Raw genomic sequence first — 1,106,847 nt, forward strand, 5'->3', positions numbered from 1 at the left:
TTGCTTATTGAAGGGGAATTACAAGGCCTAATTCTTTGAGCCTCCTAATCCCTTGCCGTTTAAAAATACATATTTGTTATGCTAAAATTGGCTCATTGTGCAATAAACTGGGTCCTTGAATTCATCTACCAGATAATGAGAATGCACCGAATCTTCTAATCTTGGCATCTAAGCATATAGGATCAGATCTATACCCGCAGAATTGATGTTGCAGAAAAGGGATCAAAAATATGAAAAAGAGGGGGTAATGAAAAAGGACAAACAACTTATTAAAGCAGTTTACCTTTTTGCCCTGGTTCCTAATTTACAAAAATATTAGCGCAGTTTTACATTTAGTACTTAAATTTTGTGTTAACTTACTTGTCTTCTAAACCAATTAACCATCTTTGTTGAGGCTGAACACTTTCTCAGTTTCACTGTTGCTTTTAACATCTGAAATGTGGTCGATAAATTTTTGGAAGTAGTTGGCTGGTTAAAATTTAAGTTGCTTGCAGTTGATTCTGTTGAAATTTATTTTGACTTCCAGTATGAGACTGATCTCCAGTAACAAGTTTTTATCCTTTTCAATAAAATTAATGGAAGTGAAAATTTTTTCTTATGCTGGCCATTTGTTATATTACTTATAATTTAATGAAATAATTTACATTTCATGGTTTTATTAATTTTCACGTATCATTTTAGTTTAAAGATGTTATGTTTTTCTCCTAAAGTAATTGTTTTTTAATTTTTTTGAGTGACTGTTCTTCTCTTTTTACTGCAATCATATTACAAAAAATTATAAACCTTTGAATATGTATTTATTATTCTAATTACACAGGTAATTGATGGATGTAAGTTAATGATTACGACAAACATAAAATAATGTAAAATATTACAAAATAATGATAATAAATCCACAATACGCAATAAAAAAGAACAGCAATAGAAATTTTTTTATTTAAGTGTTGAGAAAATATTAAAAATTTTTAATTAAATATTATAAAAAAATGTTCAAAAGCATGGCAGGTAATAAATGAAAATAGATATTTAAAAATCTTATTTTCACTATAAAGCTGGATTAATTTCCAATAATAACTGTTCTAGAATAAAAAATATAGTGAAATTTAAATTATTAAAGCAACAGAATTCACAACAGCAGTTAGAAGAAGAAGGTGAGTTTTTGGTAACTGGAGAAAATGAAAGTAATAAATATCCTTTTACATATAATCTCATCAATGAGTTATATTTAGTTAATTTTAAGAAGGTCGTTATTGTGAGCAATGGTAAATCAGTTGGGAGTCTAGTAGTGTGTTTCACAAATGAACATTTATTGAAAAAGAACTCAATAGTGATTTATTGAAATACAAAAGTTTATAAGAGTTCATTAAATGTACAAGAACATTTAAATGTTATTGAATATAAAGGTAACTTTGAATTTACGTATAAATTTGTATATTTTTTTTGTAGTTGGACTATTGTTAAATTTCTAGTTATCCCACCAAAGAGTAATTACTGCATCACTCAATAGCATTCTCAGCAATCTTTGTATTTTCTTTTAAATTATAGTATGGTAACAAATTCCAATAAGGTTTACTTTTTAAGTTTTTGTGAATTAGTATGTTTGATCCTTCTTACTAACCTTCTTACTAAAATCATTGCAAGTATATTTTTGTATTCTTAATGTTGAAGGTACTTTTGAATGAATAAACTGTAATTTTATTGTTCTGTATAAACAGGAATTTTTTAATGTTATTTTGAAAATTCTCTCTCTCTCTCACATTGAATATCATTCTTAATTTCTTTTTTTAATCATGAACAACTTACTCATATATAAAATAAGAGAGCATACGCTCCCAAGCATGGATACAGTAATTAATTCAAGACTATATAGAGCACTTAACAGATCAATTCAGAGTGCATATTATTCATTAGCTGCTAAGAATATATGACAAAACCAATGTTTTATTGAGGTAATTTGAATAAGTTATTACCTAAATTTAGTTTCTCGCTTGTTCTACTAATGTTATTGTGAATGCCAACATTTCAAACTCAATTCATGTTGATGGGGGGGAGGATATATTAAGTGCCCATTCAAGTATTATGTAAGTTTCTAAGGAAAAGGGTTCATCTTTGCTTAATTATGATTAAGCATTACTCACATAATAAGCAAAACAAAAATTTACATCAATAAATATCTCATACATACCTTATTAGTAAAAATTGTTTCATTATATCTAGAACAGTCAAGGAACACTACATTTCCCATAAGCTTATTGTAAAGTTCTAGGAAAATTTTAGAAACGTTCCATAAATAATACAACAGTTTTGGTATAAGTTAGTATTCAACTTAAAATTCACTCACGTACCTACTCATCAAAATTATTCCCCATCTTATTTTTAAAATATTTTCATTTGATAATTATTATTTCTGACTAATATATACTATTTTTTGATTTATGTTCCAGCATCTGCTAAAAAAAATTTGTATAAGTAGTGGGCTGTTTTAAATGGTGTGAATATTATATATATATATATCTGTGTGTGTGTCAATATATGGATTATCTGTTGATAGACCCAGAGTACACTGAATCTCTTTCATTCTACTTAATGAGAACAGTTTAATCTGTTGTGAAATCAAAATAATAAAATGTAGAAATTCTAAGTAAGCAAAGGAAGGGATATGGACTTGCAAGGGGGAAAGGGCCTAAAATTCACTGTAAAAATGCTCAGTACATACTGAGCAGTTGTTGCATACGGATATATGGTGTGGGTGAGCTCCTGGTTAATAGTAGTCATAGAGAGAACAGTACAAGTTAAATTATGAGTTATTGCAATAAGTATTTAAAGTTGGTTAATCACAATTTGAAAAATAAAGTTCAGTATGAAATTTTTAAACATTATCATTCGAAATGTGTTTTGGTCACTTATAAATACATTAGAATTTTTTTATCTCCAGTGGTTGGGATTACTTTTGTAGTGAGTGCAAACATAACTGTAAGACCAATTATAGCCCCAATGCTCCAAATCAGAAACTGTAGTTAGTGAGGATGACTCATCAAAAATGATACGACTACAAAACAATTAAACAACTCTTCGATAAACTTGAAGGAAGACTGATTGGGTCTCAAAGAAGAATAGCACAGGATTAGGGTGCTTCTCTTGAGTTGTGTCATAATAAGATGGATGACAACAATAAAGTTTTGATAAAACAACAAAAAATAATTGAGGAGAAAAATAGACTTATAGAAAGTCTATGTGCTGAAAATTTAATTTTCAAGAAAGAAGTTGCATATTTACAGGTGAAACTTGAAAACTGTGAACAGTATTCCAGGGTGAACACAATTGAGATGTTTGGTATTCCTGATAAACCAGGTAAAAAATCTTACAAATGGTAGTAGAGGTGGGAAAAGCTTTGGATATGAACATCAAGGAAGATGTGATTTGTATGTATATATATATATATATATATATATGCCATCAACTTAAAAAGAGAATAATCAGTCTTCATGAGGTATTATCACTCAATTTGTTAGGAGGCTCAACAAAGAAGATGTGAAGAGAGATTTTTCTTCGAGACATATCGGGCTGGAGATAGATAATCTAATTTATATTAATCAGTCATTATTGCAGGCTTGTTGAATTTTACTCACTAAGTGTAGGCAGGTTAAACAAGAAAAAGATTATAAATATTTATGGGTGGATAGATCAGGAAACATTAAATTTAAAAAAAGATGAAAAAGAGGAGGTTCTGGTAATACCTAGTGAAAGTTGTTTGAGGAAAGTGTACTGTTAATTTTTATTTCATTAGGTCTATTAATGATGTTTCTGGAGATCATAAATAAGTTTGTTGTTACAGAGTTATTTGGTTATAGTATAGGTTGATTTTATGGAAGTTATTGATAATTTTAATATTTCAACTTATCAGAATGTTTGTGGATTACAAACAAAATTAGACTTATTTATTGCATCACTTTATTATGTGAATTATGATGTAATCATTTTGACTGAGACCTGATTGAATTATATTTTTAATGATTGCACTTATTGTGATAGAAACCAAGCGGTTACAGGTATGTCACATGGTGGTTGAGGTCTTGATTGCTTATCAATCTAAATTCAAGGCCTCATTTATTCGTTCACTGTTGACAATAAAGTTCAACATGTTACAAGTATGTTTAAAAATGAGAACAAAAAATATTAACCTTGCAGCTGTTTATTCTCATCCATCTGCTCTACTAAGTCTGATGATGAATTTATTAGAAAATGATTTTCGATTATTGATTAAAGATAATATTGTATTTGGAGATTTTAATCTGGCTGAAGTAGTAGATCGTAACCATAATTTTTGTGCAGGTTTCTAATAAAATTAAATAAATCTGTAATTTTATGTCATTTTTTGGTCTTAAATCATATAATTTGATTAAGAATCCTGTAGGAATACTCAAAATCTGATTCATTTGAAAATTGAACATGAATTTGATCTTTTGGTAATGGAGAATACTTTTCATCCAGCTATCACTTCCCATGTGAAGTGTCTCCAATTATCTCTGCATAAACCATTACTTCAGAGGAATATATGTATGAATGTAAATGAAACATAGCCTTGTACAATCTCAGATCGACCTTTCCTGAGATGTGTGGTTAATTGAAACCCAACCACTAAAGAACACTGGTATCCACGATCCAGTATTCAAATCCTTTTAAAAGTAACTGCCTTACTAGGATTTGAACCTTAGAACCCTCACCTTAGATAAGGGTTCTGCTTCTTGTTAATGGATTAAATCAGACTATTAACGATACCCAGCTAATGTTTAATAAACCCACCGCGGTTGGTCTAGTGGTGAACGCATCTTCCCAAATCAGCTGATTTGGAAGTCGAGAGTTCCAGTATTCAAGTCCTAGTAAAGCCAGTTATTTTTACATGGATTTGAATACAAGATCGTGGATACCAGTGTTCTTTGGTAGTTGGGTTTCAATTAACCACACATCTCAGGAATGGTCGAACTGAGAATGTACAAGACTACACTTCATTTACACTCATACATATCATTCTCTGAAGTATTATCTGAACGGTAGTTACCGGAGGCTAAACAGGAAAAAGAAAAAAAGCTATTGTTTAATGATAGTTTATCTCATGTTGTAAAGTTTTGTCAACAATCAGTCATTAGTCATTGCAAATGAATAATTAAAATCAGTGAGGTTATAATTATCTAGTTTAGTATAGTTACCCATTGAGTTGGTCTAGTGGTGAACACATCTTCCCAAATCAGCTGCTTTGGAAGTCCATGAGTTCCAGTGTTCAAGTCCTAGTAAAGGCAGTTACTTTTATAAAGATTTGAATACTAGATTGTGGATGCCAGTGTTCTTTGGTGGTTGGGTTTCAATTAACCATACATCTCGGTATTGGTCGAACTGAGACTGTACAAAACTGCATTCATTTACACTCATACATATCATCCTCTGAAATAATACCTGAATGGTAATTCGTCGAGACTAAACAGAAAAAAGAAAGTTTAGTATAGTTGTAATTTAATTAAGTTGAAAAATTTATTGAATGTCAATAAGGTTACTATATGGAGAAATCTGTAATCTCTGTATTACTGTTAAATAAATAATACTTGAAAGGCACATAAATTAATATCAACTGGTATTTGCTGATGTTGAATGTTTAAAAATTAAATGTATTAATATATTCAATTTTTTTTTTTTTGTAATTTCCCTGCGTCTTGTTGCTTTAAATTAAATGAATCACATAGAGACAATTATGACTTCATTATAAGAAACTGTTTTCATTGAATTCTGTATGAAATAAAATACATTGGAAAATTAAAACCAGACTGCTATACCCAGTATTCATTTATTTGGTATTTTTATCTGGATAAAAACAGAATCTCTAGTCACTGTCCCAATCAAAATTACTGCCTTAATAGCTACTGGAAGATGTCAACATGTTGACATAGAAGAGTGATTCTTAACCTTTTTAGGAGCACGACCCCCAAAAAGTAAAAAAAAAAATATATAATGAATATTTCACAATCACTCAACCCCCAACTCAATGAAACCTAGTTTAAACTATTTTGCTGCATTGATAGTGACAGCTATGAACATGCATGTATGAAGTGAACAAACATAAGCATTTTACAGGTTCCAACTTGATGTGTATGTGCATGTAATTTGGTCTGTTTGCATAATATTCGCTGTGAGAGTGTCATGTTCAAGCAAGCATATGATACATTTAAAAACATGCAGCTAAGATTAAGTGTTAAATAGTCTGTTGCTGCAGCAGTATAAAAGAAGTGTGAGGGATTGCAGAATGTCAGTTTAGTTTCAAACACAAAACTTGCATCTGGTGCCTTTATTTAAGTTTCTAAAAGTGCAGTTTCATTGAAAATAATAATTAAGGTTTCAGTTTTTTTTAGTGGACAGTCAAATAGTGTAACTGTATTTTTTTTTCAATTAGATTCTTATGCAAAATGAATAAATTTGTGAAAAAATGAAGTTAGCCATCTACATCCAGTGAATCGACTGGTAAAAAGACAAGATTGTACAATGATAGTTTTTTAAATTATGGTTTTACCTCACTGGATGGAAAGCCACAGTGTGTTATTTGCTTTCAAGTCCTCTCCGATGAAAGCATAAAGGCAAAAAAATTAATTCGACACTTGGAAACTACTGGATCATAGAAGCAAACTCTTGGAATTTTTTGAAAGAAAATTACATACTTTAGGAAATCAAGCCATACTGATAAAAGTACACTTTTTGCATCTTATCTTTTAGTATTAAGAATAGCTAAGATGTCAATACTACATACAATTGCAGAAAACCTCATATTACCTGCTGCAATTCGTACGTCAGTGTTTTAATAGACATGGAAGAAGCAAAAAAAATGAAAAGAATTCTGCTTTTTAATGACACAGTATCAAGGCGAATCGATGAAATGACTGTCGATGTTCACGGCCAGAAACTTTGGCAAGTGAATTTTTCAATATTCAGTTTGATGAATCGAGAGATTTGGCAAACATTTCTCAGCTTTTATGTTTTGTGATATATGAATTCAATAGTGACAGATCAATCAAACAAGATGTGTTAGTTTTGCAAATCAATACCTGGACAGGTATTTTGATAGTATTTTTGATGTTTTTTCAATAAAAACATCAAAAAGGTGTCTTTTTAATGTTTTTTATGAAGCTTCTTTAATTTTATTAAAAATCGACCATTACAAAATAGGGTGTTTACTAAAGAATGCGATGATATGGGCAAAAAGAAAAAAATTCTATTCTTTCATACTGAAGTCAGATGGTTATCATGGGGAAAAGTGTTAACCCGGTTATTGAAATTGTGAGTGAATTAATAGTATTTTCCAGGATAAACAAACGCCATTCTCAATGTTCTTTTCAGAATAATGAGTATATGTTGCTGTTGACTTGCTTAGATGATGATATTTAAATGACTTCAATGTAAATTTACAAGGATGTGATAAAAGCATTTTATTAATAACAGACAAAGTTCATGCTTTTTTCATTAAGAAGCTTGATATCTGGATTATTTGCCTTCGAAGCAAAAATTTTGATGTTTCCATTCAGTTCTGATGATATTGAGAAAACTCTGGGTGAAGAAGACACTGTTATTCACTACAGTTTGGATATCATGAAGATGCATTTGTGTGAGCTAAAAATTCATTTGCAGAGTATTTTCCAGACGATAAAAATAATTTCTGAAAGACATAGGTACTGAATCCATTTAATGAAAATGTTATTGCAGCTGCCAAGTTACCGGTTGAAATTCACAACCAGTTCGTCAAAATGTCTCCCAATAAAGCGTTAAAACTACAAATCACATCAGAAGATTTAGATATGTTTTGACTTGCTCACTGAAGTGAATATGAAAATTTAGTCACAGAAGTATTGAAAATATTAATCCCTTTTACCCCACCTTACCTCTGTGAAAAGGGTTTTTCATCTACGGTTACTCTTAAAACTAAATATAGGAATAATTTTTTATCACTTTAAAACAATTTGCTTTTGTATGATTCAAACATAGATCTATGTATGGAGAAACTTAAAAATAAATGCAACCTTCTCTTTATTTTCTGTACATGTGTACTATTAATTTACGTAAAATGTTTGTAATAAATGATTTTTTCTCCTAAAATGATTTCATTATTGTTTACATGTAAAGTTGTAGGCTAAATTGCAATCCCCAGGTTGAGATATGCTGATATGGACAAAACCAGGTCATTATCATGTAATTCTCATAGTATCTATCCAAAAATGAAGAGATTAAAGGATAATTAAAAGGGCATGAGGGCAATCAACCCGTAGAGGTGCTTCCTCTAATCAAAGTGTTGACTGAATATTTGAATACAGAAGTGTTATTCAGAATACAGATATGTCGGTCTCGTACAGGAGGAACACATCCCATTGAGCCACTGGCAACGACAATATCTAGGCACCCCCGTCAGCCGCCCCCGAAGATTGGCGCCCATCGGTGTCCTCAACCGACATCTCCATTGTCCGCCTTGAGGTCCTCCTCCAATAGTTTCTGCATCATCCTTTTAAACCACCAGCTAGGCACATGCAGTCCATCCCTCACCAGAAGTAAGGAAACATCTTTATCATTATTATTTCATTTATTTACATTTTTATCTTTATTATTTGTTCTTGAACATCTTTATTCAGGTGAGATTTCAAAATCTTCTTGATGGTAGCACAAATTCATGAAATCTTTTTTGTTTTCATACTGGGCTGAGGAGTCATCAGAGAAATAAGAAAATCTTTGGAAACAGAAGTACTCGCTAATCACACAATAGCTTTGGCTTTGTAATGTTCCTTCTTTTTTAAAATATACGAGAAATAGATGTACTGTGGCATAAGTTTTTGACTAGTGATATGACTGGACTTCATCCTGTATCACAAAAGGAAAATTTTAAGAGAAGTCTCTCATTACAACACATTCACTGTCCAACAAGTTATCCTTTTTAATGTTGAGGAAATTAGCTTGCTTCTTGGCAACAAAATGATGCCTTTTTAGATTATTTAAATTTTCATTAAGGTTATTGAAATGCAAGAATTTTAGTAGTTAGTTCACATCAGTCAACAGAAACCCACTGTGAAGATAATTTTGGAATCAAAATCATCCCAGCTCTCTTGCAATAATCTGAACACTTCTAGTGCCTGGACATTTTTCACATTGTGACAGCATGCACATTTCATTCTCTATATCATATACCATGGTTGAAAGGAGAATTTTATAAACAAATTTCATTTTTAGAACAGATAACATGAGTTTTACATTACGGTGGGACACACCCACGAGTGCATATGTATGCACGCACGCAAATTGTTTTATTCATATTATTATAATCGATCTGAGCCAGAGCTAATTGCCTGTACAAGGGATTAAATTTGGTAAGCACGTTTGGTTCTACAACAAACTCTGCATACAAAATCTGATCAATTTCTCGTATCACTAATGGATCACTATTATTGGTGTTGGTGAAATGGAAAAAAGGCTATTATATCTGCAAATTGAGGTTTGAACTTTTGGAGAGGCAAAAGTAAAAAATATCCATCATTTTTAATAAATGGATCAAATGAAATGTAATCAAATTGAAAGGGACTGTAATTATTTATTGAAGAATTTAAAGAATACATAAAACAAATGCAGCATCTCCGCCTTATAATTTCCCATGAATCGCAAAATTTTCCATAATTACTGCATAAAATGTTTGCACAAAAATATTACTGGCCCAATTAATTCTAGTGGGTCATAAATTCCAGCAATAATGGACAAAACATTTCTTTTAGTGTGTTTGTTCAGCAGCAGGAAATAGATCCTTGTTATTCTAAGCAATTTGATTAAGACATTAGTGGCAAAAAGGAGGAACTAGTTAAACCATAAGTTACAATCATGGTTCAATTAAATGGACCAGAAATGGTCAACATGAGACTGTACAAGACTACATTTCATTTACACTCATACATATCATCTTCATTCAAACTCTGAAGTAATCCTGACTGTGGTTCTGGAGGCTAAACAGAAAAAGAAAAAAGTGTCTACCATTTCTGAGATGTGTGGATAATTAAAGCCCAACCACCAAAAAACACCGGTATCCTCAATCTAGTATTTTGTAAGTGTGACCAACTAAAACATAATGTTATAGTTGTTGGTCAGGGGAATCCCGCCATAGAATTCTATGCAAATTGCTCTTTAGGTAGGACCAAAACATGCTTACACATACATTTTTGTGATGTCAGCAGTAATAACATAATTACATATTCTAAATTTAAGATATATCAAAAAACAGATCTTGTTGGACAATAGTAATGTCTCGTTCATAAACTATTAGTTGATTTTGCTAAGCCATCAAATAAACTCAAACTTTAGTTTTTGGGGATGATTATTTAAACACGCCATGATGTGGAAGATAAAACACATCTAAATCAGAAGTACCAGTCATTAAACATTAGTTCAGACATATGACCTAAGTTCAGATATTCATGAATAAAATCAGAGTTACAAGCCTAAAAAGTAGGATTAAAATTAAGCCTACTTTTAAATTTAAAATCTTTGTTTAGAATTATTAAATCACCAAATTTCATACTATTTGGTTTTGTGTGGAAGTGTGATAACAAACTTCTATGTTCATTTCTGTATACCCGAGAAATGCATTTCACAGAGAAGATTTTCCTGTGATGGTCGTTTGGAAGAAACAGATTCTTTTACTCCCCAAAATTTTTCCATAAGAGATGAAAGATTAGCATTGTCATTTCAAGTAAAGAACGTAAAAATGGTTTATTAAGCTGACTTTTGATGGGTAGATTTCCAGTAAAAATGTAACCTGCGTGGTTTCCAGAATGACTGGGTATTGAGTACTGCAAGTGTTGGTTTAATAAGACTGAGATGAAATTGAACACTGAGAAGAGTCAACTTTAGAAGAAATTTAAAGTATGGATATGCCAAAAATAAGTTTTCAGGTAAATCAAGATGAGATATGTCAAAAGACTTTGCTGGGAGATTGTCAGATAAATTTGGTATTACAGCACATTGAATCTCAAAGCTGAAATCTTCATAAAAAGAGTATTAACTTGAACTAATGCTATATTTGGAGTGACATGAGGAATTGATATCTGAAATCAGAAGATTTTTTTTTCTGAAATGAAGTCCCAACTTTGTGCAAATCTGACTGGACAAAAATTTACTTTGATCCAGGAGAAAAGCAGTATTTTTCCCATATTTATCCATAGTGTATTGCACACAGTAGTAGCCAAATAATATTCCTGTTGGTCTGTAGTTTAAAGGCACAGTGTCCTTTGTAAAATTAACTGTTTCATGAATTAAGGAGTGATGCCTTTTCAAACACACTTTACACATATGTTTTTTGAGAAAGTCCTTAGCAAAGTGGTCAGGACAAAAACAGTCAAGTAACAATTTGTTTTCTATCGGAAATCCATTTAGGTTTTTAACAATTAATTCTAAAAATTTGATTTACACACATGACAAAAAATACCTTTGAATATACATGATAACTGAGTAAATTGCTTTTATGAGTTCTACTAGAATTTTATTTATGTTGATTACAGGTTGTTGTTAAGTTCTGCTTTTGCAGTCACATTTTTCAGTAATTGTCTTCTACTGTCAAGAAAATCAACTAATTGCTGAAAATCAGGAAATTGTATAGCAGACAGCTTTTCCTTTCACAGCCTAACTGTGATTAATGAATATTAACCCTAAGAATAAATCACAGCAAATAAAATACTGCTTATTTGAATAAAACAGATACATCTTCACATTGTAAGCCTACTTGGTGAACTAACTGTCAGTGAAATGAATAGCATGTTAAGTTGATTGGGGAAATTGCAAGGTTTACTCTTAGAGTTAAGATAAGAACTTTATTTGAGAAATAAGTAAGTTTTAATTAGGTGGTTTGTATTCTACCCCACAAAGTGGTTGCAGCCAAGATACCAACATGTAACATAATTTCAGTATGGAAATAAGAATAATAAAGGGCCTGAAATCACTTAATGTATTGTACCAAACAAAAGCTTGTAGTAAGCACATTGAGACCAGATTCACTATATCAATAAGGATCTAAAAACTAGTTGAAACTTGGTAGCTACAATCCCTATAAAATATTAACTTCAATTGATTTTATTCAAGAGAAAATTAAAGAAGGAAGGATCAACAATAGAAAATCAAGGTTCTGCTGCAACCTCAAAAATAGATAATGGAATCTTTTTATAACCTAATTTATTTTAAAAAACTGGGAAATTGTTGTTAGAAGACAATTTTTCCCTAAAATCATACTGCAAGTTTGTCAATACATTGTAATCTTTGTAATACATTGTCTTACACTGACATTTGGAATCCATCAAATACCAGGTTCCACAGCAAAGGACCAAGAACGAAGGCCTGCGGACTAACCCTGTTGATGGATTTTTCCACAACTAGGTGCACATCCCTAAACAGAGCTGTGCGATTCGACAAGTAGTCACGCATTTTCATATTAGTAAGCAATAATTTAACACGTCTTGCATTTTTTTATACATGTAATTTTCGTGCATTGCAAGTCCCCATTGTCCAGTATTTGCATTTTCACTGGATGTTACAGGACCCCTGTTTGTGTTATTTAGCTATTATGAGCTCTACAAATGTCCGACTGTATCAATCCTATATGTGTGGTATGGCACCAAAGTAAAAAAGGTAAATTTTACCTTTTTTTACCAGCAACTTATAAACTGTACCGCACAGAAGGGAAGTCAAGAGAAGAATAGGATGCCTACAGTATATGTTTGTACAGGATATAAATAACTGTCAACTTGTTAACATATTTAAAATCAGATAAAATAAGACAAAGAAAGTTAAAAATATCAGAAGATTCTATAAAAGTCATAATATAGAAGTGGTGATGGTTAACTGTTTGCTATTAGATAGATTTCATAAGAAAGCTATCTATAGTAATGGGTAACATGATTCAACTTCCAGAAAATTTTGACATATCTTCTCGTTTCACATCCTGAGAACCCAAAAAGTCACTGTCACTTCAAAAGTTTATATATACATTTATATAATTTCACTTTCTTGTGGAGACATGATAACTGTTGTAATTTTGCGCCAATCACTTTAAAATTGATACATAAAATATAACGACCCAAAATGTCATTCGATTTCATTAATGGGCAAAATCGGACCATAGAGATGGAAACGGGAGGGCTTTTTCGAAAAAACAAAATATCACTATAATTTTCTTATTAAGTAAAATATCAAAATCGTTTAAATTTTCTAATATTCTTTGGATAAGGGTCTAAAACATATAAGTTTTAATTTTACTTATATAAAATTTTTTGATATCACCAATCATTGGCCCAGGAGGTGGAAGAAAAGGGGTTTCGAAGACAAAAAAATTCATACCTTTCCTAATAGGCAGAGCATCGAATACGATTAAATTGGTCGTTAATCCTCTAAACATTACCTAAAAACAATTTTTGATATGAACAACTCTTACGGCAAAGGTAGACCAAAATATTGCTGGAATTGTAAGAAGATGGAGCTTATCATATTTTAAACATGTGAAAATTTTTTTCACATGCAAACATTATCGTATTGAGTAAATTTGAAGTTTTTCTTAACTTAAAGGTGGAAGAAAATCTTTTTTATCCCCTACTTAGCACCGGTGAAATATATCTCCATCTTCCAGTGTGCCGAAAGGGTTTTTTCCTTTTAGCTGATTCAGAAACACATAATATTAAAAATTGTATGAGATTATTAAATCCCATTCAATTCAGCAATTGTCTTTCAGAAATCCTGCAGTAGCAAGGTTGCAATGTTAAAAAAAGATCATTAATTTACCCAATGAAAAAATTGATACCTTAATTTTCAGTGAACGTACATCATCCAAACCAACCCACTAGTCTTTCTTGTAAGCAAATGGTACTTGCTGTTCATTATCCCAAACGAATCTAGTATTTTCTCCATGTAAAAATTCACAGACCTAAAAGAGTAAATGAAAAACTAGTTATTCCCTCCCGGTAAAAAAAACACTAGCGACATAGTCAACAGACAAAATATCTTTTCCTCTTCTGTTCTGTTTTCTGGGGAGGAAAAGATATTTTGTCTATTGACTATGTCGCTAGCGTTTTTTTACCAGGAGGGAATAAGTAGTTCTACTTTTTTGCTGTGGAAGGGGCTAATGACCATAGCAGTTGATGCCCCTATAGGTTCAAAAAGAAAATAATAATTCATGTATCTTATTCAAAGTGTGTAATTAATTACAAATTTTGATTGAAATACATTTTTCCAGAAAAGTATGACAGTTATTTTGTGTACTCCAAGTTGTCAACTGTGTAAACAGCATATAGCACACTATTTTTAGTATTGTATAATTATCATCTGAAATAATGAGTTTACTCTTTTAGGTCTGTGAATTTTGTGCAGTACAGTTTATCACTTTGGTGCGATACTAGACATATAGGACTGGTACAGTCGGACATTTGTACAGCTCATAACAGCATTTGTACACAAACAGGGGTCCTATAACATCCAGTGAAAATGCAAATACTGGACAATGGGGACTTGCATTGCACGAAAATTACATGCATAAAAAATGCAAGACCTGTTTAAATTATTACTTACAAGTATGAAAAATCAATTGTGAATAGCCTAAGCATAGGTGGAGCAGACTATACCTTGCTAGGTGCCATTTTCATGTCATATACAGAAATCAGAAATCTGTGCTTTTTATGACAAATCATTCAGTAATTTTAAATATGAAAAATTTTATATACAATTATGGGTTACATTTTGTTTTAACACTGTACATAAGGTTACATTTATGCAAGTAGGAAAATATTTTAATGAATCTGTGCAAGTAGAGTTGCTAGGAATGGAAAAATCTAGAGATTAACCAAACTGTAAACTGTTTTCTAAGTACTAAAAGTAATAATATTAATATGCAGTGGATTAAAGGTATTTCAATAATAATTTTTCCATATAAAAAGTTAATTTGTGACTGCAGGCTCATGCTCAAAGATTTTTGCAAGTCACTTACTGTTCACTTAAAAATATTAATGAACAAGTTTGTTGTTAAATAAAGAATGTTTGCTCAGCAAATGTAAACGGAGTTTTGTACATCAAGATCCATAATGGTATGACAAGAAGACATACACCAACAATCTATAAAGAACCTCAAATACCTTTATCAGGCTCACGGTCTGCACAATTCAGTGGTTATAATAGAGGTAACCAAATGTCTGTATTTGTGTAATTGTAAATTCCATTAAATTAAATAAATTATTATATGAATTTTGTGCAAATCTGTCATTTATTCCATTGAGTGAATTATTCAGTTTTTATTATTTACTCTGAAGTAAATTCATTTGATTAATTTAACTGACTTTTGTCCTGTCAATAAAGCAAATTTTAATTTTTTTTCAATAGCACTGGACTGTATAAGTTATTTGTAAATCTGTGCCTATTGTGTGTCACCATACACTAGAAATAGTTAAATGAAAGAAAAAATTTATTGGCTGAGTTATCTCAAAAATCCAAACTGAACTAATTACTATACTACAAAAATAAAAATCCCTTAATCCAACTTTAGGTAATGAAGTAAATTTCATTTTGTGTGTATTTAAAATAAAATAAACATGCTAGATGGATGACAATTGAATGTAGGAGAGTTTTAAACGTTAGTGAAACTCTATAAACAGACTCTGAATTTAAGAACACACAGGAGGCTTCATAAATCCTACAGAGTTGGCAGTCAATATTTAAAGCAATTAAGCTGTTTACTGTGGCAGTAAACAGCAACAAGAACTACAGATTGTTACAAGGTGCAGACTTTTTAAGGTATAAATAACTATTACTAATTACATTTATTTTTTCATTTGTAGATGGCTTGATTAAAAGAAGAAGAATTTGGAGGTATCATGGTTTGGTCTGTAGATAGGATGACTTCAGAGGGTCTTGTGGAACAGGAAAATTCCCATTAATGAATGCAATGCAACAAGAATTAGATGATTACACAGTAAAATTGGAATATGATGGTCCTTATGAAAGTTCTAATCCTGTTGGTGGTTATACAATTAAAGATCTTTATCCAAAAATAAAATAATAAATTATACTGTATACATTCTGTATAATAACTAATGTTTAATTCACTAGTTTAATTTACTTAGTTTATGTAAGAGTTATCTTACTGTTTCAAGCTGTATGAAATTAGTTTAACTGTGGAGTAGAATAGAAATATTATTTGATAGACTTTTTTTTTATTTTATCTAAATAGCCTTTGCTTTTTCCAACCAGGTTTAATAATTATTAAAGAAACCAACCATATTCTTCTCAGTCTGTATGTTTAGACTTGTCACATTTTTAATAACCATCTTATTATTTGATATATAATAATATATTCTTATAATATATAGAGAATAACTCTATAATAATTCATTATATAGAGTTATTGTCAGTTTATAAATATCAACAGAATTTGTTTCCACTAAATTTCTACTCATACATCTGTAGTTAAATAAATTATTCTTTACTGAGGATGTCCATTAGCTGCCATAACTTAATACTTGTTAGTTTACCAGAGTGGCTTGCACAAAATTTAAATTCCAGTAAGGCTTGACATTTTTTATTTACTATAAAATTCAGTTATCACTAAGTGACTGTGAAGAAGATGAATAAATAATCTCATTGGTTATAAGTGACCGTACATGAAACCCAAATCATTCATGAAAATTAGTAATGTACAAACATCTCCAAGAATGAGCAGCCAACACCAGGCATACTAGGAAAAGAGAGAAATGTTTTTCCATTCAATTTTTCACTTTGTCAAAAATATTGTTATAAATCAAAGTGGGATTTTGATATGTAACAGACATTTTCATATGTAACAGAATTGTTGGGGAAATGTGAGGAAAATGATTAATATAAAAAATATAAGTGATATCTTTCATTGTCCATTAATTACAATAAATTTCCCTCATTTTATTAATTCACAGTAATTTTATCATGTAGTTCATTCTCTTGCTAACTTCTAGTTTGTTTGGTAGTTGTAATTGTAAAGCCCCATGCTTTATTTCTTATAGACTTATTTTTATTCTTAATATTTTATTACTTTTCCTTCATCTTCTGGAATACAATAAATCTTTTGTAATCCCAAATCATCTCTTTTACAAATTATTTTAAATTCTGTGTTATTTTAAATACTGTTACTCTAAAACACTATTGATTAAAAAAAATCAATATTATTAACAATTTCAGTTTTACCTAGTACTTGTTTCTCAATGCATTCTTTATCCCTTGGTTGTATTTTTGAGACTATACCAGTTAAATTTATCTAAAGTGTCCATATCCACAGCGCAGACCCAGTTAGCAATTAGATAAAACCTACTAGACACTCCAGGGGAGGAATGGATCCAGGATCAATGAAGAGACTGAATAATTAAAAATCCAGTCCATCTATCAGTAGTGGACCACATAATAAGAAAAACAGCCCCCATCAAAAGGAGTATTTCAAGCTTCCCTGTGGACACTGAGTTTCCACTTTCATTTCCTTGAGCAATTATGGTACCCATGATGGGAAGTGCCTATATTAATGATCAGCAACCTCAACTCAAATGTATGCCTCAATTAATCTCTATTCTTTATGTATTAGACAGCTACCTGAAAACAAATTTAACCTTTCTTTCTTAAGCAAAACAGGTCTTCCATTCCTAAAATTGTATGGCCTGCAGAATCTAACTGCCTTATATACCACTCACCCAGACCCCCACTGGATGTTTAAGTGGTAGTAATCCTCTACTTGAGTGAGTAGATAATATTCCTGATATTGATTTGTGATGATGCTAACTCAGATTTAAAGTAGAAGTTTTAATGGATTTGAACCCCCTGAATTATCGTTTTTACTTTTTTCATAAGGATAAAGAATACAGAACTCTCTCAGCAATTGTCAGACTGAAACTGAACAAATATAAGTGCTTAACTGTAATTGTGCCTGTATCCCTAACGTAATGTAATTTTTAAGTGAATAGTATTTTGAGATTTATAATAAGATGGATATTTTAAGACTTTACATATAAAACAATAGAAAAATAAAATATCAAACACATCAAAATGATGTGCCATAAATGTTTACAATTCTTCCATTTCTGTAAATTTGTATTATTTTATTTACTGAAATTTTTCTTGTTCCTTTATAGCATTATAGCTTCTTTGTTTTTTAATATCTACTATAAGTCCCTCTTCTCTTTATTTTCATTTTTTCCTCTTTAATACTTTACTGAATGATACTTACTAGAATGTTGCCCAACCAGATATATAATTTTCATTACTTTTGTTATACTATTTTTTTAAATTATCTATTATTGTTTTGTGTTAAGAACACTAAATATATTGTTCAAAAGATAATTCAAAAATTTTTCAAAAATAAAATTATAATTAAAATTATTAAACATGAATTATCATTAATCAGAAGAGATTGTTAATTATTATTCTCATCAAGAAAATGTTTAAACTTGAGAAATCTATAAAATACTGTAGGACTTTACCAGTATTTATTTAAAACAAATGAAAGTGAATTTTTTATTATTTGCGATAAAAAGGTATAATAAATTTTTAATTTAAGATAAAAATTACTTTCTATAGTAGCTAAAGAATATAAAGATATTCTTTACTAGCAGTAAAGATTACAGTTCTTTGAGCCATACTCAAATACTAATTATATTTAAGTGTGGTTATTTACTTGTTTCATTTAATTATAATTGTAGATATTATCTTAAAAGTAGGTGGATGCAACACAATCTTCTCCATAAATTTTCCAAATGTTGACATACCAAAATAACATGAGAGACATTCTACGAATAATTCTCACATACCTATATAAAATATAAAAATATCCATCCTTCCAAACCAAATATTGAGATTTTCAAGACCTGTCAACACCTTCATCAATAAATGCTGCAAGGCTTTCAGATAGTCGCTGTGAGATGGATGGAGCAATGCAATTCACAAATCTATCCAAGTATATCAATTTCCTTCTATGTTCTTATTCCCTGTTCTATAGTTGTTTAGTAACTATTATATTTTCTACCAGCCTGCTTCTTTCTCTTCATATACTTACAGAGAAAGCATATTTCAGATCAGCTGAGATATATCCTGACAAATACTTAATGCATCACCAAATGCTGAGTAACAGGAGCTATAAAATTAAATTAGAAATTAGCATTAGAATTTGGATATGAAACTTATAAACATAAAGAAGCCTATCAACCCTGATTGATACACTATACTATGTGGTACATAACTACAATTTACAAAAATATTTTTTATATATATAATTTATGCAACTTTGCATTGTTTTTTTTTTCAATAATCAACAACTTTTGGATCCATGGAAGCCGGGTATTATATAGCAAAAATGAGTTTAATTTATTATTTGACATGTTCTTTTAATGCAGTATCTAACTTTTTAAATATTCTTCAAATGTTTTCCTTCAGCTAGATCTAAAACTGGGGTTTGCTTATTTACTTTTAATTACTGAAACTATTTTTTTTTTTTTTTAAGTATTACCAACTGATCTGGTCAGCATCTACTGGATACCATGAGAATAGAGTTACATGCTCAGGAACAACCACATCAAAGCCAGGGTAGTAGCATTTCTGTCTTTCACATGTCTGTCATAAAGGCACATAAACCTGTAATTTATCTTTGATGATTAATAGTTTTTAAACATGGCGTTGCCCATGTTAAAAACAATTAACATAGTAGGTCTTTCATCCTTACTTAACATCATTTTATTTTCAAAAATGTTTGAGATCTCCCAGGAATTACAGAACTATTATGTTAAAAGGAATGCAATTACTGCAGTAATCAGGCATAAAGGTTTAGTTTGTATGTACAATTTTATAGGTTTTCTTAGTTGAAAAATCATTTTTGTAATTACGTTTCAAGAGTTGGACCTTATTCTAAATTTTAAAAAAAATTTTAGGTAAAACAATTATATTTCTGCTAAATCCAAAAGCATTTTATGATCTAAGAGTAACTATGTAATTTATGCATGTTAAGTATTGTTATTGTTATGGGCAACAATATGTGCCACAATTAACTCACAAAATGACATATCCATACTCAAAAATACCTAGTATTTCACGATGGGCTTACTAGGGAAAGCAAGAAGAGGAGTATTTTCCTGGACCTTCTTCACTGAAATGAATATACTGTTGCATTTGTCAACAAAAATACTGGTGATGTTCAGTACTACAAATTGAATTTTCACTCTGTTCACTGTACAGACTGGCCATTGTGTATAGTGAACATCATTGTTATCAGAGAAAGTTCTTCAAAAATCTTCAAAAAATCTTCAAAATGAATGGATAAGATAGTGTACACCAGGAAAAATATGATATAAGTTTCTTATTTTAACTCCTTTTTTAAGTACAAAACTAGTAAAATCTCTAAAAATTTGAATATTTATGTTCAGAAAACTAAGAGAATAATGAATATATTTTTTCCATAGCAAATGCAGTTTCATGAGAAGAGGGAAGATGGTCAAATATCATACCACCCAGATAAAGCAGATTGCACTATGTACTACATTTGTGAAGCCTCATGTGAAAGAAAACATCATATGCCATGCCCATTAAATCTTGTGTTCAACCCAAATGAAAATGTCTGTGACTGGCCAGAAAATGTAGAAGGCTATATGCATCATACTCAAGCACCACCAACTGCTAAGAGGAGATAAAATAATTATTATAATAGCATTAAATTTTCTTTTTTTTACAATGAGCCCATTTTCTATTCACTTTACACTGGAATAATTGTTTATTTGGTCTACCATTTTTTTTAATTTTATTTAGGATTAGCCATTATTTTATACTGTACATAATAGTTATTATCTTTAATTTAAAATTACTATTAATACTTAAGCTTTAATTATGCAGTTTTTTTTTTATCAAGTTGTGTGTTTTATATAAAGTGACACTATTTGATTCAAAAAGTTATGATTCCTTTACTGCATTTTTTACTGTAATTACTTTACTTATTTCATTTTATAACAAATAATTGTTTTTGTTTATAAAATAATTAGTTGATTTAAAAGTGTTGATTCCTTTACTGTAATTCTTTCCCATGTTTGTTTTTATTTCTTTTTCTGTGGCTATCCAAACCTAACTTAAAAATTATTCTTTAATGTTTTCCTTTTTTTCTGGATATCTGAGTCTGGGTTAATAATGACAATCTGCTGCTAATTACTTTGCTCATATTACCTTATATAAACATTTCTATTTTATTTACAAAGTTTTCCTGTAAATTGATTATTGATATTTTTAGTAGGAGATCATCTGCAAAGATTCATTGCCAACATACTTATATTCTTGCATAACTTTGCGACAATAAAAACATATTTTATATAAATTGATGGTAAATTACTGATCAATTTTGTTAATTTCTTTTACATACTACATTTTTATGATCATAAACTTTAAATGTGATGTATAAACTACTAGTTTATACGTCTATAATTTATTCTGATAAATTTGTATAATTATTTTTTATGTTGTATAATTTTAATAATTATGTTGTCATACAGATTTTTTTTTGTTGACCTAAAGTATTAATGTTCAATTTCAAATACAAAATACAAATTTCAAATATTTCAAATATACACACGTAATGGTGTTTTTATATTGACATGGTTTTAACTGGTTAAATTTACTTTGATATATTTTGATAATATTGAACAAGTATATTTGGATCATTTTTTCTTTAAGTTATTGTTATAAACGGACTGTAATGACATATACAGCGAATATGGTCTCTTATAATTTTCTTTTGTAATGTAAAAAATATAAAAGTAATTGTTATGTTTATTTTAACTGTGGATTGATATCATGGCAGTTGATCATTGATACCTGCAGGCACCGTGCAAGGTGCAGACACCTTGGGATAGTTGAATAGATTGATAAAACAGAACTAATTGATATGTATTAATATTTATTGTATTGTTACGAAATGAAATGCATTATGAAAAAAGCTGTTTGTCGTTCATGCAGATTGAGATGTATATTTTTAACTAAAATATATTGAAATGATTGTTTTTAGTTTTAATACATTAAAATATTTTTAATACATTAAAAACATTAATAAAATTTATCTGAAAATTTAAAAAATAAATTAAAAAATTGCCATTTGTACAAAAATAATAAAAAGGTTTCTATTAAATAAATATTATTGTATAAAATATTATTGTGAATGTAAAATATTACTATATCATAATTATTTAACATGGTAAGCAATTAATTTATGTAATACTCTATATGTATTACATAGCATTATGGAAATGTTAAAATAATATTTTGATACATGTTTTTTTTAAATAAAAATAAATAATGTAATTTTAGATGTAGGGTCAATCCTTGAAGACTGTGGTATCAGATTGTTTAGCCCAGTTACATAATTACTGAGTTTCTCAAGTTTATAAGGTTCAATAATTTTTTTTTTTTATTTCATTTTAATTTCAACAATAATTTTATATATATCTTATTAATATTTATTTTATCTTATTTTATTTTTTTTAGTTCAGGTGGTATATTAATGGAATGGAATGGAATGCAAAGTTGGCGGGAGTTTATAGATTCTCCCTACGGATCGCAGAACCTGGACAGAGTCCCTTGCTGCTGGATGATTCTAACGGGCGTGTTTTTAAAAGGTTTATTTTAGGTGACGGGTCTAATTTTTCAATTTTTGTCTTATTTAATATTTTGTGTTTTTAAGAACGGATTTAATTGCATTCCAATCCGTTCTTAAACCAGCGTTATCAAACCCATTTTATGGGCCGACCGCGGAAGGCTAGGCTTATGAAATCTGTTCTCCCGACGTAATTCCCCTTCAGACCGTCCACTGAAGTCCTTTCAGGACTTTCACTGAACGCTTCATAGGCTAGCAGGAATACGCCACAACGGGGCACTAACTGTATGGAGGGAGCAATGCGCCCCCTTCTCCGGAGGAGTCGCAATTGCTGATTTAAGTTAATTTAAATGTAAGTTTTAAAGGGAAAGGTTGAGTAAAACCTCTTCATCCACTTCTGTGATGGCTGCCTTTCGGGACGCATCTCTGCTGGGCTCTTTTTCGGACTCCTGTTCGTGATGTTGGGTCGAGTAGAGGGTCTTCCTTCTTCTTCAGATGACCTCTTCATTCTTCTTTGGCCTGCACTTTCCGAGAATTGGCAGTAACTGAGGTTACATACCATTAACCTTAGTATTCCCGTGGCCCCGAAGGGCTGAACGGGGGAAAGTGCAGGTTTCTTCTTTCTTCCATGCTGTCAGGCTGCTGGGCAGATGGCTGCTGGGCTGGTGGCTGCTGGGCTCGTTCCCTCATTCTTCTTTCTTGAAAGGAAAGGGAATAGGAAACTTACAAATTTAGTGATACCTATTCGCGATCGCGGTTTTGGGGCGGCGATCGCCTTTTCAGAAGAAGTAAATAGAATTTCTTTACAGGTTACCACCTGTATTAAGAATACACTAATTATTAAATTATGGTTATCTGTTACGTAAACATCACTTTGAAATAATTTTCTTCTTCAAAGTAATGGAATAGTTTATGTATACTTTAAAAGTACAAGTATATATTTCTTAAGTCAACAATTAACTGATAATGTAGAAAACAATTGTGCTGAACTGAATATTGTTAGTATTAATATAATAAAAAAATTTAACAAATTAACAAAGTTAGGGCTATAAATGCCTTCTGTTGTACTTTTACAGTCTTTATCTTAACCTGCTTAAAAATACTAAATATAAAATGATAATATACTGGGGTTAGGAAAAATGCTTCTTTGTATTCTCCGGGTAAATAACTTTAAGGATCACATAACTCTGGTTATATAAATCAAATCTAACAACACTTGAGTACTTTTGAAAGACGATATATCACTGAATATTTTTAGAAAGATAATGATTATATTAGTTTAAAAACATAATTGCATCTTGAAAAAAATGAAAATAAATTAAAAATTTGATACATTATGAAATTTTACTATAAAAAAGATTAGAATGCGACTCAGGTTCCTAAAGAAAGTATGATGCATGTGGCACAAAGCTGGTTCAAGTGTTTTCAGTCGGGAAATTTTGAAGTTAGTGATGCCTCTTGCTTTGGTCGGCCAGTGACTGAAAAAGTCATTGAAATCAAGGAAAGATCCAAGCAAGACTAGGACATTAGGAGTCATGATATTAGTAATGAACTGATTGAATTATATTACATGATTGAAAAATGATGTTCAAACAATTGATTCAAACTCTACTGTCAACAACTGTAAACATTACACCAAGCAATCAAGATAAAATGACTAGAATTGATCAATAGTTAAGGTGTTGTAATTGAATATCACAAAAATGCCAGTCTTCACACATTTTTGGTAATCTGTAAGAAATTGAGAGAGTTTTACTGGGAAGTTTTGATGCATCTATTGTATAGTCCAAACTTTGCACTGTGATAGTAACATTTTTTTTCAGTCTAGAGAACTCTCTTAACAGTATAGACTTCAAAAGTGGCCTGTAAAAAACACAGTTTTTCATCGAGAAAACACAAATTCTTCCATGACAGAATTATTATTTTACCATAAAAGTGGCAAAAGTTGATTGATCAAAACAGCACATAATTGTTTTAATAAACTTCATTTGAAATTTAAAAAAACTTGTTTTACTTTTATATTAAAATAGAAGACTTTTTTTTTATAACCTTATTTACTTGCGATACCATTTGTGTATGCTGAACCAGCATATACAATGTATATATGAGGTTATACATACATACATCAGGTTCCAAGTCAACCTTGGAACCTGATGTTATAAGCCTTCGCAGCTACACCAGTCTATCAAATCAAAAGCGAAATTTGTTCTATGTAAGTTGTGAAATTAATTAGTTTAGTTAGTACCAACCATCGCTGCTAGTACCACCACACCTGCGCGAATTAAATACGGTATGTTCCCACACTTTAGTTAGAATCATTGAATTAAATAAAAAAAATATTATATTTAAATTAAACTATAAATATTTTAAAATAAGTGTTGTGCATGAAAGGCGTGCATCATAAACAATGCAAATAGTGTTCTTAGCTTTTTTAAATGGAACCAAAATAGTTTATAATTAGCATTTCATGCTAAAACATTAAATATATTTCTCAAAAAGAATATTTTTAATATTATGTCTCTTACTAAATGCACAGAGGAACTGGTAGATTGAATGTAAGAAAAGAATGAGGATTTTGGGTAGAAAGGATCTTGGAGAAGGATTTGCTCTGTTCATTATTAGTACTCTGTTCATTATTAGAAGGAGATATGAAGTAAACAAACTGCAAGTGTGGTAGTGCGTGCATATACAGCACACTTTACATTTTCACGGAAAAGAGATATGTTAAATTGAAAATAATTAGCACAGAAACGAAACTAAGAAAGTTATTTTCCCATAACCTGAATATGTTATTTAAATTCATATTTTATACATGTGTATCTACTATTTTATATTGATAGACAAACTTATCAGAAACGAAAATGAATTATTTTATTATGAAAGATATACAATTAAAAAAAAATATTGGCATAACCCTAACATCCAAAAAAAATTTGAAACCTCACAGTGGTGAAAAGTCCCACCAAATTGCATGACGGGTTAGTGAGTAGCGGCTGGAAATCAAATAAAATGCGTTTCTTTTTTTTGTTGAATCTCTATTACAACGAAATCGAGAACACCGGAAAAAATTCGTTAATGAGGTTTTTAAAGACTATGGCATGCCCTCTGGGCGGGTTACTCTGGCGGGTGGCATCTCGGAATGGGACTATTAGGTGTCCATAATTGATTACCTCTAGTGTAAAAAAAAAAATGTTTTTTGAATGATGGAAATTAATCAAGGATAAGCGAAAAAATATCAGCAAATCTTCCCAATTAGATCTGGTTTAGATCGGTTCCTAGTGAAGATAATTACTTTTATTCGGATTTGAATACAAGATCGTGTGTACCGATGTTCTTTGGTGATAAAAATCTCAGAAAGATGGACCAAGACTATACATCATTTACATTTATATATATCATCGTTGTTCATCCTCTGAAGTAATACATTAGAGTGGTTCCAAAGGCTAAACAGAAAACGAAAAGCATAGACGTCGGGAGTTTGAATTTTTTTTCGGAGGGGGTTCAGAGAAAAAAAGGGAAAAATAATGATAAAGGATAATTTACGAAATATTATACAGTATAATTTAAATTTATTTATAAATATAGAAACATATATATATATAAATATAAAAAATTTATTAAATTTATTTATAAATATATAAATATAGAAACATACATATAAATATAAAAGAAATTTATTAATAAATATACAAACAAAAAATCTTGAAGCAATTCTTTTATTATATTTAAAAAAACTCTTCTCTTCAATAAACAATAATCAATGTTTCACTTATCAGTCTAGACCATCCAAAATTTCTCTAAAAACATTTTCACTCGTTTATCTCTATGCTCTGAAAACAATTTCACTTTCATTCCACTCCATGCTTATACTTTTGATAACGCAACAACTGTCCATGACCAAAAACTTCTCTTCTCAAAACAATACCAACCAGTTCAAAAGTTTGCCCTTGAGATTATTTAATTCTCATACAAAAAGATAATCGCACAGGAAACTGAAGTCTCCAATAAAAACCCTTTTGTACTCTCATTAATCAAAGTTGTTCTTGGAATACACACTGTTTCTCCTTGCTTATTTCCAATCAGAATTTTTCACTTTAAACCATTATTCTCCATTCCTCTTAAGTCTCCTTCCATTGCATAAACCATCTTTATGCCCAAATTTCTTAAACATGTGACAATCGAATTCTTCTTTAGCTGCAAAGCATAATTTAAAAAATACATTCATTAGTAACATATATTTCGCATTTATATCGATTAAAGAAATAAATATATATTGCAGGTATAAATAATAAATACAAGTAATAAATATAAAAGTATATACCTGACCACCACGGCACATGTAATAACGAATTGAGATTTTCGCTAGTGATCGGTATATTCCGGTGCCTGTAATCTGAACACATTATTACTTATTGTTGTACGGAATGACATCACTCGGACTACTGGTGTTTTATGTGCTAGACACACATACAAATGCCCTTTAGTAAGGTAGGTTTAGCATTGTTAATACTATAAAAGTAGCCATTTTTTTCAAAATAAAAGTAATATCCAAAATGTTTCTCCTTAACAGACTATAGGAGTGGTAAAATTGAAAGAACATAAATTGAAGTGAGGATATTCTTCTTTCAGGGATGACTTCCTGTAAGCTGGTCTAGATAAAAAACATTAAAACACCTTTAAACCAAGGGTAACTCCACCAATGAAAGTTACACCCGTGTCCATTCCCCTTATCGGATTGTACTGAACATAAAGGGAATTGATTTAATGAATCAGTTGAGTTCCCAAACAAATAATGAACAGCTGCTTAAGCTGAATAAGAATCTCTCGCAAAAATGTACTGGCACGAAAAGTTCTCACAATATACTTTTATAAAAATATTGCAGATTTTACACGTAAACATGCAAATTGCAAAATTTACAGAGCAGCTAAACCACAATATTCACTCACAGCCCATTTACACACCACACCACACCGAAAGATAGTGCACAATATTCCCGCAGTAGACAGACTAATCGATAAATTTCAAATTGTACATGTGTGCACTCTTTCTATATGTGACTATTGCAGTGACTCATCATTTATACTATACCCATAACGAGAAAGGAACTACTAAGCGATACATGAAGAGGTGTTGCACATATTAAGGCATCATGAAATAGTCGCTTTAATGTTGGAGGGACAGGTAGAAGGAAAAAATTGTGTAGGGCGGCCACGTTTGGAATATGTAAAACAAATTGTTAGGGATGTAGGATGTAGGGGGTATACCGAAATGAAATGACTAGCACTAGATAGGGAATCTTGGAGAGCTGCATCAAACCAGTCAAATGACTGAAGACAAAAAAAAGTGATACTAGTCGCATCGTGACCTAATTACGGCGAGTCCTTCAACGACCCACCAACTCTAGGATATAGTTCTACGAGCATGTTAGTGTGCGAGAATTGTAGCCACATACATCAGAGAAATGAACCATTAATAAACCAAATAACGAATGATATGAAACGTCAATTTGACCTAGAAATACATTCATTCAAATCTGCGTAAATCACATCGAGCTTCCACCGTGACGACGGTAACATGTAATACATTCGACCGTCCCCAAGTGTCACAAAATGCAATTTACTATCCTACAAGGATCAATCTTATAAAAGCATAGAGTAAGGTATGAAATGTTACCTACGTAAGATGGAACAGAATATGGCAATGGTAAAACTAAAAGAGCATATAAATAGAAATAATAATACATATAAATCAGCAAAAGTGAACTTAGGCGGAACAAAGAAAACTGGTAGAAAACCTTTGATATCAGAAGACATATAGCAGCTGTTGGATGAACGTAGAAAATATAAGAATGCTAGTGATGAAGAAAGTAAAAGGAACTATCGACAATTAAGAAATACTATAAACAGGAAGTGCGGACTAGCGAAAGACGAGTGGATTAAAGAAAACTGTTCAGAAGGGGGAAGAGATTATCACAGGTCAAATAGACGGAGCATAGAGGAAAGTTAAGGAAAGTTTTATGGTACATAAATTAAAATCTAATAATGTGTTAAAGATGGTACGCCGATTTATAATATGAAAGGAAAGATCGGTAGGTGGATGGAATATATTGAACAGTTATGCGGAGGAAATGAATCAGAAAATGGTGTTATAGGGGAAGAAAAGGAAGTTGAAGAGATTGAAAGGGTTGAAACAATACTGAGATCTGATTTAAGAGAGCATTAAAAGATTTGAGTGGCAGAAAGGCTGCTGAAATAGACAGAATATCTGTAGAATTATTGCGCAGTGCAGGTAAGGAAGCGATATATAGATTATAAAACCTGGTGTGTAATATTTACGAAAAAGGGGAAGTTCCGTCAGACTTCAGAAACAATGTTATAGTCATGATACCAAAGAAAGCAGGAGTAGATAAATGAAGAATACAGAGCAATTAGCTTAACTAGTCATGCACCAAAAATCTTAATTAGAATTCTGTACAGAAGAATTGAGAGGAGAATGGAAGAAGTGTTAGGAATAGACCAATATGGTTTCAGGAAAAGTATAGGGATAAGGGAAGCAATATTTAGCGCTCAGATTAACACTAGAAAGAAGATTAACGGAAAACAAACCAACATATTTGGCATTTATAGGCCTAGAAAAGGCATTCGATAACGTAGTCTGGAATAAAATGTTCAGCGTTTTTAAAAAATTTATTGTTCAAGTACAGAGATAGAAGAACAATTGTTAATATTTACAGGAACCAAACAGCAACAGTAATAATTGAAGCTGATGCTTACAGATACAAATATTAATTTTATTTTTAATTTCAAAAAAATACGTAGAGCATAAACTGTTGTAATTAATATATACGTATCTGTTTTTCATTTTTTAGTGCTGAAATTTATGTTACTGTAACGGAATCGAAAAAGTTATAATTTAATAAAATTGATTAAAATAATTTTTAGACTTGATTACAATAGTCTTCTTCCAAAAGTAATTTTCTGTGTTATTAATATTTAGATTCAGTAAAGCGTATAAATTCCCTACTACGAATATTATTTTAATATATTTTTGAGGTAGGGAAATCTCTCACAAACCCGCTCCATCGCACACTGAATTTTTAAACAAAATATACGTTTTTATTTAACGTAAATTAAATTCTATTATTTTAAGATTCCATCCTTGGCTCTTGTAGTGAAAGGTTGTGTCTTATTGTGCTCTGTGATTGTGAGTTGTAACCAGTCCAGCCAGGTGTTCAACAGTTCTTCTACCTGCGTCGCCAGACAATGTGAGAAGGGTCTGCTAGGACATCAGCCGGGCGGCCAGCTACCTGGATTACAGGCCAGTTACATTAAGAAAAGGATAATCCTTTTCTTAATTTTATTTCTATTCTATTCAAATTTCTATAATAATGTAAAGTGAACTCTTGTAGTCATTACGAACACATTAAGTTAATAGCCTATTATTATAGGACTATTGTGCTACTTTTAAAATAATTTTATTTTAAATTGTTTGATATAATCTGTACCTATTTAGGTCTACAGGTTATATCTTGTTTTGATTTTTCTTGTCAGTGATTTTATTTTGCAGCAAGTGTACATTAAGAAGTGTTTAATTAAGTTTAATTTTAATTTTTAAATTTTATTCTTTATTTTTCCTCAATGGAAGGAAAAGTAAGGCCTGCCCCGCCCCGTTCTCCCACCCCGGAACTGTCCGTCGGTGGAGAGGAAAGCGGGTCTGGCACTAGGAAGCGCCAGAAACGCCGGGACTCCGCGCCTCCTATGGAGACGGAGCCCGTAGCGGGCTGCAGCAAGGCTGCAGCAGCCGCCAACCCGCAGGCTGATGATGGGGCCCCATCACAGCCTGCTACCGTCAGGCGGGAGAAAATCCCGCCAATAATGCTGGACTGCCCGAAGGAGTGGCCAGCATTAGCGCGCGACATTAAGTCGCGGATCGGGGGGCGCCTGGTGGCTAAAAGCACCGGGCTCTCGATAAGGCTGCAGCTGGGCAGCGAGGCGGATTACCGGGCGGTGCAGAGTTTTCTGCACTCGAAGGGAATCGCCTTTCACTCCTTTCAGCTCCCGAAGGACAGGGAGCTGAAGGTGGTTATACGGGGAATCCCCTATGGGGCTGCCCCGGAGGAAGTAAGGGAGGAACTGACCTCCCTTGGCTATGAGGTGGTTTCGGTTAAGAAGCTCCTCACAAGGGACGGTCGGGAAACCCCGACCTGCCTAGTGGCCCTTAAGAGGACCCCTTCGGCCCGGACCATTTATGACCTTGGCAGTATTTTTTACTGCAAGGTCGCAGTGACTGCGTTTGTGTCACGAGGGGGGCCACCCCAGTGCCACAGATGCCAGAAATTTGGACACTCGTCCAATTACTGCCAGAGGGCCCAGCAATGTGTCAAGTGTGGTGGGGACCACGACACTGCCACATGCGTTAAGCCGCGTGAGGAACCAGCCTCATGCGTTAACTGCAAGGGGCCTCATCCGGCTAATTACCGGGGTTGCCCCTATTATAAGGAGCAAGTCAATAAGGTCAAGGGCATTAAAAAGCCCGCGACTGTTGACGGCCGCAGCTGGGCCCGTGTTGCCGGTGGGGGAAAATCAGCCCCCAAACCGGAGGTGCCGGCACCTGTGGCCAAGGCGGTAGTGAAAAAAGGGGAGGTACCCTCCCCAACACCCGCCAAGCCAAAACCGGCGGCGACCACCAAGAAGGTGGTGAAACAAAAGGCGGCGACAAAGCCGGCCCCGGCGAAGAAGGCCAAGCCTTCCTCGACGGGAAAGGCAAAGCCTGCTCCGGCTGGGAAGGCCAAGCAGGCTGTTAAAAACACCGCGGCCCCTGTGACCCCGCGCCCCACCAAAAGGGCGGCCGCGCCAAAAGGCACCTCCAGCGGCAATCCGAAACCGGCTACCCCGTTGGAGACCACTGGCATGGACTTCCTGTCGCAGATGACAGTGAAGGATATCCTGCCACATATCATGATGGTTTTGCCACGCCTGCTCCAGGCAAAATCTCTCAAGGACTGTATTCAGTCCTTAATAGAGTGCCTCATGGCTGTACTGTCCAGGTATGGTTAGGCCCACCCTCAGGCTCTTGCAGTGGAACGCCAACTCAGTAGTAGGCCGGACGGAGGAACTATGCCGTCTGGCCGAGGATCTACTGATAGACGTGATACTGTTGTCTGAGACGTGGTTGAACCCAACCAAGCAACTGACCCTTCGGAACTATTTTACATATAGGACGGATAGGCCAGTTCGACCCGGATCTCGCACCTCTGGTGGAACTGCGGTTTTAGTCCACAGACGCCACATGCATACGCGCGTTGTTCTTCATACAAACGTGATGGAGCAAACGTGTGTGCATGTGGAGCATCTGGGCACGGTGTATCGGCTGGTTTCGGCTTATAGCAAGCCGAACGACGCGGTAACCGGCGCAGATCTGGATGCCGTGCTGGAAAATTGGGATGGGCCCATGATACTCATGGGCGACCTCAATGCCAAACACGTGTCATGGAACAGCATTCTGACAAATCCGAATGGCAGATTGCTGTACGAAAGGGCGAGAGCCCGCCGCTTGGTCGTCGTAGGCCCTGAGGTGCCCACGTTCGTGCATCGCTCAGGCAGATCTAGGCCTGACGTGTTGGATATCGCAGTCATGAAGGGGGGTACCCTCCCATTCATGATTGAAACGATAGAAGACCTCAGCTCGGACCATTCCCCTGTCCTGTTGGAACTAGGTCAGGCAGGGGGTGGCCGAGATCCCCCGCCTATACCCCGAAGGTCAGTCAACTGGAAAAGGTTCTACGAGACCCTCCAGCGGGAGTACAGGCCGGTAAATCCTGAGCTCCTGAACACCCCGGAGGAAATCGACGACACTGTCGGGCGCGTCACGTCGTCAATGACTGAGGCCCTGGCAGGCAGCTCATCGGCCAAAACTCGAGCAGTTGTTCGAAACGACCTCCCTCCTCATATCTCCGAAGCCATAACGGAGAAACGACGACTGAGGAGGAGATATCGAATCACCCTGTCCCCCGCTGATAAGCGGGCCTTTTATAATCAAACGGACAGGGTAAAACAACTGCTGACAAGCCATCGAGAGGATTCGTGGAACGAATACCTCGCCTCGGTCTCTGACGACATCTCCTCGGTGTTCAGGTTGAACAGGAGACTGCGAGAAGGGAAGAAGCCTCGCCATCCGGTTGTGGGGCAGCGAGGTTTTCTTGCATACTCGGAGGCGGAGAGGGCCGAGGTATTCGCCGATACCTTGGAGGAGCAGTTCACTCCAAACCCCCCTCCCTCCCCGAACGACGAGCACACAACCGAGGTGGAATCCTTTCTTGTAGATTATTTCTCACAGGTGGAGGATGCCCCTCTAGAGATTGACCAAGTCACTGAAGCGGAAGTTTCCGCAGCCATTAAGGCCACAAGCCCCGACAAGGCCCCGGGTGTCGACGGGATCAGCGCCCGTGCATTCCGGAACATACCGGCCTCCGTGATTACAACAATTTCGGTGATATTCACGTCCATTTTGTACGTTGGATATTTCCCGAATTGTTGGAAAACGGCCAAAGTCGTATGTTTACCCAAACCGGGGAAAAGTTTACTTTTCCCACGGAATTATAGGCCAATCTCCCTGTTACCGGTATTGTCTAAGTTGTTCGAGAGGATTTTTCTTGAAAAATTGAGGCGATACATGGAGGGAGAAGTGCGGCCCGAGCAATTTGGGTTCAGGGAGGGTCACTCAACCACCCTCCAACTGGTAAAAATAATAGACGACCTTGTCGGAGGCCTGAACAGGAAACGGGTGACTGCAGCCGTTTTTCTGGATGTGGCCAAGGCCTTTGACAAAGTTTGGCATAGCGGGCTGCTTTATAAGCTAGCGCGATCGGCGATCCCCTACCGCTATGTCAGACTGATGCGGTCATATCTGCTAGACCGACATTTTGTCGTGCGCGTAGGGGAAACGATTTCCTCCACCAGAGAAATAGCCGCTGGGGTTCCCCAAGGAGCAGTACTTTCCCCGTTCTTGTACACTTTGTACGTGAACGATATGCCGCTGTCGGAAGGGGTCAAAACGGCCCTTTACGCAGACGACACGGCATATTTCTACGAATCCGCAAATGTGGATTACGCGGTCCGGAGGCTCCAAAGGCAGCTGGACTTAGTGGAACCGTGGCTCGACATGTGGAGAATCAGGGTCAACGGTGAAAAATCGGTGGCCGTGATGTTCACATGCAAGACACGAAAACCGACCAGAGAGCTGGAAATCTCAGGGGAGAAAATCCCTTTTGAGAAAACAGTTAAGTACCTGGGGGTGGTGTTGGACAGGCGGCTTACCTTCGGCGAACATGTAAATTATGCGACCCGGAGGGCTAAGGCCGCCAGAGCCTCACTATACCCAGTGCTGAACAGTGCCAGCCCATACCCACTGGCAACTAAGCTTCTCAATTTTCGGCTGTACGTACTGCCGATTCTAACATATGCTTACCCGGCATGGGGGGCAATGTTGAGCTCCTCGCTTCAAAAGAAGATCGAGGCCGTCCAAAACATCGCGTTGCGGACGATCTTTGGAGCTCCGTGGTTCGTCAGGAACGCCACTCTCCGATCTGATGCGAGATTTCAATCCGTGTCCGAGGTGGGGGTGGCGCAGGCGCGCAGACTGTTCGGGAGAGCGGCTGTGTCCGAACACAGTCATCTTCGGGACATCTGCAGAGAGGACCCAACTCCGACAGTTGTAAGGAAGCGGCCTCACGCCGTACTGGACGAACCACCGTGATGGTGCGGTGCGGTAGCCGAAAATCGACAAACCAGGCTTAGGGGCCTCCATATCGCATGAGCCATAAACGGAATAGTGCGTCAGATGCGTTTCCGGGGTCGCGAGTGAATAGTTTTTTTTTTTTTTTTTTTTTTTTTTTCTCGCGTGTGTTTTGTTCTGTTTCTCTAGTTTCAGAAACGGGAGAAACGTGGATGTGGAACGACGCGTCGTGCCGTCTCATCCAGCCAGTCGAAAGGAAAGTAAAAATTAAATTTTTTTTTTTTTTTTTTTTTTTTTTTCTCGTGTGTGTGTTCTGCTTCTTTTGTTGCAGATGCCAACAGCCACCACAAAAACAAATGGTTTCTTCACTGCGGCCACGCGGTCCCCCCAACCCCTTCTCAGACACACGCGTGTCTGAAGGTTAATAATTACGTGGAAAGAATAATTACTGTTTACTTCTTTCCAGAATCGCCGCCCCAAAACCGCGATCGCGAATAGGTATCACCATCTGTAAGTTAAACTTACAGTAAGATAAAATAACCCAGCAATTGCGACTCCTCCGGAAAAGGGGACACATTGCTCCCTCCTTATAGCTAGTGCCCCGTTGTGGCGTATTCCTGCTAGCCTATTAAAGAGTTAGCACCGAAAGGACTTCAGTGGACGGTCTGAAGGGGAATTACGTCGGGAGGACAGGCTTTATAAGCCTAGCCTTCCGCGGTCGGCCCATGAAATGGGTTCGATAACGCTGGTTTAACAACGGATTGGAATGCAATTAAATCCGTCTTAAATTCACTAAAATAATAATAGACAAAACTTGAAAAATTAGATCCGAGATTAAAAAAAAATAACCCTTTTAAAAACAAGCCCGATTAGAAAGATCCAGCAGCAAGGGACTCTGTCCAGGTTCTGCGATAAAGTAGGGAGTAATAGACTCCTGCCAACTTTGCATTCCATTCCTATTATTTTAATAATATTAATCATTCGATTAACTCGAATCGTTCAATTGAAACCCAGCTCACACACATTGACGGAACTCTCAGTTCGCAGCTCATTAATTCAATTCATTAAAGTTTGCGCTTCAACCGGCAAATCTCTGATTAGTGAGCGAAGCTTGCATAGGTTGTGTTCGTTTAGATTATGTTGATTTCGTATATTAACGAATGGTACGTATATCACTATAACCTAATCAAACATAGCCTACTCTCGCTTCGCTCGCTAACCTCGTCTATTAAATGTACTAATTACATATGGTTTTTGCAACATATTTACTAAATTCTCCAACATTGGAGGCGATTATATGTATTAACTGGTAATTATCCTTAATCACCGTATTAATCAAATTTACCGTAACATATACATTGGATGAAAAAAGCGCATTGTTAAACAGATACGAACACATATAGACACTTAATATTTATTATTTAAGCATCACAATAATGAAATACATCGTCATTCACAAACCACAATCACCGAAATATTAAAAAAGTAACTACATGTAAATGCAAGAGAGTAAAAATAATGAAATATATAAAACCAAGATCGATAAATTATCCCTTAAAACCCCCACATCCCAATAAATAAACCCGGTCTATCTTAAATTGTATTATCTTCCAAAATTTCAATCGGAATTATCCGTAAAAAATCAAAGTACTACAGCTCGGAAAGCTTTACCAGTAAAAAATTATTACCGATGAGATTGTCACCCGTAAGACAACACCACGCATTAATCGAAAATATATATTACAAATGCGTTATGTGGGTCTTCTCTACCCAAGTGAAAATGTTAAAAACTGCCAACTACATTTTCTTGTGAAATTCGATTCAGAATTTATTAATAGTAAGCAGAAAATTAATGAGGAAATTATGATTGAGAAAAGATTTGTTTAAATAAAAATAATTTTGTACGTTTATTGCAATCAGCTACATGTATTGCACTCGCGTTATTTGGAATAGATAAAATTGTTTCTTCAATAATGGTCGTCCCGCAGGTGCTTGTAATAGGACATAGTTGTACAGAATGGAGTTTTTCTTCTTCAATAATTTTATTTCTTCTGTTGAACTACTAGCATAATAGTAGTATCGGCATATTTGTTATTTTAAGAGATCTCTACAGCTTAAAATGTTTTATGATTTGAAATTCTTCGATTTGGATATTAGTCACTGTATTCTCGAACTGTAGCCTATTATTTACTTTACCATAGATTAACCGCAAGGTCTTCTTCTCTCGAAATCTGTAGAAACTCCTTATTATTAACAATAAGGAAGAACAAAGATTGGTCTGGAATAGGTAGCACGACGTTCGTATGATGCGGTCAAAGGATGATTGTTAAATATTTTATTATTTATATTGGTAGGAAGGCTCGTATATTTGCCGCATATCTTAACAATAGCATCTCTCTTCTATAACGTAGTGGCATTATTCCGGCTTCTGCCATTAGACTAGTCGCCGGACACAAGAAAGAAGCCGTAATAAAAACCGGAGTCCAAGGATGTTCCTTATTCCCGTTCCTTTTTAATCTTTACGTAGAACTAGCAGTTAATGGTGTTAAAGACAATTTAGATCCGGATTAACAGTAAAAGGTGAAAATATAAAGATGTTACGATTTGCTGATGATATAGTAATTCTAGCTGAGAACAAAAAGATTTGAAGAAACAATGAACTGCATGGATGAAGACCTACGCAAGAACTACCGGATGAAAATAAACAAGAACAAATAGAAAGTAATAAAGTGTAGTAGAAATAATGTAGGTGGATCACTAAATATAAAAATAAGAACAGAAAAGATTACGGAGGTACAAGAATTTTGTTATTTGAGATGTAGAATTACTAAAGTTGGACGAAACAGGAGCTATATAAAATGCAGAATACCAAAGGCAAAACGAGAGTCTTCAGTCAAAAATATAATTTTTTTTACATCAAAAATTAATTTAAACTTCAGGAAAACATTTTTTAAAGTATATGTTTAGAGCGTAGCTTTCTGTTGACAAGCTATAGAGTTATTGCAGATAATTAACCCCGCAGTACACTTGTGTACCGTAATGTAAGCTGATAATTTTTTGCCCGTTTTTATTTCCTCCACTAAGTGTAATAAAAAATTATTAATAATAACAGAAATAAGTGATAAAAGAGAATTTTGTTTGCTTACATTTTTATTAATAATAATTTATTTATTACAGTTTTATCTATTAAATCACGTTTGCAGTTTTAAATGTAGAACAACAATTATTAGGCTAAATTACATTCTTAAAATGCCCCCCGTTTTTTGCGATGCATGCCAAAAAAATTTTTTCCATAGAACCCTGTCAATCAATGTGTTCCATTTCCTGTTTCAGAGCATTGAAAGCCACATCAACTGTTCCTGCATTGCTGGCTTCCCAAACCGATGTGTTCTCTCTTTCAAACCCAAAGAAAAGTGTCTTGTGGAGTGAGGTCTGGTGATCAGGCAAGCCAGTTTATGGAACCTCTCCTTCCAGTCCAGCAGTCAGGAAACATTTCATGTAGATAGTCATGCACAAAGATCGACGCATTAGGTCCAGCCCCATCATGCTGGTACCAAAGATTAAGTCCAGTTAACAATAGAACTTCATCAATAACAAGGGTATGTATTTCTTTCTCTAAAAAGTGTTTGTAAGGCTCACCTATCAATCTATTTTCCAAATATTTGGGTAAAATCAATTTTCCACCTAATATTTCTGCCCGCACATTTATGCTAAATCTATCTTGAAAATTACGTTCAAACATTTCATGAGATGGGCCAACTAATGATAATTTCAGGTGTTATTTATTCCAGCTCTGGTAAACGATGCTTCAACAGTGAAAATGATGTTATTCAGTATGTCCATGTTGTTGAGTAGCCAATAATAAAATTTTAAACAGATACGTAAATCTTAGGGTATTAAATGCTGAACAATTTCCAAGTGGTAAAGATACAAACTGTCACTTGAGTTTGAGAAATATCTACTTCTTCTGACATCCCTATTTTTGGGATTATTCGCAATCATTAAGTACAACATCTTGTTCATTATTAAATTTGTCTTGATTGGTCCGTGCTTTTGGAACAACCTGTTTACCTTAATATCATGAATGTATTTTGAAAAGTGTTTTTACCTAGCACCCTCCTTGCTGGAGAACGATGTTGATATTCAACATCGTTTAGTAACAGTAGCCATACACAAAAATTAAGTCTGCGTACTCTTAATTGCTATAAGTAGGTGACATATTTATTTGTAACATTAAAGGCAAAAAAAAAAAAACAGAAACTACAAGCACTAATAATAATAATAATAATACAGTATGCTGCAAATTACACAAACTTTACACGCATAATAATATGCTGCAGCTACAAATTACTCTTTAAATTGCACTGAGCTCACAATTATAACATTTCACTTAACATAATAAATTAAAAATTAGAAAAATTGTTTTTTTTTTAAGCTCATATGTTTTAGTCAATCGCAATGATCAAAATCTTTATTTTGCAATAATGTTAATAATTTCAATGACACTATTTTATTTGTCATTATTTTATTACTGCTGTAATAAAATAATTACATCTATTATTATTTCCATTACCGTTGTCAATTCTTTGCATTATTAATAATTTTTATTACATTTAATAGAGGAAATAAAAACAGGCAAAAAATTATCAGCTTGCAATATGGTGCACAAGCTACTGCTGGGTTGTTTGCAATAACTCAATTGTTTTTCAACGGATTTTTACAAATATGTGTCATTTGGTTCAAAATAAAATGCTTAATAAATTTTGTAATAAGTAAAAATTTGATGAAATAAATAATTACAATGGTATTGAAGATTAAAAAATTAAGATGGCCACCATGTTACAGGTAACTAGTCTTAGATTTGCCAAATTTAATTGAAGTAAGTTTCCCCAGTGTTGAGAAACAATTTTTGGCTGAAAATCACAAAATGGCATCCAAAATGAAAACAAAGCAAAATAGGACTTATGTTGATGGGACATTTTTGCTCACTTTGGTGTCCTGATTCAGTACCTGAAGTTCAGGGAGTACATCCTCTAACCCTTTGTATAGTGTGATAAAAAGTATTAACAAAAAAATCAATCTTAATGTTTATTTATAATTAAAAATTAATCAGAAGGGTTTAAAAAATCTACAAACCCATTGACAATGTAATTTTTTAAAACTAAATATAATGTTAAAAATAGAATGTTTTAAAATTTAATAAAATTAATAAATCCATTTGGTATCACTGGGCCATTTTCATTATTTTCATCAAATTGACTCGATGATTCCAAATGGAATCATGTACATTTATTTTACAATAAATCAAATAATGGTAACAAGCATGTATTATTTTTCATTTGCAATCTCCAATCTTTGTATTATTATAACATTATTTTATTGAGGAAAATAGCAACACATACCTAAATATAAACAGCAGAATTAACAGTCAGCACTTAATCTCAATCAACTTCTTGAACCACATATAAACAGTACTAAAAGAAAGGGATGAAATTAAGTGAATAGAAATGAGAAGTGTTGCCACCTACTGCAGACGTAGTGAACTACTTCCTGCGATTCCATTTGTCATCTTTGGCACTAAAATAAAAGCTATATATATATATATATATATATATATATATGTCATTTAATAAACCTTATGATCACTGGAGCAGAAAGGGTTAACCAAACCCACATGAAGCAATATACCTAAATATTTTTCAGTTTCATCTTTAGAGGCACCAAGTTCAACACCATTGCTCTGAAGAGCATATTTGTTTGTTTTTGAACACACGTGCTCAACCATTTCAGTATTTATAAACACTTTAAAATACTTAAAAGAAACATATTCTTCTGGAGGAAGAGGAGGCAATGAATCCTTCCTTAGGTCTTGAACGATTCCAAACGCTCTGGAACAATGGAATTTTCTAAAAGACCTTTCCATATTTGACCGTTGAAGGGAGTCAAACTCATCAGGTTGGTCTAGTGATGAACTCGTAATCACAAATCAGCTGATTTCAAAGTCGCGAGTTCTAAGGTTCAAATCTAAGGTAATCTTTGATGGTTGGCTTTCAATTAACCACACATCTCAGGAACAGTTGACCTGAGACTGTGCAAGACTACACTTCATTTACATTCATACATATCACCCTCTGAAGTAATACCTTACAATAGTTCCAGAGGCTAAACAGATAAAGAAAGATGTTAAAGGAGTCAACCTTAGTGGAGGGCAAACTTCAAGTTACGACTACGGTAGTTAACTGCAGAGGAATCCCAATTTCATTCACTTAGGGAAATTTGCCATAAGCTATCCAGCCAAATCATGCGGAGGCTGAAACTGAAACTAAATTATGATGTTAAGTTAGGAGAAATTTTTTTTTTGTTCCAGAATTAACTTCAGCCTTTTTCCCTCCTTCAATAGACAGACTTTTTATAGGTCTGACTTAGCTGTCAGCCCAACAAGAAGTAAAGAACTTGGTTTTGCAAACTCTGAAAAAATGTCGAGAATAGAGCTGAGGAATGGGAAGCATGTTCTGCCACCTCTGGTCTAGAACTTGCTTGATACAGTCTATTTCATTCTTAGACACATAGTATACACACCTTCAATGTGGGACAGTAAATGAATATAGCAGAGTTTGTAACTAGTTAGCTTGCTTTCATATCCACCTACAATTTGCATTTCACACATCCTCCAGTACCATCAAAAGCACCCTTTCTGTGGTTAGTAGCTAGGAAATTTTGTTCAAAATCCACAGAAGCGGAGGTAGTCTAGACTGAGTAATTTTAAATTGAGATTCAGCTCCATCACTGAAAATCTTGACTTTGATGATGCCTGGATTGGCAGCTCTCAATTCATCCAGCATTTTCTTCAAGAAAGCATAAGTGTCATACTTATCATGGTTCAAACTGACACTAATTACTGCACAAGTTGTTTTCACCAACCCAGGCACAGCATGTAAAAATCATCACTTCTTGGTGTGACTAGATGGCTGATTGAATATCATCCTGCAGAATTATAGAAAAATTTTCAACAATATCTATCCACAGAAAGAACACATTCTTCTCTTGAAGAATGTGTACTTAGAATTAGAGTGATCCTTGTACTCTGGAAGTGTTCTTCCTGTACAGATTTGACAAACAATGAGCTTTGAATTATTTCAGCTTTTCCCAGCTGAAGTCACAGCTGTTTCACTACTGTTTTTTTCTGTTTAACTACCAGAACCACTGTAAGGTATTACTTCAGATATGAATGAGGATATGTATAAATGTAAATGAACTATAGTCTTGTACAGTCTCAGATCAACAGTTCCTGAGATATGTGGTTAATTAAAACCCAACCACCAAAGGTATCCACGATCTAGTTTTCATATCTGTATAAAAGTAACTGTCTTTACTAGAATTTGAACCTTAGAACTCTTGACTTTGAAATCAGCTGATTTGCGATGTCGCATTCACTACTAGACCAACCTGATGGGTTGTTTCACTACCTGTGTCAATTAAAGCCTACAATCAATTATAGACAATTTTGACAAGGCAACAGGTTGTTATTTTAACTTTTTTGGTATCAGATCAAACACAGTTTTACATTCTACATTCAGGTTAGTCATGTGTGTTTCACTTTTTTATCACATCACAGAGCTCTCAACCATTCTTTGAATGTAGAAGAGAAATGCGGCACTAAATTTGAAATAGATTGCACTATAAAAGTAAAATTTACACAATATATGTAAATATATTTACATATTGTGTGGCGTTTAAGAGCATAAAAGAACATGCTGGGGACCTAACTGATAAAAATTCAACTTGTTTAAATTTATAGCAGGGTATTCACCTTTAAATAAATTAAACACATCATCACAAAGTATTGCTTTTGTACATGCTGTTATTTGCCCATAACTGGATCTTTAATTGAATTTGCATCCTTAAGGCCTGGAGTCAACTGGCTTATGGTATCTACAGTAGAAATCTTTTAGAAGGTTTTCTGTCTCTACACTTACAGCAAATGATCTTTTATTTAAAAGATAAATATTTAAGACGAAACTTAGCCATTCCAGCCTTGTGTCAGAAATAACTATTATTTATTTAAATTCTTTACTCAAATATTCATTCCATAGAAATCATTCTTAAAGATGGCTTACACTAAATCTATGTTAAAGCATACAAATTAGTTATTTAAATTAACATTTTCAGGGGAATCATAAAGTATGCCTAGGAATCTTAATAATCATGTAACAGGTGTGACTGAATATGAACATTTCCAGAGATGTTTTAACAAATTTGAAGGAGTTTAATATCATAATTATTACATAAACATCATACCTCGCTTTCACAAGGCAACAAAGAACTGTAAAGCTTGATGTCTATAATATATAAACTTTTAGTTATTTTGACCATTTTGTGTAATTGATGTGACATAGAGTAGCACATTTTTCTTAGCACAAATTAAAATACAAATAAACTTAACTAGAATATCCTTTTTCTTTTGTAATGATGTAAAAATAGTTCCTTTGCATCAATACCACATCTAGCCCAGACACAAAGGAAGATAAAACATTACTGGTTACTAATACATTATTATTGAAATTAAGTCACTAATAAGTAAAAAAATCTTTGGATTTTTTATACATGGAATAAAAAATATAAGCATTCTAGTACTCATAAATGATACTTTTCAATTAAATGACGTTTATATTTTTCCCTTATAGTTTACATTAGTGTGGACTGACACATTATAGATTCTTTTGTTACAATCTAGATATAAAAATCAACAGCTGCTAAAATTCAGAAAAATATATTGCAGATTACTTTACTTAAGTTTATAGATTTTTTCCTTATATTGATTAACTTACTATATTTAAATAATTATTACATTTTTGTGGACACCCAAAAATTTGAATGGCTGGCACTTTATGAACATACTCATCTCATCCGATTTTTTTCAGCCATCAGTACTTAAATCGGATAGTGTGTATATCCAAAAAAAAACTGTTATGTTGAGATTATAACAATCACTACAAATAGTACACAGATGATTGCATAATGAACATCACTACACTCCTCAGAAAAGCGATACTCTGATTAGTACAATTTGTATTTCAGATGCTTTACATATTTTGCACTTAGAAATACTGTGACAGATATTGTAAAACAATTAATTTATTTATTGTATTGTTTCTCTTAGAAATGATGCATTATGTTTTCTGTATGTTAATGGAGATTATTTTATAATGATGAAGAAATGCTAATTTCTTTGTTTCTGCCTAAGAAAATTATTTCATAATAATTAATTAATTCAAATGAATTATAAAATCAATTCCTCATTTAATGATCATTGTTTTTTTATGTTCTGAATGTTAGAAAATAAACATGTTTGTTTCAGGGTGTAGAGGCTGATCTGATAACATAATCTTAGTCTTATTATTATTCTATTAGTACCTTAATTATTTAATGTAATATAAACTGGTAATAAGTAAAAATATAATATATTTATTGGTATCAGATTTTTATTTGTTTTCCAAACAAAACATGTTAATTTAGATAATAGAAGAAGAAAAATGATTGCTGTGATAAACTCAGATTATGTTCTAATTAGTAAGTTTAATAAGACTTTTGTAATATGATAGTTCTATATCTATTATGAATGTAGTATAATAAATAGAATATTTTTTTATAATGTTTCCTGACTTTAATATTTATTCTGCCCTAATGTAGTCTCATATTATATCTCCTATGGAAGTGAATTATGGGTCGCTGTATTTTTGTAGCCCATTGTATGGATTCTCCTTATTCATTAAAGTATTGAGGTTATTTTTATGTAAAAGACTTAAAAAAAAGAAAAAGCTATTAAAAGTAAGTTATTTATTAAATGGATGTTTTATGCAGATTACATCATTAGAATAATCTGAATATAATAAATAAATTAAAAGTATACCTTTATATGTAAACTATTTCTTGTTGCAGCACTTTCTTGATGTATATTTCTTTACCGATTTGCATGATTTTTTTTTTTTATTACAAAAATTTTATTATAAAAATTTGAAAATCTTTTTAGAATGTGCCTACACAATGTTTATTCGTCAATTTTTTTATTTATTTCTTATTTCATTTATTCATTTACAAATGTTTATATTTTTTTTCTGTAGTGTTTACTGGTGATTGCATAACAGGTGAAATGGCATTTATGTTTAAATTTTAATTTTTTAAAAATGTGTAACTGTTTTTGAAATGTAATCTTGTTTTTCAATTTACTTCAAAAATCATTTAGCATTGACGTTTATTTATGTTAAACATATTACAGGATCATTAACAGCAATATATAAACAAAGTCTACATAATATAATGTTCTGTTGAGAATAATTATTCATTTTGTTAGTGCTTAATAGAATGTTACAACATAAATTATAAATTTAGAGAGAAGGGACTAATGACACTTTCAAAAATTTTGAGTTAAATAAATCATGAATGTTGACTTCACACACCTAAAATTAAAAATTACTTAAATAAATTATTCTCTTCATCAAAGATCATATTATTAGGGATGCATAATTCTAAAACAGTTTCAGGATTTTAATTTTTTACATGAATTCTAACAATAATATTTATTTTTACTTAAAAAAAAAAAGAGTCCAATTTTTCTTGTTCTAGTACTCCATCTGCAACTAATTTTTTTCAGTTTGAGAAGATAACAGGGTTTTTTATGAAGCTAAGTGATGCTCAGCAGGAATGTATGGAAATGGTGAAATTAAATCCGTGCTTTAGGTGATTTATTTATCTATCAAGAGAATGGAAAATTTTTTCTCAGCATTTCATTTAAATGTTAGATGCTGAGTTGTATCAGTTTATTTATTTTTTTTATATCTTACTGATGGTATAACATGTTTACTGCCAAATCTGATTTGAGATTTTCTCTATGCTGACATTTTTTTTATTTTAGAAATCTTCTGAATGTTTTATTTAACAAAACATTATATAAAGTTCCATTTATGCAAAAAAAAAATAAAAAAATAGTGGATTTGCATGCACAGCATGTCTTATAAAATCATACAATATTGGCATGACTTAATAGACCTTTTGAATAAAAATAAATAACTACTGTAAAGAGACTAATTATCAGAATAAGTGAACACTTCTAAGTATAAGTTATCTCTTGATTGTAGTTAGATAAATGCAACCTTTTACTTTAAAGTTAACACTGGAAACTTTTTGCTGTGGATAAGTCTTCTCTTAAAGGTGATTACTTAATTTGTAAATACTCTCTTAATATTAATAGAACATATGTGTGATTTCAGTAACATAAGCAAACATGTTTAGTTATAGCTGTAGCTATAATTCTTTTAAGAAAAAGGATTTTATTTAGTTATTTGATATCGTGAAGAGAAGTAACAAATATGTGTTCAAGTGAGGAAGAATTGCCTGCTGATACTAATTGTGGACAAAATTTATTTGCAAAGCTTTTAAAAGATTGTACTGTTGTTTTCAATAGGATTGTACAGGCCAAAGAAAAGGCATGGATAGAAATAAAAAATGAATTTGCCAGAATTTCTGGTAAAAATTGTACTGTTGTAAAGTTAAAAAGAGTTCTTAATAATAAGAAGACAGATGGAAAACAGATCAAAATATTAGGGAAAAAAAATTAAATTTCTTGAATGGGAAAAAGCATTTCTGAAAATGTTAGATTATTAAATTTTCCAGAAAACTGCACAATATTGACATATATGGGCACAAACTTCATTAAAAAAAGTACATCAGAATTTGGACCAATTAAGAGTAAACTCTTAATTATCGCCTGCACAGATTACAGTAATTAAATGGCAAAAGAAAAAGAACTTCTGTTTAAAACTGAAAATTTCTGTACATCAGAACTCCAACGTCTTGTTCTACTTGAACAGCTAAATGCTGCCAGGTTGCAAGAATATCAGCTAGGCCAAATCTGACACTACATAGTTAAGTTCAAATGTTTTAAATTATAGTCTTCTGGCCGGTCTTCTTCATGTTGCGAGTGGTAGCATCTCGGCCTTTCATCCAGAGGTCCCGGGTTTGAATCCTGGTCAGGTATGGCATTTTCACACACGCTACAAATCATTCAGCTTCATCTCTGAAGAATGCCTAATAGTGGATCCAGAAGTTAAATTAAAAAAAAAGGGGAAAAAAAGAAGAAATTATAGTAGTGAAACTAACTTTGTGATGAAAAGAGATTGTTTGCTGTCAGAATTACAATACATACACTTGTAATAAAAATGACAAAAAGAAATACTGAGTAACTGTAGGCCTACTTAGCTAATGAAAATCAATCAATCAATCAATCTAATCAGCTAATGAAAATTGATTTTTTTATCTGTCATAATTTGTGGACTACTAATGTAATGTTTTTCAAATAAATAAATATCCTGTTTCCTGAAAAAAATTTTCTAATAATAAAAAAATTAAAAATATGAATAGAAAAAAGATTAAAAAACAGAAAGAAAATGACAGCTCAGCATAGCTCAGTTGGTAAGTTGTTGGACTGAATCAGCTGACTGCACAAATGCTGAGGTCCCAGGTTCAATTCAGCTAATTCATTGACACCTTATCAACTGAGCTACACCAAGGCGTCATTTATTACTGCCAGTCACATATTGCTGATAGTAATTAAAAAAATATTGAAAAATTCTAATATAAAAATTTAATATTAATTTATTTAAATTAAATTATTTGTAGTCCATTTCCTCTGTACGTAAATTCTAGCTAATTATACAACATAAATTTAATCAGCCACTCCACAAAGTACAGAATTAAAGAGCACTCCTACCTCACTTTTTTCTCTTTTCTTCTTTAAGGAAATTTTAAATATTGTAACGTTCTACATTAAAAAAAAAAATTACTGTCTGAATAAATATTTGTTACAGAAATTTTAATGTATCATATGTATTCTAATGTGTAAATGTAAAACAGAAAAAAATTTTAAAAACATTACTGAAGATGCGCTTATGCCTGAAAGCAGTTTAATAAAAAAAAGTAAGGTAAGAGTGTTCTTTAATTCTGTGTTTTGTGGAGTGGTTAAATAATTTTATATTATATAATTAGTTAAAAATTTAATACATTATGGTCATTCAAATTATTTTTTTTTGTAAACTGAAAGTAAGGTAATTAAAATAGGTAAACATAATAACTGAACATATTATTTGATGAAAATTGCACTACTGACATAATTTAATTATTTTTCATTTATTTATTTAACTTTTATCCTTTTTCTCCTATAGAAGCTGGATGGTTCTTGTTCCAACTACCCACCCCTTTTTTTCTGTGTGGTTATGCAGATGCTCTCTTTTTATTGTATTTAAATATGGTTTCATATAAAAAAAGATCATTCTGTATGCTGCCTTTCCGACCAGGCAAAGTTTCTTACATCTGGACTACCACAATGGTTGTTGTTACAGCCAGTGATATAGCTCCAACATTGAATTTGCCATGGAGCTATTAATGTTATGCCATTCAGCTGAGCAGGAAATGGTAGGGCCTGATCCCACTGTGGCGATTGGGCTTCTGAGATGCAATGCCTATAAAGTAACATATGAATCAAGTCAGTCAACTCATGGCACCCCTTGGTGCTATGGCCATAGGTTTGCCCAGACAGGAAAAACTTATAGCCATAGTAAACTTATGGCGCACTGCATCACCTTGTTTTTAGCAAGGTGGTACAGTGCGCCCTGTTTCCAGTAAGTCTTTGGTTAGGAGCATAGCATTATAAATGTTACCTATGTCAGCATAAGTCCTAGTCTAAAAATATTTTAACCACTTAACTGGTGCTGGTTGGTTGGAAATTTGCCTGAAAATTCCTATGCACTCAAAGATATTCCTTTGGGAACATTCAATAAATAGAATCTTCTGCTATAATTCTGTTGTTTTTTGGTGAACTGGTGGAAAAAATCAGTCTATCCCTTCATAAAATCATTGATTCGTCGAGTGACTTCTCATTTCTTAGCTGAAAATTTTTCCAATATCTCTATTGTTAATGTAATTCATACCAGACAAATTTTTCTAATAAGCTCTGTGAGGTTCTGACAATCAGAAAAATGAAGGGCCTTGTATTGGTAAAAATTTGTCATGAAACATGAATTTTCCAAACTGAAGTGTAAAAAGGTTAAATAATGAATACTCCAAACAATCATTCAATCTAATAATGTCCATCAAAGAAATTAAACCCAAACATAATTTTAGTTCCGCTATAAGGACATTCTTCCACTTTCTATACTAGAATGTAGATATAAGTTGCTAGCTTTGTTTTTCCTGTTTAGCCTCTGGTAATTGATAATATTCAGAGGATGATATGTATGAGTGTAAATGAAGTGTAGTCTTGTATAGTCTCAGTTCGACCATTCCTGAGATGTGTGATTAATTGAAACCCAGCCACCAAAGAACACCAGTATCCACAATCTAGTATTCAAATCCGTGTAAAAATAACTGACTTCACCACGACATGAACGCTGGTACTCTTGACTTCCAAATCAGCTGACCTGAGAAGACTCGTTCACTACTAGACCAACCCGGTGAGTTAGATATAGGGAGCTGCTGGTACTGAATTATTCCATTCTTAGAAGTAAATATGAAATAAACAAACTGCAAGTGTCATAGTGTTTGTACATACAGCACACTATTGTACGCGCTGAGCTTTTGTAACAATCGGATTTATGTAAATAAAACATTGTTGTTTCTCACAGACTTCAAAATATTAATATAAATTCTCTTATTTCATACTGGATATTTTTAACTTTCTTTTAATTGTAGCTTTGTGTTTCAGTACTTTTTTTGGTACACGTGATTGTGTGTATATATTAGATTACTGTGTGATTTATTTATTGTGCCATTATTACTGATTTTTGTGAGATTTGATAGTGTGATTAGCCTGTATGTGTGTGTATTCGAATAGTTTATCGATATGGCTGATAATTCAGGAACCTCTTTTAATAACCACAGAAAAGGAAACATTTACAAAGTGGTGAAAAAAAGTAGTTTTAAAAAGTATTCAATCAACTGCTGGAGATAAATCCTACATTTGTTAAAAAGGAAGTAGTGAAACTTACTTCTGAATTAACTGGTGTGTTGATTAATAGTATTAATAGATTACGGACTGAAATAAATAGGAAAGGAAAAGTAGAAACTCCTGCTAAAAACAGAAAACATGGAAAATCTGTGCTAGGAAAATGGGATGAATTCGATATCATTGCAATAAGATTGATTGTACATAATTTCTTTTTTTGAAATGAAATACCAAACTTAAAGTAATTATTGGCTGTGATAACTGTGACACGAATTTACCAAAGATTGGACGCACTAATTTATACAAATTACTGTTGTCGATGGATTTTAAATTTATTAAAATAAATTAAAAAAAGTGAAATTGTTGATCGAGATCATAATCTGGCAGCATAATTATTTTTAAAAAATATCAAGTTATAGAAAAACTGGTAGAAATATATTTTATTTCGATGAAACGTGGGTAAATGAAGGCACACCACTTCAAGAATTTGTATGATATGACAGTTACATTGGTAAAAATAACATTTCTGACAGGATTAAGCTGGGACTTGCAACCTCCAAAAAATAAAGTAAAATGATTATGATCTTTCGAAACATACATTCACAGGTGGCTCAGGAACTGGAATAATTTCACTGTACAAGTACAGGCCTGACTGCAGATTGCAATGAAGGATATTTTACAGTATGTTTAGATATTTTAGAAATTCCAGACACACTTGTTAAACAAAAGTAAGAGTCTGTTACATGATCCTTTGGTTCATGCCAAACCATAGGTACACCAAATGGCAAAGCCTTCCGCATACCTTTCAGCCATTCTCTTAAATATACAGAATAATTAGTGCATACTATATGAGGAGTCCACAACGTATCCTGATCACCAATTTTACACTGAAAGTACAAACAATATGCTTTTTTTATTAAAGGTGTAATGTTTTTTCTATTTAATTTTACGGTACACTCACCACATACATAATAAAAGGGATCCACATCATTTATACAATTTTGAGGCATTATGACACTGCACTGTTAACAAGCTTAAGACAGCAATAAGACTGAACAAAATTAATTCATTCCTAAATCCAGTGCTTAATACAAATAACACAACTGTGTTTTCAGCTACATGTTTTGACCTGCAGACATGATTAATTTTGTCCATGAAGGCTCACTCTTCAGTATTAGATATAATGTCATAATATGTGACTATGATATGATTTAATTCTTTGTCTAGTATTGTTTATTTATAGCTTACAAATTTTGTTAACAAAGTTAAACAATAAAAAATGAACTAACAAAATACAATATAGGGGCTTAAAATGTTAACTATACGTTGAAAAATGAAAAAAATCCTTTAATTAAAATGTAGAAATTTTTCAAAAATGGTGGGCGATACAAAGATTCTGAGTTCATATTCGTTTTAAGCATCAAAAAACAGATTAAAATTATGTATCGCATGTTAGGAAACAAAAATTATGTTTATTAGTGTAATTATGTTAGAGATGATTGATCGTCAATGGCAACTTCTGGGAGTGATGAAGAATCGGCTATAATGGAGTGAATCCAGCATTTGTCAGACACTGACAGAGAACAAGGTAAGCAGTTTTCTTAACGTTTCGAAGTGGTAAGATTTTGTTCAAGTTATACCTATTAAACCATTTTTAATAATATGGTAGTTATTGTTTGGGATATTATTGTTTTCGTAGGTTTTATTATATTAAAGTTTTTGTGAGGAATTAAAACATTTTAAGTTGAGTAAACAATTAAGTATAAAGTAAATATAAATTAAATAAATTATAATAGTAATTAGAAATATAATAATTGTAATTAAATAAATAAATTAAATGAAGTGTATATAGTGAGTATAAAATTTTGTGAGGAATTACAAAAAATTGTCGCAGCACTCTGTCGTCTGCAGTATATTCATGCGATATCCCCTTCTTAGAATGAACAAAGAGTACATATTTTTTTGATTAATTTATTACCTTTTGTATAAGCTCTTATGTTCAGGGCAAACTAAAGTTCTTGTCAAACAATAAACTATTTAGATGAAACTTAAACCTAGATTTTAATGACTTAAAACTGTGGCTAGTCAGATCACTCATCTTCCCATTCTCACAGAAAAGTTCTGCTGTTAGCAGTTCTACATAGTGAAGAAGGGTTAATGGAGAGGTAGAAGCGGGAGGAGAAATATATATAAATGAAGGACCTGTTTGTTGCAAAGTTGTTCCTGTGTGGAGGATGGTTTAGCAGCTGATACAATCAAAAGGGTTTTACAGGTGTAAACAGGAGAAAATAATGTGGCTGAGCTAACAGAAGAGGTACTAGACCCCTCTGCTTTTATACATGAATTAGGCCCACCTATATCTCATTGCTTTCTTCGTAATCATAATCAGATGTAGTTGTAGCATGCCACCACTGTGAGCTAACTTCTCAAGTAGAAGGAACTCTTCCACTTCCTCCAATGCTTTATGAGCTGAATGTTTCTTCATACTTTTATTGATTCCTGATATGGTGAGGCAACAGCCTATTAAGGAAAAATAAGTCCTAAAAATATACATATTTTACCTTTAATTTTATTATTAGTTACATAATGTACAACTTAATTTATTTTAAATAAGCCTAAAAATATACTCTTTCAGTTGGTTATCTATTTCTAGATAAAAATAGTTTTATCTGTCATGTTGTTTAATTAACTAATTATGAAAAAATAAAGAATAAAATTTTGCAGTTTTATGTCTAAAAAATGCAAGCTTCTTCTAATTATATTACATTTTAAAATGTTATTTTCATAATTAAAAATTTATTTAATGTGGTTTTTGCAGACAATTCTTTGTAATAAGCAAACATGAGATTTATATTTTTAATTATTGATGAAAGAAGTCATTTTAGTAAGAATTAAGCAATTAGACATACATACGATTGTTAACTAGAAGGTAAAATTTTTACTAGCTGGTACATACAGTAAGCAAAAACGATGCTGAACACTTTCATAAAATATTATTTTAACATACTTTAAACTGCCCTTTGTTTTTAGATAAAATTAGATATAAAGAAAGTATACATTGGAATTATAAAATGGAAGAGTTTATATAAGAAAAAAGTAATAATGTATGAAAAAAATCCACACATTTTTATTAATCTATTTGTAAAATTGCTTTGTTCAAAATATTTCTGCTTATTAAAATATTATAATATTGATGATTTTTTTTTGTCTTCAGTCATACGAATGGTTTGATGAAGCTCTTCAAGATTCCCTATCTAGTGCCAGTCGTTTCATTTCGGTATACTCCCTACATCCTACATCCCTAACAATTTGTTTTACATATTCCAAATGTTGCCTGCCTGCACAATTTTTCCCATCTGCCTGTTGCTCCAATATCAAAGCGACTATTCCAGGATGCCTTAATAGGTGGCCAATAAGTCTGTCTCTTCTTTTAACTATATTTTTCCAAATTCTTCTTTCTTCCTCAACTTGCCACAATACTTTTCATTTGTCACTTTATCCACCCAACTAATTTTTAACATTCTCTTATAGCATCACATTTCAAAAGCTTCTATCTTATATTCTCAGGTACTCAGATCATCCAAGTTTCATTTCCATATAAAGCTATGCTCTAAACATGTACTTTCAAAAATCTTTTCCTAACGTTTAAATCAATTTCTGATGTAAGCAAATTAAATTTCTGACTGAAAGCTTGTTTTGCCTGTGCTATTTGGCATTTTATATCGCTCCTGCTTCATTCATTTTAAGTAATTCTACTTGTCAAATAACAAAATTCATGTACCTCCATAATCTTTGCTCTTCCTAATTTTATATTCAGTGGCCCATCTACATTATTTCTACTACATTTCATTACTTTCATTTTGTCCTTGTTTATTTTCATGCGATAGTTCTTGCATAGAACTTCATCCATGCCATTCATTGTTTCTTCTAAATCTTATTTACTGTCATCTAGAATTACTATATCATCAGCAAATCGTAGCATCATTATCTTTTCACCTTGCACTGTTACTCCAGATCTAAATTGTTCTTTAACATGATTAACTACTGGTTCTATGTAAAGACTAAAAAGTAACGGGGATAGGGAATATCCTTATCGGAGTCCCTTTCTTATCATTTTTATTTTGACTTCTTTCTAATGTTCTTCAGTTATTACTGTTGCTGTTTGGTTCCTGTAAATGTTAGCAATTGTTCCTCTATCTCCATATTTGAAACCTACATTTTTTAAAATGCTGAACATTTTATTCCAGTCTACATTATCAAAGGCCTTTTCTAAATCTATAAATGCCATGTATGTTAGTTTGTTTTTCTTCAATCTTCCTTCTAGTATTACTCTGAGCGCTAAAATTGCTTCCTTTGTCCCTATACTTTTCCTGAAACCAAATTGGTCTTCTCCTAACATTTCTTCCACTCTTTTCTCAATTCTTCTGCACAGAATTCTAGTTAACATTTTTGATGCATGAGTAGTTATGCTAATTGTTCTGTATTCTTCACATTTATCTGCTCCTTTTTCTTTGGTATCATGTCAATAACACTCTTAAAGACTGATGGAACTTTCCCTTTTTCATAAATATTACACACCAGTTTGTATAATCTATCTATTGCTTCCTCACTTTAACTACACAGTAATTCTGCAGGTATTTTGTCTATCCCAGGAGCCTTTCTGCCTTTCAAATCTTTTAATACTCTCTTAAATTCAGATCTCAGTTTTATAACCCTTTTCATCCTCTTCAACTTTCTCTTCTTCCTCTATAACATCAGTTTCTAATTCATTAACACTGTATAACTCTTTTAATATATTCCACCCACCTACCGACCTTTTCTTTCATATTATAAATCAGTGTACCATCTTTATTTAACACATTGTTAAATTTTAATTTATATACCACAAAATTCTCCTTAATTTTCCTGTATGCTCCGTCTATTTTACCAATTATCATTACTCTTTCCACTTCTGAACACTTTTCTTTAATCCACTCTTCTTTCGCTAATTTGCACTTCCTGTTTATATTATTAGTTGTCGATAGTTTCTTTTTTATCATCTTCATCACTAGCATTTTTATTCTTTCTATGTTCATCCATCAACTGCAGTATATCCTCTGATATCCAAGGTTTTCTACCAGTTCTCTTTGTTCCTGCTAAGTTCACTTCTGCTGATTTAGAAATTAACTTTTTAACATTCTCCCATTCTTCAATATTTTCTACCTTATCTTTTTTACTCAGACCTCTTGCAATGTCCTCCTCAAAAATCTTCATTACCTCCTCTTTCTCAAACTTCTCTAAATTCCATCAATTCATCTAATACCTCTTCTTCAGGTTTTTAAACCCCAATTTACATTTCATTATCACTAAATTATGGTCACTATCAATGTCTGCGCCTGGATATGCTTTGCAGTCAACAAGTTCATTTCTAAATCTTTGCTTAACCATGATATAACCTGTTTGATACCTTGCAGTATTGCCCAGCTTCTTCCATGTATATATTCTTCTATTATGATTTTTAAACTGGGTGTTGGCAATTACTAAATTATACTTTGTGCAAAACTCAATAAGGCAGTCCCCTCTTTCATTCCTTTTGACCAGCCCGTATTCACCTACATTATTTCCTTCCTTGACTTTTCCAGTGCTTGCATTCCAATCTCCAACTATTATTAAATTTTCATCCCCTTTTATGTGTCTAACTGCTTTGTAAATTTCTTTGTAGACACACTACTTCATTATGTGTTTTTATACTTTATTGTTATGAACTATATATTTTTTTTTAAAATGGCAGTTAATAAACAATTTTAAAGATGGATAAAAAAAATTTACATTAAGAAGTTAATAAAATTGTGTAATTAATTTTTATTTAAACTATCTTGTACTATCTTCCTTTGTTATCTTAAATCTTTTTTTACATATTGTTATCCTTTCAAGTGATTTAAGTATATACAGAATGCAAAAGTTTGTATTCTGGACATATGATTATCACTGTTATTTGAATATAAAACAAAAAATCTCAAATACAACTCACTGGTGAAAGTGCAGTTGATTGGTTTGCAGTTTTGTTTTTGTAATTACATACACTACAGTATTATGGGCATGAGTAAAACATTTCTTTAGACCAGCTGCAGGCTTTCTTAGATAGTTATTTAAAATTAAAAAAAAATGAATTTGTTGCAGCATATATTAAACCAGTCAGTGCAAAAACATTGATATATTTGTACTGCTCCATCCTGAGTAAAGATCTCTGTAAAAGATTGTGGAAGTGATCAATGCTCACTGTCTAGAGAGGTCTAAAAGCACAACTTTGCATGGGGTTGTTTATGTTTCACAATAATTCTGCAGGTGGACCATCCTTTTCTTTTATCTACCTTTTATTCCACTTTGGTTTTGCACCAGATCCTTGCAAAGGATGTAGGAATATGTGATGTATTGTCTTGCATTTGTGTGGTTTGGTCAGAGTGCCTTTGTCTTTGAACCTGATCTGGAGTGCTTACTAGATTAAGCTGACTTATTAGTACTACACCTACAAAAAACTGTATATTTGAAATATGTGGATGACTAGTAAAAATACTAATTTAAGAAGATTGTTTTTCAAAGTTTTTAAATGGAGGACTAAAATAAATGTAAACCTAAATCCTTATTCTTAATCCCTACTTTTTGCAACATTTTATCTTAAATTGTCAGTGTACAGATTTTATTGTATCAGATGGCTCAGCATAGTAGCTCATTTAAAATATTCATTGTTTAAAAATCAGTTTCAAAGGAAAATGACGCACTTATTGAAGAGTTTTACCATTTATTACAATAAACCAATTAGTATTGTTTAGCCAGTGTTTATTGGATGTTTAGCATTAGATGGACCAATCTGAATATAGTAGCATCTCTACTAATTCGTCTCCTACTGCAATTTTTCACCCATCCACATATGTATAATGATTTTTTATCATGCTTGTAAAAAAAAGTAACCTCAAAAGAGAAAAATTTCTGAATAAATTGCTGAGTAAAAATTGTTGAATAAATTGATAAAATTGTTGAGTAAATTATGGTCTGCATTATAAGAAACTTCCAATAGCAGGCCTATTAATGAATTGAAAAACAAGTGTTTAGCTTCAGAATGAAAATAAATATGTCGGAATATACCTAGAACTGAAAACATCAGATGAAGGCTTAATTAATGGTTGAGAAAAGACTACTTCAGTTGGATACAAAGATTTTTAATTTAAATGAATGATTGCTTTTTGTAATTGTTGCTTTTGTACAAACTAAAGATGCATTTATTGAAACTAACTGCAAAGGAAAATAGTATTAGTTTTACTGTAGAAATGACCAAGTACATAAAAGTATACGATGATACCATACAAAAATAGAAGTTGAATTGATTAGAAATTCATCTGATTACAAAGGAAAAGAATTCTGCAGTATAAAATAAAATAATTGTTTTCTTCAAAAAATAAAAACTGATGAATTACAAAATTCATTTAATTTAATTATAATATTGTAATGGGTAGAGAAGCTTCCAGAATGAAGAAGGAATAGCAAAGTGATTCTTTCTAGAAAAGGGCTACAGAAAAACATAAAGGTGCAAACAATGGAAATTATTACGCTTGAAACAATATTGCTCAAACAAAAGGACTGGATGAGTAGTGGTACTGCAGGCCAGGAGATATAAATACTGCCAGGGATCAGTGGAGTGACAATGAATAAAATGTCATATATGGCGCACACTAGGTAATCACTGCACCCTCACATACATGAATTTCCTAATTATATGAATTGTAAATCACCCCAAAATCCTTTATCCTATTTAGAGAAGATGATGAAGACCATCAGAAGATAGAGATGACAATGGAAAAAGAAGAAGCCTGCACTTTCCCCTATGTTGCCTTTTTCAGGGCTCAAAGGTCTTTCTAAAATTACATTCTATAAATATTTAAAATTGGACAATACAGAAATAATCTTCTTCGCCCAACAAGAAGAAGAAGGAACTACATCCCACCATATCGAACCCAGCTGATGCAAGATGAAGAAGATGGTAAGTCTACAAAACCTAAATTCACCAACCATATTTCTGTCGTTTAACTTACAATTTTGGCCTATCATTAGCATATGCAACTCCCTCTGGTGAAGAGAGTGCTTTGCATCCTCCAATAACTGGGGCCCCATCAAATGCATTTCTCCTAGACTGAAAGGCTCAGGACTTCCCAGGACGGAATGAAGGGAAACCACACTGGAAGAAAGACGCAGATACATTGCTAGACTCCTAATGATAGCCCAAGTAATAATATTTCAAAGTGATCTGTAAGGATCAGAACGCAATCCACAATTCCATCCATAAACAAAATAAATATATAACCAACACTAAATAAACAAATACCCGTCTGATAATAAGAAAGACCTGGCAGCAAAGGATTGTTGTCCAGGATCTGTGATGAATAGGAGGGATCCCATGTATCTTTCTATTTTGTTTCATGGAGTGACAGTTTTCAAGGTAGGATTCGGATCAGTGTGCAATACAAGTGATCACATTGTGCAGGAACATTCGCAGTAAGTGTCTGGTAACTAATGAGTGAGGAGTGCATTACAAGTATTCCATATTTTGTACAGTTGTTGAACACAAGCTATTTGGCGAGTCATTTGTAAACAGAAGTAAAAGTAACATTATTCTATACATTTAAAAAGTGTAGGGTAGTTCTTTCATAAACATTAATTATTGATTTTTCAATCGTTACCTTTCTACTGTTAATTAAATATTAATCTGTATTAGTTATTATGAAGTTTTTAGTCATATAGAATTATAATTGCTGTTAAATTAATTTTGCATCTAATTTGAATTGTGTATCTTATAAGTTATTTAAGAGTAATATTAGAAATTCTTTTGTGTGATCTCTCTCATATCCTTTCAAATTGTGAACATGCAGCAATATTTTCCAAATTTATAGTATTATAAGTACATGTTACAATTATAAATTCAACTAACAAAAGGAAAAGATTTTTCCACGGATCATTAATGTGGAATTTCAATCATTAAAAAAGATAGACAGTATTTTAAAGTTTAGAAAAAATGTATTTTTAAGATTTTATGAACATTGTAAAAATAATTTAGGAAAAAGATGGTTGGTGTGAAATCATTTTCAAAATCAGAGTGAAAAGTAAAGAAAGTATTTAGCATAGAATGAAGTAGGGCCTGTGGAAATAAATTTCTGTTATGGATTTTAATTTAAAAAAAAAAATGCACAATATTTTTTGTATGAGGTTTCTAAATTTGTAGAAAGTAATTCCATTTGTGAAAAGGAGACAAAAAAGGTTCTAAATTTTGTGTGATGGATTTGATATAAGTTTGTTGAACAGTAGGAAAAGATAAAAAGACCGTAATTGATCTTTGCTGAAAAGATCAGCAAGATTTTGTGATTGTAAGGTGGTTAGTATAGAAAAGTTCAAGAATGAGATGAGAATCATGAAGATCAGATTTTTTAAAACCTTTGCAAAACCTAATGGAGTCAAGATTATTTGGGAATAATTACAGGTTTGTTTTATAGTCTTTTACAAACTGTGTCAGAATGCTGTGTTACAGATACTGTAGATACTTATCAAAATAAATAATTTAGAACTTGATTCACAAAACAGAAGAAATAAGCATATTACTCACAATATTGACCTTTACTGAGAGTGTAAACAAAGTAAGAAGGTGTTTTATTTATATTAAACTGTCATCATCATAATGTGGTGTTCTGCCTGTTGGCAGATCCCTGGCATCACTGTTGTTTCCATCTGTTTCTGTTCTACGCTTTTCTCTTCATCTCATCATAACCTTCACTACCCTTTACGTTATTTATTAACTTCAGGCTCTCTTTTTCATATTCTCACTGCTTTGTCTTTTCTATGACATTCCTGCTGCTACTTCCCCCAGAGACCCAAACGGGAAGTAATTTTACCTTCAGAATATTTAACAAAAGACATCATCGTGGTGCCTGATTTGGAAAAATTAGTACAGCAGTGTTCCATTGTCTTCTTTATCCTAATGCAGTTGACTTCCTATAGAATTTCTTCTGCCTTATGAGGGAAACTTCTCACCTCCAGGGCAATAGAGTGCCCCAGAACCCTACCGTTCATCTGTTCTCCAAAAATGCTGTTAACACTTGTAGTGGTGAAGTTCCTCATCCCACGAACTATTTGGTCCCTTTGTTCGTTAGCTGCTTGTATATACCAACCAACTTTAATATATACAATCATTGTCCTCTCTCTATCGCAGGGAGGTGAATTTCAGGAGTTTCCCTTCATAAAATCTAAGACCTAACTGGCATTTCTTAGATTCTCCAGTACTTTTAGAGAGAATATTAAACTGCATAAGTACATATAGTACAGGCTAGAAAGAAGTAAACTGTTGATTCATTAGTTAATGAATGGCATTTTGTATGTGATGTAACTTCAATAGAGCTAAGAACCTACATACTACACAATTGTTATTTTGGGTGTATATCTAGTCTCCATTCTGTATTCTCTCCTTCCTCACAAATCACATCCATTACATTTTGTGACCACATTCAAAATCCATGTATTCAACTATAGAAAACTGCCAACAATATCATCCATTGACACTAGGGTGGAATATAGCAGCATGTGACTGAAAACAGCCACAAATATACCTGGAAGTGTTGGAATATGAGCTTTAAAAAGACCATACTGAAAATAAACCCTGTTTTTTTGTCTTTAAAAATTATTGGTTTGAACAATTTTCAGCATTGATCATCTTGGCCAAAAAATCACAAAATTCTTTATTCTTGAACATATCAGAATGATAAGATAAGGCTTATGTTCATGAAAAAATAGTTCATTAATGTGAACAAAAAACTAATTAAATTTCTTTTTAAAGAAAATATAAAGTAAACATCATGCTTTCACACCAAAAAGTTGTAATATGTACGTAAACTATTTTGCTTTAAAAACAACACAATATTTTCCAAACTATATTTTATTTTCTAAAGGTTCAGTGTAAAAATTACTTAATTTTTACCACTATAGCTATATTTTTTTTTTGCCTTGCATCAAGAAGGTTATGGTTTTAAATCTGGTGAGACTTCAATTTTTAAAACTGAAGTTCATCTATTACTGAAGGAAAGGATCGCCACTAAATTGGGACTGAAAAAATAGTTTATTAAGATGAAAAAATGATTCTTAACTATGGAGAGTTGGTGGGAGAATACTTTCAAGTTAGTATTTTTTGTTTTAGATATATTTCTAAAAATAATAATAAAATAAATTTTTTATCAAAATCTAGAAATAAATTTATAATCGAAATAGTCTACAATGAATGTAAAAAAGAAAACTAGTGAATTAAAATACAAGCTACCTACTCAATAATTACAGTCGCGCCTATTCAGTACTAAAGGCGCGAATTTAGAGCGACGTAGGATATCTGGGTACACAAGTTTACCATTCTCAGTTATTGGTAACCTTAATACATTTTAAAGCTACAAAAAATTTTAATAAAACCCAGTTTTAAGATTATGAATGTTCCAAAATAATGCGATTACATTAACCATAGCCAACACATGAATACTATCAGTGTAATTTCTGAAATAGAATTAATAAGTTCATTTATACTGAACTAGAATTATCTTTAAATTATAAAATGTAATTTATAATAAATTTAACATTCTGTTCACTAAAAGCAGTTTACTAAAATCAGTGAAAATCGTAACGATAAATTAAATATCTTTTAAACGAAACTATAGTATGTAAACTTACCGTTCTTAAACAGACCATGTTCTAGACTACTAATAAAACAGGTTTTGTATTTTGTTTAAAATATAACCTACGTGATATTTCGTTGGCTAAATTGCTAAAGATGTCGATGTAGAAATTAAATGCATTTAAATTTTTATTTTGAACCGTATTTTTCTTTATAAATTACTGAAAAAGATTATCATAAAATAATTAAGATAGCACTGTAATACCTATGGGTAGAGGAATATGAAATTGAGTTTACAGTTGACCGTGGTGTATCGTCTGTGTGTGTTGTTTTGTTTACTAGTCGTGAGAAAAGGCTACATTTTGTTCTAAAATCTGCAGATTTTGTGTGTATGTAACAGGTAGATGAAGGTACGTGTACTTATGTATCTAGATTTTACATTTTATTTGTATAAACCCGTGTTATTGTAACTAGTTCAGCAATTTCGTGTAGCTTAGCTTGCATTTAGGCTAGAGTGGCCTACTGTTCGTCTTTGTTTTACCGTTAAAATTTTGAAGTTCATCTACACAAATTATGGTGTAGAGGTTTTCGGTGTTATTCTTAGATAAAATGAGTATTTTTGTTTGCTAGTTTGATAATATATTTGTGATCCAATTGAACATAAGTTAGTTTTTATTTGCACCAACAAGCTCTTGATCAACGGTTATTGCAGGTTGTAATTTATTTACTTATTCAAAGTTTGATGTTATTTGTACTGAATAAATTTTTTAATAATTATTTATCACATTACTCCTCGATAATGGCCACAACATTTGATACAATTTGCCAGCGTTTTTATTGTATTTAATGTTGACATTGAAGTACTGGCTATATCCAAGGATAGTATATTGACACTAATAATCGAGTTCAAGCCACCTTAACCTTAAAGTACTATCAACCATATTCCAGTTTTAATTAATATAATTTACTTTAGGCTTCAAAGAAAGTAAAATAACTGATTACTACTGCTAATAATTTATTATTTTTTTAAATTATTAATAGCATACTTACCAAATAAATACATGTGTTATGCTTATAAATATATTGTACTTACATTTCATTGTAGTTCACACGTTTATTTTTATTAATTAATATCATCACTAATTCATGTAATTTCAGCTGCATTATTTTGTGTTTGTGATTTTAATTAAATACATTTTAATACAGATGAATTTATTGGTAGTATTCTGCAAAAATTCTTTTCTGTATTAACATCAGTGTTCTAATTTTTATAAAAAAATGACTAAGAACAGTGCATTTTGTTTAAAAAAAATAACAGTGGAAAATGTATATTGTCTGTGAAATGTTATTTTTAAATAGCTGTTCATTTAATTTTTTTGCAGATTAATTTAATTACAGATAGCCATTTTCTGATTCTGTATTCTGATATTTGTAATCATAATGTGTTAACCTAACAAAAACTGACTGCAGTATTTATTTTTTATACATAGGTTTGTATTTATATTATACAGCTGAAAGACTTAATTCTCCTTAATATGTTTGTCTTATTGAGGTTATAACTTATGCAGTGATGTTCATAATTTAAAGAAAGTTCTGAATTATTTAACCATTAGTACTTGAGGTCAAATGTAAATTATTAGATATTAAAGATATTGAAAATTTTTCAATATTACATAGGTGATTGATTGGTGGATTTTTCCGAATAGGCAGGTTAGGGTGATGGTTATTTTGTCTTGAAATTTTATATGTATTATGTTTATATCTATGTTCTGCATGCATTTAATTATGGGGAAGCTTTAATTTTGATGGTGTTGTAACTTATTTGCCACTTCTTTAGCTATGGCTTTTATTAACCTTACCATAACCTCACTTTGGTGTAAGATAATTAGTAGATAGTTTAACATGGTTGCAGAACAGTATGGATTCAATATTTACTAACTCGTAACTATTTAATGTTTGTAATATTTTACAGCCCGTTAACATTAAATTTTTGGTATTTGTAATTTATTATGAACTTGCCATTTATTTAACAGTTAACATGCTTGTAATTTATTCTTAAGCATTTAGGGATAAGATTTTAGTACAGGTATCTTTTACTTGTGTAAATGTTATGTGTGTATGTGCCATATCTGTTTTACATATGTGTAATTTAATATTTATCTTTTATTAATCCCTTATCTAATTCCTTTCCCACTATAAATTACTCAAAGTTTAAGTATATTTGCATTATATGTAACTGATGATTGATTTCTTAATATATGGATAATCTTTTGAAATTAATTTCAATTAATTTTGAAATTAATTGTAGACACCTGTTTTGATTGATTTCTTACATAGTTATACAATTATTCATTTTATTTCATTAGGAATGTTTAAAAATTAATGAACTGTCATGTTCAAGCTCAATTAAAAAAATTAAACCTAAGTTGATTCTTTTGGTATATATAGATTTTGATAGGCCCTAAAGGTTTATATTTTCTCCCTTGTAAGTGGTTAATGCTTTATTTTATTTAATGCCTTTTTTTATTAATTTTAAATTCAAAAAATAAACTTTTGCACTTGTTTACTAAATCATTCATAATTAATTTCTATATTTGTAATATCTTATATTGTAAATTTTGTATTTTTTTGTTACCCAAAATTTCCTCATATTATTTAGCACAAATGTCAAATAGTGTATTGTAATATTTATAATGTACTCATCACAAAATTAAAATTCTGATTCCTTTCTGACTTTTTTAAAAGTTCCTCTATCAAATTATTTGTACAATATCTTTTTATAATGATCCTCTCAGATCTTAATTAATGTGTATTGTATTATCCAGATACTTCTATCTAATTTTATAATATGATTTGTTTCCTTGGATGAAAATCTCTGTTTTTATTTTGGTATTATCAGCATGAGGGTGTTTAAGATTTTCATAATACTAGAAAAGAAATCATTTAATAAATAAATGAATGAGTGAATGATTGATATTACTTTTCCCATTTCCTTTAACTTATTTCTTTTTTCTTTAATCAAAACAAGTCAATGGTACATATTATTTCCGTTGTTTGTGTTTCATTTGTTTGATGTTGTGAATTGAGATGTTTTACAATATTTCATTTTTTAGTTGGAACTCATTTTTTATGCATTCTAAATCTTATTCTATACCAAGTGTGTATTATTCACTTGAAGTTTGATTTAATACTGATTTTTATTTATTCCCCATATATTTTTTGTGAAAAATAAGTTATTGATTCAGGATGATTTTTTGAATTGTTATTTTATTAATCTGCTCATGTTATTTCTTTTGCACTTGTTACAGTTTGTGTTGACTTATTTTAAAGAAGTTAATTCAATGTATTCTCTAATTTTCAATATCAGTAATTTTTTTTAACTCTACACCTATCGTGCATTTCTATTTTTTTATTTTGTAATGCAAATTCAGGTTTTAATAAGCCCTCTTTATTTATTGAGATCCTTGAAACGGAATTTAGTTCATTTGGATTTTTTTAATATCTTTCTTGGTTTTATATATATAAATATATTTTTTAAATCCCAATTTTTAAAAAATAATATTTTCTGTTCATTTGTTTTAAAGCTTCTTTGGCTGGTGTCAGAGAGGTCATATCTTGTCTATGCAGACAGCATCTGTGATAGTTAATATGCTATCAAAGGTTTACGATAAAGACGACGAAGAGGATGATGAAACTTTGGCTTTCTTCATGGCAGCAAGTATGTTTTAAGTTGCCTAAATTATTAGCTATTATAATTTAGCTTCTTATCACTGCTTAGTTTTTTCGTTAATTTAGAGCTACGCATGCACGGTGTTAGTTCTTAAATTTATTTGTACACACAATAAATCAAATTACAATAATAAGTATGCAAGTATTAGTTCTTCAGGCATATAATTCTGATTCATTGCTTCATTTAAAAATGTACATTTATTTATTTGCATGTTTTTCTTATGATTTTTTATTAGCTAAAAATGAGATGGACCAAAAATTAATACAAGAATCAGAAACAGTTTGCATCAGCATTATCCATTTTAGCTTTCCCTCTAACGATATATTTATGATAATTTATCTTATGCAATGTATGATGTCAACATCTTTTTTTATCTTCAAGTCTGCATGACTTATTTAAACCAGAAATTTACATTTTTTACATCTTTTTATTTTAAATATCTAATTTTTGTTATTAAACTGATGTAAACGAACATTTTTTTCTGTTTGTTTTGTTTATGAATTTCATCATTTTGCTGTTATAAACTGTAATGAGTCCATAACAGCCAAAGAGTGTCATTTTTTCACTAGCTGCATGATATTATTGTGTAGGTTTTCTGTGTGTATTTTAGTATGAGGTGTAACACCGTGTATGAATGGCTTTATTTGTTGTTTTTTAAGAAGTTTTTTTGATTCATTTTTGTTTTATGTTGTTGCTGTTGTTTTGTACTGTTTTGATGTGTAGTACTGTACTTGTAATGGTATTATTTTATTTCATTAGATTAAGGTATATGTTAATAGTTGCAAGCTTGTAACTGTAATCACTTTCTTTTAGTTTCTTACACTGGTTGCGTAACCATTTTTAAAAAATCTGAATTTTTCAGCAATATACTACCATATTGGTCATTTAAAATGACCATAATATTACAGTGTGAAGTAACATTAGCTTTGTGACAACTGCTTGTGTAACTATTTTTCCTGGACCTTTTTCATTTTCAGATAGAATAATATTTCTTATGTTTAATCTGGAATTGGTTTTTTCTATCAACTGATGTATTGTTTTTTTTGCTTTTTTTTTGCTTAATTTCTGATTGCTATCAAAATTGGAAAATATTAGTGGAAGGAAAATGTTATTTTAAGCGAAACTAAAAATTGTTTTGTTGTTAAAGAAAAATTGTAGAAACAAAATTAACCCCAAATAATCACCAATTTTTAAAAAAAAGGTAAATAAATAAAAGTTTTCCCCATTATTTATATCCCAAGAATTTCAATATAGCCCATATTATTATTAAAAAAAAACAATGTGAAGTTTTCTCTTAACATAACCTTGAAAATAAAGTGTTTCCAGACCCATATTCAATTTAATTCTTGTCATTATACTTTTCATCGTTCTTACATTTATTAATAAAGTACAAATGATATTTAAATCTAAAAACTTTATTTACATATTTATCCGGCAGTGATATATAGCTATTCCAGCCATTTACTGCTTACCGATTCCAATTTTTCTTTATCAGAACTATTCCTTATCATTAATTGTCTCTTCTACATTGCTTCATCCACTTCCCCTTGCCACATACATTTTGGTCTTTACCGTTTTCTTCTGCAATGTAAGCCCACCCCCTAATGTGTGTGACAGTCAACCATCACGCATACCTATACATCAGATGTAACAGCTTCTACATACAGGTTGTATGGGTAGGTACTGAAGTCTAAAAATTATAGAGGCAGTTGGCTGACTCAAAATAGTAAAGTGGTTTTAGGGCCAGAAGGTCATACATTGAAAAAATTGCCATTGTGAATTGCCCATACCATACAAGTAGTTTCATTTAAATGGTTTGACAATTAGTTTTATTTCAATTTCTTCTCTAAGCCTTTTGTTACTTACTCGTACATGATGCATCAGAATTTTTTTGATAACGTCTCCAAAACACTGTATCATTTGTTGTGATTCTTCGTGACTCCACCTTTTATAAATGAAACCTGTTTTTCATTTTTCTAAATATGCTAAGAACAAAATGCAGTTGCCAAATAATAGATTTTCCCTTCTCTACTTTATTTAAAATATCAATGTTATCTCTTCCATCTGATCAGTGTAATCCCCATAACCCTCAGATGCTTAAATTCATTTACACATTGAATCATTTCCTTTCCCATTTGTAGCTTCTTTCCTTGTCCTCCTACCAACAACTACTTCGTCCTATCCATATTTGTTTCTAAACTTCACTTTTTGTATTCTTCTATAGCTCTTTAACAAATACATTATGTCATCCTTGTATTTTGCTAAAATTATTTGATCAAGTAATAACAAAATACACACTTCTTCATTATCCAAATCTACGCAATTGGCTTAAACTTCCATTTCCAATAATTTACAATTCTATTTTTACAAACCTTATTTTTACAAAGAATCGGGGAGAAGCTACAGCTCCATCTCAAATCTTTATTCACTCTAAAACCTTCTGAAAAATTTGGATGTTTTTGTGAACAAGCTTTTAATTGAATTTGTATATATAAACATCAATACCAGTTCGTTCATCGCCTTCTACAACCTATTTACAGGTATGCTGCCATATGTTTTTCTTAGGTCAACAAAATAACATGCAACTCCTTCCCATATTCAATAAACAATCTTTCTGCAAATTGTTTTAAATAAATAGTTGTAAATTTTCTGTGTGCTACCAGCTCTAAAACCACTTTACTCTTTTGAGTCAGCCAACTCTCTGTACATTCTAGACTTCAGTACTCGTCCATACAATCTGGGTAAATAAGATGTGACGCTAATATCCCTGCAATTAGTATGACACCAAAAATTAGAATTTTGTATCTTATTATTTAGATGTTGCCAGCAAAACAAAAATTAGAATTTTGTTTCTTAAATATTTAAATGTTGCCAGCAGAACATAATGTTGCTATATTCAGAATTTTTTTCATTACTTTAATTAGAAAAATATGTCTGTTAATTTACCAACCACCAACTGGAACATTTTGTTGAAATAGAATAATGATAATGAATAAAGCTGAAGCAAGATAGTGTTACATCATATACTGAGAATATCTATGGATATTTTAATAGCCATGTTTTCTGGTCAGTTGATTTCTCAACTGGGAATATTAATTAGCCATTAAGATCTGCAACTTAAGTCGAGTGTAATTTCATTTTATGGGTTATTTAAAAGCAAAATTTGAAACAGAAATAGCGGTTAAAGAATTGAAGAACAAAATCACTTAAGAGAATAAAACTATAATTAGTAACATGCTAAGATATATTTCATATTTTTGAGAACCAAATTGAAGAATGTGTTGTTGTACACAACCTGAAATGATAAAAACCACTTCTAAAAATGGAACCAAGTATTCTCAAGAATAACAAACATTCTGTGTCAGGCTTACTAAGGAAAGTGAGAAATGAAGTGGTTTCCCATTGCTTTCTTCGCTGGGCTGAATATGTTGCATTCAGGCAGCCAATCTTACTAAAATGCAGGTGACCACTTAGTTCACCATAGGGATGTTGTATAATGAACTTTATTTGCAGAGAGATTTACTCAGTAGAAGAAATTTGTTCAATTATTTTCTTTTTAAGCAAGATGCGGTTAGAGCATCTACATAGTTCTAATGCAATTCTAATTAACTGCATTAGTTATTATTTTTTTAATACTATTTCACTACTCCTAGCTTGATTCTATGATTTTGTTTCAAAAATCATCTTATTTACATGTGTACAGTTTATCCTTGTTTGTTAACCCTGAAGTGGAAAGATTCACCTTTTTCATTTTTCAGAGCCTTAAATATTGTTCATCGTAGAAACTGCTGAATCCAAGTCCAACCCTTAACAGTTTTATGTGTATGGGTTAGGTTTGTGTTGTTTGATATGCACTGATGAAAAAGGTTTTTTGCTCCATAAATTTTAAGGATAGTCGGAATAGAATGTTATCTTCTAGTTACTTACTATCTGTTGTGAGTAAGGTCAGTTTATAGATTTGCTTTATGTTCCATTTACTATATTAATTATTATAAACATTACTGTATAATAATGTTTAAAATATGATATTCATATTCTTATATATTTTATATGTGTTTTGTTTATTAGAATCTAAAATTCATTGGTTTTTTAAAATATATAATCATTGCTTTCACTTTTTTATCAAATTTCTAAAAAAAGTAAATCTTTAGAGATAAGTAATTAGGAAGAATTTAACTATCCTTATCATTTTGAAAATTATAAATAAAAATTCTTTTGTGAGAAGTATGAACATTTTTTTTATTAAAAGCAACTGTTTTTTTTCTCAACAATTTTATTTAGTAATAAGGTTTGCTGTACAATTTAAGTAGTTACTACTAAATTTTAAACAAAACACTCTTAATTTTATGTGGCATACTGTATACATGTTACAAAAAATTATGAGCTTACAGAAGCTGCCAAACTTCAGTGAATGATTCTTCTAATCAAAATGTTTTGCTTTCCTTTTTTTGTTTATGTCTTTTCTCTAGAGAAAATATTGAATTCAAATTTAGTTTAGATATTTTGTGCATGACCTTTAAACATTAAAATAATGTTTAAGAAAATAATACTTTATTTATGTATTATGTTTCAAACAACAGTGATTTTATTTTTTATTGAACAACTGCTGTCTTGTTTCACTTGTTCCATAGCTTTTCAGTTGTAGTAAGATGAAATAGGTAATATTTGTAGAAAAAAATTAATATCTGAGTTACTATTTGATTTATCATAACAAACGATTATGGGTTCAAATACTGGTCAGGCATGGCATTTTTATGTGCTACAAAATTCCATTTTCGTATCCTATGCATAAGATTCAAGCTTATATGGTGATGATATCTTCAAGTAAAATAAAGATTCTTTTTGTATCATTAAAAACTCAATTTTTTTAATTTAAACTTTTTTTTTAATAAAAACTACTTTTAAACAGTTGAAATTAAGGATTTTAAATTGCTACTGCTCTGAAAATTTAAAAAGTAATTTTTTTTATGAGTTGGTTAAAGTTCAAGTATATTTTTTCTATTCTGGATTTGTGTTCTATATAAATTGTTTAATTTTTTTTAGTAAAAGATAGACAGATAAAAATGATACATTTTTAGACCCTTTACTGAACGCGTTTCTTTGATTTGATGTGCAGCATCATTTCCTGAAATATGGCATGGCCTTTTGTAAACTCTCTCCCTACCTCCCTCCCACCCACCTTCTCACTCTCTCTCACTCACTCACTCTCTCTCTGTGTGTGTGTGTGTGTGTGTGTGTGTATGTGTGTGTGTGTTTTCTTATAGTGCAAAGTAAGTTAATTATTTTGCTTGAGTTCAGAAATTTTTTTTATTTTCTAATTTTAAGGTTGGTAAGCATGTTTGTATTACTATTTTCCTTAATTTGGTGCTTTGATTTAGTTTTTTAACACGTAGTTGTTGAATCTTCATTAGTAAATGTTATTAACAATTATTATTTAATAGATGGATGGTTGTGTATTTTTTTCAGATTGTTAAATTTATCATAAATATTTTCAGACAGCATTTACCTATAGCATTGTAATATTTAAATAGCCAGTTATCTCTTAACTTTTAGAATATTTACATCAGCTTTGATGGTACTGTCATTAAAATCCTTGAAAAAAGTTTGTCCTTTTATGAATGCATCTTAAAAAATATATCTATTCTTTTGCCTGTGTTAGTTCGGTTTTTTTTATAAATTTAAAATTAACTGTAAGTGTGGATAATGCATCATCAAACATCACATAGTTGTCATACATTTTTCATATTGATGCTATTTCGGCCATTCTATAATACTGGTGTTTGTCACATTGTAGTTCATTTTCATTTCAACAGCATTGTTTTTTAAATGATATGAAACAGAGTGAACAAAAACAACTACTGAACTGTAATTACTTTATAGCCTTTGTTGTGATGTAATCTCAGAAATTAGAAATATATGATAAGCCAAGATTTGGCATTTAATGCTAAGTTTTGTTTTGTTATGTCAGTTACTCTAGTAGATTAGTATTTTAACCCACTTGATTAAAATAATGTGTGTTTTAGATTTTTTAATACAGCATCAAACTGAAAATATATTCAGAAAATTGTTCACTAGCTGTTTATTTATGTATTTTTTTAAAATAAATAAATAGTAATTAAAACACAAAGATACAGATTGTAAGTTTCAAATATTTGAACAGTGTTTTGGATTCATTGTTTTAATTTTTCATAATGAATTTAATATGTAAATCTTAAACTCATTTTGAAGAGCAGGCTAATCAAAATAGGTTGAAACATTATCACCCTTAATTATTTAATTTCCTACTCTTGCTTTCATTTTACTTGTTGCCACCATTTTCATTCTCAATCTTTAATTTCTTTTCAGGAATTTATTATTATATGTAGTCACTTGATTCTCCATTCAGTTCAGTTTATTTTTACAAACAATATAAATTTCTTTATAAATTTACTACAATATATCATTATCTGCATATAAATGATAAACAAAATACATTAACATTACTCTAAACTATACAACAATAGTCTGTATGTCACCAAACATTTAAACCGGCACAAAACAAATTTAAAATAATAACTGGAACAAGTTAGCCATTAACTGGTGAATAATAAACTGTGACACTTTACATGCACCAGAAGCAATAGTACAGTAGATTTTCATTAAGTTGGACCAGTAATTTTGGAGGGAAGAGAAATTTTATGTCCACCTATATTCTTTCATTAATTTTTTTTATATCCATAAAAATATCATTTACACAATATAATTTTTTGTAGCAGACATTTTTCTGCTAATATGGTTTTAATTAGTAACATGGTGGGCATAAAGTACTCTCCTCCTTCCCATATATTATGAAAATAAGAAGATACCACCTTTATCTTTGTATGTTATCTGTTATGTACAACAAAGGAATTACTTGAAGTGATTGTTTTGTACTTGAAAATCAGTTGCGGTTTTATTTGTCTTAGTTACTTTAAAATGTTCAGTTATTTTGTGTATGCAGCAGATATTTGTGTTATGCTTTCTATTTTAATGTCTGTTTTCATTTTATGAAAAAATATTTTGCCTATGTATGTAAAAAAAAAATTTCTGTTATGTATCGCAAGCAGACAAATACAAGTATTAAAGTACTATCATGACTGTTTAATTTCCCTTGTTATTTTCCTTCTATTATGTGTATAATGTTTAGAATAATTATTACTGATTACTTTACAAGATTCTGTACTATATTTTGTTTTGTTTGACTTTTTTCTTTCCTATAAGACATTTTGTCGACAAGGTTTTTAGAATTAGAAACTAGAAGTTAGTGTAAAAATAAAAATTTATGATTTTTGAGTCGATCAAATTTGATTCATTTTGAACTAAAATGAGGATTTATTGATATATGGCTGTAATGTTTATAATATATGAATATATAATTTAATTAACAACTTACACTTACTAGTTAGGTGGTTTGGAGTCAGTGGGTGTAAAATAGCAAAAAAAGTAATATAAACTCCTTTATTAAAGAAAATTTCATTAATATTTGAACTAAACATAAAATATACAAATGACTAAAAAATAATATTGATGCTATGAAAAATTTTGTGGGTGAAATATTAAATTAATAGTTAATGCTTGCTTATCAAAGTGTTAAGTAAAAAAGTAAAAATTTCTTACAAATGTAAGTTCTCATGAAACTTGATGTTTTGAAATGTTTTTATTTTAAACATCTATTAACTCTAAAAGAATCAGTTGTAAAGTCCTGTTCTGGCAGATTGGTTTATTAAATTTTGTCTGTAGTTTTTTGTTTAACTGGCCTAATTATTTGCTAATATATTGCCATGATTATTAGAATTGAGAAAGTAGAAAACTAAAAAATAAACTTATGCAGAAACATTTTTTTTTTCAGAATCAAATTGAAGCGTTATAACAAGGAAATATAAAAAAGTGAGATATACATTTTATAGATCATGTTTTTATGGGCTAAACTTTATCTTAAATTTCAGAATATTTAAGTTTTTTTTATGGTGGCATGGTATTAGGACAATACCTCTGTACTACAATCAAAGTTATATTTTATTTTCTGGTAGAAATAACTTGTCCCAAAAATTAGTTCTTACGATGTATTTACTGTTTCTTTCTCAACACATAAATTTTTAATGTTGTCCAGTAAATCGTCCGAAGAGTGTACAAAAGTAACTAGATACAATTCATTAAATTCATAATTTGTTGTTTTCTTCATAATATCTAGTTCATCATTAATTTCATGTAATATAAATATTATGCCATTTTTTTTAAGTGAATTAGTTTTTATTAATAAATAGGTAAAAAGCAAGGAAACACATTTTATACAATGTGAACATAAAGACAATTCTTTACGCAAAATGGAGGTAAGTTTGTACCATCACAGCTATTAGGAAATATATTCAAAACATCAACAAACACATACAAATGTTGATTTTTTTGTTGTTTTTTTGCCTCCAGAATTTAAAATTATTTGTTAAAGGAAAAGTTTTCTAAAAAGTAAAACTACAGCAGGAACAGAAAAATGAACTTGTATTACTTATATATATTTTTTTATGTTTAAAGCACGCTAGGCTAACAGTAATGATTTTGATAATGAAAGTTCCTTTTTTCTGATTTAAGTATAAAATATACATTAATCATAGTCAAGGTATATTTAAAACAGAATTTTAAATTTTAATACATGCTTTTTACTGTTGATTGTTGATAATTAATTATCAGTGATATAGAAATTTGTTATTATTATTGGTCTGTTCAGATCTGCCTGTTGAACACTTTTTAGTGTCATCTCAATTTCGAAAATCCATTTATTTTTCTTGGAGGAATAGTGTTGAAAATAACAATATATATATATATATATATATATATATACATACACACACACACACCATACACACAGCAGGGCCTCTCTTAACCAAGGTAATTGGGGATGTTGTCGGTTGGGATAATAGAATCCACGGTTTACTGAGACCTTAAGTTTTGTTCTCGAATTTGGGCAAGAAACCATATTAATGTTAAATTTAATAGCAGAATAAGTCATGAATTAAAAATGGTTATAACAGTATTATTATTTTGTTTCACTTTATTTATTATAATAAAATCAATAGTCACTAATCACTTTTGCATCAACTTGTATAAATTTAGTTTGATTTTTTAACAAAAAAGTTTTCTTTTATCTTATTTGAGTAACACAGTCTATAGCAGCCTGATCATGCTAATCTTGTACTACAATTAAGTCAAGGAAAGGAACATCATTTCATTGTTTAAATATTGGAGGACTTTTGTGAGAAATACATTCCCTTCGTTATAGTTAATTTTTTTCATTTTCATCAATTGATGAAATCATCTTCATCACCAGATATTTCACTAACCTCTACTGTCACAACTTTCACAATCTCATCATCATAATTTGAAATTTTGGTTCCCTTGAATCTGATTCTAACCAGTCTTGCACCTCATTTTCCTTTACATTTTCACATCCCGGTATATTTTTTAATAATGAATAAAAAACTCCTCATTTGATAGCATAGTACACAAAATTTTCTAATTGTTAACCTGTCAAATTTCTGGCCTTATTTTTGTAAATGATTTATTGAAATCCATGATTCTGCTAACATGTAAATTGCATGTTTTATGGTCAATGCCTTTAATGTGGTTGTGTCGTCACCACTAGCATTACTGCAGACAAGAACAGTTATTCGCTCTATACTAATTTTAAAGCTGGGTGCAGAACCTTCTTCCCTTGTTGCTAGTGTTTTCGATGGCAACATTCTAAAATTTAATCCTGTCTCGTCTGCGTTGTATACTCGTTCATGTTGCAGATTTTCTGACTGAACCAAAGCAGAAAATTGTTTTATTAAATTAGCAGCATTGTCAGTATCAGCAGATAATTTTTCCCTGATATGGCTAATTGTTTTATGCTCTGTTGATTTTTAATTTCTTCAGCCAGCCTTTACTGGTAGAAAATGTATCTGGACCATTCAATTTTTTGTTAAGTTGAATAGCCTTTTCTTGCAAAATAGGGCCATGTACTGGTACGCCAAAGGTTCTCTGTTGCCTGAACCACAAGAAAACGGTATCATCTAAATCATCGTGGACAGGCTTCTTCAGCATAAATTATTTATTTTAAAACCTTTCAGGCACTTTTGAACAGTATTTCTCAGTTTCTTTGTTGTTTCCAATCGCCGTCGGTTGTTTCTCCAATACCAAACTCATAAGCAATCTTTTTAATCGATTCTCCATTTAATATTTTAGTTACTTCTAATTTTTTGTCCATTGACACTACCACCCGTTTACATTTTGTATCAGTAGTATCTTTGCTACAACTAGTTATTACAATAGTAACCACAATACAGTACATACAAGTAAGCAACACAATACATTATAGCTACTACACTGTATTACAGTACAGCAGATAAACACTCACAATATAGACTAATCTTTACTCGTATAGTAGATAACAGAAACTGAAGAGAATTTATAGTTCTGCTTTACTGCCACATGCTGTAAATACGCAATACTAGTTACTATGCAATAGTAATTATGTACAACGAATAATCTTCAGTAATAGGCTATAATAAAGTTTGTACATGGAGTAAACGGCATCTTGGTTAATTTTTTTTTTTTTTTTAGTTTTATTGTACTTCAGACTTTTTGTACCTGAGGCTAATTCACTTTAATGAGTGATTTGTAGCATAGTGAAAAGATGCCTGAGCGGGATTCGAACCCGCAACTGCCGAGACGCTACTCGACCAGTCTTCTCAGTTAACAGAGGCTTGGTTAAGGGAGGCCCCTACTCTATTTATTTATATATACTTGCTAACCAAAAAAGATATTTTCTCTAAGAATCACAACCCTTTGATTCGTAATAGAAAGAAGGAGATAATTAAACATTATCTGCTACTATTACAATGTGAAGAAAAATATACACTGTGAGGAAGTGAGAATAAGTAATATTGTGCTATGTTATCTCATAGAATTTGATATTGCATTAATTGATAAATATTAAATACTATATATGGTTAAAAAATTTTATTAATGTTTGAATAAAAAAAACTGTGAATTTTTTCTTGGCTGTTTAGAATTTCAGACTAAAACCTTTCCTTATCCTCAAAAACAGAAATTATATTCAGAAAATTAGGGATAATTTTTTTGAATTTGCTGAAAATAGATAAGACAGATAAGACTTAATTTAGGCTCACAAAAAATTATACTTGTTTCAAAAGTAGACCTACAGTAAGAACATATTGAACAGGTTCTAAGTTTCTAATTAATATTGATATTTTTAGTTTTATTTGCTGACCTGAAGTTCACGTCCAGATTATTTTAGACTACTATTATTTGGTCATAAGAAGTTGATTGTAAAACAAAAGGTATTTAAGAATAATATGGATTCAGAAGATTTTAAAATGGTAAAGAGAAAATCTATTATGATTTAAAACTAAATAAAAGGCGATTGCAGTGGTACAGAAGGCTTTTTCATTGTTTGGAACATTTAATTTATTATAAAGAAGTACTGCAGTAGTAAGAAGACCTACGCTTAGTGAATAATGATACTTGCATATGAATTTTAAAAATAGGTTATAGAAAAGAGAGAGTGGGAGTGCAATACAGTCTGAAGAGCTCAATTTCAAGAATATATAATATTGTAAGAAAGATAAAAAGAAATATATAATGAGTCATATATATAAAAAGAGAATGGTCATAGTTGCATGGTTAACTGCATGAGAGAACTTGAAGGCCAAAATCTATTTGGACACATGAATGGAGTGAGTAAGAAATGTTAAAAAAAAATTTATATTAAAATGAGGAAGATGAAAGTATTGGTGAAGTGAACTATTGTAGTAATCAGAGAATTGGAGAAGAGGGTTGAAGAAAGTGATTTTTGGAATGAGAAGTGGAGACCAGTAACTGAAAACCTCACTCAGGAAATGTTGGAACTTTATTGGAATAGTTGAATAAATTATTAAATTATTATTAAGTCAAATTTTTATTATATACCATATTTTTACTCCATAATTTATGCATACTTTTTATGATGCTGGCATTACATAGTGATTATTAATTTTTTTTGTCAGATATTAAAGATTGTTCTCATACAAAGGAGAAAATGGATAATTTTTCTTTCCCTTTTTTTTGTAGTTATTTGATAAATAATTTCAATGCATTTTTATTGTTAGGTTCATCATAGCAACAAAATTTAAAAAAGAATGATATAAAATAGTATTCATTTATAAACGTACGTCTGTACTGTGATCTGCGAGTTAAAACTTTTTAATTCAGTTCAGAAAGCAGCAGGAGTGAATTCAACAGTTTGCATCTCAAAAAATCTAATCTTTTTACTTAAAATTTTCTGTTTATGTTTTGTTTGGTTTTGATCAATACAACATTTTTTCCATATTTATAATAATGAATCTTAAATTTTAAAATTATAATTAAGTTTTAAATTTTTATTTATTATGACTGCAGGTTCATAAAATAATACTTTTTCATGTAAGCGGCAAAAAGCTAAATTTAAAAATATAATTCATTAAGATAACTATTGAAGAATTGTTGGTCAAACATAATTTTGACAGTCACTGGTTGTAATTCCTCAAAATTGTTTTTAAAGAAGTTTTTGTTTTTTTAACATCAATTTTCACTTACTGAATGAAGGTTTAGGACTTTTATGATAGTCTTGGTCATTTTATAAGGTTACACGCTTGTGTTGATTTTCCTGATTATTTATTAAGGAAGCCATACAATGTTAATGTGATATATCAGAAAGGTCTCGTTTTTTAGAATATTATTGCATTTTTACTTATAAATTACTTATTTACTAAAGTTTTTGTTGATTTTATCATCTTCAGAATGAAATTGTAGTCATTTAATTTATATTTGAAAATTCTGTAATGAAAACTATACAAGAATACAATCCATTTAATTAAAAAAAGACATTAGCACTGCTAATGAATCTAGTGTTCTTGTAGTTATTTTGGGGGATAGTGACAAAGTAGTGTGGAATTGTTATTCTTGTTATTGAGTGAAAGTTATTTTTGTAATTATTATTTTAATAGTATCAAAACAATAGTATGTTCTTGAAATTTTCTCTTTTAAAGTGAATGTCCAGTGAAGTGCCATGACCTAAGTATTCCATATTCTGTAAATGCAATAATAGTAATAATAATAAATAAGATAAAATAAAATATTCACTTGAACGTTTAGTAAACTATTTTATCTTTTACAGTTGATTTTATACCTCTAGCTTTTATTGTACTTATTACTACTACTTTTAGAGATTGATTTACTTTAAACTTTTTTAATCTATGTAGAATTGATTGAATAATTCCATACTGTGAATTCTGTATTTTAACTCCAGCATAATTAACTAACTTATTGATATAACCAACTTCTTATGGTATAATATAGTTGACTGATTTAATTAGCATGTTTTAAAACAGTTTTTTCCCTAATATCATTGTTGGAAAGGATAGGACATAGTTTGTTAGAGAAGACATATTATTATATAAATTTCATGGTGTTGGTTTCTAACTTTTACCTTTTGTTCCCATGGGGAGGAGTAAAAGTTCCTTTTTCCATTTAACTACCCTCTTTTTCCTAACTGTGTTTCCTTCTTTCTTGAAAGATAACACAGGTGTGTGGCTATACATGTGGTAGTTAAAAACAGACAAGATCTCTTTCTCTCTATCTCTCCCCTTCTCAGACCAGTATGAATACTCTGTTTCCTAAAAGGTGATTGCATGTATAAGATCATATTAACCTTCCACCTATACATTGTATTATTATAAATTATTGGTTAAAATCATTTATTTATTGATATTTCTTTGCTAGTATTAAAAAATAAATATTAGATTAAGACAAAACAGAAAAGAATGGAAAATAGACTCAAATCAGTCGAATGACCGATTGAAAAAATGATCAACCGAGATTGTACATGAATAGTAACAGTGCGATTGTACAGATATTTAACATTTATACATTTCATCATTTGAGGAATTGAGTTTTTTTGTTTTTATAAATCTTTTACATATTATAATGCATTCTTTACTGATTGCACTAATCAGATATTTATTATTTTAGATACAAGTATGTCACGTAGTCACAGAGACAATTATGAAAATAAAAATCCTAGACGGAATCATACTATCATGTCTGCTGAGGATGCAGCAGCTGGGAAGAAATCTTATTGGTCGGAATTGGAGATAACAGGTACATTTAATAAAAAATAAATATTATCATACCAATAAATAAAATCATAATTAAAAGATTCATTAGTTAGCTAGTTTAACCATTTGTGTAATGCATTGTATAATTAAAAGTTGATATGATGATATGATAAGCTTGAGATCAACTAAGCTGATTTCTGAACTGTAATTGTACTTAAAGCTTATTATGAGGCATTATAATGTGAAAGTAAATACAATATTATTTAGCAAAAATTGCTTTTTATTTTGTAGATTCAATTTAAATTAAAGCAAAAAACTATATCTGAAGATTTGATAAATTTTATATTAGGAAATTTGAATTAATTTCCTTACAAATTTAGGTTATTTTGTATTATTTTTTTGTTTTGTTATTTTTAAAGTCCTAATCTGTATGTTTAATCATTTGATTCTGAAACTGGTTATCAAGGTTTTATGATCATTCATAGGCAATTATAAAAGTTATTTCAGTGTAAAGAAATGAATTTACCATCTAAGTTAATTAATGTATATAATTAGTGTACACTATAAACTTGTTTCAGGGTTTGATGAAGGAATTATTAGTCCAAACATTAGTATGTGATTTTTTTTTTAAGTAGTAGTAACATTTTTATTAATTTAGCTTATATGGAGCTCAGATTTAGTTAAGATTAAAGAAAATCTGAATATTGTGTCTTTATTGCTGAAATTACTTAAAACATGTATTATAATTAAAAATACAGTATAATCCCATTTATTCAGATTCTTTTCATCCAAATTAATTGGGCCAATTCAACATACGTATATGAGTATGTGTAATTTGTAATTTTTTTTAATGAATTTCAGTACACCCTTCTCTCTCTCTCTCTCTCTCTCTCTCTCTCTCTCTCTCTCTCTCTCTCTCATTCTTCTCTCTATCTCTCTCTTCTTTATCTTAACTCTTTACAATGAATTAAGTTTATAATTTTTTCAAATTGGAAAATTTAGGTTTTACATATTTACTGATCCTGATCAGTATGTATGAACCCCACACTTAGATGTGTGTGTTTATATATAAGCATAAGCTGTTGTAGTGATAATAGCTCATTGAACTCATCCATTTTTCATTCAAAAAAATTTGAATGTATTGTGGGCTTATTCCCCATTTTATAGGCTTATCTCTTCAAAAGTGATCTTGGAAGTAAAGGTTGAAAATATCATTACATAAATGAAAAACAATTTAAAATAAGTTTTTGTATTTTACATTTAACATTTTCTTCAATGTTAACTGCTTATGTGGCATTTTATCTGTATACAATGTATGTGTTGCAATAGTAAGCTTGGTTTTAGTGATAACATAAACAGTGCTGCTGGATTGTTACGACTGATCCATATAGTTTATCACCTATAATATTACTATAGATTCCTTGTTGTATGTTTTTATTGTTGCTAATCTGTTATTGAGATAGGTTGAAAAATACTTTCATTATACAAACATACTGTGTTATATTAACTGATAGTGAATGTCTTTGAACCATTATAATAGTAATGAAGTGTAGACCTAAAACAAATTATTTATTTTTCGGGTTTTTTAAAAGCGTGTACAACTATGACAATGATGTACCTAATGATTAGCAAATAAAGTTAATTTATAAAGTCAAAAGATTAAATTAAACTATAAAAAAGTTCTAAATCCTCTGTTTCTTTATATGAACTTCTCTGGTGAGATGTATTATTACTGATTCTCTTTTCATACTGTGTTTTTGTATGATCAGCAGATTTGTTCCACTATGTAATTTTGTTCTTAGTTTTATGAAATAGTTTTACCATATTATCAATTTTATATGTGTCATAGCAGCTTGCTATTTTCTCCTTCACGTGCATTCATATCATTTCTGTCAGATTATACTGTGCATGATATGGCTGTAAGCAAGTAAATCACATCCCTTTTTAATTACTAACTGATCCAATTCGTAGACTTCTGGTGCATTTTTAATTTTTTCATTGTGATAATAATGTGCCTTTGCATATATTTGTTTTGTGTGATATATAATGGTACATTTTTCATCTTAACCTTTGCAAAACATTACACAGTTCTGTTATAATAGAATGGTAACTGACGTGTTCCATAACACATGATCCCTCTTTCAACAAACATATGAGATTTTTAAACCACTCTACTATAATTGTGCATTCATTTCAGAATGTTAGTCAACATCCGCAAAATGTTTTTGAACAGAGAACTCAAATTATTTATTCTAAACTCTTTTAGAGAACCAGTTTGTGTCAAAAATACAGAAAAATTATTCTTCTATCTTAAATGTTTTAGAAAATAGAACTGACTTTCATTTTTAGAAAACTTTCTAACTGAAGCTATAACAAAATCTATAACCAAAATATTTGTTTAGATTGAATACTAATTTTTCAAATACCATTGGTTTACCATTGCTTATGTGCTGCAATAAACAGAAAATTTACCAGTATGAGCTGGCAGCATTGTAAGATGAAACAGGAGGAAGTCAAATGTAACATTTTGATTGGTGAAGCTCAATCTAGAGAAATATTACAAAAATAAAACTGAAGCCAGATATTGAACTTAATTGCTTATCATAATTATATTAATTTTTAAACTTCTTTAATGTTCATGTGACTTGAAATAAAAAAACATGTCTACAGAATAATATTACCACTCATTTTCTCTAACTGTGATGGCACTGGCCAATATAATTTAGTCCATTACGATTTGTATTCAGCACTATTATTGCTTTGTATTGTTTAATACATAATAGAATACATGATTTTGTATTTGGCATTTTATTTCCTTGAATTTGATTCAGCACTCAATCTGTTAAAAAAAAACTTTGTTTTAAGTTAAATGAATGTAATTCATTGACTGCCATTTTTGATTACCAAAAAACTTTTTTGAAGCTTATAATCCATCACCTCTGGATGACATATAAATCAAAGTGGTCTAAGAATGGAAGTACTTGAAGCACTGAAATCATAATCCTTGCTTTTGCCTGAATTCTAGTCTAGTGAATACCAAAGAATGTTCTCGTATGGTGTGTGTACTCCTTTACCTTTGTGACATCCATTTCCAACATTATATGTATGGGGAAAAAAGAAAATTTAATTGTGGTTAGTTTTGAATTAAAAATGTTGATTTTATAAATGAAAAAAAAACAAAACAAAAATTGGATTAAAGTAAAGTAAATTTGGTTAGATTTGAGTAGATTTTAATAAGTGTGTTTTTTAACTTATGAAAAAGCTATTTATTAATAATACCCATAGAAAATAATGCCAAAACTCTCTCACTTCTAAAAATTGAATTACAGATTTTTTAGAAGTTTAACCCTTTCATCTTATTTACGTAGAATTTTTTATTAGTTTTTCTAAATCAGGAATTATTATACAGTACAATATTTTCTAAATCTGTAATTTTCCATACCCCTGTAAAAAAAAAGTTCTGTTAATTTTTTTGTTACTATAACTGTTTCAACCTGCAGACTGAACTTTTTTTTAATCTATTTTTCTATGTGGACATTAGTGGAATAGAAATAGTTTTCAATCTCTATCACAGAGTTAGGAAGTAAGTTTGTTAAATTCTTCTTTTTTTTCAAATAATTTTCAAACATTACCTGAAATACTGTAAGGTTTTTTACCTGCATGTTATGTATGATATCATTCTTTGACACAATTTCTTTGGTCTTGGGTCACGTATATACACTGATATACTCAATATGCAAGCTGATATATTATCAGCTTGCATATTGATTCATGAACTTGTATCTGTTTACCTATCTGTACATATACTAATTCATTTTATAATATGAATGATTTATATATAAATTAAAAAAAAAAATTAATTAGAAGGTGGTGGGTTGCTTGTGAAAAAATGGAAGTTCTAGGTGTTAATTGAAACCCTCTTTGGTTAGAAGATATTGCATGAGTAAATTCCTACTACTAACAGTGAATTGTTTGTATAACCTCCATTTGTCTTCTCAAAAACATGTTGTAATTTTGAAACATTCTCTATTAGAATAAGGATATTTCCCAAAACTTTTTCCTTTACATTTTCATTGTTTGAAATTATTATATGTTTGTCAACAATTTTTTCCATTTCAGACACAGGTATTTGTACCCTAAATATTACTGTCATTTCTTAAAACCTGAAACTTAACTTTTCCAAGATGATAGTAAGATTACTATTAAGTGATTTAGCATAGATTCCTGTAAGAATAGGGGCTTTAATTGGCCGTGAATGCATGTTATTAGTGTATTTTGTTTATTTGAGGTTATTTAATATAGTACAACAAGAATAATTGCATACAACTTTACAAGACAAACTCCTAAATAAAATTTGACTTATGTTTTACTTAAATTTTACTTAATGTTTTCTCCGGAAAAGATACATTTTAGATTGTTTAGGTATGTGTACTTTTTTAAACAAATTAAGAAAAATTTTGGATAATCACAATTTGAACCCATAAATTTGTATTGTACATTAAAAAGTGAATCTAATCTGTATATCTGAATTGGTGTTTGGTCGTTATTTCTTTTTATTATTTGCCACATTTATTTAATTTTTAAACAGTATAATCTTGTGTTGATATTTGTATGTATTCTGTGATGGCAGTTAATGTTTTCTTCCTTTTGTTTTTTATGATGTGTTTGTGTTGATAGAGTGAAGAAGCTTATCTAGCTATTATTTTATGTTTTTTTATGTTCAAATTAAAACTGTTTGTTATATGCTGTGCTATTGAAGAAGTTTACTTTTGAATAGATGCAAATTATGACATCATATTTTTTGAGATGTTTACTTGTTACATTTGAAATTAATTAACATAATTATTCCTGTTTTTTTTATTTAATTGATAGTTATTATTTAATTTAAATGTATCCATAAATTATCTTAATGTAAAAGTTTAACTAGTATTCAAACTATTGCTTAATTTGTTCACTTTTCTTTTTTGTTGTTCTTGTATTTAGAAAAGTATTTTGCATAATTTAAAATTTCTTTTATTATATTATCTTTTTTCTGTATTATGCACCAATAAATTCTTGTTTTATATATTTATGTTAATTTATGCATCATTTTGAACTAAATTTTTTTTAATTACTTTCATAAATGAATTTATTATTCATTTATTATGACACATTTAAAAAATAATAGTAATTTTTTACAGTGCATTAAAAACAAATGAATTTTATTAATTATTTGTAGTTTTTAATCAATTTTAATTTATTCTGTTTTATAGATTAAAAAAAAATTATTGGTATTAAATCCTGGATTTAAAATATTTGCTTGTCAAGTAAAGCAATTATTTAAGTTTTTCTATTATATAAACACTACAATAAGTCGCTAGTAAATTTCATGACCACACAGTGTTGTACACCTTCTGTAAAAATGGTTTAAACATGGCTTCAACTGTTAGCATTTCATCCTGCTTATCCTTTCTTTTTGATCATTGAAATATTGCAGGTATTATGAAACCATCAGGTTATAAAGGATATAGTTATGTCTTATCTGGAATCCAAGAAATTTTTTTTCTTAGTTACAGTATCTCTTTACGTCTTAAATAAATCAGATTTTTAAAATACAAATTTTGTTTTGTTATTAAAAAAATAATAAAAACAACACTTTCTATCGGATTGTTTTATTAATTTACTTGCCAGTCAAAATTTATTACATTTTCTCTTCAGACAAAGGACCTTTTCTTTAATCTTTATTTAAGTATCCCTCAAATAACTCTACTACCACTGTTTGAAAAATAAAAATGAAAAGTTGTTTAAACTCTCATTCAATTTTCCATGTATAAGATATTTTCTGTAGTAATTAGAAAGAAATAAACTACAACTTATTGAAAATTTAAAATGTTTGGATCAAGAAAGAAAAAAAACTCATTCAGTACGTTATAATACAGTAGTATCTTTTTCAATTTTAAGACAATTCCCATTTTAATTTTGGTGTCTACAACCTGAAAGGAACATACTGTGAGATTTTTTTTGTTTATGGATTGCAGGCTTTGGAAATATGATAAGTGTGATTTAGGATAGGTGGACATATTCATTCTTATAAACAATTATAAATAAATATTCACTATTTTAATTACTGAAAAACATGCAAAGAGATGGTGCCAGATATACAGATGTACAGCAGAAAATCTTGTTTAAGATATTAGTGGGCAAGAAAATATATGAAAAATCAGGTTTTTTAAGTGTACTGGTGTATAAAAATTTGTGATTTTTATAAAACCCCTCTGGTTCTTAAATGTGACATTTGATTTCACAAGCTCTTCGTTGTTGTTGAATAAGAGTGTGGTTTTTATCCACTTCAATGAAAAATTACAAAATAGGGCCATGTCTTAACCCATACAGTGGATAAAGTGATTTTTCTCTTGATCACATTAAGAAAAATAAACAATCAATGAAAATAAATGCTCACAATAAAGGGAAAACAGACAATAACTTGTAGAAACATTGGAAATACAACCTAAGAGTTTAGCTGGGATTTTTCAAGTGTATTGCATATTCAAATGAGAACATATCTTGAGGAAAGATTTAGAAATTTATCTACTTTGTTGAAACAGCCATTGCTGTCTTAAGGGGAATCTGTGTAAAACTGCTATTACATCCTTTATGCATGTGTTTATCACGAGAAAACATGAAACTTGAATGGCTAAATGTCATAAGCTAATTAGATACTCAGTATCTGATGCATTGATTATTTGATTTTAGTGGTCAGTCCTATATTATAGTATGCACAAAGGAACTGATTAACTTTTTTGTAATGATTCCAAATGCTTTTGTTAAATTTGATACTTTCTTGTTTGAAATTAACAACAGCTTCCAATTTTTTTTCATGATATTAATTATTTTTAATTTCAGGAATTATAAGGAACCTTAGTCCAAACTTATGGCAGTTGACACATTTAACGTCTTTGTACCTGAATGACAACAATTTAACACGCCTGCCACCAGAGATCAGTCGCCTTTCAAGCCTTCGATTGCTTGACCTCTCATGTAACAAACTGCGCAGCCTTCCCATTGAATTGGGAGAGCTCATCTACCTCAGGTAATAAATTTTTGTCTTTTAATTGAAAAACTGTTATGTTGAACTCCAAATCTCATTGTGTGTGAAATACATTCAGTCATTCAATTCCTTAGTACAAAAGGAGAAATTCATTACCTTAGAATTGGCAATTCTTAGGGAGGAACCTAAATACTGTAGGAAGAAGTGATGTTCATGATAAAAGAATTGCTGAATGAATTAAAAAATTTGTTGTCTCTGATGATATCATTCATGAAAATCTGATAAAATCAAAATTGAAAAAAGATTTGTGCGAGTAAGTGATTGATTAACAATCAATTTTATAAACAATAAATATTTAAAAAGTATCAGTTATATTGAAACTAACATAAAAAGATTAATCTCTTACAAACTATACACATGCTGATTATAATTTTCCAAAAGTACTGTTTGTCAGTCTGAAAAAAAATCAAGCAGCTTCAGCACCACCAATCCTTGTACATTTTGAGTATCAAGGTGGGTTTAAAGTGCATTAAACAATAAGTGAAAGTTAGTTTCCAAGAACTAAAATGATCATTGAAATCATATACATTTACTATTACTGAAATGCTTCAGAATATCAATGGCAACTGTCAAAAAAAGAAAATTGTGTTAGTTTATTTAAAAAAAATTGTTAGGAAAGTTTAAAAAGAGGACTTGGTTTACAATACAATAGTTATTTGGCACACTGCTTAAATAAAGCAGAAATTATTAACTTTTCATCTTTTCCATAGGCTAGACCTTGCGCCAAACAATTGAAGTAATAGAATATGTGGAAAACATTTTCATACAAAGCACATGTCTCAGTGATTGTCATAGTTAAGACAGCAGATGGAAGACTTTTTAGTGCCAGGAATCAAAAAAATTGTGTTCCTAGGGTCACTAATCACAGATCTTAATAGATATGTGATAACTATGTTGAAAAATAAACAGATACTCAAACCGAAAATTGTTTTTTTCATATTTCCTGTTATTTATCTTATACTATCTGATTACTCCCTTGTATTTTATGGAATATGAAAGTAAAGTTCACGGACTGATGCTGTAAAAATCATTTATTGAAAAAACTAATATAGTTTCACATTGCATCCATCCTTCAAAGTACTCCTCCTGAGCTATAATGCCCTTCTCCATTTGATTTTTCCAACCTTCAAAATGCTCACAAAATTGTTCCTCTGTTATGCCCTGGCAGCGCCTCTGACTTTGATATTCTCCAGAGTCTGAAAATTGGGCCCTTTCAATTTTTTGAAACAAAAAGAAATCTTAAGGGACCAAATCCAATGAATACAGGGGGTGTTCAAGGACCATTCCAACCTCGTAGGGGAAGGCACACCCGCCTTGTGTCGCTTCCAGTCACCACCCCCCTTCCCTCTTCCTAGCCATAATGGGAGTCGTCTTTCGCCCTCTAACTTTTTACATCTCATAGTAATAAACCAAGCCTCGTTGGGATGCCATCAATTTAGATGCCTCGGTAGACATTTACATCAGTGATTTTTAAACTCATCTTTTGCCTTTGCTGTAGGCCTCATCCAGACATCTTGAATGCCCTACATCATTGCCCTCTGAACTAGCTAACCAAATTCGTTGAAGCAAGAACCCCATGCCTAGTTCTACATTTAACAGAGCCAACTTCATAAACATCTCATATTCGAGGCAATAGAATAAATAACATACCACCAAAAATGTTGTTTGCAAAACAAAATTTATTCCTAGTTCCCTTAGTGAACTGACTTTCAGTTCATACCCCTGACTTGGTTTCATTTATGGACTCCAGTCTGGTCTATCAGGGAGAGGTGGACAGACCTCCTACTCCCATTCAGCTCCATTACAGAGTCCCACATGACATTTGCTTTCAATACTACCATCGTTGAGATGCTGCTACACCTCATGGCTGCTTAGGAATCCATGCCCTCAGCAGTGCAGTCGCCATCCCGCCAACAGTGATGTTTGCTCATTCCAAAACTGTTCTTGTCAAAACGATGCTATCGTTTTGCACCTCACGACTGCATGGTAACTCATACCCTTGGCAGTGCAGTCGTCGTTCCGCCAACAGCTAACATTAAATAATCACCATTTCTGTACTAACCAACCACGGCTTGATGCCAACATGCCTACCTCCGCCCAATCAACTGCCCAGGCGGTCCCTAGCCACCTGGAGTCTACTATACTCCTTTAGCCGTCCTGCTCAGGGCGAGGAAATGGAGGAAGGCAGCCACAATAGTCCATTCTCTGCGAGTCTTCCAGTTGACTCCCAGATCAAGAAAGGAATCCACTCTCCTTAACAACTCTGGTATGTTCAGCCTTGTACCGGGGACAAACATAAAGGACATGGTCCACAGTGTCATCGACCCTACAGTTCAGGCACAGGCCCAAATCGGCCAAACTATTCCTAAATGCACCATATCTTGAAAGGAATTTAGTTGTGTATCAATTGGGAGAGACCCACCTAATTGCTCGCAGCTCCCTAACATCTGGAAATATACCACGTGTGTATTGACCAGTAGAAGAATCATTTCACCTGACTTGCCAGGAGCAAAACCTTGGTGTTCAAGGACCGTGGTGGCTACTTTGACTACTAACTGCTTGACAATGATGGCTGTGTGAGATGGCTATGGTGAAGCACCTACGATTGGTCTAGCCACAAATCAGTTCTGTTTCTACAAACCCTTTCATGTTGATGTTTCATTACTTGCAAATTGTAAGGATAATTAACTCTCTGACCCTGGGTATCCCATTCTTAGAGAACTATTCTCCTTAAGTAAAAAAAAAAAAAACCATCAGCATTGCCTTGACTTTTGATTTCGACATCATGGCTTTTTTCGTCTGTGGCTCATCTGCTTTTTCCATTGTATGCTGTGCTTCTTTATCTCAGGACAATATTCATAAATCCAAGTTTCATCCACTTTAATCACATTTTGAAAGATGTCTGCATTCTCTAACCAATCTTTAAATATGCAAAAGATTTTTTTTTTTATTCGCGTTATAAGTTTTTTGAAATGATCTTCAGGTACAGCTATGAAACTCTTGCTCCCTAACTCTTGTTTGAAGTTGAGGTGCCCAGTTTCTTGGATGATTCTGATAATCTCAGCGATATGTCTGATCATGAGGCGATAGTTTGAGTTGATGACTTGTTCTACTTTCTGTATAGAAACATTATTTGGAACAGTGGAGGAGGCACTCCAGAACCCATTCATTGTCCTTTGTTTAAGGTTCTCCCCTTTGAACCTTGCCACTCACGTGAACGAACTTCTTTTTACAAGGAATTTCATCACAACTCACTGCTGCTCTTCAAAATTGTGATTGATTGCCATTGTCACAACAGAAAAACATGTGTATAAAAAAAAAAGCTATACGTGAACTGATTTGTATTATATTCTGATCATAAATTTTCTGAAGAACTATAATACTATATTGAGTCGCTTTTTTAATACAACTTATTTTTTAATTCTCAATTACTTATTCACCTCACTTCATTTTTTTGATCAAATATTCTCTTAGCCTATTCGTTTATTTTTTTGTTTTGTTTAAAAATTTTTTAATTATTGGTCTTGTTTTTGTGCATAATGTTTTGTTTTCATAAGTAAATTCTGTAGTCTGCTCTCCCCTCAAAAAAAAAGGGAAAGGATGGGTTTTTATTATTACCATAGTTCTCAAAGTGGATTAAATCCACCTTCTGTATTTCTTTATTCTTTTATGCAAATCTACATATTTGTATTCTTTAAAAGGATGACCATGAAAAAAAATTCCTTTTGACTTCATTCCATTTAAGATCACTGTTGGCTAAATGAAAACTATTTTCTATTCTGGATTTAAATGATTTGAATAAGAAACAATGAAGAACTACTTAGAAAGAAACCTTAACTTGTCATTGGTAAATTTAAGATCCATTTCATAAATTCAGTCAAGATGAAAAATAAATTTGCAAATTATTCTTGTCGGTTGAATATGGGAGTTTCAACTTTCACGATCATGAGAATAAATGGGGCATGTGGTTAAAGAGTAAGAAAGAACTATTAGTTAAACTCAAAGGTGTAATAAAATTAATTTTTTTTATGGTTGTCAGCATGGTTTAATGATGACAGATATTATAGTGAAAGTTTTAAAAAATCTGTTTGTCCTGACTAGAGTAGAAGATGAAATATGATTTATAAAACTAAAGTTACAGATTGTAATGTCGATAATAAAATAAAAATATTGTAGAAGATTGAAATCAATAAATAAACAATGTGAAAAATCTGTACTTTAGTACTATAATCACTTGAAAAACACCAGTCCAAAAAATCCTGATACGTGACTGAAATAATGTAAGAAAATAATTGTAGTCATTTGTTTTTACTACAGTATGAAATTTTGAAAAACACAAAATTCTAATTTAATTCTTTTTTTTTCAATTATATTTGAATGCTAATGTAACCAGTAATATCTTGTTATCTGGATTTCAGTTAACAATGCATGACTCAAACTTGACTGAGCTGAGACCAGCAAGATGAAGCAAAATCTTAAAAAGAAAGCAGTTTGATACCCTTAAATGTAACTGGATTTAAAGCGTACTTTTAGGCGCTGTAATTTTCAATTAACATTAAAAATGAATAGATAATTTAAGAAGAAATTTAATTGAAAGAAAAACATTTTACATTCTTGACATTTTTTTTTAAATAATTTTTTTCAAGAAATCGGTAGGCTGAAGAAATTATGATTTAGGTTTGAAAGACAGTTATTTTTTAATTGCAAGTCATAATAAAACCAAGCATACTTATAAATTTTTTAGTTGTTACCTCTTATATTTTTCCGATATAATAATAATAGGGTTATTCTATGTCAAATCAATAAGACTCGCTCACAACCTTGCCTCTTGAATTTTCAGTGTTTTATACTGGAATCATCTTAATTGAAATATATGTTGGTTGATTAGTGTTTTATATTACTTAGGTTTTGAAGCTAACTTTAAAATACAAGAGAAAAAAATGGTATTAATAACTTGAATTGAAGGGTGAGTGACAAATTATATTTTTGTAATTTTATTGTCACCTCCGTGATATTTGACAGATGATTATTTATTTTTTAATGACTCTTTTTAAACAAGTGAACTCTTTTCTTTATTTCACGTTGAATAAATTAAGTTAAAAAATAAAGCAAGCACACTACAAAAAAGTTTTCTAAAAAGTAAATATATATGGATAATTATTTTTTAATTCTTCATTAAATTCCAGATTTTTGGAAGCTTCCACTGAATAAAAACAACTACCAATAATTTATTAACCCTTGATTTGACATAAATTTCAGAAAAAAAACTTCTAGAATTGAAAAATTAGAATCTTTTCTTTTTAATAAAGTTTTTTAAAATAAATTTCATTTAAATAGAAAAATATTGTACATTTTTATTTGTACTCAAGTTTTCCATTTAATAAAATCAAGTTATTCATCATTTCATTACAAAGGAACTGTGATGGGTAAAAAAAAACTTAAAACGTAACACCAGAGGAATTTCCTCTACAAAGTAAAAATGAATTATCAAAAGTCGTCTATTTGATAAAAAAGTCACTGGCTACATACTTAAAAAAGAAAGAAAAAAATTCTTCAACTAAAAACCTCTTCTTTTTTATTGGAAATCAGTTAAAAAATATTCTAATTTGTTTCTTTAATCAATAGATGAATAAACCCATATCAATTTTTTATTTTTTAAAAAAGCAAGTTTTTCCAGGTGTTCTGTTATACTTTTGTCAAATAATTTGAATTAATTTTCAATTATTGCAAATCAGAAGAAATAAAAAATCATACTTCTATAGAAAGATCTAAAAAAATTTCTTAATAAAAACAGTTTGAAAAGAAATAGAATAAGGGTTACATTATATTTTATCTTTAAAACCATTAAATATCTTACAACAAATAAGTATTCTATTTTTTAGATTTCAGAAAAACAAAAATAAAACAAAATTTAATAAGTTTTGAAGATTCTCTTTTTTTCATCTTTTATGAATGCATGTCAGTCCATTATCCAAGTCTCTTCAAAGGAACTGTTCAAGCCTTGCAGTCCTCCCAGTACCTTTTCATATGTTCCGATCTTCATGTCCTTTCTTGTATTGAAAATGTTCATGTTTTTAGTTTCTTGTGTGTATGGAGCCATTGTTTTTGTCCTTGACTTTTTTGTTTAATTTTTTCTTGTATGTGGGGTCTGGTGTAAGGCCAATTTTCTTCTGACCCTCTTATTTCTCTTACCTATCTGCATCCTGTCTTGGTATTTTTCGAGTCAAGATTGTACTTCACCAGTTGTTTCTGGAGTCTTGAATCTTGCATCCTCATGATATGTTTTAAGAATCCTACTTACTCTCTTCTTACGCATGGTGTCACTGATAAGTTCTAATTCTACTGTACATGACTTTGTTGGGCACAATCCACCACTGTCCATCTTTCTGGTACTTTTTGTTGATGCAGGTTCTTCCAATTCTTCTTTTGATTTTCTGGAGTCTATCTGTCTTTGATTGTTCATTCAGGTGGAAGAGTGTTTCTGCTGCAAATGTGGCTTCCAGTTTTATAACTATGTTGTAGTGCCTTATTTTGCATTTATGGACAGACTTTTTTTACTCTACGTGTACCAGGTTAATTTGTGCTTTAGCTAGTTTGTTTGTTCTTGTTATAATACTTTGGATACTATCTTCTTTGTTTTTGCTTTTATGGATAGACATTTTTTACTCTAGGTGGGTGAGAGTTCATCACCTTGGTGTAGTTCTGCTTCTTTTTCTGTTGCAATCTGTTATTAGCTTGACACTCATGGTTTGGTTTGGACAGCTCCTCCAGAGTCTGAAACCTTCCTGATATTCTAGTTCTTTCTTGAATTATAAACCAATTCTGTTGAGGATGATTCTTGAAAGAATTCTGTATATTGTGTCTAGGAGTGAGATTCCCCTGTAGTTGTTAGGGTCTGTTTTGTTTGCTTTTTTGTGTTGCAGATGGATGAGGGCTGCCATCCAGTGTTTTGGTAATTCTTTGATCTAGATATTTACAAGCTGTTGATGAATGGCGAATTTTTCTGGTCTTCCTGGATGTTGCCAGATATCTACAAAGGTCTGATCTTCTCCCACTGCTTTATAATTCATGTCAACCAGTGCTTGGTAGACTTCTTTTATTGTGTGAAGGTTGATGTTTTCTGGTGGTGTTGTTATTGGGGGTCCTGATGTCAAAGTTTACGAGTTCTGTCGATTCTTTGCAATTTTGGAGTTTGTTGAAATATTTAGTTATGTTGGAATATTCTGCGTTGTCTTTGTTGTTAAGAGCCAGATTATGATTTTTATCCTTCATTAATAGGGTTGGGAGTTCATATTTTTAGAGTTGTTTTATTAAGGTTTTGTGATAGTATCAACTGTGCTTTGTTAAATTCTTCTTCTATTGATTTCAGTATGTCTTTATGGTGTTGTCCTTTTATTTTCTTTAGAGTTCAGGTGGTTTCTTTCTTTGTTTTATTAGATTTTGGAAGGGTGTTTCTGATTTTTGGGACTGGTGTAATAGCCATGCTTGACGTTTCTTTTCCCCCTTCTTTTTTGCTTTGTTTAGGGGGCTTGTTTTTGTTGCTTCCTTTGGCGATTGAATTTAATTTTAATTTTGACTAAATAATGATCTGAGCCTGTGTCTACTCCTCTAAGGACTTTTATTGTGGATCCCTTTATAGTGTGTTTGTTCACAAAGACATGAACTAGTTGCCATTCTCCTTTATTGTAGTCAGGGTTTTTCCAGATTTTGAGTTTTAAAGATTTCCTCTTTAAATATGTGGATTTTGAGATTAAGTTGTGGTTTCTGCAGAGATGGATAAGTCTCTCTGTCAGTTTTCATATGATCTGTTTTGGGCGGGCTATTTTCCGAAGATGTTGCGGTATCTTCTTTCTCTGCCTAGTTGAGCACTGAAGTCTCCAATTAGTTGTTTAATGTAATTTTTGGGGTTGTTATTTATGGTTTGGTCGAATAGTTTCCAGAAATTTTCTGTTTCTTTATGGTCTTTTGGAGATTTGTTTCTATTATTGGTCGGACATTGGCATTTATTAGGATGTAGATTTTATTAGATGCAGAGATATTTTTGGGAAAAAAGAATTCCTAACATCCTAAGTTGATGTAAAATCTTGTTTCAAATATATATATATATATTTTTTTTTCCAAAAAGAAAAAAAATATAATAATGAATGGGGTTTTGCCATTTTAATAGTTATGTTGAATGTTATTTTATATTATAGTTATGAAAGCTTTTTTGTTTTCAGGGAATTACTCTTAAATAATAACATGTTACGAGCCCTGCCATATGAGCTGGGTAAATTATTCCAACTACAAATACTGGGGTTAGCGGGAAACCCTCTCAGTAAAGAGTGCCTAAAATTGTATGGCGAACCTAATGGGACCCAGAAGTTACTTACATATCTGCTGGACAGCTTACAAGGTAAGTTACCATTTATATTTCGTATTATCCAGTATTATTTTAAAGTGTACTCTTAAAAAAATAATTTATTTTTTGTAAATTTAATTTAATTCAATTTTTTTTTCATTTTGACAAACCGTAGACCATGTTTAACACTTTTCATAGCATACTTCTCCTTCCTTTCCTTCAAATACTTTTGAAGTCTTTCACTGGCCTTATTACTTATAGATTTTTTTTATTATAATTTTTTTTTGTTTTAAATTTATGTATCATCTTAAGTTTTAACATATAATTTACGAAACTTATTAATTTACATACGGTGTGGCAGTATCTCAGTAAAGAAATTACTTGAAGAGAAAACAGAAAAAATGCCTGCTTTTATATAATTTAAATTTTGCAATGATTGCTATCCTTTGAGGGAAATAAAGTATAATGGTAAAATTGCTTGATTGAGCCAGGTTCCCTGAACAAGTTATTTAAAAAGTAATCAATCTACATGCTGTACGTATATTTTTATTTAATTACAATTAGTAATAGCTTTCTGCTTAATACTGTGTCATTATACGTTAACTAGCCTTTTTAGAATTACAGTTAGAGAAAAATTATTTATTATTTATTTTATTAATAAAACACAAATATTTATAAAAATGGGTTTATTTAATGAAAGTGTTTGTAAGCTAAGATTATCATAGTAACATTTATAGCATAGATTTTACAGAGGAATTCATCTTAAAAACATATTTTTGGTTTTTTATTCTTAATTAATATTAGAAAATTATTTGTAATAACATAAATCAGTGTTCATAACCTGTATTTAAAACAAGATAGCACGGCTTTTTATTATTTATAAATAACATGTTATTTACAGCCCATAAATAAAATCTTATACAAATATTATGTTTCAGTTTTAAAAACACATTAGGTTAATATGAATACGCATGTAAACAAATGAAACAGTAAATTTGCATAAGTAAACAGAGCTGCTACATTGTCATCATCCTTCTAGTTAATGACTGCAATTAACAAATAGTGTTATTATTGTGAAAAATATGTAAAGAGAAAGGCAAGATCTTATCTTTAAAATTATGTATAACATTTCTGTTGACATAATTCATAACATAAACGTGAATAAGTGTCGACATAACAACAGATTCATTTATGAGTTGAGATTCACATCACCGAGATCAACAGTTTTAGGGTTAAATGAATTATTATTATTATTATGTACTACTTCAAGAATTTCTTCTTGAAGCTATCAAAGGTTTTAAATACTATTTGGATAGTTAGCCAACAGAGAACAGGAAAATTGGTGAAGAGGTAGGTAGTGTTATAGAATGAAAGAAATTTCTATCAGACCGTCAGAGGACTAGTGTGTAAACAAGAAGTTCCAAAAAAACAAAAGAAGTCTTAGACAAGATTATTTTTTGGTAATTCAGTCAGATGTGGTTCTGATTGATTGGCAAGAGGACAGTAGGATAGTAAACTAAACTGTGAGGGAGATGAAATTTCTTGGAAGTACACCAAGCACGATAAAGTGGGATTGTTTGAGGAGAATAGGGAGAGCAAGACTAAACAGAAATGTTAAGAGAATGAGAAATAAAATAGAGCATTGAAAATGTTGAATCAGGCAATAAATGGAAAGAGATCACATGATCACAAGAGAAAGACCAAAGGAAAGATGGTTAGATAAAGAGAATGTTGCAAGTAGAGGTATAAAGGTAGAAAAAAAATGGTGGAGGGTCTTTTATATCATTATTATTTTGATAGCCGTAAGAGATGTAATAAAGTGTTACCATTTTTAATTGTTTTAACTTAAACCGTGTATTGTGAAGAATATTGAGAAGTCAGTTCAACACTACAATTTTTCCCAGATTATTTCTGTTTGTTACAGCACCAGTATAGTTTAACAAAAAGAACCATGATTTACTACAAAATTGGCTAATTTATTGACAACATTAGATTTTTTCTGATCATTGTTTATCATTGTCAACTTTTGGAAAGGAGAGTTTATTTGTAAAAATTGGTTAGTGTTATTTTAATTTTATTTTATTTACATTACATTATATTATATGCATATTTCTTATAAGCATAAATTTCTGTATCGTCCAAAAACAGTCTGCAAATTAGGAGTTTAAAAAAAATATCAATAATATTTTGACTAGGCATTATTAAGTTTTTGATTATGATTTTTTTTTTCTGTGTTTGTTTACAACAATTGGTGATAAAAATTATTTAGAATTACAAAATTTCAAATGATAAATGGAATTTGAAAACTTATGTCAGGATGTTTTGAGTTTCGCTAGTGATCATTTTCACTATTCTGTTTACACACCCTAACATCAATTGATGTTACTGCTGGCAGGTTTTAATTTTTTATTTAAGCAGATACTTATTTTTGATGCGACTGAAAAGTATTGGGTTTGAATTATGTCTATTCATTTAGTGTAAAATTTTTGTTCATTAATGTATTCCATCATGCTCAAATGTGTTTTTGTTATGTGCGGAATGTTAAAGTTGTGTAGAATTGTGATAGATTTTTTATTTTGATATCTAAAATGATTGCCAAATTATTAGCTAATCCACTCAATTATAGACCAACTGTCATTGACTACAACCTTATATTCTACGTTTGAAAGATGTTGACACACAACCGTACGCTAAAATGAACAATAAAATTCAAATTCGGATCAACTTTTAATTAACTAAATTCTAAATGCATATCTGCGTTATTTAAAAAAACTAAAAAAAGAATAATCAGTTATGCTCAGGTGGCATCAGTTACTGAAGGCTGAACAAGAGAGGCTGAAACATTATAAAGTGAGTTTTAAAAACATATTATTTATTCAATTTAGTTTGGTTTTTGTAATTTAAAAATGTTATAGTTTTAAATAACAGCATGACACTATTTCTACAGGGATTGATAGCAGCACATTCATTGCCTATGTGTTATTTTAAGGCACTATTGCTAATAGTTGTTATATTGCTTACAGTTGTATTTTTTTTTTTTTTTTTTTTTTTTTACTATAATGAGTCTGGATCTGTTAACATTTTCCTATATTAATTTCTTAAATTGATTTTTTTTATTAGAAATTTGTAAATTAATATTCTTTTTATAGATTTTTTTAAAGAGTTTAAAGGGAAAGATGTTTTACATATTTATTTGTGTATTATTCTTTTACATAGTGTCATACAAGAAAACTACCTGACTTTTACTCTCTTGAGTGGTGCATTATTATTAAAAAATTAAAATTAAACAAAAAATTGAATATTTTGAAATCGAGAAAGATAGCAATGAATTTTATGATTATAAATAATGTTTTCATTTCACAATTTGTGACAGACATTTTATTGGTGTATATAGTGATTGTGCTTCTGTGAACTGTCAACATTTACAATTCATATCAACAGTTCTTCATTTATTTAATTCATATAATTCTTTTAAAATATTTGTTATAGCTGAGTTTTTTTTTTAAGAGAATTGTTTCTTCTCAGACTTGAAAATGTTGTGTTTCCTTATCAGTTAGTTGAATTGTGATGGCTTTCGTTTCAATATCTTTACAGTCAAAAATTAACACTAATTGATTGAAGTTAATTGCACGTGTCATGGAACTTCTGTTTACATTAACATATGATATTCAGAATTACAATGCATTTATAGATCATGTTATACTTTGCTTATTTATTATAGTATGTTTGTATTCATTTAAAAATGGATATTAGTAATTGATTTACCAAACAAAATAGAATTGTATTAGAGTTGAAAAAAAGTAGTAAATGAACTGTAGGACCAGAATATGATATAAAATAAATACAAATAATGTAGAGTGTTATTAATAATAATTGTAATATAATCACTGACTAGCCTTCAGTTGTTGGTATTTTATCTGATAGCAGATTAACAATGTAACAGATGAGTTTGGTCATGGGCACTTTCCGTGTTATTTAAAAATTTATTATTCTATAAGAAATAGTTTTTAAAAAATTATTAATAATAATATATGAAATGTATTAATTATACTACGAGTTCAGCTTTATACAAGTTGTTGAGGTTTTTTATTACCTTTTTAGAAAAGTAAAGGAAACAAAACTGAAATATCGTGCAAATAAATATTATACCTATTATAAAATAGTAATAATAATTATTAATGTAAAAAAAAATCTGTCTTGAAATATGAGGAAAGGGTGCAGAAGGATTGCTTGTTTGAAATAAAAGAATGGTGGAGCATGAGAGGATAAAAATAAGTATTGAGAGAAGTACAGCAAGTGCCACAACTAAAAAAAGATGGCAGGAGAATGATAAATTTCTGGAGCAAGGAGTTGGAAACAGTAAATTCAAATATTTGAGTACTGGGATCAAAAATTAAGGTGATGATTTTTCATACAGGTGATGAAAAATTAAGGCAGAAGTTAGGAAGGAGGACACTAATGGTTTTTACTAAGTATAAAATGTCAAGATATCAAAAAAAGTATAAGGGCTTATGCAAAAGATTTTTTCAGTATTATGATTGATAAGACAAAATTAAATCACAGTAAGAATGAAAAGGTATAGTGGAATGTGGAGAAATTACGGGGATAAAATTATGAAGAAAAAACTGAGATATATTAGTGTTAAATGATAATAGATAATAGTATAATTTAATTTAATATGTGTTGGAACTGGTAAGTGAAAAGAGATCTAAAAAAAAAACAAAGAATATGGTGTAATAATAATAATAATACAATGAAAAGATGATAATTGAAAAGTAGGACAAAGATATGTTGGGAAAGATGTTTATTTGGATTTTTGTTGATGAATGCTGAAAGAACAAAAGAAAATAGAAGTCATTTCTTGATTGCCAAACCCATAAACTTGTTTTGTGGGGTTTTATAGTAATGATTCTGTTTTAAATTTATAAAAAATGATTTAAAATTGCTAAAGTTTAAGAATTAAGAAATTTTTTAACACTACATATTTATTTTGTACTTCAAATAAAGAACATAATAATATAATTTAACCCTGAATGAACATCTCTATTCAGTGCTTTTAAAAATAATAGTAACACCTCTTGTACTTTATTTCTAAAATGAAAAAGTATGTATTTATGTTTTGTAAATATATCCAGCTTACTTGAAAAATTTTATTTAAGAAAAGACTGTAGTTTTTTTTTATTCAGGCTATTTAGCTGATTCATTCATTAATTTTCTCCATCCTTAAGATAAATATATAAAAATATTTAAAGGTTATTAAAAAAAATACAGCAACAAGAAACCACATAAAAATAGTTATTTTACACTTTACAGTGCCATAATGTAAAGTTATCAACAATTTCTTGAAAAATGCCAGATATTATGTATTATCTCCTATTTTTTATTGCTTGTAATAAATTTCTTTCTTTTTATTCTCTGAAATCGTTTTACATTTAATTCATTATTAGATGTATAAATAAATGTCCACAGACAGATTTTTGCACTAACTTTGTTAGATGAACGATTTTATTTACCGTCTTTGATAGAAATTTTATTTTCTTTGTTACTTTGTGGCCATTATAACAAATAGGACTATTGATGTTGATGTGATTTTGGGTGAACTATGAATAACAGAATAATGAGGAATCCAAAGTTGATGTAAACAATACTGTTGAATATCCTTTGTGCATGGAGTTTGAAAATACTACAAATGGTTTTTCAGTTTATCAGCATTGTATTTTGTGTACTGTATGAATTTAATAAAGATGTTTCAAAAATTAATTTAATGTTAGAATCATGCCTCTAACTACACAGTTACTAATAAACCTCTGTCTAACTTATACTAAAAATAGTCAGAAACTGAATTCAGTCTAATTTAATTGTATTAACAATATTTTTTTTTACTTTATGCAAAGACATAGATTGTTATGTTACCATACAATATAACTATGATTAATAATAGAGGCACTGAAAACAACTGTAAAAAAAATTAAAGCATTGATGTAAGATTAAAAATGGATACTTTTATGTAAATTTCACCATAAACTCCCATGGGAAAAACATCACAAATTTGTGTTAATTTGGTTTTGATACATTTATACCCTGAATAATAGTAATGAAAAATATAACTACATCTGAATTAAGGATAGCAGTGAGGGAACATAGAGGTCGAGGATTTGATCTTTCTCTTTGGAAATGAGAAAAAATTTAAAAAATGAGTAATTTCTGAAGTCTTTTTGAGAAAATAATTCTGTTGGCAAAAAAATTATAATTGTTTTAAAATGAGAAAAAATTGTGTTCTATTTTTAATATTGTGCACCGGGGATGAAAGTAGTTTTCAGTTTTGCCGGTAGAGTGGATTGTCGGTCTCATTTATACTCTGTATACGTTTTACGTGGTTTTTTTTTTTGTATTGTTAATTTTAATATGTGTGTTATAAGCATTTTTTCTAACGCAAAAGTTAAATAAGCAGTTTACGTTAATAACAAAAATAAATTTTTTCCCTTTTTTTTTTTTTAGTTACGTACGGTTGTTTTTTCTTTAAATATAAAACGCCAACTGTTGACTGACTGCGCAACCATAAATTTACTTTTAACGACTAATTTTCGCGTATTAAAAAGAAATAACGAGGATTTAATTTTTTTTTTTTTTTTTATAATTGATGTCGATGTTTCTTCAAATTTGTATTAGCGTTATTCACAAATCAAAATTCGTTTTTAGTATTTCTTGTTTTATTCATGTTTATTCATGTGTTCAAGTAGTAAGGATGCTGATTTTTTTCTATCTTAAATTAAATAGAAATAAATTATTTTCTATACTTGCTGAAATTATAAAATGTCGAATAGTTTCTTAATTTTATTTATTGAGAATTAAGAGTGTAAAAAAAATTGTGGCAGCGGTGGGATTCGAACCCACGCCCTTACGGACTGGTGCCTAAAACCAGCGCCTTAGACCACTCGGCCACGCTACCTCTGGTTCACTTCGCGCCATTTATGTGGTATTTCATATAAAGTGATTTTATCATTTTGTTCAGGCAGCAAAATTCCTTTGTCATCGTTCGTTTAGTTTCATTACTTACTAGTGGTTTTTAGGGCGCTGTCTTATGATTCTCGCGGAAGTAATCTTGTCAGTTGTCATAATAATTTTTTTCTTTAATTTACGCTTAGGAAATAATTAAAATTTAACATAATACATTTAGTAATAAAACTTTTTTTTTAATGGAGAATTGCTATATAATAAAATAAAAATATCCGTATAAGGTTGTTAAATATCTGTGTAAACCCCGGTTCAAGATAGTGTTCTTAATACTTTTCAGGTTAATGGATTAAGTTTAGTATTTAATATAGGCCACATTTCCAAATTTAGTGCTGCTACGGAAAACAAAGGGGTCTGTTTGTGGCATTTGCTTTAAAGACAAGGTAAACCTCTGATTAAAACAGCTTATAGAAGTGGTTCTCCAACTTTTTACCAGCTATCTCTCTCCGCTCACCCTATTCAACATTGCTATGTGGTCAGCTACCTGCATGCGTATATTTAGTTTTTTTTTTTTTAAGTAACGAAGTAAGGGTAATTTTAAGAGCATGTACCTATTCTCTGATTTAAGGTTTAATTTTTCATTTTACAAAATAAGCAAAGAAAAAATTAATTATTTCTGATCATTTTTCCATCTTTTTATCGATCATTACAACGTATTACGATTAACTGGGTAATTCGTGCTCGAGCTTAAACAAGTGACCACTAGTTACGGGATTGATAAACGACATGCTAAACATGCCCGAGCTGAATATCAAGCATACTTGTGGTTCATCCTCTGTTATCTTGTCTACTATTGAGCGATCAACAATTTTTTTTAAATACCACTTGCCACTGTTTACGAAATTAATAAGGTAAGTAAGTGAATTGTAATAAATAATATATAAAATGGCATTTAAAAAAAAAAACATAATTACATTTGTAAGGTCAGCGGCTGTAAGAAAGCTTTCCAAATTTTTACTCTTATGATTCGAAATTAAAATAAGAAAATAATTTCGCAATTCGAAAAAAAAAAACAGTTGTCAGATCTATCAAAGTTAGAGTATTATGAAATATTTTGATTGAAACAAGTAGATAGTTAAAAATTAATCACAATAAAATCCACATTTCAAATTACGTATTAGTCTACCTGCTGTTTATTCCCATATGTACCGTACCCTGCTGTTGAACGTGATTTTTTATTTATATATTTTTTTAACAAATTTTCATTAAAAAAAAATTTAATACAAATAACTATTCATTTAAAATACGATTCACAATTTACGTTTTCATCACACAGAAAACATTTAAAAATATTATTTTAGTTATTGTATCTCCACCTTTATTAATTTTACTTTAGTTGAGCCCAGAGACTTTTGTTTCGCTTTGTTTTCGCTTTTTTTTAAACTTGTAAGAAACTAAGATTTTGATACACTATTCTGGACAATTCATAAAAGCGTTAATTGTTTTATAAACCTCATATTCATTGATTTTATTTCATTCATATTTTGATTCTAATACAGTCGAATACGAAATACAGTCGCTCACGAAATGGTGTTTGTAGCCATTTCCAAGAATAGCAAGCATCTGGCCAGTTTTACTAATTTAAAAATTAAGGATTGAAGTGGTTTCTTCTCGCCTTCTCTGTATCTATATTTTTAATTCAAAATAATGTATTAAACCGTGAAATAAGTATATATTATAATCAATAATTCTGCTTTTTCTATTTGCATCCACTTGATAAGTTACAGTTTTTTTATCAGATTGGAGTTAGACAGGCGCCGTTTACCGTTTGCCATTATATTTTATTCTGTGCTATTTTTTTCCGTTTTTGTAATTATATTATGTATTTTCATCTTTTAACATATTTGTTTTTTAATCGATGTTTACATCTGCATGAACTTTATAATAATAAAATTAACTTTTCCGTTAAACGGCTGATAAAATGACTTTTATTTCTGTCTATTAAACTTTCCTTTAAATTTCATGTCAAAGCTTTCAAAAGTAAACTTATACAACGCCCCTGTGTACTTGGTCGGGTTTCTACATCTTCCTTCTAGTACTTGTCATCAATCTTCTTCCCTTCTAATTCTCTTTTTTATCATTATTATTTTAAACTCCTTTAACAGTCGTTTTTACTCAGGTCTACAATATTATTTGTTTTCTTGAAAATACTATCGGCGCGTCAAAAACCCGAACTTTGGTATTTTCAAAGTAACAAAGCTTTTTTTTAATGAAGACGGATGTAATTTTTTTAAGGTTTCATTGAAATGTTGTTCGATGTCGAATACTTCTAAAAACGTAATAAACTCGGAATTGTTAATTTTAGTTTACAGCAATTTATAAGAATTCAATATTGAGGTTAACCCCGACGAATTCAGTTCATTTACATATGCGCGTATGTAAAATTAGCGTATCGTAAAACAATTTTTATTAACTTCTTAGCGTCAATTTGTCGATTATGTGTACTTTACTGTTAATAGCTTTATAAGATTTAGATCGATTTTAATTTTTCCCGAATTGATTTAATACAGTACTAAATTTATGTCGGCTATTATAATTATATTTAATGTGATTTGTTTGAACTGCTTTCGAGTTAGAGTAGAATTAATTGAAAAATTATATATAGTTTATTCGTATACAGCAAAACAAATTGTAACGTTGAAAGTTAGACGTAAGCGATTACAATTTATGATCGATTCTATACTGAATCGATAATGTAACTTAGTTATAATTATAATGAAATAATTGATGTAGATGACAGTAGTAGTATGTTGCGGGTGCGGCCAGGCGGTCAGGCGTGGTGACCTGTTTGAGCGGGCGATTCTGATTCGCTTGTGTCAAGCTTTCACCGTATTTTTTGTTTTAATTGTTTTTTTTTTTTTACTCTGGCTGCTACCGCTGTTTTTTGTTGTGTTGTTAGAAAGTACAATCAACAGAGGGGAAAATTGTCCTAAAAGAATAACGTTTTATTACGTTATTGTTTTTATTTTGTTTTGTTTTTCGTAAACTCACTGTCGTATTTAGCGCCTTAATGGCAAAGTACGCTCATAATATTTTTTTTTACTGGAAAGAACTTTCTTATTCTGAATTTCCTTCTCTCTTTTTTCATCGGACATCTATTCTCTATTGTTTTTAAACAATTTGTAATTCATTATGAAACCTCTACAGAGTTGATTGTGTTAGGTTTTTTTACAAAAATAAGTTATGTTACTTAATACTGTTTGTCATAGTCTTTCTCGTAGCTATGACAGATGTAAAGCGTCTGAATGCAAGCAAGCGTGCCAGTAAAAGTTGGATTTTATTAAGCCTAATGACATTTATTATATTGTTGTGAACAGAATGAACGTCTTCCTTAGATCGCGTTGAATATCACCTGCATTTCATCGGGTTTGATATAATGGTATGAAACGGTAAATTTGAAAACTTCTTTTAAAAAAAAAATTTTTGTGTGTATATATATATATATATATATATATATATTAATTTCTAGCCTCCATCCCCTGTCTAGGTGGAACTGTTTTTTTTTAACGTTCAGAATGCACTTTAAACGAAATATTTAATCGAATAAAATTTAAATATATCTTCTATTCCTTACAGGTTAAAATTCGTTTATCAGTTTTTGAAATCTGTTTACGTTCGTTTAGAAAACCTCTTATAAAAATACTAAAAATAAACAGTTCAACGTAAAAACTCGTAAATATTTCATCAAATTTGGAGGATACGGTAATTTTTTTTTGTATGAGAGGAAAAACATTTTTTGAATTTTTAAGAGGTTTTAAATTATCCACGATAGGTTTACTAATCGAACATCAGACAGGAAAGAGTTCCCATTGATCGTTCCGTACACCGACCAGAAGCCACCTTCTCACCGAGGATAAGATCGCTTCAGTTCTTGCATCCTCGGAATAGACCTTTCAAGGCCACTAATATACTACAACTTAAATACGCTTTTTGACATTTATGTTCACCGAGCTGCCGTCTTAATTCTTAGTTGTTTGAAGTTTTTTCCACAATTTTATGTGTGAGATTTGGGACTGTTTTTTACCGTATCGTTTGAGGTTGGTGTTCACGTAGGTTTTTACACAAAATGTATAGGTAAATTTTGCGTATTGACGTTTTAAATCCATATTTGGCTTATCTTGTCTAAAGGATAAGGAGGCTTGGCTTATCCAAACATTAGTAATTAGAGCTTAACAGGAAATACAGTTTTCCCGCATACGTCCTCAGGCACCTGTCTCCTGCAATGAGGTACTGGCTTTACAGGTCGTATTATTTTTTTTTATTAAAAAGTCACCTAATGACAAATAACAGACTCATAAAGGAACATTCTCCTCCACAGTCTAATTGCGTAGCGTGTGAATCCAATTGAGATGTAAAAGTATCCAGATGTAAATTGAAAAGTATCCTGTTGAATGTAAACTGTTCAGCCCTATTTCCAAAGAAGGGGATGAACGGGAGAAAACCTGGTTAGCTTTATGTGTGTGTGCGCGTGCGTGCGATCGAACGTTCGATGTTGTTCTCTTTAAACCATTTTTTGGGGTTATGACTTAGAATAGTCGTTGGTATTGGTGTGTTCGGTTCAGGCTATACTGTGTATTTAAACTTTATAATGTTTTCTCTACGATCGCTTTACTCTTGAACGGAGCTGAGGTGCTTATCGGGCGAAGCCGGATTTTCCATCCTTTAATAACCTTTATATCGCGCAGAAAAGTCGATAAATTTCAGTGAAATGGTTGGTGACGTTTTATAATCTGTCGTATATTAATTGGAAAATTATATTCAGTTTTATTTTTTTAATCGCCAATTACAATTATTGTGTTTATAAGCCCTAAACGGTTTAAAGAACGTTGTTTTATTTGAAAAAAAAAAAAATAATGTAATTATAAAATAGTTTTTTCTTGTTTAATTTACCTTAAATTATTTACTTGTGGAAATTATTTAGAATCATAAAAAACATTACCGGCGGCATAAACAATAATTTAAGAGATATAGTCCTCCGTATCTTTCCATTTATATGCAAATTATTTTACGTAATTTAAACAAAATAATATAATATGACAGCTTTTTATTTAAAAAACAGAAAGAATGGAATGTTTTGTTCAAGTCAACCGCTAAGTCGTTAAAATATCTTTTATTTAATAAAAATCGAAGTAGTTTGTTCCCATAACGATATGTTAAAAGATCGTGTCGCTTGTTTTAGATGGGCCGTTCTACAATCGTCGGTAGGATTGTATAATAATTATAGTAAATTATTACGAAGCTGTTGTGACGTTGTCATACGATACGTGCCGCGCTAAACGTGGCAACACCGTACTCGATGTCAAATTTCCATTGTATAATAGTATTCAACGCTAAACACGTTTTTAGTCCACGTGGATCGGGACGTGTCTGGAAGATTTTAGAATACAAAATAGAAGACTGAAGCTGTTTATAGCGTTTCAGACATGCGTTATTGTTTTGAATACGTAATAGAGCGTGAAAATTTAAACGTGACATTGTATTAAGTGAAATCTTGCCGTTTTTTTTTTTTATGAAATAAGTCTCTGATTTTACTAAATATATATTTCAGTCTTTTTATACAACAAAAAAAGACATTTTGGTATTCGGTTATTTAGATAAATCAGTCGATCAGTTAATTGACATTTTTTGTCGTCATACTTGATAAAATAAATAGTTAACTAACTAATGACTTTTTCTCCTTTAAATTTTAAAATAATTTTGTATATTAGTTCCCCTTCAACTCTATTTACATTGAACTTATTTGTTGTCGATTTATATGTACTATATTTATATGAGTGAGTTTTATGGTAATTTTCTTCTTCACCTCTGTAATAGATAATAATTGTAATAAATAGTAGACTTGATAAGGCAGTGTATTGTTTTTTCCCCCGGTATTTCGATGGCTTTTTTGTTTCATACTACGAGTAATAATGGGGACGCGTGAATCGAAAATTTTAATTCGCCTTGACGGCCCTACTGTCTGAACGATTTGATTCCCGGCGTTTGTTTGCTTGCTTGTTTGTTTGTTTCACTTTTTTTCATAAGTCAACCATTTTATCTCAGTCGTTATGTTGAAACAAACTGCTGACATATGTATCCTTTAAAAAAAACAAAAGAAAAAGAAATGGACCTTTTAATAATTGGATCTTTTTAAATAATTGATCGAACCCCAAACATTCGTATGCAATTGTGTTCGACTATACGTACTCTATAATAGTTAGGTTTACTCAGTTAGTGAAAACAAAAGAAAAATTTGTGCCAAATTCGACCAAAACAAATTCGTGCCTTCCATAAAATTGGTCGATTATTGCATCGACCGCTTTACTAATATCCTGGCCAAATTTTATTCCGAGCTTTTTTTCCCAAGATTATAAGCCGAGTTTACGTGCTTCTGTTCCATACAGTACTCTGAAGGAGAGCATAACTGCTCTCCTTCCGTAAAAATCGTTCTTTAGCGGCTCAATTTCTGCCCCGTTAATTCAACTTTGTCCTGCGATCTTTTGGTTTTCCAAATTATTTTCTTGCTTAGATTGTAAAACCTGTCCTCCGCGGTATCTAATTCTCAGCCGTTCCAAGCACACGTCCGGGCATCTTATTATATTTGCCTTAATGAAACCGATTTACATCCCCTCTCTGAAGGACCTGTTTCGTAACATTATACCCGAGTAATTCATATAGTTTTCACCATTTTCTCTTACAAATCCTACGATTCGTCTGAGCACCTTTCTTCCAAAAGATCCCGATTACCCTCACCCGTATTGAATTTCAATTTCTCGCTATCGTAACGCGTTCTTTTCTATTCTAGAGGATAACGGATGAATAGTTATTTATTTAAAAATAAATAGATATACTTTTAATAATTAATATTAATATTAGCTATACTTTTAATACTAACGACTTTGTTTTTGTTTTTTAATTCTTGAAAAAATCGTCCATTATTAAATTGCTTATGTAGGATTATCTCGTTAGTTCTAAGATGAGTAAAATTCGCCCCGAATTGACTGGTTTGACATAATTTGTTTAAAAATATTTATTTGTTACAAATTAATCTAAAGAAAGGATTTTGTCAGTTCGATCGGTTTTTTATGTTCGAATCCTTTATCTTCACCAAATAGATCGATTTCGTCGAGAATTGTTTATTTTGTAGAAGATCCTCTGTTACTTCCTTATAAATTCTTCTACTAAGCCCACCGGGTTGGTATAGTGGTGAACTCGTTTTCCCAAATCAGCTGATTTGGAAGTAGAGAGTACCAGCGTTCAGATCCCAGTAAAGGCAGTTATTTTTATACGGATTTGAATACTAGATCGTGGATACCGATGTTCTTTGGCGGTTGGGTTTCAATTAACCACACATCTCAGAAGTGGTCGAACTGAGACTGTACAAGACTACAATTTATTTACCCTCATACATATCATCCTCATTCATCCTCTGAAGTAATACCTGAATGGTAATTCCCGGAGGCTAAACTGGAAAAAGAAAGAAAAATTCTTCTACTTAAGTGAGATTTTTGTAACAAATAATAATTTTATTTTCGTCGATGATTTGAGTTTTTTTTTGTTGTAATTGCATATTAATGGATCGCATATTAATATAACCTGTGTCATTCTTATATCCAAAGTATTTTCACGTCACTTGAAAAATTAAAGTAAATCAATCTGTTGTGTAATTTTTCTCGTCTTTGTTTTCTTTGGAACGGAATGTTTTTATAAGATTACTAATTTATAAAATAAGCTTTAATAGAGAATAAAACAATAGTTTAAAAAGCGCAGTAAAAATTATAAAAAAAAACTATATATATATATATATATATATACAAATTAATTATTGAGTTTGTATTTTTAAAACTATCTTTAAATTGTTTTACCGATTTTTAAAAGTGGAAATTTATAGGTGGGGGTTTTTACTGCGGTCGTTGGCACATTCGAATGTAATTGCCGTTGTGAGACCGTATTACGCTCAATTTTTTTTCTAATTTTCAGTTTTATTCTTTATTTGAACATTCATCTTTTAATTTATTTTAAGAAATTTATATCATTTTTCTTTTGAATTGTGTACAATTCTTGAATTTTAAGATTTCCGCTTTTTTGTTATATTTAATATTCAATTTTATATAATAAGCGGAAGAAATTTTTAATATAAATCTATTAAACGGTATCCTGATTTATTTGTAATATTATTGTTGTTGTATTGCTTAAAAAAAAGAAGGATGTTTAGGCCACGTTGTTTTGTTGTCGTGAATGAGAGGGTATGTTGTTTGGAAGTACAGTAATGGCTGAATAACGAGTGGAATGGTGGTGGTATAAAGCGAAGTTCAACCTAGCCTATACCTATACCGTATTATATTAGCGCAACATTTATTAATAAAATATACGACAAGGAAATCGTTTGATGGGAAGTGCATATTTCAATCGGTACTATTCAGTATAAATGAGCCAGAACGGTTTTGTTGTAGCCTGTACTCTGTAATGAATTTTTATTGCCGCCATAAATATTAATGCTATAATTTTGACGTTTATAAAGCGGTTTGTTGTTATTGAGCAATATTTTGATGGTTACGGCTGGCTGCGCGTTAATACAACTTTACTATACAGTATCAACTTTACTTTACTGTACAGTATCGTACAATGTATTATTACTACTACTGATGTCGGTATTCCTTCTGCTATTAAGTTTTATTTTTTTTATTTATTTGTAGCAGTAGTTTTAATAGTTTAGCGAGCGTAGATCAGATCGATCGCAATCATCTCGTAATCAGTGCTTTATGTGGTGAAGCCCGTGATATTCATTAACTTCTCTACCCGGTCGGTTATATACTACATACTATGTACGCTATTTTGTGATATATTACTGACGTTATATTAATTTCATTGCGCCGTATTTCTCTTTTGTATATAAATTCTTATTATATTTTATGCATTTATAAACTTTATATATATATATATATATATATATATATATATATATATATATATATATAAAAATAATGTTTCTGAGATAAGTCGTTTAGCTTTCCATTTAGAATGTACTATATATTAATGTATTTTAATTTATTTACTGTTTACATTGTTGTTATTGTTGACAAATGATAATCGTGTTAGTGTTTTAGTTGTACAAATCTAAGTTCACCGTAAAAATATATTTACAGTGATTTTATTTTTACATTTTGTGTATAAATTGACAATGAAATAGGCTAAAAAGCCTTCATAAAACAACTTCAAAAACCCAACCTTAAAGTAAAATATAAGGCTGTTTCAGTTCTGTAAGTTTTGACCTTTTTAAAATCCGTCCGACTCGAAAATAATTTTTATTTATGTTAGGTGGCACACACGAGATACGAATGTAAGATACATTATTCGTATCTTACCCTTTACATTATATTAATGTAATATATCATTATATTTGTTTGTGTGTCTAGGTATATATATATATATATTTGTTCCTTTATATTAATATATTTATTGTGTGTTTTTGAAATAACATTTTGCTGATATGTCTGACCAGAACACGGATTCTGTGTCCAAAAAATCTGCTCCTTCGCAGAAACCGAGAACAAGGGGTGCTCTCGCAAGGGAGGCCGAGACTAGTGTTTTAGACAAAAAACCTCCAACTACTGATGAGGGTATGCTTGTGGCAATGAGGTTAGCCTCTCATGTATGCCAGCAGTGACCCAATCGAGCGTTTGAACTTTCCTGGTTCGGGTTCTGAAGAGAAGATGGAGCTGTTGGCCGCCACCTGCAAAAGGGCAATTGACGAATTTCGGGATACTGATCGGGAGCCGTGCTGCGACGCAGAGCGAGTTGGGCAACCTACCTTGCAGGTCAAAATAAGCAGTCCTCCAGTCCAAAAACGTAAAGCTACGACCTTTGAGTGACTGACGGCAGGTTGCAACTAGAGAAGTATGGATTGGATCTATTAGACGCGGTTGATGATCGTATCACTACAGTTACGGATGACCAGTTTTATGGTAAGAATCTCGGCAGACTCATCCGGAGTGTGAGACACCTGACTCAGGATTTTGTTATCTCACTTCAGAATTCACTGTTGGCATCAACGAGGTTGTGAAAGGACACCCAGACATTGAAGGTCACCCAAGATAATATTGAACGTGTTCTTGAGACTGGCGAGATTGAAGAACGTACGGAGGTGGCCGGTTCTCGCTGGATTAAAGAATCGTACTCCAAAGTGGTCGTCAGGAGAGGCCTTCCCGAAAAAGATGCAGAGGGGTGTCATGTCTTCCTCCTCAATCAGTCATTGTCTAAGCGGAGTACTTACGCCTCCATGGTTTATAGTTGTGCACCTGGGGTGTGTAGAAGACTGAACTCCAGTACTGCCGTTCCCAGTGGCACTCTGCTTAGGGATTGTCAGAATACGGACATCTACAAGGAGAGGACTCGGATACCTCTAAGGTATATGTCCTAGTGGTATAGGACGAGGACACAGACTTAATTAGACATATGTTTACGGCCCTCTCGAAGACCCGGCGGGCTGAAGGTGAGAAGCTGGTGTTCTTTGCGCCAAACAACACTGCTGGTGATAGCTTCTTAAAAGTTTTGGAATACCTGGTACAGGAGAGAGATGACATTGCCGAATGCTACATTGTTACACATGATTGAGGTTACCACGCCTAAGGTTGATATTCCTAGGGGCCCCAAAACGTCTGTTGTTACAGTCGATAGAGAAGGCACCAGCTATACTGACCCTAAAAAGGTAAAAGGAGGGATCGCGAATGATATGGCTGAAGACATTCCGTCTGTCTGTAGGGATCGTGCTGAGTCCTTGGAGATGTCAGGGATGTCGATTCAAAACACGAAGACGTGAAAAAGAGGTTGGGAGAAACCCTGCAGGGGCTAGGATAACAAACCGGAGTGGGAACCTCAGACTACAGTCTGCGTTAAAGACCTGGATATTGATACAACTCTGGAAGAGGTAGAACAGGTTGTTTGGAGGGAGGTGGGTGTTGGAGGTTTTATGCGAGTCTCCCCTTTGAGGCCAGCCTATGGCAACACGCTCCGGGCTACTGCATGTTTTCCGCACAGAGAGGCTGGACACCTTGCGGATAAATCTCGAGTGAAGATTGGCTGGTACTCAGCCTCTTTTCTTAGACGATACTTCGAGCTAAGGTTGGTGAGGAGTGGTGAAAGGGCTTCTAGCGGGGGGCGGGGGCGTTGGATAGCCTCAGCTGTGAGGACTGGTACGCCTTGGTGTGCCAGCTCCGATGATAAATTGGGGACTTTGTACATGACGTGTGCCGCTATGACACTTCTCTGTTGTGATGAAAATCTTCAGAACCCGTCATCCAGTAGGGGGGAATTAAGACCAGAGTCCCGGTGGGGGATCCTCTTGGGGAACCTTCATTTCAGACATAAGGCACAGACAAGACCGAGACCCGGCCTTCTGCTAGGGGATAAAGGTTGCAGCATTACTGGATCCGGAGTCTCCTCGCTGAGGGTTAAAGGCTGGCACAATAAAAAAGATCCAACCGACGGGCCGACCTGCCTTGTCGGACGTACAGCTGGCGGGCGGGAAGGCCCGTTAAAGTTAAAGGACACTCCCCTGGGCTGAGTTATACTTAGCTGTGGGTCCGGCTCAGGGGAGGAGAAAGTCTTGCTGAGTCTTCTAATAAATGTTTATTCCTAATTTAAATATTGATACACGAATCTAGTAGGGAGAAGATGATTATGACAATTTTTTAAATGAAGGGACTAATTTTTTTTCTGTTATTCAACGTATATACCGATACGAGCGCATTTTATACGTCTATACTGTAGAATGCTATAAATACGTTAATTTTTGTAGAATTAATAACATATTCAAGTTCTTTTTGCATTCTTTGGCTGAATGATTAATATAGAGATGAAAAAAAATTCATAAGATAAATGTTGGTTTTTCCCCGTGTTTAGTTTTCCTTAAATTATTCCGGAACAGAATTCGGGGTAACGTTTATGTCAGAGGACATTTAATTAGAAATTTATCGTACAACTTGTATGCCGAAGAACGTTTCATTGAATATTTCGAAACGTGTTTAAAATTTCTAAGAAATAAATACTTCTAAAAGTGTTGACGTGTTCGGAAAAAATATATATTTCTTCCCGTCGTTTATGTAAATTATTACGTACGTTTATTCGTTATACTATTTTACACATCACTCGTCGACGTTGCTAGCGCTCGCAGAGTTTGTTCACACCTCACACGATAATAATAGTTCAGGGTCAGTTACGCCTGTGCCGGGTGCTGAAAAGATGAGATGTTCCGCAGCGGTCGGTCGTTCGTTTGTATTGGGAGCGGCCGCCGCGTGGAGCGAGTGAGAAATCGAAGGGGGCCGGGCCGGTAGAACGATTAAACTGTAATTGCAGGCCGTATAGGTATAATTTTTTTTTAACGTGGTGGTTCCTTCAAGGTCTGGGCTCGGTTCTGAGCATCGACCGGAGTCAAGGCGGTAATTGTTGAGCCTCTAGCTGGTGTACAGCCGAGTATCTTCTGCCACACCCTTAAGCTAGCCGTGCGGCATCGTCATAGTACGCGTTTGTTGTTTGTTTATTTAATTTGTAAATAGTTTTCGAAGATCTGTCTTAGCTTGTAGAGTTCGCATCCCTAACTTCGTAACATTTCATCTTCATCCTAGGCGCAAAAACTCACATAATATAATTCACAGGGCATTTGTATTAGCTGTTGTTAATTATTTATTATATATATAATAATCTCGAACATGAATTTATATTTGTATTTTATGAGTGAGATGGCACGAATTAATTTTAAAAATATGCAAAGATCCTTGCCAGAAGTTGGATTTGAAATCAGCTGATAGGGTTAAAGATAGTTTGTGTAACTTAACCGTGAATTTCATCGTTTTATTAGGAGTAGAATCCATTCTAATTCAGTATAGCCTTGATTGAGAAATATGCTGTATTATTATGCTGAAATTTCGTTCTGTTCCATAACTTAAACTTTGATTGAAACATCTTAATTCTTTATAGAGTTTACTCAGCTTTACTATTCTCAAAATAAAATTTTCAGTGATATCTTTGCGTTTCATTAAATGCTGAAACAAATTAGACCGTTCCTATTTATAACTGTCTTGTCTTTATTATTAAAATTACCTCCTATAGAGAGATATATTAACTTTCTTGAAGTGTCAACATTATTTTTACTTAATATATATGTATATAATATATTTTAAATCGAAACATTTAAAAATTTTAATTTCTTTTATTTGCTGCAGAGGTTTCTTGTTCCTCTTTTTGGTACTTTTATTTTTTGATTTGAAGGTTGCATTTTAGGAAACTACAAATGAAATGTTTAATAATGACTTATAAGAAAATTTTTAAAATTTCAAATGAAACATCACCCTTTTTTAATGTATTCATTGAGGATGCATTGCAGCGAAAATTTACAAATATAGATTTAAAACAAATATAATATTAAACAACTTTCTCCTATGATGATAAAACATTGTTTTGTGATTTACTCGCTTGGGATGGATTTCAGAAAATGATTTCAGGAAACAATAATTTAGGAAAATAACAATTACCAAAAAGTTATATAAGGAATATATATATTTTTCATTTTGATGTTGGGTTCCCTTCCACGTGATGTCCGTACTCGTAGCAAACACTTGAGCTATTTTTTAAATTAAATTCTTTTGATTTTCCATCTTATAATAGATTTAATATAATTTCTTAATTCTGATTAAAAAATTATATATATATATAATAAAAAGACAAATCTTGCTTAAAAATATTATTACTTTTATGAATTTCTTGGGTTAACCAATCAACTCTACAAACTTATAAATTGAATTCACAACATTTCACTTAGAATTTTCTAAGCTTCCTCAGGTGAGGAAGCTTCCTCAGGTGAGAATATATATCTTCTAGTATATTCTTTTTTTTTATATGTACTTTTTTTTCCATGTACACACATAAGAAATTTTTCATTAGTCGTAACTCGCAAACTAAGCACTTTAGTACGTATGTTTGTATGAACTTGTCCTATTATTTTCACTAGTAGATTATGAAATTCCCGGGAGAACTTCGTGATACACTCTATATATATGTATATATATATATATTTATTTATTTGGGTCTTTGCCAACATCTCAGTTACCTACGAGCTTTCAGTTGTTCGGTAGTAACGACGTATTAGAATTTAACGTAAAACGAGCCGATCGGATGATACAACCTAGTAAATGGAGCATTTTGTATATAGGTAGTTGAAGTGCGTGTCAGTAGATAAGCAAACAAAAAGTATATACGACAAAACGCATTAGTTAGTCGATACGTTACGGGATTACAAGGTCCAATAAGGCTAGAAAACCATTATATCCTGTTTAAAGTAGACATCCTTGAAACGAAGCCACTCGACTCCGTTTCCCTCTGTACCGAGGGGGTAACAGAACATGGAACATCTTGGCACCTGATCCGGTGCGAAGCCTAACAAGTATACAGAATATACGCGTGAATGTATTCCCGCACGCAAGCTCGCCAGTGCATACCGCGTAATGAATACGTGTTGTCATTTTAAGTATTATTTTTGTTGTCTTTGTAAAACGACATAAAATTTTAATGGGAACACTTGAGTGAGGGCATGAATTTATCGGGTTTGAGTCATCTGGGCCGAGTTAATTAGAGGAAACAGTTTATAGTTTTTATAAGAGAGAATTTTTTCTGCTTATAAGCTTACGAGTATATAATGTACGTTTGTCATTTTAAATATACCTTATGCCTTATAAGTTAAATTTGTTCCTAGTTTATTATTTTACTATAATGGTAATTCCGAACCGGTTTAACATTTTCTACTTATTCTTTCCAACAGACCTCGTCCATAAAATACACGATTCTGCTGGAAAAAATAGATAAACGTTTTAACTAGTAAAATAGAGTTTAAATTAAATAATAATAACCGCTACAAATTATTTATACGTATAATTCCCCCCCCCCCCGCACCTATTACATTTTAGTTATCTGCTAACAGCTTGACGATTGGTCCTTTATAAAAGCAATCGAGTGTCATTTATGTTTTTATCAGATACGAATACGGCAGCGTCATTTTCCCTAACGATGTTGAAAATATCCTCATTATACCTGTTCTTAAGAAGTCAGCCGCAGTGATTTATAAGAAAATTGTTGGCTAGGTTTGATACAAAAGTCTTTTTTTACAGTTCAATTTTTTCCATAAAATTAAATTGTGTTTGGCAATGAAAACTAGATTTTTAAGGTTCGAAAAATTAAAATATTAACAGTCGCTACATCGGTCGGTCTTTTTATTTTTTAGTTGCAAGAATTCTACTGACAGTGCCGATAATTGAATTTATACGAATAAAGTGCGCGTTTATTAAAATCCGTTTAAAAATAACTATCCGTTAGTTTGAAGTAGCTAGATTTGATGAACCTACGTCCTACAGTGTAGGAGTATGGAACAATTGATGTACATTTTTACACTCTCTGGACCATAACCTTAGCGAATTCCTGCGAGCCTTCATTTTAATAAATTAGTTTCATAAAAACACGAATTAAAATATAAAAACGTTTTAATAACACTAGCGAAACATTTCACCCTGATTTTTGCTTCCAAGTTAGAATAATATCCTTTATTAAAGTTGTAAGGAAACAGTTTTTTTATGAACTAATTTTTTTTAATTTATAATAGCCCCTAGAATTATACGATCCTTAGTTTCTTTGAAAATTAAAGTCCAAAAGATTAATAAATAATAATGTGTACTAGTAAATTAATAAATATCCAAAGAATTTTGTTACGCTATTATTTTATCTTTGGAGCAGAAATCTGAAATTTTGTAGTTGCTGTATAAATCGAAGCGTTTTCAGATTCATCTTGATATAAATTTATTTCTTAATATGATTCCCAGGAATGTACTACAACTTTGGGAGTAAGAATTTGTGAATCACCGTGTAATAGCCGATCGGTAGTTTATTACTCTAACTAGATTTTTTTTTTGGTATAGTATTAGGTGCAATTTTGTCTTTTGCGTGATTTTGTTGCAGTTTTTGCAATTTTCGTGAGTAATGTAATGCGTTCATCTCAAGTTCAGATCTGCACAGTTTAAATACTTTCATACGCCATAAAATTCTTAGATTGGACGAGCGTCTTTCTTTTGGAAACTTAACCTGTTGTCATTTAATCTTTCAGTCTGTAGAGAAAAAAGTGTAATTTCATTTAAACCGGTCAGCATAAAATCGTCGTCGATAAATGTTCTGCTCTCTTCAGAGTTAAAATGTCTTGACCTTTTGAGGTTTGTCAGCTGTATAGGCGCCCGCTGCCTAGAGGGTGTCTGATATTTACTCTAGGTAGGTTTATCCGTCACGGTCCTTCATTTTTTTCATACCTTTCATCCTTTATTCTTTCTTTCCTATTTTGAGTCGTGTAGATATAGGTCTGATTCTGCTAATTCTACGATGAGGTTTTCGACATCCGCAGAGCGGCTGGCCTATCCTAATCCTAGATCTGGGCAATAAGCGTAGCGGTTGAAGTGGGTTATCGATTGATACCGAATCTCTTAACCTTTCCTTAAATACGAAAACGCTTATTTCTGTATTTATGATCAAGATATTAAAAAAACCCGCAATACCGTGTCGTCTTTTCTGTCACGTGCTATTTGGATGGTATAGTATTATTTTACTGTTTTAATTCTGTGGACGAAGCATTATGAGTATTTATGTTTCTTCGCATCTGAATTCTAGCGAGTATTACAGAGTAAATTAATCTAATTTATTGCGAGTGTCGGTTACACCCACCCCTTATTTGAATAAATTTTGCGTAAACTTATTACAGGAAAAATGTTATAACATAGAATGAATTAGAAGTTTAATTTCATCGCAAATTATTGCGAAAGATACTGTAATTATACATGCAATTTTTACTATAATATTTATGCGATATGTATTGTCGGTTATTATCTTTGTGCGGTTTCTTGTTGATTTATACTTATTATAGAGTCCCTATCGCTTATTTAAGTTCAACTACTGATATTTCTCTTATAAGTTTCATTATTTTTTATAAGTAATTATACCTTCTACTTTTTTTAACGGTGAAGTATACAAATTTTGTAAGCATTTTTTTAGACATTTTAAAATTTACTGTAAGCCTGTTACACCGATCTCCACCTAGCGTCCATTCTTTTTCAAGCTAAAAATTATTATATCGCCAATTTGTATATAGTATGCATTTTCTTTTCCTCTTAATTTGAAACAGTTATATTAGCGAGGTAGGAATTATTTATATATATTACCAAAGAAATTGGTGGTAAATTTTTAAAGTTAAAAATAGATAAAACCGAATTCAAAAATATTCCCTAAAAACAAAAAAATAATACTTATTCAATTCCCCTTATTTCTCTTGAGAATTTTATTTTAAAAAAATTAATGAAAATGAAATAAAGTATCTCCTTCCGTTATTGAACAACGGTTCTGTGGGTAACCCTGAAGGCTCGTATTAAGCAATGGTAAGAACGAAAATGTGAGAAATGATGACAGATCATTTATGGCGACAATGTAGTTAGTCGTTAAAAAAAATCTTCCATGATATGCGGAAAAATCTGACAAAGGGGCAGTAGAGGAACTTTTGCTGCAAAATAGAAAAAAAAATCATTCAAATCTGTCAACTTGTTGAAGAGTGTATCTTTATACTTTACAATAAGAAATAAACTAAATATACTGTACGAGTATTATTATAGATTTATCTAAAAACTTATTCCTATTATCGAAAAGTTTTGTGATTTGGGATGATTTTTACTCGCATCTTATGTTAACAGAATGGAGTAAGCGGTCTGCTTTACTCGGTTGAATTTTTTGCGATGTTTTATAACTTTTCACAGTTTAAATTTGGTTTCTTGTATTAAGAAACCTTTGGGTTTAAAATAATTGTAGACGAGAAGGAAGTTAAATTGAATAATCTTTATTAAATATTGGGAAACCTCAACAACTTCTTTGGAAACGGCCGGGTGTTTTTTTTACAACAGATTGTAAACTTTGATATTATACATACATCATTTAATCTCGTCAAAAAATTTCCTGATTGTTTTCCTTGTCGTGAACCTGTTGTTTTCCTTTTACCTTTTGGATGAAAGGAAACTTTGGTTGCAGTGTGCCTGAGCTCATCGATCAAAAATCATTTAACAGTAACGTGTTGCAGGTTAAAATTACCCCCCACCGTCTCTAAGGGTTGTGAGCGGTTCGTGCCTATCGACTGAAGTGGATCTTATTTTCCTTCTGTACGGGATTGTTCGTCTTTTACATACAAGGTTAGTGTCCTTGGCCGAGAATAGATCGCACGTTAACTTTTTTCTTATCTGCGATTCCTTTACCCCTTTTTGATTTTGTTTGTGGATCTGACCCCGCTAGATTCGTGCTGAAGATGCCGGAATTTGTGTAGTTGGTGCATCAGTAGGGTGATTAACTTATGGTCGAGGTCGGTTATCTGTGTAGCTGTTCAAGGACTTGTGTTCTCTGGCCGGTGGCTGCCCTAAAATAAAGTGCCCGTTGTGTAAAGCGGCTAAAGTACCGGTAGTGTAAAGCCAAATCTTTTAAATAAATTTTCCTAAAATACAAATGAAAATAGAAAATCAAATTATAATAGCTGTTAAAGAAAGATAAATTCAAAAACATTTTAACAACGTTTTTTAAACTTTCTGAAACAATTTTTTTTCTCCGGATGTTTTATTTTCTACCTTATTTTGTCTTATGTTTTCGATAATTACGGCCAAAATTTCCCGGAGGAAAAATTAACCCTGATAGAATTTGGCCTTCTGGAATAGCTTCTTGAAATTTAACCACTAGTTCCTCAAACGATGCGTTTTTCATTCTAAAGTAATAATAAAAATTGTCTTCATCATTAAAATGTCGAAATACCGCATCAATGAATGTAGCAGAATTTATGAGTTGGACACCTCATCATCTTTTCTATTTTTTTGCTGACAAATATCGATAGATACGAGCATATGTAAGGCAAGGATTTATCTTGTTACATACATAGTTCCCGCTAGATATAATAATGCGAGTAGGGTACTAGCAGCACTGGTATTTATACTGTTTGCCGTACTTCTAAAATCTTTTTGGCGTCCAGTCATGGGCGGTATAAAACGCCTACAAAACTGATTGCAATTTCCGTCGGTGAAACGAGAGACAACAAAACATAAAACTTTCATAAAAGGTGCCTAATGCCGAATGATTTTGGGTATACTCGTGCCTAACCAAAGTTAGATAAATCAGGCCTTATACGTAAGTATAGCGCTCTTATTCTATGCGACACTAAAATTAGTTACACGTTTTTTTTTTTATAGGTTATAAAAGAGTAAATAGGTGTTGTATAATTCTTTCTTTAATAAAAGAGATTTGTATTTGTATGTTTTTAATGTCGACTCGATGACTTTCACATCGGGAAATATAATAGTACTGAATGATTTTAGAATGAAGTGTAGTTTGAGTATATGGTTGGCATTAGTTACGGTTATGTTTGCTGCGAGATACGGGTTAGTGAGACGTCATTGTAATCGTGATAGTACAGTGGTACTGTATTTTAGAAAAAGCGTATCGGTTCTACTGACATTGATCGGTTAAAGAAATAAGCTTCTTCATGTCATTGTTCGCTGCTGTTCGACGGTCGCCAGGCATTTCGTTCGGTTCCGGTTATTTACGCTTTGTATTATCACTATTATTTTTTACTCTGCAGTGGTACATTTATGACGCTGCAATTTTAATGATATTCCATTAGTCATTTATTATTAAACTTGTACGTATGTTATTTTTATACAAAAAAATTATCGAGTTATCTCTATAAGTTTTCTGTAGTACCTTTTTTTCTCAAAACAAAATTACGTTTTCAAACTAATCAGAATCCAATTATGGCGTTCATTTCGATGTTCCTGTTACTTTGTGCGTTTTACATCACACTACTCAATCGATTTTAACGAATCGAAGGATAAATTTATAGATTTTAATTAAAGTTGCTGGTGATCGGGGGCGAACAGTGTATTTTTAAGGTGAATTCTTCCACCCGTTTAATATTTCTAGGAATGGTTCCCCTTAAGGGAGCCTGTTTCCGGACGGCTCTGTAGTAAAAGCACTTATGCGGCACGTAGTCGAGCCGTCAAAACAAATTCGTTGATTTCCAATCTCGTCGTGACAATATACACAGCGATATTCCGAAGAATTACAGACCTGATGAGCACCCACTGCGTAGAGAAAACTCCTTCGAGCAGGTATGATTGTCTAGTTTTGCTGCTCCTCTGTAGGTCGATTATCCCTTTGTTTCTACGTAGCTTTTTCCCTTGATCTTGAATTTTTTTCAGAGTTTATTGTGGATTTTGTTGAGATTCCCACTGGATTCTTACAGATAATTTTTTTTTTAGAATTCCTACATCCTTCTCTAACTTACAGTTTTACTTCAGCCAGAACATGCGAGTCCAAAAACTAGAGCCCCGGTAGGCGTATTCCCGTTAGCTCGAAAGGCGCTAGCACCGAAAGGACTTCAGCGGACGGTCTGAAGGGGAATTACGCCGGGAGTACGGGGCTCATATACGCCTAGTCTCCCAAGATCAGCCCCTGTAAATCATTTTGCATTAGTCTAAAGGACCGTAACGCAAAAACCAAATCCGTTCATAAATAAAACATGAGAATCTATAACCGCCATTAACTAACTAATAACCCGACCGATAAAAGAAAGACACAGCAGCAAGGGACTTTGTCCAGGTTTTGTGATTAGTAGAGAGACAATAATGAACTCCCGCTATCCTAGCGTTCCGTTCCGTACATCCTTCTGTTTTTATATTTTGGAGGGGCATGGCTTTGCCTATGGAGCTATCCACGGACATCGGCTACTATTTGGTAGCTGTGAAAAAAGCGCTGTGTTGGTGAGGTGCTTTTTGGATAAAAATGAAAAATATTTTAACGCGTACGTACAATAGTACCAGTAAGCTACTTTTTTATGAATCGCATTAAATTTAAAGGGAATAAAAAATTCGGTTGTAAACGCAGATAGGGAATTCTATCCTTGAATCCTAGTAGAGAATAAATTAATATCTTAAAAAGTTGTGTTAAAACGAGATGGGGCAGAAGATACCTTCTGTCGGTAATACTTCCAGAATGCGAAGGATTTATATTGAACTTAATGATAAGAGGTTGTTCCTGCGATAAATTATCGGAAAGCTATAAATATATCTAAAGTGGACATTAATCTATGAAGTTTGAATGCTGGTGAAAGTAGAATTATTAAATAATAAGGCCGATGGTTGTACATTGTTATAACTCAACTCATCGAATACAAAGGCGGTGTAACTACATTACAGATTCTACAGCAACAGATATATGTTTGCTTGGCTTTGGTCCTGAAAATCCTTCAGTATAAAGTAAATATCTTCCATTAGCGAATAAATATATTTATTATATTATATTAATATAATTTCTGTGGGCTTGAAAAACAGTCTTGATTACAATTACTAGCTAAATTAAAAATTTCTTGGTAGATAGAGCTGTGCGAATACTTGAAGAGACAGATGACTCTTAAATATCATATCGGTTTCAAAGAAACCGTAATAAAGAAAACAATTATTAGATTGTCTAGCCACATACGGAGTGTATCGCGAAGTTTTTCCGGGACTTTCAGTACTTATTCTACCCGTGAAAATAATGGAAATGTTTATATAAACATATGTTCTAAAATGCTTCGTTTGCGAGTTAAGCTAGTGAAAGATTTCGCTCGGATTTCAGGGACCCCGGTTAAATGAAGTCAGTTTTTAGGACATTAATTGAGAGGCATAATTAGTGATACCTTATGGTTTTTAACCTAAACATCGAATAAAATAGGTCCCAGAACCGCTATCTGCAGTAGTTTTTGAGAAATCTGGGATGGAAACCAATAAATTGTGGTAAAATCCCGGTTTTTTATGTTTGATGTACAATAACTTTTTTATATGGGCAGGAAACACAAAAAAACTTGTAAATAAAACTTGGTACAGAATTTAATTCTGAACAAAATTGAGTAAGATAAGTTGAATATAACAAAGAACAGTTAGAAAAATTTGTATTTTATTTAGAAACAGTGCACTAGACCAAAGTGCATTATACCTACCAGTTTATAATAAACGTTCAAAAATGGCCCGCATTTTAACGCATTTTTGGCACATTTCAGTACTGCTTTTATTGGTCATTTTAGTTAACAATATTTTTCATCCATCTCCAGACGGAAAAATCAAAAGGTATTAGATCAGGAGGTCATGGTGGCCAGGAATATGGACTCAACGACCTATTTATTTATTTAAATGTTTTTTATATGGATCAATTTCTCAGGGAAATGATGATTTAAGTGAGCGGAAATGAGAAGTGAGGAGGCGCGCCATCGTGCTGGAAGTATACTTTGCGTTTCAGCGCTAGAGAACAGCAGCTGTGGTAATTCCTCTTGAAGAAAGTGCTAGTAAACCTCAGCATTTAAGCGGTCAAGTAATATGAATGGTCCAAACAGCTGATTGTGAAGAAGGCCGCACCATACATAGACGCTAAATCGGTGTTGAATATTGCCTTTAACCATTTCTTAAGGATTTACTTCTGCCCTTGTATGCTCATTGCGTAAATTGTTGGTGCCATCTTGAGTGAAATTTGCCTCGTTGGTAAACAGTACGTACTTGTAGAGTCGTCGATTTATATTCCACCAGTTGCAAAACTCCAAGCGAAGCGGGCCATCTGCTGGATGTATATATTGAACGGGCTATTTCTGCTAAGGTTAAAATTTCTTTTATTTATGTGTTTTCCAAACCGTCGAATGTGAAACTCCGATCCGAAAGACGTCTTGTACTAACCCTCTGGATTCCACTAAACTGCATCGATGATACCCTTGATGGTACGAATACTTGGTAGTGAACCTGTTTCCCGAAGATTGCGAAAAGTCGCGCTGATTGTTTTGGGATCTAGAATTCTGCGATTCGGAAAACGTATTTCACATTCTACGTAGCAGCTGTAGCATTACACACACCCAAAATGAATACCATTTCAGCGTATACCTCTGTTGTAAATATGTACGGCATTACTTCAATGGCAATTCGAACACGTACAAATTAAAATCCATAGAAAACCTTCGTTTACGACAGCACAGAACACAGTAGCCGATGTACTTATGTGTACCCTACAGAATGATTTAAACACTAATACATTATTGCGTATTGTCGATCAGCTGTTATTTTATTGCTGACTGAAAAAATAATTTTTCAAGTAATTTATTGTATTTCTGTGATTGATTAAGAATATTATTATCTAAGTAAATTTTGTTTTTACAAATTTTTCACATCACCAAAAAGAATTTGGTTTTTTATTACATTAAATAACTATTTTTATTTGTTTTATTCAACTTATCTTACACAGTTTTTTTTTTGTGAATTAAATTCTCTAAAAGTTTTGTTTAAACGATTTTTGATGTGTTATTTACCCGTTTAAAAAAGTTATTGGTACGTCAAACATAAAAAACAGGGATTTTACCTCAAATGGTTTTCACCCACAAATTTCTCAAAAATTACTGCAGATACGGTTCTGGGACCTATTATATTCGATTTTTCAAGTTAAAAACCAGAAGAAATTACTAATTCTGCTCCTTAATTAACGACTTAAAATATTCAGTACGACCTCATTCAGCGGATTACCTGAAATCTTTCACTCGCAAACGAAGCATTTTAGGAAACATGTTTATATGAACTTTTTCCATTATTTTCATTAGTGAAATGGTTTCCGGGAGAACTTCGTGATATACTCTGTATATTAAAACATTACTCTTCATTTGTTAATGTTGCTAGCAAAGTACGTAAAACAATAATTATAATTAGATTGATTGGGAATATGTGTCGAGAATAATATGTTACGAGTCGTAAAATTAGCATAGAGTGGGAAAAAAATGAATAGAAATCAGCCGCTGAATGATGACAAAAAAGTGACGAAAAATAGTTAACGCAATAAAATAATATTGTGAACGCTTGTTCCACTTCGTAATTATATTTATGCTGTATTATTTTATTCTTTATTATTTTCGTTGAAATATTTTACGTATAATTAAGAGGAGGTTTTGAAATTTTTTCAGTTAAATAGAACAGTGACGATGGTTTAATTTTTAACTTATCTAGAAATTTCACTCTGCTGTTGTATCTTATTAATTGCTTAAAAAAAGTTAAGAAAAGTTTTTTAATAACTACATTATATAAATTTAGTCTAGATCGGTCGTTTTTATTTGTATATAGATATTATATTGTAAGAAAGAACATTTTTTAAAACCGATTACCGTTTGCCGACCAGTATTTAGTATAAATAATAATCCGTATAGCAGCTACTAATTATTGTCATTGCCTCGGGATGTCACGCTTTTAACAGAAAATGGCCCAATGTACGTAACATAGTTACCTTAAAAATATTGTTATTCGTTTTCGTATATATTTCATCGCTGCAATTCAATCGGTCGTTGTAATTTTGTATACCCTAGAGAGATAGATCATTTTGATTTCGTAATGTTTTCATTAAAATAAATTCTAATAAATTTTTTTTTATTACTACTGACAATCCTATTGCATTGATATTGAAATTTGTATATTTTAAAATATACAAATGTCTTGTAGAGTATATTACAGTTTGTTTGTAGAGTATATTTTGTAACTCGTGTGTGTAGACACACACACCCGAATTATGTATTAATCTTCATTGTTATAGTGTTGATGTGTATAAAGGACGAGTTGCAAGTACCGCTTATTCATCGTTGGAATTCCTCGTTATTTTGTTAATGTTCTTCGTTTACGACCTTGTAGTGTTATTATCTTATCCTTGTTCGGAGAATTTGCGAGTAGATTTTCAGAAATGACATCTGAGATTTTGTCGTCCTTTTTGTTTTGTGATAGGCCCGGGAGGAAGTTATCTTAGAAAACCGTTAAACCTATAGTAAGTTCAACAAAAAATAGACGATCGACAGCGCTATCGGTGAAGTTCTACTAAATTTATTACAACTTTCTTTAGTTAAATGCCGGCTGAACGGTTTATATTTTAAAAGCGATCGGATCAAAAGAATTCTAGGCTATGCGAGTTTGTTTCTTTTCGGAAAAGCGTATTGTGTGGCGGTTCTTTACTGTTTTAAACAGCTTTGCTGAAGGTTGTATGCAGTCGTCCAGTGTAAAATCTTTGATCAGTTACGTACCGTTCGGAGCCTAAGAAAAAATACCTTCGTCTTCCTAGGGGTAACCGTATCGGATGGATAGGTACCTACTGTGCTTAAGGATAACCGATGTTAATACGGGTAAGGTTTATTTAACTCGTGACACTGTTCGCCGTTCAAGTAGATCTGTTTATTCGTAAAATTCACTTTTTTCTTTCCTTTTTTTCCGGTTTAATTTCTGTCGGTCCGGACCAGATCCCCGCTGTGTGTACGTTGAGATTATTGGAACGTTAGCATTGGTTGATCCTTGACCCGGTGTATCCGACTGCCGGTGGACATTTGCGATTTTTTGAGTTAGCTGAATGATATCCATTTCTATCGGATAAATTTCTCCTAAAACACCAAATATAGTGTCTGGAATTCCTGTAGATGTTATCTCGCAATTATTTCCGGTTTAAGAACGGTATCGTCAAGAAGGTTCTCTGTACTGTATTTATATTTTATCGCCAAATAAAAAAAAAATACTGGCGTATAAGTTTTACAGTTTGCCAAGCTTGCTGGTGTTATTGGACAGATATTTAAGAGCCATCTATACCTTTCCCGATAAGTTTGAAATTTAATAACAGTAAAATTTAAAACTAGTAAATTTTATTCGGCTTATAATAATTTGAAACTTATTTTAATAATTTGTAGAAGTGTTTCTTCAAAAACTGCAAAAATAGTTCCTTTTTTATCGCTTCATCTTAAGTCGACTTTACGCCCGTTGTGAAATACTCAAAAAAGGTCCTACAAATATATATCCCGTTTATTACCTATGTAATAAATAACCCTTTCTCATTGTTCTCGCTCGAGTTTTGCCAATAGCTTTTCCATTTTCTATGTAAATAGCTACTTCGTGTTAAAAATTATTCTTCGTGTTTAAATTCAAATATAAAAACCCCCCTGGGTGTTAATTTTAATTATTTGACTAAGAAAAAGTGGTTAAATAATTATTCGCCACTGCAGAAAATATACAGTAACACTCGTATGAAGATGTTGTGCGAATTGTCTTATGAGCAGCGGTCCATAGTTCAGGTCTGTGTTATACGATCATTACAATATATTTTTTCATCTATATCAGTCAATATAACGTTATTTAAAAAAAATTATTTTCTTTAAATAACAGTTCATCCTCGTTATAATAGTTATTTTAATTAACATGCGCTTTCTTCTTCAGTTTATCTAAACGAACATACCGGTTTTAATTTTGTTTTTGATTGATATAACTATAACGGAAACCGACTGGAAAACCGTTGTTATTAGCATATTTCAATTTGGTGAGTACAATACGAGAAACTAGGCATTGTACAGTTAATATGGCATGTTTTTTGGAATTTTGGGGATTGTTTAGTACGTTAAGAAAAAGGATACTTTTCTCCAGAGTTTTTTTTTTCAAAGAAAAATTTCGATATCGAAGTAGAATAACGGTACAGTTAGTAGATGTGATTGGAAAATGAAATAAGACGACCCTATATGAAACCAGTCATTAAGCTTCAATTTAATTTGATAAGATATAGAGAGCCACGTGTAGCTTATTTCCGTTAGTAATTGAATTTTAATTTTTTTAATTATATTTGAATATCGTATTTTTCAGTGCAATATGATATGTTTTTATCATTTTTTTCCATATCATATGTTAGTATAAAACACTGTTTTATTTCTAAAGAGTATAGATTGAATTCCAGTATATCATACGTTGAACTCTATACAATAGTCGTATCGTAAAGAAAATCTCATTATAATAGGTACATTGAAAGAAATCTGTTTGCATTATAACAAAGTAAAAAGTATGATATGTAGTAATATGCGAACAAGTTAGATAAACCTGCTATCATTTATAAAAAGTAACAAAGCACTTATAATGTTACTGTTAATCTTTCTCTTTTTCTTTAATAAAAGGTTACGTAACAGTTTTTCTTTTACTCTTTCTTTCATTTGTGAACGCTTAAATTAGTTTATTGTATATTAATATTAATGTTTGACGTAAAGAAAATATACTGTTAATCGAGCAAAAAAAATTATTATAATAAATATCAGTAGATTAGATCGCCATATTTGTTTTCAAATACTAGATTAATTGGTCGTTTAACCGTACAAGGTTCATTTTCTTTGTGTTATGTATTTATTATTATTACAAATATTCATTCCTAGCTGAGTATTTTATGTAGCGTTTGTTTGTTTGTTAGTCGTTAACTTAAAAAATTAAATTATAAATGTTCATTAAGTTATAGATATCTAATTAATTAACAAGGTTAACTTATGTATTACCTTGTTGTATAAGTTTTATTGTTGTATGACAAATTGTAGGATCACTTATAATGGCTCTGATACACTTGCGCACGCGTGTTTGTGTGAAAGAGAGATTTCCGATAATTGTCGCGTTTTATTAATTTTACCAGTACTTTAAAGAAAAAAATGCATATTTCTAAGAGGAATAGATAAAACTGCAATTGTCAGTAATTTCTACATATGCTGTAGAACAAAGGAGTACTTAATTTTTTTTTTTTTGAAAAATAAAATTTAATAAATATATTACAGTTATGTTAAACTTTCATTATTTAATTGGGGAATACTTATTTTTTTCGCACGCAGTAAGAATTAGGACCGGGTGAATCCTATATTTGCCCTTCAACCCTAAGTTTTTTCTTTGCTTTTCATACAGCCATTGAACCGTTCCGTATCCTGACTCAAACCATTACCACCAAAATAATCCCAAAGTCGCCAAACCACCTAAAAATCGAGAACCGAATAATTCCTATCAGGAACCGGCTAAACTCACAGAACACCACCTGGGAAGAATAGATTAAGAATAAAGGAAATAGATAGATAATGACGGTATTGTAATTTAAGTGGAGTTAGTTGACATCTATTTACCCGTTACCAAAGACATTTTGCATCCGTTGGATGTAGGCGGTCCGTGTACAGACAGTTCCTCTTCTATCAGATTACGTTTTTCAAAAGGTTCCAGCGTCATCAAAATGGACCAGCAGCAGGGTCACATCTGCATTCAGTAAATCAAGAATGGTGAAGAAAGGATCAAGAAGAAAAACAGAAAGGAGTGAGTGGGGAAAAAGGAAGATCTACACTTCGAGAAACCACTGTACGAACAGTGTTTAGTTAATTTAGTTTAACCTTTTGTTAAGGTTTACTCTTCCAGGGAAGGGGAACTGTTTCCAGGGGAAACCTTAAACCGGTTCTCTCCACGTGTTGTATTTTCATGCGGCTTACAGTGAAGTGTTCAGAGTATCTTTACCTGTCTGGAAACACTACGTTAACGACCAGTGATTTTGCGTTGAACAATATAAAGTTGAGAAGTCAAAATTTTTATTTTAATAAAGAAATTTAAAATCTTTGGAAAACGTTTAATTATTTAAGAGAGTAACCGTGCTCATTCCCGGAATTGTGTGGCATGTGGTGGTGGTAACCAATCGAAATAAAAACCGTTTAGCCAGGCTCTTACTGGAAATTGATTGTGAACAATTTGGAACAATAGGAAGAGGTAGTAGAAACAATTTCTACACGCGGAACAAGATAAAGCCTCCAAAATGTTATTAGGGCAGTAGACGACAGCATTCTGTTCAAAATTCCTCGGGAAATCGGGTTATATTTATTCAGGATACTGACCAAGATTTTGCTACATTTGGCGCAACAAATCGCTTCTCTTCTGCTTATTTAGGAGTTAACTGTGAATCGGATAAGGTTTCTTTACGAAAAGTCACTTCCAGAATTGTGTGACCGATGGAAGTATCCGACGGAAATATAAACCGTTCAATCATAAGCCCTTGCAAGATAAATTTTCTTGCGTGAACCTACGGCTAACTTTCTCAAAACTGTAAAATAATTTTAAATACATATTCATCGGGAAGCTTTCGATCATCCAAAACATTTTTTTTTAATTGCCAATTTTTAAGTAATACTATCTAACTATGGTGATACCACATTATCGTACGTTTTATGGTTGCGCTTAAAAACCGAACTTTTTATTTGAATTCAGACGAAACTTACTTTTTTTATTTAAACATTGCTTGCATTATATATAATTTTGATATGTTTTATTTCATCCATATTACTAATGAATTTTTTACTACTAGTCTTCTGACTTTTGACCCAAAATCTTTGCTAGATTTACTTACCTTATTTTAGTGCTGATATTGATTACTAATTTTCAGTTCATTTATCGATTACTTCTGTTATAATTATGCATTATTTCTCTTCATTATTAGAAGACTCAATTGTGACTTTTTTGAAGTCGATAAGCCTCTTGTGAAAGTTATTTGAAGTATACTTCTAAACAGATGTGAAACATAGACACTAAGATAAAAAAGGCTGAAGATATTTGAAATTTGGGCACGAGTGATTCTGGAGAAAATTAAATGGACAGAACGACAAATGAAGAAGTAATGAGTAATGTTAACGAAAATAAAAAACCTTCTAAATAAGAACGATTCAGATGGATTCAGAGGAGAAGGATCACTAAACTGTTTAAAAACAGACAGCTCGAAAAAGATGAAAGAAAAACAATCGGTGTAAAAAGATAAGTGAGCTATCAAAATTTTAAATATTTACCATGAAGTAAAGGAGAATGAAGACTGTGATGGTGCGAGGGGCCAGACATATGGCAGATAACCGTATGGTAATGATTAATTAACTTTTTTAATTAAATATTTTACTGCTTCCATCAATTTCGAAGTGATTTCATCTATCCGTACCGTTTACGACAATATCTCCCCTACCAAACATGCATATGTCTACTGATTTCCATTCATCCGAAATAAATCGTCACCACAAGTTTGAAGGAAATCATTACCGTGAAGTTTTAATCGGAGATTTAATTTATTCTATTGTGAGCATTTTGTATGTTAATTTCTTTATTCGGTTTATTTGTGAAATAAAACTTGTCACTGGAAAAGGTACGATTGTACGAAATTAAATGGAAAATTTGAAGTGAATGGTGTTTGGTAGTTAAATAAATTACTCCAGGATAATCATTTATAATTAACTCTGTAGTTATCTAGACTATAGAATTTATCATCGTTATATTTATTATGTTATGTTAATGTTATTAATTCGTGTACGTATTTATAGATCAGATAAGTGAAGTCCCTGTCTTGTTATTTTTTTTGCATTTACCATGTGTATGTGTTTTCATGGTTAATTGGCGTGAAGAATTCCTGCTGTTCTAGCCTGCATTCATTCTGTTGGACGTCCGTTTTATCTTTTGCCCTTTGTCCATTTTTTTTTTTGTATAATCTTGTAGGGTCAGTATTGTTCGTCTGTGTAATTTTTTGTTGCAAATTATTGGTAAACAAGCGGTAGCGTACATTTGTTTAGCAACTTATTCTTGTTTTATTATACTTTTTGTGTTTAATTGACATTTTAATTAGTTTTTATATATTTCTTGTTGTATTAATTATGTTGAACAATAATTTGTTGTTTTGTTTACTAATCGTTTATTATTTATTACAATTAAAACATAATTATTTTCTTTATTGTCTTGTTTTATGTTATTCTTTAACGTTCAGGGAGTTATTTTTGTTTTCTTATTCTCATGAGGTAAATACATACACGCATTATTGAAATAATTAGGTAATTTAATTTTCACGAAAAGAAGAAAAACGCTTATCGGGTGAGCAAAAGTTTGCTCTTAATTAGTAATAAGAAAAGCAGTTAATAAAAAAAAGATATTTTACTATTGTATGTCTAATATGTATCAGAAGTGTTGACAGTGTCGTCCTTACGCGTTCATGGGAGGTTTAACCGCCCAATTATAAGTTTTTTTCCTAATAAAATGTATCCTGATTTATAAAATCAATGAATTTTTAATCGACAGCTTGGCGATTCGGGTTATTTGGATTTGAAGAAAATAACTGTAAGTATGACGATTTCCAAAGAACTAAAATCGCTAGGCATTAAATCATATTTTATTCATTCGATTCTTCCTCGACGTCCTATTAATTCCGGTAAAAAGTTTGATCAATGCAGTTCTTAACTTGAGCGTTGTGAGGAAGTTGCCCCTTCTTGCTATCAAATATAATCTAATTAATTGGATGGTACAAAATCAAGAGAACTGGGACTGGTTCAGAAGGTTTGCTGGAGAGATCCTGAGAACTAAGGAAGAAGAGGGCGGTAGACTGTGATTAAGTTAAGTAGGGAAGGGTGAACAGTCTCTCCGTGGAGGGCCCGTATGCCCTGGTATGCGGGTTCCTGCGAAGGGGGAGAACTCCAGGGGTGATGGGAATAAAAGAAAAGACCGAGTCCCGACCGGCGGTGTTTCTCCCTGCGGTCGTCTAGGTGCTTTGTGGGGTGGGTACCGTCGGTTAGAGGCATAGGCGTAAAGACCGAGACCCGGTTCCCTGCGGAGGGGCTGGGGGACGGCATCGCCGGACCTTGGCCCTAACGCGGGGAATTAGAGGCAGGCAAAGAATAAAACAAGATCCAAGACCGGGGGGGGCCAACCTGTCGTGCCGGATGTAAAGCCGGTGGGTGGGGGACGCCCCCTTTGAGTAGAAGGACACTCTCCCCGACTGAGTATACTTAAATGGATATCCGGTCGGGGAGAGTAGGGAAAAAATATATTTATATATATTGACGGATGACGTCAAAGGCAGTGGTGTTTAATATCTCGGGATTAGCAGTGTTTAATAACATCTCAAGATAGGAATCACCTTTTATTCTTCTTTTAAAAAAATAAGATCCCAATTCTCCTTTTTGTGTGACCCCATCCCAAACATGACCTTAGGTTACATTAAATTTCTTTTCTGTAATTACGGTGAGGATTCAGGTCACAACACAACTAGAAAACTATTGGTCTGCTTTACAATGAATGATAAATTCTTAATAAAATTCCACTCTTGTATAAAAGTCATCTTCATGAAGCGGTTGAATCTTGGCCGATAACTCTTCGATTTCCTTAGAATCATCTTTCGTTAACTTTTTTTTTTTTTTTTTTTTTGGTTTCCAACTCAACAGAAGCTTTCTGTATGATATTTGAAGGTTCTTTACTAATGTCTCCGTAATAATTTGTTTATTCGTAATTTTATGTTCAGCTTACGTAAATATTGACGGATCGTAGTAATTTTGAAAAATTAGGAAATGTTGCGTGGAATTCTTTATAGTTAATATCCCTTTTTTTAACCAGCAGTGAAGCATGAAAACTCTGTTCTTTTTTTGACCGAACAGCAGAAAGAACATCGAGTGGACGTTTGTCGGCAACTTCTTGAAGAAGCCGATGACGATGAAACGTCCATGCAAAGAATCATATGAAAGCTGGGTTTACGGCTACAACATCGAGACAAAAGTTCAATCATTACAATGGATTGGCTAAGGATCTCCACGCCCCAAGGAAGCAGGTCAGTCTCGATCCGATATCAAAGTGATGCTCTCTGTTTTTTTCGATTTTAATGGAATTGTGCATTTTTATTTCTTGCGTTAAGGTGAAACAGTAAACCGTGCAAATTATCAAGGCGTTTTACAACGGTTACGTGAAAAAATCCGCAAAAAGAAACCAGAGGTGTGGCGAGGCAAATCATGGTTCTTTCAACAGCTTCGTCAGTTTTATGCCAAAAATCAGATAGTGTCCTTCGCCGACTTCCCTACTCGCTAGACCTGGCTCCGTGCGGTTTTTTCTTATTTCTGAAATTAAAATTAGTGGTGAAACGAGGCCGTTCTCACTGTTGATGACATTAAAGCACATTCGTCAAGGACCTTAAAGGCCATTTCAGATGAAGCTATGCAGGGTAGCTTCGCGAAGTGGAAAAAACCGTGGGGAAAAGTGTGTGAATAGTGGAGAGGAGTACTTTGAAGGGAACAAGAATCAATAATCTGTAAAATTAATAATAAAGATTTAAAAAAATACTGTTAGGTTATTTTCTGAATTATACTGTTAATACAGTAATTAATTAGGTTATTTTCTGAATTATACTGTTAATACTGTTAGGTTATTTTCTCCTATTACTGATATCGCGTTGATCAGCTCGATTACAGCTGAAATCAATTCATTTCCCTTCAGATGTTAAAAAACTGTTTGAAAGGAATTTCAGCCCCCTCTAAAGAAAACGTTTCCAAAATGTTTGTGTCGTGTGGAAGTATTTAAAATGAACTATTAATTATTTAGCCTAATTTTCACAGGGGTTTAGTGGGCTATTTATTTAGGACTACAATAATCCATATACCTTCAGTTAAGCTTATTTTGTGAGGCAACCGATTGTTTTTATCCGATTCAGATACGAAAAATTATTATATTTTTTTAACTAATTTGCTTATTACGTTTAAAATAATCAAATGTTTTAAAAATGTAATAGTGACTTTTTCTTTGAAACTTAGAAAGCGAGATGAAATTTTCAAATAACATTGGTGTTGATTTTTTAACGATTTAAAATGTCATTTAAATAATTTTAATAGATCCAATTAATTTGTATATTTTTACCTGAAATAGTCGGCATTGTTCGGGTGCAAATGTATTTTGTGAAGAATGTTAATTAAATCAAGTAACTTATAAAATATTAAAAACAAGGAAAATTAACCGACCTTAAATATTGACCTAAATGTTTTCTAGGTTATTAAAAGAAATAATAATTATAACCTGAAAAATTAACAGAGTTTGACAGAGTTTTTGTTTGCTATTTTTTTTCCTTATTGACGAGATCTTTTGACTTTCCGTTTATAAAGTTAGAATACGTTTTTCTCCTATTGCCTGCCCGGTAATTTATTAAAGAATAGTAATATAAAATGTAAAATAAATGAAGTTATCCCAAACAATACTTTAATTAGCTGATGGCCGCCAATCTTCATTGTTTGTGTTAATAATAATCGTTAATCGTGTATTATATTAGAATTTTTTTTAAATTTAGTAATTTTCTATTTTTTTCGGTTTGACTTTTATATTAAAAATAAGTCAATAATATTAGAATCAGTATTATGTTTATTGGTAGTTGGCAAATTTAATTCAACGCTTTTGTTATTTTCCCTCCTTCTTTTCTGAAGTAATGCTGCCGTCATTTTTACAATCCTTATTATTAGTAATATTTAGATGTATTCCTCTTTATATAAGGAACAGTATAAAGACAACTGTTATTAAAATAAAATGAGAAAAGTAATAGAAGAAATTGACTTCGGTATGCGGCAGAAAAGAGAAATACTATATTTTTACTTAGATTTATGAGATTTTTTTTTTATTAGCTTAACTCATTTCCTACTTTTGCCTTATTATTTGCCTACAATGTATAAACCATTCTGCATTTTGAACCGCTTATAAATAGTCGAATTAATTTTACAAATTCTGTATGAAACTTTAATATTCAATTTTATGAATAGTAATTTATCGGTTGAGCGAATTGTAAAGTTGTAACAGTAAATTCCTCAAATATGAAACATTTTTATTGATTTCAAGACAGAAGGGTATGATAGCCTCTTGTATGAATTTATTTTTTGTTTTGCACGTGCATCATGCAAAAAAAAATAGTAGAACCTATTTTAACAAAATTTTAAATTATTTTATCTATAATTTGAAGTTTTGGTTACGCACGCGAGACGTTCTCTCTTTGTTTTCTCTCTTGAAAACAGAATAATTTAAATTTACTTGCTTAGATTTGCTTTATTAAAAGAATCGATTGAAAAGAAGTAAAATCGATTACGAAACATTTTTCTGTAACATTTGTTGAAAATATAATTATGAAATTTTTAATTAGGCCCTTCCTGTTTCTTATAAAGATAAGATTTATTTGATGATCTTAAATAATTCTTGTAAACGTTTTTCATTTCGTATATGGTCGGCCTCTTAGCTTCGCGGAATGTTTTTTGTGATTAACCCGTTCAGCTTCAGTTTTTTGAGACAAATTTTAATGAGAAAAGGAAATAAAAAGTTAAAAACTCTTTTTCATACAAATAACTTTTTTGTTTAAGAATTTCAAGCCGGTTTAAACAATTTCATGGGGATATAAATTTTCAATTTCATACTGAGGTCCTCGCTTTCTTGACAATAACATTACAATCGTGAGGGGTGCGTTTTAGTAAAAGATTTCAATTTCAAAGTAACAGTTGAAAAATATGTACAAAATTTTAATTTGACACATTTTTTCGTAATTTGTAGCGAAGGGTCCTGCATACAATCTTAGGCGTGTAACTAAACCCTGGGTAATTTTTCTAGTAATCGTTTAGTGAATTGTGATGAATTATAAAAATGTCTGAATTGGATTTATTCACCTCTACGTGCAGTAAAATTTTTAACTTCTTTCATTTTAGCCGCTGTAACGTAAAGTATTTGACGTATTTTTTATTATAATTGTATACCTAATAATACAAAGCGTATCATTTTTTATAATTGATGCTCACTTTCTGTTGAAGTGAGTAGCTTTATTTGTAACTTTTTATTTGTTTAAACACGCAAAGTTTGTGAAACTCGAATTTTCTCCAGTATATATATATATACCGCATTTATTCGCATACGCAGCATTTTTCACGATTTCCTATTTAAAATTTCGTGGTGGGGATCTTTTTCGAATCATTACGATTGAATGATTATTACTGCATGAACGATGTGTTGTACTTAATTATTTTACAAGCCTTATATTATTTTACAAGCGTATGTCGTAAACGACTGTGACTGTAAGAGTTATACAAAAACAGGTACAACACGTAAACAGAGATGAATTTTATTATAATACTCACCTCTGCCACTAGAGGAAGAATACAAGGGTTAATATTGATGTCTCTATTATTAGTTCTTTACTGTGTAACAAAATACGTAGAATGAAACGAGTTTCTGAAAATACGGTACATTCCAGTTTTTAGTTTTATTCATTTTTACTTTTTTTATTTACCTTTCACTAATCAGTTGATTTCAACTTGTAAAAGTTTCACATCTCTTTTTTAAAAAGTGCGTTTTGATTATAAGTAATGTTTTCAAACAAAAAACCTTCGTTCATTTACCGTTTCCGAAAAGTTAAAATTTGTGTCGAAAGCTGAAATTACCGTAACCGAGCAGCAGCTAAAAAAATGGCATCGAAGAGTCGAATAGCAAAGGAAAAAGGATTTATTTATTGTTTGACGCTTCTTCAAAAATACTATGTTTCGCGAACCGAATTCCGGAAAATTTCCCGAATTAGAGCAAGAACTCTCTTTGTTTATTAAAGAAAAAAGGAAAAAGTGACTTTTTTTTGCATAGATTACATTCAGAATTTAAATTATTCGTTTCATTACCTTACTTTTGAACTCGATGTGATCCGGACTCTTTTAAAAATTGATTTTTTTTTTACTGTCGATTTTAAATTAATTATAATTTAATACATGCATTATTTTTATATATTAAATTATTGTTTAATTGTTTCAGGTAAGCGAGAGAGACAATTAAAGTGCTTAGCGGTAAACTGTAAGTTTTATTTATTTTTATTTAATATTATGTTTTATTTTATTTTCTGTAACCGGTGACATGACTGAAGTACATACTGCAATTTTTTTTTCTTGTCATTAAGTTTGCTGTCTACTTTGAGAATGGTGCAAACGATGAACCCCATTCTTCCCGTGTGGAAGGTAGATACTTCGAGTCTCGGTCGGGGACCGGTTTTATTTTTTAACGCTATCGGCTCCTCGACGCTTTCCACGACTACGATTATTTCCAACGCTCCCGGCAGTCGGGTTGTAATTAATAAAATATCCCGGCGTGGACTGCCAGGTAAAAATATATTAATTTCAAGAATAAGAGGAGCAGCAGCTGTCTGCTGACCTCGAGTTAAGAAAGATGCCGTAGATGTGCGGTGTGTTCCATGATATCTTAGAAATTAATCGGTCATTAAAATTTTCGCTAGTTTGTTGGAGATTACGAATCGGTATTATTCGGTACACAGATGTACTGTTACTTTTTTTCGTTTGCGGTAATTTTTTATTTGATGTAATTCAATGTGACTTACGTAAGGGAGGTTTTAACTGAATGTTATAATTAATTATTTCTTTGTGCGCAGTATATAGTTTTTGTTTTAGTGGTGGTATGATTTATTTACTCGTATATTATTGTTTTAATAAAGAATTGCAACACCGCAAAAAAATTATACAAAACAAGATAGTACTTTGAATTTATTTGTATTCAGAGTTCGAGTCCGTTGTCCGGACATCACACTTCTTAGTATATATATATATGTGTGTGTGTATGTATTTATATAATTCCTTTTTTTATGATTGTGGTTCGTCAAGGACAGTGTGGAGGCGTCAGTTTTCGTAATATTGTCACTAGTTTCAGCTTCAGGATAAAGAAATTCTTTTGCTGCCAAGATATCTTTTTATAAATATTCTTGGCAAATATTGCAAAAACCATTTGGAAGGGCCGTTCGTTTTGTTTATACTTTTTTTAATGTTTTGATTTCCCTTAATTATAATTATATTTTTTGTATTACATTGCATACCTTCGCTATTTATTTATTTTTCTTTTTTAACTCTCATCGTTGACGTTCAATGTATAATAGGCTATGTGATCCGATCCTTTTATGTATTTATTTTTCGATCGTTCACGGTGAAGCCCGTTTAATGCTTAAAAAAAAAATTATAATAAAAGCTCCTATCCGAATTGCATTTACACATTAACGTAGTGTTGGATTTATTATAAAAAAAGTCGGTCGTGTAAGCCTGCCCAATTGAAAGCTTTACATAGTTCACCAAACGTATACCAGTAAAGCGATGTAATGTTACGTGTAAGAAGACGATTGCGAAGGACATGAAGCGGTAGATGTAGAAATTAACAAATTATTGACTTTATAAGGTGTTGAAGATCGGTGGAAAAAATAGAAGAAACATCGGCCATGTATTCAGAATAAACGAAAGTAGGATTATTAAGGAAGCGATCGATATAAAAATAGGTTAGAACAGTGAAGTTACATTTCAAGACCGGTTTGGGTAATAAGAATGCCCGTAATGTAAATAATAAAATTTGCCGCGGGTAAGGAAAAGGTAGAAGTTAAAAATCGAGGCCGGTATCCCGACGCTGTAATAACACAAGAGGAAATGGAAAAATGAAAATAATAAATAAATTGATCCGATTAATCGACCGAATTAACTGATCATTTCCATTTATTTTCTGGTCTTCACCGTTTTCATCTTTCCTAACTTGTAAGCACCCTGTGTTTTCCTTCTATTTTTCTTCAATAAATAAATATATTTTGCTTATAGTAATTAAATTAATAAGAGGAAAAGAGCAGGTAGTAAGAAGAGATTTTTTAAATGGTCTTCCCCGCTGTGTCTATTCAGGGTGTTAAACGTTTTTTTTTTTTTTTTTAGTATTATTACCTTAACTTTACATAGTTTATAGACAAAAAAGGTGTGTGAGGTTGACTAACATTATTATTATACTTTCGAGTCGAATACTGCACGGGAAATTAATTAGGTTTAATTTCTCTGGCGAACGGAGCTCACAGTTACTGTTACGCAAAAAAAGGAAAAACAAAAAACGAACAAAAGATGAATGTTTTTAGTTACTTCATGGTATATATTGCATTATAATATGTGTAAAAGTAGATTTTATTTTGTTGTAACCACGGGAGATAAATTTTATTCCCGATTTGTTAATTCGTGTTTAAGTGTAAATATGTGTCTTGTTGATATCTAATCCGTTTACAATCTCCCGGGAGGTGGTTGTGAATTACCTGAGATTAGCACAGGACGTTATTGGTTAGCAACTTTGTAAGGATCGGCTCAAAAAAACGGGGCGGCAAATTACTTCTCCTTCTGATATAATCGGCTCGTGCTTGCTTTCGGAAAATCCCATTCATTCTGAAATTGTATACGACTAGCGGAAATTCCAACTACTGCGAAAGTTCAGCTGAACCGTCCCTGGAATTTTTGTTGAATATCTGGAAGTAGGGTGCACCATTAAAAATTTGAGATTAGTACTTTTTGTTCCATGATAGCAGGCTTTCTTGTTTATTTGTGAAGTTAAATAGCACAATTATGGATTCTAGTTACAATTGTACGAGAAGGATTAAGCAATTACATTAGTAATTGGAGTGATTTCATTAGTTTACGTTTATAATTTTATGGGTAATATTAGAAATTTTACTCGTTTAAGATGATTCGATACTTTTTTAACCCGTTTGATTAGAAAGCGTGTTTACTTATTACTATTTTTAGTCGTCATAAAAATAATTGAAAATACGGATCGTTTTCCAATTTAAAGTTAATTTAACGAACAAACCAGAATTCATTTATTAATTAAAAAAGGTTTTAATCGATTAGAGTTTATAAATAAAGTAAAATTTATTAACCTTAAATTGTAATATTGTAAAACGTTATTAACTGTAGAATAGTAACAACTTAAGGAGGATCATACCGCATACTGTTGACAAACCGGTCTCGGTACGTATGACATTATCATATTAGTAGAGCAGGAGAGGCAGGGGAGACGGCTATGCTGATTGTGATCTGAAACTTGAGACGCAGAATGAAATGCCCCTTCAGTGTCCTTTCACCGGATCCACCCGTGTTTTATAATAAAAGAGAAATAGGTTGCACACTTAGAATACGGAACTAAATAGATAGTAATAATAATAATAGCAATAAATAGAAGATGAAGGAGTCCGATGAATAAATAAATAAGTAAATACAAAATCTATAACAGTATCGTTGATCATACTACATCACCTACAGAATGAAACTAGAACATCCTTTTTGTTATAGACGTATGATGATTATGATAATGACATACACAGAATTTTTTTCTTGCTTGTCATCACATTACGCATTTTAACAAATAATATAAGATCGATTATGTTTCTGAATTGAAACGGCATACTTTTAGGGCTTTTTGTATATCGTTGTCGATACACATTTACCCTTCACATGTTACAATGTAAAGCTACTATAGTGCATACAATAGAGGATGTGTTCGGATTTACAATCGCGTGACCTATCGGTTAAAGTCTGTAGTAGATAAACGCGGCTAGTATTTTAAAGTTAACCCACCGGGTCGGTCTAGTGGTTAACGCGTCTTCCCAAATCAGCTGATTTGGAAGTCCTAGTAAAGCAATTATTTTTACACGGATTTGAATACTAGATCGTGGATACGGTGTTCTTTGGTGGTTGGGTTTCAATTAACCACACGTCTCAGGAATGGTCGAACTGAGAATGTACAAGACTGCATTTCATTAACACTCATACATATCATCCTCATTCATCCTCTGAAGAATTATCTAAACGGTAGTTACCGGAGGCTAAACAGGAAAAAGAAAGAAAGTATTTTAAAGTTACTTCATTTTTGAGTTAATAGTTGTTACAATACGATTTTTAAAAACCGTTTTGATACTTATACCAGAACGTTTAAGATAAAGAAAATTCAGCGTAGGGTGTGTAACGTATTCGCATTACGTTTATACAATGAGATTTAGCTTCTAAGAAAAAAAAATCTTATAACTTATTTAGTTTTTAGAGCAGTCTGTGTCTCCGCAAGAGATCCCAAATAAGAAGCCATGATATAAAGAACATTTAGGCAAGAAAGATCTCGTTTTGAGAACGTGTTTAATGTAGAAATGTGTGGTGGCTGCAGCATGTCGAAAGAAAGAGACTCGCTCTATTGCTTTCCGGTTTGATGTTTTGAATAATGTTCGCGTAGCAAAAATAATTTATTTACTAGACATAGCGCCTAATCTATCGATGGTATAAGATACATCGTAAGTATTTATAGTATCTTATTAATAAATTGTCCGATCTCAGTCCATTTCAAGCAATCTATAGTCCGTAGCTGTTTCATCGATTTACAGTCTTAATTTCCGTTTCCGAGATAATTTCGACGTCGCCTTTTAGCGCTTTAGTTAAGTATATTATTTATTTAGCCGGTGAATAAGAGACCGTAGACCCGCCTAAATAAAGGTCGTTTCACTAAACTTCTCGTAGGACGAGATTTCACATATCCTTAGCTTAGAACGTGCGAGAAGTAGACTCGTCTCCGCAGAATCCGATTCAGGGGAAAAGAGAACATCGATAGTGAGAACGCGTAATCGATTCGTAGAGGACTCGCGACACAATATAATATTGTGGATTTAATAATCCACATCCGAATGTGTCCTGTAGATCCCCATCTCTCCACCCGTCGAGTTATAAGTATCACCCTAAGTAAAATAGGATCTTTATATTACGAAAAGAATATTTTGCGATACTTATTGCTAAAAAAGATTGTGTATATATTGCTTTTTCCTCCGGTGTTTAATGAGCTGCTGGAGAACTATGAGTTTAGGCTTATAAAGGAATATAAACTTTCCAGTAATTTTTATTAACTATTATTTACGAATAATTTTATAGAAGAGTACGCTTTAAAACGAGTCAGTATAATTTCTTTTTTGTAAAGAATTTGTATCGATCAGGTAAGTACATGATTCTAAAACCATCTCTTCTCGTCTTTCATCTTTCGTCGAATGAAGTGTATTAATTTTACAAGCGTGCAAAGAGTTTTTTAACCTTCTGTTTTAATGTCGAATGATTGATCCGTGATAAACGTCTACATCTGTCAGTCTATTAGCCGATTAAATTTAAAACAAACGATGCTGTTCATCAACCTTATATTATGTTCTAAAGATATAAGCTGAATAATCATGACGAATGGAAATTTCTATTATTTTAATGTCGATACAGGTAAGGTATTCTACTTTGTGGCCGCGTAAGTATATAATACATTAAACTACAATGCAAAACCGTTTTTAGCACCGTTAGCTAATAGTTAATTTCGCGTATTTAAAAATAAAAGTATTAATAAAAAATAAACAGTTGGTTATGAAATCTTAATGAAATGACAATTTACGAAATGCAAAGCTAACTTGAAACCGGGTAGGATCTTACGCAAAACCTTAGGTTGTGTTAAAATGAGATAAAATTACGTTTATTGTTACGAGGGCAATTCTAAAGGTAGCTCAGAGATGAAATTAACAAGGAAACATTATTTCTGTCATATTCGTGGACGTAATTTCTTAACCGGTTTAAAAATTCTCCCCGAAATCATAAGATATTCTCAAATTATTAACCTCTTTAAAAATTGATCGACGACCGGTTTCCCTCTCAATTTTCATAAAATAGTTTTTTTTATCTTTTTTTTTTTGTTCACCTTCCTCAACAGTTGAAAATAAAGATATCACGAGGTCAGGACTGTAAAAGAGGGGTGCTCAAAAGGGATAGCTCAAACTTCCTTAAAGAAAACTTCTGTCGATTTTCATTTAAGGACAAAGGTTACTGTGATAAAACGGATAATCCATCGATTAATATTTATTTCGTGCGAGCTGCATTTTTGTTTTTTAAATTTCGCATATCCTGGGTTTGAATTAAAATAAGACCGAATCAGCCCGTTTTTTCAATTAAATATGAATAATCTGTTGTAATAATGCTCGAATAGATGTTAACCAGACAGATTACAATTTTTGTATGTTTACAGTATTCGTCCTTATTTCATTAAAATAACAAAAAAAAATCATTTTAAAAATAATTTCTCTCTTGTTCGTGCTTGGTTAAGAAGTTTCTTTGAAAATATATACTCCGAGAACTTTTACATTCCTAATTTTATCGAGATTTCCATCCATCACAATCGCCTTGAATCAGAGGCTGATCTTCGCCCTTGAATTCTTGCTAGTTGAGTTGCTGTTGTTCATTTCAGAAAAATATTTTTTTTATTTTTTTTAACATAAATATATATGGCTCTTTGGTCACACTATTTGTTACGCTTTTTCAATTTTATTACGATTTTTTTTAATATAAAATGAAATTTAAAAAAAATCAAAAAAAGATCGAATTGCTGCATAACATTGTATTGTTGTATTCGTCGACAGTACTTTTAATATTTCCGTGATGGATTTGTCCTTGATATATTGTTTATTTTTTTTTCATGTAGTAATTTTATGTATTATAATATACAAAATATTAAAAATAAAACTGTTGAAAATTATTACATTTTTTTTTGTCTGGTATTATTATCCCAGTTACTTATTTTTAAATATTTTCCTTTCGTTTTTAATACATACAAACCGTATAAATTAATAATTACGATTAATAAATTTTATTTTCAAAATATTTTTACAGTGTTCTTTGATATTTTTAAGATTTCATTGTAATTTTTAGATTTTTTAAAATTACATTAGATATTTTCTTAACGTAGATTTCATTTATATTTATGAGTGAAGTAAAGATGTGATAGAGAAAGTTTCATTGTGTTAAATCGGTTGTTGAAATTATTTGTTATGTTGTCACGGTTCCATAGTTCCCAACATTTTAGTTTAACTCATTGTGCGCTGCGGATTGTTTATACCCAACAAATCTAACCGAATTTCCTAAAAAAATTCGAAAAAATCGATTACATTTTATTTACTATTAATGTTTTGATCTTTTTGATTTTAACAAAATAGTTATTTAAAAACCTATTATTAATTCTAGGTTTAAAAAAATAATTGAAGTATTATGTGTGTCAGATTTTTAGTATGTGGAGGATTCTACGTGAAGAAAACGAAATCCTTCTCTCTCATTTTTATTACATTGTGGTGGAAGAGTTGTCATCCCTCACCTAATAAATCAGAATAACGATGCGTTTACGGAAGCCCTTGTTTATTATAAGCATCTGCATCTCAAACCTTGGTTCGGCTCACGTTGAACAGTTTGTGAGTATTTTTTTTTGCGCGTGTTCAACCCTTTACTTCCGAATAAGTGCATTTGGTGGTACATTTTTTATTTAGTATGGAAATTCCTGTAGCGGTACTGTAGTAACTTTCTTCCTTGCGACATCAACGGGAGATTTTTATTTTTAGATAAACAAGTTATCCAGTCAAATCGGAAGATCTAAAGATTTTCTTATTTATTAAAAAACGACCCATTTGACCCATTCATATAGGGCCTGAAATGATTCACCGCCTTAAGTAAGTAATTTTAATGTTCAGTTTATCTTCAAGCAGTACTACAAAAAAGTTACTTCAAAAGCTTGAATAATTAAAAAAAACATATATTTTCGTATCAAAAAATTCGTAACTCGTATTTGGTAGTAGTTATTTAACATCGTTTCTCTACATTCTTTTTATGATTTTATCAACTAACAGATTACTTTTGACATGTATTAAGACAATTTTTATCATAAGGGCGTCTTCATTCCATTTTTTGCCTGTCGAAATTTAACATAAAATTTAAAAAAATAAAGATAAATTTAAATAATAATAAAATCCATTTTTTGAAAATATATACAAAAAGTTATAAAAAAATATTAAATTTTTCAATACCGTATTTAAATCAATTTAAGGAAGAGATCTTGATCGTTGTATTGGTACTGTCAAAGGAAACTTTTAGATCTGAGTCTCCCCAAAAATATGGGCTTTTTGGACGTCCATCTAAACCGTTCTCCAAACCGACTGAAAGTCAATTTATAAATCGGTTTTTGAATTCGGGGTACATGAGCGAATTATAACTGTATAGTTTAACATTTCCGAGGAAAAACACTAGGGAAAACTTTGTAATAACCCGTGGGTACGTCAGCGACTTATCAAGACCTTAAATAGATAGTGCTAAAGAAGAGGTTACTGAAATTCAGCTCAAATTATCAACAGAGGTCTATCGAACATTATAATTTTTTAGTGTTTAGCCTCCTCAATAATTTTAGGGATTTTGGTTAAACAGTGATAGGGTTAAAAAATGAAATGAACTGTAAAAGAATATACCTTTTCAAAAAATTACTGAAGAATAAGATGAAATACTAATCGATTGATTACTGTTAATTAGAACGATTATTTAATTGTTCTTTAAATTTCAAGTTTCTAATTTCAAATTACGGGTCGGTAAGTTGTGATAAGTTTTCTCTCTTATAATCTTGCACACAGAAATAAATTAATTTTTAGAATTAAATCTTGATCACTGGTAAAATGCAAAATTGAAAATACATTAATAGGTTAAAGTTGTATTAACTCGCTCGTAAAAATTATACACAAATTACTGAAGATCTGTAACAATTGAGCGGTGACATTACTCTGATGGTCTTACTTGTTTGCCGGAAGTATGTAATAAACGAATAATCAGCGTATTTATTCTAGCGACGACTCTAATGAATAACATTTATCAGCATAATCGATTAAAAAGAAAAAACAAAAACAAAATATTGCCAGATGAAATGTGGATTCAGCCGGACTTATCTCGATTGAAGCAGAACGGTGCAGTCATGACTTGTTGCGTTGTTTTTTATGAATCGCGGGTTCTGAATAACTTCAACGATAAATATCTGACAACGATTCAGTCAGATCGTTGTCGACGGCTTGATTTAAAAGTGACTTGTCGCATTTGCCCTTAATGCATCTAAATAATTTTTATCTTTCTAAATTGAATTCAGAACTCCGTTGTACTTAGGTGTCGGCGAGTAAAAACCTTTACAGTCCTAATGTTCAAAGTCTAACAAGTCTGGTGATTTAACGATTGATTTAAAGAAGGATATACCTCGCATACGTTAAATACGTTGTTAGAAACCGGTTTTATATTCTATTGCAAATAAATTTTAAATCGAAATGCTCCTTAAACATATTTTAGTAGACCGTTCTACATAAATTTTAAATCGAAATGCTCCTTAAACATATTTTAGTAGACCGTTCTACACCGATTTTAAAACGTTAATAGCATGTTAATTGTTTTATCTTAATGTGTGTTAGTGACTTGACACGAGACAATTCGATTCAAATACTGTGTTATGCAGCCGATATAAATAAGGAATGTGAAAAGTGAACTTGTTTTATTTCCTTATTCGAGTCAGATGTACATGGATATCAGTATGCCAAGCTCCACAAACGACATCTCCATTCTGTTTATCGCAACGACCGGCTGTAAACTGAACATCATTACTCAGAGGAAGTTATTATGATCGACTTGGAGTGTTAAATGCGTCACAGCCATAAGACAGACCGGTACAGACAGTACAAATTGACAAATCGATGGTATCTCTTTCTTCTGTATTATATTGCTTTAAGTTATCACAGGAAATTGCGGACGAATGACATTTTAATACGTTAAAAAATTGAAATAACGGTAATGAAAAATTATTCTTGAAATCCATTAATTGTTATTAACAAAGAATACAATAAACTAAATTTAGAACGGTTCGAATGAAACGACGATGAAAGAAGAAAACTCTTAACGTAAAATTAATGTAATTATAAGCAGGGCTAGTGATTTCAGATCCAAATACACAGCCGCTGTTTACCACACAATTCTATTTTCTTTTATACCCAAATGCTTCTTATACTCGCCCTCGATTTGACCGCAAACAATTAATTTATAATAAAAAATAAATAAAATAACATATTTATTATAAAGTATTATAGGAAATTGCAATTACCCCCATATATATATATATATATGTGTGTGTAGGCCCCTACATATTTGCAAAACACATAACATATGAGTATGAAATTAAATATTCTCATGCTTACATGGAGGATGTAATTTTGGATTAAAACGAGGCGATAAAAGGTGATATTACGATCGTATCATGTACTAAGAAAAATTATGAACGTTGCAGTCAGCAACAAAAAGGTCATGGGAATTTATCGAAAAAAATCTTTTCATACATTATTATAACCAGTTTTGAAGTTAACTACCAGAAAATTTAATTAAACGGACCGAACTGTTCATAAATTAAATATTACTCTTGAAATATTAACTATAAAATGTCCATTTGACTTTTTTTTATCGTACACACACACAAAAGTAGGTATTCGTAGATTACTTCATAAGAAATATCAACCAATTTTATTTTAATTTTTAAACTTTGTATTATTATATAAATGAAAGAAAATTATTATTCAACCCGATCAAGAAGTTAACTCACGAGTAGTAGGTAAGTTAATTCTTGGGAGATAAAACTGGACAGTTTAGATCGGGAGAGTAAACCTTATGACAATAGACGAAATAAAACATAAAAATCCAGTAATTTAAAAGGAATACGAAAAGCTTTTTTACTGATTAACATGCTAGCCGAAACTTTTTAAACCAAAATCAAAATATAAAGATCGAATTTTTATAAACTTACGAGCGGGGCGTGTGGATTTTTCATAGTTCGGTTAATTATTTTGTCTCAAAATCTTGGGTGGGGATGGTCTAGGGTTTTCTTTAACCTGTCTAATCATAATCCTGATCTAAAGTGAGTCTTTAAAAGCTACAGGAAATAGAATTTTTACAATATATACCAGATACGATGCTAAGTCGCACTTTCATCTGTAATGTATGTAGATAGATCATTATCTGCTTATTTACCCCCTACACAAATTCTTCGTACTACATCCGTTTTCATTCTCTTTTATTTCTTGCTAAAATGTGAAGTTTCTGATAGCTTTCGTTTTTTAGGTCGTCTTTAATCGGCTCTCTTCCTTTGTATCATCTACTGATTCTTGTACAACCGTTTTAATCGTTCCATTTTTCTCGAGTACTCTCCTTAATTCTTCTGCCCTTATGTTTTCTTCTTGCCCGTCCACCTTATTTTCCATGTTTCTCGTTTAAAAAAAAAAACATTTATTCCAGACGTAATTCACAATAGCTTTTTCAAACATATCCGCATACTATTACGTAAATATTTTTTTCTTTTTATTATATGCTCGTTTAGCCATCTTATTTTGGTTTCTATTTTCTTTTTACTTTTGCATTCTGTTCTTTTTAAGTAGTCGTATTGTTTTTATCGATATACTGCGTCGATGCGTTTTATTAGCCTTGGTCTCGGATTATTAAGCTTGTATCCAAAGTTTTCCTTTTTAAGCGGGTTAACCTTTTCTCCTTCGTCGTCGATTCCTTTAAAATCGGGAGTTTTGCATGCAGATCACATTATAGTTATTGAGACTTTGTTATTTGTGTAGTACGGCGGGAACTCTCTGTCTATTGGCCTATCTTTACACTTTTTTCTTTTAATAATATAGCCGTACAAAAAGTTTAACCGCGGCCTATTTATCGAGCGATTTAACTTTTTTAATTTTTATAAGATAAGAAGATCCTAAACAACTTTTGCAAAATGTTCATCTTGTGTAAACCTTTTTTCAAGATAAATAGCCGGTATTTTTTTTCAAATAATGATTTGATCGATCCCTTTAATAAAGAAAATATCACACCGCTTTACATGCAGGTCATATCGTTTCGTTTGTACTTTTCGTGAGATACAACGCCAGAAATTGAAGGTAACAAGTATAAAATCAAAATTTTGATAATCAAGACAAGTATTTTTGATTAAAAGATAGTAAAACGTAGAGAATTACAAAAGTCTGGAGAAATCATCGAGTTAGCACCAACAGTGTTTTTCATTTTTTATACGCAGTTTATTGTGACAAAGTAAAATTAAGGTAATAAAAAAATTAGATTGCAATAAAACATCGAAACGGTGAAACGATATGAATTTTCAGAAATAAAAAAATTGATAAATTAAACGACCGCGGTAAAATGAATTTTAAAAAGAAAAATTATTTATTTACTAATAAAAAATCAGTAATCGTGGGGAAAAATTACTAAGACACTACGCATATACAAATACACACAGCAGCCTGTTTATGTTTGTGCCGACTTAGGTATCGCGTCAGTAAATTAAGATTATATTTTGCTGTTTGTGTGTGCATGTGCGCGCTCATCTACAATCCTACTGTCTGTTTTCTTGGGTAATCTACATATTAAATATGCAAATGCATTTAGCAAACCGGCCACAACCACATTGTACCGAACGGTTCTAACTCTGTAACTAACCAAGTAAACAGGAGATGATTGGCCTAATCGGTTCAGCTTAACGTGTTAGTCGGACAGCAAATGAAATTAACTGTTTGAATTATATAATAAATTTAATTCGATAAAATAAAACGATGCTTGTGTAGTGAAATAATCAAATTCGTTCATTAAGATAACGTATAGATTTATTAAACACTTCGTCGCATCTTAATAAATAAATTTAGCGATAAAAAATAAAAGCACGAATGAATGTATTTTCACTTGACCTAAATCCCATTTTTTTAAACAACATACTCCGTTTGCTTGAATACAGTGTATTATAATATTGTACAGTGCTGTGTGAATTAGAGTACTAAATCGTAATATTCTACGGGAAAAGGCCAGCATTGTTCCAGTTTTTACTGTCATTATATTATTCATTCATTATACAAAGATCAACAGTGGTGTTTACTTTCTTAATTATAATAATAATAATAAGTGCTGTTGGCAAAATATAATTAACCCGATGTATAGTCGCACAAGCTCTATGTATGAAATAACTATACAAAAACATAACCTACAATTTTATATATATATATAATTACTTTATTATAATATTACAGCTGAAAATTTTAATTATTTTATTGCATTTTAAATAATAAAGAACCCAAAGTCATTTCGAACATGAAACGTCCATTCCGCCATGTTGAATAAATAATTTATTCAGCGAAATAAATTCGTAAGACATTATAGATTAAATTTTCTACTCTTAAGTATAAAAAATGGCACTGCTGCGGCTTTTGGCTACAGGAATCAGACTAGAATCAGAAATTAAAAAAATGGGACGATATCAGAAGCCTGTATGTAAATATGTTAAATGCTCTGACTGTAAAATTATAGATAACCTGTCATTCAGTAGACCCAGAAATGACATATCCATTCCCAAGAGTAATATCCCATTCCAAGCTTACTTGAGAAAGTTAGGATAGACCTATTTTCCCGTTGCCTAAATTAGTCGTATTTTCTTACGTATTGCATTTCCGGCTACTTAGTTAAAAGTATACTATTTAAGAAAACGTATGCTAATCTGATCAAATTTTGCATGACGGTGTTTTGCAGAACTTGATATTTCATAAACCCTTCTGACAAAAAACACAATTTTATCATTGAAAAATTCCGGCAGGATGTACGTATGTTGGTCTGTTTATATATATATATATATATATATCTTCAGACTGGATGGACCGATTTGAAAGAAATTTGTTACGGTGGTTTCTGTATACATAGTATTGATGCACGGGATGGTATTGATATAGGGGATAATTTTTACTTATAGGTTAGCTAAATTTTTTCATTTGATTTAATGCTTGTTAAGTTGCTGAAATACTTTCTGATGGTAACCGAGCTTTTTCAAACTCCCATAAAAATGTGGGGCAAAAAACTAATTTTTTCTTTTTTGTCGTTTCTGGTTTCTAATTCGCATTCTTGTACTAATTATATGATTCCATTACAATAGAATGTCACTTCGGTTGTTTATTGGGCGATTTCAATCGGGTATGGAAGGTAAGCCTATCTCTTTTTCATCAGTTTTACGACTGATGTTTTCTGGCCGGATTAAGATTTTTTGTGCGATGGTTTTTGATTTTCATCGATGCGTTTTAATTTTGTTTACGGTTGGTGAAAGGGTGGGAATGTACCGCATGGATAGTTGTTAAAAAAATCTTATAATATTACTCAAACGTATAATAAAATGTTATATAAATTTATTTGCATACGTAGTTTAATATCCGCTTAATTTTCGTTCGACCTGACACGAATCACATGTCACTCCCAAAACCGACGGCCATTCCTCAGAATAATTAATATCCCTTGACTTCGCCGAATATACTGCCCTGTGCCGAGTGGTGCGCAGTCGTAGCTTTTCTCTGTTTATCATCCCAAAGAGTGACTTTATAATGAGCATCGTTACGTTCAGAGACTGTAACTATGACTGCTTTTTCTTGTATTTCAGTCGCTTTACGTGCATCATAGTCATAAGAAATACTAGAACAGATCGTGTAAGACAAATTAATAATATACATCTCTTTCTGTTGTGAATTGAATCGTGTTACGCTTTAACTTATCAAACCGATGTTGGAGTGGGATAAAAAGTGATATAAAAAAGAAAGATTTAAAGGAATCTTTAACAAAGATATTGTAACAAACCTTAAGTTAGAAGAATTCATTTACTTGGAGAATAATATTAGTAGACAAAACTATTGAGATGAATGAAAACATTTATGTAAAAAATAGATACACAGATATCAAACGTACATTTAGACATTAAATTCTCTATCAAGCTTTTAAATTGTGATGTTAAAAGTAGTTTATTATTATAATTTGAATATCGCTAAAGAACGATGATTTTAAAGTGAATCGGTAATTTTAATCGGTTTCTACTTCTTAACTATGCGGACTAATTTCTGTAGTGAATGCTTAGCAGGGCCGCAATAAATACCTACCCAAAGATTACATGTTTTATCCAAAAAAATTATTACTAGAATTTATCAGATATCGACAACGTGAATAGTTTCACAAATTTAAAAAAAAAACAAACTTGAAACGATTGGAATAATTTACTACCAGAAAAAAAATGATATCACAACTACCTTTTTTTACATATATATTAAAAAATAAAAGCTGGAACCGCCTTGATTACGTGAACTTCATAACTGTTTTCATTCGGCATAAAAATTAAGTAAAATTATGCCTTATTTATCATACTACCGTATAAATCGGTAAAACTTTTCAACGTTGATTAAAGACTGTAAAAAAAACGACTAAAACACACAAAAAAGAAATACTTCAAAAATCAATAAAAATATTTACTTCTGAGTAGCAAACGAAATCATAAAATTAAAACCTGTAACAACCGATCATTACCTGTATTGCAAACTAGTTGTTAAAAAATATACCACCAGTAATTGCAGATTATAAAGTTGTTTGCATAAATTGAAGTCTGTTATGAAATTATTATTACAAAAATACATATAAGAAAAACGAGCTGAATTTTAATTTTTTTAAATTTAATGTTTGCTTACGTGCACAATATGTATATATATTTATATTACTTTCCGTCACAAATAATGAACAATGTACCAATTGTCTGAAAACGTTTAAACGAATTAGATATAGATCAAACGAAAGGTTAAACTAGATTAAAATGAAATAAAAGCGTAAAAAAAAGCTTAATGAGCGAGGTAAACATTTATTGAAGTATAATCACCTCTGGAATTTTCATATAAAAAGTGCAGGATTTTCATCATTCGAGTACGTAAATTATCATCAAGCGGTCCCAATAATTATTTGGGAATACTCTGCAGTTTAATTAACGCTTACATCCTTAATCTAGGAGAAAAACTTTGCTGGCATAGTTTTTTTTTTATTTTTGGAGGAAGTACGCGGTAAATTTATAGTAGAATAAAGGAGCGGATCTCGTTCTAGATATAAAAAACTAAAATTTCAGTTTTTAGTTATCTATCTGGTGGAGGCTAAAAATTCGGTTCCACTCTTCATTAAAGATGCATATCCTATTTAGAAGCAGATCCTATATCTAGAAGTATGGAAAACTTCAAAGATCAAATATTTTCAAACTGAAACCTAGCGCATTTAAGAAAAGATGGTTAGAAATCTGATCTAACTGTTCGGCGTACTCTATAAGCTGCGTCCTCTGTAGCGTTCCGTCGTTGTTTAAATGAGACACGAACAGAATTTGTAACGAAAAAACATTAAAATTTAACGAGTTAAATTGATTTACAGTAAAGGTACTTTTTTAAAACAATTTATGTTTATAAAAAGCCTAGTGGAACAAGGACGTAGATATGCTCAGTTAACACGATTAATCTTCTCAAATCAGATTCGATTAGACCGGCTCTGACCCTTGGATCGTAGTGTAATAAATGATTTATATATAGTATTATTAATGTTACCTTCGAATCTTGCGAATAAACTTGGCGGAGTCTTCGATCTCAGTCAAAATTTGTTAAAACTGGCGGGATACTGATGTCAAATAGGTTTCACACTAAATTTCAAATGCATACAATTTCTATTACAAAACAGAACTTTCTACGGTAGCAGTTGATCAGCCCAGCCGGCAAATTCTAGTTCCACGAATTCTCGACTCGATCCCGGACAACGCATGGCGGCATACGGGCTATTCTTTTTCTAGCCGGATGAAACAGGGTGACATCGGCCAATTTTTTTTGGCACTGTAGTGTTTTCATTGTACTAAATTCGTAAGTAAAGTTACTATTAGTAAAATCGAAAATAGAGAACGTTCAAAAACAGTTTACAAAAAAATTCAAATCTTAAATAAATGGCTATATCTATCGTTAAACGATCATCAACATCGAGATGATAGAACTTAAAGAATAAAAAGATTATTTTTTCCTGTGTCTAATATATATATATATATATAAACTGTCGACTAGAAATTAAGCGATATCGTTGTAAACATGTTTTTTTAATTTTATTTCAATTAAAGTTTAGCATACCTGTTTGTGTTAATTTAGTAATTTATTTATTTATATTTAAATTTTCATAAAAAATATACCGAAATAATAAGGAATGTTTAATAACAACAATAATAATAAACCATTTATCACACCGTCTGTAAAGAACCCTATTGATATCGCTCAACGTAACACTCACGCGAATCAACTTGTGATTTGACATTGCAGCTTTTTAGGCTTTAATGAAAGTTAAATAACTTTCTGAAATACATAATATTGATTTCCGAACACACATTTGCGTGAAAATATGAAAGTTTTGCTTCAAATGACTCCCAGGAGTGGCGGTAAAACGGTTTGTCTATGTATAAAGAGTGACAGTTTTGCGTTTCACTGTAACTTATAAATTAATGAAACTTAAAAGTTACAAAACATTACTTTTTGTATATGATTTATAATTTATACCGTCTGCATGCATTTTAGCGAAGAAATTTCAAGCGATGAGAAATTAAAGCGAATATACTTGTAGTTGTCTACAACTTTGACACTAAGTTTTCTGATATCTCAAACGGGAATGTTTGCCCCTCCTGTGTGATTAGTTTTTATTTCGTTTTAAACGCTGCAGAGCTAGAATTACGAGTAAATTTGAAACGAATTTATTTTAAAGTATTTTACGTCAGTCGATTTGTCTATCGGCAGGCAAAACCTACCAGTTTTTTAAACTGTACTCTTGTAAATAATTTACCTGCATCTAGTTATCGTATTTAAACGAAGACGGCAAGCAAAAATTTGTTTTTTTTTTTTTCTTATTGCAGTAAGAAGTAAATATCAGTTTTCAATATGTTAACTTGAATATCTAGTAGCGACCACAAAGTAGACCTTCAGAATGTATAACTATCCAACCGTATTTAAATCGTCTGTTGTTACAATACATTCATATCTGTGTACGACTTTTAACAATAAATAATTAATCGATTACTCGTAAACTGTAAGGGATGCTGTAATTATTAGTATGGACATCCATTTCACTCTGCAGAAAGCTGATTTAATCTTTGAGAAGTTTTATTAAAGGTTAAGGACTGCATCTATTGTTATCTATCTAACTGATGTAGAGAAAGAGGGAGAAAAACAGAGGGATAGAATATATGTGTTCATTTTACAATAGAATGAATCGTCGACATTAATAAATTTAGTGGCCGATTTAAAAATAGATGAATCTTTACCCGAAAAAAATTTTTCTTACTAAATAACCTATAATTTTTATCCATAAACTTATACTAATAAAACACAATCAAGAAATAATAATTTTCAGTGAGGCGAGGGTTTTAGAGACGATTTAAAGAGCGAACGACTAACTATTAACGAACATACAAATACGAAATGAATATTAGCGAACATTTTCACACGTCATCTTTATTATTACCATCTCATCAACAAAACATAACGATAATGTTACTTGAATTAACCAAAAAAAAATATCACCATTACATTAAATGAGATCACTAACACACCATATATATATATATATATTTTACGACGTGATCTTCAAGGTAAGGATAAAAATAAAATGATATAATATGTTTCCGCTGTTTTTTTTTAAAAAGACACTTCGATTTGTTTGATAACCTTTCATTAACTTAATCTACGCGCATTGCACACAATCTTCCACGGTCATAATTATGTCACAAAAACAGAAAACAATCAATCGACTATAAAATGTCCGGTTTAAAACAGCATCTCATTTCCATCGGTCAGTAAACGCGAATAGGGTTTTTTTAATAGAAACCTACTTGTGCCATTTAAAACAATTCAAATTAATTTTAAAAAAATACATGTTTATATTTGTTTAAATTATAAATATTAAAAATAAAAAAAAACATGGCATTAGTATAAAAATAAAGTTCTTTTATAATACATTAAGTTCGAAAAGTGCCATAACCTATAGGTTTTAAGCGATTTATTTAACAAAAAGTTATTTTGATGCTATTGCTACCACAGTGCTAAGTAACTAGGAAAAGTGGGAAGTGATGAAGTGATTTTTACTGTAGTTATCTTCATAAAGATGCAGTCTATATTAGTTGGTTAAAAATAGAAGGAACTGACCAATAACCTGCTTCTAGAATGTAATAAATGTTATTTACCAGATTTTTGTTTTTTTGTGATCCAGGAGTAGATTTACCAATAAGCCAAGCGGATCTCGGCTTAGAGCGTCACTGTTTCAATGACATTTTTTTGTGGAAGTTTTTTGTGTATTTGAATTATTCGTTAATTAGTATATTAAAATTAAAGATAAGGACTTTATTATTCTTAAAAAGAAGTACCGTAAATATCGTTGTTGTAGTCTTTCATAAGAAATTGAACAGATTTAGTAAGATATTTTGACCTCTTGCGGCCTTCATAGCCAGAGGCATGTTAACCTATCACAATACGCTAGATTAAATTATTAAGTACTATATTTGCGTTTTTCGATTTATTTGTTATTTATTTAGGATGGAATAATGTAAATAGATGACTTAATGAATGAAACTGTCTGTTTACTTTTGGACGTAACCGTGGCGAACTTCATATTATCTTTTGACCTGATTGTTTAAGGTTAACCTTCGTCAACAAGAAAAGGGTCAACTTATTTCGTTAGGTCATGTTTGTTTTTACGGTTTTAGAAACGATAGTCATTTTTGTTAATATATATATATATATATATATATATATATATATATATATATATACACAGAGAGAGTATATTACGAAGTTCTCCCGGGACTTTCATAACCTATTCTTCTCGTGAAAATAATGGAAAAAGTTCATATAAACATATGTCCTAAAATGTTTCATTTACGAGTTACGGATAGTGAAAGATTTTGGTCGGATTTCAGCTACTCCGGCTAAATGAGTTCTTACTGAAATTTTTAGGACGTTAAAGGAACAGAATTAGTGATATCTTCTGAAAAATCGATTAAAATAGGTCCCAGATCTAGATCCCAAATAGATCCCAGGTCGTATATACAGAAGTTTTTTTTAGAAATCCCGGGTGAAAACCAATAAATTGGGCTAAAAGAAATCTGTTTTTCTATGTTTCACGTACAGTAACGTTGTTAAAAGGATAATAAACACATAAAACGTACAAACAAAAGTTGTAGAGAATTTAATTCTGAATAAAGTGGTGTAAGATAAATAGAATAGAACAAAGAAAACTTAGAAAAATGTGAATTTTATTTAAAAACAATACCTTACTATATTATTCAGTAAAATACTTATTTAATGTAAACAAAAACCATATTCTTGTTTGGTGATGTGAAAATTTTGTGTATACAAAAATTACTGTTAACAATTAAAAAAAAAAAAAACTGGCGTTTATACAACAGTTGTAAGATATAAATACATAAATAAAAATTACTTAATAATTTTTTTATTCATGACAGAAATACAATTATTATTTGAAAAGTTATTATTTCAAAGCTGGCAATAAAATAACAGCTGATCGATAATACTCAGTATTGCATTAGTGTTTAAATCATTCTGTAAACCACATTAAGTATATCGGGTACTGTGAACTGTGCTGTCGTTAGCGAAGTTTTTATGTGAATTTCAGTTTGAACGTGATCAGTTTGCCATTCAAATAATGCCTTATTTACAACAGAGGAATACGTTGATATGGTATTCATTTTGGGTATCTGTAGTGATAATATTACAGTGCTGCAGTAGAATATGAAAACGTTTTCCGAATCGCAGGATTCCAGATCCCAAAATAATAGGACTTTTGGCAATCTTCGAGAAACAGGTTCTCTACCTATTATTGTATTACTTGTAGCGGTTACAATCGATCTGTCCAATACGACGCTGTTATTCATGAAATTATTATTGATTCAATACAGCGCAGTCCAGGCATCAGTACACGACGTCTTTCTAAGCGGATCCGGGTTTCGCGTTCGACGTTTTGGAGGATACTTAAAAAAACAAGTTTTATCCATATCATAAATAGCCAATTCAACGCCTACACCCAGGAGAAGGTCCGCTTCGTTTGGCGTTTTGCGACTGTGAAATACAGATCTCTGGTAGAATACAAATACTGTACAAGTATGTTTTGTTTAAACCGGGAAATTTCAAGGTAAATTTCACTTGAGATGGAGTCAACATCTTACGAAATGAATATACATAGGCAGAAGTCAATCCTCATGAAACGATGGAAAGCAATTTTCTACCCCGTTTAGCGTCAAGTATGGTGCAGTCTTCTTCACAATCGGTTGTTTTGACTGTTCATATTACCTGGCAACTTAAATGCTGAGGTCTACTACCACTTTCTTCAAGAAGAATTGCCACAGCTGTTTGAAGATGTTCCTCTAGCGCTGAGACGCAAAGTATACTTCCAGCACGATGACGCGCCTCCTCACTTTTCTTGTGCCGATTGCACTCGCTTAAATCATCATATCCTAGAGAAATTGATCGTTCGTGGAGGTCCACATTCCTGGCCACCAAGATCGCCTTATTTAACACCTTTTTTGCGTATGGGGATGGATGAAAAATATTGCCTACAAAACAAAAAAAAAATTCTCGTGAGGAAGTAATTATAAATGCGGTTGAGCAACTTAAGGACAGTCCTGAAAAACTGAAAAAAGCAACAAAAGCAATAGAGAAAGAAGCGTGTCAAGAAACGTGTTGAAAATGGCGTGTTCGTTTTTTAACATTATTATAAACTGGTACGTATAACGCGCTTTGGTCTGGTGCACTGTTTCTAGATAAAATTCGAATTTTTCTAACTTTTCATTTTTTTATTCAATTTATCTTACACGTTTTGTTTAAAAGTTTTTTTTTGTCTATTACTCATTTAACAAAGTTATTTATTGTACGGCAAAACAAAAAATAGGGGGTTTTTATCCCAATTTATTGGTTTTCACCCCAGATTTCTCAAAAATTGCTGCAGGTGCGGTCTGGGACCTATTTTATTCGATTTTTTGTTGATTAACACTATATGAAATCACTAATTCTGTCCCTTAATTAACGTTCTAAAAAATTTAGTATGACTATTTCAGCTGAAATCAGAGAAAAATCTTTCACTAACCGTAAATCGCAAACGAAACATTTTAGGATGTATGTTATATGAACTTTTACATTATTTTCACGAGTAGAGTAAGTTATGAAAGACCCTGGAGAACTTCGTGGCACACTCCAAATAAGTAAGAACATAATAATTATACAATTATTTATATTGTTAAAAATGTAACTAATTAACACTTATAGATGCAACAGAAATTATTAAAGATTGAATATTTCATAAAAACTGGCCTTCGACGCAGAATTTGGAGCCTATCGGCCCACAAACGTTAAACCCTCCCTACTCCAGTAAATAAACAATAGTTGAGATGTTCTATACCCTTTTATCTTAAATTCATTCACGTTAGTATATCAGTTTGGTTTTTTCTACTATTAACCCGCTGCTGATATGTTTATTTTTTAAATTCCTTACGTAATGACTCAAACGGTTTGTATATCCACAAATTACAGACAGGAATGCTCGTGGATAAGACTTTTTTTTTATGTAGTGTTAAAGAAGTTTCTTCTGTATTAACTTTTTTAATAGGTTGTAGTCAGTAGCAAACTGTAATGTGTGAGAATTACTATATAATTCTTACATGTACGAGTATTAACATATGATTTCTTATAAATAAGAAAGGTGAAAATTTGTTCTGGTGTTCCCATCAAGGTTAAGCGTTATTAATTACAGAATTTTTTGTTTGTTTTAGATTTATACATTAATTAACACTTATAGTAGTTCGTAATTACTTCATTAATGAACTCTGTGTCGGTTAATAACTGTAATAATAATGTCAAATTGTTTTAACTACGTATTAAGAGAAACATGATTTTGTGTGGTGTTGCTGTTTTTGCTACCTGTTGTGGTAAATCTTGTTTTAGGTCATTTAATTCATAGGCGAATAAAATTATCGTTAATAATTTATGTTTATACGTACAGTCTTCCGTGTCATTGTGTGGTTTTCAAATGAGGTTACATCGCTGTACTTGAACTTCAATCGTTTCGGAACGAAGGAATTGTAACCGTGTAGATTTTTGTATTTTTTTGTTTAATACCATCGGATTCAAATTTCAACGATAAGTTATAAAACGTTGTAATCTTGAATGAATTTACGGTTATATGTTCAGTTTTAATTTCTTTAGTGTTAAAATATACAAAGCAGGGAAATTATTATTTCTAATAGAAAAAGGGATCTTTCCTAATCTTTTTGTTTTTGGACATTTTGAGGTAGATCAGTAGATCCAAAAATCCAAAAATAGTAAAATCATCGGTACTGTTGGCCTGTTATTATAAAACACGTGTGGATGAGTTCGTGTAATAGAAAGATTTATTGAAAATCTACTACATTTTATTTTACGGTGGAAAGTAAAAAAAAAGCTTTACTTTGGGTGTGAGCTAGCTTCTGGTTGATACTAAAGCTTCTTCAGAGACCGAGTAGTTTGGTACTATTAGTGTGATGCTTGTGTTAGAATTGGGCTTTGAAAGGCTTTGAAGAGTGATCGAAGAGTAAATGTTTGTATTATTAAATTATATTACAAATATGTATTAGCTGAACGCAATTACTCATCTGTACTTCAAAATTTTACTGTTTTTTTTACTGATAACAACTTTGATATGTTTGTTAAACTAGTAAACAAAAATCGTACTTATATTTAAGTTTATTATTTCTTTTGTTAACTTTTATTCCTTACAGCAGGGGTGGCCAACTTTTCTGTATATAAGATCGACTTTTTATCTTAAAAGTGTGTCGCGATCGACTTGTTGTCATAGGTGTAGTCTAAGGGGTAAGAAGGAGTGTGAAATGCATACTATATTTATACACTGTGTTTCAGTATAAGGTGCATTCCAGCGAGGTATGGGTAGATAAGTAAAATATATTATTTTTTAAATCACTTATTAAGTTTTCGAGATATAGGCTCGTGAAGAAAATAAATTTCCAGACCCATCTTTTGATAGCAGCATTTCGTACATGTGGTACCTAAAAAATTAGATTTTCCGACACTTATTCAAGATAGATTTTTACTAACTTAAACTGCAATATAATTTTTTTATCAACTGCAAGGTATAAGTTGTACTATTTGTTCGTAAATATGAAAAAGTTGTTATAAAAATGCACAGTATGGCTGATAATTTGATTTCAATATTTCACTTTCGCGTTTTTTGGGGCCAGGAAAATTTATAATGAAAGAATAGTATGACTTGCTGTTTGCTAATCTATCAATAGCTCGCTGAGTACACCTCGTACTGAAATTTAGATATACGGCTTATCTATCTACTTAAAAAACAACAACAATAATTATTTAAAGGGCCAAAAAACTCACGTCCAGGGGAATTAAAAGAACATGGATAATTATTAACTCAAAGTAGCTACAGATAAAGACAGATTTAGAATTTATTTTGTGGCCTTAACATTAATGGGAAGACTGAGTTTGCATGTCTCTTACCAAGGAATCATAATTAGGTGTATATCCTGACAAAGATATAATAATAATGAGTCTTCAGTATGGGAATCAGTCAGGACAGAACGTTGTTTAGTCTTCGTTAGCTTCAAGTATGAAAATGCCGATTCGCATAGGTATGTAGATCCGAAACAAGAATAGCAGATATTCGCTACATTTGGTGATACTGGGTTATTTTTCTCGGTTGACATATTTCCTAAACTCTTTTTCAAATTTTCTGGCTTGTAAGATTAAGTAAGTTTGTAAAATTATAATTTCATTTTCTAATGCCCTTTCTTCCATATGAAATATGTAATTTTTTTGCTAATGCGTTTCGCACTTAAATGTTTTTTAAAAGGAAAAGATATAAATTCCACAATTTCTTTAATTTTTTCAAAATCCTGGAATCTTATCTCAAAATCTTCAATTACTTTTTGGATTTCCGCAATGTATTTGTCGATCTTATAATTAATATTTTTATGTTTTTGTAGGTTATCTGCCATATTTGGAAAATAATTCAGATTATGTTGTTGCAGATCTATTAGTAAAATAAATTTTGTTTTATATGCGTCTATGCAGCTGATTATATCAATTAGTGTTTTATTTTTACCCTGTAATTCTAAATTTAAATGACTTAATATTGAAGTAAAATCGGTAAGAAATGCTAAGTCACTAAGCCAAGTTTCGTCATTTAAATTTTCACAGTTTCCATCTTGTTCGTTAAGAAAATCTATCACATCAGACAATAAATCACGAAATCGCTGCAGAAATGTACCTCTGCTTAGCCATCTGACATCGGTATGTAGTAATAATTCAGGTAGGCTTTCATCAAGCTACAGTTGGAAGAGACGACGTTTGAGGAACTTCCTTGAATTGAATTAACAATTTTAAATGCTATGTCCATTACCTCTTTTGTGCATCATTACATAACTGCTCTTTTACATTCCCACTCATCCTTTCAATTCGTCGCATCACTGTGTTTCAAGACAATTGTAGATCCTGAATTGCAGCAACAATTTCACTGTTGTTCTTAAAATTGTTAAAAAGTGAATCTGACATTTCCAAAAAAATTTCCTTTACAAATTCACCGTCGGAAAATGGCTTACATTTTTTTTGCTAAGAGATAGCTTACTTTGAATGATGCAGTAGTTACTGCTTGTGACTTCAACCTTCGCTTTTTAAAAACGTTTTGTTGACTTGTTAATTGAGTTTTAAGATCCTATCTTTATGTTTTCTCAGTTCAGAATTTGGTGGATAATCTGTTTGATACTTGTTATGTAAAGCTAAAAAATGGCTCTCCAGATTACCTTTTTTAGCAATGACTACCGAGGTAAGTCATATTAAACAACAACATTTATCATTCACCATTGTAAAAAAGTAATCGAGTTCCCCCCATTCTTCATTGAAGTGATAAATTTTCGATTTTTTCGGTTTACTACATGTCCATGGGTATACTAGAATGCAAAGAAATATGACAATTTAAAGAATAAATATTGAATTACATATTTTCCTAGACAATTCAAAAACTCATGAACTGCGGCAATTATCTCCGTTACATTGAGAGAAATAATAACAATACTGCATATTACGATCGGGGACAGCAATACAAGTATATTAAAATCTAATATAGATATTCAAATTTACAAGATGTATGTTAAAGTTACAATATATTTATTACGGTTTACAATACTGACTTCTTAATTTAAATAGAATTATTGTTTTCCTAATATATTTGTAATACTGTTCCTTATTTTTCTCTCAGTGTAATGACCGCAGTTTATAGATCTGTTGCCGTGAATGCTCACTTATCAAGTAAATAGATAGGTAAGAAAAGCAATTTAATTTAAAACAAGAAAAAGGTACTTAGATTTTAAACAGAAGAAAAATTGAAACTCAGCGTGGTCACCGAGGATAAATAATATTGATTAATAATAATAATAATACTGTTAATACAAAAGAAAAGAAGCTACCGTATGACTCTACCAAATATTCAACTTATGAACACATAAGTCAAAATGACTGTGTTATTCGATGAGTCGAGTCGTAACTGTTGCGTTCGGTGACAAGTGTAACACATAAGTCAAAATGAATTGTGTTGGGTGGGCGGAGATCACAGTGTCAGGCTGTCAGAATTCTAGGAATTTATGATCTTGGCAAATTCCCAGAATGCATTAAACTATTGCTAGAAAGTTTTGTCTTCTACAATCGCTTCAAAGTACATGTTACACGGAATTCCACCCCAGACATTGCGAGCGATCGACTTGTTGGCCACTCCTGCCTTATAGGTTTCGGTTTAACAAATGAATTCCATTTTTTGGTTGATGTCTGTTGCGCGATATACTTGGTAAAATCCTTTTATCAAGCGCTTTTCCTAAAATCACTTCCTTTGTTGATAGTCTTGACCTAAAACTTCAAATACGAAATGTTATTCATCTAAAATAACCTATTCGTATTTAGGAGGCCCGGCCTTATCTGAAACGCCCTTCAGACATTAGGCTTCATTTTGCAGCTATCCGACCGGAAAACGTTTCTCGAATCGCTCCCCAGGAAGCGCTACTATTTCGGCACGGTCAAACGATCAGAAGAATTCAAAATGGAAAATTGGAATGAAGGGTTGGCTGTTGAGAAAATACTCGAAGAAGCGACTGCGGTTCAAAACATCCAGCATCTCCGTTTGCTAATTTCCTCTTGATCTGTTTCTCGGAGGAAAGTTCGAAGACCTCTCAGATACAGCATTGATCAATGCGGTCGATATTGTAAAAGTCGAGAAATTTTACCGAGGAAACAACACGTTTTTTCGTAAAAATACTCGTGTTACAAAAAAAAAATTGTTTTCTATAGAAATCACAAAACCACCTAAAACTTACAGGTCTCCAGAAGGAACAACTACGTCCACCTCTGGATTTTTGTGGCGTCTGTATGTTATCGAATTTTAAAGTTTAAATCGCAATTCTAGTGCAGCATCGAAATAAAAATAAAAATATATATATTATCATTGTACCCGGACAACAACCTAGGTTCTGCGATATCGTTAAATAGCAATCGGTAATGATTCTAACCGATTACTTACCGACCACGGGTTGAGAAATTTTTACGAACCGTGAATTAATTCGTTTATTTATGTATGGTTACATTGTTAACTGCTAGTTTCAACCGTAATGCGTTTTGTGACATTCAGAACACAGAAGTGTTATGTGTTTGTAAGTTAATGTGCGTATACTTGTGTAGGTCTGTTTTGTTATTCGACCCCTGCGTAAAGGGCAACGGAAATTATGAACTAAAGTAGGAAATAGCTGAATATCCGGTTCCGTTGGCACCTCAAACTATAAAACTTGACATTGGTATGCTTTGTTATTTGGGTCTAGTTTATGAACTCGTTACCCTGATACCATATTATAATAATATAATTATTATTTTACTCGTAATTTGTCATAGTAAGTTATTATCCATATTGTTGTAGATTACTCATAGAAAATTTAATATTTGATAAGTTTTGAATCTAATTTTTTTTTCGTAATTACTCGGCTGGGATAAACCGCAGGGGTATTTTATTTCCCAATAGATTTTTTTTCAGTTCGTCCTTATACGGCTGACTGTCCACTGAAATATTTTGCCAAAATGAATCCCCAAAGTAATCAAGAACTGGTTTCCTCTTCCCAGTTCAAACATTTCAAAGACAAATTTTTTAATATTTTGTCGTGAAATTTTTTTATATGTACGTTTTTTCTTTATAAATGTTTGTTTGAATCACAAACAATCAATTGCGGAGCCGCCATTTGAAATTGATTTCTAATGTTTTATTTTTTTTTACAAAAATGTTAGGAATTTTCTCTTCTTCACTTTTATTCTTGAAACAACTTTGCTTTGTTTGTCGAGTGAGTAAATCATATGTTTCCAGAGAAAGAGTACGAATAGCATCGCGAAAAAAATATATAATTGATACAAAACGTTAAGCAGATTTTATGTTCTTAAAATTTTGCTGTATAAAAGTGGTAGAATGTCTTCTGTAAATGTTAAGGCCTTTACCATTTTGCTGTTTTTAACCATTTAATATGATAGTTTAAATTCAAACTGATAGTTTAATTCACTATATTTAGTTTCAATTCATTTCATATTCCCATGCACAAGCTTCAGTTTATATGACGAATTAATCATTCAAAAAAAAGGTTTTAACATCATTGTGAATACGCAGTTACACACTCACATATATATATATATATATATATATATATATATATATATATGCTGCTGTTCTACTCATAATAAAAATTGTCTATTAAGAAAAATATATATATATTATTTTTTATTCAAAATATTATAATTACGATTATATTTTGTTATAAATTCGTACTTTGAAAATTTAAATCAGAATTTTATACAATTATAAAGTTTTTTTAGCTTTGTCAAGTACGTCATACTAAAGTTATTCAGCCTAACCGATCTTGTATCCCATGGAGAGGTATGCTAGTGTGACTGATAGTTACTTATTCAAAACTGTACATAAATGACTCAGTATACATAAGGATGCTCGATATGTCTGCCACAACGATTGACCGATTTTAAATTCTCTCGTCACGAGTATTGATGAGATATAATTGCAGTTGTACTGATTACAATTAAATTTGCTTGGAAGTCATCTATTAATTGCAGAATTTAACCGATCTTAGTTGTATTTTAACCATCAATCCTTGGGTTTCGTGTATAAGAAGAAAAAAGAAAAGAATCTGATAACGTTCAGTAATTTTTGAAGTTGTACAGTTTTACGTACCAGTATATTAATATTTCGTATGTGACTTTTGTGTAATAAGCATTTATACTGTAGCAACATTTATATTGTAATCGACAAAAATCTTTCCTACGCTGTATTAATTAAGCACATCACTGAAAAAAAGTGTTGCTATCTGCAATATTTTAGACATTTAAATGATGTATTTGTGTGTTGCTTTTTATGTTGTTACTATAGATAGAGAGGAATAAATGTTTGATGTAGACACCACATATCTCTTAACAAACGTGACTTTTTTATGTAAACATTTTATGTGACGTTTCTATCTACTTATCTTACACCCTTTTAAAAAAAGCTATCTATAAAAATATTTTGAACAATATTTTTGCTTGTAAATAGGACATAAAAGTATATTCTATTTAATTCAAGTCATTCTAATAATTTTTTTTTGCTTTAGCAGAAGAAATTTATTAAAAAAAAATCTATAAGTTTGTATGACGATAGTTTTTGAAAAATGAACGTATTTTCTACCCGAAATCTAATGTACTTAATACTGCATTATATATAGCACGCGCGTATGTGTGTATAGAACTAGTTTTCAAGATGCAAAAATATCAGATCATTGTTTGACGCCCTTATATATGATTCGTGTTGACCGATATTGAGCAAATTAAAACTTTTTACATGAGCTTATGTGTAACTTTTCCTAAAAACAATTTTGGCTTATTGTTAAACATTAACAATATCAATTTTTATCAAACCAGACTGTAGAACTGTTTTCGTATAACTGAACACTATACTTCGGCGTATTTTTAATTACAGATCCTGGTGGAAAATCTTTCTATAAGTTTATTTAAAATACAATTAAAAAATGTTCATTTATAGAAACGACATTAATCTGTTTGTAAGTTTTAAATAATAATAAAAACACTTTTTTTTTGCATTCCTCTTAATCTGTACGTAAAAATATTTTCATTAGCCCTTCTGAACTTTGATTTATTTTTTAAAAAATTATTCTTTAGTATGGTCATACATATCTAATTACATCATGTATTTATATTTTAAATATCAGAATAGAATACAGCCACATCAAATTTATTTTGTAATTAATTAAGTATTCTGTGACGTTCTTACCACGGTTTTCTTGATCCGTCCGGGTAAATGTTAGGTTAGCTTTCGTTTGTATCGGTGAAGTACTATATCTCCGTTAAATTTATTTTTTAAGCTAATTAAGATTTCTGTTAATCTATCGTATAATTTAATTTTACCTGTTCTGTGATGTCAGTAGCAGAAATTTTATGTTGAGTAAATTTTTAATTGAAACATGATTCAAAATACATTTAAAAAATCCCTTTCGGCACGCCAGAAGGCGGACGTAGATTTCACTGCTGCTAAGTAGGGGATAAAAAAAAGATCCACTTTAAGGTTAAGAAAAACTTCAAATTTCATACAATTTTTACAAGAAAAACCCCATCTTCTTACAATTCCAGCAACATTTTGGTCATCCCTTGCCGTAAGGTTTGGTCGTATCAAAAATTGTTACAAACAAAGGTTTTAAGTAATGTTTAGAGGATTAACAACCACTTTAAACCGATTCGATACTGTGCTTATTAAGGGAGTTATGAATTTTTTTCTGTCTTCGAAACTCCATCTTTTCCACCCCCTGCGTCAATGGTTGGTGATATCAAAAAACTTTACTTAGATAAGTTTTACACCCTTATCCAAAAAAATAGTAGGAACTTTAAACGAATTTTATATTTTACTTAATAAGAAGGTTATAGCGATATTTTGTTTTTTCGATAAACCAACCCCCATGGTCCGATTTTGACCGTTAACGAACTCGACCGAGATTTTGGGTCGAGTTATTTTTAGGAAACAATTTGAAAGTGATTGGCGCAAAATTACGACAGTTATCGTGTCCACAAGAAAGTGAAATATGTATATATATATAAATGCACATACAAGCTTTTGAGCTAACGGTGATTTTGGGGTCTGGAAGATGTGAAACGCGAAGATATGTGGAAATTTTCCGGAAGTCGAATCATGGTACCCATTACAATAATTAGCTTTCTTATGAACTCTGCCTAACAGGCGATGTTAGCGTCATCAGCAGTTTAAAATTTTTTTAAATGTTACATGTTTTGACGAGTAATCAGATAGGCTATTAAAATATTTTAACAATTATTGTTTGTTATAAACTTTATAATTTTTTAAGTACTGTTGACCTAACGATAAAAACACGTTCTTAAAATTTATTTTTTTAGTCGTTTTAATTAGAAATTTGATTACAAACAAGATTTCTGCTAAAGACGTCGCAATACATGTGCGGTTTAAAACCACGTACATTCCATTCATAATTCGGTTAGTTAGTTAATTTTAGTAACCATTCTTGTTTATTATTGACAACACAAGCGCCCGTATATTCGGTCATTTCTGCGAAACTATTTTCGATGTCAAACATTTTTTTACGATTAAATACTTTCTCTCCATTTAGGAGAAAAAAGGAAATAATTTATAAAATAAATTTCCGGATTTGATGACTTGCTATTTATAGACGTTATTCGTAATTTCCAGTTTGAAAATGGTATAGCCTGTTAATATGTGAACGAATATATCGGTGATGGATAACGTTTTGTTCGTAGGCTAATGCTAATAATAATAATAATAATAATAATTTATTTGACAGGAACACAGTTGTAAACGATATGCATTTGTTGTCGACATCTTAAATCGGTAATTGACCGTCCATGACTTTCTCTGTCCTGCCTTCAATTTCAGTTGCGGCATACATTTTAGTACTGTATACTATAGTAATCGGCCGCTATTATCCGTGCTTGTAGAGAAATCTGTGAAAATAAACTGCGCTACTGTAACGTTGACAAATAAATCACTACTTTTTTTTTAAGTGTTCCGCCATCAGTCGGTCGATTTCGTTCTTGTTCTGTCAGACAAAATAGAATCGGTAGGCCAGTTTTCAATCGTACCTCGATCTTTTTTTTTCATAAATGTTTAGCCTAGAATTTCATCCGTATATGCTTGACATAATTTTGAAAAGAAGTTCGATAGTATGATGCAATACAGCAGCAAATATGTGATTTTTGAATTTATTTTTTAAATCTAATTTTGACTACAACCACCGGATATTAGCTTAGCTTAATTTACTCATGGTATCACCCTGTTCAAATTAATAAATATTTAGTTATAGTTAATTAAACTTAAACACCCAAACAATAATGATAAATTGGGTGTTTAAAAATAAAATTGGCAAAAGGTTTACGAAAATATTCTCAAATCGTAAGAATTTTAAAAGTTACTTCTCGATAACCTTTTCAGGACTTCTTTAATCCTAAAAGAAGAAATGTAAATTTTGATTCTACTTTCATCATTAATTCTGCTTCAATTAACAAATAAATTGAGGCTTGGGCATAAAGACATGCACTTCACTAACCTTGGTTTCTTCTTTTTTTTTTACTTTTATATTTGCATAATTCTTGCCCTAAGGTAAGAACGCTGAATGCAATATAAAAATTCATTCTTTTGTATTTAGAAATAATTACTTAAATATTTATTTCGAGTTGTCGTATGCAAGTTATTAATTAATTTGCTTAATTCTGTCTTCTCTTTTTTTCCGTGTGCTTATTTTTCTTTATTTACCTAACAGTAATTACGAATAACTTTTTTAACATTTTTCTTTTTATCTTAATTTGATTTATTTATTTCTTTTAAGAATTGCAGTGAAAAGTTTTTTTAAATTTATGCATTAATTCAGGGTATAATTAAAAACAAGAACATTAACAACCATTAAAAAAGATAGGCTTAAATACGCATTTCGATCGTTAATCTGTAGCACCATAAAATAGATATAAAATTCAAAAATAAAGCGTGCTAAATCCCTGCTTTTTTTAAAACACTTCATAAAGATATTAAAAAAGATTACCTGTAATTATAAATTAGATTATAACAGAAAAATAATATAACTTCGTTATCAGTAGACCAACCTGAAATAACCCACCGAGTTGGTCTAGTGGTGAACGCGTCTTCTCAAGCCAGTTTATTTGGAGGTCGAGAGTTCCAGCGTTCAAGTCATAGTAAAGTCAGTTATTTTTCCACGGATTTGAATACTAGATCGTGGATGCCGGTGTTCTTTGGTGGTTGGGTTTCAATTAACCACACATCTCAAGAATGGTCGAACTGAGACTGTACAAGACTACACTTCATTTACACTCGTACATTTCATCCTAATTCATCTTCTTATCTTAAGTATTATCTGAACGGTAATTACCGGAGGCTAAAAGGAAAAAGAAAAAGACCAACCGGAAATAAAAAAAAGATTCTCGTAGAGTTATATATATTAAATAAAATGTAACCTAGTGTGACCACCTCGCTCTGTTCGATTCTCCCTATGAAAAGAAGGATAATGTAAAAAAGGTTATGATTTATAAATTAGGACAGGACTGATAACAATATTTTACATCCGTTACTGAAATATTTATTGACTTAGCAAAAGTTAGAAATGTTTAACGGTTAATGTTTAAACGATATTTAAAGTTTCGCATTATGAGTAGATAACGGTTCGGTATCATTATTCAGTAGTATATTACTTTATCTCCTTTATAGCTTACAATGGTAGTTAAACGATCGAAATGCTCATTTGATTTGAGAATATTACTTTTTTTAAATTATTTTTTAGCGTATTCTTTGTTTCAAATGAATATACGACTTTTTTTTCTTGATTTGTATGTCATTTCAAGAGTTGTTTTATTAATTTAAGAATGAATTCAGAAAGTTATTGGAACGAGAAAACATTTTAAGTGTACGGGTATGAATTTTGAGTATATGGGTATGGGTGGGTTAAGTGTATAGGAAGAAATTTGACCCTTTCAACGATTTCATTCCTTTGTATTAGGTGTTTCAATGAAATTCAGTGCCAAAATTCGTGGTGCTATATGTTCGAAAGAAATCGAAGCTCATTATAAAAAATAATACTCGATCGATAAATGTTTGTACATAATTTTTTGTATTTTTTTCGACAGTATTTCCAGGATGATTATTTTCGTTGATATTTTAAAAAATCTAATCACTTTGCGCTTTAAACGGCTAACCTTCAGGATGTTTTAGTCGAACGAAATTTCTAACGCCTTTAGCGTTTATATTAAGCGTATTTTACCACATGTGTTTTCAAAAAATATACGTTGTTTTCAACAAAAAAAAAGTTACTATTGATAATTAGGAATTATCGTTCGCTTGTCGTTATTTCTAACAGCCAAAAATATGAATAATTTCTTATCCTTCATTGTTATATTTTACATCGTTGCAGTGAAGATGTGAAAAAATATTCAACTTTTTTCTGATGATCAATAACAATATTATTGAAAAAAATATGACCTAGAAAAAGTATAAATTAATTCATTTTCTTTCTAACAATTTTATGTTTTTAACCGGATCAAAGCTAATGATAACCACGATCAATTATTATTATCAACATAATATTTACAGGATATCTTAAAATATCTATATACAGGCTGTATTACGAAGTTCTTCCAGGACTTTCGCAACCTATTCTGCTTGAGAAAATAATGGAAAAAGTTCATATAAATGAATGTTCTAAAATGCTTCGTTTGTGAGTTACGGGTAGTGAAAGATTTCGCTCGGATTTCTGCTGCCCCGGCTAAATGAGATCATACTGAGATTTTTAGGATGTTAATTAACTGGCAGAATTAGTGATTTCTTATGATTTTTTTACCTGAAAAATCGATAAAAATAGGTCCCAGGATCGTATCTGCAGTAGTTTTTGAAAAATCTGTGACAGTACCTTACTACATTGTCAGAGTACTTATTTAATGTAAACAAAAACCAAATTCTTTTTTGGTGATATGAAAAATAAAATTTACTGTTAACAAAATTTAAAAAAATGGCGATTATACAACAGTTGTAAAATATAAATAAATAAATAAAAATTACTTAGATAATTTTTTTATTAATGACAGAAACAATATTTATTTGAAAAAATACTACGTCAAAGTTGGCAATAAAATAACAACAGCTGATCAGAAATGCGCAATACAGAATTAGTGTTTAAATCATTCGTTAAGATACATCAGGTATATCGGGTGCTATTAACTGTGCTGTAGTTAGCGAAGGTTTTATGTGAATTTCAGTTTGATTGATCGGTTTGCCGTTGAAGTAATGCCGTCCTTATTTGTAACAGAGGAATACGCTGATATGGTATTTATTTTGGGCGTGTGTAATGGTAATGCTACAGCTTCTGCAGTAGAATAAGAAACACGTTTTTCGAATCGCAGGATTCACTATTTCAAAACAATAAGCGCGACTTTTCGCGTCTTCGAGAAATAAGTTCCTTACCTAGTATTTGTACTAGCTACGATCAATCTGTCCAACACGACTCTGTTATTGATGAAATTATTATCCATGCGATTCAGCTCAATCCAGGCATCCGTACACGACGTCTTTCTAAGCGGATCCGAGTTTCTCATTCGACGGTTTGGAGGACAATTAAATAAAACAAGTTTTATCCTTATTATAAACAGCCATTTCATCTACATCCAGCAGCCGGTCCGCTTCGCTTGGAGTTCTGCAACTAATGGAATAACAGATCGACTATTCTACAAGTATGTTTTCTTTACCCACGAGGCAAATTTCACTCGAGATGGCGTCAACAACTTACGCAATACGCATGCATGGTCAGAAGTAAATCCTCGTGAAACGGTTAAAGGCAATATTCAACACCGATTTAGCGTCAATGTATGGTGCGGCCTTCTTCACAATCAGCTGTTTGGACCGTTCATATTAATTAGCCGCTTGAAGATGTTCCACTAGCTCTGAGACCCAAAGAAGACTTTCACTACTTCCATTAGACCCATTAGACTTCCAGCACGATGGCGCGCCTCCCCACTTCTCTTGTGCAGTTTCCACTCACTTAAATCATCAATTTCCTTAAAAATGAAGCGGAAGTAGGCCCACATTCCTACCCACAAAGATTGCCTTATCTAACGCCTTTAGATTTCTGGGGAAGGATGAAAAATATTGTCTTCAAAATAAAACTTCATTCTCGTGAAGAATTAAGAGTCTCCATCATGGATACGGTTGAGCAACTTAAGGATAGCTCTGAAGAATTAAAAAGAGCAATAAAAGCAGTACAGAAGGGTGCCGAGAAATGTATTGAAAATGGCGGGCTCATTTTTGAACATTTATTATAAACTGGTACAGTTCAGTTTGGTCTACTGGACTGCTTCTAAATAAAATAATAAAATTCATTTTCAATTAATTTTCCATCTCCGGCTATTGTAAACGACATATTCAGTAGATTTGGGATTGTAAATACTTTTCAGTCTAAAATCCATTTTCGAGATGTTTTGAATTTTTTTTAAGGGGTGAGACAGTGTACGACGCGGCGGTTCAACCAAAACAGCCACTGTCACTGTTTCAGTGTGTGCGAAGCGACTGGCTGCACTTACCTTCGGTTTACTTAACTAAAAAAACATAAAATAAAAATATTTAACCGCTACGGGTAATTCAAGTAACCGTATACCGGGCGTGGACATGACCGGGATGCTAGTTTATATATATATTTTGGTTTCACGACCGTCGGGGAGTTGATCAAAACTATCTTTCGTAACGTATAAAGTAGACCGGTTAATTAAATTAAACGTTATTATTACTTTTGTTATTTTCTACGTATTTTAATGAAAGAGGTAGTGTTTGTAAATTTGTTTGTAATTTTAATATTTCATTTCATTTATTAGTTCTTTCTTTTGTTAGAAGATCGACGTTTAAAATTTATTAAATGGATGAACCAGAATTTAATTACTTATTGCTTTTTTATATCATTTAAAAAAAGTCTGACCTCCTTTTCTTTTGTTACTTGGAATGCAAAAATATATATAAGGCAAACATACAAGCATCTTGATTTTTAAATATATTTTAATAATTTCTTTTTATCAAAGCAGTTATGAGTATTGTCAGTTCGGGTGCAGTGGGTATGTGATAGAAAGTTTAACTAATTTTTTTTTATCTGAATAAAGCGATTGTCAGATTAAAAATGAAGTACAAAATTATACGGTGTGTGGTGTACATATGTTTGTTATATTTATGTTAATATTGTAAAATAGTGCGTTAAATGTGATTAAAATATAGATATCACACCGGAAACAGTAAATATATATTAAGTTGCCTAGTTTATGTGCGTTACAGAATATTTAAAGCTCTTGTAGGTCGAAAGTGTTGCCCACACGAACTCAAGAGTACAAATTTCCTTTTATAATAACTTGTAGACCATCTGGTCTCATCGATCATTCTAATTTATACGAAAAAAAAATTACAGTATGTTCCCATTTACTGACTTTTTCCTCCCGATTTGAGTATGTAAATGTTTATAAAAAAGTGCTGACGATTAGTACGAACACTTCGTGTCTGGTACTTAACTTAGTATAATATTTTTTTATTAGAAAGGGTTAGTAGGCCTGCCTTACCGGTTGAGAACTTTCGTCTTCGGTCGGGCTTTACGGACGACCACCGGATGGAAAACAAAGTCTCCGTATTGATCTATAGGTAGAGACATCCCATCAAACAACAAGAACACAGAGGAAGCGATAGCTTAAAAGTTGTCTCCCTCTTTTACGAAAAATAATGAAAATAATGAAGGAAGAAAGGATCAAAGATAAAGAGAACGGATGATAGAATAATTGGTCTTGGTGTTTTTGAAACTATATGGAACGGGTGATTTTTTTTCATAAGGAATTTCCCTAGAGTATAGTGTTACAAGTGTGGCAAATACATATGCTTGAATAATTGAGATTGCTAATTCAAATGCTGTTAAAATTATTTGAAGTAGCAATCTCAATTAAAAGGACGATCTATTGCATATAGATCGTCGATGTGGTTTATTTGTCCAGTTTCGCGATCACCGTGTCGGTGATCGCGAAACTGGACAAATAAACCACACCAAATAGGGGATCCATCCGTACAGTGGTCGTCCACCCTCACTCCCGTAAACTCTGGGAAGATCGAGGTATTTTCCCCAGAATCGATCACTGATCAATATTTTACCGTTAACCGGGTTAAATATATATGCCTATACAATAGCCATTCCGTCAGATATTAAAGATACCTGAGAATAGGTTCCGGTTTCCTTAAGAAAAACTCGTTTATTCCCTGAATTACGTGGCGTTTGCGGATATCCTACTGAATTTTATACACCATGAATTTTTGTACTCATTAAAAAAAAATTATAAAATGTATTTTTCTAATGATATAACAGAGTGTTTATAGAATGGTGGGTTGGCTATACGTTTTCGGGTTCTACTTTTAAAACTAAACAAAAAATATCCTTAGGAAAAATGGCAATTTCTCCCCCGTTCTCTTCCTGTCCCCCATTTTTTTATAAAAAAATGTATATCGCAAGTTCGGATGGACATTAATATTTGGTAAGCGTTTTGGTAATAAAGTTTTAAAATTAGTAAAAAAATCAGGACTAATTTTGTAATTTGCCTTCGAAAATTACAAAATGGCGGCAATTTTTATTTTTAAATCCGTAATATCTCCATAAATATTAGTTTTATCAAAATTTATTTTATTTTCTTAAATATTAAGACTTTTATTTTTAACAAAATGACATTTTATTTTTAAATACGGTTAACAAATAATCAAGTTACGGGAGAAAATTTATGTTGTAATTTTACGTCATAATTATTAGGTCTATTATTGTGAGAAAATTATTACTTAATTTGGTACTGATTTACAATACTAGAATTAACAATATTTCATCGAATCGAACGTAAAGTGGAGGACGTGAAAATAGACACAAAATTACATCAACTTTCTGCCATAACTCGATTATTTATTAACGGATTTTAAAATGCACCATAAAGAGAACATATTGTAAAACACTTTACAAAGAAAGGGTTAGAATCTGTGATCAGACATTCAAAATTTATTAATAAAGCACAACAAATTATCTGTAAATTAATGTCGTAAAAATAGTAGCGTTGTTATTTTAAAGTTTATTTTCACTTTTTTTATTCTATTTTTATCCAATTGCGCAAAGAATCGCAGCCTGAATAATTGTTTTCATATCTTCTTCCAGTAAGATATGTGGGATAAACTGAAGTAATCTTCAAATCTTTTATTATCAAATAAAATATAATACATTACTTGGTAAGAAGTCAAACATCTTTATTACTTACATTGCTAATAAACTGACTATCTATCTAAGAGAGTGTACGATCGGTGTGAGATGGTGTTTTATCTACATAATTATAACAGTATGTCTTGATCTCCTTAGAGGAAGACATCCGCCTTGTGACGATTCCGGTCGACACAGCACCCCCTCCTTCCTAAATTAATTCTGAGGACTTAACAATTTTTTCAACTTTTAAACACTCAGACTAATAGCAATTACGATAGTTATTATTTATTTTGTTACAATTATAGAAAATATATTTCTGTAAAGAAAATAATTATATTTTGTACTAATAAATAAAGTAATTATTATATTGACGTGCGGGAAAAGGAGATGAATCGTTTTCATAAAGAGAGAATAACGTAAGGTCGACAGGATGACAAGCATGTCTGTGTCCGTAGCCGTCGCTTAATAGTTAAGTATTCGATTTAATTAATTAACGAGAATTATAAATATTTATAAGGGCGTTGCTAATATAATATTTATAAGGGTGGTCGGTAACACCGCTTAGTTACCCTAACGTATACATTATTGTAAGATATTCTGGTATCCGTTGAACCTTCCGTTAAGTTTGACGGAACTTAATGTACACGGTAAAAAACGATATGGAATTGCAGGCGGGTTAGGGCTTAACGTGCAAGTTCATTTAACTAATATACCTTTGACCCTGTAGTGAATCTAAACGGGAGTCTTTTAATTTATTAATTTCGCAGAAAGTAAATGACCTTTTGTTCTGTCTAGGGCTAGTAAAATTTCAGTCGTTTTTGCGTGCGTATTCATTGTATTTCCCTTCCCCCTAATAACGCCTAATTGAGAATTGTTTGTACGTTAATCGGCTATAATGTGCATAATGGTCCTCCTTTCTTTTTGAAATAAATTAATGATTTTTATTATTTACGGGATAATAAAAACAATAGCTAACAATTAAGCTTCGTTATTATTAATATTAACGTTATTATTGTTATTTTATTTACAATCCGATGAATTTTTAGTCATGCTTCAGGACTCGTTCTCATATACTTTTAAAAAAATATTATTTTCAAAACCGTCCGTATTGCCGTTGTTTTCTCGGGCTGTACCAGAGACTAAAGATTAATTACTATTGTTAGGTAATGAATGGTGGATTTATTTCGATCTAGTCCGTAGTCCGACGTATTTATTAGTCTTTATTTTTTCTCTTTGATACCTGTTACTTCTTTGTTGTAATGCTCGTGATAACAGGTGATGATAGTTTTAAAGCGGATTAAAACAACGTTCGGACCGGTAACTTTCAACACACCTTGTCGGTTTAGTTTAATTTTTGTCGGGATGAAATTATTAATATTGTTAACTACAACTCGGTCCCGCTGCAAAAATTAAAACTCATTGAATTTTCTGTATATTTTATCGGAAACGTTTTTTTTAATTTTTAACAGAGGTGTCGAACCTCTTTGGTGACAACCTCTGTGTCGAAAATTAACCTTGTGGTTAATTTTTCTTTCATTTACTAAAAAAAAAAAAAAAAAAAAAAAAAAAAAAAAAAAAATCAGTTTTAGCTAAAAATATGTAACATGAAGTAAAATAGAATTTGATCGATTTATTCTACAAAACATTTATTTATAAATTCTTAAGTCTTTTCTTTCCTCAAGGCAAATCTGACTTTACAGGATGGACTTATAACTTATCGATAGATAAAAATTAAATAAACGTAATGAACAAAAGTCAGAATAATTTTTTTTTTAACTAGGAATGGGTTTCCTTCACTTGGAAAAAATTCAAGATATAAAAATCAAATACAAAGAAAGAGCTATGCTAATTGATATTAACATTTAAATAGGAAGAAGAAATTATCAAGAGCAGTTTATATTTTTATTTATCGCATTTATAGTTTTTAATTACTGTTATCATCATTAGTTTTATGTGAATTAATATAAAGTACTAAAAAAAATTATACGAAACTGTATTTATAAAATTAAAATAAAAACTGAAAGATAACAACATACGTGTGAATAGTCCAAGTCGAAAGAAAAGCTTAGCTGCTAGCAATATAGTTTATTCCATTTTAATATCCACTTTGATCTCTAAGCTCGCTTTTAAACTCCATGTTTAGTGGAAGGTGTTAGATTTTCTCAAGAAAGACATATACATGAACGGTTAAGCGTCGTAGAAATATGTTCTATAAAAAAGAAAAAATGCACAAGTTAAATTTTACGCTGGAAAAAAAAAATTTCATTAGTTTTCAATTTAAGCTTTTAAAATATAATATAATCGACGATCTGCTATCGTTATTCAAACATTAATACTTTGTATCATTACCGATAAAGCTAGTCTTGCTACCTAATTCCTGGTGATTACAGACTTTCTAAAATTTTCTTAAGTATCTTTTTGACGGTTTCCGATTAAAGTTGATCTACGGCTGATTTCTCCGATCTGCTGTACTTCCAGTGTAATGAGTCATCAAATGATCCCTTATTCTATTTTCTATTTATGATCTAGTTTACAAAGTGCATACAATAAAACTAAAGTGTAAAAATAAAAATCGAATGGTATAATTGTGAAAAACCTTTATCCCCCAAAAAATACTCCCCGTAATTTGCTATTTTTTTTATTATTAAGTTTTATTCACTTAATTCTTTTGAATTTTTTACTTGATACCACGTTGTATGGATTCTTAGTAATTTTTTTATCGCGAACAATGTTTTACAAAAATCAGTTTTCTGCAATCGGTTTAACTTAAATTTATATAGATTGCATGTAAAGAAATAAACGACAAAATTTGTGCCCCTGGTATGATATACACTCTTATTTTGTAGATTAGTAATTTCCGTTACCATTTTCTTATTTAATTACTGTTATTTCTTGATATTTTAGCACGATAGATCGGTTTTCCTGTACAAATAAAACTATAATATATAATATTCAAAAAGGACCTCACAACTTTAAAACTATATAAAAACTTAATTGAAGTAACTTACAGATCCGGTTGAGGTTTTATTTCATAGAAAAATACATCTTTATGTCACGCATCGTTTAGATGTGAACTTTGGTTTGATATGGCTTCCATTTTTAATGCGACATACATTCCACCTGAAATCGATTTCATTCCAAACTGTTGTCAGCAAGTCGAATGTTAACTCTTCAGATTCGGCGTTAATTCGAAGTCAGCTCTACGAGATGAGGAGGCAAAGGTGTGGTACATAAATCCGATCTTTAATGAAACCCCACAAGAAAAAATCTAGCGGGGTCAATTCTAGGGAGCGAGGTGGCCGTGCAATTAGTCCTTCACGACCGATCCACCCGACCTGGGAATCGAGAATCAAGAAAATCTCGGACTTCTAGGCGGTAATGAGTTAGTCTTGCTGTTAGTAATGGTGTCATCTTGGTCATCATCGTCTGAGAAATCAGAAAATTTTGAAGCATGTACAAATAGACGATACCATTTACGGTTGCCTCCTGGAAGAAGAACGGGCCGTTCTGTCTGAAAGAAAAACAACCTGTCTCAACGAAAGTTTGGTGCCAAGAGTAAATTAAATTGTATGTTTATTAGGCTCATACCTACGAAAATTACCGTACTCTACGAAAATTACGTTGAACTTCAGTTGCTTTCTGCAAATCATGAAACCAAAACAAATAGCGAGCACGTTCCATTTTTAACAACACCGGTGTCAATGCTGGTCGGAATTCGGTATTAATGAACTACGTGAATCAAAACGTGATATGTTTTGCTATGAATTGACACGACCGAATTTGTAAGTTATCTCAAAAAATTTTTATCCCTTTTTAAAGTTGCGTAGTCCTTTTTTAATCACTCATTATTTGCTACGAATTTTTTTATTTAATAAAATAATTTTTCCTTGTATACAAATTTATTGCGGGTGTGGTTTGCTTTATCGTAATTGTAAAGTAGCTCTCGGCCATGCTTTCAGCCATACCAATTATGGTTTTATTTTCGCGTAACCGATTCATGGATTTAATTGAATTTAGTATTCAATTTAATAACTCCTTTTTATATTTATCTGAATTAACGTATAAGTTGTGTTGACCTACTGCAATTAAAGTTGTAAAAAAATCCTTCTAGAAAGACTATTAAATTATCTGTTTATTTTAGTTATTTACATTTACAAAAAATAATAACATTATCAATTCAAAATCATTGATTAAGCAAGCAACAGTTTTATTATGATCTTTCTAGAATTATCTTTTAAATAAAATATTAATTTTCGTTATTTTTATAAAATATTTTTAAATTATTTAATTCTGCGGAAGGTGCTACGAATTATGTACAGACTTCAATAAAGGATTTTCTTTGTATTATCAAACTTGCTCTTCTAAAATATGTCGATTTCGATGATTCATTACTATATTTTGTGGTTGAAATTCCTCTGTCAACGCCATTGTAAAATAAATATATATCGTCTTATAAATTATTTGACGATTGGTTTCACATTTTTGTTATTGTCATCGTTATTTTTTATTCTACTACTAAATCATAAATAGTCTTATTATATTATTCTAATATTTGAAGTGTTTTCACAGTTTCGTTAGTGGCCGGAAAACATGGGGAAAAACCATTATACTTATACCCGAATTCTGTTTTCCAGATAGCTTATGCCCGATACCGTTCTCGAAGTTATTTCTTTCCCCATGTATTACAATCTTGGTCTTTATGTTAAAATTGTGTATACATTAGGTCTTATCTAATTCATTTTATTTTTTAAATCGTCATTTCCTCATTTACAACATTTGTTGTAACTCGCGCGGTTAAGATATATCGTATATTCTCTTTCCTCATTGGGTAGTCATGCCCAAATATATATATATATATACATATATATGTTTGCGCGAGTGTGTTAATGAAACAAGCTCACATGTTTCATATTCTGTCCGTATTTTCTTTTGGGATCATCTTGTTATCAGTTGAGATGAGAATAACCTATACTTGTTTATATAGGTGAATCCGTACAGACCTGTTTTTGAGTGTTAAAGATGTGAATTATTAAAGATTAAAATATTTTATTATGAAATTAAGTCGTATTTCTTGGCTTTTACCTTATATATAGTCGTAGAATTTTGTCCGACTGCTTGTGTCCAATCTTCACATCCGATTCCTCTGCTTTCTTATATAGTAGTTCTTTAATCGTGCTCGCTCGAGTATCGCTGCGTGAACGAATGTAAAACGATATTTGTGGAAAAATGGAAGAATTAATACCCTTGCCCTGTCATTCTCTAAGTCATCACTATAATGTGAGAGCGCGAATTTCAGCTGAATTAATTCGGTAATTATTATTATTTAATAATATTTTATTTTATTTTTTATGAGTGTATTCATATAATAAAATTGATCTTGATAAACGTGAAGTTATTTCCCGTTGCCTTTTTTTTTTAGTCAAAGATTGTCGCGTAACACCGGACCTAGTACACTGAAATACAGGTGATGTTCGGTCACATGTTTACTCTTTTCTTGCACTTATTGGCTGGTATATCCGATATTATTTAATTTAGAGAAAACAAGTACGGCAAGCGCCTCTGGAATATCATACGCTATGCGTAATAACAAAGGCGAGACATATTATGTAATCCAACAAATTAATGTATCCCCTTTCTTTGAATACACAGCCGACATGCGTACAACGTTCTCTTCAAAATGAAAATCAGAATTTTTATTTGTACTTATAAAAAATTGAGTTTATAAAACTGTTTTATTTCACACTCGATAGATGGATTCTACAAGCTATATAGTTACCGACCTCTTACGTAAATATTCATTATAAATACTCTTGTGTAGGTACTGCAGAACCTGCTTTCTGTTTTGGCTGGATTTCAAAATGCGGTGGGAAAGGTCGTTTTACTTATAAGGATACAATTGAAGAATGTTTATAAATTACAGTGATGCTATTATTAATTTTATTTAGTTTGAATCGTTAATAATGTGGAAGTAGTTCTTATATAATTTTTCCGTTTTTTTTTATCGTACTACGGACTGGTCGTCGTTTTTTATTTCAATGAGAACATTTTCTTGTTGAATCCTATGGTAAACTCCAATTATTGTCACTAGTAATATAATAATTAGATATGCGGTGAAAAGAAATACATCGTCGTCGGTTTTTTTTAAATTTTTTATTGTAAAACCTGTTAAAACATTTTAACTGTCCTGGTTGTTTTTTATCTTTTATTTCTGAACGCACTTAATGAACCATGTTTCAGAAGAAGGTTGTCTGATAATAAATCTTGTTTGATCTTGGGTCGTGAATTATAGTAGGCAGGTTTAATATTTTTTAGTTAAAAAAAAGTCAAAAGAAAGTTGAACTTCTTTCTTAAACGTTATGAAATCGCCTAAATTATTCGATTGTTCTTTATAATGCATGAACGAGTTCGACTAAAATAATCAGATAATTTATTTTTAATACGATAAGTTATTTTCAGATTGTTTCTTTCCGCCTGCAGGTATTTTTTTAGAATCTGTAATTAACTTACCGGTAATATTTTATTAGAAGTTATTCTTCATCCTGTTTTGTTTGTTGGTAAATAGATAAACGCTTTGACTGTTAACATTCTAATTTTAGAGCAAACTTAGAAGAAAAAATTAACCGTACACAAAATGTTTATGTAAATGCGTATTTCGACTGTTACGCAATTACCCGTCAGGAGATTAAAGGAATTTATTAAGACAATTACAAATACCGGTCCAAAACAAAGAAAAAAAATTAAACTAATATTTACGAAACGCTTCTATGTTGTATGAAATGGTTCCTATGTTTACCTATAATTTAACTAAAGACCATGAAAATTATAAAACTAGTATGGACAGTTGGAGAGTATAAACGGTAAGACTATGTACCATTAGCTAAATTTTCTTTTTAAAATTTGGACTGCCCGTAATTTTTAAAAATATACTTTTTTCAATATTTTATATTGTACGTGTAAATGCCCACAGCTGTAGAATTTTTTTTTTAACCTGGTAGTACACATTTTCTCTCTGCTGCCTTATTAATTATTATTATTACACATGGATTTCTTATTTCAAATGTCGTGTTACGAAGTTCTTTTATGGCTTGACACTGCGTTGGCACTGTTATTAGAATAAAGGTGTACATTCACTGTCCCTTTCAGCCGATTGTAATGAACAGATAAAAGACTTGTGGTCGTAAATCACGATGTTTGTCCAATTCTGTTTTATAAAAACGTTTATATAATTAACCAGTTTTATAAATATTGATTTAATTTATAAAATTTTGAGCTTTTTTTTTATACGTAAGTTAAAAATATCTTCAATGATATCCATGGTGATTTCTTCTCATCATAGTTTTTGTGTCTATCGTTGGTATCGAGAGGATCTTCATGATTAAATAGAAACCTGATATACACACACACACACACACACACACACACACACACACACACACACACACACACACACATACACACATATACATTAAAGATTCCCAATATCACACCGGGGGTCATTCTTTTGAAATTCTTTCATATGAAATTGTATGTGATAACATATTTTGTTATAAAGACAAGTTTTTATTACATTTTTTCGTCGAGCTTTGAGAATCTTGCTTTATGAAGGACGATCACCACCGACGCTCGTGTCACGCAAGGAGCTCATTTTATCGTAGTCTGCAACCTTAAAAAAAACCTATTCACATCACAACCTGTTTAATGGGTAAAATTTCACTTTTTTAGACGCGTAAATCTGAGATCAATTTTCCGTTTTGAAGTGATGATTTTCAATCTGTTAACTGAACGATCGTTCAAAATCGATTTGTGTATGTGTTATGTATTTCTTCCATGGAAGCTGAGAGCGGAGAGGCGGTTTTTTTTAAATCCACAAAAAAACTTTTGACTGTTTGTACTTGGCGTCAACATTATTTTCATTATCTTTAGCTAAAAGAGTTGTTTTTCAGGTTCTACCCTTAACACACAAGGTAAGGGTGATAACAGTATCTCACTCCAAATACTGTAATTTTGTAATATTTAAATTTATCGACTAAAATCTTATTTTAATTTTATAAGTTTTACTTGATTTTTGTGATGCCTTTTGTCAGAATTCTAATGCTTAATGAAATTCTTTTCATTAAACGATTTCAACTGACAGTTTTAAAATATTCGTCGTAAACGATATTTTCAATCCTAGCTTTATCACCACTTAAAAACTAAAAAAGATTTTAGCGCAGTTTTACGTAAGAAGACCGACTTTTCGTTATTTTATTTTGTATAATTTTTTGCCCAAGAAATATACAAAAAGAGAAAAATAAGAGGTACATTTTTTTTATTTTTGTTTAATATTAAATTATATTTTCTGTTTATAAGAAAATTAAATTATAGTAACCGTAATTTGATGAAATAATTAAAAATAACGAGTAGACCCTACATGCAAGCATCAAGTTTAAACTCGCTCACTACTGCGTAAGCACGTATGAAAAATACACAATCAAATTGAGGTTTTTGTTGTCTCTTGTCGACATTAAGTTAAGCGTAACTGAAGAACGGCACTATCAATCTTAATCAAATTTTCACACAGATCAACTACGGCAGCTTATCTAAATTTCATTGAAATTGATCGTAGTAGTTTAGGAGGTTTTCGAGCCACAAAATTTTATACATAAATGGTATTTTCGTAATCCTCATACCTCAAAATATAAAGAAAATTCAATTTAGCCCCCATTCCCACCGTACGACCGAAAGTAATACCGTACTTTTCTTCGAAAATTTGGTAAAAAAAATTAATATCATTACTATTTATATAACCTTTTCCTACTCGTTTACTATTCGTAATAATTTGAAGTTATTTACCTAGTTATTAATTAACTAATTTGTAGTCGATGAGGATACTCAATAGGAATGGAATGGAATGCAAAGTTGGCGGGAGTTTATAGATTCTCCCTACGGATCGCAGTACCTGGACAGTGTCCCTTGCTGCTGGATGATTCTATCGGGCGTGTTTTTAAAGGTTTATTTAAGTGACGGTCTAATTTTTCAATTTTTGTCTTATTTTATTTTTTGATTTTAAGGACGGATTTAATTGCATTCCAATCCGTTGTTAGACCAGCGTTATCGAACTCATTTCATGGGCCGACCGTGGAAGGCTAGGCTTTTGAAAACCTGTCCTCCCGACGTAATTCCCTTTCAGACCGTCCACTGAAGTCCTTTCGGTGCTAACGCTTCATAGGCTAGCAGGAATACGCCACAACGGGGCACTAACTATATGGGGGGAGCAATGCGCCCCCTTCTCCGGAGGAGTCGCAATTGCTGGATTGATACTCAATAGGTTATGTACCTTTTTAATAATTTAAAAATGAAAATTGTTTATTGACTCTTTATGTTTGTATCATAAAGATACTACTTTTACTGCATATTTTAAAAGAGTTTTGGTTTGAAAAATTCATTAAGCGATTGATTTTTGATAAATTTTTTTTTTTAAATACCAGGTATATATAAAAAATCTTAACTAGGAATTTTGTAACTTTTCGTTTTTCAACCTATCAACTTGAAGAAAAATTTTTTTTCTAATTTAGGCGTTCCTCATGATAGTGAAAAAATTTATAAAGTAATTTCTGTTCAAATAATCCAAAAAACTTAAGTATGTTGTGCACATATTTTGTTGGAAAATGTGTGCTTCTTTTTGTCGGATTGTATTCGTTATCTTTAATAATCATATACAATTTTTTATTTTTCGGTAAAAATATGAGCATATTAGAGGAAAAATATTTTTAGATTTTATCGTTATGAAAAAAGGTTAAATTTAAAGTTTACGTAAATTCTGGGTAAGTTGCAAAGGAGGATTTCAAGTTATTGTTATAATTAAATCATTGAAATTATTTTATTTTCGTTTGTCTTGTTTTATTATTATTTTCGATGTACGTTAATAATTTCTGTCAGAATGTTTTTTTTAGGATCCTGTACGGTAGATTTAATGTGTTATTCAAGCCGTGTTTTCTCTTTGAAAAGTTAAATGGTGTGACGACGATCTGACTGATTGTAGAGTATTCAAATAACGTTTAAAGCTCATTGTAATGCCGAATAAAAGAATTAGTGGAAGTCGAAAATTAATTCTTTGTAAAACTGGAGTGCAGTATATAAAAGAGTAAATAAATAAAACAGACGACTGTTGTATTATGGCGGGGGTGAATAAAATGTTAGGGCCGTTGGAAGAGAAAGCCGCTTATATTATTGTTATACTACGTTCAGTTCCTGCGGGAAAACCTCCTTACGCACAATGAATCTCTCTCCTATAACCGGAGCGGTCGTCCGGAATATTTAACTGGCTCTGTATGTTAACAGTAAAGGAAACGTTGAGTGTCTGTGTACTTCCTGTTTTTTTTTTCATGTTAAAACTAGTTTAAATCGATTCTGATTCATAGAATTGTTTTAACGCCTCCGGGTATAGCGACTGGTTCCTGGATTAATCTCTTGCCAGTTTCTAATTCTTATGCCGTTGTTGGCGCCCAGACGAACGATTTAACATTAATATTAATCGTTTTGTATTTAACGATAAGATTATCTAGCGTTAATCCGCTTATCGGTGTGTCTTTCTATTTATTAATAGGTTTAAAAACTTTCCATCAACACTCGAATGCGTTTCCTATGAATACGCTTATTGTGTTGTTCATTAAACGGGCGATTCGAAAAATGTTTGCTGTAAGTAATAGATTGATTTACTGGTAAGGCTATTCGCGTTTATGCGACCTTGGATCGTTATTCTTTGAATTTGATATTATGTGACAGATCGTTTAATTATAATCGCCTAAGTAAAACTAAGGCCTACGTAAAATTACGATGTACGGAAAGTAACTTCAAGTTTTTCAATGTATGTCAATAGTACATGTAAACGATGTCAAAGTACAACCGAGACCTTCATTCTGTTCACCTTAAAATGAACATTTCTCCCACAAAAAGCAACTCTGATGATATATCTGATCTCAGAAGCGTTACTGTTCGTATCTCGTTAAAGGTCATATAGCAATCTTGTAAGTTTTTATTCGATTGTTATTTAAAAAATAGTTCACTAAAAACTTCTTTAATCCAAAAAAAAAACACCCCTTTACTTAAAACAAAAGGTTTTATAATTTTGAAAGTTATTTTTCTCTAAATTACCTGTTATTAGGGTATAAACAGTCTTTAACCGTTAGTATCTACATTTTTACCCCGCAAAATAGGAATGCGAGGTTGTTAGGGTGAGAACAAGTTTTACCCGTTGACGTACCAGATGATAACGCGTTTTAACAGTTTGTTGTTAAACAAATTTGTTGTGTATTATATCATTTAATAAATCATATAAACATTTTATATATTTCTTTAAAGTAAAATTTTTAAATAAGGAAATAAATACAGTCCTGAGGCTATTACTAAATTATGTTTGTCTTTTTCATTAAAGCTCAGATTTTAATCTTTAATAAATGCAGGGAAATTTCAAATAATAATTACTTACTTTTTGTTACATTTCTATTTGTGAATATTTATTATAAGTTATTGAATTTCTTTTTCATTTTGACTTTTTTTAAAGTAATAGTGGAATTTATGAAGTGCTCGTAATAAAAATAATTTTCTTCTTTTATTTTTTATTAGTCGTCATAATAATTAAATTTGTTACCAAACGGTTTAATTTTTTTTTGTAGTGAAACTGTACGATATATTTACTTGATTATAATTTGGAATATTAGACAGTTTTGTTTCGGCAAAACGGATATGGTATGTTAATTTTTTTTCACTTTGGTTTTGTTGATCGGTGAGGTATTGTATATGTAACTTGGTGACAGGCCAAAGATTGATCGTTGGGAGGGTAAGATAGTGTGTCATATACATTTAGTGTAGTGTGCTCGTGTACGTTTGTAATCGTTTCTAAATTACGCATGATGATATTATGTCCCAATTGCTATTTAATTAGGTTATACAGTATATTACGTAAAAATATATATTGTGTAAATAACGTTTGCTTTAAATTAATATGTTACACTTTTAATCTTGAAAAATTATTTTTAATTAATTTATAATTTAAAACAATAATATAATAGACTTCATAAATAAATAAATACATGTTATGTTATTATATAAAACATTGTATGTATCTGTGTGTATATATATATATATATAAAACACCAACTAATATTCTTAAATTATAATTCTGCGGTGTTTTTTTTTGTTCTGTTACACATATTTTTGTGATCAGTCTTCTGCAGTTAATATTTTTATGTAATGAGATGAAAACATTAAATCTCCTTATGAGTGGACTTCATTTTTTAGTTATATTTTAGAATTATCTATAAATAGGTAAATCTCCGGTTGCAGAGAGAAAGTGTACCATTCTGTTTTACTTTCTCCGTAAGAGAAAGAATAAAAATAACTGTAATGGTAAAACTACTTGACGTAGTCTTTTTTCAACGATTCACACGGTTTTTTTTTATTATTCCTTATCCATAATTCATTTCAATCAATTTCACCAATAATATGTTTCTCTTACCCTTCTTTCCGTGTAAGTAAAAACCATCGACAAACCACTGATGCGTTAGCCGAATAAACATTTTCAGCAATATAAGTTTTACTATATCGTGTTCACTACGTATCCGTACGTTATTGTGCGTATGATACTGCATTAGGATCAATAGAACAATAATTATTAATTTTATTTTGATGGAGTAAATTTATACGAATTAGCAATTTCAATTTCCTACAAAGAAACTTTATGTATTAAGTTAATAGCTTTTTTTTTGTAAATTAACTATGTTTTTTAAAATTCTTTATAGTCATGTAGTATTGTGTTTCTCTTATAGTGTATTTGCTGCTTTCTCTCAGTAGTGAAAGCTGTGTTTTAGTGTTCTAGAATGTTTTAATATATTCCGAGTGATCAACTCAAGATGGCCGCTATTGGGATCTCAGAAACTCTAAGTTTATGAGAAATTTTAAACGGGAACCTTTTCTAAATTTCCCTCTAAATTAAAAATACAGTATTACCGTTTTTTTAATCTTCGTCCTTTTTTTAGTACAGCGGCCAGCTTCATTATTTCAAATGGAAACTTCTTGTTTTTATTGCATTTTTGGGTAGAAAATAGTTTTTTAAGATATTTATATTTTTTTGTATGTTTCTCTAAACGCAACCGTTACGGAGCTACGGGCCGACAATTGTAAACTTGCTGGAATTGTAAGCATATATCCTGGAGATTATATTTTTTAAGAAACAGAAATTCAACATTAGCGAGAACCGCATTTGTACAGCGATATCCTGATAGACATCCACCTCACCGTAAACTATTTGAAAGATTAGTCGGGTATCGACAAAGAACCGGGTCATTTCAGAAAAAATGGACAAGGCCAGAACAGATTTGTTACCGAAAATATTGAGACCTATATTCTGGTCTTCTTTGAAGCATATCTTACAGCTTCCATAAGTGAAGCGGCGCAGTTGCTACCCGTATCTTATGGCTCAGCAGAAATTGTGTTGCGTAAGCGTAGTTACCGTGCGTGTAATCCTGGGGTGATGAAGGAAGAAGGCTTGAATTCAGCAAGTGGATTGGAGAGCAGGTTGTGAATTATCCTAATTTTTTGTCTGATATTATTTGGTGTGCCATTTTCTCCGATAATGAAATGTACAATCGAAAAACCAACTATTAATGGTCGAAAGAAAATCCATTAATCGTCAGAGAAGGACACGATCGAGTGAGATTTTTCATAAATTGCTGGTGCGCCATCATCAACAATTAGATTTTGGCCGTGCATTTCGAGGAAGGAAATCTTACGGGAGATCGATATCGTCAGTATCTGAAAGTCTTTCTACTACTGTATATTGTGACTTGCGTTTAAATATATTTCCAACAAGTCGAAGCACCAGCACACAACTATGGCGAAGTAAAGGAATTTTTTAATGCTCATTTCCGAAATCGGTGGATTGTATCGCTTGGCCTTCGCTTGGAGAAGTCTAGACCTTCTCCCGTTAGATTACTTTACGCGAGGATACGTGAAAGACCGGTTGTGTGTGTACATACATCTCTGTATGCTTCAGTATAATAAGTAACAGCAAAGGTACAACATCCACATCACATCACATTGTCGAAAGCTGTTAATGACGTTTTCAGGAGATCGAATGCCTGCATTTTTATTATTGGCGGCTATTTTGAGAATCGTTTACAATTTACGATGCAATTGTGTTGTAAATCTTTCTTCCTATAAACAAACCTAAACCGCTCTGTTCAAGGTAAACGTTTTTTAATCTTACGTATACTTTATTTTCCACTTTACATAATTTTTGAACTTCTAATATATTAAGACGTAGTTTAAACTAGTATGTTTTCTATTTTACAATTTTTTTAAATAATACAGCTGGCCACCGTATTTGATTTTACATTTGTCAGCCCGTAGCTTCTTACGACTGCATTTAGAGAAAAATTTTCAAGAATAAAAGCGTCTTAAAATACTATTTTCTACCGAAAAAATTAATTATTAATTATTTATATCGGATCTTTTCTGTGTATACGATAGTAAAAGCAGTTTTAATATTACATTTTTTCAATATTTAATTCATATAAGTAGTACATAGTCGCTTAAAATAAGTTTCTCAAGGTTTTGTTTTTCTTATTTTACGTTAGCGATGTTGAATTAAGGAGAGTGTTTCACGACCACACCTAGTGTAATTTTTGTTATGTTCATGAAGAAACGTTTATAATCAAATTTAATAGTAAAGTGAATTTTCCATATTTATCTACCACCATTAATTAGTTCAGCCGCGTAAAGCGACTAAGACTCGACGGGAGGGGGTTGATCATTTTATATGTCCCTCGGGTAGGACGAGTTGCCGAATTAAATTTATCATAGCCAAAAAAATGTGAATCACAAGAAACGGGATCCAATGTGTTTTTGCGCGCGGATGTATTATAAGACCGGTTCTTTCTTCCTGACAAAATTAATTATTCGAAACCGTACCGTGCAAATATATTTTATCGTAATTCAGCCTCTCGTAACCGTTTCCATTTATTGTAATTTTAATTTTTTTTATTGTATTATTAAATTCACGAACTATGTAGTTGCATTAGCATCTGTATTCAACAAAAGCGCACAAAATACACCGAGATCCTCCAGCAGGTCAATCGAACCTAAGATGCGGGGATTATACGTAGGCCCGGCATACTTTATACGCATCGTGCGGGAGTCCGGCTAAAACCCGCTGAACCTGACAGGAAAGAAGAAATAAGATGAGGGAAAAAGGTGGATAGTAAGAATAGGATGCTCTGTCTAAACGGAGACTCGGAAACGACAGGTAACCCCATTTTATGAAGTACCTTAGATATTTCTTTAGGTTGTACACCACCCACGGGTTTACTTCCACCCTCAGTCGTAGTAAAGGTTTAAAAAATGTACATTTCCTACAATTCTTTTCATATTTGATATACTTTAATCCTTTTAGAAAGAAGTCTAAAATATTTTATTAAAATTCATCTCGGTATGTAAATCGCATAATAAAACGTTCCCGCGGAGAAGAGGAAGGAAGAAATTACAAAATAGTTGTATTCAGTTCTATTTGCTTTTATATTCATCGCTTGACTTTCACTTCCTAAGATGGAAACCGAGCGTGTAAGTAGGAAAGGGTTTTACCAAAAGGAGAAGATTATTTTTCTTTTTATTCTTAAAAGTGAATCTCAAAAGGTATTCGCCAGAAAACTGTAGAGAAGGAACAGTTAAGTTAAGTAAATATTTAGTTAAGTAAATATTTAAGTTTAAAAAATAGCAGACGTCGCTAGAGTTTCATTCGTGTAAACTATTATATCCGGTTAAAAAGTTTTTTTCTTGTAATTACATTCAAAAAAGTCATCACGCGTATTATCGTAAAAACAAAAGTTCAGATTCAAACCTAGATAATGATCGAAACAAATCGTTGAAATAAACAAATTCATCGAAGCAGAAGTCCTTTTGCCTCGTTCCTGTACGGTTCCTAAATTGCGTTCCTGCATGGAGCCCGTCTTACCCGGTTTTTACAGCCTGCAGTTTTATTTATATATGGAATTTATCGTTGCACATGTTACGAAAAAATTAGCTAATACGTAACGATGAAATTCGTCATCCATTAAAATTTTCTATAAACCGGCCGACATCATGAGAACATTTTTATAAATTAAATATTACAACAACAAAAATAAAGCTATTTTTAAATTTCAGTAGGGGGAACTATGTAGCTATCTATATAGTTCCGTGCAATATTACTGCACGAAAAATAACTGTAAAATATGACCGCTTTATACTTTATTGCGTACATGATGGAGTTATCTCTTTTAGTACCGTCCTCAGATTTCAGTTCAGGTTGGTTCCAGCGGTTCTTGACTTTTAATTGAACACCGATATAAGTATACATACATTGAAATAAACGTTCTGATTATACATAAAGAAGATAGGTTTCTTTTGTTAAGTAATTAAATATTTATTGTAGAATAATAATACTAATGATTAATAACAATAATATTATATTATAATATCGGTAGTTTAATGTCATGAAATTTTTAACTCTGTGATGAATGTCTACGCTTCATAATGGGTTATATGTATCAGTAGTCTCGTTTTGTAGTGTGTGTGTGTGTGTGTGTGTGTGTGTGTGTATATATATATATATATATATATATATATATATATATATATATATATATATATATATATATATATATACACAATTAATCTTATATTTATTATAACTGTACAAATAGGATCCTATAATGCATTGTAACAGAATAAACATAATAAAAGTATATTATTATGAATGTCAGAACCAGAACCGTTCGTTCTACATTGAAATTGATAAAAGGAATGAAGTTTGAAAGAGGAGAGGGTAAGGTACCGAATGCTATGAAAATAAATTAAATAGTATCGCTGTGATTTGATTCTATTGTGCTCGGTTAGGCAGCCCGACAGCCACTACACTACACTACACTATACTGTACTGTATTATTAAGAGAAGAATTACATTACAGTAAACGGGTACGCTCTATACAGGCCCACTACACCTATCGGCTCTTTGTCCGATTGAAAACGATACCGATGATGGTAATAATAATAACAGCAGATCGACTGTGCGATACAATAATATAATATAACGCGCCTCGAACAATATCGGTCGGAATCGCGGAAAGAAGTCATTGACTTTTTATTCGGTTGCTTATCACCTGGCTTCTGTTGTCACATTATCTTATAAATTTATTACTGATTTTATTGCCTGTATTTGCGGGCATTGAAACGTCTGTTGTCGTAAAAACCTTTCTTCGTAAGAGAGTAATTATTTAGAGTCGACTTATCCGCGTTTAATTAACTTTATCTGCGTATTACGGATACGATCGGTTTGGCAATTTTAGTTTTGAACGATGGATTCGTACGCAATTCCGGAAATCTCTAGATATCTGGTGCGACTTTCTTTATTCAGTTCCGATGTTCGTATAATGAATGTATTTGTATAACTTGTCACATCCTCGTTTGGATGTGTTAATTAGAACCCGACAATTGAATGTCGGCCGGGAACGGTTTCGCGGTACCAGTAATTTTAAAATATAACCGGTTCATCCAGGCCTCAAACTATATCGATAGCCCTTACGGGAAGCTACCGCTTGACAAGCTGTGCCGCTCCGACAAGCTGACTCTGGTATTCAAAATATTAATAGACCTAGTGTTGGATTCAGTGAAGAAAACTACTTCCGCTGTACCCGATAAGTTTATCCCCTGGGAGCAGGAAAGAAAGGGATAATTTACCGGCCAAAGGACCGTAAAATAAAAAAAAACAAACCGCTGGAACAGTTATGCTAGAGCTTCTTTAGACAGTAGATAATTATCCCGTTCGCAATTAGTTTCTACTTGGCATCAGATCGACTCATCGTTGATCCTCGGTTTTGTGTTGACCTATCTCACATATATGTACTTACATTAAAGTCCCATAACCGCAAAGTTATTTATCGGCGTTCTGAGGGAAATCACAAGTCACTTCCAAAAATGACAAAACCGTTTTGTGTCAGGCTTTTTAGGGAAGGTAGGAATGGAGTAATTTCCCATCGCCTGTTTTTACTGGCCAAACATACGATTGCATATCAGTATGCCGCGTCTAAATCAGATGATATTCACTCCAGCAAGTGATAATTTTCATAGTATATATATATATATATATATATATATATATATATATAGCCACAGCATCGTTTGTATGTGGGAATAGAATAAGGTGTCAACGATACAGGTTATAGGTCTACATTACACGCTTCTTGGGTGGAATATAGGCAGTTTCAAACCTAATCGTACTCATTATTTTTTTAATGCTAACGGCTGTCCAGACCGTCTCTTTTTGTTAAGACTTAATTAATGATACGTCCTGGTCAGGTGATCTCTAGATACCTGACGTGGTATAGGTGATGTATGAGCTAGGCTGTAGGCACTCACTAAACGAATAAAGGATGTAGATGGCTTCCGTATACAAATCGACAGAATTGTAGAAAACTTTCAGAATATATGAGTCAATCATTCAAAAGCAAATTGCTTTTCAAAAGTTACAAAACAGCCTGCATAGATTCAACTATTCTTAAGGTAATTTTCTACGGTAGTAGATCGCAGAATTGTTTGGCGATCGGAAACAAATCGACCGAACTACGAACTGTTCATTTAGATCAACAAAGGAAGAATAAATAACTGATTTACATGTTTTTAACCGTTCCCGACCTATTTACGCGTTCATCCATCGGTGGATATGAACGAGAACGATAGAAGTTACTCTGATATCATCGAGAACAATTGTGGTGAAAGATGATATTAATATTATCATTGTAAGACAACTGCTGAATAAAGACTTATAAAATTAATTAAACACAAAAAAGTAGGAGAAGATGGTCAATATGATATTTAGGATTGACCGGTGGTGGGGAGAGACTGGATCTGTTATAATCATTGTTTACTTAAAGGCACGATAAGTTCTAAATTTTTTTATACGGTTTAGTAAATTAGTTCTTAGTAGCTCGGAATTAGTAATTGTTGATAATAATTAAATATACATTTGGTTATTTTGAAACGTAAAAGCTTACTTAATAGTTTTTTTTTTATTTCTGACTTATTTTATGAAATATTTCCTGTAAAATTGATGTTCCCGCGGTAAGGGCTAGCCCTAGGCGGAAACCGATCGAAATATATGGTTTTCGTTATCGGTTGACGTTCTAACTGAAGCCGGTAAGTTCATCCTGATATAATTTTCTGGAAATCAAAATTAATTTTATTTTTCAAGCGATACGTTTTACTACTTAATTATATATTTATTATTTAACTATATTCTTTTTTAATTAAATTTTATATAACCTTATTATAGGTATAGAATCTAATTGTTAGGATTAAATTAATGACTTTATTTCAGGACTGATTGAGAAAAAGAAATAGTACTAAAAAAATTGTTAACGTTAACAACCTGTTTTTGTCTTTTATCTTATGTAATATACAAATAGTACATATATATATATTTGTACACATGTATTGTACCACAATTAACAGCAAAGAAATAAGAAGAAAATACGTAAAAACAAATCAATTATTGTTGTATTTTGGAAATATATGCTGAATTTTTTTTTTTTTATTACGTATACTTTTGTGAGAGTCGCTTACCGAAACGTGTTTAAGCGTCATTAATTCTACTGATATGCTGTCTGGTTGGCCGTAATTTATAAGTTACAGTAATATAATTATATTTTAAATAATTTGTATTATATTTATTTTGCTAATTATCTTTTTATTTTTTTTCCAGGTGAGTCGGAAAACGGGATCGCATTGATTAATAGCACGATTTAATACGTCTTACAAAGCGTAAGTTTTTTATTCGTTTTTCTTTGTTGACATGATAGATGTAGAGGTGCTACGTCTTATTCTAGTCGTATAATTTTACCGTCTGTATCTGTCTTTTTTCTTCTTTTAAAAGTGAAACGATTTAATAACAATTATTATCATTATATTGTTAGACTGAATATAATTAAAGGTTTTTAACGAAGCTCTGTTATTTTGATTCTCTAGCGATTGCTAAAACAACAGCAAAACCTATGCGAAAGCGGATAGTTTGTTGTTTTTTTTTCTTTTTCGATATTTTATACTTCCAGCTGTCAGATTTTATTGCGTCAGACATCGGTCCTCAAAATTTGTTTCTGTTGTGCTCCCTTGTAAATTTCTATCGCATTTACGTTACCATTTTACGTCAGCGATTTTTTTTTTTTTAAATTACGAAAGATAAGGATAGATATTTATTAAATTGAGACACCGCGACCAACGCAACACATAGTAAATTCATCATGTGATGAATTTACTAGCTGCCATAGTACGCGTGTCAAGATATACGAATAACTATTAATTTGTAAAGTCGAATTGTCGATCCGATGTCAGTTATCATATTTTTTTATTTATTTTAATATTTACATATTATATAAAAATAGTATTTTTGTCTGATATGTGTGTGTGTGTGTGTACGCCGCGCGCGCGAACGCTCCAACTAATATAATTAATAGTTTATACAAAATAAAAATAAAATACGCTTTTCAATTTTAAAAAGTCCTCATAATAATAATTATTATTATCATTTATACCAGGATTATTAGAATATAAAAAGGAAATAGAAATAATATAGAACAAAAAAATAATAATTGAACAAAAGTTCAATTAAAAAAATATTTCCACTTTTCTTTGATCGGTCCAAGCAGAAAGCTATGTTAACTTCTAATAAGGACCATATCCTAACAAAGGCATACATCTAACCGTTGAACTAAGCTTTTTGTTTTATAAACATACTTGAAGGTATACAAGGTTACTTGTGTGTTTCATTTTTAATGATAATGTTTTACCAATTCTGTTTTAAAAACTAAGATAGTTCAACAATCGAATGTCCTCTTTGGATGTTATTTTTACTTTGTTTCAACGGTTCGTTACCGTAGTCTTAGTCATTTTTGTACGTTTATATTTGAAATTTTTAGAAAGAAACTTATCTAACAATTTTAATTTTTTTTTTTAATAGAAAATAACCAGTAAGAAGTAAATTGAGAACTGATAATGTAGATAGTGCGTGATTTTACATCGGCACTCAATCTAGTCGTAGTTAAATGTGTATTTACGATGTAAAATTAAAGGATTTACGGTAATTGAAAGATTAATATTTGCCTTTGGTTTATTCTAATTGGTTTTAACTGTAGTTAATTTACAAGCTAATTTTTTATCTTTAGAAGAACGAAATTTAATCTGTTTCTGTTTCGGTTCGGTTTCTGTTTTTTACCTCCTAACGGGAGTATTGCATCGGGTTTTCTTTTCAGGAGACTTTTTTTTAATTACGTGCTGTATTGCTATTTCCGGTGACTTTTTTTTAGTGCTATTCCTGTCAAATGAAAAGCGTGACAGACCGACCGACGAATGCTCGCTTATCATCATTTTAACGTCACCAATTGGAGTGTGAAATAAAAAGGGTTTCTAGATCAGTCGAATCGCTTGCTCGTCAAAAGTTAATCTCATGTAGTTGGGATACGATTTAGCATCTAGCCCGACTGGTGGGAGTGTGTTACTATCCCCTCCACCGTTGCGGTTGTGAGGAAGGGAGCGCGCCGTCTGCGGTCGCGTGCTGCAGTCGTGTTCGAGCAGTAGAAGACTAGATACGTACTGCGATCGGGAGTGCGGTGTAGTGTGTATGTGCGATATCAGTGGACCATGAGCCCTGCCCCTCAGGGCGGCTTGGAAGTAGAACGCTACATCGGAAGCTGCCTCATTTCTCAGTCCGCTCGATCTCCGCCAGGCAAACAATTTCTTCAAAATAAATCGAAAAAAGCGGTAGCCGGTGACGGTACGGCACGGCAGTTCGTATTCAATCCGCGCGATTCCGCCAGTCATGCCGGGGGACCCCGTTACTCCTTGCCTCCCATTCGCGGAGATTTCTATCCTCAGCACGGATGGGCGGGAATGCCTCTTTTCTGCATGGCATCGAATAATCAAAGAAGAAATCGCAAGGGACCGATCGTCAACAACCGATCGCCTAAAAACGCAACTGCCGGGTCGCAAAACAAATCGTTGAAATGTTCCGTCGATCTCCAGGATTTGGATGGTAACAACAGGTCACCGCTGTCTCGTTTAGCTATTCATACTCAGGGAGCGCCGCTTATACAAGCCGGTCGCTACAATAAATCGGGGTTCAACAGAGGAGTACCACCGCTGAGGTTGTACAGAGGCGGTGATGCGGGCGGACGGAGATCCGATTCTTCGAGAGAAGTTAAAGTGGTCCAGAATAAAGAGCCGGGTGCCTGCGACAGCGTGAGCGTTGCCAGCGATGAAAGTTCCACTAATTCCGAAAACAGTTTACCGAGAATCATCAAGCCCCGGAAACGCCGAAAGAAGGACCGCAAGCCACCGGCGACTCCGCAACCGGTGAAATCCGTAGATTCAGTAACTCCTCCGGTTTCTGAAGAAAGCAAATCTGACACTTCTGTAAAAGCTTTTACGCCGACCGGTGTTCCTAAGGTTGAAGTATCGATTCAACAGACCGTAGAAACGGTACTTTCCGACGGAGCCGATACGTCGCTTCTACCGGGTTGCGGTGACGATCTGCCGTCCGAGCTAGATCAAGATGATGGACCCGCGTCCACCTGCCAGTGTCGTTATTGCGATCCTGCCGGTGTCATCTGGGATGTCGACCAGCGGTGTTATTCTCCTTTCTTAACGCCTCCGTCGCCCACCGAACTGAAGTTATCCTACTCCTTCAGAGGCTACGATTTGGGGTCTGCACTGCGTCGAAGCTGGAGCGAACCTTCTTCGAGTTACGTCCCTCCGATACAACAGAGAACAAGAGCTTGCAGCGAGTCTCAGACCCAGTCGCATCAACAGCCCCAAAGTTTGGAGGTTTCTTCCGAAATAATCACCTCGCCGAACGGACATCGTGACATCGAGATTAAGTTTTTTTCACCCAAACCGAACGGTACCAGACAGTTTAAAGTGGAAGAATGATTTATATATGTGTTCTGTTGTTTACGTGTAAATGTGTGCAGTGGTGAAGTATGTGTCAGTTAAAAATGGAAATAAATTTTCGACAGTCAAATCTAATGTGAGTTGCGGAAAATGTTTGTTGCAATGTTTTTTCTTTGTTAATCAGAAATATCAGTTTTATTATTTATTACGTATAATTTATAAGAAATAGATCTCAAAAGATTGCAGTTTTAAAGCCTTTGTTGAACAGCTTAACAGGCGAAACGTGATTTTTGATGACGTATTTTTTTTAGTTCCGTTGGCGTAAAATTTTAACGCGATTTTTTTTTAGTAGCAAGTAAATACACTTTTCATGTAGTAAAAAATACTAATTTATTTTATTATAATTTTTTTTTTGTAATCAGAGGCATTTCAAATACAATAATCGGCCTCGCTGACTTGCAACATTGTGATAAAGCTGATGCGTGATAACAGTTTATTAATTTAATACGTTTTATAAGATTAAATAATAAATAGGACAATATTAAATTGTCTGCGGAGTCAGACTTCTTCATATATTCTGTATTTATTAGTAGCAAGTGTCAGCTGTTATTATTCATTATTATCCTGAGTTGGTTTTTCTTTATTTTAGGGTTTAGCCTTTTTACTTTTACTTTTGTCCAAATTTAATTTTCTCTATGAATGAACATGTGTATTATAAAAAAGAATATTTTTATTCGTTTGGGTTGAAGAATATTATATATATATATATAATATTCTTTCATGTTATTAAAGCAATACATTTTGTTAATTTCAACTAATAAAACATATATGTTTATGTAAATTTAAATAATTATTTATAAATTCTTTGAAATTTGGTTTTGGATCAGATAATATTGATTAAATAACGGTAATAATTTTACAGTTATTGTCTGTATAAAAACTCATAAAAAACTATTATTAATAATTTATAACTTTTCGGCATGATTTAAATATAATTCTTTTTCTGGTCGATGGTTATGGAATTTTAATTTGGGCCGGGGCAGATACTGATTTTTAAACGAAGTAGTAATTTTCTTACCCCGACCAAAATATTGATTCTAAGTTATTTTTTTGTGTAATTATTCGACTAAATCGAGTTGTAGTGTTAATCGATCATGTTTTTTTATGGATTTTCGTACAGGTGACATCTGTTCATAATACATAGTTATTATTACCAATATTTTTATTTATAATTGAAAGGCAGTAATTAATTTTCATTTATTTTTCTAACTGATTTTGTTTTTATTTATTATACGTCGTTGTATCGTAGTACTGAAGTAGATTTCATTTATGGGCGTTCGAATGGACGCACACAATAATTGTGCCTTTTGATTTTTGTTTTTAACTGTCGTTTCGAAATAAATTATATGGAAATATAAATAAATCGCCATTAATTGGATGTTTTAATTATTTATTTAATTGTACATTGTGTTTGTGGATTAGAATTATAGTGTTAAAATGTTATTATTATTATTACACGTCTTTCTTTTTTTATTTACATAATGGTGTATGTAGATAATTAACTTAAAATAATATGAAATTGTATGAAAAATGACTATTACAATTTTAAAAATTACTTGAATGATCCTTTTAAATTATTAATAAATAAGTTTTATTTACTTTCTTATTTTAGTTTTTAAAAAAATGTTTTTTGTTTTAAAAATTTGGACAAAACTTAGGACAACTGTATCGTCCGACTTTGTACAAACTTTTGGTCAGTCATTCTTTTTTTATTTTACTGTTATTTTTTTTTTTTTAATAAATGGTACTTTGTAAAAGTGAAATACTTTTATTAGTTTAGTTGTTAGGTCTTGGCAGTTGGGAGACCTAAACTACTTTTGGTTTGGTCAGCCAGTAGCAAGCGTGTGTGCTTTAGCTTGGTTTTTTTTTGTATTATTTTTTTTAGCATCACTTTTTTCACTTCATAGCTTTTTAGATTTTTTTTAAATGTAATTATTATATTATTTATGTTAATAATAAATAAAAATTGTTTTTTTTTAAAGTAAAGTTTATATTTTACTTATTGAATTGAGTTTTTATTTAATTTTTTTATTTCCATTGATTCATTAATATTATTTACGATTTTATTATAATGATTATTTAATTCTGAGGTTTTGTTTGAAAATAAGTAAACAAAAACTTAATATTTTGAAGCTTATAAGAAAATTAAACAGTAATTTATTTTAATGATCGCCCATTATTAATTAAATTTAATTGAAGTTTCTACGTAGTATTATATTAGTTAATTTAATGGTAAATTAGACTGGGAGTTTAATTAATTTCTTTGCTTTTTTTTCTTAGTCTTGTTTTATTTTTAAGTTCATCGGTGTGCAGTCAACGGTAGCTATTTAGGGATGCATTTTTAGCATCAGGTTTTCGTTTTATTTATTTATTATTTTTTAATTTAGTTATTCCGTTTTTTTGCGCAATTACCAGATCGTGAGCGGTTCTCTGAAGTATTAAAATCCTTTATTATTAAAATTTTATGGCCAGTTTTTCTTTTAGAATTTTATACAAGTGTGAGTGGATGCGATTTAGAATTCTTTTAATGCAAGAGGTGCAGTGGTTTTAATTGTATCTAATAAGTACAGTTATTTTGTTAAATATGTAGTATTTATGTAGCGGTGTATATTGTAAAGCTGCAAAGAAAACGTTTTGTTTTTAATTTAATTGTAACTTGTTATATAAATTTACTTGTATGTATAAAAAACAAAGAAAAAAAGCTTCTGGCTAGAGTTTCCTTTATCAACGTAATAAAATTTATTTTTAAAGCTGAAAAGATATACAGTGCGGTCGTTTCAGTGTTTTAAGTTTTAGTTTGAGACCAAATTATTAAACTAGTGTTGACAGTATCTCGAAAACAATTACTGCTGTATCAGTCATAATTCCAATATATATATATATATATATATATATATATTACTGTGTAGCGTGAAAAATATAAAGTTGTTCGAAATTAAAAGAAAACATAACAGATCAGTTGAGTATTTTCATGTACCATTAATTTTAACAGTTTTAATTTATAATATTTTCTTGTTGAAAACAAATTTTCTCGGATAATTTTTAGAAACCGATTTGCGAATAAAAATGGATTTGTTTGGCGTTAAGAAAATTATTTACAGACATGCTCATCTCTTAGAACCGCTATTTTTCCATCCAGTATTTATAGAAAACGCTTTAGAATTTTAAATACCTGGGAATCTGTTTTTTATAATTAAAATTATTAATTATTTACGTTTCGAAGTTTACCTTATTTATTTATCAATTTAATGCTTCGTGATTATATAAGGGTAATATATTTATTTTAATTATACATTTAAGTCGGTTTATTTAGTTACTACGTAGATTGGTGTCGTGGCCTTGTTAATTTGTTTTTATCGATTAAGATAAGTAATTATAACAATTATTCATAATTATGGAACTTTAAATCGGTTATATAAAATCCTCAGTATATTTCGTAACCGATGATATCGGTCTGAAAATCTAACAGCTGTTTAAACTGTTTTATAATGATGAAACTTGCTCAACAGTACTTAAAGTTCATTGATCATTTGGAATTGTTATTGTTACGGTTTAACGAATCGCCGTTTTGTTCTCATATTAAATATACATTGAAATAAAAAGAAGTAATTATTCTTTCGATATTTTATTGCTATCAGTTACTTTATTTGAAGTCGACTTTAATATATACGCTGAACTGCATAACATTAACGGTTGTAGACCATTCTACAAATCGGTTCTGAAAATTACGTAGTCATTTACAAAAATTACAAGATATGTTCCTAGGAAAGCTAGTGGTTTCCCGTCGCCTTCGCCGAGCCAAATATACGGTCGCATGTCAACCACCTGATTTGGGCAAATGGTACAAGTGACGCCCTTCATTTTATTGATTATAGGAATCGAGTGTGACCAGTGTCCCGTGTACTTGAGATATTTTACCTGTTACAACCGTATGAAAGATCGATCCAAATACTGCAAAGTAACGATTTATTGTAGCTCTTTCTGTGTTCAAACAACTTTACAAAACATTTTCTCCCCTGATATATCTGATTGTTTGTTCGAGACTACAAAAGTTTATATTACTAATTTTTTTAACTAATTAAAAACAGTTCGATCTGTTTTCTTCTTTTTTTTTTTAAACAAATTTACCTTTTCGACGATTCTTATTCGTTTTCTTAAAAATGCTATTTTGATGGTTCCGTTGCAGATTTTTCTTTTTAAACAAAAAGGTTTCAAAGGAAAAATCGCGTGACTTTGACGATTTGAAGATAAGTTATAAAGCGTATTTCGTCCCGGGTTTCGAGATAGCGTAAGCTCATACATATTAGTTGTCTACGTTGTTTCATTGCTTATTTTTGTGAAAATGCAAGTTTCCCGCATTTTATTGTAAGCTTTGTCCGCATTTTAAATAAGATCGAATCGATAAAATCTTTCTTTGTTTTATGTAAAGTCTATTTTTATAAAATTAAAAGCTGTCGAACACGAACTTTTTCGAACGGATTAATAGGAAAAATCTCATTAGAGTACATTTTTTTCTATAATTTCGAATTTTTGAAGTCGGCATTGTATATTGGATTAATTTGTTTTTCTTCTTTGGTGTCTACATCGGAGAGTCGAAATTAAAAGAAAAATCAACGAAGTATTTTTTTTGTTCAGTGGTTCTTGAAAACCTATACTTTCTTTGTTATTTACCTGATAAATTGTTGCCGATTTTCTTTGTAATTAAAAAATTGTTACAAACATAAAAATTAAATGCGTTAGCTTTATTTTAACGGTATAAAAAATTATTGTTCCTTCAAGACTACTTAATTATCAAGGAGACTATATTAATAAAGCTATATATTTATATAGCTTTATGTAATAAGTTATTATTATTATTAATTAAATTCTTTTTTCAATTGAAGTACTTTTTAACTTTCATTTATTAACCTATTAATAATATTTATAATAAAGAAGTTGACTGGAATTATTTATGAACGTTTAAGAGGTCGTTGGCATATTGAAAGCTCTTAATAGTTTTAGATGTTTTTTTTGTTTTTTTTTTTTAAGTGAAGTGAATACTAAACTTAAGTGAAAAGTTTACTGAGTAAATTCCTGAATTGTGCTCGTTTAATAAATATTTTACCTGTTGATATATATATTTTATCTCCATCTATGGTGTATGTTTTTTAACTTTCTCGTTAATTAAATCATTTCAGTTATTTTTATTGTTAGGTATTAAGAATACTTTAAATTTATGCGTTTTTTTTTACAGCCAGTGAAAACTTTTAATTATTCAGTTCGATATTATGATATTATTTTAGAAGGTGATTGGACTCTTGATTACATCATAGTCTGTATATCCTTTTTTTATGAGTTGCGATCGATTTACAGCAATTGCTATTTCCAATAATTCAACCCCAAAGAATTAACGTATTTAGGGAGAAAGAAAAAATATCAGTTTTAAGTCGGCTTACGGTAAGTGTACCTAAAATCTATATTTTATAAGTGTCCTACTAACAACGTCAGTTGATAATATTAAATCGTATAACGATACTACCAACAACAATGATATTAAATCTATCAACATCTCGTTTGTTAATAACCAGCTGTTTGTTTGAAAGCCTTTGTTTCCATTTCTTAAATTAGATAATTGTAACCTTTATTTAAAATAGTATGTTTTTTTTCTTTGAAAAAGCCTTATTATTTTTTTTAGCTTCAGTTTCCTGCTGTTTTCCCGGTGTAATTTCCTTTCATAAAAATGGTTAAAAAATTAACTCGATAAAAAATTTGATTATACCAGTATGTTACTAAAAAAATATGAAAGTAGACGCATTTTATTTCGTTATGTTTTATTTATCCGACTACATTTATTTACATTCAAATAATTTTCGTTATTCTAACGAAAATTTGAAAATCTAAAGGCGGATTTTACTTGTACTACAAGCTACATCTACTTGCCTCCTCTTCACCTCTCCTATAACCCGGTATACGGAACCACGTGCTACTGGTTGCCACAAGATTACGTGGTATTTAAAAATAATTTTCGTAAGTAACCATGTCAAAGAAAATCATAACATTATAGCCTATAATAAATAAACAATTCATTTCATATACTTTTGCATTACGTCACTGTTACTCTTTATTTATAGCAAAACCTTATATTAGTTTAGAATGTTTAGATATACTTGAAAAAAAACATACTTTCAAGAAATAAATAAATTACTTCATATATATCTTAAACAAAATATTAGGCGTAAATAATTTTATTTGTAATTACAGATTACTAGAAGATATTTCGTTGTTATAATAGTGACGTCAAAATTAAATACGTTATAAGTTTTGCTAATTAATTGATGTGACTTTTGGAATACACTATTTTGGCTGCTGGTATGAGAAGAAGTCGCTGAGTTAGTTAAGAGCAATGGAGGAGATGTCATAGCGTACTACGGACGCCTTCAGATATTACATAAACTATAAATATAGTCGCTGTTCTCAATTTGTCGCGTAGTACGCATAGTGGGTACGCTTCTTGTAGTACAAATAACCACGAGTTGAAGTCGAAAGTAGCCGAGTACCCACGGAAAAGAACGAGCTTCTGCCATACATTCATTTCCCCTTACTGATACTGTTTAATATTGGACGCGCTCATTTAAATTAGAATTGGAACCAAACTCCTCAGCTTCACATAATCGAAATTAAATCAGTCGCGTTTTAATCTACATTTTTGCACTCGACATTAGTTAATTTGAAATTTAGATACGTCTTTTATTACATTGTGAAATTATGAAACCGAACGTCAGTCGAAATACTTGTGGAGGTGAAATTTTCAGCATCGAGCCAAATCGCGTTCTGAGAATAAATAAACAAAATTGATAAAAAAGCCAAAATTATATTGTCGATTTTATTTCATTACAGTGTAGAATTAAATCAGTAGATATTACGGATTGAAAACTGTCCGGCAACAATTATTTGCATTTTCTTCTGTGCCCGCTTTTCAACTTTTCCCCTGCTCAGTCATATTAGAGATTAATAAGACTGCGAACTTACCTGGTACCAAATTTGAATTCTAGGGCGCCTAGAAGTCACGCTAAGTGTTTTAAAAACTTGCTTTTCGTCTTTTAATTCAGTACTCTTGCCAATAAAATATATATTTTAAAAGTACAACCGTTTTAATTGTTTTTAATCGCTTACGACATGATATAACGTGGTTTTCTTTGTAAAATTCCGCTGAAAATTTAACTAATGTTGGTTTTAAGTACGGTATTAACCGCTTGCCTTTGCATCATATTATATTTGGTTGGTGGAGAACCGTTTTCTGTTGTGATATTATCTTTTTCATATTTCTTTAGGGTGTGGTGGTGTATTATTTATTTTCATAATAAAAAAACGAGAAAGTCGAGAACTTTTTTTCTTCTCTCAGGTGTTGTGTATAAATGTACTTTATAAACGTATAAAAAGTGGTTTATGGGATGGTAAATACCGTACTGCGTGTTGTAGGGACGTTTACCCGATAAAAGACTTCAGCTGCGGGTCGGCCTTTTTTTTTGTACAGCCGCTAGTTAGAAAATGGCCTATGTATTTACAAGGAAAGTAAATTCTAATGGCGTTACCAGTGAATTTAAAGATTTTCTAACTCGCTTCATAATCACGTAATACGTTGGCGGTGGCCTTATTTTGTTTCTCCCATTTTTTAAAACTATTAATTTAATCGTATTACATGACATTTTTCTACAAAAACCAGTTTAAAATAATAAAATAACCCTTTATGGATTAATATTTAATTGACTTCGACTTGATGCTAATGTAAAACAACAAAAAAAGTTCAAACGCGTTTTTCCTATTACTCGTCTAATAATTAATGTTTTTTCGCTGTCTTCTTTCCATTTATTGGTTTTTCAATCAACTATTTTTAAGTTATCGACATTTTTTCGAGTAGCAGGTAATTTTCGTCAAGAATTATTATTTTATTAATGGAAAACAGTGTTCGTTTTGATAATGTACGCAAGAATATATATAATTATATATATAAAATAAAAATCGTTGACTACGTCGCTGATAAATTGCTATTATATATCCGCCATAAAAATGTAATTAAATATTTCGCCGTTGTACAGGCTGGGCCTTTTCTTGACAAGAAAATCGCTTTTGTGTTACCAGCAGCAGTACTCGGTAGTAGCTATGTAGTCTACAGTATTATGTGGCAATTACAGTTTCTTCACCGTAGCAGTTATTTTAAAAATATTTCTTTTAAAATATAATATTATCTTTATTGTAGTACGGTTATTTTTAATCGCTAATTCAGATTATCAAAACCACTTTTTTATTCTTTACTGTACTGGAAAAATGCTCAGTAACTGGAAAACCGTTGGCCCAAAAAAGCCTGTATTGAAAATCATAAAAATAATTTGTAAGTAAACGATAATAGGCTTCTTTTTAGAATTTTTTTTTTTTGCTGCTTTCACTGTAGCGTAAAGTCAAGGTAGAGTAAAGTTTAGTTATTAAAGGTTAGTGTTTGAAGAGAAATTTCAATCGACTAAAGATGTGAAATAATGAATGCTAACAGAAGATTGATTAAGCTAATACCACCTACAATTTTTTACGTTATTCGAATGCTAGGTATTAAGTTATCTATTATTCTGATTGTTGCCGTATATATATATATATATATATATATATATATACGGCAACAAAAAAAAAAAAAATTGTGTGTTTTATATATATATATATATATATATATATATATATATATATATATATAATATATAGTGGTTTAGTTTTTGTTAAAGATAAATATTTACACAAATAGTTTGCTGCTTTTTATATGATTAAACTAGGACCATTATTTTATTAAGTTTTAATGATATAAAAAAATTGTTCTTATAATTTTGTTTATATGTTTATGCTTAAACAGATAATTACGTTCAATTTTTATCATCACTATCAAACAAGTTTTATAAAATTGTGTTCAATGCAAATTGTTTTAACGTACTTTTTTAAAACCTTATTGCAATAACGTTTTTCTTTAACGTTTCAATAACGTTTTCTTTCGTTTAAAAGAAGATTCTTTTCTATTTTAAAGTTCTTCAATTATTTAAACTGTTATTTTTATAATTATTATTTCAGACATCGTTAAAAAAAAATTAAAAACACGCGCTTTAAACACAATTTACTAAAGAGTTGAAATGAATTTAAATTAAATATATGCTTTGTAGAGAACACAAAATTTCATTATCTGAACGGTTTTTTTGTATTCAAAAGTGATAATTTTTAAAACAGTTTATCCCGCTACTGTTACTGGATCATAAGAGGTACTCTTTGTTATAACGTTTAAAAATATTTTCGATTAACAAATATTGAATATGAATAATTAAATTGTCGTTTTGTAGTTGACATTAAATCTAGGCTTCAATGTTATTCCTAGTATTTATAAAGCGGAGGAAATACGGCTTGTTATATTTCTTTGAAATTAGAATTTATTGTTCCTTTAAATACAATAAACAGTAAAATACTTTGTAAACGATTTTTATGAGTAATTACGTTATTTCTTGAGAATTATAACAAAGTATAATATTTATGTATTTTTTTGTTTTCTTAATGACTTAGATTAAATCTTACACTGTGCGCGCCCTTGTGTGTGTTATTTATATTAACGCTGTTCGGAGATTACACACGTGTTACTTATATTCGCTATAATCTTACTAAATTTGTTTATTTCTATTATATATACCGTATATATTAATTTGGTTTTGAAAGTATTTTTTTTTTTTTACGACTGCCCCCTACTCTACTTTTATAATTAGATATAATTTAGGTATTTATTTATTTATATAGTTATTTATTTCCATAATAAAGAATACGTCGTATTATACATTATACTTGGCCGGAATCGTCACATAGCGGGATCTTCCCCATCCCATGATCCTGTATAACATAAGTCAAATTATACAACATTTCACATATTAGTAATTACATATTTTAAAAACTGCCACGTATTACTCAAATTCAGTAATTCGACAGGTGTGTTTGTTTAATTTTTTATTTTCTGAATTGGAGTTGTGTATGAATTTGGTGCAGAATAAGTATATAGTTTTATAAATTTTTTTAGATAGCCGGCGCCATCTTTAATTTCGTGTGTGTTAACGTGCACAGTATATAAATCTCACCGTCAGTTTTTTAAGTATTAATATTTTTTTTATTTTTACAGTTCTTAATCTAATAAAGAAGTACTAGCAGTAGTATTATGATATCAGTTATAAAACTGTACATAAAAATTAAAACTATTTCCTCTACGTTAGTTATTGCGGAGTGTTTAGTGCTGTAACTACCTCTTAAGAAAATCGCTAATACTGCTCCCGATGCAAGGTTGCAGGCGAATCATTTTAATTACGAAAGTTATTATACTTTGTCCATTTTAGCGTAAAATGTAAAAGCGTAGTTTTAGTTTTAAAAAACTCTTCATCCGCAACTTAATCATGGATATTTTTTAATAATTTGATATTTTGAATATAAAACTTACCTATTCTCGCGTGAAATAGTTAATGTAAAAATTAGAAAATATATATGTATATATTTAAAGACTAATCCGAATACGTTGAAAAATTTGTGAGAAAATGATAAAAGATTAGTTATTAGTTAATGGAAGTTATATTAATGTTTTTCTTATTTCATATTGTTGAAAGTTTTATTTGGGTTAAAATTAAAAAATCTGATGCGGGCACCACATGACTTTCTTCTACGCCTATTAAATTACATTTACACATTTTCTGCTGCACTTCATTTAAACTTATTTCATTTGAAAGTGTGATACGATCCTCTAATTTTTTAATAAAGTGGGCAGTTACACGTTTGTATTGTGGTGGACATCACATTTTTTTTGTGGTGTCCGTATCAACAGTTTTTATTAGTTTATATATTAATTTTGTTTCACGTCGCTCAAGCAGTTATGTGGTGCAAGTGAGAACGTGTCTGATCCGTAATCATGCACACATCGGTTCGAAGCCGACTTTATATACATTTTTTTTCAACTTTTTTTAAAATTAAAATATATTGATTTATTATAATTATTAACCTCTGTAAATATTTTTGAATTAAATGAAAAGTATACATAAAATTTTATTTACTAATAACTTCTGATTTTTTTTCACTTTTTTTTATTGTTATTGAATTATTATTTATTGTAAAAACTTTTTACAATCAGAGGTTAATAATTATTAATAAATCAATAATTTAAATTTAAAAAAAAAATGTATTTATATGAAGATCGGATTCGAACCGATGTGTCTTCTCCTTGTAAGATCCAAATAATTCATTAATTAAAATTTCATTTGGCTATAAATCTGGAACCAGTGAAAATAAGTATATCGTTGAAGAGCTCTCAATGAGAGCTTATTACTGCAGTTAAAAAAAAGTCCCAAATCCAAAGTAATGGATTTTGGGTTTTTGTTTGGACACTTTTGTTCTTTAGTCGATTGCAATCAAAAGGAGAGGTACATAACTAGATGTTATAACAGACCTAAATCCAAAATTTCAACATATTACGGCCACTCGTTTTTGAGTTATGCGAGATACGTACAGACGTCACGCCGAAACTAGTCAAAGTGGATATTTCCGTTGAAATCTGAAACCGAAATTTATCGCAATCACAATACTTCCTCTCCATCGTACAAGGAAGTAAAAAACGGCCTTAAACATTTTTTTCTTTACGATTTGATAAGTATTTAAAATAAAAATATTTTTTTCTTTAAATTCTCCATATTAACTTAAAAGTTATTGAAGGTATAAAATAAGACTGCCTTGGATTTTTTTTAAATCCAAGGCGTGTAAAAATAAAGTGGCAAAAATATAACACTTCTAGTAGAAAGTATAACTGTAGGTCGATGTTCTGTGGTAGCTCATTAATTATTTCGTTATACACAAACAAAGTTAAGAAGTGCTTATATTGTAAATAAATAATTTTTTATAGGCTTCTTCATCTTTCATTATTTAAACTCCTCCTATTATTTTAGTAATGGTACTAATAATAATAATACGATCGTAAAAATTTACCATATTATCTATGAAATAAATGTTTTTCTAAAAAAAATTATTTGTATAATTTTTCAGATTTGAAATGTGTTTCGGGGAGGAGGTAATTTTGCATTAGATTTTTACAAAAAAGTTTCTATTTGAATGTCGTAAAACATTCTATTGGTATTATTGAATTTCAAAATTTACTATAGCCGTTCTATGCCAAAAACAGTATTTTTTGACTAATAGTACATTTATTACCATTTATGTGTTAGGATACAGTGATTTCGTAGATACGCTTCATTTTGTTGAAATGTTATTTTATGTTAATGACGAACATTTTTATGGCTTGATTAAGAGAAAAGAAATGATCTACACATTTTTAAATTAACTCAATTTTTATTGAACATTTTTTAAAACGGTTTAAAAGTTATCAATTGGTGTCGGGTAAAAATAAATTTAGGTTCAGTAATGTGAACAAATTCCTTAAGTAAAAAAAGCGGTTTTGTCGCTGGTCTTTGATTAAATTTTATTTGTTGATTATGTTTATTTTATTACGTTGAATTTTAAATCATAAAATTTCTAGCGCTACGTCCTCTTAACGGAAAAACTAGTTTCATTTTCTTCTTGTTTTATTTCTGTAATCTAAATCCGCTACGATAAATCGAATATTCTCAGTTTCTTTGGATCGTGAGCGACTTTCTTCTACTTGACCCCACTTTCCGACCCGCCTTTCCCATGGGAGGGTCAACTCCATCTAATGTTGATTCCCAATGCGTGACCCCCGACGACGTACACCTTTCTTATTCGATCGTCCATTTAATTTCTTTTTCACAAGTTTATTTTAATAAATTTGAAGCGTCCTTTTGTTTGTTCCTACTTGTTTGTATTTCAAACACAGAATGCGACTTCACTCTATTCGAATACGACTTTCTTCAGTTCAGTCGTGATTATTCTGATTTCAAACTTTTTTTATCTCGTTTACAAAAGTTAATTTTTTTTAGGTGTTCTTTCTTTTTACTTTATAATTTTATTTTTTTAAATTAACAAATTTTGTAGCATTTGTGCGATTTTTTATCGTAAAATATTCACGTATCAAGTATTAAAGTAAAAAAAAATCACGTCCCAAAAGTCTTGAAAATAAAAAAAATATCAAAAGTAAATGTATTTAATTTTAAAAGTTTTTAGGTTCCCTGGCAGTATTTTGTATTGTTAAAAATGTCGTCCCCTACATAACGTTTCACATTTACGGATACATTTCATAATATAATTCAACAGTTTTAAAAAATAGCGATTTCATTCTGAATTGTTCGAGTTAACTTTTTTTGTTGGCCTTCAGTTCTTCGAAAGTCCCCAAATAAAAAAATGTGTGTTGTGAAATCTGAAGACTTTGGGCCATAATTTTTTTACCAGTTTATAAAGGTGAAAGAGTCTCCGTTTCTTACGAGTGGCTCTTTCAAATCGGCAGCATTTTTCTTGCCCCTTTCCAAAATTATATAATAAAATGAAATTTAAAATTAATCCAACTTAAAAAATACTGCGCAAAACCAACAGTATTTTATTTCTAAAAATTTTGATTTTTGAAGTTGTTCTCAAATTAACCGTTATTAAGTTGGTGTTACTATTAGTAGATTTCATAAGAAAGCTACCTATTGTAATGGGTACTCTGATTCCACTTCCGGAAAATTTCGACATATCTTTGCGTTTCACATCCCCCAGATCCCAAAACCACCATCAGTCCGAAAGTTTATATATACATTTATATATATATTTCACTTTCTTGTGGACATGATAACTGATGTAATTTTGCGCCAATCGCTTTCAAATTGATACATAAAATATAATGATTCAAAAGCTCGGTTGAGTTCGTTAATGGGCAAAATCGGACCATGGGGGTGGAAATGGGGGTTGGTTTATCGAAAAAAACAAAATATCGCTATAACTTTCTTATTAAGCGTAATATCGAATTCGTTAAAAGTTCCTACTATTCTTTGGATAAGGGCTTAAAACTTATCTGAGTAAAGTTTTTTGATATCACCAACCAGTGTCCCAGGGGGTGGAAAAAATGGGGTTTCGAAGACCATACTTCCGTTAATAGGCACATTATCGAATCGGTTTAAAGTGGTCGTTAGTTCCCTAAACGTTTTGTCTGAAACAATTTTTGATATGACCAACCCTTACGGCAAAGGATGACCAAAATGTTGCTGGTACTGTAAGATGCAGCTTGTCGTATACTAAACATGTAAAACATTTTTTCACTTGCAGCCATTATAGTATTGTGTAAATTTGAAGTTTTTCTTAACTTTAAGGTAAAAATTTTTTTTATCCCTACTTAGCACCGGTGAAATCTATCTCCACCGTGCCGAAAGGGGTTTTTTGTTACACGCCGACTTTATAAATTCGAAATTTAAAGAGATAAAAGAATGGGAGTTTTTCGTGGAGTTTTTTTTATGTACGTTTTATTATCAGTTTTTTTTTTAATAATCGATTTTATTAACATAACATACACTTTAATTATTCCTGAACTGTATAAAAAAATTAGTTTGTCTCTAACGTAGGTTAAAGACAACCTAATTACAATTTCTAGTAGTCGTTAGACCGAATTTTTTAATGTTTATTAGATGGACTTTGTTCACAATGTATTTCATCCTTTTTAATTTATTATCCATTTAGTTAACTTTTAACTTGTACGATTTAATAAATTAATTCTGAAATACTTTGGCGAAACTTAATTCATTCTCTTGACACGAACCGGTTTCAGCCGCTTTATGTCTTTTGGAACCGATTTAAAAAATTATTACGTCGCTTTTTTCACTGACATTCTCAAGAAATGAAAAACATTATATTTTGTTACGCTGCTGTAGGTTACGTACGGTAAGTATTCGGTGAGTATAAAACTATTAAATTTAGGAACCAAGAATTTTTTTTTTATGTAAATTTCTTGTTCGTTAAAAATTATACTTCTCATAGTTATACATTTATTTATTTATAGGGGGTTTGTTGAATAAACAACAATAAATATAATCCGGTTATGAAATTTCCAACATTTTTTACTATTTTATTGTTCTATAAACAAAGCACATAGAACCATTACAATTCCAGAGATGTGTTTGTCTTAACAATGAATATATATATCCTTTCTCTCATTTTGAAAAATTTATTTTTCAACATATTGCCAGCAAAGAACTAAGTACCTTATTATTGGTTTTTCGTATTTTTAACTGATATTATAATGCTGTGTTTACTGGTACGTTTTTTCAATGCTGGAGAAACCTAAAAACCCATATTTTAACAAGAACGGACGATTTCAGACCTAACGCTTTGTGTCAGTAACAATGTATTTTTCTCCAACATAATCCAAAAAAAAACATAATTTTAGTCGTAACTTCAATACCAGCGAACTAATTTTTATTTTATTTGTACCAAATTACTTGTCATTCAAAGGGCCTTCCAATGACCTGTCACAAACAACATCGTTTCATTAAAAAAAAAATAAGTTTTCAACCCTTGAAAATTTAGAAAAACATTTAAGGGCAACATTTTGTGTTTGTGGTTTAAAACGGTTTAAGAAGTAATATTACGTAATTTTATAGTTATTTTTTTTGAACTGAAATTTAAAAAAGTACTACCCCAAATGATTTTTTGCACCTACCAAGCGAAGGGTTGGGCGGATTTTATTCTTCTTATCGCCAAAATTCATTATTTTTTTCGGGTTGTCAATTAATGTAATTAAATATTACCATTGCCATTTAAAATTGTCGAGTTGGGATTGGTGAAGCGAAGAGGGTGAATTCCACCCCTTTGAAAATAATTTTAAAGAGGTTCCCCGAGAGTGGTTACATGCCTACAAACAGAAGTACGGTGGGACTGAAAGCTGTTAAATAATAAATGTGGTAACTTTTCAAATGATCACCCGATATATATATATATATATATATATATATATATATTAATTACATAAAATAAAAAAAGATTTTCTTCTTTTATTGTTAACATAAGATAGTTTTGTTGATTGAATCATAACTATCAAACCGTTAGTGATTTTTAAAACCAAGTAAAAGTAAGAATGTCTTTTCAATAATTTTCGGTTTTGAAGCTAGGTTCTGCGACATCAGAAATTGTTATAATATGTACGGAAACAATACCGACCGGTCTCGAATAAATTGCGGCTAAGTAAATGTCCGTACATTTATGTCATTAATGTACATACTCTTATGCTGCACGGACAGAGTAAACGAGAATCATTAAGGATTTCATTTACATACCATATTATCTGGTCTGTATTCCATAACTGAGTCTGTATTCTGGTTATTTTTTTTCCTGGGCAGTGAATTCATAAAATTTTATCATAGGTTTGTTGTTAAGAACTAAACCTATTAAAATATGTTTTGATATCCTAATATTGTTAAGTTGTAAATTTGTAGATTTCCACTTCTGTTAATTTTTAATAATGAACAGATCGAAACAATTCATTAGATTGGTAATATTGCTCATCCCGTCAAATGTGCGATCGGTTCGAAGGCCTTATCGTTCGGTCCGATGCAAAACCGGCAGTGTTCTACTCGGCTAATAGCTTTGAAATCGGCCTTTTCAAAGTTGTACTTTATTTAAGATTACTGCGTAACTGAATAGATCGAACGTAAAAATCTCCGAAATAACTTTTTAAAATTTATTTTATCGAAGTCCCCTAATACATTTAATTTGTCGAGCGACATCGTAATTATAGCCGTTACATTGTACATGTAGTGGTCGGGAGGCAAAATCGGGGAAAAAATACCGTTAATTTTGCTACATGTATTGCTAGGGCCTGATGTGTCAAAGCTCCTCATTTTACAGCAAATTGATATTCATTTTATAGCGTTTATATTTCCGCCAGATCGTTATTATCACAGTTTAATGATCGGTCCATTCGTTAGATAAAAGAATTTTTTATTGAATTACTTATTTCACATCTATCATGTCTTGAATGACAATAATTATGTCTAATCCGGGTTCACGGCCGGAGGGGATTAAATATGAGAGATATAAATTAAAGGATGTAAAACCACAAAATGAACTTAAAAATTTGCGGTGTGGCAAATGTAATTATGGATTTCTTTTGATTAGGCTTATTAAGGTCAAACTGGCCTGAAGGTCGCTTTTACCTTCAACAATACTACATTCAGCTGTTGTATGAAGTTTCAGTAGCATCGGTAAAATGAATTACTGAGTCTGGTATTAACGAATTTGAAAGGTATTTCTACTGTATAAAAAGGCTTCGCTGCCGAGATATGGACGGTGGATTACTCGGATAATTTTTTTCAATGTGGTAATTAATTTCGACTTAATATATTCTTAAAAGTTGTATTTTCGTGTGCTTTATCTATTAATGGCTCCGTGAATAACAATTTCATTGTGCTCCTGTCCGCTCGCATTCATATTCTGATCGTTCTGTGAAGGCTTATAATTAATAAAACGATCAGTTGGCCGAGATTTATTTTATTAATTTTACATTTTATAACCGAGTATTACATCGATTAAAAATTAACGGAAAGTCCTGAATGTTAAATGATAAAACCAAACGGAGAATTACAGGCGACTAGTCGTGAAATACAAATCGCTTCCGAAAACGGCACAGAAATTCTTAAAATGATAAAAGTACATTACTTTAGAAAGTTGAAGAGTGCAATAGGTCTCCCGTTTTGCTTTAATTGAATTAAATACAATGATGCATATCGGCATACCAAGTTCAAATTAAAACTACACAAGTAGTTATGTTCATTATTTTGTCTTAAGATTACCTGGGAGAGCCTATTCTACAAAACTACAACGCTAATAACTTACTAGTTAGAAGTGCTGGTAAATATGATCTAATAGTTACTCTCCTACAAAGCCGGTGATTACATTAGTAATTTACGAGTGAATTTAGTCATATTATTGTAGAGTTGAATATAAAGGAAAATATCATCATAAGAGGTGAAAATGTTGATATTGCAATGCATTGACTATAGAATGACTACTTTGTTCGGAAGCTTCACTGATCTACCGAGTAACGCAGAAAAAGCGGAGGCTTGTGTTGAGGAAGTACTCAAATTAAAATTGTGTCTTCTGTAAAGAGAAAACTGCTTTTTCAGGATAAAACAGATATACCTTAGGAATAAACCTCCGAATACCCGGATGTTAAAGCCCATACTCGATCACTTGAATTATTAGTTTTATAGCTGCTCGACTTAACTAAATCTTTCATTAAATTCAAAATTTGAATTGAAAATAAAATTTTTGGGGTTTTTAAAATAATATACTTTTTTCTCTACTTTTACGCTAGTTCATCGTCACTGTCGCTACTGTAACTTGTTCGTGTATTAAAAGCTTTAAAAACCAATTTTTTCAACAAAAACAAATAATACGAGGGTTATTTTTTTTCAAAAACCGATCGGTCACGAAATTAAAGCCACAGTGAGAATAAACATTTTTTTATTTGTAACAATTTCTTACGTAGTTACGCTATTTCTCTACATAGTCGCCACTGTGATTTATACATTTGTCGTAACGTGGTACCAACTTTCCAATACCCTCGTCATAGAACGGAGCCGCCTGTGTTTTCAGCCACGTTTCTAAGCTGGTCTGCAGCTCGATGTCTGTGCCAAAATGTTGTCCTCCTAGCCAGCGTTTCATGTGAGCAAAGAAGTGAAAATCGGATGGAGCCAAGTCCGGGCTGTATGGTGGGTGATCAAACACTTCCCAACGAAAACGCTGCAGGAGCTTCTTTGTTACAACTGCAGTGTGCGGCCGAGCATTGTCACGGAGAAAGACAATGCCTGATGACAACATTCCTCTCCGCTTATTCTGAATTGCCCTTCGTAGACGTTGAAGAGTCACGTGGTAAGAGTATCACCTGCAGTGATAGTCGTGCCACGTTCCATGAATTCCACCAAGAGAACTCCATTCCGGTCCCAGAACACAGTAGCCATACATTTTCTGTTGGAGAAGGTTCGCTTGAACTTCTTTGATTTACTGGGAGAATGAGAATGCACCCACTGTTTGGATTGTTCTTTTGTTTCTTCAGTTTCGAAATAGACCCATGTCTCGTCCCCTGTGACAATTTTGTTCAAAAAATCTTTTCCTTCATTGTGGTAGCGCTGGAGAAACGTTAGGGAGGCGTCCATTCTCATTGTTTTGTGATGGTCGGACAGCATCTTGGGAACCCATCTCGCACACAGTCTGCGGTACTGATGTCTCTCACTGACAATGGTGTAGAGAGCTGAGTTTGAAATTTCAGGAAACGAATCACTCAATACAGAAATTGTGAACCGACGATTTTCTCGAATTGCCTCATCCACTCGCTCGACGAGATCATCGGTTGACACTCGCTTCCTTCCCTGACCTGAATCATGATCATCTGCACGTCCTGTGTTAAAGCAGTACTATTGTCGCACCTTGCTGTCACTCATTGAAGTTTCACCGTACACATTATTTATTCATCGATGAATTTCAGCTGCATTACCCCCCTCAGCCTGAAGAAATCGAATTACCGCACGCACTTCACACTTGGCGGAAGATGCTATTTTTGTAGGCATGTTGTGCTAGCTGCGTGTTCAGAACCAAACGAAATGACGCGGCGTGATTGAAGGCCATACTAGAGACGCTGCACAACACATATACGTAAAGGTTCATCCGATTTTTGCGCGGGTTTTTATTTCTCGACCGATCGGACCTTGAAAAAAGTAACCCTCGTACTAATATCACCTTCTACCAAACTGTATTCGCTTGTTTAAATCGAGTGTGAAATTATAAATATAATACAGTAATATTTTTGTGGAACAAAACTTTTCAGTTTTTGATTACGGTTTTGTAACTCATAATGTATGGGGTAATAATTATAAGTTATAATTAAGTGGTTTGTAAAACACTATATTCTTGTATCAGTACGAGTTCATTAATCGATTACTAGTCCGTACTGTTTTGTGGAATAGGTTCCTGCTTTCTGAAAATAATTACACTAGTAGTAAATTCCTATTCCCGTATGACTAACATCATAGGAGTCGCATCCTTAAGAAAGCCTCCAACGGATTAATTAACAAATTAACGTCCTTCTTTCTGTAAAGAAATAATTCTTTTCGCCGAATTCTGTGCAGATTTCTAGCGTCTCAAATGTTTACGCAAAATGCTCTATGTTTGAAACCCGGTAATGTTTAACACGCGTAAACGTACATCTGAATCATTAACGGTAACTGTGATGGAGGTATTACCTATTGTTACTGAGATGAATAAATAAATTACGTACTCCTTTATTTATTAAGGAAATCTTGTAAATTTCGGTAATGATAATTCTTTTTAAATGGTACGTATTTATTATTTTTCTCATACTCTATCTAGTAATAATATTGTAATCGATATCATGATTCTTCGATATCTTTATGGTACTTTAATTATTTATTTTTACAATGTTCCGATAACCTCTTCGTGTTAAATCCGACGTGTAAAAATAGTTATTTATGTGCCGATGATTTTTTTCATAATTTCAATATACAGTGCGCATCATACATAAAGAATGTTTCTTTTTGTCTGTTCAACATGATTATTCTTTTCTTTTTTCGACTAAAAATATGTTACGGTTACTGAATATTAAAGAACACCATCTCGTCTCGAGTCCATATGTCTTGTATCGTGTCACGTATAGTAAAGAAAACCGGTTGCTCTGAAAAGTGTCGAAAGATTCTTGTTTGTCTGCGTGAAAAGAATTAAGTATTGTCAGAATGCCGGTGGAATTAACTGACATTTTTTTAAAGTCCCTTTTCTGGAAACGATTCGCTGTTAGTCGGTTTTTAAATGTCGGTTCGTAATATTTTCGACATCGATATGTAAATGGAAAAAATTAAACGGAATGAGATGGAACAACAAATATGTGTATTCGTGTATGCTACGGTATTTTTTATTAGCATTTATCTTGCGGCTATTCGCATTCGTTAGATGTAAGGGTCATCTGTATTAGGAATATTTTATTATCGCTAGATAATTACGTTTCTTTATTTTGTTTCCAATTATCTACGCAATATTTTAACACGATAAGGATTTATTTATTTAATTTATTATTACGGTTTTGAATTTAATTTCACTTATGACATGTCGTATGAAAAATGACAAAGCATTCGGGATTCGAAAGTGAATATTCCGGATGAAAGGTAAACCCTACTACTCTGGCGTTCTTATTTTATTAAAAAAAAAAAAAAAAAAAAAAAAAAATGTTTTGTTATTTCTAAGCTGAACAGTTTATGAACTTTTCACGGTAACATAAAATATCGATCAATTAACATTACATTTATTAACTTATATTATTTTGTAAGGTTCTCGATTACAATCCTGTATTAAAAGGATTTAACTTTTTTAATTAGGATTATTTTTAATTAATCTCTTTTACTCTAATGACTGATCATCAGTTAGTTACTTCTGACCGATAGAGCTAGAAAAAAATATTTACAAGGATGTTTCTTTAAAGTAATAATCTGCATTTAAATAGGTAACTTTTTTTCGCTTTACCCTTAGGATATGAATAACAGTTGTACAAAAGCCATTTTATCTTTTATCAAGACTAAAAGAGATTAAATGGTGTAAGCGTGAATTCTTTAGTCGCGCGCGCGCGCGCGTGTGTGATGATAGAATTTAGATTCGCTGCAGATGTATCTGAATAATTTCTCGAAAATATATTTTCTAGATTCGCCTTGAAATTTATTCTCTCACCCTCCTCACTCTCACTCTCTCTCTCTCTCTCTCTCTCTCTCTCTCTCTGTGTGTGTGTGTGTTTGTTCTTGTAAGTTTGTGGTGTGTAACATGATAGGGTAGATTGTTCATAATTCATGTAATTTAGTTGAACTCTTTGAATAGTTAGCAAGATTTCCTTCTAACCGTAGGATTAGTATCACAAGAAAATGTAATGATTTCGCCCCTCAGAAATTCTCATGAAGAAAAGATTTTCTTTAATCTTTTCCGAAGCTATAAATGCATTAAGGGTGAACTTTATCTTAAATTGATGTTTTTATTTGAAAGCCACCATTTTGTTTCTATAAATCTTAGAAGGTTGATATTTTCACAGAGCATTTTTAGAACAATTTTTGTTAAAATGTTTGTTAATTTTCAATCGGTGGGGAGATGGGCGAATGATAGTAAATCAAAAGCGGTACACCTATTCGTGGAACACGCGGTATATAATATGCATAAAGAAATAACTATTTTCGTTCTGTCTCGTGGAAAATATCCCATTGGGTATTTTTACTTTCTTTCTCAGATCTTTGTAAAATTGATGTACATTTTTGCAGATACATATGACGGTTTTTTCCATAAGCACTTTCGTGTGGTTCTTCATATGCAGAGTCGCCAAACTACACAAATAACGCGGTACGTATGCATTAATCCGGTAAAATTCTTCTGAACACCGCCGCACCGGTGAGAAAGAAATAAGGACGAATAATACGTTAAGATGAATAATGAGAGAAGGAAAACCGTGAAACAAGAAAAAACAGATTCATCCAATTCGATCCTCTGCAGTGCCGCAGTGTGCATTCATTCCGTGAACACTCCACGGGAGATCGGGATGTCTTAATCCGGGTAGGAACAACTCTTTACTGGAAACAAATAATTTTAGACCGGCTAAAAAAATATGCTAAAAGTTGTTTTCTCATTCCAGATAGTAAAGAATCAAATTACTGTTGTTTTATCCACTTTACCCTCCCGTTTAAAAAGACTGGTTTTATAGAGTCGGGTTGTCAACCTTTCTCCCGAACCGTCCTGGAAGATCAGGAACCTTTTAGTATTTTTTGTATTATTTACATTTTTGTAGTCGATGTTTGTTTTGATCCGAGTGGACCTGTTCGACCATGTATATTATTTATTGTATTTATAGTTTGTTAAATTTTGATTTATTTGTGCCGTTCATATTTAAATACAGGTTCGCTTACTCGTACACTCCCGATTAATAAGGAGGTCGGTTTCATTAACCGTATAATATTGAAACTTCTCCTAGGCGTCCTCATTTCAAAGGAGGTTGATTGCGCCCCACAGCTGTTCACTGTCGGAATATATCTTCGGCCGGCTCGTGCTGTGGCGCCGGGATATCCGATTTGCACCCGGTTCTTCAACTCCCACTAGTTACTCGTAGCTATTTTATAACGCGATTTCCTTCCTGTATTTCATTAATACAAACGTATATCAATGCTGTGAGAAGAGCGAGCTTTCTAAAAAGAGGCGACTATACTACATGTTCGTAGTTATAGTGCGGTTAATGATTTCAAGCTTTCACCCACTCACCTGAGTGAAAAAGGTAGATGGAGCGATAGAGAAGGAAGACGCAGATGCACTATTAAACTTATTTTATCAGGTGAATCACTTACGGCTACGCGCACCCATACATTACGTGTTTAACTATATCTATTACCTGTATAGAAATTACGTAGGTGTATATTTCTTGTTTGTAGTTCATAACGGATTTATAATTACGTACATTATTCGAATGATATTGTAATATTTAAATTTTAACTTTATTAATTTTTTCACTGTAAATTAAAGACTGTAAAAGACCACTTTACGACTTAATCGGTGATCGGTGGTGACCCGAAAAATCTAATAAATGGGATTAATCTAACGTAAGTTGTGGAGTTTTTCAAAGCCCTACTCAAAGAATCTTAGTAGATAAACCATTAATTAAGCGGGTTATAATGTTCTTTTGCTAAATTAGATAAAATAGACCTCGAAATTTCTTTCTACACCCTTTAGAATTAATTATCAGTTATCCCTGAACATTCCACTCCATAATCGTAAATTCAATCGATGATATGACACATAATATTTAGATTTTTTATTGGCGATCATGTCAACTCGAATTAAGATTTTCAGCACGTAATATTAAAAGAAAGTTTAAACTAAGTTTCTCCATAATAGAAACAGAACAGCTTAACGCTACGCTCATTTATAGCCATTAATCATCTAGCCTCCCAGTACTACCTCCCGTTATGTATATTTTTAATACCGTATTCGGATTTTACAATTTTTTTTTCAGTCCCGTTTCATATAATGGTTTCTTCTTGTTCACATATTACGCATTTTGGTGGTTTTTTATGGAGCTATTTGCCAAGTAGTCATGACCTCTAATTTTTCTGAATGGATGTTCAAGACGCGTGATCTTGTTCTCTAAAAAAGTTTCCCCTCTTTTCCTCGTACCTTGCGTTATCAAATGTTCATAATTTTCATTCTTAAACGTATTTTTAATGTTGCGTGATGGAATTATAACTAAATTTTTTTTTTTTTTTTTTTAATTGTCGCTAAATTAATTTGCGCTTCTTCACTAGACCGTCTACCATCTAGTTTCCATATATTTCTGAACGCGGTAGTTTCCACCGAATAACCGGTTCAGTTCTATCTGCAGTTATAGAAGAAATGGAAAACCTTATTTCCTTCACGCTAGTAGTTATCCGATCTCTTAAAGGGATGTTACAGAAACGGTTAAACGCACCAAAATAATTTTGGGTTTGATCGAAGCCTATTTCAGAGATAGATTTATTTGCTCTAATGTGGCATCAATGAGCGAATGGTTCCTTACCTAGAGATTTGCAAATGGAAAAAAATTAATTGAAAACCCCAAAGCCGGGATTTTAGTTGTCACCGGTCAGGTTCTGTCATTCATTGTTTAACGGCAGATAGGGACCGTTAATCCCCGTCGTATGTCCTAATGTATTTGGTTTGCAATATCTGTCCGGTGATTTGTTTTATAGCTGTGATAAATCTAAAGCATGAGACCAGGGGCGATGAGCAACAAATGTGAGGAATAAAAAGACATTAATTCGTGACGTTTTCTTTGAGGGCAGTGATATTCGCTTTAAAGGTAATCCCTATGAACTAAGTGTACATATTATTTATTAAGCTGAATTTTGTCGGTTATTCGGCGATCTTAGTACTCCAATTTACTATAGATACCGTTAATAACCGGCTCTGTCCTGAATAACCAGAATCTCTGAATCCTCAGTGATTCTGTCGTACGAATATATTAATTTATAGAAATAGTTACGGTACTTTCAAGAGCGAGGGATCTGTGTGTCGTATCAGGTAACCTTAACCGTTGCATGTTATGACTTGTAAACGACGTATTTAGTTAGAAAGTCGTTAAAGACTTTCTTGTAATTACATAAGTTCTCATTTCTGTTTTGAATCGTTCTCTGTCGCTCTACCTCTGGCAAAGAAAAATGTTGTTCTTTATTATAACTGAAAAGAGATGTTCAATATTCTCGTACCACATAATATAGAAAAAGAAATGAGTTCGTAAACAGTATTTTAATAGGTCGAGGGTTATAACCTGTTTACACTTTGTCTGTTAAGGATCGTATATTATACGTTACGCAGCACGTTTTCTGTTTTCAGCCACAATTATTATACAAAAGTCGTGGTCGTCTGTCTTCTCTTACAACTCAATTTATTTTTCTTAAAAATTATTATTAATTTACATACGAAATTGATAAAATTTTAAATAATATTGAAATATTGGTTTTATGTACAAAATATTAATTTATTTTTAATTCGACTGCATTAGTTTGTACTGACTTCATTATCTATTTAATCAAAATATCTGTACTTTTCGTACAAAATTGAAGTGGGATTTTATCACAAGTTTGTTTACGCCTCTGTCCAAACAAGACATAATGTTTATTATTATAAGAACGACCGCACTGATATTTGCAAGATGAACTCATCTTTCTCCTGATAAAATCTTACGTAATATTTACCGACCGCTCTTGTCATTTATTGTCGGGAATTTAATTGAAGAAAACATGTTTCGAGGAAATTTTCTTATTTAAAACGCCGATTCTTATTCCTAACTACGTGGAAGTTGGCCAAAGAACGGAAGAAAATTGACTGCGAGTAGAACAATGCTTGAGTCGTATCTCGTTGAGTTAATGTGGCGCCAGCGCTATGAAGATAGCGATTTGTTTCAACACATCCTAAGGTATTGTCGCCGCAATACGCGAGAGTAAGGGCAGGTTTTCATATTTTTTTTGTGAAGAGCATGGTAGTTTAAGATCATATAATTACGTCATTTATGAAAACAAAAATTTCCTGACACTTAACGGTAGAAATTCTAAAGGAATATTTTACTGCGATATGGAGGTACGTTGTTTTTTACTACTACTAGCATGCTTGCCTTATAAAATGAGACAGATAAACTAATAATTGTATCTTAAACAGCTCATATTGGGAAGAAATGATGAAATACAATTTTCTGGTAGATTTATAAACACTTTTATTATCACAAAATTCGGAAAAAACTTTCCAGGAGCTTTAGGTCGCATCGTAATTATACTCGTAGCGATGGTGAAACATTGTTACTGGTTAAACACGATCAGTGGGAAGCCAAACAGGTTCGGACTGAGAACAATAACTACATATGGACGAACACCTGCTGTATTTTTTACGAGCATGACAGTAACCCTTGTATCATTTAATAACGCTCTCATGACTTGTCCTTTATAAAATTATTTCAGTGGTAATTTTAATTACCACTAAAAAATAATATTATTTAATTAGTATTTTATAATTAACGATTAAAAATATCTTGTTGTTCTTAAACTCAAAAGTATTTTTAATGAGTTAGTTACTGATGCGATTCAAACGAGACAGGTCATATTAATTTTTGTGTCATAATCGTTTCTTCATCTTCGTTCCGCTAATAGTTCTCTAACAATAGACTGGGTTTTTTTTTGTATGAAATGCTAAGATTTCAGCTATGAATATTGTTTAATTCCTAAACGCTGATTTAAGCCATTTTACTCAAAAATAAAGGCAGCTTTTTAAAAGCGTATAAAATTATTCTTTAATGTGTTATTTCTTTGTTCTTCTACTACAAAAATTGACAAAAAAAAATTTTAATTATCTTTATCGATTCATTTGGTGTACTAAGTAGAAATTGTTTGTCGTAAATTCGGCAAAAGTATGCCTAGTTTTAGCCAAATGCATTAAATGGAATATTATTCTTTTATTCACAACTTTATTGATGCTTGAGCCTGAGTAATTAAAAAGTCAAGTATATCAAAACAGTTGTTTTCCTTTTTTAATTCATAGAAAAATGGCTTAAAAAATGTACACGAACTTGATAAAATGATAGCTCATTTTTGTACTCGTAGTTGTGGTATTATTAAGACTAACATTATTTATGTAGATATTTTATTGTTACGAGAATTTATTTTTGAAATAAAAAATATAATAAATTAATACTTCAATTTATCATAATTAAAGCATTCTACATTCTTCAGAACTAGTTAAGTACGAGTACATAACAATTACTTTGAAGTCGATTATAATAATACTCGACTATGTTTTATCAAAATCCGACAGATTGACTTCATCATAGGTATTGTAATGTAATTATTGAAAGGTAAATATAAAAAAAAAATCTTTTGACACTTCGTTTTCGGGTTATCTGTAATTATCTGTAGGGACTATAATTGTGCGATCACGAATAACTTCAATTCGGACAAGTTTGTTCCGCTAAAAAAAATTACCTAAGATCTTTTTTTTGGGATGTTGGAAGGTAATGTATGATTTCGTTTTATTGTAAAATTATCGCTGTTTAAATCATTGATTCTCAAACTTCTTTGTCCACCGCCCGCATTGAGAATCAGAAATTTTGTACCGCTCCCAAAATTTAAAAAAAGAATTTCCATCTGTTAAAAATAATAATTTCAGTTGCTGTTTTTAAGATGCGTCAATTGCTGCAGTTAATGTTTTTAAATGTGGTAAATCCTATTTCTGAGTTGAAGCTTACATTTTAAATGAGAGCAGTTAAAACGCATATTTAATAATATTTGGAAGTATTTGTATCAAAAATTGCTTTTAAAAGAATAAGAACTGTACCTTTATAGTTATATAACAACAATAGTCAGTCATACCATATTCAATGTAACAATATAATAATTAAAATAAATTTTTGAAGTGAGAAATTACACTTACATTAATGTGAAGGATGAATCTGATCTGCTTCAACGAGTTTGTTAATATCAGGCTCGAATTTACTTAAAAACAGCCGTAAGTCCCCGCGTTCGGTAACATGTAGCCGATTTCTCGTTTTGGTTAGCAACCTTGCTATAGCACTAATAAATTCACATTCAGACAAATATACGACGATGGGAATGCTATTAGAAATCGTTGAATAATCGACCATAATCCAGGGTTGCGGGATTGGTTTTTGCAGCCAAAATTCTTGATAGCCATGCCTTCTTTTTGCCTTTTTTTAATCAGCTATCACCGCCTGAACGCTCCCAATTTTCTATGGGCCTTCTACCGCCTCCCCTGAAGGTCTTCAGCGTCCAAAAGGGTTATCGCCCACTTTGAGAACGAATGGTTTAAATAATAATAAAAGATTTTTTAATTCAAAAAATTTGTATTTTTCATTTTTTATTCTTCCTCGCCTCCAAAACCACCTTCCAAGAATTTTAAGTTTACTATGTTAAATGGAAGAAAACAAAAAAAAATCCCTGAAAATGTACAACCAATAAAAAATTAACTAAGAACGTTTTTGGAGAGAGGTGAATTATGATGAAATTTTATTGTGATATAAATAAAAGTTTAAATAGACAAAAAAAGTTTAAAAAATTATATTTTTAAACTTTGATCGGCTCTCCCATCCCCAATATTATCCCCAAAGTATTTTTCTGGATGGGGGGGGGGGGGGTTACTTGCACTACTACTATGCCTAGGAAGACAGAAAAAAAATTCGTTTTAAAGTATGTAATAAATAAATAGATGATAACTTTTTTCGATTTTTAGGGAAGTACAGAATTTTAGGGAAATTCTTTTTTAAATATGCATGCATGCATGGATGTACTGAGAGCTTTAATGTAAAGTGGTGTTATGTTTGCAAAACTTCGAGAAAATTAATCCCAACAAATCCCTCAGCTCTGGAGATATTGACCCGAAGAATTGTTCAATATACACGACTAGTCTCTGTGCGAAATTTCATCAAAATCGATGTATCTAGTCAAAAGTTATTGAGCTTCAAACACGCCAACACATGTACATAAGTACATACATACGGTACGTACGAATATTACCTACCCTGTTTTTGTTTCTTGGGGGTCTCGGAGTCATGAAACGTTGAGAAATAAAAATAAAAACCATACCCCATTTTTTTTTTTTTTATTACTGATAACCAACCGTATTATTCCAGCGTAGCTCTAGAGCTATGATGCCAAGAAAGTAAAAAGTTGTGTTTTAAGGTTTCACTTATATATATAAACTATTTCAGCTTTATAATAAAGTGGTTTTAATATATATATATATATATATATATATATATATATATATATATATATATATATATATATATATATATATATATATATATATATATATATGTGTGTGTGTGTGTGTGTGTGTGTGTGTGTGTGTGTGTGCGTGTGTGTGTAGCATTTATAAATTATCTTAGTTTGTAATTTCTGCCCCATTTATCTTTGAAAAAATCAGAAAATCAGAAAAGGAACAAAGTAGAAAAAATTTACGAACTTTAATTTATCAGCGGTTATATTTTTCAGTACAATCCTTATTTTATAAGATATTATCGATAAATGAGGAGGGAAGTATATCTCAGCGAAGTTTGAATAAAAAATGGGTATGTATATGTAATCCTAATAATCAAATAAAACTATAAAATTTACGGTAACACGTTATTATGGTATCGGGTTTTAAACTGTTACTAATTATTTCGTGATAACATTATTTCCAAATAAGTTGTTTGCATTGGTTATTATAAAGCATTGCTTCTTTATATTAAATTTTAGTACCTTCGCAATGGAGTATGTATGGTTATATATTTTTTATCGAATTGTATAAAACAACTGACATTTAAAAAAAAATGTTAGTGTCAAATGCTGAAGTAATTTTACGTGTTTTACCTTAAACCTTTTTATTATTATTGAATAGTACTTGCCAAAAAAGTGAATTTTTTATTTTAAAAAGTAGCTTAATTTTATAAATATATAACAATTATTAAACATGTAGGGTACAAACTGAAATTATCTTATAAAAAAGGGTCGTGTTTACTTTTTTCTTGATGTATTCTAAACTAGTTATGTTTTAACCCGTTTTTTCCATGATAAAAATTTCTATTTTTATCATTGTAGTTTATCTTTGATTTGTACCGTACTCCATTTCTATGCGACAAATGTCCATTATAGCTAGAATTCGTGAAATTGTCTTTGAGAAATTTTGGCTGTAAGTGAACATATTTTGTCCCGTAGAAATTGAGTACCAATCAATTAAAGATAAATTACCGTGCCGTAATTAATAATAATTAATCCTCCTCGGTTGAAATAATAATTACTATCGTTCTCGATCGTGATGTGTGGACTTCTTAATTCTTACGCCTGATTCTTTTGAGAATAAGTAAAAATTAATACTTTTATCAATTTTTATCGCAGCATTGCATTTCCCCTTTTATTTTTTGCTTTTAATAAACTATAACAGCGTAAGTATATCACGTATAACTTTGATTCTGCGAATTAAATTAGTACAATCAGCTTCTAATAGAGGGGTTTATCAATCATTGAATGCTATATTGTAAAAAAAGAGAAGGATTCCTCAAAATCGTTATACCACGTCAAAAATGTTTTGTCTACATTCGTTGACCGGTTTGATGCTCATTTCATTTCTTTTTCGAAATTTCTTTTTTTTAGGCGAGCTCTTTTATACTATAATTTTTTTTCAGTTTTGTTGGTAATAGGGATGTATTGAGGTGAAGCCTGATCCAGAAATTGGGTTGTGACTACTGTATTTATAAACTTCAAGATCTCGATTTGATAAAAGTTTCTTTAAACGAAATTAAATATTTTATATCAAAAACTAATAATATAAATACAAAAATAAATCAAGATTTGACATAATTAAAATTTAAAAAATTCTGTTTTATAGCGATTGAAAATTTGATTGGTTGGGTGGATTTTTCGTATAATGAATCGTGTTTTTTTCCTACTAAAGATGATAAGGAGGACAGTTCAGAAACAACGAAAGGAAAAATAATTAAAATTATTACTAAAAAGTAGAAATTCAAATTACGAAGAATGTAATTAGTAAATTTTTACAGTAAAGTTAAATAATTGGAAGAAGAAAATTAAAACGTTTTAAAAGCTGCAAGACAGTAGCAAAGATTAAAAACTAGAATTGTGGATTTCATTCATAAGGTCGGAAAAATCAGGAATAATTTCAAATTAGATGCCATGCAATACGGTTGTTCCGCTGTTTTTAATTATGATAAATTGATCAGACGGATAGAAAATATTATTTGTTCGAAGTAAAATTTGCTGTTTCAGTTCAAAATATTATTTGTTTCTGATACTAAAAAAAACGCACCCACCGGGTTGGTCTAGTGGTGAACGCGTTTTCACAAATTAGCTGATTTGGAAGTCGAGAGTTCCAGCGTTCCTAGTGAAGTTAGTTATTTTTACACGGATTTGAATACTAGATCGTGGTTACCGGTGTTCTTTGGCGGTTGGGTTTCAATTAACCACACATCTCAGGAATGATCGAACTGAGACTGTACACTTCATTTACACTCGTACATATTATCCTAATTCATCCTCTGAAGTATTATCTGAAAGGTAATTACCGGAGACTAAACAGGAAAAAAAGAAAGATACTAAAAAAAAGCGTTTGTCACATGTGAGAAAGTACAGCCGGAGAAACGTGACTATAAAAAAAGGAAGGTTTTTAGAAGCAGAAAAATTCCAATGAGATTTCTAATCGGTCCCACTTTGCAATAACTACTACTTTTTTTTTGGAAGGCGTTACAGAGCGTCTCGACTTTGAAGCTTATATTTCGAAAAAAGAACCTACCTCCAACTCTCTGACGGTTTGATTGAAGTCGTATTATTACAAACATATCATTTAAATAGTTTATCTTTAAACTTAATAAGTACATTATTTTGACAAACTTATCCGCTGTAGACTGAATTTAGAAAAAAGTGTGTTTGTTTTTATAGCCCTGACTACCGTTTTAAAAATTTCTAAGCATAATATTCAATTTTTTTGTAAAAATAACAGTAATAAAACTTGTTATACGAATGGATAACTACGTACATACGCTTACGCGCGCGCACTCTCCCTCTCTCAGAAGGGAAAGTTCATGTAAAGATTTTGTATCACTCGAAACTACCCTTTTTTTCTTTTTATCTACTATTTTAAACGAACTGTGTTTCTTGTGGTCCTAAGATTATTATAAGACTGTAGCTGCAGGTAGACTTATAATTTAGTATTGCATCGTGTTAACAATAATTTCGTGGTCCGGCTTCATCCGATCGGTCCTTTTTTTACTGCAGTGTTTTGGTCGGTTTCTATTGCTACCGGTAATAAAAAAATATAGATTCCATCAGCACAGCCCTTTCCCCATCATCACAAAAATCCTGTGTTCTCACTATTTCCATCTGTATCCTCTTTAGTACGGATCAAGTTAGCTGTTATCAGAAATAATAAATTACACTACAGGGAGAAATATAAGTGAAAGTAACTGCAGGGTAACGGGGAACAAAAGAAACAACATAACTTAAAAAAAGTATTCCTTCAGGCAGAGGGAATCCATTCCAATCAAACTTTTTGGGAATAATTGAATTCTTTAAGGTCAGGTTGAGAACACCTTGTTACTGAAGACGATTTTGCATCGATTCGTTAAATATATGCAGCAAAAGTTGCTTTTTTCTACAGATATTTGAACTACTGCTTAGAACCGCCTCAGACTTCTTCAGGAAAAGTATCATCCATTATTCCCTTAATCTTCTGATCTATTAGAAGTATCCATTTGAACTATGAAAATCATTCTTTATGCCCCCACTGGAGAGTATGTTTTAGTAAAGTTAATAGAGCGTGAAACAGAAATTAAAATTTTCCGTGTTAAGGATTTCACTGGGAGATTTAAATTTATAGTGGATTAGTATAAATGAAGAAAGGTACGTCCATTTTACCCGTACCGTAAATAGAAGATCGTTCGCATTATGATTTTATTCGTTTTCCTGTATCGCGACAAGTTATAAAATAGTCGAACGGGAAGTTGTTATACTACAACTGTGTGTTTTTTATTTCACATTAAGATTATTGCGTGAACACTAAACATAACCGTGAAGATCCGTATCGTGATTATCTCGCGATTATAATTTTGTAATTGATTTATGATAATATGAATACTGTTTATTATAGTTTTGATTCTTGCCGTTTAAGAAACGGTTGCTCTTAAAGGTTTATCGTTTGTAATAATGTGTTGCCCTGCTCTCGCCCAGGAAGTTGTTGTTACCGCTTTTATTGCTTGTAGTGTGAAAGTGGAGAAGGAGTCTTCACGTCTGGTTTTTTGCTTGCGACCTGGTTGCAGAGAAATCGGCGTATTATTATTATTATTATTATTATTATTGCTCTCTAATCTTCGACCTCATATTTCGTAGCATGAGCTGTCGGGTTTACTATTAATAAATTACCTCTTTAATTTTTTTTGTTTTTATTTATTGAATTAAATCGTTTTGCCTTTTTATTCGTTAATAGAAGTATTTTATTTTTGCGCTGATAGATACTGGACAGAAATGCCTAACGTGGAATGCGTGACCTTTACCGGCATTAACCGTGTAAATACTTTTTTATTCACTCGTGTTTTGGTGTCTTTTTTATTTTTGTAAATGCATTAATCAGTCGACTTCCTAATATTTGTTTGAAAATTAACGTCACGGAATACGAATTTTATTTTTCAACACGTTAATAAATTCATTTGATTAATTGTACTCTCATCTTTACGCGCCATCATTATGTTAGTTTGCTAATTTAGTTTATCTCTGTTATCGATTGGAGAATGCTTTACTGTTAGATTAAACAGTTTCAGTCTTGAAGCGATAGGCTAGGTTAAACTGAAACTAAATCGTATTGTTTTTTACGGAAGGTTTGCGTAACAAAATAACTCTATTATTTGGTTACCTTAACTCAGACTACCTGCGCGTATTTACTATTTGTTCTTCTGTTAGATTCTGTACAGTATAAGAATAATTCGTGAAAAACTTCAGTCAGGAATGATCGTCTTGAGTGTCTTAGGAGAACCCCGGATTTATTTGTTAAGCACCTGTTATGGTTTTTTTTTCTGCCGATAGAGTCGCATACGACCGACCTGTAACATGATCAGTATTCGTACCGTTATTACGGATGATGTAAGCCCTCGGCTTAAACTCACAGATCACAGGGAATAAAGGAATCAAAGATAAGAGAAAAGGGTGGAAAAAGAAACGATCTGTCCGTAGAGTAGCTGTGAGAATAAATAAACCCCATCCGGTGGGTTACTTCCAGTTATATTGTACTATCCAACCCGCCCACAGTTCCTCGTGATATAGAGGTATTTTCTCGAGACGGTAGTAGAACATTGTCAATCAAAGATTTACGTTAACCGGCTTAAATGCGTGCTGCAACTAGTTGTTTTTCTGTCTTTATTAAAGAGATGTTTTAGAACCAGATCAGGCTTTTTTAAAGCGATCCATCACTCAATCGGGATTGAATAAAAATCAGTCCGGAAATTGTGTGGGGTGTGATAGTATCCACGTATCCATATCAGCTGTATAAACCGTTCCCTACAAGATATATTTAATTTAGTAACCTAACTTAATATCGCGCTAAACAACGGTTTAAATGTAAAGAATTTCAACGGAGGATGTAAAAAGAAAATGTTGATCACAAATCAAATAAGTGCTTATTTTTAACGGCTAATTCATTATAATAAATTTCATTTAGAATATTTTTACAAGTTTTCCTTATCTCATGCAATCGTTTCATTTTATTCTAACCAGAGGAAAATCATTGTTTTCCTTGTCATTGAATAAATATATTTTTTTGTATTTGATTCGTCCACATCCATACATATTTGAATAACATATTTCAATTTGTTGAACTTGTTTTAGCAGCGGAATATTGAAATTTGGAATTACTTGTATTTTCCCATTCCTCCTCCACATTCCAGATGTCATATTGTGCAATAAATGGGTGTCTGTTCTGTTGTATATTTTATGTAACAGCATTATTATGGGGTGTTATTGACTAATTATCTCCTTCAATTTTTGCGTTTCTCGTTGTTTTGAAGTCTCTTCATTCAAAAATTTGGATGATCTCTGTTACAAAATTGTGTACTTGTATAAATGTGTTTCTGTTAGCTTGTGTTCTTATTTTTATTTCTGGTTCAGTCTAATCATGAACGATAAGGTAAGGAATATTATCCACGTAAACAAATTTCACCTACATTGGGATTTTTTTTAAAGCAGCTTGTGTATTTCGGGGATTCATTCCATTAAATTTCTAAATTAGTTTTCTATGCTGACAGTTTTGTCGGCTTCCGATTATTATCTTTTTTTTTAATTTTGTTTACATCGTCGAGTGATTTTTTTTAAACTACTGTCACACAGGGAGGAAATGCGTATTTTAATAGAATAAAGATTAATAACTTGTTGAAATAGCCCTGATTGTTTAATTGGAAGTGTTAATATTTCACGATAGAATTCCGGTTAACTCTTGACGTGTCGGTCGATATATAATCAATAGAATGAAAAAGTTATTTATTTTATATTGATATTGTGTTACTACGGATTTATTTTTTTCTAATCGATAAATTAAATCTTGAAATAAAATTAATTAATAAAAAATGACTTTAAAAACCTGACAGTTATAGAAATATACTTTCTTTTTTACTATTATTTTTAATTCGGCGGAAGATTAAAAACAACCGGTGACTTAGTAATCTTTAAATTTGAAACCGGCTTAAAAAAGTGGACATTTTAAGAGAAATTGAAATGTATAATTAATTATTCAATTTTTAAGATTGGTTTTTAATCGGATTTTCCTTTCTTGTAGTTTTATTTTTATTTAATATATGAATGGATAGGTTTGTCAAAAACGGTGCTCATTTGAAAAAATATAAATTATTAAAACGCAAATGCGTCTTTATAGAAATAAGTTAATGTATGATGAAAAACGACGTCGAGAGGCACAAAGCAAGACTGGAATGCAGAAATATGTACATTCTTGCATTAATTTAAATGTAATGAATAATATTTTGTTAAACATTTCACTTAGTGCTTATAACGGTGTGGGACTAGCCGAAATTTTTTCCAAAAAAAAAGAATATATATATATATCATCTGATATACATCGAAAAAAGGAATAATAATAAAAAACCAAGAAAGGTGAAGAATTTAGGTTTTAGAAAAGTAATGTTTTTAGAGAATGTTTAAAATTAAACTGATATAATAGAAAATGAAAAGTTTTGATATCAAATTGATGGAGAGAAAGTTACAGACAAAAATTATTAAAGGACAACGTTAAGATTTTGTTAATTTAGGAATGGAAGGAAGGTAATAATTGTAAAAACTTGGCGCGAAGATGCATAAAGTTGTTAATTGGTGTAGAATGCGATTGGGATTAATTAAATGATCGGTAAAGAATAAAATGAGATTAAGAAATCATCAATCGGATCTTACGATGAAAAACAGTTTTCATAACAGCATTTATTGTAAGTGGAATATTCGTGTTCTAAGAGCTGACAAGGTGTACGATTTTTTTATCTGGCGTAAACTGGTACTGTTGGAAATGATGTTTATTAATTTAATTCGCTGGATTATAAATCTCCAGACCGTCTACTGTATTTCTGTTTATGTAGTCAAAAGAGGAGTTATGTTATGGACTGGTGGTTTCCGTTGCGTTGTCGGTAGTCAGGACGTGCTGCATAATGTTGTTGCCGTTGGCTTTCCAGCTACGGTCTGTCGCATTTGTCTACTACTTTCACAACCTTCCTCAATTTATCTTACTGTCTTTTATTTTTTCCACGTAAAAACTGATAAAATAATGAAATGCGAACCGTCGTTTTGAAATAGGAAAAAATAACCTCTATCGTATACTTTTCTTGTGTTTTTGTTTTTTTTAATTTTTTTCTTGTGAGTCTTGTTCGGGTGACAAGTTACGTGTAGTAAACGTGAATAGTATCGCAGTTATTTCCAAATATTCTGGTAGCACCCTATAATACCTTTTCAGCATGTCCAGAAGCACGGCAGTTACTTTTGCTTCTCCACTGTATTGTTTTACTGATATATCACTGTATAGATTTTCATAGTTTCAGTGCTAAAACTACAACGCAGTCACTCGTACGGTTATCTTCACGCTATTCGGATTCAACTATATTTCTTTATTTTTTTTTTATACTATATTTTTTTTATTGGTCTTTTTACTTTCTGTTTATACGTTCGATGCAGTTTTCCTTTTATTTTTTTGTAACATTATTATGCAGTTTTTACATCATTCTTCCATTAACTTCTGATGTTACGAGATTAAAGTTATTTATTTTTTGTCCTTTGTAACTGCCAATTGCGTATATTCCGTCTTTGTAAAATATAATGGTTCTTCAATGTAGGTAGCCCTGTGCACATAGGAAAACCATTTACGGTCAACTCGAATGAACCCATCGTTATTTAAGGTTTTGTTTGTACGGGGGGAAGTAAATAATCGATATATAATTAATTACCGGTTTCATCTAACACCCCTTAAAAAATTTTTAAGTATTCTTAATTATTTCCCAAGCATAGAATTTTTTTACATTTTTTCGGCTTCAAAATTAAATCGAAAATATTGTGTGCAGTAAGTCTGATTCAGGTAAAATCGTGGTGGCTTTAAGCGTGCCGGTTTCCATTAACATTAAAATCTTACGTTGTTTACATATACTAGGTACGAGTAATATTCAGCATTAAAAGCGTCACCTTCACACGGGTGATAGTTTTTCAGATCAGAAAATTTTCGATTTCAGTTTATCTAACGTGTAACGGAATCACTGTTCAGCACATTCTCTGTTTTGTTCCTTTTTCCATCCACTAGAATAGTGGTACACAGATTTCCCCTTATGCCACTTAACATCTGATAAAGGATATTTTCTAATATGTATAACGTATGACAAAATTAATTTCAGTTGTGTGAAGATAGCAGTTTTTATACTTTGCTTTATATTTTGAATTATATGTATGTATGTGTATGTATATATATATATACATAAAATACTGTGTATACATAATGTGTGTGAATACACACACACACATATATATATATATATATGGTTGTGTCTGTCTGTATGTATGTTGTAAATGTTGTTTTACAATTTTGGATTTGTCCAGTTTTTTGTAATACAGGGAAAACAGGTTTGGTTCTACCCAATTTGGTTTATGATAATACAACTGGTGTGTCCGTTCTTCGTGCGTATTGTCGGTGTTATTTTTTTTTTTGCGGATCAATGAAACGAGCAAATTTCTCTTGTTCCTTTTATAAATGGAAGAGTGTGTTTGTGTGCGTACGCGCGCCCGCCCCCTATATTTCCTTGCTTTTTATCTGATGTTTGCTTTCCATTCATTAAAAATACCGGTAAAATCTCAAAACAGGCCTCTTATCTCTTTAACTTTTTTCTTGCAAATTTTTTTGTTTATGTAATTTTCGCTATTATTCCTCTTTCCTTTTGTAAGATGTATTTTATCATTTGAGTAAGTATGAATCGTAGCTCAGAATAAATTGAATCATACAATTTTTTTAACTTAATTATTTAATAAAAAACAAAAAAATACCGGTTTAACAGAATACAGAGTGTGTTCTTTGTATTGCTATCATACTTATACTAATTGGCAAAAATATATAACAAACTTATATAAGGCTGAATGAGGAGTAGCGTTGTCGTGAAAATAAACGATCCCATCGCTCAATCTTCCGGGCCTTCGATCTTTAATGGATTTACGCAATTTTTTAAAGTCTCACATTCGGCATTGATTGTTGTTCCTCGGGGCATGAATTCACTGTAAACAACTCACTCAGAATCGTAAAAGACTATCAGGAGCATAAGCTTTCGAACATGTGGGGATGTTTTCACTTTTTTGGCTGCGGCGAATTTTTGTGTTTCCATTCATGTGATGCTCGTTTAGTCTCAGGAGTGTAATGAAACACCCAGCTCTCATCCCCTGCGATGATTTCTTTCAAAAACTGTGGACCAGTCCTGGAATAACGTTGAAGAAAAGAAAGAGCAGACGCAAAACCTTGATGTTTGAGGTTGTCGGTCAACTGATGTGGCACCCATCGGCACACATCTTACGGTTATCAAGCTGACGGTGAATAATCGCAAACACACCACCATAACTGATGTTAAGTTCACTTGCAATCTCTCTAATTTTAATGAGCCGGTTACTCAAGATCATTTCATTCACGCGTTCCGCGTTACCTGTCATATTCGCAATTGAAGGACGCCCAGCACGCAGTTCGTCACTCACATTTGTTCTTCCGTTTGGCACCATTTTGTGATCATCAGGCGTGACATTGCATTCTCACCATATATCTCAACAATTTGGCGATTAATTTCACAATTGTAATTTTTTGCCCACAAAAATCGGACTACTGAACGCATTTATATGCTGGACGAAATCTGTAGAGGACACGCCATATTGATAACGATACTACACGCGTACTGAAAGTCTTACAGAATTGCTGCCGGGGAAGCGTGAAGACAACAACGCGATCAGTGCTGCCACCACAAGATATTAATATATCCTTTTCAGTTCAAGAACACGGGTAGGGTGTAACTTACTTTTTGATCCATCTATCGTACTTTATCACTGAATGAATTACTGAGCATATCGCTGTTGATTCATCGGTACACCTGTTAAAAACCTAGGAAAAAATAGAAGTTCAGCAAAATAAATTTGTGGTAACGGGGAAAAATCTAAAAACGTAAATTTTCTGTGCAAGTTCTTATCTTTAAAAGTTTCTATAAATTACAGATTTTGTATGCAGAAATAATTTGCTTTTTTAACACGCATTACAAAGTTACTACTTTAAAAAATAATATTTTTTTTATTTTTGTCTAGCAGATCTTCAGAAGGTTAAATTCATGTTAATGAATATTTTCCATACGAATATCAAAAGAATCGATGTGGATAAAATTATTAATTCTATTAATGCAATTACTAAACCAAATACTGATTTATAATCACAGGCCAATATGTTATTAGAATGCATAATAAGTTTTGCCCGAATAATAAAATTCTCACTAATTACGTTCGTACGTTGTAGTGTAATGTAAACCACCTTCAACTGCTTAAAACTCCAAGAAAGAGCACGAAATTGCTATAATACTACAACTAGCATCCCAGTTGCGGCTTCGCCCGCGCTATATATTTACTTGCGTTTCCCATTGCGGTCAGATGTTTAGCCGGCTAGGGCTCGCTTCCCATCTAGCCATAGCGCTCTGCCCCTGGACCCCACTGTATTAATTAAACTCATGCTTGTGAGAATAATAACGATAAATAAAAATTGAAGCTTGTTAAGTCTATAAAAAAATACCAGTTTATTGTAATTTCTTCAGAACAACAGTTTGGTCAGTACAGGACCCGAAACTCCGAGAAATATCTAACCCGTCCTTCGTACAGGTAAAATGTATTTTGCTCGATTCTTAGCGTTTCCCGACAAACACCAGTAGGATGAGATTACTTGTACTCAGTTTCTTTTTTCTTTTTAATTTTATGTTTTTTAGTCAAGAAGCCGGAGGGAGGTGCAGTCCAGTCGCGTCGCACATACAACAGTGGCTGAGTTGGTTGAGCCGCCGCGCTGTACGCAGTCGCACCCCTTAAAAAATCGAAATTCAGAAAACCCCGAAAATGGTTTTTAAGTATTTTCAGAATAATTGCAAACCCAAATCTACTGAATATGTCGTAGTGTAATCGAAAATGGGGAAAATTTGCAATCCTTGTTCAACATTTTTTACCTTTCTTCACCCATTTCACGGTCGAATTTCGGTAAATCTAGAAATTATGTTTTAGATATTTACATAGAAAATACATGCATAAAAAATCAAGTTAAATCTTAATTTTTTACCGAGAAATTAAAAAAAAAAAAAATAGCCGAGTTTAAAAAAAATTAAATATTCAATTTTAACCCTTTAAACTCGGAATTTCAAAAAAAAATTTCTCTGTGTGCACTTACATCTTAAGAACATGTACACAAATTTTCATCAATTTATCTTCAGAAGTTTTTGCTGGTAGTTGATGAATCAGTCGGTCATAACATGTTCTTTTATATATATAGAGAGAGATGTTAATTAATAATTGTGGTTGGAATGTTAAGTAAAATATTTATACATTTTTATTAATTCTCTTAAAGTGGTGTGTAATAAATTACAAATTGCGCTTTGTGAAAAGCAATATTCATAAATAACAAAGTTATAAAATTTATTATGTTAAATAATCAAATTTATGAATCTTTGAACAGCTATACTTAATGAATACCAAAGTTTATAAGAATTTAAAAATCGTTTGTATTATTTTCAGTTAACAGAGTACTGTTAAAATAAAACTTGAGTATTACATGAAGAAATTGCAATAAAATAAATAAAACTGCCGTAATTTAAAAAAAATTCTAAATATTTTTAAATTTAACATTGATTTGTATATCCTCAAATATAATGAACTTCTTATCCTAACACTTAATTTTTCCGTTAATATAAACGGCAACTTTTTTAAATAACTGGAAAACTATCTTTTTAGACAGTTTTGAAATTGTTTAAATATTAATTCGTTTAAAACTTTTTCTTTTTACTTCCTTGTACGAAGTAAAGGAAGTATTGTGATCCCGAAAAATTTCGGTTTCCAGATTTCAACGGGAATATCGATTTTGACGAGTTTTGGCGTGACGTCTGTACGTACGTACGTATATATCTCCCATAATTCAAAAACTATTAGCCGTAGGATGTTGAAATTTTGGATTTAGGACTGTTGTAACATCAATTTGTGCACCTCTCCTTTCGATTGCAATCGACTGAACCAAAAGCGTCCAAAAAAAGTCCAAAATCCAAAACAATTTCGATTTTGGACTTTTTCTTAACTGCAATAATAAGCCCTCATTGAGAGCTTTTCAACGATGTATCATAAGTGGTATTTATTTTCATTGGTTCCAGAGTTATAGCCAAATCAAATTTTAATTAATGAAGTATTTGGATCTTAGGGGCAGGCACATCGGTTCGAATTAGACTTCATCTCTTTTTTTTTAACTTTTTTTCTAATTTATATATATTGATTTATTATTTCTTTTATTTTTTCCTGTTTAGCCTCCGGGAATTACCGTCAGGTATTACTTCAGAGAATGGTATGTATGAGTGTAAATGTGTATTCTTGTACATTCTCAGGTCGACCATTTCTGAGATGTGTGGTTTATTGAAACCCAACCACCAAAGAACAACGGTGTCCACGATCTAGTATTCAAATCCATATATTGATTTATTAATAATATTAACCTCTCATTGTAAAAAAGTTTTACGATGAATCATAATTCTATAATAACAAAAAATATGAAAAAATATCAGAAGTTTTTAATGAAATAAAATTTTATGTACTTGTCATTTTGAAAAAAATGTGTAAATGTAATTTAATATGCGTGCAAGGAAGTGATGTGTTGTCCACATCAAATTTTTTACTTTTTCTTTTATTAATATGGATAAGCCTATGAAACCCCAATGCGTGCTTGAGAAAAATCTTATCTTAGAAACCTTTTTTGATCAAATTGAGAAGCAACGTCCCAAGATACTGTTGCATAAATGCTCTCTAGAATTTGCAAATAGTCGATTTTTATTACAGTCAATTTTACAAAAATAATTTCTCTGAAAATATTTTGAATCGGATTTACCTCCGGCTGCATATCATAAAAAATCCAATACTATGCAGTGATGTTTACCAAATAAATAATTTTATTATTGTTTCTTAATACAATTATTTTCGTTAAAAAAATGTTTCGCTTATTTCAAGTGAAAAAAAAAAATCTTTTTAACGGTCGTCATCAGACTAAGTTTGGATAAAAAAATAAAGTCAGGATTATCAAAATCGATCCAATTTGTAAAAGATTAACGCTGGAAAGGAACATAAATGTCGAATTGAGAACCTTTATGTTTATTTGTTGAAGTCTTAAAAATAGGGAAGATTTTTCATTTAATGATTTTTTTTTATAATTATGCGGAATTACGCACTTTTTTATTCTTTATTTAATATTATTAATAATTAAACGTCTGAATGTTTTGGAAAAATAAAAATTTTACTTGTGTTTTAGGTTAATGTTAGTTAGTTTAAACTGCGTTGAATTAAACATTGTTATTTATTTTTATTTATGCGTGGAACTTTCTGTTTTGGACGATAAAGAAAAAAGTCTAAAGGGCGATCGCTGTTCTCGTATCTGCGTTCTTTACATCTCTCCTAATTGTATTTGATAGCAAACAACGACGGCATTAAAGTTTTAATCTTGTCCGAAAAAGTCTGTATATTTGATTACTTTCGTTCATTAGATCTTTTTATAAGATTTGGGTTACGGACATCTCATTAATAATTTATATTTAATAAATAAAGTGAAAATGCTTTTAAAAATAAGCTTAAAAACGAACGTACAAACAAAACAAAAAAAAAATTTAATTCGGTTTTTAATTAGCGATTAATTTCATAATTTTTGCTTGGATGTGACAGTTATTTACCCGTATTACTTGTTACGTTTAAAATAAGAACTGCATTCTAAAACCGGTTGACATTTTTCCTTTCTCTTAATTGTTTTGGTTTTACTTAAAAATGTTTTTTATTTACATTTATCCAGAATTATTTATTTTAAATATAAATTAGCGAACAGCATTTCATTTAATATAGTTTTTAAATGTTTATTTTTTCTTTTAGATATCAGTTACGTAATCGCCTGCTCACAATTGACGTAACGTATTATCTAGTAGGCTTTTTGATTATGCGTCAAAAAAGCCTACTAGATAGTAGGCTTTTTTAAGCATAAAAAAGCCTTAAGCATAAAAATAATATCTTTCTTTACATTTCTTAATGTAAAGTGTTTATTTTATGTATATAGACGTTTCTTTATTTGCGGTATCTATTGATCAAAGGTTTTTTTTTGTATAATTTTCTGATAAGAATGAGTTGAAACTTTTTGAAAAGGAAACAAAATAAAATAATCAAAAGTCGATCTTCTTGCGCAGAACTGCGCAAATATTTTTATATTTCAGATACACATATACTAATTAATTAAATCAACCAGCATCGGTTACTCGTTTTAATTCGTATTTTAGTTTAGTTACGTGCGATCATTTTTTTTTTTTTTTTTGTTTACTGTATAAAGTATACCTGTTCGGTGAATACTTAATTTTTAACTTTGTTTCGCCATTGAATTATAATTTTATTATTTTCCTTGAATAGATTTGGTTATTCAGTATTTTTAATAAACCGTTTTATTTTATTATTGTTTACTCTTTTAAAATCATCAAGGTGAAAACACTTTATAGCTGTTAATAGATGATTATTAAAGAAGTTGGTATCGCGTACCAAAATACTACGTCCAGTCGTAAACACATATTTTACTAACAAGAATAGATCATTCTGTCTAAATCGGTAACTGGCGCCGAGACACATTAAAGATAATAATGATGGAATGAAATTTTAAGAGGAAATATTTTGGTATAAATCGCGCAAAAAATTTTGATTAGAATTTTCTTCCCGGTGAAAAGCAAGTGTCATTGTTTTGCCATGTAATATATACTAATGGTATTTTATCTTATAAATATAATTTGTAGATGGTTTCGCCTGCCTCACAAAATAGAATGAGGCGAATAATTTACTTGATATGATATCGACTCTTAAGACATGGATATAGAAATTTTTTGTTGATATTTGATCGTTTTACTTTTGAATTTGTTATTACGTGTTGAGTTCAACTTTATTTGTAGGAGCGCGCGAAGTGAACGATGACATAAAATAATGCAAAATTGCTGAGTGTTTGACGTATAAAAATATAATTAAGTAATTCGAAATTCAATTGGATAAAGGACAGAAGTAAAAATTGTAATCGGTCGGTATCAGAATACAATTTTTGGTATTGCTTTGGACGATTGCGTAAGAGAATAGTGGTATTATAGGGTATTGTTCGGTAAACATAACAGAATACGATAAGACCAGGAATCCGGTTACGTTATCGCATCGCCGTTATCATTTATTATATACAGTTAATGTAAGTAGGCTACATTATTACTAAATTGTAAGCTTCATAAATGTATTTTGGTTAATAATTTAGCAAAATACTCATTTATATCTTAAATGATGGTGTGTCTCAGTTGAATTTGTATCATCTCAATAAGGAAATCTTAATTGGCACCTGTGTAATTAACAGAACATTTCTCTTAATACTAGTATTAATTTTGTTAGACGGTATGTTTGTCTCGTTTAATTAGGCTTTAATCAAAGGATATATCTAACGAAGCTAAAGGTGATCGATGGTCCAACGAAGATGTTTTATTCCATTAATTTTTCGGTAATTAAAAACAAACGAGCACTTCGATTTTTAATTGAGGTATTTTTCGTTCCAAGCAGTTGGTGTCGAAAATGTATAAATAGCTCGATTTTATTTGTCTTGCAATGTCTATTTATTTTTACGGAGTTGCAATTTTTTTTTTTAAATTACTTAAAGGTCAGTGCCTCTGTGCTTTCTTACAGTAATGTAAGGAACATTTTTTCAACTTGAATTCATTTAATCCGCTTCAAATTTTCACATGTGTTTTTTCATTCTTTTTGATGATTGCGAACAAAGAATTTTATATTCTTTTAAATAGTCTTTTTAATTGTTTTCATGTAATTTGTTCCGATACTCGGAATTTTCACCGTTGAACGTACATTAATATCATTCATTTGACTTTATCAAAATATCTTTTGGCCATAGGTTGCTTTCTAACCTGATTGTTGCGCCCTGAACATTTCGTCTAATTATCTTTAGCGGTTTTGAAGGAAATTTTCCTTACATTCTGAAAAAGTAAATTTACAGTAACGTCAAAAATACTAAATCACATTAGGGAACTGTATCAACAATATACCAACAAACCTCAGTAACACTGTAGAGAATCGCGGGACAAAGATATCCTGACCCCTGAACAAAAATTTACCTTTCTAGCTCAAGTCGAACTAAAGATATTTAATAATGAAATGTCTAAAAATAAGTTAAAAGTGTTGAAAACAATAGTGTTATCTTGTTCAATTTATTATTTTTTTTTTTTTGTAGCAAATGACAACGTAAAATTTACAAATTTTATATAAAATTAAAGAGAAAAACCTGAAGAACAGATTAAAAAATTAAACAAAAAATGGAAAAAAAAATTATTTGATGGTCCGGGTTCCCTTAGATTTCCGCGGAACTCTGAAATATTTAAAATAAAATGCCCTTAGTTGTGATCTAACCGAATATCTCAATCGGATACTAGCTAATGCTGCAGTTGTTCGTTAGGAACCTTCTACCTCTTTTGTTTTATTTCTGGAGAAAAATCAGTTTTTGTTACAGTTTTTCAAGTCTTGTCAACGCCAAATCTTTACGTTGTTAATTATTTAGGGATCCCGTAAACTGTGATTTTATCTGGTGGCTGCACTATCGGTCTAGTGGCTGAAGTGTTTACAAATGAAACTCCCTTCTTTACGAATTTAACCCCTCATAAAATATAAAAATGCAAGTGGATAATGAAAGTAAACTCCATTTTCAATAAAATTTTTAATTGAGAGCTTGCTATTCAAGTCGGTTGAATCTGACGCTTATTACACGTTATATTTGTTTAAGTTTAAAAAATTTGAAAAAAAAAATTATACTATATACAAAATTGTCAACCGCATACTCTTTAATTATGCTATATTAGAAATTAACCTTTATTAAAGAGCAATGTTTGTCACCTGCACATAAGGAAGTCATGTGGTGTTCATATCAGATTTTTGTTTTTCACAAGTATCTCTCCTAGTAGGCCTAGTAGACGTTATTCTAAAACGAATAAATGTAACAGGGGATTTTGCTTAATATATAAACGGTACAGTTGTAATAAAATCATAAATTTAATTATAAATTTTAGTTTTCAAACTTTACTTGAATGGATTGGAATGTTGCAAACAAATATTGTATTTTATTTTAATTTTAATAGGGTGTGGAATAATTAATACAATAGTCAATCCGCTTGTTACAACTGATCCGTTATTTCACCTTTGCTAATAGTTATTCTGCGGTTCGGTATTCGGTTCGGTTAACCGACCATTTATACTGCCTATCTGTATAGTACCGTTGGGGTCGGTCTTCTGTAATACACTTAGTCGATTCGAATGATCGGCTATCTTGTGAGATTTTTTTTCAAGAAAAGCCTTGTGAACTAAAAAATAATGTTAGCTTATTTTAATGTGATATTTTGTATTATTATTGTATTCTGTACGATGGAAATGTTGGAAAAAAAGTAATGTGAATGTAATACAGTATCATTATTTAGTTAGCGGCTGCAGTCGGTTAAAAAAAGAATATCTAACGTGCGTACCGTAAGTAAAAGAGACGTTTAAATTAAGGTGATTAGGCGGAAGCGTCCATTGTGTCACAATGACAGCTTTCCCATGGCGGATTCTAAAGAACAAAACGGTTTCACTTTCCCCTTCTTTGAAAGTTAATAATAATTCGTTGCTGTGGTGTTCTTCTTCTTCCCATATCTTGTTTATTTATAATACCGGCAAATTGCCTGTACTAAAAGTATCATTTTATTATTTTTTTTTTGTCAATCTTAGTTTGATAATTCTGATTTGTTGTCGTTATTTTTCCGTCTCTTCTTTTAATGTTATTTATCGTAATAACTAAATTATTTTGTCGTTATCGTATTTTTTTATGTAATATACTCGTAGTTAAGTATAATCCGCTGGGAATTCTTATTTATTTTTTATTTAAGTTTACTGGATAATATGTGTAAAAATGATCCTAGTAATTCTTATGGGAAAAGATTTTTTTTCGTTATATGCTTACCGAAAATTGTGTTTACTTATAATTGACAAATATTGTTCAGAGTTCTTTCGATTATCGTTACTTATAAATTATCCTGAAGGAAACGTTAATCATATTTTCGAAAAATTGTTTCCTATGAAGAAGATATCAACATTTTTTCCCGTTGATTTTGTTCGTAATAAATCCTCAGTCAGTAAATAACAAAATAAAAAATAAACTTTTCTTTTTTTTCCTAATGTACTCTGATATCATCGACGAATCTTTTTCTCTCGTGTCTCGGGATTCCTTCGTACACTAAGCCAAATTCCGTAAAAAATAATTTTCAGAATTTATTTTTTTTATATTCTTTTGATCGGACTATGCTCCTCATACTATTGGTTTCTTATTCGGCTGGTTCATAAAATTTTCACTTCGAAACTTCTTTTTTTTCGCCTTTAGTAGGATATTTTTGTTTTTTTTTTAACTTTTTGGGCCGAATGTCACCTTTTAAGCGTAAGTACTGTATGGTATAAATTTTCTATTGGGTATCTTTATTAAACATTATATGAACTTTTTTTTTTGTAAGTAATGTTTTATTGTTGTAATAGGTTGATCGTAGACCGTTAAAATTGTTAAGTCTATAGTTTTGTATTAGCAGGTTATCAAACAGGAAAAACATATTCCAAATAAACTCATCGGCAGAACTTCTCTCACCGTATTAGATAAGTATGATGCCGTTTTGTAATTCAAATTCATATGAGCAAATCGACGCTTAACAGAAACATCACGGGGACGAAATTTCAATGAAAATTATGGATTGTGCAAAAGGAACATCGGTAATAGTACCGCGAAACAAAACGAACTCTAAAATACAATTCGATGGAAATCTTTTCGTCGAAGTGGGAGTACCAATGTATTCTGAAATAAATTGTTTTTACTTTATAACTACTTTGAAGTGTCTTCTGAGAACGGATTCAGGTTTGCTTAAGGAAAATTCATCAATATCATCCGAATCTATACGGTGTATAGCCGAGCTATAAACCGGTCTAAAACCCTGTTGATGACTTGAAAGGTTTTATAAAAAAATTAATTAATAAAATGAAATGTAGCATTTTTTAAAAAGTAATATTAGTTTTCGTTTAATTTTTATATTATAAATCGTATTAATAAAATTAAAACTAGTTTCTTATGGAAGAAACTAGCGCTGATTTGTTTTGCTTTGAATGTTTCTTATTTTTCCCAGATTAGAAATTATTATTATTTTTTTTTAACTGCTGCTATATTTTTATTCTTCTTATTGTTTTTGTGAATCAGAGCAACATGGATGTAGAGAGTTAAGTGAAACATCTATCCTGTCTTTTTTTTCAACAGGCATGTGAACTTATATGTTTCTTATAAATGTTTTTAGTTATTATTTCTGGAAGTATTCGCTAACAGTTATTTACGTTGTAGTAAAAAGTAATTTGTGTATTCGTTCGAGGACCATTTTATTAATCTTATCTGTTCGGTTTAACGAGGAATTACTATAGCGTTTATTTGTTTGTTAATTGTTATTGTAAAGGGCATCTAATAAGTGCATTGTACCGTCCTAGTTTTTATCTATAAAATATTGGGAAGTTGTCAGTAAAAGAAGATCGGATACATACGTCTAATAAGAAAGTTTTGTTTGTAATAGTATATTGCGTTCCGTTTTATGCATTTTTCAGTGATTTTCAGTATTTTAACCGATTCAAAAATGACGTTCTCAATTCGAATCGTATGTAACTTTTTTCTCACAGAGTAGGTTTTATGTTTGTTTGTTGTCGTTGTTGCATAATACGGTAAAATTAAGCGTAACTATGTTTGATTAAACCTCAAAATAACAAGTACGATTATGGTATTCGTAATATTTTTTCCAGGGTTTTCAAGATAATTAGTTGGAAAATTTTAACGTTCCCAAAAGCTTTGAAAGAAAACTGTTTTGATTTTATTTTAAATTACCTCTGTATACTTTTTATTAACAATCATATTTCTACAACCAGAAAGGCTTAAATTATTTTGGGTTGGGTTTTCTTGTACGTTATTTTTCGCGATTCTTTTTTATTTTTTCAAACAAATTTCTTACATCCTGTGTTTCTTACTAGTAAAATTAAATCTTGAAAAATATTTAATAAAATAAACTTAATAAAACAAACATTAAAAAGTATAATTTCAATGTTGTCGACGTCTTCCAAATTGTGGTTTAGTAAGTTGTATGTTGTATACAACATACTGATTTTAATTTTTCACAGACTCGTACGTCGAAATTTAAGAGTAGATTTTTTTTCGATTTGGTTTTTAGAATGGATAACCGTGACGGTTCAAGAACGAAACTAATAGATTTGAATGATTTCGATTGTCTATATTTATTACTTATGAACAGTGCCAAATACAGTTTGTAAATACATTTTAGATAGGTGTAACAAATTGAACGTTTTTTACTGTAAATTATTTTTTTCTTCTTGTTTATTATTTAATAATCAGAAGTTCACACTACTACGCTACTAGGCTATAATATAAAATTGGTATTGCGTTATTGTAAAATAGCGCCTTTAAAAGTGGCACAGCCTTAAAAATATATAGATATCTTGATTATTAAATTATTATTTTACGTTTTCATATAATCTTGACCTTGTTATCGAATTACGATTAACTGGTACGCGTGGTATATAGATTGATCAAATATAAAACGGGTTTATTTGTAGCAGTAGGTACTACGTGATTCTGTAACGCACCCGGTAATCAACTTCCTACATTTAATGAATATTACTCTTTATCGTACTGCCCTGGTTATAATTGGAACGGTTTCCTGTTATAAGACAAATTTCTAAAACGAAGCGATCAGTTGAAGTCGTTGATTCCTTTTAATAAATACGTATTTCATTCAAAGCATGAATTTGTAATATAAAATAAAAACAAAAATTCTGGTTAGTGTAAATGTAAATTGCAGGATTATGTAGTAAATTTTTTTTATTATTTTACCGCAAAACAGAAACTATGTTACATCTAGTCTGCGTAAAAGTTAATACAGTTATAAAACGACAGTAGATTGATTTTTCGTAAACTATTGTTTACGAAATAATTGTTCATCATATATAAAATTGAAATGTTCCTGTTATATTTAATAAAATTCAGTCATCTTTCTTTTTAGATAATTATTTCATCAAATAAGCTAGATGATTGTACATGAAAACACGATATTAAAAAAAAAACTTTTTGCACTTGAAAAATGCCGAGCTTGAGCGGGTGTCAAACCCGAAAAGTCCCAGATAACAGATGAAATTATTCCTTACATCGATTTGTACCTTTGTCCTGTATTTTACTCTAGAACAGTTGAAATTGATTTACTAGTAAATTAAACTTGTTCGGTTGATATTTTTTTCGGCTGCACCGAGTTGCGCACCAAGTACCAAGATTTCATTACACGAACAGCGTGTTGCATCCTAGATTAGAACATTTTATAACAGAAAAACTGAGCACCGTTTCTAAATGAAATATGTAAATAAATACTAATTTAGGTAATCTTGTAATAATACGAAAATTGAACCCAAATTAATTTGATTTATATACATAGGAGTCAAACTAAATAAATTCAAAAATTGAGAAAAACATTTTCTCAGAGATGGTGTAGAAAAATTAAAGCCGTAAAATATTGTTTTATATTACTTTATAATTATAATGAATTTGCTATAGTATCATCTTAAAACGATTTGGTTAAGGGACTTTAAGAAGGAACATTTTTTGTCTACTCATAATGTGTCATTGTAGATTTGGTTACTATGTCTCCTTCCGGGTATTAAGTATATAATTAGTTACGGTAAACCTTATCCGATCGTGTAATTTTCTGTAATCTACAGCATCTCAACTTTTTTCTTTCCGTTTGAAAATTCTGGTTACTATTCGTACTAAATGATGCAATCTAAGGATGTATGTGTCGCTTTTGAAACGTATTCAGTAAATATGAAGCTGCTTTCAATAAATAGTTTTCCTTAATTACTTGAAAAGCAAATGAATTATTTAAAAAAATTACGGAAAATATTACTAAAAACTTAAATTTGTTTGTAATTATATAGAATATTGTATCCACTGGTTTTTTTTCGTGTTTACAGAGTAAATAAATTTTATGTCCAGCGACACGTTAGGCATTTTTTTCTGTTTGAGTTGCCTTCTTGGTGTAAACATTAAAACCTGAATTGTAACCTTTTGTTTCGCTGTATAGGCGAAATCTACTTGATAGGAAAAATTTATTAGTGTTTCATAAAGAAGTAAGTATTCTTTCTCCGCTACCTTTAACTAGCATTCGCTTTTAATCTTCATTTCTATGGTCTAGATTTCTGGCCGTTTAAAAATTTTTACCTCATCTATTTTTCACATTTATTAATTTATATTGTATAAATCAATTGGCTGGTCGGTGCTTGCTTCGCTAGCCCGATTGTCTAGCCAGGGAGGCTCCGTCCCCTGGACCCCCGGAGCCCATGTCGGCCCAGACAACCCTCTAGACCAGGGCTTCTTAAACTGTGGGTCGCGACCCCCCTGGGGGTCGCGAGACTACTGAAAGGGGGTCGCAAAGATCTGATACTTTTCAATCATTATAAATAAAATTTTAAAATTAGTATACACACTACGTACAAATATAAATACAAATAAAAATCATACAAAATACTATTGTAGTTTTATTATAACTATTTTTTGAAAAAAGTGGCAATGCAAAACTGTTATGTAGGGCCTATAAATGAAAATATGGAAGTAACATTTAAAATAATAAATACAACGCGCTCCTCGATTTTCAACTGAACGTTCGACATTGATGTCTGGCCGCTGGCGTCAGTGTTTGCAAGATAACTTAGTGATTATAAGTACCCAGACGCCGCGTCGCCTTACAGCTTACACATACAATACGGAAGCATAATCAAGCTAGGCTAGGCGAATCGGCATATTATTTTTATAAAAGAATAATAAAAAAAATTAAATGAAAGCTTCTTTTTCGGCGTCTTTGTGATACGGTGCCTTTGTGCGCTGCACACTTTGAACACGCCATGCGTCGGGGTTGATCTGATCGTAATTTGTTGTCATTGCACTGGTAAAGATTCGAGTGTAGTTATTTTTCTGTTTGTACTTCAGTTTGGACTCAGCTTTGTCTTCGTAGTGACATGTGTGTATTTACTGTGTAATTTTCAGTTGGTGTTTTTAATTATTACGTTAAAGTTCAACTACATTTTGTTTAATTATTTATTATTATTTAACCATCATGGATAAATGGCTAATTAAAATTCCAACTAATAAGTCTGCCACGCCGTCACAACCAAGTTGCAGTGCTTCAAATCCGACTTCTAGCAAAACAAAAAAAAGAAAATATGACGAATCATATTTGCAGTATGGCTTCACATGCTCTTCTCACAACAATGAAGAACAACCAGTGTGCTTAATTTGCAAAGAAGTTTTGGCTGCAGAAAGCATGAAACCGTCAAAACTGCAACGACATTTGAATACTAAACATGCAACGTTATCAAAAAAGCCAATAGAATATTTTGAGCGTCTTTTGCAAACATCAAATAAAGAAAAGAACACTTTGGAGAAGTATGTTACTTTGAATGATAAATATCTATTGGCATCGTATGAAGTTTCGTATTTGATAGCAAAAACGAAAAAGCCTTTTACTATTGGAGAGCAACTTTTACTACCTGCAGCTATAAGAATGTCTGAAATTGTTCATGGAAAACAGTATGCTGCTGAAATTAGTAAAATTCCATTATCAAATGACACTGTGTCCAAAAGAATTTCAGACATTAGCAATGATCAATTTCAACAGCTTCTTATGAGGCTTAAAGACAGCTCAAAGTTTGCAATACAACTGGACGAGTCGACAGACATTTCAAAAATGGCACAGTTGTTACTTTTTGTAAGATATATTTATGAGGGAAGCATTCATGAAGATATACTGTTTTGTCGTCCTCTGGAAGGTCATACTCGTGGAAAAGATATATATAAAAAAGTAAATGAGTTTTTTGAAAAAGAAGGATTAAATTGGAAAAATTGTGTTGGTGTGTGCACGGACGGTGCTGCAGCAATGACCGGACAAGATCTTGGTTTTACAGCATTTGTTAAAGCTGGAAATGATCATATTACATTTACACATTGTATGATTCACCGAGAGGCACTTGTTGTTAAAAAAATTGCACCAGAATTAAACACTGTGTTTTTTGATGCAGTCAAAATCATTAACTTTATTAAAAGTCGAGCACTTAATAGTCGATTGTTTAAAAATTTGTGCATTGATATGGATTCGGATTATACAAGTTTATTGTTACATGCTGAAGTTAGGTGGCTATCAAAAGGTCGAAGTTTGAAACGATTATTAACTTTAAAAGATGAAGTTCTTATATTTCTAACAGAGCAAAATTCTAATTTGGCCGATTATTTTCAAGATAATTTATGGCTTCTCAAGCTATGCTATTTGGCAGATATTTTTGATAAAATCAATGATATGAATTTATCAATGCAGGGAGTCTGCGTTTATATGTTTATGTTAAAAAATAAACTTGAGGCCTTTGTTAAAAAAATTCTTATATGGAAGAACAGAGTGGAAAGTGGATCGCTCGAAATTTCCATTTACTGACGAGTATATAATTAGTAACAATATTTCAAAAAAAGATACTCCTATAACAAAAATTATAGTTAATCATTTGAAGGATATGGAAGTTTACATGCATAGGTATTTTCCCAATGATATCGATACACAACAATGGATTTGCAATCCATTTTCAATTGAAATGGAAGAAATTAATTTTTTAAACTTAAAAGCACAAGAAGAATTTGCCGAATTAACAAGTGATACTACCTTGCGACTTAGATTTTCTCAAGTGCCTGTGCATGAATTTTGGATAGAAATCAAATCAGAATATCCCCTACTATCGGAAATGGCAATGAACAAATTACTGCCATTTTGTACAACATATTTATGTGAATCAGCCTTTTCCACATTAACTTACATAAAATCAAAATACCGTTCAACTTTAATAAACGTTGAAAATTTATTACGATCTGCACTAACTCAAATTGAGCCTAGATTTAATTATTTGTGTAAAAATAAACAATCACATCCGTCACATTAATATTGTTTGATGTTAATAATATGTTTTTATTAAAAAAATTGTTACAAAAGTTTATTTTTTCTATTGAATATATAGATATAGTTTTATGTTTTCTTATAAAAAAATTGTTACAAAAGTTTATTTTTTCTATTGAATAAATATATATATAGTTTTATGTCATTCTATTTATTGTGTTTTATTACGACCGATATCCCGTCAACGTTTCCAATTATATATATGTGAAATGAATGGGTACGTATTCTTTAATCCTTATTTTATTTACATTGTAAAATAGTGCGATATTACATCTACATCTACGGTTAATATATATTTCATTATATGGAGGAGGGGGTCGTTTAAAATTTCCTAAGCTTGAAGGGGGTCGCTATATAAAAAAGTTTAAGAAGCCCTGCTCTAGACGACCAAGGACTCCCCCAGGGACACGGGATCAACCCAAGGCTGCAGAGATCGCTTCACTCGCCATTCCCGTCTTGCCAAGAGGGTCCGTCCCCCGTAGTGTTCGTTACCTTCGTGATGAATAATAGTAATAAATAAAATTAAAGTATTCAGGCTTTTTAGAAAGTTGAAAAAGAAGCTAAATTACGAAAGACAGAATAATAGTAACTACGGTAACTAAAGTACACACACCTTTGACGACGAAAAATTCATACCTATTTCTGTTTTTATGGTGATAGAAATATAAAAATAAAGTAAGAGGACAAATATTTTTCTCTTTAATAAATATCTTAAATTCACAACTTCACCTCCAAGAGGGTAGGTTCTCGGTCTACTGCTTAAAACCTTACCTGGAATTACACAACTGTATTCCGTAAATTTGAAAGCAATCGGCTGGTTGGTTCTCGCGTGATATCAGAACAAGTAGACAGACAAACAAAGTAACTTTTGGCTTTGTATATAAGATATTGCATTAGGATACTGTTGGACACAGTAATTAATATTGTTCCTTAATGATCAGTCGAATCATGAATAGTGGCGACAATTTCATACTCTTGTACTGAAAGTCTGCGACTTGTGATGTGCGTGTGTATGACGGAATATGTATGTATCAATGAGTATGAAATGAAACCTCTATGGAAATGTTTTTGGTTTATCTGTATCGTAGGTTGAATTAGTTGTTTGACTACCGCGTAATTTAAAAAAAAAATAATTCTTTGATTGTCTGTAAACATCATTGCAAGTGGAATTATTTAATGGTAATGAATGCTGATGTATTTCGAGAATAACATGTGAGCGGAAAAAAATTCCAGAATAACATGTCACTAAGCGTGTAATTATCTCTGTAAATATAAAAAAATCCAAATAAAGTCCATATTGTTTACAGTTTTCGGCTTTTTTTATATGCCGCCACACACACACACACACACATATATAAAAATCATATATATATATATATATATATATATATATATATATATATATATATATATATATAAATCATATATCAGCTCTCACTAAATTTCTGATTATTACCTATTATATATATTACGATTGAGTTTTGCAGAATATTGTATGTTCAAAAACGTGTTATTGTATACGTTACAATCACCCGTCTACTCTCTGTAAACTGTATAAAACAAGTTACTTGTTTTAATATCGTTTATTATTTTAGCCGTTTAGGAAGGTAATGATGTCATAATTTTTGATTCGATTTTTTTTGTAGAAATATCAAATTTAAAGAATACAAGGTGATTACTGATAGATTTAAAAATGATTTCTTGATTTTCCAAACACCAAATCCATTAAACGATTTTATAATGCCAAGAGATTGTTTTGTAAAGGAAGCGCATGTCGAGTGGTAGAATTTTGATCTTAGAAACCCTTAGAACAATAAAAATCTGATTGTATCGTTTTAAAATTAAATTAAAATTACAGAATTGAATTTACGGAAGTAAATTCTTTTTCGTTGATAATATGTATTTTAAAGTCGTTGACTTGGTACAAATTGATGCTTTTTTCAACGATGGAGTATCACGCCAAATTCGGGTGTAAAACTTTATACTGTCTCTTCCGTACCTATTGTTGAGATATTGAAACGTTTATTGGAATATTTTACGTATTTTAGTAAGTAAAGGATCTTTTTACGCCATATACAAACATAATATCAAAATAATATTTTCTTGATTATAACCTATATTCGTTATGGTGTTACACGACGTAAGATTAGGTTGCTGTTGGATTAAGGGAATGAGGTGGTTAATTGACTGTTAAAAGAAATATATTTTGTTAACGGTCGGAAAATTGTTTTAAAATGAGATTATTCTGGCTGTTCATCTAAATTTGCATTTTTACTACGAAAATACCCTAAACATAGCTCGGTTGAAACCTAACTTCGTTTTTTTAGGGTGGAATTGTGGAAGAATGTTAAATCACTTCAAATTAGACAAACGAACGTGACCTTAAAACTAAAGCTGGTGTTGTTTAATGTAACCAAATATAAAACTGATTATATAATTTCACACGTGTTATTAGTGTTATATATATATATAAAGAGTTCTATTTTAAGAACGGATTGAGGTAATTTAAATTTGGTGAACATCTATACCAACAAAATTTACAAAATAAACAAATTTGAAAATTTTTAATTAGAAAAATGACACCTTATTCGTTCAAATCAGCTAATAAACAACACCTTAGTGCGACTGAAATTGTTAAAGTGGATAAAAATAGTTATATAATCTGACATTTTGTTCCTTGTTTTTTCACAAAACTTTTGCGATTAATTTAAAAAAATTATCTTCTCAGCTGTTTATCAATAGAATTGAACGAACGAGGTGTCAATTCTTTCCAATAAAGGGCTAATTGTGTTTTACATGTTTACGGTAACATGAATGTTTCAAACTTGTTTATTCTGTAGAAGTTGTCGGTTACATATATACCAGAGTTCATTAAAATATCTCAATCCGTTCTTACGATATAAATTTTTATTGAAAAAACACAAAATGTGAACAGACGGACAAAGAAGCTAGATAGGACGCACTTATCTGTCTACATGTAATTTTTTTGTTTATTTTGATATCCTGAATTGAAACCTTACTTTTGGGCAATACCTGCGGGGGCGTTCAGTATTTTATAATCGCATAATACAGGATATTTATAAATTAGTTTTACAATGTATCCTTCAATAATGGAAAAAGTGTAAATAACTTACAGAATTATTCGATAAATAACGGAATACAGTGAGTGTAATTTCAAGTTTCATTCCCGCCTAACACTATTAGTTCCTGACGTTCTCATTAGGTGGCACGCGCGAATGAGTAATACCATCTCATAGAGTCGTATACTGATGCAGAGCGTGCTCTGTACTGTTATGTAATAAACTTACACTACTTAAAAAATATTTTATTTATTCTGTTTCCGGTAATTACAGGCCTATGCCTATTAAGATTACCCTACTCTTATTTCTTTTTATTTTTGAAGAATCTAATTTTGTTGCGTATCAAAATATGCCAACCTGACTGGGAATCGAACTCGGAATCTTACGGTTTAATATTAAAAAAATTGAATAGAAACTAAAAGACAAACTTTGTAAATAATCGATAATCGTGCTAAGTAACGTTGGCTATGCTGATAAGACAAATAAACTGAATTTGCCGGCCTCCGTGGCGCGAATGGTAGCGTCTCGGTCTTTCATCCGGCGGTTCTGGGTTCGAATCCCGGTCAGGAACGGCATTTTTCATACGCTCGATTTCCACATCCCACGCACAACCTTCAAGCTTATTTGGCGATATCATCAAGCAAATATATATTGCCACGATATATAAGGACAATGTTGGTTCTTTTAATCCGGGTCGGCCTCAAGAGAAATGGGAATACAACTACTGTATTCTATTTATTTTTACGGCAACAAATCCATCTTTACAATTGATGTACGATAAATTTTAATTTAAAGGCTTTGAAGAAGAAGAATGAAGACGGACTTTGATTACGGTATCGGTGATATTTGATGTGATGTTTTAATTTTTGTTTTTTTTTTTGTTTTGTTAAATTGTGTCACTGCGGAAAGATGTTTTGTAATCCATAATCTGCTATTTATCACGGATGAACTCCTCGTCTATCCGTCTGTTACAAACTAGTTTACAATCCTACTACGCTTAAGGAAATATGTATAACTTGTATATCATTTAATTTCCACGATAATTAAACCAGTTATGTACTTAAATGAAATAATTTTTTCGATGGCATATTAAAAAAGATTCTTGTGAGAAAGAATGAAGTCAGGATAATAGATTAACTGTAATTTTTATTAATAAACTGTAAATAATTAGACTTAACCGAATCGTGAGCCGGTCGTTGTTATCATCGCCGATTAAAAACTTATAAAAATTTTGGGTATGTTATTTTTTTACAACGGAACCGCGAAAACAACAAAATGTTACGGTATTTCAATTGGATAAAAAACTGTTAGAATGTAATAACAAAATATTATATTTAGGCCTACCTAAATTTGGTTGCGAAAACCACAAACACAATCTAAAAGTATATAGATAAAACCATAAATCTAGTTATTACATTCCTTTCCAGAGAAATACGGTGAATAACGTCCTGTAACAAAAGTTTAACGGAAGTATTTTCAGTAATATTCAAGTACAAACGCAGTAAAAAATTTACAGAATCGTGCGTTATTCGTTATTTCCCTTTCCTTGACCAATAAATCATCGAAAATCATTATTAATCTTGTTATTAATCCTATATCATAACATCAGTAATTAATAATAAACGTCTGTACTTCAATTATAAAGATATCTTCGTAATCCTTTTGATTTTACGATGCATTTTTTTGTTTTACAGTACGTAAACTAATTACGTTATAGTGTATACTGTAACATTCAGGATTTAATATTTGTTATATGTATTCTGTATTCTTTATATTTATGTAATCGCGGTTTATCAACCGATTTCATTGCATTTCCTTCTCATTTTACAAAATATTTTATAGATATCGTTATTCTTTAGTTAATTTCATACATTATCTACGTTTTATTAGATTTAATGCAATTTAATATGTGTAATCTTATACGTTAAGACCGGTGCAAGTCGAATTGTTTTATAAACATCAGGTAAAAATTTCTTAACCGTTAACGGATCTGTCTGTGTTACTAAATAAATCATCCGTTGAACCGTCATGAAAGGTCCTTGTACTATACTTGAGAAAATGTACAATGGTTTAGTAGTAAGGGCGCACTCACGGTCAAGAAAGGAGACCCCTCCCCCTTTAAGCTGAATTGGAGCGAGCCTTTCTCGGTTTGGTCACCGATCCGTAAGGTGCTGTGAATAATCTACATGGAAGTGAAAAACCGAGGGTCCTCCTTGTAGAATAACTCATTTTCTGTACAAATTCGTGTTCATGTTCGGGAAAATTTAACGAGTAAATTATTTCCATTTCTTTTTTTTTATAATTTTTTTGTGCCCTTCATCTAGTTTATAGATAATTATTATTAGGAACTGTATATTTTAAAGAGGAAGAAATGGCCCCTCTATGTCGAAACGTTAGTGTAGCAGATTTCTTTATTCTTGCGTAGGCTTTGCGTAGCAGGTCACGTCAGGATAACAGGCCTTCTGGCAAATGACACAAATTACAGTACGTTAATACATTTGATGCGTAATATCTTCTAATTATCTTAGATTTTAACTCGGCCTGTTTCCGTAAATCATGTTCAAAACTAGTTTAAATTTTAAGAAAAAAATAAATAAAATCTACTGATTATTTTTAATAACTATACTCATTTCTGTCGGGTTTGTCAAAAAGGAACGTTTGTTATATTCGAATCCATACATAGCTTTTGTAAAATCTAGTCTCAAAATTGATTACAAAAAATGTTTATCTTTTGAGAAAACTGGAAATATTAGACAGACAAAATAAAAAAATGGATGCGTGTCAAATTCACTTCTAAACTGAACCGACACACTTTTTTTAATCAATAGCGCGCGCACATTTTCAATTAGTACACGTATTTTTATACATTTGACATTTAATTATATAAACATTCGAATGAATTCCAAAATTAAAAATCAGATGATTTCTTAGTTGATCAGGATTATAGATTATTTAAATTATGCTGTTTTTTTTTTTTTTTTTTTTTTTTTTTTTTTTTTGTTGGATCACTTAAGATTGTTAATGTTTCAATTTATATACGTAAAAAAATTCAAATTTTTATTATCCTCTCACGAATGCCGTTTTCCCTAGATGGGCTAGCTGTACATTTTAAGAAAAGATTCTTTATTAATAAAGGAGTTGGGAAGATTATGAAAAAACATTTTTGTTGTTAGTTGTTGTGTTTAGTTTCCTTGTATTTTAGAAAGAAACAGAATACTTTTATTAAATAGTGAATTAAATTTATTTAAGGGTGAGTTTACTTTATTTGTAGATTTATTTCAATAAGGCTATTATCTGTAGATACTGGTTTTATATTTTGAAAGGAATTTTTCGGTCAGAATTCTATAAGTAATATCTGTTGCTAAACTTGTTCGCCTCCAGTGAATATCTTGTGAGCTGTTTATAGTTTAGTAATACGTCCGTCATTCGTTTCCACATAACCAATATAATTAGGGGAGGATTTTATCCTCCCCTAATTATATTTAATTAGGGGAGACGATGGAAACGCTTAAGCAAAGCGTTTCCAAGGGAAAGATGGATTTCCTTGGAAGATCTTTTCATCTCTTTCACCTTGGTTACCTCTTCTCGTAGTGCAATTTTATTAGTCGATGAAAACGAAAACGGGTAGCCGTTACCTAGTGGGGAAGTATTGCATATTGGTTTGCGAGGGAAACAACAGCCTGATCGCTTTCTATCCCGAAGGAATCTATTGGGAAAATATTTCTTTGCCGGACAGTACAGAATCGGCAATCGTTCTTACATTCTGTCGGGCGTGTGTTTGTTCGATCGATATTTGCCCGTGTTGAAGTCTTTGAGTAGAAAAGGCTTAGGGCGTTACCTTGAATAATACAGTTTTTAGATTTTCTAGCGTAATTTTTACAGCAAATAACTCTCCGTAAAATTTTACCGTGTTATTTCCAGCGTTAACAGATAAACGAGAAAAAACAGTACGAGTCTACCGCTTCGACAGCGTCTCTGAAAACAGACGAGGAACCGTCTGTATAAATGTGTAACCGGTTGTTTTTATCAAAATACCGGTCAAAAAATTATTTTAATCGAGTTATTAAAAAGAGCCACCCGATAAGGGTTACAAGGACTAGGTTGACCGATCTTATCGCCGAGCGTAATTGCGTACGACGCGTCGTGTGGAAGAATGCGACTTATCTAATAACAATTCATCAGTACCTAACAGGAAGCCTGTAAGAATAAAATCGTCTTTTAAATTAACGGAAATTTTATTTTTTAAAGTTAAGTTTTTCGTTTGTATTTTCTTTCATTTCCATTTTTCATTTACAAGTAGTTTAATTAATTTAAAGTGCAGTTTAAGTAACGGAGCCGTTGATTTTATGTTTTCCGTTTGAAATATTCGTAATTATAATTTTTTAACGACAAGTTAAACCAGACTGATATCGGTCTCATGAAACATGTCGGTATTTTCTTTTGTTTACCGTGTAGTTTTCAAACGATCGTTTAGATTGTGAACGGTTATTTCCCTCATTATTTTATTTAAACGCTACAAATATGATGAGACGGATACCTTTTTTTTGCGTGTAACGGTTCTCATTATAACTTATGCTGATTTAAGTTACACCTTAAAAAGAAATGTACACCGTTATTATCTTTAAAACCAGTGAACTGTTTTTGCCACCCACTTCGACTAACCTTTTTTTTTTATTCGTCATCCATATCCTTTTTGATCATATACGAGTGGGTGTAACATGTCTCTATAATATATACACACATACACAAAATTTCTATTTTAAAGATTCCCCCCACTTACGAGGAAAAGATTTTCTTTATAGGAAAAATTTACTCCTGGTTAGTAGTATAGATCGTTTACATTCTTTGTTGCTTCTCGACAAAAAGGAGTACATTAATTTTTTTACTTTGCAATATGTGTCCTACTTTTTTTATGTTCTTGACGCTTATAAGCAACCAGAAATAAGTGTACGAAGTAGCGTTGCTTTATTTGACTGTAAAAATGTAAAACATTTCGTTTTTAACATTTTAAAAAACCAATGTAAATTATTTTTTTATTCTGCGAATGATGTTTTGTGAACTTCTTTACGAATGAATTTAAAACTGTGGTGGTACCGGTTGTAAGTTTCAAGTAACTAGATCGGAAGATTTCTTTTGCAGAAACTATATTGTTGAATTTTTACGATAAATCTTTACAACCTGATATGTTTCTGATATGCTAAACGTTTTAAAATGAAATTTATTTAAATAAAAACGCATAGAAAACGTACAATGAAAGATAATACTTATTCTTTAACTCTTGCTACAAAGTAGTTGGTTTATATCAGGGCTTCTTAAACTGTGGGTCGCGACCCCCAGGGGGGTCGCGAGACTACTGAAAGGGGGTCGCAAAGATCTGATACTTTTCAATCATTATAAATAAAATTTTAAAATTAGTATACACACTACGTACAAATATAAATACAAATAAAAATCATACAAAATACTATTGTAGTTTTATTATAACTATTTTTTGAAAAAAGTGGCAATGCAAAACTGTTATGTAGGGCCTATAAATGAAAATATGGAAGTAGCATTTAAAATAATAAATACAACGCGCTCCTCGATTTTCAACTGAACGTTCGACATTGATGTCTGGCCGCCGGCATCAGTGTTTGCAAGATAACTTAGTGATTATAAGTACCCAGACGCCGCGTCGCCTTACAGCTTACACATACAATACAGAAGCATAATCAAGCTAGGCTAGGCGAATCGGCATATTATTTTTATAAAAGAATAATAAAAAAAATTAAATGAAAGCTTCTTTTTCGGCGTCTTTGTGATACGGTGCCTTTGTGCGCTGCACACTTTGAACACGCCATGCGTCGGGGTTGATCTGATCGTAATTTGTTGTCATTGCACTGGTAAAGATTCGAGTGTAGTTATTTTTCTGTTTATACTTCAGTTTGGACTCAGCTTTGTCTTCGTAGTGACATGTGTGTATTTACTGTGTAATTTTCAGTTGGTGTTTTTAATTATTACGTTAAAGTTCAACTACATTTTGTTTAATTATTTATTATTATTTAACCATCATGGATAAATGGCTAATTAAAATTCCAACTAATAAGTCTGCCACGCCGTCACAACCAAGTTGCAGTGCTTCAAATCCGACTTCTAGCAAAACAAAAAAAAGAAAATATGACGAATCATATTTGCAGTATGGCTTCACATGCTCTTCTCACAACAATGAAGAACAACCAGTGTGCTTAATTTGCAAAGAAGTTTTGGCTGCAGAAAGCATGAAACCGTCAAAACTGCAACGACATTTGAATACTAAACATGCAACGTTATCAAAAAAGCCAATAGAATATTTTGAGCGTCTTTTGCAAACATCAAATAAAGAAAAGAACACTTTGGAGAAGTATGTTACTTTGAATGATAAATATCTATTGGCATCGTATGAAGTTTCGTATTTGATAGCAAAAACGAAAAAGCCTTTTACTATTGGAGAGCAACTTTTACTACCTGCAGCTATAAGAATGTCTGAAATTGTTCATGGAAAACAGTATGCTGCTGAAATTAGTAAAATTCCATTATCAAATGACACTGTGTCCAAAAGAATTTCAGACATTAGCAATGATCAATTTCAACAGCTTCTTATGAGGCTTAAAGACAGCTCAAAGTTTGCAATACAACTGGACGAGTCGACAGACATTTCAAAAATGGCACAGTTGTTACTTTTTGTAAGATATATTTATGAGGGAAGCATTCATGAAGATATACTGTTTTGTCGTCCTCTGGAAGGTCATACTCGTGGAAAAGATATATATAAAAAAGTAAATGAGTTTTTTGAAAAAGAAGGATTAAATTGGAAAAATTGTGTTGGTGTGTGCACGGACGGTGCTGCAGCAATGACCGGACAAGATCTTGGTTTTACAGCATTTGTTAAAGCTGGAAATGATCATATTACATTTACACATTGTATGATTCACCGAGAGGCACTTGTTGTTAAAAAAATTGCACCAGAATTAAACACTGTGTTTTTTGATGCAGTCAAAATCATTAACTTTATTAAAAGTCGAGCACTTAATAGTCGATTGTTTAAAAATTTGTGCATTGATATGGATTCGGATTATACAAGTTTATTGTTACATGCTGAAGTTAGGTGGCTATCAAAAGGTCGAAGTTTGAAACAATTATTAACTTTAAAAGATGAAGTTCTTATATTTCTAACAGAGCAAAATTCTAATTTGGCCGATTATTTTCAAGATAATTTATGGCTTCTCAAGCTATGCTATTTGGCAGATATTTTTGATAAAATCAATGATATGAATTTATCAATGCAGGGAGTCTGCGTTTATATGTTTATGTTAAAAAATAAACTTGAGGCCTTTGTTAAAAAAATTCTTATATGGAAGAACAGAGTGGAAAGTGGATCGCTCGAAATGTTTCCATTTACTGACGAGTATATAATTAGTAACAATATTTCAAAAAAAGATACTCCTATAACAAAAATTATAGTTAATCATTTGAAGGATATGGAGGTTTACATGCATAGGTATTTTCCCAATGATATCGATACACAACAATGGATTTGCAATCCATTTTCAATTGAAATGGAAGAAATTAATTTTTTAAACTTAAAAGCACAAGAAGAATTTGCCGAATTAACAAGTGATACAACCTTGCGACTTAGATTTTCTCAAGTGCCTGTGCATGAATTTTGGATAGAAATCAAATCAGAATATCCCCTACTATCGGAAATGGCAATGAACAAATTACTGCCATTTTGTACAACATATTTATGTGAATCAGCCTTTTCCACATTAACTTACATAAAATCAAAATACCGTTCAACTTTAATAAACGTTGAAAATTTATTACGATCTGCACTAACTCAAATTGAGCCTAGATTTAATTATTTGTGTAAAAATAAACAATCACATCCGTCACATTAATATTGTTTGATGTTAATAATATGTTTTTATTAAAAAAATTGTTACAAAAGTTTATTTTTTCTATTGAATATATAGATATAGTTTTATGTTTTCTTATAAAAAAATTGTTACAAAAGTTTATTTTTTCTATTGAATAAATATATATATAGTTTTATGTCATTCTATTTATTGTGTTTTATTACGACCGATATCCCGTCAACGTTTCCAATTATATATATGTGAAATGAATGGGTACGTATTTTTTAATCCTTATTTTATTTACATTGTAAAATAGTGCGATATTACATCTACATCTACGGTTAATATATATTTCATTATATGGAGGAGGGGGTCGTTTAAAATTTCCTAAGCTTGAAGGGGGTCGCTATATAAAAAAGTTTAAGAAGCCCTGGTTTATATTATTTCTCTGCGATTTTTTTTTTCAAATTTTTATCAACCCATTAGGTTCTTGAATTTTTGAAAACGGCTTTATTTTCATGCGGGTACCGTACTGAAGTAAAAAATAATACCTTTTCATGTATTACACATTAAATTTTGATGTTTTTTTTTTTTTTAAGTTTATACCCAATTAATCAGTCGGATGTTCGTAGTCGGCCTCGACTTAATAAGTCAAAATTTGGAAGAAGGTTTTTTTGAGACGTTTTCTTATTAATTTTAAGTTCTTCTTAAAATTATTATTACTTTTTATCTGCATTTTAAACAAAAGTCTTGAAAAAGAAAAAAGAAGATCGTAAAGTTAGCAGCGGCTTTTCTGCTGCATTTATTTTGTAGTTATTTTAGTCAGAAGGTTTGTCCTTACTACTTTTTTAAAACGTTTAGCGTAATTGTATATATTTATATATAAAATTACAGTTATCTTTGTTTCCAGTACACTATTTTTCTTTATTGAATTTAAATAAAATATAAAGTTATAAAAAGAAAAGAATTTTAACAAGTTACTTGGTTCACATGATATTCCAGATAAGATTCCATTATGAAACACCATGATCATTACTTGAATTAAATAATTTTTCTCTTTTTATTATTTATTCATTATTTTCTAAAAATTTTTATACGCAAGGATCCAGTTAATTCCCTGTCATTCTGGTTTTTATTTTTTAGAGTACGACAATTCAGATGTTTCAATTTAACGATGATTTCAAAGGAAGTTTAATATGTAACTGATCAGTTAGAATTAAACAGTTTTTAAGCAGGAAAAAATGTTATTTTGTATATATATATATTTCTTTGTTAATTATTCTTTGTATGTTGTGGCGATGGGGTTAAGGGTTGTTATTATTATTATTATTATTATTATTATTATCTTATAATGATGATATTAATATTGTATTATTGTGCAACATTTTATTACTCATTGTTAAACAAATAATACGTTTTTCTTGAATGCTATTTAAATATTTTTATTGCTGAAGTTCAGTCGGTATAATCGCCTACTAAGATTTGTTGATAGTATGTTAATTACTTCTTTTTTACTTAAATAACGGGAATTATCTAACGTTCTGTGGTTAATTATAGTAATAATAATAATAATAATAATTTTTTTTTTAATTTGTAACTCTTTTCCTGTTGCAGTTTTACCATCTTTTTTTACGATAACAAAGTGTTCATTTATTTTGCATTCAGCATCAACTTTTCGAAGTGTTATTATAATATTTATTAGTCGATTATAAATGTTTTAGATCGATATTTGTCCTGATTTTTGCCGAATTTAATTAAATGGAGGTTACGTTTTCGAACCGTTTATTTTTTTTTGTTTGCTCGCGCATAACCTTTTTCCTATTAATCCGATTGACATTAATCTTGTTGCGATCGACGCAGACGCATTTTGCGGTGGTATAATATAATGTTAAAAAAATTTGAGACAGAAAAAATCGGCCTGAAAATTGACAAACATTTTTTCGGCGTCCGGTGGATTGGTAGAGACAGTGGGAGTCTTAATATTCTATATCTATGCGGTCACGTTAGATGATGTTATATAGTCTTCCAAGACACACCCACCGGGTTGGTCTAGTGGTGAACGCGTCTTCCCAAATCAGCTGATTTGGAAGCCGAGAGTTCCAGCGTTCAAGTCATAGTAAAGCCAGTTATTTTTACATGGATTTGAATGCTAGATCGTGGATACCGGTGTTCTTTGGTGGTTGGGTTTCAATTAACCACACATCTCAGGAATGGTCGAACTGAGAATTTACAAGACTACACTTCATTTACACTCATACATATCATCCTCATTCATCCTCTGAAGTATTATCTAAACGGTAGTTACCGGAGGCTAAACAGGAAAAAAGAAAGAAAGAAAAGTAAGTCTTCCAAGACAAGACAAATCATACCTCTCTTAATAGGCACAGTATCGAATCGGTTTAAAGTGGTCGTTAGTTCTATAAACATTACCTAAAACTTTTGTGTGAAACAGTTATCGATATGACCAGTCCTCACGGCGGGGGATGACCAAAGTTTTGCAGGAATTGTAAGAAGATGGGACTTGTATGTGAAACTTTTTTCAGTGCAACTATTGTCGTATTGAGTAAATTTGAAATTTTTCTTAATTTTAGGTGGAAACCTTTTTCATCTTCTACTTAGCACCGGTGAAATTTACCGGTGATTTTTTTTTTAAAGTAACTATTATTAAAATATATTTTTTAAGTCCCCGTACTCTTCATCTAACGGTCTAATGTATATGAGTCTTTTACATAATTTATAAATTATTCGACATTTTGGAGAAAGATATCGCTGCCTACATAGAAGATTTGAAGGTATTTTTATTTTTATTGCTTCTATTGTCCGTCGCTTAATATTAGGTTACTCTAGTAGGATGGTGATAAACAGGTTGATTTTATTATGACATTCAAAGTGTTTTCAAGGGAAAATTAAAAAAGAAAGTAGTCGGAAAAATAAGGATAATACTAATAAACTCTTTCCCTCATTCTGCTATAGCATTAGTTTACACTCTGCATTTGTTATCTTTAATATTTATTAAGAGTGTCTAATAATAAGATTCGAATTTTTTTTTTCAAAAGTGAAGTTTTTTTATTATAAGCCTATGAAAAATGTAAATCAAGATAACAGCATAAAATAAAATTAACTTAAAGAAACCTTCCTAAAAGTTAAAACTTCTATTAATGTTTGTAAGCATGTTTATATTATTGTATTTACTCCACGTTATTTGCCTTTACTGTAGAGTTGCGTTCCGGCAAACAACGTTAATCTTACCGGGTTTTCCTATTAGAAAACTTGTTATTTCTTTGTGTATTTTGCATAACTTAATGTTAAAACGTAGTTTAATTAATCGGAAAGTATATTATTGTTATGATTATCTTTATCATTTTTACTTAATAGTTAAATATTTTCAGTAAGGGGAAAAAGTAGATCTGTTCGCGATTATTATTTTTTCTTATTTACTTATTTTATTTTTTATGGAATTTTTTATTTTCAAATTGAATTGCTTCTAGCAACGATCATGAATTCTTGTGTGGTATGTTTCTAAAATATTTAGCTTCCCTTTAAAGAACAGTTAACAACAAAGAATCTTAACGTTTTTCTTTGATTGTTAAACCGCTCTTAATTTTTTCCTTTATCCATTTATTTTTATTTTTAATTTTTCTAGAGCTGTTTTTTTTTTTTTTTTACGATTATTCATTCGATTAATTTCTTCTTTTTTTTCTTTTCGTCTTATTCACTGATAATTAATATGCAATTGAAAGTTTATTTCTATTCTCAGTAGCGTTTATTCCAAAATTTCAGTTTTTCTGAATGTCTTTATTTTTTGATTTTTATTAGGATATATACCTTTACATTCCCTTCAAGGATGCTCAGTAATTTTATCTACTTAACATACTCTACAATACTAACCGTCGTAACGTATTGCTTTATTTTAGGTTTTGTTGTGAGTGGTGGCCCGTTTCATCGGTTTATATTTAGTTTTAATGTTCTGTTTGTATGTTTGTCCTATTACAGTTTTAGGCCGAATTCTATTAGCCATCTTGTAGTGTTATTTTGTACTCGTAAATTAAAAAAAAAAAACCTTTAATAACGTTGTTGAAATATTTTTTGTAAATAGTACGTAATATTTTTTGTATATCACATTGTTTTTACATTTACTTTCTCGTTTGTTTTATCTTTTTATTTGTGTATTACTATTAAATGGTTTTTTTTTAATGTAACAGACTTAAATAGGTAATAATAATATTTTTTTTGCGACACAAAAAAAGAATAATTTTAAAATGCCTTCACCTCTAAATATTTTTAAACCGACTGAGTAATTTTTAATAATAATCTTTTGTAAAACATATCTAAATTTCTTCTGTCGATGCTTTTATTATTTTCTTTTTTTTAATCTTTTGAGAACACAACCATTCCTATACCGGTGAGCTCCTGATAGCGTCATTATTAGTGGTGAAAATTTTGGAAATTACTTTATTAACAAAAAAGGTCTAATGAAAATACCTTATCCACGTGCTAACATTTAATATTTTTAATCGTTATGATAGTTATAATTTTTTTATAAGAACACCATCTATTGAGCCTAATGCGAGGCACATTGTGTCAAGAAAAGCAGTTCGGACAACATCACGTTATTAATATAAGAATATTAACGTTAAGTGTTAGGCCATTTTAAAAGTGTTCGTGACTGATGTTGAAATCTATCGTTTTTCTACTGTTTAAAATTTTAACATTGGTATTTTAAACATGCTATCCGTTCAAATTTAACGAAGTATCACCTAATATGTCTGGTAACGGTAGTCCATTTTTTTTAAACGCATGCTTGCTAAAATCTTTGTGTGGAAAACGTCACCACTTTACGGACCATTATAGCGGTCGGTGAGTTAATGCATAAGTACGATTTATTTATGTTTTATGTTTTTATTATTATTTATAAAATGATAAATGGAATTTATTCAAAGTATTGTATATTTTTACTTTATACCTTTATACCTTTTTCTTGAAACGTAATTATTATATAAATTGTTATACTTGCATTCCTTTGCGGAAGATTCTTTTACGCGTTGGAATAAATTAATATGTATAGCTAGACTAAGTGCTATAAGATGTTAACAGGGCGTATAGTTTGTTTCTAATGTATGAGTAGTAGAGCAAAACCTTTTTGTTTTTAATTATTTGTTTTTTCTTCATCACATAACCTCAATTTATGTGCGTGGAAATATGTTTGAAATATTTTTAGTTAATGAAAAAATGTCGTACCTGACCGGAGTTTGAATACTGTGATGATTTCTGTGTACGTTTAATTGTTTCGACCTAAAAATATTAAGGAATGACGATTCATTCCAAGTGTTCATGCAGGAGGACTATTTTTGTCTCAATATTAAACATTTTTTGAAATGTACATCATTCAGATATTACGTAAGTCCTTTTTATAATGTGATTTTACATCCATTCATTTCTAGATTAGCAAATATCGGTTTGCTCTCCCCGTGTTGATTATATAATACTGTTTTGTTTTAATTATTATTTTCTATTTCACTATGAAATTATTATTTGAAAAATTGCTAAATCCTTAAGTTACGTTGTATGTTAGCGAAAAAAAAATTATGATAATAGAATTAAAAAAAAGTATAAAAAATTTGTTTCAGTAAGAAAATAATTTTATAAATTTAAGTGAAATTTTTTAAATAAACCGAATTAAATTTCATTATCATAAATTAAGATTTCTATTTTGCTTTAATTATATACATTTATTAAATTAATATTTATTATTATTCATAATTAAAAAGTATAATTATCACAGAAATGCTTATATAACCTTGAAAATTTTATATTGAGTATGTACAAGAAATTATGCCAAAATGATAAAATTGTTGATATATATATATTTAAGTTGGTTTATGTGCGTACTGCAAAGAATACTTGCTATCAATGATGACATACTTTTCACAATTTTCCCATTGCTTTCATCAGAATACAATGACTGGAAAGCTAATTCGCAGTTAACAGTTTCAGTTGTTTAGATAGGAAAAAAAATTTCTTTAGGAATATATCACTTCGAATAAACCGTTTTCAGATGTGTCAAATCATTTAAGTGTTATGCAGGATCAATGAAAGCTGTTTCTGGTTGTAAACCATACGATTCTTAGGAGTCGGCTTTCGAGTATGAGTGAATTAAAAAAATATGTTTCATTAAAAGGGTTTTACGTAACAATTGTCAGAATTTAGTTATTTTTGTGTTGTTTTTTTTTTTTTATATATAAACTTAAATTATAAATAACGATATTATTTAAAAATCTGTTTTAGTAATGAATATATAGTATTTATGTTAGTTACTGCCAATAATGTTGCAAAAATTAATTGTGATTTGAAGTGTATGATTGTTGTTTCTTTGTTTCCTCACTTTTGCTTACTGCCTTTGCATTTGTGATGTCAGTATCATTTGAATTCGTAGAACGTTCAAAAAACAGTGTAACAATTTGTACTGTAATGATACATATAAATTGTTTACTCTTTTGGTCCATTTCTTTTAAGTTCTCTGCTTTCTTTTGCCCGCGCCCTTTGTCAGAAAAAATAACTAAAGCCCTGTATATTTTTCCCCCGCATAATTAAAAGTACTACAATTCTTGTTTATCTTTATGCTTTTACGAAAATAAAATGGTTTATAAATATAACTAACAATTTAGTTCTATTACCTGTACACATAAGGAATTCTAAACTTTTAATTATTGTTACATTTCCTGTTTTATTGAAAAAAAACAAACGTTTTACTAGCTATTTTTTTCATTCAATCACATCGATTTATAGTTCAATTTTAATTATTGCTATAACAGGATAATGTTGCCGTTTTGTTAAACGCACGAAACTGGAGCACCGTGCTTGAAAACGTGTTCGGTTCTATTATTACGTTATATGTTAGTTATTACAGTCTTTTGTTTTAGTTATCGTTTCGTTCATCTTCATTGTTATGCTGTTTAAATATTAATATTGCATTATTTATTATTTTGAATTGTAACTAACTATTATATTCCGTATAGCAATTATTTCGTCAAATTGTTGTTAATTTTTCTCCATAAGACATTTTTGTTACGATTTTAGAGCACGGGAATCTTTTTACTAATACTTTTAGAACAAAATTAATAAAATCCAAGGTATTATCTACTTACTTTTATTAGTATGCGAGCGGATACCCAAAAATAACGAAATTACTTTTTTAAATCGTGTTTTTAAAATTTTGAAAATTCAGTCACCTTATAAGTACTCTCCAATACATTTGACCAAACTTTTTCCATTGCTCAAAACGCTTTTTAACTTTTCACTTGTTACGTCTTTCAAGCTATCGGCTGGTTTTTTTCACCTTTTCTACCACGCCAAACACCTTTTCCTTTTAAGGTCCCTTTCATCCTTGGAAATAAAAAGAAGTCGCAAAGCACGAGATCGGACGAATACCGAAGGATGGGACAAGAAGATCATTCCGTTTCTTGTCAAAGATTGCTGCTCATTGAGGAGGTGTAGGCGGGGGGCGTTGTCGTGATGAAAAAATCAAACGCCTGTTCGTTACAATTCCGGTCGATTTTTCCTTACAGAAACACGCAATCTTTTGTGAGTTAGGTAAAATTGTTGGTTTTTCGACGATCGTCTTTGATGGCGTCACTAATTTGTTCGACATTTTTGTTGGTTCGAACTTTTGTGGGACTCCCAGATCACTGATAATCTTCAATCGGCATCTCTCCTTATTTGAAGTGGGAATATCACTCGTAAGTGTTTTGCTCATCGAAGGTTCTTCGTAGGCTTTCTGGATCATCTCAAGTGTTTCCGCTGCGTTACCCGTAAAAGGAAACAAAACTTGACGACTGCGTGTTCTTCATGATTTTCAACCTTTACGTTTTCACCAAAATCGGAAAATAACTATATATTAAAAATTCGCTGCGCTTCTGTAGTATTCGTTGGGACAGCATCCCTTTGCATACAGATTCCATGGATTCCGCTTAGAATTTTCCAGCGGAAAATTCTAATTAAAACGTACGTAATACAGTTACCATTATTTTTGAGTACCCACTAAAATTTTAAAAAGATACATCTTTCATTACAGCATATATTTTCAGAAGCAATATCTTATACCATTGACAAAAAATATTTTGATTTTAAATATTAAATTTACCGAGGACGGAAGCATCAAAAGATACCATAAGCAGCCGATAAAAGCAGATATCTATAAAAATTCTATTACATTCTTAAAATTATTTGAAAGGTATATTGCAGTATTTGGATAGCGAAGCACGGACTGTAGACAGAAGCGAGAAAGGTAAATAGAGCTATTTTGAAAAATAATTTTATTAAAGAATGTTGAAAGACGGGTAGGATGATGAATTCCAATAAATAAAGAAGGTTTTTGCTTAATGTGGGAAAAAAGGGGTAGTGAGGGATCGTGTTCAGGTAAGTTCTGATAAGTTAGACAAATATCACACACAATATTTGAAATATAGTTTTGGAATATTTTATTCTCTGGTTCAAAAGGTTTTTTAGAATAAAAATTAATGGAAAATTAAATCGAAATAATCAAACGGCAGATGAATAGAAAATAAAATCGTTTACAAGTTCTTTAATCAGTTGTTTTTTTAAATTAATTTTTCGTGCGATTGGTTAATGTATAATCACTTGAAATTCAAATTAGCTATTATAAAATGCATTCTTCCTTTTTTACTTCCTTGTAGAAGTAAAGGAAGTATTGTGATCGCGAAAAAGTTTGGTTTTCACATTCCAACGGAAATATTCATTTTGACCATTCCTGAATCCATTGTGACTAGTTTCGGCGTAACGTTGTACGTACTTATGTATCTCGCATAATTCAAAAACGATAAGCCGTGTAGTATGTTGGAATTCTAGATTTAGGACTGTTGTAACATCAAGTTGTGCACTTCCCCTTTTAATTGCAATCGACTGAACCAAAAGTGTCCAAAAAAGCCCAAAATCCATTTGTTTTTGGATTTTCCTAACTCAGTAATAAGTCCTCATTGTGAACTTTTCAACGATAAATGATAAGTCGAACCTATTTTGATTGGTTCCAGAGTTATAACTACATAAAATTTTAATTACTGAGATAATTGGATCTTGCAAGGGAGCACATCGGTTCGAATTAGACTTCATCGACTTTTCTATTTTTTTAACTTTTCTTTTAATTTAAATATATTGATTTATTAATAATTATCAGCCCGTGATTGTAAAAAAAATTACAGTAAATAATTATTCAATAATAACAATAAAAAAAAAATCAGAAGTTATTATTGAAGTAAATTTTATGTACTTTTAAAACTGTGTATATGTAAATTAAAAGGTATTATTACATATGTGTATATGTAATTGTTTTGATGAAACATCTGATTACGTAATATTAATTGAAAATAATAATTTAGAATCGTATTATTTTTGGATTCTCTAGTTATTTCTGTTCAATTTTATTTAATTATTTTGGAATTTCTGATTAATTTTATCTACATTAAAGTTAACTACATAGTGACTGAAAAATAGACCCGCACAAGAACAACATATACACCTAGGCATACATGCCCGATCTTTAATAAATTGCAAAAAATTCTTATCTTTTAGCTCATTACTCCTCTGATATTGTCGGACAATATTCTCCTTAAGTCGGAGTTGATTATCATTTCGTTTATTTCTTTTTTGTTGCCAATCATTTAATCGCTCATTGGTTTGATATAATTCTGATCTTAATTTGGTTACACGGTCTCAAGTTGTCATATTTTTTTTTTGTTTATATTCATCGTCTCTTAATCTTTTTATTCTTTCCTTGGTGTTAACGTTTTCTTCCGCTTTATATTTACCATCGTCTCTTAATCATTTTATTCGTTCATTGTTTGCAACATTTTCTTCCTTTTTTTAATTTTTTTTTAAATTTAAATATATTGATTTATTAATAATCATTAACAACCGATTTAAAAAAAAAATAATTTCAACAAATAACAATAATAATAAAAGTATGAAAAAATTCAGAAGTTATTAGTGAAATAACATTTTATGTACTAGGTGTACATGGAAGTCATGTAGTGTCCGCATCAGAATTTTTCTGATGTGTTATTCTTTCTCAGAAAAATAACGTTGTTTTGTAAAAACATTGAGATTTTTTTTACGTTGTAGCAGTGCTGTCATTTCTTGTGAAATAGATTTAATTAAATTTGAGTTTTATTTACGTTAATGTAATTGTAATTCATGTACCCTGTGTTTATATTTATAAATGTGTAACCTACGTTAAAAACATTTATTCACCAAAAATAAGCATATCTACCTCTATTAAACCTGACAAAGAACATATTTTAAACCTTAGGTATTTTCCTGAAACTGTTTTCGTTAATTTTGAATAAATTATTTTCCTACCGATTTGATTAACATAAAATTAGAAGATTTTATTTTAGAAAACGCTATCGGGTTTTTAAATAATATTATTTTTTTTTTTAAATTGAATTTTCTGTATCTTCCTTCAACGTGTACGTATGGTCGAGTAATTTTTATAAAATGCTGCTGAAATGCGATTTACTTTTCAGTTATCTTGTATATTTACGAATATTGTTTTTACGTACTTCCTATAAAAGTATTTATCGTACATGTGCTTAAACAATTAATATGGACTTTAATCCCGTCTAAATTTTATCTTATTACTAATTATGTATTTTTATGACGCTGTTCTGATGAAAACTCCCTTGATTAATCCAGGCAAAGCTTAGGGAAACTTCCTTTGTTTATCCGTGAGTTAATTGTTTTACCCGTTCCTGACGTGATCTGTACGTCTTTATTATGTGCTGATCGAAATAAAAACATTTTTTTATTAATGGTAAATAAATTAAAATTAAGTTCGTTATTCTTTAGTTATTGTGGATGTAAGTTTAGTATTACAAATAGGTTCAAATATTTTTTGTGAGTTTAGTTAAAATGGATTCAGAGATGTGAACAAGTTAATAATAGAAGAAAGAAAGTAACAAAGTAAAATAAAAAGTAAAGGTTTTTACGTTACTCCTTATTGTTCCGTTATCCGGTGAAAGTTGTGATTGACTTAGTCGATAATTATACTTCCAGTAGGAGGTCTGGTTAAACCGTTTAAAGTCATGTCAGATACCTCCATAAGCCGCACATAATTTCGTAGGTGAATGACGTAGTCCGTTTAGTGACTACGTACCTGTACTTAGGCGGATTTCTGTATCGTCCGTTTTCATCGATCAAATTTTTTCCGGCCCTTTAATCGGCTTTTCCTCATTGTTTTGGCTTCGTGATTTTGGTCGTATACCCAAGTGTGCGAGGTCTTTGCTAAGGTTGCCGGAAACTGTAGAATCTGTGTATCCTTGATACGGCCTGGAAGGAGTAGGGTGTAAATTGACCTATTTTTTATTCGATACCTGTACAATAATCCTTATCGTTTGGTTATCGTGTACAGCTGAACAGATAATCCTAACTAAAAAATGAACGGACAATAAAATTATATTGTAACGATTGACGATATTAAAAACTACAATATTATATTATAGTTTTTATTATTTCGCAATAGGCAAGATTTTTTTTGATATAGCTACGTATAGGAAAATTATTCCTGGTTATCTTTTTGCTAGCCGTCCTCACTAAACGAGACTAAGGCACAATATGAAATAGTTTGTAGATATTTAGATTTAATCCCATGAACGTTTAGCAAAATTAATGGAAGGCTATTCCAAGGTAGTAGATGCCGTCTGCCAACAGTTTTTCGTATAACGAATTGTCTTTTCAAAAGATTGATGGCATTGCGTATTACTAATCAAGAGATTTTTCTTTGATAATTTACAATACATATTGCAACTAATTACTATTTGCATGGTTGCGGGAGTTATTTGTCATAGTTTGTTTTTTTGTTTTTTTTTTATTTCGTCGTTTTCTAAGATAATAAGTTTTAATTTTAACTGATCACCATTAACAATTAAGTTTTTGTTTGAAGAAATTCAAACAAAAAAATTTTTGTTTGAAATTCTATAATTCTTTTTAGAAATTCTATATAAAGTGACTTATACCTGCGCACAGGTTATCCTTTGCTGGTAATTATGTTTCCTAACCATATATTGTATTTCTTTTTTTTGTCATATTTTGTACGAGGAAAATTAATTTTTTGATTTGAATTTTTCTCCATATCCTAAAGAACCATTTCATACATCCCTAAGAAAATCTTTCGCCTGTTCCCAGAACTGTGTGCGTACAAGTATGAGATTGGACTACATAAAACTGTTCAGCCAGATTGTAAGGTATGATCAGTTTTATCAGCAAGGTATGTTGAATCGCCGATTAAATAAGATTTCTGTTTTTAAAAGTGATTTTGAGATTTTTAAAATTTAATTAGCCCTGTCTGTAAATCATCATATTAATAATTATTTATTATAAATATCTTACATGCAGATAAAAACCGATATTTTTATAATAACAAGGTAAACATGTTTGGTTCATTATGTATATTGCTGTTAAATTAATTTTTCCCAGAAAAAACTGGCGGCGGCTTTGTTGCTTAAATGTCTTAGCATTTGCATATAGAATAAAATTGAATTATTATCTTTAAAAAAAAACTCAAAACGCAAAATTTTAGGATGGTAGTACTAACAGATACATTAAAATACATTTATTAATTTACCTAGTAAATCTGTAATATAAGTTCACTCTTTTTCACCGTGATATAACGTTAATTTAGAAAAGTAAAGTTTAAAGTTTTGTTTAAGAGGTTTTAAAATAAGTCCTAGCGAAGTTTATAAATTCCTATTTTTGTTGGTGGAAATTGTATTTTTGTGTACTATTCTAGCAAAGTAGAAACTGTTTCCATCGTGATAATTCCTTATTTTCAAATGAAAAAAATAAAAATTTCTATTCAGACGGTTTTTTTCCGTCTCTAGTGTCAGAGAGACGGTACCTTGCAAAACAGTTCTTATCTGAGGCCATTTTTTTGACGGTTGATTCTAAAACAAAAAAAAATTAGGTTCCTATCATAAGTTTTTTGAAGGAATAACTTCCGTTCTATTTTTCATGATTTCTAGATGTTAGTGTCTGAGAACAAAAAGAGGAAAAATGATTATTAGGTTATTAGGATAAATTGAGAATTAAATACCTCAACTCTTCAACGTAATCTGTTCACAGACCCAGTGTTTATTCCATCGCTGGTTTTCTCAGCCCAACACGGCTTAAAAAATCCTTAGGTTGGTTAAATGTTAAAATTGAGATGAACATGTTGGGAAAGTTGGTCTGTTGTACTACAACCTTATTTCTACTTTATTGCAATTAATTTTTAACCTAATACACTAACTACCCCCAAGTTTCTACGGCTGTTGTTTCAATTTTTCCTAAAATATTGAAGCAAATAGAGGTTAACGTATGCAGTTGCAAATATATAGTTTTGCAGCCTTAATTTTAGTTCTTTTTGATGCATGCGACCCTCGTCTAGAAATTTTAAAAATCCAAAAAATAGTTTTTTTTTCAAATAGTTATAAAATTTCCTTGTGTACTATAAAAGTTTGGAAAGTAGATTCGTAAATTTTTTTCGAAATCAGATTTTTTAAATTTACCTTCTGCGTTGTGTAGCAATGCAACACAACAAAATTATTAAAGGAAAAGCAAAATTATTGAAGGAATAATGAGTTTATCACAGATTTTTGTAGCTTAAAATGTAGAAAATAACAGGAGACAATTTTTTTTTTTTGAAGTTGAGTCTAGATTGTCACATATCTCTTCTTTAAAGCTCTCCTTTGTTTTGTATGTCGAGGTTGCTTTTACACCTTTCTTTTGTGTCCGTCGTCATTTATTTTATTATTGCGATTACGCTTTCTACCTAGTTATCGTACTTTATTATTTGGCGTATGATACGGTGGGTTTTCATTAGCAATTAGCACATCGTTTTTCTCTTTTATCATATACTTCAGTTTTACAATTAATTATAGTGACAATTTTATTGTTACATTGTTTATTGTTTTATATTCTTATCATATTATTTGTGTTAGCATCTCTAGTAGAAAATTTATATATTATTTTGTAGTAGAAAAATATTATACATGAATGAATAGTTGTGAAAGTGCCTTTTCTAAACAGGTCCTTTCACAATTGCTCATTTAAAGTAATGGAATAGACTATTTACAGTGTATTAAAACTGTTACAGTGTTGTTATTATTATATTTATTATTATTATTGACTTACCTACTTATAAGTATCCACGAAGTACTTTTTTAAGTGATTTCACTTCGCCTTATAAATATCCGTTGTCTTTTATAAATATGGTTGGTTTATTTACTTTCCCGGCTTTTATAAGATATAACAAAGGAAAAGGACAAAACTATCAATCAAAATGCATCATTTGATTTTTTAATTTCTCGTTGTTTCTAGATCCCGAATAAAAAAAATTAAATATACAAATTGTTGTTACTAACATTGTTTATTTATTTATGCGTGTATTAGAATTTATTTTGCTTATGTTTCAGTAATGATTTCAACTAAAATGTTAAATTTTAGTGCAGTAGCTTTTGTTTATTTGAAGCGGACTTGATTTCTAAGTATAAAAAGAATTATCAAGGCCAATGAAGTAATTGAGGTTTACTTATATCTCAAAAAAGGTATTAATAAGATATTCTAAAAAAGGTTTTTTTTTTGTTCTCCATGTTACTGTCCGAAACACTGGTCGGCAGCGATACTTCTTCGCTTGCCTCTTTCTTTACTTTCGGTAGTGATCACTACATTTCCTCGTCTGATGTTCTACTGCATCCTCTAATTTGTGACAAGTATTGTATCCTCGGTCTCCCTGTTCCTCTCTTACCGTTCACCTTTCTCTCTAATATGTTTACCGTGAGATCATTGCGGTAAGTAAAAATGATCAATAAAACGGTTTAATTTATTACTTTTTTTAAATATCTTGCCGTCTATACTTCTAAAATAATCCTCGTTTGTCATTTTTAACAGACTGTATGATATTTTTAGATTCTCATCTCGTCATTATTGCCGGTATTTTTTCACATTTTCCAGTATTACACGTTTCTGTACTCTAAACGACACATTCCATCATATCTAATAAATTTCGAAAGTGTTGTAGATCTCTATTCGTATAAAAAAAATCATTGCATTTTATTTTAGAGCCCCGATATGTTCACAGAACGAGTCGCTATTCACCAAACAATACAGATATCAAACGCCAAAGAAATCCTTTGCCCTGATCCTGTTAGGCCTCTGGCCTAAAACCAATAGAACACCACCACGGAGGTAACGTTCAATAATAAGAGAATGAAGGAAGTCAAAGGAGCGCTTTTAGAAAAACTCTTCTACCTAAGGATGAAAATGCCTCATCCGGGTAATTTCCTTTCCACCTGAAATCACTCGGGATATCTTGGCTGAGGAGGGGAGAAGCATATCGCTGATCAACGATTTAGCTTTGATCAGCTTAAATATAGGCTGTAACAATCGTCGTTTTTTCTTCGAAGTAATAAAGAACCACCCAAGAACTCTGGCTTCCTTAAGGAAACTCTTCTCCGTTCCTCGAATATGTTTTTACGTTCAACGCGACCCACTGCGATGGGTAATCTTTTTTAACCTGTTCATGTTGAATTTAGCAAAAAATTTCACTACGAAAAAAGGAAAAAAGTGAAACTGTAAATCTTAAGTTATGAGGTATTTTCAGATTTTATATCTATATTTTCCTCCTTGTTAATATATAATACGTAATTCATAAGGAATTTAGACATAGTTAAACTAGTTAAGGAAGAGAGGTAAAAATTAATTTCAAGTATCGATTGGTTAAAAGATTCTGCCGTTAAAAGATTCTGCCGGTCAAGAATAGAATAAATTGTTATGTTATGGACTATTATGATGTAATATTTGCTACGGCTTTTCAAGTCTGAAATATGTGATTTCAGCCTTACTTGTTTAGCGACAACATTTAGCTTGTAAGCCTGAACTTATGTCTGCACTATAGTCTTAGTTTATACATATGTGAATTAAACGTCATGTTACGTCAGTATAAAAAATGTAGCAGAGCAGGTATTTTGCAATAGTCTTACGCGATGTATTGGCCGATTGCTGTTTGAGAAATGAAATTCTGTTTCATATTTTTGTTCGTACATTAGTAATTTATTTATTTATTTTTTAAATATAAAATTTATAAGCGTGTTGCGTGTTATTTAATGTGAATTTAAATTTTATTTGAAATTCCGTTTTCATAATTTATTAATTATTTACATTTTATTATTAATTAAAATTCTGTCGTTACTTTTTGCATTATATTTTTAAAAATGTTGAAAAATTTCAAATTTTGATTTATCGTTGTCAATAGTCCTGTGTCTTTTAGGATTAATAATAATAAAGTTGCAGACAAGAAAAAATTAATTTGATTTATACAATAAACTATTGAAAGAAATGTTATCATTGTCCTTAAAATATATTTTTAAAAAAGTGGTTAGTCATAATTTTTCGGAAATTTTTTTTGCCTTGTAATGCTTTTATAAAAATAATATTTTTGGTCCATGATATTTTTTAATAAATGGCACGTAACAATCTCTGTTCCGTGAGACAAAGCGCTGCTTATCTCATTGTCTTTTGTCTTTCAAGCGAAGGAGTGATGTTTCTATAAATTTTGATCCCTTTATACAAGATTGTATTATCTTTCCTAAAGCACTAGATCGTGTCATTTTTGAGCGGTTTATTTTTTAAATTGTTAACCATTGTGGAAAGTTTCTTTGTTTAAATTAAATATTCAGTACGCATCTATAGTTTGAACATGTTTTATTTTTATGGTTCCTGGTAAATACTGTTAACGTTCGAAAAAAAAAATCCTTTTTATATAGTATACTAATACAGAAACACAACTTCTGTGCTGCTGTATTTTTGTTCTATATCTTTCTACTCATGAGATGGGATAAATCGGATCTGATGCTGGAACGCTATCAATATATTAATATATATTGTCACGTGTTCGCAGCTCGATCAGGATATTGAGAGATTGACAGTTGAAAATGTTTATATAATTACAATTTATTGGTTTAAATAAAATAAGACAAATCAATAATAGTAATAATGACAGTAATAATAATAATAATAATAATAATATAATAATAATAATAATAATAAACAAATAATAACAATAGTAATTACAACCACAACAATAGTAATGACGAATGTCAACAATAATAATATTAAACAGTGATTACATACAAAACAGAATTTAAAGTAATCGTCAGGATTTATTTTCAGGTAGTTAAATATAATTCAGTCCCATTGACAAAAAACATCAGCGTGACCGCTAATCTTAATACTTTTAACAACTAGTCTTGTATTAACATCAATAGTGCAATAAATAAGAAAAGTATAAAGTTCTTTCACTGCAAATATCTTTGCTCTTCACGAATAAAACTGCCGTAATACTTAGTAGTTAACTACTACTTAACTAGTTATGCCGTAACTCACCGAACCACTTCTTTTTTTCCATTAACTGGAATTACTTACGACGTCACCTTATCGCTTCGACCTTATACGCAGTAGAAAGTTGCTCCTTCACCGACCTCCTCGCAGAATACTCTCGCTTCAAACTCGCATAATAATTTTTGGCTTACAACTCTCTCGTAGAACTCGCATTTCACAGAACTGATACAATAACCCCTGGCTTAGAACTCTCTCGCAGACTGACCGTTAACTGGTCTTCCCCCGAGTATTTATACTCCTATCCTCTTTAACTGCAGGACTGGACCCAACTCGAAGTGTGAGAATGATCGTCCGCCCTCACATTTTCCCATGAGATTCCTACCCTGGTCCGGTAATCCCTTTTCATTGAACAACATCTGTTGCGGGCAGTATTACAAAGAACGATTGTTAAACGGGCCTGTTAGGTTTACTAAAAGGGTTCCTTTTAGCCTCTTTCTGTATTCTTCCCATTATATTTTCCACTACTTTCTTCTTAATTGGCAGGAATTCGTTACTCAAATCCGATATACCGGTCTTGTTGCAATATCTATGGAAATATATTCAATAACAATAATAATAAAAAAAAAACAGTTCATAATTAACAGAGTACATTAATTTGTCGTTTTAATCCTACCTGTCCCAGTTCTTTCTTATGGGTGTTATATATGCAAAGCATCGGAGTTGTAAATGGCAGAAGCTGCTTTTTCTGAGACTAATGAAGTTACCTCTATAGCCTGTCCGTACGTAAACCGAGTGAAAGTGACACTTGTATAGCTGAACATTCTGTCGTTTAGGCGGTCTTGAAATATTTTTATGCAAGTTACATTCGACTAAGTGAAGAAAGCAACGTAAAACCACTTCATTCCTCAGTTTCACTAAGTTTAATTTCAAACTTCACAGCTATGGGTTAGATATTTCTTAGCTCTGAAGGTAAAAGTTCTGTTTGTTATTATTTTTTAATTTTCATATATCGTCTTGAAAATGCATTTATTTTTAATTACCCGGTTCTCGAACTCAAGAGCCTATAATTGAAAAAAAGTAGTGTTGTTTGTAGAAAAAAATTACTTTTTTAAAAATTTTGTATTCCCTGAGTTTCTAAAGAAAAAAAAATTCTTCGGACAACGACTTATACCTGAAGGAAATCTGGGACAGGAGTCTCCTGTCCGCTACTTCGACCTTGTAAAATTAATAATATCTGTTGGGGAAAAATTAACAAATAATCTGTTCATCATAACTTCACTTAACATTCTATTTGTTTTACTTAATTGGTAAGTGAGCAGGCCAACGCACTGATTCCCCATCTGTGCAAGCTGTAAGTTCGGAGACCATTTCTTGCTAATAATTGGATAAGTATAAAAGTTTTAATTTATAGTTCAGGCAGAACAATTTAAAATCATTGTAACGAATAATGGTGTAAATTTTTAAACAATCTTGTTATAGATTTTCCGACTTATCCTGCAAGTCTACGTAGTCACAGGTATACTAAAAAGTTGATTTTTAGATTTACCCGTAAAATCTTCTCTCAGATAAATTTTTAAAAACAGTCATATATAATCCATCTGTCTAAATTTTTAGATATATTTCATAAGTGTTGGATAACTTATTTCGAAATTATTTAACCTTTTATTCGACCGTACATAAGATTTAATTCAATATTAGGCAAATTGGCACTAACTTTATTCAGTTTGTATTAACTTTTCTTGTGGGATTTATTAAGCATAAATAAAACACTGTTGACTGTGTTGCAATGGGAGTTTATTTTATTAGTAATTTTTTTTATTCTATTTAACATTTCCAATTATGTTTAACCGGGTGTACGAAAAATAACTGCCCCTTAATATGAACAATAATACAGCCCTGCAGACGTCAAACCAATAATCCATCCCATTCCACATTCTGGCGAGCATGTCTGCAGGAATCGCTTCCACGGCTGTTGTTATTCTTTGACGTAGAGTAGATTGATAGGATTTTTCCTTAGTATGTACTACGTCTTTTACGTAACTCCTAAAGAAGAAATCCATCTTTATCGAATCAAGATTTGACGGTGGCCAAACGGTATGAGCTTCTCTGTCTATCCGGCCTCTGGGAACCTGTTGTTGAGCGCAGTCCGCACCGATTTTGCATGCTATTATGGGGCTCCATCCTGTTGGAAAATTAGGCTTTCTGTATTTTCAATCTGCGGAAACAAGTTTATCATGTACGAGTACGCTGTGCCCATAACAATGCTTGTGGGGGAAAAAATTTGTTTATGCGTTATGTCACACCAGAAATTAACTTTTGTACATTTGCGGACAAGTTCCACCGATTCGATTGCCTTTTCTGAGCCCCATACTCGGCAATTATGGAATTCACGACTCCATGAACATAAATGTTCTTTCAGAAAATAAAATGCGCTACAAGAAATTTCATGAAATCTGACATGATTTGAATAATTTTGAATAAATTTCAAGGAGTAGCTGCAGTTTATAAGTAGGAAGTTTCAATCGCTTGCGAACAGTATCATGGACAGTGCTTTTAGGCGCGTTTAGTCGATGACTAAATTACGAACCGAACGTTTTGGACTTAGTTGAAAAGAGAGTGGAATTCTTTCTGTATTGTCGCCACTTGTTTTAGGCCTATCCGGTAAGTGTTCTTTCAAAAGAACGCTTTCGGTTTCCAAGAACTGTTCACACCACTTACGTATGCTTTGTCACTCAAAGAATTTCTACAATAGACTCGCTTTGTTTAGAGTCACTGATCTTGTTTCTGTGAACTGATATAGGTGATGTAGGCCAGTGGCGGATCCAGGAGGATCATACCTCCCCAAAGGCCTTGCATTTTGAAAACCCGGTTGAAAAGAATTGAAACGTTTTACCAACACTGTATTGTCAAAATAACCAGTTGCAAGTTGCGACTCTGTAATTAACGTGAATATGTTTTTTATCTTTGGTAATTAAGAGAGACTGGCGTCACTTGCTCTAATGCATATTCATAACGACATGAAAATCGATATAGATCGCGTTTTCGATCGGTATGCTAAGATGTAATCACCCAGATGAATTTATTTTGTAAATAAATTATTGCATGAAATAAAATGTGTAAAATTTTTGATTGCAATGGAATAATTGTAATTATTAATCCATTAATAATTAATTATTTATTAATTATTGTTAAGAGAATGAACAAATAAAAATCAACTTAATTTAAATCTTCATCTTATTGATTGTTTGCACGGCAGTTTTGATTGAAGTTGTTAGGAATATACAGTCCGAGCTTAAATTTAATTTAGCTTCTGGAATCCCCGTAAGTCATTTCGAATAACTTAGCTTAATTATTAATCAAAATAAAATTGAAGCTCAAGTACTATTTTTGGTTTTGCCGAAACTGGTCCCTTTTTGCTTCTTTCACAGCAATATTAATGATTGGTTAAACGATTTTTCGTGTTTAAAAATAGTTCAGGATATAGTATGTATCCAATAAAAGTGTATGAATTATTATATACCCAACTCAGTTAGTAGGGAATAGGAAAATGCGACCTCTTGCCCTAATGATATTCCCCAAATTCAGTTGCTAGATCCACCCCTGGTATACGCACTGTGCTTTCTCTTGTGGCGACTACATGGTATTGAAGCCCGGACTCATAACAGCTAGGCCTGTGCAATAGTCTAACGCAGCTGCTATTTGATGGAGAATATGTAAACTAAATCTTATTTGTTGTCGCTTCAAGATCGCACATAAAAAGTAAATATTAAGTGCTGCCATTTAAAAACTATATTCGTTCTTGAAACCCCTCAATTTTTTTCTTCACGCGGTATATTGCTACTAGAGATTTTTTTTTTTTTTATGAATCAAGTCTAAAAATAATTTAATGTATTTTAAATTATTTAAAGTTTAAAGTATTCACAACATGCATTTATGTTGTGAATACTTGAAATGTGTGCAAAATAATATTTCGTTTTTTTTATTGCTTTCATTTAATATTATAGTCGGTCGATAAAATGTAACATGTAGGTTAGGCTATTTGTTTATTATGCTACTGGAAAGGAAGCCCGTAGAATATAACGACAGAGTAGAAGAGTAGAGCCGATGCTGAGAACAATAGAAGAGAGCTATCGGTGAGTAACTCTCTACAGCGCACTTTCCCTGAACGGATGGCGTAGCGAACCGAGGCGCTTTCACCGTAAAAAACTGATGAAACGGTGGGAGGCTGAATCTAAGCGCCATCTAGTAGAATAAGGTCGTTCCACGGATAAATTAGAAATCTTCAAATAAATCTCGTTTTTTTTTCATTCTATATATTTTAGTATTATAAATTAAGTATCTTTCAACTATCTAAATGTCTACGTTGTTATAATCTTTATTAAAAAATTTTTTTTTCATCCTTATCCGTTAGATGTAGCTCGAACATAACCAAAATACTCAATAGTTGAAAACATATTCGTGAAGAACAATGTTCTTTTTATTTTAAAATAATTACTTTGTATCCTTTTTTAAGTTGTTATACGAGTTCTGTAAACAAAGTAATGAGACTAGTTTTTTTTGCAGCCAAAGTGGCTACACTGTAAAGTTACTAGTAAACATATGTTTATATGCAGCTGATTTATGTTAGGTATTAATTTTTTTAGTGTACTTTTGCTGAGATGTAACCAAACTTTTCGTGAAACGAGTTTTTGTTGTGCGTTACAAAAATGAGTGATATTAATTACGAGCAACGTTCTGCAGTCAAGTTTTCTGTTAAACTAGGTGAGAATGCTACTGAAACTTTTTCAAAATTGAAAAGGGCGTGTGTACATGACGCTCTACCACGAGCCCAAGTTTTTAGGTAGTTTAAACTTTAGATTTTCAGATGGCCGGGAATCAGTTGCCTACGATCCCCGCTCTGGAAGACCGTTAATGTCAAAAAGTGACGACAATGTTGAGCGAATCGGAGACTTTTGAAGTTTTTCTCTACAGAACAGAATTTAAATCAATATTTTACCGAGAAATTCTTGAAAGATTGCGGAAAAGAGTTGTTCGCGTGAGACAAACCATCAAATACAACTGGATGCTTCATCATGACAATGCACCTTGTCACACTGCACTCTCAATTAATGAGCCTTTGTTAAAGAAAAACATTCCTGTAGTTCCTCAACCACCTTATTCACCTGACTTCAGTCCCTGCGACTTGTTCCTGTTCCCGACTTTAAAAAAAAAACACCTCAAAGAATACCATTTTGGAACCGTAGAAAACATTAAAAAAAATTTAACCGACCATCTGAAGGATATTCTGATTTCTGAGTTAAAACACTACTGTGAAGAGTGGGAAGACCGTTTGAAGCGTTGCTTTATTTTCAAGCGAATCTTTATTTTCAATAATGATTCGTATGTCTCCATGTATAATTGGTTTGTAAATAAAAAGTTTTTCTGAACCGGTCTTATTACTTTATTTACAGACCTTGTAATAGAAATAAATAGAAATTGTTTTACTCCTGTTGTGTTACGCTGTGACTAATAGTTCAACAGAACTTTCGCGTGCTAATAATGCAGTAGTGATTGAACGTACACTATAAAGAAACATTCCTTGCAGTTTAGAAAATTTCAAAAAATCCAGCATAATGCAGTCCCTACTAAGAATACTCTAAACAATAAATCAAATTATATTTACTGGGATCAATTTTAATCGATTAAAAATTTTAATACGGTATTCAAGAATAACCATACAACTATATAATAACATTCAGTTATTATTTTTAAATTAAACATTTCCTTTTTCAGTTGTTACTTTTTTTCTCTATCTGCTAATTTAATTAAATGTAAAAAATCCGTGTTGTATTTTTAGTTGTTTAATTATCTAATATTGTCTAATCTTGTTACTGTAACAGCAATGTTTGGTTGTGTAAATTAAATTTTATATACTTTAAACCACAAGGAAATAAACATTTTTAACATATCTATTTTATTATTACGACGATAACGATATAACGTATTACGGATTAATATTTATATGTATATATATAGGTTAGGGACCGTTTATTTATTATGTAAGCTTGCCTGGTAGGGGATTTAACAAAATTGTACTTATATAACATGTGATTGTAGCATTTAAAACTAGTCTTATGTAAGATCTTAGTAGAAATTTCTAGAATACCTTTTACAGGTTAAAGTCGAATCAAAATGGTGTAATTTCAAAACACTTTTAATAATTTCTTGTGTTAAAATTTAAAAAAAGTTGCCCAAAATGTTAACATTTAAAAAAAAAAAATTGTTTATACGGTCGTTTCCACTTTCATTCGATTCTTACTGAAAAGAAACAAATTGGATAAATATTCAATTTCTACCAGAGATAAACTTAATAAAACGCAATTTTTTTTTTCGTAAAACGCTGAAAGACATACGAGTTTGCTATAATTATATTATGTTAAAAATTCATTTTAAAAATCTAGAAGCTTCTCTCGTTAAAAAAAAAAATGATTCTGGTGTTTAAGGATTCCATATTTTAGGAGTTTCAAGATAAGTAACAGGCTGGTACTCCTAGTTGAGATTATTGTTTGTTTAAATAGCGTGTTTGTTTGTTTGTTTATTATTTGTTTCTCATATAACTTAATAAAAATTCAGTATATTCTATGGGCGCATAAATTGTCTTAAAACAGATTCTCCTTATCCTTATCACATGTAATTTTTTTTGTACATTTTTCAATTTCCATTCATCTCTCAATTTTTGTTGGGCCTAGAAACTTTTTCTCTTTTTCTTGTTCCCATATCTTATTTAAAATAGAGAATTCAGCTGCGTACACACTTTCAGTTCTGATCAGTAGTCAATATCGAATTTTTGATTTTATTGAAATAACGTTTGTTTGTTTTTATCATAAACGGTGTAGTTAACTGATATGGTATTTCAGTGATGTCGGTATGTTCGTTTTTTTATCTATACCATTGGGCTGTATGATATGACTTTTCCTTAACATTTGAATAAGCTTATTAAATAATTTTTTTTTTGAAGGGGATAATCATTCATTTGACCGCTTTAATGTATTTCAATTTCTTTCTGTTGTGGGTTAATAATTTGACATAAAATTAATTTTTTGCGTCCTTTATCACTTTTTTTAAAATTCCAGTCTTTTTCGTCCTTTACTGTTTTTACCTTCTATTACCAAATGAGCTTTCCTCTTCTATTTGTGTTAAGATCTATTCATTTAGTTTTTATCAACTCTCTTAATATTGCATTTCAAAGGTCTGTTTTCTATTCCTTTTCCTATTGTGTATGTTTTCTTATCATAGAGCGATACACTCCACAATTATTTTTAAGGACTTTTTTAAATCCGTAGATCTTCATTTGAGACTAGCAGATTTCTTTTCTGCGTGAGACCTCGTATTGTTTTTTTTCAGTCAGTCGTTTTGACTTCTATATTTATTTCGTACATCCATTACGATTTTATTCAATAAGCGGCTAAATTCTGTACGGTGTATTATGTTCACCTATCTTAATATTTATAATTTTTTCTGTTATATCTCATTGTCTTTGTTTTAGTCTTATTTATTTTCAATGTAAACATCATTCCGTCCAATAATTCCATTCTTTCAGTATGTCTTTTCACATATTTTTGGATTCTAAAATGATAGTGTCCTCTCCAAACGTACGAGGTTTCTTCAGAAAATTAACCAAACATTTTTAATTACCGCCAAAAGAGATATTTATTGACGTGCGGTTGACATCATTGTGTTCCGCATAACCTTCTATGTCATCACATGTTTTTTGACATCATTTGTTTTCTTGTTATTGTTATTTGAGAGCAACGTGTTACTGTTAGTAGCGATTTTCGGGATCAACAACGATACAAGGTAAAAGTTTGCTTGAAACTGGGGAAGACTTTCACAAAAACATTTCAACTTTTGAAACAAGCTTACGGAGATGATGCTGTGGGTTGTACGCAATTTTACGAATGGTTTACACGATTTAAAAGTGGTCGTCAGTCAATCGAAGATGACCCCTCAACCAGGAAGGCTTCGACTTCAACTGATGAGACCCGTGTTTAGAAAATCAACGATCTGATGCGTGCCAATCGCCGATTGACTGTCAGAGAACTTGCAGAAGCGGTTAGCATCTCCATTGGATCATGTCATGATATTTTGACTGAAAAATTGAACTTGCATCGAGTTATAAGTTAGTTCTTCGTTTGATGACTACAGCAGAAAGAACATCGAGCGGACGTTTGTCGACACTTTTTGAAAAAGCCGACGACAATGAAATATTCATACAAAGGATCGTTACGGAAAACGAGAGTTGGGTTTACGGCTACGACATCGAGACAAAAGTTCAGTCATCATAAAATCGCTACTAACACTTAAACATGTTGCACTCAAATAACAATAACACGAAAAGTAAACGACATATCAACAATCCAAGAACATGTGGTTACAGAGAGGTTATGCGGAACACAGTGCTGCCAACCGTACGTCATTAAATATCTCCGTTGGCGCGTAATTAAAAATGTTCGGTTATTTTCTGAAAAGTCCTCGTATTAGTAAAAAGTAAATTTTCCCATATTATTTATTTTCAGAATTCATTGAAAAAATTAATTTATAGAATTTTTTTTTTCTGAATACGACCAGCCGTTTATTAGTGCTGTTGATTATATCTGAACGATCGAAGTACAACAATAACGCAGTTGTATTCAGATCAGGACAAGTTTCTTGCGACATTATAACTTATCGGCGTTGGTGTCAACCGCTCGCTCGATTAATGGGTGTGTCGGGTTTGGTTAACTTCACGCGCTGTACGATAGTGCTGATTTATGTCCGCGGCATACAAATTTATTTGTTTACAGCGTATAACTTTATCATTTTATGCGTTCTTTTGTGTAAAAAATATTTTTGCAGTTATTTGTTTGGTTTCTTGCCGTGTAAAAGTGACGCTTACTCGTGTAAGTAATGTTGTGGAATTTATTAAAGTATAATAAATAGCAAGCTGTTAAATCGAAAAAAAATAGTAAGTTGTGAGAAACGTATATAACTGTGTGATTGTTTGTAAAACTATTCAAACGTATTGTCAATCGACTTGAAATTTTACTCTATGATTTGGGCTTAAGTACACATACGTAATTACTTTGTATACAATAATAATAATAACAAAAATATTACGGTGAAAGTAAGGTCGAAGTCATGTCGTGATGAGTCTGTATCATGAAATGTTGGAACACGTACACACGAGCGACGAGCACACGTGCTTCAGTTTCGTCTTCTTTTGTTATTGTGTTGTATTGTGTGCTATTTTTGGTCTAAGAGAGAGTGAACTGAGCTAAGCAACCTACTTTAAACAAACGGTATACCCTTCCTACGCATTGTATTTGAAGATAATATTACGATATTATAAACGTTATATGTAGATACGAATTCGGTACTAAAGATTATAGAAAACTAATAGCGTTTTCTCTTTTGTTGATGTTTGTTCTTAGTTTATTAATTTTTAAAAATAATAACCAGGATCTTATCCCAAAAATGTTTATGATTGTTTGTTGTTTTTTTTATGTACATATTAACTGCTTTTTTCTTCTTTTTTAAATACATGCATTGTTTAATTTTTTTAATATTTCATGTAGTATTCATCACGTTTTTACATGTTTTCTTTCGTTTTACTATCGAACATTAATTTTTGTTTTTGTTGTAGGTACATTATAATTCCTGTGATAAAACAATAACCGTACTATATTACGGTTATTGTTTTATCAAAGCAATTTATAACTGCTTTCATTTCGACCCTTAATTTACATTCTTCTATTTTTGTTGTGTTGTCCATATGTCATGGGTGCGTTTCCTCCACCTTTCTTATACTTGATTTTCCTAATATTTGTTCTATTAAATGTTCTATAATATTATTTTCATTTATTATTAATCACATTTATTTTTACACGAAGTGCTGTAATGTTTATACATATTTGTTTTATCCCAGCAACTTTGACGAACAGGATTATTGAATTGTATTTTGACAGTCCGTCCACATATCAGAACAATATGAAAACGATATTCAAAAACGAACTACTGAAACCGGTACCAGATTGAAATGTTATCTATTCAACGTTGTTGAATAGAACACGTACAACGTTCGCGTTCGCGTACAATATATTTCTGTATGGTATATATTAAACGACGTAGGTTTATACAATAAGTATTCATCCCTGAATTGGACTTTTTTTATTACCACCGAATAGGAAGCTGGGAGCCGAGATAGTTCTGTTTATAAAACTGCCAACGAACCGTACAACCTTTGATCACAAGCTAATCTTGATCCTGTAGATGTTTAGCCGATATCATTTAATAGATAAGTGATATACACAGACTGCCAACAAACATGAACATCAACCGAAAGAGAGGTTTACCAAAATCTTTCCTTCTTTTTTCTCCGTGAAGGTTGGCTTCATCACAGCTATTTGGACTTAAGACGCTGAAGCCCTGAATAAGTCGATGGAACCGCATTGATAACACGTCCTCGTGTTATAAAATTTAGAGTACGTATATCTATGTCTTCCGTGCTGCCGTCTTCAATCTTTCCTCGATAATCCAAATTAATCAATGCAGCTAAGATGTAGAAACTTTCTCCTACATGTCCGCATCTCAAACATTTAAAATAAAAATTATCAATCGTACTTTGCTTAAGTCCAGGTTTTCATACATTAAAATAGAACTGGGAACAAGTCGCATCTTAGAAGTATGAATACGATAACTTATACTGAGGTCTCTGCTACACAAAACTAATTTTATTGAAAGTACTTATAGATCGGCTCAATATATCATCATGTTTCCTCGGTATTGTGTTTTTTGGAATTACCACGAAACCGTTTTTTGTAAGGTTCTGTTAATACATTCTCATCACTGGCAACCAAATTCTGAACGACAAGTAGTAAATGTTTTAGATATTCCCCAAGTAGTACCGTGATAAGTTGTTCACTGCTCTACCCTTACTTAATATCTGACGGTTCCTCTGCCGGAGCTGTTTAAATCACCTCTCGTCGAATTTCTACCTCTTCTGAACACATAATATTCAGTCCCCAATGTTATTCAATCCCGCAAAAAATTATTCTGGAGATTATGGTATCTTTACCGAGGAAAGAACTTCAAAAGACGAATTAAGATACTCGCCTTTTGATAATCTAGTACTCCTGACGCTTCTAAGCTGTAGGTTTTTATCGAAGGTCCTCTTGCTGCTCTTACGTTGCAGCAGCAACTCCTTGGGATTAGAATTATCCTCCTTCGGTCTTCATCAAAATATTGTTCGCCTTCTTAATCTCAGATTTTTTACAGCTATGTCTCCGTAACATTGCGAAGCTTTTCCCGAGCAGTAATACATTAAATACGTATCGAATAGTCTTTAAATTCTATTTGTTTCTTTTTTCTTCATCCGTCAAAATTCTCTGTGGATTATTCACGTATATTTCATCAACACCAAAATTCACATGCGCTCTATCTCGTTTGCTATCTGGCTGTTCGGCTATTTGCTAGATTAAGGATTCAGCTATTTGCCGGATAAAGAAAATTAATTTTTAAAAAAGATTTCACAACGGTCTGATGTAGATCAAATTTAGTGGAAGTTATTATGCGACCACTTGCATCATCTAACATACAGTTACCACCGTTACTTATACCCAGGCGATAGAAAGTGGTAATACATTGCATTTAGAGTTAAAATCATCTTTTTTTTTTTATTGAAAATATTTACTATTAATAAATCAAAATTAGAAATATGACGACAGTACAGAATAGAAATGGTTTTTTTATAATAGGTTTTTACCTTGTATCTTTTGTAAGAAATGACTATTTTTCATCGGTTCCAATTGTTAGTATAGACAGAATCTCCATCGTAAGAGTAATGACGCTGAGTCTGTTAAACAGTAATCTATTCTAGAAGAAAAAGAATCTTTTATTTGCTTTTTTTAAATAACCACTCGAGTAACTATCACCTGTCCACTTTCTGGCGTTCTCTAGGTTTTTATTTGTAACTATAAGTCGTTTATGTATTAATTCTGTTTTTCTTGGATTTCATCATTACCTTTTGTCTGTGTAGTTTGTATATTTCTTTCTATTTGCTGAAAAATAGTGCAGTCTCTTCGATTCTAAGTATATTATCGATAATGATGCCATCACAAGCATTACGACTATAAAAAAAAAACGATCGTGCCGTAACGATTACGTAAAGTAAAAATATAATAGATCAAGGTCGAATTGTAATCCACGAGGAGAATAAAGAAGAAGAATCGTCGAGGATACAATAATAATCGGCCGGCTACTATGCTGGAATGACTGTGGAATTACATTTCGTTGTTCCATTATGTAAGCTTGTTATACTGTGTAAAAAGCGATCGTTTGTTAGTATGTTATATTCATTTATACCTGTTCCACACCGCTCTCGTATCTTGTTTAATCCTATTGTATTTTAATTCGGCTTTCTTTACGAGTTAGAAGTACTATTCAGTAGAAATTAAGCTGTATCTCTTATTCACGGTCTGTATAAATATTATTTTATCAAGCTATAGTTTAATATATTATTGATGGTTCTTTTCGAATTTGAATATTAACCGTATCTTAAGTATTTTAATCTATAATACCTGTTTTTTTTTTTTAGAACCTAATACGGCAGCAATCAAATCCGGTGATGTCATGTCGTACATAATTATGAAATAAAATAAACCATATAGATGTTTGGTTGAGGAGAGCACTCGTACTTCTCCGTCAATTGTAATATTTCGAGATTATCAGATATTATATAACGGTGTTATATTTTGAGATTTTGAAAAAAATATGTTTATATATATTTTCTACATTTCTTTTATTTTATAATCAGTAAAGGTCATAAATTGGATGCTTGGGCCACTTCGACCAAGTTACCTATTAGATGAAAGTATTTCATTTAGTAATAAAATCATTTTAATGTTTTTGGTCCATTAGTTGAATAGCTTATTGTATCTGATGTAAAAATAAATTACATTTTTAATCAAAATTAACCGTTTGTCAAATAATATTAAATTTTAACTAATTACTGTAAGTAAATAAATTATATCTAATATATTTCAGTGTAGTAGATTTTAATTAATAAATTATCTGAATTATGAATTAATTCTTATTAAATTATATCTTATTAAAATTTTGTTGTAAGACTATTTATTACTCTTATAATATCACTACGTACGATTGTATAAAAAAGAATTTAGGAAGCCTTATTTTTCTCGTTTACTAACTAACCACCCCCAAAAAATAATTAGAGCTCTTCATATGTTTACAGAGTAGGAAATATTATTATACGCGATTTAGCCTATACGCAGAACCAACCCAACAAACTTCAAAATAACAAATATCTGCACGTTTCCATTCCCATAGCACGGATGCAGTGAGCGTTTATCCGACCCATCAAATACTATCGAGAAGGAAGGATCCGTAAAAAGGGGTGGGTAGTGAGAAACGTAAAAATTCCAGAAGAAAACAAAGATAGGTGTGTTCAAATAATTAGATTAATAATTTTCAGTTGTCTCCTAGCTTAAACTATACGAAAGAAGAAACTGGTGTTATTTACGATTTATTATAGTATTCACTTGTCTTACTTGAATGTTGTATAATATTGTTATACGTAAATTATGATATAATATAGTTAAATTTAATTATTAAAAGAAAATGCGATGTAATTAGTTTAAATGATTTTATTTGTTTCAGGTAAGGAGAGTGTTGATAAGGGCTTTATTTAATACACTGCTGATTTATTTTCGTGTTCAGTGAGTCGGTTATTTTTTATTTAAATTACTTTTACCATTACTAAATTGAAATGCTAGAAAATATTTATTTAACTGTTACATTTTTTTATTTTTTGTTTGTTTAATGGGTTGTACATATATTGTTGGATTGAAGTGATATATTATAAAATATTTTAAATTATGTAAGACTTTTGACGTTATGAGAAGTTTTCAATGCGGTATTTTGTATTGTATATTATACAATGGAGTTGACCTGATTTATTGTTTACTTATGATATCCTATACATTCATGGTAATTACCTTGGTAATTTTTTCTCTCACTGTTCTATATAATATATATATATATATATATATATATATATATTATAGGATAGAAGAAAAAAAAATAAATATATATATATGTATAATTTTCTCTTTGCAAGATGTTAACAAATTTTATCATAAATTAATTTTAACTTAGTTGGTTTGTATGATATACGTACGTATCAGGAGACCCAGCTTTGCCTGGTAAGCAGCACAACTCCTGGTTTGGGTTTCTGTTCAGCGACCAGATTCGAAACAAAAAGTTTCCCGATTTATCCATGTGTAAATTCGCCAACGAACCTCATAAATACGAAATATTTCTAACGGCTTCTACACCCTTACTATGAATCCAATAGTTGCCAAAACCTGTAGAATATTGTTCAGGCGTGAACGGATCATCAGTAATGAAAAAGAGCGAGTAGTAAAAAAGGAAATCGGTTGGATATTTCCAAAAACATACACGCACCACACAATTCTGGGGATGGACTAAAAACATTTTCCTTAAGAAAGTCTGAGTTTGCGCTTTATTTGCCTCTTTGAAGGTCTTTGCCTTCAAATATCGTTCATCTTAAGATCCACGTATAGATTAGTTTCAGTTTATAAATGGATTTAAGCTGATTTTTGTAAAATCATTGATCAATAACGTGTTGTTCCAATCGTTTTTAAATCCTGCAGCGGATAGATATCCGCTGTTATCGACGGATACATCCGTCGATCTCTCCACAACATCACTCTGTTTCCCTTATCCGTGATCCGCCCTGCTGAACTTCCTTTGGGAATTTTGTAGCTGATCACTTGTTCGGCGTTAAGGATGTGTAGACATCTTTTAGTCGATGCGGTGGCTTATTCGTGGTGGTTTGATGGGAAGGGCTTTGTCTGTAGACCTGTTCGTTAAATACTTTTTTTTTTGTCAAGTAGCTGTTCGTAAAGCCCGAACCGTTATCGTGGTTTTAATTTGGTAAATCCAGCCCCGGTAATTCTTCCTAATGCAATACACGAAACGTACAGTTTCAGAAAACAGGAACCGTCAAACCATATTCTCTACCTGTTAGAATATCTTACTGAAGGTAAGATGGTAAAAAGGTAAGACGATGGACATCCATCCTCCTCACAACTCTTCATAGATCACAGGATCGTTCCTAGGAAACAAGTAGTCGAATTTGTTGAAACGATTTTTTTTACCGATCGCTTGTTATATGCGCTGAAACGTTCTTTGTTCTGAACACCTGAGGACAGGTTTTACCTTTTTCAAATCTTCACCCGTTCCTAGAATCATTTAGGATATCGAAGTATCCATCCAAACTAATTATAAACTTTTAGTCAAGATCCCAATAGGAAAAGGCTTCGGAGGTTTTTCATCGATAAAATATTTTAATTGTACAGAGTGTACACTTAAGAAAATAACCCGTTGTCTTGTCTTTTGTGGGAAGATATTAATTACAAAATCTACATTAAGCCGCATCCATTGTGGTTTTGTAGCTCGTGAAGTGGTAATTTTTTTTATTAAAGTAAATTAAGTTAATTGGCCTTTGTTACTGTTATAACATAAATCGAGTACGTTATAATGTATTACAGTTTACTACTTATCGTACATATAACGTCTTGTTAGCACAATCGTGGTAGTACATAAGTATTATTACTGTATATTATGCTTGTGCGATCGTTTATGGTTAACCGGTATGAAATTTAGTTATTCATTATGTTCATTATGAAAGATTAGAGTTTTATCTTCAAGCTTTCCGTAGCCGAACCGAACTGGTTTACTAATCTTTGCATAAATTATTAACTACAGTAGTACCATTGTTGTTTTCTGGAATACGCTACATTACAATAATCAACCGGTTATCTGTTTATCTGTATAAGAGTACAATGACCCTCCTGTCAGCCAAAACACGATGACTGGTCCTTGTTTTTGATTTTAACTAAAAAAAAAAAAAATACACATTAATATTAATATATGTTAAAATGTTGTATTAAATTTTTTTAATAGAATAGTTATGCGATGTGTAACTAAGTGGTTGTCTAAATTTTTTTAAAGAAAATATAATAGAAACGTTCGTTTTAATGTGTTGTGTCAAAAATATATGATGCAGAAAAAATCAGTGAATAATGATTTTTCTTGAGTTTTAAAGTGGCTTTAATATTCTTTAACTAAATCACCGTTGTTAATTTTTTTTATTTTTTAGTAGATTACACCTTACTTCCGCATAGTTAAAAATTTGTCTACTTTAATTTTTAGTTTTTTTTTTTTTTTGTTTTCTTTAGTTGTGATAAAGTAATTAATTACTTTATCACAAGACAGGTATTGTTCTGAGTTTTGTGATACTGTCTGTTATTTTATGCGTAATAGAGTTATGAAAAAAAAATTATGTTCTTTATTAATTAATAGTCTTAGAATTATATATATATATATTTTTTAAATTTATTTATCGTTTCATAAAACTGTCTATTATCTTATTACAAAGCTAATCACTTGTGCGTGTTTGAGTTTTATCTTAACCGAAACAGGCAGTTGCAAGCGATCTTACAAAACACTGGTCACTTTTGAAAATTACACCCATTACAGGAATAACAAGCACCTCTAGCTATGGAGAATGAAGAGTAAAGTGTTTTTCCCTTGCCACTATATCGAGCGGAATATACCGTACTGTTTCACATCGGTAAGCCAAGTCCGTAGAAATGAAAATTATATTCAGTCCTATAAGGGGGGACACCTTCACTACGTCCGTATGATCATCGTTATTCTACAAAACTCGGACTAATTCCGCTTGCACCTCAGATACACCACTTCATATAAAAAACCTGAAGAAATAGTGTAAAGCAACATATTAATGCACCCCTTTTTCCTAACTGGAAAACAGTTACATCTGTTTTTTATATTGCGATACATTGTTCTTTTCATTTTCCTTTTATTTACCCTCTATATTCTCCTTTTGTTACCAGACTCGATTGTTTTAGGTTCCTCAAAACATATCCCGACATAAAAAAATATATACGAATACATCTAAGCGTGTTTATGACAGTAAATGGCCTATAATCAATTTTATTTTATATTGGTAGTAACATTCTTAGTAGTTTACATTCTTGTCATCCGAATATTTTTTATTCTCTGTTGGTTAGGTCAGTTGAGTACTAATGGAACATTAAAACTTTAAAAAATGATGAATACTCTCTTAAATATTACATTATACATTTAATTATACGAATCATTTCACGTTCGATCTTTATGAGGGTGACTCAGGAAATTGTCGTGTGACTACGTCATGGACGGACAAACATTTATATATATATAATAGAATATGGGTTTCACTGGATAATTTGGTTGACAGCTTAACAACCCCTTATTAAATATTTAATTTCGAAATATAATTCTATAAAAATATATTAAAATACGGATTAAATATCTAACTAAAATAGTTGAACGTTTTTGTTTGCTAAAAAGATAAAAATAAATAACTGTTCAATAGAAATAATAACATTTTCCTTTTGGCATACGTTGTTCTTTGCGAGAGGATTAGCAACAGTGTGTTCCGTTTAATTAATACCGAATTTTTTCTCGGAAAATTATCACATTTAAATAAAATAAAAAAATAATTAATAAAAAACATTAGTAACGTATCGTTTCACTTTTCAAATCCATTCTTTTTACATTCTTTATTTTATTTCATTTAGATTGCAAACTAATGAAAGTAAGTTAGAAACTAATGGCAATGTTTCAGCTTTTTTCGTAACGTTTTGTTACATATTAAATGAAAGTTTGATATGCCAAGTTGAAAAATTGGAGCTGTTAGTACGTGTAATGCATATATATTCACAGATAATTCCGATTTACTTAAGTTAATTTTATACATTCGGTTTGTGTCTGGTGAAGTTAATTTTGTGAAAATTTTCTTTATTATCCTTTTAGTGTTAAACCATCTCATTTGATTGTTATTGATTTTCTATTAAACCACTGGAAAAACCTTTTAATTGATAATATTTTGTTCATCGCCAAAGAAATATCTAATTTTACCTTCCTTAACATTTTTCACTCATCTAGACCCTCACCTTAGTTTACATAAAAACGCATAAGATCAAATCTAAAACGGGTGAAACTTTTAACCGTGGTTCCACTTTTTTTCGAATTTCACTATGTTATTATTTAGCATTGGTTTACAGAATCAATAGTACAGTTGGATTTTTCCTTATACTACATAATCTTGGGAACGAGCAATGTTTGACTTTGAGTAACCTCAGAATGTTGATAATCGCTTCTTTAGTGTTTTGAGATAAAACCAATTTGTTACTGCATTATTTAAGCGGTTTTATCAATATCGCTGATCAGTAATGCGCTATTATCCCGGGTAGAATTATCTCGATATTTCTTAATTATGATAGACATTACTAGTAACCGTTATTTGAAAAGATAAAAAAACTTTCCTTTGAATGGATTTAGTATGTGTCGTTACGTTATTTCTTTGTGGATAAATTGTTATTTTCCTTGTACACAAATTTCTTCTAATCGCTTTTTTCCGTGGTCTTGCGTGGATATTTAAGATCGTGTTACAGATACGTTAACCTGTAAATGTTCTTGTTTTTTGCTATAAATGTTGGAGGACTGTATTAGTATTATTATACTGTTTATATTAATATACTGTTACAGTATTGTAATTGTTTTTATAATATGCCGAACTCCGTAGTGGGTTTGTATTCCGATCAAGCTATCGATTTCTTTTACGCTAAAAAATATTCATGTATCATGAAGTGGTTGTTAAAGGACTTAAGCCTGTTGCCGCTTTGAGAAGGAAAAAACGAATGTAGAAAGTTATACGTGCCATCATGAATATGTATGCGCGTGTTCATATTATACAAAACTAGTTGTAATTTATGTTTAATTATAGAATTTGACTTCCTCCTATATGCTTTACTTGAATTCTTTTTTTTTTAATTTACTATTGCTTTGAACTTAAGAAGAAAGTGTATTTCGATCTTACGATTTTATTTTTAATTTGTAGGTTATATACTCGTATTTAATGAGTTATTTCTATAAAGACTGCAGTCGAAATGAATTAAATTAGTTTCTTGTAATTATTTTTAATTTTATCGCTGCCATCCAATTTTTTCCGTAAAATGTCAGTGGATTGACAGTAGTAGACCTATTACCGGTGAAAGCAGTTTCTGAGAGGTTACGTTATGCGTCGCTTACGGTAATAAACTACTAAAAATATATCTACTCACCTTTCGTCTTCCTGTTCTGTATAAATGAAAGTTATTAAAGTGTTAGTGAGCTTATTAACTGTTAATAATCCGAACTGCACAAGTTGTTTTCTCCTAAAATAAAAACAATCCGCATACCTAATAGGTGACTGACTGCCTGTAATAATTATTTTTCTGCTCCTATTAGAATGTTGTGCACATTCTTCCGCTAAAAGTTGATTTGTCCGTTTGAAGTATTTTAAGTTATTATTTATAATGAAGTATGATTTTTTTTTTTTCATTATTAACACTTAACATTTTCTTCGCTAAAAGTTGATTTGTCCGTTTGAAGTATTTGAAGTTATTATTTATAATGAAGTATGATTTTTTTTTTCATTATTAACACTTAACATTTTCTTTCTTAGTACGTGCTTATTACTAATTATGTCTGCTGTTAACAAGTTTTTTTGTAGCTTATTTTTACGGCTATTTTCTTTTTAGTTTTTACTGCTAGCTGAATTATCCGGGTTCCGTAGATACCAGTTATTATTTATTGCCCGGAAGGTAACTCTCGGTCAGAATTTACTATTAAATGTTTTTTTTTCTTTAATCCTTGTCTTATTAAATTTTTAGCTGAAATTTATTCTTAGTGAGTAAACATAAAAAAAATTCGGCAAATGAATCGGGAAGAAGTTATATTTAAATTTTCAAAAATAATCTCGTTGAAATTTGGTTAAACTTTTATCCGATGAAATTGTTTCGCTAAAATATACCAACACGTAAAAAGATTGCAAACAGGCAACGTTGTTCCACGGTACAAACATTAGTAATTAATAAATAAAAGGTATATTTTTTCTGTTCCTTGATTTTTTTTTCGAAATATATGCCAAGTGAATTAATTGTAATACTCATAACAAAACTTATTTGAGTCCTCATTTAAAATAACATAATATAATTTCGTAAAACGTTGTTTGAAACTAATCGCTCTCTATTATTACCTAGATCTTTCGTTAGATACATTTGTGAGTAAATAGCAGAAAAAGTTTTCACTGGAAGGAAGGATGAACACTCCATTCAAATAAATAAAAAAAATTAAAGAATTGTAGCAAATTGAGTGAGCTTTCAGTTCTTTTTAGTAAATATGCTGATTAAATAAATAAAAAAAGAAGACTTGTTACGGGGTAAAGGATTAAGCTTCATGTAAATATTTTTAATTGAAGCCTACACTAACTAAACTTAATTAGCAGGTTTTATTTCGTTAAAATAGGTTTGCTCTCCATCAAAAAAAAATCTGCCGAAATGAATTTATAAACGCGCACATTGACAGCAGAGATAATATAATGTAGGGATAATCCGTTTGATGTATTTTGTATAACGTTTGACTTTTTGCTGTTATCGTTTTCAATCCACAAAGAGAAGAGCAATTTATAAATGTAGTAATATAAACCGAGTAGAGACTGGAAAAATCAAAATTTAGTAATTTTTTTGCTTTTTAAAGAACATTTTTTTAACCCGTGTTTATGAAGTTAAGGATTTTGTTTCATCTGCCTGGGTACTTGTGAAAATGATAGCGCTGTCTGCTTATCAGAAAGTATTAACGTACTGCATAAACCTTAACTGATCTGACAGAAGACACGACTCGCTTCGGAAAATGGCATTGCCATTCTCAAGAGTTATAAAAAACGCTTAATAGAGAACATAAATCTTGAAAGGGTTCCCCTTGCTTTCTTCTACGAGGCGAATATATTATGACACAAATTTAAAATAATGTTCCTAAGATTCATTCTATAAGACACATTTTTGTTTACCTGAAGGAGTTCTTTCTAAGTAGTAAAATCATCATTATTCTTACAGAGAGTATCTCTGATCGATTGAACAGCGTAAAGCATTAAATTATTGCATCAAGCCTGTTCACTTCATAAGATGATTTGTTTACTTATCAAAGTTTTATTCTACTTCACCACCAAAGCCAGTTTCTGGCTAAGTTACAGATATTCCTGATTTAGTATTAGTAAAAACATAATGTTTTGTCAGCAAAAGTTTCGTTTCTCTTTTATTTTAATAAAAGAAATTGTGTTTATAGTCTGTTGATTTTTAGTGTAGGCTTAAGTAATGAAATCATTTTTTACGCTAATTATGGTACTCGTCTCTATGTCCGGTTAGTTTTCTAATGACTACTTATAACTGGATTACAGTAATTGTAGTGGTTTTTTATTACTACTTTTTTTTTATGTATTTAATTTTTCTTGGAAAGTGTCGATTGAATTTAAGTGCAAGGCGATACGAATCGCTAATAATCTGAGCAGTTATCATTTTTTTAATAATAAACCATTTCTTACGGAATGTTGATCGGTCTTTGGATATGCATATTGCATAATATGACGATTCAGATTAATTCACTGCAGATGGTCGTTTCAAGGAGCATAAGCTTAGAGTACCCGTCGAAAGAAAAATACGATTACAAATGCGATGGTGACGAATTAATTAGTGATTATCAAAAACTTATAACGATGTTGAAGTTAGCGTACGTTTAAAAGTTTATCAGATTTGATAAAGTTGAAAATTATATTTTATTGTTTAATAATTTTTTTTTGGAACAAAACATTGTTTTGGAATTATTAATTTTATTGTTTTATATTATTAATTTGTTAAACCTGTAAAAGTTTTGAAGATTTATAAAAATTCAGTCGTGTGATTAAGTATCCGGTCTTATCAATATTTTGTACTGATTGAATAAATAATTGTTAATCTTTTATACCTCTGGTTTGTAGGAAATATATTTAAAAATTACAAGTTAATGGATGTTTAAACACTAAAAAGAGTTAAAAAAAGTTACGTTATTCTTACTGTATTAAATGTGGCTTTGTTAATAGATTAAGAAAAAATCATACTTCAACTACTCTTTTACCCGTAGGAGAATTACCACCGCATGTAGCTCCTTCCGCATTCTAGTGAACCTTCCGTATGGAGCCTGCTGGCCGGTCATAAAGGTAGCAAACAGTCTTTCTTCCTTGCAATATATTTTTTCTGCAATGTCATTACGCGTGGCGAGGATGGGTAGATCTGTAGATCTGTTATCAGATGAATCCTGAAATTCATTTTCATACGGCAGAATGCTAAGGAATGAATTCAGTTTGGGATTTCCAATTAATACCACTGCGGTAGAATAAAAACAGATCCTCTTTATAATCCTTCTTATAAAAGCGCAGGAGAAACCTCCAGCGCAAGGGTAAGATCGAACTATATCTGCACCGTATTTCTAAGCTTACCGGCCGTAACCGAATTCTATCTTTCTTCCTGGAATAGCTTCTTCCTTACGATGTTAAGCCGTGTAGTGTGATACCGTGCAGATCCCTTGGTCCGTAACCCGATACATTACGAAAATTCATTGCCACTCGTCAAAGAAGTTACAGGATGGGTCTAGTAAGGGCGTCAGCTGGATTTTCAAGAATTCTACAACGAATCGGCAAAGAGCGGTTCAACTATCCTGCCAGCAGGCAATGCCCACCGTTTCAACACTTGATATACGAAATCATTTTCAATTTTGTATATTTCCGTACTTTTAAAAAACATTCTTTCTAGGCGCTCGCGTTCTTCCTTGAAACGCATTCAGACGCAGTCTTCGCAAATGCTCTGCCTGAGGACAAACCAAAAGATTAAATCAGGCATCATCCTCGCGATACCCGTGTGATCATATGAAGTATTTTTTAAAGCACTCTTCTTTCGAAACCTATGATTTTATAATCCTCGCCCTGTCAACGTCCTGACCCCGTAAGGGAAAACATCCGCCTTGTGATGATCCGGGTCGCCACACTACCTCCTCCGTTTCTAGCCCTGTTGAGCTTTACCGGTGGTCGTCTTTTAGTGGACGAATCGTTCGTAGCCGCAGAAAGATAAATTATGGTGAAAGGCAAGGGGTAAGCGTATCGACAAGAGAAAGTACCGCCTCATCACTGTGCTTCCATATTCCTTTTTCTGTATCCCTTAGTATATATTGTATCTACCTGCTAATTTGTCAACTTAAATTCGCTTATGCGGTAGCGTATTCAGAATATTTTCTGAAAAATATATAAAGGTCATCGTCAGGCTCTACGTTAAGTCCTACAAACCAAAATTAGTACTAGTCTTTGCGCACAAAGTATAAATTCACCACTACTAGTGAAATTTATCCCGTTAAGCGAGTGGATGCACTATTCAAAAATGTCGGTTTACAAAAGCCGCAGTACATTGCACTCAGGATAAAGAAATTCAATACCCCTATACCCTTGCCTCACACCGTAACAGTTTTCGTGAGTGATTGCACTACCCTTATCGAAACCTTGAATTGTACAAATGAGGTTTAAATTTCAATTTTTCTCCTAGACACTGTATTGCATAAGATTTTCAGTTATTCTTAATAATTGAAGTGAAATCAACACCGACACAAATTCACGCGTATACAGTGAATTTTTGCTGGTGTTCGTAATCGTAATTCTTTTTGCATATTTTCTCTCGGGGACCTCTAAACTTCAGAAAAAACAAAAACTCGGCAAACGTAATTTTTTTTGCCGGCGCTAATAATTTTTAAACTGCCACAAAACATCTCGAATTAAAAAATAACATTTCTTTTAACGCAGCGTTATTTAAGATATTAATAAATACGTAGACGATTCTACTTTACGGTAAGTTTCAGTAATCATTCGTTTTGATTTTGGGTTAAACACGTTTTCATGGAATTGAAATTTACTCCCAGAATAGCACACATGCGTATATAATTTATATATACTCGTATATTGCATTAATGCATTGCATATTAATGCATTATTTATATATTAATATATTTTTTCTATTTTAGAAATTTTCTTCATTTTAATTGTACATTACTTTTTTGTGTTCAGCATCGTATAAAAAAATGAACTATTTACTACTATACTTTTACGTAATATTTATTACTCTTTTTCGTAATCTATTGGTTTTACAATTATGGGTATTTTAGTTTGAAAATGAAATTACCGTATTTTTTTTTCGAAAAAAAAATTCAGTTCGTAATTATATTTTGCGTTGTTAACGAGTTAATTTATTACGTTGTTTTTTTCTTATTTTATCGTTTTTCGCACTCAAGATAGACGGTTAAGCGAGTAGTGTAGATAAGATAATGTTTAATTATATAAGCCGTAGTATTAAATCTTTTTATTAAATGTCTGTTCTTATCGTATAATTATAAATTATAGTCTCAATTAAAGTGATCTCATTAGGTTCAATTGCGAACTTTATAAATAATGTTCCTTGTAATTCACTATACGTTTTTTTCATTCAGTTCATTCATAGAAATATATTGTTATTCGTGTAAATTTTCTTTTCACTTTCAAAGTGTTTTTTTTGAACATAAATATTTACAGACATCAGAAAAATAAAAATGCAAAATTACTCGGGTACAGTTGTAGGTTATTATCTAATTCTGTTATAGCGAATAAAAGAATTACTGAATAGTTATAGATTAAATTACTAACTGAAAAATAAAATCTTGTTACGTTTCAAGGCAGCCGTTGGCAAAATATGGGAGAAATAAAAAATTAAACAAATGAAATAGTGATTACGAAAATAAAAATAAGTAGGAATATCTTCAATCATCAGATTGTCAGATTATTTTTCTTTGAATTCTGATCTTAGGAACTTGATGGATTTAAACGCTCGTTTCTATTCTACATTTGATACTCTCAGTTATTAGTTTTATATATTCTAATTTTTGTCTTCCTTCAGTATTCAATAAACCTTGTACTCGTACTTTACCTTATACAACCGGTTTCACTAACCCTGGAAATCTCTATACATGTGGCTTACCCACCTCGTATTTCTTTCTAGGAATATTACTGTAAAAAGACCGTAGAATTTTTATGCGACTCGTTTTTAAAAATATTTGAGAAACCTAACAATTAGGGTGATAAAGATTTCGTATACATGTAAACATATAAATCTTATTATCATGCCTGTGGATTTACGTATATCTATGTGTATATAAATGCGAAAGTTTGTGGCGGACAGCATTACGCGAAGACCAAGCGATCGATCGCTTTAATTTTCAGGACATACTCGTGTTATCCCAGAGAAGGTTTTAAACCGTAGATTAAGGCCCTCTAATCCCCTTGGGGTGAAGTAAGTGAATTTTTCCTCTTGGATGACTACCTAATTTTGTTTCCCGATGTAAAAATAATAGAGTATACGTTTCACAACATATCCGATTTTCACCTCTCTATCTTGACGCCCCCTTCCCGAGATAATAGGGTAATTCTGAGTTAATGAAAAGGAAAACCGAAAGGAATATATTCATCTGCAGCAAGAATTTCTATGTCTAGAACAAGGGAAAGTTGGAGGAAAGAGAACTTTTCATGCATTAATTGTTGTTTATGAGTATTAAGTACGGTTATTCTCACAACCATGTGGATGAGGAAAACACACCGAGTCCAGAGACGGAGCCCCCTGGCTAGTCAGGAATTGACCGGCTAGTTGGTGTGTGTGTATCCACGAGAAAAATTCCCTAATTAACTTGAATTTTTGTAAAACGATTATTACGTACTATAGTGCTTAATCACGTGTTTAGTAATTAGTAATAGAAAACATTTTTTATTTCAAAAATTATTATTTTTTTCACTTATTATCATTATGAGATAAAAACATTTTTAAAATTGTCCAGATTTAAAAAAAATAAATAAATTCACCGTACTCGAATATTCTTGAAGATTTGTTTTATAAGAAATTATCGATTTCACGCGTATTTTATCCATAACTTTGACAATTTTGAAGCTACACGCAGTAAAGAAAGAAACTGCGAATTGTAAGAAAATAATTTCTCCAAGACTTGTTTCAAGGGTGTTTTTTCTTGAACCCTTAGTTTTAAATTTAAATGGCTAATTCAAAAGATGCAAAACTTAAAAACGTTTTCACTAGACCTATGTTATTTTTAGCGTGCAGAATAAAATCCAACTCATAGAAATTTATGAGCTTGAAATAAAATGTAACATTTTCCGGTAAAATCAATCGTTTTTAAGACGTTTACAAAAAAAACAAGAATCCATTTATAAGCTACCCTATTCGCTAGAAATCTTAATAATTGAATATAAGTAAACATCTAAAACAAACAATCGTTCATAGTTTCCCTAGTACACTATTTTGGTAAATTTTTAGTGTATTAGCGATTCAACCAAATATTTTTTCTCGTATCGTTTTAAAAATTCTCGTTTATATGTTGATTTTCAACGTCTCCAGTAAGATTATACGTTTAAAAACGTTCATTTTTTTTTCACATTTCCTTTTTTTATTTCGGTGCCGTAAAGCACTACACTTCATGTAGTTAAGAATTTTATTTTGTTAACTCATTATTTTTTGGTTTCCAGTCTTATCAGTTACTCTTCTGACTTATATCTGCAGAAAGTTAATAAAACACATATTTTATCCTTTGTCGTACTTTAATTAATCGCTCATTATTTATTTTTTTACAGCCCTTTTTTTCATTTCATTTTTTCTTCTTTTATATATTTCAAATTAATTATTTTCCCCGGAAATGAATCTAATAATTTATTTATATTAATTTATTTATATATTAATTTGTTTTACCCCATGAACTTTAACTCTTCCCTAAGATTTTTATTTTAGATTATTTAACGGTTTATTAATATAAAAATGATAAAGCGATAGGAAGACGTTACGTCCTAGTGCTCACAGTTTTCCCTAGTTTAGGTCTCCTTTTTTTATTTTTTATTTTCTTTTGTAGTTAATTGACTTTTGAAAAATTGTACAATTATATCGTTCTCTTTATTGTAAGCGTGCTTTTCTTAAAATATTAAACATATGTGTTATAAAATGATTTCTCAGTTTTTACGAATTCCGTTCCCTGTCTTTCTGGAATCTTCGTTATTCAAGAAGCCGATTTGTTTGCCGTCTGAGATACATCTTCTGCCTGTTGTCTATTTTTCTGTAAATTGTGTTTCTTAATAATATTAAATAATAACGCATAATCCATTGTAAAAGGTTTTTAAATTTTTAATTTAAACAAATCGCAATTTTTTCGAGGATCGAGAGTCACATTAAAAAGTTAGTTCCTCAGGTAATACGACATAAAAATGGTTAGATGGTCTTGGTATGACAAGCAAAATGATCAGTTTTCATTAGCAACACAACCTTCTCCTCAGTCGACTTTAATATTTTCACATATAAATTAAACACTATAAATATTATAAACGGTCAAACAAAGCAGTTTTTTTTTATGCGGTTATAACTGTTAGATTATTGTGGGTAATTGTTATTGTCTGTTGATCAGTCACAGTTTGGTTCATTAAAATTGTTTGTATACGAATTTTATTGTTTTATTATAATATCAGTTAAATTTTATTGTGCTTCGACCTCGTTTGAATCAGCACATTTTTAGGAGTAGATATGCTCTAATCTTCAGGCTGCAGTAGAATTCTGTAACTTCAAGAGGACATTCATTTTCTATATATAAATATATCTTTTTTGCAGGTTTTTTTTTAGTCTATATCAGGATCGAGTTATTTTAGTAACATTATTTTTGAGAACACGAAGGTAAACTTTAATTAACACTAGATTTGGTAATATTGTTAATTTTCCACTTAATTATATGATTTATATGTTTTTATCATTATTTTATTTTTTTATCGTAAATATATTTAGGAGAAGGATTTTATTGTCTTTTTTATTATTATTATTACTTTGATGCTTTGAATTCACAGCACTTGAAGAAATTTGTTTTGTCCTGGTTACGAAGTAAACCTGTGCACATAAAAACCCACACTGAACTGCTAGAGATGACCCACTATTTATTTTTAAATCGTTTTGGGCTAAAAAAGAAAGTAAAAGGTTACCTCCCTACTTCCAGGTAAGACTGTTTTACACCATATGTTTCAGACAAAAAAAAAGATTGTTCTATTTTCTATTTTAGCAACTGCAAACGAATTTAACGAGAAAGACATTCTTTGGTGTTTTAGTGTAGCTATTTGTGTAATTATAATTAAAAGATTTAATTATAAGATATTTCATTTGATGTGCATTGAATTTTCATTTTTGTTTGCTAAAATAATTATTCGACTATGTTAATTATTTTATTAATACATTTTTTTTTCTTAAGTTATTTATTTGTAGTTATAAATAGAAGAATCCTCTTTAAGTTTTGATGATATTTTATAAGAATTTCAATTAACCTAACGTGAAATGAAAGATGAAAATAATGCCAACTTGATTCCAGAATCAGACTGAGGGCATTATTTCACTGCGCTAAATGCTGGCATATTTTATTTGTTAATACATTTTTTGCACATTTATATATAAAAAAAAGAAAAAAAAATATATATATATATAATGTTATTTTTAAATTAGAGAATTACCAAAAATTTAGCCTACGCATGGCATTTTGATTGGTTTTTTGTTTTTATTTCTTTATAAATTTGTTATAAAGTTGATGGCCTTAAAAAATGGAATACTTTTTCAGAACTTATCTTTATATAGTAAAATCCTAGTAATTTCACAGTTTTTGCAATTAACTATTAACTGTGTCATCCGTTTATTATATAGCAATTTTATTTAACGTGGGCTTTAACTGTTGAGGTCATAACGCTTTACGTGGGTAAGCAATAATATATAATGCTTTAGGCTAGGTCAATGTGGCGGGGGGTCGAAGCACTTTCACGTGTTCAGGTGAAAGCGAGCTAACACACGTCAACGCCCTCTTTGTCAGCCAGCCAGATGCTACATCCCGCTTTCTTTCTTACTTTTCTTTGTTCTTATTTATATTTTTTAGTGACGTACTCTCTTAAATTAAATGATTTCATCGTAAACATCTCTTTTCCAAGTTTAGTTTATGTTTTACGTAGTTAGATTTTATTTTTTTCTATAATGAAGTCTTGTATTTTTTATACGTGTAGGTACTTTTTTTCTGTAAGTTGGAAATATAGCATTTATAAAAAAAATTTAAAGTATTAACTGCAATTAGTTATCAGTTATTTTTCTTATTAGCCGGAAGGGAATACTCGGTCAAAATTTCCCCAAAAAGACTTTTTTTTTTTTTTTTACAAAAATTGCTTCTAGTTTTAATTTTTTTTATTCCTGTAATGTGTTGCGATATATCCTTGCAGAATAAATCACGGGTGTGAAGTCCCGTTTAAAGTTTTAAAAATTTTCTTTTCTTTCATTTTTCAGTGTGTTGCCAGAAAAGAAGTAGGTACCTTATTATTGGTTTTTCGTATCTTTAACTGATGTTGTAATGCTGGGTTTACTGGTACGTTTTTCGATGCTGGAGAAACCAAAACCCCATATTTTTAACAAGAACGGACGATTTCAGACCTAATGTTTTGGGTCAGTAACACGAGTGTCCCAACATAGCCTAAAAAAACAACACATTTTTAATCGTAACTTCAATACCAGTGAACAAATTTTTATTTTATTTGTACCATATTACTTGCCACTCCAAGGGGCTTCTAATGAGGTGTCACAAGGTACATCGTCTCCTTTTAAAAAAATAAGTTTTCAAACCTTGAAAATTTAAAAAAAAAAACATTAAAGGGCGAAATTTTGTGTTTGTAATTTAAAAAGATAATTTTCACCGTTTTAATCCACAGATTATGATTATTTGAAACGGTTTAAGAAGTAATATTATGCAATTTTATAGTTATTTTTGTCGGACTTAAATTTAAAAAAGTACTTTCCCAAATAGTTTTTCGCACCTACCGAACGAAGGGGTGGACGGATTTTAATTTTCTTTTCACCAAAATTCATTATTTTTTCGGGTTGTCAATTAATGTATATTAAATATTATCATTGCTATTTAAGATTTTTGAGTTGGAGCAGGTGTAGCGGATAGGGTGGGCCAGCCTTTGAAAATAATTTTAAAAAGGTTTCCCCCCGAGAATGGTGTACATGCCTGCAAATAGAAATACGATGCGACTGGTTGCCGTTGAATAATAAATAAATGCGGTAACTTTTCAAACGATCACCCTTAATTCATAAAGAAACAATATAATTGTTTGCTTTACATCCAGTGAGGATTGATGTAAAAAAATGCAGTTAAAATAGTAACAATTTTTGAACTTCAGTCAACTCAAATCCTAGAAAAAGTTAGTTGGTTTTATACGGATTTGAATACTAGGCAGCGGATTTCGGTGTACGTTAGTAGTATGGTTCAATTAACCACAAGTCTCAGGAATGGTCGGCCTGATTCTATACAAGAAGACACCTCATTTACATGTCATAAATATCATCTTAATGTCATTGGGCCTTCTTGGGGGGGGGGGAGTTGCTCTTATTGTTCAACAGTGGAACAGATTACAACGTACACGTTAGAAAAAAAAAATACTATTACCTTAGCCAACTCGGCCTAGTAATCCGGTGAATTCTGCCATTAGAAGTCTTAAGGTTTTTTTCTTCCTCTTATTACATAACAGTCATAATAATTTGTCGATTTATTTAATTTATTAATTAATTGTTGTTTTTTTTTTTATTATTAATTATTAAGTCCATTTCTTTACTTGTTAAAATCACAACTAAAATGTATTCTAACTTAATCGAATAAAACGTTTGCTAACTGGTTTATTGTCTTCATTTTTACCCTGTTAAGATCAATTAAATAATATCATGTGTACAGAAAAGTTCTGATATTTCATCGGATTACGTAATTTTTTTTCTAAATTAATGTAATTAGTATTTTATCTTGTTCGATTTAGAAATTTAATTTTATTAATATATTTTTAAATCAAGCGTTTATCGGCTTTTGAACAATTATTCTTAATGGAATTACTGTAGTTATTTTTGTATGAAATTAATTTTTTTTTGTTACTTTTTTCTGATTTTACTTTTATGTAAATGTAAAAGAACTGGTAAGTGCTTGAATGAGCTCATTACGAAAAAGGTGATTTTCCTTGAAAGATGTAGTGGATGGTATTTGTTCATTTAAAATTAATGAAAATTTGTCATCGTCTTTTTTATGAATGCGCTTCTCTATTATTGTAATAATGATAATAACGATATCATTGAATAACGTTTAATATTTTGTATTAACTTTTACTAACACTGATGTTACCGCCCGCGTGCGTCGCTATTGTTTCGAAAAAGAATGTACAAGGCGGTCGATGAATCCGATAAAACACCATTGTCTGACATTTACCACCTGGTGATCGGTTAATAATGTTCAAACGAGTTCTACGTACATACAGTGATGTACAAATATATGTTTATTTATTTATTTTTTTATAAAGGTTTGTGTACGGGTTCCTGTTTTTTTAATCTATGAACTTAAGACCTCTCAAATGTCGTAAGATCAATTTTTAATAAAGTGGTTGGTTGTTTGGTTTGGGAATTTATTGATGATTACGACACACAAGTATTTCTCTCGTTTAATTCAAGTACTCCTGATATTATGTTATTAATTTTCTAATAAGACAATCAGAAAAAAAAGTTTAAATTTGGATCCATTGTTTTATTTCGGTTTTTTATTTTATAACTAATTATGTGTATTTTCATTAACATTGTTGTAAACAGTTTCGAGGAGATTTCTAAAAAAACGTTATAAAAGACTAGGTACGAACTTCATTAAGGAAAATATTTTTCCTACACCCAGAATTGTATGTTAATTTGGGGTATCGCTGTATCGTCGTGATTCCATCGTACTACAAGATATTTTGATATACATCAAAAATCAGTTTGTAAAATGTACTTAAAAAACAGTATATATATTGTATTTTGCTTATTTTTTTACCGGATAGATAGAAAAGGTCAGTAGTTTTTGAGCAGATGTTTGAAAAATTCAAGTTTAAACAACAAAAATCTGATAACCAGCCGATGTAAAAAAATTCTAATTGTAGTAATTAAGTTACCTTTTTCCTAATCATTTTTAGCGTTGTTATATGTGGAGGAATTTTATTTTTTATTTTTATTTCATTTGTCATCGGTAAGTGTTGATTCAAATAAGATGATAGATAAAAGCGATTAATAAATTGTTGTCGGTACATAATTTTTTACGGTTTGAACACCTTGTAACGTAAGAGTGATGAGATGATACGGCATTGTTATATAGCATTTACTTTTTATTAAAAAATTGAATAGGACGACGGCATAAGTGAGCGCGTGTAGACTATACACTATTGAAAAATCAGTGCTGCTACGCGTGTAGTAATCTTGGAAGTGACGGACTGTAGTCGTGGTAGTATTAGTACGACCGGCGAGCGAGTGAATGGTGCAAGTCAATGTAATTATGTATTTGGCACAGGTGTGTCCATATTTGGAGGCTGCTGCTGTTGCCCCTGCTATCTTAGTACTACTTTTACTGCAAAGTTTTACTTACATATATTGTATGTTAACCTAAAGATAATTTATTTGCTGTGTTTATCTATTTACGGTTAACGAGAATTATTGTAAAACGTCTAAATTTATTTATAAATAGACTATATTATATGTTAATCTTTTACCTTGTTTATTGCGTACGAACGTCTAATTAGAGTGCGATTTTCCGTTTTGCCAGAAAAAAATTATTTTTACACGCTTCAAAAAAGTAAAAAGGTTGGTTAGATGTGCCGACCGTTGACTTCAATAAATTCGTGTAATAGCAAGGAAAATAATTTTTCTTTTCGGGGATATTACAAAAGAAAACCGTTCAATTACACATATAATTTATTTTGTTTTCTACCACTTATAATTTTTGAATATGTATCCGGATTGAATTAATGTATATATATATTTCGCAAAACTTTTAATTTTTTACGGCATCCATTTGCTACCGTACTCATCACATAACATTGTCTTTGTGTTTTTAAGAACACGTTGCCAAGACAATAAAAAATTCGTCTACAGATCGCGTAGACAGTCAGCGTACGCTTTGATTGTACTAAAATATTTTGGCTATTTTTTTTTCAAATTTTCTGGGTCATTCGGGCATTGTGTATAAAAAAAATACACGGAATAGGGTATTCCATTCATCCTGCTCGTTAGTAACGGGTAATAAGGAAGTAGTAATACTTATTTATTTATTCGCATTTATGTTTTCAATTGCAGTAATATTTAGATTCAAAAAGCCACACGTGTTAAAAGTTTGGATGTCTCTATCTGTAGCTTTCCGAAATAGCCTGTGGATAGTGGATATTTGTACTACTGTTCCTCCGTGAGTTTTATATTTTCAATTCTCAACATCCAGTCAGTTTTTCCTCATCATGCATGATCTTTATTTTCTCTTGGATTTTGTGAGTCGGTCGAACTCTGTTAGCTGTACTCCAAGGATACCATGACCTGAAGAATCGACGCATCCTTGGTGTGATTTGGTGGAGGGTGGTTGACTGTTTTCGTCCGGTAAGTCATTCGTTTTTAAATTAATACTTTGTAGAGCTTATAAGGTAAATCCTGAACGGTTTCCTAATCTCACTAAAAATGTAAACTTTTTTCCAGTCGTATAAAATCGGTTTTTTTTTAAATTTCAGCCGGTTAATTGTTAAAAGACCATTATAGTAAAAATTAGTAAAATTTATTGTTAGTCTTATTTTGTTTTGCAGCGTACAAAAAGCAACCTTGATTAAAATATATTCTGCTGTTTAAAATTTCTTACGCATGAGAACCTTCTTGAAGTTAATTGTTAGCGTTTAATTATTTATTTTTAATATATAAAATAATTTTTAATTTTGTGTTTGTAATATTTATAGGCTACGTGCTTAGATAATATCACTGGTATTTTATATTTTTTATTCGTGCATTAGGTAACTTGTTGAGTTTGAAGGGCACATAAATTAAATATTTTACAGCCTATTTCTATTATTGTTATTTTTTTATAAACGCGGATTGAATTATTAAAGCGAATATCATATAGCCGTAATATTATTATGTAAGATATTTTGTTTTAGATTTACTTTACGTAGTTATTATGTTTTTATTTACTTTTATTTTTAAAGTATGTTTCTATAATTATTTCTTTGATATTAAAGGTTAAAACCTGAAAAGTACTGTAAAAATTCTGTAACAAAATTATATTTTCAAATACAAAATATTTTTTGTTTCTTTTGTTGTTAAAAAGTTAAGTCAACCTAAGAGTATTGTATCCATTTAAAATTTAATTAAAAATAAATAAAACAGTTTCTGTTTCAAAAGTTTTTGAAACAGTTTTTTCTCTTTCAGAGTTTTGAAAATATGTAATTAAAAAAAAGAAGATTTTATATATATTAAATAAAAAAGTAGTAAAATACTAGAACGTACAACAAGAATGAAAGTATTCTTTATAACATTAACAGTTTGCAGAAATAATGTTTGGAAAAAATTCGTATTTGGTTTAATGGTGGTCTTGAATATATATGTATTAAAAAACGATTTTTTTTTTGTAATCATCATAAAAAAGTTTAGTCTTAAGAAAGGTGAAAAAATGGTATAAAATGATTAAAATTGTATTTTAATTTTTTCCCCTTTAAAATTGTTTCAATCACCAATTCTAGCTGACATTTTTGTACAGATTTTAAGACATATTTTACGGATGTTTTATGTATTATGTTTTTTATTCTATTCATTTTTATTTTTGTTAGTAAAATTTGTTTCTGATCAAAAAAAATAAAAATATTTTTCGTCAAATCGAACGACCAGGGGTGCTTTGAAATATGTAAAATAATGATAACATTTTATTCGAGTTTATTATAAAAAGCTCGTGTTGCAATTTTTTTAACCCCGGTTTACTTTTATTCCTTGAAACGAGGAGGCAAACTGATAAATCAAGAAAATAGGGGCCGATTGGATTTGTATAGATTTTATATTTGAACGCGAAGATGTTACGAAAAACGGATGATATTAGTGTCAGTTAATTACGTGTATAGTGGATAGTACATGTTATCCCTAAATGATTTGTTTGACGTTTATATGAATGAATTCTGTCCACATTGAAGTTTACCCGCTCTTGTCTAGAGACAGTGCCGTTGATCGTATTAAACCTTCAAAGAATAATCATTAAAATTGTTGCTGTTAAAATAATTATTATTATCATTTCTACATGATAACAGTACACTAATTTTTAAAACGGAGTGGTTCCGTCAACATGTGATAAAAGAATGAAGCTGAGAAAGGTAAACAGTACTGAACGCAGAAAAAATCTTTACTTTAAGCACATAGAGAAGTCGGTTGTTATTATTGTTTTTTTTTTTTCATTGCGCTGTCCGTATAGCTTGTTAATTCTTGCTAAGTTCCCATTGTCACAAGTTGTAACAAGGTTGTGCAGTGATACGCATACTAACTTTCGACTGTGTCGTTCAAGGTAATCGGGTACTGTACTCGAAGAATTTTCTGCTCCTCTATTAACTAGTAGTTGAAGTTTTATAAGAACATTTCTTTATTACAGATTATTTATTTATTTATCAAATATACTATAGTTTCGCATTGTTTGTCTATGTATTGTATCTTGAGTGCGCTTATATTATGAAACCGGTTATGTTTATACTGCATTCCTTAAGTCATTGAGCTCTAAGTTTTTATTTATGTACTTATCACCGCCCTACGCCCTCCTTCTAAGGTCGTTTTTAATTTATTTTTTTATTATTATTACCATTCAGTATTGTTGTCTCTTTGTTTCTTAATTCTTATGTTAATAAATCGGTATTATATTGTTTTAAGTGGAGAATTATTGTTAAAGTCTGTTTTATAATGACATTATTATTTTTTTTATTTCTGTCTTTATGGAGTATAAAAGTACCGGGTGTATCACATGAAGAAACAGAAATAATTAAAGAACGGCATTCTTTTGATAAAATTAAAAGTATAAGTTCTAAGACAAAATTATAGCTAAAAGCCCTTTTATATTTTGCTAATGTATGCTAAATTATCGATAAATTATGTAAAATTCAAATTAGGTCCAAAATTTACAATTTAAAATAATTTCTCGATAAATTTATTGATGTTTTTTCTTCTTGATCGCAACCTCGACCGAGAAAGTTCGTGATTGACGTTTCTTCTTTTTAATTTTTTTCTTGTTAATTTTTAAAATGGTAAGACTGATGTAACAAGTAATTAATATACGTTACAAAAATATATTGGACTTACTTATATTGGACTTAAAAAAATATTGGACTTAAAAGTCTGTAACATTAAGCTTCATGTGTTTTGGTTTATAATGCGTATACACCGAAGGGAAATTTTTTTGTTTCTTTCGATGCTCTTAGATGTAGGAGAACTGGCTAACAAACTTACATGGGTTAAGAAAAAAAAGTATATTAACGGAATTTTCGTACATGTTACTGTTCCGTAGAGGCTAATTAAAAATTTATTCCTTCAACATTATCATTAATTTACTCGGCGATACAGACATTGATAACAGCTAGACGTAATTTTTTTTTAATCTTTTATTCCGTAACGATTCTTTCAACCGGTTACCGCTTAGCTGTCAATAGTATTTATGTTTTATCTTGAAGTAATTTACAAAACGAATATGGTTAGATGTTTTGAAGTTTTTAGTATGTAAAATTTTAAGCTAAGGACTTAATAATAATAATTATAATAAATAATTTTTTTTTTTATTCAATATTTTTACATTTAGAACTTTGGCATTTAATTGCTTAGTCGGGTGAAAACTGATTTTTCTCGTGAGGTGCCTACTCGATCCGTATTTATTTAGTGCAGACTGAAGAGAGCTTAATACATAAATTATTTGGAGTTGAAAATATATAGTAAATCTAACGATTCGTTTTATTTCAATTTTTAAGAAACCTGCGTCGGTTGATTGTGTCACGTGGCGGCAGTCGGTTTTTTATTTCATTAGTTAATACAAGTTTTCGATTTTTCTAATGGTGTCTTTTTATATTTTTAAATTATTTACCTTATCTTTGTAGCGGTTTACACATTTAATATTGATTACCTACTAATGGAATGACTGTAAGGTGCGGTAGATCGTACAATCTTACTCGTATAATGAATGCGTTACGTATATGATCGTGATACCCTGAGGTATTTAATAAGCATTCTTAACTAAGCATTCTTCTCTGGTTTTTATTAACTGGAATTCATAGTCGATTCGCATTTGGACTGTATATGTCGTGTGTTCCTTGTTTGCCGTGAAGTCTTCTGTCGATGATTTTTCAAAATATTCTGTCTATCAGTTCTTTCGACTTTACAAGGTCGGCTACTTCGACAACGCATCTCCTAAATTACTCTTCCTTCCTTGTATCTTTTAAGAGTTATGAAGTTGTTTAACAGATAAATACGTGCTGTGTTTAATAATATTATATGTTTTTCAAGATTGTTTTTTGAAAGCTAATGACATTTATTTTATCTTCCGTGGTTTAACAGCCAAGAATTTGTTTTTTTCTATTTCTTTCTTTGAATATTAACTATATTTACAAGCTTTACGTGTTGTGTTTTTTTTACATTTGTTAATACAAATTAAAATAATTCCGAATTTTTTTAAGTCCATTTATATATAATATATATATATATATATACACACACGAGATCTCTAAATAAAGTAAAGAGACTGGTTCAGAAAAACTTTTTATTTACAATCCAATTGTACATGGACGCCATCATTTTCGAAATAGTTCCCTTACGAAGCCACGCAACGCTTCAAACGGTTTTCCCACTCGTCATAGCATTGCTGGAACTCAGAAACCGGAATATCCTTCAGATGATCGGTTACATTTTTTTTTGTTTTCTACTGTTCCAAAATGGTATCCTTTGAGGTGTTTTTTTTTTAAGTCGGGAACAGGAAAAAGTCGCAGGGACTCAAGTCAGATGAATAAGGTGGTTGAGGAACCACAGGAATGTTATTCTTTGCCAAAAACTCATTAATTGAGAGTGATGTGTGACAAGGTGCATTGTCATGATGCAGCATGCAGTTTTCTTTGATGGCTGATCTCACTCGGGCCAACTCTTTTCAGCAGTCTTTCAAGAATTTCTCAGTAAACATATTTATTTACAGTCTGTCCTGTAGGCAATAAATCCTTATGGACAATGCCATTATTATCGAAGAAACAATTTAGCTTGGTTTTAATTTGCTCATTTTTGCTTTTTTGGGACATGGTAAGTTTGAAGTGAGCCACTCCTTGCTCTGGCGTTTTGTTTCTGGATCGTACTCAGACATCCAACATACTTCACCAGTAGAAAATCAGGATTTTAGAAAATCAGGATCAGTCACACGAAATTTGATTGCACAACGCTGTTCATAATTAGTATCACTCATTTTTGTAACGCACAACAAAAACTCGTTTCACGAAAAGTTTTTTTACGTCTCACGTGACATTAATACTTAATATAAATCAGCTGTTCATGCAGCCATATGTTTACTAGTAACTTTAGTGTTGCCACTTTGGCTGCCAAAAAAACAAAAAAAAACTAGTCTCATAACTTTATTTACAGACCTCGTATACATTGTTTGACTGATGAGAAACAATCGATGGAAAATGACGTACGCGTAAAGCGCTGACCGTTTCGTTTCGTTTGGACGAGAGGATGATTCTATTTTTGCGCCAGGAATTGTTATGGTGATGATTAATTAAGTTTCAAATGGGATAATATGCTTTTATTAGCGTAGTGCGCATGCGTCCAATAGTTCGTTATTCAGCCTAACTTCATTTTCCTAATGATTTACGTTAACTTAAACGGCATAAATTACGGTTACGAACCGTAAAACAATTGTTTTATTTATTATTATAATCTTTTTGTGATCATTTTTTCAATTTGTGATATCTGGATCTAATTTTTTTAGAACATTGAAATATGTTATTGTGTAAATACACAGGAAACTGAAGTGTTATAAGATAACTTGATTGTACTGCTTAAGTTTATATTGTTGTGAAGTCATCGGCTAAATTCTTCATTGCAGTGAAAGTCACGTGATTGTATTTTATAGTCATAATTATAAATTTGTTTTTTTTACATGGATTTATAGGTTGACTTTCATGGAACACACTCGTATTTATTATCTATGGGATTTTATAGCTTAGATTAATTCCAAAAGTAACTAAATCTATGAACGTTAAGTTATAATGTTAATCTTTTTGGTTTGCAAATTAATTAGTAGCTAGAGATATCGGTTTTCATAGACATATTATCTAAAATAATTTCGACTAAATTCTAGTTCTCAATGATGTGTAGACCACTATTAAATCCAATTCACTAAAAAGATAATTTTCTACCGTTTTGCATTAGTTGTGAGATTTTGATTTTTTTTTTGTAATACTGAAAACTAATTTTAATCGACCTCACTATCGCCAGGGAAGTTTTATTTTTTTTATTGATAATTATATTCCAGACATCCGATAGATATCTACTGCAACTTTTTGATTCAGTGCCTGTAAGCAGTCGGGTCCGTAGTTCGCGAAATCAGTGTAGTTAGCTTGTTAAATGCACGTATCGGCTTGGATGTGTTGTTAATTATAAACGAAAACAGAACGGTAGCCGGGACAATACCTAGAACCCTTTAACTTTTAAAATGTAACAGAATCGGCACGGTCTCGAATTATAACATTAATTTTCTGTACTGGAAGTTGGAAAGTCATGAAATCTCTAAATTAAAATCTTTGCGACACCAGTCGTTAAGATAAAATATACATAAAACAAATTAGTTTTATTTATTATTGTTTTTTTTTTTGTTTTTTTTTATATTTATTTTAACTTCTTGATTTAGTGAATAACTTTGAAGTTTTGTCCTGTAATATAGAAATGATGATGTTATAATGGTTTGAAAAATGAGACCTCTGACCAAGACTTTTACACCAATGATCTTTCGTATATAACGCTAGGATGTTATCACTTTTTCTCTTTGTGGTCAACAAACCCGCTTCAGTTTTGTGTTTGTGACTCTTCTCCAAAGAAACTTTTTTTTTTATAATCTACTCATGTACAAGCTAAATACATATGTTTTTCACTCTATAAAATTCTGTTATACATATGATTTAATTACGGTAATTTAAAAAAGGATGAACCCGTTGTTTTATTCTTTATTGTAAATGCAACACGGAGATAATTAATAGTATAATAGTTATAATTGTAACAGATAACAGTGGTAATAGTAAAGATAATAATTATTTTATTATCCTGCAATAATTACTTTTATGTCGTGCACTAGAAATGCATTCGACCATACAACCCTCTCTGACTAACCTTAGAAGTATCCTATGATGATTTAGACCGGTTATTCTCCTGGCATAAATCATAGATTTCTTAACAATGTATTATTCATCGTAGTATATACATTTGTTCAGTTATTATTTACTCTTTTTAGAATAAGAAAAAAACAAGAGACTCTTAATGAATTTCCCACCCCTACTACTACTACTTCTTGACCATACCATAAAGGTGGGAATCAACAATACAGTTGTAACAGCGTTTTTTTTATTCTGTCTTTTTATCACCTTTCTATGTCCTTTTATGTTGACGTATCAGTTTTTTTTATTACCTTTTTTTTTCTTTTAAAACTTGATTATATTCAGGATGTTCCTTATAATGTTTCTGATTGTTTTGGTCATTAGTATTTTAATCGATAAATTTATTAATTGTTGATCTTTGTGAAATAGCATTATAGACTATCTTCCCTATACACTACTAGCGTACCCCGTCGCGACTTCGCCCGCAATGTAGATGTAGCTTCACTCGCAATGCTTTTTTAATAGCAAACTTATTTCTTTATAAATAAAAAAATATTTAATCAACAATTATATATAGAGATTTTAGATTTATTATATTATATTTAGATTTTCATTAAAATTTAGATTTTTCCATTATAATTAATTGATAAAACGGTAAATAAATCTTTTTATGAAAAATACTGAAGGAATATACGATAAACAATGAATTGTTGCCCAAAATTTAAATAAAGGAGAACAAAAAAAGGAAGATAAGAAAATTGAACAATATTTGTTAGACTAATCCATTTTATGAATGAATTAAAATAGTTCAGTATAAAAGTCCACTAAAGATAAACAAAAAATTTCTTTCAATTCAAATTCTAGCATCCCCATCGCGGTTTCGCTCGTGCTCTATGGTTACTTGCGCTTCCCGTCACTATCAGAGGGTCATGGCTCGCTTCGCTCTCCCTTCCCGTTTTCTAACGTTTCCCTTTTCTTTTCCCTTTCCCCGTTCCCCTTCCCCCATTTCTCTTATACCCTTCCTCTTTCCTCGTTTCTTTTGTCTCTTTTCCCTTTCCGTTTCCTTCTCCAGTTTTTCCTTTTCCCCGTTTTCCATTTTTTTCTTGTTTCCATTTTCCCCTTCATCTCTTTTTACCTGCTTCCCTTTTACCTTTTTCGATTTCTCCCTTTCTCCCTTCTTCCCCGCGCGTAAATCGGTCGAGTAGTTTTTTAGTCTATAGCGGACACATATCGGAAACTTTGCAGTGGAATCGTAAAATATTTAGTATAGCGTATGTTGCTTTTACGTCCAACAGATAGCGCTGTTAACACGAAATTTAGTTTTTCATCGATTTGAACCCCTTAAAATCAAAATTTCGCAAAATCTTTTCTTAGTGCACGCCTATTAAAGATACGAAGGTACCCTGAAAATTTCAAGTTTCTACCTATAATAATTATGGTTGTACGTTGATTATGAGTCGATGAATCAGTAAGGACATTCTCTTTTGTATAAGAGAAGATGTAAAGATGTTTCTACCGTATGTATTGCGTATAATCGGTTTTCGAAAATTCAAAGTCTACTCTGAGGGAAGCATTAAACGTGCATAAAGTGGACGTTTCGCGGGGGAGGAACATTTACCTTATAATAGATAACATTACTCCGTTTAAAGTAATTTACACATTCGTCAGTTTATATCCAATAAACGAAATTCCTTTATTGATAGGGAAAATTTAAAAACAGTTGTCATTAATTTTTTAATAGAAAAGGGGGTATATTATTTTTCTTTTTATCTTTTCTTTAACTGTACTAGTCGTCGGCTGAATATCACCTGTATCGAGATATGTTCTCTTTCCCTCATAAACTTGTCATGGGATGTTTGATTATGAGAATGGTGGCATTTTTTATTGGGAGTGATTTGTGTCGTGTGCAGTTGCTTACAGCCGGTTTTTAAAGTTGTATAATAAATAATAATATACGAGAAATTTGATTAAACGTTTCTTTTTTTTTAATTTCATAGAACATTACGTTTTTTTGTGCTTTTAAATATTTTAAACTAATTTACATTCTATTTCTGGCCGCTTACCTAATAAATCAGTGAAACCCTGCAATCATTTTACTCTACTATTTTTACCCTACTCGAAATCATTCAAGAAAAATCCCAAGTGAACTACTAAAAATGATAAATTCACTTTGTGTGTGCGCGCGCGCACACACATTTCCAGGGCGTTAGCCCTTGAAAATTGTTTAATTGGATGTAATTTTCTTTTAGATAAAGGTTAACGGCCAATAACTGATTTTTTACAAATTATTTACCCTACATTAGTTTATTATTAATTTTAATTCAGGGTGGACAAACTATTTGCACCATTCAGTCTTATAAACATTTCTTCTGATAGATATATGGCGTTAAAATTATTCTTAATTAATGATTTTTTTTCCACGTTTATATATATATGATTTTTATTTTTGTGTGTTAGAATATTAAATAAAATATATAATAAAAAATTATACTTATCTATAGATCTGAACTTTTTTTGGATATTTTTTTTTTGTATATTGTTCCGACATTTAAGGGAAAATTAGTTTATTTTTTGTCTTATTAATTAATAAAGATTCTAAATGTAAAATTTGATTTGTTTTAAATGAAAAACTAAACGGTAAAAATGATGTTAAAAGTTTTTTGACTTAATTATAAAGAATAATTCATATTACCGCATTTCAGATAGTTTTCTTCTACATTCGGTACTTATTTCTTTACGTTGGTTCTATCCATTACTTTCAGTATTTTTATTACGACACACGTTTTTCGCCTTTTACGAATCTGTATGACTGCTTTTTACGGGTAGTAATATTTTAACGCAGTAATAAATTTAAACCAGAAAAGCTTTAAATAAATAAAACCGACTTACGAAAAACTACAATAAGAGTAGAAACAATTATTTTTCTTTAAATTTCGTTCTTTTGAAGAGAGTTTTAAATTTAAAAAAACAAAAGATCTTATCTTACTAAACTTTAATTTGGCACCAAGTTCAAAAAGTTATGTTTAAGAACTGAAAAATGTATTCGTCTTTTTTTTTTTAAATAAGAAGAGATATCTGTTATATGTTAATTTCAAAATCGTAAACATAAAATCTTTTTTGTTTACTTTTCTGTAATTTTTTAACTGAGAAAAAGGTTATAAAAAAAGTGAGATTTTTGTCACGTTCTTGTTATTTGTGAATATATTTTACGCAATCACTACTTTTGTTAGAGAATTCTTTTTGCTTAGAATAAAAAATGATATCGTTTTAAAAAGATGCAAAATTATTTGGTTTTAGTATCATAAGCAAGTAGACAGGTTTATTTTCACGTTTGAAACACTTAATTTTACGTTTTAAATTAACGTTTTATTTTTACCGATCTTTTTTAATGCTTATTGAGTTTTTATGAGTATTATTGCTACTAAACAATAATAATAGTTTTAATGTTTCACAAGTACGTTACTTTTAAGTAGAATGATGGGTAATGTTTGTCGAACGTACGTGCTGCGCGTTCTTACAGAAAATTAATTTTCTTTCGCCTGCAATGTTTTGTATTAACGGTTCATTTATTGTGATATTAATTTAAATTTTGAAACCGTCAAATATCTATTCTGATTTAACCTTTCGTTGTGTGATGTTAAGATTTAATAAACAGTTTTATTAAATCTTGTGTTTGTTTTAGTTCTATTCGATTATAATTTGAGCCGAATTGCTAAAATTAAAATTAATAAATTCTGCCATCTTGTGTAAATATTTAAGGAATTTTAGGATAAATATTGTAATTATATATAGTGATAATATTTAATATACGAGTCGACACGATGACAAAGAAAGATTATTTATTTTATTAAAATAGAATAAACGGGTAGACCGGTATAATGTATGTTGTTTACTAAGGGGATGGGTGGGGTTGTTTATAAGGCGTTGCAGCGGCGGCTCTTAGTGGTTGTTCAGGATGCTGTTGTGTGCGACACACTGGCACACTGACCTTCATTACCCGCCATCCTCCATTCTTCTTCTACGTTGACCTACCGAGCGACCGCTCTTCCATGCCTCTCGTATCGGTCGCTCGGCTGCTGCATAAGATAAGATGTGCCCGACGGCGAAGGCACCACCCGTTTAACATGTGCCACCATCCAACCCGCTCTTTCATCTTTCTCATCACCGATATGTTATAATGTCTAGAAGTACGTTTGCATTTAAGTCCTAAATTCATTCTTGGATCCTTTATTTTCAAACCGGTTTCATGTTATAGAGCGATGTACTTACGAGTACTGTATATATTTTTTCTAGTTACACCGCATGAATAAAATCCAACAACTTATGTTTCAGATAGGATAAGGATTTCTCGCATCCTACTGATATATATATATATATATATATATATATATATATATATATATATATATATATCTTTTTTTTTTCAAACATGTTTCTGTGTATGTAGGTAATATAGGAACAAGCCTGAATGAGATCATTTATTGTATTCATGTTGAAAAATGATTTGGAATTATTGTAAAATGGTTATTTGCAACAATTTTTGCAGAGTAAAATTTCTGACCGAGCTATTCGTGGTATTTTTCAGTTATCTTTTTACATTTTGTTCGTTTGTATATAAATTTTGTAATCTACTAATGTTTTGAAGCAGTATTTGTGTATCCGTTGCGTGAAAATATGAAAACAGCTGAGAGAAAGTATCGTCAAAAACAAGTATTAAAAGTGCACCATAAGTTTCCTTTTCTGGCATGATAGCTGTAGGTGCTGCAAGAAGGAAAGTATGGCAATGAGTAAAAAAATGGAGTACGGTTTTTTTTTATATTTCTTGACGTTTCATGACCCAGGGACCCCAAAAAACAGAAAAAGGTTGGGGGAATGTACGTATGTGCGTGTGTTGGCGCGTTTGAAGCTTAATAACTTTTGACGATCAACCGAATTTGATAAAGTTTAGCACAGAGACTCGTATATACGGGAAAATTTGTTGCTAAAGATCTGGGGTCAGTATACCTAAGGGGTGGGGTAGATAGTTTCTTTGGGGGTCAATTCTCTCAAAATGTTGAATTTCAGACATAACCCCGCTTTACATTAAGCTAGTACATGCGTGCATGCTTATATTATGAATTAAAAATAAAATTTTCCCCAAAATTTCCCCCTCCCCGAAAATCGAAAAAGGTAACTTTTTATGTATGGCATTTTTTTTGTTTTCCTAAGGATAGTTAGTAGTAGTGCAAATGGCAAAATAAATACCTGGGGGATATATTGGAGATGGGGAGCCGATCAAAAATTAAATCGATTATTGTGTTGTGTTGTGTTGTGTATTTAGTATATCCAAAAGCTTAAAGGAAGCTTTTCAAAAAAAAAATTTGAAAATAGCAAGAACATATCTTTAGTAAATCAAAAATAGAAGATATTTTTAAAAAAATCGGAAAGCGTATATAAATAAACTTATAATCATTATTGGTTGCATTAAATGTTCATTTAAACGATAAAGAATGATTCCAGTGTAATTATTATTAATACCTGAGAAACAATCTAAACGTAAATCGTGTGAAGTTTCTATTCAATTCTTATGTAATCTATTGACAGCAACCTACAGGCTTGTTGTCAATAAATCACGTAAATCGGTTTGCATTTCTTATAAGATAATAACTACTACCTTATAAGAATAACTAACTACCTTATATACTACTGTACTAGGTAGGTACAGTGAGTGACTTTTTGACAGAAGTCGCGATGTGTCGGATTCGAATTAACAAAAAATTCATTATAATTTAGCAGTTCATTATTGTTTGTTGTTTAACAACAAAAACTTTTGTTTAGTAATTCATGAAAAAAGAATCTGTTAATAATTTTTCCTCAATAAAATTAATCTTTTACGAATTCTTATCTGTGTATGCGGTTCTACCGGCTGATATAAGACACTGTTTTATATGGAGGTAAATTGAAAAAAGAAAATTAATTGTTGGATTTTGAAATAGAATGTGAAATAACGATCACGTAATAGACTTCGTGCTGAGAAATTGATATTTATTATTGTATACTATTTTTGGTATCATAAGGTGTAACTATAAAGTTAGCTTTTTTATTCGCGGGTGAACTCGAAAAAAACTTTTTACGATTAAAATTAGTGTGTAATAAACCTACATTTTCCCCCCTTAGTGTGACTGCGTGACTGCAAGAGTATTTTCCCACCGTCATACACTATTCTTTCAAGTGTTGCAATATCTATTTCAGAATTAAAATAATTGTTTGTGTAGATGTTTAGTTTATCTGATGGCTTTACGGATTGTTTTGTTAAGTTTACAGATTACCCGTAATGCAAGAGTTGTAGCTTTGCCGACAAGAAGTATAATCACACTAAGTTATTCTGTGAATGAATTATTCGTTTTTAAATTGTTTTCTTCTTTTATTTTAGACATCAATAATGTCTACTACAATTATCCTACTTTGCATCTTAAGAGGCCACTTACCAACATAGTAAACTTTATTGCTGTTTGGATTTAAAGAGAAAAAAATCCTTGTATAGAGGAAGGTGAATAACAAAAAGAAAACTCCTTTTCCTTTTGTTATTGATTCGTAAGATTCCGTTTTTTTTTTTTTTTGCTGTTGTCACCGTATTGGTTGTAGATTTGCCGATATGGGACAAAGTTACTATCAAAAATTGCCCAACAATTCTCAAGAATAACAAGCATCCCATTCTAGGCCTACTAAAGGTAAGGTTAATGAAAAATGAGGTGGATTTATATTGTGTTCTTCACCGAAATCAGTTTACTGCTGAATACAAGCACGGCAAGACCGCTGAAATACGGATGATATATATTCTGCCCTGCTACTGAAAACATTCACTTTATTCTCACATGAACCGGTTGCGTATAAGTAACCATTATTCTCAGAGAAAGCGTCTTTGATTAATGGTATTTGTATGAGAATAATAATAATAATAATAAATATACTTTACAGTCGGAAGAAAACCTATGACAGACATTTTAAAGTGATAAATTATTGTATTCTTTTATATGGAAAATATATATTTTGTACTTTTTATTTTAACAGAAACTAGAAAACTAGCCTTTATTTAAGTATTCTGTTGTGGTTGTAGGTTTAGGTTTGATAATTGGAGCTAGTTAGAAAATATATAGGTTTATTCTTTTATATCACCTTAATATCTCATATGTCATTTATAATTTTATTGACCGGCTTACTAAATCATTGTACGAGGCCATTGACTGTCTTGGCCGTAATCTTATTTTATGAGATTTAACTGCAATTTTATTCCATACAGATGACATAAAATCCAGTTTTATACGATCTAATTTATTTTGTTATCCTTCGCTACATTACTATTGTATAAATTATTTCTTCGCTTACTGCCTCGCCCGGTCTAATAGTTGAAACTTCTTAGAGATATTAAAATTAACCAGTAGAGAGATAAGGAAATTATTTTTCGCTCGTATCTGGCCGGCTGAAGAAGGATTAAAAGTGTTTTTCCGTTTATTAAATAAGGCTCGTTCCTCTCATATAGGTCGAGATAAAAGCCCTAATTTTTCTGGAATATTTATTTCAAGATTTTTTCAAAACGGGTTTATGAATTTTTCCTGTGAATATATTCTTATAATTTGGTACATCGTTATAGATGAATTCCTTAACCGACTCCATAAGTATTTTGAAAAGGTTACGGTAGAAGTTACGAAGTCGTGTACTAACTGTAACATTTTCTGAATAATTTCATTGAGGATTTCATTTTAAACTTCTAACAGGAATAAAATATCTATTTTACCCTCAATTAGGAGTCTAACGCGGTTAGACGTACACCCACAATCCTCATACGGTAAGAAAGGATAAAAAATAAGAGAAAAAAGGTGAAAGGTGAGAAAATGAGATCTTAACTTCTAGGAACCCACCAAGAGGTATAGCATATCTAAAATTAGTTGCAGTTAATCATAAACTATTTTACATTCATCAGTTTAAATTATTTTACGATAAATGTTTTGTCTTTATTTTTCTTTTGGCAGTGAATCTTTATACCCGACTCTGATTTATCTCTTTTAATTTTTTTTTTGTGAGGGGGCGAAAATTTTGTTTTAAATTGATGAAACCGTCGTTATCAAATCATGCGTAGATTCATCCTCGCTTTCGGTACAGCAATACTAGTTTGATAGTTTTTTGTTGAAACCACTTCTTAGGATACTCTGAGTTTGGTCTTTCAAGTTGTACACTTTCGATCGAATTTTTATATCTCGATTTTTAATCTGCCTTTTTTTGACACACCGAATATCGAACGCAAGAAAAAGCATCTCCCCGATTCTGTTTAATTATTGTCTTCCACGGTCAGTGATTTATATGCATCATTCCTAAATAATTCGGCCAAAGCGACCGGTGTCTGATATAATTTTAATATTGTGTCTTTTCCGTACGGTATTCCTTGAAGAATCTCTTGATAGTTCCATAAATGCGATTCAAGCGTTCAGCTTCGTAGTTATCTACTTGATAGATATTACATTGTAAGATGTAGGGAATTGTTTAAATGTCCATAAATTTTTCAACGGAAAAAGGGCTAATGATTTTGGTTTGTATGTAAACTTAAGAAATTTACAGTTATGCACTGAATATTGTAAAAATAAAATCCTCGTTACGATGCGTTTCGATTTCTTATTTTTATCGCTCGGTATAACTTGTTTTCATTGAAAATGAAAACAAGTTATACTTTCGTTTAAGTAACACCCATGGGAACAGGGATTCTAAAGAAACAACCTCGTCCATTCCCTGGTCGTTTGGTCTAACTGGGTCGAACTGGGCCATCAGCGAGCCCCGTTAAGCCAGTAGAGCACAAATAGAGACGTTCAGAAAGAAATGTTCATGTACATTTATTGAAGAAAATAAACTTTTTTTTAACCTACACTAATATTGTTTTTACATGTACAGAACTCTGTCAAAATCGGGAATATTTAAATTGAATTTTGAGAAATAATTTTTATACGGAGAGGTGTACAGACGGATCTTGATGTAAAACATATCTCGCTGACCAAAAGGTGTCCTTTTATTGTGTCTCTCCTCATTGGTCTGCTTGCAGTTTTTCTCACATTCTCACTTTAAGTAAAATTAAGATATTGTGAAATTTAAAAGTTAAATACATAACATTCGCGTCGCTAAATATTACTTTTTAAAGAAAAAAAATCTATCACCATAACGTACTCCCTGAGAAACACTCTTTTGTCTTCCCCAGTAAAGCTTATTTAGTATGCGACTGATACAGTCAACATTCTGCTAAACCCCATCGGAGGGATCTGCTGAAGATATTAGTTATGTAAACTAATAAATTGTACGTGCTCTTCGGTTTTTTAATAAATTTTTATTTTTTAATTGGCAATTTTTTTTGTAATCTTGTCGAGTTTTTCCGTTGTTGCGCTGCATTTAAAGCATTGAATATTTAATAATAATATCTGAAATAAAGACATCAGTTAATTTTCAAATTGAAGGCGATAAGAAAAATAATATTGTTTAACCTAAGACTTTCAACTTCTGAATTACTTTACCAAAAGTATAAATTATTACTGAGTATGTCGTTAAAAAAAAAAAAAAATATTTTATAAAAATCGTTAAAACGTAGTAAGACGTTAAACAGTGATAGATTAATTATGAATTTAGTTCATTTAAAAAAAAAAAAAAAAATACATACACATTATATATATATATATATATATATATATATATATATATATATATATATAATTTTGTTTTTTTGTAGGCCTGTTTATATTTTTCTAAAAAAAAGAATAGCATAAAAAATTGTTTGTGCAGGCCTTGATCTTTTTTTTAAATTTATGACGAATTTTTTTTTACTATGAAACAATATTACTAATTATAAAATCGATACAAGGTCAAGTAGTTTATTATATGGTCTAATTAATTTTGTTATCTAATAATGTTTATCATTATATTTTATTTTGTTAGGTCAGTTCCTTAACAATGTATGATTTTATTTACGTATCTTAACAAAATATAAATCATTTATAAGAAATTCTATGTTTCCATTGCTCATTTATTATCGATATCAAATTATATATTCGTCTAAAACGATGTAAAAGTAAATATTTATCTTTGCATTATCTGTATAATTTATGTAAATATAGATAATTTAAGATTGTAGTATTTATGCAGCCTAGTTACACAAACTCGCTGCGTAGTCGCGATAAAAAAGTAGTAGTCCTATTCTATTCCGGATACATTTTTCTGTTAATTTAAAAAAATTTCTTTCAATACTGAAATATCTCTTAAAGATCGAATGCAAATTTTTAGAAAGTAACTTATTTAACTCGTTTTATTTCCTATATTAATGCAAAATATTTCTATTATTAATGGTTAAATGATTGTTAACTGCACATAGCCTTAGGCATTGTAGTGTAGTAAAATAAATAATCGAGGTTTTGTTAAATAGAGAAAATATTCAGGGAGACCGATTTTAAAGTATTTATAAATTATGAAAGATGTGGGATGTTAAAGCTATATACAGGTTGTCCCATATAAAACGCAACTCAGCCTTATATAGGTAGGTATTGAAATAATAGAAAGGCATGTGTAAATGTAAATGTAATTTTTATTATTAACATCCATTACCTTACATTTAGAGGAAATGTTGGAAGTGGCCGCCATCTTCTTGAATACAAGCTTCAATTCTTTTTACATCGTTTCTTGCAACTTTTTTCAAAGTTTGTGGCTGTATATTTAATTCAGATTGTTCAATATTGACTTTCAATTGTTCAAGTGTTCGTGGTTTGTTGCTGTAGGCTTTTTCTTTGAGGTAACCCCATAGAAAAAAATCCGCCGCAGTCAAATCTGGAGATCTTGGTGGCCACAAGCCTCGACCGATAACACGATTACCAAAGAATTCCTCAACGAAATCAGAAGTTGAACTGCGTAGTGCGATGTCGCACCGTCGTGTAGTAGCCAGCAGTGTCTGTCTTCCTCTTCCAAGAGTGCAGTGAACTGAAATAAAATATCCTGATATCGTTCTGCATTAATGGTGTACTCAAAAAAAATAGAACCGATTATTTTCTTCCGCGATATCGCGCACCACACGCCCCACTTCTGCGGGTGTAATAGTTTTTCATGATAAACGTGAGGATTTTCAGCACTCCAAATTCTACCGTTTTGGCTGTTTATGTAGCCATCCAAATAAAACTGTGCTTCATCTGTGAAAAATAACGAATCCATAACATTAATTCCGTCACGCAGAAATCGACGGAACCATTGACAATATTGAAGCCGTTTTTCTTTGTCGGGCTCAAGAAGTTGATGAATCGTTTGAATGCAATAAGGTCGTAACTGTAATTGTTTGGTCGTCCGATGAACAGTTGATTTAGACAAATTAATTTCAGCAGTCAACGTCTGATCGATTTATTTGGCGAGGCGAGTAATCGGTCTTTGATTTCAGTGACTATCTGTATTCAACACTGAAGCAGATCTTTTGTGTTCCTTGTTATTAACCAGTCTCTCTAAATTTTGCAACTAACCTTAATACTGATGTTTTGTTAGGAGCTGGTTTATCTGGGTACTTATGGCGAAACAAATCTTGCACTGCAACCACTGATTTCGTACTGAAGTACGACTCAACAATGAAAACACGTTCATCTAGCGAAAACACCATCTTGTCTCTAGCAATACACTGAACGTTATGATTGCATTGTTATTACTATCGGTAGTGTTCTACTGCGTCGCCGCGATGTTCAGATGTTGGACGAGTCCATTTCAGTAACGAGTAGGGGAGTAAGCTTGACTTTTTGAAATTGGGTTGCGTTTTATATGGGACACCCTGTACCTATATAAAGACGATTATGTGTTTGCGAGATTGTATTCGATGCTCTAGGAGTAATATTTTTTGTAAAAGTTAGTAATCTTGCGTCGTATGTAGTTTGCTTCGCGAGCCGATCAGGCCGGTGACCTTCAGACAATAAGGCGTTTGGTTCTTTGTTTCTCATCGTGCGTTCGTCGCCTTTGATTGATAGACTAATAGATAGTGAAAGACCGGTTAAATTTCTAGGTCCTCCGGTTCCTGATCGATACCGTGTTAGAGGGTTAATCGTGAAATTTAGGGAGACGGGATCGATAAAGGACTACGAGCGAAGCGGTACACCGCCAGTATTCGCTGAACAAAATTTGTAAGACATGTAAATGCTGCATAACTTATTCCCCGGGAAGTCGATGCGAAAGTCGGCCCGACAGAAAAACATCGGTGTCGGAACCTTTACAGATGCGCCGCTAGTTTGTAAGAAGCTCACTCTCATCCCATATAACGTGAAAGCGGTCAGTAATTATCGGCCGCTGAATGTGGAAACCTAATTCGATACTATCAATGATATCGACGGTTTCTAGCAGACAATTCTAGCGATATTTTGGATTATGATTTCTATACCGATGAGGAACGGTTCGATTTACTCAGGGAATTCACGATTACGGTCTGCCCACGGTATAAGCCGTACAAGGGATTCCTCTACGTGACTAGAATATTAGGGTTTGGATTGCATTATGCAGGAGAAAAATAGTCTACCCAATATTCTTTTTAAAGAAATAATAAATTCAGCTCGTTATTATGAAATCATTCACCAGTTCGTGGTAGAGCTAACCGAGGACGAATTTAGTAGCGCTTGAATTCAACAAGACGGGGCGACAGCGCGTACAGTCAGGCTGTCCCTGAAGTTACTTTACTGCAAGTACTTTTCGGAGATTGAATCGTTTCTGAGGGCTTATCACCACTCGTTTTCCGGACTTAAGCCCACCGGGTTTTTTATTATTGGGGTTTTACAAGAAGTAATGTTTATCGAGCAAATCCTCACAGCCTCCAGGAACTTCACCAAACTGCTATTCGTTTTTTCCCCTACAACATTCCTCACGAACAACTTGTTAGTCTTCAAGAACAAGAAGAAACGCGTGCAGGAATATCTGGATGTTCGTGTGGATCATTTTCACCGACTACTATTGTAAGGTAAGTCGATGTTACGTATCGTTAAACCGGTGTATGACAGGTGTATAGTTACTTTATGAACGCAGCATGTAAGGAGATGAAGGGAAAATCATTAAAAAGAGTTACTTGGAGAGGCTCTGCCAACCGATTTTTGGATTTAGCATTTCAGAAGAATGTTGTAATATTATCTTCTTATCATTACGTTTTGATCAAAGACTAGATGAGGTCTTATTAAGATTTAATATTTGCGATAACATTAAGTCTTTTTGACTTAACGTAATCGCAAAGTTAAGGGTATGAGCCGATATTATGACATAATATATTACCTCAAAGATACAAAAAAGTCTGTATTTGTTTATATAAAGTCAATCTGGTCTTATATTATTGCAGTTTTTTCGGCCGTGTTTCAAGGAACGGCTGTTTCGTTCAGAAATGGCTGTTTAAAAAAAGTATGCTTATTAAAAATACGGTAAGGAATTGGCAGTTGAAAAATAATATTTTTATTTTTAAAGAAGTGCAACGATACGTGATACAGCAATAAAAAGTGTTATAACGATCGCATTAAAACTTTGGAGATTAGTTTGAAGCTTTTTCATAGCGATTGTAAAAAGAAAAATAGGTGTAGTTCTGATAAAACTTGGACCACATAATCTATCAAAGATAATGCTATTAAAGTAGGTTTTTTATTCAAATAAAATCAACACCAATATTTGTAGTATAATTTTTTGTTTTGTTGAAATTTCTTTCCGTATGTTAATTTTTTAATAATTTAAAAAAAAAATAAAATAAAAATTTTGTATAAAAAATGTATTTGTATTTAAAAATCTGGAAGGAAACTTTTAAAAGGAATAAAAAATAATTAATGATAAATGATATACCGGTTAAATAAAAAAAGAAGTGCGGGTAGTGCACGTACGCGTATAATCGAGTTGGTTGACCGACAACAAAATGCTGTTTGATCTATAATATATGATAAAACTTACAGAAAGAGTTCGGTACGACAGCTTTCAAACGACCGGTGAATCGTGAATATTTAAAGCGGCAATAAAAAGTTCAGCGGACTTGTGTTACTTATGATGAAAAATGGCGACTGTGAACTTGTGAAATGTTATAAGTTCACGTCTGCCATCTTCTGTTTGTAACTTATTTGCCCGTGACCTTTTTCTTTTATATCGCTTTCTAAAATGGTTTTATGAACGATAAACGAATGTTTTATGAATTCTTAACTTTCATTTTTTATTACGTTTGTGCGGTTTCTACTTAACCAAAATTATTTTTGGTTTAATACATAGTCGTAAATATCATCTCGTACACTTACCGTATCTACATTTATGTATGTACTTTTACTATAATTTTATTAATCGTAAATTTGTTATTCTCGGTAAAACACATCTGTTTAATACCGGTTTATCGTTAGTTTTGTTGTAAATAAATTGTAGTAATTGACAGTAATTGTAGCGATGCAAATAATTTCTTCCTGCGATTACTGGAAACTAATTCATAAAAGAGTTGTTTTATTGTTAAGTTTATGTATGTTGTCGGTGATTTATTAACACTTAAATAAATAAAAATATACCGGCATTCGTATTATAATTAAAATTTTTATCCCTCGACTGAAATTTTTTGTACTAATCTTCATAATTAAACGCATTTATATATACCGGAGTGATATTTACGTATTGAAACAGCTTTATACTGCATATCTGAGAGGTATTTGGAGGCAAAAAGAAATGGCCTTCATATTTGAAAATAATCTGTATTATGGTGGGTTTTAAATTTTTGTCCGCCATATTGGATCCGCCGTATTGAATCAAATTTAATTTTTTTGAATGGTAAGGTGGACGTACGACACATGAATTCGATTTGAAATTTTATTAGAAAAACAATAGTAAATCCGCTTTTCTGTTAGCGCCTTCTGTATCGAGTTATATGCATTCAAAGTTGCAATGACAGAAAAATCGTGTTAACAATAAAACGAGGTAACAAATCAGATGGAAATACCATTTTTAAAACTTTATTACAAATTTAGTTGAGTGAATCAGCTAGCTGTTAATCTACAATGCAGTTTGTACTACGGTGAAACAAAGCAACTTATGAATTCCTCTTTTCATCTTTTTATTTCAACATGCTTGTAATGGAAAAATTTGATAACGCTAGTAAAAATTATGTAAATTAATATATTAATATAAATAATTCATTTGATAATCCTAATAAACGTTGTCAAATTTTTGTTAAACGTTGCCAACTATCAGTTCAAATTTGTTTTTTGGTGAACATTTTATTATTAGTTTCTTCATTCATTTATTTAGTTTTATCAAATATTAAATTATCAAATAATTATGCCTTCTTTAAGTGAAACCGAAAGAATAATTCTGTTGATGAAATACAGGTACGGTGACAGTGTTCGCATTTACAAAAGGTATGTGATTTATTTAATAATAGATTTCCAAACAGAGAACCGGTAAGTAAATCGACTGTGATCAAGACAGTACAGCGATTTGAAGAAACCGGTACTGTAAAGAATTGTCACAACCTATGCAAAGTCATTAGATGTATCGCAGACCGTTGTTGAAGACCCTAATTCATCGATTCGGAAGGCTGTTGTCCAACATGACTTCAGTTATTTTTCACTTCAAAAAATTCTTAAAACAAATAAAATTTTGTATTAGTTACACCTGGTGAAAGAAATTTCGGAAGATGATTTTGACCGCCGAGTTGAGTATTGTAATGTAACGCAAATATTAGACGTAGACGCAAGTTTTTCTAATTCAATAATATTTAATGATGAAGCACTTTTTTGTTAAACAACCAGGTGAATGAGTAAAACTTTCGTTATTGAGCGATAATAATCCCAGATGGATGTCGGAAACTCATACACAGCCCTCAGAATGTGAACGTCTGGTCGTTGTATTGTAGGGCCTTTTATTTTAGATGACAGTCTTACAGGAGATGCTTACTGCGACTTGTTAGCCGACAGGATTTTACAAATATTTGGGAAACTGTTGGACAAGAATTAAATAATAACGTATGGTTTCAACAAGGTGGGACACCACCTCATTATTATCAAAAGGCACGGCAAATTTTAAATGAACAATTTCCAAATCGCTGGATAGGTCGTAGAGGAGCCGTAGAATGGCCTGCCAGGTCCCCGGACATGTCTCCTTTGGATTATTTTTTTGATGGTACCTGAAACATAATGTTTACAAAACAAAACCTGGAGATATTAACGAATTAACAAGAAGACTAATTGACGAATCTGCTCGTATAACACCAGATATGATACAAGTTATAAACGGATATTAGTTGAGGTTAGCACGCTGTCAATCTGTAGATGGGAAGCATTTTGAACATTTATTGTAAAACGTAAAGCTTTCAAAATTTATTTCATTAGTAATTTAAGATCGAAAACATTTATTTAAAATTTTAAAATAAATATTGTAATATTTGAAGCAAATAGTATCAGCTGATATAACCAGTCTCCGTGGCGCGAGTGGTAGCGTCTAGGGCTTACATCCGGAGGTCCCGGGTTCGAATCCCGGTCGGGCATGGCATTTTCACACACGCTACAAATCATTCATCTCATCCTCTGAAGCAATACCTATTGATAGTCCCGGAGGTAAAAAAAAGTATCAACTGATGTAGCCGTTTAATATGTTAATCATTATTATTATTATTAGTTATTGTTTATTATTATCATAATATTATAGCACTGTTTAAAGTTCGTTATTGAATGTATTATGAAAGTAAAATGCAATAAAATTGTTCACTCAGTGAACATGTTTTATTGTTAACACGATCTTTCCGTCATTGTAACTTTGAATACATATAACTCGATAACGAAGTCGTTAACAGAAAAACGAATTTCACAATTTTTTTCTTATAAAATTTGAAATCGAAATCATGTGTCGTATGTCCACCTTCCTATTTAAAAAAATCTGATATGGACATCACATGACTTCTTGTTCGCCTTTAAACTAAATATACACATTTTTAAAAGTACATAAAATTTTATTTCATTAATAACTTCTGATATTTTTTCATTTTTTTTTTATTGTTATTGAATTATTATTTATCGTAAAACCTTTTTACAATCAGAGGTTAATAGTTATTAATAAATCAATATATTTAGATTAAAAAGTAATTGCTAGAAAAAAAAAATAAGGTTTGATTCCAACCGATGTGCCTTCCCCTTATAAGTTTCAATAATAAGAATTTTATTTTGCCATAACTCTGAACCAATGAAAATAAGTACCACTTATGATGTATCGTTCAAAAGCTCTCTATGAGGGCTTATTACTGGTGTTAAGAAAACGTCCAAAATCCAAATCTGTTTGGATTTTGGAGTTTTTTTGGACACTTTTGATTCAGTCGATTGCAATCAAAGGGGGAGGTGAATAACTAACTAGATGTTACAATAGTCCTAAATCCAAAATTTCAACATCCTACGGCTAATCGTTTTTGAGTTATGCGAGATACAAACGTACGTACATACATACAGACGTCACGCCGAAACTAATCAAAATGGATTCAGGGATGGTCAAAATGGATATTTCCGTTGAAATCTGAAAACCGTAATTTTTTGCGATCACAGTACATCCTCCTTTACTTCGTACAAGGAAGTAAATATTAAGTTCGATTCAATATGGCAGATCCAAGATGACAGGCAAAAATTAAAAACCCACCGTAACGCAGATTTAAAAAAAATTACATAAAAACCCCATTTCTTTCTGCCTTCAAATACTTCTCAGATGTGCAGTATAAAGCCGTTTCCACACTTACATATCACTCCGGTATATGTGTGTGTATATATATATATATATATATATTTTTTTTTTTAAATAGTTGAATTAATTTAAACGTAACTAATTTTTTTACTGGTAAATATTTCTCCCCTCAAGCGTATTTTACTATTACCACTTGAAATACACCGTATATCAATTCTTCCCGTTAAAGTCGTCTTTAAGAAATCATTGATTTTTAGATTGAATCTAATTTGGGATGTAAAACAAAGGTCTCTTCCACCATATACTGTTTTAGGCCGATAGACTTTTAGTAAAAAGAGAAAAATTGTTGTCGGTTTAAGTATGAAACCCCTACCACCTAATTTTCAGTTTTTCTCCATGTTTTATGATCCCATTTTGTTGTAGTGCGTAATCCATTCCGGTTATACGAGTATATTGTATGTAAATTTCCGATAGAAGACAGTCTGGTAGAGGAATATATGGCAGTGTGTAGACAATGTGCTACGACGGGTTCAAAATATTGTACTGATATGGTATTTCTATCGCATGGAAAATGTCGCCCCTTGTCGAATGTACCGTTAGGGGAATATCGCGTTAACTCAGTATTAATTTGATGACCTTGCCGAGTAACGAACGGTAGTAAAACTTATTTTAGTTGAATATACACATCGTACGGCATCGCGGTGATAATTTAAATCTGTAATATTTCCAGTGGTGTGGCCAAAATGCTACTTATCTTTGTTAAGAGGGAACTTCACGCATGGATACAAAAATTTTACCATTTTAATTTGGGTGATTTAGACTTAATTTATGTAACCTAACTATTTTAACGTAAGTTTATTGCTAAAATTATATTGAATAATTTATGAAATTTTTTATGTAAATTCCTAATATATCAGGTATTGATTTTAGGTAGATTTCATAAGAAAGTTATCTATTGTAATGGGTACAATGATTCGACTTCCGGAAAATTTCGACATATCTTCGCGTTTCACATTCACCACCGTCAGTTCAAAAGTTTATATATATATTTCATTCTCTTGTGGACACGATAATTCTGCGCCAGTAAGTCTCAAATTCGGTCGAGTTCGTTAATGCTCAAAATCGGACCGTGGGGGGGATTTTTCGAAAAAAACAATATCGCTATAACTTTCTTATTAAGTAAAACATCGAATTTGTTTAAAGTTCCTACTATTCTTTGGATAAGGGCCTTAATCGTATCTAAAGTTTTTTGGTATCACCAACCACTGGCCCACGGGGTTGAAAAAATGGGGTTTCGAAGACAACAAAAATCATATCTCCCTTAACAGGCACAGTATCGAATCGGTTTAAAGTGGTCGTTAGTCCTCTAAACATTACCTAAAACTTTTTGTCTGAAACAATTTTTGATATGACCAACCATTACGGCAAGGAATGACCAAACTGTTGCTGGAATTGGAAGAAGATGGGGCTTGTCGTACGCTAAACATGTGAAACTTTTTTCACATTCAACCATTGTCGTATTGAATAAATTTGAAATTTTTCGTAACTTTAAGGTAGAAATCTTTTTTTCCCCTATTTAACACCGGTGAAATCTACCTCCGCCTTCCGGCATACCGAAAGGGATTTTTTAAGTAACAGAGGTCTTTTTTACCCGTATTCTGATTAACATTCGGATTGACAATTATAAGATTACGGGTAAATTAAACCATTAAATAAAATACTGTTAACTATCTTCAAATACTGTTAAATTTCATTATTTTTAGTGGCCTCTGTGACTCTTCAGAACAGATAAAAGTTTGAATATATGGTAATTTTTTTAAATGTTTTACTCGTTTAGCAAAAATCATTATAAAACGGGGTTTTGTGTTAATTTTCTTTTAATAAGTAAATTATGTATGACAATATTATTAGAAATAAAATAAAATTTTGACTTATTCCGATAAAAATATAAAAAAGAGGTATAATTATATTTATGCTTCTTAATTTCATGTTGTTCCTTCCTAAATATTGCTTTGTTTGTAGAATTTAGTTTATTTAATTTAGATGCATAATAATACCGTATTAGTAAAATTAATGTAAGAAAGATATAGATTTTTCTTTTGCGACATTTTATGGGTTTATTATGCAGTAGGGGTGATTAGAAGCTATAAAACGTAGCTTGTTTTATGAGCCGATTTCCTTTGTAATATTTCCTTTTAAAAGTTAACTGTTTACGGATTCGCATGAATAGCGGAAATAATAGTTACTAGTAGCATATTTATGTTTATATTACTGTTTATTACTGTTCAGTAGTTAAAACGAACATGAATTTCAAGTTCTCCTTCGCAAACTTTTCAAGTTTTTATAACTGTTTTATTAGGGAAAGTAACAGTTCGCTGTCGATATATATAGGTATATTTATGTGCAGCTTATCTGCTGTCACTTATTGAATGTCTGCTAACGTATTATTTTATGGACTATGTTATCGCTCTATCCTTTTACCTTATACTAGAATTACACTATCGATTCAATTCTAGAAATGACTTAAGTAATTAAATTGTTAATCGGTCTACTGCTTATATCTGAAGTCTTATAAAGTTTTTACTTTTATGATTAATTTTTGTTAATTTCAGTCTTATTCCTTGTCATAATTGCGATATTTCCTTAAAAACAGGCTGTTAGGTATGATATCGTTCGCGATTGTTCTTGTCAAAAATCATGCTGACTACGTAGGAGCGTTTCATTTTACAAAATTGTAACGAAATTTTATCCGATCGAGTCTGTATTGGGTTATAAATTTTATTAGGATTTTAACTTAGGCCGCTAAACCGCGGTCTTAACGGTGGTACTGGATTGTGATGATTTAATTTGAGCAGGAGATTTAACGCGAATACGATCGATCCATAAATATGTGGATTCGTTGATGTGTGTCGTTAGTCATTAGTACGGTATCCTTGATCTGTTCTTCATATATTAGCTGTGTTGTTCAAAAAAGACCTACCTAAGGCTGAGGTAGGTTTAATATAACGTAAATATCGGGTTACCTCCCAATACGTCCTGATATGTTTCATATATTTTAATGTCCACGTACCGTCCGTTCAGTGCTTTTCTCTATACCAAATATTTCTATTGTTATTTACATCAGTCGTCGGTCCACGGGCACGTACAGTCTCCGTACTGAAGAAGTGTTTCTTCAGTAACACTCCTTCAGCAAACATGTAAATAATTACTATGTAATTATTTTTTGGCGATAAATAAAAAAAATTTACGCAAATGAATTTTTTTTCTATTTGTTATTTTATAATTTGCAAGTAAAAATTTTTTTATCGCATTGCTGTACATTTATTTATACACTTATAAATAATTATTTTTAATAACGGTTAACTAGAAGCGTTTATTTTAAAAGTTGTTATAAAAGTAATTAGTATAGTAGTTGAAATATTATTATTTTTCTTTAATTTTTTTTTTTTTGTTTACTGGTTTTTATTGCTTTTAAAGAAAACATAAATCAATATTATTGCGAGCGGTACATCCATTCTTTCCTGATAAAACACACTGTATCTACCGTTCAATTGACTAGTGAATGCATGTGTAAGTGTTTCTGTTTGTGTATTCCTGTATTCCCCTGAAATAAATGCAAACTACGTATGATATTCACGCGTCTACGCGAGTCTATTACGTATACGCGTCGTTACGTATATTTTTGACTCGAGATTTCTTGCGACGTCAAAAGTGTTATTTTTGTTTATAAGACGGATGAGACGCGTATTGTCTTTACGTTTTTATTTCTTTCCTGTTCTTATAAAATTGCGCACCTAAACCGATATTCTTACGAACTACGATTCAAAATTCGCTCGTCTACGCGAGTCTGCATAGGTGCATACGTGAAAAACGTTTGTGTTAACGACGTTAACGATGTAAAAGCACCGATCTACGTCCAATAGATAGGCGAGTTTTTCACAGCCTATATGTGCTCTTGGTAAAAAAATGTTCATTTTTCTAAAATATATAAATCCTCAACCGTTTTCGCGAGCCTAACTTGTTAAGTTTCTGGCGTATTGTTATTCTGTTAAACATTTAATAGATGAAATGACGGAAAGTTTTGTTACAGGTGTAGAACGTGATCGGGAGAGTGGCCGTTGCAATAAATATAGTACTCTTATAGAGAAATGTATTCATGAAGCAAATTGAACGTTTTTTAGTTGTAACATTAAAATAACCGATAGTGTTATTTAATGAAAAAAGTAGTATAAAGTAATCAAGAGTTTTGTTTTAATGTATATTTTTTTAAATTTATTGTTTCTTATAATTAATATCAAATTGTTAAAACGATTAATTAAGGAACTCTTAATAGCTAGGCATGTATTATCTTAATAGGATATCGATATCATTATTTTTGTTACTAGGTAGAATCGTTTTCTTCGGTTAGTTGCGCAGGTAAAGATAATGTTCTTACGAGTAGCGAAGTACTTTCGCCGTATTTCATCACAAGCTTGTATACATTAGTCCGGCGCACGATATGTTTCTTTACCCCGGTTCCCTTGATATTTGAAATCCGTTAACTTTCTTTCTATTCGATCTTGATTATTTTCCTCGTTTTTTGGGGTCCTTGATCATATTGCTCTTCGTTTCCTTTGTTTTAGTTTTTACTAAAAAACGTTATTTTCGTTGGAAAAGACAGAACGTTACAGCATCAGGTAAATCATGACAATTTCACGGTCGAATTTCGGCTAAGAAGGCCGCGTTTTTTTATTACCGTAGAATTTTTTTTTAATGGATTTTAGTTGTGAAACGATTGTTAGCGGAAAATATCATATTACTGTGATTCGGATCGAGAAAGAGAACGATTGTCTAATTCCTTCAGCGTATAAGTATTAGCTGTTGCCTGTTACAAACGACACATCTGTACCGGTACGATTCTCTTCCCCAATACTTTTTACTTAATTGTAGTCTAGTTGATGACGTTAACACTGTCTCTCTTCCCCATCCAAAACAATAGCATTTTATAAATGCTTTTTTTTTCAGGACAATGATTAAAAGAGATCAAACGTACGGCCACCGTAGATATGCGAGGTACATAGTTCGATAGAAACTGTAAAGAATTGTTGGATATCGTTCGTCTATTTGTTGGACGCATCGGAATCGTTTGTAATATAAATTTGTTAAATTAGTCGCTAGAACGTTTTACAGTTGTTGCAGAAAGTAACGCTAAAGTATTTATTTATTCTTTTAATTTTTATTTGTGTTGTTAAATTAGTAAGGTAAGGTAAAGAAGAATATTTTTTACGTCCGTGTAATAGGAAGGAAGAAAGTACGCGATGGTGTTATCTTGCGCTAAAGTTATTGCGTGAATTCCTTCAAGGTCATCATTGATGTATTTTATTTAATTTTTAAATGTATTATTTGGCTCTACTTTGTACGCTTAATGTTTCAATTTTTTTTTTAATTTTTTTTTTTTAAATCGGAGAATATTTTTGCTTTTTACACTTGATATTATAGAAATAATAATTTCTTCATCGACCATGTAATGCTTGCAGTCAACTGGGTTACTGGTTTCATTGTGCCGAAAAAACAAAGTAGTTACATGAAATGGAAAAAAAAATCCGTCTACAAAGCACGTTTTTTGTGTTAATTGAACTCGTGCGTGTTTAGTCGGTAGATCTATCTCTTTCACGACTCCGAATCCTTTATTTATTTCAGTGAAATCGACTTTTTTTGCGGCTAGCTAGTCTTTCCGCCATTGCTCAATACTTCACAACTAAATTATTATTTATATACAGTAAATATACTATTTTTTTTTTTTTCTTTATATAATTCCTCCTCGTTCAACTTTTATTAACGCTTAATAGCATTGTGTTTTAAAAGCTAAGTGGCATCAATTTGTTTTACTATTTACTTAAAAAATAATTAACGACTAAAATCTCGATAAGAAACTTCGCAGTACTTGTCATTAATTAGAATGATGGTCATGTACCGCTTTTTTAATACATGTAGCTGTTATATTTTCGTAAAAAAAAAATGTGTACGTCGGACTTAGTCAGTTGCTTCATAGTAGCATTAATGAAAAAAAAAAAAAAAAAAAATAGTTCATAGTTTTTATTATTTTTAGCACATTTTATATACTCTCTATCTCTCATATATATATATTTGTATACATATAGATTATTTATTTTAAATTCAGCGTTAATAAAATACCTTCAGTGTCTTGAAACAAAGCGATCGACTTTATGTTAAAAGAATAATACCACCGAAGTACCAGATACATATATGAATATTTATTGTATATAGCATCTACGTAAAATTTTTTTTTTAATCATAAGATAAATATTCAAATGAAGGAAACATTAATGATAATTGGTTAAATAATTTTTATATAAATTAAATAATAATGTTACGATGTAAAAATAATAGAAATTTAATCAACTTTGATGTGTAATCGTCGGTATTCGTCATTAACTGGCTTCTTGTCACATTTGGATCTATTGAACACTACTTTAGTCTCTTGCATTATCGTACGTACTGAAGTTACAAAATTGGTTATCATTCCTTCGTAAATGGCAAGGGCGAGAAGTAAATGGAAGATAATTTGAAAACCAGATACGGTAATCCATTTGACAACCGTGATTTCAGCACTGTAAAATATAAATGCCTTGCGTTAAACGCAATAAAGTAAGAGAAACATTTCTATTTCCCTGTATACATTTTTATATATTAGGATTTTCTAGACGGATTCGGTAATTTTTCGACTTGACCTTGGTATTTTTTGGCGTTGTTTATTAAATTTTAACGGCCACTGTAAGCCGTTTATGTGAATGACCAAATTATCAAGTCAGACAACGATGTAAACGTGTCTATATCAAATTTTTTATTACATTACTAAAACACATCAGTATAATAATAGGCTTATGCGTATGCTAATTAGATTTACATTTCAAGTTAATTATAAACATGCGCTCTCTATCCAAATATGCGTACGTCTTACCATTTATCCCCTAAATTAATATACATTGCGGTATTAAAACGGAATCAGACGTTGTGTAATTTTTTTTCATCATATTCATGACAAAATTCTTGTATTGATTCATAAGAGAAAAATTTGAAGTTCTGGATTATATTTTTTATTATATATTTTTTGAGAACTACTTCATATTTATTTAGGCCTAAGAGTTTTTCCTGTACTTTTCATTAAAATGTTTAAAATTGTTCCTCTTTAATTGAAATATTTAAGTGGAAAAATAGATTTTTATAAAATGTTTAGATTAAAAAAATCGGAAGGCTGTAAGGACTTAAAACAATGTGTCTGAAGAAGGTACGGTGGTTTTAAGTGAATTTGGATTTAAATTTGTAAAATAAATGCAATGTGAAAAGAGTTTAAAAACAGGTAGAACCCTTATTTTTCCGAAAATCGTGATATACCATATAAAGAAGGCCTTCTAAGAAACTTGCTGATCCCCAATTGTCAGAAGTGTTAAGACGGCAAAATACAAAATCATATTGAAAATGAATATGCGTTTTGTATTTCGTTTCATTGAAAACGGGTGTTGCTGTGAGAACGCTAAATTTTTGAATTTTTAAAGCTGTCTATATATTTGGCAGCGAAGTGAAACATGACTAGATGAAACTTGACAAGAATCTATCAAGTAGAATAAGATAACTTGATGAGCAGAGGGTCGCGAAAAATTTGTTTAAAAAGATTTGTTAAGAGCTCCAAAACAAAACAAAAATAATAATTATAAGCAGAAAGAGAGAATTAGTGAAAAGTAGGATGGTGTAGACGGCCCTACATTTACATCAAAATAGTTCAAGGATTTAAGTAAACTTCATAATTTTCGTTATAAACCTTTGTTACTCGTTTCCAATAAATGTATTTATTTCAGTTCCTGTACTTTTTTCTTTACTGCTTCTCCTTATGGAAATATATTAATAAATCTTTAAGGGCAGATTAATTAGGTAGAAATAAAGGTTTCAAACGTGTCCATTGGACAGATGTATTAGAAACTTTGATAAAAAAAAAATTATCAGCCTTTTAGCTAAAAATTAATGTCATTTTTAATTAGTACAGGTTAAATACAGTCGTTTGTTTTTTATAAATAATTTATTTCCGGTGTTAACTTCTTTTTTTTTCTTCTTTTTAGAAGACAGCTGGCGTAGTATATTTTTCTATTGTAAAATCCTTTTTATTTTGCATATAAAATGTTGATAACAGATTTATAGAAAAAAATTTACTTCCTCTACCTATTAATCACAAGAGTTTACATCAGAAACAAATTAAAATAACTAATTAGAATATCTTATCTCGAAAGGGAAGGTGGTTCGTAACTTAAATCCTTAAAAAGTGAGGGAGCGGCGGCTGTGCGGCACAGCACACACGTCCTTTCCTTTTGTAATTTATCTACGGGCTAACAGCCAACTTGTATTACAACTCCACTATCTTTTCCCCCTTACAGGTTACACGGTCCTATCGATAATGCGCAGCGTTCAAGTATTGTTTGTTCTTTATCATATAAAATGTCATGTTCTTTCTTAGCAGAGGTTGGAATAAAAGTTTTACGGAGAAAATGTAAATTATAATCGTTAAAAAATTGCGACCAAGTATTTGTATTAATTTAAGTAAAGTTCTCTTGCTAGCTGAATATAATTTCTGGTTGAGCTTCATTCGATTGGTACCTCGGTCTCAGATTGGGTTTTTTATTACGGTTACCAAATAAATTTGTAGTCCTTGGGTAGGAACCGCCCCTACTTGACCATGTATTTCAAGAATATAGTGTCTTTAAAGACCCTGGTAAACAGATTTACGCTCGTATGCAATGAGTATTTGGTTAAGATGCTACCGGGGAAGAAGGGATCCCGCATAACAGAAAAGGAACGGTAGTAACAAAGGGATATCTCCCCACAGGGGCTCCTCTTGGCAGTAACATGTCCATCCTACCCACAATCCAAACGATCTGTTCAAACCGTTTTTAGAAAGAGATTTTTAGAAAAATAAGTTCGACTCGAGTGAAAAACGCCCTTTACGCTAAGCAGGGATGGGTCAGTATTCGACCAAGCTTCTGGAATCAAGTTGTTCCTCGTTCTGGAACAACCTCATCGCAGTGGCAGGTGAATACTTTGAGAATTTTAGGTATGTCAGCTCATTGTACTAAAAAATAACTGGTATTTTGAAATTCCTATTTATATTTGAGCTCTTTTATTTGTTTATGTTTAGTATTTCCATTCATTACTAGTTTCAGCCATAATATCAATAGCTTTGACCTTTAACCTCGGTACTCTGTATTTAGTATTGAAGTTTTTTCAAATGTCATAGAATTATAATGAAATACCAAGATACACAGTTGTTAATTAATCTGAATTTGTTTTTTCTAATGCAATAATAAAAGAATAATTTTCATCTTTTTTTAAACGTTTTCATTTTTATAGCTGGTATATACCAGCTATAAACTCGCTATACCAGTAGTAGTAGTTTATAGCTGGCTATACCAGCTATAAACTACCAGTATATTATCTCGGTATATCTGCCTTTGTCGTTGTTCATAAACATTTGAGTATCGCAATATGAATGCGGTTTTATTTGATACTATTGAATGGAAATATTTCTTTATTAGAATTAGTTTTGTTTAAAATTCCTTAAACGACTAAAGTATTTCTTTAAGTTTAACTTAACTGTTTATAGCATTAAGAAAAAGTTTTAGTCTGTTTAATGTAAAACTGTTATACGATAAAATATTATGGCCATCATCATTAAATGTCATATGATCCGATAAAAGTTCTTGTATGCAGTAACCATTTTCGTAGTTGTTTTGTTTTTTTAATCTTTTAACATAGTTAGGTTTCAGAATGCTTAATTTTCAGATAGGAAAAATTTATAATGTAATTTAATTGTAATACTTAATAAAAATTAAATAATCTTTTTTTGAATTTGTCACTTCAGTTTTTCCTCATTCGTTCATTATGATTTCTAAATACTGCAGTCGTATCGTTAATTCCACACCGAACCGTAGTAGCACCCCGATAGTTAGTGTTTGCCTTCTTGTGCGGAGGTAGTCATTCTGAGACCTGGACGAACCGGTTGTATTTTAACGCTAACAGCAGTCCATGCCCTTCTGTAGCTAATGTTCTGTTTTCGGGTGTATTAACTAACGATATATTCTGGCCTGGCAATCATAGGATGTAAAAAGCTACCGATATACTATTACGCGAACAAGGAACGCTACTCAAGATTCACGAATCATTCAAGCTGCATTAAATATCTGGAGACTTTTGGAAAATTATACTAATCTAACAATTAAGAATAATTGAAAAATAAATTCTGTTTGTATTTGCTACAGTCGTGCGCGTGCACACAACCAAATTTGTACTCATCGTACCTTCGTATTAATCGTTATAATAATTTGTTCATTAAGGTCAAAGAATATGATGCCGCAAATTCATTCAAATCACTGAAACATGAATATCGATAGTTGTTTTGTATCGAAAATAGGTTTATTCATTCGTTTAGCATTCACTTAACAATGATTCGATACGTTTTGTTTCTGTTTGTACGGAGAAAAAGATCAACAAAAGCAATGGTTTACATTCGGCTGGACGATTATTATTTCATACGCTCTCAGTTTAAGTGATCGAAAGTATACTAATAGTTGTTATCTACGTCAGTAATTTTTCAGCGGATTAATTAATTACCGAAAAAAAAGAACACTCCCCGTAAAATCTGCCGAATATCTATTGCGTAGCATATATGTTATCCTGATCCATACGAAAAGACACCCTCCTTGTGACGATCTTTGCGCCACACCCCCTTCCGTTCGTAGAGCTAAGGGTTTTACCGGAGGCCGTCTTTTAGACCCTTTAAACCTGATAACATACCAGTCATCAATTTGGCCTCAGTTAGAATGTCACCGATGCAAATGCCTCGGCAGACATTTCCATTAGTGTATTTACACAACTTACTATCGCTTTCGTTTGGCTTCTTCCAGTCACGACCACCTACCATAACTTACAATCCTCAACTATCAAATTAATCGATTCGCGGAAGCGCGATCCGCGCGTCTCTCTTTAACACTGGAAGATGTAACTTTAGTTAAACATACATAGTTAAACTATGCACTCAGATCATTACATGATTGAGTCTTTTAAACACCAAAAATACTATTCTCATACCAACAAAACAAATGTTGATTTACAACAGCGACAATTTTGTACTACAGTTCACTTTACTCAGAGTCCTCTTGATTTACTAAAAAATCAAGAAATAAATTCACAATTTAATAAGATTCTAATGCCGAGGATCGATGCCAAAACGAAGCGTACAGGCATCAGAGAACGATGCCTATTTGGCGAAGTAAGAATTCAGGCGGGTCCCTAGCCACCTGGGTTGCTATTTTATCGACACAATCAATAACAGCATCAGAATCCCTCAGCCATCCTCCGCAGGGCTAAGAATTTCTGGAAGCCAATTATGTTCCATGTCCTTTTGTATTTTTCCGGTTAATTTCCAAATCAAAACCAGAATTGATCATCTCAAAGCTCCTCTCTTAACTACTTCGGTACGTTCAGCTTCGTCTGGGGCAAGCATATAAGACTTGGTGCTTATCATCAATGGTAAGCATTTGATTTGAATTAATCAAATCAAATCTAGCCAACCTATATCGAAACCATGACCAGAAAGAAACTGTGTAATATGCCGATCGGGGAAGATCCACCTAACCACCTGCATACTTCTCACATCAGGAAATATACCATGCGTATATATTAATAACCATCGGACAATTAAGTCCACCTGACCACCCATAAATGGAAACCTTGGTCGTCTATTTCTTTTATGCGCTCAGAGGTAAACTGGCCTATCTTTTTCGCATCATAACGTAATTGTCGCTCAGTCGCAAGGATATTAATGGGCTTAATACTAGAAATAACCAAGAAAGCATACAGGCTTTTTCAGCAGAATATTGAAAGTGCTGCTTGAATATAAGATTTTCATCAAGGATAACATCTAAATGCTTCTGAGTGGGACATACCTTATTCGATGGCCTGCCATTGATACACGAGGTCGTCGTATAACAGCCAGTCTGCTCTTAAGCATCATTTTCGTTGTTTTCTCTGGACTAAAAACCATCTTATGTAACAAACTTCACAACTGAAGCACCTTGCAAGCTAGAACTTTACCTATCTATAATACGAAGATACAAAACCTTTTCAAAAACCTTTCCAATAACTGGCAGGAGCGTTAGAGGTCTATAGAGGAGCTTACGGTGGAGTCCTTACCACCACCATTAAACAACAATTAAAGAACATCTTTTTTCCAACAGGTAATTTATACAGGATCTGAGAGGATGGTATGCTTCGAGTTCGTTTTTAAGGGCAACGGGTGCCCAGATGCTCATCAATCATGTTTATTTAAACCAATATCTGTTTCGTTTCCGCCTGGCAGCTGATGAGTTGTGTCTGCGGAGAGGTCCAGTCAAATGAACACCTGTTGTTTGACTGCCCTGCTCCTGGTGGTGGGGGGGGGGGGTCAGAGACCGGGCCACCCTGAAACTTAGAGGTCGGGGGAAAATTGGCCACTTACAAGCGGCGAGTCAATATGTACTGCTAGTTAGGGAAAAGACTCCTGTACTGCTATGGGAAGCTAACCTAGAGATATGTGTGGCTGACCGCCAGCCAGTTAAGGCTCTAAGCACTTTAATATGGTAGACAGGCACTTGCTGGCATTTAGCGACCTAGGCGTGGCAGCGAATTACTATCTCGACGAAATAAATTTTAATTTATGGATGTCATATATCTTTTTAGTAGTTGACAGGTTACGCGTATCCATTTTAGCAAATATATGACAAGTGAGCGGTTGGGACATGTAAGTCGGTGGTGTATGGCACCGCGCTTAGTCCGCTCATGCTGTTAGGTAAGCTCTAGGAACTGCTTAGGATACTGGTCGCTAAACTGTTCGAGGGTCAGTAGCCGTTTGTGGCAAAAACATTCGGTCGTATGCTTTAGGAGGACCGAATGGGGTCACCACCCCATTCGGGAGAAATGTAACCAAGTAAACCAAAAACCAACGGGGAAATAAGCAGCAAAGAGCATCCTATTAAAAATTCTAGTCAAAGTACAAACAAATTTCGATAGATCGGACAAAGAGCTCCACTGCGATTCAGTTGAAACCGGGTGCTCTGTTCCTACCAGAACTGCAAATTACCTGACTACCTCTGCCACATAATGTTTTTATATTAAAAAGAAGGATTCGTAAATTTATTTGATTTTCCCGTCTCGTTCTATCGTAATCGGGTTGATTTTGTAAAAGCCAATAATTACTTTAATCTGTGGCGGTTGTGATCCCTTGTTTTTAGTATATTCCAACAGAAATAAACCGCGGTGTATAATAAAGGTAAATGAAATGATCCGATTTCATATAGGTATATTTCATCAAAAATATACGTTACAATTACAAGAAAAATTTCATACCGTTCAAAAATGGTTAAAATTTCAGTTACCAAGTTATAAATTTTCTGTAGGCCCTCTCTCTGCCGTACTGATAACATCAAGGCGATAGCTGTATACTTCCTCAACACGTTGCAGACAGTCTTCTGTTACAGAAGTTAGTGTAACTGTGATCTTGGTTTTCAGCTCATCTAAATCAGCAGTTAGTGGTGGAACTTAAACGCTTTATTTCACATGCCCCGAAAGAAAAGGTCGATGTCTGGGGATTTAAGAGGTCAGAAGTATAGCGCCACGTTTTGGGATCTCGTACGCCCCTATCCAGTGCGATACCCTAAACATCTCTCGGCATTGGTTAGGGCGTTTTCATCGTTTTCTATTCTTATTATTGTCGATTGATTCTTGTACAAATTGAGAATATTTGTTTTATCTTATTTTTTCGTTCTATTTAAATTATTAGAAATTTTACTAACAGATAATAAATAGCTAGCTATATTCATAAGCAGTCTGAAATCAGATAAAACTTATATCAGAAAATTAGTAACGCATTTCTTATTACGAGGAGATGTGTTTTATTAATAATTTTGTTTTAAAAGTAAATTTATATAATCTATAATAAAACGCTTAACCGGTTCATATACGATATTCAGATTTTACATTTTTGTAACCGGTTAAAATGGAGTCGTATCGGCACTTACAACTTCCAGGTGTTCTGCATACATTGTACCTAGTATGATCTGTGTATTCTTTATTATGTGTATTTAGGTAAGAAATTAATTATTAATGTTTACGATTTATTTATTTATCAAATTATTTAATTTATTAACCGTATATAATTAGGTTTTAATAATTACATACTCGTGTTTTAGTAATCTATGTCGTTTAGTTTTAATCGGCGAGATATTAAGTAGAACATTGAAATACGTGTTGTACTCTGTTCTGTAACCGCAACGACATTACTATGTATTTATTTATTTTATAATCTTGTGTATGGAGTTGTTTCGCTTAAACAGTCCCCCTTTGTAACTAAAGAATTCAGGTTACGTTCCACAAGCGCATAACTAAATAAGTTACTTTATACGATTAATAATAATAAATACTCTTATGTTTATACCTATAATAATAATAATAATAATAATAATAATAATAATAATAATAATAAAAAATAATAATTAATGCACCGTATTACCTAAATGAACAAATTTATTTCGTATTAATTGTAGCGCTATATGGTTATCCCTTATAATATACCGATTTATTATATTAATGAAGTAAGTTTTGAAAGAGAAATTAATAATTGAAGAGAGGGCTAGAATCCGTTATCTTTCCTCCACTTTTTCCCCGTTATTATCTATACGTAGAATACGTAACAATACTGCTATGTATTAATGAGTGTTATTGTTAAAATGAATTTGCTTAAACGGGCCAAAATTCTGAAATATCATTAAGTATCATTTAAATAGATTTGTTGAGTTTTTCTTTATTTTCTGGCGCCGCATAAACTAACATAAATAGCTATCTTAATAGAATTCGAGACTTTCTATGATCGTTTTTCATCTTTTGTTTGAGTACACCTCGCATCATTTATACGATTAGTGTACGGGCTGTCATTATTGGATCTATCAAGTATTGTGAGAGGTTGACGTGGTGAATATAATTATTAAAATTTTACATCCCATAGCATCCACGATGACTGCTGTTCTCGCCGCAATATATCGGGCCGACTGTTGGAACCAGTTATCGAGCTACAAACAAAACGATCGTGCGTTTCGCGATAGATCGCTCGGAAGATACCCTCCCTCAAAAAAAACTATGCGAGTTCCGCGTCCGACATTATACCTTTTTGTCGAAAAAAAGGTCGTTCTTCAGTTTTGATTGTGCATCGTTGTCCTCCGTTACTCCGTTTCTTGTTACTAATTTGTGAAAGGAATTGTTGATTAACATGTAAATTTTTTCTTGTTTTTTTTTTTTTTTATGATGTCTTTATAGAACTGTTGATTCACGCTTAAAGTGCGAGTGTTCGTAAAATACAATATTAAGGTTTTTCCGTTTATTGTTATTTCTTCTTCTCATTCCTTGCACTTGCATTACAATACGTAACAGTTCTTTTAAAATATAATTATTTGTTTTTAGTGCAGTATACATTGTTCTCATTCGTTATGTAAAGGTCATTTTGAAGCACACTGGAATGCAATAATGATGAAGTGTTTTTTGCGCCGTACACGTTTACATGTATCTTAAAATGAATATTTAATGTCGCAAAGCATTTATTCTTTCTATTTGTGCTGTACATGTGGTTATTTTATTCGTTGGCGATTTATTTTATTTCATATAAGGGATAGTCTCAATTATTATATATTATACTCTGTTCATAAAATTATATTTTATTTTATGTCAGTCGGTTTGTAATATTTCTATTTTTTTTTTTTTTTTTTAATATAATTTTTCTTCTTCCCTTTTTTGTTGCGATTTATTTATCTACAATTTATTGTTATTTCAGTTCATTGATATTGTCATTTATTTCAAACGGTTTGACACGTAGATTTATTGGTTGACCAAAAAAGTAGTTGTTTTTATGGAAAACATAAGTATTATTTCGATGTAATACGTCAGTTGTTGTTTATCTTCGTAATTGTAATCGTAATGAAGAAATTATCTGGTGGTGTTATTTTATTTTCTTTCATGTTGATTTATGTTCGGACTAAATATATTGAGATTAAAAAAAAAGAAGCTAACAATTCTATTACAGAGCTTTCTTTTCATCTCTTCTCCAACCGTTGCAGATGAGAGACAACATTTTTCAAATATTTTTTCATATTATTAATTGTATTTAAAAATGAACAGATGAAGTTTGCACGCGGTTGCATCTCGATCGCGAGATGGTCGTAGATCTAATGGATTTCAGGTCGCTCTTTTGGCCAGGATTCTCAGAAACAATCAATTATTAATTCTTAGTCCTCTTATCCGTTTCGCCAGAAGAAAACTACCTTAGAAGAAGGTAGTTTAAATTCAACCTTTCTTAATAGCTCTAAACTCGAACATTTTTCTCACAGGGGATCGTAAAAAATTACGTAAAATGCTTTTTGTCTAAATAAAATTATTATTTTATTTCGAAGCTGTCTAAGAGTGAACGGAAGGATTTAATAATGACTATAAAAATACTTATGTATGAAAGTTTTCTTCTCACATAAGACGCGTTGTAGAAATTATGTTGATTATCCATCTATCTTTTTTAGATAAAAATGTAATTAAAATAAAAATATTTTTTAAAATAATTTTATAACAAGATTGGAAACTGTATTCAGTTTGTATCAGGAGGATATAATCTATATTAGACTAAAAAACAATTAAATATGAAATCTTATAAATTTAAATTATATTGTAAATTATAAAATTTAAAATTGTAAATTTTAATTATTGTATATTTATATTTTAAATTAAAATTAAAAGTCGTTAGCGCATTTAAAAAACAAATATTCTATAAATTAATAATATTCATTAGATGATATAATTTGTTTAAAAATATATATATTTTTTTATTTAAAAACCCCGCTAACATTATATTTGCACGTATATCTAAGAATTGAGAAAACATTTGTATGTGTGGATCACGCTAATGACATAATGGGTGATTTAAAGATAGAACAGTTGAGAGAAATATTTTGGATTAAATTTAACAACGGTGATTAAAAGAACACGATGTCTGTAATCGAACCAGACAGTGTGACGTCTGTAGTCGGTCTCTTTACAGTCTATATAACGTTCAGTGGAACGATGACTGAATAATGGATCTTCTACAATTTTTTCTTTCCCTTGAACGACTCTTGTATGATGATTTTTATTTTCTCTTTTTATCTATAAACATTGCTTAGTGAAATATTAATCGAATTGTGCAAGTTAACCTGATAAATAATTACTTTTTCTTAATAAACGGTTTTACATTTGTTTCAATGTAACTTTTTTTTTATTTCCAAATAATTAATGTTATATTATTTATATTAAGGCTGTCAGTGAAATTTCTTCTTTTTTTGGGTCTTGAATAAAATGTTTTCAAGTATTATTGCGTTTGTGATGAAAATACTATTCGGAATACGAGGCAGATAAATCTTTTTTCGTAATAGTTTTTGTAAAATTATAATTGTTTCCAGATTTCGTGCGTCACTATAGATTTGCGGTTACACTTTCACCGTTTTATTTTTATTTTTTTTTTGTGTAGTAATTTTGAAATTATGCAATTCGATAATTATATTGTTGCCACGAAATTGTAAATTTAATGCCGTATAAAAATCTGTATATTTTAATTATTATTGCATAGTATGCTGGTGTATTATGGGAATCATCGTAATTCGTAATTGACACGCGCTTTGTTACTGTTATTATTATTATTTATTATTTTCTTTTTTATGTATGTTTTATTGCGTGATTTTACTAATTAAATAGTGGGTTATTTGTAATTTTAGAACACTGCTTTTAAGTTATATTCCTGAATTTAATTATTATAAACCTTTTCTTGTATAGAATATAAATTATATAGTATTTATTTTAATCCGTCTCATTAGCGGTTAATTTCTCTTTGTTTTGTTTTTACGTTGATAAGATAAATTTAATTTTCTTATGAAACACTGCTAGTAGTGTTATGAAAATTATTATTATTACCTCTATAATTTACATGTTAGTCAAAGTAACCTTGTACTAGGTTGAATATATATTATTTGAATTATTTTACGCCAATCTTCAAGAAATATTTACTTTACAAAATATATTGTAGATTTTTGTATACGAGACTTAAAAAAAGTTAGTACACATAACCCCGGTCCCTAGGCTCCTTTTAAAATCATCGAATAGGGAAAATAGCTTTTACTGGGTTTTAGGAAGGAGAGACAGACAGACCTGACGTTTGCGTAAGATATACAGTAAGGCCACGATCCACGATTCCCAAGAATAAAATGTTAAGGACAGGGAAAAAAGAACGTGATGTTGATAAAAAGCCATAATTCTTCATGAGAGGGAGGTACAAATCAGAGAAAACCGTCACTGTTATGAGGGATGTACTGATAAGGCTTCATCAAAAAACACACGTTTCAGAACCGCCCAGCATCTTTTGACTACAGCATTGTCGGTAAAAATCGAATGGAAATGAGGCAACATGAGCTGTACATGTTATTTACAATTCGGACCGGCTTATGAAATTGAACAAAGATTTTGCCGTTGTTGTAGATAGATATACCATTCCCCATTCTGGTTTCCTTGGAACGACCATAATTTGGATATGAGGCGACAATACTGTCGGTCCAAATTCGAATCCGTTCGTCCGTAGGAGCAAATTATCAATAAAAATGAGTGAATCATTTTTAGGTGTACGTACATTAAATTTTGTGGATTTAAAAAAAAATAATTCAGATGCAAATGTAGTAATATTAGCTGAAGAGGGCGTATTTTTTCCAGTATTTGCGCTAATTTATGTTTGAAGATGATTAATAGCGGAAAAAAGTTTTCGATACTTTTTTTATCTTTGTTTAGTTTTGTTCGATCTAAACCAGGAATCCTGTTCTATGAAGAGAATTGAATTCGCTCGATCTGTATGACCGAATATTGATCCTTCTGCGAATATCGACCAAGTTTCTGGTACTGTAGTGGATCGGTGTTACAGCAACCCGAGTTGCTCGAATGTAATTCAAACTAGTCGCGCTTCGAGCCTGAAGCCGATTATCTGCAGCGATTTCTCCAGGTCCGCTACTTAAGAAAATTCCCTTCGGTGAAACACCTCTGAATTTCAGGAATGCTCGTTGTAGTTTTTCTTCAGATATATTTTTCGTTCGGCGAACAGTAAATCTTGTTCTGCGGCTCATCGCGTCATGAGAGTAGCCGGAAGATTCCTTGTGGCTTACCGAGCCGAAGAGCTGACGCCGCGCGCAAGGGTTTGATACTATACGACGGTTGCATTCAGCGATCGCAGTGTTGCAGTCAGGGCTCGGAGAATGCCACACCCGCGATTTTAATAAATCCTAGCGGAATCAGTTAAATCATTTGTTATTTAATTGCGTATACGTAAGTTAGGAAGGTAGTAGGATACGCTCAGACGTCACAGTAAGTTATTCGACTTACGGAATTATTTTAATGAACTGTATTCGTATTGCTACGAATATAATCACAGTACCACCGCTAATACAGTGCTATCGTCCTTTTACTGGATGCCGAAAAAAACTTATGCAGGCTATACAATTATGTGATCAATATGATGCAGTAGGAAATTAATTGGAAAACTGGATGACATTATTTAATTAAATTTCACATTCCAATTTTACTTTTCTTATGTGATTCTACTTGGGTTATTCTCTTAACTCTGAACTTAATATTTTATTGTTGAAACCTATGTAAGCTTACGAACCTTAAATGTACTGCCTTAACGTTTAAAACGGATAATAATTTTTTCTTACTTCCTTTGTAATTTTTGAAAGTTTTTTTTTAATACTTCATATTATATAAAAATCAACATAGGTTATTATTTTCGGACTGAAAACTTGGTTTATTCATATTTATTCTATGCGTAACGTTTTATTTTATTCATTTCCCTTTTAGGGCGGCCCACCTCTCTTTTTATGAGTAATTTGTGCCCACCGGGCTGGTATAGTGTTAACTCGTAATCGCAAATCAGTCGAGAGTTCTAAGGTTCCGATCCTAGTAAAGGGAGTTACTTTTATACGGTTTTGAATACTAGATCGTAGATACCGGTGTTCTTTGGTGGTTGGGTTTCAGTTACCCACACATCTCAGGAATGGCTGAGACTGTACAAGACTACACTTCATTTACATTCTTACACATCATCCTCATTCATCCTCTTGAAGTAATACCTTACGGTGGTTTCGGAGACTAAATAGAAAAAAAGGGAGTGATTTGAAGGATCTATATTTTTTTTTAGTAATAAATATCCTATTACTTTTTTTTAAATTTTTGCAGAAAAATCTTTGTAATTGGTTTTTGTATAATGTAAATATAATCACAAAGAAACAATAAATTACGGCTTTTAAAATTACGCCAGAGCAGTTGAAATGTATAAAGGTAATGTAAAAATTAAATCAGTAGGATTTCTAATAGGAGTTATATACATGTAAAACTGCTGATATAAATAATGACATTGCTGACGTCTTATTTGCGTTTCCTTCTGTAATATTTGGTATCACAGTCGCAGGATAATTTAATATTTGTCTTTCTGCGGTAAATTTAGCCATCTTACACAGTTTGTGGAAGCGTGTAATGTGTAGAAAATCTTATTTTTTTAAAATCCGTTTTACTTATTATTTTTTTTATTGTTGTTTGCCTTTCTTGACATCGTTGTAGTCGGGGATTCAACAATTTCATAAAAATGAACGATTGACATTTTTTTATCGCTTATCACGCCCAATATTACTCCGTTATTCATGCGGAAACTAATATAATCGCGATTTATACCTCAGGTTTATTGTTATTACTTTTTACGTTCGGCGTTAAACAAAAGCATTAACGGCTATAATAAATTATACTAGGCCTAATTTTGAGATATAGTTACCGGTTCCTTTCCTTTTCTCGTATGTCATATGTATTAATACAGTAATGATTTTGAACGATCGCTTTAAAGAATTACTAACATATAACGTAATAAGTTGTTACGAAAGTAATGCTTCTTTGGCATGCAATGCCAACAATTATCAATCTGCCTGTAAAACGGCAACAGGAATTTGTGTTTGTTATAAACATTAAATTATGTAATATACGTATATATATTTTGTAATTGTTAGCAAAACGTCTACGGTATTATAATATATTTATTTGTAAGCCCTCAGGGATCCTTGAAGTTTAGATTCGAAAAACTAGTCTTTACGCTAGTAGCATGCATGGCATGCAGGCAGTCTTGTATGTTGCAATATGTGCATTGGTATATTTATTATTATTACTACTACTACTACCCTGGAGGTCATTGGACTGTTGTAATATGTAAGTGATTGGGGTGTGTGTGTGTGTGTGTGTGTGTGTGTGTGTGTGTGTCTTTATCGGTAACGGAACCAATTATCAGTAACAATAATGCCAGTTATCACCCTCGTAAAATTACAATATATTCCTTTGTACGTTTGCAAATACATCCCATAATGTTTTTACGATGCGGGACACTTTTGCTGTTAGTCGGTCGTTCGTCCCACATAGGTGCCTTTTTATTAGCGAGTTTGTTCGTTAATTTTTTTTTAACCGTGAACTAAAAGCCTCTTTATTCGTTTTATTTTACTTATTATATATTTTTTATTACATTCTAGTTAAACAGGGTACAAGGAAGTTAGCCTCCGGTTATCGGTTATAATTCCTAACTTGTTTTTATAATATTTCTTCGTTCCGGTTACTTACTTCGAAAAAGTAATCGAACCTTCTACTTAGCTTTATAGTAATCGACTAATTAACACGCCGAATGAAATAAAGAGAATGAAATATTATAATAATTTTTAATGTTAATTACCGCCTAGTTCAGCGAAATAAAATGAAACTAATCTTTCGATACTTTGTAATAAATTAGACTAGACAAGATTTCGCACATTCACTATAAATGCCAAAGAACCGGTTCTGTCCGTGATTCTTCCTTTTATTTTTGCATAGGCCTTGTTTTGTTAATTATAATACATATTTATATACCCATTGAAGAGTTTATTTATTGTGAAGAGTATACGTACTTCAAATATAGCTTTGTAAATAAATAACATATATAATTTAAATTACACATTTTTACTTTTTTTAAATTCTTACTTATGTAAGTACTTACTTATGTAAGTACTTACTTGTGTAATTCTTACTTATGTATGTTTATAAAAAATTATAATTCGTAATTATTTACATCATATTGATAAATGTTGAATGTTGCTTATGGCTAACGTGAATTACAGTCATTACCTTTTTGACATTCCGGTGTAGTTGATTTATAATTTAAGTCTTGGCGGTTTGCATTCTCATCTTGTGATTTTATCGATTTATAAATACAACGGTTAGAAGAGCATCTTTCTTCTATTGTCGATAGGGCTGGTTGACAGCCAGGAACCAGTTCGTTTCATATATATATATATATATATATATATTATATATATATATATATATTTATTATAAAAAATGTAACATTACCGTCGGTTTGTGAACATTCTATCGGATTAACTGGTGTGATATATGTTGTGACGATGGGTAGTTGTTGATTTTCTTTAATAAATATGTGATGAGAGAAACAGAGTTTTTGTAAATTTCTAGAGTGGTAATAGTATTTTTTTTTTTTTTTAATCTTCGGTATCTAGATAATCCTTGCAGACCAAGGAGAATATGTTTGTATTTATTTTTTTTTAATTTGTGGGTGCCCAGTCTCTCGGCCGATAAAAGAGTTTAATTAATAAATGTAATTTTTGCTCAAACTGTCTTCGGTTGTTCATCGTGTTCAGTAGATGCTTGGATATTTTCCGGCTATTTCTCAAAGTCCGAAGACACCTTTTCTTTTTCTTTTGCGATAGGTTTACAATTTTATTTCGAATATCTTGTAGAATTCAGGGTTTTATAACGTAATCTGTTTTTACCGTATCCCATGTACCCGGTATACGTTACAGGCTTTTAAGATATATTTTTACGTTACTAGATTTTAGTTTTTAGTTGCTGGTTTTTAACGTTTATTTATTTAAACAAATAAAACTTTTTTTCACCCTGGAAAAAACCATGTATCCACAATTTACGCTGCGATGTCTAGACATTTCGGTGGGTATATTATTAAGCTCTACCTTTTTATAAATTAACAGTCTATTTACGTCCATTCCTTTGTTATTTTCTTATGTCCTATGTTAAACGGTTAGGAGGATACTCAGAAGATTAAATCTGCGCCTGAGAGGAGAGGCCCCCGATAGAATTGCAGATTAAAGGACAAAAACTAAGGGCGTCCGGTGTAGCCAAAGATGAGGCCAATTCTATAATACGGGAACAATGGAAGGTGGCTGGGCGGGTTCAGCAGTGGCCGCATGGACCAGAAGAATTATCCCGGACCCGGATGCTTGGCAAGATCGCTCTCACGGAGAATTAGATTACCACACAACGCAACTTGTGTCGGGCCATGGTGCGTTTGAACAATACCTGCATAGGTATGGCAGGAGAGTCACCCATCTGCTGTCATTACGATGCGGTTGACGATGCCGAGCACACTATTTTCGAGTGCAGACGATGGGAGGAACACCGTATAAATGCAGGACTGATGCATACCCGACCGGAGCAGCTCTCGGAATGGCTGTTGGTTATATCCGGAAACTGGAATAATTTTGCAATATTTGCAAGAGCAGTCCGCAGAATAAATGAAGATGATGCATGACGACTGGGATACTGAGGGTTTTAGTTTATAACAGGGCAGGGCGGACAGCCACGTTCCTCAGGGCTCACATGCCCTGGTGTGTGGGTTCCCGCGATGGAGCGGGGATCCTGGGGGTCCGTTAGGTGTGGATTAATAAAAAGACCGAGACCCGGCCGGCGGTTTGGTTTCCCGGATACGCTTCGGCTTCTGTGCTGTCGGTTTGAAGCTGACAAAAGGAAGACCGAGACCCGTTCTCCGAAGGGAGGGGGGACTGGGAACGGCATAGCCGGGCCTGGTTTCTTCCGTCAGAGTTTAGAGGCAGGTAGTTAAAAGATCCGGAAAGGACACGCCCTTGATCCGAGTATAGTTAAATGGATGTCCGGTTCGGGGATGAATGTTAAATGGTTACCTGACTATTTCGTTCGTATTTGAACCTTAATTGTTTTGTACTTAAGAAGACTCTTAGTACGTAAAAGATACATGTTTTTATTTACTTATTTTTTTTTTTACGGAGACCGTTGCTGATGTTGGATCCCAATTGTTTCATTTCCAAGAAAATGTTGTGAAACACGGAGATACTATCTCTGCCGTATGCAAATCGTTTCGTATGTATTTCTTTTTACGATTCTCCCGACATTTGTGTAAGAGTGTTTCTTTTGTGTTTAAAACGTTTACTCGGAATCGAGCCGTTCTGTCCGCTTAGTAATCAGTAACATCTAAGCCGGTTTTTATGTACTTGTAAGGGGACTAAATATTAAAAATTGACCATCGTCGAAATAAATTGCATACTTTTGCTAATTATATCTTTACATCTGTTTAATAATTTCAATCGACTACAAAAATGAGAGAAGTTAATATTTATTTTGAACGTGTAAAATTCTCGCTTTGTTAATATATATCTTTAAAAGTTGTTTTTATTATCATTTGATATGTTGATGAGAGTATACTCTTATCTATAAATCGGTGATGGTTTTTTTTTCACTTTCATTTATTTTAGAAGGAATTGGCCATTATATCATTAACTGTTTAACGTATTACATTTATATGTACTGCCTAGGCTTTAAAATAGGCAGCTGATGTAGAACATGAATTTGGAGAGGTTAAACAGGCCATCATCGGCTGATAACTATCTGTACAGGCTAATATATAAATACTAACAATATATTTTTAAAAAAAGTTACTTGTTGAGTTTCTACAAAAATTATATTCTACTTAGTTGAACTAGTATTTATAGAGAGAAATATAATTTTCTGGGGTCATAACTTTTTTTATGGTAATTATTCTATATATACTAAATTTAAGAAGCGATTACTTTTAATTAGATAATCAAAAAATTTGAACGTTCTCAATTTTGAAAATTTTCACTAGATCTGTATTCTAAAAACGGATTAAAAATCGCAAAGATCAATTTTTCATTAATCGTGTTGGTAAATTTTAATGATTATTTTATTTATTATAGCGTTTTTTTTAAAGTCATTTGTTGTTATACTGTAGTTTTTATTAACTGTAAAATTATAATTATCTTCTTTAAGTTTAGAAAATTAAACTTTGTACGGTTGCGTTAATTATTATTATTTTATGAACAGAAACGCGTTATTTTTATAAGAAAAAAAATGTATAGGAATTTTACGAAGGTACTTTAAAACAGTAATTATCTAGCACATTTTACTTTATATTATATTCATTGAAATATTATATGTAGAGTTTATTGAATATATTTTATAATTTTCACTTAAAATTTGATAATATTGTTGGTGAAAGTGTTAAATACACGAAAAATAGCAATAAATAAGAAAATACAAATCTGGGGTTTGCTTTCTAGAATTATTTTAATTCCCGTATCCGGATTCTGTCAAACGGAAAGACCAAGAATCGGAAAAGTTATTAATCTTGTTTATTTAATTGTACTTCCTTCTGTGCTTTAGTGTAAATGGAAATTTATATCGCAAATTTTTTAGTTTTACTTTTTTGTACAATGTACAACCATTTTGTGTAATTTTATGCCGTAGAGGATTGTCTTTAATTAACTATTTTGCGCATTATAATTTATAAATATATCGATTTCTTCTTTATGTTGTAGGCGTGGTACGAGTGTATGATTGTTAGTCATCAACCAGATCTATGTTGTTATACGATAAACTGTAAAAACCTGAAACCGAAGTATAATTTTTAATCGTATATATATATATATGTTTATATGTATACACACACACACACACACACACAAATTAAATATATATATATATATATATATATATACTGGTGTGTGTATATATATTACATATAACCAACTGTTTTATCTTAACTGCTAAATGTTGATTCATTTTAAACGTTTTCTTTTTAGAAAGGTTGTTTTTAGTCCATTATTGTCTTCCCTAATTTTAGCGTACTCTTTTCCTACGTTAAATTCGGTAAGATTTCCAACGTAATCTAGCCACGATGATAGTAAAAATATAAAGGTGTAAGCCGTTATAAAAATTGATAAAAAAATTATTTCTTTATTGTTGCATTTAATGTTGAAAAGTCGACTGTTAAAACTGTTCAGATGAACGATAAAGAAAAATTATCAATGTCTCTGTCAAACCCAGGAATAATCAACCCGACTGTGAAATAACAAAGGGCAGCTAAGAAAATCTGTGCCAAGCCGTTAACGTCTAGTTTCTTAATCGATGAGAAAAAGTTGTCTGCCTGCTGTATGGAAGAAGAAAACGCTTTTAGGTAGTAACCTATTGTGGTTAGACGGTTGAAAGCCTCGCAATGACAGTTATCTTTTAAGTGGGGGTCAGTTATCTTGCTGTACACCATATTATATTGTTATGCAAGTTAAATTATAATAACAGTTCGAATGTTAAGTATAACAATGAATCGGTTGTGAGCGACCCGGCATAAAACTTAAGTTATTCCCGAAAATTACACAACCATCCTTAAGAATAGCGATCATCCTGTGGCAAAACTAGAGAAAGAATGAAGCGCTTTTCCTTAATCTTTCATCGAGCGAAATATTTCATATTAAAGATATTACATGTCGTTATTACGCCATGTCCGTCGAATTTCAGCTGTTGTTCAGCCTTACGAGTGAGACCTTCATTCTTTTCGCCGCAGGCTGTATCGTTATTCTCAGAGAAAGCTCCTTTACTTCTTGCACCTCAGATAAATTACACGCGTCAGAACCACAAGAAAGTCTTCGATAGAGAGTATAAACTAACAGATTATTTGTATCCTTTTTGTAATGGAAACATTGCGTTCTACAAAACATTTAATCGAACCAAAGAATGTGAATTACGTACTAATTTTGTAAACAGATATTCTTTGTCGTACCTGGATCTAAAACTTATTCCATTTATTTTACCGCACTTTAAGAATTGGAAGGTGTCATCCGTTTACTATGAACCCAAAGGATATTCAAATGAAATATTAAAAAAAGATAATTAATTCTAGAAATATGATAATTATACCGCAAGAATAATGCGAGTAATTATTCTGTTAAATAATTTAAGCGATGAGATTAAAATGTTATTGAAAACAAATTTTTAAAATTAAATAATTCCGCTCCTGATTTTTTAAAGCAGTTGCGAAGCGAGTTGTTAAGTTCATCGATAATAATATAACTGATTTTTTCTTTTATGAGTGTCGAAAGACTTCGGGAATATCATACAAATCGAAGAGATAAAACACCCGTTCATGGTTGATTCCAACCGCCTAATCAGTGATGTTTTGATAATGTTATCGATGAGATATTTTGAAATGTGTAATAACTATCGTTTACGAAATAAGTGCGTAAAATGCTTATTAATACAACAGGAGCAATAGAGTACTTCGTAGTAAAGAATTCAGTATTATAATAAGCCAACTTTTAGAATAAGTTTGTTAATAGAAAAATATATAATTAGCATAGTCTTAATGTTAAGGTTTGTGGTATCTGTATAAAAACATTTAATGATTTTTTTCTGTATGTTGTAACAATTTTTATATAAGTTGGACGACGGTCGTTTAATTTTATTTATTTCTTTTTAAATCCTCTTTCTATGCGTTTTAATTTCGATGAAAGTTTTTTTTTTATTGTAAATTTTGTATGCTACGATATTATTTAACTCTATACTAATACAAGCAGTTTGGAAGAAGAATTATAATGTTGCTGCAAACAGACGTTAGTAAAATCCAGACAGTTCATTCGATCGAATGAAGTAGAAAACGATTTTTGATGGAAGTATTTTATAACACGTTTGCCTTCAATGTATCGTAATGATGTCACTTCTCTTGTACTTTGTTGGCTTTTATCTCGTTCATCTTTAAGCTTTATAGCATTTATCGTATTTCTAGCGATAGACACGTGTTTTGTATGCTATAAGCTAGTCCATTAATGATTTCTCATGTCTCATAGTTTATATATACTTACCTTGTTCGTCTCTTTTATCTGTATCGATAACGTGTTTTGTACTCATCGTAGAAAAGAATCAATGCGGAATAGTGTAGATTTTACGCCTCGTAAAATGTTTGAATAAATTTCTCTTAGCCGTATCGATAATATGCTGTCAGAAGAAGAAAATGTATTTAGAATAATATTTTTCGGTGCGGTCTCAAGTTTACATTCTATTAATTTTGATTTAAATTATCATTTAATGATAATGCGGTCGATCTCATTCCTGTATTATCAAAACGGTGAATATTTGAAACCTCTTTTAGAGGTGCGATATAGGTACTCCTACTTTTTCGTAGGGCATTTGGAAGTTATTCCTCTTTATAACGTATTCAACAAAAAAAAATCTGTCGAAATTATAATTACTTAAAATAAGCGTGGACATATCCTTATTTATAAATAAATAATGGGTATTGGAATTATTAATTACAGACACTTTTTAGATAATTTTGTAAATTTGTAAAATTTTGTAACAATTCACAAATTTTATTCCGGTTCTAAAATATATTACTACTTTGCCTGAAAGATTCATAAAGTGTAGGTTTAATTTAAAAATGATCTCCCGTGCTTTTTTCAGAAAAGTTTTAATTAAAAAAATAAATAATTGTAAAAAATTGATCCACTAAACGTGTAATAAAGGTTGAAGAACTTTGTTAAATAAAAATAAAATTTTTAAACCGGTAAATTACCGTATCAAAAAGTAAGTGTATCGTAGGAAGATGAACTTCCTATGATATGAAAAACCTTGAAAACTCTCATTCCGAAATTGACTGTTGTACAAAAGATGTCAAGTTATGTTTCATTGAATCGGTAAAAAAAAAGAATAAAAAAATAATGTTCAGGAATGAACTTATTGAATTTTTTTCTCTTTATTAATATCAATAATAATCTGAGTTTAATGAAGATTTTCGGATTGTGGTGTATTATATACAAATAAATAATCGTTTTTCGGCTTAAAATATTAATTTTTGATACATAATTCTTTTGATTGGGTTGGTGCTATTCTACTGTTCTGTACTGATCTTTTAACCTCAGCATAATTACTAGGCTTTCAGTTATCTGTTACATTTATTTCGATTTACGTCTTCTTCAGTATTTCGTACCTTCTACAATACCCCTTCGTCGCCAAATTAACTGTTAAACCTTGCTGTTGTAAGATACGGTCCTTCATATATATGGTTCGTCTCCTTACAAAATTACGTCCTTGGTTTTTCGTGTTAGGAACTTTTCACTTCCTTACTTACGTATGGACAGGCGACATCCTTGTCTCAACTTTATGGTATGATATGTGTTTATTTGCATAAAAAAAAAACTCGAAAATTAAAATTTCATAAAATCGTGCCTGCTTCGAAATATAGTTGCCACTGTGCAATTAAAAAAAAATTTAAATAGAATCCATATCGCTATTACTCAATCTAATATCCAAATTAATGCCAATATCCGTACACAAACACGCGCGCACACACAAACACACGTGCGCACATCAGTGAATATTTAAGATTTATTGTTTTCATTTTATTTTTTAATATTTAATAATAATTGTTAATAGTAAATTTGTAGGCTTCTAAATGTATCGTATATATTTTTTTGAAATATTACATATAAATATTATTTTCAAAGATGACGGATAGAGAAATATTACGAGTTTGTAATTTAGTATGTTATTACTATTGTAAAGAATTTTTTTTATAACTAATCGAAAGTTTATTCATCTTTAACGATAAATGATGTTCATAAATAGTGTTCCTAAAGCAATAATCTTTCTTCTTTTTGAATTACTTGCTTTAAACTCAGTTATTGTATATAATGATTATTATAACTTCGGTAATAATTTTATTACGGTGTATTAACTTTATAGCTCTTTACTATTACTTGTCGGAGTTTGTATTTTTTACTTTTCTTTTTAATTGAAATAAAATGTAAATAACAGTTTTATAGATTTATTTAATGTGTTTTTTTTTAAATTTAAAAATAGTTTTATTTTCAAAGTTAATAGTGTATTTACGAGTGTGTGAATGATATAATCCTACTGTAAAAATTTTAAACGCTTTGTACGCTTGATATAGTCTCATTTATTGAAAAAGAATAAGCAAAAAATTCAAGTTGATAAGTCGGTCCGCTTAAAAGTTAATTTTGTTTTTATTCCTAAGATCTAAGAATTATTACCTTCTCCTACTCATCTGATTAGGGTTGACAGCCGTTCCCGTTAAGATAATACTTCTTTTAGAGAAAAATAATATAAAAAGATTTCAAATCTTTTTAAGTAGCGTTTTTAACGCAAAAAAATGTATAAACGCTCCTTTTAATTAGATATCTTAGAATTATGCGAAAAAAGTTTAAGTCGTTCAAAAAAACAAAAAGTAGTTATTTCCTTTTTTTAATTTGTCTTTTATCTTTTTAACTTTGAGTTTTTAGATTTATTCTAATTTCTTTTTTATTTTATTAACATTTAATAACTTTTTTAGATTTATATTAGCTACCTTAGATAGTTTTATATTAATGTTTTATTATTAAAACTAATCGATTTGGGTAAAAATATTATATTTAAAATCCTGACGTAACATGTTATTCTACATATTCTGATTCGATTGAATTCGATATATAAAAGAAGACATTATCTTCATGTATTTAAGAAGATATAAATCTTCTTATATATATTTATGAAGAAGAATGTTTGTGTGTCTGTTTGTCTTTTATACAGATTTACAGTTTTATTCCGATCGTGATGAAATTTTGCACACTGACAGTTCCAAAAAAGAGGAAAATTGTTATCTACATTTCATTTTGAAAAACTATCCAACCGCCCTTTTCCACCCCTTAAGCAAAATTTAACGCCCGGCTTTACGGTTTTTCGCGAATACTTCGAAGTCGGTGAGGAAATCGACCTATCTGGAGTTGATTTCCTGAAAGCCCATAAAATTTGCTACAAAATGCAATTTCCCGGCTGTGAAAGCGTGTTTAGTTCCGAAGTTATTAAAAATCAAACTTGAAAATCGGTGTTTTGTTCTTTACCCCTTTGCGAATGCGAGTCATTATTTCATCTGCTACGTTTTTCTCACCCGTTTTCTACCTCATTGTCAGTCTCCCTAGCTCATTGCTAGACTATAAAAATTTCATAAACTGAACTTCAAGCAGCATCCAGAGCTGCCGAAACAAACAATCAAACAAGCGTCGAAGAGCTCTAACTACTCGTTACCCGTGCGAAGCAGCGTTTATACAGTATTTAGCGTCTGTTATTTTACGGAAAATGTAAGTGATCTTTGTCGCCACATAAATTTAACCAGGTGGAAATCATTTGTTTTTAGGCGTCCTTTACACTACTACACTATATTAGATTCTATTAAAAAAAAAAAAAAATGACCGAAGAGTGGACGATTTTTTCTGGCGATTGCGTTACGGAACAGGTGTATGTTCATTTTATATTTTTTTTAGAATTACTATGTTTAGTTTTAGCAGTAAAAAGATAAAAGAAAAGAAAAGGTAAAAGTTAAAAGGTTAGATTGAAAACTATACCGATTTTGATTACGATAATCCGATAAGCACAATAATAAAACAAATTTAAGAATCAAAATTTTTATTACATAGAAATAATTTTAAAAACTCTGAATTGTTTTATTTGTAATTATATTTCTGATAGTTATAAAAATCTTTTTGGTTAAAAATTGAAAAAGAAACAAGTTGATGAAGTTTGTCATTAATTAAAAATTTTCAGATAATGTCCTAGAAATATTTTTTTTTTACTTTTAATACAAATTTTTTTCAAGAATTTAGTTGGAACAGTCTCTTTTATACCCATCTACTTTACCTTAAGTTCTTTAAGTTCAACAATTTATGTAATATAAAGCAAATCTGGTATCATCATACGTAAGCACTTGCATTAAAACATAATTTTTTAACCAAGACTTTAGTAATTTTTATAAAGTCACGTCTGTGTGTGCTTGTGTGTTGAAGTACAACATTTTATTAACGATATTCATATAAAAAAGAATAAAAAAAAAAACATTGATTTCGGTATCTCAATAACGACGGTGCATCGATATCATTTATTTATTAACGGTCAAAAGATGAAGTGATATGAAGTCCTATATGGTATTTGTAGGCATGAGCCTAAAAAATAACTTGAAATAATTTTCAACTTTCACTATTACGAAATAATAATAATAATAATAATAATAATGATCACACAGACTAAATATTAAGATTCATTTGACGTATTCGGTGAATTTAGAAATGTGTTGCGGTCTAAATTAATAAATGACATACGAATAAGTGAATTGAAAGTTACTGAGAGAGGAGTGTGTGTGTTAATTGCGTACACTGTTAAAAATCTACTAAGAATGTAGATTAAAATCGTGCACTGGTAGCAGTCACGTATTCATGGTTGTAATACGAGTAATTTAAGTGAGCGATGTTTTGCATCGCACATTCATGTGTGTTGCTTCTTTCTTTAAGGTATTGTTTTATCTACTATTAACTGTTATTTGATATTTATCTAATTTGTGTGTACGCGCGCGCGCATATATTAAATTAGTAGAGTAAATTATCCGATATAATCCGGTCTTGACTATTTAGGTTATCTTTTCTTTTTTTTCTGTTGAATGGTTATCGATTACTGCAAGAATTTAACATAAATACTTAATAGAAACAATTTTTTCACAAAATTTAAAGAGAAAAAACTATTTTATATTATTATAAATAATTTATATTGTTATCAAGCAGAAAATTAAGTGATTATAACAAAAATATATATTTTTATTCGTTTTAGAAGATGTTGGGCCGAAATGTTTTCAGAGTTGAATAATTGTACATGTAGCGCAATTCCGGAATGTAGGTGAGGTAGCAGGGTACCTCACCTCTTTCCCGGTGAGATATATATCAGATGACTTATGAAATATAGGTCAAATATAGCTTCTTTAATTTCTAGAAGAGAACCAACCTTTTCTTGCAGCATATATTAAGGCCCTCACGCAGCTATATATGCTTCCCCCGTTTCAGCAAATTAACCAATTTCTTTACCTAGGGATTTTGAGCGTGGTGGGTGCCACTCCCGGATGGAATGTTGAACTTCCCTTTCTTGTTTATTTCAAACTGAGTTTTTCCGAGAACATTATTCCTGTTCTAAATTAATGAAAGTTCTTCTTTCATTTTAACATGGAGAAAAGATCTTCCTTATCATCAGCTCCGTTTCTCTGATCGTTTCTTTACCATGTTCAATTCTGTGGCCAAATGTAAGATCCTGCTAGGTCCGTGCTCCGGGTGCCAAAGCCTGTACAACCAATATTTTAAGTATTATATTATGCCCCTGAGTTTTACTCAGCGAAGCACTGAAACTTTTAAAATTCTGAAGATCGGGAAAACATTAAAAAATTTGTGTTTAAAATTGATGTTACATAATAATAATATTATTATTATATTTTCTGTTGAGAACACAGTGATTTCTATGTTGAGTATCTTATTGTACTTACAATATGTTTTGACAATGGAGTTATTCCGAAACGTTTCAACGTATAAAAGAACGAAGCTAAATTAATCGGTACTCAACCTAGAAATTTTGTGGTTGTTCGAGAAAACATTTTTTAAGTCAATTGAAAAAGATGCATGGATAAAAAGTTAGTGCAGCGTTGTAACGTGAAATGTTTAGTGAAACTCGGGAAGAACCGAAAAGACGCGTGTGAATTATTAACTGCGGTATATGGTGAATATGTTATGAACCAGGTGACTTTCTACAAATGGCATAAAGCTTTCGAGGAGGGTAGAGAGAGCATCGCCGACAAGCCGCGCGAGGGGAGCCCTTCACCGTCTCGCACAGAGATTTTAAAGAATACAGCTGCTGCTATCGTCCGCAAAGAACGACGAATTACCGTTAGGGAACTCGCCGCATGTCTATATATTTCAGTTAGCAGCTCATTTTCGATTTAGCATGATAATTTGGCCATGCGACGCGTGTCTTGCAGATGGGTGCCGCGCCTGCTCCGGAGCAAATGAAGCATCGTGTCTCCTATGTCAAGATTTGTTATCGTAGTTTGGTGGGGAGGGAAACGAAGAAATGACTCGAATCATAACCTTAGATGAATTTTTGCTGTATTACTACGATCCGAAACTGAAACAAATGTTCCCAATGGAAAAGGGTACAGTCGCCACATCCGGAAAAAGCAAAAATGAGTCCCAGCGGCACTAAGGTTATGATGATCTCTTCTTCGATTCCGAGGGTTTTTTATACCAATATGCTGTCCCTCAAGGCCAGACGGCCACGGAAGATTATTACAAATCATCGTCATTTTAAGAAAAAACGGTCGCATAAGAACATTAACGAAATTTTACTGCATCATGACAATGCGTGGCTTCACGTCGCTCACACTGTTGTTGATTTTTTGAACGCTCGTTGCATCGCAACTGTACCCCACCCACTGTACAGTCCAGATTTGGCCCCTTGCAATTTGTGGATGTTCCTCGGAAGTCAAGTTTCCGCTCAGGGAACGGAAATTCAGGACCAATCACGAGGTCATCAGAGTTGTGGAGGCTCGCTGCAAGGAGCTCGAAAAAGATGGTATGGCTTTCGTATTTAAAATGTGGCAGGAACGGTGAGAAAAGCGTATTAGAACCGAAGGGAGTTACTTTGAAAAAGAGCATGTAGATTTGGAAGACTGAATAAATTTTTTTTTTGTAAAGCGTTTTTATCATTACTTTTTAAACAGCCCCCATATACATACATGTGTGTGTGTGTGTCTAAGTAAATCTGTTTTATAGAAAAAAGGATTAGGTTGATGTGCCGTATACTGAGGAATCCATATAATTCAATTTGAGTTTGGTAGGAACTGTTGATGGTAAAAACAGTGCAGGAAGGCGAAGGTTAGGTTATATGCAAGACGTATAAGAATGTAGGAAGTATTTTGAGATTAAGATGTTTGACAATAAAAAGGAATAGGAAAAACTTCCTAATAAACACTTTCTTCCAGTTTTAATGTATGGAACAGACCAATAGATTGGACTTGGAATAACCAGAAGCTTTGGAAATGAAACGTCTCCGAATTACTGTCGGAGCAAACAAGAAGAAATTATAAGAAATTTGAACAAACATGAGATAATAGGAATTGAAATTCAAGGGGAAACTTAGTTAATTATAATTTATATCGACGTGAACGCTAGCAAAAATTAGGAAGGGTTTACGAAAGGAAAGGTTAAGTATAAATGGTTTTTACCGTTTATACTTAACCATTTATACCATACCAAGGTATGGTATAAAAGGTAAAAAAAATGCAAAAAACATATGATGTCGGTGAATGGAATTAGAAAGTAATTAATCTAGCAGGTGGTTTCCCATGGTTTTAATTATCTCCAAATTTCTACAAGATTTCCCAGTATTGGTTACCGTTTTTCTTTTTTGCGAAAAAAATTAAAATTTTTTCTTCCTAATATTTGGAATATTTTCATTTAAATTATTTCTTTTGATGAGACATTCTGTATGTATAATCATTGATGTTATCAATAAAAATTGTTCCTATTAAAGTAATAGATTTTATTTGTTCTGAAAAACGTTCTGCATTTATAATTTAATTTAATATTGATGTACCGTATCATGTACCACGCGCACCATCTCATCGGAATTGACGTTTGCAGAAACAGCCTGTGCGTCCGTACATTGATTTTAAGGTTTCACATTGAGAATGATGTAATCATTAAACTTAATAATTGATCCATGCGGAATTATAATACAAACTGCTTTTCTTTTGACAACGAAAATCCAATGAATTAAATTGATTTGATAAAATAAAAACTTTGGCTATGATTAATTACCGGTATTTGAAAATTAAACTCTTATTTACGACGTCGCGCCAGAGTTAACGGAAACTGTTCTTTGAATTTTTTACACACATATATCATACGAAAATATTTTTGTAATTCATTTTGTAGTCATTTTATGGTCGGATTTCATTGTGACAAGGACCATTCAGTAAGTAAACGTTTCTTGTACAGTAGACTAAACGAGTGAAAAAAGAGACTTCGTTCTTTCATTGTTGTAGAAAGGTTTCGTGTTACTGGTTACGCGAAAGAACATGGAAATCGTGCTACAGACTGAAAATTTGATGTAGTAAAGTCGTACATTCGTGAGCAAGGAAAGAAAGAAAACTAATTTCTCGTAGCCGATAAAAAAGAAAGCATTTTGGCAGAAAAATGCGAAATTTCCGGAAATAGAAGATAAACTTGCAGCGCATATACGGAATGTACGTCAGTTTGGATTGGCGATTTGTAGTCACGAGAGCGACGACCAGGCGCTTTATGATGAAAACCTTCCGTACTTGTAATAGACAGTTGTAGAGGTCATACGATCGATCGATAATGCCTGTGTAAAGCGACCTTTTAAAATCAAACTCCGTAAACACTTTATAAACCGGATGGCCGACACGACACACGAAACTAAATCATAGGAGCCTTTCATCCGGAGATCCCGGTAAGAAATGGCATTTTACCATCCTACAAAAACACTCAACTCGTCCTCTGCAGCAATACCTAACGGTGGTTCCAGAGGTTAAAAAAACCATCATAGGATAAAATTAAGAAACCGTCGTCTTTGATATTGTTGGCTGGATTATTGCTGCATGGTCAGAAATACCTTGATTTGATTAAAAAAATCGTTCTGGAAGTTTTGAATTTCAAACGCTCTAGATAGAAGGCAGAACGATTATTTGTGGTTAAGTGATTATGAATATAATCTCTGGTAATTACGTGCTATAATTTGTATACTGTTAATTTAATATTCTTAATTAGACTGATGTAATGACGTTATGCAAATAACAAATACTCGGTTATACGTTCAATCTTTTGTGATAATTTTGATAATAAAATGCAAAAAAGGAACATTATGTTTTAATTTACTGTTTTCATTTTTCCAAACATGGGTGCGCGTGAGGTTCATGGTGGGTACAGTATACGGTATGTGCCAAAATTGAACATTTTCATAATTAAGTAGCGATCGACTTTGGAAATGTCATTTTTGGTTAGCCAATTTTTAAATCAAGATATGAAAAGATTTTACTGTTAATGTTTTTATGTACTTTATTTTAGGGGTTACATTAAAAGATATTAAATCTTCTGGTACATATAGACCTTCCGGAACATGAATTCTATCTAAATCTAATTTTATAATTAAATTTAAATTTAATTATAAGCCTTAAAATTCCAGTCTTAAAATCTTAATATAATTTTTGTTATTTGACCCAGATTTTTTAATTATCTCAGATTTAAGTTAATCTGTGATGTAGATCATAAATTGCTTTAACCATTGTAGGGTGCCTTTATGGCTCGAAAAGGCCAGAAAAATTGAATTATATATTCTTCATTTTATAATTGAACTACTAGACGATTTATTAATGTAAAAGTCTAAATGATTCGTTAAGAAGTAAACGAATACGGAGCGAATTCTATCGTCTGTTACGGATGGTAGTCCAATCTATATTAGAGAGTGAAATGATGAGTCGACCTTTTACTATTCACCCATTAAGTGGGGTCGCTAGGTCAAATCTGGTTTTATATTTTGCGTCGGAGTGTATGCGTGTGTTTGTCTGTGATTAACGGCACGGGAAGAATGCGGTAGTGTGTAAGTACGATAACGTCGTGCGCGGTTCATAGGTTACTAGACCGAAGCAAAGTTCCACCGCTAACCGGTCAATACGATTTACCATCTAACATCACCACGCCTTTGTTCATTCCTGTTCCTTCTTCCCACTTCGCAGAAATAAGAAGTTAATTGTTCATCGCTTACAACAACCTAAACAAAAACAAACAGTTAATAACGGTTCATTGAACTCGATATCATCCCACCTCTTTTAGTTTAATCCTATTCCAATTCGTATGTAGGATAACTTTTTTACATCTATATTATTGTCGTTCGATGTACCCATATCGTACCGTTTTTAATATAGTTTGAATTAATATCGATTTAACGAAAAATCGATGGAAACGATTATATTTATTTTTTGGGAGATTTTCTCACCTTTAAAAATTTAAATCAGGACGGTTTCTCTTGATCAACTTTAAGAAATAAACGATATTTTTGAAATATAATTTAACTAAATGTACAAATAAAAATAACAGTATTCGCTAAAATGTTCCTGTAGTTAACGTTCTTTTTTCAAAAAGAAGCGTTTACAATTATTTAGGGGGGGTTAGCTTGATATATGTGATGGATTAGAAAGTTCGGTTAGGTTTTTCGTAATAAGCATCTCGGTTTCAGGTCGTATTTTTTTATACGATCGATTGTTTGGAAGCAAAGTCTTCGGCCAGGTCCGTGTACAGAGGCGTTAATTAAAGAGATATATCATGAAAAAGGAACGATTTACTTATCGGAAACGTGTAAAGAGATCAAAAGAAAAACGCTGTAAGGAGGTTTCTGATGCTTCTTGCAGGGTAAAAAGTCGAAATTTGACTAAAAGGAAATAAAATACTTGTTATAAAACTAATACAGTAAGTAACTGATGCCGTGTAATATGCAGGCGGGCTCATTGAAGTAGGGATTATTATCGTTAGTATTATATGGATTTAATTAAGCGATCGAGTCCCGTTATGTATATGTAAAAGAGAGAGAAAGATAAGTATAAACGTTTTACAATAAGTATTACTGCTACATCGCTTCTGTGCTAAATTTATATTTGCAAACGTTACGTGCTTTCTGCGTTTTATTGTTAGTTGTTAATGATTGCTGTTACTGTAATGTACAATTACTTTTAAAGGGATGATCGTAAATTATGTAGAGAATATTTATACCATTATGCGGTAACATAACGCTATAATTAGAAAGGTTTGTAATATAACACAGTACAGTGTACAGAGAGTAATATACAATCGGCTGTTAATCTAGTATGAATAATATAACGGTTGTAAAATTATTATTTTTTTAATTCATTTTGTTTCCGTGCAATTAATCTGAAACCATTTTATGTATAAAATTAATTTTTTTCTACCAACCAATTATACGAGATACATTACATTACATTGTGTGATTAATAATTTATATACTTATAATTGGTTTTTGCCGACTGATTGTTGTTGATTACATACTTAAATGTTATAAAAATTATTTGTCAATTAGTACTTAATTAATTGATTATGTCATTTTTCTTTCTTTTTACGCATACAGTTTTGATCTTTCCTGTAATTTTTTGTCTTTTAAAATTTAAAATAATTTCTTGATTACCTATATTTCATTGCAGAGTTTCATCATGAATTTACTGTTGTAAATTAACGTATTGAATTAAAATTCTGATTGTATTCAGTCTCTTTAAATGACATCCTTACTCTCTTCTCTGCAGGAACTGTTACTTTTATGTGTACATACAGTACGCGTCCAATAATTCTAGTCGTTTAAGCGTCTCTCTTTTTTTTAATCGCAATACATTGCGATTGTCAATTTTTGCTGGGTTTTAGCCAATTAGGGATTTCAGACCATATTTAGCTTGTACTTACCGCTAAGGAAGCTTGAGCTGTGCCTATAAACGAGAATAATGTTACTTATTCTGACTATACATCTTTTGTCAAATATCGTCTGAAGGCACTCGGTCGAACGAGTGGTTGATAATTGTTAATAAGCTGTGTCGTATTAAATCCAGTGTATTTTCGTGGAACTAGTCGACGCGAATAGTCGCCGAGAAGAAATTACCCTTAGTTTGTCATATGCATTTGACGCTCACTAGGTTAACGCAAGGATGCAACCATATCGTGCTTCAATATATCTCGGATAAATTCGGTGTGACTGTGCGTCATATTTTATTCCATTTTATACATTATGCGGTATTGCACCGTAATTATAAACTAGCAAGTTTAGCATGATTTCGGGTGTTGATCTGTCCGAAATTAACATTTTTTAATCCCTCAGTTTTCTTTTGTTTTAAAATTCCAAATTTGTTGTTTAAATTTATTTTATATTATCATTTTTTTTCGGGGTACCCTTGTATGTGGGGTGAATGTAAGTGCGGCGTAGCGCTTGCTTTACACTATATGAACGTAATTGAATGTTTATCTTTTTAAAGACTGTTTGTTATTTATGCGTTCTGTTTTAAAAATTTGTATTATTACTTATATCCTTTCAAGCTTTACATCAGGTTTTCATAGTTAAAAGCCGAATCGTTCCTTGAAGCTTTTAATTTATTTTGTAAGATGTATAAACAATCAAATATGGACTTCATTAAATGTTCATTGTACGATAAATTAGTTTACAGAACTAAATATAAAATTACTTTAAAGAAATCTAAAAAACTCAAAACTCCTGTACATTTGGTATTCTACTGAAATTAATGAAAAATAATTTTTAAAAGCAACATCTGTGAAAAGTTGTATTTTTTCCCATCCTTAAATTGTGTTTTTCCCTTTTATAACAGAAAGAAAAGTATTGACATCGGTCAAAAATGGCCGTTTTCAGCTACCGAATTTTAACGAACCCAACGAATTAAATAATTCGATTTCAAAGGGGATAATGCAATTAAAACTTTTTAAAAATAATTTTTGTAGGTGTATCTGTAATAAAACAATGAAGTGAATTATTTAGAACACGTTCAAGAAGTTAAAATTAAAAGAATTTATAAAATAATTCTTCGTAAATTTCTCTCATTTTTTTTAAACTCGGGTTTTTGTACATATTAAGTTTATTTTAAATATCTTATTTTTAAAATATGTTAATGCGTACAAAGATAATTGCTTTTTGGAAAAAAAACCTTTTTTTAAGGATCGTTATTCGAAAACCTGCTTTTTTGTAAAAGTAAGACAAGAAATTCGGAGAAACGAATAGACTATTACTTAACGATATAAGAATCTTTTGGCTGTGAAAATATGTAATACTTCATTAAGTTTAGTTTTCTATTCAATTTTATTGATTTTTCATGTGAAAATACGAAGGTGTCAAACAGTAAAGGGAAATTTTCCCTCCCAAAATTACAAGGTAAGTCTCTACCTATCAGAATACGAGAGTAAGTCAAAAAGTAAAGGAAATTTTCCCTCCCAATCACGTGTATGCCAGCAATGATTGTTCTACTATAACTAAATAACCTCTATCAGCTGTTCATTGAAAGTATCGTTTCATTGTTAGCTATCTGTGATTGTGTTTAATAGTCTGTTTAAATTGAGTGCTCGTTTGTCTGATTGCACCAAGGAAAAAATCGAGCAGTGATACGTTTTCTCAGTTCAGAAGAGGTGAAACCAGCAGAGATTATTCCTTGAATGTAGCAGCAATATGGAGAGAGTTTTTTGAGTGGAAGCAGGATCTACGAATGGATTGATCGCTTTAAAAACGATAGGATTTTTCTCTGTGGTGAACATAAGCAAGGTAGGCCTTCCACTTCAATGACTAACAACAATATTGAAGCGGTTAAACAAATGATTCTCGGTAATCGACGAATTACAGTCGATGACATTACAAGCGAGTTGAATATGTCACGGCTTAGCATTTTCAATCATCCATGATTCTTTAAATTTTCGAAAAGTCTGTGCTGGCTGGGTTCCACTTCAATTGACCAGCATCCGCAAAGAGAATTGAAAATTTCCCAGAAGCTTTTGAAACGTTACGAAGGTGAAGGAGACTCATGTCTTAAGCGAATAGTTACTGTTTATGAGACATGGGTTCATCACTTTGTACCAGAGAGTAAGCGACAAAGTTTAGTGTGGAAACATCCTTCATCTCCCACAGCAAAAAAGTTCAAAACTCAGATGTCTGCAGGAAAGGCGATGATGACGATATTCTGGGATATGGAAGTTCCACTTTTGGTTAAGTTCACACCTAAAGGTCAATCAGTAAACTGTGAACTCCTGTAAGCTACTGCTTTTACTGAAGCAAAAAATCAAATCCAAAAGACGTGGAAAACTTGCTAAAGGCGTGATTTTTATTCAGGATAACGATCGACCTCATACGGCCAAAAAAACTGTCCTTTACTTTCAAGATCTCAGTTTTGAGCTGCTGGATCACCCTCCATACAGTCCGGAGCTGCCCCAAGCGATTTTCATCTTTTTGGCCCATTAAAAGAAGAGTTGCGAGGGAATCATCATCGATGTTATGAAGAGGCCATAGAAGCGGTGAAACATTTTCTGAACAGCAGACCGAAAACATTCTTCTAGGAAGGAATTCAAAAGCTCGTTAAAAGATGGATTAAGTGCATAGAAGTAGGAGGGGATTATGTTGAAAAATAATGCATGTTTCATTTATCTAAATACAAATAAATAAATTGTTTTTCAGAATTTCATTTTACTTTTTGACTTGCCCTCGTATTTTGAATATCCCATTCATTTCCAGCTGTACATCATAACACTTTAATATTCCAATAATAAACAAGTAATAAAGATAAAAATCATGTTGAATTCTTGCAGATGATTAGTACTCCTTTCTTCTGCGGTTGGTGCTTGGTAATCGGAGGGTAGCCGATCCAGAAATTACATTTTAATATCAATTGGCCCTAATATTTTCCCTGGTCACCCGCCATATTTCTATCGGGTAGTAATTAAGGAAACATCTTCACCGGGTTGATCCGGTGATGAACTCTTCATCGCAAATCAGCTGATTTTGAAATCGAGAGTTCTAAGGTTCGAGTCCTAGTATAGGCATTTACGTTTATACGTATTTGAATACTAGATAGTGAATATGGGTGAACACCCATATTCAAACACCCATATTAAAAAAAAAAAACTAAACATCTCAGGAAAACTCGATCTGAGACTGTACTAGACTACACTTTATTAACATCCATACATATCATCCTCTGAAGTAACGTTACGATAGTTCCGGAGGCTAAACGGAAGAAGAGCTCACCCCATTACGCGGACACAGTAATCTATTCGTTTCAATACAAGAAAGCTACGTTAGATGTATGAAAAAAAAAGTTCAATTAGTTTACTTATACCATGTAATTTTTTCATTTCCAAAAACCTCCGTTTGAGTTAGGTGGAAGTAATTACGCGGTCCCAAGTGGGATGTCTATAAAGTAGAAAATAATCGTAGAGATCGGCACATTCGGGGTAAAATGTTGAGTATTATTGATCGTATAAAATAGTACTGCAACATCGAATTGAAACGTGTTCCTTTTTTGGGAATCGATTACAAAGTGTCATAGTAGATAGTACGTAAATAATTAAAGATATTTTGTGATGTTAAATTTTAAAATTATTGTATTTCATTTGAAATGTTTGATACAAGATACATTATCCAATTTACATATAGACACTTGTTATCTATCGTTTATATTTTATTAACTAAAGGACGTTTATACAGATTAAATAGTGTGTATATATACATTACATACATATCACGATGGTGTATTGTATTAGAAATTTATTTTATGTACGTATATTTAATATAATGTTAAATTTATTGCTGTTGATTTTATTTTGACGTTTATTATATTGTTTTTAAAAAAGTTACGTCCATATCATTTATTTTTGTTTTTTTTTTTTGTTTTTTAAAGTAATATTTTTACTTCTGTGTGTCTGTTTCAGGTATGTTTTATTATGGCAGCCGTCCAAATATTTCAATCCGAAGTAAGTACCTTTCTCTGCATGTATTTAACCACATTTTTAGTATCCTTATAAATTATCTTAATAGTTTTGAGTATTTATTCACTTCTTGGCCGTTAAAAAAGTTTGTTCCTGCGGTGAGGTATCACCGTATTATGAATATGATAATACTATGCCGTACTTCATTGCATCGTGTCGTTTGATACCGGACAAATCATGACGCGGTAATATTAATAGTATATATACATATTATATTATACATTTTATGTCATTTTTATTCGTTAAGTAATATTTATTACAATTTATCAATACCGTATTATCTTTTACATAATACCAGTTTATTTAAACTTATTTGTACAAGTGAAATAGATTAGTATACGCGTATAGGACTATTTACTAGTCTTGTAACTGACTGACTGTTTATTAGTCTTGCGGCTTAGTTTGAAGCTTAATAATTCGCTTTATTATTACGAGTGGGCCGAAAACGGTCTTATTTTATTCCCAATCGCTTTTCACTTTATCGATATCATTTCGTTACTGAAACCTTTTTGTCAAAACAGGACTAAGACTAAAAAACCGCATCTTCACCTTTGTAATATTATGTAAAATTAGTATTACATTCCCAACCCACCGGGTTGGTCTAGTGGTGAACGCGTCTTCCCAAATCAACTGATTTGGAAGTCGAGAGTTCCAGCGTTCAAGTCCTACACGGATTTGAATACTAGATCGTGGATACCGGTGTTCTTTGGCGGTTGGGTTTCAATTAACCACATATTTCAGGAATGGTCGAACTGAGACTACAAGATTACACTCATACATATCATCCTCTGCAGTATTATCTGAACGGTAATTACCGGAGGCTAAACAGGAAAAAGAAAAAAAAAATTACATTCCCATCTCTAAAAATCGGTAAAAATAAAGTGCGGTAATTTTCAGTTTATTGTTCGAATGGAGGAGCTACATTTACTCCATCAATTTATATGTTAACAAACGTTTGATTAAAAATTGATGTGTTTAATATGTAGTGCAATTTTAAGAATTAAAAAAAAAAAATATTTAAACAATTTTCTGGTTTTAATGTACAATTAAACCGCTATGTAATCTAATTAGTATTTGGTTGAATGTCGAATGCAGCCTTGAATTATTTATTTATTTAATTAAGATGTAGGAATAAGTGTTGTATATGGTTAACCGAAACGATGTAGACGGAAGCTGTTGACCGGATAGTAAAGGACTGGTAGATCGAAACTAAATCTAACCGATACCTTCCCGAGTCTGTTTCTTATCGAGTAGTTCACGGTTATCAAGTTTATTTGTCATTATAACGCTTCCACACATTTCCATGTTGAGCAGTGGTGGGAGTTACATCCCCGACGATTATGCGAATTCGGAGTTTCATTCTCTATTAGCTAACCTGTGTTTCCCTTTTGGCTACTATTTAAGCGTAGTTATCAAAATGAACATCGGTTGTTGTGCGATCTGTAAGCAGTTTTTAAGAAAATTCGGAGAAAAAAAATCCTTCTAGAAAAATCGCCATTGTTGCTGTATGTAATTGCCAGTTATACGAGTATGTATTCCATACTGTTCCACGGTACTACGAATTCACTGATCATTATATATTGCTTTTACTTAACAGCTATTTTTTTTTGTAGGAATGAATTTGCAAAAAAAAATTATTTGCCTCCACTGATAATTTTAAACAGCTACGTAGAATTATAGCTGTAGGGTGCATTCGTGTGTACACCTGGACGTTTCCTTGTGTGCGGGGATTATACGGCTTGTTGTAAGTTATTTATGACAGTAAGGCCTCTTTGTACATACTTGCATGCTGTAAACATCAGACGACTACCGTTTCTTATTATGAAGTTATTCGATGTAAAGGCTTGTTTATGCGTAATATCTAGCTTGACATTCAAGGCCAATTAGAATATCGTATTCCGACCGAATGTTTTATGTTCATGTGCGGCTCAAGGGTGGCCGACTGAGAACTATTGCGTAATGGTCGTGAATTATATAGAAAAGTATTAAATTGTATTCGTATTATCATTTAAAAATATTGTCAAATGCGTTCTCATACTTTGTGTAATTTCATTTAAAGTTATTTTTTATCGGGAGCAAAAAAAAACTGATGATTATCAGTTTAAATAAGATAGAGAGGAATAAATAGGGAGCATCTTAGTGATAAAGAACACGTACGCAATTTAAACTACTTTAGCCCTTAATTAATTATTGTAGTATGTAGAAAGAAACGCTATTCGCATAGCGTTTGTTGTCCTGTTAAAGTATTTGAATGCGGACTGGAATGTAAAATGTTTAAGATTAAAGTAAAAGATAAACTTAAGAATAAAAAATAAATTAAATACACGATCATAACATCATGAAAAGTAAGAAGTAGTACAAAAATTAGCGAAATAAGAATGCAATCCATCTGTAGAAGAAAATAGGTTTAAACCTATCAGATATATTACGTCAAAAACACCTTATTGTTGGGTAATTAAGTTAGCTGTTAGTACGATTCTCCCGCCGAGTGAGATACTTTGACGTTAGTTTTTTTAAGGTGTTATGAGATAACAAAATTATGTGTTTTCTCAGCGGAATCGTTGTCTACAGTTGTTTATGCTGTATTGTGCGTACAGTAAAACGGAACAGTCCTTCTGGGTCGGTCACGATGTTCATTCATTTAATGAGGTGTAAGGTAGGTAGGTGGTGCCCGTTGAATTTAGCCGTTAAGAAGTACAAACAGTACTGAAATACACATCCTGTTATGAAATAATTTAAACCATTATGGTATTGTTTACCTGAATATTATGCTACGTAATGGTTTATTTTCTTTTAATGACGTTACCCCGTAGTAATCGTTAGCGGTTACCCGGTTTCTTTCCTGTTTTAACTGAGAATTCAAAAACATTTCGGTTCGCGGTTAGTTTTTTTTTGTTCTTACTTTTATTCGGAATGTACTGTTTTTATCGCGTTGATTTTTTTTTTCTTCTTCTTTTTACTTAGTTCGTTTGTAAATTTCCGTGGCTTACGTAGTATCGCATCGAACTTCTCATTAACTTATTTTTCTTTATTCGTCGATCGGTTTAATAATACTGTACTAATGATCTTAAGAAGTAATATTTTGTTTAGTTTTTGTTTACCGTGAGATATTTATTTTAAAGAACGTATTAATTTTTTCCCCTCTTGATTTTCTGTGTAGGAATCCTATCATAACTGTTTTCATCAATTTTTTTGTGGAGTTAACTTTGTAATCTGTATGTAATCGATTTTTATATTTTTAACAGTTTTATTATTTTTCTGACCGTTACAATTCATAACGATGACAAATTACCGTCGACTATCGGTTTAATAATTACCAACTGATTGTTTAATTTATAATTATTTTGAAACCTCTAGTCATTAAAAATTCTAAAATTTCGGTTAACGAAATTTTAGCCTGTACGAAATTCTGTACAATCAGGGTGTAATCTTTTAGCTTGTATCTTACAAACAATTTAACTTTAATCTTTCGAAATTCGTGTACTTTTGTACGTTTTCGAGAATTGATCCTCATGAATTTCTGAAAAATCGAAATAGAGGATTAGGATATGTCGCTATATCTCAAAGTACTTGATAAAAATGTTATTTCCTACATGATTTTTAACGTATCAAAATATATTGTCCGTAGAAATGCGTTTAAAATAATGCAGTTGAAAGTTTGTTATTTACCGCTTTGCCCAAAATATTTGATTTTTATCAATTTTTCTTATCAATTGTTTCAACATGTTTTGAGTGAGTTTTATGTTATGAATGAGGCGTTATCAGGATAAAAATTTCTTTTTCACTTTTTTCTTTTCATTTTTTGATCAAATAAACTAAAGCATTTTAGATGTTTTTAACTACGTTTTATGATAAGTGAAAATACAACATTATTATTATTATTATTAAGACATTGTTTATTATATTAACTGTATTATTTTGGTAAAATCGAATATTCCAATATTAAAATTAAAATCGAATTAAATAAATAATCAAAGTAATTAAGTAATCCCTGATTTCACCTTTGTTTATTCGGCCGTGAATTTGCATAAGTAATTGTAATTAATAATTACGTGGTCGAGATATGTGAATTTTTTAAATACATTTAATTAATTTTATTGCAATAAAAGAAACTGTGGCTCTAGCGTAATATTCTTTTCTTATCACATCTATGTATCGCTAACCGACCCTGATATTGGATAGAATGAACAAGACACTATGACTTTCATTCGCCCTAAACGCATTCTAAAATACTAATAATTTTTCAGCTTTAAAAATATTTTCACGTCTGTATTTCCATTATAAAACTGTAAAAAGTATTTATATTTCCTGTACGTTTTATTCATTTATTTTTTAACTGATTTACAAACAATAGAATTTTTTTTCGCTTTACTTATAAAATATAAAAACTTGTCAAGCTTTGCTAGCGTGACAGTTTTTATATTTTTATTGCTTGTTACAGTATTTTCGATCCCGAATGCATTATATTTTAGTAAAGCAAAATAATTGTCACGTTAAGATTTTAATAACCTAATTGAAAAAGCTGACAACAAAGTTGTAATACTTTCCTGGCGTTGGCTATTTATTCTTATATAGTGATACGTACATGAAAACTGTTACCCAAGATTTCTTTTTTGGAGTGGGGCTAATTTATGATGTAGTTTTGTTGGTAAAATTATCATTATATGTTTAAATAAACCAAAAAAAAAGTTTAAAAAATTCTAAAATCTGGTATTTTTTTATTTTTTCTGCTCCCCATTTTCAAAATCAGCTTTCAAGAAAATCTTTTGATTTTTCTACGTTTAGATTTTAAACGGAGGACTAAAAAGATTCCACTGTAAAATTTACAACCGATAAAAACGAACTAAGATTTTTTTTATGGCGGTGGGGTTGAATTACGATGGAATTTTATTGTAATATTACTATTAATAATAGTCTATAAGTTTAAATAAACAAAACAAATTCAAAAAATCGATATTTTTAAACTTCAATTGACTCCTCCACCCTCGAATATTTCCCTCAAAGTATTTATTTATTTTTTGGGTCATTTGCACTACTACCACTACGCTTAGGAAGACGACAAAAATTTTGTTAAAAAATTTGCCATAACTGTAAAAATATTTTTTTTCGATTTTTTGTGGAAGAGGAAATTTTGGGGCAAATTTTTAAAAAAATGGTAAGCATGGTAAGCAATGGTACATTATCGCATGTGCTGAGTTTTTATGTAAAGCGGGACTGTGTTTGTAAAATTTTGAGAACGAAAGAAAGTATTTACCCGATCACCTGGAGATATTGACACCAAAGTTTTACCAACAAATTGTCCCATACACATCAATATCTGTACAAGCTGTCTTCAAAATCGGTTTATCCAGTCAAAAGTTATTCAGTTTTAAACTTGCCAAAACACGTACGTACGTACGAGTATTATCCCACACTTTTTTTTTTGTTTTTTGTTTTATGGGATCCCTGGGTCATGAAACGTCGAGAATTGCAAAAAAAATCCTTCTTGCAGCATAACTCTCGAGCTGTGATGTCAGGAATGTAAAAAATACAACCGGAAAATCAATATTCTTTAAACATTTTTGGATTGTGTCACTTCAAAAAAGGTTTTGAACGCCATTGATTTTTCTGTAGAAACATTTAACTGTACTATTTATTATTTTCTTTGAGTATAGGGAAAACTGTGAATTATTTATAAAATTAAATTCCGATTTATATTTAAATAATTGTGTAGGAGTTTTTTTTTTTTTGTACTGTTTGACCTCTAAATGGGTTAAAAAAGACGTCTTGTTTGTTATTTTAAGCTTTTTGTCAAATCCTTGATATGTTTCCGGTATTACGAGGGTTTTATAGAAATTATATCCACACTGTTCACTTTTTGTGCCTTTAATGATTCATCTGTTTCAGTACTCGTACCCGGAATAATCGTAGCGTGTGATCCTTCGCGTTTATTATTGTTCCACGTCTTAAAGAACAATCTGTTCTGTCGGCTGCATTATTTTAGTTTCTTCTGACCTTTAGTTCTTATTTTTATTTTTTATTTTTAATGTAATGAACGTTTTCTTTTTAATGATATTTTAATCCTAAAACTAATCTCTAGGTTTATTAAATTGTGTTTGTCTTCGAGTATTTTTTTAAAGTTTTGTGGGATCTTATTTTTATTTATCATAATATTTTTAATTAATGTTATCAGCATCTGGCCTCTCCTTACTCGTGTTGCAGCTCTTTTTGAATCATCAGATGTATTTCTTTTTTATCGAATTAGTTTTTAATCTTACAATTAATTCTTTACTGGAATTTCTATTATATTTGAAAAATAATTTTTTTAAATCTTTCGTTACGTAAATAATTAAAAACGGTCAAAATGTAATATAACCCTTTTGTTCGTACAATTTTTTTTTTTTATTATAAAACTTCTTTCTCGTTTCATATGTAAATGCTTTGAGAATGTGAAGTACGATTCTGAAAGAGAAAGAAAAACCATATAAATGATTAATGAACGTAAAGTACTTAAACAATTCCGTTAATTGATCCCGGTAAAAAACACTAGTAAAACTGATATTATTATCCAAACGTGAGTTATTATTGATGTTTTTTTTTTTTTTTAACTTTGATATTTTAAGTTCACTGAGCGGTTAAAATAATAGCTGATGTGAGATTATGCCGATTAACCGTTCAAGCATCAGTTTAAGGTTAATTAACTGAATGTTAGTAACATTTAATTATAGATTTAATAAATTCAAGGTCTTCATAAAAGAACTTTTGAACTTGATTAAATAAAAATAAAAATACTTACGGTCGATGTTGTTTATTTATCGAATTTGTCACATCAAACGGTTTTCTTTACGTAATAAATTTCAATATGTGTACCATTAGTCGCTCGGCAGATGTCCAATCGATACTCGGTTTGTGCCCGTTCCTGCATTACATATCTTCTGTTTCGGTTACAGTTGCTTGAGTAATGCTTTCCTTTAAGTGACGTAGGTCGCGTATTTTTTGCGAATAAACAATGTATTTTATGTACCTCACAAAAAAAAAAATCGAAGGTGCCAGGTGTGGACTCTATGGAGACCAGGATAGGATAGGTTCTTGCCGGCCTATCGATGTCCAAATTTTCCGTTCGAAGCCTGGCTGACGAACGCATTAATGTACGAGGGTTCTCCATCTAGTTTGAATTCGTATGTTTTCGAGTTCATACGGTTGAGGAAAGCAGTAATTGTCTAAAATATCGAGATAAACATTTCCATTAACAGTTTTTTCAGCGAAGAAAAAGGCCCGATTACACGATTTTTCATCACACCACACAAAAAATTAACTTTAAGCGCGTCGTGTCGTTTCGTAAAAATTATGTGGGTTTTCAGATCCCTATATTCGTAAATCGTGTCTATTAACACACCCGTTAATGTCGAATATAGCTTCATCCTCAAAAACGATTCGTTGTCATTAATTTTGTGGGAAATTTCCACGGCGAAACTGAAACGTTTTTCTCCATCATCAGGTTTCAATTACTGCAGTACCTGGATTTTATATGCGTGTAATTTCATTCTTTTGTGTAAAACTTTGTGAATTGTTGTTTTCGGAATATTTAACTTTCGACGAGAGATGGATTTGCTAGGACTTCTGATTGCAAATTGTCAACTCGTTCATCAGTTTCGTCTGATACTCGTGGTCTGCCGGTTGAGTTTTCTTTGTGAACAGATCCAGTTTCTTCGAATTCTTTGAACCTACGTCGTAAATTACTTTCCCGTAGCGGCTATTTTCAACATTCACGTCGAAATATACGTTGAACTAAAATTATGGACTTTAATTCAGCCTGCCGCAAAACACACTTTGCTGTTTCTTGAACAGTGAACATAGTAACGAACTAAGCACACCACAGCAACAATACAAAAACTGTTGTGGTGGTTTGAACTGCTGTTGCACAAACTTTTGGGTTTGAGGCTATCGGGACTACCAGCATAACTTCTCAAAATGTCCCTACCGCCTTGATCTGAATTACAGTAACCTACTCTTTTACGATGACCTGTATTTCTAATTTATGTAGAGTATGTCGGTGTTATTATTTGGAAGGGAGGGATTAGTATGTGTTTGTACCAAAAATCGTTGTATCTAAAGAACGGCCGCATCATATTTAACAATATAATTTATCAAAGATTCCTTTCTTCCGCGCGAGTAATGTTGGTGTACGACTTAAGATCTTATATTTTACAAAAACAGTTCGAAATTAATACCGGAAAAAGTAAAAAAAATGTATTAATAGATCTGAATTAAATATCGCTTTAGAATATTTTTGATATATTTAATTTTCTTGGGATAACCGTACTAAAGTCTTCGATCTAAATACTAATTGTTTTAAAAGCTCTCTGAGCGTGATCTCAGGCTCTCCTGGAATCCAAAAATATGTATAAAATATATATAAACCTTCAGATTGTCTCTGTGGAACTTCATCAAAAAAATATAGAAAATAAAAATCATCGAATTCAGTCCATTATTGAAGAGGAAGGTTTGTAATACTTATACATGCGGGCTAATCTATTTGAAAACCTCCTTTCATTTAAGTCGATTAAAAATAAGACAACTGTTATAAATAAGTTTAGTTTTTAGTTTTAATTTTTTTTTACATAATTCCACAATTATTTGTTTTCAGCGGCTATTACGCTAATGACGATTTTACTTTTTTTTTAAACTGATTTTTTTGTATTTTAATTAGACTTAGGAAAACCACTTATTCTACCGTTTTTAAACTAAAAAATAACGTCAACATTCTACTTAAACAATAAATAAGCACTAGTTTATTAATTTTTTATAATCTGCGTAGTTTTAAGTTATTGTTACGAACTGTATACTCTAGCGCATTCGGTTTGATTTTTAAATTTTAATTATATTCGAAAATGACGTAGTAGGCAATCGAATAAAAATATTTGTAACTTATGCGTGCGTGCCTGGGTGTGTTCACTTATGCATTATTATTATTAATATAGTATTGTAATTGCGGGGAGGAGGTTTAACCTTGAGCCACGACGATACTTAACGTTTTTATAAGTAATGCGGTGTGCGTTCACAGGTGTAGTAGGCTTTGTGTAACAGACAGAAAGTGTTTATTTATCCGCTTACATCATAACTTAATTGTATACGTTCACAGCTAGCAGCCCTTTCATCTTTACAGGTTGCAGTTGGAGTACGTCCAGTGTAATTCATGTGATGTATTTTTTCCCCGTTAATAATTTCTAACTGTGATGATAGCATTTAATTGCACCCGTTACGAAGAAAATTCTTTTTTGCTTTTTTTTACAGCATATTACCGCATATGAAAAATATTTCCAAGTTTTTTCTACTAATCTTATAGCATATATATGTCGATGTATAATAATTTAAACGAGTTTTGTTCGATTCAAGGGCGACCATTCAATTTTCTTGTGCTATTTGTAATATATAGGCGAACGGGTGATGTCACCGTCGGATTTATTTATATTTCAAATCATTCAAAAGCAATTTTTATTAAATTTAAGTTTTTTTTTTTTTTGTTCGACGTAATTCGGTTAAATTGCTTTTAATAATTATATTCATTAAAAATAATCTGTACGTAATGATAAATCATAAATCGTATCGTTGATTACCGATTGAAAATCATTATGTACTGTGAGAATATTTTTTTCAAGTATAAAGTTTTATTATTGTTCACTTTTCATTCGCTTATCCGTTTAGGTTACCGAATTACCGTTTAGGTAACCGTTTTAGTTACCGTAAAACTTTTAAGTAAGTAATATTTTTAATTTGTTTTTGTCTTCAGTTTTTAATTTTATATTATTTTTAATGATTTACAACCGTTAGATTACATCTTAAGATATGATCTACACAGATTTTGAAGAAGCGGACCAGCGACTTATATTTTGAGGATATGAAATTTTGTTGTTGATTCAAATTATCGGTGAAGTAATCTATCACTGTAGTTTGCTTAAAATCAGCAACATTTTTACGCTAATTTATAATCTGGCAGTTCTTGTCCAGGTATACCGACGTAAGAAAAATTGAAAACTGTTAACAGTTAATATTTTTGTACATTTACTTTTTGTTTTCAGTTTTTAACTATTTTATTCACCGTGAAACAAAGGTTTTAACGAGGTAATTTAATCTAGATAAAGCACGCACAGTAGGTTACGTATGTGTGCGAGCACGAACTGGTGTACTGGAAATACTGTAAGTCATTCTTCCGAGAAAGTGAGTAATATAGTTACCCTAGATAAAAAAAAAAAAACAAAAAAAAACATTTTTGTCACAGTCTTTTAAAATGTCATCTACCATACGTAGACATGCTGTTATCGGTATAGTTTCACTCTTAACACAGTTACAGTTATTTACCTTTCTGATTACAGTAAAGTATTCGTTTAACATTCATTTTCTTATAATATCTTGCGTAAATTGCGTTCGCACGCTTTGATTAATGTACAGTTTTTTATGTCGATAATAGCTTTCCTGAAAATATTATTTGTTTTGTATATAAGATGGCTTTATAAGCCATACAAGCTTACAGATATCGAGGAATCGATAAATAACATGACACCCAACGAATGCGGATAATTTTTATTAAAAAAGTATAAGTCACGACTATAGCTTTATGTTTTATCCGCGATTGTTTGTTTAATTGAAGACTTTAATCTTGATCGAACTATAAACGCCAACGGGCTTTCGATATTAATTAATATTAAAGATATTTGTGCACTTATTGATCATCTATTTGTGAGAGTTTTTCCCCATGTAAATATTAAAAATAATCTCAATTTTTTTTCGATTTGATTAAAATCGTATTTAAAGAATATTTCTTTATTTAATAATGTAATTTTAATAAAATCGTCTTATTATAATTAGGTGCTTTATATTCGATGAATCCTGGTTCAGTTAACGTCGTTTAAGATAAGTCCTTTTTTTTAAGTACGACGTTAAAAGAGGTTTTAATTGTACGTTGAATTCTGTGACTTTCAACTAAAAGTGATTGTCTTTCTTCCATAGTGATGTAATGGAGAATTGTAAATAATATTATAGTATTGCAATACTACGGTACTACTTAAAAACAGATTTATTTTCCTTACAAAAGGAAAAAATTGGTACCAGACTGTTTGAAATAAATGAATATATATATATATATTTTTTTTTATTTAATACGAAATTTTTTCGTAATAGTTATTATTTTATAATAATAATAATAATAATAATGATAATATGAAGTGGTTAGATAGTTTCTGGGATATGTAAATTTTGTTAGATCGTGTCTAAAGTTCGTTCTTGGCTGGTTTCCATAGCAACATATTTTTTAAATATTGTTGTAACTAGTCAAGGACAGATTTCTGACAATGTGTAACAAATTCTGTTTAGTATTAGTGAAGATGATATACACAAGCTTTTTTTTTTATTTTTTAATTCTAAATATCTGTTTAATTCATTAAACGAATTTTTTTTTTGTTAAAAAAAATGTAGACATACAAGATGCTTACAAGAGTAAATGTCGATTTGCGTCAATAAAATCTTAATTTTATGAATTTGCTTAAACTTTGAATATTCTCACCCATCGCATTAGTTGGCAGTATATAGTGGTATTTTTGTGCAATATACGTTTTACAAAATGTATAGCGGTTGTGAAGTACGGGTTAGAAATAAAAATTGTAGACACGTAGATGAATGTCTGGTTTTTTTATGAATACTGTCTAAAGATAGTACGATAAATTTATTTTTGATTTCAAGGCAGTTGATAACAAATATAATGCACGTCATTAAGCAACAGAACCTATAAATACTGTAGTTTCTTAAGTTAATTTATCTGAAGAAGAATTAATTTCTTTTACAAATTTCAACTTTAGAACAAAAGTTTTAAAACTTTAGTAGATTGATTATGCTTTTTGTCAAAGGTATGAAAATGCAATACTAATTTCTGCAGCTATTTTTATTTAACTTTTTTTTATATTCAATTAATAAAGCTTTCATTGCTTAATTTTTTTACGTATTAGTTTTTGTAAGTGGTAGGCTTTTCACGAAATTTTGCTGTAAAACTTTTATGAAATTTACTGTCAATCTGTCCTGGTTTTTTCTTTTTATCATTTTTTTTTTATTATTGGAGAAATAAATTTCCATATTTACATGACGGGCTAAAGAGATGATTATTGTACTTATTATGTAGACGCTTACTGCTTTTTGACACTATAATTATAGAACGGCTGGATCGACTGTTATAAAAAAGATTTCAAACTTTTCGTCTTATTCACTTGTGTAGCACTGGATACAGATCCTTTGAAAATAGAAAGGAACAAATTTATAGTATTCTTGAAGCGCTACTTCAAAAAATCATTTATTTTACTTTATAATAAATAAGCTATTTGCTCTTTTTATAGACATTTAAATTATATGAGGTTTTTTTGATGAATTTTTTTTAAATTTCTTGTCATTAATTATTTTAAAATTCTTTATTCTGAGGTCGGCGTCCCTAGGGTACTTTTTTTTTTAAAGAGGTAGGTACCCCATTTAAGGGCGCCTAAGCAGTGTCGGGCTCGCTAACAGGTTCCGCCAGTTATAACCAAGGGTTATAGTATACCTGCGTACTACCGACTATACCTCCACCCATGGCTTCCCCCTTCCTGGAACCGCTTATAAAAACATTTTATCAGAAGAAGGGGGAATCGCCCTCACACACAGTCATAACAATCCAACAATGTCACACATCACACAAAACACACTGCTGGAAGCAACATATACAGTACGTTAAATATATACACCGACAACAACACACAAGAACCTGCAGAAACCAGGACGAGTTGTGGGCTGCGTGGGTGTTGTGGACTAACATCCACAACACCCACGCGTTACAAACCCACACAGCCGTCAAGACAGCAATCTTAAATAGTCACACCACTTACCAGTAGCCACCATCAGACGCACGAGCAGAGTGTCCCCGGCCTCATCACAACCAGCCAACCCGCATACGTACGGGGGCCCCCTAGGCCCTCAGCGGAGGACCTGTTCGCCCCCGCGCCCACTGACCCCATTCTCCTCTGCGAGACTCCTCATATAATTGGAGCTTCCTCATGACCGTCCTGACGAGTCTTTCCACAGTCTTCCACTGTGCCTAAACCTTGTAATAGGACTCGTAGGGTATCTTCAGAGCGAAACATGTGCTCACGTCTCAGGTTGCCGAGCATCTCTACGCTCTATGGCGAATCGCGGACACAAAAAGGAAACATGTTGGGTGGTCTCTTCCACCTCGCACTCCGGACAATTTTCAAATTGATCGAGCCCGAATCTATACAAATAAGATTTTAATCCTCCATGACCCGCCAGGAATTGCGTTAACTCAAAACTCAGCGTGCCATGGGTCCTCCGGCACCAACCCCTGATGTCCCCAATAAGGCCGTTCCTGCTATGTTTGTGCGATCTCTTTTTCTAGTTCTTCAGCAGAACGCTTCCTTTCCTCTAATGGGAGTGTTCTCAGTTTCTAGTTCTGCTACGCCGCATTATCAAGTCTACAGGCGGGAATCCAACAATCACTTCAACCGCCACCCTGGACACCGTCCTATAGGCGACCGCTACTCTGATGCAACACCTCCTGTGGGTGGATTCCAATTTACCCATGTACTTAACAAATCTAACAACGCCCGCCCACAACTCGGCACCATATAGCAAGGCTGAATAGACCACACCAGTGAGGATTTCCTCCTATGTTGGGAGGGCCCTCTTTCATTCGGGAGTAGGCTAGCAATAATCCTCCTCATTTTCTCCGCCTTCACACAACGAATTAGACGGGTGTTTCAAGCGGTAAGAATGGAAGAGGAGAGGATGATACGGAGGATATGGAGTGAAACTATGAACAATTGAAGAAGAAAAGGAAGACCACGGAGTAGGTGGATGGATGATGTGGAGCGTAACTTGAAGACGCTTGGCGTTTTCAATCGGAGAAGACAGATAGAGGATCGAGATAGATGGCGGGGCTATCTATGTTCAGGAGGCCAGGGGTGTAATCTGTCTGCAGCTCCTAGGAGTAGTGTTTTATTTACACGATTCAATTACGTAGGATAAAAATTTATGTACGTGATACCTTGTAACTAATTAAATATTCTAATATTCATAAATTCACTGGTGGGGTTACGTTTGTAATACTGTGTGTTATATTTAAAAGATCAGCATTACTGTATCGTTGTCATAAATTGAGAACAGGTAGAATCAATCCTTTTTTTGTGTTTGGCCTTCAAATATATGTTAATGCGCTTCATTGTATACAATTTTGTTGTAGAAGTGAAGAAATTAAATGTAAACCGAAATTAAATTTGCAGTTGAGCGGAAGTAAATAGTTTCTGGTACCTCGCGCTAGCGATTGCGTGATTCAAGAGGGTTGTTTATATTTTTAGTATAGTTTTAAAAATTATGCCTGTTAGCGAAAAAGATGCGGGTATTTTTTAAAAATAGTAACTTTTGTAAAAATTACTGGTAGAACTACTGGTTCCATTTCATGAAATGTGGACTACGATTTTTGTTAAGGGAGAAATATATATTTTTTTTTTTATAAATGTAATAACAAGGTAAATATGAAATCATTGCCTCCAAGAAAAAAAAAAAATGGTTATGAATTTTATCTGAATCTGTCAATAAATGACAAGTAAAATATTTTCGGACGTAAAATTAAAATGTTTTGAATGTTGGAAAAATGTAGGATAGAAAAGAGAATGAGTGATAAGTGAGCTTAATTAGAAGCTATTTGTAAGGAAATGTTTTTGTAAAAAGGATAAATAATTTATTTTATTTTAATAAAGTACGGAATTTTAATTTTTTTAATTCTGAAAACACTTTATTTAACATTTCAAAGCTTTCCTTTTGTTTGTCAGGTGCTTGCCAAATATAGGGTTTTAAGAGTTTTTGTAGAGTTGTTAGAATTCTTTTTTTAATACACTGTTATTTGTCGTATATAATGGCGCGCTCACGTACTATCTCGTATGTTATTTACGTTTTCATGGTAGTTGTTTGTTTTAGTTTTGCACGTGATGCTTTACTGTTTTTGAAATGCATCAATATGTCCGTACTTTTTGTCAAAGGTGATTAACTTAGACCGATGACATTCACAGTAATTAAGGTCGTGATATTCGTTCTGGCATTTTTGTGTCTTATATAATCCCAGTGTCGCTCGTTTACATCCTACGACAAATTCGCTTCTTGTTTTAGACTGTCGTTTCAGGGTTCTTCGATAAAACTTGGCACCGTCAGCGATTGTGACCTTTCTAAAACATTATACCGCTTACGACGATGAACATAATAAAATGTCAGTTGAATTATAACATGTATAATCGATGTAAATTACTGGTAATTTGTATGTTGGACGATAAAATCTGACCTTTCCGGATGAGTTTTCAATGAAATACTATTGTAAGATTTTTTTAATTTAATAAACAATATTTTACTAAATTATATTTCGGTATTTCAAACGTAATTTGTTATTTATGAATTTTTCTAAACGAACATATAAGGAGTGCCTTACAATACATTATTGAATCAACAGAAATAGAATTTCATGAAATAACCGATTTTAAAAACTATAAAAGTAAATAGGATCAGTGATTTTCTTTCCCGTGAACCTTCCATAGTTACTGTAGACATAAGTGCGTATGTGTCCACCGGTTTATTTTTTTGTATTTTCCATTTTCCGTTCTTGTAACAGCACACGATTATCTTCAACATGGACAGATAAAGCTAATCGATATAAGGACAGAGCCTTACGTTAAAAGGTTTGAATTGTGTATGAATGATGATAAGTTTTGTATGTTTGAATGGGGCGACTGAGTGGATAGAAAGGACTTTAAAATTTTAATAATTTAGACTTTTAACGACTTTTCTAGTTATTGATTGTTGACGATTGTGATGCAATTTTGTACTGTTTTTTAGCAATAAAAAGATTATTGTAATTGTTATTATCACAGTTCAGTTTAGAATCTACAGATAAGCGGGTGAGTTCGTTCCTCTAGCAATGTTACACTTGTTTTTCGGATGGGTTTTTCAATTTCTGGACGATTAAGCAGATTTATCTGTAAATATAAGTTGACCTTTGGTAAAATATTGATCAGTAGTCTGCTGTTTCGATCCTGAAGAAAGATAACGATCTCATTGTAGGCGATTGATTGTAAGAGATACGAATGCGGGTTGAATACCTTGAAAGCGGGGAATTCGTTGACCTCATTTCATCAAATTATCGGCCCTTACTTCAAGATGTGCCACAATTAAAGCCTCTCAGTCCTTATATTAATGATCTATTTATTATTGGTCTACCTCAGAATATCAATGGAATTTCATTTGTTTCGAATGAAATATTTGTAAAACCGCTTTATTTTGCTTCTTAGGTAAAAGTATCATTCCTAATCGTGTGGTTAATGTTTCCGTAGATGATGAATGAAAGTAATTTTTGTTGTACACAGTTTGACTTTTAAATCTCTGGGTACCTAGCTAGATGATAAACTCTTGGCACGATCACATTGAATTCATCTGCAATAAAATCAAACCGTACTCTTTTTTATAAGCTGCTAAAAAAACTGTTACCAAAAACGATAACATTAAAATTATTATTGTGTTACGTTGACATATAATATTCCCGTCTAAATTATAAAAAGATCTTTCGGGTTCATTCAAAGTCAGAACGAGTTCTCAAGTTACATATTGGATTATCAGATAATTGTTAGGCCAATCATTCATATTAATCGTATAATCGACATTTAGTAAATTAAAGATTTTAACTTATCCGTGCATTTATATTTATGATTGTCGTGTTACTTACGGTTAAAAACAATCACGTAATTACAAAATATAACAGTATTCTCAATCAAAACAATTATGTCTAGTCTCAATCCAAACAGAATTTTTTTCATGCGATTTAACCACAGAATTTCAGTGTACGAAAAAGGCAATTATTCTGTTCTTAAATAATATATATATATATAAAATATATATAATAAATAAAATTGTATTTTGATAAATATATACTTAAATGAAGTCCATTATTGCAATTTTTTTTTTACTTTTACTGTTACGTTTTCATGTTAATTTACTTTTATATATTTATTATTTATAATAAATATATAAAAGCTAAGTTATATATGTCCATATTAATATGGGTATTGACCTTTTCTATTTATATTATTCCTAATTTGTGTATTTTGTGACGCTGCTCTGGAGCAGCATACCTATGTGTTCTTGGCGATATATGTGTGTGTGTGTGCGCGTGCGCGCTAGCGCGCTCATACCGATCGGAATAAAAATATTTATTTGGAAGTTTTTGCACGCTTTGAGGTTCTCCGACGGTAGTTGGTCCTTTTTCGCTTTCTTCTTGTTTTCCATTTTATTAAGCCCTTCTTCTTTCAGGGTTGGATTATGTTGTTGTAAGTCTGCCCTTGTAACGTTCATGTTAAAAATTTTGGGACTGAGTCTTACATCCTTGGATCTCCCTATTTACCAGCACTTACTGATATGGGACTGTTTGTTTTGTGTACGGTGATTGCACTGTCACCCTAACGCTTCAGTTATGTGCTTATTAGATAAAGCCAGACCTGCCTTTACCGAAATATTTAAATTTTTACTGCGGGGTCAGTTACATAAAAAATTGTGTACTGAAAATGTTTTTCTTGTTTATGTGAAAATGACTTCAGTATATTAAAAATATTTGCTCAAACGTTTTATTTTATCAGGTATATTAATTTGTCATTATTGCAGATGCCGGGTTTTTGAGTCAGTTTTAAATTTAAAAACATTTAGTTTTACTGCTATAAAAATTGTAGTGTTTTCATTAAGTTATACTAAGCGGGATCATTCAGAATTCTTCTTTAGAAGAAATGACGTTGATTTTCCAAAATATTCAAAATAAAAAACTGAGAAAAAACGGGCTCTATTTAGTGCAAATATGTATTTTTTTTCAAAATTACAGCTTCAGATATTTTTATTTGTTTAGCCAAACAATATCCACAATAATAATACTAAATTATTATGCTTTGTTTTGTATTATAATTTAAGTGTTTTGTGACCTTGATGTTTGTGTATAAAAGACTTTTTCACTTTCGCTTTAGACGAGAAAAAAAATGAAATAAAAAAATAACTAGAGTGTCGTTACTTTAATTTGCCGCGTTTTATTATGTTTTATTTCATTTTTATTCTTTTATTACTTTTGTTTGGTTATTTAACGCTTTCTATTTTCCAGTAAAGTCATTATTATTATTATTATTGTATTATTTTAATAACTAAAAGCCTTATTATGTTTCCTACATTATTAAGTTATAGTTTTTCAACAAACAATTTTTTAAGTTCGTACGTCTGTCGATATAAAAAAGTAACAACATGAAAAAACAGTTTTTACATTAAAACGGAATAATAAATTAATTAAACTGTAATTTTTTTGTCCAAATCTATTATTCTTAGATTAAGAAAGACAAGAGAGAGAGAGAGAGAATAAGATATTGCAGTTAAAGACAATAATAATTTTTATAAAATTTTAAACGTTTTAAAAAATTAATAGCACTGGTCAACAAAATTTAATTTTTTGTTTGTTTCTTATAGTAATTTTTATGCTGATTTCATATATGTTATTAGATTTTTTCTATCGGGCTCTTTTTTTTGTATTATTGAAATTTCTTTTAAAACAAAAAAATGTATGGTGAAAATAATATGACAATACATTACATGCATTTTGTACTCACTTAAAATCTATTTTCTGGTGTAATTCTGTAGGTAGATCCCTCTTTAGATTCTAACGGTCATCGGCTAACATTTTTGGGTTCCGTTTTCCCTGGTATCGTTTTTCCATTGTAGATATCTCCTTTCGAAAGTGTTCTCCATGTTCATCACTGATAGCACGGAAATTGTTAGAGAAAAAATTCAAATGTAAATGTAAGAAATGAATTTTGAATGACGTGTTACTCCCAAGTTCTTTGTAGTTTGAAGGAGTTCATTCAAAAGTTCTCTGTAGTTACTACTGGCCTTATGGTTTCCAAGGAAGTTGTTTAACGCATTTTGAAATGATTTCCATGCAGCAACCTCCAAGTCATTCAAACATTCTTCAAACGCCGGCTCACTCGTAAGTTTTCTTATTTGTGGTCTAACTAATATACCTTCCTTTATTTTAGCACCGCTTATATTAGGGAATTTTTAGAAACTGAAACCGTGCACCATTACGACCCTTTGCTTTAACAAAATTTTTGAATAAGCCTTGTTTAATGTGTAGTGGTGGAAGATAAACTTTTTCTGGTTTTACTAATGCCTGACTAACAACATTCTTCTCTCCTACAATCAGTACTTCTCTCTTTTGCCACTGCTTTTTTGCGTAATGGTTTTTCCTATCCCTGCTGATGCACTCGCACAAAAAAAGCAACAGAACTTAGTGTACAAAGTTGCATTCCAAGTAAAAGCGCTATTACTTCCAGATCTCCACAAGTATCCCATAAATATCTTCCATACTGAATCCTGTTCCATGCAAGTTTGATATTTTCATAAGACTCCTTCATGTGAACATCGTATGCTAATCATATTTATGGGTATGTATTTCCAATGTGAAGTAGACCGGCTTTCAAACTAAGCTTTGACGAGTCGATAAAAAGTCGCCATTTGTCAGGATGATGTGCATATGTCTCAGAACTTTCAGTAAAGAGTCCTCATCATTACTGTATGTAAGTTTTCGTACCGAGAAAAGAAATAAGAAGAAAGAAAAGAAAGCACTTATTTTAGTGTTTGGTTGTAAAAGATTCAGTCTTGATGCCAGTATTTCTGCTTGATTCTTTGATAAATTTAGATCACAAACCAGATCATTTAATTCTGACTGATTAATTAAACGGGGTTCAGTATATCTATATTTTAAAAATTTTGGATTTTTTCTTCATCGCCTAAGTCAACACAAGATTCGACATTTTCATCTTCATCTAAGTTCCATGTTTCTGGTATTATTGGAATTGGAACCTCTTTGCTATGTGGCACTGGCCGCATGATATAGGGAATATTTGTGAACAAATTTTTGTTCACAAAATGTTGTGCTGTGGAGTTCATGCATGATACTACCTGAAAATAAGAATGGTAATTACAATAAAAACTAACCGTGATAGAAGAATTTCATATTTGAAATCAGGATGAAAAATACTATAAGAATCAGTTATTCACTCTCATTTAACAAAATCATGTCGATCAGTGTAGTTAATTAATTAAAGAATTTATATTATTCCATCTTTTTTATTGTGACCGAGCGAAAATGTATCAACTGTTTATCATTTTTTCAATCAGACTTACTTCGAGTAAATACTGATTTTATTGTTACGCCTTTTCTGGTTACAGATTATTCATTTAAAGATTATAAAATTCTTCTGTTCGTCTCATTTTCATAAATGTTTGAATGAAATTTACGTTTTGATTGCATCACTGCAAATAGAACACAAAATGCAACAATTTTTACGAGATTTTTTTTAACGATTAATTACACAACGATTATTTACATTTTCTTGACCGGAATTCTACAATATAATACGATAAACCGATTAATGTTATTGCTCAGTTATATGTAGGCGGTTCAGAATTGTCGGCAGTATTTTAGGAGCTGATTTGAACATTAATATAAAAAAATGTCCCCGTAAATATATGTCAGGAAACGCTTTGTTTTTGAGTTAACGGCTTGCAAAATATTTCACCCTGATTTCTGCTCTGAGGGTAAAAATGAAACCGTATTGAAATTCCTCGGACCGAAAGTAAGAGGTAGATTTGATTGTTTTACAAGTTTCTGACCGGGAAATTGGATTAAAGTAGATCTTGGAATTATTTTGATGATATTCAACATACAACCGTCGATTTAGAAATCTGTAAAAAAAATTTAATAAATCTTTTTATATAGTTTTATGGTGATGTAATATAGTAGGGGAACATGAACAAAAAAAAGCCATGTAAAAAAGAGAAAACGCTTTGGAAGTGTGATGTAGAACGGTTTTAAAATTTAACTGGATTGATAAAGGCGTAAAAAGAAATTTGACGAGAATCGGGGAAGAAAGAAGTTTATGGGAGAATTCTATGCAAGAAAAACAAGTTGCCGAACTATTTGCTAGTTAGAACATATGAAATGAAATGATGTCCGATTTAATGTTGAGCGATTATGATTTTTTAAGGTGGGAGATCGGTATAGAAGAGAAAAGAATGGAATTGTATCAATCCGTTCAAGCAATTGATAACATAAAAAAAGATTTTTTCTTTAACAAGCTGTTCCTAATCGTGTAAATAAATCGCCATATAATTAATATAAATATTATTTTACGTAAAATAAACCTTTTTTCACTTAATAAAATAAAGTTAAAAGTTTTAAACAATTTGATTTCAATTTACTTAGGTTAGTTTATTATCTCTAATTACTTTTTAAATAATTGTAGGTTTACTATATTTTTTTTAGATCGTTAAAATTGAATTTTTAAAGAAAAAAATACATCCTAAAAATCGGTCTGATTATTTATTTTTTTTTTGTGTTCGTGCTATTTAAAATCCGTATTGTTAAATTGATATAGACAGCTGGGTACTTAAAAAAAGAAGATTATTATAAAATACGGCTTCGTGATAAGTTAATCTTCCATGACGTTCAGATTATTTAAAAAAAGTTGCGTTACGGTTATTTAAATACGAAACGAAGAAGTTTTAAGACGTTTTGGTTGAATGTATAAAGACATTTATGGGTTTCAACAATTTGGCTGTAGGTTACGTAAGCTAAGTGTAGAGTTAAAACTGTAAAACGAAGAAATAGCTTACAATATACATATTTAATCGATACAGATTACTAAAATATTGTGGAGTATAGTTTTGATTCGAGTGAAAATAATTTGTATCTTATCACAGGATTTATTTTTTCCACGACCGTTCTTTTTATAAACTGTTCTGTCCCTATACGTTTAGTGTAAATGTTGATTGAAAGAAGTTTTTTTTTTTTTTGAGTGTTAAAATAAAATTTAATTTTTAAATTTTATTCAGTCTTTCCTAAAAATGAAGTAGGTAATTCAGGATTATATTTGTAAGAATAGAGCGATGATACGGTTAAAAGGATGGTATCACAAGGAAAGAAATTAAAACGTGTATAAAACCAGTTAAGCAATTAATGACGACAATAACGGTCGATAATGAGATAGTTTTAATTTTTACTTTTTACAGAAGTGAAGCTTGCATTTTTATACTTTATTTGAATGTAACGAACTGAAAATTAAGCTAATGAAAAGGTGATTAACCTCGTCTAAAAATATAATGTAACGTATAACAGTCAACAGTCAGAAGTTAACATTGTTCATTCGGTGATAGCGGCAGTTAACGTTTGTCGGACGGTGCAGTGTACCGAAATAATGTATTCAGAGCCCTGGGACAGTATGGATGAGTTTGACGGTCGATGGCCCCCCGCCAAACGCGGAATACCGTATACATTGAGCACAATGCCCCTTATTACGACACTAATACGATCGGTTTCACACTAATTAAACGGACCGTACCCGATTGTTTAGCTTCTGTATTACCGCACGTTTATTATGCATACTGATTACAGACAGGCCGCTACCCGTTACGTACCAATTATTGTGGATATCGTTCGATTTGACCTTTTGATCTTTTTCCCTATTATATATTTATTAAGCGATAATGATTTCTTTAATCGATAAGTATTAATACAGCACGGTATTGTGGCGTGCATAATTTCTTGACGGGTCAGAAATTTTTTTACGTGTATTTAATATACTGTATGTGATTATTATGTGATCCCATTTTGGGTTTACTTTACTGGCTGTTGTGTTATGATTAGTTGATCGACCGAGCCTGTAGTCTGTGTGTGTTTGTCGCACGCCATGTAAATTAAGACGTTATAAAATGCCAGATGCCAAATCAGATTGTAAAATTATACGGGTTATTGTTAGAATTAAAATATTAAGCTATATTTTTGCTGTACAATCTTGTTTAAATTATAACTGTGCTTTTTTATGTTTCATTTTACATACTGAAGTTTTATTTTATTTTTTTAAATAAACCTTTTTCGATAGATAGTTGTTTTCGTAGAGTTAAAATAATTAAATGTCAGGGTTCTGGTTATGTGAAGATAATAGAATTTCAATAGATATTGATAAGAAAATGATATAACTGAATACATGTTGTTATTCTATTTAAAATAGCTTAATATCTGTTTATCGGTAGAAATAAAACTGTATTTTTGCATGAAACGATACTAAGAGTTATGTTATTATTTACGGCTGTGAAGTAAGAAAAAACGAGATGAAAGAATCGGCTTGGCAAAAAGAGAAAAGACAGTTACCGAAGATGTTTGAAGTTAGGAAAAATATCTGATAAATGAATGAAACCCAAGTAATCTCTTTTACGGTTGTAACGACCGTCAATATTTGTATTATTATTATTATTTTTATTTAATTGTGTTTTTTTTTAATTAGAGAATCGGAAGTATAGCATTACTCTATAGGCCATTCAAGCATAACATTTTGCCAGTACCTAACAGTGATTAGGATCCTTGGACGGATTTGCAGGCATTCGACCGGATGACACAAAAAACGCTTTGAATCTACTAGTCCATTATCGTTAGCACGATGGAATCTGATTGCGTCCTCATAATAATATGTAATCTATTTTTACATTCATGTTTCACAAAACGGGGAAAAGGAATCAAGCTTAAGCATAATAAAAATAGTCGTCGAGAAAGAAGGATTTACATATTGAGAAAGAGGAGAAGAGTATGTAAATTCCAAGCAGACAATCCTTCCTCGGTTAACGGATGCCCATCCCGCTACAATCCCGTAGGAGATCGTTACATAAAACATCTGATCAAGAAAGTACATTGCTGTGGTCGACTAGCTTGCTGTGAAATCGCCTACCTATCGGTAGGCGATTTCTACTCGACCACAGCGTCAAGAAAAACTATTAATGCAGAAATTAAAATTCCGGCAAATAAAAGGCTTAGATTTCATACCCGTCCCAAACATTTTTTTCATGTAAATGCACTGTAGTCGGTCCATAACGTAAGTTGTAATCCCTCGCGTTTTTCCCTCTTGTTGGAGAAGCGTGTTATTTCTCGCCGGTAAATCATTAAAAATACAATGATTTAATATCATCCTTTTTTTTCTCTTTGAGATATAATTTTATGTGTTGCTCGTTCAAATCGGGTCAGTTTTGTAATCTAATGAACAACTTTCACGTATTCAGGTCAGTTGATACATTATTCCGTGTATATGTTGATCGGTGCAAGAAGTTCCTACCCGTTATACTTTTATACTCTTATATGAAATACAAAGTTTAAATTCTATGGAAGTTAAAATAAAAATAATAGAATGGATACCTTAGAAAATTTATAATATAATAATAATATTATATATTTTAGGGGAAATATATAGTATTGTAATTATACTCGCATGTAAGGATTAAATAAAATAGAATAATTTATCTTAAATGAAGATACCCATTTCGTTCATATAAGAATTAATAATTCATATTTCCCTATTTTATAATGATAACAGTGTGTTATTGCGTTATTAAGATGGCATCGTTGTCCGAGTTATATTAAAGGCCTGTTATCATAATATCCAACTACAATAATTTTTATAGTTTTTTCCTCCATCGTATCACAAGATTAGCATATTATGATAATAATACACGTTAAAAGGTTAATTTAAAGACTTATACTAGATTAGGAATATTTGACGATTGATAAAAGTTTTGAACAAATATGACAAAAAAGAATTTAAAAATATTCTCCGTAACATCTCATTTATTTATCCGTAACATCTCTCATTTAATTATTACATGTATATTAACTTACCTGTCACATTAATTCAGAATTTAGATTCTATTTATTATGAAACAAGTGATTCTTAATTTATGTTATTCTTTAAATAGAAGGTTATGATTTACATAATCGCAAAATATTTAAATGGATAGAAGAAAATTGACATTATGTTAATAACGATATTTCTTCTCTTTCATAGATTGTTTAATGTTAATAAAAATTTACATAATATTCGTCTGTATTAAATAATTTTACATTAAATGATGCCATTTTTTTTGTGGTTCTTATTCATGTAAAATGTTATATTGTGCACATAATAAAATTCATGTAGGAGTACAAATTTTTTAGGCTTGATTTGCATACAATAATTCGTTTATTTAAAATTGTATTTTCCTCAATATGATATTATAGTGGAATTGCTGTTTTTTTTTCTTTTCTTTTCTTTTATCTACTTCACTGTTATCCGTGAATAATAATATTTCATTGTGATTATTGTGAAGTGTGGGTTGTAATTGAATGTCTTGAATAAATTTTTAAACGTACGGAAACATACTACATCGATAGTTTCGATATTTTACCGTGGATAATGTAGGTTATTTTCCGTTTGTGGAAATAAACATAGTCGATTCTATAAATATATTCATCAGGGGACTCCACCCCTACGGATTCTTGATTGTTAGATGTAACAATGAGATAGACCTACGCGCGTTGTAAGTAAGCATAACTGAAATTTTTACTCCCCTTCCTATCGCTCGTAAACCGTATCGGTATTTAGGTGTGGTAAAATTTTTTTTTTGTATTTGAGGGTAAAAATCGTAGTGTGGATCTGTGATCTCTAACTCTTTATTTTACATAATATCGAAGTGAATTGTTTAATTATTACGGCTTTACTGAGTTTTAAATTAAAACTTTTTAAGCTCATAAAATATTATTTTCGTCTAGTTTTATTTTGCGCGGTTCTTTAAGTAGAATAAAGGAGTTTTTCGGTACGGTAAGCCTTAGTGATATTCTCGGTATCATGACTTTTTATACTCGTAAATAAAAGTCAATTTAAAAATGTTAGCTATAGCTTTACCGAAATCTCCCGGTATTGGGATTGAATTTAATTTGACCCTTTTCTAAGTAATGAAATTAAAAATTACGAGGGATATCTCTAAAGTAAAGACCAGACCGCTGGGTGATTTCTCTCCTTAAGGTTGGCGAACCTGTGTCGTTCATGACCACGCTAGTAATTTACACACTGCATTGTTGTCTGTAAGTTGTCGTGTTGTAATATCTTTGATTACGTGTGAGTTATACGTTATAAAATGAATAGGAAGATCGATTTTGCCGCCGACTGTAAAATACGTGGACTTATACGTTTTTTAAACCATCAAAACGTTAAGCCGGCTGAAATTCATAGGCAGCTGATTGCTTTGTACGGTGATAATGTAATGAATGAAAGAAAGTCTGAAAATGAATGAAAGGCTTAGAAATAATAGAATGAATGCGCACGATGAAGAACGTTTGGCGAGGCCCTCGATAATCACCGAGAACTTGTTGAAACGCGTCGATGATGAAATCAGAAAAGATCTCGCTCAACGATTTCCGACCTGGCCATTCTTTTTACTGATGTTTCAAGAACTGTTATCGGTTGAATTTTTCACGACCGTTTAGGCTTCAGAAAGGTTTGTGCACGTCGTAACGGAAGTTACCAAAAATTCCAAATGGGATCTGCTTTGGAAGTTTTTATGCGCTATACAGAAAAAGGTGATGAGTTCCTTAATTCGGTTGTTACCGGCGATGAAACATGGATTTCGTATTACCCGCCAGAGAGAAAACGGCCGTCAAGTGAATGCCGTCATCCTCAATCGCCAACCAGACCGACAAAGGTCAAGCCACAGCTACTTGAATGCAAACTGATGACCATTTTCTTTTGGGATCGGTTTGGCATACTGCTGATCGACTTCATGCCACGTAGAACGACTATAAATGCAGAAGCCTACTGCGAAACTCTACGTAAGTTTCGGCGCGCCATTCAAAATCGGCGGCTTGGGTGGCCACCGACGGCGTCGTCCTGCTGCACGATAATGCACGTCCACATGTTGGCGGGTCGGACACGTGATTTACTGAGAACATTTGGATGGGAAATTCACGATCACCCGCCGTATAGTCCGGACTTAGCTCCTTCTGAATACCTTTGTTTAGGAAATTGAACGAATTTTTGAGCGGTATGCAATTCGCGGGTGACGATGAACTTTAAAATGCTGTTAATCAATGGGAGAACAATATACCGCGGGTGTATCAAAGCTGGTAATATCACTACGATAAATGTCTTAATTCATGCGGTGATTACATTGAGAAGTAGTATAAGGTATGTAGTTAAAGAGAAATAAAAAAAATATATAAAGTTTTCAGAATAAATTTTTTATAATGAAACGGTCTTTACTTTAGAGATAATCTCTCGTATTACTCTTATATTACATTTTTCCTATTTATTTACTAATTATTATTATCATCAAAAGGAAATAATTGTAAAAAGTTTCCTTATATGATTTGTTTACTTATTTAGGAACTATTTGGACCTTATTAGGAACTTTTTAGACTTTCATTTTAGAAATGATGTGTTACTTATTTCAGATGTTTCAAATATCTAGATTAAAACTTTTTAAATTTTGAAACATCTATAGAACTCATATTTTTGAAATTAGGGAATTTTATTACATCTACTGACTGATATTTTTAAACTGTTCTCACCCTGAAATCGAGATACATTTAAAAAATACTATTTAAAAAAATTGCAATTCAACAGTCGGAAAGAGAAAATTGGCCTTACCAAGGTATCGATGTGTGATAATTTCAAATCTATCGGTTGTAACATTCGAAAAGCAGACAAATTTTAAATGCTTAAATTTAAAAACTTAGATTAATAGAAGTCTGAAAAAATGCTCAGTAATATTATTTTCAGTTGGATTTCTTAGGTATTACTTTTTGATAATCTGGCAAACACGCACAAATGAGACTCTTTAAAATGTTCAATCCTAGCATATCCTCTATGAACAGCTCATCCGATTTTTTTCTAAAAATTAATATAATGCATCCTTCTAATAGTCAAGTCACCACAGAAAGTCTTATGAGTTTAGATTTAAAACGTTGTAAAATTACCGAGATATTAAGTCACATTCTTTATTTAGTTGAAACAGCGTCGGTGTAATGGATTACTTCATACATAAAATGGTAAGATGTTAAATATTTTTTCACACTCTTGGCCGTTCTCTCTTACGGTTACAGCTGTTGTTAAACATCCGAGGTACAAACGGCAGTAGTGAAAACGGCACTCTGAAAATAATGATGGGTTCATTGTACAGTTAGCCCCTTAGGTGATTAAAGTGAATTTGTCGCCCGCTTGAAGGAGTCACGTACGTTCTCTACACAACGAATCGCAGGATCGAATTCCCAACTTCGGTGGGGTGGGGTAACATTCAGCCCTCCGGAATTCAAGGTTTTAACTGATCTGATTTTCTTTCCGCTTACTATTGAACCACCTACAAACATGTATAGGCTTCTTCTGTAAGAAAACTCTGGCCTCCATCTCAAGAATTATACGGCATATAAAACAAAAAAAACATCAGATTCAGTTCAACAATAACGATCCATTGGGTATTGGGTATTGGGTATTGGGTATAGGGTATACTAATGGTCGAAGAAATAACCGGGCGTATCACTGGCCATTAACGAGAGAAGAAAGTAGTCCAGTATTCTGTGATGCGCAACATTGTTTCGCTGATTTTTTATAGTAATTTAATAAAAATGAATTTTTCTTTTTATATGTATTGTAGTGATGAAAGAAGTTTATTTATTCTTTAGATGCCCATCCACCGTTTAATTGTGAGGTTTCTTCATTTTTCTCTCTATATACGTTTTCTCTTTTTATCTCTCTCTGAATTCCTGCCCGGGCTTACAGTATCTTAATTGACGAGTGGTTATAAAGTTGTTGACTCCCTGTTTAACAACACGGTCATTGATACGCTGGTATATTGTGGGTTTTGTTGATTAGCTTGCTGACAGGCAGGTTGTTATACGAGTTACGTATTGTATAGGCGGGTAAGTAGGTAGGTTTTGGATGGAGATCAGCTGCTGTTGTTAGTTCGGGGACCACCGGCTTGGACGAGGTCGGAAAGTGAATAATGTTACTGAAGCCGTTTAATGTTTCACTCACGTATGTATGGCCACTTAAAAAAAGAAATGTATATATATATATATATATAAAGTCAAAATATATATATATATATAAAGAAGTCTGTATTGGCTTTGTTTGTATATATTGCCATAAACGCTTCTTTTATGGTCATATGTGGCCTTTTTTTAATGAACGATCTTTCTATGTGTCAATAAATAGCTTTAAATTAATTCTTACATCTTTTAACTAAATATTATTTATTTGAACCTGTCCAAATTAGGTTATAAATTAGGTTTTCTGGTCTTTATTTATTTTTTTTAATTGGTTATTTGAGGTTTTTCGTCCATACATTCTTAAATTTGAACACGAGTTATTATTCCTGATGGTTGTTAATCACCTTACTCTCCTGCGATAGAGTGGTTTTACTTCTTGTTTAGAACAGTTCGGTGGTAGTTTTCATTTTGGTAATTAATTCTTTAGGTGATTTTTAAGCTTTTACATTTGTAAGTATAGTACGATTACTTCTGTCGTATGAAAAACGCCTATCATGGCCGAACTTTCCAAACAAGAGGGTGAGACGCCAACTATTCTGGTACGGTCGGTAAGATTTGTGTCTGTTATACTCCGACAAGGAAGATGCTTGGATTCGTGCTTTTAATATTTTGTTTGACCTTCGATGAAATAGAATAATAAAAAAGGAACATTACATGTACCGAATTAAAACCAGTTCTGTTTTTCGTTATTTTATATACAGTATCGTTTTAATAGCTACGAACTGAAAGTTTCCATTCATAGGAAAGCTTTGAAAAACACTGTTTTTATTTGCAAAATTTTATATTAACAGCTCATACTCGTCTATCTTTTCGTCAGCCAGATTATAGTGTTTTAATATTTCGAGGAAGCGCATAATTCTAATGATTACAATTAATATTACTTACCTAATTCTCTCCTTCTTTTCTTCTTTTTTTTACTTTTTTCTTGTTTAGTTAGATTAGAGTTCATAAAAAATGCATTGTTAAATGAAATTTTTTTTTGTGTTTTATTTATTATTACTAATTAACAGTTTTACATTAGTAGGTATTTGAGTCGGACTAATTTTTTTGATTTTGTTCTTATAATTATCTCCGTTTCCTTATGAAGTGGTGTATTCAAGTTGTTTTTTCATTACAACTTAAAGGGTGGAGATATTAATTTGTTTTACACCATCTGTTCCGATTTATGTACATAACGTAACTGATGTAAACCGGTTCAGGATACTAGAAGTACTATAGAATTACTTTCTTTGAGAGTAATGATTTTGATTATGCAGTAATTCGCTGCGGTAAAAACAGTCTGTATCGTTGGACCGAGTATCATTTCAGCGGCTCGGCAGGTTCAGTGAAGATAGCACCTGTTTTGTATCTAGTTTTCTTCCCCTAATAACGTGGCATAGGACTTATTGTTTTTTGAGTACGATTATCCCATTTTACGTTGGGAGGTGTGTCTCATCGTGACTAAATACGGTCTAACAGATTGGTATTCTTAAAGTATTGTAAAATTTCTGAAAGCAGATCAAGAAAAAACCACCTATTATTTACAAATAGACCGTTAATTACAGAATATAATACAGCCGTATTATTTTTATCGTGTGCGAGTGAGAATGTACTTGTAGGTAGATAAAATTGAAGTAAAAACAATTAAATAACCTTAATGTAAGATCGTGTATGAGAACAATCTTCAATTCTTATCACTATGTAGATGGTGTAACAGAAGATATTATTGTTTTTGTTGTATTATGAGAATACAGTCTGCTGGTCATTTGCAGCAGGGTTTGATGTTTGAGATTGTTTTATTGCCGTGTAAAGTCTACTTTTGTTCAGAAATATTGTATATCATGAACAAGTGTACTACGAAGCCTTTGTGTAATAACGCTTTCCGGTCACCGTCTTTGTGCCGATATATCTATCCTCTGTCCCTATCTCGCATACCTGTGCCGCCTACCTCCATTTACATTCTGAATGAATAGTTAGTTCCTCGGTTTAATTACGATTTGCTTTTCTTTTATAAAGAGCCGTAATCGGTGTTATATTTTATTACGGAAATTAACGGATGTAAACCATTTATAATTTGTTGGTTAATATATTTTATATTAAATCGTATTTAAATTATGAAGTATTAATTATTAGTATTCTATATGACGAATGTCGATTATTGTTCTCTACCTTGTATCCACGTTTAGCTTAGTTACACGATAAAAGTCGCATCGGTTTTAAACTTCTCGGTAATCTGATTTGATTTACAGCACTGTTGTTGCTCATCGAAGTGTGAATGTTTATTACGTCATTTGTATTCTACTATTTAAAACGCTCGGTGAAAAATTATATCGAGATTAAACGGTTTATTTAACATGTATTGATGCATTTATGTCGTTTTTTAAAAATAAATGTGAATTTTTCTGCAAATTTAAGGACTAATAGATTATATTTAAATAAAATGCGTACTCACTTAAACTAAAGATATTAAAATGAACACCCAAGTGCGACTTACTTTCGTGATCAAATCTGTTTCAGGAAGTCGTCATAGGACTTCTTTTGCGTGCTGAGCTTTGTTTTAAACTACTCGAGTTTAAAGTAAAACGTTTCGGGATGTTGCAATGGTTAAACCATTGATTTTCTTTGACAATTATAGACATGTCGTTGCCTGTCCGTACTGGATTTAACCGGTACAGATAAATTTTAACGCCATCAGTTGTTCATCGTTTCTGTCTGCCGGCTACCATTTTTTGTCGGATTAAAATTAATAGTGCATCGGTTTAGGCTTGTGATTCTGAATTATTACACGCACATGTCTATCGGTTACTTCATTGAGAAAAAGAACACGTTTACTCGATTAAATAATATATCCCGAAATTTCGAGAAAAATGAAAAGGAATGAAAGAATGTCCGCTTAACTTAATCTGCCGTCAAAATGCTTTTCTGTTTTTATTTATGTTGGTCAAACTCGGTATTTTAAACCGATTCCTGCAACAAAAAAAAAAAAAAACAATCAATCTGTAGAATAACTACGAACTTCATGACTGCGTTTCAAGTAAGGGGTATCCGTTCCGCTCACAATCCTTTCGGTAATTGTGGTGGCTTTACCCAGGGTGGGAACGATACGCTACTGATCAATGATTTTGCTACGAACGGCTGAAATATTTGCTTTAACTTATTGTGTACTTGGCCTAAAGGTATTAAAGAGAAGCTAGGTGTGTTCAAACTTCTTTAATGAAAACTCTCGTCCGTTCTCGGATTTGTCTTGTGAAAATATCCGACTTCTACTCTTAAATCAGATTTCCTCGAGATGGTTTTCTGTCGTTATAAATCTCAATAATCCATAAAAATGTTTTAATATAAAAGTTTACATTAACTGCTGTTTAAATTTACTGCGGTGGCCGTAGTGTATTTAGAATTACACGTTCAATTAGGTTCTTGCTTCTAGTATCTGAATATTATTTAGTAATAAATCTACTGTTAAATGTAACAGGTTAATTAATGTCCTTTGTGATTTTATAATCCACGATAATGTAAAGCTATTTACTTAAGTATTTCATTTGAATTATAAGTTACAGTTATTTTCTATAATAATTATTTACGTTTTATAACTTATCGATTAAGTTGAAACAGGTGATTTTGAGTGTTTCTGTTTTCAGCCATCTGTTCCTAAGCGTGAAAATGAACGTACATTGTTTTGTTATTATGTAACACAGTCGATTTTAGTTTTAGATATTTGTTCATTTGCTGTTTTTTTTAATAATCTACACCGGTATTAAATTTGTAATATTACAAATTAAAAATTGTTAATTTGTAATATTATTCGAACATCGTATTGTATGTGTAATAAAAATACATGTATTAAACATGTATTAAAAATATCGACATGAACAAAAAGAAAATTGCAAAACAAATAATTTTATTGAGGCGGGAAAGAAATAAACACGGTGACGTCGAGTGAGATGGGATAAATTCTGCGTAGACCGTTCTTGGACGTGATCCACGGTCTCGGTCGGTACCGCTGGCAATCAGCACTAAAATACAATTACGCTGCATTGTTACTTTGAACTCGTTGGAACTTATCCATTATCTGATCGCGGGCAAAGTTCTTTTGTTCATCTTGTATAAATATTTCTTATTAGTGAATTACCGACTTTCATTCGGTCAATCGATTATTATGTATTACTTGGAAGTGTGTAGATGGATTGCTCTGAGAATTGGCATTATTGTCGATATAGTATTTTTATATTAATGCTTGTCAAAATATTAGGGAATGTATTAAACTCATTTATTGGTATGTAACGAACGGCCTTTCATCCGGAGGTCTCGACTTCGAATTCCGGTCAGGCATGGCTTTTTCACACGCCTCATAAGGCTAAAAAAAAGGTTACGAAGAGGGCTCACTCTTCGAAATTTTGTTTTGTTTTTAAATATTTCCATCTTATCGTAACATACACATAATCTTTTAATTTCATTTTAGGAAGTAGGCAAATGAAAACAAAAGATATCACGCAATGAGGAGGGCGGGTAGCCCCACATGAAATCGTACGTAATTATCCTGCAAAAGTTAAAAAAGATTAATAAATTTGCTTTAAATTGTCAGTTAAAATATTCTACTCTGAAATTCCTTTTCATTGAGTCGTTGAGGAAAATAAAACCCCTCTCTATTTGCGGTTTGAATCCTCATTTGTAATTTATAAAATATTTTTCCTAGGAAAATCGTTTTCTACTTTATTATTTTTATTTTTTTCAGTTTTTTCAGGAAACATTTTTTTCTTACAGTATTCATACTCTTTCCGTATTATAAAAAATCTGTTGTCATAAGCGTAGAAATACCCTAAAAACCTCGTATTTATTTGTACATTTTCATTGCGATCTAAATCTTTTAATAAATAGTCGAGATTCCAATCATTTTACTCGATGTTTCTTTTCCTCGCAAATTCTTTTCATTCTAATTGCGTACCGCAAAGATCGGTTCACATAAAATGCTATATGCTAAGCCTAGATTTACTAATTAAATTGTTCAAAAAAGTAGCGGATCGTATATTTATATATATTATTTTACATAGAATGTTAAGTTACGATATGCCACGTAGTTTTTTCCCCAATCTCCAGCTCAATCAGCTTCAGTAGCACGTGCATAACGCAACATAATTGTGTTCAGCAAATGGATTGCTGGATTGTGAAACAGTCGTGCAAGTACTGAAGTTTTATTTTTCAATTTATTTCATCTTTATAGCAAAAAAAAAATTCACTTGATCTTAATTTCTAATATTCTTTAACTTATTTTTAAGTGAAAAAAGTTAGATAATAAAAAGAAGCAATAAAACTTTTTTTGTAACTTAATTTTTATTATTTTTTTAAAAGTAAATCGTGTTAGGTTAAAACTTTTATTCTCTATTTTAATTAATTTTTTTTACGTTTATTTATTTTTACAGACCCTTTTTTTATTTTAAGATTAAGATAACATAGGGATTACAACAAATATATAGTCAGTATTGACTTGTTTGCGATTTCGATGTTGAATTAAAAATTTCTGTAAGATTGATTTCGTCCTTTTGTTCGTCCTTAAAAATGGTTACATGATTTACTAATATACTACTTTGGTCCTGTATCATTGGTTTCATTATTGAACAAATTCAGCACCAAATGAAACGTAAAATGAGTGGATTACAGGAACCGGACTCGGAATGAGAACGATTCCTTAAAAAAAATTGGATTAAGCCGTAACGAAATTTTAGTAGAACAAAACAGAATAAATGAATTTAGGATAGATAAGAGGATCCGTAATTTAACGTAGGAAAAAATTACCCTAGCGTAGCTTTCTCTGTGATCCAGCTTTAATAATGTTTCTAATAAATACATTGCCGGTAAAAAAAAATTTCCTATCTTCATTTGGAAGCTGAAGTCGTACTTATCAAATTTTTTTTAATCTGCCTACAATATTGTAAACGACCGTCAAAAATACTTTTAAAATTTCAGCAACTAAAATTATGTTCTTAAAAATACTTAAACATCTTTTAATTGAACTTGAAATTGCACCACCTGGAAAACAAACGAAAAATTATGTAATTAATGCGTTAACTGTTCATAATTAATTTTTTTTTAATAAACTGCAACTAAATAACATTTAGGTTAAAAAATAAAGTATTGTGATATTTTAAAATGGCGTAATGCAGTATAAAATCTTATTTCATATTGTAGAGTTTTCAATTTTTTTTATTTTTTATTTTTGTTAAAAGATATGTAACTTATCTTATTAAGACCTGTCTTATTATGTAACAGATTCTTTGCACCAGATGTTTGGATTTTTAACCTACTTAATCGCTTAATTTAATTTGCATTCTCGCTTGAATAATTTTACTCGTATTTAATCGTTGAGATTCATTTATAGACGTAACTGATATTTCTGAGATTGTAGAATACCGACTGCAGTACTATAATTTGCTTTAGTCTTATACATATTGTTATTTTGAATAAAAAATGAATAGGTGAAGCAAAGTTTTATCGTCATTGTTTAAATCCTGTTACAGGATTTGGTGTTTTGTACTGATGATTTCATTGTTGCCGAATTTATTGTAGATTTATTTGTAAAAATATTTCTCCTTTCGTTTTCCCGTTTCAGTCGACGTTTTTGATCTTTCATTTATCTTTATTCGTAATATTTTTAAATTTATTAAAGGGTAGCAAATTTCTTTTTAAAGCTGTGCTTTTGATCTTATATCTGAGCTATCGGTTTGTGTTTACTTGGTGTCTGAATCGCTTTCTGTGGTTAGAAGTATTTTTGATTGTTATAAGTAATGGATCGGCGTCGTCGTTAGAATAGAAATAACTGCTGGGTCACTGCTCACACCTACTGACCTCTCCCTTTTTTTAACAGATTGGGCTTTACCCTTCTGTTCCTCGCGTATCTATTCTTAGCGCTTTAAACTGTATGCCCGTAGACATCGTGACCGCCCCCTTTGATTCGTTAATTGTGCTCTTTGTTCTTTACATCACCTCGTAAAAAAACAAAAATAACTAATCGTTGCTTTTCCTGATACCGACGGACAGTTTAATTGCTGGTAGTTACATTTGATAACAAAAGATTTAGGTTAAAGTTTTTTTTTTCATTGACATTATTGCGACCTCAAATTTACCATTGTGAATTATGTTCCGTAATAACTGTTAAAAATCTCTTGACATAATATATTAGGTTTTATACGTAAATATGTCAATACATATATATTTTTTATTATTATTACTTCTGCCTTTAAATGTAATGTTAATTCAATGTATAAAAAGTGCAAATAAAAACTAGAAATCCTCCACGTTGAATTAAAATAAAATTAAAAATATTATACTTTTTTCCGAATCCGCACATGATTTTGCGTGATAAGATTTAGATAGATTTTTAAAAATTTTAGTTAGTAAAAAAAAACTGACTGTGACCATGGTGGTCTAAGAATAAAGATCGGTGTGATATTTTTATTTTTATTTTTTGAAAAAATTTTCGTGTTTACAGAATCCGGTATTAGTTACTGAAGAATTTGCTTTGTGAGATACTTTGTTATCGAATTACAGAGTATGATTAACGGAGAGCGAATAGTTTTTGTGAAAAGGGGCTAAGACTTTTGTTTCGTCGGTTAGTAATTTAAGTGACAATCATTTTAACCTTGCGCATCCTTGCGGTTAGTAACTTGTAAAACTAATTCACTGGTGAGGTTTTTTCAACCGCAAAGAATATAATGGAATTAGGTTTTGTGTGTGCGTTTCTTCTACACATTTCTTTCATATGCGTGCCTTTTCTTTGTTTTAAGTGTTTGTTTTTATTTAAACGTAAAATTTTATTTATTTGGACGTAATCTTTCACCGTGTACAAGTATTCTGTAATAAAAAATAATTATGTGCTTGTAAGATTAAAGTACATATAAGTAAATAAAGTTATTAAAATTGGCATTAAAAAATTACAAAAAAGGAAATGTTGTGTATTTAATTATTTAGAAAGTTATATTTGCTATCTACTTGTATATACGAGTGAGCAGACTAGTCCGTAACTAGATCGGTTCCTGTAGTACGTGAAACTTCATTTGGTTATGATTTGATATTATATAATAAAACCCATCAGTCGGGTAAATTGTTACATTATCGCCGATTAACTGTTATTATAGCTGATTCTGTGATGTAATTTAAATCTACTTCAATATGCTATTACTTACATACTGGATTTTGTAGTTGCAATATTTAACGATAATAGTTATAAATGAATTTCAAAAATATTTCTTTAATTTTGTCTTATAACCCTTAACGGGTTTGTCTTAGAAATGATTTGAGACTTATTGTCTCTGAATATGTTTTAGGATAATCCATAGAAAAGGTGTATAGAACATCAATTAGAAAATCCATAAATATTTGGTGTAGAAAAGGACGGGAAGGTCGGCAAAATGTAAAAAAGTGGATCGGTAAACCAATATATATAATTTTTTTTAAATTTAAAAAAAAAATTTTTTTTTAGGTAAGTCATACTTATCTAAAGAGAATCTGGAATAAATTTTTACATTGTTCATATCTCTCACTGAGTATTATAATTACATAGAAAATAACAAAAGAAAGAAATTTCTGAATATTAAACCATTAAATAAATTTCGGTGCGGATTTTTTGGTTTAAGTAGATAATTCTACATTTCTCACCAGAATTACACAGATGGGGCAAGTTGTACCTTTAGAAGCACTGTTTTTATTGGGGTAGGCTTTAAATTTCTGCTGTAAACGTATCGCAAAATCGTTGATCAGTTATGAGCCGATCTCCGAATGTTAGTCGGCGAGGTGGGCGAACATGCGGAAGAAATTTTTGTCTTCTAGGTTCGGTCCGCATCGTATAAAGGTCCTTTGCTCTATTCTCTTCTTTTCTTATCTCGATTTCTCCTTCCGCATTTTCGGTCGTTCAGGTGCAGGTTTGAACACGCTAATTACACGCTGAGGATGCCGGGAGTTGAAGAAACGACGAATGCATCCTTGATGTGATCCGATAAGGGGTCAATTGTAAACCGACCTGCGTATTCTGTTTCTTGTCTACTCTCCACCGTAATTCTAACGCTTGAGATGCCTGTCTGGTAAAGCAGGAACTCTCAAATAGTATTAGGCGATTACAAGACTAATTAATTGAAATCGAAGGTACAGATTATTGAATTTACAGACCATAGCTTTTATCAACGATTTATTAACTGCTTTTACAGGTGCATATTGAAAACTATTTACTGCCTATTATTGATTATATTTTAGATCGGAATAAAAGCCTTAGGATGTGAGCCGCTTAAAAGTGTAAATTAATTTAGTTATAAATTTTTTTTTAATTATTAAAAGTGAAAAATAAATATAAAAATGTGAAATGTTTTAGTTTCTGCATTTCAATAAATTTCGATTGTATTTCGTAATAATAATTTTTATATGTATTTTCTATTACCAAGAAACGGGGTTGGTCTAGAATAAATAATTAATTGGTTTTCTGAGGTTGGCTCTTCGTTCTTTTGTAAGGCAGTACTATAACAATTTAATTTTTATTTTCTAATTTTTTCTGTATAACATTAAACGAATCGAAATAATTAAATTCTCGTTATATTTAAATTTTATAACCTCTCCTGTATCAATGGTTATTTTATAACATATTTGTACTTATCGTATGGATTTTGTTTTTCATTTTTCCGTCTAGAAGGTGAGAGTTCTACCAATTATTATTATTTTTTTTTTTGTGGAGCGGGAAATTATACGTTACTGATAAATGAAAAGATTATTCTTGTGTTGCTTGTAGTATTTAGTTGCTGTAATTATGAATATTTAAAAAGGCTTCTGGAGTGCAAGTCCGACTTAATAATTTCATGTTTGGCACGCAGTCTTGTTGGCATCGTGTTAATGATGAAGATAATGTGAAATGATTGTTAATCTAAGTATTATTATTATACTGCAGGAAAAATTTGAAGTTTTATTTTTGTTCTCACCGGTTTCCGTATCAAATGGCAGTCGACTGTGACCGGGATCGTTAGACTTTTCAATAAAGGGTTTGAAATGTTATAAAAATAGAGGAGTTTCATTTCTTCCAAGAATAATAGTTGACGAAACATTATTTTGATTAGAGTAAGCGCAGAGTTTAATATGAATCTATTTTTACCGTCCTTAAAAAAAAAAGAAAGTTCATAACTCGGACTTCTGTAAAAATAGTTAATGATGTCATGTTTTGGATTGTAGAATTTTCACTTTTGGTTTATTTAACACTTAAAAGGTGTAACGGGGAATAGTGATTGGTACGTGACCGATACGCGTTACAACCTTAGCAAAAAATCAATTCTAAATAAGAGGTGCGGCGAACGTTTTCTACTACGTTTGGTAATAAGGAGAGGAGGGTTTACTCTTCCCCCTACCCATCAAAACTCTGATGTTTCTTAAATTTCTTAATTGTTACGGTTTTAGGCGACTTGATCGGACATATTTGTCACATGAAAAAATTACAGCTCTTTTCAAGCATAGAAAGATATCGTGTCAGGCTTACTAGAGAAAAGAAGTGAAGTGAATCGATTACCCTGTTGAGATCTTCATTGAATCGGGAATATACTTCCCTGTAGGAAGCCAACCGCGTGGCATTAATATACTCACAACAGAGACTGACTGTATAATAAACATCGTTACTCTCGGAGAAGGCTACTGTAACTAGTTTCATTTGTATCAGTTTCTTTACATGCATCACACCAGTAAAAAAAAATGCGTTCTGTCAAGTAAATTAGTTAATTTACATATTTTTGTTTAAAAGAAAACCTATTATATACATTTTCTCCTCGCGTTAGGGGGAAATCCCAGTGATATATTGTTGAAAACTTAACTGTTCCTACCGTAAAAACATTTATAGTAGATAAAATAGTTTTAAACGTGCTTGATTTAATAGATTTAGACAGTAAAGTAATAAATTAATAGTAGTACGATGTGAATTTATTTGGAAAAAATGCATATTTTTTCATAAAAAGAACAAAAAAATTACAGAATGAATTGAAAAATAAAAATTAAATGTTTTCTAACTCTTAAAATAAATTCACTAGGGGACATGGCCCAAAGGCCGTTAGCTGGAGTGGTGCGATAACGTTATCTTATCGTTTTTCTGTTGGGTGCAGTTTTAAAGTAATTCTATCATGGCTTTTTCAAGAGCCCACATGTAAAATATCGAGGCTATAGTTTGTTTTCGAGAATACTATTATGAAATGTTTATTAGAAATAAATGTTTAATTATGAGATACTGAAATGCCATAAATTTTATATTGATTTGCGATTGTAGGCTAGCCATCGCAATGTAAAGATTGGGTCACGGATAACTTTATATTTTTTAAGGTGTTCCGAATTAATAAGGGTCACAGATTGTTTTTATTTTCTAATAAACCTGTTATTTCATTCTTTTTTTTTTATTTCAGTGACTGTTTATTAAGACTTAGGTTTCATTTGTTCCTTTTTTATTAAAAGGAGGAATTTAAATTTCATTAATGGAGGACTTTTAAATTTTAAAATGAAAATTTTCAATTTTTTTATCCTTAGAAATAGTCTCAGTATTTTATATACGGGCACTGTAACATATAACGCCAGGATCGGAAAATAATCCTTTTTTAATAGTTTAATTAATAAGTTTCTGTAAAATGACGTCAATGTCTTTTCCAATTTTATCAATATTTAACAGTTGATTTTAGTTATCAGGGTTTTTTTCATAGCATCAGCTGATTATCAAAGCGTTCCAAACAATGCTCGAAATCTTTAGTAAGTTCTCCTAGTTTACCTTTTTATTTTTTTTAAACTACGATTAACAATGTACTTCAGAATTTGACCAGCCGGCACGTTTTAACGGATCAATTTATTTTATCAAACTACGTTAACATAATTTTTTATCAGATTTTTAATAAATGTCCCGCTTGCCTTATATTTAAGATTTTTTAGTTCCGTTACCCTGCAGACCCGGTAAACCGGATAGGTAGTTTAATGATAAAACTAGTTATTGTGCCTAAGTGAATGCTACGAAATTAAAATTTTTCATCTTCAGCTATTAAAACGTTAAGGGGAGTTAGAGATTTTTTGAACGCACTGTCTGTATATTCAGAAACGGCTTTGTGTATTGAGAATAGAGATTATAATCTGTAATTGAGAATATCTGTAATTTATTATAATCTGTAATGAGAATACTGATTATATACCTGTAACATTAGCTTTCTCATTCCGCTTAAGCTAGTTTCATTCTTTATGTTTTCTACTATTTTTAAATTTATTTTATAATTTTTGTGTTTTAATTTTAAATTGAGTTCATAACGTGGTTGTCGACTAAAAAAAAATTAGATAATTCGATAATCGAGAATAGTTAAAATATCAAACCTCTTGACGCAAATAAAGAGATTTCTTTTATTCCAGTATTTATTGTAGACTTGATTCTTTGTTCGTAATTTTTTTTTCTTTTAATTCAATATTTTTTGATATAGTAACAAACCAGCAGGCGTACGTATTGTTGTTATACAGGGAATGGGAGACCGAGTGGCTCGGCTATGTTGGGTGCGGGGGCCCTCATCACCAGGGTACACTGGCTCTGCCTTCGCCCCCGTACGGCCACACCCGTTCCGACTCGGAATACGTCTCCACCTGTCGTTTAAACGATCGTAAGACATCTAAAACCGGCCTTTTGTAGTCAAAACAAAGCCCGGGACTCTCGCCGGTATGAGTTCCGATGGCTACTGTGTTTCTCCTGTATTTCTATCTTTTTCTTTCATTACGATAAAATTATTCGAACAAAAGAATTCCTTTGTTCCGGTATCCTTTGAAAAAACGTTTAATGGATACCATTTTTATGTTTCGATTTAAAATATGTTTCAATAGATGGTTTTTATTATTTCAGTATTCAAGTAGTTTTCTTAACGTTATTATAATTCTATGTGGCATATGTTACTTCATTAGTGGTTGAAATACTACATCTCTGTTTGGATAATATTTCTTTTAATTACCAAAACATGATTATTTAACGTTTCCGTTATAATGAGGGTCAGAAAGAAACTCGTATTATATATCGGCATTCTTTCTTACACGGTAGTCTACGCTATTTTCACCGAGGAGGAAAGAAGTAAGAAAGGTTTATACAAAATTTAAGGAATGAGAAAATGTTTTTACGCAGCCAAAATCGATTTCATGATTTCATAGAATGTAATCGTTTCAAGTTTTGGATAATAGTAATTCTGAAATTCCTTAGTTCTAGAATGTATTTAGAAGCTCTAAAAAAAGTCGCTTTTCCTCCTCAATGTACAGCTCGAAAACAGGTTCAAACTTCCTAAATAAATACCTAACTCATTTGTATGGTGTACGAATGTATTCGACTGAGTTGCAAGTCGTTCATCCTCATTTCTAGTGTTTCTAGTAGAGAAATCAACATTCTTGATTTCTTTATCGTTGATAAATTCATTTTTTTACGTTTCTTCACGTAAAATAAATTATTTATTCGGATGGAAAATGACAAAGAAAATTATCTTCTTTTTGGAAAATTGTTAACTAAACTGAATTTGTTTATTCTTTCATTTTTTTCGTGTGGGCAGATTTTTTTTTCGCGATGCGTTCATAATTCATAGAACATACGTTCCTGGCGTAAACGTTTGTGTAGTAATGTATTTAGAAGGCTTTATACTATGAGCAAACTTTCTTCATCAAAACCGGAGAAATACAAGGAACCATTAATTTGGGCGTCCTATATAACACGGAAAAAAGTACAGAAAAGGATAAGAAGTAGATGTATGAGGGAAAGGGTTAGATAGCGGGTGATAAAGGAACAAGCTAACTATAAAGCGACCCGAAACGAAACAACCGATCCCATTTAAAGAAGTAAATTGTCTTCATCCAAGTAATGGGCTCGGCAATCTGTCCACTGTTCTTCGGGAAGACGGTCTATATATTATCGAAATCGATTTAGGAAGTCGTCGATGAATGATTTTCCGTAGAACTACTTATATATGTGGCGCTACAAATTGTTTTTCCTTCTTCATACTAAATAATTTCCGAAGCAAGGCTCCATTATACTCCTAAAGGTTACCCGCGTCCGCAACCGTATTGCACGGTATGTGGAAGTATCCGACCGATTGTAAACTGTTAAATAAGATTCTAGTGAAGAGTAATCCTAAAACTTACATTACATATTTTTAATTTAATATTAGTTGTGGAATTATGATCGAATCCATATCACAAAATTTTGTAGAATAGTATAATATATTAAATAAAGCGACATTTATTAAAAGTTACAAATAAATGAAGAAAAACTAGTAATAGTGTTTTATAATTTCATGCAGTCTAACGGAAGTTGTTAAGGACAAAGTATAGGCTTAAATGCGTTGTAACATGGTTAATGCTAAGTTTTTGTAGTGTATACATTAATTATTTAGTATTTTGGTACGCGTGTGTTTATAATATAGTAAAAGAAATGTACCAACTGCACCGTTTATAAATATATTGTATTTCTGTGTCGCCGAGGGACGTTGTGTTACGCTCGCTTGTATCTTACGATGACTGCCTAACGAACTAATAACCATTCGTTATTAGTTTGCTATTTTTCGACATACGGTCGGTCGGATTTTATACGGTATCTCCTTAATATTAGTTATTAGTCAAGCGCAATTATGTATGCATATGAAGAAGAGATATGAATATTATCTGTTAACTATCTCCCCCGCTTTGATGTTTGCGTGCAAGGTCGGATGACCGTCGAATGCCACCAGGTGTCGATCGTCTTTATAACTGGGCCAGGTTTCCGGTCGTCCGCCTTCGTTTTCTGTTGGCTTATATTATTATTGTAGCTTGCTCGATAACGATTCGTACTTTTTACCTCAACCGAGTTTTAACTCTATACCTACGAACTCTTTTTAAAGACTAAATAAACAAATCGTTACGAGCGTTGGATTTTTTCGTTATTTCTCAAAAGAAAATTAATACTTATTTCAGCCGAGTTATTTTTTCAAGTGTAATAAATCACTGATAAAAACCTAACGGTGGTTTAATGATTCATAACCGGATCGAAGTAGAATCGACTTAAGAGTCGAATAATAATAAAACCCGGAAATCTGTTCGAGTTTAGTCTAGACCTATATTAGCGGTTCTTGAAATGGCGCTCCACATACTTTGTTACAACATGGGTCCGCTAGGTCGATTACGCTTTGTTAATAAGAATCTAATAACAAATAACGGCCGGTAGACAAGTTCGAGGAACTGATAGCTTGAAAACTTTGTCTACACTCCGAAGATATTCCGTTCAGATATTAATCCGATTGCTGAAAGGAAATTTGAATATTTTTCATCAGAGCAGCATTCCGTTGTAGTCGATGAGATTTCATAATGTTAAATAAGAAACTAGGAAATGAGTTGTTAACATAATTTACGCTTTTCATTTACCTTGATGAAAATACATACGAGAATGATTGACGGGAGGAAATATTACAATGCTTTCAGACTCCACAAGTTGAAATTAATTTTCCATTATATTTCTTAGCGACGCCACATCTAGTTACTTTTTTTTTTATAATTTTCTATAAAATCTTTTTGCAATCCGATGAAAAGTTTCGTGGTGATTCGGAATTGTAAAATTGACTTTTTTTTCTAAATTGGGGGACCACCAATTTAGTCCGATAACATTATTATATAGTGTTATTTAGCAGTCGAAATTGATGTCTTGCATGCAATTTCATATTTTTATCCCGTATAATACTTAGGAATTTTCGGTTAATTTTAAGTATATTTTTTACTATTATTTTAATTATAAATATTTCAGGAAATTTTTTAAATGTATAAGTCCCCAAGACTATGTGATTTTCTTGACATTGTTTTATTATATTTTAAGTCTCCTTGATCCTACTACATCCAGAAGTCTATAGCAAGTCTAATTTTGTAAACAAGAATATTCCGCTTGCTAGGTTATGTCCGACTAGAAAGTTACGCGAGTTGTATGTGCTCGTCCTGAGTGCTTATTTTTATCAATAATGTTGGCGATTAAGTTTCTTCCCAAATTTTCTGACTGTAGTTTGGATTCTTGTTTTTATAATTATTTAATTTGAATTCGTAACGAAACCAAATAGCGCCTTTAAAACATATTCAGAGGGATATTCTGATATCCCTCTGAATGTTTAAATGTTTTCAGCGTGAACAAAGGTAACGGGGTTCTTTCCAGCTATTCAAGGGACATTCTTGACACTTTTAAAAATCAATGTGCTAATTTACGTTATTTGTATTAGAAAAATGAATAATGTTGTTGATATTAAATGTTTTAACGCGCCTGAATCTAAAGTTCTATCTCGATACCACTCTTCAGTTTCTTATTACTCGGTCGATCATCGCTACATTGTTTGTATTTGATAATAACTAATAAATAATACCAGTCATAAGAATATTTAAACGATACCTTGTTTCTTTTTTTTACTTCCCGATGTATGGTACGTCATAAAAATAGAAATGTAAGCCAATCGTCCGATTACCCCGATACCTTGTAGTAGTAAAGGGCTTAATGAAAATTGTGATCTAGTGAGGGTTTCGCTTATTCGAAGTCGTACCTGCATGTATTAATGCAATTATTTTAACGCCTGGACGACCCTCCCTCTTTGAAGAAAAATTGAAAAGTTTCTGATATTTCGGCCTCTACCCGCTCTTAATGAAGTTTATGAAAAAAAGAATACTGAATGTCCTACCGATACCTTACCGGTCTTTCGTACACAAAATATCGATTCTAGAAAAAAATAAACTGACCGGACGGTAGAATATTTATAAAAACAATTTGTGTATTGTAATTTCTTCAGAACAACAGTTTGGTCAGTATAGGACCCGAAACTTTGAGTGATCTAAAGAATGCTGATCGGCCTCCATCTTAACAATAGTGGTTGTAGGTAGCTCCCGTTACCCCTCCTTCGTACGGGAAAAACGTATTTCGCCCGGTACTTAGCGTTACCCGACTAACACCAGTATGAGTGACCGTACTTCGTTTCTCATTTTTTATTTAAAATTTTATGTTTTTTATCAAGTAACCAGAGACAGGTACAGCCAGTCGTGTCACACATACAGCAACAGTGGCAGTGGTTATGTTGGTTTAACCGCTGCCCCGTTCACCGTCGCACCCCTTAAAAATCGAAATTAAAAAACATAAATAATTAAAACACGTTTTTAGATATTTATCTGAAGAGTATTTGCTATTTGCAAGCCCAAATCTGATTATTTCGTTTAGTATAATCGGAGATGGGGAAAATTTTCAATCATTCTTCATGGTTTTTTTTTTACATCTGCTCATCCCTTTCAAGGTCGAATTTCGAAAAATCTAAAGATTAGTTATTAGATATTACATGAAGAATACAGCACCAAAAATCAAGGTGATATTTTCATTTGTTACAGAGAAATTAAAAAAAAAAAAAAATTTAATGTTACCCCCATTTTAATCCTTTAAAACTCGGAATTTCAAATAATCTTCTCTTAGTGTGCGCTTTCACCGTAAGAGGAACTTGTATTCAAATTTTCTTCGCCTTATCTATGAGTTCTGTTATTTACTCGCTGTGAAAGCATTTTTGAAAACTTTCTAGGGATAAAATCTTAAGTGATAAAAATGCGGTATAGCGTCGAAAAATATATTTGTTTCTGGGTGATTCCATTCCGAATAATAAAGAAAGGTAATAATATTCAGGTGGCATGCATTTAGTTCGATTTATCATCTGATATATAAGAACAGATAGCTTAACTTCGGGTAATTCAGAATTGTAGGTGTAATTTTTATATTAAACATGTATTTTCTGTTTTGTATATTTTTAAGAGTGCAATTTTCTGGATTAAAATATATTTAATGTTTGATTTATAGTCTATATTCTTCTTCTTCATCAATAACTATTATCGGTAAAGGAATCGCGTTAGTTTCTAAAACCTTTTAAATAGATGTAATTGGCATAGACTCTAGCCGTGGGTTATGGAATCAAGGACATATTTTTGTTGTAGTGTGGATGTAAAACGGCTAACAATTAAATGCCCCAAGCCTTAGTAGTCGGTCATCACTATAAAAACGCATCGGAATGTTTATAGGCAACCGTATGAAAACGCTCTTTATATAAGGTGTACTGTTCAATGTAGAATAGGCCGTTTAGTATTACTGCGATCTGGCAACTCTTCTTTGGAGTCGCACGATTTGTGTGGCATAAACACTCTTCATAGTCGTTTGCTGCATTAGTGTTAGAAATAAAATATATACTGTTGCATTTAACTCTTACAACTATCCATTGAATAGTATCGGACGAGTAGGCCGGTGGTAATTGCGTAAACTGTTCTGTTGTTGGATATAATATCCTGTCACGGCTGTTGTATGCTGGTGCTCGTGGCATGTAGTACATCAGAATTCTCTATCTGCGAATGTGTGTGTGTGTGTGTGTTTCTGTGTATCATTAACTCGGCCATAACTCTTTGTCGGGCAGGTTAGTTATCTGATATTTAACAGGTTCTGCTGATAATTCTCCCGTTCATCCTTCCTAACGTTCCCGGACCGCACGGGTCAGTATTATATCGGATGCGGTATACCGGTCGATCGGTTCGAGACAAGTTTGGCCTCCACCACGCATGCGCACGTAAACACCACGGGACGCATCGACGCTCCTCGTGCTCGCACGTTCGGTCACACCCACACTTACGATCCGATCCTCTTTGCAAAATTAAATTGAATTCTAGATGCCGTGATCAGATAAACTCGCTGATTATATACCTCTTTGGATTTTTCTCCCTTCTATTCGTAGGGTCGTGTATCATCCGCGTAAAGTTTATTGCTTTCGCAAATTATTATCTTATCCGCACACTGTTTAGTGTATTCCTTGTATTTTTTTTTTATATATCTTTTTATTGTGTACTTTTTTTTATTCCGTATTATTTACTGAAAAGAACCGACTGAGCTGTTGCCGATCGTTTCGCCAACGGCAATAAATAACAGCTAATAATATTTTCCGTTTCATCCAAGTTTAATAAACGATTTCATTCGAAAGAACCTACATTATTATTGTTTAGATTATTATTAAACGCCTATTTCAGACTTCACGCTTCGAAGGGAATTTTATTTATTTACATTTTTATACGAGTAAATCTTTTTAATATATAGAAATGAAATGAATAATGAAATAATTATGGTAAGATATGGACGTGTTTAGTAGTCTCAATGGAGGAGGTATAGTGTAATCTAATGTTTATTGTGCTTCTTATGCGTGCACACACATTATATAAATAAGATTTACAACACACCATGTACTATCTTATAAGCAAAAGGTTATTCTTTTTTATTGAGATTTGTAGGTCATGTAAAGAATTGGGCCGTTATGTAGTGTTTGAATTGCTCGCAATTTAAATAATATTTTGATGTATAAAATTGTTATTTTTATTTCATAAAATATATGCTGTGTTAAATAATAATAATAATAATAATAATAATATATATATATATATATATATATATATATGTGGGTGTGTGTACATTTTAGTTTCTACTAATTTGATGCATCTACACATCATTCCTTTCAAATGCATACTTTGTTGTTACATCCTACACCTTCAGTTTTATTTTAATTTTTGATCCCGTAATTTATTTCCTTCCGTATTTCCTAAGCTTCGTTCATTTTCCAGTGAAAATTTCCCGTGGTTTTTTTGCCGTGAAACGTGTTCATTTTGAAATAGCGTCTTTTTAAAGGATATTCATCGGTGGTGGGGAGGGTTGTGCTTATCAGGAAGGTTAGCAGGGCAGGCGCTTTTCTCTCATGAAAATTGTTTGTGTATATATAATTATATGTTTATTAACGCTTAATAGGAATTTATTTTAATTTAAAAATGAGGGATTGTAGCTAATTATTGGAATCTTTGATCTTTTTGTAATAAAATTTTTTTTCGACAAAGCGTTAATTTATTGTTCTATACTATCTAACCCATTTTTTATTATGACTGACCGCACGTACAGCATATGATGTATAAAAATGTCACTAGTACCAGTCAAGGTGTTTATTTTTCTAATAGTAATGATGTTGTTATACACCCTTGATAAACAGCATGCTTAATTTTATATGTAGGATTAAATATTTCTTAGTAGTTCAGGTTTCGCGTACTGCTATACAATAATATATTCGATACAGTCCAAAAGGTAACGTAAATCACGTCATCCCTCACTTGGCTAGTACGTATGGTTAGCACGGGACGTTTGTTATTCTTTTTAATGGCTTTATGTTTCGAGAGTGACTTCAGAATTAATGTCGGGTGCCTACAACTGTAGTAGCAATATCATCTAATATTCCACTTTCTTAAACGTAACATTTTAAATGTTGTGTCAAATAATCAGTTTTTTCTTTTGAGTTTGCGCGTCATATCTGCAGCTATTCGTGTTATATAGCCTATTTAATGTATAAAATTTACCTAGTGCTTGAAATTTTAAAAATTCATAGTATGTTTGTTTTTTACTTTTTCAGCAGTTGCAGCAAGTAGGAAAGTAATTGTCACGGAAGAAAAAATTATGTTTGATAGAACATGTGTTTTATTGACGTCTATATTACATTTTTAAACTCAATTTTTAAAGTTTTTTCTTATTTCTTAGTTTAAATTAGATTATTTTCACTGTGTTATTATTACATTAAGGTAATCCGTGTTATCTAAAAACGGGTATATTTATGTACGTATAAATTAAGATTTGGATACGATTATAAATAGTATTCAACATTATTTAATAACCGATGAATTGCCCACACAAATCCTGTACCCTTTATGAAAAATTAATTTGGTTTAATAATTTTTTTCCTGTAACACCAATTAATGTATTAAAAGTTAATGTATTCAAGCTGTTGGCTAAAACGGTGATTTTGATTGAATTCTGTTCGAAACAGGATTGTTTTAGTCTGCGTATTCAATCGACTGTATTTTGTTTGGTTAGTGAGTCGTTTAGTTGTTATACTGTTCGGTCGATCTTTAACGCTTTATTCGTACTGATCAGGATAAATAGTGAGAGAATAAACAAGAGTAATCCCGTCAGTTTAGTCACAGTTAGATTTTTTCAGCGAATGAAAATAGATTAAAAAAACATCTAGCATTTATTCGAGCTCTTTTTGTTCTATTTCACGGACTACTGGATTTAGTTGATTTTTATCTAATTCTTTTTTGAAAAAAAAAATGAGCTTTCGTTTTATATTATACATCATCGATCGATTCATGTTTTGTAAGTGTTAATGAAGATATTAATATGATTAGTTTTATTAATTTTTTTTTTCTATTTGCTTACTTGGAAGTACCGAAATAACCGTTATTACTACGGATACGAGGTTATTAACAGGAAAAGGAATCAACATTTTTTATATTAAAAAAATTGACAATCTGAAAAAATGTTTCAGGTTTTTTCTGCCTTTGATAAGTTTTGCTAGAACGCCTGTAACACTGAGTACATCTTATAAATGCAATCCTTCTTAAATCCTTCCGTCATATAAAGGGTAACGTTGAAAAATAAGAAAAGTGAAATCTTTTCCCATTAATGTTTAAGAAATTTCGTGGAAGTTCAGCGCTTTATTCATGATTTAATTGTAGTTAAATTTTACAGTTACTTTATATTAAACATATATTTGGGTGAGACGGTGAGATCGATTCGGCTTTAATGAGCAGGGGCTTTTTATTATTTCTTTTCCGGTCTCCAAAAAGGAAACAAGATTCTCGGGGTTAATTTATCGATAGATTTGACCTCATCGAATCGCACAAATAAGATTTCGGTGAGTAATTAACCAAAAACATTGGTAAGGAAGAAATCAAGATAGAAAATACTTTCATCGAAAATTTATATAATACGAAAAAATGAGTTTTATAACGTATGAAAACTTTTTTTCTGCATATTCTTAAAAGTTTCGGCTTATTAGAAGAAAACGTGCAGGAATTATGGCAAATTACAAGTAAAATATTCTTGTTTTTTTCCTTTTCTAGGTTATACGATTTCAACGTTCGAATAATTTGTTAATTTTACAAAAAAATTAGTGTTGTTGTGTTTAAAAACAGACTTTATTGTCGTTTGAAGTATGTAAAAAGAGTTTTGTCATGGTCGGTTAGTCTACCTTTTAAATTGTTATTTCTCTTGGTGAATATAGGGATCATTATTTATGTATTAAAATAATACAACGCTGTTACTTACGAACCCGGTTCTGTAGTTTTAACAACAGGACGGAAAAAAATATTTTCCATAAAACGAATGAAAATCTCGTACGTCTTTTTAGGAAAGAGTACGTCATTCACTTATACGTGCTGTACGAGGCTGTATTTCTATGTTCAAGTCACTTTCGACGTGAGTTTTGTTTTTATATACCGAAAAAGATTCTCAACAGTTGTAATGAAATTCTTTTTTTCACGACCCTTTTTACATTCCGATATTATTATGAAATAATGTACGTGCCGAAATAATGGTGTTACACCATTATGACCCAACACATGGGTCATCGTGAAAAAACACGCGTATCTACTGGGATCAGAAGTAGGATTTTTTTAGTGTCGTGTTGAAACCTATCGTCGAGAAAAATTTTCAAATACACATACATTCGATAAAACTGTTCTTAAATGTATTTTTACAGGGTTTTTTTATTTCATTTTTTAACGAAGTTATAGACGTTGAAATTGCATTACTTTGAAATTAGGCGAAAATGCATTACATTTTATCGGTAATTTTTCCTTTTTTTCTTAATTATTTTCTTTAAAAAAATTTAAATAAGCATAAAATAACAGTTTAATATTATAAAACTCAAGTTTTTCATTTAGCGGTTCGTATGATTATATCTTTCAAAAAATAAGTTTTTTCTTTCGTTACTCATACTAGAGATTTTTCTTCTATAATTTTAACTTTTTTTTTGTTTTGAAAGACAAAATTAAAAAAACTAATTGTTTATTGATTAATCCAACTCGAAGTAATGTACTGCTGTTGTAAAATAATATTTTCTTTTTACTTTTGAATAATCTGTAGTTTTTTAACCTTTCTTTTTTTTAAGAAAATTTGCTACTATTAAATTAGTTCTGCATTTCTACGCTCGCCGTAGTATTACTTTCATTTTACATGATAATATAATTTATACGTAGAATTGTTTATTATTTCTAAATTAGAAAATAAGTTGCGAGCGTAGTTTATTGTCAGTTTTACTTTACCTTCATAATAAAATAATTTAGTTCTACTGTGCGGTGTAAATTTCTAATCCACCGTTAACGCTAAAATAATTTTAATACGGATTTTAAATTTCGAAATCACTGTAATTGTAACGGGTGAATGTAGCCGCCGGATGAAACGTTTGTATTTTTATAGTTTTAAAGGCTTAGTAAATCGAATACTGTTCTTAATATATTTTACTTTATTGTCGAGTTATTTTTTCTTCGTGGTGGAAATTTTACTTATGATTTGACCGTAATTAAAATTTATACCACATAATCGCGTTTTATCTTAGCCGATGAGTTTGTAGCTTAATATTCGGTTCTTACAACCAATAGCGGGGTATTATTTTATTCACAGTTCTTTTAATATTGCTTGAAAAAATTGTCAAAATAGATGCGATTTAATGTTATTATTGATTTTGTCTTAGAATATAATAGAGAAATGTACCTGTTTGTCTTGTCATTTTTCGATCCAAAAGGACTTAACGCGTGTGTGAAACGCGCTAAAAAATTACTTAACTGAAGGGCAATAAATGTTTACATTTTATTTATTTTTATGAAATAAAATGTGTATGCTTGTGCTTATTTACTACCTTATCCTTTGCGAGTGGTGAAATTGTTACCGGTAGAAATCTTGTACTAGTGTCGGTGTGTTCTCGTACTTCTATGTTGAACGATCGCTTCTCTATTTGCAGATTCTGTCTTGTCTTAATAACTATTCTGTTATTAACCTACGTTCGTGTGATACTAATTGAAACCGCTTAAATAATTACTTTTCACCCGCAAATAAATAATTTTGGGTTTAATTAACCGATTTTTTTCTAATTGTAACGTATGTTACGGTTTATGTCTGATACTGTGTATAGAGTACTTAAAATTTATTATTATTGCTGAAGTTAATTTTATTATTATTATCAACATTAACGTTCTTGCTCTTGTACGGAAAATACAATCATTTTATGAATTTATCTGACCTATTTATGATGGCTTCGTAGACTACATTCTTCTTACATCCTAGACTACTAACTTTTAAGTTAAAAATTTCTGTAAATGTTACTTTTTTATCTAAAGGGAAACATTTAAAATGTACGATTATAAATTAGGGGCTCTTAATACCACCAATTGATGTAAAGGACTATTTCGGTAATTTTTACTTTTAAACATGTCCTTCCCAGCCTTCTGTTCTTTAATTCAGCGTAAAGTGTTAAAAGTACAAAAAAATGTCAAAATGGAATTTTCTTTAAAAAAAATTGAGTTTATAAATTATTTATTATAATAATAACAGGTATATAAAGTTTTATTATCGTTTTTTTCAGATACTCAACGTTTTGTTTTTGAATATTCTAAATCTAAATAAGGGAAATTATTATTATATGTTTTAAAACTCTGATTTCACTTCATAAATGTACTTAAGAGGGAAAATGGGACACCAGACGTAACCCAGTAGGGACTTACTTCGAGCTTTTTACGTAGCTCTGAACTGGAGTGTGTGACTCGATCCATAGACAGCTTATATTAGTTTAAAATTCCTTTTTCTAGACGTTCAGAAGACCAATTGCTTGAAAATTGTTTCTAATTTATAACACTTTTCAATTTACGTATAAAAATAGTAAAAAAAACAAATCGTTTTTGATTATTTTTCTTAACACTTCTTCTGTAATTTTTGATAGTCCATTATTTATTTGTAGGTCATTATTTTTTTATCATTTTTAATATTATAGGATTTTTATACCTCATTCTCAGTCATTGTCTAGTTATTTAAAAAGTTACAGGTCATTTTATTGTATTTTAGTTCTTTGTTGGGAAATTAATAAGTTTAATATTTTTTTTTTACAATTTTGTGTAATTAAACCTTAAATTTCGTTTTATATACTTCCCGCCTCCGGGGAAAGTATTTTCTTGAATTATTTTCTCCTTTTCGAATTTTTACGTAGTTCCTGTTCTGCTGATTATTGAGATCGGCTAACCCGAACACTCGGCTTCTGTAGTGTAATTTATACAGCCAATAGAGCTGTTTGTAAGTTCTAATTTTTTTTTACTTTTTTTAATGTAACTATTTGTGGTTGTAAAGTCTTGTGAATTATGTTTTGTTTAGCAAGTTATTTTTACTCGGATTCAGATTTGTACTCAAAAATAGAAGGTTATTGTTGTAATTTTAGGAGATACCTAATCTGTCGGTATGACATGAACTTGTGATTTATTCAAGGTCTTTTTACAAGAAAATTGTGATTATGAAAGGTACAATTTAGGATAGCTTTTTTTTGTCGTAATAGGCTTGTTTTACACTGTAATTATTGTTTAATATCAACATTTTATATTTATCTTTTTTCAGACATTTACCTCGTTATTAGCGATCAGTGTATCTGCTTGTTATCAAGTTTTTACCTAATTATTTAATTTCGCAATTCTTAATATCCACTTTGTAGAGTTTAATGATTATTATTAATTTTTTGTATTTTTTTTATTACAGAGAATTATAGAAACTTAAAATAAACTATGTAGTTCGCTGATTATGTGTTAATAAGGTTCCACAGGAAATAAATTATTTCGCTTTCGCTTTCGCTTGTCGAATTTTATGTTGTTTAGAATTATTTAAGACATTATTATTTTTCGCATAAAGATATTTTATTTCTGTTTTATTAAACTTTTTAGCCGTATACGTAGCAAACTTTTGCGTTACTTGTAGTAGATTTTTTTTAACGATACCATATGTCAACGTTAAATAAAAATTGTGTTTATTTTAGATTAAACATAGCGGCGCGTACTTCGAGTACTGTTCTTTCCGGAATAGCGCGAAAACGTAAAATTAATGTATGTAAGATTCGTGTTATTGGATGTCGGGCAGATCAGATGATATAGGAATTGTTACTGGTGTACATTTTAATCTATTTTACTTACGGGAATGATAGACCCACCGATTTTTCATTAGGTTGAATTAAGAAATTAATTATACCGTGTTCTATAGATTTACGTATATGTTGTCTTATCTGTCGTTATAACTGTCTTAATAGCTATACAAATAGAAAACAACCTATTCGTAAAATTTAAATTCTATTTTATTTTTATATTATAAATAATGTAGATATTATACCGCTTAATACATTGGTATATTCTGCGCTAAGCACTAGCCAAGTAGAACGTTTGTTTACATAGCTTCCGAATTAATCTGAACGGAGCCGAGTAACATAAATGTAAGGTAATAAGGTGGCTGGAAGGGGTGGTTGGAGAATCCACATCCTAGGACATGGATGCTCTTACGATGCAGGATGAGTTTCTTGGGGAACTTAGCAAAATAACGGGTGATTCGGTCACTATAGATGTTTTATCGATGCAGCCGGCTTACGGCTCAACGCAGATAGTCACATTGGCAGTGCAACCCGTCCTTGCGGATAAACTGCTGTCTGATAGGCGTGTTCGCATCGGGTGGGTAGCCTGTCGCGTGATGCGGCGTACCTCCGACGACCTCTGCTTCAGATGTTGGAGTCCAGGCCGTGGGTCCAAGTTTTGTAACGGCACCGATAAGAGTGGCCGTTGCTTTACATGCGGTCGGAGGTCGGGGATGCAAGACGGCTCCATCTGCGTCAGGAGTTGTGTCTTCACAGTAACGTCATGGTGTCTCCCTACCGAGAGGGGTGAGAGGCTTCGGTCTTTCATCTTCAGTGACTCTTTTCAGACGCTTTGAGGGGAATGTAAGACCGTAGTTCCGTTGGGGGATTCGCTTGGGAGTTCCCCACTAGAGGTGAGGCATCAAGACCGGAGTCCCGCTGGGTGGTTCTCTTGTGGGAGCTACCCATTAGAGGCATGGCAAGCAAGAAAAAGCCGAGCCCGGCTGTCTGAGGGGGGGGGGTCTTGTGCCATTCCGAAATAGTTAAGAGGCGCTACCGCTCGGATCTTAAGTTTATGCTTAGTTGCGGATCCGTATCCAAGGAGCGGAGAAAATAAAGAAAATAAAAAAAAATAAGGTGGTAAAGATTTTTACTTCCTCTGCCCCAATTATTTGGTGGCCCTCTTATTATTTAGGTATAATTATAGCATTATTATATTGTACCTTTAAAATATATTTAACGTATTGAAATTATTCAGTCCAATTTAAATTGCATTAAAGCAGCAAGAAATCCACGATGTCAAATCACCGGGAAAAAAACATATTTTTTTAAAAACTTAAATGTTTACGTTTTCTTTATATTTTTTTGCCCTAAAATGATTAGATAATTTTAACTATGTCTGTTGCAGCAATTTGTTTTTAAATTACCAGAGTGGAAATAGTAGGACGTAATAGATCGTATTCTATTTTAATTTACTTGTTTTCGATTTGTATTTCGGGTTCGAATTAAGTAGGAAGTCTCTGCTTCATTCCTAATGCCAGCGTCAGATCATTCTAATTGATTAACACTACAGTAGTTAGTGTTATTTTACAACCGCTGGATAGAAAACAAGAATTTTGTGTCTGTCTCCTGGCAGCCACCCGCTAAATCGTCATCATGAAACCGGCGGTTCATTCTTTTGCCCGCTGAGTCGAGAGCGAGGAAGAAGAAAACGAGGGTAAAGATGGGCGGTGAGAAAGATAAGATGATGTACCTTTGGTAAGAGGCAAGCAGCACCACTTAATGGAATTCTTCCGAGCAGTGTCGTCCTCTGTCCTGCTTTCAATCCCTTGAGAGATGGGTTTTTTTTTACCCTGGGGAAAATTGTATTATTTCGACCGATTTAAATTTGTGTTGAATCGTAGATTGATTTTTTCTTCAAACATTGATGAGCCGACGTCAACAGGTACAGTTCCTGAAGAAATAACTTAGACTATCCCAAAATTGCAACGTATGGTAATTGTTCAACCAAACTGAAAACCGACCAGAGCCAGATCCAGAGACCGGCCAGAGCCTATTGGAGGTTTATTATCGAATAATCGGTTTGACTACAAAGGTTTCCTTCGCATATACATTTTTGAAAATTTAAAACGGTGTTTATATGGGTGTAAAGGTGGTTTCACTTTATTACGTATGATTTAAGTGAATATCGTCTAAAATTTTAGAATCTGTCTTAAAAACATGCATCCCGAAGCATTAAGTGGCAAAAACATTTTTGATTCCACGTCAACATCTACGTACATGAAACATAACGTACACGTACTTGAAATATAACTGTTTATGAAATAACGAGTTTTCTATTGTTATTGAATTTCATGGTTTCACGTTTTGTGTAACGAAGACAAACTGCTTTTTTGATGTAGCTTTACTCATAAGTATTATTGATTATTAAAACTTCTTCCATTTACATGTCGCTCTTATTATTTATTCCTTACGCATATTTTAGATATGGTGTTACCCTGTTACATTTCTTTTAAATCCGGCTACATATTTTAGTCTATATTGATAACAGTTTCGTCTATTATATATTTTTTCTATTATTATATTGACTTAAACAGATTTTAAGTAATCTTTATAATACAGTAAACCTGTCTCCGCATGCCTTGTAATAGTTTCATTTCTAGCATTGAATATGGTAGCTTTTTACTGTCTTTTTTCATTAAAAAAAATCCTTTTTAAATTATTGTGGGTATATATGTATATACACACACACATACATCAAGTTTCGTCTTATTCTCTGTTATTATATTTGTCTTTTGTACAGTTCGTCTGTCTATTTTGTACGTTAGTTGTAAAAATTAAACACATTATAGACTAATATATTTAATTACTTATTATTCAGTCTAGTAATTTTCCATAAAGTAGTTGTGTAATTATAATATCTTGCGTATCCCTTTAGTCATTAACAAATTTATCTCTTTTAAGATATCTGTGAATTTAAATAAATCGATTCTAATTTGTCTGTTATTAAGTACCGTTTTAGGTGGAAAATTAAATTACACCAATAATTTCTTAAGATTCTTTGGATACATAGAGGAGAAAAATATTTCCTGTTCTGATGATCGAGTTGATATTATTAAGTAGTGAATTTAGAATTTTGTATTGGATTTCGATTGTAGGGTATTTGTGTTACGCTCGTGTTATTTTTAATCTGAAAGTGCGATGCGATGAAATAGCAAATTGTGCTTTGTTTGTTATTTTTACGATTTGTTTGGTCTTAAGTCATTATATAAAGAAAATTCCGCGCGTGTTGTTTTATCATTCCAGACGGCTTTATTATAGTGTCTGACTCGACGTCAGAGTGTTTGGTTGCTTTGTAACTGGCTCCGTACTTCGGTACTGAAACTGGTTATAGTCTAGTGAATTTAGGAGAAATTTTCGGTCCAGAGGTTTTCTGGAGCTATTGGTATGGTTTTGGTGGTTTTTTGTGAGTGCGCGAGGTAGGTGTGAGTGTTTTTTCGTGTGTTTTACATTTTTAGAAGTCTATAAAACTTTGTGTTGAGTTTCAATAAGGTTCAGAGTTGCTTGCTTCTACATTATTATGGATGCAGGTGTTTAATATAAATTGTTATCTATAATTACTTTATATTATTAATAACAATAGCTTACAGTGATAAGCTATTGTGGCTTGAACAGAGTTAAATTTATTTCTTTTCTTTGCGTTATCTCTTGATAAGAGACCTATAAATATAATATTAAGCTATTTTATTATATTAAGACTGTGCGTGTAAGACTATACACAAGTAAGTATACTTGTGTATAGTAGTGAGTAAACTATTTACATTTAACTGCATTTGTGTCTGTGTTATTAACATGCAGTGTGTTAGTATATAAATATTTTAATTTATAAGTTACTGGAATAGAAGTCAAGTTTAATCTTGTTATATATAGACCTAGTTCTATTGAATTTGCTTCTAGTAAGTGACCCCCTGACCCCCGTATTGGACCCCCTCCGATTATAGTGAGTGGGGTATCAAGTTAATTGGGATTGAGTTGAGAGTTAGATTTTTAATATTTTATAATTTTATCTGCTTTTACTGAATTGTGAGATGGCTGACAAATGTTTTAAACCTAAAAAAACACAATTTGGTTTCCGTAAGGGGCGTTCTACGGTGGGTGCTGTTAAGACAGTTATGCGTCTGGTGGACGAAGCGGCATCGGGTACTTGGCGCACCAGGAAGATACCAATTGTGATATTGCTTGATGTGAGCAATGCTTTTAATTCGCTGAAATGGGATGCGATCCTACAAGCGTTGAGAGATAAGGATATTCCTGGATACCTAAGAAGAATTATCCAGAATTACCTGCAGGATAGGTTTGTTGTTTGTCACCAGGGTAGATCCTGCTTCCGCTTCAAAGTGACGTGTGGAGCGCCTCAAGGCTCTGTCTTGGAGCCACTCCTTTGGAATCTGGTCTATGACGGAATTCGCGGGCCGAGTTATCCTCTGGGTGTTTTCCCAGTGGCTTTTGCTGACGACCTGGCCTTGGTTGTTACTGGAAAAACTGAAGTAGAGGTATCGGAGAAGGCAAACGTAGCGATACGAATGGTAGAAGTCTGGATGTCCACTAAAGGCTTAAAACTTTCGCATGGTAAAACAAAATACGTAGTCATGACAGGTCGTAGGAGAATATCTGACGTCCTAATTCGAGTAGGGGGTAATCTTGTCCAGCAACAGACTTCAGCCAAATATTTAGGGATCTTGCTTGACAAGAGGAGGAGTTTTACGGCACACGTGAATGAAATACGTAAACGAGCTGAATGCACGGTCAAAAATCTTAGCAGATTACTCGGTAATATGGCAGGATCCAGAACTGCGAAGCGTAAGATTTACGCTCACGTAGTTAATTCCATCTTACTTTACGGTATACAAGTCTTGGAAAGAGCTCTGCGTGCCGACAAGAACAGAAGAGCCCTTGAAGGAATTCAACGGCGCATGGGCTTAAGAGTGATATGCGCATATTCTTCAGTCTCCACCGAGGCAGTACTCGTAATTGCAGGAGTTCCTCCGCTTAAACAACTGGCGGAGATGCGAGTGAGTATAGCATGTGGACAACCTTCTAAAGAAGCATATGAAGAGATGCTGCGTAATTGGCAACATCGTTGGGATGTAGCCAACACGGGACGATGGACACATCGTTTGATACCTTTGATCCGACCATGGATAGAAAGGAAGTTCGGTATGGGTCGTTCAGGTCCTATTTATGTGCAAGACTAAGGGTAGATAACAACAACTGTCCTTACTGTGGGGCATATGATTCCCCTGAACATGTAGTATTTGAATGTAACCGTTGGACTGAAAGCAGGCAATCCTGTGTAAGACGTATAGGGCCATTATCTACGGAGAATGTGGTGGATAAAATGCTACTTAACGAGGATAACTTTAATGTGATCTCGTCGTTTATAACCGCAGTTATAAAGAAGAAACCGCTCGCTGATGACGGCTTGTCGTAGGTGGAATTTCCACCTACGAAATAAAAGAGCTAACCGGTGAACTGACCTGCCGTGCCGGACATACAGCCGGCGGGCGGGGAGGCGAGCTAGAGTAAAGGACACTCCTCTGGCGCGAGTCAAACTTGATTGTAGATCCGTTCCAGAGGAGTAGGTGATAAATTAAAAAAAAAAAAAAAGATGGCTTTATTATATTAATGATCCTTTTGATTTTAAGTTAATTTTGTTATGATTTCGTATAACTTTTTCAAGTTCATTTTTTCCCCGGTTATTTTGTGGATTCTTTTGTTATATCATTAATTTTAAGGCCACATCTGCTTTTTGTATATAACGTTAAAAAAAAATATATGTATGTATATTTATTTTTAGTACACATCTAAAACGTTTAATATATTATATCAACATCGGATGTCCTTCCAAGCCAATACGATGGTGCGTACTGTAATCAATTCTACAAATTTTTTCTACCAAAATCTTCATTTTCTCAACCTGAATTTGAGGCAGACTTTGTTGTTTTGAGGTCCCCTGGTCTCTTCTTAAAACAAAAAATACAAAATTAAAAATATTTACATGTGAATATATATTTGACAGGCAATTTGAGGTTTAATAAGTTTAATCACAAGAAATTCCTGAAAATTAGTCTTATATATATATATATATATATATATATTCAGTATTGCTGTTTAAGGAATAATTTTATTATTAAATTTTAGATTCGTACGAATTTTTGTACGTGATTTGTGGTGAATGACTTCAGTTTGTTATATGATAGTTATACCAGTTTTTTTTCAAACGATTTTTTTATTATATTTTATAACTTTTGGTTACCTATATTAAATCTTCCTTTTTAAATTTTACGCTTCAGATTCGTCGTAATCATTTTCCTGAAACAAGAACAAGTTTTTTTTATGTTCTTGAAGTGTTCCGCTGAAACTGTTTTACAAAATATTTAAATATAAGTTTTCTTTAAATCTTATACGTAGACGATGTGAACAATTTTTAATTTTTTTTTTGACATCTATGATTTTGTTTTGGACTGTTGTAATGAAATGATTTACAGCCTAACGTTATCACTATATTGAAAGTATTTTCATAGAAAAGTTTCAGTCTTACCTCACGCTCGAAATTGTGTTAACGTTAATGAGTTTCTCTGTAGTATTTTATTATGTTTATCAAGATGCAGGTTTCTTAACTTTCATTTCCTTGTCGATGGCTTTTTTTCGCAACGGCTGATTTTTTTTGTAAGCCTATTTGTATTATAAATAAACAAAACGTAAGAAATATACGTTTAAAAAAATAACATATAAAAACTTCTCTAAAAAGTAAACAATTATATTTTTTAAATCGTTAAATTAACTTTAACGATTGAAGTTGGCGCCAAAGAAAGGATTGATAGTTGCGTTTAATTTGGTCCCTGCAACATAATTTCGAAATTTGAAGTAAAATGAAAAAAGTCGTATTAGTATTTTTTACGTTTTTGAGATGTTTTTTAAAATTTATTTTAATTATTTTTAATTTTATGAGTAGTTATAAAATACTTTAATAATGACTAGTTTTAAGTATTTTCTTGGGTAAATTAGAATTTTTTTAATTAATATTGCGAAAATCTTTAAAAAAGCCTTAAAGTGGAAGTTATTTGCAATTTTTACCATATAATTATGCAAGAAACAATATCTTAGATATTAGGGTTTTTTTTGTTTCTTTTTTAGTAGAAAAAATGACTTGTGTAATATTAAGATTATATAAAAGTTTTTGATGTAAGTGTAATAAGTTACCCGTCTGGAGTCGGTATCAATAAAGATTAAAGATTGTTATATAGTACGTTACGCAACAACGAAACGAAAGGTTGTCCTTATTGGCTGACATCTTAATTTTTGTTGAAATGAAAACCCTTTCCCTAAAGACCTGCGGCCGTCTGACCCGATTTGAATCGTTTTGTGTTCATTCCTTCCTAGTTTGTTGTGACGGTTGTTCCTAAAATGTTCAATGAGACCAGTTTTCAACATTACCATATTTAATGACATTAAAATTTATTACGTAATGGATACTAAAAAAAAATGCACGCTACAAAATTATTATAACGTTAAAAATAAATTATAATTCTACTGCCCTACATTTCTAAGCTATGTATTGGTAGTTTTTTCTTTTTCGTGGATTTTCCTGGTCGAAAAACCTCAATTTTATTTTTTCACCGAATTAAAAATTTACTATGAAAAACGAGTAATTAAGCAAAAGAGCGAAACTTAAAAAAGATTTAAATGAACTGCGTAAGTGTAGTAGATGTATATAGAGGTGAAAAATAAAAAGATAAATGGCAAAATAAAAAAGAAAATAAGAAAAGACATTGAAAATAAAATTGCTGTTTTGTAAATTATTCTAATTTTGTACACGTTAAAATAATTGTTTTATAACAAACAGAAAAATGTAAGAAGTCCGTTGGTTTTTCAATCGTTGCTAGTTATTGTTTTGTTTGTTTTTCCTGTTTAGTGCCTCTTTCCTTGCTAAATTATAATTTATTTGACGGTTGTAGAATAAAAATAAGTAAATATATTATTTACTGTGTTTGCGTATTAAAAAAATAAATAAAATTAATTATTTAAATTCATGTTTGTGTGTATTTTAAAGAATTGCTTAATTAAGTTGGACGTTTCCAGTTGTATAAGTTCATTATGATAGTTTCTTCAGTTACAGGCTAATAGTAAAGTACTCGTCTCACGATTTGTAAATTAAATTAATTTTATTTCTTCTAAATTAATTTTTATTTATATGCTACGTTGTGGTTTTATCGTTTTAATATCTGTCAGGATGTTAATTACGTTTTCTTATTTAGGATACTGCATTTTTGTTATTTATTTATCTTTTTTAGGTGTTTTCAATTTTTATAATCTTAAATTTGCTCCGTAGTAACCTATGAATCGGTTTACATCGTAAGAAATGATTTATTGTATATTAGCAACTCAAAAATTTTATCAAGCTGACGGCCCCTTTTATAAAAAATATTTCATTAGTGCCACTTTTCTAAAATTCGTAGGACGAGAAAAAAATTGAATCGATCGTTTGTAAAAAAAAAAAAAATACTGTTCCCTTGCACTTAAATATTAATCAATTAAGGAGAGATTCACGAATTCTGTCATATCAATTTATATATATATATATATATATATATATATATATATATAGACAAATAAAATAATGTTTTTAATATGTTTTTGGTGTGTGAAAATAAATTTTGTCTGCAGAAGGATCGGCTAGAATTGTTGATTTATTTATTGAAATTATTAACATGTTTTATGTTAAAGTTCAACTTCAGTTACTTCCTTCTCTTCTGTTTTCCTCTCGTGAATGTTTTGTGCTCTCTTAACGGTCGGATAGTGTTTTCTTTAGGAATCAACGGTTTTTACAAATTGCGTTTTTTATGTTTTAACTAGACGTTTACGAGTAATAAAAATATGGAAGTTTTAATTTACATTGTAGGATAAGAGTTTTAATTTACGTCTTAGGATTTATTCCCACAAAAAAAAGAAAGGATAATATTCCCCTGATTTGTCAACCGCTGGTATTGATTTATGTAATTCTTTGTTATGTTTATACAAAAGAAAAATTAATTTTTATTATTCCATTATTATCGTAATTTTACCTGAAAAAAAAACATGTTTATTGAGAAATTAGTTGTCGATGAAAATTTGTTTCAAACTTGTATTAGTTTCTGTTTTAAATTTCTGACGTAATTATTATTATTTTGTAATATTATTCACCTCTTATAAAAAAAAATATTTTTGAATTTTTTTTTTGTTTAGGGATTTTTTTTCATTAACTTTTAACGTTGTTTTTTCGTTTTTATTAATCTGTCTTTCTGTTGAAAAAGTAGCCTGCAGTTGGAAAACCGTTGATTCAAAAAAATGCCGACTTTGTCAGAACGTTTCCTGACCACCTAAATAGGAATTTAGGGGGGGGGGGGGGGTCAGGAAACGTCGAATAGTGCAAAGAAAGGTGCTAAATTTTGTTCGTGAGCGTGTTATGTGCTTTGGTTAAAATCTAAGGATTGGCTGGAACAAAAAAATGTTCCCATTTTGTGTTGATTTCTTCTATATGCCTTGTAATGAAAGTTTTAAGCTTGAAACACCTCAATAAAAATATAATGCGACTAGTGTTGTTAATTATGTTGCCATGTTTTTTATCTTGCTTTATTTATTTCAATGGTGTTTTACTACTGCGTCAGGCCACTGTTGTATAACACAATATTTAATATAACGCATTGATATCAGTCACATTTATATGTTAGATAACGTTTATTTATAAAAACGTACGTACGTAATATCTGTATATTATAATGCAAGTTTAATTTGTTTGACATGTATCCAACTGAGATTCAAGATAGTAAATGGTTATTAGTAAGTTATTCAGTTAATCATAATTATAGTAAGATTATACCTTATGAACTGAACTGGACCGAAGCCACTTTATTAATAATAATAATAAATGGCATCTGCAGTGGTAGCCAATTTAATTTAATGGTTGCAGCTGTTCCTTCGTCGTACATAAGTACATTGTTCATTGTATCTCGTGGTTAATATATCTTATTTTGGAGAATTCAGTTAACGTATATTTTACTTTTCTTTATTTATACTAACATCAGATAATCTAGTGGTGTAATGGTCGGTATCAATTAAAAATAAAAAAGTAATTAATTTTATAATTAAATAATATATATTTAATTAAAATTAATGTTTAAATTACTTTTTAAAATATGAAATATTATTTGCGATTGTGAAATTTCTTCCTTCGTGTAGTTTTAATTTTTCTGTTCCCAGTTTTAATTTCCGATCGAATACTGTAATTTGAATCCGTTAATTTTTGTGTTATGCTAGTTTTACTGTTACATTTCTGTCCGATTTAGGACTCATTTCACTAAGCCCTAGTAATAAATAATTTTACCTTCCCCGAAGTATAATCTACAGCAATGAAGAATTTCCTGTATTCTCCCATTAAAATTATTCAAAATATTATTTAAATATTTGAAAATTATATTATTAAAAAATAATATAATCATTTTATAATTTATAAAATAATAATTTATTAATTTATAATTGATTAATAAATAATAATTAATTTATTATTAATTAATTTAACTTAATAATTTCCTTAACTGATGAAAAAATAAGAAATTGAAATGGTTTAATTAAACGAAGTAAATAAAATTATAAATTCAACTCTTCCCACCTACGACCAGTTTGTCACTACAAACTATGAAAAAAATTTAAAACGCTGAATGTTTAGATTGTTTTGATAAGGAGAATGGAGATGGGATGAGGAATATTTTAACCTCATCGTGACTGATACCTCTAGAATGAAAAAAAGAAAATTTAAATAAAAATACGATTGCCAATTTTAATTGTTACTGATATTATTATAAATGTGGGGATTTCACCTTTTAAGCTTTTGCCGATGTACTTCACTACGAACGATTTCGTTGTTTGGAGATGTTTAGTTGCAAAATATAAAATTGAATTGTCTATAATTTCGAAATTCTTGTTCATAAATTAATTATTTGGTGTAAGTCTGTTTTGGAATTGGAAATATGAGTAAATTATTTTAATTTTAATATGTAGAGTAATTTCAGAAAAAATAAAAAAGTTGGTAATAATTTTTTATAAATATTTTATCATTTATTTCTACAACTTCTTTTTGTGATTTTGTTTTAATAACTTTTATTTTAGTTTATTGATAAAAAATTAAAAAAAAAACAAAAAAAAAACATTCGATTAGATATTTTTATTACATTCTATCGCCATCGAAATACTAAAATCTAAAAAGAAAAAATGGAAAAAACACATTTATTATTGTTTTCTTTAATAGTAAATACCATCAGGTTAATCTGAATCGTAAACAAAATCAACATATTTCCTAGCGGCGTTGAAAGTTAAAAAGTCGATCGGATCTCATGATCATCGATCGGGTGTCCTTGACAACCGCGTTCCTTTTATCTTTACTATAATCCAAAGCCAGCCTTCTCTTGCCCTCATCGCTTTGATTCTGTCCCTTTGTTATAATATTATAAATTCCAGCGTCGCTTTTATTAATGAAGTCGGTATTATCGACGTACATAAGTCGAAAAGGAGGTGTTTCGTAATGTTTTTCTACATCATTAACTTCTGATCTAACAAAACTGGTTTTTTATTTTTAAGAACTATTTTGTTTTTAATAGGAAGTTATTAGTTTTACTCTGTTATTATATTTTGGCATTTAATTTGTTTAATTAATTTTTTGTCTTTTATGTAGGTAAAAATGAATTATTTACTGTTTCTTTTTATTAAATAATATTCAAGTCTTACATCTATTTAAAAATAAACATTTTGATATTTTTTCTAAATATATATGTATATATATATATGTATTGTTAGTTTTTCCCCAATAAAAACCTCAATTCTTTATTAATAACGGGTATTAACGTTTTTTCATTGAAAAACCTACGTTATAGTGTAGCCATGCCTTTTTTGTTTCTGATGGTGGGAAATTATATAATAATTCAGTAATAACGTCCTAATATAATATTCATCTTCAACACATTGGTCGGTTGTCTTTATCTTAACGTTACACGTTTACGTCATTTTAATCGGCAGAAAATAATCTTATAAAATCGGGGAAAATCATCCTACAACTGTATTTTAGTTTTTAGTTTTCTTTAACGAGAAATTAAAACAAATATCAGCTTAGAATTTTTTTTTATAGCAAATTTTTATAAATTTTTCATTAATATCTTGTTAAAAAATAGGTTTTAATTTCTCAAACATGATACCGCTGATATGTTAAATAAGTAAAGTAACAATTAATATAATCCACCTTACCTACCAGCTCGTTGTTATGTGCTGTAGATCTTTCGGCTTACTTGGTAAGCCATCATCAACAGTTAAACTTAATGCATTAAGTCAAAAGTTTAAAAAAATCATACTTAAAATTTAAAAACAGTCATGACTCTCCGGTCCTACTAGTATACACAGTATGTCTGAAACGTTTCCGAATTAAATTAAATAAAAATACAGATTTAAAAATAAAAAAATTTAGTCACATCAGCCCTCTACATAGTACACTTCTCTAGTTATACACTCGACGCTCTGGAGAAATCACTTTCTGGGATCGCCTTCAACTGCTCGGTGCAAGCCCTTTGGATTGCCGGAATGTCGTCGAAAAAGCGGCCTTTCATCTTCAACTTGAGTTTCGGGAACAAAAAATAGTCTGTTGGAGCCAAGTCGGGTGGGATAAGACGGTGATTTGATTTGCGGCGTAATAACGTGTTAAAATTGTTGCCATGTGTGCCGAGGCATTGTCGTACAACTATCCGGATCCCGGTATTCGGGCCGGATTCGACGAATGCGACGCATCAGGCATTTCGTTACTTCCAAATAGAATTTAGAATTAACGGTTTGACCAGTTGCGCGCGCACTTTCGTAACGTTATCATCGTGAATAGCGGTTGACGTCCTTCCGTTTCGTTCGTCGTCATCCAACGACTCTCAACCGTCTTCTAACCGCTTCCACCACGTGTATGTTGTACGAGATGCGGCTTCATCATCGAATGCTTTCTGTATCGCAGAATAAGTTTCAACGAAAGATTTTTGAAGTCAAACACAAAATTTTATCGCGCTTCTGTGTTCCATGTCGTTGATCTTCTCCTACGGGGTTGGGATGTTCCATGTCGTGAGTTCGCACAAGGTCACATGAACACAACGTACGCGGCCGACTATATCTCGCGACTGGAGTGTCGAAACGTGATGAAACATTGTACATGCACTCGTCAGACATCGTTATACATAGTTCCTGGGTTGTCCGAGAGATGGCGTTACTTGAATCGATTATAGACATTTAGTTCGGGAACTTTTCAGTCATACTGTGTACTGCAAGTATAATAATAGGTAGGTTTGACTTTACGCGTTAATTTTAACGCCTGATGATGGCTTCCAAGTAAGCCAAAAGATCTAGAGAACATAACAACGTGCTGGTAAGGTGGATTATATTAATTGTTAATTGTATTATATTCTGTACCTCGTACACTTTTAAAGTACATAATATCGGCATCTTATGAAATTCATATTTTACGTAAAAAATTGTACAGCTTTATTTAATGAGATTACCTTTTAGATTTACTATAATCTGGGGAAACCATCCTATCCCTCAAATGGTCCGGCTAAATAGCTAATATTTCAGACGGGTAGAATCGTATCACCTATAACCTACAATGACAAGGCTGTTCTTTACAAACTCGGCAGATTATCAAATGGCTTGTCAATTTCTGGAGGCCAGCAGTTATTGTTATGGAATATATTTAAGCAGATGATTAGCGAGTTGGTCCCATGTGAAAACAAAGTTTTCGATTTTCCTAGGGTATGCATCCAAGCAACCCTAGGTGGTTAACCACCTAGGGTTTCCAAACCACTACACATAGTGGATTGGATGGACGCCTGTTGCAAGGAGCTCTGCATCGAGCTTTCCTTCGGATGGGTTAATTACGTTTACGTAATTAACTGTAATCAATTTACCGTTTAACACGTAATAGTATTCTTCTGTAAACAGATCTTCCCTTTTTATCGTACAACTCTTATAGTATCCTAGATTTCTTCTAACCTATTTTTAATTTTACGGGTTTAGGTCTGGATCCTGCAAGTTCTGTACTGAGAAATGCCGGGTTTGGAAGAACTTTTATAGCGAAAGTGTGATCCGGTGGGAGATCGTACGTTGTTTTCTATCGAGTGGTTGTGTAATAAGCCGGGTTAAACCGAAGTTCTAATTCTTTCAAAAGAATAAATAAATAAATACAGATTTCTGGAATAATAAATTTGAAAGTTTAGCCGTAAGTTAATTCCTTTGATTAAGCTTAGATATTATTGCGCATATGTTATTTATTTGTTTAATGTTGGCAATTATTTAGAGTATGGAAACATACAAATTGCTACCGGTTCTTTAGAGAGATATGAACGTGTAAATTGTTAATTATTCTTGTTAGAAATAAGTTTTAGAAAATAATTATCGGAATAATTTTTAGAAATGGAAAATGATTGTTGGACGAGTATTTAAAATGAATAAATAAACGCTATTATTTCCTTTTACGAAATGAATAATTAGGTACGGTAATATCGTGTTATGTGTTGCATTAATAACCTGTTATAATTGTTTGTTGTTTTTTAATTTTTATTGATATTTCTAATTTCATATCTTGCCGAATCCTTTAAAAAGTATGTAATCTACGCTAATTTTTCTCACATTAAATGCTATTGAAATTTTATATTACAGTCGGTTTAGCGTGCACAGTCACCTTCATGCATGACACGTCACCTGTTCCGTGGTTGCGTGAAGTCATTCTTAGGAATCAAGGTGTTGTTGGTATTAAGGGCCCGTAAAGAGGTGTAACACTTATTTATAGGTGATTTTTTATTTATTTTACTGTTCCTTTCGTTTGTTTTTTTTCTTCTACCTTATCTAATAACTAAATAACTTGCCTACGAGAACATTACGTAGTTTTATTTTTTCTGATACTCGTCTAATAGTGTATTACATTTCTTTTTCTCTCTCCGAAAACATATAAATTTTATTGTGTCGTGTAATTTTAAAGTTACGGCACAAAAATAGAAATTTAAAAAATCTTGGTAATAAGCGTCGTATGAAAAAACTTTTATTCTACGTATAACCGAATTGGTTTTAGGATTATGCACGCACGTCCGTAAATTGGCAATAGTAAAAGCTTAAGTAACCTGTTTAATTTCCGCGAAATCAGTTGAATTATTTTTATAATAAAACTGTGACCGAATTTAAACGATAAAATTGTTTCAATATCAAAAGCGATCGAAAACTTAATTTGGGAGCCAGTGCATTTTGATTTGCTAATCTAATCATCTGCATGACGCAAGATGTAATTCAATACCAGTTGATACGATTAATTTTTTCGGACGATTTATTGTGGAGAAATATTTTTGTTTTTAAATATAACTGCTCTAAACATTTACGAAACTAACAGAAAGGTTAAGTTAAAACGGTAATAAAAAATATTAAAATTGTCCTAATAGGAAACAATTAGGGCTGATTAATATTGATCACGAAATGAATACTTTTATTACCGTGTTAATACTTTTCGATGTGTAAAGGAGTGATCATGGTTCTCGAGAAGCTCTCAGTGATTTCTCTTTTATAAATTTCTTGAAAAGAGCGCCAATAATTCCAGGTTGAATTATTCATATTATTTTTTCTGACTTTTAAAAAAAAATTAATTAGTTTAGTATTTTACGCGTAATAAAATGTTTTTATGTATTCATTTAACGAGTTATAAGTACATTGAGAATTGAAGGTAACCGTTGTAAAAGTTCTGAGTACGAGCTTCCGGTTCCTTCGGTATTTGTTTTTATCTCCCTGATTTCGGTTTACCTTATTAAATTGTTCCTCCCCCCCCTTTAATTCCACACTTATAATCGGCCGGCCCCTTCTACGTGAAATAATTAATTTTCATTATATATCGTGTAATTAAAATTGTTTGACAGGAAAAAGATAATTTTACTGATAACGCATGAAAGTTGTTAATTTATGTGAACGTTTCTCTGTTTAAGGTGTCAAGGTTTTTCTTAAGTTAATTGTTATTTTGTACTGTTTTTACTCAGAATGAGTAGGACACTTGTCTTTAAAGTTTGAACTGGACTCGCTATCCAAATCAAGTTTATTGTGTAACTCCCGAGACCGTATGATTCCGTAGGGGAACCGTTAAGGAAAAGGTTCTCTTTTCTTTATCCTGTTTAAAAAGAAATAACGATAAGAAAAGGGTGATATTAGAAAAACTCAACGGCCTAAAATAAGAACTCTTAGGCGACGAATATTATTCGCTCCATCCTCACCTCACATTCCATGAAATATGTGTATCCTGAAATCCAAGGATGAAATCTTTGGATATAATTTAATTTTAAATTATTTATATTCATTTTCTTGTTTATATATCGATTGACAAGATTATTTTAATTGTTTTTCTCAATGCTTTCACGAATATTTCTCTGAAGTATAATATTTGTGTGTATTTTCATCAATTTTATAGAACAAAACCCCGTAGTACTGACAATTTCAAATATTTTTTCACGCATGTACGTATATACCCTCATTTGATGATTTTTCTTTAAAAGATTTTTTATTTTTTTTATTTAGATGTTCTGGTTAGACTCATTTGTTCTCAAATTATAAGATTTATTTATCATCTAAAAAAAAATAAGGTAATTTCAACAGAACGTTAGCCTGTAATTGCGAGCTTAATAAATAAATAAATAAAATGTAAAATAAATAAACGAATAACAAAAATATGTTCTAATAAGGAAATTACCAGGGGTCATTAACTTTCTTGTTTTACCTATTCAGTTTTATTCGCTTGTTAAAATTCTAGAGAGAATCTTAATAGGATCTGATCTGGTCTGCAGACCATTGCGTTGGTTGAGAGAGGGCGAAGAAGGATAAATAAAATGAGCGTTTTCTTTTGCAAATATCTCCAAAGCCATTCAAACAATATAAGCAGATCTTTCCTTAAAGCTTAAAAAATTTCCTGTAATTTTGTTTTTCGTTTTTTCTGTATATTAAAAATAATAATTTATCACTTAAGTTTTGGCATTTGCTTATCTGCCTCCATATTTTTTTTTGGACGAGTATCATTATTAACAGGATGTTGGGGAAAAATAGTTTAAACAGAAGTTTTAGTAAAATTATATTTCTGCAATACGCGTTTTGTTTCTTTGCTATATCGTTACTTTCAAAATTCACTGGAATACGGATAAAATATCAAAGAGAAATCAATAATTTCTTATAAAACATGTTTTTGAGAATAATCTGGTTATGGTGAATTTAATAAAAAAGTTTTTTTAATTTTTTTTACTTTTAGTTTTTAATTAAGGAATAGTAGCAAGATTTAACAGATTTTTCTTAGAAAGAAAAAATCAAATGTCTAAATATCGTAAATATCTGTTATTAAAAATCACTAAAAACTATGTTTGATTCGAGTAATTTGGCAATTACAACAGTGCCAATGTGAGTGTTCATATAAATGAAATGATTGCAAAGGCATTTTATATATTAATCTTTAAAAAACATTAATTATAGTATGATAATAATTATAAATGAATTTATACTATAAATAATATAATTATATCATATTGTAATTATAATTAATTATAATATGATTATAATTATTTTATTGTGTATGAATTTTAATTTTTATAAATTAATTAGAACAGAAAGACTTTATAATTTCTTCAATCTGTATAAGCAAATGCATATGTTCACGCATCACGCAGGTGGTGTTGTTATTGTGCAAATTAAATGAGTCAAAAAAAAAAGTATAGAATATTATATTTTAAATTACAAATTTTAAGTGTTTCAAATTTAAACAGGTTAGAAAAAAAATAATGATAATTTTCTCCTTTAAAAAAAGTACATTTTATTTTGTTAAAATCTAATTAAAAAATAACTATGCACCAGCTTATTTTCAAAAAAGGTTATTGATATAGCCTCTATATATTACACACACACACACACACGTGTGTGTGTGTGTATGAGTGCTAAAAGGAGATTTGAGAATCTCTCATTCTCAAATCTCTCATTCTCACATCTAAGATAATTATTAATTATGAGTGATTAAATTTCTTATTAAATGGTAACCCTGTTGTGTTACTAAATAACATACTTTGGTGTGTTTTATTGACTCCGGTTCACCTTTTTCACCTTAATATTTTTTTAAGTTTTAAATGTGCTGTGATAGGTTCAAAAAACCGATTTAAATTTAGGCGATTTAAAAATTCACGAGTAAACATTTTTTGAAAAATTGTTGCTCAATGAAATTTAATTAGATTCATTTTTGCAATAAAATGACTCCTAAACGCGTCAACTATGAATGTTAAGTTAACAGTGCTAGGAAGGGCAAAAAATAACACTCAAATCAGTTATGGTAATCCTACCGGAAATATAAAATATTGTTTTATATTTTTTTTTGTTTTTTCTTTAAAACAGTAGTTTTGTTTAGTTTGTCTTCCTAGTAAACTTACTTGTTCGCTAAGGGTCATCATAATCTTAATAAGTGAGTAAAAGTAATCATATCAAACAAAACTCGACATTAACCTTAACATTTTTTTACGTATGCTTTAATATTTTACAGCGGATTTATTCTATGTACTATAAGATCCGCTATTTTATTTTTTTAATTCTACATGTATTTTTTGTTACTACATTCGCCCGAGGTAAATCTGTTTGATACTTGCTTTATTAAGATCGCTGGGAAAAACTCGATGAAAAACTAATTTAACAGCACAGATACTCTCTTCCACGCTTAATCGGGTTAGAAAAGCTGGATATTGTAAAATCCTTCAGTGCTTCTTTTGTGATTCACAATTTGAAAACCGCTAAGTTGGATGATTCGAATTAACGTATTGTGTTGAGGTTTTCTTAAATCCAAAGAGATTTGTTATATTTTACGCTCAGCTGGTCGAACGGTATTGTAGATAGAAGAAAATTTTAATTAAAGATTTGTGCTTATATCATTTATTGGTTAATTATTAAAAAGTTGGAAGACAAATATTTATTTGAAAATCTCTTAATTGAATCTTCACGTTGTAGTATTTTAGTGACGTATTCTAAACAAATTCAGTGGATACATGGTGTAAAGTTTTTTGCCGGAAAAAAATTGCAAATCTAGTTGTTTTAATTTAATGTAATACTTTTTATTCCTTTTTATCTATAGGGAATAAAAAGTATGATTATAAATTATGAGCTACCACATGAAATTCTTTTCAAATTTAATTTTCGTTTTATTTTAAAATTTTTTCTTGATTATTTATTAAATTTCAGTTCGGTTGTTTGTGAGAATAAACTGAACATAACAATTTAACCTTGTTTAATATGATAATTCAGAATCTGTTGTTGTAATATCTTTGTATCGATATAGTTTCTTTGTTATGTAAGCTTCTATTTGCCACGTAGTTTTATTTATGAGATTATAACAATATTTTAAGCTTAGTTTTTTTTTTTAATATGCTATTAATTTTTTTTCTTATTTGGAATGCATAAACTAGGCTTTAATTATACAGTTTCAGATAATAGGTACAAGTTTATTTTGATGACTTAATTTTATCTCCGATATACAGTTTTATTATAATGAGACTCATCTAACATTAGGACTAATTTTCTTCACCATTATAAAAACTATTTTACGCTTTTATAGGCTCGTTTTTGACTACAGAATAATTAGATGGGATTATGATGGGTTGTGAATAACTAATTTATGTCATAATTAATTAAGAACGCAGGCAGCGTAATGCGGGTAATGTGTTAGGTAACATTAAAGCTATGCTTCTTTAGCGTAAACAACACTGATTAAGGATTTTCTTTCTTTATGTTTTACGCGAATATTTTTTTCGATTAATGTTTTTGTGTGGTATCTTCTTAAAGCTTACCTCTGTAAAAACGTGTAAAACCTGCTTTACTTTATCTTCATTAAAATTTATAATCTTTTTTCTCATCGGTTAGCATTTGACTCGCATCGGCGTAATTGACAATATGTATCCGAAGTATTCAGTATACAAATATAGATTTACAGACCGATGCCGTTTATATTAATTTTATATTTTTTTATCGAACAAAGTAACATTAACGCAAAGCGTTTTCGGCCAGCTTTGAAATATTTAGTCGGCTATCTGCTCTCTTAACCGTTTGATGTAATTTGGTTTAAATTTTCGTCGCGTTTTTGAACTAATACCGCAAATATTTTACGGAGTAAGCAGAATACAATATAATTTCAAGGTTACGAGAAGGAGTGGTGGTCTTTACTATACGAAACGACAGAATGCTTGATCGAATTCATAATATTTTCTTTACTATGGCCTACCTAGTAATTGCCATTTTAAATATTAAATAGCCACTAGTGAATTGAATTTTTCGCACGGTCGCCGTTTTATTATGTTCAAGTTACTTCTCGTTACAAATTATGGAAATTTTTTTAACGTTATGTTCATTAATAATAAGTTTTGTTATCGACTACCAGGTTTTTATAGAGATGTAGCAGTAGTGTTACGGAAGTAGCCGTGTATTGCATAGATATTTAGATTATAGATTAAATTTCTTATTAAATGGTAACCCTGTTGTGTTATTAAATAACATACTTTGGTGTGTTTTATTGACTCCGTTTCACCTTTTTCACGTTAATATTTTTTTAAAGTTTTAAATGTGCTGTGATAGGTTCAAAAAACCGATTTAAATTTAGGCGATTTAAAAATTCACGAGTAAACATTTTTTGAAAAATGTTGTTGCTCAATGAAATTTCATTAGATTCATTTTTGCAATAACTGCCTTTAAAATATATTGTTTTTGGAGAAGAAAGTCGAAGTAAAAAGTACCAAAAGACACCAAAAGTAAAGACGATTTTGTGGTATTTAATTTTTGCGATAGTGACTCGTCAACGCCTGCCCGGATCCGAAGAATTAGAAGTATGAAATTCAGTCGAGAGATTCTCCGTAAAACAGATTTATTAAAAGCCGGCTTATCTCAAGTCCATTTAAACAAAATTCTGTAAATGAGGTTGTATCTGTTCTTAAAGATTTCGGTACAATCTTCCGCTATGAGACACAAAAATTAAATTAAATTCAAACTCCTATTTTCTGAATTTGTCGGGATGGAAATTCCGAAATAGATTCGAATACATTTATTTGCAAGTACTGAAACCTGAAAATTAGTAACAATATTGTATAATACAAAATAACTAATTAGTTCTGTACAGCGTGGACTGTTTACGTTCTCAATCTTTGTTTCGGTAATTGTTTTGATACGTTTGCATAGTACGGATGCCCAGAAGCAATTAAATAAAAGAGAACGCAAACACTACAACTTTGTAATGATAAAATTGTATATATTTAGAATTACTACTAAAATTAATCTTTTCAGTCTCTTTGGGAATTTTCATTAAAAAAAACAACCTTTTTTAAAAATAATAGTTTGAAGACCTTAGTGTTGATTAATGTTTAGTTACGTTTCATGCCATCAGTTTAAGGTAGTTTATATAATATTACATTGTTCTGCAACTGACAACGGTACATTAATATGACATTATGTATATATTTATCATTCTTTTCTAATTTCTGTGGCGGGATATAAAAGATCTAATGTATAATAGACAACAATCAAGAGTTGCTTTCTCTGAGACTAATGATTATTGTACTACCGGTCCATATCGTAAAAGATTGAAGGTGTTGCTTATAGCGGTGAGTATCGCTAGTGTTTCAATGGGTTCTGCATTATAATATGCTATAATGTTTCGTCTCTTTGAAGTAGCCGTTAGGGAAACTATTTCATTTCTTACTGAGACCGGTAAGGGATAATTAATTACTCTTTAAAAATAATTACCGTCTTCAAGGGTAATGTAATTCACTCTTATAACTCTCTCACTGTAAGTACTTTTGACAGATTTCTTTTCATTATGCATCGTATAGTACAATATTTTTTTACGATTATTTAATTAAACATGATTTTTAGTTTAACGTTAATTACAGTACGAGTTTGTCACTGTTGTTATTTATTGAACGTGAGTTGTAGTCTATAGTGATGTTATTTTGAATCGCTTTATTGTTTTTTTGTCGGTACGCTAGCGATAAAATCTTGTTATTATATTATGTATTGTAATAATAAGTTAAACGACGACAATACGTATTTAATCGTATCGTATTATTATATTCGTTGTATTAGAGATGGTGATGGCGCGGCGCTGTGTTGTATACAGGTACAGGTGTGGCGGCCTGTCCAAGGACTCTCCTCGTTCTGTGGATACTGCATACTGTTGTAAATATAATATAATATAATATACGTGGAGCGAAGTGAAAGTCTGGGACCGATTCAACCTTCGGGCACACCATCTCTTGACTCTAGTCCCGACTTGTTCATACTTTGCTCCTTCCGTCTTCTTATTTATATTCAATTAATAGTTCATCAAGAAATTTGATTATTCAATATATTACCTTATTTATTCATATTTATTACTGTTATACTAAGGCTTGAATAAAAGGTAATTTTTTTTTCAATTTAACAATTGTTCTTTTTATGTATTATTAAAAGATTTGCATTACTTTTTTTAACTTATTATCATTATTATTCTTTTTTTACTAATAAATAAAAGTAATCTCGTAGGTCTGTATAATATTTACGTTTCCACTATTTTATTGGATTATATTGTGTATTATCTAACGATTTTTGGAAATTTGTCCCTTTTTGTTATTTTATATAGAAAAAAACGAATTATTTCTTTTGCTGAACTTTTATGTCAATAATTAGAAATTTGACTAAAATAAATATAAATAAAAAAGTAGATTAATAAGAACTGGAAAATAGTTCTCTAAATTTTTTACGTTTAGTAGAAGTCCTTGTCAAATTGAAAATAGATTACATAATTTAATGCCAGTTTCAAAAACAATAATCTAATTGGAAAAAATTATTTTCTAGTTTTTTAATTTTTTTATTCGATTTAAAACTTTTTCAGGTTTGTTTATTGTACATTATTTTTTGTTTTAGTTAAAAAATTGATCTAAAAACCTAACTGCAAAAATCTGTATTGTAAAAAAAATTACAGTAAATAATTATTCAACAATAACAATAAAAAAAAAATCAGAAATTATTATTGAAGTAAAATTTTACGTACTTTTAAAAATGTGTATAAATTAAAAGGCATTATTACATATGTGTATATGTAATTGATTTGATGAAACATCTGATTACGTAATATTAATTGAAAATAATAATTTAGAATCGTATTATTTTTGGATTCTCTAGTTATTTCTGTTCAATTTTATTTAATTATTTTGGAATTTCTGTTTAATTTTATCTACATTAAAGTTAACTACAGAGTGACTGAAAAAAAGACCCTCACAAGAACAACATATACACCTAGGCATACATGCTCGATCTTTAATAAATTGCAAAAAATTCTTATCTTTTAGCTCATTACTCCTCTGATATTGTCGGACAATATTCTCCCTAAGTCGGAGTTGATAATCATTTCGTTTATTTGTTTTTTGTTGCTAATCATTTAATCTCTGTTTGGTTTGATATAATTCTTCTGATCTTAATTTGTGTACACGTTCTCTAGATTTCAAATTCTCTTTATATTATTCATCCTCTCTTAATATTTTTATTCTTCCTTCGTTTTAACGTTTTCCTGCTCTTTGTATTTATCTTCTCTTAATCGTTTTATTCTTTCTTTGGTTTTAACATTTTCTTCCTGTTTATTTATTTATTTTTTGGTTTGCAGAATTTTCTTCCTTTTTATTCTTTCTTTGGTTTCACATTTTCTGATCTAGTAATACGAGTAATAAGGGACTTTTACTCGTATAATATTTCATGTAAGATAGTCGAATTAATAATTGTATAAATATTTGATGTCAATAAAAACTAATGTTTCAGCAATTGTGTAACAGTCCACTTTATTAAAGAATTGGAGGATAATATCTCACTTTCAAATGAAATAAGTTTAAATGAAGTGCAGCAAAAAATGTAAATATGCAATTTAATAGGCTTACAAAGTCAGGTGGTCACTTCAGATTTTTCCCTAGATTTTCTAGTAGAACTTTGTTGCACAGTCTTAGGGTTTCTGCCGCATAAAGTGCTGCCGACTTATCACAGTTTTATAGTGTCGAAATTTAGAGTTCTATCATAAAACTGTTGGTTTTTTTTTCTTTAGCTGGAAAGCTAATTTCATTTTATTAGCTGTAACTGTTAACGCTTTTTTATCTAAAGATTTCCAACTGATCCATTTTCCAAGATATTTGAAATTATCCGCTTTCTTTATTTTTTATATTATTTATTATTTATACTAAGGAATTTCGGAAAGTTTGTATTATTAATCAATATTTTCGTTTCCGAAACGCGATTTTTAGTCCCATTTTAGCACTTAGTTTTTCTAACCTTTTGTATAGATATATATATATATATATTTTTTTTTTTTCAAGAATGATTGAAGTGTGTATTCTTAGGTCGTTGTCTGTTAAATTTCGCCACTCTGTTTTTGTGTGTACTTCAGGGCCCTAATTTTTATTTTATTGGTTAATAACATTAAATTAGTCGGTAACTTTTATATCGCTGATGCTTGTTTCGACATCAGCAGCTATAGAAAAATTATGAAGGAAGCAATTTTAAAGTTGTTGTACCGTCTAATTTTGTATCGTTAAGCTCTACCATCATGTCTACTAGCCTTAGGGCCATTGATAAATGCGTGGATGCGCCAAATGTATTGGCGAAATTTTTTCGTAGTCATTATTCAGAAGGAAAGGTATTATTATTATTACTGATAATAATATTAATAATAATAATAGGTGAATTAGTGAAAATTTTGTGCCATTAATGCCTGAAGAATTATTTATTTTTGTACTTATGTTATATTATTTTATTGACTGGTTTGTTTTTTCAATTTATAAAAAAATTAAAGTCTTCAAAATGTAATATTATTTTTCTTATTAATGTGTGTTATAAATAATTGCCTTATTTAATATTCTACAGACTTGTTTCATTTATGTATTTCTTTATTTATTATTATTTTGTTTAAGTGTTATAAATTAACTTGTTTGACTAGTAGTTTTTTCAATCAGAAAATATTCACGTGTGCATTAGATATATATTCCTCCTCTTTTTATAAATAATAGTTTATATTTTGGCTTCATGTTTATGCCAGGAAGATTTTTGTCTTATATAAATTTTTTTTCCTAAGTGTCTTTTTTCTGGGAATTCTTTATTGCATCTTTTTCTTTTAATTCGGAGAACTGCAGATACGAATCTCGAATTTTATCTGTTGCGAAATATATTTCCCGCTGTTTTTGACTTCGTCAACTAAAGTTATGGTTCCTTTATAGTGTATTCTGTTGTCTCTCTCCTTAATTAAAGCGGTTCATCGCATAGCAGGTATAAATTTTAACAAGATTATTCTTGGTAGAGATGTAATTTATGTCTCAGAAACGTTAAAAAAGTTGAACACTCATTGACGATATGTACTGGTTCCACTATTTTGTACGACGGCTGTGACTATCAAAATAACTATCTCGTAGTTTATCTTACTGTTTACTAATTTTGTTTTCTAAACTGAAAAAGAACCGTCATCTTGGTTGTTTGTTTTTTCACTTCTGTTATAATTACGAATTTAAAAATCGCGCTCTCGCGCGTGTTTTTGTCCATGTATACACATATATAAAAATGCAACAGTGTTGTTGAATCCCTCCATGCATTTGCATTGGCATTGAAATTTCTTCTTTTGGTGTTAATGTTTATCACCCTTAAAGATCTTTCTTGTTTTTGAATAAATATGTGTAGTTGCAAAAATAATTATAATAATAATTTATTATTAAAGCTGTAAAAAGTTATATAATTTCTCCATTATTTAATTTTACGCTAAGTTCAAACTTTGTTTCAAGGTGCTATACATTATTTTTAATCTTATACTAATGAAAATATAGGCTGCTAGAAAAGAATAAACGCTTAAAAAAGTTTATCTCTATTATGTTGATAAAAAGTTTAAAACAATTTCCGCTCTGATATTGCCCGGTTTAAAACAAAATAGTTCAATTTTTAAATCTCGGTTGAAGATGTCGGAAACTTAATTTATTTTTTTTAAATGTTACATCGGTGATTGTATAAAAAAACCTTTTGATTGTATTATTTTCAAATAGTATAGCTGAGCATATAATTTTTTATGAACTAATAACCGCGCAAGTAAAGTTTCCTTGAGATCAACTTCTTTGAGATATATATATTAGCACCCCGCAGTGTTATTTTCCTCCCTCAATCAGTAATTTTATAAATTATAGTATTTCCTCTGACCAAAAGAACTATCTCATCAAATCTTATGGTTTTTGATTAAACTATTCCTGAATGTTAAGGCCAAATATACTTTGACAAGCACATACACGTGTAGAATTTTGTGATTGGAATTATTTGTACTTATGGTAAATCACGTTTAGAAGTCTAATAATCAGTAGGATGTCTATTTTGACAGATAGCTTAACTGCTCATTTGTATATTGTAAAAGTCGGAGAAAATAAACAATATATTTGTCAGAATCTTCAAAATAAATACGTTCAATTAATTTCTGTGTTAAATAGCAGTTATACAGGATCATTCACGGGAACCGGATGTTTTTAAAATAATCATAAAAAATTGAATATTTACTTTAAAAACGTTTTATTGGTACTGAAACACTTGTTAAATAAAAGCATTTGTTACTTACTCATGAACGAAAAATTATGTCCGGCAAGTGATGTCCATTTTGGGCAATACATTGTTGTAGCCTTTCACGGTAACTAGCCTCAATTCTTTGCAGCAAGTCTACATCAATCTGGGTAACGTGATGACGAATTGCGATCTTTAGGTCCTCCAATGTACGCGGTTTATTGCTGTACACACGCGATTTCAGAAACCCCCACAGAAAAACAAAGGCCCTCCTCGGTCGGGGAACCGAGCGGGCCAAGGAATGTCGCCGAATCTGGAAACGATCTGTCCCGGAAACAAGTTACGGAGAACAGCCATCGTTGCCCTCGCTGTGTGCGCTGTAGCTCCATCCTGCTGGAATAACACATTTTGAAAATCGATTCTCCGGTTTCGTAACTCAGGGATGAAAAACGTATTCAACATCGCAATGTAACGATCAGCTGTTACAGTTACGGCAGCGTCATTTTCTTCAAAAAAATACGGTCCAATAACACCGACCTTTCCTATTGCACACCAGACAGTCACGTTTGGGCTATGAAATGATCTCTCGTGAAGCCGATGTGGGTTTCTTTCTGCCCAATACCAGCAATTCTGTTTGTTGACGAAGTCATTCAGATGAAAATGGGCTTCGTCACTCATTAACAATAACAAATTTTCATTTTCTTCAAAAACGGTAAGCATTTGTCGACAAAATTGTAATCGCTGCGTGAAATCTTGATCGTTTAACTGCTGCACGACGGCTATCTTGTAAGGATGGAAATGCAGGTCTGTATGCAGAATTCGTCTTACCGTACTTGTGCTCATTTGAAGCGCTGCTGAATGCCTCTGAATAGAGCGGCGTGGACTTCTGACAATGGCTTCCCTTACTCGTTCGATGTTCTCCGGAGCGCTAGCAGTTCGTCGGGGACCCGGTGGTTTTTTCTTCAATATTGAACCGCTTGTTCGAAGGTTGTTTACCCATCGCAATATTGTGTTACGAGAAGGGACACTTCATTACGATGGATATTAAACTGACGGCGGAAATCTCGCTGAACAGCAGTTACGGATTCGTCATTTCGCACTGTCATACGCGTACGCGTTGGTCTAGCGTCCACGGCTTCATCTCAACGACTAAAATGTAAATGCTATGAACAAAGGAAACGTCAGACACCAGCCATGTACCCCTCCCACCACGAACGCCCGAGTACAACCCACTTCAAAAACATCCGGTTTCCGTGAATGATTCTGTATATCTATTCAACATACTGTTGTCGCAAAGAAATATTATTCAGATTTTTAGGGAGCTGCACGTTCTCTCACCTCTTTTTCCAAGTATAATAATTATTATTAAACACTGCAGACAAACTTTGTTACTTGTTAGCTTGTAATCAAATTAAAATATATATATATATATATATATATATATATAATAAAGTTGATACACGATGTTGCTTAATCTTTCTGGCGTTTACACTAATTGTAGACTTAAGTTTCTACACTTAGAATTTAAAATTAACTTTTACACTAACGGTGTAACTATTTTCTTAGTGTGTTAGTAAATCTAATTAAAAAAAAGTAAAAAAATAAAATTTAAAATTACTTTTTTTTGTCTTCAGTCATCTGACTGGTTTGATGCAGCTCTCCAAAATTCCCTATCTAGTGCTAGTCGTTTCATTTCAGTATACCCTCTACATCCTACATCCCTAACAATTTGTTTTACATATTACAAACGTGGCCTGCCTACACAATTTTTTCCTTCTACCTGTCCTTTCAATATCAAAGCGACTATTCCAGGATGCCTTAGTATGTGGCCTATAAGTCTGTCTCTTCTTTTAACTATATTTTTCCAAATGCTTCTTTCTTCATCTATTTGCCGCAATACCTCTTCATTTGTCACTTTATCCACCCATCTGATTTTTAACATTCTCCTATAGCACCACATTTCAAAAGCTTCTAATCTTTTCTTCTCAGATACTCCGATCGTCCAAGTTTCACTTCCATATAAAGCGACACTCCAAACATACACTTTCAAAAATCTTTTCCTGACATTTAAATTAATTTTTGATGTAAATAAATTATATTTCTTACTGAAGGCTCGTTTAGCTTGTGCTATTCGGCATTTTATATCGCTCCTGCTTCGTCCATCTTTAGTAATTCTACTTCCCAAATAACAAAATTCTTCTACCTCCATAATCTTTTCTCCTCCTATTTACACATTCAGTGGTCCATCTAGTATTTCTACTACATTTCATTACTTTTGTTTTGTTAAAATTGTTAAAATTACTATAAAAAAATAACTTTTGACATTTTTCTTTAAGTCTTAACTTCTTTGTAATGTTAGAAGTAAACAAAAATATGCAATTAATCGCAAACTTCAACATTTGAAAAATTGAAAATATTTCTTTTTTACTACTTTTTTAAGATTTTTTTAATTTATTTACTTTTCTGCTCATCAAGGATGTCCGCATGAATAAGAAATGTTTGTTGAGAGAGAGAGAGAGAGCGCTTGCGTATTGATAAAAATAAGCACCGTAAAATTAATCACAGAAACTTCTACAGAGTATAAGCCTAATGCTTTCTTGAATTCGGGAGTATATACTATTTTAATTTTATACGTATGTATAAAATTTAAAGTCAAAATTGTTTATTCTATTATCACGTTTAAAACTAATTTTTTTTTTCATATTAGGTTTTTTTTAATGTAAAATTACTAATTAACTTTCTTGAAATTTACGTTCAGATATTTAAGTATATGAATAACATCAATTTAAGTATCGTTTACAATTTACCGGTCCAGTAACAATCAGTTCAAATGGCAAAACTAGAAAAAAATCAAGGCGTTGCCGTTGAAGATCCCATAATTTTTCGTTAAAATTTTCTTTCATGTAAGATTTCTGAAAGAAACTTACTGCCGGCCCTCTAGGAAAACAAATAGAACAAAAAAAAGAAACGAAATTGTACTACATCTCCTTTTCTTTTCTTTTTGAATGCGAATTAAAAGATTCAAATGAATATTTTCGGCTGTTTAAGTAAATTATTAATTGTATTTTTCTTTTAAATTCCCCACCTTAGATCTCTGGTTAAGATCTTTTTCTCACTTTGGTAACATCCGATTTAGAAAACGAAAAGGTTTCACAGGTCGTGTTTGGCTGAAACGATAAACATTTTAATAATGTATAGAACTGCTAGTTTTCGATGTTGAGTGTGGTATTATTTACCCCAACGCTTGCGATAACGTATGAAGAACAGTTTCCATTCAGACAAAATCTCACCTGTAGCAAAATCATTTCACTTTCTCTCTCTCCCTTTTGTGTGGGTATGTGTGCGCACGCGTGTCAATATCAGAGATGTTGGTCATTCACAATTTCAGTTGTATTAATTCTTAATCGTAATTTAATTAATTTTTTAATTTTATATGTAACTTTTTTATATGTAATTTTTTATGTAACTATATAGTATATAAAATTAGATATCAGGTAAACATATATATAATATTTCTTTTTGATTGGCAGAAAGTTTGTTACGTATACTGTTCCTTTTTGGCGTTTGTTACATACTTATGTCTTTGTAGCGTAACTTTACCGGCTTAACATCAGCAACTTTATGCAATTACTTTATTTACGTTTTTAAGTGCGCATTTACTTTTCAATCGGAACAAGGTATAAAATCTCTTAATTAATTAATATGTATGCTAATTAAAACAAATTAGTCTGTATAGCGTGTGGCGTCATACAAAACGCGTTAATATTTAATTTTATTTCATACATAAATACAATTTATATTATTATTAAATTTGTAAATCTCTGTTTATCTATTATTATTTTAATTTTTTTATAATAACTATACCGTATGTTAAGACATAACTGATAATAGTTAATGATACTTTATGATATAATTTTACGACTGACTTAAGTTCATTTTAACCTTTCTAGTTTCGGTATTGTACTTGATGAAAAGTAAAGATGAACCGGTAATGATGTAGTAGACAAGTATAATCTTACAGGTATTTATTTACAACGACTGGTTTATGTAAATTGAAGCAGAGATCAAAACAAGACACTATGAACGGGCATCAAAACTTACTGGATCGAAGGAGAGATTATGGAGATAAATGCACGAATATAAACGGCGCTATTGTAATCTCAGCTCTCGTATTATTTGTTCGAGTTATGTTTTATGTCTGCTTTGACAGGCCCATTCGTGAAAGAAGCTTTTTCTTGTCGTAACTGGTTACTTTAGTCACCCCCCTCTTTCTGGAGTTCATTTATTTAGTCGTATGTTCTGATTCCCTGTGATAATATTTGCATCGTTAATAACATTTTTATGAATTTATGGATAATTGAGTATATGCAGTAAAAAAAGGGGAAAAAACAATTAAATTGTACTGGATTAGAACTTATACATCTCTTGTAATGGTCGTACATATTGCATATCGAGCGCATTTTAATAGTAATTTATATAAATGTAAGATAATACACTATATCTTAAAATTAAATAAAAATATCAAATATTGCTATTACTATTTTTATTGTTTTGTATCCGTGGATATTCAAAGTTCTCTCATATATCAGTAATAGAAATTTAATTATTTTCATTACTTGATACAAAAGCAGGTTCTATTCCATTGTTAATTATAATGTATAGTGTAATCGACTATTAACCTCCGGTTGATTTTTGTTATGGATTGTGCGTGTACTGAAACCCAGATAAACTAATTGCACGTACCGCTTCACCATTAAGTCGTTGCTTATAAAGTTCCGATTAAATTTTTTTAATTTTTGCATTTTAATATTTTTAAATATAACTGTAAAAAATTGAGATAAAATAAAGAAAAATCGCTAAATTTAACTGTTCTTCCACCGCTGCTACTTCCAAGGAAAGGTACTGAAACTAAACGAAAGATGTAAAGTGTAGATGAGAGGCTTTTTTTACGTGATACGTTTAAACCGATCTGGCGAAAGTAAGGTAAAACCGTTTACGTATAGTTGAATTTTAAGCTTATTCCTGGCAGATTCTCTTCGGTCGTGTGTTATTTAGAAAAACAGTAATTATAGTTTATTCTTTTAGTGTTACAAACCTAGAATGATATCAGTATTTTTTTTTTTTTGAAAAACCGAAGAGCTATTCGATTTATCCGTGTAATTATCGCACAGTATTTTATTTTCAACACGTCAAACACATGTCGTACTTATAGTAAGTTTAATTATTATAGAATTGCTAGGATTAAAAAGTAACCTGCAGTAAATTTTAATACGTTTTGATTCCAGATGTCGTTTACGTCGACCGTAAACTAATTCTGGATACCTTTGGCTGATCCACCGGGTTGGTCTAGTGGTGAACTCGTCATCGCAAATCAGCTGATTTCGAAGTCGAAAGTTCTAAGGTTCAAATCCTAGTAAAGGGCAGTTACTTCTATACGGATTTGAATACTAGGTTGTGGATACCGGTGTTCCTTGGTGGTTGGGCTTCAATTAACCACACATTTTAGGAACGGTCGACCTGTGACTGTACAAGAATACACTTCATTTAAGTTCAATTTTTTTTACATTTACATTTTTCAATTGACAGTAAATAAATATTATTCATACATATCATCCTCATTCATCCTCTGAAGTAATACCTTACGGTGGTTCCGGAGGCTAAACAGAAAAAGAAAAGGATACCTTTGGTTGTTCACGGGTCACAACTGGCATTAATCCGATCAGAGCTTGTTATGACCTTAATAACAAAATAAGAAAACACGAACAATATTGTTAATTCTTTTGGTTTTGAATTTGCTGAGGAAAAACTTTTAATATATTTTACGATTTTATTAATATTTTAGTGCAAGAATGATCTAAATGAATTATCTCCTCATAATCATTTTCGTTCGTATATTCTTTAAATTTATTCAATTATTATACGATTATTATTGAAATAGTCGATCCGTGATAAAAGCGTTGCATCACTCTAAATATTTACGATTCAATTCTTTTTTTTTTTTTGAAGTTCGTCGTCTTTTTTTATTTATATTTATTTTTTTTAGTTTTATTTATTTCTTTAATATTTATTTTTATTTGGATTAAAAATCTTGTCCGTCAAAGACGATACACTTCAATCCTCGCTCAGATGGTTGTGGATTTTATTTTTACAATGGCTTTCCTTTCATAGCAGAACGAATAACATCCACCTTTTTAATACGTGATGACCTACTTTCATAATATCCTAACTTCTTCACGATATCATATCGTTAGATCTCACGATCGATAATAAATTCCGAAACGGTTTCATCTGATTTTAGTGTTTTTGTTTAGCGATATTTATTTATTTTACGTGTCATTTTATTATTAACAAATCTGAGGTATATACAGTTATTTTTTCTTAATCAATTAATTAAAAACATCAGCAGTATGATTCACCTGCACAATTTGTAGACACTTGCAAGTAGCTTTAAATATTCCGTAAAATGTTGACGAGTTAAAAAAATTAATATAAAAAAATGAATTAATAACGTCAGTAAAGAGTAATCGTTGTATATGAACTAGATGATGACACGAACAGTCTCTAAACCGCTCGATAAACTACCTGATTACTCCTTCAAAGATGTTACTCATCAATTGAACGCAGTCTGATATCCGTTCACAATGTTATTTGGATTCTGTATAAATTTACAACCGTTCTCCAATACAAATGATTTTGTAATTCTGTAATCCTTGAGACTGCTGTATTTTTTTAAAGCAGTCATTTTTTTAAAGCAAAAATGTATTTTTTACTGCTGTATTTTTTTAAAGTTTGATCTTTGTTTTTAAACTTGGCTTTAAGTTAATAATGCGTGTAACGTTTTGTTAGTTGTTCTTGTATAAACTATAAGTTTATTATTAAAACTATAAGCCGATTACTTTATGTAGTTTGTTAGTTATTATTATCGTTTGAATACTGAAAACTTCAGTAAATAGGTTAAAGTTTTTTCAATGAATAGTACCCGATTATATTTATACAACGAAAAATATCCGTTTTATTTAAATCTTTTGGAGTTCTGGCAAGAGTGTAAACTATCCTGTTTGGCGCGAACCGTTTGTGGCCCAGTTACAGTGATCGGTCCGATTCCTTTACTTATCCATTTTTTTATTGTGATCCTTTTTTTAACGATTTTTCCGTGGAAACTGTATGTCGCCTCTTCTTAGGTTCCTAATTGAGAATCTAATAATTAGTGGGACAGTCTTTTCCGTAACCAGAAGGCTACTCTGCCAGGGGGCTCACTTGAAAGTTACGCTTTTCCATTTCTCTGATAATCTAATTTGTTTACTTCTCTTCTAACCATTACCTAAACATCGTTCGATCCGATAAATAATTTATTACATAATTCGGATCAGTACTATTTACAATTTATGGAGTTCAGGATCAGGAAATTTGTGAGTGTGCCTCTGTGCGGGTTCAGAATGTCCTGACAGAATGAAGAAAAACTGTAGCAAAAATCAGCAGACGTTTTGTAAGAATGGACCAAAAACCGAGATCTTCTTCAGCAGATTTAAACTTTATCAAGAGATTTCAGTAATCATTTTACGTAATTTTTATCGGAATTGAAATTTTGCGTATCGTGTACTAAACCTACTAGAAGTGCAAATACCACAGCAAGTTTAGCACCTCACAAAGTCGGACACAATTTTTATATGTTGTATTTTTTATACTGTACATTTAATAATTGAATTGATGTGTTGTTATTGTTTAATTTAGACGTCCTTGTTCCACCATCTGTTTTGTCATAAGTTGGCTTTTTAATTGTGCACTTGTGTTACCTTGTTATAGGGATCATTCAGGATTGATCGACTATTTCTTTTTCCTGTTAATGTAATCTAGACCATAATTTGGCCTCATTTCGTTTCCGAAATGTTGTCGCGTGCTAGTTAGAATACTAAATGTACGCTCGTTTTGTTTTGTTGCATTGTGTTCATTCCTCTAATTGTAGTTATTTTGTTATTTTACGTAGAACGTATAATTTTTTTTCATTGTCGCTATTGATATTACGATTCAGTCGTCTATACAGTATTGTATGACTCCCCGCCTATTTTTCTATTATCTGTTCGGCTGTTTTCATCGCGATTTATTTGCGGTCGTTCTAAATAACTCTATAATCATAACGTTCTTCAGTATTCGAAGTTTGACCGTAACAGTACGATAATATACTGAATAATTTATATAAAGTTCTTTTTTCAGATTCCTATCTTATAAATTTAATCAGATCTTAAATTCTAGGTTTTTGGGTTTTGTATGTTAAAAAAAAAGATATTTATATTGATTCGTTTGTGATGGTTATTTAAGTTTTTTTCAAATTATTGGTCCATTTATTAAGTTTTTATGGTCCAGCTGTTAACTAACCGCAATTATTCGATCGTTCATTCTCAAAAAAATCTTTGAATCGATAATTTCTGTGAGTGCCTGCCGCTGAACCGGTATTATATAACACGAAGTTTATATCTAATAAGATGAAAGTTTGTGTAAATTAGATGACAGAGTTTTTTGGTATAAAACAATCAATTTAGGATATTCGTCCGTGAATTTTTGTTTATCTTTTTTCGTATATTTGTCACCAGACAGAAGCAACTGGTCTACCGATGTAGACATTCTTCAGTGTTAACATATTAAGAAAATTTGTGACTTACAGCGTCGGATAATAACGTACGATAAATTACAGTTCGGTTGGTTTTTTTTTTGAAAAGGTTCAGGTCTAGCCTGTCAACCTCAACCTAAAAGACATTTATAAATTCTTTTAACTTCTACGTTTTTGTTTTTACGCAAAAAAATGTACGCAATCGTCTTCACTCGGGTACGGGTATATTTTTTTGTATAAATTAGATGATTCTGATGTATTCGCTGTATAAAAAAAAATAAATACGAGTAACTTCAAACTGACGTGTTTTATTTATGAAAAAGGTTTCGTATTTTGATTGACAATCTACAGCTATTGGTGGCAGTTATGTCCTTTAATTTTATACGCACGACATCATCAAGGTGATATCTCTGTTAACGCATGTAAACCCGGTTACAATCGATTATTATCGATTTCATTCTTTCAAGGTTTATTCGAGATGTAGTTGTTTTCTGTTATTGTTGTATAATAAAAATTGATTGGATTCTAGTGAATGTAACAAAATAAAATTAATAACTTTGACAAGAGGTCTTTTTAAGTTTTATTTTATATATATATTCACACACAAAGATAACGAAACAGTAATAAATTTGCTCATCGCTTTCAATACCTACGTATTTGGAAATTTTACTATACAGTTGTTTTGATTATTGCATGTGAACCAAATTAATTAAGTAATCCTTTCTTCTTTATCTCCTTTCTATTTGGCATAACAAATGGAGATTTATAAACCTCCACGAAGTTCCCTAAGATTTCTCTGTAATCTTTAAAATTAAAATATGCTACAAAATTTATCTATCATAAATTGGGTTGTAATCTTGTTTAAGGTTGTGTTGCTTTGAAAATAAATAAATTTACTTAAAAATAATAGACGTTTTATTTTTAAAATAAAAAAAAAATAAAGAAGTTTATTACGGGTATTATACTTTTTTCTTTGTAATAATACTATTACAACAGGTTTTCACGACTGCAGTAACAGGAGTTTCTACACCGGGAGATAATACCTGATAAAAATCTAATTTCACGGCATCGAAATTAGTGGATCTCGACGCAGATCCACATATACTTATAGAAAGTTTTGCATGCATAAAATAACGCTGAAGGCTAGAAAAACTAAAATATCACAATTAGTCAGTATATTTGATCGATCGGTTGGATGAATCAAATCACGTTAGTAGGTTCGGCGTAACAACTTTATATTTTGAGTTAGTGAAAAAATCGTCAGTGGTGTTACTGAACTTTTCAGCCGGCGGAGCTTAAAATTGAACCATCTCGTAACTGTAAATATACTATCCTCGCTCTCTTTCTTATTTACTTTGTACTCATTTTCTTAGCAAAAGAAAAAGTAATTTTTTATGTTCAAGTTTTGTACGGTTAACTATTTAAAAGTTATAAAAATATAAATATTTCAATCTAGCGTTAGGGTACATAATTTTAAGGTATCGAAAACGTTTATCTCAGAATACCTTGGCTGTCAGTATTACATGCTATTTTATTCTTATCTTTCTAATGAGTACGTTGCAGTCTGTTCAACTGGTGAACAATAAAAAACCTCTCACGGCCCAATGGGATGCGAATAATATGTGTGACATGTAAATGAGGTGAAGTCTTGTACAAACTCAGGACGACCATTCCTGAGACGTGTGGTTAAATGAAGGGTCTGAAGAATCCCAGTCACCAAAGTACACCCATACCCACTGTCAAGTGTTCAAATCCATATACTAACTTTTACTAGGATTGGATCTTCAGACCCTTCATCGATAAATCAGCTGTTGTACTCCGACGACGAGTTAACTATTAGACCAGCCCGGTGGGCTATATGCTATTTTAAAGAAAAGTTGTTCAGTGGTATTATTCCTTATTTAGTAAAAATCGTAAAGTAAGTTTGAAGTTTGAAGGTTGGAATGGTAAAAAAATTAGAAAGTTCATTTAAAATACTTATTTGAAGCTGTAACTTTACTTCAAATATTTAAATAGCCAATATTTTTTGTCCTGTAATAACGAGTAAAAAATAGTTTCTATCCTTAACATCTCACTAGGAGAAGAATATTTAATGTTATGTCAACTATAATTGGTGTTATGAAGCCGTAAAGGTTAAAAATAAAACAGAAGTTGTATAAACAACTATTTTTAGTGTAATATATTTTTTAAAAAGCTAAAAATACACGCTAAAATATATTCTATCCTATTTTCAGTTATAGGACCTTTGTTATCTAGGATACCGATAATATATATGTATGTATAAAATTGAATCAGTCCCTCTATGCAAAAGCTACCACCAAGTAGTTCATGATTGTAGGTTATACTGTACCGCAAGTACAACCCCTACTACTGAAAATATACGATGTACGACGCACGCACATATACACATATAAACATGTATTCGTAATTTTGTACCCCGATTTAACAAATTTAGAACGTCGCAACATCGAGAAATAAAAATCCGGTTTGGGTTCATTTTGTTTAACGATAATAATATTTTCTCACGTTTTTTGTATATTTTAACGACCGGGAAATTAAAAAATGATCAGACCTAAACAACAATTAAAATTGGAAAAGCAATCTATTTATTTATTACCCAATAATATATTCACCATTCATCAACTGGCTGGCCAATAATAAAAATAATGTATATAAATAAGTAAATAATAACTTCAGAAGTAACATATTTCAATAGTAAACACATTTTACGTAATGCATAGTACTACCTTCTGATGTTTCCTGCCTTTATATTATTACTTTTAAATCTTTATACTAAGCTGCGTTATATATATATATATATATACTTCTGTCCTATTTTGTTTGTGATTTTAATTTTTTTTTTAAAGTTACAATGCCAGCGGATATGTTGTATAGTTTTTATTTTTATGTGTAAATGAATTATATTTGTATTAGCATACGTATATATTTTAGTATTTGTTGTTGGCATTTTATCTTCTAGGCCATATTGTACACTTGCAAATTTTATAGACCAACTTTCGAATTTCGTGTTTGTATATTTCAGAAACTAAGATGTTTATATAAATTTAAGGATTTTCTGTTTGTATTTATAAATTATTGCGATTTTACGTATTCATTAATTCGATTGAATGTGAATAAACGTTTTGAAAAAAAAAAAATATATATATATATGTGCATACATACCGGTATTTATGTCATTTATATTTTTATGTTACTCTTTTAATTTCCAAAATATTTCAGCTTAATGTTTTCAGACTTCATTCATTTACGTTTATTTTAATTTATGCTGTTTATTAACGTTGGAAATGAGTATAAAATACTCACAGATAACAAACTGAAGCAATAGCTACTTTTTTATATCAGTTTTTTTCTTATCTATATTATCGGTGGAAAACAAAATTATGCAATTTTAAATATTTGTTTATTTTTTGTGTGTTTTTACGTTTAAGAGAGTTAACGGTTTGCTTTGTTTTCATGATGAAACAAGTTTTTTGGGGGATATTCTTAATTTTCCAATATTTTTTATTTATTTCGCAGTATATAGGTGTTTATGTACAAATGGAACTTACCGTTGTCAGTTAAAAAAATGACTACTGCAAGCGCTTTTTTGTGATTTTTGTAGTTTTTACTTCGTCTGCTTATAAAATACTAAATTAAACAAAAAAGAATGTTTTTTACGTATTGATTTGAGTGTTATGAATTAACATAAAAAAGATCACAAATGAAATTTGATTTGTAGCTTTTGTATTAGGAGAGGAAATTGATTGGATTAAATCTTTTTGTAAAGTCGAATTAAAGGGTAGAGAGGTATTATGTGTTGTATTTAAAGGCTGTCCTTGTAATTTCTGGCATTAAGCCCATTGATATCATTGCAACTGAGCGTCAATTACGTTATGATGTCAAAAAGGTCAACTTACCTCTGGGCTCATAAAAGAAATAGACGACCAAGGTTTCCATTTACGGTTAGGTCTGGTGGACTGAATCGTCTGATGGCCGTTACAGGAATGATATTTTTTCTGATGTTAGAAGTATGCAGGTGGCTTTGTGAATTTCCTCCGATCGGCATATTAGACGGTTTCTTTTTGGACATGGTGCCTCTAGAGACAGGTTAGCCAGATATGGTTTGACTAATTCAGGCTTGTGGCCGGAGTGTAGCGCCATTGATGATGTGCGTCATGTCTTGTATGTCTGCCTCAGATACGAAGCTGGACGTACCAAATTAGTTAGCTTGCGAGGGTCAATTCTGGTTTTGGGCTGCAAGTTAATCGGAAAGCCGAAGGGAAATGGAACATACTTGTTTGCTTTCTGAGGTACTTAGCTCTGTGGAGGATTGCTGAGGGGATTTTATGCTGTTATGGGTGTATAGATTAGTAACCCGGGTGGCTAGGGGGTCACCTGGCTGCTTACTTCGCCAAGATGAGTGTTTTGGCATCGAGCCCCAGTTAGCCGAGATATTTGCTGTTAGAATGAGAATGGATGTGTTGAGAAGAGAACTGTATGATGGTGCTGAAGGGTGTAGGCATTGACCTCGCTACCGAAAACGCACCAGTTCGGGATGTTTTCATTAGGAGTTTATCAAAATTATGAATTATTTTCTTGGTTTTTTGGTAAATCAAGAAGAATTTGAGTGGGTTAAAGTGTAGGACAAAATTGTCTTGTTGAGATCATTCTTGTTTTGTTGTATTAGAATAGTATTTTTGGAGTTTGGAAGACTCATTCAGATAAATTCGAGGGCATAGTCTAATTGAAGTCAGATGTGGAAATACTTTTTGTATGAAACCTTCGGGGTTAGGGGAAGGCGCGGAGATCGCGCTTCCGCGAATCGGTTAATTTGTTAGTTGACAGTTCTAAGTTGGTAGTAGGTGATCGAGGTCGGAAGAAGCCATGCCAAGGCGGTAGTAAGCCGCCAGTAGGCGGTAGTAAGTTGTGTTAATACACTGATTGAAATGTCTGCTGAGGATTTGGTTCGGTGGCATCATGACAGAGACCAAAGTGATGACTGTGATGTGTTATCACGTTTAGAAGTCTAAAAAACGATCTCTGGTAAACCTCATCAGGGCTCTGAACGTGGCGGGATATCACTAGGAGGGTGTCTTCCCCTACGTGGGTCAAGATCTTTTTTGAAGGGAATAGAAACTGATAAAAATTTCACTTGAGTGCCTTTTTTTAATGTTCATAAAAGCAATCCTTTCTGATGTTAGTAAATCATGATTTATTTATTTTTTTTTTGCTTTTAATATACTTATAAAGCTATTTACATATTGGATGGATCATTGGATCATGATCGTTGGAAAAACTGTTATTCTATAAAGGAGTGATGCGATGATGCAACTGTTAATTCTCAATTGAAGACTTAAGTCCTAATAGTACAGTTTATAGAGATAAAAAAATATTTATTTATTGTCGGTTAACATTTTAAAAGAATATTTACTTTTAATTTAATTTTGCAGAACGAATCGACTCAAAAATATTGGTAGTTGTACGGTTTAACCTAGGACTAACAATCGGAATGGTTTCTATATTTTAAGCCCTGACAATTGTTTCGCTGTTTGTCTTATTTATTAGTTATATTGTCGCTTTTACGGGTTGTTATCATTTTGTACAATATTTTTGCTACGGGTAACATCGCGTTAAATTGGATCACTTTGCATACTATACTAGGATTGGTGTGGGTTATATCGTTCCACGCCAAAATTTTCTACGTTCAGTAGGATACTTCAATGTCAAAGAATTAAACTGTTAAAACCGAACTACCCACACACACATATCCGTTTTGTTTGGAGAACGAATGTGTATTGTGCTCTCGCTATTCTGACCTGTACGATTAAAATAGTGCGTAGGTCTTTTACTGGAAAACTATAAATCTAATTTATGTTCTTTTTGTATAATTGTTTTTTTCCTTAAAAAGTGAAAGAAAACGCAATTTCCGTTTTACGTTAACCGAATAAATTGTGTTAATAGGGTACCGTACCGTACCTTAGGGAAGAAATATATGACAGTTAATTTAACGGATGCTTCCATCCGTGTTAGAATTCAGTAACATCCGGACCTCATTTATAGTTTACTTTTCAGGTTGTAATTTATTTATCTTTGTAAGAAAATTTGATAAAAAAATTCTTCGGTAAAAATATATTATTTTTAGAGGAAGAATGAGGAAGACGAGTATTTTAAATTTTGGTATGAGAGTTTAATTGTTAAATTTGTTTGTTAAGTTTGTATTAGAAAAATTGATAAAAAAGCGGAGAGTCGCATAACTTTCTCGATATGTGGGGAAATCGTCCCAAAATTTCTTTTTTTAATATAAAATTTGATCGGGATGAGTTTCTATTATATACAAGATTGTTTCCAGTTTTCAAGTTTTTTTTGCTAACAAAATTTAAAGATATAGTCAAGTAATAACTGAAAATCGTTACCTCTCCTTTTTTGAAATATTTATTAAATAAGGCTTTAACACTTGTAAATCATATTATATGCTGCACCAAATAATTAAATGTTAAATTACAATAGCATTAGCCGGTTCTAACTGAAATTCATATATTTTAAATATTTGAGGTCGGAGTGATTTACTGAACATTTTTTCGCAATTGTAACTTGTATAATAAATTACTGTTATTTTTATCGAGATAAAATAACCGGGCCTTTTTATCTTCCAAGTTTTTTCTCCATTTGTATTTGAATAATTATTTGTTAAACAATGACTGATTAGCGTAAACCCGTCAAAAATCGGTCGTTCTTGTCTACGAATTGGAAGTAAGGTATTTGAAATAAAAAAAAATAAATAATTGTTACGGTGAGGAAAATAGTAACGTTTACGTTTGATGTTGTTCATTGCTGTTTATTAAGTAAGGACACGGTTAACCATTTTCTTACGAAAGTTACTATACAGGTGCGAAATGTTTCATCGCATTTTTGTTAGCAAATATCTCTTAACAAGTAATTTGAATGTTTTTTATTCCTTTATTCATTTTTTTTTTTTTTTTTTTTTTTTTTACATTATCTATACTAGCATTCCATTTTTTTTTTAAATTTAATAAATAACTGCTGACTGATATAGCTGTTGCTTAGAAAAAAAAGTCTATTGTAAAAAAAAAGTTCGTTTAAAAGCAGCCACACTAGGCCAGTAATATAAAGAAAAAAAGATAACCGATTAGCCAGTCCACTCAGGTGTATAATCGAGTTATTATTCTAGAAAGCGTAGTTTTTTCTGTTGATTTCTTTTCTGAAAATAAATTTGTGTAGGTTTACAGAAAAGTAATCGGGAACTAAAATATGACCATCAATGATTTCGTTAATTACTCTAATGCGTCGGAGTAATTAATTTCAAACTCGTTGGCAAAAATGTAATGAACTTATATAAGCGATGTTTCTTTTTTTTGTCTTTGTATGCAGCTGCTTACAATGTTTTTTTTTCTATTTATTTCATTGTAATCCTACAACCAGTGCGATTTATTTACCATTAAAACTAAAAACATAGCATGTTCCTGCGTCTTTATTGCAAAAAGGTGGTCGCTGGTAACTAAATCCTTTATGATATTTCGGTAACCTCGGAATTTTTATTGCAGTATATCCTACATATTGTATCGAATTTCATTTTATTGAAATTATTATTTTTCTTTCCTGGATCTAAATCATACTAGTTTATATATATATATATATATTTATTTATATGTATATATTACATTGTATAATAATAATGACCTAAGTAAAGTGGTTGCGATATTGGAGAAGCACGGAAAATGTTTAATTTTTCAATACACAACGACCACAAGTTAATAAAATATAAGGTCACGAGTTTTCGTGATGCAACACCCTCATTGTGATATCCAGATGATAATATTACTTTGCCAAGCATAAGCATTACTCTAATTACACAATTACATACACAGAGTGCTGAGTAGTGGATGTAACTCTCCTTAGCAATCCTTTCATTATTACCATAATATAATACGAGAATATATGCACGTATATATATTCTGTAATTTTAGTTTAGGTTAAGGTTGAAATTAAGTTTGGTATTTTTTCCAAACTAAATTTAATTTTACAAACAAATATATGTTTAATTTAATATTGAACAAACACAGAGATCTATATATATATATATATATATATATATATATATATATATATATATATATAAATTATCGTTATGATTCGTATTGTTAAAGGAAAAACTGTAAATGTTATGTCTGTAAAAAATATGTAACTTTATATCAATTACAATATTATACAGTGTACAGTGTCATACAGTGTACAGTTTGTTTTTAAAAATCAGAAAAGGATGATCATAAATTGCTTAATTTATTCAAAGCCGTGTAGCTGTTCGGCCGATTAATAGATGAATGTAGTTCACTTATTCATTTTAATGTTACGGTACTTTTCAGTGAGAATTCTTTACCATTCTTAGTTTATTGTAATGATATTATCATTTTCTTTTTTCTTTTTTTTTTATATCTTCCCTCACCCCCGGACCGGATAGCACAATAACGCACAACACAGTTCTTCAAAAAGGGAAGTTTTGACACACTTTTTATAAATTATTGAAATGGGAAAAAAAGGTTTTCTGGGGAAAAAAGAATGAAATATAATTTGTAACAGAATTATTACTATTAATTCATTTTGTAATTAAACTTTTCTGATAAAAGGATTATAATTAAAATATAAATCTTATGGTTTTATTTTCTTTTCGGAGGTTTTAAAATTATGAAACGTTATAAAAATAAAGTTTATTTTATGTTCTAAGACGTTACATTTATTTTGTTTTTAGTATATTTGGACTTTTGTAATTAGTTAATTAAATTTGATGAACTAAATCGGAAGAAAAAAGTAAACAAATGTGGAAAATTGACGGTATTTAACTAGTACTAGTAATGGTCTATTTCTGCCAGATAGTTCCGAAGGTATACACTAATTGAAAAAAAATAATTATTGAAAGGATTTTTTTCAGGATATATTAATTAAGGTAGTTTTTAGATTTTCATCATTACTGCAGATTTTAAAATAATTTTCAGAGATCTTATTACTTGTTTTGCATTATTTTAATTTATTTTTTACTTTGTAATTTATAGGAATTTTTTGTCATTTAACTGGAAAAAAAAATAAGCTGGTGTGCTAACTATATCAGCTGTGACACCATTGTCAGCCGCTTTTTAGGTGGTTGGCATGGTGATATTCAGAAATATATTATTTTTACGGAAGAATGTTACGAAAAATCGATTCGAATTTCACTCTTTCCTTAATAAACCTGGCACTGGGGGTTTATTATTTTTTTAGAATGACCGTGCCGTTTTTGAAGAGATTAGTGTCAAATCATTTCACATACAACCGTTATTGATTTGAAACTATCGTTAAACGCGCACTATTAACTCTATAATCGCGCACAATTAGTAAATATTTGACTAGGATGTTTGATTTGGTTGCTTTTACTATTGGAAAAGACTTATATTATTTTCCCCTTTTTGGTATTAATTCATTATGAAAACTAGTAAAACTGGAATTTTTATTTTTTCTAACCATTACCTTATCATTCAAAAGTCCTTTATTGATAGCACTGTACGTACTGTTATGTTAAATATTTATATTATATTAAATTATTATATAATTTTTTATATATATAAAGTTTGAAGTTTTGTTTCTTTTTCCCCCTAAAGTGTATGAATTTTCATAAATTTTAAATTTTTATTTCCTAAAATGAAATTGTGAATTCCTGAAAACATCGTAGAACTGATTCCGGCTATGGAACTCTTTGTTAATGTCATTTGCAAATACACATTTGGCGGATTATTTTTATTTTTTTATATAATATTTGAAAATATATATAACTGAGAGTTGCAAGGATAAAACTTATTTTTTATTTTCGTAGTTATTATTTATAATGTGGGCCATTTTAGGTATATGTAAATTTTAAATTTATTGTTAACGGCTTAAACATTTTATGCAGTTGTGTTAACTAAATTTTTTTTATTCACGCCAATAAAAATCTATTTGCAATTCTCGAAAATACTGGGTATTCTTTGTTTGAGTATACTGATCGGTTTAATTGTACCACAGAACGGCTTATTTGAAATTAGTATTGAAAATTCTATTTTTAATCTCATTTTGGAAATACAAAACCTTGCAGGTCGATTGAGAAATTTGTCCTCAGCTTTTACTTACGGACTTAAGACAGCGTCTAAGTGGTATTATTATGCTCTTTTTAATATATTTGCTATTAAATTTTCTCATCGTGGAGATCAATTAGTTAAAAATATTTAAGAGTTTATGTAGAAATAAACTATTAGGTCAGCTAAATACTGCATCATCTATCAGTAGATTAATTCTCGTAGCTTAATACAGGATGCCCGAGCTAAAGGTATTCAAAAGTAATGGCCTATATTAGAAAACCAGTCGTCCTAATCTATTAAATGTAGGCTCAATCGACAGGAAATATCTCTAAGGTTTGTTCTGGATACTCTCAAGATCAACGGATTACGCATGCGCAGGCAAGCCGACTCACAATACAGTTGTGGTCAGTCGAGATGTAGACCTCGCAACAGAAGGTTCAGTTCGTGCTTTAGTTAGCGAAATTTCAATCAGTTACACTTGTTCAACGAAGTGTACGAATTGAATGGAATCGATCCTCCTACATCCAAGTCTTTTTTGTCAGCTGATTATGACTTTAAGAGAAACTGGAAGCTTGGTTCCAAACAAACTGAAAATCGTCCAAAAGCTTCAGTTAGTGACGAGACTGTGGATCGTGCACACCATGCATTCACTGCCACTCCTGGAAAGTCAATTAGGCGGGCTGGTTAGGGACTGCAAATTCCTCGTTCCACTGTTCACAACATTGCTCATAGGCGGCTCCGTTTGCGAGCGCGTAAGTTACAACTACTTCATCTCATTAAACAAATGATCGCCACCTACGATATCATTTGCTGCAGAGGTAATACACCGTGTCGAAAACAGTCCTAATTATCTTCGTACGTTTAGAAATGAGGCAACCTTTCGTACGTGCGACAAAGTTAACACACCCAGTTGTCCAATTTGGAATACTCAAAACCCCCAAACAGTAATCGAAAATAAAAGGGACACACCGCAAATGAATGTCTGGTTAGGACTGCATAGAACGTGTCTTCCCAAATCAGCTGATTTAGAAGTCGAGAGTTCCAGCGTTCAAGTCCTAGTAAAGTCAGTTATTTTTACACGGATTTGAATACTAGATCGTGGATACCGGTGTTCTTTGTGGTTGGGTTTCAATTAACCACACATCTCAGGAATGGTCGAACTGAAACTGTACAAGACTATACACTTCATTTACAGTCATACATATCATCCTCATTCATCCTCTGAAGTATTATCTGAACGGTAATTAGTGGAGGCTAAAACAGGAAAAAGAGGTTAGGATTGCATAAAAATGGCATTGTCGGCCCGTCTTTTTTTATGGAGCCCATTATGACAGGACACACGTACCACAGAGAACTTGCTTGAAAACTTCGCTGTTCCTTAGATTCCTGCAGGCTACAGTAGGGGGCTTCTCGCGCAACCAATATGAGTTCGTCGGCGGAAGGTCCACAATGGATGCCATCGCATGAGTGACCTCCTGGGCCAAGCACAAGGCAGCAGGCACCTGGCGTCGACGACGCATCCCAATGGTAATACTACTCGACGTCAGGAATGCCTTTAATAGCGTCCCCTGGAAGAAGGTCAGAGAGGCCCTCGAACAAAAACGTGTCAGCATCTACCTTAGGGCTGTCCTTAACAGCTGTCTGCACGAAAGGAGAGTGACAGCTCGGACGGGGGGAGGTTACCACAACTTCAACATGAACGCGGGGATGCCTCAGGGTTCGGTTACCGACTAAACCTCCTCATTTCCGAGGCCGGAAATTTTGCTTTGGAATTTATTAAAAGTTGTATGTACCAAATAAAAGGTGTAGATTTGGACAATTTTAAACAGAGAATTGTTGAAGCTGCGTTTGTCTAATAACGCCACAGATGCTTCTAAAACCTGGTACGTCTGTCTTCTGAGTTACAGAACGTGCACAGATTGAATTTGGCTAACCTACATTAAAATTTGGTAAGTTTCTGTATTAAAAAAAAAAAAAAATTATATTAACTTGTTTTGATATAATTGTTATTATTTTTTTTCTTTTACTTTTGGCCCTGAACTCTGTATTAACAAAATTCGTGCGGCGATGTGAAACAGTGTTTTTAGAAAACCCGTCTTTTTTGTTTTTTTACGCATTTCTCACCCGTTGAAAAGAAGAGATAATCTTCTATAAAATTCATTCTTACATCTTTAACATATTTTAAATTTAAGTAATTTTAGAGCTGCGTCGCGTTTGATTTTTACTAACGATAACAAATTACATCAAGCGAAACAGCGAAGTGAACGCTAACAACGCATAGTAGCAGCGTTTTGTTGGTTTGTAGCGCTTATTGCAGAGAACTTATACAACACGTTACAACTTTTTTGTGTAATTTTCATCCGTGAAGTTGTATCTAGAAATTAAAAGAAAAAATCTTAATAATGCTGAACGTTATGGTTTACGTTCACCGGTTTAATTATTTATTTAATATATTTTCCTTTTCGTTTATCGGATTTAAATAAATAATATTTTGTAGGGAAAAAAACGGTTTATGAATTATCGTCTGTAATATATTCAACTTTTAGAATAACTGCAAAATTTATTATCGCAATTTATAATGCGTCGAATGAAAACCGTTTTAAGTTTCTTTACCTCTATTAAAAATAAAACGTATAGAATTCGTGTTTCATTTTTTCTTCTTTTAAATTGGCGCCGATTGTGTTATGTTAATATATCTTCTGTTAAACGAAAATAGAAGAAGCATCAGAGGTCGGCCGGCTGTCTCACCTCACAAGCAGCCGCTAATTCGCTATATTTGAATGCAAAGGGAGGCCGCAACTCTGACAAAGACGGCGTGGTGCACGTGCTTGGCAACCTACGACGGACATGACATGAGGTTACGCTACATCAGTAAGTATGTGTACAGTAAGTACTGCGCGACTAAAGACAAAACAACTGTACCGTATTCGTAATGTCGCAGTTTTTCTTGGAAGATTAATTTTTTATCGTGTGTTTTTAAGTACGATATTTAACAGTCATTCGTGTAACCGTTTAATGTAATATTTATTATTCTCGGTTATCGATCCGGAATCTCTTTTATCGATGGAGAGAACCTTTCATTTACTGTACTGTGATGGACTCTTTATTTTGTATAACGCCGTAGCGAGAGAAACGTGTGAGGCTCCCGGTATTATTAACGATACCAGACCGAACAAAGATAAAAATGTTCGTTACGAACCGCTCTGTAATCGTAGAACTATAAAATCTGAAGAAGCAGCTTTTCCGGTTTACGGGAAGAGATTTCGGGTTATTTGTATCCGATGTAAATTATTCTCCTCGGGATCAAGTCGGTAGCCAGTGGTGTTTGTGATGGTCCATAATTGAGTCGTTTCATTTCTATACTTCATTATCTGAACCGGAATAAAGCTTGTAGACTAATTTATCGTAAAGATCGGATTCATTCAGTGAATCGTCGCCTATATAACCTAATCCGTATAGCTTAATCTCGGGGAGTGTGAGAATTACGTGACTTAACGACTGATCTGATTGTTTATCTGTTTAATATTTATTATTTCACTCTCTATCATATTGTCTGTTGAGTTTACGTTCACGCTCTTTTACCGGTATTAATTTAACGAATTGTAATTAATTTTTTATTCTAATGAATTGCATATTTATTTTTACCGCGAACGAATTATAATTTATTTAATTTAAAAAATAGCAATAAAATACACAGTATTACGTGTATTTGATTGACAAGAACCGATATTTGTAACAATAATCGATTCTTGTTACTAATTCGGCAGAACATATATAATATCACCGATATCCTCGTCGATCACCCTCCTGCTCTCCTGCTTAATATTTTTTAATATTAAGTACGGAATGATGATAACCCGTATCACTTCTGGAATTGTAAATTTCTGTTCACCTTTATTCTTATTTTGGTGTTAGGGCGATAATACCCGTTCTACTTATTCGCCCAAATTATTACGTAAAACAAATTTCAGTGTAAGATTTGTAATATTTAAACGATTCGCTTGATTATGTCAACCTTGATTTTGTTAAAGAATACTTTTCATACTGAAATTTTCGTGAGGAATTAGTCCTTGGCCGTTGTAATGATTTTTCTTTAATTATTACCGGGCTACGCAATCTGTAGGTTAGGTGTATTGTCGGGCGCCTTGTTAGGATTAGAGCGCATACGTTTATTTATTTATTTTACCTACATAATAACCGAAGTCGATGTTAATTCCCAAGAAAGAATCATTAATCGGTACCCAAGGGCAGACCGACGTCAGCTTACCCTTCTAAATTGATGAAAATCTAATTAATCGTTTCGGTTACGTTCATAATCAGATAAGTGTCGGCAATCAATCATCGTTTGATCGAAATTAATTAACCGGCATCCTTTTTGTTAACTGACACGCCTGTTACCGTCTTAATGCTTCCTTTTTATGAATTAAAGTGATATCATGTAAACGTAATTTCGATTAGACCTAATGATTGATTTTTGTCGAGAATTTTTAATAATTTTTCTTTGTGGTCGTTGTATCATGTCAAGAATCCATCATTTTACTAGGAATCGGTATCCAGGATGCTTATGTTTAAATATTGGTTTCGTTTTAGCGTGTTCATCTTAATAGAAAAAAATGTTCAATATCCGTTTGTATCGAAACAGCGGGAAGCGCCTAGTGTTAGTTTTTATCTGGATAAAATCGTTTTCTGTTTAGGTCATAACTTTGTACTTGACTCTGTTGAAGCTTTGCTCAGTACTTTCGTCTCTGTTGGAACATTTTATTGCGGCTGTGTATATTTAGATGAATCGAATTCCAGTCAATTTCTCATATTCTTCATACTTTGAATGTATTTTTAAGTAATTTTACGAAAATTTTGGGTTTAGTACTTTTTTTTTTAGGAAATGTCAGGAAATCTGCGTTTATTCTGTAGGCACTTCAGTCGTATAAAGGATTATTATGTAACCGCTAGAAAGCTAATCCTTGAGTTGATAAACGCAATTTTCTTCCGTGGACTTCACCAAGAGAACCTATGGGCCATCGATGAGACGTAATGATTTAATCATGAATAAGCTGCGGAATGACTTCTCGCTTTACACGATATTATGTCAACTAGCTATGTGGGAATATATTTGCTAATCCTATGAATTATGTCTTTTTGCAATTGTGCAACGGGCGTGTTAGCTTTTTAGTTCGATTTTCATTGGAAGTTTTCTTGAAAATTTCTAGAACATTTCTTGTCTCTTCTCTGTTGTCGAGCTTTAAAAGTTTTACAACAGTAAAGAGTGAAGACAACTCACCCATACTCAATTCGAATTTATGGTAAAAGTGTTCATTTTTTACTTGTTGACAAATTTCTAGAAAAAAAATTTTAATTTCGCAGAATCTAAAGACTTACAAACATAGATTTTGATTTATCCTGTCAGATCGCATCTGTACATATCGGACGTACAAATTTTCAGTGAGCGTCAGTTTAATTTGTTTGTAGGGCACCTAGCATATATGTAACTGTAATGTTGTAATGTACGATTATTTGTATTCGTACATTGCTTGTTGTACGTCGTTTTTTTATACACTAAGTCTTGTAGGGGTCTTATGCTTTTGAGTATTAAGTCGTTTATTATTTTTCGTTACCTCTTGCAAAAGGGTTACCATTATTGTTTTTTTATTCAGCCAAATTCATCTTGCTTACGGATTCGAAGATGTATAGAATATAAACACATTTGATGTATATGAGATAAAGAGAAATATAAATTTCTTTTAACACGTGGCTTTGACACACCGACTCCTTATATATATATATATATATATATATATATATATATATATATATAATGTTGTTTGCGAATTACTCCGGTACATTCTTTAGGCTGTTGTAGTGTAATTAGATAATTTATTCTCTATTACCATTAACTCTTAAAGTTAAAATAAAATTGCTTGTAGCGTATATGTTAATTACATCCCGACTAGTCATACTGTGACGGACAATGGACAAGAAGGCAAACTGACGTTAAACAATTATAATTAATGGCCCGTCATAAATTTACCTTGCTAATCTGTTATTGTAAAATTGTTGTGAATAATAAATTTGCCTTCTAAAACCTATCTCGGGTCGTTTTTTTTAATCGCGTCATGTAACACCGCTGTCTAAATTATTATTTTTTTGTTACTATTTTTTATGGGTTTCGACCGTTTTTGCATAATTGACTGGCCTGTTGGATATCTATTATCAAGGAGAAAATTCGGTTAAAATTATTTCCTTTAATATTTAATTAAATTAATAAAAGCGATTAAATACCGACAAACTATTTATGAAAGGGAACGTTCCCATCCTTTGTGGATACTTACATCATTGTCATGGATCTTTTATCATTAAAATCCCTTTTCCTTTTCTAAGTGATGCGCTAAGAACATTAATAGCTAGTTACATTCGAAAGTTTTTCTCGTTCCAAGTCTAAAATAGTTGGTTTTGTGGTTGTTTCTTTTTATTTGGTATTAGTTGTATCCCGTCAACTTAATTTATCGGTTGAATTTAAGGTATAACCGTTGATTTCTCTGATGAAATCATGATAACTTCTTAATGAATAAAAAATGTGTATGTATTGAACTTAAAGTTTTCTCAAACCGATTTAATTTGAACAGTAGAATTTTTAGCGTAAAATTAAATTCACAAACTTTTATTTTTTATTAGCGTTAATATTAATTTAATAAAGAAAATTGTATTGTTAAGAGTAAGAGCTGTAGTATAAATACAAATATGTTTTTTTTTTTCCGTTTGAAACGAATAATTTGTTTTGCAGCTATTATAAACCTATTCGTTTAAAGATTTCCTAATCAGTTATTTTGAGCATCAGATACCTTGTTTTATAAAACTTGTAATTGAAATTAACTTTTGATTTAATATTCCATTGAGCTGTATTTTTATTTTGTAAATTTTATTTTTAAAATTTTAGTCTGTAATTCAGTGTCCGTGTTTTCATCATATTAATTGATTGAACAGAATTTTTGTTAAACGAATATTTTCAAACGCCGATATTGCTAAGGTTTCCATAAGGAATTCTTTCGCCTCATGTTAAGTGACTTTATGGTATCTGTTGAAAAAAACATTTTGTAGGAGCGTGTATTTTTGCCGGTCTATTTAAAATCGGTAAAATCTAAATCTATTCAGTTAATTCTATTCGCTAATCTAAATCTATTCAATAATTATCTGCTCCGTCCTGAGTCGTAATGCCTCTATCTCCCTGATCGTTGTGGGCAGGACGGATGCCCACTCCCTGAGGGTGGAGGTGCTTAACATACTTCCTCGACCGGGGTTGTTGGTCTCGTTTCGTGGTCTGTCTGTGGGTAGATCGTTCTAAATTAATACCTTCCTATTAAGGTATTAATAGGATATTAATACCTTAATAGGAGGGTATTCATTTTTTACCCCCTTTTTTATCCCCCTTTTCTTTAACTTTGATTCTTTCCTGCCCGGGAGTATTCTATCCCTCATCGGATCCGTATTAAGATAAGAATTTTGAGTTACTGAGTCTTTGAAATTCTACGCTTTAACAAATGATGCTCCGCCCTAAGATATATCGATGATTTTTTTTTGTTTTTTGGTGGCTACACAAAAAGCCCATCCTGGACTTGAAATCCTTGTTGGGTAAACCTTGACCTCAACCTGGCCCACCGGGCTAGTCTAGTGGTTAACAACTCATCGTAAATCAGCTGATTTCGAAGTCGAGAATTTTAATGTTCAAATCCTAGTAAAGGCAGTTACTTTTATACGGACTTGAATACTAGATCGTGGATACCGGTGTTCTTTGGTGGTTAGATTTCAATTAATTACACATCTTAGGAACGGTGGACTTGAGACAGTTTTAAGACTACACTTCATTCATATTCATACATATCATCCTCATTCATCCTCTGAAGTAATGTCTTACGGTGGTTCCGGAACCTAAACCGAAAAAGAGACCTTCTGAACCTTATAATAAAACTCTGCCAACATAAAACTAATCGTATATATATATATATATATTATTGTAATGTGAAATAAGTTAAAAGAAACAAGTGGCCTTGTTCCGTTCCATGTTGAGCCGGTTGGTGCTGCACTCTAGCATCTACTAGTGCTGGCCGGCGAGTTAATCTAATATGACATCCTACGTAATAATCCCGAACAGTGCGGTCGTGTTTTCATTTCAATCCAAGGGGACTCATAGTTTCTTGATAATGTTCAAGTTCAATTATGATTTAAGTGTCATACGTTCTTAAGTTTAATGTAACTATTGTAATTCAATCAAAATGTCAAGGGTGACCAGAAGTTAAATATGACGATTCACGAAAAACATAGCGTTGCTTTATTTCATCATCTAGCATCCTGTTAAAAGTATAGTCCACACTAGCTCTAAATTCTACGAGGCATAATTAAACGGTATAGTAAATGTTGTTACTGATTCGTTTGAATAATGGTAATAAGACCCGGGAATTCGACGTTGTGAGAGGTTTACGTATGCATGAGTAAGCGGTGCATTTTTTGCAACAGGATTACGCCTACCGATTAAATTAAACCGTATTTTAAACGAATTTTGTGCCATTTCTGTAGTCCTTGTTAACAAATTAACTCGTGAGTTTTGTCTGTAGATTTATAATTCGAGTGACAATACCTGTGAAGAAAGCATCCCGCTCACCTATGTGTTGTATTTTAGTTGGAAACCAAAGAATGGATTCGAATATTTACAAGTTTGAATATAGAGTTTGCTTTTACTTTTTTTTTTTTACAAATAATCATTTTATTTACTGCTTTAAGTAAAATAATTAATTACTGTTTTTAATTATTAAAAAGCTGGAAAATCTTTACCTTAGATCTTTTACCCCGGGTCTCTGTTAACGTATGATGCGATCGGTTAGCGTATAATTTTGTCGTGCTTAGATATTTCTGAAACTGTTAGTAATCGTTCGATGAAATATTACGTGTTGTTCATTATGGTGGTGAAGTGTTAATAGGGGTCATTTTTTTCTTAGCTTACGCAGAAGTTATCGAGTGACTGAACCGCAGTCCTTGGATTTTATTATTCATTGTCTGGTGTGACTAATAAAAAGTCGATGAAATCAAGGAGTAAATCTATGACATTCATTCGCTCGCTATTAAGACTTTCATTGCTGAATTATGACCGAAACGAATTATGAATTAGATTAATCTATTAAATCGGTTGTCGTGCCCGTAATAAATTATGAGTAAGCCGAGTTCATGTTATATGAAAAAAATTATTAAAACGTTAACATTGGTGACGTTTAATTTTTTCCTTTTTATTTAAAATAGTATTAATTAAATAAAGAAAAATTTTCCCGATGTTTTTTTCTTTCGCGTTGTACATTTATGAATTTTGTACTTTTTGATTTTAATATACTTTCATAGTTAATCAGCTTCTTCGTTCATAGCCATCAAGCTATACCGACTCACGTCTTAGAAATAGTTTTGAGGTAGAGGCGCAGCGACCGGATTTCCATATCGTAACTCCAGCGCGCTTATTTCATCAAACATCCTAGAAACAAAGATATAATAAATATGCCGACCAAAAAAATTTTATTACGTATTTCTTATGAGTATTATAATTTGTGAGATATGAATTAATTATTAATTCCTATCAGGAAGTTACTACGTTTTGTAATTAACCTTTTTTCTTTGATCTTTTGTTTGCGATAACTATTATTTTTAATTTCCTAGAAAACTGAAATTTCGTAAATAACCTGCCATTGACCCAAATTAATAAGAGTTCAGTAAGGAAAATAAAAAAAGATATGGGGGCTTAAAACCGAAAATTCTTTAAAGTGGAGTTTATGTTATGTTCTGTTAAAGTTAAAATTCTATTTAAGAATAAACGTTTGAACCTCCTTAAAATCAAGCTATCTAAAATCATGCCGGTAAATTTAAATGTTCATGCATTTTATTTAAATATGTTTATATATTTAAGAATAATTGTAGGTTTACAAACCGGAAAAAAAGATATTTTATATAAATAATCTCTTTTTCTCCGTTTCTATTTGTATTATTTTCTATTAATACAAAAAATATTTGGTGTATTCAGATATTGAAAAAAAAGAAAATATTGATGTCTATTCTTGAAGAAAGCTTTTTCCCATTATCCTTTATGATTTTATCTGTTTTTTTATTTATTGCAGATTTTTCAACGAAAAAACTTAAAATTATTCCGGAGACGTTTTAAATTATCATTAAGCCTATCATTTTTTTCATATGAGTTTTTATTTTTATTTTTTTACTTTCATTTCGTAAAACTGCACGCAGGTCACATTAAACATTTGTGAAATGTATCGAGTGTATCCGTTTCCGGTTCCTTACGTCCGTCTATATTGTAGTATATCCATTTAAGAAAATTTGGTGTTTCCAGTGCTTGAAGGTAATACAGGATGTACTTGAACAATTTTTGTTGTTCGGTAAAATGTTCAGTCATTTCACGTTGTTTTTTATTTACTATTATTATTATGTTTTTTTTTTAAAGGAAACTAATCTATTTTAGCTTGTTTTTTCATTAATATTTATTATTATTATGAATGGATTTTGGGTACTCAAAAGGTTAGTTGAGTATTTACAACTACACTCTACTGTTTAGTATGTAGTTGAGTTTTTAGTATAATTATATTATATGATTATTTATTCGTATAATTATAAAAAGTATAATTCAGAATACATTAATATCATTATTTTTTCCAATTTATTCTTCCTAAAACAAATTTAATTTTCAATTTTTTTCGGTCTCTTGAAAATATTGTTTTTATGTTTTATTCAGTAATATCAGTCGTTTAATTAATCATCCATGATTTTATTTTTTATTCCTGGACATTGTGTTCATCTTATAAATTATTATACGTTAATTCTGTTGGTTGTGGTTTTGCTGTTGGCAACAGAACATACATGTTTGGCATTCCCAGCATCACCAGGATTTTCGTTGGAAAACTGTATGCCATTAATAGAGCCTTACATATAATTAGCCCAAAATAGTATTCTTGTTTGCTCAGATTCCATGAGTCCCCTTCAGGGGATTAATGGCGTGGTACTCTAGACACCTTGTTGTCTTTGAGATTCATTGTGTCATTTAGCAAATGGGTAGACGTAATACAACAGTGAGCTTCTGCTGGAACCCCAGTCATATAGGAATTTCAGGCAATGAGCGCGTAGATAGTATGGCAAAGAAGGCTTATTTCCAGCCTCCTTTAACCGATCGTATCCCTTCTAACGACTTTGTCTGCTTCCTAAAAAGGTGGTTCATGATGAGTGGCATAGCGATTGGAATGCTACCATGAACAATAAATTTCACCCAATAAAGAACACTGTTTTACCGTGGAGCTCTTCTTGCAGAAATAACCGTCAAGAGAAGGTTATTATTTGCCGTTTGCGAATAGGGCACACTAGGCTCTCTCATGGATATGACTCAAACAGATGCACCAGTTGTGCTCTCTGCGATTGCCGACTGTGCCGACTTGTGGATGTATTTCTTACGCAACATTGCGTAGCAAGTTTAACCTAGGGACTAAGATGCGAAATATTATACGGGATAATGAAATGTTATCGTATGCTTTACGATTTCTTACGGCCGTCCGTTTATATTCATTTATTTGAATTACTGTAGTATGTTTCAGCCATTTGCTGTAAAGCAGACAGTCGTTGTATTATTTTAATATAGATATTTACTGTGATATTTCTTTGTTTATTACAAGAAATATATCGTGTCCGGGCGATGATAACGCGGAAGCGTTTTTCGTCCAGAAAAACCAAAAATTAAAAAAAATAATTATTTACGAAAAGAATATCCATAATTCGCTTTTCAAGGAATGCGTAACACTCGAATGTAAATAAAAGGTTTTCAATCTGTTTCTTAAATTCATATGTTTCTTCTACCTTTTAATATTTATTTCTTCATTACCTTTTAATATTTGCTGTTAGGGACTAAAACACGTCTTTACGTTGAGTACTTTACACACAACTACATACAGGTAACTTTAAAAGACTCAATCTAAAAAGAAAAAAAAAAGACTTCTGGATGATGTAGAACATCCCCTGGGTATTTTACAAAATCTGTTAGTTTTAATATGAGTGTTAATGTTTTTGTTAATAAATTACTTTTACTGCACTTTTTTCTCAAGACGATTGAAGTGACGTGCAACTCTGGTGTAATTCCTACTAAATTAAAATATACGAATTATCTCCCTCGCGTCAATTAAGGGAGGCTAGCGTCCCCTGATTGTTTTGTAGTTAAAAAATATGCGCTGTAAGGGGTCATCATCTTTTCGCCGTCTTGAAATTTAAATATTCTGTGAGAATAAAATTTCATTTGTAACTTAATAATGACTTACGGGACGTATTAAACGCTGATGGTAAAACAAATTAAAATTGTTTTTAAATCGTTTATGTAAATCATGTAAATTTCTTCTGTTGAGTTAACTTATAATGAGAACACCAGAGATATTTCCCGTGAGAAATGAAAGATCGTCGAAGTAGATTCATTTGCGGTTGATTTTTTTTTTTGGAAATTGATTAAAAAACCATGTTCTATTTCATATATATATATATATATACACAAAAATAAATAATACAAACTAATGTTCGTGTGTCTGTTTTAAATTGTCATTTTTACTTCCTTTTACTTCGTACAAGGAAGTAAAAATGACAATATTATGATCGTGAAAATTTGGTTTTAGATTTCAACGGAAATATCCATTTTGACCATCCCTGAATTCATTTTGACTAGTTTCTGCGTGACGTCTGTATGTACGTATGTATCCAAAAAATTTGAATTTTGGACTTTTTTAACTGCAGTAATAAGCCCATTGAGAGATTTCAACGATATTATAAGTGGTACTTATTTTCATTGGTTCCGGAGTTATAGCCAATCGAAATTTTAAATAATGAAATATTTGGGTCGTACAAGAGTTTTTTATTGCAAAAAACTTTTTTTATTTGTAAGTTTTTTATTGTAAAAAAACTTTTACAATAAATAATTCAATAATAACATTAAAAAAAAAAAATAAGAAGAAAAAATCAGAAGTTATTAGTGAAATAAAATTTTATGTAGTTTTAAAAAAGTGTGTATTTAATCTAATAGGCTTACAAGGAAGTCATGTAGTGTTCACATCAGTTTTTTCATTCGGTTTTGAATTTTTTGAAAAGTGATATATTTATTGAAAATAAATATCTTTTTTGGTAAAATCATCACCTCTTCTTTAACGAGTGTCTTATTATTATAGCATTGGTTATTCTTGAAGAAGGAAAATATTTTAATCGACAATATTTATTCCAGTAACTTTATTCGACTCAAGAATCGGGCGGAGATTATTGTCGGAAAACGTTTACTACCGTTTTCATGTATTTATAATATTCGTCGTACTTTACCGTATATGTCCCTCCAGGTTAATAAAGTGATTTTATTCTTTTTACGTTTACAATTGTAATACCGTATCGTTGAAAGTTTGTATCCGGCATTGAAATGTAAAATCCCCCCTCACCGTAATTTCCAGCGATTTAATGACGTTTTACGTTCGGTAGCATTATTATTGTTATTTTATTACGGTTGCTGTGTTATAAGGTTTCAAACTTAATGTAGGGAGAACGTATCGGAACGTGATACGTGTTTATTGAGACGTTACGTGCTATAAGTAAAGATTCAGACGGCTGGTTATTCCTCCTCGACGTGTTTAAAAGACCGTTTAATTAGCATTTCAAATACAGTCGTTCATAAATATTGTATGGACATTATTAGCATATGATTGGGCTTTCCGCTCTGTTCTCACTCTTTCTCTGGTAATACGTTCCGAGTAGTACGTGATCTCCGTTTAACAGCCGGTAAGTTATCACCTAAACTAAAACGCTTTCTTAATTGACGTGTATGTTTTCAGTTCTATTCGCTAAAAATAAAAGAATACTGTTTTCTTCTTTTTTATCCTTTTATTTTGTGAATCGTGGTTGGTATTGTCAGAATGTTCGTCTTTTTGAGTGATTTATTGACAAATGTAATTCGAGTTACACAACAGCACGGATTTTTTCTGAAAGGGTTTTTCCATAATATTGTAGTAATGTTTTTTCTATTGTTTTAAAAAATCGTTAAAGTTAAGTTGTTTTTGATAAAAAAAAGATAATGTTAAAATTAATAGAACATACAACCAAAGAAAAATCATTTCTGTCGATCTTAAGATAATTAACTATTATAAATACTTTATTTATATTATTGAAAAAGAGAAATGAAAAATTGTTTGATTTGTACGATGGAAACATCATCTAAAAAATAAGTTAGCCTTCGTGTTTACTAAATAATGCAATACCGAAAGATATTTTTCCGAATTGTCATGAAATCAGTATCACTCATACGATATACTGATGTTTTTCTTATTTATGAAAATTAAACTCTTTAAATTCTCAAAAATGTGTCTGTGCTTACATATAATTCTTCATGAAAACGAATGGCGCATCGGTTTGTTGTGCGTGCTCACATTTTTATTTTAGCTGCTATTAGTGCAGAGCGGAGCAAAGGTGGTGAGCCGGACGGCTCCACGCAGCGCACGTCAAAAAACCTTACGAAAATTAACTAATGAATGATTTAACTTTATTTTTTGATTAACAAATTATTCATTCATTAATTAATGAATTTAAATATTTAATCGTTAGTTTATCTGGTAATAACTTTTCAACATGTTACCAAAAAAGAAGTAGGTATCTTATTGTTAGTTTTTCGTATGTTTAACTGATGTTATAATACCGTATTTATCGATACGTTTTTTCAATGCTGGAGAAACCGTAAACCCGTATTTTTTAATAAGAACGGACAATTTCAGATCTAATGCTTTGGGTCAGTAACACTGTGTTCCAACATAACCTAAAAAAATCCTAACATAATAAAAAAAGAAACGCATTTTTAATTATAACTTCAATAGTAGTAAACCAATTTTTATTTTATTTGTACCAAATTACTTGTCATTTAAAGGGCTTTCAAATAGGTGTTACAAGCCTAATAAACTCATTTAAAAAAAATAAGTTTCCAACCCTTGAAAATTTAGAAAAAATTGAAGAGCGACAATACAAAATCGAAATTTTGTGTTGGTAATTTAAAAAATAATTTTCACAGTTTTAATCCACAGCTTATGATCGTTTCAAATAGTTTAAGAAGTTATATCGTGTAGTTTTGTAGTTATTTTTCTTGGATTGGAATTTAATAAATACTAACCCGAATGGTTTTTCGCACCTACCGAGCGAAGGGTTGTTTGGATTTTAATTTTCTTTTCACCAAAATTCATTATTTTTTTCGTGTTGTCAATTAATGTAATTAAATTGTACCATTTTAATTTAAGATTTTGAGTTAGCTTAAGTGTAGCGGAGAGGGTGGTTTCTTCCCTTTGAAAATAATGTTAAAAAAGTTCCCCCCGGGAATGGTATGTATGCCTGCAAGCACAAATACGACGGGACTGATAGCTATTGAATAATGAATTTGGTAACGTTTCAAATTATCACCCGGTATATGTTTGGTGTCGTTGAAAAATTGATGTAAAAGACTTTGATACCCGTCAGACCCGAAAGATCAGTCGCACCGAAAGGTGGCATAGCCGTTCTCAAATGTAATAAGCATTACTTTGTGTGCTTATTAGAAAAAATGAGGGGTGAAACGGTTTTCACGTAGTTTTCAATTATTAACGCGATAAGCCTACTGAAATTCAAAGGATACTTGTCACTGGGTTTATCTTAAAGCCCGAATCTGAGGTGAACATCATTATTTTGAAAGAAAGCAGTTCTAATTAGTGCTGCTGGTGCTCCTCGCGCTTTAAATATATGACGCAACGTTAAAAAAAGACAACACAGATTGTAAGCATCATAAGAGAGTGCGTGCAATTATTTTGTTGTATATACTCAACAGAGAAACCTACTAATTGCTGTATATATTTATTTAATTTTTTATAATTACTTTTAATAATATTACGTGACATTCTGTTTCTAACTGTGATAATGGAAGTTATATTCGAGATAATAATAAGAATTATGCTATCTCTTAGAGTAATGATGTACAGCATTCGACCGCTTTTTGGGCGTGTGTCGTGAGTGTTGTACGCCTATCGTCTGCATTTCTGTAGCCTTGCAATGCTGATGGGAAATAGTGTATTATCATTTAAATAATGAAGGCGACTGGAAATTATTTCACATCTTATTTTCGATAGTACACATCTCATTGGATTCTTAATCTTGAGAATGAATGCCTTTGCCGTTTTCGGATGTAACTTGAGTCCTACTTCATATCGCCTACGATTATTGCGGTGTATGGCAATAACATGAAAATTACTCGCAACAACCTTCATTGTGTTGTATTTAATTTTTTTATTTAGCAAGTTTTATCTAATAGTTGTGAATGTTTTGATTCGTAACCGTTAATTTTATTTTCCTTTTTAAGTTTTATGTGTTTAATTTTAAATAATCGGCGTATACGGTTGAGTACGTTGTGTTGAATGTAGTGTGTGCTTTTATTAATAATTTATACAATTTTACAGTGTCTTTTAATATTAGATTGTTGTCCATATTCATGAGAATTATCTTTTTTTATGATCGATCTTATAATAATAATTGATGTAGGACTATGGACTGTTATTGTAGTAATTACTGATGAAATCACTAGGCTATAAACTAGGTTATAATTAATAAAATTATTTTTTGTGCTTGTTTTTTGTTTTGTTTTTGTACTAATTAATACTCGTATTATTTATATCACGAATGTACTCCCATTAAGCGATAACAATCTTGCGTTTTATAGTCGACTGTATATAATTGTTTATCGCGTTAGACGTATCCGATTCCATTATTTAGCCGTTGTGCTTTGCTACCTATCTACGAATAATAGGCATCTATTGTGTCTAATAGTTGGTAATAAAATGAAATAGTCTTCAAACATTACGACTATATAGCTACGTAGTTGATGTCGTTTTGTCTTAATTACTTATTATTCTCGGTACCTGCACTTATAAGATACTATTAATAAAGTGTATGATTTTTATGGCTCGTTAAACGCGTAAAATATTGTTTTTGTTAATGGGAAATTAATTACGCTATTTGTTTGTTTACTTTACCAATTATTATTATTATTATTTATTTTTACTTAAGTCTTTTCTTTAAATATAAATAATACACCTTTACGGAATTTTTATTTAACAATTTTTTTTATTGATAGGAGCCGACAGTATTTAATCTTTCATGTGTTCAAGGCTGTTCATATTTTTATTAATCTCATTATTAACGGAACATGGTCAAAAGCAAAAGAGAAAACTATCACAAAAACAAATAAAGAGTAAAGGACGTTTTTTTTAATATGTAGTGGTGTAAAATGTAGTGAAGATTTTTATATTTTAGACGTTAAGATTTCCAATACAGCCTGTTCGGTCAATGTGATATCCAGCGGGCGATAGATTTTAAACGATTTAAACTAACATATCTTAACTAAAATAGCCCTCTACTCAGAGCACTGTGCTATCCTAACACTTGTATTGCATTTCTTAAAATTGTTTTTAACTGTTATTGTTGTTCCTCGTTCATTACCGGTTTTGAAAGTCGACCGTTGCGTTTGTCCAAACATTGATTCCGTCTACGTTCGATTAACCGATCCAGTTTGTATCGAATTTTTTACGTCCAAATTTGTTCGTTGTGTACGTCTTGTACCTTGCCCGCAATCTGCAGACCGATTTCTCGTTGGACTTATCGAACCGGTAGTCGTTTCGAAGAACCTTAATTTATCGTTTCTACATCGATCCGGTTCTACACATTACTCGTCAGTAGGGATGCAGCTGAACACATTTTATTTAAGTTAGACTTGTTACAAAATTCCGAGAATGTTGATCGCCAGGAGCCTACATTTTTTATGCCCGCTGTTTAACTTCAACGGGTAAAAACGATTTTTGTTGCATAGTTTATTTAAAGCAAAATCGTTCATCGGTTGTTCTAATCTCGTTTAAAAACTACTCCGATTTCCCGACGGATGAGCTCTCGCTGCCTGTAGCTAACCTAAGCTTTCTTTTTGGTGGGGTATGTCTCGTGCAATGCTTACTTCGACAGTCGGTCGTCCTTCACCATCCGTCAGTTCTCCTTTTTCTTGGTTTCCGTTGGTCTTCGTTTTCTCTTTTCTAAGTATAGGTCTTAACCTGCATTCTCCACGATGAGAACCCCAGGATCTGTAACGGCAGCGCATCATTCGTGTGATCTGTGATCAGGAGAGTGGTTATTGAACTCGAAATTCGAAGTTTACCGACCTAATTTTAACCCGAGGACAAAATTTGTTCTGTGGAACCAGCTCTTTTCACTGATCTTTGGCTCAACGTACACGTACTCAAAACATTCACAGGACTATATACGTTGATTGCAATATTTCTGACTGATTGAGGGACTGTGGATGTGCAGGAAACACGATTCTATCCAGCTCTGGTGCTTACGGTTTAGAATCCCTACCTACGGTAACTGGGATTTATATGTATTGTTTTTTGTTTTTTATTTGTTTTTTTTTTTTAATTTTTTTTTATAGTCTCGTTATTTAAATTTGACCTATGTCAAATTTTAAAAACAAAATTTACATTTTAATTTTACTTTTTCTGTTAATTAATGTTACATATATACCTTATGTAATTTTTATACCTTTTCTGTTTCAGGTAATGAATGCAATACTTTTACATTCGATGAAGGTTTTTCTAGTCTACTGTAAATTATCGGTAAAGTATTTTTATTAAAAATCATCTTAGATATACTTTTTTGTTTACAATTTTTAGCGCCGGTTATTTAATCGCCTATTAGCACTGGTAGTAATTTTAGGTGTGTAGTTGTTTTTCAGTATGTTATTTTAATCTGCGTTCAAAAAACCTATAGAAAAATTTAGAGGTCAGAAGTCATATTATTAATTTTTTTTTGTAATCGTTATCCATCCCCGGATTTTTTTCGTACCGGTAGAATGTTTTAATTCCACGCCCAATATGTTGCCTTTGGAATTATTTTCCGCTCGCCATCGTTACAGAGAAATTTGAATTCATTTAAACTATACAACTAATATTCAGTCAATCCTTTTTACATTCTGCTATAGTTGTTTGTATTACGCTACACTATACGAATATTCTTATATTTTCAAGGTTTGTTGTACTCGTTGAACTTAATCGATAAGATTTTTATTTATTTTTCATAATACAGTGTTTGTTTTTTATTATAATGGAAAGCGACTGACATTTTTTGGTTAGGTTTTCAATAAACCTGTTTACGGTCGCCGTAATTGATTACTTCGTTTACTGTTATCTGATTAGATAATGTAAACAAATAACGAAGTTAATCGTAAGTACCTAATAGAAACATTTTTTTTAATACGTTTACTCCTGATATACCCATGATTATTTACGGAAAAAACTTTCATTACTTCGACCTAAATAAAATTTAATTTTGGTATTCTACGACAAAATATCGTGGGTTAGGATTGTGTTACACCACTGTTGTTCATCGATTGTAAAGCATACAACATCAACTTACCTTCCGATTCGAATAAATCCGTAAACGTTTCCGGCGTGATATTTTTTTTTTATAGGTGATACTTATTTGTCGGATTATCCTTACTTTCAATAGAAGGTAAGGTTGTCGCCGACTCCCTCGTGTCGGATTCGTCACGAAAACGTAAACTAAAATGAATCATACGATATTCTACAACACACTAGTACTAAGAATATCGATTTGTTTAATATTATTTAATATAACCGAAAAAGAAACCTAATTTTTACGACACAAAACGACGATTTAATACAACTAGAAGTGAGGATATTTAATAATAGTAAAAGAAAAAAAAAATAAAGTTATTTTTCACAATTTTGTGAAACATTTGTGCAAAAATATTTTGTTATGCACACTATGTGTCGTACCAATATATTCTTCTACAGTTTGGATTTAGGGTGTTCACAGAGTTAAATTTATGATTAAATTATGTAAATAGTAATTTTCATAATGGAAACGTTTACAAATACTTTTAAATTTAAATTAGAATATTTCAGGTATAACGTGAGCGCGGCGAAAAATTCAAAAGCTGCGGAGTTATTCAGGAGTGGAATCGAGGTTACCGTAAATATAAAACAAATTTGATTCGGTTACCGTAATTTAAATAATTAGCGAGAATAGGTAATGGATTACGCAATACGGTATCGATTGATGTTCCCGAAGTTTGTTAACGATTAAAAAATATTTTTTGTATGATCTCAAATTTTCAGTATATAATTTAATGAAAATGAAATTCAGTTGGAAATAGTTAAAAAAAACTTTTTTTTAACTGTTTTTCAAATTGCATCCGCGTTTTGATGGTTGATTTTCTTCCGTGTTCCGTAGCATTTTAATTTAGTAACGCGTTACTTCACTGTAATAATAATCTCCTCCTACGCACCATTCTCTCCCCAATATTACTTTCCTCATTCATGTTCCTTCGATTATTCCCTGTTTAACGTCGGCGTATGTACCCCATATTCATGGACGAAAATGCTCGCTCACTTTATTCACAGGGAAAATTATAAACTGTAGTTATAGAAAAGTCACGTATCTCATACTGTTTGTTTCTCTTTAGCTTGCAGTTCTACTCTTGAATGAATTTAACGGCAATTTTATTATTCATTGTCATGCTGGGTGAATTTATATTACACATGCGTTATTAAATTATTCTTATCGGATGAATGTTTATAAAAAATTATCGACCGACAGGACGGGGGGTATAATCATCGGTATAATTTAACACAGATCTTTTTATTATGCGCCCCGTATACACTGTAGGGATACAGGAATCGATTTATACTTATTCGTTATTACCAGTCGACGTTTAATAACAACCATTATAAAATGTAGTCTTATGCGATATTAGTGCGTCGCTTTATATACTGCTATTATTTAAATCTAATTGTTAAAATGGAATGTGCGAGTAAGAAAAGCGTGTAATTTTACACGGTCAGACTTGTTTTCTTTTAATTCGTGATCGTTTGAAAGTATTTTTCCTTATTATTTTTAGCGCTCTTATTCTTTAAAACGCTATATAATTGTAGTAGCCTATTGTTATGTACGTCATTGTTTATTCGTTTTATAGCCCCGGTTTTATTGTAGTTTTACGATCGAATCGTTTTATCGCTTCTTAGCTCGATCGTCGTCTTAACATATACGTCGTCTCGTTCTCCTTCGACGGTATTGTCCGAGCATGACAATATTTAATGAACGTTTAATACGCCAAGTTTCCTTTTTCATGTTTTGGAATAAGGAAAGAGATATTGTGTAAAAGAAGCGGAACGAATACGAGAGAGAGAGAGAGAGCGAGAGAGAGATAGGTAGACGACGTCGTCGTCGCACAACATTCACACCTACGTACGGCCTTGTTCCTATGTACAGGTGTACTTCGAAGCCAACGTCCAATTCATTGGGATACTTGTCTTATGACTTTATTTTAGGCTTGTATCTTTTCTTTTTATTTATTTATTTCCTTTAATAGTTTGAATAATAAATGTTTTACTATTTTTTTTCTTATGTATTAAAATAGTACGCGGGAACACTTCTATTTACATCTGTTATCTACGTATTAACTTCTTTTGTCGTAAAATCAACTATTATTACCGTCTGCATATAGATAATTAATTTTTATTTATCCTTTTACGATTCTACCTTCGTGAAAAACGTTTTTTTATTTCGCAGTGCTTTCGTTGAAATTCTACTTCATCAGTAATTTGAATATTTTAAGATATAATTCACCATTTCTCTCGTTTGTTTTTGTTATTAACTGCGTATGATAAGTTCATTTTTTCAGTCGAGGTAGTTTCATTGATATAACGATATAAACGGTGCGCTAATAAAATATTGTTTTACATATAAGTCCCGGTGTCTTACATAAATGTGACGTGCGTAAATGATGTAAATTAAAGGCGGATTACTTCTACTTCCGTAATAGTTAAACGCGTAGTAGTTGCGGGTCATAAGTTATAGTCTAAGAGAGTATGCGCCGTGAAGAAAACTTCGAGGGAATTCGAACTGTTGTCCGGCCGTTCACACACACTCGTCTACTCGTGTTACTTGTAAGAGTGCGTGTTGTTAATAAACAGGTTACCGGCGATCGGCTTTTGCAAAATGCTTTCAGCCTGTTTATCGTACGGGAACTTTGCCCTCTTTCCCTTCTACGGAAAAGCAGCGTACAGTCGCACTCAACGGAAATTTCAGAGTTGTTAAGGAAACGGGAGACATCTCTACAATAGTTAACAGTCAGAGTTGGTTTTTCCCTGAGAGTAGCGAGTTCGTAATACAGCCGATCCCCTCGACGACAGAATGAAGGTATCGCTGAGATTTTCTCTTAGCTTTAGCGTGCTGGTGCACAATAATGTATTACTGCATTTCAGTGAAAAACATAACAGAAAATCATTTAATCGCTTCCTTATTTATAATTTGGAGTAGCACTTTGCTATTGTAAAGGATGGTTATGTCATTTTTAGGTGTAATTGTGTGCTACCATCAGGTCGCTTAAACAATATTGAGGTTACAGTTTCAATGTTCACCGCCCACGATTATCTGATTCATGTACTGTAATCTTTTATCCCTTAGGTTTGATCTTCTATACTTTCTTTTAGTGCTAAATTAACTAACGATATTAAATGCTGTAAATGTGATCCACCGATTTAATTATTTTAAGATTAGGTTTGAAAACTTAATTTCAACTTCACTGATTATATCATTTTTCGTGATAATTTTTTAAATAATTTTTTACGTATTTTATGAATGTAATATATGTCTTTTTTCCAGAATCTGAAAACTTAATACAAAACGATATTTCGTAATTTTAGATAATATAGTCACCGAAATGATATTATTAATTAAACATAATTTAAGCTATGTCTTATTCTTCGTCTGTGGTGTTATAATAAAATAAAAATACTCACTTGGTATTTGCTTCATAGAGAGAAATATGACTAAAACTCCCAAAAACAGCAAATGTTGTTATTCGTTTTTTTAATTTTTATTTACCATATAACAGTGGAAAATATTAATATACTTACGTACGTAAAGTACTGTAACAAAACAATTGTAACTGTTTTTTCAACGTCACTACCGAAAAAATACAATAAAACTTCATTACCGAGAAATCTTGTAACCGTTTAATTAAAAGCGTCTCATGTTCAGAATTATTAAGAAAAGGGAAATTTACTGACCGATTTCTCTTTTTCTTTTCTGAGTTGATGAATATATTTATAAAGAGCTACATTAAGATCTAATTGAAAACAGTTTTTCCGTTATATTACTTTTAAGAAAGATATTTAAAATACATATACGTTTAAAAACCTGGGTACTTGTCGGTTAGCGTCCCACCTAATTTATTTTGTCTGTAATCCGGACGTCACCTATTTTTCATTTTTTTCACCTTATTGTCAAAAACTGACATTACAAACTTTAATAACCTTAAAAAAATCTCGATTTTAAAAAAATTATTTGGTGTAAATTACGAGAGGTTAACGACCGTTAGGTTACGTTTACCGGGGTTTACCGTTTAGGCGGTAAACCCCGGTTTAAGTTTCTGGTTTAGGCGGGGGCGGTCAACTATTAACGCCATCAACAAAGTAGTTTCATGGGCTGCTGCGGTGAGGGCTGGTACTTGGAGAACCAGGCGAATCCCGCTAATGATACTCCTGGATATAAGGAACGCTTTCAGTTCGGTACCTTGGCCAGCTATACTGAGGGCACTTCAAAGAAAAAAATATAAGCGAATACATAGTGACGCATGTAGCCAGCTATCTATCCGAGAGACGAACTGAAATCAATACGGTGGATGTTGTGGTAAGTCATCAGATCTTCGGTGGAGTCCCGCAGGGGTCTGTACTCGGACCCCTACTTTGGAACATCTTCTATGATGAAATTTTCCGACTTCAATTCCCGCCGGGGGTAAATGTCGTAGGATACGCGGACGACATCTCGCTACTAGTGGAGGCCAGTACCTTAGATGAAGTGGAGGACAAGGGGAATATTACCTTAGAAATAGTTAATGAATGGCTCGTCAACAACAGTTTGGAGGTCTCTCCTTCCAAATGCAAGGGTATCCTCTTCACTGGTAGGAGGATACTCACAAGATTAAATCTGCGCCTGAGAGGAGAGGCAATTGTTGAGGTGGAAAGGGCTAAATATCTAGGGTTGTTACTGGATAAACCCTCAAATACTCCAGCCATGTGGCCATGATCTGCGACAGAGTGGAAACAACAATCCGTGCCATGCGAGGTCTCTTTGCGGGACAAGGAATTCCAGTGCGTCGAAGAGGCGACTTATCACCTCGGTGATAACGTCGTCTCTGTTGTACGCCGCCCCGCTATGGGCTGATGCGGTTAATGTCCAGCGCAACAGAAGAAAACTGACTAGCAGTCATAGGAAGTCGCTTCTGGGGGTAGTTTCGAGGTACCGAACGTTATCGTATGATGCACTGTGCGTGCTTTCTTCGGTGCCTCCAATAGAATTGCAGATTAAAGGACGAAAACTAAGGGCGTCCGGTGTAGCCAAAGATGAGGCCAGTTCTATTATACGAGAACAATGGAAGGTGGCATGGGCGGGTTCAGCAGTGGCCGCATGGACAAGAAGAATTATCCCGGACCTGGATGCTTTGCTAGATCGCTCTCATGGTGAATTAGATTACCACACAACGCAACTCATGTCGGGACATGGTGCGTTTGAACAATACCTGCACAGGTTTGGCAGGAGAGAGTCACCAATCTGTTGTTACTGCGATGCGGTTGACGATGCCGAACACACTATTTTTTTTTAGTGCAGACGATGGGAGGAACAACGTATAAATGCAGGACTGATGCTTACCCGACCGGAGCAGCTCTCGAAGTGGCTCTTGACTATGTCCGGAAACTGGAATAATTTTGCAATATTTGCAAGAACAGTTATCAGAATAAAAGAAGATGAGGCAAGACGACTGGGATACTGAGGGGTGTAGTTTATAGTATGGCTGGGCGGACAGCCCCGTTCCTGAGGGCTCATCTGCCCTGGTGTGTGGGTTCCCGTGATGGAGCGGGGACTCCTGGGGTCCGTTAGGTGCGAATGAATGAAAAGACCGAGACCCGGCCGGCGGTGTGGGTTCCCGGATACGCTTTGGCGGCTTCGGCTCCTGCGCCGTCGGTTTGAGGCTGGCAAAAGGAAAGACGGGGACCCGGTCTCCGGCGGGGGGGCTGGGAACGGCATAGCCGGGCCTGGTTCTTACGTTGGAGATTAGAGGCAGGCAATTAAAAGATCCGGAAAGGACACGTCCCCGAGTCGAGTATACTTAATTGGATGTCCGGCTCGGGGATGTAGGGGGAAAAAAAAAAGAAAAAAAGGTTACGTTTACCGGGTTAGCGGGCGTTAGGTTAGCTTTTTGTTGATATCAAACCACCGGGTTGGTCTAGTGGTGAACTCGTCATCGCAAAGCAGCTGATTTCCAAGTTCAAATCCTAGTAAAGGCAGTTACTGTTTCTTGTGGTTGGGTTTCAATTAACCACAAATCTCAGGAACGGTCGACCTGAGACTACAAGACTACACTTCACTTACACTCACACACTTCTTCCTCATTCATCCTCTGACGTATAATACCTGACGATGATTCCCGGAGGCTAAACAGGAAAAAAAAAGATTTTGTTGATATCGTACGAAGTTCAGTACACGAAACATTAGTTCGGTTATCAACGTAACTTGTAACGCTCGTTTCGCCTGCTACACTCGTCTTAATTAAATATACAAATTGTATACCGTATTAGGGAGAAATAACAAGGTTCCAAAGTTTGCAGTATTTCATTTGTTTTTTTGTGATTTTCTATATTAAAAAATAAATCAAGTAGGACGCTAAAGACAATTACCAAAAACTGTTTTAACTCGCAAGATTTAAAAACGATATTGAAAAAAATTTTGAAAGGTCAAGTAACTGTATTTTTATGAAAAGAGTATAATTCAAAATTCAGTAACTGAATTTTGAACTATACATTTTTTCTCCCTGGAGTACAAAATACATAGAATTATCATTGAAATTTCGCGTAAAAAAATGTATTCTTAATTTCATAGGATTTTTCCTATGAATTTACTACCCTATCATGCAATCTCTTTTATACGTGTTATAATATCCAGATTACTGGCCAGGATATATATATATATATATATATATATATATATATATATATATATATATATAATTTTGTATAAGGTCAAAACCCTTTGACGTCTTTGTTAGTTGCTTTTTTAACGGATATATTACACGTGAACAGAATGTGCTGAAAATTTAAGGTACTTTTTTGAAATTGTCAATAATAATGATATATGTGTATATTTTTTTGAGGCGTAGATCAAGAAACCTTTTTTTACAGTTTTAAATTTCATATTGATAACCGGGTAGCCGTATCGATTTCTAAGTTACGGTAACTGTTCCGGCATACAACAGATTGTAAAGAACAAAACGTGATTTAAAGCGGCACGATAATTTATATTGTATTGTTGATATCGGTATTACAGATTGTATTTCTTAGTTGCATAATATATTAGTAACATGGGATTTAGTTAGTATATGGAATAGATTTATTTATTAAATCGCTTCGTTTGTAGTCAACAGTGTTATCTTGAGTCATCCGTGTCGTATTTATATTAATGGGAATATTATGATTCATTCACTTAACTTATGAGTCGTATGAATAAGTAACTGTGAATATTATAAATCCACTTTGTCACAGGAAATATTTATAAAAAAAAAAATAATAATATTAAGTTTAATATTTATATACTACCCTGCTTTCCTTTCTCTCGTTTCACAAAAAAAAAAACCATCAGCTTTATGAAGGACACATGACGTTAAGCATAATAAAATTATTAGTAATGAGATAACAGTTGGTGGGAATATCTAGTTTAGGTAAATGATTTCAGTTATAAAGCGCACGATTATGATCTAAATTATTATTATTATAAATAGAGTTGATGATGTTGATGAATCGCGTAGTATAAATTTATAATCTTTTTTTCTAATTAAAATTTTTTGGATACCATTGAAACATATAAGGTAACAGTTTAAAAATGTTTATAACCTTCTCAGCGTTGCTTCATCCTTGCTTAACACTTAACAAAATTAACCTACATTACGTCATATCTTTGAATCGTGTATTAGAATAAATAAATTTTTATTTAATAAATTAATCTTTTTTCTTCTACCTTATTACATGTTGTAAAACACGTAATAACGGAAGGAAATTTATTTAGCTGATGATTTCATTTTTTATATTAATATAAAGAAAGAATTTATTGTTCGTGGGAATTTATTAATTTTATTTTTTTTATAAAATAAACATTATCTATAATATTTATTTTATAAAAAAAAATTATTTGGTCGGGTGATGAGGGGCAGGTCCATTTTTCCTATCGGCTTTATTATTTATTATTTTTCTTAAATTTTCTTTCTCTGTATTCTTCAGTGCTTTTAATACAACTTCCTAATCGACCTTAATTTTCCTGCCTTCATTCTTGTCTAAACTATTGTATCAGTAAAGGGGTAAGAAGCCGTTGCTGATAAACACTTCGGAGCCGGGTTGAGATTTTTCTACCGTTACCGGATGGAAAAAAGAATTTCCTGATAGATTTATGGGCGCAGCCCCATCGAATCTCACAAATATCAACTACGCAATTAATTTAAAGGTTCTACGATTTCATAGTACGGATCTTAGATCCGTATTAAGAAATGGCAGGTTGTACAGGTTTTTGCTACGGGGATGTAGCAAAAACCTGTACAAAATATCAAATAAAAAGGGTGAAAAGAATAACTTTGTGATGAAAGGACGATCTGCCCATGGGACTACGGACGAAAGAAGAGACTTCAATAAAAGGGTTACTTTAAGTTCCTTCCTGTTTCGGGCATACATCCTATTTTGCAAACCCCCCCCCCACCACCGTTTCTAGCCCCCTTTAACGGGAGTCGTTTTTCGCCCTATACCTTTTTACATCTCATAATAATAAGCCAGGCCTCGTTGGGATACCACCGATGTAAATGACTCGGTAGACATTAACATCGGTGATTTTTAAACTCAGCTTTTGCGTTCGCTGTAGGCCTCGTCCGGACATCTTGAATGTGCTACATCGTTGTCCTCTGAACTAGCTAACTGAATTCGCGGAAGCACGAACCCTGCGCGTAGTTCTACTTTTACTGAGCCAATTTCTAATAAATGTGGTAAATTCTAGGCAAATTTAACAACACCACTAAAAATGTTGTTCGCAACAACGAAATTTAGCCGTAGTTCCCTTAGTGAACTCAAACCTTCAGTTCATACCCCAGACTTAGGTTAATTTACGGACTCCGGTCTGGTCTACAAGGGATAGGCGGACAGATCTCCCACCACTCAGCCCCATCGCAGGGTCCCGCGTACCGAGGGAAGCATCCCAACCCCGTAGGGGAAGACACCCGCCTAGTGACGTTCTGGTCGCCACCCCTCCTCTCGTTCTCTCCATGTTGGGCTTTAACGGTAGTACCGAGGGGAGCAGCCTAGTAATGATAAATAGTTTTCCTTAAGATTGGCTTAAATGTATACGGCAACACAGATTGCTTTTGCCTCAAGATACTGAAGAGCCACCTGAGAGTCCAGTATCGTCCGCTTCAAGGCAGTGAAGAGGTGGGTTTAGGGTTCCTTAAGAAAAACGTTTCGCGTTCTGTTAATTATGTGATCTATAAAACCCTTTATGTAAACTATAAAATCCTTTTAACCAGATCCTACAATCTCTTTGGCACATCGATCTTTCTTTCAGAGGGATCGACGGCATCTTAAAAGATTTCCATGGAATCAATTCGGCTGAATATTTATAATTTATTCGGTATACAATTCCACAGGCGGATGAGGTTGTTCCATTAGGAACCGTTTACCTGTTCACAGGCGGCTGTTTTAATACATTGAAGAAAAACCATTTTTTTTAACAGCGGTCGAAGCCTTCATCAGTATTGATTAATGATGCGGAACAGCGGTCAGGGTGCTAGTTTTCCATTGAAATAAGTATTTAGAAACTAATTATTATGAAATAGAAGTGTGTTCTTGAGAGTTTTATTTAAACATTAATGTACCTTATTTTTAAGTAACCGATTGTATTTTGGTTACAGTGTATTGAATTTTTACTCGAGAGTGTTCGTCGAATAACAAAACCGTTAAAGCGTCAAATTATGTTAAGGACTGGATGTCTATTTACGGAATGATCGTAATATAAGAAGTAGGTATTTAATGCGGGCCATTGCCGTTTGATAATAAAAAAAATGACCTTAACTCGGTGGACAGCTATCATCTGCTGCAAGCTAATTTACTACTGTTGACTCCATCCGAGGTCGTAATACGTATTTCACATCTAACCGGTCACTATTTCCTTAAATTCTTTATACTTATAGTTGGAATAATTGATATGTTTTATTTTTTTCAGTTTATTGTTTATCATTATATTTATTTACATTTTTACTACTTTTGTAGTACAGTTTTACTTCTGTACTTTTTGTACCGTTTTTAATGACCCTGTTTGGGGCTCACTTAAATCCATCTGTTAAACGACATGATTAATAAACCGATTTGATTCAGACTAATCGAGGATAATGTCTATATATTATCATAGAAAATATCTATCTGTTATTTGTAGATAGATATATCTATCAGTAGATTTGAAGATAGGAAATTTTACAAGTTTTTTACTAATTTTTTTCCTTTGTTGTCTAAAGTATACAAATATTATAATTTAGATTTTTTGTTATTTCTCTTAGATTGAAGAATTTTATTTATTTATTATTTTAATATATCTGAATTCCTTTGTGTAATTGTAATAAAACAAGCTAGCAAATAAAATAATGATAGAGTTAAATGATAAGGTGGGGAAACATTCTACACTGGAAATTAAAGCATTTTTTAATGTACATAATAAAATTACAATAGATGAATTTGTAAAAAACAAAAAAAAACTAGCAGATTTTTGCAAGAAATGTAAAGGTAAAATCATACCGTTTAAAACTTGAATTAATTTTTTTTGTAATCTTTCCCTTTAGGGCTATTAAAGACGTTCATAAGGGAAGCTAGAAAAACAAAGAATAAACTTTCGAAATTTAGTATTAAGGGGGAATTACGAAAACTCGTATCGATGAAAACAAAAATGAAGAGGTTGTAAGGTAAATCGGCGAAAAACGTGTCGAATTCTCACTAGAAGAGCATCATAATTAGGTTTTCGTAGGCCTTTTCTAATTTTAGCGTCAGGTATTCCTAGCTGCTCATCTTTTTAAAGAGCAGTAGATGTATAAAGGAAATAGTTAAATATAAAAAAAATTTCTATTTGAAAATGTTTAGAAATATCGTTTTAAACTGAAACATCAAAACTGTTACAGAAATTATAAAAATGGTTATATATTTCGATATTAAGTCTGATGTAGACACTACATTACTTCCTTGTTCGCCTATTAAATTACATATACGCATTTTTAAAAGTACATAAAATTTTATTTCACTAATAACTTCATATCTTTTAATAAATATATATATATATTTATTTATTGTTATTATTGAATTTTATTGTAATTTAGGGTTATTTAAGGTTATTGTAATTTTTTTTACATTTACGGGTTAATAATTATTAATAAATCAATATATTTAAGTTGAAAAAAGATTTCTGATTCGAATCGATGTGTCTTCCCCCTTCTTTCAATTATTTCATTAATTAAAATTTCATTTGGATATAACTCTGGAATTAATGAAAATAAATACCACTTATGATATATCGTTGAAAAGCTCTCAATGAGGGCTTATTACCGCTGTTAACAAAAAGTCCAAAATCCAAATGTTTTTGGTTTTTGAGCTTTTTTTTGAACTTTTAGTCCAGTCGATTGCAATCAAAAGGGGAGGTGAACAGCTGGATGTTACAACAGTCCTAAATCCAAAATTTCAACATTCTACGGCTGATCGATCGTTTTTGAGTTATGTCTGATACATACGTACGTACATCCCAACCCCGTAGGGGAAGACACCTGCCTAGTGACGTTCCGGTCGCCACACCACCCCCTCCCCGTTGCTTGCTTTGTTGGGCTTTAACGGTAGTCGTCTATCGCCCTCTGCCGTTTTACATCTCATAGTAATAAGCCTGGCCTCGTTGGGATGCCACCGATGCAAATGCCTGGGTAGACATTTGCATCGGTGATTAAATACTCAGCTTATCGCCTTCGCTGTAGGCCTCGTCCAAAGATTTTGAATGTCCTACATCGTTGCTCTCTGAACTAGCTAAGCGGGTTCGCCGAAGCACGAACCCCGCGCCTACTTCTATTTATTATGAGCCAATTTCGTAATGTCCCGTAATTCAAGGCAAAATAACACAACAACATACCACCAAACATGTTGATCGCAACAATGAAATTTAGTCCTAGTTCCCTTAGTGAACTCAGCATAATCTACATACGTACGTACAGACGTCACGCCGAAACTAGTCAAAATAGATTCAGGGATGGTGCAAAATGGATATTTCCGTTGAAATCTGAAAACCGAGATTTTTCGTGAGTACAATACTTCCTTGCCGTACAAGGAAGTAATATAATGTACGGAGAAAAAACTATTATCAGGGAATACAAGGGAATTCTTAAATTTAAATACAAGATCAAAGACAAAACTTATATAGGAATACAAAACATATATCCTCAATAAAAAAATACGTTTTTATTAAGTAATGAATCGTTAATTTTTATTATTCTGTATTCTTTGTTTTCATTATTATATTGTTTATGTATTATATTTACCATTAATAGTTCTTTTGTATGTACCAGTGTTTTATCAATCAAAAAAACTGTTTCAGTTTTAGATTTTTTTTTTGTAAATGATTTTGAGATTTTCAGTTGAAAAAAAGTAACACACAGTGAAAAATAAAATAAATAATGAATTGTTTGTTTAGAGATCTTTTGATTGTTCTTTTTTTCACGTTATATTTACGGATGATTGTTTACCTATCGAAATGCGCATTTGGTTGTAGTTTTCTATTTTGATGACGATTCTTTAGTTTTTATTTGCCGTTTTATTTCTATAATTGTTTAGAATAAAATACTTTTTTTTAGCCATGTGGATGGAATTAATGTATTAGTACAAGTATAAAAGAATACAGATGTACTGCATTCTAATTCAGTATTCTTACTGCATTGGTCTTACGATCGATGTCGTAATTGATGTTAAAATAAATATTAAATCATTTTTGACAAATTCCAGAAAATTATCATTCGTGCGTGCTAAAAATTACGAAATATAAGTGAATAGATATTTTTTGTAATCAAACAATTTTAATTGTATTGTTTGTTTATTTATTATTTAACGTTATGTTGGTTTTCTTTTTTTATCACTTTTTCTTCGTTTTATTTCGTCTGAGGCTTTTAACAGCCAATGTTCAATTTTTTTCTGTGAAAAATTTAGCAGATGGAATTTTACGTTTGTTTTAGTACGAGTGAATATTTAAATGAGTTCTTTTGGCTGTTTTGTTAGATTTCGTTTTCAGTGTTTTTTTTTGTTTTAATTATTATGTAAATAAGTAAATCGTTTCTTTTATGTCAACGAAAAAATATGGTATTGAATATTCATCGTACGTACAAAATGTACATATTCTTTTATTTAAAGGATTTAAAAATTAAAGGTGTGATATTAAACTACTGTTGATTTCTTCACAACTTTCTAATAGCGAGTTGCATATTGATTAACGTTAACTTTATGATTATTTTTAACTGTTTGGTAAGTGATGTGTCACCTACACGTTCGTGATCTGTGTAATTAATTATTTGGTAAAAAATGTATCCTTTAAGGACTGTTATTTCCGGTATGCCCATTATAATGGTGAACATAAATCTCGTTTTTTTTTTGTTAAAAAAAATCAAAATCGGGTTTTTTTGTTTGATTTATGTATGATTTATCTATTTTTTTTTTCGATTCAAAAGCCCAAAAAGTGATTGCTAGAATTTAAAAATTATTTAGAATTAATCTTGTATTTTAAATTTTACCGATTTTTGTTGTTTGTATGTGTTTGTTTTCATATTCAATTAAGGGATGAAAGTTCTCAATAATAGTCGTAGAATTTTTGGTTAATATTTTAATCAAATGAATTACATTTTAACCTTGCTGTAATTTTTACATAACTTAATCGATCGAAGTTAAAGGTGTTCGAACTCTGTATTAATCACATCATCCTGTACCGTTGGATGTGAAAAAGTACGTCAGTACGACGTAATCTGTATATCTTCTCATGGTGTTCACGGCTTTTTATATTAGTAATAGTACTCGATTAAAGAAGCCGAATCTGAAAAATATCGTTTGGTACATTACATGGAAAATTGTCACCGTTTACTATATATGTCCAATATATTTGAACTATTTTATGTTTTATGAGGCTCAGTTTAATATGATACACAGGCGCCTTTGATATTAGAGTTATTGTGCTGCTACTGAATAGGAAACCAAAATTCCCTGTTCGGCTCATAGCGTTTCCGTTACAAATGTTCTATTGGGGACATTCTACCGGATCCTGAAGTAGTGGTTAAATAAGCATACTGCATCACTAGTCCTATGCTAGGCAGTATGCCTCCTTGTCACCGCTACGAGCGCTAGTGTCGCCGTCTGCCATCCTGGAATTTCCCTTTTCCCTGTGGAAAATTTTCTTTTTCCTCGCCCTGTTGGACCGAGAAATTAAAATTCCACAGGGTTGCCAACATAATTATTTTTGCTTTATATGAATTATTTACTTCATTTAATATTTCAAAGGTTGGTCACAGGTGAGTGGGAGAATTAAATAAATAATATTTAAAGCGAAAAACGTAACTGGTCTGGCTAGGTTTCGTACCGGTTGAATATGGGACGCGGCTGACTGACGCATTAAACCGATCGACTACAGCGGCTTCCTAACATATTGAGTGAAATTTGTTCTACGTATGCGAGTTAAATGAGTACGTAACGCCATCTTGTAACGTCACAATCTCCCTTATCCGTCCCCCTTAATACCGGTATTAACTGTGATAAATACTTAAACAGTGGTTTAGTTATTAGTTATTGTCTACATCTTTTAAGACTATACTGTTTAATGTAATTTAATTAAGTTTAATTTTTTATTTATACCATATAAGTTGTTAAATTATAAGTATTGCCAGTGATGGCAAAAAAGTTTGGCGCTATTTAGCGATTCCAATCCAGAATTGGCATCGTAAACAGGATTTGGTTCCAAACTAGTTTTGGTTTCCCGTACACAATTTTGTTAAAGTATAGTATTGCAGCTGACGGCAATAATGTTTCGCACTTATGGCTGTTCTAAACCAGATTTCGATCCCAAACAGAATTTGATTCCAAACTATATTTGGCACGCCTACCAAAAGTTTAAGCCTACGCAGGTTATATAGCGAAACTTAGATTAGCTGTATCTTGTCTCGTGTGGGCCCCAAAAAAAAAATTATTCGAATTTTGGACTGATCCTTTTTACTTACCTCCACCTTAAAAAAAAAATATTAAAAAAATTTTTCCTACCTCTACCCCATCTACCAATTAGATGAAGAGTAATGTTTTACCTTTTTCGCTGGTTCTCGGGCATAAACGTAGGACAAGGAGAGCTTTACGAGTCTTCCGAGGTCCTCAGTTAATAGGAAACGAGGAGAATTACAGGAAGGCCGCTGAACCGGTTAGTTCGCCTTCCAGAACGCCGGAGACAGCTAAACCAGCTATTTAGGCGGATACGGAGAAATTTGAATCGGTAATGCTAGATATCGGCAACCAAATTAGGACTTTAAATAAACTGATTGTCTCTAACATCAATATCAAGGTTGAAATTATATATTTCTCGAAAAAATTTGGAAAACTAATGAAGAAAATTGAGAATAAGAGAGCGCTCCTGCCAGCGGGTAGTCCAGCTCCCGCTTGATTATCGCTTGATGCGGTAATCCGGTGATGCGGTCCCGCATCGCTTGATGCGGCTACGCAGACAGTGGGAACGCATGGGATCCATGAAGTACAGCTGGCATTAGTTAGCGATTTTCGTAAACTTGATTTAAGTCCTGCGTTGTCACGTAAAATCTTCATGTATCACGAGTGTCATTTACATCGACATATAATCAGGAGATATATCAACGTTATATCGGTTCGTGGGATAGACGAACCGATAGTGTTCACAGTGCACCGTATGGTACAGTCTTCTCGTTTTTATTGAAATCGACAATGCTGTACATTTTTGCACTAACCCTACAAACTCACGAATCGGTTTAAAAATACCGTTCATCTCGTCCTTAAATTTACTGAATTGCTTCTTATTCGTTAAATGAAAGCACTAGTTGACAGCGGGATAGTCGGACGTATCCAAACTAAGTCTTGAAGCTATCATTATAGATATCTTGTGTTTGGATTTCGTACATTACACTATTGGTTTCAGTCATTAAGAGCTTAATGGTCCGTCCGTATCTATTCATCTTGTAATGATAGTGGAATCGTTATATGATCGATTTTCTAATGTGCAATACCGAAAATCCAATGTAGATTAGTCGATTTTGAAAGATTTCTGTTTTCTTAAGACTATCTCCAATATCATCAGTGTTTTAAATGCACCAAGACTACCCTTGGTTTAGCGATCACGTTGTTGAGTTTTCGTTTGTCAGCCACTTTAAAGTTGATTTGGTTACTTACGTTCTCAAGTTATTTACCGTACATTGCGTTCATGAGTTTGATGGAGTCTTTTTCGAAATTGTTTCTAGCCTTTCCTACGTTGGGTGTTGAAATCAAAGTACGGTTGTAACCATGGGGATTGTAAGAACTTGACAGCTCTATGAATTTTGGTTACAACCAGTCAGAGTCGTGTGTACAGTTTGAGATTACTGAAGTGCAGTACATAACGTTACTTTTCTAGAATTGTTGTCAAACGTTTCGACGCCTCCCGATGCAACGGCCACGACGTCAAGGATCGAGGTACTTAATTTATTTTTTACATATACTTGGATGTAATCGACTGGCTGCTGCGCGTGCGTAGGTTTTATATTAATTTACACACACAAACACATGTATAAAAATGAAGAAAGAATTAAATAGGGTACGGGTTGTGACGTTACAAGATGGCGTTAGGTACTAAAAGTAATTAACTCGCGCACGACTTACATAGAACAAATTTCACTATATCAGGGAGCCGCTGTAACCGATCTGTTTTAAGGTGACGTCAGCCGCGTCTCGTAGTCAATCGTTTCAAAACTTAGCCAGACTAGTTACTTTTTTCGCTTAAAATATTATTTATTCAATTATCCCGCTCATCTGTGACCAACCTGTGCTACCAACCTTTGAAATATTAAATGAAATAACTATAAATAATTATGTTGGCAATCTGTGTAATTTAAAATTTCCCGGTCCAACAGGACGAGGGAAAAAAGAATTTCCCACAGGAAAATCGGAAATTCGAAGATGGCAGCCAAGCAACAGTAGCGCTCCTAGCGGTGACAAGAAGTACTCGTGACGCAGTATTTCTATTTAACCACTACTTCTTGACATTCATTGTGGCGGTGGCATCGTGACTTAGGCAAGGAATATGTCTTGAGATTTTTGAAGATTACCTCCGGTAAAGCCACTCAGAGCTAGGTACGGAGGGGAGTGGTGTGGCGTTTAGAACAGTCACAAGGCGGTTGTCTTCCCTTCGGTGTCAAGATGTGTAACCATGCAAGGCCTGATTTACTCTTATGTGATCGAAGATCGAATATGCGATAGAAGGGGTCAAAGAAAAGAATAAAAAAATGGGTTGATGGGAAAACAACGACTTGCCCTTAGAAGCACCCGCTAAGGAAAGCTGACGGGTTTTCTCCCCCCTCCAAGCTGTTACTAATCAGCCATTTTTAACCTCTTGGTATATCGAGAAATTTTCATCCGTTTGGGAGCAGCAGATTTTGAAAACGATTCTGCTGTGTCTTACTTAAACATACGCCACATCAAAAATTGATTTACCTCTACAAATAAAAATGATCGTAGGACAGGTACGCAATTCTGAAATGAACAACTTCGTTACCGGAATCGTACAACATGGAAGTATCCGTATAAAGTATTCTGCTATAGTATATTTAGTTACACATTCATATTTACCTATCGGTGTACTCCCTAATAGTATATCTATCTATTTAAAATTAGCGCGACTTGCTATACGCATTTGTTCGCTCGGAGTTTAGTGTATTTTCAGAAAGTCTTTCTTAACAATCAGTATTAAAATTTTCCGAATCATAACAATTTTCTGAATCTGTAGTTAATATTCTGTTGATGGATGATGCAATTTATAGTAATTATGAATTACATGTACACGAAGTCGGAGCTCCATAACTAGTTGGAAGCGATGTATTTAGTACTGTTGCCCGGTTTTTGAGCTCACTCTTTCGCACTACATATGTCAATGGTGTGTGTCCGTTATTCGGGTGAATTTGTTCATTATTGTAGAACTAACTCTGTAACTGTTCACTGATTTTCAATAAGACTAGTAAAATAAAAAATTATAACTTACCTAATCATATTTTTTTCTACATTAAGTCAAAGTATAATTAACTTTATTATTTGTTTTGTATCGTTTTTCGTAGGATCATACTTTTTAAAGGCGTTATCCATACCATTTCTTGGCTTGGAATCGAAATATAAATCAATTGATTGAAAAAGCAATTCGCTTGCCATTACTGTTACTGGTAATAATTAGGGATTAATTACCTTCCTGTAATGTTAATTAGAGGAAGTAAAACAAAAGTTTATGGTTTTTATTTAAGTGTCTTATTTTAAACTGTTTGTTGAACTCTTAAGTTAGAGTTCAGCAAATAGTCCTGGACGATCCTACGTTAGAAACAATTATTTGTAAATGCGAGTTGGCAGTTCGCAAAAATAAACCCCATCCCGTGCCATTTTCACTCTGATTAGTGAGGAGTGAATTTATTTCCAGTCGCCTCTTTTTACTAAACTAGACATTTACTCGATTCGATGAAATGCAGGTGATGGACGCTCATTCTTACAAGTGTAACCTTTAGCCTGTTTACTCTGGGGACCGGTTATATAATGTCATTGCTCCAAAAAAGCCACTTTTAATTGTTTTGCTCTATACCTCTGCTAATTATATGCTTACAGCCTGAAGAAAAACTGGCAGAGGCAGGAATATAAAATAAATGAATTACTCATTCTATTTTCTTTGGGAAACATTACATTAAATACAATACCTCTACTTAGATTCGGGATGATACCGGAAATATTTACTCGTGTGTACGCATACGCACGCGCATTATATGTTGATATATATTTATTGAAAATTTTCACAGATTATATGTCGATGAATATACTGTGTATCGAATGTATCAATATATTGGAACTTTGCGGGAATTCACTGTTTTAAACACAACATTAATACGAGTTTTATCATACATCAATCTTACTACTATGAATCTGCTAACTCTTAGCAACTGGTAAATTTTGGCGCTTGAATGACCTAATGTATGATATCTCAAGCTTGTAATTAGATTATATTTATTTTATAATATTGAGATCGTTTAATTTTGGTTATGATCTAGAGTTGAATTTGATCTACTGAGAGAAAATACACAGAAGAGACAGGTTGTTTTTCTTATGTTGTTGCAATATTGGGGGATATCGGTCATATATTGAGGAAATGGGTGCAAGAGATACATAAGTACCTTCTGTACATTACGTATTTCATAATTTTTCTTTGATACGACAGGCTGTGTAGATTGCGGTATTTACTGTCGATCGGTTTAGAGATTATTTTTGTATTGCTTTCATTAATGTAGCACGTCAAAGGATATTATTCCTCGTTTTTGTATGTTATTTTTAACAACGGTTTATAAAACGTTAGAAAAATATTCTCGTTAGGAGTGAATATGCAACATGTTTTGCGTCATAGTAATGAAAATTACATACCCTGCGCCTGTATACACTATCGGAATTTCAGCTTTTGCTGTTTAATAGTAGTCGTCTGTATCCTCCGACTTAAAAATAATTCAGTAGATTCAATAATTATTATTTTACTGAAATTGTAATTATTGTACGATGTACCGTATAAAATGTGATCAGATTTTTAAAATATTTTGTGTATCTATTTTAGTTGTTTAACTTGACATAGACTTTTTTTTCTTACTCAATTGCTCCTGGAGAAGAGTAATGGGTTCGGGTGGTTTGTTCGTTTTAGCCCTTGAAAGTACAAAAATGTTGAACCGATTTTAATTAAATATTTAACAATGTTTTTAATTAGACTTATATAATAAAATCTGATGTATATATGATTACTTGAAAAAAAAATCAGGTGGAGGTAAACGCCGTATTTAAACAAAAATGGTATCATATAATTAGTAATTACCCCATATTTTGCTAACAACGGAGATTCCTGATAGACACCGTTTTTGGCATAACGAGCCGCTACCATAAAGACCGGACGTATTATTATTACTTCTACAAACAATCTATTTTCCTAATAACTTTAAAATAGCTATTTTCTTTCCCCGAGTTGTCACTTTCTTGTTACTGTTTGCTATTACCGATCACCAATTTTAAATACTTTTAATATTCCATAATTACAAATTACTATTTTTCAACACAGATACATTTCAGTGATATAAATATATATTTTACTTTGAACAGGGAAAAATCATAGTAGATACATCAGTTCTTATAATAGTTGTCAATTTGGTAAGGCCCCGACCATTGCCATAAAGAAAAATCGGGTTGTTGATTGTTGACCGACTCTTTTCACATGTTGTGAAGAGAGAGAAGGGAAAATTCTAGAACCGATTTTTTTAAATTAAATCACAGCATCCTATTTAAAATGACCGACTGAAATTTACGGTTTTCCTTACTCGTTTGGTTTCTTCCTTGTTTATTAATAAATAAATTGTTTATTTCGTTTCCGCATAAAAATTATTAGTCAGATTATTTATAGAAAAATATTCTTGTCCGTTAATCTGTACACAAAATTTGTTAGCAGCTCAGAAATTCTGTCAAGAAATTGGATTGTACTTCAGAACTTTTTCTCCGATTCTTTTATACTGTATTTCTTTTTTTTTATCGACATGGCTGCGCAAATTAAACAAAGCGTTTAAAACTTTTGACATAATAACTTTAAATCCTTTGAATCGGTTCAGTGCAGAATAAGAAAAAAATTTAAAAAAACTACGGAAATTTTAGAGATTTCCCGATTTTTCTTCTTTTTAATTTTAGGATGTGATTTCTTTTTGCAATAAGTTGCGGTTATCTGTATTTAACGCAATTTTTTGGCAAAAGTATAGTTTCTATCATATTGTAATGAATAAAAACAATAATATTAGGTCGATATAAAAACACGGTTGGTCTCTATAGTGTGTAGTGTGCTCGGTTGCCACAAATCATTGTTAGCACCTGATACGTATGTATCAGGTGCGACGATGGGGCGATTGAAAACACTCACTCGGTGTGCATTACTAGTGTATGTACGAAAATTGCAGTGTTTACATTTCGCCCCAAAATGTTTACCGGTGTATTCAAAAGGTTAATAGTAGACTTCTTACTGTAGTATCAATACTTATACCGATACAGTAAACCGTTATTTCAGGGCATAAGTAACTAATGCGGCACTACATCTTGTAAACTGGGAGTTTTAAAAATAAAATTCGAATTCAAATAAATTTAAACTCGGAAAAAACTTTATTATCTATCTAAATCTAATTGGAGATAGGTACACGTGTATATAAGTTCAATAACATTAATTTTTTAACAGATTGATTTTTCAAAAAATGTAATATTGTTGGACAATAAGAAACATTTTTTAAAATAAGAATAAAAGTAGCTCATTAGTAGTTCATTATAACGTCAGATATTACAGTCGATAGTGTGAAGGTTTTACCTTTTAGGCTTAATATCACTTCTAAAACCGAGAAGGGTTTGACTGTATCGGCTCAAAGCAGTGCGAAACCATTTTACTCCTGTTTTTCCGTAGAAAGTTTGATATATTCTACTATTTAACCTTGAAAATGGTCGTATCTCACTTTAGAACTGACAGGTGTTTCATGTCAGGTTGCATTCAACCTTTACAATTGTGGTACCTAACATACCAACAGGTGTGCCCTTCAACGTTTACCTTACTTGATTTTCAGATTTTTTTTGTGGTTGAATTTTTTCTTTTTTCGTGAGGGGGAGGCTTAAATTCTTTCTTTATTTTTATTTAATTTTCTGTTGTAAAGATTTTAATATGGCTTTTCTAAATTAATAAAAAGGGTCAATCCATTTTAAGTGACCCGGGTGGTTGCTTGACCAATTCAAAAAAAAAAATGAAACTTACCCACTTGTTTCCTACATGTTTCTAGACCATCAGACTCTATTTTTTAATTATTTATTTAACTAGCTTACCTGTAGCGGCATTTTTTGTTACGGTGCGGATACCTATTTTTGCGATTGTAAGGGTTTACGGAAAAAATCATAACTAAAAAACTATTGGTCCTGTAAAGATGAAACAAAAAGGAGTTTATTCATATTTTCCCAATGTAAAAGAATGGTCCAGTGGTTTATTTTCCTATCTCTCTTCTTTCTATGAGAAAATTACCAATAAATTTGAATATTAAAAATGGTTAAATTTCAATTTTGGTAATTTTTTTCAAGAGGCAGGGATGGCATTCTCAGTTTGAATTATTTTTTTATGTAGGTATATGTTAGTAGTTTTACCATAAATAATATTAATGGTGATATACTTACCTCTAAACGTTTTTGAATTTTTGATAATAATTTTTTTTTTTTAAATTCAAATTTTGGCGTAAAATAACTCTGATGGGGCTGGTGATAAAAATCTCATAGCTGCACAAATGCAGTGGTTTTTTTTAAATGTTTATAGCAAATAAGAAGGTTTCTTGTGTGTTGTACTAATAAAAAAGTTATAACTTCTCAAAAATCATGAAAAACTTGTTAAAAGCGATACCATTTTGACTCAATAAGTGCTCCAAGGTGGTTTCTTGTCTTCTTGGCACTTGAATATTTGTATATTTATTACTATAGTTGAAATAGACTAGTTTGAACCTTTCAACTGCAGTGTTCATGTCATAACAGGCGCTTGCAGTCATTTCCAGTCGTCAGGAAAATTCGTGTTGCAACATGCTCATTTATGCTTGTTGCATCAATTAGCTTTGTAGTTACAGAATGGTCAGTCTGACATTAGTCACTGACCTGTTCACATCTTCAACGAGCGTCTTAAATTTTATTCTTGTTTGGAAGTGTTTATTAAATAAGTTTTACTTAATAATGTATTTGCAAATTTTAAAAGCAGTTAAATTTTTACTTTATTTTCAAGTAATTTCACATAAAACTATGGAAGAACAATGTTCCATAGGAATTTATATGAATAAAGTGTTATAAAACAATGTATGGTACAGTGCCAAAAGAACTCATAACAATTTGTGACTTTAGTGATAAAAACCAACAACTTATTTTTTTACGTGTTAATGCAGATGCCACTAGTATTTGTAACAGTCATGGAAAAACGTTTTTGTCAAAATTCAGTCACCTGTATGGACAGTTATGTTATGACACTTTGAGAACTCATAAAAAACAGTTAAGAAAAACTTAAGACAAGTAACATTTGAGTAAGCTCTTAAAGAACACATTTTTGCAAATTTAAATTTAGTTCGTGGAAAGTCTTTTTACGTTAACTGTTTCGAAAGTATTTTTTCTCACTATAACAAAGAACTATATGAATGCGGGCAAGCCTGCAAAGCCCATTAAACCGTGAGATAATAAACTATGATGAAGTGTATTCATTTTGTAATTACAAGCTGAAAAACATCAAGTATTTATTATTAAATCAGGTGAGATAGCTAAGGTTTCAGAAACTCTAAAAAACCGTTTTGACTGTTCTGAAAGAGTTGGTACTGGAATCTACCACAAGTATGTTCCTGTGGCAGAAAGCATTCTAAGATGTTACTTTACTTCAGACTCCAAGGACTCTGAAGGCTATCCTATATCAAGTATTGTACCACTTTCACTTAAGGAAAAATACTCTATTGCTTGTGTTTATGACGATCAGTGGCGGATAGGAGAAGTGGTAGATATTAGCCTCGAAAATGACCATGTGGAGGTTCATTTTTTCCACCCAGCTTGACCACGTACATCATTTCAAAACTCTCAACAAGAAAAAGTGTGATTACCGATCTGCAAAGTCCTGAGAAAGTTGACATCACTTGAATTAACCACAGTGACGGGTCGTTCTCCCACAATTTCAAGAGAATTGTCAGAAGAGATATCATAGCTGTTGATTAACCACACTAAATAATAAACTTTCATTGCTACAAAGACAGGCTATTTCATTGAAGAATAATTAAATTTTTATTACAATTTATTTTTTCTTCGATAGTGTTTACAAAAATAAACCAATATAAAAATAAAAATGATTTCTTGATAAAAGATGTAGGCTACTTATTGAAATCTCAGTTTGACAAAGTTTTACGAGAATTTTTGAATCAAAATTGTATTAGGTTACTGGTATTGGTTAAGTTATCATTAAATGACGACCTATCATTAATAATTTAAAAAAAAAACGCTTAAAAATATTGAAAACATCAAGTTCATCAACATAGGAGCTAAATATAAAAAATGTAAAATGCAAAGAAGACAAGAAAACACTCCTTGGAGCAGTTATTTTGCTAGTCAAATTGGTATCGCTTTTAACAGGTTTTTCATGATTTTTGAGAGGTTATAACTTTTTTATTAGTACAATACACAAGAAACCTTTTTATTTGCCATAAATATCTACAAAAACACTGCAAGTTGTGTAGCTTTGAGATTTTTATCAGCAGCCCCATTAGAGTTATTTGATGCCAAAATTTGAATTTTTTAAAAAGAAACTAGTTTTCACAAATTCAAAAACTTTTAGGGGTAAGTATATCACCATTAATATTATTTATGGTAAAACTACTAACATATTCTTACATAAAAAATAATAATTCAAGCTGTGTATGCCATCCCTGCCTCTTGAAAAAAATTATCAATAGTGAAATTTCACCGTTTTTCATGTTCAAATTTTTATTGGTAATTTTTTCGTAGAAAGAAGAGAAATAGGTAAATAAACCACTAGACCATTCTTTTACCTTGAGAAAATATGAATAAATTGCTTTTTGTTTCATCTTTCCAGGACCAATAGTTATGACTAGTTTTTTGTTATGGCTTTTTCCGTAAACCCTTAGAATCAGGTGGAACTTTAATTGCAAGAAATGGGGCATGGTTTAACCTAATTATAAGGATAAAAAAAAGCATGTATAGTATTCTTATATGAATAGTATAAATCAATTATTCCAGATTAGTCCAAAGAAATGATTCAACCAGAAAAAACAAAACTCTGCCACTTACACGGTTAACGTAACTTTTTAAACATTTTCCTATTTACTTTTTAAGCATTTTTTTGTAGCATTTAATTTATAGAAGATAAAAATATACCCTCCTTAGAGAATTTCTTTTTTCAACGTATTGAAATACCCGTTCGAAAAATAGACAGTTTCATTTTTTCCACCCAGCTTGATCATGTACATCATTTCAAAAGTCTCAACAAGACAAAGTGTGATTACCAAAATAAAAATAAGTTTCATAAAATTTCCTGTATGGTTTCTCTAAAAAAAAAAACATGACGATTATGTATGTTGTATTTTTTAGTCAATATGTTAAGATTATTAATTTTCTTATTAAGGCATGGACAGATGTGTTACATCGTGAAGTGGATTGGATTTTGTGATAATATCCAAATAATCTATTTATTTATATATAGAACTGTATTATATATAAGAAGTTATTCTTTGCTTTTGCAACCCGTCGGCCAGGAATCATTTTCTAAATCTGATGTAGTATTAAAGTGAAAATAATTTTTTAAGCTTCTTTTTAAAGGGTAAATTTTTAAAGATAAATATAATTCTTTTTTTAAATTTTTATTCATTTTACATTTTTTATTCTTTAGGATCGATTAATTTTTTGGTAAATATGGATTTCACGAATCTTTAAAACCTTTTTACTTTTACAATAAGTCAATCGAGAAAATATAATAATAATTCTTCTTTAGCGTAGAAGAAAATAAGTAAGAAGTGAGAATAGAATAATGTTGTAAAAGTAAAAATAACTTTGTATTTATTATTTGGTGTGCTGTTAAATTTTAACTTCTGTGATAATTTGTTTTTATCTAGTCTTGGAGTTAAGCGAAATTAAATGGTTATTTCAGTATTATTGAGTTTTCCTTTGTCGGTCGTTTATTATTTCGGGTCGTTCATTTTCAAAAAAATATTTTTTTCTCACCTCTGATAGATAAGGGAAACGGTTTTATTGTTCATTTAAATCCAATAAATAATTCTAGGAATTGTTCTTTTAGCAACTCTCTATCTGTTGTCGGATGACCGTTTAATTTGTGATGGAAATATGTAAGGTCGGTCGACGCAAAATCGGTAGCGTGCCGCTCTCATTCTGATAAAATGCTTGGAATTGGTTTGTGCCTGCCGGTAAGCTTTCTTGAATTTCTGTGGTCGGGGTTGTTCGTTCTGCGCTGCGGTTACCCGGAAGGAATGTTCTCGCATTATCCACCCCGTACCTTTTCCTCTTCCTTTCTCTTTAACCTTGCTTCCCGGTTCTCTGAGTTTACATCATACCTCGTTAGATCCAGCCAAAGGAGCCCTGAAGAGAACCGTACTGCTTATACGTCGAGGAGGAGATCCTGTTTTCTGTCCGACGACTATAAAATAATCTTATCGGTTAAGTACTTATCGTTTAATGACGTCTCTTCCTAATTCTATCCGAAATTTAAAAATATGTGGATTGGAATCTCTTCAGTTTTTTAATTCACGCGTTAAAATTTATTATATACATTCTTGATGGTAATGTAAAGCCGTACGGTGATTAGTGTTACATGAATTTACTTTAAAAAAGTAGAAGAGTCGTAATCAAAGTATTTATTCCATTACTGTTTTTATTATTACTCATTTTGTTTTATCACTGACCGATTAGAACTCCTGTTAGATATTATAATATTGTTGTTATTACCTACAGTACTTAGCATTTTTAAATAGTTTATAGATACCGGTACTGTGTATATCGTATGAACGTGACGTATCATTTTCGTACAGAAATAGTAATTGCAATATCTTAGTTTTGATTGCTGCCTTAATATTGTTGGACTGTTAGTTGTTAATTAGAAAGTTAATTGTATTTAAGGAAGGTGGGTTGAACGAATCGACATATTTTAATTTAAAGGCTATAGAATAGAAGAATAACGAATTGACGTGTACCAGGGTGAAAGACGTTTAATATTTTTAGCGGTATATGCATGATTATGAATTTTTTTATGAGGATATGTATAAAGAAATTATTGGGCTGTTAATAGACATTTTTGCGTAATGGAAATAGCTTGGTGAATCTGCTGTGAATGGATGAAGTTGTCGCGGATGTTAAAACGTTTTAGTCTATATATTAGTGGAGAATGCATCTTACAATGCGTAATGTCTTAATAGGCCGGCTGTAAGTTATAATGCAGGTCGTTAAACTCCCACTACCCGGCTGTCTTGACTTTCCGTCCGCATAAATGCGTCGCGTTCCAGTTTTAAAGTGCACATATTTCATCATCGTTCTACTATGCCCTATCATTTCTGTTAATGCTCGGTCGTAATTCGAAACTTGATGAGGTTACTGACCTCTTATTATTAAAAAAATAAAAATAAAGGTCTGTTCGACACGACTACCATTACTGTTCGTTCATTCTATGCGATGGTAATGAAAAAAATTTATCGCTTTTTCTTTAACGGGTCATAAAATGAAAATAAATTTTTTTTACGGTCTCTTTCTCAAATTAGACGATGTAAAATTATTTATTTTCATTAATCACGGAGCAATTCGAAAGCTTTTACTTACTTGTCGTAAAATTGGAAAATTGTTCTTTGGTGATTTTAATGTTGTCGAAAATATTAGTTTTGAAAATTTCCGATTGTTTGGCGATCGTAAAGAATTTTATTCTACCAGAAGGAATCTGTTCTATGCTTGTTCTATTTCCAAAATTATAAAAAGAAAATTTCCTTTCTTTATTATGCCTTTACTTTTCTGTGTACAGCAGAATTTGCTGTTTGATTGATTTGTGACGGATGGTTTTAACCTCTAGAGATTGTAGAGATTGGATATCCGACCCTAACTACCGGATCGTTCTTATAAAATGGCAGTTATATATTTAATTTGGTGAGTTTTTATAATTTTCCTTCTAGATCGTACATCTTTTTGCAATATAATGAGGGTGGTACCCACGGGGATTATTGCTTGTTTGCATCATTCACCTGGTTTTATTCTCTCTTGCTCAGTTCCCTAAAATTCATTATGGATCGCCTTACCAAGGACTAGCAGATCGACCACGGTTTCCCTGATGGGGAAATCTTTTGCCTTAACTAAATCCACTTTCTCCGTTTACAGACGTTTTTGAAAAATCGTACGTTTTCAAAAGAAATATTTCACAACTCTTATTAACAAATGCTTTTCTGTTTTTGTTACTGTAAAAATTTGTAACGGTAATTAATAAATTATCTGTTGGTTTGAATAGGAAATCCTCACTGGTTCTTTCATTATTAATTTACCACTTTTTCGAATAATCATTGAAATTTGACTGAATTATTCTTAAAGGAGAGGTCTTTAAGAAAACTAAGCAAAAAGTATTTTGGTAACTTATCCCTACAGCATTAAGTTAAAAAAAAAAGTTGAAAAGGGTAGCGAGACCAGTAGACTTGTAGACTTGTACTTGGATAGATGTTCTTCGTAGGAAGTAACTTACAGCTAAAAAGAATTTTTTCCTCATTTGCGCAAAAGATTCGAACAGGTTTTTTTTAAATCAGCGTATGGTACACTAGTTGAGATGTTAACTCCAATAATACTCAGAGCAGTAGTTATAAGTTTAGGAATTTAAGTAGGTTACTGATTACCCTCTAAACTTGATATATATTTGTATTTTTTAATTTTTGTCGTCTTCTAAACAGGTTGTGAAGGTTAAAATTCAGCACAGATGTGATTGTAACATTCCCTGAAAATACATCTGGGTTGTTACCTTAAAATGGCAGCTCAAATATGAAGCTGGGAATTAAGGCCGAATTTCATAATTACTTTTATTTTGACATCCTTCTCTGTAATATCAGCTAGATTTCGACTCTAAAAGCACACCAATAATGTCTTGGGGGTAATATCTTATCTTCACTTTTAACTATAATTAAATGGACAAACAGGTTAAACATGATGAATTCTCTAGTTCCCTTGGTTATTTCGTAGAACGTTAAATGTATGCTAAAACTTCGGCACGGGATTTTAACTACGAAAATGTATTTCGGACTATCTTTGAGCTCGAAAGGCCAAGATATATAAAAAAAATGAGCATAAAAATTCAATACTTGTCCGTATAATGAACGGATACTTCATAATAATAACGTATTACAATTTCTAAATGATCTTAATACTTATTTCCGTTTTCTTTAGAATTATACAGTCATATTCTTTAATAATAATTCCATCTAGAGAAAACTTTTATATTTTGGATGACTACTAACTATCGGATGACTGCTTTGGATAAATACAGGTATCTTATCTTTAGGGAGAATTCTTATAATTTGAAAATGCCTTAGCGACGAGCGAGTTTTGATGTTTAATAATATAATTCATTTCAAAATACCATTACGTGGTTAACGATTTCGAACTACGCGTATTACACGATTATATTATTTACTGTTACAAATATAAAATTTTAAAAATTCCTTTCTGCTGCTGGACAGCGGAGGTAGATTTCACCGGTGCTAAGTAGAGGATAAAGAAGATTTCCATCTTAAAGTTAAGAAAAACTTCAAATTTACTTAATACGACAAGGGTTGCATTTGAAAAACGTTTCCCATGTTTAGCACCCTACAAGCCCCATGTTCTTACAATTCCAGCAACATTTTGGTCATCCCTTGCTGTAAGGGTTGGTCATATTAAAAATTGTTTCACACAAAAGTTTTAGATAACGTTTATAGGACTAACGACCACTTTAAATCGATTCGATACTGTGCCTATTAAGGGAGTTATGATTTTTTTGTCTTCGAAATCCCATTTTTTCCACCCCCTAGGCCAATGGTTAGTGATACAAAAAACTTTACTTAGATAGGTTTTAGGCCCTTATTCAAAGAATAGTAGGAACTTTAAACGAATTCGATATTTTACTTAATAAGAAAGTAAGTCATTTATTAAACAACAAATAATCATAAGAATTGTATTATTTCTGTAAATGTGATATGTATGACATATAAATGAAATCGGGCCGGTAAGAGTTATGTAAAAATTTTGTTTTTTTGCTTATTATATTGAACGCTTAAACATTGTTTATTATCTGTTACCGTCTATTGTCTATTACATATATTTAACATATATTTTTTTTAAACAAAATTCTAAATTAGTAACAGATTTTGATAATAGTAATGTAGTGTCTTACCTTTTTTGACATCAGTATCGTTTTGTTAAAAGCAGTTTATTTATATTACAGAAATTTTTGTTTTTTGAGCGGAAAAAATGACATCTGCGAGACTCTTACGTACGTTTTACAATTTTATTGTAATTTTTTTGGATATCACTGCGTTTTGTTAGATAGATTATTCTTTTATTTTTTTTTTTTATGAATTACTGATTCTTATTTTTAGGATTTATTATCAAAATTTGTTGGCTTGCTAGAACAAACTAATTGAATTTCATGGACAATTTTTTTTGTTGATAGTCATATTTTTTTCATTCACTTCATACCATATTTTGCCTTTTCTAATAAAACTAGTGTAATGACATTTACGAATCGAAGATCTGTGATGTAATATTGCACTTATTACTTTGTAAGTGTAACCCTCGATTATGTGAAACGCAAAGATATGTCGAAATTTTCCGGAAGTAGAATCATGGTACTCGTTGCAATAGATAGGTTCCTTATGAAATCCTACAGAATATATCGAATACGAAAGTCTCGGTAAAACAGTAACGCGTATTAAGTTTTTCCATCCCGTTCATTACTGTGCTTTATTTTCCGATCTCTTGAATACTACTCTTTTTATATTGATTTTCTTACAGCGTTAATTTTTTTAAAAATTATATCTATGTTCATTTTGTATAACGCAATGTTTTATTTATTCCCATACGGTTTTTTTAACGACATACAGTACTTTCCGCGTATCATTTCGTATAAAGCACTAATCTGACAAGTTCTTGTCCGCTGGACAACTGCTACAGTAGAAGATAGTAATGCTGACTGTGCAGTTATAGTTTCTTAAATTGAAGTCATCGGTCGCTCCCGTTTTAGCTTTACGTGTATACTTAGTTGCGTCAATTTTTTTTTTTTTTTTGATGAGTTTAAACTTCATAACGGGAAAAAAACGGCTATTGTATTATCTCTATTCGCTTTTCCTTTATTCTATTTAATTCATTTCATTTTATTATTTTCAGATTTTTTTATCTAAAGCAACTTAGTATGAAATATCCTTTTAAACTGCTTTTCAACCTAATTCGTACTTCCATATGACAAGCGCAGAATAAAAATCTCTAAAAATATAAAAATCTTTGACTTCTTATCTTTCCCTGACCAAAGTCCTGTGACTTCAGACCGTAGTCGGTTTTCCAGATACTAAAAATTGTTAAATGTAATCTGCTTTTAATCCGGAATTGTTCTTTTTGGTGAGCTAGAAACTATATATAGAAGTGAAAAATAATCTTTTTACGTTCTGGATGAAGTGATATTTGTAAATAAAAGTGCGATTTGTGTAGCGTTAAAAAATTAATTGCTGTCTTATGAGGATGATTTTAACGAGTATAGTACCTGTTATTTTATTTGTTAATTTTTTCTACCGCCTAAGTTTTTCGTCGATTATTTGTGAATCAGTCCGTGCTCTTACCCTGTATAAACGGATAATCGGTAATGCAATACATCTAGTATAGAGTTCAAGCGCGAACGAACAATAATTGGATAGGCTTCAATTCAGTTTTAGAAAAACAATTTTTTTTTATAAATTTCTTATCACGATAAAACAAAAACTTTAATGTACTTTTGTGAGTAGTTAAAAGTTTTAAAACTTATTTCATAACAAACATACGCAATACTGTATAGCGAATAGAATAAGTATTATGAGCACCTATTACGCTACTCAAGCTGATTCTTGTTGGAATCTGCTAACCTTTAATTTTGTGTCAATTTCAAAAAAAAAAATGTTCAAGAAAGATTTGAAAACATTGTTTACAGAATTTTTTTGAAGTTCATTTATTTTAAGAAAAAGTAGATTATTAGTCTATTAAAAATAAAATTAAGCTTTATTCTTATCTTAAATTTTGATAACCCTACAAAGGCATTTCCTGTATGAGAAAAGCCGCTTGTATCAAACTCAAAAGCCTATCGATAAAAGTAAGAAACTGCAAAGAAACGTTATGAAGAGACTGCCACCGAGCATCACTCAGGTTCTTTGGAATGTGAGAATATTTCGTGTTTTTTTTTTTTTTACGGCGTTTAAATGAACATAAGAAATGGCAATGACGTAAATAAAAATGCAGAGAAATGATCTAATGATACTGCTAAAAAGTGTAATATAAGTTAGTGTTTTTCAATGCGTGGATACGTATTATGCAAGAAGTTCAGCTTAAAGAGGCCCCATCGATTAGTTTATAAATAGTTTATTGGCAAGCAATAGTTTTCAGAGGGTGTTGATAATGATCTCCATCCACTTCTGTGAACTTGTTAACAGCCGTTTGACCGTGTTCCTGGTTACCCTTGTTAGCCCCCGTCTATTTCTTGGATGGCATTGGTAACGTTGAACGTAAACGTTACAATTCCTCCAGGGTAAGTGTATTGCTTCTACAAACGATTTCTTTTAAGTAACCCCAAAGAAATAAGTCTGTACTAGTCAGATCAGGAGATCTTGGTGGCCACAATCGTTTAGAAATGATTCTTACACCGAAAAAATCCTGTAGCATCTCCTTAGTAGAGAGAGTTGTATGGCCAATGGCGCTGTGATGTTAGGAACTGTCGGACTATTTCTTGTTACCGGTGTTCTTTGGTGGTTGGGTTTCAATTAACCACACATCTCAGGAATGGTCGAACTGAGAATGTACAAGACTACACTCATTACATGTCATCCTCATTCATCCTCTGTGAAGTATTATCTGAACGGTAGTTACCGGAGGCTAAACAGGAAAAAGAAAGGATTATTTCTTGTTAAACGGCAGCATCCACAGTTTTTTCAAAAAAACAAGGATATATTCATTTTTCATATTATTCTTCACCTTGAAACCGCACTCCATACGCCTACATTTTGTGGCTGTAGGGGAGATCCATGAAAATTTGCGGGTTTTTAGTACTCCAGGTACATTTAACATACCCATCAAGGTGAAACCACGCTTCATCTGTGAAAATCACTTGATTTCAAATGCCAGTGTTGCCTTTAATGAAATTCTTGAACCGTTGACAGTAGTGAATCTTTTAGAGTAATCGGCATTAATTTATTCACGGAAAACTTGCATTCGATATGGATAACATTTCAGCATTCTCATCACTGCAGTGTGGACTGAACCTAATTAAATACTTTTTCCCGGCTTAGTTTGCGCAATGATGTATGAGATCATTTAACTGCCGCTTTAACGTCCTATACGACCTGCGTCGTTAAAAGTGACCTGTGTCGGGCACGTTTCTGGTGTAACTCCGAACGTGTTGAACGAAGTGTTTTTAACTAAATTCTGAATAATACTTTTCACTGATGATTCCTCTTCAAATTTCTCCCGGAACTTTCGCCGACACACAACATGAGATTTCGTCCCTATATAAGTTCCCATCACAAGTGCACGTTCTTCAACAGTTAACAAACAACATTCGATCAAGCAATCTTGTTTAAAAGCTAATGTCCGATACACCACTGACGATACTCAAATGTGCAGGCAATAAACAGGTCCTCCTCGCTCTAGCTCCATTCATACCAACATCTTCTACACTATTTTATGTCTCACACTAGTATATGCGTTTTAACAGAAATATGCGTTTAGTGTGAGCTAGTGAGTGTTGGGGCCCCTTTTAAGTTGACTGTACTTCATTTTTAGTTTTCATGACATCTAAATAATAATAGTAAACAACGTTGAGGGCATTTTTTTTTAAAATTATCTACGAGTATATATGGACATTGTTTTCGTAACAAAACTCATTTATTACGGAAACAATTTACGAGACCGCTAGAAGAATTGATTATTAAATAAATGAGAATAGCGAAATCCGTCCATGTGATGAACCTACGTAAAAATAATAATTAAAATGTATAAATAAACAAAAATTGTTTATCTCTTGTTTTTATTGAAATCGGTTAAAAAAATTTGATACAGTTCTAGAACATTTGGTTGGCATTATGGGAGAAAAAAATCACAGAGTATTCAAATTAGAGTTGATCAATTAATAACTTTATTTTCATGGTTAATAAACTATAGGAAGAAAATAGAGAAATTTTTACAAGATCCATGGACGCAAACGTTTGGATTAAGGGGTACAAGTAAATAATGATGGAAAAAAAGATACTTTTATATTTATTTAATGTTTTACGCCGTATTTGTTATTGGATATTGTGTATACCGTGAACTAGTGCGGTCATGGTATTCGCTTATTTATTCATACGATATTATTTTATTATTGTTATTACAATGAGTAGGTATGGAAGAATTATGTTGTGTATACATCACGTACCTTGTACGGCCGAGACTCGAGACGTGTCGATAGATCTGATTTGATTCTCTTCTTTCATAAACAGGAAAACATATTTAATGACATACTGTAGCAATAGTACGTGCTGTCCGGCCGGAGGCCGTCCGTAGCCAATACATCTGCTGTGGCTGCTCCTGTTTATCATACGACTCCTTCTCCTTTTCTCTTTTTCGTTTCTGTTTTCTCTCGCTCTCTCTCGGCTCGGTTCAGGACGTGCTGGCACACGCTGGTTGTTCTCCTTCTAAAGAGGTATTCTAGTATTCCAGTATCGCTTTGTTCGTCGATTGTCGGATCTTCTTGACGTCAGACAAAGGAATATGATAATTATGTGATCATTGAATTTATTCCATGTCGAATACCTTCGGTGTTCGTGTGTGAGCGTGCGTAAACCTAAGGTACGATACAAAAGTTGTTTTATAATCTTCAAGTACATAAAATACACTGTAGTTTTTTTTAACTTTGCATTTAAAATTCATACACTAACGAGTGAGATTTACATTACGAGAAAAACATCATTTAAATAACACTTTAAATGTAATTTAGTGTTTGGATTCTAATAGGAATATATTCATTTGAAGTAAGAAAAATTCTGAGGAAAAACCAGTACTTGATTATGAAAAATTATAACAATAATTTCCTTATAGATAGTGTGATTACTAACTGATTATTAACGAGTTGAGAAATGAAATTTTTGTTTTGCACCGTCTTAAAGGTTGTATTGCATGTAATTACCTATAAAATACATGTGGGACTTACCGGCCTAATTGCTTTTTGTGTAAGTAATAATTGTAACTATATACCCGGTTCTTAATAACTAAAGAAGTAAAATTATCTCTTGTATAGGTTGCATCTGCGTTTGCGTAGTTCGGGTATGATGATGCGCAATAAAACATTCGGACATTCAGTTTAATGAAAAGTGTTTCTCTTGCTTTTCCTAGTGCGATGTTTAGTATCAGATTGGTTTCGAACGTTGCCGTTACAGCAATTGACATGGAGGCTTCTTAATAGTACCACACTGACCTTTTCGCTTATTGATCGACGATTTACTGTTGACTGTTGAAATTTACGGCCAAAAGATGTTTTTTCTGTGGATATAGAGTCGCAGGAAGATGTTCAAAACTTCCTTAAAGCACGTGTTCCTTGAGAAACACCATCGTTCCTTAAGAAAGGGTAACTTATCCCCAGAGTGATCTAATGGAAGTATTACGATTGAATAGTTTCGCTGCTTCAATCGATTTCAGTTTTCAAAATTATGCAAAATCTAAAAAAAAATTTTGTCCGTGGAAAATCTTTAACAATTACAATTCATTAGCTTTGAAGGGTTTAGTTCATTAATAGTTTACTTGTATTATATGTATGTATGTGTGTATATATATATATATATATATATATATATGTGCGTGTGTATGTACGAGATTTGTCCCAAAAGTAAGCGTACCTGTTTTTTATTTAATTATCTATTGTACTTACCTGAAATTACAAGTGCGGTGCCAACGTTTCTTCCGCTGTTCGCAGTAGAACCGGAAGTCGTTTTTTTAAGTGTGTGTAGCTCATCGGTTACTGTTTATTTTTTCCATCGTCCCAAAATGATGAACCTTGAACTTCAATTTCAACTTAGGAAAGACGTAGAAACCGCACGGAGTTAGATCTGGGCTGTAGGGATGCTGTGAAAGTAGGGAATGTTTTTCTTCGTCAGAAATTTTCGAATTTATAGCGAAGTGTGAGCTGGACCGTTATCGTGGTGCAGCACCCAAACATGTGCAATGTCCGTTCGGACTCGCTGGACCCGTTGAAGTCTTACCAAGACATCTTTGTAGAATATTTATTAAATGTCTGTCCTGGAGGTACAGATTCTTTGTACACAATGTACAGCTCGCACCGCTTTCACCTTATCGTTTGTTGACGAGGTTGGTTTTCCAGAACAAGGGTCGTTTTCATCATTTTCTCGGCCCTCTTTGAAAACTTTGTGCCAGTTCTCAATCTATGGTTATGGAGTGGCATCTCCGTAAGCTTTGGTTAAAGAATCAAATGTTTTTGTAGCAGACTTGTTGAGTTTCACACAAAATTTGATAGAGTAACGTCGTTCAATATTTTCCTCCATCGCAAACGTAACGAGGTTATAAAATATGACTATACCTGTACAGCAGCAGTAGCGCGCGACTGACTGACCGATCCTGTTGAAACAGGTATGGGCATGCAGCCAACGTCACTCACTATCTACGCGCTGGTATACTTCAAGGACGTTTTACATTACCTGTTCGTCCGTAGGAAAATCGGTACACTTACTTTTGGGATAAACCTCGTATGTATGTGTGTGTTTTCCCCCCACTTTGAATAGTTCATGTTGACTAAGTTCCTGTTCACTATGTTTAATAGTTGAAACTTGTTAAAAGGCACTGGATTTCCAAACTATTTGAATAAGAAACCCTTTGTTGGTGGACGGTGAAAGGTGAATATCATTTTGTCAAGCTGAAAAAATAATATATTCGGAATCTCTTTATTTGGTTATCAAATAATAAATTGCTTAAAAACGGTTAATGCCTATTTTATATAATATCTAGCTTATCATTGATAAAATTTATTATGAAAAGAAAATTAGATTTAAATTGAACAGTTTGGATTTAAAATATGAAATCACTTGTTCTTTCATAAAAAAGACGGTTGCATATTAATTTGAGGAAAAAAGAAGTTAAATTCAAAATTATAAACTACGCATTATCAAATTACATGGAAATTGTAATAATTCAGAGGACCTTTCAAAACTATATTTGCAATTCCTTTTACAACGTAGTTATTGTAGTGTCACGGCTAAGTAATCCAGTGTAAAGAAGGTTAATAATTAGTTAGTGAATAATTAGAAAGGTCCTTTCGAAGATTACGTTTCCTTGCGATGTGAAAATGGTCGTTCATAGTTTGTAATAATTTTAATGCATCACGTTTGGTCATGCGGTTTAACTAGTTTTCTTATTATATTTTAAAGATATCTATCGAAACGTAATAAACACATCCAGTTATTGGGCGCAATAAAACTACGTACATATGAACGATTAAAGGCGTAGTGGAACTTTTTGTTACTGATTATTGCCGATCTGTTTCTCGTAACAAGAATCCACGACAGCTTAATGAAACAATCCGTCTACTCTGCAAGAACTTATCCAGGAACAACGTATTTGTGTTTCCATAAACAGTAACTTGTTTTTTCTGTTCAAACCGCTTAAAAGATCAAACATTTTTTCTTTACTTAGTATAAAAACGTTTTTAGTTAATGTAAACTAAATTATTTATTATAGATTTTAATATGTGGTGCCACCAGGCTATTTGCATAATAATTTTTCTTGTAATAGTAAAACTGTGCTGCTACATTTTACTTTTTCTTTTCACTTCGGCAACGATTGCATCACTTAACTTCACCAAGATTGTTGTTTCTTATCGTTATTTCAAAACTTTCTAATCGGGAACACGAGAGTTCCATAGATGTTTTTCATTTTTTTATAATACTATTAAATAATTTTTGTTTTTTTGCAAGAAAACATTTTAACACAAAATCATCCTATTGTTTATCAAAAAATGTTTCCCCTTTGTTATTCTAATCATTTGATGTAGTCCTTTTATTTATCAGTAAGGAATATTATTAGATGTACAAAAGCAGGTTACAGCAACGAGTAACGTAACAAAACTTCTTCTTGTGTTGATTTTGGTGTGTCTGCAGATTTGCAGCAATTTGGAGTTAGGGTTACTCTTTAAGTCTTGAAATCTTCACCTAAACCGTTTTGGATCCTGATGTATTTCTGGTAGTGTACTTGTTTGCTAAATCTGGCGTAAAATTCATTTGTGTTCCATTAATATCTCTCAATGTTATAAGTTTGTTGATAAACGATATTTCAAATTACAGGAATACGATTTCAGGTTTTATTTATTTATATACATCTAGTTGTGTGTATTAATTCAATTCATATTTATGGATATAAAATATGGGATTAACTTTCCGTGTTATGTTTATTAATAATTAATACGGTAATCCAGGGAATCGGTTAATCGATAATGGACGCTCTCGTAATTGGCATTAATAAAAATTAATCTTGGAATTTTTATGGGTGTTGATGGAATCTTGTTATCTATATTTACCGCGTCGTGTTTATTATACGTCTAGTGTAGGAGGAAGAAACAATGTGAAAGTCGAATAACTAGTTTTTTAAAATTTCTTGTTTTAACTACTACAGCGCTATGGGTAGCGAGCCGGTGACTGATGTCCTTGGACTTGACTTTACCAATCATCTAATTCTACGATGATGTCATAAACATATTATTATTATTCTGTTGTCTGTTCTTTGTTTCTTCAAATGCCCTACACTCTTCGTATGATGACCGAAAATTGAAACGAGTTATAATTTTGTTTTCAATGAATAAATAATACCACCTACGTCTTACCTTCTTTGTTTAAGATATCCGTTTATCTTTTGTTTGTTTTTTTTTGTTGTAGTTGGTGTGTTTTAATTATAGCTGTATGTATGCTTTTTTTTCTTTTGTAGTTGTAATACTGTCATCTCTTTTAGAACAAAACCTGATGGTCTTTTCGTTTAGTATTACTAAAATCAAAAGTATTTAAATGTGGTGGAATTAAAAATAAAATTATAATTCCTCTCTTCGCCCCAGAAAACACTTTTTCATGTTATAAGAGATTGCCGTTTGGCATGCAAATCTTGTTTTTTTTTTGTTTAACCACTGTTATGTATTGCTTCAGAGAATGAGATGAATGATTTGTAGCGTGTGTGAAATTGCCATGCCTGACCGGGATTCGAACCCGGGACCTCCGGATGAAAGGTCGAGACGCTACCAATCGCGCCACGGAGGCCGATATACAAATCGTGTTTGATCTAAATAAATGCTACAAAAAATTCTATTTTATGTGTATAGGGTATTTTTCAATTTATAATTAAATTGGCGTTGATTTATATCAGTTTCTCAGGCAAATTGTTTAAAATATAAATAACAAAAAAGATCGTAAATAAAATAATAATTTAATTTTAAATACTGAGGTTAACTTTCCTCGTTTATTATGTACAACTAACATTTTACGTGTATTTCTTTACCTTCTAATATTAAAAAGGGCGCATTTCTGATGAAAAATGTAAGAATAAAGATTGAGTATTTGCAGTTTCAAACAAAGGTAATAATATATTTAGTTCAGAATTTGTTTACGGTTGCAAATATTCTAAATAGTCTTTTTTCAAATTAACCTGTATCACTGTGCCTTACTGAATACAGCTGAAGAGTTGATTACCTGATTCATTGTAATAAATTAAACATATTTCCAAATCACATTAATTGTTTAATTTATATTATACATAAGACTTTTTTTCCATTATTAATTTCTTTTAGGTGTTAAGTCGGGTAAGAATCCATATTAATGTATGTCTCGGGTAGCCTCTACTGTCGTTGAGCATCTCATTTATTCAAATTTCACATTGAAAGCAGTTTTCAGTAGTATCAAACGTTGATTGATACTTCGCTGTTGTGGTATGGAATAGTCGGTGGGAGACGTTAAAGTCGTCTCGAATTATCAGTTTGTCCGAGTCTGCGCTTGCGATACACCAGGTTTACTCATATATTGTCGCCTGTTGTTTTGTAATGCTTCCATATGCGTTCTCTGTATTACTGTCTGTCCTGTAACTGTTTATCACATCGTCTATTCGACGTGGTGTTCAGGCGCACATTTAAATCGGCAAATAGTATTCAGTGTTTTAGTTTATTTTGTATGTAGCTAAAATAAACTAACTTTTTTAAGGTTTTTGAACCGGTTAGACTGCTGTCTGAACTACTTTGGGGGCAATATCGGGGGTACGGGAGCCGATCAAAGTTGAAAATATCGATTTTGTTTAAATTTTTTTAAATCTATTTTTATGTATATTATTTTTCCACGAATACTCAATGACAGGAAAGTGTAACAATTTCTTTTCAATCTTCTTTTTACGTAGTATCTTTTAATGCTATTCCGTCGTTTTTTATTTAATATTTATTGCTTTTTTTTGTTTTTTTCAGTAACACAGTCTATTAATAAAATAGTAAAACTATAATTATTAAGAGTGTAATCTATTATGTTATTTTATTAATCTTTAGCGCTTCTGAAAATAACAATAAAATTAACTAATAAATAATTAATTAGAAATAGCAAAGTCGTATTAAAAGATATTAGATAAAGAAAAATTGTGTTCCGTTTACTTCAAGAAAATATGCACAATGTCGTCAGATTTTCATAAACAAGTTAAATAAACTGTATTTTAAATAATAAATTTGATTTATTCTATTTTTTATGTCGATATTTTATTAGCTTATTGTTTTAAAACTTTTTTATTACTCGTCGTTCATGTAACGTCTGATGTTACTCGTATTATTATGAATTAATAATAGTAAGTTACAATCTCATTTAATTAATCCGTTTAAATAAAAAAAAATTAAAATATATTTTAATAATAGAGTGTAGTACTTTTGTATTAAAAGTAACTGTACCATCCTTTAGAAAGCTATTTCTTCCTAGCACAACGTAAACAGAACAGTGCTTTCCCGTTTCGCTTAGATAAATAAATATATATATGTAATTACATAATCATAAATGAAAACTTCGCGGTTGGATGTTATGATAACATAACAGTTATATTTACGTATTACAGTTTAATTTATACGAAAAGATTTCGTATAAACGGACATTGGTTAAACAGATCTTAGACTGTTCGACTAAAAAGTATGCAAAGCTGAAAATTGTTTTAGAGATTTTTTTTTACCGAATAGGATAATGTACTTAGAGATCGATTGATTGGTGTTTAATAGAATCGAATTCGACTTTAGTGATAGATCTATACTTGACTCGATTGTCATAATAATTGTATTTTTTTATTTTATATTGTTACAAGTCCCAGATGAATTTAATACGCGTCAATGTTTGTAATTTTATTCTTTATGTAAGTTTTTGTTTTAATAGATTTTTTTATGCGATACGTGCTTGTAATTTATACTGCTTTGTGTCATTCAAGAACTTAGCTATTGAATTGCGTAAATCGAACGTGTAGCTGTTCGGTAGTGATGTATAATTCAGGAGGTATAGTATAAATGTCGGTCGGCGAGGAATGGCCGCTGTGGCCGCATCTGCGGTCGGCGGCTCCGGGTTAGACCGGACTGGAGATGCAAGTGAACCCGGGGCCGGCGAGCGGCTGCCGTTCGGCCGCGTCGGTCAAGTCAGGTCTGTCTGGTCCGGTCAGGACTAGGACTGGGTTAATGGGCCGACATCCGGGTCCAGACCTTCTCTTCTCTCGTCTCCTGCCGGGCGTATTCTTGCGCTTTGCATCCTACGTCCTTAGGTCATTGCTTCTTGTGTCGTTTTATTAACTTATAGACCGACAATTTTATTCTTACAATTGTTTTTTTTTAAAGTCATCGAAAAATTCATTTTGTACGGTATTAAATTTTTTAATACCGGTTTTAAATATTCTGTTGCTTTCTAGTATACAACGGATCGTTGCAGTTAATAGGTATTTTCTTGGAACTCTTTTCTGCAATAGTAAATTTTATAACTATCGAATTAATGTCGAAATAAATTTTACGTATAAAAATTTGAAGCTATCATTCAATATTAGGGCTTCAACTGATGCACTTCCTGTTCACCTTTAATAACAGTTAAGCTTACAACATTCTTTTATACAACTTTTATCAACTTTTTCGGCACTATTCTTTTTAATTGTACATGCGCGAACCCTTCAACATGTTTTTCTGCCTTGTACAACTAAATTAATTTATCTTGATCGCTTTAATTTTCGTACCTTACGAATCTAATTATAAAAAAATTGTATTACAATAATTTTTTTACCTTATTTATAATAATGACAAAAGAAGAAATAAAAAAGGTATATTTTTTGTTTTATAAACTAAATAAACATCTTTCTTTTTTTAAAAAGATATTTACCTGTATTCGCAATTCAGAGAATCTTAGTTACAATCTACGTTTATTGACGTAGTGTAATATAAATTGAATACTTTTTCAGCGCTTGGTGTCTTAAGCGGCATTATAATATATCTGTTGTTTATACATGCGAATATTAGCTGTTTGTAAGTGGGTAATTATTATTTTTTTTATCTGTTACGATAGATAGAACCTTTCATAAAATCAAATATCTTCGTTTATATACTCACGCTAACATTTTAAAGATAGCTACAAGAAATAAACATATTTATTCACCGATAACGTTAATTCAGTAGTCTCGTACGTTCATTAAACCTAATAATATATTTGTGAAAAAGTGATTAATGTCGGGATTAATTACGAAAAAGAGTTCGGAATGAATGACATAAAATAACATAATACCTCTCGCCTCTGTGTTATATCATTTCTCTTGATTTTATTATATAAAACGACATTCATGAATAGTAGTAACTGTATTGAACACATTGTCGCTCTCGAGATACATCGTGATTATGGTTTGCTGTAAATATTTTCTCTTTCTGTTATAGAAACAAAACAGCTTGAATAAGTCCATGAAAACTTTTTGCGTGTAATTGTTTTTTTCTTATCGCCCGTAAAAGTTAATTACGTATTATTTTGTGTCGATTGTATTGAATAGAATATTTTACGATTAACTAGATTCATCTGGTTAAAGTCTTCTGGAAAGCCTGTTTGTCATTATTTTAATCGTTTTACAGAATTTCTAAATAATAGTTTTAATAATAATTTACGTTACCTAATTTTAATTAAAATCTCACAAAATGTTCTCGTAATTGTTAAAAATCGTTTGGTACGTAATCTGATTTTGCTCTTAAACATTTTTTTATATCGCAACTTATCCACGATTCATTTTTTGTGCCTAATTTATGTAAGTAAACTTTCATCTGTTTTTTAGTTTACTCCCCATGCCTCTCTATTCCTTTCGAATTTAGCAACCCCTAAAATCACAGCGTAGTTTACAGTAACGGTTTGGAAATGCCCAGCGGTTCTATTATTCGAAATCGGGCTCGGCTTGCTTTGTTGTTGTTATAATATGTTATTTTTATTATCGAGTATCGAGGTGAAATGGAACTTTATTGTGAGCAGGTCTGTGAACCCGTAGTGGTTAACGGTTACGCTAATGAGAATTAAAATGATCAGAATTCATCATCCTAATAGCTAGTGTAATAGATGCGTATGGACCGACAAACTGGCGTTTTGGTTCAGCGGATCGAGTGTGCGTCACGCGTGCTTTGCGTCAGACTATCGTTGTATTACTTCTACTCGTTACCACTTATTCAGTCTAAAATAAAATTAATTCATTAATCATTAATACATTGTTCATATTGTGTTGTATTTAATGATTTTTGGGTTGTTTTTACAGATTTATATTGAAAACCTTAAGCGTATTTTAAGTTTGTTATTGCATCCAGAACTCATAACTGCATCTTCAGTAATTGAACAGTAGAATACATTAAATTTACACCTGTTTTCAAAACTTGTGACTGTTACAAAAAAACGTTTTGGGATTCCTCCGGAGAATAAAAAGTAACGATTAGAAAAAACACAACACTGGAGAGTTATCGTAAACGGTTTTTCTAAAAAAATCTGCGATTGTACACAGAATAAAAACCAAATCGGTTTGTTTTTGGGTCTTAATTCATTAAGAACAAAAATCGTAACAAAAATTTACGTGCATTATAAATTCAAAGGCAAATTTAAAAACAAAGATAAAATTTTTATTAAAAAAAAAGTAAAGGACCAAAAATTACAAATAATGTTGTTTTTTGTTCCGATTGGGTTTGATGATCCTGTTTCGTATACTAATATTTTTATTAAGAAAATGTTCGAAACATGCGAATAGCTATTCCTGGTTTTTGTGAGAGTGATTTTTGTTTCGTATTTTAGGAGGGATTAGGCGTTCACTTTTCTAATAAGCACCTTAACTATCGGAATTTCTGAGCAGCTATCGGGTAGGAAATGGTGTTTGTCAATCAGCCCTCCGCCCGATTCTTTTACCGGATGAACTGCTGCAACATGGATACAAGATTTAATATAATTTAAGATGTTAACTTACACTCTTGTAAATTTTACTGAGAGAAATTCAAAAACATGGATTAGTTATTCGTATCGTTAGATACTTTCTGTATATTATGAGAGAGACAGAGTTTATGAACGATCACTGATAAATATAAAATTGTAAATATTGAGTAAAGCGGTCGATTATATTTCAATTTATATGGGATTAAAGCTTATACGAATGGAATTACTGGGTATATTGGAATATACTGAATAACTGCGTAGCAAACTATTGGGATCATTACTTGGTGTCTCAAATATCTGGGAGTTTTATTATTTCAATAAATTGGGTTATTCTATACATACGTCCTTTAAAATTATATTTATTGTTTATAAACCCAATTTTTTTCTGAATTATGGTATTATTGGTAATTAACTCTACTTCTAAATTTTATATTCCCGTTCTCATATGAATAACCAATTTAAGTAACATCTGGCATGATCATTTAACGGATAATAGCTATTCATTTACATTACACACAGTTAGCATCAGATGAAGTTTATATTTATGAAAATTTTAATTACATTCTTTTCTTTTATGCTTTTATGCCCAGAAAAATGGGAAACATGACGTAAAAGAAAATCACCCTTAACCGTGACGAATTAGATTTCAGTTTGTTCGGGATCTCGTATTCTTATAAAAATTTTCGTGACTTCCATAAAAACCGTTGTTCTATTTTGACCTTTACCGATTGACATAATCTGTTTGTCCTATATCCATTCCATTTGCAATTTTCTTTTTCTCCTATACGTTAATTCCAGTGTAGACATCGCTCCGAGCTCCTCTTGAAAGCCCAGATTTCTTTTTACTATTCCGCTTTGTACAGACCTGCATATATTTAGATAAACGTATTTCCATCGTCCCGGTTTATTTCATTACTTTTTTTTCAGAGTGTTTATGGTTCATTAAAGTATAACATTCCCTTAGTTAAACTTACCACAGGACTTCCGTTTTTCCGATCAGAGGTGATGAATAATGCCTTGTTTCTTGACGGAAGGTTACATTCGTTATTATCATCTATTCTAGTCTTTCTGTGGCTGTGAATTATATAGAATTTTAAGTTAAGAATTGTATTCTCTGAGAGTAATGGTGTGTGGTATATAGCTATTCCTGATATTCAAAAAGTGAAGGTGTCACTTTTTCGGTTGATATCTCTTTTATTTCGATACGTTTTGTATCGCTGAGTGCAACAGTATGTTAGCTCGTTAAAGTAGGCGAACAGAAAACCACTAAGTATTAATTTTTGTTAGTCACGATACGTGATCTGGTATTCTTGAAATAATGTGTGTGGATTTTTAAGGAATGATTTGTTCATATTTTTCTTCTATTTCTTTTTAACAAGCGATAAAAGAAATTGCATCTATTACATATGTTATATCATGATGTAGATTTAAAAAAACATTAGTCTGTTTTGTACCCATTAGTATAATATAATTAATTATTTTACCTTTTGTAATAAGTAATTTAATTTTACATATACTTGTATTTATAATTTTCCAGACCTTATTTTTTGTTGTTTGGTAACTATTTATTAGAATTTGCGAATTTGTGCTTAATTTATATAATCTTTAATGCTCAGAGACTGGTTTTCTATTTAATTCTTTTAATAATGCTGTGTGCGTACTTATTTGCTATTTATTTTTGTCTGTAGGCTTTATTCAAAGTGCACATTTAACAGTCCTTTATTCTACAAATACTTATTAATAGTAACGTATCGCGTTAACTAACCGGTTAGGAATTGGATAATTACAGTAAATTATAATGTTTTAGCTGGATTATTGATCAAGTTCACCATTTCTGAATGTAAATGATTCCCGGAATTCATCTTTTTATTGTCATGAAATTAAAATTTCTTACGTTAAAATAATTTTCTTTCATTGAAATTGTACGCTATAGAAAGAAAATAAAAGTAATGTAGAAAAACTGTGAGTTCATGTACGCCTGTGGGTGTTAAAATTAACCGGATGAGGAGGCATGCAGCAGTACGGCAATAATTTTCATCAGCGTTAGTGGATAAATAAGCCTTGCGCATTTTACGCAGTTAAATGTTCCAGAAAAAAAAAATAGTATAGTACTAGAAAGAACGTATGAATATATTCATAATTTTGTTTAGAATATAATGTACGGTTCAGATCTTTTTAACTTTTACGATGTAGATCATGGAGTAAGGAGAATCGTACTGCTGCTGAAGAGTCGGTTCTTTTTTACAAATAAATGTAAAACAATACCTCAATTTACATATTTTTAACCGTCGGTAAAAGCAATATGTTTTTCTGTCATATACATTTTTTAAATTTAATAGTTTTGTGGTAATTGCCAGACCGAATCTGATTCGATTCAAAATTCGAATTGATTTTTGTTATGAATTAAATTAATACCTGGTTAATTAATTTTACTTTCATATTTATCTCTCTTAGGTAAAAATATTATTTTTGTATAGTCATTTACATTTGTTTTACAGTAGAACAACACATATTGATCGAAGATTTAAACATTATAATCAATCCCGATTAGTTCAAAGTTTAGTTCAAAATAACGTTAAAAGTCAGGCATTATTTATGGTTCCCTAACCTGTTGCTGTTAACTGATGATCCAAATTTATTTAATTATCACATATTGTCTATAAAAAAGGGGACTTTACGCACATCTAAAACGAGCAAAAAAAAAGTTCAGATATTTTTCTGCACTGCCTGATAACATATACCTGAAAGGTTTGCCATCAAGATTACAAAATAATTCTTTTACATTTCCTTGGTTTGGCGGTGACTTAGTTAACAAACGTTGTTGTGATAAAATAAAAATCCGCTTACAAGAAAAAAGCAGAGACAACAAATGTGAATCTTGGTAAAAGGAAAACAGAGGAACGACGTAAAATAATTACCAACAAGAGTGAGCTAAGGCTCTCCTCCTTGTTAATTTTTCTGTTAGTTATTTGAATTTTCCCGTGAAAATAATTTGTACATTGACATCAGACTACATAACGTGTTCTCTGTAGACATTGTAATAATGTTTTGTTAGAAAACTTAAGTTATGTAGTAAAACTATTTATAAGAGGAGTACAAAAAGAGCTTCCTCAAAGAAATAAAAATAAAAAAAGAATCCTCGGAATCTGTCCGTTTCATGAAGTGTAAGGTTTGAACATAAATTAACGAGTCGAATTGAGAACCGCCTCTTTATAATAAAGTCAGCTAAAATAAAAAATTGGTGTGTGAAGTAGTGTAAATTTAAAGTTTATTAAATAAAAATTTAATGATCTTTGAGATTAAAAATGCGATTTTGTCGGGTCAATACGGTTTATGTGTAGCAAGCAACTGTAGTAGGAGAGTGATTTACTCGCACCTTGATCAGTTCTATGAGCAGTAGTCCAGAACACCAGAATATACTGTCTATGATTTTGCGTGATTTTAATAATCTGTCCCTCTCTATTTTGGATAATTTTTTTAATACTATTTGTGTAATAATTAGTAACGATAATCGTATGTTATAAAAAACGTATTTTCATATGGAACGATGTGTCGATATCGAATGTAGAAATAATTCCGACTTGCCGGGTCGAAATAAATCTGCGCTTTTGTTATTAAAATTTTGACCGCTAATTTACTCATTTTATTTTGATGTATTATGAAAAATTTAGCTTTAAAACTGTACGATGTAGGTCCACAAAATTCCTAATCGATATTCCTTGTAAATATTACTTTAACCCGTCTGAGAACAGATCTATCTTTTGCTGAAAGGATGCTAGCAAGAATTTTAGCTGGAAACTATACGCTACTTTTCTGGTGACTCGGCTAAACAAGCCAGTGTAAATAGCCGATCGTGTTGGAACGAGTTACGCAAACCGCCGAGAGTCTCTTTGTATCAAACGGTGTCTACAATTATTTATTTATTATTTGTAGTACGCTGTATCTTAGCATGTGCGCAGTCATTTGTGCAATATGTTTTTCTTTCACACACGTGCCTTCTTGGAAAGAGTCCAAAATAAGAAACCAAATAAATCATCCATCGTACATTAAGTTACTTTTATTTTCGGCTATAAATTACTTATCGCATGAGTATGAAATTATCTTTGTACTTGAGTTTAATACAGAATTCGATGAATTTATATATTTTATTACATTTACTTACAAAATTAATTTATAATCCTAATTTATGGTAGTAAAAATTTGATAAAATGGCTATTCCAATTTTATGCGATTGATTATTATTATCAATCAATTATCATTATCAGGTTTATAACAACAGGATTTAATTTTTTTTAAATAATTATTTTTTTTTGTAATTACAAACGAAAAAAAATTGTTTCTCTGAATCGTTAATTATACTGAACGGGCGTTTGTTGTTTATTTGTAAATTAGCCCAATTTAAATAACCGATTTGATTTTACGAAGTGAATAATTTTAATAAAACTATTTATTATTGATATTAGTGATAAACTCGGCATAACGATCGGAATTTTCATGCGGGATTTAATTTGATTTAGTAATTATCTGTGTGACGTAATCAGTTTCACCGGATTAATTAATTTTTAACCGACTTCAAAAGACGTCTCATTATCAGTTAGAATCTTGTGTTTTTTTACGATGCGTGTAAGTCTTTACTCTTGAAGGACTGATCTATAAATCCTACGGCCTGATTTTTTTAATGGAGGCTGATATCGGCCGAATTAGAAAACCTCATATTATCGCTTGCGTCCCGAAAATATAATAAATTGGATGCCCCTGTACTTGTAAAATAGGACTGCTCAAAAAAGATTGTCAAGTTGTTATTAGGAAAATTCAAAGCTATACGTACGAAACAAGTACATAAGTACTAAATAAAAATGTTATTTTTATCACGTTTACTAGAATTTGCTCGGTTAAAGTTAATTGCGTGTTTTTTCCGTTGGTGTTTTGTGTGTCGTTGTTTTTAATTTATACTCGTTTGTAACACGCTCGAGTATCCCCTTTTATATGAAGTGTTAATGCTTCTCTCTGAAACCATCCTATTATTCTATGTATTAACAATGTGCAGTATTTTATTTTGTCATTGTTCCATTACGAGAGGTGATTTATTATTATAGTCGAGCGGCCGTTTGACAATTCATTATCGCTGCAAATCATTTTTGTATTGTTTTCTTTTTTGTTGTATTGCGTTGCGGCAATAATATAACTTAAACGGTTTAAGACAAAAGAAGTGGTGAAAATATCGAGGTCGTTGTTTGCCTATTCTATTTTGATATTATCCATTGTCGGTCGTTATACGTTGTGCATTCATTGTAGGAACTAGAACGTACTAGTTCGCTCGTTCGTTTACCGGCTACTATGTCGTATCGTATCCATATCTCTCGGTTCTTTGTGGGAATTGGAGCAGTTATTTTATGGTTCTGAAATGCAGATGTGTGAATTCACCTGATGGATACGTTAAAGTGTGTCGATTCATGAAATTTTATCGTCCTCTTTTGCGACAGTTCATTCATATTATGTACAAACAAGATTACTATTTTTTTAATGTCGGTTCTATTGAAAGATAAATATACCGTAGGTTTACCGTACTTCGTTGTCGATGCTAACATTATCGTAATATTTCTGTAGTGGCACCTTTTTTTTGTTATAGCCAATACTTTCTATTTCCGGTATGTATTTGTAATTTTCATCATGATTTTCTTTATAGTAGTAAAATAGACCTGTATATCGTCTTTTATAATTTCATAAAACATTCAGATATCGTTTTTATTAAGACGTCCCAATAAAACGAGGAATAAACTTGAGAATTGTTTATAAAAAAAAAGGAAATAAATTTATACACACGCATTGTAGTTTAAGAATAATCATTAATATTTATAAAGTAATTAACGGAAGAAAAGTATAAATATAAAAATGAAATATAAGAAGGAAGACCCAAAATAATAAATACATTTCTACTTAAAAAATAAAACTTGACCTAGATACTATTTTCGTGTAATTTTTTATCACCGACCAAATAATATAACAGATCTTCAGTTTCCAGACGGACATTTTTGCTGGTATTAACTTGTTTTTGATGGCTAAACTAAGTTAACCTTTTTATTTCAACTCGGTACTACGAGATCTTATTATTTTACTGTTTACTACTGTTTTACTGGATTCGCAAAAAAGAAAACGAAAATTTGCTCGCGTACTGAAAGTATAATGCGACAACTATTTTATTTCTAAATACAGTTGTTTACGTCCGAAATTTCACATGCTACTATTGTCTTTAAGAGTGCCTACGTGAAAAATGGAGTTTTAAAAATCAATTCATGTTTTTCCTTTTACTTCTGTAGAGTTGAAAAATAATTTTTACAAAGAGTTTTATACCCGATTAAGTGCAGGATTAAATACAGGTAAAATCGAACCGTTAAGGTTTTTTACTATTCTCCTATTGAGATATGTAATTTTAAATCTAGGGTTCACTTTCCTCGCGTTTAGTGTAGTATCGTAGTTTTAATCGGTTTCGATTTAGTGAAACTCTACTGATGATTATTTTGGATTATGTATTAGTCCAGTAAAAAAAAAAAAAACTGGAAGGAGTACTGGAGCGAAGCAAACATTTTGCATAATAATCATTTTTACTTATCCCTTTCAAGGAATCAATCTATCGCTGGATGATGGAGGGTGCCACTTAGTTTTTCTTGTGAAATATAAAAGAGGATGATACCTATTCTATAAACACGGTTTTTTCAGGAGGAATAGAATGTACCTGTTGAACCGATTCTAGAATAAATATAAGAAAAAAAGTTATTTAAATTTCAGTTACGGTTAACGAAACTTGAAACTTTGCAACGTCATGATTTCTGCTACTAACTGAAAGTAACTTTACAAAAATATTTTGGAATCATTCCGTAAATTTAATTATTTTATATGATACTTGGCATACTTTACGTGACAAATTTTAAAAACTACGTCTCAGAATTATAGCTGTTTTATTGTTTCATTTCCAAATAATTATCATAAAACAATAATCTAAAAAAAAATAATTGTAGAGAATTAGGTTAATAAATTGCAATAAAAAAAAAATAAAAAAATACCAGAATAAATTAACCAAATCGGACACTTTTGAACGGATTAAGAACAACAATATTAAAAAGGATAACTACGTATGCACTATGTTATAGATTGCATTAAGATTTGCATAAGTAAAACGAAGGGTCATTAAATAATATCTCCAAGGTAAAACGACATTTTTTTATGTTAGCATTTTGATATGTTTAGAATTGTAACATTTTTCACAATCTTTTGTTTTAAATAAAAGGATTTCCTTAAGTGACTAATTTAATTAATATTAGTTTTGTTGGACTGAAATTCTTCAAGTTTTGTTTATAGCAACTTAAAAAATGTAAATTTCCGACATACATAACAAATAGTGTTCTTTTCGACTTATTCATGTTTTACAGTAATTTTCTAGGCGATTACTGATGATTCAATCTTAGGATCTATTTATTCCACAAGGCCTCGATGGAGAGCCAGTTGTTATCTCTCCTGATGTTAAAAGTTTTAAGTTTGCTTTTTTGATAATCGTGTTACGTGCGTCAAACATATAAAATAGTTAAAAAGCGAGTATTTTATTAATTCTAGATATGCTACGAATCCTTAGCAACACCAAGTGGGGAACCGACCGATCATGTATGATGCGTTTTTATTATTCTGTTCTTTTATTATTCGGTCCCGTTTGAATTACGGTAGCATCGCTTACTCTTTAGCATGCCATACCATGCTTAAGCTGCTAGATGCTGTACATCATGCTTTTCTTTATCTTGCTACAGGTGCCTTCAGATCAAGCCCTGTCACAAGCACATTTGATTCCGGCGAACCTTCTATCACTTTGGCATAGATAGGACCAGGTGCTAGCATCTTACTCTGCCCGTCTTAAATGACAACCAAATCACCCGATTTGTAAAGCAATCCTCGTAACCTCTCATTTACAACGGTATGAAAACCGTCCGTGTTATACAGCACCAATATGTTACGTTTACTGAACCTTTTAACTTTTGACACACCTCTATTTTCTCAACCTATCCCTGTTCATATCCTCCGTGGAGATTCGACCCCATAAATTTTAATTATGACTTCGCTGTATGTAAAATAAATAAATAAACAACTCCTACCGTCATTCTGCAAATGTTTTATCAATTTCTATCCAAGGTAAACCCAGACGCAGTATATTAATAGATGGGTCCAAACAGAATGATACCATTCTCAACACGAATGGAGTCTTTCTCCATTCGTGTTGCTACTACCGATTTTATTAATTCTATTAAACACTACGAGGAAAGTGACAAGGTAACTGGACTGCTACGGAAAATAATAAACTGCGACTCATCAAAGATACTATGTTTCCATTGAACTCTTCAATCCGGAATAACCGTCAAGAGGAAGTTATTATTTGCCGTTTACGAATAGGGCACACTAATCTTACACACGGGCATGAATCAGACCGATGCGCCCGTTTGGTTTCGCTGCGACTGCCAACAAACGATACACCACATCCTTGTGGAGTGTGTGTGTTATACAACATTGCATCGCAAATTTAATGAGCTAAAATTCCAGATATTGTAAGGGGCAATATGAGGATGCAATATATCGATTACCTTGTTATTTCAAATGTCGTATAAAACCACTAATTTTGTCTTACACTCGTAGTTTGTGTCCCAAAAACTTTAATATTGCATTATTTTTATTTTAGGCCAGAAATTTGTGCGGACATTTTCTCAAACTGTAACAATAATGAAGCGTTTCGGATCTATGTTTATATATATATTTTATTCTAGTTCTTCAACCGATTCCCGAAGCGTGTAGAAACAATTTATTTCTTTGGAAATAAGGGTATTGTAAAATAAAAGTCGAGATTTTTTTGTTAAATTTTATAATATTTCTCTAATACGGTATTCATTTGATTTTTATACGACCAGAATTTACCGAATAGAAATTATCTCCTGTTAATTGTATTTGTATTTTGAAAAAATTAATCTGCATGCTTTATTTTTGTGATTCGCTCAAAATTGCCTTATGAGTAAAAATCGTTTCTGTTAAAGTTTATAGCTCTTCATCTGAACTTTGTACAATTTAATTTCTAAACAGATCCGGTAAAAAGAAAAGTTGACGGCGTAGGCAGAAATTCTGCGAGGTGCATTTTATTATTGTATGCTGATTTAGGAAAATATTTGTATTTTGATATTTACTAAAACAATGGTTTCTCCGTCTGCATCCGTAAAACTTCCAGGCGTCATTGATCTTACCGCAAAGTCGTTTGTTTTTTTGTAAGATTATATAAAAATGAACGATGTGCCTATTTCCTTATTTGACTGTTTTTCTTTCTATTCGAAAATTTTTACGGTAGTCCCATTATGAAAGTAAACTTTTAGTGATATTTACGTCTCTATATCTGTTCCTAAACGCTCTTAATCTCTTTCGAATGGTGGTAAATTGTACTTTGAAAACACAGTAGAGTATATACTTATTTTTTCTAATCTTAGATGGAGTCGTGCGTGTTTGTTAGGAAGGGAAAAGCACTAACGTAAATGTAATTTAAGCGGTTCCACGACGTCGCTTCAAGAGTTGAATATATGAATTGCCTCTCCGTGTAAAGACTAGACCGGTCGATAAGTGAGACAGTAGAGTGGGCCAGCAGGTCGCACACCCAAAACAATAAAAATTATTTCAATTATAATAATTAAAATCATATACTGTATTTAATAACATCATCCTGCTTACACCTCCGGCTCTGTTCTTTATAATTGTGTAGACCTCTAAAAAAAAATAAAATAAAAAAATTCATTATCATGACTCACCTTTACGAAATAATTAGAATTCCCTTCACTATTTCTCAATACTATACGAATTTTTACTGCATTGTCATAATTATTCGTATTTTTATATCTTTTCGTATTTAATGCTAAATATAGTTCCTTGTTAATTATAATAAACCCGTTAAAAAAAATCGAGTCGTTTTTATGTTAATTTATTCCAGTTAGCGACCTTAATAACAATATCGCTTATGTATTATTAATATCTTTAACCTTTTTTCAGCACTTCATTTTATTATTTAATTTTAAAATTAGCCATTGTATTTTATGAAGTAGGTACGAATAAAAATTTATTACCGTTTGTTGTAGTACAAAGACATGTGGTGGTGTGCTGAGCAACGCGGACCACACCATTCCGACTACTAAAAATTTCCTAAAGAATCTACGGCTTGTTTCTTTGTAAATGCTAAAGCGAATACTACAAAAGACAAGTCATCACAAATCGGTTTGTTGAGAAACACCGAAAGATAGAAGTTTAAAAATTAAAATTGTAGTCAGGTTTTTCTTCTTTTTCTCTCTTTGCTGTTTTTGCAACTATACGGTAAAGTACTGAACTGTCATTTGGCACGTGTTCTGGTAAGAGATGTAAGTTTTTATATTAAAATTAATACTTTTAGATTATATACAAACGTTGTAGCCCTTCTTTTAATAAAATTTTCGTAAAATTTTAAGTGATTTATGTACCTTAGTTGTCGAATCAGAAAGATTGTGGGTTACTGAAATATTATGAACGTCGCTACTGAAACCGGCACAGACATTTTCAAGATTAAAACCGTATCCTAAATCAGAGATACAAATAGAGAAGTGATGGGATTTTTTTTATTTTGACTCCTTTACTCAACTGTACCGTGTCATATCAGGATGTCAAGCCCATCGAAATGCAAATGTTGATATCTACAATTTAAACCTTCTCAGTATAGAGTGGTAAACAGAAAGTTCTCTGTTCCGGGTTTGGCAGTGAAGGGAACATCATTACTCTCAGAGAAAATAACTATTGACTAGTGCCTTATTTACCCAGAAGATTTCCAGGTCCGTATTGCCGTGAAAAAGAATCGGGAAGATGATATAAACTGATAAATTAATGTATCCCTTCTATCAAGAAAGAATGCGTATATGGTTTTTACTAAGCAGGAGTTTTCAGTCATAAAATTATTAATTTTATCAATTAAAATATTTTTAAAGAAAATCGCACAAGTTTTCCAGATTCAATTGTTTAAAAAACATACAACTAGTTAGTCAGTAGTTAAAAAAAAAAAACTAAAAAAAAACCGTTATCTATAAAAACCTCGCTGTTATTCAAATAGATTAGTAAAATAATTGACTAATTCATACGCCTGTGAAATCCGTTCTTTGCTTTCGGAGTTCTCCGGATATCTAATGCATCTTTGATGAATCTTAAGCAGATGGGTCGTTCTTATAGTAGTTTTACGTAAGCTTGTTACATCTCTAGACCTCTTTAACAGGTTTGTTGATTTGAAAACGACGACAGAATGGTGACCAGGAAATGGCATCAAGGCGTTTATGTCGTTTCAAATGTAATTGATGGCACAAAACATACAGGTAACACACAGGTGGTGCAACTGATCTTGATGCTTGGTGCTACGGCAGCGTCAGTCGCATCTCAAATCATTCTACTATTCTTTTTTCATAACATTTGCTTCATTATTTAACAGCGAATGGGCCTTCTTAAGATGTATTGTGGTGTTAGTATTGGATCGCAGAACACAATTTTTGAAATTTTAATCACCTCAGTGTATAGCTAATATTTTGGACATTTTTAAATTTAATTTGATTTAATTGTTATGTATATTTGTATACTAGCAGACCCGTCGCGGTCGCCCTTCACGTCTAGTAAGTTGGCTCTGCTCCATGGACACCCTGTGTTCATTAAACTCTTGCTTGTAAGAATAATAATGGTAAATAAAAATTAAAGCCTGTTCAGTTCATTTTAATTTCCTCAGAGCAACAGTTTGGTCAGTACAAGACCCGAAACTTTGAGTGATCTAAGGATCAAAACGGATTTAAAACAGGTGTAAGGGTTTCAAAACAGTCGGCCTCCATTTTAAAAATATTAATTATAAGTCGTTACCCCTACTTCCCTACTTCGGACGGGTAAAAATGTATTTTTCCCGGTTCTTAGCGATACCCGACAAACACCACCAGGAGGTGACCGTACTTCGTTTATCTTCTTTTTTTTTAAATTTTTTATTTTATGTTTTTTAGTCAAGTTACCGGAGGCAGGTGTAGCCAGTTGTGTTGCATATATACTAACTGGCTATGTTAGTTGATTCGCTGTGCCGTACACCGTCGCCGTACCTCTTAAAAAATCGAATTTCAAAAAACCCGAAAATGGTTCTTAAGATATTTATCTGAAGAGTATTTGCAAGACCCAGTCTATGTAGCCCTGCAGGCCGTAATCGTACGGCTCTGTTTAAGGATGCGCACCTAGTTGTGGAAAAATCTGTCACCAGGGGAAGCCCACAGGGTTCCATTCTCGGTCCCTTGCTGTGGTATTCGACGGTGATTGACATTCCCAGAAGGGGTCACGGCCCAGGCTTTCCTCGATGTCTTGTCTCCTGTTAGTTTGTGGTAATTCACGACCGCAGCTAGAAGACCGAGCGTAAGCGGCTTTGTCAACCGCAGAGGGCTTGATGGGCATGCAAAATTTAAAGATTTCTGTACCCAAGTCGAAGTATATACTTTTCAAGAGTGCAGACAAATTATCGTACAGTCGTAACCCCCATATTAACTATAAAGGCTGCGTATCGGCCGAGTTAGTGTTCATAAGTACCTAGGTGTTTTGTTTGATGAGAAGATGCTTTTTAGCAACCACATTAGGAAATTAGTGGCGGACACCGTCTCTGTGATGCACAAGCTTAGGAGGATTGCTCGAAAGGATTACGGGATGTCGGCCGTCATTTGTACATGGTGCACCGACGTGTATTCGAAAGTATGACCTCATATTCTGCGTCTGTTAAGGAGTGCCCAGCGCAGAGCCTTAATCGTATGCACTGGTGTTTTTAAAACAATCTCCTATGAGGTACCACCGTATTGGGAAAGGCTCTCCCAATCAATTTAGTGATTGATGAAAGTTGGAGCGGCCATGTGGAGATTTCGATGAGGTAGAGAGGCCGAGATATTTGCGATGCGGTTTAGAGCCGGGCCTGTACTTTAGCGGAACGGTGATCGCAATGCACCGGTTCTAAATTTCTAACAGTTGTTCATCTCCTGTCTGCAGAGGAGGCTTTATAGCCTTGCGATGGAAGCTTGGTAGCAAGAATAGCACACCACGTCTAAGAGTAGGTTCTTGTATAGATTTATACAGGACTTGGGCGATGATACGCCTCTAGTTAGTTTTTTAAGGGCAACGGGAGCCCAGGTTCTCTCCAACCACGTTAATTTGAACCAATATTTGTTTCGGTTCCGCCTGGCAGCCGATGAGCTGTGCGTCTGCGGGGAGATCCAGTCGAATGAACATACGATGTTCAACTGCCCAGCTATAGGGTGGGGGGGGGGCAGAACTCAGGTCATCTGGAACTTTGAGGTCAAGGGGCAACTTTTTTGCCATTTAGGACTTTTTTGGTCATTCATAAGCGGCGAGTCAATGTGGCGTTAGCCGGATTGTCGGACCGTGTGGGTGTTCATTGATGCAGTTGCTTTCTTCAACCGGCATCAGTGTTTTAAGGGACATATGAGTCCTACCGCTTGCTGTGGGAAGCTACCCTCGAGAAATTGCTGGCCATCGGCCAAATATAGCTCCTAGCGCTGTAATATGGCGGACAGGTGTTTTCTGGCATTCAGCGAACTGCTATCTTTGACGGAATAATTTTATTTATTGACAAGTCATATATTTTAGTATGTAGACGGGGTGCGCCTACTCATTTTAATAATATATGACAAGTGAACGACTGAATGGGGTGATGGTGGGAGAAATCCCACCATCAAGATTTCCATCTTATGAAAACCAAGACCCCCCGTCTAATGAATACACCGCTTAGTATACTCGAAGATGGAAAAATTTTGCTGTCATGTACCCTTTCAAAGTCGTATTCGAGAAATCTAGAAATCCGTTTTTAAATAGTTACATGAAAATTACACACACCAAAAATCACGTTGATATCTTCATTTACCGAGAAATTAAAAAAATAGTAAATTTCGCTGTTACTCCATTTTAACCTTTTGAACTCGGAGTATCAAAAAATCCTTTCTTAGTGTGAAATTACACCGTAAGAACATGTACACAAATATATGAATATATATATATATATGTGTGTGTGTGTGTGTGTGTGTAATATATATATATTATTTCAAATTTAATTGGTTCACTGAAAAATGTTTCATATCCAAAAGTTTTCTGTCAAAAAATATGTTATTATGCATTTTTCAAAATGTGAAAACAAGACAAGAATTACAGAAGCTCTTATGTGAAGCTAGGAATTATGCAATAGTGTAAGCGTATAACATGGAAATCAATTTTCGGTTAATTTTTCTAGCAACCTTTTTTTTTTCTCTTTTCTCACTCTTTGGACTTGAAATCGCGTAACCCCAGCAGCTGTTCTTTCTTCACATTCTTTAATATCAATCAGTTGTTTAGCTTTCTTTTCCGAATCACCTTCTTATTTCGAACTCGTACACGCTATTTATTATTTCCCTGGCATGTCGTTTAGTTTTTTGGTTTTTTTTCGGTAGACTTAATTTCACTCATAATTATAGTACACGAAAAATCGATTATACTCCTAAAACATGATTGCTTTTTCTCAATCGAGACTCGAAGAAAAAGCTGGCTGTTTTTAGTAATAACAGCGAGGCGTATGTTATTACTTCCTTGTACGAAGTAAAAGAATTATTGTGATCGCGAAAAATTTCGGTTTTCAGATTTCAACGGAAATATCCATTCTGTCCATCCCTCAATCCATTTTGACTAGTTTCGCCGTGACGTCTGTACGTACCTATGTCTCGCATAACTCAAAAACGATTAGCCGTAGGATGATGAAATTTTGGATGTAGGACTGTTGTAACATCTAGTTGTGCATCTTCCCTTTTGATTGCAATCGACTGAACCAAAAGTGTCCAAAAAGGCACAAAATCCAACCAAATTTGGATTTTGGACTTTTTCTTAACTGCAATAATAAGCCCTCATTGAGAACTTTTCAACGATATGTCATAAATGATACTTATTTTCATTGGTTCCAGAGTTATAGCTAAATGAAATTTTAATTAATGAAATATTTGGATCTTATAAAGGGAAGGCACATTTTTTGTTTTTTATAATTTAAATATATTGGTTTGTTAATAATAATTAACCTCAGATTGTAAAAAAAAAAATTACGATAAGTAATAATAATAATACAATAATAACAATAAAAAAAATTATGTAAATAATATCAGAAGTTATTAATGAAATAAAATTTTATATACTTTTTCATTTAAAAAAAAAAATGTGTAAATGTAATTTAATAGGCGTACAAGGAAGTCATGTGATGTCCACATCAGATTTTTTTTTTTATATTCGCCTGGCTGTATTTGAAATTATGAGCACGTAGCAAACAGTATAGAAATATTGTTTCTTGATATTGTTAGAAAGATGAACAACTTATTTCCTGAGTTTTATATATAATACCTGACTTGTCCGTGTTTATACAATAAATAAAATCACGATAAATTAATTATAAAATATGTTTACATATGTCAAACAATTATACTGTTATTTAATTTATCATTTAGCGTTTGTTTTCTGACATAATTACAGTACTTGTTAAGAAAAGGCCTACATTTTTGTAACATTTCTAAATATACCGTAACATTTCATTTTACGGCAAAACATTATTTTTAAAATATAAACGGCAGAATTAGAAAATATTTAAAAATAATCCGTAATACCATCTAGTAACATAAAATGATAAGTTGTATTTCCATGAAAGCTATTTCTGCACGTGCAAACTAAACTGAATGTTTTTTGTTCGGATAACGCGCACCGTATTAGCCGTCGTAGTCCAAGCTTCAAAGTTCATTGCGGCAACTACAGGGTGATTCAAAGAAACTGGAAATTTTGAAAGTTGTGTGGTAGCCGTGGGCGATTGGTACCACTTGATAAGTGGCGCCAGCCTCTCTAACCTAACCTGCCATTTAGTTTTCATGGATTCTTGGAGTGGTGCGCAACGTACATTTGCTATCAAAGCGTTTTACAAAAACAATGACAGTGTGGAGGGAGCGCTTAGAGAATTTCGCCATCATTTTAATCTGGGACGGCACGACCGTGTTCCATCAGCACATGCAATTAAAACATGGATATCTAATTTTGAGGAAACTGGTTCGGCAATGAAAAAGAAACCTCCAGGCCGTGAGCGAACCGTCCGTTCACCACAGAATGTTCAAGCTTTACTAGATGCTGTCACACGAAGTCCACATCGGTCAATCCGTCGTCTCTCAGCATCTTTACAATCGCATAGTTCAAGTGTTCGAAGAATGCTAGTGAAGGACTTGCAATACCATCCATACAAGTTGTAGATCGTCCAGGAACTGAAACCGAACGATGCAGTTGTGCGAGCACAATTCTGTAATGTAATGCTTCAGAAGATAAATGATAACGAAGAAGAGTTAGTTCACGAACTGTGGATGTCAGACGAAGCGCATTTTCACCTCAGTGGATTTGTGTTAACAAGCAAAATTTCAGATACTGGGCACAAGAAAATCCTACGCAGCTACACCAGCGTCCGTTGCACAGCCAGAAAGTGACCGTGTGGTGTGCTATGTCATCTTACGGTGTTCTATTTTTTTGAGGATGACAACGGTCTTGCGATTACAGTGACGTCGGCTCGTTACGTAGCCATGCTTGAAACCTTTGTTGTGGAACAACAAAAGAGATTTCCACCAATTCTTAACACAGCTTGGTTTCAACAAGACGGAGCAACGTCACATACTACACGAATATCGATGGGAGCTGTACGCCGATTGTTTGGACAACGTGTCATTTCACGAAATGGTGAAATTAGATGGCCTCCCAGATCGGCTGATCTCTCAGCTTGAGATTACTTTTTGTGGGGTCACCTTAAAAGCAATGTTCCACAGTAGACCTGCTACAACGGAAGAACTGAAGGCAAAGATCCGAGAAGCAATTGCGGAAATTTCAGTTGAGTTGTTATGTCAAACCATGAACAATTTAACGAAGAGACTTCGTGAGTGTTTACGTAGAAGAGGAGGTCACCTGGAAGATGTCATCTTTAAAAAATAAACTAAAATGTATGTATCCTAAAATGACAACAGTTGTACAATTACATGAAATAAAATTCATTTTCAAAAAAAAATTTTCATTAACGTTATTTAATTTTTTTTTAAATTTCCCGTTTCTTTGAATCAACCTGTATATACTGGTATCATAGTACACTATCATTGTTTGTACATCTGTTTTATTGTAGAGTACTGTGATATGATTTTATTTCTTCTGTAATCGGTCTAGACGCCAGCTGTTTTAATGAGAGTTCTTATTTTCTTTACGATCTTCTTTCTCTTTGTTTCTAATTGAAACGATAAACGCACCGTAATATTGTTAAAATAAACGGTTCTGTGCAAAAAGAAATCTTTATTGAGATCCGAAATATTTTTTCGTAATGTCCTCCACACTGAAACCGACTGTTTAATTTTTCTTTTGCAACCAAAAAACTAGAACACAACTTACCAGCAAGGGTACTTTTTTTAAAAAATGAGGAGGATACATTTCGCGTAGCCTATCGTGATTAATAATTTTTTTTCATACAAATTGAAATTACCACGAATAAAGAAGTAAAAAACAAGATTTACGATTTTATAAAACTTTTTTGCATGGAGTGGTTCAAAAGATGTAACTTTTCAAAGATAAGATTTTTCTTTCGTTTCGAATAATGTATGCGGTTGTGCCATAACTCATCAATAACGGATTTAGTTACCGACGGCGTCTCAACCAAATAAAACTATCGTATAACCTGAGGACTTCCTGATGATCATACGACTCCATCGTTCGTAATTCTGAATAATAATTTTCCATGATTTGTGAAAGATTAAAAGTTAATTTTAATTTAAGAATTATTATTTAATTTTTTTACATTGGATATTGGACTACCGCATTCATTAAAATTTCAGAAAAATGATGTAATTATTACACTGTATTATAATCCAGCGTTACATGATGGTTTACAAAAGGTACCTAGAATATTCTTTTTATATCAGAGTTTTACGATTTTTTTTTTCTAGTCCCCTTTATTTCTAAAACGTGATGAATACGTTGCACGTTGATATCATTATGAAGTGCTATTAAATGGATAATTCTTTAATAACTTTATGACGTGTTTGTTTATTTACGTAGCGGCTAGCGGGAGATACACGGCAGTGATTCGTCGGGTGAGTGAATGTTGCCGGTATTTTATTACAGCTGAATACAGTTTTAATTGATATTGTGCACGGTATAAATAAATCGGCATGATTGTTGATACCTGTAATTAATTGGGAGGATTATAACTAAAACTCGATTCAGTGTGGTGTATGCTATGCGGATGCGGCTAACGTAACTTTATATTTGTATACGCAACACAGTTTTACTTCCTTCCGTGTTTTATTCTTTGTTTTTACTCTCAAACAGTAGTTCATTTATTACCTATTTATTTCTTTATTTAATTATTGTATAACAAAAAAAACAACAAAAAAAAACCGATTTTAAAACATAAAATAACTGAATGTAGTTGCCTACTTAAGTAAAATTATTATTTTTAATTAAAATGATAATCAAATTTAAGATTTAAGATAGCTTTGAGTAATTATTTAAAAAATATATGTTTACCTAATTTATTTCATTTTTAGCTATTATAGTCATAGTGCAATACTGGATGCTAGAAAGAGTGTTTTCATAAAAACGTTTATTAAAAACCTTTTCTTAATTTTGCAGTAAGGATCTTCTGTAATTTAGACCTGATGCATACTTCCCATAAAATCTACCTCTCGACATTTTACTAAAATCTGTTGGAAGTAGTAGATTTTTGATGTTTTAAATTATCCCTACAGACCATCGCCTGCTCCAGCAAACAAAGTTGATGGATATCTCTCTCTGTGTCCGGCTTGAAAATTTATTCCCTCCTCGATGTTGACTACAAGATCTATTTCCATACGTAATAGATGTAGCCGAAAGGGTTGCAGGCGAGTAATAATAATTACAATAACAATTTCAAAAAAAAAAAACAAACAAAATAAGACGCTGTCGAGACACCGGTGATCGCTTAAAATGCCTCCACAATTACTAAAAATAACTAACATTCCATTCCAGGTTTACTTAGTAAAGAAAGGGAGAACTGAATTGGTTTCGTATTGCCATCTTCACAGAATTAAATGTACTGTTACATACGCGAAATACAGTTGATATTTACAAGCAATGCCTTCTGATTGTTCATCGCAAGGACTGATTGCATATTGAACATCATTATTTTCAGAGAAATTTTTAATTGCTTTTAGTTAGTGTAAATTTACATTCCCAGATTTTAAAATGGCCAACTTTCAAAAATGTTGTAAAAAATAATATTGAAATTAGGAGATTAATATATATATTTCCTAATTTTAGATCTGATTTTGAGGTAAAGGTGTTTTTACCTATCTTTTATGTGATAAGGGTGTGAAAGTATTTATTCTTAATTACGTAATATACTTTATACTTTTTTTTGAAGCGGATGTTTTCTACGTAAGTTTTTATTCATGTGTGTACATTGAGATGAGTAAAGGATTGTAAAAACAGTAAAAGCTCAAAACGGTAATCAAACCCGGGAATTTCAAAATATGAGTCGATTACGATACTAACTGTCGGTACTGACTATTATTTTTTCTAGTTTAGATAAAAAAAAAAAGGAAAGAAATTTGGATAGTCTGCCATTATTAAAAGAGAGAAAGATTTGAAAAACTTGAATTTTTAGAAATAACAGTGTATTGTATATACGGTAAAAATATATTACTTTACATTTTGCAATTTGTTAATGGAACAGTGTTACTTAACCACATTTGAGATGGTACTTTTTAACCTGCTAATAATACGCACAAGTGTAAAATTTGCATAAAATTTATCAACTTATATATTAAAGGCAAATGATTACATATCAATCAAAGTTGCCGTTGAAATAAAATTGCACCGCGAAGTATCAATCGCTTACCTCTTTTCATAATTATCACCCTTTGAGGTGTGAAACCAAATGAATTTCATACACAAACAGATATGAATATATATGTAAAGGGTTTTTCATTTTCAGCGCTAAAAGAAAAATTGTAATGTAATAAAACAAAAAGTAAGTTTAATATCAACAAATTTTTTCATTTTGAAGCTTAAAACAGTACATTGTGTTCTAAAAAAATATCATTCATATGGCCTCTACGGTTTTACTTGACATAACGAAGTCTTCAACAAAATTTTGCGTGACTGTTTAGCACAAATCAGCTTGCGTTTCACTAATAAAGCGTTGAATATTTGCTTTAAGTCATCAATCGTTAGTGGATTGTTGCTGTAGACATGTGATTTAATACAACCCCAGAGAAAAAATGTCTAAGGGAGTCAGATTACAGAATCTTGGTGGCCACGAAATGTTTGTCGAATCGACAACATTTTATTCAGTAATGAATTGTTTCAGCACTTCTGTTGCATGTGGCACCATCCAAACCATGTATCATTCAAATCAAACTTTTCCAAATTTGCAAACAAAAAATCACGAATCATAATTCTACAGCGTTTACCATTTACAGTACAGATCTCCTTGCCCATTAGTTCAATCAGCAACCGTCTTTGCAAAGAATGGTCCGGTGGCTTTAATTCTTCAGTTAGTTGAATCTTATCTAGGGATAGACCAAGGATCTTGATAACTAGATCTTGAAGGTCTAGTGGTGAACTTGGCATCGCAGATCAGCTGATTTCGAAGTCGAGAGTTCTATGGTTCAAATCCTAGTTAAGGCTAGGATTATATGGAATTATTTAACTTAATTCCACATAATTTTTATATCGATTTGAATACTAGATCGTGGCTATCGGTGTTCTTTGGTGGTTGGGGTTTCAATTAACTACACATCTCAGGAATGGTCGACCTGATACTGTACAAGACTGCTTACACTTCATTTACATTTATACATAACATCGTCTGAAGTAATACCTTACGGTGGTTCCGGAAGCTGAACAGAAAAGCAAGAAGACGAAGATGGTGATCCAAAATTCGCCATGTTCTTATTGAAGAGAGTAATTCTTGTTAACCATGTGAACTGATAAATTTGATTTCCAGGAATGCTTACACTTACAGCTGCAATATTCTCTTGAATTCTTGCATTTCTTTTGTGAATGGGTGTTTCAACATCAAATAAAAAAGGTTCTCTTCGAACTTTTTAACAAAAAGACGATTTGTGCGTTTATTTGGCCGATTATGCATACCATAAATATTAAGAAGGACCCGATATTTAGCTGTGACAGATTCCATATTTGGATAATAAATTTCTATGATTAAATGTTGTTGAAGCGTGTGGCATTCTGTTTTGACTTGTCATAAACTATTTATTTTACAATTGACGCTTAAAGATTAAGAAAAAATCAACATCGTCACCACAATCTGTCAATTTCTTACGCTCTGTTTGTAAAGCTTCTTATAATTTATACAGTTGGACGTATAAGATAGTTGAAACTCTAAGAGATACAAATATTCTTATAGTTTTTTTTTTTTTTTTTACTTGTACGAAGCAAAGGAAGAAGTATTGTGATCGTGAAAAATTTCGGTTTTCAGATTTCAACAGAAATATTCATTTTGACCATCCCTGAATTCATTTAAAGTTTCGGCGTGACGTCTGTACGTACGTACGTATATGCGTATGAATCTCGCATAACGTTGGATTTAGGACTGTTGTCACATCTAGTTGTGTAATTCCTCTTTTGATTGCAATCGACTTGACTAAAAACGTCCAAAAAGCCCAAAATCCAAAAAATTTGGATTGTGAACTTTTTCTTAAATGCAGTAATAAGCCCTCATTAAGAGCTTTTCAACGATATGTCATAAGTGATATTTATTTTCATTGGTGTTCTAGGGTTATAACCAAAAAAATTTTTAATTTAAATATATTGATAACTATTAACCTCTGATTGTAAACAAATTTTTTTAACTATTTTTTTTTTTTTTTTTTTTTTTTTAATTTAAATATTGATTTATTAATAATTATTAACCTGTAATTGTAAAAAAAAAGTGTATATGCAATTTAATAGTCATACAAGGAAGTCATGTGGTGTTCACATCACTTTTTAATAACTATAAGAGTGGTTGTGATCAGTTCAGTTAACATTCCCGTTTCCATTACAAAAAGTAATTTTTGGTGTATTCGTAATGGAGGTGTGTGCTTTCATGCTGTTTGGATACAAGTGTAGCAATGATATAAATCGAACGAACATTAAAGTGCAATTTACTGGCTTAATTGGTATTCTCTAATGCGTTTATAATTATTCTCTTAGCCGGCCGATTAAACTATTGTTAGAATTACTTTTCCGATGTAATTTGTTACTGACATTCAGTGGTGTTTTAGTTTCGAGTCGTCCCACCTTTTATATCTTGCATATTGTGTTAATTGAAACAAAGAGTAAAAACCCACGCATGTAAAGAGTTGCAACTAGTGTGTAACATTAATAGTCGTATTATTATTTTTTTCTTTTGTTTGGACTATTCTATTTAATTTCAATTGCGTAGTAGTTCTAACAACCTCTGCAGTAGCGGCAGAACTGTGAAATATGAGAATCAATTAGAATATGAGCCTATAAGATAAAATTATATTTATTACGTTATTAAGCTAATATTATTCGTAGCCTTTTTTGCTACTTGACGAGAATTTTATTTTATTGTTTATATATTTGTGCAAGCTTCCTTTTATGGAATTATAATATTTAATTTTATTCACATAGATTCAGTTTTATAACCTATTATTTAATAATTTTTATTAGATAATTATAATTTTAGTTTAATATAGTATTTTTAACTTTTGTAACCCTAAAAGATTAAAAATATGCTAATCAGTGTGGTGTTTGACTGATAGTAATTTTTTTTCGTTTTTAAAGTGACTACTTATATAGTAAGTTTTTTTTGATTTTTTACGAGTCTTTGTTGGTGATAGAAGGGATGTTAATAATTCTGATAATAAGCCAATATAGATATTTAATAATTACATAATTGTATTAATAAAAATTACTGATGTAAAGTTTTGATTTCGTTTTTAGTTTTATTGATTTGTGGACTGCTAGCTTAAATATTCATGCTTTGCTTGCTGGAGTTTTTAATTAGTTGAAATAACAATCACAGCGTATGTCTAATGTATCGTGAACTGTAACAGGTATTTATTTGTTCATTTTTTTATATTTTCTTGTCATCTAATGTTAGTTCAGTTATATCCTTTAGATAACTGTTGCATAACGGTTCGTCATATTCTTCTTGACGTTGTACGATATACGGCATTGCGTCGGCGATTCGAGTTAATTCACGCTTTTGGCAGTATTCTCTGTGATAATGTGGTCAAAATCAGTACATTTAAATTTCTTAATTACATGCTTTAATAACAGTTTTTAATTGTATTTTTGCAGTTCAACCTCAATTTATTAAGTTGTATACAATTGCGAATTTATTTCAGTGGTTAACTTTTTTTTACGTTGTTAAAAACTTTATTACATAATGTAACCGGTATAAATTCTTACAAAATTAATTATAGTTCAAATTTCGAAGGATAGAATAGTTACATTCATACGTAGAAATTCGGAAGATCATGTAAAAAATAAAAATATTGTTTAATTAGTCTCTCGTAACTAGTATCATACACTAATATATCGTATTTCGAGTTAGCAACATAACATTTATTTGACTCTTTTTTCTAGAGTACGAGTGTGTGCAGTTCTTGTTTTATGATTTTTATAATAAATATAAAAAATGTTTCCCCAAAACATTCAAATTGGTTGTTTTTGAGCTGTGTGATTTTTCTTCATTTTATATATATATGAATATTAAGCCAATATTTTTCCACCAGATGTGACACCTGTTTGTCAGTTTATGGATCAAAGTGTCATAGCAGCAATAAAAAACCATTTCAAACTAAAGATATTATCTCATTTTCTAGCATTAGAGCTTTTACGCCCGAATTAAAGTAATTGACCATAAAACTTGCAATTGACATGTTGGTAGAATTATGGGATTAATCGATCAAAACAACAATCAATAAATCATTTACAATAATATGGCCAGAAATTCGACAGCTTAACTTAACTATCAGAAAATTTTGTGTACTATGTCATCGAATGAGGAATTATGTACTTTATTAGAAATCTACCGGGATGCGAAAATATAAAGGAAAATGAACTGCAAGACTGGTTAGAATCGGATTCAAGGGAACCAACGATTAAAATTTTTGAGAAAGTGGAAGTTGTGGCAGAAGAGGTTAATAAAATCTCCATTGACGAAGACGAACCGATTGATGAAAATGAAAAAAATTAGCCATAACGAAGGGAATGTCTTTCTCACAAAAACGCTCCAATATTTAGAACAACGAAAGGATGTTACTTTCGTTGACTCAATGGTAGTACGAAACTGGCGTGATCGTTTCTATGGACTCGCGGAAGACAAGGAGATTTCTTTCGTTACGTGATAAGTGACTATTGATTTTATTATAATAAATACGGTAAAATAAAATAATATTATTATTATAATAATTTTTAATTCGTGGCTTATTCTGTTACCAATTTGATGTTAATTCGGGTTTGTTGCTCGAATTCAAGAACGAAACTTAAGGTCTCTGTTAACCGTGGATAACGTTATGCGAGTCGGCAACACCCCATTTACCTCGGTTAAGAGTGGCCTTACTGTATGCATATTTAAGGAAACTTTCATTTATGAAATGAAATTGCGTAGTTTGTCGATAATATAATTCGGTATTGAATATTCTCCGCGAATTTTTTTTATCATTTTAGTTTATTGCGTTTGAAATTATAGGCGCAGTGTAAGTGTATAGAGAGCGGATAAGGGTATTCGAGTCACAGCACCAAGGAACGTGTTTGCACAAGGTACATCGAAATGTATTTCTACACTGCCTTGCAGACAATTATGTTTTTTTTTTGTTATTAATTATTTGATATTCGATATATATTTATATATAATAATTAGATACAATTAATGGGTTAGAAGTAGCGGGATGAGAATACAACCGACAGCAGATACTGATAGAAAGGGTGATCGGACAAGATTTAGCCGAGTTAATGACTTGGAGCGGTAATTGTTGGAGCATGATCTGTACCGCATATTTCAATACTCTATTAGGCCGTATATAATGTAATTATATTAAACCTTGCTATCAGATCGATTTCAACGCTTTGCTAACCTTACTTTACGGTTAAAAATTGTGTCGATTGTAAAATCTCATTCAGTTATAAAATATTTTATTTTTATTATAAAATATTTTATTTTATTATTCTTGTATTACTTAACCTTATTTATTTTATTACTTTACCGTGTTTCAATTTGAATTTCCTTCATTATATTGAAGGCTGATGGGTTATTATTGCCTTCTGTATTCCTCTATTCTGCTGTAACTATTTAAAAAATATAATGTTTTATCATATTAATGCAGTTAAATTATTATTTTGTAATTGTTTATTGTAAACCTTGTAAATAATTATATATATATATATATATATATATATATATATATATATATATATTTATTGATTTTTGGTTTCTGTTTATTATTGAAAACTACTGCGGGCCTGTGGCTCGTTTTGTAAAGCCGTTCTACCGATCCCTGATACTGCACGACGTGACAATATTTGTATCACCCGATGGAAGTGTTAGTGTTACTGAACCTTTTTTAAATTATCACAATTTTTTATACGTTAACATTCTTATTATGTAATTAGTTTTTCTTGATATCATTATATTTCTGTTCATCTCACTCAAGTTTATTGTAAAATGTTTAAAATGAATTAACATTCTTCTTATTGACTTTTAATTACGATGTTTACAAGAGATTCCGGAGTGCGAGCCGGTTGAAATCTTTCTTATAATAAGAGTGATATCTATTTGATTTTCACAACATAACTATAATAAATACAGAAAAATTATTTAAATACACTCCTAAATAATTAATGCTCGAATATTCCTAACGATAAATAAAAATCAGTAAACATTAATGTTAACATTAAAATAACCGCATATAATCAGGGTTGTTTGGAATTTTCAAGTGAGTAACCTCTTATCGGGATAAAATCAGAGCGTCATGATTTAATAAGTTGCACTGTTTTAAAAGCTTTTGGTAAGGTTTAAACAATTCAACACTCCAACCGCCAATCGAGGGTTGACTTGTCATTGCATTAATATGTAATTATAATTTTCCCTTTTATTATAAGCAGTAAATAAATAATTTGTTGTGAGTTTCTAATATGTCCTTTTCTTAATTCAGTTTATCTATTTTCTTTGACTACATTTAGTTTTTTATATATTTAAAAAAATGTTAAATTTCATACATTTTTTTATTTTATTGAATAAAAGTTTTATAATAGATGAATAATTTTTTCGCGTTAAAAGTATTAATTTACAGTATTATATCTTCTAACATTCGTAAACTTATTGAATAGCATATGTTTTACAATAATGTGTATTATTTTAACATGAAGATAAGGATTACTGCATTTTTGTCTTCCTGTTTATTTGATTGGACTGTATCAAGTTTGTTGATGTGTTTTCTGTTGCACTGCAATGAATGTAACTGTTTTTTCTTTTTTTTTTAATATTAATGAATGACAATGCTGTAAATGAGAATTTACAAGACGTGGTTTTTTATGTAGTTTTAGTTATGCTCCCTCTATAAAGTCTATCGTAAAAATATTTAAAAAGATTGTGTAAAACAGGAAACGAATTTTGTTTTTTCTGTTGTGAAAAGTCAGTCGCATTGGGTCGCCGCCTATATTTTATGTAGAAAATGCAGGAGTGAAATTTTTTTATAATTAATTATATAACTTTCGCGGAATTGAATTTTAACTGAAATCTGCAGAATAAGAAAAGTTTCTATTTCATCGATCCAGTTATAAAAAATAACATAAATGGCGCTACTCTTTATTATTCTTTATATGACATGAATTCTTAGTGCTATTTTGTGCTGAATTTATTTGTTTCTTCTTGGTAGTATTCAAGGGGCTGTATTAAAAAAATGAATACGTGAAGAAAAAGTACCTTTATCCATTAAAGTATGTTGAAATATAGCTGATGGATTCGTTTTATGAAAACATTTGGTGAGGGTATGAGCGTTGGAAAAACTTTTATTATTTTTTTATTATTATTTTAACTATAAAATGGTATTATATTCCTGGAGTTAATATTGCTGCCGGGGCGTTAATCGGTTCGTGTTCTTTATGATTTGTACAATTATCATTGTTTTTATCTGACAGGAGAATATGCCTACGTCGTTGTCAGTCGAATCTTTTTAAAATAGATCATTACGTTGTTCCGTCGGGTGGGGTCAGCATTCTTCCGTGACAGTTGAATTAGAACGGGGCGCACGGGGGTTCGGGGCTGTTACCGGGGCCGGGCTTGGTTTACCGGCTGGGTAGGGTGTGGCCATTGTTCTCCGTTCTCTTGTGTTGAACTTGAACTTGCGCCGTGGCGGAGTACGTTTAGTAGAGCCGGTCCAGTCGTTGAACCAGAGGTAGAACCCGGCGGGGTGGGTGGTGATAATTACATACCGCCGAAGTCATCCGCCTTTAAATCATACACCTATTGTAAAATGTATGTCGTTAACATCATACACATGATGCATATGTGAACTAAAAGATCGTTTCTTCTCCTTTCATTTCACTATGAAGGTATATATTTTATTGTAGTTTATTCGTAGAACTTTGAAATGAAAAATCAAGAGTTAAATGTTATCGGTTAATTATGAAAATTAGATTTCTTTATTTATGAAAGATACACTCTCCGGCAATGAATCCGGCTGGCAGAAGCTTGTTTATTGTAGGATATAAATACCTAATTTAAGATTCAACTATATCTTAGTTAATTCATAAATCAGTAGTTATTTGCTGTATTACATGCCCTTAAGTGCTACCTAGGTTCTGTGCCGCAACCGGTACAATTAGACGTCTAGGTTCTGGCTTACTTGTACGATATAATGTATAATAATTACACATATATGCCGTTCTGTCGGTGTTAAAATTTTGATGTCTTATTTATATCGTATTGCATAATGTTAGCAAAAAATTAGCCGGGTTCTCTTTACCCAAATGCATCTTGATTTCGGGTTAAAAGCATTTTGCAATGTCAACGGTTGAAAATCCTTGCCTGCTATACCGCATAGATGTCATTGAAGCATTTACTCTAAACGATCATACATCATTAGTACGAATCAAGTGGTTGTTTAACGGTCACCTTGGATGAAGGAAAGTATAAACGGTAAAGAGGGATGAATAGGACGAAAGGGATAACCGAAGATAGATTGAAAAATAAGACAAATAATCGTTTCCAAAACAGTTGTGGAAGACGATATCCAAGCAGAAGGAATTTATCCCGCTCACAATCCTCAGGAAATTGACAAATTTTTGCCCGAGGTGAGAACGGTATATTACTGATCGGCAAGTTTTTTTTTGGCCGGTTTAAATTTATATTGCATCCAAATCGTCGTTCTATCTCCGTCTCGTTTCGGATACAGAAGAGCCACCTCATGTCTCCGTGTCACGATGTACGCTTCTTTAAGGAATAGATTTCATGACCTGAAATTATGTACCTTGAATATTACCTTACCTTTCATAATATTCAGTTATTTGTACAGAAATTACATATTTGCGTGAAGTTTGTTTGGCTGAAACCGGTGGAAATATGTATCGATAAGTCTGTCTTTACACAAATCGACAAGTTATTCACAAAAGATCTTAATTGATTTTAACCGAACTTGTGCATGAATTTATTTTAAACCTCATTAGAATTTGAAATATCAAGTAAAATGTTCATAAAGCTCTGTGCCTTCATGACAGCGTTATTTATCAGCCGAATTCACGTTACCAAAGAACAAATTGATTGAATAGAAATTAAAATTAATGAGATTTGAGATAATGTTTGAAGGAAAATTTTGAAAATTTGATCTGGAATTTCGTTTTTTATTTAGCGTTTAATAAACAATATATACTCGCTTAAAATGCATAATAAATGGAAAAAAGTTTTCAAACAAGGAAATAAAATTTATTGCTACTACCATTTAATAATATATACATATATATTTTTTTTATTCCTAACCTAAGTTTCCCCTCTTAGTAATTAATTAAAATTACTGAAGAGATGTTCCCGGTAATTCAGTTATTATAATAATATGTTCTTCCTAACGGAACGTTGACTAAAATACCGTGTAATATCTGCTCATTTACGATGGTGATTTGCAGATTTGCATAGGTCTTTAGGCTTCTGTGTACCGGTGACATTGATAGAGCTTATTAATGCAAGCAAGTTATTTAATATTCTTATTATACTTTAGAGTCCTTGTCGAGCAGTTTTATAAACTAACCCACGTTTCCTCTAGTTGTTTAATGACCCAGATCAACGTCGAGTTATTAAACCTTAAACATTCCAGCGATCACATTTGATTACGATTTTATTTTAAGATTATTAATTCATTATGTGCTTCAAAACAGTTTAGTAATTTTATTTCATTTTCTTATTTTCGTTCGTATCTTTCCATTATTTTTCCACTGCTTTTTTAAATGCTTTTTTGGGTCGTAGAATCAGTAGGTAGTGCGATAAATAAAAAATCTGATGTTTACACTACATGACTTCCTTGTACGCCTGTTAAATTACATATACATATTTTTTGCTGCACTTCATTTAAACATATTTAATTTGAAAGTGAGATACGATCCTTCAATTCTTTAATAAAGTGGACGGTTACACAATTGCTAAAATATTAGTTTTTATTAACATCAAATATTTATACGGTTACTAATTCAACAATCTTACCTGAGATATTAGGATATTCCTCTTAGGATATTAAATATTACTTTTGAAGTAAATGCAAGTCTTATATCTATCTAATATTATGTTTTTTACTTACTTTTTTTAACTCGCGATGTTTTTTTTTCATCTTTGTCCTCAAATCTTTCATCCTTAATTTAACATACTTCCTGACATTGCCTATTGATGAAATTTTGCAGTTACTAAGGTCGGGTGACAATTCAATATTCCACCATTACTTTTGCAAACATCCCTCTGCACTGGGGTAAATTAAGGGTGCAGGTGTAAAAAAATTGCAAATTCTGCAAAACGGCTATGCGGGGCTTTTGGGGACGCTGATGACAAATCCGATAGCCATTTGACGTTAAAAACATACTGCCCGCCATTTGGCGGGCGGTATGTTGAGACACAGCTCATTAATTAATAATTTAATTAAGTAAATGAAATAAAAACTTCACTATTTCGTCTTTTGTATAGTAAATGTTTGATTGAAAATTTGTTTGATATTTTATAAATATATTAGAAATTTCAATATATGATATCTTTTGAATTCCAAATTAACCTACCAATTAAACACATGCAATGTATGATAATATTAAAGTATGACTAAAAGTATGAAGAAAGTTTTTAAAACTTTGAAAAATTTTGTATATTAATTTATTATGATGTAATAATCAACAAATTGAAAACAAAAACGTGTCTTCATGTTTGGAAAACAAAACGTGTCACACGTGTCTTCATCACAAAATACTAACACGCAGCATTCAATTATATTCAAGAAAAATGGCTCCAAAAATTTCCTTAGGATTTTATATTGGTTTATTTATTAATTTTGTTTCACGTCACTGAACTAGATTTGTGGTATAAGTGAGAACGGTATCGGATCCGTAACCATGTACACATCGGTTCGAATCCGACTTCATATACATATATTTTTTTTTTTAAGTAATTGAAATATACTGACTTATTAATCTCTCTGATTGTAAAAATATTTGAATTAAAATAAAAAGTACATAAAATTTTGTTTCTAATAACTTCTGATACTTTTTTCATTTTATTTTTTGCATTGTTATTACTGAATTATATTTATTGTTAATTTTTTTTTACAATTAGAGGATAATAATTATTAATAAATCAATATATTTAAATTTAAAAAAATAGTTAAAAACAAATTCGAACCGATTTGCCTTCCTCTTGTAAGATCCAAATATTTCATTAATTAAAATTTTATTTGGCTCTAACTCTGGAACCAATGAAAACAAGTACCACTTATGATATATCGTTGAAAAGCTCTCAATGAAGACTTATTGCTGCAGTTAAGAAAAAGTCCAAAATCCAAATGATTCAAATTTGAAACATCGTATTATTTAGAGGTACACGTTTTAGGCCCACTCGATTGCAATCAAAAGTGGAGGTGTACAACTAGATGTTAACAACAATCCTAAATACACTATTTCAACATTCTACGACTAATCGTTTTTGAGTTATGCAAGATAAATACGTATAGACATCACGCCGAAACTAGTCAAAATGGATATTTCCGTTGAAATCTGAAAACCGAAATTTTTCCCAATTACAATTCTTCCTTTACTTCGTACAAGGTTTTTTTATTAAAGAAGCCCTTTTGAGTATTTAAACTTACGGCTACTAAAACCTTACTTTCTTTTCTCTGTTTAGCCATCGGTAATTACCGTTCAGATAATACTTCAGAGGATAAATGAGGATGATATGTATGAGTGTAAATGAAGTGTAGTACAGTCTGTAAGACAGTGTAGTCTTGTACAGTCTCAGTTCGACCACTCTTGAGATGTATGGTTAATTGAAACTCGATCACCAAAGAACACCGGTATGCACGATCTAGTATTCAAATCCGTATAAAAATAATTGATTTTACTAGGACTTGAACGCTGGAAGTCTCGACTTCCAAATCAGCTGATGGGAAGACGCGTTCATCAATAGACTAACCCGGTGGGTTGGCTACTAAAAACTAGCGAATTATAATCTAACGGTTACCAGTTAATTAATATTTTTGTTTGTTATAAAATCAACTAGTCTGTACTGTTTAAATAAATAAATAATTAATTTTATTAAAATATTTTTGCCTTATCGAAGGAAGGTCCTATCTTCTAAATCGCCTTTTTTCCGAATTTCGTCGGTTTGTTTGTGTTTTATGACGCAGTTCCGGCCAAAGGCTTTTCAATTTTTATGAAATTCTGCAGTAACGTTCAACGCTGTTTGGCGAAACGACGTTTTTTTAAACTATTTTTAAAACGGTCCGTTTCAAAATACAGGCTATTATTATTCATAAACTTCGGTGTTGAAACGGGCTGAAGGAGAGTAGAGCCCTATATCTCTATCGCCAACCCAACACGTAGTCTCCTTCCGTTCTCAGCGATTTAAAAATTTAGATGCTTTACTCCTTTCGTTCTATTTCATATTTAAGCCTAACTTTTGTTTCTGTGACCGTTCTTCTACTATACTATACTACTTTTTTATCGCTCCCGGACCTTGTATGTATATATATATATATATATATTTCTTAGAATTATTTAATTTACTTTATTATCTATATACCCGATTATATAGTTTAATATATGGTAATAATCACCATAGAAAATTCCGTTTATACATTAATTTAATTTTAATACCGTAATAATTAATTAATTATACTTTGTTGAAGAGCTCAGTCTGTCTAATCGAGTACAAATTGAGCGACATCTATTGTTCATTGAACTACTAGTTGATACGATTTTTGTCAGTAATGAAATTTATCCTGTTTTGTCATTAGTCTTGTAATTGATTAAGCATTTCTCTAACTCTTTCTAGTTTTCACTAAGCTAATTTATTTAATTGGAACGTACTTCTCGCATACGTATTCAACAGTTATTAGTTTTATACAGGTGGCACAGAGAAATTTTAAATAATTAGAAAAAATGAAGTAAAGTTACTTTAATTTGAGGTTGAAAACATGTTCTACAAGAGTGGATATTTCAATATACGTTACTTTTTAAAGATTACTTCAGTTAAGAGCTTTGGCGGTCAAACGATGTTAGGAGTCCTTGTAATTATGCGATCCCCGAACAAACGTCTCACTGCTGCCATAGACTGTAGGTCGTTATGTGAGATAGCTCCGTCCTATTTTAACCAGGTTTCCTGAAGGTCAAAATTTGGAAGGGAATGGAGCCTAGGAGCAAAAAATGTCTCTAGCATGTCGACATAACAGTGAGACGTCACAGTGACAGCAGAGCCCTTCATCTTCAAAGAAATAAGGACATATTACCCCACTGCACGAACCTGCACACCACACAGTAAGTTTAGCCGTGTGTTACGGACGCTGGTAAAGCTGAGCAGGGTTTGTTTGGGCCCAGTAACGGAAGTTCTACTTATTCACGTATCCACTGAAATAAAAATGGGCTTCGTCTGACATATTAAGGTTTTCAATAAAGTTAGCATTCTCGTTGATTTTAGACAACAGTTTTTCACAAAATTGCAGACGCAGTACACAATAATTAGGTTTCAGTTCTTGGACGATTTGAATCTTGTAAGGATGAAATTTCAGCTTACGGCGTATTCTTTCCCCGCTCTGACGTCCGAGCTCCAATGACGAGGCAATTTTCCGCACCGAACGACGAGGATTCATTACCAGAATAGCTTTCACGGCATCAGTGTTTTCTGGTGTACGTAAAGACAACACACACACGCTAGGTTTTTTCCAAAGTCGAACGAGTCTCTTCAAAGTTACGAACCCAAGCTATGATTGCGTGTGAAGAAGGAATTTGACCACGGGGCGGGTGACAGTTTTTTCTGCCTTCATTCTGTCATACGTTTTGCCGACGTAAAATATAACGCAACCGTACTTATATTTTTAATTATTCCTTCATCGGTAGATTTTCAGAATTACGTATTCTTTTCCCTTGTGTTACGTAATGTTTGGCTTTCCTCCGCGCTTAATGCCTTCCTCTATCTTTTATCATTTTATTACCTGAATAGGAAGATCGTTTAATGTTTAGTAATTTAATTTATATTCTCCTTTCGTAATGTGTAATTTTGTTACTTTTTATTTAACGTCTTGTTTTACTTTTAAATTAAATATCTTCCTTTGAAATGAATCCATACAATTCGTGACTTCTTATCTCATTCCGTAGTTTTAACCAAAATAATATATCAACAAATCCTAACGTTTTTATTTTTCGTCTTTGGTTTGTTGCTTTTAGTTTGTTTATTACTATTTCTTCTATATACCAATTAAAACATCACATTATTCTTGTCTTGTAATTACAGCTTCTCTTCCTGGTTTTTTAATCTAATTATAATTGTATATTTCATAACAGGTCTAGTTTTATTAATATTACCCTCAAATTTCAGCTTTGAGTTTCCTGTTCATTTTTATTATTATTAATTTATTTATACACGGTGGGCTAAAAATTAGTTTTCTTTCCAGAGATTTAAATTCTTGAACGGGTGGGAAATTTTTTTTTGCAGTCGTTCTTAATTTCTGTATAATCGTTGTTTAGTTCATTTTTTCTTCCGTCTTAAGAATCATGGGATTTAATTACACCTGAACCAAATTGAGTTTTTATCAATCATTGTCGGTGGAAAAGTATGAGTAAAAGTATAAGTAAAAAGGTGCCGTCAATGAAGAAGAACAATTCATCGATAGAGTTACTAATTTTTTACTACCGACCCGTCAGCGTTTGCGTGAGTAAACAAAAAATTTGAAAATACTGGAGGCGTTGGAATCGCTTCAATATCGCGTAAACCTAGAACTACATGTACTTAAGAAATTGCAATTTTTTCCAGAAACATTAGTGGAGAGCCCCGATCGTTGACCAGGTCAAAAAAATACAACAATTTACGAAAGGTTTTAACGGAATGGAAGTTTAAGTATATTAACTTTTTAGTAATCGGTTAAAATAACTTCATGCGCTTCGCGAAGATGATTTTGAAAGAAGATTAGAATCGAAGAGTTTAATTTTATTTGTGAAGCAGATCCTTCCTTCCCAAGATCAGTGATGGACTTTGATGAAGCGTGTTTTAAATCGGTCTATAAATGGTTGTAATTTTTAGTTTATCGTCTGATGAAAATCTCGCCGAATTATGGAGAAAGACCTTAATGCACATACCGTTTATATGTGGTGTGCGATCACAAGAAAGAAGTGTTCAGAACACTTACGTTTTAATACTTTATTTTACTTTTTCGTTGTAATTGTAAAAGGCGATTCTCATCTTGAGATGTAATAAGGTATTATTTAGAGCTATTAAATAGCGACCTAAATAGTTTGACATCGGTCGTGTCTCTCTCTGTTTAGTAACTAGACTGGGCACCGCCTCACTATGTTCAAATTAGAGTCTACTTAATTCAAACCTTTGCAGAACGGATGGGACATCGAACGGCCACCACGTTCGACACCTTTGTTTGACACCACATTTATTTGACACCTTGCAAGTTTTCGTTCTGGAATATCGTCTAACACCGGTTTTACTTCAGATCCAAATGATCTGAACCTCCTCAAGCTGTCGATTGAAAATTCAGTTGACGTTTTTACATCGGGTCAAATCTTTAACAAAAAAAGTTATAATTCAGTGTTTTAACGCTGTTGCAAATTCATAAGGACAGAATGATGACGTTTCTGACGCTTCCGCTGATGTGTATTATCCAAGTAATAATAACAAAACACTTTTATTATTTTTATTTATTAATTGTTTTCCGATTATTAATTTGGGAAACTGACTTTTAGCCCACCCGGTATATAAATACATACATAAATACAAGGTAAGCCTTCCTTGTTTGTAATAACAATTAATCTTTACAGTTTATATGTTATGTAAAACGCTTAGATTAATATAACACGCTTGCACAATACGGAACTAATTAATTGCGGTCTCATAAATTCACGAACATTTTTTGGAGGAAGGCAGTTAGTACATTAATAAAATATTATTTGCGTATTTAATTCAAACATTTAATAGAATATAGTAATACTTTGTAATAGGTAAATAGGTTGTTATACTAACAATTGTCAAGGTGTAAATAACGTATTTACGTAACTAGCCTCGATATATGTGAATTAATACATGTGAATAGAATAAACACACCTATTTAAGTGATTTTAATCGTTTTGTAAACATGGCCTTCCTATATTTTTTAAAGTTATATGGTAACGTAGAAAAATAATTTAACTAATTATAATAGTTAAATAAATGTTATTTTTTATTATGCAATAATGTTTTATTATTGTAACAATGTAAACGGTGAAAAGTACTAGCCATAAACGAATATTTTCATTCATTGATTAAACAACGCCCAGCCCCTAATGGAGGACTACGAATACTGTTGCTTTTGTAAGCATTATTGAAAGTAAAGTGGCGTATATGTCATTTCTACTTAGATAACAAGCCTGAAATTTGTTCCCGTTTTGTTTGAATTTTATTCCTTTGTAAAAAGAATAAAAAAGGTAAGCACATCCTTTGATTTATTTTCTGTAGGGTAAATATTTTTTAATTGCGAATCCCACATTTTATAAGTATGATATTTTTATGTATGAGTATAGCCGGTATGAATTTATACATATATATAAAATTCAAAATTCCCGGGTAATGTTTTTATCTGTGTATGTATGTACAGGTGCTAGGTTAAAATTAAGCAACCACTGAGTCGATTAACTTTAAGGATTATTTTGGCGTAAAATTATCAAAATTAATTCCATTATTTGGGTAAACAATGAAGCTTAAACAGAGATTTCGTATTTTTACAGCTTTATTTTTTGTGTAGAGTAGCTAACTAAATCACTTTATGTAAGATATAATTCTCGCGGGTGTTTTTCTGAAAAAAAAAAATTTGTTTTGATATTTAATTTATAAAAATCGGGTGAACTATTCTTGAGATATCACTGATTTAATATGTAAATATACTGTATCGCGATTTTCATAACTAAGCGAGTGAAGTAATTGATTGAAATGATACTATCAATATACTCTATATAAAAAAAATAACGCCTGTAAGTTGGAAAGATATTTTATTTTTCCATTTTATTAAAATAAAAATATTTTATTTTATGTTTTATAGTCATATTATCTTTGTGTGTTACACGAAATTAAAGCAAATGGCTTTTGTTTAATTAATGACTTTGTTAATTTTAGTTTGTATTCGTTAACTCAACTTATCTTTTTACTGTTCGTATGTAAAATATACGTTTTCCAGTACAAATAATTAATAAATAATTCCATTTTTCAGGTTTCTTCAGAATTTGAAAAGTGAAATTATTTAATTAGATTTTGTATTTTACGTGATTAAACAAGTCATCGTTTGCTGTTTCTTCTTTTGAAATATTGACTGTCCCGCCTTCTTTTGATGTAATATATTTTTGGTGTTTATCAGCTCAGAATATAAATTCAGAATATCAGCTTAGTGCAGAAAAAATAGATTTTGGCAAAAAATTTCAAACGATTAAAATTTAAGAAAATGAGATGTATACAACTTTACTAGAACTTCTTTGAAATTTCAAAAGTAGATTCTCTCCTCCATTTTTGGGGAGGAGTTTTTGTGATATAGAGAGACTTTGGATGAATTTTTGTGTAAATATTGTTAAGGGACAAGAAATAAAGCAAATAAAATTTGGAACAATTTTTGTACGAATCTTTTTTAAATTTTGACTTAAGGTCTCCTACCGCGTAATAAAATAACTACTGGTATCCGAAGCGACACCATGTGGTTCAATTTGAAGTTAATTAAAAAAAAGAAAAGTAATTCGGCTCCCATACCTATGCCAAAAACTCTTGGAGGTAGGAGTAGCTTTACGAATGATAGAAGCAGCACTTTACTAATCAACAAATTTGTGCAGACAGCTTAAAATACACCTGCAGCAAATTGTCTTTCCTCAATATATTTAAGAACCGTCTCATAATGGACTTAGGTACTGAAGGAAATTCTCACCTATTCCCAAAATTGTTCAGGGTGTGGAAGTATCCAACTGACCTAGGTATTCAATCAGTAATTTCCTCTCCCGCTCACTGTAAAGCAGTACAAATCTGGTAAGATTTTTTTTTATTTCCATCAGTTATTTAATGTGTTATTTGTTAACTCATTGTTCATATTTTAATACGTTTTTAAAATTAATTTGAAGTAGAAAAACAGATTATTTACCTTATATTATAAGTAGTGTTTTTAATGTAAGATAGTTGCTTTATGATATCTTGGGTAGATTTATTTCCCGCCGTTCCATCTTTTGATTCGCGGAGGTGGAATAACGGGGTGACCGTAATGACCCCTCAACAGCCTACGCTCTGTGCTGTCTTTCTGATGATCTTGTCATTATATTCTATTTGATAGCGTGTGGGCATTTCTCGAACTATTAATTACAGTTTTGTATCTATTTGTCACAAATTTTCATCGTCAAGATTAATTTTTCTCTAAGTAAAGTATATTTAATAACGATCTAGTTCATTTAAATACAAAATATATTTTACATTCTATTTGTTGTATTTGATATATTATTATTACAATTTAAATTATTTTTATTAGATAACATATGTTTTGTGTTTTTTCTTGACGTTATTTAATGAACATTTTGGATTAAATGAACTGTTATAAGTGATACCCCCTAACGGGTTATTACATCTATAGATTTCGATAACTATCTAATTGGTTTTCTTGATGAAAAAATCGATTACAGATAGGAGTATAAGTTCCGATTCGTATGACATCAGTAAATATTATTTTTTATCCGCATAACTTTTTTTAATTTTTTTCTTAAATGAAATTTATGGATTAAAATAAGGTAAGGTTTTACGTATATACCTCGCAACATAGTCTCTGCTACAAATCCCAACTTCATATCATCTGTTCATCAGAATTACTGTTTCATTTTTAATTGTTTGTGGTGGTAGAAATCAGTTTAAAATGAGCCCGATTGCATCAGTTAAGAATGCGAGCATAACAAGTTTCCTAAATTCAGAAGAGGTGCAATCAGTAGATTATTTGTTGAGTGCAGTGCAAATAAAGAGAGAGTAAGGGAAAATAAATTCTACGAATGAATTGATTGCTTTAAAAAGATTTTTTTCGGAGATGAACGACGGAAAGGTAAGCCTCCTTCTTTGAAGATTAATGACAATATCGAAGCGATAAACGAACGATTCCATAGTAATCGTAAGTAAATTCGATGAAGTTGCAGTGGAGTTGAATATGAGCCACGGCCCGTTATTTTCTATCGCCCCCCAATTCTTTAGAAAAAGCTGTGTTTGCATGGTTCCGCGTCGACCGAGAGACTTCATTCGTTTGAAAATTTTCCACAAGATTTTGATACTTATGAAGATAAATGAGGACTCATTCTGAAACGGATAATAACCATCAATGAGACATGGATCCATAACATGAATCTAAGAGTAAGCAGCAAAATTTAAAAGAGTAGTTTGGAAACATCCTTCATCTCCTTTGGGAAAAAAGTCTAAATCTCACACGTTTTCAGGTAAGTTGGTGATGACTACTCAGGGATGTGGGAGATACAGTTTTTATTTATCTCACATCAAAGGTCGAACGTTTGATATCTTCCACGAGTTACTGTTGTCAAAGCTAAAGTTAACTCCAGTAAGGAGTGATTTTGTTTCAGAATAACGCTCGACCTCGTTCGGCCAACAAGAAAATATTTTGCCTTTCGATATATCGGTTTTGAGCTGCTTGATCACCTCGGTTCATAGTCCTGACCTGGCTACGAACGATTTTTTTTAGTCCACCGAAAAAAGTGTAGTTAAAAATAATGGTTTTTAAGAATTTGTAATCCCTGGAGATTCTTTATACAATCTAAACAGATTCTATGATCAGCTTAATATGTTTCGTTTCCGTAATTTAACTGAAGCTTGTTCGCATAGGTGAAACGGATGGTCAGAGGAAAGGAATATTACAATATTTTGAAAACAATCGACAAACAAATCCGAAACTATTGCTATAAATGGTACTTAAATTCTATAAAAACGATTCTTAAAATATAAATTCTGTAAAGAAAAATTGATCATTGTTCTTGGTAATTAACATCTTATTTTGTAGCGAATAACCGTAAAATTATGTTTGTATTGATTGTTGTATATCCTCACAATGTTTTTTTCCTTTTTTTAACGTCGACCAGTTGTCACGAGGCGAGTAATAAACTAGGAAGTTGTGCAGTTTTCTTACAGTGAAAGGTTGCGAAATTTTTTTTTTTTATGTTGGAAACGTGACTGCTATGACCCGTTAGTGTTATACGTTTAGCTTTCTGATTACCACCTTTCTTTGTTCTTTATCTTTATTTATTGTGACGTATGTTATGATCATCGCTATCGTATCGAGCGAGCACAGAATCAATTTATTTGAATGTAAAACTTAACTGTTTGTCAACTTTTAATTTAATTGTTTTTCTCTTATCGGTAGATAGTATACTTAATTAGGATACGTTATAATTTATATTACGCTTTCAAACAGTTATGTTATTGTTATACACGACTAAAACAACTAGTAGTATTTATATTTGGTAGCATTTTATTAATGTAATATTTTTTTTATTTTGTTGTAACTTTTCTTTTTTAATAGACGTAATTAGTCAATTATATGGGCCGTCCATTAATTACTTGAAGCTTACGAATGTGGTTTTCAGATCCCTTCCTCCCGATTATGCAGTCTTTACGTAATATTTATTTAAAGAATAAAAGAATATGGTAAGGAGCAAAAAAAAAAAAAACACTGAAAAAACGTTGAATTTCCAGGATAGATTTCCAGGTTAGATTCCAGGTTAGATTTCCAGGTGTTAGATATTTTTATTTTTGAATTCCTATTGTATTTGTGAAAATTTGTTTAAATTCATAATACTATAGGAAAAAATATGTTTTTGTTTTCATTTTGGGGTTACTCAACCCATCGAATAGGTATTAAAAGTCGAATAGGAACTTTAATTATTGTTTGCCATCAAATCCGACTACATATTCAGATTGCGCGGGTTGAGGTACCACCCCCCCAAAAAAAAATTAAAATGGCTTCAGTAGTTGCTGAGATAATGCATTGTAATGATTGATAAAATGCGCGCCGCGCGCTTTTATTACTATATCTGCAACTTCGCCGCCGCTGCTGTAACCCCCTCCCCACGCACGACTACTTTCAGCCGCTAGAGTGAATATGCTCATGTTTAGATGCATTTTTCACTTATTTCAACTCATTTTAACGACATAGTGTAAATTGGCGATTTACAGTAAATTTTATCTGGTTTGCAAACCTTTTTTATAAATGTCAATCGGACAATTTCTGTAGCTAATGCATACTATGCAAGCAAATAATGCACTATTATTTACGTGCAAATAATAGTGCGTACAAAATTCAAAATACAATTGTGCAAAACCTATTTATCCGATAGCAACCAGATTTTGCACATGTAATATTTAATTGTTACAGCTTCAAAATTGACCGAGCTATGAATTTTTTGGAAAGAAAAATGCCGTTTTCAAGGATGTTTAGGGAGTTTAAGTTTTTCTCGGTAAAAAATTGACGAATCAGGTCATTCAAGGACTCGTTTAAAATTTATTTTAATTGTCTACAAATTCTATCATTGAATTAATGTGATTGTGCTCCATTACTTTTCAATTTAGAAGCAAAACACTAAAAAAAACAAAAAATAATAATTTTATCTTGTTTTTAAACAATAACAAAATAAAATTAGGAGTCTGAAACATGTAAATGTCGATCTGCATACTATGGTGCAATTGATTTCTTGCGATTTTTTTTTATCGTAAAAGCAGGTTTTTATTTCTCTTTCTCTCTTTCTTGGCCTAACAGTTTTAATTCGTAATGCAACTTTTTTCGACCTAATTTTGTTTGATTTGAACTTTCCAATGAAGATTTTTAATATATTTAGATTTAGTTTAAAATAATGTTTCTGATACGATAATAATAATAATGTAATAAACATACCGGACATTAGCCTTATAATACCGGATAGTCATTTGTTCTCAGGCAGACGTCCCCATCGAATTATACGGAGAAGACACCTATTGCATAGCCTGTTTCCTGTTTTCAGCCATCCGTTTGTTCTCAGACGGGTGTATGAATTCTTTAGAGGGAAAAAAATTTTGTTTGATACAAAAGAAGTGAGAAATCGTGAACGAGAACACACGCTATTGGTCAGGATATCTTTCTCTTGATGCGGTTCGATCGCAGGTTAATCTCCGTTCTCAAGATCCTTTTCCTTATCCTTGATCACCTTAATTCTCGCTTCGGATTCTATGGGTGTTACCGGATCCCGCTTGAGAATGTATGTTGAAATTTGGGAACTAGAGCCGGTAAGTCTTCAGTGTAATCCGATGAGAGACGGCTGCTTGTGAAGCGATTCAAGATCTCTATTTCCCATCTCGTGGTAGTGCAATAAATCATATTAATGGCTGAAATGTCTGGCACGTTAAGCCGCACCTCCTTCTTTCTTTTTTTTCTCCTGTTTATCTTCCGGTAATTACCGTTCAGATAATACTTCAGAGGATGATTGAGAATGATATGTATGAATGTAAATGAAGTGTAGTCTTGTACAGTTTCAGTTCGACTATTCCTGCGATGTGTGGTTAATTTAAATCCAACCACCAAAAGAACCACCGGTATCCACGATCTAGTATTCAAATCCGTGTAAAAATAACTGACCTTACTAGAACTTAAACGCTGGAACTCTCGACTTCCTAATCAGCTGATTTGGGAAGATGTGTTCACCACGAGACCAACCCGGTGGGTTAAAAAGCCACACCTCCTAATCTTTATTAAAATAACATGCCCGTACACTTTAAAGTAATTCATATTTAAAAAAAAAAGTAATTTTTATCATTTTTAATACATTTGAATTTACTTTAATGATATTTGTAGGAACTGTACCGTAATAGATTATCTGGTTACTTTGATTAATTTTACTGATTCAAACACATCAATTAAATTGATGTTTAAAAACTTTTGCTTTCGATAAATATATACGAGTATATATACTATTATATAACGAGGAAGCGGGTTTTTGTTTGTTTTGGATTAACAAAAAACTACTCGATCAATCGCAACCAAATTTTTACGCAGTTTCTTGGCATAAAACTGAGAAGGTTTTTAAATATATTTCATTTCGGATACATTATTATTTTAATTTGTTGGCTTATTGTTTGATTCCTTTTTTCTGTTTATTCTTATATTTTGATGTTTTGATAAATTGTCAATACCAGGTAGTCGGCTCTGTATGTTATTGATAAGGTTTTTCTATTTATTGTATTTTATTTTTTTTTACTATAACACTAAATTAGTGTTATAGTAAAAATCTATATTTTTGTTATATTGTCCTCCTAATAAGGACGGCATTATTGTTTTGATAACTCAAATAGGTGAGAGTATAAATGAAAATATGAATAAACTAACAGAGGAAATGTGTAATCATCTTATGGTTAAATTCAGTAATCGTAGCACCGAATTTAGAGATGTAGAAATTGCTAAGTCTGATTTAGATGTGTCTAACGTAGACCGTAATAAGTTGGACGACACCGGAGAAGGCAACACTCCTGATCACCGCAATTCAGGGTAAACCATTCATGGCCGGCTACACGAAGTCATCGCAGCACTAGAGGATCGCTTCGGACAACACAACTTGGCGGCTTGCGGTGGCGAGTCTAGAATGGGGGGGGGGGGGGAGTAACAGAAGGTTCCGTTATCGAACAGCCAGTCAACAGGCATTAGTCGGGCTGCCATCTGGATACATCCTGGAGGAGGCAACACACACTTCACTTCAACGACGGTACGCCGAGATCAAGAAACATCTTCTTCTGGGGTCAGCGAGGTCAGTCAATGACGCCCTTACTCAGGCTCTGCGATTGGAGGTAGTCGGCGCGCTGTCTCGCCATACTGTTCGTCTTTGAAGTTTGGGAGTTGGCTGCGACAAATAGTCGGTGGATAACATGGAGCGACATCTGTTGTGAAAGCGACAGTTACCGGAACGACTACAACGGGAGATCGAAGTTTGCCTGTTGCAAAATCAAACCACAAGGGTCAACCAGTCTGCTGAAACTGGTAAAACTCTTTACTTACCTAAAAGTAGACCGCAAGAAGAAGCGTACTATTTCCGCTCAATCTCGGACCTACTTGGAAGACTGTAGCAGGAGGAGCCGATTGGGAAGGTGTAAGTCTGCAGTCTGAGCAGCTCCTAGAAATTTAGAAGGGAAGGCGCCGAAAGGAAGAAACAAACAGCTCGCTGCCTAGAACACCGTCAAGAGGTTGAAGTCGAAGCAGGTGCAAGGTACGATCTCCGGGAAAATTCGTCCGGGTTTTGGGAAGACAGAAACGCCAGACCATTTGAGAGGACCTTACACCCAATTGAACAGAGTCAACCGACCTGGTCTACAGGAATGAGCACAGTTCAAGAAAGAAGAAGATCATGGTTCTTCTGGATCGCCTGGCGCTTTGTCAGGGAGCTGTCGATACGAACAGCTTTAAGGAGGGGCATGTAACAAAACCGGTATAACGGACTTGAGTAACGGATTCTACCAATTAAGAATAAAGTAGCAGAAAATATTATACTGGGAGGAATCCAGACAGGGGCTAAAAAGAACCCTTTTAGTAAAGGTAACAAGTCCGAATAACAATCTTTTGTAATATTGTCCACTGACACACCTAAGCAGATATTCTCCCGTGAGAAGAGTTACTAGACCCAGGTTAAAAGTACTTGAGAACGAAAGGGCTCGGTCGATCGTCTTCACGCTCAGCTGGGGTTTAGTCCTACAGGTAAAGAAGATAGGAGTACAAATATTACGGGGAAGACCAGTTGAAATTATTTCTGCGAAATCAGTCTAAGCGAGACGTTATGATGTCAGTGTACGAGAGTGCTACGATAGAGGAGATATTATGCGACTTCGACGCGATTAAGGTGACGTCACAAGTAATTCCAGTACACGAAAACAAGAAATTGTTCGGCGAGTTCCTGTAAGACTATAAGTGAAAGAGATCATGTGCTAAATTTCATTCATAAATTTTTATTTGTGAGCAGCAAAGGTATTTGAGAGAAAGAACTTTTTACTTGTCTTATCTATTGAACTATTGATGTTAATACATAGTGGTTAAAAGTGTTAAGACTAGCGGTCATTATTTTCATTATTTATCTCCCTGTGAATAAATCCTGACGATTACTTTAATTCTGTTTTGTATGTAATCACTGTTTATTATTATTATTACTATTATTGTTGTTGTGGTTGTGATTACTAAAATCCTTATTTGTTTATTTATTGTCATTATTCCAATTATTATTGCGAGTTGTTTATATTGCTTATTATTATTATTATTGTTATTATTACTACTGTCATTATTATTGATTTTTCGTGTTTTACTTATGTTCTTAAATCAATAAATTGTAATTATATAAACATTTTCAAATGTCAATCTTTTAATATATTGATGGAGTTTGTATGTTTGTTATCGCATCACGCGAGAACCAACCGACCGATTACTTTCAAATTTACAGGATGCATTTGTGTTATTCCAGGGCTTTAAGCCATCGAATGAGGCCTTAACTCTCTTGAAGTTTAAGAAAAAAGTATTCATTATTTCTTCGCCCCCAAGCAGGGTGAGATTGTGAGTTAAAGATATTCCTTAAAAAAACTAGAGTAATTCTTTCACTTCATTATTATATTCTGCCACCTGGCAAAAAATAAGTTATGAATTTTTCTTCGTCAAAGGTGTGTGTCACTTCAGTTACCATATTTACTATTATTTTATCTTTTGTAATTTAGTTTCTTTTTCAGGTTTCTATAGAGCCTGAATACTATAATTATTATTTATCAGTATTATTCTCATTACCATGATGATAACGTACAGTGCGGGGGTGCAGCAAGTGGAACCCTTGAGTAGATGGGGGAATAGCGACCGAAGCAAGCTCTGCAGGCGTCCAGGGCACCGGTCCCCCTGCAAAATTTAGGAATGGCAAGCGAAGCGAGCTCTGCGGCCATGGAGTAGGGCCCTTACCCTCGGGGGGGGGGGGGGCTCTGTGTTGGCTCCGGGATTTGCCTCCCCTGACCTGAGCCCCGAGGGTCAAGATTCTGGCTAAACAGACCGGCTAGTATATTTATAAATTAGAAAGTTAAATTAGGTTATAAGGTGAAAATAATTTTTAATTTTATCTTCTATGGGTGAGGGTGTATCTTTGGTGTTCCGTAAGCGCATGGAAAGTTCAACAACATCGTACCAATTTTTCTTATGAAAACTTTGTAATTATCCCGAGTTGATTTTGAAATGTTTACGATTTATCTAATTATGTTTATGTAGTTCAGTTTTCAGTTATCGATAATATTAGCTATAATTAACCGCATATTTAAGAATATTTTACGCTTATTTTGTAGTACAAAAGAAATCTATTACTTTTTTCTGGAATAATAACTTACAACATATATTTCGTTCACGTTTTTACGAGCGTGCGGTAGTCTGTATAGATTAGTATTAACTGTGCGCAAGCGAGTAGGCAACGGTCTTCTAATACTGATTAGAAACCTTGGAATTTCACGTTATACAGATCGCAGTTTCGCTTACGTTCCGACAGTTCGAAAAGAGTCGGGGGAATTTAAAGGGGCTCTCGTTGAAAATGAAAGGCGCATTAGACGGTCGGCTGAAAAGCGGCCGATGTGGAAGCAAGATAAACACTATACCTGCGACTGCTACAGTAATACGAGTAGACGTATCGACCGCTACCCGGTAATTACTTATAATTTAACGATGATATAAGGTGATCCCTTGGCCACCCGGTTTACCAGCTGCCATTGCTATTTTATTAGTTGAGGTGTAAAATCTTTAGCCGCAACGTAAAACCGATTTAATGTTACATTATTCCCCTATAATTTTGTCGTTGAATACTGATCGCCTTAATGTTAATATTACGTGTTTTTCATAGAGTGTAATCTCACTGATCGTTTCGTTAAAAAGTTTAACTAGGTGAAATTATGTACCGTGCAGATTCGTAAAAATAAATTTAATAGAAACGTTAGATTTTATACGGTATTATATCGTGCTAAACACGGTTCGTTAATTTTTTATTTTCGTTAAAATTTAGCAATTTAGGTTTCATCTTATTGTACGATTATTAATAATAAAACGATCGGTCGAGTGCGTTATATAAATGATAGATTCACGCTAACGCTAATCTTTGAAGATCGGGTTTAAATCTATCATTACTACTGATCGGCGAACAAGATTCTTGTGTTTATTTATATGCGTAAGAAAAAAATTTAACTTGTAATCTCCTATCTTACGCTTCCAGTTTTTTCCCGTTATAAAATAATATACGCACGGTAAAATATGGCGAATTTACTAATCCATATTATCTTTCACTCTTTTTAGATTCAGCGATCACGGAACGTTAAGAAATGCAAAAACGGGATAAATTCTCTTCGTTCGTGTAGTTTGTATAAAAAAATCTGCAAATTTATCGTAAATTCTATGTCTGGTATTGAAATTAAAAGTCGGAATCTGAAAAGAATGGCGTGGTAGAGGGAAGCCGAAATATGAATGGTCATATCTCGGCTGGGTTTTTATTTTACTCGTCCGAATTTTGAGCTCTTATAAACTAAATATGAGTATTTATTTTGTCTTGTAGATTTTTCCAGATTAAAAATAGCTTTTTGGGCTCAATTGGTAAATTTCTTCAATATTTGGTTCTTCTCACTCGCGCCTGGTACACATACAGTGTGAAGGTATAGAATCTTGACCTCTAAATATTGGAGATTGGATCTCAAAAGCGATTGTCGAGAAAATTCAGCAACGCTGTTATTGATTTTATTTTCAAAAAATGTCTGCGAAATCTGTTCCTTTATAAAAAAAAAAAAACCAGTTGCGGCACGATTAGAAACCTCCGTTTTATTGCGATTTTTTTTTTATTGCTCTTCGAGTGAACAAAACGTTTGTGTGATGTAACAGACCGATGCTGCTGACTCGATTGTTCTTTTACATGCTAATAGCAATTTCCTAAGGTTTCATGTAAAACCACCCAAGCCATAATTATTAATACTACTACACTGTAGTCACAAAGTGTTTGTAATTTAAGATTTATAACGTAATAATAAATTATGTTTAATATATATCTGTGTTTATTATGTGGCTGCGGTGAAGTAGGTGGTGGCTGATTAGTAAGCATAATTTCTTTATTACCAGAACAATACTATTATGTCTCTTAGGCTAAAAGATTACTGTTAACTTGAAATATACAACGCACTGTTATTTTTTCCTTAAAATATCCTACTGATTGGTGAAATGCATCGTATGACTTGATTTTTACGGTGGTAGTATTCAGTGCTCGATAGCATTATAAAATGAAAGTATTTATAAGTTGTTTGTCGTTAAAATAAAGAGTAATTAAATAAAAAAGGTTGTGAATTAATATCACCAAACAAAACTTGACCTTTGAAATGTTTTATTTTGTACCATTTAATTAGAGAAGAAACTCATTTAAGCATTGTACGTGAATATTTTTTCTACTTTATACGTATTATAATACAAGTAATAGCTTGTAATTGACTGATGCTTCATGTTATATCGCTGAGGGCGTGTGCTTGTTTGTGCGGCTTTATTTGCTATTGTACTGCTTTATATTGAAATACATCTCCATCCTTTTCAGTTCAATTGTTCGTGCGTTTGTGTACATGTATGTATACCTGGGTGGCGGTGTCAATCCTAATCGCGCTATATCGCAACAGAAAAATTTGAAGCTTTATATTTTCCGCTTCATATTAACGGTAAAGAATCGTAGTAGTTTTATTTTACTTCCCGATTACTTTTCTGAATCTTCGTATTTTAGTTTCATTGCTGAAATTTATTTATGTTAAATAAAAACATTGAAGAAAGAGTAGCGTATCCCTTCTTTTTTTTATTCTTCACCCTAACTCGACTTTACGCCTTTCTAAATTGCAAAAAAGAAAGTGTGCTTTTTTACTGCCAATATTTTCTTTCTTTTCCATTAATTGTTCTCCAGTTATCAATTCGCAAATATTTTGGTTTGCGATGATTTTTTTTAAAGATTAGGAACCTAGACAAGTTCCGCTTTAATTGGTTGAAGTAGAAAATGGTGTTTAGCGATATACAGTAACAGTTATTACAAGAGGGATAATGTGTTTAAAAAAAACCTAATTGAAAGTTTTTTTTTTTGTAACATTCATTGGCGCGAAGAACACATTGTAAGTAACCATTATATTGTAGTAAGACCGGGTGTCGGATCAGTCGAATATTATTTATTGTACATCTCCCGCATTTGGCGTTAATTAGTTTTATGAAGATTATGTATGTGTTTTTCACTCGGGTCATTAAAACGAACATAGCATTTTTTTAAATGCTATGTTCAGTTCAAACCAAGTCATTTAATCGTAGTAACTATTAATTACAAAATGGTTAACAGAAAATAAATCGTCCGAATCGAATTAGGATCATGAGAAAAGATTGGTTTTATTAGATAATCGGGGTATATTTTATGATTTTTTTTTACGGGCATAAAGTCGAGGTTGATTGAAAGGTATTCAGAATATTTTGTTACCATATTTTATGCCGTATTTTAATAATGAAATAAAATCGATTAGGGAAATAATAATGAGTAAAATAGGACCAGTCTGGATTTTTTTTACCGTGAAGGAAGTAACCAGACTTTATATTCATGGGCAAAGGGTGTTAGTATAAGTGTGTTAAAAATCGTTTGATAATATAAAATTTGTAATCGAATAATGTTTTTTTGTTTGTTTCAGGTTAGTTACTGGTGCTGATTATGAATATTGCCAATTATTAGATTTATTTTTTGGTCCTCTTTTGTAAGTGAATTAGTTTTATTTTATAAATATTAAACAACTAATTTCTTTTATTTAGTATAATACTGAATACTTATTAATAACTTTGAATTTATTTTAATTCTCCGGTTAGGGTCTGAAAAGTTTTCTTATTTTTTACTATTCTCATTCTTATTACTGGGTCATTGTAATAATTATGCACATGCATCTGACGAAACAATATTATTAAAAAAAAATTAGTTTTTGTTTACAATCTTTTTTCCGTGCTTACTATTCTATCTGTTTATTTTTTCCTTGTGCTGGTCTGTTTAACATAAATTTGTCGCTTCCTTTCATTTTTTTGGTGTCAATTAAGTGAAAATATATTTCATGGCTTTCTCTTTGCTAGAAAGTTTCAGATTATGTAAATATACATTTCCCTCTATATCTATTTTAATTGTTTATGTATGTAGTCCGTTCTTTATTAGTAAAATCATTTTTAGAAAATAAATGATTTAAAATATTTTAATTTAATAAGCTAGTGATCTAGAATGGGGTAGTGTAGTGTATTGAATACGTTGTTTGGAAGAGATGCCAGAACGAAAATCGTCATTTTACAGTTAAATTAAGTATTTATGTTATATAAATGTAGTGGTTTTATGAGTAATTTAGTTATATATATATATAAAACTTACTTGTAACATATATATATATATATATATATATATATATATATATATATATATATGTTACTTCATATTTTTACGTATGAATTATTCGTTTGTTTTTCTAATTCTTTAAAATGTAATATGAGATGATAAATGTAGTCCGTAATTAAAAACCCGTAATTGGCTGTTGGCAAATAAATATCTACAGTTTGTCGCCTACATTATATTATGCAAAATCGGTAAATGTATACTTATACGAATTTATTTTATTTCTTCAGAAAAATTAAAAACAATATTGTTACTTTTTTGCGATTTATTAACGAAATCACCATGTAGGATTTAACTATAACAGTATTTTTTATTTGCATAATGTCGGTAAATCAGTCTATATTGTAAATATGTAATTAAAAGCACAGAAGTTAATAATAAAGTATAAAGTTAATACTAGATATTTACCTTAATTATTATTATCAGTGTTTGAGTTTCCGTCATCCATAGAATTGTAATTATCTTCATTATCACTTATCACAAATGATCGCCCTCGCTTCCATCGAGGTCTTTCGAAATACAAAATTTCTTGAACGATTTTTTATTTTTAAAATTTTTATTAAATCCGGTATTTCTCCACCAAGTCGCATTTATCCATTCACAGAGTATCAGAAATGATTTCTTAATTTTACCAGATGATGTAGTGTCGCGTGTCGTGTTGGCCATCCAGTTGTGTAATATTTGCATAATTGGTTTTAAACGGTCGATTTACGCAGTTATATGTAGAGGTTGAAGAATAGATGTCATTCCACTGGGAATAAATAACGTGATCACATTTTCCAGCAATCAGTCTTCGCTTGGCTTTGCATCATTGGTCTTATGACCCTAAAACTGTCCATTACAGGTAGGGGAAGATTTTCGAAATAAAGCGTCTCGTCGACGACCTCAGACGCATTTAATCCGGTCCAGAAGTAATTCATTATACATCTACCCGTTTGCTTGTTCTCGTACGACAATATCGGCTGAAAGGTTTCCACTTTTCGAAAGACGTTTTCTTTTAAAAATCACATACCGGGTTATCAGCATCAGCGAACATTGTTGTTTTTCAAAAGCTGCAGTTCGTACTTGAAGATTCTTTGCACCTATGCTTTCAGTTGTTGTTTTCGATGACATTTTGAAAGTTATCGGTGTCCGGTACGCACTCCCGATTTGGTGTAGGAAAAATCGTTTCTCTTTCGTAAATTTATTAAAACCGTGTAGACAAAGAAATCTTACGTATCCAGTATTAAAGACCAGCTTTTAATTCATACCTACCGATATTTAATTCATCGTTGATTTCCAAGGCTATAATCCGACATATTTCTGTAGAAATCGCGTATCCAAACTGATGTACCTTCCATATAAGCGCTGCAAGCTTTCTTCTATTTTGGGATATTTCGTGTTTTATCCGCAAAAATGCTCTCTAGGTTTCATCGACTATGAGAAACTCGTTTTTTTTCGCCACACTCGAGTGCAGGACTCTCCTATATCAAATTTTCTGCCTCTTTAACACGATTTTCAAACTCCTTTGCTTAAGAAATAACACAACGTTTTGAAACAGTAAATCAACGCTGTCGCCGCGTCGTGGATAAGAGTGTAATTTTGTAATACCGGTAAGTACACAGTAAATTTTTTTTCCACTGGATGTTGGTTTTGGCGTCAAAATAAAGCAGTTAATGTTAAAATTCTGTAAGGATCGATTAATGATTACATAATCATTAATAACCTTAAGTGTCAAACCTTAAAATTTACGTACAACCGCAGTCTGTACTTAACAATCCTCATTCCGGACAAAATGGTATGTAACTGGGCGGAATTACGCCTAGTTATATAAAGTAACGATTACAGCGATTTGCATTTCTAGCATCTCAAGTTACATTAGTATTAATATTTTTTAAACTTATTCTTTGTCATTTAAATATCTCTCATTCAGACGTCCGGCGATGTCTGAATCTTTCATTGTTAGCAAAAATAATTTTTCTACTTACATTTACGGATTTAACCTAGCTGCAAGATTTAATTCTTTCCGCGTTACGTGTGAACATTTTGTCCTTTCATCCGACAATGTAGATCAACCTTTGTCGGCGGTAAGATCAAAGTATAACAGTACAATTGATCTTTTTTCAGATTTTAAGGGGCATCATACTGATGGTTTGTTACATAATACGTTTTTGAAAAGTTAAATAAATTAGAATTGTATTGTTACATAACTATGGTTTCTGTATAAACGTTTTTATTATATTTTTTTGTAAATTTAACTAATACGAGTATTCAGCGTATGCATTCATAATAAGCATTAGCAGGAATGTAATGTTCATCATCAATACATTAACAGTTAGGATACTCGATACTTATCAATGTTTAAATTTACAAAGAAGCACACGATTTTGTATTATGAAATTACAGATTATTATTAATATACAATAAGCCTTCAGAACTGACGAGTAATTACGGTAGGGTGTAAATAAAGGGAAAAATATATAATTCAGTAGAATATATCTAGAACTTGGGATTTAATCTCTTTGTTTAAATGTAAGAATAGATTATTGGGAAATTTCGTAAATATTTACATATCAAGACAATAATTCGTAATCGATGAACACAAGAACTTAAGAAACTGCGAACTAAAAATTTAAAGCTTTTTAATTGAATTTACCGAAAAATGTATTAAAATATATATTTTTTTAAATTTATGAAATGTTTTTTAGCAAGAAGATTTGCTAAATTAGTTTGCATAAGAAATGATGAACATATTCTGGTTATCAGATTTTGATCATACTACGAAAACCTGCCATTATAATTCTTTATTAATTGCGATTACTCGTTTTAATTCTTATTTACTCTCGGCATCCTAGAGTTCTTTAGCTGTTGTGCAGTTATTTCACCTCATTTCCACTTACTGCCTGACCTTTCCGTCTCGACTAGGTCGGTAAGGAATAACTATAAAGGGCGATGAAGGTGATTCAATACTTTCCGTATCGTTAAATGCGTATGGATTCTTAAAAATATTGCTACGAGTGTAACGTTTTAAATCAATGAAACATGTACAAGTTAAATTTACTTTAACTTATTTTTTTACGATTAGTTTTATTGTTTGGTTCGTTAATAACTACATTTACAGATGCGTAGTTTTGTTGTCGGTGTTAAAAGTGGCGCCATCAAATTAATTGTTGACAAAAGTTTGAATCTTCATACTTCAACGTTGATATATGTAAAAAACGAATTGTTCCTTTTTCTGTATTTAAATCAGGTCTTTTACAATATAACCGAAAGCAAAATTGGAAATTAGTTCAATTTTTAGTTGTATTCGTAGAAAAGGTACTGTGAGATACAATTTCTCTCTTTGTGTAAACATAAATCCGAAGAATGAAAGTTTACTTATTGCAGAAGAAATAGTTGAAGATATTAATAAGGAAATTATGAAATTATTAGCTCCTGAAAAGTTCACCGGGTTGAACTTTAGTTAACATTAAATGGATCGATCAACTCGCCATCGTTTTTCTTATAAAATGTTACATTAAAATCAGGTATCAATGTCCGTCCACCTTCCTATTTAAAAAGAGTGTGATTCAATATGGCGAACGAAAATTTCAAACAGACCATAAAATAGTAATTTTGTTACCGTGAAGATCCCCATTTGTTTCAGTCTCCTCAGTTTTGAAATATGCTTTAATAACGCCCTATATATCAGTATTTATAGGTAAAAAAAGATTCTACAGATTTTTTTTTTATCGTGTCGATTCCTTTCCTTTTGTTTACAACAAGTGAAGTTAATTAATAGTCGGTAATATTAGTGAAAAGTGCGATTGTTTAGACTCGGAATAATTACGTGTTACGGATGCCTCTGTTACTCGTAATTTTGAAGCGGAACATCTTTTTTTGTTCTGGTTGAAACGATCTGCAGGTAAGAAGCTGTTATTTAATTTAACGAGAGAAATATAATTAACCATTATATAAAGAATTATAAATAAATTTTAGGCGATCAATTCATTTCCGTAATATTTAATAAGGACTATTTTTGTAATCGGTAGTTTTTACATAATTCATTTATACAGGAGGGTTTTAAAATTTACTTTAACTTATTTTTTTACGATTAATTTTATTGTTTGGTTCGTTAATAACTACATTTACCGATGCGTAGTTTTGTTGAAGCTGTTAAAAGTGGCGCCATCAAATTAATTGTTGACAAAAGTATAAATCTTCATTGTCGGCACAATATCGACATTTATAAACTATAGTACCAGTAATATTTTATCGGGCTGAGTTTGTTAGTCTTTCAATTATTTGACGCCTGGAAAAAGCAGTTGTCTCACGATCGATTGATATATGTAAACAACGAATTTTTCCTTTTTCTGTATTTAAATCAGGTCTTTTACAATATAACCGGAAGCAAAATTGGAAATTAGTTCAATTTTTAGTTGTACTCGTAGAAAAGGTACTGTGAGATACAATTTCTCTCTTTGTGTAAACATAAATCCGAAGAATGAAAGTTTACTTATTGCAGAAGAAATAGTTGAAGATATTAATAAGGAAATTATAAAATTATTAGCTCCTGAAAAGTTCACCGGGTTGAACATTAGTTAATGATAAGTAAATTTATTTAATGTCGATGAAATGTATAACCGCAATTTGACGGTATTCTTTTACGTTTTTTTTTTTATTTTGCTGCCCTTTTCTTGTTTTTGTAAACTTTTTTGTATAAATACGTAGCCTGTTACATTTATACATACATTTAGCTGTTTTTGTATGACTAATATCATTTGATGATGGCGTGGAAATACAACAGGTTGATTGAGAAGAATAATATTCAAAAACGGAACAGTTACAACGATAGTAATCCTTTGCTGAGAATAATTCATTAACTTTACTTGCGTCTAAACAAAACTGTTCGCAATATTATATAATCGCGATGTAAAATTGAATTTTGATCGTCATATTAGAACGCGGTCTATAAACTTTTAATATCTAGTTTGACGATATAGTGGGTGAAATTAAATCGCACCGACTTTTAATAACGTAGTTGATTGACTTTTTTAGAGCACATTTGTTTAGAAGAAACCTCCGGGTAAATTTTTGGTTGTCAAATACGTTAGATTCTTAAACTAAATCTCTACAATAAAAACTGGTTTTTTAAACGTCTATGATTCTCGTGATGCACTCGTGGGCTATTACGCTTTTAAGGCTACGGCTAGACGTGCGTTAATTAACGCATCTGTTTCTGCGTTCGTTTCGCAAATGATCCACTGTACGGTGTATTTTTAAAGATGTTTTTGTTTCATTTTAATATAGGTAAGGCCTCGGGCAGTATTGAATTTTCATTTCTTCTAAAACAGTCTTGGCAATAACATAATATGTAAAGCGATCGTTTTATTGTCGATAGATAATCTTGTCGTCGCATGAAACGGCTGAGAAACAGATCAGATGTATTAGTCGTTGATCTTATAAATAAACTTAAGAAATATACATCTAAAAAAAAAACTTTAATTATTATTCGATTAGCTAACTTTTTTAATTTTGTCTGTTTAGTTAATAGTTCATTTAAACTGGATTTATACATGTAATACTGTGCGCGAACTGTACCGCTACCGTCACGACACGGTAGCGGTACAGTGACGTGTCCTTTCCGGATCTTTTAATTGCCTGCCTCTAATCTCCAACGACAGAACCAGGCCCGGCTATGCCGTTCCCAGCCCCCCCGCCGGAGACCGGGTCTCGTTCTTTCCTTTTGCCATCCTCAAACCGACGGCGCGGGAGCCGAAGCCGCCAAAGCGTATCCGGGAACCACACCACCGGCCGGGTCTCGGTCTTTTCATTCATTCGCACCTAACGGACCCCAGGAGTCCCCACTCCATCACGGGAACCCACACACCAGGGCATGTGAGCCCTCAGGAACGGGGCTGTCCGCCCAGCCCTACTATAAACTACAACCCTCAGTATCCCAGTCGTCTTGCCTCATCTTCTTTTATTCTGAGAACTGCTCTTGCAAATATTGCAAAATTATTCCAGTTTCCGGACATAGCCAAGAGCCACTCCAAGAGCTGCTCCGGTCGGGTATGCATCAGTCCTGCATTTATACGATGTTTCTCCCATCGTCTGCACTCAAAAATAGTGTGTTCGGCATCGTCAACCGAATCGCAGTAACAACAGATTGGTGATTCTCTCCTGCCAAACCTATGCAGGTATTGTTCAAACGCACCATGTTCCGACATGAGTTGCGTTGTGTGGTAATCTAATTCGCCATTAGAGCGATCTAGTCAAGCATCCAGGTCCGGGGATAATTCTTCTTGTCCATGCGGCCACTGCTGAACCCGCCCATGCCACCTTCCATTGTTCTCGTATAATAGAACTGCCCTCATCTTTGGCTACACCGGACGCCCTTAGTTTTCGCCCTGTAATCTGCAATTCTATCGGGGGAACCGAAGAAACCACGCACAGTGCATCATACGATAAGGTTCGGTACCCCGAAACTACGCCCAGAAGCGACTTACTATGAGTGCTAGTTAATTTTTTTCTGTTGAGCTGGACATTAACCGCATCGGCTCATACCGGGGCGGCGTCCAACAGAGACGACGTTATCACCGAGGTGATAAGTCGCCTCTTCGACGCCCGCGGGCGTAAAACGTGGGCGACCCATCGTTGATGCACACCAGCCCAGTAGTTCTTCTAGCGCTAGTCCTCTGTTCGAGGAACCAGCCCCAGCCGCTACGGTACGGCAATTAAAGTCACCCACAACAATTGTCCTCTTTTAGGCGTTCATGACCATCCTCTGCAGTCCGAGCAGTCTGGCTTCACATTCGGGCTTATATAGACCCCAAACCATATATAGTTACAGAGTTCTATCGCAACGACTCCTTCAGTCCTCAAATATAAGCTATAGTCCCAGTTTCCAGTAATTTTCATGATAGCCACATCCCCAGCGGTATCTGGCACCCATCGAGACCCAGCCGCAGAGTATACGTTAGGCTCAGTGGCAACAACAAAGTTGTTCTGTCCAGTATTAGCTGTCTCCTCCACCAAGTCATGGGATAGGAGGCTTCGATGGTTATTGATTAGTAAGACTCTAGGTATCGCACTTCAGTCCGCATTCAGTGCCCCCGGTGCGGTGGTTTAGGCTACGGCAATAAAGACATCTGGATGCCTCTCTGCATTCCCAGTTATAACAAATTGGTTCTGTCCGGGCCTTTACAGTCTCTGCTACCATGTACGGTGTCCCAACAATGGTAGCAGCGCTCTCCTTCTACACGAATATAGGTCCTACAATGGACCCAGCCAACTTGTAGTCTTGATGCCACCAGCTTTGTGGCGCCTCTATGTGTCGTGATGACGGTGGCGTTTTTAGTGTCACCATATGCTTACCTGAGGAAGGTGATCTGGAATGTCTTCCCCGCGCCAACTCTGGAGACCGCTTCTCTCACATCCTTTTCGGTTGTGTCTACGTCGAGGTCCTTAATATGGACCACAGTCCTTCTGTCACCCCTAGAACGTAGGTCCACCTGAAGTTCTGCTGCCCGATCTCTCAGAAGAGTGGCGAGTTCTTCTGCCTTCTGCCCCCCTTTTATCCTCACCTGTAATTCTTCATTTCGGCCTTTCCGGAGGGAAAGGAAAGGACGTCGCCTGCCTCTTCCTGGGTGACTTTGTTTTTCATTGTTCTTAACAGGTCGGCATAAGTCATTCCCTCAGCCTTAATAACGATAGTCTTGCTATGAGTTACCGGTGGTGTGCCCCTTCTGGTTGAAGCCGATCTTGAGCGGGCCCGAACCGAGTCCCCCAATCTGGGCAGGACCATCTTCGGGAGCTCTTTCTCTATTCTGGTCAGATATATGATCAGTTTCCTTATCGTTGTACCTGCGGGTCCCGGTGGAAGCACGAAGACCGGAACCCTGGTTTACACCACGACTCGTTTCAACGCCCTAAGGAAAGTGGCGGCTGTAGCGCGGTCTCCTGCTGATGAGTCGTAAAGGACCGTGTATCTAGTCCAATTAGTAGAAATACTATCTTCGTCTAGAACGCTGGTATTGTCTATGCTGATTGCCCCCGGTTTAGTGTTAGCATATTTGCCGCTAGCAGCACTAGGTCTCATTTGCTTGTTCAAGTCTACAAAATTACATCTGTCAGAGCTATCAGATTGAGGGTCAACGGAAGTCACTCTATTCATGGCCCATCTGGACCAGCGACCAGGCAATCTATCGATTAATTGTTCGTCGGTCAGTTCGGATTCAAGAATGTCCGTCAATTCTTCTGCCCTGGAGTGTTCGGTCTGTGTCCCCTGTGATTTAGTATCCACGTCAAGATGCTGAAAAGACTTATATATCTCCGTCAGCTCCCTCTCGTGGACCTTTTGATGAGTCATCATAGACTTGCCCAGATTTTGTCTAAATGTTATAAGGGCATGGCCCAGCCTGTAAGTGAGATCCTACAATGTAGGGGTAGTCTCTTCTTCCTCGGAGGAACCGGCTCTAACTCGTTTAGTCCCTTTGAGATCCGCTGCCTTCCATCCTTTCTTCTCTGGGGTGGCAGAAGGTCCGGAAACACAATTCCATCCCTTCTTCCATAGGGAAGGAATTAAAAAATCACAATTATTTTTATTGAACTCTGGGCTCAATTCCAAGCTTCTGTTTTGCTGGCATGTCATTTCCGCCGAGTATATCTGTTACTGGAAATCGTAGTACACGCATTTTTAATAGCTTAGGTTAAAAAGCTCTTCATTTAATGGCGACTATAAGTTCTATTAATGCTGATCGCATATGCAATAAGCAAGCAACAGGGAGTGAGCCACCGGTAGGTCGAAATAAGTTTGTGTAGTCAGTACCTTTGCTGTATTACGTCACAGGAGCATGCGTCACTTATGCGTAACAAGAGTTACGTTAAATTGCTGGAGGAATAGCAATAATAAACAGTAAATGCTTTACGTTATGTTATTGTGCTTTGCAAATTTACTATAGTGTTTCCAAAGAAGTCTTCTTTCCTTCTTGTTTCTCTTCTCCACTTTAATTTTACAACGGTTATTTCGTCCGTGAATTATTCAGTACCACGCTTAAAGTAATAAAAATTAGAAAATTTTAAAGAAAAATGTTAAGGTTTGTAAATTTAACATATTTTCTTACACAAGACTGAATGGCAATTCATTAGCGATACGGATTTATTATGAACCCGCTTTGCTATGATTTAGAAGCTACTATTATATCATATTTAACTTACTGTTTCTTTTATTAGAAAAAAACATAACTTCCGTCAGAATCTTTATATTAACATTAGGTTTGAATATTTCATCGCTATTGTAATCTATTCAGCGAAAAGTTTGTGATTTGCATTAAAATGAAATCGGTATAATTATACGTGGACTATTATTACATTCATATTTAAGGTTTCTGTAATTTATCTTTACATCTGGACGTGATCTGATATTATTCAAAGTAATAAATAATGACCTAACGTTAATAATAATAACAAAACATTTAATTTTTCTGGTTAAATTCTTTTTTATTAAGTAGCCTGTGTTATTAGGATTCTTCAATAGCATTTCATGACGGTTAACGTCCAATTCTTTTTTTATTTTATATATATATATATATATATATATATATATATATATATATGTGTGTGTGTGTGTGTGTGTGTTGATTGCATATATTGTTACAACTCGTTTGCGGCTATTTATGTTGTAACTGTATGCCAAAATATATACGTATAGGTGATCATTAAGAACAGCTGAACAATTTGGTTATAATGATTACAGTATTGATGTGGTGTCACAGCACGTTTGGGCGGTCGTTCATCGGATTATTGTAATCGCTGTCAAATTGTTCTTGTATCTGGTGAAAACCATTATACAGGTACGCGTTTTTGTAGCGTTCATGTAATCGATCTTATAAAAAATTACTTTCGTTTGTATTTATTATTTTTTTTAAATTATCTTTACTGTTATTAAAATGAGTTCTTTTATATTTTTATGTGCGCGTCGCGATGTATGTCTACATGTTTAATATGATGAACTATTCGCGGGGTAAAAGTGCACATCGTATAAGGCTGAATCAGCAATCGATCATTCGACTGATTGATGGCCTCTGGCCCGTGTCTGTTCGTCTGTTAGGCAGTTAGGAGGTGGTGGTGGAGTTTGTTGTAATGAGAGTGTGTGGGTTGAAGGACCTCGATTTCCTGTCGCTTATTATTCCACGCAACACCTCTTCCTCTTCTCTGAACCCTCCCGTATTATCAATTGTGTGTAGTATTTATCTAGCTTTACATTATAGGGATGCAAGATGAATTATCCGTATCATTTTTTGTTTATTAAAAGAAAAATCTCTGTAAATAATTTACATTAATTCTACAGTTTTATGGAAAATTAATTCTACATTTTTTTTATTGCGTTAATTTTTACCCCTTGAATTATTTTCTAAAATTTATCCTGTATGATTTATTCACAAAAATAGCCAGTTTTAAGTTGAATTGCGGACCCCTAGATGTGTGTAAACATAGTGGTGTCTCCTTTAAATCTTTTTGGATTTTAATAGATTGTGAGCGAGCAATTAATAAAAAAAAATTCAACTGTTGTTAAAAGGAAGGACTGATCGTTGTTAATCAGCTGTAATAAATTCACTCAAGTTTAGCCTAAATTGGTTTTTATATATATTAATTTATTCGCTTTTTTACGTAGAGGCGTTGGGCCAGTGTACAGTCAATCCCCTACCGGATCGTACTGAGGATACACCGGCTCCATCATAAAGGTCCTGCATCCTAATCGTAGATCTAGCACGATGAGACTTACATCCACAGAAATGAAAATGGAGGAAAAAGGTGAACAAGAATATGAAAAATGGTGGTCGCTGAGACATGACTATCTTCCCTCGAAGGAACCGGGAAACAAAACCGATCGATTCATCCAGAGAAAAATTTTAAGCTCCCTTCCCCTCCAGCGGGCGACTTGTCCGCTCACAATCTCTGTGAGAGTAGGGCAATTTTATCCTCATATGAGAAGACCACGTTACTGATTAACGATCCTCGACCAAGAGGTCGCAGCATAAATTTATGTTTCGTCGTAAGTATATGTTACTACAAAAATTGCTATTCCTCCAGCAACTGACGAAACTACTCGTAAAGTACACTGTTTCGAGGACCTCGTCAATCCTCGAACGTTTTTGATTTATGGAAGTATCAAACTGAGCTATTCGGTCAGACTTCCATCACTGGGAATAGGTCGAGTAGAGATTTATTGCATAATAGAGCAATTTTTAATTAATTTTTTATATAGCTTCAAGAGTATCATATAATTATAAAAATAGAGTAGGGGAATTCTGTAACATTAAATTATTTTGTATTAAACATCTACTGAATTAACTTGTCAGATTATAATGAACACTTCTTGAATAAAAAAAATGTGCAGCGTTTACATTAATCGTTGCGAAACTAAGACAGACAGTTAACTAGAAATAAGACAAGTGGAAATAAATTGACTTTCAATGTTAAATTTCATCGAGGCGCTGATTAAAATCATACGTATCGTTGAAAATAATGACAGGTATCCTTGAACTTGTTTCTACAATCCGAATGAAACATTTCGAATTCAATCGAGTGTTGAAATATCAAAATCACGGTGGGATTATAGAAAACCTAAGTTTTCTTATGAAATAAAAGATCTGGGAATTTTGAAGATTGTTTGAAGAATATACATGAAAGGGAGAGTGGAAGAATAAATGTTCGGAACATTCTGTAAATTTTTAAATTATCTAAATTTTAATGAATTTTATTTTAATATTTTTTTCATAGAAGTATATCTTTTATCAAAAGTAGTATACCTTTTAAGATAAAAGTATATCTTTTGTAATGCCTGTGATTTTATTTTTACCTTCTTTACATGAAAACAGTATTAAAATTGTTCTGGATGCTGATAAAAAACAAAATAAAAGGCATATTTTTAAATCATCCTTTTTTCATAGAATGAATAATGTAATGCAATCGCTCTTGTGCGACGGAAAAATACGGGTGCGCACTCACGCGCACGTATTTTATTTATAAATATGCATTTATGATATTGATTATTTCTTTAATTTTTTCGTTAAGTTCAATTGAAAATAGGTCTGTATTTACACTAGCTTTTGTAATAAACAGTACTTCGTCAGCACCATCGCTAAGTATAAATTTTTTATGAAATATTAAAAGTTAGTTGTTAAAAATATCAAAATAACGCTTTTTTCTGTTCGTTTTTTTATACTTCTTGAACCCGGACAAGCTTTGAATACGAACAAAGCCCCAAGAAAATCTTCCGTGTACTGCAAGAACCGGACGCATTGGAACACGACCTGTCCTGCAACGTCTTCCCGTCCGTAGTAATCGCACTCGGTGAAGGATCTCGATGCCCGCGTGTACAAGTATGCATTAAAGCGACCGTGATCAGCGAGGAACCGTACCCCGGTTCTCGGTGCCTGCGGTCCAGCCTGACCTCGTAAGGGAAGACGCACGCCTTGAGACGATCTCGGTCGCCACACCACCTTCTCCGTTCTTAGCCGGGCTTTACCGGAGGTCGTTTTTTAGACCCTCTAAATCTGCCATTTCCGGAGGTCCGGGATCAGTCTATAGATACGTTTACCCTTCGTCGACTGATACCGTTTCTGTTGTCTCCTACGAACATGCGTTGTTGCCTCCGCCTTTCTTACTCAAGGAGGTCTAGGATTGCAAATCCGGCCACTACTCTTCATCGCCCGAGATGTCTTATAACCGCGGTATACTCGAAGGGAGAAGACCCTATGCACCCGCTTAAAAATTTTCCGGACTCTTCCCTTTTCCAGTACGGACCAGACTGGTGCTCCGTACGAAATTTGCCTGAGATTAGTCCCTCCGCTTTGATGAGCATATCTGACCGATAGCGGCTGCCTTTTTTTTTTTAGATCTTCTGTAACACTTCGGTCGCGTACCTTCTGAACGTGACGTTTTTACTATCCATATCCTGAGGAAGGTTGGAAGCCCGTGTTTCCCATCCTAAATGAAATCGGTATGAGTTTTCGCCTGCCCGTGATCACGATTACTTGAGTGTTCTCGGCAAATAAAAATATACTTGTCAGTCGATTTCATATTTTTTCTCCTGTTAAAAAAAAGTTAAATTAAAAATCATTTATTATTAGTGTTTTTGCTAATGATGTAGTGTGCATTACGAAAGCGCTTCAACAAGAATAACAGATAGTAATGAACGCGGTAAAGGTATATTTTTAAAGCTTGTTTATCAAATTTTTCTTCTCCCTAGAATGTATTTTAATATCTTACCAGTAAAAAAAAATTAATGTAATTTCTCACCTATTTGAATTAATAGAAGGCTATTTCTTAAGCGGATGAAAGATGGTTTTCTAAAAGCTTCAAATAGTATTAAGGCTCTACAATTAATTCTTGCTCAACTTCTTTGCTATTTAAAAATATCGAGATATGAACTAACGAATGTTTCCAAAATTTCTGTTTAAGGTATTACTAGGAAAAATAAGTTAGACGTAAATAATTATTTTGAAGACTTAATATAAGTTTTATTAGATTTGTGTTATGAATTGAATATGTTATTACTGCCTTTATTTGCCAATAATTGTTTGTCAAAATAACAGATGGAAATTCTTAGTTCAGGAGGTCATTTTGAAATGGTTACAAAAAATAAAAAAATAAAGGAAAAAATGTTGAATACCTTTGATGACAAATATGATGATATACATGATCCGATCTACCAACTGCTTTGATATGTCTGGGCCACATTTTCCTACGGGATTTACATCGAAATTCAATCGTGTAAAAACTAATTAAAAATTAGTACACAATTTCGGATATTTAAATAACTTAAAATCTTCCTTTCGGAAGGCATATTCGCATTGAGAGCGTTAGAGTTTTCGAAGTTGCAAGGAAACAATATTGCTGCTTCTAATCGAAAATATACAGGGTCCGGTGATCGACCGTCGGCGGTAAAAAAGTACATTTTGCATGAAAATGCTTTTTGCAAAAGTTGTTTAGAAGCGGTATATTTCTCCTATTTCCATTTGAATATCCCGAGAAATAACCTTCTATTCCGTTAGGATCGATTCTCTCTTTCAAACAGAGAGGAAATATTTTCATTAGTTTATAACATTTTGATTTATTCGGATGATATTTTATACAAAAATCCTACGACTGTCTTTTTTCTGTACGTATTAGAGGGGTTATACGAATAATTCTTAATGTAATATTGTAATATGATATATGTTACATTTATAATATTTTACGTAGTCGAATTTTGTAGCATTTACATAATACTATTATAATATTTTTCCTGTAGAGGAAAAAGTTTTTAAATGTATTTTTCTTGTCACAATTTTGCGTGTGATAAAATCAATAAAAATATTTAAGTCGTACAATCTATCATTGGGAACAGTTACTTACGATTTTTTAAAAAGTTCTTAAAATAGGTATGATTATTCTCATCCAAACAAATATTCTACCTTGACTGGATCAGTTAGGTTTTGTGATAATTATTTATTATTTTAGGTTATTATTATTTGTAATAATTCAGGGTAATCATGGTTATAAATCGACGATTAACGCGTAAAAATTGGGAAAGGATTTTCTCAAGTTTAGAGGTTATTCTATATTTTATTTTAATACATGTTTTAGTTTTAATTTTGTTTGTCAAGAGTCGTAACATTGTTGTACACAATATCTCATTCGTTGCATTTGCAAGACTGTTAAACGATGTGTATGTTTGTTAATAATAATTATTTAAATAATCATGTTTATTGCATTATGTTATATCATTGGTTTACTTGTTAACCTTGAGATAAACGGTATGTTCTCATGGTCATTGCTCTATTAAAAAATATGTGACCCACTGAATTTATTGTTATTTATTAATTTATGGTGTGTGTGTGTACATACACACACCACGGCTTGCATTTAACGTAAATGCAAGCCGTAACAGAAATTGTTTTTCCTTTAGAAACCGACCCACCGTCTCAGAATATATCTTCAAGATTACTACAGGAACAACTTTGTTCATCCCTGGATTTTTATGTCAAAATATCCAACAGAACTATAAACCAGTTATAAGCCATTTCTTATTGAAAGGTATACAGTCGGGTTCAAATAATAATAATCCTCAATTAAAATAAATAGATCGGGTGTACGTTGTACACAAAATAATTTCGATATTAATATTACGATTTTATCGATGGTCGTATTTTGAAACTCTGCTGGGGGTGTAACAAAAAGTCTATTTCAGACAAAAAAACTGAAAAATTTCGTCAATTCTTAATGAAATTTCCTTGCTTTGTGTACCCGAAAATCGGGCACAATTTAGAATATTTATCGATCCGTTTTCTTTCCTCATCGCTATGAGATTCTCTTCTCACTAGCATTTAATCAATAACACAATCCAGTTTATATGAGTCAAATTTGTCCAGCTTGATTTGATTACCAGTTTAATGTCAATTTAATTCTCTCTCTCTCTCTCTCTCTCACTCTCTCTCACTCTCTCTCTCTCTCTCTCTCTCACTCTCTCTCTCTCTCCTCTCTCTCTCTCTCTCTCTTTCTCTCAATCTCTCTCACTCTCTCTCTCTCTCCTCTTGGCGGCTAGCCAAGAGGTGTAGGATGTTCCACATCGCCTCGCTCACTAATTCTCTCTGTCTAGCTGTTGGTTTTTACGTACTCATTTTCTCTATTTATGTAGTGCAATAATAATATTATTATTATTAAGTATGCTATTATTTATTAAATGTGCATTTATAAATAAACATGCATATTTATAAAATTATGCCATTTGCGCTTAAGCAAACCCTTGTTATCCTTTACATATGTTTTTCATTTTTATTGTAATCGCCTTTGTTTCGTCTATTGAATATAAACGTATTTCATACTTCATTTTTTTACAATTTGTATTTATATATTATTTGTGGCTAAAATGTGTTTTAAATACTTTAATAGTATTACGCTTTCGTTAGAACTTGTGAGTCACGTTAAATGAATTTAATAAATATATTCGAGTATATATATATATTTTTTTAAATCAAATATTTAGTTACAAATTCTTAATTAACTTATGTTAAGGTAGTGCGTTACCGAATTTAGTTGGATATAACAAAAACTCGGTCATGGTTTCTTTCATACGTGCTAGTGGTATTGTGAAGGAAAAAAAGTTGCGTTCAAGGTCAGGAATACAATTTTTTTAATCATTAATCTTAAGATATTAATCGATAAATTTACAGATTTTACGTTCTTGTGTGTTTTTTTATCTTATTGTACTTATTTTTTTATTTGTTGTACTATTCTGAGGGTGTACACACACATACACACACACTCACACAATATGCTTAATTTAATTAACGATCTTTATAATTAGGTCTATAAAGTCTTTATAATTGGGTCTATATGATTGAAGAAGTTTGTAATTTGGTTTACACTATAAAAACAGTTTGGACAAATTGAAAAACCAAATCTTAATATTTATAACATGAAAAATAACGGTTAGTCTGTAGGTTAAAATATTTTTAAATAAGAAATACATGAGTAGTACATATTGAGCGTTATTTCAAGACAAATAATGTTAATTTATCCGTTGATCGTTAATGTAGCCTATCTGCTACGGTTCCCTTTTATACGTACGGTTGTGAAACGCATAATGCAACTGAAAGAGATAGCGATCTGATTTCATTTCTTTGTTGTTTTGTCGTCACATCGTCTTTGATACTGTAGTGTAATGTACAGAATGAAGTCGTCGCCTGCATATTAAGTGGTTTAACGTACCTATGTTTGAAGTAGTTATTCTTATTCGCCGGTAACTAATTTAGTATTAACTTTCTGTAATATATCTGATATCGGATGTTTGTTGTTCTTAATTGATTGTGCTTGACATACTGTACGGGTATATGATTTTTGTGTGTGTCATTTTCTATCTTGTACCAGATCCCTACGACAATTCAGGATGTAGTAATGCCTAACAAAGGAAGTAATTTCAAAACGGTTTTGCATCAGTACGGTGCCTATGGAAACTCATACGATGTAAACCTTTAAATTACACACGATTACATCCCGTAATAAAAATTAATTGAAACAAAACAACTTAACGTGAAAGGAGTTTGAAATTGAAATTTCACTAAATGTGATATGAAATAATAAAATTATATATGCGAGTATTTACTTGTTTAATTTTGTTTACACAAATTGTAAATTTGTTACACAATATTTTTAGAAAATTTTTGTTTCTTTTTCGTAAATAAGAGTTTTAAAAGTACTAAAGTACTCGTGTTTACGAAAAAAAAGCTAAACATTTACGAACCGAAAACTGTACATTTATTTAGTTTTCTTTATCGTTGCGTATACTTTTTCCCTTTCTACGGTAATTTTATTAATTACTACTGGATGATACGTTTGTTTATATTTTGTAACTCCAAAACGGCATATCGATTTTCACTGAATATTTATCAAACGGGATTCGTCTCGATCGTGCGGATAACACTGGATTTATGATGATTTGAAAAAATGAAATTGTAATTGTTAAAAGCCGTTTACTTCTATTCTTTAAACAAAAAGTTTAATTTTAAAAAAAATAGTCAAATAAAAGTCGTTGAAAAACAACTATGTATACTACAAGGTTTAAAAAATGTTACATGAAAAAGTGTTTTTACCAGTTAATAAAGTTTCATTAATAAAAACAAATTAAAGTGCTAGTTGAATTACCTCCGAATAAATTAATATGAACAGATAAAAAATAAAATTTTTTTTATCGTAAACTGCTAAAAGAATTTTTTTTAAATTTAACTAGTTAAGAAAAAAGTACTTACTCGTTTTAAATTAAATTATTAAATTGTTTGAATATGATTTTAAGATGTTAAAACAAAGAAAAAATCATTTAATGAAAAAGATATTACGTCTGTATTTTATGAACGACGTATTGCACATCCCATTGTGACTAAAACGTGTAATTTTGAAAACGTAATTCAGTCCCTATAGAAATTTCAGGGCTAGATAATCCCATCATCAGAAATCATACGGTTTATTTTTTCCTGTTCTTTCGTAATAAAATAATTATTTCAGCTTTTTAATAACGTGTTGATATAATTAGTAAAATATTGACTGTAACTATGTGGAATTTTCTATAGTCAGATTTTTCTTCTGTTATTTTTTTTATCGTCCTATCAATTTCTTTTAAGATTAAACTTCTAAAGGTCTTTGCTAACTACAATTCGCCTTTATTCTCTTACAATCTCAGATCGATCGTCCCCAAAATTAACTGTTGTTCATTATTCCGATAGTTAAATTGTAATTACAAATTATTATAAATTTTACTACTTTTTAACCGAGGCCTTGTTACCACAGGGTGTCCCATATAAAACGCAACCCATCAATCACTCGTCCATGAAATTTCAAAAGTCAAGCTTACTCCCCTACTCGTTACTGAAATGGACTCGCCCAACATCTGAACATCGCGGTGACGCAGTAGAACACTACCGATAGTAACAACAATGCAATCATAACGTTCAGTGTATTGCTAGAGACAAGATGATGTTTTCGCTAGATGAACGTGTTTTCATTGTTGAGTCGTACTTCAGTACGAAATCAGTGGTTGCAGTGCAAGATTTGTTTCGCCATAAGTACCCAGAAAAACTGGCTCCTAACAAAACATCAGTATTAAGGTTAGTTGCAAAATTTAGGCAGACAAAATGGCTGCGTCAGTGTTGAAAACAGATACAGTCACTGAAATCAAAGACCGATTACTCGCCTCGCCAAATAAATCGATCAGACGTTTGTCTGCTGAAATTAATTTGTCTAAATCAACTGTTCATCGGGCGACCAAACAATTACAATTACGACCTTATCGCATTCAAACGGTTCATCAACTTCTTGAGCCCGACAAAGAAAAACGGCTACAATATTGTCAATGGTTCCGTGATTTCTGCGTGAGGGAATTAATGTTATGGATTCGTTATTTTTCACAGATGGAGCACGGTTTCATTTGGATGGCTACGTAAACAGCCAAAACAGTAGAATTTGGAGTGCTGAAAATCCCCACGTTTATCATGAAAAACAATTACACCCGCAGAAGTTGGGCGTGTGGTGCGCGATATCGCAGAAGAAAATAATCGGTCCTATTTTTTTCGAGTACACCATTAACGAGAACGATATCAGGATATTTTATTTCAGTTCATTGCACTCTTGGAAGAGGAAGACAGACACTGCTGGCTACAACATGACGGTGCGACATCGCACTACGCAGGTTTAACTTCTGATTTCGTTGAGGAATTCTTTGGTAATCGTGTTATCGGTCGAGGCTTGTGGCCACCAAGATCTCCAGATTTGACTGCGGCGGATTTTTTTCTATGGGGTACCTCAAAGAAAAAGCCTACAGCAACAAACCACGAACACTTGAACAATTGAAAGTCAATATTGAACAAGCTGTATTAAAATCCAGCCATAAACTTTGAAAAAAGTTGCACGAAACGCTGTAAAAAGAATTGAAACTTGTATTCAAGAAGATGGCGGCCACTTCCAACATTTACTCTAAATGTAAGGTAATGGATGGTAATAATAAAAATTACATTTACATTTACACATGCCTTTTTATTATTTCAATACCTACCAATATAAGGTTGGGTTGCGTTTTATTTGGAACACCCTGTATTACTGGATTATACGTAAAAACAGTTGTTCAGTGTTGTTGCTAACACCCCCACCTATCAGATTCGTAGAACGATTTAATCAACCGACAATCAGTCAAACTGATTTGTTTTCAGTTTTAGCTGATGTAAAATATTTCGTATAGAAGGAATTTTTTTTGTAAAAAAATGCTTCACAAGCCGTTTCATAGTACGTTACGATCCTCGCCGAAAACGATAGATAAACCTTTTTACTTATTTGTTATGTAATACAAATTTAAAAGTTTACCTATTACATCCGAGTTTTGTTCCGGTTTAATGTGTTCAAATCAGGTAAATAAAATCGTTAGCTTTTTTGGTAGTTCTATGATATCGGTCCGTAGCCGAAGGTGTTTCAAACCGGTCGGAGATCTATCGTGTTTGGTATCGGTTGAAACTGATTTCACCGACCTTGTTCTTAATTTACCCGTGACTACTGTATTTTATGTTGTGCTAACATTCCTTTGTACAAGTAGTTTTTAAATGGTGGACAGGTGTTTCGGTTGTCGTATAGGATTGGCTTTAAACCTATCTATTATATCTTTAATATCTATTAATATGAGAATTACAGTGTATTTTTTTGTGTTTGTCAGTTTATACTTTTTTAATTATTTTATTATTACACTGTACAAATATTGAACCGTACAGAATAAATTAAACGTCATTAAGTATTTATTTAATTCATACTCTAAAATTAAGATTGGCGACAGTGACATTTACAAGGGCTACATTGAAAATAAAACCATTTAAATGAAATAAAATATATATAATTAAAGAACAGTTTTTAAAATATTTTTGTTTTTTACGTAAAACATTTTCAATGGAACCAAATTAAAAAGGTTAAAAGTACTAACTCTTAATTTGACTCCAACTACAAAAAATGTTAAATTTAAAGAACAAAAAAGTGCTTGTTTTATTATTGGGTCTCGAAGCACGCGAGAACTAACGGACCGATTACTTTCGAATTTGCAGAATACATTCGTGTTAACCCAGGAAAGGTTATAAGTCATTGACCGAGGCTCCAGTCCTCTTGAGGCTGAAGTTATCAATTAAAGAAATTCGTTGAAGAAGAAAAAATAATAATTAAAAATTAATCTTTGTCACCATAGCAACAGAAATAAATTGTGAATCTTTTGTCATCAAACGTCTTTGTAATTAGCATAGTTACTACTGTTTTGTCTTTCGTAATTTAATTTCTTTTTCAGGTTTCTATGAAGCCTGGTAATTAACCTGAGGGTAATTAACAATGCGAGGGTAATTAACAATGGCGAGCTCTGCGGCCCTGCAATTTTTACTTCCTTGTACGAAGTAAAGGAAGTATTGTGATCGCGAAAAATTTCGGTTTTTAGATTTCAACGGAAATATCTATTTTAACCATCCCTGAATCCATTTTGACTAGTTTCGGCGTGACGTCTATACGTACGTTCTTGCATAACTCAAAAACGATTACCCGTAGGTTGTTGACATTTTGGATACTTTATTTATACTTACAATACTTACTTATACTTACTTTATTTAATACTTACACTTACTACTACTTTATAATACATACTTTATTTATATTTACACTTACTTATACATACTTTATTTATATTTACAAGACTGTTGTAACATCTAGTTGTGCATTTCCCCTATTGATTGCAATCGACTGGACCAAAAGTGTCCAAAAAAGCCCAAAATCCAAAAAAAATTGGATTTTTTACTTTTTCTTAATTGCAGTAACAACAAGCCCTCACTGAAAGCTTTTCAACTATCTATCATAAGTGGTACTTACTTTCATTGGTTCCAGTGTTATAGCAAAATAAAATTTTAATTAATGAAATTTTGGATCTTACAAGGGGAAAGTTATAATCCGACTCCTCTTTTTTTTTAAATTTAAATATATTGATTAACCTCTTTAAATATGTAATTATTAACCTCTGATTGTATAAAAAGCTACACAATAAATAAATAATTCATTAATAAGAATTACAAAAAATGAAAAATATCAGAAGTTATTTGTGAAATAAAATTTTATGTACTTTTAAATATGTGTATATTTAATTTAATAGGCGTATAAGGAAGTCGTGTGGTGTCCACATCAGATTTTTTTTGTCCTTAAAAAGGATACGTTAGAAATTATCGAATAATGATATAATAATAAATAAGAATAGAATAATATGTAGTCGTTCTGTGTAAACATTCCACTATTAACTTCGTACTTGTCTGTACACCTGTTTTCGTTGTGCAGCTTTTTGAAGAGATTGTACTCTTTTTTGACGGACAGTCGGGATTCCCCCCTATTTTAATATTAATTTTTCTTTCGTTCACAACCCTTTTTCCACGTCCCTATTAATTGAAAAGTACTTTATGTTGTTTTTTTGAATAGCTTTATGTTGTTAAAATACACATTTCGTTGACAAACAATTTCCCGTTGTTACTGATAAAAAAGTAACATTATTACTTTCTTTTTTAAATGCCGACCATCCGAAAATTGTTTACATTATTTCATTAACATAAAACATTCTGTTTGTAATTACATCTTAACTGTATACATCTTTCTGTACTTTTATAGGTACTATTCTGTAACTCGTATAGGATTTATTAAAATAAATTGGAGTGCAGTATAATTACGCAGAAATAACTTGTTTTAATTCCATAAAAAATTAAAATTATATAAATGTAAGTTAATAATTATAATTAAATCGTATTTTTTTAATAAAAAAAATGTGTGTGTGTGTAAAAATCAAGTGAAGACAGATTCGGAAATGTTGTACTTCAGAAAAAAAATCTAATTCAAATTAGGGAGGTTTAAAATCTATTTTTATAGTATTTACTTCAGAATAAAGTAGCTGTGATTAATTTATTCTACTTTTCTTGATTACATAATTATTTAAAGTAGTATACAATTAAAGTATTTGGATTATCACTTTTTTATCAGTTCAACCTGTAAGCGATCTGTTAACATTATATAGCGCTTATCTCAAGAGCTATAACTACACATTTAGTAGAAGAAACCTGTCAAGCATTTTCTTATTTACTCAAGGAAAACGATTGAAAGAAAAATCCTTGATATAATAATAAAAAGGGAAAATACAAAGACAAAACATTAATAAAAACTTTTTATTAATTAAAAAGTTACATTTTTAATTAATTATGTACTTTTAGAGTTTAATAGTAAGGAAAAGAGATTGTTCATTGTCGATTTGGCGTGTTAGGTCAGAATTAGTTGTAATTTTCAGGAACCAGGATTAAATCCGGTGCAAGTTGTAGGAACTCTTTAACTTGGATGTGGACGAGTTTAAAGTTCTGTCGATGTATTCTGCTTTTTGGTCGATTCAGTCTACGGTACCGTGGCAGAAATGTTATTTGAAAGAATCGATTATTAGACTGTTCATTTTGGTTTGCAGGTTGTCGTAATAATATCTTATAGCGTTAAAATAAAAATAATTATTTTGCGAACTTTATTTTGTTTTCATTGTACATAGCCTAGTTGTAATTTTTACATTAACAATCCAAATTTATTGTTCACAAAGAAAAACATTGCGATTCAGAATTAAAACCTTGAAACTAAAAACTAAAAAAACAATTTGCCTGTAGTAAATTTGCGGTTCGAACATTAATAAGATTTACAGTTTTGCGGTCCTGGTGATCATAACCTTTCTGCGTATTCGGCTGTTAAAATAAAAAAAAAATTACTTGCGAAATAAAAAATTACAATGAAATAAGGATAAAACATTTTTCTTTAAAAATTAAAACCCCTCTTATGATGTTAAAAGAGTGAGTATCTACGGGTAAGATATTGAAAAATATAATTTTAACGATTTGTAGGACTTTCCCGTCACGCGGGTTTTTTTTAATTTAAGGCTTACACACATATACACACACACAACTTTTAAATGTTTATCGCTTTATTTAAATATAATATTTTTTGTTTATTTAATTCAGTGATTCTATCTAAAGCGCGCGCGTATACCTTATTTCATTCGCGTGGGTGTGGAGGTACTAGCGGCGATTTTAAATACTTTTTCACACTTTAAATATTGTACATTAATTTAATTCTACTGTTCACCTGTGATGTCTTAACTTAGAAGACGACTTCAGCAGTTGTACGTCAGTGCTACACTAGCGCTCCTTGTGGTGAGAAGGAGTGCTATCGATGCAGTATACCACTTAATCACTGGTTTATTGAGAGCATTTTTTTGGGTGGGGGTGCGACTTTTGCAAAACCTTTTTTTGCAGATATTATTAGTTATTAACAAAGGTGCCTAAGAAAAATAAGACCTTAATTAGGCGAAATCTCGAGATACGGAGGGTGACCTTGCTGTTCAGCCTCGCATATGATTTGTGATATATTGCGTGATGTAATTATGACAAACTATTTTTACTGGGAAATTAAACAAAAAATTAAATTAGTTTCAAAAATTAAGAGTAAAAAAAAAATTGTTTTTGTATTCTCGTGTTCTAAAGAGCATATCTACATTTGTGTAGCCTTTACTATACGTCTTAATTTTTTTTCTTATTTTTATCATGACGCATGTTCATCTCGAAATTGAACATTTTTTTTCATAGGGACAGCAATGTTTTTATATGCCTAGTGATATTTAAATGAAAATAAAATTTAATTAACGAATACCTTTAAACTTTAAAATTAAAAGAAACGATTTTAAAAAATACTTAAAAAATATAAAAGAAAAACTCTGGAAAATAAAACTCTGAAATCATCGCCAATGTAAGTTTTAGTAAGGTAGCGATCATTTTTTCTTTTTAGATTGGCGCCGAGTTCTAAAAGTAAATATTTAAAAAAGAATTAAAATTGTTCTTTTAGTATATATATAAAGCCGAAAATTTGTCTGTTTGTTTCTTTTCGCATCATGCGAGAACGAACCGATCGATTGCATTCAAATTTACAGGATACTTCCTTTTTATCCGAAGCCCTAGCCCCCTAGTGATTCATTAAAGAAAAAAAATCATCTTTTTACTTCATTGTTATAATTGTGTCTCCATGGCAAAAGAAATAATTTGTGAAGTTTTCCTCCTCAAAGGTGTGTGTATTTTTTGTTACCTTAGTTACTAATATTCTGTATTTTATAATTTAATTTCTTATTCAGGTTTATATAAAGCCTGTATACTTTAATTGTTATTTATCAGTATTATTCTCATTAACACTGCAGAGGTCCAGGGGGCGGAGCCCTCTGTATAGGCGGTAATGTTGAGCGAAGCGAACTGTACGGGGTCTAGGAGCCTCGGTAAGACCAGGGTCGGCCCCGAGTTTCCAGGGGACAGAGCCCCCTGGCTAGTCTACATATGTATTGTAGTTTTTAAGTTTACTTTTTAGTGTTCAAATAGTGTTTTGTGTACTTATCACCGTCTTTATATTCCCTTTGGAAGTGGATTTATATATTATTCAAGAGTATTCATCGGTTACGTACGCATACATTATTGAAAGTAGAACGAATGCGTGTGGTGCCTTTACAGTGTTTGGTAATCGTGTTGTCTGACGCAAGCTTATCGTATTAATGCATTGTAATATTATTATGTCTTTATCATTCGGTGTCGTATTTATTATGTTTTCTCTTAAAATTATTATTGTTTGTAGATTTGTAGAAACAACATAAGCGGGTTAAAATTTGGTTTTGAAAAATGACTTGTACATTTTTCAGCATCGTAACACTCTTGTTTTTTGATAATGAATGCGGAACCGTTTCATATTTTGTTTTCTAGTGGATCAAAATCCTTGCTTTAAAAAATTTAAGCCGATGTGTATGTTAAATGATATTTTTTATCACGGTTGTTTAGGAAGATATAATAGTGCTTCTTTACATTAATAATTTAGTTTGACTATTTGTTGCAGTATCAGTTGGTTTGTAAATTAAGTGATCTTTATTTTGAAATTAGGGTCATTTTTTTAAGTAGAAAATATTTTAGGTAATGATTAAAGTTTCTTTAGTCGTTAAAAGTTTTAATTGACCGTACTGCATTTTACTTTGCTCCAGCATAAATACTCGTAATTTTGTATAAAACATTAACACATCGATTACATCGTCGTGGTAATTGAATTTTAACGCTTATTCTTTGGTCGCTTTGACCTCGTCTGTCGTTCATGTACGTAGTGTAACAGGGTATTAAATTAAAAATATGTATTTTTGTCAAAGTCAATAAAAGTTGGTAGAAGCGATAAAAAAATTAAATTATAAACATTGTAGAACTTCTGTTTTTATGGCGAGTAGTCTATATACTTTCTTTTTTTTTTTTTTGATAAGGTTTAAAAACTTCTGTTGCCCTGATATTGCTACATTTACAGGCAAACAAAATTAAGTTGATATTTTGGTACACTTGTAATTTAACAATAGTTTATAAAACTAAAATTCATGAGTTCGTAGACATTTATGAAATTTACTTTTCGATCGATTTTCATTGATTTACGGTAGTAGCAAATTGCAATGTAAATAAAAGGAGTACAATTAAGTCCATCTCATTTCGAACTGACGTAAAGTAAATTGAGCACGATTTAAAAATAAATAATGATAGAATAAATCCCGCTTATGAATATGCTTTCGCCCTAAATTTAGTAAAGTTTGGATAACCGTAGACGAAGCATAAAACCGATTTGATCCCAACAGGCTTATACATATCCATATATGAACTATCTTGTAATCTGGATTGTATTATATATATATATATATATATATATATATATATATATATATATATATATATATATATATATATATATATATATTAAAATCTATAATATAAATTAAAATCTATAAAATATATATATTAAAACCATTTTTATTAGGGAGCTAATTACTTTTTTGAAGAGAAGTTAGTAATAAAAGGTTGATTAGGTTTTTAAGATGAGAAATTTGTTTTCAGTATTTAATCATTGACGACGCTTTCTATATTTGTGTGTCATGTCGCAAAATTAATCTTAGTTTCGTTGTATTAATTAAGTTTTTAGGCTATTTTGCACTGATAAGCGATAGCATTTGTATCTTGTTTGTATAATATCGTATGCAGTTTCTTTTCCTTGCACGTTGACGCAGGTATTTTTACGTGATTTGTTTTCATCGTAGAAAGTCATTAGTTAACAATTTCTATTCTTCTATATAATCTGCAGTGAAAGTGATAAGTTCTCTTTCAGAGCTTCTGTACGATTAGTTCTTCATTGAAGATTTTTAATAGTTATGGACGAGTACGAACCGGTCGTTTTTTCTTTTAATTTATTTTTGTCGGACTCCTGTGACGTTTTAATTTAACGATCGAATAAATTTCTTTAGTCTATTCTTTTATACGAAGATCGGTTTCTTAACGATTATTGTTCGCGTTCGCGTAACGCTATGCATCATTTTGTAACTTTATGATGGACTTTATTATTTAATCATTATTCTTACTCTCGGTCGGCCTTTTTTAAGTTTTTCATTTAGTTATTTTCTATTGTTCGAGTGCTATTTGTTAGTTACTAGTGCAAAATTAGATAATAAAAAAAATGAACGTGAAATGTTTTCAGTATTAAAAGAACGTTATTAGGGTACACGCTATCTTCTAGGACATAATACATTTTTGCTATTTAAGTCGTAAAATTACAGAGGATGCACGAAGTAAGGCAGACATTGAAATTAACGTAGTACAAACTGACTGAGCATTTATTTAGAGAAGAAATCGATAATATTATTTTTTTTTGCTTTTTTAATCTTGTTTTACAAAGTAATTGGTAAGAGAAATTGAGCGTACAAAAAATGTACGTTAATGACATAAAAAATACCGAGTATTTATTTTTAACTTCCTTTTTTATTTTTGATACGTTATTAGTTTTGAGTTCCGTAACTAACTACTGACGTGAAATAGTAGTCGATCTCTAAATTAGCATTACCATTTCTAATAATAATAACAGGCATCTTTTACTACGGTAAGTAAGGAGTGAAATGGTTTCCCGTTACTTTTCGAACTGTTTATGCTGCCGTATATATCAACTTGCTTAAGCCTACCGAAGTATATTCAGCCAAGTGGTAACTTCACTTTCTTAATCTCACAGACTGCGTGTATAATGAGTATGATTACTCTCAGAAAAAGTATCTCTTCAATGCCTTAGATAATTTTCATTATGTAACGTCCATAACAAAGAAACGTTGGGGCAATTACAGTAATTCAACAAATTAATTTAGTTTGCCCTTTCTGTAGTAAATACTCCTACTATTATTGAAGGAGTATGTACTCCATCACTAATTAGGTCGCGGGATAAGGCTCAGACTGGTTTTTGTTTTCAATTAATGTATGTATTTGATGTACGTATTTAGAAATGTTAACGCCAAAATGTTCTATTATTATTATTAGCGTGTTTTTTAAAAACGTTTTCTCCTTTTTTAACGATAATTTTTATATATGTTAACTTTTGTAAACAGTAACGTGCGTGGATTGTGCAAATACTACCTGGTTTTCATGCGCAGAACTATTTTGTTAAAATACTTCAGTCGCATTTTTTGTGAAAACCGTTAGAGATATGATATTTTTTTATGTCGACTTATTAAAAGAATTTCCTAGTGTTGAAACTTTTTCTTTTTATTCGATGTGAACTCTTTGTTGCGTTTACATTGTGTGTACATTTTCAGCCACAATACCGTTAAAGATTTAATATTAGACTTACCAACTTTAATTCGAAAATCGTCAAGCTGATGTGCGTTAAACAAAAATTATTGAAATTCGATAAAATACACTTTTATTTACGGTGACATTTTTATACGTTGTTTGTGCGTCTTCGATAAGCATTCCACTAGCTAATAAAATTACTAGTTTGAAGTTATGAAGTATAATATTTGTCTCTATGAAATTTAATCTTAAGCTGTAAAAATTGCTACTTTTCAGAAATAATATAATTTTTGTGATTGCGGCTGTTTCGATAAGCTAGTCGAAATGTGTAGAGAAAGCTCTTTCATCCATGTCGAATAATGAACATTATACAAAGCTAAGGGAGTTGATGCGTGTAAATTGTAACTGCGATTTCGTAGTGGTCTGCGGTATCACAACTCCGTAACTTATGCTGCGGTGGTTACCTTCTTATCCACCGGCATGTGAACTAGATCATATTTAACATTTTGGCGATCTGTTTAAAAATGGCCTATTTTAATCGTTTCATAACTTTAATGCTTCATTTAACGTTTTAGTCAAGTGTTATTGGTATTCATATTTCTGTTACGATGCGTTGGTGTGCGAATGGGATCGATGCCGAATGTTTTGGAAAACATTTATCGATTTATTATAGAAAGATTTTTTTTTTAATTCTATGCTAACTTAGTGACAGTCCAGTGAACTAGTTTATATTTAAAGTAACGTCTTTTTCGTTACATCCTGTAAACAAACCGAACTCTATTAGATTTAAAATATACGAGTTTAAGATTACAATGTACTTTTTATGTACTATAAAAACTTACACATCAAATTAAAATTGATTTGTTTATAAGTTATATAATGCGATAGATATTTCGAGATAATAAAATATTTGAGGAAAGAGTTATGCAATGCGGTTAATATTTTTTCAAAATAAAAACCGTACATTTTTCATTATACAACGCTTTCCAACGCGCTGCCACAGTCACCATACATTATATAAATTATACATACAGTATGTAATGTTATAAAAATTATAGATTGTAAGTGTGTAAAAGTAGGATTTTCTGTGGGAAATTTTTATCGACTTTTGTTAGAAAAGTACGGTATTACTTTAAGTCGCACGTTGGATTGGCTGTGAAATTGAATTTTCTGTACGTTTTGAGGTATGAGGAGTACGAAAATACGATTCATTTAACATATGTAATTTCCTTGTGTGTGTGTGTGTGTGTGTGTGTGTGTGTGTGTGTGTGTGTGTGTGTGTGTGTGTGTGTAAGAAAGCTCTTTCTTTCAAAAACGAAAAGGAAGTTGATACATGTAAATTTCAACTCCGATTTTGTAGTTGTGTTACATATATATATATATATATGTAACACAATAGGCAGGCATATGTAACACAATAACTAGAATAGGCAGGCATACGCAGGCCTATATATATATATATATATATATATATATATACATATATGCCTGCGTATAACATTTGTGGCTCGGAAATCTACAAAACTACTTCATCAATTTCTTTGAACTTCAGATATGCTGTAATTTATCTGAAGTTGTGCATGTGAATATTTGATGTAGATTGGTTGAGTCGTTCCTGAGTTACGCTCAATTTAAGGTCGACAACAACAGACAGTATAAACTCAATTTGTGGTATTTTTTCGGTCGCATCATGGGATTGGGGCGTTGGAGGGTGAAAATGAATTTTCTTTTCTTTTTATATAAACTTAAAAAAAATGTTTAATTTCAGTATTTTGATATTAATTCCACGTTATTATTGGTTTTTGCTACAGTAGAAGGGAGATGAATTTTATTTAACACATACGTAGTCGGTGTCATCAGGTCTGTAGAGTATATTGCTCTGTTATTTGTTTTGATTGTAAAGTGGGGCTGCTTATGTTAATGTATACGTAGCGGTGCATTCTAAACGATTTACTGGTTAGTACTTCTAAACTGCTGTAATATAAAAATTAGTGAAAAAAGTTCAACAATACTCGAGATAAAAAATGAATTGAATTTTTTTTGTAATACACAGATTTTTGGGCCAGTGTTTTGTTATTATTTTAATCTAAAGCCGGTCACGATTTTGTTAAACTTTTCTGAAATTTTGAGCTTATTATTTAATCCTTTCTCTGTGATAAAGGAAAATAAATTGTCAATGGTTCTTACTGTCGTACGTAATTCCTTATTTTATTATTTATTTTCTATAGGTAAAAAAAGTAAAAAAGCTATTTTCTGTGTGAAGTCTATGTTTCATATTCCTTGATTCCAAAAAAAAAAAATAATTGTCTTGAAGGGCTAAATTTCAGACAATTAACGACTTTTTACCCCTCTGCTACATAATAAACAATGGCCGGGAAAGTAAAACTGAATGAAACGGTTACAAATCAATGAAAATAATAGTCTGTTTAAAATTGAATGTAGTAGATTTATTCTCTAATTTTCATTAAAACTGATTTAGAGGTATATATGTGTCAAACGAAAATTTAAATAGTGAACTTGTACGCATTCATTTTTTTCATAAAATGCATAATTATTATAGAAACGATAAGTTATTCTTAACCGTATGCGGGTAATATCATTCGTTTTCATATTGTGTATTTAAAACTTAGTGAACGAGATCATTTGTTTTGTTTTACAAATGCTCTTGAGTATGAATTCTGTGACACGAGAAGGATGCTCGAACAATTTGATATCTCATCGATAAACATCATATATTTATCTGTTTCCATCTACGTTTTACATAGAGAAGAAACGATCTTCATTTGACCTCTACGCCCAAGCAGGGAAGTGCGCAATTCGATTTCCCGCTCTCCATACCCCGCCTGCTACTGTGTTTCATATTGGGCGGTCACATGTGCTCGGTAAATTTCCATTTGATTTTTGTTTTGTAGATTTACTTCACAATTATTATTGTTATTCGATGAGCGAATAACAACAATAATTCAATTAATTTTTTATCTCGAGTATTGTTGAACTTTTTTCATTAATTTTTATATTACAACAGTTTAGAAGTACTAACCAGTAAATTGTTTAGAATGCACCGCTACGTATACATTTACATAAGCAGCCCCAATTTACAATCAAAACAAATAACAGAGCAATATACTCTACAGACCTGATGACACCGACTACATGTGTTAAATAAAATATTTTGATGAAAATTAAGTCGTTTAAGTTAGTTTTGAAAACGATGTCTTTTTTAATTTAAGTGAATGAATTAATGCGGTTATTGTTGTATTTATCACAAATAAAACAATTTTACGTCTTATATTTGTGTAAAAACTGAAAATTTTAGATATAAAGTATAGTAGTTTAGTTATTCGTGTTACCTTCTTTGAAACATCCATACAATTAACTAAGTTAATTACGGGATTGCAAGTGCAATAATAAATCATTTGCACTTTGAAATAAGTAAAAGTATATTAAAGATATTAAAAACCCCACAGGTTGTGTGTGCAATATAGCTGCTATATTTACCTTTAAACTGTCTTTGAGAACTCTTAAACAGAGTTGACAAAGTATGGAGGACAGGGTGCTGTGTTTTTCCGCTGTAGGTCAGTTTCACGGAGGTCGAGGTCTCATCGATGAATTATTTCTTATTCTACATAGTATTAACAAAGTCTAGTAAACTGGATCTGATTTACGAAAACAGTTTCTCATTTTCCTCCAAACTCCGGGATTTGATTTTTCGGATTGTTATTAGCTTTGGCCTTCATTACTCGGAACTCCTCTGGCCTCGCATCGATTTACATAGGAAAAGTTACTGTATTGCCGTATTGAAATAAAAAAAATTTAACCGACTTGTCTCCCGAGAAATCTCGGTACTCATTAGAGAAACAAAAGGCTGTTAAAAACAGTATTTTTAAAATAGCATCTTTTTCTTGAAGAAGATATATATAAATATGGCCGAGTTTGTAGTTGTAAAAACGAATAAAAATAAAACTAAGCGTTATCCAGAGGACAGCCAAAAGGCTCTCTCAAAGTAATCGGGGTTTTTCCGACCCACAATCCATTAAATGAATTTGGTAGTATTATGCAAAACGGGAGCGCAATAGATTAACAATCGACAATTTTTCGTTTAAACGTCGCAAAAAAAGGTGCTTTTCTCCAGAAATTGATGTGATACTTCTAAAGGAAACTAAAAATTGCATATTTTGGAATTATCCAGCTGAATTATAGACCTTTCCCTTGAAGTTCTTTCGGTTAATGAGAAAGTCCGATATATCCTTGCACTTTACGGTTTTCTTTCTGGTAAACGCTCTTTGCAAAGTTTATATAATCATGAAACATATAAATTTTAAGTTTCAAATAAGTGGACTATTGAAAATTGTAAATAGAGTTATCTATCGTAAATATGAAAGTTATTCGACGATTTTATTATTATAACTTTGTTAAAGAAATTCTGTTGCACTGCTTGGAGTAAAAAGGAGACGTTTTCGATTACGGACTAAAAATATGGGAAAATAAAACAAGTTTGGGTTTTCGTTAATTAAATTAACAAAATTACCAAATATTTTTTTGGAAAAAGCAATATTTTTCATAAAATCAATAATTTATTTTAACGAAAAGAGGTAAATAAAGATTTGTATTGGTGTATACCGATAAGAAATTCAGACATTTTATGCACATTATTTTAAATGTGTTTTATTATTTATGAGCGAGTAGAAGTTCAGGGGGCCCACCATCAACGGCAGGCGCAGGTACAACGTGTCAGAGTTTTTTTTTTTAATATAAATTTATTGCCCCTGTAAATATCGTAGTATTTTCAGAAAAATCCTGTCTAAAATAGTCGCTATTATTCATTTTTCCTAATAAGCGGGCGAAGTTCGAAGAATTTTCTACGACGAAATTACGGTAATTAACTGATAAAAGTATTTAGGTTATATGAAAATATTGGTATTTTCTTATGTTTAAATTTTTGTAATGTTAAATTAATATATTTTTTTGCGGGGAGTTAATTCGCAGCTTAAAATTCGGTCAATTCGTATAGAAGTTGTGGTGTACCGATTTTGTGTTGACGTCGGTTTGGCCAAATGTGCTCCGATACTGTGACGAGTGTAGTGAAATGCGCAACAGCGCGTAACGTGACCTTGGCCTTGTACTCCTGAACCACTCCAACTAAATAATAATAATAAAATATACCAAATACGACATTCGTAGTTTATATTTAATGAACAGGATAATGATCGTAATAATTTTAACCGCACTAATGACAAAAACAAATTGCGAAGGTAAGTTCGAAACGTTTCTTCAATTTAACTTGTATTAAAATCTTTGGCGCCAATTTTTATTTTTCATATTATCTTGAGGTATTCCGGGTGAATTTTTTAATCCTGTAGTTGAGCATTAATTTGTCTCGTTGATTAATTTCTTTTAAAACATTACAAGGTACATAAAAAAAAATATTTTTTAATTTTTTCCTTATACTAAAATGTATAAAAAACGGCGAATTATGTTATTTATTTTCTATTAATAAATATATATGTATATATACCGGGTGTCCGAAAAAGAACTCCGCGATTTAAATTACGTTTTCTTTATTACATTTAGAATTAGAAATACATGTGTTTTATTATATGAAAGTACAAAGTCTAAAGTTTGTTTTAACGATTAATGTGACTATATGAACACCGTTTACCGCCTACAGACGTCAAACCGACAATCCGCCGCATTCCATACTGGCGAGCGTGTTGGCAGGAATTGCTAGTGTTATTTTTTGGCGCAGGTGATCAAGTTGTTGGATATTTTCTTGGTATACGATCCTTTTATATCGCTTCAAAAGAAGAAATCTATCGGTCTGAAATCGGGACTTCGCGGTGACCGAGCGATGGAAGCTTCTCTTCCTATCCGGCCTTCTGGAAACCTGTCGTTGAGTGCAGTCCACACAACTTGTGCACGATGTGGAGATCGTCCGTTCTATCTGAAAATTAGGCCGTTCGTATTTTCTATCTGCGGAAACCCAAAGTTCTGTAACGTATCCGACTACGCTATGCCCGTAATAGCCTGCTCGTAGAAGAAAAATGGCGCAAGAATTATATTATGTATGATACCACATCTGGCATTCACTTTTTCGGACGGTTGCGGACGAATTGGGACACCGATTCTGTGGATTTTCTGATCCCCATATTCGACAGTTACGGCGATTCTTCGTGAACGTGAAATGTCGCTTCAAGTAGTTTCCCTCTGAGGCATATGCCTCAGAGGGAAACTACTATGTTTAACGCAATTATTATTTAACTATTATGTTTAACGCAAAAGATTTGCGATTGTATAGAACGGTTCGGTGGCAGAATTTATTTGTTAATTAAAAAAAAAAAAAGAACTAAATAGTTTCAAACGTCTGAAATATTTTTTCTTATTTTTTAAAATAAATGTATTTCAGGGTGATAGATTTTTAAAATTTTGTGTTTGTAATTTTTTTTAAATATTTGTTTTTTATACAAGAATTTGATTTTAACATTTTGAATTCAAAATAAACAAGGTATAGAGTATTGACCGATTGAGGTAGATTTGTTACGAAATGTGATGAATTTAAGAAGACGGACGAGTGAGTACACGGATTACTCTTGTTCAAATATAGTCCCAATTGCACTTAGAGTATTTTATAGAGTACAGTAAATAGAGAATAGAAAGAGTGTGGTCGCTTCACGTAAGCGTAGAGTTGCAGTTCTGTACAAATCTTGTACTTGACTGTACGCCTGTTTTACAGTAATATAAACACTGAAGGACAGTATTTTCACCATACGTCAAGATTACTGAAATTCTTCATTCACAACGCTTTTTCCTTTCCGTTTTTAATGGAAATTATGTATCTATAATAATCTTATTTAATTGTGTATGTTGGTACAACAAATTCCTATGCTTATTATATTTGTGTTTGTTTTAAAATGCAACCCAAGCGAAATATTTTTTTAATAAAGTTAATCTTTTAATAAAGATTTATAATCGGCTGATATAATTTTCTATTTCTTTTTTGTGAACGATTAACTTATTTTTGATCGTCTGTGTTTTTTATTTAAGAAGAAATTGTTTTGAACTCGGAAGAAAGGATTATGTGGAAAATTTTTTAACAACTAGATCTTTTTTGCGCCAAAAAGCCTTTCAGTTGTAGTTCTCCGGATAAGAATGCACCAAAGGAATCTTCAATTCATCGTTTGGTAAAGAAATATAGAGGAAGTGGTTCTGTTTGCAATTAGAGACGTAGCCGGAAACGTTCAGTATTTAATGATGAAACATTGGAAGATGTTAGGGTAAGCTACTCGCCTAACAGATCATTACGAAAACTACGCAACAAAAAGGAATATCTCTGTATAGCGTCTTTAAAGCTACCCGGCTACTTAACTTAAAGCCATACCGATTTCATGTATCACATGAATTGCATCCGGTTGATTATGCCGCTAGGCTCCACTACTGTCAGTTGGTTTAATCAGTTTGATCGGAAAATTTATTTTTTACAGAAGAGGTTTGGTTTCATTTGAGTGGTTACGTTAATAGTAGGAATGATCGCTACTGGAGCTCAACCAATCTTCACATCATCCGTTCACGCCCACAGAAAAATGGTGTGTGAAGTGCAATTTCTAAGCGAAGAATAATTGCTCCCATATTCATATTGAAAACATATTAATGCAGACATATACCAAGAAATTGTATCGCAATTTATTGCAAATTTAAAATTGAATGAAAAATTCGTTGTTTCAACAAGATGGGGCCACATGTCACACGGTAAGAGCAACGGACCTTTTGAGAAATTTCTTTGGTGAAAGAATAATATCGACTGGCTTATAGTCAGCTAGTCACCTTTTCTTTCTCCTGCAGATTCTTTTCTCTGGGCAAAGAATACTTTTCTGAAAAGGTTGTGTATTCAAAAATAATCCTCTCACCATTGAAGAACTGAAAGCCAACATAACTCAAGAATTACGAGAAATTGAAAGAGGTGCACTTTAAAAGGTCGAACGGAATATGAAAAAGAGGGTAAAGCTAGCATTGATGAAAATGGTGGGCACTTTCAACATTTGTTATAAAAAAAAATTGATCTAAATATTGCTTTGCACAAATTATTGTAATATTTATAAATTAACTGATCGCATTAAATGTATCACATTTTTCTTTAAATGGGGGTTGCGTTTTAAAACAAACATCTTGTAGTCGACGTAGCAATTTCAAAAAAAAGAAAATATTGAAACTACACTAGGGGGAAAAAGCGTTTTTAAAATGTATAAAATCGTTTATACAACGTAGTAATAAAACTTTGTAATTCACCACTAGGAAAACAGGTGAAAAATTGCATAATGTTTCTATAAAATTCGGTTGGAAGTTGAAATTGAAACGATGCTATTCTTTTCTGTTACGTCACAGTAATCCTTTTAGTGAGTATTTATCAATTTTTCCCGTTCTTCAAAGATTTTCAAAAGTTATTTCTTTGCTTTGGTTGATTTATTTTTTTGCTAATTTGTAGAATTATGTTCTTCAAACCTTTTTAGGAAGTATTGTAATCGAGAAGAATTTCGGTTTTCAGATTTCAACGGAAATATCCATTTTGACCATCCCGGAATCCTTTTTGACTAGTTTCGGCGTGACGTCTTTACGAACATTTCACGCATAACTCAAGAACTATTAGGCGTAGAATGTTATAATTTTAGATTTTTGACTGTCTTAACATCTAATTGTGCACCTCCCCTTTGATTACAATCGACTGGACCAAAAGTGTCCAAAAGCTCAAATTAAAAAAATTTGGATTTTTAACATCTTCTTAACTGCAATAATAAACCCTCATTGAGAGCTTTTTAACGTAAGTGGTACTTATTTTCATTGGTTCCAGAGTTATATCCAAATAAAATTTTAATTAATGAAATATTTGGATCTTACAAGAGGAAGATGCATCGGTTCGAATCCGACTTCAATTCCTTTTCTTTTTTTTAAATTTAAATATATTGATTTATTTATAATCATTTACCTCTGGTTGAAAAAAATATGAAAAAAATAGAAGTTATTAGTGAAATAAAATTTTATATACTTTTAATTTTAATTCTTAATTTTTTTTTTATAGAGGTTAATAATTACTAATAAATCAATATATTTAAATAAAAAAAAAAAAATATATATATATATATGTATATGAAGTCGGATTCGAACGTATGTGTGCATGGTTACGGATCCGACACGTTCTCTCACTACACGACACTACTTGGGCGACGTGAAACGAAAATAATATAAAACACTGTTTCCGATACCACAAAATAATGTGATGCAATATGATGGTGTGCACACAATGCAATTCTTTTACTGTCAGTTTTATTAAAGAATTGGAGGATCACATCTTGCTTTAGATGAAATAAGTTTAAATGAAGTGCAGCAGAAAATGCATGTATGTAATTAAATAGGTGTACAAGGACGTCATGTGGTGTCCACATCAGATTTTTTTATGAGACATGTGGAAATTTGGCTGTCTTGAAAACAAAACTGATTTTTATAAGAAACAATGAAATAGTCTATTGGACATCGGCAAAATATTTTGTTTTGAACCGTTTGTGGCGCATGCAAGATGGTTCAGTGTTGCACTAAGGCAGTTAACATATTTATGAGATTGCAGATGCTCTGCTCAAAGTACTTCTTAATAGTAAATTTACCCCGATCAATTGTGTGAAAAGCTACCGACCTATTTATGATTGGTGAAATAATTTTCTTAAAATATTTAGTTTTTTTCTTTTTTTTAATCATCCATATTTGCAATTTTTTTGTTATTGTTTTAAGTTATTCTTATCAGCTTTTAATGACTTACATAAAATGACCTCATTTAAATTATGTTTTTGCAAGTCTACTATTATATTTTGTAAAAAATACATTGTATCTGTTTTCATGTAAAATTAAGAAAATAAATCTATTGGATATTTAGGAAATAAGTATTATTGCACATTTAAATGTCCTGGCTTATATATATAGAAAAGAAGTAGTAGATTAATACTACCGGTGGTGACCTCCCTCTTTGAATTTTTGTATTTTTTAACATTTTGAAGTCATTTAGTCCAAAAAACAATAAAATCTTGGTTAAGAAATTTCTGACTGTTAACCCGGTGTAAGCTGTTTGATTTATATATCAGGAACAGCTTAACCTACAATGATGAAATTTACTTTTTGTACCTTGTGCATTAGGAAAGTTTGTTCTGTTAAATATTTTTAAAAAATGAAACGTGATGGGATTGTATTTAAAAATGCTGTATTTTAAATGGGGTTCAACTTTTAAAAGAAATTTATTTTTATTTTCGTCGAACTTTAGTCTTATTAGCTTATCCAATCGATTTAAAAAGTTTTTTTCTGTAAACTAAAGAAAAAAAAGGGCCACTTGCTACCCTCGTCGTTTATGTTTTGTAATACCATTATTCAATCATGAATTCAGTTCGTTCAGTTTATTTTTTTCGCTGATAGATCGTGATTTTTATTTTTTGTAGTATTTATTAAATTTAAATTGTTTATTATCATCTTTTTGAAAAACGATCTTTTCAAGAATTTTATTCTTCTTTCGCTCTATTGTTCAAGAGGTTTTTTCATATATCGTTTTATTTTTTATTTTTTCAACGGACGTATTTCATAAAGTTTTTCACTCGGTCATTTGCTTTCCTTTTTAGCATATACTTTTCTTTTAATTTTAGTAAATTTCTTGTTAATTGTAAATATATTTTATTTTTCTTTAGTCAAATTTTCCACATTAGTTTTTTTAATTCTTACTGAAATTTTTAATTATTTGATGGTTATTAACTTCGGTCTAATGGTTTTTGTAATATTGACTCTTTATATAATTTCTTGTAATTTGTTTTCTATGGCAAAAATTAGGGAGCTCATGAACACAATGACGACGGGCGACAATGATTTTAATTTATAGAAAGAAGAAATAAGCATTATCAAAACGGAAATAATTTTCTAAAAATATGGGTCAATAAATACCAGTATCCTTAAAAATAAGATTTTTAAATTTTTTTAAACTTTTATGGTTTCAGGAAATTAATCTTTTCGTTATTAGTTTGAGAACGTTTTATCTGAGAGTTACGGGCTATAAACTACAGCCCCTAAAGATATAATATTTATAATTTGGTTAAAACTTGTATTATTTTAACTTATTGGAATTAAATTTAAAAAAAATTGTTTCTGATTTTTTTTAACGAGATTTTTATCAGTATTAAAATAGTTTTCAAATCTTTATCACAGTGATATTTGTTAGTATTTTAAATATTAGTATAGAATGATTGTTGTTTCTTTTTGTATAAGAGTCTAAAAAAAAGTACCTCCGCGCTAGATGGAATTTAGGCTAATTTTTATCTGGTTTAATGAATTATTAGTTTTTCAGGAAAATAATTTTATTAAAAATAATATTGGCTTCAAATTCAGTTTAAACATGGTCCACATAAAAAACAAAATAAAATAGTTCTTTAATATCTTGGATTTTTACTTTTGTTGAAAAAATGAGTAGTTGTAAGAAAAGTAGTACCGACTTCAAAATTACAAACATAATTAAACTATTAAATGAGTATTTTTTTTTCAATATTTTTGTGTGGTTTAATTAGTTATATCGTAGTCACTGAATTTATAACCGGTTTTGTTTTTATGGAAAAAAGAATCAGAATTAATTTTGTTCAGAATTACGCACTTGACATAATTTCAAGAACGAATGCTTTATTTCCGTCTTTGGAAACGACATTATTTTCTTCTCTATGCTATCTAATTATACACTCGGTGTTTAATTTTTCTTACATACCATCCGATAAATTAAAATCTGGGATGTAATGTACAACAGGAAGGAGATATGAGTGAATACTGAAGCGGTGGGGATAACCCGGCTGTTATATGTCCGCCGGCAACATGAAAAGTGAAAGCGAACGTAACCCCGCCTTCTTCAACCTGTAGCCGTGGGGCTTTGAGGTTGCTTCGTAAATGTCACGAGGTTATCGACACTTCACGATGCACAACAAACACAAGCTCGCAAAATAAAAAGTAGAGAGGGCGATATGTAGTTAAGAATGTATGTGTGTATATGTCTGAGAGAGAGTGAGAAAGATCTGCCTTCCTGTTTCAAACCAGGCCACATTTTATTACAAACACTTCATAGTCATGAAATTGCCTTGCATGTCATTTGACTCAAGGAGGTTTATAAATATCGTATTTTAAATAAAAATAAAAAAAAATTTAGAAGTGTAGCTTGTGAGATTTAATGACCTTTATGTAATATGTTTATTTTTTGTGTACTCTTATGCTCTTCGGCCTGCTGCGTAGATTATAAAAATTCAGGAATCGCCGATTTATATATCCTCAACCAAGAATTGTGATGCTGAAGGATTAGGTCCTTTCCGTTTCAAAAGAATATATTAATACCAAATAAGTCTGGCTAATTGACTTGATAACACTTAACTCTTCTGATTTTATTAACCTGCATCATATTCTGACAAACCTGCATCATAATTCTGACAAACTACTAATCAGTCAAACAGAAGTGTGCCTGTACTGAAATTATATACTCAATTTGTATGTAGAAGGTGATGCCTTCTATGTACGTATAAGGTAACACTGCATTGTGCAGTGTGTTGTTCCATCACAAGAGCCGCAGTTTAATATTTTTTTATTGTAGTTGGATTATTTGGGGAAAGAAAATTGATTCTAAATGTTTTCCAAATAAATTTTTTTATGTATTTATAAACCTTCTTAAAGTAACTAAGTTAAAATATCAAAGAAACTATCTTGAAAAGCTGAAAAATTGACTAAAAACATTATTTGCACAATGTCTCTAGGTGCTATAACCATATGGTTGTTACGATCTGATGTGATCTACATCATTCTTAAAAATGATAATCCATTTTCAAACATAAAAATCCCATGATGGGTGTTTGGGAAAGTGAGGAGTGAAATAATTTCTCATTACCTTTTGCAAACGACTAAAAACATTATTGCACATCAATATTCAAGCCTACTGAAATCAAGGTGATATTTAGAAATCAGGGTGATATTTAGTTCTGGTCATTGTAGGGATCGGCTAGATATTGGAACAATTACTTTCAGAGAAAATACCTTTCGTTGATGCCTTTAGTACTGTAAAAGCGTTGAGTTTGCCGTAGACATAAGTAAATTAGGAAATATTGCATTCAATAGCGAATGAATGTATCCTTTTTATTAAGAAACAATACAGTTATACATTTATTAGTAATTACTCTGTTTCAAAATCTTTGTTTTATTTTATTTTTTTTATCCAACATTCAATAAAATTTGTTGTAATGATCAGTTTTTGGAATATTTGTGTTCTGCGTTATTATCATTTCTTGTTGAGTATTATTTCAACATATTTTAATGAAAATAATATATTGGTTTTTCAGGGATCTATGATCTTTTAAAAATATTTTTAATATGACTTTTGAATTGTTAAGTTGATGATATTACTTAGAGATATATCAGATTAATGCAATGTTAACAAACTATTGGTACTTTGGTCTTCCCAGCTATCATTTGTTTTTAAATTTTGATCAGCCTGTCTTGGGGTGATGATTCCAGAATGGATGTAATGCAGTTATGGCAGTAATGTCACTATATGAACAATAGGTACAGTTACAAGTCCTGATTAAATAAAGTGCCAATATCTTTGTGGCAAATATAAATTTTTATATAATTCACAAACTATAAATGAAATTTGAAAGTTGTGCATTATCATAATTTTTTAAAAGTGTTTATTTCACTATAAAATGAAATTAAAATAAAAAATTAAACAGTGCTTGACATTTGACTGATAATAACTAGGTTTATAAAAAAAAACATACTAGCCCAGTTAGTCTAATAGTGAGCATGCTGAAGGCCTCTGGCCTTTAATACTAAAATTATATTTATTGGTTGCCTCAGAGAGGCGGTAATATTAAAATATATATATATATATATACTTCATAATTTTCTTGGATAAAAAATAAGCTTTGTTGTTATTGCTTTTTTTTTATATTTAATGTGTGCTTTTACCAAGTTTCTCAGCCTTATTTATATTTAAAGGAATACATTAATTTGTTGCTTAACATTATTTATCCCAGTCGTTTGTTATGGTTGTGATGCAAATAAAGCATCTGATGTTCAATTTGCACTGGTAAAATTTGCTTTCCTTATCAGTAATGATGTACTTTACTCAGCTATTCACTGTGATGATCGAAAGTGTAGCCTATAGAACTGAATATTAGTTACATTTTGAATGACTTGGAAAACTGATTGATATACAACAGTATATTTAGGTAAGTGAAGAAGGAAATGAGAAATCATTTTATTTCTCATCTCTTGAAACCCTACTCCGAAATTCTTGTTTTTATCCCAAATTTTTATTAGATATTAGATGACTTGAATTTTTTTCTGTTAAATGAACTTCTATTTTTGTGTAGATAATTTATTTTTACTTATATTATACTACATTGTTTTTTTATGTAGAACTTCTGGAAGCACATTTCCATACATAATGTTTTAATGTTTTTAATTTATTATTTCAATTTCATTTCACTTATTTCAATACTTCAAAAATAATTTAAAAATTTTTTAAACATATCACATTAAAATTATTTACTTCATTAGTTTCATTATAAAATTCTAGGGAAGTCAGGTTGTTTGTTTGTTTTGAGATTTATTAAAGAAGCCAATATTACCAAATTTACTTATTTGTGTTGCTGATTGTTTACATTCCTTTTGTAGTCATGCTATATTAATACTGGTTTTATAATTAATCTTTTGTTTGATGATTTTTTATTAGTGAGCTCAGTGTGTATTGATGAAATGCATGTGCCTAGTTTCATTTTGATGTTGTAAATTTTAAGTTTAAAGAAGATGCAAGAAGAAACAACAGATACATACTGAGATGTGTTTCAGTTGGTCAATACGATTGGAATGCGAGACATCTCTGTACAGTTACCTTAAAAGGATTTTAGCCCAGATGTCAGTTGCTGCCCTTGCCATCCTTGGATACCAAGAAGAAACTGTCTAGACATTATCTTCTTTGTACGTCTTCTTGAAATGTATAATTTTTGAACTTAAAAACTTGTCAGACAGTTTTCTCTAAACACTATTCTTGTTATTATTTTCTTTTTATCTAATTATTTAAAGTCGATATTTCTTAAAGAAGCTTCATTTTATTCATATAAATTTTGTACGTGTACATTTTTATTGTCCTTTATAACAAGAACTCTGTATTTATTCCATTAAAGTAAATGTCTCATAATGAAGTGTTTCAAGCCGTACTGTGAATATAGATTTTGTGTTTTACTTATCCTTTTCAGATTGTAGTGTTAGAATAATCCGGTTTTCTTTAACTGGTGTCACAGTGTGGAACTTGTACACATTTTTAATTAGATCATTGCATTTTTTAGCAAATTTTTTTCAAATATTTTATTTGTTCTACATGTATGTAGTACTTTTGTGTTTATGAAGCAAGTTTAATGGCTGTAAAGTGTGTAACTAGTATTAGAATATTCTTGATCACCCTATATTAAGATTACAACTTGCTGTCATACTACATTCTATTCCTTTTTTTGTTGGAGTGCATCAATACCACTTTTTTAACAATGTTGATATAAAAAACAAATTTTAATATAGATATCGAGAGAGCCAACTATGTATTTTCTGAATAAATCTTGTTTACTCCTGGTCATTGCTGTTTGTTCTTTGTTGCAGCCAAAATAGAAGAAGAATTACAAAACAAAGATAAGAAATTTAATTTTCAGAAAAAAAAGAGCGATTTGAATAATGAACAAACCTTAAAAAATGTAAATGAAATCTAGAAACTAATAAACAAACTGAATTTTCTTCAACTTACTGAGAAGGAATATAGACATCTACACATTGTCTGCATGATGTAATTTTCTTGAAGGAGTTATTATTATACTTATAAATGTGTTGAATCAGTTTCTCAAAAAGAAATGTTGGTGATGAAGCTGACAAGCTTCTTGGCCAAATTTTTAAACTTTAAATATTTGCTTAAACTCCTGTATTTTAAAAATGTTTGTTTCAAGAGGGAATTGTGGTCTTCATTTCTTTCTTCATCTGATCAGTTTTAAATTATGATTTGTTTTATCTCATATCGGTAAAAGATAATGGTTAAATTTCAGATATGGAATTGAACCTTGGTTGTGATAAATATTTGATAATAAATTTGTTGTGGAAGATTGTCCATTTGCTTATAATTAGGAATTCCTTCAAATTTAAATCTTATATAATCGGGTATTTACAAAAGAGAAAAAAATTATGTTAAACTGCTGGAAATGATTCAGTTTGTTAAAATAAAGAAAAAATTTACATTAAATATAGAACTAAAATTTTTGTTGTTGTTTGCCTGTCTTTTTTCCTAAAAAATGTTAATAATTTCTCATCCAGGTAAAATATATCTGGCATATTTTGTATGTGACTTTTAAACTGTGTTCTAGAAATTGAAAACTATTTTTCAAAAAACTATTAAATTAAAAACTATTTTTAAAGTAGTGGTAAATTATCACATCACATCACATCTAAGTCTCACTTTAAACCAAATAAACTGATTTCAATGATTCTTATTTTGTTTCATAGAACAATCTCTCTTTGGGGTCTCCATACTAAATTTCTTTTAGGCAATTTAGATGGAAGCTGTAAAAAGACTTCTGGGTATATAACTTAATAAGTTATGGATGTAGATTACATAGTATCATTATGGATGTTTTTTATTAGCAAGATGATTGAATCTTCCTTTTTTATGTCATTTGTTTTATATTGAATTGCTATTACATATTGATGTCATTCAAGTACTTCCAAGGAAATTGTTTGGAAAATTGAAAATAAAATAAAATTGAAAATAAAATAAAATTGAAAATTGTGTTAATAAGCCACAAATTAAATGTGAAGTGTGTAGAGCTAGATTATATAACTGTTTTTAAAATCCCTTTTTTACTTTTACATAAGAAAGAAATAATACAAATTTCTATATTCCACGTAGCCTTAGTTCGTGTTCGGTATCACTCTCTCTACATGAGGCTTCTCTGCATTTCTTTCTTATTTTTTGTTAAGATTTTTTTTTTTTGTCTTCAGTCATTTGACTGGTTGATGCAGCTCTCCAAGATTCCCTATCTAGTGCTAGTTGTTTCATTTCGATATACCCCCTAACATCCTACATCCCTAACAATTTGTTTTACATATTCCAAACGTTGCCAGTCTGCACAATTTTTTCCTTCTACCTGTCCTTCCAATATTAAAGCGACTATTCCAGGATCCCTTAGTATGTGGCCTATAAGTCTGTCTCTTCTTTTAACTATATTTTTCCAAATGCATCTTTCTTCATCAATTTGCCGCAATACCTCTTCATTTGTCACTTTATGCATTCATCTGATCTTTAACATTCTTCTGTCGCACCACATTTCAAAAGCTTAAATCTTTTCTTCTCAGGTACTTCAATTGTCCAAGTTTCACTTCCATGTGAAGCTGTGCTCCAAACATATACTTTCAAAAATGTTTTCCTGATGTTTAAATTAATTTTTGATGTAAGCAATTTATATTTCTGACTGAAGGCTCATTTCGCCTGTGCTATTCTGCATTTTATGTTGCTAACATAAAATTCATCCATCTTTAGTAATTCTACTTCTCAAATAACAAAATTCTTCTACCTCCGTAATCTTTTCTCTTCCTATTTGTATTTTCAGTGGTCTATCTTCATTATTTCTACTATATTTCATTACTTTTGTTTTGTTCTTGTTTATTTTCATGCGGTAGTTCTTACGTAGGGCTTCATTCATGCCATTCATTGTTTTTTATAAATCTTTTTCATTCTCAGCTAGAATTATTATATCATCAGCAAATCATAGAATCTTTATCTTTTCATCTTGCACTGTTACTCCAGTTTTAAATTGTACTTTAACATCATTAACTGCTAGTTCTATGTAAAGATTAAACAGTAACAGAGATTGGGAACATCCTTGTCTGACTCCCTTTTTTATTACATCTTCTTTCTTGTGTTCTTCGATTATTACTGTTGCAGTTTGGTTCCTGTAAATGTTAGCGATTGTTCTTCTCTATCTATAGTTGAACACTAGGTTTTTATAAAATGCTGAACATTTTATTCCATTGTATGTTATCAAATGTCTTTTCTAAGTCTCTAATACCAAGTGTGTTGGTTTGTTTTTCTTTAATCTTCCTTCTACTGCTAATCTGAGCGCTAAAATTGCTTCTTTGTCCCTATGATTTTCCTGAAACCAAATTGGTCTTCTCTTAACACTTCTTCCACTCTCCTTTCAATTCTTCTTTACAGAATTCTAGTTAAGATTTTTGGTACATGAGTAATTAAGCTAATTGTTCTGTATTCTTAAGATTTATCTGCTACTGTTTTCTTTGGTATCTATCATGACAAAAACACTTTTTGAAGTATGATGGAATTTCCCCTTTTTCGTAAATATTACACACCAGTTTGTATAATCTATCTATTGCTTCCTCACCTGCACTGCATTGTAATTATGCAATTATCCTGTCCATCCCAGGAGCCTTTCTGCCATTCAAATCTTTTAATGCTCTCTTAAATTCAAATCTCAGTATTGTATTTCCCTTTTCATTCTCTTCAATCTCCTCTTTTTCCTCTATAGCACCAGTTTCTAATTCATTTCCTCCGTATAACTCTTCAATATATTCCACCCACCTATCGTCCTTTTCTTTTGTATTATAAATCAATGTACCATGTTTATTTAACACATTATTAGATTTTAATTTATGTACCATAAAATTCTCTTTAACTTTCCTGTATGCGCTGCCTATTTTACCAATGATTATTTCTCTTTTCACTTCTGAACACTTTTCTTTAATCCACTCTTCTTTTGTTAATTTGCAGTTCCTGTTTATAGTATTTCTTAATTGTCAATAGTTCTTTTTATCTTCTTCATCACTAGCATTCTTATACTTTCTACTTTCATCCATCAGCTGTAATATCCTTTGATATCCAAGGTTTTCTACCAGTTTTCTTTGTTCCGCCTAATTTCACTTCTGCTGATTTAAGAATTTCCTTTTTAACATTTTCCCATTCTTCTTCTGTGTTTCCTACCTTATCATTTTTAGTAAGACCTCTTGCGTTTCCTCCTGAAAAGTTTTCTTACCTCCTCTTCCACAAGCTTCTCTAAGTTCCACCGATTCATCTGACACTTTTTCTTCAGGTTTTTAAACCCCAGTCTACATTTCATTATCACTAAATTATAGTCACTATCAATGTCTTATCCAGGATATGCTTTGCAGTCGACAAAATTAATTTTTAAATCTTTGTTTAACTATGATATAATCTATCTGATACCTTGCAGTATCACCTGGATTTTTCCATGAGTGTATTCTTTTATTATAATTTTTTAACTGGGTGGTGGCAATTATTAAATTATATTTTGTGCAAAATTCAATAAATCGGTCCCCTGTTTCATTCCTTTTGTCCAGCTCGTATTCACCCACAATATTTCCTTTCTTGCCTTTTCCGATGCTTGCATTCCAATCTCCAACTATTATTAAATTTTCATTCCCTTTTATGTGTTTAATTGCTTCGTCAATTTCTTTGTATACACACTACCGCATCATCATCATCATCATCATCATGAGCACTTGTAAGGATATAGATGTTAACAATTGTTGTCGACTTAGGTTTTGTTTTTATCCTTATTACAATGATTCTATCGCTATGCATTTTGAAATACTGTCTGTCTTCCCTATCTTCTTGTTTGTTACGAAACCTACTTCTGCCTGCCCTTTATTTGACACTGTTAATTATTCTGAAATCACCTAATCAAAAGTCGTTTTCTTTTGTTAATTAAAATTAACTTCGCTAATTCCTACTACATCTACATTTAATGTATCCATTTCCCTCTTTAAATTTTCTAACCTACCAACCTTTTTTGACTTTTAGCATTTCACGGTCCGACTCGTAGAATGTTATTTTTTTATTTTTGGTGACCCCTTCCATAGTAGTCCCCACCCAGAGATCTGAACAGCGGACTATTACCTCCGGAATATTTTATCAAGGAAGGCGCCTCCATCTTTGTTACATGAAAGTGCAAAGAGTTACATTTTCTTGGAAAACAAGACCAGCGGTAGTTTTCCATTTCTTTCAGCTGCGCAGTACTCAGAAATTGAGTAAAGTAAGTCCTCCCAACCTACGTCCTTAACAACTGCTGAAAGAGCTGCTGCCCTCTTTCAGGAATCATTCCTTAGTCTGTTTCTCAACAGATACCTCTCCGATATGTTTGCACCTTCGGTCCAGCTACTCTGTACAACTGAACACTCAAGCCTCCTCACCATCGGCATGGTCTCGTGAGAGGGAGTAAACTGACCTAAAAAAACACTAAAAATTAAAACAATATGACTTTGTCAACTTTTCTTTAAATTTCAACATTTTGGAGTCGACACTAAGTTATGTAATTACAATAAGAAATAATGAAGTTAATTATTTAATAAATTAAAGATTTTGAAAATTTGTGTTTTTAATAAGTTTCCACTTTAGAATGTAAAAATTTAAAGAACTGATCGATTAATATTTAAATCATTTGCCAAAAGTCTTTTAATACCTATTAGAGTTTTCTTGAATTGAGGCCAATCTGTGTCAAATTACTGACAGTGTTCTCAAGGGGTTGGGAGCAAGTTATCACCTGAAGTTGGTAATAAAATATCTACTTTAAGTCAATTTGTTTAGCGTATTAATTTCTACAACTACAAGCTGATACCAAATTACAGCCACTTTTCTTTTTTTCTTTTTAATGATGAGAAACAGAGGATATCAAATGTATATTTATATTTTAGTTTGTTTTTTCCAACATGTAATGCATTATTCCACGGAAATAACCATCTATTTTTTTTGAGCTGGGTATTACATTGGAATGTTGTTATATTTTATTTGGAGCAAACAGTGGCCTACTTGAAATAATGATCTACAAAGTATTAAATTTAATTTCATTAAGTATTGTTTGTGTATTATCAGGATATTACAGAACATACAAACAAACAAGTATGGCCGATAATGGAATTTAAATCAGTCAATTGTTAAAATTTACTTCTAAGTTTAAAACTTATAAGTGATGTCCTCTTTTATTAAGAATTGTTTCCATTAATCTATGAAATAATAAAGTTTATTGTTTAAAATAACATGATACTCATAAAATTGGCTGGAAAGGTTTTGTCTGTTTATTGGAATTATTTTTAATTTTACACAGCTTCCTCAATATAGTTTTGTTGTTTCAGTGAGATCTCCACAACCACCCGAAAGACCTTGGATTCCTTTGGCACGTCCAAACAGGACCAAACCAACATGTAAGTGGTTTAAAGTTTTGTTGTCATGCTGTTAATGTTTTGTTTGTATGAATTTTATTAGCGTTATATTTACTTAATTTAATAAAATGTTGAGAAAATAAACCGTTCTTGATGTTAATTTGTCGCTATTTTGTTGGTTCTCTGTTATTTGAATGGTGAATCTCAAAGATGAATTTCTAATTTTTCAATTTGTCAGTTTTCATGTATTCTCCCTCAAAATCTTGGAGGTGGATACATATCCTTGGCTGGCTGTTGTTGCTATTTTTGAAAGATTGCTATGAAAAAGAAATTGTTACCTCGTATAACTTTTTTATGTGTTTTATTAAATATCTAAATGAAAATTTCACTTTTCACAATCTTATAAAAACTAAAATTAGGTTTTTTATTTTTATAACAATAAAATAAAGTAAAACTGATGAATGAAAAATTTAGGTATGAATGTGGAAATATGGTTTTTATTTCATTCTTGTAGGAGAAATAGTAACTGAAATACAAAATTTAAGGAAAACAGTAGTATACTTAAAAATTACTTAAAAAATTGACATGTGTTAAATAAAAAAAATGGCTACTGTTTGAAAATGGTACATAAAATAGTAATAAATAAAATAAATACTGCTTTTAACTACCAACAGTTTACCTCCAGTGTTAATCTGGATTAAGTTAAGTTGATTTTTCACATGCGTAATATTGTAGTAGAAAAAGAAGGTTGTAATAAAAATCTTTTTAGATAGTTTGTGAACTGAGTATTGTCTATTGTTGGTGTGTAGTATGTTTAAGAGAGTAGTTAAACCGCAATGATTGGATTGCGTACTGATAAAAAAATTACTTTTTTCTATATTTGCTTTTGTTAAAGAAATGATTTAGAATTTTCTTTTGTTGAATTTAATCATATTAAATCCTATTATTATCTCTTTGTAGGTTTGATGACGGTGATGTGCTATAATGTACTCTGTGATAAATATGCAACAAGACAAATGTATGGATATTGTCCTACATGGGCGCTTGCCTGGGATTATAGGAAAAAAGCCATCCTGGCAGAAATTAGACATTATACTGCCGATATTATTAGTTTACAGGTTTGTTAAATTTAGCAAATTAAGTATTTTTTCTATTCTGTTATGAGTTTAATTTTTACGCACTGATAAAAAAATTAAGAAAAATGAATTGGCAGAGTACTGTGATACTATAAATAATCCTTAAAAGAGGTTCATAGTAGCATTTAAGGAATATAATTCATAGCTTTTATCATTGCATCTTAATTATTTTGAATGGACAGTTGTTTTTCTATTATTTTGCAAAATATTTTGTTAATTTGGTCAACTGAGACTGAAATGTTCTTTAGCTTTCATTACAATAATTGTTAAGGCTAATTGTAGAGCTACTGTGCTTTGAGAATGGGAATTGTATATTTGATGTACTTGTATAATAGTACTACAGCAGTATTAATAAAAGTAATGTGATTGAATTTTATGAAGGAAATTGTATGTTTAAGATGAAGATTCTCTACTACATGATATTCTTTTTATTATTATTTTTTAATATATTACATTTCAGAAAAAATCATGTTGTAGTCGTGTCAGATCTTTTATTAATTCAATGCATGAAAGCTTTTTAATGAATTATTTCTGACTAGTTTTATCATGCTGGTTTATAAAATAATATCTATTTTCTATGAAATTTTATCATTAGATTCAGTGAGTGTCACTGAATTTGAATTGGTTTGAATAGGTTGTTTGTTTCTGGATCGTGAATTTAGAGTGCTTGATATAGTGATTTTCAAAATTAGGAAAAGGTAATTTCATGCCGGAAAATAGGTTTCTTATCTATTTTCACTGATCCAGATACTTAAGTTATTACTGCACATCAATTGACTAGGCTAGTGAAATGTAGACAATATTTCACCTTCTTCTAGTACTGGCATGATTCTGTTCATTGCAGCGATTGGATGATAGTGAAGGTTTACTTTCAGATAGTGGCATCCTGATTGGAGTATGTTACCTTATGTATTTTACATGTATCTCAACCGTGTAACAAATACTGGTATGTATAGTTAATATAACTGCTTCATAAAAAACATTGAACACATTATACTGTCTGTAAACCAAATGCAAGATCAACCAGTTATTTTAAAATAGTTCAAAGGAGAACTGTATATTCCATATTTTTTGGTATTCCGTATGTATACGTGGACCAGACAGTTTAAGGGCGAGTGAGAAAGTGTAGAAAATGAAAGTCATGATTGATGCCATATGTCAGGTCTCACAGCTGACAACATCTGTGCTGTTCAACAGCTTATCGAAGGTGATCGCCGATTCACTGTTGAAGAAATTGCATCAGAAGTGGGTGTCAGTTCTGGGAGTGCTCAACGTGTAATTTTTTTTTTAACAAATTTGAAATTGTTTCATTGACAGCTCCATTATTTTTCCAGTAAATTGTTAAATTGTTATTGATTTTTGTGTATAAGTAACGTTATAGACTTAGTGAAATAACTATTTTGAGGTCTGTGTGAAGAAATTCATCAGAGTGATCTTGACAATTTATTAAGATGTATTTTTGTAACTAAGATAAGGGTTATCTCCAAATATAAGTTACATTTTATTTTAGAATGAATGAGTTAAGCGATATATAGCACAGGTGAAAGATAAAAATAGACAAAATATAGAAGTATTGTGAAAGTTAAGAGGAGAGTCAGGGGGAGGTTGATGTATTAGCATCAAGGCAAAATCTATTAAGGCTTTTTTCTTATATTGACACTTATTTCAAATAAATTCATTTTACATTATCCATAACTGGAATAATATAGAATAATTATGCAATACAGTTATAAATGAACAGCTATAATATGGCTTAAAAAAGTAAAACTATGATTTATTATTAAAAAAAAATGATAATACAATAGCACAATACAGTATGATAATATTGTGTATTATAAAAACTACTACTACTATAATAATAACAATAACAGTAGGTGCAATATTGTTTAAATATCCAATTTACATTCACTGTTTTGCTATCAAATTTACTTACACATACATATGCTTACAAACTCGCAGAGGATTGTAAAAATATATACTTACTTATTCTGCCTAATACTGTTTAAATAATACATGAAGTTTCATGTAGATTGTATATAACTTTTGAAACTTCTTCTGATAACTAACTGAATGTTATTTAATTCTTTTGGATTTATGTAAGAGTTGTTCTTATCATCTTTCAGTGAATTTAGTTTTTTGTTTATTTTTGTGATAAGCTGTGGCATTGTAATATGTTTAAAAAAGATGGGGATTCAGGATGCTGCTGTAACGAGGTGTTATTTTCCACATAAAATTATTTTTAATTACTCCTTTTAGATTTTGTGGAGGTGTTTTTATTTAAAGTTAGGAATTATGTAACAAAAATGTTTAATGATTAAGATTTTGATTGGAGTTAATGTTGTGTATAAAAACAATTGTAAGTTTAAACTTAATAAATTATGACTTTATTTATTTTTCTGAGAAATATGCTAAGTATTATTAAATAAGTATTATTGAATTAAACTAAGTATTATTGAGTATTATTATTGTATTAAAATGTAATACAGAAATAACCACAAAAAATTCTATACATTATAATACCAACATTAAAAAAAAGCTGTAATTGAAGATTGGTGTGAAGAAACTATATGCAATGAGAATGGGATATTATTCAGGAGGGGTCAAAGGTCAAGTTACTCTATCTTGTTTCACTATCATCTACACAAAATACTACGTTCTAATTAATAAATACATAAGAAGGTGGTATAAACATTTATGCTTACTGTCAATTTGAGAATCTGTTGCAGTCTGTCTTATTATTTATAATTGTATACAATTTCCTAAAGGAATGTCAAATTACGAATTTGCAGATTTCATTCATTAAGGATTAATACAATTTATAAAGAGGTGTAATATTTTTTTTGACCAGCAAATTCAGTCAATTCACTTTTTAGCAATCTTAAAGGGATTAATTACTTTACTCATATTAATCACTTCCTTGTTTTATCTGATTGTATAAAATAATCCAAATATAATACCTCAACCTGGTGATCATTTATGAACTATAATTTCCAATGAGGAGTCTTAATCTAAGACTTTGAAGGTTGGCGTCCCCACGGCCTTAGCCTCTGCAACCTTTCTTCCCACTACACAGAGAGATGCAGAATACTTTACACTATATGCATACACTACATCAAGAATACTACACAAATTACAACATATACCTTTACACTATCTCTTCTTACACTTACACTTGGTGGTGTTGTGACACCTTACGAAAAGCAACTATAACCCAAGGTGAAAACTAAACTAAACTTGTGCTGATGGGTGCATGGCTATTTGTAGTGAGTCTTGAACGATGTTCTCTGGGCATCTGGGTGAACTGAGATGTATTTCACTCTACCTCCAGTATGCTTGCGCTTTGCTGGAGTGGTCTGTTATATCGCCAATACTTGTTGGAACCATATGGCAGTCCCAATAAAACTCTTTTGGTGGTTGTAGGTCCACTTAAAAACCTACAAAAATGGAGGTTTGAATTGACTTCGATCGATATTGACAGCCAAATATGTGTCAAGCGACAAAGAGAATGGCGAACCTAAGTTATCTAATAAAAGATTTCTTATAATGAAATGAAAGAAAGAGATCTTCTAAGGTTTTCCCTTTTCTAATAAATAAATGCATAGTAACAGCTTGTGGCTCACTGAAATCAATCAAAAAGCTTAGGAGTTGCGTCCTGTTCATTGAGGTGAATAATCATGAACAAAGCCAGAAATTCATAGGCCTTACTTAGATGTGTAGGGAAAGAGGAAGTGATTGTGGAGTCACATAACATTCTAAACTCCAGCAAGGAAGTGATCTTTTGCCATGACTTGGCTGATATTGAACTGTCAGAGATGTCAGAAGAGCTGTCACTGCAATTTGTCATTTTTGTGCAGAGGATTATGAGGAAGCAGAATGGTGTCATTGTGCCAACATCCTCACTTATCCTAACTTTTTCTGCTCCAGCCGTTTCTGAGAGAATAAGAATGGCTACCTCTCTGTCTGTGTGCAACCATACATACATACATACACACCTAACCCAAGATGCTGCTTTCAGTATCAAGAGTTTTGGATACAACAAAATTGGTTGCACCAATTTTGACAGTAGTGCATGCACAGAAGCTGAAAAGTGTTTTAATTGTTAGGTTCACTTTTGTTAAGATCTCAAGAACGCCCTGTTTATAAAGAGGAACAAGCTGTATTAAAGATTTGTACTGAACAGAAAGTTTCTTTTCCTGTAGCTTGTAGGGAATATAAAAAAATCCTTCAACATGAGAAATCCATTAACAAAATTTTTTGTTAATTCTTTCGGCAGGCTTTGTCAGACCAGGTACAATCCCTTACCTCTGCTATTGCAGTGTTGAGTATTGATAAGAAGGATAGTTTCGGGGGAAATACCAGAAATGGTATACCAAAATCAACTTCAGTTTGTACTCTAACAAACAAAGTTCCTGTTGCACTAACAATGCAGCAAACTACTAAGATCCTACTAAAGGGATTTACAAAAAAGTCATTGCCTGATACTGTATTTCCATCTTTCCAGGCATCCAAATCCCCATACCATCTCGTGGTCTCTTCAAGCATATGGAGGTGAATGAAGTGCCAGAAGAAGCTAAGCACTTCTTGAAAGTTTAAAACAGAAAAAAGTAAAACCGGTTAATATTCAACAAATAATTTGCACGCAGAAGTTTTGTACATAACAAGAAAAATGTAGTTCCAATGGCTACAAATGTTATTCAGTAGAATGTTTCTGGTCTCCATTCTTGCCATGAAGATATTGAAATCCTAATAAAGGAGAAAATCCTTTAATATTGAGTCTGCAGGAGACTCATCTCTGTCCCCAGGATGATGTGTCCTTTTGCAGGTATGTTTGCAGAAGATGTGATTATGAAACAGGATGAGAAGTTGTGGCAGTTTTCTGCAGGGATATCATTATAGCCATCCCATGTTCTACTGGTGACAAACATCCCTACAGCCTCGGTGAAAATATTGGTGCGATTCAAAATTAATATCTATCTGTAACTTATACCTTTCTCCTAATTCTAATATCAGTGAGAATGATCTATCCAGTCTGCTTTCTCAAATTCCTGTTAACTGCCTAATAACTGGTGAATTCAACGCCCATCACCATTCTTGGCGATTCATCGTCATGTTTTCCCTGAAGCAATATAGTTAATGGTCTGAGGCAGAACTTAGATCTCTGCTTATTGTACGATGGATCGTACACATTTATGTCATCTTCATCAGGTACATTTTTGTGCATTGATCTATCCTTGAGTTAAGCAACCTTACTCCCACTTCTCTGGTGCATTTCCAAAAACTTCTTTGGAAGTGATCATAGATTGGTTGTAATCTCAGTCAGTAATTGTGATTTGCCTCTGTCATTCATGAAGACGGGTGATTCAGAGAGCGGACTGGATCATATAAAAGGATTCCTAAATACACTTCATGAGTAGGGCATACAAAGTAGTAATCTCTTTGCATTTATCAGAGGTATTTTCAGTGGTTGTTCCTTTAAAGTTGGAACAACAGTATCTGAAAGGTTCACACTGGAAAACAGAGTACCTCGGGGAAGTGAACTAAATGTTACTTTGTTTGCTTTAGCCATAAATAGTACAACAAACTGTTTGTGTAAACCTCTGTGATTTTTATTTGTAGATGATTTTTCTATTTATGTAGGATGTAGAACGTTATCTACAGATGAGAGACTGCTTCAAAATACAATAACTTGCTTAGATTGCTGGTGTAAATCTACTGGATTCAATTTTTCCCTGAAAAAAAAAAGAAGTGCATTTGCTTTGTTCAGTTGAGGGAACATGTTGACCCTGAACTCTAGATGAGGCATGCACACAGGTTAGATTTCTAGGAACAGTTAAGCCAAGGACTGACATGGGTAACACATTTGGAGGAGCTGAAGGTAAAATGTCTAAAAAATATTAGAGGGTTTTATCTAATACTTGTTTGGGAGCTGATTGTATATGCATATTGTGCATCTACCGAGCTCTGGTTTGTTCCCGCTTAGACTATGGCTGCGTAGCTTTTTTGTCAGCACAAGCTACCATTCTAAGGATGCTCAATGCAGTCCATCATTCATTCATTCATTGTCCCATGGGTGAGTTTCACTCAAGCCCTGTGCAAGTCTGCTGGTGGACAGTGGTGAGCCATCTCTTTGGAATAGGCAGAAGCAAATTATGTGCTCCTATGCGGCTCAGATTAAAGCCCAACCAACTCATCCACCTTTGATGCAGTATTCTCCAACCAGCATGTTAATCAGTAGCGGGAACAGCCAAAATCTACTGCTTTGTTAGGCATCAGAGCTCAGTGCCTTTTCTCAGCTCTAAATATGTAATTACCTCTAGCCCTTACTGTTGCTCCATGTTATTAGCCCCTTGGTGGCCTTCTCTCATTAATTACTACTTTGATAAGTATAATACAAAGTTAGTATAGTAAAAAGCACTCAAATCCAGTTATTTTGCGAAAAAGATTTTATAATATTATAAATAGTATGGCTCTTGATGTTACGGTTTATACGGATGGCTCTAAACCCATTAATTCTGTTGGCTGTGCTTTTGTGGTAGGCAACAGAACATACATGTTTGGCCTCCACAGCATCTCCAGTATTTTCATTGCAGAGCTGTCTTATTAAGAAGAGGCCGTAAGTATAATTAACCTAACATTTTGACATTTGCTTGTTTGCTCGGATTCCATGAGTTCTCTACGGGCGATCAGTGACTGGTACTCTAGACACTCTGTTGTTTGTGAAATTCAGTATGTTGTTTTGCAAATGAATGGATGTAATACAACAGTGAGCTTCTGCTGCATCTCTAGCCATATAGGAATTTCAGGCAATGAGCGTCGCAGATATTGCAGCAAAAGAGGCTTATTTTCAGCTTACTTTTACCAGTTGCATTGCTTCTAATGATCTTGTCTGTTTCCTGAACAGGGTAGTTCATTTTGAGTGGCAAAGTAAATGGGATGCTATCATGAACAATAAACTTTGCTCAATTAAGAACATTGTATCACCGTGGAGCTCCTTGTGGAGAAATAATTGTTGAAAAGAGGTTATTATCAGCTATTTGTAAATGTGGCACACTAGGCTCACTCATGAATATCTGATGACTCAAACAGATGCACCTATTTGTGCTTGCTGCGACTGATAACAGTGCACCACATCCTTGTGGATTGTATATGTTGTGCGGCATTGCATTGCAAGTTTAACCTAGGGGCTAACATGTGAATTATTTTAGGGGATAATGAAATGTTATTTTATGTTTTACTGTTTCGTAGGGATGTTTGTTTACATTGAATCACTATATTTGAATTACTATAGAGAGTTTCAGCAATTTATCCCAATTGTTGTAAAGTAGATGATTATTTTATTACTTTAATTGAGATTTGTAAAATGTTTATTACAGCAAATATTTCGTGTCTGGGCGATGACAATACAGAAGAATTTTTCGCCCAGAAAAAAAGAATTAACAATAATATTTTTGTAAATTAACTTTATTAATATAGTAAATTTCTACTGATTCTGTACCCATTTCTATTTTAACCTGAAGGATATAATTTTTAGGTCTTAGTTTCTTAATGTTATTAATAAGATGAGAGTGCGTAAGATATATTTTTATATATTTCACTTCTAATTTTTACTTTCTTGTACGAGGTAAAGAAAGTATTTTGATCGCGAAAAATTTTGGTTTTCAGATTTCAACGTAAATATCCATTTTGACTAGTTTCTGTGTGATGTCTGTATGTACGTATGTATCTCGCATAACTCAAAAACTGTTAGCCGTAGTATGTTGAAATTTTAGGATTTTAGGATTTAGGACTGTTGTAACATCTAGTTGTGCATCATCTCCCCTTTTGATTACAATCGACTGGACCAAAAGTGTTCAAAAAAGCCCAAAATAAAAAAAAATTGGATTTTGGACTTTTTCTTAACTACAGTAATATACCCTCATTGAGCTTTTCAATGATATATCATAAGTGGTACTTATTTTCATTTGTTCCAGAGTTATAGCCAAATGAAATTTTAATTAAAAGTATTTGGATCTTATACAGGGATGGCACATCGGTTCAGATCAGACTTCATCCTTTTTTTAACATTTTTTTAAATTTAAATATATTGATTTATTAACTCATGATTGTAAAAAAAATTTACAATAAAAAATTAAATAAATTTATTAAATTATTAAATATTATATATATATTATATTATATTATATTATTTATTAAATTTATAATAAAAAAATCAGAAGTTATTACTGAAATAAAATTTTATGTACTTTTAAAAATGTGTATATGTAATTTAAATTTAATAAGCATTATTATATGTAATAGATTGGTGAAACATCTGATTATTTGATATTAATTGAAAATTATGATTTAGAATCGTATTATTTTTGGATTTTCTAGTTTAATTTCTGTTTAATTTTATTTAATTATTCCGGAATTTCTGTTTAATTTGATCTATATTAAAGGTAACTACAGAGTGACTGAAAAATAGACCCTCATAAGAACAACTTATACACTGAGGTATACATGTTCAGTCTTTAATAAATTGCAAAAAATTCTTATCTTTTAGTTCATTACTCCTCTGATATTGTTGGACAATATTCTTCTTAAGTCAGAGTTGATCATCATTTTGTTTATTTGTTTTTGTTACCAATCATTTAATCGCTGTTTGGTTTGGCATAATTCTTCTGATTTTAATTTGTGTCAGAGATTTCAAATACTCTTTATATTCTTCATCCTCTCTTAATCTTTTTATCTTTCCTTGGTCTTAACGTTTTCTTCTTCTTTATATTTATCATCTTCCCTTAATTCTTTTGTTCTTCCCATGTTCTTAACATTTTCTTCTTCTTCATATTTATCTTCTTGTCATTTTTTTGAGATACATTTCCTCATGTTATCTTTCTTTTTCCTGTATGATTGTTTCTTTTTCATTTTTAATTCACCAAATAATCCAATAATAAAAACTGAATATTTTACATCGTAAGGTCGAAATTAACATTTATAACCAGTATACAGGAGTTCACTAAACGGAATAACTTTTATTTATACAACACATCAGAAATCTGAAACTTTTTTTAATCAGCAACTCATGAAGATACGAATAATACTGATCTAGTAATATGAGTAATCAAAGGACTTTTTTCTATCCTAATATTTCATGTAAGATTGTTCAATTAATAATTGTATAAATATTTGATGTTAATAGCAACTAATATTTCATCAGTTATGTAACTCCCCAGTTTATTAAAGAATTGGATGATCATATCTCACTTTCAGTTGAAATAAGTTTAAATGAGGTGTAACAAAAAATGTGTATATGTAATTTAATAGGCGTACAAGGAGGTCATGTGGTGTCCACTTCAGATTTTTTAATTCACAAAATAACCAAAAAATAAATACTACACAAAACTGTATTTGAAAAAATCCTACATGATAATGAATGTTGATAATGTGGAAAATAAATGTCTACACACATTTTTTTTTTAACTTTGTCTAATTAATCTAAATACTATGTTTCTTTTTCCATCTTTTAATTTTTTACATAACTTTTTTTGTTACAGTACACTCTAATTAGGAAGTATATCTTGTTGTAATGTAATTGAAACTTTTCATTATTTGTAATGTTTGCTCGTTATAGATAAGTAACTAAGTACATCAAATGCTAATGTTAATCAAAATAGGTGCAAATAAAAACATGATAAAGTATTACTTAGGTCTGCAGAATGAACATGATAAAGGAACAGTCTTAATGACTTTACACGCTATGTTTCTGTAAACTCCGAAATAACAACAATGTCATATGTGTGTGAAATAAAATGCCAGATGAAAAAATGTTAATGTTGTAATAGTCTACAGGTGCAGCGAAGCTTTCGGTTTCTTTGTAATATCAAATGTAAATGTTAATATATGCTTTGTATAGATTGATAGAAGACTGTATTAATGTGTTTAAAAAATATTTTAAAATTGTATGTATAGTGTTGATATTCTCTGATACTACAGCATGAAAAAATAATTTAACAGCAGTTTTCTACATCTTATAATTTAAAAAACTCTGAAATTATATTACAGCTTTGAAACATACTGGCTAAGTTAATGTAGTTCTATAGCTTTATATACTTAGTAAGCCAAAAGTGGGATGTAAAAAACAAAAATAATTATTGTTTGATTAATATTTAAAAATTATGTTTTCTGCATTGAACTTTGAAATTAAATAAACTTTAAGTGTATTACAGGAAGTAAAATTTAATATTGGCCCAAGAAGTTATATGAAAGTAAATTAATTTGTTCTTGCTTTACCTGTAGGATGTGTAAATGTATTAGATATGGACTAATTTGTATTATAGAATTTGAAATGCCACTTGTTTGGCAGATTGGTGGTTTACTTTGTAATTATTTTATTTTTTAATTAGAAATAAATAATGATCAAAATATTATTTCTTTTTTCAATTCATTCAACAGAATTAAGATTTTAGAACTCCTTTATTTTGCTACGTATGGAGGTGGATCATTAAATTACTATAAGCCAGATTATTTTATATGTTTTGTGGTTGCAGACAAAAAAGCTATGATTGCTCTGTTGCAAAATAGCAATTGAGTATTTGAGTGAATTATTATTATGTGTACTTTAATGGTGTTTATGTAGAATATAAGGAATAAAAAAAATGTAGTCCCCCAAAAAAAAAATGGGAGAATGAAAGTTGATTTTTAAATTTCCCTGCGAATTATCATCATTTATTTGCTTGTAACTATTTCAAAACAGTATACAAATTTCATCTTCAGTATTTTTGTATATATTGGTGTATTTTCATTTTCTTGAGAATGATTACATTATCCAACTCTAGCAAAACATTTCACATCATAATGTCATGTGATTGTTGTGTTGTATACCCAGGAGTCTTTTAGATTCTTTTTATTATTTAATTATCTGTTAATTTGCATCTTTATATATATATATTTTTATAGTTTATTTTTAATATGCTTTTTTTAGATTTTTTTTTTTTAATGTACTTACCATGTTAAATTTTGACCAGCTAGTTTTAAGATGATTTGAACATAAGTTGGGGATGTATAATAAATGCTATATATAAATTCTAATATAAATCCTTTTTTATTGTGATGTGTTCTCTTAAATCTGATTTATTATCTTCTGGTCTGTGTTTCTACAGGGTGTCCCATATAAAACGCAACCCAACCTTATATTGGTAGGTATTGAAATAATAAAAAGGCATGTATAAATGTAAATGTAATTTTTATTATTACCATCCATTACCTTACATTTAGAGCATTGATTCCACAGTGGTCCAGATGGACCCCCAGAGGTCAACGGGAGACTCGACGGGGGTCTACGTTGGCGTGACAAAAAATGGGGATTCACAATTCGTAAGTGGGGGTCCACGAAAATTCATCTGGTTTCGATAGTGAAGAACTAAAATGTTGGCTTGACTTTGCGTATCAATCTAGGCAGATAATGTTTTGAGAAGCTCAGCGACTATTACTTGTAAAAACTTGCATATTCCATATGCAATACAACGAACGTGTTGAGACTTGCAAAGCGCTGCCGCCACCGTCCGCAAGGCTTGTTCAGACGTGCAAAGGGACGAAATACGACTTGTGGTGTGTGTGCTAGCAATCTTGTATGAACTTGTTTGATTCTTCACTAATGTAAATACGATTGCCAAGGATGAACATTACTCATTTGTTTCTGGAATTTAGAAAAGAAAAGTAAAGTGAGTAGATGTTAGCGTTTGCCAGTGTCGGAAAAAGTAGTAAGTACTTACCTGCTTTTTTGTTATACTTACTTTTGTTTTATTTATTGTTTATTTATTTATTTGACAATTTATTGTACACGTCAGTAAACAAAAAATGCACAAATTACAAAAAATACGTAGGTATAAAAGGCGAGGCTTATTCCTAAAAGAAATCTCTTCCGTTTAAGGATTTATTAATTTTTGGTCTAAATTTTTTTTCAGATATATAAAAAAAAAACTATTAGAATCGACTTAAAAACTGATCCTGAACATACCATTTCCCGGTTGTAACCATTATTCTGTAACACGTTGTATATTTTCATAAATTGTACCTGTCTTTACATACTCGTAACGTGCATCAAAGTAATAAATAAATGATTAAAATCGCAGAGTTGTGATATCAAAATATTGGTTATTTAAAAGTAGTTTATATAGAATTTACAGAAATATATCAAAATATAATTAATGAAAAAATGTTTTACATCACATTAAAATCGGTTCAGCCATTTTCATAAAACTTTATTATGGATCTTACTGATTTATTGCTTTTAATAATTAGAATCAGTTTGCCGCTGGTACTTTATTTCATTGCAATAATTAATTAATCCTATTCTGTTAAAATAGTAATATCCGTTAAGTAAGACCGCCTTGAGATTACTAAAACAAAGTTTTTTTTTTTATTTACCGGTAGGTAACTGATACGAAACATGGCTGAATCTAAGAAGAAATGTCGACTGTACAGTGTTGATTATTTAAAATTTGGATTTCTTCCATCAAAGGCAGACAAGCGATTGCCTATATGCTTTTTGTGCAGCAAAATTTTGAGCAATGACTCTATGAAACCATCGAAGCTCGAAGATCATCTAAGAAGGTGTCATCCTGATAAAATAGGTAAAGATTTGAAATATTTTCAAACATTGAAGGAAAAATATGAAAAGAGACCTGCCGTGCACAGTATGTTCGCTTCAATGTCGGAAAGTAACGATGATGGCTTGTGGGCATCGTACAATATTTCATTACTTATAGCGAAATCTGGAAAACCGCACACAATTGGAGAACAGTTAATTTTACCTGCTGTTGAAGAGGTTTTAAAAACTGTTCTGCACAAATCTCCATTTGACATACTCAAAAGAATTCCTTTGAGTAACAACACTGTACAACGACGTATTGATGAAATGAGCTCTGATATTGAAAGTTTCTTGTGTAATTATCTGCAAACAACTCATTTTTCTATTCAACTGGACGAGTCAACTTTACCTGGTAATGAAGCATTATTATTGGCATATGTTCAATTTGTTATGGACCAAGAAATTCATGAAGAGCTACTATTCGCGAAAACTTTGGAGACGGCCACTCCAAGGTGAATCAATATTTAATGACCTGAGTGATTTTTTTAACGAAAAATCAATTCCATTCACAAACGTCATTTCGGTGGCAACAGATGGAGCTCCTGCCATGGTCGGGCGATATCATGGGTTTATAAGCCATCTTAAAAGAATTATACCAGAAGTAACTGCAATTCACTGTGTCATCCACCGACAACACCTAGTAGCGAAAAATCTGTTTGATAGATTGCACCAATCGCTTCAACTTGTAATTAATGCTGTTAAGAAGATAAGAAGCAATGCATTGAATACGCGTTTATTTGCCCAATTGTGCAATGAAAATGATGAAGACTTCCAACGATTGTTCTTACATACTGAAGTACGCTGGTTGTCGAAAGGTCCATGTTTAACAAGATTTTACTCACTTTTTGAATCAGTTTTAGAGTTTCTGGAAGGTAAAGATTCAGATTTAAAAGAAAATCTGATCACTTTGAAAGCTGACATCGCGTATTTGACAGATTTGTTCAAAAAATTTAATGACATTAACTTACAATTACAAAGGGACAGTCTCAATTTAATAAAAACAAAGGGTGTGATTTCAGCTTTTCTTGGAAAATTGAAATTTATGAAGCAAAATATTAGTCGGCGCGTATTTTCCCAGTTTTCAAACTTGTCACAGGTAGAATGCCTTGATGAGGATATTCAGACATACGTTCAACATTTAATTGTCCTGCATGATGACTTCAAAATCAGATTTGAAGATATTCTGACGATGGAAATACCACCATGGGTCATAAATCCATTTGATGAAACGGAAGTGGAGAATGTGATATTACAAGAGGAGCTACTCGAGCTTAGCACTAATGAGGAGCTGAAGGTGAAATTTAAAAGAGGGTATCAAACATTTTGGCTGCAGGCAGAAATAACAGAAAAATATCCTGGACTATGGGGAATTACGAGAAAGCTTTTGATAGCGTTTCCCTCGTCATATCTTGTCGAAAAAAGTTTTAGAGTCGTTTCTAACCTTTTATCAAAAAAAAGGAGCAGATTGAATATCACAGAACGGGAAGATTTGCGCTTATTCCTAACAAAACTGAAGTCAAATATTGATAATTTGCTGTCAATCCATCAAGTACATCCCTCCCATTAAAATTGTAACTATATTGTGATTGTCATTGTAGAAGTTACATTACGTTATTAATGTTTCATTTTAATTATATTACGACAATTTTATTATATTACATTGCAATATGATAATAATAATAATTAATAGTGTAATGATTACATATTTGAATAAATGCAACACAAAAAAATATACAATTTTTTTTTTTGCTTTTTACCACTCTGAATGGGAAGTTTTCTAAATAAAATAAGTGAAAATTGATTGCTTTCTTGAGCTGTGAGTAGATGTCAAAAATGTAAAGTTGGATGGAAGCATTTTTTTTTATTGGCCAACTTTACTTTTTTGACATCCACTCACAGCACAGTCAAACAAAAATTAACCAATCAATTCTCACTTTTTTTTCGGAAGCTGTTAGTTCGTGGAACTCAGCCGTAACGCAAATTTTCGTAGTTAGATTTAATCTTCACATTTTCCGTCGACTAGAAATATGGTAGAAATGTAGCTGCAGGGGGTCCACCAGAACCAGCAAAATTTTGAAAGTGGTCTATGAGAAAAATAAGTTTGGGAAACTCTGATTTAGAGTAAATGTTGGAAGTGGCCGCCATCTACTTGAATACAAGCTTCAATTCTTTTTACAGTGTTTCGTGCAACTTTTTTCAAAGTTTGTGGATGGATATTTAATACAGCCTGTTCAATATTGACTTTCAATTGTTCAAGTGTTCGTGGTTTGTTGCTGTAGGCTTTTTCTTTGAGGTAACCCCATAGAAAAAAATCGCCGCAGTCAAATCTGGAGATCTTGGTGGCCACAAGCCTCGACCAATAACACGATTACCAAAGAATTCCTCAACGAAATCAGAAGTTAAACCTGCGTAGTGCGATGTCGCACCGTCATGTTGTAGCCGGCAGTGTCTGTCTTCCTCTTCCAAGAGTGCAATGAACTGAAATAAAATATCCTGATATCGTTCTGCGTTAATGGTGTACTCGAAAAAAATAGGACCAATTATTTTCTTCTGCGATATCGCGCACCACACGCCCAACTTCTGCAGGTGTAATTGTTTTTTATGATAAACGTGGGGATTTTCAGCACTCCAAATTTTACTGTTTTGGCTGTTTACGTAGCCATTCAAATGAAACCGTGCTTCATCTGTGAAAAATAACGAATCCATAACATTAATTCCCTCACGCAGAAATCGACGGAACCATTAACAATATTATAGCCGTTTTTCTTTGTCGGGCTCAAGAAGTTGATGAACCATTTGAATGCGATAAGGTCGTAATTGTAATTGTTTGGTCGCCTGATGAACAGTTGATTTAGACTGATTAATTTCAGCAGACAAACGTCTGATCGTTTATTTGGCGAGGTGAGTAATCGATCTTTGATTTCAGTGACTGTATCTGTATTCAACACTGACGCAGATCTTTTGTGTTCCTTGTTATTAACAGAACCAGTCTCTCTAAAATTTGCAGCTAACCTTAATACTGATGTTTTGTTAGGAGCTGGTTTATCTGGGTACTTATGGTGAAACAAATCTTGCACTGCAACCACTGATTTCGTACTGAAGTACGAGACTCAACAATGAAAACACGTTCATCTAGCGAAAACACCATCTTGTCTCTAGCAATACACTGAACGTTATGATTGCATTGTTGTTACTATCGGTAGTGTTCTACTGTGTCGCTGCGATGTTCAGATGTTGGATGAGTCCATTTCAGTAACGAGTAGGGGAGTAAGCTTGACTTTTGAAATTTCATGGATGAGTGATTGATGGGTTGCATTTTATATGGGACACTCTGTATAAGGTGTATAGAAATTTTAAGAAAATTCATATTGTGGTTTGGAAATTTTTTTTATAGTTTTTTATCTTTCATTTAATTGTAATAATTAGTTTATTATGATAGAGTAAAAATAATAATTGACAATCAAATGAAAAAATAAAGATAAAAACCAATGAAATGCAATATAAAAAAATGAAAATTAAAATTGTGACAACAGATATAGATATAAATAGATTAAATAAAAATTTAATTCTACCATTTTTGTATCTGATAATTATTCTTTACTCATTCTTTGCTGTGGGTTATCATCTGCGGAGGGAAGGGAGTTTAGACCAGTGGGATTCCCAAGTTTTTTTTGTTTTTTTTTTAAGTATGTACTTTAATATTGATTGAGGAGCTTTAACTTCAAAATGATGTTTTTAACCTTCCTAAATTTAATAATAGAAGTGCATAGAATGTTGAATTTGATAACAAAGGAACTCTTTTCTGCATTCCAACTCATTTTTTCAGAGTTACTGAGAAAAACATTCACCCTTTTACAGTAAATCTTCTTCTGTTCTTTTTTCCCTTTTTTCCTCTTTAATTCAGTAATCTCTTCACTGGAAAGTTAATTTGACTTGGAATCTTATAACTCCTCTTCTACTTAATATTCCAATCCAAATTTGTTTGTTAACTTTTGTTGTAGTATGGCTTGGGTGAATGGTATAATTGCTCCTTGATCAATTGCAGAATTTTTTTATTTTATTTTTGTGTTGAAGTACCGGGTGGACTAAAGATAGAACACTTCCGAAGAAAAAGCTTTACAGTTTTTTTATTATAAATATTTTTTTTTTTTCTTTTAGATTAAACTTAAATAACAAAATTCATTTTGTAAAAATACTCTCCAAGAAAGAATGAAAATCATCACATTTTGCTTGGAAAGTCAGTGGAGTGTTTCTGAAACAATTAAAATTTTGAATGTTTTACAAAGCTAGAATTCTGGCATAGCCATTGCAGTGGTTTTGAAATTTGAACAGAATAGATCACTGGGAAATTCCAGAAGGTCAGGAAGACCAAGATCTTCCAGAAGTAATGAAAATATTTAGTCTGTAAGAACAGTATATTGGAGGATGCCACAATGTCAACATTATGAACAACACATTGATAATGTTGGAATATTGATTGGAATGTTGATTGATGTCAACAATCAACATTCCACCCAGGCATTAATTGAACACCATTGATTGGATAGAATATTGCACGAGGATTTAAAAATGTTTCCTTACAATCTAATTAGTCCATATAATGAACTCAAATGATTACACATTATGCCTGGAATGGCATATAAGATGTAAAACTAATAAGTTCTTAAAATAATTCACTTCTTATAAAAATGTTAAAGTAAATGTATATAATAGGACTTCAATATTATAAAATGTAATTTAAACTGTGAATACGTAATAATTATAATAATAATACTAATAATGAAATTTTTTAATATTATAAAATAAATAAAATTATCTAATTCTACTACAATAAGAATATATAATTAATCACAGTAAAGGGTATTTATTTCAAAGTGTTATTGAACCAGCAGCATATGCTACGAATACTGAAAGGTGCATTAAGGCATGTGTTTGAACATTTTGCTCTTTCTCAACAAAGAATCATCTGACGTATTTTTTGTTGAAGAAAATGGTGTTTCAGTGATAGTGAATATAGCAATAGATTTCAGCAAATGCTTGAGAAATTTTTTCATTTAAGATCTTGGAGATCAACTTTCACTTCAAAGAGGCCTGGTTCTTGCAAGTTGGGACTCATGGTTCACACTAGCAGAGGCATAATGGAGTTCCTTAGGTTAAAATTGTGAAATTGAATAATTTTGAGAAATCTAGACTTTCGCTGGCCTCCAAGGTCACCAGATTTGACAGTTCCTGATTTTTTTTTTTCTTTGGGGCTGTTTGAAAGAAAAGATTTATGTAAATAAGGCACAAAATTTTGAAGAGCTAAAAAACAACATTCAAGCCGAAACAATACTGGAAGAAACATTGGTTTTAACTCAGCAAAATGTGTTAAAAAGAGCCGCCTAGATTTGTAAACACTTCAGAGGTCAGCATTTAAAAGATATCTTCAAAACCTAATTCAGAAAATCATTTTTTAACTGAAATTTGATATAAAGATAAAAAAATTACTTTTGAGTTTTATTAAACTCATGAGTTTGTTTTATTAAAAAAATAAATAAATAAATTTGAAAGATACTTTTGGCCCAACTGTAGTGAATGTGGACAGATGTAAGAGTTGTAAATACATGTTATAGATATATTAGTTGTGATGACATTTTGGTTTTTAATAGGTTTTTTAATCTGGTTATGTTATGTTCTTATTATTTTTTTAAATTATTAGTTTGTATGAAACGTTTTAAGTGCAGTATAAATATTTTTAATACTGGTGGCTATATTATTACTTGAAACTCTTCTGATGATTCAGATTTGGTTATAACATGTGAATTAACTTGATTAATGTGCTGATAAATAAGATGTTCATTCAAATTACAATGTGAGTTATTAAATTACTAATATGCAGTCATGCTTTCTTCAACATAGCCTTAAAATGTATGTATGCAATAAAATAAATGCATACTGACTCCTTTTTTTTAAAAAAAAAAGAAAAGTTATGTAGTTTTATCATATTTAGCAATGTATTCATTTTACAATTATATCCAATAACAACATATGCTTTAATTGAAAATGAATGTAGTTGTAACTTAAGTGGTAGTATGTTAAAAAAGTTACTTAAGTCATTTTGTAATTCAGATCTTCTACTACTATTTTTAATATCCCTCCAAAAAAAACTTAAAAATTGGTTGCCATTGTAGAAATTTTAACTGTTGGTTGTATAATTAAGCATGGACAATTAAAGATGAACAATGTGTAATCAATATTTTGTTCTAACTGGCACTACTGGACATGCAGGTGGTTTTATCTATGTTCTGTTCAGTTCATCTTATTCATGGTTTGCTTTTGAATCCAGGTATTAAAAGCTGTAAAAAGTTTTTTTCTTGAACAATTATTGCATATGGATGTGAGCGAGATGATTGATTAAAAGGCTGTTGCACAGAATTTTGTAGAACCTAATATGAGTTAATTTAAAAAGTATACACATGAAGAGGTTTTATTTGTAGAAGAATATTAAAATTTGTAATGTTTTACTAAAACTATTTTTTTCTTAGTAATGATGTGCTTAGAAATTAGAATATATAACCTTTGTGGTAGTTCACTGGTATTTAATAATATATCATTAATGGTAGATTTTATATAGAAAAAATTTAGATTTTGCTTAGTTATATTTTAGTTAATTTTCTGCAGATAATGTATTTTTCATTTTTGTAATCTTCATTGATGAGCTGACATTTTTTTTAATTTCAGGAAGTTGAGACAGATCAGTTTTATAAATTCTTTCTACCTGAGCTGAAGCGGGATGGTTATGATGGGATATTTTCACCTAAATCTCGTGCAAAAACCATGGCTGAGAATGAAAGGAAATATGTTGATGGTTGTGCTATATTTTATAGAACTGCTAAGTGAGTAAATCTTTTATTTTATACTTTATTACTGTTTCTACATTGATTTATTTCCAGGTTTAAAATTGTTTCTTATCAATTATTTGACCGGTTTGTCATTAGCACCCTTTCCTTCTTTCCACATTTTAAAGTGTATCCAATGTCTATGGTTGCAATGAATTAGTGATAAATTTTACTTTTTTCTACGATTCTTCTCTTAACATCTTTTTAACATTCTTTTTTATTTCATCCGCAATTTTTTATAAGTTCTCATTCTTTACTTTTTCTAATTCAGTCTTCTTCCCATCCTCTTTCTCTTCCTGTTCTCCTCAATTCCTTATTTAATATGTCCACACCTGATCCTCCTTATTCTCTCTCTCTCTTTCTCTCAGTTTGTGTTTTTCAAGAGTGTTTTTTATCACCATAGATAGAATTTTTCTGTATTCATTTCTTGTGTTGTAATGGCTAAGTTTTGTTCTATAGCAAAATTTTTGGCATATCTGAAAATAAATAATTAAATTAGGCTATATAGTGGTATTAAAAAAAAATCTCTAATTAATAAATTTATACTTTTCTGATATTGTTAGATTTCATCCTTTTTAAAAAAAATGAATTGTTCCTGGTAATGTGATTGCATTAACAGTAACTTATTACTGTATTTGGTGGTTACTTTGTTGCAACATCATTTATGTGTTGTTTGATTATTATGTAACTACCAATATATGGTTAGTGAAATGTGACAAGTCACTTTTCTTCGCAGTATTTTTGCATCTTCTGTTAACATAACATAACATTCTGTTAACTCAAAAAATATTCTTCCTTTAATTATATTTATTAATTATTTCCTTCCTGATTGTATCTATAATATTTACTAATCTTACATATTAATAAATTTAATAAAGAGAAAAACTTTTAGAATTCCATGTGAGTTAATTAAAATTTCATGGAGTAAAAATTCATTTTTAATCTTTTTTGCTTAGAGACATTGTGTGTTTAGTTCTAAATCCTTCGAAATTCATTTTGAAGTACATTTTTCACTATAAGTCATCTAGAAATCTTAATGTGTCTTGTAATAAAATTGAATTATTTAGTCCATTTTGAATATTAATAGATTATGTCTTAATAAATATCTACAAGGTATGTTTGTTAAGTAAATACCTAGCTATTAAGAGATGACAATTTATTTTTATACAGTTTTATTTTTAAAGAATGGCTATGTCTTACACAACTTTTCTGTGTAGCTCCATCAATATTATGATGTTTTTTGTGGCATGAAACCAATTTCTCTTTTTAAAATGATGTCATCTGTGAAGACAGCCAGTGTTGCAGTGCTCTATGATATCGCCATCAGTTTTATATAGTACTAACCAGCAAGGAACAGCCTCAAATGAAAGATCAAGTGAAAGTCTTAAAGAATCATCAATTTTGTTATTGTATCTTATGAAAAAATCAAAGGACTCTAGTTACTTGTTTTTGTGCTTCTTAGAGAGGATTTTTAATAGTCTGTGTTTACTTAGGACATGGTGAAACACAGAGTATGTGCTTTATTATGACATCATTGTCCAACCAGAGGTTCCCAAGCTTTTTCGATTCTTTGTGGCCTTGCTGAATTCAAATTTTTCCAAGTAACCCGTGTCAAATTCTAACATGTATAGTTTGCAAAATAGCCAATAGGTTTTTGCAGGGTTTGTTAAAAATAAGTAAAACATATTTTAGATCACAAAAAAATGTAATTGACCATTCAACTAATTATAATATTAGTGTGATGGATGAAAATGTTGATTGCTGCACATTTTCACAAATCTTGCAATTAAACTGATCACAGCCAGACCCATTTCCTTCTCCACATCGATTTCTCATGTTACATAGATTTTACCAAAGCAACTGTTGAAAACTCAGCTTCGCACAAATAAGAAGACTCAAATGGAATTAAAATTCTCTGAGATTTATTACTCTAGGAGGATGTTCATATTTTACTGACATCCAAAATTCAGTTGATTCCACGCTGTTAAATTTTTTTTTCAACGTATTATTTTGTAAGACAGCTCAATCAGATTCTCTTTTTCTAAAGCATTAAATTCAGATGGAGCAGTGGCATTAAATGGATCTTGAATCCATGCAAATTTTTTGATATCTTTTCAAAATATTTAATATTTATTTATATTTTTATTTTATTTATTTAATTTTTTTTTCTTTTTGAAAGTGTTTTTCAAAAATAAATTTCATACTTTGAGGGAACTCAACTCTGGAGGTCAAAACCTGTTGCAACAGGCAGAAAATATCTTACTTCCACCTTCAGTTTTTTTTTTCTATAGCTGTAGTTTTTTTTATAAAAGCTAACATTTTCTCTAAGGTGCACGTTGCTGCATCCCTGCAGGGAGAGATTCCAAACATTCATCTTTTCAAAAATGCCATATAAATATGCTAGTTTTATCAAAAATCTTTATTTACAAAATGTTTGTTGTACTTTTGTTCTTTCTTTTTAGGCATCGGAGCTCACCGCCTTTTCTCAGCTCTAAATATGCAATTACCGTCAGTCCTTACTGTTGCACCATGTTATTCCCCCCCCCCCCCACCTTGGAGGCCTTCTCGTCTTAATTACTGCTTTGATCTTTGTCAGTATAATAAAAAGAACACAAATCCGAATTACTTACAAAATGTTGCCGTTTTGAATGATCTTATTTGTTTTTATGAAGAGGGTGGTTCATGATGAGTGGCAGAGTGAATGGAATGCTACCTACAATCAACATAAACTTCATCCCGTTAAATGCACTGTATTACAGTGAGGCTCTTCATGTAGAATAACTGTTATGAGGAAGTTATTATTTGCCATTTGCAAATAGGGCACACTAGGCTTACTCATGGATGGTTGGTGACTCAGTCTGATGTACCTGTTTGTGTTCTCTGTGACTGCCAACTAGCAGTGCAACACATCCTTGTAAACTGTGACCACACATTATGTAGTATTGTGTCGGAAGTCTAAACTAGGTCCTAAGATATGAAATGTCTTAGGCAACAATGTATTGGTTGTCTAATGTGTTACAGTTTCTTAAGACTATGCATCTGGATTCAAATATATGATTAAAACTCATGTTTTTGCCTTTTTACATTTGGTAATTTTATTGTTTTATGTTAGTCTTTTAATATTATTTTTATTTTGGTTTTCTTTTTGAACTTAGCATTCCACATAAGCATTTTACATCATTTTAATTTTTAAGGTAAATTTTAATTGTTAATCAATTACTATGGTAATTTTGTGTCCGAGTGCTAATAACAACACCTCATTATGCGCTCGGGAAAAAAAAATTGCTAACATCATTTTGTTTTCCAGATTCACTCTGATAAAAGAGCACCTGGTAGAGTTCAATCAGCTAGCGATGGCCAACTCGGAGGGTTCAGATGATATGCTTAATCGTGTTATGCCAAAAGACAACATAGGTTTAGCAGCTCTTCTAAAGACGAAAGAAGCTGCATGGGACAATGGTATGCATATTATTGTGATTTGTTTATTTTACTGATATATTTATTGTAGCATGATTTTACTTTTTCTGTAATTCTTTAATTGTTACATTAGCACGAAAGCCTTGTATTGCATACACCTTTGATTGTTTTTGACATTGAATTTCAGCATTCATATCAATTCCAATCAAAAGTTTATATATATATCAAATCAATTTTAAGAAAGCTGATCAATTTGTTATCGGATGGTCAAATATTTGATTGTAGTTTTTAATAAACAATTACTGAATTTTAGTTGAATATAATTTACCTAAACAATGAACCAAAAATTGTTTAAATAGAAACATTTTATTTGCATTTAAGGGAAAAAATGTGGAAAAATATTGTTTTTATGCACATTTTGTTGTGCAATTTCATAACACTATAGTTTTGATAAAGCAGTTCTACAAAAGTTTTAATATTTTTTATTTAGTAAGTTTAAATAATTGCTTATTAAATTTATCTTGTTAAAAACTTTGTTTTATTTTAGTTTTTCAGTTGTATAAAAAGGAATATTTATTGTATTGTACAGATATTTATACTCAATTATTTGCTTAAATGTATTGTAAAATATTAAAGATTATACAAGTTGATGGCAGACTCGGCCAATCTGTCAATAAATAATCTTGGATTATATATATCTTTTTTTTCAAAATTCAAATTATTCATTAACATGTTTATTGACCACTTTGCAAATAAAATTTATTATTAAATGAAATATAAACCACCAAAACAGTAATAATTTTTGTGAGATATTTTGGTGGTTTATAATCTACAACAAACAGTGATTTTATTCAGATGTAATGGTCGATCTTGGATCATTTGTGGATTGGGATCATACCAAATATGGCAATTTTGCTTGTTTACAAAGTTAACAAGCCAAAAATGAACCTTATATGAAAAGAGGATTTTTTTTGTGAAACTTTGGATCTACTTCAAGCTGTTCTAGAGTCCACTCAACAAGCATCTATGCAAAGAATAGTCCCTTGGCTTTAATTCTTGAGTTAGTTGAATCTTTTATGGCTATAGACCAAGATCTTGATGCAAAATTTGTCATGTTGTTGGAAGAAAGGCTCAATTCTTGTGAACGATGTTAAACCAATAAATGTCGATTTTCACGAACATTGCACTTATAGCAACAATATTCTCTTGATTCCTTGCATTTCTTTTGTGAATTGGTGTTTCAAAATAAAATTGAGAAAATTCTCTTTGTGTTTTTAATCAAACAATGACATGTGCTTTTGTTTGGCTTATTATGTACACCATAAATATCACGAAGTGAAATACTTAGCTGTAGCCAATTCTGTATTTCAATTGCAAATTTTTTTGATTTGTTATTTTGTTGAGGTGTGTAATGTTCCATGATGATTTGTTAACTGCAGAAAACAAATGACATTTGAAAAATTAAACAAAAATAATCAATGTCGCCACCGCAATCTGTTAGTTTTTTGTGCTGATTTTTAGACTCCTTTTATATATATATATATATATATATATATATATATACATGAGGTATGTGAAAGTAATGAGACTGACTTTTTACTTACCAAAGTTTTTATTTTTTTCAAACAACAATATTATCTCCTTCAAAGTAGTTCCCTTGGGCAGCTATACATCGGCGGAGTCGTTGTTCCCACTGCTGGTAGCAGCACTGGAAGGCTTCACTGGTAGGGCTTTTAACTGGTCGGTCACAGTCTTTTGAATGTTCTCCAGGGTTCCAAAGTGATGTTCTTTAAAGAAATGTTTCAATTTTGGGAAAAGGAAAAAATCACAAGGACTCAAATCAGGTGAATAGAGGATTGAGGAACTGTAGGAATGCATTTTGAGGTCAAAAATTCCCTGATGGAAATGGCCATGTGACACGGGGTATTGTTATGATGAAGCATCCACTTGTCTGGTCTCATGTGAATCACTATTTTCCTGAGCCTTTCAAGGACTCCTTTGCAAAACACTTGGTTGACAGTTTGTCCTGAAGAAACAAATTCTTTATGTACGATACCCCTACTGTCAAAAAAGCAAATCAGCATTTGACATTTTTTTGGTCGAGGAGATGATGGAGTATGCCACTCTTCACTTTGCCCCTTTGTTTCAGGATCGTACTCAAATATCCAGGATTCATCACCTGTGATCACACGATTGAAGAATTCATGGTCATTGTCAATCCTCTCAAGAAGATCAACGCACACGTTTCTTCGATTGTCCTGTTCCGTTGTGAGGTTTTTCGACACCAATTTTGCACAAACCTTTCGCATGTCCCAATCATCTGTCAAAATTTGATGTACGTGAATGTGTTTAAACTTAACTGTTCACTCATCATCCTTATTGTTAAACAACGGTCTGATCTCACAAGAAACCTCACATGCTCATTTTCGTTAGATTTTGAAGTTAAAGGTCTCTCTGAGCGGGGTTGATCTTCAACGTGTTCTTGGCCTTCTAAAAATGATTTGTGCCAGCACAAAAATTGTACTCTTGATAACCAATGTTCCCCATAGGCCTGTTTCACCTTTTCAAAGGTCACACTCGCGGATTCCCCAAGTTTAACACAAACACTTGATTGTAGAACGTTGTTCTAAATTCCGATGCTCCATTTTCGTAAAACACAATTTCACTTATGGCGCTGTCAAAAATAATGTGTTGGCTGAATGAAGTTGAAACTCGTACTGAGCATGTGGAAGGGATGAAAAAACTGATCTAGCACAGACCGGTAGACACAGCATTGCCAGATCGCTCACAGTATTACCAATCTCATACTTTTCTCACACACCTCGTATATGTGTAAAACTCTCTTCCCATCACAGCTTCGCCTGCACTATATTGTTACTTGCATTTCCCATAGTGGTCAATCTTTTTATTTTATGTTTTTTAGTCAAGTAATCAGAGGCAAATGCAATCAGTTACACATTGCAGTAACAGTGGCAGTGGGTGTGTTGGTTGAGCCACAGTGGTGCATACTTTCACACTACTTATAAAATTCAGAATTAAAAGAAACCCAAAAATGGTTTTTAAATATTTATCTGAAGAGTATTTGCAATTCCAAATCTAATGAATATCTTGTTTACTATAGTCGGGATTAGAAAAATGTATAGTCGCTCAAAACTTTTTTTACCTTCCAAGGTTGAATTTAAAAAATCTAGAATATGGTTTATTGATATGAAGATTGCACTCACCAAAAATCAGGTTAATCTTCATTTATTACCAAGAAATTTAAAAAAATAACAAGGTGTCGAAAAAATTCAAAAATTAATTTTAACCCTTGAAACTTAGAATTTCAAAAAAATCTAGAAATTAGTTTTTAGATATTCATAATCATTCAGTTCAAACCCAGTTCACACAGTGTTGGACACTCACAGTTTACAATTCATTAAAGTTTGCCTTCAACCATCAAATGACCACTTCTATGTGAATATATATGTCTGTAAATAAAGTAATGAGACTACTTTTTTTGGCAGCCAAAGTGGCAACACTGTAAAGTTACTAGTAAACATATGGTTATGTGAACAGCTGATTTATATTAGGTATTAATATATGTAGTCCATTGTTACCATGTGAGACGTAAACAAACTTTTCGTGAAACAAGTTCTTGTTGTGCATTACAAAACTGAGTGAATTAATTATGAGCAACGTTGTGCAATCAAATTTTGTGTTAAACTCTGTGAGAATACTATTAAAACATTTTCAAAATAGAAAAGGGTGTATGGAGATGACCCTCAGTCACGAGCCCAAGTTGTTAGGTAGTTTAAAGCATTTTCAGATGGTCAGGAATCAGTTACAAACAATCCACTTTCTGGAAGACTATTAATGTCAAAAAGTGACAACAATGTTTAACGAATCAGAGACTTGATACGGTACGACCGGCGATTAATTGTCAAAGTGGTTGCAGAACAATTGAATTTGAACTGTACCACAGTCCGTAAAATTTTGACAAACGAATTGGACATAAAAAAAGTTTGTGCAAAATTGGTCCCAAAAAACCTCACTGTTGAACAGAAAAACAACAGGGTGGAAGTGTGCCGCGATCTTCTAGGGAGATTGAAACTGATCCTGATTTTCTAAAAAATGTTATTACTGGTAATGAATCTTGAAGCTTTGAGTACTCCCAGAATCAAAAAGCCAGAGCAAGGAGTGGGACACTTCAAACTCAACACGTCCCAAAAGAGCAAAAATGAGAAAATCAAAACCATGCTAATTTGTTTCTTTGATAGTAATGGAATTGTCCATAAGGAGTTTTTGCCTACAGGACAAAAAATCAATATGTTTATTGAAAAATTCTTGAAATACTGCGGAAAAGAGTTGCCCATGTGATGATTAGACAACTGGATGTTGCATCATGACAATGCACCTTTTCACACTGCACTCTCAATTAATGAATTTTTGGCAAAGTAAATTATTCCTGTAGTTCCTCAATCTCACCTGACAGGGACTCACCTGACTTGAGTCCCTGCGACTTTATCCTGTTCCCAACTTTAAAAACACATCTCGAAGGATACCATTTTGGAACTATAGAAAACATAAAAATTAATGTAACCAACCATCTGAAGGATAGTCCGGTTTCCGAGTTCCAAAACTGCCATGAAGCGTGAGAAAATCATTTGAAGTGTTGCGTGGCTTCCCAAGGGAAATATTTTGAAGGGGTGATAAGAGTCCATGTATTTGGCTTATAAATAAGAAGTTTTTCTGAACCAGTTTCATTACTTTATATACAGTCCTATATATACACACCCCCCCCCCCCCCACACACACACACACACGAGGGGTCAATTTATTAATACTATTAATAAAATTGTTTATTTTTAATGAATTATTTGAGGAAGGTAGAAATAAAAGAGAGCCAAAGTGTGGAAAAATAATAGCTACAAGTTACATCATGAGAAAGATCATGATTTCATTTTGTATATGTAACACTTTCACAAAGAATGTAAAAATTATTGCTTTGCAGTCATCTTATAACTTGATTTAGATACTGCAGTCCCATTTTTGTTTTGAAATTATATTCTCTCTGTTTGACAATAACTATGGAAATAAACTCAACTTTTAAACTATGAGTCGAGATAATATTGCTGCTGTAAGTGCAAGTGACCTTGAAAATCAAAATTTATCGATTTCACATTGTTCACAAGATTAGGCCGTTCTTCAATAACAAGGCAAATTTGCATCAAGCTCTTGGTCTACATCCATATAAGATTTATCTGACTAAAGAATTAAATCCATGGGACCATTCTTTGTATAGATAGCTTGCTGATTAGACTCTAGAGCAGCTTGCAGTGGATCCAAATTTTCACAGCTTTTAAACTGTGAATATACTCTGAATTGTTTTTAGATTATATAGAATATAAAATAGATAAGGCCTGTAATATGCAAAAAAAAATTCAGAACATATTCCCATTATAGAACTAATGCATTATGAAAATGCAGTTTTTTAAAGATATTTTTTAACTTTATGTTAGCAGTTTTCTTGTGTGTGAGAAAAATCAAAATTTTTTACTTAAAAATTGAAGTTTAATAAAAAGATTAAAAATAATATTCATGCTTTTTATTTCTGTGATGTAAAAATTGACCTTTTTGTAATATCTGTTTGGATCGATTTTTATCATTATTATAAGACAGTAAACTAATTTTTAATAAGAACAATATTGGGATAAACATGCAAGGTTGTTAATTAAATATAGAAATATTTTAACCATATTATTAATAAAATCTAAAAATTTTTATACAAATCATGATTTTTAAAATTATTTTTTTATAAAGGAATTCGTCTTTCAATAATAATAAGGAAGTATATTTAATTGGGTAAAAGAATCGTGTAAAGGTGCCACATTTCCTAGTAATAAAGTACAGTTGAGTTTTGTTATTTATTTCTTTACAGCTGTTTGGCTATTTTTTAATTTTAAAATGTTTCCATTTAATTCATACCAGTGCTTATGGCGATTTAAAATTTAATTCACATAAAGAGATTTTTCATACAATGAAAAGGGTATTGAATTCTCGTATTACTCGGTTTAAAGCGAGTAATTTTTTTTATAATACTTTAATATCAATCTAGTTTTTGCATCAGACAGCTTTGGTGAAAGCATATTTTTTTCGTTCGTCGTTATTTTTATTTTTTAGATTGATATATATTTATTATTTATATTCGATTATGTTCTGTTAGTCGATTATGTGATACAAAAAGTTGGCAACTCTGCATGTACATATCTAGGATCTGTTCATTACAATGGCTCCGCCTAGTCATTGTTAATATTTAAGCAATGATTTTTTTTTCGTATATTTTTAACTAAACTGCGTTTTTATCATCGCTTATTTTATTGATTTTTATTGACTTTACGGAGAGACTGTTTTCTTTCATAAATATTGCTATATACATTGGAGCAATGTAATTAATCAGCGATAAGAAACTGGGAGTGTCGTCAGTTTTTCGTTTGGTTATATTGCAAGAAAGCGGTAGTGTTAATGTGTCATGTGTTTTGTTATTGAAGGAACTTAAGTAGTCATGTCGGGTTACTGGTATTCCAATAATAGTAATTTTGACCAGAGTAATCCGCAAACAAATTTTGCTTATAATAATGATGAATTTGTTAAAAATGCTGAACACTTGAACTTTCACGATACAGTTTATCAAACTACGGGTACCTCGGATTACAACGTAAATCCTTACAGTTCTTCATTTTCTGTCGGCTATGATTATTATAATAGCGGAAGTAAGGTTCCATCAGCAAACTATGTTGATAGTAATGAATTCGATGATGAACCGCCACTCCTAGAAGAGTTGGGGATTGACGTAGAACAGATAGTAAGGAAAGTTGTTTCAGTTTTGGATCCTTTCACGTCTACAGTTACAATTGGAGAATACGATTTAGCCGGCCCTCTGGCCTTCTGTATCGCTTTGACCATATTCTTATTAATATCAGGAGGAAAAGCATACTTCGGTTACGTTTATGGGTTGGCCGTGATAAGTTGTACAATGATGTATGTTTTGTTGAAGTTAATGACTTCGACTTCCGAAATCACTTTTATGTCTGTCGCATCAGTATTGGGATATGCTCTTTTACCGATTGTGATGCTTTCTGGTGCCGGTGTTGTTATAACGTTGCAGTCTAGTATTGGTTTTATTTTAGCTTCTGTTGCTGTAATTTGGTCCAGTCTTGCAGCATCGCGGATATTTGTAATTATGTCTGCTGATAGAGATCAGAGACCGTTGATAGCTTATCCATGTGCTCTACTATATTCCGTTTTTGTTCTTCTTGTTATTTTTTAAGTGTGCTTTGTGTCTGTTGTTGCTACTTTCATCTGTTCTATTAAAATATTGAAAATTATAGTGATATCTGACAAGTGAGAAAGTTTGTCTTGTGTCAGTTTTAATGCTTTACAAGCTGTTTATTACTTATAGTAATAAAGTAAGTTGTAAGTGTAAGAGTAAAAATGGAAACTGAATATGATGTAATGAGATAGAAATTTAAACTAATTAAAACTTGTTGAAAGAAAAGAACTAATGTAGTTAATCTACTAATAATTATTAAAAATAAATCTTTAATTTTTACATTTTATTTGTGCTTATTGATCCTTTGTTAATTTTTGTTGTTTAATTAATTTTCTTGTGGCTTTTTTGGTGTGATTTTTAATAGTTACTAGTTCCAAAAAGAGATAAATGCATTCTAAATCAGCAGAATTATTATCAAATTATGCTATCTAGTTTTTTTAATTATGCGTATAAAATGTAAAGTACCCGGGTTTTTTTCATACGTACAGAATACTTTTAAAAAACTGTAATCTTTTGTTTGTCAAATGTTGAAAATAAGCTTTTTAGAACAATTAGTACAACAATGATTTTTTATATAAAAAAAGCTGATTCTGGTAAAAGTGGTAAACTGTTAAGGTACAATGCCATAACTCGCAAAACTGATTGCCAATTGACTAGAGTATTGATAATTTGGCATAAACTTGGGCTGTGTATGGGTCACCTGTGGTCCTAACTTCTTTTCAAACATTTAAATCTTGTATTATGCTGATCGTAAACATATCCTATATTAATGTATGAAAAAAATTTAAGTTGATCAAGTAATTGCCCAGAATTACAAAAGAAAACTTTATTTACTTATTTAATAAACTGTGATTTATATTTTGCTCATCAATGTTTTATACGTATTTTTCAATAGTGAACATACGTTATTGGATTCTGTTTTATATTACAGTTCATTACAAATTAATTTTTGACAGTGTGACAACTTTTATTGGTAAGGAGAACAATCCAGTAAATAGATGTGAAAATATAATAAAAAATATTTTTGGATTTATTTATTTTTGAAGTTAGGTTGATTAATTGTATGATCAATGTTTAACAAAATAAGAAATACAAAATGGAATAATTGTGTTATCAGTGATGTCATCACAACCAGTACCTTGAGTGCAGCAACATTCTAACAGCACATTTGACTACTTTTACAAGTGAATAACTTTTTTACGCAGATTATACTTGCAATAATTTTTAAATTGTAATTCTTATTTAAAGTAAAGAAATGAATTAGGTTAATAGGTGATTTAGTAATGTTTTATGGAACTTGTGTAAGAAGTAAAACTTATTAATAAAATTTAATATGTTAAAAATATTTGTTGCAGTAGATTAGTAAGATAGTGAATAGTTTTTATTAAGCTGCATGTAACCAAATGTTGGATGTTTTTGAGAAACAGGGTTTATCTTTTATTGTGTAACATATGAAAATTTTCCTCATTTACCAAGGTTTAAGACAGTGTAATGTAAACATGCATAGTATTTAACATTAAGAGATTTATAAAGTACATTTTTAGTTGCTAAATTCATATTTGTAAGGTGTGTGATTAAAATTAAGAAATTTTTGTAAATAACTGCCAGCAGCAAAATGTTCCACCAGTGTTTTATTGGGCATGAAATCCATGATATATTTTACATACTTTGTAAAATTGCTGTCAAAATTACATCGTTTCAAGATTCCTTTTGATAGAACTATCTTCTTATTTATCACTCTTGGCTCTTGCAAATCAGTAATACATATATATAAATGTCTCAAAACAACTGTGAATTATCTTTTATTTAACTAAGTAATAAATTAACAATTTAATAAATTAAAAAGTGTTAAATAGAATAACATAAATAATTTAATGAGAAATGAATAATAGAGCTAGCCCTAATTTTAAAACTGAAGCAAGAACAGTTGTGCCAAACTGAATGTGTGCATGGCCAGGCCGGCCAGCTGATGGGTGGGCAGGGGAGAAGGGAGTCTTCCAAAACATCGTCGACTGTCTGCCAGCACGACACTTTCACAGTGCTTCATTTGATTCATATAAGTAGTGACTCACCACAGTTAACGTATTATTATGTCTTATCGTATTATTATATCATCATATTTAGACTGATATTTATGTAAGGATTTGCTGATGTAATGACTATATCAACACACAGTAGCAACAACCAGTTATTGTAGTTTTGTGACTATAATTAATTTTTAAACAACCTGCCCCCCAGATATTCCTTTATAAAACTACAAACTGATTGCATAAATTAAGTCTTAAACCGAGCACTGCGAGGATGTGTACAATTGTAAGATTTTTCTTCCTGTAATTAATTGGATAGTGTAGTGGTAGTGATTTTATGCTTACAAATAATTTTACGGTAGTTTTATTGGTAGTAATTTAATATTTAAAAAGCTTGTGTTTGCACAAAAAATAAAAAATGGACAATGGTGTTATTGAAATTGAAATAAAGTGTCATTCATAGTCAAGGCAGAGAAGTTATTTCTGATGTTTACAAGTTGCTGAAGGAAGAAACAGATAACAAGGCTGTGACAATTCCCCTTTATCAAAAGCTTGAGAACTGCTGCAGCATGTGGTGTGTCTGAGCAGATAGTAATGACAACAAAACAAAACATTTTTCAATGCCAGGCAAACCTACCAACTTCTAAAAGGCGTATCACAGGACTGGATGACTTCGATAATTGTATGGTAAGACGAACAGTTTAAAATTTTCACCTGCAAAAACATTGCATTCCTACAGTGAAAATATTAACTTTCAAGGACAGAAAACCAGTTTGAAATATATTCTAAAGGATCTTGGCTTTAAATAGAGAAGGGCCTGAAATAACAGAAAACTATTATTTGAAACGCCAGATGTTCGAGAACAAAGAATTTCTTATCTGAGGGCATTGAAGTGTTTCAGAAATAAAGTGGTCCATAATTTATCTTGATGAATCGTACATACTTAGCAGTCACCTTAAAAATCAATTGTAGTCGAACAATTCCTACAATGGTGTCTGATCTCTAAAGGGTACAGATTAATAATTATTCTTGCTGGCAGTGAACAAAGGTTTCATCCTAAATACCTTGACAATGTGGAAAGCGACAAATCAAATTGGGGACTTCATAATGAAAACAGTGATATGTTCATGGAATGGATGGAAGAAAAATTGCGTCCCAATTTGAAGCCAAGGAATTTTTTAGTAATAGACAATGCTCTTTACCATATGTTTAAATATATAAAGCCCTGGACTCAGAGAGCAGAAAACAAAGTATGAATGATCGGCTTGTGAAACACATTTCTTTCACCTTATGTATGTGCCTGAGCTGTACAAACTGGTAAAATTGCACAAACCTAGATTTTCCCACTTTATCCTTGATGAAGTTCAAGAGAAAGGTCATGATGTCTTAAAGACTGCTACCATATCATCCAGACTTCAACCCAGTTGAACTCATGTGATATTAAAATTTAATTCGCTAGTAAAAATACATCTCAAGTTCAAAGTTGAGTTTTCTTCAAGTTCAAATGCCAACCGAAGAGAAGATTGGTACAAGAAAGCTGGGTAAAAAAATTGAAGACTAGCAGTTAACACAGGAAAGTGATTGACAACCTCACTGAGTTGTTCATCTCATTGGAGAGCGATTCTGACTGCAAGAGCAGTGAGGAAGACTTAGATGACATGAGCCACTTAGGGTGAAAAAGTAACTAACTGATGACGTTCTTTTTTGACTTGTATAAAATATGTCTTGATTAACATTTCTTTATTAAGTCTTGATTGTTAACATAGTGCTCATAGTTAATATATAAAATCGTAATATTTTTTTAACCATTTCATTAGGATAAGTACAGTAATATATTGCTTTTTTCTATTATAATAAAATTTATGAAATAATTTATAATTATATAATTAATTGGCTGAAAATATGCTTTTAAATATTATACTACCTAATTATTTTATAGCGGTATTATGATAATATACTTGGTCATCGTATTTTATTAAATAATTTTGCATTTTATTGAATGAATTGGGATTAAAATATGTGTTGTTTATGCTGTAGATAAAGTATCATATTATAAGATCATATTTTGATTTTAATATTATAAATTCAAACTAAATATATTAATGAATTCATAATAATTACTTTAAATTACATATTAATGAGATGTATTATCAAATAGTTTAATTGTGATGAATGTTAGTTTGGCAGTTCACATTAGTTGTACTACAGGTATCGGCTGATAGAAGTGAGCATGATATTGTTAGTAAGGCTAGTAACGACAGCTGCGCATACAGATAGTTTGACTCAGCAGTACCTGACTTCTGCATGTCCTACATGAGGTAGTGGCATATTACTTACATTACAAACTAAAGTTAACCTCAAATTCATTATATTACACAATTAGATACTAACACCTGTAATTTGAAAGGGTTGTACTGCTCTAAGGGAGTTATTTACGCTATTATAAAATATTATTTTGTATTATAAATTGATACAACCATAATTGCTCACTTGGCTGCAGGCTGTTTCCATGTAAATCTTATTTGTATGATATATAAATCTAGCAAATGCTTCTACCTTAAAATGACTATTCTTTGGTATGTTCTGTTGTTTGAGAAAACTTATTATAACATTTAACAGTTTAGTTTAGTTAAGAATAAGAAGCATGAAGCATTGTTAAATTTATATAAAGTAATCATTTGAGTGTCTAAAACCAGTTGTTTTGTGACAGACTATTAGTATTATATTTATAGTGGCCAATTTTGTTTTATTAGATGTAAATTAAGTGTATAAAAAATTAAAAAAAAAAACAGAGAAATAATTAAAAAATATATATAAATTGAGATAAAAGAAATTTTTTATGTTTCACCATCAGATTATATTAATAGCAATAATTTGATGAAAAAAAAAAACATTGTAATTGAGTGAATTATAATTTGTATCCATTACATCTATACTTGAGTTCTTACTTTTCGCTATGGTTTAGCAAAAGCAAATTCTTGTGTGCTAACACAGACCTCTCTCATCTAATATGTTTTGTAACATTAACCTTCGATACTGCCTAATCCATTATTTATAGTTAATGAATTTTTATTTGCATGGTAGTTGATCCAACTGTGTAAGTATTTCTTGTTTGTAGAGATAAGGTACTTATTAACTGATTTGTACAAGAGCCTACAGGCTTCCATTTATCTATTGTAGATTTTTTATTCAAGGCCTATAGGCAGCTGTGTCCCAATCTGAGTAACGAGTGTACCTGTGACTTTTTATGTCTATGGATTAACAGCCAAGATGTGTTGTTATTAATAAAACCACAAAACTGAATAGTTGAACTATTCTACGATTTTTGTTAGAATTAAATTAAGTTTACATTATAAAGAAGATTTTCAAGTATATTATTCTTTCGTTACTTCCTTAGTATGATTATTATACTTTCTATGTATGAAGTTAGAAATGTTGTAGGAGTTTAAGGTGAATTAGGATGCAGATTTCAATTTCTTAAAGTGGAATTCGGTATCCTACAGGTTACCCACCAGGTTGGTCTAGTGGTGAAGTTGTCATTGTAAATCAGTTAGTTGATTTTGAAGTCAAGAGTTTTAAAGTTCAAATTCTAGTAGAGGCAGTTAGTTACTTTTATATGGATTTGAATTTGGGTATTGCTGGTTGGGCTTCAATTAACTACACAGCTCGAGAATGGTCGACCTGAGACTGTACAAGACTCACTTCATTTATTTACATTCATGTATATAATTTTCACTCATCCTCTGAAGCAATACCTTACGGTGGGTTGCGGAGGCTAAACGGAAAAAGAAAGAAAGGTATCCTACCAGTTTAGTCTCTGGTCTTATTGTATTTCTGATTACATCAGTCAATTGGAGAGTAGTTTATTTTTGAATTGTGCTATCATGTATGTAAATGACACAGCGATCATTTTGATTTAACAATTTAATTCTGAATGAATTAAGCAAATCATTTCTTTTACCTGTTTAGGTAAAAGTTTACATTTGCTGACAGTATAACTGTCAGATAAATTTACTGAATTGAGTAGATTGAAGGAGAAATAAAAGAAGTAAAGAAAAAAGTTACTGAATTTCATAATAAAATTGAACAGAAACATATAAGGGTAAATCAAATATAAACCGGAATTTTTGTTTTATAGTTTATTGAAGGATAATGAAAATACATTCTCTCTGTATTATCTTTCTACATAATTTCCTCTTTTGAAAACACATTTTTCCCAGTGGATAGCTAGCTTTTTGATCTCACTGTCATAAAATGAAGTTGGCGTGATGTCAACCAATTGCACAGGAATGCTTCAATAGCACCATTGTCTTCAAATTTTTGTTCTTCTTTTAGTGGCCAAACAAATGATAATTGCAGGGTGAGTTCAGACTGTGTGAAGGGTGCTCCAGTGTAGTCCAGAATAAGGATGCAATTTTTTCTTGAGTTTGAGCCATGGTATGGGACGGAATGTTGTGAAGCAGATGATGTGTGGGATTAGAAATTGACGTCTTTTTCGATGATATGTGTGTTTTGCTTTGTCTAAAAGTTGGCAGTAATACACAGGATTCACTGTACGACATTCATGGAGAAAATTTACCATGCAAAACTCCTTTGAAATCAAAAAATGTTGTGGCCAGAACTTTTCCAGCTGACAGTTGAGTTTCGGCTTTAATGGCTGCAGTTTCTCTCTTTTTTCACCACTCCATACTTGCCTGTTTTGATTCTGGGGTGTAATGGTGTAGCCAGGTTTCATTGCAGGTCATGATTTGATGCAAAAAAATTCTTCTTCAGCTTTGTAATTAAATAATTTTTGAAATGCCGTAGTAGTTTAATTATTGTTTATGAGGGACATTCAACAATTAAACTGACAAACATTTTTATGTGAAGAAAATGTTTAATGTAGGCAATTGAAACTTTTGTAAGTGTTAGTTGGCAATCGTGTGAAGAGTGTTAGTCAGTTGTTTGATTAATATTTACATAAACATAACCTCCAAAATCTTAAGTTATAATGGCATGTCTGCTCAATTAAAGTACTTTTGAAGAACAGGGTTCTGTAATCCAATCTTTACTTTTGGATAATGTACAACTGACAGAAATATTCTCTTTGATGAATAAACAATATGGCAGTAGTTACATGAACTGTACGAGTTTTTATATGTGGGTGGAAAAGTTTAAAAGTGGCTGCAAAAGCGTGACCGATGAGCAATGCTCCAGGTGTGTCTGGTAATAGTATTGACCTTGGTGTTAGATTCTTGTATTGTTTCACTTATCTAAGAAGACCAGTGACTTCCAGTTGAACAAATTTCCGAGAAATGTAGAGCAAATGTTGTTGACACAACACATTCCATATTCAAAACAAACTGAACTATCATAAGACTTGTGCAAGGTGGGTTCCCAGATAGCTTACCGTTCACAAAGCCTAGAGATTTTGCATTTGCATCGAACTCAAATAATGAAGGTGATACAAGTTTGGATAGGATTTTAACCTGATTGAGAACAAAGTCAAGCCCTTGTTGAAGAAGAAATGTATGGGATGGCAGAGGAAAGGCATGGTTCTTCTTCAAGACAACACTCAACCTCATATGGCACAACTGACGCTAGAAACTATTGGCAAAGTGGATTGGGAGCACCTACTTCATCCTCCTTAGTGTAGAGAAGTTGATGAGGATTACATGGAGAAGTAGACAAAAAAATTGTATTTATTTAATAAACAATTTTTGCTATACAGCTATTTGTTTAATTTTTGAATGATACTTGTATGAAATTAGTAATAAATAATCATGTACTGCACAATAAGGCTTAAATTATTTAGTCATCCCTGAGTATTGGTTAAAAGGGAAACTATTGTATAGCAATTTATCATAGTCTCATTTTATGATATGGATTTATTTCGTTGATGTCTCATCATGTTCTAATTTACAAAGAATTTTTTTGATTTTGAATAGTACTATAATTTTTATGTTAAAATATGAAATTAATCTTGTTGTTAAGTTTTTATCTTAGTTAATTTATTAACAGTACCAATTTTATCATTTTAAAATCTTCAGTCTTTAGAAAGAATGAATATGTCCATGCATATAATTTAAGGTTTGAGGGCAATATTTGCATTGAACTGTAAGGTATTTCAAAAAATCTCTTATCATTCGTAAAGGAAACAGTAATACAAAAACTTCTTATTAAGCTAAAAGATCATTGGAATTGATAATAATTATTAAAAGGGTCATTAACACATTGAATGCCACCTATGTAGCATATACCTCTTGGTTTGCTTGGCATTTCTCCTGCCACCACCCCATTCGATCGCCCTAAAGCATAAGACCGAATGTCTGTACCACAAATGGCTACTGAGCCACAAAGTAGTTAAGAAACCAGTGTCCTAACTAGCTCCTAGAGCTAAATTAAAAGCATGAACAGAATAAGTGTGATACCACCATACACCACTTGCCTGCATGTCCCACCGCCCACTTGTCATATATTACTAAAATAATAATTGAATATTCTTGTCATTGGAATAAATTATATATTTTTATATATTTCATGTAATAATTTATGTTTTCCTTGTAATTTATAAATGTGCACCAACAGGAACATAATTATATTCATTTTTTCTAATGAAGAATATGGTTTGGGAGTGTTAATTTGGAATATCTGTTTACAACATTTGTACCCTTACTGTAATTTTGCTGGTCAAGGCCAAAGGTCAAGGAACTTCTTAGTAGTAGTATCTCTTTTAGTCATACTTTTAGACCTTGCAGTCATAAAACCTTCAGCCCTCATTTCCCTTAACCATTTTTTGCCTTGTGATAACAAACTCTTCCTTTATTTTTTCAAACAAATAATCCTTTTTACACAAATAGGAAAACTAGATTACTGTTGGAAATGGTTTATAAAAATTTATTTAAAATCTAAAACTAGTTGGCCATTTGGTTGTTATATATTCATCATCAGTAGACGCTGAGCAATTTATTAAATAAATATATTAATAATAAATGTTAATTGACAATTAAGCAGTTCTTATGAAACATTATAAGTTGATTATTTTTAACAACGTTTTTAGGTAAGTGATTTAAATATAATAATTTATATAGGCAGTGTCCAAATAGAAAGAGTAAATTTAGTTAAACCATTGACACCCTTGCTTGATTGGGGCAATCTGAGTTTGAGATTATAATCATAATTTTTATTCAGCTTAATATAGGTAAGTTGTTTTATAATTTGTAATTTTACCCTTCTCAGATTGTAGTTGCTTCAACACACGTTGGTGGTCTCTTTGTTAATTGTCTTAAAGCTTAATTTACACTTTCTATTTGGAGTAGTTTAAACAACAGTTGCCTACATTTATTACTCTTATTGTAAAAACAAATTCTCATTTTATGATCTTTTGTCAATATTGTTGCGTTGTCAATTAATACTTATTATTTATTCCTTTGTCATTTATTAATTTTTTTTGTAGTGTACTGATTATGACCAACAATCAAATGACTATCTAGTTTTAAATTTTACATAAACTTTTTATTAACTATTTATCTATTTTTTCTAACCATCTATCTTTTGTTAACTGCAGGTGTCCCTTAAGTTTCCATACATAGATTACATAAAAATAAATAATAATAATAAATGCATAAAAATAAATAAAAATGGTTTTATAAAAAAATGTTTATTTTTTCCAATGTATGGAAGCATGTGGGACACTGTATATTGTTAGCATAAGTTGGTTTTCTAGTTTATTTCAGTAATTGTTTAGTGTAGCTTTTTATTTGTGTTTTCTTTGCATTGTTGACATAAGGTTTTTTAATTGATACAAGGGTAGTTTGGAAAGTTACCTTTGTTGTAGCGTAGCGCTAGTAGTAGTGTTAGTGGCACCGTCATTGACACATCGGCATACTCTCTGAATCGGTATGCTTCCAGTTGTCAGTGTGACCCATGTACTTAAGTGAGTTCACTTGGTATAACCTAACAACATGAGTGGTGTAATAAAAAATCCCGCAAAATGTGAGATGCATGCTGTCGTAAGATTTCTTTGGGCACAAAATGTTTCGATGCAGGCATACATTGTCAGTTGCGTACTGTGTATTGCCCAAATGTTATGAGTGGTGGTGTAGGGCAGCAACGGGTCTGGTTTTTAAAATGGAAGGACACACATCCTTGAAGAAGAGAAAAGTGGTAGGCCTTCTGCTGTGAATGATGATTTTGTCAATGAAATTGATAAAAAAGTGCGTGAAAATTGAAAATTTTCCATCTCTGAATTTTCTGAACAATTCTCGCAAATTTCTTGTGCGGTTTTGTATGAGATGTCACAGATAAATTAGTTTACTGGAAGTTCTGTGCTCGGTGGGAACGAATGGGCTCTGCCTTAGACTTCCTAAAGTTTTTTGAAGAGAACTGGGACTGGGAATGATACTTGGGTTGCCTATGTGAATGCTGAAATGAAACAACAGTCGTTAACCTGACCAAACTTTGTCAGTGAAGAAGGTTATGGGTACGGTTTTTTGGAATGTCAAGGAGTTCTACTCGATTTTATGCAACATGGTATGACAATTACTTCAGCAGTCTACTGTGAAACTTGAAGAAAGTTAGGCAAGCCATTCAGAACAAATGTCGCGATATGCTGACATCCAGTGTTGTTTCTTTGCTTGTCAACGTCTCATCCTCACAGTGCTTGAAGAACTCAAGAACTTTTGAATCAATTGCAATGGGACATTTTTTATCATCTCCCTTACAGCCTGGACTTGGCGATTTCCATCCCTTCACTCACATGAAGCATTGGCTTGTGTTGCTGCACTTCGATGATGACGACGCAGCACTTCAAAATGCTGTGAAAGGTTGGCTAGATACCCAGGTGGCTGAATTTTATGTAGAAGGTATTTGTAGATTAGTGAAACGCTATAAAAAATGCTGAATTCAAATGGCAACTATTTTGAAAAAATAATTAAAGTGCTGTAGTTTTAAGTTGTATATAATAAAATATTTCTTATATATGCAGGTTTTTTATTTATTACCAAACTGAGGTTACTTTCTGAACCGCCCTCATATGCTCATAACAGTTGGGTCAGATTCAGTTTGTATGTTACTCTGTATTTTGATTATTATTTTATTGTCATAACTAGAGACTGGATTATATGCAACATAAAAAGCTTGAAAAATGCTTAAAATATGCAACTTTTTTTTAATGCAGTTAAAAACGTTTATGCAGTTTTTTAATTCAAAATCAGCATACAGTTAGTGAGTAGTTGAATAACATCATTCAATTTGATAATTACTTACTTACTTACTTACTTACTGTTACTACTTTTGTAAACGTAAACAATCTTGTACTGTTCAAAATGTTCAGTAGTAAGATTGTGTCTTTCATCACTCAAAATATTTTTATAATTGAAAAAGGATCATTCCACATCCACTGAGGTAACTGGCAGTATTTAAATTTGGGTGCTATGTTAACATTTCTTGTTTCTGGCAAAAGTTCACCCGTCTCATTAATAAAACTATCAATTTGACACAAAGGTTCAAAGCCTGGGTTATTGTTCAAAATGTTTTCAAATTTTTTTTAAGTTTACGTGAAATACTTCTGGGACAATACATAGTTCATTTGGCAGATTTTATTTATTAACTGAAAAATAGATACAATCAACTCCAAACCTTGAGTTTCACGATTTTTAATACTTGCAGGTATGTGGGAATGAGTGCTGATCACAGCTATATATTGTTTTATACTATAATCCTTATTTGGACTGATAAACTGCCATAGCCTCTGCACTATCGAAGTCGTTTACTATACCTCTGATGGCCTCAAAATGTTCATTGTAAAACAGTACAGCTCCAATTCACATTCCTTATCAAGTTACCACCAGTTTAGAGGTAAAGGCACATTTGGCAGTTTTTCTTTATAGGCATTATTGCGAGCAGGTGCCTTAAGAAACACTTTCTTTGTTGATGAAATCAGTTTACATTCTCAAACGTGGATTGTACTTCATCAGCGAGTCGATTTACTGCATGAGCAAAGCATGTCACATTAATCAAATCGGGATAAAGTACTTGGAGGGCTTTGGCTGCCTTGATCATATAGGGAGCAGTATCTGAGAGAAATATAAACAATCTTTCCTCGGCAGAAAATTCAGGAAATATATTTTTAATATCCTCATTCACAAATCTGGCGATCATAGCACGATTTGTCTTTTTCAAGGTTCTGCAGGCCACCAAATAGGAAGAAGCTCTAGTTTTAACGCACTGACAATTAAATTTGCAATGTAACGGCCACAACTGTCAGTAGTTTCGTCAGCTGAAATCCAAATAATGCTATCTTTGCCTATTTCTTCCAGAACAAGGTAAATTGTTTGTATGTAATTTTTATGCGATTTTGATTCAAGCAATATTTTCATCTTTGAAGGTAGGATTTTGTAAGTTTGTGAAGAGGAATATTTGTAATCAATGCTTCACATAAATCCACGCTAAAGTAGTTTTTTTTGTTTACCTTTGGAAGTGAAATCACTGCTGCTTGCCGCTGTTATAAGTTGTGGACCTTTCTTTTGCAATCCTGTGATGAAGACTTGTTTTGACATGTGGTCTATTTGAACATTTTTGTGCACAAAATATTTTTCTTGCAAAACTTGACAACAAAAAACATTTCTGTCGTATGTAAATGTTCCAGGATAGTCAGCTATCCATGAAGACACACTTTCTTTTCAGAAAGCATGGTACACATTAAACTTAGCACAAATAAATCAAAAATTAAACTGATGCAATGAATGCGTCAACTAGAACATGCGTAATTTAATTGCTTAGTGTGAGGAGTGCTGCAACAGTTGCACGCGACTTGGAATGGTGTCGTCCGTCCTTGTCTTGTGTGAGTCTGTGTTTCACTTGGCCTCATAATAATATTATCCTACTAAAACAATAGATGCACAGCTGCTAAGTGAGCTCTAAGAGCTGTGCGGCTAGTAGGTTTGGCCAGCTGCAATGTAAGATTTCATTTATTAACTAGGTACACTACCGAAAAATATTGTAAATATAGCAAAAATATGCATCATCACTAAATTTTAAGGAAAATATGCAATAACTGGTGAGAATGAGCTTAATATGCGAATGCATATAATTCGGTCTCTAATAATAACACTTTAAATCTTATAATGGACGAATAGTAATAATAGAAAAAAATTGGGGCATAGGGGGGGAACCATCACTTCATTCATTATTTTTCCCTTTTATATATTGGTATGGGGGTGATTATTGTTCTTGAACATGGACATGGATAGTCATAAGCTACAATTATCTCAAAGCTGGGAGTTACCGATCTCTTAATTATATTGTAATAAGAACAAAAGAATTTAAAAATAAACAAATAATATTATTTAAAATATTGTTGTGCATTAAACATTAATCTTTATTTATTATATATAATCCTGTGTAGAGATGACAGCCGAACTAAACACGAAGTATGGAATGGCATAAAAGAACATGAATCTCTTTGATTGAACGGGTGTTGTTCAGTATTTATTAATTAAATACCATAATTAATAAATAAATTATAATCTTGAGCGTGCAGTGAAGCAAAGTGTGCAGTCTCCTCCTACAGTATGTTAGAAAAATATAAGAGTTTAAAGAGAAACTTGATGACTATTTTGTTTGTATTTGTATTTTTTTGGAAATGGTCCCTCATTTTGTGAAAATTATTTTGAAGATAGAAATATCCAAACAGTTTTAAATATTAGTGTAGGTCAAACCTTCTTTTACTTCTTAGAAATAAAGTTTCATCTGGTGAAATAATAACATAACTTGTATAAAAGAAGGTAGTATTTACTCTTATTTAAAAAATGTTTTTAATGTTAACATGTTTTTGAGAATGTTGTAAGTTATTGAAGTTTAACACCCTTATTAATCTTTTACATGCTATTTTTTCTACTTTTATGCTGGCTTATTACATAGTGAATTCAAAGTTGTAGTGTTATCTGAAGAGATGAAGTTTACACTTCAGAGTGTATTATTGTGCACCAAATAAAGAAACATCCTATCCTAAACAAAGATTAAAAACTGATGTATTTACAGTTTATGATTTATACCCTGTTTACGATTTTTTTTCAATAGCTGCTGGTATTTTTCCGTAAGCAGTTATTTTAATGTTGTGAAGTAGTATGTTTGCGAGAAAAGTATTTTACTGTACGTTACTGAAATAAAATGTTAGTTTTGTAAAACTTTTTTTATAACCTAAAATATTATTAACATACTTGTACTGAAATTATAAACTTCTTTCATACAATAAATAGGAAATATATGCTTCACTAATTGTGCTCAGTTGGACTAGGTTTCCAATTTTTTCTAATTGTGAAAAATTGTATTTGCCAAGAACTTTTTTTAATTTTTTTATCTAGAAAGAAAAAGTATAATAACATTGTCAATTTTAGTAAAAAAAAAAACAAAATGAATTTAGTAAACCGTTAACTTCATCTTTTACCAGGTAATCCATTAATTAAAAAAGGTTTGCAATAATACATTTTTTATCGCAGAACTTGCTAGCAATTTATTCATTATCATATTAGAAGCATTATTTTATGCTTCTAATATAAATCTAATGTAAATCAAAAAATTTCATTGAAAAGTTAAATCAAACAAAATTAAGCTGAAAAAAGATTTACTTTTGGGATTGAAAATGTAAGAACATGAAAACATTGCTGGCAGTGATATGTAGTCATTTTGTGGTGATGTTTTCATATGTATTAAATACATTATAATCATTATTGTTAATTGTGCATTTTGAAATAATCAGTATTTAAAAAAATATATATATATTTTAGGTATTTTGTTTAACCGAAACAATATATATTTTTTTTATTATGATATTTTGTTTATTCTTGGATTTTTTAATCTTCTAATAATGTTACTCATAATACTTTTCAGGATTGCCACCTGATGTTAATCAGGTTCATCAGCCTTTACTAGTTTGCACAGCACATATTCACTGGGATCCAGAATTTTGTGATGTCAAACTGATTCAGGTTATGATGTTGTGTGGAGCTTTGAAAGGAGTTCTTGATGAGGCCAGCCTACATTTCCGCCCAAATCCTTCACCAACACCAGTCCAACTATTGCTGTGTGGTGATTTCAATTCATTGCCTGACTCTGGTAAATATTTTTATTTAAGTATTGATTATTATTGTTGTTTTCGTAACAGTTTTTTTTTAATGTTTCTCAATATTAATGAAGCTTACAGTATACAGAATTGATACTTCATTCTGTTAGATACTGTTTAAATTTTTGAAATGTAAAGTAAAAAATATAATTTTTCTTATTTATGGGAAAAACAGCTTTGTTTTAAAATTATTTTTATACATTGTATAAGAATTAAGTTTAATACGAGTATAATAAATCAAAAAATTATTTACTGAAGAAAGTAAAATAACTTAATTATGTTATTGCAATTCAAAAATTGATTAATATGATTCTTTGAAGATAGTGTAACAAGATAATTGCTGTAACAAACTACTAAAGTATTTATTTGCTCTTGATACTTATAGTGAAAGCCATTGTGTAGCACTATGCAATTGTGAAAGCAGTATGGAACTCCCTGAAATAACCATCAGGAAAAATAGAAGTATGTCTCTAGGGAATGAAAAATTAATATGATCTGATCATATTTAACATGCTTTGACAATATTATGAATGCAGTTCAAATAATATTTATGTTAAATGCAGGACTACCAGTAAAAAGACAGGATTTAGGAAGGGGTTTTCTATAACTGACCATGTCAAACACCCAACAAGATGTCAACCTAACTGATATCTATATAGTTTTTATGTATCTAAAAAAAGAATGTTGCACCTCTTTCTTCTCTGTGGAAGAGAATTATTACCTAATGAGGTATGAAACAATGCATTCCTATTTCTTTGTTTGTGTGTTGACATATTTAGACATTAAACATTGAAACATATTTAGAAAATTGGATTGGGAAGACAGTAGAATTACAATTTCTAGGAAGAAATATAATTCGCCTTTTTTTTCAGATAACATTGAAATTTTATCATACAGTGATAAAAAAATGGAAGAATTGATAAATCTGACTTAAAGAATAAAATAGTTTACCAGAATTAGAAATTAATTACTAACAAGTATAGTCATTCAACTTGTTAGGCTGGCTTATTGTGTCAGGCTTAACATGTCAAGGCTGGCATATATTGAGAAATATATTTAACTTTGAAAAACTACTATTTTCTGAAAGTCAGATGATAAAATTCAAATTAGAGTTAAGAATTGGAGAAAGGTTATTGTTGCGACAGCGATGGGATGCTCTTGGTTAACAGCATTGCGGTAGATTTTAGAGCGAGGGTGGACTGTATATGTTTATAGGTGATGAATGAAGACAACACCTTGTTGATTACTGAAGGATTGTTTAATTGTACGCCGTCTTGGTGGTTTAAAATAATTTTGTAACATAACACTTGTAACTTATAACTTTATGTTAAAGATAGAAAACATAAACTAAATAAACTTAAAGTAATGTTCAACCGAACAAGAATTGAGAGTCTATCCGGATACGACCACCTTGGGTCAGGTATGAGTGCAGACTGGTACAGCAACTTGTGACGTGGAGTGGCGTGATGGTCTGACGACCATAGTTTGCCGTGGCACCCTAGCCACCACTAGGTTTCAGCACCCGATGGCAAGAGGGGTGAAAACGTAAAAGTTATTTTAATTAAAAATATATATGAAAAGGACAGTTGTAGTTTGTTGAAGTTATAGTTTGAATTAAAAGATGAAGTTGCTTAATTGTGTTCTACCAGTTTTATAATACAAAGAGCCAACTGCAAAAAGGATGAGGGTCACTTTATTTTAATTCTTGAGTTTTGTAATGGAAGGTGTGCCTGATGCTAAGAAGAAGATGCTACAGTGGTGTTTTTAAAAACACCACTAGTTACAGCTAATATTTATTTTGATGTTCACTGCAAGAAAGATGAGGGTCACCAGCGAACACTGCAACATGGATGAGTCTCTCAAATGTTGGCAGTGCTGCATACTTCAGCCAGCTGAATGCAGGATTCTTTGTTGTCAACATTTAAATCCATGTTTGTTCTAAGGAGTTATTTTGTTTATTTTTATTAATTATGTTAAAAGTTAGTTTAAATTATTCCTAATAATGTTAAGTGTTGAAGAAAGCAGTGAAAATTAATCAGTTGAAAGTGATTGTGCACTTTTTCTTGTTCACTTCTTACTGAAACAATAAACAGGAAATTGTTTGTTCAGCCATGTGAAATAGTGAAAAAACTAAGTTAGCCATGCACAAAATGGGTAGTGATTATAATTGCAAGTGTTTGAAGTGCTTCAGACTTGTACAAGAGGTTAGTAGGAGAATCATAATTAATGATTTTAATAGCCTAAAGAGTAGAAATGAACAGTCCCTATACTTATCAGGGTTGATCTGTGTTTATGAAATTAAATTAGAAAACATAGGCCTAGGGAAAAAGAAGAGGAAGCGAATTTGAAAACACATACACATACAAGGTGAGAATTAAATTCGAGTATACAGCACTGAAAAGTACAGATAGAGCTCTGGAAGATTTAAGAGGGTGTTATGACCATTATTAACATTGTAGGATTCTTGAAGAAAAGACCCAAACAGTGATTTATCATATTAAATCATTCAAAGGAAGATCAAGCTATTACAGCTTTCAGAAGACAAAAAAAATATTATGTATTTGACCATCTGAATGTTAAAAAATTGTTTGAATTGTACAAAGTTTTATGTCAGTTTTATCAGAATATTTTCAATTCTAAATTTAACATTAGTTTTGCTATCCCTTTAGTGATCTTCTGTACATGTGATAATCGCCAAGCAGAATTAAAGATTCTTAACTTGAAACTAAATAATTGTTCATTAAAAATGACTAGAAAGTGAACATTTTACAGGAAATAAATCAGAAAATCATTTGCAACTCAGAAAGGTAAGAATGTTTTATCAAAGAAAGAAAAAATATAGAACAATAAGCGTGACAACTAAAGATAAAAAACTTAAATGTGCCTAATTTTTCTACAAATTATGTTTATTAGAGGAGACAGGTAGCTTTCTACCTTTTAAACATAACAGCCTGTCAACAAGTAATTTTATTTTTAATTCTTATGCTAAACTGAGCCCAAATGTTAAAAGGTTGTACATTTTTTGTGACTTGTGTAGCGGTCTGAATAAGAACTACACTATGATTAGATTTTTCCATTGCACAATAAGCATATTGAAAAAGCTTGATTTTATCAGATTAATTTTTTCAGTAAGAGGACACTCATATTTAGAGTTTGGTTGAAATATATCCTTAATAAATCAGAAGTATCCAGTAAAATTCCTGAGGATTGGGTATCGGTAATAAAAAGTTCTTGGACAAAATTTTCTCTATTTGAATTATTGAAGCAGACTTTGCTTTTTCTATCAGTGGACTGCATTTTTTCAAGCGTTCTACCCTAAGATGTGCCTATTTGTAACAAGTCCTGTAATAAAAATACATATTACATCTTAGCAGCTAACTGCCAGAGCAAAGGGCAAATTTCAACGGCTGTTGGATTTATATATGATTACTTTTCAAGACCGATTTCAAGCGTTGTTCAATTCAGCACAATCTCTTGACAATGACTCATTCTCTCCCTTAATTCCGCAAACTCGTGAAGATAAGAGGTATAAACATTTTTTTATAAGCATAATATTAAACTCTTATTATGAATAAATGACTCGCTTTTTAATACTATAACTATACTATAACTACAGTTTTATTTCTAAAATGAACCAAAGTTACGATAGCAGTTAACATAAAAAGACCAAACCTAAACTAACTTAACCTAATATTTTATTTTTAGATTGTATTTCTGTACCAGATGCTAATAAGTACAAGTACATAGATTTGATGTATTTGAAGCAGATCTGTAGACCTGAAAGAAGATTTTTCTTTGAAAAACTTCGCAAGAAAAACAATTTAGTGTACATGTTTATATGGACCCTCATCCTTCTTGACATTTTTTTAAGTAGTATTATGAAACAATTATGTATTATAAAGAAAATTTTTACTAAATTTTTTATCATACTTTGTTTTAAAATATGAATAAGTCAATTAATAAAGTAAGTTTCAACATTTTAATTAAAAAAAAACATTCTTATTATGACAAACTGAATCATGCAAACTGCTGTACTGAAAAACTAGAATAAATGACCTTCATCCTTTTTGCATTTGGCTCTTCATACGTTTTACTTCTAGTATTTGAATCAAAAACAAGAATTAAAATTACAAATTTGCTAAAGAATGATGAAGAGGTGTGTGTTTATTGTTGTGAGAAAAGATTATAAACAAAGATAAAAGGTTTTAAAATATAATAAAACAACTGAAATGGTCATGGACAGACATTTGTTGAGAATACATTGAACAATTCAGTTCACTGTCATTAATATCTTGTATTACTTGATCCCTATTCTCTTGATATATTTTCCAATCTATATACACTTTACTCCATGTTTCAACATTTCCTTATTTTCAACAAATGTATGTCCATGACCAAGTCAGTTGCTGGTCTCTGGCTCGGCTGTAGTTGGGAAGTTGTGGCTCGTCCATTGAAATAAGATTGAGCTTCCCCTCAGTGGCAGTTGGGTTTCCCACTACAGTGTGAGTGTTGGTCCTCAGGGCCCTGCAGTTTCGGGTTGGCGTCAATAGTATTCTGCCAGTGTGACCAAGGCAGTTCTCCCTGAGCCTTTCCATGCTGGGTCGGCTCCTGCTGCTGAGTCCACTGGCCACGGTGATTGAAGCCCGGCAAGTTGGGGTAGGAAGGAAGCGTCCGTATCCAGTGGCTCCCTTGGCTTCGGCGGGGATGTTGGCATCCAACAGGAGGTCCCACATTGATTCAGCCAGGGATCTTCTTCTGTCATCTTCCATCTTCTTGGTCTTCTCCAGGCAGTGGTTGACGATGAATTGAAAATTCATTGTGGAGTATGCTCTTTTATTGGAGCCTGCAAGTGGTGGAGCAGCAGTGCCGCTATGGTGAGAGATTTGCGTGGTCAGCTACATGGTGGGAGTAGCTGCAAGTGTGTACTCCCCACTGTATCCACTGTATGTGTGTACTGTACTCCCACTGACATTTAAGCTGCTAGCATTGCATCCACTGATATTAACCTACACATATATGTGGTAACAGTACATATGTATGTCTCGCATAACTCAAAAACAATTAGCCGTACAATGTTGAAATTTTTTATTTAGGACTGTTGTAACATGGAGTTTGTACCTCCCCTTTTGATTGCAATCGACTGGGCCAAAAACGTGTATTACACAGTCAGATTTCTAAATAAAGAAGGGTTTCAATTTTTGAAAAATTTGGATTTTGTACTTTTTCGTAACTGCAGTAATAAGCTCTCATTGAGAGATTTTCAATGATGTATCATAAGTGGTACTTATTTTCATTGGTTTCATTGTTATTGCCAAATAAAATTTTAATTAATGAAAAATTTGCATCTTACAAAGGGAAGGCTAGGTACAAATCCGACTTCATCTACTATTTTTTAACTTTTTTTAAATTTAAATTCTTGTGTATTGATTTATTAATAATTATCTACCTCTGATTGTAAAAAAATTTAACAATAAATAATAATTCAATAATAATAATAAAAAAAAATATGAAAAAAGAATCAGAAGTTATTTGTGAAGTAAAATTTTATGTACTTATTTATTTTATTTACAGAAATTCAAAAATTTAAATCAGAGGTTAATAATTATTAATAAATCAATATATTATTTAAATTTAAAAGAAAAGTTAAAAAAATATATATTTGTATAAAGTTGGATTTGAATCGATGTGTGCATGGTTAGAGATCTGATACATTCTCACTTGCACCACATATTTACTTGAGCAATGTGAAACAAAATTAATTTATAAAATAATATAAAATGCTAAGGAATTTTTTATGGCCATTTTTCTGGAGTATAATTGAATATTGCATGTTAACATTTTGTGATGAAGACGTGTAAACAGTATACTATTCATACACGCAATATGCTTCAAAGTGGTGTCCTGAAGCCCATGCCTTCCCCTTGTTAGCCATAGTAATTTGGATCTTAGTTGCCTTATACTAATTTAACTTTTTGTAGAAAAAGGTTATTATAGTTATTTTCTTTTAAAATTAGAAATAATTTGCTTATGAAAAACAATTTTTTTTTAAACATTAACCATAATCTTAGTATATTAGAATTATTTTATTTCCAAAGCCAATCTTGTTTTACCTTTTACACATTCTCAAAAATAATTAGAATATTGAAATATTTAGGATTGTTTTAATATCTACTTGTGCACCTCGCCTTAATACATTTTTTTATTTATTTATGCATTTGTTTCAGTCTACTTGATAATAAATATTGCTATAAAATTTTGGTAACCTCTGTCTTGTTTTTATTTTGTTCATGGTTACATCATAATAATTTAAAAAAAACATAGTATTAGATAAATAAAAGACCTACATTTATTTAAAGAGTAATAAAGGAACTTTTACTCTATCCTTATATTTTGGGTAAGATTGTTGAATTAATAATTGTATAAATATTTGATGTTAATAAAAAATATTTTATCAATTGTGTAACTGTCCACTTTATTAAAGAATTGGATCATGTCTCCCTATGATCCTTCGATTATCTTTCAAATGAAATAAGCTTAAATGAAGTGCAGCAAAAAATGTGTATATGTAATTTAATAGGCGTACAAGGAAGTCATGTGGTGTCCACATCAGATTTTTTTTTATTCCAATACTAGAAGTAAAACATAAGAAGAGCCAAATACAAAAGATATGGGTCACTTTATTTTAGTTTTTCAGAATTAAAGTTATTTTTTGTATATATATGTTCACAAGTTATTTTGCTTCTGTTGTAGATTCACTTTATGAAATTTAATTCTTATATTGATGTACAATCCAGTTCATTTTTTAGTGATAGAATAAACATTTTATATATACATTTTATATATTTTAACAATTTTTTTATTTTAGGTGTTATAGAGTATTTGTCATCTGGCAGAGTGTCGGCTGATCATCAGGATTTCAAAGATCTTCCATACAAATCCGTCCTCCAGAAGATCTCCGGCAGTGAGAAACCAAATGAATTTACACATTCGTTCAAGCTTGCATCAGCATATAGTGAAGATATTATGCCATATACAAATTATACGTAAGTACTCATGTACTCTTATATGCAGTTTTTAGGTTGCTGATTGTGTTGTTGAGTAATTTCAAGAACAGTAAATTCTTTATTTATGTGGAATTTAAAAAATTGGTTATTTTAGCATTAAAGGAGAAGTACTAAAAATTACTCTGATATTGAAAATTATTTTTTTAATGGACCTCCAGTAAATACAGGCTTTTGTATCCAATCTATTCTTTCTCTACAGAAAGAGGTACATTAATTTGTTATTATACGCCATCCCATTTCATTTTTTGTGTGACTGTGACTAATTTAAATCATTTGAGGTGTAACAGGAACCAGTCAGAATTACTTTCTCTAAAAGTAATGGTATTGATTACACCTTGTTCCTGTGGTAATGGGAATTACGCTCAAAGGACCAAATGGTCAGTTATATTTCATTGGGCTTATGCTGAGACTGATGTCAGTGGTATATTTGGCTGTATGAAGAAAGCAATAAAAAAGTTACTTTACTCTTCCCTTTTCTTTGTCATTTTAATACTGCAAGTCTTATAAACTAAGTTCAATAGCATAAATATAAATTTACGCTATATCTGGTAGTGACTTATGCCTCATATCAATTTTTTTACTTAACACTCGTTCAACAGACAACAGAAACCTTTAAAAGAGTTCACTTAATTTAAAAACAAAAAGTTTGCATTAACTCTGTGTGGCTGTTGATTTGTCTTTGGTAACACTGGAAAATCTCAAACTGTGTTTGATATTCAGCATTCCTTTCACTCAATTGTCAAATTTTTTACCCCTTTTCAGCCGTCTTAGTGAAATGAAGTAATTTTTACATTTTAGTAATAGCATGCTAGGGACTCTACAGTTTCTACAATTGAACTTTATTATGAGTTAATGTGTGCAATGAGGGGCAGATCAAAACATTTTTGAACAAGTTACTGTTTTGTTTGCTTATTAACTGATAAGATAAAAGGAGGAAGTTTTCAATGTGGATCCTTTTTTTTATGTACATTCAAACCTTCTTTTCACTAAACTAAATTTTAATGATACTTTTTTACTTAATTGTTGAAGTTTCTCTTATGTTCTTGTGTTAGGTTATTCATAGGTAAAAGAAGGTTAGTTTTTTTAATGAGGTATTTCTTTGTCTACGTAGACAGTTTGAAAATACAATTTCTTTTTTGTTAGTTATCACTTATTCCTTATTGTTAAATGACATATGCCTGTTGTCACTTTTTTATTCAAAGTAATTTTTTCATAATAATTCAAGAGAATTAGTTGGATAAATTGGGGAAAAGTAGTGCATTCCCTAATTCCAGAGGAAAAGTTAGAGTAAAAATGTAATGCATACTCTCACATTTCATCATGTGAAATATATATTTTTGCATATTACATTAAGAAAATTAACTATTTTCCTAAAAGCTCAATTATCTAGAGTTGCTTTTCTGTTTATAAAAAAAGTTTTTAAGTATTCTAGATTGATTGTATCACAGTCATTTTATAAAAAAATAAATATTTATTTAACCATTGATTTATTCATTTGTTTTGTGTTGTAGGTTTCACTTCAAGGGAATCATTGATTACATTTTTTATTCAAAGCAGAACATGACACCATTGGGTTTGTTAGGACCTCTAGCTGTAGAATGGCTCAGAGATAACAAAGTTATTGGTTGTCCTCATCCTCACATACCTTCAGGTCAGTACTGTTAGTAAATTCTTATTAAGCAAACTATTTCCAATAGTCTCTCTGCTAATCGAAACAGTATTGTTTCACAATAGGGACAGAAACTGATATTATTTTATTGTTTTTCATAATTTGTTGCTGTTTTTATTGTAGCTGAGGCATATATAAAGCACCTGAAGTAAAAGCGGCACCAACCAGTATTGCTTTCTTTGAAATAAATCTCACTTTAGAGCCAGTCATGGGCTGAACATAGTGTCAATGTTACTTGTACAACTGAATGTCACCTGTGTTTCTGTAGTATCAGAAAGTTTCTGAACTGATCTTAAAAAGTGGATTTTTATTTTTTTACTAATATCAGTCACCCCCTCAAAATATTCTTCTTGGGAGCATATAGATTGATTCCAGCACTTCTTTCACTCTTCAAAAGCACTGGTGAAATTCCTTTCAGGAATGAGATTCTGTGATTCTTTGATTCTTTTTGATATCTTTTTCAGTCACAGTAAGCAGTCTTTCAGCTTCAATCTTAGTTTGGGAAATTAAGCAAAGTCACTTGGGTTTAGATAGAAAGAATACAGGTGTGGGATTAGTAGCAGGTTCTTCTTCATCAAAAGCTTTATCATTTTGAGGAAGGTGTGCACAAACGTATTATCATTTTTATAGCAACAATTTCTGTTTATCTTGCAATTCTGATCTTTTTCGATACAGTCTTCTCTGAAGTGGTTTAAAACAATTACAGTAAACTCAGAATTCACCTTTATACCAATTACACCAATAGGAACAAATTCTCTGTGAATAATGCCTTTGATGTCAAAGAACATGATGAGCATTCTTTTTGTTGCACTTCTGACCCCACCACCACTCCTTCTTTGGTCCCAGTGCTGTGGACTATTACATTGTGAAGACTATCTCCAGATTATAGCTGTAAATGCAACTTGCATCTCTATAGTTAATGATGCTAGAGAACGAAACTAGGATCGTTATCCAAGTCATAAGCTCATGTTACATCACTCCTTTTGATCAGGTGACAAGAGCTGAGAGACAAAGAACAGCTGAGCTGAGCAACATGATACATATTTAAACTTTCAATTAAAATTTCATGGCAGGTTTCATAGTGAATTAAAACCACACTACATAATATATATAGATTGTTTGGTGATGGTCCTCTTGTTGATTACTGAATTTTTTCTACACACTCTGTTATTTTTCTTGTGAAACATCTCCTGGAACAATCTTTATCTTTTAGTGACATTCTAATGACTTTAAAATGAGCATGCCATTCATATTAAGTAAGTAGATATCCATCATGATGGTTACCCATTTTTGTCATGCATCATGCGCATGGTATTCTTCTGTATGTTGAAATAAAAAAAGATATTTGGATATAAAAATCTTGTTTAAAATTAATAATTTAGACATTGTGAGATAGATTTATTAAAAGAAAACTTTTAATGAAAATGGTGACGATAATTTTGTTATCTAACATAAATTTTCCTTTTTAATAAAATAAGTGTCTATTTAGATTAATTATACTACTCTCTTTAAGCTTTTGATATACAGATACCATAGAGCTGTACTGTTAGCTTAACAGTTATCATGTTAACATATAAAAGCAATTTATATAATTGTTCTTATATGATGCATTATTTTATAACAGAGAGGGGTACATTAATTTATTACATTTAATGTAACTATTATTATTTTTTTAAATGTGTTGCTTAATTATGTGTGTTGGATTGGTATAGATCAGTGTTTCTTAACCTTTGGGATGTGCTTTCCTAGTAGACCGTTGCGGGTGGGTTGAGGGGGGGGGGTTGCGAGCATACCAAACAGAAATATTATTAAAAAATATTAATTTACTGAAAGGAAGCAAAACAAAACACATTCTGACATAATAAGTAATAAAATACCCATTTACTCTGATATAGTACACTTATAAGTAGGATTTTATCAGTACTGAATAATGTATTTAATAATTAACTTTGAATACTAAATTAAAAACAAGTTTAATAATTATAACTCCCTTGAGCCTGTTGTTACAGAACAAAGTTTTTTGAAGGAATGTTTACTATTAGAAATAGACACTAAGTTCTTTTTCTATATTTAGCTGAGATTTATATTTTGTCTTCAAAACAGCCACTACAGAAAATCTGGTTTCGCAAAGGTAGTATGTTGAAAATAGTAAATGCTCTTGTTTTCAGTGTAGAAAACTCATCATCCACCCCTGCCCAAAATTTAAAGAGTGATTTATTACTAAATTGTCTATTGATTTCACCTCTTGCCATGAAGTCTATGAAGGTTTCTTCTTTGGCAGCTGAGAGCCCTTTGGGAGTATTTAGAAATGGATCCCTAACTCACTCGTAACTTGCTACCAAGTTATCAGCAAGAAAATACTTTTTAAAATTCTTTGCCGACATGGCTAAATGATTTTCAATGGTTACAAAAACAACTTTCACTTGTTTTTCTTCAGCTTTGTAAGTTTTAATACATTCATTCACATTTGCAAACATTTCTAGGCTTTTTGCTTTAAATTTCTGCTCCACAATTCCAATTTTCTATAAAAAAGCATTAACTTTATCACTTGTATCCAACACATGTGTATTTGCTCCTTGAAAATTGAAGGTATTTAATTTCTTAATTATGTTGACCAAGCTCAATTTCGTCACAAATAAATCATCTTGAAACTTCTCAGGTTCCGGTTGGTTTTCCTCTTCTAGAAAAATGGTTATTTCATCTTTTAATTCATAAACACGTTACAAAGATTTCTCATGTGATAACCATCTTGCCTTGCAATAAAATTGTAATGCTGAATGTACTGCACCCAGGTCTTTACAAAGTGCAGAAAAGATGATTTTAGGGGTCTCATTTTTATACAGGGTGTCCCACATAAAACGCAACCCAACCTTATATTGGTAGGTATTGAAACAATAAAAAGACATGTGTAAATGTAAATGTAATTTTTATTATTACCATCCATTACCTTACATTTAGAGTAAATGTTGAAAGTAGCCGCCATCTTCCTGAATACAAGCTTCAATTCTTTTTACAGCGTTTCTTACAACTTTTTTCAAAGTCTGTGGCTGGATATTTAATACAGCTTGTTCAATATTGACTTTCAATTGTTCAAGTGTTCGTGGTTTGTTGCTGTAGGCTTTTTCTTTGAGGTAACACCATAGAAAAAAATCCGCCGCAGTCAAATCTGGAGTTCTTGGTGGCCACAAGTCTCGACCGATAACACGATTACCAAAGAATTCCTCAACAAAATCAGAAGTTGAACCTGTGTAGTGCGATGTCGCACCGTCATGTTGTAGCCAGTAGTGTCTGTCTTCCTCTTCCAAGAGTGCAATGAACTGAAATAAAATATCCTGATATCATTCTGCATTAATGGTGTGCTCGAAAAAAATAGGACCAATTATTTTCTTCTGCGATATCGTGCACCACACGCCCAACTTCTGCGGGTGTAATTGTTTTTTATGATAAACGTGGGGATTTTTCAGCTCTACTGTTTTGGCTGTTTACGTAGCCATCCAAATGAAACCATGCTTCATCTGTGAAAAATAACGAATACATAACATTAATTTCCTCAAGCAGAAATCGACAGAACCATTGACAATATTATAGCCGTTTTTCTTTGTCGGGCTCAAGAAGTTGATGAACCGTTTGAATGCGATAAGGTCGTAATTGTAATTGTTTGGTCGCCCGATGAACAGTTGATTTAGACAAATTAATTTCAGCAGACAAACGTCTGATCGATTTATTTGGCGAGGCGAGTTTCAGTAACTGTATCTGTATTCAACACTGACGCAGATCTTTTGTGTTCCTTGTTATTAACAGAATCAGTCTCTTTAAATTTTGCAACTAACCTTAATACTGATGTTTTGTTAGGAGCTGGTTTATCTGGGTACTTATGGCGAAACAAATCTTGCACTGCAACCACTGATTTCGTACTGAAGTACGACTCAACAATGAAAACACGTTCATCTAGCGAAAACACCATCTTGTCTCTAGCAATACACTGAACATTATAATTGCATTGTTGTTACTATCGATAGTGTTCTACTGCGTCGCCGCGATGTTCAGATGTTGGACGAGTCCATTTCAGTAACGAGTAAGGGAGTAAGCTTGACTTTTGAAATTTCATGGATGAGTGATTGATGGGTTGCGTTTTATATGGGACACCCTGTATAATTTACTACGGTTACAACAGTCCTTAGCACACTATTCAGACCAGGACTCATTTCTTTGGAAGCCAGAACTTCTCTGTGGATGATGCATTGTGTACAGGCAGACTGTGGAGATTTTTGTTTCACAAGTGCTTGTATACTTTAGAATCTTCTAGACATTGAACCATCGGTGCATATTCTGACACAGTTTTTCCACTCTATTTTTAGCTTGCCTTGTAAAATCATTTAAGATAGCAAAAATGTGAATGCTGTTGCTTTGAGTTCTATTGGTTTGCAGAAAAGTAGTTGTACTGCTGACATACCTCACAAAATCGAACATAGGTAATGAAATGAGCATCTTTATTACTATCTGTTGCCTCATCAAGCTGAATTGAAAACAATTTGTCATGCAACTTCCTGAAAAGCTGATGCTGTAGTTCTTCAGCTATATCACCAATTTGATGGGTAACATTTGATGAGTATGGACTGCAATTGTTTGGTAAAATTATCTCCAAACATAGTTGGCAAAATAAGCTCTTCATCAATCGTGTGAGGCTTTTTACATGTGGCTATTTTATATAAAACTTTGTAAGAGGCATGTAAAGCTTTTTCATTCACAGACAAAGTTTTTTTTAAAAATGATGTTTACTTTTCATATGATTTTAATCTTAATTTGAAGAATTCTCAGGGTTTGTTAACATAGTCACTATGAAGCGTTTCCAAATGTTTATTAGGTTTCATGCTGTCTGCTGCCAAAATTTTTGAGCAAATGACACTCAGGGGCCTTTCTTCTTCATTTACTTTGGTACTGGTAAACCCAAAGTGTAAGTATTCTTGAGAATATTTACTTGATTTTATTTCGGAAACCACGCTCATCTGTGCACTTGTTGATGCTTCACTATCTTTATTGCTTGTTTACGCCCACTTAAAAAGTTATCCATGATTCTGTATAAATCTACTGCCGTGAATATTTAATAGCATGAATATTTAATACACAAATTATTATATACACATTCACAATAGATTCGATAGTGATAAAGGATTGACTTGACTGAGACTAGCTGGAATTGAATGAGGTGTAGCATTTATACACGTTTGCACAAATGATTGTGCAAAAGTTCCAGAATTTTCAAGACAAATTGGAACTTCTCGTTAAGCCGTGAGAATGTCCAATATGGTGGACATAAAACAGAGAACAATCGAGAGGCATCCATTCTGGTTTGTCAGTGCAGTGGATCGGTGTTAATAAATATCAATAAATTTTCTTATTTTTGGTAATTTGTAAGGTTTGTAATTAAGGTCGTAGTGTAGCTTTAGTGTCAAAATACATTATTATTGTATACTTTGTATGAGGGGGGTACAATGAAAATTATGATTGGAAAGTGGGTCGCAAATACTGAAAGGTTGAGAAACGCTGGTATAGATGATTAGTGCTAGCTGATAGTTTTTAAGTAGGTAATTTGAGGTCTGGCCAAATCAGTTATTGGATGTGTGCTGGATACGTCCCTGGTTACTACTATGTATCATTATACCAACTAGGGATGCAACTGGCTATGGGTTCTAAATAAAAAAAGCTGTACTGCATATCTGAAAATATGTGAATTATATGTATCAATATATAAACAAAATTGTCAGTTAAATATAATCTTAAAGTTTAAACAATATTTTAGAAAGTTTATATCATTTTAAAGACTGAGCAATTTAGTGGTTCTTTTTATAAGTAAGTAGTCTCACAAGCCAATTGTGTCATCCTTTTCTCATTGTCTCTATTTATTAATTTATTTGTAACAGTTAGAAACTTCCTTATAACCCAGTTATAACAAATGGGTGTTGTACATTTAGAATTTAAATTTACATAATCTTTCTGATTAAAATTTTTTTTAATATCTTTTAAATAACTTAAATAATCTTTTTTTAATATTATTTCATTTTTCAGTTCCCCTTCTGATTAGATACATTAATTGTGTGTTGAGGTCTGCGTAATGGAAGAAACTGTTATAAATTTGATTATTTGATATTAAATCATTAATATATGTGGTTCTTCTGAATTTAATTGAAACATTTGGAAAAACATAGTATCTCTTATGAGGATTTATGTTATATTAAAATAACCTGAATGATTTTTTAGTACATTTTTTGTACTCTCATTATTTGTATCTCATATCTCTTAGTCTCAGATTAAAAAAAAATGAGTGTAGATTCCTAATGCAATCCACAATTTACTGGGGATGGCCCAGCCAGATCAGTAAATAAATAAATCTGTCTTTCTTCTGATTGATATTTAAAAATACCTTTATTGTTATCTTTTATGACTGAATAGGATCACTTTAGTCAGTCCATTATACAAGTCTCTTCAATGGGATTGTTTGAGCCTTGTAGTCCTCCCAGTACTTTTTCATATGTTCCAATCTTTGTGCCCTTTTTAGTGATGTTCATATTGCGAGTTTTTTCTTGCGAGTGTGAAGTGAGTGTTTTTGTTCTTGATTTTCTTGCTTAATTTTAACAACTGTGGTGTCTTCTGGTGTAAGACCAGTTTCCTTCAGATAAAAATACTTTGTAGATCACATCAATATAAGATAAATTATAAATAAATTATTAGACAAAAAATGGATATGTTCAAAGTTCATATTAATTATTTAAATACAAACACATGAAACAATATAAAGGTAATTGAAAATAAAAATTTACTGTTAAGTAATTCATTGTTCAGAAGTGTCATTGAAAATCATTTTGAGGAGATATTTATGTACACATTAAACTGGATGGATGTAAAGTGAGTTTTTTGTTTTGTTTTTAATTAATATTATTTAAAAATTCATCAACAGAATAATATTGTTCCCATAAAAGAAAATCTTTTAATTATATTTTTAATTAATTTTTGGGAAGATTTTTCAAGTGATTTGGCAGTTTATTGAAAATTACAACAGAAGCATAATAAGGCTCTTTTTGTAAGCCAATTTGTTGTATGAAAACAGTTCTGTTACCTGGCTTAGTAAAAGTGGATATTGTTATTTTTTAAGAATTAGTGACCATTATTTTTAGCAATGATTGTACATTCATAAATTTAAACTCAAGGATAAGTTAACATATTTAATTTTCTAAAAGTAGTAAACATGATTCAAATTTATGGATACCAAATAATGATCTGGCAGTCCATTTTTGTATTTTAAATCTCATTCAGAATTTTTGAGGTAGTCCCAAGAGATGACACACATTTTGTATGAGAATATGTGTAGGGATAATAAATATTTAACGATGATAGGCTTATCTTTTTATTAAGAAGGTTTAGAGCAGAACAATTTGGCTTGACTTTTTACATATGAAATCATTTATTCATTCCATGAAAATTTGTCATCTAATAAAACACCTAGAAATATTTATTTGTGAAGAAAGAAATAACTTTTTTATCATTAATAGGAATTCTGTTCATGCAATCAGCATTGTTACATCTACCTGAAAACACAATGTTATAGTTTTATTTATATTTATAGTTAATAAATGGTTATAATTCATCCAATGAATAATTTTTTGAGCTGTATTGAACAATTTTCCATTCCTTTTAAATTATCATCAAATATATAGACATGTGTGTTGCCTGCAAAAAAGATTACAGTGAATAGCTCAAGAGTTTTAGGCAGGTTACTAATAACAATAAAAAGAAGCAAGGGACCAGGAACAATTCCCTGAGAAACTCCACATTCTACATCTTGAAGTAAGGACCCAAATTTTGCATATGTATTGTCATCTAAAGATAAAATTGTAACTGTTTGTTTATGGTTGTTAAGGTATGACTCTAAAGTAATTGTAAGCAGCTCCTCTGATACCATAGCTTCTAAGTTTTTCAACATTAAAAAATGTGAACTTGAATGCTTTGCTGAGGTTGCAAAAGTTAAAAATGAAATTTTTTTGTTATGTTTGGAATTTAAAATATTTTACAAAAACTGGGAAATGGCTGTGTCAGTAGATAATTTTTTTCCTAAAACCATGCTGTAAGTAAGTTTGTTAATGCTTGTCAAGAAAAGTTATTGGTTGATTTTCATAATTTTTTCAAATACCTTAGAAAAATGGACTATAACAAAACTGTCCCATAATTTTGTAAATTAAGTGCCGAATCTTTCTTAAGGAGGAGAATAACAGCAGAAATCTTAAGGCAGTTAGGGAATACTCCATTGCTGAAAGATTCAATAATTAGATTTGTAAGGGAGGTAACAATAGCATAATGACTTCTTTAAATGCTGGCAGAAATATCAGTACCCATGTAATATTTACTTTTTATATTTAAAATAAAAGTTTTAAATGTCTGGGTATCAACAGGAAATAAATACACACTGTGTACTTGTGTTACTGTGTTGTTCTTTCTTTATCTTCTATATGACTAATAAATGTGTTGAATACCATTTTCTTTAAAAATTTTCATTTTATATTTTAACATAGTTATTACTTCTTCAGGTTAACTAGTGCCAATTTCTGTGGTAATAAATCCCAAAATAAAATCACTTATAGCAAAATATATCTGATTGTTAAAATTTACAAATGAACCATACTCAAATTATTATGTTAGTATTAAACGTGCATGTGCAAGTAATCATTAAAAGCATGTAATCAACTGAAAATATTTCTATAATAATAGAACTTCATTCTTAAATGTGGGTGGGACATGGTTGAAAATATAAATATTCTGCTATTCATTTTGATTATATTCATAATTGCATGAAAGTACTTATTATTTGCAAAAAAAAGTCAGGTTGGTTAGTATCTACTGCTATATTTGTAAGTCTATTTTTTTTGTAAATTGTATTGGTGATAGTGAATAAGAAAGAGGAAAAGGTGAAAGCATGAGATTTCTTTTAGACAGGAGATAGTTGCCGGGGAAGTAATAGTGAAGAGGTTTATACTGCTCCACAGGTACAACCAAATGATTGGAAGCTCTTTTCTGGATATTAATATCCAGAAAGAGGTTCCTTGAAGATCTAGAACCATGACTGGAAAATTTACGTACAGAATTAATTTTCTTATTCAGATTTTCAAACCAGTATAACTGGGCTGTATTTTCCATATAGAGATAAAGCAAGAAATAGGCAAATAATTTACCTGTGTTTGTCATGTAATTGTAAAATAAATGAAATTAACTAAATTATTACATGAATATTTTACAATTTTACTTCAGCGAATGAATTATGTAAATATTATCTAAATATTCTAACTAGAAACTGTTCGTTTATCAAGACTTTTCTTTACTATCAATGAAATGCATTTAGTTTTTTTAATGAGAAAACACTTTTGTTAAATTGTGTCAGAAAAACTGGTCTGATTAGCCTACCAATATCACAAAGATAAAAATACTTTTTACTTGAACCACTTGAGGGAGGAATTACAAGATCAATGGTTCTAATAATTTGTTGTAAAAGTTTTTTGCTCATATAAGTTGTAAATTTGACAGTATTAAAATTTAATTTGATCATGCACTGTTATATGATTTTTGAAATATTTCTGTTGTTTCAGATCACTTCCCGTTGCTAGTAGAACTGGAGATGACGCCCAGTGTGCCTGCATCCAGTAATGGCTTGATACCACGCAGGTAGCAATAGCATTGCCAGAAGATAATGTGCCCCACTATCTCTCTATTTTTCTCTCTGCCAGTGCCTCACAAGTACAAAGAAACATTTGTTTTGTAATATGACCTCTACTACTTTTGTATGCAACTTTTATCCCAAATAAAAAGTGTGAATCTGCTTAAAAATAATTATAGTTGTGCACTTTATCTGGGAAGTGATAATTTGTAATTTATTATTTCAGCATAAAAATATATGACATGTACAGTGACTTATTAATTTTTTTACTTTGTTAGTAATAATAGTAATAATAATAATGATGATGATGATGATAATAATAATAATAATAATAATAATAATAATAATAATAATAATAATAATAATAATATTTATAAAGTAATAATGATTTGAATCCATTTTTCAACATAAAATTGCCTCTTTTCTTGGAAATATTACTTTAATTTACTTTCTGTATTTATCTGTACAATGTGAATTAACTTACATACTAGTTTTTAATTGATTTTTTATCAATGCATTTGAAAACGCTGAATTTAATTGAGTTTTTTTTTGGGAGTGTATGTAATACTTGGGTGTGTGTATGTATGTATGTTTATGTGAATGAATGCGATACATTTTTCCTTTACATTTTTTTGCATGCATACAGGATATCGATTAACATTTTTATGACCATTTGTTGTAGCAAAGGTATACACAATTCTTGCATACATCATGATGTGCTTAGTTACATCTGCATACATGATGTGCTGAATTATTCACATCCAACTGCAGAAAATTTATTTGATACGTAAGTTATGTAACAAAGTTGAAATGATTCATTGATATTATTGCCAATATTGATATAGCCGATGTATGGTTTTATAAACATATATTACAATTTCATGTGAATAATTTTAGGCATTGTGTAACATATTTTCAATGTTTTTAATCTCTCTTTTTTGTAATATAATAATGTTTTATTTCTATTTCATTATATCATTTTAATTGTTTGTAGTTCTGGATGTTCTATTACTTAAGGCATTCCAAGTTATTATTTGTTATTAGATGGGAGTTAATAAATTTCTTATTTTCTTCATTTTAAAAGTTGTTTTACTATTTTCTTAAAAAAAGGCCTAAAATTTTTATAAATTAAAAATATAAAAATTATGATTGTCTTCTTTATAATTTCATTTTTTTTACTATTTAAATTGTTGTGTATTGTTAAAATTAAAAACTACTAAAGGTACAACATTTTCCATCATTTTAAATACCATAACAGTGTTTTCTTTCTTTTTTTAAAAAAAAAATACTCAGGTTCTGAAGCTGCGATAAAAATATTACACACCAACATATAAGTGAAATAATTCTTTACAAATTATGTTAAATTTTCATTCTGTATGTTGTTTTATTGTTATTATTATTACTATAATTAAAAGAAAATTAAGCATAAAACTTATTATCAGTTTGTGTGTCATGTAGTGTTTGTCATTATTGTTTTATATTTGCTCATTTTATTAAAAGTTATAAATTTATATAGGTGTTAGACAGCTATCATAACAAAAAAAAAATTGTACAACATTGTTTTTTTACATTAATTACTGTTGTTATTTTAATCAATTAAAAAATTAATTGTAATTAATGTTTAAAATAAGAAAGAATTGCTACTTTAAATTATTGTATTGCACTATAGAATGAATTTATCAGTTATCAGTTCTAAATTTTATGCATTGTATTATTTAATGTAAATTATTTTATTTAAATATATCAATTAATTTAATAATGAGTTTTTATATTACAGTATTGATTAAGAGTATTATTTAATCATGAAGTCTGCTTTTATGTTTTATGCTGCTAACTGTATTTCATCAGATAGAATTCATCATTATTTCTATGATGAGATTTGAGATATTGTTCCCGTGGTTTTTTTTTTAGGGGTTTGTTATTAATAATGCAGCTACAGAATCAGTTATTTAAACTACTGACATGTGTACAGTTAAATATTTAACAGTATTATATTTGTTGTTATTATTATTATTATTATTATTGATATTTTTTAATGGTATTTTCATAAAAAAATAAATAAAATTATATAAAATGTAGTTTATGGATTTGAATGTGTTTATTGTAATATAATGAAGTACAATGCAATTTGCAATTTTCTTAAGAGGATTTTATTTAACATTAAGTAACATCGTGTGTGAATGCTATTTTATTTTTCATTATATATCTTAGAAAACAGTTCTTCAATTTGATTTTATTCAAAGATAATAATTTTTATCTGGGTTTTTATATTAAATCTACTCCCACCCTTTTTAAAAAAATAAAAATAAATAAGTAGTTTGGTATGATACTTGATATTATAATTAAATGAAAATGATTAGAAGTTATCCCTAAAAAAAAAAAAAAAAATGTTTAGAATTTTTGATACAGAATTTACAGTGTGGGTTTTGGTTGATAATATATAATACACTGTTAAAGATCTAGTGCATTAGAAAAAATGATTTATTTATAAAATAATGACAATTATGTTTAGAAAAAATGTATCAGAATGATTTTCCACATTTTTAAATTAAAAATAAAAATAAACTTGCCCAAAATTATTTTCAATAAAAGTTGTTCAATTTTTAATTTTAAATAATCTTGTGAGTATACTTTTTTAAAAATATATATTTCTATAAAAGATCTTCAAAAAACTTAAAATATTGTTAAAACCTTTATATATCGTTTAAGAGTTACACTCACATTCATGTTTATTTTAGAAATTCTATGATTTCATTAAAAGTAATAATTATAAATTTTTAATTAAAACTATGATAGTTATTCAGTATTTGAATTCTTTGTTTTATTTTGTTAAAAGGGTAACAAATTCTTTAATTCAAATAATACAGTGAATAATTTTTGCTATTTAAAGCTGTGCAAATCCTTTTTATGATGTAGTTGGACAATTTTTTTCATACATTTGAAATTTTAATTTAAATTACCAATTTTTTTATCACCATGTTAGATTCAAGAACTTTATATTTCTTACATATTTCTAATTAACTACTTACAAAAATCTGAGATAATTATTGTTGTGGAACATAATTTCCATTTCCTGTTTTATTCCCAGAAATTATTCTAGGTAAAAAATAGCACTTCTGCATATTAGTATTTTTCTTATTGTATTTTTTTTTTTTTTTTTAACTGATTACTGTTAATAGTGTTTTATTACACTGTTGATAGTGTTTAATATGTAAATAACCAAAAACATGTAAAAAAATTATAATTTAATTACAAAGGTTTAGTGATATATTATTTATAGTTTTTCCATATTTTTTAGAAAATATGGATTCAAAAAAGATATAAGTTATTCAGAATTAGAAAATAAACAACTTTTGTGATAAAAATATTTCTAATTAATTATAAGATAAAGATATAAAATACTTTTTTTTTTACAATTTTTGACATACTCTAATACTGACACTGAACTTAAATTATTAAAAAAGTCTAGATTACTATTAGTTGCCATGTAAATAAATATTTTATTGATAAAGATATTTATCATTAACTTTGTAAACCTTGTGTCTACGTAATTTGTATTTTTAAAACCTCGTGAATACATAATTCTAATGTTTTTGTTATTTTTAAATATCTTCCTTTTTTTAATATAATTCTTAAATGTGTTTTCATAATTTTTTCCTGTTTATTTATTTACTTTTTAAATTCATTATTGTTATTAACGTATACATTGAAAATACAACAAAACTTAAATTTAATGAATTGCAGGAGGCGTTGTACCAATCTATAATATATAGGATATAAACTATATAGTTGAAATGGATTTTTTTTTTAATTTCAGTACAAAATAAGTTAAAAGGTTTTTGTATTTACCATTTTAGTATTAATAAAAATCATAAACAGAATTTACTTTTATTAAAATTAATTAAGTTTAAGTAAAATTGTTTTAGTAAACTGGTTTTATATAACAATATAATTTTTTTTTAGTAAAGATCCAAAAACTGAAATTTTTCATATATTAAACTTAATAAATGGTATTTTAAAGTCACTTCAATTAATGCATTTTTTGTTTTAGTTCACTGTATCTTAAATTAATCTGAATTATTATCAGTGTTTATGTGATGTAACAGTGTCAACATTCATGGGTTAACTGCTATATTTTTAGAATTATGTACATTTTTAGTCATATGAATTTTTTCCGTTTATTATTTATTAACTTTACTTTCGTTTTTGAGTTTTTTTACATAGATTCTTCTAATGTTGAAAACTATTTCTATTAATATTATTATAAATTTTTAAACTAAAATTGGATTAAAAAAAAATATTTATTAAAATTTCAAAATGAAAGAGGAGAAAAATTATCATAATATTCCACACAATTTTAAATTGAAAAGAAAATGTTTTACTGTTATTACTAATTAATTAAATCTGTCATGTGTCATATCACTATAATTAGTATAAAGTTGCATACTGATATTAAATGTTCTATGAAAGAAGGACTGTTTTTTTAATTATTATTATTGTTATTAATTTCTTTTATATGCTATGAAATCAAATATTTTATGAATTTTTATTATCTATTTATTTTTTATTATATTAATTATGCATTCAGTATTTTTGGTTATTAAATTTGTTAAAATATTCAGTTGTAAATTCTCCTTACAGATGAAAAAGAATATTAAAAACTACTCATTTTATCTGTCTTTTGTGTATCTTATTTTTTATTTTAAGCCATGTTGTGATATTTTTTTTGCATGTAAATATTTATTTATTTATTATAAATCAGCATTTAATTTTATTACCAAATTATGTATGATTTAGTCATCGCTATCATTATAGTCGTCCTCATAATCATTAAACATCCTTTCCATATGATACAGCCATACATGCCTATTTCAAATTTTATTTATGTTAATAAAAAAACAAATTTCATATTGGTTTATTATTTATCTAAAAGTAGAATATTTTTTAAGAAGTCTTTTCTTTTTTATTGACAACATTAGAGTGAATTGATTGAATTTATAATTATATATATAACTGAAATTCAGTTAAAAATGAAGTGCAATACATTTAAAAGTGTAAGTTTACGTAAATTTTTTTGGAAAATCATTTTAATTGGATGATTTTATAGAAATTTTTTATTCTACAATAATACAATTCAGGTTAAAAAATTTAAATGTTATAAAAATCAATATGTATTAATTATAAATTATGGAATTCTGTCTTGTAGATTTTCAGAATGATCAGTCTAGTTGGAGGAATGGTGCAATTTACTGTGATCAAATTAGTAAGCGGTCGAGGTATATATTAAAGGATAAAAAAAAAATAAATTCATCAAATAATTTTTGTACTATGCTATATATTACTCATGTGAACTCAAATTTTACTAATTTATGTTTGGCAATTTTGGAAAAAAGAAACTTGGGGTAGTGCTACTGATTTGTTTTAAAGGAAATAGTACTAATGAAAAATTATTGGTTAAAGGTTACAGCTTTCAACTCGTCTAAATATCTTCATTTTATTCTGAAAAATCTAGTTTTCAAACCTCTTTTAGTATTCATTTTTTATTTTAATAATCTTCAGTTCTCTGAAATATCATTAAATTTAAGGTTATTATTTTAATGAACGCACTTTTCTGAAAAAAAAGGTTATTATGTAATTAACTGACTATAGTATAGTATAAACCTCAAAATTTAAGACAAAATAAGTGATATTCTTTATCTGCAACATTTAAATTTGCTCTGTATTTAATAAAATACAGAAAGAAGATTGTATATATTTTTTTTTATTATAGTAGTTCTTAACAATATTAGTAATTAATCCTAGAATTTTTATAGGCTAATAATGATTGTTATCATCTAAGAATTAAGCAGTTTGTAATTAATAAAAAAGTGTTCAGTAAATATTTATACTAAGCACACTATATCTTACATTTACTTCATTATCCACTTAAAAATTATTATTAAAAAATTTATCTTTTAAATATATTTGTTTAATTGTATAGTTGAGTTCCTCTATTAATGAAATTATAAAAAACCAAAGTCTTAAGAAAAAATTTCAGTATAGTATCCTCTACAAGTTCAGAGTAAACTTTTGTGCTTTCAAGGTCCTAAGATCCTTTATCCAAAGTGGGCCACATTTATTTTTTCTCCTGTTTCTGTTATTTATTTTTTTTATATACTTGTGCATATATTATCAGTGCTAAAATTTATAATAATAGTTTAACTAATTAGTAATACTATGATAAACTTAATATAATTTTTAATAAATTTAAATGAAAATGCAAACATAACTTCTGAAAAATATTGAATTGAGCATTATGTACAACTGATATGATGTGGAAGAAAGATTGAAGAAATTTATAACGTTTCTGTTTCTGAAAGTCCACACGAATTAAGAAACTAATGTATATACAATACAATATTATATAATATTTTTTATATTTTATTTTAATTGAAATCATGTAGATGGGACAAAAATCTGAAAACATTTTATTTTGACAGTTACCTTTTTTTGTCTGTGTTGCTGAAAAATTTAATGCTAATAGATCCAGGAAATGGTTAAAACTTAAAAAGAGATATAGAATAATTTGACCCACTTTATTTTTATGGGTTTAACTTAGTACATTTAAAACCTTGCATGTGTGATTTTTATTAAAACAATGTGTTACCATGGTGCAATATGTTAAAATTTTACACATTAAAAGGTTATTGAATTTTTTTCTAAAATAGACTTAAAACCAACTGAAAACTTTTATTTAATTAAAAAAAGTATTTTTTAGATTAACTTAATGAAAATTGTTAAATTTTTTTAAAGTTTTTACTTTTGATATTGTGAAATTTTTAAGTGTAATAATGCAAATCTCTGACATTTGTTTTAGAGTAACTGTTGTCTAGGAGCTAGAGAAAAATTAAAGTAAAAGAATTGTATGCTATGTAAAATTTACATTTATTATTATTAAAATTTAATTTAAAAATAATTTATAATCAGTTTTATTTTATATTAGTAAAAACAGACAGTGACAATTGAACTTAAAATCTAGTTAACTTTTCATATTCTTGTTTGCTTGATTAATTCTCAATAAATCACATTCTGTTTAAAAAAAAAAAACAAAAAAAAAAACAGTAGTTATATTTACCAGTGTAACCTTTTTTGAAATAAAAATTATGATACAAAATATAAAATTATTCATTAATAAAGTAATAAGAGTTTTATATTATTACAGTTACTGTGAAGTGGACCCAACAAAATTATCAATGGATTACTTGTGAGAGGGCTTATACAAGTTTTTGCCTGTTGCATCCATTCAGATTGTATTTTTATCATTCACTATTTGTGTTTTTTCTCTACATATTAATCAAAATTTCCTCATTACAGTGATGCAAAATACATTAACATTTTATGATTGTATGTTAAATTTTGAATCGAATGCAAATATTAAAAAGCTGAAATAGTAATAAAAAAAAAATTAAATATAAAATGAAGATTCAAAATAATTTTTTGATTAATTCCAATAACTTAGTTGCTATTCAATCAAGAGTCAGATTTTATGAAATATGCAAACATTTGACAATTTGTAAAAGTAATTAAATGTAGATTACTGAGCATGTGTTATTAAAAATGGATTTTTATCATCACACTGAATCAAATACTAATATTAAACGTAAACTCTTATCTGTTGAAAATTTTTATTTCAAATTTCTCTAAACAGCAGATACTGTTTGATACTAAGTTTTATAAAAATTGTAAAATAGCTTTACACTTTTTATGTTCAGTTGAATAAGTATTTTAATAAATTAAAAAAAAATTAAGATCCTTAACTTATTTATCACAAAAAAAATATTATATAAAGTAATCAATTTGCAGAAGTGAATTTGATCCCTTTAAATTTTACAGACAAAAATTGGTGATGAGAAATCCTAAAAAAGTGTTTATAAAATGTAAGAAGTGTTGAAAACATTCATACATTTTTATATATAATATTCACTTTATCAAATGATTATCTACTTCTTTGAATTTTTTAATATAATTATTTTTTAAATTAAATCTATGGTTATAAATTGCATACAACTTCAGATATTATGACTATAATTTTATTAACAATTTAATTTTGTTTTAAAACGGCTAAAAATACTGATAGCTCCATAAAATTTTAATTTATACTGTATTTTGAAACATTTGTAAAAATTAACATTTATATCATAAGTCCTTTTCATGGAGTATAATTGTTTGTATTAGTACTGCCAATATACAACATAAATTAAAGAAAAAACAATGGCATTTATTTAAGTTATAATAAATATTTTGGACAACAAATATTCATAGCTCAAAAAATTTTAATTTAAAAGTATTTCTTTACAATAAATATTTACGTAGTTTTAGTTTTTTTTAATAACTGACTATATTGCTTTGAATGTAAATATATGATATGTCTATGAAAATTATTACAGAAAAAAACCGAAGATTCATACATTTATGTTATTATGTTTAAAAAACCTAATTAAACTAATTAGTTTTGGTAGATACATCTAATAAATTTGATTAATGGAATATATAAAAAAATTCTTTTTAATAGTTGTATGATTGTTTTCTTCTGAATGAAAATGATTGTTTATGTGAAATCTTTTTTATAAGTTTTGAAAATGTAATTTTAGTAACAATAAAACCTTATAAAACTTAATGAAATACCTATAATTACTATTTTCCTTATGTAAATAATTGATAATTTGACATGATTGTGCTGAGTACTTCTGATTGAAATAGAAATTTCTTTTTTATATTTTATAAAATATTGAGTAACAATTTAATTATAATTTTTTTATGAATAACACCTTACAAAAATATTATTGTTTTAAAGGCCTTGAATTAAAACTATTTGAAAAAATGCACTTAAATTCAGAGCAATATAGTATGAAATAAATATTATTAATATAATAAAGTTCTTTAAATTTTAAGTAAATAATTAAGTTATTAAGTAATAGTAGTAATTTTAAGAAAATGACTGATAAATGCTTGACATTTAAAAAAAAAGTTATTTTTAATCTTTTTTTAGGACTGTACATTAATTTTGATTATTTAAAAATAGGTTTTGTTTTTTATCATTTCTTAACTTATTTTTGTGTGTTTGTATCATCTTGTGTAATAGAAAATATGTTAATATTTAAAAAATGGAGCATATTGGCAGCAAATGATTTGTAAAATTTAGTATACATATAAATACTGTATACATTAGTCAATTTTTATGTGTGGGTTATTTGTTATGCATGTATGTATGAATGTATATGTACTGTATACTGAATTTAAAATAAATGTAGTAAAAAAAGAAAAAACAGTACATGTAAATTTTATTATCACAGTTATCATGTCATGTTCATGAACTGTTTGACAGTATGCTATAATTAATTAATAATGTGTATTTGTTATAAGTAAAATAAATTTTAGTATAAATATAATTTTTATAAATTATTTATTTTAATTATTTAGATATTATTATTGGGGTTGGAATGGGAAATTTGTATTTTTTCCTAATCAAATGCTTTTTTTTATTTATACAGTATATTTATATGAAAAGTATGTTCATCATATGTTGAATATAAATTAGATGAGTAATTAATTGTTTAGTGGATCTACATAAATTTACTATTATTACATTACTACTTATGCAATTTTTATTTTTAGCTGTATAATGAACATGTGATTATTAGAATGTTGTGATCTAGTATTGCATTTTAATATCTTTAATAATATTACATTTTTTATATGGTTTTTCTTTTATTACTGTAATTATTTTTATTTCGTTAATGTTTTATTTATGGTAACGATATCGTAAATAATGTAATAAGTATATAGATAAAACTTTATTATATTTAATGACTTGTGCAATCCAAAAAGATCTCATTCAGATGGATTGTGTGTTATGCGTGTTATCGTTTTAGTTTATGTGAGAGATCTGTGGGGAATTCCTTTATATTCCAGCCCTTGATTTACTTAATATACTTCTTTTTTTTCTAAAATGTTACTGGTTTCTATGAAATGAAGCATGAAGTCTAGTATTAATGAATTAGTTAATTAATCTTTTATAAATAACTAGTTAATTGATCTTTTTTGTTACTCTGTAAATTAGTTTTAGTTTTATAGTGTAATTATGCATAAATATGTTTTAAGTATTTAATTAGAATTTTGACCGATTTATGGTCATTTTTGACTGAAACAAGATAAATTGGAAGAATGCATGCTTTGTATTTAATTAATTAATTAATTTTTTGGGTTTATGAAAAATGTTCCATTGCATAAAATGAACAAGTTTGTTAATTTATTCATAGATTTTTGTTTTAAATAAATTAAAAAAAAAATCTTCAGTTATTAAGTGAATAATGAATGTATCATTATCATTAAATTTGTTATGAAATTAATTGTGTGATTTTTTTTTTATTTGTTTTATTACATCAATTTCACTATCTGTATTTTAATAATTTACTGTATTTATTATTATCATCAATTATGTCTGTGTGATTAAGTATTTTGATTCAAATGAAATAAATTTTGTCATACTGACCTGATGTTTAGAGTACGTTTAATTTTACATTATCAGAAATTATAATGAACGGCATCCCAGTTGATTGAGGGTATATACAAAACTACTACTATGTTTTGGGAAAATTTTCTGTTAAAAAGGCAATAGAAATAAAAAAAATAATGAAAAATGTTGTGAGTACAATTACCAGCACAAATTTATTTAAATAAATAAACTAAATATATTATTAAAATATAAATTCTAGTACAATAAAATTTTTACATCAGGTTCTCATTTAACATTGTGGAAAACACCGAAATGACTTTAATGTGATTTTCTCCACTAGAAAACATAAAGTTTAACGATTTGGTTCTTTTATTTATTTATTTATTTATTTAGTTTAGTTTAGTTTATTTATTTAGGAGGAGAGGAACAGGGAATGGTTTGATGAAAAATGCAAAGGCAATAAACAGAAAGAATGAAGCAAGAGCAGGTATGTTATGCAGGGATACAAGGCAAAGGAGAGACATTTATAAAGATTTAAGAAGAGTTGTTTGTAACACCATCAGAAGCAAAAAGAGAATGGCAGCATATGTCAAAGGCGTAGAAGAGGTGGCCACGCAAAGCAATTGTAGAGAGATGTATAGGATGATTAAAGCACTGGAGAGGGGTAGTTACCAAGATAGACTTAATCTATGTAAAGATGAGAATGGACAGGTGTTGGGTGGAGGATAGGATATTGGAAAGGTGGACTGAATTTTATGAAGAAAAGCTCAACAAAGCAGAAGTGGGAATGGCGCATGAATCAGATAACATAGTATCGGTAGAGTCGATTGTAGAATCTCCTAGTATCTAGGAGAAGAAGCAGTAGCAATATTGAAATGTAATAAAGTGCCAGGAAGTGACTCCATTCTGCAGAAGTCTTCAAATATGGAGGTCAGAGACTGAGGCAGCCAGTACACGAACTTATGACCTGGATATGTGAACAAGAAAAGTTGCTGAGTGATTGGAAAATGGGATATAATAGTCCCATTTTTAAAAAGGGAGACATTAAATTGCGATTACTACAGAGGTATAACACTGTTTAACATTGCCTACAAGATATTCTCCTGAGTTGTTTTGAAAAGATTGACGATCTACGTTGGAGAAATAATAAGTAAATCACAATGTGGCTTCAGGAAAAACAGAGGAACCATGCATTAAATATTTGTGATGCAACAGTTGATGGAGAGATGCTACGAGTACAATGTTGAACTGCATTGTATATTTGTTGATTTTTGGCAAGCTTTTGATAACTTCAGTAGAAAATGCTTGCCTGAGCTAATGCTCAAAAATGGGATACCAAGTAAATTGGTAAAGCATGTTATGATGACCATGGAGAATTCCATGACTTGTGTAAAGGTAGGAAATAAAGTGAGTAGATCTTTTGAAGTGAACAGTGGAGTGAGACAGGGCGATGCACAGGCTGCAGTAATTTTCAGTCTGGCCATTGATAAGATTTTAAAAACTCTGCAAGCAGATGGAAATGTTTGGATTGTAAGAGAAATGTTTATGATATTTCATGAGGGAAAGACAGTGGGTCTAGAAGTTAATATGAAAAAGACAAAATACTCTTATTTAAAAAAAGGCAACAGTGGAATGTAGAAGACTAGTTCGAGAAGTATCATTTGATGATTTTACACTTGAAGCAGTAAAGGAATTTAAATATACCAAGTAAATTGGTAAAGCATGTTATGATGACCATGGAGAATTCCATGACTTGTGTAAAGGTAGGAAATAAAGTGAGTAGATCTTTTGAAGTGAACAGTGGAGTGAGACAGGGCGATGCACAGGCTGCAGTAATTTTCAGTCTGGCCATTGATAAGATTTTAAAAACTCTGCAAGCAGATGGAAATGTTTGGATTGTAAGAGAAATGTTTATGATATTTCATGAGGGAAAGACAGTGGGTCTAGAAGTTAATATGAAAAAGACAAAATACTCTTATTTAAAAAAAGGCAACAGTGGAATGTAGAAGACTAGTTCGAGAAGTATCATTTGATGATTTTACACTTGAAGCAGTAAAGGAATTTAAATATTTAGGAACTATCCTGAATAATGAGAGTAGGTTACAGATTGAAATAGAAAGCCAGATAGCAGCTGGAAATAAAGAGTATTTTGCCAACCTGAAACTCTTCAGGTCAAAGTTTGTAACACGCAGTAAGAAACTGATGCTATACAGGGTGCTTATAAAGTCTGTAGTAACTTACGAGTCAAAGGCCTGAACATTAACTAAAAGAAATGAGACATCACTATGGGTTTTTGAAATTAAGATAAGAGGAATTGTAGGACCTGTAAGAACTGATGATGGGTAATATATAAGGAATAATGAAGAGATAACCTGCTATATCTGTTAAGAGGATGTGTGAGAAGGCATGTGATCAAGACATGCAGGATAAGATGCTTGGGACATGTGGCAAGGATGGAGATTGGTAGAATGCCTAACACAGTCCTCAGAGGGAAAATGTTTGTAACAAAAAGACAAGGAAGCCTAGAAGAAGGTGAATAGAGGATGTATAGAGCAATCTGCAAGTCCTGGGCATCAGACAGTGTTGGATAAAAGCAAAAGACAGAGATTTTTGGAGGTGTATCATTAAGGTTCAAATTGGACATAGCGTTGGTGAAAGAAGAAAGAAGAAGTCTTAAGGTACATGCTAATTGGCCAGTAATACTTGCTATTCTGTGTTAAAGAGAAATTAATTTTTGTTGTATGTGAAAAAATTATGGAATTTCAAACCCAGGGCCTTTTTTATGAAAGACAAAAATGCCACCATGATCTATTAAGGAGGTTGATGCTTATGTCATTAATATGGTAATTATATGAGGGTGGGGTGAAAAGTTCGGGGCCTGGATAAGAAAACAGTATTTTTCTGGGTATATTTTGATTTATTTTTTAACATGGTCACCATTTAAGGTCTATATGCTTTGCCTAACATTCCACAAGAGCACTTATACCAATTGGGTATGTTGATTTATCCAACTCCTTAAAATAACCTTCTACAGTGGCAATATGGTCAAAAATCTATTCCTCCAGCCATTTTTTTAGGTTAGGAAACAAGTGATTGTTACTGGGAGACAGATCAAGTCTCATCAACCAAAACAAATTCACATAAAAATTGCTTTGGATTGCGCCAAAAGAGCTCGAGACGATCGGTTGAAATATTTTTTTGGTTGGGCGTGAGAAAATACAGCATCCATCTAACATATAGCTTCTTATGCCCTAATGTGGATGGAAAATATTGCACACGTGTTCTGTTGACATGCATGCAGACTCTGGTAACTTGTTCACTGTCACTCGTCAGTTTGCCAAAACAATGTTATGTATTTTTTCTATCATTTCTGGCATAGTCAATTCAGAAGGACATTCACTGCATGATTCATCACTATTGCATGTGTTTGACCCATTTTAAACTCTGCAACCCAGCATTTAACTGTTTTATTTGATGGCGAAGTGTCCCTCAATGCCCTATGTAGCCCTTTAATTTCCTTTCAGTTAGACTTTCAGAAAAAGTATTTAATCACTGCATGAATTTCCAGTTTTTCTGTTATCCAAAAAACCGCTCTAATTCTCCACTTTGACAGACTGTAAATATTATACTAAGTAATGCAGTGACTGACACCATTGTGAAATTAAGTGTCCTAATGCCCTCACTGTGTGATGCCCAGAACTTTTCACCCCGTCCTCATATAAGATTTTAGTTAACTGAAATAATATGATTTTTATTAACTAATTCTGTTACAAAAAAAAGCTTTACAGCAAATAGTTTATAAAGCTGATAAACAATCATACATTGCTAATCTCTCAAATTTAATACTCAGTAATATTTTGTGGATCACTATCTAAAAAAATGTATAAGGATTCTTGATAAGGAACTCTTAATTCAAACAAGGAACAATATTTGGAAAAAGTTATATGACGACAAACAATATATATTGAAACACATGAAATGTTGATTCCAGGTTTTGAAGTGTACTCCTAATTTATGATCAACAATTTAAAATAGAGGATAAATGATAAATGAGGGCTTGTTTAATATTTAAAAAGTAAAAGCAGTTTTAGCTAACTACATGTTTATATTATTTTACTGAAATTAATTGTTTTAAGATTCATATTATTCCTCTGTACTATTAAATTATATTTTAAATTTTACATAAAACTTAAACCATAGTACAGAATGTTGAAATAGTTGAAGTAAGACTGATCTTACTTAATTTTATAATGAAAGTATCTTTGCATATTTATAATACGCAGTTTAAATAATTAATTAAATCATCCTTGAGGATGTAGGATCCTGTGAAAGTACTGTCATGATAAAATTAAGATAAGATTTCCCTTATCTCAATATTATGTACTAGGTGGTTTATATTATAGAATTTAAAATGATATACATTTACTCTGTATTTAATATTTTATGAAATATAAACCACCAGAACACTAATTAGATAAGTTAAACTTCCATATTAATTTCCAAGAATTGATTGTCACGGCATCGCACATCTTTAGATGGTATTAAAAAAATGTCAAAACAAACAACAAACTAAAATAACAAATTGTTTTAAAATAATTATAATGTAATTATAGAAGTCAGTACCATCTGATGATGAGGGGTGCCTCAAAAATTGATTCTTGGAAGTTAATATTTGAAGTTTAACTTATCTAATTGCTGTGTTTTGGTGATTTATTTTTCATTTAATATTAAATTTTACTAACACAGTGGTCAATATGTTAATGAATTATTTGAATCTTAAAATATATATATATATATATATATATGTGTGTGTGTATTTATGCAGGGGTCCCATATAAAATGCAACCAATGTCAGTAGATATTCTTAAATAAAAATGAGATTTGTAAGTTATTAAATTAAATATTTTATTTCCAAATTTTCCAACACCTTAAATTCTAGAGTAAATACTCAAAGAGGCCACCATCTTCATGAATACACATTTACAGGGTGGAAGTGTGAAAAGGGTTTTCACTGTGTATTTTTTGCAGCTGGTTTCAGAGTTTTTGGGTTGATATTTAAAATGACGTGTACAATATTGACCTTCAGTTGTTCAAGGGTTTGTGGTTTGTTGCTATAGGCTTTTTCTTTGAGACAACCCTAAAGAAAAAAATCTGGCACAGTCAGATCTGGAGATTTTGGTGGCCATAAGCCACAACCAATAATGTGATCACCAAAGAATTCATTAACAAAATCAGGAATGTGCTGGTATGATGCAATGTCATGTTGGAACCAACAGTATCAATCTTCCTCTTCCAAGAGTGCAGTGAATTGCAATAGAATATTCTAATATCGTTCTGCAGTAATGGTGTACTCGAAGAAAAGAGGACCAATAGTTTTTTTTCATGATATTGCACACCATATGCCTATCTTCTGCAGGTGCAATTGTTTTTCATGATACAAGTGGGGATTTTCAGCACTCCAAATTCTACTGTTACGGCTGTTTACTTAGCCATCCAGATGAAATCAGCCTCGTCTGTGGAAAAAATCGAGTCTAACATGAATACCCTCACACATGAATTGATGAAATCAAAGACAATATTCTAACCATTTTTCTTTATCTGGATCAAGAAGTTGATGAACTGTTTGAATTCGATATGGTTTAAGTTTAATTCTTTTGTCATCCGATGAACTGTTGATTTTGGTAAATTAATTTCAGCTGACAAGCGTTTAATTGATTTTTTTTGGCATGGTAGTTAATCGGTCTTTGATTTCAGCGTATGTGCCTGCATTCAACATTGTCATCAATTCCTTGTTATTAACAAAACCTGCCTCTCTAAATTTAGCCACTAACCTCAAAACTGAAGTCTTGTTAGATGCTGGTTTATCACGGTACTTAATGGCAAAAAGATTCTTGCATTGCAACCACTGATTGCGTGCTAAAAGTACGACTCAAGAATAAAAACACATTCGTCTTGTGAAAACACAATCTCTTTTCTAACAATGCACTGAGTGTTATGATTGCTTTGTTATGGCTATCAGTAGCAGTCTACTGCATCAGCGTGATGTTCACTTGTTGGACGAGTCCATTCCAGTAAAACGTAGGGGAGTTGGGCAGTCGATTCAAATATTGTAGAAGGGTGATTGCTTGGTTGTGTTTTAAATGGGACACCTGTATATATGTAAATAAAATTATATTTATTTGATCAACCTGAGTACAAAACAGTAAATAAAGTAGCATGATACTTACCTTATTCCATTATACATGCAAAACATTTTTGCAAATTTCTCGCACCATCAGTTGCATTACATTAAATTAAGAATTAAAATAAAAATAAACTAAAAAATTAATATACATGTGGTCTAGCTAGCCAATGTTGCAAAACAGTAACATAACATTGGCTAGCTAGACCGCACGTATATTTATTTTAAACTTTATTTTTTGGTTAATTTTTATTTTAATTTTCATTAATTTAATTTTTATTAATTGACGTCATGTTTCTATATATGTAATTTTTAACTTTTAATTTTTAATTTTAAGTTTTAAAGTATTAAATTTTTTTAAATTGTTTAAATATATAATATATAAAGGATAGTGTTTAATTTTAATTCTTAACTTTGAATCATGATTTTTATAATTCATATTTAAAAAATCTAATAATGAAATTTTAAGTTTTATTTTTTATAAAAAATAAAAACTTTTTTTTTTATTTTGTTATATTTATGTATAATATGTAATTTGATGTGAACAATTTGAAAGAAATGTAATGCAACTGATGATGCGAAAAATTCGTGAAAATGTTTTTGCATGTATAATGGAATAAGGTAAATGTCATCCTACTTTATTTATTGTTCTGTACTTAGGTAGATCAAATAATATAATTTTGTATATTAGTGAAGAGAAATATGATTATTAAAAGAATTGACTTGAGAAAAAAAAAATTATATATATATATATATATATATATATATATATATATAGAGAGAGAGAGAGAGAGAGAGTGAAACTGGATAAATGTTTACTAAACTAAATACTTATGTTTGTACCCAGCCATCTGAGTTGCCGTTTATACTTAACCCTTAAAAGTACTGTATTGGCCTACATTTAAAAGAACCATTTTTGTGGGGGTTTTTGAAACACAATGCTTTAATGTACCATCTTTGTGTTTTATAGTGCCGCTACTTCTAAATGATTTGATTAATGGTAATTCTTTAGAATTGAATAATGGCTTTAACCTCTGCACAAATGTTTTTTATTACTTTTAAGACCATAATGGATCACTTTAGTTCATTTTTTTTTTTTGGCAAGTTCTTTCTTTTCTTGCTGATTTGTTGTTTTTCAGCTTTTCTTTTTTGCCTGTAATTTCTAAGGGTTTCAGATGTTCTTGCCCTTTCTTGTTCAGAGTACACCCGGCTTATTGTTTTCTTGGGTTTTGATAAGAATCTTGTTTCTTTATTTTTTAATTTCTCATAGTTTCCGGTTTTCGTTTTTAGTGCTTTCACGGGTTATGTCTAATTCCTCCATGTCTTTCTGTACTTCGTATAACCAGTTCGGTCTGCTTTTCTTGTTCCAGAAAAGTTCGATTATCCGTCTGATAAGTCTGGTCTCTTCCATTCTGAAAATATGTCCTAGAAAGGAAATTCTCTTCTTTCTAAATTTATTAGTTATCGGGATGATAGTTTTGTAAATCTCTTCGTTTGGAATAATTCTCCAAATCCCGTCTTTTTTAATGTTTTTCCTGATGCATCGTCGTAGAATCTGTCTTTCAATCTTTTCCAGTTTGTCGGTAAACCTTGTCTGGTACGGTCCAAATATGGTTTCGCATCCGTAAAGTATTTCTGGTTGGATAACAGAGTTATAATGTCTTATTTTTGTGTTTATGGACATGCATTTTTTGTTATAGATGTTTTGTGTATTTATTGTGGCTTTGATGAGTTTATTTATTCTTTCATTCCAGTTTGGATTTTCTTGGAGGTTGTGCATGATGTTTTCCTCCAAATATTTCAAGTTTTCTACTAGTTCTATGTCATTGTTTATTTTTACTTTGCTTATGCATAGTGGGTCTTTCACCATAATTTTGGTTTTTTCGTATGAAATTTTTAGACCGATTTTTCCTGCAATCTCTTCCAGTGTTGACAGTTGGTATATTATATTTTGGTATAGTAGGGCTAAATCGTCCGCAAAGCCTAGGCAATTTACTGAGATACCTTTTCCAATTTTAACGTTGTCTTTATTTAATTTTTTCCAATCCTGTATTATAAATTCAAGGGCACAGTTGAATAAAAGCGGTGACAGTCCATCTCCTTGTCTCAGTCCTGTTTTGATGTCGAATGGATCAGATATTTCTCCCCTGAATTTAACCTTGGATTTGGTATCCGTTAGTGTTAGTCCGATGATTTTGACTAGTTTTGGGTGAAGCCCTAAATTTCTCAGGATTTTTAGCAGGGATTCTCGATGTACACAATCATATGCTTTCTTGAAATCAATAAAAGTCACTACCAGTTGTTTATTCCTTAGTCTATGATACCCTATAATTCATTTTAAATTTAGAATTTGTTCTGGGCAGCCTCGCCATGGTCTAAATCCCCCTTGGTATTCCCCTAGTTCTTGTTTCAGTTGGTCTTTGATTCTGTTGTAAATTATTCTTGATAGAATTTTGTAAGTGCAATCTAGTAAGGAAATTCCCCTATAGTTGTCAGGGTTGGTTTTATCACCTTTTTTATGTAAAGGGTGGATTATTGCGGTTTTCCATTCTTCTGGAAATTACTCTTTGTGCCATATTTTTATAATTTCTTTGTGGAGATTTCTGTGTACTTCTTCTGACGCGTTCTTCCATAATTCTGCAGTCAGGAAATTTTCTCCACTTGCTTTGTTGTTTTTCATTTGCCTCAGAGCTATCTTTACTTCTGCTAATGTTGGTGGAAGGATGTTTTCTCTTGGTGTTTTAATCTGGGTATTTGTGTTTATTTCCAGAAGTTCCTTTGGTTCTTCACAATTCAGAAGTTTTCTAAAGCTTTCTCTCATGATGTTGGCATTTTCTTTATCAGTGTGTGCCAGATTTCCTTCTGAATTTCTTAACATTAGTGTTGGGGCATTAAATGTAGTGTTCTTCAGTTTAAAGTTTTTGTAATATTGTCTTGTATTATTTTTATGGAAGTCTTCCTCAATCTGTTCTAGTAATTTCTTGTGATACTCCCTCTTTTGATTTCGGATTATTTTTTGTGCGAGTTTTCTTTGCATTCTTAGTTTTTGTTGGTTCTCTTCTGTCTTTCTTGGTTGGAAGATCAACCAAGCCTTGTGTCTGTTTGTCAGTGCTTGATCACAGATAATGTTCCACCACTGGTGTTTCCTTTTTTTATCTGGCGGTGCAATTTCTGATGCTATTTCTTTTAGTTTTTCCACCAGGGCTTCTAGTTTGTTTTCAGTCGCTAGTTGGTCTGTTTTTTCGGTGTATGTGACATTTCCTGTAATTTTATTGTGGTCATATTGCTTTTTAGATCTTTTGTCCCTTGCAGATTTTCTCCGTGGTGTCATTTTGATTTAGTAATGATCTGAGTCTACTTCCAAACCTCTCATCACTTTTACATTGTAGATCTCTTTGTGTGAATTTTTTTCCATACAGACATGGTCGAGTTGAAACTCTCCTAGTTTCCATTTGGGACTTTTCCAGGTTTTCATTCTTTTGGCTTTTCTGGGTAGTCTGGTGAATTTAGATAAAAGGTCTTGATTTCTACAGTAATCCAACAGTCTTTGGCCATTTGCGTTTGTTCTTTTTTGTATAGGCCATTTACCAATGATATCTTGGTATCTTTTTTCCTTTCCCAACTGTGCATTGAAATCCCCTAATAGAATTTTGGTATGCCTTTTGTTTATTTTGGTAGTTATCTGGTCCAATAGGTTCCAGAAGTTTTTCACTTCCTTAGGGCTAGTCCTGTTTTTAATGTTTGTTGGTGCATGTGCGTTGATTAGTGTGTAGAATTTGTTTGCTGATTTTATCGTTAATGTTGCGATTCAGTCTGAGTATGCTTGAAAATCTATGACTGAATCGAGTATTGTATTTTTGACGATGAAGCCTGTTCCAAACTGCGGGACATTTTTCATGACTTTTTTGCCAGGAATTCCTTGGTAGATTCTGAACCCTTGTGATTCGTAGTGTTCTTGTGTGGTATTTTTCATTTCTTGTAATGCTAATATTACTATTTTCTGGTGTTCTAGTATGTTTGTGAGGTTTTTGAGTTTCCCTGTTTTCATTAGTGAATTAATGTTTAATGTCGCAAAGTAGTGGAACTGTTTTGTTTTAACTGTTTGTTTTTTGGGTGTATTCCGATGCTCCGATTCGTCTTTAGAAGTTTCTCTTATTTGTCCACCTCCCCAATCCGATGGTGAACTTCTCTGGTTATTACCAGAAGGGATATAAAAGAACTTAGTAATAAAAGAACTTTCCATACTTGAACTTTCTAGGATGTTTCTTTCCTGTGTTGTGGTCAAGCCCACGAGTTTACAACTTTGGAGTTTAGCCAAAGAGGTTTGATTTCGATTTAGTTCACTTATGGATATCTCCAGTTCTCCATAAGCTATCCAGACGAACCACGTGGAGGCCCGAACGATTTTAAGAAAATAAGATTTTGTATTTGGAGAAGGTTTTAAAATCGTTCCGAAATGATTTCGTCCACAAATGCACAAATGTTTTATTTAAAAGAAAAATTATTTAATCAAGGATAATGAAAATGAACCAATTAATGAAGAAAAACTCAGTACTGGTCTAATTCCATTTTTTGTTTTATAGTAATAAATTAAAATCAGTCATTGCTTTATATTAGCTACAATTTTTGGAATCAGATTCTTAACAATCAGTTTTTTTTAATTTAAAATGTTATCATATATAAAAACAAAAGAAAATATCGGTAGACTGATTACTGATTTTTGTTATTAATTTTAAGAATTGTGTGTGGCAGTTAAAAAAATAGTATTTTAGGAAAATGAAAAAAAATCTTATATTGGATGTTTTTATTGTTTATATTAATCATTCATAGCCGCCATGGTGCATGCACTTAGCACTTTGCTATGTTAATATAATTGCCCTCTGTAATGTAGCATTTAAGCTATGGTCTGTCAACTTATCAATGTAAGTTTTTACTTACATTGATAATTATATATGAAATGAAAGAACAACTCAAACAGTTTTTCCTGTAACTGTTCAATGTGAGCACCACTTGTCACATGGCACACATCTAGCTGATCAGTGAGTTCATCTCATACTTTAATCAGCAAGTCTGGAGTAATTGAAGCGACAGCTGCTTCAATCCTGTGTCTCAGGTCAGGTAAGTCAGCTGGTAACGATGGTTCATACACTTGATCCTTTATAAAACTCCAAAGAAAAGAATTGCATGGGATCAGATCACACAAATGTGGAGGCCACGCCAAACAAACCCTGTCATCTGGTCCCCGGCGACCAGTCCAGCAGTCAGGGAGAATTTCTAATTTTACTTTTAAAAAAAATTCATTATTTAATTTGGCTCAGTTTGTTTTTATAAAAATTAAAATCAACTGTCTGTTTTATATAGCATATTGAACTCAAAACAATAAAAATATTTTTGCTGGTGAAGTATATGTTATCACTGCAATTGTACAATGTGGACTGATAGAACATCATTCATTCTTTTCATTGTACGTTTAACTTGTATGTAAACTTTTCTTCACTTTCATAATTTATTTATTTTTGTATTTAAATGGGATAAGTTCTGTTTATGCAAATTATAGTGAAAGACATGTGCAAATTTTTAATTTTAATTGTCTAGTTCTTAATAACTTAAAACGGTATAACCTGGGATTTGAGTGAGGTAAATCATTTTTTAAATAAATCTGATTGTATTAGTAGTGGATTTCCCTCTAATTTCATCAATTATTTTTACATTTAATTTAAAATTAATTTTAGCAATTATTTTTACATTTTGAAAAAGAAATATATGCACAACTGTGAACAGTATGCATTTTGCTGCTGAAAATTGGTGATTGTGATATTCTACTGCCGTGACAACATTAGCGAAGATGTTTAGGTTATAGATGGAGGATCTGGATTTCCTCCTTTGCAATGATGCTATGTATTTAATTGTTGCTGATATTTTGTGGAAATAATTCACCTCTGTAAAAATTTAAAAAAGAGTTATACTTGCTCTGAAAGTTTTTTGAATTGTTTATGTACTAAATAAAACAGTTAGGATTTATTAATTGTTCATTAAATGGAATGTAATGCTTGACTATCATGAACTTATTTTTGAAAAATTTTATTTTTATTTTTAATTCAAAATTAGCTTTTTAATGATTTTTTTTTAGCCAAGTGGAGTAATTCTCTAAATCTACTTTTACGATAGAATGTTAATAACTTCAGAAGTAGGTTTTTAATGTTAATGTTAACCCTGCAAGCTTTAAATTTTTAAAGCCCTACCCTACTGCCGGCAATTTAAATGCCCAACCAGCAGCTGTATTACAGTACTAAAAGTAAAACATTATAGCTTCAAAACTATTACACCAGTTTAAACCAAATTTTCAACAGATATAGAACAAATACAAACCTTTCAGAAAAAAATAAGAAAACATTTTATTTTAGTGAAATATGACTTTATCATAGGTTTTTGAATAATTACCATAAGAATTTGCAGTGCAAAATAAGTATACAATTCGTCACTGTCTACATTTTTCCAGTCATGAACTCCTGACCATGGCATCAAGTCATTTTGTTTCGAATTTATGAAGTCATTGGCATAGCGATTTGTCTCGTCTGCAATTTTATTCACTAAGTCATGATCGAAAAAAAGTTTAAATGCTTGTGAAACACACTGTACTTGGTTAACTATTTCACATCTTTCAGTAAAGGGGATTTTTTGTGAGGTGTAAGAATCATCCACTTTTTCCCATCTCCAATCTATGTCTTTTCTTGTATGCTTCACTTGTATATCAATATCGTCATCACTATCGCCACTACTCTGCTCAGAATCTTCTTTATTTTCATTACGATTTTCTGGCACAAAATCTTCATCACTTTCGTCACTATCAAATTCACTACCACTATCAAATATTCTAATGTTACTGTTACACGTTTCATCTAAACATTCAATAATTTGTTCCGATGTAAGATTACGCGACGTTCTTGACCCGGCCATTTTCATTTACTCACAGCTGACGCAACTGACTGAAAGAAGAGCACTCAACTTCGTAGAACAAAATCATATTTCATCACCGATATGCAATCCTACACAGTTATAAAAACACAGAGGGGAAGAACGAAGCCTCATGATAACACAGAGCCAGTTGTTCAAATAAACATTACGAGATGGCAGTGTTATTAAGTTTTGAAGCAAGCACTGTGCGCTGTGACACTGTCATGTCCACCCGCCGATACATACAACTTAACATGTGCGTGACATTCACGTGCTCCCTGCCTGAAGGGTTAAATTATTAAATATCATACTTTTAAATATGTAAACTCCGAGGAGCTACTCAAGCTACTTCTAATCCCATGCTGGAAGCATGTGCCATGGGAATGAAATGAAAATTATGTAGCATTTGAAAAATGCCTGGGCTGACAGGGATTTGAACCTAGAACTTCAGGGTAAAAGGCTGAGGTACTACCACTCTGCCACAGAGATTTACATATGTGTTTCATAAATGGAGGTGTTATACACACTAAACGCATCTAATTATTATTAAAATAGTGATAACACTTTTGTTATTGAATTACATTCTTGTTGAGACATCTAAATTATTTACAGAAGCATGCAAATTAATCCAAACACAGGGAATTTTGTCAGCAAGTGGAATAGATTTACACATGACAGCTGTTAGATGTCAACTTCTTACAGCTGGATGGAAAGCTCGTCTAAAAAGCAACCTTTAAAACCAGCACTGTGTAAAAAAAGGCTCTTGTGTGCCAAAGTACATGCTTACTGGACCAAAGAAGATTGGAAAAATTTTATGTTTTCAAACGAGTCACATTTTTATGTTCCAGGGCAAAGGTTTATGTAAGTTAGAAAAGCATCAGATAAAAGTAAATCACTGGCTGATATCCAACAATCTGTTAAGAATCCTAAGAAAAAAATATTTTGGGATTGTTTCAAATTTGAAGGCTGTTGTTCATTACTTCCAGTAGATGGTGTGTTAAAAAGTGATGGATATATCAAGATTCTGAAGGAAAGGGTTGTGACACAACTTCAAAACAAACTTCTACAAGGCAATGGAGTGTTTCAACAAGATTTGGTACTGTGCCATACTGCCAAAAAATGAAAAAAAATTCAAATAATGAAATATTAAATTGCTCCTGTGGTCAGGCAACTCTCCAGACTTAAACCCTATTGAAAATCTTTCGATAACAATCAAAAAACAACTCAAAAATGAATTGTACCACAAAAGTTGACCAATTAATCAATAATATCAGTATAGTTTTATGATTAAGAAATAAAAAAAAAAAATGTGTAGTACACTTGTTAAATCAATACCAAATTGTGTTGTGAAGTGATTAAGAATAAAAGAGGGACATATTATATTAATCACTAAACATTCACAAATTGTACAGATATGATTTTTTTCTAAGTAAAGTTACTTTTTATTAAATAATATCTGTATTCAGATTAATTTGTATGCTGTTGTATGTATCTAAAAATTTTGTATTACTTCTCATTATTTACTTTTATTTTTATAATTTTAAAGTGACATCAACTGCAACAATCATTAGCTACTAATAAATGTTGACACAATATAGTGAAACTGCATCAAAGGTTGTGGAAGTTAATTTTTGTGGATCAATCAAACACCTTCCACATCATGTCATATAATAAACTTGCATTTCCCAAAAAGCAAGATTAGTTTTTATAAAATTAAAAAAAAAATCACTGTTTTAAAATTTGTTGAAAATTGAAAGGAATTCTTTTTAATGAACAAAAGAACAAATGTTTTAATTTAAAATCATGTATTTATTAATAAAATGAAACAAAATTATAATAATAAATTAATTCTTTGCTTTCTTCTTCTTTTTGACTGAAGTATATGACTATTAACATTATTTAGCTGATGGGTTAATAAATTTCCTCAGTCAATAGAATAAGTTTTATAAAAATAAAAATACAAATAACCTTAAATAAACACGCACACATTAAAAAAATATAGATTACAGTTTTTTTTACAAATCAGGTTTGAAAATAATTTTTCAAATTGAATGTGACAACAGAACTAAAAATGTGGTGAATACTTCGTGATTAATTCTTTTATAGCTTTTTACTATTGCTGTAAATCTGTACAAAATCAACATTGAAGTATAGCACTATGCTCTATATTTATCACGGAATTCTGGGAAACAGTGTGTTATTCTATTAACCATTTACCTAAAAAAGCAAAAAAAAAAAAATGTTAACAGAAAAATGAAAAGATATCTTGAAAAATAATAATTTAATCATTTGTCAGTGTATTTTACCATTGGTTTACCCCAAAGTATAAATTATTGTTATATTTAATTAAATACATAAATTATTTAATAAATGTAAGACTGCTATACTTGCAGGAAAATGTTTTTTTCTGCATCATATAATCATGCAGAAGCTACACTTTGCTACAGTTGTTACTAATTAGGGAAAGCTAACAGAAATTTACAAACTTTATAAATAATTTTTGATTAATTTGTTTGTGAATTACTTTCACAATAGTTAAAATATTCAAACAAAAGTCGGTGAACCCATTACTAATGAGTGGCTAGAACGTATTATCAAAATGAATTTCTTATGAAGAAAAAATTTTTTCTCAACTGTTACAGAAAGCGGCTTTTGGCAGTCTGTGTCGATTTTATTCAAATATGGGTCTTCCAAATATACCTGGGAGACAGCCAATATAAGTATTATTGCTTATAATTATAAATATAATCTAAACAAACTTAACCTAGATTCTCTTCGCTCGCTAACCTTGACTAGCGAGCGTAGGTTAAATTTGGTTAGATAATAATTTCTCAAGTTTAAACATGAGCAATTACTAATATGTAATTAAAAAAATACCCATTGCGGGGGTAGAAATAGAAAATACCCCATAATTCTATGCCTCATGCTTCTCTGTTCGTCAAACATCATTACTTCAACCAAAACAATTAATTTTAATGTAGGGACACTTCTGTTGGTACATTAAGTTAGAATATTTGAAAAGGGAGATTGAAATAAAGAGAATAAATATTTATTCTATTATGAAATTATATTACTGCCTGCAGTGAAGTAAGATGGGAAGGAAATTAAAGTGAAATTAACCTCAGTGATGTTGTACTATACTACTTAGAAAAAAAAGTAAGAAATAACAGAGGAATCATTCTAAAAAAAAAATACAAAGATGAGTACATAGGATGATTTTTATTAATGGTGGGATAATTTTTATCTGGATAGTAAGTATACACATTGACTAGTCAATGTTAGGCTAATACATTTGAATTGGTGTAGAAATAGAGAATATTATAGGTAAAGATTATAAAAAAAAAAAAAAAAATGGGGGGCTTGAATGTTGTGTAGGGGAAGAATTAATTGTAGAAAAGTATCATCTGGGTACATGAAATGCAAAGAAAGAAATGCTTATTGAGTTAGGTGTGTAAAATAAAATATTCATAAATACTTGGTTCAAAAATGATATAATAAGACATCGTACAGAAATAACCAGAAGATGAAAGCAGATATTAAATTAAGTATATAATTACAGAAGTAAAATTCAGTTTGATTAAAAAGGCACATAGAGGGTCAGGAGCCAACATAGATTGAACAATCATGTATTTCTGATAGCAGAAATAAAATTCAATTGAACTTAAAGGTTGAAGAAAATAATTACAGGTAATAGGCTTAGCAAAACAGTGAAAAAATAAATGAAGAAAAAGAAGTGTTTACTTTTAAAACCAATGTAGAAAAACACTATTGTAAATATATTTTTGTTTATTATATATGTATTGAGTTTTAGTTGGTATACTGAATACTGTATATTAGATTTGTTTTGTTCTTGTGAGAACTATTTATATAATAAAAATAAATGTTTTTGTTGCTATGTATGGTGATTCAGTGTTTTTGGAGCAAAAAATGTTGCACATGGAGGATTTAAAAAAAGAAAAATATATTTTAAGGAATAAATTATACTACTACAATGCTGCATTAAAATAATAATATTTAATAAGTAGTAGTGAAGAATTGAAATTTTTGTGCATAATGATTTTTTTAATTTTTACATTTATTTTATGTACTTTAACAACTGGAATAACATATGGTAAATTAAACTGTAAGTGTTTAACAACATTTAATCATAATTATAATATTGTAAAATTTACATAATATGAATATTGAAAGTGATAATGTTATTATCAATTATTTTTATTTGAACCCACTTTTATTATGACCAACATAGTGTGAATATTCAGGTAAAATACACTTATTTATAATTATTTGATTAATGGGTAAAATAAGAGAAACGTACATAACTATTAAATCGTAAGTAATTTAAATTAAATTAGTGAAATTATTATATTACTGTAGTTATTATTACTATATAAACTCAAATTTTCTGTACATGTTTTAATGAGGCATTAATACATCTATTTTAATGAGATGGATAACATGATAAATGAAAAAGTGAGAGACTAATGCTGGATATGGAACCTCTGATTTAGAAGCCAGCATACTAATCAGTACACAATCTGGTCAGACACTGATATAATAAATATTTTATTGTCTGTGTTTGAATAGAACTTAAAAAGACTGTTATTTGTAACATGAACCAATGTGTACAGCAACTGAGTGGAATGAGGAATGATGAGTTAAGTATCGTAAATTTCTGTTAACTTGTTAATAGTTAAACAGTCATTTTTATTAAAAAAAAAAAAATGTAATATCAGAGGTTCACAATGGAGTAAAATATTTCTTTAGTTAGACAATAGTAACAAGTGTTTGGGATATTCATTTAATATGATTAGGAAGGGTAATTGTTTTATTCTTTCAACTTCACAAAACTAAACTTTTCTGTTATAGTAAAATTTGTAAGTTTTTACTTTCTGAAATTTTTGTGGAGCTGTAGCTTAATGTAACTGAAACAGAATTGGGTGTTGTGTATGGCAGCGTAGGTAAAAAACAGAATGTTTGTAAGATGGGTTTGGATAGTCAAATAGGGATAGGGATGGCAAAATTAATGTGTTGTTAATTTTTATTGTTTTGGATTTTGAAAGTTAAGCAATTGAAGTATTTGAATATTACTTTAGTCTTGAGCGATTGAAAAAGATCTGCTGTCTCTAATAATTGAGAGGGCTCAGTGTTGAAAATTCACAGAGTACCGTTTATAACTGAATATTAAATTTAAAGAAGCCCATGCTTACATGCAGTGAATATAACATTAGTAATTAATCACAACAGGAATTTTTCACCAGGTGACAATCTATAATTTGAATTTGGGTGTGATAGAGAGAATACCTTGTCTAATAAAATTTTTATAAATTTTAGAAGCATAAAATACTAGAAGCATCAATAAAAGCACATAAAGCTAAAAAAAAACAACTTAAGGCTATTAAGAAATAAAGAAAATTTTACAATTTATTGTTAAAGTATAATATTACCAAAAACATTAACTAAACTTTTGAGGAAAAGGATTCATCACCTGAAGTGAATACATTGTCAGTTAATAAAAAAAGTCCCTTTATTACACTTTGTAATTGATTATTCTACTTATTCTTTTCATTAATTAGTTATTAGTTGATTAGTATCATGAGAGTTTTAAGTCTGCATGAAATATATAAAAAAGGACTTTATAAAGACTTTATAAACAATTTATAACATTTAAATTAATTACAATTTGTGTTCAGTTTGAGTTCTTGTAATTATTAATATTTATTTTTGACAATATAAATAAATAAATTAGTATTATCATTAAAAAAAAAAAAAAAAAAAAAAAAAAATAGAATAAGTCATATTAGAATCATGTCTTATAAACTAATATTTTGATGCACTAGAATACACAGTTCTCCAGTTCTGAAACCTAATCTAAAAAAAACTTTATTTCCCATAATAATAAATTTCATTAAAAAAATTGACTCCTTGCAGAGCTTATGTTCATTTCAAAATAATAACTTACTGTATTTTAATTCAGTTTACCAAAATATTAATTTCATAACAAGAAGATGGAACAAAATTGTAAATAAAATTCTATGTTATGAAAACAGAAATTAGGAAATAAACATTTTCAGGAACATTTATAGGAATATAAATATAATAAACAGAAATATAATTAAACTGATCAAATTAGAGGTAGTAAACATACTTTTTGAAGTATAAATCAAATGAAAGTATTAGAAATAAGTACCGATAAATTTTAATTTGTTACTTTTGAGAAAATACATGTAATAAAAAATAGAAATGAAAATATAATCCATGAACAATTAAAGTTTGAAGATGGATTATGTAAATAGTACATCTAATTTAAATTTCACGTTTTGTAAATTTATTCAAATTTTAGTACCATAACATACAGTTTCAATATATTGAAACTAATGCTATTTTTCAAAATTCTTCGCTTCATTTAGGCACTACTCCCAGTTTTCTGTGCGGTTTCGTATTTCAGTAATAAATAATTGTTCACCTTAGTGTCCAAGACATTCTTGTCTGCTCATTGTGCCATGTAAAAACTCTTTGAGAGGACCAAACCAAAAAATCTGAAGGTTTAAGATCAGGACTGTAAGATGGATGTAGCAAGACCACCTGACCCGACTTTTGAATGGCTTCCAGTGTCTTCTGACTAGTAGGGGTGGGAATATTTATACAGAAGACTTTTTGAGAGAAAATCAGAATGTTTCTTCCTTATTCAGTTTCCACTTTATTTTCTAGCATGACACAATAGAACTTTTGTAAGTTATTCTCCAAATAATCGCAATAAATTGAGCCTTTATAGTTGCAAAATACTGTTAGCATCACTTAACTGGCTGATATGTAAGTTTCAAATTTCTTCCGATAGACGAACTCTGATGTTTTTGTTCCACACTCTGACGTTTGAATTCCTGCTAAAAATGATGAATCCAAGCTTTATCAAAAGTTATTATGCGATTTAAAAAAGCGAAATTAACATTCACAAAAAACTATTCCACACAAATGTAAATTCAGCTGTCTGTGGTTTTGATTCAACTGTCTCTGAACACATTTTGCAGTAATTCAGCCTATCATGGATAGTGGAGTGGTGGTTATATTAATGAAAATGCTCTATGAACAGTTCATTTTTTCTATGTCAGGGTTCCAAACTTGAATCAGACAGTTTCAGTTCACTCTGTTAAAATAGTTTTTCCGCTGTTGGTATTTGTGTCTTTAATTATTGAACAACTCTCATATATAATTTTATTAATTTTGATGAAGCAGAGAAGTTTGCAAAAGCACTTAATATGAAAAAAAAATAAGCAGTATCAAATTTACAAGAGTTTCAAACCTTTTGGTAACAATTTATTTGAAGTCGATATGTCAATGTATAATCATCACACATAACTGACAAGTCATGTTAAAATGAAATTTCTGTTTTCAAATTAATGCTAAAAGAGACAAATGACTAGAAAAATAATTATGACATTGAAACTAATTTCAACTAGTTAGTGAAAATAGTTTAAAAATTGTATCCTAGTAGCAGAACTTAGCAATTCATTAAAATTATCATGTTGAGCAATTTTAATTTGAAAACAGAAATTTTGTTGTAACTTTTTGTCGGTTTTGTATGTTATGTGTAACTTATTATTTATTGTCATATCAGCTTTAAATGAACTGTTACCAAAAAATTGGGTACTCAAGTGCAGAAAAGATTACTGACTTATTGTTATAACAGATATGTCCTAAGGGTAATGAATTTTGTCTAAAATAATTGTTATTTTGTGTAAAGTTGTAAAAGAAATAAGGAGAGTATTTTCAAAATACTGAAATCGAAAATGATAAATTAATAGAACGAAAGATTAGTTTTAATTGCTAACTATCAAGTCATATTATCAATATCTAGGTTCATGTAAACCATCCACAATCGATTTCTATCTTTTTTCTGTTTAGCATTGCAATTACATATCTACAGAACAAGGATTAAAACTGTGGATGATTATCATGAATATATGTTAAATGCTGCCGGCATCATTACTTCCAGAATGTTTTGAAATATTGAAAGATTTGAGTTATGCAGAGATACTGGTAATCATGTCATACCCTATCAACTATTATATATATTCTCCATTCTGAAAATAAATAATTTGTGATTTCAAGTGCATCATTAAAACTGTAACTCATTTTTGATCCAATCTGTAATTAAGAAATCAGCTGGGTTTGATTGAACAACAGAATTTCGAAAAAATGTAATAAGTAACAAGAAAAAAGTAATAAGTAATTACAATAGGACCCCGATAATTCGTCTCATTGAATAATCCGATAATTTGCCCCTCTGGCAAATTTGTGATTTTTATTTTAGAGGTACAATACTGATCCACAAAAGTAAATTAAATTTTTAATTACTAATAAAAAGTGTTCTGTGTATTTAGGCCTACAGCATAAAAATTCACTTAATTGCGACCGATGTTTTTATATGAGGTACGTTATGTATAAATTACAGTAATGGCGTGAGAAAATAACTGATAGAATTACTTTACATATATTTGATTCATATAAACATTTTCATTTGGGCACTATTATACAGGGTAATTCACGGGAACCGGATGTTTTTGAAGTGGGTTGTACTCGGGGCATGTGGCTCGGTCTGACGTTTCCTTTGTTCATAGCATTTACATTTTAGTCGTTGAGATGGAGCCGTGGACGCTAGACCAACGGCTGTACGCGTATGACAGCTTTGTGCGAAATGACGAATCCGTAACTGCTGTTCAGCGATATTTTCGCCGTCAGTTTAATATCCATCGTAATGCAAGTGTCCCTTCTCGTAACACAATATTGCGATGGGTAAACAACTTTCGAACAAGCGGTTCAATATTGAAGAAAAAACCACCGGGTCCCCGACGAACTGCTAGCACTCCGGAGAACATCGAACGAGTAAGGGAAGCCATTGTCAGAAGCCCACGCCGCTCTATTCAGAGGCATTCAGCAGCGCTTAAAATGAGCACAAGTACGGTAAGACGAATTCTGCATACAGACCTGCATTTCCATCCTTACAAGATAGCCGTCGTGCAGCAGTTAAACGAGCAAGATTTCACGCAGCGATTACAATTTTGTCGACAAATGCTTACCATTTTTGAAGAAAATGAAAATTTGTTATTGTTAATGAGTGACGAAGCCCATTTTCATCTGAATGGCTTCGTCAACAAACAGAATTGCCGGTATCGGGCAGAAAGAAACCCACATCAGCTTGACGAGAGACCACTTCATAGCCCAAAGGTCGGTGCTATTGGACCATATTTTTTTGAAGAAATAACGCTGCCGTAACAGCTGATCGTTACATTGCGATGTTGAATACGTTTTTCATCCCTGAGTTATGAAACCGGGGAATCGATTTTCAAAATATGTTATTCCAGCAGGATGGAGCTACAGCGCTCGCAACGATGGCTGTTCTCCGTAACTTGTTTCCGGGACGGATCGTTTCCAGATTCGGCGACATTCCTTGGCCCGCTCGGTCCCCCGACTTGAGTAGTTGTGATTTTTTTCTGTGGGGGTTTCTGAAATCGCGTGTGTACGGCAATAAACCGCGTACATTGGAGGACCTAAAGATCGCAATTTGTCATCTCGTCACCCAGATTGATGTAGACATGCTGCAAAGAATTGAGGCCAGTTACCGTGAAAGGCTACAACAATGTATTGCCCAAAATGGACATCACTTGCCGGACATAATTTTTAGTTCATGAGTAAGTAACAAATGCTTTGATTTAACAAGTGTTTCAGTACCAATAAAACTTTTTTAAAGTAAATATTCAATTTTTTATGATTATTTTTAAAACATCCGGTTCCCGTGAATAACCCTGTATAATCAGTGTTTACATATTTGTTACACAGTATAGTACTTTATCAAAAATACTGTATTATGTCATTTCCTTTCCTTTTCTGAAATTCAGAACCATGAACATGTGAACTTTGTGTCGTGTGAGTCAGTTGTTTGTACTAGTGTCGTATCTATTGTATACTGTATTTACGGAGCAAAAATGTCTAGCAGACGTGGAAGTTATAAAAGTTTATAATTGATAAAGAAGATTCAACGCCTGCGTAAGGGTGAAAGTGCCGTTAAACTATCACAGGAGTTTGGAATTCCCTGTACACGATATTAAAAAAATTGCTGATAAAATAGAAGAATTTATGAGCAAAATGTAAGTTACTGACCGTGATGTAATAACCAGAAAGAAAGTAAAAACAGCAGAAAATGCTGAATTTGACGAGGCAGTATACATTTAGTTCGCACAGCGTCGTAGTCAAGGCCTACCTTTAAATGGCTCATTAATTATTGAGGCAGCTCTTAAAACGAATGAACGATTAAGTGGCGATCCAGATTTTAAAGCCAGGTAGGGTTGACTAAATAGACTTAAAGCAAGGCACAGAATACGTCAGCTTGCAATTGAGGGCGAAAAATTAAGCGCTGACAGTCAGGTTGTATCTGACTATTGTGATAAATTTAGTTCAAAAATGGAAAGTCTTAATTTAGGTCATGCGCAGATAATTTAACTGCGACGAGACTGGGATTGTCCTGGAAGGCACTTCGTAAGAAAACCTTAACATCTTCTTCCGAGAGCTCTGCGGCTGGATACATAGTAAGGAAAGAATGCATCTCTATTTTTGTATGTTCTAACGCAAGTGGTTGTCATCGACTTCCTCTAGCTGTTATTGGCAAATCAAAAAACCGAGAGTTAAATTTTTAGCCAGTAGTTTTACGACTGTTTTGTACCTGATGGCCAGCGACATCTTAGAGAAAATAATTTAGGAGAAAAGGCGTTGCTTGTGATGGATAACGCTCCTTGCCATCCGGTCGACACACTGGAAGCACTAGATGGCAATATAATCGCCGTATTTCTTCCAGCAAACACAAGCTGTTTATTCAAGCCTATGGACCAAGGGGTTATGGAAAGTATGAAGCGACGTTATAAAAAATTAATGCAAAATCTAATTTTCTGCGAAAATGAATTAAGATAGATTTTTGGAAACAGTACACCATAAAGGATGCAATATATAATGTTACTGACGTTTGACAAGACATTCCGGAAAAGACGTTGAAGTTGAGCTGGAATAATCTGTGGCCTGACCAGTTACCAGAACCAGAAACTGAAGAAGAAATTTGGACAACAATTTGAAATTGAAAGAAAATTGTGACATAATTTTTTTCCTGTTTAGCCTCCGGGAATCATCGCCAGGTATTACTTCAAAGGATGAATGAGATTGATGTGTAAGTGAAGTGTAGTCTTGTACAGTGTCAGGTCGAAACATTTCTGAGATGTGTGGTTAATTGAAACCCAACCACAAAAAACATCGGTATCCACGATCTAGTATTCAAATCCGTATAAAAGTAACTGCCTATACTAGGATTTGAACGTTGGAACTCTTGACTTCGAAATCAGCTGATTTGCGGTGACATCATTCCTGGTTTAAATTATCCTATAAATGAGGAGATAGAAGCTATAGATAGGAAATAGAAGAATGGGTAAAATTAGACGATACAGATTTAGGCAACGTAATATTAAATTATGAAGAAATTGTTAATCATAATAAAAATAAAGAAAATTTAAGGAAAGGTTCTGAAGATGATGAATTCTACATAATCCAGTGAGTAAAATGAGCTGCAAAGAAGTCGTGGACATACTGACGAAATGCATCGAATGGCATTCCGATCAAAAAGAGGCACAGGTGGCAAAGTTAATTGTTATGCGACAAGTTCGTTCATTCGCATTAGAAAAAAAGGAACGTTAACGTGAAAAAAAAATAGAGATTTCTTTAGAAAGTCAAATGAAGTGTGCATGTATAAACATAAATTTAAGTGCAGTACCTTTTAGGTTACAGGTTTTATAGATAGAAGTGCTTAAATAACAAAACAAGGCCTACAATGTTCTCTGTAGTTACTGTGTGCTAGTCTTTGACTTACGTGTTGTGTATATGGACACAACACGTTGTGTCACGAAGTATCAAACGAAGTAGTATGTGTAGTGATTTTTAAAAAATACAGTACAGTACTTCGAAATCGGCTGATTTCGAAGTCGAGAGTTATAAGGTTCAAATCCTAGATGGGGCAGTTAGTTGCTTTTATACGGATTTGAATACTAGATCGTGGATACCGATGGTCTTTGGTGGTTGGGTTTCAATTAACCACACATCTCGGGAGTGGTCGACCTGAGACTGTACAAGACTACACTTTATTTACATTCATACATTCCATCCTCTGAACTAATTACCTAACGATGGTTTCAGAGGTTAAACAGAAAAAAAGTACAGTACAGTATATACGTAATTTTTATAAAAAAATGTGTTGGTGAATGTAGTATACTTACTTATGTAAGTATATTACATTTTGCTGTATAATAAAATACTAAATGTTCAGTAGAATACTGTAGTTAAATTTCATCAGTTTGTAGTCTTTTTATGAGACGTTTAGTATCGTGCAGGGGGGGGGGGTGATAACAGTTAGGCCAATACAGCGTTAATTTTACGTAATCCGATCGATCTTTGTTAGCACTATTCGGTAATTCGTCATTTGTTTTAATTCCTCACCCCCTCGGTCCCAAAGGTGACGAATTATCGGGGTCCTAATATATGTAAAGATTAATTATGAATGTAATTTATTCAATAATGTATTATTTTTTCATTAGGTAAATAATATTTATAAATTACTGAAATGAATGAAAAGGAATTAGAACTTGAAGAATTCTACAAATGGCTGGATGGTATAAAATTATCTCGTCCAAAAAGGAATATAACTCGTGATTTCTCAGATGGAGGTAATTTTTCTAAAATAAAACAATTTGATGAATGAGATTTTATGATGAAATAAACTATTAAATGTTATTAATATAAAAACATATATACTAACTTACAGAAATGTTTACATGGATTCAGAAAATTTACACACTTTTTTTCTGTTTAAAGTACATTTTACTTCCCACTCCCTAAAGACTTGAACATTGCTTCAGAATTCATTGTTTCAGACAATAGGTTGATTTAAAGAACTGTTTAACCTTCGCATTAACTTATGAATAATCACTGATACTGTTACAGCTACCACTTATATAAATATCCCCTTGCTCATAAAGAAGCAGTTAGAATTAAATACAGTAATATAGCAAAAGTAGAAGAAAAAAGAAAGTAATGTAGTAAAAGTAATGAAGAGTAAAAGAAAGCCTCTCTTTGATGTGCAGAAGATGGAGATAGATATCATTAACTACACATGGAATGTGGTTGTTAGTCCAACCACAACAGATAGCCCTTTAACATAGAAATTAGAGTGAAGTGTTAGTTTTGTAAATGAGGATATATATTTATATGAATATATGTATGTATATATGGATGCATATGTGGAGCGACTTGCATCCAATGTCAGGTTTCTTATATCTGTTGAGGTTTAACAATAATGTGTAACATTAGGTAGTATTTTGTATTTATTTGCATTGTTTTAATTTAGTATTTCAGTTTTTCTAGTGACATTGTTACTGGTTACAAATAAATATCTGCAGCATGCAAAAATGTAATGTGTAGAGCATACCAACAGCATTCTCCGCAGAAACACTTCTATTAAACTTTATTTTTGCTACTGAGATTTAATCCTAATTTATATTTCCTCCTTAATTTTATAGGATTTAATAACAGATTTTTCTTATTAATTTATCAAATAACTTAAAACTTGTGTGTGGGTTATGGTATGAAATTTTCATAATATATGAAAAATAATGAGCTTGACTAATTTTATGTATAAATAATACATATAGCTAATTTTATGCATTAATTTATATTTTGTACATGACCAGGATGTAACTTAATAAAATTAAGCATATTTTTGAAGCAATTCACAAAACCCTAAAGCACAAGATCAGGAGACAAAATAGATTGATCTATGAGAATCTATGAGACCATGGCAGTACTGGTTTTGTTGTACGGTAAAGAAGTGAAACATGAGAACTCTATAAAAGAGAATAAGATCAAGCCAGAGTTACAGAAATGAGAATCCTTAGAGCAGTAAGGGGGAAAGGAAAAATTTTAAATATTGTGAAAACTTTGAATTATTCATATTTAATGTCATACAGAACTTGCAACTCCTTCATTTGAATTAATGTGAGTACTGTAGTCACTGTATGACTGTTGTATACTTATACCCAATTTTTTAAGTCTATTTTCTTCAAAATTATGAAGTTTGAATTATCAGTATATATGTTAAAAACAATTTCAAATAAGGTTTCGTATTTTGTACTTCATCGTTATTGTGATCTCAATTGATTGTATGATATTTCTTGATTACCTGGACTTAGTCTTCTGAATTATAATCAGCTACATTTACAAAGAAATGAATAGAAAAGAAATATTTGCACAATAGCTGGGAGTGAAATTGAGTAAACACTTACGGCTATGAACTGTGAAACCAATGATGCTACAATATTTTAGTTCTTCATGATACTCTTTCAAGAAGCTGAAATAAAGGAACTGTATTTGAAAGTAAAAAAAAAATTAACAGGAATCTGAGAAAGTATGCAATAAAAATTCCTTGTATTAAAAAGCAATATGTGTGCTATCCAAAAGACATTCAGGTAGACAATTACTATATGTGATGTTTGTTATTATCATTACTATTTTATGTTTGCAGATGTGGTAGATGTTATTGGAGTTCTGATAACTGGTTTACTTTTTTTCAGTTATAAAGTTAATTGAAGTAATTATAAAGTATTAAATTGAGTGAAGTAAGTTTGAGATTTAAGTGAAGTATTTGCTAATGTTAATCTTTTACTATGGTTTTGTGGAAGTAAGATTTACTAGTTGAGAAGTATTTTGAATTTTGATGCCTATTTATTATTTAAGATAGAATTGAATAAATGCAGTAATCACTTTTGGGGTAGTTACTGATTGAATATTTTTGAGTACGACAAAGAAAAGCTTGTTTCTAACTAATTTCAGATGTGGTCTGTTCTGAAGTAAAGCTTTATTCTGAACACTTAACCAAATGCAAAGAACTCTTATGATTTGAAAGTCAAAGAGTTAATTTCCCATCTGCTGAAATTTTACCAGAAAATAATGAAATTCATTAAGTTCTTACCTTAAAAAAGAATATGGAGATTTTTCTTTGTGGGTTATATTTAATGGAGAGTACGGTATTTAATGATTTACTCTATGTTGAAAGCTGTTGACTGTAATAGATTGAATCATACCAAAATCACAAGAACAGAATCTATTTCTCTCTATACAAGCAGAAATTAACCATGCCAAGATTCTGTGAAAGAGGCACTTCTGTTTGCCAACAATAGTTGTTGCTTCATACTGCACTAATATAGAATCCTGAAATCATAATTATTTGGAGACAACTGTATTAACTGAAAGGATTATCATAATATAAATATACAACCTACTTGTGATCTTAATGAGGAATTACTAGTATTGCCACAGAGTTGCTTGGCAGCAAACATGACACAAGAAGAAGCTCTGTAAGAAGCATTATTTCAAGGTATGATTGTACAGAATGTTTGCTGGACATCTCAGGTTATGGAATTTCATGTTGATTACTTAGTCCTTTTAAACACTGCAGTTGAGCAAGAGAGGCATTTCGATTTACTTCGTGCATCAGAAAGGGTCATTATCAAAAGATGTTTTGGACAGTTAAAGACTATTAAATTAATAATGTCTAGAATATTATTTTCTAGATTAATTAATAGTATATAGATAGAATAATGAAGATGCTAAAAATTGTTAATTACATGCACATTAATTAATCATTTTCTTTGAAAATGTGATATTTTTGCAGTTCTAGTAGCTGAATTGTTGAAATCTTTCTACCCTCGCCTTGTCGAAATGCATAATTATTCACCAGCAAATTCATTTACCTTAAAAATGAACAACTGGATGACATTAAATAAAAAAGTAAGTTATAAACAAAATTATTCTCACTTACTGTATAAATATTTGTATGTGGTATTGAAAATTTATATTTTTCTTTTGAATTTATTTTCTTTTTCTCTATACTGTTCCTACCAAAAATATATTGAACCAACTTATACTCCTTTTCATGTAGTTTTAATGTTGTCTGTGAATTTTTTCCTGACTGATACTGCATTAAAGATGTTTTTTAAGTGATGATTCTTGCGTAAAGTTTTTCTCATATAGGAAAATGAAATTGTTATATAGGAAAACTACTAAAAAAAGTCATGGGATCAATCCTTGTAACCTTCAGTGTATCATAAAGTTATAATATAAACTTCCGCAATTCCCTTTCTCCTTCAATGCCTTCTAAATTGTAGAAAGTTGCAAAAAATGAAGGACTTTTGCTTCATTTCACCAATGAAACACCTCTCATGTTACCCAGATGAAATTTATCAGGGAAAATGCTGGCGATTTGTCTGCGAAAATTGGCTTTTAAAGGTAATATGATGGAATTCTAGACAGCTTCTCAAAAGTTCAGATGGATTTTTGGCCGGGTGATTGCTTCTATATTTCTGTCAGTCAGCAGAGTGAGTGGCAGTTATATAAACATTAAAATACATTGCAATGTCGCCTGCTTGTTATTAAATGTCAGTCGTGACGTTCTCAGCATCTTCTCGGTAAGCTCATAGCATGTCAGGAATAGTGCTGGTTGGTTGGACTATGTCAAGTGTCTCCAAATGAAGTGAATTTGATACTGGTTCCATTATATAACGGAATAATTAGCAATTACTGTTACTGACAAAATAAATGAAGATTTGCATGCATTTGATAAGCATTTTCTTTTGTTGCTGCATTTCCTTCTTCAGCTGAGGTCTCTGATGCATTACTAATATCAACAAAGTGATCTTTAAAAACACAGATGCTCTTGCATTTTTCTGACCACCTAGTCACAATTTAGGAATGCTAGCAATAGTTTGTGTTGTAAAACAGACTCGTGAAAAAATTTGATTATGTCCTTTGTAGTTTCAATGTATTTTTGATTTCTGGGTTAACGTTTAAATCGTTTATGACAAGGTTAAGCTTATGAAAAGAGCATGGAGACTTTTTTATAACTTTTCTCAAGATCGCTTGTACACCTTCTTTCCCAGACATGGTGGAACATCCGTTGAAGCCTAACCCCACACACTTATCAGGATCTAGGTTTAAGTTTGTCGTAAAATCTTCAGAACGGAATGTAATGCAAGGATATCGGGAGATTTATGTATCCCCCTACTAATCGCAGAGTCTGGACAAAAGACCCTTGCTGCTGTGTCATTGTTAATTTCAGGTGGGTATTTGTTTAATTGCCTGTTATACAGAGTGTCCCATGTAAAACGCAATCCATCTATGTCAATAGGTATATTTAAATAAAAAAGGAATTTATAAGTTATTAAATTAAATATTTTATTTCTAAACTTTCTAGTACCTTAAATTCTAAGGTAAATGCTGGAAGTGGCCGCCATCTTCATGAATACACTCGTTCACCCTTTTCACTGTGTTTTTTGCACCTGTTTTCAGAGTTTATAGATTGGTATTTAAAACAGCTTGTTCGTTACTGACATTCAGTTGTTGAAGTATTCGTGGTTTGTTGCTGTAGGCTTTTTCTTTGAGGTAACCCCAAAGAAAAAGATCTGGCACAGTCAAATCCGGAAATCTTGGTGGCCATAAGACTTAATCAATAATGGGATCACCAAAAAATTCATTTACGAAATTAGAAGTTGAATATGCGTAAAGTGATGTTGCACAGTCATGTTGAAACCTGCAATATCGAGCTTCCTCTTCCAAGAGTGCAATGAATTGCAATAAAATATTCTGATATTGTTCTGCAGTAATGGTATACGCTTAAGAAAAGAGAACCAATTATTTTTTTTTGTGATATCGCCCACCATACGCTCTGGCAAGGTAGTTAATCGGTGTTTGATTTCAGCGAATGGGTTTGCATTCAACACTGTCATCGATCTTTGTTATTAACAGAACCTTATTTTCCTTACTCCCCTATGCCGAACCCGCAATTAAGCATAGAACAACATAGGGGTGACCTTTCTACTCTAACAGCCCTTCCCACCTACTGGCAGTATGTCCGGCATGGCAGGTCGGGCTGCCAGATCCTATATGAGGCTATCCAGCTTCCAGTTGTCATTATTCATAAACTACCACAAGGGGTCCCCGATTCCTCATCAAGAACGGGCCCACCTCGGCAAACTGTCCTCTCCAGATTGAGGCTGCCCTCCCTAGCTAAACACACGCACAGTTACACACGATCGAGGTCCCAACAGTCACAGGATTTTATCTTCAATATTCTAGAAGCTAGCTTCTCCACATTTCCCCAGGCCTGCCTACTGGAAAGCATATAACCCATAGTCCTCTCTGGAGTAAGTCAGGTCAAACCCAACTCCTGTCGAACACCATCCCATCTACAACTGTGGTACATTATGTGTTCCGGTGTGTCTTGTGATTTGCAGTATCTACAAACAGAGGTAGCGCGTTTACCAAACCGGCACAGGTTTGGTAAAATTCCCCATGCCCCGTTAGCAGCTGAGAAAGGTAGAATCCCATCCCAAAGCCACGCTGAACCCACAGATCAATGCTATGTTTCGTGCGTCTTATCTATTCTCCCGTAGAAGAAATATTCCAGACTTCCTTCCAGTCTCTCAAAAGGATTTGCCTATCCTCAACTTTAGGCATTCCGTTATACACTCTGTACAGCATTTGAGCCCTCAGCAGAACAGGAGGGATGCCCGAAAATACTTCAGTAACATTACGTGAAACAGTCTTGTATGCCGCAATATTTTTAACAGCAATTCGCCGCTGAATAGACGACAGCCTCTCAACGTTCCTTTTACTGGTCAATGCATCCATCCAGGCAGGGGCCGCATAAAAATTTTTGGATAAAGCCACCTTCAGGATAAGTCGCCTCTTGGATGCCCGCGGTCCTTTATGGCTTCCCATAAGTTGACCTAACTTGGCAACAACACTCTCTGCACGCTCGGATGTTCTCATCAGATGTGAGTTGAAGAGCCGATTCTTCTGGATCCATACTCCAAGGTATTTAGCGCATCCCGACGTGTTCGTATTCGCCTCTCTCGTTCGTATTCGCCTACTCCCAAAAATTGCGACGGCCTTGGACTTATGGGGTGCCAAACTAAGACCACTCAAATGTAGCCACTAACTGACGTTTTGCACAGCGGCATTCACTGTAACCTCAAGTTCTCATTCAGTTGTCCATCTCCCACCTGCGGAAGAGGCTGCAGAGCCTCGGGATGGAAGCAATAGCAGCTTGAATGGGACACCACGATTAAGGGAAGATTCTTATATAAATTTATACCGGATCTGGGGGGATGGCATGCTTCGAACTCATTTTTAAGGTCAACGGGTGCCCGGGTGCTCACCAACCACGTTAATTTGAACCAATATCTGTTTCGGTTCCGCCTGGTAGCTAATGAGCTGTGCGTCTATGGGGAGGTCCAGTCAAATGAACACCTGATGTTTGACTGCCCTGCTCTTGGGGGGCCAGAGGCCGGGCCACCCTGGAATTTAGAGGTCAAGGGGAAAATTGGCCCCTCACGAGCGGCGAGTCAATGTAGCGAGAGCCGCATTGTCTCCCGTGTGGGAGTTCCTAGATGCAGTTGCTTTGTTCAACCGGCATCGTAGTTTTATTAAGGGACAGACTCTTACCGCATTGCCGTGGGAAGTAACCCTGAGTATGGCTGATCACTAGCCAATTATTATGTCTCCAAGTGCTATAAAATGATGTACAGGTGGTACTTGCTAGCATTCAGCGACCTAGGCGTGGCTAAATTTTATTATAGATATCATATATATTTTTAGTAGTTGACGGGGTGCGCCTACCCATTTTAGCAAATATTTGACAAGTGAGCGGTTGGGACATGTAAGCCGACGGTATATGGCACCACGCTTAATTCACTCACGTTGTTAGTAAGCTCTAGGAGCTATTTAGGATACTGTCGCTAAACTGTTTGAGGGTCAGTAGCCGTTTGTGGCACAGACATTCGGTCTTATGCTTTAGGGCGACCGAATAGGGTGGTGGCGGGAGAAATGCCAAGCAAACCATCCTCAACCTCTGCTTCAGTATAGCTGGCGACCAGGAAGCCCAGGTCGTCGGCACAGGCAACCAGTTCGACGTCACCATCAAATTCTAGACGCAACAGCCCGTCGAAGGCATGGTTTCACAAGAGCGGGCCCAAGACTGACGCCTGCGGAACCCTACCAAACATATCAAAGGAGATCTCTCCATCCTCAGTCACCTTCCTCTCATGCAGATAGCAACTGACAATACTCAATATATACCCACTGTCATGATCCCTCCCCACGGAATGCTTCCAAAGGCATTCCTGACATCTAGGAGGACCAGTAACTGCATCCTTCGTCGACGCCAGATGCCCACTACCCGATCTTTCGCCCAATCGAGGGCATGCCTAATATCATCCGTAGTTGACTTCCCCTTAACAAATACTAATACACACAATTATATATATCTAATACACAAATTTATCGAAATATTTCTTATTTCTATTTAAATATTTTCTTACAGTACTATTTTTATTATTATATACATGCTGATGGGTTGGCTTCGTTGATTGAGTTACCGATATAGAGTTTCCTTTGTAGTTTGTTGCCGTCGTCGATTGGTCGTGCCTTCGATGAGGGGTTTGTCGATCAGGATTATAGTCGCTAATTCTGCCGACTGAAACAGTTTTGTAAAGATGTTCTCTATTCTACGTCACTGCAGTTCGAAGATTGGATCGATCAGATAGCTCCCCTAACTACTGTCGACTGCTGACTTCGTTGACTAATATGATCTTATTCTCGTCGTCCGTTGTACCTCGTTAACGATTCTGTGATCGAAGAAATTATATTCATTAACTTCTTGAGATGATTTTTATTTAGTACCCTTAATTAACGATTGAAGTCGATTGCTATCACATGCACGATGCAATTTGCAGTGTCCTACCGACTGCGCCAGTTATGTGTGAATACGATATGTGTTTTTAAAAAATATTCATTTTATTTAGAAACACAGTGTAACATATAATCTTCTTTGATATACAAGCAAATACTAATTATATAATACAAATGTAAGTTATGCATATGTGCTAACATTACAAATAAGACGATATAGTATCGAATGAGTCCTAACTTGACTTTATTATCCATGACAGTCTGCCTGGATCTTAGGACGTTGTGAATCAAACAAGTCCTGGATTGGAACTAACTAATTATTCTGTACACTTGGTACAAGATGCAAACAGGATGCAGCTGCATTGAATTCATCACACAGTAGATTTCTTAGTATTAAATGATATGACACACTTTGTGTATGGAATGCGATGCGTCAGGGTTTCACTGTAATATAACTTATATATATAGCCTATGACACTCCTGGTAATATAAGGATTCCAACGCAGGGTCATACATCTAAATTGCCATTGAACTGTTATGGTGGAACAAACATACACCATAAATACGTTACACTCCTTTTTGGGTAGTTGTGTAAAAATATGCATTTAACACAAACTGAGACATAGTTTAAACTAAGTGATGTAAATTGAGTGTAAACTGAGAGATGGAGCCTTTCTCAGTTAATTTAGAGCTGAACGTAAAATATTAGGAAACAATGAACATCTGTAGTTTACTAGAATAAACCTTAGTCACTGAAGGGATGAAGGAGAAAGTCTTGGAATAATTATTGTTGTTTTTATGATAGCTTAGTAGTATTTTGTAAAATGAAACATAAAATAACTTTTTCTTTTGAAAATTTCTACTGAAATACATTTAAAAATTCATGCAAACATTTAATTTAATAACATTTTCTACAAAATGTCTTGATAAATTTTTCTACTGTGACAAGTTATTTCAATTTTTCAGGCATGAGAGTGCTATTCCATTTCATTCTGTTGTACTACTGTGCTCTTTCCATTTTCAACCTGAATGTAAATAAATATAAAATGTATAATAAACATAAATATTATAGATATATTATAATAATATAATAAATATAGATGTAAATATAATACAAAACCTATCCATGAATAGACAAAGATAATATTGCTAATAAACCCTCTTCTGGTGAGTCTGTACTGTCAAGAAAGATTGTCCGGCAGCCTTGACTTAGTGTAATATCAATAGTAATACTTGATTGATAATTATGATATAAAATGAAACAAGTTTCCATAAATAAATTATATCAAATCTATTTATCTCATACAAAAAATAAAACAAAATATGTAGTAGTGACTGTTTGATAGATGAGTTTAACCTGTCAATGTAAGTTATTGTTTCTTTTGATGAATCTTGGATGTACAGGTATGATCTAGAAATCAAGGATATCAACCCAGTAGAAATCCTCAATGCCTGTTGTTGGGGAACAAATGAACCCCACTTTTAGATCAATTGTATAAACACACTTTATTCACTTGTATTGAATTAAATTACAATTTGATTTAACTGAATATTGTATTAATTATTTTAACCTATGTATGTTTACTGTATGAATTCCACATTTGAACTGGCCTGTCAGCTGTATGTGTTATTTCATTAGTTGTCCGCACAGCAGCACTCGAACACACAACACCTATCTTGTGTGAATTCCAGTATTACATGTAATATTTTTACTGTACAAAAACTGCCAAGCCATACCAGGATTTGAACCCAGAACCTTCTGGATGCAAGATAAATATAACTTCATTCTGTCATGAAGGTGCATGGATACCTCTGCCATACCAGTCATATTGTTTTTAAGAGATTCTTCCTTTTCTTCTTAAGGCAATTTGATACAAGAGACCAAACCAGATGGAAATTACACATTTGGTACCTGTATCACGACAGTTTCTCAGCTCGTTGTTAAGTGACTGATCAAAGATCTTTAAGTCAAGTTTGCTCTCTACTTTCCATAATGGTTTGTTTGATTGCTCCCAAGCTTAAAGATATTGATTAAAGAATTCATTTATAAAAGGGAAGAAAATAATTTTAAGTGTTGTGATAGCATAATAAATGTTTACAACATTCTTAATCCTGTATGTAATAGGTTAAGAAAAAATTTGAGACTTCATTATTTATATATACATGTAATTATAAAAATTGTAACAATTTAATAATTACTTGCATTAATTTTTATTAGGTCATTTTATGAAGATTATTATTATTATAGAATTACTAAAGATGGATGAAGCAGGAGCGATATAAAATGCTGAATAGCACAGGTGAAACGATCCTTCAGTCATAAATATAATTTGTTTACATCAAAAATTAATTTAAATGTTAGGAAAAGATTTTTGAAATTATATGTTTAGAGTGTAGCTTTATATGACAGGGGAAACTTGGACGAACGGAGTACCTGAGAAGAAAAGATTAGACGTTTTTGAAATTTGGTGCTATAGGAGAATGTTAAAAATCAGATGGGTGGATAAAGTGACAAATGAAGAGGTGTTGCGGCAAATCCCGATGAAGAAAGAAGCATTTGGAAAAATATAGTTAAAAGAAGAGACAGACTTATAGGCCACATATTAAGGCATCCTAGAATAGTCACTTTAATATTGGAAGGTCAGGTAGAAGGAAAAAATTGTGCAGACTGGCAACGTTTGGAATATGTAAAACAAACTGTTAGGGATGTAGGATGTTAGGGGGTATACCAAAATGAAACAACTAGCACTAAATAGGGAATCTTGGAGAGCTGCATCAAACCAGTCAAATGACTGAAGACAAAAAAATAAAATTATTATTATTTTATGATGATGATATTAGTAATGATGATTTTGTTAATTAAGATAAAATAAAAATTTGTTTTAAATTTATTAACTTTCAGGTATTAAAAAAGTTGGATTTGACATTAAGCGATGAAAAACTTACAGCAATTTCATCATCTGAACCTGGTGCAATTGAAGAGTTCTTGAGAGATATTAAAAAGACTGTCGAAAATAGAGCTGAACGTAAAATATCAGGAAACAATGAACATTTTTCATTTTTAATAAATTCAAGTGAAATGATAGGTAATAAATAATATTTTAAACAATAATTTATAGCTAAGAATGATGTTTAAACATTAAACAATTTTTTATTTTATTGTTTATAATCCTCAATGATTTTTTTTTTTTAAGAAGTAACAAGCAGGTGATGAAAATATATTATGGTAAAAGAAATATTTGTTTCTGTGCCAGGCAATAATTACTACTACCCTTCTGCGAGATTAATCATCTTCCTTTATTTAGTCCTATCCCTTTTTTCTTAGAATTTATATATCTTAGATGTAAGAATTCAGTTGGTTACTGCCATGAGTTCATAGTTGTTTATTAATAACTCTGAATCTGAGGACTTTGGTATAAAATAAGGTCAGACTTGTGGCTGACAAACAATTAGAAATTAAATTATGAAGAAAGAATGTAATATTAATTAAATATTAAATTAGAATGTCGGGTGTTTTGAAAAACGTAATGGAAAATTTAGAATTGTTTTTCACAGTTTTTTTTTAATGCAACCTGTACTTATATTTTTATGTACAGGAAAATTTACTAGGATTTAATTTTTTTCTGCTAAAATAAATTATTATTTCTTATAGGTTGTGATTTTTTAAATTTTAGTAAGAAAAACTATGAAATATGCTGTAAACAGACTTTAATTTTATATTTTTAAGTAATCAATTTATAGACTACCCTTTACAAGAAAAATTGAAAACTGGACATCCACGTTCCTGTCCAGTGGAGAGTTCTCTCATTCCTCTATACTTTTCATTAGTAACCTAGTGTAGTGTACTAAAATTCTTGTAATTTTTAATAATTGATAATGTATCAGTCATCATTTTTTATAAGTAATAATGAAGTTTTTCTGAATAATCTAGAAGGTGTTAGAAAATACAATAGTGATTAAGGCTATAAAATTATGTGACAGAGTTAATAGTCAACATTTTGATGATGGTCATAGATTTAATGATAAATCAATTTAGTGTATCTGGTGTAATTTATACATGCATATATAAATATATATACATATTTAATATTATATGAAATATAAACCACCAAAACACAGTAACAAAAGTTAAACTTAGCATATAATTTCTAGTAACTAATTTTCACAGTATCCTCCATCTTCAGTTAGAATTAAATTCTATATCTATTACATTAAAACATATTTTAATTGTCATTTTATTTGAAATTATGTTTTATATTTTGAATAATATTATGAGCATACGTGTAAATTTTGCTGTCCAGTACTGGAAATGTACATACATACTCGTATATATTCAATCTGTTCTTTGTAATACAGACAGTGGCACCTCCAACAGCTGTTGTCTGATGAGATGGGTTAGACCGGAATAAGAATTAATGGAAAAATGTAAGGGCATAGATGATGAAAGTTATTACACCTCAACAGTTAAGGAATGAGGCGGGTACTAGTTCTGCAGGCCAGAGAATATAAATACTGCCAGGACCAGCAGTTACAGTGAGTAGTTCTGTGAAGCCATGTTCAGTGTTCATGGTGATTGCGATATCACTAAGTGTGTAGGATCAATGAGTGAAGAGTTTGGCATGAGCATTTTAGTATGGACAGTGGTTGAATGCAAGAAGTTGTTTGGTGAGTTACCGGTATTAAAAGTCACTGTATTCTACTCATTCATAAAGTGTAGGCTAGTTCCATTGTAAACAGTAAAAGTAATGTTTGCAGAGAATTGGATTTTATGAACTTTAGACTTTTATAATCTTATTTTGCATTAATGCAGTAGTAGGTACTAATATTAGCAGTTATAATGTTTTTAATAAATTGGGCTGTATTCTGTTTATAAATTAACTATTTTTAAAAAAATTACTATTTTGTATGTCATATATCAATATTATTATTATTATCACTACTATTATTTATTTTTTACATTTTCAGAGTAATAAATTGTATTTATAAGAAATTTATAGTTTGTTAGTTTCTCAATTATATGTCAGAACCATGCTGCAGCATCTTTTTTGGATCTGGCTAAGTGGATCACTACTTTAGCCAGTAACCTTCGTTAAGGAGAAGGTGCTTGAAAAATGTCTCACAATATCCTGGTCGAGCCACAAACATGCGACAATATATATATATATATTAGCATATTTGAAAAAAATTAATTATAAGATTAATTAAAGTAGAAATTGATTTCTAATAGATTTTGTTTTTAAAGATGAAATAAAATTTACTCATTAACTTTTAATTTTTAGAGTATACTTTGTGTCATACAATCAGCTTCTTTTTGTCCTTATTATAATAATATAATCAGAACACATCTCATTTACCATAAGACAGAAATGATAACTTACAGCTTAACCAAATAATTTAACAAATGAGGGTAAATACTGGCAGTGTACTTTGTGTTTCTGGTAAAATATTACAAATATAATGCTATGGGTATTCCTAAAAGCAGCCAACATTATTCAGTGTGGATATGGAAGTAATTAAAAACTAATTTTTTTCTAAGTTACTAATGTACACTGTGATATGTGAAAAGGCTTGTTGATGTTTTTGATCAGTTTTTAAAACAAATTTCCTATAATTAATAACTTTATTCTTTCTTCAGATAAAGGAAATTGTGACTGGGAGTTGTGGCAAAAACAAATAAAAAAATTCTCAGATGATTTATTAAAGTTAAGGAATCGACTAAGTGAAAAAGATGAAGTTATTGATATTCTTCAGCAAAAGGTAAGCCACTATTTCAAAGAAATCACTTAGATCCTATGATGAATTTATGACGGTGTAGCAGGGTGCATGCTTTCCTTACATAAGCTAAATTAAAAATTATAATTCAAATTTTTAAAAGAGGAAATAAATTAAATTTTTATTCGTACAAAGTGTTTAGGAAGTTTTTGCTATAATTTATAGCTGTATTTCTCTAATCAAAATAATGAATAACATTCATAAAAATGTACAGTAAGTCTGGAAATACTTGGCTTTCAAGTGACGGATAGCGAAAGATATTTGCTAAATTTCAACTCTAAAGATCAAATAGTTATGAACTAAAACTCTATGACGTAAATTTATTTTGTAGCTACTATTCATCATTTGATAAATGCCTGTATTTTATCATCTACTGAAAATCGATTTGTTGTTTCACCTTGCAAACTGAAATTTAAGTCATTGAGGTAACTGAAAATATTTGATAAGTAGGGCTAGTATTGTGATCTGTCTATTGATCATGCAGAACATACACAAGAGCTCAAGTATATGTAAAGCTTCTCTGTGTACATTGCAATGACCGTACAATTTTTTATAACCAATTTACTTTGTTGGAACACCTCCATATTTTCCTGTCATAGCCCAAGCACCATCTGAACAGAAGTCAATGCACTGCATCCAGTCCAATCCATTTTCTGCAAAGAAGTTATCCAGCTTTTTTAAGCTGGATAACTGATAGTTATCACAATATGAATAATCCTCATTAATTGCACTTTGAAATGCATATACCACATGCATACCATAGTTTGAACACATACATCTGTGCTCTCATTGATTTGCAAATAAAGTTACTTATAATTGTGAAGGCTGTTATTATTTATGTTTGGGCCATTAATTTCAACATTAACTGTTTAAAGTGTCTTATTGCTTGTAATTCTGAAGTTTATATGAAATAAAAAAGTTACTAATGGCATTTTATTACTACTGCAATTGCTTATAACTTAAAAATAAAGGCAATTATTGAAAAGAGGTTTTTGTCACTGTTTTTCTCTTAAAATCTTACATTAAAATCATGTATATTACATGATTCCTATCTAAAAAAAAAAGGCTGATTCAACATGGGAGATCCATGGCAATATGCAACAATTTCAAACACACCATAAAATAATAATTTTATAACTATGTTCATCTACACTTGTTTCTTCCTTCTACTATCCCTCAGTTTGAAATAAGAACCTCTTTCCATTATCATTCTGAATAATAGGGATTTTTTAACAGAATTCTGGTCACAGTGCATACATTGTTAGTGCCTATAATTACTCTAGTGGTGTTAGCTTACATTAATTTGAAGTTTTTTGCATTAGTAGGACACCACATTTAAGATGTGGTCAAAAACTGGATTAGAGTGAATTGTATTTATCAGTTATCAATTATGTTTTATTCAAGAAAAATTCAAGTGCATTAAAATGCTCCTTTTTTAATAGAATGTTATGGTTCTAATACTGGTAAATTTGTATTTATTTTAATGTTGAAGCTGCATCATTTTGTAAAGTGAATGATGTGGTCTTTGTTCTACTCATCCATTAAATTCTACTTCTGAAAAACAATCAGAGTACCATAAAAAAATATTTTAGATAAGGAGGAAAATGTAAATGACTCTCTTCAGTAAAATAACAATTATATTCTGACAAGAATAATATGTCAAGTGTTATTTGAAGGTTTGTAATAACTGTTGACTCAAAAGTTTATTATTATTTAATGATTCACAGTTATTATTATCTTAAAAAATTCTATTATATAAAATTATTCAATAAAATTCTATTATTCCCTATTATTATTATTCAATAAAATTAGATTGTTATTATAATTATTATAGAAATTTTATGCTTTTTAATTTTTTAAAACTGCAATTTTTTTTCGTAAAATTGCTCAAAACTGCATAAGTCAGTTTTAATATGTTTTTTATAAAATACTAATATACTGTAACTGTAATAATTTTCATAAAAAAACTTTAATATTTATCTTTGACATAGTTGTCGCTTAATATCTATAAATGAAATCCACTAAATGCCAGTAATGAATGACTGAACATTTTTAATATAAAATAACATGGTAAAATATTATAAAGATAAATGCCCAAGTTAAATGGAGAATATTCAAATGATGCCATTTTATATTTTGTTTTGGATGTAATTATATATACTCATATTTCAGTGATCAAAACTTAAAGTAAACTCAATCTTATATTTCCTTATGAATATTCCCAATAAATTTTTTATTTTAATTTTTAAAAATAGCATATGTATTTTAAAGTAACTTACACTAATGATATGAGCCTCATTAATGTGGTTAATGAGACTGTTTTTTTCATAGGTAACACATTTAGAAGCTATGATAGAATTAAAGGATCAACGAATTGCAGATTTAACAAAACAGCTAGCTAGATACAATCAATCACGGCCAGACACAGAACAATCAACATCAAGTGGTTCAACACTTCATACTTCAATTTCGTAACTTACCTGCTAGAACAAAACTATTTAATTCAAGTAGTGATAACATTGAAGAATGAATAAAAAATAAAACGTTTATAAAAATATACCTGAAACTATTATTTCAAAATATATTTTACATAATTTTATGGTAATATGTAATTTATTTCAGTGAAATAGGTTTACTAAAAGATAGATGCAAAAATTTTAGTTAAAAGATGATGTTTACATGACTTTTACTGTGTTGTACCACTATAAAATGCAATAGACATAGAATTCAGAGATTATCGATACAGAAAAATTGAGAAAGAAGATTTTTGTCGAGGAAGAAATTGTATCATAGTTCTGAAAAAATCTTTGAAAGGATCCTTCAAAGCATTTAGAAAGAGAGCTGTTTTAAATTTACAAATAAATACCTAAATTTATAGAAAAAATAAATAAATTTATCATAAAATTACTGAACAATGAAGAGGGAAAGCATTCTAAAACTAAATAAACTAGCATACTTTGACATACTGATCTGAATTAAAGAGAAACAAGATGACAAAAGAACTAAAGAATAAAAGTAGTCCAGTGCCAAATGTTAATGTCCATTTTAGTTAAAAATAATAAGTACTGAAATTATGTAAATTAATTACAGCACTAAATATTTAAATTCAGAAAATTTAAAGAATTTTTTGTCATGATTGGAATTTAAAAAAAAAATTGAACCAAGGATTTTATTGTGAGATATAGCACATCATTAACAAACCTTTAAAAACATAAAGGTGTTCATTAAACAGGATTCTCTCTCTATACCTGTGTGGTGATGTATTGACTATTAATTATCCTATTAGGTGAAATCAAATTTCATCTAATAAAAGCACCACAATAATTTATATTACATTAAAAGTGTAAATTAGAACTATATAATTAAAAATATTAACTGTATTTTTTAGATTAAAATTTTGTTGAATTTTCAAATCTTTTGCAGAGAGTAGATGATCCTCACTGAGTTATACAATTTTTGTACAGCAAACTCTAATAATATATTTTTAAACTCTTAATAAATTCTTATCCACAGGAACATTAACAACTTTAAAATTGAAAATATTTAACTAAATTATTGTTCTTAATGGTAAAAATGAAGTATTTATTTAACTTTAAGTATTAAGGCACTGCATTTTCCATTTCATAAAATTTTTGTGAAAATCTTGTGAAAATTAATAGTTCTAATGATCAATAAAAGTTAATCATTAACATTTTACTGATCAATTATGGTGAACTACTTAATTATCAATCAACAGTAACTATACAATAAGGGACACGTTTTTTTTAAATTTCTGAATAAATATCTACCAGAATCTTACATTTAATAGATGAAAACAGGGTTCATTCACTTACGTATATGTGGAAGAAGGGTAAGTATAGTTGTTATTAACCCTGTAGTGCGTTTCAGAAAAACTGCCTGTGTCACAGTGAGATAATGGCTTAGACCAAACCTGGAGAGTAAGTAAGTCCAATAGGATTAGAGTCCTCTACCTTGTTCTGCTCGGTAACTATCCTTGGCCATATATGCAGGTTAATTGCATTTGCAGCTAACCTGCATATATGACCAAGGACAGTTATTATTTTTCGGGTTTAAGATTTACATTTAAACCTTTAAGATTAAAATTTTAAGTATAGCAAGTTACTTTTATTCGGATTTGAATACTAGATCATGGGTACTATGTTCTTTGGTGGTTGGGTTTCAATTAACCACACATCTCAGAAATGGTCGATCTGAGACTGTACAAGACACACTTCACTTACACTCATACATATCATCCTCATACAGAAAAAGAGAGAGAGATATGATTTCCTGAAATGTTCTAGTACCTTTACAATCACTTAAAAATGCCAAGTGGTTGCTGGTTGCAACAAAATTTGTCTTCAGTTGCATGAATATATTTGTTACTTTAACTTTTCCAGAGAAAGGTTCACCTGTTCTACAGCTGTAGAACATTTTCTTGCTAACAAGCTTTTCTAATTCTAACCAGCTTTTCTAATTCTAACCAGCATGGACTGTATTTTTTAATGTGGATTTCTCTGGTTTAATTCATTATCAATTACACTGTTATTTGCAAATAAATTTTTTATAATCCATTTTATCTTTTTTTTCTTCTATAATAATTCTGTTATATGACTTACATGACTTTTCAGAGGCTGAAAAAAAAATTATATTATACTATATATATATAATGAAAAAGTTCACATAAACATAGGTCTGGAAACATTTTGTTAGCAAGTTAATGACTAATGAAAGATTTTGCCTGGAATTTAGCTCCCCCAGTGAAATAAGGGTACTAATTGAGGGACAAAATTAATGGTTTTCTATGTTTTTGACCTGAAAAATTGAATAAAATAGGTTCAGAACTCCAGTAAGTAAACCTAGGTAGGTTCAGAAATCCAGTAAGTAGTTATGATATCCAAAGTAAAACTGAAAAATTTATTGTCTGAAACCTTTTTTTTAATTGCAATGAGTAACTTTGTTAAATGACTGATAGTGATATAAATATGCCCAAGAAAAATCAAATGTTTCAAAAAATCATTTTTTATTAAAGAAGAAACAGAGTAAAAAAAAATGAAATGATGTACATGTTGTAAATAGCTTATTTTTCAGTACATTAAAACAATATTATTGTATTTAATTTTGTTTTATTTTTTTAAATTTAATTTTCATACCTTACAGATATTGTTCAAAATGATCTTGATAGTTTATGCAAAATCTGGTGTGACATCAGAGGAAGCTTTTCTAATAGTATCACAGTCGTTAAGATGTTCAGTGTTTATCATTCGGTTCAATAATTCTTCTTTGGAATTATCTGCATAAACAAGTTCCTTTAAATGACCCCAAAGGTAATAGTCCAAGGGATTTTAATCGGGGAGGGAATCTAGGAGGCCAATTAATTGACTCACCTCAACCAATCCAGTATAAGGTATGTCAAATCAATTCTGCCTGGAAAACTTAGTTTTTGTCTTGTGAATGAGGTAGTGCATTGCATGTTGGAATAAAATTTGCTGCTTATTTTCAAGAGTTACAGTTACATCTTCTAATAGAACTGGCAATTGATTTTGCAAAAAAATCTTTGTACCAAATACCAACCAGAAAGGTGATTTGAAAATTGGGTTTGAAAGTTTGACTCTTTAATTGCATTTGGATTTTCAGTCTGAACCTGTGATTATTCTTCAATTCTTTATTCCATTTCTTGTAAAAATAGATTCATCAGTGAATAAAATGTAACTAGCAATATTTTGATTTTATTGAACCCATAGACAAAATTGATCTTAACTGACTGTCACCTGATTGAAGATTTTGAACAGTTTGCAAATGATAAGGACAGTTCTCTTTCTTTATTGTTTTTCAGACAGTACTATGAGATACACCTGCTCAATTTGAAATTTGGTGAGTGCTAAGTCGAGGACTGTGCTGTATTATTCAAATTATATTTTCTTGTTCATGTATAGGCTGTTCTACAGGATGTACAATGGAACAAGCAGCCATTGGAAAAGATCCATTTCATAAGTTATTGAAAACTAAGGAAAATGTTTCGCGAGTAGGTATTCTTCTATTCAGAGATCTTTGTTCATGCTTGTTTTGTAGCTCAGCTGTTTCCGTTAGTAAAACTGTTAACAAAAACAATATCTGCATATTCTTGATTAGAAAATCTGAATGGCATCTCACTTTTTTAAAAAAAGTATTTGTTCATTATTAACTGTCTTTTTTAATTAAACAAACAAATGAATGGATTGGAATTTCCAGAATATTCTTCAGTAAAATGAATTTTTAAAACATTTATTTGATTTTTATTGGACTTATTTACATCACTATTTTTAGAATAGAAATAAATTCTCTACAATTCTGCATTTATTAATCATTTAACAAAGTTATTGTATTACAAACCTAAAAAAAAAGGTTTTCAGACAAAAACCATAGATAACCATTAATTTCGTCCCTCAATTATGTCCTAAAAATTTCAATATGAACTCATTTCACTGGCGGGGGTTGAATTCTGGGTGAAATCTTTTACTAGCCAAAACTCACTAATGAAGAGTTTCAACCTATGTTTATGTGAACTTTTTTCATTATTTTAATGAGAGGAATACATCTGTGAAGTATGTCATGGGACACTCTGTATATATATAATTAAATAAACTTAAAAATGTAATGAACAATGTGATGAACAAGAAGATAGGGAGGAGAGTGGAGTATTTCAAAACGCATAGCGATAGAATCATTGTAATAAGGATAAAATCAAAACCTAAACCGACAACGATTGTTAACGTCTATATGCCTACAAGCACCCATGATGATGATGAGGTAGAGTGTGTATACGAAGAGATTGATGAAGCAATTAAACACGTAAAAGGAGATGAAAATTTAATAATAGTTGGAGATTGGAATGCAAGCACTGGAAAAGGCAAGGAAGGAAATATAGTGGGTGAATACGGGCTGGGCAAAAGGAATGAAAGAGGGGACCGACTTATAGAATTTTGCACGAAGTATAATTTAGTACAACACCCAATTTAAAAATCATAATAGAAGAATATACACTTGGAAAAAGCCAGGCGATTCTGGAGGGTATCAGATAGATTACATCATGGTTAAGCAAAGATTTAGAAATCAACTCATTGACTGCAAAACTTACCCTGGAGCAGACATTGATAGCGACCATAATTTGGTGATAATGAAATGTAGATTGGGGTTTAAAAACCTGAAGAAAAGGTGTCAGATGAATCGGTGGAATTTAGAGAAGCTTGAGGAAGAGGAGGTAAAGAAGATTTTTGAGGAGGACATCGCAAGAGGTCTGAGTAAAAAAGATAAGGTAGAAAATGTAGAAGAAGAATAGGAGAATGTTAAAAAGGAAATTCTTAAATCAGCAGAAGCAAACTTAGGCGGAATAAAGAGAACCGGTAGAAAACCTTGGGTTTCAGACGATATATTGCAGCTGATGGATGAACGTAGAAAATATAAGAATGCTAGTGATGAAGAAAGTAAAAGGAACTATTGGAAATTAAGAAATGCTATAAACAGGAAGTGCAAACTGGTGAAAGAAGAGTGGATTAAAGAAAAGTGTTCAGAAGTGGAAAGAGAAATGAACATTGGTAAAATAGACGGAGCATACAGGAAAGTTAAGGAAAATTTTGGGGTACATAAATTAAAATCTAATAATGTGTTAAACAAAGATGGTACACCAATATATAATACGAAAGGTAAAGTCGATAGATGGGTGGAATATATTGAAGAGTTATACGGAGGAAATGAATTAGAAAATGGTGTTATAGAGGAAGAAGAGGAAGTTGAGGAGGATGAAATGGGATAAACAATACTGAGATCTGAATTTAAGAGAGCATTAAAAGATTTAAATGGCAGAAAGGCTCCTGGAATAGACGGAATACCTGTAGAATTACTGCGCAGTGCAGGTGAGGAAGCGATTGATAGATTATACAAACTGGTGTGTAATATTTATGAAAATGGGGAATTTCCATCAGACTTCAAAAAAAGTGTTATAGTTATGATACCAAAGAAAGCAGGGGCAGATAAATGTGAAGAATACAGAACAATTAGTTTAACTAGTCATGCATCAAAAATCTTAACTAGAATTTTATATTTTAGAAGAATTGAGAGGAGAGTGGAAGAAGTGTTAGGAGAAGACCAATTTGGTTTCAGGAAAAGTATAGGGACAAGGGAAGCAATTTTAGGCCTCAGATTAATAGTAGAAGGAAGATTAAAGAAAAACAAACCAACATACTTGGCGTTTATAGACCTATAAAAGGCTTTCGATAACTTAGACTGGAATAAAATGTTCAGCATTTAAAAAAAATTAGGGTTCAAATACAGAGATAGAACAATTGCTAACATGTACAGGAACCAAACAGCAACAATAACAATTGAAGAACATAAGAAAGAAGCACTAATAAGAAAGGGAGTCCGACAAGGATATTCCCTATCTCCGTTACTTTTTAATCTTTACATGGAACTAGCAGTTAATGATGTTAAAGAACAATTTAGATTCGGAGTAACAGTACAAGGTGAAAAGATAAAGATGCTACGATTTGCTGATGATATAGTAATTCTAGCCGAGAGTAAAAAGGATTTAGAAGAAACAATGAACGGCATAGATGAAGTCCTACGCAAGAACTATCGCATGAAAATAAACAAGAACAAAACAAAAGTAATGAAATGTAGTAGAAATAACAAAGATGGACCGCTGAATGTGAAAATAGGAGGAGAAAAGATTATGGAGGTAGAAGAATTTTGTTATTTGGGAAGTAAAATTACTAAAGATGGACGAAGCAGGAGCGATATAAAATGCCGAATAGCACAAGCTAAACGAGCCTTCAGTAAGAAATATAATTTGTTTACATCAAAAATTAATTTAAATGTCAGGAAAAGATTTTTGAAAGTGTATGTTTGGAGTGTCGCTTTATATGGAAGTGAAACTTGGACAATCAGAGTATCTGAGAAGAAAAGATTAGAAGCTTTTGAAATGTGGTGCTATAGGAGAATGTTAAAAATCAGATGGGTGGATAAAGTGACAAATGAAGAGGTATTTCGGCAAATAGATGAAGAAAGAAGCATTTGGAAAAATATAGTTAAAAGAAGAGACAGACTTATAGGCCACATACTAAGGCATCCTGGAATAGTCGCTTTAATATTGGAAGGACAGGTAGAAGGGAAAAACTGTGTAGGCAGGCCACGTTTGGAGTATGTAAAACAAATTGTTGGGGATGTAGGATGTAGAGGGTATACTGAAATGAAACGACTAGCACTAGATAGGGAATCTTGGAGAGCTGCATCAAACCAGTCAAATGACTGAAGACAAAAAAAAAAAAAAAAAAAAAAAAGTAATAATGTTCAAAATATTCTATACATTGAGGTGATTAAAATGTCAAAAAATTGTGTTCTGTGATCCAATTAACAACACATAATACATCTAACAAAGACCCATTTGCTGATAGGTATTGAAGGAAATGTTATATTAGAATGATTTAAATTGCAGTTGCTGTATCAACAAGCATCAAGATTGACATTTTATAATTTTATAAAAAATGAATTTTTGTCATAACCAGATCACAAAAGAGACAAATTGGCATGGTGTTCAAAGGCTGATTTAAAAGAGGATCTTGCTTCACTCAGGATAGTAGTATTTTTAAATAATTACTCTAACCTTATTAAAATATAATTAACTGGTGGACTGTTTTATGAATTATCTTAGATATTGTTACATTCTATACAATAAAATATTATTAACGTAATAATACTTATTCTTGGGTTAATTAGTGGAATTTTTCTTCTTAATTTCTACAGCCCTGCAAAATGCCTGCATTTATTATAATGTATTATTGAAATAATACAGATTTTACACTACCTAAAATAAATGGGCTGAATGTTTTTTGATCCATGCAATTATTACAAAAATGTATTATCAAATTAGTTCATTTTTAATATGTTTATAGAAAACATTAATATTTAATATTATTTTATGTATATAAAAATCTATTATTTAAAAAAAATTAAAATACCAAATTAGTACACAATTACCAAACAATATTAAAAAAAAAAGTTTACACATATTGTATTACATAAGTATTGTTTCATTATTAATGTGAAAAATTACAACAATAATAGAAAATGAAATATAAATCTATAACACAGTATTATTTCTTAGATAACTACTTTTCAATACAAAAATATTCACTGTAGTTGTAATAATAAAACATGCACTATTTATAAAATTACCCTCTTTATTAATTATTTTATTTTAATTAATTTTGCAACAGTAATAATTACTGTTAATAATAAAACACTTTACACTCTGAACACCTGATAAATGTTAGGGATGGACATCCTTGGCACTTATCTTATATCTTATAGCTATATTTTTTTTTTGTAAAACTCCCTCATGATATAGTTTGTTCTGGTAACAAAAATACAAAATTCTTAAATTTTGTATTTTTGGACTAGCATGACTAGTCCATTTTTGTATTCCTTGACTAGTGTGTGTGTGTATTCCTTCACTATGGTTAAGGCTATACCAACACCAAATGTTAAAGTCCAAAACAATACTTCTGTTGTAAAACCATTTCACGATTGTCATAAGATTGTACAAAATGAATACATGATCCTGTTCTTCATGCCAAAATCTACCGTAATTGAACATTTTGTGGGTAAACATGGTGGAAGGCTAGGTATTGATTTAGCATTGGACATCTACCAATATCTAATTTTTCCAGTATCTTTACAATCTAATGGTCCAGTATCTTTACAATCAGTTTAAAATATCAAGTCATTTGTGCTGGTTGCAACAAAATTTATGTCTTCAGGATTGATTTTGCACGAATGTGTTTATAATTTACACAATTTTAACTAGTTACATATAAAGTAGCAAGTGTAGTGTCTCTAGAAATATTGTTTGTTATTAGTGGATAGCATTTTCCAGACCCACTGGAAATGATTTGCCAGAATATATTACTTTTCAGAAAAATAAATCCTCATAATTCAGTAAAATGAATGAGCTGTCAGTCAGCTCATCTGCCTCAACAGGTAAATTAAAATTAAAAATTATTTGATGTTAGCAAACTGTGTGTCAATCACCATTGTGTATCAATTGCATCTGCATTGTCAAAGTCAGCTGATCTAGTCTGTTAATCTAATCTTATCGTTATATATATATTGAAAACTATTACTATTACTTTATCCTAATACTTTATCGTATTACTATTAGGATAAAGTATTTAACATGAATAACAAAATAGTATAACAATAAAATAAATAACAATTAAGTATATTGATTCTTCTTAGAAGCAAGAATACCCGGTCTAGTACACTTATTATTTCCTAGGATGTGCCAAATGTCCCTATGTAACTTAAATTTGCAACCTAAGATGCATAACATATGCAGTCCACAAGGATATGGTGCACAGTCAAACAGCAGTCACATTGTACGCATAATGATATTGTGAGTAGCACTTGTCTTAATCGCAATCAGCACAGGACCACTTCCTCTTGGCAAATTTTTCTGCATAGTAACACTATGAGGTGTTAGAGTTTATTATCTGCTGTAACAGTCCAGTCACCTTGCCACCTTCTTCAAAATTTATGTTTAATGGAATTAATAAAATCGGTAGTTGTAATTTCAGTGGTGAAAGACAGCTAGCTACATGCACCTTTAGTGCTGGAATCTGCACGCTCATTAACAGGAATTCCCACATGGCTATGGATCCAGCAAGAAACTCACTTGTTTTATGATGACTCAATTTAGTGATTGTATTATGAATTTTGATGATGATAGGATGTCTAGAATACAAATCCTAAAGCTTTGAGAGCACTACACAAATCATTTCACTTTTTGGATGAAAAATGCTTCCTAAAAATTAATTAAAAACAAAAACATCTTTAAAAACAATTAAAATACATCATAAAATGAAAAAACCTGTAGCATATGTTAAAGATCGAAAGAAAAACACAGATATATCATGCTATACTGATTAAGATAATAAAATTACCATTTGGCTTTATGGCAAATTGCATAAATAGCTGAAAGATAGTAATTCAAACATTTGAATATAAATGGATGGCCCTAAAGAATCATAAATTATGATTGTCCCTATGTAACATAAATTTGCAACCTAAGATGCATAACATATGCAGTCCACAAGGATATGGTGCACAGTCAAACGGCAGTCACACTGTACGCATAATGATACTGTGAGTAGCACTTGTCTTAATCGCAATCAGCACAGGACGTTTTCACTATCCCCTAGCATGTTAGTCCCCAGGTTAAACTTTCAATGCAATGCCGTATAATAGAGTACTGTTAGTTGGTAGTCACAGCAAGTTATGTCATCAAATATCCATGAGTGAGCCTAGTGTTCATAAATGGCAGATAATAACCTCCTCTCGACAATTATTTCTGCATGAGGAGCTCCATAGTGAAACAAGGATCATAATTGGGCAAAGTTTGTTCATGGCAGCATCCCATTTAGTTTGTCACTCATTGTGAACCACCCTCCTCAGGAGACAGACAAGATTGTAAGAAGTAACACAATTGGTAAAAGTAGGCTGAAAACAAGCCTCTTTTGCTGCACTATCTGTGTGCTCATTCACTGAGCTTCCTTAGTGCTGTGGCCTGTGCCAACAAATAAGCTATGCAACTGTAGTTTAAGTGGTAAAGAATAGAGCTCAGTAGAAAAATAACATACATATAAGATTTTGGCTTCCCAATGGGTATTAGATGGAGCCCTCAGCATGTCTAACATTTTACATTCAGCTCCTTCAAATGTGTTACCCACCTTATATGTTGGTCAAACCATATTCCTAGATATAACCTGTGTGCATGCCTCAACTAGTTCACCATGTAAGTACAGTTGAGGATCAACATGTTCCTTAACTGCAAAAAGGAAATGGACTTTTTATGGAGAAAAGTGAATCCAGTAGATTTCCACCACAAAACTAAGCGGGTTATTGTTTTGAAGCGGCCTCTCACCTGCCGGCCTCTGTGGCAGCATCTCTGCCTTTCATCAGGAGGTTCCGGGTTTGAATACCAGTCAGGCATGGCATTTTCACATGCTAAAAAAATTATCATTCATCTCATACTCTAAAGTAATACCCAGAAGGGTATTACATTACTTTTATACCCAGAAGGGTATAAAAGTGTATCTCATACTCTAAAAGTGTTCCTGGAGGTTAAAAAAAAGCCTCTCACCATTTTCTAGTGTGAACCTTTTTGATGCCATCGTTCCAACTATATTATTGTAACCAATTGCTACAGATAAAGAAATGATGATGTTTTGATTTAATAATATTCAAAGCTACATTGATGCACAGTTCAGCATTGTAGACACTTGTAATGTAGACAACAGAAGTGCATTCAACTATATCATTTTGCTTTGATCATTTTGCTTTTGTGTATACTAATGCACAGATGGATTTGCCTCAGATAGAAAATTGTAAAATGTTTGCAGAAAGACGAGAGTTGTTAAATTTTTTATTAAATAGGTTAAGTCATACTTAAAATTTATGGGGCAAGTCTTTACAGAGGATACGAGCAGGGATAGGTTGGGAAAATAGAAGTTATGTCAAAATTTAAAAGGCACATTAAATGCCTGGTATGGACAACCATTGGCACTGTATTACGTGGATGGTTTTCATACCATTGGAAAAGAGGGACTGCAAGGACTGCTTTAAGAACTGGATGATTTGTTTGTTCTTTAAGACAGGCAAAGAAAGATGTTAACAGCTGGTCCCGCCTATCCCAAAGCGATGATGCTCAGCTATGCTTGCAACAGGGCTTGATCTAAACACACCAGTTGCAAGATGAAGAAAAGAAGTGTACAGCATCTAGCATCTTAATCATGGTATGACATGTCTAAAGAGTAGACAATGCAACCATAATCCAAATGGGACCGAACTAAATAGGTAGAATTTTTAAACATCTCGCCTTTTATTTTACATGTTTGATCCAAGTAAGATGACTGTCAATAAGTAAATCTAGAAATGTAATGTTAGGAGAGATAGCAACTGGCTCTCCATTGAGAGGGACTTGTGGAGCGAAAGGGTCTCTAGACGAGAAAAGATTTTTGAGAATGTGAAACAGATGAAAGGTGAGATATAAAATTCTTTAGCAGTCCTAAACAATTTTATGTCTCAGTTGTGGCTGTTTATATATATAGCAAAATCATCAAACAAATAGAGAACATGAAATGACTGCACACATTAGTAATACTATAGATGACTATACTAAACAAGGTGGCACTTATTACACTTCTTTGAGACACTCCATTCTTCAAGGTGATGCTACTCGACACAAACATGGAATGTACGGACATTCAGGAAACTCCTAATAAGGGCAAGCATATTTTCCCACGACACTCTATTCTTTAAGGGTGTTTAGAATGCTGTGTCATACACCCTCCTGATGTCAAAGAAAAATAGCTGTAACCAGTGATACCAGATGATCAATGGAAGATCATCGTTGGTGGAAACCATACTGTTCTGGAGCCTCCATCACTGAACAAAACACTCCAAGGAGATAGATAGGTCAGTAGTCTGAGCATGGCTTGTCTCTACCAGCTTTAAGTGTGGATATGAAAATGGCTTCTGACCAGATGGGTGGGAAGATTTGTGGGGAGAACAAATAAATTATGAATAAATAAATAAATAAATTAATTATTATAAATAAATTATGCTTCAAAAAAAATTAAGGGGAAATACAGTTAAAATCTGTAAAATGTATAAATTTGTATGGCCATACCTGTGTTTGAATGATTTGGCTGATGCTTTTTTTTGTAAATAGCCTCACATTAATGTCCAACAGTAATCGGCTAGCATGTTAAAATTCCATTTCCATTTATAGCGGCTTTCCATCACCGAAATGTCTTAATAGAAACGTATAGTGTTTACGAGGTTGTCCAGAAAAAAATACAGATGTGAGTGGAGGAAATGTATTTTCATATCATAGCTCTGTATGAAGTAAGAAGTTGATTGACAATATCATGGTAATTGTCAGATTTTTGTTTGCCGAGAAAATTTTTGCAAACATCTTTAAATGAAGCCCAAGCTGCACTTTCTATATATTTTAACATTGAGTTAAATACATCATCTTTGACCAACTCTCGTATTTGAGGACCAGCAAATATTCCTTCTTTAATTTTTCCTTTACTTACATTCGGAAATTTCTGTCTGATGTACAAAAATCTGGGACTATCCTTCATTGATTTTACAGAATGGGGGTATGGTGAGGGAGTAAAAATATTTTTTGGGTTCAGGCTCATGATTAATATTTTTCCCCATTTGGAGTTAAGTTGTCTCATTTCTTCCACTCTTTGATAACATAATGTTTATCTGTAGATTGGCTGTCTGATTCACAAAAATAACACATGTACTTAATATAGCCTAACAAAATAGCTATAACTTTCAAATCACCACATATGTTCCAGCAATGTATTTTGTAAATTATTTTTTCAAGAACATCTTTCATCACATCATATGTCTCTTTCAAATTAATAACATAAACAATTAGTATTGAAGGATATTTGTTACCATTGTGTAGTAGAACCACTTTTAAACTATATTTGGATGAATCTACAAAAAGTTGCCAGTCCTCAGGTTTATTAACTTGTTTGAACTGCAACATAAGCTCATCAATATTTTTGGATTAAACCAAATTATTTTCATCAACAAGGTTCTTTCTGTTGGCTTCGAAAGCCCAAAATGTTTGTATTTTTTTAAGTAAATTCCAACCTGGCAGTCTTGATCCTAATAGTTCAGCTTGATTTTTTGATAAATTTAAATCCCTAACGAAGTCATTTACTTCACATTGTGATTTTAGATGTGGCATACTGGAAGATAATTGAAAATCAAAATCATTGTTTTCTTCAGTACTGCCTGATTCTTCATCACTGCTTTCGAAACATACATTCACAGGTGGCTCAGGAACTGGAATAATTTCACTGTGAGGTACAGGCCTGATTGCAATGAAGGATATTTTACATTACGTTTTAGATTTTTTAGAAATTCCAGATATAAACAAAACTAACAATTGGTTACATGATGTTTTCATTCACACCAAACCAGGTACACCAAATGGCAAAGCCTTCCATGTACCTTTCAGCCATCCTCTTAAAATCTACAGAACAATTAGTGCATATTATATGAGAAGCCCTGATCATCAATTTTACACTCAAAGTACAAATGATATGCTTTTTTAATTAAAGTTGTAATGTTTTTTCCATTTGATTTTACAATAAACTCACATACATAAAAAAAGGCATGCACATTATTTACACAATTTTGAGACATTATGACATTGCACTGTTAACAAAATTAAGACTGATCAAAATCAATTCATTCCTAAATCCAGCGCTTAATACAAACAGCACAGCTGTGTTTTCAGCTACATGTTTTGACCTGCACAGACATGATTAATCTTGTCCATGATGGCTCACTCTTCAGTATTAGATATGATGTCATAATATGTGACTGATATGATTTAATTCTTTGCCTAGTATAGTTTATTTATAGTTACAAATTATGTCAAAAAAGTTAAACAATAAAAAATGACCTAACAAAATACAATAGGAGTTTAAAATACTAATTATACACTGAAAAATGAAAAAATCCTTTAATTAAAATTTTTCAAAAATGGTGGCTGGTAGAAAGATTCTGGGTTCATATTAATTTGTCTAGTCACTGAAAGTGACTGAGAGTTATTGAAAAACATAAGTTTTGATAATATGGTTTGTTAACTTTGATCAATGATTGAGAATTTAAATAAAGTAAATAAAATAAATTTACGATTTTAGAAGTTGTAAATAGTTTGATAAAAAAATTCAAACTTATAACACACGCTGTATGATTTATTTTCTGCAAAAATATTTTAACTTTGTACACAAATACCTTATTTATATTACAAATAAATTGTAACAGATTACATTACTGAGACCAGTAAATCAAAACTAAAATCAATTATCCCACTTTGATTTCTTTGGCAAATATAATTCATTTCCATTTTCACTGACAGCTGAGTAATACCCCATGCCTTCATATTTCTTGCGCATGTAAAATATATAGCCAGAACATAATCCCATGGTCAGAAGACCAGCTGCCATTATCATTTTGTTCTGAAAACAGATGAACAATGTTACTAAATTTTTTTCATATTTTTCAATTTCCTTGAAATAAAGAAAAGTAATCAACAACATAATTGTAATAAAATAACATTATAGTTATTTTATTACAATTATAAATTCAAAAAAAGTTTTCCTATATTCAAAACTATAACCTTCATATGAACAATAACCATCCACGCTGTACTTTACTACACTCAAGGAGTCATATAATCCATTAACTTGCTGCATATAATCAATAATCATTTCACTAGTAAATTACAACTTAGTAAACAAGAGAAAAAAATAAGTTAATAAAAGCAAACAATTTTTAATGAATTAAAACAGAAAATACTAACGGAAATAATTGAAATTAAAAAAAAAGTTATGAAATAAAATTCACAAATATATAAATTATGGTTTGTTCAGCTATTCACCAAGCTTGCCTGATCTTGCCTACTGGAAATAATGCAAATTTTGTTATTGTGATAATTTAGTTTAGAACGTAGCACTGTTTGGTATAATAACTATTATATCATTATAATGTAGTCACCTAAGATTTAAAACTAACTTTTGACGAATTTTAACAAAATGATGATCAGTTGTTAAATTTTCAAGATATTTACATAATTATTATACTCCTCAAGAAGAAGATGCCAGAATAGCCGAAAGTGCTTGAGGAAAAATTGGAATTTGATAAGTTGTTTTTAAAATTTTATAATACTGTGATAATGTATAAAAGTACTAGATTTTAATTTAACCAACTTAAAAAGTTCTTATCTATATTACTTCTCTTAGTACTTATTCTCATTAATACAGATAATACATCATTTTGAGGTAGCTTGTATTTATCACAACAATAATAAGAGCAAAATCTCAATAAAATACTGCCTCTTCTCTAGGAGCACATATTTTGTGCTTAAGGAGTAAATAATGACAAAAGAATCCTTTGGAGATATAATTATCTCTCGTCATGATTATCAATGAAAAAATATTTCTTGATTCGAATGCTGATTAACAGCAATAAAAAAAGTAACTCTAAAAACTTTTATGAGTATTAGCTCACAACCATAGTTTAGAATTAAGGCTATAAACTTAAAGAGAATAAAATACATTTATTTACTTGTTTTATTCTGCCCTTCACATTATAGAACATTTGGGAATTATAAAATTCCCAAATCGGAATTTCAAAAATATCAGGACAAACATTTAAAATATTCAATTTTAATTTTGAAATTTAAAATGTTAAAGTAGCACACAAAATTAATCCAATTTAAACTTACTGGTGTAGAATAAAGTTCAAAATTCAGCACACGAAATGCAGTTGAAGTTCTTAAGGACTTAATACCGTCTCCAGGTTTTGATTTCTTCATTGTTACGTTTAAAAAGTACTGGAATAATTATTAAGGAATTTGAACAGCAAATTAAGTTAGTAGAACAGCGAATTATAGATGTTAAAAATTTATGTTAATAACCTTGCAGTTGGATACATTTTCTTAATGTATCTGTATAGTATTGATACGATATTTTCATTTCGATACATCGATATTCATTCTATTGCTCGATTACGTTGAAGGAAATTTGAAATTTGCAGATCTGATGACAGTATGTATATCTAGTTGCCTAACGAACAAGGGTTTATAATACTATTAGATTAGACAGTCTTTTGTTTAAACGGTACGATTGTTTATTCCAATCAATAAACAACTTACACGTCATATGTATTAGTTACTCGTTTAATTCCGAGTTTATATATTATTAAATTTATTAGATACTGAAGTAGACATGTTATGCAATATTATGCAGACTAATCGGCTGTTGCTGATTATTGTTAGGCTTACTATTTATGCTACGTTCTTCGCACTTTGTTCTGGAGTGGCGAACAACCGGACGCTAGTTATGGCTATGAGTGATACTCAAAAAAACATTCTTATTCATCTTTCTGTAAATAATAACCGAACGATGTGTCATTCTAAACATTCAAATGAAACATTAAATCTTGTGTATATTTGCAGTTGCGTATATATATTTTTTATATTATAGATTAAATTACAAACAATAACATGAATCATATGATTTTTGGCGGGCAGTTTTAAGACTCAGGTTTCTGTTAAAAAATTTAAATCTCTATAGAATCTTTTAAAATAAATTCTCACTTTTTTTGTTAAATCGTTAATTCTCACTTTTTTGTTACTCTAATTTAATGAATTTTTTACGTATTTGATCTGTCTAGTACCAGCCATCTCAACATGTGTTAAAACATGGCCAGTTAATAATTGTGTGGGTCCGAAGAGCAAGTTTGTCGTCCATTATAGCGTTCTTTGAGTTTGAATTCTTGAAAGTAGTCTTAAGTGAAATTTTATAAGTAGTTTATTCGTGTTAAATTAGTAAATTTTTGTCAGCTCTATTCTTACAGTAGTGAATTGATTTTATTATTTAGCATATTATGTCTAATTTACGTAGGAAATAATATTCACCGAAAAGACATTCACTGCCAAGAGAAAGAAATTATACACAATTTTTTTAATTACATGACAAGGGAAGCTGCAGTTGAATGTTAGTGACCCCCAAAAAATTTATTGAACGTGTTGCATGTGCCACAGGAGTCTCAAAAAGAACAGTTTATCAAATTACTGGTGAAATTAGCTTCGTATTAGCCAGTGGTGAAATGGGATTCGTTCTCAACTGCTTGACAGTATGGAAAGCCAAATCTTCCTCAGGTGATTTTTCATTCTCGGATGAACTGCCACATGTTTTTTAAAGTGGATAAAAGAAAAAATTAATGCCTAACTTGCCGGTAAACAGTGTCGTTATTTTAGATAAAATTGCCACAATGCTGAATAAAGTCGAGCACCGAATTCAGCATCAACAAAAAAAATCACTGGCTGCGGACTAACAGCTTATAATTCCATGACAATTTGACCAAAGTTCAGTTGTATGAGACAAAAAAATAAAGATCATCTGAAAACAAAATATTGGAGTAAGGCGGGATATGCCTACCCGCGTATCGTAATTGAGATATTATGGGCACGGGTGAAGAACCGGATCGCAGCCGAAAATGTACAATTTACACAGAACTCTCAGTCGAGGACTCTTGTCATGCTGCGAACATGTTAAAAAATGAAGATGAGTATCATAAAAACTGCAAGGACTGATAGAACAACAAATTGAACTTCAATTTGGGAAGTGAGAGTTCATCAGAATCGTCTGAAGTCGAAAACGTAAGTGTAAAAGTTCTACTGAAAAAAAGGATTGTCGAGTGGTAAAAACTATAATAGCTATATTATAATTATATATGTAGGGTATTATTAATATATGTGGGTAATAATTAAAAATTAATTATAAAAAAATTCATAACCAAATAAAACTTATTTTTAAACAGTAAAAAAAAAATTAAATATATTAAAAATAAGTTTATTTAAACTTAAGATATGTTAAAAGATATATTTAAAAATAACAATAAAAATAATTTAAAAATTTATGACTGAGTTGTTTCATTGGAATAATATATTTGATTGGAATAAGTTAAAAAATTACTAAAAAAAATTATAATAAATTGTATGGAGGCTGAACAGATAATATAAATGAAATGTCAACCATTCCTGAGGCGTGATTAATTGAAACCTAAACACCAGTATTCACCATCTAGTATTCAAATCTGTAATGTTTTAAAGTAATAAAATAAAAATTAAAATTTTAAAAACTTAATATTGAAATAATAATTATATCATGCGAAGAAAACGCATAATTTCTGCAAAGAAATGATTAATTTTTTGCTTAATTTCGGTAGATAGGAGCAATAGATGGGAAACATCTATGTCCTGGTAAAAAAACAATGGGGTATTTTCAAGTCCTCTGATCTCTTCATATTAATCAAAGTGGTAATATTTCAATATATCACAACCCAATTTTTTACCAAACACTAATAAAGCACCATTTGTTATGGTAAAAGAAGAAGCTACACTTTTAACTTGCTGAAAATTTTATTTTTCGCCTGCCGAAAAAGCACCATGTATAATTAATGACTTTCAAACACCCAACAGAATGTGCCTTAGGGATGGCTACAGCTAAGTAGCAATTGTTAGGAAAAGCAATCGAAACTGATGAGAACAGCTAAAATTAATAACGAAGACAATTTGTCTCAAAAAATTCCAAAATTCAGCTTCCATTTCTAGACATATCACATCATAATCTAGACATATCATAATCATCAACAGGGAATCATGTTTTACAGTTACAAGTGTGCATGATTTAAGGTGATTTTTGTTTCAAATTAGACAACAGGTTTTATACAATGCAGTTTTATGTTACTCTTTTTGAACTTCTAATATTAATTTCTATATCCATTGTAAAATACTACATGTAATTATGCAAATAAATTAAAAGAAAACTTTACTTAATAGAAGTATATACATTCCATATATCATATACGTTGAAATTTTACAAAAATTTCCACTCAGAAGTGGTGACTTGTGATGCCTCTGACATTTAATAAAAACTTTGTATAATTTTATTTCTTTAAAAATGGTTTCCACAGACAACCAAATTTTATGTAACATGTATGGTGATGTATGAGTGGCAGCAATAATGGAATATAATGGGACAAAATGTCACAAAGTGACAGATGACCACAAGCATTTTTCATTGATGGAATGAGAAAACTTGTCATGGAAAAATTAAAGTTTTTGTAGCTAAATAAAAGATACATTTTTGCCATATCTGTCTCATTTGACTATCTTTTACTTGCAAGTTATTACCAATAATGCCCACCAATTCAGTCATCCCTCAATGTATTATAAAGTGTGTTATTAAGTGAAGCAAGTCTATGCATGTAAATGAAGTAAATGGGCAAAAAAAAGAATATACGAACATCACAAGGAATGACAGTTGAGAGAAAATGAAAATCTGCTATGAAAATAAAGACAGCTCAAACTGAGTGCATTGATATGCCTTTTTGCCATATCTGTCTCATTTGAATATCTTTTACTTGCAAGTTATAACCAATAATGCTCACCAATTCAGTCATCCCTCAATGTATTATAAAGTGTGTTATTAAGTGAAGCAAGTCTATGCATGTAAATGAAGTAAATTGGCAAAAAAAGAATATACGAACATCACAAGGAATGACAGTTGAGAGAAAATGAAAATCTGCTATGAAAATAAAGACAGCTCAAACTGAGTGCATTGATAGTATTCATTGAATAGTGTCCTCATTAGTTTTCTCACTATTTTATTACTATAATGCACTGGTTCATGTTTAAAATAAAGAAAACTATACTCAGTTACATTAAGATTATATTCTTTAATGTGTTTATTACAAAAGTTACTGTTCCTGTGTGAACATATAGAATATAAACCTAGACTACTATTACAATAATACATTTTACATGTTTATAACTGGTAATAAGCCAACATAATACCATATTTAGTGAATAAGAGGAACATGACAGTTGTTTATTTACATTAAATAAAAAAAGAAAGAAATAAACATACATTAATAATAGGTAAATTATCACAATTATATAAATGTTATAATAGTTGACAATAGAATAATGAATGATACAAATTAAACCAATATGCACAACAGTTATATAACATAATTGAATACTTTATACATTTATTTTTTATTAATTATTATACAATTAATAATTTTTATTAATTATTAATTATTATAGTAATGATAAACAATCTTGTTTTATATGTATAAATATTGTAACATCGGTATAGCGAGCCTGAGTAATGGATTCCTACCAATTATTATCAAAGTAGAGTAATCTAGTGCTGGGAATTTGCATCCAATGGCCAGAGCAGTTATGATGCCATTGGTAAATTACATTGGTCAACAAAATTAATTTTTTTTTTGACAAATGAGTGAATGGCCAATTCTTCTAGTATTTTTTAATGCTGATTTCATATATGTTAATAGATTTTTTCTATCAGGCTCAGTATTTTTGTAATTGAAATTTTTTTGAAACAGAAAATGTATGGTGAACGTAATATACCATACATTAGATACAATTTGTGCTCACCTTAAATCTATTTCTTTCGGATTTTCTGCTATAATTTGCTGTAGGTAGATCCATTTACCTGATACCCTGGTATCATGTTTCAATTGTATTTATCTTCTGGTGAAAGCATTCTCCATGTTCATCACCGATAGAACAGGAATTGTTAATGTAAAAATACAAATGTGAATGTAAGATATATTACTCAAAATTAAGTTCTTTGTAGTTTTTAAGGAATTCACTCAAGTTCTCTGGTAGTTATTGGCCTTATGGTTTCCAAGGAAGTTGTTTACCACATTTTGAAATTATTTCCATGCAGTAACCAAGTCATTCAAACATACTTGAAATGCAAGATCATTCAGTTTTTTTATTTGTGGCCTAACAAATATACCTACCTACCTTTATTTTAGCATCACATTAGGGGATTTATTTTTTGGAAACAAACCCTGCATCATTACAATCCACTGTATTAAAATTTTTTAATAAACCTAGCTTAATGTGTAGTGGTGGAAGAAACTTCTGGTTTTACTAATGTCTGACTAAACCTTCAGTCAGCCACTGCTCTTTTATGCAATTATTTTTCCTATTTTTCCTATCCCTGCTGTCCCAGCTGCACAAAATTATTTCCCATACTGAATCCTGCACATCATTACAGTACTAAGTTTTTGTACTGGAAAGAAATGTTCAAATTCTGACTGTCGCAGAAAGCATTTATTTTATCGTTTGGTTATAAAAAATGCTATTCTTTCAATCTTGATGCCAGGTATTTCTGCTTGATTCTTTGATAAATTTTATTTCATGACCAGGTCATTTAATTCTCTGACTGATAAACTAAATGGGGTTCAGTTATTTTCTAAAAAATGTTTGATCTCTTTCTTCAATGCTGATATAGTAGGGGAAGATATCCACCCACCTTGTGACGTTACCGGTCGCTACACAATCCCCTCCGTTCCGAGACCTGAGGTTGTCTTTAGGCCCTCTAACTGATTATATCTGTCATCAGCCAGGCCTCGGTCGGGATGCCACCGATGTAAATGCTTCGGCAGACATTAGCATCAGTAAAATATAATTCAAATTTTGCCTTCAATATAGACCTCAAATGCTCACATCCAACCTAAAATGATTCCCTCAAACTAACTGACCAAAACCGCGGAAGCGCGAATCCCGCACCTAGTCCAGATTTGACAGCTGCGTTCGTGACTGTGAATGCCTCAGAAAACGAACGAGTTACAAATAAAAATTAAGTCTTAAGCAACATAGAAATTCAGACCTACACCCAAATAAGTGGGCCAATTTAGGTCACCTAACAAGGGGAACGTAACCTCATTCCCGTCCGCGCAGGAGCCGGGGACGAACCCCACACCACCACCCGGTTCCATTATGGAGTTTCGCGTGGCATTACGAAGTCACGATCAGGACCGCCACCGGTGGAATGAAGCCACGCCCCCGATCGCACGGGCTACCGTATCCCGGCGGCGCGGCCACCCTCAACAGTGGGAGCCCCAAATCGAATCACAAACACCACCAATATAACCGTGGCACGATACCAATGCGCCTACCTCCAACCAATCCAATGCCTAAGCCGGAACCCTAGCCACTCGGGGTCCTACCACGATCGATTACCTCGATTAAACTTCCTCTGCAGACCTACACATCGCAAGGGCGCGAAGAAAACCAGCCACTATAAACTATTCCTCGCGGATCATCCAGTTAATACGTAGATCCAGAAAGGAATGTATTCTCTTAAGTTCCATAACAGTTCATGAACGTTCGACCTCGTATCGAGGACAGACGTAGAGGACATGGTCTACTGTATCATCAGTCCTACAATCCAGGCATTGACTCGAATCCATTAAACGAAACCTAGTCAAACTCGCCCGAAAGGCACCGTGCCCGTAAAGAAACTGTGTGATATACCGATTGGGGGAGACCCATCCAATAGCACCTAAATCAGACACTATAAGAAATATACCATGTGTGTAGTGACCTGTGGGGGGATTTGTCCTATCTAATTTGCTAAGATGCAAGGCCTCGGTCTTCAATCTCCTGCTTTCGTTCTGACGTCAACAGGTTATTTACCTTGGAAATATAGCGTTCCCTACGCTCATTAGCCAAGATATCTATTGGTTTGACTATTGGCTACAACACAGACTGCCTCCCGCGAGACTGTTCTGTAACTGCCTATAACAACCAGCAAGAAGAGTCGCTGGGCCAGCAAAAAAATGTCCGCACAATACCTAAAAGCCATGCGGTGAGTCCAGACAGGTGCAGCATACAGCATAACAGCTTTACTGACACCTTTGTAAAGTATACGCATGGTATGGTAATTCAACCCCCAGGGATGAATGACTCCATAAAAAGCATAACCGGATTTCATAAAAAGCATCAGTGGCCTTTTTTTCCACATACTGAAGATGTTCCTTGAACCAAAAATTTTCATGAAGGGTAAACACCCAGGTGTTTTTGAGCATTAACGTACCGAATGGGGGACCCAGCCATCCGAACCCGGATTCTTCGGGAAGCAGCCGATCGGCCCTTAAGCAACATCATTGTGGTTTTCTCTGGGCAGAAATTCATCTTATGTGGGAGACTCCACAATCAAGATTGCCTCGCAAGCATGAGCAGCTTGGAACTTTACCCCGTTACTCGAATCCCCTTCAGTCAGTAGCAGCGAGTGGTCAGCATAAGCGACGACACGACAACCACATGGCAACCTTAAATGTAACATGGAATTGAATTCTACGATCCAAAGACGGGTACAGAACACTGTTCTGAGGGTATTCTTTAGTTAAGGTCTTACGAAACTCCGAGCCGCCATCATGCAGGAAACGGTCTGATAGCTGAAATAACTTGAGAGCACAATTCATTTCGTGGTCACTTACGTTTCTGCATCTGAAGCAGGGCAGAGAGCCACCGTAAGTTATTAAATGCTCCGGATAAGCCCCAGACATGCCCTAATACATATTTACATGGACTAAAGGAAGCTATACCCAACACCTTAGCATGGCATCCTCAGTAGTCTTGCCTGGTCGGAAACCATACTGGATGTCCATTAACAAATGATCAGTGTCCAATCTAACTTTAATACGAAAATATAGGACCTTCTCAAAAACCTCCACGCTTCCAACACGCTGGAAAATGGCCGGCGAAGAGCAACCTATTATATATTCCAGTTAGAGGGTCAATGACTACTAGAAGTGCTCGGACGTGGAGCTCCACTGTGATACAATCATATCCGGGGGCCTTGTGCCGTGCCATACTACAGATCACCTGACGCACCTGCACCTTAGAGGATTGTAAGTCGGTCTCGAAAATCGCGACTTCCCGCCTGACACGCCGGTAGTATGCAACATCACCCACCATAGTGTCATCCGGGAGCAAAACATTCAGAAAAATATTAAGGACACGGTCTTTATCAATTACCACACCCTCGCGGGTCGACAAAGCTGACAAGAGAACAACTTTCCTACGCTTATATCCACGGGCTCTATACACAACGCCCCAAGGGTTTATTCCCCTGCTCCTGAACAAAGGTAGGCCAGAAATTATGTGGAGGACCTAATTCTATGAAAGTACCTAGTCTTCCTTCTGCAGTAATTCGCAATTAGGACCGCACGCCTATCGGGATCACCCTATCGTTGCTTGCGCTGCCCTTCTGAGTCGATTCACCACCAACCAGATATATGTTCCTGGCCAGTGCCACCACTGCAAAAGTGAAATTTTCTGCCAGGACATCTAATGGCAGACAGTCAAGGTCTTGAATAAAAATCTCCATTCTGGACTGCAACAAACAGGAGAATTTCATCCAGTCCGCCTTCCTATGCAGGAAGCGCGCCCGGTAAACAGGAAAGTGTCCCTCATGGCTATCACGCATCTCATCTGCTATTTCAAAAACTATCAACCGATGATCGCTAGAACAATCGTCAACCACATACCAGTCAAGGATCCTGCCAGGGATGTCCCTACCATTGGTGATGACAATATTTGTACCTGAAAAGGCCTTTCATCCGTTAACCATACCAACATAACTGGCCAACTGGTCTGCAACATTAAAGACCTCAAAATTATACTGCGCGATTAAATTATCAATTAAGCCAATGACTACCAATTTAAGGAATGAATTTTCTTAACAATAAGGGTGCAAAACCGTTGTAACAGTTCTCATACAGAAAGATTGTGAAACTGGGGAAGGTACACACTTGACCACCAGTTCAAAAATAGCACTGAAAAAGACTTTATACAATGTAAATCTTTACTGAAATTTCGGCACAAGATTCAACATTTCCATCTTCATCTAGGTTCCATGTATCTGGCGGTAATGCTATGCTTATGGAGTTCACGCATGATACTGTCTGAAAATAAAAATGGTAATTACAAAAAACTAAGCTTGATAGAAGAATTTGATTTCTTATTTGAAATCAGCATAAAATCTTTAAATAATCAGAGATTATTCAAAGAGGTGTCTCATTGTACCTTAATATATTGAGTACATATCTGGCATCTTATCACACCTTAATACATAAAAATACGTATCTGGTGTCTCATTGCACATTGTCTATAAATATTCTAGAAGTTTTGGAGTAATTGCCAACAGCCTAAGCAAATAATTTCAACCTTTTGTTATTGGGTTCAGACAGACATAAGTGAACATCCATAACATAGTGTCCTAATGATAGTGGTTCTGTAACTTACTGTAACTGCAGCTGGTGTATTACAAGTAATGAATTAACTGCCTTAATATTTATAGAGTTTATACTATTTTCTTATTTAAATTTATTGTATATGTTTGTTGTTTGATTTATTTTTATGAATTATATATAATTAACATAGATATGTTACCATTAGTAATAGTAGTATTTATTTAAAATATCATTACTGTTATGAATAGAATCATTGTAAGAATAGTACCTTTCTTAGTACAAAAAACATAGTTTCTGTTTCTATTATATTTATAATCAAATTCCTATCCTGTATTCATTTCATTTATCATCATTCCTATTCTGTATTCTTAAATTTTGTTTTTATATATTTTTTTATATTAGAGGGTAATCTGTTTTGGAATGACACTGTATAAGTCTACTAAGTTTATCTTTAGAAATGCTGCAGGAAATCGGAATCTGTATCCTTTATTAAATGATTTACTAATTGATTCATCTGTTTTGGAATGACACTGTATAAGTCTACTAAGTTGATCTTTAGAAATGCTGCAGGAAATCAGAATCTGTATCCTTTATTAAATGATTTACTAATTGATTCATCAGTTTTTTCATTGGTTTAGTCAGCTTTTGATCATCTATTCTACATCAGGCCATCATAATCATTCATATAAGATCACCCAAAGTTTCAGAATTATTTTTAATTGTTACTAAATGATTCAGATGGCATTATTGCTGTGTTTACTATAAAGTTTAAACAGATTTCTTTTTTACATTTTTCTTCATCAATCATCCCATTATAGCTTAATTGAATGAATGCAAGATTAATTAATTTAATCTTTTTCTTTTCATTAAAAAAAAAGTTTTCCTTATTATTCTTCATTAAAGAAAAGAAATTCTTTTCATTAAATTCTAAATTATATTCATTGGTTATTTTATTTAATTTTAGAATTGTTTAAAGAATGTTCAAATTTTTATTAGTGTAATTTTTTTATTTTATATGAATTTTCATTATTTTAAATAGAATTTCTAATTATTATTTATATCTTCAATTTCATTTCTAACTTTGATTTTTCAATATTTTTAATTTATGTACAATAAATAATATATTAATATTTTTATCTGGAAAGAACGCTGAACTACTGCTTTTATGAAATGTTTCATCTGTACAAGATATTGGCTAATTTATAGTTTTTATAGTGGTAATTGAAATATGTACCTTGACAATATTTACTGTTGACATCAAATTTGGAGCCCACTTTTAAAATCTCAGCTCAAATTTAAAATCTCAATTTCATAATTAACTTTATGAAACTTTTATATGAAATTCTACAATAGCTGATCTTGCAATAGAAGACTAATACATTCAAATGAAAGAATTGTAATTTATTATTATTTAAAATAGATATAAAGTTTAAATTTAACAAATTTTTGAAATACATCAGAATCTTCAGTAAATATAACAGCAGTTTTAAAAACATTCCTAAGGTCTTCATGATTTTCTTCAAATACATTAAATGAAGATGCAAGCTATGTTAAATCTACCACATTGAATTCTCTAAACTTAATTTCCCTGTTGACCAATGACTTCGTCGTATAACCTAATTCTATTAATTTTTTTTCTAATTGATACATAATGGGCAGGCAGGAGTAGGTTTCACAATGAAGAAGAAGATAGGGAAGAGAGTAGAGTATTTCAAAACGCATAGCGATAGAATCATTTTAATAAGGATAAAATCAAAACCTAAACCGACAACGATTGTTAACGTCTATATGCCTACAAGCGCCCATGATGATGATGAGGTAGAGTGTGTATACGAAGAGATTGATGAAGCAATTAAACACGTAAAAGGAGATGAAAATTTAATAATAGTTGGAGATTGGAATGCAAGCATTGGAAAAGGCAAGGAAGGAAATATAGTGGGTGAATACGGGCTGGGCAAAAGGAATGAAAGAGGGGACCGACTTATAGTGTTTTGCACGAAGTATAATTTAGTAATTGCCAACACCCAATTTAAAAATCATAATAGAAGAATATACACTTGGAAAAAGCCAGGTGATACTGCAAGGTATCAGATAAATTATATCATGGTTAAGCAAAGATTTAGAAATCAACTCATTGACTGCAAAACTTACCCTGGAGCAGACATTGATAGCGACCATAATTTGGTGATAATGAAATGTAGATTGGGGTTTAAAAACCTGAAGAAAAGGTGTCAGATGAATCGGTGTAATTTAGAGAAGCTTGAGGAAGAGGAGGTAAAGAATTCTATACAGAAGAATTGAGAGGAGAGTGGAAGAAGTGTTAGGAGAAGACCAATTTGGTTTCAGGAAAAGTATAGGGATAAGGGAAGCAATTTTAGGCCTCAGATTAATAGTAGAAGGAAGATTAAAGAAAAACAAACCAACATACTTGGCGTTTATAGACTTAGAAAAGGCATTCGATAACGTAGACTGGAATAAATGTTCAACATTTAAAAAAAATTAGGGTTCAAATACAGAGATAGAAGAACAATTGCTAACATTTACAGGAACCAAACAGCAACAGTAACAATTGAAGAACATAAGAAAGAAGCCGAAATAAGAAAGGGAGTCCGACAAGGATGTTCCCTATCTCCGTTACTTTTTAATCTTTACATGGAACTAGCAGTTAATGATGTTAAAGAACAATTTAGATTCGGAGTAACAGTACAAGGTGAAAAGATAAAGATGCTACGATTTGCTGATGATATAGTAATTCTAGCCAAGAGTAAAAAGGATTTAGAAGAAACAATGAACGGCATAGATGAAGTCCTACGCAAGAACTATCGCATGAAAATAAATAAGAACAAAACAAAAGTAATGAAATGTAGTAGAAATAACAAAGATGGACCACTGAATGTGAAAATAGGAGGAAAAAAGATTATGGAGGTAGAAGAATTTTGTTATTTGGGAAGTAGAATACTAAAGATGGACGAAGCAGGAGCGATATAAAATGCCGAATAGCACAAGCTAAACGAGCCTTCAGTAAGAAATATAATTTGTTTACATCAAAAATTAATTTAAATGTCAGGAAAAGATTCTTGAAAGTGTATGTTTGGAGTGTCGCTTTATATGGAAGTGAAACTTTGACAATCGGAGTATCTGAGAAGAAAAGATTAGAAGCTTTTGAAATGTGTTGCTATAGGAGAATGTTAAAAATCAGATGGGTGGATAAAGTGACAAATGAAGAGGTATTGCGGCAAATAGATGAAGAAAGAAGCATTTGGAAAAAGTAGTTAAAAGAAGAGACAGACTTATAGGACACATACTAAGGCATCCTGGAATAGTCGCTTTAATATTAGAGGGACAGGTAAAAGGAAAAAATTGTGTAGGCAGGCCATGTTTGGAATATGTAAAACAAATTGTTAGGGATGTAGTATGTAGAGGGTATACTGAAATGAAACGACTAGCACTAGATGGGGAATCTTGGAGAGCTGCATCAAACCAGTCAAATGACTGAAGACAAAAAAAAAAATGTGATACATTTAAATATCCTTTACATCATAATTACAGCCACTAACATTATCTTTATAATCATTATGTGATTTATACGTTGTATTTTGTTTAACCTTTTTGATAAGTTGACTAATTAGTGGTAATTGTGACAAAAGACTTAGTCCATAATATACAAAAAGCTTAATTTAATAATATATATCAATAACAATATAAATATAATAAATAACATAAACCTAAGCAATAATAATTTAAATACAAAATTAATTGAAATGATATTTTTCTTTCATGATGTGAAGATAAGCGTAAATAATTCCTTTAATAACCGTATTCCTTTAATTACTGTAAATAATTCCTTTTTTGTATTAATTATGTTTTGAATATTGAAGGTTTGAGGAGTATAACTTTATGAAAATATGATTTAAAATATCACATATAAACCTTCAAATCCACAGAGGATCGAAATGTTCATCCGAATAGTGTCCACATTAGTTTTCCCATTATTCTATTATTGTAATGCACTGGTTCATATTTGAAATAAAGAAAACAGTATTCAATTATATTTAGATTGTATTCTTTAATGTGTTTAAATGTTGAATACATGTATGTAAAAAGATTATTACAATAATTACTATTCCTATGTGAGGTGTAGAATATTAACCTAGACTAATATTACAATAATGAATTTTAAATGTTATAAATAGTAATCAGCTGGTAATAAGCCAACTTAATATACTATATTTAATGAATAAGAGGAACGTGACAGTTGTTTATTTACATTGAATAAAGAAAAGAAGTAAGAAAATGAATCTTACCAGATAGGATAGAGAAAGACAATAACACTGCCTAACATTGACCTTGTTTAATTGGATGTTAAAAATAATAAAAAAATGCAGTAAAATAAGATGAAGTATATGAAGGAGGAGAATTAACATATTCTCTCACTTGTTGGTAGAGAAGAAAAGTAGAAGAAGTATAGGATTTTTAACAGATATTTCAAAATTAGAAGATACTATTATCAGAATATGAGATTGAAATGAATGTTAGGAAATCCCTCCCAGGTACAATTCCCGGTTGGGCATGGCATTTCACACAGACTAGAAATCATTTATTTCATCCTCTGAAGCAATACTTAACAGTGGTTCTGTAGGTTAAAAAAAAGGAAGACAAAAGGAATAGGAGACACAATAAGCCAATGAAGTCTGAGTTAAACAGTTCAGATGCTTAGGTATCTTGTTAAAAAAAAAGGTATCAGTGGCTCAGGAAGCATTTAACAGAAGGAAGTGGTTATGTAATAAAGTAGAGTTAAGAGCTGGAGAAGCATTGTGAAGTGTTTGGAGTGCACTTCTACATGGATGTAAAACATAAACACTAGGAAATAGAGACAAAAAATACTGAAAGCATTTCAAATTTGGAGGAGGCTGGAGAAGATTAAATGGGCAGACAAAGTGAACGATTAAAAAGTAATGAGGAGCATTGATGGGAATAGAACTTTTATTAGAAAAATAGGGTGGGAAAGCTAACTGGATGGGACATATCAGAGGGGAGAAGGATTAATTAAAACTGTGCTAGAAAGATCAGTAGAAGGTGTAAAAGAGAGGGGAGAAAGAAGTAAAGGTTTAGACAATCTAAAAGGAATTTTTGTGATTTCCATTAGTTCCAATTATATTTTCCATGATTTTTTACAAACTTAATTTTTTTATCTAGATCTCACCTTCTACTTCATTCCCTTTTTTTAATTTATCTATTTGCTTTCAACAAATTCTACTTTTGCAGTAATTTATAGGCCTGAATTTGTAATAATTATTTTAACTTAGCTTTATTTTCTTTTAGTCTATTTCCTAACTACCTTAACTCCTTTAAATATATTTTTTACAGCCTATAATTTGGTAAAAAAACTTTAAGTAAAGGTTTTATAGTGGTGATCGTATAACCTACGAGACCCTCCCTGTATGTATATGCTTTTTTGTAATTTTCAAAAAGGGTGTTTGTGGCCACCAGTGGTGGCTTGTAGCTAAAATTAGTGGGAGTACTGCTCCAGAAAATCTTTTTCTGAGCCTTTTAAAGGCTATGGTTAAAGTTTTCTTTAAAATAAAAGAACCAAAAAAAACAAATTAAATAGAATAAGCTGGAAGCAGCATAATAATCTAATTCTACACTTTACTTTATTACATTCAAAAACATGGTACATTGTTTTTAAGCACATTGTGCTTAAATAAATAATAAAATGTCAATAATAAATAAATAAATAATAAAATATCAATACAGATAATATTTTTTAGTATTAATAAATTATAACTTAATAAAATGTCCACTTAGAAACACTATAGTCCAATGGTGCTTAATTTAATTTCTTTGTAGACAGAAACAAATAACAAATACATAATTCGTTTTTACTAATAATTACCATATCTTTTGCCCTTCCAGCGTGTTTTTGGACAGATATGGCAATCAAAGAGCCCTTGCTTTCTGCCATCTTCTGATCACTACTGAAACTAAACTAAAGCACTTTCATATTCCTTCATCTGTCTAAACTGGAAAAGGGAACGAACAAGGAATGTTTCATACACATGTGGAATAAAAAAGAACTTACCTTTCACCCGCATGCTACAGTCGGCACTCCAGGAGCGATAGTTCTCTCTCTCTCTTTCTCGCTGCCTTGCATGCAGCTTCCTGTGTGCATACGCACAACAGCCATATACCACGCCGCTGGAACTGTGAAGTGCACAGTTTTTAATCTTTTTATCTTTTTTATAAACTGGGGGTTGGCTACTCACATTATGCTTAAGGATTATACATATTGTTCAAGTATAAAGAAAGAATTAAAGAAAAAATTATCATATTAAATGTTATCAATAACAAGTGGAGATAAGGGGTGCTGCAGTTCCACAGTGCCTGTACACGAGCCACCACTGATGGTCATCAATTTATACTTAACATGAAATTCTGAAAGCCTAGCCCCTCTTTTATTTCTGTTACAAAGTCTTTTAATATATTTTTCCTACTACTTTGTTATTATGTTATATCTAGCTTTTACTTTTCAATTTCTTAGCTTTTCTTCAATTTTCTTTTCTTTTCAATTTATCCATCATCCTTTATTCAGCATTGAACATTCTACGCTGTAACTTGAGTCCTCACCTAGAGACCTCATAGGAAGACTATTTTACCTATGGAATATTATAAGCAATATATATAATGATTTTTAAATTGATATACTATTATAATGATTAAAAAAAGGAAAGAAATGTGGAAAATGCTGCTGCAGTTTCCACTATTTTCATATACAGCACTTAAAGAATGAAATCTATTGATCAGGCTGCAATAACTAATAGTCAGCATTTTTAAAAACCACTGAAAATGTGTAAAACCCCTAGATAAAATATATACAGTAAAATGTAAACAATATATGTAGAACAGAATTTGAAAATTCATAAGTATTTGTTGAATTTTTCATGCAAGCAAGTACTTTTGCAATTTAGTTGCATTAATTTGAAGCAAAACTGTTTCAGACGTAAAAAAAACTTTTTTAGGTGTATTTCCAAAATAATGCATACTTCAATATAAAATATGAATGTATTAGGGCTTAATAATTTCTGAATTTAGTAGCTAGGTAAATTCATTAGGGTAATATTATTGTATTATGTAAGTGCGTGCATGCACATGTGTGAGTGTGTGTGTTTATATACAGTCTGTCCCATGAAGAGAGGTATACACTTTTGATTTAATATTACTTGCCCATTCCCCCACCGATTCTATTAAAACTTTACAGACCTTTTAATGAAGGTTCTGAAAATATTCTGTGAAAATTTCAACCTTGTAGAACTTTTAGAAATAGAATGATGGCTTCCAAATGAAAACATCAATTTCAGATAAACCACATTTTTTATTCATTACAAAATAGCTGGTAAAAATGATTAAAAACAGCTATTCAAATTGTATAAAACAAGTTAATAATTAGTCACAACTATGACTAATTATCTAACTGTTTTTAATAATTTTAGTTAATTATAATTTTTTTTTAATCATTTTTATCAGCTATTTTGTAATGAATAAAAAAATGTGATTTATCTGAAATTGATGTTTTTATTTGAAAGGCCACCATTTGTTTCTATAAATCCTAGAAGGTTAAAATTTAACAGAATATTAGAACTTTCATTAAAAGTTTCAATAGAATTGGTGGGGGGATAGGTGAGTGATACTAAATCAAACGCGTATTCCTCTTCATGGGACACATGGTATATTACTTTGTACTATGATGCTAGTATTTTTCTTGTCAACCCTGTATTGTGCAATATTAATTATATCAATATTTATTATTACAATATTTGTAATTAATAATATAATTATTTTGTTAAAAAAATCAATTTTTTGTCTTACTGCTGTTTGTTTTTTATAATCTCCATTGAGTACTTTTGCAGAAATCTCTGCTTATCAGAACAAATTTTTCATGAAGAATTAATTTAAGTAATATGTAATCAAAACTTTAAAACTATAGAGGTTGGTTACTTGCTATCTCAGTCATTGAAACAAAATGAATTACTCTGCTGCTGTTACAATCTGTTAGTAAGTAATAATGCTTTTGGTACTGTATTTAAATATTTTTAAATACAAATTATCAATTTTTGAATAATTAAAATTAAATTTGTTGTTTCCTTAAGCCAGTCATTATATTCAGATTTTACCAATTTGTTAATTGTATTTTCATTACTGCTTTTAAAATTAGTTTTAACATAATAAACAGTATTGTATTATAATACTGGGTGACTCAAAAAGGACTTAACAACTTTAAAAGCATATAAAGATTTATTGAGAAGAATGGGCCGTTTTGTCTGGAAGAACAACTTGTCTCAACGCAGGTTTCTTGCCAAGAGTAAGTTGTATGCCTACTAGGAGCTCCCTACTGTCCTCTCTATGAAAATTACATTGATCTGCAGTTGCTGAATGCAAATCATGAAACCAAAATACACAGCAAGTACATCCCACAACAGTAAATTTTTCCATTTTTAAAAACACTGGTGACAGCATTGGTGGCCGGATTTGATACTAATGAACTACATGAATCAAAACTTGATGTGTTTTGCTAGGAAATGAGACCTCAACTGAATTTGTAAATTATTTCTATAAATTTTTATATGCTTTTAAAGTTGTGAAGTCCTTTTTGAATCACCTGGTATATAAGATGCCTTTTTCAGTAATAGTGTATTATGTAAATTGCATTCTTGTTACATACATTGTTTTTATTATTAGTATTAAAATTAATGTTATCATCTCTATTTCTTATAGTTAGTATTTCATATTTCTCATTAAAATATACGTATAAGTGCACGTCTGAGATTGTAAATAAGTAATAATTTACCAAGTAAAGCAAAACCCTGTTTTTAACTTGACTTTTTAGAATTTTGTTATTAATTATGTTTATTATACAATGATGATCAAGTATGTCTTCAAATTTTTTATGCACAAGGTTATTTTTTTTTAAATATATAGCTGAATTTTTTTAATATAGCTGAAATCAAACGTATAATGATTTTTCATATCTCTAGAATTACTCTGAACAGAGAAACACACAATGAAAGAAAAAACTTAGATTTCTATTACATTATAACTTACTTTGATTAATTTCTTATGACCAAACTTTAATGATTTTAATCTTTCTATTTTAGCAAATTTTTCCATTCTATTTTAAAAAAAATTATTTTGCATAAAAATGATATAAAATTTAAACAGTTAACACATTATGCAACTGGTGCATATTTCTCATCTAATGAAATAATAGAAAAATGCATATCCATTCTACTAAAAATAACTGGCCTCTGTAATTGTTTTAACTTAATTACAAGTTTAACCATAAAATAAAATGTAAGAAACAGAATATTATTAATGGTCATTATAAAAGCAATAGCAAAGGTGAAAAGTATTTTACATCACATAGGTTAATAATCATTATGCACAATAGATAACTGTTACGAATTCTTCCTGTTGAAACATGCGAAAGCAGGAATTTGCTGTCTGTATAGAGATAAGCTATTTAAAAAAGCTAAATAACTTCTAAACAATTCCTCATTGAGACTTACAAGTTTTACCATTGTGTTTACGATAAAATTCCGCATCAGATTGAACAAACAGCTAATTTTTCAAATGAATGGCGTTACGCAATTCAATTGAGACGATGCGAATCTAACTGTGCATTTTATATCAGGATGTAATTGTAATCTTACTTTCCGAGTCGATTACATAATTTTACTGTTATTAAGTTCTTTCTCTATTTTTCACTAGCTTTTTACACAAAAACTCATTTTTAACCTAAAAAAGAATGCGATAATTTCAAAATTACCGGTTCGATAGGTAAGTATAGCTAATGTACCTGGGATCACGTGACCGGCCGGCTAAATCTTCAATAAAATTAGATATTTTCATTTATAAAGTAATGTTTAGATATTAAAAAAATTGAAAATTGTATTTAAAAATATATATCAGGTTTTAATGGAATAGATTGTGGTTAATATAACTAAGAAATACATGCCCTTTTTTTAATATATTTTTTTTAATAATCCATGGAAGGTCAATGCCGACGCCATTTTGTTGTCTGTAGTGTAACTAACTGTCGATCAGTTAGCGAGGATTTTTTGGTAATTGTATTGAAACATTGTTTTATTTGTTTCCCTAGATATAAAATATTTTACATAAGATTTTGGAAAGTGTATTTTATATTTTTTCAGTTATGAACAAATCACAGCATGGTTATGTAGGGTTTGAGAAGCGGACCGTTGACATGATTACCGGTCGAAAGCAAAACATCGTAACCAAAACAAAAAGTGGCAAGCAAAACAATACTCGGCTGAAAGCGAGGTATGAATTAGGAAATGGTAAATTTTTAAGTTATTACTGGGATCTTCGTAGATTAAAGCGGTCTTCAAACGCATTGTTATTAGAATAATAGGATGCCGGAATCGTGTTTTAATGTTCAGTTTCAGAAAATCAGTTGTATTTACTTGGCATTCGTAGCGATTGTTGAATTTTATTTAGGGCATCATTTAATTCAGCATTAAGGTATTTTAAAATAGGAAAATGTTTCAGTTATTTATTATTCGATTTTGTATTTATGTTTGTTTTTTAATAATTAGATGTGTGTAATGAACCGTCTAAAAGAACTTTGTGTTGACTTCAGGCTATTCGTGTTGCAATTTGATGTTAATTGCCGCAGAACATTGCCGGATTTCAGTTCATTTGTTACGAAAGTGTCAGTTAACGTCGTTATTTTCAAAATTATTTAGAAAGCCAAAGTTGTTACTTATAATTTCTGTTCATATCAATTGTACTTCTGTAAGATACAGTATGGCTATTATACTTATGATAGCAAGGTGCAGTTGATCATCCTTTTATTATTAATGATCATTACTATTAATAATGTGAAAACTGTTTCTTGTTTCAAGATTTTAATATTATCTCAAAACTCTTAATCTTTGTTAAAGTTTAGTTTTTTAATTTTATGTTTTTTTTGTTGTTTGATATTTGTTATTTTATTTGCTTAATGGAAACATTAGCATTCTGTGATATACTTTTAAATCTGAATAAATTAAAAAAAAAGAAGCAATTACAGAAATTTAAACATTTTTTACAAGAGTAGTGGACTTAAAGTATGTGGAAATTAAATGAACTCATCCAAATTAGATTTTCACGTATGAAGTGCATAATCTTGAGTTAATTTAAGAATTAACGGCTAGATTGCTAATGCATTCTAATGTAAATCATAAGAACTAACGGTTTAATTAAAACATTGATTTAAACGATTGTGTGTGGCAGGCAGATAACCGATAAGTACCCTCAATATTGTAATTTATAAACATACAATCCATTTTTTCCTGTTCACTTTTGTATTTTTTTCGTCGTTATATAAGCAAATAATATATTTGCTTATATATTATTTGTGAGATAAGCCACAAATATTTGTCTGTAAATAATTTTTTTTTTTTTTTACTACCTTGTTTTTTATGTGCGCAGTAGATACAATTTTAAACCTTTTAAATTTGGACAGTTTATATGTATACATATTAATATGGGTATTATTATTATTATAACTATTATTTATATGGATTTGTGTTTATATTCTTTATGAAGAACACAGTCATCTTTCACAGCTGACTCCATAGAATCTGTTAGCATTTGAGCTGGCTTGAACTCATAAAACTGATAGCTAATTGACTAGAGTTCTGATAATGTGGTGCCAACTTTGATCAGAATTGAAGTTGATCAAGTAATTGCTCAGAATTACATAAGTAGCTTCCAAAAGTTCAAGAAAGTTATAATATTACTTATAAACAACATTATGTGGTGTGTTAGAATGAGGCTTTATCTTCCTCCCATATAATGTAAAAAATTTTCACATCTCAATTGTTGGATTTGCATATGGCTTGGCCAGGAAGGAACATATGGATAGTACTTGTAGCTCCAACTTGTTTTCTGGAAAATGAAGTGAAAAAAGAAATTGGCAGTTTAGTAATAGAAAACATTTTTTATTACAATATTTGTTCTTTTAATTCTACTTTTTTATTGTTTACTAGTATACAGTTGTTATAATTGTGTTCAAATTTGATAAATTATGGCCTCACCAAGATTGGATGTTGGTGTTGGTTGTAAAAAAAACTGGCAAAAATTACATTATTTGTATTTCTGTATTAGTGAAAAAATATAATTCAGTATTCTTTTCATTGGTACTGCATTTTTTCCTTGAATATATCAGGTTGATCTAGAATCATTAAATAAAACAAAAAAAAATAATTTAATGTTAATTTATTTTAATAATTAATGTGTACACTGTTAATAAGCATTTGAAGTTGATTGTAAAATTATTTGTTTACATAATATTACATTCATTAACAGATGTTTAGTCAGTTGTTAAAAATTAGTTATTTATTTTGTAAGGAAGCAATAAATTTATTTTTAATTGATTTAGCTAAATAAAGATTTATTAATGTGATGATTTAAAAGAAAATATTAAAAAAAGAGTGGGTTTGGTTTATTTCATTAAGAGTACCTTAAAATCAATTTTCTTATTTTAATTAGCTAATGCATAATACAATTCACAAACAACATTTGCTATTTGAAAATATTGCTAAATTCTCAATTAAAATTTCTTTGTGTAAAAAAAAATATACTTCCGCATCTACTGATCAAAAAAGTTGTATGGTAAATTTTGGGTATTGCCAATTAGGTTTTATCATTTCCGGGGTCCTCTATTATTGAACTTTTTAGAGGTTTTTTATTTCATGGAGATTAAGATCTATGTATCATTTTACTTAGTAGCTGTGGAGAGTTGTAATTTGAATTTGACCCCTAATAAACTTCATTGAAGATACCGACTCTAGAAGTAACAAAGATTATAAGGGGTCTTATAAAGAGTGTATAAGGCTTGGTATAAGAACTTGAATATTTTGGCTGGAATTTTTTGATTTAATATACTCCATGACAAAGGCATCTGATAACATTTTGTTTATTTGCTGTATTTCTAAACTTTATTTTTATTTCCAGTTAATTATTTATTATGCAATTTTTTTTGTCTGTACATATGTATGTATCTTGAATAATTAGCCATAGGATGTTGAAATTTTGGATTTAGGACTGTTTTAACATCTAGTTGTGCATCTCTTTTGATTACAATTGACTGGACTAAGTGTCCAAAAATCCAAAATTTTTGGACTTTTTCTTAACTGCAGTAATAAGCCCTCATGAGAGCTTTTCAACAATATATCATAAGTGGTACCTAATCAATATAATATTTAAATTTAAAATAAAAGTTAAAAAAAATATATGTATATGAAGTTGGATTATAACATTTGACACATTCTCACTTGCACCACATAACTTGAGTGATGTGAAACAAAATTAATATAAATAAACTAAAATAAAATACTGTTATGGACACCACAAAAAAAAGTGATTCAATGTGGTGCCCATCACAATGCAATTGTGTAACTGTCCACAATATTATGTAATTTAATCGGCGTACAAGGAATTCATGTAGTGTCCACATCTAGATTTTGTTACTAGATTGAGACGGTGTCCAGATTTTTTTTTAAAACCCAGCTTAGCTACTAATTTATTTATTAAATAGAATAAATTCCACCACTATAGAGTTTTTTTTAGATATTAAAATTGTTTACTTAGATATACTCACTCAAAAAGGGGACAAATTAATATCTATACTTTTGTTTCTTGCAACACAATTAAATTAAATTTATAATATATTGATTTTTAAACCACCAAAACTATTTAATGATAGTGGCACTTAGGTGACCTTAAAAGCTTATAAAAAATAAACTACCTAATGAAGGGCAGCAGACAGAGAGTTCAATTAAAATAAACTTACCTTATTATATTGTATTGAAATTTTTCTTTTAAATATCAGTTTTTTCATATGTGTATCAACCAGTATTGAAAATAATAGAAATAAACCAAAATATCAGAGAAATCAATTGTCTAAAGAAACTATTATATTCACAATATATATATATATATATATATATATATATATATAGAGAGAATCTTATGTGGGTCTGCATAGTTAGCCTGTTTTGATTGAGTTAGAAATCAACATATTGTAACTCCATCTAACTATGGAGACCCACGTGGAAATTTTGGATGTAAAAAAAATTGATTTAAAATTTATATTAATGTGTAAAGAGAAATTAATGTTAATGATTTCATGCAAATTACAGCAATTATTAATCACAAATTCAACTAAATAAAAAATTTATTTCAGAATTGGTTATGAAAGTATTTTATGTACAAATAAAAATATTTGTTGTAATTATTTTGGTAGAATGTGATATGTATCAATGATTATTATTGTAACATAAACCAAATACACACATCAAGTAAAAGTGATAGTACCACTTATTATAAGATTACTACGCTACAGCATGAAGAAATAGAATCGTGCCATTATATTTGACAAATGCTTAGCTTTGTTTTATTATGTACATTGTATTTATTTATAAATATAGCATAAGATGACTATCCTTTGTAAATGTTAGTCGGGGAATGATGACTTAGAGAAATAATTAATTATAAAATAAAACAATAATATAGAAATTTGAATGAATTTGATAAGGTGTATCTTAAAAATATTAATCTTTTACCTTTCTCACTGGTGATCGTGAAAGAAAAAGAAATATAACTGTTCCTGTATTTTGTAAGAATTTGATTATATTGAGAAAACTTGGAACATGCTATTCAAAATTAAATTTTCATAATCTTTGTAAGCTAACTAATCTAAGAGTACTGTTTACATATTTATAATTGGGTAGAAAATGTATGTTGAATTTAATATACTACATCACTTGTTTATGATGCTTTTTTTTTATAGGAAATGGACAGATTTCATTTTGTGATGCTATGAAGTATATCAAAATTTTTGGCTATAATTGATGAAAATAATTTTGAATGTCTTGATTTATCATTTGTTTAGTTGTTCTTTGATCCATCTACCTATTAGTGATAGGTTACATATGACTGAACTGTTGATTGTTGCTAGTATCTAGGTTTGTTTGTGTCTGTTGTATAATCTCTTAAAGTAAAATATTGAGTAGCTCTTTAAACATTATTATATTAATTTTCGTTAATGACCATTCTCATATCCTATAATTCATCTGTTTAAAGTCAATTGTTTATTAAAAAATAAAATATTAAATATAAATCAATTTTCTTAAATTAATTATTTATTTACTGTGTATCTGTAAGGAAAAATATAGATTAACTTTGCTATTTATAAAAACAAACATAAACAGGGTCTGGTTTAAAAGGGATTTAAATAGTGGTAATATAAATGTTTTAGAAATGTGTCTTAGAATAAATCTTGTACAAAACATTAATTACAGGTGGGCAGTAAGTTCCTTTATGTTAGTTATGAAATTATTAGGATAGGTGCCGGTTACCTTCTACGGCTTTAAAACATCTGTGTGGATTCCACCATGTTCAAAGCACAGCTGTATGCGCCTTCATGTTGCTGAGCTAACTCTTCTGACCCATGTACAGTCCAGCAGACATTTTAGAAAAAATTCCATTGAGGTGATTATGGACATTCAAAGCAAATTGTGCCGGAGCATGGTTTTGCTGAAATGTAATGATGTCAGTGATAACTTTTGCTGTAAATTCTGGAAACAATTATTCGTCTATCATTCTCAGATAACTATGTTTAATTAACTGAGCCATTGAAAAAATAAGGACCAAGGACATATTCAGCTGTCATCCCCAACCCAAATCATAACATTAGGTGCATGATGTGTGATTTTCTTAAAAAAGTGAGGATTGTCTTTCACCCAGAAAAACATCTCAGTGATGAGAGCTTTGATAAATTGCATACTCATCTGAAAATTTTTTTATTGTTTTGCTCTTGGAAAGGAGTTCAAGCAATAACTAACATGCATAAACATGTCAATTATGATCTGTGTCTGGACAAAAATATTTAACTTTCAAGTCCTTCAGCATATGCTCTCACATTGTCGATCTTGGAATTCCTAATTCTGCAGAACATTTGTGCATTGATTTCATCGGTGATTGTTGAATTGATGCCTCCGCAGCAGTACATGTCTCCCGGTCTTCCACTGTTTGGCGCATGAAAAATACTTCCTGTTGAAAAAGTTGCCTTCTTCCATGTCAGTGATATTTGCCATGATGATGGTAATTTCTCAAAATGCACAAAGAAGTCATAATGATGTCCAATGTGTGGACATTCATGGACCCACACACAAGCTACCAAAGGCACTTTGACAGTGAATGCTCTGTACCCACCATTTTTCCATACTCTACTATGATTAAGATCATTACATCATGAATGAACTCATTAGACAGTCCTCACTGTGGCTTATCCTCCCCATATTTTCCAGCAGCAGTGGTTGATTTCAGTGGTGAAAATTGGCAGCTGCAGAACCCTATTTAGTTTGATTTATTACAGTGTAAAGGGACTTCCTGCCCACTCTGTACGTGAAACTTGGGTTACCTTTCAATTGCTTTTAATTATTATAATAGTGTTTTTATAGTTAAAATTTCCTTAACCTTACTTTAACTATTTTATTATTTTGAACTAAAGTAAAGACATTCCTTGTAAAAGTTATTAAAGCTGTGTTAACAATAACTTAAAAATATTAAAAGCTTAACAGAGTTAGATATTACATGTTGCATCCTCATTAGAATTGATCCTGATAAGGATTGTATCCTCATGTAACATTTCCATATCCTTTACTTTAAACTTATTTTTCTAAACTTCCTTTAATTTTGGTCCTAATATAATTTTTTAATATGTAACCTCTGAAATCACAACTGGCTGTAATATTTGAATGTAAGGTAATTATGTTTGCATGCACCAATATTGAAGTGGTGTAATAATGAATAAATAATTTTACCAAAATGTTAACAAGCTATTTTAAATGATCATTGTTACCTAAATGTAACCTTTTTTTTTTTGTCAATTAGTAATGTTTTGCACATGAAATGGAGTGCCTTAAATGAAATTAGGGTTATTGTATTTTAATGCACTCAGCAGTTTATCTGAATAAGTAATTGTTTATCTGATAATTTTGTCCATGTCTCCTTTCATGTTAAAATATGTGTGAATACTTCAGATTCTGTTGATTTGAGGTGGTTATAAAATTAAAAAAGTGTTAGAATGTCTTAATTAGTTGCTGACATTATTGTATGCGTGCGCACATGCACACACATATATGAATATGTACACATACACACATATATGTGCATTTATATTTTATTATTTTTACTTTTTTTACCTACTTTGTGCTGTCTGCACTGTTCTCATTTTGTTGTGTACTCAGCTGTGCAGGTGTAATTTATGGTTATTGTTAACATGTGCTTATTATCTAATGTATGTAGATTTGTTATATTGTGTTGAATTCTGAATTATGCTATTTATTGTTTTTAAATACATTATAATAGTGATTTAATTAGACTCTGCTCTTTTTTTTTTACAGTAATAAACAAAACAATACTGGAAAGAAGAAAAGTCTTGTAAAATCACAAGCTTTAGAGTCCACTCCCAAAAAGGTAAAAAAATTAAAGGTATTTTTTCACTCTTTTTTTTTTTTTTTTTAATATATTAGGTTTGGAATGGATTGAAATATGTTGATAGATATTTTTTTTGTTTGGCAAGATTAGTGTTAATAATATATAAGTAAACCAGTACTATTCATAATTTTGGAGACACCTACAAATTGGGTGGTTTTAGAAGTTTGGGAAAAGTAAGAGGTAGGTAAAATGGGCATTTTTGTAAATATTTCCAAAATTCTTAAACTTTAGGAAAACTTGTTTTAAAGCTTCCAGTATTCTTTCAAATTTGATCTTTATTTTACCTTAAATTTATGTTTATTTAATTTTTGCATTTTGTGATCCTACAAGAAAGAATGTTTTTATTTGTGCGATTAATTTTGTAAGTAGCGATCAAGAAAAAACACTTGAAAACAAAGTTTTAAATAAACATTCTTCTTACAATTTGCGGTCCCATTTTTTATATTTTTAAAAATTTACTAACTTATAGACAGAATGTGCAAGAAAATAATAATTAAACAAAATACACTTTTAGGAATAATTATGGAGTTTAGAAAAAAATTATTATAACTACATTTAAGACTTGTTATATTTAGGTAATTATATCACCACTGAAAATATGCAATCACAAATTAGATTATGACATATTAATGACTTGTAAGGCAGAAATTTCATATTTTTGGGGAAAATAGATGCTTTTTTCAAGTATTGATCAATATATCATTCTGGATTTTAATCTTAATACTTGTGATAAATATCACATGAATTTTCTGTCATGATGATCTAAGTATGAGTTTTGATTGATGGCTATGTTTGTTGCTATTTTTAGCAGTATGCATTTTATTTTAAGCTTTCATCATAGAGATTAATCAGAATTACTTAATAATCAGCCCCATTATGTAGCAGCCCCTAATTTATCTATAATTTTTTTTAGTTCTGATATTTTGTTAGTTTCTTCTAATTAGGTATTTATTAAAATGAATCCTGTTTATTAAAAAAAAAGTTGTAACTGTATCATTTACTAATTGTAGTATGATTTGAGTATAATTTTGAGTACTTATTTTCTGTTAAAAATTTTTTAGTGATTTTGATTCCATTATGTCAATAGGTATTTAATTGGGTTTACTAAATCTTTAAAAAGCGTTGTTTAGTTTTATTCACTGTATATAGATAAGTGGATATACATTGTAAATATTTCACATTTTGTATGATATAAAATATGTTTAAGCGTTTATATTGTAAATTATTTTAAACATAAAGAAATTTGCAAAATGTGAATGTTTTCTTTTCACTGCTTGATTAAAAAAAATATTTTTATGCCACTTGAAAGTTTGATAAAACATTTTCGTGAATATTTTATAATATCAACCAAAATAATACTTGAGTTAAATGACAATGTTTTTTTATAGTAGACTAAACATGTATTTAGGTGAGTGATTTTGTTCAGGTCACTGACTTCATAACACATCATGTTACAGAATCATAAGAGTTATTGTTAAAGATTAAATAATGGTTTCTTTTTAGCCTTTGGTTTAAAATAATTTATTTAAAAGTAAACGTAAATAGCTTCTTTTTAGTAATATCACTAGAACTATGCGATTAATTTAACATTAATTCACTTAAGTGCCGTATTATTTTACAAGGTTGATTATACAATTTCATTCATCCCTTGAATTAATTAAGAACAAAAAAGCACTTTCTATTCTCAATACAAAAAAAAAAACTGAAATGTTAATAAAAAGGCTATTACTTATTAAATTACTTAAATGTCAATAAGAATGAAACTATTAAAAATTACATATGGTGTAAGTCAAAATATAAATAGGATTAGATTAAGAGAAAATTGACACAAACTGTTAATTTATGTGTTGCACAGAGATTCAGCCTTTATTTACCACCAATTGGATGAAATTAATGACCTGGCTGTTGTAAATTAGGCCATTTCAGATAAGAAATAAGTATTGGTTTCATGCAGCTTACAATTCTGCTGAGTGCAGCAGTGTTGATTCATGTTTTTGGTAGTTATACCAAAATAAATTTATTAAGATTAAATATAAATAAACTTGTATAAATTTAATTTATTAATTTTACTGAAATTAATCTTTTTAAGATTCATATCGTCTGTACTGACAAATTATATTTTAAATTCTATTAATATGAACGACCTAGTAAAGTGTATTTAGATAATAAGACACATCTTACCTTAATTTTACCATGAAAGTACTTTCACGGGATAACGCTTAAAAATTGTAATTTTCATTAATTTAGTATTTTTAACTTTTAATATGCAATTTAATTAAATATTTCAATCATAACTGAGGATGAAAGATCCTGTGAAAGTATTTTCATGGTAAAATTAAGGTAAAATAGATATATCTTCTTATCTCGCTATTCTGTACTAGATGAATTATATTAACATTTAAAATATAAAAGTTAATTCTTTGAAAATTCTAATAAACCATTAATAATATATTGATCACTGATTTTGAAGTTATTGTGGATGAATATGCAAATTTTGCTGTACTTGATTTATTCCGATGTAATTTTTCTACTCTATGTTCGCCTCATTTATAACATCAATTGTGACAATTTTATAAATTTTTTAAATTGTCATATTTTCAACAAATTCAAAATACAGAAATTACACTAGTCAGTAAAATGTAATTTTTTGTTTGTTAAATGAGTGTGAATGGCTGATTCTTATGCTGATTAGTATTTTTATGCTGATTTCATACAGTTAATAGATTTTTTCTATAGACCTTCTGTTTTTTTTTGTAATTGAAATTTGAAATAAAAAAATGTATGGTGGTGGATGTAATATGACAATTCATTACATGCATTTTATACTTATCTAAAATTTATTATTATTTTTTTAAAAAATAACAGTCGGTGGTGTGATCCTTCAGTTCTCTTCAAACCATTAGAATTACAAATGGCATGTGACAAGATCCATTTAGTCAACCGGTCAACAATGTTACACAAGAAGCACAGCAAATATGAGAAGCCTAAGATTTGTCCTGATCACCTAATTTACATCCAAAATGTAGTTCGTGACCTTTTTTTCAGTGGAGTAATATTTATTTTCTGAAACTTCAACGTTACCTTACCACAGATATGCAGCAAAACACTTTTTGTAGCAAGAAACACTTTGTAAACACACTAATTTAACAAACATACACTCACTTTAGTGAACAACATATATCCACAAATACAAAAGCCAGCTACAAAACTGAATGTTACACAGACGAGAACTCGTACTTGAATGTGAATTAAAAATTTCTCTAGTCCGCATTACAGTTTATAAGTAAATAATGACAGAAATAATTAATGAGTGGATGATATGGTCATAGTAAGATGAAAATAGGAAGAATGAGTCACATTCTTGTCATTTTAATTAGTTTGTAAATAATAAAAATGATGACTAATATCTAACAAATCAATGTGACAACAATTAAGGGACTCTTTCTTTCTTTTTCTGTTTAGCCTCTGGAATCACTGTAAGGTATTACTTCAGAGGATGATATGTATGAATGTAAATGAAGTGTAGTCTGTCACAGTCTCAGGTTGAACGTTCCTGAGATGTGTGGTTAATTGAAATCCAACCACCAAAGAACACCATTATCCATGATCTAGTATTCAAATCTGTATAAAAGTAACAACCTTTACTAGGATTTGAACCTTAGAACTCTCAACTTCGAAATCAGCTGATTTGCGATGACGAGAACAATTAAGGAACTGTAATAAATAAAAACGAACTATTTAGTTGATAGATAATATAATAAAATATGTTCACAAAATACTATGATTATGGAATTCATGCATGATACTACCTGAAAATAAGAATGGTAGTTCCAAAAAAAAACTAAACTTTGTAGAAGAATTCTGTTTTCTTATTTGAAATTTTAGCATGAAAAACACTATAAGAATCAGGTATTCACTCTCACTTAACAAAATCGTTGTTGATCAGTGTTATAAAAACAATTTATTTTAATGTAATTATAAAATTAATTATCAACTGAATATGTGAGATCCCATGAAAATTCATTCTTGGAATTAATATGGTAACTTAAACTAAGCAATCTATTTACTGTGTTTCAGTGGTTTAAATTTCATTAGCTATTTCACTAGCTGACCTGGCAGTGCTTCACCATTGCTAGATTTGAGTATCTATGTGTATATTAAATGAACACAAATGAAAGTTTCATAAAATATTAATAAACTGAACATTACAGAACTTCACAAATTTAAGCCTTTCCCTTTCTCCCTATTTTCATTTTTTCATTTTTTGCAAAAATATTTCTTTTCATGTAATTAATATAATATTCTGTATATGAGCCAAATTGGACCATAAATGCAATTTTTCCAAACATGTCAACCCCAGCGCCATCTAGTGGATCCATTTTTTGCAGAGGTATTTCTTTCCATGTAACACATATTCTGAATATGAGCCAAATTGGACCATAAATACAATTTTTCAAAATATTTCAACCCCAGTGCCATCTAGCGGGTCCATTTTTTGCAGAGGTATTTCTTTCCATGTAACACATATTCTGAATATGAGCCTAATCAGTCCATAAATATAATTTTTCTAAATATCTAAACGCCAGTTCACCTAGCGGCTCCATTTTCCACAAAAATATTTTTTTTCTGGTTACTAATATATATTCTGTATATGAGCCAAATTGAACCATTAATAACATTTTTCGAAATATCTCGACCCCAGCGCCACCTAGTGAGTCCAAACTAATTCAGAAACCTTCACGGGCGTGCGCACAATTCAGCAAAGTTTCTTCATAAACAGATGAATGGTACAGGAATGTGCATATGGGACAAACAAACAAACCATTCATTTATATATATAATAAAAATATAATTAATTATAATCTTATAGATTAATAATTAATTATGATCTTTAATTATTAATGATTAGTTATGATCTTATAGATCATTTCATATAACCGATCTACTCAGTCTGCATCATTAAAATAATTCTATTATACTAGTAATTTTTTCTTTATTTTATAACCTTTAACATAATTTAATGAGGTTAGTTTTTGTGGTGTTGTTCAATTTTATTATTTTTTTTACTTTGCTTCTGAAGGTTTTTAATTGAATTTATCTTGGAGAAGTTGCTTGACCACTGGAACATTTGAATTTTTTCATTTTGCAGGATAATCTTTGAATACTATCTTCTATTGGAAATAATTTTTCAACTTGTGTGACAACCTTTGCTCTCTAGAATCTTGCTATATTCATTTACCAATTGATTTTTTGATGTACCAACTGCTGACACTAATGAACTGGGGTCTGTAGTTGTAAAATAACCACAAAATTTTTTTTGAGTATCTTTTTTCATGTTGTTAAAGAACCTTTTTTACCATCTGTGAGGATCTTGCCAAGCAGTTGTCACAATTACATCTGTCCATTGGTTCCCGAGTTAAATCCTGTAGCAGATAGTGAAGGATTAATTTTACTTATCACTAATCGTTGATCTTGTCATATTTTTTCTATGGTCATATTTGTTGAAGTGAAAAGAAGAAACATGTTCTCTTTAATAGAATCGGTACCATGCTCATATATTTTATTGCATCACACTAGTGTGTCCAAAACATAAACACTTTCAAAATATTTTCTGGGGTACAACTATTATTTTATATGCGGTTTACAAAGTATGAAATATGAGAAAGTGTATTTTTTTAACAACATTGAGTACATTTTTCAAAATCTATGTGTACCTTTAAATGTGCACAGATTGTTATATAAATAAATGATGTAGCCTCATATTATTAGAAAACATTGAGAAAGGGTGGTCAACTAGTACAGCTGCAATGTGGGAAGAAGAAAATCTCTTGTTCAGATTAATTTGAATGCTGTTTGAAGAATTGCAAACCAGCATTCAGATACAGCATAAAAAAAAATGATGTTGTTTTTTTTCATCTTTTTTGACTGCATAGAATCACTTTAGTCAGTCCATTATCCAAGTCTCTTTGAAAGGACTGTTCGGGCCTTGCGATTATCCCAGTACTTGTTAATATGTTCCAATCTCTGTGGCCTTTCTGGTATTGAAAATGTTCTTGTTGTGTGTTTCTTTCTTGTGAGTATGAAGTGAGTGTTTTTGTCCTTAATTTTTTTCATTTAATTTTATCTTTGTAGTGTCTTCTGGTGTAAGGCCAGTTTCCTTCAGATCCTCTTATTTCTCTGATCCATCTGCATTTTGTCTTGGTGTTTTCAAGTTGAGATTGTACTGTACCAGCTGTTTCAGATGTCTTGAATCTTGCATACTCATGATGTGTTTAAAGAATCCTATTCTCCTTGCATGCATGGTTTTAGTGATGGGTTCTACCTCTGTACATGACTGTTGGGCACGATCTACCTCTGCCCATCTTTCTGGTACTTATTGTTGATGCAGATTCTTCCAATTCTTTCGATTTTCTGGAGTCTGTCGGTCTTTGTTTGTTCAGGTAGAAGAATGCTTTTGCTGTATATGTGGCTTCTGATTTTATAACTGTTGTAGTGTCTTATCTTTGCGTTTATGGATAGATATTTTTACTGTCGGTGTACCAGGTTAATTTTTGAGCTTTAGTTGATTCGTTTTTATTTGGATTGAGGTTCTTTCATTTAGGTTATTTGTTTTTATTTCTTCAAGGTATTTAAATTGGGTTTCTATTTTGGCTTTATTGCTGTTTATATTTACTTCTTTTAATTGTATTTGGTTTTTGGGGCATAGTTTCTGTCTTTTCAAATAATATTCTGAGACTAATTTTATTTGCAATGTTTATCTCCAATATCTGTGTTTTAGCTTCATCGATGTTGTTGGCTAGCAGTGCCAAGTCATTGGCAAAACCAGGGCAGTTATTTTGATTTTTTGGTTTATTTTTATTTTTGGAAAGCATTTTTTGAACCATTGTTCAAATTCATTCTTTGTACGTATGATGCAATCATATGCTTTCTTGAAGTCTACAAATGTTATCACCATGTTTGTGCTTCTTTTTCTGTTGTAATCTATTATTAGCTTGAGACTCATGAGCTGGTCTGGACACCTTCTCCAGGGTCTGAAATTTCCCTGATATTCTTCTAGTTCTTTCTCGGATTGTAAACCAACCCTGTTGAGGATGATTCTTGGACGAATTTTATATGTTGTGTTTAAGAGAGAGATTCTGTAGTTAGGATCTGTTTTGTCCACTTTTTTGGGTAGTGGATGGATGAGGGCTGTCATCCAATGTTGTGGTAGTTTTTCTTTGATCCAGATGTTGACAAGCTGCTGATAAGAGTGATTTTTGATGATCTTTCTGCACATTCCCAGATCTGTACAAAGGTCTGATCTCCCACTTTGTAATTTTTGATGTCATCCTATACTTAATAAAACTTCTTTTATTGTGGAAGGATTGATGTTTTCTGGTGGTGTTCTTATTGGAGTGACCTCCTTAGAAATTACTCGTCACTAAATCTCGGTCAAGTTCACTAATGGCCAAAATCGGAAATGGGAGGAGGGGGCGTTTTTGAAAAAACAAAATATCACTATAACTTACTCATTAATTAAAATATTGAATTTGTTTGAAGTTCCTACTATTGTTTTGATAAGGGCCTAAATGTTAGTAAATTTTTTTGATCTCGTCCATTGGCCCAGGGAGCGAAAATGGGGTTTTGTAGACAAAAAAAAATTGTACCTCTTAATTTTTAACAGTATCGAATCTGTTTAAAGTGGTTGTTAGTCCTCTAAACATTACCTAAAATCTTTGTCTGAAACAATTTTTGATATGACCAACCCTTATGACAGGGGATGATCAAAATATTGCTGGAATTGCAAGAAGATGGGGTTTGTATGCTAAACATGTGAAACTTTTTTCTCATGCGACCATTGTAGTATTGAGTAAATTTGAAGATTTTCTTAACTTTAAGGTGGAATCTTTTTTATTCCCTACTTAGCACTGGTGAAATCTACCTCTGCCTTCCAGCGTGCCGAAAGGAATTTTTTTTAGACTAATTTGGTTTTTAAGTAAACACAAAGATGTGTTATTTAATAAACAAGTTATTGCTACCTAATTACAAGTTAACACACAGGGTAAAGAAGGTATACTAAAATGAAAGCTATTCCAATGTACCAGTTTTTACTTAAGATATACTAAATAGCATTATTTTATTATGAAAGAAAAAAAAAGAAAAATTATTATTCTTATCCCTTGACAATTCAGTTTGTTTTTATTGAAATTTCTGGTAGCATTTCTAATAACAGTAACATTATCTTAGCTTCTATTAAGATTCTTCTTTTTTGTTACAGAAAGTTGGTGAAAGTAATTTAAAGAAATTGGGTGGTTCCAAGAAATCTCAAGAAACAGAAGTTGAGAAACAAAGAATTAATTTGTGTGAAACTGTGTTTTTGGAACGAGGTGATTCAAAAGAATTTACTGAAATGGCTTGCCAGGTTGAAGTTACTAATGGTATTGAACTGAATGATAAGGAGTCTGCTGGTGACAGTGAAAGTGATATAGAAATTATGACATTAAAGCACTCATTAAAAGAAAAATTGAATAATGAAACTCTAAATGTCAATGTTAATGGTGGTGTTGAAGGAGCTAGTAGCAGTAGTGGTTCTATTAATAATGGAACACTTGAAAATGGACATACAGATGACAAACCAAGCACAGATTCAGAACATGAAGTTGATAGTGATTCAAGGAGGCAGACCCCAAAAAAATCTGTGAAGGGAAAGCAAGTTAAAGGTAAAAAAGAGAAAAAAGTTACTCCGGGTAAAACTAAAAGACAAACTCCTGTGAAGAAACTTGAGACATTAGTTGAAGAAGAAACAACAAGGTCTGAACAGTCAGAGCAGTTTTGGAACAGTAGCGAGTTACCAAGTAAAGATATCGAAGATGATAATAGTACAATAGATGTTGTTGGTGATAATGATGAGTCAGGTGTTCTTGGTGAAAATGAATATTTAATTGAAGATGAAGATGAAGATGACAAGGCAGAACCTCCGACTGAGAAACATGAAGAAGATAATGTAACCAGTAAAATGTTTTCTAGATTGCGTAACAGCATGAGATTCAGTATTAGTCCGAGGAAACAAGAAGCGACTAGTAGTAGCGGTAGTGTCAGTTCATCTGTTATGATAAAGGAACCAAACTTGTATTCATTTCATGGTATTACAGGACGTAGAGCACTTCACCAGACTAATTTATTATTTAGTCTGAGGGAAGCTGAACCTGCTGCAGCCCATAATCTAAAGCGAAAAGCACAGTCAGAGAGCCCTGATGTACCTCAGAGGAAGCACTTCATTACTACTCTTTCAGAACGCAGCCCAGGTTGGAAGTTTTTTTCTTCACCGTTCAATCATTTTTGGTCTTTAAAAAAGGCATCGGTGGATTCAACAGTATCTAGTTCTACTCCTGTCAGGAAACTCCATGAAGATATAGAAGATTCTATGTCTGTAAATGTTGACGAGTCCATGGACTTTTCTTTACAAGAAGAAGAGTTTGACCTCGATAAAATTAAGGAGAGAAGTGAAATTAAAGAAGAAAAGTTAATGACCAAGGAGAATAAGATGACACAATCAGGCTGGAGATGCAGTATTATGTAATGTATTTAAAATTAATTTTTTTGTTGTCTATTTTGTATCCCAGAAAAATCTGCCCTTTAGAATTCCTGTATTACCTTTTTTTCTTTTTTATGTATTGCTCAAGTAATAATATTTAAGTTGAATATTATAAAGAACAGCTTTATATATATTTTTTTTTTTCTTTAAATTATGCCTCCTGAATTACCAGTTTTTCCGTAAGTTAAAGTATTATTTTGTTTCTGTTATTTGTCTGTCAAAATCTCAAATTCCATTAACTATTAAAAAATACTGAAATTGACTTGTTATTGGACAAATAAGTATTTTTTAAAAATCTCTAAAATAGTGCCAAAGTCTTTTACTGGTTGGAATTGTGTTTCATTTTTTGTTTTAATTTGTTTGATCATTTTATGACAAAATTTGTTGTATGTTTAGTGCTTCTTTGGTTCTTTAGGTTTGTGCACATTTATATAGTTATTATTACAGAAAGATTATTTTTTTTTTAGATGGATATATATGTTTAGTTATGCTGTAATGTTGACCAAAAAAAAAAAAAAATAAAAAAAAAATAATTTTTCTCATTGTTATTAACTGTTTATGTAATAAGTGATTTACAAAGAAGTTGACCCTTTAAAAAATATTTCAATTCTTATCCATATCAGAGTTTTTAAAACTTTTTTTTTGCCACATTGTATTATTGAATAATACATGATATGTTTTTGTAAAGCAATTAGGCCTATTGATTATTTTAAAATGTAGAACAATTATAGTTGTGATTTTTCAGAAAAGTAGCTGTTCAAAATTATTTTGTATTTCAATATAAAGTAATGTTAAAAATTATGGTGTTTTTTTCTCAATTTTTATGAAAACTATTTCAAGAAGTTTTTTTTAGCAAAAACATTTATTTTTACGTAGTACTTTCTTTTTAATATATTCTTTGATAAAATGATATTTGTTTTCATCAATGACAGATGTCTAATTTTTGTTTATTTTATAAATCTACTAGTTTTTTTTTTTTTTTACTTAGTTTAAGGTTAATAGTAGTACTTAGTTTTTACAATTTTGTATAGATAATGATAATTTTAAGTGACAAAAAATACTGTACAAGTTTTTTTTTTTATGGAAATATGAATTTTGAAAATATTGTAGTGATAAGCATGTTATATGGTGCTTTTCTTTTTTAAACTGATTTAAAAACCACAAAAAAAGGAATTATTTTTAATGCTTTATTTTTTTATAATCTTTTGATGTTGCCAAATTAAAAACTGAAAAAAATTTACTAGACTTTAATTTGGTGTCAGCTTCAGTTAAAATTTAAAGAATTGAAAAAGTATATACATATAATCAACTTTTTAAGATATTTTTTCAAGTCTGAAACACATCAGTCTATATTCAGTTTGTTGTATCGTCTTTTTTATTTTTAATATTATAATTGTTACATGTTTGGTATGCTCTCTTGTCTGTTTTATATGGCGTAAAGTTAAGGTATACCTTTCAATTGATTTTTATCTTCTTTTTTTTTTTTACATAACATTTAGATTGAAAAGTTGCTTTTCAAACATTAATATTATGTGTTATATACATACCTCATAAGTTTATTTTATTTGATTGGAGCTTAACCCTTTCTAAGTGGAACCTGTTGTTTGTGGGCACAACATAACTTATTTTTTAAAAAAATTGAAATTCTTACTAAGGAAATTTATATGTTCTATAATTAACGTAATCATCAGCTACTCTTGAGTGTAATTTTTGTTTTCAATTGAGTCTTTTTGGAAAAGAAAATTAACTGTTTTAAGCTGAAATATGGTATATGCAGGTTGAAACAGAGGTACTTGGGAAGGGTTAAATCATATTTTAATATTAATATCTTGATTTTTATTCTGCCTAAACTATTTAAATTAGTAATATAATGGGTGGTTTTGGCCAGTCACCATTGGTTTTAATGGGCCAGGCTATTAACATTTATTTGGGAGGTAATATTCTAATTCCATCTCATAGCCATCCTATTAGCATATACATATATATGTTTTCCTGATATATCTTATAATGTGAAATCTTTGATTTAAGAGGCTTAATTTTTAATTTCTTAATTAGTTGTCTCTGTTCATTTCATTTTAATTGTATATGTATAATAAATGTTAACAAAATATCAAGGTAGATAAAGAGCATGAAGCGATTGTTTTATTTTTATAATGGTATTTATTTTACCATGGATTATATGATATTTTATATTATTTTATATTTACCTTACTATATGATATAAAATATTTTATATGTATGCACTAATTTTATGTAATTACGTGTGCAGGCTTTTGAAGTGATTAAAACTTTGAAGTATGACAAAACAAAACTGAAATAATTTTTTCATATGAAAATGTAATATATTATTATTAATGAACCTCTATTACTATATATATATATATATATTACACACACACACACACACACACACACAGTCATGCACGCACATACATACACACATATATATATGTGCTAGGCACATATTAACTGTTGATGTTAAGCTATTATTATGTATAAAGATATATTTCTAGAATATAATGTGATTTTACTGAATTTGAAAGTTTAGTATTTTTAATCATTAAAATGTTGGTAATTTGAGAATCCCTTCATGTTATTTTTCTTAAAAATCTAAAATTAAATTATGGAGTTTTATTTTTATTGAAAAAAAATAAAAAATAAGTTTACCACTTAATGAACTAGAAAATAGTTTGTAATTGGACTTTGGAAGGTATTAATGTGGTGTTTCTGGTATGTATTTTACATTAGCCATGACCACATAAAGGAAATTATGAGAAATATAACAATTGAATTGTGCGTGTAAGTTTGTAAAAAAAGACTGATTGTTGTTATTGTGTTAAATTGTTTTAGTTAGATATAATACTTTATTATAACACAATAGATGAGAACATTACTTATGTTTGGAATTTTAAAGCAATATGTTTTTTCTTATTTTTGCTTTGTTAGAATTTATCTAGGATAATTTTTTTTAAAGTAATGTATTCTGATAGAAGTTAATGTGCTTTTTATACCTGGAATGTTTTTTTTTTATGTTGGACATTTGCCATTATTAATTATTAAGTGGACTATTTTTATTTTTACTGTGGAATTTGTTGTAGTTATGTCTTAAAATGTTATGTCATACTTTTAATTTTATAGATATAATTTTTGAAACAGTTTTTCTTGATAATCATGTAAAACATTTTTTGTTTATTTTTAATAGTGATAAAATGAGATTTACCTAGAGTTTGTTTTTTTTTCTTTTAAGTTAGTAATTGAAACATCTATTTTAAGAGTCATGTAATTTTTTATCTTTTGACAAGAAAAAATATACTTTCTTGAATGACAAAAGAAAAAAGCTATTGCCTAAATGATTCTGTTTATTTTTAAAAATGTTAATTGTGTTCAAGGTAAGGGGTTTGTAGATTGTGGAATATTAATAAATTAGCAGATAATTTTAATTATTTTTATTTTATAAGGGCTGGATTAAGTAGGTTTCAGAGGTTCATGGGTAATATTTTTGTGTGTTTTTATGGGCAGAAAATTCTTCTATTAAATTACTTGACTTTTAGAATAATTGTTAGTCTATGAAAATTCATAAGACAAGTAAATCTTTTTACTGCAGATGTCTAACTTGTACTCATAGTTGTATATTTTTTATTCAAAGATAAAAAGTATTTCTTTTGTTTCATTGTAACTTATGAGCAAAGTAATAAATTTTAGGTGATTTTCTTGAAACAATGTTATTCTCTTAAGGAAGGTTTTTAGCTACATATATATATATATATATATAAGTAGCTAAAAACCTATATATATGTGATTAAATTTTGTTAAAGATTCCCCATGTGAACATGGCAAATGTTCATGCTAACATTGCTGTTTATTGCTAGCAAGAATTCTTTCATGCTTGCTTGAAATGTTCCACTATCAACTTGTTTGCCATTGAGGATTAATTTTTTTTAAATTTCTTTATTCCCATATTTTCCCAAGTTTTATTTATTCCTGCATGTGTGTGTCACACACATACACGAATGAATGTGTATGTCATTCACATACATAAATGATGATTTTTTTTATATGTATGTTAGTGTTTGTATGTTCGTTTTATTAATAATGATAATATGTAATGTTTTTTATATCTTCACTTCATTTATATATGTGTTGCATAGAGTTAGGATTAATTGATTAATCATTGAAGGAGATCGATTTGCACTGATTCAGAGATGTATGAAATGTAATAGTCATGCACGATTATTTTTCCATACATATACACAGTTGCATATGCATATATATGCTTATCTGTTAATAGATTTATTATTATTTACCTCTAATAAATTTCTGTAGACAGGCTAAAAAAAAGCTGCAGTTTTTCTTCCCATTATAGCACACTATAAAATTAGTTTGAAATTTTTACTTTCTACAATTTTGTTAAATGTCTAGCGCATATTTCAAATTAATTATATGAATTATAGATTTTAATGAGAATTATCACTTCTTTAAATCTGTTTGATTGGAAAAATTTTTGTTTCAAGGCTGTGTCTATAACTAGCATACTTGTGATCTTAAAAAAAATATCAATTTTATTACGATTTTTTTTTTAGTTTGTTTGGTGCAAAGATACATCTAAATAGCATAATCTGGCCACACATATGCAAAAAATTAAAGTTTGTGTGTTTCACCAAGCCTCTCATGACTGCAGGAGTCAAATACTTACTACCTATAGTCATTGTTGATGTAAAAGAAGAATAGGTTTTTGTTTTAGTTCATACCTGTTTTCTGTTTCTGGTAACAAACCTATAACATGTGATATGTGTGAAAGAAAACCTTGATTGTTTGATTCAAGATGACTAAAAATTGCCTAACTGGACAAAGTTGTACAGATGGATCATTAATTTGGTAAATTCTTTGCTTTCAGTATGGTTAAATAAATATTAAAAGAGTTTCCAATTCGCCTTTTCTGTTTATTTAAAATGATTCTATAAATTTTATTAAATGAAACTGTGAAAAATTGTGTTTGTAGCTTTTCTTTATTATAGTATAAGAGGCGTATGGTTTCAAAAGAGGATTTCCCCACTTTACAAGTTTTCTCAGGAGTGGCTTAAAACTGCTGCTGCTAAGTAATATCGTAAACTTACAATTTTCTGCTAGATAATTGTGTAATGTTAAGAAATAAAATTAAGTAATTGTATTTTAATGAAATTCATAACATAAATAAGTTATTTTAACAATAAATGTTGGAGATACCTGATTTTGATTCCAAGATGTGGATATAACATACTTTGAAACCAATACCCATGGATATATCTGGTTTTGAAGCCAGTAGATTTGGGAAAGATAGGCTGCCTTTGTGCACATTTATATAGTGCACAAAGGCAGCCTTTAGTGCAATCATGTTGGTTTTATTAAATACTAATTTTAGATGTGTAAGCATTAAACATAAAACAATTTGAACTAAACAAAGCAACGTGCATTGACAGAACTGTCCAGAATATCCATCAAACATAAATCGTAAACCTTTTTTGTTACTGTGTCACCTTTAATCTATTAAACAATTATAAAGGGCAGAAGTCACCTCATTCCATCCTTTCTTAAATAGATTCCAACAGTAACTGAAGCAATTTTCCTTTGTTAAGTAAGTCACTTTTTTAATTACTTATTTCTACCGTAAAATTGTACAGATACAGTTGCCAGCTGTAGTAAACCTGTTCATCAGGAACTTTTGGCATTGGAAAATTTTTTTGTATGTTGAATGATAAAGTTAAGACTCTAGGGTCATCATCTTTTTCAAAATGATGAAAGTCCTGGCTTTCTTTTTGTGAACATGTCTCAGTGCCATGAGAGTGGGTTTTTCTCTAGCACTTTTTCCTCTGTTTATTCTTTCATTCAGTGCACTACATGTTGAGCACTTATAGCTGAACAGAAATCCAAATTAAATCAAGTTTTAAAATAATGCATATTTGTATGTGTAATAATATATATCCAGTGCTTGAGTATTATACATACCAAATAACTAACTAACACTTAAATTCAGATGATATACTTCCTTATATCCTTTCTGCGACAGTAGTGTGATTCTACTCAATTTAAAGACAGAATGAATGTTTTAATTGCTTCTCTTTTATAAGCAAATAGATGAGGTTTATGATCACGTATTATCTTTAGGCATATTACCTGTTTATCAGAATTGTCTTATTCTTACACCAACTCTCCCATTTGTAACTTGCAGAATGTCTAAACATGTGTTTTTACATACTGGGATGTTTTTCCCATTAACTGGCAAAAAATTTTACCTGAAACTATTTAGGCTGTTTTGATTCATTTTTGGGCCTTTGTCTCTGAACAGGCACCAAATTAATATACTTAAAGATGAAGCTGTGATGTCTTGCCCTGTTTCTATCAGAATAAAATGAAATGTGAAATGATAAATCATTCGTTTTTAAACCACTACATTAAAATGATTTTGTGATATATTTTTCTTTACATCGAGGATACGCTGACAACATATTGGGAGAATATCTGAAAAATCAAATATTTCCTACATTAAAAACTGTTTAAAAATGATTAAATTAAACCCCAAAGGCAGAAGAAAACCGGGAAAGTTGTTCAAATTATAATAAAAAAATTACAAATAAGGGGAGAATGTTATAACCAAAAAGTTACCTACCTCAAGAGTTTGCAAACATTTCTTTTCCATTTATTTGGCCTTCATATTTGCTTGCTTGCATGCTTTACTAGGTGAAAGTAACTACAGAGGTAGAACAAGCAGAAATATCCATTTTTTATGTAATAAAATGAACTACCTCTGTTATAATTAATTTTTATCAAAATGCACAGCAAGGTAGTATAACCTCAAACATAAACTAAAAAACAACTGAGCTAGGATTGGTCTCATTGGTCGATGTGGAAAAATTTTATTTTGACCCCGACCTGACTACGGAGATATAGTTATTGTAGTTTTGATCCCAATAAAAAACTTTTACTGTAGAAATGTGTGTGATTCAGTTTTGATTCTTTTTATTACACTCGTATTATAAAGCTTTTCAAGCTGAAACTATTAACATGTATACCTTAATATTGACCAAAAGTGACCATTTTTCAAACCATACTCGTCATATTGTTAATGTATCTAACTCAATGAATTTTAATGAATAAAACCTAATTATTATAAAATATTTAAGTATGGGAGTAAATAATAGTGAATTATGAGTATCAAAATTCATTTGGACTGCGTTATCCAGTAGGTCTGCTTGAACCATTGTATACAGATTTATTAATTTACTAGAGAGCAAAATTTCTGCTAGGCAAATATTAAAAATTATTGTTTTGATCAACTGTTATTATTTTGCTTATTTCAGCCTCTACATTCATTGAAGTAACAATTCATATTACCAAACTGTTTATTAATTTTTTTAACCTAAATTTAAATGATTAATTTTAACCCTATGGAGGTTTTCTAAACTCATTGTGGCTGTATCACATCAAAATCAAGGATTTTGCAACTTAACATTTCTAAATTATATTGAATACTGAAAAAAAATTAAGATTACATTTGTTTAATATGTTGTAAAATTGTCTTACACGGGTCCAGAAGTTTTTTCATAATATTTATAAAGAACTTAAAACATTATTACCTATGAAAATTATATAAAACAATATGTTGTTTTTACATTAATAAAAATTGAAATTTAATACAGATTATGCTCATCCTCGGTCTCATCAATAAGTTTACACATTATGTCCTCATTCATGTCATAAGCATATTCTTGGAAAGTAGTTTTCTGTCACAATTTACCTTTCTGAAGAAAAATTTTGTTTCAGTACTCTGTGTTCTTTTTAAGTCCAAAGTTATATAAAAAAGTTTCTTGACATAGAAAATGAATTTTCTAGCCTTTGCATCTAATTTGTTAAAAAAAAAAAAAGATTAATTTTCTATAATTCCTTTTTTATTTGTTGGCTGCACGTGCAGAACAGTGTTAAGATTAAATAATAGTCTTGTATCTTATTTTGTTATTTTATAAAACACTGAATGGAACCTTTTCAGATCATGCATTTTTACCTCAAATATTTTACTTTTTTCATTGTATTTACAATTTAATTCTGGTAAGCCGTGATATATGGTTTTTTTGACACATCGCTTAAGTTTCGTCTGTCTAATTTTTTTCTTGGCTTTGTGTGAAACAATTTTTGTAGTATTAACTGTACTATATGCTGTTGAAAAATAACTTTTAAAATATTAAAAGAAAACTTAACGTTAAAAATTTAAGCTCAACAAACTTGACCTGAGATCATGTGACTTGTTCTCTGTGTTTCTGCTGGCTAGATGCTCGTACAGGATTTTGTAACTAAACTGCTGATTTTTTTACCATTTATAAAACAAGAAAAATGAAGGATTTACACCTTTCATCAGTTGTAGTTCAGCAAATAGATCACAAAATAATGTCAAAAATTGAGTCTATAGAAGTGTTTGAAACTAGACTTATTCATTACAGTTTGTCTCGCGTACACAACATAATTATGATTAATTGTTGATTCATCACTGGAATAACAAATGAATAAATTTTTTTAAATATTATGGAAGGAATATTGAGAATAGCCAATATATGAGAGATTAACATTTCCAGTACAGTTCAGTTATAAACCCGATATCTGTATCCCTATCGATTATTTTATCATTCTCTGTTCACTGTCGTAAATCCATCTTTCAGCTCCAAGCCATTATGAATAATAAAGTTTAGTTTGATTTATTCCTAGAATAACTGATCAGAATGTAATTTTTTAAAATTATACAGCCAAATTAATGATTATTAGATATTACGTTCATACAAGAAGTAGAAATGTAATAATGCATTATAGGTTATATAAGTTGTATTTGCTCTCACGATTAATGTACTTTATTGATTTAATTATGTGCTAAATGGTGAATTACAGAACATTAAACTTATGTTTTTTTTTTGTCTTCAGTCATTTGACTGGTTTGATGCAGCTCTCCAAGATTCCCTATCTAGTGCTAGTCGTTTCATTTCAGTATACCCTCTACATCCTACATCCCTAAAAATTTGTTTTACATATTCCAAACGTGGCCTGCCTACACAATTTTTTCCTTCTACCTGTCCTTCCAATATTAAAGCGACTATTCCAGGATGCCTTAGTATGTGGCCTATAAGTCTGTCTCTTCTTTTAACTATATTTTTCCAAATGCTTCTTTCTTCATCTATTTGCCGCAATACCTCTTCATTTGTCACTTTATCCACCCATCTGATTTTTAACATTCTCCTATAGTACCACATTTCAAAAGCTTCTAATCTTTTCTTCTCAGGTACTCTGATCGTCCAAGTTTCACTTCTATATAAAGCTACATTCCAAACATATACTTTCAAAAATATTTTTCTGACGTTTAAATTAATTTTTGATGTAAACAAATTATATTTCTTACTGAAGGCTCATTTCGCTTGTGCTATTCGGCATTTTATATCGCTCCTGCTTCGTCCATCTTTAGTAATTCTACTTCCCAAATAACAAAATTCTTCTACCTCCATAATCTTTTCTCCTCCAATTTTCACATTCAGCGGTCCATCTTTGTTATTTCTACTACATTTCATTACTTTTGTTTTGTTCTTGTTTATTTTCATGCGATAGTTCTTGCGTAGGACTTCATCTATGCCGTTCATTGTTTCTTCTAAATCCTTTTTACTCTCGACTAGAATTACTATATCATCAGCAAATCGTAGCATCTTTATCTTTTCACCTTGTACTGTTACTCTGAATCTAAATTGTTCTTTAACATCATTAACTGCTAGTTCCATGTAAAGATTAAAGTAACGGAGATAGGGTACATCCTTGTCGGACTCCCTTTCGTATTACAGCTTCTTTCTTATGTTCTTCAATTATTACTGTTGTTGTTTGGTTCCTGTACATGTTAGCAATTGTTCTTCTATCTCGGTATTTGAACCCTAATTTTTTTAAAATGCTGAACATTTTATTCCAGTCTACGTTATCGAATGCCTTTTCTAAGTCTATAAACGCCAAGTATGTTGGTTTGTTTTTCTTTAATCTTTCTTCTACTATTAATCTGAGGCCTAAAATTGCTTCCCTTGTCCCTTATACTTTTCCTGAAACCAAATTGGTCTTCTCCTAACACTTCTTCCACTCTCCTCTCAATTCTTCTGTATAGAATTCTAGTTAAGATTTTAGATGCATGACTTATCGCAAACACATTAAATGTTATAAGATCAGAATAAATTTTCTGTTAAAAGCTAAATCTATTAATGGTAAATTGAAGAAAAAAAAGTAGTGATAACTACTATAATCAATCCACCTTTATATTAGGCTAAGTTTTATTTTTAGTATAAAAATTAATAATATAATTAAAGAGTGTTGGCTTGAATAGTACATATGAATTTGTTTTAGAGATTGGAAAAAATGGTACATTAAAATATTTAAAAATTAATATTGAAGACTTGCTAAAAAATGATTCTTATGTAATGCTATACAGTTATTCTGTACTAGTAAATAGATAATACAGATATTTTATTCTGATTGATACATAATCATATATTACATTGAAGATTTCATTGAAATTAGTAGATTACATCTACTCTGTGGATAAAAAAAGGAACTGCGCAGCATTTGGCTGGATGGGTTTAGGAAACTGTGTTAGAAACTTATAGAACAGCGTCAAAAAATACATACTTAATTATAAAATAAAAAATAGATAGGAATTAAGAGGTCATATTAATAATTTAATATATAAATACGTAAAGGCTACTAGAATGTATTATATAAAAAAATTAAAAGTTATGAATTTGACTATTTTGATTTTTGTGTTAGAAATTGCTTGTATGTGATACTTTTGTGTTTAAAGACATTAAATTATAATAGTAAAGAAAAAAATTAAGTACTTTTAATTTAGCATTACATTATATTTAGGACTCCTTTAACTATTTGATTAGCTTGAATTTAAAATATAATCATTATTTTAAGTGTTGCTTTGTGTTTTAAGTGTTCATTTTTTAATATACTTTTGGTTATTTTTGTTTCTTCTAGTGTATTAGTTTTTTTTACAATTTTATTACATATTAATTTATGTTAGTTTTATTTGAAATTGTTGATCAGTTTTTATAATTTCTTTTTAGACTTGAAAACTTTTTTGTTGCTTTATTATTTTTGTAATATATGATGGAATTGTAAAATTACTGGTTAATGCACTGGTCATTACTGTTTTTTAAAGAACTGAATCTTAAAATTGATCAGTTCTTTATCATTAAATTTATGTTGTAAATTGTTTAATTTAATAAAAAGACTTTTAGTAATCTTATTTAATTATTAGTTTACATATACACATATTATTTTATGATAATATGGATATTGATGGAAATTTAGAAAAAAAATTAATATTTATTATTCATTTCAAATTTAATCATTGTTTTTATTTTCTACTGATTATACTAGTTAATTTCAGTGTGTATTATGCTGATATTATCTTTTAACCAAAATAAATCAATTGTATATAGAAAGTATAATTAAAATTTAAGCAGACGTAATTAGAAATAGTTATATATTATGCTATTTAAAATGTAGTGCAATATTTTTTTTTTATTGTAGTTATACATTCTATAATGTAAATGTAGTATATTGTTTTTAATATCTTAACTTTTTTTAAATATAATTTTATTGTAAATTTGTTCTTTATGCTATTTTTTAATGGTATCCCATAACTGGTATGTCTTGTACGTAATAGTCAGTTGTGCTGACAAAGACTGTTGAAGATGTATTGCGTGTGATAAACTGCTTTACTTATTGAATATTTAAAAAAGTAAGTTACCATCAAACAACTTTTTACTTTGACAACTATTCAACAGCTAAAATATCTTTGGAAATGTTTTTATTTTTTTAGAATTTGTTTATTATCAGACACACTTAGTGTTCAGGTCTTGTGGTTTCTTCATTAGTTTCAAATTAAATCAATACAACAGTATCTTTAGCATCAGAGGAATTAAAAAAGAATTTTTATGTAAGGTACATGTAGAATTTATGAGTAACGAAGGCATGGCATTTTTTAAAAATACTTTGTTTTTAAAGGATAATTAGAATAAATAAAGCATCAAAATCATGTTCTTATCTGCAATTTCAAATGATTTTCTATTATGTGTGATTTTGATTATAGTTATAGATGACAGTGTTTAATTAACACTAAATTTTCTTCTTTTGTGAAGTTTCTGTTTTATTTTACTACTAGCACTATTTTAAGTGAAGTATATTCTAAATTTATTTTTTTTAAACTAGTCAGAATTGCTTCTTTTAGTTCCTCCTGTTTTTTTAGTAATATTAGGTATGCTTATCTTTCACTAGTCCAAAAGAAAAGGTTCATGAACCTGAAACATGTGGTGACCTATGTGGCATTTCTCAAGTCCATCATTCAGTTACTTCAACATTAAAAACTTTATTACTGTTGTCGTGCATTGCAATAATGTAATATTGTAGAGTATCATTGGAAATAAACATTTTCAGTATTATCACGTTCAAAGTGAAAATGAGGTGAGAACAAAGATAAGGAAAATTATTGTACTGTAATCTTGATTTTAAGCACCGTTTCATATTTTACATTTAACTGTGTAATACTTTTGGGCAAAAATTATTAAGTTAAAAAATGTTTATATATATAAATTAAAAGTTTTTGAGAATTATATAACTTTATTTTGTTAAATCTATTTCTTTGAGTTAAAACTGTACTTAGATGGTACTAGACTAAACATGAGTATTGTAAAATTTACTTCAATGTATTTATTTTAAAAAGTCAGTGGCCTAGTTATTTTTGTTAGTGGGTTTTAAGAAATAAATCTGTGCAGGGCATTCTCTATGGTACAATGAATTGATAAGTTTCCTATTGCACATTCTCCTAAAATTAAATCTTATAAAAAAATTAGTTGAGAGTATTAGTGGTAACAAACACCCTGGGAAATAGATATATTACAAAAAATAAATACATATTACTATATTTTGATTTACATTACTGACATTGTTTTAAATATTTTATTAAAGGAAAATAATAAAGAAAACTTGTGTGGTTTCCATTTGTGATAAATTCTGTAATGTAATTTATCCTGATTTGTGTTTGAACATAGGATATAAGGTTACTGAAGTTACCGTTTTTAATTTTGATGAAGTCCAGAATTTATGATAAATGGTGGCTTCTGATGTTTTCTTCATTAAAGCAGATATTAAGGACTTCGTAGAAGTATAGGAAGAGTAAAAATAAACTTGCATATTATTACTATCAAAATAGTTAATATTATAATTATAGTAGTAATGGTGTACTACATATCATAAATAATCTACTTAATAGATTACTCTATGTTTTAATGGTAGCATCTGCCTTTAATTCAGAAGGTTCTGGATCAAAATTCTGGTCAGGCTTGGTATTTTTTTATTATAAAAATTTGTCTATATTTTTGTGCATTTGGAAAATTTTATTTTAATTTAGCCTTCATGTATGATAGGGTTTTCCTTAGAATAATTTTTTATGGTTTTGAGTTGGAACATAGATGTTTGAAAACTGCCAAACTTGACTGGGATTTAAATGCAGACCCTTTTAGATAATCGGACTTGAGATTCTTTCTCCAGAACTTTTAAGATGTGATATTCTGCTCTTAAGTAAAGTTAAAATGGCAAACTTTACTCTATCAAAATTGAATTTTTTAGTGACAGTGCCAATTTATTTTATAGTAGTGGCTTGAATATGAGGGTATTATGGAGCAGTTAAGATACTTTGTTTCCTAATTGGATTAGAAGTTCCTTTTCTTTTGTTTTATTTTTATGAATATCTTTCCTCAATCCTAAGTATTAGATTTTATAAATTAAAATTTTTTAACCTTTTCCTTCGAAGATTTTACTTTTTTATATTGGCAGTAATCTTAGTTAAATAAAATATTTTTACAATTAGTAGTGAAAATTGGTACAATTACAGAAAAAACAAGTCTAGTACAATTACATCTACAAAAATATATGTATACATATTTTTGTTTGTAGGCATTTTCTTACTATTGTTAATTAAATTTATTGGTGATGATATGATTGTTTTTTTCTTCTTACTATATTGAATTAATGTAACTTGTTTTTTCTTCTTACTATATTGAATTAATGTAACTGATATATGTAGATAATTTGTACAAGAGTTGGCTATAAGGTTAAAAAATTGTTCTCTTCTAGCATGACTATTTGTTAGGTATATATTAACAAATATGTCATGGATATGCAGGTTCATATGAAACTGCTATATTTCTTTTTTAAGGGCATTAAATTTTTCTTCTCTCTTTATGAATATCTTGTATATAAGCATTTTTACATACCACAAGATAGTGCAGCATCTACGTAAACAGGACTGAGGTATAGCCATATTAAACCTCTGTTTTGTCTTCTAACCATAATTTGTTGTAGAGTTCTTATTAAAGAGCCAATGAATTATTTATATCTATTTATGTTGATTTGAAATTTCAAAGAGTTATTACTTAAGCGAAACACAAGTGTATTCATCTCCACTTTAGTTCTTTCAAAAATTCAAGTAGAATTTTTGGGACCCAAGCCTGATCAAAAATTATAGCATACAGAGAATAAATGTTGATTGAATATTCAGTTTAATGATATGAAGTTTAGTATTTAGTTGCAAAATATATTTTGGAGGTAAGAAAGTTACTGTTAGTATAAAATTAATTTTTTGATATCTTAAAATTTATTTCATATTTTTGTAAACTATTTCATCATCATAGGGAAAAACTAAGATATTCATGAAAAAAAAAAATTTTTTTTTGAATAGTTTGTACAAACCACAATTAATACTAAAAATGATTGGTTTTATATCAAAGTAGTGGTTGGTGTAGTTACAATGTTATATAGTAATGAAATTGTGGGATATTTAAATTACATTGCCAAAAAAGTTGTAAAAAACAGTATTTTTTATTATAGGCTTCTTTAAATTAATTGAAACTCAAGAGTTAAAATATATATATATATATATATATATAATCTCAATTTTTTCGTCTAATTGGTTCATGGGATTTTATTCTGCAAACATAATTTTTTTATGATTAATGTAAATACAAAAAGAATAAAAAATAAAATAAAAATTGACCTCCAGTTGTAATTAATGATTTTTAAAAAAAAGTAAGAGATGGCTTTCAATATGATGTCCTTTTGTATGTAGATATAGATATAATTTTTATTTATATATAAATATTGTGTGGTTGTCTGTTACCAGGAGGTGTTGAAATTCCAAAAATTGTTTCCTGTGTACTTTTTTCATTCAATTATTTTTAACGTACATTCATTTAAATTGTCAAAAAAAAATTGTTCTCAGGGAGTATAAAAAATAGTTATGGAAAGGTATTTATTGTGAAGAAATTATATAATTAACATTTTAAAAGTTTTATTGAGGATTTTATTCTCCATACTTTTTTCATCTCCATAATTCTATTCTAATTAAATAATGTTGCTATTATGAATTTTTTGTGACATTTATTTTGCTTTGTAGAATCTTCTTGATGTTTGTAATTATAACATTTGATTGGTTTTTGAAGAATGAACTGAATATAAGTCATCACTTTTAACTAAAAAAAAAAAAATAAATAAAAAAAATAAAAAATAAAAAAAATTGTGAAGTTTGTAATATGTATAAACTCTTATATGTATATCATTTTAAGGCCCCCATATTAATGTTTTGTAAATTAAAGAGGACATTGTAATTTTAGATCTCTGTTAATTACTACTTATATAGTATTATTATTACATCAGTGTAATGTCAGTATTGTATTTAGGAGTAAACTTACTTATGTAAACATTATTAATGTTCTATATATACCATTTACATTAATTTTAGACAAGAAAATCCCTGTACTTTCTTAATATAAATTTAATGTTTTGTAAATAAATAACTGAATAATTTTGTTTGTTTTATTGTTACAATACTGTATTAAACTTGTGTTTTTGTGTGTATGTATTATTATGAGGTCTTAGAACTAATTACATTACACTTTTATTTTTATCATTTAATATTTATCCCCTTCAGTCTGTTAACCCATCTTGAAAACATGATAATTCATCTGCATTTTCTTTTGTTTGAAACTGTGCTGGAATTCTATTCTCAGGAGCTCATCTTCTACAACTTCATTAGAACAAAGTTGGATCTCTTTAGCAAGTTTGCCTATTTTGAAAAAGTCACCCTGTTCACCTACAGAGTGTTGTTACAAAATTGTAATGAATTTCTGACCAAAAATTCCTTGCAAACAGTGTAGTGTGTATATTTGAATTGTTTACACAAATTCCAATGACAAATTCAGCTGTTTTAAATTTTGATTTTTTTTTTGTTTTATTCATTTAATGAAGAAAGCACATTGAAATGAGTATCATCAAATGTTACAATTCTTTTAACGATAAATAACTGTCTTAACTCTCCTTCTACTTTGAGACGATTGATTTTTAGTATAATTTTCACCAACACTATTTTAATCTTATGTTCCACTCAAAAACTGCTTTTGACAAACATTGTAGTTTTTTCAGAATTTGAAAAAATTCCAACTTCAGATTTAGATGATGTTTAGTCTTTTATGTACAAAAGTTTTGTGAAACTTAGGCATCTGAATATTACTATTATAAGAAAATGAACAAATCAAGTGTTTTACTAGTTACATATATATACTACAGTTACACAAGATATTTACTAGTTACACAAGATATACTACAGTAAGAGTATCTTCAAGAACTTATGTAAGAATAACACAACTATCTTGGTACTTAAGTAATACACAGGTGAACATTATAGCCAGACCTTATATTGAAGGTTATCCAGTATTATCAATATTTATGCAATGGAAGCCTATGGAGTATATATGCTTATATATTCCACATATATGCCTACATACTTAGTGTTAACTAATCACTGAGCATTAACCAATTTCATACAGGTGAAATTTTGTAGAAACATTGGCCCACACATTTACTGCTGGATCAAATGCAAGGAACAATGTTCCAACTATTCTCATAGATATAGGTTTTATTTAGAGGTGAGATACATTCAACTTGAATTGGGATCTATCTGCTGCACTGTAATATCGTGTAATAGCTGCAGTGTGTTGTGTTGTGTTGTTTATTTTTATGTACTTTGTGTGGTTGTTGTAATTGCTAGTTGTAGCAAAGATATTTCTAATACAAAACGTAAATGTTTGGTAGTGTCAATGGAAAAAAATTAGAAGCAAAGATTGGTGGAGAATCGATTAAAAAAATTGTTTATGAGTTTGATGTTTGAGAAATAACTGTCAGCAAATGGGAATGGAACAAAAAAGAAACTGAAGAATGCTGTTCAAAAGTGTATGAAATGTTTTTAAAAGACTATTTACGCTGAATAGCCTGTCCAGGTTGCTTTAGATGATGCCGTATCCTTATGGTTCAAGCATGGAAACCCAAGGTCTCCATTAACCACAGATTCTGTTATCCAAGCCAGCAACACTTTCAGTTACCTCGGTTAAGAGAGGCTATACTGTATTATGTATTAACCATGTAAAGATGTATACACTAAAGTCAGTCAAATAATCTCAATTGCATTTTGACAGCATATTTGAGTCGCTTTTATAACCTGAAATTGTGGCAAAGAATTGTACTTTGGTGTACAATTATACCAGAAGTAGCAATTGGTTAGCTATGTCAACACAGTCCTAGCATGTGTATGCATTGTCTGTTCCATTAAACATATGCATATAGAAAAAATTACACAATGGTAAATATATGGAATATCTTGTTATGAATATCTACATCCATTCTAATGTTCAATTTGTTATTTTCTAAATGAATTGTCAAATAAGGTTATTTTGCAAATTTTATTAATAGTAATTCATAAATTTGATTTAACTTGTATGAAGAGGTTGAATGGAAATGGGACATTACAAATAATTTGTCATAATCGAAATGCAGTCATTGTAAACAATATTAATTGTAATATTGTGTCGTTATATTAATTGCAATGTGATAAAGTAATATAAACTATTTTTTAGGCCTAGGTTTTTCATGTTATTCATTGAATGAATACATAAAAGTTGTGTAACTTGATGCAATTCTTTACACAATTGTTTACAAATGAAAAATATAAAATAAAAACTATATAAGAAGTATTACAATACTGCTGTATTGTAGTAATCACTGTTTGCATTTTCATTTGTCGCATTAAAATATTTTGTGTTCAGTAAGTAGTAGGTGGTACCTTCTCCCAAAGTATTGTCATGCTGCTAGTGCTGTCTAGTTTGTGTATGAAGAGGATTGGTGAACAAGAATAAATCTATTAAAAGTATGGATGGTATCAGTTTTTGTGAAATGATTATTAGATTTGTGAGTAAAGAAACAACATTTTTGAATATATGGATTGTACAACTTGCCAAACAATGTGCTGAATACCAATTTTATAAATGCAGATGATAAAACTTTAATTATAGGTGATTCCAATGCACATTTTTCCAGCAAATGCATTGCTGGGAAACCGTTAGTTCTGGTATGCAACCAGGACTAACGGTGCTGGCCAGACAATCAAATTTTTTATGTCAACAAACTGTGTAAGACTCCTGTGTAATGCTACTGACTCGCTTATGTGTATGTACTGCAATGAATCTTGGATTAGTATGGCTTCATTTTGTTGGTATAATGATAATATTTTTGGATATAAGTTAGATATAGAAAGAGTTATTATGTGAAACCTTTGGTGTTGGAGAAAGGCGCGGGGATCGCAAATCTGTTAATTCGATAGTTGAGGGTTGTAAGTGGTCGTGGTTAGAAGAGACCGTACGATGGCGATGGTCGGTTGTGTAAATACACTGATGGAAATATCTGCATCGGTGGCATACTGACTGAGGCTAAACTTATGACTTGTGTTATTAAGTTCAGAGGATCTTAAAGATGACTTTTCGGTAAAGGCCTTCAGGGCTAGGAAAGGAGGGGGTGGTGCAGTGACCTGGATCGTCACAGCAGAGTTGCCACCTAGTCTGTGATCTAAACCTGGACAGCCAGATGGTAAAAAAAAATTTTTTCGTACAATGATTCTTAGTTACATAAAATACAGAAAAGTGAAAAAGTCAACTTCTGACAAAAATACAAATAATGTAAATATTAAATAATTTTTAAGCAATATGATATAAAAGTTATAAAAATCTCAGAACAATAATTCAATTAGGTTCATGTTTTATTTATTGCCTTAAAAATAAATTTTTTATTGCTCCGTGCTGCTTCTAAAATCTTTTTATTATTTTATAAAAAAAATCAATACAATTAATATTAAAATTATTACAGATTTATAATTCTGCTTTTACTTTTTCTGCTGTTAATCTGTTTCTTTTATCCCATCATAATTTGTTCATTGAAGAGAAAATCCTCTCGATTTAAACATTGGATGTTGGAATGCTAAGTACACATTTAATTAAATTAATTTTTGTACGTTAAGAAATTGCCTTTTCTTATATGCCTGCCCAAAATTTTGAGTTACTTTTTTCCTTTTAAAATGTTCTCTTCCATATGTTCCTTAGTGGAAATTTAATTAAAAACATCGTCGCAGTTTTCTTTTAAAATTATTTTGTTTATATATTTATCTATTTTGCAACAGTCTTGAAAGGAGGGAATATTATTTTTTTTAATTAAATTTTTGAACTGAAATGTAAAATGAATTTTTAAAAGGTATTATTTTAACGCTCTTATGTACACCATATCTGCTTCTTTGAAACATTTTTATCTTCCTATAAAAAGTGCTTGATTTATTACAAAACCATATTCTTTGCAGTATATCATTTTTAATCCCTACGAATGAACAGTATAACTCGGTAACATTACTTTTAACAAGTAGGATGTATTTTTCGAAAATATGTAAGAAAGACTGAACAAAATAAATCAATTCTGGTAGGGGTTTTGTATTTTCATGTTCGCGTATGAATTTCCAAATTGTGGAATTGCATTCATCTTCTCTTTATTTAAAAAATAAAGTTATAGCAAACCAATTCTTAAGAAGTCTATTGTCGAAACATGTTTCAGTACCTGAAAGTAGGAGTGGTCAAGAAATCAAAACAGTCTTTTAGTACAAGTGCTGGACGAAAATTCGCTGTAAATTTTTATGACTAATATTGTTTCTACAGACCTTACCTTTTATTAAATTTTTGTTATTTACTTGTAATTTTGTAAAAACTGATGAATTGCATCCAAAGTTAAGAGGTGCATTATCAGCTCCAAATGAGGTAATGTTCTTAATATCTGATGCTGCGTGGTTAATTGTTGATTGAATAATATTAAAATTATCTTAAGCAGTTTCGCCTCGTGTCTGTTTAAAATCGATGAGAGCATGAACAATAGGTTCCTCGTAATCATTTACATTAAAATAATGAATCGCGATTGGAAACAACGTTTTATTTATTACTTTTATTCGAAACATCAGTAGCAAATACTAAATGGTAAATGTTTCACAACTTTGAAAATTATTCCAAGTGCATAGAGAGCCAAAACATTTTGTAGCAGAGACTATTTTCGTCCGCCTCAAATCTTATGTATGTGCAAATATAGAATCAGGAAATGTAGCGTTAACTTTAGTTCCACACGTCATGGTTAAAAAGCTGTGCGCCTTAAAACCGTGATAATTCTGTTACTGTTATTTGATCTTCAATTTGGAACATTTTGGTTTAAAAAGGTTATACAAATTGGAGGTACGAGCAAGTGAAGTTACTTTTTATGACTAGTTGCTAACATAAGCGTTTTTACAGGTTTTACGCCATCCCATCTGACACTAAAGGTTATGTTGCATATCAAGCATCTTTGCTTTTCATCATTTTGAATGCAACCATTTTTTATAATCTGCTTGTTGTAACCACTCTTGATTACATTTACAACTTCGTCTCCTGTTTTTTTGGCTCAGTTGTCATATTTTCTATTAAATTATGAAAAATATAAATAATCGTTTAATTTAAAAAAAAAAAAAAACTTGTGCTATACCGTATTTCCTCGTGTTGTATCAACGTTAGGGTAAATGTACTTCTGGTCGTATAAAAGAAGTACAGAAATAAAAAAAAATTTATTTCTGTACTTTTATATCAAAGCAAAAAATAAGCATTTTTGCTTTCACAGTTCTCCTTGCGGTGATATTTGGAACTAATATCGTCGTTTAACAGAACTCTTGAAATTTAAATACAAGTTTTTCAATTCTTAATTTGTAAATTTTCAATTTCGAACAAAACAGGATAAATGAACCAGTTACCGGATCATTATTCGAAAAACCGGGACTGTCCAGGAGAACATCTGTCAGGTGGCAACACTGATCACAAGGCGGGTGTCTTCCCCTAAGGAGGGTCAGGATTTAATCCAAACTGAAAACATTAGGTTTAGTTTTCACGCGCAAAAGCAAATTAATTTCATGTAAACACATTTTATTATTTTGTTACTAGGTGGTATTGTGGATTTCTTTCAAATATTTTCTATTTCTGCTGTTTATACTTTATAAATGATTAAGGATTTTGCCATAACAAGAAATTTATGGAATAATTTAAAATGTTAGTAGTACGGAAATAGGGGCCATTTTCAAGATGGCGAATGTCTGTCATCTTGGATTTGTGACTTATTGGCGCCTGTAGTCCCAGTGTTACAAACCTATTATATATTTTGATTAAATATTAATTATTTAACAAAAAATCTGATATTTCAAAGGTTGGTTGTAGTGTTGAACAGCTGTCTTTTTGTGACGTTTTGAGCGGTAGAATTAAATAAATGAATAATATTTAAAGTGAAAAAAATATAGATCGGCTAGGTTTTCAACCGGCAACTATTGGTTGTGAGTTTGTGTTGTTGACTGACGCCTTAAACCGTGCCCGCTGTTCGGCTACAGCGGCTGTCGGATGGAGCGAGTGAAATTTGTTCTACGTAAGTCGCGAAATAATTTTTTATTTTTATTTACCTATAACCGCCACTGCTGCCTTCGTCGCCCCTGTTGTCATGTTTTAACATCACACTAGTCTGTGTGTGTGTGTATGAATAAAAATTTAGACGTACCTCGAGGATGTTCCTGGTCGTCTGCGCACCGGGGGCGTTATAGAGAGGTTCTCGTCGAAGATCGTGCACTGAGAGGTGGCGTGTGTGCGACACAGGATGTTTACCGTGCGAAATGCGGCACTCAACTGAAGAATCAACCGATCGACACGGTCTAAAGTCGATACGGCGACGTTGCGCGAAAAAATTCCACGCCCTGTCGACAAATTTAGACGTAGCTCGGTTACAGGAAATGAACATGTTTAATTATATTTGGCAGGACGTGATACCCCCTCCCCACCGCGCAACATAAAAAAATTGACGAGGATGATGGTGATCTTTGTGGCCGCTGAACCGGGAGGCGTCATCGACAACGAAGGGTCGCGGATCGCCATTTTTTGCACATCGTGAGGTGTATTTATGAATAAAAATTTAGATGTAACTCAAGGATGTTCCTGGTCGTCGTCGTGGCGCACCGGGAGGCGTCACCGCGCGCGCGAGATTCTGGTAGGTCGTGTACTGGCAGGTGGTGTTTGTGTGTTTGCGTCACCGAAGCGACGTAGGATGTTTACCGTGCGAGATGTGGTGCTCGACTGAAGAATCAACCGATCGACACAGTCTAAAGTCGATGCAGCGTTGTGCGGGAAAAGCACCACGCCCTGTCGACCAATCGCGTCGCTCTGCCGGCGCATGCGCTGACAAAGGAGAGGAAACGACGGATGACAATAATTACAGGAAATGAACATGCTTAATACTGTTCGACAGGACGTGATAACAAAGTAGATTTAATTGCGTATTTATCGTTTCTCTTACACACACTTTGGACTGGGTGCGTGTGGTTGATAATTCGAAAACTGGATGTGATATAAAGACTCGTTTTCTGTATATAAAAATGTATGCTACGATGAATAGTAAAAAACAATATTATTTAAACACTTTGCTCACTCTTTGTAACATAATCTGACAGTAGCTGGAGCCAATATCAGATTGTCACGGGCCTTGGAACCACTACATACGAGGTGCGACAATAAAGTAATGAGACTGATTTTCTTTGCAAGATGTGGCAACCCTGCAGCTTGCGTAGGCACACCATCTTTGACCTTGGTCTATAAGCTACTTCTTGTCCAAGCGGCACATTGATGCAACTGCTCAGTCGTGAGTTGTGCTGTAATAAGTGAACGCATGTTTGTGTCTCTCGTCACAGAAAAGAAACTGCAAAATATTGCGCAACGGTATGCCATTTCTTTTTGCGTTAAATTGGGTGAAAATGTGACGACAACTTATGGTAAGCTTCAGGAGGCTTTCGGTCAAGAGCTCAAGTTTTTCGGTGGCATTAAAAATTTTTAATGAAGGCAGAACGAATGCTGAAGATGAAGACCGCAGAGGACGACCATCAACTTCACGGACAGATGTCAACTTGACCAGGGTGCATGAAATCGTACGATCTGATCGAAGATTATCCGTGAAAATGATTGCAGAAGAACTCAACATCAATCGAGAAACGGTTCGTCTAATATTAACTGAAGATCTTGGTATGGGAAAGATTTGTGCAAAAATGGTCCCCAAAAATCTCACACAACAACAGCGAGAAACACGGAAAAATGTGGCAGCCGATCTGTTAGAGAAAACGGAAATCAATCCAGATTTGTTGAGCCGTGTTATCACTGGTGATGAAGGTTGGGTTTTTCAATACGATCCAGAGACGAAACGCCAACGTTCGCAATGGTGCTCAAACGGATCACCCAAACCAAAAAAAGCTCGTATGTCAAAGTCAAAAGTGAAATGCATGCTTGTGTGCTTCTTCGATTCCAAGGGAATTGTTCATAAAGAGAAATTTTAAAAAGAAAAATTAGAAAGACTTCGTAAACGAGTTCTTCGTGTCCGTGCCAACATTGCTGATAATTGGATTCTGCATCACGATAATGCGCCATCACATACTGCTCTGTCAGTACAGCAATTTTTAACCTCAAAACAAATTTCAGTACTACCACAGCTACCTTATTCACCAGATATCGCTCCATGCGACTTTTTTCTATTTCCAAGACTCAAAATGGCGGTCAAGGGACACCATTTTCAAACAACACAAGATGTCCAAAAAGCTGTGAAGATGGTCTTGGAGGATATTACAGAAGATGAGTTCCAGAAATGTTACCATCAACGGCAGAAGCGCTGGAATAAGTGTGTGCAATCAGAGGGGAACTACTTTGAAGGAGACAACACTAAACATGACTAAAACAGTAAGCAAAATTTTTTCACATCAGTCTCATTACTTTATTGTCGCACCTCGTATATAGATTTAGAATATATTTCTAAGTCCTCACAGAGACAATTATAAGGGGATCACATTTTTTAATTTTACTGACTTCCTGTTCGTCCTAGACCAAAACCCCCGCGGATCACTACTTATCCGGGCCTCCGCTATCTCCTGATCCCAAATTCAAAAAACCCCAAAAAATTTGCCCCCCCAAAATAATCTTCGCCACGACAAATCTTCAGTTTCTAGGCGTTTCACGCAATTTCTGATCTATTTGAATTCTGACCTAATTTAACTTACCCAAAAAAATATGTGAAACGCCTAGAAACTGAAAGATTTTGTCTGGCGAAAATTTTTTTTTAGAGATAGCGGAGGCCCGGATTGGTGGAGATCCGGGGGGGTTTTGGTCTGGGATGAACGGGATGTTAGAAAAATGAGAAAAAGTGATCCCGCTTATAATTGTCTCTGGAGCACTTTGAATATATGTCGTGTTCGAGACATCGATACGCCGGCTCGCCGCATTACCTTTAGCTCCAGTATCCTGCATGCTTTGTTTTTTTTTGCCTTCCGTCATTTGACTGGTTTGATGCAGCTCTCCAAGATTCCCTATCTAGTGCTAGTCATTTAATTTTGGTACACCCTTTACATCCTACATCCCTAACAATTTGAACTACGCCCTTACTTTTTAAAAATTAAATAATTTCTCACGCATTTTCAAAAAAGTAAAGAATTTTCCGCAAATTTGAGAAAAATTAAAGAATTTCTTGCAAATTTGTGAAAAATAAAAGAAATTCTCTTAAATTACAGGAAAAAAAAATTACTTGCAAATTTGTGAAAAATTATATAATTTCTCGCGCATTTGCAAAAAAGTAAAGAATTTCTAGTAAATTTGAGAAAAAGAAAAGAATTTCTCGCGCATTTGCTAAAAAGTTTAGCATTTCTCGCGCATTTGGAAAAAAGTATAGAATTTGTTGCAAATTTGAGAAAAAGTAAAGAATTTCTCGAAAATTTGAGAAAAAGTAAAGAATTTCTTGCAAATTTGTGAAAAATTAAATAATTTCTCGCGCATTTGCAAAAAAGCCGCTGTGAAACGGCCAGACGGCAGGCATATCGATGTCTCGAACACATTAGAAAAAAGCCTTATCTAAAAAAACACGCATGATGAGAATACCTAAAACTTTGCAGGGATGTACTTTTATGCTAATTTCAAAATAATGTTCTTCAATTTTTACATGAAATTACTTTTAAAATTGAATGATAACAAGTAGCAAGCATATCGTATACTTTTATTTATGATAATATTAATTATATCAGGAGAAAGCAATATGAGCTACCTCTGAGTAGAATACTATAAAATTAGGCCCTCAGACAACATATTATCAAAACAGTACAAATTAATTATAAAAAAATCTCTGAATGACATACAAATCCTTTATATAATTTTGCTCATGGGAGCAAAATACGATTTTATAGGTACTAGCAGTCCGTGCCAATTAAACACAAGGAAAAATTGGTAAAGCTGAAAAAAAAAATACTTCATCATTCCAGTAAACAGATATATCTACTCTCCTTTTATTCTCTCAGTCCTACCTCTAATTTCCTAATTTCTTAAGGCTGAAAAAAATTACAGATACTTTAACTAGAAGTTATAAGTCTGTAAGGTATTCCAAAAGTTTCTATCATAATTATTAGTGCAGATTACAATAACAGAAGTAACTGGCAGGTGTGTATTTTGTTTATACAAAATGATTGTTCCTCCTCTATGAATCATGAGACCTTGCCGTTGGTGAGGGGGCTTGAGTGCTCAGGGATACAGAGTAGCTGGACCGAAGGTGCAACCATATCGGAGAGGTATCTGTTGAGAGCCAGACTAAGGAATGATTCCTGAATGAGGGCAGCACTCTTTCAGTAGTTGTTAGGGGTGTGAGTCAGAATGACTTAAACGGCCATATCAACATTACTCAGTCCTCTGAGTACTGCGCAGCTGAAAGCAATGGAAAACTACAGCTGCTTTTTTTCCAAGAAAATGTGGCTCTCTGCATTTTTATGAAAATGCAGAGAGCCACATTTTCTTACATTTTCTCACATTTTCTTACCAAGGAAGGCGCCTCCATCATTGCTATATGTAGCAATGATGGAGGCGCCTTCCTTGGTAAAATATTCCGGAGGTAAACTAGTCCCCCGTTCGGATCTCCGGGTGGGGACTACTAAGGGAGGGGTCACCAGAAAATTAAAAAATAACATTCTATGAGTCGGAGCGTGGAATGTTAGAAGTTTAAAAAAGGTTGGTAGGCTAAAAAATTTAAAAAGGGAAATGTATAGGATAAATGTGGATGTAGTAGGAATTAGTGAGGTTCGGTGGGAAGAGGAAGGCGACTTTTGGTCAGGTGATTTTAGAATAATTAACTCAGCTTCAAATAATGGCCAGGCAGGAGTAGGTTTCATAATGAACAAGAAGATATGGAAGAGAGTAGAGTATTTCAAAACGCATAGTGATAGAATCATTGTAATAAGGATAAAATCAAAACCTAAACCGACAACGATTGTTAACGTCTATATGCCTACAAGTGCCCATGATGATGATGAGGTAGAGTGTGTATATGAAGAGATTGATGAAGCAATTAAACACGTAAAAGGAGATGAAAATTTAATAATAGTTGGAGATTGGAATGCAAGCATTGGAAAAGGCAAGGAAGGAAATATAGTGGGTGAATACGGGCTGGGCAAAAGGAATGAAAGAGGGGACCGACTTATAGAGTTTAGCACGAAGTATAATTTAGTAATTGCCAACACCCAATTTAAAAATCATAATAGAAGAATATACACTTGGAAAAAGCCAGGCGATACTGTAAGATATCAGATAGATTATATCATGGTTAAGTAAAGATTTAGAAATCAACTCGTTGACTGCAAAACTTACCCTGCAGCAGACATATCAATGTCTGCTCGCTATCAAGCGACCATAATTTGGTGATAATGAAATGTAGATTGGGGTTTAGAAACCTGAAGAAAAGGTGTCAGATGAATCGGTGGAATTTAGAGAAGCTTGAGGAAGAGGAGGTAAAGAAGATTTTTGAGGAGGACATCACAAGAGGTCTGAGTAAAAAAGATAGGGTAGAAAATGTAGAAGAAGAATGGGAGAATGTTAAAAAGGAAATTCTTAAATCAGCAGAAGCAAACTTAGGCGGAATAAAGGGAACTGGTAGAAAACCTTGGGTTTCAGACGATATATTGCAGCTGATGGTTGAACATAGAAAATATAAGAATGCTAGTGATGAAGAAAGTAAAAGGAACTATCGGCAATAAAGAAATGCTATAAACAGGAAGTGCAAACTGGCGAAAGAAGAGTGGATTAAAGAAAAGTGTTCAGAAGTGGAAAGAGAAATGAACATTGGTAAAATAGACAGAGCATACAGGAAAGTTAAGGAAAATTTTGGCGCACATAAATTAAAATCTAATAATGTGTTGAACAAAGATGGTACACCAATATATAATACGAAAGTTAAAGTCTATAGATGGGTGGAATATATTGAATAGTTATACGGAGGAAATGAATTAGTAAATGGTGTTATAGAGGAAGGAGAGGAAGTTGAGGAGGATGAAATGGGAGAAACAATACTGAGATCTGAATTTAAGAGAGCATTAAAGGATTTAAATGGCAGAAAGGCTCCTGGAATAGACGGAATACCTGTAGAATTATTGCGCAGTGCAGGTGAGGAAGCGATTGATAGATTATACAAACTGGTATATAATATTTATGAAAAAGGGGAATTTCCGTCAGACTTCAAAAAAAGTGTTATAGTCATGATACCAAAGAATGCCGGGGCAGATAAATGTGAAGAATACAGAACAATTAGTTTAACTAGTCATGCATCAAAAATCTTAACTAGAATTCTATACAGAATAATTGAGAGGAGAGTGGAAGAAGTGTTAGGAGAAGACCAATTTGGTTTCAGGAAAAGTATAGGGACAAGGGAAGCAATTTTAGGCCTCAGATTAATAGTAGAAGGAAGATTAAAGAAAAACAAACCAACATAATTGGCGTTTATAGACCTCTGCTCCCCTGGGCCGGTCCGATTGGTTGGTATTACGCCACCCAGGGAAGTGTCTGTTATACTCTAATGGGCCTCCCCACCTACCGGCTGTATGTCCGGCAAGGCAGGTTGGCCCACCGGTCAGATCTTTTGAGTCTCATTTGCCCTTCTGTTTCGCTATGCCATACCTTGGAAAGTCGTGACGCATCGATGGGTCTTTTACACTTGTATAGACCTATTCTCCCTCGGAGTCCCCAGTGGATCCTTGGAACTGACACACCTAAGCATACCAGCCCTCACCACTGGGGCTATCCACCCTACCCTGATCTATTCACTCAGAAGCCCAGTTTCCTCTTGTCTTCGTTTTTTACTGTTAAGATATTCCTGATAGTTCCTTCAATTCTTTTCCAATTGTCCTCACTATGTAGCATGTTACTCATAGTAATCTCCTCAGGTCTCATCGTTGATAAATTTGTGTCCCGTCTGTTTTGTATCCATCTGATGCATTCCTTGAAGGTATGGTCTGCATCGTCCTCAATGCCGCAGTACATACAGGCCGGCGTTTGTCTTCTCCCAACTCTGTGAAGGTAATAATTAAAATTACCGTGGGCCGTAAAGTACTGCGACAAAAAGAAGTCCACTTCCCCGTGTTTCCTATTGATCCAACTCTCAAGATCAGGGATTAGCTGTATTGTCCTGCTAGCAGGTTCTACCTCTCTCCACCTTTCTTTCCACCTAGTTATCAGCCTATGCTTAGCCTCCTGAGTTTCCAGTCCTTGCGATATCTCTACCCTGTAATGGGCCATTAAGTCGATTGGAGGTACTGCTGCCAAAACGCAAAGTGCCTCATAGGAGACTGTTCTGTAAGCGGAAACCACTCCCAGCAACAGCCTCCTATGCGTTCTCACAAGTCTATTTTTGTTTTTCTTGATTTGTAATGAAGTCCACCATACAGGCACTGCATACAATAAAGATGATACAACTGCCGATGCTGTCACCTTTCTTTTGGATGCTCTAGGAGCCTTCTTTGTTGACATGATCATATTAAACCCTTTTATCATGTTGTCCGCTTTATTGCATATACTATTAATATGTTCAGAAAAGGTACAATTTCTCTGAAAGAGAATTTCCAGATATTTCAGGCAGCTTGTCTCCATTATTTCCTGTCCATTCACAACAATGTTCAGACGTTCTATAACTCTTCTTCCAGTAAACGTGATGAACTTACATTTATTAATTGATAACAGAAGTCCCTTTTCTTGCAACCATTCATGTATCTTTGCAAGAATCATGTAACTTGCGCCATATTGGCCTTCTCCTGCACCTCCAATCCCGTCTTGCCCTGTACAAGGACTGCCAAATCATCCGCATAGGCTATTGTTTCCACACCAGGCGGATAGTCCAATTGTAGAACATCATCAAAGGTGAGGACCCAAAACCGAACCTTGAGGAACTCCACCGTATATATTGAATATCAATTCTCCTTCTTGTGAATTCACTGTACAAGTCCTTTCTGAAAGGTATTTCGCCACATGTCTCCTCAAGTATGGGCTGATGTTTTTTGCCTGTAATGCCCTATGAATCTGACTCCACTTTACTGTGCCGAAAGCATTTCTAACATCTAAGGAGACAAGAAGCGGAATTCTTCTAGTTTTCCATGTACCACGTTTTACCTCAAGGGCTCAATTTATTACCTTGTTGGCAGCTAATACAGTGGAGGGCGTTTATAGACCTAGAAAAGGCATTCGATAACATAGACTGGAATAAAATGTTCAGCATTTAAAAAAATTAGGGTTCAAATACAGAGATAGAAGAACAATTGCTAACATGTTCAGGAACCAAACAGCAACAGTAATAATTGAAGAACATAAGAAAGAAGCCGTAATAAGAAAGGGAGTCCAACAAGGATGTTCCCTATCTCCGTTACTTTTTAATCTTTACATGGAACTAGCAGTTAATGATGTTAAAGAACAATTTAGATTCGGAGTAACAGTACAAGGTGAAAAGATAAAGATGCTACGATTTGCTGATGATATAGTAATTCTAGTCGAGAGTAAAAAGGATTTAGAAGAAACAATGAACGGCATAGATGAAGTCCTACGCAAGAACTATCACATGAAAATAAACAAGAACAAAACAAAAGTAATGAAATGTAGTAGAAATAACAAAGATGGACCACTGAATGTGAAAATTGGAGGAGAAAAGATTATGGAGGTAGAAGAATTTTGTTATTTGGGAAGTAGAATTACTAAAGATGGATGAAGCAGGAGTGATATAAAATGCCAAATAGCACAAGCGAAACGAGCCTTCAGTAAGAAATATGATTTGTTTACATCAAAAATTAATTTAAATGTCAGGAAAAGATTTTTGAAAAGTATATGTTTGGAGTGTCGCTTTATATGGAAGTGAAACTTGGACAATCAGAGTATCTGAGAAGAAAGGATTAGAAGCTTTTGAAATGTGGTGCTATATGAGAATGTTAAAAATCAGATGGGTGGATAAAGTGACAAATGAAGAGGTATTGCGGCAAATAGATGAAGAAAGAAGCATTTGGAAAAATATAGTTAAAAGAAGACTTATAGGCCACATACTAAGGCATCCTGGAATAGTCGCTTTAATATTGGAAGGACAGGTAGAAGGAAAAAATTATGTAGGCAGGCCATGTTTGGAATATGTAAAACAAATTGTTAGGGATGTAGGATGTAGAGGGTATACTGAAATGAAACGACTAGCACTAGATAGGGAATCTTGGAGAGCTGCATCAAACCAGTCAAATGACTGAAGACAAAAAAAAAACAACATGATTAATATACATAAACATTTCTTGTTTTTACACACTTAGTAGCAGTTGTTGAATCCTTAGTTTTCCAGAAGCAGATCAAGAAACCTGCATTTAAACAATATTACCAGCTATATTTTTATTTTGTAGCATGTAAAATTATTGTTGATTACCTTCTTAATTATACTAACATTACCTAATGATATTAATAATTGAATTTATATCATGAGCACCAGAATGGAAAATCTTGCAATTGACAGTAAACATATGAAGCTTATTACAACTATTAGTTCTGAATTATAAAAACCTGTTGAAATTAGGCTTTTAAAGTGGGGAAGAAATGTACATTTTTCAACAAAAAGTAACTATTATGCATAATTTTAAGAACAGCTTACCAAAATTCCATTTGACTCCTCAAGCGCTTTTGGCTAATTGTGAATTTTAAATTTTTTATATATTTTAATTATAAATCCCTTCTGAAGATGGCAGAATAACCGAAAGCATTTGAGGAAGTCAAATGTAATTTTGGTAAGCTGTTCTTCAAATTATGTAAAATAGTTATTTTACAAACAACGCCAAGTACGAAAAAGTTAAAATACAACCTAGTTTATTTAAACTTCTGAATTTAAACTTAAACTGTTCAGAAGTAGACATCTTGTAGTCAACCCTGACAATTTTCTATGTAACATAAATATCACAATATATATATATATATATATATATATATATATATATAGTGATATTTATGTTACACAGAACATTGTCTATTCATTTATATACTATCACTGTTTACAGGACTTGGTTTAATCGAATAAGAGAATTGAGACACAAAAGCTGTAAATATTAACATTTCAGAAGTATAAAACTAACAAATCATTTTTAATAAATTGACCTATTTGCTAACTTTTAAGTTGTTGAAAACTTATAAGTGGGCCAAATAACTAAACCCTTGATCATGATTGTGAAGAAATGTTTATAGAGCGTTAAACTTAGAAGACCTGAACAGTACTCATTTAAATCTTGTTTGACACTCAGATGATGTACTAAGTCTGAATGCATATTGAGTCATTATGATAAATGATGCGTTGCCAATGTTTATTGTCAACTATGTTGTTGGAGGAGTTGCAAACAGTGAAAAGACTACAACACAAAAAATGCCAAATAAGAAGTTAGCTGATCAGTGAACCATCTTAGGAGAGCAGCTCAACAAGAGAGTGATCCTAAATGGCGAGTGGTTTTGGTAGATGATTATGGAAGGGAGAGGTTCTGAATATTTTCATTTGGTCAGGACATCAAAAAGGGTTTTTTAGTGTTCTTTTGTTAGATAGCAAGGAAATAAAGATCTATGTTTTAGTTATCGGACGTATAACAATTGACTTTTAATCATTTTTGGTGGCACTCTGTCCTATTTTGGCTGCAGAAGCATGTTCGTGTGCAGAATGAGCTGAATGTGTTGTATATTTATTTCAGAGAGCAAGACATTGTTCTTTGAGACATCTAAGAAATAGAAAAAAATGCCAATGGTTGTCCACAAATTAGTGTTTTAAGACTCCAACTGTGGGTTGTTGAATTTGATTCCTTGATGCGGTTGAGGTTGAGCAATGAGATCAAATTCAGGGCAGCTCAGGCTTTGGTTCTGAGGTTCTAAGTCTTCACGGAGGCAATTATAAGGGGGATCACTTTTTCTCTTTTTTTTAACTTCCTGTTCGTCCGAGACTAAAACCTTCCCGGATCTCCACCGATCCGAGCCTCCGCTATCTCCTGACCACTAATCCAAAAATACCCAAAATTTACCCCCCCCCAAAAAAAAATGTTGTCTAGTCAAATCCTTTCGTTTCAAGCAGTTTCACGTTTTGTTTTAGTTGGGGTATTTCTGGACGAGCGTCTGATAGGTCAGAAACGGTGAGAAACGCCTAGAATCAGTAGGATTTGGCCTGGCGAATATTTTTTGGGGGGAGGTAATTTTTGGGGTTTCTTGGATTTCGGATCAGGAGATAGCGGAGCCACGGATCGGTGGAGATCCGGGTTGGTTTTGGACTAGGACGAACAAGAAGTGAGAAAAATGAGAAAAAGTGATCCCCTTATAATTGTATCTGAGAGTTACATCGATACGCAGACACGCAGACTCGCTCCCTCGACAACCAAACGGCTTTTGAGAAGAATCATCTGTTTTTCTCTGAGGTAAACGACGTTTTATGTTGATTACTCTTTAAACAACTCAGGATGTTGCAATTAGATAAAATCCAACGCCCTAAACTTGTCTTTCTAGGCAAATGCAAACTGCGCAATGTAAGCACCCGACGCATTTAATTTCCGAATTTTAACCATCTAACGATATTCTAATGTAATACATTACGACAGCCTTCTTATAACATGCATAATACTTAATATTTTCAGAGTGTTTACGGTACTTTCGAAGACGTCTGCAGATAACAAAAGTAGGGCCCACCGACTACTTAGGATACTGCTTTCGTTTACGTCTCTCATCTCCAAAGTGGTAGCACACTACCACCAGATTTTACATACTTCAGCTGTGTGTGTCTAAAGTGGCAGCATTTGAAACAAAGTTGAACATCTACAAATTCATTGCCCTTACACGAAGAGAAGTAAGTGAACAACCCGTCCACAGATTAGACGCCTTAAAATAGTTCAAAATTAAACCGGGAAGACAACATGGTAACTCAATTCCTAGCGCGTACACATCAAAAATATCAATTGACAATCAAATTTGAATTCCGCTTCTTCCATTTGAGTAACGTTATGCCGCATGACGGATATTAACTCTTCCACAAATAAACGTCCATCAATATCATGCACAATTACCTAAGGACGCCTCTTGCTTTCATATCGGATTTACTTACATCGAGGGAGTCAGAAATAACTTTAAAATGTAAAATCTAATCTAAATCTAAAATCCAAAAATAAAAATCTAAAATTTATAATCTTTAATCTATCCAATATCCAAAATCCAAAAATAAAAATCTAAAATTTATAATCTTTAATCTGTCCAAAATCCATAATCCAATATCCAAAATCTAAAATCTATAATCCAAAATCCAAAATCTATAATCTATAATAAATCTATAATCTGAAATATGAAATCTGTAATCTGTAATCTAAAATCTAATCTAAATCTAAAATCTAAAATCTGAAATCTAAAATTTATAATCTTTAATCTATCTAATATCTAAACTCAAAAATATAATCTAAATCTATAATCTAAAAATCTAAAAAATCCAAAATAAAAAATCTAATCTAAAATCTAAAATTTATTATCTAATATCTAAAATCTAAATTCTAAAACAAAAAATCTAATCTAAAATAAAAAATGTAATCTAAATCTATATCTATATCTATTATATAGATATAATTATTCCCATTTTTGGCTTTAGAAAAATTTCTTATGTTTTCTGACGCAGTAGCATTATAGTACTCCTATGTTTAGCTATTTTACCGTGGTGTTCAATATCATCACCCTTTCCTTTATGTGGAACAGAAAATTGTCCAGTACATAAAGTGTAATAAACACATTCATTGTTACTGTCATTACACAATTTCAAAAATTTGTATTCCTGTTGCAATTAATATTAAACACACATTTTCTTTTGTCCATTGCTAAACGATGAGACAAAAAACGAGTAGAGATAAAATGATCAAAAACGTGTAGACAAATTACTTCATACACGAAAACAACATAAAAACATTGACCCTGTTGTGTTGCCAAATGACTAAGTAAAAAGTTGTGGCGAGACCGATAGCCGCGCCTCCATCAAAATTGACGTCAGCTCTTGCTCCACGGTAGGCTGAAAGTTGCAGGGCCGTAAGAGAATGTTTAAAAACGCGATATCGAACATATACGTCTAAAATTAAAAAAGATACTCCCAGTCATAAAATTCTCAAACCTCTAACATTTTTGCAACCCCGAATAGTACTAAAAAAACAGGACTGTCCGGGCTAATTACGGACGTATGGTAAGCCTAAGTAGTGGCAGCTTGCAGGTAGGACTCGCCTTTATTTTTTACATACAATATAATTCCAAACCTTCCCGATAATTCTGTGGTGATTTCTGACTACTCACTCTATCACAATGCCGTTTTAGAAAAAGTTCCAATTCAAGAAAAGATTTGATAAAGTGGTCGCAGAAGCATTCTGTTCCTCATTCTTTCTCGATGTATAAACCACAGTTGGGATCTTTTTCGGAATTCTCCCTCCCCCCCACAAAAAAAATTTTTAACCAATGGGCCAAAAATCGATATATTTTAATATCCATTAAGAATTTGTGGGAATATGCACGTTTCAAAGTAGGAGGAAATATTGATATTAGCAATAACCAGGTTGGAGAAATAACGTGATAACACATTAACATGCTCTTTTATACCGGTTATTTTAAACGTTTTTCATATTAACATATTTTACATATTAAAATTATAAGCATTATTACTTATAATTATAGATATAAATTATAAATATAATCAACCAAACTTAACCCACACTCGCTTCGATTGCTAATCGAAGCGAGCTTTGCTAATGAAGCGAGATTGCTAATCTCGATTAACAGTAATATTTTTAATCTTTAAATAAATAATTGCAATAATTACTAAATTTATTATTTAAATATTCAAACATTACTGTTAATTAGTAAGGTTAGTGAGCGAAGGTTAGTTTCGTTAGATTACATTTATAATGGTACTTTCTAGAAGATCCACCTGGAAGCATTCACCAATTCCTCCCTTCCTGGACTTTGGATTGCAGGACCCCATCATGAATCCTGCAACTGTTTCAAAATGGTACTGGCTTTTCAACATGATGTCTATTATATCATTTACCATAATCTGCCCCGTGACTAACGTAGCGGTGACATTCCTCCTCCCACCACGAGTACTGAAAAATTACATGTTCATGAGTGTCAAGTTTTTGGCAGTATGGGCATAGAGGATACTCCGCTCTTCTTCTTCCATGCAGATAGGAGTGGAAGGCCCCGTGCCCGGTAACTGATTCCAATTTATACCGGAAATTAACCCATTTTTATTTTTTATTTTTAAACATGCATATTCCCACCTAATTTTTATTGGATATTAAGAATACATTGATTTTTGGCCGATTGCTTAAAAAATTAAGTGTTTTTTTTGGGGTGGGGAGGAATTCCGAAAAAGATCCCCACAGCTTTAAGAATTGGTAGAAGCAAAATGGGAAAAGTTTACTATATGCTTTATTACAGTTAATTTTGTTATCTTTTTGTTTATTGTAGCAACCGCCTGACAACGCGGTGGCCATATTGGCATTTTGACTAGCTGATTGTTTTTTGACTTTAGAATTGGCTGTTAGGTTTGTTTTCATTTCTTGTCATTTTTTTTGTTCACCTTCATTTACTCCGCCTCCCAGAGCCGGAAAAAGCAACTAAGCATGTTGCAAACAGCTCCGAGGGGCCTTCGCCTGAAACTACTCGGCAGAACACAAGATCCCGCCCAGGTAGCCGGGACTTGGTATTGCAGTACATGCCACGCCTCTGATGAGAGGACTCTAAAGGGGTCCCCTCATCGGGACCCCGGTCTTAATGTCCTGCATCTAATGGGGAACCCCCACCGGAACTACGGTCATAGATTCCCTCTCCCAGAGGCGCTGCTCCCCGTCTAATCATTAATGCCGGGACGCCGGAGCCTCCACCTCTCCTTGACGGGGCTGTCCCCACAGACACCCAGCGGGAGCCGCTTCTTCACGTCGCAGATGAAGCCTTGCATCCTCTACCCCCAGGTGCATGTTCATACAATCGACAGGAAGGACACCGAGCCTCTCGCTGGCAGTCTTTCCGTAGATGACTGGCCTCACCACAGATGAAACAGTGGCCACTACGATCTGGCCCGGCACACGAATTGGCCCTGTGGCCCGGCTTCCTACAGCGAAAACAAAGGTCGTCAAATGAATGTCTCATAACCCTACAAGCCACCCATCCAATACGGATACGTCCATCAGCAAGTAATTTATCCACAAGGATGGTTGGCACAGCCACAGTGACCATCTGCGTCGCGCCATAGGCCGGTCGAATGAATAACTTCGATCAACACTGACTCCCCCTTGATTTTCCCAAACTCCGTAATGAACTCATCCCGAGTGGTGAGTACATCCACATCCTTAAGGATGTGGACCCTCCTAAAACCCCTTCCTGTCAGAGCCGTAGTGGTGCCCTCGACCTTCGCAGAAATATTCTTACTTATCCGTTCAGCAGCACCACTATCGGCCCGCACCCGGATGTGGAGTTCCTCATCCTGACCCTTACGCGCGGAGAGGACCCACTTCGCCTGGCGACACAGCTCCTTTCACTAAGCGGAGGAGGTCAGCGTAAGTTTTCCCCTTTGCTTTGACTACCACTGTCGTCTTCGGCGGGCCTACAGGCCGCTTCCTTCCAACATTCTTCTGCATCAACACTAACAGGTGCCTTCCTCTAACAGGGAAGTCTTTCTTCCCGACTAGTCGACTGAGATATTCCACTGTGCGGCGCAATAGTTGCCCAACTCGCCCCGATGGTCCTGAAAAAACACCGCCCGACTGTGTCCATCCTTTACATCACCTGAGGAATCGACTGGCAGATGATGGAGGCCACCTAACGGTCCCCAGCTGCCAAGTTAATTATTATGACGTAATCAGTACAATCAAGGTCAATTTTGGAATCACCGCTGTCCCCGGACAGGTCTCGAGCAGATGACTGTACAACAAGGACTTGTTTTGCCGTCAATTTACCCGAACGAGCCAGGTCCCCAGTCCATGGTGCTTTACGAAATACCGGAATGTGATTTGAGTGGTCGACCCCATCCGCCAGATCAATTATCCATCCAAATACAGTACCTTCTTCTACCCTAGTGTTGTCCTCCACCACTGACTGAAGATTGAAAAAACTTCCTCCCTCAGGACAGCTCCGAAGGACCAGAGCAACACCATCATCAATCATTTGACGGAGTTCCGCACCTGACCAGGACGCAGTCCTGTCAAGACCCGCAGCTGGAGTCAAAGCCATGTCCGTGACAATGAAATGCGTCTGGGTTGCCTCTTCCACCGTACCCGACTAAGGAGATTGTCCCTCCTGAGGCTCCACGATTATTTCATCAAAAACATCTTGAAGCATCTTCATCATACAAACAAAGGCATTCATACGTTCGGAACACTCCTTGATTTCTACTTTTGTGTTTGTATGCTGCCACACAAGCGAGCTGAACTCCCTAACGTGGTTAAACGAAAAAGTCATGTTATTAATAAAACATCTTTTCTGGAGTGTAAGGCTCTTTGCACTACCTGCACTCCTCTTCCCTTCTCCATGCGGGAGACGTCCTGGAATGACCCACACTTCTCCAATTCAGAGGTCTCTTCTAAGGAGTACAGGGAACCCCTACCACCAGCCTTGGACTTCTTTGTTTCGTCTGCAACCGGTGGAGAAAGGCGCAATCTCAGTTTCCCAGATGTCTTCGGAATCTCCTGCCCCATCCACTTCCATATCATTGTCAGACCGTACCGGAAGAAGCGGGAATTCCTCCACAAGGCCGCTATCACCTGCAAAACCCGCAACGACTAAAACCTGCGAAGCGACAGCCTGTCCCCGCTGACGTATCTTTCTTCTCGGTTTCTCTGCGTCTTTCCATCAGTCGCTCCTCACACCGAAATTCCACAATATCCGTTTCAGCAGCACTATCCGTTTCTTGTCATCGGTAGATTTTTATTTAGTTGTTTGTATTTATTTAATATGAGTAGTGAAGTAGAATCGAAGAAGGGACTGCGTTCGCCTGGCTATTTGTAGCGAAAGGCCACCCAGGTGGAAAATGTGCAATAGGTAAGGAATCAAAAATACAAGCGGAGCATAATAGGCAATGCAGACGAATGAAGAGGGAAATGAGGCAAAAGGAGAAGGAGGAAAGAGAAGCGAAAGAAATGTGCACAGGAATCTGATGTAAATTCAGACCTAGAATTAATGGAGGGACTATTCGGTCCTACGACAAGTCGATCGACAAGCCAGTCTAAACGGGTCGTACCCCCTATGAAAACCAGAAAGATTGAAGTAGCGGCAATGAAAGATCTGGAAGAGGGATTGTCATCATCTGATATGACCTCAGGAGGCATGGTGACAGAGCTGATTGGGATGTTGAGGAGTTCATCAGTGATTCAAGGAACATTAGGAAGGGAAGTGCGACATATATACTGATAATGACAGGAATGAGAAAGCTACGATTTTTACACCTTTAACAGCCAAGCGTGTTGATAGACTACATGGATACATAGAGGGTTTCAGGGCTGGTATGGCTGGTAGATAGCAACAGAAGATTGAAACGACGCCGACAGAAAGACAGCAGAAGTTGTGAAGGCTCAGAGACCCAAGATGATATTAACTGACAAGCCAGAAAGTTCCATCCTTCATGGCATCTCCCTGTCATCTCCTCATGCTTTAATGGTGAGGTGGTGAAGAGCCTGGGAGCTAGGAAAAGAGGACTGAGGATAATTAGTGTTCGGGATAACCCGAAAGGTGTACATATCGTAGCTAATGGTAGTGAAACTGAGAAAGAAATCAGAAACAATGAAGCTTTAAATAAATATCCCATTACGACTGTCATCACAAAGATCTTGAGGCCATGATGATTGTATACGACCTTCCATGAGTCGTTGAGGAGGGGTTTGTTGACGCAGTAAGAGTTCAAAATATGGATAAGTCTGTGGAAGAATTTGCGAGTCTTTTTAAGGTGGTATTCCGAGCTGGCCGCAAAGAAATCTAATGTTGTGCATTATGTAGTTGAATGCGAGAAGCAATTGAGAACAAAATTCATAGAAACCGGTAGATTGTTTATAAACTTTTTTTAAGTAATGTAAAATTAAAGATTGTTTAAATGTCAGTTTATGTTTTCGATGCAGGGGTCTTGGCCATGCAAGGGAAAATAACTTTTTTCCTTCTGTGGCAAGGACGGGCATCTAGCGAAGGATTGTCAGGTTAGAAAGGACAACGGTCCTCCTACCTGCATAAACTGCTCTCGAGCCCGGAAGCCGGCGAATCACGATTGCCGTTCCGACGAATGCCCCGCATAACTTTTGAGCGGCAGAATAAATGTGTAGGCGGTTAGTAGTAGGGTTAAATGCTTTCTTGGCTTCCCTGGGTATTCGTTTCATTTTGTTTTTTTATCTATTGCGTTTTGTTTGGTTAAGTTCTAAGTTTTACGAATTATGTTATTTTTGATGCTTTGATTGTTCTGCGATATTTGTTATTTTTATTTTGTTTTGCTTTAGGTTTTAGGGTTATGATTAACTGATTTTAATGATTGGAGTTAATGTAGATTTCTTATTTTTATTCTTGTTTTGGTTAGTTTAATTTTGCGTTTAAGTTTTTAGTTATTTGTAGGTATTTGTTAGTTTTTATGTGATATGTTTATGACTGACTGTCCACACTTCTTGTTTCTCGTTTGTGATTTATTAGGTTTTAAGTCTAGGCTTTGTTTAATAGGGTTAATTGGTTTATCTAGTGTAGTTTTATTATTAGTTGTTGAGGCATTATTTTGGTTTGATATTTATTGTTTAGTATTACGGGTAGTTTAATTTATATGCTCACTTTATTTAGTCTGTTGCTTATTATTTTGTGGAATGCCTGAGTTGTGTACTGAAGTCACCAGGTTGGATAGCGATTGCATCAACTCAGTCAGGTAATCCTGTTTGAGGCCTGATAAAATTATTTTATGATTGTGGGTTTTGAGCTAGGGCATACCAATGTGAATGTTGCTTGTGGCATTTTGACAGCGACCAGATGAGATGAGGCCATGAAGATGATCTCCGGTAAAGCCCTTAAGGGCTAGGTACAGAGGGGGTGGTATGATGGTCAGAGCCATCACATGGTGGGTGTCTTCCCCTTGGGATCAAGATGTCTACGTGTTTGTGAACTTTTAGAAAAAAAAGCATGATGTTCTCAGACCCAATCATTAATTGCAATATTTTCTGTACTTATTGCAATATTTTAATTTAATCCCTGTTAATCACGCTTCATCCAGAATTTTGACTGATATCCATATTCTTTCTTCATTTGCATTTCTTGTTAACACTTATTTTTCAACTTGTTTTCAATTTGATAACATTTTTGTAATCAAGATCTCTGTTCCAAAGTTGCAAACAGTAACCATTTTTTCAATTGTAAGTTGTTTTCTTTTGCTCATTTTACAGAGTGCTAATGCTAATAACTGTTGAATCTGGTTGAAGAAAGAAACAAGAGATTAAACATATAAAGATACATTTAGCCTTTTCAGTAAATATTATCCAATTACACGATTTTTCATTACACCACAAGTGCAGATAAAAGGTGGAAGACTAAAGGTAATCTGCAGATGAGTGTGACCACTTTTTTCTCACAGGTATATGATCGCCTGTGTTTCACATTGCACTTTGATGACTATGTCTTTCATATCTGGTGTTGTTAGGCGAGCTGCTCATTGACACTTGGGCGAATTGGCAGTACTTCCCCCAAACTATTCGCAAGCTCCTATTTCTGGACAGATAAATATAGAATTTTTTACGATCCTGGTTTTCCTTTCATGGGTTATGGTAGGAGAGAGGCTCTGTTGTATCCTCTCTTCAACTCTTCCTTAATGGATGTGCAACTATTTTCTGCGGATTGGCAACTTGTTCTGCAGTATCTAGTTTGTCAACTTTCTCCATTGACTACCTTCAATGCTTAAATTATGAATATTTTTAAAATACTTTAACAAGGTTAAGTATATAATATACTGTTGCAGCTCATATACCAGGTTGTTTTTTAATAGTTGCACACATTATTGATATAGGTATTCTTCACTTTCAAAAGCATTTGAATTCATTAATGTTATTAATTCATTTATTGTCTTTACCTATGCACCTTTTTAGTGTATGTGTTGTTCAGCTGACAGGAAATTACTGTATAAATCACATTGTGTCATGATCTAGCAGGTTACCTATGAGAATATCTAGCACAGGCATGACCTATGAGAATTATTCCAATCTAACTTGTGCTGATGTCTATTTAGAAAATTCGTTTGTTAAAAAAGCTTGCCTCATTCAAAACATTGTGATTAAATCAGGGATTTGCATTTTACTAAAGGAACCAATGACCGAACTGAATGCATACTGGGAACTAAATGTGCACATGCTGTAATTTAAGGATAGAGTAATTGTCCATAATAGACTGCTAATTTACAATAATGTTGATCTTATTAGCTCTTGGGTCTAATATTTTCAGTCTCTGAATTATCTTAAAGATTTTGTAAATCTCAAATAATTAACCATAATTTTTCAAGAAAAACTTCAATCCATTTTGAATGGGCATCAACAACTATAAAGAGAATATGATCCATAAATGGTCCCACAAAATTGATATAAATTCTCTCCCAAGGGTATTGGTATTACCAGTCTTCCTCTTTACAGGAGTCTTCTGGATTCCAATGCAACTGCCACATTTATATCTAATTTACATAAATTTTCCTATGCCCTGGTTAATATTAGAGCAATTTATATATGCACAAGCCAAAGGATCCATTTTCTGTATACATATCATGCACTTATTTTAATGCACATATTTTAGGTGAATTTATTATTGGAAGATTCAGTGACAAGTTTGAACAACAAAATTTCATCAGAATGACATTGTGGGTGAACATATTAAATTGAAACATTTGAAGGTACAATATGTAATATGTTATCTTGTAGCACTCATCACAAGTTTTTTGCCAAAAATGTGCACTAGTGAGTGGTGATCATTTTAATAGCTGCTAATGCTTCTTTGCCTAGTTGTGAATATAATCTCACTCACTTTTGTTAAGAGTATACTAAGCATAAGCAATGGGGTTTACATCGCTTAAAGTTCAGCCAGTAACATGTTAGCACCTTATCCAGAAAACTTCTGCTTTTGTCAAAACTATTTAGTTCTGTCTAAATTCATTGAAAAACACTTTCACATCAATTTTCTTGGGTAAGGTACTTGACTTTCTACATGATTGAAAGAATTTCCAACCTGTATAGGAGTCTTCTGTATATTATCAATACATTATCTTATACAAGGTCTTAAGATTTTTGCAGTCAGAATATGTAAGAATGCAATTTTAATATAAAACAACTTAGAAGTTGAGGATTGACTAACACTGGTTTGCAAAAAAGTCAGTTTAAGTTGGAACTGCTGAAAAAGGCTGAAGAGAAATGGTACAAGACAATTGAAACAGGACTTGCATCATCTTTTAATCCAATATTAGAAACACCCTATTGTCATGAAATAAATGTTTTATGTAGCTAGTAAGGCACATGTAAATGTAACTAAATATGGGAATTACTAACAGTGATGATATGGGAACCTGGTGTGCTCCAAATCCAAACAAAGGGCAACTTTTTTATGAAATTTGCTTGCACTAATGAAGCATTATTTTATCTTTAATGTGGTGTATAGCTTATTACATTAATATTTAAACCACTCAACATGCCCCAAAGAAACATACAAAATTGAACATTTTATATGTAAATGGAAAACTTACTGGAAGAAACAGTGAAACAAACTCATTCAGTTTCTTAGTAATAATTATTGAAATAATTTAGTAATAAGTTAACATACTAGGAGTAACCAAACTTCAGGACAGATATATGTTTATTACTTATTGCACAACATATACATTGTCTTATGAAAGAATGTATAAACATACAAAGTGCAGGTGTGATCTTTACTTATATTTTCCTTACATTATTTCTGTGTTGTGTGAAATAACATAAGATATTGTTCCATCTGTAGTAAGCAATATCTTATTTGATTTTACACAACACAGAAAAATACACATACAAATTAGTGCTTGGGATTGTGCAATTTCATGTAATTGAAATAAACATAATATTTTACCTTTTCTTGATATTTTCCAGAACCTGAGGTTATACATTTAACGTAAACTGCAGTGATTTTTAGTATAAGTATAAAATTAACTCAAAAATAATACACCAAGTAAGTGTGGCATTTGTATATTTGAATTGAAAAAGTATAAATTGACAATAATAAATGCACCATTAAGTGTGGCATTTGTATATTTGAATTGAAAAATTATTAATTGACAATAATAAATGCACTGTTAAGTGTGGCATTTGTATATCTGAATTGAAAAAGTAAAGTAACAAATATACCAAATAAGTGACATTTGTATATTTTTCAACTTAAAAAAATCGATAAATAACGTTAACGAATGTGTAACTATGGTGAATCAAGACATTTATTACTGCCGTTCAAACCATGCTGTTTTGTTTTTGGTTTGTGAATTGTGTTAGTATTTGTGTGTATATAGGTGGTGTAACAAGGGTTAGTGTTGTGTATTATTAGGCTTAACATATGCTTACTCCTAATAAGCATATGTTTGTGTATGAGTGTGCGCATGCATGCACATGCATTGAGTTATGTTCTCATGAGTGTGTGTGGTGTGTGTGCGTGCGTGTGTGTATGTGTATGTGCATGCATATATGTATGTGTGTGCGTATGCGTGTATGTGTGTGTATGTGCATGTGTGTGTGTGTGTGTATGTGTGTGTGTGTATGTGTATGTGTGTGTGTGTGTGTGTATGTGTGTGTGTGTATGTGTGTGTGTGTGTGTGTGTGTGTGTGTGTGTGTGTGTATGTGTGTGTGTGTGTGTGTGTGTATGTGTGTGTGTGTGTGTGTGTGTGTGTGTGTGTGTGTGTGTGTGTTATGCACTCACATGTTTAATACTAAAAAATATGCCAAAATAGCACAACTATCCTTCGTCAAGCATTTTTTGAGCTACATATTCTATGTAGGCAATATAAGATGCTGTATTATATGGTATTATACCATCTGGAGTTTTAATAGTTTTTAAGAACTGGACACACGGATAAGCCTCTGCATCTGCAAAGTTTGCATTTTCAGGATCTTCTGCCATACTCATTAGTAATCCAAGCATGATATTGAAATGTTGAGAAAGGTTAGCATCATCTGCTGGAGCAACATTATTAGCCCATTCTCTATATCCATAGTATCTCAACAGATTATCCTGAAAGTAATGACAATCAAATTAAATTCATTATTCATTAAAATACTTACAGGTAGAAAGAGCACTAACATTCAACTTTCTAAATAAGAGCACCAGCTTTTGCCTAATAGGATCAAGAAAGACAAATCCAGTGCAGTGCCTTAACTTCTTAAAAATCCCCCAGTATGTAAAAATGTGTATATAAATCATTAAAAATGTATAATAATAATCATGTAAATGTATAAATGTGTAAACAAATCATTACAAAAGTTACAAATCATTACAAAAGTTACAAATTTAAAAGGCATTTTAAAGTTACAAATTTAATAACCAAATTTACAAATTTGGTTATTAGAGGTTTTTTATGTGGGACTTATTGGAAGTGGAAAATTATAATGTAATGTCATAGAATTGCTGCATAGCTTAATTTTGAGAAGATATTTTATCAAAATTTTAAATGATTAAAATTTATAAAGAAAAATATAAATATTTTAAAATAAAAATATTAGGAAAAATAAATTTAAGACAAAATTATAATAACTAGTAATGAAGTGAATAAATTAATTCAACAGTAATTTAATTTATGCAATAACACTGCAAGTTTATTATATGACCCTGATTACCTCTAGTAACCTTCCTTTTCATGAAGGAATGAATAGATTCTTGGCAAATTCATCCATTGAAATTGAAATTTAGACGAAGTACTTTTGCAGCAGTGATAAAAGCTTTTCTGTTCAGACAGCCCATTTAGCTTTCCTGTTTTTGAGAATATTTTTACCTGTTCAGTAACTTTGAAAGTTGAATCATGACTTGAAATCATGATGCAAATATGAAACTTGCTACAGAAAAGTGGGCTAGGGAAATGTACTTAATTATAATTTTTAACAATATTTTTGTAAAAAAAATTGTGAAAATTCCTTACCCCAGCTGGTACACCTTTACTATCTGTAATTACTTCTTCTTCTCCACTACCACAAGGCTCATCTGAACCCATTGGTTGTATACTACCTGGAACTTTGGCAGAACGAGGTAGAAATTCAAAAATAGCATTTTTGACCTATAAAAAATTGGTTTTAATTCAGTTGAGACAATGTTTGCAGTAGATATATAATTTAATATATTAATTAAGATTATATTTTAATAGATAACCAACCCAACAAACAAAATTAAACCAAAAAAAAAAGAATCACTCTGGTCAATAATTAGAGTTCAGGAGTACAGAAATTAATATCTGGTAATGGTAAATCAGTTACCATTACCAATATTTGGTTTTGTATGTATACTAAAACTAAAATGATAAAAAACAGAACCAAATTTTATTCATAAAACTGTCATTTATAAAGTTTCAAAATTCGTACAAATACATCCAGTTAAGTTTAATTTTAGAATAACTTTTTTATTGATGCATATCAACCCTTATTCAGCTGTTGAAAAAACAGAATCCAAAATTTGACTATTAAAAATAACCATCTGGTTTGTATGTAATATAACTAGGAGATTGCTAAACTAGTGTTTTTTTTAATAAATGTGTATCCTACAATTGAATTGTTATTTCTACTTCTCAGATTCATTCAGTATAAAAATTTAATTTGCATTACCCATGATACAACACTATACAAATTATGACTCACTTTCTGAAGAGGTTCTTTTTGAAGTTATATTCCACCACCTTCATCAACTAGAGGGTGTTGTCTTGTCTGTTGTAGGCTGTAGACGGCGTTTTGGTTTGAATGTTGATGCAATAGATTCTGGAGTTGGCAACTAAAAAAAGGCACTAGTAACTAATTGTTTTTTAAAATACTTTTAATACATGTGTTTTTAAATGTAGCTGCATGTTACATCTAAATCTTATACACAAAGACTCACTTTGTGTATAAATTTATGAATGCAAAAATGAAAAATGTTATTCTGTACACTTCAGGTACAGGTATTCGGTTTAAAGATAAAAGTTACCACAGGCAGTGTTATTCCCATCCACAGAAAAAAAAATTACTTTATAAAGTTACTTAAAATGATGGAAGTGCTATTCTGTGTAGACATTTCCCATACAAAGGTAGTGAAAATATATTTTATATTAAAAAGATTCTGTAGCCACTAAATTTTTCTTTACAATTAAACCTTTTACAATTTTTATTACAAATATGAATGATGCAGAGTTTGTGTCACTTCATTTAAGAGGCATACTTCATCTGTGAAAACATTGCAAATGCTAAATCTTGAGTGTGAGGTGCAACCTTGAAAGTGCATAATACTTGGATTATGTTGAAATTTGGGTGTAGAATTTATAAGTGGGTAGAGAAAATTTTATTAACAAAACTTATGCCAATTTCAGTTTTGACCAATTCCCAGACTGCGTATTTATAAAATTGTATTTATAATTGTGTATTTATAAAATTCAATTTTGTAAAACGGTTTCATACTGTAAAGCATACTATAAAGATCAATTTGAAAGATAAGATATAAAAAATGTGCAGTCCAGAATGTGATTACAGAATATCAAATTGAGACAAATTTAAAATAAGACTTAATATTAAAAACTATTAAATCTGTAAACAGACTTATGTATAAATAGATAAAGAAACTATGAAAGTTACTAAACAGTGTTGAATACTCAAAACTGAAATTGTATGATTGTAAAGTGAACTGATCAATATGGATATGTTATAGGGGGTGAGATAAATTTACAAATTTAGGTTTTCCACTCTGCTTTTAATAACAGAATACATATAAGATTGTTCATATTGTTCAACTAATGAAATTCATGTTCAGGAGTTCAGAAATTGAAAGTGAATAGCATTAAGACAGTACAGAAATTACTAGTACAGAAATAACAGTACAAAATTGGATACTACAAATTCACCTACAAATAAAAAACATGAATTTTTGGAAATTATCAATGTCAATATCCGCAATAAATAATCTTTAAAAATAAAGCAGTTTGAAATGTGTTGTACATACATTGTACATACAGTAAAATTTCAATACAACAAATTAAAAAATTCTCATTGGGTTTTAACTGTTAATAGTTCATTTTTTAATGTGGTAGCTAGGATAAATATGTTAAATCAATAAATAAGCCTTCCTTCTACAGCAGTTTCAGAAACTTACATTTACAATTTTACAATACTGTCTAAAATCAATCATTGCACAGATTTACATGATTATCAACATTTAGCAAGAATGTTGAAATGAAATAAAATTAGCTTATGAAAATAAAAATAAAAATACTGACCTCATAAGTTTTAAACTAAAAAGTATATTAAAATTTATTTCTTCCATAATTTTGAAGGTATTGATTTCAAATAAGTACAAATCGCATGGAAATAATTTTGCTTAGAAATTTTTAAAATTTTGATCCAAGTGTTAATTCTTAAGTATGAAACCGAAATTTTATAGCTAGAAGCAAAATTTTAGTTTCTTTTTATGACAAAGACCAAATTTCAGGCAATGCAATTTAATCAAACCTTTTGCTAAACAAAACATTATCCCCTTCACCTTTTGTAGTCACTTCTATTCATTCTACAGGACTCAATAGAGAAATGAGGAAGAGTGACCCCTAGTGATAAGAAAGGAGCCATAATTTTTATAGTTTGTTTTTTAAGTGTTTCTTAAAACTAATTCAAATGTAGCTCAGTTATAACTAGCAATTTGATTAAATTTAATTACAGGTAAGTAACATTGCCCCATTAGAAAAATATTTCTTAACTAAAATCTGAAATAACCAGTTTTATAAGTTTGACTGTTGTCAGCAATACTTATCTTTATTATGAAAACCTCATAATTCATGTGACTAATTATATATTAGTGAGATTGAATAATATATTCAATGTGATTTATTTTTTCATAGTTTGTAAATTTTATTATGTTTTATCAGATCTTGGGTTTTTATGAAGTGTGTAAATTTGCATCAGGTTTGCCCAATGAAACACTGCAGTCATAAAAGTCAAATTTGTATATTTTCTGTTTGCTATATATATTGTGTTAAATACATACAATCACGAACAAAACAACCAGTATTCCATGTCTGCACTAGCTACAACATTGGACAGATCAATGCACATACACTCTCAGATACTAAAAACAAATACAGTTAAGCATCTTAAAATACTCCAATCACTCACAAAAATTAGTTTGTTTTTTTAAGACATTCACCACCACAACATGCAAATTAAATGTAATCAACAGTACAAAAAGAAAAATTGAGAATAGGGGTATGTGTAAAACTAAATTTTAGAACAATAAGAATAATTAGCGTATCTACAATTTGTTCCCTCAGAAAAATGAGTAGATGTATCAGCAGTTTTACTGGCTGGCTGGAATCTTGTAACTGTGGCTTGAATCTTGTAGCTGCAGAAGGATAATGAAATGAAATTTTCGTTAGCATGTGAAAAAATGCCATACTTTATCAGGTCTATCCCAGAACCTTCAGGGGCTACCACTTCACCTTGAAGATTGGCCCAATTTAAGATATTTTGATAATTGATTAATTAAAGTAAAAAAATTCTTACATCCAGATGCGGCATCTCCGCAGCCAAACCCTTTGGTCCTCCAATTTTTGGTTTCTTTGGCAATTTATGAGGATCCATATAGGATTTTAGGTAGTGACCAGGTCGAGGGTTAACCCTCATGACCTTGATCACAGCTGACCCTCGGGCCCTGTCAAATGAAAAAAGTAGATATAAATTAAATATATTTATTAAATACTTGAGAGTTTAATCCCTAATATATTTTTAAATTTATGTACTTACTGCAATATACCAGAAAATTTGAAATTAAATTTAATTCTTAACCAGTGGCTTTCAGATTACTAAAACCTCTTTTCCTACTTTACTACATTACTAAATCATCAGATTTTTGCTTGAATTTAATGTAACAAGTTTGATGAACCATTGGTGATGATTAACAAGTTATAAGCAGTAATAATGAAAATGTACATTGTTTTTAACAACCTACAAGAAAAGGTTGTATAAATGCCTTTGCACAAGGTATATATGCATGCACTACATTGCAAGTAAAGAGATTCAGAATAATAAATATTTCATGCCACATTCTGACAAAGCCATGTCATCCAAGCATTTCTAAAGTATTAAGTAAAATTTTCAGTTTCCTTCATTGAATATATATATATTTGGGAAGATGCGTTCACAACTAGACCAATCCGGTGGGGGTTTTGTAGATTGTACTCAGCATGCCAAGACTTATCAAAATGATTTCTGGTAGTGTAATGAATTATTCTGCAGTGAAAGTAACATTTTCTTTAAAAGGTAAACAATAAAGAAATCATTTCAAAATATAAAGTTATGATATAAACATATGAATTTTAATTGAACCATTAAAAAAAAATATGTTACATATTCAGGCAAGAAAAGTACAGCATTTGATATTTGAGGAATTTAAACGGATTGTCAGTTTTGGCCATATACCTGAAATATTGCAATCCTGTGAGCTAGGTAAAAAAGTCAAACTAATAAGTTATGCAGTAATTATCCAATGGGCTCATTGATCACCAGAAATGAACCTAATGGGACCTTAAAACAAACGAACGCATAACTTCATGCCTGAATACATAACTTCATACCTATCTCCATACCAATGGCAATACATTTTTAACTTTAATGTGACATTGTCTATTCCATTTTAGGAGCACAAGGAAGTACTCCATTTTCCATTTTAAGTAACATTTTAGGAGTACACAGCCAGACTAGATAATATGCTTATTGAAGGCAGCTGAGAGCAAGCAACCTCTTCAGCACCTAAATGATGTGTTTCATTGCCAAAATAATTCTAACACTTGGATATGAGCAGAAAATTACATTCAGTAAATACTGTATGAATATCCACCACAATTTCTGGTAAGTGAATATCCTATAGCTAATAGTCAAAAAAAGATACAAATGAGGTAGATTGAAATGCACTAATAGAAAGTCTGAAATCCATGCACCAATAGAGGTAAGGACTGCTGGATCACCTTAAGAATCATTGAGAAGTCAACTATCCCAAACACCTTGTACTTATATAATATGCAACAAATTAAATATTTAACAAATTTTGAATTATCACAAATGCAAAAATTTTGTGACCTTTCATAGATTGACCAAAAGGTCTCAAGACCTTTCATATTGAGCTATTTAAATGGGATTCAGTATTGCATTTAAATGAGTATAACCAAAAATGTTATTGAAACATTATCTTTAATCATTAATATCTGTCAATCATTATTATGAATGATATTTAAACCAATCAATAAGTATTTTGACCTATCTAACAGATAAACAATACAGTGGGTGTTACTTATACTATTTCAACTTTGCAGTTAAGTCAAAAATTGTTTCTATTGATTTCAAATCCTAGTTTTTGTGGTAAAATCACAAAATTGATCTAATTTTCATAACACTTCCACAAAATTGATCTAGTTTTCAAAGCATCTTGGTTTATTAATTGGCTTCACTAACAAATACCTTTAAAAAAAGGTATTTGTTATTTGACAGTCAAAAAGTTCTCAAACTGTTAAACAATACTCAAAACTGTAGTTATACTATATATGAGAGAAGTACTTATGTATGAAAATTAGCAACTACAAAAAATGTAAATATTGAATTTAACAAACTTTTTTTCAGATAAAAAACATGACAATTATAATATGTTTATGCACACTATTTTACACAGTTATAAAGACTAATTTTGTAGTCTATTTATAAATGAGATTTTTTTAGTGTTGCTTTACAAAGTAAACCAGCTCTAGAAAATAAAACCCAGCACTAAAAATACGACAGTTTTCATCCAAATACCAAAGCCTTATGAACAATAATTTAACAACGAAAATAAGTTGTAAAACAACTGCATTATTTTATACACAATAAATAAAAATGCTTAAGTAATAATGGGTGAAAAAAGGAGGCATTAAGGTTTATTTGAAAAAATATGTTACATTACAAAAATTATTGATTGTAATACTTTTTAAATTACAAAAATAATGCTAAATAAGAAATTTACATTAAAAATTTATGGCAATATTAGAAACTCTGGGAAATGAACAGTTTGTTTCACTTTATTACTAGAAGTTTGTTTATTCTCGTTTTCAGATTCTAATTTTTGTATTTCCAGTTCTGCTTTCCTTGTTAAGATCTGCTCTCTTCTTATTTGCAGTTTTATTAATTTTAACTGTTCATTTAGTACAATTTCTTGTAGTTTATTTGTGGAAGTATTAGTCTCCTCAGTATTTTGTTTATCATTAACAAGATACTTTGTATGTTTAGTGTCACTGGTTGAGGTATTAGTCTCCTCAGTATTTTGCTTATCATTAACAAGATATTTTGTATGTTTAGTGTCACTGGTTGAGGATCCTTCATGTAAATTGTTCATTAGATCTTCACCCATTCCATTATCAGTTTCTGTTACAACTCTTTTTACATTAGTGATTTGATTAATTGCAGGATCTATATTTGTTAATTCAAGAATATCAGTTTCCAATCTCTCTCCTATATTCAGATCACTACTACTGTTTCTATTTCTGTCATTTTTCTTCTCAATAACATTCAATAGTTTTTTCAGTCTTTCAGCAGGAGATTCTGGACTGATGCTACAGAGCAAAAAGTAAGAAAGTCTGTTATTGCCACGTTGAAAAATTTAGTACTGTTATGAAAAAACTGACTAAAACAAATGTGGTTTTAAAATAGACCTACAATGTTGAAAACTACAAATACTCAATGTAGTTTTTTAAAGCATTTAAAAACTGCACATAAGTATTTTTCTACTTATGTAACAGTTTAATGAGCAGTATTTACGGTCCAAAAAGGTGTTCTTTTATTCACTTTACCAAAATCTTAAAATTTGTAATGTGTCAACCCATGGAGGGATACTGTTTTAATTTGGTTAATGCTTGCCTCTGAACAAAGTCACAGTCTGTAAACTTATTACTTGAAATCCCTAATGAAAATGCAATATCTTGCATCCAATATTTATCCAAAGTCTTTCAATATTTATCCAAAGACAATTTTAATAAAGTTAAGTGTTCTGGAGAGACTTTGAAAATGAATAAATCCATTAGGAATCGATTATTCAAAAATTTACTCTTTTTGAAGTATACTTACCTGCAGGTAGGCAAGTATACTAAAACCCACCGGGGGTTTGGTCTAGTGGTTAACGCGTCTTCCCAAATCAGCTGATTTGGAAGTCGAGAGTTACAGCGTTAGTAAAGCTGTAAAGCCAGTAAAGCCAAGTCCTAGTAAAGCCAGTTATTTTTACACGGATTTGAATACTAGATCGTGGATACCGGTGTTCTTTGGTGGTTGGGTTTCAATTAACCACACATCTCAGGAATAGTCGAACTGAGAATGTACAAGACTACACTTCATTTACAGTCATACATATCCTCATTCATCCTCTGAAGTATTTATTATCTAAATGGTAGTTACCGGAGGCTAAACAGGAAAGGAGAGGCAAGTATACTAAAGTATCAAATTGTTTATTCTGCACAAAACTTTAGACAAAATTATAGCTATAGTCATAGCTATAATTTTGTCTAAATTATATTCCTTTCTTACAATGCAAAATAATGGGAGTGGTAGAATACTTTGAAGGAAAAAGCATTACTATCAAAGAAATACAATTTGATTTATGGATATTACTATTACATCAAAACTTAAAATATTAAATAATCCTTTCAGATTGTAAACAATTAACCAGAAAAAAAATGTCAAGAGCTTGGTTATTCATCTCCTCCAACAGTTAGTGTTGGGATTATTACAAAATCTATTATTTGCCTAAGATTAAGAGATTTATTGCATTTTTTAAATCAATCCTTTTAAAAATTCAATTTTGTAGGTTGAATAAAAGATATAGCAAGATATGTCTAAGAGAATTTCAGCAACTGACTTTATATGCCTCTGTGTACAGATGCCTAAGAGCAGGTAAATTTTAAAAACTAACATGCAATTGTTTTGAAGTATGGATTCCCCATAATTAATGCTATTTAATAATCATATCAAGAAAGGAAAAATGTGATCTTGTAAAGAACAGTTTAAATGAATGCATTTTAAACAAAATTATTTATTACATGTACACCATTATTACTTCACACATATAAATTAAAATGAACTTCACATTAACTTATATTTGTATTTCTATGTGATTATTATGCAGCAATCTGAATAAAATATACAATTGTTTGTTCTATTATACATAGAGTTCATCAATCTGAACAGTTTGGAATATACATAGCCTACTCAAATTTACTATAAAAGTTAAATCACCTTAAATTAAAACAATAAATTAAAATAAAATAAATTTAGATATATTTAAAATAAACTTACAGCTTTTCTTTTTTTGACATTGAATCCACCATTTTGGATTATTTTAACTGTACTAACAAAATGTAAAAGTGTTATTTTTAAGTATTTAACAAATTGTTTAAATTGTGTGCGAGTGCGTGTGTGTATGTGTGTTGTGTGTTGTTTAATTTGGTTTAATTTTTATAATTTTTTTTAAATTTTTTACATAACATTTATTTTTATACCACACTTAAAAAATATTTATAAATTTTACATAAACTGTCAATTTATAATTTATCCTATCATACTACATTGTGATCTTCATCAAGCCAAACCTGCTACTCATTTTAAAACATATCAATTGTTATAAGTTCCAAACATAACATTCATGGTGTTGCTTAGCAACTACCAACCATACAAAAAATTACATGTATTTCATTTCTTTAAGTCAAAAAGAAGAAATATATAAAACAAATACAAGTACATTATTAAAATAAACTTAAAAAATAAATTAAATGGATTTAAAATAAAACTATTAAACCCTAAAATAGAAAAAAATAAAAATACTTTCATAATGTCTTAAAATTTTTTGCTTTAAGAAATAAACATTACCAATAATTTACAAACCCTACATTTCACTGCCTTAAAAATTAAAAAATTATTAATTATTTAGTAACTGTCTCCTTAATTATGTTTCACTGTAGCATATGATATTGTAGTCCCAGGGTAATGAATTATGTTAATAAAATTTCATTGCAATCCATTCTTTATTTCTACACTTTAGAAATTTACTCATGTCTCTCAGTACATTTGAGCATATCAAGTAAGAGGTAAAAGAGATATTCACTTAATTTTTATTGTAATGTTAAAGGAATACAAGGGTGCTGCCCAATATTTGTGCAACATGTCGACTTGTTTTTTAGTACCCACCATGTACAAAACCTATAGAAGAAACCCATAAATAAATTTTGCACTTTTTGTCACAATCCGATAAAAGTGTCTTTTTTTCAAAATTTGAGAAGATTCAAAAATTATAAAATGATTTTTATTGTGGATTTGTTGAAATTTTTGAATGAATTCACAGTTGTGTTAATCTTCATTTGGTGAGGTGACGTTTCACCAACACATATGGGTGAGGTGACGTGAATTTGATACCCCTTAATTTTTTGTTATTTTTATTTTTACATTTTTTAAGTAAATTTTTACTTAAAAAATTTACTTTTAATTTAATTTAAGAGTTATTTTTAAGTGAATAAGCGTTTTAAAACATCTTTAATACTTTAAACCGCTTTTATTACAGTAAAACACTTTTATACAGTAATGAAAAAAAAGAACTTGAGAGATTGAGGGGTTTGACTAAACCACATAATGTTAGATTACAAAAAATATTTGGAGCAACTTTCACACGACTTACAGAAACTGGAATTCGACCAGGATATGTTCTGGTTGAAACTAAGGGTAGTATTTGAAAGTTCACAATCAACAAAGATAAGCAATAACAGAGGTTTTAGGAGTTTATATAAATGTACAATAACTTGGGATGCAAAGCCAAATTGCAACAAGGAAATAAAAGATTATGTACAAGTTGAGTGGTTGGCTGTAAATCAGAATTGATTTAAAGACTGGAATACAATTTGTAAAGCATTTATTAAAGTGCAATATAACTAACTTCATTGCTACTTTTTACACATGGTCAAAGTGTCTGTTGTAAGACTGTATGTCTTGCGATATGGCATATATGTTACGTTATGGTATATAAGAAATCAAGGTCATTTGTTTAATAAAACTGTATACACTTTTCCCAATTTTTTGTTTTTTGTCAGGGAGAAATTCAGCTGGAATTTCCTATTTTCTTTTATTTAGGTTGCCAACATATGTTAACCCTTTATCTCCCAATTTTTCACTCAAGTCAACTGATAAAAACTAATTGTCCCCAGTTATGTTTCTATTTGAACCATAAAGAGGTTTTGCCAGACATATTGCAGACTATATTGGTTTAGAAAATTTGTTTTCTTCTTCTGACAATCCAATTCCATCAGATTCCTTACCACTGTAAATGTATGCGTTATATAAATAACTAGTTCGCGAGTCTGTAATACACATCAATTTTAGTTCGTATTTGTTTGGTTTTTTTTGTTATAATTTGAATGTCATCTGCTGCGGAATGGGACTAACATTTCATCTATGCAAGCATTTGAACCAATGGAGTAAATGTGCTGACAGTTAGCAATCAAATACTTCTGTAAACATAGCTCCTTTATCAGTGTTTTTTCTTTGAGTTCTTGTTTCAGAATTGTCAAATCATAGAACAGTAAGTAAGACTAAAAATTGCTTTTTTGAAATTACCAACTGAAAGATTTCTTGGTCTGTTCCATCGGTAGATAAAATTGAGTCGATTTTCGCAGTTAGATTTGAATATTACTGTAAGAAGCAGTATTCCTATAAGTGCTTTCTATTCAACAATATCAACGTCATTCAGTTCAATAATATTTGGATTTTTATATCTTGTTCTCAAAGAAAATACGTTTTTGTTAGTCCACTCCAAAATAATATGTAAAATATTGTTAGAAAATATTTTATTCCATATTCCAATTTCACTTTCATTTTGAATATTATGCCCTTTACCAGTTTGTAATATATTATGTGCTGTAACTTGGATATTTCTTCTCGGTTCCACTTTAATACCATCTAAAATTGGTTTTACTCAGATAAATGTTTTCATCTACTTCCTCATGTTTATTCCCTTCATTCTCACCACCTCCTGAAACTTCGACCTCAGAATCTGTATTATGTTCGTTGACAATACAGTCGTTACGATCAACAGCCTGTTCCTCATTTCCTACAGCAACCAACTCTCGATTTCCATCTGTAACCCATTCTTGATAACCATTTGTACCTGGTTCCCTATTTCGATCTGTAATTAGTTCATCAATATCTGAATCCTCACTTTCCTATCAATCCAATTCATGAAGAATTGCTTCTTCAAAATTCTAATCATTCACGTTCATTTTTACACTGAAAAAAATTAATGATTTGCTAATAAAACTGGATGCAAGGAAATTTATATTTAAGGAAAAATCTGCATTATTTTACGAAAGGAAATTGTACTTATATAAATGGTGAGCACACATCAGTTTGACATCAGACACTCGATTGAGAAATAACAGACACAGTAAAAATTCTCACGCATGGCAATCTAAATATAACTAAAAAAGAACCACTTCTGCAAAGGATGTTTCTTTATGTGATCAAGGGTGTGGGTAACATGTAATTACCAGACGCACACCGTCATTTTGACATCACCTCACCAGTTGAAGGTTAAAGTTTTTTTCATTCAGTGGGTATAGGTTATACTGATTAACTTCTTACATTTGTTCTTTAATCACAGAGTGCAACACTTTGCTTGTCAACATAACATAGTGTGAGAGTTTTAATTTGTCAATGTGATTAAATAGAAAATATAAAAAACATACAGTTTTGTCTATTGCTAAGAATATGGCTTTAAATTTGTTTAAATATTTTAAAACTTTTTAATTGTGCATTATAGCTACATTAATTCAGGTTCCACTGATAAGCTACAAAAATCATTCGGGAAAACATTATAGAGGTAAAACTTTTAAAGATATTACTCATGACTAAAAATAAATGTAATTCAAAAATGTCATTTGAACAGAAAAAACTATTTATTTAGTTTTATAACGTTGCTGATCTCAATAAACAAAATATAATTTTATCAGGCTTATGTTAAACTAAAAAGACTTGTCAGGCGACGTCCATCATGGGTAATAAATCCTCCTAGAAGCAAATCATTTAATTATTTTAGTCGTGTGGCTGATGATACAGTTAAAGTGAGTAAAAAATAATACAATTGCTAACATTACAGGTTAGCAATTGTAGACTTTATAATGTTTGTTCAAGATGTGATGTTTCTGCTGTTATTAATCATCAAGAGAAATATGAACTTGGCGACAAAATATATATTTCTGGTATGGTTGGGTACATCCTACCTTTTCCAGCTTACATCAGTCACTACACCAGGGCTCATAATCCCAAATGTAAATAATTAAATTCAGAGCTAACAATAAAAGAAATGCACGACTTACATAATGAGAAATGTAATTCCTGTGAAGGAAAAATGTATTACCATGTGTTTTTTACAAAATTTAATCTTTGTTTTAAGCCTCCTGCCAAAGATACTTGCCAAGAAAGATGGTTACTAGAATGATTGAGCATCTCAAAATGAAAATAAAAAGAAAATTATAACAAAAAAAAAGGAAATTCATCTTTTAGAAGCAGAAATTGCTAGAAATTACACACAACTTGATAAAGAAAGATGAAATGAAAATTATTATGCTTTAACATTCAATCTTTAAAAATCTCTGCCAATTCCAAAACTGACCACATTAGTAGCACATTATAAGTATAATCTTTATTGCCAATGGTTGAAGAACTGACCAAAGATTTATGTAAGTAGGGTCAGAAACCAAAGTGTCTCACTAAGCAGCTGCATGTTTAAAAAAAATATGTACTTTTAAATGCTAACAATTTTAAGTATATTGTAGCCTTTAGTGATTCTTGCACTGTGAAAAATAGAAATATTAAGCTTGTTTTAAACCTTCTAAAGTTATTGGACAGATCTCAGATTACAGTAGAATGTTTTGATCTAAAATTCCTAGTGTCAGGACAGTTTTCTGCTGAATGATTCAAATTTTTATTTAATTGAAAAATGTGCAAGTTAAAAGTAAATCATTTAATTATTTTAGTCGTGTGGCTGATGATACAGTTAAAGTGTGTAAAGTAAAAATGAAGAATTTTTTCTCCTCAAGACTGGTTTGACAGTATACAAGAAAAAAAATTTATTTCATGCTGATTGAAATGCAATGTTTAGATTTTCTTTCCGCTAAGAATCTGGAAAGTATGATTGAGAACTGCAAGTCAACAGTTGATGGCAGAATATAAACAGTCTCTGAATCAGATGGATAAGAATTTTATAAAATGAACCTTGTAAATATTCATCAGAGTCCTTTTCAGTGTGAACCATTTAAAAAAATTAATTTAATGAAAACTACTGTACGTTGAAACAAATATCACTTGCTTCAGTAGAGCAAAATCAATTGTCCAAACATATCCAGACATTCGGCCAATTTCAATAGAAAAAAGAAAGATATGATGCTATTGTTGCAGTGTATACCAACTGTACACCATTGGTACTACAAAAATTTGGTTACAGAATTTTCAACTTATGAACTCGATTCTGATGATGATGCTCTAGATTATGGTGATAAGTTATAATTAATAATTTTTTTGAATAAATGAATTATAATTATTGAAAATAAATACTATTTAATAATATTAAATAATAAGATATTTTAATAATATTCATATGGGAAAAAACTAGTTTGAAGTAAAAATTCTTAGAATCGTTTTGACTTTAAATTTTATAATTCATTTCGTACTTTTAAGAAGATGACCGCAGCCAATTTGTAGTTAGTCAGTAAGTTGTTAGATGGCGTCACTGAAAGGAGAAAATAAATAGTAGATATTTTTTATTTTTAAATACATACATTGTATTGTAATATCATTAAAATAATACAATGATACTGCAATAAAAATAGTAAAATAAAGTACAGTATTTTTTTGAGTACAGTAATATTTAAGCAATTTCATTACATGTGGAAATTTTCCGGAACGTAACACCCACGTAAACTGAAGGTGCACTGTATAATATATTTATATAAATAACTAAATAAATATATATAATAAATAGATGTAGTCTAACCAAACTTAACCTATGCTCGCTAACCTTGACTAGCGAGCATAGGTTAAGTTTGGTTAATTATATTTATTTTTATATAAAGTTAGAGGGGAAATGGATAGGGTAAACGTGGATATAGTAGGAATTAGTGAGGTTCGGTGGGAAGAGGAAGGCGACTTTTGGTCGGGTGACTTTAGAGTAATTAACTCAGCGTCAAATAATGGGCAGGCAGGAGTAGGTTTCGTGATGAACAAGAAAATAGGGAGGAGAGTGGAGTATTTCAAGATGCATAGCGATAGAGTCATTGTAATAAGGATAAAATCAAAACCTAAACCGACAACGATTGTTAACGTCTATATGCCTACAAGCGCCCATGATGATGATGAGGTAGAATGTGTATACGAAGAGATTGATGAAGCAATTAAACACGTAAAAGGAGATGAAAATTTAATAATAGTTGGAGATTGGAATGCAAGCATTGGAAAAGGCAAGGAAGGAAATATAGTGGGTGAATACGGGCTGGGCAAAAGGAATGAAAGAGGGGACCGACTTATAGAGTTTTGCACGAAGTATAATTTAGTAATTGCCAACACCCAATTTAAAAATCATAATAGAAGGATATACACTTGGAAAAAGCCAGGCGATACTGCAAGGTATCAGATAGATTATATCATGGTTAAGCAAAGATTTAGAAATCAACTCGTGGACTGCAAAACTTACCCTGGAGCAGACATTGATAGCGACCATAATTTGGTGATAATGAAATGTAGATTGGGGTTTAAAAACCTGAAGAAAAGGTGTCAGATGAATTGGTGGAATTTAGAGAAGCTTGAGGAAGAGGAGGTAAAGAAGATTTTTGAGGAGGACATCGCAAGAGGTCTGAGTAAAAAAGATAAGATAGAAAATGTAGAAGAAGAATGGGAGAATGTTAAAAAGGAAATTCTTAAATCAGCAGAAGCAAACTTAGGCGGAATAAAGAGAACCGGTAGAAAACCTTGGGTTTCAGACGATATATTGCAGCTGATGGATGAACGTAGAAAATATAAGAATGCTAGTGATGAAGAAAGTAAAAGGAACTATCGGCAATTAAGAAATGCTATAAACAGGAAGTGCAAACTGGCGAAAGAAGAGTGGATTAAAGAAAAGTGTTCAGAAGTGGAAAGAGAAATGAACATTGGTAAAATAGACGGAGCATACAGGAAAGTTAAGGAAAATTTTGGGGTACATAAATTAAAATCTAATAATGTGTTAAACAAAGATGGTACACCTATATATAATACGAAAGGTAAAGTCGATAGATGGGTGGAATATATTGAAGAGTTATACGGAGGAAATGAATTAGAAAATGGTTTTATAGAGGAAGAAGAGGAAGTTGAGGAGGATGAAATGGGAGAAACAATACTGAGATCTGAATTTAAGAGAGCATTAAAAGATTTAAATGGCAGAAAGGCTCCTGGAATAGATGGAATACCTGTAGAATTACTGCGCAGTGCAGGGGAGGAGGCGATTGATAGATTATACAAACTGGTGTGTAATATTTATGAAAAAGGGGAATTTCCGTCAGACTTCAAAAAAAGTGTTATGGTAATGATACCAAAAAAATCAGGGGCAGATAAATGTGAAGAATACAGAACAATTAGTTTAACTAGTCATGCATCAAAAATCTTAACTAGAATTCTATACAGAAGAATTGAGAGGAGAGTGGAGGAAGTGTTAGGAGAAGACCAATTTGGTTTCAGGAAAAGTATAGGGACAAGGGAAGCAATTTTAGGCCTCAGATTAATAGTAGAAGGAAGATTAAAGAAAAACAAACCAACATACTTGACGTTTATAGACCTAGAAAAGGCATTCGATAACGTAGACTGGAATAAAATGTTCAGCATTTTAAAAAAATTAGGGTTCAAATACAGAGATAGAAGAACAATTGCTAACATGTACAGGAACCAAACAGCAACAGTAGCAATTGAAGAACATAAGAAAGAAGCCATAATAAGAAAGGGAGTCCGACAAGGATGTTCTCTATCTCCGTTACTTTTTAATCTTTACATGGAACTAGCAGTTAATGATGTTAAAGAACAATTTAGATTCGGTGTAACAGTACAAGGTGAAAAGATAAAGATGCTACGATTTGCTGATGATATAGTAATTCTAGCCGAGAATAAAAAGGATTTAGAAGAAACAATGAACGGCATAGATGAAGTCCTACGCAAGAACTATCGCGTGAAAATAAACAAGAACAAAACAAAAGTAATGAAATGTAGTAGAAATAACAAAGATGGACCACTGAATGTGAAAATAGGAGGAGAAAAGATTATGGAGGTAGAAGAATTTTGTTATTTGGGAAGTAGAATTACTAAAGATGGACGAAGCAGGAGCGATATAAAATGCCGAATAGCACAAGCTAAACGAGCCTTCAGTAAGAAATATAAGTTGTTTACATCAAAAATTAATTTAAATGTCAGGAAAAGATTTTTGAAAGTGTATGTTTGGAGTGTCGCTTTATATGGAAGTGAAACTTGGACAATTGGAGTATCTGAGAAGAAAAGGTTAGAAGCTTTCGAAATGTGGTGCTATAGGAGAATGTTAAAAATCAGATGGGTGGATAAAGTGACAAATGAGGAGGTATTGCGGCAAATAGATGAAGAAAGAAGCATTTGGAAAAATATAGTTAAAAGAAGAGACAGACTTATAGGCCACATACTAAGGCATCCTGGAATAGTCGCTTTAATTTTGGAAGGACAGGTAGAAGGGAAAAATTGTGTAGGCAGGCCACGTTTGGAATATGTAAAACAAATTGTTAGGGATGTAGGATGTAGAGGGTATACTGAAATGAAACGACTAGCACTAGATAGGGAATCTTGGAGAGCTGCATCAAACCAGTCAAATGACTGAAGACAAAAAAAAAAAAATAAAAAAAAAATAAAGTTAGATTATGATTTTAATTTACTTATTTTCTCCTTTCAGTGACGCTATCTAATAACTAACTAACTAACTAACTACAGATTGGCTGCGAGCACTTCTTGAGAATTACCCTTCATTTGACAATGACAATAACTCCAAAATATATGAAAATTTTATTGGTAATTATGGTAATTTGGTAGTAAGCATAGCCTCAACAAAAACTGGCAGCAAAGAAATAAGGAAACTTATCTTATTGGGATCCGTAGGTGGAGGTCAAGGCAACAAAAATTGTACTACTAAAAAAAAAACATAACAGAAAAAGACATACTGTAATTTTAACACAATATTCATCCAGTAATATAAAAAAAAGAAAATACCACTTATTTCCTGAAACAGCAAAATAACTGCTAGAGGTTGTCAATTTCGAAATTGTCAGTATTATATTGCTCATTTTCCAGAATCAATCATAATATATATACCATACTCATCAACTTACCTAACAACTGAAGGTATTTTGTTGCCATTGCAATTTTAACAGTTCATAATGAAACTAATGCATTGCAGCGCAAATTAAAAGTCACATAATACATTTTTATAGAGCACGACTGCCCTATAAAGATTTTGTTACTTATGCAGTGCAAACTATGATAATGATTTAACAGTATTTAATTTTAATGAACTGCAGGTAAAATAATTTTTAATAAACTCATCTATAGTCAATCACGTGCTGTATTTTATTACATTTTTAATAAAGCTCTTTTATTCATAATGTTACAGAAAATCGTAAGCTTTCTGTTAGACATATTGCCAGAGTTTGTAAAACCTGGCATAGGTCTTTGTTTTTAACAGTAGAATTTCTTCTCAAATATCTCTATTCTATTGTCTTCATCTATTTCGTCTTGAATTACTTTAGATGGTGAAGTGATGCTTCACAAATGCATACCTTGGTGGGTATGGCTGCTGCAGTTACATGCACATTTACTGCCATCCAGTCTTCTCATCTTTTGTCATGTCTGGAGGATGCAAATTTTCTTTGAAGCATTCTTCTACAATTAAACCCAGAGTTTAATATTAAGAGTAATGGTATTAATATATTGCCTCTTTCAAAAAATCTGTGAATTCATTTATTTGGTGTGACATTTTTGGTCATGTATTTTATTTGAATGATGCAAGTTTTGTAATTATACGATCTGTGACAAAAATACTTCATTTTTTAAATACATAAATATAGTGAAAAAGTATAATAAATAACTTTAGCAGAATTAAAAAATAGTAGTTGTTGCTTTCATTTAAATTATTATTACTATCATAAAGCTAGTATCCCATTGGGATTACAATAAACATTGGCCACTGTATATGGCACCTTCATCAATGGAGTTGCCAATTGTGTCTGTTTTAGAGGGGTCAAGTAAGAAACTACTTTCTCTGGGAATTCAGAGGATCAGCTTTGTCCATTAGCCTTATTATGTAGGCACTGGACAGGAATATTGGTCCTCAGGCAGTGCTTCTACTGAATATTAAAAACTCACCGATCTTCAGATTCCTGCATCTCAACATGCAGGGTTTGACCTGCACCCACAGAAGAGGTAACTGGAAAGAAGGGTTCTTGGATAAAAAAACTGGTGAATAGTGAGAAAGGCAATTTCCCCATCAGGATAGTTTGCTGTCAAGTTCAGGGTCCAACCCTTCAAATGACATATCTGATCTGCATTGTATTTGTTCATTTGATATTTTGTTTTGTCAGATTTAGTGCATTTAGAAATTTCATATTTTTTCAAGAGTGTTGAAATGTCTGATGCATACAAAATTTCCATATTATGGTTAATAACTTCATCTTCTATTTCTGTGAGGTGATTTGATTCTATTGCTGGATTTAATGAATGCATGTTTTTGTATTTACTTTATCTTTTTATAATATACTCTTAGATTGCTTTGATCATCAGAATGTGTTTTATTAGTTTTTTAATGCTTTTGTATTCTTTTTATGTTTTGAAAATGACACTAACCTTTGTTAAAAAATATTACGGAAAAATCAAGTAAATTCATAGTAGCTGGTTGATATGTTTTTAATTTTACTTATTAACAATATGTTATTATATATTTCTAAGTGTGGATGAATAATTAATAACTTGTGCTAGATAAAATATATAGTTATTAAGTATATAAGTATAGTATAGTTGGTATTAGTGTGTGTTAGATGATACACTTCTTAAGTTTTGACTGCATACAACAGGAGTTTCCTGAATACTTAAGATGAAATAGTTTGAACTGGTAACACTGTTATGAGTAGCCATATAATAAGCTCTGCAAAGATCTTCTGGAAGCATAATTCTACTGATTTTGAAAGCAAGTTGTTTAAAAATGTGTAAATATTGTTAAAAACAAAATATCAGTCGATGAACATGAAGTCTGGCAGACTCAATCTCACAGATTGGAAGATGTATGATTTATTTTTACAAGCAGTGAAACATAGCAATAACTTTTGTACAATTATGTGTATTGTTAACAATATTATGACAAGCTGTAATATATTGGTACTAGAAATTGAGAGAAAGAAACACAGATATATACCACAACTGATAAATTCATTAAAAAACGTCAAAAAATTCATGAAAAAAATCATTTTATACTTTCTGAATCTGCACAAATTTTGAAACCAGTTTTATAGGATTTTACAAAAATGTTCAAAATTTATTTATGGATTTCCAATTTATGAGACATGGGCTAAGTTCAGAAGTGTAGTAATTAAAGAACAGATCACAATGAAATTTTATTGTAACAGAATTCTTGAACCTGACCACAATATCATATGGTATGGTCAAACTTGAAATTTTGAATGCAAGTGAGAAATGTTTTTACAAACTCTATGACTATTTTCAATTCTTATTTAAATTTTGAAGACAGTTAAATTAAGGATTTGTAAATTGCTGATAGTTTATTTTTAATTTAATGATTTCTCAAAGCCAAGATTTAAAGATGTGAAAGTATTTAAAATTTTTATATTTTAGGTTTTAGGTGTTTTTTTTTTTAAGTTTATTGTAATAATATATTTAAATTCTTTTTACACATTTCTTCTTTTTGACTAAAACAAATGAGATACATATAACTTTTTTTGTGGTTGGTAGTTGCTAAGCAACATCATGACTGTTAGGTTTGGTACTTGTGACAATTGATATTGTTAATAAATAAGTAGTAGGTTTGGCATGATGAAGACAAATTACACTGATTAACATAATTTTTGTTTCCTAACATGCGATACATGATTTTAATCTGTTTTTTGATGCTGAAAATGAACTCAGAATCTTTCTTTCACCCACCAGTTTTGAAAAAAACTTAAAATTTTAATTAAAGGATTTTTTTTTAATTTTTCAACGTATAGTTAGCAATTTAAGCTCCTATATTGTATTTTGTTAGCTCATTTTTTATTGTTTAACTTTGTTAACATAATTTATAAGCTTTTAAATTTGTAAGAATTAAATCATATCATAAGTCACATATTATGACATCATATCTAATATTAAAGAGTGTGGCTTCATGGACAAGATTAATCATGTCTGTGCAGGTTAAAACATGTAGCTCAAAACACAGCTGTGTTGTTTGTATAAGCACTGGATTTAGGAATGAATTTTGTTCTGGTTTATTGCCGTCTTAAGTTTGTTAACAGTGGAATGTCACAATGCTTTGAAATTGTGTAAATTATGTAATAGAAAAACATTACACCTTTAATTAAAGGGTAAAATTAGTGATCAGGATAAGACGTGGCTCCTTATATAGTATGCACTAATTTTTCTGTATATTTAAGAGGACGGCTAAAAGGTACACAGAAGGCTTTGCCATTTGTTGCACCTATGGTTTGGCATGAACCAAAGGATCATGTAACCAATTATTACTTTTAACAAGTATGTCTGGAATTTGTAAAAAATCTAAACATACTGTAAAATATCCTTCAATGCAATTTGCAATCAGGCCTGTACCTCACAGTGAAATTATTCCAGTTCCTGAGCCACCTGTGAATGTATGTTTTGAAAGCAGTGATGAAGAATCAGGCAGAACTGATGAAGACAACAATGATTTTGATTTTGAATCATCTTCCAATAAGCCACATCTTATATCACAAAGTGAATTAAATGACTTGGTTAGAGATTTAAATTTATCAAAAGATCAAGCTGAACTGGTTAGGAACAAGACTGCAAGGTTGGAATCTACTTCAAAAAAATAAACATTTTGGGCTTTCGAAGCCGACAAAGAACTTTCTCAGTACTTTATTGATGAAAATAATTTGGTTTATTGCACAAATATTGATGAGCTTATGTTGCACTTAGGACAAGTTCATAAACCTGAGGGCTGACACCTTTTCATAGATTTGTCCAAGTATTAGTTTAAAAGTGAGTATAGTTTAAAAGTTCTTCACAATGGTAACAAATATCCTTTGATACCAATCGCTTACGTTATTAATTTGAGAGACATACGATGTAAAAAATAAATTATAAAAAACATAGCTGTAACATATGTAGTGATTTGAAAGTTATAGCTATTTTGTTAGGCATGCAGTAAGGTTATACTAAGTACATGTGTTTTCTTTGTGAGTGGGACAGCCGAGCTAGGGATAAACCCATTTCTAGGGAAGAAACAAGATAACTTAACTCCAAACGAGAAAAATATTATTCATGAGCTCTTAGTTGAACCCAAAAAAATATTTTTATCTCCTCTCCACATCAAGCTAGGACTAATGAAAAATTTTGTAAAACAGATTTTTGTACATCAGGCAGAAATTTCTGAATGTAAGTAAAGGAAAAATTAAAGAAAGAATATTTGCTGGTCCTCAAATATGATGTATTTAACTTAGTGTTAAATACAATTATTATTTAACTTTTTAATTTTTTGTAAAAATTTTCTCGCCTAACAAAAATCTGACAATTACCATGATACTGTTAATTAACTTCTTACTTCATATAGAGCTACAGGATTTTATATGTCTTTGAAAGTACATTTCCTCCACTCATATCTGAATTTTTTCCTGGATAACCTTGGAGACGTGCAAGTGATGAACACGGTGAATGTTTACACAAAGACATTTTGGTGATGGAAAGCCGCTATAAGGGAAAATGGAATCCTAACATGCTAGCCGATTACTGTTGGACATTAATTCAAGATGTGCATAAGGCTATCTATTAAAAAAAGCATCAACAAAATCATTCTAACACAGGCATGGCCAAGAAATATTATAAATTTTACAGATTTGAAATATATTTTCCCTTAATTTTTTTTGAAGCGTAATTTACTTAAAAATAAAGGTGATAAAAAAATTGTATTTCAGATCTGTAATGTACGCATAAAAGCAATTCAAGAAATGGAATCATACTTAGAGAAACATTAAAAAAATATTTTTTTGCCTATCAGTGTTACTTTTAAAAAATAAGTTTATTTGCCCATACACCAAAATAAGATATTTTTTAAGTGAAGTATATAAAAGTTAATCTATATTCTATAAATTAATTTTGCTTGTTTCCTTTTTTTCTTTGGTAGCTTGAATACAAACTACAAAAATAATTTTATTAAAATTTTTTACTTAAAATCTGTAAAAGTTTACTGCACTGAAGCTATTCAAATATATTTTTTTGGACATATATTTTCAGACTGAAGTTTTATTACATTTAATTTAATCTTATAAGTCCTACTTTAACATTTTAACACAGTTGTAAGCTATAACTGCTTACTACTCCAAAAATGCTCTGTTACTTTGCAGTGAAACAATACGTTATTGTGGCCAGGGCATACTATCTGTAATATGCTATATTGGCTTTTAAGTGAATCATTTCTAGTTTTATGCGTTATTTAACATTAAAAAAATTAAGTGAAGAAAATAGCATTTATATCAAGCTGCACGAACCTTACGCAAATAACCATGACAGGCCAGTAGCAAAGATATTAAATTTTTATTTCTTATCTGTTATATTGATGGAATGAAATACTGAACACAAAATGAAATTTTATTAATAGTGAATTGATAATGTATTAAAGATATGTATATTTAATACAGCAGTTTATCAGAAAGTAATAATGACATTAATACAGTGAAATAAAATGCTAACTTTTTTGTATGATGTAAAACGTAAATGGTTGGGTAAAACTGTGGTTATAAGAAAATTCTTATGAATAGTAGCATTCACTATATCAAATTTTGAAGGCATTTGGAAAATAGTATGCATAAAATGGAGTAAAAGTGATCATTACTTACCACTTACTAATTATAATTAACATGCTACCTACCAAAATTTCTGTAACCTATCGGACTTCCCACAGTTACAGGAACTCACCACTGACAATGTTAATATATTTTAATTTACACTACCTGTCACTTTTTTTTATGCCTGTAACTAAAAGCACTTGAGATATGTGTGATTCTAGTCTGTGGAGCTGCTTTCTCTTATAGTAATTATGTTCATTACATCGTCAATCATGAACTGAATGAGTGAAGATAACATTTGTAGAGATAAATTACCCACATTTATAAGGGCTTTGGCATATTGATATGTAATAACATATTGTATATATGGCTCAGTGAAAAATTCAGATGTAAATACTTCATTCCTAGCAAGCCTGGTGTAAGACGAGATGCTTGATCTACTAGTGGTAATGGCTGTGCATTTCTAATGAGTGATTTATTTGATTATATGAAAATATTTAAGAAAATATAAGAAATAATGTAAGGGAAATTATTAAAAATAACACACCATAAAAAATCTAATTTTCAAATATATTTTGAGAATAAAATGCCATCAAAATATTTTAACAGATTACTACATTAATAATAATAATAATAATAACTTACTTCTAATAACAATTGTAGATAAATTTTGTTTAATCCCTGAAAAGATGTAATTGTGAACTTTATATACCGTTTTAACAATTTTCTCTTTAAACAAAAATAAAAATATTTACACCAATTAAAACCAGTCACAAATCAAGCCATAATAATAAAATATGGTTTTTCAAAAAAAAAAAAAAGATTGATTTTAATCTTATTCTCATCAAAATATAAAAACACATTACAGACTTCCATACTCTTCGAGGATCACTAAAATCGTACAATGATTATAATCCATAATAAAAATATTGTGTAAAAAATTTTGATTTTAATTGGAAGAACAAGCACAGCATATATATAAAAAAGTGTATAGGAACATATCAAGTTGTGCCTGCTCCGTCACCACCAGTACCATCACGTTGTTGATGTTGACGTTTTCTTTCTTTTCTTTCTTTAACAACTTGTTCCCAATGCCTATGATTCAGTGTACCAAAATCATCAACATTAGCTATAACTTTAAGATATTTGGCGAGTCTAAGTAATTCTCTATCTGTAGCTCGATTGGTGTGGGCATGTCGGAAAGCTGAAATACGCAATCCATTGTTTGGGTTCATTAAGAAATTACGACGAATATCATCAAACATTATAGTATTTGCTGGTGTATACTGTGAAAATTTTCCCCAAATAACACCTAATGGCTTAACCTGAAAAAATAAACACACATAAAAATAGTAAGTAGAAATTATATAAAATTTCTATATATATATATATAAGTGAAGAGAAATTATGCCTAAGCAAAAGGTATTTATTAGTCTAAAGACTGCAATACAGATCATATACCATGACTTATGGAGTGTAAAAAATTGCTAAAGAAATACCCCATTTTTCCAACTGGTATTCTATAAGGTAAAAGCATCAGGCAATGTGTTATTATATAAGTTCAGATTCCTTACATGAATAATAATGTTTAAGGCCTTATAGCTACGGTATAATTTACTCAATATGTTGCCAATTTGCAATTTCTACAAAAATTTTCAGAAATGAATGTGTACGTACACTTTGTTTCAACAAGATAGTAACTATGAAATAAATCTTTGATCAGAAGAATGGCAAAATGTTTTGGCCTTTAAGATTTTTTAATTTAATTGTGTTTAATAATACAAATAGCAAGCTATAATCTAGTCAATGTGATATTACCGTAGAACTAAAAATTATGATCCCATCAGGGATTCCCAGATATTCTGTTGAAATATTGTACATACACATGAAAATGTTTCTAACAGAATGAAGGGATATCTGCACAGTGATTGAGGTTGACAAAAAGATGTTATTTTTAAGCATAAATTGCATACCTTTTAATCTAAGTCATAATTTTATGAATTATTTAAACATTTTTGTTTAAAAATATTTTTTTTGAGGTAGTCTTTATTTAAAAAAAAAAAAAAATAAATAAAGTATTTTAGTACATTTAGAAGCAGATTTTTCTGGGCTAGTATTTTTTTGAAAGCTTTCTGCCTGTTTCAATATCGTGGTCATTAAAACCACCTTTGCTATTTCTGCTCTCACTTAAGGAAGAAAAGTACATGTTGGATTAGTCACATGTTTTAAAATTACCAATAGGGACTGGGCAGAGCTCAACATTTCAGATTAAAACGATTTGATACGTGATTGTTGTGTTAATGAATAGAATTCACATTTGAAATGTTCAACTACATCTACAACAAATTTGTTTTAACAATTCAAATATAGTCAGTACACAGAATATCGGTGATCTTAGCAATAAGATTTTTTAGTATATGTTGTAACAACACATCTTAAAACTGCAAATTTAACAATATCAATAATGTATGTTCCTAATAATGATATTAAAATAAATATTTGTAATATTTTAATTAGTAAAAAGATTTTTATAGAAAAGTTGAAATTATAACCAATTACAGTTTGTTCACAATCAACAATAAAAAAAAATGACTATGTAAAACGTGTGTTTTAAAGATAACATACATCAGTAATTTGAACTAATTTAAAAACTTGTAAACTAAAAACATCATGTATTAACAATCACAAACATAAACAAAGAGAACATTTAGATTGAATTAAAATTATATAAATAGAAAAAAGGAGACTCATGGAACTGAAAAATAATGAATTTAAAAAACAGTTTGGTTTTAATGGTAATTTCTGTCACTTTCAAATCATCTAATTCAGATACATAAATACAAGGATTCTTCAATAATTAAACAGATAAATGACTGTAGAAATATATATTATTACATTATTTTACTGAAATTAATATTTTTAATATTCAGATTATTCCTCTGTACAATTAAATTTTATTCAATAAACCACCTAGTACAGAATATTGAGATAAAACATATTTTTATGAAAGGTCATGATTGAAATAATCCTGCTATTGCATAATAAAGATTTAAAAATATAAATAATAAAATAATGAAAATTGCATATTAATTTACATGAATGCTGCTATTTGCTGCAGTTTTTATAAGACTGTCTTCCTCAAACACTGTCTGATGGTTTATCAAACTGAAATTTTGTTTGTATTTATATATGGGAATTGAAAAGATTGACTTTAAATATATATATATATATTAAATTACTTATTTATATATATTATACTCTAATTAAGTAATTTTGTCCTCTTATTCATTTACACATCTCTAAATTTGTGTTAATTTCAGAAATAAAATGTTTATTGTTTATTAGCTGGTCTTCCATATTAGGTAAACCTAATTTATTATTTTTTAAATTTCTATAACGTTTAAGAAATCTAGTTCTAAAGTATATTAACACATATTTAGAAATATTAGAAATTAAGTAAGATGACATAAAATTAAATATATTATACACATTATTTCATATATTACTAATATTATTGTCTCTGATAAGATTATTATTGTCATTGAATAAGATTTATTCAATGATAATGAAACTAATTCTTCTTTTCAACATAATCCCTGGCTACATTTAAGGATGTTTCCCATCTTTCTGTGAGCTTTCTTATTCCAGTAGTAAAGAATTGTTCACCTCAGTGTCTTAACCGTTCTTGATCTGCTCATTGTTGCTGAACTTGCTGAAACCTGATGGTGTGAATCAGGACTCAAGGATGGATGTGACAACACCTCCTGACCCAACTTTTGAATAGCTTATTAATTTAGACTTTACAACAGTCATTACGACAGAATGTAATAAATATGTAATCAGAGATTGTACAGTATGAAAAGTCTGCACTGTAATCTACCTTTGTAGTTGACTAGTGTGTTCAACTAATTGTTGTTCACACTATATCCATGAAACACGAGACAATTTATCAGCTTAATGGAAATTTTCTTTTTGTCAAAGCCCTATTTCTATTATGCTATTAATTAAAACTGTCAAACTCGGTTCAACATAAAATAAATGCTAAATTTAAACTCGTGATTATATCTTATCTGGTATTACCTGCACAACTCCATATTTCGGTGTATGAACAGAAATCATTGCTAGACAATCAAGATAAAAAAGAATTCTATAACCTTGATGAGAAGATACTCCTAAAAGTTTCATTTTTTCTTCAATCCATTTCATACTTGTAGCTGACCAGATTACTATATCATAATCCTATAAAAATACAACAGAAACCATATTCAATTCAGAAAATATTAATAAGCGATTCTACTAATTACATTTTACAGTTAATATTAATAAAATATTTAAAAATATCATTACCTTTTATAGAGCTTAGAACTCTTACAAGAATGACTTTCTGGCTTGGTTATCATCCAACAAATTTGAGTCTATGCCTAAAATTCGAGCCCAAAGTAAGTAAATCACTGGCTACATTTGTTGGAGTTGCTAGATTTAGTGATCATCAAGTTCATAAAAGTTCCTAATAAAATAGTTATAACAAATTATTATTATTATATATCTTTTTTATTTAACAAAGGAACTCAAATATATTATCTTTTTTTTTTATACTTTTATTAGAAATTCACAATTTGACAGTCTCTTTCCATATATGCGCATATTAAAATAATTTTTATTTTTTGGAACATTCTGTAGAGTTAAATAACAATTTAAATATATATAAAGGATCCAAAAGATAAATGATATTAAAATAATTCAAAATATAATTAAAACAAGGTATGAAAAAACTTTGTTTCATTTATGTGTTATGGCCAGTCAAAAATTATTCATCTTTTGGCTTCAACAGCAACAGGTTAAAACAATGAGATACCTCTTGAATGTACATAATTAACTAAATTAGGTTTTAAATTAAATTTTAAATAAAGAATATAAAAAAAAAGTTGAAAATGTTGTTTCTATTTTTCATTAAAAAAGTTATTCTGAATAAATTTGTGTAAAATAATTTAATCAAAACAGACAAGTAAATAATACACTGTATTTGCGACAACAATATATAAATATTTGAATATCTGTTTGTCTATAGTAATTAATTTTATTACTAACTAGTAACGCATTATTTTACTATTAGGGTGTTACAATGCTACAAATGTGCTCATCAGTATCTCAATAATGAGGGGATATCTTTATTCATTGATTAAAAGATTAGTAATACTGTGCAATTTTTAGTACTGTCTGATAAGAATGGTTTAAGAAAAAAATTACCAAAATGCTTACTGATTCTGTTCTAAATCAAGCAGTTTCGTATGTGGGGAATAAATACATGTATTTATGGTTACTGTAATGCTGAGAAATGCATAGTAATGGTATACAAACAATATTCTGAGGAATATGATTTTCCAACTGAAAAAATTATTAGATATTAAGAATTTCTCCATCACCCACAGTTTTTTATTTTAATTTTTTTAAATATTTTATAATGTTTTTATGTCCATTGTCAAGTAAAAGCTTCTACAGCACTGTAAATATGATGGAGCCAAATGAGCTAACTCAAAAGGTAGCATTGCTACTGTTATGCAGGTTCAGACATGAATCTAGTGTAGGACACATCCATCAGAACGATGCCAGTTGTGAGATAGTAGTGAACCAGTAAACATGTCACTGTAAGTGCTTTGTGTGTCTGAATTATTGTGTGTTACATATTTACAACTTATTTCTTTTAATTAGTCGTTAGTTACAAAATGCCTAGAGTTTGTTTAAATCATCCTAACAATTTTTATTATGTATGTGGTGAAGTGATGCTGTAGTCCTAAAGGTAAAACCTTACTCTATTAGTAAAAAAGTGTTATGAACTTTATTTTGGGTGTAAAGTATGAGACCAAACAAGGGTCTGGGCCCCAAGTATGTTGTTTATCGTGTTCTAGGCTTCTCACTGAATGGAAAAATGGCAAACGCCACATGCCATTTGCTATCCCTATGATTTGGAGGGAATCCACAGATGACTGTTATTTCTGGTTAACAAACATTAAAGGGATTACGTTAAAATCAAAACATACAGTAGTGTACCCTAACTTGCAATATGCAATGAGACAAATTCCATACTATGAAGAGTTGCCCATACCAAAGTCTCTAGAACATGTAACATTAGATGAAGAAAGCTCAGAGTTTGATGAAAGTAAGGAAGAAAAAGAAATAGATTCTGGTGATACAACTTTTGAACAAAGCAGTTTATCTGAGCCTCATCTACTGACTTAAGAAAATCTTAACAATCTCATACAAGATTTAAAGTTATCCAAAAAAAAAAAACAGTCTGAAATGCTTGCTTCGTGGTTAAAAGGAGGAAATCTTCTTCAAAAGAATATACAATAAGTATGTATACAATACAATAAGTATGTACTTATTGTAATCATCATTCTGAATTTAAAGACTATTTTTCTGAAGAAAATGACTTAGTGTTTTGTAATGACATTTCTTCTCTTATGGAGACACCTTGTGCAATGAACATAACCTAACAGAATGAGGCTTGTTCATTGATTCCTCTAAAGTTAGTTTAAAAGCTGTGCTTCTGTATAATGGCAATAAATTCCCATCAGTACCTGTGGCTCACTCTGCTAGTATGAAAAAAATATGAAAACTTTAAATTTATAAATAAATAAACTGCTTCAATATGCAGTGTATGAATGGAATATTTGTGGTGATTTGAAGGTAATTGCAATCTTATACTTGGTCTGCAGCTTGGTTACACAAAGAGTACTGTTGTTTCTTGTGTGAATAGGATAGTAGGGACAGAAAAAAACCATTTCATTAGAAAACAATGGCCTAAACGCGTATTGCTCATTCCTGAACACAAAAATGTGAAACATGATGACCCATTTTGTAATCCTAAAAATGTGTATCTACCTCCGTTACATATCAGACTAGGATTAATGAAGAATTCTGTCAAAGGCCATGGACAATATTCCTGGTTTCATGAACTTAAAATAGAAGTTTCCAAAAATTAGTGATGCAAAAATTAAAGAAGAAATATTTGTGGGTCCGTAAATATGATCACTAATGTATGACGAAAAGTTTTAGGAACTATTGAATCGACTGGCGAAAGCAGCTTGGCAAGCATTCAAAAATGTTACTCAAGAGTTTTTAGGGAAATCGAAAGGCAGACAATTACAGTGATATTGTCAATGATCTTATAAACATCTTATAAAACATTTCATAATATGTCCTTAAAAGTACACTTCCTGCACTCACACCTGCATTTCTCTCTGGAAAATCTTGGTGCAGTGAGTGATGAGCACGGGGAACACTTTCATCAAGAGATTTCAGCTATCGAAAAGAGGTATCAAGGCAAATGGAATCCTAATATGGTGGCCGATTATTGTTGGACCATCAAGAAGGATTCTCTACAGGCAAAATATTGCAGAAAATCATCATTTGTTACTTTCTAGGCGAGTTAAATATTTGAATATTATGTAGTTAAGAATGCAGAAAGTATTAAAATGTTTGAAATTATAAATGCCTGTCTCTTGGAAACTTTGTGTGATGGAGAAAACCGGAAATCATATTTGAATTCAAGAGAAAAAATACTATCAGAACCACATATTTTTCTTCCTGAGACAGAAAAAAAAATTCTTATTGTTCTCCAATGTAATCATAGCCAACTGCATGAAAGAACATTAGCAGTTACATCAGAATGAGCAAGTAATGATCAAGAGCAGATTTTGCCTTTGATTAAATGAAGTCCAACACAAGACTGTCTACACTGTACACTGTAAGTTCTACAAATTGTAAACTGTATGGTAAGAATCTCAAAGATATCATTTCTTCTGCTCAAAAAACAAAAATTTCTGTAATATAAATAAAACAGTTTTTAACAAAATTATACTGATATCAAAAAAGGTAGACACTACATTTTTGTTACAAAAATGTGTTGTATTTGTACCAAATGTATTTTTTTTAAACAAAATTCTAAATTAATAACATGTTAAATACATGTAACAGACAATATATATATATATATATATATAAATAGATAATAAACAATGTTTAAGCATTCCATATAATAAGCATAAAATAGAAAAATTTGTTACAAAACTATTACCGACCTGATTTCATTTATATGTAATACATATCACATTTACAGAAATAGTACAATTCTTATGATTATTCATTGTTTAATAAATGAAATCGGGCCAGTAAGAGTTTAGTAACAAATTTTTCTATTTTCTGCTTGCTATATGGAACACTTAAACATTTTTTATTATCTATTATTGTAGATCTATTGTCTATTACATGTATTTAACATGTATTTTTTTTAAACAAAATTCTAAATTAATAACAGATTTATTTATATTACAGAAATTTTTGTTTTTTGTGCGGAAGAAATGATATCTACAAGATTCTTACCATATGGTTTACAATTTCATTGTAATTTTTTTGGATATCACTGCATTTTGTTAGATTATTCTTCTTTTTTTTAATGAATTACTGATTCCTATCTTATGGATTTATTATTAAAATTTATTGCCTTCCTAGAACAAATATACATCTTTTGAATTTATTGGCCAGTTTGTTTTGTTGATAGTCATATCATTCACTTCATACAATATTTTTCCTTTTTTAATAAAACTAGTATAATGCCCTTCACGAATTGAAGATCCATGATGTAATGTTGCACTTATTTCTTTGTAAGTGTAATCCTTGATTTTTATCGTATTTGTCGACACACTTTTTACATTATTAAATGAACTTTTTTTTTTATTTCTCCATCAATTGGTTCAAATTGTAGAATAAAAATTTTACCAATCGAATTTTATTTCTGTTTTATGTAACAAATCTTTGTTGTCACATTTGGAACACTTTCCTAGTGTTCGTGGTTTTTTTGTTTTATTAGCAGCTGTAATCTCTTGTAAAATAATACTTTCATTTTTTTTATAATGAAGTGATGGGATTAAAAAAATTGTTTCATCTTCGGTACTTTTATTTACATAAGAGCATTTACTATTAAAACAAGCTGTAGTATATTTAAAAAATTTTATTATATCAAGTACATTATCAAGTTTTTGTACGAGAACATTTGTAAATTCAAAGATGCCATTATTCAATACTGCTATCAAGAGGCATGATTCGTAAACCCACCTTTTTGAGGAAAAATTTGAGGTATTTTTTGAAAGTAATCTTTATTACAAATCTAACTGAACTGAAATAAAATGTTTTCATGCTTATTTTTTAATTTTTTTTTCACATTTTCACTTCACTTTTAGGTTAGGTCATGTTTAGAACTGTAAACATATTTCATTGACTTTGCCATGCCGTCCAGTTCTGTGGACTCTTACAGTGAAGTTCTAACGAACTTCTTGATATTACTACCCCAGCAAATATTACAATTGAAGGTTTGTATCCATATCATCACCCTCAACCTGTTCAACATATTAAAGAGGGTGATTATAATAAATGACTGAACTTTTTGTAGACAATAATATGTTACTCTAGGAATATTCTATTCAAATGAGGCCAACAGATAATGCATCAGGTCATTCTCACTATCATGTTATTCATCATCTAAATAGAAACATTTCTGGTCAAGGTGAACCAGTGCATGACCAGTTAAATTACTGATACAAATTCTCTAGATTCCTTTTTGTGGGAACATATGAAAGCATAATGTATCACCAAAAGTCAGATTATTAAATTTACTTTTATAAAGAATCATGTTTGCCACTGAAGAAACCAATAGCAATGTAAAACTTTTGAAGATGGGTTCGTACCCATCTGTTTAGAATTATGAATTTTTGTAATTTTTAAACAGAAATGTTTATTTCACAAAAATTTCTAGAAAAGAGTATAGTCTAAAAATACAGTACAATATTGTTTTATATTTGAAATCAAGAAAAAGGAATTTTTTTACTCACTGTTGCTTGAAAATAAGTTTTTCCAGAGCCATCTTTTCATAATCATAGAAATACACCTGTTAAGTTATCAGTAATCTCCTGGAACACCCTAAATAAATATACAAGGACACTACAGGAAAATGTTTCAATATGACGAAACAGACCATCACAGGCAATTACAAGTTAGTGTGTGTTTAGACAGGTCCCAACCTGCACTGCAGTCAGTTAAGTCACTGTCTCAATGTCATCTGCTATTTAGCTGTGTTAGTGATCTTATCATGGTTGAAAACTTAATATTGGGGAATTTTGCACATGGGTTAGGTGTTTATCAGAGTTTTGAGGAAATGACTCCTGTGCTTAGAGAGGACTGTTCTAAATGAACAACAACATTTAGATATACAGAGTTTGAAAGAAGAAATTTTGGCTTTGAGGACACCCCAAGGTCAGGTTGACCATTTTTATCTGTGACTGAGGGAAACATTGCTACAGTACAACAACTGCTTGAGACGGACAGGTGTGTGACTTACCACCAAACATAGGTGTCCTTGGGTATTAATGCACCAGCAATTTGTACTATTCTGTGAGATTACCTTCAATTTAGAAAGATGTGTACCCTTTGGGTGTCGTATAACCTATTGATGATCAGATAGCATGTCGTGTTTCTTGGTGCCATGAAATACTGAAAAGGTTTGAAAATGGGAAATCTCCCTATGTGAACAATATTGTGACAGGGAATAAACCTTGCCTGTACTATTACAACATCTTGACCAAGGTTCAGAACAAAGTATGGGTATTTGAAGATAAGGAGACTGTGCAGCTGTTTGAAAATCCATGAAGAAGAGAATGGTAGCTGTATTTTTTAGTAGGAGAGAAGTTTCAGAGCCAGTTGTATTGGAGACTCCAGAAAACAATACTGAAGAACATGTGCCTAAAGTTCTGAAAGGCCTTTCAAAAAAGATGAGCCCAAACTCAAGGATGACACATTGTTTCTTCACCATGGTAATGCTCCAGTGCACTGATCCAAGTATTTGGTCAGCATTTAAAAGAAACTGTAAAGTACCCTCCCTACAGTCCTGACCTTGTTCTATGCAACTTCTGCTGTTTCCCCAGGTGAGAAAAGACACTTCAATGAGTGATGATAACCTCCTAAGGGACAATGAGTGTGCCCAAATTTCCACAAAACATGGAAGGGTTTCTTTGAACACTGGTTTTGAAGAATGGAGAAGTGTATAATGTGTGGTGGAAATTATTTTGAAAAATTATAAAAAAATAGAATTGTATTGCAAGTTTCCTAGTGCCTTTGTATATTTTAATATATATTTAAAATAACTTACTTCACATCTCTGAGAGTTGTTTTATTATAAACTGGAATCTTTAATATCATTAAAAAAAAAAAGTAAGAGCATACTTAAAAAACAATTCTTACTCATTTAATCTTCTAAATCTATCTGACAAACAAATGTATTAGTTCCTTGACAGTCATTTACTGGAAGGTTAACACAGAAGTGCATTGCCCTGTAACTATTTTTAAATGCACTATTTTTAACAGTGCTGTACAGTATATGAATGTATAATTTATTTGATCAAATTTTTTTTTTTTATTGTTTTCGATTTAATTTAGAATTTGCTAAGTTTTATAATTTAATAATAATTCATATTGAGATAAAAGAAGGATGTTTTCCTATTAATGCTTGTATAAATAAAATTATACGGCGTTTAAATAGATTTTCATTATCGGTTTCTAAATAAAAAGAAATGAAGAAATCATGTTAATTAAAAATATTAAAAAATATTAATTTAAATATTAAAAATTTTATATGTTTCTTAGCATGATTACTAATAAACGAAACAAAAATATAACCATGAAATGCCTTTTTGCATATCAATACATTGAAACCAACATTGAAACAATTCAACAAAATAAATTTGAATTCCTTTACGTAACTTTTATTTCTAAATACCTTATAATATTACTTTTTTCTAATGAAATTACAATCTCAACTTCTCAACTCCTATTAGAGTAAGCTATTATGATCTGAGAACATTTAGTAATACATTACCTTCATTTTTTTATATTAAAACACTATAGATTGAAATGGCCTTCCTAATTTGATCTATTTATGTCATCTTTAATATATGTCACAGAAGTAATTACAAGATAACTTTGAGATATGATTGTACGTACTCTGTAAAGTGGTTGATACTAACAACCACTCTTTTTGAAAAGCCATCTTTAGATATTTCAAAAATCATATACAAAAATAATCAAAATGGATGGCATAATCCATGAGTCAGTTTCCTTGGCAGTAGTTGTGAACCATGTATTTACAAGCTGAATTGAAACATTTTTTTTTTTTTTTTTGTTGTTTGTGGGCGAAAAACGCCTGGGCATTCATTCATCACCCGGTAGTTATTAGTAAAAGGGTAAAATAACTCAGAAATAATAAACCATACAAGGTGTAAACGTAATATTAATCATATAATAAAAATTTACTAAAACAAGCCAAGAAGGCAAAATAAAACCCAAAACTAATGCCACAGACAAAGTTGATAAAATATAAAAGTTAAAATAATAGAATAAAGGAAGTATAAAAACTTACCTAACTCCGATGGTTGTGCAAAAATCCCCTCCCCGGACAGTAAAATTAAACACATAGAACCAAAAAATCAAATCGAAAATAAAGGTTAAAATTATTAAAAAACTCTCCTTACAGAAAAACGTATATGAGTATATTAAATCCTTTGCAGTAACCCAGTACTATGCAAAAAAAGAAACATCTGTTCCAAAATCCCGCCATCATTGCACAAGATATCACGAATGCTGCTGGGTATATTAAACTGACGACGCAACGCCGCATAAGATATGCAGTCCACGAGAATGTGGTGTACAGTCATGCGGCAGTTGCATCGTGTGCACAGGGGTGGGTCTCCTCCTGACATTAGATATTCGTGTGTGATCCTCGTATGCCCCAACCGTAACCGGCAGAGGACCACTTCCTCATGACGAGAGTTCCTGCAAGAGGAGCCCCACGGCAACACTGAATCTTTAATCCGTCGAAGTTTATTATCGACGGCAGCCGTCCAGCCACTTTGCCACCTCGCTAGCAGTGATTGTTTTATATGATTGATAAAATCAAAGGTAGTAACTCGGGTGGTGAAAGGAGGCTGAATACACGCGCTTCTTTGGCAGCAGAATTTGCCCTCTCGTTACCTAGAATTCCAACGTGGCTAGAGATCCAGCAAAAAACCATCCCCCTGTTTCGTCTATCTAACTCAGAGATTTTATCATAAATGCCAACGACGACAGGATGTCCAGAATAAAGGTTTGGAGAACGCCTGGAGAGCACTGTACGAGTCACTGCAAATAAGAAAGCTCCTATATTTAGGACCAACGATACTTAGAGCCCTATCTACAGCGAGTAGTTCCGCGGTGAACACACTCGTAACACCGGGTAGGCCAAACATATAAGTCTGTTCATTGAAAACAAAAGCACAACCAACGTTACCGTCATGTTTCGACCCATCAGTGTACCACCACGTCTGGGTTCGACTTGGTGAGGAGAAACTGAAACATCTGCTGTAAAACAATAGGTGGCATTGATTGTTTATCATACGTTGTATGATCAAATGTAAAATTTACATGGTTTATTCTCCACGGGGGGTGGGTCGAACATGGACATGATGGAAAGAACGAGGGAGTGCCAACATACATACGCTGCAGCAGACGTCATGTACGGACACCCACAGGCGCAGTACAACGTGGACGGTCCTCATAATTCCTCAAATTAGGATTCTTAAGAACTGGATCTAAAGCTGGGTGATTCGGCTGTCCGCAGAGATGGGCAAAATAAGACAACAAGTAAGCTTGCGATAGGGCTCGATCTAAACACACCTGTGGCAAGCCGAAGAAAAGAATGATGCACACTGTCCAGCATCTTAAGTACGGTTTGATGATCTGAAGAATAGGTGACACAACCAAACGGAAACGAACTAGGGAGTAGTAAAAACGAAACATACATGACCGATCGGCCCCCCCCAGTTGGTGTTACTAAGGACCCACATCATATCCAAAAGTTTGGAACACTTTGTCCTCAATTCCCTTATATGTGTCATCCAGGTAAGACGGCTATCAAAAAGCAAACCCAGAAAAACCCACAGATTAGAAGGTTTACGTAGCCGAGAAAAGACTACAAATTTCGTCTTGTCGGGTGAAAATGTGAAACCAGTAGTCCCTGACCAAGCCTCAAGGTGAAATATAGTGTTCTGTATCAGTCGCTCCGCAGTGGGTGTAGAGCGGCTTGCAACGTAAATAACAAAATTATCAACGAAAAGAGAACAAGAGACAGGAGCATGTACACAATCAGTAATGCTGTTTATGGCCACAGAAAACAAGGTGGCACTTAATACACTCCCTTGTGGTACCCCATTTTCCGAGACGACACTGTCTGAAAGTGAATCGTCTACACGAACACGAAACCGGTGATTCAAGAATCCCCGGATAAAAGCAAGCATATTGCCAGTGATCCCCCACCTCCTAAGGGAATAGAAACATGGGTGATTGCAGAAAGAATATGTAAAACAAAAAAAGTTTAACAAAAATGAAGATTTTATATAGGTTTATAAGTAGAAAGACACTTTAAGAAAGTAAAATGTTAAATGATGAGGAAGGAAATGGGTAAAAAGTAAAGATGTATTCTTAATTTTTAAGAAACTATGAGTTCAGTAAAGTAATGAGAAAACAGTGTGAAAATTAATTGAAATGGATATGTTGAGTATAAGAGAAATGGGAAGAATGCTAAAGAGAAATGACTCTCCAAAAGAATATGGTCATCATTAAAGGCAGTTGGAGAATGCTGATATCCACTTGCATAATTTCATTGTAAATGAGAATAAGATTGATAGGAATGAAAAATACACACAGAGAATGCAACAAAAATATTAACAAACCTTATAAGCAGATGCAAGAAATTCATGTAAATATGGTCTCATCAATTCAGCTCCAGTCTGGGCAGTTGAGCGGTGATCAAATAATGTGTAATCAATATCTAAAACAAGAAGTTTTTTCCCAGGCCGTGGTTGGCTTAACATCTTTATCTGCAAGAGAAAACAACTTAATAATAATCATTTAATTTCTCTTTTTATATTTAGATTAAAAATTTAAACATCTGTTATTAAACTCTACTAACTTATTTTTAAAGATACAATTCAGATTATGATTAATAAATATACGTTTATCTATGTGCTCTAATTAATTCAAATTTATTTCATAAAATTAAATAAAAATTTAGAATTACATACTTCATCAAAGATATACTAAATTTAAATTTAACTTACATGGGTAAATGATATACTTTTTAGACAATGAACTGAATATAAGGTTTTTTTTATACATCAGATAACTGGAACAAGAAATCCTTCTGAACATGAAAATTTTCAATTTTGAATTTTTTTTTATTTTGGGGACTACCATACTAAAGGGAATGCATTCAGATAAATTTAAAAAAGAATTTTTAAAAATGTTTAAAATATACAGTTATAGTTTTAAATAAACAAAGTAGTATTTTTCTAGAAAGAGATGAAATTTTTGGCTAATTTTTTTTCAAGAACACTTAACAGCAAGGACTATAAAAAAAATTAAGATTTTTACATTATAAATGTAATTGGTAAGTAAATTGAAAGATGAATTTAAATTTCAGAAATTTTTTTTAAAAATTAAATTTTGGTCAAAATACTCCCACTACTTTTTCCAATTTTTGCAAATATTTATATTTTCCCAGAAGGTAGTACCTGTCTACCAAGTTTAAAGAAAATCAGTCAATGGGACCCAGAGTTATAAGACCAAAATTAATAAATAAGAACAAATAATAAATCGGAATAAAATGTTTTTTTCATGAATTATTTAAAATCTATTTAAATTATTACTTTTTTGTTAAAACTTTTTTTAAATGTCTCCTTAAGGTACAAAACTTAAAAAAGGGCCAATTTTTTTAGATTTTTTTACCAATCTATTTACTTTCTCAATATAGATATATATATATATCTATTTACTTTCTTCCTATAGCCAGGAAAGTAAAAATTAAATTTGGTGAAACCGTATCACTATCAGAGAGGTTGCTGATGATGTTGACATATCATCTGACTCATGCCAAGCAATTTCTTCAGATTTTTTGGGCATGAAATGTACAGCAGCAAAATTTGTTCCAAAATTGTTAAATACTGACAAAAGGCAGTGGCGAATGAACATCACTTAGTAGTTGTTGAATGAAGTGAAAGATGATCCAGAATTGCTCAAACAGGTCATAAACTAGTGATGAGACATGGGTGTATGGGTATAACACTAAAACTAAACCCCAATCGTCCCAAGGAAAGCTTTCTGAAGAGCAAAGATCGAAAAAAGCTCGTCAAGTTCAATAGGATGTGAAGGTTCTGATCACTGTGTTCTTCAATTTTAATGGTTAATCATAAGTTCTTGCCACCAGGTTAGTATTACCTGGAATTCTATGCAGTTCACATGAAATATAATCTGAAGAAAATGCCCAGATTTGTAGTGAAAAAATTATTCATGGCAATTGCACCATGATAATGCATATGCTTACACTTCATTGCTTGTTCGTTAAATTTTGGCCAAAAACAAATTGTTATGATACCTCAGCCTCTATATTTGCCAGATTAGCCCCCCCATCTCTGAAAAGAACAATGAAACAATGACCTTTTAGCAACATTGAATAGATATGGGCAGAATCACTGAAAAAACTAAACACATACCAAAAATTGTATTCCAGAGGTGCTTTGAAGACTGGAAAAAGTGCTGGCACAAATGTGTTGCATCTGAAGGAGTACTTTGAAGGTGATAAAATCAATATTGATGAGTTTAATTTTTTGAGAAAAACTAAAATTCTGTGAATTTTTTGATGAAAACTTGTGTAATGAAAGGACTGAATAGATGTAATTAGAGAGAATTTACTTTTCTATAATTTTCCTTTTTTTTTTAATTATGGATGAAATTAATCATTTCTAGCAGAAACAAAAGAAATTAATTTGCCTTCTTTAACTATTTTTTTTTTCTTGCTTAGCCTCCAGAACCACTGTAAAGTAATACTTCAGAGGATGAACGAGGATGATATGTTGTCAAGATAATATCCGCCTTGGTGTAATACCTTGGTTAGGGTAACTACTCTATGTATTTACCACTCGTTCAAATAATAAATAAATATAGACATTTATCACTTCATAATTAGATGTGATCCTTTAATATTTGAATGAATAATATATTATTCATGTATAAGTGTATATAAAAATGCCCTTAATGATTTCATAAATGATACATTGTTAAAAATATATATAATATTATATTTTGTAAGTTTGAATCGTAGAGTCCATGAAGATTGACAAAAGCAGGCTGGAAGAAGACTAACTGAATGTAGTGCAAAGCCGGCTTATATAGTGTGTACAGAGCCACTGAATCGTCAGGAAATGAATGCATCTGAAAGAGCTGTGTGAACTGTACAGAGCTGAGTGCAGCCAGCAGAAGCCGACTGTGAACTGATAGAAAGACATTTTAGTCTTTCTTAAACAAATTTTTAATAACATGCACTGATTCTGAACATATGTATGAATGTAAATGAAGTGAGTCTTGCACAGTCTCAGGCCGACTATTCCTGAGATATGTGGTTAATTGAAACCCAATCACCAAAGAACACTGGTATCTATGATCTAGTATCCAAATCCATGTAAAAGTAACTGTCTTTACTAGGATTTTAACCTTACAAGTCTTCGACATCAGCTGATTTGCGATGACGAATTCACTACTAAACCAAGTTGGTGGGTCTTCTTTAACTATTAAATTGTAATAAAACAGTACACAGTATAAAGTACAGTAGATTCTCTCCTAACTGATCTTGGTTTAACCAGTTTTTTTGCTACATTACTGTAGTACTAAAAATCTCAATAACGAGTTATTTTGCATTTAGTGTAGTAAATAATGTAATAGAAATGACAATTAAGGAAAACGGGTAAAATTTTTTTATAAATTTCATTACAAAATAGTCCATTAGATTATATTGTAATTATAAGATTTTAATGGCATTAGTCATGATTAATTTTATTTTTTTCTATCTGATTAAATTATATGCTAATGAATACTAGTCACAGACACTAGTGTTACTAATTATTTTCTATTTATTGAATCTTCCAGACTGGCAATGTATTAATTTCAATGAAGATATGCAATATTCTGAAGATATTCTGTTTTCTGGCGTTTCTAATTTTTGTTAACATCTGCATTGCTTTGGAGAGTTATTAATTTGAATAGTTATGTTTATTAAAATAAGTGTAAGTAGCATAGTTATATCAATAATATTATTGAAAAGAAATTGAAAATGATTTGAGATTAATGATAAAAAAGCACCAATAAAAATGTATTCATGATAATTTGGGATTTGGTAAAGCACAGTAAAAGATTGCAATGTAAATTTAAAAAAAAAAATAATAATTTCATGAATCAAAAGTAGGCAAGTTTTATGTTAAAGATTTTTTTATTACATTAATTTAGTAAAGTTATTAAAAATATTAATTATAGAATATCCAGCAGTATTTTTAAAGTGATACTTATTAACAAAATTTTTTTAAAATTATCTACATATTTTAAAATATAATTGCTCATTTTAGTAATGGCCCAGAGTGGATGAGTTAAGAAGATGCCCACTGTGTGTACTTTAATAATCTTAAGAAATGAAAGATATTTTCTAAAAATTTAAATATATACAACTAAAATTCTACAACTGATATTTTGTTAATTTCAATCTTTTTTAGTATTATATTAGGCTTTAAATTATCAAGGTATATATATATATCTGTATATCAGAATTTAATTAATCACTTCATGCATGGTGGCAACAACGATACCAGATGTTATCTCCAGTTCAGCTACCACAACCTAAAATGCCTAGTGTTCTTTCATGGTCAGTAGCAGCAATTGATCTAGTTTAAGTTCAAGAAGTTACCACCAGAGCTCAGTGTAAACTATTTCATTCTGTTTGATTGTCATGTTTAATTGTGTTTACAAGTTAAATGAGAATTGATATTTCTGCATTACCAACATAAATTTATATCAAAATAAAACACTGAAATGGTAAGTAAAATTTATTTTATTGTTTATAATATTTAGAAGGAACTTATTTATTGAAATAACTGATTGTTTTTGAAAATGAAAACTGTTAAAAATCATCTGGCATCATTTGATACCATGCATTAATAGTAATGTGGAAAATGTTACATGTACATGAAACAACTGGTTAGAATTGAATAGATACTGAATTTATCAATATCTTTAATAACTTAGATTAAGTTATTAAAGCATTTTAAAAAATGCTTCCAAGTTACTCAAAAAATACATACTTGTTCTAAATGCCACATGAAGTGTTATGTATGTTGGCATAGACCAAATAACTATTTGCATTACTTTCAAGATTTGATAAGCCCCATAAACAAATACTGTAAAATAATATAGCATATTTTTGGTTTTTGTTTCTGGATTGAAAATTTTTTACTAGTGAAGAAATTGCACATATTCTGTCATATGACTTACCCTGGTTCCAACTGCAGTGATCTTAGCAATGAAGAAGGCTTTGAAGAAACAGAACCACATAAGAAAAAGGTAAAAAGATAAGAGATGTTTTACAGTTGGACTATAATGAATCTGAAGAAAGTTCTACTCTGAAAGTTGATTTATGTCTATTGGGTCCTACTAACAAGCCAGACAGACATATAGTGACTCATGATCATGCATATACTGGGCATCCCACAGCTTCTTCTGTTAGAAGTTTACACAAATCCAGGAGAAACAAGAGTTTTTCTGTTTGTACACAAAATGGTCAATCTCAAATTGAAAAATCTCAGGCAACAAAAATCGTGGCAAGAAAGACCAGATCTATGGTTTCCTAGTAGAGATAATGAGCACAGTGGAAATCCAACCAGGTTTGAAGGTTCTATAGAAATCTCCATAATATGGAAGACTCCAATGAATTTTTCAAATATATTTTTCCTAACTCATTGATCAAATTGTTATTGAAACTGAAAAAACTGATCAAATTGTTATTGTTATTGAAGCCAGTCAAGACAAATATAATCCAGTGGAATGCTGAGATGAAAATATTTTTAGGAATTAATATGTCATGGCATACATAAAATATCCAGCCCACAGAATGTACTGGTTTTCTATTCAATGACACAGGTTGAGTTTGATTGCAGATAGTATACAGACTATAAACTGATAAACTAATTTGTCAATTTTGTGAATAATACAAACGAAGAAAAGTTGAAAGTTCATGAAAAATTTCGGAAAATAAAGCCAGTTATCACATCCTTTTATGATGCATTACATAAGGCTTTAAAATATGGGCCAAAGCCAGTTTGAGTGGATTTGTCATATGTTGAGCTATACCAGAGTATGTTGAAGGAAAGCATCTGAAGCCCTTTTGGTGATATTGATCTGCGACTTGTCATAATATTCATTGGAAATATCACAAAGTATTTATGGATAATCTTTTTACATCCTTACCACTTCTACAACAACTCTGAGACTTGTAACTGGTACGGTCTGTACTAACCGGATCACTAAAGCTGTTGCAGAAAAACTGGTAGAGTCAAAATTGTTATCCAGACCATCCAGAGGTGATTGATTGTAGCATTGTTACAAGCCTTGACAATACATCTACTGTCAGATGGGTGGGCAACAAACCTACTCACATGAAGTCAACATATGCTGGGGCAACTTGAATGAGAGCCCGCTATTCTCAATGGGTGAAAAAGGTGGTATCTATGAATTTTTTCCCACCTGTTGAATACGACATTGGTAAATTCATATCCTCTACAGAAAGAAGAGTGTTCTTTTCTTCAGTTCAAAGTATCTGTGGCTGCATCATTGATTGCAAGTTGGGGAGTCAACTTATAGGAAAAAAGAGAGGGCTGGCCCTCACTAGACGCTGATGAACCAGCAGTGAAGAAAATTATACCGTCCAAAATGCTATTAAAAGTAAGATATGATGGAACCAATCACTGGCCTCAAAAGATGACCATAACACAAGCTCCAAGATGTCACAGTCAAAAATGAACAAAACATTTTCTTCATCTGCAAAAAGTATTGCAACCTGTTTGCCCATATTGCATGAAGACTTTAATACTAAAAATTAAAATATATTATACAATTACGATGTAATTGTAAACTGGTACTTTATTATTATATTTTATGATTGCATAGGATCACTCTGTTATTCAAGTATCTGTGATGGGACAGTTTGGGCCTAGTGGTCTTCCCAGCCCTTTTTCATACGTTTCGATCTTTATGCTCTTTCTATCTTTCTAGTGTTGAGTACTTTCTAGTTTTTTCTTGCAAGTGTTTCTGTTCTTGATTTTCTTGTTTAATTTTATCTATCTGTGGTGTCTACTGGTGTAAGGCCAATTTCTTTCAGACACTCTCTTATTTCTCTGATCCATTGGCAACCTGTCTTGGTGTTTTTTGAGTCGAGAGTGTACTGTACTAGCTGTTTTGGAAGTCTTGAATCTTGCATCCTCATATTATGTCCAAAGATCCTAGTCTCCTCTTATGCATGGTATCAGTGATGAGTTCTAACTCTTTGTACATGACTTTGTTGGGCATAATCCACCACTGCCCATATTTCTGGTACTTTTTATTGATGCAGGTTCTTCTGATTTTCTGGAGTCGGGCTGTCTTTGATTGTTCGTTAAGGTGGAAGAATATTTCTGCTGCATAAGCAGCTTCTGGTTTTATAAGTGTGTTGTAGTGTCTTATTTTTGTGTTTATTGATAGGCATTTTTTATTGTAGTGTACTAGACTAATTTTTTATCTTTAGCTAGTTTGTTTCTTCTTATATGGGTCGAGGTTTTTTAATTTAGGTTGTTTGTTACTATTTCTCTGAGATATTTAAATTGGGTTACTATTTTTATTTTATTACTGTTTGTTTACTTCTTTTAATCATGTTAGTTTTTGGGCTCAATTTCTCTCTTTTTGAATGAAATCTTGAGGCCAATTTTATTTGCAATGTTTTGAAGTTCTAATATCTGTGATTTAGGCTCAGTGATGTTGTTTGCTAGCAGTGCCAAGTAATCAACGAAACCATGACAGTTTGTTTTGATTTTTCGACCTACATTTACTTTTGGGGGGCACTTTTGAGCCATTCTCTCATTACCTAGAGTGCAGATGAATAAAAGTGGTGAGAGCCCATCGCCTTAGCACAGTCCTGTTTTGATCTCAAAAGGTTTCGAGAGCTTACCTCTGAATTTTACCTTTGACTTAGTGTTTTTGAGGGTCAGTTTTATCATATTTATTAATTTGATATGTAGTCAGAGATGTCTTGAAATTTTTAGTAGGGATTCTCTTCAAATAATTACCTTCAAATACATTCTTCAATATTTTTTATAAAATTTTTCTTTAAAACTTTACACTTATAAGATGAAATTAGTAATCTATTTAAAAATAATTCATTCAAGATAAAATTTTATAAACATAAAAATTACATTTATTATGTACATCACTTAATAAAACAGCAGATTTTAATTAATTCCAACACTATTAATCTGTAAATTGAATAAGATTGTAAAAAAAAGTAGTTTAAAGTTAATCAATACTTACATGGTTGTTTAAATAAACTTATATTTGGGAAAGCATGACGTACAGATAGATATACACACATTCAAATTGCAGGGCTTTCATGGATGCTTCTGTGAGTAGAATGTATGATCAATCACCCGTAAGTTGGGACCTAGCAAACAGAAAAATCTGAAAAAAAACTTGGCATGCTAGGCATATGTCCTCTGCTTATGCCAGTATAGTTCTGAATCAACTGGAAGAATATTTTTTCTTAACCGTGAACTAAAATATATAAGAATTATGCAATGTCTAAGTAACTTTTTTATACAATAAAATAGGGAAATGTTTTGGCAAAAGAAACCAGTAGGATTTCAATAGGATTATGTTAAATTTCAACATAATTACTTATTTTCTACATAAATGTTTAAAGAACACTTTTGTTAAATTTGTAATAATGATTTACAAACAAAGCCTTTATGAAAGATTCATCATCAACAAAAAAACATTTACTACATTAAAACATTAATAAGCATTGGCCTTTCTACGCTCACAGAAAAATCAGAAAAGGTCATTACAATTTTTATTTTTAGTCTTGCATCATTCAACAACCCATACTGAAATTTATAAAGGGACCAGTTTATGGCACAGAAATTTTACTGAATCAAATTTAAAACGGTTAATTCACATAAGGAGAAAAAAGAGCACAATTTAATAATGTATCTGACAAAACAAAATCAGAACAGAATCTTCATGCAGTCAAACTATTCAATTCAAAAATTAAATCCACTTGTTATGACTCAATGAAAACTATGTGGCAAGGAAGTTTCTCCAGCTGAATTACTTTCAAATTATTGTAGGTACTTGTTTCTCAAATATGGGATTGGACTAATTTATCTGTTTGTAATTATGGTGCAGAAGCTCAAACAATGGCTTACATTACAAAGATCTGTCTTTTGTATAAATATGACTCCAACATCACAAAATTTCAAATTGAAAGCAATAATGTAATAGAAATGCTAATACAACTTCCTGTTGACTGAATACAAATTGTGATAAATTTTTTAAAGTACTGAAATTCTGATTCTAAAATAGATCTTGATAAAACTGTACTGTTTGTGGTAAACTAATGAACTTTATGAAACAAGATTTGTTCTGAATTAATAAAAGAAATAATCTTTCTGTAATTAACATACTAAAGAAAATACTTTTAACTTTAGTGTTTTAAATAAAACATTACCTTTATTATGAAATTAGTTATTGTAACTCTATAATAAAATTTTATACATATATTCACCTAATACTGAAATAAAGACAAATGCTTTCAATTAATTTATGAGCGATTGCTAAAAAGTCACTGCATTTGTTTTTATACATTATAATAATGATTTACAGAGCCCTGTTGTGAAAAATTCATCAATAAAAAATACATGCTTACTTCATCATACAATAAAAAAGAAAGCAACGTACTGATTAATTGTACATTTTTAAAACTTTACATACGACAAACAAAATACTGAAGATGATATACATAACAGCAACTGTTTAAGGCCAAGAGAATGAATCAGGATATCAAATCTATCTTGCAAGGCAAAATATAATAATTTTTTAAGAAATACTAATTAAACTTACAAATTATAAAAAACCGTCCTCTCAGAAGATCTCAGTTTATTACACATCTCTTTCCTCAGGAATTATTGGTGGCACAGTTAATAATAGCACCCATATTAAATCTAAAGAGTAAATAATAACAATGTAAAAATAAAAATTTCTTTAACTAAGAGAGATGTAGCTTACTTTTTGGATTGGAGAGATGCACATAAGAAAATGTAGACTTTAATACTACTATTAACTGTCACCATAAAAAAAAAATCAATATTTTTGGGAATCAAATATCAAACTTACATTATAATCACGAATTCTTTTATCAATTTTTGCTAAATACACATCTTTGCATTCAAGAGCAACTTCTTCACCATCTTCTATATCGAAATCATCAATAATTTCAGGTAAATCTTCAGGGCGTTTGTTAGCATCTGCTATATCTTCTTCAAGTGAGCCCATCATCATAACCTTAAATCCTGGTCTAAGAGATAATGATGAGAGCTGCATATCATCCTCTGGTATCTTTCCTAGAACATAACATTATCAAATAAACATCTGATTAAAATAAAGAAGTTCAAATGAAAAATTTTAAGATAAGAAAAATGAAAGTAAGTTTATAAAATATAAACAAGTAAGCAGATTATACCTGTAATTTATTTTAAAATAAGATAACCAAAATAAAATCACGTGAATGATAAAATTTATTTGGAACATCTGACCACAAAGATATTTTTATGAAGATTATTTTTAGAAATTTTATAGCATCACTACTTAGACCAAAGAATATTTCTGTCAAATTTACTGCTACTCTTAACAAAATTCCACTGAAACACCAGATCACCTCATCGTTTACTTTCCCTAATACATCATGGATAACTGTTATTTAGAATAATTAAGGAATTTGCATGAGCGATGTGTGTTTATATTGGTTTGCTTATAATAATTTGGTTAAGACACATCACAATCAAGAACACAAAGAATGATACAAATCCAAAGTTTTTCAAAAGTTAATTTAGTAAGAATTTATTCTACAAAAGAAAAAATTATACTCTGTAATTTACCACTCTCACATTAGCATGACTATCACACTATCATGACTGCGAGTAATGCTAAAGTTTTAGGCATTATAATCAAATGCATATTACAGTGCAACAATTTTTTTGATTTCAAAAAGTAGAATGAATAATTGTTAACTTGGAAATATTCCATTAAAATCTATTACTTACACATTTCTAAATTTTATTAATTTAATCATGGAGAATAAAATATTTATTTTATAATTAAACTGGCAAACTAATAGTTGTAGTAAACAACCACATATTGTTAATATATTTTGGTATTAATGGTGATTGAACCAGCAAAAAAATACCACCAAATTAGCAACAAATATTGTAAAAGGACGTCCTTAATTTTCAAAGTAGTACAGACAAGGAAAGAATCACTGATTTCAGCACACTAAAAGATATTTTTATAAAGTAATTAACAAAAAAATTCATTCCTACCTCATTATAAGCTTAAAAAATTAACCTTATTGTAATACCGGTACAATTTTCCAAACAGTTATATAGCAAAATAATTTTTATCACTGGCTACTTCATAAAAAGGAACTCCATCAAATAATCTTTGCACTTAGTTGAATACGTAATTCTGTTTTTTTAAGTAGCAAATTGCTGTCAGTAACAGTTTTATTTTTATATAATAATACATTTGTTATTTATTCATCTGTATGTATTCAACTTTTACCGCGCCTTGATCAACTGAACAATCAATAATCTGCTTACATTTGTAATTATAAAACGAGTACCGTAAGATTTGAAAATCACAAATTATCGAAGATTCTAGTACTCAATAATAAATTATCATTGCTTAATAAAGGAAATACTAGAACAGCAACTGCAACAACATTTCACACACAATTGCAAGAAAAATAATTTGGTCGCTAGATTTTGAGGAAAATATACGTATAGGTTATGTAGAATAATATTACCTTTCAATTTCAAATTTAAAAGTTTCTGCCTCTCTGGTCTAACCCCTGTTTGTTTATAAATTGCATCTTTTAGCATAATAACAGTATCATTTTCAGATAAATTGTCGAGTTCAAATTCTTTGCCATTCCATTTAACGCCTAATTTTAATTCTGCTCCCATCGCAAACTTCACAGCCAAACGCACCTTCTGAACACCGCGATAATCAAAACATTAGCCGGCTTCTGCCATTGGATACGTCGTCAACGACAGCGACGGCCATCTTCGGTTGATGTTCCTGTACTTTTATGGGTTTTTGAGTTTTTATTAGCAGCTAATTAATTAAGCTGAACTATTGATTTAAATTATGTGTAGATTAATAAAAGCGTAATTAATTTACTTTTTAATAACAATTATTAAAGTTCGTACACAAGTAGTGATCTATCTATTCATGAATAATATTCCAGGAATTCACTTAAACGAGAAAATGAACTTCGCATAATCGTTGTGTAGGTCAATTCTGCTTAAACTAACATATGATAAATTAATGTTTGAAATTATGAAAACTTCATACAATAGCAGTTGGTGCCCCTGATAACCGCTACTTTGGTTTACTTAGCTCCAGTTCGGCAGTCGCAGAAGTTTGCGTAGTAATGTCAAAAAGCGAAAAGAATCCGAAGGAAGTATAGGAAAAGAATAAAAAATAATGGAAATAAATATAATATGAAGGTTATTATAATAAACCGAAAGTGATGATATCTGGCAAAAAATGGAAGAACATTAGATATAAATGAATTTTAATTACTTGGGAAGAAAATTAACAAAAGCTTTAGTCTTAACAGACTAAAGAATAATTTTTATAAAAAATCAAGGCAATATTTGTAAGAGTAATGAAACTCTAAGATAAAATTAATAGGTTGTATAAAAAAATATGAAAGCTTAATAAAAAATTACTGGAAGCAAGTCTGGCAGTGAGGAGGTTGTGAAAGACACAGTTTTTAGTTGTATTGCCATGGTGGCAATACGTTGAATGGTAGATAATATGATAATTGATAATATGGTAGTTGATGGTTTAATGATTATTTCGTTCTGGTGTAGATTTAAAATTCCAAAAATCTTTTTCAATTATTTGCTGAAGATCTTCATTATTGAACATTGATATATACTTTTTAGGTAAAAAATCTATTGGGTTTAGATGAAGTGATCTTGCAGGCCAAGCTACTGGTCCTTTATAACCAATTCACCTTTCAGGGAAGTAATTGTCTGAGTATTGGTGGAGATTGATATGGAAATATGATTGGGCACTATTGTGCTTGAGCCACATGTTATTCCTAGTAACTAGAAAGTTACTAGTTATTCAGTAGGAAGTTTTCTAGGAAATTTAATAATTTTCCCCATTCATTCATACTGGCAGAAAAATGGACCTACCATTTAATCGCTGATGATACAAGCCCAAACATAAATTAATTTATTGAAAATGATTCCTGACACCTTGATTATATAATGGAATGAGAATTTTTTTGTGTCCAACATTCAATTATTGTGAAAATTATGATTCCATTTTGGTTAAATCCAGATTCATCAATGAACATAATTGCAGATTAGTTGCCAGGTTTTATAAAATTATCTCACAAAATGCTTGATTCAGTAGGTAGTAGTATATTCATTAATTGCATGCATTCATTGTACATGATCAGATACTGGTGCTGGTTTCTCAGAATTTTCTAAACAGTCATATAATCAATTTGTTCAAATAGCCCAACCCTATTTGTATCGTTCTCTGGGTTTCCCTCAATATATTCCAATACCTATTCTTCCAATTCTTGTGTTTCAAACTCTTCCTTGATTATGAGTTCTAGATGAAAAGTTTCTAGTTCTCGTATGGAAACTCAGAAACAGAAACTTGCACAGAATTGTGGAAAACGTTTCTCTTGACAAATAATCTTTAGAAAAACATTCTATATACAGGGGTGCACTTCTACTCAACTGGAGTCTGCCAGTTTATTGATAGATTGTTTTCAATATGAGAATAAACTTCCATTTTCAAAAAGTAAAACTCAAAGAAAAATTAGTATCAAAACAATTTAATTAACAATTTTTTTTTCAAAAATAGATAAAAATATTTACAATAACAATGAAAATAAAAATAAAATCTTAATAAAAATAATCGATTACTGTTGCTAGTACTGCCTCAATATTGTATTCAATACATCAGTATAACTTTACAGCAGTATTGCTAGTGTTGCAAAATTTAATTTAATTTTTTTATTTATTTATTAAATAATTACATTTATTAATAAATTTAATGTTATCATTAGTAACTAACACTTAATTATTAAAAACTAATTATTTAGACTATTTAGTTTAGTAATTCTTTATTATTGGTGGAGATGAAGTCCAGCTAAAAATGATTTTATTTTCTTCTATGACTGTTGTTTGTCAACCGAATTTAAAAATAAGATGGCATTTTGCTTATAATGAAAAACTTAACAATTTAGCTAATAATATATTTTGATAAAACTAATGATTACTTTGATATAAAATATTAAAAAATAGACATGACCTACTTTTTAAAATTTTCCCATGTTTACACCATAATTTTTTTATTTATTAAGAAAGTTTGTACAAATATTTGAACCAGACATAAAGATTCCCCAGTCTGATCTTGAAATAAATTTTTTTTCTTTTAAAAAACATATAAAATGACTCACAGAAAAAAAGGAAGGGAAATCAACATTTTTTCAATAAACTTGTTTTATTCATTTTGAGAAGTAGAATCCAAAAATGAATAGCCAAATACACTTGTTTTATTTTACTATGAATACAATAATATATTAAAAAATGTAAAGAAATTGCAAAACATATGCTATTATTTTAAACCAATTATTTTTTAATTGCAAGGAATTATCTACACAATGATTAGTACTATCTGCTAAAAAGTTTATTATGGTTTTAATTTGAAAGTAGTTTGTTTAAGATAAGGAATACTTTCTTGGTTTAGAATTCTAGTCAAGGTTCTACTTTAAGCTGTTGTTTCTTGTTTAAAAACAAAATGAATGTAACTAAAAAATATTGTGCAACTAATTGAACTATTTTTTTTTTGTGTATAGTACATTAATGTTATTTGGAGGTATATAACTGACTGGTAAGCAACTTCTATTAATTTTATTATTTTTTCTTCTTAAATAAAAAAAATAAAACAATGATTGTAATAAATTATATGAAATAGATAACTAAGGATGAAAGCAGTGTTATCAAGGTTAAAAAATTCTCACAAAATAATAAGTGCATAAAGGTAGTCAAATGACTAGAGACAAAAATAAAATATAAAAAATAAATAAATAAGTTATCAGAATCCTACTTAAGCAGAATGACAAAATTATTTTATTAAATTTAGTATTCTGAATTCATACTTTTATTTTTGCTTCATGGTTTTAATTTGATAAAAAAATTCTATATTGTTTTACATTAGAAGAAAAACTGAGGCTGCTTCAATTAAAAAAAAAAAAAGAAGATTTCAGGGTCAGTGTTACATAAATGAAATGTTGAAATTTGATGAAGACTGGTGAAATTTAAATAAAAGCAGTTCTTAGTTTCTGATAGAAGGTATCAGAATGGCATTCTGGTACCTGTATTTTGATTTGTCATGGCTCATATGGTAGTGATTTGAATAATTTTATAAAATATAAAAATGATCACCTACAAAACTTGTACCTTGCCCTAATTTATGATATATTGAAGAATATATATTGTAGATATATTGAATAAATAAATCGTTAACAAACAGTTTTAACAGTTTTTTTGTTGACAAAATAATAGCTAATATAAACATTGTCTATGGAAAATTATGGATTAAACATCACAAGTTCTGTTGTATATCTTTATTTAATCTTCAACAAAATTTGCCTTCCCTTCAAGATAATTTTTGCAAACTGTGACAAGATCTTGTGCTTGTGTTTATACTTAAAGACAACAATTTTTTGTCTTTGGCAGTTCTTTTGAAAAATGTTTTTCAAAATTTTTGTTATTTTTTGTTCTGGCATCTTAAATTTTAGAAATTAATGTTTGAATATGGAATCTCCTACTCCTAATTGATTAATATTAAGTAATGAGTTGATATAATATTTTTAAATGCTATAAATTAACAGAAATTAAAACATTAAACTATTTAGATCCAAGCCTGATATCTGAATCATGTGTTTTCTTAGTTTCATGTGTTATTCACACTATTAAATAACTAAGGTTTTTGAGATAAGTAAAATTTTCATTTAAAATTCAGAAATCTAATATTTTTTCTATTTTAATTTTGTTTTTGTTGTTGGTTCCTGTTACAAAATTTTCTTATTAGCAATTGTATAAACCAGAATTATCTTGTGATTATTTTTGTGTACGATATAAAAGAAATGACAACATTCTCTGCATATTTCAGACAGCAATGTTACACAGATTTTATAATAACAATATTTTTAAAAATAATAATAAAAGAAGAGTTAATAGCATATTAAATATTGTCAAATTAAAACCTAATAAATATCATGACAATGATTGTATATTAATAGATTGGTATCTTGCCAATATGTAACAAAACTATAACCCATCATTATTTAAAAATATGCTTCTATCCTTGAATTTCGTACATTGGTATTTTGAATTTAGTAAATACACAATTTCCTATAGTGCATGATTCAGATATTCTATAACTCTTAACACTTTATTTTATGAACCAGATTGTCAGTAATTTAAATCTCCCAATTCCAAAAAGAAAAAAAATTAAGGTGGGTAACTGCAAAGTTTAAAGACCTTGATCAATTCTAAAAGATTTTTTGGTAGTTATAGAAGTTTGGTAGTTATTTTTACAGTGCTCAGCCATTGCAGAATCATGTCATCATATAAACTAAAATTATTAAGCAAAGGCAACAAATACTTTAATTTTATGCAAAATATGTACACTTCTCAACCAGCAGATTGTATAAAATGCCTTTTCTATGCTAATAGGAAGTAATAATCTCAGAAGTAATAACACTATTTAATTGTTTATATGTATGTATCCATTTAGGTACTATCTTAAGGAAAAATATAAGTTCTGCATATAAAATATATAGGTGAAATATTTTAAGAATATATTGATTCCATGTACATTTTTCAATTAAAAAGTTTTTAAAATTTACATTACACTATTTTAAGGTTGAAAGTCATACAAAACTTTTACCTGTGACTTTTCAGTCACAGGTAAAAGTTTTATATAAGCTAATGCTAAAGCTTTTGCAGAAGAAGCACTGTGTTTAGTGGTACTGGTAATTAAATAGGGATTTGAAAGATCTTTCTTATTTATAAATGTTTATAAAGATCGTGTGATTTAAATTGGGCTTGTTCTTTAGAATGCTGTTTTGTGTTTATACTTTTGTTTTTTATTTGCTAAAGTGTACTAAGAATTGACATTCTTCGTTTTTTATTTCTAACATTTTCATGTGGTTATTGATATTGTGACTTAAATAAGGTGGTTTACAAAACTGGTTTAAGTAAAATGCTTTCTGTCCAATTGATTATTTTGTGTGATATGTATTTATTAAAAGATTATTTTCATAGTTTGTTTACACAACATAATCCTTCTTTACAGTGGAAACCCCAGAGAATGTAAACAACATCCCACACATTAGCAAATTTCACAAAACATAATCTTCAGCACAAAATACAAAAAAATAAAAAGATTCTTAGAGCTCACAATCATAAATCATAGATGCTGATTCACATTCTCGCACAGAAAACTTACCACAACTAATACATTTACACACAACTTACCTAATCATCCAACAAAAACTTTCAGCTTTGAGCACCACATTATGTAACATTCCACTTTCATGATATTTCACTTGATGTGTAGAAGTTATAATAAAACACTTACGTGAAATATATTCAACAGAACACTAATTTTCCTAAACAAATTTCAGGACAAAACAAAAAAAACAACTAATTCATAACATCTGCCTACATTCTCTTCTTCTTTTTTCCTGTTTAGCCTCTGGTAACTGCCATTCAGATAATACGTCAGAGGATGATGTGTATGAGTGTAAATGAAGTGTAGTCTCGTAAATTCTCAGTTTTACCATTCCTGAGATGTGTGGTTAATTGAAACCCAACCACCAAAGAACACCGGTATCCATGATCTAGTACTCAAATCCATGTAAAAATAACTGTCTTTACTACTCTGGAATTCTCAACTTCCAAATCAGCTGATTTGGGAAGACGCGTTCACCACTAGACCAACCCGGTGGGTCTGCCTACATTACCAACACTGAAAAAAGTGCACAAAAGTTAAAAAAGAAACATCACATACAAAACCACAAATAAATCAAAATATATTATCAGACAAAAAAAGTCATGCAAACAATCCAATAAATTTTATTACCTAGGGTTATACAGAAGGTTCAAAAAGTGATGCAAACTTATGAGAAAATGAGTAAGTTACAATATTTGTTGAAAGTGACTTCCATTTTGTGATTTACATAATTGCTGATGATGTTTCATGCTCTTAAACACATGTTGTAAAGTTTGTGAGGAATTGCAGCAACATATCATTCAATTTTGCTCTGCAACTCAGGAGTGGTGTGAAGATGAGTTTTATAAACAGTATCCTTAAGGTATTCTCACCAGAAAAGTCAGGAGGGGTTAAATCAGGAGACCGAGGGGGGCACAACCCCTTTGAAATCACTTGTCCATGAAAACACTGATCAAGAAAATCATAATGTTATTGGCTGTATGAACAGTAGCATTGTCCTGCTAAAACCAAGTATACTCTAGCTGGTCTGCAGGTACAGTGTTTATAAATTGTTTCACCATCTGTATGTAGCACCAAATACAGATAACACTTTAAATACATATTATAAATAAGAAAGATCTTTCAAAATCCTATTTAATTATCAGTAATACCAGACACAGTACTTCCCCATCTGGTGTTACAGATGACATAAACCACTGACAGAAACTTGCATCCTTTTCCAGTGTCTGCAGGTAACAACATGAATTCTGAATGGATGCATCTTTAAACATTTGTGCAATGCCGTGTGGGCACTATCAATGGCGAGACCAGACTGGCTAGATAGGCATCGCTCACTTCTTGAGACTAACAGAATATGCAGCTTGTACATCATCAACTTTTCTGGTGTTAGCACTTTCGGTTCACCACTTTTGGCTGCATCTGCCACACTCCCTGTCTCGTGGAACTTTTCATACAGTCACTTGATGGAGGACTTGTTTGGTGCATCCACCCCATGATTTTCTGTGAAGGCATGCTGGGTTTGGGTATAACTAGCACATCTAATGTATTGGGATACAATAAATATTCTCTGCTGCTCCATTTTTCTTCAATTAAACCTGTAACAAAAAAAGGAAACAATCTTCCATAAAGTTGTGTCACTTTTTGAACACTCTGTATAAGCTTGACTGATCAGACTGCAATATATTTTGTCACAGAAGTGAAAAACATATAAAAGCATCTCATGCCACCACTAAATCCATTCTCATAAATGAGATTTCATTGAGACAAGTCAACCTGCAACAATTTAAAAATCTCTTATATATAAATCTGATATGGACACCACATGACTTCCTTGTATGCCTATTAAATTACATATATAAATTTTTTGCTGCACTTCATTTAAACTTATTTCATTTAAAAGTAAGATACAATCCTCAATTCTTTAATAAAGTGGGCAGTTACACTTGCTAAAATATTAGTTTTTATTAATCTCAAATATTTATACAATTATTAATTCAACAATCTTACTTGAAATATTAGATTAGAGTAAAAGTCCCTTTATTATTCTTTAAATAAATGTAAGTCTTATATCTATCTAATCAGTATAAGGCACCTAAGATCCATATTACTGCAGCTAACAAGGGGAAGACATGGGCTTTGGGGCACCGATCTGAACAATATTGCACGTGTGAATAAATAGTTTACTGTTCATGTGTCTTCATTACAAAATACTAACTATATTCAATTATACTCAAGAAAAATGGCCCTAAAAATTTTCTTAGCATTTTATATTAGTTTATATATTAATTTTGTTTCATGTCGCTCAAGTAGATATGTGGTGTAAGTGAGAACGTGTTGGATCTGTAACCATGCACACATCATTTCGAATCCAACTTCATATACATATATTTTTTTTTTAAATTTAAATATATTGATTTATTAATAATTATTAACCTCTGATTGTAAAAATTTTTGAATTAAAATGAAAAGTACATAAATTATTTTGCTAATAACTTCAGATTTTTTTTTGTATTGTTATTATTGAATATTATTTATTGTTAAAATTTTTTTACCATCAGAGGTTAATAATCATTAATAAATCAACATATTTAAATTTTTTTTAAAAATTTATAAAAAAATATATGTATATGAGAAGTTGGATTTGAACCGATGTGTCTTTCCCTTGTAAGATCCAAATATTTCATTAATTAAAATTTTATTTGGCTATAACACTGGAACTTATGATATATGTGTATATATATACATAAATCAGCTTTTCATACATATATCATGCATATATCAGAAAAGCTCTCAATGAGGGCTTATTACTGCAGTTGAGAAAAAGTCCAAAATCCAAATTTTTTGGGTTTTGGGCTTTTTTGGACACTTTTGATCTACTTGATTGCAATCAAAAGGGGAGGTGCACATCTAGATTTACAACAATCCTAAATAGAAAATTTCAACATTCTATGGCTAATCATTTTTGAGTTATGTGAGATACATATATACAGACATCACACCGAAACTAATCAAAATGGATTCAGGGATGATCAAAATGGTTATTTCTGTTGAAATCTGAAAACTGAAATGTTTTGTGATTACAATACTTCGTTTACATTGTACAAGAAAATAAAAAGCAAAGGCCACAAACTTAATACAAGTACATACAAAAATAAGGAAGCAAACTTTAGTAACTAAACACACACACACACACACACACACACACACACACACACACACACATGCACACACAAAATGCTTAGCTCTCCAACATATCTCTAAAGAAGCTTAACATAGAATGGAAGCAAGCTCAAATATAAGGAAATTTTTTTGTAACTTCAACTTTTAAAAAAGCATACTGTGGTTGATTTAAAAAACTCTAAAAGCTATCAATTCAAAATTCTACCTTTTAGATATCAAAATTAAAAGTGTTAAACATAGCCAGATTGTTCAGTAATTTGTATAATTTATACTAATGTTATAACTCATTGTCTCTTTCTCTCTTTTTTCCTATTTAGCCTCCGGTAACTACCATTCAGATAATACTTCAGAGGATGAATGAGGATGATATGTATGAGTGTAAATGAAGTGTAGTCTTGTAGATTCTCAGTTTGACCATTTCTGAGATGTGTGGTTAATTGAAACCCAACCACCAAAGAACACCGGTATCCACGATCTAGTATTCAAGTCCGTGTAAAAATAACTGGCTTTACTAGGACTTGAACGCTGGAACTCTCGACTTCCAAATCAGCTGATTTGGGAAGACACGTTCACCACTAGACCAACCCGGTCAGTTATAACTCATTGTCTAGGTGGTAATAAGTAAATTAAACTTTGAAACGTATTTACAGTTGTTAGTATTAAGTATTTTTTAAATCCTTCATATTGTATTTAAAATAAAGATTCAAAACCATTCAAATCACACTGAATGATAGTTTTGCAACAAGTATGTTCTATAAAAAAATATCTATGTTTCTGTGATAGTAGTGGCAATTTCGATAATTGAAAGTAATGCATTCAACTTTTAAATGTATTTCTATTTTATAATTAATTCATTTATTGTTTTTTAAATGTAATTATGCTTTCAGATTTAAATATATTTTTTTTAATGAAGGAAATACAATCCAATTATAATTTCTAGACATATAAGCAAAAACTGTATTATGTAAAACTAAAATTGTTTTAACTATAAACTGAACCAAATCCAATAAATGCAATCTCTTTAAAACACACCATAATGCTTTCAGTTACTTTTGTAGCTACCTTCAATGACTGGCACCACAGATTTTTGCCTTGGCTTCAGTTAATGTAACTGATGATGGTTTTTTGAATTACTAAGACATATGTTTAGAATGTGATCGAAAAGTATGTTGGAAACCCTTTGCTATGTTTTTGTCCACGATGATGGACAAACAAAACAAATCATTACTAACAGAAAAAAACAGCTATCAAGCACAATGTCACTAGCTTTCACAAACTTCTCTGATTGTACAATGTTCTACATAAGGTCAAACAGGATACAATTTCAAATAAAAGAATAATGAATTTATTTATCTTTAAAAAAGCTACACAGCAATTTAGTCAACATTTGCCAATCATCTCATAGTCACTAATTACTCCTCTACCAATACTGAAAAGATCTTTGGTATTCTACTTAAACATAAAAAAGAACTGCATCTTAACACTTATTAACATTTATTTTTTAATAAACTTACTAGTACACTTTTTGAAGGAAAGTCTTTTACTTTCCTTTTTAATCACATGTTTTTATGATATTAATGTATTATATTCATTTAAATGAGATTCTAATCTATTAAATAGAACTACTCTATTTTTGAAGAACATAGAAGCAAACTTCTCTTATGGTACTTGTTTTCTCATTATGTTTGTGTAAAGGTTTAATTTTGGCTATTTTAAATGTTCAAGTAAGACAATAATTATAACTAAAAATTAATTAAATGCTAAGCCTGTTCTGAGATTCAACATATAAGATCCAATTTGAATAAGAAACATGGTATATTATGTGATTTTCTAACATTGTTGTTATAGATTAATGTTATAGTGTTTCAATTTTATTTGCATGATTAAACTGTTGGGATTCAATTATTATGAAAACGTTATTGTTACCATTATTAAATTATTATTATTATTATGAAGAAATTTGCTGTCTTACATTATGTCTTGCTCTTTAATATGATGTGAAACACATGAAGCACCTATAATGTAAGGGAAACTAATCAGAATTGCTTTAATATACACATTAATTGGAATGAAGTCATTCTCCCACATAATGCTACATGGATCATTCTATAGAAATTATAAATGTTTTGTAAGAAAATCAGCTGCATTTATTTATCATGTAGCTTGCACAAACTGATAATAAGACTCTTTGCCTTTGATTTGATCAGTTTATGAGATGTGCTAAACTTTCTCAGTGATGTGTAAACAAAGATTTAGTGTGGACTAAAAATAACCAGTGACAATGATGAGTGTTAGATAAACTAGAATTTCATGTTAAATACTGTTATATAATGTTTCATAAAGGTTACTACTGAATTTTGATAATGTGTATTTGAACTAATTTTCACAACATAGTAACCAAATTATAAAAATATTAAGATCACACTTACGTTTAATTTTGCAAAAGAAATTTAAAAAAAATTATTTGTAACATGGATGCAGGTTCTCCTACCCATTCCATGACATTACAACCACTTTTGCCATGATTGTTTACTAATGTTTGAAATCAAATTTCAGTTTGGTTTTCAATTCGTCAAGTGCATGAGGATTTTATGTTTTAGAAATGGCTCACTTTTTAAACATCTCCCACAAAAAATCTGATGATACTGGTGGCCACTTGTCGTTTGAGATCAACTGACCAAAAAATATTTTTTTAACATGGCTATTTTTTCATTAGTAGTTTGACAGCAGTACAATCTTGCTGAACCAAAATATTTGTTCATTTTACTCTTATATGGCAATAAAGTGATGGATTATGTCATAATAAATTTTACATTCAACAATAATTTCATTGAAAAATAAAGAATCTATCATGTGATCATCAAATGGTGATGGATGAACAGATAGTGTCTGATCACCAAACATAATCCACTGGGTTGGTCTAGTGGTGAATTTGTCACTGTAATTCAGCTGATTTCAAAGTTGAGAATTCTGTGGTTGAAATCCTAGAGAAGATAGTACTTTTATATGGATTTGAATACTAGATTACGGATACCGGTGTTCTTTGGTGGTTAGGTTTCAATTAACCACACATCTCAAGTATGGCCAATCTGAACTGTACAAGACTACATTTCATTTACAGTCATACATATCATCCTCAATCATCTTCTGAAGTAATACCTTACGATGGTTTCAGAGGCTAAATAGAAAAAGAAAGAGATCACCAAACATGGATTTTATGTAATTGCAATCAATTACTGAGAATTTTTTCTATTCCATATTTGGCTACTTTGACTTATGATATTAAAACAAGCTTTATCACTTAAATAAACACAATCTAGCATCTCAATACCATTTTCTTGAAAAAAAGGATTGAAATAATATTTAAAAATATTCTAAAACACTTTCATCATCTTTTTATTTCAATACTTGAACAACACCAATCTTTTTTTTATCCTTTTTAAACACTATGGGGACAACCAGTGATTGCCTAAAAAGATATTGCCCATGCCATTTCTGGAATGCCGACCCAGGAGAGCTACCCTTCCCAGGCTTATCCTACGCAGGATCTGAATATGTCCCAATCATATCCTCCTGTCATGCGTACCCGCCTCTCATGGTGTGAGAGAACAACACCAATCTCGATAGTCGAGTCGGTCGAGGATAGAGCCCTGCGCTGACCAGACGTGATCGCGGTCCTATGTCGACCTGCCGCGGTTTCGAAGATGAGACCGCGGTTTCTCAGATATGTGTCTACCATTTTGAGAAGGTATTGAGGATTCGTGGAACGAATGCTCTAAGACCTGATGCACATCACTCCGCCGTGCAGAGTTGAACGCGTTTTCACGTCTAACGTAACGGAAGGACCACATAGCGCGAAAAATGATTGTGGTCCTCAGCTCGCCGCATTGCCTCAACAACCTCTTGGATTGCATCAAGGGTCGACCAACCCAGCGGGAAACCGTACTGGTTTTGTGACCTGCCTGATTCATCGCCGCAACCAGTCTCTCCCTTAATAGTTTCTCGAATACCATCCCACCTGGGTCAAGCATACGTAATAGACGGTAGGAAAACGGTGACTCCGGACTCCTTTGCCTTTGGGAATCAGCATAAGATGTGCGGTCTTCCATCTGGCGCTGAAGGCCCCAGTCTTAAGACATGCATTGTACATGTTTAGAAGCAGACAGGGCCTGTAGTGCCCCACCATCTTGAGGATCTCGCCCAGTATACCGTTGGGACCAGGGGCTTTTCTGACCTTCAGCTCCCTCCAGCTCCTCCATCGAGAAGAGCGGGAAGTTACCCAAGTCGCCGAATTTCCGCTCCGCACTAACCGAGTGGGCCGGGAACAACGTCTTAACGACCTGCTCCGCTTAAGACTCATCTATTGAAGCTGATGACCGCGAGACCCCCCAGTCAACTTGATTAATAGTAATATTGTAATATCGTTTGATCAACATCGGGTAGAAAAAATATAGTGTATAAAAATTTCAAGAACTACAAAACACAAACACATTCAGTCTCACATATGTATATACGAGGTCTGTAAAAAAAGTAATGAGACTAGTTTTATTGGCAGTCAAAGTACTGTATAGTTACTAGTAAACATATGGTTTTATGAACAGTTGATTTATGTTTATATTAATATTTTTAGCCTGTTGTTGCCACGTGAGAGGTAAACATACTATCGTGAAACGATATTTTGTGGTGCGTTACAAAAGTGAGTGATACTAACTATGAGCAATGTTATGCAGTCAAGTTTTGTGTTAAACTCGGTGAGAATACACTGAAATATTTTCAAAATTAAAAACGGCGTATGGAGATGACGCTCTGTCAGGAGCCCAAATTTTAGATGGTTTAAAGCATTTCAGATGGCCGGGAATCAGTTGCGGACGATCCACGCTCTGGAAGACCGTTAACGTCAAATAGTGACGACAATGTTGAGCTAATCAGAGTCTTGATACAGTTCGACAGGCGGTTATTGGAACCAATATTGTGCAATATTGGTCCCAAAAAAACTTCTCTGTTGAACAGAACAACAGGTGCCCCGATCTTCTAGGGTGAATTTAAACTGATCCTGATTTTCTAAAAAAATGTTATTACTGGTGATGAATCTTGAATATTTGAGTATGACCCTGAAACAAAACGCCAGAGCAAGTAGTGGCACACTTCAAACTCACCACGTCCCAAAAAAACAAAAATGAACAAACAAAAAATCAAAACCATGCTAATTTGTATCATCGATAGTGATGGGAATGTGCATAAGGAGTTTTTATCTACAGGACAGACTGTAAATCTATATTTTTATCAAGAAATTCTTGAAAGACTGCGGGAAAGAGTTGCCCGCATGAGACCAGCCATCAAAGACAGCTGGATGCTGTATCATGACAGTACACCTTGTCACTGCATACTCAATTAGTGAGTTTTTGGCAAAGAAAAACATTCCTGCAGTTCCTCAACCACCTTATTCACCTGACTTGAGTCTCTGCGACTTTTCCTGTTCCCGATTTTAAAAAGAACCCTCAAAAGACACCATTTTGGAACAGTAGAAAACATTAAAAAAAAATGTAACTGACCATCTGAAGAATATTCCAGTTTCTGAATTCCAACACTGCAATGAAGAGTGGGAAAACCGTTTAAAGCGTTGCGTTGTTTCCCAAGGGAATTATTTTGAAGATGATGGAGTCTATGTATAATTGGTTTGTAAAAAAAAGGTTTATCTGAACCAGTCTCATTACATTACTTACAGACCTCGTGTCTGTATAGAGAGATCCACATGTACACAAAAGAAATTTATAAGCATGTACTTCTTAATAGAGATTATAGATGAATTTGTTTTATTATGGAGATACTAATCTGTTTATAGCTATTATTTATAATTTAAACATTTTTGTGCAATAATGTTTTTTCCATTTCTTTATATTAGTGTTGTAATCTTTGACACCTGCTTAATTAAAATTTTTCTTTTATATTTTGTCACATATACAGAATAGATTTTTTTTTTTTATTTACAAGCAAAGATTTATTTGCTTTAATTTTTTTACTCTTTTTGCAAATTGTATTACTTTTTACTTAATTTTTCTGAAAAGTATTTTTTTTTTCTATTTTACTATTATTTCATTTTGCACAACTACACAATGTAAACTAATATTTGTGTTATTGTTTTGAAATAAAACATTATCAGTTAAATTATGTGTTTTTTACAATTGTGTTAGCAAATGACAAAAAATATGTAACTCACTCATTCTTCCTCTAGCATTAAACCTCATTTTCTAAATTTTTTAATTTCTTCAGGATACCCTTTTAGTTATACTCTTTTATCTTGTTACAATAAATTGTTCCTGAAGCTCCTTGACGATCTTGTCTTTTGTGCAGTTTAGAAGGTCCCTGCACCCAAGAACTCCCTTGGAGGTATTTAGTGTACCATGTATACAATGACTATTGCGAATAGTCATTGTCACATAACCGTCCACGTCCACATAGACGGTTATGTGCATTTTATCTGTTTAGTTTATCTTGTAAAGTTTAATACGGTGATTTATTTTAATTACGGCATTAAAATGAGTACAAAAGGACAGCGTCTACGATCTTTTACAGTAAATGAAAAACTGCGCAGAGTAAATTAAAACCAAAATACACAGACACAGAAAAAAATTGTATTACTTTGTTATGGAAAAAAGGAAATGCGGTTATGCCGTCACGACAGAAATGTGTCAATCATATGCTCGTGAAATCGCTAAATCATTGAATAAAGTTGATTTTAGATAATTAATAGGTAATTAATCATTAATGTAATATTAATATTGCAATTTCAATTAAACGAATTAAATGCTTTACTTTCTGAATATTTTCGTATTTATGTATTTTTTTATCATATCTGTTGCACTTTAAAATACCAGTATACACTCGATTTTTTTTTTCGGTCCGGAAAATCGAGGTGCGAGGCTTATTCGGTGGCGGGGGTACTCGAATAAATACGGTAATTTATTCTTAATCGTCTAGGTTTACCCTTAGGCCATTATTTATTTTCTTAATTTTCCTCTAGGCCTCGATGTCGAACTCAAACTCCAAGTTGTCTGAGGCTATGTGCGGAGGATCAGAAGAATTCATTTCCGAGGCCTCTTATCTTTTAATCGTGGAATTTTCAATCCCACGTCCGTGAAGTAACATTACGTACATGACTGGAGCGGGCAATGACATGGTACTTCGGTACCTTCATTTATATCGGCGAACGGGGCTAAGGTTATGCTCAGGAGCTCCCTTGTGGAGTACGGGATTGACGGTCTTGAGCTGTCCGAGCTGGTTGCGGTTGTACTTGTCTGTTTCGCTGAGGAGCATGACTACTGGCATCAGATGATGCTAACTCCAATTTTGCGGTCAGCAGCGAATCAGAGTCAAAACTTGACACGCTCCCCGCTAAAGTTTGTGGGGCGGCTGAAGTACCCGTATTCTCAGTTAAAGGCCTCCGTGCCTTCGGAGGCTCCATCGTTGGACGTTCAACGATGGAACTTCTTTTTCTAATAATTTTATTTCGGGCATCTCTATTCTCTTTTTGGTGATTTTGTGTACTTCAACTTTCACCGTATGTATATTTTTCTGAGGTTTCTTCGGCAATTTAGTTACTGTATCCTTGACCTTTACTTTAGAACTGGTCGAAGGTCCAATCCTTTGTGGGGAAGAAATATTTGATTCAGTAACATCCGCTAGCTTCTGCAGTGGTTTACAACTCGTTTCTTTAACTGGTGTTTTCAATTTCTCGTTGATGATGCGTTCGACCATCTTGACTACTGGTGCCAGTTCAGATATCACGTCTCCTGTCTTAAAGGGAGTTGCTGGATCTGCAGAAACAACCTGAGCACAGGAGCAGTTTTCGGCGATCTACTATTCGCAGTTTTCTTCGCATCGTAGTAGCTGACCTTCTTATTGTACGGTCTTCACTTCCTAATCAGCTACTTCTTGTTTATATAATGGACAGTTACGTGATGTCTTTGACAACTGACGTTGTCTGCTGCATCTTCGACATGCAACGACTCCTGGTGGATGAAGTTCTTTAACAATTTCTTATTTTGTAGTTTAGTTGATCTTTGCACACAACAACATCCTTAGAAGTATTTAAATTACTATGTGGGGCAACTTCAATGTCGAAGAGTCCCATCTTCTTTGCCTTGAGCAACCGTGACAACTGTCGCTCGTTGACGGTCTCAACAAACAATCCTGTCGCAGTCTTTCTTGTTTCTTTAACAGGTTCTCCAGCTACTTCCGTGATGCTTCGAGCTATAATGAAACGGCTAATATTCGAAAAATCGTCTTCCTTTTTCTTGATTACAAGAAATTTAGGAATCGGTCCGCCACTCTTCGGTCGAAACGTGGTTCGATCCTTCCTTTCCAAAACTATGTATTCTTCTTTGTCACTAAACTCGACAGTTTTCCTCCTCTTTGCTTCCGAAAAAGAGGTTCTTCAAGACGAGAGTTTTTACGTGGACCCTATACCACGGAAGTTGTGGTAATTGAATGTTTCATAATCTATAGTTTCTGATTCATACTGGGGGACGCTTCGGCAGAGCAAACTCATAGCAGCACACCCTCAACCCGGCTCCACAATTGTGAAAAGGGATGGGCACTCCGTCCAGCGTCGGCAAAACAGATCACGGTCATGCTTCCCGTCCCCGCTGAATAATAAATTATTATTATTATTACTTATTACTACTAAAAATAAGTTTTGTTTTAATAGGGTTTGTTGTAATTGGGTAATTCATAAAATTATAAATGATTTTAACAAGTTTCAGGTTTTACTTGTCATTTATATAAAATAATTTTTTTTAAATGTTGTCCACCACTATTCTACTAGGAAAATTAGCATATTATTACATTTGATGTACATTTAAAGACGTACATCTATGCACCAGGAGGCTATGAAGCAGACTTTAGTACACTATTGATACATAATATTCCATTGTTGTTCAACTTTTCGGTTTTTCCTAATAAAATTTATTTAATAAACATCTATTTATTTAATATACACCCATACTTACTTATTTATGACATATCTTAAAGTAATTTCTTATCTGTAATACTAATGCTCAACCATAAAGATTCTCAACTTTGTATAACAAAATCATTCAATATGAGGCATACGTTCTTGAAAGATCATTAGTGAATTAGTTTTCATTATGTTAATTTTATGATTATGATTATCATTTACTTTTATAAATTACTTAATTCTATAGTGAAATATGTAAAATTCAGCTGTAGAAATAAATGCATGAAAGTCATTTTACTTTGGAATCTTCAAACCTAACCTATTTGGTCCTAAGTTTCACTTGTATAAGTAGCAATAGTTAGTAACAAACGTTTTTAAGATTATTAAGAATTCAAAACCAACAGTATAAATTAAATACCAACAAAAATTCAAAAGCCTAAGAGAAAGATCAAATATTTAGGTGATATTTTATAAAACTACTTCATATTAGAAGAAAAATACATGTTTGTAATTTTAATAATAATTTTAATCAGTAACAGAAACTTAATTTTCATTTATTAAAGTACAGTTTGTCAAATGATTATTAATTTACAAAAAAATAGATTTTATCATTTAATTAAATAAATATTCACTTAATATTCCACTCAGTTTATAACAACTGAAAGTACTGATAAAAAATTTATTATAAATACTTTTGATTCAGCAAATACTAAAAAAGAAATTAAAAAAAAATATTCTAATGGATATAATAATGGTGGAATACATTTTTAAGATTATATTTTTGAAGAATAGATCAGCCTAAGACATTCAAAGTGGTTTTACCAATTTAGAAGCATCTTTGTTTAAACATGGTATATTGTTTTCTCCTGATACAATCAGAACAGTATGGATCTCTAGGAATTTTCACAGCATAGGTGTGTAATGTGTTAAAAACCTGACCTTGTTTAATCAATTATCTCATGTACCCAAATTTCCATATACTTCATTGCAAACACCTTTTTTCCTGATTTTCCTCTGGGAATTACTGTCAGATATTACTTCAGAGGATGAATGAGGATGATATATATGAGTGTAAGTGTAGACTTGTACAGTCTCAGGTCAACCATTTCTGAGATGTGTGGTTAATGGAAACCCATCCACCAAAGAACACCGGTATCCACAATCTAGTATTTAAATCTGTATAAAAGTAGTTACTTTTACCATTTGCCAGTGTATGTTAATTTTAAGATGTTATGGAAAACTTTTTCCTTCTACAATGAAGTTCAAAGATTACATGAAAAGAAAAATATCTTGGGATTTATAGACGTAACTTAAATGATAAAAACAGTGCCAAAATAGGGACATCCACAAAAATTAATTACTTGCCTACTCATAGAAATTGTAATACAATAAGTTTTTCTATTTAACAGCTGATATCTAGAAAAAATTCACCTTACTCTGAAATAACAAAATAAAATTCAGTTTTTTTTTTCTAAATTTGTCTTGCCAGAAACATATATTCTCTCTAAGATCATAATATAAAGAATGTTTTTCTTTATTTTTTTTTTAATGTTCCATTACCTCTTATATGATTTAGTCAGCAACTCAAAGTATCATTACATGAAAATTCCTCAAAATATGACAGATTATCTGTTTAAGCATTTCCATTAACCTAATGTTGCAGCTAACTGGGTAAATCTGCACCTAAAAAAACCATAGTCGAATTTCAATAATTACATAATTAAAGAATCATTCAGATCAGTTCAGTATTATATCAGTTAGTATGTTATAAATACATACAATGTACACTTGAATATTTTCATTTATACATGAAGATGAAAGAATTAAATTCTGCACACAGAAAAATTATAAGTTTATTTATAAGAGACTGTTTGAAGCTGTAGAATGGATTTTTAAAAGTATCCTTGACTGTTGTAGATTTAGATTTTTGGATAGAAGTTCCCAATAAGGACCTCAGCCACTAGTTTGGCTTTCTATGTGATCTTTGGGTAGTTATAAAGTTCCTTGACGATGTGCTTTCCCAGTAGTATTAGCCAATATTTTAATTATAATGGTATGACAAATATAACTAGGATAGTAGTATTCCTCATTCTTTTCCATCGGATAAATTCTGGGGGAAGTGGTCAACCCACAATCCTGTCACCACTTTGGAATTACCTGGTGCTTTACAATGTGTATTATTTTGGTACTGACTTGAGAGAAATTAGAAAAGGGAGAGAGTGTAGGAAAAAAGAAGGAATTTTCACATAGAGATTGCTTTTGAATAATATAGTATACTGTCTTGTCCAATACTATGAGTCTTAATATCTAAAATATAACTTCTGTTTTCAGAAAAGTAGTAATTAAAGAGTATTTTTTTCCCCCTTCTCCCCCAGACCGGTTATCCATTTAAGTATACTCGGTCTGGGAGACCGTCCTTATACTCTAAGAGGGCCTTCCCGCCCACCGGCTATAATTCCGGCACGGCAGGTCGGATCTTGTGTTACTTTAATTATTTGCCTGCCTCAAATCCACCAGGTACGAAGCCAGGTCCAGCAAAGCTGTCCCCAGCCCCACCCCAGGGACCGGGTCTCAGTCTTTTTTATGCCTGCCTCAAACCTCGCAGTCGGGGAGCCCGCCCCGGCTATGCCGTTACGGACCCCAACTACGAGGCAGGGTCTCGGTCTTAACTTTATTATTCCCCATAATTCTGATGTCCTATGCCGTTGAAGTCACAATTGCTAGTATCCTCTACCTTCCTCTTCTTTCTCCTTCATGACAGTGTAGGTGAATTTTTCAAATTTCCTCCAATTTTCATCAGAAGATAGGAAGAAGCGGGCAAGTTGCTCCAGCTCCACGTCCGATATTCCAGCTCGTAATCTCACATCATACCAGTTAACACATCTGAAGATGGTGTGTTCAGGCGTATCCTCGTGTTCACAATACATGCATTTGGGGCTATTTCTCAAGCCAAATCGGAAGAAATACGCCTGGAAATTTCCGTGGCCCGAGAACAATTGTGTGATATAGTATCCGATTTCTCAGTGATTCCGATTCACCCATTGTCTTAAACTTGGAAAAAGGCGTTTGGTCCACAGGGCCTGATGTTGGTCCCATCTTTCCTGCCATTTATCATTATCTGGTTCTTTGCTTGCAATTTCTCCATACCTTGGGAACGCAACCATCTTTCTACCACCCTAAGTTCAATGGGTGGATCGGAGGCAAGAACACATGCCACTTCGTACGATATGGTACGGTATCCACTTGTTACTCTGATCAAGGCACGTCTATGAATTCCCTGAAGTCGCCTGACATTTCTAGCAATATGTATAGCCTTATACCATATCGGCGCTGCATACAATAATATAGACGTGCAAGCAGAAACTATGACTCTTCTTCTGGAAGCTCTAGGAGCAGTCTTGCCAGATAATATTCCAGGTAAAGCCTTTAATGACTTTTCTGCTGCACCACATCTGTCAGCTATATGCGGACTGAAGCTCAGGGATTTATCAAGGATGACTCCAAGGTACTTCGTTTGTGCAACTCGACGTACAGGATGATTGCTCACTTTCAAGTCTAAGTTTCTGATGTGCCTTTTGTCTGTAAGAGAAATGTATTCACATTTGTCTACAGCTAGTTTCAGGCCTTGTTCGCCCAACCGGGCGTGAATCAACTCCAGGACTCTATTGCCACTAGTCTCAATTTCGATCTCAGTTTTTGCAGCAATTAGTATAGCCAAGTCGTCAGCATATGCTATGATTTCAACTCCATCTGGTAAATTCAGCCTCAAAACATCATCAAAGGCTATTAACCACAGCAAGGAGCCCAGGACAGAAAAAAAAGGAAAAAAAGGAGCCCAGCCTGCGGTACACCACCAAAAATTTGATGTCTCAAGCTTCCCTCCAAGGTGTTAACAGTGCACCATCTGTTGTTCAGATAATCGCTAACTTGTCTCTGTAACCAACTACTAATGCCTCTTCTAGCCAGGGCATTCCTTATAGTATCCCATTTGACAGTACCAAAGGCATTTTGGATATTGAGTGTAATTAATAGTGGTATTCTTTGCGTTCTCCATGTTCCGCTATGCGTGGAGAGGGCCCATTTATAAATCCTGTCCAAAGCCTGCAAAGTAGATCTGCCCTTTCTAAAACCGTACTGATTCCTTTGTAGTCCATCATTACCTTCGAGCTCTTCTATAATTGAATTTGTTATTAATCTTTCTGCCACTTTTCCAATATTATTTATAAGGCTAAGTGGCCTGTATGTAATAGTCTGTGCGTCGACTGCCTTTTTTGGTAAGAAAACTACCTTGGATGTTTTCCATATGTCAGGAAACAGTTTATTTTGTACTCCATAGTTCACAATATCTGTGATTTCCCAGGGAACTCTACTCATGAGTCCTTTAAGGATTGCAGCTGGTATGTTATCTGGACCAGGGCTTTTCTTGTCTTTTAATCTTCCAATAGATGTGGCAACTTCGGTCTGAGTGAATCTTCTTCCATCACAATCAATCAAATCAGCTATTCCAGGGTCATCAACCGGAAATAAGACATTTAATTGTGCCCTAGCATTCTCCATAGTTAGGGTAGGAAACTGTCGCCCCAGTTTTCCTGTGACCAGCTTATATGCATGTCCCCACGAATCGTTATCGAGTTCTGTGCATAGTTCTCTCCATTTGTTTTTTTTTGCCTGCTTAATTAAATAATTGAGGGTACGCCTTGCTTCAGCAAATGCCATTGATGCCATTTCATGCGCCAGGCCTCCGTTCCTGAATGTCCTTTGCTTCTTTCAACGACAGAGTTGAAGCTTCCTCCTCTGTTCGGCAATTCCAGCGTTCCACCAGTAGACTGGGCGACGTGTATTGGACAACGGTATTCTTGCCATTTCAGCAATTATAATATCTTGTAGAACTGACGGTGTGACTACCCTACCGTCAGACAGTTTGTTGGCAGCTCTGTCTACAATTTTATTTATTTGTCCACTATTTGTCCACGCGGATACCCACAAGGACAGGCAATAGGCGGTAAGGCTTCCTTCATTGTCATCAGTGTTACAAAGTGATCGCTGGCGGTCTCCTCCCTGAGGACTCTCCATTGGAAGAGTGATGGGTCCCAACGACTGTTAATCAAAGTGAGGTCAAGCACAGATCTATGTCCTCTTGCCTCAAATGTGCAGGAGTTATCGTTAAGGCATACCAAACCTACAGCCATCATCATATTTCCAAATATTTCTCCTCTTCTATTTGTATGGTTACTCCCCGCTAATGTCACTTTACAATTGAAATCTCCCATTAGGACGATTCTTTTTGTTGCCCGCTGTAATACTCCGGTGAGTTCGAAGATGTATTGCTCAAATGTATCTAGAGTAATATTTGGGCTTATGTAACCAGATACTAAGACCATATCAGGCAAAAGCACAGCCAAAATACCATCTCCTCTGTAGAGAAGCTGCCATCCTAGTTTGTTACTGACATTATGAATGGCCACATCGCCAGATGCGTCGGCAAGCCAGTTGTGACGGGCCGCCGTCCTATAATTTGGCTCAGTGGTCACCACAATGTCCATTCTTTCGTTTCTGGCTATTTCCTCCATCATGCGAAAGGAGACTTCGATTGGCATTTGAGAGCAGTAGTTTAGCCATCCGTTCTCTTGTTGCACCCTACGCATCCAGTGCGGTGATCAGAACTACAGCAATCCAGACATTTCATTTGCTCCCTGCAATCTATTAAAGAGTATTTAGAAATCAAATTCTTCACTCAAAGGATTTTATGAAACAAACTGGAACACAACCGTAAAGCGTATTAAAAATTTCCTTTTTTAGTTAATCTAAATTAGTGATTATTTGTGGTTGCACTGAAGTACTGATGGTCTGGATTAGAATCATACATATTTTTTCTCTAGCATGTTTATTTTGAATATTGTATTTTCATTTCTGTTGAAAAAATATTAAGTATAAAAAATTTAATATTATTTCACAAAAAAACATATTTTTGAGAATGATGGTGAAATGGTTGACTTAACTAAAATGATTGAATAAATTCTGAGGAAATATGCAGTATTTTCAAGAAGTATTTTGCTATTTTATATTTTGGAATGGACTGTTTTGGAGGTATTGAGAGTAAAGTGTATCAAGAGTTAAGGTAACTATTAAGGAGAGTAACTGATCAGAATTGGGGTTACAAGTCCAAGAAGTATATTTAAAAACATTTTCAATTTCATTGGTTCAAATTTATTTAAATTGTTATGTGATAAACAAAGTCTAATCTGTCATCAAGTCAGGAATTGTAAATATCAGTTGGTTGAGCCAACAATATCTTAAAAAATTACTATCATAAAAAAATATTCCAGAAAATGCATAAAATTTAATCATTTCTTATGAAATATTTAGTTTTTACTTTATTTATTTATTTTTTCATATTTACTTTCATTGCTGAGAATGCTATACTTGAGACACATTGTTAAAGAACAATTTTGGAAAGCTTTTTATTAAAATATTTATTGCATCAATTAAGTAATTGAGCGAGATTCAGTCACGTGTAAAATGAATGGTTGGATGTATTATTTATTATTATTATTATTATTATTATATACTTTTTACATATTCATCAGTTATGTAACACAACCTGACACCTGAATAAAATAAAACAATTTTAATTGTGAAATTTATTACAATCATACTAATTTTAATTAAAATCTACCATCATAATTATTTGTTTTCAGAACACTTAGTCATCTTCAAATAGATAAACTATTCAAAATTTAAAAAAACAAGGAGTATTCAACTCATTGTATATTCTTCAGTTGTGTTAACACACCAGCTAATATTATTAGTTTATTTGTTAAGAAAATTTAGGGAAGGTATGAACCTTTATATATATCATATACTGTTTGTCCATCTTATGAGAGTATGTTATCAAGTTATTGTTTCTTAAAGACTAACAGACTGCAATAATATACACAGAAGTAAAGTTAATCTAACAATAATGAAACCTCTAACTGATATGTCAACAATGATTTGTGGGTTGTGACACACTTCCAGTTTCTCTACAATTTGAGGATTTTCTAAGATACGCCAACTCCTCTAAAAAAGTTGGTTGGGCTCTCTATAATGAGGAGTTTTAATGGTACTTGAAAATTCTAAGGTGGGCAGAATAGATTCCACTAAAAGTAAGACTGGATTGTTAGATTCAGAATTTTCCATCTTTAATTTGGCATTTTTCTTCTGAAAAATGGTCATTAGAAGTATTATAGAAGGCCGTCAATATTGGCGCTAATCAAAATTTTGTTGGAAAAGTTTCAGATAATTTTTGGTCAATATTTTTGTAATAATTAATTTCAGAAAACAAATTAAAAATTTTAATTTCAGTATTTACATCAGAGGTGCAATTATCATTTTTTGGATAACAGTATTTATGTATTATGATTTCGTGTAATTTTTTAATGAATCAATTGCAATGTTTAATTATTGTGTAATGTTTTGCTTTTTTGACAACATAATAAGTTGGATTTTTATTTACATCTAATTATATGGCTTTAATTTTTAGTGTTACCTAATTTCCAATTGATTATAATTTTTTATTTCACTATGAAAACCTTTTTTTCCCTTACTGAGTCTTAGCAGAGTGTAAAGGACAATCCACCAGGTTGGTCTACTGGTGAACTTATAATTGCAAATCAGCTGATTTTGAAGTTGAGAGTTCTAAGGTTGAAATCCTAGTAAAGGCAGTTAGTTACTTTTATATGGATTTGAATGTTAGATTGTGGATACCAGTGTTCTTTGGTGGTTGGGTTTCAATTAACCATGCATTTTAGGAATGGTCAACCTCTCTCTCTCTCTCTCTCTCTCTCTTGACCATCTTGGTTGACCTAAGACTGTACAAGATTACATTTCATTTACATTCATCCTCTGGTTCTGGAGGCTAAACACAGAAAAATAAACAAAGAAAGTATGTAAAGGACTCATTAATTTACCTACTATCTGCCCCTGTTTTTCTTTTGGATGTGACATATGCAAATCATCTAGGTATAAATGACACTAGACAGAGTTATTTTCGTTAACAGTAACCATCTTCATTATGCAGCCAGTTTCTGTGGGGAATAAAATTAAGTTATTATTTATAAAGGTGAATATAATCTGCATTCTGAAGGCCTGAGCATGCTAATATGCTACAGTACATTTGACGTGAGTGATATAGATAATGAGGAACCACCACTTAATTTTAATGAGCCTGACATGTTATTCTTGAAAATGGTATTTTGGTAAATAGTAATTTTGGTATTTTTTTAGGTTTGGTTTGCACTCCAATCACTAATTTATTTATTTGCTATCGTAGCAAGGCGATGTACTGAATTAATCATAATGGCATATGCATTAGGTGGCAGCAAAATTAGGCGAGGGGTCTTTGTGCTTCTGCGGGTTTGTGGAGTAGTTCTAGAGAGCTAGGTGGTAGTGCTAGTAGGAGTCCGATGCCTTCGGAGAAGGCTAAGACAGGGTGGAATTTACTGATGAGAATGTCTTCTGAGGCATTTGCATCAGTGGCATCTTACCGAGACCGGCTGATGACTATAGAATGTAATCAGTTTGAGGGCAAGAATATGTTTTCCGATTAAGCCAATAATGGCTAGGAATGGAGGGGGGCGGTGTGGCAACCAGACATGTCACAAGGTGGGCGTTCCCATTAGGGGGTTGGGGGGGGGATTGAGATGGTCTTTTTTTTTGGTGGTGAATAGTGCCTTTTTATCCATGACTGAGTGAGCTTCTTTTTATAATTCCTATGTAAGAACATGGACAATGTTCCATCCTATACACACACCATAGATATGGCTTGGAAAATTGCATCAACCTCTAAGTCAATTTTAGGAAGCTCTTTCAAGACATTGAAAGATGGGATTGATATGCACAATATCTACTGGTAGTGGTAAATAAATAAAATAGCATAAGGTTTTATCAACCCACTCATCACTGCAGAGTTTAAAAAGAGTATATTCTACTTATATTAATCATTTTCCCACATTCAAATATAAATAGTTAAGTCCTGCATCAGATAGTAGATTACATTTACTTATAATTAAAATATTTCCAATGTCTCAAGAAGAAAACTAAACAATTTGTAAAAGTAAGGTAACATGCCAACAGCCAAAGTCACCCTGATGTACTGATACCTGTAAATGACTTAAGAGTGCTGCATACAATTCACTGTACAGTTTTTCATTTCATGATTAAATTGATAAGAGTCTACATTACCGAATTATAATATTTCAACAGTTTTATGTTGTATACTGTAAATGAAACAAAGAAAAAACAATAAAATTATATATTTAAAAAATATTATATGTTGTAGAACAATCTTTAGATATCTACCTTTTATATAAAAACATAGGTTTTACAGTAAACATTGTTTACATGCTTATTGTATGATCGCAGAAAAGTTCCTTAATTGTTAAAATTAAGGAATGGGATCATGAAGGAGTGTTTTATAGAGAATCAAGCCCTTCTTACATATCTACAAAGTAATACAACTTTGGTTCATGTATGATTCTGGTCTTTCTTTAATAGATTTATAAAAAGCATTTGGTAGAATCAAATGGGGTAAGTTGATTGAAATACTTAAAAAAAAAGAAGGTAATAAAAAAAAAAGGTAAAAAAGGCTGGTCCAATAGTATACATCACACAAGACGCACAACTGCAAATGGTAAACAGATTTATGATAAATTGGTTAGAGCTAATTTTTGAGGTAAAAAAGCTGCTGTCAATCATCAACATTACAAAATCTGTTCATTGAAGACATGATGAACAACATACCAGAAGAAGAAAGAATAAGAATGGAGATTGAAAGAGCATTCAGATTTGCTGATGATAAGTGATCCTAAAAAATGAAAGTGAAGCATCCCAAAGGAAAATAAAAGCATCAAGTAAAAAGAAAAAATAATGAGATGAAAACAAATATAAGAAAAACAAAAATTGTGAGGATAATCAAGAGAAAGGAGATGGTGACAGCAAAGTAAAGAAAGGAAGAATAGAACATGTTAAAAGGTACAGTTAAAGAGAATTAAGTGAAAAATAATTCTTATTGTTAAGAAGTTCAGATTTACACTGAAACTTAAGACATCAAAATTCTTTATGCAACATACATTTTATCGTAAAAAGTTAAGCTAATAATGCTAATGTGTTTATATTACATCAGTGGATGATTTGTCTTTTTAATTAAAATATATTTTACAATTAGAATAACTTGAATTATATTGCCAGATACCATTTTGTACACATAAATATTTATAGAGATTAATTAAATTTACATTAATGGTAAAAAAATAATATAAAAAATAAATAACTGGAAGAATAGAATACAGAAGACAAGAATAGCAATGACAAAAGTAGTCTTTATTAAAAATAAATGATTATTATGAAGAGGTATGAACATAAAGATGAGGAAAATGAATGTTCAAATACAACATGTATAATGATTTGTATGGATGCAAAACACAAATGACAGATAAAGAGTGAGAAAGTTTATTCTATGATTATTATAATCAAAAATAATCCTAGAGCTTGATGCATTTAAAATGTAGATATAGAGGAAGTTGGAGAGAATAAAACTGGTCTCAAAGAGAAAAATGAGGAGGTCGGACTGTTAAGTAGATAGAATATATATATATATATATATATATATATATATATATACATGCTGTTCAGAGGAAGAAAGATGACAGGATTTTGAAGAGCAAAAGGATTGATTATTAACATCAGCTCTTGATGTAACAAATGAAGAAAAGAAGGAAGAAAATAAAAATAATCTACAAAGTTATGAATGGAAGGTATAGAAGACTAATGAACAGTTAGCGTAGGAACAAAAATTGTTCCTGAACTCAACAAAATGACAGGACCTGCCAAATAGCAAAACACTGCATGATCATAATGGTGAAATGACAATATGTGGTTAGCGGGATTTTGCATATTTCATATTACCATATGAAATACGAGGTCTGTAAATAAAGTAATGAGACTGGTTCAGAAAAGCATTTTATTTTCAATCAAATTATACATGGACTATATCAGCTTAGAAATAATTCCCTTGGGAAGCCACACAACATTTCAAACGGTTTTCTCCACTCTTCATAACAGTGTTGGAATCAGAAACTGGAATATCCTTCAGATGGTCAGTTACATTTTTTTTAATGTTTTCTACTTTTACAAAATGGTATCCTTTGGTATTTCTTTAAAGTCGGGAACAGGAACAAGTCGCAGCGACTGAAGTCAGGTGAATAAGGTAGTTGAGGAACTACAGGAATGTTTTTCTTTGCCAAAAAACTCACTAATTGAGAGTGCAGTGATAAGGTGCATTGTCATGATACAGCATGCAGTTGTCTTTGATGGTTGGTCTTACACAGACAACTCTTTTCCACAGTTTTTGGGAATAACTTTGGTAACTTGGTAAACATACAAATTTACAGTCTGTCCTGTAGGCCAAAACTCCTTGTGGACAATCCCATTACTATCAAAGAAACAAAAGCATGGTTTTGATTTGCTCATTTCTGGTTTTTTGGGATGTGGTGAGTTTGAAGTATGCCACTCCTTGCTCTGGCGTTAGGTTACTGGGTCATCCTCAAATATTCAAAATTCATCACCAGTAATAAGATTTTTTAGAAAATCAGGATCAGTTTCAATTCGCCCTAGAGGATTGTGATACACTTCCACCCTGCTGTTTTTCTGTTCAAAAGTGAGGTTTTTTGGAACCAATTTTCACAAACTTTTTCTGCAACTGATTCCCAGCCATATGAAAATACTTTACACCCCCTAACAACTTGGGCTCATGACAGAGCGTTCGTTATCTTCATACACCCTTTTCAATTTTAAAAAAGTTTCCGTAGCATTCTCACCGTGTTTAACACAAAATGTGACTGCACAACATTGCTTATAATTAGTATCACTCACTTTTGTAACAAAACAAAAACATGTTTCACAAAAACTTTGTTTACATCTCATGTGGCAGCAATAAACTAAAAATATTAATATAAATCTGCTGTTCACATAATCTTACATTTACTAGTAACTTTACAGTGTTTCCACATTGGCTGCCAAAAAAACTAGTTTCATTACTTTATTTACAGACCTCGTATATATGATATGATAAATTCACATACCGTATCGTTTTTTTATCACATATATGATGAATTGGGAAATAATAGAATCACAAACATATAATTGGGAAATATTTAATGGTAAAACATCTTATACAGGTGTTATATTTTTTGCATAACATTCCTGAAAAATAAAAAAAAATAACAGGCACATCTGATCTGAGGAGAGAGAAAAACAGTGGCTAAAAAATGATTTTTTTATTTTATGATCTTGGATATGAAATTATTACATATTTTAATGAGGAAGATGAGGTATGTAACTCAGGAATGCATGAACACAGAGAATGAAAGAATGAATAATTATTGTAATATATTAAAACCAAAATTACTAACCTGTCAGTCACTGCAAATGTAATAAACACAATATTTTTAATTATTTTATACATCAGTTATATGTACTAATGAAGGCATCAACAACAATATTTGACTCAAAATGAACTACACCATTTAAATTACTTAGAGCCGAAAAACTTCAAATGTAAGCAGCTTGAATTTACAATATTTAAAATTATTGTTTGTGTATATTAATTATAAAATTATCCTATCTTAGTAACACTGAGAAAATTGACACAAACAACACTGGTAAAGAAAAGAAATGATAGGTGTTACTCCATAAAAAATTATAAATTACCATTAAATTCAGGAAATTCCCCCACCATATAAAAACAGCCTCTTGCTCTTAACCAGAAATCCAAATCTTTCTTCCTTATACAAAGGTGGAAACACCAACTAAGAATACTTCAATTTCTAGCACGACAAGATGGTTTTAAATATAGAACATAATCTTGTAATATGATCATGTGAACACTTATTCCATTTGAATTTATTCATGTTACAGTTTACTTACCTAACTATTTCATAAATGTAAATGGAAAATAGTAAAAATATTTTTAAAACATCCTAAAATTTGTTATATTCTTTTTAAAGAATTTGACAAAAATATGCATTACTTTTCCCATCATCCATAAACATTTTTCAATATGAGTATTTTATTCTATTTAATGAATAATATCAAAAGAAAAGAAAGGAAATGAATGTAATCAAATTAAACAGAGTTGCGTGAAGCTGTATCTAGAGCCACCTCTGAAGGTGGCTCCAGGGTAGGTAACATGCAACAACTACCTTAGAAGAGAACACTTGTATTTTGTATATGTGTTCTCAATCTCAAGCTTTCATCAAAGGTAATACACAGAAACTTAGCCTTTTTTACATGCTTAATCCATGACTTGTCATGGATTAAAATATAACCTATTAAAATGCCTGTTTCTTCAACAATGAAAGCTCATTACATTTGATTTTAATGTGTTTAAAAATAATTTATTGTCTGAAAACCAATTTTTAGTTTTTAAAATGAATTAATGATATCAAAGTATAATTTCTAAAGTTTTTTTTAGATGATTAATATACCACATAAGCTTGAAGCTTGTGCATGGGAATATGAAATGGAAATTTTGTAGTATATGAAAAATGCCATACCTGACCAGGGTTTGAACCAGGACCTCTGGACAAAAGGCTGAGATGCTGCCACTCCACCATGGAGTTCAGAGTGATCAATTTTGAAATCAATACCATAATGATATCAAACATGAAAATGATTTAATCTCATACAGAAAATAGTGAAGTCATTTATAAAGATTATAAATAATAAAGGACATAACACTTAGCCTTGGAGAACACCTGTTATGTTTTTCCGACCAAACGATTCAATAAACAAAATGTGAATATATAAAACCATTTTTCTTAACCTTTTGGGTAAGATTTTTCAACAGATTTAGAAAAGGTATTTTATTACCAATATGATGCAATTTAGCAAACATATAAAATGATAAACAAGATCAAAAGTCTTAAAATTAAAAGTCAACAAAAATTCCTACAGTTTTTAATTTAGCTTCTAAGCAGTTAATAAATCTGTGGCGAGATATAAAACAAATAAAAAACATTAAATAATAATTATTAACCAAGAAATCTGAAAAAGAAAAAATAATTAAAACAACTAATTGAAAAGCCTTTTCTAAACCCAAAATGCCTTTCACTAAATATTTCAAATTTTATAAAATAAACTGTCAATCAGGGTTATTCATAATATCTTTAAAAATTTTGAGATCAGATTGAAATGGGTGTTACAAACAAGAAGAAATACTGATTAAGTAATCCTTATAATAAGCAATAGAACTTTTGCCAGGCATTAACATGTATTAAAAGGTTTTTTTGGTTATTATTTTCATTAAGTCATATTTTCAGTGAATTTTTTTAAAATTCTAAATAATCATTAATTTATTTTGTAATTTTCTTTATCTAAAAAGATTTTTATTGTAATAATTTTCCTTCTATGTTATTAAATTTATCTATCAATTATGATAATTGATATGTGATACAATTATAATTTTTTTTATATATCTCAGTAAATAATAATAATCTGAAAGAAATGAGAATTAATGAACTCTTCTTCAATGAATACTATCTTTATTTTATGAGTTTTTAAGTCTTTTAAAGATGTTATGGATTATGAGAAATATGATGATTAATCACTGATATTTCATTATTATTATTATAAAAAGTAGTACTAATCATAAAATAAGTAATTTAATAATTGCGTGCTTCATTTCAACAAAACAAATTGCGTTATTAATCTTCTTCTTACAACAGGTAGGAGATATTGTGCATTTTGGAATGGAGTTTCAGATTAAATTCTTTTACGTAACAGTTCAATTATTAAGCTGGTTGCAGAACACCAAATCAATTAAGTTGAAATATATGGTAAATTTTCTAATTAAATTACTTTTAGTTTTATATAATTATATCTTTTAATTAAATTAAAATTTATTAGTTAAAGAAAATTTGCTTTTGCTTACTAAATACTTTACTATTATTAATTCATTTGTTAATAATAAAAAGTATTTTTAGATTTTGTTTATCTATAATTTAATTTTAGATTAATATTTATGCTAATATGTTTGCCCATAAATGTTTGTTTTGGATTTATCATTATTGAACAATAGGAATATGCTCGTTATAATTTAATTAACCCATAAGGTTGCTTTGAGGGGGGGGGTTATTTTATCAGATTATATTCTATTTTTAAACATGTTACAAGCAATTTTTTTTCTACCTTTTCTTAAGACAATTTTGAATCTTTCTCATCATTTTAGTAATAGCAATTTTTTTTAATTGGTATTACTAAAATTGATGATCTAGAGAAAGTACTATGAAAAAATATCAGTTATAATCGCGGCTGCCCTGTAATGCTGAGGGACTAGGAATTTGGTTTAATCTGGAGAAAGTGTGCAGGTGGTGCAAAAAATGCTGATGCTTGGTGCCATGGCAGCGAGAGCTGCAATCATTCTACTATCCTTTTACATAACATTTGCTTCATACCTAACAGCAAATAGGCCTTCATAAGATGTATTGTATTGTGGTGTTAGTATTGGATCGCAGAATACAATTTTTTGAAATTTTAATCACCTCAGTGTATAGCTAGCTAATAAATGAACATTATTATATTTTTAAATTTAATTATTTATACATATATAAGTTTAGGCCAAATTTAATTGGCTCACTGAAGAATATTTAATTAATATCTGACCATTTTCTGTGAAAAAATATGTTATGCATTTTTAAAAAATGGTAAATGTGACAAGAATTACAGAAGGGCTAATGTAAAGCTGAAATTTTACAGAGAGACCAGGAAATCCCCATACTCTAGTTATGAAATTATTATGATAGGTGCAGCTTACCTTCTATTGATCTAAAACATCTGTTCCTCCATGTTCAAAGCACAGCTGTATGCTCCTCCACCTCCGGCTGTTCATCCGCTGAAATGTAATGATGTTAGCGATCCCTTTTGCCGTTAATTCTGGAGGCAACCACTCGTCGATCATTCTCAGATAACTGTGTTGATTAACTGCGTCATCGAAAAAGTAAATACAAAGGAAATGTTCAGCTATCATCCCACCCCAAATCATAACATAAGGCGAATGGCGTTCGATTTCCTCAAGAAAGTGAGGATTGTCTTTCACCCAGAAAAAAATTGTTGGTTACGAGAGCTTTTATAAATAGAACACTCGTCTGATTCCCGCCCACTCCTTCCAATAGTAGGCCTACACATAAAATGGTATAACATGCAAATCAAAATGTGTTGCCTTCATTGATTGCTGGTGTTCCATTTCCTTTTCAAACAAATATTCAAAAGAAAATTCAAGCTAACAATTAAATACACTATATAATGCAATCGGAAATTACAGCAGAAATTAATTATTTTTAAATGTTCGAACAAAATAAGCCATTTTAATTAAAAAGGGTGAACGCCATCGACTTTGCAAAAAGTATTAGAATTTCCGAGGTTACTGTTATCAAAATCATCACTGTCACTTTCACTATCTTCTTATAAAGAAATAATAAATGATTCCATAGTATTGTCAATAATGTGCTCTTGTTTCATATATTCAGCTTCTTCTGTTTCCTTAACTTTATTACACCTTCCAATTTTTATCAAAATGAAATTTTTGAGTACGTCTCACCACATACTTGGCAAAGCCATCTAGTCTCGTTACAGGCATTTCACGGGGTTTGTATTTTATTGCAGTAGAAAAAGAAGTGTCCGCCAGATTTTCGATTAATTTTCTAGCAACCGCTTTATCTCTTTTCTTACAATTTGGACTTGGAATCGCGATACCCCACATGCATCTGCTGTTCTTTCTTCACATTTTTTAATGTGCATCAGTTGTTTATCTTCCTTTTCCGACTTCGGAAACTGATCATCTTCTTTTTCATAAACTTACACACTTATTTACTATTTCCCGGGGATGCCGTTTTAGTTTTTATGGTAGACTTAAGTTTACTCGTAATTATAAAACACTTATAAAACGTGACTACCTTTTCTCGATCAAAACTCGAATAAAAAAAAAACGTAATTTGCACAAATGCTCGTACAGGATCAACAAGTCAGGAAAACCAGTTAATTGGATCATACTAAAACATTCAATTATGTAGGCTTATGGGTAATTATTTATTTTATCTGGCTGTATTGATAACTATGAGCACATAGCAAACAATATAGGTATATTATTTCTTGATATGATTCATAGAAACATGTGATTCACTTCCTGAGTTATAATGCTTGGCTTGTCCGTTTTATTTTCACAATAAATAAATTAACGATAAACTATAGTCATATATATATATATATATAATTATTATTTATTTTATATATATAAATTAATTATATAAATAAATATATATATATATATATATATATATGGAGAGAGACGCCTTTGTCTGCTGGCATAATTATAATACTTGTTGAGAATAGGCCTTCATTTTTATAACATTTAAAAATATACTATACATTTCTTCTTATGGTAAAATTCTTAATCATTTATGAAGTATAAACAGAATTAAAAGATATTTAAAATTAACTCATAATACCGTCCAGTAACATAAAATAATAAGTTGTATTTACAAAAAAGTAATTTACTTCTGCGTGTGAAAACTAAATTGAATGTTTACAGTTTGGATAACAGGCACTGTGTGCTAGGCAATGTGGTCTAAATTTCAAGGTTCATTGCAGCAGCTAAACTTTATGTTGATATTTTAAAAGACATATTACATTGTATTACCATGGTTGTTGGGTTTTCATCAAGTGCACTGTTTCAAGAATAATTTTCCTGAGATTAGACAAGGCTAATTGGTAAACAGTAATTACATTTACTGAAAAAAAATTATAATTCCAGAATTAAAAATGAAGAATTATTGATAAAAATAATAATTTTCATAAGTAATGATAAAATTTCTCTTTGATCAAGAATAAAAAAGCTGTTATCTTACTTTTTAATATTGCTGAGTAATATTATACAGTATTCATGATTTGGTTTAAAAAAATTAAAAAGGTATTACATGAGAAGTATAAGACTATCAGTGGCAGGAAAATTTTTATAAATACCTTATTAAATTTTCCTCAATGGTTTTTGCAAAATTACTCATTTTTTGGGAAACCTAACCAAATCTTAATTTTAACGGGAAAAAGGACATCAAACAAAGCATTATTGTGGCAGTGAGTTTGACTGGAATGAGATATATTCTAAAACCAACATTTTGCTTTTGTTTGGACTGCTCATCGGGAAGGTTTTCTCCATTTTTTTTAATAATTACAGATAAACTTTATTTTTTGTAACTTTTCTTTTTTATTATTTCAACTTTGTTTTTATTATCTTGTCTTTTTTATTTATTTTTACTAATCCAGTAGGATTACAATGATAATCACTGATAAAGATTATCTAACAAATGAAATACAAATTTGTTGCTTGATTTTTTCTTGAATAAAGTGATTCTTGTGCATACTTCTAGTTTTGTTCAAATAACCTTATATTACACTTCTTTGTATTTATTTAATGAAAGTATCTTTTATTTATATTAAAATATTTTCAAAGTGGAGTTCCACTATCTGCTTCCCTGTTACATAGAATGATATGTAACAGGGAATAATTTTTTTTATCTTTAAAAAAGACCAATCTTGAACGTAATGAAATCCATGAATATACATAAAACTAATAACTGAATAAACAGATACTAGTCTAATATACTGTAATATACTTTTTAACTATACTTTAAAGATATGCCTTCTGATCTAAAAAAGAAAAACGCCTAGCAGTAACTTCAGCTGTAAATATAATGCAATAACAGCAGCATTAATAATACTGATGAAAGCTACAATGTGCAGTTAAAAGCACACTTGATGTAAATAAAAATAAAAAGCTCTGATTAAATATTTAATTTAATTTAGTTATTCATTGAAATTAAATCATTCTGTATAGATTTACTTATTTTTAGGGTAATTTAGTAACATCATCTGGCATATCGCAATTGATATTTGGATACAACAGTTGAATTACATTTGAACTTGTACAGATGGTATTTCATATTCAGTTTGAAATTTGGTCTTTAATGAGTCACATTTTAGAGTTGAGTGTCAAATTCAAATTTGTTAGAACTTAGGGTGCGTGTGTGTTTGCATACTTGCTCATGAGTGAATGACAAAGAAACAAAATGACTGAAAGAAATAGATAGAAAATATTACTAGATTAATTTATTTGTTTCAGAAAGAGGAGAAATTGTTATTACATAGAAAGGGTAAGGATTTAATTTAAATAAATTAACATTAGAATTTAACTAACACCTATTCTTAAGCTATAAATAAGTAGTATATAAATATTAGAAATAAATTAAAATATTCTAATACAATGCTTTTAAACTGCTAAATAAACCTTTTCTTATCCTTCATCATTCATTACAGAAATTAATATCATTACTTTTTCTAAAGTAATTTAAATATACATATGTACTACCCACATAAGAAATAGAGTGAAAAATCAGAAAATTGTTGTTTTGTTTTTATTAACAGTATAAAGTACAAAAATAAATTTGTAAAATATGTTTGTATTTTACAACATTATAAAAATAAGTTTTAAAATGATCTGTACATCAAATTTATGCTGATTAGGCATGAGGTTTTGAAACCAGACTTCATTATATGAATATACACAGTATAAGAGCCGCTTGCAAAATTATTTGCCTGATGCAGAGATGGTTTGTTTGACCAGATGACTATGATATTTTTAATTATAATTTTTTAAATGGCATTCGTGAAGTTTCAGACCTGTTTGTTTTATTGCATGTTTGCTGGAGATTTGTTAAGCACTGAAAGTACAGGAGCTTGCTAATACTGTAAACATCTCGATAGACCATACTACGTTATACAGAATGTCTTGAATATTGAAAAACCTTTCCATTCCATGGGTGCTGCGTATATCAACAGTCAACCAAAAACGCATTTGACTGACAGCACTTCTCAAGAAGGGTTAGACCTACTTACATAGACTATGTTAAAAATTTAAAAAAACATTTCTGAAATATCTTGTGTTTTTCTTGTCAGGTCAAGAATTTTTTGAACAATCCTAGTATAGTACTTACTACTCATAGCATTTTCAACAGTATAAAACAGTTAAATATCTACTGAAAACCATACGTGTCAATTTTTATTAAAATTCAACATTTTTTTAACTCATAGTGACTGATACTGCTGTTAATCATTAATAAATGTAAACAACAAACAATGGAAATATACACAAGATTTTTTAACTTTGAAGATTCATGGGAATCAGTTAATTTAAATACAGCTTTTAATCCTTACTTTACATTCTCTAATTTTCTTCCTAGGGATGTTACTCCCTGAATTATTCATGGGATATTTGAAACACCAACATTTTGAACAAGAAGCAGTTTTCCAGGACCAAATTATTATATTTATTACAATTATAATACATATTATATCACTAATCTATCACAAGAGATAAATCATTATACTTCATTCTTGCAGCTGAATCAATTTATTCATAATTTTGTATATCTTTCTCTTAAAGATTACTACATAAATTAATACATTATGTTACATATTATTTCATACATCAAAAATATGGTTATCCTCCAGTGAGGTCTGACTGAACAGTTTGTTAAAACTGTATATTATTTATTTACTTATATGTTTTTTTTTATACTTATGTGTTTAGGTTTTACTAATGTACATTAATTGGAATAAATCACCGTATCATTTAACAACAATTTACTTAATTAAAAACGGATAACTGCAAAAGTAATTAGTAAAATTTTTAATTTGCTATTTATTTGTCCACAATGATTAGCGATAATATTTAAAAGTATAAAATGTTGCAATGACAAACTGAGCTAAATTTTATAATAAAACATTTCTAAAAACTTTCTTCAAAACATTTCCAGTTGTTTTTACAACTATCCTCAGAGATAATGACACCACACTGGTGTCAGCAGATATTATTAGAGGCAGTTTTAAACTGACTGATCATTTAGTACATTGTTTCTGTTTTTCTTTTAAATCTTTATATCTTTCATTAAGCTTACGTGTGTCAAAATGTGGTCTTTTTACTTTAAATGTGAGTTCACACTGTTGTTTACAAAGACAGTGTAAGACAATGTAAATAACTATCAAGATATCTAAACAAAACATCTTCGCTAAACACAAACAACAAAAAAATAAATTTTCTTAACCTCCACATAGAAAAACTTAATACTAAAATACCTAGTATACACAAATGGATATATAGCACGTTTATGGAAATATTTCTACACAAAATAAAATTTAAAAAAGCCAAAACAAAACACACCCAATTAGAATATATTAAGACTCAGAAAAAAATAACTAATACATTTAAAAAATTGGGTATAATATAGCTTTCAGAACAACAAACTAAACAAAATAAATAATTGTATGCAAAACACAATCACCAACCAAACATAACTCCTCTGTACAATAATTATAAACAGAACTGTCTCAAACAGCACAATGTTCTACATCATTCAAACTGGACATAATTTCAGACAAAGATATAATGAACACTTAAAGCCCTCTGCAGCAAAATTTGCCAAACATTTCATTATGTAACTATTTATGTATTACATAATTTAAAACTATAAACATTTGAAATAACAAATCAAATCCAAATTTGTAAATCAAACTTTATATATAACTTACCATACTTCAAACTATTTTCATTTGCCTTTGTGACCATCTTGTCATAAAATGGTTTGTTTATAAAATGTGGATCAATCATTTTAAAAGTTTATAGTTTTAAATAATTTTCATTACAAACTATTTTGGACAAAAACACACCATATATTATATGATACACTAACCTCTGTGGCAGAATGAGAGTGTCTTCATTTTGCATCTGGAAGGTTCTAGGTTAGAATATCAGTCAGGGCTTGGTATTTTTTCATACACCACAAAAATTCTTTTCTCCTATCATGTAAAAAAAGTAATTGTAATTGGCCATTACCATGAGGTTGTTGACATTAAATAAAAAAAAAAAGCTAACATAATAAAATGCCTTAATATAAATTTTAATTAAATTATTTCTACAATGATTTACAATTCATCTGAATTGTAAATCACAAACACTGATTAAATATTTTCTTAACTCTATTTTAAATCTATCATCATTTAACATTTTAAAATCAAGTGTAGTTTTAACAATCATTATAAATAGATTTATGCAAATTTAATCTAAGTCCATAATAATTTACAGTCACACATTTCAAAATCATGATTATGAGAATTTAGTCAACTAATATTACAAAACTAGACGGGAATTTTTGGGATGGGTTTTGATGTTTATTTATTATATATCTTATTTTTGGTTGGTATTTATCTATTATAACAGCACCACTATGGTTGGAAGGTTATATATAATAGATCTGTAAATTTATGACAGCTGTTGGAATCTGTTAAGAATAAAGTAGAAACACAAAACTAGAAATTGAATTATTTATTCAAATTAAGCTAACCTAACCAGCAAAAATCTAACAGCTTCTTCTTCACAACTTGGGAGATCCCAAATTCTAAGTCCACACATTTTACTTATAAGTTCACTGATAACTTTAAAAAAATATTTTTGTTTTATTGTTTTAATGATAAGAAGTAGAAAGTAGTTATTTAACTCGCCACCAGTCGCACTGGTTATAATCTCCCAATGATAGTAGCGCCGTTATAATATACAAGTACCTTGTAAATTATTTTTACTCCTTTTTTTAAAGAACAAAGATTCTTTCTACTAGTATGTTATTGGCTGAACTGAACAAGACAGTATTGTATGGCATAACTGCATAAACAACATCGTAATAAGCACACACTAAAGTGCTACTGTTAAAATATTTGTAATATTTTGTTCATGTGAATAGTTTCACATGTAACACACACCTGGGGATGTTTTTAAGGAAGCCTAATCCTGTCTTTAGTACCGAGAGAGTTTGAAATAGCTTATATTTTGGCTGGTCAATGCAAAATCATTGATCCAGTAATGGTAATGCTCCCATCCTGGGTAAAAATACCTTGATCTTTATAACAATTGTAGATGAAGTGTCCATTCACTGCTTTTCACACGATTTTGCACACAGTTCATGAGGAACAGCAGTAAATTCCTCAGTAATCATATCCTTCAGATCCTGCAGTGTATTGATATTGCAGGAATAAATTTTATCCTTTAAATAGCCTGACAGAAAAAAGTCTGGTGGGGTGAGGTCAGGAGAGCGGGCTGGCCATTCGATTGACCTGTGACATCTAATCCAACATCCAGGGAATGCCTGGTCTGACTGATTCCATACTATTGTGACATAAAAAGGGGGAGCTCCATCTTGCTGCCACTACAACTGATCAAAGAGGTCTCTGGAGGAGTGAATGGTAAACAGTAACCCTAATGAGCTCCAGGTAATTCTCACCATTGATACTATATGCAAAGAAAAAGGGCCAATGACTCCTTGGTATGTAACACCTTGCCAGATGCTGGGACTTTTATCATCGTACTTGACTACCACATTTGGATTAGATGTTTCCCAGTAAACACAATTATGTCTGTACACTAATGGATAGGTGGAATTTGCCTTAATCAGTTCACACCACACTCTGTTCCAACTGTGGATCCTCCTCCGACTTGATGAGCCACTCTTCATCAAACTGCAGGCAGCGATCAGGGTCATCTTCATTCAACCTATTGATGAGTCTTAGATGATATGGTTTCAATTTCATACCTTTGAGCATTCACTGTAATGATGTTCTGGGAATTATCAGTGCTGCAGAAAGACGGAGTTTCAGTTGATTTGGATTTCTTGGGTTATGACACCAACAGCTGCTACAGCTGCCCTTGGTCTCAGTCATGTTGACAGTTTTTGGTCTCTCTGCATATGGCATATCCAATACAGTGCCAGGCATTAAAGTGTTTGTTTAAATGTGCAATGGACTTCAGTTTTGGTGCATTCAGTCCATACTTCAGACACATATGGCAATGAACTTACTGCAAATTGTTGGATGCAGACTGGGCATATCATTCTAATGTTTAATGGGTATGACACAATATAAATGTGAAATATTAAAAATAAATATGTATTTCAGTAAAATTAAAAGATACTCAGAACATATATGTACAATGTAATAAAAATAGATATAGTAACATGTTACAAAAATTCCAGTGAGTAGAAATTTGATAACAAAACAATCAAAATTTATAAAAATTATGTAAAAGAAATTAAAATTTACTACTGTATTTTTTAATGTCATTTAAAAAAATTATTAAAAACTTACAAAAAGTATTTTAACGAGAAATTGAGTTAAGCTACTGTGTGTTGTAAAAAATATCATATCTGAAAATTACAAAAAATCAAAACAATTTCAGTACACTTAATAGAATAAAACTTAGTGATAGTCAATAATCAAAAAATACCTTTAAAAACACTATTCTTTTTTAAAAAAAAAACTGTAATCTATTCTTGGTTTAATGTTGTTCATTTATCTTATATGAAAGATCAAATAATTGTTTTAAACAAAAAAAAAAAAACTGTGTAGAATTGCATAGTGTCTTCAATTCACCTCCAACCTTTTGGTTGTTCCAACCAGTCCATAGTGATAGACAAACATTCATGAACTTTTTTGTCTGTTAGCCTGGATTCAAGTGTTTACATCATTACATCATAGTTCAGGCTTGATCAATTAATGTTTCCATCACTTTTCAAAAGTTAATTTTATAATTAGTTTAAAATAGATCAAAATTTATCTATACTTTGTGCTATATAAACTGCAAAAAATTAAAAACAAAGATCGATAAAAATACATTTCCTGTTGAATCAAAACTTCATTTAAATAATATTTTAGATTTTTTAAATAGTGTACTGATTTTTTAAAATTCCCTAGTGCAGATGTAAGCAGTCTTGATAGTTGGACATCTGGAAAATTGGCATTCAGATAATCTGCATTCCACTATATATGAATCTAACGAGAGATTCATATTTGACTCATAGCATAGCAGAAATACTGTGATTTTCTGTTATTTTCATAAAATATTACATTCTTTAAATCTGTTTCAGTAAAAACATAAATATAATTTAAAAATACTTTATATTTTATGACATTTATAAAAAAAAAATACATATATACTAAAATTTAACTGTTTTTTTTTTGTAGCAGTAGAAATTGATCCATGTTATAGAGAATGTGTTATTGGTCAAAATATGATATGTAAATATGAGTTCCTTGTTGAAAGTTACAATAGTATGGGCCTAAATTGTAAAAATTGCCCTTTTAATGAAAGTGACTGCAGTTTGCCTGAATGTGTACCTGGAGGTGGAATTCAACGACCTATTATTACTGTAAATAGGAGAGCTCCTGGACCTGATATACAGGTGAATAACAGAATTTTATTACTATTATTGTATTTTTTAAACAAGTTTCACAGTGTTTGAAGTGGATGCATGAAAAGTGCTGCTAGGAATTAACAGCTATATTTACAGATATTTCAATTTCTTATACTTATTTCACAAGGGCCTCTTCATTCAAAGGTTATTTAGACTGTATATATTACTGCTTAAAAAATAATCTGTCCTTAATTCGACTTTTACACATTTGTTATTACTTGGTAAAATTAAATATATTTTAGTTAATTTTTATCTTAATGCTCTTTTTTTGATTTTTTGGTTGGTAATTTTTTTGATTGTATAATAATATAAAATTAAGAACATAATGTAGTGTGAAGCAATATTATATTGAAATTCCTGGATTACTTCATAGATTACCAACCATCCTGGAAGGTGAAGCATGGACAAAATGCTAACAGTTGATTCCACATTTAATAAACCAATTTCTATATACCATCAAAGTTAAACAAGACTGAGTGCTGTTTTATTGTTAGCACACTGTAGCTTTTTTTTAAATAGTTAATGAAGACAAAAATCAGTGTCATTTAAAATCTTTTTTAAATAAAATCTTGAAATAAAAGTACTGCAAAAAAGAATACAGAATGTAAAATATATATTTTTTGGAATGCTTTTATAAAGAAAAAGTATTAATTAAAAACATTAGTGTAAAGAATTGACAAATCTAGGCTTTTGTTCATTTTTTGGGGGTTAAAAGGACTAACATTCATTTAAAAAACGTGTGTATATATATATATATATATATATATATTAGGATCCCCGTCGTGGCTTCACCCGCGCTATATGGTTACTTATTTTTCTCGTCACAATCAGGTAACATTTAGCCGGTCTCGCCCTTCCTGTCTAGCCAGAGGGCTCTGTTCCTCTTCACTCCACTGTGTTCATTATCTCATGCTTGTTAGAATAATAAAGATAAATAACAATTAAAGCCTGTTCAATTTATAAAAGAATATCAGTGAATTGTGATTTATTCAGAATAACAGTTTGGTCAGTAGAGAACCTGAAACTTTGGGTGATCTAAAAATGTGAGTTTCAAAACAGTCGGCCTCCATCTTAAAACTAGTAATTATAAATGGTTTTACCCGTACTTCATATGGGTAAAAATGCATTTTGCCCGGTTCTTAGCGTTACCCAACAAACACCACTAGGAGGTGCCCATACTTTGTCTCACTTTTAAAAAAGTTTTTAATTACTTTGATTGTTCTCACGCTTCGAGTTTGGTCCGATCCGGCAGGTAAACAGGCTAGAAGTATAAATACCCTGAAGAAGACCAGTTAAAAATGAGTTCAGCGAACCAGTCCAGCAAGGAGAGTCTGTGGTGTGAGTGTGAGACGTCACTCAGTGACAGCATTCTGCGGGGAGGATAGTGAAGAAGTGAATTTCCAGTGTGAATTAAGTTTGATACAATTAAGGTGACACCACGAGTAATTCCAGTAAACATGTAAACATGAAATACTATCGGTGAGTTACTGTAAGACTATAAGTGAAATAAATAATGTACTAAATTTCATTCACAAACTTTTGGGGTAGTTTTATTTGTGAACAGAAAAGATATTTGGAGTGAAAGAACTTTATACTTGTCTTATCTATTGTTTGTTAACATAAGACTAGTGGCTAGAAGTGTTACGACTAATGGTCATGCTATGGGACTGAATTCTGCTTTTCCATTCTATTTATCTACCTGTAAATAAATCCTGATGATTATTTTAAATTCCGTTTGGATATAATCTCTGGTTATTATTATGATTGACATTTATGATCATTTGTTTGTTACTGAAATATTATTATTGTCAACAATTGGCATTATTGTCTAATGGATTTTTTTATGACAAAATGTCACTAGTATTAACACTATAATTATTATTGTGAGATGTTTTTTATTGTCTGTAATTATCATTACTATTATATTGATTATTATTGTGGTTGTGATCATTATGATTAATATTTATTTACTATTTTTCATTAATTGCTTTAGCATTGTCGCTTATTGTTACTACTGTTGTCACCATTGTTGTTATTATTGATTGGTCTTGTTTTACTTATGTATTTAAACCAATAAACTGTAATTATACAAACATTCTAAATTGTCAATCTTTCTGATCGAGCTGCAAACATGCGACAATATTATATTTAGTAAAAGCAGTTTTACCACTTTTATAAAACCATCTAACTTTTGTCACTGCAAAAGTAAAGACAAAAGCCTCATTTGCCTAATTAGGGTGCTCAAACATTATGGTTTGTCACATTATAACCAAAAATAGATGTCTGATTAAATGTATTCTTTAATTTATTTATTTTTTTTTAAACTGATTCCAGGTATGTGAAAATGACACTATTGTTGTGGATGTGATTAATACATTGAAAACTGAGGGTATAACAATTCACTGGCATGGACTACATCAGGTTGGAACCCCTTATATGGATGGGACACCATATATTACTCAATGCCCTATACTTCCTTACAATACTTTTCGTTATCAGTTTGTTGCATCACCACATGGAACACATATCTGGCATGGACATGTAGGTAATTAAAACATCTGGTCATTAGTAATTATAAGATACTACTGTCAATAATTTTATTCTAAATTACATTTTGCATGAATTTATTATATATTTATTTCTTTTTATTTCATAAAATAAGAAAATTTCGATACTTAATTATGAAATTTTATTTTAATCTACTTATTATGTTACATAAACAGGAGGTAAATTCATAAAGTTTTCACCGACAGTATCTTCTTTTTGTAACAAGCAGATGTAAGGTAGCAGATTTCATGATACCTTATTAGGGCTAATTTTAATTTTTTTCTTGTTGTGTGTTAGTATAAAATGTGTTTGAAAACACCTAAAATGTAGTAGTATCCAAATCATAAATCCAGACTATTTTATTTATGGTTAAATGTTATTGATTAAAGAAAATAAGTGCGTATCGCTTTGAATAACTATACTGTAATTTTATAGTAGAATTTGCATTGAGTATAAAACAGACTTAATATTTTCAAGGATAATGATTTAATCACCAAAACCTATTACAATGCTCAGTCAAGTACGATATTGCTCATAATAAGATTTAAATACAAATAAACATTTCTTTTCTGACTATTAAGGTTGATCAGACTCAAATAATTAAAGTTGTTTTAAGTAAGTCTTGTGAGATTAACTCTAATTATTTCTACACAAGTCATTTGATTTTGTATTTTAGATTGAATTTATTTAAAGTATTGGATAAGGCAACAAAAACACTACCGGTCTGAAAAAAGACTTCAAAAAAGATAAACTGAATCTTGTAAAAGTAAGAAAAGAACTGCAGAGAAGTTATGTAAATTACTGATGTAAGTTAAGAGTGAGCCAAGGCTCTGTAGAACCAATGATATATGTTATTTTTAATAAATAAATAAATACCATAAATTCTCCAGCAAAATTTCTTGAAAATTCAGACAAACATACTTTGATGTCAGAATAACATCAGACATTACACCATTTCTCTAAAAATTCTAATACAAAGTAGTAGTGGCAACAAATAAATGAAAAATATCTTAATTCATGTATTTAGACAATGTAAGTTTTCATTTAAAAAATGTTGTACTTATGTTTTCTGGAAAAAATAACCACACAGCCATCAGAAAAACTTTAAAATGACATTAAAAAAAAATTATCCATTTATTAGTCTCCGCTGATAAATAAAAAAGAAAAATGATATACGTGCACGTATACTTATGTACACCTATACGCATCCTAAATATCCTAACTAAATACATCCAGGATTTATTGAGATACTCTTTTTAAGTTTAAAAAAAAACTAAAATAAAAAAAATCTTTTAAAAAAATAATCTAAATTAGCTCATAGTATTTGTAATTTTCATGGAAATTACATTCTTGAATATTTGAATACCCTCTAATTCTAAACCTATAAGTATTCAAGAAAAGCACTTTTGACTTTTGAATACAATAAACTGTATCTGAACTTAAGAACAGTTTAATCAGTCACCAGTTCCCTTAAAAAAATTCCAGCTTTATTTAACAACAGCAAAAATCAAAATTTTTATGTCAATTATAAATATAATATTGATTTTTTTTTAGGAAAACATATTTGTGTGAAATTAATTACTGAAGCTTAATGATCTATAAATCTATTTATTTGCAAGTCAAAATTTTATTTACGCTCAGTTTACTGATCAGATTTAATTGAATATTACTGTCAAATAAATATCATCATGGCTTTTACAGTTATTATTTTTACGTTCAACATTTTCTTTAATAGTTTTCTTTTGATTTATTTATTTTTTCTATCAAAAACTTACTGTTATACAGGATTTCAAGATTGTGATGGGCTGTATGGGAAATTAATTGTCAGAAGACAAGAAAATAAAAAATTCAGAAAATTATATGATTATGACTTACCTGAACATACAGTTGTTGTCTGGCATTGGTACAACTGGGTGAGTAAAAGAAATTTATCATTCAGTTGAAAAATAAAAGATATTTTAGATTTTTTTATAAAGATGTCTTTTTTATAACTTTCTGTACTTTTAAAAATATCATGTTATTACATTTCAAATATTTCTGAGTTGAAATAGTACATGCAACATTATTAATATATATATATATATATATATTAAATTATATTAATATAAACCACCTAGTACAGAATATTAAGTTAAGACATATACTACCTTAATTTTATCGTGAAAGTACTTTTGCAGGATCTTGCATCCTCAGTCATGATTGAAATATTTAATTAAACTGCATATTAATGGTGGTTTACATTAACAGAATTTAAAATATAATTAAGAGTACAAAGGAATAATATGAATCTTAGAAATATTTATTTCAGTAAAATAATATATATATATATATACATAAAGAGAGAGAGAGAGAGAGAGAGAGAGAGAGAGAGAGAGAGAGAGAGAGAGAGAGAGAGAGAGAGAGAGAGAGAGTAATTCCAAATTGCAATAAAAAAAGTTCATATAAACACAGATCAAAAAGTTCATATATAAACAAAACACGCAAACTGGATCGGAAAAGTGATACGATTTTAAACAGAACAATTTTCATCAATGTTTGAACATAATGCAAAGAAAACAAATACAAAACTTATCAACAGAAAACATTTAATGAAAAACAGATTTAAAAAAATTAAAATCACGCACTTTCTGTTTTTTTCTAAAAATTATTAATTATCAAAATGGTTACTTGATAAAGCTGCGTACATTTCTTCAAAGCAGTTACTCAATACAGCCGCCATACTGTTCAATGCATAGTTCAGATCGGCAATCCATGCTAGCCAGCACATTAATAGTGTCATTATTATTATTACTGATAGTAGCTCCAGCTTCTATTATATGATGTCTCAATTCTTCTTGTGTGCCAGTACAACCAGAATAAACTAATGACTTCATCCAACCACAAAAAAAATATTCACTGGTGTGAGTGAGATCAGGAGATGGCTATTTTACTGGTCCAATTTGACCAATCCATTGCTTAGTAAATATGTTGTTTAAATGATTCATCATATCACGACAGTAGTGAGCAGGTGTGCCATCATTGAAAAACCACATCTACACTGTATCTAAAAGTTGAATATCTTCCAAGAGTTCCATCAGATTTGTTTGCAAAAAATGCAAGTGCCGCTCTCCATTCAGCCTTGGCAGTAAGAAAAACGGCCGGATGAGATTATCACCATGAAGACCACACCACACATTAAATGAAAAAGTGCGTTGGAAATGACTTGTAGAAGTCTCATGGGGATTTTCCTCTGCCAAAGTGTGAATGTTTTGATAATTTACAATGCCATTTCTTATGAAACAGTAATTAGAATGTTACTTAGAAAATAGGGATGATGTGCACATTTTATAATTAACCATAGACAGAATTTCATCCGTTATCAAAATCAGTTGGTAATAACTCTTATACATGTGTTGTATGGAATGGGTATAATTGTTGTTGTTATAACTTTCACCACACACTTGATTGCAAAATATAAAAGTGATGTGACAACCTTCTGGTGCTTGAGGTGGTAGATAATTGTACCACATTGGTTCTTAAGCATTGGCATTTCTCACAAAATGTTCATGACTCACATCAAATCATGATTTAAGCATACCTGTTTCTCAGACTCACCTCTTCAAAGCTTCAAATGTTTTATGATCCGGTACTTTTCGATCAGGATAATTTTCCCAGTATTCATGCATAGCTGCCAATCCATTTTATTTATTTATTTTTTAACTTCCAGATCCACCATTAGGCATTCTTCAGAGGATGAGGTGAATGATTTGTAGCATGTGAAAAGTCCCTCAACTTTCCAAATGAAAATAAACTTGTGGTATCACCAATTGTGAATGACTAACCAAACAATAAAAGCACAAACACCGTTCAAATGAATATTCTAGTAACAGACACTAAATGTAATTGTTGACCAGCTGTTACTGCCAACTTATGAAAAAATAAAAATTTTTAATATGTTTTAGAAGGATGTCTTTTAAATTTTTTTATACTTGTAGTTTTTAGCATTTGTATGTAAATTGTTATGTTTAAAATTGTATCACTATTCTGATCGAGTTTGTGTGGTTTTTTCTAATTTTAGTTAAACTTCTCAAATTTGTGTTTAATTTTAATAGAAGTTATTTACGAGTATATAATTTTTCTCAGAACTAAATTCTGTACAAAGTAAACTAGAAATTTTTATTTGTTTATTGATAAATTAACAAAGCTATTTTATTGCAAACCCTGAAAAAGTGTGTTTACCAACAAAACATTTTTGTGTTTTACCACAATTTTCTTAAAACCTAAATGAGATAGAGGTCTGGGAGAGAGGTGGGATCACTTTTCTTCAGTTTCTTAAATCAAAAACCATAAGAAAGCACAAATTTACCTCTTGATTTGTATCCCAAGGATTTTAGTTTGGTTTAATTTCACAGCGGGAGCAGAAAGCAGGGATAAATGTTTTGTGAGCTGAAACTTGCTAACAAACCATTTTCTGAACTATGTTAATATGAATTTTTTTCTTATTTTTGGCTATAGAATCATCTCCCAAGAGATTGCTGTGCAATTTGGAATCAATCTGTGTGTCTATATATATATTGATAGAAAAAATACTTTAATTTGTTGTTTAAATGACCTCCACAGTCTTTCTTGTGACATCATGCAAAGGACAGTCAGCATTACTTTCTCTGAGAGTAAAATATCTTCAGTATATAGCCAGTGCCTGTGTGAATAGAATAAAGGTATTACTTACAGGGCAGAATATCACCAGCACTTAAATGGGCCTGAAATGTATGGTTGCTAATAAGCACCCATACATTTGGCTCAATGAAGAAGATAGAAAGAAAGTAAATCACTTCTCACTTTTTCTCTAGTAAACCTACTAGAGATGCTTATTATTCTTGAAAGTAGCTGTCGTCTCAGGAGCAATTACTCTGATGCCAGGTTGTTTAGAACCAAAATGGTTGTGCCTCTTAATAAACACCATTTAAAAAAAGTATGAATCAGTAACCAATGCAATGTTGCTGGACCATAATCACAATCAGTAAAAAAGATTTAACAAATCTGACATGGTTTTGTTGTTACAATCAACAAAAAATCATATAACCATATTCTGTAACAGAAATAAATCACTTATTTCTTACTTTCTGTTTTGCCTAAAAAAAACTGTGTTAATGATACAAACAAACAGCAAGGAATGTTAATGTTAAGAGTCTGAATAATGCTGACAATGGCCATTTTCAGGCTGCATTATTATAATAAAATAATTTTTTTAAATATTAGTATTTAATTTGGTGCTTATTTCATATCCCTACAATCTCCTACCAAAATTTCTAAATGGGCGAATAGAATACATAGATATTCTATTCGCCCATTAATTTAATAATATGTTGTACTAAAGTATAAACACTTTTTAGATTGTAATATATTTTGTTATTTCTAGACAACTCAGGGTATTTTGGAAAATGTATTACATATAAATGGATCTGTATATGGTTTTGGACTTCTTATAAATGGTAAAGGTGTTTTGAAAGAATTTCAAGCTGATGGAAATGTTGTCACTACACCAAGAGAAGTTTTTTATGTAACACAAGTAAGGGTTTTTCAAAAATATGACTTGATTAAAATTTTATAAGTAATTATTTAAGTATACCTAACAAAGATTTTACTTGGTAATTTTATTTTTTACTCAGTAATTTTTTTTTTTAATTTCTCTATCATTGAACTGTTTATGATATAAAAATGTAACTCAAATTTTTTTTTATGTAATAACTGAAAAATTACTTTTACACTCAGGTACATCAGGTTACACTCAGGTATTTCAAAGAAACTCTCAGAATGATTTATTCTTTCTTTAACAGATCTCATCTCAGGCTTAAAAGCCTTTTTGTATATTCCTACTCTTCTAATTCTGTTTATAGAATTCAATATCGTTAATAAGATACAGAAACATGTCTGTCAAATCAGAACTTGTATCCAGAAAAAACGTAATCCCAAAGATTGTATTTCTTTCATTTTGGAACACTTCACATTCCAGAAATAAATATAGTCTATAAATATATATATCTATAAATATAGTCTTATTATGACTGATGGTTAGAGTAATCTGAATTTATTAACAAACTGTGCGTTCTTGAAGGGAACATAAATGTCCTCCCTTTCTAAATATACTGTGCCTGGTTAGGAAATTCATTACCTTAATAAAACTTTGTCTTTATAAGTTGGCAAGAAAAGAGGTTTTGTATTCTCATGATAATTCAACCTGAAATATTGAAATATATTTCCCTTTGTTGAGATTAGTTCTAAGTGACCTCCTACAGATACCAGTTCCAGCTAATTTAGTGAGAATAGAAGAAATCTATATAAAATCAGACAGTTCCAAGATTTATTCATATGAATCTCTTCAAAGCCCTCATCATGATTTTGAAGGCTCAAGATAATGAAAGTTCACATACCATATAGTTGCATTTCACTGAGATCATTCTACTTTGAACAGTAAGCTTACTTTGCAACATTTTTTCTGTAGAGATTCTGTCTGATTTAGTCCTCTGCTAAAATGCAGAGGTCATGTGTGCCTATAATGCTTTTAGAGCTGTTTGTTTGTTAACTCTGCTTAATAGCTCATCACAACATCTAGAAACAAATATGCAGCTTATTTGGTCAACACATTCAGGTTGCACACTTTTGAAGAAGAAACAATTTATGGATCATCTAGTTCATGAATGCAGTGCTATTGGTGGCTTAGAAACAGAAATATTTGAAAACAGTGACGTAAAATTCTTTTAATGAACAGGTTGGTTCAGAGTGTACGAGAATGGTTGAAGTCTCAGGTTACCTAAGAAATTGTAAGGACAATGGGTCAAAAAATTAGGTCAGGGTATTTTGCGGGTATTTTTTTTTTCTTTGGCTTGATAGATTAATTCACCACAGAAGCTATGGCAACAATTGAGAAATGCCATAACTTACCGAGATTTGGACTAAGAACCCCCTTAATGAAAGGCTAAGATGTTACCATTCTAGCATGGAGAGTGGCACAAATTAACCACAAATTTTTATTTGTAAAGAGAATCTATAATTTGCTCATGTTTTTCAGGGAAAAAGATACTTATTTCGTCTACTTGCAAACAGTGCAATATATTGTCCAGTCCAAGTTTCAATTGATAATCATACTATACTTATGACAGCTACTGGTACTACTACATTTGAACCTATTGAAGGTAAGCAGAATATATACTTATGAAGCCGAGTTGTAAAGTTCAAATATGTAACCAAAAAATTAAATTTTTAACTTTTGTGCTATTTTGTTCTTTTTTAACTTTTCTATTACTTTTTCAATGTAAAATATTCAAAAACCATGAAAAACGTTTTAATAACCACAATAACATTATTGCAGAAGCAAGGCATGCTAATTTTAATAGAACTAAAAAAAATTAAAATACAAAATAAAGAAACAATGTTGTACAACTGTGTACAACAAAATCATAAAATCCTCCATAAATGAACAAAAAGTATGGCCTACTGCAAATCCATTAAGAAGCAAAACACCATTTTACATGCAAATATATCAAATTAAATAGGATCTAGAGTGAGCAATGTACTTTGTTCTTTTCCATGTTAAATATTAATTATCTGTTATTTCATTTGAAAATAAAATTTAACTTCTTAATTGCTCAAAGCTGTTTTGGCAGCTATTTTAAATTTTGTAATCAAAGTAATGTTCAATCAGTGTACAATCAAGTATGTATATTCATAATCATTCTATTATTATTTTTTGAGAATTATTTTTGAATTTGTGTAAAGGATTGTTCTTGGAATTCAGGTAATGAATCTACAATCAAATATACATGCACTTAACAGAACAGAAAGTTCTACCAAACAAAGCAAGAAAATGAAAAACTAATCAAGAAATATAGAAAAGAGATATTAAGAAGATAAGATAAATATTCTATTAGAAAAACAAATTTGGAGAACTCAGTAACAGTACCAGTCAAATATTTATATAATCATGAATCATTTTGAAACCCTTTAGAAACAAGGTAAGCCAGCAAAACTGCATGTTGTTCTTACACTCAGTGGATAATATGAAGATGACCCAAAATGCCATTTCTGTACAAAGCTTATTTTGGAGAACACAGTGATTCCTCAGGAAGAAAATTATGCAAGAGAAATGACAGTAAGAGATGATTAAGAATCTGAATTTAACTGGGTGAAAATAACAATTAGGATATAGTGTCTGAAAAGTCCCACATGATAGGCAAAATAACAGTATTTGTTCAATATGTCTTCTGTCAAATTCCAGACAGGTCTGTAAGTGGAATATGAGGTTGTTTAACATCCTGGAGCTATAATAAAAGTCTTTGGCATAACATTTGTCGTCAATCCTGGTGTGTAGATGGGCCACATTGTGAACCTTCATACTGTATACCACCACTTCAGCTACCCTCAGAAAGAAACATCCACTGGATTCAAATCTGGCAACTGTGAAGCCTATTCAACAGGTCCTCTGTGATCAATCCATTGTTCATGTTCAGGAAAGATTTCAGATAACAAGAATCGTACAGCACTCATGTAGTATGGTAGGGTTCTGTCTTGCATAAACCATTCAGGATGTTCTCCAATGATATCCAATGCAGGAATCAGCCAATCTCTAAACATTTGCAGGTGCTTTTCGCTGTCCACATTCCTTCAAAAAAAATACGAGCTAATGTTATGGTCATTGCAGATGCTACATCACACAACTACATGAATAGACCTCTGCTGTATGGAGGGATCACACCGACGGAGGTTCTCCTATAACCAGTAGCATAGATTTTATCCGTTGACTTTACTTTTTACGTAAAAATTAACCTCCATACTGTTTAGTATGGAGGATAGAAAGTCCACATTTTCCTTAATCCTGTCCAAAAACCCCAACATATTTTCATCCTGCGATCAGGATAAACTTCCAATAAGTGTTGCAGGAGTTGCAACTTAAAAGGGTGAAATTTTTCTTTCCTCTGGATATTCCTCGATCCGTCGCCTATGGGATGGCAGATCGAGGAACATTAACATCCAGGGCGGTTCACTGGACTGACTTCATTTCTTTGGATCTTACTAATCACAGTTTCTTGTACTGAGTTATCCGTTGGCCTTCTTGATTTGGATAAAATCGTCAATCCATCCCTTAAACCTACAAAGTAAATTTCCCACAATGCTGTAGATACCGGTTGGCATTCGGAATGATGTTGATTAAACTCGTTCCTAACATCACGATGTGAATAACCTTCACAGCCACCCAACAGAATTCCACATTTTTCTTCTGCATCAGCATAATTACTTGTAAGCAGACAAAATGAAACAGGAAAAATATTAGAATTTAGCCAATGGTGTGGGACTTTTCAGATACACACTTAGATTTAGCCACCAGTATCAAACCACTTCGATTTAATCACTGGTATAGGAGTGCCACTTTCAACCTTTTATTTACAATATTTTTCTTGTGTTTTTTTTTTTGTTTTTATCGTTAGCAGTGTAAAAGGCTGGTGATGAAAAAGCTTAATATTGGCCTTTTCTTAGGTTTAATATTAGAAATGTTTATTTTTTCTTTGTTTTACCCTATTTCAACCATATTCTGCATTTTTAACTACTATGTACTATAATAAAGTTTTTACTATATAATAATAATTTTTACACTACATTTTCAAATATTTAAAAAATTGGATATTTAACCGAAGCTGCTTCAATAAGAGAATAAAATAATTTATCATTAGTTATAAAAACTGAGTGTAAACAAGTGAAAAGAACAACCATCAACTGAGAAGTTTTTTAACTGGAGAAAGATATCCTGTAAATATTGGTTATAGATGTAAATCAAATCATTTTCACTTTATCACCTGTTGCAAACCCCCTCGTAGAATTTCTTTAATCATGCTTAGTATAAAAACAATTCTGGTAATTTGGAAATTAAAAGAATTACTTTTTCTACTTTTTTTTTTGAGTTTTGCAACAGAGCTCCTCATTAATAAGCTGGTAGTGAGAATGATTTTTGCGATGTCTGGTGCAACTACATAAATTCAATCACAACCAGGCAACAAAATTCAATTAAATTATATTAAGTGAAGAAGCAAAATGATATCAAACATTTCTGTATTTTTGGCAGTTTTATCTGCTCTTTAAGAATCTCAAAGTCCAGTGTTCTTTTATTTTGCCTTAAAAATTTAGATTTATGTTCAAGGAATGGGTGTTTTGAAAATAACTCAACAGCATTCTGTCAAAATGTGACAAGGTGCATTTGAAAGCTAACATAAAAATTCTTCATACATAAACTTCATGTAAACAGATTAGTATGTTCCTAGTTCATTCAGTGACATTATCTAATTTTTATAGATGTTCAATAAATTATTTTTATATCAGTTATTTAATGGTATTCAACATCTCTTTCTATGATAATAGAACTTAGACACTATCTTAATAAAAAAAAGGTTGAATGTACCAGTGTTTACACTGGTACACTGGTTTGATAAATCAAACAAAATATGAAAAATATAAAATTTTTTAGTGATTTATTTATTTAACACACTGAATGCTGCGGACAAACATCCTGCTCGGATATATGTTTTTCTCTATGAAGTCAATCATAAAAGCTTTTTCCAGCAAGTGGGGAAGGTTAACACATATGAAGGATTGTAATAATTATTTGAAGTTTAGCTTTTGTGCTGTTTTTCTAATTGTTTTAAACGATTTTTAATAATTATGCCAAAAATTCAATATGTTTTTCTAATTTCCAGGTCTTAATTTTTAACATAAATAGATGGGAATATCATATTATTTCAAATAATATGCTTGATTACAGTGTAAACGTCACTCAGATTGTGATTTTCCGTTTTTTATGATAAAAAGTATAAATAAAATATTAATTTTTCTGTTAAACAAATAAATAAAAATTCTAAAATGGATAAGAAAGACATACTGCAATGAAATATAAATGAAAGAGAAAAAAGCTGACAACAAAGTTGTTAGCAATGGTTATTTATTCTTATACAGTGGAAAAAAATATTGATGCATGAAAATTTTTAAAAAATTTTAAAATTGATATTTTTAAACTTTGATCAGCTCTCCCGCTCACAATACTGGCCTCAAAGTACGTTTTGGGTCACTTGCACTACTACTATGCTTGGGAAAATATAAAAAAAGATTTGGTTAAAAAATATGTGATAAATAAAAAGTTAGCTTTTATCAATCTTTGGGGAAGAGGAAGAATTTGGGAGTAAATTCTTTTTAAAATAGTATGATAATAGTACAATTTTAATAGTAAGATAATCATGTCATCTATATATGTACTGAAGTTAATATAAAGTGAGAAAGTTGACCCCAAACTTTTATTAAGACTGCACCATGTACACAAGTCTCTGTGCCAAATTTTATTTAAATTGGTTTATCCAATCAAAAGTTAAGCATCAGAGACACCAACAAACATATAAATATTTACTACCCCCATTTTTGTTTTTTGGGGTCCCTGGGTCATGAAACCTTGAGAAATGAAAAATAAACCCAACTCAGTTTTTTTTTTACTGATTACCATACTTTCCTTTTTGCAGTACAGCTCTAGAACTATGATGACTATGATGAAAGTAAAAAGATTTCTTAGGAAGCATTTTACTTCTGGAAAATGTAATAAATAATGAAGGGATATCCACTTAATCTGTTTTTAAAGTGATATTCTTTTGTAATATTACATCTAGAATCACAAATCTGTACAAGTATACATATTAAATCCAAGAAGATGAGTTGAAGTCCCCAAACCCTGCTCAAGAATTGTATTAAATTTAGAAACCAGCAAAAAATAGAAATAGCTGCTAACACAGCCATTTCCTTGGCTTTAACCAGATATCGAAAAACGGTTATCTGATTCAACTTTAGTCAGAATGCAATTTTTTTTATGAATTTAATTAAAAAATATTTAATTATTTTTTTAAGTAAATGAATCATTGTTACAGTTGACACCTTTGTGGTAAGTGCTGGAGAACGGTTCAATTTTATTTTACAAGCAAATCAAAAAGTTGGATGTTATTGGATGAGATTTAGAGGTATTGGAGATTGTGGTGAAATGAAATCAAGTGTTCATCAGGAAGCTCATTTATGTTATAATGGTTCCAAACCTAGCCCTTATGCTTATTATAAACCAACATACAATGAAGGAAAACGTTCTGGAATTGTAAGTTCTTTTAGTCAGTTTTCTTATAAATATATAGTAACACTATACTGTATAATGGTGTAAAAATAAATTAAAGATGTAAATGAGGGTAATAGAACAAGGATTGAAATCACACTTAATTAAACAGAATTCATATGTTACTAAAGTAAATCAATGTTATACCTTAAACTTGACTATAACTGCTTCCACCATTGTTTATGATAGAAGAAAAAAATGGTTGAGTGTAAAATTATATTTTTACCATTATCTTTGGAGGTTCACATAAAAAGTATACTCATTTTTCATATCTACCTAAGGAATAGAAAAAAACATCATACTCCTTTTTAAAATCAATTATTTATTAATTCTTGATGGAATTATAATCTGAAATTTAATGTTTGCTTAATAATAATTTTTATGTTTCTAGCTGTTACAAATTAGTATAGAATAGCAAAATAGTATTGCTGTGGGTCAGAAGATTACTTCTCTTGATATTTTGAGGTCTCTGGAGTCCAAAAATATTGAGGTCTTGGTTACAGATTTTTATATATATTTGTGTGACTTCAAACCTCAGGAACAGTTAACATATAATCTTGAAAGTTTTGTATCATAGTTCATATATTGGAAAGACTATTTTTATTAAATCTTTTTTCAATCTGGTTGGTAGGTCAGGGAAATATTGAGGAGATGCTGTATCTCAAAAGGAGTTTGACAACATGAATTATATCATTCATGCACTTTTTTTTAGATTATCATAATATCTGAAAATAAAAAAATAAATTTTCCCTTTCCTTAAATTATTTAAAAATTTTTACCCTTTAAACCTATTATTCCAAATTATATATCTCTAACTGAAATTGCATCTGGAAAGGGAACAGTTTTTAAAACTTCACAGTTAAGGAGACTCTACTCCCACCTCTACATGTCGGAGTTAATTTTAATTTGTCTAATTTTCTACAATTTTATCCAATTGGTATTAACTTTTTTTTAATTACTAAAAGATAATTATCACTGGCCAACATAAAATTTGGAACTGAAAAGGGAGTAGGTGTTCTATATAGTATTTTATATGCTGAATCTGAATATGTATTCTGAAAGAACCCATCATCTAACATTCTCATGTTACAACCCTTTAAATTTATTTGTTCCATCATTCGTGGAACAAACAATACAAATAAGTTAGTACATCTGTATGTTTGCTTAATCACATCTGATTTATATTGTGTTACTTCCCATAGACCTCTATTTGATATATAACAGTTCAATGATGTCATTACATGTCAAGCCAGACATGTATAGACATATCAGTGAGTCGAGTAATAAGTAATTTAATGTGATGAAATTTTCTGCGGTATGAGTACAACTTTGGTATGACTTGCTGTGCTCTTTGGTTGTGGTAGTGGTTTTATCATACATATATTATAAAGATTGTTTCATAAGTGATGCCGTAAATCTAGTGAAAGATTTTTATGACAGAATAACTTTTTGTATTATTTTATTGAATATAGAAGATTTGTTAAGTTATGTGTGTGTGTTTCACACTGTGTTTTACTGCACTCCATGGCGATACAATTTTATCAAGTACTTTAAGTAATTAAGTATTTATAAATTAAAACTTAATTATTTTTATAATTAAGTAAGTATTTCAGTAATATTTCAGTTTACCTTCATTCATTAAAACATTTTGAATTTTATAATGAATAAAAACTGAGCTTGTAAAAATTTTACAAATATTTTTTGTTACGTTTGTGTAGAATTCACTATGAAAAATCAATGAAAACCAGTATTGAATCTGCTGAAAACTGCTTACAAACATTACTTTGACTGCCCCATGACCAAGATAAATCTTGGGTTCCATATGTAGCATGCATCAAGTGCTGTGTTAAACTAACCCAATGGTTAAAAGGAAAAAAGAGCATTACCTTTTGGCAAACCGGATTTGGTGATAATCTACTAACCATTATGATGACTGCTATTTTTGCTTAACAAATGTTACTCATTTCAATTCAAATAATAAAAGCAGTATTGCATACCCAAATGTTTGTTCAGCTGAGACCAGTACTTCATGGTGTTGATTTACTGACTCTGATTGCTCCAACTTCTTGGAAAGAAATTTCTGATTCCTCAGAAGGCTCAACCAATGAATCCTGAACTTCATAATTACATTCCAGAAGAATCATAAACTGAACATCACCTCATCACACAAGCAGAACTGAGCGACCTAATTCGTGACTTGTATTTGTCGAAACATGCAGAACTCCTAGGTTCACATCTTAAAGAATGGCATTTATAAACAAATACACTAAAATTTCAGTATATAGAAATTAAAACAAAAATTTACTGAATTACTTTAGAAGGATGGTTTAATTTGTCCCTGCCCGTGATGTTAGGGAGCTAATGTCTGAACTGGACATTGAATATGCTATTCATGATTGGCATTTATTTATAGACTCATCAAGAAGAAGCTTAAAGGCAGTGTTGTTGCATAACTTGAATAAGTTTTCTTCTATACAAGTAACACATGCTGTAGGAATGAAAGAAACATATGAAAGTATGTCAAAAATTTTAAAAACGATTAAGTATGACGAACATTCATGGTGAATAATTACGACCTGAAAGTGATAGAGCTTCTTCTCAGTCTCCAGAATGGCTTTACAAAATATATATGTTTCTTGTGTTTGTGGGAGTCAGGTTACAGATAAACACAATGCAGTTAAAGAGCATCCAAAAAGTTTACCCCAGGAAAAGAAAATACTGTCAATAGTCCCCTTGTCGAAGTAGATCGTATTATGTTACCACCTCTACACATAAAACCAGGCCTGATGAAAAGTTTTGTAAAAGCATTAGATAAAGATTGAGATGGCTTTACATATTTAGCTAAGGTTTTTTCACAATTAAGTGAAGCCAAATTAAAATAATGAATATTCATTGGGCCAATAAGAAAACTGATTCATGAAATTATATTTGACAGCAAACTGAATCCTAAAGAACTAGCCTCATAGAAGTCATTCAAAGATCTCATTACTGGTTTTCTTGGAAACAAAAAAGCTGAGAACCATGATCAGCTTATAAATGAACTCATAGTAAACTACAAAGATTTAGGCTGCAGAATGTCATTGAAAATTCATTTTTTACATTCTCATTTGGACTTTTTCCCTTTAAACTTGGGCAACATCAGCAATGAAAGGAGAAAAGTTTTACCAAGATATATTGCAGATGGAACACATTATCAAGGTGGATGGGATGAATGACTACTGCTGGGTGATAAAGAGAGAAGACTTCACTGAACACAAAAGGAAAATAAGAAAAAAGAAATTAAGATAAATGTAAATGTCTGCAAAATAAAGGTAGGAATTTTAATTGTAATTATTATTATTATTATTTTTGAATTCTATAATTTAAGAAGTTTCTCAATATTTTAAAGGGTTATAACTGAAAATCTGAAGGTGATTAAGAAAAACTGATTTCATTTTAAGATTCAGCATAAAAAATACATTCTATTTCACCTACTATTATCTCAGTTCCATGTTATTATTATTTTTTTGACTTGTGTTATAAGTGACTCATTTTTAAATTACTTGGAGCTTTGTCATTAACTAAATTGAAGAAGATGCTACTAATTAATTCTGAAAGGTGTATATGTTGATGTATTCATATGTTATATATTCATAATATTTATTTGTGTCATTGGTCACTTTAGAATCATGTTTAACACTTCATTTCTAGTTGGTCTCAATTCTTTAACTCTGCTTCAATTTCAAGCTGCGTTTCTCTCTTCTGATCATTTCTTATAACTATAGTCTCTGATTTCTTTCTGGATCCCTTCATAGTCTTGTATATTCTTTCTGAATATATTTTCTTCTCTATGTCTGCATATTTTATACCTGCAACTCTGAGATCTTCTATGATATGTTTGAACCATCTGGTATGTTTTATCTCCATTACATTTGTCAAAACTCCTCTTGATTAGTCTGTAAGATTCTTATTAAATTTCCATGAAATGGTAGTTTTCATTTTCATACCATCTATGTCTTTTGAAATGAAGTTCTGTCATATTTTCCAACCCTGTTTTCAACTCATCTGTTTTCCTTGTTTCAAGAACAGTCAATTCCATTGTCCCTAATTATCTGCAATAACAACCAGGAAGAGGATTGCAGATAATCCAAAATTATAGCAAATTATGGTTAATCTAAAAATAATATTTAATAGGTAATATTAAAATGACCTAATAATGTACTGCAGTACAGTATATACATGCACTATATTAAGGTATAAGAGTAAATAATAAAATAAGATACAGTACACTACACTACACTATTATGTACCTGATAAAAGTAATATCTAAAAGTTTATTCAAAATACATAATACATAAACAGATTGTACATGTAGTAGTGTTTGTACTATGTAATGCATTAACAAACATTTATTTAAACTAGTAGCTAATGAGAATAAAAATATATATAAACATTAAAAAAAGTTTTTGAATTGTTGTGCATTTTACTATTTCAAATATATTTTTTTAAATAAGGCACAATTAATTATTGTGTTAATATCTCAAAACACTTTCTTTTAACAGAACTTCATAGTTTGGGTAGCATAATAATATTGCACAATGAACTATCATCCTATCATATCCACAATGAACTATAGTTACAGCATTAACATATTTAAAACAAGTACACATTCAAATAGCAAATGAATTAAGGAGAACACCTATTAAAGAACGATGAAACTTTAAATTTTTAGCTTCTTTGTAAGTTTTAAAAATATTTTTTCTGAGAGGCATCATGGTTAAACCGCTCACAGAAAATCAAGAGTTGACCATCTTAGGATGGGTCATCTCTCTTAGTATCCTTCTTTCCTTAATTTATATTTCATCTGTTACAGTGTTATAATATAATATATATTATTTTATTAAACTGCTGTTTTTTTTTTCTTAGCTATTTAATCCAGTAGAAGTGGTGGACACAAACCTAGAAAATAATTCTCTCATCTACATGCCTAGTCTAAAAAGTATAGAACCTCCTGTAGAGAACATAAGTGGCACTCCTAATGTTACACTTTATGTTCAGCTACATAGTCGCATTTACGGTTTGTATAAAGTGTTATAGTTTATTACATTTTAGTCATAATCTGAACCTGTGTGAAAAACCCCACTCAAGGTAACAAGTACTAAAAATAACTTTTTTAATAAAATCAGTATCTTACAAGCAAAGGCTTCTTTCATATGCATATAAAGACACTTTTATTTGCATACTCAAGCAAATGTGAAATATTGTTCTAAATCCTTTGATTGTACAGTAAATGTGATGATTCACAATCATAAAGAATTAAAAAAATTATGCCCATCATCATCAATAATGTACCACAGATCATTATCTGGAGATAATCTTATATCATTCAAGCTAAATCAAAGGAAAATACAACAATTTGTTTTCTAATATTTTATTTTTAAAGAAAGTAGTAAAAACTGTGTAAATATCTGGATGATTTGTTTTTCCTTTTTCTGTTTAGTCTCCGAAACCACCGTAAAGCTGGTGGTTATATATATATATACATTAAACGAACAGAACTGAAAGTTTGATAAAACATTAAAAAACTGAACATTACAGAACTTCACAAAATCTAATCTTTCACTTTATTCCTTTTCCCCTACTTCACTTTTCCCTTTTCCTGTCTTTCCCCATATCCCTTTTTCCCTTTCTGCCTTTTTCTGCTTTCCCTTTTCCCTTATTTCACATCTTCCCTTTCTCCTTTGTTGATTTTTCCCATGGGTAAATTGGTCCAGTAGTTTTTTAGTAGCCATAGACTTACAAACATAACCTTTTATACAAAATATAAAAGAAGAAAGTCTGTTTATATATTTGTTTGTTTCATAAATATCTCGACATCGACGCCACCTAGTGGGTATAGTGTTCGGAAATATTTTTCTTTTCATGTAACTAATATATATTCTGAATATGAGCCAAATCGGTCCATAAATAAAACTTTTCTAAATATCTCAACCCTAGCGTCACCTAGCAGGTGCATTTTTTGCAAAAAAATATTTCTTTTCACATAACTAATATATATTCTGCATATGAGCCAAATCGGACCCTAAATAAAATTTTCTGAAATATCTTGACCCCTTTGCCACCTAGCGGGTTCATACTAATTCAGAAACCTTTGTGGGCATGTCCAGAATAACTTACCAAAGTTTCATCACAATCGGACGAATGGTATAGGAACACATATGGGACAAAGAAACATTCATTTATATATACGAGTATATATAAGATTTTGGGCGAATCATTCTTCATAAGTTTAATTTAATACCAAACTTGTATTTATTGTCCATTTACTATACTAATAAGTTAATCCCCCACACTGGGAGTCTTACTCTTTAAGACTTTGGAAAGTTGGTGTCCCCATGGCTCTAGCCTATGCAGCTTTTCTTCCCACCACACTGACCTAGTGAACATTTTACACCATACATATATACCACATCGCAACCACTACACAAATTACAACATACACCCTTACTTAGCAACACAACATCTTACACTAGCATCTCACATCTTTTATTCTCTTCTAACACTTACACGGCGATGTTGCAATATCTTACGAAATGCAACTTTAACCCAAAATGAAAACTATTGTGCCGATGGGTGGATGACGCCATGTAATGAATCTCAAACGATGTTCTATGGGCACCTGGGCGAACCCAGTTGTATGTAGTTGTAGCCTTTGTATGTTTGGACTCTGCAGAGGTGGTCCTGTATTTTCCCAGTACTCATGGGACCAAAATTACTAGTCCCGAGAAAAATCCTATGATGGTTGATGGTCCATCTGAAAATACCACCACCTGATGTCACGTGAAAAGATCTCACTCAGTGTTCTCTGACGAGGGAAAGAACTCTATTTAAGACAATAGTTTATATGATGACGCAACCCATTCACAGTATGAAAACATAAGATTGTAGTTCTCCAAAAAAATCAGGCAGGAAACTTTCTTCAAAAGGTTTCACCTTTCCTAATAAATAAAGTAATAACAGGTTCAAGTGGTTCACCAAAAAATCAGGAAATTAAGAGGCGGATCGGTACTAGTTGAGATGTTTAGTGACGAACAGAGTCGATCACTCTTACATCTCATCAACATGGGTCGTATTAACATAAAAGTGATATACCACAAATCCTTGAATACCAGCTGAGGAGTAATATTTTGCCGGGACCTTTTGGAGATTGATGTTAATAAGATTGCCGATGAACTTCGTCCCAAGGTTTTGTAGAGGTGAAATGAATTATCAAACGTCAAAGCAGAATGGAAGAACCTACCCCTCTCTCTGAACTTAAAAAATTGAACTTCGAAAATTGCAAATATTTCGAAAACGGACGGTCCTAGCGCTCTGAAAAATTCTTTCGATCCCCCTATACGACAACCCTATCCGCTCCAAGTGGCATTCGACGGATGATAATATTTTCATGCCGAGGCGCCGTTCGTAAATTGGGGAGGAGGTGTATAGAGTGCCACTGTAATATCTCGGCAATCGCTCGCCCGATTTTCACAATTCAAACGGCGTATGTATCAGCAGGTCGAGTGCTAAATGTTTAACGCATCGGATATTCTCGTGATCGACCATATCTTGGTTATCCGGAAATTAAATCGTTTAGCCCTATGTTTTGATTGCACTCACCCACCGTAAAACGTACCGATCCGATCTTTCGCTACATACGCTCAAACCTGTGCGCTAGCGCAGCTGTAAAGTATAAAGTTATGCAGACTAAAAATTAGAAAATAAAAGATATGTAAAAATGATTTTTAAAAACTTTTAAAGAGTGGGGTGCATGCACCCCTCTCTTTAGGCCATACTTCCCAGAACACAGGGTGAAGAGCGTAGCATAAACAGTAGACATCAATGTTGCGTGTGTTTTTCTTGGATATTTTATAGTTATCTGTACCAATTCAGCTTGCACAAGCTATACCACCTAGTTTGCTATAATCGTCAACAATATTACTAAACGTGTGCAGCCACCTGTTCCAAGTTCCTTATTTGTTGATGGTTTTGCTAGTTATATAACGTCCCATTCAACAGTCACGGCTGAGAGACTACTACAGAATACTATATGTCGTCTTGAAGCTTGGTCCAAGATCACCAGCTTGATTTTCTCACCTGAGAAAACAAAATGTGTAGTCTTTTCTCGCCTGTGAGACCTTTTACTCCACAAGTCTTTCTCAATGGAAGCCAATTGCTATCTCTACTGATGTTACGTTTTTATGTTTGCTTTATGATAGCCATCTTATGTGGGTCAAACATATAAAACAGTTAAAGGCAAGATGTTTAAAAATTCTACATATGCTACTAGTCCTTACCAACACCAAGTGGGGAGCCGATCGATCATGTATGTTATGTTTTTATTATTCTTTAGTTTATCCTGTTTGAATTATGGTTGCATCGCCTACTCTTCAGTGCATCATACCATGCTCAAGATGCTGGATACTGTACATCATGCTATCCTTCGTCGTGCTACAAGTGCTTTTTGATCAAATCCTGTCACAAACATGCTTGTTAATTGCGGTCAGCTATCATTTTGGGATAGATGGAACTAATTGGTAGCATCTTACTCTGCCTGTCTTAAAATACAACCTTACCACGTGATTTTTAAAACAGTCCTCGTGAACCCACATTTGCAATGGTATGAATATCATGCATGTTATACAGCACCAATGAGTTTTGTACCTGATGTTTACTGTATCTTTTAAATTTTGACACCTTCTATTTTCCCAACCTATCCCTGAGTATATCCTCCGTGCAGACTCGACCCATAAATTTTAATTTTTATCTTACCAAATATAACAAAAGATCAACAACTCCTATTGTCTTTCAGTAAATGTTTTATGAATTCCTTTCAAAGACAAACCCAGATGCAATATTATACACAGATGGGTCGAAGCAGAATGACACCATTGGGTATGCATTTGTAGTTAATGACAAAACCTATACGACAGCACTAGTATAAAATGTAGTACTCATTTCATGATACTGAGCCCAGGGTGCTCCATGTTTGTCCCTGACTTTCTTCACAGATAATACTATTGGTCTGTAGTCCACAAGTAACTGCTTAACAAGATCAGAAATTCTGCATAAGCCATTCAAAAAGAAAAGCATTCATAGGTTAAGTTACAGATAAAAAATAACAATCTGTTTTTCAAGAACCACTTCTAAAGATTCATAATAATGATAATAGAAGCATTTCTGATATAGATATATATTAAATGTTTATATGCCTCAAAACAAGACAAATTCACACAGAATGAAGAGATTGTTTTATAACTTGCAAGGTCAAAATATTTTGTTTACTATGAAAAATCACAATAAAATTCTATGCTTGTAATCAGTATTAAAAATTTGTTTTTCATTAGTTTACATATGTCTGGATATACTATAATATTATTTATAAGGTCTCTAAAAAAAAAAAGTGAGAATAGATTTTAGAATGCAAATATGGGCTGTGATATTACTGTCTACCATCAATGAGTATAAGTTGTATAGTTGTTTAGTAAACTGTAAAAAAACCATAGATTTATACATTTAGCATTGCAATTTACACTGAAAAATCATTTATTCTTAAAAATGAATAACAGTCCCTTTTACCAAATTATACAACATAATAATTGATGATACCATTAAGTGCGCTCTTATTGATGAGTTTAATAATTTGTAACCACTAAACAAACTAATTTATGAAAAACTGAACAATTTATTTGAAATTAAGTAAAAGATTTCTGGTAAAATAATATTATTCACTTGATAAGTTTTTAAATAACACTTCCATAAATCTAAACGTTCTTTCTCATTTAACGTGTTACATAACTACTTCTTTTAATTACAACCTTAAGATTATTATTTTATTCTGTTTTAATTTTATTTTACTAACTTCATATAGTTGCATCAGTAGAATTTCATATAATTATTATTTTTATGTAAAAGAACTACCTAAAACATTTATTTTTTATTTTTATACCTTTTAATGTTATTCTAAAAAAATGCTTTCTTTGATCGTTCCAGGCAATGCTGTTATATTAGTTCCTTTGTTACCTATATATTAGCACTCCTACCATTTGTGACATGGCCTATACACAGATTACCCAGGTCCTTGGCCACAGTTTAATAATATCACATTTGAATTTCTTGAAAGGCCACTTCTTCCACAGAGAGATGAACTAACAAGTGAAAGCACATGTTCTATAGATCGTGCTAAACAATACTGTGTACAGGATTATTATATGTGTCCTTATATAGAAGAAATACCACTAAATGCACTTGTGGAAATGGTACTAGTTGACATCAGTAAGTTGTGATCATAATAACAAATACTGGTTTACTAATTGCCTTTTTGAAAACCTTGCATACAGTGTATTCAGCTGTTCTACACTACTTCAGAATTCAGATTCAAATTCAGTTAAATATACCTTACTTTTAATACTGATATGAGTAAAATATTTTTTTAAAATATTTTCAAGTTAAAATCATTGTCATGTAAATACGAACTAGTCAAGTTTTAGTTGAGCAATTTCAATTTTCATAAAAATCGTCAATTATGACAGAAGCATATTCTACAAAACCTTTTTAAACAATACACAACAAAAACAATTTCCTTTATTAATTATTGCTTTTCATTGTCATTAATTTTCTGTAAAATTTATTTAGATAAAATTTTCTGATTAATTTAACCTATTTTATCAAATAAATTTTAACATTAAAATTGTTTTAAATTTTACAGTCATGATAAGAAAATAATCCTCAGGCAGAGTATTTTGATTAAATTTTTGAACAACAAAACAAAATATATTAATATTTTTAAATTATCAAATAATAACTTAATTTCAAATTAATGGAATTCTTTCTAACCTAGAACTTGATGTCAACTTTTTTGACTTCGCCATAATAAAATCAGATAACAAAGACAATTAAAAAAAAAAAAACAGAGATCACTACAATCGACATACAATGCGACATCTGTTCTGAATGTGTGGCGCATCAAACCATGCAACCTAGGACAAACATGCAGCATTCTTACATTTTTTGTTTCCTAACACACATATCTTTGTAAGCCATAAAGAACTCAGTACAATAAACATGGTTATTTGCTTATTTGCTCATTTTTTCATTGTTACTAACGTGCACTTACAGGCTGCAGATGATATAAAATACAGAATAAAAACAAAAATAACAGAAATATTAATATATATCAATCGAACATTAATACAAAATTGCAAGCATTTTCAGAAAAATCACTGATGGTTTCAAAACAACAAACAAAATAATCATCATCATATAGCAAATTAATTAAATACATTACATCACAGCAACCCAAGAGTAAACAACAAAATTAAACTGCAGTGACTGGGCTAAATATGTCAAAACAGATTGGACACACATTCACCCACATGTACAAGACATACAAGCACTACACACAACAGCAAAATCAGATTTTATAAATCACTTCATAGAGTCGGGTGTATACATACCAAGACAAGAATCACAACATGCAGATTTTACAACAGCACATAATAATGAAGATTTTATCGCTTGAATAATATGAAATCTACAATTACATTAAATTTGATTAAAAAAGAATTAAACAAGAACAATATGGATTATTTGATAACATACTTAACAGGGTTTCCAAACTTTTATAAGGCAGGGACCATTAACAGCAGTGCTACCAAATATTCCACTGAAGAAGGAATTGCTTTATTAGGGAAGAACAAGTTCCTTTAATCTGAAAATGGCTCTTTTAATATTTAATAATTTTTAACTGGGATTAAATTATCAATAATTTTTTTGTAAAGACTTACGTAAAACTATTTTAATTTTGTTTCTTTTTCCTTTCAGACACAGATTACCCAGGTCCTTGGCCACAGTTTAATAATATCACATTTGAATTTCCTGAAAGGCCACTTCTTCCACAGAGAGATGAACTAACAAGTGAAAGCACATGTTCTATAGATCGTGCTAAACAATACTGTGTACGGGATTATTGTATGTGTCCTTATATAGAAGAAATACCACTAAATGCACTTGTGGAAATGGTACTAGTTGACATCAGTAAGTTGAGATCATAATAACAAATACTGGGTTACTAATTGCCTTTTTGAAAACCTTGCATACAGTGTATTCAGCTGTTCTACACTACTTCAGAATTCAGATTCAAATTCAGTTAAATATACCTTAGTTTTAATTGGATTTGAATTAACCTGAAAGGTTTTGTTGCAGGTTGATTTTTTAATTAATGCTCTCAGGAACTGTTAGCTTGAAACTATTCAAAATCAGTTCCCAAATTGTAATCAGCCTTATAGCCTGATGTCAAGCATTATTATCTTTAAATTTAATAAAATAACTAAATTTTCATATTTTAAGGAACTTTTTTTAATTGACTGCCAATAATTGCAGTGGTTACCATACCATTACACACAACAATGGTACAATGTGTACCAATGGTACTACCATTGGTATTGTGCACCATTTGGATCTTTTTTTTTTAATATTAAAATTTTATATTTATATTAAAAATATTATTATGTTATATTTAATACATTCATTTTATTTTTTTCAACTAGATACAATTTAAAAATAATCTTAAGTCACTGAAATATTTGCTGAAATAAAAAGTCTAGAGGAACTGATGCAACTAGTTTTGTGTGTGATTATGTAACTGATAAAATTGTGTGTTAATAACCACACTCCACCATTTAAGTACTTAAGTTTTTAAAATATGTAAATTAAATATATTTAAAAAAAATGTATATAAATATGGGCTCAAATCATTTTCATTAATGTTCTAAATTTTCAGTTTGTCATTATTTTATTTGTTTAGTAACTTCACATGTTTAATTTAGTATTTCTTGTATTTATATCTTAATATCTAATTATATTTTTAAAATTTTTAATTTTATAATTAATTGTACATTTAGTAATGCTGTTCTGATCAAAACTTTACCATGGTTTCCCTGTCAAAGGAAAAGCTAGAGTAGTTTATTGCTCTAATTTTTATTTGCTCTTGACACAGTTTTCGTAATATACTATTATCTACTGATGAGAATAAAATATTTAGTTTTAATTTAAGCCGATCCCTAAAAATTTTGAGGCATGTGGAATATCAAGCTGAACTATGAACCAGTATTACTTGCATCATCTGAATGCACTATTTTAATTAAAATAATTAAATGTATTTTGTAATAAATATGGTAGGGAAATTATTAATGAGTGCATTATTTTTATTTTGATCAGGTACTACAAGACAACAAGATCATCCAGTTCACATACATGGTTCCCATTTCTATATACTTGCTATAGAGCCTGTTGGGTATAACATTAGTTTTGATTTGATTAAACAAAAAAATGAACGAGGAGAGATTAAAAAAGTCTTTAATAATTTACCTGGAAAAGACACAATTTCTGTTCCAAATAAAGGATTTTCAATCATCCGTTTTGTTGCACGCAATCCAGGTAAATACTATTTAATAGTTTAAACAATTTAAGTTTTTATGAAATTATGACTAATTGTAATATTTAATTCTGTAAATACTTTATATCATTAATCAATCATTCAATTCCTCATCAGGATTGTTACCAGTCAACTGTCCTGTGAGGTTGAGGTTATTTGTAACAATATTTAATTCTTCAAACTTTTCCTCAAGGTTTAAACCATAATAAAAATATTGTTCAATTTTGTTTGTATTTGAACATATTTTGTGTACTTTGGTTGCTTTAACCAACTAACTATTAACCTGCAAGTGGTTTTGGAACTCTTTTTTGTTTAATCTTTTTTTTTCTTTTTTTAATGAAAAGTTAGGTGACTTGTCTGATGCTATTCTCCATTCTTTCATGTGTTAATACTTTTACTTTAACATATTTCTGACTTCTTATACTTTTAATTATCTGTTATATATTATTCAATATTAGTCTTAACAAACTGTTCAACTTCCATACATTTCCTTATCACCAAATCTTTAGCTGAACTATTCTTAATACTTAGTCCAGCAACTTCATTAATATCTTACAAGATTCTGTCACAAATTTCTTTCCTTTCCTATTTACATGAGATCTCTTCCATCTCAAATTTTACTGACGTACCTAATTTTCAACATTCTTCTGAATCACCATCTCCATTCTTTTCCTAGTGTCATGTTCTATTATCATACGGCACTACCTTACAAAGACATTTTCAAGAATCTCTTTCTAATTCTTAGATTGATATTTGATAGCAGCATACTTTTTTGTACAAAAGTACTCCTAACTTATATCAGTAAACTTCTGATGTCTGTATCACTTCATCTATCCTCTGTAATTTTAGATCAGATGTAACAAAACTCTCCCACTTGTGGTACATTGTGTTCCCTTATCTTGATATTTAATTCTTCATAAAATAATAACAGGATTCCTTTCTTTTATTATTTACTACTGTGAATAACTACTGTCATTATTTTTAATCTTACTTATTTTCAAATTAAATCTATTTCCTAGAAAAAACTAAGTTATTAACTCATTGTTGATTTATGTACAAAAAAAACATACCATCAGCATCTTAATATCTTCATTTTATCTCCTTGGATAGTTACTCCACTTTCAAGATTCTTCCTCCGTTCCTGCGTTTTCTCCTATAACAAGTTGTATGAATAGAGACAGGCATACATCCTTGTCTCACAGTTTCAAGAACTAGGCTTGCCTTTCCTCAACTTCTACTTTTAATAACTGCTAACTACCTTCTACAATTAATATAAAACTTACTATCCTACCCTATACAATCACAATTTTCTTTAATGTTTAAATATTTTTTGTAATATAATATTAATAAATTTAAAAAAAAAAAATCATTATAAAGAATCAAAGAGTGATGCAACTGGGAAATTTTACAAATTATCATATTACAATAATTACATATTACTCTATGTTGCGGCTACACTGTTTGACATACTCATTCTTTAAGTTGTCTGTGCAATGTGAGATTATTGTTCTTTGGTTATTTAGCAATTTTCATGATATATTCATGATATAAATAGTGTTTTGTGAAAGCTTATTTTATTTTTATTACAAAATCATATTTTAATATTTCCTGTTCTGTCTTGAATATATGAGGTCTGTTCAAAAAATAACTAAAAGTTTTTAATTACGCACCAACGAAAATATAGTGATGTTTGATGTTTGAAGGCCCTTGTTTATTACTTCCATTAGATGATATGTTGAAAGGTGATGATATAATAATATTCTGAAGGAAAGAGTTGCAACACGACTTCCAAACAAATTCCTTAGGCAATGGAGTGTTCCAACAAGATTTGGCGTTATGCCATAGCCAAAAAAGTGGAAGAATGAAACAATAAAGTATTCCTGTGGCTAGGCAACACCCCAGACTTAAACCCAATTGAAAATCTTTGGCAACGATCAAAAAACAACTCTCAAATGAATTATACTACAAAAATTGACCACATTTGTATGCCCTTGTTTATTACTTCCAATAGATGGTATGTTGAAAAGTGATGGATATAGCAAGATTCTGAAGGAAAGGGTTGTAACATGACTTCAAAACAAATTCTGTAAAAGTGTGTCATCTTGTGCATTCAACAGTAGTGCTTGTTCATTAGGCTTTAGATATGTTCATAATTATTTCTTGATAAAGGTCAAAACTCTAATTTTTTATAGAATAAAGAAGTTGATCATGGAAAGTATACAGGTTTCAGAACTCTAGTTTCTGCTATTTTAACTGTTTACATACCCACTGAGGTAAAAATCATACTCTGTTGGTTAAACAAAATCTAAAATAGTCATCTCATTTAAATTGAAACTGATAGAAGAGTACTGGGAATAATGTTGTTTTTACTTGTGTGATTCTAATAATGCACGCACTACATGAATCTAGTATGGCTAGATCAAAGATTTGTCACTTTTTGAACTAATCTGCAAGATAGGCCATTCAGCAAAGAAAGACTTCAAAATGAGTTTCTATTAAACAAACAAATGAATCCCAATCTGTGATAATCCTTTATTAATCAAAACACTTGAAAACTTAGAACAATAGTCAATGACACTTTCTATTTACTAGGTTTTGCCCACTTTAGATGCGAGATAATTTAAAAATATTAACTTTTTAACACGTCAGGCTAATGATGATGGTAAGATTAATTTTATAATTCAAATCACTGAAGATAATTATAAAAAAAGATATTAGTGTTATTTTAGCTTTTTATTTTAAACAAACATATTTTAAAATTGATTTTTATTTTCAAGAAAGTAATGTTAAATGGATGGTTGTGTATTTTTTTGTACCTTTATAGACAGGTGAAAAAATGTTTTGATATTTTATGTACAATTTCAATTTTAAATAAGTCCATACAATAGACATGCTGTGATTATGTGAAGGAAATTTCTGCTTGTTGCTTATTTAATGGTAGCTACCTATCAAGCATGTATGATATTAGGTTTCCTACCATTGTTACTAATATTTATAGACAAAATTTAAAATTCCATTTTCATTCCCATACTAAACTAATATGACAAATTTGAAAATCTATTAAATAATCTTTGAGTTGCAGGAACATCTACTTCATGCTCTTGTAATAAATTAAAAAAAAATATTATTAAACTTTCAAAGGGTAGTTTTTAATTAATATCCTACTCACATCAACAGTACAGATCATCTGTTTACCTTTCTCTTTCAAATATTTAATATTTTAATCTATTAAATATAAATATATATTATTTTTTAACTATTAAATATTTTAATTTGGCATGGAAAGTGGTTATATCCTAGTATGTTTTTTGTAAATTGTAAATATTCAGTGAACATCCATCTGGACAGTTGTCATATTTTCAGACACAGTCATTTTCTGTTTTGTTTTTTCCCACAATTTATAGCAATATTTAAAAGTTAGTGGTAATGTTTTCAACTAATTTGACTTTATTCATTGAAAATAAAATTTCAATTACGATGAATAGTAAATTAAACAAAATGTTAAACTTTATTTTAATCACAATTCACTTCTGGAAAACCCAAATATTGCACACATAATTTAATAGTGTGAAAATAACAAGCCTGACATGGTCAAACTCAGAAACCTTTAGACCCATCATGGGGATATGTAAAGTTGTGGTTCCATTCTTTCTCACGGTGAATTGAGATGAAAATTAAATATGGTGATAATTTCTATGTAAAGTGACCAAATTGAAAATAAAATTTTTCCTTTCTTACTGCTGTTTGGATATTTTTTCTGGTGTTTTAACTCATATTAAGGGTGTCTCATTAAAAAATATAATAATTAGGTACTGTCAGTTTAAAACAACCATTTATTCATTCTCTAGATAAAATTTTAAACACTAAACTGCTTACTGATACAAAATTGTAACAATGTTTTCTCATAAGTTTATTAAAATTTCTTTTATTTAAGTTAAAATTAATACCTTAAATTATGAAAATGGCTTTATTATGTTAAATAAATTAGGTAACTATTTATCGGTGATAAGTATGCTATCATTAACAGAGAAATATAATGCATTACACTTTGCTTTGATTTTTCAGGTTATTGGTTATTTCACTGCCATGTATCTAACCATATGGAATTAGGAATGGCTATGGTGTTAAAAGTTGGAAGTCATTCAAATATGGCAAAAGTACCAGCAGATTTTCCTAAGTGTGGAAACTGGGTTTACAAACCCGATATACTATCATCAGGAACTATAATCTATTCACATTATTCTGTTTTCTTATATTTAGTATTTTATTATAGCAGTAAAATACTATTCTTAAGTATTTCATGATAACTGAATATAATATTTAATTTTATATTAAAAGAAAATTAACCTTTTAATAAGGATAAATATTACAGGCCTTCTCTAAACTTCACATTTTATGTTCTAGTGAATTAGAAGAGGAGTGAAAAATATATTTACAATGTTATTAAGTGCAAGGAATTTTATGATTGTAATAAATTTTCTTAAAATTCAAATTTCTGTTTATATGAAGATAATGTTTCTTTTGTCAACATAAAGTACAAAGTAAATGTATTTGATTTTTTCCACACTGATTTTTAAGACAACTTATTTTTTGTTATTCCAGCTTTCCCTCCCCCAAAACATTGATGATGACACTGTGACATTTCCTAACTTGACAGTAGTACCTAAAGTCAGGAAATGTCTCACTGACAACTTTACTTGTGTTTTAGAACTTTGATTTATGGTAATATATCAAGAGGGAATTAGGCAGATTAGTGCACTGCTCAAAATATGAAGATTGTTTAATAAGATAAATTTAAAAAATCCAATTATTTAGGATTCAATATGAGTTTTTCTATATAGGTCTGCAAAGGTAAAGAAATTAATTTTCTTCCTTTTTTACAAGTGCCCACCATTCCCTTCAAAATAGTCTTCTTGGAAGAGTATATACCAATTCCAGCATCTCTTCAAAGCATTGCTGAAATCCTTTTCCTGAAGGCAATCTCACACTGCCTGCAATCATTTTTTCATGACTACTACAATCTTAGTGTGGCAGTCTTTCAGTTTCAGTTTGGGAAAAAGCTAAGTCATGGGGGAGGGATAGATCTAGAAAGTACAGAAGATGAAGGACATTACTCTTCATTAAAACTACGTTTTAAGGGTGATGTTGTGGATGCCTTTACAAGGTGCAACAGCCAACCTTTTTTTGTCAAGCACTTCAGAACATCACAATAAAAGCCAGAATTCAATGTAACATCTGCAGAAACAAATTCTTGGTGAACAGTGACTTTGATGTTAAAGAACACAACAAATATTCCTTTAGTTGCATTTCTGACACATATCTGACTCTGTGATTGTAGTTATTATTGTCTATGGATCTTAAGACATAAATCCAACTTTTCTCTCCAATTTTGATTTCAAAGATTACAGTAGAATCACTGTTTACAATATCATGAAGCTCATTCACTATTGATTGAGTGCTTTCAATCCTCCCTCAAAGGTTTACAATTGACACAGGTTGAACCTTCCGACTTCTTCAGACACTCCTCCTAATTGTGCCCTTCCCATCTCAGGCACTTGCATTCTAAGTACACTGACCTGTTTGGGCTTACCTACCATTTTATCTGATTCTGACATGGTTACCTACTAATCAAATAAGGCAATGCCTAATGCACCCACCACTTAACCGCTGCCTAATCAGCTATGCGAGTGTTTAGCTGAGAAAACACTTGCATAATACCAAAAATTATAGTTTTACCTGAAGGTGACAGACCAACAGTCCTTATCTTCACTAAGTACCCCTCAAAACCTAACAAGAGCTATGAAGGGCACTCGATATAAAGTGGGTGCATGCACTAATAAAAACACTAAACACAATAAATATAAATATTAAAATAAAAACCACTTCTAATAAATAAAAACAAATAACCCCAAAACAAACTAACGTAAATAAGCAATATGGCTGCTCATATAAACAAACACAGTCAGCTGTATGTAAATAAACAAAATTGACTTAGCAACCAATAACAAAATAAAATATTCTAAAATAACTGAAACAGCACAAACACAAAACAATAATAAACTGGTCCAAAAGAGTCGCCTTTACTAAATAAACCACCCCAAGTAAATAACCCATGTAGCATAGGTAGACTAAGCTATCTAAACTACATGGCCTACCTATCTAAAAATTCCAAAAATACTATTTTAAAACTGAATCCCTAAAAATAAATAGTATAATGATACTAAAAAAAAATTTGGTACTCCATTGGAATATTAAAAATATTCCAATGGAGGTTCAAGAGATAAATATATCTTGCCTTGCAAGGGTGTTAAAATAATTTGGTGTTTGTGTACCCTGAGAAGAATGATAAGATGAGCCAAAGCTCTCCACTGAGACTACTACCAAGAGGAATTGGAAGCTGGTTAAGTCAAAGGAGCATATAATTCAGGTGAGGAATGTGTGAAAGCTTCAGCATGGCTTATGCTGACGATGGGCTCCTGCTGGTCAAAGGATGTTTGCAGAATGAGACTGAATTCAGGGCCACTGGGCCTGTAGGATACTTGAGCTGTGGGGTCATCAACATAAGATGACATTGAGCCCGAAGAAAACCACTATGGTGCTTAAGGGCCATTTGGCAGTCCGGAGGCCACCTCGTGTTTCGATGTCAGGTCATCAAATTAAATATGTTCAGGTTCCGAAGTACCTAAGGGTGTTTCAAAAATTAGAATTTTTGATTAAAGAAGTACTTGAAATACATTGCGAAAAAGGCTTGTACTGCCTTTTCTGGAATTCAAGAAGAGGTCAATCCTGATTGGGGTCTTAATTTTTTAAGGCCAGTATCCTTTACAAAGGTGTATGCAAGGCGATTATGTTGTATGCTTTGCCTGTACAGGCAGGTACGATGAAATTTAAATGTTACTGGGATATATTATTAAGGGTCCAATGGGCTTTTGCTGTTAACAGTTGCCAATGGTTATTGTACAATCTCTCGAGAGGCAATCATGGTAATTGCCACTGTCAAGCCGATAGATGTCTTAGCGTTAAAAAGGCTGCAACATTATGTTGCTAAGAAGTCTGGGGAGTTGACTTTGGAAAAAGTGAAAGAGATTGATCAATATGGTTTTGAATCATGGCAAGCTAGGTAGGATGAGGCAGCATAAGGGCATTATACACATGGCTTCTTACCTGATGTTAAAAGTTTGCAGGGTGCCTCTTGGGTATATCTGAATAAATACATAACACAATTTTTTTTAGAGCACAGCGATTTTAGGGACAGATTGGCTCAATTTGGCCTGGTTCACTCAGGTCTGTGCCCTCATTGTAGGGTACTGGATGATGCATAACATGTATTTTATGTGTGAGATATGACCTAATATGAACTAAAGTAATATGTAGGCTCAATATTATCAGGTCTAAGTTAGATTTATGAAAAAATTGGAAGAACCAGGCCAAATGGGACATTATGGTGGGTTTTATGAAATATTTGGTTTTGGAGGGAGTTGGAGAAGGGGTTTAGTTTAGGGTACCATTTGGATTATCCTTTTAGTTAAGGTGTGTTCATTTATTGGTGGGATTTAAAGGTTTTCAGCACATAATTTAGATAGTCATTTAGTCTTGTTTAAGACCTGACTATATTTTGAGTTATTCATATGTTTTGTTAGGTTAATGGTAGGTATTTGCAGCACATCATCCCATGGAAAAGTCTAATGTGGTATTTGCATTGGTGACATCCTGACTGAGGCAAGAACAAAGCTGACAGATGTCTTGCCTGAGATTTTGAAGGTGACCTCTGGTAAAGCCCATCAGCGCTAGGTATGGAGAGGATGGCATGGTGACTGGATTCGTCACATAGTGGGTGTCTTCTGCTATAGGGTCAGGGCTACTCTTACAGAAAAATAAGCAGTTACTCATAAACCAACCATATCATTAGACATTGAAAATTTCTTTTGCATAAGAAATTCTTGCAACAGATTTCTGTTTAATGCACACTACTGTAATGAATAAGTAACATTTGCATTTGGAGATGCCTACATTCACTCAAATTCAAATCAACAGAAATTTTCTAGTTTTATATGCTCAATAAATATTCTGAAGCAAGCAACTTGATTCTAGAAATGAATATGGACACTGAAATATCTATATATGTATGATGATTTTAATATTAACATAATGTAAAAAAAGAGATCTTTCAAGTGTAAACCTAAGTTAGACTTTGACTGTATAAATTCATTGTTACCTACTACACTAGTAAACATTCACTAAATTTAAGCTTATGTTTCATATTTCATATATTGTAGACCAGCACATAACAGATTACAAACAAATTTATTGACATTAAATTGAGTAACTGTAAAATTTAATAAAAAAAGAAAAACATACCAGAAATAACTTTTTTTTATCATCAACATTCATGCATTATAATCCACAATGCATGAGTAATCACAATGTCATTATAATCCACAAGGTGACTTTTCAGCCAGCCACCAGTCCTTAATGTATACTAAATATCTATGGAGAAAATACAATATTAATTTTTGGCTACAAAAATATGTTACTTATGATAAAAACTGTTTGAAGGCTTGTAATAAATTCTTCTATATAAGTAGTGGGATAATGGGGCTACTGCACCAGAAGCCAGAAAGCAGGATTTTGGTCACATGACACAGCTGCTGTATTGTGACATCATAAGATATATGTAAAAAATAATGTAAATGTACGTCAAGGATGACCCTTGCGTGTGCATACATCAGTAGAGTGGCACGATGTTTACAGTGTGGGGTTTGGTACGCAACTGAAGAACAGCTGATGAATGCAGTCCAAAGCTAAGTGTTGCACAAGACAAAGTACACAAAAAGTTGATATCTCTAGGATATCCATTGCAAAAGATCTTACAGGCATGAACTCTTCAAGCAGTGCCTCTTTAACAATGTCACTACCACTACCAAAGCACATTGTATAAGAAGCGACAATCATTAGATATTTACTGTTCATCAGTCAAAAATAGCATTCTCACATTACAATGACAAAAGGTACATTTCAGAGAATAACACTGACACACTTCCATACGGACATTACAGTTTGAAACGGACAGAGATAAAGGAGGAGAATGATAATGAAAACCTGATACCGTTTAAGAAACTGAGACTTGAAAGGCTATCACACAAACACGATCACAGTTATTTTTAATCAAACTATCATTCTTCCTATTTACATTAATTGCTTTCCTGTGATGATGGTTGTGTACAATGTATTTAAACAAATATATTTATTAATTACATTTTGTTAAAAACATTATTTTATTCATTTTTAAAAAAATTATTTAAATATTTTTTACTTATTGTTAAAGTATTTTATTTTGTTCAAAAATTATTTAAATAGTTTTATTTATTATTAAAAACACAGTTGTATTTTTAAATAAATTTATAACTTTTTTAAGAAAATAATAACACTTGTACGCACATTTAACCATCACTAGTAGTCACCACACTGCTTGTACTTGCTGTTTCTGGATTGTTCCAATAACAGTTTACCTAACTTGTATATTCTAAACCATCATATATCTTATATAATGTTAGCTTATTGGCTAGGTATATCCTCAGTTTGGGTCTTTGTAATGTACCTCTTCATCAAATGCCTCAAGGTGTCAATACAGGATGAGTACCTTTTTACTTATATGCACTATGTTTAGTCCATTAAGCATCATTTGTATTGCATCCCGTAATGTTACCCTGACTGTAAGCAAACCAAAATCATTTTCTGTCATGACATAACAACAGGTGATTTATATATACATATGCCAGAGAAAATCCATGATGAAAGAGGGCTAAATATGTGCTCTTTAAGAATCGTAAGCCATGATAAGGTGGCTAAACTGAGTGTGTTGAATGGCGTGGTGTAGTATAAGTTGACTATATGAATGTAAAGTAACAAGTGAATAAAACTAATCGAATTGCAGTATAAAGAGAACTGTAGTCTTATTAACATCATCAATCTCCTCATCCTCCATATTGTAGGTAAGAACAGTAAATGTAGAACACCTTTATAATTGTTTCATTTTTAACAAAATTTAACTTTGTACTTACATCTACAAGTCGATTTCCTCCTCAGTCTCAACCCACCAACAGTTCACAAAATTTTCTATGGTTGTGGTGGGTGTTTGACACTTGTGGTATGTTTATAACATGTAAGGAATGGATTTAACTGCAAGTGTTGACAATTTATTGTAGATTCCACTTACCCATAATCATTCTGATCTAACGGACAAACATCTAAGAAGTGGATGATCGTTCTCCCTGCAAAGAATGTGTCCAACACCTCCTGCAAGGGCATTTGGATTTTAAACAATCCAAAATATTCCTCCCTCATGACATAAAGTACAGGTTCTGTCAACTCATGTACCGGCAACATTTTGTATATGTTGTGCAGTAGTCCCACCACTTCCGGGGATGGGAACTCCTGCACAATGTCCTTTAAGAGGCAAGCCACATTAAGGCGGTCAAACTTAAAGGAGATATCATTGGTGGTGGAGGAGGAACAGATTGGTTGCTGTGTGGAGCTGCAGCTGACATTATAGTGTTATAAAACTACAGAGAGTAACATTATAAAACAAAATAATAGAAAAATATTATAACTCTACAGTTTCGACAACAATAAAGTAACAAGTGAATAAAATTATTCACATTACAGTATAAAGGGAAGTGTAGTCAATCTCCCCGAATAAAAATAAGAACAGGAAATTTATAGAACTTTCTTTACATTGGTTTTATTTAATTTTAAAATGTTAATTTAAAAATATTGTTTATTGTTTAAAAAAAGTTTAATATGAAATTTAACTTTGCATTTACATCTACAATTCATCATCTGTCTCCTCATCACTGTCGTTCCACCAGCACTTGATCTACTGCTGGTACAAACCCCTTTTTTGAGTGACACTCATGGTAAACCCTTAGGTTTCTACTTAGGTACAAGTGCTGGTAGTCAATCCTACATGACAACCACCCATCATCTTCATCTACTGAGCACTCCTCCGACACGTGAACCATCCTAACTCTACAGAATAGCTTTTGGAGGGCCTGGCATAAAGGCATCATGCTGTACATAACCTGTACTCTCTTTCAGTACAAAGAGTACAAGTTCTGTCAACTCATGCAACATCTCGTATACATGGTGCAGTAAATTCTTCTCACCACTATGAATGATATGATGATGTTTTAAACTCGAATTTTGAGTAAACTTAGCATATTTATATAAAAAAGCAATTATTGGGAATGTTATATAAAAAATGTGAATATTTAAATAAATGTTCTTTATTACAACAATTAACTGTTTATTTTTATTTAAATATTAAAACATTAACAATAGAATTATTATGCTTATTTAAAGGATTATAAACTATACATTTTTTCTTTAAAAACATTTGCTGGAGATTTTCCAGATAGTTAAGTTATTAAACTTAATTTCTATTTGTTTTTATTGCGTGCATTTTATTCATCTGCATTTATACTAAACATAATTTTGGCAACCCCGACATGATTCAAGTGAACACATTAAATTTGTTAAACGTGTCTGTGTGTTTAAAACATGAACTTTTCGTATCATTTAAACCTGCTCAAGGACTACTTATCTAGTACAAATTCATAATTAGGTTTAATTATGAATTTTTACTTAAGATTAATGAATAAACGACCATTGCCGATGCAGATGCTCCATTCAGTTCTTGTATTGAAGTACTAAGTACACATGCAGCTGGGACTAGATCTACAAAGTTTCTTGGTTTTCAAAATTACCGATGTTTCTTCTATTTTTGAAGCATAATTTATCACAAAAATACATGGAAAACTGGTATGTTTAATGAACATTTATGTAATGCGTCAAAAACATTTTCATAAGAAAATAATATACTGTCTTCATCTAAATTAAGTTCCAGATCATTACATATTGTGTTTTATATATTCAGATTTAGTTTTTAAATAATCTAAATCAGTTTCACTCAAAGCTTTTGTCAGTCTTGTCAATTTTATAGATTTCATTAAGAACTGCATTAATTTTGTTTTTTATATATCTTACTTGAGAAAAATGCAGTGCACTAACATTATTAATAATTATAATGAAACATTATAATTAAATACATATATACACAAATGCAAGTTAATAAAACATGTAGAATAATATTAACTGCATGGAATTTAGATGTGATTGATTATATTGTAATTAACTTCTTTTTATACTGGAATGTATTATCGTGGCCTTCTTTTTTTTTTCTATAACTAGAAAACAAGTTTTAATTATTTATTGATAAGTATGAAGATGTTCATAAATCAGAAAAGGCCAGCGCAACTGATAAGAATTATTGTAGTTTATTTTTCTAAGTTAATGAAATTTGTTCATTGCTAATTTTTATTATTACAGAATATGTTAATAATGCAACAGTTTTCCAGTTATACTATATTTATTGATATGTTTATAAGTATATGATTGTGAAAAAAGGTGATTTAAGTTCTTCTGTTTTCAGGCTTTGTTAAATTGCAGATTTTATTCTTGTTAGCCTATATTCCGTTTATTTTGTGTGATAAATTAAAGTCCAATACTTTTTGACAAACGAGCTATGTTTAATTTTTTTTTTCAATTTACCCAACAACGCTCCTTTTTCCTTGTTTGGTACTTCATCTTGAGCACCAAACTCGTCAAGAGTGATATTTTGTCTTAAATCAAAGCAAGACATAAGTTACAGAACTGCAATAGCTGCTCTAATTAACTTGAAAGTTGTATTAGCTATTGGCCAGCATAAATCTATAATTTTATAGCATAGTACATTTTTGCATACTCTAAAAAAAATGTTTAAATATCATCTGAGCTTAATCAGTATGCACATTTATACTACAAATTCCACAAAATATTTTGTCCAGTCAATTATTTTCTGACTCAAATGCACTTCTAATTAGTCCTAACTTATCAGATTATTTCTTTTCAACTTTAGTGTAATATTGTCAAAACCCACTGCATTTTAAAGAAACTTAATATTTTCAGACATGACAAATTTAAACTTTTTTGTGCAGAATTGTGTGCTCACAGATGATCAAGATTACAGTGAGTGCTTTTCTAATAACCAGCTAAATTTAATAAACCAAATAATGATATTATTTCTGACACATCCATTGCGTCGGTATAACAGTAACTGTTGCAATTTTGATGTAGTTAAAGATTACGTCTGTTTTTACACATTCAACAATTTTACTAAATATTCCTTTGTTTAGGAAACAATTCTATGATTCTACCTCAGTATTTTTTTTCATGCAAAATTAAATTATCAGAAAGAATGAATCAAACATTGTAAAAATTGTTTAGTATAATTTACATTTAAAACGGTACAAAAATTAGCAACATAGAACTTATTGAAACTTTTCATGGCAAACATTAGCCAAAAATTAATAACACTTAAGCAATTATTTTTTGCTTTCAGATAATGAGTTGACATCCAAGAGACAAATAATTTTGTCCATTGTCTTGTGCATATTTTTATAAGAATATCAGATTTCCATTTAGTGATCTTATTTTTACCAAAAAAAAGATTTTTTAAAAAATTATTTCAATACTTTCTTCTTCTACAGAAGTATTCAGATATCCTAACAGAAGTCAATGTCAACCAACTCTATCTGTCTCGCTATTCAACAAATTCTCTTTGATGGCAACTTTATTTTCATTACTATTTTCTATGTTTGCATCAATAATATAGCTGAAATATTTTAAGGGCATATTTATATTTAGAGCTTTTGTATCGTATCATAGCATCATTACAACATGACTTTAATTTGACAATGTTGTCCAAATTATCAAAAAAAAACAACTACATAAATTTCAAAAATAATATTTTTTGCCAGAAATTAAAAAAAAATGTTAAATGAATTTTACACAAATAGAAGAAAATTTTACAGAATGAAAATACTATGCGTTAAAAGATTAAATTTAAAGAATAACTACACAAAACAAGACCTTATTATTACTTAATATATAAAAATACTACAGGTATGTGGAGTTTACATGGCAAAAATGGATATCTCAATTGGTACTGAATTTATTACATCAAACAACTCATTATAGCAAGTGGTAGAGATGAAAGAAAATGTGGCCTAAAAAATAAAAAAAGACAAAAATAAAATGGGTGGCTGAAAAATAAAATGAAGTAAAATGCTGAAATATTTCACATCAACTGGGGAGACTTAATAATATCATCATAGTTCTGAACTCTTTACTTTCTTTTCTTCAAATATCTAATGGATGATTATTTCATATGTGGTAATCAAATTTTGAATAAATCCTCTACTCTAGATAGAAAATGTCAGAAGATACAGAAATATAATTTAATAAAAGCACTTTCAATATTGGCAAGGTCGATTGGAATATTATTAGACTCTTAAGTAGTGCGAATCTTTCTCTGGTTGCAATTTATCAACTACCTGTAATATAAAATAAATTCTACACGGCAACACAAGAATATTTCAATACATTTGGTTCAATATACATAAATATCATGGAAAAAATAACTATTGTGGCATTTATCAATTTACAACAGCAAAATGTAGACAATAGTATGATACTACAAATTGTCTGTCATCTTGTTTTAAGTGGAGTGTGTTCAGCAATTAGTAAACTATATTGATTATAAGAGAAATCTTACTATCCGTGTTTGAGATAACGATGATCTCTTTTAGCTTGGGAATTATGAAATTGGTTACTACCCTCATAGATCAGTTACCAGACAGGATCTTTTATGGGAAGCTGATTAGTATCTACTTTCTTAGTGATTCTCAGAGAAGTTGGTGACTAAACCTGTGGGCTTACAGAAGTTTTTTTCATTTTCAGCAGTTTCAAAAAATAGTCTTAATTAGGAGCTGATACCCTACTGGGTAATACCAAACCTAGTCAATCAACACCTAAAACAATAAAGTAGCTAAAATCTATTGCCCAGACCTTGATCGACATTCTACAAAAGGGTTTTTTTACTCATTTTGTAACCAAATAAGAGTGACCTCTCCATATCATCTGATTTTGAAGCCAGGATGCAGTTAAAGAAAATTCTATACATTCCACTTTCTGATACTTCTTTACTTTAAAGAATAGGATCAAAAATCCTATTAAAGATTCATGGGTTTAAGAAAAAAAATACCATATTTTATCAAATATGATTTTTAAAACAATATTACTTGTGCAATAAATTAACTATTTACTGTCATTATTTTGTTACCATTTTGTGTAAACAGTAATCTAAGAAAATAAAATATTGATTTGAATTTACTGTCTTCACAACTTTCTAAATAGTTTGTAAGCCATCTTTTACTCCTTCTTGTATCAGTGAATGTCTTCACAGTGTGATAACAAGAAGATTAAATGAATGTTATTATCAATGTGTAAATTCTGATAACAATTTTTAAATACAAGGACTGTCAAGAAAGTAACTTATGTTTTGAAATGAAAAATAGAAATTTTATTATATATATTTGAAAGGGACAATTTTAAATTATTTTTCTACATAGTTGTCATTTAAATCAAGGTACTAATCATAATGATGCACAAGTTTTTCAATTCCTGCTCTGTAGAAATCTGCTGCCTTAGATTTTTGGCACTCATCTTGCACAAAACTTGTGATAACCAAGCTTCTCTGATACAATTTTATGCAGTAAACTTCATGAAATTTGGGGGAAATGAAGCGAGAGTTCCATAATCATAATGTGGTGATTTTCACAAATTTTATCGTTGAATTTCATTGTCAGTTTATCAGTCACAAGGCTAGGCCGACCACTGCGGTCCTCATCATGAACATCGGTGTGGCCATTTTTAAACTGAATGCATCACTCCCTCACTCCACTTTCACTCATTATTCCATCTCCACACACCTCAGAAAGGTGTCAATGAATTGGTTTGAGGTTTTTTGCCAGTAAAAACCTACTCACTGAACATACCTCACAACTCGTGAGATTTTCTATTGAAGTGCACGTTTCAATAATTCATAACGAACAAAGTAGAAAAATCAGTTCACATGCTACGACAGCTTGTTGCATACTGAGTGTAGAAACGTTTTGACACCAAGATGGCAGTTCTATACCCACCAATTTCCATGCTAGGCAAAAATGTAAGTTACTTTCTGGACCGCCCTCGTACATATAACTTCATTAATACTTAAATATTATCTAAATAATTTTATTTAAACTGTTCATTTTTGACAGCTTAATTAGATTATAAGACTTACGTATAAAAGGAATAATTCTATAATTTTTAAACATCAGTATTTCTCAACCAGTTAATTGTTAACATAATGGATAACTTCATTACTGTTTATTTAGAACAAGTTTATGGTAACTAAAATGCTTCTCTATTGTTTTCCTATCCTAAAATTTTACAACACACTTAATTGTACAATATTTCAACAGAAATTGAAATATTCAATTTCATCTGCAGTAACGTTTTAATAAATTACAATTTTTTTAATGCATCTTTACTCATTTGGAGAAAGAATTAATTTGAGAAATGTTATTAATGATAAACTAGTAATCACCGATTTACTGTTCATTCTTCTGTTGTTACTATGTAATATTAAAGGACAGGAAACAAATGAGTTACAACTGTAAAACAAAGACATAAATATTTGTATAATGTATAATGTTGTGACCAGCTAAGAGGACAGTAGTTGACACACATCATAAATAGATTTATTGTCCAAATATCATTAAAATTGGTTTTATAACTTATATAAGATTATCTAAGAAAAACAGATTTAATAGTTCTTTTTTATCTTATATTTTTCTTTTTTAATTTTAATTATTAACAATAATTAAGATTTAAATTATGCAAAATAATGTAACTACAATGAAATATATATGTATATGCATTATCACAATCTGCTTTATTTTTATTTTGTATTTTTGTTATTAATTTCATTTCTATTCTACTCTTCATCATTATTACTGTTATTTTAATTTTTATGTTCTTCATATTTTATTTAACTATAGAAATTTTATGAAATGTTAATAGGTGTTTTATATATTTTAAAATTACTTTTTTAACACAAACAGGTTATTTGTATACCTATACATTCAAGTGGTAGCAAATTCCATCACCATTTCTGATTTCATTTACTAGTTTGCAATTTATAAATGTATGGTTCAATACAGTTTTATAAACTTAGAAGTGATTGTTAGCATACACAAAGATGGGAAATTCAAGACTGTATTGTTTACTTATGTTGAATAGTGTGTCTTTTGATTTAAAAAGTATAAACAGAACAGTTAAGTTTGTCAAAATTATAAAGAGTAATAAAGAATATTTCTTTTGTGATATCTGTTATTTTTGGTTTCATGAAAAGTGAACAGATTAAACTTTAACTCTATTTTCATACAGTACAATACAAGGTATAAGACCAAAAATTATTGAAATTCAGTTCTAAACATGAGGTAATTAATAATAAAGGGTCTTTCAAATTGAGCAAAAGGGTCTTTTTTGAGCACTCAAAAAATTGAGTTTGTGGTGGTGATGATGATATTTTAAGCATCATTTGTTTTCAGTAGTTTATGACAAGTCATCATGGAATGCTACATGCCTCAACAATGTTCACAAATTGTAAAAATTTAATATCAAAATATGGTGTTTGTTACACCTACGGATCATCGAGCTCTTTGTAATATTTATGGTGAGTATAATCGGACAAAGAAAAGCACACAATATCATATGGTTAAAAAATTTGAAGAGAATTTTCTCTTCTTGATATTGAAACACCAATTCACAAAATGAATGCAAGGCAGCAAGAGGATATTGCTGCTGTAAGTGCAAGAATTCGTGAAAATCAAAATTTATCAATTCATATTGTTTACACGAATTGAGATTTTCTTCAACAACAAGGTGAATTTTATATCAAGATTTTGGTCTACATCCATACAAGATTAAACTAACACGAATTAAAGCCACAGGACCAATATTTCCATAGACAGTTTGCTGATGACTCCACAGCAGCTTGAAGTAGACATAAATTTTCATTTCCATATCTGGGATGATTCCAGTCTATAAATGATTCAACAGTAACCATTACATCTGAAAAAAAAATCATTGTTCAACATGCATTACAGGCTGGTGGCATCATTGGACCATTTTTTTTTTAAATTACCAAAGAGATTATAGAATTTCGTTTTACTGTAATTATATTATAGTAAATGATGAACATATTGAGCTATGATTCATGATTTTTTGTTAGCAAATTTGGAAATTTTGATTTGAATGAGATATGGTTTCAACAGGATGGTGCCACATATCACACAGCTGCTGAAACAATTCAGTTACTTTTTCAAAAGTTTGACGATTTGATAATTTCACAAAATGGTAAAATCAATTGGCCACCAATATTGTGTGATTTGACTCCCCTAAACCTTTTTCTTTGGTATTATGTCACAAGTCTACAGCAACAAATCACTTTAACGACTGATGCCTTGAAAGCAAATATTCGACACACTATTAGAGGAATTCAAGCTGATTGATGTGAAAGAGTCGTGCAACATTTTGTTGATATAGTTGGCTATGTCAAGCAAAGCCATGAAGGCCATATGAATGATATTGTTTTTTGAATATCATGTAATATTTTAAGCTTCAAAATAAAAATAAAAAACTTTGGTTGATATTACACATACATTGTTTTATAGCAATTCTATTTTTTGCACTGAATACGAAAGACCTGTACAAAAAAAAATTTAGGAAAGAAACAAATATAAACTACAAATAAATATTAAGAGACGTATCTGTTGCTGGAAACCAAATTGAAGTATAAAAAAAAAAAAAAAAAAAAAAAAAAAATATTTTTCAAATAAAACTTAACAACCTAGGTGACATTTTTAATAGTTATTCTTACCATATTATACATATTCTAACTAAATGTATTAAGGAGTAACTTTTAGAATTTCTGCCAGACTCAAATTTCAAACTATAATAAAACAATCACAAACAATACTGTATCAACAGTAGAAATATAAAAAGATTAAATACAATTAGCATGGGACAGTTAAACAATTCTTCAACAAATGATACTAGAAGATTAGGCTGGATAACTCCTAAAGTTCACAAAATAAGCTATCTAAAGTGCTGAACAGTAGTCTATAAATTCAGTTTATTAGATATCTTAAAAACCTTGCTTTAGAGTACCCCACAAAATAAAGGCAAATAATTTATAATGCAAAATTAGAATACTTCAAAGGCAAAATACAGCAGATAGAAACATTTTTTTGAAGTCTGTGTAAAACAATATTAATTCAGGAAATAATATTTCAATCACAAACCAATTTTAACAAGAAAAATCCGGAAACATTAAGGGAGGCAAATAAGTTTCAAATTCTCTAGATACTCAATTGTTTACCTAAATACTGAAGAGAAAATCCACAGCATAATTAAATAAAAATGTTTTCTGGAAAGCTCATCAGTATAAAACCATGTCTATTTATGCAACCTTACACAGAGTAAAAAAAAAAAAAATAGTTCATCTACATTTAATACATCATACATACTAGAGTTATGTTAATTATTAAACAGAAAATAAATAACAGATAGAGAAATGCTATACATCATTAATGGGCATTGCTAATTACAATGTTCCAGTCAAATGTTAAGTATTTTACTTATTGACAAAACATAATATGTTCAGAAAGAAGTCTGTAGGTCTAGGAACTAACAGTTGTAATAACAAAATTACATTTAACAATATTTCCAACAAAAAAAATTAAATATTAGTATTTATCAAGAAATGATAGAATAATTGAATTGGGCTTCAACAATAATTAAAATCAAATGAAACAGATGTACTTGCTAACATTTTGCGATATCTATGTTGATAATAGTCTATAATTTCATAATAATAAATTATGTAATAGATTAAGTAGCACAGTTTTTATTAAGAAAAAATGGCAGCAAATTAAAATTTTTAAATAAAAAAAAAAAAAATGGAATATTCTAATCCCATATACAGAATATGGTTTAGTTTTTGGGGTGGGGCAGGAAATACCAACAGATTCTCTCATTATAGAGATACTAGCTAAGCAGTATACAACTGCCAATCTCTATGGCAGAATGAAGAGGTCCCGGCCTTTCATCCAGAAGATTCTGGGTTCAAATCCTAGAAAGCTTGTCCTTTATTATATACAAAAAAATTCATTTTTCATCAAAAAAAGTATAACGATTGGGCATCAGCATTTATTTACAAGTATTAATAAACAAATAAGCCAAATCTTACGTAGTGTTAAAAATAATTAAAGCTGTTTTATTAATAATCCATTCTATTTCAAAAAGAAAGTTTTTTATCTTCAATGTTTTTAGGAAAACTTGATAACATTTTCATTACAGACTATGAAAGGGCAGGGAAAGTAGTTGGCAATGAGAACAGGTTGATCGTGAGCGTTATACTAACCTTTAAATATCATTGTCATAACTGACCTAAAAGTCACTAGATACAATCCAAGGTTTTTATTTAATTTAAAAAAAGGAATATTCATATAACCCCAAATTATTTTAACTGCCATTGGAGAGAAAATTATCTTTCTTTTAGGCATTGATATTAAGGGCACAGAAAAGAATATCAGAGTTTAAAGCCATTTAATATTTCTAACTGTAATTTACAGTAATGAAACACAAGTAAAATGAAAGAGCAACTCTTACAGTTTTCCCTACTAGTGTTCAATGCAACCACCTTTTGTTATGTGGCACACATCTAACCAACAGAAGATTTGTCCTGTACTTTAACAGCGTGTCTGGAATAATGGAGGCAACAACTGCTTCAATCCTATGCCTCAAACTGGGTAAATCAATAGGGAGTGGAGGCACACACACAGGATCATTTAAAAAAAATCTCAAAGGAAAAAATCATATTTGCTATCCCTTAACGGTCTTTCACAAATGTTTTTTTAAACTGCAGCAACAGCTGCTCTATTTTAATCAACATTACTTCAAATCAATCTCTGAGGCTTTAGCTTTATTTCTACAAGTATTTTTCTTTGTTGAGTTGTTTTTTACAAATACAACTGCTAGTATTTGATGATGTTCAGTTCAGATGATGAATACTGTTATTTCTATGTAGTTGATGCTTTTTATTGTTTGTTTTGAAATTTGTAACAGACAATGAACAGGGTATATATCAAGTGAAATTCATGAGCTATTATATAATTGAAATAAACTCTGATTTGTAAGTAATCAGTGACTATTAATATTTCTATTGAAGCAATCTCTACTGATTATTCACACAGTGATAAATATGTAGCTTCATTCTGATAACAAAAATAATGACCTAGCTGAACAATATTGAATGATTTAGAGTCTTATCTAAGAAATACTGTAGGAATCAAAAGAATTTTAAGTTAGGAATCTAGGCATCTAAAATATACACTCCACAAATAAAAATCCTTTTTGAAAAGTATTTTTTTACTAATACTATTTAAAATCATTTATTTAATGAAAAAAGGCTCAGAGAATTTGAAAAGATTTTCAAGACTGCAAAGACAGGTAGATGTAGTATCCATAACTAAAATGTTTTTTGAATTATCTGTATGGGAATAACTTAAAAGAAAAATATTCATTACTAGGAATACTTCTTTCTCAAAATCCATATGCATTTTTCCTGCTAAAATGTTTATAAAAAAATTCAAATGCTTAGTTCCATGTTCCACCAAAATTCTTAACAAAATAAAACAATAAACAACAATAGAGGCCAGACAGGCTATTATCCAAAGTATAAATACAGATTTCTAATGATTTATGAGGCATATTTATAAAGTAAGGTCTGTCAGCTTATATTTAAATATTAGTGGGTCTGAACACAGTTTCATGCATGCAGGGCCATCTATCAGCTATTTATGAAGCCACTACAGTTGTTTTGATTCAGTAATTGTTCGCCTGCCGGTGAATGCAGATCACAATGTCTGTGACAATTGCTTCTCCCACCAATTGTAAAGTGCACACTGTGATTTGATTTTTGTGTGCAAAAGAATCTTCAGCTACTGAAATTCATCAGGAGTTGTGCCTGTATGGATCTACAATATGTATGGATCAGTATGTACAGATGTATGGATCTACAGTAATGAGTGAAGGAAAGATTAGACAATGGTGTCGAGACTTTAAAAATAGCCGCACAAATGTGTATGACAAAGAGTGGCGTGGCAGGACCAGCATTCAGATTAATGAAATTGTTGCAGAAGTCAATCAAAAACTATGATGTAATCGGCAATTGACGATTAGTGCTTTGGCTGATGAATTTCTGCGTGTTGAATGCACCTCTATCTAGACGATTGACACAGTAAAGCTCAGATATCACAAATCGTGTGCAAGGCGGTTACTGAAAATACTCACTGACCAACACAAAGAGCAAAGAATATGCAGTGGACAAGCATTTTTGGACTGCTATTGACAAGATGGAGATGATTTATTTTCCCACATTGTTACGAGCAACGAGCCATAGATACCTACACCAACATATAATCGAAACAACAGTGGTGCTATTTAAGTTCCTCAAAACTGAAAAAGTTTAAACAATCTCCATACTAGAGTTGAAAATTGTTGGCTACCGTTTTTTGGAACGAGAAGTGATCATTTTTGTTGATTTCATGGATGTTAATCAACAATTACAACTAATGTGTACTGCAAAATGCTCACCAAACTGAGATGTGTGATCCAAAATCGATGAGGCAGGAAACTGTCATCTGATGTAATCCTCTTTCATGATAGCATCCTCACACCGCTGCCGTAACCAAGAAGATTCAAGATTTTCATTGAAAACTTTTTGACCACCCTCCCTCCATACAGTTCCAACCTTCCACCTAGTGACTACTTCCTCTTCTTGCATTTGAAAATGTGGCTTGGTGGACAACGATTTGAAAACGATGAGGTACTCAAGACTGCTGTTGTCCACTGGTTCAATTCCCAGACGACGAACCTTTATGCAGAGGGGTTAAAGAAACTGGTGCAGCATTACGAAAAGTACTTAGAACTGAATGGTGATTGTGTGGAAAAGTGAAGTAGATATATAGTAAATGAAAAACCTTTACTCACGAGTTAATTTTTTTAATGACCAAACAACTCTTACTTTATGAATATGCCTTGTATTTCTCATTTTTTTATAATCACAAATTTATCAGTCATAGAAAATACAGTAAACTCGACTTAATATGCTCAGTGATAAAATGATTCTCTGCTTAAAATGTGACATTTTACCAATTTCCTAGACCAATAAGACAGAACACATGTATATATTTCTACTTAATATACTCAGTTCCTAATATGTTTTCTGTTTTGTATCTGATAAATTAAATTTAACTGTTATGTAAGGCTATTTAGCAATTTATATTGTGTCTCACCAGAATTTTGCCGTATTTCTCCCTAAACAGTCGGATAATGATTCACGATATGTGAATTTGAGCTGACGTAATGTGTGATCCTCTTGTTGTTCTGCTGAGTATGAACTATTTGAATTGGTTTTCTTTCGTAAATGTATTTTTTTAGCATCAGTCATAAAATTGGTGTAGGGTAACATGAGCAGCATTAATAGAAAAGCATTATCATAATGATAAATAAAAAGTTTTAAATAATAATAATTTTTTAAGTAAAAACTCAAACTATTAGATATCTTAACATTCCTGATTTCACATCAAGAACAATTAAAAAAAAAAAAACAAAAAGAGATTTAGGAAGGTAGAACAAAAAGAAAGAGAATTAAGAACTTGTAGATACAAGCAGTTAGAAAAAGTATTATTGAAATGGTTTCAACAAATCCATAGCTTATATCTGCCAATGAATGGGACACTGTTAAAGAAAAAACACTGTAAATAGCAAAAGAACTCCAAATTGCTGATTTCACTGCATCTAGTGGTTTGATAGACAAATTCAAATCGTGACACAGAATTGAATATCCTCAGATCTCTGAACAAAGTTTCTGCGTCATGGAAAAATAATACTTTGCTTAAGGTCTACACAGCTCGCGAAATGTTTTTAATGCAGATGAATTAGGTCTCTTTTTTAAAGTGATGCTAAATCAGTCCTTGGTTTAAAAAATCACAAATGTGGAGACAAACAGTAAAGAAAGACTTGTGTTTTAGTTTGTACTAACCCAGACAACTAGTCATAGAAAAGGAAAATTACAAGGGTGTTTTAAAAATGTTTAAATATTCCTGTGTGGGTATGCTAACCAATGTTGAGGTTGGGTGAGTTGTGAATGCTTTTCTTTGTGGGCTGAAGAACTGAATACAATGTTTCAAATACAAAACCGGAAAATTCTTCTTTTTACTGTTAACTGTACAGCACATTCAACAGATCTCCAACTATCAAATGTAAAAATTGTTTTTCTAACTGCCAATGGAACAGGTCATCTACAGTCTATGGACAAGGGTGTAATTAAAGTAGTGTAAAAGGAGTATTGTAAGAGACTGGTCTAATTTTATTTACATTCTATGGATTAAGGTTTATCTTTTCCCAGTGTAATTGTTTTTCATGCAACGCATTTCATCACTGGGATGCAGTCACCTCCAAAGTTATAGAAAACTGTTTCATTAAAGCTGGAGTAAAGTGGCCAAAAGAATAAGAATTTGTAACTGACAGTGCTGATGTTGAAAACACAGTAGAAGAGGATGCTGATATGAGTTTATGGAGTATGCACCAGTTGACAATGACGTACTAATATGCGAGGAGATAACATTGCAAGAAATGATACAAGTGATGAGCAACGAAGAAAGTGATGGTGATGAAGATGATGAGCCTGTGCCACCTCGAACATTAACAGCTGCTGTGTTAGAAGCTGTTAGTTAGGTTAGGCATTATGTTTTCAGTATGTCTGACTTACTGAACAATACTATATACAAAATACATTTTTTTTGAAGCTTTAATTTTGAATTCACATTTTAAAACGGTGAGGCAAAGCAAGATTGATGGCTCTTTTAAAATATGTAATGGAACATTCTGATCTTTGTTACAGTTATTCAGTGATGTGTTTTTCTAATTAAGTGTGCGATGTTCAGAAAAAAGGTGTGTTATGTGTATATACTTATCCTTACATGTAATTATAATTACTGTCATTAATATTTGCTAATATAATGCTGTATGTTAAAACATTAATACACTACTGCACCCAATAAAGCATTATCTTAAAATTGCCTTAGCTAAGACAATTTTCCACCTAAGACGCTAATTTGCGTTGGACCTGTGAAAATCGTAATAAGTGGGGGGAGTTTACTGTATGGTAATGAAAAATCTGGCATATCTTCTACAACCAGTACCCGATAAAAAAAAACACAGGTATGGTTAACAAATTTTTAAAGTGTAAAACAGCCAAAGCATTTTTATAGTACAAATATCACTGTAAAGCTTCTTATTAAAAGAAAGTAATGCTAAATTTTAAAAAACACACAGTCTTCTTGATAAGCATTATTATTTATTCAAAAAAACATTTGTTTAATTATCACTTACACAAATTTTTATATTACAAAAAACAATTCTTATAAAAATATCAAAGACCTAACAACTTCAATAATAAAGGAAAACCTCAGTGTAGAGAAAGGCATTTCATTTCAAAAGAAGCAAAGAATTATTTGTAGGCTATAAACAAAAAAGATTATTTGCTTAATTTATTATTCTGATTATCATCAGAAGATAAAATTATCTGTACTCCAATGGGGCTGAAGACGTTAAATGTGAATTAATCCACAAATACAACTTCTCAATGAATTAGCTACATACAAAATGATAAATCTATCCATCATGTTTCATTCTTTCAACTGGCCAACTAAACACTACCGAGGAAATTTTGTATAAAATTCTTTATTACAAACCCCATACTCACTGTCTATCTATTATAAGAAAGGTTTAAAAAAAGAATCTTCAGGGAATTGGGAATGTTGGGGGATTCACTGTTAGCATTATAGAAGAACTGTAAAAGTTAACAAGTGATAAAATTGAAAATTCTAATAAACCTATGAAGCCGTTTTGAAGAAACATATCAATTGCAGCGTCCATAAAACTAATCTAAGAACGTGCTCAGATGTGATACTTAAGTAATGCAATGAGATGATACCTACATAATGCACAAAATCACATCAAAATCAGCCCACCAGTTTTAAGAAACACATAACTGCAGCACCCGCTGGTGGCCTATAACTGTATAAAACATGTCTAAGAACCTGCTTTGAAGTGATATCTATGTAATGCAAAAAACCACATCGAAATTGGTTCGGTAGTTTTTGAGGAAAACAATAACACACACACACCCATATACAAAACCTCTTATTCGCAAACGCATATACCATCAAAATTCCGTCACGGGTAAAAAAACAATGTTGTAAACAATGTCCCTCGATTCAAAAAACATCAGGATGTACACAAAATATCAAGATAAGAAGAAAAGTTCAACATTGACAAGTTCTAAATTACAAAATTTTTCAATGGCTTCATTTACATTTTTAATTAAAAAAGGTATCTTTACAGAGTTAAATAACATAATTCAAAAAATTATAAAACAAAGCTTTTACCTAAATATTAACAATATACAACCTTTAATAAAATTTAAAAAAAATAAATAATATAATTTAATGTCAAAAAATCTAGTTTGTTCCAAAAATTTAAATCAAGATTATTTCAGATTACTATGGTTAGTTTATTCTTCTACCTGATAAATTCTATTTAAAAAAAAAATAAAATAAAAAACATGAGTTGTTAAGACACTAGTCTATGCATGAACACTTTTCACTCAACACCCACATGTTCCTCTTGGAACCATAACATTTAGTACACTCTGTGCAATATTTAAACTAGACTAGTCCAAATCCATGTCAGACACCACATGCTGTTACTAACATGAATGAAAAAACTTTTATCTTTACTGCTTGGCATTAAAACTGTGTTAATAAAATTGACATTTTTTTATACATGGATTCATATTTTAAATCAATTAAGAAAATAACCTGCTCTTTTTTATGACAAATTTCTAATCTAAAAAATTATCAACAAATTGAAAAAAAATTTAAAAGCTCTAATAAAATTCATAAAATAACTTTCTACTGGAATTCCAGAAGATTGTGATTAGTGCTTAGTAGAATTAATATTTCTGAGGTAAAAGACACAAAATAAACAGTTTTTGAAAATACCAAAAACTCCACTGCATGTTAAAAAAATATAAATGTTACATATTACTGAAAGAGGCTCATTTATGAAATACAGAAAAAGAATTGGTAAAGCATAATACATTATATTATTTATACATGGAACCTTTCTATTCAGAGTAGAGAATCTGCAAAGCACTTTTAAAAAACTAATTCTGTATTTGAATTCTGTAATCCTGAAAGAATTAATATCTTTTTTGTAATTAACTATTTAGATCAAAATAGAAATATATATGGGTAGGAGATGAACAGCTGATTCTACTTTTGGTAAATATGACGATCACAGTGAATATGACTAGTTTTTCAAAAATGAAAACATTATTACACTATCTTGTTACAAGATTACATTATTGTATTTATTTTTTATTAAATTATTATTACTATTTTTTTTTTAATTTTATGTTTAATTAATTATATCATTTTAAATAAAATTTAAATGACAAACAGTAATGAAAGAGATTATTTCATTCCTACCAGGTATTATTTTTTTTTCTTCATCTTTTATAACCACACAGGACGACTAGTCAATCAATTATCAAAATCTCATCAAAGGGACTGTTCAAACCTTGCAGTTCTCCCAGTACTTTTTCATACATTCCAATCTATGTGTCCTTTCTGCTGTTGAAAATGTTCATGTTGTGAGTTTCTATCTTGCGAGTGTGAAACAAGTGTTTCTGTCCTTGATTTTTTTGTTTAATTTTATCTTTTCTGTAGTCTACAGGTCTAAGGACAATTTCCTTCTGATCCTCTTTTAAGCTGTTTCAGAAGTCTTGAATCTTGCATCCTCATGATGTGTCAAAAGAATCCTGTCTCCTCTTATGCATGGTATCAAGTGATGGGTTCAAACTCTTTGTACACAATGTTGTTGGGCATGATCCACCACTGCCCGTCTTTCTGGTACTTTTTTTATGCAGGTTCTTCCAACTCTTTTTTCGATATTCTGAAGTCTGTTGGTCTTCGATTGTTCGTTTAAGTGGAAAAGCGTTTCTGCTGCATATGTGGCTTCTGGTTTTATAACTGTGTTGTAGTGTCTTATTTTTGCATCTATGGATAGACATTTTTTACGGTAAGTGTACCAGGTTAATTTTTTTGCTCTAGCTAGTTTGTTTTTTCTTATTTGGATTGAAGTTTTTTCATTTAGTTTGTTATTATTTCTCTGAGGTGTTTAAATTGGATTACTATTTTGACTTTAATACAGTTCATGTTTACTTCTTTTAACTACGTTGGTTTTTAGGGCATAATTTCTGTCTTTTTGAATGATATTTAGAGGCCAATTTTATTTGTAATGTTTTGAAGTTCTAATAATATCTGTGTTTTTGCTTTGTCGATGTAATTTGCTAGCAGTGCCAAGTCATCGACGAAACCAAAGCAGTCTGTTTTGATTTTTATTTTTGGGGGTATTTTTTGAGCCACTTCTTCCTTATTACCATTTCCAGAGTGCATCTGAATAATAGCAGTGAGAGTCTATCACCTTGGCAGTCCTGTTTTGATCTCAAATGGTTCTGAGAGTTTGCCTCTGAATTTCATTTTTAATTTACTGCTTGTGGGGGTAAGTTTTATATTTATTAATTTAGGATGTAGTCTGAGGAATATTAAAATTTTTAGAAGGGATTCTCAGTGGGCTTTCTTAAAGTCTACAAACGTTATCACCATGTCTCTGCTTCTTTTTTTGTTGTAATCCATTATTAGCTTGAGACTCATGATCTGGCCTGGACAGCTCCACCAGGGTCTGAAACCTCCCTGGTATTCTCCTAGTTCTTTCTTAAGTTGTAAACCAATCCTGTTGAAGATGATTCTTTAAAGAATTCTATCTGTTGTATCTAGAAGTGAGATTCCCCTGTAGTTGTTGGGTCTGTTTTGTCCACTTTTTGTGTAGCAGGTTTGATGAGGGTTGTTGTCCAGTACTCTGGTAGTTCCTCTTTGATCTAGAAACTGTTAATGAAGGGCGATTTTTGCCGGTCTTCCTGCATGTTTCCAGATTTCTACAAAGGTCTGATCTTCTTCTGCTGCTTTGTAAATCTTTATCTCACCCAGTTCTTGGTAGACTTCTTTTATTGTGGGAGAGTTGATGATTTCCAACGGTGTTGTTACTGGGGTGTTGGTGTCAAAGTTTTGGAGTTCTATCAGTTTTTCTTAATTTAGGAATTTGTTGAAATATTTAGCTACGATTTCTGCATTGACTTTATTGTTAAGGGTCAGATTATGATTTTCATCCTTCATTAGTAGGGTTGGGGGTTTGTATTTTTGGAATTGTTTTTGAAGGTTCTGTGGTCGTCTCTCGATTGAATTTTGTTGAATTTTTTTCTATTGATTTCGATTTCAGTGTGTCTTATGGTATTGGCTTTTTATTTTCCTTAGGGTTTAGGTGGTTTCTTTTCTTTGTTTGACTAGATTTGAGAAGGATGTTTCTGATTTTTGGGATTGATGTAATAGCCATGCTTGATGTCTCTTCTCCACTGTTTCATCACATTCACTGTTCCACCATAGATGCTTTTTACAGGGTTTTATTGGAGCCAATTCTTCTGGGATCTGTTTAAGGTTGTTGACTATGTAGAGTTTATCTGTAACTGTATTTTTTTTCAGTTGGTAATTTTGACTCTTGATTACTTAGGTAAGGTCTATTTTTCTTTTAGTTTTAGGGGTTTCGTTTTGTTGATTCCATTGGGAAATGAATTAATTTTAATTTTGACTACATAGTGATCTGAACTGCGTCTACTCCAAGGAGGACCTTTTGTGATTAAGACCTTTTATGGTTAACTGTCAAGGGCTCAGCTGTGGTAGGACTAGGTCTCCAGTTACAACTCTAGATGTGATCTAGTATGGTGATAGTGGGACACAAACTTCTCCTATTTGTTCCGAATACAACCTGACGCACCTCATGGAGATTTGATCTGCCTTTGTTAAAGTTATTTTGGAGAAAAGTTAAAAAGTCCGATCCTAACATTACGCCCTACCAGATATTTATTGTAGAATTAAAATAAATCTATTAAAAAATTATGATTTTTATATTCCTGAAAAAATTATATTTTTGGACAAAGTTCTTACATATATAAACTTTTTAATTATTATTAAGTAACTTATGCATAGACCCACCGGGTTGGTCTAGTGGTTAACGTGTCTTCCCAAATCAGCTGATTTGGAAGTTGAGAGTTCCAGCGTTCAAGTCCTAGTAAAGCCAGTTATTTTTACACGGATTTGAATACTAGATCATGGATACCGGTGTTCTTTGGTGGTTGGGTTTCAATTAACCACACATCTCAGAAATGGTCGAACTGAGAATGTACAAGACTACACTTCATTTATACTCATACATATCATCCTCATTCATCCTCTGAAGTATTATCTGAACGGTAGTTGCCGGAGGCTAAACAGGAAAAAGAAAGGAAGAAGTAACTTATGCATATAACAAATATTATAATTTATACAAAAATAATTTACAAATGCTACATGAGCACATTTAAGAAAACAATTGCTAACATATTTCAATAAAACATAGCAATCTAAAAATAATTCTAACACAAATGCTTACCAAAATGATGGCTTGTTATCAACTGATGAAAATTTCATAACCTTTTTTTTTAACAACTTTACGTTTTACTTTCATCAGATCAATTTAATCTTGTTTCAACATTATAACTATCACCACGCATTTCTTGAACTTTCATTTCCATCGTTTCTAAATTTGTAATTGTGCTAAACTAGCTTTGTTTAATATTTTAATTAGGGTTATTCTCATCATAACTAACTCATATATTAGATGTTAAATTGGCTTTGTTTGCTTCTTCACATATCACTTTTTGAGAAATCAAATTTCGTTTTGTGAGGCTGGCCAACCAACCATAAGAAGCGCAGAAACCTGTTATGCCCAAATCTTTGGCAAATCCAAGAGCAGCTTCTTGTATCATCACTCCAGAAATATGAGCTTTTAATGCAAGCATTTTATGAACCCAAATTAACGTGGCACGATTTATTTCTTCATAGTTAGTTTTCCGAGCCTTTCTTCTTAACTCTGTATTCTCAATTTCAGACCGCCGAAGAAGTTCAGTTTTCCTATTCCGTATGTTATTAACAGTAGTCTTACTAATTCTAAAAAACTCGGCAGCTTTTCTTGCACTGTTATTTTCTAAATATTGAATAACTTCTATCCTTTTTTGTAAATTTAACTCATTATACTTTTTTGATGCTACAGAAAAAAACTAAAAAAAAAAAAAAAAATTAGTTAATATTTTCTATTAATAAAATAGTTTATAATTTTTATTACTACTAATTTAAAAAGTCTTTGAAAAACACTTACCTATGCATAGCACTAATAACTAATTAACATGAATATTAATTTAAATCTAAGCCTTAGTAGATAATTAATTATTTGGCAAAACACAGAACTTAGTACATATTCAAATTAAATTTAGACTAGATTGTTCAGATGTGTAGGAGAGACAAAATATAAAAATGTTTAATTTACATTATTAATTTAAAATATTTACATTTTTAAGTTGTAATACACATATGGTGTTCCATTGTAAACTTCACCACTGCAGTGAATATTATAAAATCAGGATATAATGCAGGATCAATAAGCAAATTATTGAAAAACAGACTAATAATTTTTGTTTGAGCAATTACACCCAAAAAATAAAGTAGGAAATATTATAAGCATATTTATATACTACTAAATGCGCAATATAAATTAAAAAAATTGTGCACAGAACTGAAGTGAAAGTTATAATGAAAAATAGTTTTGTTTTTTTGCAGCAATCTGATTATTTATCTATTTGCATCGCCTTGTACGTAATACATTTAGTTTTGAGTTCTCAATCAATCAGTCATGTTCAGTACAGTCTACTTATTTATGTCACATTTTTTATTGACATTTTATTTTGAACCTTCAAGCATATATCTCTCAGCTCGACTGATAAATGTACAAATAGTACTGATAAAAACAAAATTTCTTGTTTTTTTATAAAGTCAAGTGTGTTGATCTAGCCAGAATTAAAAATTTTGACCAGCATAATTTGAATATGCATTTGATATTTGGCAAAGCATCATCTTAAACAAAGCTTTTTAAATTTATTGCCAGTTAGTCAAACAGCCAGTGAATGTTAATTTTAACCAGTTACAATAATTTTTATTCAGAAATGTTAGATGAAAGAATGTAGAAATTAGAATCTAACTTATATAACAGCTTGAAGCAGTATAATTCTGACTGAAATCCTTAAGCTGTTGCCATGAGGGATTCAATTCAACGGCAATTTTGTAAGGAAATCAGAAGTTAGTCTGACAGTAGTTTGCAATGATAGTAATGATATTGACAGAGAATAGTGCATTAAATTAACTGATCATCATGATAGTGAATGGTTTGAAACATTATTTTTGACAAAATTTCATGTTATCCCAAAGAACAAGGATGACGAAAATTTTGCTGGGATTACAGGATTCAGTAAGACGATGATGTGAATATCGGCTCTGAAGCCAGTAATTCAGAATAATATTTTAGTCAGTAAAAGAAAAATCTATCAGTATTACGCATATAAACAGCAATGAAATTGTTTGACTTTATTCATAATATAATTGTTGTGTTCAATTTATAAATGCTTTTATTTTATATTCATTTGTCTTTACATTCATTTGTCTTTTCTATTACCCTATGTCTAATATTTATTTTATAACAGAAGATCAACAGTAAAATATATGTAAAACTTTTTTAATAATTTGTAACATTCCATGATAATTTATAACAACAATCTGTGTATCGCCATTTCATTATAAATAACGGTAATCATACAATTTAGATTAAGACAATAAATAGAAATAATAATAATAAATAATAAATATTAATAATATATATAATATGGAATACAGGAGAGACTGAAACAACATTGCTTATATTATGTACGAAAACCATAAAATAACTTCCCATTCCATAATTTAACAGTACTCGCCAGGATTGAAATTATTAAACTGCACAACCAATGTATTTAACATGGTAGTTCAGGTAAGAGCTGCTTGCCTAACGGAAAACAAGTAATTAACTGATAAAAAATTATTGTAATATAATTTGATAAAAAGTTATTTATAACAGCAAAAAAATAATTAGTCTGATAAAAAAAAAAATAGACGCTATACTTCATAACTTATAAATGATACCTGAATAAATGAAGAAAAAGATATTTCTTTTTGAACATTATTCTTAGTAATTTCTACTTTTTTATTACAGGAAATGTGATATTCTCTGTTTTAGATAATAATAAATATGAAGTATCTTTTCTTATCATAGACTGAGAAACTCTGAAACCTAAGAGACCACTAGTATAAAACTCAAATTTTAGAAACTATAGGAACTTAGATAATTCTTCTAGTAAGATTATTAGTATCAGCAACTAAAATGTTCACAAAGTTAAATGGAAATGTTAATTAAAAGCAAAAAAAGACGATGTTAAAATCTAGAGTAAGCATAACACTACTGAAAGTATACAAAAGGCCTGCATTAAGGGCTTGACAAAAGACACAAGAATCTCTCTTACCAATATAAATAATACTTCCTTTGCTTAAAAGTGAAAACTATCCTTAAATTTTGTGTTCCTGTATGACTTACTATTTCTAATAATATTACTGAGCGATTCACAAAGGACTTCACAACTTTAAAAGCATATAAATATTTACTGAGATAACTTATAGATTCGGTTGAGGTCTCATTTAATAGCAAAACACATAAAGTTTTGACTCATAGTTCACTAGTACCAAATTCGAACACAAGTGCTGTCACTAGTGTTATTAAAAATGAATATATTTGCTGGTGCAGATTATGTTCACTGTGTCTTTTTGTTTAGTAATTTGCAGTCAGCAACTGCAGTTCAATGTAATTTTCATATAGTTTACAATAGGGAGCTTCCTATTAGGCGTACAATTTACTCTTGGCATCAAACCTTTGTCGAGACGTTGTTCTTCCAGGAAGCATTCGTAAATGGTGTCGTTTATCTGGATATGCTTCAAATTTTCTAATTTTTCAGTTACAGACAATGATGATCAAGTTGATAGACCCTATTACTATCAGTAAGGCAGAGCACCACCTCACTACCACCTAGAAGTCTGAGATTTTCTTGATACTCAATTCCCAGATTAGTGTACAATATGAAGATCCAATTGCATGGCCACCTCGCTCAACAGATTTGATGTTGCTAGATTTTTTGAAGATGAGATTTATGTATCACCTTTGCCTGCTAATCATGTTGAGCTAAGACTTCAAATTAATGCCGCAGCAGCAGAGGGTACACTGACTTACTGGCTACAGTTTGGAATAAAATCGACTTCAGGTGGGATGTGTCACGTTACAAATGGAAACCATATTGAACCAAAGTGAATGTTGAGTGACAAACTTGATGTGTTTTTCTATGAAAAACACATCAAGTTCTTTTTGAATCACCTGTATTACTACAAAATCTGAATTCTAATTGTGATTCATTATTGAATCTATGGCAACTTACTTACTACTTACTACTTACTTAACTTATTGTAATAAGGATAAAATCAAAACCTAAACCGACAACGATTGTTAACGTCTATATGCCTACAAGCGCCCATGATGATGATGAGGTAGAGTGTGTATACGAAGAGATTGATGAAGCAATTAAACACGTAAAAGGAGATGAAAATTTAATAATAGTTGGAGATTGGAATGCAAGCATTGGAGAAGGCAAGGAAGGAAATATAGTGGGTGAATACGGGCTGGGCAAAAGGAATGAAAGAGGGGACCGACTTATACAGTTTTGCACGAAGTATAATTTAGTAATTGCCAACACCCAATTTAAAAATCATAATAGAAGAATATACACTTGGAAAAAGCCAGGCGATACTGCAAGGTATCAGATAGATTATATCATGGTTAAGCAAAGATTTAGAAATCAACTCGTTGACTGCAAAACTTACCCTGGAGCAGACATTGATAGCGACCATAATTTGGTGATAATGAAATGTAGATTGGGGTTTCAAAACCTGAAGAAAAGGTGTCAGATGAATCGGTGGAATTTAGAGAAGCTTGAGGAAGAGGAGGTAAAGAAGATTTTTGAGGAGGACATCGCAAGAGGTCTGAGTAAAAAAGATAAGGTAGAAAATGTAGAAGAAGAATGGGAGAATGTTAAAAAGGAAATTCTTAAATCAGCAGAAGCAAACTTAGGCGGAATAAAGAGAACTGGTAGAAAACCTTGGGTTTCAGACGATATATTGCAGCTGATGGATGAACGTAGAAAATATAAGAATGCTAGTGATGAAGAAAGTAAAAGGAACTATCGGCAATTAAGAAATGCTATAAACAGGAAGTGCAAACTGGCGAAAGAAGAGTGGATTAAAGAAAAGTGTTCAGAAGTGGAAAGAGAAATGAACATTGGTAAAATAGACGGAGCATACAGGAAAGTTAAGGAAAATTTTGGGGTACATAAATTAAAATCTAATAATGTGTTAAACAAAGATGGTACACCAATATATAATACGAAAGGTAAAGTCGATAGATGGGTGGAATATATTGAAGAGTTATACGGAGGAAATGAATTAGAAAATGGTGTTATACAGGAAGAAGAGGAAGTTGAGGAGGATGAAATGGGAGAAACAATACTGAGATCTGAATTTAAGAGAGCATTAAAAGATTTAAATGGCAGAAAGGCTCCTGGAATAGACGGAATACCTGTAGAATTACTGCGCAGTGCAGGTGAGGAAGCGATTGATAGATTATACAAACTGGTGTGTAATATTTATGAAAATGGGGAATTTCCATCAGACTGCAAAAAAAGTGTTATAGTTATGATACCAAAGAAAGCAGGGGCAGATAAATGTGAAGAATACAGAACAATTAGTTTAACTAGTCATGCATCAAAAATCTTAACTAGAATTTTATACAGAAGAATTGAGAGGAGAGTGGAAGTGTTAGGAGAAGACCAATTTGGTTTCAGGAAAAGTATAGGGACAAGGGAAGCAATTTTAGGCCTCAGATTAATAGTAGAAGGAAGATTAAAGAAAAACAAACCAACATACTTGGCATTTATAGACCTAGAAAAGGCTTTCGATAACGTAGACTGGAATAAAATGTTCAGCATTTTAAAAAAATTAGGGTTCAAATACAGAGATAGAAGAACAATTGCTAACATGTACAGGAACCAAACAGCAACAATAACAATTGAAGAACATAAGAAAGAACCCTAATAAGAAAGGGAGTCCGACAAGGATGTTCCCTATCGCCGTTACTTTTTAATCTTTACATGGAACTAGCAGTTAATGATGTTAAAGAACAATTTAGATTCGGAGTAACAGTACAAGGTGAAAAGATAAAGATGCTACGATTTGCTGATGATATAGTAATTCTAGCCGAGAGTAAAAAGGATTTAGAAGAAACAATGAATGGCATAGATGAAGTCCTACGCAAAAACTATCGCATGAAAATAAACAAGAACAAAACAAAAGTAATGAAATGTAGTAGAAATAACAAAGATGGACCACTGAATGTGAAAATAGGAGGAGAAAAGATTATGGAGGTAGAAGAATTTTGTTATTTGGGAAGTAAAATTACTAAAGATGGACGAAGCAGGAGCGATATAAAATGCCGAATAGCACAAGCTAAACGAGCCTTCAGTAAGAAATATAATTTGTTTACATCAAAAATGAATTTAAATGTCAGGAAAAGATTTTTGAAAGTGTATGTTTGGAGTGTCGCTTTATATGGAAGTGAAACTTGGACAATCGGAGTATCTGAGAAGAAAAGATTAGAAGCTTTTGAAATGTGGTGCTATAGGAGAATGTTAAAAATCAGATGGGTGGATAAAGTGACAAATGAAGAGGTATTGCGGCAAATAGATGAAGAAAGTAGCATTTGGAAAAATATAGTTAAAAGAAGAGACAGACTTATAGGCCACATACTAAGGCATCCTGGAATAGTCGCTTTAATATTGGAAGGACAGGTAGAAGGGAAAAATTGTGTAGGCAGGCCACGTTTGGAGTATGTAAAACAAATTGTTGGGGATGTAGGATGTAGAGGGTATACTGAAATGAAACGACTAGCACTAGATAGGGAATCTTGGAAAGCTGCATCAAACCAGTCAAATGACTGAAGACAAAAAAAAAAAAAAAGGCAACTTACAGTATTATTTTTCTTACTTAAGTTACAACATTGCACATCTTCTTCACTAACTGATACCATATTATCTGAATTAGTGATTGTTTCTTCTCCTAGATCCTGCAAGATAAAATCAATTAGAAAACTGTACAAGATGGATGTAGATAAAAAAATACCTAAATTAAAATATATAATTATTTTATTAATGACTAACATAAAATGTAAACACTCAAAATCACTGATAAAAATATGTGAACAGCTGGGTGTGCAATGTAAGACTGTACACAACAGAAGTCTGAAAAAAGGCTGTATGTAGAAAAATGTATCATATAAAGTTGGCATAAGTTATCAGTTATTTCAGATGTAGAGAATCTAAGTTTCATAATTTCATTTGTGAAGTAAGTAAGTAAGTATAAGATTGTGTTCCAAGTAAAAATTTCCAAACAATTTTACATGCTATATAAAATCACAATGTGGTTTATACTAATCAATGGTTGCACTTTAAGTATATTGTAGCAATAAATACTGAAGCAAGATACAAGGTCTGTAAATAAAGTAATGAGACTAGTTAAAACTAGTAATGAGACTAGTTTAAAAAAAAAAAAAAAAAAAAAAAAAAAAAGTGGCAACACTGTAAAGTTACTAGTAAACATATGGTTATATGAACAACTGATCTATATTAAGTATTACTATTTTTAGTCTATTGCTGCCATGTGAGATGTAAACAAACTTTTCATGAAATGCGTTTTTGTTGGGCATTACAAAAATGAGCAATACTAATTATGAGCAACATTGTGCAAGAAAGTTTTGTGTTAAACTCGGTGAGAATGATACTGAAACGTATTAAAAATTGAACAGTGCATATGCAGATGATGTTCTGTCATGAGCACAAGTTTTTAGACTGCTTAAAGCATTTTCAGATGGTCGGGAATCAGTTGCAGATGGTTCACACACTGGAAGACATTAACATCAAAAAGTGAAAACAATATTTGAGTGAACTACTTCCAACTTTTATCTGTTAACTCCTATCTCTCCAACTTGAAACACTCTAAGTCTTATTGTGTCTTTCTTGACATTATTCTCTCCGATTCTACAATTCTATCCAATATTTTTCTTCCTCCCTCTCTCTTTGTTTCTCAAATTTGTTAATATCTTTTATTACATCATTAACTCCTATCAATTTTATCTATGGTATCTTATTTCTATGTATAAGAATATATTTACATTATTTTTTTTTAAATGGGTAAATACCCAGAAGTTATGAACATAAAAAAACAAACAAAATGTCATATTATAACCAACTACAAGAATCATTAATGAGACTTTGGAGAAAAAAAGTGAAAATCTTAAAAGCAGATAAAAAAAAAAATGATATATTAGTACAGTCAATTTGTATTTTTATTTGAAAATCCTTACCTACCGATTGATGTTTTTTCCATATGTTAGGGGTGATTAGGGAAGCTTAACTCCAGATTTTTAACATCCCCCTCCCTAGATTTTTGAAAAACTCAAAAGGTTTTTGAAATGCGTTTTTCTCTGCATCTATGCATTTAGAGAAACGTTTTACAAATAAAAAATGTAGAGGACATTCTCCTCTACAATTAATGTCTTTGAAGTTACGCTGTATAATTTGAAATTGAAATACCAGGTGGCACTGAAGTTGTAAAAAACGTGTTTTTTCACTGGAAAAAATTGTTTTTCGTCTGTATTGCATTTGGAAGAGTTGTTAATCTCAAAAAAATAGACAACTTTTATTTAAACAATTTTTAAGGTGTAAATATATTACTAATCGTATAATAAAAATTGATTAAAACAAGCCAAGAAGGCAAAATAAAATTCAATACTAATACCACAGACGAAGTCCAAGAATACAAAGGTTAAAAATAATCGAATAAAGAAACTATATAAAACTTACCTAATTCCGATGGGTTGTGCAAAAGTCCCCTCCCCAGATAGCAAGATTAAATACATAGAACCAAAAAACCAAAATTGAAAGTAAAGGTTAAAATTATTAAAAAAACTCAGAAAAACATATATGATAATATTAAACTTTTTGCAGTAACCTGGTACTATGCAAAAAGAGAAACATCCAGTCCAAAATTCCGTTATTATTGCACAATATATCACGGATGTTTCTAGGTAGATTAAACTGACGACACAAAGCCGCATAACATATGCAGTCCACGAGAATGTGGTGCACAGTCATGTGGCAGTTGCATCGTGTGCATAGGGGTGGGGCTTCTCCTGACATTAGGTATTCGTGTGTCCTAACCGTAACCGGCAGAAGACCACTTCCTCACGACGAGATTTTCTGCAAGAGGAGCCCCATGACAACACTAAATCTTTAATCCGTCGGAGTTTATTATCAACGGAGTTTATTATCGATAATACAGCTCCGTTTTGGAGCTGTAGCTTGTGAAAGTGTGAAAATGTTGTGAATTGGGCACGTGTTCAAAACCGGTCTAGTCATTTACAACTTCGTTTACAATGTTTTTTACAACTTCAGCGCCACCTAGTATTTCAATTTCAAATTATACGGCATAACTTCAAAGACATTAATTGTAGAGAATGTCCTCTACATTTTTTGTTTGAAAAAAGTTTCTCTTAAATGCATAGATTCAGAGAAAAACGCATTTCAAAAAGTTTTCGAGTTTTTCAAAACTCTATGGGAGGGGTTGTTAAAAATCTGGAGTTAAGCTTCCCTCATCACCCGTAACGCATGGACAAAAGATCAATCGGTAGGTAAGGTTTTTCAAATACAGCCTATTTTGATGACAAATTGCCTGTACTATACAGTAAACAACAAATACAGTAGAAAACAAAATAAGGAAATAAAAAGGGTCCTCATAAACATAACATAAAAGCCCAATAATAAAACCACCACACAGTGAGTGAGTGAGCGGGTGGGTTGGTTGGTTGGTTGAGGGAGTGAGTGAGTGAGGGAGGGAGAGAGCGAGAGAGTACCTAATCAGGTGACTGCAATATACAGCACCTATCATAGCTAACATATTTTCTTGTCTTACATAATATTACTCATTCTCTTTGTCACAATCACACAACCAAAGATTTCTACACTTTTTAGAAGGTGATAACTGATTGCACATACCTTAAAAGTTTTTCCAATCCAGAGCAATTAGATATTCAATAACAGCAGCCCAAACCTAGCGCATCTTATATCCTGCAATTCTTACACTAACCAAAAAAATTAACATCTCTCTCTCATTATTATAGTAAACACATAATTATGCTCTTCCATATGTGCTTCTTAATTTAAATCTCTCAAGAGTATCCCTAATTTTAAATATTACACTAATATGCCTATTATTTAAACGGTTAATATAATAAACACATAACCACTAATGCGAAAGTTAAATTTAATTTACAGTATAAATTGTGAGAGTACATTCTATCTGTACCATTCAACCTGTTTTAGTCAGCCATACTAATCTTTACCAATAAAGAATCCAATTGCTCTCTCAATAGTTACAAATTCACACTCATCCCTGTTAAAGTTTTCCACCTGCCTCTGTGATATCCCATCTTCTCCTCTATAAGTAATTGAACCATTTTCCATTAGAAATAAACACATTCAAAACCTTAACAATACACTATCTAATAAAAAATAATATTGAATTTACTTTAGCCCTTTCAATTCTAAATCAAAAAAAGGACTTTTTTTTGAGTCAATGATATTCTGAATTTTTCAAATTGCAAATAAAATAACAATAGATACAAGAAACAGATAAGAATGAAAAATATCTTACCACTTCATGTTTAACTTGCTCCAATTTATCAACAGATTTTTTAATATTCACAGCTTCCAATTTAATGTTACATTCTCCTATACTGAGTGGATCTTCTTCTGGATACATTGAATGCAATAAATCAGTTGTCTGCATACAAAAAAAAAAAAAATAAATAATAATTTCATCCATCCTAAACTGTGTTTCAATAAAATGATTATTTCATTCTGATAAAAGTGAGCTTTTGAGAAACAGGATTTTTGAGATTATGACCAAATTATGGTGTGTAAAGATTATTTTTTGCATTTATTATAGAAATCTAGACAAAATTAACAATTTAATTCAGTTTTTATTTATAAATAATAACTACGTAGTGACTTTGGGATCATGTATATTTAAGTTATAAATCTTTAATTTAAGTTTGTTTTAATTTGAAGTTAAATATAAAAGTTCAATTAAAATATTATATATGTTTCATTTATATATGAAATTTTCAAGGCTATATGTGACATGTTATTTTCTAGAGAATCACTAAATATGTTTGTTAAACTGATACTAATTGTTCAAAAAGACCAAAACAGTTATATTTTTGTGCCATGTTCAACTTTCCTGAGATTTGTGTTATTATAGGTAGAAAATAAAAAAGGGGTTAAAATTCAAAATAAGAAAATTACATTAAAAAAGTTATTTTGAAAAGAAGTTCAATAAATACATTTATTTTCTTTATAATCATTATTTTTATCAAGTATTAATATTTTTGTTATAAGTATTCTATCATAACATTCCAGTAAATTTTTGTAATTTATCTTAACTTAACACTTCATGACAAGCAAGTTAAAATGTTATTATGAGAATTATGAATAATTCAGAGGACAGAAATTTATTTACTAGGTGTCTATAAAAGATAACTACAATAATACCAATAAGTTTTATTATTATTATTTTTTAACTTCCAGGCCCATCATTAGGTATTATTCAGAGGATAAGGTGAATGACAAGTAGCATGTGAGAAATGCCATGCCTGACCAATATTTGAACCCAGGACCTCTGGATGAAAGGCCGAGACACTACCACTCGGGCCACAGAGGCCAGCACGTTTTATTATTTATAAAAGAAGTATTCAAAAATTTAGAAATTGTATTTTTTATGCACTTGATAAGAGAAGTTATTTGATGGCATAAACAGATCTCATGCTTACATCAAACAGCTATGAATGTTAGATTAGTAATGGGAAAACTTCTACTACCCTTGGCTACAAAAACTCCAAATGACAGAGTTCTAGGAGAAGACATTCCATCAAATGGACTTTAATAGTATGTGAATTGGGCGAATCATGGTGGCTCATGAGTAGTACACTTATGCCGATTCTGGGACAAGGTCAAAGGTAAAAAAATCTGCTGACATCAAAAAAATGCCACGTGTTGTATAGTACACGTGCTTGCCGAATTTGCTTTAACCATGTTTACAAAATTGAAAGTTATCTGGTGATAATTCATTTGCGTCATACTTATTTATTTGAAAGTTATCTCAATGACAAGGATAACGGTTTTATATAAAACCCCGCTAAATTTTCACGAGTTTTTTATTGAGTTCTTACTGTTCTATTTTATACTGTGTTACTCTGCGATTTAATTTTTCTCTTCGCCATCTTTATTATTTAAGGTAAGTGAAACGTCATTTTAATAATTTAATATAAAATATTTTGTCTTTGTGTAATTTTAGCGATAATTATACAGGGAGCGGCAGAAATAACTCCCGAATTTGCCACCGTCGTAGCTCAGCGCTAGTGGTAGTAGGCGGGTCCGGACTGGTTCCATAGTGCAGGTCTGGTGTTGCAATTTTCAGTCGCTAACATGGCGTGGAGCGGTGAACATCGTTCGTTCGTCATCGAAACTTATTTTAAAAATGGTGATTCTGTAATCTGTACGCAGCGATTATTTCGTACACGCTTCGGGATAAGTCGACACGGTGCAATCCCTGACAGGAAAACCATTCTAACATGGGTTAGAAATTTTAATTACGAGTTCGGCTATAAAAAAACCAACGCCAGGTAGACCACGCAGCGTTCGAACTCCACAGAACGTTCAACTACTCCAGCAAGCAGTTACACGATCTCTAAGGCGTCCAGCCCGTACGCTGCCAGCTTGGGAATATCTGATCGAACAGTGAGAAGAATTTTACACCAAGACCTGCACTTCAACCCGTATAAAATAATGGTTGTGCAGGAACTTAGTGAACGTGATTGGGTCAGTCGTATTGCATCTTGTCACGCTATCCTTGAAAATTTTCCAAACAATGCAGTCGTACTCTCATCTGAGGAAGCACATTTTAATTTATCAGGTTGTCAATAAGCAAAATTTTCGTTATTAGGTAGAAAATAATCCTAGACAACTGCATGAGCGACCTCTCCATAACCAACATGTTACAGTTTGGTGTGCTGTAGCAGACTTTGGAATCATAGGCCCGTATTTTTTTGAGGAGGAAGGGCAGTTACAGTTACGTCTCAACGTTATGTACACATGCTAAACAACTTCCTAAAGCCGAAACTGAATGATATTGGAAATCGTGTTGTATAGTATCAACAGGCTGGTGCAACTGCTCACACAGCAAGACAATCTATGGAAGTCCTAAGACAAATGTTTCTAGGGCGTTTAATCTCACTGCGAGGTAACATGCCGTGGCCAGCTTGTTCACTCGATCTTGCTGCTTGTGACTTCTTTCTATGGGGCTACTTAAAGAGTAAAGTCTACAAAAACAAACCGAGGACAACCGACGAACTCAAAGCTGCTATCCGACACGAAATCGCGGAAACTCCACAAGAGATGACGACGAGAGTAATGCGCAATTTCCGAGTGAGGCTTCAGTCGTGTATAGACAATGACGGTCGCCATTTAAATGATATTATTTTTAAGTAACTGAAACTTTAACCATTTAGACATAAAATAAATGGCAATGATAATTCTTATTATGTTATAATAAAGTTTGACTAAAATCTATTACGTATTTTTTTATTAGCCCTTCAAACTGGGGAGTTATTTCTGCCGCTCCCTGTATATATAAACGAAAAATTTACAAAAAATATATTAAATGTTTATATATATAGAGTAATTACACATTTTAAAATAATATTGTGGTTTGTTTAATTCCAGCACTAATAATTATATATATTAATTTGTAAAATATACAAGTAATTTGTTATAAGAAATAAAATGATGTTCATATCTTTATATTCGACAAAAATTTCATTAAGTACAATTTTGTTTCTTTAATAGATAACTTAGGAAATAAGATATAAGTTTTACATGTATTGTACATTATTTTCAGATATCGCAAGAAATATTTCCCGATGAAGGTACCAGCAATGACCTACAGCCGCAGGAAATGCCAGAAAACCAATTATCTTCTGTTTGTCCACGAACGAGGAAGTTAAGTTTTGGAAGTTCAGACAAGACGGTTAGATTGGGCTTCTAGTAGCAATGAAGAAGACACCCCTCTTATTACGAATTCTTCATAGTCAGACAGCGGCAATCATCCGTGTCAAAGATTTAATTTAGACCGAAGCCAAGGTTTTGACTCAGTCGTTTGGGCATCTGTGTGAAGTTTTTAATATGTTCTGTCTGACCGGAAAATCATCCGTGTTGTCTGCAAAATTTTTCCACCGATTGAAATCGACGATGCTGCGTGGGAAATCGGCCTCATCGATATCATGTCTTACATTTCGAACGTGGAAAAATTTATTACGGCGATGGCAAAACGATAAACCTAACTTCGGGGATGTACGAGATCGCAGATTTCATGCTGAAACTGAAACATGCGATGGGTGATCGCGAAGACGACGAAAACAAAGAAAACGTATATCCAAACGCGACCGATGACAAAAAACGGAAGCAACGAATTCGCAGGAAAATCATTCCACCGAAATGTATGTTAACCTTTTCATTAAACTGGCTATGTGCGGCATCAGTTTTAAAACGCCGTTACAAAATCATTTTATATGGGATCTAAGTCGGGTATTATTTTTATATTCACGAAGGAATCAGTTTTATTATACAATTTGAACGATGTTTATACGATGTAAAATGTTTTATTTAGACTAGAAAGAATATGACCATTTTTTCTCAGAAATGTGCTTGTGTGTGTGTGACTTGTGTATTGTAATTGCTATGAGGGTTACGAATTTATTTATTATTTACAAAAATAGCTTATCTTACTAGCAACATATCGATGTAATGAAAGACATAATAAATTATGATATACGGCATACAAAAAAAGGTATTTGTGGTCATAAATACGTCACTTTTACTTGAGGTCTATAAATATCTTTTCTGACAAATGGTATCGGTAAACATGTAACACGTAACTATTCGCAATGAATAACACTATACAGTAAAAATTGTTTTTTGTCGAACTGAATAGCCTTTAAAGTGTTGGGAATTTTTATAAAACGTAGTTTTCCGAATCTCTTTCATTTATATTAACATATGTTACTAATCTGTGATTTATGACATGGGTTTTTCATAATATTTTGCCCAATTTAAAACCGGCTTGCTCGAAAGTATTATTTTTAAAATCAGCAAACTATGTTTCATAAACACAAAGCAACAAAAAAAATTCACTAATAAAAGACGCGGTAGAAATGCGCAAAAAAATTCTGCAATTAAATTATTGTAATTTTTGTACTGTTTCAATTTTTTGTTGTTACAGGCATAAAATATATCCAATCGTAACGGGTTTTTTTTGTCAAAATCTGTTAAATCTCTTTAATATACTGTAATTTTTTGAAATTTTTTTCACAAGAGGATAGCATAAGACTATGAAGGGAGGCAATCAGGCAATCATGTGGCACTTATCTCAGAGACCGGTCAGTATTTCATCTGTAAACGCGATACGCATAACATGTAACATTGTTCGAGGTTCGTACGTAGACGGCGGTCACAAAATTCAGGAATGTTTTCTTAATGTCGGACGAGGATATAAGATAATTGAAGTGCCGCACAGCGTCATTTACCTGCCGGTCAACACCAAGTCCATACGAAATATAACTGTGCGCGTGTGCAATCAAGTATCGGACCTAATCAATTTTGGAGATGAAGTGACCGTGAGCTGCATTTGAGACGAAGACACGATGAGGTTAATTTTCACCGATGATGTCGAATATAAATCCTTTCCCGCAGGTCACCGTCGAACAGTCTGTTTTCAAAGCTTAAACGGCTAACACGGGAGAACATGCATTTTCTGGAATCATTAGGTTTCACGGTCTTACAAAAACGAGCGGACAAATAATAAATGTAGATTCGGCAAACGCGGGTGTTCCATGAAACTAATACGGGTAAAGAGTTTTCCCTACATCCCTGGGCCAGACATCCAATTAAGTACATCCCTCGGCCCAGGGACGTGTCCTTCCGACTCTAAGGAGGTCTCCCCATCCACCGCCTTAACATCCGGCACGACAGGGTCAACACCCCTGGTTCTCGATCTTTTGTGCCTGCCTCTAATCCCCGGCGGGGGATTAGAGGCGGAATATCGTCCTCCGAGACGGGGCTGTCCATCCTTCCCTGCACTTAGCACTCTAGTAACCCCGGAGTCGATATTCCTCCACCTTCATACGGAGAACTGTTCTCGCGAAGTTTGCGAACCATTTCCAGTTATTTTCAGAGGCCAACATCAACTCCACAAGATTTCCCGTCACAATGCGTTCATCTACTAATCGTTGGCGGTGTTGCGCCCATCTATGTCACTCGAACAGCGTATGTTCGGCGTCATCTACGCCCTGACAATACTCACAAACAGGCGACTCCTTCTTACCAATTCTATTCAGGTAGGTGCTGAAACAGCCATGGCCAGACATTAATTGGGAATGTGGTAATCCATATCACCGTGACGCCGGTCCAGCCAGTTATCTAATTCATGTATTAGTCGCCTGGTCCACTTTGCTACTGATGACTCCGTCCAGACCGTCTTCCACTCATTCCTGACCACCTCTTCTGCTTCAATTTTATTATGACCAGCCGCTCTTAGCCTCCTACCTTTGACTTGTAGGTAAATCGGCGGAACTTATGCCAAAACACATAACGCGTTGTACGACATTGTACGGTAACCTGCCACTACACCTAATAGCGCCGCCCGATGCATGCTTGTCAGGTTTTGTCTGTTTCTTTGTATATTTACAGGATTAGCCCATATTGATGCCACGTATAGTACAGAGGACACCATCGCAGGCGTGATGAGCCTCCTTCTTGACGTTCTAGGTACTGTGCCCAGCAAACAGCCCCCTGATCGCTTTTAGTGTCGACGAAGCCTTCTTGCATACCATTTCAATATGCCTGCCAAACTTTAGATTCTTATCTAGCACAACCCCCAGATATGTTGTGCTAGTAACTTCAGTAATATCCTCTTCACGGATCGCAATATTCACATCGCGAAGTGTCCGTCTACCCGTGAAGAGGATACACCTACTTTTGGTAGGACACCTCCATACTATTTCTCGCTAGCCACTCGTCTATCAATCTAAGGGAGAGGTTAGCCTTTGCCTCCACACGGGTAAAGAGTACCACCCCATTATCCTTATGCGGCTACGACTTTTAACAACAGCGATGAGATAAGAATCCCCGTTCAGCAACAAGACGTGTACACGCTCTCGTGTGACAAGTTTTTGCACATCAACGGTGCATACAGCGATGCCAACGGTGTGGCAGATGCGACGCTAAAATTATACAATAATTTCGGAGCGTTTCTATTCGACGAAATCCGGTACGAGATAGCAGGACAAGAAATCGACAGGGTGAGAAACGTAGGTATAACTTCCACTATGAAAAATGCTCTTTCGCTCCGAAATTGGGGAAAAGACGACATATTCGCGGCGGGTTGGACATCGTCAGGCGTAGACGATATCCTTTCGACCGGCGGTGTTTACACCAGCGGGGAATCCAGCAAGTTTAGTGTCATACTACCGCTGAAGATGCTCTTAGGTTTCTTCGAAGACTACAAATGAATACTGCTGAACGTGAAACAAGAACTCATTTTAATTCGAACTTCCACCAATAATAATGCGGTGGGCGTTCCAGCCGGAAAAACGTTCACTTTTAAGGTTACGAAAATCGTGTGGAAAATACCATACGTGAGTGTATCAGATGAAAGCCGGTTATCGCTTCTCAGACTAGTCGATAGAGATGAACCCATTACTAGGCCTTCCGAAGATGGAACCTGTATGAGTATCCGTCTGTACCTAACGGGAAAGACACTATATGGATGGACCGTGAAAACGACGTAGCAAGCGGAAAAACATCGTTTTATAATTGTGGAATTTCAATCCTCGAGAAAAGGAGACACACCACTGAAAGCGCTTCCAATTTTGATAACATTTTAATTACAAACATTCGCTTAAATTTGAATTCGATATTCTATCCGTACGAAAACATTCAAGGGGATACTAATAATGTATGAAATGTTTAAGAGCTTTTATCGATCTTACTATAACAGAAAGCCTGAAGGAGCATTAATCGTTCCGAACAAATATCCTTCTATACCGCTGATCTTTATAGACTGTTAGAAACAAAACGATACTCTGAAAACCGGCGCAGTTGATATAAAAATCGAGATCGAAACCTCGGTCTCCATTCCTCCAAATACGACAGCGTATTGTTTAATAAGCAAAAGTGTTATCCAATACATGCCTTTAACAGGAACAGTAAAAAGCGTTTCTTAACCAGTCCAGTTCGATATCTATGAGCATCAACATGGGTTCCTTCGTAGTAATCTTCAGTTGTTTTCGCATATCTGATACCAACGTGTACGTTAAAGAATTGACTATCGTTTCTCTGGACGAGCGTCAATTCGAGCATCATTTGTTTAAACCGCCTTTGGACTACTACGATATATTGTCGCAAACTACTAAATGTAAAAAAATACAGAATTTACAAAAAGAAATAGGCCAGTTAGAATTTGGAATTCATTTCGTATTCGAGGTTGCCATATATCCTTAAATGTGTAGCGTCTAATTTCACAATATAAGTTAAAGGCGAAGACAAGAAGACATTGTTATTGAATATTCTAAATTATAATCGGTACAAGGTGGAAGATTTCGACGGATATGATTGTCCGCCAATCAACACTTTTAACTGTAAAACGGATAAAATTTGTTCTTTTGGTGAAACTCACTACTGCGCTATGAAAAAAGCTATATGGCTTCATATGTGTTAGAACGAGCACAAAACATTCTACATGCTGGAAAAGGTAGGAAATGCTATCAAAAAAGGACAGGAGTGCTACTTAAACAGTCCGGACGAGAAATTCTCCGCTACTCACGATATTCATCATCGATCATTACGGCCGATACGTTCCTCCAAAGGTGCAAGCAGATCTATCCGTCTACTTGTAACAAGATCCGTTTCCAGAAGACAACAAAGACTGGAACCAAAATGAAACATTTAGCTTTTCTTTACTATATGTATATTAAACTTAACGCCAATCTATTTGTACTATGAAGCTGTTTATTTGTATGAGAAAATATGTGTATGTAAACCGTAACGCCGATCCTGTTGTATTTTGTTTTAGTTTTTAAAGTCAATAAATCGTTTTATAAAAAGAAAAAATGGTTTTTCATTTCTAGATTTAATTCCTTTTCCCCTTCCCTATCATTAAGAAATATAATCCTGAGTATATATAAATGTTGCGATTGAGTTGAAATCATCAGTCTACAAACGAGAACACTAAAGCGATGATATTGCAGTTAGTAAGCTTCTATGCGGCGACTGCCGTCACCGCTGCAGACAAATTCGATTCCAATAAATTTTTATTAGATTATGGGTTTCTGAAGGGAGATAACACGAGCCTGATCGATGTAAAAGCGATAGAAGATGCCGTTAGGTTATTTCAAGAATATTTCCAACTTCCTGTAGATGGAAAGTTAAACAAGCCTTTATGAGCGGGCTCAGGTGTGGTGTGGCAACTTGTCACCGTATGTAACCTCCAGAATCGCGTGGAAAAAACAAGATCTAAAATGGCACTACCACTTGACAACTTCAAAAAAATGGAAGTGGCGAGAATGGCGTTCGCAGAATGGGCGAGACACACTCGTTGAAGTTTACCCAAGAGTACTACGGGTACGACATCCTTATTTCGGACAAGTACAGCATTTACACCTGCGCCAAGAACGAACTCGATGTTCGAGTAAACTCGACGGACCGAGAGGTATCTTGGCTATGCATGTTTTCCCAACGCCGCTAACAGGCCCATACAAATCCACATAGACGATGAAGAGGATTGGAGCTATGATCTCGAAGGTAAAACGGAGAATGGTAAAACTAGTCTACTCAATGCGTTGATGCACGAGATCGGGCACGCCTTGGGTATTCGCCACTCTTATAAGAATGCGCTTATGTACCCATACGTGAACGGACGCGCAAACCTATGCGAAGACGACATATTAGCCGTGCAGTCTCTTTACGGCAGCAGCGAAACAACTACGTCAACCGTCAGGCCTGCAACGACAACGCCATTTACACTTTTACCTAGCCCTTCCGTCACTGACGTTTGCGCAATTAAAGAAGTGGATGGTGATAACATTCAGTATCTGCTAGTCAACGCAAAACTCTACGTAGCCAACAAAAAACAGTTGTGGGTAATAGTTATCTCCGAAGACAGCAAACATGAAACTAAGTTACTACAGACCGCTGAAAATCGCCGATCAATTGAAATTTCTTTCGAGCACATTCAAAGGGGTGGATGCGATGTACCAGCGACCAAATGGAGATAAATAGTGGTTATTGCAGACCAACAGTTGTACATGTTCAACCTCCATACACAACAGCTCAACAAAGGGTATCCAAAGAACGTGTTCTTACTTTAACATCTCTGAACCTGTAAGATCAACGGGATCGTGAATACGTATAAAGGAAAAACTTATCTACAACGAAGACTACATGTCAGATAAACGAATGTTCTTTTACTACTGTTAGAACAGACCTTCTTTCTAATATGTTTCCTAGAATACCGGCAGACAGATGGAGTGGTACGTTTCAACAATGGTTTAATTTATTTTGTCAAGAACGAAAATTACCACGAATATGATTTCTTTAAAAACTGATAAAATTCGGAAAGAAAGACCACGAGCTTTTTGGACTATTGTGTTACAACAATATCATTTTAAAACAGTTCATCGAAATAATTACAAAGTACCATGTATATCCTAAAAATAAAATCTAAATAATTAAATTTCTATTCTTATATATTTGTAATATTTTGAAAAGAAAATAAATAAATAATATTCAATTACCAATGTTTATATATTTACCTTCAGCTTTTTATACATAAAACTAATAATCCTCATTCAATGTTTAATTTTTAGGAAAAGAAAATAACAGAAATCGTTTTAACAAACTGCATTTAATATTTATAACAAATATGTACGTATTTTTTAAATTAATACATAGTTTTACATTTTATCTAAAATTTATACAAAGCTTTAATTTCATTTTTAAGATATGCACAAACAAAAATTTTCAAAAGTACAAGGAGCAGGTATGCAACCTGCAATACAGGATAGCTTCCAATTTTATTTATAAAGTAAATAATATTAATCATTACAATAAAAAATAAATAGATACTTTATTTTATTGAAACAACATATTGTTTTTTAATATTCATTTCTCCAAGTATGTTTAAAACTACCTATATGCTTTTTTCTTATTATTAGATTTTCTGATTTCCAATATGTAACCTAAATGACGAAGTAGTCGCTTGAGCGTAAAACTGTATAAATCGATGGTATTCGTGCGGAAAACCAGATTTGGACTCATGTTAATTCCGTGCTCTCGCAACACCATTCTCCATGCAAATGTTTGTAATGAAAGTACTGTTTTTGCTTCAGAATTCATGACTAATTATAAAATAATTATAATTTATGAAATTTTATTACAAAAATAATAAATTTATAACATATATTAAGTAGACTGCACAATTATCAATTCATGAGTAGGTGACAAGGAGTGAGGGGTTGTGTTAATGGATGCATTCAAAATTATCTGTTCTACTTTTATAATACATTATTTTAATATGCTCTAAAAAATATTTTTTTGTGCATATCACTTGCTAAATAATTAAACCACTCCTTTGAATTATTACCAACAAAATATATTTTAAATGAATTTGTCTTCGATTACATAAAATAAATAAAATATCAGCAAATACTTCAGCTGAAGAAAGCTTAAATAAAGTACTGACTTCCTCATCAAATAAATATCTTTTCACTGGGTCATGCAAGGAAACATAACCATCTACAATGTCCTTACGACAAAAAGGACTAAAATTAAAAAATACTTTAGAAAGAATAAAAACATAGAAGGATCTGGTTCATTTCTAAATTCATATACCAAATATGCATTCACCCTTAAATGTAATTTACTGTAATCTAATATTGACAACAAATGTTTTAATTTGTCATCTAGTATCAAATTCTTATTTAAAATGTTCTTCACTACTGCAAAACATGAATATGAAACTAATGATAAGGGCTTCCTGTAGCCAATAAGATTAAAATTTGATTTAAAATAAACCATAGTAAACTGAAAAGAAAAAATAAGCACTGTTTAAAATTTATCAATTTAGTTACCAAAAGTAATAAAATTTTATAGTATGGCATTTTCAAATAATTCTAAAGGCATATCTTATGACCGTAAGCGATAGTATTAATTTCATCACTTGCTATTCTTTTATCGCCGTAATTATATATTGCCAATTTATTAACCATAACAGTATGAATAATGTTTTCTAGATCGAAACATTTTCATCTTATGGTATAAAGTTGATGCAGATTCTTGTAAGCATGCTTTATAATCATCTAAAGTAATTAAATTTTTACAACATTTGTCTTAATGCCTTTTGCTTTTTTCTACTTTACCAGTTTCCATCCTGAAAGTAGTTTATTAGCCCTTAAACCAATAAATTCTACAATCGGCACACTTTTACATTCATCCTTGAATTTGCCAAGTACCTTTTTATTTGTGAGTGAATGATCTACCGATCTACTAATGGCAACTCGTGATCTAAATGTAGACACTCCAGGTATTCAACATCTACCTCGAAGATAAACCCTATCTGGGATTCAACAGGAATACTAGACATCTTGTAGGATAATATATTTTAAATCATCATGGACCCACATAAAATTTTTGAATGGTAAATACCTACTTATGGCCCAGCCATATAAGTTGTTGGCATCAATATAGGTAAGGTACTTTTGAGGGGAGTGAGAGTCAAAACCATCTTTTACATAAGGATTATTTGCAGAAGCATATTTTGTGACACATGGAAATTCCACCTTGAATACCTTTCTCTAAGAAAAGAACCATATAATAGCCCGTCAGTAGTTCGATATTTATTTTTGTTTTGTACAGCATAGCTTCAAATGATAAACCTGGTGCGGTTAGATAATGTGCACAATCCAATTGGTATTCAGTAAGACACAGTGACCTAACGTTTTCAAAGATGTCAGCTAGCAACAAAATATCACACTTAAGATATAGATCGCTATAATCTTCAAGGGTAAAGTTATCGTCCTGTTCAGATTTAAAATAATCCCACACAGTTTTTGCATGAGCACAATCTTTATCATCTACATTGGAGTCGGTTAGACTGCTATAAAATTGTTCTTTTGGAGCTGGTATATTCATAAGGACACACCCCTTTACGTGTTACTAATGGGAGTTTGATTTTGAGAAAAATATTTTGATATGATTTAGTTTACATACGGGGAGATTTAAAACCAGAACTTCAACACTATCAGGCATAAACCGAAACAAATCCGCAAATTGAAGTTTTTTCAATATTTTTTAGAAAACAAAATAAATTTTTCTACAGAATTTGGTATAGCATAAATACCTTTTGTATCATATCCTAATTGTCTTAAGTGCAAATCATAATTTGAGGAATTAGATAAATACAGGAATTCGCATGCAATTTAATTCTTAGCAGATTACATTTACTACATAATGCAGTATAATATTTGCCAGTAAGGTGACAGTGATTGCACTGCAGTTTCAAATTGGATGTAAATTCCTTTTCACACATTTGACAAAATTTAGCACACTAAAAAGCATTTATATCATCGTCGGTCATAATAAAAGGAATATTTCTATTGATCACATGGGCTATTTTCTTAGCTGCATCCGTAAGACATTTCATAAATCTTTCAACCGCAAAAAGACCTCTACCAAGGATAAATGATACATGAATCTTAAGTCTTTGACTGCAGGTGTAGTTTCATCAAATACAAAATAGATACAGCAACTTATTCAAATATGTAATTCAGATTCTGCAGTAAACAAACACTTAGAAGATGGTAAACAAGTATGAACCTGTTTTAAGATTGATTCAAAATCTGCATACACAACAATCAGGGCAGGAAATTTATGGTGATAATTTTAAAATCAGTGCCAATCCATTTTCCACTGTAGGAACTACAGATTTAATAGTTTGTTTTTTTACAATACACAATGCTAAGTGAGTCGCCATCTTACGTTCACTTTCAATATCGTATTTGTAATGCATAAAACAGTTTACAAATGACTATTTTGTGACCGTGTTTACTCAGTTGATAAGAAACTAAACATGAAAAATCCAACATAAAACAGTAGTGGCTAGTATCATTCTGCTTCAACAAAAGCAAATCAAAATGATTGGCCAACTCACTGTCACATGCGTTGATAGGAAAGACTTATTTTTCATCATCTAAGCCATATACATTTACAGAAACATTGTTTTTTTTTCAAAATGTATTATTTTGCATAATGAATCGAAACTCAACATGCTCAATTCATACCGGCCTGCAATTCTCCTATATCTTTCATCTACATGTTCTCAGTGCGGTCCTTCCACATATTTACAGAGGATAGCCCATTTGAAATAGTAGTTATCATTATTTTTAATAGTTATAACTGCTTTTTACCTATATATTTCTTTTGGTAACAGGAGATAAGAAGTACTACACAACGGATGATATTTATTAATTCTTATTAGAATACCATCAATAGACACCAATGTCCACCTTCTCCCTTTTCCTTCAAAAGCATCTTCCTCATAAAGGATACACCAAACAGCATTGTCGACAAGTTTGGAAACACTTTCTATGTTGAGCGCCTCTATATTTTTTGTTTTAAAACAACATCCTTGGTCTCATTGAGTAACTTCTTACCATATGTACACTCTGATGACATTAAATTTAATCAGGCCTACCACTCTTATTGCTTCCAATAGTAATTCGATCATCTCACTTAAAATTTTCTAAAAAATTCCAAATATCTTTTGCATTATTGTTACTGTTTTTGTAATAGTAAGTTTGCATATTACATGCAAATGCATTTTCAATTAATTGAAATTGATCCGTTCGTCTTGTATGACCCAATCGGATGCGCTTGCATCTATTTGAATTTGCCATGCCTAAAAATCTAAAAGAATTTATGATAATTTCTAAAAATTGAAATGAATTAATGATAATAATTATTACAATAACTATATACTACTTTTTTTTGAGGGCGAAAAACGGTTGAACGTTATCATCGCCCGGAATAAATAAAAGTAATTAAAGCTGTTGGATAAAATTAAAACTTAACTACTATCACAGGTAAAAAATAAAAGAAACACAATTTAACAAAATTCAGAATGGGTATAAAAGGCCAATTCTCGGATAACAAAAACACTAAAAAAAATTTAAAAAAACACTAACATAGGTTAACAGAAACAAAACACTAACTTAGGTTAAAAGCTAACATATTAAAAATAAATAAAACTTAAAACTAATATGTTTAAAGACTTACAACTAATATCACTAAAATCTTACAACTAATATCACAGACGAATTTGTAAATTATAAATGTAAAATAAATAAAACAATTATGAATATATATATATAGATATATATATATATATATGTATAAAATTTGACAAATTCCGATAGGGAGTGTAAAAGGCTCCCTAATCGGATAACAAAAACAATACATAGTACTAAAGGAATTAAATTTTTATGTTATGTTAATTTTTTTGTATTAACCCTATAATTCGCAAAAACAGAAACATCCGGTTTAAAACCTCTTTATCATTACACAAGACACCACGGATGTTCTGGGTAGTTTAAATTTACGACGCAATGCCGCATAACTTATGCAGTCCACGAGTATGTAGCGCAGTCACGCGGCAGTTGCATCGTACGCATAGGGGTGCTTGTCATCTTTTCATCAGGTACTCATGGGTCCTATCCGCAATCGACAAAGAACTACTTCCTCACGCCGAGTTTTTCTGTATGAGGAATCCCATGGCATCACAGAATCTTTAATCTGACGGAGTTTATTATCAACGGTAGCCGTCCAGTCACCTTGCCACTTTGCACTTAGTGATTGCTTTACATAATTAATAAAATCAGAGGTAGCCACTCGGGTGGTGAAAGGAGGCTGGTTACATGCTTCTTTGGCAGCGGAATCTGCATGTTCATTACCTGGAATCCCTACATGGCTAGGGATCCAGCAAAAACTTACTTCTGTGTTGCGATTATTCAACTCAGCGATTGCGTTGTAAATTTCAATGACGATAGGATGTTTGGAATAAAAGTTTTTTATCGCTTGGAGAGCACTACATGAGTCACTGCAAATAAGAATTTTTCTATATATAGGGTTAATGATGTTTAGAGCCTTATCTATAGCGTATAGTTCAGCGGTAAACACACTCGTAATACCGGGTAGACCAAACATATAAGTTCTTTCATTGACAACGAATGCACAACCAACGGTATAGTTTCGTTTCGATCCATCAGTGTATGCTACCGCGTCTGGTTTCATCTTGGAGAGAACACACTGAAACATTTGCTGGAAGACAATAAGTAGTGTTGATTGTTTATTTTATGTCGTAAAGTCATAAAAAATTTATAAGGTTTATTCTCTACGGAGGATATGAGCAAGGATACGTAGGAAAGAATGACGGTGTCAACATTTATATGCTGCAGCAGTCGCCGGGTACGGACACCTACAGGTGCAGACCACGTGGATGGTCCTCATACTTTCCTAGATTAGGATTTCTAAAGACTGACTCAAGAACCGGGTGATTTGGCTGTCCTCTGAGACGAGTAAAATGAGATAATAAAAGCTGGTCTCGTCTATCCCAAAGTGATGGTTCACCACAGTCTACAAGTAAGCTTGCGACAGGACTTGATCTAAACGCGCCTGTGGCAAGCCGAAGGAAAGCATGATGTACACTATCCAGCATTTTAAGCACGGTTTGACGAGCTGAAGAGTAGGAGGCGACACAACCATAACCTAAATGGGAGCGAACAAAGGAATAGTAAAAACGTATCATACATGACCTATCGGCTCCCTAATTGGTGTTAGTAAGGACTCGCATCATATCCAGAAGTTTGGATCATTTTGTTTTTAATTCTTTTGTTTGACCCAAGTAAGTCGGCTATCAAAAAATAAACCTAAAAATTTGACGTAGGCAGAGATAGTAATAATCTCTCCGTTCAGAAAAACTTGCGGAATAAAAGGGTTTCGTAGCCGAGAAAAGACTACACATTTTGTTTTTTCGGATGAAAATGTGAAACCAGTAATCCCTACCAAGCTTCAAGATGAGATATAGTATCCTGCAGTAGTCTCTCTGCTGTAGGTGTTGAACGGCTTGCAATGTAAATAGCAAAATCGTCAGCAGATAGAGAACATGAGACAGGAGTCTGCAAACATTTGGTAATACTGTTTATGGCTACAGAAAATAAGGTGGCACTTAATACACTACCTTGAGGCACTCCATTCTCCAAGATGACACTATCAGAGCGAATCGTCCACCCGAACACGAGCTGTTCGATGATTTAGGAATCCCCGGATAAAAGCAAGCATATTGCCCTTGATTCCCCATTCTTTGAGGGTGTTAAGAATACCACGTCGCCAGGCTGTCATACGCCTTTTTTTTATATCAAAGCAGATAGCGACCAGGTGTTGGCGATTGTGGAAAGCGTTTTGAAAGGCTGTTTCTAGTGACACTAAATGGTCAATGGAAGATCGTCCTTGTCGAAAACCACACTGTTCTGGAGATAGAAAGCCATGTTTCTCCAAGTACCATGTAAGCCTGCGGTTTACCATTCTCTCCATTATTTTACACAAAACGCATGTTAATGAAATAGGGCGGTAGCTTGAGGGGTTAGTTTGGTCTTTACCAGGTTTTAGTACTGGTATAATAAATGCTTTTGACCAGTCGGGTGGGAAGACTTGTTCAGAGAATAAACCGTTGAAAATATTCAAAAGTTATAGTGCCAAATTAGGAAGGTGTGAAAGCATAGAAAGGCGAATGTTGTCCGGTCCAGGGGAAGTGTCCCGTGAGTTTTTAAGTGCATGTAACAATTCCTTAAATACGAATGGGGTGTTTAATTCACCAACTGAATCACCAATGTTTAACGATAATACTTCTATCTGTATCTTGTACCTTTGAAAATCGTTATTATATGATGAAGTGAAACACCGAGCGGAAAGACTTTGCTAGACTATTTGCCACTGCTGAAGGTGATGAAAGGAGTTCTACTTCATCAATAAGACCGAGAATAGATTGTTTGGTGATCCGAAAATTGCACGAATATTTTTCCACACAGTAGAAGTGGGAGTATTGCGTGAGATAGTGTTCACGTATTTCGTCCATGAATTCCTCTTAGCGTTCAAGAATACCTGACGGCACACCGTTCTAGCCCTGCGGTATACATTTAGATGTTCAGCTGTAGGCCTACGATTAAATTTGCGTAGCCCATGCCGTCGATTCCTAATAGCATATTTGCAATCATCGTTCCATCATGGAACGAAAGGACGTCTAGTATTGCCCGATGTTTGCGGGATATATCTGTTGGCATTCTCAAGTATCATGAACGTAAAAGAGGAATACTGGTCAAGGATGTTCACATCATCGTCATACTGCGATTGGAAAGCTTTATGGTATCCATTCCAATCCGCCTTTACAACAATCCATCTCCGTGTACGTTCTTTTAATCTCGCAGTCTACACCGAAACCAAAAATAATTTGTCTGTGATCACTGCCGTGAAAGTCATCACAAACAGACCAGTTAAAATGAGGGAGTAAATTCGGTGAGCATATGGAGAGATCAATGTTAGATACAGTACCAGATGATAAGGACATGAATGTGTGCGATTCATTATTCAGTAGACAAAGGTCCAAGTCTTGTCTCACTCTGTTTATCATATTTCCTCGAGTGGAGCAAAAGATTGAGCCCCAGGAAATATGATGGGCATTGAAGTCTCCTACTATTAACGATGGAGATTGTATTTGCGTGAGGAGATGTAAGACATCTAGAGCACTGAACTCGATGTTCGGTGAGAGATACAGATTGCAGATATGCAATTTGAAGGGGATAGAGACCTTTACTGCAATAGCAGGAATGACAGTGGTTAGTTGAATTCTTGTAGCCGACACCCCATTCTTCATGAAGATAGCCACTCCACCACTCTCTCTGAGATACTCAGTCGTATCTCTCACAGAAGTAACCTCTGAGTGTAATTGGGTCATGTTGTAGAAGGTGAGTTTCTTGGAAACACATGATTAGTGGATCATGTGCGTGCGCGAATACTCGAATAGCTTAAATGCGGAACCGAATGCCTCGAACATTCCACTGAATAATGTTCATAAGTGTAAAAAAAAATAAATAAAAAAATTAAATAATTAAATTTCAGAAATTTATCAAAATTAACTGTACGTGATTCGGTTTTTATTTGTTGTATTTATTATTTTAAAGAACTCTGATCCTCTAGGGTCGGGTGGTTCTTCAACCATATCCACAAGTATATGAGGTGATGGTGGAGGAGATTTAGTTGAATGGGATGCTGCAGTTGACATCCCAGAGGAGATAGTTATGTGGGTTCCTTTACGGGGAGCTTATTAGGTGGCTTACTGCCAGCTGTGATAGTCGCTACTCGTGCCGGTACGACTTTGGGAACAGGAACTTTCGTATGTATCACACTGATGGATTCACTAACTGCGACGGAGGACTTTTTATTCATTTTTGTCAGCTCTGAGATAGTGGCTGTAAGTGAAGCTACTTGATCAGAAAGCATCTGAACACGTTTTTTAAGCTCATTGCAGGATCCGCACTGCTGATTAACATTTGTAGGAATTTGTTTAGATGTAGCGGTGGCAAAAGATACATCTGGTTTAACCAGGTTCCGTGAATTGTTTATCTTTTTATATTCTCTACGCGCAGCCGGGAAAGATAGTTTTTGCTCCGTACAGATTTTGAGAATTGCCTTTTCTTCTTTAAAAGTTGGGCAATCTCTGGAGCGGACTGTATGTGAACCACTGCAGTTTGCACATTTTTCACTTTCTTCGCAGTTAGTGTCGTTGTGACCTTCTTTACCACATCGAGCACAGATTTCAGTTTTCGTGCAAGATGTTGTAGTGTGACCAAAACCTTGGCATCTGAAACATCGCCGTCGGTTGGGTATGAATGGTCGTATCCGAACCGAGAGGTAACCCACTTTAATCTTCTCTGGTGGAACAGGGAGATTGAATGTTAGTATAAGAGACGGTGTCGGTTCTTCTATTCCGTTCTGCCGTTTCATTATACGTTTCACTTCAACAACATCTTGGTGGCAAAGCTCATCAACTATTTCAGAGATATCTATATCTACGAGGTCTCGACAAAAAATTATACCCCGGCTAGTATTTAACGTTTTGTGGCTTTCTGCACTTATATTTATACCACCCATATTACGGAGACGTAAGCTAGATCGACTCTGTTCATCGTTGAATGTTTCGATCAGAATCGATCCGTCACGTAATTTCCTGATATTCTTCGGGAAGCCACTTGCACCTGTTATGGTTTTGTTTATTAAGAAAGGTGAAACCTTTTGAAGGGAGCCACCTTTCTGACTATTTCTGAGAACAACGAATCTAATATTTTTAGAGTTCGATTCTAATAAGTTATGGTTCTCTTCAGTAGGCCTTTTATCCTCGTCAGACAAAGCTGACCGAGGTCTCTTCACATTTGGATTTGGTGGTTTTTCAGATGGACCAACAACCATCATTGTGTTTATTATTGGAACTGAAATTTTGGTCCCACGAGTACCGGCGAAAAATGGACCACTTCAGCAGAGCGCACGCGTACTGGAGCTAAAGCTAAATACAACTGGGTTCTCCCTGGGGCCCAGAGGACATTGTTCGAGACTCACTACGTAGAGCCATTCACCCATCGGCACGATTTGTTCCCACCTTGGGTTACGGTTGCGTTTCGTAAGATGTCGCAACACCGCCGAGTGTAAATGTAAGAAATATCAGTGTAGGTTGTTGTTGTTGTGTAATTATGTAACTGTGTATGTTGTAATTTATGTAGTGTTCTTGGTGTAGTATATGTGTATAATGTAAAGTGTTCTGCAGTTCATTGTATAGTGGGAAGAAAAGCTGCAGAGGCTAGGCCCGTGGGGACGCCAACCCCCAAAGTCTCCCCGTCGGGGAACTATATACTACTGATTTCAAAACAAACAGAAAGGGATCAGTTCGAAAACTGCTATTCTCTTGCTACTTTTCTTATGACTCTTGAAGCCTTTATCACTTTTTACTTTCTCAATGGCCTTTAACATAGGTCATTGAATGTAGCAAGAGCCTCACTTCCTGTATTAACAACAAAGACGGCATGATTGAGGACCTTTCCATACCGCTCTTTCCAATCTTTGCCCTCAATATCAGTAGTTTTATATAGTTCAATTTTCATTAAATAATTTCTGACAGTATGGGACATTGTTAGATCAACTCTTCTAACAACACATGTATATACTGCTCAAATGACAGAAGAACCCTTTTATCTTCACTGTCCTCAAGTAATACCTCTTTCAAGGTCCATTTGGTTCCTCTCTGCAGCTTCATCATTGACCAGTTTTCCACATCATCTTTGTTAAACCTTTTATTGTTTGCTAATGAAACATGTTTAACGTTATCAATAAGGAAGGATTTTGGTAATGTCCAGTAGCTTTCATTCATAAAACCCAACTGGTTGTCTTCTAACATAGCCGATATAAGGCATTTAACTTTATTGTTTTGAATGCATTTGTTAGCACATTCAGAAGTAAAATTTTCTGTAGGTAAGATTTCTCTTATCTACTCTCAAAATTGCTTCTTCCCACTCCTTTATGGAAAGCAGGCCCATGGTGTAAAACTTAACAACTTAACAACAACCGCTTGGCTAGTCATTAACAAAGACTCCTCATTCATTCTGTGATGTGCTGTCACTTGTGGCTGATGACCATGACCACCTCTCAAAGTCAATGGCATCTGCCCATCTTCAATAAACAGAATGAAGTGGTGCTTGTTCTGATGAACCAAGAGGGATAACATCTTCAAAGTTATATCACCCTCATAAGTCAGTAAACTAAAATTTTGTTGCTGGGCCATCTGCAAGACAGGGTTTCAGTATTTCAATAAAATAACCTTTGAATTAGTTTTTAGAAACAGGAATAATAAATCCTATCTGTAAAAATTTGTCTTGTCGCCGTTTCAATATTACAAAACTTTATTGCTAATGCAATACATACCGCAGCAATAGTACTAACAGCAAAACAGTTACTAGTTGTGATGACATAACTGGCATTTATCAATTCATGAGCTCTGTACATGATTTCCTCCCGCTGATGAGTTATACTCTGCATCTTAGATGCAATACTGTTAACAAACTCATGGGGTGTAATGGATGGTACTCTCCAGTGCAGTGCATCAAGCACTTACACCTCAAATTTGCAAATTTCTTTGTGGTAATATACAGCCATCATATGATCAACTAATTTATTGACCGGTATAAGATCAACTTCAAAATATTTAGAGATAAACAACCAACTACAAGCTAACAGCTGCAGTTGATTATCTCTAATATCTTCTATAAATCTAACACGATCAAAATTCACCAGTGTGCAATAAAATACTGAATGATGTTTCAGTTAAGAATACAAACTTGAAGCAACCACCACCCTATGAATTTATGTTTCTCATCATAAATCATTTCTAGTAGAACTTTATACCCTAACTGAGAAGATGCTACTAATCTTAACAACATTCTATTGCTATTTAAATATCTATCCACTAACACCTTGGTACATTCCATCTGTAAAAACAATATTTTCTTAAGTTATGTACTGTTTAGCACATTTATTCTAACTATATGATTAATTATCAAAACTTATTTAAATTAAATAATAGCTATCTCTTGTATTGATTTTACAAATATTATATAATCTAATATGTATTTGAAATGAACTAAATTGTTAGTATTATTTTTTTAAATATTTCTGTGATACTCACTTAATTCAGATATGAAATTTGTCACTAACGAATAGAAAAACAATTTGATTAAAATTAAAAATTTATATCCTGTAAAAAGAAGAAGAAAATTATCTTTCTAATACTTAATTTTTAAAACAGATTTTTATGTTGGAATAAATAAACAAATAAATCTAAAAATAGAATGTTAGTATTCATATTTAAAAAAAAAAGTTTTCAAATGAATATTCACTTTAATTAGATACAACTAAACCATTTTGCCAATGAATAGAAAAATAAGATTTCAAATTTTTATCCTGGGAAAAGAAAAAAATAATTATTTTTCTAATACTTATTAATTTTTTAAATAAATAAAGAAACAAATAAAATTATATATTTAAATCAAACAAAATAGGGTTGTTTTTTAAAATCAACAATTAACTGATAATATAGAATAAAAAACAGTTTCATATAACATTATTATACAATTCATAAGTATTAATTTTGTTTACTAATAAATTAAACCAGACTTTAACAATAACTACATCAACACATTAATTCTACAAATGTATATAACTATTACTGCTGGATAAATATTATTTTAAATCATACATGTACAATATATATATAAAAGTACATATATAATTATTGCTGGGATTAAACAAACAATATCATTTAAAATACATAATTACTCTAAATATTAAAATTAAATATATTTTTGGAAATTTTACAATTACATATATAGTTATTATTTATTGCTGGAATTAAACAAAGAAAATGTTGTTTAAGGTGCATAATTATTATTGCTGGAATTAAACAAACCACAATATTATTTTAAAATGTGTAATTATTCTATATATTTATTAAGATTTAATATATTTTTTTGGAAATTTTACAATTACATATATAATTATTGCTAAAATTACACAAAGACAAAATATTATTTTTATAAAATATTAAATTATTAAAATGATGTTTCACTTAACTTAAATAATAAAGATGCAAAGAGAAAAATTAAATAGCAGAGTAACACAGCATACAATAGAACAGTAAGAACACAATAAAAAAGAGTGAAAATTTAGCAAGCTTTTATATAAAACCATTAGCCTTGTCATTGAGATAACTTTCAAATAAACAAGTATGATGCAAATGAAATATCACCAGATACTTTCAATTTTGTAAACAAGGTTAAAGCAAAGTCGGCAAGCATGTGTACTATACATGTGGCATTTTGTTTGACATCAGCAATTTTTTACCTTTGACCTTGTCCCAGAATCGGCATAAGTATACTACTCTCATGCTTCTACTACATGAACAGTATACATTTTTTAAGATATAGTAATGATTAGCATTTTTTCTACATTAGTAACTGTTTCTAGTTTTATTTGTTGATTAATTTAATACGAGAAGCAGCTGAAATGTAATGCACACTGGAACGTAACAGTGGTACAAAATGTTACATTAAGCATCAGATGCTACCATTTCAGGTTTGTTCCCCTACCACTATCATTCTAAACTTCACATATCCACACACTCTTATTTTCTTTCAGTCACCATAGTTATGGAGTCAAGTAACCCTGCAAAGTCACTTTATCTAAAACAGTGATTGAATTTTTAACAGAGAATAATGTGAATGCTAGTGATATTCACCGTCATGTAAAAGTAGTTTATGGTGATGAAAATGTTGATTGAAATACTGTAAGTGGGCAATAAAATTTTGTAAATTAGAAACAGGTTATGTGAATACTAAGGATATATTTGTAGGGGTTGACCAGTTTCTATGACTGATGAGAAAAACCAAAATGAGGTAGATGAAGAAATTCAAAGTGAGCATTGCATCACCCAAAAACACATCACCACTCAGATATCAGACTAAAAGAATGAGTAGGACACATTATTGTAGAACTGGGTTACTGTAAAATCTGTTTGTGGTGCATACCACGCAATCTCACAGAAAAGGACAAATAAAACAACAGTATGCTGTAAACAGCTTCTGAAATATTATCATAATGAGGGATATGACTTCCTTTTCAATACTGTGAGAGAAGATGAAATTTGGGTGCACCATTAACACCCAAAAGAAAACAGGCTGAATATAAATAAATATAATAACAGAATTAAATAAAAATATGTAACTAAATTATATATTATTTTATCTTCTATTTTTTACAAAATATTATTGTCAATATTAGAATTTTTATTTTATGAATAATGCACTAAACACATAAGTCATTAACTTGAGTTCTAAAACCTCTATTTATAGGCTAAGATTTACAATTTACTCAGTTGTGATATCATTTAATTGAAAAAAAAAGAAAAAAAGCAATAATGTTAGAATCATTTAACATATAAATATTTATAAAAATGTAAAAAACTCACATGTTCAGATATCACACTATCACTTTCTATCTTAAAAACTGGCAGAAACACACATTCTCCCTCCTGAATTTTACTTTGCTCAATTTCAGTTTTGTCTACTTTACATGTTGGATATTTTCCGGCCAGTAGCTCATGAATTTGAGAATCCCTTATCTGTAAATAAAAAAAACATTGAATTATTATACTCGTATATCAATATTATCAACTAAGATAACCACACATGGAAATATTAAGTCAACATTTATCATAAAACTTAACTTTTACGATTCCAATATAAGTAAAAAATGCAGCAAAATGACAGTAGACTTATCAGTACATAATGCATATATATGCATGATGACACATACAAGGGTGCATGCACACATGCACCACAAAACTTGAGAAAAATATATTTATAAAATTTAACTAACTTTTTTTTTATGTATTTCCACACAGGTTATAACCAGAAAAACACTATTGAAATAAAAAAAATATTTATACCAAAAATTTCTCAAACAATTCTGCATGAAAATGTAACAAACAACCTATACTATCAACAAACGCTACTCTCATTGGGTGCCAAAAATTTGAGGGAGATTCATGAAACCAAGTGATTATGACTTGCTCACTCTATTCTTATCCAATATGAAAATGAAGGCGACAATTTTTTGTGCCAAATAGAGACTAGTGATTCAAAATGAAAACACAATAAGCACTAGTAAAGTGAACTCTTAACAAGTTGACAATAAAAAATGCAACTTGTGTGGTGGCAATGTTATTCAATGATGTTGAGTATCCACATGTTATCTAATAGATCTAGTTGTTGTCAATTCAGCTTAACCTTTATTTGATAGCTTACCTCAGTCTAAAACAATTAACAGTAGAGTTATTTTCCTTTTGTGTTTGGACATTTCCACCACATCAAGGGATCTTCAGTCTCTTTTTAAAGACACAATGAAAAGAAAGTAAGTCTGAAACAGGCAAGTGTAGAGTTACTTTCTGTTTGAAACAAACAGCTGTTGAGTTATCTTCCTTTTGTGTTTGGATATTTCTACTCTGAAATGTGTTTGGATAGTAAGACCAACATGAAAAAAAAAAATAAGCATACTCATTAAAAAATAATTAAGCAAAATTTTTTTTATGTGATATTTTATTCAATTCTACATAAAACTACCTTTAATTACATGACCATAACAGCTACTAAACGAATAATTTAGGCATTACTCACAAAAAAAGTTGTTTTATTTTTTGCAACTAATATTTTGCTTTACCTTAATCATTACAAACAAATGATTCCAGGAGTATCTGTGAAGCAAGTACCATTTTTTTCTATTTCAGCTGCAACTGCAATCTCAGCTCTAAGCATGCATGCTATATTTTCATGTCTGTTGACTTTCTATAGACATGTAACAAGTACAACAACATTTATTTACAGTAACATCATTTTAAATGTTCAATTGTTTAATGTCAATAGAGAATCCCGCTGATTATGGAATTAGGACAGTTATCCTACTTTTAAGAGCAACAATATCAAACCAGCTATTGAATTTTATGGTAAAAATTCAATATTGGCATTGGGTGCCAAAAATTTAGGGAGATTCATGAAACCAAGTGATTATGACTTGCTCAGTCTATTCTTATCCAATATGAAAATGAAGGCGACAAATTTTTGTGCCAAATAGACTAGTGATTCGACTTTGGTCTCTCATATCACTACAGCATCAAGCAGTAGTTTATGGGACAGCAACACATAATAACTCCAAAAAACAGAAGTTCAAAACCATCACTTCAACACAAAAAATCATGTGCACTAACTTCTGGAAAAGAAATGGATTTTGTTGGTTGTTTTCTTGTTGAGAGGTGAAATTAAATGACTCGTTTCATTGATACTGTCAAAAAATTATGCCAGGGAATTCCAAACAAGAGGAACACAAGCTCAAATATGAGATTTTGTTGCTTCATGACAATACAACAAAGTACATCCACATGTTGCCTCTGAAATTAAAAGTGTGACTGAAAAATCTAGCTGGGAGCAATAAAAAACACTCTACTTGTAGTCCTGACTTGGCACCAAGCAACTACCACTTGTTTCTCAACCTTAAAGTGACACCTTGCTGGTCAGACTACAGTGATGACAAAGAAAACTGCTGTAAAACAATGGTTAATTTCACTATCAGCAATATTCTTTGAGAAAGGTATGAAAAAAATTATTATAAAATATGAAAAGTGCCTTAATAATGGTGAAAATTATATAGAAAAGTAGTTTACGGAATGTTCTTCCATGTAATATTAATATTATTTGGTTGAAAGTCATGTCTATTTTTAATAACAGAACGGTACTTACTTTCCCGATACGCCTAGTATTACTGTATTAAATTTTATACAAGAAAACCAAACGGTAAATAAAAGAATTCAACCAAAACACTGGATACTGTGCATTACTGGTTATGAAATTCCCCTATCATGTCAGTACATGTAGAGAATCACACATAATGCATATGGTACTTTTATTTTTGCTTTGAAATCGAATAATTTTTAATTAAAAATAATAGTGTGTATTAAAATATATGTTAAAAATTCTCTTAAATTAAAATAATTTGAAATAATTCCCGAAGTATTGCATTTATTGAAAAACTACTGAAATAAACACTTATCAGTATAACTAACACCTGTTAACCACCAATTACAGAATATCAAAAACTGATCTTCCTGACTATAAGTCAGCTCCTTGTTAATCCTGAGTGATTTTAATCCTAATTAAACCCTTTTATATGCAGCAAAAAAGACAACAGCTTTATAAGAGGGTCGGTTATGCATATATAAACAAAAATTTGGCTGTAGTATGAGGAAGAGCAGTGAATAAAGTTGTCAGATAACTTGGATGATACAGCCAGTGAGTTCCATATTTTCTCACCTAGGCACAGAAAAATATCTGGAAAGACATGTCAGTGGCTTCTGAATTGCTTTAAGGAGAGGCATTTTTAGACCATAGTAACCTGCAATGAAACGTGGTTCCATCAGTACACCATGGAAAGCAAGAGAGCAAGTAAAAAAGTGAGGAGGCAGCACTGATCAAGGTCAAGAAACTCTTGTCAGCTGGCAAAATACTGGAAACTGTGGATTGTAACTCAAAAAGTGTGCTACTGATTGATTTCCTGCAGGAACGAAGGATGGTAAATGCAGAATACTGCTGTTAGTTGTTGGATGACATCAGGGCTGCTTATTGCAACAAATGACGCTGGCAACTGATTTGCAACGTTCTAATTCTCCTTCTCCACAAAACACAAACTCATGATAATCTCACTAAAATTCATTGAACACCTCATGAACACCCACTGTACTATCCAGACTTGTCATCATGTGATCTCCACATGTTAGGTTTCTTGAAAGAAGCTCTAGAAGGGAAAATATTCGAAGTTGATACCACAGTCAAGCATTTTGAACATTTTGTATGCAATTGGTTGCTGGGGCAGCCATCTTATTTTTATGATGAGGAGATTAGGAAGCTACTAACCAGTGGAAAAAAATATATTTCTGTTGAAGTAAACTAAGTAAAAAGATAATCTAAACTATTTGCAATTTTGCCTAATATCAAAATGGCTATGAAAACAAATTTCAGTTTATATTTCAACGCCCCTCATAGAATAGATAAGCAGCAGTACAACTTTGCATAGCAATCTTTTTAATGCTAAAAAGCAAAGGTATCTCACTTTGCATGCTGATAAAATAAATTTTACATTAATTCACTTATCGCACTGAACTTAATAACTAAAAAAAATTTATTCATTACATTTTTCTTAGTACTTAAATTTCTCTCTATTTCAAATAAACCTCATTTTCATTTAGTATTCAAACTCAGTTTTTCAATTTATTTTTGAAGCTTATATTTTTGAGTTCAGATGGTAAAAATTGAAAATCAAAAACATACTGACTTGTTTTTTTTTTTTGTATTTAATTATTGACTAGGCAAAAAGTATTGTTTTTTTTTGTGTATGTCCTTTTTATGCAAATCAAGAATCTTGATAACATTATTATGAACATTTTCATAGTTATTTATTTGCTCCATTCCAAGCAATAAGTAACTACACCACAATATAATCTGTACATATCATGAAGAGATTTTTAGCAATAAGTTACTAAGCCTGTATAAAGTGTAAATTGTATGTTTGGTTTTTTACACAATATTAAATATTCGCAAATGTTGATCAACGTAATTCCTAAATACTTAGTTTGCTCAACTTTTTTTATAACTTTCTCTCAATATACAAATTGAACTGGATAATAAATGCCAATGTGATTTGAAAATGTCATTCAAATTGTTTTGTTAATACTTAATGATAATTTATTTAATTTAGGTAGTTTTTATATTCTGTAATAAATATTATGCCTTTCTTTAATTTCATTCAAACTGTTAACCATACATAACACAAAACTATTTAATCTGCATATATTATACAATATATTCAGTATTTGAGTATATTATAAAAATATCATTTACACATAATATAAATAATAATGTCCCAAATACTGTACCTTGTGGTACTCCAGTATCTAATATTATAGAATTACTTTTAATAATATTAATGGGTCATTCCACAACAAAATGAAAATAAATGCACTTCTCAGATTAATGTCCAATAATTCAAATAAAATTTACAGGTTTGGCTCCAAATATTTTTTTTCATATTTTTCAGTCACTCAGTTTTTTGTAGAACCCTGTAAAAAGTAAAACAATTGCAAAAAGCAAGGTTTGGGTAATTACAAAAGAATAGACCTCTCGCTCCTATAAGAGACAGAGAACTAATTTTGGTGTCATTTTAAAGCTATTGGAATGGGCTTTCATATGATAAGTCATTTGGCAAGGTATTTTGATATAAACAGTTCAAGGGAGCAAAACATTATTTGACCTTGAATATATCCAGTGTATTTTTTTTTAAATTTGAAAAAAAATTTTGCTTCCTAATGTGTTATACATGTAGTAAACATTTCATAATGGGATTGCAATGGGATCATGTTAAAAAATAATTTTGTAATAATTAAGTACAGCAGAATATACCAATTGCTCCCTCTATGTGGCAATTGCAAATTGAGATTCAATCAATGAAAACCCTCCCCTTCCAGTCTTCCAGACTGGGTCACTTGATGTGGCAGAAGAGTAGCGTACCTATTGAGACAAGTAAAGTAATATTCAGTCTGGATTATCTATTGGAGCAGAAGGTTCAGTGGTGTATTCCCCAAGAGCATTGATCATATCTATAAAGTGATGCAAAAAAAATTTTTATTTTTAAATTTTATTTTTCAGTCACTCTTTGTTAACTGAGCTTGTCTTTCTTTACAAGTTTAGAGTTTTATGACTAATTCATCACAGCCTTGGACCAGAATACCATGACCAGCATGGAACCATCAATTCTACAGCTTCAAGTAAAATGTACTGTTTATGTATATGTCCATTTGAAAAGTAAAGTCATAATTCCTGTAAGAAAAACCTGAAAAGTGTATGCAAGAACTCTGATAGAAACATTTACTTTTCTTAAACAAGGTTACAAAATTTGTGATACTTGCTACAAATGCAGTTAGAAGTATCTGCTAGAAATAATGCTAAAGAATCTACTTCTGTTGAAAAATATCAACAATTAGATGCTTTGCGTTTCCCAGAAAAAGATGAAGCTATAAATGCTCTGAACAAAAGTTTTAGTGTTTTAAAATGAATCACCTATTCAGAAAAAATGACTAAGTGAAAGAAAATACCCTCAAGAAAAGCTTAAGAAAGCAGCAGTAGTGTTCAAAAGCAAAAACATGGATTCAGATTCTGAACAAGCTGTTATTCCTCTCTCCTGTGACTGTGAAATTATCAACCAATTGAAGTAAAGATTTAATACTACAGATGATAATAGCATCAGGATATAAATATTGACAATGCTTCCTAAAAGCTGACTTTAAAAGACATTCAAGATGAATTTGGAGTACCAGACTACACTGCAAGGAAAGCTAAAAGCCTGGTTAAAGAAAAGTGTTATATCATGTCCTGATCCTAAACCTGGTAGAACTTTAGATTCTGAAACAGCAAAAGAAGTAACTGATTTGTATGAGGGTGAGGAAATAAGTTGAATGATGGCTATTAAAAAGATTTTATTTCTCTTAAGATAAATGGAAGACAAGAGCATGTTCAGAAAAAATTAATTCTGTGTAATCTCTGAAGCTTTTGCATTGTTTAGAGGTGCCCACTGCTGAAAATAGGATATTCAAACTTCTGTGAACTCAGACCTAAGTACTGTGTTCTTGCAGGTACAAGTGGAACCCTCAGTGATTGAGTATGTACAATACACCAAAATGCAAAACTTATGGTTATGCATTGTAGAATGAAAGAAATGATAGAAGGTGATACACCAATTAAGTCTTACAAAGATATTATGATGCATATAGTGTGTGCTAATCCAACTGAAGCTTACTACTTTGGAAATTTCAAAAATTGTTCTGGGTTTGAAGAAGTCAAGGGAAGGATTGAGGAAACTTTCGAGCTTTTCACCATGATTACACTGCAATCCCATTACAAAGTTTTTACTACATGTACAACATATTAGGAAGGAAAAAATAATTTTTTCAAACTTAAAAAACATAAATTTTGGATAATTTCAAGGTCAAATGAAGTTATTGGTTACCTAGAACTATTACTGTCACAAAATCCTGCCAAGTAATATATCACATGAAAGCGCCCATTCCAAGAGCTTTAAAATGTCAGCAAATTGAGCTCTCTAGCTCTTCTTACAGGAGCTGAAAATATTATTTTTTTGTAATCTGAACCTTGCTTTTTGCAATTTTTCACTTTTTTGTGGGGTGCTACACAAAAAACTGAGTGACTGAAAAAATATCTTTTTGCAACAGTTTATAGAAATGATCCTGTGAATTTTGTTACTTCGATGGTCAAGTTGTGAGGCTTGTTCATTGGACATGGAATGAACCTAATCTTCACAATTTGTTTTCTATTATATAAATAAGCTTTTATTAACTGCAATACATTTCCTCTTATACCTATATTTAATAGAAATTAATATATATTTAATAAAAGAAATTTATGATTAATAGTGTCAAAAGCCTTTGCCAAATTTAAAAAAGTCGCTGTTACTGTATAAATTTTCTACACTTGATTTTGTAATTTCAACAGTGGCATCTTTTGTTCTTTTACCTATTCTGAAACCAAAGTGAGACTTACATATAATATTGTACTTTTCAAAAAAATTGATAATTTAGAATGTAATAAATTTTTACAAATATTTTTGTAAACTTCAAGATTAATGATATACCCCTACAATTTGTAGTTTACAATTGCCAGACTTAAAAACAGGAATTACCTCTGCTGATTTAAAATGACTAGACAGATGCCTTTCTCAGATATTAGATTGACTAAAATACTAGTGGATTAGTAATATATCCATCAATTTCCTTAATGATTTGTCTACACCACCAGATTTGTTTTTTAGTTTCATAATTCTATTTATAACTTCAGTAGAGGTTTGGTTTTTGAAAAATATTATTTTTTAATCTGGTTGTTTTTCTACGCTTAGTTGTACAATTAGATATTTTTTGCTTAATGGATCCTGCTGTAACTTTTCCTACATTTCCAATATAATGAATGATATAATTGACTATACTAGCTATTTCAGTTAAATGTTCATTGTTATTATTTTCATCAATTACCCAACAAAACTCTCTACAGAATTTTTTACATCTGCCAATTTTACTATTTCAAAATTCCATGTTCTTTTTGGATTAATTTTATACTAATTCAGTTTCGACTGTTATATCTAATTTTTGCTATTATTAATGAATTTAATTTTTCAGCAAATTTTTTATTGCTTAATTTTCTGTATTTTTTTCCATAGCTTTTATTAGTCCACGAGTAATCCTTAGCTTTCTAGGTACATAATTATTTTTATTATGTATGTTGATTTATGTATAATTTCAACTAAAGTACTGACTAAGACTTCCATCGCTTCATTCACATCTTTCATTGTCAAATGAAAGATTTGATCACATCAAAATTTATTTGACTGCATAATCATATAAGTTTTTTTATGATTTATTTTCTCTACGGTATTTATACTACTACTCTTATTCTGTATAATTTCTTGTGTAGTATACAGAAACAGAAGGTAATAAGTTGTTAGATCATAATTTAGTTTTATCGATTGTATTTTGAGGTTTTATTTAATATAGACATTATCAACATATGGATTACTCTCATTAAAGTTTTTAAAATATGGAATGTATTGGAATTCAAAGAAATTACTTTGTAAATTTATACTTTCTTGATCTAATTTATTAATACCAATAATGAAATCACCTACAATTTTTTAAATTGCAATTCTAAATAAGTTCATTATAAATCATTAATAAATAATTTCTTATCATAATCAAAACACCTGCATATTGCACTTATAAACCTTTCTTCATAATTTAGTAACAGTAACTAGTTTTAGGATATTGGTTAACCCCATTTTTTCTATTTGTATTTTATAATTTATCTCTGATTTTACACACATAACACAACTCCATCTGCTTTGTTTAAGTATCCTTCATTCACAGATGTGTTATAAACATCAATTTTACATAAATTTAATTCCCAATTATAATTTAACAAAGTAAATATTCTATACATACTATCACACTGTTTAACTTTTAATATATGTAATAACATTTCTAATTGTAAATTTTTTCTCAGAATCCTTATGTTAACATATATAATAGTAAACTTACATCATTTAAAATGCAAAAATTGTTCTGGGTTTAAAGAAGTCAAGGGAAGGATTGAGGAAGCTTTCGAGCTTTTCACCATGATTACACTGCAATCCCATTACGAAGTTTTTACTACATGTACAACATATTAGGAAGTAAACAAGATGTTTCTTAATTGGCTTAAATTTTTTACATTCTTTGAAGTTAACTCTTCATGACGTCATCTATGGTTTCTTATGTCTTATGGTGGATTGGAGAATATTTCACAAGTAGTATCCAATGGTAATGCATTTTCTTGCATTCCATTCTCTAGTGCATTTTTACTTTCCATTTTATATAATACAATGGGTTAAATGTGTAACTGGTCCTTTGGATTACTCTATGAAGTAAATATTCATAGGTTTTGCAATTGGTACATTCAAAGGTCCTTCTGGTTTAAATTTTTCTTTAGTGTAAACAATTTACATACTTGGAGCTTAATTATATTCTGGTTTGCTCTATTATTGCTTTATAATATGACATTCCAACAATTTGATTTTTTACTGTAATGTGCAGTACTTTTATTTGTTCATCATCTGCCACTTCATTTCTCCAGATAATATCTTTTTCAATGTTTTCTTTATTTTTATTAGTTAAACTCAAATCAATATTAAATATGTTTAATCTACATTTTTTAATGTTTCAATTTCACCATTTAACCTTACTGCATCATTACTTAATACACTCTGTACTTTTATAACATCAGTAGCACTATTCAGAAGCTTCACCTAATAATTCCTTTGCCTTTCTAACATGGTTTCTAGACTGCCTGATATATCTACAGGTTTCAATATCAAACTTGGTATATTTACTTTTGAGGTTCATACTTCAGAGTACACCTGTGCAATGTATTATAAAGGTTTTGCTGCTTGATGTTTGTAATTTGTTTTTGAGAGGCTTATTATTCTCAAAAAATTCTATAATTAATGCTCTCAGAATATCACTAGTTGCAGGGCATGCCTGCGACATGCCTCCACAGCTAGGCCCTCCTGGAGGGCAGCATCTTGGAATGGGATTAGGTGTCCAAAACTGATTACCTCTTGTTTAAAAATATTTTTTTTGAATGATGAAAATTGATAAAACGAAAATTAAATAAATAATTTAACTCCAAATCGGGATTTCCTGCTTGTGACTGGTACGTTCTGCTGTCTACGTTTTGGTTATAGTTCATTACTTTATGAAGAAAAAAATCACATAAATAAATAAAAAATATGCAAAAAAATCTTTAAAACACCACTTTTAAATTAAACGCACTAAAAGATAAAAAATAATTTTAAGATAGTGTCTCAGAATGGATTTGACAACAAGCTTTGATGGTGATATGTAAGATTATGTGAAATTCATAGCTTCAAATTAAAAATTTGATGCTTTTGCCAATTTTTTCTTATGCGTGTTTGCACCCTACTCTTTAGGCCATTCATCACGCACATATTACCATAAAAGTTTGTTGTCAAATCCATACTAAGATACTGTCCTAAATTTTTTTTTACATTTTTTGCGTTTAATTTACGAGTTTAATTTTTTTTGCATATTTTTTATTTATTTATATGATTTTTTTTACATATTTTTTATTTTCTACTTTTTAGTGCATTATAAAAGTGGTGTAGTGCAATATACGAGTGGTTTTTAAGTTTTTATATATTTTTTTATTTTTTACTTTTTAGTCTTGATAAGTTTATACTTTACAGTGTATTTAGCAAAAGATCAGATCGGTATGTTTGGGAAACAAATTAGTATGGGAAACTATAAAATATTTATACTTTTATTCCTATAAATAAAATGTCTATAAGTACATATCAAAAGTTTAGGAAAAATTACATGAATATTTTAATGAGTTCATGAACTTATAAAAGAATAACAGCAGCATACTTATATTTCAAAATCATTCAGAACTGTGATGAATGTTAAACTTAGTAAAAGTAATATTCTTTTTTTAAATGCATGTATTTTTTGCAAAGAGAATCATATGTTATACATTAGGTAATCAACATCACAAATGATAATGAGGTAAGGAACATTATGAGTTTACTAAAGTTTAGTTTTGTTGCCTACAAATTAAATTATTTTGAATATATTCAACTTTAATAAAATAATTAATTTAAGTTTATTTTCAAGAAATTAATAGTAAATAATAAATACATGGCCAAGGCTACAAATACCATTCACATTATTCTGTTTACAAATCAGACAATATGGTTTAATAAAAAAGATACACTGAACTCTTCCTGAAAGTGATTTTGAAATGATGATCGACCATCCCTAACATTTATCAGGTGCTCAGAGTGTTAAGTATTTTATGTTTTATATATGGACAGAAATTTTTTTTAAGTTTGCCATTCTGCAAGCATAAATAATTAAAATAATTTATAGTTTAGTTTTAATAGTAACAGGGTACAACATTAATATAATTTTACAGCAAACATTTTCGTATAAAATGGAGTTTTCAATGCAATACAATATTATACATGCATAATAAATTTCATTTATTACACAATTATTTCACAATTCTAATATTTATTTTTTATAATTATTATTGTTTGCTTGTTTTAAATGGTTTTTTGAGGTTTATAAATAACTAATATTTTAAATAAAAAAAGAAATAGGATTTGTACAAGTATAATGTTACTGAATTTTATCAGCTGAGACTAACCATAATCATTAGGTGAGGTGATAGAACTAAGTTTTCAAAAAAAAGAAAGAAATATTTTTCAAAACGCATCTTTCTGTTCATTTACGTTAGATAAAGTAAAATTTATAATCTTTTGTAAAGACGTACGTTTTAGGACTAAAGAAGTACTTCCTAACATAGGTTAATTTTAAAAACTTACCGTAACAAAATTTGATAAAATAAGATAAAAATCTTACATCACTCTGTGAATAATGAACGATTTCTTCCAGTTTAAAATCATGTACTGTAGCACCTATCTAAGTAACTCTGTTCTGGATTCAAAGCAATGAAAACTGCTACATTGCAGCAGAGGTCTTTCTATTCACATCAAGTTTTCCATGTCAATATTTGATAGTTTTTACATAACTGCCCAAAAAGGAGTGTAATGTATTTAGAGTGTATGCATGTATGTATGTATGTATGTTTGTTCCACCATAACAGCTCAATGACTGAACTGATTTAGATGCAAGACCCCACGTTAGAATCCTTATGTTACCAGGAGTATCATAGGCACACTATATATATAAATATTCTAGTATCAGCATGTTTTTAATAGTTTTATGTTTTTTTATTTTCATATATATATATATATATATATGTGAAAATAAAAAAAAACATGCTGACACTAGAATATATATATATATACATAAAATGTGTTTATATAATAAACTTGTTTTAATAAACGTATGTATGTACGTTTAAAAAATTAAGATATTGAAAATCTATCAAATGAATGAATCTTTTTTGAATAACTTGCATTTCAACGCTTCATTCTGACAGATTCAGAGACCTCGTATCTCATACCTGTGAAGTTGTCTAACTAGAGTTTTTACACTGCTGTCCAAAAAAGAGTGTAACATATTTAGAGAGCATGTATGTATATTTGTTCTACCGTAGCAACTCAATGGCCAAACCGATTTAGATTTATGACCCCACTTTGGAATTGTTACATTACCGGGAGTGTCATAGGTTACATAAATAAAAATATATTTATATGATTAAATGTATATATATATATATATGTTATATGATTAAATTTATTTAAACATATATGACAATTTTGAATATAATATATTCAACTAAACCCACATGCTCTTTAATTAACCTATATTATAGAGTAATGTCTGTCAGCAATTTTTTTTTTTAATATTTATCTCTTGTAAAAAAGCTGTATTCATCTTAAGTTAGTTGGTCAGCACATAAGTAACCATTTTTGAAAACAGATATCATTTTATGTCTATTTTTATATTTATAATAAATAATACTACTTTTTTTTTTTAATTAGGTCATTTATTTTCAATATATTTCACAGTGGTCAGGTCTTTTCTTAAAACAAATTATAAATGAAGAATAATTAAATAAAAATCTAGAAAATATTTTTAAGAATGAACAATTCCTACACTTGGATTTAGGAAGTTAAATTTAATCCTAAGAAGATACATTCATACGGACTGAAAACTCTCAGAAAAGCTGTTATATACTTTTAAAAAATGTGATATTTATTCCACAATAAATCAATTTCATTATTTTAATTTTTGTGTCTGCACCAATATGATTGGAAAGCTATTTTACATTTTAACTGTGATTAAAAGAATTTTAAAAGAAATTATATATGAATTTTCTGCTATTAATATGAATGGAAAAATGTGTCTTTAAATTAGAACTATGCCCAAAAAGACTTTAAACAAGGATTAAATGTGAACTTTTTCTTATTATTATACATAGGCAGATGTAGCTTTGAAGTAAACAATGAAAGGACATTTTGAGTAAAACTTTATTGAAAAATATTACAAGGAAATGTTTTTTTATCTGTATGAATTATTAAAATATGTTCCTTAAAAAAAATACAAAACTTTTAACAAAGATTACATATGATTTTTTTCTCATTGGGACAAATGGAGAGACATTGTTTTTTGTTATTAGTCTGATTAAAAGTTTTTGATTGTTGACAAAAAATATATAAGAATTACTCGCACAAGATGTAATACTGCCTTTGCCTGCAAGTAAAAACTATTTTTATAATTTTGTGTTCCTATATGACTTTCATTATTATTAATCTTATTATTGCTACAAAATCTTAATTCTAACAGTGATTCATTATTGAATCTATGACTTACAGTACTTATTATTTAAAACTTACAGTATTATTTTTCTTATTTAAGTTACAACATTGCACATTTTCTTCACTAACTGAAGCCGTACTGACTGAATTAGTGATTGTTTCTTCTCCTAGATCCTGCAAGGTAAAATCAATTAGAAAATTATACACGACTTTAAATAAAAATTTATAACTACTTTATTAATGACTAATATAAAATGTAAGCACTAAAAGTCACTGATGAAAATATGTTAAAGGAACAATCAGCTGGGTGCACAGTGTAGGATGGTATACAAGTATGAAAAAACACCGTAGACAGAAAAATGTATCATATAAAGTTGGGATAAGTTATCGCTTATTTCAAATGTACACAATCTAAGTTTCATAACTTCATTTGTGAGAAATCTAAGTTATATAATTTGTGTGAGTCTAGGTTTCATTTGTGTAGGAAACTAAGTTTCATAAGATTGTGTTTGCATTAAAAATTTCCAAACAATTTTGTATGCAGTATAAAATCACAATGTGGTTTACAACTAATCAATGATTATATTTAAAGTATATTGTAGCATTAAAAACCGAAACAAAGTATGTACACGTAACATAATATGTTTTAACCACAAGTTAGTTCCTCTACATCAATCTATTAAATCAGTTATTTAATTATTTCTCTCTTTTCAAAATCCTTTCTTATATTTTCTGTCTAACATTTCCAACTTTTATCTGTTAACTTGTATCTTCTTCAATTTGTTACATTCTAAGTCTTATTGTGTCTTTCTTAACATTATTCTCTCTGATCCTGTAACTCCATATCTTTTTTCCCTCTCTCTTTGTTTTTAAATCTGATACTACCTATTTTATTACATCACTGACTCACCCATTTTATCCATGGTTCTTTCTCTCTATTATATGAATTTATTTAAATTATTTATTTTTAGATGGGAAAATACCCACAGGTTAGAATATTCAAAAAAGAAACAAAATGCAACACTATAGCCAACCACAAAAATAATTTATGAGATTTTGGAGAAAAGTTGTAAAAAGATTAAAACAAGGGACAAAGTCTATACACAGTAAACAAATAGAAAAGAAAACAAGAGTTTAAAAAGGGTCCACACAAAAACAACAAAGTATCCTTTCAAAAAAAAAAAAAATACTCACACATACATGCACTGATTCCTAGTACCTACATTACACTATTGCAATAAACAGTACCTATTACAACTAACATATTTCCTTGTCTCAAATAATATTATTCATTCTCCGTTTCACATCTACAATACCAAAGTTTTCTATAATTTTCAAGAGGTGGTAACTGACTGCACATAGCTTACAAGTTTTCAGCAAAGCTCTCTATCTAAAAGAAACATAAATCCAACAAAAATGGATGAAAATTTAACACAGATCTTTGTTCACTTGGATCCTTCAATTATCTTAATATATATTTACTTTAGCCTTTTCAATTTTAAATCAAAAAGTTAAACAAATTTTATTTTTTTAGGTAATGATATTCTGAATTTTTCAAACTGTAAACAAAATGACGCTAGAGACAGGAAACAGATAAGAATGAAAAATATCTTACCACTTCATGTTTAATATAAACTTGCACCAATTTACCAACAGATCTTTTAATATTAGCAACATACATTCTCCTATATCCTATACTGAATGGATCTTTTACTGGATGCACTGAATGCAATACATTTACTCCTTGGGACCAAAAACAAAAATTTATCAATCCTAAACTGCATTTCAATAAAATGATTACTTGATTCTGAAAAAAGCAAGTTTTAGAATAATTGATTTTTGAGATTACGATCAAATTGTGTTGTGTAAAGATTATTTTTGTGTTTATTATAGAAATTTAGATAAAATTAAAAATTTAATTCAAGTTTTTATTTATGAATAATAACCAAGTAGTGACTTTATGAACAAGTACATTTAAGTTTGTTTTAATCTGAAGTTAAATATAAATGTTTAATTAAAATATTATAAATATTTCATATGTTTCATTTATATAATGACATTTTTTAGGCAATGTGTGATATGTTATTTTCCAAGGATCACTAAATACTTTTGTTAAACTGATTCTAATTGTTCAAAGACTAGTCGGCCTCCATGGTGCAAGTGGTAGCATCTTGGCCTTTCACCTGGAGGTCCTGGGTTTGAATCCTGGTAAGGCATGGCATTTTTCACAAATGCTACAAAACACTCATCTATCCTCTGCGGAAAGAATTGCTTGACTGTGGACCCGGAGGTTAAACAAACAAAAAAAAAAAAGAATTGTTCAAAGACCAAAACAGTAACATATTTGTGTCACATTCAACTTTCTTGAAATTTGTGTTATTAAAGGTAGTAAATGAATGAGGGATTAAAATTCAAAATAAGAAAATTAAATTAGAGTTATTTTGAAAGAAATACAATAAATACATTTATTTTCCTTGTATTATAATCATTGTTTTTAACAAGTATTAATATTTTTGTTATAAGTAGACCATCATAATATTTTAGTAAATTTTTGTAAATTAATCTTAGTTAAAATGCTATTTATGAGAATTAAGAATAATCCAGACAGCAATTTATTTATTAGGTGTCTATAAAAGGCCTTAAATAAAAAGTGCAATAATACCAATGAGTTATTATTTAAAGAAGTATTCAAAAATGTTACAAATTGTGTTTTTAAATGCATCTTACAAGAGAAGCCATCTGATGTCATAAACAGATGTCATGCTTTCTTCAAGTATCTATTAATGTTAGATTAGAAGTGGAAAACTTTAACTATTCTTGGCTATAAAAATTACAAATGACATAAAGTTCTAGGAGAGGGCAATCCATTAACTGGACTTTAATGGTATGTGAATTTCTGAATAATGGTGGCTTATCCTTCTACTACATGGACAGTAAACATTTTTTAAGGTATAGTGATGATTAGGATTTTTTGCTATATTAACAATAATACCGTTACTACAGTTTTATTTGTTGATTAATTTAATATGAAGGGCTGCTGATATGTAATGCACATTGGATTACAAAATGTTGCATAAAGCATCAGATGCTTTATGATGCATTTACTGAGCCATATACACTTTTACTTTCTGTCAGTTGCCATTGTCATGGAGTCAAGCAAGCCAGCAACAAAGTCACAATATCTAAAACAAACAGCAATTGAATTTTTAACAGAGAATAAAGTGAACGCTAGTGATATTCATCATGTAAAAGCAGTTTATGGTGATGTGTATGTTGATCGAAGTACTGTGAGTAAGTGGACAATAAAATTGTATGCATTAGGAACTGGTTAAGTGAATACTGAGCATATACTTGTAGGGGTTGACCAGTTTCTATGACTAATGAGAAACACCAAAATGAGGTAGATGAAGAGATTGAAAATGACCAATGCATTATACAAAAACACATCACCGCTCAGATATTAGATAAAAAAAATGAATAGAACATATTATTGCACAACTGGGCTACCATAAAATCTGTTTGTGGTATGGGTATCGTGCAAATTCACAGAAAAGGACAAACAAAACAAAGGTATGTTGTAAACACCTTCTGAAATATTATCATGATGTGGAAGATTACTTCTTTTTCAATATTGTGAGAGAAGATGAAATTTTTGGGTGCACCATTATACCCAAAAGAAAATCCGTGGAATATGGAATTAAATAAAAAAATATATAAATAAATTATATATTATTTTAACTTATTTTTTAACAAAATATTACTGTCAATATTCAAATTTTTATTTTATGAATAATAAAACACATGTCATTAACTTGGGATTCAAAACCTCTATTTATATGCTAAGATTTACAGTATAATCAGTTGTGATATCATTTAATTGAAAAAAAAAGAAAAATGCAATACCTTAAAAAGCCATTTAACATATAAATATTTAAACATTTTAATGTAAAAACTCACATGCTCAGATATCACACTATCACTTTCTATCTTAAAAACTGGCAGAAACAAACATTCTGTTTCCTCACTTTTAATCTGCTCAATTTCAATTTTGGCTACTGTACATGTTGGATATTTTCCAACCAATGCCCCGTGAATTTGAGTACCCATTATCTGTAAATAAAAAAAAGACATTGAATTACTATATATCAATATTAACAACTAAGATACCAGTACATAGAAAAATTAAATAATTTTTGGTCCCTTTTTAAAGATATAGATGAAAAGAAAGTGGGTCTACAACAAGCAAATGTAGGGTTCCTTTCTGTTCAAAACAAACAAATATTGAGTTACCTTCCTTTTGAGTTTGGATCTTTCTACTCCCTTCTTAAAGACAAACACGAACTAAATCTAATAAGCATACTTATTAAATCCTAATTAAGCTAATTTTAGTATTTGATTCTATTCTATAAAATAATACCTTTTAATTTCTATATGATGATAACAAGTACTAAAGTGATAAAAAATCAAATCTTGATTAAAATAAGTTTATGCATTACTCATAAAAAAAATTTGTTTAATTCTTTGCAACAGATAGTTTGATTTACCTAAATCAATAAATGAGACAATCAGACATATGATTCAAGGAGTATCTGAGAAAACACAAAACTAAACTATCACAAATGCTGCTCTCATTGGAAAATGTTGAGAGAGGTTCATGAAACCCAAGCAATTATGAATGCTCAGTCTATTCTTAACCTATACAAAAAAGATGACAATTTTTTGAGCCAAATAAATAGTGACTGGTGACTAGACTTTGGTCTCACATCACTACAGAATCCATCCAGCAGTCTATGGGATGGCAACACAAATCTCAAAAAAAAAAAAGAACAAATTCAAAACCACAATTTCAACACAAAAAGTTATATGCACCAGAAGAAATCTGTTTTGTGGGTCGACTTCTTGCCGAGAGGTGAAATTAGACACAATTTTCATTATTGATACACACAATGGAATCCAAATCAAGGGGAAAGCATGCTCAATTGTGAAATTTTGTTACTTCATGATAATGCAACAAAGCTCATCCACATGTTGCCTCTGAAATTCAAAGTCTGACTGAACAATTTGGCTGGGAGCAATAAAAGCACTCTCCTTATAGTCCTGACTTGGCAGCAGGCAATTACCACCTGCTTCTCAATCTTAAAGTGATACCTTGCTGGTCAGCACAACGATGATGTAGAAAATGCTGTTGTTAACTTCACTGTCAGTACCGATCTTTGAGAAAGGTATGAAAAAAATTATTACAAGATAAGAAAAGTACCTTATTAATGGTGGAAATTACATAGAAAAGTAGTTTAACGTGTGCTCTTCATTGTAATCATAAAATTATTCTGTTGAAAGTTAAGTGTATTTTTTAATAACAAAACAGTACTTACTTTCCACTTATGCCTAGTATTATTATAGTAAATTTTATACAAGAAAACAATTGGATAAATAAAAGAGTTCAACCAAAACATTGGATACTGCATGTTACAGGTTATGCAATTCCCCTTTCATGTCAGTACATGTAGAGTATCACACAGTGTGTAAGGTATTTTTATTCTTGTTTTGAAATCTAGTAATTTTTAATTAAGAAAATACAATGTGTATTACAATCTAGATTAAAAATTCTCTATTAAATTAAAATAATTTGAAGTAATCAAAAGGATAGATTTTACTGAGCTACAACTGAAATATACAATCACATTTACTAACACCTGTTAACCACCATTTGCAAAAATTGGCCTTACTGACAGTGAGTCAGTTCCTTGTTAATCCTGAGTGATTTTAATCTCAATTAAACCTTTAACGTACAGTGAAATAGACAACAGGTTTATAGAACAGATGAGTGGCAATACAATTTTACAAAACAATTTTTTTAATGCTAAAAATCAAACGTTTACTTTGTAAACTGACAAAATAATTATAATTGAGACCTTAAGTTTGTATCAAGTACAATGAAGAATTATCATTAGAAAATCATTCTCTCAATTTCATATAACTACCCACATAATCAACACTAGCTCACAAAAATTAATGCAGATACAGATTACACTTTTTCTATAGCCAAGTAATGCATTAAATCTGGTTTGAGTGGATCTGCACAGGAACTTGGCTGGAAAAAGTGTAAAAGATTTGTGTTTTTATTTCTATAAACAACATTGCCAGAAAGCACTGAGAAATTTTAATTTTTAGATAACGCAGAGAAAAAAATACATACACTACTGAAAACACTAACTTTCAAAAATTCTAGCAAGCAAAATTAAGTATGCTAAATTGATTAAGTATGTAATAAAGCCTATCCACCAAACAGAACAGCAGAAATACAAAGAAATCAAAATGCTAATGGTACAAAAAATTTTGTTATCAGAAAGGAGCTATTTTGAGTTAAGGTTCATGTCAGACAGATCGACGATTTTACTGGCCTTTGGGTGATAAAATCTATAAAACCTTATAAGGCAAAAGATGTTGATAACATACACCCTGAATTTTTTAATCACTGTGGTGTGTTAACTTGAAAATGATTTGTTAAATTCTACAACCAGTTACTCTTAACCAGCCAAAAAACTCCCACTAATGAAACAAAGCAGAGTTATAGCTATTTATTAAAATTGGTAAAACAGCATCAAGGACAATCTTGCACAATATCTGCTACAAATTAACTGAAAGGATGCTTATATGCACTGCTACTGAGAAATATACATCATCTTCTTCAGAACGCTAATTTCAGAAAAAATATAAGCTTTGTTAAACAGGTATTCACAATTAAATAAAAAAATGATTAAACAGGTGCCACAATTGATTTATTATTCATCAATGACACTACAATAAGAGAATCAAACTTGTTTGGCTTACTGTACAAGTTAATAAATTACACTCATCCATTGTAATGTTTGTGTCTTGTAAATGACATATTCACTAGACAGTTACACTTTTAATAATGCTCTCTTTCTTAATAAAAACATTTATTACACAACTGGATAAACTGCAAGGTAGAACTGGGACATTAAACAAAAAATTCAAAGATCGATAATTGCTAGTACTATATTACAAAGTACAATTGCACTACCATATTTACAAACTATAAATATACTGATGACATTCTGTTTACCACATTTAAAGAATGAAGTTTTCAACAAATACTTTAAATGCTGGTCAGTAATTACATAACTAGAGTTTAAATCCCAACTCTTTAAACGCACAGATAAGCTGCTTCCATTTGAGTATCAGGCATTAATAGAAAATTAAAAGTTCCATTCTTAGGAAAAAATAGGGTAATAATAATACACCAAGAAATTTAATGTAACTTTGGATAAAGACTGATGTATAAATAGCATTTAACAAATACTAATGCTAAAATAAGAATGTGCATTATATTAACCAACACAATAATTAGAACCAAACTGGTGACCAGATAAAAATGTGTTTTACACTTCACCTCTTACAACAGTTTAATTAAACAATAGGCACATCAATGAAGGCTTTATCATTTAATAATTATGCCAGCATGTTTTCTTTTTTTGGTGAATAATAATGGTAATCTCTGTGCCAGGGTAGTTGCAACTATTATTTTTATCCTGAAGATTCAAAGATGAAATTCAAGCGAGAATTGTCATTTTCTGCAAATTACAAAATTTATCTTATAAATCATATAAATAAAGTGATTAATGCTGGACGTTAGCCGATTACTAAAACAATTAACAAAAAAAAAAAAAAAACATTAATTTCCAGGGGTAGTAGTTACCTACTATCCTGTTCTGAGTTTTAATCTAACAAGTTCTTTGGTGTAAGGTGAATCGTGTCAAAACTGGGGATGAAATAACTAAATATATCCTGGAATAACATGCAATAAAAAAAATAACTATTTCAAATAAAGGGTTAGTTTGTATTTACTCCAAATCAATTAGAAACCTTTTTGAATTTATAAAGCCTAAAAGTACTTAAAAAATGAACTCAAAAGCAAAACATATTGCGATAACAAATATAAAATATCAATTAAATAGAATAACACACAAAAAATTACACCTGTCGAACGCAACACTTAACTGACAATAAATGCATCTGACGGGATCAGTGATGCCAATACATTCAATATCGTATACAAATTAACAAATCTCTACTAACAGTACAACAGCCTTTTTAAGATTTTTAATACTGAAATATACTTTTCTGTAAGAATTGTTAATACGTATTTTTAGTACGTACCTGTTTAAAAAAAGCATGTTGTAACAAAGGCGAAAATAATTCGAATATCTTGTAAAATTAATAAAACAAAGAATAATAAATTAGGAAAAACATGAATATATACTATCGTTTAAGCGCATAATGTTAAAAATTAGTAAAATGTTAGTCTGCCTTTATAAAATTAAACACATCTATCCAGAAGATAAATAAATTGTAGAAGAAATTATAGTGATTTCTGAGGGCGGATAGCCCGAAAATGAATATTGGTGGTTCACAAATAAATATAACGTAACATTTTTTTAAGTTTTCAAATTTACTTGTTTCAAATAAAAAATTACTTAGTCTGTTTTTACACCCGTGTTTGCTTTCTATGAATAGAATAAAATACAAAGTATTAAATAAATACAAAATTTTATTTATTTTTTAGAAAAAATAATTTAATATATCTAAATATGAGACTAATACAATAACTTTTTACACAATTTACAATAAAAAACCACTAGACCAACCTGGTGGGTTGGTTTTGAATTACCTGGTTCAACAATGTACGGTCATCAAATAGGTTACCAATACTTATGGAATCTTTTATAATTTCATTAATAACTTGTGCACTCTCTTCTAAATCAGACCAGGCAATTTTCAATTTCAGACCAGGTAAATTTATCCCCTGAAACATACTAATTTTATCAAAACTGGTTCTCCACAACTATAAAAATTGGATACATTAATTATAAAAATTGTCTAGGCTTGAGAAGAATTTTTGTTCCTGAACATCATTATTTTCATTTAAGAGTCCATAGCAATTCTTTGGTAGATGGTATAAATTTGTGGGTTTTTTCTTTTCAGAAGTTGACAAATTAATTCAGAACATGTCTGAACTGCTTCTGTTGCTGTGATAGAATTAGCGTCCAATTTCAGAATTACATTATTAAGTAATAGTAGAGTACCATATAAAAATTTCAAAAACAGTTTACTTTATAGAGTTTCAAACAATCAAATAATAATTTTGGGCATTTGTCACTAGATAAGAAGTGTGATTTTAGGCCATAAAAAATGGAAAGAATTCTTTCTATTGCAGGAAGCAAACTGAGGAACCTTGTGCTGCTATGAGATAATACTTTTTTGTAATTTGTTTCCACAAATTCACAGAACTCTTTAAGTTTTGTTACTATTACTGTATATATGTGAAAATATTTATACATTTTTATAATAATAACTTCTATGTTCAGGGGTAGAGAATCACTTGCTGTTTGTACTGAATTGTGTACAATGTGAGCTTAACAACCAATTCCTAAAATAGATCTATCTAAATCACTTTGAGTGTTTCTGAACACATTTTCATTCCCCTTTTTCTTCACACCATCATAATTACTGTTAGTGCTATCAGTGTATAACAAAACAACTTTTCTTCAAGTTTGTATTTTTTCACATACTGGAAAAGATACTGAGTCAAAATTTGAGCAAGTTTCACCTGGCAGTTTATTGAAATTTAAAAGTTTAACTTAAATTCCTTCCTCCAGACTGAAATATCCTACAACAATTGGAACAAGTTTTACTCACTTGTTTGAGCTATCCATCATTATTGTTACATAGTTAATATTTTCCAAAGAACGCAACACATTATCAAATATAAATGGCGAAATAACATTAACAGTAATTGCCTCGGTTTTGATTCTAACAGATGAAAATTTTGGGTCAAATAACTATCGAACCAGTTTAGATGTGGAGTCTGATGTTTTGAAACTGAGTCATGTTTAGCAGTGGGGTATGAAAATGTAGCTTCTTTAGTAGCACACTCCAAATCACTGATACTGTTATTCCCACCTTTGGCTTTAAAAAAATCTCTGTTTGCTGAAGCAGTAGCATTTTAGCAATCCTATGTTTAGGTATTTTCACATGGTCTTTAATATCACTCTCTTTACTTTACTTTATGTGAAACAGAAATTCTCCAGTACGTAGTGTGCAATAAACATGTTCAATGGTGTCATTACACAATTTTAAAAATTTATATTCCTGTTGGAGGTTAACATTAAACACACATTTTCTTTTGCTTATTGTTAAACGATGAGACAAAAAAACAAATAGAGATAAAATGATCAAAAACATGTAGACGAGTCACTTCACACACAAAAACAACATAAACACATCGCCTCTGTTCTGTTGGCCGTAAGGGAATGTTTAAAAACAAATGTCGGACATATAGATCTAAAATTAAAAAAGTCCTTGCCAGTCATAAAATTCTCAAACCTCGAACATTTTTGCAGCCCCGGACAGCATTAAAAAACCAGGACTCTCTGGGCTAATGCCAGATGTATAGTAAGCCTAACCATTAATTAATATTTAGCAGTAAAAAAAAAGGATTCTTTATTTAAAGGGAGAGAATCATTGGCGTGCATCCGGCGACACATGATGTGCTCTGCACCAATAGCTATACTGACAACTAACACAACCTCACATGAACAAACACAAGACTAAATGAAAAAGATGGTGTCTCCAAGCCAATTCCCTGTTACCAATATGGCTAGTATTAAACACTATTAAATTAAATTAACACTATTAAAAACTATTAAATTCTGTATCTACTCATTCCTTAAGCCTATTTTAATTTTTTTTTTGACTTCAGTCATTTGACTGATTTGATGCAGCTCTCCAAGATTTCTTATCTAGTGCCAGTCATTTCATTTTGGTATACTACCTGTCCCTTCAAAAATCAAAGTGACTATTCCAGGATGCCTTAATATGTGGCCTATAAGTCTGTCTCTTCTTTTAACTATATTTTTCCAAATGGTTCTCTTTTCATCAATTTTCCGCAACACCTCTTCATTTGTCACTTTATCCACCCATCTGATTTTTAACATTCTCCTATAGCACTACATTTCAAAAGCTTCAATCTTTACTTCTCAGGTACTCAAATCATCCAAGTTTCACTTCCATATAAAGCTGCGCTTCAAATATATACTTAAATCTTTTCCTGACATTTAAATTAATTTTTGATGTAAGCAAATTATATTTCTGACTGAAAGCTTGTTTTGCTTGTGTTATTCAGCATTTTATATCGCTCCTGCTTCATCCACCTTTTGTAATTCTACTTCCTGAATAAAAAAATTCTTCTACCTCCATAATCTTTTCTCCTCCAATTTTAATTACATCAGTGGTCTTTCATAAACTAAAAACTGTGTTGTTCAAGTCAAATTTCTGGGAAGTTGGAAAGATTTTTAGTGCTCCAAGAATTAATTTTAGTATTAAATTTTAGGTAATTGTAACTTTTTTAGATGACTGTTGAAAGGTCTGTTCCAGCTATAATTCCAATACTCAACATAGAGTGAAATACTGTTCTATGGACAGTAAGCAGGTCAAATTTTAAGCCTTTAAAAATTTGTTTTTTTTTAACCTTCTTAATATATCTTAGAGATTTACATTAGCTAGTTCCAATAAAATTTTGTCAAGTGAATTGTAAAAATTACTAGTGTAGATTTTCATGGCCATGCGTACCCACAATAGCAGAATTTGGAGATGCTGCAAAACATTACAAACTGTTTCAAAATTGTATGGTGCTGTTTGCTTATTGGAGGACAGTGGCTGTGGTATTGTACCTTGGTTGCTTACACCATTCAAAAAACCTAGTAATACTGAAGAACAAATTTACAACATTCAATGCACCAAAGAATGAGTCATAATAGAGAGAGTTTTCGAACAGCTTAAGAAATTCAAATAAAACTAGATAGAGTAGCAAAATTTCACTTACTTTGTAGTATTGTTTAACACTGGTAAGAATCTAAATGATGAATATGAAATTGTTGAAGGAGAACAGAAGATTCTGGTGAAACTTTAGCAGATGGAGAAGTGAACGAAGAGGCAGACACAGAAATATGTTGAAATTGCAAAGAAAAAATGAAATAAGCGGTTGTACTTGTTGAACTACTAATATAAAATTGTTCTTAATTTTTTCTTATCCTTTTACAAATCCTAGATCTAAATGCTTGTTAAAACTTAATTAAATTTAAAAGCTTTATACATAGTTATATAAGAAATTGAAAATAAAAATAATTTAAAAATATCTGTATGAAATTGTTATGGACTTGTAAAAAATGATGTTCTATCATTCAAAACAAGTATGTGATCTCACATGGGTTCACTATGTACACACATGCAAGTAAATTAGTACACACAAGAACACAAACATGCGCATACTCAGCGCTAGAACAAAGCTGAAGCCTTGTCAGAAGGCTGAAGCCTTATTTGTTAATAGTGTAATTTTTTTTTAATTTTGTAAATTAATTTTCCTTATATCCTTTTTCCTTCCTAATGTTTTAAAAATAATTGAAAATTAAACAAATAAAACAAGCTACATTTGATGTATGTCCTGAATTGAACATGATCATTGTGTCCACATGCGCATGGATGGATATAAGGAAAATTAATTTACAAAATTAAAAAAAAATTACACTATTAACAAATAAGGCTTCAGCCTTCTGACAAGGCTTCAGCTTTGTTCTAGCGCTGAGTGCATCTAGTCTCGACTGTGATGTACTTCTCACCATGCCACTGGAGTTGGTGTTCTTATGCTGGCAGTACGAGATCCTCTGCGATTTCCGGTGGAGGAACTGAAGATTCCATCTCAGAGGTTTTAGATACCTTTGAATTACCTTAAATTACCTAAAAATTACCTTAAATTACCTTTTAATTATCTTTGAATTACCTGAAAAGGCCTTTAGAAAGACGGAAAAGAGAAGTAAAAAACGATGGCCTAAAGGAAAACCTAGGCAATAGACATAATGTTTGAGAAGGTTTTTCATGAACTCTTGAAGTTTATTAATCAAAGAAGAGTATTTAATATTGTTTGACAATGAACTTATTTACATAGTACTGAAGATACTTCATTAGAAGTGGAATGATGTTTTAGGAAGTGTATTTAAAGTGTTTTTAGTGTATTGCTATTTCATTTTTAAATGTTTTTTAAGTGGCAAGGGCCTTTTACTCCCTTGTCATGCTGTGTTTCTGTTATGTTTATCACCTAGGGCAAACTTAGGTGATAATGATTGAGATATGAAGTGATCAAGATATTTTTAAGATTTTTGTTGAATCTTAATCAAAAAAGAGTTTTAATTTCTTTTGTGTGACAGTGAATTTAATTTTACAATACTGACAACATTTCATAAGAAATGGTTTGAGAACTAATGTACATTTGAAGTATTTTTAAAATGTCAGTTTTATTTGTTTTTTTAAGTGGCAAGGGCCCTTTACACCCTTGTCATGTTGTGTTTCTTTTGGGGTTTTGTAGTACTGCACAAGTAGATTTCTGGATGATATGTAATGATAAGACTAGTCTACTGACTAAATCGCACGTGTTTTTAACACAGAAGGAAAGAAAGTTGTCTTTTTCTTTATTTTTTTTGATGTGAAAAGGGCTAATGACCATAGCAATCGATGCCCCTAAAACTAAAAAAAAAAAATAATTCAATTCAGTTTAGTTCTTGCATACAAATATTGCTTACATGCAGCGCTATGACAATAAATCAATCTAGCATATGCTAATTGGGAAATGAAACTATATATAATTTCCTAAATTAACAAAATAATATTTGAAAAATAATTGTAATTTCATACATATAAATCTTTCTTTTTCTTTTTCCTTTTCTTTTGATAAAGCAATTTACAGCTTTTTCTTTAAAGCAATTTAATACATGTTATATAGAATTTCAATCTTAAATAAATGACATTAATTCAAATACAGTTCTTAAACCATAAGTAACATACTTAAACAACAGCTTAACATAATAAAATAACAAAACATAAAAAACAAACAAATCTAATTTTAACAATTAGTACTAGATAGTACTATCTATGTACTGTAGATAGTACCATAAATATTAAAGCGATAATGAAAACTTACATTTAAACATTTAATTATGCACATTATACATTGAATTTTCATGTACTATATCAACTCAAACTATCAATTTGTTATTGCTCTGTGTAATAATTTCATTAACGTCTGAATGTCATATGGAGTCTCCTATACTTTCTGTTACTGAGATGTTCACTTTCTCTTTATAAGTTTTAAATTACAATGCAATATACTGTGAATTATACATGTATGGGAGTTACCTATTTAAACTAATCTAATGGAGGAATTTAAAAATTATTCTACCCGTATTTACTTCCTTTGGATTTATTAAGATTTGAAAAGAAAATAATTCTTTAGTTTGGCAACCATACGATTTTTATTTTGGAGTACCTGCAATTTGAAAGACAACAAATTTATTAATGGTGGAATCCTATAATCAGGGACCAATTTACCATAGTTATTGTTATATGCTTGTACCTGATACAGCCTACGTCTTAAATCACAATTTACATCAATATATCTTCTGTATTGTGGCTTTAAATAGTTTCTAGATAAATCAGAATATATAGCTAAATAATCAAAATTCGCAATACCTGATTGTTCTAAGGGAATATTAGGAAACATATTTTAATGATTTTATTAAGCCCAATACCCTTGTCATAGAACGGAGCCGCCTGTGTTTTTAGCCATGTTTCTATGCTGGTCTGCAACTCGATGTCTGTGCCAAAATGTCGTCCTCCTAGCCAGTGTTTCATGTGAGCAAAGAGGCGAAAATCGGATGGAGCCAAATCCGGGCTGTATGGTGGATGATCAAACACTTCCCAACGAAAACACTGCAGGAGTTTCTTTGTTACAGTTGCAGTGTGCGGCCGAGCATTGTCATGGAGAAAGACAATGCCTGATGACAACATTCTTCTCTGCTTATTCTGAATTGCCCTTCATAGACGTTGAAGAGTCACGCAGTATGAGGCTGCAGTGATGGTCGTGCCACGTTCCATGAATTCCACCAAGAGCTGTTTTGTATATCTTGTGTATTAAATATACAAGATTTCTATAAGAAATTTTTTTTATAAGAAAACAGATATCTTAAAGATTATGGAAACTGATTTTAAAACAACCCACTACAAAATTTTTAAAATAATTATTTCTCTTTCGAGGAACAGGAAAAACGCAAGTAATTATGATAAAAATTTTAGAAGTATGAAACATTGACTAAGATAAAAAACCAAGTCTATAGCATTGAACAAAATCGTGTAAAAATGAAGTAAAAATTCATATGCAGTTATTTTTTCTGGTTTTCTGTAAATGTGTACTGAAACATAGACAAAATTAACATTGTATGTATAGGATTGTACAAGTGCCCTTTAATGTTTTGCTCACTGTATATCAGTGCACTCCAAAATCTTCACTTGCTCGTAATTAAAAACCTGGATTCGACAGGTAATGTAAAAAGATTTCCATTTTTCGTTGTGATGTCAGTAAGCCTCCTCCTTTCTCGTTGAATTCTGTAAAATATTCCCCTCAGACACTAAACTGTTTTTTTTTTTTCAAATCTAATAAGCTCTTTATACTAACAATGGCTTGCACACCATCTCTCCCACTATTTTTTTTTTCAGAATGGACATTGTTAAAGCAGCCATGACAAAAAAGTAAAAAGTACTGTTGTTTAAGGTTGATCAGAGGCTGCTTTACAATTGAACCAGTATTTACTTATAAATTTCAGTAAGTAGTAATGTTTATTTACTCAATTTCAGTAATTACTTGCATAAAATCAGTAACTGTGCGTAGCTCTCAACAAATACTTACTAGTAATACAAATACTAAACAAATAAAAAGAACACTAAATACTGGAACTTTATTCACCTACCTGTACTGTACTAGAAAAACAAGTAAAAGTAATTAATGATTTTTATTCACATTATTAGGCCTTGTATGGGTAACAAATACTTTTCTAAGGATGCAAAAACATTTTCTGTTAATGGATTATTTCACTTAAGTGTTTTTATTTGTTATTAAGAATATGTGAAGTAATTTTTAAAATTTTTTTATAGTACTCGAATTGGGAGATAAATTAAAATATATAAATTCTTGAGCTGAGAAATGTTGTAAAAAAAAGCTCACTTAAAACAAACTCCTTTATTCTAACAGAAACATTTTAATTCAAACCACCAATACTACTAATGTAAAGAAACAAGCCTTCTTTTTTTCCTGTTTAGCCTCTGGTAATTACAGTTCAGATAATACTTAAAAGGATGATATGTATGAGTGTAAATGAAGTCTAGTTTTGTACAGTCTCAGTTCGACCATTCCTGAGATGTGTGGTTAATTGAAATCCAACCACCAAAGAACACTGGTATCCACGAGCTAGTATTCAAATCCATGTAAAAATAACTTACTTTACTAGGACTTGAATGCTGGAACTCTCGACTTCCAAATCAGCTGATTTGGGAAGATGTGTTCACCACTAGACCAACCCGGTGGGTCAAAGAAATGAGCCTAACATTAATTTTACTGTTGGATGTGGGGTATAACAAAGAGGCTTGCTTCCTTTGTAGACATCCAGTATACTATGATGGCAGTACACATTGCCACACTTCATCATCATATGGTGTTTGCAGGTCCCAAGGTCTATTTCCTCTTTATGGTTTATTTCCATTGCTTTAGTTTTTCCTGTTTATTTTTATTTCTTCTTCCAGGAAGGATTGTTAACAATCTTTGAAACGCATATGTGTCATCAGTGAAAGTTATCATTAGCAAACCTTTTGCATCTTACTTCCCCCTACACTCATTCTTTCTTCTTATTCTTCTAATATATTCCTTATTATACTCAATGTAATTATAGAACAGTGTCAGTAAGACATAGCATCCTTGCCTAACACCCTAATCTAGACCTACCCAGTTGGTCATATTGCTGCTGTTATACTCCTGTGACATTCATTAAGTAACCTTCTACCTTTCCATGTTTTGTTTAAGAAACTCCACAGATGTTGCATTGTATATGCTTTAACAATGGTGCTGAACGTGTTAATGTAACCAGTGTGATAGAACAAAAAAAAAGAAGTGGTAACAATAACACATGTATACACTCTCCATAAAACAGTACACCCTCCATATTGTAAAACATGATTTAATATATAACTAATCCTGTTTAATCCAAACTCACTTATTTGCTGTTTGCATATTATAACATTCTTTCCATATTATATTTAGTATAAACTGAGATTAACTCCCTAAATCAGGAGTTTGATAAAATTTTATTCTATTTAGAGTTAATAAACCACTTATAACAATTACTGTAAAAAATCTTGATAAATTTGAAGAGTTCAGTGATGATGATAATTATAGTAATAATCGTTTTCCTTTTCTTAAAAAATGTCCAATTTTATTACATTTAAAAAAAAAAATCCACTCTGGCGTTTATTCTAACTTATTTTAATCAATCAGTAACTGCGATAAGAACGCTTACAACAGTTTGAAGACACTCTGTTATTGTTGTATATTTGTTTATACAAGGCATATTCATAAAGTAAGGGCCGTCGGCTTATATTTAAATATTAGCGCGTCTGAACACAGTTTCACGCATGCAGGGTGAAACTATCTATCGGCTATTTACGAAGCCACTGGAGTTGTTTTGGTTAAGCAGTCGTTTGCCTGCCAGTGAATCCAGATCGTAATATCCGCGAAAATCGTTTCTTCCGCCAGTTGTGAAGTGCGCGCTGTGATTCGATTTTTGTGTGCAAAAGGATCTTCAGCTGCTGAAATTCATCGGGAGTTGTACCCTGTGTATGGACCTACAGTTATGATTGAAGGAAAGGTTAGACAATGGTGTCGAAACTAAAAATGGCCGCACAAACGTGTATAAGAGCGGAGTGGCAGGCGCAGTATTTAGATCGACGAAATCGTTACAAATGAACCGAAAACTACGATGTGATTGGCGGTTGACGATTACTGCTTTGGCTGATGAATTTCCGCATGTTGGACGCACCTCTATCTACACGATTGTCACAGAAAAGCTCGGATATCACGAATTGTGTACAAGGTGGGTACCGAAAGTTCCCACCTACCAACACAAAGAGCAAAGAATGTGCAATGGACGAGCGTTTTTGGACCGCTATCAAAAAGACGGAGATTATTTGTTTTCCCACATTGTTACGGGCGACGAGACGTGGATATTTTACACCAACGCAAAATAGAAAAAAAAGTCAATGCAGTGGTACCGAAAAAGTTTAAGCAGTCTCCATCCTTGAGTGGAAAAATGTTGGCCACCGTTTTTTGGAATGCAAAGGGGATATTTTGGTTGATTTCATGGAATGTGGATCAAAAATTACAGCTGACGTGTACTGCGAAACGCTCACCAAACTGAGACGTACGATCCAAACCGACGACGCGGGAAACTGTCGTCCGGCGTAATCTGCCTTCACGACAACGCGCGTCACAACACTGCCTTAACCAAGAAGAAGATTCAAGATTTTCGTTGGGAACCTTTTGACCGACCACCCTTCATATAGTCCCGATCTTGCACCTAGCGATTACTTCGTCTTCTTGCATTTGAAAAAATGGCTTTAATGACGGCTCTTAATTTATGAATAGGCCTCGTAGTTTTGTATAAAAAAAAGAAAAATATAAAACAGGGTTTATTTAATAACCTGGCCTCTTGTTTCAGACTTAGGTTTTATTTTTGTTTTGGGGGTTTTCTTAATTTTTAGTTTGTTTCTATGCCATTTTCTTTAGAATATTGTTGCTGCTATTTATACAAATTAAAAGTGAATTTATAAATGTCTTGATTTTTTTTCGTTTATTTAAATTATAAGTAAGTTATATAATTTAATTATTTTTAAAGTAATGCATGTTGAGAAAAGATGTCTTCAAATGAAAAGTCGGGTGACCAATTTGGTATATGATCTTCATAATATAAATGAATTGGGCTCAGTCTTAAAAATTATTATTTAAAAAAAAAAATAAAGTAATAAAAATATACTTCTGTTTTAGCTGTTGGAAACTTTTTAATTATGATGCGTTATGTTGCCAGGTTCAGAATGCCTCACCACATAGAGTTATTTATTTATTTATTTATTTATTTTTTTTTACTGTGGTTATTTTTACACTTGTTAATTCAAACATTATGTGTCTTAAATATGTGATTGTTCAACATTTTTACTTTATTAGTTTATTTCCAACATATTTTACAATTAGTATTGCCATATATTACATTTATTGATTTATTGAGGAACTGTAAATTTCATTATTTTAAATTACTTTTCTTGAAAGAAATCAACATTTTAGTAATTTTGTCACCACATAAAATCAACAGGGTCAAAATTATTAATCCGATTTGTTTTTTTTTCATTACTTTGTAAAAGACTTATATGATCTTAGTTATTGCTATGAATAGTTCTTTTGTAACTTATTCAATTTAATTGTAATCACTTAAATTAATTTTTTAAATTGTACATCTATAAAATATGATCTTGTTTATCTTTCTTTTTTTTTGTTTTCAGCCGTTTGGAAGGTCTGTTGCTATTCTCCTTTACATTCTGTTTTATATTAGCATTTTACATCCTACATTCTCCAATACATTCGTTGCCTTTATGTATAGTTTTTATACAGTGTACATCTTCTACCACCAAATTAAATAAATCTAGATGTTTTAATGTAGCAGGGCTAGTTTTCTTTTACAAGATTGTGTCATAAATGCCTCTTCCAGATTGTTCTTTTTAAAATGCCAATATGGCAATGTAAAATTTCCACTTTTACTGAAAGATTGTTTAATCCTGGAATCTTACACTTATTTTTTAAGAACATTAACCCTACACTGGGTTACTGGATGCCCCAAGAATAAAAGACTGATGTACATATTAGAAACCGATATTTATTGAAACTAATATAAAAACTAGTTAGTTTTGTTTGATTAAAGTTACTTAAAACTTATTTTACATTTCACTTTAATGTTTTATAGTAAAGAAAAAATAATATTGAAAAATTTACATTTTTTGACAAATTTTTTGCAATGTCTTACTTTTTAAGTTTGTTTACTAATTTTCATCTCTATAATTGATACAGACTTATATGGTATGACTTTTGCATACAAACATCTTACACTCAGCACACTTAGCAGTGGTTTTCATATCCTTGTATTGCGAACAGATCCACCACCTTCTGGTCCTCCAATTGTCTGCTTCTGACTGCATTGGCACTTAGATCCTGAGTTATTCCACTATGGCAAGGCAGATTCCTCTTCAGAGTGTAGGCATTTCTAATCACTGAACCAACCAAGGTCTCATTAGTTCTTCTGCAAGGTTAAAAATAAATTCTACTCTGGGTTCTGGAGTTTGTGTAGACAAACATATTGTCCTCGTAGATTATGAATGCATTCAGACAAGCACTGTTCAGGATCCCACAAAAAAGGCACAGTAACCATCTTCTTCTCTTCCTGTCACAAGAGTACTTAGCAGACATTTGGTCCAATAAATCAACTCCACCTTTAGCTTGGTTATAGAAGTGGGTAGTAGCTTAGAATTCTTTTGAATGACGTAATGTAACCCTGGTGCATCTTGGACAGGAGAATCATGTTCTTATTTTTCTTTGGTGCAAAAGATGCAGTTGTCAGTTCTCTATCAAAAGCAAACATTGTTGTCTCTACTGTTTGGATTATAACATTTCTGCTGGAATTTGAGGTTTGTTTTTTCACAGTGTTCCAAACATTGTTAAGTTATGCTTACTGAGCATATTGTTGAAAAGTGGCACAGAGCTGAACCAGATATCAGCTGTATATTTTTGTTACTGCCATAGATAGGTTCTAATAATTTCTCCACAAAAAAACTGACTTGAGGTTGTCCTCCAGTGTCCATTTTTTTCCCCAGTGCAAGGATGGAATTGACCAAATATTCATTAGAGTTACACTGCATGATCCATATTTAGCTGGTTTGTTCAAAATATACATTTGAAACTGGCATTTTTCTTGGAATGCCAGGAGCTGTTCATCAATACAACAGTTGGTGTCAGGTGTGTAATACATTTGGCAGTGTTCAATAAACTGATTCCAGATGTCACAAAGAAGATCAATGTCATTTCAAGCAACCCAATTTAACTTCTCATCAAATCTAAATATACTGACCAAAAACTCAAACCTTTCTAATGGCATTACAATTGTAATAATGTGAAGGCCCCTAGTTTTATGCCAGAGTTTTTAGAGATGTGCGATTGTGATTTAAATTTGAAATAAATTTAGTTAGTCCCAGTAAGGCTTTAATTTCTTTATCAGATGTATGTTTAGTAAAACTGATCATTGCACTTTAATTTTTGAAGTTCTAGCTCTTGAGTTCTATAATTCACAATAGTATAGCATTAATTATTGAATTGTTTATAAATAATAAAAAAAAAATTGCAGCATTTGTAACACCTCTGGCAGGTCAGGGCCACATCAAAACTATGTTTCTTGTTGGTGTTCTGCCGGCTTTTTATTTACAGGTTTTGTTGACCATTTATGTACTTTATTTCCATTTTGACTATTGTACTGGGTTTTAAAGTTTTGAATTACGACAAAGTTTATTGAACGAATTGTAGAAATATGTCAATAGATCAAATAATTTGGCAAGCAGCCCAGATATTATGAAAAGTAATTAGTAAACTAATGTTACTACTACTTGATAGTAAGTTAAAAGAAATACTGTCATTTGATTTGAAAGTTAAATATTTTTTTCTTTATTACAGTAAATTTCATACTAGTTTTGTAGTTGAGTGAGACCCCTTATTCCAAGATAATGGCTGTCTTTAGTGGACTGATAGAATCTCTGCCTTTCACCCAGAAGGTTTTCACAAAAAGAATTCCTTTTACTGAGAGAAATTCTTACAATTGGTTCCAGTTGATTCTGAAATACAAGCAGTACTCGCAAGTGTAAACTACTGTGAACAAGTTAATAAGGTGTATTTTTATATTATCTGTGTAAATTACTTAAGAATAATTTAAAAGTAATAAAACAAAGTGTGCATCTTTTTATTTTCCTCCAGTAAAATTTTTTCATTATTTTACATGAAGCAACAGTGATTCAGGGAAGATGAAAAAATTATACCATCAATTAATATCATGATTTTCTACCGTAAGGTTATTGGCATACTTTCCAAATAAATCCAACAATTTCTTTTTATTCAATATTCTTTCACTGCAAAATTTTTTGAAGACCCTCTACTACCTTTATTCTTCCCTAGATATTCTTATCCTTTTCCCTAGATTCTTGTCTAGGGATCCTTTTCACTGCCCATTCATGTAACATCCCATCAAGCTCCTGCTCATATTTGGAAAAATTGTTTAAATTGCTATTATTTGCAAATTCTTAGCAATAAGCTGGGTTATGAAACTATTTACACTGTTTTTTGTCTCTAATTTTGAGAAGTATAGTTTTCCTTGAGTATAAATGGCGCTTCTTTATTTATTTTTTCAAATAGCTAAATGGTAAAAATATAATTAAAGAAATAATTTTATTATGAAAATTATTTATTGCAATAAAATTAAATTGTACATAATTAAGCATCTTTTTAAAATAAAAATATAAACCAAAAACAGTAAACCAAAAGTGTTAAGATTCTCTTGTTTTTAATTTCTGTTGTCTTCTTTGAGAGGAATGCCCAAAGTGGATAGAGTAAGATATCTTAAGTAATGATGATAATATTAATAATAAATAGTTTTGGTTTTCTTAAAAAATGTCTAATTACAACATTTTAATAAATATTAATCCATTGATTTTTATTGTTACTTATTTTAATCAATCAGTAACTGCGATAAGAATGCTTACAACAAATTGAAGATACTCTTCATTATTTTATATTTGTATGTGATCTTGTATAAAAAAGAAAAGGAATAGAAAACAGGGTTTAGTTATTTAATAACTTTGCCTACTAAGTTTTATTTTTGTTATGGGGTTTTTCTTATTTTTTACTTTGTTTCTATGCACTTTTCTTTAGAATATTGGAGCTTAAGTTGTATAACTTTAATTATTTTTAATGAAATGCAATAGTAAAATTGGATATACAAGCTTTAAAGAAATGATTAATCAACATGGTTGTTATATATGGATTTTTTTTTTGTCTTCAGTCATTTGACTGGTTTGATGCAGCTCTCCAAGATTCCCTATCTAGTGCTAGTCGTTTCATTTCAGTATACCCTCTACATCCTACATCCCTAACAATTTGTTTTACATATTCCAAACGTGGCCTGCCTACACAATTTTTTTCCTTCTACCTGTCCTTCCAATATTGAAGCGACTATTCCAGGATGCCTTAGTATGTGGCCTATAAGTCTGTCTCTTCTTTTAACTATATTTTTCCAAATGCTTCTTTCTTCATCTATTTGCCGCAATACCTCTTCATTTGTCACTTTATCCACCCATCTGATTTTTAACATTCTCCTATAGCACCACATTTCAAAAGCTTCTAATCTTTTCTTCTCAGATACTCCGATTATCCAAGTTTCACTTCCATATAAAGCGACACTCCAAACATACACTTTCAAAAATCTTTTCATTTAAATTAATTTTTGATGTAAACAAATTATATTTCTGACTGAAGGCTCGTTTCGCTTGTGCTATTCAGCATTTTATATCGCTCCTGCTTCGTCCATCTTTAGTAATTCTACTTCCCAAATAACAAAATTCTTCTACCTCCATAATCTTTTCTCCTCCTATTTTCACATTCAGTGGTCCATCTTTGTTATTTCTACTACATTTCATTACTTTTGTTTTGTACTTGATTATTTTCATGTGATAGTTCTCGCGTAGGACTTCATCTATGCCATTCATTGTTTCTTCTAAATCCTTTTTACTCTCGGCTAGAATTACTATATCATCAGCAAATCGTAGCATCTTTATCTTTTCACCTTGTACTGTTACTCCGAATCTAAATTGTTCTTTAACATCATTAACTGCTAGTTCCATGTAAAGATTAAAAAGTAACAGAGATAGGGAACATCCTTGTCGGACTCCGTTTCTTATTACGGCTTCTTTCTTATGTTCTTCAATTATTACTGTTGCTGTTTGGTTCCTGAACATGTTAGCAATTGTTCTTCTATCTCTGTATTTGAACCCTAATTTTTTTTAAATGCTGAACATTTTATTCCAGTCTACGTTATCGAATGCATTTTCTAGGTCTATAAACGCCAAGTATTTTGATTTGTTTTTCTTTAATCTTCCTTCTACTATTAATCTGAGGCCTAGAATTGCTTTCCTTGTCCCTATACTTTTCCTGAAACCAAATTGGACTTCTCCTAACACTTCTTCCACTCCCCTCTCAATTCTTCTGTATAGAATTCTAGTTAATATTTTTGATGCATGACTAGTTAAACTAATTGTTCTGTATTCTTCACATTTATCTGCCCCTGCTTTCTTTGGTATCATGACTATAACACTTTTTTTGAAGTCTGACGGAACTTCCCCTTTTTCATAAATATAACACACCAGTTTGTATAATCTATCAATCACTTCCTCATCTGCACTGCGCAGTAATTCTACAGGTATTCCGTCTATTTCAGGAGCCTTTCTGCCATTTAAATCTTTTAATGCTCTCTTAAATTCAGATCTCAGTATTGTTTCTCCCATTTCATCCTCCTCAACTTCCTCTTCTTCCTCTATAACACCATTTTCTAATTCATTTCCTCCGTATAACTCTTCAATATATTCCACCCATCTATCGACTTTACCTTTCGTATTATATATTGGTGTACCATCTTTGTTTAACACATTATTAGATTTTAATTTATGTACCCCAAAATTTTCCTTAATTTTCCTGTATGCTTCGTCTATTTTACCAATGTTCATTTCTCTTTCCACTTCTGAACACTTTTCTTTAATCCACTCTTCTTTCGCTAGTTTGCACTTCCTGTTTATAGCATTTCTTAATTGTCGATAGTTCCTTTTACTTTCTTCATCACTAGCATTCTTATATTTTCTACGTTCATCCATCAGCTGCAATATATCGTCTGAAACCCAAGGTTTTCTACCAGTTCTCTTTATTCCGCCTAAGTTTGCTTCTGCTGATTTAAGAATTTCCTTTTTAACATTCTCCCATTCTTCTTCTACATTTTCTACCTTATCTTTTTTACTCAGACCTCTTGCGATGTCCTCTTCAAAAATCTTCTTTACCTCCTCTTCCTCAAGCTTCTCTAAATTCCACCGATTCATCTGACACCTTTTCTTCAGGTTTTTAAACCCCAATCTACATTTCATTATCACCAAATTATGGTTGCTATCAATGTCTGCTCCAGGGTAAGTTTTGCAGTCAACGAGTTGATTTCTAAATCTTTGCTTAACCATGATAAAATCTATCTGATACCTTGCAGTATCGCCTGGCTTTTTCCAAGTGTTCTTCTATTATGATTTTTAAATTGGGTGTTGGCAATTTCTATATTATACTTCGTGCAAAACTCTATAAGTCAGTTCCCTCTTTGGTTCCTTTTGCCCAGCCTGTATTCACCCACTATATTTCCTTCCTTGCCTTTTCCAGTGCTTGCATTCCAATCTCCAACTATTATTAATTTTTCATCTCCTTTTACGTGTTTGATTGCTTCATCAATCTCTTCGTATACACACTCTATCTCATCATCGTCATGGGCGCTTGTAGGCATATAGACGTTAACAATCGTTGTCGGTTTAGGTACAATGATTCTATCGCTATGCGTTTTGAAATACTCTACTCTCTTCCCTATCTTCTTGTTCATTATGAAACCTACTCCTGCCTGCCCATTATTATTTGAAGCTGAGTTAATTATTCTAAAATCACTGACCAAAAGTCGCCTTCCTCTTCCCACCGAACCTCACTAATTCTTACTACATCTACATTTGTCCTATCCATTTCCCTTTTTAAATTTTCTAGCTTACCAACCTTTTTTAAACTTCTAACATTCCACGCTCCGACTCATAGAATGTTATTTTTTAATTTTCTGGTGACCCCTTCCTTAGTAGTCCCCACTCGGAGATCCGAACAGGGGACTAGTTTAGCTCCGGAATATTTTACCAAGGAATCATTGCTATATAAAAATGCAGAGAGCCACATTTTCTTGGAAAAAAGCAACTGTAGTTTTCCATTGCTTTCAGCTGCGCAGTACTCAGAGGACTGAGTGATGTTGATATGGCCGTTTAAGTCATCCTGACTCACGCCCCTAACAACTACTGAAAGAGCTGCTGCCCTCTTTCAGGAATCATTCCTTAGTCTGGCTCTCAACAGATACCTCTCCGATATGGTTGCACCTTCGGTCCAGCTACTCTGTATCACTGAGCACTCAAGCCCCCTCACCAACGGCAAGGTCTCATGATTCATAGAGGAGGAGGATATATGGAGATATGTGATTAATTTATATTCCAAGTAGTTGAAAAATGAAATGTCAGAATGATTACTACTAATCATTGCATGTGTTGTAATAAACAAGAATAATTTTTTACTAAATGTTGAGAAATTGTTTTGAATGTTTAGCGTCACTAGATAATTTTGAGAGATTAGACTTAAACAGAACTGCCATTGGGTCTGCATCTTTAGTTAAAATATGAACAGCGTAACAGATTTGAAGCATACTACTCTTGTTAAGAGTCGATTAAAAGTGATTATATCTAAAAACATAATATATGTTTATATGTTTTTACAACACAATATATGTTTGTTTTTTTTTTATTGGTGGTAATATCTGAAACTTAACTGTACAAGTTCTTATGGAATTGAAAATTAATATTCTTTGCCATGATGGAGCATTTTCTTCTATATTTGGCCAGAAATTTATATTTTTAACAACTGGTTTATGGTTATTTTCCTTAAGAGATGAAAGTAAAACAGAGTCTGTATTAGTATCAATACTTAGGATATATATTCAAATCATTATTTTTCATAGTTATATTTTATAGTTATATTTTTTAGCTATATTTTATAGTTATAATTGAACAAATATAGCAAAACTTTTGTCAGTAACAATTTACATAATTATAATGATCTTTCACAATTTATATAATTATAATTATATTAACATATTTTTTGTTTAGCTAAAAGCCTATATTAATCTATTAACCCTGTTTGTGGCAATGGTATGTTGCAGAATTGACACATATGTTTTGAGAAACATATTAAGTAAGCCTTTTTTTAATTACCGAAAATTCAGTTTTCATCTTATATAGAAAAAGTAATGCAAATAAAATGTGTAATTTAAAATTTTAATGTGTACTAATAATTACACACATTACAATAAGGTAAATGTAAAAAAATCATACACCTGTTTAACAATCATACAGCTGCTGTAAGTGGATTAATCACTTACAGGCATTATTTACATATTTGCCCAAGAGTTATGGTTATGTGACTCTTGCTGAATCAACCTTCTACTTTATCTAAATTTAATTAATTATTTTATTGTATTCATTCATTTTGAAAATGATCATCCTATTTTTTTGTTTAAGGATCATGTACTAGAGTTTCAAGTATGGATGAAATAGCGCATGCATTAGGCATTTATTTACAATCATGAATTATGTACCATTGATTTTATAAAATGTATAGTTTAACTCCAGTCAAAAAATAAGAATTCAAAAAAAAAAGATATGATCAACTGGCTCACTAAAAACAAGATACAATTTTCACATGAAATGTTGAAACCTGAATTAATATATTTTGATAAAACTTCATAAACAGCAATTTAGAACTACAAAATAGATTTGTTTCCTGCAAAAGGACATACTGTTATCAGATTAATTACTACCTTATTAACCCAACTAAAATGCTGGACATAAACGTCTGGACATCTGTTGAAAATTACACTACCCAACAGAATGCAACATTCAATTTAGAAGACACGACAAAACTGGCAAAAGTGAAAAATTAGAGAAATAAATGTAAACTTCTGGAAGGCAATTTGCAAAACTGTGGAAATTTTTGAGACAAATTATTTAAAACTTGAACTGATGCGATGTTAGATGAAATTTTCAAGCGTTTTATTGTAAAATTACACGAAACTGATTTCAGTTCTGACAGTTCCATGGATGACAGCGATGACGAAGAGGAGGACATACTAAGCAGAGTTCAGGAAATAGTGTAACTTAGAAAGGAATTAAATATATTATGTAATAGGAAATGTGTTAATTTAGAGAATCTAGTAAAAATGATTTATGGAACCAATTTGGAAATAGTGTAATATTATAATGTGATTAATTCTGGAATTAGAATTAAAAAGAAACTAAATTCTTTTTTCTCTTCAGTCATTTGAATGGTTTGATGCAGCTCTCCAAGATTCCCTATCTAGTACTAGTCATTTAATTTTGGTATACCCCCTACATCCTACATCCCTAACAATTTGTTTTACATACTCCAAACATTGCCTGCCTGCACAATTTTTTCCTTCTACCTGTCCCTCCAATATTAAAGTGACTATTCCACGATGCGTTATTATGTCGCCTATAAGTCTGTCTCTTCTTTTAACTATATTTGTCCAAATGCTTTTTTCTTCACCTATTTGCCGAAACACCTCTTCATTTGTCACTTTATCCACCCATCTGATTTTAACATTCTCCTGTAGCACCACATTTCAAAAGCTTCTAACATTTACTTCTCAGGTACTCTGATCATCCAAGTTTCACTTCTATATAAAGCGACACTCCAAACATACACTTTCAAAAATCTTTTCATTTAAATTAATTTTTGATGTAAACAAATTATATTTCTGACTGAAGGCTCGTTTCGCTTGTGCTATTCAGCATTTTATATCGCTCCTGCTTCGTCCATCTTTAGTAATTCTACTTCCCAAATAACAAAATTCTTCTACCTCCATAATCTTTCCTCTTCCTATTTTTACATTCAGTGGTCCATCTTCATTATTTCTACTACATTTCATTACTTTTGTTTTGTTCATGTTTATTTTCATGCAGTAGTTCTTGCATAGGACTTCATCCATGACGTTCATTGTTCCTTCTAAATCCTTTTTACTCTCAGCTAGAATTACTATATCATCAGCAAATTGTATCATCTTTATCTTTTTACCTTGTACTGTTTCTCCAGATTCAAATTGTTCTTTAACATTAACTGCTAGTTCTATGTAAAGATTAAAAAGTAACAGGGTTAGGGAACATCCTTGTCGGACTCTCTTATTGCGACTTCTTTCTTATGTTGTTCAATTATTATTGTTGCTGTTTGGTTCCTGTAAATGTTAGCAATTGTTCTTCTATCTCTGAATTTGAACCCTCATTTTTTAAAATGCTGAACATTTTATTCCAGTCTTTGTTATCGAATGGCTTTTCTAGGTCTATAAATGCCAAGTATGTTGGCTTGTTTTTGTTTAATCTTCCTTCTACTATTAATCGGAGCCCTAAAATTGCTTCCCTTGTCCCTATACTTTTCCTGAAAGCAAATTGGACTTTTAACACTTCTTCTACTCTCCTCTCAATTCTTCTGTACCAAATTCTAGTTAAGATTTTTTATGGATGGCTAGTTAAGCTAATTGTTTTGTATTCTTCACATTTATCTGCTCCTGCTTTCTTTGATATTATGACTATAACACTCTTTTTGAAGTCTAATGGAACTTTCTGTTTTTCATAAATATTACACACCAGTTTGTATAATCAATCAATCGCTTCATCACGTGTACTGTGCAGTAATTCTACAGGTCTACTCCAGGAGCCTTTCTGCCATTCAAATCTTTTAATGCTCTCTTAAATTCAGATTTCAGTCTTGTTTCTCCCCTTTTATCCTCTTTAACTTCCTTTTCTTCCTCTATAACACCATTTTCTAATTCATTTCCTCCGTAAAACTCTTCAATATATTTCACCACCTATCGACTTTGCCTTTCGTATTATATATTGGTGTACCATCTTTGTTTAACACATTATTAAATTTTAATTTATGCACCCAAAAATTTTTCTTAACTTTCCTGTATGCTCCGTCTATTTTACCAACGATTATTTCTCTTTCCACTTCTGAACACTTTTCTTTAATCCACTATTCTTTCACTAGTTTGCACTTCTTGTTTATAGTATTTCTTAATTGTTGATAGTTCCTTTTACTTTTTTCATCACTAGCATTCTTGTATTTTCTACGTTCATCCATTAGCTGCAATATATCATCTTAAATCCAAGGTTTTCTACCAGTTCTCTTTGTTCTGCCTAAGTTTACTTCTGCTGATTTATGAATTTCCTTTTTAACATTTTCCCATTCTTCTTCTACATTTTCTACCTTATCTTTTTTACTCAGACCTCTTGCGATGTCCTCCTCAAAAATCTTCATTACCTCCTCTTCCTCAAGCTTCACTAAATTCCACCGATACATCTGACACCTTTTCTTCAGGTTTTTAAACCCGAATTTACATTTCATTAACACTAAATTATGGTCGCTATCAATGTCTGCTCCAGCGTAAGTTTAGCAGTCGATGAGTCGATTTCTAAATCTTTGCTTAACAATGATATAATCTATCTGATATCTTGCAGTGTCACCTGGCTTTTTCTATGTGTATATTGTTCTATTATGATTTTTAAACTGGGTGTTGGCAATTTCTATATTATACTTTGTGCAAAACTCTAAAGTTGGTTCCCTCTTTCATTCCTTTTGCCCATCCCGTATTCATCCACTATATTTCCTTCCTTGCCTTTTCGAATGCTTGCATTTCAGTCACCAACTATTATTAAATTTTCATTTCCTTTTATGTGTTTAACTGCTTTGTCAATTTCTTCATATAAACAACCTACCTCATCATCATCATGGGCGCTTGTAGGAATATAGACGTTAACAATTGTTGTTGGTTTAGATTTTGATTTTATCCTTATTACAATGATTCTATCACTATGCATTTTGAAATACACTACTCTCTTCCCTATATTCATGTTCATTACGAAACCTACTCCTGCTTGCCTATTATTTGAAATTGAATTAATTATTCTAAAATCACCTGACCAAAATATTCTTTTTCTTAACTGCAGTAATAAGACCTTAGAGATTCTTTCAATGATATATCATAAGTGGTACTTATTTTCATTGGTTCCAGAGGCAAACAATTTTATTAGTCAAATAAATTTAATTAATGAAATATTTGGATCATACAAGTGGAAGACACATTGGTTTGAATCAGACTTCATCTCCTGTTTTTTATTTATTTTTTAATTAAAATATATTGGTTTATTTATAATTATTAACCTCTGATTGTAAAAAAAGTTTTACAATAAATAATTATTCAATAAAAAAAAATAAAAAAATATCAGAAGTTAGTAATGAAATAAAGTTTTACATACTTTTCATTTAAAAAAAGTGTGTGTATGTAATTTGATAAACGTACAAGGAAGTCATGTAGTGTCTAAATCAGATTTTTTAAATTACTATTAGCAGCATGATCATAATATTTTGTAATGACTTTTTTTGTTATTATTTTGCTGACAGAAGATTCTATTAACCCACCAAGTTGGGTCTAGTGGTGAACACGTCTTTCCAAATCAGCAGATTTGGAAGTCGAGAGTTTCAGCGGTCAAGTCCTTGTAAAGGCAGTTATACGGATTTTTATACGGATTTGAATACTGGATCATGGATACCGGTGTTCTGTGGTGGTTGGGTTTCAATTAACCACACATCTCAGGAATGGTCGAACTGAGACTGTACAAGACTACACTTCATTTACTCTCATATATATCATCCTCATTGATCCTCTGAAGTAATACCTGAACGATAATTCCTGGAGGCTAAACAGGAAAAAGAAAGAGAGTAGATTCTATTGACATCACATGAGTTAAGATTTATGAGAATTTACAGAATACCTTTTGTTTAATATGTTTGTTTAGGTATAGTGCTGTTAATTGTGTATGTTGGACTTAGGAATAAAAATAATCATAAATTAATGTCACCATTCATGATCATATAGCTAAATATAGAATTAAAGCTACGCACATTTAAGACAAGATCAGTCAAACTTTGTTTTACTGGAGTAGATTTATATGATTAGTTGCTGAAATGTAATATTTTGAAATATGTTAGGGATGTAATGAAGTTTATCAAAGGCAAAAATATGGAGGTGATTGTTCTTAACTACGATTGTAAATGAAGGTGTGCTGTCTGTATTCTTGTCTGCAGACCAGAACTTTCTCTATTACTAGATCGAGACAACTAAGAGTTGTTTCGATGAGCTGCACCAACTCTTAGTTGGTGCAGGTCATATAGCACTACTTGCCAAATAAACTATACATCATTTAGTAAAACAATGACAGCCATCTTATAATCGCATAGCTCCTAATTCAAAAGAACTACTGAAACATAATGCTAGTGAGTAAAATTAATTCTGCACACAAAAAAGAATACCTAGAGCCTCTAAATTGGCAATTTTTGGTTGTAAGGTTGACATATGTATGATAATTAGGAAAGTAATTGATAAAGAAAATAATAAATCGCCACTTAAAAGAAAGAATTTTCTATCATGGATACCGCGGTGGTTAACGGTCAGGTCAGTCTACTTAATAATTCCAAAAAGTTTATAAATAAGTTTCAGTTTGTTTACTCTGATCCTGAGTCAGCTCCTATTGACTTCCCACAATCTAAAAAAAATCTTCTTTGTCGATTTGGCATGTAATATCCCAGTCGGTACTTTTCGGTAATACTAGGCTGAAGACAAACAAATGCAGTCCCTCATCAGTTCATCAACCGTTTTCATCTCTTGTTAAACAGTCTACTCAGCAACTAACTTAGTAGGTTTAAAAAAAAAAGCAATTTAATTTTTTATACTTTATTCTTTATATAAGGTCTTTAATAAGGTAACGTGTGTCATTATAGACAGATACAGTGGTACCTTGAGATACGAATTTAATTCGTTCTGTGATCATCGTCGTATGGCAAAAAAGTCGTATCTCAAAGCAATTTTTCCCATTTAAAATAATGTAATATATATTAATGCATTCTAGTGATGTGAAACTAACCCAAAACACAGTTAAATTACATATAATATACACAATTTGTATATAAATAAACGAGTAATAACACACATAATGTTTATTAATATATTAATAACACACAATGTTTATTAACTATCACTTTAACGTTGGGCCTTTTTGGCCTCACTTTCCTGACTTTCACTGCGTGAGACCTTCACAAGGTAACGATCAAGAGAGGTCTGTTTCTGCCTTCTTTTTAAAATGTTACAAAAGAATGTGAGACACCTATCATCAAATAAGGCACTCGCTCTCTCTGTAGACAATTTCTCTGGGTGTCTTTTTTCTACAAAATCAGACACTTCCTGCCACTTGCCAAGGATATCACTAATTTCACGTGAAGTAAGTTTCTCCTCCGGCTCGACCTCCTCCTCACTGCTGAGTTCCATCATTACCCCCGAGTGGGAAATCTTCTGTAACTCCTTCAGCTCCTCCGTCGTGAGTTCTTCAGCATACTCCTCAATGAGATCAGCAACATCTGCCTCGTATACCTCTAGGCCCATGGAGCGACCAATGGATACGATCTCCTCCTCAATAGGTTCGAATCCTTCAAATCCCTCTCTTTTAAAACAACATCTGGCCATAATTTTCTCCAAGCTGAGTTCAATGTTCTTTTGGTAACACCTTGCCAGGCAATATCTATAAGCTTAAGACAGATCACAATGTTGTAATGATTCTTCCAAAACTCCCTCAATGTTAGGTTCGTATTTTCGGTAACTTCGAAGCAACGCTTGAAAAGATGCTTCGTGAAAAGTTTCTTAAAATTGGAGATAACTTGTTGATCCATGGGCTGAAGGGTAGACGTTGTATTGGGTGGCAGATAGACAATTTTAATAAATTTAAATTCATCTAAAAGGTCATCCTCAAGGCCAGGAGGGTGAGCGGGAGCATTATCCAACAGAAGGACACACTTAAGCGGTAGACCATTATCGATTAAGTATTTTTTCACTGAAGGCCCAAAAACTATGTTCATCCACTCAATAAAAAACTGACGGGTCACCCATGCTTTACTGTTTGCACGCCACAGAACTTGTAATTTTTCTTTCATAACTTTATAAGCTTTGAAGGCCCTTGGGTTTTCCGAGTGGTAGACTAGCAACGGTTTTATTTTGAAGTTCCCAATAGCGCTAGCGCAAAGGGCAAGCGTTAGCCTATCTTTCTCAGCCTTGTGGCCGGGTAGACTCTTTTCTTCAGCCGTGATAAACGTGCGCCTAGGTATTTTTCCAAAATAACCCTGTTTCGTCACAATTGAACACTTGTTGCGGTAGGTATCCTTCTTCACTAATGAGTTTTTCAAAAACCTTAATGAAATTTTCAGCCACCTTAATATCTGCACTAGATGCTTCTCCATGACGAATAACTGAATGAATGCCACTTCGTTTCTTAAAATTGTCAAACCAGCCACGACTAGCTTTGAACCCCTCACCGCCTTGCGATGATTCTCCCTCCATATCGGTTACATCACGCTTTAGGTCTTGGAAGATGGCGATTCTCACAAATAATCGCTTCAGAAACAGAGTCACCTGCCAATTGCTTCTCCTTAATCCATAATAAAAGTAGCTGTTCCATCTCATCATGTATATTAGTTCGTAGCTTTGAAATAATGGTGACGCCTTTGGAAGGTTGCAGCTTCTTTATCGCTTCCTTCTGCTTGATGATCGTGGATATTGTAGAAGGATTGCGGCCATACTCATTTGCCAAGTCGATGATACGAACGCCACCCTCATGCTTTGCAATAATTTCGTGTTTCGCTTCCATTGAGATCATTTTCTTAGGCTTTTTCTTTTCACCAGTTTTGTCTTTAACTTTGGGATCCATGGTTAAAATAACAAAATATGCAGAGTACAGTATACATACTATCCAAAATGACACGAAAAACAGGCACAAACAAAGCGAATAACACGTCGTGGCGGCCATGCAGAGGACTGTGGTCTCAACAACCAAACAGAGCGACATAGCGGGCAGAAGCGGCGGGAGGAAAGTTGAGCGAACTCTCTGCCATCTAGGGATCACCTATGCAATTATCGCACATCGCAAATTCGTATCTCAAATTTTTCGTTGTATGTCGAGGTATAAATTTTAGAATATTTCATGTTGTATCTCAAAACATTCGTATATTAGGACATTCGTATCTCGAGGTACCACTGTACTAACTTTCTCATTTTGTTGTATGGATACCTAACAAAAAAAAAGTTTCCCGAGTGCACTTCTTCAGTTTCAGCTGTCGTTGTCAGTAGCAATGATTTTGCAAAACAAAAGGATTTTAACGACAATATGTTTAGTGTTGTACTAATGTGATTTTGGAGCATAATTCAACAAATAAAAAAAAAGCTTTCTTACCTTCATTGCACCATCTAAAATCATTTATTATCTGTAAAAAATATACTTAAAATTACTTTTAAACCTTGATATGGGGATTTCTTGATTTTTTTTTAAATTTTACAGTGAACAAAAAGGAACAGGGATGTAATTTTCTCAAAGATTTTTCTTCATAAAAGTTTTAAATTTACACAGCACTGCATCAAACGTCAAAAAAGCAAGAACGAATTATTGGAATCTAACGATAGAAAAATAAGATAAATTTCTATTTAATTTGTAATTATGTTGATTAAACATTAATAGGATTATAGTAGTAGTATTAAGTCTTTAACAAAAAAATATTTTTTTTGTGTGGTCACAGAAATCCAAATAACATTGCTTTATAGATTGATAACTAAACGTGCTTTTCCTTAACTGAAAACAGTAATTTTCATTTTCAAAATCATTGTCAGAACAAAAATAATACAGTTTCTAAAAAGGCAGATGACTACAAATTTTTTATAATCCTGGATCTCCTTTTATTTTACATTCAATGAGCAATAAATGTTGTAAGGAACAAATATATATATAGTGTATGTTTGTCCATTTATGCAAAAACTGTAACACTGTGACACAGAGTAAGATTCCAAAATACAGGAATCTATGAAAGTTATTATTAATTATATTGTCTTTCTACTTCTTTGAGAATACTTACACTTATTTGATCTGATTGTTCAGAATTTCACATAGAGTAAATATCCTGGGAGTATATCGACTGAGTAAGAGGAATCATTTTTTATTACAAATGGATGTATAAATAATTGTAAAAAGTATTTCTATTCAGAAATACTAGAGTGGTTTGATATAAAGGCTTAATTTCATTCTAGTGGATTCATATCACTGGTAAAAATTGTTTGTTTTACATAGGCATTGGACAGAGTTGATTATGTTTAATGTAAAAAAAATGTTATAGGTAATTGGTTAGGACGTGTACAGTTATAGTTGGAATGTAGAATCATGTTTTACCATGCAGTTTGTAGCTAAATTGTTTTTTCGTTTTTTAGAACGGCTTCTCTTTGGACTATACTCTCAAGTTCTAATTAGAACGAGGCGATGAGCATTGGTGTTTGTGAGGGGGCTTAAGGTATATAATTGTGTTTGCGTTTAAGACACTTTTTGTCACTGAATGCTGTACAATATGACTTAAATACCTTGATTTACTATATGATGCTGATTAATTTAATGAGATATATTTACATATATAATATATATTTAATCAGATTTTAATTTATTGTACGAGGTGCTACCCAAAAGTTCGGGGAATCTTATCATAAAAATAAAATAGCTTACCATAACTTATAATTTTCACTGTCTCCTTCAAAGTAATCCCCTTGGGCATTGATACAGTGATCCCAGCGTTTTTCCCATGATTTCATGCATCCCTGGAAGTCTGCAGATATGTATTCGAAGCACGTTCTATGCTTCTTTGATGTCAAAAAAACAATCATCATGGATTTCACGTTGCTGCGAACTTGGCGTGCTTTTTTTGGCCGCGGTGAACTTGGCGACTTCCACTGCGACGACTGCTGCTTAGTTTCAGGGTCATACCCGTACACCCATGTCTCATCACCGTTTATGATGTTGGAGGTGAAATTAGGGTCATCTCTTGCTGAATTTTTCAATTCACTACAGACAGCTACGCGAGTTTGTTTCCGGTCGCTGTTCAACAGTCTCGGTACGAATTTTGCAGCAATGTGTCTCATGTTCAAATTGTCCGACAATATGCGTTGCACGGACACCAAATGCTTCCACAAGCATGCGATGGGTTTCTGCACCGGTTTTTTTAAGCATGAAGCAAAATTTGATGCAGGTTCTTTGCTCTTTAAAATCTGCCATTTAGAATTCGCCGAAGCAGTAAAACACAACATTACACAACCGCACGAAAGTCAACAATGCAGCCTCTCACCGTCACAGCTGTTGGAACACTGATTCACAAAGAGTACTGTTAGCCACATCTAGCGGCTAACAGATCGTACCAGCAGGTTCGTACCAGGTCGTACGTAATGGTTCGCGAGCGAAATTCAAATTCCCCGAACTTTTGGGTAGCACCTCGTAAATCAGGTTGAATATGTATACCTTACTAATCATAATTTTTTTTTAGACATTATCTATTAAAAAAAATTATAGGATTTAAATAATTCATTAAATGGCTGCCGTTAGTAGATTTTTGTTAACTTTTAACAATAGATTTGCAAGTGATAAAGGAACAGAACTGAAAGTATATACAGTATTCATTAATATGAAGATGTTAACCATTGGTGGAATTAATTCACCTGTTTTTCAAATTTTTTTCAAAATACTTACACTTGACTGATATGATTGTTCAGAATTTCATGTGGGGTTAATGTCCTGTAAGGACGTCGATTGAATGGCAGGAATAATTTTTGATTGGAGATGCATGTATAAAAAAAAACAGTAAAAAATGTTTTTACATATTTTTTGAAAATGATATTTTTATTATTTATTTTCCTTTTTTGGTTTGTTTTATTTTTTCAGAATGTTAGATATAAATAGTTAAGGCCGTTCGAGTGGATTAATATAACTGATGAAAAGTGTTTTTTCTATTCAGGTCTTGGACATAGTTGATTATGGATATAGTAAAAAAAGTTATAGATAATCGGTTAGAATGTGTTCAGTTGTAGTCATCATTTTTAGGATGTTCCCTCTTTGACTACCCCTTCAAGACCTATTTAGAATGAGGTGGTGAGCATCAGTGTTTGCGAGTGGGCTTAAGGTATACAATTGCGTATTTGTTTTAGATGCTTTTTTTAATTGATTATCATTTTATTCAATATGATTCTGTACCTTACTAATCATCACCTTTCGAGTCCAATTTTTCTCATTCCATTGGTAGTTGGTTTCCTTTTCAATCGCTTATGTGTTCATTTAGCACAGTAAAATGTTTGATCCTACTATTTTATTAACGTGTTTTTTATGTGAAGTACCCTGCTATCCCTCTGTCTAGTATTTAATTCTGTTTGAAAGTAATGAATTCTTTATTAGGTTCCATTCTAAATGACGTCTTGAGCAATCTTATGTTGTGTCTAAAAAATAAAAATTTACTAGTCACATAAATTGTATAATAATTTTTTTTTTAGCATGAATATAAAAAATATGTTATTCATGGAAGGTTTGATCTCTTTTTTTTTAGTTTACACATTTTTTTTTATGAACATTCATTCAAATAGTAATCACAGCCCAAAAATAGGGTATCCATAAATCTGTCACACACAAAACTTGTTATTTGTTATATTAAACATATTAAATGATTAAGCATTCTTTAAAATAGTATTTTAAATTCTCCTTAAATTTTAACAGTTTTTCTGCTGCAGTTGTACTTCCAATCTTTATATATATATTTCTTGTGTGCGTGTGTATGTCACTAAACTCCTCCTAAATGGCTGGACCGATTTTGATGAAATTTTTTGTGTGTTCAAGGGGATTCGAGAATGATTTAGATTCACAATTTGGTCCACTGGAAAATGTTTTTTTAATTATTTTTTTATTTATAAGTAGTTGTTGATTTTGGAATGTTTTACATTGGATCCGGCAGACTGCGCTACCATCGCAGTATCGAATATTCAATGATATTCTATTTTAATTTTAGTTTGTTCCGACAGTTGGTGCTGGGATCAAATTGAAAAAACTATTTCGTAATTTTGTGTTATTATTGTGTTACAAAAAATCGCGAGAAAACAGTTTTTTAATAACTAAGAAGCTAATAAATCAGATGGAAATGTAAACAAAGGAAAACCAATCAGATCAATGCAAGATGGCCGCTGTCAAACACAACGACCAATCACAAAGAGCCCGTATGGCCGTTGCCAATGTAAACAAAATCACAACTGATTAAGTAACAAGTAGGCAGCACTGCGAACGCGTTTAGAATTGTGCGTGTATTGAGAAATATTATATTATTTATTGAAATAATGTTTTAAAGTGTAATTAAAAAATATACATTGTGCAAATTTGTAAGGTACAGTATTGAAGTGAAAATGTTTTTTTAATTTATTTATGTTTTGTTGATCTTGGGATGGTTAAGGTTCACAATTGGGTCCGGTAGGCAGAGCTGCGATTGCGTTTTAAAAGTTTTTTTTTTAATTTTTGGTTTATCAGTCAAACCCGGTAGTTGTGCTGCGATCGGCTTCTAGGAATTTTTTTTATTTTGTTGCTTTTTCGCATATCAGTTACTTGCGTCGTAGCTTAGTGTTGTTCTTACATTAAAATTCGTATTTTTAACGGACTACTGTGTTTAGAGAATAGTTTGAATTAAATCCGATAGGTAGTGCTGTTCTGACAATTGGATTTATTTACATATTGAATTTTATAAAGTTAAAGGTGAAATTTTATAAGGTTCCGTAATGTTTTGTAAGTTTCTTAATGTTCAGTATTAATTGTAATGATTTTGCAGCCACAACACTTTTCGTTAAAAAATTATTTTCCACCGAATACTGTGATTAGAGAGTGGTGTGAATTAAATCCGATAGGTAGTGCTGTTGTTTTGCCATTTGGATTTATTTACATTCTGACTTTTATAAAGTGAAAGGTTAAATTTTGTTAAATTGCTAATGTTCAGTTTTTAAGGTTTTATTAAACTTTCAATTGTTGTCATTTAATCTGTATGTATACTCAGATCTAGAAATAGCGAAGCATTGCCGAGTCGCTAGAATTGCGCGCTTATGGAGAATATTATATTATTATTTATTTAAATAACGTTTTAAAGTTTAATTAAAAAATGTACATTGTGAAAATTTGTAAGGTGCAGTATTGAAGTGAGTATTTTACATGATTTTTCATTAATTTTAATGATGTATACACGTGCATTCAATAACAATCAACTTAACCTACAAATTTAAATTGTCAGTTCTCCTTTAATTCTATGCAACTTATGAAGTATTGAACGGCTCTTTGAAAATAAAAATTTAAGTTTGTAAAATAAATTATAACATTTATAAAATTAAAATATAAGTTACTTATAATATAGTTTAAAGTATATTTAAAAAATTGAATGTATAATGTTTTGCTGATTAATTTCATAAAAAGTTTTCTAAAATTATTTTTAATTTACAATTATCTAAAATTTGGTAAAATAGATGTTAAAATAAAGAATGAGAAAAATGATACAAATTTCTACTAAAATTTTAACTACAGTGCTTTAATTTTTTTATTAATTGATTAATTAAGCTGTTACATGGTTATGAAACATCAAAATCATTAAATTTAAAAAAAAAATATGTAGGAGGTACTTTTTTGAATGATGTTAAGGGAAAATTAGTAGTAATGTGGATGAAAATTTATTAATTACACTAATTATTAATTTTACGACGTTTTGATTTTTTAATTCAATTTTTATCGGACATCTCAATATTTAGTGAAAATAAATATTAATCATACTACACATAATTAATCAATAAACCCATTACAATAATACAACAATCACAAACTGATATCATACTAATAGTCATTTTAATGAAATTTAGAACACATTCCTGCTAATTTTAACTTAATTAAGTTACTTATATTTATGTTTGTGCATTTATTACAGAATAATGCCACGTCAGGACAACGTCTGTCGGGTTCGCTAGTATTATTATAAAATGTATTACAGAATTTTGATTGTCTGAGTAATCTAATCTCTTTTTTGTCTGATTAAATCATAATTAAACATGTGTTAAAACATTACATTCTAAAAATTTTCTGTGAAAATCATCTTCAAATTTTTTTCTTGAAAAGGAAAACTTCTTTTCTGTGCTTTAAATAAAAGCTTAGGAGTGAAAGAATGACCCCCACAATACTACACATAAAAAGGATACAACGATTAAATCCAAAATACATTTACAAAAATTGTGGCTCACCTGGTGGCCTGATACCTGCAAAAATAATACTTCATTCAATCATGAAGACAATATAATTTATATAGGGAAACCATCTAATACCTTCAGACCGACAAATTTTACTTCAATTCAATTAAATCAAGATTCCTTATGGTTAAGTCCATGAATTAAGTTTTATTTACATTCAATTTCAGTTTATTGTTTGTAAACCTTTGATGAACCTACATTAATTAGTTATATAAAGGTTAATTCATCTTTGCAGATACTTCTAACCAGAGAAAACTTACTTTTTTCCATCTTATTTTATTTACACCTTCTACTGATCCTTGAAGTGTTTACTCAACCCTTCCCCCGCATGTTTTCCCACATATAATAATTTAATAATACAAAAATTTATCATAAATTATTGTGAATAATTAATAATTGTAAATTATCTATGTAAATCGTTGAATCTATATTATAAAAATATTTTGTCAACAATACTTTTACTTATTAATATATGATAATATAATTGACTGATAAGCTAACTGACAAAGCCAGACAAAAAGTTTGAATCATGCTCATTAGTTTGAAAATGTTAACCAGTGGTGATCTTTTTCATTAACCTCCTGACATTTGTAATAATTTGGATCACCTCACAATACATTTATGCGTATATTTATAATTTATTAGAAAATAGATTTGCTCTGTAATTTGTGATATAAAATACTTTAATTTAACCTGATATGAATGTTAAAAATTTCTTATATTGTAACTTTCCTGTGAGGTTATCTGGGAATGGTAGGAATCATTCTTTAATAGAAATGTATTTATAAGTAAATCCATAAAATATTTACATTTTATACAATTTGCTGTATTTTGGGAAATTTTTAGATAGAAGGCTTTAAGTGGCTTAATATTGTTGAAGGAAAGTGTTTCATTCGACACAGGTGGTGAACATTAGTGACTGTGTTTACTGACAAAATCTTGTTGATTAGTTACAAGAAGTTCAGTTTTAGTTGGAATATAATCATCCTTTATTATGATGATGGAAGTAAAATATAATTTAATTTTTTAGGCTGTTTGACTGGAGAACTATGCATCAAATTCTATTGAGAACTTGATCAGCATTGGTATTTATGATGGGGGCTTAAAGTTTACAATAATAAATGCATTTAAAATGTTTTTTGTCACCGATTGGTTTGATTTGCATTATGGTTTGTATACTCTACGAATCAGCATGTATCATTTACCGATTTCTCTCATTCCTTTTGCTGATAACTTTGAACATAATATATTG

The 1,106,847-nt window shown here is 31.3% G+C and overlaps 13 protein-coding genes and 1 non-coding gene across 28 annotated transcripts; 7 read left to right on the forward strand and 7 right to left on the reverse strand.

Annotated features, from left to right (window-relative positions):
• Nucleotides 1-15,874: 15,874 nt before the first annotated feature.
• LOC142318143 (chondroitin proteoglycan-2-like) lies at nt 15,875-20,857 on the forward strand. Its single transcript, XM_075354683.1, has 2 exons — nt 15,875-16,049; nt 20,496-20,857. Exons 1-2 carry the CDS (start codon nt 16,017-16,019, stop codon nt 20,721-20,723), a joined length of 261 nt encoding a protein of 86 aa, XP_075210798.1. The 5' UTR covers nt 15,875-16,016; the 3' UTR covers nt 20,724-20,857.
• Nucleotides 20,858-61,369: 40,512 nt separating this feature from the next.
• twin (CCR4-NOT transcription complex subunit 6-like twin) lies at nt 61,370-716,217 on the forward strand. Of its 6 annotated transcripts, XM_075357815.1 has the most exons (13): nt 61,374-61,476; nt 64,651-64,784; nt 78,858-78,986; nt 85,826-86,012; nt 94,250-94,425; nt 648,629-648,697; nt 649,616-649,773; nt 669,140-669,294; nt 672,605-672,756; nt 694,924-695,148; nt 702,021-702,198; nt 703,731-703,870; nt 713,521-716,217. In XM_075357815.1, exons 2-13 carry the CDS (start codon nt 64,688-64,690, stop codon nt 713,598-713,600), a joined length of 1,746 nt encoding a protein of 581 aa, XP_075213930.1. In that variant the 5' UTR covers nt 61,374-61,476; nt 64,651-64,687; the 3' UTR covers nt 713,601-716,217. The 6 variants fall into 6 exon arrangements, with proteins under 6 accessions (XP_075213937.1, XP_075213930.1, XP_075213945.1 ...); XM_075357822.1 differs by lacking the exon at nt 64,651-64,784 and having other exon boundaries at nt 61,370-61,476; nt 713,521-716,216; XM_075357830.1 differs by lacking the exons at nt 61,374-61,476; nt 64,651-64,784 and adding an exon at nt 72,676-72,701.
• TRNAL-UAG (transfer RNA leucine (anticodon UAG)) lies at nt 101,241-101,320 on the reverse strand. Its single transcript has one exon. It is a non-coding gene; the product is annotated as a tRNA-Leu (tRNA).
• Nucleotides 198,609-201,992, forward strand: LOC142320172 (uncharacterized). The gene has a single exon (XM_075357857.1). The coding sequence runs from the start codon at nt 198,699-198,701 to the stop codon at nt 199,983-199,985; it is 1,287 nt and encodes a 428-aa protein (XP_075213972.1). The 5' UTR covers nt 198,609-198,698; the 3' UTR covers nt 199,986-201,992.
• LOC142320180 (protein YIPF5 homolog) lies at nt 678,973-680,307 on the forward strand. Its single transcript, XM_075357868.1, has one exon. The coding sequence runs from the start codon at nt 679,259-679,261 to the stop codon at nt 680,021-680,023; it is 765 nt and encodes a 254-aa protein (XP_075213983.1). The 5' UTR covers nt 678,973-679,258; the 3' UTR covers nt 680,024-680,307.
• A 36,805-nt stretch (nt 716,218-753,022) lies between the features above and the next one.
• On the forward strand, nt 753,023-766,297 carry LOC142317565 (sperm flagellar protein 1-like). Its single transcript, XM_075354123.1, has 4 exons — nt 753,023-753,091; nt 760,953-761,136; nt 763,686-763,807; nt 766,154-766,297. Exons 1-4 carry the CDS (start codon nt 753,023-753,025, stop codon nt 766,295-766,297), a joined length of 519 nt encoding a protein of 172 aa, XP_075210238.1.
• A 14,333-nt stretch (nt 766,298-780,630) lies between these two features.
• LOC142320187 (small integral membrane protein 8) lies at nt 780,631-782,435 on the reverse strand. The gene is made up of 2 exons (XM_075357874.1): nt 782,184-782,435; nt 780,631-780,915 (listed from the first exon to the last, which is right to left on the reverse strand). The coding sequence occupies exons 1-2, from the start codon at nt 782,271-782,273 to the stop codon at nt 780,757-780,759; spliced, it is 249 nt and encodes an 82-aa protein (XP_075213989.1). The 5' UTR covers nt 782,274-782,435; the 3' UTR covers nt 780,631-780,756.
• Nucleotides 782,436-801,610: 19,175 nt separating this feature from the next.
• On the forward strand, nt 801,611-819,324 carry LOC142320197 (uncharacterized). Of its 2 annotated transcripts, none has more exons than XM_075357890.1 (3): nt 801,611-801,663; nt 809,017-809,089; nt 817,368-819,324. In XM_075357890.1, the coding sequence occupies exon 3, from the start codon at nt 817,500-817,502 to the stop codon at nt 818,667-818,669; it is 1,170 nt and encodes a 389-aa protein (XP_075214005.1). In that variant the 5' UTR covers nt 801,611-801,663; nt 809,017-809,089; nt 817,368-817,499; the 3' UTR covers nt 818,670-819,324. The 2 variants fall into 2 exon arrangements, with proteins under 2 accessions (XP_075214005.1, XP_075214000.1); XM_075357885.1 differs by lacking the exon at nt 801,611-801,663 and adding an exon at nt 801,773-801,883.
• Nucleotides 819,325-863,489: 44,165 nt separating this feature from the next.
• On the reverse strand, nt 863,490-873,087 carry LOC142317566 (uncharacterized). Its single transcript, XM_075354124.1, has 4 exons — nt 873,056-873,087; nt 868,253-868,400; nt 864,667-864,801; nt 863,490-863,765 (listed from the first exon to the last, which is right to left on the reverse strand). The coding sequence occupies exons 1-4, from the start codon at nt 873,085-873,087 to the stop codon at nt 863,490-863,492; spliced, it is 591 nt and encodes a 196-aa protein (XP_075210239.1).
• Nucleotides 873,088-888,407: 15,320 nt separating this feature from the next.
• Ublcp1 (Ubiquitin-like domain-containing C-terminal domain phosphatase 1) lies at nt 888,408-914,323 on the reverse strand. Its single transcript, XM_075357903.1, has 5 exons — nt 913,919-914,323; nt 912,232-912,458; nt 902,670-902,816; nt 891,937-892,095; nt 888,408-889,181 (listed from the first exon to the last, which is right to left on the reverse strand). The coding sequence occupies exons 1-5, from the start codon at nt 914,076-914,078 to the stop codon at nt 888,858-888,860; spliced, it is 1,017 nt and encodes a 338-aa protein (XP_075214018.1). The 5' UTR covers nt 914,079-914,323; the 3' UTR covers nt 888,408-888,857.
• Nucleotides 914,324-916,905: 2,582 nt separating this feature from the next.
• Nucleotides 916,906-989,908, forward strand: LOC142318144 (uncharacterized). Of its 2 annotated transcripts, XM_075354685.1 has the most exons (13): nt 916,906-917,040; nt 946,570-946,680; nt 951,018-951,048; nt 956,960-957,177; nt 959,524-959,734; nt 961,522-961,649; nt 965,135-965,284; nt 966,785-966,908; nt 971,667-971,884; nt 976,805-976,955; nt 983,741-983,953; nt 985,136-985,354; nt 989,418-989,908. In XM_075354685.1, exons 2-13 carry the CDS (start codon nt 946,594-946,596, stop codon nt 989,654-989,656), a joined length of 1,989 nt encoding a protein of 662 aa, XP_075210800.1. In that variant the 5' UTR covers nt 916,906-917,040; nt 946,570-946,593; the 3' UTR covers nt 989,657-989,908. The 2 variants fall into 2 exon arrangements, with proteins under 2 accessions (XP_075210800.1, XP_075210801.1); XM_075354686.1 differs by lacking the exon at nt 916,906-917,040 and having other exon boundaries at nt 946,546-946,680.
• Nucleotides 936,757-937,377, reverse strand: LOC142317567 (uncharacterized). Its single transcript, XM_075354125.1, has one exon. It carries the CDS (start codon nt 937,375-937,377, stop codon nt 936,757-936,759), a length of 621 nt encoding a protein of 206 aa, XP_075210240.1.
• A 13,380-nt stretch (nt 989,909-1,003,288) lies between the features above and the next one.
• LOC142320218 (uncharacterized) lies at nt 1,003,289-1,072,503 on the reverse strand. Of its 8 annotated transcripts, none has more exons than XR_012755318.1 (8): nt 1,072,459-1,072,503; nt 1,068,415-1,068,567; nt 1,064,536-1,064,631; nt 1,050,977-1,051,129; nt 1,026,347-1,026,475; nt 1,022,607-1,022,702; nt 1,016,016-1,016,682; nt 1,003,289-1,003,409 (listed from the first exon to the last, which is right to left on the reverse strand). XR_012755318.1 is itself a non-coding variant. In XM_075357938.1 (8 exons), exons 3-8 carry the CDS (start codon nt 1,068,562-1,068,564, stop codon nt 1,016,233-1,016,235), a joined length of 1,074 nt encoding a protein of 357 aa, XP_075214053.1. In that variant the 5' UTR covers nt 1,068,565-1,068,567; nt 1,068,875-1,069,001; nt 1,072,345-1,072,494; the 3' UTR covers nt 1,015,881-1,016,232. The 8 variants fall into 8 exon arrangements, 7 of the variants coding, with proteins under 7 accessions (XP_075214053.1, XP_075214029.1, XP_075214067.1 ...); XM_075357938.1 differs by lacking the exon at nt 1,003,289-1,003,409 and adding an exon at nt 1,068,875-1,069,001 and having other exon boundaries at nt 1,015,881-1,016,682; nt 1,072,345-1,072,494; XM_075357914.1 differs by lacking the exon at nt 1,003,289-1,003,409 and having other exon boundaries at nt 1,015,881-1,016,682.
• A 26,334-nt stretch (nt 1,072,504-1,098,837) lies between these two features.
• LOC142317569 (putative CENPB DNA-binding domain-containing protein 1) lies at nt 1,098,838-1,099,194 on the reverse strand. Its single transcript, XM_075354126.1, has one exon. The coding sequence runs from the start codon at nt 1,099,192-1,099,194 to the stop codon at nt 1,098,838-1,098,840; it is 357 nt and encodes a 118-aa protein (XP_075210241.1).
• Nucleotides 1,099,195-1,106,847: the final 7,653 nt, after the last annotated feature.

The sequence above is a fragment of the Lycorma delicatula genome, chromosome 1, assembly GCF_047948215.1.
Source record: "Lycorma delicatula isolate Av1 chromosome 1, ASM4794821v1, whole genome shotgun sequence".
NCBI classification, from domain to species: domain Eukaryota; kingdom Metazoa; phylum Arthropoda; class Insecta; order Hemiptera; family Fulgoridae; genus Lycorma; species Lycorma delicatula.

Coding starts and splice junctions, on each gene's coding strand:
- LOC142317565 (XM_075354123.1), top strand. CDS start 753,023: ATGCATAATTATTCACCAGCAAATTCATTTACCTTAAAAATGAACAAC. Junction 753,092..760,952: donor GGATGACATTAAATAAAAAA/GTAAGTTATAAA, acceptor ATTAACTTTCAG/GTATTAAAAAAGTTGGATTT. Junction 763,808..766,153: donor TTGATATTCTTCAGCAAAAG/GTAAGCCACTAT, acceptor TTTTTTTCATAG/GTAACACATTTAGAAGCTAT.
- LOC142320197 (XM_075357885.1), top strand. CDS start 801,807: ATGATTACCGGTCGAAAGCAAAACATCGTAACCAAAACAAAAAGTGGC. Junction 801,884..809,016: donor AATACTCGGCTGAAAGCGAG/GTATGAATTAGG, acceptor TTTTTTTTACAG/TAATAAACAAAACAATACTG. Junction 809,090..817,367: donor TAGAGTCCACTCCCAAAAAG/GTAAAAAAATTA, acceptor TTTTTGTTACAG/AAAGTTGGTGAAAGTAATTT.
- LOC142320180 (XM_075357868.1), top strand. CDS start 679,259: ATGTCGGGTTACTGGTATTCCAATAATAGTAATTTTGACCAGAGTAAT.
- LOC142318144 (XM_075354685.1), top strand. CDS start 946,594: ATGGAGTTTCAGATTAAATTCTTTTACGTAACAGTTCAATTATTAAGC. Junction 959,735..961,521: donor TATCTGGCATGGACATGTAG/GTAATTAAAACA, acceptor ACTGTTATACAG/GATTTCAAGATTGTGATGGG. Junction 983,954..985,135: donor AATGGTACTAGTTGACATCA/GTAAGTTGAGAT, acceptor TATTTTGATCAG/GTACTACAAGACAACAAGAT.
- LOC142320187 (XM_075357874.1), bottom strand. CDS start 782,273: ATGAAGAAATCAAAACCTGGAGACGGTATTAAGTCCTTAAGAACTTCA. Junction 780,916..782,183: donor TTGAACTTTATTCTACACCA/GTAAGTTTAAAT, acceptor ATCTGTTTTCAG/AACAAAATGATAATGGCAGC.
- LOC142318143 (XM_075354683.1), top strand. CDS start 16,017: ATGATGGTCCTTATGAAAGTTCTAATCCTGTTG. Junction 16,050..20,495: donor TGAAAGTTCTAATCCTGTTG/GTGGTTATACAA, acceptor TTTTTTCCATAG/CAAATGCAGTTTCATGAGAA.
- LOC142320172 (XM_075357857.1), top strand. CDS start 198,699: ATGAGCCCTGCCCCTCAGGGCGGCTTGGAAGTAGAACGCTACATCGGA.
- Ublcp1 (XM_075357903.1), bottom strand. CDS start 914,078: ATGGGAGCAGAATTAAAATTAGGCGTTAAATGGAATGGCAAAGAATTT. Junction 892,096..902,669: donor TTCTTGCATCTGCTTATAAG/GTTTGTTAATAT, acceptor GTATTTTTATAG/GATTATGATATAGTAATCTG. Junction 889,182..891,936: donor CGAAATATGGAGTTGTGCAG/GTAATACCAGAT, acceptor TTATTTTTTCAG/GTTAAGCCATTAGGTGTTAT.
- twin (XM_075357815.1), top strand. CDS start 64,688: ATGCAGACAGCATCTGTGATAGTTAATATGCTATCAAAGGTTTACGAT. Junction 648,698..649,615: donor AAACAGGACCAAACCAACAT/GTAAGTGGTTTA, acceptor ATCTCTTTGTAG/GTTTGATGACGGTGATGTGC. Junction 669,295..672,604: donor ATATTTTATAGAACTGCTAA/GTGAGTAAATCT, acceptor TTTGTTTTCCAG/ATTCACTCTGATAAAAGAGC.
- LOC142317567 (XM_075354125.1), bottom strand. CDS start 937,377: ATGGAGGAAATAGCCAGAAACGAAAGAATGGACATTGTGGTGACCACT.
- LOC142320218 (XM_075357914.1), bottom strand. CDS start 1,072,494: ATGCATTTATTGTCAGTTAAGTGTTGCGTTCGACAG. Junction 1,064,632..1,068,414: donor ATAGTGTGATATCTGAGCAT/GTGAGTTTTTAC, acceptor TTTACCTTGCAG/GATCTAGGAGAAGAAACAAT. Junction 1,016,683..1,022,606: donor TAAGTAAGAAAAATAATACT/GTAAGTTGCCTT, acceptor TTTTTTTTTTAG/TTTTTTTCTGTAGCATCAAA.
- LOC142317566 (XM_075354124.1), bottom strand. CDS start 873,087: ATGGTGGATTCAATGTCAAAAAAAGAAAAGCT. Junction 868,401..873,055: donor ATGTCAAAAAAAGAAAAGCT/GTAAGTTTATTT, acceptor TTCATTTGACAG/GGCCCGAGGGTCAGCTGTGA. Junction 864,802..868,252: donor CGGAGATGCCGCATCTGGAT/GTAAGAATTTTT, acceptor AATTTTTTATAG/GTCAAAAATGCTATTTTTGA.
- LOC142317569 (XM_075354126.1), bottom strand. CDS start 1,099,194: ATGGATCCCAAAGTTAAAGACAAAACTGGTGAAAAGAAAAAGCCTAAG.